Source organism: Camelus bactrianus, chromosome 7, assembly GCF_048773025.1.
Source record: "Camelus bactrianus isolate YW-2024 breed Bactrian camel chromosome 7, ASM4877302v1, whole genome shotgun sequence".
Taxonomy (NCBI): domain Eukaryota; kingdom Metazoa; phylum Chordata; class Mammalia; order Artiodactyla; family Camelidae; genus Camelus; species Camelus bactrianus.
Window position 1 is genome coordinate 50,440,103 of NC_133545.1, and position 963,111 is coordinate 51,403,213.

The following is a 963,111-nucleotide window of genomic DNA, read 5'->3' on the forward strand; positions in this document are numbered from 1 at the left end:
GTCGGATAGAGGATTGTTATGGGTTAGATTTTGACCAAAATTTATATATTGGAGTCTTATCTGCCAGTACATCAGCATGTGACCTTATTTGGAGATAGTATCTTTATAGAGGCACTCAAGTAAAAGTGGGGTTATTAAGGTGGGCCCTAATCTAATATGATTGTTGTCTTGTTGCAAAGAAGTAATTTGGACAAAGAAATACAGTTAGAGGAAAGATGGTGGGAAGACACAAGGAGAAGATGGCCTTTATGAACCAGGGAGAGAGGCCTATAACAGAGCCTTCCCTCACAGCCCTCAGAGGGAGCCAACCCTGCCAACACCTTGATTTCAGACTTCTAGCCTCAAAAACTGGAAGACAATACACGCCTGTTTTAAGCCACCAATTTTGTCGTTCCTTGTTATGGAAGCCCTAGGACACTCATACAAGCATTTATGCAGAAGTACCTGTTACAGACTGACTTGGTGGGAGGAAGAAGCATGTAAGGGGAACTCCATGGACACTGCTGGACTGTGAGGGGGGTGGGCAATCTGTTCTCATCATTATCCAGTTTGTGGAAGGAAACACAGGCCACCCAGACGGAGCAGGACAGGGCAAGGCAGCAGGTCCAGCCTCAGCTTTACTAAGAGCTTACTCATTTTTTTGCTCAACTGATTGGGAAGGATTTAGAAGAAGAAGTAGAGTAAGACTTGAATTTTCTGTGTGAGTTGTGAGGGGATTTGAGAGCTTCCAAAAAGATTACTTGGAGTGTATAGATGGTTTGAAAGAAAAACACATAAATACTCTAAATTTTGCTATTGGCATTTAAGAAACTTAATATCAGACTGCAGCAGGGTTATTTTATACTCCACTGCTCTGAAGGATTATGAGATGTATGGAACATGTATAAATCTTATTTTAATTAAATGCCTAGGACTCCTAAAGGTCTCCCCTGAAGGTCTGTCTCTTTCTCTCTGAATTATGTGGGTGACAGTGCAGGTTTTTTGATCCCCAACTCATGCTTTTACCTAGTTGTTCTTTTGTGGATAATGAAAACTTTTTCTGCAGTTAAAATGGTAACTGTCCTAACATATAAAACAAAGAAGGCGGTCCCAATGTTACCTCCCCAACAACGAGACCTTATTAAAAGTGGAAGTAAAAAGCCCCCAGACGCTCACTGAGGGAGTGAGTGAGGCTGCTGGAGGGACCCTGGGCCTGTCAGCAATCTGTTACAACTGAGGCCCTTCCAGCTACTCCAGCCAGGGCCTAATTTAAAACTCGGTCGGAGCTTCTTGATTTGATTACAACAGTTCCCAGGCTGTGAGGACTTAAGCCAAAAAGGTTTTCATTAATTTGCCTTCTCCCTGAAGACTTTCGGCATGCCGTTTCAAAGAAAACTAGAGACCACAATGAGCCAACTCTTTGGTGAGAAGTTTCTCCGCTGGGAGAAAGACGTGAGCTGAGATTCCAGCCTTTCAAATGTCAAATGTTACTCATCCCCGCTTTGGCTCTTGTAAGCATGTGGAGTCCTCCCTTCTTATTTTAATTCGAGAATGTTTTCTTCTACTAGTAGCTCAGGGAACTTTTACTTGCTGTTTGAAATCAAACCCTGGTACACAAAATGTATGACTAATCCTACTTACTGGAATTTCAATGTTTTCATCAAGGCTGCAGTTTCCATTTCCAATTTTTACATAATAAGGGCAAAATACCAACTGGCAAACACACTCTTTTTCTTTGTCGGTTGGTGTATATCAAAATACCTACTGTGTTATAATGAAAAGGGAAGTTTCAAAATGGTGATGTTTTGTGATTGAAAGAAAACTGTCTCTGTGTGTATTTAAAGAGAGGATTGCTCATGGTCTGAGTACCCAGTTAAGATATTTACTCAATGAAGCACTTCAAGTAAACTTTTCAGCTGCTTTTTTTTTTTTTATCATCTGTAGAGCAGAGTATTAGGTTATTTCTAGACAAGGGGAATGGTATATACTCTGGAGTTGTGGCCAATGGAAAGATTTTTAGAACAACATACAAATGCTCATGCCATTAAAATGACTTAGTTAAGCAATCATTGTGATGGCCATTGGAAAGATGAAAGAGTATCAGCTAACCAAAACCGAATTTTTTTCTTTGTCCACAGCATTCATTTATTACTTCCGTATGTCATTAACCCTCCAAATATGGATTTCTGGAATGCCGTTGGAAAGAACTCTTATCAGGGGAAGGTTTAGTGGGATTGGGTTAAGACTTACCACACAGCTCTTTTAACGCAAAAATCTGACAAAAGAGAATTTAGATACTAATTTGAAATGGTCTGAGATTTCCAAATCTGTCTTCTCAAAAGAATCACTTGGATTTGAATGAAGATGTAGATCCCCAGATCCATTCCCAGAGTTTCTGGTTCAGTGGGTAAATGTGTATTTACATTTGTTTCCATATTATTTTGGGCACAGCCATGATGGGGAACCTCTGCCACTTTGGGTAACTGTGGCAACAAAGTAATTATTCTGAATTATTTGATCACCCGTGTAAGGTCTGCTGAATTTGGTAGGTAAAGGCAAAACTTTTTGCTTTTTGTTTAATTGATAGATCAACCCCAATCTCCTGTTGTTTGTATGGCTTCTTTGACTCCTTGTGGAGTCATTTGCATGCCAACTGATAAACAATCAGCTGGGCTGTTCCTTGGAAAAACAATGTCCTGGACCTAGGTGGATATCAGAAACATCTGTGTGGAGTTCCCTGAAAATATATTTTCTCCAGATCTTTTGAATCATAATCTTAGGGAGGGGTTCAGTCCTCCATTCTTATATAGGCTTTAGAATTGACTTTGGAAAGCAGTTTATTTTGATAATCTGAGAGATGCTAATGGAGAGAAGTGTTGATTACTGATGTTGGGTGCTGACTGAAGCTGAATTGCTTATACAGAAATCATATTAGTTTGATTAAGATGATTAAAATGGTTCATTTCACTGTTGTATGATTAGCTGTTGCCTTTGATCGGTAGATATTTTGTAACAGTCCTGAGTCCTATTGAGAAGGGCAGGAGGGATCTTTAACACTGGAAGCTCTCAGATACAGCTTAAGGCGAACCTTGAAGTATGGGTGGGATCTGAATAGGTAGTGGAGTAGAGAGCAGAGAAATTCTGGGAGACCTAAGTGAACAAGTGAAGTTGATAAGATGGGAACTAGAATTCCATGCTAGTTGGACAGTGTGTTAACTGAGCAAAGCCTATGAAGTGGGAAATACTGGAATATAAAATTGCACAGAGTGGATTGAGGTCTGGGAAGTGGCTTTAATTTGCAAAAAAAAAAAAAAAAATGAACCATTACAGCATTTTTGGGTGTTCATAGAAGTCAAGTGCTAACACTTAATTTTGGCAGGGTGTACAGAAGTTCAGGGAGCAGGGCTATGGCAATAATGCAGAATAAGGAGATGGAACTTCGTAGTGGCTGGGAAGTCAGAGGAGGACAAATTTGGTAAATATGTATAGAAGTAGCCTAAAAGAAAACTATTCCTTCTATAGATTATTGAGGAAATTTCTATTTAAGAAGAGACCATCTCAAGCAGAAGAAGGCATAAAATAACTATCTCCACAATTGCAAAATAAATTCTTTGGGCAAATTGGCTACTTTTTAAATGATTATGCAAAAACCTTCCGACAAAGCATTAACAAAATTTTTTATTATGTCCATGGGCAAAACTTTTTTTCAACTTAATATGAGTATACAGTCACTCTAGTTTTTTGTTTGTATAGCAAGCAGACATTCAGTTATTTGAGTATTGTGAATAAGCAGGTAAGATGAGTATAATTAACTATAAAGCTCTTTCAATAGTGTTTTTTCCATTATGCATAATGTTTGCAAATTTTAAATGATTTGTACACAGATTAATGTTTGACACAGATTGGAGAGCCATCCTAGAATTTTTCTGCCTTCCTCACATCATGCCTCTACTTATCTTTCAAGAGCCATTTCAAAAATTACCTCCTGCCTGAATCTTTCCTTGGATGCTCCTTTATATGGCTTACCTCCAATCTGATGGCTACAATTGCTTCTCACTTTTCTCTCACTCCCAGAGTCCTGATGCCAAAGGACTCAATCAGCAGAGGTCTTTGGCTCCAGGCAGCAGATGGCCTATGTAAGAATCAGAGGATGCTCTCTAGTTCCAGAGTGATGTAAGAGAGATGCAGACTAGCTGCGATGGACCTCTGGAATCTGTAGATTTTGGAGCAGAATGGGGAAGCAACGAGAGTCAGAAAGGACTCTGAAAAATCTGCTTTGAGATGCAGACATATCAGGCCCCAAGTTTACAAAGTAGCTGAAGAATATGAAAGCAGCTATTTCATAGAAGCAGGCTTCCTGTTCAGTTCCAGACATTAATGCATGGGCACTGGGGATATGGCACTGAACGGAGTTGGACAGTCTCTGCTCTTACACAGCCTTGCCTCGACTTGATTAGATTCAATACTGTGTTTCTTCATCATCTTTAAATACGAAAATGAAATTGAAATGTGGACATATCTAAACATCACAGATATGGGATGCTAGCTCTTAAAGTTGAAGCAAAGGACTATGGGTTGGGGTATTCTTACAGCCCAGGAGCGTTTTCACAGAAGACCTGTCCAATTTATCTTATAATTTTTTTTCATTCTCTATGGAAATCCCAAGATTGCAGTGTTATTAAGTTCAGGAATTTCTTAGTTTAAATTCATCTCAAATCACATGCTAAAGAATGGTTCCAATTATCATTATGAACAACACAGGCGAAAGATAATTTGTCTAACAGTTTCAAATACAATGATACCGATTTGAATTTTCCTTAATGAATGATGAAAAGTTCTATCTAGTTACATGAATCTTTTGCCTAAGTTGGGAGCTTAAGATGGGACTTTGAGCTAATACTTAGGTTAATCACGTCTAACTTTAATATGCCTTAAAAGGACCAATTAAATAGGATTATAACTTGTCCGTGTTAAATACATTTTGACTTCCTAATTTGTCTGTAAATGTCTACAATTCCTCCTACATTCAAGAGTCTGCTCCTCCATGGGGGAGAGAATGATAGGAGACCGCATTCCAACAGTGCACTCTATTATCACTTAAGTAACTTCGACGGGGAAGCATTAGTATTTATCTTAGTTAAGCATCGCTGACCGGACTTCAGAGGCTTGCTGGGAAGCTCGCTCTCGTGGTGGTCTTGTCACTTCCTGCCTTGGCCACGTTCTCTGCTGGAGGTCAAGCCCGAGGTTAGAAGGAGGATGCTCTTAACCAACACTTGAAGACATCTGACCTAAACTTCTAGCATTTTCCCTTAAATATGAAGAATAATCAAGCTCAATAAATACTTAGATATTTTTGAAAGAAAATGTCATTTTTTCATCACTGAGAACCTCTCTGAAGTATAAGCACATCCAAAAAGAGTGTCGTCTATTTCATCCTTTTCTTTCTAGGTGAATGTGTGTGAAAGCTGCATAATGCTGTGTTGAAATGTTAATTCATGTTTTGGGTTCAGTTTCATAGCTCAACATCTGGTATTTTGCGTTCACCTGAGGTTAGTTTTATTGTGGTATTATTTTTTAACAGTGCAGTCCCCAATCTGAAAGATCATTTAAGACATTGACTCTTGACACTGTTAAGTTCCCTTCTCCTTGGACTGTGCTGTTAGTATCAGATATTTGGCCTTTGTTTTTCTTCCAGTGCCAGAAACTCCCAGCAGATGTCATCGTAAGGCAGATTTGTTTAACAAGGCTTTTCTAGAAGCAGATAGAATTGTTGCATGAAGGAGTGATGTGTATCTTGGGTACTGGATTTAATTCATTCTAGTCTCAGCAGGGTGGGGGTTGTTATAAAGATATAAAGAGACTCCTGGGATTCTTGCCTGCCTTTCCATAATGTGGGAGAATTGATTGCCTTCAAAATAAATTAGAGAACAAAGAACAGCAGCCTTGCACTCAAGCATTTCCTGGGCTATCCAGCTCAGCACAAGACATGGCTGTGCTCTTTGTGCTGCACAAGGCAGCGGAGAGGAAACAGTTGCTGAGACGCAGATAGTAAGTGAGGGAGTTGGGATTTAACATGAAGCAGCCTCACTGACTCTAGACTTCACGTCCTTAGTGCCGAAGGGAAAGTCACATGGTCATGAAAACGTGTCCTTACTGTGACCAGCAGAGCACAGGGCTGGTCCTTATCTGAAAAAAAAAAAGAAAAAAGGAAGAGGGTTATATTGGAACTGCCTAACTTATTTCATGGCTATCAAATTCAGGTAGAAAAGATAGCTTTCCCTGGGGAAGGCCAGGGCACATTGACTTCTTTGCCATAAATGTAAGTGAAAGTTGATCTAAATTCTAATTAATTTTTACCTAGATAGTGATAATTTTTTATTTGATAGTTTTATTGAGATATAGTTGACAAATAAAATTGAATATATTTAAAATATACAATATGATGATTTGACAAACATATGTTATGAAATGTTTATACAATTAAGCTAATTAATACATTTATCACTTTACATAGGGTTTTTTTTTATTTGTTTATGGTGAAAATGTTTAATTTCCTCTCAGCAGATTCAAGTATACAACAGAGTATTATTAGCTGTAGTCACCATGTTGTACATTAGATCTCCAGAATGTATTTATCTTCTAACTGAAAGTTTGTAAGCTTTAATCAGCATCTCCCCACTCCTCCCACCCCCAGTGCCTGGCAATCACCAATGTATTCTCTTATTTCTATAAGTATGATTTTTTAAAAATTTTAGATTCCACATATAAGTAATACTAAACAGTATTTGACTTTTTTATTTACTTCGCTTAGCATAATGCCCTCCAGATTCATCCATGCTGCTGAAAATTGTAGGATTTCCTTCTTTTTCTATGGCTGAATAATATTCCATTATATATATTTTTATATATATATGTGTGTGTGTGTGTGCGCACACAGCATATTTTCTTTGTCCATTTATTTGTTTATGGTCACTTACGTGTTTCCGTGTCTTGGCTATTAAAAATAGTACTGCAGTAAACATGGCAGTGCAGATACTGCTTAACGATACTAATTTCATTTCCTTTGGGTGTATCCACAGAAGTGAATTGCTAGATCAGATGGTAGTTCTGTTTTAAGTTTTTTGAGAAACTTCCGTATGGCAATGGAAATAGAGAAAGGAAGATGAAAGGAGGAAGGGAAAGGGAAGGAAAGCACACAGCTTGCTTAGAAGGTGAAATTGTACTTCTTGGAATCTAGTTTATTGCACTTTGATTTTTTTTTAAGTCTGTCCAAGGAAGACATTTGCTTATTTGCATTACTTGTTAAATTAAATAGAATAATAAATACTGATCATTTAAAGTTAGATCTATACAAACCCTTTGCAGGCAATTTAAATTAAAGCTTTTTCTTTCTCCCCAAGCATTTGGTCTTGTGAAGGAAAATGGCATAATCAGCCTGAGAATAATAATTTGAAGAAACATTATCAGAGTGAGTGTATCCCGTGGTAAACAGGGCAAGTGGAAAACCAAATTCCAATTGGCATTCATTCTCCATCAGAGAAATTTAATTAGAGTGGGTATATAGAATTCATATTTCAAGGCAATGTTTTTTGAAAGGATAAGGATAATTACTCCCATGTAACTTAAAGACTTTTTCCATTGCTGAATTTAAGCATCTGGGGAGAATTCCCTGAGCAACTTTAGGCACATCTGAAAATGGGATTGATCTTTGAGCCTCACGGCCACATGCCAAGATTCTGAGTGCTGCCTTTTTCTGTCAGTGGGATATTGTTTTGGGGTGAGATCTTACATAACCCTGGCAGAGAGCCCCTCATTTTCTGCTTCTGGGTGAGTTGCTGGAGCTGAATTGTTGGTTTTCTTGGACTTTGTTCCAACCTTACAATATAATGATCCTCGACAGCCTGGGGTGGGAGAAAGTGTGCTAGCTTCTAGAAACATTAATTTGTGAGCCAGGCAATTCGAGGTACTGCAGACGGTGCTGAGGTGGGTGTTAGAAGATGCTGGTTCTCATCCGAATTCTGCCCGTATTGGATGATTTTGGCTCAGGCACGTCAGTTTGAGGCCTCTTTCTGATTTAGGAATGTGGACAGAATTTTAAAATTCTGTGGAGAAAAATTAAACCTTAGTTGCCTTTTCTTTCTCAGGGGTTCTTTCCAGCTTGTTATGGGGGGGAAAATGTCAAACTGAAGGACATCTAAAATCCAGTTTATGTGTTTCATTTTGGATACTCTGATTCTAACATGTGCTCCTGCTCCTGTAATCCACTCTGTAGTTGAAGAAAGTGGGGCAAAGGCAGACGAGATTGCTAGACCACCGTTGTGACTTGAGGTGATAAGAGACCCAAGCTGAACTGTTTTGGTTCTGTTATTTTTTATCTCATCCTAAGAGATTCCTCTTTAGATGAGGTAGAATTTTTGCCATGTGATTTTAACGTGGTTGAAAAGGGCTCCGAGAATGAAGCACAGGCTCCAGACACAGTCTGTGGCTGTGCTGGCCTGGCCGTTCGGCCTCCCAGGGAAGCCTTACAGAGATTTGTTTTGTTTTGTTTTGTTTTAACTTAAAATACTGCTATTTCAAGAAAGGAACAAGCAGTAGATTCTCGGGCAAAATGAAATGAAGGTCAAGATGAATCCACGTTTCTTTTCTTCTTCTTCTTCTTCTTCTTCTTTTTTTTTTGATCTTCAGAGTTAGAGGCACTTTTTTACCACCTCCCACAAGTACACCTTCTGCTCCATTCCGCTTAAGAAGGAGGAAAGCCCTCCTTGCGCAGCAGCAGACACGGTAGCCGCGAGACCCTCTCCCGCGCGGGGGCACCTGTAGCTCCTGCCTGCCCCGCCGCACACCCTCCGTTCCCAAGGGGCCCCGGAAGCCCGGTCTGATTATTATCCACATTTTACAGATGGGGAAACTGAATTTTTGAGAGGTTAACTAACTTATTAAAAATCTTTTAAAGCCACTAATCTTTTTATCTTTTTGAAGTCTTTAATCTACGTTTTACCAAGCACTCTTGAGTTCTATTTCTCTTGCCCTCTATTTCCTGTTCTCTCCCCCTTTCTCGGTCTCTCTTGCTCTATTTATGTTGTTGTTGTTGTTATTGAGTATTTGCCTGGCTCCAGCTAGGAAGAGAGAGCGGACATTTTTATTTCCTGGTTTTCATGGAACTTTATGCAGATGAAGGCAGTTTAGAAATAGGATATCACAAATAATTCTTCAAAATCGATGATTTAATATGACCCAGTACGGGAACTTAAGTATCGGGAAAGTCATTTTTGTCCTATGGACTAGATTTGGATTGAGTTTACCCCACACTAAGAAATTCCTGTATGGGAAACTACATTTATTCAAAAAATAAATGAAGTGGTTATTGATTATTTACTCTATAAAAATCTTTTGCTTAAAAAAGATGAATAATTCAGCTCTGTGACTCACTGTGTGATCTTGAATAAGTTGTCTCTCTGAGTCTTAGGTTTTTATTCTGTAAAATGAAATTAACAATAGATTCCATACCAATATTGAGAGGATTAACTGAACAGAACTATCTGTGTCTATCTCTTGGCTCTTCTTGAGTACTAAAAAAAAAAAAAAAAAAAGGCTGGTTCCTTCCCCCCCAAGTTCCCTTATATTGCATGTGAGGGACATGGCAAGTTTAAAGCAAACTAGGACTGACTCGAAATATTCAACTTTTTTGATGCATTTTTTACAATTGCACACTCTTCCCCGAAACCCAGCATCACATGCAGTGAGAAACGCCTGTCTTTGCGGGTTGCGACTTGTGTGACTGGCGTCATGGGGGATGCTTACCAAGTTGGTTGGCAGAAGAATCTATTTGGTGGATTTTATTTATTAGGAGCATCCTTAGTAAACTGTACCAGGCACATTTTTCAGGCCCTGTTCAGTTGCCCCCATAATCATTTTCAACAGCCTAGAGCTGTAAGGAGTCCTCTGAAGCAGTGTGATAAGGAACAATGAGGCTTCTCCATCAGAGAGCCTAACTGTGCTCTCTAGTCTGGGGGCAGACTTGAAGTCTAGTGGTTTTGACAGGTGAAAAGCTGTGCACTTTAGTCATGGATGAACCACTTCCAGAAAAGGATAAGTCACTCTATCTCCTGGATAGTTTAATTGCTCAACTGCCAGATGGTTTCTTCTAGGCCCTTCTAACTTTATTATTTTGATTCTCCAAATCGCAAGCACACCTCTACAAAATGGAGTTTTTCAGCCTCTTGCCATTAAGAACTGCTTTGAGAATCTGATGAAAACCACAAACTTGCCCCTCACAAGATGCACAAACACATATGCATAGCAACCTTTACAAAATGTGTGAATTGAGTTTCAGGCAGATAAACTCTGCTGTTAAATAACTCAGACATCAAAAACGCTTAACCACACACAAAGCAAAACTAATTTTGAAAAAATAAAACAATGTAAAAGATGGAGCAGTTGCTGCTTTCAAAGAAATGAACCACTAAAATGAGCCACCTTCAAAAAAAATGTTGAATTTCTAACTGGTACTGAACAGGGTAAGGTCTGGGCTGCCCTTAGATGTTGTGGTCAAGAGCCAAGAAGGGTTGGCAGGAACTGTCTCAGCAACAAACAAAACAAAACAACAACAAAAGAATCACCCAATTTTAATGAAACCAAGGCAGCTGGTATCTAACATATTTATTTAAGTAATAACTCTTAAGAAAGTGTAGATAATTCTCCAGTGAAGACATACAGATGGCCAGTAGGCACATGAAAAGATGCTCAGAATCACTAGTTATCAGGGAAATGTAAATCAAAACTACAATACGCTATCACCACACACCAGTCAGAATGGCCATCATTAAAAAGTCCATAAAGAATAAATGCTGGAGAGGGTGTGGAGAAAAGGGAACCCTCTACACTGTTGGTGGAAATGTAATTTGGTGCAGCCACTATGTAAAACAGTATGGGGATTCCTTAAAAAACTAAAAATAGAGTTAGGTCTATGATCCAGCAATCCCACTCTTAGGCATATATCCAGAGGAAACTCTAATTCAAAAGATACATACACCCTGATGTTTATAGCAGCTCTGTTTACAATAGCCAAGGTGTGGAAGCAAACTAAATGTCCATCAACAGATAATTGGATAAAGAAGTTGTGGGTGTATGTGTGTAAATGGAATATTACTTGGCCATGAAAAAGAATGAAATGCTACCATTTGCAGCAACATGGTTGGACATAGAGATTATCATACTTAATGAAGTAAGTCAGAAAGAGAAAGACATATCATATGATATCACTTATATGTGAAATCTAAAAACAAAATGGCACGGGTGAACTTTTTACAAAACAGACTCACAGACATAGAAAACAAACTTATGGTTATAAAGAGGAAAGGAGGGGGAAGAATAAATTAGGAATTTGGGATGAATAGATACACAGTACCATGTCCCAAATAGATAAGCAACAAGGTCCTACTATATAGCACAGGGAACTGTATTCAATACCTCATAATAACTTATAATGAAAAAGAATATGAAAAAGAATATATTTATAAATATATATAACTGAATCGCTATGCTGTACACTAGAAACTAACACAACTTTGTAAATCAATGATACTTTAATAAAAAAGTATAATTCTTCCTTTCCTTACATCACAAGAATATTACTGAGGATTAAAGAAACATGTCTAGAAGAAACAGTACAGACTGTAGCAAAAAGAATGCTTCAGGGTGGAAATCTCCAGGTCAGACAAATGGGGTCAATAGACTATCTAATACATTTTATCATGTGGAATGTTGTTTGGAGAGACTGGGAAAGAGGGAAGAATTAGCTATAGTTACATAGAAAATTAAAATAAATAGAATGGAAGAAAGTGTTACTTTGTGGAAAAATTAAAGTTGTACATGAGGGAAATAACTATAGCTCACCACTTGGTTGAGCAGTGAACAGTTTATACAACCATAGTAATTTAAAGAAGAATAACTGGAGGGCAGGAATGGACACTAATTGTCATCTTTCATAATAAGAACTGAATAGATTATACCTAAAATTGATAAATCAAGAAGTGCCAGCATAAGCACAATTTTTAGAAACATGGAGATAAATACTTGGAAAACAAGAGGTGCTAAAAGTGCTTAGTTTGGGCACTGAGATGAGAGAGTCAGAAGTGTTTGGCAAGGGACAGCAATTTTTTTAATATGACTTTTAAAAGTCATTTAATAGATCTTTTTAAAAAAATCATATAATGAACCTTAAAAAAATAAGTTTTGCAGAAAATCCTGTTTTAGGGTCAAGTTTTGCACAGAAACTCAGATCTGGAAACACCGGACTCTGACTCAAGCCTGTTCAGGACCTGAGAATCTCTGTCCCCTTAAGAAAGGACGTGTGTCCTTAATTGCCCTTCCTCAGCCAGCCCCTCCTCTCCGCCCATCTCACTGCTGCATTGTGGTTTCCATCCTCCCTTTGATGAATCTTTCAGGGTTACTGTCAGTTAAGAGCATTTATCTGAGGTTCAGTAATTCCATTCAGCTTACTCCAATTTCTGTTTCTTCTTTTAATTCACGCATAATTAAAAAAAACTTTAAAGTCACACATATGGTGTGATCTGAATCATAACACCTTTTCTATCTCCCTATCTCTAAAGCTGTCCAGCAGTGTCTGGAATCATGTTCAACAAAGATAACATGGGCTAGTCTGGGAGGAGGGAGATGGTTGATTTATTGCTTTCCTTCTGTGTGATTTTTTTATATTGCTTGACTTTTTTTTTTTTTGGATGAGACTGTTATTTTTGTAAAAAACCAATAAAGTCACAACTTAAAAATAATTTCATCCACTCACCAACTCATTTGGATACTCTTTTTATAAGAGAAATGGTATTTTTTTTTCCCTTTACCACTTTGGGTAACTTGTCAGGATGAGTTCTTTATCAAGCTAAACTTTATCTTTCTATCCAGCTGTCTTTGCAAGTAGGTGAGCTTTCTGTGGTCAAATATTTTGGTTTTGTTTTGTGTGTGTGTATGTTCATAGCTACATCTCCAGTGCCCAGAGCAGCACCAAGCACATGGCAGGTCCTCCAAAAGCATTTTGTGAAGGACTAAATAGGTAAAGAACCTGCAGCACCTTTCAGAAGAACTTTTGTGTTGGCAGAAAGTGTTTATAAGAAGTACACAAATGTTACTAGATATTATTCATCATGCCCCCTTGAAGGATCTCAGAACACTAAATACCTAATTTTTTTCTCCAAAAGCAGCTTCATAGGGCAGCTCTCAGGTCCACAGGACTGGAGATTTTAATTGCATAACTGTCCTTGATTGTTCCTCAGTCCCAGTGCGGCTGACCAGGGTGAGATGGGTGTGACGTGAGTTGCCTCTTCCAAGGAGCAGTTTGGGGAAACACTGACTCATACTTCAGTCAGAAGTGGAAATGATGACCCAGATAAAAATGTCTAAGCTACTGCTGAACCTAACTGAGAGATATGAGGGTGGCGGAGTCGGGGTGTCCTCATGTGCCCACCGCACGTGTCCGAGCTGCTTGGGCTGAGTGTCCGAGTGGTTCCCAGGGTCCTGGCTCTGACTTTGGAAGGATCCCTGCTCCTTGCGTCCTCTGATCCCTGTGGCTCTAGGAACCCAATCAGCTTCCCTTTTCTTGGTAAACCCACACCTGGCTGTGGAGTGAGAACAACCCCACTTCCTCCCCAGCCCGTGGCCTTCTCCTCGTCTCTTTGCTCCCGTAGCATTTTGGGTACAAGAAGGTGTGCGAGTTCAGAGCTCACGTTCCAGGTTAGACAGACTTGGATGTGAACCCTTTGCCAAACTATGGGCTTGGACAAGGCGCTCAGCATCTCTAGAGCATCTGTTCATCTGCAGTAGTACCAACCCCCGGTATTATTATGAGAGACTAAATACAAATATTCAGGTAGAGCACTCAGCACAGTGTCTACCAGACAGGAAGTGCACAACAAGGGTCAGCTGGTACAGCTGATGTTGCTGCAAGTATTTGTTTATATACTCGTCTCCTCCAGCAATGAACCTTTCCAGGACAGAGTTCATGTCTTAGTTGCCTTTGGTATCCCATTTGCCTAGCAATGTAACTTCAGTATAGAAGTTGCTCTATAAGTCTTTGACTAATGAATAATTGCATATAGATATGTATATGTATTATATATCACACATACAGATATGTATAATATAGAATGAGATAAAATTGCCTTTTGAAGCTCTAATTTGCTTATGAACATGGATAGCATTATTAGAATAACTGTATATAGCTCTAGTAAAACTCTGATTTAATTATTTTGGAGATTTTTCCCTTACCACACTTGGAACTTTTCCAAGTTTAGTTACTCTTGGCCTCAAGAAACTTGGGTCTTCAAGGCAGGGCCAAATAACCAAGAGAGGAGAGTGCGTCTCCACACACTAGAAATGTACCTTCTTGGGGCCAACTGGATTAAACTGGAGAGTGATGGTGGAGGGCTTTGGGACAGCTGATCCTTGGGGGCTGGGAGGTGCTGCAGGTCACTTCTTTCTCAACCAGCAGTTTGTAGCAAAGGTCACTACACAGCAAAGTGTAACTGCTGACCTCTACGAGCTTGTTTTCACTTGTGGGTGGAAACCATATTCAACTATTTGAGAGTTAAGACCTGGAAGCATTAGAACAGACCACATGTCAAAAAGAGAGAAAATGGAAAAGAGGTGTAAAATTCTAGACAGAAGATCAAGAAAAGGTTGTATGAAGATGGCAAGCTAGTATGGAGAGAAGAAAACAGTTGGGGGGGTGGGGAGAGATGGAAGATGCTGGAGAAATCCAAGAAGGAAAAATGAAATGAGACAGGGGGAGGGCGCTAGTGTTGGAAATGATACCAATTTGCTTTGAGCCTTGTGGGAAGGATGCAATAGTGCAGGGAGCGTCAAGGCCATTTTGCAGTGGACGGGATATTTGCGAGATTGTCATTTTACTGCTATCTAAGTATGTATTGATAAGATGACCATTTATTGAGTTATTACTCTGTGCCACGCATTACATTCACTTTAATTCTCATGACATTCTTCAAGGTAGGAATTACGCCATTTTACAAAGAAAGAAGCTGAAGCTTAGAGAGTGTGAGTAGTTTGCTCAAGGTTACCCTGCAGGTGGGATGGGTGGACAGCTTGATCCCGTGTATCTGTATGACTTCCCAACCTGCCTTGTTGCCAGTTATGAAAATCTGTTGAGAGCAGAAAGTTCTTTCCTCTGATAAAAAGTAGCCCAAAGGCACATACACATCACATTTTACATGCAATTGCAGGCATTTTGTGACCCCCTGAAACCCATCTGTGAACCCCTGTGGATGTGCTGACACCAGGTTAAGAGCAATGAGCCAATTTTCAACAAAATAACTTTGAAGTAATATGTGTTAGCCTTCCAAGTCGCCACAATGTGATGCTGTTTGTCAAACAACTTGTCTGTAGCTCCAGCTTCAGAATGCACTTAGAACCCATTTACTGGCCACAAAAGAAAACCAGTCTCAGTTATTTACTTTTGTTTTCTCCCAACAGTATTTGCCGTCCTGCCTTGTTCATTATTTATGGTTTCCAGTGACTTTGGGCTATTTTCAAAATGGCAAACTATTCTCAAAGAATTCCATAATTAAAGACACCCAGAGAATGTGCAGTCGGCTCTGAAAGAAACCCTAAAGGGGCATTTTAGGAGGGAGTCTATCCAAGTTTAAGACAGGAGATAGGAAACTGTTCTCAACTACAACCATGTGATAGGTACACATGCTGGCTGTGGCTATTGCCTTAATAACAGTAACTCATATTTCAGTGTATGAGGTCGGGGATGCCATTTAAAAATATTACTTTGAACATACACTAAATTTGATTAAAGTTACCTAGTAAGATTTACTGCTTCAAGATTTTTTTTTTTTAATTTGGCTATTGGAAATACGTAGAACTTTGTCACTTATGTAGGTACAATTTACTATCACTTTTGCAAATCTAATATTTCAGTGAACCTATGTAGAAATAACACATACCTTAGTTACTTGGCTTGTTTCTATAATCTGGTTAATTTTCAGTGCTGTGAGAAGTTACTAAATAACTATACCTAAAATAATGACTTTTAAAAATTGTTTCTTATGGCAGTTTTTGTGGCGTTTTCTTTTCTTCTAAAGTCTGACTGAAATGTATCTATTTTAAAAATTACTTTTGTTTTGGAAATACGAGGTTACTTCTAGAATCACTGGATGCAGTTCTGGAACTGTTTGTCTGAACTCACCTTGGATGTTTACGTTATCAGTTTTATTGACTGGAAAATTGCTTTTCTGACCACATACACCTATGGTGCTTAAAAAGTCAAGGACCCTGTGTATTGTACATAAATGTCACTAAGGGGAAGGGTATGATTAAAATTTCCACTCTTGAATTTTTATCCCACTTTCCACTTAAATGATGACTGACTTTGTTGTGTGTTTATACCAACCTGATGGACTTCCCTTCTGAAATGGATTCTAGGGCCTCAGAGATACTTCCCACATTACAGTGAAGAATAATTAAAATATGATTTTCTCACCTTTTTGAAAATTTTATTTATTTATTTAGTACTGACAAACACATACATCCATTCCCAAGTTTTTATGGGCAACGCAGCCCCACGAATAACTAATTATTAGGTCATTGCTAATGTAGGCTTTGGTGCTCATGTGTGGTTTCAGGTCCAGGTACTTGATCTAATTCTGTCACTTTCCTTCTCATGGAGATAATCATACTAGTGTACTGTGGCTGACAGCCATTGGCTTACGGGATAGACAGATGATGTCCTTCAGATTTCCTCAGGACTTTTAGGGTTGATTCGTGCTGCTCAGGGTGTGATCCAGAAACCAACAGCATCATTATGACCTGGGAGTTTGTTAGCAATGCAGAATGCCAGGCCCCAGCCCACACCTACTGAATCAGTATTTTCATTTTAACAAAATCCCCAGGTGATTTGTATATACATCAGAGTTTGAGTAGCAACAATTTAGATAGTTCTACCTAAGCTCATACATATAGAAGTTGCAGAAAATGCTGAGTTGCTATATTTTGGGTGATAGATACCAACAAAAAACAACAAACAAGCAAAAAACTGCAGGCAGACTGACTAGACACAATTCTCTCTTTAGCAAGCAATGGGTATAAATATGTGAAATGGTTAAATTCCAGATACCTGGCTTATTTACTTTAGCCTTTGGAATTTCTTATTTTTCCATTTCCATTGCCTCTCATGTTAAGTGTGCACTCTGTTCTGGCTCATGTGGTGAAACTGACTAAAGCTTATCATTCAAATCAGCATTTTTTAATTTGCTTCTCCTGGGAGCAAGATTTTGTGGTTTCATCTCCTCTGAAACCACAGGTCTTGTTAAGTAATCTAGTGTCATCCCAAATCAGCAGCAAGGATTAAGGATGTGACTAACTGACTAAAAGTATATTGTAAACACAAGATGCAAGCACAGGTCTGTGTCAAAAATTAAATGCTCTGCCTAGAAAGTTACATTCCACAGGAGACCCTGCGGAAGTCTTGTCAGTCTAGCTGGAGCCCCAGCTAGCACTCTGTTATCTCCTGAGCCATTATTTGGTGCAATGTTGAAGTGGGTCCCCCTTCTCTCTTACTCCACTGGTGGGAGAGAAAATTGGTGTAAGCCTTGTGGAAGACAGTTTTGGAAACATGTATCAAAAGCATTCAAAAATACATTTTGTAAGGCCGTAGATGCCTTAGATGATGATTCCTCTGACAAATCTGGGATCTGGGCAAAGTAAATTAAAAAACCTTCTGGAAAGGATTCACAATTCTAGATGCCATTAATAAGACTCATGATTCATAGGAAGAGGTCAAAATAGCAACATTAACAGGAGTTTGGAAGAGGTTGAATCCAACCCTCATGGATGACTTTGAGGGTTGTCAGGCTTCAGTGGAGGAAGTATCTGCAGATGTGGTGGATATAGCCAGAGAACAAGAATTAGAAGTGGAGCCTGAAGACGTGCCTGAATTGCTGCAATCTTAGGATAAAACTTTAAAGGATGAGAATTGCTTCTTATGGATGAGCAAAGAAACTGGTTTCTTGAGGTGGAAACTACTCCTGGTGAAGATGCTATGAAGATTGTTGAAACGACAACAAAGGATGAGAACATCACATAAACTTAGGTGATAAAGCAGTTGCAGGATTTGAGAGGACTGACTTCTGTTTTGAAAGAAATTCTACTGTGGGTAAAATGCTATCAAACAGCATTGCATGCATGCTACAGGGAAATTGTTTGTTAGAGGAAGAGTTCATCGATGTGGCAAACTTCATTGTTGTCTTATTTTAAGAAATGGCCGCAGCCACCCCAGCCTTCAGCAGCCATCACCCTGATCAGTCAGCAGCCACCAACATCGAGGGAAGACCCTCCTCCAGCAAAAAGATTTCGACACTGAAGGCTCAGATGATGGTTAGCCATTTTTAGCAATAAAGTTTATTTTAATTAAGGGATATATGTTGATTGTTTTTTCAGACATAATACTATTGCATACTTAATAGAATGTGGTATAGTGTAAACATAACTTTTACATCCACTGGGAAACCAAAAACTTCATGTGACTCACTTTATTGTAGTATCTGCTTATTTTGATGGTCTGGAGCTGAACCGGCCTTATCTCCAAGGTCTTCTTGTAGTCTGCTTTTAAATCCATTCCTGTCATTTTGTTACGCTTCACTCTAAAATTTAGTTGGTTCAGGAAATGATCAGTTAAATGCAGTTTTGTCTATAATCTCACTCATTAGAAGTGCCATCATGTGTGACATCCTGCACCACTCAGAGCCTTACTTCCAAAAGGGAGACCCAATTTAGCTCAACTCCCTGTGTTAAAACTGCAAATTGAGTTTTTTTTGGAGGTAAGTTTTGTTAAAGAATCTGGTTGCTTTGAAAATCTTGCCATACTATTCAATGATCTTTCAGTATATTTGATCTTCAGTTTTATGGGCTTCTCTGCTTAGTGATGGTGATAGCAGAGAATTACCATAGGCTTCAGTAGGATGGAAGGAGGAATGGAAATGATTAAAAATAAGTTAGCTTTTCCATGTACAGGAAGGAGGACCAGCGAAGCAGCAGCAACACAGTCTTAAAATGATTAAGTCATTTACTAGGGTGTTTCGAAGCCTCACTGAAAATTAGCAAATTGATCTTATTGCAGCACATCTCATTTTATTGGCAGGCTGCCCCATGCCTGGAGACTCTGGTTAATGGGCTCAGATGAATCTCTACCAAATGGCAGCGATCTAGCATTTGAAAACCATCTCCCTTGTCTTGACTATAGAGAGGCAAAGACAGAACAAGGTAGGCCCTTCCCTTGAATGATTTTCACAAAATTTAAATCTTGGTTTATTAACTGTACAGAGAAGAAATCTGCCAAGTGTTGCTACTGCATCTGGGACTTGTTCCTACCTTGGGATTATAAATGCCTCTGCTGAACACTAGCCATATCTACCTACATTTAAGTAAATTGGATCAGATTTAAATTCTAGCTCTATGAACTGCATCAGTTCACCATGATGAAATGGAAGTAGCAAGACAAGTAAGCTGGCCTGGCCCTGTGGCCCAGCAGCAGGGTTAGGTCAGTGCTCTGGCTCTGTCCTGTTCGTTCCTGCTCAAGGAGCCGAGCCGGTGTCCTTCAGGTGTTTGTTGTGTTCATATCAGCAGATCAGGGAGCCTCTTGTGAATATCCGTTCCCTGATCAGAGTTTCATCTGCTAGGACACCAAGCATGCATCATTCTGCATGCATCATTACTTCATGTGAAAGTCTCTCATGTCAAGGATCATTGAGTTGGAAAGGGACCTCAAAGATTCTGATTCAGATCCATGCCTTTCAATTTGATTCTCTAGCCCTGTTTTCCACTCTGTAGCTCACCTAAAGACTTAGAACTAGAACCTGGAAGAGTCCCACTGAGTCTCCTCACTTTGCTCATCACTCCCCCAAACATCTATCAGATCCTTCTTTTTTATTCATTTATTCAACATGCATGCATACACAAAAACACACCCATACACACACAATGCATCCTTTACTATTTTTAGTCACTCATTTTTAAGTGGAGGGGTAATTTGCTGATACTTTTCAAGCAACCTTCTAGGTATGTCTTTAAGGTGGCAAAAAAAATTCTCAGTACTTCTAGTCAACTCATCCATTCCTCATCTATTAGCAGTATTTTTTCCAGTGGCCCATGTGGCTAAATCTTTTGAAAGCTACCAATTTTGAGTTTCAGAGAAAAGGTATACTACCTTTTGCATTCATCTTCCATGGGTTTACATCAAATTTCATTGATTGTACATGATTAAAATGACGTGTGATCAGAATTTGCAGTTTTGTGTATGTTAAAAATAAGAGGCAACACAACAGTTAGAGTCGAGTGTGCAGGGTACCAGCGGTGAGTGTAGTAGCCGTGGTGCTCAGTATTCCATGGGCATCAGCAAGTTTCAGTTAATCTAGTGATTTGATTAAGAGGAGACTGACTAAGAGAGCTGTAAAAACTGACATTTATAGAGGATTTATTCTGGGCCAAGCCCTGTGTTAATCACTTCCTATACAGTCTTTCTATAGGTGTTAGTGTCCCCATTGATATGAAGGAAAAACAATCTTTGCTAAGTAGCTTGCCCAAGGTTATGATGCTAGAAAGTAGCAGAGTGAGAAAAAAAACCTCGATCTGGCTGACTTCAGCCCTGAGTTTTAACCATCATGCTATATTATAATAATGGATTTTTGGACGATCTAACAACTCAAATTTACAGTTACAGATAGAATGTAGATACCACAAACGAAATCCTCTATTTTATGGAAGAAATTATCATCTTTCTCTACTTGGTATCAGTTTGTTGCTATTCCTGTTGCAGGAATTCACAAGAAAAGTTTTGTTGAAGGAGCCTGTAAAAACACAGGCAGTGACTTTGGGGTTCTGTATAAATGAGGGCAAATAAACAAAACGTCTCCTCCTGCGCTAAGTTATTTATTAGAAAGTTTCCAGTTCAGTAGTAAATGATGTCACATTTAATATATCCTCGGAACTTCCATGAGCTCTGTCAGCTTGCAGATTTCTAAGCTAGACATACAGAGACTTCATGACAGACATTTGTTTTCTTGTGGTTCTTTGTACTGTTGCTCCACTCTGTTAGTTTCAGTCCTTCAGTTTTGATGAAAGCTTTGATCTTTGATTTGAGAGAATAATTAGGATAATTAGGGGATGTTTGTGACTTTTATTGGTGATTTAGAGAGTGATATGTATACAGTGGGGTAAACCTAATTTCATATATACATATTTTTTATCACTTCTCTTACCTCTAGGAATTAAAGAGTATCTTAAAAATAAGTTTAAAGTAGAAAATTGACCTTGACTTTATTAAGTCTTGGAGTAAGCCTACCATTTATTTTAGGAGGCTTTTAGAGCTGCTGAAGAAAACTGCCTTGAAGTCCTCGCCGTTATTGGGTCAGCTGGGGCAACTGCTCCTCGTTCTGTTTAATGAAATCAAGGTAATCCTGGGTTTAATTGATTCTTGGAATTGCCTGTGGTTAAATGGAATACTTGTGCCTTAAATGAATTTGGCGCTCAACTCCCTAGAGCACCTTTATTGTCAGTACATTTATTTCATGCCTTTTGCATATTTTCATGCATTAGGGAATTTCTTTTCTTTCTGATTCTTGCCTCTGAGTGTTGACACAAATCACCTAGGTAATCCAGAATAGCCTCTCCCTCCCCTAGTGGTGTGCTGGGGAAGGCTTACCAAAGGGCTCTCAGTGGGAAAAATACAATGCCCTGGCCCTGATTGGTAGCATTTGGTGATTTCCACAGTGTAGAGTTCCCCTCATGGTCTCCGTACCCTTGGTTGAGTTGGGAAGAGATGTGAACAGTGAGCCCTCCCTAGTCAGTCTGAGCCCGTCCTTTAATCAGATAGCACCATTGTGCGAGCTCACTTCTGATGTTTACTCCAAGGAAGGCAATGAAAATTTCCTCTGGTGGTGCTTCCTTGCTGAGTTTTCAAGGTATTGCTTTATCACTTCTTTTACTTACTAGTTCAAATGCGCATGTTAGTGAAAGATTTCATTTTAGGGCTTATTTGTGTATACGTGTGCGTGTTGTGTGTGTGTGTGTGTGCATACACACATGTAATATTTATACATATTTATATTGATGTTAGTTCTGTTTCAGGGTCTCGTTTTTGGTTTTGGCATAGCATGTTTTCCTAATGTTTTCAAGGGTCTTGAGCCACGTCTGTTCAATTTGCTTCCCTCAGCCTCCCAAGTAATAAAATCAGGAATATATCTGTAATAAAATCACCCGAAGCATGAGCTGATTGCTTGCAACCCTTTCTCCCAGTCTATCCTCATAGATTTTCCCAGTGCAAACTGTTACTACGGAAAGGAAATGCTGCAACATTTATCCTTTTTTTTTCCCCAAGAGGGGGAAAAGCTATGCAAATGTGACACCAGCCACAGTTTTATGCAAGACCTTCCTGACATTTGAACAGGATTCCAAGTCTGAGTCAGATGATTCAGATGGTCTTTTAATGATGTCATGAAATGAGGTTAACTTCTTATGAAATGTCTCCTGCTTTTCCTGTCATGGTCTGAAGCTCCCGGTGTTGAGTTGTGTAACATCAGGATGAAACACGGAAGAATACTACCACCCACTGGTCCTTCCTCCTCAGGACAAGATTTCCAAATGTAAGATAGGTTTGCTCTTCAGATAAGCCTTTAGTCCTTTTCTAGTTAATACAAAAGAAATGACCACAGGAGTTAAGATGGTGCAGAGAGGTCAGACTTTGATAATCCCTTCCACCTCAAATGCATAGAAATGATAGATGAAATATAATAAGAGAAAAGAACAGGAAACAAACCGAAAAGAGACAACTAGCTTAAAAACAAAATAAATCTTTGGGGACCTCAGAATGTTGCAGAAATGCCTGAGAGCAAGCGTTGCTGGTGGCTTCATCAAATGTCACCCTCTCAATACAGCCTTCCTTGGACACAGACAAAAGCAACTTCTCTTTTCACCACCTCTCAGCAAGCACCATCCCTCTTCCCTGCCTCATTTTTATCCTTAGCACTGATTATCTTTTTAACATATTACATATTTCTCTAATTCGTCTTATTGTCTGACTAGGGTGTCAGCTTCAGGAGGGCAGGGATTTTGTCTCTTAAATATTTGTGGATGAATAAATGAATGAACTGGGGAGGGTATAGCTCAGTGGTAGAGTGTGTGCTTAGCATGCATGAGGTCCTGGGTTCAATCTCCAGTTCCTCCATTAAAAATAAATAAACCTAATTACCTCCCCCCTAAAAATAATAAAATTAAAAAATAAATGAATGATAACACATGTAATGCATTTAGCAAAGTATTAGCATGTAGTGAATGTTCAATAAATGTTATTATTGTTATTAACATACAGCTGTTAGTGTTGGCATGACCTGATGTTTTCCTACCTCATTTCTGTGTCTCTCTCTACCATCCCTCTGCTGCCTTTGCCCCTAACTTTACTGCTCTCTTTTCTGTACTTGTCTCTGCTATCCTTTCTTTCTGCCTCTCTGCCCAGTGTTGGATCCAGTGCTTTGTGCCTGTGGAGAATAGCAGAGGCCACTGCAGACCCTCAGTTTCTGAGTTCAAGTTGCATGTGGGTCTCTGGTGGCCAAGAGCAGAGGATGCTGGGAGAATACGGAGGCTCACTGCGAAGGTGGAGCAGTAAGACCCCTCCTTCCCCCTCCCACATCTCAACTTCACTGCCACGTCCGCAGAGCTACTTAGCTGTGGTCAGTGCGGAGCCTCAGGTTCTTCCTGATTCCTATCAAACCACACAGATAAAACACAAAAGAGGGTCACAATAGAAATGAGGAATTGTGATCTTGGCTTTACTATCTGAGGCCCTGATTTCCTAGATCCCAGTCACAGGTAGGGTGTAAGCTATGGAGATGGGAGGGTGAAATGGTGAATCACCAGCGTTTGATCAAAGAGAAGCTGGCAACTTCTGCTTGGGAAGAAGCAAGTGAAACACGTGGCTTGTCCCTGCTAGCATTCTGTGAGATTTGTTGTATCCTTTACGCTAGTCCTCAGCAAATGGGAAAAGCATTTTTAAGAAGTGACTGAGGGGTTTTTATCTCCCATAAATAATGTAGTTGAAGGAAGGACAAGGTTAAGGGCACTAGCAAGGCAAGGTGTTAAAGCTAAGTTGAACATTTTATTCTCTTTTGAGTCTTAAAACCAAAATGACCATAAGCTGGCTGATACTGTCATGCTCCACCCATCTAAGTATTGCTTTATCGACAGATGTTTACAGATTACTGAAACCTGGGTGAGTGGCTTCAAGGTGATGTGCATTGTTGCAAAGTCTCAGGGTGGAATGAGGATGAGATCCCTCAAGCAGCAGCAGGAAGTGGGGGATATTGACCAGAGGCCTCTTAGGTAAATGAAGAGCTTTGGGGGTGGGGGGGGACTTGTTCTGATAATCACTCCACTTCACTGGAGCTCCCTATCTTGGCTGATGCCCAAAGCAGCTGGAGCCATAGCTCCGGGGCTTGAGGTGGTGAAAACCGTCGAGGACCTTCATGAAGCAAGACCTCTCTCAACAACAGGCAGCCCTGTGCTAAGGCGTACCGACTGCCCATCAGTTGTGGGGAATCATTGCGTTTTAGAGCTGGGAGGAACCTTGAAACATGCTGTGGTCTGTTTCCTCTGCGGCAGCCTCTGGGGCTCTGCAGGGTGCTCTATTTAACCAGCTCTGTGACTTCCTGAAAGTTACTTAGAGCGTCTGAGCCTCAATTTTGTCGGGTATAAAAGAGGAGTAATGTTTTCTTGCAGGGCTGTTCTGACAATGGACAATTAGTTTGTTTTAAAAAAATTTTATTAAGCATCTACTATACACCAAACCTGTGTTACATTGGGAATACAAAAGTGAGCAAAAGAAACACTCTCCTTGCCCTCATGGGACTTTTATAATCCAGATGGGAAAACAGATATTTAATGACGATTGGCATAGAATAGAGTCTCCAAAAATGAGAGCTATCTTAGTGTTCATTTAAGAATGAGGGCATTGCAGCCAAGAGGTTAAGTGATGTGTTCCGAATTTCAGTTACTGCTGGTGGAGTCAGGACTTCATGTTAAGGCCTGTAATGTAAAATCAGATACTTGTCACAGAGGCTGGTGGTGGTGCCCAGAACCTTCCTGATGAGACTGGACCTTTTGATTCATTTGGAGGCAACATTTCCTGACCAGACATCAAGTTGGCGTGGGTCCCCCTCCCCCTCAACACTGTCTGGTATTATCAGGTCAGACTTATTTTAGATCAATTGGAATGATTAAAAAATTATTAGTTCATTCTGCATGGAATTTGTTACACTCTCGTGGGTTCTTGGAAAATCTGCATGAAAATCAGTAATGAAAGTCATAGGCTTGGGGTTAAATGAGCATTGACTGGCCTTGACCACAGAATTACTCATTATGTAACTCAGTGACTCCCATTAAAGGACTCACATGAGAAATGTGAGGACTGAAAGCCAACAAAAATTTTTGCTTTCTCCTTTCTTATCATGAGAACCAGGAAAATAATTGTTTCCTTTTTTTGCCCAGCTTGCCCCACATCTTGGATTCATAATTCACGTCCAGCCACAGAGAATGCTTAAATCTTTGATGCTAGCATATATTTTTTCTTCTCAACTCTTTGGTTCTGATATGTCTTTCGTTTCTGTTATTTTATTGTCTGAATGTCCTTTAATCTGAGTAAATATTCCAGAAGAATATGTTAAAAAACTGCTTTCCCTTATGGGGTGGAGTGTGCCAGTCCGGGGTGAAAAAAAAGAAACCTTGAGGGAGACAGTGGGGAAAAACACAAATGAGGATGATCTGTGGACAATTACTTTGTCACAAATGCCTTTTACCAGTAACTATACATTCTGTTTGCTGCTGATGGAATGGAGCCCAAGGACCTATGACCTCTGGGTTGACCTGGATCTGATCTCAAAGTGAACACCTTCTAGCCCTTTCCTTTTGTCACTGTATACATTTGCCGGCACATCAGATAAGGCACAGCAGTTAAAAGCTTTTTGGTCCGTATATCCCGTTTATCTAGATTTGCAAGAACAGTTTCATCTTGGCTGCCAGCACACTTGCTATAATTTTTAGGATTTTGTTCTCCGTCACCTGAGCTACCTTTATGTCTATTTGCTTTCCCTTTGTGCACTAAGTTCACATCAGTTTTCTGCAGAACAGCATGTTTTCTGCGGAACTGGCTCTTCCCTTCTGTTCTTGTTACTATCGAGAAGGGAAAACAAATAAAATATTTGGACTCAACTCTCAAATTGGAATATGTTTTGACCAAGTAGAGCTATAAAAACATCATAAAATCACCCAGATTTCCCCCAGCTCTCTAGTCTGGGGACAAAGTAGGTCACAATAAGAGTCACAGAGCAGCTGATTTCTGGCCCGGCTCGGTTAGTGATATGCCTGAAACCCAGGGTTCCTTCAAGTTAAAGGGGTCACTAGGTGCCCCATGATCTACTCACCAAAGCACATGAATGATCTGCCCTCTGCTGGCCCTGGGGGTCCCACTGTCCTCTCTGCTCCTCCTGTTCTGGGACTCTCCAGTGATCCTCTCCCAGCTGTAACTTTTTGAGGACCCTTTTCCTGGTACTCTGTCCCCCTGGCCCCCGGCTTGGAGCTGTGATTGGAACAATTCCTCTGCTCCTGTCCCACCTTCTCCAGGCTCCCTCTGATCAGTGTTACCTCCTGTTACTGGGCACAAAGCAGAAGTCCCTGTGTTCTTCATTGTCCTGAGGCCCTCTGGCATGACTATCCTTGCACTCGACCTGTTCATTAATTAATTGGGAGAGTGTGGTGACTGTTAGTTACATGCCCAAATCTGTTGTCCCTCTCCTCTATATAATATGGCTTCCTAGTTAGAGACTGCCTTTTCCCAGTGTACGTTGCAGCTAGGTAAGGGCATGGAACTAAGCTCTCACTAGTGGAATATAAAGGTTTACATTTTTGGTTACTTACTTAAAAAGAGTTTGCCTTATACATTATTATCCCCCATCCCCTGAGGAATGTCAGTCATACCGATGAGGACAGAGTGCTAGTGCAGTAAGGTGCTCCATTGACACCTGGAGATTCCCAAGGCACTTTCAGGGAGTCTGGGAAGTCAAAACTATTTTATAATAATATTAGAATGTCATTTACCTTTAAAAATTAAAAAAAATTTCTTTACTGTTTTGTATTTGCATTGATGGTGCAAATACAATGTTATGTAAAATTACTGATGCCTTTGCATGACTCAAAACAGTGACACCCAACTATACCGAGTCCTCACCTTCTTCACAGACCTGTACTTGCAATAAAACAGAACGAACAAACCAAAACAAGATGCCAATTTCAAGTAAGAATGTCCTTGAAGAAGCATTGCGAATGATCAATTGAATTAAATCATTGCTGTTAAGTGAATGTCTTTTTAATATTCTGTGTAATGAAATAGGAAATATGCATAAGTAATTCTAAGTACACAAAAATGTGTTGTCTCCAGGAAAAACACTTGCATGATTGTCAGAGTTGTGAGGTGAACTCTTTAGTTTTCTCATAGAACACCTTTTTTACTTGAAAGAGTAATTGGCAGACTATGTTTATTCAGACATTTGGCATATGTTTCCTTGAAAATCTGCTTGTCACTTTAAGGGGAAGAAAGCAAACAGTATTTATTTCCAGTGACCAAATTTGAATTTTCAAGCGAAAATTTGAATTTTGGAAAATATTTATCTGCCACTGTGAACTTGACAGCATCTCAATATTTAAAAACTTTTCTTATGAGGTCAGTAGAGATATTAATGAACATGATTTTCTGATACCGTGTAATAAACTGTATCAACATTTGGAAGTTCGACATAACTCAATTAACCAATAATTTCTAAAGGACCAATGCGTGATGTTATGAAATCACACGTGGGTAAAAGATCCGTTGGAAGTGTAAAATAAGAAATTTTACTTGTTTGTTTATTTGATAATTTTTGACAAATGTATTCAGTGTGCCAGGCCAATGGATTTTAATGTGACAGAGTATAAACAGTTTATTAATATGGTTTCAGATTCCAAATTGCAACTTACTTTTAAGAAACTACCACGTGAGGTTTGGTGTAGTATCAAAGAACTATATTTACAATTATCTGAAAAGGCTATTAAAATACTCTCCCTTTTCGCAGCTCTATAGTTGTGTAAGGCTCGATTCTTTTCACATACTTTAAAATGAAAACAACTTAGTGCACTAGATTGAATGCAGAAGCATTCAATCACCACCACCACCACCACCATCACGTCTTCTATTGTTAAGCCAGACATTAAAGAGATTTTCAAAAATATCAAATAATGCCAAGCTTTTCGGTTTTCTTTAGACATAGTTTTTAAAAAAGCAAGTTAGTTATGTTAGCATACAATGGGTCTATCATTGTTTTAAAAAAGAAATTAATAAATATTTTAATAATTTTTTAGTTCTATTTTTGAATACAGTAAATATCAATAGATACTACCCACATAAACAAATCCCTTTAGGGTCCTCAATTTTTGAGTGTAAAGGGTTCCTGAGACCAAAACATTTGAAAACCCCTGCCTTTGATTATGGCAGAGCTTTAAGATGGACTGAACCTGGACGACTGAGCGAGGTCTTAGAACACAGCTGTCTCCTTCCAGTTGTAGAACATGAAAGAATAGTATACCTCTCTTTTTGTTTGAGCCACTTATGTGTTGGGGACTCTTTGTTATATCATCTTGGTCCATATCGTGAATAATATATTGGCTTAGAAAGTGGTCTAAGGGACACAATTAGAATTATTTTTCCCTTCAAGCCCCAACTAATGTCTCCAAATCGAGCTTGTGTACCTTGACTCTTCGCTAGGAATAGCTCAGAGAGTTGAGCGATGACTTTTCCTTAATTTTTTTAGGCACAATCAGTCTTGGGCCAGTTCTTGGTCTGAACATGTCAGGTCAGTTGTCCTTTTCGTGAAGGACCTCTGGATTTTTAAATGGTGGAATTTTTAACAAGTAAACTGCCTATGCCCATATTCTAGGATCTCTTTTACGTAAGGTTTTAACCTGCATTCTGTCTTTATTCTCTTAATGTCAGTGTGTTTGGCCCAGTTGTTATGATAATACTATTTTTCTGAGACAACAATGAAGGCATGCGGTTTAACAAGCCCAGGGTATCATTTGGGACAATGGAAGAATACTTGAATGCGAAACTTTCTGGAAAGTTCATCATTGTTGGTCATCATGTTTTTAAGTCACTGGACTATCAGAATAACATTGCATGAGATTGTCTCTACTATGCACAGTGGATAAAATTGATTTACTAAGATGCTCTTTTAGTGAGTGTTGCTGTCCTAGTGTGTAAACTCGTGTGTGTAGAAACCCCCACATTTCCTGATTACTTGACAAGAGAGGAAACTTCCTAGTCTTTTCCTGGTTTCTGGTTTTTTTTTTTTTTTTTTTTTGAACCATACTAAAATTAAAAAAAAAATAGCATCCTTTCCTTGTTCAGCATATCATGAATGGCTACTCATTGTCTCCAATATCAAGTCTACTTTCCATTCTAGGCATTTAAGACTCTTCCTAATTTGGCCTTGTTCCCCACAGCCACTGGCAGCACAAAGCCCTCTAGGCAGCTGAGTCCACAGCGGAGGAGAGGGGAGAAGTGTGGATGCCTTGGCCTGATACTCTCACCACTCTCTGGAAAACACCCTTTATTCTCCTCTTGTCCCCAGTCATACTCACCTGCAACCTCACAAGCCCAATTAAACTCAGGTCTGTGTATTCTGAACCTGATCTAACGGCTCAGCATTGTTGGAGAAAAATCAAGGAACTGTGTGTGCTCAGCACAGTTTCTTTCTCTCTTTAAAATTGTAACCACAGATCTCAAACGGGCACCCAACATAGACCATCAGTCCTACAAACTTCCTTCATACCTTCACTCTCCCACAAATTGAGGTGACACCGTTTCTCATCTAACTTCCTCAGCTGATGAACTTGCCTCATAATATATTTTTAAAAGAATACATAAAACTGACATGTATCTGCTCACACATATTTTACCGTCTCTTCTTTTATTAGTTCCTATCTAAAGACTGATCCCCACTCTTGGTGCCATTATTTGTACTTGGGTACCATCCCTGTGAAATGGGAGGGAACGTTTCTGTGCTCTCTGGGAGACAGTGTTTATCACACAGTCCCATTCACTGAGCCACAGAGATACTGGCTTGCTTTCTGTCTTTTGAAATTTTCATTACTAGTCTCTTGCACTCACCCTTTTCTCTGCGTGGGATGGCGTTCACTTAGGTGGTAGGTAACAGCCCAGATGTCACCTGTCAGCTCCTCAGAAGAAACTGTCCTTGATCTCAGTTACTAATGTGGACTTCTATATTAATTTGCTAGGGACACTATTACAAAGTGCCACGGATTTGGTAGCTTAAACAACAGAAATGTATTTTCTCACAGCCTGGAGACTAGAAGCCTGAGATCAAGGTGTCGGCAGGACTGGTTTCTTCTGAGGCTTCTCTCCTTGGTTTGTAGATGTCTGTCCTCTTCCAGTTTCTTCACATGGTCTTTTCTTTGGGTGTTTGTGTCCAAATTTCCTCTTCTTATAAGGACACAAGTCAAATTGCACTAGGGTCTGTCTTAATGACCTCATTTTAACTTAATTACCTGTTTAAATACCCTATCTCCAAATACAGGAGTTGACAGGTGTGTGGGATGTGCTTTCTGAGGCAGTAAGAAAAATCATCTGCCCTGCCTACACATTTCTGCTCCCATTCTCCCCTCCACATGCGCTCATAGATTTCTAATGGCAACTTTCCAAGAAATTGTTAGTCTGTAAAGTAGAGCAAGGTGTTGTTTTTTAAACTTCTTTATTGAGGTATGATTGACGTACAAAAAGCTGTAGATAGTGAATGTACACACCTTGTTACATTTGGAGGTAAGTATTCACCCTGGGAAACCATCGTCACTATTAAGAGCAAAGTGTTTTAAATGCAAATATTATTCATCGGTGGCAAAGTCGTGACTTACACTCACAATTCCTAACCGATTCTTTTCTAGAAAACAGACTTAATGGAGGGTGGGAAAGGGATTGAATATCTGAGGCGGGGAAAATGTGCTGAAAAGGAAGGTGAGGCCCTGATTTATGCTTGAACCCAGGCGAGCTCTGGCCTGGACTAGCAGACAGGAGAACTAGAAGAGTTAGAATCAGTGTGGCTGAGACTCTGTCCTAGGGAACCAGGGCTCAAATCTTCACTCCGTTATTACGAGCCATGTGACCTTAGGAAAATTATTTAACTCTCTGGGTCTGAGAACTCCCATTCAGTAAATGGGATTACTTCTAGCTTTGTTGTGAAGATTGAAAGTGTTTAATAAATATTAACTGCTCCTGTAGGGCCCTTTTATTAGTGTAAACCATCCTCACTGTAAGTAAGAATAAACCTGTTCTCTGCGGAGTGCTGTAGGGGTGAGCGGAGGGCTGATTTTCACTTGCGGGACTGCTATTCCTTCCCTGTGTGCTTTCTTATTAGGGCCAGTGGTCCTCCAACTTTCAGAACAGAGGAGTTACTTTTTATTTTCCAGAAGGTTTGAAGTTACCAGGAGGTAAATGTGAGGGGAGATGTGGATAAAGAAACATCTCTGAGTGAGTTGGAGTGAGTGTGGGGATGATAGCACTGAGGTTGTCTCAGAGTGGTATTGCCCCAGAGAGAAGTTAGGAGGAACTACAGTTGACCCTTGAGCAACATGGGTTTGAAGTGCAAGTGTCCATGCGTACGTTGATTTTTTTCAATAATAAATACTACGGTTTTATGTGATCCCAGTTGGTCGAATCTGAGGACACAGAGCCATGAATATGGAGGACTGACTAAGTTACACTCAGACTTTTGATGGTGGAGGGTCATCCTTCCTAACCGCCCCCACCCCCAGCCCACATTGTTCCAGGGTCACCTGTAGTTTCTGTACTACTGGGAGTTCCAGCAAGCCTTGGAGAGGACGCTAACCCCAAAAGAAAAGTCGGTCTAGGATTATTCGCATTTTAGAATAAACTAAAGCCTAGTTTTTTGTTGGTTTTTGTTTTTGTTTCTTTGTTTTTTTAGTGAACTGACTTGAATGAAAGTCACTTAGATGAACTCCAGGACAAGTGCTCTTTTGATGATTTTATGCTTTTTTCCACACACTTCAGAAATGAATTTAACAGCAAAAGTGCTGAAATCCAAAGAGTATTCTAGAAGTCCATGTGGAACCTCTCAGAAGTAGATTTGACCTCTAATGTAGGGTGGGGGTGACCTTTTAAATAGTTTAGAAATACAATGTTTATATTACATGAAGATTTTCATAGGCCTCACCTACTTTGAGGCCAATTTTATGCTCTGAAGACATATACCACTTCCTGCCAGCAACCAAAACAGCCTTGAAGTGATGGGCATAGTGACTCACGGTCATGAAAACATTCCTTTTAGACACATATCAGTGTATTTGTTATACTGTCCAAACACCCACAGAATCTCAGGAGGTAAAAATAGGATTAATGTTGAAGAATTTAGTTTCATTATTTCTATTTTACTCAAATCAAACTTTTGAAATGTTCACTGTTGTGAGTTTATTTTTGCTCCTAATGAAGGATAAGGTAGAGATGTGTGACCAGGCTGGTCTCTGTTTTTGGAGTCAAGCCATATTCTGGAACTGTTTTATTTGGAAACCACACCTAAGTCATAGCAAGGAAATCATCCCACATAAATCACATGACCCAGCTTGCAGGTGTGGAACTAGAAGGAGTTGGCATCAGATAGCACAACATGTAGTGGGTAACCAGGAGATATTCTATCAAGTGCCCATTAGCTACTCAGGATAGAAAAAATGACTCTCTTACAGCTGAAGCTGGTGATATAGGTCAGATAAAATGGTCAGATTCATATATCTTAGCCATAAATCTCATGCTGTAAATCGTGGCCAGTGATCAGATTCTTCTGCATGATTTCCTTAACTGATTTGTAAATAGTATAAATTACCTGTAATAACTATAGTATACATTGGATTAAGGGAACATGTATTTTATGTCAACCCTAGGACCTAAAGGTACTGGTACACAGTGAGAGTCCATTACATGTGCATTGATTCATTTCATAGTTTGTTAAAATGCTGAAAATGTTTTAGATCTTGATTTTCTTAGTTTGCAGAGTACTATATTTTTTAATTTATTCATTCATTTGATAAATATTTAGAGTATCTAAACCAAGTGCCAAGTCTAGTCCTTACTAGTTGAGTAAACTTGGGCAGTTACTTTACCTTTCTGCCTTGGTTTTCCAATGTGTATAATTAAGGAAATGACAGTGCTTACTTCCTAAGGTTGTTGTGATCATTAAATGAATGAATACCCGTGAAGTGCTTAGAATATTATCTTAAACATTATAAACACTAACATTTAGTATTTTTGGTGTAGGAGACACAATGATTATGTTGCTGTATACTAAATTACACTCAAATTTAGTGGCTTTGAACAACACAGGTTTATTATCTCACAATTTTGGGGGTCAGGAATCTGAGCATGGTTTAGATGAGTCTTCAACTTTGCAGGGATCCCCTGGGCTGTAGTCATTGCAAGGCTCAACTGTAGAAAAACCTACTTCCAAGCTCACACACATAGTTGTTGGCAGGACTTAGTTCGTTGATAGCTGTTGGCCAGTAGTTGCCCTCAGTTTCCTGTCCTTTGGGTCTTTCCAACATGGCAGCTTGCTTCGTCAACATGCACAACTTGAGAAGTTAATAGATTAGAATCAGCTAATGCAATCTGTAAGGTGCAATTCATAGTCTTTTACAGCCTAATTAGGGAAGTGATATTCTATCACTTTTGCCATATTTATTGATTAGAAGTGAGTCACTATGTCCAGCCCACACTCAAGTGGAGGGTATTACACAATACTAGTGTGAATACCAGAGGTCAGGGATCATTGGAGTTCACATTAGAAGCTGCCTACCATGATGGTGAACAGAACAAGCTAGAAGATTACATGTTTATTGGGGAAGACAGACATTAAAAATAATTCTAGAATAAAATAGCAATTAAAAATTGTGATAAGTACTGAGTCGGAAGTACAATTTTTGATGACAAATTGTAATATTGCTATGTGATTTGAGTTGGCATATTTCAAATGAAGCCATCTTTGAGGAAATAATTTTTAGTTTCAGATTTGAAGGATGAGTAAAGTTGGCCAGAGGGGAAATAGGGAAAAAGGTGAGCCCTTTCAGAAGAGTGAACAGATGACCTGTAAGCCCTTGAGATAGGTGAGCACCTGCAGGTGGCTTCTCCATGTGGCTTGGGATTCTCACTGCTTGGTGGCTGGTTTCTGAGACAGACAGCTCCAAGAGAAGGGAGTGGAAGCGGAAGTTGCCAGGTGAAGTTAACAGACATCCCTTCCATGGTATTATATCGATCAAAGCAATTATAGGTCCAGATCAGAGTCAAGGGGAGGAGTAATAAGCTCTGCTGTTTGACTGAAGGAGCAGTGTGCTTGTATAAGGGCTAGCAGAGTTGTTTGGGGCTCTCCTTGGAAAATAACCACCACAGTTGGTGATTTTAGCAAGAGTAATTTAGATTCGAGTTAAAAATTGGATAAGAAGTAAGAAAGCAAATAAAGCAGGTAGAGACCTCTTGGAGATGCTTGGGGAGGGCTGATGAGACTTGGGGAACTGGAAGAGGATAGGGTAAGGAGAGGATGGATGTGGTGTCTGCATGTTTTAGGGAATGATCCTCCAGAGAAGAGCTTGACGATCATGGTAGAGATGGGCTCATGGATGAAACACATTTCTGAGAGGTGGAAGGGGAAGGAATCTGGAGCACAAATTTGGGGGAGAGCTTTTTCCATTGTAACAGGAAGAAAAGAGAGGAAGGTATGAATGGATGCAGGTAGTGTTGAAGGCTGACTTTTTCCTTAGTATTGGGGAATCCCATGTAGTAGAGACTCAGCAACACACAGAGGACGCTTTAAAGAAGTGTGTGGGCAAAGTGGGAGAACTCTGGGCACAGCATTTTAGGGAAGCAAGTAGGAGGGCAATCACAGATACTGCTGAACCCAATTCAAGGAAAGATTTTTAGTTTAATTAGAGTGTAGCTACCTCAACAGGTTGTTGTATTTTGGAATTTATTCTCATTTTATCTTCTGAACAGGAAACAGCACAGGGAACAAATAGCACAAGGAAAGTTTTATTCAGTTGCATGATCTCTATTCTCTTCTATTGAACTTCTTAAGTTAAACTAAGCTGGACAAGACAGGAAAAAGTCATTTCAGAAGCAGGAGGACCCCTCACCCTAGTGAGAAGAAATATCTCACTGGGTTCCTGATCAACACTTTGTCCTCAGTTTTCATTGAGCACTTAGACAAGAAACACAGATGTGAAAAAATGCCAGACATTGTTTATGGTCTGTGATGATGCCCACTATTTCCTAAATAAGGCTCTGCATGGTTCACTCTTTCTGAATTTTGCTTTAGAAGTTTTTCTCTTTTGAAGAGATAGCCTGTTTAATTTTTTTGATAATTAAAATGCTAAAGCAATCACAGTTTTTTTTTTCCTCTTTTTTATTTTGCATTATGTGTCAGGATCTCAGACTTAAATTTAGTGCTGCACCACAGTATTTATGGATGGTTATGGTATAGAATTTAAGAGCACAGGTTTTGTGGCGGGGAGGGTATAGCTCAGTGGTAGAGTACATACTTAGCATGCACAAGGCCCTGGGTTCAATCTCCAGTACCTCTATTAAAACAAACAAACAAACAAAACAAACCTAATTACCTCCCCCACAAAACAAAAACAAAACAAACAAAAAATAAGATATTTTTTAAAACAGTACAGATTTTGAAATTCTACTTCTGTAAGCCATAGTTTATTCTTCTGTAAAATGAGATAACTTTGGAGGGTTATTTTAAGGAGTAAATGAATTATTACATGTGAAGTACTTAGAATAACCCCTGGTATTTGATTGGGAGCTCTATTGGTCTTAATTGTATCCTTCAATTTCTAGTGGCTGATTTGCAAATGTAGAACTTCCCACTTTTCTGTGCTCACATTTTGAGAGACTTTTTTTTTTTTTTTAAGATATCCCTAGCTTCTTCAGAGGCTAGAGGAGATAATTTTTAAGAAATTATCGAGTTCTTCGATCTTATATATTTTATGACTCTTCTTTGAGGAGGCAGGGATAGAAGAGAATAATATATATTCAAGGAAACGTATAATCAATATGAATGGTTCTAACCGAACACTGATAGACTCTTTACTTTTGAACTGGAAAGTGGGTATTAATTTAACCTTGTGATATTCTTCTTCCTGTAAACTTTCTTCCTACCTGTCTGAATGGATGAGCTGAACAACAAATGGTTTACTTGCTCATATTATCTTGGATAAGATAGGATAAGAAAGCTTCCAAATTCTTGGCATGTAGGGACATAAGATCTACATATGTCAACAAAGAGACTAGCACTTACCATAAGCGTAAGTAAAAATGAACCCAAAGGGATACACATCATTTGAGGCACCCAGTGATCTTACTCACACATTGTGCTGTGAGATAATCATTTCCTTGTTCAAATAAAATTGAAGGTAATTTTTTTCTAGAATGTTGTAGAGAAAATTGATACATTAAGTAGAAGACTGGAACAGATAAACTCTAATGTCCTTTCAACTCTTAATATTCATGATTTTATGATCTTGTCTTCAGAGCATTGGGTTTTGAATTTCTCTACTCACATCTGAGATTAGGTGAGTCATTTTGGTTTCATCATGGGTGTCAGGGTGTCCCAGCCATAGGCATTCAGACCTTTCCCTCTGTATTCTAAATTCATTCTTCTGAGGCCAGCTTAGCTGTTGCTTTAAGATTTGGCTCAAAGTCTGCATTCTCTTAGATCACAGTACCATTTTTCCTCTGTTTGTACCTCTGTTTTAAAAAGGGTTATCAAATCCTGCTTAAGGGTTGGGTAGGTTAAGCGTGCTTTTCTGTGAAATCAAGGATTTTTTTTTAATTTTTCATTTTGCATCTAGTTTGGCATAAAAGACAAATATACCAGAGGGATTTCTTCTATCTTAAGTTTCAGGAATTCACTGGCTGCCACCCAAGGCTTTGAATTAGGCTGGGGTCTCCTTACCAGATTTGATGCTTCATTTGTACTGTTATGATTATGTGGGCATATGCTCCAAGTTAAAGGCATGAATACCGGTGAAGGAAGGCAGTTATCTAGAGTCTAAGGCATGGGCGTTGTGAGATGCTCTCCTTACACCCTGAGTCTGCCAGAATAAAACTCACTCCTTCAGAAAGGGCCAGGATGCTGTAAATGTGTACTTCACTCTCATGCTGATCCTATATTTGAAATAGCCAGATGCCCAGGCATCCCAACCCCATTGCATAGACAGAAGACAGCTGACTCAGATGTGCTCAACAACCAGGTAGACATTACATAAATACTAGAATAGTGGATAATCTTTGCCCAGGATTGCTTTGATGTCTGGCACTGATAACCAAAATGTGTCTGAGGCTTTCCTTTTAGTCCTTAGGAAAGATGGGCAAAAATAGATGAATTTTGGGTTGCCTCTCTCTGATAAGCCTTTTAGAAGGCTATGAGGGTTTTTTTGTTTGTTTTTTTTCCATTACAGACAGTCTGGTATTGTTCTCTGATTGCTCAGACTTCAGACTAAAAGCACTGCAAGGGCAGGCACTGGGCTTCCTTAGCTCCCCTTTATATCTTAGTTCCTTTTTAAGACTAATCTAAAGTAAAAGTAACTAACCTTTGGAACTTATTCTTTGATTGACTATGAAATAGGATTTTGTTCCAGCCTTTAAAAAATGGTTCAAGAAGACAGTTTAAGTCTATTTAACACTTCATGAGGTGGACAGTCTCCACCTGGGGGACTTTAAAATGGGGTGGCAAGCAGGGAGCTTTTATAGGATAAAGAACAAGGAAGAGAAACAGAGAATATCTGATTGGCTGGGGCCATACGTTCAACTTGTTTGGGTGTTTGGGGTGAGAAGGAACAAGGAAATAAGTGTAGAGCCCAGAGGAGGCTTGGCATTTGGGGACTGGCTGACTGGATAGACTGCATTTCTGATCATTGGAATATCTGCAGGGACACGACAGTTATCTAAGTGTTGATTTGGTGACATGGCACCCTGGGCAGGAGTGGCTCCAGCTGGGGCCTAGAAAGTTATTTCAACACAGCTGATGCATTAAAAGTTGGACATTCAGCCTCCATTTCTTCAGGTTATTCTAGGTGCTCTACCAATTGAAAAGTGTGGAATGCAGCTGCACACTTTTCCCCCCAGGGAAGGGTTGGTGTGTCAGAATGAAGAAGAGGGGAGAAGGAGGCAGAGAAGAGGCCCAGGAGAGGAGGGAGGACCTGCTTCCCCTGGGCCTAGCACATTGCCTGCTTGGTACTTGGTGGTAAGTGGTAGCCACCTGGCAGAGGTTGGTTGATGAATGAATGAATGAATGTATGAAAACTGAATTAATCTGAACAGACAAGTTGGGTTAGCTCCAAATCTTCCCTCTCTTTTCTTGGGAAAGCTAAATCAAATCCAGCTGTTTTTCAGACTGCCAAGCCACTTTTGAGCAAGTTCCTTTTTATTTCTTCCATTTCGATTTACTTTCCCCTTGGGTGCTGAAGAAGTAAATGCTTCACCATTATTTATTCTTTATAAGAGTTGGCTCTTTGTACTTGACATTTTCTTAATTCTTCACATTCTGCTTGTTTACTTATTTTTCCCAATGCTCTTCCATTCCCAGTAACATCTTATTATGTGACTCCAGTGATTCAAGTGCAGAGGGATTTCCTATCTGGGTCTTCTTATTTGTCCTTTCCACATGTCTCTGTTACAAATTCCCCCTAATACCAGCTTTTCATATCTGAGGTGACCACACCTTTGGCTATACAAATGTGACTATGAAGTTTCAAATGACTCGAGGTGTTGTATCTCCTGCTTTTAGAACACAACGTTTCTCAAATGGGGATATGCAACTCAGCTCTTTCTCAGAAATCCTGCTTTTAGAATAGATGTACATCAGTCAGATTCACTGATTGAATGTGACACCCGACCAGCGGGTGAGACCATATCTGTCAGTGAATTCACACGTGAGCTGCAATGTGGTGGGCAGCCTCTTGGCACCGTCAGGTGCTGCAGGGTGTGATCATAGGAACAAACAAGGAGGAACAGAAAAACTCTGCATCAGAGCAGTCCCCGCCACGACAACCTTTTGTCAGCATAACTTAAGAAGAAAACAAATTAGCATTAGATTCAAATTTAAGGGAAAAAAAAACTGTAATACTACTCATTATAATTTCTTACAATTCTTATTCACATACTACTTTTTTATGTTTATATATTTTCTTTATTGAAGTATAGTCAGTTTACAATGTTGTGTCAATTTCTGGTGTACAGCACAATACTTCTGTCATACATGAACGTACACATAATTTGTTTTCATATTCTTTTTCACCATAAGTTACTACAAGATATTGAATATAGTTCTCCGCATTATACAGATCATTTAAGGGAGAGTGAGTTGCCTAAGGCAAGAAACCCAAGGATTCTCTCTCTCTCTGTATATGTGTGTGTATGTGTGTGTGTGTGTGTGTGTGTGTGTGTATACGCACACATACACGGTTCGAGTCTGGAAGCCACCTCTGCTATCATAAACCATTTAGCCGTACTCCATCAATCACAGGGAGGAGGTATGTGCTTTTATTGTTTAGCAATGAGGTCAGATCCGTCCTTTTATTTATAAGTTATAAGTAAGACCCTACCATGACTCTGTAAAAAGGTCCAAAAAATTAATTGCATGCAATATGGAATTTCATTGTTTCCACATAAAGGAAAGAGCCCTGGAAAGCCAACAGATAGAACAGGAGCGTACAGCCAATGGCCTCATATTTAAATGTGTGTTAATTGCAGGCCAATTAACTGTGGGCTCCACTGTAACATTTTCCTTATTAATAATCCTTGGTCTCTTCAGACTGGGGTAACCCCAAATAAAACTTTTTAGTTGTGGAATGCCAAAAATCAGCTGATTTGGGGTAGCAGTGAAAAATACAGAGGGAAGAGATCTTCATGTACCACTCCTCTTTCCCTTTTCTAAGTTTTTATTTTCTACATTTATTGCAATGATGAAAAAGTGAACATAAGCTTAACTCAGGGCCAGCTACATAGCAGATGTTCAATAAACATTTGCTGCATAAATGAAAAAATGAATGAAAAGAAGTGGATGTGAAGCTCTGTGGGATAGTGGGACGATGACATTGCTGCTGATGCTGTGTTGTCAAAGCCTGAGGGGACCCGAGAGATGGTCCTGCCTCAGATAGTACTGCAGAAATGTTATCCCACAGTCCAAACTCATGTAGTGATTAGGCTTAAGTGTATCTTGCAAATCTCCTGGAGAGCATGACATGATAAGCAGTTAACAGCCATTGACATCTCAGTGTGATTTTGTGTTTCCCACCAAATGTGATATGACTGGGGCATTTTATAGAAAAGGGAAATCTGGATGATTAGGAGGGAGAGAGGGTAAATTCTGGATCTGAGACGTTTACTGGGCAGGCTGCCCCAGTGCCTAGGCTCATAGGGACAGGACTGCATGATCAGAGTGCACGACACAAGGAAGAGAAATGAGACAATTTGCCCATCTCTCAGAGATCAGCCCTGCTCTTAGGATTCTTTATGCCAAGAGGAATCAAATCACCTAAAGACCTTTTGTGAAAACACAGATTGCTGGCTCCATCCTCAGAGATTCTGATTCAGGACATTCAGAGATCCTGAATTTGCTTTTCGAACAAGTTCCCAGATGATGATGTCTGAGGACCACCATTTGAGACTTACAACTTTAGTCATTTCTAAGTGACATGCAAACTTCTCAGTTAATACTTTATCCTTAGTAGTGAGGATAAAAAGAGTAGAAATGGCTGCAATATTATCCTTTAAAGAAATGATATGGCTTTAATGGAGTCAAATTGACTAAAAACATATTAGAGAACTTCTGTTCTTTCCAGGAAGGCATAAAATTTTAAAAATTTTATTATGATCAGGTTCAAATAAACTAAAAAAAAAAACTGGAGTTGTTTTAATCGAGGAATAAGATTAATATGTTATATATTGGGGGAAAACCTGTGGCTCTGTATTTTGGAGCTTTATTATCTTTCAAGTTTAGTATATAATACTTTTCCTACTTCAGCAAACTTCATTAGAAAAGGAAAGCCAGTATCCTTAATCATAGATAAAAATGAAGATTAAAAAAGAATATGAGCAGGGTGTTTGTGTGGGAGTGTGTGTGTGTGTGTGTGCGCACACACACACATGATCACAGAGGAAAAGGAGTCCTGGTGTAACATTTCAATAGCACGGATGTTTTAGATAAGTGTAAGTCAAGGTAAATATTTAAAATTTCCATCTTAGCTTGGGAAATCCAGCACACAATAACCAGAAGTTTTCAGTAATAGTAAACACCTTATCTTTTACATCCCTTGTATGTTATAACAACAGTTGCTTGAACCTACACTGACTCAGTGATTTTAATCTAAGTAGAATCAGTCTTATATTTATTTTCCTTTTGATAAACAGTGATGAGGAAAGGATGCATTACATGAGTTTCACGACAGTGACAATAACAATAATCATAATTTATATTAACTAGTTATTCAGGATATGGTTTCATACAAACTTCTGTTTCTTCTGATTATCACAAATTAAGATGCTAATATCAGCTCAGTAATGTTATAAAGTCCCTTTGAAGAACTCAAAAAAGCAAGTATTATCATTTCTATGTTACATATTTGATCCAGGGATCCTGGGCAGTGAAATTTTTTTGCCTATACTTACTCACGTTGGGTTAATATAAGGGGAATAATTAAAGAATAGGTGATCCAGTAATTTCAGCTAGCATCATGACCAAAGCGTGGTGATTGCGTGGGTAATCCGTATGCAGAAATAGGTAGCAAACAGGCTGAGAAGCCAAATCAGTTGAACAATATTGTGAGTAATAAGAGCAATCCAGTCCAAATTAATTGAGCATTATTGTGGAGGAAAAAATCAATTTAGGGTACTATAAAGTCCTCCTAACTCTATGAGTGTACCATTTACTACACAAATATTTAGATATGTTAAGAGTTACAGCTTCCTTAGACTCATGTACTTTTACAAGGGGGAATTGTGGAGTTACTTAATAGAGGGAATTTCCCTGATAATACGTGTTTAAACATAGAGTGTGTAATCACTCAATCAGCTGCTTCTGTTGTAGAAGGAATATAAGAGAATTGAAGAATTTACTGTAGATTTAACAGAGAAAATAACACCCATTATAAAATAGAAATACACAGAATTTTAAAGTTTAGATTTATATCATGGTTTATATTTTTATAAATAAAATAAAATCTAAAATAGAAAACCATCTTAATAGGCTCAATGATTTGAAACAGACTAGGAATTGCAGAGCTGTTTAGGGGAGAGGAAATGAGGCTGGGTCACGGGGAGAAGTGAGATGTCAGCTTGGAGTTAGAGGAAGGGGACTTCCGGTAGGAGATGAGGAGGAACATTCCTACAACTGTCCCCTTAGGGTAGGCACATATCTAAAAACCCCTGCAGTCTATCAGGTCACTGTAGAAGGCTTTAAGATTGTGGAGGACATTATTGTTGCTGTTATTCTTTGCCCAGCCAGCTCTCCCACTGCCCTTTCTCTAGCGACCAGAGTATGTGAGCCAGGTGTGGTCACTTATACTAACTGCCCCACCCCGGAGCCCGGCAACTGTCTAAGTAGAGCGTGGGATAGAAGCAGAGCCAATGAGCAGCCTTCCCTGCGGTTCACGGGGCGGGGCGTGAGGCTGCCTGCGGCTGCTACGGGTTGCATCTCCTGCCGACAGAGCCCAGTGCAGAAAAAGTGAAGCCAACCCTGGAGGAGAAGCAATGGTGAACAGATACGAGAGATGAATGGAGAGAGACTCCATGAGACAGAGAGTCCTTGGTACATTGTCTTTCTCCAATCTTTAGCCTCTTCCAGTAAACGATAACTTCCTTTTTTTGCTTCAATTAGTTTGAATTGGGTCTCTGCCACTTAATGAAGACAGGTCTTAACATAGGTGTCCTTCCTAACGCCCAGTGTTTGTCATTTCAGCTGGCAAAAGGCGGTGGGAAAATCTTTTTAAAATGCTGCTTTTGGAGTATTATTTCTTGTCACAAAATCTTCTAGGGCATTATTCACTCCTGTATTGCGTCTATATATTCCTTTGGCTTAATATCAAAGCCAAAAAGGATGACATTGGTGAGCTGCCAGACTTTCAAAGCACTAAATGATCCAGGGCATAACCTAAGGATAACTACACATTGAATGTCCTAATCCATTTGGGAGGCTGTAAAGAGTTAGTCTCTGATAGTTACAGAATTCTTAATGTTGTCTAGTAGGAGGTCATTACCATCATTGGTGACATCTGGGCTAAATCTAAATTTAAATTTTGGACTCATACGAGCTCAACCTGCAGAACTTTTTTTTTTTTTTTTGTATGGGGAAGTACTTTTATGGGGGCTATCAGAACAGTGGAAATTTTTTTTCTACTTCAAGGTGCTGCAGGGTAGAAAATGGACTAATCTGATAAATGCCAGCGTTCACTGTCTTTACAAGTACATTTCCCAGGTGATTCAGGTGCCTTATTTGGAGACCTTTGCCATTCCCTGGACTTCTTTACAGCAATAATGGAGCACTAGAATCTAATGTTCAGATCCTCAGCTTATTTTCAGTGGCTTGGTTGGTAAGCAGGCATTGGAATGCCTTCTCTAATGCCCACAGAGAGACCAATCCAGCATGTGTTGGATTTGTAGACTGCCATGATTTATCGCTTAAGTATCTGGGAGTTGGCAGAATGTTTTATGCTTAGCAGATTTTTCTTTATTTTTTTGAACCAGTGAGTTTTATTTGAATGTATTAGAATTCATGTTTTTTATTAATTTGCAATTAACTCATATCAAGATGTTATTTTCTAAGAGCAGGGTTTTAACATCCATCAAACCCTAAGTATTTTTTTCATGTGCTCTAAGTTCCTTTTTGACCTTAGAAAACATTAGGCCTGGTGTCAAAGGCAGCTGACGGAAAGGTGAAGATGTGGGTTTGGCTCAAAGACGAGAGCAAAAGATCACAGTAAGTACGGAAATAACTTCAGTTGTTAACTGAAAATTGAAGCCTGGGTTCTATCTTAGCTAGTTGAGCTTTCCTTGCCTTGATTTTCTTTTCTGTATAATGGGAATAATGGAGTTATTCTGACTATAAAAGGATATAAAATTATAAAAACATCTTGAAAGATGGGGCACTTCAGTAAAAGTGAACACTCGATTCTTATCCAGCAAAACTTTCTTCCTCAACAGTGATGACAGACTTAACTCGATATTAAGATGAATGTTGCCTCTGCCATGTCCCCACCACCACATTATAAACTAACATGGGTCACATTTCGCAAGTGTTTCCCAGCGCCCTTATTTTATATTTCCATAGTATGTCCAGGCAAGTTTTGTGGTTCCATTGGAGAAGCACAGAATTTTGTGTCAGAATTGCATATGTTTGAGACATGGAATTGAAGACAACTTAGTTATTCTGTTCATTTGATGCTTCTCTCTCTCTTGGGAGGAACATGGGAGCAAATAGTCGGTGGTGGGAACATGTGGAGACTTTGCCTATGAAGCATTGCTCATCTACCTGCCTGAATCCAAAAAATGGGAATGTTTTCCTTTTCAGAGTTATATTCAGTATATAAATTAATATGTATGTGTAATATAGTCTAACAAATGCTTAAGTGATGTGCTTTTCACTGGAATTTGTTACAATAGTAATTGTTTATTACATTTTAGTTTTATCCTCATTATTCTGTTAAAAAGAGATCATTCTTTTTCTCACTAAACTAGGAAGAGTCTCATGACACTTTTTCACCCGGCATCTTCAGAGAAGAGGGAGAAGGGGCTGGGAGCTGCAGGAGAGGCGGTGCCCTGTCTGTTACCACTCCTTCCCACTTGGGCTTCTGTACGAGCTGTCTGCCTGTCCTGCCCCTCCTCTCCTTGTTCCCAACTAGCCTACAGGCTGCTGCCAGAATTTTCCTTCTAAATTACAGCTCGGATTATGTAATGTCACAGAGCATACATTTCCATGACTCCACACTGACTGTTAGATAAATGTACCAAACTAAATTCTCTGAAATACGATTACACATTTTTTAAACATATGATAAGACTGTTTAGTTTTTTTTTTTTTTTTTTTGATTTGGTGGTTTCTTTGTTTTTTTGTTTTTTTGTTTTTTTGTTTTTGGCAGGGGGAGGTAATTAAGTTTACTTATTTATTTTTGGAGGAGATGCCAGGGATTGAACCTAGAACCTTGTGCATGCTAAGCATGTGCTCTACCACTTGAGCTACACCCTCCCCCCCCCCATTTTTTTTTTAATGCTTTGTTAAATCCGATTATTTGCTCTTCCCCAGATAAAGCCCTCTTTGTTTCTTTGGAAAGGTGTTTTTCTCAAAGTCTTCCTGTTGAATTCCTTTATATTATGTAAGGCCTATGTAAAAAGCCACTGCCTCCAGGAAGTCTGCCATGTCCTCTCAACAGCTCTTTGTGTAACTGAGGCAGACCTGTAATCTGGTGTGAGTTAGTGTGAGCCTTTCAGAGGCAGGCCTGTTGCCGGTCATCTTTGTTTTCCACCATATGGATAATCCCAGCACTGATCGTGTAAGCAGAACTCCAGTGAATATTTCTTAAACCAAAAATTGAGCTTTTGCATTTTCTCCAGCTTTTCTTCACTCACTCCATTATTGCCATTACATAGGATCAAGCTCAGGCTAGTTCCCTGCATTCTCCCAAGAACTCAGGCAATAGCTTCCCTCCTTTACATGATCGAACCTTTTTTTTCTCCAACTTTCTCCCCCTGTTTGACTTGTTACATCCTGCCTTTTGTTCCTCTTGCTTATTTTCTCTTGTGTTGGCTCCCCAAATTGCATTTTAAATTTCTTAAAAACACAGACTAGGTTGAATGCATAGCACCTTTCAAGGCACCTAGAGAGTGCCTTGTTATAACAGATGATTGAATGCTAGTTATTAATTGACTAATCCCAACAGTAGGAGAAATGGCCTCTGAGGGAGAGGTCAGTTTGCTTTCTGCTGGGCCTCCCAGAAAGTACAGATGCTGTAGACCATGGAGAAAGAAGCACTAAGGACCTTAAGAGCAGAATTTAGCCTTGATTTATTTATAATAAGTCATTATTGAGCAAATCCTATTTTTTATTTTTGGAAAGGTTCAGGATGCACTTAAACTATGTAATTTAAGCTAATGCAGGTTAGAATTGTCCAAGCCAGTTTGCCAGAGATTGCTCAGTGAGATAATGGAAGGCTCTCAGCTTTATAGAAAAGAATTGTACTGGTGGATTAATCCTTCCTTGGGAGATGCTGTGTACAATTTGGGTAGCTGCCACCAGTTGAGTGGGGATGGCTGGTAGTTATAATGGGAGGTGCATATCCATATCTCTGGGGACTTAACGTATTATAACACACATTCCCGGACCTCACCCACCCTAGCAGTTTCTGATTCATATGGTTTGGATTGGGAATGAAGCATGTGTTTTTTGGAAAAGTTCTGAGCTGATTCTGATGTACATTTATAGTTAAAAACCATTGGTTTGGAGTTTGGGATGTCTTGGTGCCCAGGAATAAGTTTTCTTCAGGTGAGGATAACTGGAACCGAAGATAGAAAGCAAGAAGCACTTGACTTTGCTATTTCTCTATAATTATTTATGGAGAAAATTATAAGTAGGCTAATGAGCTTCTTTAGCCTTCTGATACTTAGAATCAAAGAAATACACACTCCCAAATATAGAACTCAGGGTGAACTTTGCAAGTAATAACTGATACCAGCTCGGAGTATGTAAGAGCTTACTTTCCTTTTATCCTAAAGGAAGGTTTTTAGTGTTCCTCTCAGTTATGGGAGACTTCTGTGACCAGGCACCTTTCCAGCTGTTCCTCACTTCTATTTAAAGGGAAGGTGTGATTCTCCTCTGGAAGGCTCCTTGGTGCTCTGTGTTCATTGATGCCCTTAATCACTCTCGCCTCCATGCTCTTTTGATCCTGTGGACTGCTGGCAGGTGCCGAGTCATTCCTCTCCTCTCTCGCCTCCAGCTCTGAATTGCTTTCTAAAGAGAAAAGTGATAGTTTTGGACCTATACTTGTTACTAACTCCCTCCTTCAGAGTCCCGTTCCATTTACTTTATTGTCTTCTTAAACGGGCTGCACACTTTAAAATCTAAACACTTAAAAATCATCAAACAAAGCTGTTTTAAAATGGCTATTCTTAGTGTGAACCACACTTGTTAGTTTCTCAGGAAACCATAAGCCTTAACTGGAGGGAGGCATCGCACTGAGTATCCACCACATCTGTGCCGTGTGGATGCCTTCTTTATGCAACAATCTTTGAACAAATTCCTTTTGTACTTATGTTCACTTAAGTGGAGTTTATTGAGTAGAATTTTGTTCTAGAAGAGTGTTCTATCATGATTGAAATCTGTGAACATTTACTGAGTAGCTCATGTGCCAGCCGTTGTGGAAGACACAGTGTAATCCTTAAAACAGCCTCAGGAATAGATGTCATTTACGTGTGTTATATGAGAAAATTGAGGATGAGGGAGTTACCTAATTTGCCCAAGATTGGTGTAACTGTTTAGTGAGCTAAGTCAGCATCTGCTTGGCCCACTCACCTTTGGCACCAAGCCTTAAAACAGAGAAATTATAAAGGAGCCAGAATCAGAGTGTCTGTCCATTGTGTTCCTTCATTCTGTGTGAAGGATGCTGTCGAAGCACACTGACGTGTCATTTGGTGAACATATGCGTCCAGTTTCCACAGAAATGACCTGCCTCCAGAAAAATGGGCCAGTCTAACGGGTTTAAATCTAACAGGTTTATTTAGGAGTCTCAAGTCAAAGAATTAATATGACTTTTTTCCCCCTCCAATTCTGCCTTTGTTGATTAAAAGACTTCTTTTCTAACTTTAGGCAACATCTTGAGTGAATTCTGTTTATTTCTGGTGAATTTTGATTACCATAATTCAGCCCAGTTTTCAAGCTCATACCTCATCCAAAGCTCTAAATTGTTCTTGCCCCATCTTTTAGGCCTGGGTACCTCCAGACTCTTGAAAAGGGAGGAGAGGAAGGGCGGAGCATCTCTTTATTCATCCAGCCCTGGTTTAGATTTCTCCTTGGTTGCTGATGCTTCCATACTGGCCTTTGTGCCTCTGTCACACAGCATCCAAGTGTCATCCTTCTCCTGGGGCACAAGAGGGTGGTCTCCCCACCACTCAGTTCTCTGATGTTTGCATCCCATATTTTCTAGCCCCTGGAATCCCCACCACCAACAGTCCAGCCACTGCCTCCTGCTGCCACAGTCCAGACTTTGGCCAGCACTTGGTAAACAGCTTTCTTGGGTAAACTTCCATGAAACACAGCCGGAGCACAGCTGATTTCTGCATTGTCCTCTTGGCCCTTAGGAACCCAAGTAAATTTTCTACTTCAGCAGTCTCTTCTTTCCACCATATGTCATTCTCATTCCCTTTTCCCTTGCTCAGATTGGTAGAAGTTAAGCCTCCCTACAAATAGCATCCCTTCTTGCAGGAAAGCCCTCTTGGAATTGGCCCTCCTCACCTTCCTACTTTCCAGGTTAGCCAGAGAAGAAAAACACCTGCCATTTGGAAGAGAGAGATTCCTTCTCACCTTGGACTCAAAGCCAAAGTCTTCACCTAACCCTTTTCTTATGCAAGAGTCATTCCAACTTTGCCTGCAGTTAGAATCACCTGGAGAATGTAAAAACGAAATCCAGTTGCCTAGGGTGGCACCGCAGACCAATTCAATAATTATCTCTACCGGACGCATCCAGGCATTGGTTTTTCTAGCTCTCAGGTGATTCTAATGTGTAGCCAAGGTTGAGAACCACTGTGGGTAGATTAGAAGCAGGAGGAGAATGACTGTGGCGTGTGTTTTTACCACCTCTTAATAAGCCCTGGCAGGTGTGGCAGGTAACTGCAACTGTTGGCATTCTTTTTAAAACGTGGATACTTTTCTCCTATGGTTTCCAGCTGTGGAACCTAGCAAGTCATTCTGGGAAAAATTTCCCTCAGCTTCCTGTCATACAGGATGAAAAGACATCCTCGAGTATAGAAAGTGAAGTGAAACGAGGGGTTGAACTGCTTTCCTCTGCTGTGGCCCTTGGAAGGGAGGTGAGCCTGAAATTAAACAGTACCAAGTACTATGTGCTGTGAGTGAGTAGTGTGGACGGGTGCAGGCTGCTTGCTTTCTGCTCCTTCATTTCCAGGACAAAAGCAGGTGCTTTGGTTAGTTTTTGCTCTCTCTCCTGTTGGTTTAAGGAATGCATGACGCTGAGGCTTTTTGGTTGTGGTTTAACCAGTCATGGCTTGGTTGTAGTGAGATGCGAAATGAGTGTAGCTGAGGAGAGAGAAAAATTCCATCTGGGAAAACGAGAAACACACCCAACTCTAAACTTTGTGGGCAAAAAGGGAAGCTATTTGATACAGAGTTAGCCAAGAGCCTCAGTGGCTGGAATCAGGAAAACCTGCCTTGCCTGTGTAGAGATTTTACAGCAGGAAAAACATGAGATTTAGGGGCAGGAATCTCGTGTTCTGGCCTTGACTCTGCCACTAGCTGGTCTAGAGACAGTGGTTAGTAACCCAACGTGTGGTGTCTACATCGGCCGGTCTGGGAGGTGATTGTGGCTTTGCCTCTCTTGACTTCTCCCCAGTCTCCTCATCTGTAAAATGGGGATCACAGTGGCACCCACATCAAGATTGCTAAGAGGATTAAATGAATTAATGTTCTCAAATGTTCTCTGTAAGCAGTTATTAAATAAAAAATAATTAAATTTGGGCAACTCATTGAATCTTTCTGCACTTCAGTTTCTTCTAAAACGCAGAGCTTAGCTTTTCCCTTTAATACAGTAATCCTACACAGGTTTGGTGCTTTTTACTTTCATAGTTTTTTTTTTTTTTGGCTGTTGTTTATTTATAGGCAGTTGCAATAGATTGAATATTTGTGCCTCCTCAAATTCATATGTTAAGGTTCTAACCCCCAGTGTGATGGTATTAAGATTTGGTGTTACTGGGAGGGGGAAAATAAGTTACCTCAGTTCTTAGTCACTTGAAGAAAAAATTTTTTTTAACGAGAGACAGGAAGTGTGATATAAACAAGATTTTATTAGTAAAGTAAAAAGGTAGTAAAATATAGTACATTCCCGAGAGTCGGGAGCGGGCCAACCCAAGAGAGGAAAAATGGCGCCTCTCCTTTGTTTCTCCTGGTTTAGGGGCGTTTTCGTGATTGATTGATTCACGGCTCAGGTCCTTTGAATGCTCAGGCTGATTGACAGCTCAGGTGCCTTTGCTCAGGCTGATTGACAGCTCAAGTGCCTTTGCTCAGGCACGCCTATCCCTTTTTTGCAGGTTCTTACCCATGATGCACACAGAGAAACCTATGAGAGGGGCTCAAACTGCAAAGTTAATTACATTATAATAAGCGTTGGGTCAGGTGAAGCTGGGTCTTTCTATTGCGCAGCTGCAGTGTTTGATCCTAGCCCGCTTCTTTGCTGGCCCTCATTTAGAGAAAGTAAAAAGTTTTGGAGCCCCTTATCCTGAGTGCAGGTGTACTGTTGTTTTGTCACTCCTTTCCCTTTCCTCTCCCCTTGCCCAGTGCTCATTTCTATCTAACTGTCTAACATTGGGACCTTTAGAAGATAATAAGGTCATGAGAGTGGAGCGTCATGAATGTGATTAGTGCCTTCATAAACAGACCCTGGAGAGTTCTCTAGTCCTCTGTTGTGAAGAGACAATGAGAAGTCTTCAGTCTGCGTCCCAGAAGAGGGCATCCCCAGAACCAGTCATCCCAGAGCCCTTCCATCCTCCAGAACTGTGAGAAATAAATTCTTGCCACTTACATGTCCTCCAGCCTGTGGTACTTTGTCAGAGCAGCCCCAGCTAAGACAACAATCAGTACTCAAAAATAGCTTTGGAACTAAATATGACAGTATATCTTCACCAAAGGGATTAATAATACCAGAACTTTGATTTAGTTTAAAATATTATGGTAGTTATTAAATGGTAATGACTTGCTATTCAGGAAGGCCAATTCTTGAGTCAGAAACAGTCCATTAGAATGGATATGCCGTGAAATTAGAGAACTGGACACAGACAAGGAAAAGTCACCAGTGTCGTCCACAGTCTAACCATAGACTCATGATGCCTGGCCTCTTGTGTTGGCTGCCGCTGCTCTGTCTGCCTGGAATGCCCTTTGTCTGCAACAGTGTGGAAGGGAGCGGGCCATCCCACACTGACCAGCTCTTTCACCACCACTTCCTTGATTTCCCTAATTGGAAGTGACCACTACCCTTTCCCAGCTCATTCTGTAACTTGTCACAGCCTCTCTTGGGGGAAATTTTGCTTTATGCTCTGAGTTGTAGTTATTTTTGTATTTTTCCCTGATCTCCGCCTGAGGCTGTGGAGTTCATGGTTGCCTGGCACAGTGCGCTCCATCATAATACAGGACTTTTAAGTGAAAGAATTGCAGGGGAAGGCCAATGAGTGTTCTTTCAATGTTTTTACCTTAAAAATTAACTAACACATGAGTGGCTGTCTTCTTGGTAATTTAGATACCCCTTTTCTACTGATGGTGGTGTTTCTGGTTTATAACTAGGTTCTTCAAACTATCAGTTACTTTACTGCCAGTTCTGTAGTAAATGGTTTCTTCAGTTAGTTTGAAGTACCCGTATTCCATCCCTAACATAATATAATACCTAGTATTCTACACATGCACATGTATATTTATGTCATATGTTTTAATAATTTAAGGTTATGTATGATTTTTATTTTATTTTTTCATTTTCCTTAGAAATTAGAAAAAGATTTTATTTGTGCTTGAGGGAAGAAGTTGTAGTCAGTTTCTGTACTGTTTTTATTTATCTGACTTAAAAAATGGCATCTCATTGGTTTTGTTATTTGACTCCAATTTTTCTAGAATACCAGAGAGATAGCAGTTTGATTTATATGCAAAAAGTTATTTTTTGTTTTTATTAGATACCAGGATGAAACTCAAAAAAAAATCAATAGAGTTCTATTGCGAGGGAGAGTAAATATGGACAGCAAGAAATGTTTGGAGATTCTGAAAAAAGCATATTATTTTTCTGCCACTGCAATTACTTGCAGAGCCACATGGACGCAGGGAGAAAATTCCATGTGAAGATTACTTTCTAACATTGATTCTCCAATAGTAGCTTCAGACTTAGGTGTGAAGATCAATTTCTGGCTGTAAAGAGTCATTTACCTGCACAGGAGTCAGAAATAGTTGGTTATTTTTTCCTCCACAATTCATCATTTTGAAGATAACTCTAAAACCCAGAGATAAATAGCTTAGCAAGACCCTGGAATTCAGATACATTTTCCAGAAAGCCTGTGTTTAACATGTATTTTAAAATTTGCCTTTTTCAAAGAAAATTTTATCCAGGCACATGGTAAAATATTCAAACACTATAATAAGATACACAATAAAATGTAAGTCTGTTTCCCCTCCAGTCCTACCTTAACCCTAACCTCCCCAGTTCCCCCCCTGTCTCCTTCCCAACAGCAGAGGACTGCTGATTTTGATGTCTTGGGACTCAACTTAAATCAGAGTATTTTCTGGCCACCTGACTTAGAGCACTCCTCCAGGTCACTCTCCCTATTAGAACATGTTGTTTTATTTTCATTAGGGCACTTAACACTACCTGACTTTTTTTGTTTATTTTGGGTATCTGTTTATAATTTTTCCTGTCCCACTCCTGATCTAGAAAGTGAATTCCATGAAAGCAAGGACTTTTTCTACTAGTTCAGTGTTGCATCTTCTCTTAGAAAGGTGCCTGAAAAAGAATAGGTGCCCTTTATGTGTTTGTTGAATGTTAATTCCTTCTGTAAGGTTTATTAAGGTATGATTGATAAGCAGTTATATCCACCAGCATCAGGGTACAATTTAATGAGTTTTAACAAGAGTATATAGTCACATAACTACTACCATGATTGTGATATGTAATATTTCTATCACCCTAAGAACAATCCATACCTTTTTGTAGTTAATTCTCCTGGTAACCACTCATCTGCTTTTTTATCACTATAATTTTGCCTTGTGCAAATTTCACCTTGGTGGAATTATGTAGTATGTAGTCCTTTTAGTTTGATTTCTTTGACTTAGCATATGTGTTTTTAAAATCCATCTACGTTGGTGCATGTGTGAGTAGTTCATACCATTTTATTTTGAGTAAGTTTGCATTTCATGGATAGAGCCCATTTTGGTAGATATTTGATAGATGTTTGGGTTGATTCTAGTGTCAAATATGAATGGTTTACCCTACCTACAAGCTAATTAGTCTGTCAGTTTCACGAATCTTGCAGAAGACATGGATTTCTGGGTCACAGATGGACAGTTTATTGCTGTTGCTATAGCATAGCCAGAGTCTCAGCATTTGTGCCAGTTTCCCAAGCCTCTGTTCCCACAGGCTGACAGAAAGAAGGCCAGGTAATGGTTGCTTTACAGGAGAGGAATCCTGAGTTTAGGGAACTTGAATCTTTTACAATGGGCAGTTAAGCCTCCATGATCTTTGATCCAGAAGGAAGCTTTATCTTTATGGTACTATACAGCAAAACAAAGCCGTCCTTTCCTTAGAGGGAGAAACTATGTATCCCAAGGCTCTCCGCTCTTTGTAGGTCCTTTTAGAGATAGCTGGAAACAAAGTGTTCATTGCATCTATTTGTAAGACCTGCAGAAATGCAGAAGGCTCATGGAGAATGAACACTCAACACGCCAGTTTTGGCTATTGTGAATAAAGCTGCTGTAAACATTAACATACACATTTTGTGTGGACATAGGTTTTCATTTATCTTCGGTAAATACGCAGGGGCGGAATTTCTGGGTTAAATGGTAAGGGTGTGTTTGATTTTATAAGGAAATGCCAAATTGTTTTCCTAAGTCTCTATATCATTTTGCACTGCTCCCAGCAAGGTTTGAGATTTCCAGTTGCTGCACATCCTTACCAGCACTTGGGATTTAAAATTTTTAGCCATTGTAAAGGGTGGGTAGAGGTTTTGCCTTGTAGTTTCAGTGTACATTTCTCTAACGACTAACGATGTTGAATGTTTTTCATACGCTTCTTTTCCATCTACCTGGCTTTTGAGTGATGTGTTTGTTTAACTATTTCATTAAAGTTGTGGCTTATTTGTCTTATTGAGGTTTGAGAGTTCTTTGTATCCTGGAAACATGTTCTTTCTTGGATATTGTTGGGAGAGAATTTTCCATGTATCTTTCATGTCTCTGTGAACTTTGTGAACAAAGACCCTGGCAGCTCTTGTTCCTTTTTAAAGGCGTTTGTATAGCAAAAAAAAAAAAAAAAAAAAAGCCTTGGACCGTTGGGGTCGTGTCTTCCATTGGGGGAGGAAAAATGTGCTTGCTGTCTAGGACTTTAATGTTAATTAATCTTTAATGATAATATCTCCCAAATTTGCTTGTAGTTCTTAAAAATGGGCTTTCCTGAGCTTGGGGTTACTGAGGTGTGGATGCAAATCTACAGCAGGAGCAGCATCCACTAGGGCCTCACTAGGCATCACCCCTTTAGGCACTTGCTCTGCTGTGAGTAATAAAACCCTTTGCCTGTGACCCAGGAGTCTCAGGTCTTCTGCAGGAATCCATGAATCTGTGGTGGGCTAACAGTTCATTTGGCTGAGAGTATAAAGTCTCAGACCTTTCATAGCTCTTGACAGATACATGTTTTCAAAAAAATTTTCCCTCGAGAGTCCATATCTATGGCTTGCTTTTTCATTTTCTTAATAGTGGCTTTTAAATACTTAAATTTTGATGAAGTAGTTCATTTTTTTAAAAAAAATTAGAATTCTTGCTTCTTATGCCCTGTAATAATTTTTTTTGCCTAACTCAAGGACAGAAGAATTTTTTCTGTTTTCTTTTAGAAGCCTTATTACTATGTTTTACATTTAGACCTATGAGTCATTTTATGTTAATTTTTATATATGGTATGAGGTTTCTTATCATTTTTATATAAGGATATTCAATTGTTCCAGCATCATTTGTTGAAAAAATTATCCACTTCCTATTGAATTTTCCTGGCATCTTAATTTGAGTGAGCCAAATATGGGTGGTTTGTTTTTTCTATTTGCCATTCATCTATATATATCTTTAAGTCACATTATCAGAATTATTGAAATTTTAGAATAAAGTCTTAAAATTAGGTGGTGTAAAATCTACAACTCAGTTCTTCTTTTTGAAAAATATTTTATATATTCAAGATGATTTGCATTTCCATGGACATTTGAGAATTAGGCTGACAATTTCCAGACCAAAAAACATTTCTGGAGTTTTTCTTGGGATTGTATTGAATCTTTAGATCTTTGGGGAGAAATGACATCTTCATAATACAGAATCTTTTTATTAATACAATATATCTTTTAATTGCTTTAGGTTATTTTTTAATTTCTCTAAGCCATGTTTTATATTTACTGCTTACAAATCTTGTAAACATTTTTAAGTTTATTCCTCAGTATTTAACTTTTATGGTGCTATTGTATATGCTCATGCTCTGTTTTAAATTTTAATTTCCATTTGTTCATTGCTGGCATATAAAAATATGATTGTTACTTATCTTACTGTGTTGCTAAACTCACTAATTAATTTTAATAGAATTTCTTGGTAGATTCCACAAGTTTTTCTACATAGACTATAATAGATTCTGGGATTAAAAAGAAATATAATTTCCCCCCTAATCTGTATACATTTGGTCTTTTTTTCTTGCCTTAATGTACTGGATATGGCCTGCACAATAGTGTTAAATGGAAATAGTGAGAGTGGGCATCCTTGTCTTATTCTTGAACTTAGGGGGAGAAAAGCACTCAGTCTTTGATCACTTAGTATGACGTTAATAGTAGGTTTTTCATAGATGCCTTTTCTTAGTTTCAAAAAGGTCCCTTCTATTTCTAGTTTGCTGAGAGTTTTTATTAAGAATGGATGTTGAATTTGGTCAAGGGCTTTCTCTGTATCTATTGAGCTAATTATGTGCTCTTTCTTTTTCTAGGCTCTAAAATTGATGCATGTTAAAACAACCTTGTGTGTCTGGAGTAAAACCAGTATGGCTGTGCTGTTTTATTCTTAGTATATATAATTAGATTACATTTGTAAAAGTTTTGTTAAAAATTTTGTGATATGTTCTTGAGAAAAATTGGTCTTTAGTTTTTTTTAATTGGATGTCTTTAACTGGTTTTGTTATTAGGGTAATGACACCCTCAGAATGAGTAGGGAAGTGCCCCCCCCCCCATTATTTTCTAGAAGAGCATTATTATTACGGTATTGTTTCTTAAGTGTTTGGGAGCATTCACAAGTGAAGCTATCTGCATCTGGACTTCTCTTTTGCAGGAAGTTTTGAAACTATACATTTATTTTTTTAAATAAATATAGGACTATTCAGGTTATCCTTTTCTTTCTAGCTTTGATAGATTGTGTTTTTCAAGGAATTTAACCATTTCATCAAAGTTGTCAAAATTCTTGACATATAGTTAGTCATTTTCCCTAATTATTCTTTTAATATCTACAGGTTATATACTGGTGTTCCTACTCACTTCTGACTTGGTAATTTGTGGGGTTTTTTTCCATCTCTCTCTAGTTCTCTTCCTTCCTCTGTCTCTGTATTTCTCTAGTGTTCTTCATTCTTAAGTGCATGTAAAAATTTCCTTTGAAATCATTTTCCTTCTTCCCCAAAGATTATTTCTAACTTTTCCTTTTTGGTTGCAGTTCATGCCTGCTGGCAATGAGTTACCTCTGTTTTTGTATATCTGTAAAAGCCTTTATTTCACCTTTATTTTTTGGAGGTATTTTTGCTGGATGTAGGATTCTAGGTTATATTTATTTTTATTTTCATTGTCTTCTGAAGGTTTATAATGTTTCTGAGCAAAATTTCATGTTGTTGTTATCTTTATTCCTTAATATATAATGTGTCTTTCTCTCTGGTTAAAGTATTTTTTAAAAATTACTGATTTTCAGCAATTTGATTATGATGTGATTTGGTATAGTTCTCTGCTTTTCTTCAGCCTTTGACCATTGAGATTATTGGATTTGTGGCTTTTTAGCTTTTATCAAAGCATTTAAATTTTTTTTTATCAAATTTTAAAATGTTTCATCTTAATCTCCTTTCACTTTCCTATTTCTCTGCATAAGAAAATCAAATGAAATATATTGCAGTTGCAGTAACTTTGGCCTTTTATAAGAAGGCTGATGTGGAAAAAATTTTTACTTTTATCTTTCTGAGGACCATGAAAATTCATGGGTTTCTAATGGTTTTCGTAAGTTTATATCTAAGAATGATAGATTCTGTAAAATATTTTATGCAAATACAATATATATGTAGTTTTTGGTAAATGGATAAAGTGTTATGTGCTATAGTCTTATTCTGGTATTTTCAGGTTTAAGAGCAGAATAGACAGATTAAATTGAAACTGGCTCATTTTTTTAAATAGTTTTATAATATTACAAATATATTGAAAATGTGGCACATTTTTCTAGAACTTTAACTAAGAGAATTTATAGTTTTACTGTTTGGTTCTGTCTGTACCCATCAGACTGTCACATGGTTGATTGACTGTAGATATTTTTTAAAAAGCTATTTAAGCTACTAACCCTGTGTTCAGGTCAAGCAGAATTATAAGGCTTAGAGATCTGTTATGTGCCCCCATAAAACTAGTTCTGTGAGCAATATTATCAGGTTAGGTAGCAAGGTTACCTCTTCTACCTAAACTGGTAACTGTCTGTCTGTGGAATGTTTTCAGTTTAAAAACTGTCCTTTTGGTCTTTTTGTACCATTTAATAGTGAAGTAGATTGAGTAATATTGATTATTTCTCCACTCCTAGAAAATAGGAAATATATATTTACCATTATCAATATTGGACATACTAGACAGTTGCTTTAATAAGTGATCTCTTTGGTTTTTCTATTTTTCCTATTCACTGGTTAAGAGGAAAATCTTACTTTGGGTTTTACAGACAAATTCATTATCCTAATTGTGGCTTCTGATGAGTCATATGGATGAAGAGCTTCATTCAAGAGATCTGTAGTCTCAGTTCTGCTATTTCTGTGGGTATCCCTGTTTTGGCTCATTTGAAACCAAGGTTACTCAAGTAAAGTCCTAAACTTGGACACAGTTGGAAACAGTGGTCAGTTTATTCTTTAAAAAACATTGCAATGGCATTGGGCTAGGCATGAGATTCAAGTATGTTAGAAGCATCTCCTATGCAGTCAAGAAACTATTTCTCCTATTAATCACTTTCCCAAAAATTCAAAACTGTTTTGAAGGGGAAGGAATTATTCAGAGAAGTTGAGTATGTATTGTATATGTGTATCTATATGTATATATTTGTAGATACATATATACATACATGTATCTTTCAGGGAGAGGGAGGGGAAGGGGGAGAGAGACAGGAAGAGAGAAACTGTTTATATGACAGTGATGACTGCAGTGGTTTGAGGTAGTAGAAATTGTTTCCAGAGTCAGGGATTTGGAAGGAAGATGAGGGCAACAGTGAAATTAGGTTTGAAATGTCCTTTCTAATGATTTATTTTGTTATGAAAGACTGTTTCTCATTCACAGATGAAATGTTACCATCTTATGAATTGTATAGGGAGAAGATATTCTTGATAATTTCATACATGGAAATTCTGGCTTCCAAGTAGTTAATTTTTGTCATAGAACAGAAAAGTCTGCAGTAGGTGTTTGCTGGCATTGATTCAGCTCCTCAGTGACTCCATCAAAGAGCAAGGACCTTTTTGTCTTTTAGTTCTGTTGTCCTTGTTGTGTTGTCTTTTGTCTTTATGATTGCTGCTTTACAGTGACAAGATTCCTTCTGACGCTTCACTCAACTACAAAATGCCTTATTCAAATCAGAAGGCTGAAGAAAGGGGCCATACCTTTTGTGTCTGTTCCCTTTTAGCAGGTACACAAAATTGCCAAGGGCCTACCAGCAGACTTCCTGGAACACCTCAGGGACAGGACTGGATCATGGGACTAGCTGCAAGGAGGCTGGGGAATCAATGAACAAAATTGTTATGATTGACTCAGTCTCATCATAATCTATCACCTGAGCTACCCTAAGGAAAAGGTATAAGGGGTAAATATTGGGTAGCAATAAATAATGTCTATCACATAGAGCATATTTTTATCCTTCATTCCTATAATTTAAGTAGTGCTCTTCTAGATAAAGCAGTCCATGTATTCACTAAAGGGATTCACCTTGTAGTCTAAAATTCTGTACAAATGCCAACATGCCTCTTTGAAGTATATGTATTTATTAACTCTGTCTCTTTTACTTTTGTGGAGGAAAATTCAATTAATTTGTTAAAAATTTGATGACAGATCCAGAATAAGAAGGAAATACAACCCCCCGCCCCAAAATGTTTAATTATAAATGATCTGAACTTTCATGAAAGCAAAAGATATCCCTAAATTTAAGGTGTACAGTAGTTGTGCAGGAAATATTGGTGCTCTCACTTGCTTGATTCTAGAATCTTTGGCTGTAAGCAAATATCAAATTTTGGGTCATGTCTGTTACATCATTTAATCATAAGGATACGGAAGTAAACATTTGAAAATAAATTTAACAAATACATAGTAAACATCCATTTTGTTTCAGGAACTGTGGAGCACAATGGAGACAAAAATGCAAATTAAATTGTTGCTTCAACCTCAAGACAAAATAACATAAATTTATCAGTAACATAGGGTAGTAATTATTCAAAATACAAACAGTAAGTTGGGGTTTCTGTTACCAAGATTATCAACTTGGGAGTGTTGAAGTATGAGGCTCTAAGTACAGGGCTAGGTGGTCATTTTTAAACAAAATAAATAAAATTAACAAACATCACACCCAAAATACCATTTTTTCCAGTTTGGAGATATAGAAATATAAAAAATATTTGGTGGTAGTATTTCCCCACTTTCCAGCCACTCCTTTTGGCATTCTGAAGCCCTGGTTTGTTACATAGGCAAAAGAAGTAATGCTGTTACACTTAGAAGATATTTTCACATACAGATTACACACAATGTTCATTCTAGAGACATATGAATCAGAAAATGATTGAAGGCATTTATTTTGAAATGGTCTAGACATTTAATTTGAAAATGTGATGAACTGGGCTCCCTGCTGAAGACCTGTTTGAAAGGTGGTGTTCTGATTTCCATTTTAGAGATGTGGAAACTGAGTTCAGGGGTCAGTGACTTGCTCAAGTTCTCACAAGTTATACAGCCATGCTGACAGTTCTGACAACCCTAAAAGGCTGGGTTATGAAATTTCTGAATCCATTTCTTAGTTAATATAGTGGTGCTTCATCCTCACTAACCCTGAATCACATAGGGGGCTTTAAAAAATACTAATACCTGCCCCCACCCTATATGAATTAATCCAGATCTCTGTTGGTGGGGCCCAGGCACTGGTAACACACGAAAACCAAGAACGGAGAACTTCCTCAGGTGATGCTCTTGTGTAGCCAAGGTTTAGAGCCAGTGATGATGCTGTCAACCTGAGAATGTGATTAACTGGGATGTTGAAACAGCATCATCCAGAACCAGTGGGTTCTCACGTGGTATTTCATGACCTGAAGGCAAATACAGACAAATTCCTTGTGTTTTCTTAGGAATATTGTTGTCATGTAACATCATCTTTTCTAGACATTCTTTTTTCTGTTTTCAAATGACTCATGCTGAACAGTAGATTTATTTCGTGTTCCTACTTGGTCCTTCACATAGTTATCCCAATGCCCCATTTATCTTTGTGGTCATGGACCCAGCCCAGAAATGAAGAACAATGCAAGTCATTTAGAAATTCAAAACAGGATTTCTGGTAATGCCTCAGGAGGTATTTTAAGATTAATTTTCATTTCCATGGTGTCCTGGACTCCTTCCTGAAATAGATTAAAAACTGGCTATTGACAGGAGAAATAGGTGGAAGGGATTTGGGCTGATGTTGAGATCTGTGTGATTAATCCTGATTTACATGCTGGAAATGACAATTGAGTAACTTTTCGCTTTTCTAATTCTGAATCTATGTTTACTAGAATATTTATTTTCATATTACCCAGATAAAGATTGTAAGAGAGTTCAACTCATTTTTTCTAAAGGAACTGAGATCCTAGTTTTATACACATGCATAAATAAATTTTCTTCCTTCTAGATAAAATGGGGGAAAAGGACAGAGGTGAATTCTATTAGATATATTCTGACTTAGGACAGAGAGTCTAAATATTATGGCCATCCCAGGGTCATCCTTTGCCCAAACCTTAGGTAGACAGATTTCTTTTCCCCTATGGTCACTGATTCATCACCCCTGGTCCTCATAAATCTTTGAGATTGTGTGAATGTGCTTTTAAAAATTGTATATCACACTCCCTTCCCCTGCCTAAAGCTATTTGCTTTGCTAAAATGACTTTTTTGAATCTCAAACTTACTGTTGACCAGGCATGGGACTTTGGACAAATTGCTTAACTCCTCTGAGACTGAGTTCATTCATCTCTAAAATCATAGAAGATAATGTTATCTATGGCTTACCACGACAGCAGGAATTAAAAGTGAAATATCAAATATCTATCAAAATATATTCTCAGGAAGAAACTGATGCCAGTCATTTATATGTGAGAATTTGGTGGGTTTTTTTTTTTTTTCATTTCCTAGGATATTCTATAGAAGTAGACTTCTAATAATAGTGATCATGATACCAATACAGTTATGCTTACTGTATACTTTCCAATGCGAGTTATTGGTTAAATGGCTTTTCCTCTTTATAGACATTTAATATCAGAGAAGTCATCCCACACAGGCAGCTGTCTACTCTGCATAAAAGAAGACCTACCCCAAGTCACATTCAGTGATGTGCTTGTGTGCTGGCAGCACTTAATGGCCATCACAGGATGACCTAGCATCAGAACTCTGTCCCAGCTGATTCGGGGTAAGAGTAATGATGAAAGTCAAGAACTATAAGATGCACATTCTGGGAAAGAAATTAGGCTGGACTGTAACCAAGCAGGACCCTGTAGGTCCTTCCTGGGACAGAACCCTCCCCCATAACCTCTGCTGTAGGTCCTCTCTGATAATAGTATCTAATGCGTATTTACTGAGTTTTTCAGATGGTAAAAACCACCACCAAAGGGAAGAGATTAACTAAGAAATTAACTACTTGATGATCGTGAGCACATGGCCCCCAGACCTTCTGGGGCCTAAGGGTTGATAGTGTTGACCACCCTGTTACCTCAACATCAGCCAATCAGAAAATTGTGCATAAGCTGATCATGTACCCTATGACCCACCCCCTCCCTAACCTGGCCTTTAAATATGCTTTGCTGAAACCTTTTGGGGGAGTTTGGGGTTTTCTTGGGCATAAGCCACCCAGTCCTTGCTCGGTCCTGCAATAAACCCTTCTCTGTTCCAAACTCCGACATTTCAGTTTGTTTGGCCTCGTGATGTGTCAGGCACACAAACTTGCCTTCGGTAATAGACTTCTATGAAAATTGTTGCAAAGAAGTAGCAATAATTAGAAGAATGAAAATAGGACCTTCAGCCATTTGGTACCTTGGTAGTTACACAACAGCACAGCCCACTGCAGGCTGGAGGTTGCAAGAAAATCTGTAAGGGAGGCTTGAACTGTCTTTGAAATGTTTCTCAGAGACACTCCTGCTGGGATACTGGTCAGTAGTGCCCTAAATCTATTTTTCTGGAGACATGAAACCCTTTATACAAGGTCCTGTAGAGGAGGCAGACAAGGGTTTAGACTCTGCTCTCTCATCTTCTTGAGGGCATACTTTATTTACAAAAAGAGATTTAGATTACATGATCCCATAAAACTCGGCACAGAGAAACTGAAAGCAAATATTTGTTTGAGGAGGATGGGTGAGCAGTGTTATGGGAGTGAGACTTACCTTGTACAACTTTAAAGAAGTTTATTGAGTTGTTACTGGCATGACATTATCTCTGATTAACAAATTTTAAGAAACTGCTGTCAGATTTCTGGTAAATATTTAACAACACTTGTGAATCAGACAACAGAAATGGAGTAAAATCCTCTCTCCCCCTAAAAGCTACATTATTCTTTTGGCTGGAAGTCAGTATTAAGATACTATTCACAATTAGGTATTTTGTTCTATGGAATTGGTCTCTTTGTTACTGTATGTCCTGTAAGTTTCTGGGTCACCGCTCTGGGGAAAGGGACATAGCCTCAAAGGACCCTCCTGTAAGTTTGCTTCATTTTGCTGATTCACGTAAAGAAATACAATACCCAGTTTTTATTGAGAATATTCTAAATAATGCCTTAATCCTGATTTTGACCAAGGGAAACAAAAGGTCTTTTTGCTTTAATTCTTCTCTATGGTATGTATGTATCTGTGTATGTGTGTGTGTCTTTGGTGTTATGTATGAACGTATTTTAAAAGAATATTTGCAACTTTTTTGAGATCCTATTTGCCTAGACAAAGTTCCTCTGAACACATGACTATGTTGTGTTGAAACTTCTTTTGGTGCCTCTTCTACCTGAATAGTTTAAGCTCTTTAATAGCCTCGGGGTTGTGATAGTTGATGTCACAACAGTCCGGAATATTGGCATTTGACTTCAAACAAGAGATCAAAGAGAATTTCTAAAGGTGTTTCAAGTGTGTTCTGACACTGCTGGTAAAGAGTAGCAAACATTCATGATTCATTAACTTTGTCTACACTATAGAATGAACGTGGGATTTGGTACTTATTTGGTCTTTAATCTGTCATCTACCTACACCAATAGAACAGATAGATTTTCATTAATTAGAAGAATGAGCTAATTGACAGATCTCTACTTTGCTTTTTGTTTTATAGACATTCCTAGTGTATAGATACCAAATGTGTTGTTCTATCCTTGTGCACAATTCTTAGGATGCCTTTGAGCCAGTCTAAACATCGCCTAGGAATTGTTTATCATGGCTGATTTAATACTCTTCCTGAAGCATGTATACTATTAATTTCTGCTTAGGAATCTCCAACAAAGCAAACATTTACACAAAGAGGGTGATTCCCTTCTAGCTGCAGGAATGGATCAAGTCAGTGGTACCAAAATAGAAATGACTGTGTCCAGGTCCTCAAGACTTTAGTCACATTTAATGATAGAGCAAGTTGCTCCATCAGGAAGGCAGATGTGATGTCTTTGTGGCTCTGCAATTTATCTTATTTTGTACTAACGTAGCTGCAATAGAGCGGCTATGCAGTGGCTTCCCCCCTCCCCCGACTCCATTTACCAGCTATTAGTTGAAAGGCATATTTTGTATGTTTAAAAACATAGAGGATAGGGTAAGGCAGAGGAAGAGAAAGGATGTTAGGAAAAGGGAAAGTTTCCCAGAATTATCAAGACTTTATTTCATAGAGGAAGTCCTTTTCAATTGATTCTTGCTCATGGAAACCTTTTCACCTGCCTTGCCAAGGCCCTGATGATGACATCTGTGGGTTATTAAGCAATCCAGAAAGTTTATTCATCAGCTTTGATTCATCTTCATTAATGAAAGAGCACAGAATTCAAAGCTCTTTTCCTCTTCTCCCCCAAATTCAGGATGTTTAATGCCTAATGGCCTGCTCCCTCCTTACAGCAAACACGTTCATCATATTTGATATCCTAACTCATAAATCACCCATTAGGGACAAACATGTCCTGTTAGGAGAAATGAAGACTCCTTCTTGGCACATAATTTGGCTTTGAATTTGAACTGGATAAACAACATCCTTTGAAAGTTTAAGTGCCAAATTTAGAAAGTAAATTGAAATACATAGGCAATAAATGATTTCCTCATCTCTCGCAAGTATCACTGGATTCAGGACAAGAAGTCTTGTGCACTTGGGGCTCCTCTCTGAAATAAATGCCTTTCCTTAGGGCTTCTTACCCAGTGATTTTAAATTTGACTTTGAGATGAGTTCTAGTGGCTCTGGTTGTTGCAAGGAAGCAAGAAAAGAATAGATTCTGCCTCACAGAGACTCCTGGTCCAGTGTGAGGAGTGTCCTTGCTGCATGGAATTGAACCTGAACTCTGACACCTCAGAGACTGCCACTGTCTAACCATTGGAATCAAAGTGTAAGAGTTGTGTTGAATGCACTGCATGTGATCTGTAATCATGTTATTTTGGTAACTATAATCAGCAATGCTAGAAATACTTTCTTTTTTTTAACTTAAATACTCGAGGTCTGAAGAAAGAACAGACTAATAGCTGACTCATTCCACTAAAGGAAGGCTTCAAAGAAGTTACCCAATCAAGACAGTGTATTGCCTAGTTTTCTACAAGAAAAAAAAAATCTGGTACTTTTTAACTAAAAATGAAAAGAATCTAAAAGCAGAGGTTTTTTCCTCTCTGAAGTCAAGATAATTCTTTAAGTTGTGAGGACATTGTATCAGTCTCCTTAATTCTTTGTGGGAATTTTAGATTTTAGCTGTCTTTATACCTTTTGGTATCTTTGTAAATGTTTTCTAAACAGAATTATTGCCAACTCTTGTAAATGTCAAAGCCATACCCAGCCTTCTCCTGTGTCCTTAGAAGTGCATATGCCTGTTTTCCACCCCATTTTCCCTACAGGATTAGGCTGATCTTTGAGTGCTGAAGCCAAGGGAAACCAGACCCTGGTTAGAAGCAGCTAGACTAGGTGAGCAGAGTTACCATGTGACACCAGGTCATACTTGCCAGGGACGTGAAACATTGTGGCAATATGTTTGGTGAAGTCTGTTGAACCTGGAAAGCAATTAATAATGTATCCACTGCATCTCATTTTTTAATTTTTGTTTTTTAGCATCAGCATCTGCTATATGCCAAACAGAATTTTATATATATACTATCTCTAAGAGCCCTTGGCCTCAGACTGTAATACACCCTGAGGCTTTCCTTCATCACCTATACTAACAACAGCATGTCTAATGGGAAGTGGGGGAACTTTCAAATGAGAGTTCCAAGTTCATATTTGAGCACTGGCCCTCACTTGTTTGACCTTTGGCTATTTATATTTCCTGAATCTCACATTACTGACTTAGAAGAATGAAAACATCTCCTATATTTAAAATAGCCGGCAAGCTTATTAAATTTTTTTCTGGAGTTCTCATTTTATATTTGAGCAAAGTATTAAGGGGAATAGAGCGGTAAAAGAAATGAAAGAAATGGAGATAAATTTAGAAAATATTGCTTATAGAGAACAATGTAAGACCTACGTAGGCATCTTATGAACAAAGGGGAGGATGCGATACCTGGAAAGGATTTGAAAGGTATGCTGCTAAATGAGCCAACTGTATCCCAGAACTGGGCTCCAGAATTCTCGGCCATCTTGTGTGGCTGGATTGATAGGAAGTGGGTCACCCTCATTCTGTTTGCCAGAACCATCTGTCACAGGTGGAGCCCAGCCTTTGTGTATCAGGAAGAGTAGGCCTCTATTCTCCAGGAGAGGACAGGTAATTTGTGTAGAATCCTTGTCCTGCTCTGAGTTGGGAGTTTTATATCCAGGGCTTACGGTACCAGAATCAAAGCTGAACAGTATGATGCAAACTAACCTTGGGCATGGTCTTTTCTTTCTGGCAAGGATGCATGACTTTACATAAAACCGAGAGAAAAAGGGGGCTAGACAAAAGTTTCTGGAAGGGGAAGAGATCACTAAGTTTCTCTTTTTCTTTTGTTATATGTTTATTCCTCAATTTTTCTCTCTTCATTGCCGTAATGCTTCTTCATTTATTTGGAAAATGAACACATGGTCTACTCAGCTGTCACAGAGTTAGCACTGACCTGGCCAGGAGTCCAGCCAAGGGTGAACAGCAGCGGTGGGTCCAGTCAGGGCTGTCAGGGAAAGTGGTGAGTCTGGAAGTTCCTGGGGTCCATGGAGGTGGCAAGGGCACAGAATCTCAGAGGTCAGAGAAGCATTACATCCCTGCTTCGTAAATGTGGTTGAATTGTAATCTCAGCACAGAATTTGCTTCTGCTCTGCTGCTTCATACACCCATTTAGTGTGGGTACCTCAGTGCAGCCTGCAGCCAGAAAGTTAAGTACCGACAGGTACAGTTGACCCCCAGTCAGAAAACACTACAGTTGCTTCGGTTGGCAAACCAGAGGGAAGTGGAGACCCTGGGGCAGGAGACAGTCTGAATGAAGAGAAGGAATGCATAAACTGTGTCATCCATGAAGAGGAAATTGAAAGTTGATTATGTTCAGATGGTTCATGGAATGTTGATTAATTCCAACAGCAATAGCAGCCAGTTGCAAGGGTAATGTCCTTCAGTGTGTGAGCCATGCTGTGAACTGATTCACAGCTGCAGTGGCTGGGCTTAGAGAAGTCTGTAGAGTTTATCCGGAAGATCAGCAAGGCAGGCAGAGGACACAGGCAAAGATACAGTTAGGTGGGTGGACCAGTGGATGGGGAATGAGGAAGTTCTCTTCTAATTTTAGTGAAATAGGAGACAAGGTTATCAGCGGATGGTAAGAAGGGGAAGGGTTGTGGGAGGTATGACTGGGAAATGAGTGGCAGAGGAAACAAGATTACTGGAGGTGAGCTGGTCAAGGAACTGAAAAGCGAAGATAACAAAGATTTTTTGCAGGAATGTGAAGATCATGAGTACTGTGAAAAGACTGGTGATGGAGAAAGAGATAGTGAGCCATGAGCTAAACTCTTCAAGCAATGAGGGGCAATCAGAAGGATCTCTTTAGATGATTGTACCAAGAAGAGATATTGGGTGCTATAATCACAGGCATGACTTTTAAACTGCTGAAAGTTTTTTCTTTCTTTCTTTTCTTTTCTTTTTTTTTTTTTTTTGAGATGGGAAGAATGATGATCTGGTAGCAGCATTACATGGCAAGGAGGACAAGTACTGCACTTCCTGATTGGGCAGCCTCTGGGTGAAAACAGCAACCAATGAGAAGCCTCCCGGGGAATCTAGATTTCATATGCAGCAAGAAGGTGTAGGGAACATTCACACAGGAGGGTGAGGATACATGGGCATTTTGCTGATAGCAGGTTGGGAGTGCCCAGGAGCAGGAAGACCAAGGAAGATGTGTGTGGGCTCTGAAAGTGGGTCCAATGAGGGGACAAGTGAAGCCATGTGGAAATGACAAGCTAGATGATAAGGGATGGCCTGGGGATTTTAGGAGAATAAAGATACTCTTATGAACATATTTTTTGGGGTGGACATAGAGGCTGTAAAATTGAGCTTTATCATTATCATCAGTCTGGTTTTAGGGCTTGTCACTTTGGATACAGCCTGTATCAGCTTTGTTCTGTTGGTGTAAATTCTGTCTCCTGGGACATGTTTATCACTACTGATTCGCTAAACTTGAAATAATCTCAGAGGTCTTTTAGTTCGAATGGGCATGCGTGCATGTGTGTATGTTCAGTATCATGGAGGCGTAACTTACATACAGTAAGGAGTGAGATTTACCCTTTATTAGTGTATCATTTTGAGTTTTCATAAATGCATGTACCACCAAATCAAGATCTAGGATAGTTCTGATAGCTTCCAACATTCCCTTGTGTTTATAATCAACACACCATTCCTACCTTTAGTACTTGGCAACCCCTGATCTGTTTTGGTCCCTATAATTTTGCCTTTTCCAGAATGATAACTAAATGGAATGTAGAGGATGTGGCCTTTTGAGTCTAGCATCTGTCACTTGATGCAGTTGAAATTCATTCTTCTTTTGTGTATCAATAGTTTGTTTTTCTTGCTGAATGCTATTCTATTATATGGATACAGCAGAGTTTATTTGTGAATTTACTAGCTGAACAACACCTGTGTTGTAGTTTTTGTGGATAACGAATAAAGCCTCTATAAACATTATGTATAAGTTTTTGTGGGGACAGAAGTTTTAATTTTTCTTGGGTGAAAATCAAGGATATTGTTGGATTATATGGCAAATACATGTTTAATTTATAAGAAGTTGCAAAACTATTGTCCAAAGTTGCTGTGTTATTTTGCATTCCTACCAGTAATACATGAGAACTGCAGCTGATCCTCCTCCTCCTTGCCAGTGCTGATATTGTCAGTTATGTAAGATTTTTTTGTTTTTGTTTTTTAATCAATCAAGTGGGTATGTGATGTTGTCACATTGTGGTTCTAATTTTCACTTTCCTAATGACTAATGATGATAAGCATCTTTTAATGAGCACATTTGCCATTTATTTGTGTATCTTTTGTTCAAATCTTTTGCCTACTTTAAATTTTTTTTTCTTATTATCGAGTTTTGAGAATTTAGATATTCTTACCTGCTTCTTTACCTAACATGTCTTTTAAAAATACTTTATCCAGGTCAATTTGTTGTATCTTCATTTTCTTAGTGTATTTGGAAGAACAGAAGTTTGCAATTTGATATATTTTAATTTACCAATTTCTTTTTTTAAATGGATTGTACTTTTGTATCTAACAAATTTCACTGCCTAACCCAGGTTCACAAGTATGTTTTCTTCGAGGTATTTTTAGTTTACAGTTTTGTTTAATTCTATAATCCATTTTTAAGTTAATTTTGTGTATAGTGCACGATAAAGGTCAGGGATTATTATTATCTTTTGTATATCAAAGTCCAGTTTTTCCATCACCATTTGATGAAAAGACTATCCTTTCTTATTTGAATTCCCTTTACACTTTTGGTAAAAAAAATTAGTTGACCATATCTGTGTGGGTATAATTGTGGATTCTCCATTTTATTCCATTGACTATAGTTAGTACCATACTTCCTTGATTATTGTCGTTTTACAGAAAGTCTTGAATTCAAGCAGTGTCAGTACTCCAACAGTATTGAGTCTTCCAATACGTGAATATGGAATATATCTCCATTTCCTTAGGTCTTCTTTCATTTCCTTCATCAGCTCTTGTTTTCAATATATAGATGTTGATAATTTTTTGTTAGACTTATATCTAATAATTTCAAGCTTTTTGGTACTATTACAAATATACTTGAGATAAAATTTTACTATAAATTTAACTTCCAATTGATTATTATAAATACATCAAAATGTAATTGATTTTTTTTTTATATTGGCCTGAATGTATGACATTCTACTAGAGTTTTTGTAGCATCTTTGGGATTGTCTTTGTTGTCTGCAAATAGTAGCATTTTTTTTCCTTTCCAATCTTTATACCTTTCAATTTATTTTTCACTTCTTATTGCACTGACTACAGATTCCAGTTTGGCTTTGAACAGAAGTGGTAAGAGTAGGTACCCTTGACTTTTTTCATTATCTCATGGGAAAAACACTCAGTCTTTGTACATTGTGTGATATACCAGTACTCTTTATGTAGATGGACTTTGTCAGACTGAGGAATTTCCCTTTTATTCCTAGTTGAGTATTTTATCATTAATGGATGCTGAATTTTATCAAGTGGTTTTTCTGCCCCTATTGAGATAATTATACAGCTTTCTTCTTAAGTCTGTTTATATGGTGAATAGCACTGTTGGATTTTCTGATGTTGAACCAGCTCTGTATTCCTAGGATAACCTCATTTATCAATGATATATTATTATATTTTTGTACATATTTCTAGATTTTATTTGCTAAGATTTTATTGAGGATTTTAGCATCTATATTGATTAAGACTGTTGGTTTGTAGTTTTCTATTCATGGTAATTTCTTCATCTGGATAATACTGACCTCATAACATGAGCTGGAAAGTTTTCTCTAGTTTTTGGAAGATTTTATGTGTAACTTATATTATTTTTAACTTAGGTTTTTGGTAAAATTTGCCAGTCAATCCATCTGGTTCTGGAGTTTTTCTTGTTGGAAAGTTTTGACTACAAATTCAATTTCTTTAAGAGATAGTCATTTCAGATTATTTATTTCAACTTTAGTATACTTTGGCAGTTAGGGTCTTTCAAGGAATTTGTCCATTCCTTTTGAGTTGTTGAATTACTAATACTTGTATCTCCTCCCTACCCTTCTGTCACTTTCTCTCTCCCTCTCTTTTTCTGTCTATCTGCTTAGGGATTTATTAATTTTTACAGACCTTTTTAAAAAACCTAGCTTTGGGTTTCATTGATTTTCTTTATTTTTCTTTCTAAAATTTTATTGATTTTTCTCTTCTCATGTTTATAATTTTCTCCTACTTGCTTTGGGTTTACTTTCCACCCTTTTTCTAGTTTCTTACAGTAAAAACCTAGATAATTGATTTGAGCCCTTTCTTCTTTTCAAATACAGATGTTTAATGCTATAAATTTCCCTTATGATGTTCTCTCAGACCCGTGAATTACTTATAAGTCTGTTTACTTTCTAAGTATGTGGCGATTTTTAATAACTTTTTGTTACTGATTTCTAGGTTAATTATTTTAGTATTATAGAACATATTTTATATGATTTTACTTATAAGTTGGTTGAGATTTGTTTCATGGGACAGAATGTGGTCTATCCTGTTGAACGTGTGTTCCTTACACACTTGAAAAGAATGGGTATTGCGCTGTTGTTTGTTTGTTTTATAAATACTAGTTAGCTCAAGTTGGTTGCTAGTTATGTGCAGGTTCTATATTCATACTGATTTTCTTTCTACTTTACCGATTCCAGAGACAGAGGGATATTTAAGTTTACAGCTCTAATTGTAGATTTGTCCATTTCTGCTTCCAGGTCTATCAGCTTTGACATTTGCATTTGAACCTTTATTGTTAAGTGCATACACATTTAGGATTGTAATGTCACTCTTAACAGCCTAAAAATATTCCTTATTCTGAAATCTACTTTGTCTGACATTAATCTGGTAACTACTTTTTTCTTTTGGCTGGTGTTTATGTATTATATCTTTTCCATATTTTGCCTTAAACCTATTTGAGTCTTTGAATTTAAACTAGTTTTATTGTAATTGGCATATATTTTCATCTTCCTTTTTTTCCTCTTCTGATAATCTCTGATTTTTGTTTAGTTTGTTTTGACTATTTCCCTTTAATATAATTATTGATATAGTTGGATTAAAATCTTCCATTTTACTTGTTGTTTCTATTCCATTCTTTCTTTGTTCCCTTTTTTATGCATGCTTTCGTATTATTTCTACATTTCTATTCAATTAATCTCCATTATTGAATTATTATTTTAATTGTTTTAAAAATGTTTTTCTCATGTCATAACATTGGCAGTATACATCTCTAATTAGTTGCAGTCTACCTGAATATAATCTTATACCTCTTAATGTGTAGGTTTAAGAATCTTACAGCGGTATACTTCCAATTCCACCTTCCCAGCCTTTGAGCTACTGTTGCCATAGATTTTACTTTTATATATTCTATAAACATGTAGTTACTTTGTACTATTTTTGCTATAGACATTTTTTTTAGTGCTGTTAAGAAGAATGTTTTGTGTTTACTTTCATTTTAACCATTTCCAGAGATCTTTAATTCTTTATAAAAATCTAAGTTTCTGAATTATGTCATATTCTTTCTGCCTGAAGAACTTTCTTTTACGTTTTATAATATATGCATACTGGTAATTAATTCTCCCATCTTTTCTTTGTCTGGAAAAAGTCTTTAATTTGGCTTCCTTTTTTCATGATATTTTCATTGTGTATAGAATTCTCAGTTATAAGTTTTTTGTTTTTCTTTTTCCTTTTAAAATGTCTTTTTGTTTCTATACTTTCTGATTGAGAAGTCTTTGTCAGTTTTATTTTTGTTCTTTTCTATGTTATGTGGTCCTTTTCTCTGTTTTTTATAGTTATTATTGTATATATATTTATAAAAATATAGTCATCTGTAGTTCTTTTAAAGATTTTTTTCTTGATTTTAAACATCTTATATATATATTTTTTATTTTAAAAATATTATTTATCCTGCTTGGAAATCTCTGAGCTTCTGGGATCTGTGCATTTGATATCCCTCATTACTTTTGGAAAAATTTTGACCATCATCTCTTCAGATCTCTGTTCTGTCCCATTCTCTCTCTCATCTTCTGGGATTCAGCTGGTTTATGTTAGACCATTTGATACCATATGTAGCCCTTGGATGCTCTCATCTGTTTTATTCACTCTCTTTGTATTTCAGTTTAGGTAATTTCTACTGACCTACCTTCACATTAGCTGACTGTTTTCTTCACCTGCATCGTGTCAGTGGAAGTGACAATTGAGGGAGTTTCACATTTCTGTCCCTGTGTATTTGTTTCTAGCATTTCCAGTTGACTCCTCTTATAGTTTTAACATCTCCATTGAAAATTTGATATCTGTTCAAGCGTATTGACCACCCTTTCTGCTAGACCTTATCACATGTTTGTTATAGTGATTTTAAATTCATTACTTTATGGCCCAACATGTGAGTTATCTCAGGTTCGATCTGGCTGTCAGTAGCTTTTTCTCTTACCTGTGGGTTCTTTTGTCCTTGCCTTTTTATATGTCTCATAATTTTTCAATGAATAGTGAGTATAATGTGTAGAATAGTAGAGAATGTGGTAACTAGTATTCATGCTTGGAGATGGGTCTCCCTGTCTTTGCTCAGCTGTTACTGTGGGGTGTTAGATCGGTCTCAAAGGTAAGATGAGTTTGGGTTTTGTTATTGCTGTGGGTTCATTCGCTGGATCCCTGGCTTCACACTCCTGTAGTATTACCTTGTGCAGAGTGAGATCTCAGTTGCCTGTGGATTTTTCTTAATGTTCTTGTTCTGCCCTCAGCAATGGACCACCTCTACCTATACTTCAGAGGGGTTTCCTCTCCAGTTTTGCCAATGTGGGCTGCTGCTGTTTGTTAAAAAAAATTTTATTTTTAATTGGAGTTACCAGGAATTGAACCCAAGACCTCGTGTGTGCTAGGCATGCACGCTACCACAGCAAGAATCTATACCCCCACCCACAACTGTTGCTTGTTTTTGGGGGTTTTGCTACCTGAGGCAGGAGAGGTGTTCTTTGTTTTATTGGTGGAGGACCATGGAGTCATGGAGAATGACTGATATGGTATAGATGCTCCCTGCACCTGTGATTTCCGGGAATTCTATATTTTCATAGTGGCCCACCCTTGAATGTTAGGACTTCTTTAAAATTGTAACTGGGTTTGTCTTCCCCACTTGGACGGCAGCCCTGGCTTCCTTCTGTTCTCACTAGTAAGCCTGTGCTCATATTCCCTCTCTTCTTAAAGACAGCTGTCTTTTCTTAGGCTTCAGACCATTTGGACAGCATGTGGTATCTGTTCTCCAGGTTCAAAAAAAATCAAGATTTGTAGTTTATCCAGCGTTTTCTATTTGATAGACGAAGAGTAACCCTCCTCCTACATTTCTACCTTCCAGGCAGAAGCCAGAGGTCAGTATAACCTTTTAAGTAAAAGATTTTTTTTTTAGCATTTTTCACTTGTATTCATACAAGAATGGATGTTGAAATATTTTGATGCTTATTCTGATCAAAAATAGAACTTGGCTTATGAAGCTTTGAGTCCAACCTGTACAGTTTAAAAAAGGAGACAACTCTAGAGTCTACAGAAGGTGATTCCACATAAAGGAATCAAGTCCCTGGTCAGTGACTTGTCCCCATAGCCACTGGGGTAATCTGCCCCGTATTTACTGCCGAATTATGGGCATAATGAGTCACAGGCGCATTTCTAAATATATCAACAGCCCTGCAAAGTGTTTCAGGGTCATATCCATCAATTACGGTCATGAGAAAGATCATAATAGTACAGGCTTTCATCATAATTCAGCCCTCCCTCCCCACTTTGCCTTGGGTGTGTTGAAATACTGTGATTGTTCAGTTGGAAGCAGTGTTCACTTTTGAAGACAACTTGCTGGAAATAAGTATAGGATCTGAGGGAGGCCATTTGAAGGCCTCTTTCCTCATTCAAAAGCTTTTTGTGTAATAAAAGTATTTCAGAATCTCTTCTGTGAGATTCACCAACCTCATTCCTTCTAAACCATTGATTAGAATCCACAACTTCAGCTGAAAAAGAAAGATTAACTGTAGACTTGGATACCCGCCACTTTCACTGAATTTCCTTCTCATACACTTCTGTTCATAACAAAAGCATTGTCAGCAGCACTGCTGTGTCCCTTCTTTGCAGCTTGGTGGGTGTTTCTGAAACTGTAACCCTGGCAGCATCGGACAATCCATAAAGTCCTCTGACATTTTAATGTGGCTATAAAATAGGGTGGAATCTTACAGAAAGCTACCCTCAAATTAGCCTTGGATAAAAGAAAATTGTTTTAAATCCCATTACTTTGAGTAGTGTTCTCTTCCTACCAAAAACAGTGATCCTGGCAATTTTCCACAGCCTGTCTAAATAAAATCAGATAACAGGGATCAGGATGTCACAAAACACTTCAAAATTAAATATTAAAAGATCTTCTAAAGCCAATACTCATAACCTAGCATTTTTTAGTTTTATTATCCTCTTGGTAAACTGTAATTGAAAGCAGTTAATGCTTTCCTTTGCTAACTTTGAGTCCAAAATCATATGGATTCGTCAAACCTCAAAGATTATTCATTCAAATGGTTAATTTCAATAACCTGTTTCCATGTTTTGCCTACATTATGGCATATTAGTTTTCCCCTGTAGATTAAGGATCATATTTTCCATGTTCTATTTAGATAAAGAATTCCAAAAAGAAGTCATACTTCTTGCTTGCCTGCTTATGATTTGAAACGTGTGCATTTTCCCCTCCAATTAATTTGGAGGTTTTTTTTTAACAGTACTTCATCACTTACTGTTTTTCATTCTCTACGTTTTTATACTAACCATGAGTAGTGAAGTACTTAAACTACTAAGGTTATGATCACCCACAGTTCTGTGAAGGTCTGGAATCACATCAGAAGTCTTTTGACACAAAAGTAGAACTTATTTATTTTGGAAGAAAAGCACCATTAGTGAAGACCAAGCCACTTGGATATTTTTTTTTGTTTGTACTAGAACTAAATTAATCAAACCAGAAAAATTGCCTAGCAACATCTGACATTAAAAAGATTCCAAAACAAAAACTAAACCATATGGAGGATAAGACAGAAGACAGCCCAAGCCTTGTCTAGATAAGAGTCACAGTCTGTACATGGAGCTTTCTTTACCCCAAAGAGAGAAGGTAGAAGAGAAGTGAGAGTTAATAGAGGGAGAGCTAAGTAAGCCAACAGGGACTGAGCGCCTACTAGATTTATTACCCTGCACTAGGGGCGTCATAAACATTTCATTTAATTCTCATAAAACTGATTGTCTCCATTTACAGAGAAACAAAGCAGCGTAGTTAAAGACTAAACAACTCTTCAAACCCAGCATCTATCTTTTTAGATTCTTGCTAGAGTCTTATAACTTATAGGAACCTAGGCAAATTAATTATCTTCAAATTGTACCCAGAAAGTAGTGTGTTTGGCAATATATATTTTTACAGGTTTAAAGTACTGAGTTACTCGAGAAATTAACTGGAATGTCCAACTTTTCAAACTTTCTAATTGACCAACTTCTTTTATCTAAACAGACTTATAGGTGGTGGGCCATATTTAGGCAGACTTTTATGGAGGCAGCACTGATGGGCAAAGCTGGCCATGGCTCCTGTCACTTAGTGGGAGGGTGGTTCCGTGAGTGAGAACCAGAAAGTGATGTTTAGTTCTGGGGTTGGAGAGTCTTGCCAAAAATAGATTTTCAATCTTCTAAATAACAAAATTAGAGTTGTTTTCTTTGTACTGAAGAAAAAAAACCCCATAGAGATACGAGTTGTAGCAGAGGAAAGATGAATGCACCTAAAAATAGATGAAGAAATTTTTAGATGTAACATTCTACCAGGGTCGGGGTAGGGGGACATATTATGGATTAATATAAAGACATGCTTCAGTAGCAGATAGAAACCCAGCAATGGTCAATACTTGGTGGCATAGATGACCTGGTATTTGGGAAATCTGATTTATAAGACATTGGTTTATTTTCTGTTATTTGTGAGGCCATGGAGAAAGCACATCACTGGTGAAAAATGGGGATTTTGTGAGAATTTTGTACTGCTAGGTAATCTGCAGACTCAATATTTGTCATTTTATTTGTTAATGAATCCGTTGTTATTTTGCTTCAAGAATGACTTGACATGTTGTATGGTCTTTTTGATATGGCAACATTCCTGAGAATGCCAGTGGAATATGAGGAAAATATGCTGGGAAAGAAAGTAATGACCTATTTAGGGGTTTCTGAACCTTTAACTGTGATTGGCTTTCAACGTGTGATCAACCATCTTGTGAGCTGTGTGGTTTAGATACTTACATGTCTTTCTTGGTCAGTTACATTTTTGCTGTATGGCTATGTATGTATGTATGTAGTTTTTTTCTCCCCCCATGTGCCATAAGTGTATTTACTCAGCACCCTGTAGATTTTTACCTCATGGGTGTCAAGGGATTCAGAACAAATTAAGAAGGAGTGGGCAGCTCTACAAATCACAGCCTTCTCGGTAGGCTTGGTTCTTCTCCACCACCCCAATCTCTCTCCTAATGAGTTATAATGTTGCCTTTAGAGTGAGCAAAACCAGACTTCCCTTCAGAGTCTTTATGCAGCCTACATGAGCTGTGAAGAAAGTCATGTTGTCCAGACCAGAAGAAAAAATTAGAGTGAGATAGAAGTGGGATCACAGACATGCTTAATGAGTTCAACTTTACTCTTCAAACTTGGCAGAGAAAAAGTTTAGTCTCTCTTGGCAGAAGGGGTGCCATTCTCTCTGCTCATCTTCATATTGAATTCATCAAGAATGAACAAGCTAATGAATTGGCTCCCCTGAAAATCACTTGGCCTAACTTCTAACAGTATTGTGACAAAATCTCTTCTTTCTTCTGCCTTTCTCCAGCTTCAGTCTTCCTTCTTTCACCCCTCTTTGCACTTTCTCTCTCTTGAAACACATACATAGCCAAAGGCACATCCCTCATAGATAAAACATTCCACCCTGGGTCGGTGGGCTCAAGGACATGGTTTTCCCCTTGCTGCACCACTCAGAGTTGTGTCGAAGGACTCCTGGCAAGCTTCCTGGATGCTTTGTTAGGAACTAGCCTCAAAGAGTCTAATTCTCCAATCCACCCTAAGAACATTTAGAAATCTCCAAGGTTATCAAGTCCAAGAGAAATATAGTAGTTATGATAGTTTTCTGGGATGTTTTCTAAAAATTACACAGGATCTAAAACATATATTATCCTTATGGGTGAAAAGTACTTTTAAATGGATTTTAAGTAAAAACAGTTTTCTGTAATCAGAGCTCCAAGAGAGTTTTGTCTTTAAAAAGAATAAAACAACAACATTGGAAAATGTTTAGTCATATTGTCTAAGAATCCTGAAAGTTTTCTCTCTCTCTCTCTATCTTGTGATAACAGTTAACATAAGATCTACCCTCAGCATATTTTTACATATGTGTATAATACAGTATTGATCACTAGGCTGTACCATTAATCTCCAGGACTTGTATAAACAAAACTTTGTACCCTTTTACTAATACTTGCCATTTCTCCCTCCCTGAGCCTCTGGCAACCACCATGCTACTCTCCGCTTCTATGAGCTTGGTTATTTTAGATTCCTCATGTAAATGGGATCATGTAGTATTTGTCCCTCTGTGTCTGTCTTATTTCACTTAGCATAATGTCCCCCAGGTTCATCCATGTTGTCACAAATGGCACAGGCTCCTTTATAAAAGCTGAATAAAGATATACACGGTGTCTATACCACATCTTTTCCATTCATGCACGAATGGACGTTAGGTTGCTTCCATGTCTTGTCTGTCATGAGTAATGCTGCAGCAAACATGGGACTGCACATCTCTTTTCAAGATCCTGATTTCAGTTCTTTTGAATATATACCCAGAAGTGAAATTGCTGGATTGTCTAATAGCCTTATTTTTATTTGAGGAAACACTATACCATTTTCCACAGTGGCTACACCAATTTATATTGCCAGTGACAGTGTGCTAGGGTTCCCTTTTTCCACACTCTAGGTTTTGAAGGTTACTCAGAGGAAGGTATCATCCCAGCTTAGTATACAGTTGATTCCAATAGTAACTTGGATATTTGGGAGTAAATACTTCATATGTGGAAAATATTTTTGAAGCTTTAAATTTAGATAGAATCTCTGAATACAGTGGTTAATTTCTAGTGAAACAGTCTGAGAAGAACTTATTTACAATGGCACTATCTGTGTGCCAGTGTTTGGGCCAGGCAGGGTAGAATTGGAAAGTAGGTAAATTTGGTCTTGTCCCTGACTGCTGCTTTATGCACACTTCTGTTTGCTTTTCTCAGTAGTGCATCCTCCCCCACCTCCTGAATCTAAAGTCTTGACACACGAAAGAGCGGCAGCAAAGGGGAAGAGTAGTAGGATGCGGCCGGTGTGCCTGTGGGGGCCGAGCATCTTCTCCAAGTCAGGCTGTGCCCCCTTCTCATTCACATGGCCATGTTACCAGCTGAAGGTTTCTCTGGAAGTGTGTGTGAGCGAGCATATGTGTGCAAACACGTGTGAACACAAAAGAGGAAGCAGACATGGGAAACGAGGGGAAATGGTATGATGCCTGTGATCTTTAGACCCAAATGTTTCATAAGCAACTACTGTTTACTTTCTTTCCACATTCTTCACACACAGACACCCCCGGAGAGTAGATTTGTTAAGCACAGTACCACAGGAATGTTGGTTTTCTGTTTACTTGTTCCAAATTGACTAGGGGCGAATTCCACCTGGAACCCTAAATTTTCAAACAACACTGAGTAGCTCCACCAGTGGCTTGACTTGGTGAAGAGGATGTGCCCAACAGGGAGGACCCATTCTCCCCATCTGTAGACCTTCCTTAATCCCTGGAGTTAAGGACTCAGTGTATTGTGGGGAAGGAAAGTCTGCTTTGGAAAATGGTTTCATAATTACATCACATTCCTTAGCCGTTGACTCCTTTGTTTTGGAAGCAGACACGCTGTCATATTGATGCTGGAGCCCCATTTAGTGATGCTCTTAAGGGCTACTCATTTTGTTCCCTATGATAAAAGGAATAAAAGTTCAACTCAAAATTTGGATAACGCCAAAGAATGGAAGAAAAGAGACCCCTATAATCTCACCAGCCAGAGATAATTTTTATTAATAGTTTGGTGACTGTCTTTCCACTTGTTTAAAAAAAAAAGTCTTTGTGTGTGGCAGGGGGAAGGGGGAGAGGAGCACATTTGTCATAGTGCTTTGTAGCTGCCTCCTTTCATCTTTTAGCTCATTGTGGACCTTTTCCCATGACAATAAATAGTCGTCTACAACTGTGATTCCCAACCAGGAGCAGTTTTTACCTCCTGAGGACATTTGGTAACATCTGAAAACAATTTTTGCTTCTGGCATCTACTGGATGAAAGTCAGGGATGCTGCCGCACACCCTACAGCACACAGGACGGCCACCACAACAAAGAATTATGTAGTCCAAAATGTCAGTAATGCTGAGGCTTAGAGACCCTCTTTTATAACCTTATTTTAAATAGCTACCTATTATTCTGTCCTAAGATAAAATTATCCATTGCCCCATTGTTGGAAATTTAGATTGTTTCCACATTTTTTGCTATTATAAACAAACTGTTGAATATTCCTAGTCACACAGATTGGTGTATACTGCTGCTTAGAGTGAACTAGAAACCACTCTTACACAAGAAAATTGGTGGATCAAAGGAAATGTACTTTTTGAGCCTTTAATCACTGTTTTGGATTTTTCTGTAGAAAGGTGACTTCAATTAATAGTTTCATGTGTGTGCTATCCCTATCTTTATGCCTTTTTTTGAAGTAGTAAAGTCCACCTTCTTAGAATGTCTGATGGTTTATTTGAAGGAATGTTTTAGTTTTTGCTTAGTTCCTACAAGATCCACTAGAGAGGAACGGAAGTTAAGTAGCTTCTGTGGCGCCCTTACTTCACTCTACCAATCATAGGGAGATCTGGGGAACAAAGAAGGTATGAGCAGAGCTTTGTGATACTTTCGTGAATTCCTGGTCTTCCTTTTGATGAAAGGGATTGAGTGTCTAGACCTTGCCATGAACGATGGGAAGAAAGCAAAATGCTTTGGCCAGAATTTACGTCAGGCATTTGTCAGACCAAAATCTATCAGTTTGAAATGGTGTGTATCAAATGCTTGGCACAGAGCCCAAGAAGTAGTATGTGCTCGATACATTTTGGCTACTATTACTGTTTTAGATGTAGAACAGTCAAGTGCTCCAACTTACCAACATTTCTCTGTTAGATCCTGCAGCAGGTCCAGTGTGGATATCCCTCCGTTATTTCCTTGGTCATTGATGACCCTTTGAGGCATGACAGCTTGCTTTGGTCAGAGTCCACACTAAGTTCAGGTTCAAATCACCAGTATAAGCAACCAAGCTTGATAAATGTTGATTATAAGACAAAACATTCAGCTTTAAAAAAAAAAGGCATTCTCCTATGACAGCAAATCATATATTTGCAAAAAGACCAAGCAAAGATACATTTTTTCTACTTTGCATGTGTCATTTAAAAAAATTTTTTTTATCATTCCTTTATACTGTAGTCTTTTTCTTTAACATTTCTCTTCTTTAGGAATCAGGCATGGGTTTATCACATGGATGTCTACTGAAAATTCATTTTGACGTTGCCTAGAGGGGTACACATATGCTTCCAGTGTCCACTAAACTCAGAATTCTTTGAGAGAATGGTTTGTGCCTTTTCATTTCTACATCCAGCGCCCAGCACTGTGCCTGATGTATCATCAGTGCTCAACACACACTTACTGAAACAACTAAGTGTGGTATGTTCCCCAGCATCTGTAATAGCACACCTTATAAAGGGTTAAATAAAATGAAGAAAAATAGTTGTTTACTTTTCCTTAACTCTTGAATTTTTCAATTTTCTTTTCTTCCTTCTTCCTTCCCTCCCTCCTTTTCTCTTTCTTTTTTTCCCCCCCACCCCTTCCTTTCTTCCTTTTTCCTTCCTTCCTTCCTTCCTTCCTTCCTTCCTTCCTTCCTTCCTTCCTTCCTTCCTTTTTTCTTTCTTTCAAAAAATCATTGTTATACTTCTGGGGCTAGGCAGCAGTGAAATGTAGTTAACAAAAATCAGAATAATCGAACTTTTGACTGTCTTAGATTTAACCAGTTGTGTTTATGTTTGACCTGGTTTTTCCTTAAAGGATGAGGAAGCACTGACCACACACAATTTTTTTCTCAGTGTTCTGCTGTAGATTGCTATCACTGTTTTCAGTAAATGAAGCCAGCCTAATTCCAAAGAGTTCAACCTGTTATCTCATCAGAAATATCACATTGCCTAATCTTGCACAATAAACAACGTATTTCACTTGGCATTGCAGAGATTCTGGGGAGGGTGTTGTCATTCCCTTGAAGCAGCTCTTCTGGAGATTTTAGTAGTACTTGCATGTCACCAGAAAGTTCATCAGTTACCATGGGCATCTCTGAGAAAGTATATTAACATTAGGGTCTTGAACCTCATCAGATTCTCTATCCATTGCCTAAATGCAAAGTATGGAAGAACCACGCTTGGCACAAGATCAGTACTGTGTGATTGTTAGCTCTGATAGCAAGCATGTTTGTCTTGCTCTTATAAAAGGAATGCATTCATATTTTGCCATCAAGTACCATATTGGCCATAGCTTCTCTAGACACACTTAATCAGGTTCCTTTCTATCCTAGTGTATGTATAATTTTTTAAAACCATGTATATTATGACATTTTATTGAATGCTTTTTCTATACCTGTAAAAATGGTTATATGATTTCTCTCCTATAATGTGTATATGATAATCTGTAAATAATTTCTCTCCTATTATCTTCTATAATGCATTCATAAATTATGCAGTCTTTTGCACCTGGTTTCTTTGACTCAGTATAATTTTTTGACATTTCATCCATTTTGTAGCATGTTCACTTCCTTTCATTGCTGAATATTATACCATCTCTGGCTGTGTTGAAGATCTTTCCTTTGCTTCAGTATTTGATTTTATTGCACTTGCAATTCTCTGGGACGGGACTCCTCAATCTGAAAATCCAACAGTTCTGCAAAATTCTCAGCCCTACCTGTTTGAATATTAACTTCCACCCTATTCTCTTTTTTTGTGTTACTGAAACTGATATACATAGATATTAGATCTTCTCATTTTATCCCTCACGTCCTTTAACTTCCTACCATATTTTCTATCTCATTCTATATTCTGGACAATTTCTTTAGCTTGTTCTATCAGTTCAATTGTGTTCTCACCTTCCATTTCTAATTTGTTGTTTAACCTATACATTGAGTTTTTATATCCTATATTTATTTATTTTCTAGGAATTTTATGTCTCTTTGTCAGAACTGCCTGATTATTCTTTTCTTATTTATACATTGTTTCATAGACATATTAAACACACTTTATATTTCATGTCAGATAACTCTTGTATCTGAAACTTTTGCAAACCTGAAGCTGCTGTGTAGTGTTTCTGATCACCCTCAATCATGCTGCCCCATTACCTTGTAAGCATTTGTGATTTTTGACTTCGAAGTCATGCTCCTTGATTTAATGAATTCTTTGAGGTCTGATGGCAAGTGTATTCCTTCAGAGCATGTTTGCTTTCGTTTCTCCTTGGTGAATTTGGTTTATAATTCACTTAAGCGGTGCAGTCAGGTAACTGTAGAGGGCAATGGTATTACCGTGACCAGTCATGAATTTTGTTTCTCCTTTCTTTCTTCTGTCATGTTCATGTTATATAAACACAGCCTAGGAAAGCTGATTTTTCCCTTTTATAAACTTTGTTCACTTTTTCTTTTCTTACTTAATGTTTTTTGTGACTAGAAAGAAGTTAAGAGATTGTCAGCCAACTGTGAGGGGCTTTGAGGCCAAGTATGTAATGGTAAATGCTGTAAATAGCCAGTTTTGAGTTCCTTTAACTAAAGGCCAGAACTTGCTGATGAGCTCATGAAGCAGACACTTGTGTCTCTACTTTATAGGGCATGGCTAAGGGCCCTGCGGTGTCCTCTGTTTCTTTCCTGCGTGTTGTCATGGATGATGTCATCACAAAATCATCTTTTTCTGCAAGAAGACTATTAGCCCTTGGATGTTACTCAACCCACAAGCTAATTAAATTCTTATTTTTCTGTCTCTTTTCTTCTCTTTCCAAGATTGTGTAAATCATTTAAAGATAGTATAGATGCATTTTGTAGGCCTTATTTTTATAGACATCCTATGACCAAGTGATTTCTTCTACCCAATAGCCCATATATAGAAAAGATAGTATTTTATACACAGATTGTAAATTACATTTTACAGTAAAAAGTAGGAAGACAGCATTAAGTCTGAGTCAGATCCACATTTCCTGTTAATTGCTTATGCGAGACATGTATTTCAGTACTTTTGTAATCCATTTCTGGGTTTTTTCTGGAGGAAAGCATTTCTGTGTTTAAGATGCCATCATTATCTGTGGATTGGGGACAATCTCAAATTAGCACCTTGAAAGCTAATGCTGTCATACGTTACAGTTACATTTGGGACTTTAAAACAACTAACAAATGATTCTCCTCATCTAAAATCTTTCTTTCAAATAATCTAAGTTATTTTTATGAATATGAGGAATTTTCTTTCCTGGGTTAAAAAAAAAATGCCTGGCCCATTGTAGGTGTTTAATAAACTTTTATAGTGTGAGTAAAATGAATATCCTATTTCTGATCTGGGAATTCATGTTGTATATCTTATATGATGCCACAGTTTTAGAGGCGTGACTTCAAATTCTGTGGTCTCAGGAAGAGTGTTTTATAATTCACACAGTTCCTCTTCATAGCACAGTAGGTGATGGGCTCACAGGGCCCTGCTTGTTAATGGCATCCCAAGCTGGTACTGAAGCTATGCATAAAATTTGGATGTAATCCCAGTTCAAAGTGTTTTTCCCCAGACCAAAAAAATATGGAAATTTGAATATGTGTTCAGATTTGTTCATCAGCCTGATATAAAAATGGACCAAATATTTCAAATTCTTAAAATTCTATCCATTTTGTTTCATTTTTGAGAAGATGATCCTTGAATGCCAGCATAAATATTTCCTTGAACATATCGTCACAGTATATAACAGGGTTCCTGCTGAAAAGGGATGTAATTTTTTTTATCCATTTAGCAGCGTATTTGCTATCTTTTGTGGGGGTGGGGGTGGATAGAAGATATTGGTCATAGGCAATTTCACTTTCTGGAAGTGAAGATGTCAGAGGCCAAACCATCTAGAGCTGGATACAATCCCCAGGATCGACACTTTATTTACACAGATGTACCCAGGTATCTGCCACCAACCCAAGATCTTAAATAAAACTGTGAAGAATATACTGTACCACCTTTGGGCAAGTTCTTCCACTTAATCTTCTAGTTCTGCACTTGTATCCACCTGTGATAATCAATTTATTAGATTATTTTTCCAAATCTTTTTCCATAGCAGTATCTCCACTTTTTATATGATTTCTCTCTACCCCTGCCCCAAACCCTCTTGTTTTTAGTATCTTCTCTGTCTCTTTGAAGACATTTCATATGTTTACTTTCAAATCTTGTTTTTGATCTTTTAATTCTGGCTTAGTAAACACTATACATAATTTTTCTTTTAATGACTGTACGCCTAAGATGCTCAGCATTGCTCTCCCTTTTGAGTTCATATTTCCCAGAGAACATTAGCTACCTCGGATAACAATGGATGAGACTTTCCTAATGAGCTTAGTTGGTGGTGTGGTGGTTATTATTTTCTCCGAGGAGAGCTTTTTACGAAGGCTTGTGATGGGAATGGGGAGAAGGACAAAATGGGAGGATGGGAGGAGGAGATGCTCAGGGGTGAACAGATTTGCTCAATTCATATTGTTAACACTTCACTCTCAAGCTGATCAGAGTTGTGCCCTAAATCATACTTTGCCACTTCCAGTGGGCACTGGACTGGCTCTTGCATTCCTACTTGACGGTAGTGATGGATAGGGCAATATCTGCCCAGAGAAACTGAGGGGAGGGAGAAGAACACACAAAAATCCTTCTTCACCCCATCCACTGTGTCCTTGAATCTCGAAGGTTGCCTGAATTCTGGTGGTAGAAGCTGAGAAGATGGGAGATGGCTGGAGACAAGAGAGTGACAGCTGCTGGATGGCAATAGTGTAGCTGGACCTCATGTGTGGCGAGGGACCAAGAAGTGGATATTTGTGCAACACACATCTCTGCTTTCTGGTCTTTGCTATCAGTAAATTAGTTCTTGAAAGTGCTTCCTCCCCTGTTCCTCTGTTTCATTACTCTTACTTGAACAGCTTAATTCATCCTGCATGGACAAAGAAACAGTTCCAGAAACCTTTCCCTGGACCCTTACCTTCATTGTCCTGGGGTTCCTCAGGGGTTGTGTAATTACTAGTGGGTCTTCTGTGTGTCCTCATTTATGCTTCTATCTGATGAGTAATCCATTTTATTTTTTTAGGCAGCTGATGTGGCAGTTGTATCAACACGCAGTTATAAAAACCAAGTATCTGTAAATCCTTTTGATAAATATTTGTGAAGTTTCAAAATCCTCAGGTCTAATCAGTGTAAGTCAGTCGGCAGGACAGTCTCCTAGGAAAGCCATTTGGAGACACAAAGCACATTCTGGCCATGGGAACTTCCTCTTGGGGAGGAGGGGTAGGAAACTCAGAAGAGTCTTCAGAAAAGATAAATTAGCTTTCGCAGAAGGCGGATATTTTCAGACACTGATACTAAGCTTTACTGAGACCAGATAATAAAAGCTTCACTTTTGGGAGTAGGAAAGTTGGGGGATCGAAAGTCTGGTTTAAGTCTGGCTAAATAAAAGCCTAGAAAAATTTGCCCTCGTATTCTCAGAATGGAGGCAGCATTCTATATAGAGTAGTATTATAAGGAAGACAAATTTAAATGAAGGTTATATAAATTAAACACTATAAATATGCAAAGTAAATATTCTTTACGATAACCATAACCTTTGGGATATTTCCCTGAATTTTTAAACATGGACAAAAATAACTCCTTTTACTCAAGCCCTCCCTAAGACTAGCTGACTTACTAGTTAAAAAGAAAAGGTAGTAAAGAGCAAAATCCCAACTAAGCTAACTACATTTCTTTAAAATTAGAAATAGCTTTATGTTTCTCCTGCCATTTCTGAAAACTTCTTTGTCAGATACTCATTCCTTTCTCACACCTAGATGATAATTTCTGGTCACTTTCAGTTTCATTTTTAAGGTATTAAAAGTGTTGTCTAAAATGAGCTTGTTATATCCAGTTCAAAGCTTTTCCCTTTCTCCTGTGCTTGACCTAGAAGTTTGAGAAGGGATGCAGTGAGCCTTCTCTCTCCTACATCTGTATCTTCCTGACTTGCCATCTTTTGCCCCAGGGTTGGATGGGATAGAGGGGTAAGATATAAAGGGGAAAAAAGTCTTATTTACTTAGCTGGTGCTTTTGGAGATCTTAACTTGGCTGTCAAGTGCTCTCTGGCTTGGTAGGCTTCTAACACCGGCTCTTTTTTTAAATAGGGCAACATTGTGGGGTTTTTTCTTTTTTTTATCGTAGGCATCCTGCCCCTCCTCCATCTAGGACACTGCACAGTCCCTTGCTGTGGGAGATACTCTCTCTGGCTCACCCATTTCATCTTGCTGTCTTTGCCTGATCTAGTGGTACCCACCACTCCACAATTTTGCTTGAACTGGGGACATTCAGATGTGACTGTCTTGGGTAAATCTCTGTCAAGGTTCCTCAATCTTGTGGACTTCTGTAGTCTTCCAACTCTGGTAATTCAAGCCATTCTCAAGGAGTCGGTCACCCTTTCCACTTGTTGTATCTGGGGACAAGCTCACAAGTTTCTACGGCTCAGGAGGCATGAGAGCAGCAGGGGTGTGCGTATGACATCTCAGCTGTCTCCTCTTATCCACTCAAATTCCATAAAATGCTTAATTTACTGTATGAGTGAAACAAGGCATGGACAAACCAGTTGGAAACATTTAAATTGTTTTATTACAGTATGAAGCCCAAGTGGTAATGTTAAGTTTTCACTAGATGAATATGGATGGAATTGGGGTGTGGGAAATCAGGATGACTAAGCATTTGATGAAGATTCCTTTTCGAGGCAAATGGATGGGCTTTAAGACTCAACTGGATCTGGGGATAAGGTCTGCCTTTTATGTAGTACGACACTGAAAATCATTAACCATCCATCTGAATCCACACAGGGCTTCCTGATTGGGTGAATGGGAGTGTTTCAGTTTCGAAGGAGAGTTGAGAATGTTTTTCTCTGAGAGTGCCTGTAGATGTCACTATAGTAAATGACTCTTTTATCCTTGATTTGATGGTGGGGCAAAAAGCGCACAAAAAAGTAAAGTAAAAAAATGATATTTTGTAAAGTCCATCTATGTTGTTTTATTAACAACATCATAAACACAGCAACAACAACACAATTCAGTTTTACAAATTGTCCTTTCCATTTTACAGTTGTGATTTATCCTAAATAATGAAGGTACGCTTAGCAACAGTCTTCAGTTTAGAGCAGGGAGGAGGGGGAGGGTATAACTCAGTAGTAGAGTGCATGCCTAACATGCACAAGGTCCTGGGTTCAATCCCCAGTTCTTCCATTAGAAATAAATAAATAGAATTGAAAATTGGCAATAATTCCTAATTACTCCCCCCCCAAAAAAAAATCAAAGGAAAAAATAGAGCAAGGAGGGGAAATCCCTCCATTCTCTCTTCCCCTACAGACACCTGCTTTTCTGGGCAGGAGACATCTCTTCTGCTTTACCTTAGAGACACTGTCCTCAAGCTAAGAATATTGAAGTTTCATGAAAGTAAAAGAACTATGCAGGCATTGACAAAGGAGAATGAAGGTGGAGAAAACGTTTAAGAATATGCTTGGGGGCACATTCATTTAAATGGGTTTTTCTTTCTGCATTGTTTTTAAAAAGCAATTGTAAATTTTGATCATCTAGAAAAGATAATATTTCCCCTCTCCTTCTAGGGAAGGGAAACCCAGGGCAAAATGACCTAGGAACTCCATCTCTGAGCTTTCATAGCCTTTTCATAGGCAGGGTAGTTACTGAGGTTACCCAGGAAGCCCTTGGCACCTATATCTTAATGCAGTGGAGGATGTGTTTTGGGGACCATATTCTATATGTTATTCTCATCAGAAGGCTACAGCATTTGATCACAGAATGGCCGAAACTGATACCCACTGAAAGACAAACGCTCAGTGAAGAGGAATTTACAGAGCTTCAGATCTATGTGAACAGATCTTCTTATGTTTACAAGAATTTTGTAGGCCTCATTAAAAAAAGAATTTTCTGTCGAAACCTGTGATACTTAAATTGAAGCAGGTGAAAAAGTAGACTGAGAGAATAAGGCCTCTGAAAAAAAAGTTACGTGTCAGTGAAAGATGGCTCAGGGCAGAAAGACATAAAATACTGAGAATTAACAGTAGAATCTAGAAGAAAAAAATGTAGACAGAACAGAGACTAACATGTAGTTTTCCTAGACTAAGCAGTATTACCTGTTCCATGTGAAGAAGAATTGAAAATTGACAATAAGGCCCCATTATATATTTTTTATAGTTTGTGATAAATAAGCATATGCAAATAACCAAAATGTAATCTTATATATTCAAAATAATATATACAGATTCTAATTCTAAGTAAGGATTTACGCATTTTCTACTGATCCTATTTTTGTCCTTACAAAAGGCCTATGCTGGAGAAGTAATTCTGGTATTATTACTCATACATATTTGAAGAGAAAGGACCTCACTTGCATAGCCTGGTCACGATACTGGTGTCCAGTTTGGAGAAAAATCAAGTAAACATCATCATTTGCAAAATTATGCCTTAATTAAACTTATTTATGCTTGGGACTTTTTTTTGTTTTGGTAATACTATTACAGAAAGAAAATTGTTTCATTTAATTGACATAGTAATTTTAAAATCATGTGTTAAAGAGGTTTCTCAAAAAGTTAAACATGAAATTATCATATGGCCCAGTGATTTCAGTTCTAGGCATATATCCATGAGAACATATGTTTACACAAAAAACATGTCCATGAGTATTTAAAGCAGCATGATTCATGGTAACCAAAAGGCAGAAACAACCAAATGTCCATTAACTGATGAATGGATAAATAAAATGTGGTATATCTATATGATGAAATATTATTTGCCAATAAAAGGAAATGTTGTATTGATACCTACTGTAACAAGGATGAAGCTTGAAAACATTATGTTGAGTGAGCTAAACATTCCCAAAATACCAAACATTGTATGATTCCGTCTAGATGAAATGTCTGTAACAGGCAGATCTATGGAGACAAAAAGTAGATTAGTGGTTGCCAGGCATGGGGGTTTGGAGGGAGGACGTATAAGGGAAGGGAGATTAGGAAGTGATTGCAAATGGGTATGGAGGTTACTTTTGGGGAATGAAAAAGTTCTGGAATTAGACAGTGGTGATGCTCACACAACTTTGTGAACATACTAAAAAAAAAAATCACTTAATTTGTACACTTCATTAGGGTAAATTTCATGGTTATATAACGTGTCTCTCCTGGAGAGAGAGGCAGAGGAAGAAACAACCAGCTGCTGGGCATCATGCAGTCAGTTTGGGCTTCCTTCATTAATGCTCCCAGGAAGGGAAGCTTTTTATTTGATCACTTCAAGAGTAAAAGGGTAATTCATTGAGATTCCACCTCTTTGCTTTTTCTTGCAGGGATAGAGAAAAACATCTGGGAGACGTGCAATACACTGGGGCAGAAAGGGGAGACAGTCTTTTATTAGTCACTGTGAAAAGGACCTTTTTCCTAGAGCAGCCTGATAAGTGACTACAAATGAGTCACTGCCCAAAGCCAATGAGTCACATTAAATTTGGGGGGGGGGGTGGGATCCTAAAATAGACAGTGGACTTAACTTAAACAATAACACATCTGTAAGATTTTGTGTGTATACACATAGAACATACATATGGGAAACCAATTTAAATATTTCTGTGTTTGTTCTTGTTCCTTCTGTGCAGAATACAGTTATACCCCAAAAAAGTTTTGATAAATCACTCGAAAAACTACAAGTATAATTCTTTTAAGGACAATAACATTTTAGCCGAAAATCAAGTTAAAACAGGCTTCTGCAGTAACCTTCCCCTTCCAAACAACACGAAGAGATTACATTCAGGTCAGGATACTCCTGTCATTACAGAGTTTACTCCAGTGGCTTTGAGTATAAAGTGTGTTTATGAAAACCCAATGGAGTTTTATAACTAGCAAAGCCCCAAATATGCTCTGAACAATAACACGTGATGTTCAATCTGCAGGCTGATGTTTTAAAGTATTTTCTCGTGGACGTAGGACAGTTTCTTTGTGTCTTACCACGTGCTAATATTGCTCCTCTGGCTTGGGATAGATTTATATGATTTGGCTTTTGGGCATCAATAGTCAGGGACTTGATAACTATACCTGTGATGACAGTATATTTTTTATTGGATTTTTGAATTTTACTTCATTCTTAGCATTTAAAAAAGTACACTTCAGAGGTGTTTAAGGAATTTTTTTCCCCTCCAGGAACAACAGAATAAACCCAGGAACAAAACTTCTACATAATTAGTTGCATCAAAACTCATTTTAAAATATTTACTGATTTATCAACCTTCTTGTTTCCAAAGGACTTAAGGTAGCTGCAAAGTTATTTCAGTGTGTTAATATCAAAAAAGAAAATGGAAGTCATACAACAAATAAAGGTACAAAAATACATAAATGCACATGTAATCAAAGAAGTGAAATAAAAAAGAAGTATTAAATCCTGAACTTATTAATGATTTTTGATAGATTTTAACCAGACCTTGTAAGATTCATTCTTACCTAACACTAAACAGTGCTTCTGACTTAAGTTGGTAGACTTAGCACTAGCATTTCTATCCTTTCCCTCCTTAAATCTCATTATATGATAGTAAAGAAATCAACACATAAAATGGAGAGAATGGGAGGAGAAATAGTCTTGAAAAAGACGCCAACAAATTTCTAGAAGATGGGAGGAAGATAAAACTCTGTTGACAGATGTTAAAAGCAGGTAAATCATAGCAGCCCAGAATATGCAGGAGGAAGTGCAGTTATGAAGAGAAGCATGAGGGAGAGGGTGTAGCTCCGTGGTAGAGACCCTGCTGAGCATGCCTGAGTTCCTGGGTTCACTCCCCAGTACCTCCATTAAAATAAATAAATAAACAATTACCATTCCCCCCCAAAAAAATAAATTTTAAAAAAAGAGGAAGCCTGAGCTATAGAGATTACCCCAGCCCAAAGATGATAAGCAATAAAAACTTGGATGAGAAGAGAAGCCAAATTAGAAGATTAATTGAAAGGCTGATTACTGAATGAAGACTAGGTTTACAGCATCCCTTCCTTCCTGCCCTTCCGCATTTCAAGAGAGGTGGAACTCAAGCATTTCTAGGCAGCCTAATATATAACTAGCAGGCAAAAACAAAGGAAGACAACACAGTAATAGCAAGACAATCCTAAAGCCACTTCTCTAAAGAAGTCAAATGAACTGCAGGTATAAAATTAGGTCTTTCAGTATAAAGTCCTCCTCCTCCTGGCATTTGGAAGCTCTGTCTCCACCCCAGCCTGAATGCCTTTCCCTTTGTTGCTCACCCCAATATGAAGCCGGCCAGTAGTCCAGTTCTGATCATATGTACTGAACTGGAGTTAAGCATCATCTTTGTGTGAGAGACCTCGCTTTAAAATTAAAACAGATAAACAACAGGCTAGGAGACTCATGGATTTAACTTTGAAAATCAACCCAATCCACTACTCTGATTTGTAAAAAGCCAGCCAAAGATCATAAAAAATACAAATCAAACCAGTGGCAGCATGACAAAAACAACTCAAAGAAGAACATTCACTTCAGAAGAAACAGATAATTTAGGAAAAAGAAGAGTACTTTAAAATAAGCTAATTAGCATCCTTATGAAAATTTGAAAGGATATTGCATTTAAAAATGAGAAAAGGAAACTGCAAAAGACTAATGGAAGTCAGAAATGATTTTTTATATTGAAGATATTATTGCAAAAATTTAATAGTTTTGAAAGTGAAAATAAGAACAAGAGGGAAAAAAATTAAAAAAAAAAAGTAAGAAACATGGAGGATCAATCTGGGAAGCCTTACATTGACTTAATAGGATGTCTGGAGGAAAAGAACATAGGAAAATGGAGGGGAGGAAGTTAGCGATGGAAAAATTGAAGAAAACTTTCCAATACTGAAGCATAAGAATTATTTAAAATGGTTAGGTTCTATAAAATTCCCAGGATGATGAAACAAATATTCTTATCTGAAATTTCACAACACAAGAAATAAGAAATAGGACTTAGAAGTTCACAGCTGGGATGCGGGGCACATATATTTATGATTCATGAAAATAGATCACATTGACATCAGACATCTCCACCAACAACGCTGGATCCTAGAAGCAATGAAACTGCCTTTGAAGCTCCGAGGAAATATTCTAGGCTTAGTCACAATGGCAATGAAGTGTGATGGTAAAATACAGCGGTTTTTCAAATTTTTAGAAACTTTTCTAAGGAGGTTACTTTTTAAACTTCAATTTTAGGTTCATGAATTTTTATAAACTTTTCTACAGAGGTTATTTGAAGATTTGCTTGGGCAAAACAAAGATGAAAACCAAGAAATTGAAAGATACGGAGGGAAGATACTGAATAATTCACCCAGGACCTATTTGAAAGTAAATCTAATACATACGTTATATAGGAGATCTAGAAAGTTATTGATTCCAGTTACAGTCGGGCATAGTCATGACAGAGACCAGGAAGCCTGTATCAGAGTAAATGCCTGGGGTTAGAGGCAAAGGACAGAAAGAATTAAAGACGACAAGGAATGAGGCTGCAAAGTTGTAGTTTATTCAGATTGTGTGATTTTTCTAAGAGTAAATGTAGGCTAAGTATTACAATTGAAAATTGACGGGTAGAAACAGTGTATTGATTAGAATTAGACTTGAAAGCATGTGACAGCAAAAACCCTCAAATTAATAGTGACTTGCAAAGAGGTTTTGTTCTCTTCTACAAAGCAAGTCTAGTAGTCAAAGTCCTGCTATAGATTTTCTGTAAGTTCATCAAAGCCCCAGGCTCCAACCAGCTTTTTTCTCTACTACTAGGAAGGTACGACCTTTGTCAGTACTGTCTTCATTCCACCCAGAAGGAGGGAGAAAAAAGGGGGTGAAGTGCACAGCCCTTCCTTGGTGGAGTCTGCTCACACCATTTCTATGTACATCTCATTGATAAAACTTAGTCATGTGACCACAGTAAGGGCTCTGGGTGGGATTGTGTACCTGCTAATATTTGGGGAGGTTGTGGGAAGAGCTATTTGTGAAGAAAGAATGGAGAACAGATGACTGGGGACTACAGAGAGCCTTTTCAACAGACCCCAAGAAAAAAATCCTTTTGGTGATAATTTTTATAGGTGTTAATGGTCATATTTTATTACCCATTGTATTTCCTTTGAAACTTACATTGTATTTGGGGAGACATGAAATGCAAAACACTTTAGAAAATAAATAGATTTGCTAAGTCAGGGCATTAGACTTTTCAGAAAGGTCCATGAATTGATATAAATATCAAATATTTTCATTGAATTAATATATTACACATTTGTGTATTACTACTTTTCATGTGGATGCACTTCTGACTCAAAATACAATTTCACTTAACTGAATTCATTGTAGTTTATTGTTGCATAATTCACTGGTGGACATTTGCACAATTATAATTGTTATCATGGCTGTGGCGGGGAGCAGATTTGTAGTTTGAGGGTATGAAATTTTCTAATTTTAGAAAAAGTAACTTCATGCTAAAAAAGGCTGGACACCATTCTTATCAGATTTTATTGTAAAGGTTATTTGTGTATCATTCATTTTTGGCTTTATTTTATAAGCTCCACCTTACTTTCTTTTTGCCTGAATTCTTTCACTTTCTTCTGATTTTTATTGTCATGTTGCAATACTTTATTTTCTGTAAGACACCTTATACTGTTTTTGGAACAGGATGGATATAAACATAAAATCTGGTAATAGCTTCCCCTCTCACTGCAACCAGGTACTGGCTACTGGAGGCAGACTTTCATATCTAGGAACTGCAAATCCTTCCTGGGTGTAAAAGTGATTAGTTCCAAGTTGCATTGACAGCAGATTTTGGATGTTTAATAGTCCTTTGAACTTATATTCAATTTTTCCCTCTTCTTTGAAATGGTTTGAAATTTGTCATGAATTTCCAGCCAACCTCTGGTTTCTAGTTTCCTGGAATTACGGTTTCCTTTTAAATCCTTCAGTCTCTCTTCGTGCTCACTATCCCCAGATTTAGGCAGTGCCTTCAGTTCTTCACCACCTTACTGATCATATCTTTTGAGTATTTTATTTCCCTCCCTGATTGCTTCATTTTAGTTCTCTGGATATTTAACGTTATTGTCATCTGTGGTCAGCTCTTTGAATCTTGAGTGGTCCTATTTGCTTTGTCTTCCTTTTCTTCTCCTTCTAGGCTGGCTGTGAGATACCAAGTGTTTTCCCCTGAGGATTTTCAATTCTCTTTTATATTTATTTTTAGCTTACACTGGGGCTATTAAATCCAGACTTCCTCTCCATTAATCCTGCATTTCTATGAATTATCGCATCATCATATCCAAACATAACTGCCAAATGTGCAATCTTGATCTTGGCTTGGGTCAATCCTCCTGATCTTTTATGAGCCGTACTGAGACCTTTGAAGTACCAGTTCCTCTCTCCACTGGTGGCTGCTGGCAGAGATACAGGCTGCCTGAGATTGATGGGGGATGGGCAGGCATCACTGCCAAATAGCTGTGGCATCGTAAACAGGGCAGAGTGCCTTGCCAAAAACTACGCATTGACCTTGTTTGGCTTCCAGGACGATGAGGTAAAGCTATTGAAATAAGTTCGAGATTGCGAAAGATTAGACTACCATCAAATACTTCAAAGCACTCTTTCTCAGCAGAGTATGCAAGAAATTTTTAAAAGGAGAAGTGATTGTCACTCTACACAAACTGTGGCTGTCCTTTTGGCTTGAAGAATTTGACATTTGCAGTGATTTACCAGAATCAGTGCTGATGGCCCTAAACTGAAAATAATCTGAACTGTGTCATAGTTCCAATCATCTCCATACAATAAGAAGAGGGGTCTTACGGAAGGAGAGAAAATATACCTGGTGTTAAATGCCTATAATTCACATTATATAGAGGATGCAAGTTTTGTTAGGTTAAGGAATAACCCAGGTGCTAATTGACAGTGTGAAAGTCCAAAAGAAGCCACCTGGAGTTCTGATCAAGAAGTCCATACCGCATCAGTGGCTAAACGAGTGCTGCTTTTTTATGGTCTCAATTGACAACCAATAACTGGGTTAGCTTCTTAATGATGATCAGAAATTAGCTTTTCTTGGTGACATTGGCAGTTTATAAATTAGCATAATTTTACTGCTTAGTGAAATTAAAAGTTTTCAGGAAAAAATGGTTTGGTTCAAAATGTTTGAGGTGCTCTACAACTTGTATGAGTGTAGAATAAGAATCCAATGAGGTCTGTACTGTTTCCTCTTCCATAGGGCCCAATGCTTGATCCCTAAATAATCCTGTGACCAGCCATTGGGTTAGGAAGATTTTGTGTTGTCTGCAGTTGATGACCCAAGGTACTAGATCCTGCTTCTGGAAGGTTGTCTTACTGGCTTTAGTTAATTTTTCATGCAAGTGGAGGTCTGTCCAGTTAAAAGGACAGAGCTAGCATTTTATTGAAACTACGGTACAGATTGTTTTTGCCTGCTTGTTAATGAATGTTTGTTTAATAATTGTAATTGTGGGAAAATGTTGTGTAAGACTTGCTTTCATTGTAATCTGGTAGATCATTTATTGAATGGTTAACTTCCAAACTGACTTCAGAAAACATAAGAACAAAGTGTGCAGTATTGGCTTTTTTTATTGTTTAAAGTTTCTACTATTTTTGAGAATTAAAAACTTGTCATTTTCCTTAAATTTGTTTTTACTTCTTTGATTATCGGTAAGGGAGAATTTTATTTTTAAGTGCTAGCCATGCTTATCTCCAGCTTTGTCAATGCTGCTCTTTCATGCTCTTTGATTTATCTTGCAGATATTTTACCCAGCTCTTTTTACTGCTGAGGTTTATGAGGTGGTTTTTTTTTTTGACTGGCATAATCAAACAATTTTTGAAAATTTTACATCTTTAAATCTAGCAATCTGTTCCTTTTTGTTTTTGGTTTTTTTTGTTGTTGTTGCTCTGTTTTTGAACTCAGGCATTTTTTTTTCCTCCTATGACTGGCAAATTTGCTTACTTAAATTTTATTATTTTTATGATGTAACATTATTAGTTTTAAAAAAATTCCACTTTCATTATTCTGGAATTGTTTCATAACTGTTTATCAAACAGATCTTCCCTGTCTCCTTACTCGATGCTTTATTTATTACATATTTGATTGTTACATATTTGATAGTACCATTTCTTCTCATTATTAGAATTTTATAACGTTTTCATATTTGGTAGGATTAAACTCCCTTCACCCATTACTTTTCTATTTCAAAATTTTCTGAACTCTTCTTACTATTCATTCTTTCATATAAAATCTAAAAATAGTTTGTCTAGGTTCAAAAGAAGATCCTCTTGAATTTTTTATGGGATTGCTTCATATTTATAAATTAAGAACTAACAGTTTAGTAATATTTTATTTCCTCATCCATGAACATGAGCTATTTCATCGTATATCCAAATTGTAGTTTATCTGAATAATGCAGAAAAGATATTCATGACTCTTGTACTTCTGTTTAAAAAGGCTATTTCTACACACTTGATGTTCTTTCCCACTACTTTCTTCTATCTTATTTTTAACTGGCTGCAGCAGATTGCAGGAGGAGTGGTTACTTTCCCTCTTTTACCTGTGTCTATCTGATTTACTGAATTTTCTTACGAAGTATAGTAATGTTTCAGTTGATTATCTTGACTTTTCTGAGTAGAATATTACCCCTCTTTCCCAGGGCTGAAAACTTCAAGTGCTCCTTTATAGTCTGAGTTATTAGCTGAAATGCTCAGGAAAGTTCTAAATGTTAGTGAGGACTGTAAACAGCCTTCACTGTTCTAGATTTATTTTAATGTATGGGGCTGTCTAATACAGTTTCTCTATTAAGAAAATGGCTGTTGATTTTACATAAATTGCTGTTTTTACATATAAATAAAATGTTTTTCATCCTAGTTCTTAAAAAAGATTTAAAACCATGATGGGGCTGAGTTTTATCAAAATGATTTTTAACAGCTGTGTTGAGATAATCAAACATTTTGTATGTTTGTTTTGGGTCTTTTGATGTGCTGTTTCACATGAAGTGTCCCGATTATTAAACTTCACTTATCCAGAGATGTTTTCAAAGTTAAAACTCAATGAACCCCAGAATACCTAGCAATTTATTAAATCTCTTGCACAGAGATCATATTATTATATATTTAAGAAAATTTACCTAAGTGTTTCTTTTTGTATTTGCTTTTATTAAACAGCTTCTCAATTGTATTATAAATCTGGAAAGCAAACAATTTTTTTTTTAATATTAAGGCCGAGCTTTCCCCACCTTTTATTTATTTATTTATTGCCTCAGGCTCAGGAACAGATATTTAGTTTGGAAAGATTTTTTCTCTTTTCAATTATATTTGGAAATTTTACTGTTTCACAAATGACTTGCTAATGTTTTTCTTTCACATAGCTTATTCCTTCTCATACTGGCTTCAGGAAATTATCTGTGGCCAAGGCTGTTTTTTTATTTTTGTTAGCATGTGACTCACATCCTCTGTCTTCCTTCCTTCTTTAGTTTTAAACAAGCTGAAAGGGAAAAATCAAGGGATCGAGTCTATGCAGTGATGGCAACAATTAAAAAAAAATTTGTAGAAACCTTTATGTTAAAAGAATTATTATTTAATAAATAATTTTGTATAAATGTACTATATGTAACCAAGGTATTTTGTGAGCAATCAGGACTTAACAAGATTGTTATCTTTTAAAATTGAAATATGCAGGTTGAGGTGGTTAATGCCCCCTTTCTAGAGGAAGCCCACATTAATCACATGTTCCTTGGGGCTCAGCTTTTGTGACCCTTGGTTGGCGTTCTGTACAAATTCCATAGAAGTGTAGGAGATAAAGACAGTCAATATATGTTTTGGAAACCCCTTTAGTAGACAGTATGCCTAGAATAACTTGAAGACTGACAGATATATCTCTCTAGAGTATAAAATATAACTTTTAAAAACAGACATTTGTACCTTGTAGACATGGACCAAGCATTTAGACAACATTCCGTAGTTAACTATGTATACCAGTAACTGGCACTGAACATTGATTAAATCCGTTTTCACTCTGGGACTATGAAACAGAAGAATCTGAATAGTTACATGAAAAGAAGTAGATCATATTGTGAGGAAAAGAAGTTGACATTGTTCCTTTTTACCAGATTATAGTTTGAAAATAACAATGACAACTTCAGGGATGCTGTTTCATCATTGGAAAGAGTAAGGGGAGAAGACAGATACGGTTGTGAAGCTCCTGCCACTTATCTGTGTGGTTGGACAAGTTAACCATTCAGCTTCAGTTTTCCTATTGATTAAATGGAGATAAGAATAGCCATCTCATAGAATTGTTTTAATTATTTCATGAAAAAAAGAGAGAGAGCGAGCGAGTGTGTGTGTGTGTGTGTGTGTGTGTGTGTGCGCGCGTGTGTGTGTGTGTGTATGTGCTTTTTTCCCTACCATCCTTTCTTGTTCAGAGAAGTTCCAGACTAGTAGTATGGGCACTATGTGGAATCTTGTTAGAAATATAGAATCTCAGCTCCACAGAGACTTACTGAATTAGAATCTACATTTTTAACAAGACCTCCCAGGAGATTCCTTTATACATTAAGTATAAGAAGCACTGCCCTGTCTAGCACAGAGCTTAGCCCAGGATTGTGCTCAGTTAAAGCAGTTTTCTCCCTTTCAGATTGAACAGTTTTCATCACATGAACTTGCCTCCCATCACATGAAAAAAAAAAAAAGCAAAAGCAAAAAAACCCACAAAAACTCCAACAACAGCTGTAGTCACAAAGTGAGATTGACGTGGTCTCTCATTTGACCTTGTTTCTGGTAGTCCTTCTATACAGAATGTATGTTTGGGATTCCCTCCTCTTTTTCATCATTTGTGCTTACTCCTTGAAACAGGATGCTAAAACTGAGTTTTGAACAAGACATCAAGACAAAAATAGATGTGAATTTTCAAAGACAGATTATAAATGCAAAATTCACCACTTCCACCCTTTACCATTTGGAGGATATAGTGAATCAGAGAGTAGATCAGAAGAGTGGATTTTGGGCAGAGATATCCTTGGAGAAATCTGTGCTATGAGCCGTAGCCCTTTGGACACACAGTGCCTGCTCCTCTTCGTGATAGTGGGGTGACTTCTAAAGGCACTTAGGAGGCTTAACATCTGACTCCTACACTGAGTCTTTCTGTGGTCTGGCTCCCACCAGCGATATTTAGAGAGCAAAACAATGCTGCCTGATGTGTTGCTGACGGAGCCATTAGAAGAAGCGATGTTGGGACTTGCCTATACTCCTGTGAATTGCTGAGGCAAGGGATGTTTAAGTGATTGCCATGGACCCAGTATTCTTCTGAAAAACTAGTTCTCGAAAAAATACCCCCAAACAAAAATAGAAGCAGTGCTCCCTGACTCCTAATTTGTAGCATTTATCTATTTCTGTGGTGTAAATTATCACCTTTATGACCAATTTCAAGTTACCAACATGGCATCACTGAGCATGGAGTTGGAAAGAAATAAGCACAGTGAGCTCTAGTGAGCCTGCGGGAGCTGGCTCCAGTGCTCCAGTGCACGGAGAGACAGAGAGAAACCAGCTGACGAGGGGTTGTAGTGAGTGGCACCCTAGCATCAATAAGAGGGAGAATTCACAGCCATTTGGAATACGGTATGCCCTCTCAGAGTGAAGAAACTGTAGTTGGAGTAGCTAATCAGAGCCTCTGAAGGCTCTATCAACATGCTCTTAGAGAGTCAGCTTTAAAAATCTGCAGGTGCAGAGGGTGTGAAGCCTGATAACCAGAAGGAGGCCCAGTATAATCTCATGTGTTCTCTTTTCTTACCACTAACCCCTGGAAGTAGCAAAAACAGGCCAGCCAACTGGGGGAAGCAGGCCCAAGCTGGTGGAGGAAGGAAAGACTTAATGTTAAATCCAGTTCAAACTTTTGATGACTATCTCAGACCAGGCATTCTAATGACTAAATTGAGTTTCTGTTTGTCTTAAAGTGTCCATAGGAATGTTTGTTACCTAAGAGTGAGACTGTGAGTTTTCATGTGGTTGTAAGGAAACCAACCCCCCTGAATAACGTTTAGAGGATAATTGTGGGAATAAAAAATTTATATTTCAATTAAGTAATGAATTATAATAGTTTAATATACCAGTTATCCACATACCTTTAAATCCCAGCTTCTAGTTGGAGATTGAACCTGTAGGTCAAACTTAATCCCATACTGAATACTCCCTGACATTGCTGTAACAATTAAAATGTGTTTTGTAGCTTGTTGTATAGTAAGTCTTTAATATTTAATAGACTCTTGTGAGCTCTTGTTTTTTTCCAGATTCCTGTATGAATGTTATCCTCCTAAGATGAGAGATTATTTCTTCTATTTTGTAACTTTCTCTCCTCCACTAAAATCTTCTGACCCCTCTTTTCCTAGTAAAGGGTGTGGTTGACAACTGCTTATTATTATGGAATTGAATTTTATTTTCAGTGACCTTTTTTTTTTTTTTTTTTGGTTAAAGCAGAAATGATTTAAAATGCACATGAAAAGAGGAGAAATATAAATTTCTTCTTACCTAACTACTCCATTATGGCAAATTTGGTTGTTAACATGGGGTATATTCCAGGGAAAAGTAGATGACTTTAACTTCCTTTTTGTGTTGTGTTCTTGAAAGTGGCATGTTTATAGTGAATGTGCTTCTGAAAATGTAACTTAGGAATTAATACTTCTTAGGTTTATAAATTTTAACATTTCATTCAAATGGTATCTAGTTTTATCACATCCTCCAAATGAGCAGGGAAGTTTAAGGTCTCCCAGGATGGAAAGGAAAGTCAATGGTAAAGAAGCCACTTTACAGAAATGTTATGTTCTAAACATATTTAACAACATTTGATATTAGACACTTAAGATTCTTTTATTAAATGTATATTCTGAATTTTATTATGTTATAAAATGTTGGAATTTCCTGAAGGTACAGTAGGTCAAGTTGCCTTCACCATGGTCCCAAGAGCAGAGCTCTGTGCTTAGCCTTTCATACATGGGAGGTGCTTACGATGTTGGACAATACTCTCACCTCTTTTACCTCTTTCACATGTATATAGTAAAACTTTAAAAATATACAATGTATATATAATTTATATATAACAGCATATACAATAATATATAATTCATATATAACATACGTAATTTATGATATGTATAATTTTTATACTATATATACACAATATCTAAGTTATCTCTCTGCATAACAGCTGTCCACAGAATTCTTAGAAAGAGAACTGGAAATGTTTCAAGAGCTCTTTGAGTAGGAGGCTAAATCCCAAGACTTTGGTATTGGTTGGCAGCAAGCTTCAGGGAAAAAGGGAGACAATAACTGTTCCTAAGAGAGACCAGAAAATAATTTGTTACTTTTTCAGGGGAGGAAAGAAGAAATGAGAGAACACAAAGCATGGACGTTGGAGAGAAGAACCAACAAGATGAAGAGAACTGAGATTACTTGAAGGGAAGGTCAGTGGCCCTGGTGGTAATATAATCAAATGGGATTTTAAAATAGATGATACTCATTGTTTAATTTCAAGTTGTTTTTGTGGCTGGAACATAAATCCTTTTCTGCTTTCTATTCCAGAAATCATTTATGCCCTCAAATTCTCACTGGGCTGGAATGTTTGTTTTATATCAATGAAAGAATATATATTTCAAATTTGGGTTGGGACAGAAAAGATAGAGTAAGTGTGAAAGCAGAATTCTAGATCAAGAAGCCATAAAAATAAAAATCTTTATCCTCTCTCCTCATGTCTTACTGAATGTATTCAGGGTACGGGGAGGATTTTTTATTTCCCAAATGCATGGACTTGTTTAGAGTGAAGTAGTTAAGTCAAATTAATGGGTGCTGTCCAGCTGACATTTGGGTTATAGAAAAATCTACTATTGCCTACATGTGTATTTTGGCTTGTGTTTTGACAGTTCTTATTGAAGAAGACATCTAACAGACTTACTGTAAATCTCAAATATGTATCATAGTAGCCTTTTTATTAAATGTTCTTGAGGTCAAAGCATCAGGAATTAGGAAACAGTTTTCTTGGGAAAAGCATCAAATTGATGATTTTGATTCATCCATTTGAATGGAACAATCTTTGAGCAACAAATTACTGGCAACGAATAACCATAAATCAGCTGCCTGTGTTAGCAATATGGCACAGTGCCTGACTTCTGGATCTGTACCATACAACATCAATGTCCTTACAGACAACAATTAGGACTCGAGGAGCCAGAAAAATCCAGTGTTATTGTGCCAGTCCCACAAAATTGAATTGTTCTAATGTATTAAAAATAAATTGTGCACTATGAAGGAAAATGACAAGTTTTTTCTTGTAAGCTACTATTTTAAGGCTAAAAATGAACTTCCTGGATTAAGCCTACTTCTTTTCTATCCTTCTAAAAACTTTTTTTTTCTTTTACTTATATCTGCACTTTCTCTTTGACATAGTCAATGTCATCCAGTAGAAATTGGAGGAAATAGGTTAACTGGAAATAGGTAGGGATAATTGAGTATCTTAAGGTGTTTATTGAGTACACTTATGGAAGAATAACAATCTGAGTACTAAAACAGTAAAGAAAAAAATTCAACTTAGAAAATTTTTTTGTTTTATATATATATATATATACACATTTTTTATTGAAGTATAGTCAGTTTACAATGTGTCAGTTTCTAATGTACAGCATAATACTTCAATCATACATGAACATACATATATTCATCTTTTCTTTTTCACCCTAAGTTGCTACAAGATATTGAATATAGTTCCCTGTGCTATACAGAAGAAACTTGTTGTTTATCTATTTTATATATAGTAGTTAATATTTGCAAATCTCAAACTCCCAGTTTATCCCTTTCTACCCTCTTCCCCCCTGGTAACCATTAGTTTGTTTTCTATGTCTGTGAGTCTGTTTCTGTTTTGTAAATGAGTTCATTTGTCTTCTTTTTTAGATTCCACATATGAGTGATATCATATGGTATTTTTCTATCTCTTTCTGGCTTTCTTCATTTAGAATGACAGTCTTCAGATCCATCCATGTTGCTGCAAATGGCATTATTTTATTATTTTTTACAGCTGAGTAGTATTCCTTTGTATAAATATACCACAGCTTCTTTATCCAGTCCTCTGTCGATGGACATTCAGGTTGTTTCCATGTCTTGCCTATTGTAAATAGTGCTGCTGTGAATGTTGGGGTGCATTATTTTTTTGAATTAAGATTCCCTCTTGGATGTATGCCAAGGAGTGGGATTGCTGATCCTATGGTAAGTCTGTTTTTAGTCTTTTGAGGAATCTCCATACTGTTTTCCATAAAGGCTGCACCAAACTACATTCCCACCAACAGTGTAGGAGGGTTCCTTTTTCTCCACAGCCTCTCCAGCATTTATCATTCGTGGACTTTTGAATGATGGCCGTTGTGACTGGTGTGAAGGCGATACCTCATTGTAGTTTTCATTTGCGTTTCTCTGATAATTAGCTATATTGAGAATTTTTTCATGTGCCTCTTGGCCATTTATATGTCTTCACTGGAGAATTTCTTATTTAGGTCTTCTGCCCGTTTTTGGATTGGGTTGTTTGTTTTGTTATTGAGTTGAATGAGCTGTTTATATATTCTGGAAATTAAGCCCTTGTCAGTCTCATCTTCTGCAAATATTTTCTCCCATTCTGTAGGTTGTCTTTTTGTTTTTGCTTATGATTTCCTTTGCTGTGCAAAAACTTAAAAGTTTATTTAGGTCGTATTTGTTTATTTTTGCTTTTATTTCTATTGACTGGGTAGACTGCCCTAGGAGAACATTGCTAAGATTTATGTCAGAGGATGTTTGCCTATGTTTTCTTCTAAGAGGTTTATAGTGTCTTGTCATATGTTTAAATCATTAAGCCATTTTGAATTTATTTTTGTGTATGATGTGAGGGAATGTTCTAACTTCATTGACTTACATGCAGCTGTCCAGCTTTCTCAACACCACTTGCTGAAGAGACTGTTTTTTCTTGATTGTATATTCTTGGCTCCTTTGTCAAAGATTAATTGACCATAGGTGTGTGGGTTTATTTCTGGGCTCACCATTCTGTTCCATTGATCCATATCAATCTGTTTTTGTACCAATACCATGTTGTTTTGATTACTGGTGCTCTGTAGTATTGTCTGAAGTCTGGGAGGGTTATTCCTCCAGCTTCATTCTTTTTCTTCAGTACTGCTTTGGCAATTCTGGCTCTTTTGTGACTCTATATAAATTTTAGGATTATTTTTTCTATTTCTGTGAAAAAAGTCCTGGGGTAATTTGACAGGGATCACATTAAATCTGTAGATTGCTGTGGGTAGTATGGCCATTTTAACAGTATTAATTCTTCCAATCCAAGAGCATAGGATATCTTTCCATTTCTTTAAGACATCTTTAATTTACTTAATCAGTGTTTTATATTTCTCTGCATATAGAAGTCATTCACCTCCTTGGTCAGGTTTATTCACAAGTTTTTTTTTTTTTATGCAATTTTCAAAGGGTTTTTTTTTTTTAACTTTTCTGATATTTCATTGTTAGTGTAAAGAAATACGTCAGATTTCTATATGTTAATCTTGTATCCTGCTACCTTGCCGAATTCATTTATTAGCTCTAGTAGTTTTTGTGTGGAGTCTTTAGAGTTTCCTATATATAGTATCAAAACATCACTTTTCAAGGTGAAAGGCTAAATGCTTCCACCTCGAAGATGACAAACAAGGCAAAGATGCCAACTCTGAACACTTACATTCAACATTTTACTGAAGATCTTACCCAGCGTAATAAGGCAAAATAAAAACACAGAAACCTCAGATTAAAAAGGAAGAAATAAAACTTTTTATTTGTAAATAATATGACCAACTATGTAGAAAATTAAATGGAATGTACAGATATGCTAATAAAACTAATAAATGAGTTTAGCCACCTTTAAGCCACGGTAACAACTTACCAGAACTGTGATTGCAACATAGAAATAACAGAATCCAGTGTATTTACAAGCTGATTATCCAGACACTAGTTGTCCTTTATTTGAGTATCTGTTTTTGTTGATACCGTTTCTCATTTGCACAACCCAACTGAATTAGTTTTATCTGTATGTAAAAGCTCAACAATCTGACTTCAATCCTTATATAGATTACTAGCTGATAAAAATGTTTGGTAGACAAGATGATGATGACATTTTGGGTTTGTTGTGAAATTTAATGTATGTAATACTTCTAATCTCAGAGCAGGTTATTAATTTTGAGGTAGAATGCAAAGGAGATATTATTCATTGTTGGTAGAATTATTTTCTGATAGTAAAAGTTATCATTTCCACGTCATTGGAAATGTAGAACAAGCATCATTTTTGGTATAAGAATCAACTCATTGCATCTTTTTTTCACTAAGGGCATTTGTACTTACTATTTCGGCCAATGTCAGATCTTGAAGTTAGTAACACAGCTTACGGACTGGTTTATCATAACCAATGAAACAAAGCCTTAATTGCTTAGTTGCATTGGTATTTGTTTATTTCCATCATAACTCAAATACAACATTTTCAAAGAGACTAAACTCCAAACATCTGTGGACATCGCCTGCATCCATTTCTGAAAATAATCACTGTACATCCATAGTTTACAACTACTGGCATAAAGTTTGATTCTCCCAGTATTTATGTATTGTAAATCTGCCAAAGTGCCTTAAAGTACATGAATCGTCAGCATTTGAAGGGATAAAGAATGAAAGATGAGAGTTAATGGTTAGAAACTGGTAGAGAGTTAAAAGCTTTCTTGTTGGAATGAGATGAAGGATTTTAGAACCTATCAACAACAAAAAAAAGAGGTTGGTGTTTTGTCATTTACCTGCTCCTATTTTATTGTGGAATATCCATAGACCCATGAAAATATGAATCAAGTTTAAAGGCAAAGAACTGAGAGTGTGGTAGCAGTTTATAAATATTCAAAGGGTATAAATGTCATGAAAAGGCAAGTTTTAACATTGAGCATGGAAAAAAATGGTAGAACCTGAAGCAGAGCCATAAATTTAAGGCAAATAAAAGTGTAGTTTAAGCATTCAGAAGAAAATCTGTTTTGTGAATAATCGTTTCTATTAATTATTTTGATTTAACATGTAACAATATATTAGAGAACATGCTGTTTTCCTTGTGTACATCCCAAGTCTCCTCTTACTTGTTAAATTTTAAAGAGCTCTGGCCATTTAGAGGTATAACAGCTAAGTGAAGCAGACATTTGAGCCCCACAAAGCTAAACTATAGAAGATTAATTGGGCATCTAACCATAAAAATATTCCACATGAACAGAAAAGGCTTTCTGGAGATACAGTTCTGGTGCTGTTGTCACTAAGACACTGGAATGTTTACAGAAGGGGAGAGCGGCATTTTAAAAAGGCTTCATAGCTCGATGAAGCTTATTTTATCACTATTGTATTTACATAAGTAAATAAGGCATTTTTATGCATGTTAGAAATACTTATCAGCATATGCCTTTATTAAAAAGTTTGTTTGTGTCTCCACTCTTTTGAGTTTTAATAATTTGTTTATGTGCCATTGTTTTTCCTGGTATCCCTGTAGCTCCGTACGGTGAACCATTACTCCCCTGAGATTGCTTCTCACTCCGTTTTAAAAAATCATGGAGCAGGTGAATGAGCCACCAGGAAAACAAGCAAACAAACAAAAAAACAATGATACGAGATCTTACATGTGTCTCTCTGTAAGTTTTCTCCTTACCACAATCATAGCACACTGGCAATTGTAGCAACAGCCAATGTGAATTACACGCTCCCTAAATACTCTACCCTGAGCAGTCATGTCAATTCAGTCATATCTGGATTCTGTAATCATATTTAGCTACTTTCATTTTTCCATGAAACTAAAGTTAAAATGAGTTTGATATGCAGAAAAAATTCTGTAGATTGCTTCAGAAGAATGTATATGTCCTTAAATTACTACATACGAAGAGTTAGGCCTCTGTTTTTCAACATTACCTTGTATAATTTCTCTCTTATGAAATTATATGGATTGCAGTATTTGAGATACCATTGATTGGTAAGCTTGCTAGTACATGGGGTCTAGAGAATTTAGAGTTCTTAGCCAGCATTTTAAACAATTCAATATTTTGGTGACAAATAAGTAGGTAGCCACTTCACAGTTTTGAATGACAGTACTATCTTATCATTTTAAAATATGCAAACAAGTGTTGTAACTGGAGGGTATAAACTCAGTTTTTCTAAAATAAGAGGTGCACATAATAATGCTGGCAGGTCACATCTAGTCTGCTGGGTTAGTAACTGAATTCTGTTGAAACACAGTTATGCCCATTCATTTAGGTATTGTCTCTGCTTGCTTTCATTTTACAACGGTGAAGTTGAGTAGTTGCATCAGAGACAGTATTGCCTGCCAATCATAGATTGTTGATTATGTGGCCTTTTACTGGAAAAAAATTGCTAACTTGTGCTCCAAAACATTAGCATTTAAGTTATAAACTAAAGAGAAAATTGGACTTAAAACAATCTTTAAAATTTGATGATTGGATTCCATTTCTGCCTGACTCATTTTTGCATTGGTTTTTAAAATGCAAATTTTACAGATGCATTAATAGTTGCATCTTAGGTTAAGCTCCCAAACTTGCTCCATTTTCAAATTCTGTTCCCGTAATCAAGGCTAAGAGTAGTTAAGGGAAAGCTGAAAGCAGTGTTAAAAGGGCCTTGTCAGAGTTCTTCCCATGCAGGAGTAAAGTAGCAGGTGATTGTACCTGAAATCTACTTGATCCTAGTAAAACATGGATGAGAGAGCAGAAACCTCTCTCAACAAGTCAGAACAAAATTCACTGAACATCCAAAGATAGGTTTGTTTTATGTCCTTTGACCCATCACGGCTGTCCCAGCCCTTTTATGACCTGGCATTCTGGTTATGTGCCCAGACTTGGAGGTGGCTTTAGTGAAGTTCCACTGAGTGAGAAATAAGTCACTTTCACTGTGGCCCAAGAAACATACTAAGGGTGGTAGTGAGCAGAGAGAAGTTCACTATTAAGCCTGCTGTAACCCATTTTTCTTGATGTAAAATATAACTAAACTTTCTATTAGTTATCATTCAAATTGTTATCTTTTTAACTCTCATTGGCTACGTATTTTTCTAGTAATGGCCCATAATAGAACAACCCTCTAAATTCAAATCATCTAAGTCACCTATGTATGTAGTTTTGGAAAATTAAAGAATCATTAATGATTCTGTTCAGATTTTTGGAAAGAAGTCAGTGTTTAGGTTGGTGCCTAGAATATACACAATTGATAAGATTTTGACTTGATGTCACAAAATAATTTTCATATCCTTTTATAAGAGAGTATGTCTATTAAGACATACAAAGTGTTTTCTTAAGAAATAGGAGCCAAAGCAGAAAATTCAGTTTCGAAATGCAGGGGAGCTTAGTATCTTGCAACACTTACTGCAAGGAATTTTACAGTGAAGTAGACGCCCAACCACAGCAAGTTCATAGGACTCTATGGTATGCAATTGTGTTAGCTGTAAATGTATATTGCAAACTTAAATTTTTTTCAAAAGAAATGTCATCAATATGCTAAGCAAGGAGAGAAAACAGAATCCTGTAAAATAGTCATTTAAAACCACAAAAGGCAAAAAGAAAAGAAAAGAAAAGGAGTAGAAGGCTGTACTTCCCAGCCTCTGATGGTTTTAGGCATGGCCGTAGGACTAACTTGTCACCAATGTAATGCAGGCAGATGGAGTGTGTGCATCTTTTGGCAAGATTTTCCAAAGGGAGGGGACTTGCCCTTTATTTTCCCATGTTCTTTTTCCTGCTGCCGGGAATGAAAACGTGGTGTTTGACCCTGAGGCATCTGTTGGACTGTAGCTGGTGTAATAACAGGATAGAAGGAGCCTGGGTCCCAATGACTGGGGATCTGTCATGCCAGCCCTTGGCTCGCCACACTTATACACCAGAGAAAAATAAACTTCTTCACAGTTTTAAGCCACTGTGACTTTAAGCTAACCTGCTCTTCACAGCTGAACTTGACCCTGTATAATGCAATGCAGAAAAAGGACTATAGGGCTATAATTCAGCAGCTGTTAAAAAAAATACTCAAAGTGGAGAAAGAACAAAAATAATTTCTTGGAAGGAAATAAAGACCATTCATCAGAAAGCAACAACTGGTGCAATACTAAAATATATTTCAATTAAGATCGGGGACTAGAATAGCTTGACAGCTATGGCTGTTGTATTGGTGGTTCTAGCAAATGCTAGATTCTCAATAAAACATTGAGAAATAAGATACAAAATTTATCTTTTTTGCTGATGATATTATATATTTATAAAGAAATACCATTGGTAAAATAAGTGTATTCGGTAAGGATGGATACAGGATAAGTATAAGCAGAAGAAATAGGTTTCCTTTGTGTGAGCAGTAAAAATGGGGAAATGGGAACACAGTTCACTCACATTAGTGATCAAAACTGTTTGGCAGTAAATTTTACCAAAAAGACTCAGAGCCAGTTTTGTAAAATTTTATTAAGGGTAGGAAAGAAATCAATCTTAATTAGTAGAAGGCATACTATATTCTTGGATAGGAATACTTACTAGTTAAAAATATCAGTGTTACATTTATATAAGTATATAAATATAATTCCCATTAGTATCCCAACAGAGTTTCTGCAATAAAATGCCTTTTAAAATTTATGTGGAAAAATTAATATCCAAGAATAATCAATGACAATGAAAATAATGAGAGGAGAATTGCCTTAACAGATTTTAGAGTACAGAATAGAATTACTTATGAAATCAGTATGATTTTGGCCTAAACATAGAAATATGGATCAGTGGCACAGAGTAGAGAATCAAATGACTCTCATATGTAAAAAATGTACTTTAATTCAGAGGGAAATGTATGGTTTATTATGTTGTGCTACACACTGACTATTCTCCTTAAGTAAAAGAAAGTAGGGCCCCTAATTTCCCCTTGTCCCATACCATGAGGGGCTTGAGCTCATTTCTCTGAACACACAACCCACATTTTCAAGTTCCATCTACATTCCTTACAAACATCAAACATTGGCTACCTCTTGGGTTTAAGGGGTACATGCTCCTAAAGCCTTATCTGCCTTCAGAAGAATGAACTCGGAGGAGAGGGCCTCCCTCACAGAGGACATTTGTGCAGAAATGCTGGGATCCTAGAACCTAGAGCACAGTCCAGGTGGGGCGAGGAGGGGTGAGATGCATGGACTTCATATTACTTGTCCCATTAAGAGGCACATGACCAGGGGAGGGCCAGATCAGTGTCTTCTAAAAAGTGTGGACCAGGGCAAGATATCTCTTGACTGGTGGTGTCACCATATTATTTTTCTTTCTGCCACCACAAGTGTAACCTCTCCATCATCAGCCAGGATCTAGGAGTAAAGATAACTTGAAGCAGAATTCCCTAAAATGGAAATATATTATGATCAAGAGATTATTATGGTTTATATTTTGGGGTCATTTGTTACAGCAGCATAACCTAGCCCTTCTTTGCTGATCAGTATGCATATCTATGTTTATGTGTGGGCACACATTTATGTATATATGCTTATGAGCATATATATAAACATGGTGGTTTAGCAGCTAGTTTGGTAATATGGGTTACAGTCAGGACAGATGTATACAGAAATTGGGGGAATAGGATAAATGGGGAAGGGTAAGATAAGCAAAAAAAGGGGGAGTGTGGAAATAGTGAGATGACACTACATTTTTAAGAGGGCATGTAAAGTAGAACACTCATTGAAAATGACATGTTTACAGTATTTGTGCATGAAAAGATAGGCATGGTGGTCATTTCAGGGTGGGATGCTAAGTGGGATGTCTTACATAGCACTCTATGTCATCTGAATCTTCTAAATGACCATGTTACTTAAGTAGCAAGAGAATAATAATGAAGCCACTTTCTTTATAAAAGAAAAAAAAGATTAATCTGGGAGAATGTGAGCCAGTTTCTCTTCTTGAATTGAACTGCCTGAATTCCTTCTGGTCCCATGACTGTTACCATCTTGTAAACTGTGGTTCGTTCCCAGAATTTACCCAGAATCCAACAGTTTTGTAGAACAAAAATCATGATTTTTTTTTTCACAGTTTTCTTAAATGGATTGGCTAGTTTGTGAGGGAGGAAGACACTGTCATTCAGGTATTCCTGTGTGCTGTCCATAGGGGCACAATCTCTTGATGCTGAGGCTTGTAGGTTGATTTGGTTACCTAGCATCAAGGGTTCAAGACAGCAGTCAGCCTCTCCTTCAGACTGATTTCACAATCAAAAGATTTATCTAGGGAGGGAATTTAGGAATCATTTGTGGAAATCTGGAAGAGACACTGTAAAACCCATAAGAGGGAAAAATATCTTTCAACATTCCTTGCTTAGGGCCTAGACCAATCTCCCAGATGCCTCCTTTTAGCCAGTATTTCTGCTTGCCATTTATAAATATTGGGTAACATTTAAAAGAAAACAAGAATTATATTTTAAAGCAGATGATAAAAATAACCAAGATAACGTTACAAAACAGTAAGATAAAGTGGCATAAAATAAGCACTACAAAGAGGCAAAAATAAAAGTCCAGAATTAATGAAATATCATAAAAGTTAGAGATGAGACAAGAAAAACTAAAAACTGAGATTAAAGAAAATAAAATTTAAAGTTAAAAAGTAAATAATATTGGCTAGAAGTCCAAACTAAGTGAAGTCATAAAATAGAATATATAAATTAGCTTAGAGAATATAATAAACTTGGTTAGAATCATAAGTAAGGACAGAAGCCAGGGCTCCACTGGGACCCTTTGGTCTGAGGCTGTTATCAACAGTTCTTAGGCTTCATGTTCAGTTCATCCTCCTAGGCTGGAAGTGTGTTGGCGGGGATTTTTGAGCTTTGAAGCTCCCAGATGCATGATTTCAGGAGAGCAGAGCCCTGGGGTTTTGGCCATGAAGCTCCTTCTTGTATTTTTCCTATCATGACCCCACCCATCACTTCCAGTCAGGCAAGTTGACCCCGATGGCTCCTCAAACATGACTGATGCAATCTTTATTTGAGCACATACTCAAATATTTGCATTTCTTTGTAGTAGTTTCTTTGGGCAAAGAGAATGAATAAAATGAAACTTAAACTTAGCAAAAGCCCCTAAGTTGTACACGTAACCCTTACTCCCATTTTCAAAAAAGAAATCATTCTTATACATTAGCTCCTCTCAATTTGTAAAGCTGGTTTAAATTACATCTGTGCCAGTACCAACTCATATTGCAAAATTATAATGTGTTTATTTCATTTCACCTGTATGAAGTTCTTAAAAATCAGATTTTTCTCTCATTATCTAGTGTATAATGCAAGTGGTACAGACTGGTTTGGGTCTCGAAAATCTATGAAGAATTTTACCCGGACCTGAAGTCAGCAGTTTCATTTCAGTTCTCTAGACAAACGTAAACCAACTTTTCTTAAACAGAATGGATGTCACTGAGATATGAACACTCAAAAAGGTTTCCTTACTTGGAATAACTTGAGATCATTTTATGTGATCAACCTGCAGTGATTGTGTCCTAAGCAAAATGATTTGAATTAAATGTCCTTGAATTAAATTTCACCTTGACTGATTCCCATTTGACTAAATCTGTTATAGTAAACCTACATGCTGCATATAAACAGTACCACGTGCATATATGCCCTATAAACAGGCAACAGATGGTAAAAATTATATTGAAAGTTACGTACAAGAACAGTTGTGGTTTAGAAAGATCTTGAAATCTGGGAAAATTTTATAAAGCCTATTATTGCTCAGTTGGAGAAGGTCAGGAATGAGGCCATTTGGAAAACTATGCATTGAGTATTGTCTCCAATTCATTCATTTCTGAATTACTGACCACCTTTCTTTCAGCCATATAATCTAGAAAACCTCTTCAGGAGCAGTTATTCAGTCAAGAACAATGAGAACAACAGCCAACCTAGGATTGTCTCTTAGGGACTAGCTAAATTTAGTATTTCAGTTCAACATGTCAAAGCTAGGAGGAGCTTAATCTCCAAGTAGTCCTAACTTGTTTAAACTGGTTTTGAGGTATCAGTTACAAGGCAGGCCGAGGTACTTGTGAATCTTTTGGGACCTGGGAGAACAACAGTGATGTTGGTGCCACCACTCAGACTCAGTGACAACACTGCACAGCAGAGCTCCAGAGCTGCCCTCCAAAAGCACAGAACTTGGCACATAGTGAAGGCTCACCTGGACTGCCTGAGTCATTGGCACTCTTCCTAGGTCATAAGTCACTTTGCTGACCTGGTGAACACAGAATTCAGATGCTTCTGGATCAGGCATGCTTGCAAAACCACACATATTCCAGATTCCCAAGCACTTCGGGGGATGGTACTGTTAGAATTTATTTTTAATTCCCTTCCAGCACAAGTTCTTGACACCATCACAATCATGGTGGTGGGCTGGCCAGGAAGGTCTAGTTTATCCCTTTCATAGGACATGACTGATCTCAGACAAAACAGCACACCTCCTGCAGGAAGCATCTAGCTGGACAGCATCCTCAAAACTATCCTTCAGAACCTTGGGTTCCTGATCCTGTCTTTACTTCAGAGGAAGCAATTGGAAGAGTTTGCATAATTAGTACTTACACATTTTTCTACACCCCAAAGCAGAACAGACCCTTCCTCTGGAATTACCGACATCACCTGTAGCTTCCCTGCTTTGCTCAGTGAACCTGGGCTGTGTCCAGTGCTTAGAAAAAGAGTCACACAATCTCTAGTTTACCCAATACTACTGTTGCTAGCACCCCACATTGGCAGAGAAGCCATTGGTTCTGAAGATTAGGTGTATATATCTCTTTTTGTCTCATTTGTATAGCTCAGCCCTGTCACATGTCAAGAACAGATCCGGGCCTGTTTTATGTTGCCTGATATTACTCTTGTCCGGCTGACTTCTTTGCTCTGACCAACAGGACCCTTTTAGGTAGTTGCAGCCTTGAAGTCTGTCACAGGGGATAAGAGGAAACCGGAAGGTTTAGGACTGGCTACTTGGGCTCCCAGGGCTGTAGAGACACAGTGCCCAGGGGAACCAGAGGGGCACTGAACAGACAAGCTCATTGGAAAAGCCCACTTTAACCCTCTTTTTGCCAGGCAAGCCTTTGTACATTTTTGCCCACCCCACGTTCAAGGATAATGTTTAGTTTAACTCACTCTTTTAAAAGCCTGGCCATTGCCCATGCTCCCTATCTAGGCTGCTCATAGAACAACACCCAGTGGAATCTCAGTGTTTTCCAACAGAACTTCACTGTTTGAATTTTCTTCCACCTCTTGGATTCTCCATTTTCATATTCATCTTTCCCCGCTCCTGTCTCTGTAAGCACCCACTGTGTGTTTCCTAATTTGATTTTTGGTCCCAGAATTCTATTAATCTCTTGCATTTCACATAGTCTTTCTGAAAGCAATAATTGATATTTACCTCCCTCCTCCTTTTAAAAATATTATCTGTATATTTCCATACCTGCCTACCATTCTTGCAGCCTAGGCATGTCTCCTTTGATAGGCAGACATTGGACAAGGCTAAGAACAAGAGAAAATTGGTGAAAATGGTCCAATCCAACATAAATTAGTTTAATGCAGATCTAACTTTTAACATAGCTGGTTCAAAAGCATTCCAATGAGGTTAAAGTAGTTAAAACTTCTCTTTTAACAATTACATTTCAAATTGCACATCTAATTTCTCTCCATCTACTTTTAGTTCTGGTCCGTAGCCTATTTAATATTCAATAACAATAAATTGGAAAAGGAATCTTTTTTCTTTTGGCAACTTAAGATCTTGTGGCTGTGAAAGAATTATTTACTCAAAAATTTACTGTATTTATGTCTTCAACCAATTTTCAGCCTAAGATAGTAATTATATTTGGAGAAACACCAGATGAAATAATTTGACCTCTTAAGCAGGAAGAGATTACCTGAAATCTTAGAAAAAATAGATTAGAAAATACATACCACTTCCAACATTGTTTCTTTGAATTTCTAAATTTAAAGGTAAAATCATTTATGTCTGAGAATATGAAGGCAGAAGGCTGCATAACTTTAAATCCAACATTATGAAGGGAAATGGGGAAAGAAAAGAGACTGTTGAAACTATGCAAACTATTTCCATTTGAAATGCAGTTCTTAAACTTCCAAATTTTGGCCAATACTTCTCAAAATACCTACTCAACATAAAAAAGTATAAATTTTTAGGTACCAAGTTGTTCCAAAGTCTAAAGAAAGGAGTCTTTTTCTATTAAAATGAAAAAGAAAAGTAGTGTAAAACTCATTTTACTTTCAAGTGTTCATATCCAGATTTTGTTTTGTTTTCAAATCTACCTAAACATCTTTTCATGCACCATGTTTTTTCAATCAATTTTTGGCAACGTATCTTAAATTTAGAATTGAAACAGTTCCACTGAAGGCTCCCAGAAAAGGGAAAATGAAAAATTAAGTGCTGATTTCAGACTTATTGAAGTCTCTGCCTAAATCTGCTTTTGAGAATTAGTGCCAACGTTATTTTACTTGTAACTTATTTACCATTTGGCCAAAATGAAAGAGTAGAAATCATTATCTTATCACATCTTCGCCTCCAGGGGCAGCAATTTCCCTTCAGTGAATGCCTCCTAATTTTTTATGGACAAGTGATGTTTGTATTAGAAAGCAGATATTCTCTTGGTCTCTACTGAAGATATTTCTTTACATTCGATGGATGATGCTTAAACTTTGCACTATCCTTTGTGAAAAGCTTAGTACTTATGGTACCTCTTGTATACCATGCAAAGCAATCAGTTATTGTGCAACTCTTTGCCTTTAAGATGTGGCCTCAGTATTGAAAATAAATTGTATCACCATATGAATCTAAGCGATTTGAGGGCTAATGCCTTGGGAAGGAGGAAACTGTATTATTGAATCAGAACATTAAGAGATGGAAAAGATCTTTGATTTCAGTCCAAACTTATTTTAGTTAGAGTGAAAAAAATTAAAATCTAGGTAGTTTTGAATTGTGCCTCAAATCCCACAGATTATTTAAGGCAAGAATCAAGCCCAGCTTCCAGAGTCCTGTTTTGGAAATGAATGAAATAAGTGTCCACAGTGTAGAAAAGAAATTTTCTTCTAGAAAAGAAAAGGAAAAGAAAACTTCCTTTTAGAAAAAGGAATTTCTAAAGTTACTCAGTTGCCCACAAGCACTGTTGGTCAAGCTGCATATTGTGAGTATTATGATTTAGTTAAAAAAAAAAAAACAACACTTCTGTTTTCATTTGACAGTAGGCCACAAACTCTCAAACATACAATTGGCAGAAAGCTAAATTTCCATCAAAGAATTGTGTTTTGTTTAGCTGATTTTTCCCATCTGATCCAAAGACCAAGCCAGCCAATTAGCCAATTTTGAACTTAATTTAGGGCAATATTGGAGATCCTTAGGTGGTAATGGTAATTACTACACATGATTTTTGAAGCTTACTGTAATCCTTTGGGTTTAGCTTCATTTCTGGATATTGCTAAGACAGTAGTTTTCAACTTTGGATGAACATTGGAATCACCTAGGGGGGCTTTGAAAATATAGGTGTTTGGGTCCCAACCAGAGAGATTTTTAATTGATTGTGGGGTACCACAAGAACATCAGCTATTATTTTGAAAGCTCTCTTGATGATCTTAATATAGAGCTCAGTTGAGAACCGCTGGGTAAGAAAATGTGGTTACTGTCATTGTAGCTGATTAGAGGCCCTTGGAAATTTCAGCTGCTGCTCAACTCATCTTAAAGATCCCCATTTATGCTCTTGTGTTCCAAAGCTAGCATGGTGGGTTACTGTGTTAGAGGTCTTGAAAGTAGGGAGTGAGTCCATTTCTCTTTTTGTTTGTTTGTTTGTTTTGTTTTGTTTGGCCTTTAAAGACCCTGTTCCTGAAGGGTTCTGATTTGGAGTCCAGTATTTGCCTGACCGAGCGTGGCAAAGGTGTGGGCGTGGAAGTGCAAACCACGTCCTCTGCCACGTTGGGTGAGCTCCCCGCGTCACGCTGCCTGGCCGTTAGGGGGCACCCTCCCCGATATTCTGCAGGAGACTCAAGTCAGTAAAGGAGCGCTGAGACACGTCCCTTTTTTTGTTTCTTTTAGATGCTGATGCTGAACAGTTTGATATTATTTTGCATATTGTTGCTGTTTTACATGATTAAGGGACTTAATCACGTGAATAACGAAAAGAAACAGAAATGAATGAGGTGACGATGTAAAAGTACCTCCCAGTTGCCAGTGTTATCAAATGGGCTTGTTAAATGTTTCTCTATTCTGAAACTAACTCCAGAGGAATATTTCTGTTCCACTTGCAAAACAGACCCTTCCGGACTACTTTAATTTTATTCTTGCTAATCTCCACATTAACCATAATAGATAAAGGTGTCCTTGGTACTAACTTTAAAGCTGTCTGGATAAAGTTATGTATGTGAGATGGAGCTCAGCTGTACCTCAGAACTACCCCTAGGACTTTCAAGTTGGGGTTTGTACTGAAATTGTGTTTTCTTTAGCTCACAGCATTTTATATTAATGTAACATCTCTCCTGTTTGGCTGTCTCCAAGCTCCTGGTGCTTTGACTTTGGTTTCCAGCAGTGAGTACTTTACATGTTACATGGACTGGTTTTCAACTAGAGTATCCCAAATATATCTTGAAAATTTGGGGAGAAACTATTTAACATTCTTTTTTGGTATCAAGGTAATAACAATCAACTAGCCATGCATGTGATTATATTTATATTGATGATAAGATAATTAATTTCACAGGGTCTGTTAGATGCAATGCACTTTTTTTCTAACTCTTTTGTAATCCCCTTTTACTTGTCTGAAATGAAATTGGTGGAATATAGAAATATACTTATACATAGAATTTAAAATAGTATGTATTACCATAATGTAAAGGAACATGAAGAAGTGTAAGAAAAGTGCTTTATAATAAACTCATTTTATGCCAGTATATAAATGCACAGCCAGCAATTTCACTAAAAAGTGCACGTTTCCCAAAGGGACTAGAACCAGCCTTGCCTCTTTGCAAGGCACTGCCTATAACATGTCCTTCCTACTCTAATACCCAATCCCAATTCCCCCAAATACTCCAACTGTTAGTTCTCAAACTATTCCACTTCCCACAACTGTGTCTAGCTTTTCTTCTTGTGTAGAAACAACATGACTTGTTGTTCCAGCTCCTTCTCCCAGTGTTGATGGACAACTGGTGTAGTTACCTTCTTATGTTGGAGTTTAATGAAAATGTATTCCCTCTGGTAAAGGAAAGGTCTTGGTAGAGTTTAGAGTCATTTAGGACAGTGCCTGTTGAATACCTTAACAATCTAAAGAAACATCATTAAAAACAAAATTCTTAGCTTTCACTGGTCTGGCTTCATACGAAGGAGCTGAGGATCTTGGTTCCTACATGCAAGTTCTCGTTTCTTCCCTTGGCTAGGCTTCTAGTTTGACAGCTTTGGCTGTAGCAGTTCTGGGCAGCCAAGATTTTTTAAATTTTAACAATCTGACTTCTTTGACAGAACAAGTTGATCTGTTACAGATTGAAAGAAATCCGTTTGAGATCCATGTGAATTACTCTCTTTTCCCAAACTATTTACTCATTATATATTTAAAGGTCACCAGTACACATCAGTGTTTCAGCTTGCTGGGAATTTATTCACTGCTGGTAACTTAAAAGAGCCCACCCTGTTTTTCATTACTGGTTGGTATTTTTGTCTGCTTTCTGACCTAACTTAGAAGCAGAATAGGATAACTTTGTTTCAACATTATGAATCATGGCAGAGGATTCCGACTCCCAAGATGACCATTGGAACTGGATGCCATGTTACTTCGGATGGAAACCAGTGTTATCCTAAATAAGAGATTCATGTTTTTGCCACATTGAGCAGATCTAATGGGTGTAAGTTTCAGTTAAAACATTGCCAAGTTCCTGTTTGAGCAAGATAAAATGATCTCTTTCAATAATTTGCTTTTATTCTCTCTGTAGAAGCACTGTTATTTGGATGAAAGAATAAACAGTTATCTGTAGTTTTTGCCACATGGTGAGATCATGTGATTTCCATTTGCTTGATTAGGCTTTGCCATATTTTAAAAGTTGTCACTATAAACAAGATTTCTTTTTCTAAAAAGAAACCTGCCATATATTATCAAAATTACAGACAAAATTACTAGTTTTTTGTTTCAGATGAGTATTTTATCATCAGTTGTTCTAGGCAAGGTGCTTGAGGGAGGAAGTTTACCAAGACTCAAAGGGCTTCTTACACTTTAAAATGCATAGAAATCACATGGAATTTTATTAAAATACAGAATCTGATTCAGTAAGTTTGGTGTAGGGCCTGAAATCCTGAATTAACCTTACAGAGGTTGATGCTGCTGGTCAAATAATCACACTTCGAATAGCAAGGCTCTGACCAGTGGTTTTAAGCTTTAGTCACATCTAAATCACCCAGAGGCCTTGTTAAAGTACAGATCCCAGCTTATCCTCCAGACTCTCCACCAGTTTCTGACATAGTGGGTCTGGGATTGAGCCTGAGAATTTGCATTTCTGAAGTTCCCAGGTGCCGATGGATACTGCTCCAGAAACTTGGTGATCACTGCTGTAGAGCCCTCTTACTCAAAGCCTGGTTCCCAGACCCCATTCCAGACCTACTAAATCAAAAACCTGCATTTTAATAAGATCCTCAGATGACTTCATGCATTAAAATTTGAGGAACACTACCTAGACAGTTTCTTAGTTCCTCTTACTCAGTGACTCTCAACCTGAGCCATCTGTTCTAATCAACTGTGGAGCTTGTAAAAGTCCTGATGCCCAAGTGAACCTCAGAATAATTCCATCAGAATTTCTGGGGCTGAGGCTGAGGTATCATTAGTTTCTGCAACTTCCCAGGGGATTCCAAAATGCAGTCCAATTTGGGAACCGTACTGTAGTTAGAACTGGAGAATGGAAGGTAGTGATCTTGTTATTTGCCTAAAGATGGGGCTGAGAGCACTTGTTTTCCCTCTTGCCACCTTGTTAGACAACGTGCCATCATTATATAACATTCCGGGCCAGAGCATTAAACCGCTTTGATACGCTAGATTTTAGAAACCTGCATACACATTTTGCCTCTGTTGCCTGGCCTCACTTTGCTCTAACTTTGTCACACACACACAAACAGGAAGTAACTGTTCCTGTATTCTGCCATCCCTGGACCAAGACCTTAGAAATATGGTCCATGGGCATTTAGGTTATTTCCCCCCTACTTTTATTCAAAAGTGATATATGCTAGTCTCTATCAGATTTTAATGGGATCAGAAACATCTCCTGCATGAATAGTAGGTACCGGGATGCAGATTAAGCTACTTCAGTGGGACAAACAGAACATCATTTCACAGATATGAGAGGTGATTTATGCGATAGGTTAGGTGGACTGCAACGCTCTCCTTGACCACATAGTGGTCATTTTCCCTAAAAGCACAGATTGCTCTTGTGTGGGTATATGAGCTGGAACACTTGGTATCAGAAGCCTGTCCTAATATTCTCAAGCCTTAAAAGCTTTCCTGCGCCAGCCAAGGGTTTGTGGTTGATTGTTGGTTTTGGAAAAAAGTCATGTGTTACTCACCTATGCAGAAGTGTTAGATTGTTATCATTTCTAAGGGCACTAAAGACTGCTTTTGGTTCTGATTAGTGTTTCTTAATGCTATTCCAGGAAAGGGTGAATTCCAGTTCTACATACACGCCGTGGGGATTTCTGTGTGCATATGGGCCATGAGCTATTTTGCTCTGTCAATAGAAGGATAGCTTATAAAGAGGATGGAATTTATTCTCAGTCCCTCCTCAGAGGTGGGGAATATGTTTGAAATGTTTTTTTTTTTTTTTTCTCCTTGTATCTTTGTCAACTTTTATTTAAATCTTTGATTCAGCTAATACTGTCAGGCTAGAGGTTCCCGTAGGTTTCCCGCCCACTGTCTGATGCTGTCCTTTCACTTTTCCTAGAAAGGCAGGATCTGTTGATTTTCGCTCCTCCCTGCCTCCCTGATTCGGGTCCACAGAGTGGTCCTCTCCCAGCACCTCAGACATCTCTCCATGAGGCGTGTTTCCCTGCAGGGCTGCTCTCTCTGCCGTGCAGGTGCTCTTGAGGGCCAGCAGCATTACTGCGCACAGATTTCCAGGTGTGGTTTTAACTGAGGCTAGGACACCGCTTTCTTACTGGTTCCCAGCATCTCTCCCCAGTGTGCCCAGACTTGTGTTGACTCTTGTGGAAAGACTTTTGTCTTCCTGGGGTTTTTATTCTCTTATACTTTTTGGACTTGTCAGGAACAAGTTGATTCTTCCCAGTCCCCTTTCCCAGCTGTAGCTGAGAATCCAATGTCGTTATCCCATAAGGACTAGAGGGATTATTTTTTCTTAACTGTGTTACCCAGATAATTACCAAATAATACCATATAAGTTAACCAAATAATAACCAAATGGTCCCTTTCCTGTGGCTGATGAGCCCACAATACCGTACTGTTGTTACCTGTAGGTACTGTGTTGTACAACAGATGGCTAGGACTTACTCATCCAGCACAACTGAAACTTTGTACCCGTTGGACAACAACTCCCCATCTCACCCCACTAACCCCTGAAAACTACCATTACATTCTCTGCTTCTGTGAGTTTGACTGCTTTAGGGTCCTCACAAAAGTGGAATCATGCAGTACTTGTCCTTCTGTATCTGGCTTTTTTCAATTAGCCCCTCCCTTCAGGTTCATCCATGTTGTTGCAAATGACAATATTAACTCCTTTTTAAGGTTTGAATCAAGAGTAAGAATAGTAAAGAGTTTTATTTGAGCCAAACTGAAAACTAGCCCAGAAGCCAGCTTCCCAGATTACTCTGAGAAGCTGCTGTGGAAAAGCGTGGTTTCCAGCACAGTTTTATATCTTGTTGGAACAAAGAACATTAAACAAGTCAGGAATATATTTCATCAAGGTTTCAGAAAACCAGACCAGCATGTACATGTACCGCAAATACAGTATGGCCTTGGTATCGAGGAAGGGAGTCATATTATCGAAGGAGTACCAGCTCTGGCATCCCAGGAAGAGGGGCATTTAATGTTTAACATGGACATTCTTTACTTCTGGTCAGTGTGCCCTTTTCTTTAATAATTAGAGCAGATGTACAGTGTATGTTTGGCAGACCACAAACAGGCTATTTTAGTCAGCATAAAATCCAAGTTAACTCCGGTAGAAGCCAGAATAACTTCACTTTATCTCAATATATGAAAATTTCTTTTATCGATTCCATTGTACGTGTATACCACATTAAAAGAAATCCATTCATCTGTAGATAGACGCTTGAGCTCTTCTCACTGTGAAATACTATTGACTATTATGAATAGTGATGAAATGAGAATGAAGGTAATCTCCTTCAGAGCCTGATTTTAGTTCTTTTGGAGATACACCCAAAAGAGGAGTTCTGAATCACACAGTACTTCTACTTTTAATTTTTTTTAAGAACTTCCACACTGTTATCCATAGTTGCTGCAAGGTAGCTCTCATGTGAAATATCCTTATCAGGAAACAAAAAAAGAAAACAGGAACCAAAGGGACATAGGGAAACTTTGGGAGGTGTTGGATATGTCTACTGCTTTGATTATGGTGATGATATCATGAGTGTTTGCACATATATATCAAATTGTATACATCAAATATTTGCAGTTCTTAGTAAATCAGTTGCATCTCGATAAGGCTGTTAAAAAAAAGAGAAATGTATGTGACTGATGCATGGCTTTGTGGCTAAGGATGAGAGACAAGATGCAATGAATCTCAAAGGGCAAAGGTCAAAAGGCTGAGGGAGACTAGATAGCGCTGCCACCGCATTTCAAAGGCTACTGGACCCCTGCTGTGGAAACCCCGCCGGTATTAAAAGCTGAGAGCATGAAACCAGCTGGTGATTCCATGGTTAAACACTCATATTTTCTAAGGGCTTTCTCTGTCAGGCATAAAAATATAGGTTCAGTCCTTAAAACACTGAAAAATATTGCAGGGACACCATTTCACTCAGTTTGAAAATGAAATTCCCATCATAAATGTTATGGAGAGTCTTACCAAATAAACAGTAAACTGGCATTCCTGTTACTTGAAGGACTCAACAATAAAGGTCCTCAGGCAATCCTCCTCATCGCCTCCATTAATGTTAGTAAATGTTTAATAGTCTTGTTTGGGGGTGGGGGTAAGAGGCGGTGATTTGTAGCATTTGAGAATTTCTGTGGTATAAAGACTCCCAACGTGACTAATTTCAAGCTGTTCGGTAGAGATGTTCACAGTGGACTCTTACAAGTCAATGTGGACCGACCCAGGCCCACCACACCACTGTATAGTAGGTACCAAAACATTTGTGATTTTTGAGGCTTCCAGATCTCATTTTCCTTTCACTTTCAAATGACACAGAGATTTCAGAGAGAATCTCAGAGATGTATTTTCCTTGGCAAATGTTATCTTCATAATTTGCTCCTTGTACTGTTCTGTTTTATTCAGGATGGTTTTAAAATCATTGCAGGCATCTCCAGTAAAGTCTATTTTCTTATCTGGCCAGCATTCCCAGAGTTCTTGCAAAATTCTAAGGGTAAAAAGCAAAGCAGTCCAGTCAGCATCTAATAGTATATTCAGGGGTCAAGATGCAGAGCCTAAATCATGAGTCGCAGTACAGAGAATGTTTAGGGCTAATTTACAAGTCATCTAAAGCCATGTTTCCCAAAAAATTTATTCCCTCTTGCTAAGTCCATGTATGTCCATGGCTATTAAAAATTATAAAAAAATGTGATGGCCTCCAAGAAATGTTATATCCTTCCCCTCCTAGTTGAAACCACAAAATCTGTAAATGATGATACCAGTTGAGACTTTGCTAATTTTACAGTCTATAATTTTATTGTAAGAAGATTTTTTTGTCTTTGTTTTAAAGTCTGTTGTAATAATCATGTGTGCTCCCTCCAACCTCAAGATTACAACATACTTGGGAAGAAATATACAGCAGCGTGACAGATTTCCTACTTGTACCTCCAGCTTTCATTGAGAAACTCTTACCTAAAGACTGAATGACCAGCCAGAGGTCGCCTAATAGAACAGTTGATAGGGACAGTCCTTTCCTAACTACAGAAACAAATGGAACACCACCCTTTGGCTAACTAGACTTCATTTTAAAAGTTGATGCGTACATTTCTATTTTATCCTTCATGGCAAAATCCTTTGGAAACTAGTCGAAAAATTTGGTAAGTAAAGCATTCAAATAAAAAAAAAAATCTTTCTTACATTCTAATACAATGCTTATGGCTAGGAAAATCTCTATCAATAACCAATGTAAATACAATTGCATAGAAACTTAAACACAGTAGATATTGTATGAAATACATTGTATATTTCTTAGGGCTGCCACTGCATTGAATTCTTGACCCCACAGTAAATCCTGAGTAGGACAGTAGTGTAGTCTGGGTTGGTGCTAAAATATTACATAGCAAAATTCAGTTCTGCTCGTTGTTAATTTAATAGTGTTTGGATATTTCAAGATCCAACTTGGGGGACACCAACAAACAAGGTGAGCAAGACACAATCATCCAAAGTAATCCATTAATTTTCACATTTCATGGTCATAATTTTGTACATTGGCATTTGAACATGTGAAATATGAATTGCTATCATTTTTATTAAAGAAAGTGTAGGGTGAGGGAACCCTCATAATTGAAGGTTGTGGTTAATGTTTTCTAGATGTTAGTTTTCCATTACACCACAGTTGTTTTGTTGGTTATGACACTCTTATTACTAAGGAAGAAAATTATTAATTGATAAATAATGTACATGATTTTCTAGTGAATGTTTCAATTCTGCTTAGTTTTACCTTAACAGAGATGCTTTCTCTATCAGCATAAGGATGGTAGGGTTTCAGTGCAACATTTTGGGGGCAAATTTATACCTCTATGATTGACATATTTTCTTGTTCTTTTCTTTTTTATTGAAGTATAGTCAGTTTACAGTGTGTCAGTCTCTGGTGTACAGCATAATATTTGGATCACAGATATGCATACATATATTTGTTTTTATATTTTTTATTATAGGTTACTACAAGATATTGAATATAGTTCCCTGTGCTATACAGAAGAAACTTGTTTATCTATTTTATATATAGTAGTTAATATTTGCAAATTTCAAACTCCCAATTTATCCCTTCCCACCTGCTTTCCCCTGGTAACCGTAATTTTGTTTACTATATCTGTTAGTCCGTTTCTATTGTAAATAAGTTTGTCTTTTTTTTTTTTTTTTTTTTTTTTAGATTTCACATACAAGTGATATCATATGGCATTTTTCTTCCTCTTTCTGGCTTGCTTCACTTAGAATGACATTCTCCAAATCCATCTACGTTGCTGCAAATAGCATTATTTTATTATTTTTTATGGCTGAGTGGTATTCTATTGTATAAATATACCATAGTTTCTATATCCAGTCATTTGTCATTGGACATTTAGGTTGCTTCCATGTCTTGGCTATTGTATATAGTGCTGCTGTGAACATTGGAGTGCATGTATCTTTTCGAATTAGAGTTCCCTCTGGATGTATGGACCCCCACGATTGACATGTTTTCTTACCGAAACAAATATTCCTGCAGTCATCTCTTAACAACTCAGTTTCTAACAATTTATAAGCTACATTGTATTTCTATATGTGTATATAAATTGTTGGTGTCCTTCCTTCAGAGTTGGGTAAACTAGAGTTTTAATTCTAGCTCTGACACTTTATCACTGGTAGCTTCAGGCAAATTATGTCCCACCTTTGAAACTTTTTGTAAAAAAAATATTTACCTTGTAGGTATGTTGTGAGGATTATATGAGAAAATGTACATAGAGCATTTAACATAGCCCTGGTACTTAGCATATAACAAATCGTATATGCATATGCACATGAAGACATCCATACAGAGCTGTGCATAAAGATATACATATAGACATAGGTATGCATGGATAAATAGACATAAACACAACCCCACACACATGGGATTTAATCCTTTTGCACAGTCCCTGCACAAGTTGACATTTTCCTGGGAATCTTTCGATACCTTTTATAGCCTAAATGTCATCATAGATGATGTGAATTGCTAAGAACAAGAAGAATGCATTAATTCTTTCATAACCAGTGAAGGAGTCCTATTGCCTGTAGGCAGATGTGACAACATGGCATAGGAGAGGGACTTTTTAAAAAATCTGGTTCCAGCAAACTTGTTTCATAGATTCTTATGTACAAGTTTCCAGTGGCCAGACAAACTATGTAAAGAGACCTGTAGAATGACACCTGGAGGGGTGGTAACTGTCCCTAATCCAACCTTATTTACATAGGAGGAAACTGGAACTGAGAGAACTAGAAAAATGACATTGGAAGAGTCACACGTTGAAATTGAGCAGAGAATGACTTGCCTTTTCATGTTGACAATTTTGAAGTACTCATTTCTTGTTAGAGCCTGTGTGATCATAACGCCAAAACCTTTTGAAGACAATGTGAATCATCCAATCTGGGGACAAATGGAATAAGTTTCTAAAGATGAAATATCCTGTAACCTACTTCATATTCAATTGGAAGCAAGGAAATGTAACAGAAGCAGTAAAAGATTTAACCACTTTGTTTCAAAGGTCATATGTGGTGGTTAATTAGTTTGAACTTTGTGAGGGCAGGAAGAGTGTCTGATTCAGCTTTGAACCCTGGCCAGTAGGAGGCACCTCAAAAGTTTGCATTGTAAAATGCCTAGAATACTACAGGTTTCCAATAAATGTGTGAAGCACTTAGCACACAGTGCATAAGTGTTTGGATTAAATTTGGACATTGTAGTCAAGCCAGGCCACTTAGAACAGTGCTAATGATTTTTGTGTCATCCATGCTCATAAATTCTCTAACATGGAAGCAAAGAAGGGAAGCAATGAACAGGTTAAGAAGAAAAATTCTCCCACCTCTGTCTTATTTCTTAAAGTACAATTTACATACAAATGTGTGAAACAGAAAAACTACAAGCAAATGAATCACATTTGGAACATCATTAAAGAAAAGTCCATTTGTCATGTGTTTGTGTTCAAGAGTTTTACTCTTGGCAAAACAGAACTTCTTGTTTGAAAGACAAAAGGCTTATTTTCCAAATGGCTTCAAATGCAATGAGTCTCTACAGAGCAGTTATCAATAATATTTTAATGTAATAATATAAATGAATACAAAATTTATGAACCTGAATCTCCTGTTCCCATATGATCCAAAGTAAATTGAAAAGATACTTGAGTAAATATTTTTTTAATTTTTTAATAGACTCAGGCAGTTTTGCAAGTAACTACTCAGTGAAAGGTCAAAAATGTCTCTACATTTGCCTATCCTTGGTCTAGCGCTCGTTCATTCCTTCTACCCACATTCGTTGAGTGCTTACAGTGTGCCAAGGCAGCGAGCAATTTTTATTTAGGGACTGGACAAAACTTTCCCTAAAGGGCTTTGAAAGTTCAAAATCCAAATTAAGGAAACATTCTCCAGTTCTTCGTATCTTTCTGTCGCTGGTACTTTATGTGGACATGATTGGCTACAGCATGCCAAGGTGCAGGAGTGATAAATTAGCTCAATTATGCATCATCTTGCAAACGAGCCAATGATACACTCACTTTACTTCCCACCAGCTATTTGGATAACTCTTTGACATGATTGATGTATCTGCAATTTCATGCACTTGTCTCTTCTTACTTGTCTTGGGTGTTGTCTTAAGACTACGTGTCGTATTTCATTTGCTTGCATACATTGTATGGAATTGCAGAGGTGTCTCCTAGGTCTGTATTGGCTTCTCAAGTAGAATAGATTGCATAAAGTGTAATAACCCTTTGCAAAGTCTTTAGCACTAGTATGAAAATTAGCAGAAATAGAGGTTGTTACTGTATGAGTCATTCTAAGAATCAAAGATGCTTTTTATGGCTTCTAGGTGTGCTGAAAACCTTCAAGTTTCATGAAAGTTAAGGATGGGCTCTGTCAGAAATTGGATTTTGGAAAGCTAGATTGATGTTCCCCAAAGCTCTTAATATAATAATACAGGCTTGACGTACTTTATGATCTAAACCCTAGAATTGATCAAGTTGATTCCTCTAAAGGAATGCATATAGGGATATTAATTGCCATTAGAAAGTAAACATCTTTATAGAGAATGAAGATAAGCTGTTAGATCCTCCTGAGAAGTTCTCCTGTACCTTTGTGAAGGACTCCATCGTTTTGAACAACGTTAGACTTCGGGAATCGGTATACAGCACATACCTGAGCTCTTTGTAGCTAATATATGCTAAATATTCTGTAAGCATATATAAGCTAAGTTTGCAGGCGAAATTTAGTAGATAGCTAGTATGAAGTTGAGAAACCTAGATCAAGAGGGATACTAAGCTGGAAGCAAAAACTTTTCTTTTCACTACTACTGGGCCATAATCCACAGGAAGTATTTTCATTTTATCTCATGGCCCAATGCTGCACATACACACATACGTATTTGTATGCATAGCTGAAACAGAACTAACAATACTTTCCCTTACTATGTAAAGAATGCTTTCTATGTAATGGATATGTTTCAGTATTTTCTACCCTGTTGTATATCATCTTTTAAAATATCATATCCATTGTAGAAATCTCAGTAAAAGATAGTGGTTGTAAATTGCAGTTTGACAAACACTGAAATTGAAGATCAGGTCCATCCCAGAAGCTGGGGTGGGGATGTGGGCAGGACTAAGGAATGGGGTGGGAGGGGCACTAGGATGAGGCTAGTGAGGCAATTTAAGGAGGTATTCACTCTAACACACTGACATCTAACATCCTTTCCTTGCAGGACCTGTGAGTGAGTGCTCCCTTAAATTTTGCACTCTTGCATCTTACACCACATGTTAGTCTCAGCCCTGATGATCAAAAGAGCTTAATAAGGATCTAACCATTTCATTCTGATTGTAGAATGGTATCAGAAGCAGGAAGGTAAATAAGACCAGGGGAAAAAATCAGAGAAAGGAAAATGGAGTATTTTAGAGCAAACAGTAGGTCAGAAGATCACCCATCAGGCTACAACTTGGAAGAGAATATTCCAGGGAGTAGATCCAAGTTAGAAAGTTCTAAGCAAAGATGAGAGCTACTAAAGCTGGAGGTTTCACCTAGGGAGGCTGGATCTTGCTAGTGTTAGTAGTCTTCTGGCTGGGATGAAGCACTTCTATTCCAGAGCAGCGCTTTGGGTAGGGATTATGCTTGTAGTACAAATAATAGTGGTATAAACAAATAGGGGGCTTATTTTTGTCATGTAGCATCAAGTCTAGAGGTGGAAAGTCCAATACTGCTTTAAGGATGCCCCCAAAGACCCAGGCTTCCTGCTCCACTATCCTTAGTTACAGACCTTTGTCGTCATGGATGCAGGTGGTCCACCTCCATCCTCACAAACACATTGCAATTAGTAGAAGGGATATTCATAAGAGGAGGAAGAAAAAGGAGGAAGATCATGAAGAAAAGGGAAAAGGAAGAAAGGGAAGCAATGCTTCCCTAGAAACCCTCAATTGAATTCATCCTGGGTCTTATTGGCCAGAACTTATTGGCCACTGCTAGCTGCAAGTAAGAGTAACGTATTTTGCTTTTTATCTGGGTACCTTGCTGCCCCCACCCCCGACAAATGATGGGCTTTTGTTAGCATGCAAGAATCGGAGGGTGGATAAGTAACTAGTATTGTCTGACACGTACGAGAGAACCTAATCCCAAAATGACAAATCCATGTGGAGTAGGTAATTGCGAGCACCTGCTAGTGAAGGCGGCACATGTTTTCTTTCCCATTTTATGCTTGAGAATCCTGAGGCTCAGAAGGCAAGGAAAGGGCAGGACTAAGAAGGAAGCTCCGGTCTGCTTGATGCTAAACAGATCTTTCCATGACTCCACTCTCCCAGGGTAAGTCAACATATGCCACTTTTCCTCTCCCCTAGGTTTTCATCTGCAGGCCCATCTGGCCAAATGTTCTCTTTCTTTTACAGAATAAGAGATGAAAACATCGTGAGTTAGTAGAGGGCTCTCAGAGAGGAGGGCATATGGTTGGGGACAGTGAGACTTTTCAGGTTAGTTATCTCAGAATTTAGATTCTAGAGAAAAAGAAAGCAAGCCAAAATATCATAGATTTGCCTTCTCTCTGAAGGTTCAAGGAATCAGAGAGCATCTGGTTCAGAATATTTGGCAAAGTCCAGTGCTAACTGCTGGGCTGCAGAGTTTCTCAGCACATGGGCCACAGACCATGTAGATCAGAATCACTGGGTCTCTTCTAAAAAAAATTGAGATTTCAGATAAATACTCCTGTGATAGGTGATCAGGACCTCTGAGGATGGGGCCTCAGAATGTGAATTTTAATAATCTCTCAGATTATTTATGATGCACAATACAGTTTGAGATACATTGATACAAAGTATCAATAATAGCCTGTATTGGGTACCTACTTTGGCAAACACTGGATGAGACATACATATATATATAGGACCCTTGAGTAGTACACCTGGGATTCCTTCCAGCCATATTCCTTCCTGGGCACCAGACTCCTTAAGGAAAGTGGGAACATTCCATGTGGTTCCCTCCATCCTACTAGACAGCCCACTTAAGTACACTTTCTGGGTCCATTAGACAGTTGAGTGTGTACTTGTGGTCAAGACACCTAGACCAATACTGTGTGGTGTGAATGGAGGAGAGAGAATCACAGGTGGAAGCAGCCCTCTCGGAGTTTTCATTATTTTAACTTCGGTGTTCCAGCAGCATTCCTCAGCCTTGGTTCAAGTGAAAGTAGGCCCCTTCCTACATGGGTTGGGGGGGGGCGGGGGCGGCAGAGGGCTCACCTCAGGAAAGAGAGGAGAGACGGAAAATAGCAAATAAACCAGAAATCTGCCCTTGAATTAGGGCTGACACAGAGCAACAAAGAGACTAGCAGGAGGTGCACCAATCTCGCTTGGCTTTGAGATTGTCTTTTGCAGGGGTGGGGACGAGGGCGTTACTTTTTTTTTTTTTTAAACAGAATTATTTCATCTGAATTGGGAAAGCAGTAAATAATTAGGCTAATTTGTTTGTGTATGTGGTTCAAAGAAGCCTCTAGAAACCACGATCCCCTGATTATAAACGGAGAAGGCAAGCAGGAAGGCAGAGCCTCGTCAGCTTAATGCCCTGGATGTGGGGCTGGGGCAGGGCCGACTTGACTTATTCACCCTCCACATGGAGGGTCAGTTTGGCTTTTACAACTTGATTATATTTCGGATTAACATACACTTTGTTGTCAAATGTTTCTAAGGCTGCGATTAACTTTTTAAGCATTCCACAAATAGACTTCAATCCAGAACTAACAAGTATTTCAATTTAGGCTGAGGACAGGGGCAACAAGTAATTTTAAGTATTTCTTAAATGTTCTCTCTGCCCGAACCAAGTTGCCACATCTTTCCTTTGTTTCTTTTCTTGTTTGTTTCTTTTAGTTATTTTTCCCTCCTTTGATCCTTCACCTCCTGATCTCTGTTCTTTTCTGCATTGATTGCTACTCTTCCTCATTAGCGATCCTAGTCTGTCCTAGGGGCTTCTAGTCATTCGTCTGTGGTGTCCTGGGCAGTGAATGGAAAGTCTTAACAGGTCCCTGAAACCCTTGAAATCCTGGGCCACACTTTGTGAGGACCTAATTTTCTCTGCGTGGCTTGTCCTTAGACCCCTAAGAGTCCCCAAAGCCTTCACCTGAAAATGGTAAAGCCCACTGAGGAGCATTTGCTCCAGATTTCAGCATAGAAAGGGGAGAGAATGTGTAGGCTCTTTGCCCTGTTTTCCTCATTTAACCATCCCCCTCCCACCCCCAGCCTCCATATAATGCAGGTGTTGTTATCTTCATAGATAGTTGAGGATGTAAAGACTTGGAAAGACTAGGTAGTCACCAAAGTGATCCAGTGACTCAGTGGTCAGAATTTAAGTGGCTGTTTTTAAGACTGACTCAAAAATCCAAGACTTGAATGAGATTGAGCAACTGATGGTGGGGCTGAAGTAGGGAAGAGGGAGGACTCATATCCCCAAGGACATGGTAAGTAGGATTCAAGTGGGCTGTGGCCAGTTTCCTGGAAAGACAGATGATTAGAAAAAGGATGCTCTACATTATATTAATACAATATTTTAATAGCTTGCACCATTAATATTATTTGTATCTTTGAATGCTGTGCTAACATAAAAAGCTGATTTCAATAGGTACTAGATGAAATTCATAATTTAGTTTCACTAACTTGTAGAAAGCTTTCTTTTCTTGGTATATATATATTTTTATTGAAGTATAGTCAGTTTACAATGTTGTGTCAGTTTCTGGTGTACAGCATAATGCTTCATTCATACGTGAGCATACCTATATTCTTTTTCATATTCTTTTTCACCATAAGTTACTACAAGATACTGAACTAGTTCCTTGTGGTATATAGTATAAACTTGCTGTTTATCTATTTTATATGTATTAGTTAGTCTTTGCAAATCTCGAACTCTCAATATATCCCTTCCCCCACCTCCCCCCCATAGCCATAAGTTTGTTTTCTATGTCTGTGCGTCTGTTTCTATTTTGTAAATAAGTTCGTTTGTCTTTTTTTTTTCTTTTTTAAAGATTCCACATATAAGTGATATCATATGGTATTTTTCTTTCTCTTTCTGGCTTACTTCACTTAGAATTACAGTCTCCAGATCCATCCATGTTGCTGCAAATGACATTATTTTATTATTTTTTATGGCTGAGTAGTATTCCATTGTTTAAATATACCACAACTTACTTATCCAGTCATCTGTCAGTGGACATTTAGGTTACTTCTATGAGTTGGCTATCGTATATAGTGCTGCTGTGAACACTGAGGTGCATGTATCTTTTCGAATTAGAGTTCCCTCTGGATATACACCCCGAAGTGGGATTGCTGGATCATATGGTGAGTCTATTTTTGGTATTTTGAGGAATCTCCATACTGTTTTCCATAACGACTGCACCAAACTACATTCCCACCAGCAGTGTAGGAGGGTTCCCTTTTCTCCACACCCTCTCCAGCATTTATCATTTGTGGACTTTTGAATGATGGCTGTTCTGACTGGTGGGAGGTGATATCTCACTGTAGTTTTGATTTGCATTTCTCTGATAATTTGTTATATTGAGCATTTTTTTCATGTGCCTATTGGCCATTTGTATGTCTTCACTGGAGAATTGCTTGTTTAGATCTTCTGTCAATTTTTGGATTGGATTGTGTGTGTTTTTCTTATTACGTTGTATGAGCTGTTTATTGTAGAAATAAAGCCTTTCTCAGTTGCATCATTTGCAAATATTTTCTACCACTCCGTAGATTATTGTTTTGTTTTGCTTGTGATTTCCTTTGCTGTGCAAAAGCTTGTAAGTTTAATTAGGTCCCATTTGTTTATTTTTGCTTTTGTTTCTATTGCCTGGGTAGACTGCCCTAGGAGAGCATTGCTAAGATTTATGTCAGAGAATATTTTGCCTATGTTTTCTTCTAAGAGTTTTATAGTGTGTTATGTTTAAATCTTTAAGCCATTTTGAGTTTATTTTTTGTATGGTGTGAGGGAATGTTATAACTTCATTGATTTACATGCAGCTGTCCTGTTATCCCAACACCATTTGCTGAAGAGACTGTCTTTTCTCTATTGTATATTCTTGCCTCCTTTGTTGAATATAATTAACCATAGGTCTGTGGATTTATTTCTGTTCTTTTCCATTGATCCATATGTCTGTTTTTTATGTCAATACCACACTGTTTTGATTTGTAGCTCTGTAGCATTGTCTGAAGTCTGGGAGGGTTATTCCTCCAGTTTCATTCTTTTTCTTCAATATTACTTCAGCAATTCTGGGTCTTTTGTGATTCCATATAAACTTTAGGATTGTTTGTCCTATTTCTGTGAAAAGTGTTCTGAGTAATTTGATAGAGATCATACTAAATCTGTGGACTGCTTTGGAGAGTATGGCCATTTTAACGATATTGATTCTTCCATTCCAAGAGCATTGGGTATCTTTCCATTTCTTTAAGTTATCTTTAATTTCCTTAATCAGTGTTTTATAGTTATATATGTGTACATCTTTCACCTCCTTGGTCAGATTTATTCCTAAGTATTTTATTGTATTGGATGTGATTTTAAAAGGAACTGTTTCTTTACTTTCTTTTCCTGCTAATTCATTGTTAGTGTAAAGAAATGCCACTGATTTCCCTATATTAATCTTGTATCCTGCTACCTTGCCGAATTCTTTCATCAGCTCTAGCAGTTTTTGTGTGGAACTTTGAGGGTTTCCTATATATAGTATCATTCATTTGTATATAGTGACAATTTTACCTCTTCTTTTCCAATGTGGATCCCTTTTATTTCTTTTTCTTGCCTGATTGCTGCTGTTAGGACTTCCAAGACTATGTTGAATAGAAGTAGTCAGTGTGGGCATCCTTGTCTTGTTCCAGATTTTAGTGAGAAGGCTTTCAGCTTTTTACTATTGAGTATTATGCCGCCTGTGGGTTTGTCATAAATACCTTTTATTATGTTGAGAAATGTTCTTTCTATACTCACTTTGATAAGAGTCTTTATCATAAATGGGTGTTGAATTTTATCTAATGCTTTTCCTACATCTATTGAGATGATCATGTGATTTTTATCTTTTCTTTTGTTGATGTGGTTTATCACATTGATTGATTTGTGTATGTTGAACCATCCTTGTGTCTGTGGGATGAATCCAACTTGATCATGGTGTATGATGTTTTTTATGTGCTGTTGGATTTTGTTTGCCAATATTTTGTTGAGGATTTTTACTTCTATGTTCGTCAATGATATTGGTGTATAATTTTCTTTTTTTGGTAGTGTCTTTGTCTGTTTTTGGTATCAAGGTGATGATGGCTTCATAAAATGAGTTTGGGAGTACTCCCTTCTTTTCAGTCTTTTGGAAGAGTTTGAGAAGGGCCTGTATGAGTTCTTTGTATTTTTGTTAGAATTCCTCAGTGAAAGCATCTGGTACTGAAGTTTTGTTTGTAGGGAGGTTTTTTTTATTGCTAATTCTATTTCATTTCTAGTTGTCAGTCTGTTCACATGGTCTGTTTCTTCTTGATTCACTCTTAGTCAACTGTATGTTTCCAGAAACTTGTCCATTATTTCTGGGTTGTCCAATTCGTTTCCATATAGTTGTTCATAGTATTCTCTTACGATTTTTTAGTATTTCTGTGGTATTGGTTGTAATTCTCCATTTTCCTTTCTCATTTTGTTATTTATGTTTTTTTTTCTTCTTTGTGAGCCTGGCCATAGGTTTGTCAAATTTTTACTCTTTCAAAAAACCAGCTCTTGGTTTGATTGATTTTTTCTTTTTTTTTTAAATCTCTATTTTATATATTTCCTCCCAGATCTTTATTTCCTTCCTTCTGTTGACTTCAGGGTTTTTTTGCTCTTCTTTTTCTAATTCTTTTAGGTGATAGATTAGGTTGTTTACTTGAGATTCTTCTTGTTTTTTGAGGAGTGCTTGTATCGCTGTAAAGTTCCCTCTCACGACTGCTTTTGCTGCATCTCACAGATTATGTGGTTGTGTTTTCATTGTCATTTTTCTCAAAGTATTTTTTAATTTCTTCTTTGATTTCATCATCCACCCATTGGTTTTCTAGTAGCATGTTGTTTAATCTCCATGCTGTCATTTTCTTCCCCTTGGTTTTTCTGTGATTGATTTCTAGTTTCATGGCTTTCAAGAAAAGATGCTTGAAATAATTTCTATCCTCTTAAATTTGTTGAGGCTTCTTTCGTGCCCAAGTACATGATCTGTCCTAGAGAATGTTCATGCACACTTGAGATGAATGTATATTCTGTTTTAGGGGGATGTAATGTCCTAAAAATATCAACCAAGTCCAACTATTATATTGTGTCATTTAGTTTCTCCATTGACTTATTGCTCTCACTCCTGTCCCCTGAGGCTGCCTCTACTCAGTCAGCCCCAGCCCTCTGCCCAGCTCAGGCAGCCAGTCCCAGCCTACCCCAGCCAGCTCTCGCATCTAGGGCTAGGGGTTGCAGGGACCCTTGGTGCTGGTCTCTCTTAGTTCTGTCAGCCAAGGGCTGTTGTGCACAAATCTGAGCCTCAGAGGTTCCCCCTTGGTCCTGCTGACTTCTCTGTGGGAGAGGGGGAGTCCCAGTGTAAGAGTGCTATTCCTCCTTTGCCGCTCCGCACTGTGGGATAGGTCCTGGACTAATTTCCTTTTTCTTCTTCTTTTTTTTTTTTCTACCAGGTTTATAAGGAATTTTGTCTTTTGAAGAAGACAATGGTCTGTCCATGTTCAGCAGGTGTTCTGAGTGAATGGGTGGGTCTGTGGATATCTCTCGTGGTGTATTTGTGGAAGAGGGTGAACTAAGAGCATCCTTCTACTCTGCCATCTTGGCTGCTCTGCAGAAATGTGTTCCTTTTAAATAACCTTTAAAACGTTAGAATTTTGTAAACCTTTTTACTCAGCAATTTCATTTCTAAAATGCAGCAAAAATGAATACTTTTGCATGTGTGTTGAAAGCAAATAGGAATAATCATCCTCACACTTCTGTTTCTGCTGTAAATAAAATGGCCACAACTTGGCTTAATAACAAAATTAACTAGGATTAATAGTAATTAACTAGGCTCAATAACAAAATTAATTATGAATAAAATAAAATCTAAAGGTCATGTAGCAAGAGCTCAGTTAATTAAATGTAGTAGAACATTGAAATAAATTATTTATATTCTGCTTAAAAATTATCTTTTAAACAAATAATAGTAACAGTAGACATAAAATAGTAGAATAGCAAGAACTAATATTTACTAAGCATCTGGTGTGTGCCAGGTATAAGCTCTTAATGTCCTGTGCCTTGTCTCATTTAACACTTAACAACCCTGAAAGGATTCATTCATTCCTTCATCCAACAAGTATTCATTGCCTATTATGTGTCTGTATTGTACGAGGTACGAGAGATACCATGTTGAACACTATACTGCCCTGTAATCATGCTTGTAAGGAATTGGTGGACTAAGAGGCAGATGGACATGAATTCCATCACTGGAGAAGATGAGAGAGGAAAAGGGAGAGAAGAACAGAACAGAAGAGCCTCTGTGCTCCTGCCATTGCCATCACTCCTTGGCCCCAGTTATCTCCTCTGCTTGCAGGAGTGAGCAATTCTTGCAGCTGTACAAAGTTTGGCAGGAACCCATTAGACCTCACAGATGGAGGTGGGGGAGCCTTGTTAAGTCCCTGAGGCTCTAGAAATGGTTACCCGAGTTTAAAGTCTGACTTCCACACTGAGTAGTAGCCTTAGACAAGTTACTCAACTTCTCCTAGCCCCAGTTTCCTCAAATGAGGAATGGGATTAATAGTAGCTCTTACTTTTGAAGTTATGAGAATTAGATTATGATTCATTTAAGGCACGTAATACAGGATGTTAACTTTAGCTATTACTACTACCAGCTTTCCTGGTGATACTATAGTTGGAATCTGAAAGTTTTCCTTTTCCTGATACTAGCATGTGTCTTTGTTGACTTCTTTATACTTTATTACCAATTACATTCCTGTTAAAGGTAGAACCAGCACAAAAACAACTGTTCGGGGTGGTGTATATTTTATATATAGTATTATTCATATATAATATGAAATCAAATGGATAGTTGAAATTGTCAGGACTAGATTGCACATAAAAGTTTTAAGTTTCACCAGTGGTGGAAGGCAAAGAATTGAAAGATCTGGATAACTCTTAATAATTTAGTATAGTCCAAGCATTGATTCTTAGTGATATAAATGTTTAAATGTACTGAAAATTTAAAATAGAGATGATACCATTAAGTAGAGCTGCTGTGTCTGGAATTAGTCATTAGGATGAGAATTCCATAAAATAAAAACATTCTGAATTGCAGTGCTACACAGCAATGCAGTGAGATGGAAGCTACTTCTCTGAACCAGTAACTACTCTCTCTTTTGGAAGAAAGGTGGTGTGATTGAAGAATTCATGCTTCAGCTATAAAAAGACTATATCCCAAGAGATCTATCAGCATTCTCCTTTCCAGAATTTTATGATTTTATTTCAATGATGAGGATATAATTTTCTAAAAGAACTATTCAATACATTAAAATTGGCTTACAGATAGAAATTTGAATCTTTCATGCTTCATAACATCAGTATTTTTGAAACATACCTGGCACAGATGTTTACTGTCATTTTTTCCGGGGTCGATAATCTGTAAATACCAATATCAGTTTCTGTGAGAGAAGAGGAGTTGACGAGTGTACAGACCACACCTCCATACTAGGCGGCCAGCAGAAATTTCCAGTTTACCCTTTTGTCACCTATGCTCCAAAGGTGTAAACACTTGTAAGCTGCTATATAGCATCCAATTTAGATAAGCATTCATATAACAGCTTGATGATGATGAAGATAATGACTTTTCATTACCTGTAGTCTTTCACCTGGGCGAATTTTAAAGGATTTTTTTCGTGAGAAAAAAAAATCCATCCTGTGAATATTAAAAAAAAAAATCCTTGCTTCCCTGGGATAAATCCCACAATTTGTTAATTGTTTTGGAGTTGCTTTCATAGGTGTTTTTGTGCTTACTTCTTTTATTCTCTTCTCTTGTGATTTGATGACTGTCTTTAGATTTCTTTTTCTTTTTTTGTTTGTGTGTCTATTACAGATTTTTGATTTGTGATTACCATGAGGTTCCTATGGAGTTTTATATATATATAAAACATATATGTGATTGTTTTAAGTTGCCGATCTCTTACTTTCAAATGCATTGTAACAACCCTGCGTTTGTGCCCTCTTCCCCACACGTTATTGTTTTTGGTATCATATTTCACATGTGTGATTGTTTTGTGTATCCCTTAACAGCTTATTGCTAATATAGATGATTTTACTACTTTTGTCTTTTAACCTTCCTACTGGATGATTTCCTACCTTTACTGTGTACTTCCTGTTACTGATGAGCTTTTTTATGTTGTAATTTTCATGTTTCTAGTTGTGGTTTTTTCTTTTTAACTTAGAGAGGTTTTTTTAACGTTTGTTGTAAAGCTGCTTTGGTGGTGCTGAACTCTTTGAGCTTTTGTTTGTCTGTAAAGCTTTTGATCTCTCCATCAGCTGTGAATGAGAGCCTTGCTGGGTAGGGTATTCTTGGTTGTAGATTTTTTTTGTGCAAAAAAAAACCCCAAAACATTGATGGGTGGGGCTGTGTACCCACCCAGTTAGTTGCTTGGCCAGAGGCATCCCTGCACTAGCACCTACAAGCTGTTGGCTGGGGCCAGGTCTTGGTGCTAATGAGCTAGAGGGAGGATTCCACAGTGGTGCCCACCAGCACCAGCATTACATGGTAGGAAGAACTCCCAAGAATGATTATCACCTGTGTGTGTATCTCCAGGGTGAACTGCAGTCACCTCCTGCCTCTCCGGGAGACTCTCTAAGACCAGCAGGTAGGCCTGACTCAGGCTCCTGTCAAATTACTGCTTTTGTCCCGGGTCCTGGAGTGTGTGAAGTTCTGTATACGCCCTAGAAGAGTGAAGTCTCCCATCCGGTGGGACTCCTAGATGAAGCCCCAGTAGCCTTCAAAGCCAAATGCTCTGAGGGCTCATCTTACCAGTTCAGGACCCCTGGGCTGGGCAGCCTGACATGGAGCTCAGAGTTCTCACTCCTGTGGGAGAATCTCTGCAATGTAATTATTCTCCTGTTTGTGGGTCTCCCATCCAGAGGTATGGGACTTGACTATATCATGACTCCACCCCTCCTGTCCATCTTGTTGCGTTTTTTTTTCTTTGTCTTTAGCCGTAGAAGATCTTTTCTGGTAGGTGTCTGTCTTTTTCATCAATGGTTATTCTGCAAATAGTTATGATTTTGGTGTGGTCATGAGAGGAGGTGAGCTTGGGGTCTTTCTACTCCACCATCTTGGCCAGTCTCCCCCATAACATTTTAGAGTGAGATAATTTAACGTGGGCCTGGCACACAGTAGCCACTTCATAAATATTGGTTCCCTTTTCCTTTTCCTACATCAGTACATTTTGAACTTAACACAATTGAAATGAAATGAAGACACAGCAGACATTTGAACTGGTTCTGTTCTGCCTTATTCTCCCGTGGGGAGCTGGAGCCTTCTTACAAAGGCTGATTGTGTCCATCCATCTCTTTCCAATTCTGTATTTACTGATGTGACATTGGTGGCTTAAAATAGGCATGGTGATAATGTTTATACCATTAAACTGACCTGTTTTACAAATCACTGTTTTGTTGTTTGAGAGGTGGTTGTTAAGCATTTACCAGTACATGTCTACTAATGTCTATCAATTTCTTCAAGACTAAATTTTATTATTATTTGGGACCACTTTAAGTGCCTCATCTCTTTGTCATGACCAATACATTTAATCAAGTTCTCATCAGTTGGAAAAAACAGAGAACCTCAACTGGATAAATACAATGTTCTTAACTAGCAAATTAATTTCTCTGTGACTTTTTTGGGGGAGTGGTGATAGAAAACACATAACATTAAATTGACCATCTTAACCTTTTTAAGTATACAGTTCAATAGTGTTAAGTGTGACTTGTTATTTTTTGTCTTCATAGCATGGCTTGTTTATATGGTGGAGGATTGGCATGATTATAAAACGTCTAAATAGTTTTATTTTGCCAGAAGGCAGTTAAATTCTATTATGGTCAGGCTTAAGCTCTCACAATTAGTTTTTGATTGATTTATTTCTGGGTAGTCTTTCAGAATCTTTTGCATCCAATTTCACTTCAGGCCAGCTCTTAGGAACTTTGGTCATTAGGGATTTGGGACTTCCTAGAACTTTGAAGTCATGTGATACACAGCTTTAATGACCCCCTCAGTCTTTCTCAGTTCCAAATTTCAGATTCCTGAGACGGACTGGGACCCACCAAGTTTGTGTCCAGAAAACACACTTGCATTATTATTCCAATGCTGGCGCCATGGTGATCATTTTGAATGATGTGCTGGTGGACCTGCTCCTTCATGGAGAGAGATTCTGGGTAGTTAAAGCACGCAGTCTAATACAATATGCCTTATACATCAAATGATGATAAATGATGGCTTTAAAAATTTTAACCAAGATATTTGGCATTTTAGTTAAGAATGTTTGGAATAGTGAAGTACAGTAAAGATAAAATTAACATAAAATTTCTATAATCTTAATGAGTGAAAGAAGAGAGTTAACATAATTCATTTGGGACTACATCTGGTTAGAATTTTAGTTATATAATTGTAAAACTAATTTCTTGGATTTAAACAGAGACCATTCTTTTTGACAGTTTCTGGTGTGATTTAAGCATTAACACATGTACTCTCATCTTGTTTAAATGAGAAAGGCGTTTCAAATATTTTTAACCCCACTTAAAATGGACAAATTGTGATAGAAACAGTTGAGGTGAATAGTTTCCAGGCACATAACAATTTACAGTGAGGTCTGGAGTCTTCTCAAGAGCTGAGGAGGCATTTCCTCAGAAGCTGATTATGGTAAAGAAGACAGAACATAGAATTTGGCACAGAGATTTGTGCTCTGAGTCACTACTACCTCCCATTTTTACACTATTTACTAGCTCCATGATTTCAGGAACATCATTTAAAACTTTCTGAGCCTTAATATTCTGTCCATAAAGCAGGGAGAGTATATCTGTTTGACACAGTTGTTTTGAAAATTAAATAATGTACGTCAATATCCTTGTAAACTGTAATGTTTTCATAAATGTGACGTATTAATGCTTTTATTCAGTTTTTAATTACAGGTTACCTTCTTCATGTATAACCAACCATTTATACATATCTAATGTCTACATATTACTTCATAACTATTTTTTGACACCAACCCTCTGGCAGGTTCTCTGTGGGGCCCTTGGGATACCAAGATCCATCTAAAAGTAGCTAAACCCAAAGCTCTTTGTTAATTAATTTAGGTAGCTATTACCAGTTTCTTCATGTTATAAAGCCATGCCTAAAAATTACTAGCCGAAAATCTAGAAACACCAGATATTTGCACATGATTTTCATATTCAGAGGTCTATAGTATATGCAGACCTCACAGTGAAGCATGAGGCACATAGCCAGCCTGGGGGACAGCCTTTACTGGAATGCTATTTCTGGAGATGGGTTCTTGCAACTTGCGGTTTGTGTAGCAATATCTTCACTCCTGAATCTATATCTTCTGTATAATGCACTTGGAATTTAGCTCATCAGAAAACATGTCCATTTCTTTATAGAAAATTGATTTATTTATTTTTATGATTATAAATACTTAGTGCCTTGAAGTGGACACTGCTGCACTAATACACCACAAGAGCGTTCCTACAGGATTGAAGGGCTTCTATCTCCAGCTGCTTGGAGTGCCTCAAAGGACCACAAACTGGGTGGCTTCAGACAACAGGAATTTGTTCTCTCACAGTTCTAGAGGCTAGAGGCCCAACATCAAGGTGTTGGGAGGGCCTGTTCCCTCTAGAGCCTCCAGAGGAGGATCCTTCCTTGATTTTTCCAGCTTCTGGTAGCCCCAGGTATTTGGTTTCTGTCTCTGTCTTCACATGGTAGCCTCCATTTCGTGTCTCAGTGTTTATGTCCAAATTTTCCTGGTCTTATAAAAACCTCAGTCATGTTGGATTAGGCCCCACCCAAATTCAGCATGCTCTCATTTTAACTTGTTTACACTTACAAAGACCATTTCCAAATAAGATCACATTCATAGTTACCAAGGGTTAGAACTTGACTATATCTTTGGGGAGACACAATTTAGTTCATAACGTACTGATTATTTACATTAGTCTTATTAGTAAGACGTTACTATGGCACTTTCACTAAGCGTTGGCACATGGTTCAGGAAAATACAGTTTTGTGTAATCATCTTCTTACTGAGTAAATGGCCAAGGGAGGAGAAGGCAGTGGGCTTACTGTGGACTTATAAAACAGCTCAGAAAGTAATAATCTTAATTAAACTCAGTAAGCTGTAGAAATACAAGCCGAATATATTTTCTGTGTTCTAAGGACCAAGAATGTAACTTGAGCCCTCTGCAATATTGCATATCACTCAAGAGTATGAATCCATTGATTTCTTAAGAATATTTGGGGGCAACAAAAGCAAAAATAAACAAATGGAACAATATCAAATTAAAAGGTTTCTGGGGGAGGATATAGCTCAAATGGCAGAGTGCATGCTTAGCATGCATGAGGTCCTGGGTTCAATCCCCAGTACCGCCTCTAAAAATAAATAAACCTAATTACCCTCCATCTCCCCCCCCAAAAACCTTAAAAAAAAAAAAAGGTTTCTGCACAGCAAAAGAAACCATCAGCACAAGGGAAAGGCAACCTGAGAAGTGGAAGAAAGTATCTGCAAACTGTATATCTGATAAGGGCTTAATATTCAAAACATATAAGAAACCCATACAACTCAAGCCAAAAAAAAATAATAATAACCAATTAAAAATGGGCAAAGGACCTAAATGAACATTTTTTCTAAAGAATATATCCAGATGCCCAACAGGTACATGAAAATGTCCTGAACACTCAGTAATCATCAAATATGATTTGATATGCAAATCAAAACACAGTGAGATACCACATCACATGTGTAAGGATGGCTATTATCAAAAAGACAAGAGATAATGAATGCTGGTGAGGATGTGGAGAAAAGGGAACCCTTGTGCACTGTCAGTGGGAATGTAAGTTGGTACAACTTTACTATAGAAAATAATATGGAAGTTTCTAAGGAAATTAAAAATAGAACCACTCTCTGACCCAGTGATTCTACTTTCTGGGTATATATCTCCCCTAGATGAAATCATTATCTTGAAGATAAATCTGTACTCCCAAGTTCATAGCACCACTCACAATAGCCCAGGTATGGAAACAACCTAAATGTCTATTGATGAATGAAATGGATCAAGAAAATGTGGTATATGTACACAATAGAATATTAACGAGTCTTGAAAAATGAGAAAATCCTGTCATTTGCAACAACATGGATGAACCTGGAGGGCATAATGCTAACTGAAATAAGCCAGACAGAGAATGACAAATACTACATGATAACACTTCCAGGTGAAATTCTAAAAGAAAAAAAGTCAAACTCATAGAGTAGAAAAGTGGTTGCCAGAGAGTGGGGGAAGTAGGAAGAGATTGGTAAAGGGGTATAAACTTCCCATTAGAAGATGAATAACGTCTGAGGGTCTAACATATAACATGATGACTATAGTGGATAACACTGTATTATATAAATGAAATTTGCTATGAGAGTAGAAGTTAAATAATGTTCTTACACACAGAAAAATTGGGAGGGATGTAAATGCCCTTATTGTGACTAAATGTTACAAGGCACATTCTGGAGCTATTTCATAGTGTGATTCTTTAAATTATGGCATACAGAAACAAGTGTCAGCATCAGTAGGCTACAGCCAAAAGTGGTGGTTGATACCATGGAGGATGAATTAAAAGCTACCATAGAACCAGCCGCAGCAGAAACTTTTCCTGTTAGGGTTACAGGAGCCCCTGGCATCTCATCTCTCATCTCAGATAATGAGCCACTGTGCCTCTGGGAGCTTTGCCTGGTGTCAGCTGAGAGCAAAGGCCGTGACATCTGGCTTCCAGGGCTGCAATGTGATCTTTCTTCTCTTTTTGCTTTTTCTCCACAAAAATTGACAATGAAGACCTTTATTGAGGGGGGAAATGACATACATCATTGCAAATGGAAATAAATTAGTTATAGACAAGAGAGACTGATCTGGAAACCAAGGGATAATCCTGTGTATAAAATGAAATTCATATACTGATGAAAAATAAAACTGTTTTTGTTCTATGTTGTTTTGTTTTTATTTTTATTTTTTTCTTTTTTTATGGCATATGATAGTGCTCATTGTACTTGGTGAAATAAAAATTATTTTATAAACCTGAATAAGAGATGTAAATGAAGAACTTGTAAATCTGATGTCTCCTAAGATAGATATAATGAAACATACAGAATCTTGACATAGGGATTTAAGTAGAAGGAGTGTTTGGATGATTATTTTGGAATGGCTTACAGTAGTTAGTAATAGAGACAGAAAAAACAAGACCTTGACCTTTAATTGTGCCTGATGTTTGTAAAACTTAGAACATCTTGTCATATGTCAAGAGAATATGTGTTTTCTAGACTAGGAGTTGCTGCTGTGAATTGACAACTTTGGATTCTAATTTAGTGTGTTTTTTTTTAAATCAAGAAAAGAGATATTTTCAACAGAAATAACTGGCTCATGATACACAAATACGTAATTCAAGCCCCATTTTAATATCTCAAGTGTAAATGAATGAAGAACATATGGATTACATTTTCCTTCAAATACTCAAGTCAAAAAAATAAGGAGAATGTGTACTTCATAAAATGAGTGAGTGCATTTCAAGTTACTGACACACACATATATATATTCTGGTTGACTTAGCCATTCCAAATGGATTTCATGCTTCTATTTGTGGAATTCGTTTCCTGTCACTTATGTATTATAAAAATTGTCTTTATTTTTAGAAGCACTGCAAACATCATTTTGTGGTATTTAAATAAACTCAAATGTCTCCTTACATTCCATTTTTTCAATGCTATGCTAAAAGTAAAAGGAATAGCAAGAGCCTATTCCAAACATAAGGGATTTTGAGAGTGTTTTAATTAGTATCTTAATCCCTGGCAATAAGTCATCTTTCATCTACTCCAAAGTCCACTTGTCTTAGGTAGATATATTTATGGTCCTTGTCTGATAATTCCACTTCAACTTCAGATGTTTTTTTCTGGTTTTATCTATACTTGGAACCTGTTTTTTTTTTTTTCTTCACATCTTTTTTGGCCTTCCAGTTTGACAAGCACTTCTCTGTTCTGTTACTCAAACATGCATCAAAATATTACTTCTTCCAGTAAAGCCTTTTCAGGTTATTTAGAAAATAAATAACATACATATGAGCAGTATCAAAAATTATTCAATTATATAAGAGTTTGATTTGCCATGAGGAGGCTTCTGGTTCATTTCCTGGGTTCAAAACTCTTCACCCATAGTCTTGGAAGCTATTAAGCAATCTGAGAAGTAGTAACACCTTTCTAGTTGTTCAGGTAGCATCTGAATGAACTACCAAACCTTGACAACGACAGGCTTGGGCTGAGAGCAGCATTATGCCTGAGCCACCTTAGAGATGCAGATGTAGAATGTAAGAGTGAGAACAGGGCCACACAGGCAACTTTCGAATGCTTGGTTATGAAGGAATAGAAATTCCTTTTCTGAAAGTGGTTGAGGGAGCTCAGTCATACAAGGACTTGTTATTAAGACCAAAGTCTACACAGAAATTTCTGGCATAGCCATCCTAGGTCTATGGGCAATAGTTGGACCATATTGTCTCTCTAAAACCCACAAACTCAAAAAGAAACAGGAAAAACAGAAGTCATGTAAATACTTATTTGATGTAAATATTACATCCTAAGGGGAGGCAGATGTATTCCTATGTTAAAGTAGAAGAGAGTTCTGTAAAGACATTAGGAGTCATTAATCAGATTTCCCAATTTTTGTATATGGTTGACCCTTGAACAACATGGGTTTGAACTGCATGGGTCCACTTACATGCAGATTTTTTCAATAGCAAATACTACAGTGCTATAGGATCCAAGATGGTTGAATCTGCAGATGCTGAACTGTGGATGTGAAGAACTGTGGATTCAGAGGGTCGACAATAAATTATACACAGATTTTTGACTATGTGCAGGATTGGCACTCCTAACCCCTGAGTTGTTCAAGGATTAACTGTGTTCATTATAATTGAGTAATATGTCAGTAAAACTTGAAAAAATAAGGCAATTATTTCTACCTATAAAGGCATTTATTCTTTTTTTGCCTTAAAAATGTTTTTTAATTGAAGTGTAGTCAGTTTACAATGTTGTGTCAATTTTTGTTGTACAGTATAATGTTTCAGTCATACATATACATACATATATTCCTTTTCATACTCTTTCACTGTAAATTACTATAAGATATTGAATATAGTTCCTTGTGCTATACAGAAGAAACTTGTTTATTTTATGTACAGTAATTAGTATCTGCAAATCTTGAACTCCGAATTTATCCCTTCCTACCCACTTTCTGCTCTGGTAACCATAAGTTTGTCTGTGAGTCTGTTTCTGTTTTGTAAATAAGTTCATTTTTGTCTTTTTATTTTTATTTTTTATTAGATTCCAGATATAAGTGATATGGTACAGTAGTTTTCTTTTTCTTTCTGGCTTACTTCACTTAGAATGAAGATCTCCATTCTCATCCATGTTGCTGCAAATGGCATTAGTTCATTATTTTTTATGGCTGAGTAGTAGTCCACTGTGTAAATATACCACAGCTTCTTTATCCAGTCCTCTGTCAATGGACATTTGGGTTGTTTCCATGTCTTGGCTATTGTAAACAGTGCTGCTATGAACATTGGGCTGCATGTATCTTTTTGAACTAGAGTTCCCTCTGGGTATACAACCAGGAGTGGGATTGTTGGATCATGTGGTAAGTCTGTTTTCAGTTTTTTGAGGAATCTGCATACTGTTTTCCGTAATGGCTGCACCAAGCTACATTCCTACCAACAGTGTAGGAAGGTTCCCTTTTCTCCACACCCCCTCCAGCATTTAATGTTTGTGGACTTTTGAATGATGGCTATTCTGACAGGTGTGAGGTGATACCTCATTGTAGTTTTGACTTGGATTTCTTTGATAATTAGTGATATTGAGCGTTTTTCATGTACCTATTGGCCATTTCATTGAAGAATTAAGGCATTTATTCTTAAAGATGTTCAAAATCAATTGACAGCAAAGTAAGCACATTAGATGGAGTTTCTATGGACCACTCTCAGATATTTTGCTATTGGAGAAAAACACAATGTAGTTTTTGTTTAAGAAAAAACAGTAATAGTTCTTCTTAAACTGTTCTTATGTAATATTTATCCAAATAGTCAGGCCCTTGAGAGAGAGAAATTACTTCTGACTCTATTTCTCCTTACCGTAATTTTTTCACTGACTGCTTATTATAGGTCTATAGAAGTAATCTGGCTAAATGACAGAAGTCTCAATGTTCATTTGGTAATTGTGGGCATGTTCATGATGTGTTTGCAAAGGCATTTGTTAAAAGATAGTTTTAGAATTATTTACTTTAACTGCTTCTAAGAAGATAACTTTGAGCAGAGAACTGTGACTGTGTATTTCTACTCCAAACAAAATCTCATCCATCCATTTATTCATTTCTTCAAAACTACTTCTTAACCTACTATTTGTAAGGTACTGGGGATATACTATTGAAGGAGAACTTGTCCCTGACTGCAAAGAGACAGCCTAGTGAAAAGGACATTTTAGTGGTGTGGTATGTGCTCTCTAGGGGTAGGTAAGTGCAAGGTACACGAGATCCCGTGGAAAGGGCCTAACGCCATCTGGGCGAGAGAGGGGAAGGGACATTGTGCACAGGGGTAGGGAAGTTGGAGAAGTTGATCTACAACTCATAATGAGTGGGAGTTAACCGGTCTAGGTGGCTGGGTAAAATGTCAGTGTGTTTCAGAGAAAACAGTATAGATTGGAAAGTGGTAGAGTTTATTGGGAGATTTGAATTTTTTTATTGTTTCTGGAACTGAGTGTGAATTTTTGGGGGCCTGGACTGAGGAGGATCCAGAAGAGGGGAGAGGAAAGGGTAAGAGGTAAGACTGAGTTGTAAATAGAGGCTTAATCTTGTAGTCTTACGAAGGCATGCTAAGGAATGTAAGCCGCTGAGCACAATGGTGGGAGTCACAGCAGACTGTCAAGCCTAGAAGAGACAAAATGATACTTGTTGTTTAGAAATTGGACTCATTTTCAATGTAGATAATGAAAATTTTGCCCATAAGTGTGTACTAGCTATCACAAGATATACAAAATATATAGTAAAATATATTCAACCAAGATTGGATTTTCCATAGATTACATTGTTAAATATTTAGACTGTAGGTCAGTTGTTCTTAACATAAGTAACAACTAATTTTTTTAAAGAACCGAAATAATCATTATTACCCATTTAAAGTCCATGTCTCACTCCTTTCCTGTTGCCTAGGAAAATGTATCAGTTTTGGACAGTAAACTATTGAATGGACATGTTTTATTTTTATTAAAACATTTAAGCACTTTTTGTTGTTTTTCTCCTATTGGTTATTTAGTAATATGTAATTTAGGTTTTTATAAATTGAATCAGTTATCTCCCTTTAAAATAAATATGTTAACAGATATTTAGTGAAATATGAATGAGGCCCCATTAGGTCTGCAAGACACAATAACATCTGACATTGTCTCATCCCACAAGTCTCTTACCGTGTAGTAATTGGAGAAAGAAGACATAAATGGAGAAAAAAATTCCATAATAATACAGGATAGTAAGTGACAGATACCAGATAAATGATACTGACATTAAGGGTGATTAAAGCTTAGGGAAGGAAGAGACACTTTGAACATGATGCAAGAGAAACTGGGTTCTGTATCTTTCACTTAATAAATATTTATTAAGAACATTTTCTAATCTTGGCATTCAGCTAGACACTGTCGCTGATTTCATGGAACTTACTTTCCTTGAGGGAGCCAGACATAGTAAAAATAAGTAAGATAATTTCAGGTGATAACAGACTTCACTGAGACTAGGAAACAGGGTGACATAGACTAAGGGACATGGGTACTATCTAATCAGAGAAATTTTTCTGAGGAGGATACATTTGAGACTGAATGACAAGAAGCAGCTGTCATGGTCTGTGGAGAGAGAATTCCAGAGGAACCAGACAGTCTAAGATAGGATGAAGATGAGAGTGTTTAGAGTTCAGAAAGGTCAGTGTGGCTGGAGGGAGTGTGGCTGCAATGAGCAAGGAGGGAATGGTAGAAGATAAAGTGAGATGTGTCTAGTTGTGAAGAACAATGGAAGTCAAGGGGGAAAGGTTTGTATTTTGTTACAAATGGCATAGGAAGCCATTTCAGGATTTTACATAGGGGGAGTAAAATAATGTGTTTACCCATTAAAAAGAGAATTTGGCTGCTGAGTGGAGAAAGAAGGGGGAAATCAGCTGGGTCAAGTGCTGTTGAGAGTACAGGGAGGTCAAAGAAGTGACCATTGCTCTTGGCAATATGGGAATTACCATGACCTTGACAAGAGCCACTTCAGTGGAGTGGCAGCAAGGGAGCTGTCAACAGGAGTTGGTTGAGAAGAAAATACAAGACAAGGAATTGGAATCCGTGAAACACGTCTTTGTGAAAGTGATTAAATGCCTTTAAAACATTCTGCTAAAATAGTACCACCTTCTGCTTAAAAACCTTGCACAATATAGCATACCCCCAAAAAATGTTTTTAAAAAATATTTTTTTGAGTTGAAAGGAGCTGTAGAGATGATCTAGCCCAACCTTTTCATTTTACAGATGGCTGAAATGAGGTCTGGGGAATTTAACTAGGTGCAGAACCAGAGCCAGATGCCTAACTTAGAGTTTGCTGTTGTTTTTTTACTATCCTGCACTGCTACTAATAATAACTAGTATTTATTGAGTGCTTAATAAGTGCCAGGTATTATTCCAAGATTTTTACATATATTCACTAATTTAATACTCATCAGAAACCTTTGAAACAAGTTCTATTAAAATCTTGATTTTACAACTGAGAAAACTAAGGCACAGAATATTGAAGTGTCTGGGTCAAGGCCATGCATCTAATAAGTTCTGCAGAGCCAGAAATCAGAACCCAGGTACTCAGATTCAGGAGGCCACATTCTTAATAATTATGCTCTTCTATTTATTATTCTATTTGGTTCTAGTCCATAAGTCTCTTTTAAATGAATATCTGCATAATTGTGTTAAAATTTCTGAGGTCTCATAACATATCTAATCCCATTTCACCTCAGTATATCCATCCCATCATTACTCTTTGTAGAAAATACTATTTCTGTTTAAGTATTATGTTACGTATTAAGTATTATGCTTGAATATTCTTAATTTTTATTCTTTTTTTGTGGTGGTAAAAATTAATACCATATTGGGCTGTAATCATTGCTTGTTGAAATGTAGTTTCTATGAGATTGGTTTGTCATTGACTGACCACTATAAGAAACCTATTGGTGAAGATAATAATGTGAGAAATCATTACTCATGTATGTTTGCTTGGCTCTGAAATTTATCTCTATCGTTACTTGTTAAATCGTCTCTTTCCAACATTTAATTTTTAAAAGGAATAATATCTTCTTTTAGAACATCTGCCACATGGTTCTGGGCAATAAGAATTCAACACTTTTCCTAAGAATTCAGCATATTTCCTAAGAAATAAATGGGATTTTCTCCTTTTTCAAATTCTTAAATAAAAACAGTGACATTTCAGGAAACATTACTTCTCTCATGTCCTTTGCTTTTTTCAGATCTAACTTCACAATTCAACTGAATTTTCATTGAAATTCACCACACTTCCCTCCACAGCTGTGGTCTCAAAATACTGTTTCTGCATTAATTTTAGCCAATGGAATTGCTGCTTGGAGAAACCACAGAGTCAATCAGACTCAAAATGCCCCAAATCCTTCCTGCTTTGGAGTTTTCCATCTTCAGATCAAAGCATTTCATGCCCGTCAGCAACTTTTTAATGCATTTGCTCCTCGTATGCGCAACTTCCATTTAAAGACTCTCCTTGGCTGACTTCTGTGATGAAGTTGCCTTCTTGCCAGGAGAGCAGCACTAATGCAGAAGTAACAGGGGACTTCAGGTCCTCTTTTCAGTGTCCTGATGTTCCAGATAATGTCCAACTTCAGTTGTGGACAAACCACTATTCTTTGCACCAGAGGCAGAAGATAGTGGTTTTCAGTGTGTGCAAACTGTGAAGGTGATAAAGACAAATATAAACTACTTAAATGAGAGGGTCATTTAGGAGGGGAATTAAAGACATGATAGAAGCAATTATTGGAATCTGTCAAAATAATGTCATGTTATGAATACTGGATTTAAGAGTTTTGTTTATTTTAGCTTAAGCTTGCATATATGTAGTGGGGTTGAAAAAACTTAGAAACAGGTTTTTTGGTTACTTTTTTTTTTTTGAACTCTGAGTTTATTTGAATAGTCTCAGTTCCCTTCTTTTAATGAGAGGAAAAACAATACATATAAAGTAATAGATTTGGAAAAGAATAAGTCAAATTCCCAAGGGTGGTAATCTTTTGGAAAAAGTTAATATTCATGACTTATGGGAAAGTGATGAGAGCCAGCATGTCACTTGTCTATGCTCCAAGTGTTCAAATTTGTGCCTACAGCCAAACCAGGCCTTATAATAAAATCGTAATACTTTAGAAAGGGGGAAGCAGCAAACCCATATTATTGAACCTTTATAACCTCAACAATAATAAATCTAAGATTTATATTTGTGTATGCTTTAAAGTCATGCTAAGTCTTCATGTAAAACTTCCATCTATTTTTGAAAGCAGTTTTCTTTCTTTGTTTCATCAAAGCATAGTATTGCTGTCCTAAAAACAAAACAAACAAAAAACAACAACAAAAAAACCCAGAATTGAATGAAATTGGCCTAAATATCCTTCTTTCATTTCTGTATTTGTCCTAAATCAGTACATCAAGGTTCAAATTCAACTTGCTGATTTATTTATAGGATGTTCATTCTATGCCGCATAGTATTTATAATTACACAAAATACAGAAATAATTTTCTGCTCTTAGGAGTTCCCATTCTAAATGTGCTAGATCAAGAAGATCCAGACCACCCTTTTGTTTATTTCATGTTTCCTTCCTTCTCTTAGGAGGAGAGTGATGGTTTCTGAAATGGTGAGCACATCTGGATATCTACATTTCACCTTGACTGTTTTGGAGAGAATTTTATTAAAGAGGAAGAAATGAAGACTGGACCAGAAGGTAGGACTTGGCTTGGTAGTATGGTGATTCAGTGCTGGGGAGAGGGAGGATCCCTCTTCATTTCATATATAGTTCTTCCAGGAAAAGACACATAGCCTTGGATTTGTTGTTTATCTTGTTCTGGCATGGAAAAGAAAAAAGAAATAGTCTATTCATAGGACTAGTCTTACCACATGCAGTGTTCTCATAGAGGTATATTTTTGGTATGTTTAATGGACTTAAAAGTCTATAAAAGGACATGAAGCTCAAGTCCATAAATGAAAGCTTAAAATCATAAGAGTTTATCTCAGCAACAGGTGAGAAAAATGTGTAGTGAGTAGAAGGTTAGATGAGAGTGACCCCAAACTAATTGCTGATTAGCCGAAAACATATGTAGAAATTTTCAGCAATTAGTAATCACTACAAAACATATATATTTAATTAGCCATATGGTTTGTTTTACTGGAATTGAAACTGCGTGTCTCTCCCACTGTGTCTGGCTTTTAGGACTTCACAAGTTCTGTCTATACACATACGTATATTTTATTTGTTTTGGTTATTCAGAAAAGTGAGCAGAATTAGGATAATATTCAAATCATATTTAGCTATGTTGCTAGAAAAGTAATTGAACTATAGCAGAGGTGTTTCCATTCTTTAAGTAGTGGGAAGTCTGGAAACTTTAAGTTTCAAGTGTACGAAGCACACTGTTTTTACTCCTTTACATATCATAGGTAATATGTTAGAAGTATGATTTCAAGAATGGTGGCAAGTTCAAGCTCAGTAGTCAGGTTCTACAAAGTTGACTTTCAATTTAATCAAAACTTAAGAAACCTTTGACATAGTGTACATCCTTTTCCCATGCCCAACAGAGGAAACTATGGCCACAACAACTATTTAATGCATGTTACCTCTGGAAGCCTAGAAATGAAGAATTTATTTTTTATTTATGGTATATTAGTCCTATTGCCTCCAAAAGTTTCCTTAGGAGTGTGAGGAAGAGAAGTTGTAATTCTTTCTGAGCCTAGTCATCAGCCTTGCCTGTGACCCAAATGCCAAACTCTTCCCTCTGCCAGCTCTTCAAGTAGGAGAGAGATCCACTGTGTCTGGATTACAGAAGCAGAGATGCTCTATTGGTATATTTAGTTAGGTGGTCCTACATATCAAATGTTTTATCCTTGTTCTTGTTATTTTATCCTTTTTCACCTCTAGAAAAGTTACCAATCACATAGGTAAGGTCCTTACCATTTCAGGAGGTTATTGTGAAATGACATCTCTCAGGCAGGAAAACCTAAATAGCACAACTCTCAGATTTCATTAGTCACTTTTTTGTATAGCAAAAAAAATGGATACCTTCTCTATCAAATCAATAATGTTCAGTCAGGCTTTTTTTTTTTTTAGGCTGAAGGTGAAGTCTTACAATTCAAAATAGTGGTGAGACTCATGAGAATTTGACCAAAAACTCACTCGACTCTAGGACAGTTTATTTGAATTGTTCTGTCTTTGATTAGAGCAAGAATTCATTTTTTTTTCTAGCTTCTTCAACAACTGTAATTAGTCACAGAATTTTGGCATTGATTTTTTCATCAAGGCCATGAGTGCTTGTAGAATGAAGGACGATTATTTCTTTGTATTAAGTCTCTCTGCCCCAAGGCTATCAAAATTTCATAGTTTGAGTTTTGCCACATTCTTCAAAGCTTTCTCTTTTAACTTTTGGCTAAAAGCAACATGACAGAACAAGATTCATTACCTGGATCTATGAGTTAATCTGCATTCAAATACCTGGTGATTATAGCACTTCAGCCTGTTAATCAGAGTGCAGGGCTTTTGGAGAAAGTATGTTTGAAAGTTGTGCTCATAAGAAAGGTAGAAAGATTATGTGTGACTTGCTAGAACATTTGGACCAGGTGGCCATCAATCCTCATAGATTTGGAGTCTAGGGTTAGACTCCCACAGAACAGTAGAGTTTACAACATGAGTAAAAAGAACCAAAAGATCAGAAAATAGTGTTAGTTGTCTAGTTTATTGTTCTGGAATTCTGTTTCTTGATTACTGAAGAGTCAAAGGGATTTTCACCTCTTCCTGTACTGATATCTAGAACTTTCTTCCCAGCTAACAGACTTATCTGAATAAGATTCAGATTTTCACATCCGGCTTTTAGTTTAACTCCTTTGTGTAAACTGACTGTCCTGCTGTTTTATCCTCTTGAAATGGAAACCAGCCAAAATTCCCCTTTCCTGATTGTCATCTTTGTATGGCAACAAATCATGACGATTACTACTCTTTCTACCCTTTTTAAATGTTCTCCACCTTCCCTAACCAATCCTCAATTCCCCTCTTTCTCTTTCTCTCTTCTTGCTCATCTCTCCTTTCTACCTGCTCTGCTCCCACAGTTCTAACTGCCCTTTAGAAGGGTGCCATCATGTTCCATGCCTCTCCTGGTCTTTATCACTTGGTAGATGACTCCCTGCTTCCCAAAGACTCAACGTAGAGAAGTATATGATAGAAGAGAGGGAGAAATATAGTCAAGCAACTTAGGAATTTTTGAGCTCTTGGAGAAAGTTCAGAAGAAAGTTGCAAAGCCTATGGGAAAGGTTTAGAGGAAGTGAGATGGCCTCTCCCAGTAGTCATGCTCTTGTATGGTCTCTCCCCTCATTGCACCAAGATTGATCTGTGTGACCAATAGAACACAGCAAAAGTAATAGTGTGCCACTTCTGAGATAGGTTGTAAAAGAATGTTGCTACAACCTTAGTCTCTCTCTCCTTCTTAGATCATTTGCTCTGGGGGAAGCCAGCTGCCATGTTATGAAAACACTCATGCAGCACATGGAGGGATACATGTGACAAGGAACAAAGATAGCTAGACAATAACCAGGGACATGAGTGATCCTAGAGATAGATCTGCTAGTCCCTGGTGACTGCAGCCCTGGCCAACAGCATGACTGCAACTTCAAGAGAAACTTTGAGTCAGAAGCACCCACCTAAACTGTTTCTGGATCATTACTCTGTAGTAACTATGAGATAATGATTATTATTTTGAGCTTCTAAATGTAGGGGTAATTTTTTATGCAGCAGTAGATAACTAATACGCTTAGCAAAGTCATTCCAGTTTTGAATGGAGTGCCTAGGCAGACAAGAGAAAAAGAGAGTTGAGTACTCAAGTGCAGAAAATTAAGGAAATTACAGTCAGATTTTTAACTTAAAAAATGTGTACATTGCAGTTTTGCCTTTGCTTAATTTTAAGATAGATCTGGGTTGCAATTCAGATTTAGTGTTCAGTGATTTATTGCCTAAATGTACAGTGATCTATCTAGTCCTCTAGATGAGATCAGAAGAAAAGATGGGTGGGCTCATCAAAGAGGACTGAGATTCTCCTTCTAAGAACTGAGCTTGTACTCCAGCTCTGTCACTTACTATTTGGTTACCAGTGAGGAATTTATTTAATCTCTTTTTAATCATGGTTTTTCCTCGAGTGAAAGGGATACTGTCATTTATGCTCTGCATATCTAAAGGATTAAGTGAGTCATTGTGTGTAAAAGAACTTCGTAAACTGCTAGACACCATCTAAAGAGAAGTGCTTTACAAACTGTGATGCTAACATGTTACTGACTCAGTGGGCTCGTTTTCTGAGTCCACCGGAAGATGGCCATTTGACAACACAGAGATTCTCTCCTGAGGAGGCATTCGGCCTCCTGGTGTTTGGGTGCCAGGCAAGTATGTGCCAATCAGAGGCTTCCTGCCTTACCCTGGATTATTCCAGGTTTCTCAGTCCCTGGCCCTCTGTGTCAAACTTGGTTTAGAGAGGAAGGCACCACAGAGTTAGGAATAGCATATGCCCCTTCTTGGAGTCCATCTGATGCTGTCACTTACAAAGTTAGGAAAATTTGCAACTTTACAATTGAGACAAGTAGAGAAAAATGTATTCATACCCTGAAAAGAATCCCAGCTGCATTACTGAGACTGATTTTTAAGACTGAATTATAAAAAAAATAAGATGGAAAAATAAATTCACATTTATATTAAACTTCTAATTAAATACATTAAATCATACATGGACAAGACCCTAGCTTGTTTTATCATAATGTATTAAAAAATGAACAGTTTCTACCTTAAATTTTGAGTACACATTTTTGTGAATACTCATAGTTTACAATACACTTTTTCCAGCTTTATTGAGATGCAATTGATATATAACATTTTATAAGTTTAAGGTGTACAACATGATTGGAGATTAGCTAGCCTTATTGCAGTAATCATTTTGAAATATATACATATGTCCAATAGTTAATATCCATCACCTCACATAGTTAGAACTTCTTTTCTCGTGATGAGCACTTCTATACTCTTAGCAACGTTCACATATACAATACAATATTGTTACTACAGTCATCATGTCATTCGTTATATCCCCACAAATTATTCATCTTACAACTGGAAGTTTGTACATTTTGACCACCTTCATCCGTTTCCCCCACTCCCTGCCTCTGACAACCACCAGTCTGTTCCCTGTTTCTTTGCGTTTGGTTTTTTTGAGAGGGATCATACAGTATATGTCTTTCTCTGTCTAACTTATTACACTTACCATAATGTCCCTCAAGTTTCGTCCATGTCACAAATCTCAGGATTTCTTCCCTTTTTATGGCTGAATAACATTACACTTGTGTGTGTGGTGGGGGTGGGTGTGGGTGTGTGTAACATATTCTTCATCCCGTTATCTGTCAGGCACTTTGATTGTTTCCATGTCTTAGCTATTGTAAATAATGCTGCTGTCAACATGAGGGAACTGGAGACAGTGATTTTATTTCCTTCAGCTATATACCCCAAATTTCTGAATCATATGACAGTCCTATTTTTAATTTCTTGAAGAACCTTCATATTGTTTTCCATAGTGACTGTACCAATTTACATTCCCACCAATAGTGCACAGGGTTCCCTTTTTCCTGCATGCTCTTTGGCATTTATTATCTCTTGTCTTTTTGATTGTAGCCATTTTAACATATATAAGGTAGATACCTCATTATGGTTTTGATTTCCATTTCCCTCATGATTAGTGATGTTGAGCACCTTTCCATGTACGATATTCCATTTCAATATATTCTGTGGCGGAAAAGGGTATTCAGCTCCTTTGCTCATTTTTAAATTAGATCATTTGGTTTTTTGCTACTGAGTCATGTGAGTTGTTTATATAATTTAGATATTAACCATTTACCATATATGGGGTTTGCAAATATTTTCTCCCACTATATGGGTTGCCTCTTCATTTTTCTGATCACTTATTTTTCTGTGCAGAGTTTTAGTTTGATGTAGTCCCACATTATTTTTGCCTCTTTTTTTTTTTTTTGCTTGTACTTTAGATGTCTTATTTAAAAGCTTACTGCCAAGACCAATGTTAAGAAGCCTTTTCTGCTTTCTTCTAGGAGTTTTACGATTTCACATCTTACATTTAAATCTTTAATCCATTTCTAGTTAATTTTTGTGAGTGGTGTAAGATAGGGGTCTAATTTCATTATTTTGCATCTGAATATCCAATTTTCCCAGCATCATTTGTTGAGGAGACTATTTTTTCTCCAGTCAGTATTCTTGGCTCTGTGGTCAAATATTAGTTGATGGTATATGCATGGGTTTATTTCTGGGTTCTCTATTCTGTTCCATTGGTCTGTTTGTTTTTATATCAGTACTGAACTGTTTTGATTACTGTAGCTTTGTAGTATAGTTTGAAATCAGGAAGTATAATACCTTCAACTTTGTTCTTCCTCAGGATTGCTTTGGATATTTAATCTTTTGTAACTTCAAATGAATGCTGGGATTTTTTTTTTTTTCTGTAAAAAACACCATTGCAATTTTGATAGGGATTGTATTGAATCTGTAGATGGCTTTGAGTTGTATAGAAATTTTAACAATATTAATTCTTCACATTACACTTTTTATAAGTGCTGAATTTATGTTTGACAAAAATTCTTTCTTTGTGACTAAATAATGGCTTTCTTTCATTTATCAATAGCAGTTAAATTTTTCTACAAGCCTAGAATCTTAGAATTACAATAAATCTGAAGCTGTGTTGAGATTCAGCTGCAACAAAGGCCTCAGCCAGTCTCCTGGGGAGCTCTGGAGCTGATGGCCCTTCAGAAATACATTGAATTGAGGCCAAGGGGCCCAAGTTTTCCACCCTAGGCAGTCTTCTTGGCTAGGATATCAACAACAGAACTCCCACCCTTCTCTGGTGTTCTCAGGAAACTCATACATTCCTGTGCCACATAAGAGGGAATGCAGAACCCACCACTGCCGCCTTCCCCACTCAGCTGTCTTTCTTGTCTTACATGCTAGTGCGCACAAGTCACCACAGCTACTGCAAGGACAATTCTGGGACAAATTCTGCTCATGTGTATTAAAGACCACTAATGAATACAATTAGTGTATCTATTTCTGTGTCTACATATGAATTATATCTTTCAGTTAATTCCTAGCACTTAATAAATTATCTAAGATGGAGGAAGAACTGACTAAATACTGATTGAGTGAACAAAGGTTAAGCTGCTCAAAAAAAAATTAACTCTTTTAAAAAGATTTTTCTCAAGTCACAGCCAAAGTGCTCCCATTCCTTCTTGTTCTGTTTTCATTGGGGAACATCTGTTCCACAACCCCTTTATAAGGAGTATAATACACACCAAGACTGCAATTAAGTCACCCACAGCCTTCTCCTCTTTTTGGCCAACCAGCAGCATTTCTGTGATCCCTTCCTTATAAGCCTAGGTTTCCAACCCTTTAATCATCTCTGCTCTCTTCTGAATCCAAATGTCCCACTTACTTTTAAACTGTGGAGACCCTAATGGAAATCTGTCATAACGATGCTGTAAAAGTTTGGCAAATTTCAGGGGAAACCAACATCTGTTCGGTCCTTTCTTATTATCTCCTTGCTGCCTTTTCATTAAGGAATTCCCAGGAAAAGCTGTAAAATGTATTTTCTAAATTAATTCAACAATTTCCTTTCTAGTGTAAATCTTCCTATTTGAATGCATACAATATCTGTGCAAAAATGAATTCAGAAGTGGAGGCTTTCTAAGTTCACAAATATAATCCTTTACACAATATTTTAAAATACTTTGTACATACTTTTAGAAGCAATTTGCAGATCTTTTTAACTCTAATAAAATTTCTTTGGTTTTGTGTATTAACTCAACAGTGACTTTCTTTTCAACCTAAAAATATTTTTTGTTATTTTATTTGATTCTTTCCTATGTTCTTGATATAGACCTATTGAACAAGAATAAAAATAATGACCAGTATTACATAGCACCTGCTCTGTGCCAGGCAAGTGTTTTAGATGTATTGACATATTTAATCTTCATAACAACCCAGTGAGCCAGCTACTATTGTCATCCCCATTTTTCAGATGAAGAAATCGAGGAACAGAGAGGCTAAGGACTTGCCCAAGATAATACTAGCAAATTGGTTCAGAGCTGGAATTTGAAGGCCAGGAGCCTATTCCTAGAGCCCATGATCTTATGATGATGTACCACCATACGTTTATGAATATGGGGTGGAATGACTCAGAGATTTCTTTTTATTAGTGGTCTTTAATACACATGAGCAGAATTTTTCTTTGCATTTAAAGATTTTTTTCTTTATATTATTATTATTATACTTGAGTTATATCAATTATTATACTTGAGTATGGATGCTGGTTTGACTGAAGAAATGACTCACGGTAGCACCTTTGCTGATTGACCCTCATGGCTCCCTTACATTAAGGAAGCAATCACTTACTTTTTGAGAATGTAAATCCTGCAGGTGCTGAATATTAGTGAATCTAATTTCCTTTAAGTCAAACATTGAGCTAATTTTGCCACCGTGAACTTTAAGTGTAACCCCCAGGAGCCCCATAAATTTGCTCCAAACAGCTGTGACGTATGTGTTGGGCTCCCCACGATAGAGGAGCACTTGATCTTCTCGCATTGAGTGTCATTTATTCCTGAGTCAGTTTTCCAGAACAGATGGTTCTATTGTTACCACCCAGGTCTTCCTGTGGGTCTTTCAGAAACTCTACTGCCTTTTCAGAGAACACTTGAGACCTTTCCCAGAGAGCTGTCTGTACTATTAGTGGTGGTTTGGTGTGTTGAGATCCTGGGAAACTTGTTCCAGCTCTGGCTCTTTGGGTTGTTCTGTTTCATTTAAATTTTGGGGAAAGTAAGTACTTTGCTCAAGAAAAATAATCATATCTTAACTTATTTCATTTGGACTAATAAATTGAACATCGTATTAAAAAACCCAAGCCTGGAGATTCTACACCTCGTTGAAAGGGAAGTTGATATGAGAAAACCTCTTGATCTGTTTCCAAATATGCCTTTGTCCTTACTATCTATGTATAGGACAGGAAAAAATTTTTTTTTGCTCTTATACATAGGCATTTGGAAACATTTTAGCACATGCTCTTTAACCAGTCTCTAATGTTTCAAAATGTTCTCTAAAGCAATGATTTCCCTTTTAAAAATATGATACACGTGCAGTTTCATGGTAGGATCTGCCTATATTAGGAAGTACTTAAGCAGCACATATATTTCCTAGTGTGCCATGATTTTTAAAGCAAATTGTTAACAATGTCTCTCTCAGGAAATAGAATTGGCAGCTGTTGGGGATGGAGATGAATATTTTCCATTTTTCATTTTATTTATTTCTTCTAATGTCTGAATTTCTTATAAAAACTGTGCACATGTATTTCTTTAAAAGTAATTATTGGAGCAATGAGATTATGAGCCTTTTTGTTTTCATACATTTTTTTCGACTTAAGCAGAAATACTACTAAAATACAAAGTATTTTTTTAACTCTCATAAAAGTTTAATTGTTCAATGTATTTAGATGTTTGGTCAGTTTGACTGGGAAAGCGGTAGGTGCCTATCACTAACATTTTAGAATTTTAGCGTTGAAAGGATCCAGCCTTGTTGCTTTACAATAAAGAATTGAATTTAAATAAAATTAAATGGTTTGTCCAAGTTCACATAGCTAGTGAGTAGCAAAACTAGAACTAGAATCCAAGTGTCCTAACTCTAGCCAGTAATTTTCCTGTGAAACCATCCCACCTTCCCTAAGAGTTAATTATGTATATTTTCAAAATAGTATTGTATTTTTGCAACTGTAAGAATTTGCAAGTATATTCCATGAATTTAATTGTATCATGAAGCCAAGCTTTAGAAGAGGTAAAAATACATGTAATAGAGAAATACCATGATTCATAGATCAAATGGATTACAACTATGTTAAGTACTAAATGCTAGAAAATACACTCAGTTTAAAAATGAAATGAATGTATTTCATTTTTAAATAATGAAATTTTAAATAATGAAATCACTAGGTGAAAAAGTCATTTTTGAGGGATGGGAGAATTCTAGGTGAAAATAATGATCTCATTTCATAATTTATATGCTGCCATTCTTCTGTTAGGATGGTAACAAGACCTAATTAGGTCCTATGAAAAACTCTTTAATTCTAAAAGATCTTCTTATTAAAAAGCAAGAAAGGTTGGTAGAGTGGAGACATGTGTTCCTGTAAAAGCACGATATATTGCATGTTTCATTCAAGGATTTTGCAGTCATGAAAAGAAAAGGAAAAAAAAACTGGGTAATACTAGGCTAGAGTGAATTAAAAAGTATGAAAAATTACCATTGATACTGAAACCTACTTCGAAGGCAGACCTCATTAAAAATACACTTAAATAGAAAAGAACATGGAATCAGTGCTTTCTCCAATTGGAAGCATCGTCTTACTACTTCCTGTTACTATTTATAAAAAGGCTTAGCTCAGCTTTGGATTCTGTGAACAGAGATGAAGGGTCTTCACCGTATCCTTTTTCTGTAGCTTGTGGAAACACATGTGATCTGCTCCGTGCACTGCTGACCTCTACAAAGTGAGGGAACAACCCAGAGGAATATTTCTTTTCCATATAGAAGCAGTGACTTGGTACCAAGATGGCGCTCAGTATTTGCTGAAAAAATTACTCAGTGCCTCTTACTGCTTTTCCCTCTCTAATCTAAACCCATAAGCAAACTTTGAAAAGTCTGGAGAAAATGTTTTTCTCCTTCTTTCCATTCTGCCATTCTGAACTGGAAATACATAAAGAAAAATGGATCCTGGATAATTGCAAGCCAAATTCCTGGAGGAAAAAAAGATAAAAGAGAAATTGCTACCTATGAATTTTTGTGATTACAGAAATTCTCATGATTTCACCATTACCTCCTTCCTGGAGAAGAGTATCATTGCTAGTAACCCTGCTTTGTTTTTTGTTTTTGTTTTTCATTTACTATGCTCTGGTAGGATGACAAAGGATATGTTATTTTAATTTTAATTTTAATTTTTTCATACATGAAAATGGAGCCTATAAAAAATAATTAACTGGCCACACAAAGAAGTCACTGGGTTAGGGATGGGGTTGGTGGAGGAGGTTTGAAGAAGAGCCTGGATATGGGGAGGCAGGTGCTGAATCAGTGGAATATGAGGACTTGTTGTCCCTGAGCAAGGAGACAAGCCCAAGAGGAAGAGGCTGATTCACCAGGAAGTGGAACAAGCACAAAAGGGCAACTTTCTCTCACAGATAAAGGACAACTCGCAAGTCATATCCCTGTCAAGATGAAAACAAAGCCTGGACACTTGGGCAAAAACATAACATGCCCAGAATACAACTTTTCTAGAAAAGCCTTTGAGTTTGAAGTAAACATGGAAAAATAGTTTTTAAAAGGAGGCACCTACTGGGAGAGAAAGCATTTCCAGGCAAGGTAAGGGCTACCACCAGATCCCTTGTCATATCTTTAGAAGTGAAGAGAGAAGTATTTTAGGAATTTTTATTTCAAAACAAAGGACAGTGAGAGAGAACACTGTGAAAATGATCATGTAAAATTAATTTTAGCAGCAAAATATCATCATTACCATTTAAACTAAGAAATAGCTCTTCCACCATGACTGGCGCAGGCTCAGTGAATTACAGTTCGGACTGGAACAGATGCTGAAGACACAGGAGAAAGGGAAGAGCTAAATGTGAAAATCTTCAGGAGGACGTGACAAGCCATTAAAATTCATTGGTTCAATCAGTCTGTTAAAACATTTTCCAGCGTGCTTATTGAAGCAGTGGAAAAATTATGAGCTCATATCTCTCACTCTCAGATATGGAAAGTTTAAATTACAAGAAGATGGAAAGGAAGGAAATGGCAAAAGGAAGGAAAAACCATGATCCAGTTATGGCTAATCTGAATTTATTGGTATTTCTCAACTTAAGAAAATGCAGAGGAGATCAAACAGAAGGACGAGGAAGATACAAAACTGCATTTAATTTATACACCAAAAGAGGTGGAAAAAAGGACTTTCTTAATGAAGCTTATAAAAATGAAGAGAAACACTCACTAGTCTAGACTGTGCTTCAGTATTATTCTTTATTACAGTACATTTTGAGTAGGTTCTCCCCCTAATGCATGTGCCTTTGAGAGGGCATGAAAAAATCACTGGATTGTTCTGAAAATGTCAATATCAAATGAAGTGGAAACTGTCTCTGAGATATTAGAATTACCACCATGCATTGCTTCCCATATTCTAGGTACTTTACATAAAGTTGCTTTGAATTCCTCTAACTGCTCTGTGGAGTAGGCATACTGGAAGATACAATGAGGAAATATACAGTAAATTATATATATATAAAATAGAGAGAGAGGTGAGAACTACAGTAGGTGAGAGGAGGATGAGTGGCTCATCTGAGGTCACATGGTTAGTGAGTAGAGGAGCCAAGGATGAGTCTCTGTGACGCAGCGCTCATCCTGCCATGCCATGCTCTGTGTCACCTCTGTTTTACCCAAGAGAGTATGTGTAGTTTGATGAGGAAGAGAAAGTCTTCTGAGGACATAGAAACCAAAGGCGGTACTCTTGGGGGAGGAGGGCTAAATAAGAGAATTTAAGATGTCAACATGGAAAACAGAGAGTGCATGAGGCGAGCACCTAGCTGAGGTGCTCAGTGTAGGGTGATACTGATGGAACACAAGGAGGAGCAAGAAGGCAGTCTTAGGATGGATGGATAAACAGTTGGTCAAGTAGAAAGATTTTTCTTTTCCTTTGAATGAAGTTTATAGGGGTCTGTGTGGCATCCTAATTTCAGAGAAATGGAGGGAAGCATACACACCTAGGTCATGCCAGAGACAGGGTTCCTGCAGGATTGGAAAAGGAACATCTGTTCACAATCTGAGGGTTGAAGGCAGGGTCCCCAACCCCCTCTCCCAATAGAGTGCACCCTTATCCCATCAGTCATCGTGCATGCAGGGCAAGGCATTTCAAAGAGTTGGGGCTTCAAAGGTTGAGGACATCTATTTTCTTTACAATTGCTCATTTTGTTGTTTATTTCTGTTAAAGTTGTAAAGCTGGCTCTGTGTTAAGTGCTTGCCAGGGAGACAGTGATTGTTTGGGTCTTCCTTCATCTTTTCTCAGGCAGACTGTAGATCACAAGGGGCTATTCATCAACAGTTCAGTCTGAGTTTTCAGCGTCATCTTGTGAAATGTTTTACTTTTTTCTCACGACATACCAAAAGGATTTGGGGGCACTCATAATGCCCTTGAACATTTTTTGAAACAAAAAGAGACATCTGAAATGAAAGAAAACCCATTTAGAGGCGGTAGATTTTGATCAGATTGTCAAGTGGAGAATTTCTACTAAATTGCATAGCTGTAGAAAGAGGCAGTCAAGCATGCCACCCTAGGTAGCATTGACTAGAAGGCCAAATAAAAGTTGGGGTTTTCTTTGAAATACTACATTTCTTAAGGTATCTTAACAGGTCTAAGCCATGCCTAAGTCTGTCTTATCAAAGTCATGACTGAAAAATTAGCTAAATTTCTTCAATCTACATTTTGAACATTTCTAGGGTGAAACTTTCTTTGGTCCCTTTCCTTTATATATTGGTAGAAAATTATGGGTAGAAAAATGCATCTTTCAAAATATACATGTAAGTATTTCATGGTTTCTTACTGTAAAAAGTGAGGCATTATTTTCACCTTTCCCAAAGTAGAACATAATCATCCAACTAAACTTGCAAACTGAAGAATAGCATAAAAAGGAAAGAGAATCACCATCAAAAGACAGCAGGCTTATATGTTTCCTACAGCACCGTCTTTGGGACTGAGGAAGAGTCTGTTTTGATAGGACTTTTGTTCAGGCTGCCAAGTTCGGGACTGTTCTTGTTTTTCCCTGGAACTATTGCCTTTAAGAGAATCATGGTCTAGAAAACTCGCACAAAGGGCTCTACAGTCTTAAGTCTGCACTTCCCCAGAAAAAGGAAGAAAGGGTTCTCTCGAACCTACAAGATAGTAATTCCCCGTTCAGAAAATGAACAGCTAACTATTTGCATTACAGACAATGTATAAAATGACTTCACCTTTTCCAAACTCAGTCTGCATGAATTTGCATGTTCATAATTCATAGATGTTCATAGCTCGTAGACTCCATGGTGACAGAGCAGCAGACTCTCCCCTCCTAGCTTGGGTCCCCAGGTTCCTCGCTTCATTTTCCTTCTAGGGTAGATGCACCACGAGACTATTTTCAGACTTATCTAAAGATACTCACAGAGTTCAGGTGTGCATTTCCTTTTCTCGACAGAGACTCTTAATTACATCCCGTTCTGAAATAAGTTCCTGTGCACCCTTCTTTGAAAAGGATCCTTTAACTCAGGCATTAAGCTATTCAGCTTTACTTTCAACAGTTCTTTAGAGAGGTAATTCGGTTTTCCTGGTTCCTTGCTCCATGTTATTTCTTATTTCCATTTCTCTCTTTCTTGGATTCATGTTTCGTTGGCTGGAGTATGTTCACAAGTGGCTTTTTCCACACCTGAAAAGTTTAAATTGGCTAGTTTTTGTGTAATATCTCTTAGCAATACCTCAGAATAGGTGTTTCATGAAGTACACTTTGGAAAACAGTGTTACAAGTTGACTAAATTTATGTTGACTGGAAGCATTGAAATTTTTTGAAGCTAGACTTGATTTCATTATTAAGATTAAACTTCCTTGTGACCAAAGAACCCCCATAAGTATTGGTTCACGTGGGCTCCACATAGATAATGTGTACCAAGAATACATATTTACCTTATTTTAATATATGACATATCAGTTATATTTTCTCTCCCGTTCTACTGCATTGCTGAGTTACAAACAGTAGGAAATTAAACATTTTACCCAGTCTTAAAAATGAAACCAAAACTCCTCAGAAAGGTAGGATGAGTAAAGCTGTAGGTTTGTTAGTTTCTCTTACACCCATCATAGGAAAATTGAATCCTAGTTATACATATATAGGACAAGAAAATAACACATCATACACTGTGAAACAGTATTACCCCTGAGTTTGTATGACCAAAATTACCTTTGCTAACAGGTTGTGGGAAATGAGAAAATGAGCTTTGGGTAGGGGGTGAACAGCAGCTCTGTTTTGAACTAAGACTTCCTAAATAAGTGCGTTTCATTGATCACTGGAAATTTCCACTCCCCCTGCGCCAAGCCCACCCTAGTTACTTGTGCTCAAAATTATTTGCCAGGGATCCCAACCTGTAGTGTGAAGGTGTCTGAAGAAACCGTAAAGACAATGAGCTCTGGAAATAGAGAACCACATTTAAAAGACAGATCTCTTATTGGAGTTTGATTACATTAGAATTTGCTGGATATGGAAAATGAACACCATGGCCTTCCCCTTCGTATCCTGGACTAGCCCTGCCATGCCTACCGGAATTCCTACTTGAGAACCTGAAATGAGATTTGATTTCAGTGTCCACAATGTACATATGATGGATATACAAATGGCTTCTAAGCCTTTTGATGTTCATTAAGAGGAAGGAGTGGGGAGCTGTTTCCTGGAAGAGTATGGGGCACTAGGGAGCATTAAAGAAAGAAACAATGGCAAAGGAAATGTCAATCTTCTACACTCATTATGTTTCTGTGAACAATGAATTTCATGAGTTTTGGATCCTTGAATGGACATGTTATAAGGTTCCAACTCTGTTCCCACCACTGTCTTGGAGACCACACATAATGCTTTAGATTTACACTTGAAAAAACAATGAGCATCGTACCTACTTCCTCTGGTCACCTAATGGGGATACTGGGTTATTTTGATTATAGACAACATGAAAAGCCTTTTGGAACATTTGTAGTTAGAAGATTTATTAAAAGGCATGATTGTACCAAGTCTTATTCTTTCCACCCCTCAATTCCCCATGTTAATTTTCTCCTTCTTAACAGTAGAGAATACTGGAAAAACATAAAGAGTAGCAACCATCCGTCTTTATATCAACCAGAAATAACTTCTCTGTAAACTTACGTATCTTAAAGTTGTATAAATATGTATGTATTGTTTTGTTCTTAGAGTAAGAATTAAGAGTTTTGTAAGTTGTAGCAAATGGGATTGATTTTTTTTATTCAGCAGTTATTCAAGTAGAAGTCAGTTGTGGATTTTATTTCCCACAAAACTTTCTGTTTCTGTCCAACTACCCTAATTTTTATTTTTTCTGACCTTAAGGCACAATAATATTTTACAAATTTTTGAGTGGATTTTGTATGACTCAAACATTTCACGTGTATTAGCCAGCACATAACATCCAAACCCTTAGATTGTCCCAAAGTTACAGAGAGACAAATCATGGTAATCTGGGCAATGCCTTCCACAGAAATTCATGCATGAGCTGTTCAAATGACAAAGCCCCAGTCAGGGTCTAATCTGCTTTTAAGCTTATTACCTTAGGACTTTAATGCTAAATATGTTTGAAGAACAAATAACAAACTAGCAATTATCTACCGCCTAGAATTCCCAAAGAACTGTGTTAGAATCAAAAAGTATGAGTCATGATTCCCATAACCAAACAGGAATGACTCCTTATCCCTGTCACGTGTCTAGAGAGGTACCTTAGGGGAATTATTCCATAATCACCCCCCACTGTGACATTCCGTGTTAATTCAGCCACTCAGAAATGAGAGTTATTTAAATTTCAGGTGTTCCCAGACCTGGATCATTTCTTCCTATCCCCCTCCTATCTGTATTTAGATCTGTGCATCATATTTCCAAGTCCCCTCCTCTTTTTCTAATAATTATCAATCCCTTAAGAAGGACATAAATGAGGGCAGGAGAGAGTTGTTATTGGGTACTAAGGCCCTTAGTAATATTCTTTATTAGTGTGTAGTTAGCACTTTAAAAACATTATCTTATTCAGTCTTCACCTCCAGCTTTGGTTTTGGAATTTCTGATATCTATCTAACAGCTACTGACCCTCAAAAATCCCCTTATTCCTGGGCACGTGGCCTCCCTGTTCAAGATCACATTTCTCAGTTTCTCATGCTCTTCCCCTCACATCCCATTGGTGAGAACTTAGTCACATGATCAGTGGGCTGAGCGATGAAGAGCAAAACCTCTGAGTGTGTGACCGACATACAGAAAATTGCTCGTCCCGGACTTCATCTTATCTCCCTTCACGCAGGCTGGCTGGACTGGCTGAAACCCAGCTTTGCCCTTGTAAATGTGGATGAGGGCCTAGAAGGTGGAAGGAATCCGTGCTCCTGAATGGCTCAGAAGAGCCTAACCGCCCACCCAACTTACAATGCCCACCCTAAAATGGTTCCATGAGAAGGAGAGACAGGAGCCTTGCATTTAAGCCATTGCCTTCTTCTTTTCAAAGGAGTGTATTTTGAGGTCTCTTTCAGCAGCTTAGTTCTTACCTCCATGAACACGGAATTACCGATTCCATTTTACAGATTGAGAGAAAAGAGACTCACAGGGGTAAGTCATTTCCATATTTGGAGTTTTCCAGCTGCCTTTCTTGCTCGGCAGAGTGTTATTTCCACTGAAACACAGTGAGCTTCTTTGGAACGGGAACAGAACAAAACCCAGTGGGCCCAGGACCAGAGAACACTCAGCCTCTATAGAGTCCATATCAAAACTTTCTTTATTGTCTCCATTTCTGGACCTCAGGTGAGCACCCTTTGGTTTAGCCATCTTTTGCAGAAGGTTGGGTTTCTGGGAATAGTCTGTCCTCATGGTAAGAAGTTCAAAAAAGAGCTTTCAGGGTTGTGGGTTTTGTGGCATCACCCCCAGTTTATCTCAACACCCCTGACAAACGGCAGCAGAAGAAAGGACTCTTTCCACATGAGTTCCTCATCAGTCCCCATCTTAAAGGGAATATATTGTCCTTTACCCCCCCCCCAAAAGCTATCATTCTTGTTCCATAAAGGCCAAATAAATATAATTAATTTGTGTTCTGCTGACCAAATAGCACAGTCGTAAAAGGATAATCTTCGTGATATAAATGATAAGGCCTCTTTGATAAGTCAATAAGGCAAAAACCTTGAGAGCAAATCAAGACAAATGGGAATCCAGCTGGAAGAAATCAAACAGGGAAAGCAGGTGCGTTGGCTTGTGTTTGGGAAGATGCAGCACAGCATGAGGCACTGCACATTTACACAAAAGCAAGATCTGTAACCTTTGTCAGGCTTTGAACTGAGCTAAATGCATGACTTATTTAAGAAAAGCTGGTAGCTGGGAACTGGTTGAACTAGGAGTGTCAAGACCAATTCTGAAGATGTTTTCTTATACTTAGCGTGTTTTCTTGTGCTCCGAGGATTGCTGAACAGCCAGTGGCAGATGGCCCTACATCTGAGTGTGTTTTAAGTGATGGGAGGGATGGCGTGATTGACCATTTCCCCAGAGTAGCAGAAAGAAGAAATTTGTGTTTTTAAAAAAAATGCCTCTGTTGTGTTGGATAGCTGTGAAATAGGCAAGGGGGTGAGCAGACCTTTGATAGGCTGTTCTTATCAGGACAAAAACAACACAGGGCCAAACAGTGAGCATCTGTGGACACTCAGCAGAGACAGAAGCACAAATATTGAACCACAGCACGACCTGGAATACATACCTTAGGCAACATAATCTTGTCTCCAGCAACACTAGCTTTTTCCAGAAAAGACCACCTAGCTATTGTGGGGGCAGATTTAGCTAACACACTTGATTCCACTTAGGCAGTGTTCATTAGGCCAAAAGTAATTGAGTAATTGCCTCCTTCATTTGGGGCCACTGAGAATGCTCCAGAAGTTGTAGTCCAGGCATGCAGACGCACATGCACACGCACACGCACACACACACACACGCCAGGAGTCTGATTTCTGGCTAAGAGCCTTTCCTAATTTCTCACACAAAAATATGAAAATAGAAGAGCCAGCAAAAATTTGAATTTTCAGAAACTGGGAGCTCTTACATCCAATTGCAAGATGGATAGAAATTGGATCAAAAAATGCAGTTGAGACCCACCAGTGCCAAATCTTTGCAACAGAGCAAGCTGCCCAGCAGGAAGGAAGTGGAGAAATCCCCAAACCATTTATCTGTTGGCTCCAAAACCTCAGAACTCTACCAGCAAGAAAACTGAGTAGCAGTCCCTCTCCTGCACAAAGTGTCCTGCCTTATGAAGTTGTCAGAGAGCCTCCTGTGCCCTTTAAACCCTCCTCACATACACTCACTGCTAGTAATACAGCTTTTCCTGTATAAACTAAAGACCGATGCTCCCAAAAGACAACTTGAGGAGTATGGAGGAACCTGATGTAGCAAATACAAATATAGGATGTCCAATTAAATTTGAATTTCACATAAACTACAAATAATGTTTTAATATAAGTATGTCCCAAAATGTAAATGGGAACAACAACATAATTTTTTAGTGTAAGTGTGTCCCACAAGTATCTGGGATATACTTAACTAAAAAATTATTTGTAGTTCTATCTGAAACTCAAGCCTAACTTGGGCATCCTGTGCTTAATCTGGCAACCGGAGGAAGAAGGGGGAGAGAATAGTATCAACATGTTACATCGTGGAGATTTAGATGCTACAAATAAAAAGTGCGGTAGGTTGAGGCAGAGACACGAGAGGCCCTTGTAACAGTGCTAACTGGATGTTAGGAATTTATGTTTTTTAAATACATTTAGAACAGCAATAGCCTGGGATGGATAGTAACCCAAATCAGCCCAATGCAGGTAAGAGTCACTCCAATGAAGACTGAATCTTAGAAACTAAGAATTGGACTAGAATGTGTATTCACTGACCTGCCTTCTCGCGAATTTATGGCTAGATTCCAAAAAACACTGAATGTCATGAAAGGAAATCCATGTACCCATCAGTTAACAAACACTGAGTCTAGACAGAGCTTGTTCATTAAGAATAAAAAAGCAGAAAAAAAAAAGGGAAAATATATTTCAGAACATGGGAATGTTAACTGTTAACCTAGGAACATAAGTATTTTTTATACTGCCTGGTTACACCATAGTAGCAAAAGAATATGCCCTCTGTGAGACAAGAGTGGGAAGTCATAAAGATGAATTGAGAAGCAAAGCATGTAGAGAAAGTAGGAGTTTAGAACTAAATATAGTAGGAGTATTAGAGCTGTTATTGGAGTCAGCGAAGGAATTAACAACTTATAATATTGATTCAGAGTTTAAATATGAGATGCTCTCAGAACTCACAAGAAGTCAAAGATGAGAAAAATGAAGATAGCTAGAAAGGACAGAGAATCCTGCAAGTTTCAAGAATAAACAATTCAAATAAAAAAAGGGAAAAAAGTTTGTATCAGGTTTGTCTTCTGCAAATATAGATGCCGGGAGAGAGTGTAGAGAAATAGCTGTAAAATTTGAGTAAAAATTGGTCCGCTAAAGTCCACATTTACCTAAATTATTCTTGTATAAAGAATTAAGAAAGACCTAGAAAACAACACGTGCATACACTACTTGAAAATAAATTTCCTTGAGAATTTCAACATGTATTCAAGAAATTAATCAAATTAAGAATTCAAAACTAGGTAAATCTTGGAGAAAGTGTCTTGAGGCTTTTCGTAATCATCTGAGGAACAGCAATGTGGTTTACAGCAGTGGTTCTCAAATGTGGTTGTGCATGTGAATTACCGGGGGAACATTTAAAGTCAGCAGTGATTGAGTCCCGTTTCAGATTAAAGCAGAAATTCAGAGCCAGGGGTGTGGAAGTGGTTGCTTATACTTAAAAGTTCCACATTTGATTTTAATGTTTAGCCAGGGTTAAGACCTGTCGTTTAGATACAGCACAAGCATGAGACTGGAATTTCTGGGTTTAAAATCCTTGTCTCTGACCTGTGGGTCATAGTGACTACAGGCAAATGGCTTAGTCTATCTAGACTTAATTTATTTTTTAATTTTTAAAATTTCTTTATTGAAGTATAGTCAGTTTACAAAGTGTCAATTTCTGGTATACAGCATAATGTTTCAGTCATATGTAGACATGCATATATTTCTTTTCATATTCTTTTTCTTATTCTACAAGATACTGAGTATAGTTCCCTGTACTACACAGTATAAACTTCTTTAACTATGTTCTATATAGTAGTTAGTATCTGCAAATCCCAGGCTCCCAATTTGTCCCTTCCCATGCCCTTTCTCCTCAGTAACTATAAGTTTGTTTTCTATGTCCTTAAGTCTGTTTCTATTTTGTAAATAAGTTCATTTGTGTCTTTTTTTTAGATTCTGCATATAAGAGATATATGGTATTTTTCTTTCTTTGTCTATCTTATTTCACTTAGTATGGTGAGCTCCAGGTTTATCCATGTTGCTTCAAATGGCATTATTCTATTCTTTTTATGGCTAAGTAATATTCCATTGTATATATGTTCACAAGTTCTTTATCTAGTCCTCTTTGACTTCAATTTATTAATTAAAAAACTTCTTTGATAATAATAATAGTGGTAATAACAGTAATACCTGTCCAATATATTTGTCATTAGCATAAAATTGGAAAATATAGGTGCCACTCATCAAAGGAGGCTTATACAATTTCTAGCCACAACACAATGTTTTCACTGTTTTTTCTGTGAATGGCAGTGTGCACGTGGTGTTTCTTTTTTGTGTGTTATCATAAAAAAGGGTTTTGTAGTGTAGCAGCATTTCTCCCACAAACCACTAAATTTTATGTAATTCCAAGCATACTTCAGTTCTACAGAGAGCAGCAACTCATTTGCCAGCCTTGAAAGGACCTCTGAAATGTGGCCCCTCCCACTTCTTCTCACATGGTTCTTTCCATGTGAACCAATCATGCTGGTCCCTCACTGAATCCTTGCCCAGACCTGATGCCCTAACACAGCCAGGCTCACTCCTACCTCTATACTTTTGCTCCCTGCTCTCTAATTCACATGCCTGCCATCTCCCAAGCCCCAGCTCATCTTTCATCTCCACTGCTGTTTCCTGATGACTCCAGCTCTCAGTGACCTTCCACGACACCCATATGAACTTCGTCATATTTTCCAACACCTACCTTAGAAAATTTAGTACTGTACCATTTATTATTTTGCATATATTTGCCCTAAGTAAACTTTAACTTCCTGTGGGTGGTGTAGGAAGAAGAGAGAGTGATGTGGAAAGAATACTTAAAAATGAACAGAATGTTCATGATACGGTGTTGAAGCAAAAAAAGGAAGTTGAACAATGAATTGAGTATGTAATATTGACTCAGTTGTGGAAAACTGCATAAAGGCAAGACTGGAAAAATAAGGGGTTGGCGGTGTTTATCTCTTAGTGTTCAGATCCGAGGAAATTTTATATGTTTTCTTCATATTTTTCTCTTTCTCATGAGCTGTATTTATTAATTCTATAATAAGTCAAAATGTTTTATAAGGAAAAATATCTGTGATGCAAAATGACATATTAACTGAATCAAACTTTTCAGAAAACTGTATTATAAAAGTGTGAGAATAGTATATCAAAAATGTTAATGGCATACACCAGAAAAGTATATGAATGGCAAAGAGGTACATGAAAAACTTGCTGAATGTCACTATCAAGGGAATGCAAATTAAAGTCACAATGAAATACCGTTGCATACATCAGAACATGACTAAGTTAAAATGTCTCACACCTAATCATGGCCAGAATCTGCATCTGTATTCAATGTTGTCAGCAATACCTGTAACAGAAAAAAAATTGGAATTAACCTGATTATCTAACCCTATAGAGATTGTTGGAAAATTATTGTATCACTTCAAAACAGAGCATTTTTTAGCCAACACAAGTTATGTTTTGAGAAAATTTTAAATGACAGGTTAAAAGCCTATAATATAATATTGAGAAAATATGTCAAATATCAACAATAGTTAATCTTTGGTGGTGGTAGAAAACAGCTTATTGTTTCTTCATGCTTTTCCAAATGTTAGCATATATTACTTTAAAAGAAACATTTTAATGTCATGATTTGTTTCTGGAATACAAATGTAGTAACTTAAGAGAATTCAGGGCCCTTGCTACTGATTTGTGAATGAATTGGGTTTCTAGGGCAGTAGATTTTATTGCTGCGTTGTGTATTTTTGGTTTAATTATTGGCCAACTGGGTATTCTATATGGGAGTAGTACTCGAAATGTGGTCTGTATCTCTGGCAGTCTGTGGATTCAAAACTATTTTCATAATAATACTGAGACATTATTTGCCTTTTTCGTTGTGTGGCATTTGCATTCATGGTGCAAAAGCGATAGTGGATAAAGCTTCTGGTGCCCTAGTGTGAATCAAGGCAGTGGCACAAAACTGTACCAGTTGTTACTGTATTCTGTGCAACTACATACTCGCTGTAAAAAAAAAGAAAAAGGATAAAATATTTACTTCAGCATGTCCTGGAGGAAGCAACAAAAATTGTTTTGTTAAATCTTAGTCATTGAGTTCATATGTTTGTAATATTCTCTATGACACAATAGGAAATAAACCTAAAGTATAACAAGTATGGTTGTTTTAAGCACAAGAACTTGGGCTATTATTGATTGAGTGCTCAGCTGAACTCTTACTTTTTTTTTTTTTTTTTCATTTTTACTTGAAAGAATGACTGACAGAAAGCTATGGTTATCCCGATCTGGATTTTCAACATTTTCTTGAAAATGACCATAGTGAGCCTGTTACTTACAGGAAAACCATAGGCAGAACCATAGAGATAAAATCTGAGCTGTCTGGTGAAAATCAGAATTTTGGAAAACTGGTGTCCACCACTGTGAAGTTAATAGCTTCCCTGTACTTAACGACTTTCTGATAAAATTAATTTAGTGTTATTGAATGTGATTTTTTAAATGTTACATGGTGAAATGGGCTGACATTTGGAAGAGCTACATAACTTATTGAACCAATATTTTCTAAATAACAGAGCATGACAATGCAAAGTTATGCATGGATAAAAGATCCATTCACAGCGCAAGAGAGGCCAATGGCCTTTAATGTTAACAGAGTAGGAAATATTCACTGACAGTTTCAGATTCCATACTGCAACTAACTCTTAAGAAGTTATTATTAGGATAGTCCTCCCTTTTCCAACCACATTTGAATATAAGGTGAGGTTTTCTTTATGAACCTCAACCAGAATAACATATTACAACAGATCGAATGCAGAAGCAGATATAATAATCCACTGAAGTTACTCCCAGTAAAGTCCCCAGTTGGGTTTATGAAGCCCTGAGTTTAACAGGGTTGTTCCAGATGAATGAGGATTACTATCAATTTTCTGGTACCTGTATTCACCAAAACAAAGGAAACTGCTTTTTCTTACAACATTATCTTAATGAGATACTTCCTCTATTGCCTTCCATATTGGAAAGAAAGAAATCAATTATAAATATTTTTTTTGGAAATTATCCTAACATTATTGAGCTCAATATCAAAAATATATTATTCTAATGTATCAGTTAGGATTGTGTTTAGCAGCCTGTACTATAAAACCAAAGTTACAATGAAAGATATTTATTTTTTCTTATATAAAAAGAAGTTACAATAAGTCCTCTAACACTGGTGCAATGATTCCATGATGTGGTCGATGTCCTAGGCTTGTTACATCTTTCTGCCTTGCCTTTGTGGGCATATGATTTTAATCGTGTTTGCAAGAGGGCCACGCTATTGCGCATGCCCCAGGCAGGGAGATGGATGCAAGGGAACAGAGCACGTCAGAAGCTGTTAATTAACTTTTCATCTCATTTACCAGAACTGTCATGTGACCATTCACAAGTAAAAGAAGTGCTGAGAAATTAAGTTTTAACCTTTACTGTCCTGCAGTAGTGGTGGGAAGGAGAAAGTGGGTTTGAAATACAGGTTGGATCACGCAGTCCAAGTGTCTGTGGTATCTAGTAATAATGGAAGTAGTGGGAAGAAAAAAACAAAACAGAAACTGACTAGCCCTGGGAAAAACTGAAGTAGGTGTATACTTCCTCCTTGGTAAGTAACAGTAGCATTGACCAGGTGGCCAAAGGTGCTGTTCACTATACAAACATTCTCTGTTGAGAAGCAAAGAGTAAATGCAGAACTTACATTCTTAAAAATGAAGAGAAAAAGAGTCAGCCATTAATTTTCCTTATAGAAAAAAAATGATCATTTTAGGACTAATAACCTAATGACAGAATAGAAAACTTAGCAGCTGCAAAAATTCTTCATTTATGTGGCCCAGAGTGTGGAAGGAAGGTAAAAGAAGGAAACACCAAATGATGTTTGAGAGCCAGTCCTTAACTAGAAGCAGTTATCTGCAGATGACACCACAGACCCACCATTAGTAAGGAAGACCTCATTCCTTCCACATTCACTGGCTATTGAGCACAACTATGTGTCTGGCTTTTTATAGTTGACATAAAGCAATGAGGAAGGAATAGTTTTCATCTCAGGGAACTCAATATCCCAGAAAAATTTACTCGGAATCTTTGTCCATTACTTTATTTACAGGAGATTTGATGAGCTAATGAATGTGAAACAGTATAAAAAAAAAAGTCTTGTTCAGACATCAAGAATGCAGTCTTTACTTTATACACTTCTTATGCTATAAAATATGCTTTGCTCTGCAGGTAGGGCACCAAGTACATAATAAATGACTTAGTGATGCTTATTGGATAAGAGCCTAGAGGTAATATTCTTGAAGCCAGATTCATAGAAATTATTTTAAAGTAGGAGGGAGAGAAGAAAGCAGCATAGCTTTGCTTAGAAAATAGGTTATTAATTGTCCCTGCACCAGGAGAGGGAATTTGATGAGCAAAGATTAGGCCAGAAGTTTCTTTCAGCTGAACGAAGTGACTCAATGTTATCTTCTTTCATTGGAAGAAAGGAATACATAGGTTAAAAAATAATTAATACTTAAACGTTGGACACTTGCTTAAGCTTTCCAAATTTCAATGGTAGAAATAATTGTATATGTAATGCTTTATCATGCAATTTTTAAAATCTGATTTTAAAAAAATTTTAAGCCAAGATTTATTCAAAGCAGCTGTTGAATTTCTTGATGGGTTTTTCTGGTTTGGAGTCTGCTGTTAGTCCCAAATAAAACCAGATACCTACTCAGACATTTTTAGCAGTTTACCAAGATTAAATATGCCCAAAACATAACATTTTTGTGGGTTTAAAATTCTAAATTCTGCTTTCAACCCTACTTCGAAGTCTTTAATTTGGAGAGGAAGGAGATAAAGAAATTTCCGGGTTTATGTGGCCATCAGGGAAAATCAGGAGTATAGATCTGCTGTAGCCAAGACTCCATTTAAGCATCCAGCCCATTTCAACCCAGAGTCCCTCTAAGAAGTCCATTCTGCTTCTGTGTAACCTTGGACACAACATTTTAGCACTCAGTCTTTTAAACAAGTTATAATATTGGAATTTCATTGCACATATGAACCTCTTTATTATGAAACATTTGTGCTTGTTTTGGGGAAGGGGAAGATCAGTTAAATATTGTGGAACCTTTATGAATATCAATTCTCTGCTTAGTTTTAAGTCAAAGCTAATATGATTTCTGGTTCTGGATCTATTACTCTAATGAAATTATTATCTTAACACCTGAAACTTTATTTCCTTTATTCTTTACTTGTTAGTTCTATTAAGAAAAATCCATACATCTATGGTAAAATTTAAACTTTAATTTTTAAAAATCACTGTGCTGGGGTGTAAAAGCCAAGGTATTTTAGTATTGATATCAAGTGTTAGTATTATAAATACAAGGAAAAAGAGAAGGGAGAAAATACAGGCCTGGAGTGCAGAAGATCTGACCTTTGTTCCAATTCTGCTATCAATCGTTAATCTTCCTTAAACTCTCTTTGTTTTTTTCATATAAAAATGCTAGGATATTGAGACAAAATAACCAAAAAGTTTCATTTATTTTAAAAATTCCATAATCTGCTAAATATTAAGGAACAGTGTATATTCTGTTTACTATTTAAGTACCTTTAAATCTTTCTAGGATATTAGCATACCAATGTTACAACAACATGGAGTTATCTTACAGTCTACAAACTTACATATCATATACACTGTTAGATTATTATTCTTTCTTTAGGCATATCTTCTAGGCAGACTTAATTACAAGGACTAGAACAGAATGTTTAATGGGAAATGCTTCCATTGAACAAAAAGCAAGATTTACATTTCCAAAATATCATCTAGTATTTTTTGTAAAATACATGACCTATTAAATCTAAATTCAAGGCATTCTTAATACTTATTAAAACTTTTCAGCTACTTAGAAAACTAAAAGACAGTTACACACTATAGAAAGCAAATGTATAAATTTTTTTTAGTTTTTTTAACATTTTTTATTGATTTATAATCATTTTACAATATTGTGTCAAATTCCAGTGTAGAGCACAATTTTTCAATTATACATGAGCATATATATATTCATTGTCACATTCCTTTCTCTGTGATCTACCATGAGATCTTATATATATTTCCCTGTGCTATATAGTATAATCTTGTTTATCTATTCTACAATTTTGAAATCCCAGTCCATCTCTTCCCACCCCCCACCCCCTTGGCAACCACAAGTCTGTATTCTATGTCTATGAGTCTATTTCTGTTCTGTATTTATGCTTTTTTTTTTTAAAATAGATTCCACATATGAGTGATCTCAGATGGTATTTTTCTTTCTCTTTCTGGCTTCACTTAGAATGACATTCCCCAGGAGCATCCATGTTGCTGCAAATGGCGTTGTTGTTGGTTTTTATGGCTGAGTAGTATTCTATTGTATAAATATACCACATCTTCTTTATCCAGTCATCTGTTGATGAACATTTAGGCTGTTCCATGTCTTGGCTATTGTATCTAAAAATGGGCAGAAGACCTAAATGAGCAATTCTCCAAGGAAGACATACAAATGATCAATAGACACATGAAAAAATGCTCAATATCACTAATTATCAGAGAAACGCAAATCAAAACTACAATGAGGTATCACCTCACACCAGTCAGAATGGCCATCATTCAAAAGTCCACAAATGACAAATGCTGGAGAAGCTGTGGAGAAAAGGGAACCCTCCTACACTGCTGGTGGGAATGCAGTTTGGTGCAACCACTGTGGAAAACAGTATGGAGATTCCTCAAAAGACTAGTAATAGACTTACCGTATGACCCAGGAATCCCGCTCCTGGGCTTATATCCAGAAGGAACCCTACTTCAGGATGACACCTGCACCCCAATGTTCATAGCAGCATTATTTGCAAATGTATAAATTTTGCAAAAATCATACCAATGACACCATGCTTTTTCATTAACTTCATATCAAAATACAGTTTTATCTAGGGCCCTGCTTGAGGCAACATCTGTTCTATAATTACTTTGCTATTACTAATCCTTTCAGTTTTCTTAAAACCTACTTCTAAAGATAAAGTTGATTTCATAGAACTCCAATTTCCAACACTATAAAGCAAAGCTTTCTTTGTTGAATTAATAGTCTGTAGTACTTAGATTATGGAAGTATGTTTTTGATGAAAAACTTCATAGGAGGTATTTAGCTCATTATTAATTTTGAAATATACAGGTGGGGACTATGTTAGTATTTTCTCTTTATTGTTATTCCCAAAGTGATTATGATGGTTTTATCATGTCCATGATGGTTAATTTTTCCTTCTAGTGACTTTTCCTGAGTTTCAGACTAATATATTTCTCACCCAGAAACTTCTCAGGTAATTAAGCATTGTAATTGCCATCTGGTGCACAGGACATCTTTATTCTATCTCTTAACAACTCATGTAAGAAATACACACACACGAACTCATTCACAAATCCAAGTGCACACCTGTCATTCCATGGGTTTCACAATCCTTTCCTTTTTCAAATATTACTCTGTTTCTTCCATTGATTTATTTAATAAACATTTGTTGAGCACATTTTATATACTGGACACTATGCTAATTGTTGTGAACCTGAAAGTGAATATTATGTTTTATTTTTTTTTTGTCATTAAGCAGAGTGCAGTCTAGTGGCTAATACAGACATAACTATTATAAGCATTGTGTTTGGGTGCTGTGAGTGAGGTCAATGCAAAGCGCAAAGAAATCAAGGTTGGAAGGATAGCTAGGAAAAGGTTTTTAAATGGAAAATAGGAGTGAAGTCAGGGGCCTGGTGCTACCACGTTTGAAAACATTGTAGACGTGGAACCTGCTATTCCCTTGATCCTCAAGGAAAGTCTGGCTGTCCTCCCACACTGTGTGTACCCTGTACAAAATGTGAGTATCAAAGCCTCTTAACTTCACAACACAACACATCCATTCTCACTCCTCAGATTCAAACCAGCCATTCTCATTCCTCAGATGGAAATCTCCCCTGCTTTGGGGCTCCTTCCATCTGGTTACCACCCTCTCCCTTCCATCTGGCTCTTGTTCACCAACACCCTTGTCATCCCTCCACATTCCCCAGGGACCTTAGATTCTGATCATGTTCTTTCTTGCCACTATTTTCCTGGCTAGTTTCAACGCCCATGCAGACGACCCCATCCAACCAACTTTCTTCACAGTTCTCTGATCGCTTCACTTCTGGGGACCAGCTCCACACATGCCAGACCCTCCTGGGCTGTATCAGCCTACCCCTATTTTCCTGTTCTGGATTCTTAATCTCTTGGCAGTTCCTTCCTTACCCTCACACTTCTCCCCCTCCTCATATTTTCAGCCTTCCTCTCATTTGACCACATCAAGGTCACCAACACTTGGACTCTCCGTTTTCTCTCTATCCTTCAGCCCTCTCATCTTCTTTCTGACTTGCATCTGCCTAAACCCCAGAGGCTCATCAGTTTGTCACTTGAGCCCAGTTGTGCCTGCTGCAGCACCTACCGAGGAAAGCATAAAGCCTAGCTCATCCAGATCTTTCCTCTACTCTTACACCTGAGAATCTTGGCATAACTAGAGAGAAGGAACAATCAGCTGTGATGACATATTCCTGGTCTCCACCTTGATGCAGACCCTTAATGCAGACCTTCATTCTCTTTCTCAGCCTCACAGAAATCACTTTAAGCTTCTACCAGTCTCCTGATGCCCAGACTTGCTATTTTACCTATTCATTTCAACAGATGACTGAAACCCTAATTTATGAGAAAACAGTGACCATCAGACCAGCACCTCTCTGACTTTTTGACCTCCTTCAGCCAAGATCTGCACGTATCACAAACTGTCCCCTTCAGTTTTGGTGGAAAGCGAGACGCCCGTCTCTGGTGAAAGCTAGTCTCTCCAGCTTCACCTGGTTCCCCGTTCCTCCTATAATCTCAGTCACCTGGTTGATCAGTTGCCTTCTCTCTCCAGTCAGCCTTTCCTGTACCGTAACATTCAAGTTCCTCTAGCAAAAAAAATCAAGACGCTTTTCCTATTCTTTTTTTATTCCAACTACTTCTCTCCTTTGTCTTCCTTTCATGTCTAAGTGTCCGCAGAAAAAGGAACATACACTCTCAGCCTCCACATCCTCCCCTTCCACCCAGGCTTTATCAACCATTTAATATAAAATATTTCATATGTATAAAATAATATGCATGTGTAAGATAAAAATGATCATTTAAATGTATCCACAGCTCAGCTTAGGAAACAGAGTATTACCAGTGCCTTTAAAATAAGTTTGTTTCCTTTCCCAATGCACGCCCCTCCCTTATATAGGCAATCATGAATTTCTGCTTGTTTTTTGTTTCTTCATCATTTATACCCACCTAACAGTATATGGCTTAGTCTTACATGATATGGTTTTATGTAAATTCTACCATGTTGTTGTTGGTATTCTGTAACTTGCTTTGTTTGTTGTTTTTGCTCTATATTAGCTTTGTGCAATTCATCGTGATAAACAGGGTGACTGGGTCATAATACATTTAATCATGACCGTTTACTGTAAATGGACGTTGTTTGGGGTTACTGCTATTATATTGAATCATATAAAACTGCACCTTTTGTAGATGAAACATACTTGATTATCAGGATTTCGTGTGGTTTAATCTATACAAACAACTCTCCTGCAGCCATTCCTATACATGCCTTCTTGTGCCAGGTGTGGGAATTTCTCAAGGGCAAGGTAGAAGTGGAATTCACAGAATATCAAATTGTTTTTCAAAATTACTGTTCCTAAGACTATCACCACCATCAATGTATAAGTGTTCTCATTGGTTCACATTCTCAAAAACACCTAGTATAAGAGGGAAAAAATTGCAGATTTGATACATGTAACTTCACAAGTCTTTCGGGTTTTTTCTACCCCTCTTAGTAGGACAGGATGACTAAGGCAGGCTGGAGTTGGATATTTCCCTGCTTCCGCATGGAAAGAACCCCTGACTGGAGTTGAAATTTCTCTTCCCCCCAGTCATTTAGGTTCTGATGATACCCCAGCAGGTTAGGCTCCGGTTAACTAGTTTCTCCTGAGATCAGACCTCGTTAAGAAGAACAAAGGTGTTCTGGTTTATTTCAAATTGTCTCTTTTTCTCCTCCCCCTTACGGAAACAGGAGGGTATTTTTCTCCCACATGTACTGCAGGAACCTGGTTGAGCTCCTGGAAGTAAACCTCACAATATTGTGGAGCCCTTTTCTAACTGGGTTCCCCTGGAGTTTTTCACTCTCAGAGTTGTGCACACTGAGCCTCCATCAATTCCGCAGTTGCAGCTCAGGCTTTCCTCCCCTGGCACCGGCTCCCGCAGTGGTCCTGCTAGTGAGTCTCTGCTCGGTAGGTGAAAGCATGCTTTATTCCCCAGTCTGTCTCTCCAGTCCTAGAGGGAGCGGTTTTCTCTCTGTCCTCCCCTCTTTTATGGATCCAAGAATTGATTTTTCAGTCAATTCAGCCTTTTATTTGTTGTTAGGATAGAGTGACGTCTTCCAAGCCCCCTCCATGCAAAGCTAACTTTTATTATGTCTTTAAACTTAGTTTTCCTGATTAGTAGTGAGGTTGAGTATCTTTTCCTATTTTAATTGTCTACTTGGGTTTTCTCTTTGATTTATACCTTTTTTCTATTTAAAAATTGTTTGGTAAGACTTATCTTCAAGTTCTGGATATTGATTGTTTTCCACTGGTACTGATGGCAAGAGTATCTTTCCCATTTGTTGTGGCATATTTTTCCCCCTTGATTTTTATGGTGCCTTTTGGTGAACATCATAATGTGCTAATGATGATGGAGTCACATTCACCAACCATTTTCTTCAGTTTTTTGTTGTTGTTGTTAAGGAAACCCTTTCCTACTCTTCAATTCCAAGTGTGCTAAGAGTTTCTAATATGAATGAACATGGTGTCTATTTTATCTGCAAAAAAAAAGAAATAATTTTTTGAGTTTTCAACATTTTTATGTTAATTTATATTAATAGTTAAAAAAATGTTATCTCGCCTTTTATTTCTTGTATAAAGCCAAATTAGTAATACGTGTGTGTGTGTGTGTGTGTGTGTGTGTGTTTAATATATTGCTGGATTTAGTTTGCCAGTATGTTATATAGGATTTTTGCAACAGGTTTCATAATTGAGATCTCCAATTTTTCTTTTGAAACTTTCATTGTTGGGTTTTAGAATCAAGGTTACAATAAAGACCTCATAAAACAAGTGAAAGAGCAGTGTGTCAGTATGTTTTACGCTCTGGAAGAATTTATGTGGTGTTGAAATTATTTGCTCCTGAAATATCTAGTAGAATTTCTTGCCAAACTATAGATTTGAGGGGTTTTGTTGTGTGTGTGAGAAGACAACAGTGTAATTTCTTCAATGGTTATAGGATCACATAGGTTTTCTAATTTTTTTCATAAATCAGTTTTTGTAAGAGAGAATTTTCTAGGAATGTGCCCATTTCATCTATAATAGTCTGCTATCCTTTTGGTCTGTTTCTGTTGAAGCTGTGTTTCCTTTAACTTTGCTAATATTGTTTATTTTTCCTCCTTTTTCTTGATTGATTTTATCAGAGACATCTGGGTTTTGTTTTTTTCAGTAAACAGTTGATTTTGTTAATTCTCATTATTGATTAATTATTTGTGCATAATTAATTTCTGCTATCTTTGTTGATTTCCTTTCTTGTAATTTCTGGGTTTATTTTTCACTATTTTTCTAAATTTAGTTAAATACTTAATTTATTATCAGCTTTTCTGATATATATATACATGAGGCTGTTAAAATCTGTGAACTATTTAATCTGTATGCTACATGTCTTGATACAGAATTTTTCGTAATTAGTCAAATTTTCTAATACCCATTTTCATTGCTTTGTGTTATTTAAAAGTATTTTCAAATTTCTGAACGTGAGTCTCTTCATGAGTCTCTTCAAACTTAATTTTATCGTGGTTAGAGAACATGACCCATATCATATGAGGTATTTCCTATTAAAGCTAGTCTTACAGTTTATCACATGGTTTCTATATATTTACATAGGCAGTAGGTATCATGTGTTCTTGAAAATAGTGTTTTGTCTCTAATTGTTTCATGCTTTACCCTATATAATGTAATTAGTTCCAACATGTTACTTGTATTCTCAAAGTCTTTTATATCTTACTGTTTTTTTTGTCAGTTTGACCTATCAATTGCCAAGCAATATGTCTCAAAATCACCCACTATGATCTATTATTCTCTCCTGCTAATTTTCTCTCTCTCTCTCTCCATATATATGTGTGTGTGTGTATATACACATAATACATACATACACATATATACAGTTTGTTTTCCCCATGGTTCTACTACCAGGAAATGACAAGACTGTGACTTTTTTTAATTGAAGTATAGTTGATTTACAATATTGTGTTAATTTCTGGTGCACAACACAGTGATTCACGTATTATTATATATATGTTGGTATGTATCTGTGTGGTAGAGATATAGCATTGCCAAAATTAATTTTTTAAAATAGCACTATTTAATTGGCTAAAGGAAATTAAGTGCTTATGTAAATACTCAAAAATATAAATGTAACTGGCCAGAGTTAATTTCAGGTCCACATGGCCTGGAAAATAATCAGTACTGGTTGATATTTGGTATTGAAGCTAGCTTAAGCTTGTTGCTTTGATTAATACAGACATGTCTTTAGAGTCATCAACGTTAAGTATAATACTTCTGTTGTACCTAGGAAGGAAGGTAAAATTAAGGCTACTTAAATGAATAAGGGAAACATTTCAGGATGCCAGAAAGTAAGATGTGTGTTTTCAGTAAAAGAAGGTATAAAGAATGGAATTGCATTTTGTTAAGGGAGAAGAAAGCAGATTTTGTCCTAAAGCTGTTTGCTTCTGAATGGAAAAGAAAATAAGGGACTAAATAATATGGATGTGTGTGTTTGTGTATTCCTTTACATATTCTTTTTCATTCTAGGCCATTACAAGGTATTGAATCTAGTTCCCTGTGCTGTACAGTAGGACCTTGTTGTTTATCTATTTTATATATAGCAGTTAGTGTCTGCAAATCCTGAACTCCCAATTTATCCCTCCCTACCCCCTTTCCCTCCAGTAACCGTTTAAGTCTGTGTTCTATGTCTTTGAGTCTGTTTTGTAAAATAAGTTCATTTGTGTCCTTTTTTTTTTTTTTTTTTTTTTACGATTCTGCTTACCAGTGGTATCATGTGGTATTTTTCTTTCTCTTTCTGATTTACTTCACTGAGATTGATGATCTCCAGGTCTATCCATGTTGCTGCAAATGAAATTATTTTAATTTTTATGGCTAGTGCATTTTCAAATTATGAAATTTGGTGCATGGAATATTTTTATTAGGTAGTGTGGCACTAACTGAAATACTGCTTTTTACCTTAAGGTCTATTTTATCTGATATTAGTATAGCTGCATTAAATTTTGTTCCCTCTTTCATTTAAAAAATGTATATTTATATTTTAGATTCCTGATTTATTTTGATTTATTTCTACCATCTTATTTTGTGCTTCCTATTACTGCTTAATACATTTTAAAGTTAATCTGTATCTTTCTGAACTTTATACAAGGACTTCAGCATGCTTCAACTCTGATTATGCTCTTTCTGACTTATTCAGTGTTTTGGTTTTATCTTGTTCCCCCCCCCCCAAATTCTTTGTGCTGAACATACCCTGTGACCCCCTGTGAATCATGCCTTTGCATAATTATCTCCCCTTGAGTGTGGGTAGAACTTACAACTTGTTTTTAACTGATAGAATATTGTGAAAATAGTGGGATGTCACTCCCTTGATAAGATTACATTATATAGCAAAGGTGATAGGAGTGTCATTTCAGTTTTTATGCTGTGTTATACAGGCTGGAAAGAGATTCTTTTTACTTGAAGAAATTAGCTGCTGAATTGTGAGAGGGTGTATGGAATACGATGGCCTCCCAGGGACTAAGGGTGGCCCCTAGCTTACCGTCAGTAAAAGGTCTGGGCCCTTAGTAATAGAGTCCCATGGAATTATTCTGCTAAAAATGTGAAAGAGTTTGGAAGTGGATTGTTCCTCAGGGGTCCCTCCTCATGAGATCACAGCTTGTTTGAGCCATGATCGGAGCCCTGTGGTACCCAGACCACAGGACCTACTAAGCTGGGTCCCAACTCATGATCCTTGGAAACTTAGGGACAATATAATGCATTGTTTTAGGTCACTAAATTTATGGTATATCATTACACAGCAATAGAAAACTAATACATTCTCAAATTAGACTTTATCATTATTGTTTTACAGAGTTAATATTGGTTTAGATTCACTTAATATACCACTTATTTTCTTCTTGAACTCGTATTTCTTTCTGAAATCAGTTTCCTTTTTCTTGAAGTATATATTTTAGAAGCTCCTATAAAGAGGAGCTGCTTGTGGGAAATTTCTTGATTTAGTTATATCTCAAAGTGACATTTTACAGCCATACAATTCTGAGTCTGTAGCTATAATTTTAAAAAATAATTTTGATAATATATCACAGTTTTCTTTCTTCCATTGTTGTCATTTAGAATTCGGTTATCATTCCATTTTTTTCTTTGGGTATAATGTTTTTCTCTGTGGCTTTTTAGAAGGTCTTTCACATTTGTATTCTACAGTTTGGTTCAGGTTGAGATTGTTTTGCTTCCTGAATCTGAGGATTCATGTCATCTGGAATTCTGGAATTCCTCAGCCATCTTGCCTTCCAAGATAATCTCTCTCCTATTTCTCTGCTATTTCTTTTTGCAATTCTCATTTGACTTATGTTACCTGTATCACTGTCCTTTATGTCTCTCAGTTGTTTTCATATTCCATCTCTGTCTCTCTGTGCAGCCTTAGGGCTAATTGCTTTAGGCCTATATTCCAGTTTAGTCCTTCTCTCTTCGGTCATGTCTGATAGGCTAAGTAGCACACCTACTGAGTTTTTATTAATTTCCATATTTTTATTTCTTTATGTCCAATTTATTTTTAATTTTTATTCCAACTGCTTAGTTACCTTGATAGCCACTGCTTCTTTACGCATATGTTTGTTTTTTTGTTATTGTTGTTTAATTTTAAATATATTACACACTAATCTCTGACAGTGAATGTGACACATGACAGTATCTGAACTTTTTCTCGGTCTGATTCTGTGTTTGTTGTATCTGCTGATGTTTACTCCTATTCCGTGTTTCCTTGTTGATTTCGTACTTTTAAATTCTGAGATGATATAGGAACTTTACATGTGGAAATTCTATGAGGTTTGATTTGATGGTTGATTCATCTAGAGAAAGTTATTTTTCATTTCTGACAAGCACTTAGGGAAGCTTCAAGCCTGCAGTTGCTTGAGTCTTTTTCAGAGATGTGAGATGTGAGACCCTAGCCTGGGTGAGGGCTAGCCTGGGCTTGTGAATTCCCGGGGAATATTTTGTGTCTTCATTCAAGGCGTATTTTTTTTTGTTTTTCATTTTTTCTAATTCACACTGTCACTGTGTGATGGAATTCCTTACAGGTCCCAGAACTGACATCCAACTCTCCTACCAGTGCAGACCTGTTTGTCAAGGTCAAAATCAAAGCTCTAGATTACTGGAATTAACAAATGATTTCAGTGTATATAACTCTTTGAGTTGGTTTTTCCCAGAACTTTAAGCCTCTGATGACTGGTAGTTTTTTTTTTTTTTTTTTTAACTAGTTCCAATTCAGTCATGCATTAAAATATGTTTTTAGTTTTGTATCTGCTACTTTTAGTAGCTTTGCAGCAGGGATAGTTTTTCAGGATATTTACTCTGCCAATATTGTTGAAAAAGGAAGCTTCTGTCTACTCTTCACCTTCCTGTAACCAGGAACCACCTTCCTCTAACCTTAGCACTTTATAGAATCTACCCTTGCCACAGGTCACTAGTGAGATCATAATTTCTAAATAAAGTAAATGCTCATCAGGTCGTTTCTCACTTTGCAGCCTTTGAAACTATTCTTCACTTTGTCCGTGAATCATTCTTCTCCCTTATATTATCTGATATTATCCCTCCTGTTACATAGGTGTGCACACTAACACACACACACTGACTTGGATTTTGTCACTGTCGACTCCTAGGGTGTTTTTTTCACACACTCTGTTATCCTAATAAGGTCTACTAAGAAAAATTACCAAACTAAGGACATTTTCCTAATCTTCTTGCTGTCCAATGGGATATTGGGCATGCATCTCAACACCTCTTTTCTTACTGCAAGAACCAAACTGCTTGTCTTGCAAGCCTTCTCTGTCATTCATGTATTCTAAAAATGCACCAGCCCATCTTAGAAGTTGCTTGTTGCTTCACATCCTATCACTTCCTGATTTTATTGCACCTTGCTTCACAGTCGATTCATTTGCTTTGAATTACTAGTGAATAAATGGTGAGGTGCTGGTTTTAATGGCAGCCTTCCAATTTTATAGAAGCAATAAAAGTCATCTTCAATAAAGCTACTGCTGGAATGATTGGATTTGAAGTTTCTAGAGTCATAAGTCACTTCACCACCAGAACACTAGGTTGAGGTCTGATTTTTTTAGTTGCATCCTTGAGGCAGGAGGCAGGATCATTAGTGACTCTTCAGCAGTGGCCAGTAAAGAGGATAGCTTGGTGCCGCTCTGCACATCCCTATGCTACCTACCCCTCCATGTTGTGTAGTAAAATGTCCTTTTAAATTAAATACATGTATTATGTTCTTCAAGTGATATTTGATTGGAAATGTTATACTTTTCTTCAAACCCTAAGAGGAAATGTCAGTTAACATCAGATCAGATACTAAGATCTGGACTTACTGCCTTAGCAGTTGGCGAGAAACTAGAGTGAAGCGTGGGCTGAGGAGAGCCCGCGCTGGACCGGACGCAGAGAGACCCGGGTTCCTCTAAGGCTCCAGCTGTTTGGTCACAGACTCCTCACTGGCTTATCATTCAGTTTGTCCTCTAACTATTACTCTTCCTCTGGTGTGTGTGTTCTTAGCGGTTATCTCTTCTCACTTCACCTCATCTAATATGCAGTTCTTGGCATCAGTCACCAGAATTACCCTCCTGACTCCCACACGTGCATGGTGAGCTCCGATATCCACCTGAGTTTAAGGTACAATTTCCAGTTCTTCTGGGTTATCTCCTTTTAAAGGCACCTTGAATTCAACATGACTGATAGTCAGCTCTCTCCCTACTTGTCCATAAAATTAAGGAAAACCTACCCACGGCCAAGGAGTAGGGCATCCTGCTTAATCACTGTTTATAATTTTATCCACAACTTCAGTAGTTCCTGATGCGAGAAATGTTTTCACCTCTGAGCAAAGAAGTCAGAAGTGTGTCATTTCTAAATTCCTCTTGACCTTGAGGCTTTCCTCTCCTTTACTCTCACCTCTGGGTTTACACCTAAGCTCCTCATGACCCATACTGCTAAAAGCTTCATTGTAACAGAACACTGATGTATTTATAAAAGAAATCATCTCACTAGAATTGCTTAATTGGAAAAAAAGATTTAATGATAAAGACAGAAGCCAATATTAAATCTCTAAATAGTGTATATAATAGGCTGGAATTAAAATAACCCCGAACCATTAGCTTCCTAGAACCCAGAACCCAACCTCTCTCTTACTTCCTGCTTGAGGTGCAGGAAAGCAGAGGGTCTGCATCCCATCCGGTGCCATGGTCAAAAGATAAATACGAGCTGATATTATTTTTAAATCAATAAAGAACTTCCCTCTACTCTTTTGGCAACTTGATGCACCAACCACTTCCCCCTCATAACTCCAGTCAGCGGTTCTCACATCTTCTGAGAAAAACAGATGGGGGATATTTCCCGGAGCCTCTGCTACTGAGGTTGCCCACATTCGGGTAAAAGCACGGGAAATGGCTGAACCACTGAAAACCTATTCCTGAAAAACAGAAGTAGAAAAAAAAAATGTACCCATTAAAAAAAGAGAAGTTGAGGTGTTGTGGGTGTGGTGGGGGGAGCCAACTCAATGAACTTCCTCTCCAGATAAAGTAGAATTGAAATGTCTCCTGCTATATTGGCAGAAGCCGAGGCCAGCCTTTTTATAGCCACCTGAGAGAATTTCTTCAGGATTGCCAAGTGTCTAAATATTTTCAGCTTCAGCACCTGGGGCAACAGGAAGGGAGTATGCAGCCCTGTTAGTGGCGCCCTTTGGGAAGGAAGCTGGGTGCGCTCTTCAGGACGGCTTATCATTTCCCTTTTTTGAAGAGAGGAAGGAGTAAGTGACCTTTCCACCTAGCTTTATTTGCATTCCATGTGAGAGCAAAATCAGGTCTGCCTTAGGAGAAAATGAGCCAAGGAGTAAATAGTAGTATATATGCTTCAGAAAAAAAAACATGATCATCATAATCTAACCATTGACTCTTTCTGCTGAGATGGAGGTTGAGCTTGGTATCCAGGTTACCAAATCTTACTTCTATGTCTCTTAAGTTTTATTGTGTAGATGTTGAGTAATAAGTGAGAGAGAGAAGGGGAGGGAGAGGGAGGGAGAGATAATGAATGAATTCAGAATAGCGCCTTGTAGCTTGATTTGATTTGGACTGTAAAGGGCAGAGGATTACTAAACAGAAAACCAAAATAGTTAGGAGAGCTGCCTCAGTGCAGAGAGAGAAGGCAGGAGCTATTTGGGGCTGGACTGATGAAGAATTTGGGTCAAACTGAGAAAAGGGAAGGCAGCTGTCTTTCTGCTGAGACAATTATAGGCGTGATGGGGGAAGAGAATTTAAAAATATATATTTCTTTGCATCACGATCAAATGTCCTTTGGGCATTTTTCAAGATGCTCCTAGAAAATTAAACTGCTTTTTAGCTACAGTTTGCAGGTGCCCCTTTGATTGCTGTGGGGTACTGAGATGGACAGTAAGAAAGAAGCAAAAATTTCTAGCTGTTCACATAATTTTTATCTACCCCACCACAGCAGGGATTATATTCTCCTTAAGAACAATTTAACATATTTGAAAGCCACATAAACACTTTAGGCCCTGCCAGTATGGAGTTAAAAACTTTAATTCTTTGACCATAATACTTTGTTACCTTAGTTCTTGTTACACTATTATTTATTATCATTGGGTGAATGTAATGACTAAGGAGTCATGTTAAGTGCTAGGCATGAGGTAGTTTGGATTAATCCCTCTTAAGAACTCTGTGAGGTCAGTGCTATTTTTATCCTTATTTAAAGGTTGAAGACACTGAGACACAGAGATTTAATGATTTGCCCAGTCATACAGCAAATAAGTAGCTAAGCCAGGATTTGAATGGAAGCAGCCTGACCTCTAAGCCTGAGATTTTTAAGCTCTGCCTCAAAAGATCTGCTTGACTTAACAGTAATCTGAAAATGGAGCCATCGAGACAATCTTGTATTTAAAGTTTGAAAACATGTACTTTGATTTTAAAAGCACAGTCGTGGATAATATCCTAATATCCTAAAGTCCTGTCTTTGAATTGACTGGACTAGTTTTCCACTGGGAAAAAGATATTGCTGTGCTTTGCAGGGAAAATGATACTTTGATCCTGTCGCTAGAGCTTCCTCCTAAAGAGAAGGGTCCAGAGAGGGATTTGAAGTTGAAAAATGTTTCCTTTTCCTTAAGGCCATGCCGCACGTCCTTCTAATTAATAGGAAGATGTATTCTGTGAGATTCACTTGTTTCCTTTTTTTCCCCAAATCTGAGAGATCCTGGAGACAACCAAAACAGGATCTGACACCGGAATAGGCTCCCTGTCATTCAGCATCTTTGAACATCACGCGTCATGAAATGTGACATCAGTCACCCTTAAGATGCAGTGAAAGGGACTAAAGAGATACAGGGAGTGTACTTGTAGCTTCTCATTCCACACTTGTAAAATTTGGCTTTGGTAGATCTGCAGGTGGACCTTGAAAACAGTACCATGTCTTCCAGATGGCTAAGAAAATGAATGAGTATGTGAAAGAAAAAGGGCTTTTTTTTTCTTTGGATCTTGAAATTGCAAAGATTGTCCGTCTTTCCATTTATGCATGCACACACATACGTCTTCCAGCTTCTACTCTGACTCTCCACAATGATATGTTTGTCACAATATCACACGTACGTTTACACACACACACACACACACACACACACTTATACATACAATAAAATATTTTTTATATTCAAGTCACTATTCTTTTTTAACACTCTAAAGCTTTAAACAACACTATTGATGACTTCCACACTGCAAACTTCTAGAGGTTTGAGCAATTTAAGAATGTGGATTTCTGGAGGGGTGGAGTGCCCATAGCTCATGGTAGAGCTCATGCTTAGCACAAGGTCCTGGGTTCAATTCCCAGTACCTCAATTAAAAAAAAAAAATGCGGAGTTCTGGAAAGGTGCTCAATGGACTCCACGGTACAGATAAAAACTGTACTTTGAACAGCTGCCTCTTAAAAAATATTCCCACACACATGATTCACAGGGGTTATCCACAACATGTAGTGAGAAGAAATAGTAACGTAGCCTGATTAATCTTAAAAAGACAGAACAGCAAGTGCTGCGCTGAGAAATACGTTCATCAACATGCAAAGTGTGTTCCTTTACGGAAAACATACTGGGGGAAAGTGAGTAATTGCCCCAAGAATTGGACCTGTGAGTACAGGACACATAAATACAAATAATGCATTAAAGTCAGCCTACCCTGGTGATGAGAAAATTACAGGGTTTTTTTTGTAAAGGAAGAAATTCCTGGAAACTAAGCCCTGAAATTCTTTTACCTGACTTTGCTCTCTTTTAAGTACTTTTTGACATGATTATTTGTCACTTTATTTTTTATATTGACACGATTATTTGTCATTTTATTTATTTTTTTCTGTGGGGGGAGGTAATTAGGTCTATTTACTTATTTTTTTTAGAGGAGGTACTGGAGATTGAACCCAGGACCTCATGCATGTTAAGCATGTGCTCTATCACTGAGCTATACTCTCCCCTCTATTTGCCATTTTAAAATATTCAAACACAAAAGTGTTTTCTTTAAGGACTTGGGAAGTGTTTTAATATCCTGACTGCAGAAAATACACATCACATCCATGTTTGTATGCACACACGTGGGTACGTGTACACACACACACACACACACACACACACCCTTCCAGCTCTGACAATGTCCTCCTGCCTTCACTGTATACACTCAACAGCCACAGTAATGTCTTAAAAAAGTATAAGTTTTGTCAGTCCCAGGCTGACAAAGTCCCGGTTTTTCTCAGGATAAAAGACAAAGCCTTGTGTCTGGCCTTCCAGGTCTGACGTGATCTGTTAACCTCTTTGGCTCTTACTGTTCTATCCATCCTCTGCTTGTGAACTTCCACCACTGCGGTCTCCTTGCTGTTTCTCCCACAGGCCAAACTTGTTTCCACCTCTGGGCCTTTCATCAGCCTGAAATGTTCTTTTTCTGGCTGTTTCCTCCTCATTTTCCTATTTACTTCCTCAGAAAAGCCATCCCTGACCATCCGGTTGAAAGTAAGTCTCTCACTGCTGTTCTCATGAAGCTCTCTTCTCATTGTTGCATGTACTTGTTTACAGTTATCTCTCCTGCTAGAATATCAGTTCAGAGAAGGCAGGAACGATGTGTGCTTTATTTTCCTTCATATATTTAGAACCTTGCCCATTGATGTGTGTGTATACGCACATGCAGTGATCTTATTTAATGAATGGATCAACTTCCTCTCAAGTAAAAATGGTTCTGGGCTTCTAACTCCCTTCTGTTTTCACTTTTTACTGCCTCCTGTTATTACAGAAAAAACTGACGTTATGGTAAATTTTACAATGAAGTGAGGCCATACGACATGCCTAACATACCTGTTGGCGTGCCTATAAGACAGAAAAATAAGTTAAAAAAGGAGATGTCACTAGCAATGTAACTTTTCTGGAAGAATTCCAACTTGAAATTTTGGTCCATCTCATTGTGATTATCTGAGTTAGGGTGGATGGAGTCAGTCCAGACCTTAAAACACCATAATGACGACTTTGACTCTCATCCGTACTGGCTCCCCATCTTAAACTTGATGGGCAAGCAGAAGCAAAATTAGTCAACTCGATGTGGAGACCAAGGAGCAGATTGGCCAAATTCTTCATTTTTCACTAGTTATTTTGGTGTCATATTGACTCTGCCTCTAGCTTCAGACATTCTGCAAAGTAGTCACTCAGATGATCATATTTCAAAATGGTCGTGTTGTTGATGGCTGCTACTTACTCAGGCACAAAAAAGAACATCTGGCTGTTAATACGGCTCTGAGGAATCTTAGAGAATGCTTCCATCATTTCACTGAAAAACGTGAGTTGGATCACTTTACATATTTCAGTTGCCATATTGATTCACAAACAGAAATAACATTTCTTGCTACGATACAAACATTTTTGATTGAGCTTTTGGAAAGTGAAAGATGATGCTTGATGCACTGCAGGTTTCTCTTTCATTAATACTATCTGCTAGCTCTTCCTCAAAATACTGCTTCCACTGTTGCTAACTTTCCTGCCGTTACTAGTTAGATAGGACTTGATGATGGTAAGCCTACTTTTCAGACTAATGGTGCAAGTATTAAAAAGGAGGAAAATGTGTTTTCACATTTCACAAAAAATTGCATAAACAAATTGACATAGTATACAAACCTTAGAGAAACTTATGCAGAATCTTTAGGCAAGATCTGGACCACTGCTTGTGAAGCTATGTGGGTGACAAAAAACTTTCATTATCTTTCTTTAGATGATTGAGTAAAATTCCCAAATTATTGTTTAAATGTGTGTATGTATATGTATTTCAATTTTGAAAATTCAGACATACAGGATTAATTTTGTACCTGGGCCAATAAAACAAAAAGCAAAGTACTAACTCCAACATACTGCTCTTTGAAAAACAAAACAAGCAAACAAACTAACAAAAGACAAGCCAATAGTCATTGTGTTGGATCCACAAGCAATACATTTCAGATGTATTATCAAGAAAAATTATTATGAAACTTGTGTAATTCCAAGTAAATTATACTTAGGAAGAAATTTGCCAGTTGAGGAGAATAAACATCTCACAATTTTGGCTTGGCATAATACTTTTCAAATGTTAGTGATTGCTTTTTTTTTTTTAACCCAAGGGCATAGAAACACATTGGTTCTTTGAATTTATAAAAAGTGGAAAGAAAAATAGGAGTTTATTATTATTGAATGCTTTTAAGCTTATGTAACAAAAAAATCTGGCTGAAGTGCTTTGGCAAGTATGCAATGCATCATATAGGCAATAACTTACGATGTTTGGAAGAAAAAAGCTGCTGAGATACTGTGGTTTTGAACTTGGCAAAAGAGTTGTAGAATGAACTTGGCCAATGTACTTTCATAAGAACTTTCACAATGGATAACAGACCTTCTAAGTATTATATATAATGAGGTGATAAGAAACTTAAACGCATTGACTCCTACCATAACTTTTTAGTTTCAATATATTAAGAGAGTCTTAAAGGGTAATTATTTTGTAGAGAAAGGTCCCTGGAATATCAATAAATGAACCTTTTGAATATAGTTCAAGAAGGTCATACTTTATCTTATATGCAAGAATTTAATTACTTTAACATGAAATAGTGAGTACCTCCTATGTGCTGGTATGTACAGAGGTTACAAACATTATCCTCTGTAAAGGATACCCTCTAAGAAAAGACAGACCCTGCCGTTGTAGAATTGATGTTTTATGTTCTTCCATGTAGGCATGAAGCCATGAAAATTCTATAGGCAAAATAATGTAAGTTTTTAAGAGAGGTAGAATATTTCTGTGTTTCAGGTAGTGGATCAGGAAAAGGCTTTTCTGGTGTCACTCTAATCTCTAGGGAAGGGTTAACTGTTCCTATTCTTACAGCCAACACTAGAATATGAATTAATAAGTAAACCACTTTCTCCAAAGAGAGAAGAATAATAAGAGAACGAGTATAGGATGGAGAAAATGAAATCCTCAGATATGCCTATTTCAGATACTACAATAATGAGTGGGGCATTTATTCATTCCATGGGAGAGTGGAAGAGTTTAAATATCCTCTTTATGATGCTTTTCTCTATCTCGTAGGGCTGATGTGGTCTCCATGGGAGTGTCCAGGGTCCTGAAGCAGCATCCACTGTAGGGCTTTTTGGAAAAGGAGGCACCTCTTAGTCTTAGCATTGTAATGAGGGGTAAGGGCAGTGGATGAATTACAAATGGCCCCACTTTGTGTGCTAGAGCAGGAGAGAGCTGAAGATTGTCACTAATCCTTACTTGGAAATCGAGACCTATCATTTTTAATTTGGAGTGAATCCCATGAAAATAACCCTCAGAAATAAGTGGAGGTGCTGCCATACGCCACTGGCAACTCATAAAGGATATTAGGACTTGGCATTCCAGCTGTTTGTTCTTTACAAGCTTTATGAAAGATCTTTTGAAGTTAACCTTGAAAGTCACAAAAGATTTCAATGGGAAAAATAAGAGGAAGAAAATTCTAGAAAAAAGGAAATAGGTGCATATGTAGGTATGCAGAAGTAGAGGGTAGGCGTAGCAGAGCTGGGAAAAAATGTAACTGTTTAAAGAGAGGCAATGTTGGAAAGAGAGGTTGGGGTCATATGGAAAGCTGGGATGAGAAAATTGTGATAAATTAAGCAAGAGTTAGTGTATCTCCAACATTTCTACTTAAACACATGACCAACATGCCTTTCATATGTTCTCTAAGAAGATGCCTTTTTTTCTCCTTTTTTCCTTCTTTCTCTTTGAATCCTCTCTGTAGATGTTATCCTCCCATTCCTGGATGGAATCTTACGTAGATCTGGTAGATTACCCTGGTAATAGTTAAGTAGTCTTTTTTTCCATCCTTGTCCAGTGTAATATAAAAACCCAGAGCTGTCATCTAACTTACAACTTCTGTTCTTTATTGAGCTGGAAATCTTTTTTTTAATATTTTCATTCAGGGTTATTGATGTATAATATACATACACCAGATTTCGCTATGTTTAAATGTACAGTTCGATGCGTTTTAACAAATTTATGTTGTCCTGTAACAACACTGTTACTGAGTTACAGAACATTTCCACTATACCAAAAAGCTTTCTCTTGGCCCTGTGCAGTCTGCCCACCTCTCCCAGTCCCTGCCAACCACTAATTGGATTCCCATCCCTATAGTTTTGCCTTGTCTAGAATGTCATATAAATGAAATAATAGAATATGTGTTTCTTTGGTTGGGTTTTTTTCCCTAGCATAAGGCTTTGGATATTCATCAACTTTGTTGCATATATCAGTTGCATATATTTTTGTTTTTGAGTAGTATGCCATTTTATTATATGCCTCAACTAGTTTATCCATTTTCTAATGAGTGTTTGAGTTGTTTTTAATTTTTGACTGTTATGAAATAAAGCTGCTACGAACACTCACATACAGGTCTTTGTGTAGAAATATGTTTTTAATTCTCTTGGTTGAATATATAGAAGTGGAATTGCTGGGTCATATGATAAATATATATGCATTTTTATACAAGAAACTGCCAAAATATTTTCCAAGGTGGCTTTGCCATTTTGTACCCCTGTCAGCAATGTATGAGAATTTTCAGTTTTAGCAGTTACAGTGGACATGTTCTGAATGATGGTTTGAAGTTACCTTTTCTTTTTTATTATTGAGTTATAGTCAGTTTACAATGTTGTGTCAATTTCTGGTGTACAGCACAATTTTTCAGTCTTACATGAATATGCATATATTCATTTTCATATTCTTTTTCACCATGAGTTACTACAAGATCTTGAATATATTTCCCTGTGCTATGCAGTATAAGCTTGTTTATCTATTCTATGTATACCTGTCAGTATCAGACTTACAGACATCGAATACAAACTTGTGGTTGCCAAGGGGGAGGGAGGCTGGAAGGGACAGACTAGGGGTTCGAAATTTGTACATAGTGAAGTTATCTTTTCTGACGATATTCTTGTCTGGCTTTGGTAAAAGGGGATGCTGGCCTCATAAAATGACTGAGGAGGAATTTCTTCTCTTCTGTTTTCTGGAAGAGTTTACTTCTTCCTTAAATGTTTGGTAGAAATTCACCAGTGAAGTCATCTGAGCCTGGCTTTTTTTCCAGGAAATTTTTTTAAATTTCAGTTTTATTGAGCTGTAATTGACATACAGCACTGTGTACATTGAAGGTGTACAGCATAATGACTTGACTTACATATATTGCAAAATGACTACCACAATAAGTTTAGTTAATATCCTTCACCTCATATAGATACCAAAAAAAAAAAAAGACAATTTTCCTCTTGTGATGAGAACTTCTAGGATCAACTCTCTTAGAAACTTTCAAATATATCAAGCAGCAGTGTTAACTATAGCCGCCGTGTGTACATCCCCAATCCTGATTTATCTTCTAACAGGAAATGTGGACCTTTTGACTAGCTTCATCCACATTTCCCGTGGGCTGGGGATCTTGCAGTGGGGAATGGGAAATAGTTGGTGGCCTTTATCTCTTGAAAGAGTTCCTCCCTTACTTTCTAGCTGTGTTTTCTGAAAGTCAAAGAAAGGCAGGAAGAAGAGGGAAGTGAAGGCGAGTCTTACTCGATTCGTACAGTCGATAGGCAGATGACTAAAGCTGACTCTCTTGTGGGTGACTTTTGAGAGTTCCTTGGACCCTGTGCTCCCCTCACCTCCCAGACCTTCCACTGCCTTTACCTGCAGGCTGTTCAGTTTCGGTAATGGATGTTTGTTGTACTCACAGCCAGAAGCCCTCTTCCTCTTCAAGAGAGCTGCAGCCTACTCCCCACCTAGCCCATGGAAAATGTGCATTCTTTATTTACCGTTGGTTGAAGGGCAGCCCTTTCTTTCTTTACTTTGCCTGCTCAAAATGCTGCCAGCTTAGTGCTCTGGATTATTTTTAGACCATTCCCTAGCCCCACACTCCAAGGGAGGTATGACAAGTTCTCCAAGTGGTTCTTTCAAAGTTCTCTTCATTGATTTGAGATAACTGATAAGATCCTTTTTCCCCTCCCCCATGGGAGAAATAAGTAACACATTTACTACCTGCTTCAAAGTTATTACTCCCTTCTTCGTGCAAGGATTTGTTCTACATAATTGTGATGTGGATGGTAGTTGGACAGTTTAGCATGTGCTGCGTAGATGGTCCTACACCTCCATTTAGGATCTTGGGCTTCTAGGAACATTATTGGTTTTAGGGGCCTCTGCTGGAATTTGACAGCAGAGAAGATCTAATTTAACATCCTATTCCATACATAAACAGGAGATCCAGAGTCTGTGAATGGTGTATCTAAAGGGCCATTTGTGAGTTACTTTTTGGAACACTGAAATCATGTTCCCTAAAAACTGTGTATAATCATCATACATGAGGTTCAGAGAGGACCTCAAAGACCTATGTTTATGTAGGTCTCTGTTATTGATATTTAACATGTTAAAACAAACATTTTTAAAACACCAGGTACACAAACACATTTCCATTAGACATCAGAACAATGATATCTCATGTCATGTAGCCTCTGGAAAATTCCAGTGTGCACTTGGGAGAAAACAAGTAAAAACGGCAAATAACATCTTGGTATTATTATGAAAATAGTTTTGACAGCATGAACCCCTTGAAAGGATCTTGGGAACCCCTCAGGGGTCCCGGGATCGTGCTTTCATATTTGCTTGTCTAGGGTGAGGGGGGACTGGGATTTAGGAAAGAAGCATTGTGTTCAGTGCTGTCACGTGAAGAATTTTGATAATGGCTATGAGAATGGGCAATGGGAATAAGGCAATCCACAAATAATACTCTGAAAGTGACACATCTTCTGAATAAAGGTATACTGTCTTTATATTAAATAAATACTTGCCAAGCACTGGAAATACAGTGGTAGATAAACCAAAGACCTCGTTCACATAGAACGTGCATTCTACTTTCTAGAGGCAGATAGCGTAGTAAACAAAAACATGAGTTAATTTGAAAATCATGAGACCTTCAGAAGAAAACGTAATTTGGATAAAACATGAATAGAAAAATCTAGGATGGAATTTAAGCTTCAGAAGATGGCTCTGTATTCAGAAAGATGTGGTACCATTTCAGGATTCATGATAAAAATTTTGCTTTCTTAAGGTAGCATGGGAGCAGGAAATAATAAGCCTGACTTTGCTGCGCAGAGGCTTCCAGTCCTAATTCAGCTCTGAAGTCAGAGCAAGACTTTAGAGCAAACGAGATGGAGGAAGAATTTGTGTCATTTTAAATCACAAATTTCCTTAGAAACCAACCTCTGCTTACAAATGAGGGAGTAAGGGCACAGGGAGAGGATGAGCCGTGCTCTGTCGCAGGTGCTATGAGAGTGCATCTTTGTACCTATGGAAAGCTCTGGCAAGGAATTAACTGTGGTAATTTTCTGCCATCGAGAACTTTGTTTCACAAAGGCCTCAGATTGGAAGTCATTCGGCAAATTTTACAGCTGAATTGGTCTTTCATCTGTTGCACTTCTAGCTACAATAGTCTTTACATTTTATGTAGGTGTCACAGGTGTGCACCTGGAAGTGTGTTTTATGTGCAAGTATTTCCATAATTATTTATACCATTCTCCTTCGTTATTAGAATTAATCAGATCTGTTTGAAAATCCAATTTAAAATTCTGTTTTAGAGTTATAAGAAACTGTCCTCTACTGTATTCTTAGACATTAATGTATCATTTTAACCTCAGACTTAAAATACCTTAGGTGTTTTGTTTTGTTTTTGGTTTTTTTGATGAGTAGTGAGGTTTTTCCTTCATTTGTTTACCCAAAATTATTAAGGCACTCTTTGCAAAATATTTTGTCCTTCTTCACTTTCTACAACAAAAAATTTGAAAAGAATATTTGAAGAAGATCTGATAGCAATACTTAAGGACTAAAATTAGTCATCATAAGTTTCATATGTATATATGATATTTGTATAAAATGACTTAACTTTAGAACTTTATATGCAAAGGAGCATTGCGACTTCAAAGTAACCACTGTAAACGGATGCTATCATTTTGCAAAGTATTTAAATATGGTTTTACTGCTTCCTAGTCACACCTAATGTAAATATACCAAACCAGTAAATATTACACATATTTCCACAAATATTCATATCGATCACAAGATTTAAGCTAGGCACATAAGCTGATTTTAAAATTCTTCTGTATTCCAAGTAGAGTATTGTTAAACTTTAGCATAAATATTACTTAAAGTGTTTGATGTTTCAGTACTAGTCATATGGCTTTTATTTTGTAAAAGTCTGTCCTTGTTGTGCATGAATGTTGAGGCTACCAGGACTGAACTATGTTATAATCTAAACACTTACTGGCTACATCACAGCAAAACTCAGAAAGACAACAAACTCCTGCCCATTACACAACATATTTTTTTTCTTATAAGAACACTAACATATTTCTTCAGGAATTTTATTTCATCTCCTGAAAGAAAAGAAACCTCCCATTTCTTCTTGGCCAAAAGCTGTGACATTTAATAGGCCACTGCACCAGCACCAGCACCAGCACCAACACCTCTTGGCTTGGTGGCTTTAGTTTCTTCAGATCCCACCCAAAGGCATAAAACTTAAGTCCCAGGCCAAGTGTAACAAACTTTTTTGTTGTACCTAGATTTTGTAAGGCTCTCTATTGAGCCTCCATAATGCACGTGACTGAGAGTGAACTCCTGGTATTAACTGATTAAATATTTAGAGAAAATAAATAAATTTTCTTAAATTTTGATCATTTTCTCAGTCATACTGCCAAATTAATAAATTGATTAGCAGTTGAATAAAAGTTATTAAAAATTATGTCTACCTTTTTTAAATTAAAAGAAAATAGACGTTAATGTTTCTTAAGTCTCTGAAGAAGCAAGGGCTTCCTAGATTTAGAAGAGGGAGAAGAAATCACAATTGAAAAAGCAGAAGATAAAAATTTTAAACTTTTCTATTTCTGGAAATAACTGAAATAGATAGCCAAACTGTCAAACACAGATGTAGTCTGTAGCCTAATACAGTCTAGTTCCAGTGGACATACTGTTACTTCTGTTACAGAACTGTTTATTCAAACTAGCAAGAAAAAACACTAAGATGTTTAATAAATTAATAGTCAAAGAACTAAAATGGACTTCACAAAAGAGAAGATATAAAAAGGCAACTTGCATAAAAATATTTATTTTCACTAGCAATGGGAGAGACATTAATATATATAATGATATGTTTACCCATGAAATTAACTGATTAAAGTTATTTTAAAAATTCTGCATTAGTGATATGTGGTCACTAGAGTACTCTTTAGCCACTGTACCAGGAACCATGATTTTAAAAACTTGTTTTGGAAAACAGTTTAGTACTATTCAAATCTCCAAATAATCATATCTTTTAACCCCATAATTCACTTGGATTATTACTTTATCTTAAAAAGTCTAGGGCACCAAAATGATAATTTTGTCACTTAAAATACTATTAAAATAAAAGTCACTTAAATGTCCATATTAAGAAAATGATTAATTATGGTATATCAAGGTGGAACATTTTGCTTCCATCTAAAAAAGATGCTTGAGCCTTTTAGAAAGCAGTGCTATCTGCTGCCTGCCATATTTCAAATTCCCACTTAGGAGCGTTGTGTCCTTGGGCAAGTGACTTAACCTCTCTGGGTGATTTTCTTCACTTGTAAAGTGGGGTAAAAAAGCTAACTTATTTCGTATGGTTCTTATGAAGACATTGAATTACTGTCTGGATAAATCTAAAACAGACCTTAGCTGTTTATATACAAGTTTATACTTGGCAAGATCACAGTTTTAAAAATCCATGGAAAACAAAGCTGATAGTAAATATCCAACAGCGTAAATAGATGTCTTTAGTCGATAGAACATTGGACAATCTTTGACTATGTATTTCTAACATTATATCATGATAATGTGTTCGTTTGAAAGAAGGGAAATTATGGAGACAGTTGATTTAAGAAAGGAGGGCACAATATCTGCCCTCTTCAAGTTAAGAATTCAACAGAGAACTAAAGTTAAGAACAGGAAGAACTATCGTGGAGGGCAGAATGTATTCATTAACAGCACAAAGAAAGTGGAGGGTTGATCCAGTAGAGGATGAAGGAGGTGGTTCCCAGGGAAGTAGCACTGGGCTGAGGCCTGACTGAATTAGATTTGGGAAGATCTATATATTTTTTCAGACTGAAAACAATGAGGACAAAGGCAAGCATATGAAAGGAGCAATTGCCAGTTAGTCACTGGGACTGATAGGAACGTTTGTCACTTGAAGGGACAAAAATTGAAAAGGGTGTTGGAAATCCATAGTGGAAAGTCTTAAATGCCTTTTGAAAGCAATTGGGTCCATTAAGGTTTTTATTATCCATCATCTAGAGAAGGGTAGATGAGGTTTAACTCTCATTGAAATATTATCTTCTACCAAAAATATTAAACCCTAAAACACACATCAGTGCTGCATCCCGTTTGATTCTTGACAATGAATAAAACTCAGAGTGACTTGCTCACGTTAGTAGCTGAAGGACTCGGGTCTGCCTGCACCCAACTCCCCCGACCCTGTGATTACCCACACCTGCTGGCCTCACATCCCTCTCCTGAACAAATACTCCTTCCCACATTTCCACCTTTTGCCTAGAAACCCCTCTGTCCTCCTGCTTGTCTTTGACTGCAGTGCTGATTTCCATCCCCAGCTTTGTTTCTAGTCCCACCTTTGCTGGGACAGTCCTCTGTGACTCTCCTTGCTTGCTCTCTTCCAAGACACATAAACTTGGTCTGTCATGTCCTGTCTTGAGATCCTTCAATATTCTTGCCATGAATATATTTTCTTTGGCGTGGTATTCATTCTGAGGACTTAAAAGTATATTTGGGTTCAGGGTTCAATTGCGATACTTCTTGGTGTCCTCCGTGGACAACCTTTTACACTCAGTCGGTACTCAGCTTATTTTTTCAGGGCTTGTCTTTGACCAAGTCAATAAATTACTGAGCAACACTCTGGGTATCCGAGAAGAGCTCATGTAATGTCTCCCATTCTGTTTTTGCTCAGGTCAGTCAGGAAATAAGACTAAGTTTTCTCATTATATCCGTGTAATTTTCAGATGTTATTAGTGTTTCTGCAATTCTTAGGAAGAGTTTTAGATATTTAGCAACCATTTCCAAATACTGTAGCCAAGCCAAACGGGTTTCCAGTCTAAGATTATTTCTCCTTGTATGATTTTAGACGTAAACAAAAATAATGAGATCTGTAATTAGAACATTACTGGATTTAAATGCACTGGATAATATTTACAGTTTAAAGCAGCCCATTTGGAGACAGTTAAATTCAGCTTCAGTTTTGCAACTAATAAAAAAAGATGTATAAAACAGAGAAAAGGTCCAGTTGACAGTGGGAGGAAACTCAATTAAAGGCATGTCATGATCAACGCCCTGAGAAGGAGACTTAGGGCTGATCACTTTTCTTTATATCCTTGTTAGAGGCATCCACATGACATATTTGTAATTTCTCCTTAGTTTCACACTAAAAATAGTGCTGAGGAGGATTTTTTTAAATGACAGTACTCAGAGATTGGGAAGGGTATAATAAATAAGTGCTTTCCTACATCACTACTGAGGGTGTTGATTGGTTCCATATTCTGCAACATAATTTAGTACATATTGGCAGAGGCTTTAAAAAGAACATACCCTTTAATATAGCCATTCTACTTCTAGGAATTTTTCCTAAGGAAGTAATCCTGGATGTGCACGCAAATGTAGCTGTCAAAGATGTTTATTGTGGTGATTATTTTTGTAATGTGTAGAGTGTCACATCACTATGTTGTACACCAGGAACTAACATAGTGTTGTAGGTCACTTATACTTCAGAAACAAACAAACTCATAGGAAAAAAAAGATATCAGATTTGTGGTTATCAGATATGGGGGTTAGAGAGGAGAGGAATTGAATAAAGATGGTCAGAAGGCACAAACTTCCAGCTATAAGATAGATAAATACTAGGGATGTAATATACAAAATGATTAATCAAATGAACACCACTGTACATTATATATGAAAGTTGTTAAGAGAGTGAATTCTAAGAGTTACCATCACAAGGAAAAATATTTTTTGTGTGTCTATATGAGGTGATGGATGTTCGCTAAACTTATGGTAATTATTTCATGAGATATGTAAGTCTAATCATTATTTAAGGCTGTATGCCTTAAACTTACACAGTGCCATATGTCAATTATAACTAAACAAAACTGGAAGAAAAAAAGATTCAGAGGGGGGAAAAAAGGAATTTAATGATGTAGTACTTAAAAGCATTGAATTAGACACTTTACATGGGGGAATTGTATATCTAAATGAGATCATACATATATATGGGGAAGTGAATTATATCTCAATAAAGCTGTTTAAAAACAAAAACATTAACAAAAAAGATACTTATCACTGCAAGGTTAACATAGTGAAAAATTGGAGAACACCAAAATGTCCTGCATTGTAAATTCTGAAATCTTAGAATGATTGATAAAAATAATTTATGACACATACATACACACCTATACACATGTAGCCATTGGGTGGAGTCACCATATGATGTTCTGGGAAAATATTTTCTGACATGGAGAAATGTTATGGTATGGCCAGTTCCAATTAACAGACCAACAAATACTTCCTAGAAAACAAAAATGTGCCTGACATGGGTTGTAGGCTCTGGCAATAACAGCTGATACAGATGTTGTGAGAAACATCCTAGAACCACAAACAAATGAATTTCAGGTACTGCTAAGGACTATAAAGAAAAGAAAATTAGAGTGATGTGATAAAGAGTGACAGAAAGGCTGGGGAGGGGCTGCTTTGTCTAAACCGGTCAGGGAAGGCCTCTCTACAGAATGACATTTGAATTGAGACCTGAATGAGGCAGGCACATGTAGATCTGGGGAAGAATATTTTAAGCAGAATAAACAGCAGTAGAAAGGGCTTAGGACAGGAATGAGCTTATAAAGTCTATAAATATGTATATCAGAACGCTGACTAATAATGGTTATTTCCTTCTGGTGAGATTACAGATTAGTTTTTACTTTATTGTATTTGCTTACCTGTAATACTGTTACTCTTCTATAATCAACATGGATTTCTTTTTACTGAAGTACATTCAGTTGCAGTGTGTCAATTTCTGGTGTACAGCACAATGTCCCAGTCATGCATATACATACATATATTTATTTTCATATTTTTTCATTAAAGGTTATTATAAGATATTAAATATAGTTCCTGTGCTATACGGAAGAAATTTGTTTTTTATCTATTTTTATATATAGTGGTTAACATTTACAAATCTCAAACTCCCAAATTTATCCCTTCCTATGCCCTTTCCCCCAGTAACCGTGAGATTGTTTACTATGTTTGCAAGTCTGTTTCTACTTTGTAGATGAGTTCTTTAGTGTCTTTTTTTTTTTTTTTTTAACATTCCACATATGAGTGTACCATACGGTATTTTTCTTTCTTTCTGGCTTACTTCACTTAGAATGACATTCTCCAGGTCCATCCATGTTACTGCAAATGGGATTATTTTATTCTTTGTTTATCACTGAATAGTATTCCATTCTATAAATATTTTTAGTAAGAAAAGTAAAAAGCAGTATAATAATAAAATACCAGTTTCATCTGCATCCTTTAGGTGACAGTTTCCCAAAATGATTGCTTACAGTAACAAAGATAAGGCCTTAATCTAGAAAATAAGTCGGGCATGCTTTGCCAACTGTATGATTGAAACAGCCTATTTTGTAGATCATCATTATCTTGCTGTTTTCTTTGCTAGGTTTCATTAAACCTAGGTAAGATATTCTATGAAAGCGTAAGGGTAGTTTAGAGTTGCACATTTGCTGGAGAAACTAGGTATGGACTAACATGATGGCCGCACATAGATTGGGGCAAATTTACTTTGGCTTAATGTTATGATAAACAAAATGTATCCCACTTACCTAGTGTTAAAATGGGATAGGAGTAGGGCAGCAATCTTCCACACGTGACTTCCAGCAACACAAATCCACATTTAGATGCGGACATGCTAAACATGATCTTAACATACAGGACTTAGAGCACTGATTGCCAGGGAGGAAAAATAAGACATCTGCTTTCTATTGATTCTGTAGGGAGCCACTCACTGAATCATCACATTTCTTCACAGTGAAATAAGCACTTTGGTCTTTGGATCATTTATTAACCTCTTATCAGAAAATGGACCAAAGGAAAATACACATTTGGAATCAGCTATTTGCTATTCTCAATTTCTTTTTTATTTAAATCAGTGTGACTTACTTGCTAAACACTGGTTGTTTGCTGTGGCAGCAGGGAGAAATGTGATCAGAACCACACAGCCAGTTAATTCACTAAAGATGCAGAAGGATTATGGAAAAAGGAGCAACTCCTTTGCAAATAATGTAAAGTTAACAATGCAAACGTCCTTTGGCAAAAGAAGGAGGAGGCTTTGACCTCTGCTGAGCTAAATTTTTATGAACAGTTGTACCACAAAATTGAAATTAAGTTATGTGTGGGATTTGGATTAAACACACCTTTGGGGATATAAAATAAGGGAAGGATGGAAATTTTGGAGGAAAACCAGGGGAAAAATCACTTTCTATAAAACTTTGCTGTAGTTTGGTTCTGCCTAAGGGATTTTTAGGATTTATCTGATCTCTGAAGTTCTATCAGACTTTACCTTTTAATGAAAAGCAGGGTAGACTTAGAGTCAAAAGGGGCTGACTTGGTAGAAACTTTAATTAAAATGGAAGGTTTGTAAGATTTATATTGAACATTTCAGTCTTCTCAGTTTTCTTTCAGATGCATCTATTGTTAGAAAAAGGTTGTTTTTTTTTTTAATTTCTTTGAAGAAATGAGCCTATGGTTTAAAGCAGCTTGCAAAGCAGACAAATCTCTCTGCTTTCTGTAGACCAAAGGACCCCAAAAAGTCTTGATAGGACAGATAATAAGGAATAGTGTTTGCTTGGATTACATGTAAATCAAATAAAAGTGCATCAGATTAATATCTTGAGTAATAGAAAAGACAGAACATGTGGCGTTAGTTTGAAGTGCTAAAAAGGATTACTGCAGTTATTACATTTATAAATGAAAAGGACATGATAAAAATATTGTGCTCTTCAGAGCATGGAAATTTCATGGAAATCACAGAATCATTAAACACAATTGCTGATTTGCGGGAGGATATAGTGCAGTGGTAGAGTGCATGCACAAGGTCCTGGGTTCAATCACCAGTACCTCCATTGAAAATAAATAAAACCTACCCCCCCCCCAAAAAGAAAATGATATTATAAGAAAAAAATTGCTGATTTGGATCTATTTTTACAAAGGTTGCTGGAGAAAAGTTAAGATTCAAAAAACAATTTTATTTATCCCCAAAATCTTGTTAGAATTAATTAAAAATAATTGAGAAACAGGAACAAAATGAAGTAGTAAATAGAATAAATATATTAAACATTAAATATGAGTCTGTTATTGCAGATTCTGCCCTGGATGTGATACCATACATTGGTGATTATTGTGTGCCACTATTCAAACAAAAATTTTCAACATTGTTTTGCCAGCTAAAACCCCTCCTTCACTCAGTCAATGAGCTCTGGGCAGTTGTACCCTGCCATTGAAAGACTGACAGCATTTCTGATGAGTCTTCTGATCAATAGCTGTAATGAAGGGGACAGACAGTATTCTTTTAAATACATTAATGAATACATAGACTATGTCCCTGAGCAGCTCATACTCTAAATCTCCCGAGAGGAAGGCCGCCTCCAGGACAACCTGAAGTTGTGGACTATTTACATATTTTTGCAACAATTACAAATTATGTCTTCTTTTCCGGTTTGTCTTAAAAATGGAGTGTTTTAAACACACATGCCAAATTGGATTTTCCTTTAAAGAATCTAAATATAATGAGATGGTTTGCCCATCACAAAGTTGTTTAGGCCTTGGAAGAGGTCCGATGGTATCTTTTCTTCTTTTTGTTTAAATTGAGATCTAATTGACCCATAACATGATTGTTTCAGGTGTACAACATAATGATTTGATATGTGTATATATTGTGAAATGATCATCACAATAAGTCTAGCTCATATCCATCACCATACCTAGTTTTACAGTTTTAAAAAAATTATTTATTTTCTTTGGGTGATGGTAATTAGGTTTATTTATTTATTTTAATGGAGGTACTGGGGATTAAACGCAGGACCTTGTGCATGCTAAGCACACATTCTACCACTGAGCTATACCCTCCCCTCTACAACTTTTTTTCTTGCAGTGAGAACTTTAAGAATATTTTTAAAGACACGGAAGAGAACCTAAAACTCAAACAAGACATAACATTTATTTAAAACGTTAATAAAGGTCAAATACACTGTTTTAAATTGAAAATTGTAAAGATATTTTGGAACATTTCAGTAAAACAAATGAGAAATTACAGATTCCTTTTTTTTGAACAATCTTAACTTTTGATCTTCGGATTTATTTACTAAGGAACTAAGGGGAAATGTAGATAAAATATTAAAACTATAAACAAAAGCAATAAAGTCTCCTCCTAAAATCAAGATAAATAATTCCGACATCTTGGAAAATATTGTAGGAAGAAGTTTTCATAGGTAAACTGCAGTACGTCTCTAAATTCTAAAAGGCAGTGCATGGCGAAGGGTGCTGCTGGATTGTGGAAATCCCTACCAGCCCTTGGGACACTCACATGTCATCTGTGACTTGTGACTGCAGAAATGCACTAAGAATCTTGGCATTAGTGTCAAACAGTGGGCCAAATATTAATAAAGTGTAACTTGTTACCTATTCATATAAAAAGTAAATTTAAATCTAAATTCTGGTATTAACTCCCTGTACCCCACTGGATCCTTTGGTTCATTTCCTGGGAGACAAGAGCAATGCTTTAGGGACTAATGCTCTTAGGTGTTCTCATGCTTTAAAAATTCTAAGATCTAAGATCAGATGACTAAAACTCTTCAATCCATGACTGATTTCATTAGGCTCTGAGCCGAATAATGTTAATTATTCATCTGGCTAACATTCCTTCTGTGACAAATGATCGATTCTTCCTTAATATGAATACTTAACATTAGCCAGTTAACATAGTCATATTAATCTTGTGGCCTCTGGGGAAGAGAGATGCGTGACTATTTTCTATGTAATTTGACTAAACACTTCACATTTTTCCTCATTGGGGAGATACATGTTAACATAATTAATAGAAAGACATTATTAATGGAAATATACCACCTGTAGAATATTAACATACTGAAAGCTGCACTGGAGGAAAGTGCTTTGGGATAAATCTTAGGTTAGAGGGTTTATGATAAATCCTAAAGGCTGTGTGATTGAAAATAGTAAAACACAGTCTGTTAGACATGCTGCCCAGCCATTGTCAGAACCCTCTGGTAACCACTGTGACCACATCATCAGAGATGAGAGACAGGCGCTCATCCAATTGAACTTTGTGATTCAACTTAATATGATTAAACAAATTATATTTCAGCAGATTTCCTTTTCAGTTTGTCATGTTAATCATTAAGATAGGCAGTGGTGGATATATAGAGGTCTTGAGTGCATATGTGCCTTTATATTTGGTATAGAGAAGGTAAGAGTCCTTCATTAATTGGTAACCTTGAATAACTTCATTTTAAATTACCTTTTTAAACTTGAAAGTTTAAAAATGTGTATTTCAAAGTCCTAGAGGTGCATGTTCTGGGTCCAAATTCCATGATATTTTAAAGAAATCTATTAACATTGTACATTACTCCAGATGTAGCTGATTGATTTAATGGCCATTAGATAAAATCTTTTGCCTTAAATGCTTTTCATTTTGAGTTTGATTTTGATGGTGGTACACAACAAAGAATTTTCCACCCACCACCCTCCTGTGAATTTCCATTTCTATGAAAGTCTCTGGCCACATGTTGTTGTGTGTAATACTTGGCGGCAGAAGGGGTAAAAATTTACCTCTTCCCTTAATATTTAGCAGTTTTCATTCTCAGTTGATGTTAAACCTACCTTCCAGTTTAAGGAGAGCCGTTGTTTTGTGACATTAATCCCCCAAGTGGATAATTACTTATTTTATAATTTGAGGCACAGTGATCAGTGATCAAGAAATTAAAAAAAAAAAAAAAAAAGGCCATGAGGAGGAAGAATGTGCTCTACTATGCATAACTCTGTTATCACTTGTTTTTTTTTACTTTGGGAAAAATATCAAATATTCCCACACATATTAAAGAACAGCAAATACCAGTTTAGGAAACACTCTTTAACTACAGGCCAACAATGTAAAAAGTCAAGTTGCATCAACTCAACAAACGACAACCAAATGGAAGGTATTGGCCAGGTCCTTGCAAGAGCAATACCATGAGAGAGAGAGAGAAAGAACACCATATCCTTTGAGCAAATACATGCACATGCTCATCCACAGATGTCTGCACGGTCACTCATGATAATCCACTCGTGTTCCTTCCACTTGTGAATATTTGGATACCTCTGAATATTCTCATTGCTCAGTTTAGCTATGTATTTTCTATGGGCCTATTCATTTAGCATTTTTTTCTATGTCAATAATTTATGCAAAGCTCTTGACTATGAAACATACAGACCATGGGTCTAGAGCACAGACCATTGACAATCAATAGGCCTCCTATACTTTTGTTTCCACCACTTGAGTTGCATCTTGACTGAGTTTCATTTTTATTTGTCTCAAACCTGTAATTTATAAATATCACAAGTGAAATCAGTGCAACAAGGAAGAAATTGGTCATGCCTATGAAAATTTAGTTAAGTTTTAAGATTTTTTTGAGAAAGGGAGTCATTAATAAATGCTTTTGAATTAAGTGTGGGCAGGGAAGTTGTTAGAGATTAAGGAGGAAAATGGTAACATTCTAGAGAGACTGCACTCTGCTTTCTTTGCAAGTGTCTCTGAGTTCTCATTCCATTAAAGAAAAAAATGGAGCTAGTAGTTAACTACAGATATGATGGATACAAGAAAGAGCAACAAGCTTTATCAGTAGATCTATTTCTTAAGACAAGGGTATGGCTCTGTATCAGAAGATCAATTAAAAGATGCACATTTATATGCTTTAAATTGAAAAAAAATTGAAGGTGTATATACATCATGTTTTCATGAATCCCTGCATTTACTGCATTTTTCAACTAACCAATTACCTATTAGCCTAGGATCTCATCCTAGAAAAGTGCTTCTAATGTAATTAACATATGCTGGTTCCATTCTACAAAGCACTTGAGTACCTTACAACACAGGTTTTTGCAGAAGTATGTAAAGGGTTTGTATGTAAAATGTATATAAATATTATATAAAAGTTTTTAAAGGAGGAGAGCGGGAAAAGGGAGAGAAAATTGTAAAGCCAGTTTTATTTAGTCCTTGAGATTTGGGTCATGTTAGTTTTCTAATGGCCAAAGCAAAGAAAGAAATTGACCACAAGATTCATAGCATCCAAGTTAAAATAAAAGAAAAGTGAAAACAGACTAGTTGCTTAGGCAAAGTACAGCTTTTCCCGATATTGAGAAAAATCTGATAAAAAGCAGGTCAATCTGGCCTGGTTGTTTTGGATACTAAACTAGAGCTGAAATAAAATACATGTACAAAGTGCTTGCAAAATACAAGAGGACTTTATTACATTTCAGTGTAAACTTCCAAGACAACCTTATATGAATCGCAGCTCATTTCTGAGTATTTAAACTTTACCAGGAATGGTTCATGGTTTATGTGGCTTGTCTCATTCCTCACTGCAATCACAGGGTAGATGCTATCATAGAGCCATTTTAAAAACAAGAATCTAAAGCCCAGAGGCCAAGGTTGGAGGGTAAAAAGCAAAAGACCAAGCCTCAAGATGCAACACTCCTGCCCAGCATAACACTGAAATTTACGTACTCAAATGTTTTCAGTTCATTCCACTGAACTTCATCCTTGGACAGCTTCCCTCAGGTGCCTTTGCTTGTATTTATGATCAAACCTGCTGGCACATCAGAATCACCTGGACAGTCTTAAAAAATATTTTTTGGCTTCACGCCTAGAGATTCTGATTTAATTGGTCTGGTTAGGGACTTGGCATCAGTATTTTAAAAACTCAGCCTAGGTTGAGGACCTGTGGAGGTGGGACATACATTTCTTTCTTCTTGGTGAGAATCGATGCTCTGCAAAGTAAGTGTCCTGATCCTCATCTTCTGGGCTTACTGTCACCTCAGGACATGACATAATCCTTCCCCCTCCTCTCTCCCCCTCCTTCCCACCCCAGAAACAGATGATTGGGCTAAGACAACTGAAGCTGCTTTCCTCTTAGGTCTTCCTCTTTGGTAAGCTTTGCCAAGAGCTAGGAATGATTTTCTTAGAAGCACCTTTTACCTGGCTGGAATTCATTTGGGAGGACCCATGGAAAGAGAAGGGGAAAGCTGCTTGTTACAAATCACAAAGCATCCATCACAATCCTCCTTTGCCTCTTCGCCACCCTACTTCTCAGTCCTGTCCTTAAACACACTGGGGATTGGGCTGATTGTAGAATGGCTTATTCTGCTGCTTCGTAGTCTGCCCTTGTTTTTGGCGTGCTCATTATAGTCGACATTCTTGTAACTTCTCACCTTTCCAGCTATATGTTTTAGCCACAAATCCAGGTTAACACAAAAGTTTCATTTACCCTCAATTACCCTCTCTTTACATTAATTTTTAATCAAACTTGAACACTTCCCTGGTTATCTACTGCTGTGTAACTAACCACCTTTTTATGTCAACTTAGTGACATAAAACACCACCATTTCATGATACTCTCAGATTCAGGGGTCAGAGACTTGGACAGGGATGGCTTACCTTGGACACGGTGTAGGGGCCTCAGCCGAGCAGGCTCAGGCAGCTGTAGGTGACTTGAATGGCAGTGGGTGGGAATCATCTGGAAGCTGCTTCCCTCAGATCTCCGGTGTCTGGGCTGCAATGACGTGAAGGCTGGGACTGTCACTGGTGCCATACACGTGGGCTCTCCATGTGGCCTGGGCTTCATCACATCTTCTCAGCTTTGCCTTATTTGGCAGCTCAGGGCTCAGAGAGCAAATGTTCTTTGACATTCAGTGGCTTTGCAGCCCTGATGGTCACTTGGTGTCACTCTGCTGAACTCTATTGATTGAAGCATACACAGTCCTACCTGCTTAGAGTCCAGAGGAGGAGACCAACACCCTACAAATGTTTTTAGACTCAAGAATAAAATCTGTCTTTATGTCTCTTTTGAAGTACATAATGCCTACTTTTTATATATATATATGTGTGTGTGTGTGTTTTATTGAATTACAGTCAGTTTACAATGTTGTGTCAATTTCTGGTGTACAGCATAATGCTTCAGTCATACATGAACATACCTATATTCGTTTCCATATTCTTTTTCACCATAAGTTACTACAAAATATTGAATATAAAGTTCCCTGTGCTATAGAGTATAAATTTGTTTATCTATATTATATATATTGTTGGTATCTGCAGTCTTAAACTGTCAGTTTATCCCTTTCCACCCCCTTTCCCCCACCCCTGGTAACCATAAATTTGTTTTCTATGTCTGTGAGTCTGTTTCTGTTTTGTAAACAAGTTCGTTTGTCTTTTTTTTTTTTTTTTTTTTAGATTCCACATGTAAGTGATATCATATGGTACTTTACTTTCTCTTTCTGGCTTACTTCACTTAGAATGACAATCTCTAGGTTCCATGTTGCTGCAGATGGCATTATTTTATTCTTTTTTATGGCTGAGTGGTAGTCCATGGCTTCCTTATCCAGTCATCTGTCGATGGACATTTAAGTTGTTTCCATGTCTTGGCTATTGTAAATAGTGCTGCTATGAACATTGGAGTGCATATATCTTTTCAAATTAAGGTTCCCTCTGGATATATGCCCACGAGTAGGATTGCTGGATCATATGGTAAGTCTGTTTTTAGTCTTTTGAGGAATCTCTGTACTGTTTTCCATAACAGCTGTACCAAACTAATTTCCACAAGCAGTGTGGGAGGGCTCCCTTTTCTCCACATCCCTCTCCAGCATTTATCATCCATGGACTTTTGAATGATGGCTATTCTGACTGGTGTGAGGTGATACCTCATTGTAGTTTTGATTTGCATTTCTCTGATAATTAGCGATATTGAGCAATTTTTCACGTGCCTATTGGCCATTTGTATGCTTTCATCGGAGAATTTCTTGTTTAGATCTTATGCCCATTTTTTGTATTGGGTTGTTTGATTTTTTCTTATTAAGTTGTATAAGCCTGTCTTAATAAGAACTGTTTAAATGTTGAACTAGTACAGCTGATGTCTTACAGTATAATAATTTTTATGTGTATTGAAAGATAATAGAACTGAATTCTTTAAAGTGCACTTTACTTAGGAAGCAGATTGTCTAAGTGAACTCACTCAAGTGATCAGAGCAGAGTACTTAGAAGATATCTGCACTATATTCTAAATCATGAACTCTTTATTCATAAATGTATAGTATTGGTTATAAATGGGATCTGAGTAAAAATAATAGTGCAAATCAAGCTAATCATTCTATCTAGAAAATAACCCAAAGCTAAGGTTTTATGACATTGTTACTTACCAGTCTTTGATGACGAGAGCAAAGTTCTGGGGTTTTGGATCATTTTTTAGTTTTCATTTTATTTCTGTGGAACAAGTTACAGTTACAGGGCATCTCAATAATCTTTTCAGGAAGCCTTGCTCCAGGGTTTAATAATGGAAAGTCCCAGATTTGTATCAGTACATTGGATTAAAGTTAATCACTCAGTGAATTTTTTTCCAGATCTATTTCTTATTTATTTGCACTGATGTAGGTAATTAGTTGACTCTCTACCAGTTCTTTACTAAGTTTAGTTTGAGCTTTGTTTCAGCATTGTGATAAAATTGCCGCCCCCCCCCCCCCCAAATGCCCAAATCCTAATCCCCGGAACCTGTGAATATGTTACTTTGCATAATAAGAGACTTTGCAGGTGTGATTAAATTACAGCTATTGGGATGGGGAGATTAGCCTGGATTTTCAGCGAGAGTGCAACATAATCACGAGAGGGCATAAGAGGCAGGCAGGAGGTCAGATGAGTAGTAGTAAACAGAAGCAAGAGGTTGGAGTGATGTGAAGAGGTCATGAGCCAAAGAATGCAGGTGGCCACTAGAAATTGACAAGGGCAAGAAAATAGATTCTCCTGTTCCAGAAGGAACCAGCCCTATCAACACCGTGGCTTTAGCCCAGTGAGACTTGATTTTGGGACTCTGACCTCTAGAATGACAAGATAATAAATTTGTGGTGTTTTAAACCATCAAATTTATGGCAATTTGTTATAGCAGCAATAGGAGACTAATAAAAACATTCAAGATAGTACAGCTATACCTTCCATTAGACTGGTCTGAATATTGGTGTTAATATTTGATTCTTACACCATCTACTTTATCCCTATAAAAATATAATCTGTTATTGGTTTAGATTTCTTTGATGATTGGAGAAAACATTGTATCTGTCCATCTCTGAGAAAGCTTTGAAGTAAAAATTCAGAATTAAAAATCAGATAAATGGGGACCATTCATTTTACCCAAGGATGTTTTGTTTTAATCAAAGGCAAATTTCCTTCGTGAGTCCTAATTCTTGAGCCACACTAGAACATTTCCAAAGGAAGTCAACTTAGAAAATTGCAGTTTGCTTCCAAATTTTGGGAGTACATCTATCACATGAAGAAATCAAGTGAGGAAGTAAGTGATAAATGAATAGGAGATAAAATAAGAATTAGAAAATTTAGGAAATAAAAGCAATTTTTTTTGAGTACAAAGAACTCTAAGATAGGCTTGGCATTACTAGCCTTTGTGTTTTGCATGTATTTCCCAGTAGTGTTCAAATGTATTCAGTTGTAAAAATTTAAGATAAATGATGTGAAGGTGCCTGGATTAGTGTCTGGCACATGATAGGTGTATAAGAAACACTAGCTGAGTGTGAATGGAGTGGGTGGTGGCAGTTGCAGGCCAGCAGACTGTTTACCGGAAGGTGATGAATGTTGTCCCCAGTGCAGAGCTGAGAGGCACCAGCTTTTCCTGTTCCTCTTCAATAGACGAGAGTGGGGAAAGGGCCCCTTTCATCTGGCCCTGTGCCAGGGCTGTAAGCTGTTAATATTAGCCACCATCCATAAGTAACGCGTGTTGATGCTGACACACTTTTAGGCCATCACGTTTCCCTGATGTCAGGGAATCTATGAACATGAAATGAGTTTTTAAGTACTTAGCATGTGTTTTACTTCAGAGTTCTCTTAACAGTGAGATAACGAGTGGTTCCTTTAGGAGACTGTTGTTGGTCATGTCCCTCTTGCCGGTGGAGGATTAGTTAAAACGTTTGTCACTAATACCTCAGTGAGAAAGCCTCTCTCAAAATCATGGGGTGCGTGTTGTAAGCTGACCTACTGTCCCTGAACGTAAACACAAGCTGTTCCAGAATTCAGCCGGTTAACTAGATGGCTAAGAAGCCGTGAGTCAGGAGTGGGGAATTTATCATGAAGTCATGTTTGTACATTTGCACTTTACATAAGACTGAAGACATTGCACAACCCAGCTGGAGAGTCCCTGATCTGAGGGCATGTTGGTGGCTCCATAGACCTCTGGTCTCAACTTTCCTACGCTTCTGCTAAGGAAAGAGACAAGCACTGATCCCTTCCCCTGCCTACCACGTCAGCAAAGACTGTCTTGACCTGGAATCAGAGATTTTGCTTAACTGAATTTTGTGCCATTGAAAAATAGAACATGGATAATATCTTGAATTCACTATTTGAACGGAAAGAAATATGCCCAGTAGCAGTAACAGTCTTTCTAACTTCAATTCAGTATGTGACCCCAAGATGCAGGAAGAACTCTTAAGATTCCTTTCAGACCTAAAAGTATGTAATTTTCTATGTTAAGCTAGTTTCTGACATAGTATTATTACTTTTTTAAAGCAGTGGTTTCCAGCTGGGGATGTTCTGCCTCCTTAGGGACATTTGGCAGTGTCTGGGGACACTTCGGTTGTCACAACTAATGGTGTGGTGCTGTCGGCATCTCGTAAGTTGCTATGGACTGTTGATGTCCCCCCTTCAAATTCTTATGTTCACATACCTTATTCATTCACATACCTAATGTGATGATACTTGGAGATGGGGTCTTTGGGAGGTAATTAGGTCATGAACTCCTGTGACGAAGTTTCTTTTCTTGTAAAAAGAGGAAGGGAGCTCGTTCTTAATCTTATGTGAAGATCTGAGAAGATAGCCTTCTCTAAACGAGGAAGAGGGCCTTCACCAAAAACTCAATCACGTTGGCCCCAGGTTGTGGTCTTCCAGCCCCCAGAGCTATGAGAAATAGGTATGTGGTGTTTCAGCCACCCCATGTAGGGCATCTTGTTAGAGCAGCCTGAACTAAGACATGACCAGAGCCCAGAGATGCTGTAGTAACCATCCTCCAATGCACAGGATAGCTCCCCACTGCCAAGAATGCCCAGTCCCCAAATGACAATAGTGCTGAAGCTGAGAAACCCACGAGTGAGAGCGGGCAGGAGAGGCGGGAGTGGGTTAGGGAGTTGTGGGTTAGTGGGTTATGAGTAAAAGCTAGCAGTTGTATTTCCTGGGAACATTTTGCTGGTTGCCTAGTTGCAATTTTGCAATATTGATTATTACTTAAGAGGAAGCAAAGCATACTCCCACTGAGTGGGAGAGACAGACATGAACTTTCTGAATTATGAGGTTCCTCTGCCAAGGACACTCAATTTGTGCATTACACAAATAGAAGACATTTTAATTTATCCATTCTCTTGGTTTTTTTTTTTTTTTCCTGAAAGGAGCATTCATAAGAAATTCCAGTTGCCTTAAGCACAGCAGAATAACTTTCTGCTGGGAACTCCTTACCATACCAGGAAATAATTAATTCTCAAAGGAAGCAAAGTCTTGCATACCCTTCTGTTGGAGGCTAAGGTCCATACACAGAAGGCCAGGGCCTACAAGCACTTGATATTCAAAAGTATAGGCAAGCAGCTTGGGCGCCACCTAGGAGCTTGTTAGCAGTGCAGAATCTCAGGCCCAGCCCTGAATCAGAATCTGCACGGTAACAAGGTGGGGGTGGGAGTGGAGGTAGGTTGCTCTGCATGTTCAAGATCAAGAAGCCCTGCTAGATGATCTTCATTCTATAGTAATAAAGTTTTAACATTTGAGCCAGTGAATAACATGCATTTTACTCTTTTCAAAATACATGGGCATTTGTCTGACCAATTACCTTGTATTGGACAGTGTAACTGGTCACCTTTTGAACTTCGGTAGTCTCATTTCTGGAAAAGAGGGAGTGATGATGAGAGGGGTCTCTTAAGTTCTTTTCCACTTCTAACATTTGCAGGAAATATAATTATTTTTCTCCAGTGTAAACATCATTTATAGCTGCCTGAGTTGCCCTGGTGAAGGTAAACTTACGAAAAAGAGGGTCTCTGGCCATTCATGCACATATGCATAGACCCATGTCAGTGAGTAGTTACTGAGTTTTATGCAAAACATTCCACCTCCAATCTGGAAACTGAGCCTCCTGAAGTCAGGGTGTGCCTCTTGGTTGGCACTCGGACCTGTTGTTGGCAGGAGCATTCCTTGCATGCCTGGTCACCTGAACACCGTGTATAAATGAACCTGTCACCGAGCACCAGCCTTGTGTGCATGAGCAGGCTCTGCCCGGGTGTGCCAGGTAGGCCCCAGTGCAATGCCTACTGGCTCCTGGTCACCCTACTTGAGTCCCACAGCAGAGGTCACCCCGCTGCCTTTTTCCAGCCAGTACTACTTGAAAATAAGAAAGCCTAGGTGTGGGAAGACCTTTCGGCACAACTCAAAAGATGGAAAGTATCTGCAATCTAGCTTCTTTTAAGAGCAAAGTGATTTGGGGAGATAGCACTTTTGCTTTTTTTGTTTTGCACAACTCACAAGGCTGCAAGATCACTGGCGCTAGCCCAGTCACCTCCACTGCCACACCTCTGAGGCAGAGGAGGGACCTCCAAGTTATTTTTCCTCTGGAAAAGTTGGAATAATTACAGTAGAAAATTAAGATTTATTTTTACTATAAACCAGAGCATAGAAAAAATAATTTATTATTGTCTAGGTAGTGTAAACTGCTCTGTGATCTAGAGTTAGAAACAATGTCAGAATTCTTCATTTCCCGAATCGAATTAGAACTGGGCCCATCTGCCAACCACTGGATGAGCAAAACATCCAGTGTGATTTCCTTTCTCCAGGTTGTTTAAGAGCTGAGAGGGCTTGAGCCTCGCTTTTCTGGCAGGTGAGGAGGTGGGAGGCCTGGGATGGCACCCAGACTGGGACTGCTGCACACCTGGTAGTGTTCCTCCTGCTGGTCTCTGCTCACACACGTTTTGGCTCGTCTTGCAGCCCCACCCATGTGCAGTTTCCTGCTCGGGCCGGTGGGATTCTCCACAGACGGATTAGCCCACTCCCACTGTCCCATCGGGAAGAGGTTAGATCTTAGAAATAGCAAAGACTAGCTCTTTCAGTGCCCAAGAAAGTTTGCTTGTCTTTCATTCCTTGACACATCCCAGTCTGCCTTCTATCGTAATGGTAAAAATTATAAAGTGATTATTAATACTTAGTGCATTTTTAAACACTGTAGGAGGATTTGCATACAGAGTATGAAAGTATATACACCAATGCAACAGGCCATTGAAAATGGTTACCTCCAGAGAGTGGTTTGGAGAGATGAAACTCTCATTTTATGTTTTATGTATTCTTTTACTCTAAATGTCTTACAGTAGCAGAAACTACTTTTGCAGACATAATTAATATGTGGCTTTTTACATTAGACATATATTGTGTCTATGATCTGAAATAAATAATGAATATGAATAATTTTTTATTGCATAATATTACCAATCCTACCACTGTTGTGTAATGAACATACTAACAACCCTTTCTAATTGTGTATCATTTATTGTATCAAAGGTGTCTCTCCTTGGTCTCTGTGTGAAAATTGTCTCCCTTTTAATTGACCCTCTCAGCTAGGTGATCTGTTATCATTAGGCTCCAGAGAGCAAAGAACTATTGACTAATTTCATGGGGGCTGTTGGAAAAGAGAGATACAGGAGTTAGGTAGGACCTCTCAGAAAACACCGTTTAAGTTCATTTCCTGGGCCACCTCCAGCACACGAACCTGTGTCCTTTCAGAAATGTTCCTTCTTCTATTAGTGGTTTTGAACCAAGGGTGATTCCCAGTCTCCACAGCCCCCAAAGGCACTTGATGATATCTGGAGACATTTTTTGTTTTCATACCTGGAGGTGGGGCTGCTACTGTCATCTATCAGGTAGAGGCCAGGGATGCTGCTCAGCATCCTACGTGCACAGGACGGCCCTTCCCACAAGGACGACTTGTCCCAAAATGTCAATAGTACCATGGGTGAGAAACCCCTCCACATCAAGACAAAAAGGGCATTTTTTAAAACTGGTGAGAAAACCCTGCCTGCCTTGAAAAGTTAGCTTCTGCCATTCATAACTATCTTTTCCAAGCTTTTTTGAGGTATAATTTATAAATACAATGGTAAGATATTTATAGTGTACAACATTAGGATTTGATATATGTATATATTGTGAAAGGACTGCCCCTGAATTAATTAATATATCCATCACCTTTTTGGAGGGGGTGGTGAGAATGTTTAAGTTCTACTGTCTTAGTAAATTTACCCCCTCCCATTTTGGAGGGGGTGGTGAGAATGTTTAAGTTCTACTGTCTTAGTAAATTTCAGTTAGACCATACTGAATTACCACCTTTGGTCATCATGTTATACATTAGATCCTCAGACCTTATTCATCTTTTTTTTTTTAACTTCTTACTTTTATTTTTTATTGAAGTATACTTGATTTACAATGTTAGTTTCAGGTCTGCAACAAAGTGATTCAGTCATACATATACAAACATATATATATATATACACACATATTTTCATATTCTTTTCCATTATAGCTTATTATAAAAAGTTGACTATAGTTCCCCGTGCTATACAGTAAGTCCTTGTTGTTTATTTTATATATAATAGTGTATATCTGTTAATCCCAAACTGCTAATTTATCCTCTCCCCCCTTCCACCTTTGGTAACCATAGTTTGTTTTCTATGTCTATGAGTCTTTTTCTGGTTTGTAAATAAAATTTGTATCATTTTTAGATTCCATATATAACTGATAGCATATAATATTTGTCTCTAGCTGACTTACTTCACTTAGTATGATAAGTGAATAAGTGATAAGATCTAGGTCCATCTATGTTGCTCCAAATGGCATTATTTCATTCTTTTTATGGCTGAGTAATATTCCACTGTGTATGTGTGTGTGTGTGTGTGTGTGTGTATACACACACCACATCTTTTTTTCGGCCTTTTTAAAAACTTTATTATGTATGTATTTTACAATATCATATTTTTAAAATTGAAGTATAGTTGATGTAGAGTATTATATGTTACAGTTATACAATATAGCGATTCACAATTTTTAAAGGTTATACTCCATTTATAGTTACTATAAAATACTGGTTGTATTCCCCATGTTGTACAATACATCCTTGTAGATTATTGTATACCCAATAGTTTGTACTTATTCATCTTCTAGCTGAAAATTTGTACCTTGCTGCCAACTCTCCTTATTTCCCCCATTCCCCATCCACTGGCAATGACTTTTCTACTCGTTTCTTTTCTTTTTTTTAAAGATTCAACATGTAAGTGATATCATGCCCCACACAGTACTGAGAGTTGCTAGTATTTGTCTTTCTCTGTCTGGCTTGAATTTAGCATAATGCCCTCCAGGTTCATCCATATTGTTGCAAATGACAGGATTTCCTTCTTTTTTTCAAGGCTGAATAATAGTCCATTGTATAGATACACCATATTTTCTTGATTCATTCATTTCAATGAACACAGGTTGTTTCCACACCTGGGCTGTTGTGATCAGTGCTGCAATGAACAAGGGAGTACAGATACCTCTTCAAGATAACGGTTACATAACCAGAAGCGGTATTACTGCATCATCTAGTCATTCTGTTTTTAATTACTTGAAGAACCTCATACTATTTTCCTTAGTGGCTGTACCAGTTTACATTCCCAAAAACAGCATATAAGGGTTCCCTTTTCTCTACTACATCCTTGCCAGCATTTTTTTATATCTTTTTGATTTTAACTGTCCTAACAGGTGTGAGGTCATAATTTCATCGTGGTTTTAATTTGCATTCCCTGATAATTTGTGATGTTGAGCATCTTTTCATGTACATTTTGGCCATTTATATGTTGTCTTCCAAGAAACATCTATTCAGGTCCTTTCTCCATTTTTTAATTGAGTTATTTGTTTTTGCTGTTGGGTTGTATGAGTTTCTTGTATAGTTTAGCTACTAACTTTTCACTGGATAGGGGGTTTGCCATTTCATGTTGTTGATTGTTTCCTTTGCTGAGCAGAACTTTTTAATTTGCTGTAGTCCAACTTGTTTATTTTTACTTCTGTTGCCTTTGCTTTTGGTGTCAAGTCCAAAAAATTATTGCTGAGGCCAAAGTCAAGGAGTTTACCACTTAGATTTTTAGGAATTTTAAGGTTTCGGATTTTACTTGCAAGTCTTTCATCCATTTTGAGTTGTTTTTTTTGTGTATGGTATAAGATAGGGGTCCAGTTTAATTCTTTTGCTTATGGCTGTCCAGTTTTCCCAATACCATTTATTGAAGAGACTGAGTATTTTTGGATCCCTTGTGAAATGTTTCTTAACCATATATGCAAGGGTTTATTTCTGGGCTCTCTATCCTGTTCTATTCATCTATATGGCTGTTTTTATACCAATATCATAGTGTTTAAATTACAGTAGTTTCATAATATAGTTTTAAATCAGGGAGCATGATGCCTCCATCTTTATATTTCTGTCTCAGACTGCATTGGCTCTCTGGGGTCTTTTGAGGTCCCATACATATTTTAGAGTTGATTTTTTTCTATTTCTGTGAAAAATGCCATTTGAACATTGATAGATATTGCATTGGATCTGTAGATTGCTTTGGGCACTATGGACATATTATCAACATTCCTCCAAATCCATGAGCACAGAAGATCTTTCCATTTATTTATGTCTTCAATTTTTTTTATTAATATCTTAGTTTTCAGTATACAGATCTTTCACAACCTGCGTTAAATTTATTCCTTAGTTGTTTATTGGGTTTTTTGATACTGTTATAAATGGGACTCCTTTCTCTTTCTGATAATTCATTGTTAGTAAATAGAAACACAACTGATCTATGAATATTGATTTTACATCCTGCAGCTTTACTGAATTTGTTTATTAGTTCTACCTTTTTTTTCTGGTACAGTCTTTTCAATTTTCTATAGGTATTATGTCATCTGCAAATAGAGACAGTTTTATTTCATCCTTTCTGATTTGGATGGCTTTTATTCATTTATTTATTTTTACCTGATTGCTCTGGCTAGGACTTCCAGTAATATGTCGAACAAAAACAACAAGAGTGGGCAGGCTTCCTTGTCTTGTTCCAGGTCTAAGAGGAAAAGTTTCAGCTTTTTACCTTAGAGCAAGTGGGCTAATCTGGGCTGCAAGAGCCAGAATGAGCCTAGTACCCATTTTTGTATGCAGAGCTAGGCCTCAAATGTACCTCAATTTTTATTTATTCTCCTTAAACCTGAAATAAATTTTAGTTTTTAAGCTAGGAAAAAACCAAACAAACTACAAGTGATAATTAGCTGTGGGTTTGCCATATATGGCCTTTATCATGTTGAGGGACATTCCCTCTCTAGCAAGATTCTTCAGAGAATTTTATCAAAAGATGTTGAATTTTGTGAAATGCTTTTCCCATGTTTATTGAGATAGTCATATGACTTTATTTCTCCATTTCTTTTTAATGTGGTATATCATGATAATTGATTTGTGCATGTAGAACCAACCATCCTTGCATTTCTGGAATAAATTCCACTTGATTAGGGTATATGATCCTTTTAATGTATTGTTGAATTCAGTTTGTTAATCTCTTGTTAATTCTTTTTGCATCTTTGTTTATCGAAGATGTTGGCCTGTAATTTTCTTTTTTTGTAATGTCTGTCTGCCTTTGGTATGAGGGTAATACCAGCCTCACAAAATGAGTTTGGAAGTGTTCTCTCCTCTCCTATTTTTTTTTTTTTTTTGGATTAGTTTCAAAATGATTGATATTATTCTTCTTTAAATGTTTGGTAGAATTCACCTGTGAAACCATCTGGTCCTTTTATTTGTTGGAAGGTTTCTGATTACTGATTCAATCTCCTTACTTGCAATTAGCCTGTTCAGATTTTCTATTTCTTCATGATTCAGTATTGGTGGTTTGTATGTTTCAAAGAATCTATCCATTTCTTACAGATTGTCCAATTTGTTGGCATATAATTATTCATAGAATTCTCTTATGTTTCTTTGTATTTCTGTGGTATCTGTTGTAATGTCCCCTATTTTGTTTCTAGTTTTATTTATTTGAGTCCTGTCTTTTTTCTTGGTTAGTCTGGCTAAAGATTTGGGAATTTTGTCTACCCTTTCAAGGACCCAGCTCTTTAGTTTCATTGATCTTTTCTATTGTCTTTTTATTCTCTATTTCTGCTACTTCCACTCTGATCTTTGTATTTCTTTTCTTCTATTGACTTTGGGCTTAGTTTGTTCTTCTTTTTGTAGTTCCTTATGTCATAAAGTTAGGTTGCTTGAAATCTTTCTTATTTCTTAATTGAGACATTTATCACTATGAACTTTCTCTTAGAACTACTTTTGCTACATAGCAAAAGTTTGGTATGTTGTGTTTTCTATTTTCATTTGTTTCAAGATATTTTTATTGCACTTTAATTTCTTCTTTGACCCATTGATCATTTAGAGTTGTAGTGTTTAATTTCCAAATATTTATGAATTTTCCAATTTTCTTCTTGCAATTGACTTTTAGTTTCTTACCATTGTGGATGGAAAAATGCTTGATATGATTTCAGTCTCCTTAAATTGATTAGGATTGGTTTTGTGGCCTCGCGTATGATCTATCCTTGAGAATGTATTATGTGCATTTGAGAAGAATCTGTTCTACTTTTGAATGGAATGTTCCATAAATGTCTGTTAAGTCCATCTGCTCTAACATAGTTTGAGTTCATTTTCTTATTGATTTTCTGTCTATGTGATCTATGTATTGTTGAAAGTGGTATATTGAAGTTTCCTACTATTATTGTATTGCTATTTATTTCTCCCTTCAGATAAGTTAATATTTACTTTAAATATTTAGGTGTTCCTATGTTGGGTGCATATATATTTATTAATGTTATATCCTCCAGATGAATTGACCTCTTTATCATTATATAATGACCTTCTTTATCTCTTGTTACAGTTTTTGGTTTCAAGTCTATTTTGTCTGATATAAGTATAGCTACCCCTTCTTTCTTTCAGCTTCTGCTTACATGGGATATATTTTCCCATCCTATCATTTTTGACCTATGTGTGTTCTTAAAGCTAAAATGAGTCTCTGGTACACAACATATAGTTGGGTCTTGTTTATGTATCCACTGTGTCACTCTATGTCTTTTGATTAGAGAATTTAGTTTATTTCTATTTAAAGTAATTATTAACAGGTATGGACTTAATATTATTGCCATTTTGTCAATTGTTTTCTGGTTTTGTAAATCCTTGTTGCTTCATTTCTTGTTCTCTTCCTTTGTGATGTGATGATTTTCTGTGGTGATATGCTTATGTTCCTTTCTCTTTATCTTTCATGTATCTACTGTAGGTTTTGCGTTGTTGTTACCATGAGGCTTACATGAAACATGTTATATCTGTAATAGTCTACTTTAAGCTGATAGCAACTTAACTTTAGATGCACACAAAAGCTCTAGTTTTTAACCCTCCCCACATTTTGTGTTTGGATATCACAATTTACATATTTTTACTATGTGTATCCATTAACAAATTATTGTAATTATAGTTATTTTAAATGTCTTTTAATCTTTGTACTAGAGTTAAAAGTGATTTACCTACCACCTTTACAACATTAAAGTATTCTTAATTTAATTATATACTTACTTGTATCATGAGTTTTATACTGTCACAGGTTTTCATTTTACTAATTAGCATCCCTGTATTTCATCTTGAAGAATCCTTCTAACTTTTCTGCAAGGCTGATCTGGTGGCGATGAACTCCTTTAGCTTGTGCTTTACTGGCAAACTATTTTTCCTTCAGTTTTGAAAGATAGCTTTGAAGTAGAGTATTCTTGTCAGCAGTTGTATTCTTTCAGGATTTTGACTATATCATTCCACTCTGTTCTGGCTTGCAAAGTTTGCTACAAAAGTCTGCTGATAGGGAATCCTTGGTCTGCTTGGTGGTGTCCCCTAAGTCCCTTAAACTGTCTATATCTTTTTCATTCATTTTTCCTTTTTTTCCTTGATTGAATGAATTCCACTGCCTGGTCTTTAAGTTTGCTGATCCTTTCTTTGGGTTGATCTACTCTGCTGTTAAACCCCTGTATTGAAGTTATCAGTTCAGTTATGATATTTGTCAGGTCTGTGATTTCTCTTTGGTACTTTTAAATATTCTCCCTCTTTGTTGAAATTTTTACTTTGTTTATGCATTGCTCTCCTGACTTTGATGAGCATCTTTATGAGCATTATTTTTAACTCTCTATCAGATTAACTACTTATATCTGTTCATTAAGATCTGTTTCTGGAGACTTATCTTGTTGTTTTATTTTAACACCTTCCTGTTTCTTCATTTTCCTTGACTGTCTGTGTTGGTTTCTGTGCATAAAACGAAGTAGCCGCCTTTCCCAGTTTTGACAGAGTGGTTTCATATAGGAGATGAACCTTATCAATCAGTCCAGCTTGAGATCCTTGTTTTCTTTCAAGACTTTGTGATTGAGCAAGCTGCCCTCTTTGTTCTTAGTGAGTAGTTTAGTTGAGTACCCAGTATTTGAGGGTGTGCCAAGACCTGTCAGTGTCCAAGAAGGGAAGAACACACTTAGTGCCTAGAATGTAGACCCTCAGAGACAAGGAAGTGTATGTAGTTAAGTCCCTTTCAGGGATAAATTGGAGATGGGTGTTTTTTCCCTGCCTCCTATGTACTGAGTCCAGGTGTATAGCTGTGGAGGTGGGGTACCTGTGATTGCTACAATCTTGTTGGAACTGTGAAAGGAAGCCCCACTGGCTACCAGAGCCAGACATACCAGGGACTTGTTCCTTGGGTAGCAGCTGTGAAAGCTGAGGCACAAACATGTGTACAAGCTTCTTCCAGGGAGATACTGGTGACTTGGAGCAGGCCACCAGGAGTCAGGTTTCCCTGGTTTCCAGGGAACATCACAGCTAGCCTCTATATGTGTGCTAAATTAAAAGCCTAAACTTCAGGCGGCAGCTTTCAAAGTATACAGATGGACTTTTCTTGGTGAAAGACTAGGAAATGAGTGAGTTTGTCTGCTCCCTGTATTTTGAGCCCTGGGGGAATAGCCCCATACCAAGCACTTACATGCCCATTAACAACCAGTACTTTGTTTGCTGTAGTCTTGAAGACACAAGTCTCATTGGCTTTAAGAGCTAGATGTGTTGGGGACTTATCCCGCAGTTGAGAGCCTTAAATGTTGGAGCAAACCCTTTGCTCCTCAAGGAGAAGTTAGGAGTTCCCTTCCAATTGTGTGGTGCTGTGCCAAGGGTAGGGTTTATGGCAAGCGTGTATCTCTGCCTTTCCTACCCATTTTGATGTGGGGTATTTTCTCATTTGCCTGATGTATAGGAGTTGTTCACTAGTTTCCAGTTTCTTTCAAAGGTAATTTCTCTTTGTGTAGCCATAGATTCAGTGTGTCCATAGGAAGAGGGGAATTCAGGAGCCTCCTTATTGCCATCTGGTTGACCTCCTTGTTCCTAACTATCTTGGTAGTTGATGTCAAACCTTTAGATATTCATGGATTTTTAACTGAAGCAATTAAGGAGGACTGAAGAATTTGGATCCTCTGTTTAGTATGCTGGCACCATTATAAAACCAGAAAAAAATCAGCCGCCATGAACTTTGCCAACATGTACTCAAAACTGACCTACAAATGTTAAATGCTCACCCAGTATCAGTTGTATCTGGTACCACAGCTTATAGTAATCAAGGTTAGAAGCAGGACTATTTTTCTTCCTTTCTTATATTATTTGTTTTGTTCTTTTATCACATCTTTCCAAAAAGGGAAAAATAAATTTAACACAAAAACACATAAAACAGTAAAGCATGAACAGAAAAGTATTGCAAAATAATGGCAGAGAAAATACAGAGTGAGAGGTTAGCACAAGTGAGGGAGAGGTGAGAATGTAACACAAGCTTGCAGTCTGTAAGAGCATACATCATTGATCTGGTTGTGCCTGGTTTGGCTTTAAGCTTCCCGGTGTTCATAACAAAAAGAGAGTCAATTACAGTTTGATGAGGAGAAAACATGCTGTTTTCCTAGTTCTAATACTAAAAAAAAGCACATGGATCTTTTCTACAGGACTTAAACACAATCCTTACAGTAATTGCCATAATATATCTGGTAAGACTGCTTTTCCTATCACCCCTCAATGAAAACTAAGATCAAAATCTCCCAAATAAAACTCAGTGAAAGTCTTTTTGCGTATGGTCAAAATCGCATGGCTGAAGTACAGAGAGGTTTTGATGGTCAAGCTTGGCCAAAAGAAAAGACTGTAATATATGTATAGGTGATAGAAGAGACAGTGAGCACTTCTGCTATAGAAGTAACATGAAATTCTTCCACATAGTGAGATCCTGGGTGGAGGGGCTCTGTGTGCCTAGGCAGAGAAATGGCAGGTAGCTGCAGTGTGGATGGGCGTGTCATAGGTGCTCCAGTCACATCTGTAAATACGAACTCTGAGCCACTGGAACAACTCAGGAGAAGAACTGGAAACCTTGTCCCGTAGATCAGATTTTCTCAATGTACTTTCCTTAGCATGCTAACATCATGTGACGAGGTCTGAAAACGGTTCCAGTGTCAAATAAGTTTGGAAAATACTGCATACTAGTTCCATCTCTTGGAAAAATAGGACACACAGTGACGCGTTAGAGACATCTAGTAAAGGGATGCGATTAACTTTTCTTTGCCTAGTGTTTCCCAAACTTACTTGATCATTAAATCCACATGTTATCATTTGGTGTGACTAATATTCTATAAAACAGGCACTGAAAAACATCTTGTAGTTTTGAAGACATTGACTCAATGTGCTGTTAAGGTTAAAATCACTTTAAAAATGTCATTGTGAAGAATGTTCTGGGAAACAAAACATTAGACATTAACTCAAAGTTCTTGCACACACATAGCCAGACTAGGATTTTGGTCAATCTACTTCAAACAGGTATAAAAAAGTGTGGCTTCCTCAAAACCCCCAGAGGCTAATGAAAATTTATATATTGGATGTAGAACATAGAAGATAATCACAAGTCCAGATTTTTTTCTGTACTATAAAATCTGGCAACTTGATTTTTAAATGAATTTTCAAATGCTGTAGTTTGTGACTTTGAGGAAAACATAGGAGTTTATTATCTCAGTGTTCTCATATTTTGTTTTAAACTGAGGTATTCTCATATCTTGTTTTTAAAAGTCCACTGTGCAATTTAGGACTTTTCTTCGGTTTGTACACAAATGTAAGAATAAATTTTGTAAATGGGCTTTGTGCAGAGCATACATTAATTTTCCAGGAAAGGTGAAGTTCTGTCAAGAGCAAAGAACTGTCCTGAATATCCAAGCTGATACGAATGTTCAGTGGGAGCCATTTGATTCATGTCTCACTTGAATCAGGGAGAGAAACCTGAAAGATTGGTCAGTCAAATGGCCAAATTATTCTTAACTCTGGTTATATTAATTTACTAGACAAATGAGGGGCACTTTAGGTAGAACAAGCATGAGTTATCTCTGGTCTAGCCTCAATTTCCTTAACTGTAGAAATTCCTTATTAGTCATTCCTCAACAGATTCCACACTGATATTCCTGCCTTGCTGTCTGAAGATAAAACCAGTTTAGCACCTGAACTTCAAGGGGCTTTTTAACTGCTTGATGCATGTAGATAAATCAGTGGTTCAACTCCTACTGTATCCTATTGAAGACCAACCGGAAATATGTTTTAAAAAGTTTGAACTTGGGAAGTCTGATGACTTGAGCACAGTTCTTGATTATACTGGTTACCGGCTGTGTGGTGTTAAATAATCTTCTTGAATGCTTCCTTTTCATAAAAAACCCCTTATTGTGTAGTAGTTGGAATCAGTTCTGATAATGGATGTGAAATTGCTGTACAGATAAAGCACTGAACAGATACATGCTGCACTGGGCTCAGGAAAAAAAGCAGCTTTCTGACAGTTCTGGGTCACTTACTCTTTGAGTCATCTTTCCTTAGACCTTGCTGTGTGATAACATCATAGTATAGGTGAAAACATGCTTTTTTCCCCCATGTACAAGCACCTAAGATGCCTAGTTGTAAATAGCATCCTCAAAATGGCTTTATTAATTTTAAGTTGTACACTTAAAGATGTACAACTGACACCGCTTGTGTCATGTCTGACTGACTACAGTAGAGCTATTTTTCTTCTAGGAACCAGGCCGTCAACTTTTTGGGTTATTTGCAAAAACCAGACACATTTGTCAGGACCCTTCTCCAGAAACACATGTGGGGCTGTAAGCAATGTGTTTCCTGGCTTCTGACATGCGCTAAACATCTGGAAAAGGCAGAACTGTAATAAACTCCGCCTTGGCTGGGTTCTTCTGCATTTCTTCGCAAAACCAAGGCAAGGCTGGAGCCCATCAGGCACCACGATCATCAAGTGGAGGTTCTTTTGGGAGCCCAGATGTCTCTGAAGGTGGAAAGGAGGGATGGGGAATGCTGCCAGACCTTCCTGGTCCTCTCCTGCACAGCGGCCAGGGAGAGTGACCGAGAATAACCCTTCACTTCTCTGGATATGATTATAATGGAGAAGTAAATGTTTTCTTCCAGATGCCTCCCTTGCCATCTTAAAATAGATAACCGCTGTACTAGTTTCTTATTGATGCTGTTGCAAATTACCACAAATGTAGTGGCTGAAATCGGTATAAATTAACAGAGATCAGAGCCCTAAAATCAACGTGTCGGCAGGGCTGCCTTCCTTCTGAAGGCACTAGGAGAGAATTGGGTTCCTGTCCCTTTCCAGCTTCTAGAGTCTGCCTGCATTCCTTGGCCTGTGGCCCTCCATTTTCAAGGCCAACAGAAAATATCTTCAAATCTCCCCTCTTTTTCTTTTTTTCTCTCTCTCTCCTTCTGTCATCATATCTCCTCTGACTCTGACCCTCCTGCCTTCTTCTTATAGGGATTCTTGTGGTTCTTTGGGTCCACCACGGTAATAGAGGTAGCCTTCCCATCTCGAGGTTCTTAACCATAGTAACATCTATGAAGACCCTCTTGCTATCCAGTCTGCATATTAGAATATGCACATCTTTGCAGGAAGGGCGTTATTTTATCTACCACAACCATCTTGTTTTGATTACTTTTTTTTCCTTCTTTCTTTTTTAAATTGAAATACAGACAGTTTACAATGTTGTGTCAATTTCTGGTATACAGCATAATATTTTAGTCACACATATACAGACATGTATTTGTTTTCATGTTATTTTTCACCATAAGTTACTACAAGATATTGAATAGAGTTCCCTGTGCTATACAGTATAAACTTGTTGTTTATCTATTTTATATATAGTAGTTAGTATCTGCAAGTCTTGAACTCCCAATTTATCTTTTCCTACCTCTTTCCCCTCTGGTAACCATAAGTTTGTTTTCTATGTCTGTGAGTCTATTTCTGTTTTGTAAATAAGTTCATTGCTGTCTTTTGTTGGGGGGTGGGGAGTTCCACATATGAGTGATATCATATGGTATTTTTCTTTCTCTTTCTGGCTTACTTCACTTAGAATGACATTCTCCAGGAACATCCATGTTGCTGCAGATGGCATTATTTTATTCCTTTTTTATGGCTGAGCGGTATTCCATTGTATAAATATACCACAGCTTCTTTATCCAGTCCTCTGTCGATGGACATTTAGGTTGTTTCCATGTCTTGCCTATTATAAATAGTGCTGCTATGAACATTGGGGTGCATGTATCTTTTTGAACTAAGGTTCCCTCTGGATATATGCCCATGAATGGGATTGCTGAATCATATGGTAAGTCTGTTTTTAGTCTTTTGAGGAATCTCCATGCTGTTTCCCATAATGGCTGCACCAAACTACATTCATACCAACAGTGTGGGAGGGTTGCCTTTTCTCCACACCCTCTCTGGCATTTATTGTTTGTGGACTTTGAATGATGGCCATTCTGACTGGTGTGAGCTGATACCTCATTGTAGTTTTGATTTGCCTTTCTCTGATAATTAGTGATATTGAGCATTCTTTTCATTTGCCTGTTAGCCATTTGTATGTCTTCGCTGGAGAATTTGTTTAGATCTTCTGTCCATTTTTGGATTGGGTTATTTGTTTTCGTTCTTACTAAGTTGTATGAGCGGTTTACTTATTCTGGAAATTAAGCCCTTGTCAGTCATATCATTTGCAAATATTTTCTCCCATTACATAGGTTGTCTTTTGGTTTTGCTTATGGTTTCCTTTGCCATGCAAAAACTTATAAGTTTAATGAGGTTCCGTTTGTTTACTTGTGCTTTTATTTCTATTGCCTGAGTAGACTGCCTTGGGAGACCATTGCTAAGATTCATGTCAGAAAATGTTTTACCTATGTTTTCTTCTAGGAGATTTATAGAGTTGTCTTATGTTTAATTCTTTAAGCCATTTTGAGTTTATTTTTGTGTATGGGGTGAGGGAGTGTTCTAAGCTTGATTTACATGCTGCTGTCCAGTTTTCCCAACACCACTTGCTGAAGAGACTGTCTTTTCTCCATTGTATATTCTTGCCTCCTTTGTCAAAGATTAATTGTAAGTCTGTGGGTTTATTTCTGGGCTCTATTCTGTTCCATTGATCCATGTCTGTTTTTGTGCTAATACCATGCTGTCTTGATTACTGTAGCTCTGCAGTATTGTCTGAAGTCTGAGAGGATTAGTCCTCCAGCTTCATTCTTTTTCTTTACTACTGTTTTGGCAATTTGGTGTCTTTTGTGGTTCCATATAAATTTTAGAATTATTCTAGTTCTGTGAAAAATGTCCTGGGTAATTTGATAGGGATTGCATTAAATCTGTAAATTGCTTTGGGTAGTATGGCCATTTTAACAATATTGATTATTCCAATCCAAGAGCGTGGGATATCAAAGAGTTAGTTACAAGGGAAATTTCATAAGGCTTTCAGCTGATTTCTCTACACAAACTCTACTGGCCAGAAAAGAGTAGCAAAATATATTCAAAGTAGCAAGACTATCCATTAGAATTGAAGGAGAGAGAAAGAATTTCACAGACAAGCAAAAACTAAAAGAATTCAGCACTACTAAACTTAACCTAAAAGAAATATTGATTGCTTTTTAAAATAGTTTCATCCTGTGTAAAATTGGGACAATGACATTCACCTCATGGGGATATAGAGTCAATGAGATGGCCTGGCCTAAGCATCCAGCAAAGCACATGCTTGGTGGCTGTTAGAAGATGTTCTTTTTAAAGTTCTCTTAATTCAGAGATGCCAAGTCTAGATTCTGTACCCACTAATGCCTGTGTGACCCAAACAGGCGCCTTTGCCTCTTTGACCTCACTTTTCTCATCTTTAAGTGTGTAACTTGAGTTTTCTCATCAGCCTGTGAGTAATGACTCAAGTTGTGATATGACCTCACCTATAAAAGAACGCACTTATAACCTGCCCACAGTCTCATCTACTTATTTATAGGGGTTTTAAGGCTGTGTTTTGCATGTAAGCACACATCAACTCTCCCAAGTCTTTCTACTCTGGGCCCTTTTGGTTTACTCAGGTCCAGAAAGGAAAGCAGGTAATCTGTAGGATAGGAAATAGAAGATATAAGACACTATGATTGGGACTATTAGAGGGGCCAAAGAGAAAAGAATTTAATTAATAGCACAAATAATTTTAAGTTAGCAGTGTCACAAGAGAATGATCATGAAAAAAATGTCCCAGCCTCTGGAAAGGCAGATTGAAACCATTATTCATAGTCGTCATCCCTTCATCTTAAGGCTACTTCTCTGCTGAGCCAATCTCTCTCCTGTAAATGCTGCCAAGTTTAATTGGCCAACATTTCATCTAAAAGCACTTATGGATAGCATATTTCTCTTCAACATTTTTTCCTACATCACTGCGTTTACTGACTGCATCTTTATAAGGATAATTTATATCCTGCCTTAAAACAATTTGAGACAGCTTACATGAAAACTGGAAAAAAAAAAAGTGATGATACCAAGAGGGAAATGACAGACGAAGCGGGGAGAGAAGTAAAGCAGAAGCACAAACAACTTTGCCTGAAATAAAGGCGGAGGGAAGCTATCACACTGAGTACAAAACTGAATTCTGTGCTTCCTGGCAGCACAAAGAGGTAAATGAAATAGTTTATTCAGCAGTTGGCCTGAAGAGACAAATCTTTGTTTCTGAGTCTAAACTCTGACTTAGTTCTGCATCGCATGGGCATTGAACAAAGTAATTGACAATGGAAAAGGCCCTTAACAGACGTTTTGACCAATGAGGTTACCTTATAATAGTAATGATGGTGATGGTAGTCATGTTTTGGACAGAAAAATCTTTCTCCTGTTGCTCAGGTTTCCATGAAAACAGATGAGGGCTTCTAACCTCTTGCCTTACTCCTTATTGTCCTCATAGTAGAAAGGCTGGGTTGGTGACAGCCTCTACACACACTCACACATTCTCAGTAGCTTCAAAATTCAAATGGATAAAAAGGTGCTCTTTATTTTTCCTTGGGTCCTTTAAGTTGTCCGCCAGAATCTGTTTCTTCTTTTTTCCATAGAAACAGAATTGTTGCTGGGCAGATGGTTGCAGCCAGCTGTGAGCATGTGACTAAATTCAAGGGTAGAGAAGGTGGACAGAAGTGGTATGTACAACTTCTGACTTAGGCTCTAAAAGACCCTTGGCCTGGACAAGTCCCTTCCTTCCCTTTCTCCTGGTTGGCAAAGGCATTGGCTGGAGCATATTGAGGATGGAAGAGTTGTCCCACCAGCCTGGGTGGCGCTGTGGAGCAGAGTCCACTTATATGAGACAGAAGTCTATTTTTGAAACAATGCATTGATTGGTCTCTATTACACCGGGTTGGCCTTTACCCTAACTAATACAGACCCCAGAACAATCAGCGCTAAGAGTTCTTTAACACTTTCCAGCACATGTCAGTGACTACTGAGTGCTTTGCGTGTATTATCTCACTTGGTTCTCATAAAGAGCCTATGAGGTAGGGTCATCTTTACAGAGGAGAGAACAAGGGCACAGAAAGGTTAAGCCCTTCATCTCACGCACCTGGCAAAGGAGCAGAGACAGCGTTCAATCCATGTACCTGCCCTGAATCTTAAACATCGTGGTGTATCGCCTTTTACAAGGTAGACTTGACTTGGAGCAGAGACATAAAGTCAGGGTTTCAGAGCTATTTCCATGGAGAGTCAGGATCCTGTAACTTGAGGCCGGAAAAGGTTTGTCCTGTTCCCCCTGGTCAAATAACAGTTGTTTCTGGTCAGAGCAGGGAGGCTGTCAAAAGAGGAAGGATGAAAATTTTACTTAAAAGGGCAAGCAGAACACATCAGGGTAAGTGCTGGAGACTATTCTCCGAGGGTCACTTGTGTCTCTACATGTGTTGCAGGCAGAGGCAGCAACTGCCTCTTTTGTTTTGGACAGTCTTTTCAAGGATGTTTGTACAGTGAACAGCCCAGCCTTAGAAGGTAGTGAGAGTGCCTCCCTTCAGAGCAAAGGGTCAGGAGTGGGTACCGCCATCATGAAAGATTTGCGTTCCCTAAGTTCAGGGTTCCTTTCCTATAACTGCATGTGAAGATGTTGCCTTGCCTTGTGGGGAACCAACACAGTGCTGATGCTCTGGCTGCTGTTACTGTAATAAACTGCCCTTTGCCTCTGAGCCAAGAGTTGTATGTCTCTGCCAGTATCCACGGAACTGCGCCTGGCTAACCTGGTAGCTTGAATGTAGGGTAGAATCTCAGACCATTCAGTTGTTGACAATAAGGAAAAATTTTCTAAAAGTGCAATGAATCGCTCAATATTCAAAGAAAACTGGTCTGGATTTTCTACATGTCAGTTGATTCAATGAGGAGGAAAGGAAGTGTCTTTAAAAACAATGGAAATGGACACTCTTGAAAATAGACATTCATTTCATCAGAATTCACGTTACCCTAGTTCAGATTTCAGTCTTGGTTCTAAATCTCTATGCCAAATTAGATTTTAGTATCCTAAAATGTCAACAGGTAGGTCGTTTAAAAATTTTTGAAGATACAGCATGATGGGGAAATTGAGGATAAATTTATAAATACTACACATGCATTAGGATGTCCAGCTTTATCTGAATGGAGTGTATTACACGGGTAAAACTAGGAAGCCACATTGTACAATACTATTAACGAAACTTTATACAGACCACTGCAGTACACAAGGCCCCTTTTCTACTGCAGAGCGCAATCGGAGACAGAGTATCGTATTTTGCATTTGGTTGTCATGCCTCTTTTGTCTTCCTTGATCTGTGACAGTGTCTCAGTCTGTTTCTCTTGATGTTAACATTTTAAAGAATACTCCCAGGAGTCTTGTGGAATCTCTCTCAATTTGCATTTCTTGGTCATTTTCTCACAACTTGACTGGGGTTCTGTGTTTCTGAGAATCCCACAGAGCAGAAGGGTGCTCAGCATAGCACCCCAGCAGGGGGAACACCGTGACTTAGCCCTGATGTCAAGCTGGATCACCTGGTTAGAGCAGTGCTTGCCAGATTTCTATGATGTAGTTTCTTCTCTTTCTGTACTCTTTGCTTTGGAAGCAAGTGGCTGAGTTTAACCCACACTCAAGGGGAGGAGTATTAAGTTCCATATACATAGGGACTCTTCTGTAAGAAAGACTTACCCCTTCTTTCCCATTTATTTATTTATTTATTCAATCACTTAGGTGTACCAGGATGGACTCATGGATGTATTTTTCTTTGGGTTGTCATCTGATGCTATTATTTTGTTGTTCAGTTATTCCAGTTTGGCCACTGGGAGCTGCTTTTACGTAAACTATTGACTCCTCCAACACTTCAGTGAGGCAGGTATGACTATTACTCTGATTTTGTAGAAACAGAAACTCAAGCTCAGAGAAAGTAGGAAACCTCCCCAACGATCCCCATCGTGTGTGTGTTGAAGCCAGCAGCCTGACTCCAGGGTCTGTGCACGTAGCTTTGCTGTGCTGCTCTTACAGGGAAAGGAGGCTCCACAAATGTCAGTCAGAGAAGGTGTCGTTCTGTCACCCCTTTGCCGAGGTGAGACAGCAGATTTCGAGGGGATTCACCGTAAGAGGAACAGCTGCAGAATGAAGAAGCTTCCAAAGGGACAGCATGTAGAGAAAGAACCACACATGGTGCTCAGAAGTAAGCCTGCTGCCAGGTGGGAGGCGGGGAGAGTAGCTCACAAAGGAAAGAGAAGGGATCCTAGGATGCGGGACAGCTCGAATCATGGAAGCTAACAGAAGGAAGAAGTTCGCTGAGGGTGCAGTCGGTTCGGGTGCAGGGTCACGGAGAATCAGCTAGAAAGGATGTTAAGTGAACTTCAACAAAGCAGTGTAATAGAAGGGAGGAAAACAAAAGGTTTCAGGAGGTGAAAAATATTTCGGAGAAGGGAGGCAAGTAAATAATTCAGTGAGAAAAGTAATTTTTTTCCAGGATAGAGGACGACCTGTACACAGGGACGCCTACAGGAGAGAAGAGACTCTGGAAAAGGGAAGCAGAAGCTGAGTGTGTGAGGACTGGAAAGGAAGGGTGTTAATCTCGGAGGCAGGGGGACTTCCCTTCCTCACACTGGAGGCTGGCCTGAGAGACAGGATAGTGGTGTGTGGAGGTAAAGGTACAGACACTTAGGACACACTATGGGGTTTCGATGGCCTGACTGTATTAGAACTAGAAGCCTGGTCATCTGTGGACACTGGGGAAAACAGAGACTCCCCAGTCTTATGAGTAGCTAACATCCCTGGGTCAGTGTTTGACAGGCTTGGTGACAAGGTGGCAAGTTGACGTCATTTATGCTGATAGAAGTCATTTGACTGACTGAAAGCAGAGATCAGAAATAATGATTATCTGGATTTTTACTTGACTCTTTCAGATCAAATAATTAAAGACTAAGTATGATGCTGACTTGCTATGTTTCTATTGAGTTGTTGAGAAAGCTATCTAGTGATTATTAAGAATAAATGTAAAATTAATGTAAAACATCACCACCAGAATGAGAACTTTCTCAGGAGTTTTTCTTCAAATAATTCTAACTGCACAATTCCTGGTGAGTGTTTGATACTTATGAATTGAACACCAACGGCTTCATATGTCATTTATATTTGTTAGAGACGTAAGTCAGGGCAATAACTTTTCTAGTCTAAACATGAAATACAACATTGGTTATTTTAAAATTTTTTCATAAATATTCTTAAAATGTTATCTGTTAAAATGGATTTTGGATTTTAACCACGCCACTACATCTATAACACTGATAATACAAGGTTTAAAACAACAGTCCACTTCAGAAGCACTTTAATCTAGGAAGTTACGTGGAGTCTATTTTTTATATTCAGGTAAAGGCCAAAATATCCAGGGGCAGAACACTGTAAGAAGTTTATGAATTACTGGCTTAACCTGCCCTTAAATTTTGTGACTGCCTTCATTTAACATAATTATAATACTATGCCATAAATATCTATTTGGACCAGAGAGAAGAATTTGCATTAAAACATATTATTCATACTTGGTGATCATTTTATTACCACATATATTATTGTATACAATTTTGTTTGATAAGTAAGGATATTATAAATCATATTTTAAACAAAAATGTATGTGTGGCGTATGTAAGCAGTAACATCTTGAAGGACAGAACACCCATGAGAACATTTACCTAAAATGTAGTAATACTGAAAAACACCAGTCTGTGCATGGTAATGATTGAAAGCCACATAATACATTGGAACACTGTTAAGTCTTCAGGTAAGAACAACAACCTGGCACAGGGAAACATCCACGTCCTTAAAAGTGCACATCATCTAAAAATAAATCCCTCAATATAGCAGTACACAAAGCATTCTTTTTTTGTTTGGCACTTAGCAATACAAACAAAGGTGTATTTGGTTTAATGTGATTTTATTCTTAGATAAATTTTAGTTACTTTATATAGATAAAAATATACAATATTGCTTTAAAATTTTTAAATTTTGTAAGTGTATAATTGTCACCATATTCACAATTCAAAACGACTATTTTTCCACTAAACAAGTCATCCAATAACATGTGGAAGAAACTAACAAAACTGGTTTATAGGAAGACTTTTTAATGGTTTAAATGTAAAAATGGACTATTAATCTAGACCACTGATCTAAATTTTTAGTGATACTGCATGCTGGAAACAAATCATGAAATGTTTTAGACAAATTTGTTTTTTCAACACTTAAACTGCATTTTCAGTCAAAATTTTGAACCTATGGAAGCATAGAGCTGACATATTTTGTCTGAAGCCACTTTTTTTTTTTTTAGTAAGTTAATGTATATAAAAGAAAATGGTATATTTTAATAATACATTGCAGTTTGGAATTCCATGTTTTTATACAATACATGCAAAATGTCTCTGTGCCCTTCAGATATCATATTTAAGTAAAAGAAAGGCAGATGGTGGCACTTATAAGTCAACCTGAAGATGGTAAAGTTAGTAGGGTGATTAATTTGCCTCACTGATAATAAAGGTCATTATATCATACAGACAACCTAATATTTGAAGTTAAGAGAAACTCATGGTTGTCTTTTTCTTAATACCAACTTTTAAACGCAGTTGGATTCATTATTTGCTTTCTTAAAAGGACACACTGATTATGTTATGACCCAATTATTCGTGTGTGTATATAAGGTATGCACTAGTTTTAAAGGAAAGATTGAAAATATTTTACAGATTGTTTTGTTCATTATAAAGTACATGTATTCTTCCACTCATACCAATACTTTGCACCAAACATTGCTATATTCAATCTTAACACTCCTCAAATATGAGAAAAAGAGTTTCCACTGTACTAAGAAGTGAAATTTATAAAGTCAACGTACTACATCTTAAAGGATTATAGATCTAAAACAGGTTTTAAAGAATTTATACACATTGAAATGGGTACTTTATTTAAAGAGCTAAAAATAAAGCTGCTTCTCTTCATTTTAAGTTAATAACAAGGTTGCATTTAACAGCAGATTTTCTACACTGCAACATTCAACTATCATGGTGGAGATTTTAGTAAAGATAAATGGTGGTCTATCTCTTCTGAAAACTGTTGAAATTTTAGTTCTGCTGTCTTAACATTTATATAATAATTAAAAAATAATTTGGAAAGATAGTTTACTTTTGAAATATTTCAACGTAAGGCACATGGCAACAGTAAAGTCTAGAAGCAACTAGATTATGTAATAAAGAATCTTTTCAATCATTATTTGCCCTTAACCTGAAGAAAGTGGGTGAGCAGTGCAGTTAAAACATGCCTAGATTAATTTAAAACATGACTGAATTTAAGAAATACCAATAATATTTGTGTGCAGAATGTTATTAATTTTTAAAAGAAAGAATGTTTTATATAAAATATACTCCTACAGTGTTATAGGTAGAAAAAACTGTGAGGCACTTGCATTAACAAGGAAGGAGGGGAGCACTGAAATTAGCTTTTTATAAAAGCACCAAACCACTCATTTTAACATCTGAGGTAAAAGCAGAAGCTAAAAATAAAAGGAAATAGTTCATATTTGGTATACTACTAAGAATCTAGAAGTTCAAAACTCAAAAGCATTTCATTTTTATTCAACAGAAATAATCCCAACAGAGAGAATTTTCTTATTTAAAAGTGTCCTGTGTTCTATGGTTTTACTTCAGAATAATGTACAATACAGACGGTATTTCACTCCTTCGTGGCAGCATCCTTTCTGTTTTAATGACGGTAGTATACATAATTTTGATATTTAAGTCCTTTTATAAAAACATTAAAATTTGGTTTGGCATAACAGGGAGAACATACTTCAGGGCCTCCTGTGAACTCGCTGATGTCCAAAGCTGGCCGTTTCATCACTCTGATGTTTGACATGCTAATTGAATCAAAAACCAAGGTGAAGTTACAGGAATCCACTGGACGTCCAATCAGGGAAAGGCCTGGCCTCTGACGGGTGAAGGTGGGTGGCCGTCTGAGTGTTATTTATGCTAGGTAATTGAGCTGGAGAGGTTTCATTTAAAACTCCTCCATTCTGAAACTGAAAACAAACACAGCAATGCAACTTATTAGAACATACCCTTTCAAGTATCTTAAGCCATTAACTATATTAAAAATGTATTTTAAAAATCTTCATCAGGCATTTTGTTAACTTCAAATTCCTTTACTGATGCTACATTTTAAATCATTTGAGGAAGACATAGTGAACACTATGTATTAGTTGCATTTATGACCTTTCAGTTTCTCCATTAGATGGTAGAGGTGAGTAATATCAATGAATTGCCTTTGGTTGGGATAAGTATGGATGGATCAGAGAGTGCCAGTCATGAATCACGGTTATTAATGATATTCTCTGTCATAAGCGGGTTTGCACTGACCAGATTTTACCTCAGTAAGTTCTAATTAATTATGTTCAAGACTACTATACTGGACTACAGATAACCTAAGACTTTCCCAAAAGAGGTAAGTTCTGTTGTACAAGAGGTTTCTTAATATTCCTAAAATATTATACCATGGGTATGATTTCTAGAACCAATTTTTTATTGGTAATATGCTTTTAATTAGTAAGTACTAAAATTACTGTCCTAATCACCAAATTAAAAATAAGAACAAGCATTTTATTTTGCTAATAATCTTCTTACAATGAAATTAGTCTGATTCCCGTAACTGCTTCTCAAAGGGGAGAAAGACACAGGGACACAGGTGGTGCTGTGGGGTTTGTGCAGAGTTTATAGTGCCTCTTATATTTTAATACTTGTTAGTGAAGGTAATGAATTATAATCATACCCTTAATTGCTCTAAATAAAATCTGCCTTCCCAAAGCCTATGTAATAACATTAGGCTTCAGGAATCAGAAGATTACTTCCAAACTTCCTTGACTTTTCAAAGGGAAGGTACTATTTGCCCAGAGAATGATAGGTTTTGAATAAATTACTCTCATCAGTGGTAATACAATGCATGTGTTGCAGCAATTCACTTTAAATATATTGTCAAAAGCAGTGCTGTCCAACAGAAATAGAATGTGAGCCACAGATTTTAATTCTTTTAATTTTAACAATTCGCTGGGGGAATATATTAACAACTAGAATTCGTATTATTCATAAAGAAGTAATACGAAGCAGTGGGGATGACAGCACTGGAAAGAATTAGTGCTAATGCAGGCCCTGCTCAAAATGTAATTTTACGTAATGAACTTTCCTGCAGTTGACTGTCCCCATGCTTATTCTACAGCCATGCTGGGAGACAGACAGTGGCTGGATATTAAATTTTAATGTAACTGAAGACTATCAGGAATGAGGGTAAGAAAAACTTTCACAGCCAGTTTCTATTAAAGAGCTCATATATAGTTAGACAAACTGAATGTCTGGAAAAGGCCAGAAGGAACAGTTTACAAAATATTAACTTGAATCTTTTCACTATTATACACAGTCAACAATAGACCTGAACTTTCAATCAGAATTTGCTTCAAAACTAAACTGACATATACTTTAAAACGAACCAAGTATTTTCTAATGGAAAAGTGTAGATGCAAAAATGATATATACTGTTAGATGGCCACAGAGAGCCAGCTCTCATCAGCAAGCACTTTTAAGTTGACTTGATGCTAGACGAGTCTGGATGATAGATTCAAATATTAGGAAAGATATAACCTCAAGGTTGAGTCCCATGATGGAAACCCAGCTGAAGAATGTCAGGAAAAAAACCCCATTTTACCTTAAAGGCTAAAACAAGGATCTGGCAGATCACAAGGAGGGGTTGCCAGAGGAGGAGCCAGGACTGAATTCCAGAGATGAGCTAGGACGAAAGTACATCTATACTGATTTTAACTCGATTTCAACAGAAATATAAAAATATTGAATTTCTTTGTTGTATACCTGAAACTAATTGTAAATCAATTAAATGTCAAAAATGGAGGCTTGAAGAAGTTACTTTTAAAACTTCAAATCTTTTGAATTCTGAATTTTTAAGAATCAAGAAAATATTATTCTAGATTTTTAACTAATTTCACCTGGTAACTTAAAGACAAAGACATATTCATGTTGCTTTAGTCCTTGATTTCTCCCTCCTTTGTGTTTCAGGTAGGTATGATACTTGTATTAGTAACATGCTGGAAAAGTCCTGGCCAATAAAAAACAAAACACACACAAAAGTAGGCACAGATATAATTAAAAACGCTCTCATATGAATGCTACCGATAATAGATTAAAATCAGTCACTGGCATAAAAAAAATTTGTAACATATTTATAATGTACAGAGACTCAATGAAAGGGTTTATGTGATTTGCTAAAACCCTTACCTTGTTTAAAAATGCCTCTGGGCCTGGCAGCGAGGGGTCGTACTGCATGGGGGCCACGTGGCTGTGCTGAGGCTCTGGCTGGCACTGGTACATGGACACAGCCCCGGCGTAACATGTCTGAGGAGTCACTACGGCTGACTGGGGATTTAGTCCATGCTTTTGGTTTTCTGGAACTTGTAAACATGTGAGAAAATCTTCTAAATTAGAAGTAGCAGTAGGGTACGGGGTTGGTTCAAAATTCCCCATGGGAAAGTCTAACTGTGTGCCTTTGGAATGTGGTGGCAATACAGACTGGTTACAGGGAATGAAGTTCTGTGTATAAGGCATAGTATCCATCTCAGATTTATAGGGAAAGTCTTGACTGGTCCCAGGTAAGTCTGAAAAGATATCATACTGCTGCAGGTCCTGTTGAGGACAAGTAAAAGGCACAGACTGGTCAGAGTTCCAATTTGCAAACATGCCGTTAACTTGCATGTGCTTCATTTTCTGGCACAGCTGCTGCGGCTCCACTGCTGTGAGCTTCTGCTGGTGCTGGAGCTGCTGTTCCAGCTGCAGCTGCTCCTGTACCATGCAGCTTGCGTTCAGAGCCACGGGTTGGGGCTGATGGAAACTTGAGCACCCGAAGGTAGGCTTATTTAAAGAATCTTCTACGTAGGTCAGAATTTCATCTGTTAAGTCAATATCATCTCCGAAGTCATTTTCCTCCGAAAAGTCAGTTTGGAAAAACTCATTCTCTTGCATGTGTTTGATATCTTCAAAATCAATGCCTAGGCGTTGCATAATGCTGTATAAGTCACTATTTCTGTTATCTGGAAAGAGCCCTGCATGATCTCCAGAGAGGCTCAGGTTCATTTCCTGAGACTGACCAACTGGCTCATGTTTCAGATTATCACTCCCTACTGGTGCAACACTGTTTTGCCAGTTACTGCATTCATTCACAGATTGATTGAAAAAATTTCTTTTGAAAGATGTACTACTTGAAGCAGGACAGAGATAAATAGACTCGTCTTGTTGCATCATGGCACTCAGCAGGGAGCTGGGATTGAGGGAATCCTTACTTAGAGTTGACTGGGTAGCAGATTCTTTTCCACTAGCACCATGTTTAGTCCTTATTGGTAGTGGATCCATCATGGGAGGAAAAGGGTTACTTATCTCATATAAAACGGCTTCTCCAGTGGTAAACAAAAAAGGCAACTGCATATTTCGTTTTTGTAAATGCTCTGTTCCTTCTTCATCTCTAAAATTGTGTGTAAGAAGTTTTGCATATATATTAGGAAGAGCCATATCATAAACATTTCAAGTAAAATATTAAAAAAAAACAGCAAGCAAAGTACATCATAATTCAGTCTGATAGCAGGAACATGACGTTTGAGAGAAACTTTTCTGATGACAAGTACTTAATCATGTAAATTTGTCTAATTTGAATTTCACACTCAGGTTCCATCCCTACCTAAAATCCTGCAGAAAAAAATTCTAATGGGGATAAAGATCCAAATATAAAAACAAGGCATGTCAACACAAAACCCAGAAGCTCTAAAGGAAGACTGCCATACGAAAATAAAGAATTCGTAAATCAAGGTAAGGCATGGAGAAATTGTCAAATTAGTTTCACATATACTACATATAGTGTGTGTGTGTATATAATTAACATTCATATCAGGTAGAGCTTCCGTGGATCTAAGAGGCAAACAACTCAACAGAAAAATAGGCCAAGCAGTATGAACTTGCAATTCACAAAAGAAAAATGTCCTATAAAGATATAAAAAGATGTCCTGCCTCAGTAGTAATAAGAAAGTGAAACAAATACCCTCTTAATAACAGAACAAGCGGGAAAAAAAAATCAAATGTATAAAAACACCACAAACCAGACCACTGATACTATACACACTACAGAACACATTCCTGACAAGAGCACATGGGCTGTTTTACCAACACTGGCCATTAGATCATAAAATAAGCCACCACAAATTTCAAAGGACTGAAATCCTTCAGAGACTGTTCTCTAACTTCAGTGGAATCAAGCTAAAAATCAGTTAACAAACAACTAGAAACTCCCCTAATATCAGAAAATGCGTAACACTGTATTTCTAAATAATTCATAAGTCAAAATAACTATTAGCAAATATTTTCAATTGATAAAAGAGCATTGTAAAGTCATATTTAAAGGGAAATTGATAGCTTAACCATATACATTAAAAAATAAAAAGTTAGGAAAAAACCCTAATTATACCTTCAGAGTAGAAGGAAATAATCATGAGTAGACACACAAGGGATAACAAATGTACAAATAAAATTAATGACCTTCTAGTAATAGTGATTAAAAGAGGGCACAGATTTCTAATGGAAATGAAATCTTTTTTAAAAGAACATCAGTATAGAACTTAGAGTAAAAAGAAAATAAGAGCATCAAGGAGAGAAATCACATCATGTTAACGATGGCAGAGGAAGTATTTGATAAAATTCAACACCCACTCATGATAAGAGAAGGGAAGCTTTATATCTAAAAGAAAAAAAACCAATATTTACAAAAATAACAGAACACTACTACAAACATCATACTCAGTGGTCAAATATTAAAGGCTTTTTCCATTCTTAAGATTGGGAATAAGACAGAAATGAGTTATTATTTACATTATATTTTACTGAGGGCCTAGCTAGTGCAATAAAAGAATAAAAAAAACTGTCTAAAGGTTAAAAAGAAAAAAATTATTTGCAAAGATGGTATACAGTAGAAAATCTTAAAATCTACAGACACCAAGGGGGAAGGGTATAGCTCAGTGGTAGAGTGCATGCCTAGCATGCAAGCATGCATGAGGTCCTGGGTTCAATCCCCAGTACCTCCATTAAATAAATTAAATAAATAAACCAACCAACCTGATTACCCACCCCCCAAATCGACAGACACCTTATTAGAATTAATAAGTGAATTTTAGTAAGGTCACTGAGTGCAAACCAGTATTAAAAAATCACCTAGTTCTATATATGAAAAATTACAATGAATATATATATTATATATGTATTTCAAATATATTTCAAACATCACAGAACATCAAATATCTAGAAATAAAATGAATAAAAGATGTATAAGACTCAAATAAGACAAATATAATCCATTGCATGCATGTGCCCATGTCTTTATCTCAGTAGTGTACCCACAAACACATATTCACCGTGTTCACGGGTTGGGGGATTTAATATTACAAAGAAACCACAGTTTCAATGCAGTGGCAATTCCCAATAGATTTTTCTGGTGGGAATTGACAATTGATTTCTAAAATATAAGGAAAAGGTAAAGAAGAACCTAAAGAAGTTTTTCTTCAAGGAGATCAAGAACAAAAATCCTAAACAAACAAGATGGAGGGCATACACTCAGACATCAAGACATATCAAGATACAGAATAATTAAGACAATGTACTGCTGGCATAAAACAGACAACGGGGCCATCAGAACCCAGAAATCTACCACACACAGAATCCTCTGAAATGCAGTGCAGTGGGGAAAAGATGACCTTTTCAAAAAATCATCTTTTTTCAGTAAATGTTACTAGTCAATTGGGTGTCCATAAAAGGGGGGAAAAATTAATCCTGATCCTTACCTTCCAAGCTGCATACAAAAAAATAATTCTCTAGAGTGGAGAAAACATTGGCAATACAAATACTTAACAAAATACGGATTTCCAGATACATAAAAAACGTATAAATTCACTGTTTGCTTAGCAAACGTATGCTAAACAAAGCACTGTTCTATTTTTATTTTACAGATGGCACTAGCATTTCATCTTCCCTTCATTTACCCAGGATCAATCCTCGGCATTTGCTCTGCTTGCCTGCTACTTACTCAGTTTTTTCAATAAGGTTTGTCAATTCTGTTGTCTCAGTGTTGTTTACCTATACCTTCTTCTTTCTATATTACCTTTTCCATTTTTATTTCCAGAGTAAATTCTCCTGGAATTTATTTTTACGTTTTCATGTAAGAGGACTTATAACCCAAGGGGTTCCTAACAAAAACAGGAAACATTCTAGGTCTTTGTACTTACGTTAGCGGTCTCTGGGTTGCAATGATATAATCTGGCCTTCCATTTTTATAAACTAAGCGTGCGTTTGACTGTACCCAAGCCCATCGATTGTCTTTCGTAAGAAGCCTGAACACTACCATTCCACTCTCTCCAGTCTTAATCACTGAAATAAAATTTAAAAATTAAATTATTAAGCCCAAGATCATCACAATAAAGAAAATCTCTGAAACAAAGCCCTACTGAAATATTTCTGGATGTAATTCACGTATCACCAAAGAAGATAAATATATTGACAACTTTTAAACACAGCATTACAATGCATCAAAACAGTTCTTCAGCATTGTTATTTCTTCCCATTTCAAACTAAATTGTTTATGTAAATTGCTAAAAGAAAGATTAAGTCAGACAACTCTAGTAACATGTGAAACTAGAGAGAGAGAGTATAGAGGTTGAGGGGAAAATTATTTTCTGTGTAAAAAGGGAACATTTCCTACAGCTTAACATTTTACTATACAATTTTAAAGTATAAACTGTAATAACAGATATATGAATTGAAACTGCCATAAAAAAATTGGGGAAAATGGTCACGTTCATACTAAGTAAAATACTATAATCGCATGTGGCAGCTGTGGAGCAGTTAAGTAATAAACTGAGACGTATACTAGAGCATATGCCGTTTTTTCAGACACGTTCAGAAGGAACAACTCACTGCGGATATGGTACTCAGCGCAGTACAGCATGTCCGCAGCGTGAATAAACTGATACCCTGATCCTCTCATGCGCAGCTCTGCTTCCGTGTAGCCTAAAACGATTTTTCCTCTATTTAAAAGGCAAAACAAGAATGAAATTAAAATTGAACGTAATTGGAAGTACCCAACATATATTCACTGGTTATATGCTATTTTCTGCACTTTGTTGACATTCAAAATTTCACACTAGCAGGTAGAAGCATTTCTGTTACTGTTTTCTTTTGCTGGTAGCTGCAAATGTCAGTTTTAGACTATTTCCTCCTCCCAAATAAAGACTGAAAATTATAAATCAATCTAACTGGGCAGATTATACAGATGAAACACAAAATCTTTAATTAAATTCTAGAATCGATTTTGAGCCACAGTTTCTCAAACCTGTTTGCATTCCCGTATAGGAAGGAGAAAAACAGTAATATGCTTTGGTCACTAAGCTTCCAGGGCTTAAAGCCAGTTTGTACACTTAAAAAATGTAAAACAAGCCAACAATCAGTGTCATCAGGATACTGAATCTTAATCATCAGCTCTATGATACAGACACTGGCAAGTACTGTAAAAAATTATAAAGTCCTAAGATATTTGTGAACGTGTTGACATTTTAAAATGCTATGCTAAAAAGTATGAAATAACAATAGCTACTATAATAATAAACTATTATAATCTACACTCTGGTTTACATGCTAAGACAGACCTGCTGCAACAAAATATACATTTGGTGAAATAAAACTCAGAAAGTTTCACTTACTTGGCATCACAACCAGTGGGCGTAAAGTCTAGTTTGTGTTTGGTTCTAAAGATGAAATTTTTGTTGCGGATTTCGAGTATGGATGGTGGCTGAAGCGGAGTAGCTATTGCAAACAAAGCCAACTGAGGCGGAAGTACTGATCCGTCTTTCCCCTTCTTGTTCTGTCCATGAAGATACTTTAACCTCCCTTGGAAATTCATGGCCTTAAAAAACCATAAACAGTTCATTAAAATTAATGCTTTAAAATGGTTCCTTCTAAATTGTGGCCATTTCCAGTGTTGCTGATAATTCCATAAAAGTTCCTGAGGCTGACAAATGCTACTTTAATTCCTTTCTCCACAGGAAGCCCATTAAAACTGTCCTGGAAGGTAGTATGAGGACTGTCCTCAAGGGACTGGTAAGTGACCCACTCCTTGCTTTTCAGCAGTCACAACAGGAAGACCTACGGAGTCTTCTGAGCCTGCAGCTGCCCTGCTATCCATGCCTAGCCCTGCTTCGTGCACACCAGACACTCAAAATGTGTTTCCTGAATGAACTAACAGTGATAAAGTCCTCAAATACAGATTAATTTTCAAACAAACATGAGCTATATTCCATAGCTCAGAGTATATTTCATAACTCATGGTAATAGAGCTAAAACACAATTTTTAAAGAAAACACTAAAATGAATCATAAAATCATACAAAGAACGTAGAACTCTATTAAAGAATATTCTTAGAAGACAGAGGAAACGAAGACAATTTAAACGTGACCATGATCAACTTAAATTGCTTAAAACATTATTAACCAGGCCAAGGGATAATTCTGGCATCAATATGATAGCAGCACAAGGAAGAAAAGGCCCAATGACACAAAGAAGTTCTACCTCAAATACACACTGACTGATCATCAGTACTAGGAAAACGATCTTAAAGCACAGTATTAACTCAGCAAAATTATCTTCAGATATAAATGTAACAACTAAAATCATTGTTTACTGATGCTTAAGATTTGATCATGTTTCAAATCCCTGATAATTCACAAAAGTAATACGCAAAATGCTTTGTATTTTCTTCTGTGCCTGTGGAGCGCACTACCTTATGGATACAGACAACTGAGAGGCCGGAACACCTGCACTCTTCACGTCCTGCTTAAATTACTCCCTGGTTATCCTAACTCAGGAGTTCACACTATACAACAGTGTCTCATACCACACAAGGATTCCGCAATCATGAATATACAACCATTTTCTATATGGCAGTTATTCTAGCCATGTGAAAAAGGCCATGATAATTTTTCTGCCTAGCAGGCATCACATCCAAAAGTAATAAGCATTCTCCTGTTAAAAGAGGGCTACGTAATTCTCTATCTTATACCTAAAAAGTCCTAAAAAGGGCAGTATACAGGGTTTCATTTCATTTCACTCAGTCTTCGTTACTGCATCCTAAAAGAGAGATTTTGAGTTATAAAAGATATTTTAAAAAATCTAAAAAGATTTTTGAAGTTACTTTCCTTTATTAAATTATTTAATAAAGTAGATTTTTATAAACCAAACTCTAATATAATCAAATTAAACTGATTTCACTTTTCTTTTTTAGTTTCTAAAACTTTGGCACCTTACCAGAAAACCAGATGAATTATCCAGGAGACACCTTAGTCGGCAAATGAAGCACCTCTCCATTAAAGAGTTTTCTGGAGGAAGCTGGTCGGGGTCATAATAGCCACCTGGCTGTGGGAGGCCATTAGCTTCTATAGAAATAACAGCAACACAAATTGACTTTCCATTTTGCTATAAAATTAAGTATTTGAGAATAGCTAAAATTTGTTAATTTCTAAACAAGTCTGAATACAAAAAAAAATCACTTAAGTTAATGAAGAGAAATTAAAACTTACTATTTTACTACATAGAACTTTACCTATTCAGTTGGTTTTTGTTTCTACTGACTATCACTGTCAACAATTTGTTATTTCCTAATGCCTTTTTTCTTTTTAACACTTTCACAGACATGGGAAAACACTGCTAGCATGGAAAATATTTTTTATCCTTGCACATGCTAGTCTGCTTTTATATTTGGTGCATTTAAACACAGAACAATTTATACACAATTATTAACCTTGTACATTCCTTTCCTTCTTTCACAACAGATTCAGAGTTATTTTATAAAATATATTACTGAGTCTATGATAAAGGCCGTCATCTGTTAAGATATTCCATAGGTCACCAGGCTCTGTGTGATGTGGCTCAGGTCTACGGCTACAGATTTCTGTCTTTTCCCTTCTTCCCAACCTTTACTATGGAGTTCTGTGCCCCTAAAGGTTCTCTGCCTCCTTTGACAGAATTATATCAAACAATCCCCAATGCTAAACATTCTTACCATCGATTCTTTGCCCAGAGTCCGGACACTGTGAAGGATTTAATGCCCAGTGCAGCTGGCGCTGAAATTCAGCTCGGTCTTCAGTATGGATAAGTTCATACACACTCTGATGGATGACATCAGACTAAAGAAAAAAGATACAAGGAAATTAATAAGAAGTACTGATTTTAGGGAAATGTGGCTTACTAATTTTAAAACCTAGCTAGGTTAGTGGATGCTTGTTAGTGATGATGGATGCATGCCATATGATTGCAAAGCTCTCCAGGCATCCAAGATAGAAGCAACTAGAAAGAGACTAGCACAGTAACTGACAAGCTGAAAGTTATCTGCCATCACTTCCCTATGTGAACACTTTTCAGTCAAATAAGTCACCTCCCCGTTCCTTAACTGCAATCCATTAAGTTCTGCTGATTTTTACCCATTTATTGATCTTTCAATATCATCCAGTTACACTTAACTTCTCTAAGCTTCACAGTAATACACGTTTCCCTAACCACTCTCTAATGATTTTCTTTATATGAAATTTTTACTTCTAGTAGATTCCATAGGGTAAGGGATGATGCTTTTACCAGGTCAGAATTGTTCCTCCACCTCCGGCCTCTCAGCATTTACTAAAGTGCTGAGCCCATAGCCCTTAAACCAGAATTGTTCTTTTTTATTGTAACTCATGGCAAGAAATACATCTTCCATCAATTATCTGTGTTTGTGTGTGTATACATACACACATGGGAAAAAGCTTCACCGAACCCCTCTTTTATGTGTGACAATACTGTGTATTCTGTTTCATTTTAAGCAACTATAAAGAATGATTGATGGTGATCCATTGTGTCAATTTCACCACCAATGAGTCACAACCTGTAGTTTTAAAAATGGTGCCATAAACCACCACCGATGTCAGATATGAATGTTTTCTTAATGAATATCCATGTTATGTGTACACATGAAGAAAAACAGCTTGGGAAACACCTAATCTTTCTGACTTCTTAACTGTTATGAATCATATCAAACAATGATTAAGCTAGTTATATAATTAAGTTTCAAAAAAGCTTTTCCATGGACATTAGTATATTTTATTTAAGTTTCAAGAAGACTGAAAAAGGCTTTGTAGCACAGCCAGATTCTACCATTTAGCTGTCTAGACTTAAATCTCTCTATGAACTTAATCTTCTAGTATTAAGACATCTCTACACCACCCAGTAAACAACTTCCAGAATTATCATCTGAAATACAGGCAGAAGCGTATACACTCCTTTAAAAAAAAACACGCAGTGGCTTCCACTGTGTTTATAACATAACTTCAGCTTAAGTCTGTGTGACAGTGTAGACGGTGCTAGTCAAACCAGCAGTCTTGGCGTTACCTGTGAGCTTGTCAGAAATGCAAATATGGACCCACTCTGACCTACTGAACCAGATCATCTGGGAACAAGGCCCATCAATTTTATGAAGTTTGATCCGTTTCTTCAGGTGCTTCTTATGCACATCAGAATATAAGACTTACCGACACATAAGAGTAGCTAGCCTACAAGTGTACTTACAAACTATTCTCAAGTCATATTGGATGCTCCTGTCCAATATGCTAATGCCTTCCTACCCCATTTATTCACCATACACTCAGTAGCATTAAACCAGATACACTCACCTCTTTAAAGGCCTTCAAGCCTACTGCCTACAGTACTTCTTGCTTTTCTTCTCTGTTCCCTCCACAACTGTCCACCCATCTAATCCTACACTTTCTTTAGATTAGCTTAAATACCAATTCCTTTAGGAAAGCTTCCATAACCCATACAAATCAGAATTAAAAGGATAAGCCATAGTATTTCACTTGTGCTTCTACAAACCACCTCATTCATTTCATAGTTGTCAGATGCCCTCCAATATCCATAACTAATTTGACAGCAAATATTCCCTTGTCTGCCAATCCAAACCCTATCTGCCCCATGCCTGAAAGTTTCCTATATGTAAGAGTTACTTGTAACTGAAAAGAGAAACATAATATCCATGAATCACACATACCTTTAAGGAAATTATAATGTGGTAAATTATAAAGAGCATAAAAATATATTAGCTGCAAATATATGTATTTTTTATTCTATAGCATATATATTTTCATTATATTTTATATATAGAAAGTATCACTTCTGTCCCGGAAGTGTAAAAAATAAAAAGTAGAAAGTTAATTTTCTACAAAAAAATTTTGTAATGACCTAAGAAAAATATACTTACCTGCTGAAACCCCAGGTAATCTTGTATAGTAGAAGAAGCATAAAAGACCAAAGCATCTGTAGTGACAACCAGCACAAAGCCATTCAGAGCCTAAAAGGAAAAAGGTTACAAAATTAATAAGGTGAAAAAAATTAATGTAATTAAATAATACTGTCACCCATAAATACTGACTCTTGTTAAGGCTGTTCCTTTTACTGATGAAAAATCTTCAAAATGGTGACAGTTACTACACCCCACAAATGCAGAAACCCCACATCCCCCAGTAGTGAGAACAATCTATTCACACCGTTTGATCTGGCCAAAGAAGAGCTTGGAGCTTAATTTAATACTAGGTCATAGTAACTTTTATAGAATATTGATTTCTTCTTTGTACTTTAGATTTCCTGTTTTAAATATATTGTACGTGTTTTTTAAACATAAATTGTATAAACAGCATTTACTGTAATCTGTCACACTGCTTTTTAAAGGATGTAGTGTGTTAAGATGCTGATTAGAACCATAAGAGAAATTTAATAGGAGAAAATCTCTGTGCAAAGACAGTTTAAGCACTGGTGGAGTCTGAAATCTGGATACTCTCAAAGTATAATACATTTAAAAACTTTTTATGATAAAACAAATATACAAATGTACTATACATAAAATACTTAAAATATACATGTAATGCAAATATATACATGTAAGACAAGTATACAGTAAGTGTAGTCCATTTAAATTTAATATAATTACTAATATATTTAGGTTTAAAGCTATCATTTTGTTATTTCTATTTGTTTCACCTGTAGTCTATTGCTGTTTCTTTCCATTTTGCCTGCTTTCCGCCAATTATTTTTTGACTTTTTCTTTCCTTATTTTAGTTTAGAAATTATACTCTCTAATCCTTTTATTCAAGTCTAATGTTAATATCTATGTACTCTAATAAAGGTATTTAGATTACCTCACACATTAGTTGTTACCACATATTTTCATTCTAAAGCACTCAGTATTTCCTGTTTGAGTTCAGTTCAGTGCTTACTCTACTCTTTGCTACGTCGTCTTGGTTAAACCCTTCTGAAACTCTTCTTCGTGTAAAAGGAGATGTGGTGTGGTTTAGAAATAAGAACCCTACAGTTTGGAGTCAGAATTCGGACTGGACTCCTCTTTCTGTTTCTTACTTGTCTGTGTGGCTTTGTTATTTACTCCTTGTAGCTTTAGTGTCGTTTGAAAAATAGGGGCTTTATCAGATGAATACGACGACTATGTCTCACATGTACCTCAGTGCCTGGTACAGAGCCGGCACTCAGTTAATGCAGGGGCCATGCTTTGTGCACTAGAAAGAAGTACATAAATGATAGGAAGTAGCTTATTCAACACTTAATAATTACATACCAAATAGGACACATGCTAAGGACTGTGATTCAGAAATTAACAAGACATTGCCCTGTGCTAATGATGCTCCCAGTCTGGCAGATACCTCATTGTTCGACGAGGTACAGAAATACAGTGGCTGTCTTCTTTTCGCTCTAATTCCTTTCACCTTCAAGATCCTTGGTCTATATTACACTTCTGAGAACTAGATTACAAAGACAACAAACAGCACCTACTATATAAAAGCCACTTTTCTAAAGGATTTTTATGTATTCAAGTAGCAATCCAGTGAGGTCAGTGCCAAACTAAGTTATTCACTCAGTTCACTGGGTAGAACTGAAAACTATTACGTAATAGTAGTAGCACAGATTATAGCACACATCTTCATTCTACCTTTCTTAACAAAATACGTACCTGAGAATCAAGCATCATACATATCCAAGAGAAAGAAATAGAGAAAAAAAAAGATTCAAGGGGGAGGGTACAGCTCAGTGGTAGAGTGCACGCCTACCATGCACAAGGTCCTAGGTTCAATCGCCAGTACCTCCATTAAAATAAATTAATATAAACCTAATTACCTCTTTGAAAACAGATTTCAAATACTTTTACAGACAAATCTTTTACTAGAAACTCTCCAGTATTAAAGCATGACAATAGGGCTTACAGTTACTGAAAAATCTACTGCACGTTAAGTCACACAAGCTGCTAAAAGAAAACAGTTACAAGAAAACAATGAAAAACAAAGTTCAGGTTAAGAACAATTTCAAACTACTAAATAAAACTATTTTAATAGAGATATATTCCTAAAAAGTAAGTAAATCCAATGTCTTAAATGAGAACCTTTAAAATAATCTAGGAGTCCTTACTATTTAAAGAAATGCAACAGGGGAAGTGACAACTAGACCTCTAATAAATCTGCTCCATACAATTCCACTTTTTCATGTACTTGCATTAAACCACCATTGCAGGTCTGATGAAAGTGGCATGAAACACTCAGTGAGCCCTAAATAAACTGGAAATAACGAAAAGACTGTTAATTTCCCATTTACCATTGTTCCAATGATAAGAAACCATGTTTACTACAACTTACCTGTAGTAAGAATTCTCCTTCCTGCAAGTTCAGGCTGTCTCTGAATTTTGTTCTACAGTTATCCTGGACTCCATTTCTGTCAGCTGGGGAGGACTTCAATGCAACTACGAAAAAAAAAAAAAAGGGAAAAATAATGATACGGTAGTTAGTTTTTAAAATAAGCAATTTCAAATAGCTATAATAAAAAACCTCTATGCACCAAAGAGACAATCTGAAAAATTCGTATCCACTGGTACTACAATGACTAAGTAAAGAATTCTTTGCCAATGGGTGGTTTCCAAAGTCAGCTGACAGATTCTCAAAAACAATTTTTGATGAGTTCATGAAATGATTTTCGGCCTATAACTTAAGGGGTTTCAAAGAATTACACAACACTGCTAAACATTCCCCGGGGTCCTATTTATTTTTGAGAACTAGGTTCCTCAGAACATAACCTACAATATTTTTAATATCTATATACATTCTAAACTAGTGGTGGTGAGGAGAAAGAAGTAACCAAATGCTTTATTAAGAAGTGTATTTCCACTAGATTTAGGATCCTCTTGTCTAGTTCTAGGGTAAAAAAATTGTTAGTATATTATTATCAAGTTCATATTGATAAAACACTTCATGGAGAATTAACATCTTTATGATGTTGAGTCAATCCATCCAAGAACATGTATGTTTTCCCATTTGTTCAAGTCTGTATTTCTTGCCCCACTAGAATGTTTTAAAGTTGTCCATAAAAACATTTTTTCATGTGTATTTTCATGTTTGTTCCTAGGTATTACCTCTGGTAAAGTGGCTTCTCTTCCCTAATGATTTTCTAAATACCTGTGGGCTGTACACAGGAGAGCCTGCGGCATGGCGGGTGGGATGCTTAGTGGCAGGCAGCACGCTGTAGTGCCGTATCTCCCCCTCACTGTGTGCGTGCGTGCGTGCGTGTGTATTCATAATCTGGGAGGCAGCTCAGCTGAACAGAAATAATAATAGCTACCATTTACTTAGCATTTTTCCAAGCACTCTCAAATATTTTCTCAGTTAAAACGTGTGGATATTGGTATCTGATGGAACTGAGTTGAAATCTCAGCTCTGCCATTTACTAAGCGTGTGAGCATTTTGCGCCTGTCTCCTAATACGTGAGGGGATAACTGAAAAAACAAACACCACAAAACCATCCTGCAGGGCTGTTGTGAAAGATAATCAGAATATATGTGATGTTCCTGGCACAGAGCAGCTCAATATCAGTTCAATAAATGGCAGCTCTGATTATGAGCAGTATTTCCCAGAGCTCATGGATTTCCCTTCTTTATCAAGTATACCTTTCAGATACTGTTATAATACCTTTCTATTTTTTTTTATCTTTTTTAAACCTGTGATATTTAAATAAGAGAAGCCATTAATCAAAATCAACTTTGACATTCCTTTTAAGATTTCTTATTTCATTAGATTTTTATGTGCTAAAGATAATCTGGTTTGGTGAAAAACTGGAGATTTATTAATAATCAGATTTTCTCTCAGTTTGAGCAAAGCATCACATACAAAACATTTTCATGTTTGAAGTATATTTTCTGGTAAATCACCAGTGCTTGTGTCACACTGGAATCTTATGCCAAGTTCTTGTCTTTACACAACTTGAAACATTATCTCTTTGAAAGAAGAGGCCAAAAGCCTGGCCTCTGAATATAACAACTCCAAAAGGCCACAAAACAGATTTCCTTAGGCCAAAAAATAGTTTGAGATAAATTAACTGATCTAACAGTTAACCAAGACCAAAGGAAAGGCTTAATCTTTTCTTGCTGAAAGTTAAGGGACAGAGAGGCCTTTCCTCCCTTTCTACCCTGTAGGTTTTGTTGTTTGCTTTCCAGGGGCCAGATTTGCTTGAATACATTAAAATCTCAATGCCAGGGTTAACTACACTCTTCTACTTTTCCAGCAGCTCCAGTGTAAGGCACAATTTATGAGTTACAAGAAATATCAGTAAGATTTGCTATTAAAAAGAAAACAACAAAACCTAAACCCTTACATTATGGAAGAAGCAAAGCCATCCTAAAAATGTATATATATTAACAGTGTCAAATTTTAAAAGTCTAAATTTTCTTACTAAGAATCTTTTAAAATTAACTTTTAATCAATGGAATTGATGTCACTTCTCACTAGGGTTATTAGACCACTGAGAAGCTAAATAAGAAATAAAAGCCCACTCATCTCAGAGTAGTTTACAATTTGTTTCTGGCCTTGTACTGGGGATAAATTAGCCAATGCAATTAGACACTAGACAGCATCTGCCTTTAAGTAGGGCATATAAATAAGCTATGAAAATAAAGAATGAGAAAAGAATGTCAAAAATATTCAGGGTGGAATTTAAAGTATTAGAGGAACCCGAAAGAGAGAAAAAGAACAAATTCTTTGTAAACAATAATGCTTACAATTCTAAATGTTGGAGGGACAATACTTAATATGGATAACTATTGCTTACGTTGGAAGAGTGGTAAGTGCATTCTGGGAAGGGATCACTGGAGGGTTCTTCCAAAAATAAATAAGTACTCCTGCTGCTGTCATGTTGAAGGTTAATAATCAGTTCAGGGTTTAAGTAAATACTGCACAAAGGTGAGTCCAAGAAGGGTGTGCTCCCTTCCCGTTCCCATCTAAAAAACACTAGTATGACTTTTTAGAAAACTTCTTCTATGTCCTAGCCACTTGACCCAAACTGTGTAATTTCTGCCCTTCTATGGAGTGTGGCCTCTATTTCTTGATCTCATACCTGCTACCTCGCCCTTCTTAAAATTACTAGAAGATGTATTAATGAGCACTACTCACTTTCGCATACATATTTCTTGCCTCGATTGGAAAGCAACAGAAGAGTAAGAAGATGATGTGGGGAGATGACCCTACCATCTGACTGGCTTTAAATAATTTTCTTGGTAATGATATACGACACTCAGAGGTCACACTGTATGCCAAGCAGTTTCCATGTACTGTAATTTATTTAATCTTCATAATAGCTCTGAGACTGGCATTACTGCCCTTTCACTATATTAGGAAACTGAGACTTAGAGAGGTTAAGAAGCTTTCCCAAGGTTACAGCTTTAAGTGGTAGAGCCTAGACAAAAATCCAGGTAGTGTGATCCTAAGTGTGTGAACTATTATTAACCACCTACTTGACATTTCCCCCATGCTAAGCTGCCTTTGACTTTCAGTTTCCTTATCTTTAGATAAATGATACCTCTGGAGACAAATTCTTATGAGAACTAAAATAACATGTAGAGTACCTAGCAAATGCCTGAATCTGTAACGGACAATCTACAGGCTGAGTTTACACACCCTCAAACCACTGTGGAAAGCTGACATTGAAAGTTGCACACCAGGGATATCTGAGTGTTTTCTCATCTCTAAACAGGGAACATTAATGAGTGTCTAACAGGACTGCTATGATGTCTATACAACAATCTGAAGGTACTTAGAATCTATGAATTGTCGTGAAAATTATATGCACAGTCAAATGCATAAGGCACCAGTGGAATTAAATACACAGCAGTTCACAGAAGCTAAATATAATATCTGAAAATAAGTCACGTGCTGATTCTGCTATTTTGGAAACATTTGCTTTACTGAATAGACATTTGTTAAAATCCCCCCTCCATCTGCAGGAAGAGCACACCTTCCATAGTGTAAGGATCTGACTTTGAGTATTCAGTGGAATTTTAAGATAATAAATCATCAGAGTATTCAACTATTTCCTCATTGAGAGATCAATGAAGCAATTAAACAAGAATTAATGATGAAATTTAGAGTATAAATACGTCACAGTATTATAAGATTGTAATATTGTAATTATTATCAACTGATTCAAGTCTTATTCCCACATGCATTTAACCATATCTATGTTTCCTAAGACTTCACTATCCTTCATTATATATCTAAGCTCAAATTTCCCTTTCTCCCTACAAGCCAAATATTTCCTCTACAAAACACATGCTCTGAATTGTTCAAGAGAGAAACTCATGAGAAACAAATATTGGAATGTGGTAGGCTGTATTTTGTACTTTGCTACTGTAGTTTTGCCTTTAAAAAGAAAGAATGATATGATAAATGTCTTGCCAGGAAAAAGCATAAGCCTTTTAATTGTTGATATAAATTAAATTTATTTTATAATATTTACCATCCCCTTTATTACTTTTGGTAAGAAAAGTTAAATTCCAATCTCACATCAATATTAGCATGAAAGACAGCAAAGCTATCACTCATTATAAATTTCAACTAAATACATAAACTTTTATAAATTAGAAAGGGTTAAGTAATGTAGTATTTCTTGAATATAAGGAAAAACATCCTCAATTAGTATGGGTAAGTATCTATAAATAATTTCCTAATCATATATTAAGTATACCTAAAGAGAGTTTCTCTTCACATCTACATTGTTTGAGATAAAAGATACTTCATTTCAGTAACATGAAGTTTGATTTTTTGGGGGCAAATGAAGCATTTTCCTTTTGAGGGAAAGAAGGAAGAAACTGAAATTTAAAATAACTGTTATGTTCTAAGCTTCTAGGAGAAAAAGATTAGGTCTATGCAGTTCGATGATACTGACGTATTTTTTTCTGCCTAGAAGTTTCTAATCACCAGGGCAGAATAAAACTAAATTCAGTTTTTAAAAATGCAAATTTTAGGTTATAGCTTTATGAATGAATGTAGGTTGCATAACTGATGGTTACTGTCTTTTTAGCAAATCTAGAAAACACTATTCTAAAGCTGAAAAAGTCCTTAAAAGTTAGATCTATTCTTACTCTCAATTAAGTGGAAACTGAGTTCCAAAGATGTTACTCAGCATTTTTCAAACTTCCATGGACATGAAAAGCACCTGGAAGGCTATTAAAATACGTTGCTGGACCTCCCACTCCCAACTCTAGAGTTTCTGATCCAGTAGGTCTAGGATGGGGTGCCACAATCTGCATTACTAACAAGTTCCCAAGGGATGCTGAGGACAAGGTACTACATTTTGAGAACTAGTGACTTAGGAAATAACTTTAAAAATATTCTGGATCTCATTTCCTCATATTTTTAAAAATTATCATTCCTCTGCCTAAAGAGTTCATTACTAACATGAATGTCTTCAGGAAGTAACTCTTCCCAATTTCATAAAGATGAAAATATCAGCACATAATGTAAGACTGAAACACAGGGCAGTAACAAAAAATTCTATATGTACAGTTGATCTGTGAACAACATGGGGATTGAACTGGGCAAGTCCACTTATATTCAGTTTTTTTCCAATAAATACTACAATACTATACGATCTGTGGTTGGCTGAATCCACAGCTGTGGAACCTCAGATGTGGAGGAACCACAGATATGCAGGACTGACTATAAAGTTACATGCTGATTTTCAACCTCATTTTGTTCAAGAGTCCACTGTATACAGTATGGAACAGTGACATGAAAGGTATTATCTGTAACCACAAGGTTAGTTAACTGAACAAGCCTCCATGTCACCTGCAGCTGGTGCTTTCCTTACATAACACAATCTCCCCAACTTGGGCTAGGACAAAGGGAGGGGATGCTGTCTCCATCACATGTAGACTAGTCATCTGAAACTACACACTATCAAGAATTCAGCAAGGTAGCAGGATACAAGATTAACATACAGAAATCAGTGGCATTTCTTTACACTAACAATGAAATATCAGAAAAGGAAAGTAAAGAAACAATCACTTTTAAAATTTCATCCAAGACAATAAAATACTTAGGAATATATCTGACCAAGGAAGTGAAAGACTTACATGCAGACAACTACAAAACACTGATTAAGGAAATTAAAGGTGACTTAACGAAATGGAAAGGTATCCCATGTTCTTGGATTAGAAGAATCAATATTGTTAAAATGGCCAAACTGCCCAAGGCAATCTACAAACTTAATGCAATCCCTATCAAATTACCGAGGACATTTTTCACAGAACTAGAACAAATAATCCTAAAATTTATATGGAATCACAAAAGACCCAGAACTGCCAAAGCATTACTGAAGAAAAAGAATGAAACTGGAGAAATAACCCTCCCAGACTTCAGATAATACTACAGAGCTACAGTCATCAAAACAGCATGGTACTGGTACAAAAATAAACATATGGTTCAATGGAAAAGAACAGAAAGCCGAGAAATAAATCCACAAACTTTTGGTCAGTTAATCTTTGACAAAGGAGGCAAGAACATACAATGGAGCAAAGAGTCTCTTCAGCAAATGATACTGGGAATAACTGGACAGCTGCATGTAAATCAATGAAGTCAGAACACTCCCTCACACTATACACAAAAATAAACTCAAAATAGCTTAAAGACTTAAACATAAGACAAGACACTATAAACCTCTTAGAAGACAACATAGGCAAAACATTACCTGACATGAATCTCAGCAGTGTTCTCCTAGAGCAATCTACCCAAGTGATAGAAATAAAATAAGAAATAAGCAAATGGGACCTAATTAAACTTATAAGCTTTTGTACAGCAAAGGAAATCACAAGCAAAACAAAAAGACAACCTACAGAATGTGAGAAAATACTTGCAAATGATACGACTGACATGCTTAATTTCCAGAATATGTAAACAGCTTACACAACTTAATAAGAAAAAAACAACCCAATCCAAAAATGGGCAGAAGATCTAAACAAATTCTCCAATGAAGACATACAAATGGCCTATAGGCACATGAAAAAATGCTCAATATCACTAATTATCAGAGAAACGCAAATCAAAACTACAATGAGGTATCACCTCACACCAGTCAGAATGGCCATCATTCAAAAGTCCACAAATGACAAATGCTGGAGAGGGTGTGGAGAAAAGGGAACCCTCCTACACTGCTGGTGGGAATGTAGTTTGGTGCAGTCGTTATGGAAAACAGTATGGAGATTCCCCAAAAGACTAAAAATAGACTTACCATATGATCCAGCAATCCCACTCCTGGCCGTATGTCTACAGGGAACCTTAATTCAAAAAGATACAGGCACCCAATGTTCATAGCAGCACTATTTACAATAGCCGAGACATGGAAACAACCTAACTGTCCATCAACAGATGACTGGATAAAGAAGTTGTGGTATACTATACAATGGAATACTACTCAGCCATAAAAAAAACAATAAAATAATGCCATCTGCAGTAACATGGATGGACCTGGAGAATGTAACTCTAAGTGAAGTAAGCCAGAAAGAGAAAGAAAAACATCCTATGATATCACTCATATGTGGAATCTAAAAAAAAAAAAAAAAAAAAAAGACAAACAAACTTGTTTACAAAACAGAAACAAACTCACAGACACAAAACAAACTTATGGCTACCAAGAGGGAGAAGAGGGTAGGAAGGGATGAATTGGGAGTTCGAGATTTGCAGATACTAACTACTATATATCAAATAGATAAACAACAAGTTTATACTGTATAGCACAGGGAACTATATTCAATATCTTATAGTAACTTATGGTGAAAAAGAATATGAAAATGAATATATGTATGTTCATATATGACTGAAGCATTATGCTATACACCAGAAATTGATGCAACATTGTAAACTGACTATACTTCAATAAAAATTTTAATAAGAATCCAGTGGACAATAGAATATTCTGTAAAACTGACCATAAAGGCACTCCCACATCGTGTGGGCAAATTTAAGGCTAGAAAACAGAAGAATTCAATACAGACAACTTTAGGTTCATTAAGTTGATCCAACGTGACTGCCTTTCTCACCTTAACCTCCCAGTGCTGACACCTGAATGGCTATATGTCTTCTAAGGACAATCAAGAACCAGAAATTACCTCCTCTAGTAGTATTATTTTTCTGTATGGACTTTTTTTTCATTTTAGCTTACCTTTTCATGTGCAATTTTCTCTTTGACCCTCTCAGAACTTGAAGCACCAAATGAAGTCCTCTTTAAGCAAACTCATTATCACCTAGCTAGGTTTCATATCTCTCTCTCTCTCTCTCTCTCTCACACACACACACACACACACACACACACACACACACACACACACACACACACACACACACAGATTTGCTTTCCTCTATCTCTGCTCATCCTTAAAGCATTTCATCTCCAGTATTTTTCCTCTTACTCTATATGCTTTCCCTAGAAATATTTTATTCACTTTTCATTTAAATTTTTTTAAATGAAAAGATTTAAAATACTACCCCAACTACATAATGATGACTCCAAAATCTAAATCTCCAGCTATGAACAAATAAATGAATTTGAGCTACTGATTATAAATGGTTGATCAAAAAGTCAAAAGGCCATAAGAGCAGGATTAAAAAATAAACACATAAGTATGATTACTAAATAAAGATGGTCAGTGGTAATATAACTGTATTTCAATATAGACCTTAAAGTGATTAATTTTATACTGTATGTGAATATGGTTTCTAAAATGCTGTAACACAGATGATGCTGTGTATTTCTACTACCAGCTCAACAAAAGCCTCACAAAAAACTCAAAACAGTTTAACTACAGACATTTAAAATCTGCATCAGGGAAAAGAGAGAAAATTGCTGAAAGTTGGCTGGCTCAATATTCCCCCAGTGGCAATCCTCTGTAAAAAAAGAAAGCTGAAGCCATAAATTTATGACCAACTGGAACTGTTCATGGCCAAGCAATTAAGGATCAAGGATCCTAGAGTCACACAACACTAGGTAATGATCAAAGAGAAAACCCATTAAGGAAGTAAATTTAAAAGACACAGGAAAGAAGCAAAACATAAAACAAAGGGTATAATGAGTTTAGGTTCAGTTTGAATCTCTGATATGTATTCACCACTGTGCTTTTTTAAAACACTTGTCAAAGTACAGAAAAACACTCAAGAGATGAAAGTATAAAATATCATAAAAGTATTTTTTCATTTTATTTATGTATTTATTCATAGAATTTAATGAATCTTATACTGTAAATTAGAACATCTGAGGAAAAGAGAGATTAAATTCTTAATCCAAAGATGTCATATTATTAAATTAAGGGCCAGGGTTTGACTACACTGCAACTTGACTCACCATTCTTTTTATTCATCCATGTTTCAATTTGCATGGATTTGATTATGTTAAATCCATAAAGTAAAATTTAAAAGAATCTTTAAATTTTATAGTTTTAGTTATGGAAGGTATCATGAATGTTAGGGTTTCATGTTTTCAAATGTGAATTCTGGGGAAAAAAAATACAGAGCTAAATTACAGCCTAAAATGGGTAACACCACGGGTTAATGAAACTCAACGCTATCTGATGATTTCAAATGTACTGATCTTTTAGGCAAACTTTAGACATTTCTATAATTAAGAAATCACATTTGCTATGATACTGAAATTTTGTAAATTACTTGGCACGCAATTTTTTTTTAAAGTGGATAAAATTAATACACAAATCCTGTGAATGTAAAAGCACACATATGAATCCATTAAACTTTGTAACATCAACCCTTAAAGAGGCTATTTAATTCATTTTCACTGTTTGTTCAAGTTCATTCTTCGCATATATACATACATACATATTTGTTTTTCAAGATAATGCTCTGGTTACACAGATACCAAAAAAGGATTAAAATCCAGTGAGACACACAAGCTGAAGATGAATAAATATAACAGCTCTCTTATAAAAACCTAATGAACTGGAAATGAACTGTTTAAAGTATCTACCAAATTCTGTTCTTGGAAGACCAAGGAGAGAGCACATATAATTTTAAATTTAAAATAAAGTCACCCAAGATCCAAGTAAACAATGAGACTGAATAAATGTTAGATCATGACATGACTAGTTAACTGCTGTCATTCCCTCCTCTCACAGCATTGTTAAACGTTGTGAATTTAAAATATGACCGTATGTAAAGTATCTATATTTTATAAAATGGTGATCATTTTGAGCATGTATAATGACTCACAACTCATTTTCTCTACATTACCTAGTTTTTAAAATAACCAGAACACTATTCCCTGTGACAGTTGCAAATACAGGACTTTGGAATTAGAAGCTCAGATCCACCACACTCACCTCTACCAGGCTTAATGTAACCTGGACAAAAATCACCTTTCTCTTGTTTCTAAGTTTTCCTTTCCACAAATTAAACTTGTACATTGTAATTACAAAGACGTCATAAAGAATAACTCATGACTCAGATATAAAGATGTAAAAGATGTCACAATTAATGACTATATTTTAATAGTACAGTAAGTACTATGAATATTTTATTGAATTAACAAGTACTATATATGCTTTTGACCTTCACTATTATCTCAAAGAAAGAAAACTTTTCTGCCTTTTTTACCTTATTAGATATTTGTGTCTCAACAGAGAACGTGGATTAGTCATTCTCGTTAATTTTGGGGGTTGCTGTCAAAAAGGAGAGTAATTTAAACAATACTTACATAATGAGGAGTATTTTAAAAAGTGATAATGAAATCTAATTCAATTTTTTTTGTATGCTGAAATTACTCTTACTGAGAATAAAACATTACCATACTGATTCAGATTGGTTAACAAGTCCAGTGTCCACTGTCTGATCCTGGCATTAAGAGACACAATATAGGAGAAACAATCCTTTTCTTTCACATCAACCAATTAAAAAGGTTGTGTTATAAGTATCCGTATCACAGTGTCCCTTAATAAACTAGTATTGATTTCAGCCATTAAGTTACTTAAACTTATTAAATATTTTTCATCACAGAAGTAACATGATATTTGAGTTTAATACTCATTTTGTGACTTGGGTCTTCCTTTTATTTTCCACATTTGTCTTTAATTACAAATGGAGAGTTTAACTTTAACATGCTGGAATTTGGTGGAAAAGTGTGAACATGATGTTACAGATTTCAGCATTCAGTCTGTATTTCTAAGATGTAAGCCCACACTGACTTGCCAAGTCAGAGCTCCACCTGGTCATTTTACTGTCTCAGGCTCCCCCTACTTGGATTTAACCTATCAACAGGCAAAAACTGCACTTCCTTTGTTTATTTTACCAGCATCAGAAAATAGCGGTTCTGAATTTTTAAAACGTGTTTCCTAAAAATAGAAAAGGCTCTTGATAAACATAAATTTTAAAAAATCCTTAAAGAGCTATAAGGAGGGAAGCATAGAAGGTAACACAGAAGAGCAATGTTACTAAGGTAACTGAACAGAACTTAAAAACAGCTTCTACAATTTCAACTGATCTATTATGAATACTTCCTTATTAATCCTTCAACATGTCTAAATTTGTCCATTGTGCAGAAATTAAAAATAAAGTATCACCTTATTCTGGAACTTTTAACCTGTCAAATTTACAAAGGGAGTGATTTTTTTTTCCTTTAAATCCAAAATTCTATTTGTACATCCCATTTACACTGACAAAAATTAAAAATACGCCAAGGTTGCCAGACTGCTGCGAAGTACAACAGGAACATCCAGCCAAGGAGAAAACGACCAGTGGCCCAGGAACAAGGTAATAAACGTAAAGGGAAGACCAGGAGCGAAGAGCATGGCAACGGAACACAAGGTGCAGTCCTGCAAGTGCCGAGAAAGGGGGCGGTGATACCAATTGGAGCAAAACAGATGTACACAGCGTGACGTCTGAATCCTTCAATACTTCATGTTTCACTGTACGAACAAGCCAATCAATTAAAAACCATGTAAAAACTTTCCTACTGCTAAAATTCCTTAAAACAAACATTCCCTGCATCTGTATATTTAGAAATAGAGACTAAAATAACTGATAAAACCAATCATTTTAATTGATTAAAAGAAAAGAGATTATCGGAAGTAGTAAAATAGTAACACCATAAACCAAGCCCTAGAAACATAATTCTAAACATATCTAGAATTTCAACATGAAGTTTACATTATTTCTCAGATATGTTAGTAAAATCGAGTTAATATACATTTACTGAAGGCCCACTGTGGGGCAGGCATTGTTATAAGTCCTTAAGGTGTAGCAATAAAGACAATATTCTCAAGGAGCTTCTACTCTAGTGACAGAAATAGGCAAATAAAGAACATGTTTAAGTGCACCCAAAAGAAAAGGGCATTGTATCACGAAAATGAAAATTTTTATAATTGATTACTTCACCATCTGTAAAATAAGTAGAGAATACAAATGAAAAACAATTTGTCTAGAATACATACAGAATTAAACATTCAAAGATTCCCTCAATCATTTCTTCAGGTGACACCCACCTCCTAGTTCTTTTACCTCCATTGAAAACACTCCCTAAATGTTGCATTTTAAATATTTAACGTGCACATTTTTAAAGGACTTCACATACTGTATTTGTCACAGTTTCTGAGACACCTGACCTTGAGCTATTAAAGGGCAGAAGCCTTTTCCCCCTCTTTTTCTTCATAAATTCAGCACAGGGCACAGTATTTAGAATAAAGCACAATCCTGAATTACAAAACTTATAAAAAAATTTTCAATTGAATAGTATCAAAGAAATGGCTTCTAACTTTACCACAACAACTCTTATTCAGGTGCTTCAAAGTTATATCCTAGAATGTTCTGATTAATTAGAAATGAATAAAGATTAATGCTGTACTTGAAACTTAAGTGTTGCTTTTCAGACAGTCATAGAGGTATAGTCATGGCTCCAAAGTTTAAGAAGATCTCATCCAAGTTGGATTATTTAAACTTGCAATAAATAGATGTATTTTCTTGGAAAAATATCTATTGTTACAGTAAAACTTGAGTTTCCTTTCTAACAAGATTGTATGATTACTCGTTTATATTGTTCTTTCCGCAGGAATTCACACACCCCCTGTTTGCATCCTGTTATTCACTTAGCGCTTCCCTTAGCTTCGCTATACTCTTTCCCTAATACAGTGGGAGAGTGGTTTTAACTGCACACAGAAATCCTAATCGCTGTCTGCACGCTCCAAGTCTCCTCGTTTGCATTCAGTATTTGTTCAGTCATAAGGATTACTTGAAAATTTTCTTCTGTGCTCTCAGAATATTGCACCGCCTTCCTAGACCACTGGTGGTCTGGAGAAGACTTTGGGATCCTTTTCACTGATTATTTCCCTCACCTTTCACCTAACTGTGTTCCTGTAGTGAACAAGTCTAAGAAACTGCTTAGAGTACACACACCACTGAATCCCAAGCAAACACACTGATAGTCTTTCTAAAATTCTGTGTATTTGGGTTTGTCTTTCTAAAGTCATAGGGGAAAAATGTTTAAGTAATGCAGCACATAATCAAAACCAGGTTAAATCACTGCCTCAGTCTCATCTAGGATGCTTATAAATATACAGATTCCTGGGTCCAACATTATACAGAATCTTCATAAAAAGGGCATGCCCTAGAATGTGCATTTTAGCCACCTTTCCAGGTTATTCTGATGCACACTGATGTACAAAAACCAATAATTCAAAGCACCTGAAATTAAAAATAATGTAACTGATGAAGGAATGACACAAGTAGAGTAGTAAGATCCTACTGTCATATACACTGAACCAGAATAAAAAATAAATTCATTAATGAAGAGCCAAGAAAACACTTAACAAGTAAGAACTGCACAATGAGTCCTGCTAAACTATGACAATCTTTATAAGGGAGACTTTGGAATCATTTTTACTTGAGGTATTGAGCAGGATACACATCTAGTCATGAATATATATATGCATACTTAGAGATTTTTACATTAAATATACATACATTAATGTGTGTATGCACATACACACACATAGAGAGCCTAGAAAGCAGTAAGTGTGTTAGTACTCAAAGGGCATACTGCCTGTTCTCTAAGAAGTTCAGTTTTTCTCCACTTCTTCTAAACAGGGAACAACCTCTACATTTTTTTCTCTTTTTAACATATTTGATTTCCTTTTATAAAAGAGCAGGAATGAAAAAGCAAAATGATTCACATCAATATACCTTTATAAGAGTTAAGGAATGCCTCCCTGGTTTCTAGACCATAAACCCTCTAAGGGCAGAGACCACATCATACATGTCATGGATCCCACCCTCCCCAATCACAAGGTCAAACAGTAAGCACAGCATGTGAATAAATGCTGAAGATCTGGACTGCACCCCAAGAAGCTGGCAGTGACCCTGAGGTTAAAATCTACGATAGGGGCTCCCAAATCTGCCACACCCTCAGAACTTATGATTCTGTTGTTCTAGGATAGGGCCCAGGATCCAGTAACAATTTCCAGGTTACACTAACGCTGCTTGTCTGGGGACTGCACTTTGAAAATCACAGATCAGGAAAAAGTCCTCAAGATTTTGCTATATAAATGGTTCCTAGAAAAGTAATTGAGATATAGTCAGCAAAAACAATATAGGGAATACAGAAACCTGGGTTCTGGTTCCAGCTCTACTCACAAAATAACTGTAACACACACAAACACACACACACACACACACACACTGAATATCATATAACTCATCTCAAAGATGGCAGGTCTGGTATACGTGAAGGTTGAAAATTCAGACTTTTTATATAGATCAAAGAAAATTTAAGTGTCTACTATCAACCTTTAAATATACAATCTTCCCTGAAATTATCCTCAAATCAATGTATATTGCCCAGATCACAATACTTAAACTATATAGCTTTTATCCAAAATAAAAAACATACAGTAAGCAAACAAACAAATAAGTAAAAAGATGCTCAGACTAAACACAGCAAACTAGCTAAACATGAACCTAAAGGGAAATTACTGTCTTGCAATATTCTCACACAAACTGCAAATTCAAGAAGCTGTCAAGGTGTCACGGGCAACGATACCCACATCATCTGACAGCTTGAGAGAAGGGCACAATCTCTGGCTACCTTGAAACCCAGTAAGACCCTTCATCTTATCAGGATCCCTATGTGATTTGTGAGCATGCTGAAGTTTGAGAAGTACTAATATAAGCCATTGAGCTTTTATCATTAATTCTTCACTACTGTTCATAAAATAACATGAAATATTTAAAAGACTGAACATTCCCTGAAAAATCCTATTTCTGACATAACAGACAAAAAGAGAAATCAAGAAATTACTTTACATCAGAAGACACAATGAAACATTACTTTCAAACAAAAACTTCCACTTAAAATACTTTCTGACTATGAAATATTGTGTGATTAAAAGGTAACAAATATCAACTGGTTCAACTCCCAAGCTTTATAGCTGTGTAAACTGAGGTACAGGGATGCAACGGGTTTAGTTAAAGTCAGTTTGTCAGTGGCACAATGGAGAATGACTCCAATAGTGCAGTGCTCTTTCTAGTGGGGGGAAATTTTTTTTAAACTACGTTTTCCTGGAGGAAACATATAGTTAATTCAAAGCACTAGAAGTATACATAATTTTGAAAGGGTAAGTGAAATGATATATCTATGAAACATATTGAAAGAAATCCAGCAAAAATCTATCATCATAGTTAATATGTATTTTATTCTTTCCACTGAAAAAAAGACTTTGAAAAACTGAGTTGGAAGGAGAACCGGAAAGTGACAAATTAATATGAGCATTATGATTTTTAATGAATAACACCATGTATCATTTAAGAGGCAGCATCTGTTTGATGAATGAATCTGGAAAACTGATTTTTGGAAATATTAAAATTTTGGCTTTGCTACTTAAGTTTTACTATACAGCAATAAACAAAACTTTTTCACATATGGCTCATTTCTGCAGCTTTCAACACAGAAGCAGAAAGAGCCATATTCAACATAAGTATTTTGTAAGCAATTCTAGAAAAATTAAACCCTTCTGTCTTACCATCAAAGAAGCTCTTGGCTCTTAGATAACTGACACTGAGCCTAAGCACTGAAAGTTTGTCCAGCTTATTAATAACATCTTGTGGAAAAGGCAGCAGGCTAGCCAAACGGTCCAATTCTGTATTAAGTCGGTCTCTATGCCGCTTTGAAGGATTCGACTTGATTCCTTCAGCTGGGATTGGCTTGACACTGAAAAACAAACAAAATACCATAAAATACATATAAAGCAAAAATTTCTATTGCATTATAATATCGCCTCAAATATTTTTCTAACAAAGCAAACATCTAAAATCTACTTCAAGTTCACATAAATCCTTTCAAAATTCTCCTTTCATATCTTAATTAAGAAAAATAAGGGAATGGGTAAACTCCTTCATAATGTTTTATTAGAAACTTATGAACCCATCACAGTAAAATGCTGAGTACATCTTATATATCTTACACATTTGTGGTACCTGATTCCCAGTTAACAAACCTACTAGGATTTTTCCCCCTCAAACAAAGCCATTGTTGGGGGGAAAAAAGAATTCTGCACTAAATGATGTGACAATTATGCTTCTTTTGCCATCTTCTACAGAAGTCATCTTGGCATCATTTATGTTGTATATAAATAAGAGAGCCTTAAATAAAAAGCTGATCTTCCTCATCCTCAGCTTCCTACATTTAACACTTTCATCCTGTCAGAGGCAACTTCTCAAAGCTGCTTCAGCACTTCCATAGGGTCCTCCAAACATCTAATGGGGTCCTCCAATATGGAGGCAAGAAAAAATTTGACTTTATTTATATTTCTTGATTGATACATATCAGAGGTTAACTATGATTCCTGGCAATTTTGCTTTTATGACTGGTCAGTAATTCAATTTCATTATTAGCTTTCCGAGTTTGTGTCTCAACTAGAAAATTCAATGAAACCCCAACATTTAGCATGATTTTCATCTGAGAGAAAAGATACTAATGGTGAGGAGTAAAACTTGAGTTCAGCAATGAGAAACTGGAGTTCACACAAAGTCCTTAGCTGGGATTTCCTAAAAGAAATTCATCATTTAAAGTGAACTGACAGATCATCAGACACCTAATGTAGAAATATAAACTAAGGACATTGAAAAACCAAAGCAATTTTTAGATCCTGTCTCTGCACCTTTTCTTTTGCCAGAAAAATAAATAATTATCTGGAGTATTCTTACAATGAAGGCATTTTTTCTCCAGTTTTACTGAGAAAAGGCTTTTTTGACAATTCAAATTATAGTATCTTAAAAAGTAGAAACTGGCTTGAGTATAATACTATTAATTTGACTTGATCAAAACATTTCTAGATAACTTATGTTTTCAATGTTATATGAATATGAAGAAGTAATACTTTATGCAAAAAGATAATAAAAAGTAATATGAAACTTTAACATGTTTTTCACATTGTCCCTGACCAGTAATTTCTTCAGAACTCATCTATTTCTATTATAGGTCATGTTATTTCTATAAAAAATAGGAGTAATAAATTGGAAAAGTAGCATATACAAAATAAGTCAGTAGATACTTTCTCCAGACTATTTATATAATTGCATACTTAATAGAAATTGGTGACAATTTCTCTAGCTACTTCCTCTAATCATATGACATTTATAATCAAAGTCAAGTCACAACTAATTACTGCATTTTTCCAATTAATCAACTGAATTTCAACTTTTACCTATAATGCATTTCTGCCTCATTGAATAATTCTCTACTGACGAATCACCTGTTAAAACAAATATTTATTTGCACCCATCATGTCCTGGGCAGTCCAGGAAGAGTCTTCTCCTACATAGTCAGAAGTGCTCTAGCAGCTAAGTACAGCAAGCAACTGCTTGAGAAAAAGATTCTGATAGAAAAGGTGGTATCTGAGTTGGATCCTGAAAGATGAACAGAATTTGAGGAGGCAGCAGGACAGAGGGATGGTGAGGAACGGTGAGGGCGGCCCACCTGGGGTGTGCAGCACAGGGTGTGACAGAGAGAAGGGGAAGCCGGTTAGGTCCACGTTCTTCCAACAAATACTGACCACCCACCATGTGCCAAGCACAGAACACCGAGCAGTGAACAGAACATATTAAAGCTCTGATCTCCTGAAGCTTACAGTCCAATGGCAGGATACTTGAATGAATGAATGAATGAATGAGCATATAACTTTCTGGGCTGGTAAGAGGTAAGAAGAAAATTAAAGCAAGATAAGGAAGTAAGGAGTGACAGGGTGCTGGTTTTGACAGCCAGGGCAGGTCTCGAATGTTACGTTTCAGTACAGGCGTGAATACAGTACAAAAGTAAGCCATGTGCGTGTCTGACGAAAAAAAAGTTCAAGAGAGAGGAAACAGCAAGCTTTCTCACAGAAATGGTATAAAATCGGCCGTGGTATCTGGGAGTCATCTGAAGCTGTCGGCTAGGAGTTACATGACCAGTCTTGTGTTTCACTAAGCTGACTGGGGATGGAGAGCACGGAATGCAGGGCAGATCACACTGAAGCCAGTACTTCTTTCTAAACTATGAATCTGTCACTCCCCTGATTCAAACCTTTCAGTAGCTCTCTGCATAGCCCACGTTCCTTAGCCTTGCAAACAAAACCCCTCCTGATCTTTCTATGGCCCCTAACCATTCCTCTGGCCTCCTTTCCTTCAGGCAAAGCCCTCCTTGTCTGTTATGCTCCAGAGTAAAGAGCTGACTTAGCTACAATATGTACTTTGGTGCTAGCATACACGTTACTTCCCAGAATCCCCTTGTTCTCTCTTATCAGCTTCAAAGCACTGCTCAACTGTATCACTTCTGCAGAGTCTTACCTGACCTGCTCCCGATGGATTCCTCTCATGCTACTACTGCACTCTGTGCATCTCATGTAAATGTCTTACACAACCATTCCATTAAAGAATATTCTGTGCAGATAACATTTCCTATAATTAAAAATGCAATCCAGTCTGGCCCTCTTGGTAGTTGTCCAGTTAAGATTATAAAACACTGGGGAGAAGACAGTGACACTAACATGGAAGCAAGACAAGCTGCTATGACACAGAAAGAGAACAATACCAGTAGAAGAAAGGTTGAGAGGTACGTGATGGTGCTCCCTATGTTGTCCTGGCCCTTTGCAGTATTCAACCCTGCACTAGATGAGACTATTTCTTTACACAATGCAAAAGTACCCACAGTTCTAATGCATTATTATGACATTATGGAATATTTAGCATGAGATAAAATCTCCTAAGTCAAGTGTTATGTAACCTATATGGCATATACTTGTTTGTTGATTTTATCACTATGTAATCTTAACCACTTTTGCATCCCCAGTGCCCAGTATAATACTCGGCACAGAGTGGACTCTCAATTAAGATTTGCTGATCAGAAGTATCCACAAAAGAAATGATCGGAGGCTGATCAAATGGAGTGATAATAGAGATAGTAAATAAGGCCTGGCTTGAGATTTTTAAACACAGCACTTTGTGCCTACCACAAACTCGGTACACGGCCAAAATCAAATGTTCACCTAACTCAACTGACTTGCTGACTCCCTAGGTATAAGGAAGGGAGAGGAAAAGACTGAGTGAGGAGAGGCTGCAAATGACTTGGATTTGTGGCTTAGGATAACAACTATATTTCCTAATGGAAGGTATGCCAAACAAAGAGAAAAGAGAGACTTGAGGATAGACCTCAATGATGCCAACGTTTAGTGTAAGGTTGAGGAAAGGGTGCGAGCAAAGAGGATGGAGGAAGAATGATAAGGCAGACAGGAAAAGAACCAGAGTAGAATACTCTGGAGGTCACAGAACAAAATCATATGCACAAAGGAATTAATAAGGTCATGGCTGGGAAGTACCCACTGGACTTGGCATTTCAAATCCACTGCTGTTAAAGCTGAAGTAACAGATCTGACACACTGTTTCATTGATTTTTGTGAGAAATATTCAGAACTATTTTGTGAAAATAATTTGTATTTACCTACACATATTAAAGATGCATTGAATAATTAAAAATAAGAGAGTAATTCTATGTCAATTACACTTGCCTTGGGTTATATTAGTACTTTTACTTTTATATTGTCTTTAAACCTATGTCAAAACATACTGCCAATCACCTATTTAAATAAAAAGCTTCATTTGCAATATAAATAAATGTCGCCAAAATATTGGATTTGAGATATCGGGAGCTCAGACATCTCCTGAAAGAGAGACAATGTGGCTGTTGATCAGGCAAAGGAGCACTTGATTAATTTTTAAAACTTGACCTCAAAAATCTTGTCTCAACCCGTAAATCAAAGCTGTTGTGAAATCAAGACTTTAGCTGACTGCATGCCACGCTTCTGTTCAGGAGCCCTGCATGCCGTAAGTACTGGTGGTAACAGGCCCAAAGGCATGTCCAATGCCAGTCTGCATGCTGTCTTTAAAGCCTTTTTAACATCCCAGGCCAAAATGTCTGTTAGGCTCATCACTTGCGCCCAGTGTTTGAAAGGAAGTTGAAAAATGTTAACAAACCAATTTTATCATAAATTACTGTAATTATAAATGTTTGTATTTCTATATGACATTTACCATAAAACCTCAGAACAACATGCAAAGACATAGTTTCAGTGATCCTGTGAGCTTAGGCTGACATTTTCTAACAGAGATTACCTATCACAGTACTGAGTTTGTTCTATCAGCTTTTCCCCTGGGTGATTTAATCTACTCTCATTGCTTCAGTCTACTTACCAAAGACTTGTTTACTTCCAGCCCCTGTACCGAGATGTCCTCACATTCATTATTTTTCAGAACTTGGGCACCCATTCTCTGCATCTACAATGGTACAACTCTCATTCCAACACCTAGGAAACTGAAGGCTCATTCCTCTTTAGTAAATCTCCCTACCATACCAACTACACCCAATAAACCGAACTCTTAAACCCATTCATTTTTCATTTCCTCTCCATGGCTTCGGTCCATACTTATTTATCTCTGAATATAAATGTTGAATGTTTACAGTCATAAATTACATGCTTAATGGGATACTGGAGAGTGATCTGTGACACAAAGTCAAATTTCATTGTTTGGCTGAATACAGCTAGAAAATTTTACTTCCCTATATGAGGCAAAAAATATCTACAAAAACTTCTGAGAATTCTAGCTGGCAGTCACTTGTAATGAGTCAGAATTCTTCGGTCACTCTCCTGCTGCCACTCTGCAATTGCGATGAGGCCATCCCTTTCCCTCTTTTGCTATGCTTAAGGAGCACTGATGAGGTATAAACTGCGTATCATCTTTAGCACAAGACTTTAACAGTGAAAGCCTGGAACATGAAATGTACCCTAGAAATCACTGTTACTTTCAAAATCCTAAAAAAAATTATTAAGAATATTCCTTTTTCTCTTTTTTGATTATACATTTTTAGGGGCATTTCCCTTGGAACCCACATAAAATACATCTACCACACCAAGATCACTAAAACATTAGAAATTTTAAGTGGGGTCAATTGTTAAATTAGTAAATACTCTCATATACCTACTATGTGCCTGGTGCTAGGAAGCTCTGGTTGTTACAAACACAAATAAAAGATAGACCCATCTTTAAAGAGCTTATTTTTCTTACTAGAAGGTGATACATTCTATAACAAGGCAAAAATCAAACATAGTGTACGGCTCAACAATATAGGTGCCATAATAGTGATGCTGGAGAGTTCAGGAAAGTAAGAGCTCAGATACAGGCAGTGTAATGGGGGAAGATTTCACTGAGATGTGGCGTCAGGTCCTAAAGACAGGTGAATAAATCGGTTCCAGTTTCACAATAGCAGAGTAGATCGCTTTCTACAACTACCCCTCTCTTCCAGAAAATGATGCCAAACAAGGAAAGCAGGGACAGAAACACAAAATCTGTCTCGTATAAACCGAAGAGATAGCTAAACCCAGACAAAAATAATATGAAGATTAAAAAATAGGTAAAAAAACAAAATCAGTGATAAGAGAACAGGAAGGAAAATGTAATCATGGTGTACTACTTAACTCAACAGTTAACAATACTTACAGTTAAAAAATAATGGACTACTGCAAGTGAATTTAATCCAAAACTGTGATTAAAACTACACTGAGAGGACGAAGGAGAGATGAAATAAACTAAGAACCGTAACTATCATTAACAAAGCATCAACAGATAATGCCAAGTAGGCTAAACTTAAGATAACATTATAAACATTTTATTCACTTCTTAACATGCATGTGTTATTTAATCTGAATGCTTTTCAAAATAATATTTCAAAGAAAATAAGGTAAAAGAGGAAACTGAAAAACATAAGACAAAAAAAATCAAAATGTAAAGGACATCTCAAGCAGAAAAACCTGCAAACCTACACACTAGTACTCCGCACACACAATCCCAACACAGAAGTTCAATTACCTACCGCACTTTTTTGCCTAGGAAACTGACAATATTTTTAAAGCAAAAGCACAGGGACACAGGCATTCCCACAGACTGCCAATAGGAATGTAAATTTTTGCAACGTAGTCTGACCGTATGTTTCAGAGCATAGTATTTGGCTTATTCTTGAAAGTATACATAACTTTGTACCCCAAATTTCCACTTACAGGAATTTTTCCTAAGGATGAACTAAGAATCTGCACAGAAATTCACATATCTTAAAGGTATTCTCTAAAGTACTAGTTGAAATATTTGAAGGTTGGAAATAACAGAATTTCCACCTCAAAATAAATTATATAACATTGACAGAAGGGAGTACTATGCGGCCGTTGAAAACAATGTTCCAAAGGAGGCGAGGTAGGTAGCAAATCAATAAAAATAGGAGGAAAAGACTAAGAAGAAATAGCATGAATGCAGGTATGGAGATAAGCACAAATCACATATGGGAAATGGTAAATAATTTATTTCAGAACACTATTTGAGGAGAAACAGTGAGCCTGAAGGAAATCCCTAGTATATGGATGTACTGTACGCATCACTGAACCTATTCACCTGGGCAGTATTGTGAAGTTGGTAAGAACATAAGCTTTGGAGCCAAAAGACCTGGAATCAGATATTCAAACTCAGCCTTTTCATTTACCACCTAACAATTCTGAATATGAACTTCAGGTCCCTATCTATACAACTGAAATAAAAATACTTTTTCATACTACTATCATAAAAATGAAATAAAGTGATGTGTATAAAGCACTGTGGACACCTGTGTCACAGTAAGTACTAACAAATAGCTTTTTGTTATATTAAACCACTATGCAAAAAACTCAATTTTAAAAGAAGTACAGAAGTAGAAAAGTATTGTTGTTAAAGATTTGCATGGTACTAACTTCTAAGTAATTGTCTCAATTACATGCACCGATGGATGAGCACGTACCATGTAAGTGTACTCACGAGTGGAGCAGCACATTTCATTATACACAAAGGAGAACATAATCATATACTGCCTCTTACTGTTTCACAAGAGAATTGATTGTTCCATGATAATGTAAGCTAAAATTATTTAAAGAATAGAATTTATGTTTCTGTTTCATCTATATCATTAGCAGTCTTTATAGCTTACAAAACACTTTTATTCTGCTAATTTTAGTTGTGGGAGTAGCAGTGTAGGTGTTGACTGTCCTGCCTCTTCGGTCAATCATTTGCCCAGATCTACAGAAGCAAGGAAACTAGACCTCATCTTTTAGTTTAGATGTAGTGCTTTTTCAATTTATATCTCATTGTTTCCTCTTTTCACCATTTATTTTTTATAAATGTTACCAATAAATAAACATTTTGACTTATTCATTTCATAGTTCTAATATGTAAGAACTTCTATAGTCATTATGTATAAACTATCCGAACAAAGCTATTTGGAAGAAAAAAACGGTGGAGAAATAATTACGTAACCGAAAAGACCTACCCTTTTATTTTAGAAGCTATTTAATAAATGGTATCATAGTATATTTATATCAAATATTTTCAGGAAAACATTATATAATTTTATACAACTAAGTAGGTATTATATAAGTCAGGCTCACTAGAATGAACAGCAATTTAGCAAACAAAGCAAGGAAGACAATGCTTTTATATAAATGTTATCAGTGTGTTAACAAAGTGAAAAGGATCAACTAAGGCTAAAAGTTACTTCTAACTCTGACACTTCATAATGACTGGCCTGATCACCACTACTGCTGATAACATTTTAAAACATATATTTCATTTACTCTACACCTATTATTTGCCCACATAAAGCACTAATTTTCTAGAAATACAGTAAACTGAAGCAACACTAAAACTTTTTATGTATTAATAAAACTGAAAAAGTACAAAAATACATCCGAAGTTATTATTATTAGGAAGAAGAAAAACCGATTCTATTTAATTTGATAGTGTGCTTCTACCTATCTTCATGAGACAAAGTAATCAAAAGAAATGAACAAAAAGATTTTAATCTCCAAAGAAAATAAAATAATAGGATTTAAGTTTAAAATGTGTTCTTTTAATTAAATTAAATTAAATTTTTTGAGCAGGGTTATTTTCAGGAACATTTTAAGGAAAGTTAGAGTAGAACCTATTACTAAAAGTATCTTTGAAAGTTTCTTTAGGAGCATGGATCGGATGTAAGATTGCTTCAGATCCTTCAATTTTCCAACTTTCATTACCCCAAAAAGAAAGAAAACATTTACTGAGAGTCTACGATGTACAAGATACTTTAGTGGGATTAAATTTAACATATTTAAGATGTATCTCCTACTAGTAAGATAACGTTCAATGTTCGACTTGCCACTAGGGGGAGTTTATCTTGTTTAACAAATTCAGTCGAAGACTGCAAGAGTTTCAGGTTAAAATTTTGTCACCTACTTGATTCCAAAATCTCTTGGAATTGTATACGTAAATAGCCACCTTATTGATACTCTAATAATTATGCTACAACACATTTTCTCTTCGAGTAAAATAAAATGGCTCACTTAAGGGGTCAAAGTTAAATATACCTCAATAACATTTTCAAACAAGATGAATTCTTCTGACGGTGTGCCAACATATCATAGAGCCCATTAGCTACAAACCAGTAATTTAACAACAACAACAACAACAAAAAACCACATTAAACTTAATACTGGGTTTATGGCCCCATTCTTAAAAAGATTTCTGATTAACAGCACTTTTAAGTTAACCATTTTTCATTCAGGTAAAAACAATTTCAAGTGACTGTATGAATGCCAGGCTTTTCTTATTGAGCAACGTAGTAAAACTTCAAGGCATTCATATGATTAGAAGCAATGCTGATGCTCAATGAAGATCTGATAAACATCTAAATTAACTAAAATAAAATGAGGGTGAGTGTGGAAACACTTTATTTGTATCACAGGAGATTATTAAACAGAATATATTAAAGTCTTAGAAAGTAAACTAAAATGTGAAGATAAAATAATTAAAGATACATCTTACACACATTTTTTAAAAGTACAGTAATGTGTTTAAAGGGAAAATCTTTAATAAAATTTAATGAGAAGCTAAAAATGCTAAACTTTATAATGAATACAAAATTAAAGCATCTGATTTAAAAAAAAAAAAAAAAGGTCGTCTATGTCCTTTTGTAACACACTGACTGAAATGCAATTATTTAAAAATCCATCAGGGAGATCTTCAGGTTTTTTTTTGTTTTTTTTTTTTTTTACCATATACGTAAAACCCAAGATATCTCTATTATATATTATGCTAAGTGTACTGTTGTATTAATAAATACATAGGACAGGTGTTTGGGATGCCTCTCAATTTTAAATAGCCATCAAACACAAAGTCAAATCAGACAAATACATTATATATAAGAAACCACTCTATAAAATATCAAGTATTGTAAACCAATGTCACAGAACTACCAAAACACAAAACTGCTGACTCGGCAGTATTCCTAATGTCAGCCACACTGCAGGATAAGACTTCCAAATTTTAATCAGTTTATTTATAGATGAATATCCTCTGTTAATGCCAAATCTAGATCTGAAGGACTATAATCATTGAAATTCTAAAAGGATATTAAAACTCCAGAATAATGAAACTTTTAAATTGGTTTTAAATATTAATGTTAAACTGTTATTTTTCTGGTTTGGATTAATGACCTAAATTAAGCTTTAAGCCAAATGCACACTTCTGGTTTGTTCTGAGTAAAAGTTTAATGTGTCTTAAATTTGTTTATGAAAATCTGAAAGATGTGAAGCAAAATAACTCAGGAATAATAATTAGGAATAAACACACGAATACTGCCAACTCACAGAAATAAATGTCTCAAGCATGAATTTTTTTTCTTTTCTGAAAAAAAAAAAAGAAAAAGTACTTGCCATCTCATACAAATACCTTACCAAAACAAACAAACCTGTTTGTAATCTATCAGAATTGACAGAACTTGGAGGTAGAAGGAAAAGGGACTTAGAGAACGATGCTAAAAATGAAAACATCTGTCTCAATAATTCCAGAGCCGTATCTTTTACTTTACAGACCCTAAAATCACCCCAAAGTGATAAGAAATCTCCCCCAAAAGGTGGCTGAAAAATACAAATCCGCTACTGTATCCTGTCTACTGCTCTTACTCAAACCTGCTACCATCTCTACACATTTTACAGATATATTTATGCTGAGCGCTATAAAACTACTGCCAAATAAGTAAATATAAGTGCAACAGAAAGCCAGCTGCACCGGACAAAAAAAGTACCTTCAGAAGCACTCAGCCCCTTTCTTGCCGACAGCACGTGTTTAGCTCATTAAAACATCTCATCCTACCAGAAGTGAGAATTGTGACCGTCCTCTAACCTAACCGAGGAGGATATTAAACGTAAAAGGGGATTTCAAGACGGGCTTAGGGTAACTAATCCACCAGACCCACAGGGCAGACCAGAACTGTCAACATATTACGACCACAGCACAGTGAACAGTGCTGCAAATGGGTGGGGGGTGCACTGAAGACCTCGGCGGGGGAGGGGCACAATTTTTAAACTGCAATAATTTAAACGTGGAAAAATTCAAGGCCGGGGTCTCTTGACCCGCCTCCAAATCTCGATTTCACGGACTGCGTCTGGAAGGGACCTAATCCCCGCACCACGGGGATTTGGGGGCGGGGGGCGGCCGCCTCCCGTACGCGCGCGCCCACCCCCTCACCGAGGACGCACTCTGGACACTCACGTTTTCTGCACGGGCTTCCGCCGCTTGCGACTGGCGTAGGTGATGTTGGCGCTGCTGCTGTTCATGGTGCCCGGCTGGCGGCGGCTCCTCCCCGGGCGCGGACCGCCCGGTCCCAGAGACCCGGCGGCGGCAGGCGCCGGGCTCCACACAGCCGCACCCGCTCCACCTGCGCCCTTCCCGGGCGGTGGCGAAGACGCCGCACCCTCTCCGAAGCCTCAGCTCCCGCAGCCGCGCGCGTCCAGGTGCGCCGCCCGGGCCTGGCGCCGGTGGGCGAGGGGCGGAGACCCGTGAGAGAGGCGGCGCAGGTGCCTTCTACTCCAGCGGAGGCGGCGGGGCGCTGCCCGCAGGTGAGGCGGACCGAATGGAGGAGGAGGAGCCTGGGCCGCCTCTTTGGAATCTCGGCCTGGGTCGCGCGCTGTGGCGCCGCGCCCCGTGACCGTCGCCGCGGCCCCTTGGGTGAGGGAGGCGACGCCGCACTGCTCCCGGGGCTTCCCCGATCCCGGGTGCTTCCCGCCTACGAAGCTCGGGCTCTGGCCGCCGCTCCCGGTGCCACCAGCTTCCGCTCGGCTACGCGGTTGCCTCTGGTCCGAGTCGGTGCTCTCGGTCACACGCTCGGAACCTTGCGTCGAGTGGACTCGCCCGGCGCTGCCTCCCGCCGCCGCTCGCACCGGCTGAACAGCAAAAGCGCCCCAGACCTCTCTCCGGCCCCGCCCAGCCCCTCGTAGCCCCGCCCCATCCCACTTGGCCCCGCCCTTCAGTATATTTTCTCTTGAGGGCCCCACCCTCCCTGAACGTGATGACGTAAGGCGTAATGACGCCCCCTCCCCCGTAGCCATCTTCTTGAGGTCAAGGGGAGGAATCTGTGGACACATTTCCAGCCCTGGGAGACGTGTGACAACAAGTTACGTGTAGCCAAACTCTTTGTAATTAGACAATCCCAAGGACCGACATGCCTAATAGTGAGCTTTACTTCACCTGTATAAGAGATAGTGACTCAGCTAACTTTTGGTGGAGAATTACACTGAGCTGGCAGATAAGCATTGGAACTCTAAATTTTCCTAGAGGCTTCAGGGGACCACATCTGAGTTAACTTGAAGGCTAAGCGTTTACTGGTCTTTTTGTTTTAGTTTGTTTTTTATCTCCATACGAGACAGTATAGTATCTATTCCCCAGCCAGAAAAACTCATACTACAGTCAGATTTCAGTAAGGTGGAAAGAAAGAAGCAAGGAAGAAAAACAGCAGAAGACTTTGAGGATAAGTAGTCTAGCATGGCTGGAGAGAGGAGCTGGAAGTGAGAATCAGGGATTCTACGATAAAATCATAAAGCCTTAATGAAGAATCCAGATTTTATTCTGTAGTCAGTGGACGCCTTTTAAAGATGCATAGCAGGAAAGTGACATTCTAGTATCTTGGAAAAGTCACTCTGGAAGGAAAGTGCAAACTGAATTATAGGAGAGCAAGACTGAATGCAGGGAGAGTAGTTAGGGAGGTGTTGAAATAGTCCGGTAAAAGTCTAGGGAAGTGACAGTGGGATGGAGAAAAGAAAGAAAAAATAGATAATAAGGAAATAGATGAAGAGAGAGCACAGATGGCTCCCAGATTTCTGACCCTTTCTGTGCTGTTAACCAGGACTGTGAACACAACCAGAGGAGTATGTTTGCTTGTCAGGAGCAAAGAGCATCCAGACTGAGCTGTCTAGACATCTCACACCATAGCCATTCCTACATTTGAAAATGTTGTTAAGCCATTTCCACCTGGTGGTTGTTACCTCAAATTCAGAACATCAATAAATTGAACTCATCATTTTCTTTAGCTGAAACTTTGCTCTGTCATTGGCTCAACCATTCTCCAATCAACCTATGAAACACCCTCAACTCCCCTACCACTTATATATAAATACTCCAGCAAATACTATTAAATTTTGTGCTTTGAAATCTCCCTATTCATCTCCCTCCACCTGCCCAGCCCAAATGTCATACCATTTGGGGTTCCTACCTGAATATTGTGGATGATATCCACTCCACACATTAATTCCATCAAGAGATATTTTGAGGGTAATGCCTATGTGCCAGCAATTCTGCTACTACTGAGGAGACAATAGTGAACAAAAACAGGAAAGTACCATACTCTCAGGGAATATTGCAATGGAGAAGTACATGATTCAGCATGGTCTTCTGGCAGATAAATTTGACTTAGTTATTAAGACAAAGATTGGCTTTCCCAAACTCATAACAACTGAGTTGAGGACTGAAGAATAAAGTAAGATCACTTAGGAGCAAAGAGGGAAAGAACATTCCAAGCCAATGAAACAGTACAAGCAATGTCCCTTTAGTGGAAAGGAGCCTGGCAAATATGAGAAACTAAAACAAGTTCAGTATGAGTAGGGGAGAAGGGCACAAACGATCAAGGTTGTGTTTGAAAATATCACCATATCTGCAGGGTATCAAACAGATAACAGAAGGAAGAGCAGAGTGGAGTGGAAGTAATACTCCTTTGGAAACCAGCCAAGAGGTGACAATCATTGATTACCAGGGTGGAGGTGATGGTGTAGATGGGAAAAAAAAATCAAACAGGTCCCATAGAATTTTGGGAGATCCTGAAAGATGGAATGGATATATGACAGGGAGGGAAGATGATGTGTCAAAACATAGTAATAGTTTTTTGGACTATGTATCTGGTTGTGTGGTAATGGCATATACTGGTGGGAAATTATTAATTGAGCTCTGGATCTCTTATGTTTGAGGTACTCTTGAGACATCTAAGATGTCAAGTAGGTAATAGAATATAGAGGTTTATAACTCAAAGATATATAACCTGGAAATATCAATCCAGAAATCATTTGCATTGAAGTGACAAAAGAAGAGAGCATGAAGGCAGTAGGGTGCAAATATATGCTAGAAAAGGAGAACTGGGCCCCAAAGAACTTCAATAAGTAATATTTAGTAACTGGATAGAAGATGATTAACCTGTAAAACTGACTTAAAAAAAGTTGCTAAAATGGTATCAGGAAGATAAGATTATCTTGTCTGGGAGGACAAAGGGGAAAAATGTCAGTGGTTCACAGTATTGAATGCTGTTGAGAGGCTCAAATTTAAGATGAGAACTGAAAGTGTTTTTTCTGCCTTCTCAACTTGGGGTCCTTCGTGACTTTAGTGAACACTATGTTGGTGGGCTAATGGACCTGCAAGTCAAATGAAAGAGGGAACAGAACTGAAGTGATGAAGAAATGACATTGGGAGGAGGGAAATAGTTCAGTGGTAGAGTGCATGCTTAGCATGCACAAGGTCCTGGGTTCAATGCTGGGTACCTCCACTTAAAAAAAAAAATTTTTAAAAATTGAATTGACCATATGAAAAAGAAAAAGAAATGATATTGGCAAACAGACAATTCTTTTTTTAAAAGTTTGGCTATGAAAGTGAGAGACCTAGGATGGTAGCCAGGGGGAGTAAAGGGTTAAATTAGAATTTTTTTTTTTTTAAATAGATGATACTTAAGCAGTTGAGAGAGAGATTGAGTTTGACTATGTAAGACAGACAAAAAACAGGAAAAAAAAAAGAATAGCTATCAAAAACAGTAAAGGCAGGAGGGAAAGAGTGATAAAGCAGAAAGGCAGAGCTAGGATTACTATAGTTTAGATAATAGAAATAGTAGGAATAACTATTTCTTTCCTTTATTCTTCAAAGTGGTCCACAGCTTCTCATGAAAATTATGAGAAATATAGTCTGTGGGTATCCTTACTGAGTCAGAATCTAAATTTAACAAGATCTCCCAGGTGATTCAAAAGTACATAAAGTTTGAGGAGCACTACTCTACAGAAGCTGGGGGATAGGGGGAAGGCAGGTGAGATATAGTAGACTGGTAACTGGGAATCAGAAAGATGAAGAAGATGTGATGAGGGGGGTAGCCTAGCATGACCTGCAAAGGTACAGATGTGTTTTGTGGTTGATGGGTTTTGTTTTAATTTTACAAGAGTATAAAGTATAAGTGATCCAGGAAAAGGCAAAGGGAACTTGGTGGACATCAACTTTATCCTGGGCATGTGATGACAGAAAATAATTAGGCACCATTTGGGACATGACAACCTCAGAGAGAGCCAGCTTTTAGTTTAAGGCAAAAGATAGGGTAAGCTCCCAAAGAAGACAATGCATATAAGGGAGTTGGCTGTTTATGGATTAGCAATTCTGGGGGCACTGAATCAACCATCTTTATCTTACCTTCTTTTATCTCATCTCTGTATTTTAACCATAGCCATTCCATCTAAAATGTATAAAGTATAAAACAAATAATTTTCTCCTAGGATAGGAACTTTAAGGGTGAAATATTTAGGATTTACATAACAATTCATATTTTATGCATTTCAAATCACGATATAGAAGAAACTGAAGTGAAGGTCAAATACATTTATATTAAAGAAATACTTAAAAAGAAAATTATACTAACATAAGAAAAACTTTAGAAAATGTAAACTATTATGATGATCTCTCCTGAAATCTATAATTTAGTTCTGCTAAACTTTAAAAGACTAGCATGTTCTTATGCATATTAAAAAACACAAATGATGTATTCTTTTTTGAAAATGTTTAACTTGAATTTAGTCATTCTGTAAACAGTGGTTCTTAACTTTTATAGTATGTTGTAATCAACAGTGAGCTTTAAAAATGCACTGATGCCTAGGGTCCCTTTCAGCAATTTTGATTTATTTTGATTTAGGTTCCGTCCTGGACATCAGGATTTTGAGAGGTAATGGGTATGTTGTGATTACATAGAAGACCTGTATTCTCAGGAAATGCATGCTGCAGCATTTAAATATGAAATACCCTGATGCCTGCAACTTATTGAGGAAAAAAATATATATACACATATAGATGTTTGTTTATACCTACACATACCACTGTGAAGGGTATACAGGTATTTGCTGTATTATTCTTTCAACTTTTCTGTATGTTAAAAATTTTCACAATAAAAAGAGAAAAAACAAGAACAAAACAAATAACCATTTACCCTCAAGTTTAGAATTCAGAGACCAAATAATTGTTTGAAGCCTGATAACGGTTTCGGTGAGATCAGGGCTGAAGTGTTAATCATCCAGGTCTTACATGAAATAAAGCGTTAGTACTTACTCTAACCCTTGAAAATCCAGGAAGCAGATGGAAGATAAGTGCAAGAAGGCTCAAATGAAGCTTCTGCACTTCTCCAGTTTGAGAACAAACTCAGAAGCCCAAATCCCATTTTGCAGCATCTGTGGGCTGAGGAATGTACATGTAGTTAGTCGTGCATTTCAAGAATTTAGCTGGTGTAAGCTAACCACAAATAATTCGTTTTGCTGTATCCACTAATTATATATACTAAAATGCTAATAGTTTCTAATACCTTACAAATATTTTTCACTTGTTCTTGTACTATACATTTGCAATTTCTTCCTTATCCACTTTCTGGCATATCCTCCCTGACTTGTGTAAGACTTTATAATGCATCAGTAGTCAGGATTTGTATCTGTAAGGCTTACATGCCAAACTAGTAGCATTTGAAAAATCTGTTAGGAAAGACGTTAACTTGCACCCCAAGTTAAATCTTTTCACATTAATGCTATGCCAAACAAGTCAGTAAGTAAAGGTTCTTAGAATCCTCCTAAATCAAACTCTCTACCAAGCATCAGAAAAATCTGCCATTACCTGATTGGTAGGTCTGTAATGATAAAGGAGATCTGGTTACATAATTAATCAAGGGGATGTAGCTGAGGGTGGAGTGTCCTGTATAACAGCGGGTTCTCCACCCTTCCCTCCTAAGGCAGGGTGGGAGAATTTCCCTTGTAAAACTTTACACTTTAGCTGACTTGTTTTCCTGGCTGAGCATAGACTGACTTCCCATCTGCCTTCACAGGGGCAAGGAGTCCTGATGAGAATGGATTAGCAAAATTCAATTTATTTCCAGCTTTTGGGCAAATCTTTTACATTCTTTTAGTCCCTGCTTTGGGTTGAGTCCATGCTGGTTATCTGAGTCTATAAATAAAGAATAGTGAAGAGCAATTGTGTTTCTGAAAAAAAGCATGGACATCAATAATTATTGTGGAGTACATTGGTATTTAATGGAATACCAAATGGATTATTCTACAATGTAAACAATCCTTATCTAAACTTTTCAGAAAAGGTAGTTTTAAATATTTAACTTATTAAATATTTTATTTTTCCAAATTTACTTATTTAAACTAAGATTTTGTGATGCTGATTTATACCAACTTTTTGCTTGATTCTTTGAAGCAAATCACCATCACCAAAATACACATCTGTATTAATAAAAATACTAATCTGACTCCCTCCTAGTGTTTTGACAGTAAATGGAAAGCACATGAAAAATGGAAAATGCAAACTTTGACTCTTTTTATTCTTGAACAGCTCAGAATTAAATATTAACTTTGTCAAGAACTGAATTTTTATGTAGTAACATGAATTTAACCCCTTCTTTTAATTTTTACATAGTAAAGTCTAAATAGATATGTATCTAGTAATTTATATTTTTCTTTTAATGTATAGATAAGAAATTTATATACTTAGACCATTAAATAAGCATATAAAAATATACTCCCAAAATTGCTTTAAAAAGCATTTGGAATGAAAGTTGTGGTTTAATTTATTAATAAGATATAGATGCATTAAAAATTTTTCATTTACTCAAATAGCTTATTTGCATATTCCATATTTTTAATTTTAATACTGAAGTACAAACTTAGATTTCTCAAAGAAGAGTTTCATTCTATTTTTTAATGTATGCTTAAAATTTGAGAGGATTTAGCATCACAAATCTTTCCTTTTTAAATATTTTTCTTGCAGAAAATACAAATTAAAATAAAGATAACATACAAATATGGCCATATTGGCTGTCTTACCCAGCAGAAAGCAAGCCACTAATGTACTCTAATATGATGTCCTTTCCCCCATTTTAATAAGAAGGTTTGTGTTGTTCTGACATTAAATGGATTAAGCAGCAAGCCTGCTGAGAAAAATACTCAAAGGTATTAAACCCTTGCAGTGTTGGTTTAACTGTAAGTACTGTAAAATAAGATTAAGTCTGAGTTTGGAAGAAGAACTAGATTTGACATAAGACTAAAAGGTAGCAATATTCACAGATGCCTGAATTAATGCTTCATTGAAAAATATAATTAGCACAAGATTTGAAAATATGTCTCCTTTGGCAAATGTCTTCAGAGAGTAATCAGTGCCGTAGACTGATGTAGTGGAAAGAGCACTGGGCAAGTGGCCAAAAATCTTTGAATTCACATTTGTTGCTCTAGCACTCGCTAGCTCTGTGACCTTGGATAAGAAATTTCTGAAGTCTTTGAATTGCAGTAAGGTGGATGTGGCCAGTTGGCAATCTGCCTCTACTATATAGTGTAGCTTCTGTACTGCAGAAGCTAGAAGGCTAAAAACTGCATTTCCCAGATTCCTATGCAATTACAGCTGCAGATGCAAATTAGGTTCAGCCAATTAGATGCACTTGTTGAGATTGAGATGGCAGAAGTCAAGTGGAGGTCATCTTCCTGCTGCTTGCATTGTTTTCTGCTAATAAGTGAGGCTGCTGAAGACATGATTTTTGTGTGGTAGGTTCCAGCATTCAAGTTCTACACTTCATGGGATTTGAGAAGCTGTTAGCGGCAGCCGCAGTGGTGCTTTCCTGTTCCTTACTTGTAGCTACAGTAGTGTGCTTCTGAACTCAAATTCTGCAGTAACTTCTGGATTCCTCACCTTTCTGACTGAAGCAGAAGTAGTAGTTCCCCTAAATAGGTCAGTTTTGCAGTGTTCTGGAAACATTCCTGGATGCCCAGCCTAGAGCCTCCATATTTACCCTTTTTAATTATTTTGTAAGCTTTTAATTCCCTGTATTTAATTTTTGTCTGCTTAAAAGTACCTGGAGCTTATTCTGTTTCCTGTCCTGAACCTTAGTTGATACACACATTTGCAAATTTCATTCATACCTCCTATGGTCATTGAGAAAACCAAACTGTACTAAGTTATTTAATATCATTTCCTCTTTTTTTGAAAAATGGATATTCATGATATTTCAAGCCGCTGTTAAAAATGCCTCATGGTATTTTCCTGTCATTAATTTTGCTCAGATAATATTGATCTAAATACATTTTGTGAAATACTGGTTCTCTTGGGCAAATAACACAGAAGTGACAATTGCATATTCTCTAGGTATCTAGATATTATGAATCTCTAGTCCTCAGAATGCCCATGGGTTTGAATTATATCTTTCTTATCAGTGAAATGAATAGTCCTTACTCCAATTTAAAATTTTCCTCATTTCAACTTTATATTTTGCTGTATTATTGTTTCATTTTTTATGATGGTAATAATTAGAAGCACTGTGGATGATTCTATAAGTAGAAATGGACTGATAGACATAATTCCATATCTGAAAAGATTCTGAGCAGATTTGGAAAAACTTTGCTCTGTATTTTCTGACCACATACTTTCTAAAGTAATAAAATAATCCTTTTCATCATCTTCCCCCCCACCCCCAAAACAGTTTTTATTGCATCTGTGGCACCAAAAGACTTTTTAATCTTTAATCCAGCCCATGTGCCAAACCAGCATCAAGGTATCAATGTTCTTCAGATCGGTTGTGTATTTCCTGACTGTTCTTCATTGTTCTCTGGTTTTAGCCTTGCTCCTGACTCTCGTCTCCTTTTCTGTTTGTGTTTCTTCTGTGCCCTTGACACACACACACACACACACACACACACACACACCTATACATCTAGATAAAACTAGGAATGGTTTTGGTCCCTTAGGACCTAAATTCATTCACTTAGACATCAATTATGATAAACACTCTCCAGTTCTCCCCAATAGGAGAATTCAGAAAACAAGACAATTACACTGAGTATTCATGACTTTCTTATATAATTTTAAATATTGGACAGAATAAATTACATCAAATATTCTAGTGCTCTGTGGATAAAAGCTTATTTATTTATACCCACATATATAAAGTTCTGTCATAGAACTCTATTTTCATTATTTCATGTAAAATTTTGTTATCAACCAATTCTAATCTTAATAAAATATTTCCTAATTTTCAGATTTTTACCTTGAATTTCCCTACCCCCTATTGAATACTACCAAAAACTTTTTTCTAAATAAACATGCCACTTCTCTTCTCAGAAGCCTGTAATTTCTTCTTGTCTATTAATCAGATTTGAATAGCCATCTTAAGATACCCTATAAACTAATCTAGCTTTAATTCTTAACTAATTTTATCTTCCCCATTCCCTAACATATGCCCTCTACTTTAGACAAATTTTTTTTTATCATTTCCTGAATGTATTCAATTCATACTTCTTTCTTCATCATGTTTAGTTGGAAAATCTACTCTCCACTTACTCAAACTGAACCCATCAATCTCTTAAAGTACTTGGTTGTACTAAGTGTTTGTTCTTCACATTAACTTATATTTTATCATATTACTTATGATTTTTTCCATTAATAAGCCATAATTGTCATGTAATTGAAAAACATGCTGGTGAAATGTTACATGCTTAATCAGTATGTGTTTAATTGAGTTGAATGTATATACTTAACACAACATAGCCCTGAACATTTTTTTGTTGTTGAAGTTAAACATCCTAAAAAAGACATTCATGTTACATATTATTGTTGGGTTGGTAACTGGCAAGGTTTCTCAGCTACAATGTCTCTTCTTTTCAGATGTCAATAACAAGTCATATATTACTTGTAATTCAAGATGATCTAGCTAATTTGGTTTATATGCTGAAGCCAGATCACTTCATTAATTGTACAGTCTAATATTTACCTGTTAGGGATAAAGGATGCATTCGTTCAACAAATATTTAAGTATCTGCAGTGCACTGAGTGATGAGGATAGCATCAAAAATAGGACATGGTTTTTGCATTGTTTTTAGAAAATGCACTGAGCATTCGAGGTGAGGGGAGTGAACAGGGAATCACTGTGGAATGTGATGAGTTTCAGGATTATGGTAAATACAAGGTATTCTGAAAGCACATAAGAAGGATGCCTAATCTAACCTCGGGGGTTCTGAAGTGATAGGCTAATCGCTGAAGACCAAGCATTACCCAGCAAGCAAGGCTTGAGAAATTCAGAAGAAACCTGGGGCAAGGTCTGAAGGCATAGATGGGAAAGTCTTGCTTGGCATATGAAAAGTTTAAGGATATAGGAAAAGTTATTTAATTACTTAAATTTTTCTGCTGGCATATTCAGTTCTGATTCAGACTTAATATGATCCTAGTTCATATCTTAAAATCTAACAAAGCACCTCAAAACAAAAGAACACACTCGGAATAATATATTTTAAAATAATATTTCAGTAGCAATTACTATCCCTAAAATGTTTGCAAGGGAAAAATTCTTTTCCTTCTGTCTTATGGTACGCTCCTAAGAGCTTTCAAAGAGGGAGTGCTCTCAAGAGAAGGGGATGTGAAAAGTAAGACAGAGGGGAAGGACTGAAGCAGGAGAGTGGTCACAGCTGGAGCCTGGCGCCAGCCGGGTCCTGTGGGAAACTCTAGAGCATGAACTGTATCACAGAGTTGGTCCCATCTTGAGGCAAGAAGACTTGCTCGCATCATGAGGAGGGAAGGGTGGATAACCTGGATGTTGGACATGGAGGCTTCCATAAAGCAGAGGGAAATGTTAAGAAGGGGAAGCAGTGAGCCTGGCCAGCCAACACTCAGAGCATCTGGGGGATGGATACAGCTGGTAAAGCGGATCTCGGTGGGGAACTAACAGGACCTTCGAAACAGTATTTCTTACATTTCAGGAATTTTGAGTTCCAACAACAACAAAAATACTCATTCAAATGTCTTAATATACTTCCATGTATCATAGAACTTAATTGGTTTTGTTGATTTTTAGAAAAGTAATTTAAGCATTAAAGAAGTTACATACTCTCTCTCTCTCTATATATATATAGCCCAAGACACATCTATATGACGTAATGAATACAGTCTCTTTTGAAATTAATCATTTCTTCTGTTTTATTATATACTAGAAACCTGCCAAAACAGACATTAGCCACTAGATTGGAAAAGAATAGTCACACTGTGATGAGCTATTGTATAGTTGCTTTTTTAGAAAAAGCCTTAGTTTATTTTCCTTTGTTTTTCTTCCTACGATTTTTCTTTTTTCTTTTCTTATTATCTCTTTTTCCTTTGAAATTTTTCTTTAGCTTTTCTCTCTTTCTCTCTCTACTTTTCCTCTCTCCCTTCCTTTCCTTCCTTTTTCCTTCTTTCTTTACCACTGTTGTGAAAGAATAGAAGCCTATCACAGAATAACCAAAGCTAAACCTGGGACTGGAAAAATCAAATTGTTTCAGGAAATTGAACATGCTTTTATATTTTTCATTTTCATTCACCTAAACTTTTATGAACTATTTCATGACTGTGTTCTTCTCTGAATTTTAATCTTTTACTTCCAAAATACCTCCCCAATAAATTGAATAAAATGTATTGTGTTCCATCATCATTCAACTTTGATGAATTTATAGTGTGTTCTTTGAAATGACATTTTTGAAAAAGATAAGTTCCTTAGAGATCCCACAATCCAGGGAGCAGGATTTCCTAAAACCGTTGTACTGAGCTAAGTTACTTACCTATTTTTGTATGGAGTCAACTTGTCATCAAAACAGAATTAACATTGCATTCCCCTTTGGTCAAGGACACATTACACATTTAGTGCAGCATTCACATCTCTCAGGAATCCAGAACCATAAACAATTAGTTGCATACACTTCTTATAACATAAGGTGACTTACAATGTGCTCTGCTACTGTTTAAAATTAAGTGCTTACCACTACATATTGCACCCATGAAAACATTACAGGATGGCATAATTTAGCTCTAATAATTATGAACTTTTTTTTTTGTTATAGGTAGTGGCTCCACTGATGATGATATAAAACTCTGACATGATTGTTGTGATTGCATTCTATTTTTAAATATCTGTTGTGTGAGTATGGCAACCAAAATATTAGTCATAATGGTAATTCAGTAATTGGTTTACTCAATTGTTGAATGGGGCACTGTGTCTATCCCTATGCCAATGACCTGTCTTTGTTACTGTGGTGATACAAGGAGCACAAATTGCTTGGTGCATTCATGTCAGTACAAATTGTACTAGTCAGGAAAAAATGAGGATGAAGGGGTCCACTTGTCCTCTTTTGAATTTATTAGCTCTGTAAGGAGTATTTTGATTTAAAAAAAAGTTTTAACACATATGTATTCAGTTTCCATATACCTTATATAAACTACAATTATCTTTAGTTTTCAAAAATGAATAAAATTTATCTTTTCCATTCAATTCTTTTTTTTTTTAATGAAAATTAGTGTTTATCAGATACAGGTCCTGTGCATTTTACATATTTCCTTTCAACAACCCTATGAAACAGGTGCTTCTTAAAAAAATTAGAATAAAGTTTACATACTATAAAATTCACCATTTTAAAGTTTTACAGTTGAGTGGGTTTTGCTGTATTCACAAGGTTATGAATCTATCATAATTCCAGAACATTTCATCACCCTCCTCCCCAAAAAACCCCATACTCATCAGCAGTCACTCTCCATTCCCTTCCTGCCAGCTTTTAGAAAACCACTAATCCACTTTCTGCCTTTAGGGATTTGTCTATTGTGGACTTTTCACATAAATGCAATTATACAATATATGGATGGCCTTTTGGATTAGCTTCTTTCATTTAGCATAACATCCTTAGGGTTCATCCAAGTGCTAGCACCTATCAATATTTCCTTCATTTTAATGGCTGAATAACTTTCTGTTGATATATCACAGTTTTGTCTATCCATTCATTAGTTGATGGACAATTGAGTTGATTCTATTTTTTTATCCATTTTGCGTAATGCCACTACAAACATTCATATACAATTTTTGTGTAGATATATGTTTTTATTTCTCTTAGGTATATATCTAGAAATAAAAATGCTGGGTAATTGGGTAACTCTTTAACTTTCTTAGGAAACTGCCCAATTGTTTTCCAAGTGGCTGAGCCATTTTACATTTCCACTAGCAATGCATGAGGGTTCCAATTTCTCCACATCCTTGCCAACATTTGTTACTGTTGTTCTTTTTCACGATAACCATTTTAGTCAGTATGAAGTGATATTTCATTGAGGTTTTGATTTTTATTTTCCTAATGACTGTCATTGGGCATCTTTCTCTGTGTTTATTGGCCATTTGTATATCTTCTATGGAGAAATGTCTATTAAGATTCTTTTTGTATCCTAAATTAGGTGACTTCGTTGTTATGTTGTAGGAGTTCTTCATATATTCTGACGACTACACTCATCAGATGCATGATTTGCAAATATTCTGTCAGTTTTCACTTTCTTAATAGTGCTCTTTGATACACAAAAGCTTTAAATTTTCATGAAGTCCAATTAGTCTGTTTTTTCTTTTGCTGCTTATGCTTTTGGTGTCATATCTAAGAAGCCATGCCAAATCCAAAGTCATGAAGGTTTACCCCTATTTTTTCTAAGAGTTTCATAGTTTTTGTTATTCCTTTTAGGTATTTGTGAGATCCACTTTGAGTTACTTTTTGTGCATGATGTGAGGGAGGAGTCGAGCTTCATTCTTTTGCACCTGGATATCCACCTTTGTTGAAAAGACTATTTTTCCCCCATTGAATTGTGTTGGCATCCTCTCTCTAAAATTAATCATTGTCATCCTCTTTTTCTTTTTTTTTGAAAAGACTGAAGAATTTTAGGTTTATTTTTTTTAATGCATAACTACTTTGTGTTCCCAAGCATAGACTTGTTTATAAGGAAAGAGTATACAGCCTCCTGTTACACACATCATTTAACACTTTGAGGATTCTGAGATCAAGTTTAAGAATTATACATCAAATACTGTCAATTAAATTTTAACATACAAAACCTTCACAAACCCCCAAATTTTCCAAGCTTAGAAGGGAGATTCTAGGACTCTATTACACATTTCCTAATTGGAATTCTAAAAAATTTTCTGTTAAAAAGAAATTAATCTTAGTGGATTACAGTTCCTAAATGCTTGAAAACAAATAATAGGTAGATGAACTCCTCACAGCCTCAAACAAATTGAATCCTACGTGGGAGGTCATGGCGGGAGTAGGTGGAAAGCACAAAATAAAGCTGCTAAAATGATCAATTAATGCACAGATGTTGGTGAGCAAAGACCAAAAGGTAAATTCTTCTAGCAGTTAACTGACAGACCCTTCATTCTCTCTCTGTTCACCAAGGGGGGTTTATTTGCCTATGAAGATGGCTTAGTCAAATACGAGTCTAAATCCTACTCCCTTTACTCTTTTTAATTGAAGTAGTTACATTGTATCAATTTCTGGTATACAGCATAATATCCCAGTCATGCATATACAAATATATATTCATTTTCATTAAAGATTATTATAAGATATTGAATATAGTTCCCTGTACTATACATAAGAAACATTTTTTAAAATCTTTTTATATATATATAGAGGCTAACATTTGCAGATCTCAGACTTCCAAATTTATCCCTTCCCATCCCTTTCCCCAGTAACCAAAAAATGTAAGACAAGACATGATAAAACTCCTAGAAGAAAACATAGGCAAAACAGTAATTGACATAAATCTTAGCAATGTTCTCCTAGGGCAGTCTACCCAGGCAATAGAAATAAAAGCAAAAATAAACAAATGGGACCTAATTAAACTTATAAGCTTTTGCACAGCAAAGGAAGCCATAAGCAAAACAAAATGACAATCTACAGAGAGGGAGAAAATATTTGCAAATGATGTAACTGAGAAAGGCTAATTTCCAGAATATATAAACAGCTCATATAACTTATTAAGAAAAAAACAACCCAATCCAAAAAAAGGCAGAAGACCTAAGCAAACAATTCTCTAATGAAGACATACAAATGGCCAATAGGCACATGAAAAAATGCTCAGTATCACTAATTATCAGAGAAATGCAAATCAAAACTACAATGAAGTATCACCTCACGCCAGTCAGAATGGTCATCATTCAAAAGTCCACAAACGATAAATGCTGGAGAGGCTGTGGAGAAAAGTGACCCTTCCTAAAATGTTGGTAGAAATGTATTTTGGTGCAGCCATTATGAAAAACAGTATGGAGATTCCTCAAAAAACTAAAAATAGACTTACCATATGACCCAGCAATCCCACTTCTGGGTATATATCCAGAGGGAACTCTAATTCAAAAAGATACATGCATCCCAATGTTCATAACAACACTATATACAATAGCCAAGACATGGAAGCAACCAAAATGTCCATCGACAGAGGATGGGATAAAGAAGTTGTGGTATATTTCTACAATGGAATACTACTCACCCATAAAAAAGAATAAAATAAAGCCTTTTGCAGCAACATAAATGGACCTAGAGACCATCATTCTAAGTGAAGTAAGCCAGAAAGAGAAAGAAAAATACCATATGATACCACTCATTTGTGGAATCTAAGAAAAAAAAAAAGGACACTATGAACTCATCTACAAAACAGAAACAGACTTGTAGACATTGTCATCCTCTTTCTAAACAGACTTCCATGGACTCTCTCATATCACTTCCAAGTCATCTCATTTTTTTATTTTGACATTTCTGAAATCTCATTTCTTGCATAAAACAATGATTAAACCAAGTAAACAATAAGTACCAGCTTATTCATATGCCTTATTAACACTTTTCCCTTCAGATTTCCCTTTGCTTGTCAAAGAAAGGCAAACGTCAAGAAAATAATGTAGTAAGTGTAAATTTTAAAGTTTTAGAAGAGCTATATTTTGTGGAGCATTTACATGATATTATTTAAATGTATATATCTATAAGGAAAATGGCCATATTAAAGACATGTTTTGTTGTGGTTTTTCTCCATATAAAGATGCTCAACCTCAGAGGCAGATCAAGATGAATACCATTCCCTGTACAAACATGTATTGAATACCTGCCATTGTGCTAGCATCACTGATGCTCGAAAAACTAACATAGCTTCTATCCTCAAGGGACTTATCTAGGAATGCAGGAGGACCAGCAAACATAAGATTACATTCCAGCCTCATGGTATGGGCGTAAGTGTTGTAGAAGAACGAGGAACAACTAATTTCATCTCAGAGCGTTAGATCTAGAAAATAAAATAAACCTCTTCTAAAAAGACAAGAGGGAAGGCAAATGATTTCCAGCTAACTGGATGACATCCAAGGCAGAGAAGTATGAGGGGAAAGCATGATGTACTGAGAAAAGGATCAGTAGTTTGGTGTGACTAGATGCTGGAATAAGTGGGGAATACGGTGGCAACTGAAGACTGAGAGTACATTACAAACTAGGCTAAAGATTATGGATTTGATCCTCTGGCCACTGGAAGTCACAGAGTGTTTTTTTTAAGTAGGAAATGATCTAGTGCTTATCATAGTTTATATATTATTGCAGTGGTCTACTTCGTCTGCAGTGCCTCCACTCAAAACTGGTATTATAATGTAAGAGAGACTGTGTAACACTGTAGTCAAAAACTTGCACCCTAGAGATACAAATGCCAGTTCAAACTGACTCCTTCCAACTATATGGTTATGTAATTTTATGTCAGTCATATAACCTCTCTGTGGCTCTGTTTCCTCATCTAAAAACCTCACAGATTTGTTGTGAGAATTAAACAAAATAATACAGGTGAGACCTGGAATGTATTACATGCTCAGGAAATGATAGTTATACAAAAACGTCTTTGAAGGCTGTCTCATCTTTCCAGTGCCAAATGCAGGAAGACTTCAATCAATACTTTAGAATGACATGATGAGTTTAAGGGGTCAGGCCAGTAGCATTTGGAAATACAGGTCCAAAGCTTAAGAATGAGTTTGGGCATGGTAGTGAATTGCTATGAATCAGGATGTCATACAAATAGAAATATGAAATGAAGCTCTGATAGTTGTTAAGCTTCAACAGAGAGAGCAGAAAATAAGAGAATACTGTTCAGGAGGGAATGTTGAGAGGAAAGTAACTTTTAGGGGAGCAGTTTTTCATGATTTAGGAGTACACAATCTTTGTAAAAATGTTGGAAACTCTACACCCTCTTCCAAGGAGAATATGAGCAGATGTGGAGTGTTTTGTATGCAGTTTTAGGGGTTCATGGGCACCATAAACTCATCCGAAGGACCCCTGATTTAAGAAGTGAAGAAATAACAAAGAACAAAAATATGAGACTTGGAAGGAGAAGATAAGGAAGAAAATCCATTCTGGAATATATATTAACTAAGATTGTATCAAGAACCTAGGATCTTTGCTGGTGACTTGGAATACGAAATCATAAATAATTGTTTAGCATTTGGATAAAGATCCTTATTTATCCATATAGTCAAGTTCAAACCAAGTATCTGGCAACCTTAAATAGGGCAAGGAAAAGCCTCTTGCAGTGCTGACAACTTTATGGTCGAACATTTCACTGATTTCCTCCAACTACACTACTAGTCAAATACTGAGAGTATACATTGGGTAACATACATTGTATCTACACTGTTTTTCAAATGCACGTATCTCATCACCATTAGAATGTCAAACCCGTAAGAATGCCCAGGGAGTGATGTTTTCTAATTCTCAGGTTTTTCAGAAAGTTCTATTTAGACACAGTGGCTTATGTAGATATAGTAGTAGAAAAGTCTTCCTTAAATGCATGTTTCTTTCTAATTGAAATTGTTTCCATGTTTATAGCCTCAATCTCTTTATCTCTTTTTAAAAGAAATGGAAGAAAAGTTAAAAGGTCCTTAGAGTTCTATTTCTAACTAGTTCCTATTGATGCAGTGAGGTTATTCTTATCAATTGATTGGATTTTGCTCATCTCTTTGGGCCAGAATGCTTCAGCAATTAACCAGATTGATCCACTGTAAACTTTTACCTTGTTTTAAGTAGTAGTGAGGTCACTGTGGGGATTAAGGCTAGACCTAGTTTTTGTTCTGCCCTTTATACACAACCAAAACTAATTAGTCCAGGAAGCTGAGTTGGGGTTGGAGGGATGGTCTAGAGACGGGTCTGTGTTTTCTTGTGTATTTCCATAATTGTACAACCTGCTGTGTCCTAGGAAACATGTTAAGGGTTAAGAAAACAAAGATGAATATGGCAAACCTCTTTTCTTCAAAAGCTCAATCTAGCTGAGGCGTCAACATATAAATAGTTATAATTCACGTAGTAGAGTAAGTTTAGCTTCCTTGTGGTTAGTGGGGTGGAACGGTGTCATGGAAATCACAAAGGTGACACCTGAGAAAAAATCTGAAAGATGAAATACGAATTTATCTGAAAGTTGTGAAAGGGGAAGAGACTTCCAGGTAAAGGGAACAGCATGTTCAAAGTCAAGGTGGCATAAATAAGCATGATGTGTTCCTTGAATTACAAGGGGTTCGGTGTGGTGATATAAAAAGTGGGAGAGAAGATAAATGGGCTGCCGAATATTCTGTATCTTATGAACAAATTCCCACGAGTTTGTAGGTAGGTGTTTGAAAACAATGGTTGATTAATGAAATTTCTAATGCTATACTCTTGTTCATATGAAAGTTTACTATGATTAATTCATGATGTTTGTCTTGGGCTAGTAGTCAAGAAGGGGCTGCCTGGCTTTAAAGGAAAAAAAACAAAAACAAAAAACTTTACTTCTCCTGGGAAAATCTTTGGCAAATGAAACTGGAAAATAGGCTGGGAGTGGAGCATAAAGCACCTTACAAACTATGACAAAGCTTTTCTGTGTCTATGAGATCCGTGGATTTGTTTTTCTTTAAGAACTTTATTTTTTTAGAGCAGTTTAAGGTTCATGGACCCATAGATTTGCATTAAGAAGTCATTAATGAATGTGATGTTGTAGGAACTGTAGGAACTTATTGGAAAAATAACCAGTAACATTTTGGAAAGAAGTAAGAAAAGATAAGACCAGTTAGGAGGTGATTATAATACAAAAATAAAGGCTTGAACTAAAAGCATACAAATAAGCAGGGAGAGAACAGGATTAATTTGACAGGTATTCAGTGGATAAAATCAACAGTATTTGATACTCGACTGATGTGGAGGGAGAAGAAATTTTCTAGGGTAACTCCCATGTTTCCATCTCGGTGGCTGGGCAGATGGTGATGCCATCAATGAGACAGGGAATTAAGGAGTGTTTGGGATGGTTGGAGGAGGTGACTTTGGCATTGGGCATACTCAGTATAAATTGAGGGCTGCTCACCAAAATAAAAACATTATATAGGCAATTGGGAAATGATTCTGAAGTCTAAGGAAAGAGGAATATGCCAGAAATAGATGCTCGGGGTTATTAGCATGTAGCTGGTACTTAATTGCATAGCAGATGCACTAAAGAAGCCAACTGGTCACAGAGACAAGGGTCTACTGAGTGGCTTTACCTTGCATTCATCACTATAGACCACTGTTTCGTTTCCAATTTTGGAGAGCCAGAAAAATTTGTTACTGCTTCAGTTTTTCAGACACTCGGGAAAAATAATTATCTATATAAACCATATAACTGCATCCTCTGTTCTAGGAATATTTTCCCTCTTAACAAATTCCCCATTATAGAAACAAATTTTATTTATAAACCAGAAACAGACTCATGGACATAGAAAACAAACTATGATTACCAAAGGGGAAAGGGGGGAGGGATAAATTAGGAGTTTGGGATTTATACATACACATTACTATATATAAAATAGGTAAACAAGGACCTACTGTATAGCACAGGGAACTATATTCAATTTCTTGTAATAACATATAATAGAAAAGAATCTGAATATATATATGTATGTATGTATGTATAACTGAATTGCTTTGCCATACACCTGAAAATAACAATGTAAATCAACTACACTTCAATAAAAAATAAAGTAAAATAAAATTCCCCTTTATAAACAAGTAATTTTTTTAAATTGTATATTATATTCTAGGAAAGTGCTTAAAACACAAAAATAACAAAAGCCACTGATTTTCAGAACTGTTTTAGACAGAGTGTAACAGACATAAAAAATGGAGCTGTTTTCGCTGAATTAAGACTGTGACTGCTCAGTGTAGCTTACCAAGTGGTCTTGGAAAATCTGGGTCTCAACAGAACGTACTTTGGAAACAATGACCTATGTGGAGGTGCACCATTCCCGCCCTACTGACATGAGCACCATTTTCTTTACAGAAGTGCTCAGGTTTTCACCTTCAGTGTGTCCTCCTCCAGCAGTGCCCTGGAACTGGCTTGGACCAAATTGTGAGAGTGGGTTGTGCACCTCTTCCAATTTTGTATTCAGTAGGTCATGTGGATAGCTTGAAATCAGCCATAGAGGGTGTATTTACACCTCAGAAATCAGAATGCTCTACAAATTCAAGCTCCCCTCCCCTAAAGCTGTTAAACAATTACCAACACAAATTCTCTCTCTCTCTTTCTCTCTCGCTCCTCCAACCCACAATTTCAAAAAATATAGGACAAACTAGCGAAATTTGTATCTCTGTACCCTTTACTGACCATGTTTTCTCTAGATTTATTTTTTTCCTTGGGTAGTACTACCAACAGTTAGATTACAGTGATGTTTTACACTTCTGCTTTGGACCTAGGAGAAAGTCTGTCTTACAGTAAGTGAGTTCTGCAGATTTGCTACATTTTTTGTTTAATAAGGATGTAGGAGCTTTTCTGCTCGTCTCCTGTTTCCATGAAGAAGGAGTACCATTTGAGCAAAACTCCTAGCTTCCTGCTCTGCCTCTTTCTCATCCTTAATGAAAGATGAAAAATGAGTTACATGACAAAATGGAACATCTATCCATCCATGTTTCTCAAAGAGGTGAATTGCTAGGAAACCCCATCCTTTTTTCCTTGCTTCTCCGCCCAGGACCAATGAAAGATGGCATATCTGGGAGAGTTCACTTCATAGACCCAAACTTGAGTTCCTTGGGCTGTCCCAAAACCAACCTGGCAAACAGGGTACGAGAGTTTGCAAGTTGCTTTGCTGCAGAGGTAAAGTATGTTCTCCAACTGATTTATCAAGCATATGACTGACACAGATCTTCATTCATCTGTCTCCTATGTCTTTATTCTCAATCAGCTCTGAACACAGGAAGGAAAGAACTTAAAATTTTAAACAATCCCCTAAAAGTTCAATAACTTTCACGTATTGCAAGACTACTCAAATACCACCTCCTCTGTGTGATGTCTTCTCTCTCTTCCTCTCAACTATTAAAGCACTTGTTTCAAATCACTCACCTGGTGCTCATCATATACTCCTTTAGTGATGCATGCACATATCTTATCCACCAAGGAGAAATGTATCCAACGTTTCCTCTCATAGCTCTAGATGGATACACGAGTAACTGTAAGAGTCTGTATGTCAAGAGAGGCCAAAGGACAGTGGGGAAAGAGACCTACTTTTCAGTATGTCTTTTGCAGATTTTGGAGTTCACCCCATATCTTCTCAAAAATAAACAAAAAGAAAAACCCTCAGCCTAATAAAAACAATGTATGACCATTAAAGTCATTAGGATTATTTGCTATCGACAAGAGAAGATGAACAGAATTTATAATCCAGCATTTTTCACTGCACTGGAAAGATGGGCAGAATCTTTTGGAAGATTTATTTAAATGAAACTTAATTATAATTAAGCCTTTAAATCTATAAGCTATGTTTAATCTCTAGAAAGTAAGTGATATCAATCCAACCCTATTTGGAATTGTTTTATAGGACCCTTTTTGATGTTTTGCCTTGGATTTTTACTGACAAATACTTTTAAAAATAAACATCAGTTACTGTATATGCTTCTGTGTTTTTTTAAACTCATATTTTCTTAATATTCCATAGCTTGAAAATTACTTCCAGAACTCTGATCCAGGAGAAAAAATTATCTTCTTTAACTATATGATTCCTCAAATTAGATGAGTCATTTATCAAGTTAAAAAACAAAACAAAATGAAGTCATATAGATTGTGGTCAATCTAAAGCCTGCGCCTTATCCCAAAATGGAAAATGGGCCAACATGGAGCTGCTCTTGTTGACTCAGGGCTAAGAGACCCAGGTCCTGGCTACTTGGCTTTAATGTCCTTTATGGAGCACTAATTTAAGGGTCATTGTTCCAAACAGTCCAAGTAATCATCATGTTTCTCTTTTCCCCTTGTGAAGTAGGAAGCTCAAAGCTAAGGTCTGTGTCTTATACATCTTCCTGGGTGGGATTTTTTTAATGCATATACATACATATATACATTTTCATATTTTTTTCATTAAAGGTTATTACAAGATATTGAACATAGTTCCCTGTGCTATAAAACAAGAACCTACAATATGCTGCATACAAGAGACCCCCTTTAAGGAGAAGGACACACATAGATTGAAAGTGAGAGGGTGGAAAAAGATATTTCATGCAAATGGAAATGACAAGAAAGCAGGAGTTGCAATACTGATTTCAGAAAAAAATGATTTTAAAACAATGGCCATAAAGAAAGATAAAGAAGGACACTATAGAATGATTAAAGGAGCAATACAAGATGAGGACATTATATTTGTTAACATATATGCACCCAATATAGGAGCACCTAAATATATAAAACAAATACTAACAGACATAAAGGGAGGGATTTCTTAATCTAGCATTTCTCCTCTTCTCCTTTGTTTTCTGTAATTATTTCAAGTTAGCATATCTGAGCTTAGAGTGAAACTCAAATTCATCAAGTTGATTGTATGTACATTCATCAGCCAATCATTTGCTCTCAATTTGATGAAAATAGACTCAGTTACAGTTTCCCCAACAGTTAGAGGCTTTCCCATGCTCCATTGCCTCTTTCCATAAATTACATACTCAGAAGCAACTAGGAAAGGATACAGGGCACACAGACCTCTATACATCTCTAATAGTCTCAACTGGACCCTGGGATCCAAAATGAACATACAATAATGTGAAAGACTGTACAGTTAAAATACAGAATTGTGAATTCTGAGTTTGTGAACCAAAAATGAACAGGTAATTGTGTGTCTTTAAAGAAAAATATATTTTGAGAAAAACATATTTTGAGAAAAACTTGTGCCCACACCAGTCTCTACACACAAAACCAACAGATGACACATATAACCTGAAGCTATAAAACTGATGACAGATATATCTATTTAAGACTATGGATTGTGACTCCCAGACAGCTGGAGCATGATTTACTGGAACAGTCGCTAAATACGGTAGCTGCCTTTTCCATATCAACATTACAACAATTGGCAATAACTGTGTTCACAGAAGCATGAGCTCAGAAAACTGGCAATATATGTCCCAAAGCAAGATTTGTAAAGGGCACTATTCGACGTTAGATGGGATAAATGCCACCCTGAAAAGTCATCTGTGTGACAACCAACTCTGGAACTTTCCAACTCTCTTTAAATAGATCTGTAAATTTGCAATAGATACTGATTTGAAGGGAGAAAAAATAGAACATAAAAAAAACTTCAGCCTTAACGAATATTACATTCAACATGCTTTTTGTTGAAAACCTAACATTTATTTGCTAGACACAATATTAAGAGGTTTAAAGATTACAAGATGAGCAAGACATTTAGATAATATGTAGATTTTTTTCATAAGAATAGTAAGAAAAAAGGCAAGAATGCCAGAATTTAGACTGTTCTCATTCTCTACTGTGATGCCATTGCCCTTAGCACGTGGGTAAGGATCTTACCTCCAGTTCTTTTCACCTTTAACTCTTTTCTCTTAAAGTTGTTGTTACTTAAGTACCTGCTAAAACACTGGTGTTAAAACCTGACCTTTTAACCTATTTTAGGAGGTACTAAAATTGCAAGGCTACATACTTAATCAGACTTAAAGGCAGGTCTCCCTTGTAACTAGTTCTGGAGGTGTGCTTTGAGGAACTGTTCATTATTCCTTGGCTTTCTGCTTGTAGGATGTGGAAAACACTGAAGCACTGTTAACTGATCAAAATTCAAGAACTCTGAGTACCCCAAATTAGATTTAGTATGATCCTTGATTCATCACTGGTTTCACCATTGATTCATGCGATTTAGCTAACAGGAAACAGTATTAGCGGTTTCTATGTCAGATAAACGGTGCTGAGTGCAAGGAGGGAATCCTACATTAGGAAGCCCATCAAGTGTAGGTTCTTGCCGCTGGTTGTGAAAGAATCTGCACAGTAGAGGCAGAGGGAGAAGTGAACAGCTGCTTCATTGCTCAGAAAGGGAAACGGAAGGAAAATGCTTGAGCAGGGAGAAGGGAAGGAAGAAAAGCACTTGAGTGAGGAAGAGGGGCTCAGGTGGTGTGCTGTCAGCCAAGATGGGCAGTAGGGACAGCTCCGGCCCGGGCTGGGCCATGTGGATTTTTATGACAGGCTTCTACCATCATGTCCTCATTCTCGGTTTGATGGAGCCAATCAGTCCTTGTTCGAGTTCTTCTGTCCTTGTATGGACTTCTTTGGTTGTTGCCATGGCAATTGTCAACTGTCATGGCGCTGTGTGTCATTTAGCATGCTAATATATTACAATGAGCATATAATGAGGCTCAAGGTCCCCAGGGAGTCAAATCCTCCACCATCTTCGACTGGGTTCTAACCAGTTCTTGTTTCTTCTTTGCAGCTGCCTCCTGATACTTAGATAAGAGTAATTGGTTTCTATTTGAGGGAGTGGCAGGGGTATGATCCTGGGGGATACAGCTTTGGTAACAAAAAGGAGAGTTGCTTTTAACCAGAATGCCTGCAATCTGGTGGACCCAACAACCCCCGAAAAAACCATCTCCAAAGATTCTGGTTCAGCCATGAAAGTTTTATAGGGAAATGAAGGAATAATCTCAGTTAATGGTTGAGATAGGCAGTCAGAGTCATAGCCATTCTCCAGTGCCTGCAGGCCTGCCCTAATCAACTGCTTGAACCTTCTCTTCTATGACTCAGGGAGGCCTGGGAGACATCAGCTTTTCTATAAACAAGAGGTGGTGGGGGGCACACCGTCCAGCTCCCTTTCAGTGTCATGTAGACAGGGGATGATCCCTGTGGGTCTGCACACTGCCTTCTACATTTGTGAATTTAGACTCAGTGTAACCAACTGTCCCTGTTTGCGTAGGACTGTTCCATTAGCACTGAAAGTCCTGTGTCAGGTGAAACTCAGTCTCTGGCAAGCCAGGAAAACTGGTCACTCTAAGTCATGGCCTATATTAATTTTCTTTATTTAAATTAGAGCCTGTAGCATTTAATCACTAATATTACTGATTCTTAATATGTGCCACATTCTATTCTAACTATTTGGTGAGGATACTATTATTAATCACATTTACTAATGAAGAAACTGGCACTGAGAATTTAAGTAATCATCCCACCATCCCAGGTCTCACAAGGCAGATAGATTTCAGGGTCCACATCCTTAAGTACTTTGCACTAGGGGCTAGAAACAAATTAAATAACATGTCAGCAAACTCCTTAACGTGCCTACTGTTATTCACTGGCAAAACCATGTATGCTGTGGATTGCACTGTCAGATTGGAATAGAATAGTGCATTTTGAATGCTAACAGAATATTTAGCATAAGTTACATTCTAAAGAACATGACTGTATTTAAAACTGTCACTATCTGTATAAGATAGCCCACTTTTAAATTGTAATAAACGGTATTTTTGTCAGCTATCTCATAGAGCAAGAAAGCAGAGGGTAATTGGAAACACAGTATTCTAGGTTTTAAGGTTAATCTTTACTCTGCTTGTTTTAGGATCTAGAGCTCTAGAAGGAAGCATAACATTTCCATGATATTGGGATGAGTTTGTACCAATTTTATAGCTTGAATCTTATTTGCCATTGCTCTGATACAAGACCATTGTCTTTCATCTTTAAATGTATTTATGTATATGCCTAGACAAGCTGCCATCCTGTGCTTCACGGGATGGCTTGTTTTAACATGCATGGTCTGAGGAGACTGTAAGCTGCCTCAGGACAAGGATTCTATTCTTCGTCCTCAATATTTTATTGTCAGTGTCTGACAGAGGGTTTGGTTTAGAATAGGCACCTAATAAATACTTCTTGAATAAAAGAATGCCTGAGGGATTTAACAAATGGGCAAATACCTAGAAACTTAATAGACATCAGGTCAGATGTAAAAAATATGGCTGCTGAATTATGAAAACATAATTTTTAAAAATTTAAAATTTAGAAATAAAAATGAACACAGTAAAATGGTGGTGTAACATAAAATTAATGTTATTTTATTACTGCAGTTAACATTTATTGGGTGCTTCCTATGTGCCAATGCTGTACTAAGTGCTTTTTCAAAAATTTAATTCTCATGACAAATCTACAAAGCGGCTATTATTATTGGCCACAGTTTTACATATGAGGAAATGAGACTTTGAGAGGTTATGCGACTTTATTAAGATCTCACTGCCAACAGGTAGTGGAACTGCAATGGTAATATTAATACCATACGCTTCCACAGAACTCAGGACTTCCTTTATCAGGATACACCTCAAACTTCCTTGTAATTGCTTGTTTAGAATGTGTTTTCCCCACTAGGTGAAGGCAGAGTCTGTGTCTATCATATTTAACATTTTATTCCTAGAACCGAAATATCTGGTATCCAGGAATAGTAGCTCAACAATATTTGTCCAATGAATGAATCCATTAGTTGAAGAATCAATAGACTTACAAAACAACATGACTTAAAAATTATAGAGAAAAATAATAGAGTAAAAACATTCTTCCAGGGTTACAATATAGATGCCTATTCCCTGAGATGATTACCCACACTTAGCTATTAAAACAGATTGTAGTATGATACATATGTTTGGCACAGAAGCTAGCCTTTCTAAGAAGAGTAGCCAAGAACTATGTTGTTGGAAGCTGAGTTGTGTGAAGGGAAGTAACTTTTTGGCAGAATCTAGAAATCACAACAAGAGATCATGAATTAATAGTCCTTATGAGTAAGGATGACCTTGGCATCAGGACATTATTAAATAAACTATTATTGTGAGAGTATGTTTTTCTCCACCTTCTTTATTCCTCATGGAGTTACTCCCAACACAAAAAAGAACAAAGGATAGACTGGTTTCCATTGTACTGATCCCACTCTTTTGTGACAGAGAAGTCAGGTGCATGATGCTTAATTTAGAGTGAAGCCAGGTTAAAGGCAGGTAAGACCAGCACTTCTACCAAGTGGAACCGCTTAATATACCCAGGACCTCTTAATAAACTCAACCCAGTGCAAACTGGCACGGAGGTTTTCTTGTACAGACCAAATAAGTAAATCTGTCTGGTAGAAAATTAACCAGGTGATAATGGTAGATGGATGGCTGGATGGAGGGATAGAGGGATGGATTCAGATGATGATGGCAGGCATAGAAATAAAGGCATTCACTAAGAAAACAGAATAACCAAAAAAATTTCATAATGCTTCAAATACATTTTTAAAGTAGGAGCAAAAACACAGGTTTGAAATATAAAGAATTAGAAGTTTGTAGTTTTATTATTATTTTTAATGGTGTATTGGAAGGGGGCACAATTTTGTCAGTGAGATGGTGAGTTTGGTTTTAGATATGTTAAGATGGGGTGTGGCAAGAGAACTAAAGAAGAGCAGCTAGAATTACAAGATGCTAACGCTCATTAGAGATCCGAACTTAGAGACCAAGATTTGGGGATCATCAACATGGATGTAATCACTGAGGCTGTCAACATAGGTGAATTTTTTAGAGATAACAGATACACACTACTATATATAAAATAGATAAACAACGAGGGCCTACTGTATGGCACAGGGAACTATATATTTTTTGTAATGAGCTGTAATGGAAAAGAATCTGAAAAAATATATGTGTATGTATATGTTTTACTTAATCATTTTGCTGTACTTATGAAACTAATATTGTAAATCGATGACACTTTAATAAAAATAAGAATAAAAAAAGAATGAGAAAGCAGGTGAGCCTTAGGAATATCCACAAAAACGGACAGAAGGATGAAGTGTAATTAGAGGGGTGGTCAAGAAGTTTGTTGTTTAGGTATCTACATTCAAGTAATGAAAGAGTTTCAGGAAGGGCAACAGTCAAATAATCACGTATTTAGGATGAAGTGGGGGCAGGGCCACTACTGCAGGAGATAATACTAGAAAGCAAGGTAGGAACTATTTATTAGAGGAGCTTAAATCTCAACCATAAGAGGTTAGGGGTTATTATTGTTTGTTTAATATGACAAAGGACTTAAGAAGGAGAAGATTAAGAAACGACATTTGAATGTGTCCTGAAGGAAAGTCCCTGATACAGAGAATATTGGTTTATGGAAAGCAGCCAAAAAGCAAATTAAAGGGTGAGAGGTGAAGTAAAAGGAGGCGGTAAGCATACACTTTTCATTTAAGGACTTCGGGTATAAAAGGAAGGAAAGAAGTATAATGGCGGGAAATGTTAGGGGCATTAGGTTAACAAAATAAAAGGGCACTGATATAATAAAGAAGAATCTCATCTTCCTGAATTCTAAGCTACTCCCTCACAGTAAATTAGTAGCCTTGGGAAACTCATTAACTCTGCGAGGGCACTGGGGTATTGTTCCATGCATTGTCCTTGCGGGGGCTGACAAAGCATAGAGGCTATTATTCATAGCTTTAGGAAAAGCACTTCCTGTCACATTGGAGAGACTCCCTAGGAAATAAAGATACCATTATAAGAAACAGAAGCAGCAGTGTCTGCTTTCCTAGAAGGAAAATGTACTTGAAGATAACTGTCAAATCCTTTAGCAAAAAGTTAATCGCCATTATCAGATTTGAAGCTACTGGTTGAAAATCAGTTTTACATCTTTCCTATTTCCTGTTTATGTTTTGGTTTCTTTCTGTAAAATGGTATGTTTAGAGTTGATGAACTGTAAGAAAACTTTTAGCTTGATTCACAACCTATCTTTCCTGATTCTTTTTCTTCTCAGTTACCACCTGAAGGAAAAGGAAGGGTATCCATTATATATAATGCAGAGAATGAACAGAGGAAGCTTCTCCTTTTTCTCTTCCTCCTTCTCTCCATTTTCCTTCTTTTCGCTCTCTTTGGTTTAAAAATTACATTGTGAAAACTTCATGTATTATGGATCTTATGAACGCTGAAAGGGATGAATATTTCTACAAAGCAGTCATTGACTTTTTATGTATTTTACCGATCACATAGCTCCTAGGATTCTTGTAAATAGTATTATGAGCTGTAATATCAGAACAGCAGTAATAATGACATTTACCATCACAATGTTAATTTTCTGACCTAATTAAAATTTGAAAACAGAATGTATATTTTTGAAATCGATTTCTCATCTGCAAGCTTCCGACTTTCAGATTTACTTGGAAGAAAGTGAGAATCCTACTGCCCTCCATAGCCCTACAGAATTTTAATGATGCTATTGTAAATGCTGGTGCCTACAATATGGACTGTTTCAATGCAATTTGTCACACATTTGTTGAAAGCCTATTACTGTGAGGTTTTGGAGATAACAAAATGAAATCAGGGTAGTTACCTACAAGAGCTAAGTATCTAACAGGGGAGTAGAATGGCCATTTTTTAGTAACTTTCATTCAGATGCTAATTTATAGTATAAAATGTGCTTTTATCATCATTCTCATTTGACTCAGACAGCTGCTCTGTCAGGTAAGGATGCATCTTAGTTTCCTGTTTTACAAATTGATGGAATCAAGAAAAAGAGAGGGGAAGTGACTTGCACCAAGTCAGAGTTAGTGAGTTATGGACTAAAACCTGAATCTTCTCATTCAAAATATCAAGCTCTTTCTCCTGTATATGGAAGCAGCAGGATGTAAGAAAAATTTGGACACTGGCAATGAGAGGAGATATATTTGGGATGAAGTGGGTAGAGGGGCAACATTTCAGGAGATAATACTGAAAAGCAAGGTAGGAACCATTTGTTAAGGGGATTTAAATCTCAATCATAAGAGGTTAGGGGTTATTATTTATGGATTAAGAGCTAATTAAAGGATTCTGAGCAGGGGAAAGACAAAGTCAGATCTGATCTTTAGGAAAAGAGCCTGGTGGCTGCAGGTAGGCTGGTGAGAGGGGTGAGACGATGGAAACCAGAATACAGCTCTTCCTCCTCGGTCTAGGATGGGGACAAGGAGTCATCACCAGCACAGAGGCAGTGGGAACAGAAGGCCAGGGCGTGGACATGGTCTCTCTAACAGGGGGCATGCCCACCTTTGGACTTACAGGGATGCTATCAGGCTTAGATTCAGGCCATATGTCATAGTACCCACTCCCTAGTCTCTGAAAAAATTTTTTTAGTCTTTCAAAAAATTTATTGTTTAAGGTAGGGACTTAAAGATCACTTCCTGTTGCTAGAATCTACCTGACGATTTCAAGTAATTAACTTGTTTAGTAAGCTTTACTAAGACCACATTCTTTTTTTTTCTTTTTTTCCTGGCAATCTTCCTAAACTATCTCTATACAAGCCAGGGTATGAAATCAGCCTGTTGCTTTGATTTCTTTAATTTTAGTCTTATCACAGTTTACTGGTTCCTTCAAAGCAAAAGTGATACTTGGGTGATATCACATCTGTATGATGTCCTCTATCGATACTAGTTTAACATTTCAAATATAATTTAGTTCCATTCTAGGGTTTGTAATGGAACTAAATTATATTTGGAATGTATTGGTATAAAAATAGACATATAGATCAATGGAACAGAACAGAGAGCCCAGAAATAAACCCACAAACTTTTGGTCAATTAATCTTTACAAAGGAGGCAAGAACATACAATGGAGTAAAGACAGTCTCTTCAGCAAATGGTGCTGGGAAAACTGGACAGCTGCATGTAATCAATGAAGCTAGAACACTCCCTCACACCATACACAAAAATAAACTCAAAATGACTTAAAGACTTAAACATAGCACAAGACACCATAAACCTCTCAGAAAACAACACAGGCAAAACATTATGAAATAAATCTCAGCAATGTTCTCCTACGACAGCCTACCCAAACAATAGAAATAAAAGCAAAAATAAACAAATGGGACCTAATTAAACTTACAAGCTTTTGCAAAGCAAAGGAAACCATAAGGAAAACAAAGCAACAACCTATGGAATGGGAGAAAATACTTGCAAAAGATGAGACTGACAAGGGCTTAATCTCCATAATATATAAACAGCTCATACAACTTAATAAGAAAAAACAAACAACCCAATCCAAAAATGGGAAAAAGACCTAAACAAGCAATTTTCCAATGAAGACATACAAATGGCCAAAAGGCACATGAAAAAATACTCAATATCGCTAATTATCAGAGAAAGGCAAATCAAAACTACAATGAGGTATCACCTCACACCAGTCAGAATGGCCATCATTCAAACGATAAATGCTAGAGAGGCTGTGGAGAAAAGGGAACCCTCCTACACTGCTGATGGGAATGAAGTTTGGTGCAGCCGTTATGGGATACAGTATGGAGATTCCCCAAAAAGTTAAAAATAGACTTACCATATGATCCAGCAATCCCACTCCTGGCCATATATCTAGAGAGAACCTTAATTCAAAAAGATACATGCACCCTGATGTTCATAGTAGCACTAATAACAATAGCCAAGACTTGGAAGCAACCAAAATGTCCATCGACAGAGGATAGAATAAAGAAGTTGTGGTATATTTATACAATGGAATACTGCTCACCCATAAAAAAGGAATAAAATAATGCCATTTGCAGTAACATGGATGGATCTGGAAAATGTCATTCTAAGTGAAGTAAGCCAGAAAGAGAAAGAGATATCATATCCTATGATATCATTCATGTGTGGAATCTAAGGAGGAAAAAAAGACAAATGAACTTTTTAGAAAACAGAAGCAGACTCACAGACATAGAAAACAAACTTATGGTTACCAAGAGGGGAAAGAGGGTAGGAAGGGATAAATTGGGAGTTCGAGATTTTCAAATACTAACTACTATATATAAAATAGATAAACAACCAGTTTATAGCTCAGGGAACTATATTCAGTATCTTATATAACTTACAGTGAAAAAGAATATGAAAATGAATATATGTATTTTCCTATATAACTGAAGTATTATACTATACATTAGAAATTGATACAACATTGTAAACTAACTATATTTCAATGAACATATTTTTAAAAAATAGAAGTCCTGCATTCATTTCACTGGGCTAAAATTCAAGGTATTAACCTGGCTGCATTCCTTTCTGGAGGCACTATTTTGCTTGCCTTTACAGCTTCTAGAGGTGATCACATTCTTTGGTTCATGTGTGCCTTCTTCTACCATGAAAACCAGCAATGGCAGGCTGAATCTTTTTTAAGCAGCATCTTTCTGGCCCTTCTTCCAACATCGTATCTCTTTTTCTGATCACAGGCAGGAAAGGATCTCTGCCAAGGACTGTATTTAGATCGGGCCCAAATAATCCAAAATAATCTTACTATCTTAAAGTCAGCTGACTAGGAACCTTAATTACATCTGTGATCTTAACTGCTTTCTGCCATATAACCTAATATTTCACAGGTTCCAGGAATTCAGACAGGGACATATTTGGGAGGCCACTGTTCTGTCTTCTATGGTTGGTTAAAGACAAGGAGCTAAGAATGAGGACAACATAGGCATTATAGTGAAAAATTGGACACCACCCCCCAAAAAAGGCAACAAGTTCTTGAGACCACTCATCCAAAGTTGATAAAATGTTAAAGAGGATAGGGGAAAAAAAGCTTTTTCCCAAATGAAAGCATATGTACCTTAACTGTCCACAGTTTCTGGTCCTTTGGGTGTTTCATGGGACAGTCCAGACTAGCTTGTTCCTGTCTTGATACCTTGCCTGCTACAGAGATACTCTGGTGGGAGAATGAAGGCCTTAGCAAGTTGGGGACCAAGTTATTGGCACTCCTTACTCTTGGGTGGGGCAGATCTCTCCCCAACATTATGAATGGTGACAAAGTCACCACAACCATTTAGGTGGAAGGTCTTTCTACTCCCTGTTGCTTCATGGGTATAAAATGTAGAGTGTAGGCTGTGGGGATTTGCAGGTGGTAGACTGATACCGTGGGTACAAGGTGCCACTTGCTGGGGGCAGGTAGCTTCAAAACATGATGGAAGTTACATCTGAGTAACTGGGGAGCAGTGGAATCCCTCTGGTGGAGCACTAGGGTTGTGAGGAGTGGAGCTGTGTCTCTGGTGTGGACCCTGACCTAGTGGTTGGGGACTGGGTCCTCTGCTTGCCTCTTATTTTGGCTGCTGTAGGCAATCTTCCTTCTCAATTATGAAAACCCAAAAGCAATTCTCATACTACTCCTCCAGGCAAACAGGAGCTTCCCATTATATCTGCCCATCTAAAGGATGCTACCCTTGGTGACTCGAAAAGAATTTTCTGTTCTCATCCTATGAAGAGTTAGCCCTTTTCTCACTAAAAAGAAAAAAATATATACATTTAATTTTTGGTAGGCCAGGTATACATCCTTCTATATCATGCTCATTAAAATGTTTCATGAAAGGTATACTGGATTCATCATGTATTTACCAGTTGATTCCAAACTTAAAACCTTCTAAAGACTGGGGCTCAAAGGAGTAGCACTGGGTAAAATTAACATCCAATTTTCCAAACTTCCATTTTAATTGCTATGATCATCACTAGCAGATTTATTCATGCTAAATTGACTGATATTCCCCAAAATACTACACCAGAGTTAGGGACTATCTTGCAATTAAACTTAATTTTCTTCTGAAACAAAAAAATCTGATAATAGTAACATTTATATGATCATTCACAGCTATCCTAATATCTGGTGGTTGATAAAATAGGGTAACTTTGTGAAAATCAGTCACAAATTCCTAGAAGCTGTAAGAAATGCTTAGGGAGAAGTCTGAAAAGAAGAAGAGTTGGAGAAAAGTATCAGAGGTGTTAATACTATGGCTTTCCTGTAAGTCCCTTGAAGTCAGTATTTATTCAACAGATTTTACTGACGTTACTAAGGCAGGTATCACAGTACATGCTGGAAATACAAATAGGACAGACAGAGATTATTTTAAAGATATGAGGTTTACGGATGAGCAGTTGTTGATAAAAGTGATATTAAAAAATGGTGGGAATGGAAAGGTTTAGCAGAGGAAATGACTAGTCAAGATTTTGTGGGTTTTTAAGAATATAATATTTGTGTTTGCATAGAACCATTTTACACCTACATCCTCTTTCTAATGATATATAATCTTTTGCCAGGGCTGGTGTATCAGTCATTAAGATGGAAATGTCTAGACGAGATTGATATTCTCAAGGTTCTTGGCAGAATGACTCACTATGGTATGAAACCACATATACACAAAACATTCACGCTTTGGAGTCCAAGGTGATAGTCTGGCATTTCTCGACATTTACAATCTTAAAAGTGAGTAACCGCAGAATGGGGAGTTGCTGTACACAGTAATCTGATAAAAACAGTTAAGGAAGATGCCCAGAAATTAAAATGAGTTTATGTCTATACCTTCGAGTTCAAACATCCTTTCCCACTGAAATGACTGTACTTATAGTCAAAACAGTGTCTACCACTTTTTAAAATGACTGAATCACACAGTTGACTTTTTGGTTCACTTACTCTGAAGCTTGCCATATATAACCTCAAATTTAAATTTTTTCCTCTGCCCAAAATGTATCTACAATTTAATTCAAGAGTTGAAAAAAAACTTGAGGAGAACCACAAACTCTACTGGAAGGAGTTCAGAAAAAATGAAACACCCATTACCATAAACATTCACGGATTGTGTCTCACACTCAAAAACTCAACAGACAAATGGAATCAAACACTATCAGGCAAATGTTAGCCACTATATATATAAAAATAGATTGAGAAAGCAAATTTCTTCTGTATAGCACAGGGAACTACATTCAATATCTTGTAATGACCTTTAATGAAAAAGAATATGAAAATAAATATATGTATGTATAAGCATGACTGGGACATTGTGCTGTGTACCACAAATTGACACATTGTAACTGACTATACTTCAATTAAAAAAAAAAAAACACTATCAGGAAAATAAAAGCCATCCTAAGTTTGCAGAGAACACCGAACAGTGTTCTGTGAAGATGTAGGGTACTACTTAATGTAAATGGTAGAACCTGCATCTCAAAGATGATCTTTGGATTAAAATCACCATTGTGAACTGAAGTGCCATAAAGAAAATAAATGTGCACAATGCAGCTGAAATAGGGCCATTAAACACTAATATATTTGGTTCAAAACTTTCACAAACTCAAGTAGAATTTACCTTTAAGATGCAGAAATTAATATGAACAACTTAATAAGTAAAAGTAAACATTGTGTTTTTAGAACATCAGAAAACCATGGACTGTAACATTAATTATCCAGAAGGAAAAAGATACAAATATGGCAAAAAAAAAAAAAAAATCAAAAGGGCATTTTACAGCAGTGAAAATACTCTGTGATATTATAATTATGATGTATGTCATTATACATTTGTTCAAATCCACAGAATGTCTAACACCAAGAGTAAACCCTAAGGTAAACTATGGACTTTGGGTGATTATGATGTGTCAGCATAGGTTTATCATTGGTAAAAAATACACCATTCTGGTAAGTAATGCTGATAATAATAGGGGAGGCTGTGCATGTGTGTGAGTGCATGAGAAATCTCTGTACTTCACTCTCAATTTCTTGTAAACCTAAAACTGCTCTAAAAATTGCTTTTTTTTTTATTCAAAGAAATGGCATTGAAATTTCAGAGGTCAAACAAATTTTAGTTTCCTCTTAATAGAATTTCATAGAGCATGGAAATATAATCTAGATATTTTCCTGTTACACAAAGAATAGCATTATATGAGACTAGATATAATGGATATAATAGTTTCAGAAATGTAATGTACTTCTGTTTTTGCATCTTATTGTGAATGAGTTTCTCTATAGACAGTCTTGGGAATTTACGGTAGACCAGGAAAGCTGCAGCAGAAAGGCAAAAAGAAAAAAAAAAAAGGAAGAAAAGAAAAAAGAAATTGCCCAAAGGCAGTATGCAGACAGATAATAGTCTTGAGAGCCAGACTTTGAGAAAATTTTCTAAATTCTTTTATTTCTCCTTTTAGAAAGTCTAGAAGCTGGCCTAGCAAGATTGATTATTTAAAAAAAAAAAAAAAAAGGCTGTAGTCAAAAAGAAAGAGGAAGAGGGAAAATCTTACCCTTTTGGTCCCCAGGGTAGGAAAAGAAAGAGAGGGCCAGGTATAGGAAGCCAGATAGACATTCACAGTTAGATATCCCCTTTCCAGCAATAGTCCTAGTGGGAAAAGGTGTGTGACATGGGATAAGATGCCCTCAAAGGTTCCCGTATTGATTAGGATATGGCACATAGCAGATAAACTTGGTGATGGAGAGTGATTAGGCACAGAGAAATGCATGTGGAAGTTGAGAGTAAGGCTGGGGGCTATTCCAGGGAGCTCAAAAGTCAAGGCTCAGTAGCTCCATAGTCAAGTGCCTGTGAAGCTTACGGTGGAGCTGAGTCAGCAGGAAGATGACTGTGCCCTGACCACTGAGTCCAGGGTGTCCAGACCCTGAGTTCCACAGCAGATGCCTGAACACTGCTCAGATGCTCAGGGAGCCCTTCCACTGCCCCTGGGCGCAGGCAGCAGGCCAGTCAGCGCTTCACAACAGAGGCCAAAGAGGTTCCACGGGCAACCCTTTCCCGTTGCCTCCGCAGTGTCAAGCCACAAGCTCCAAAGCTATAGCCACCATTTTGAAACGGGCACAAAAGAGAACCTCTTAGGATTCTGTTCATTTAACCAGAGATTAATATTATAGTAGATTTAGTTTTTGGATGGACCAAACTTTAGATTTTTCTTCCTACCTTGTAGGTGCTTATCATGAAGACGATTTGATTGTTACAGAGCTACAAAGAGGCTGTATTTTCTTTTCATGTCTGAGTGAGGACGTGAGTAAATCTGCAACTCCATTATATGCATCTTGTCATTATTTACTTCTTCAGCATTTTCTAATCTTTTCCTGGAGACCTGGATTCCCTTCGCCCATTTTGCAAATAAGAATCTCTTCTCTTGGCTCTCATGACACTGACCTCCGTTTCCTTTCCCTGTCTATGCGGGATCTGCAGATCTTTAAACTGAGCCACTTCTCAAGGCTCAATTTTGGCATCACATACGGATTCATTCTGATTGATGTTTTGTTTCACAGGAAATAATTTGGTATACTACATGGAAAAAACTATCTTACAAATAACTTTGTTATGACCAACTTATTCTGTTGTCTATAATTTTGCCTTGGATAATTCTTCTGCCATTTTCCTTAAATGAGTTCATGTGTGTATGGCTGAGCTATATTGACCAGAACTAAGTCTTTCAAGAACAGTGACTCTCATCAACAGGATATTGCTCTATGCTTTTATATACTGTTGGTTATTTGCTGGAAAATTGAACTGCTTTGGTTACAATGAGTAGACTAAAGAGACATACAAGAGAAGTTAAAAAACTATTTTTGTTTTAAAATAAGAAACAAATGGCCAGCTATTAATTTCAAAGTCAAGTAATAAGAAATGCACTCTCCTCAAAGAAAAATAAGACAAATAAGGAAATATCTGTCTAAGCACTCAATTTTTATATGACCTCATGAAGCAGCCACGTCCAATTTAAAGTTTCTGTGTCCACCTTCTTTATTCCAAATGGATGGGGCATTTGAGAAAAAATTGCAGTGAAGCAGTGATCTACAAAGTCTGGTGAGCAAGAATAATCAATTTTGATATAACCAGCACTGAGAGACATGTACTATATGACTGCTAGCTAAATATAAAGAGGAAGGAAGCATGATATTGTCCTCAAGGAACTTTCCATTCAGCAGGGGGAACAGTTATAACTAGGCAGAACCTCAGTGCTCTGACAGAGGTGCAAAAATGGGGGAACTTTCATTTTTAGGTAATGGAAAAGGCTTCTGCAAGAAAATGGTCAATGAATTGAACTCTGAGGATGGTCAGACTTTGGGAAATATTCTGAGCAGAGAGAACCCTATGTGTAATGGCATCTCCACAAAGCTTATTTCCTGCTCCTTTGCTTTTATGACTAATAACTAAGTGCAGTATTGAATTATTCCTCTAAATTATAATACAAATGTTTCAAAATTGTTTATCAGCACATGTGATATTTGTAGTAAAAAGACAATTTCCTGTACAACGTTAAAGAAAATTTCTATCATAAACTTTTTCTTCATTGAAGTAAAATTCACATATAATTAACCATTTTGAAGTGGACCATTTAGTGATACGTAGTGCGTTCACAGTATTGTGCAACCATCACTGCTCTCTCTTCTTTCAAAACTATTCTAGCATTTTAAAAGAAAGGCTAAAATTATCTGAATGATCATATATTTATACAACTTAAACTCATTATCATTCTGTCTCTCCCAACAGTACTGGTCCATGCTAAAGTACTAATTTTTTTAGAAACTACCTGAATTAGTTTATACTTCAAGGAGTCTATACTTTCATATTGTTTCAGACAATTCAACAATTCAATTTTCAGTTTTTCATCATTTTTTTAGACAATATGTTAATACAGCCTGAGTTACAAGATGCACATTGAAAATTTTTATCCCTGGCATATACATATAATGGAATATTATTCAGCCTTAAAAAGGAGGAAATTCTGACATATGACTATAAGATGGATAAACTTTGAGTATGTTACGATAAATAAAATAAGCCAGTCACAGAAGGACAAATACTCTTAGTTCACTTACATGGGATACCTAGAGTGGTCAAATTCAGAGACAGAAAGTAGAGCGCTGGTTTCCAGGGGCAGGGAGGAAGGGAAAAGGGAAATTATCATTTAATGGGTACAGAGTTTCAGTTTGAAAAAATGAAAAATTTCTGGGGATGCATGATGGTGATGGTTGTACGATAATATGAATATATTTCATGTCACTGAACTGTACACTTAAAAATGGTTGAAATGGCAAGTTTAGTTATGTATATTTTCCCACAACTAAAAAAATTTTTTAAATCTTATCCAGATAATCAGAGATAAGTTGTCCCAGTAAGATGCATTGAGTGAACGTTTCCATTGCCATAAGGAAAACTAGGGTAAATGTCTTTATTGTGCTAAAGACGTATCATCTTCATGGTTATATTTACAGCTCTGGGTCATTCCAAGGGCAGAGAAATCCATGAAATTGATCTAACCAGCTAGAATGCAGTATCTGTGATGGGGGTCAGCTCACATGGGAAAAAGCTAGTTTCCGTTAAGACAGCTAAGCCTTCCATTTATTGGGCCCCCCCTTTCTAAAACTGCCCTCATGACTAAAAGAAATCAGCATATCCTAACTCACTGTATCTTCAACAGTGTAAAAAAAAAACACCTGAATGACTGTTTTTTAAGAAAGAAATATTTCTTGCAAAGCCTTCTAAATATAGAAAATTATTCTGAATGTGTACACACAAAACTTGACTGCATTTAAAAACAAAAACCAAAACAAATATTTATATGGCAAACACATCACATATATTATCTTGTTGACTTTATATTTCTGTTAGATTATGGTTACTGAACTACAATTAAGGAGCCATACTATAGATTTGGGCATTTAAAAAAACCATAGCTGGGCATCTGAAAAAATAATTCATTTAGAAGATATCTATTCAAGAAACTGAGGGCTAAGATTTAAAAATACTGTAAAATTACAGTCTTTTAAACATCATGTTTATATGAAAACTGTTCAAGGGCAAAATTATTTTTCAGTGATTTTTATTTACAATGAATATTACCATGTAGTATTACAGGTACACAAATTACCTGAGTCATGAATGATTAAGAATATATTTTTAATGGGTATCTACTTTAAAGCTAATTTTAAGTATCTTTTTAGAACTTTTTGGAAAGATGGTATCTTGAGTTTAAGTCCAATTGAAAACTGTCTCAAAATAAACATAATAACCAATGAAAGTATTTTTTAAACATTTTTATTGATTTATAATCATTTTACAATGTTGTATCAAATTCCAGCGTAGAGCACAATTTTTCAGTTATACATGAACATATATATATTCATTGTCACATTTTTTTCTCTGTGAGCTACCATAAGATCTTGTATTTTTTATTGTTGTTGTTGGTGGTGGTGGTGGTGGTGAAAACTGGGGAATAAATAACACCTTACGTCAGGCGCAGCTCTGCTCACTGTCCATGAATTTTATGTTGTAGAATTTCTGCTTATTCTTGGACTTCCCAGGGCCACCACATCTGGGTGCTGTTCTCCACAGGCAAAGAGGACTCCAGTGATACTTCCAAGCTGTCTCTTACCCCACATTTGCCTTTCCAAAATAGGCTTTTGTCAGAACTTCTCCTTTTCCAAAAAGGTCACACTACTTTCTTCCAAGAAAGGGATTCTGGATTGGTCTTTCATGACTTTTTTTAGTCTTAATTTCTTCCCCATTATTTATAGTAGCTTCATCAAGGTAAACCTGTTTCCCAGGAGAGATGTTATTGTGTGATCAGAAGGTAAGGACCTGGAATATCATTGCTTCCCTCCTAAGGAAGGAAACTTAGGGTTCTCTCTTCTTTTCAGGGAAAAAAAAATCCTTCTCTGCTCTGCACTTTGCCCCTTGCAATACGGCATTTCCTTCTTTCCCTACACAGTCAGGCTCACTGCAAGGCTGCCTGTTTGCTCACTGCCCTCACTGTGCTCTTGAAATTTATCAGTCCCCATCACCCATGATGTCTTAATTTCTGAAATAAATGGAGATGGTTAGATGCTTATCTTCCCTGACGTCTTGGCATCATCTGATGCTGCTGTGGGCAAATCTGGCTTCCTTGAACACTCTCCTTCCTTGGCTTCTTTGACACCACGTCCCTTTTTTGTCCTTTGTTTTCCCTTCTGTTCACAGGCTTCTCGTCTATCCATCTCATAAATGTTGGTGTACCCAAGGTTTCTTTCCTCAGATGTCTTTACTTTTCCACATATTGGGTTTTCTCTTCCCACTTACATAGCTGCTTCTAGCATTAATATGCTTTTGACACAAATCTGCATCTTTACCCCAGGTTTCTCTCCTAAACCATCACATGCACAGGGTCAAGTGCTTTCTGGGCATCTCCACTTGGAAATCCCAGAAGTACCTCATGCTCAAAGCCTTCAAATCTGAACTACTCTTCTCCCACATTGTCCTTCCCACTTTCTCCTCTAAGTTAAGAACCAGGAGTGACTATAAATGAACTAAAGAAGGTACTGATACCTAACAAAATATAAACATCTTTGTCATGAGCATGCAATGTTTGTGTAATTAATAAACCAAAAATATCCTTGGTAAACTCATATTTCTCAGCTATCAATTTCATATGCAGATAAAATAAGACCTTAAAATTTCATTTGAAATTCTTCCTGCAAGCTCTAGATTAGGATAATTGATGTGAATGTTTTTCTAAGCACTGAGCATTTTGCATTACAATGAGACTCTGATAGGAAATAATTCAATAAATACGGTCTAGGCATGAGCTCTGTCTATCTGTGTATTGACAAAAAACTGAAGTCATGGTTGGGTGCTGACACAGAGACATCGATGAAAATCTTAGAAATCAGTCCCAGGAAAAGATTTTTATGCCTGAATTTTAAGTAGTGAAGCTTTGTTTGGAAAGTATTTCGTTTAACAAGAATAGCACCAAACATGAGAAATGGTGATTGTTGGATATTTATGTTGACAATATTGAACATCTGTCATGACTGTTTAGGTTCTACGTGCCTTTTTATCCATACATTAAGCAATGTTTACCAGGAGGCAAACTGTAAACCAGTAGATGTTCTGACCTGTAGAAAGCATGGTTTGATTTTGCAGGGTCTCAAGTAAAAGTTTTAAACCATGAGTTGCCTTTGGCCTGTGAAGCATAAGCAAATCATTTAGAAGCTTAGTGCTAAATGTCTCATCACACAACCTGAGCTGGCAATGAAAAGGTAAGGTCAAATTTATAAATAATTCAAGGCAGATCATTGGCAAGCTAATATGTAGGGCCCATATCATATGTTTTTATTTTATTTTGTATTTGTGTTTTCAAAGCTGTCTGTAGGCTCTGAACTTATGTGATCTGGTACAAACAGTGAGTATGTTCAGCAAGGAATGTTGAAAAAATTCTCACCAAACAAGTGTAGCAGTTCCAGTGAGAATGAGCTAAAGGGCATAACACTGTAAAAGAGAAAATGAACCACTCATTTGCTGTCATCAGAAATGCGGAAATGTCTCCAGGTGATGGCTGATGAGTCCTTTTGAACTTGAGAAGTTCATTGACTTGGCAGTGAGGAGTATCTTGTTTGTCCTGCTAGTTCTAAATAACTATTTATCCTCCAATAATTCCAGTAAGCAAGGTACAAGAAAAAAATAAGCAATCTCATTTTTTCCAAATGTCTCTCATGTTGATTAAATTTTACATCACATCCAAAATACGGCCTTGGTGGTTTTATATAGGTCTTGGTATATGCTGTATCTTTCTATTTAAAACAGACGATCTCTTTAAACTAATACTACAAGTAAGACAGACACGCACTATGAAGTTAATGTTGTTTTGAAAAATGTATTTGTTGTCATAAGAAATTAAGGCAGGAAAATTTTGACATGGTGTCAACATTTATCTTTAACGCAACCTCACCAGCAATTTATGGGCTGTTTCACATCCTTAGCATTTAATACTGTACTTTTTCTTTTAGCCATTTTAACATGTGTGTAGTGGTAACTCATCCTGATTATAATTTGTGTTTCACCAATGGCTAATGATACTGAGTATCTTTTCATATGTTCCTCTTCCTTCTGCATATCCTCTTTGATGATGTCTAGTTTTTTCACCATTGGGTTGTTTTCTTACTGTGGCATTTTGTGAGTTCCTTTTTTACTCCACTGCAAGTTCCTTGTCAAATATGTGATTTTCAAGTATTTTCTCTGACTTGGTAGCTTGTCTTTTCATTCTTTCAGGAAACTAAATTTTGACAAAGATTCACAGGCAATATAGTGGAGAAGGAATAATCTTTTTCAGCAAATAAACTGGGACTAAATGACTATCCATATACAAAAAATAAACTTTGAGTCATATTTCCCTCCATATGAGAAAGCAAACTCAAAATATAGCATGGACCTAAAAGCTGAATTGAAACTATAAAATGTCTTAAAGACAACACTGGAGAAAATCTGTATGATCTTGCATTAGGCAAAGATTTCTTAGACGAGACATCAAAAGCATATTTCTACAAGAAAAAAATTGCTAAGCTGGACTTTATTAAATTTTTAACAGTCTGCTCTTCTAAAGACAGATTGTTTTTAAAAATGAACATTCAAGAAGTTGGGAAGGAGTGGAATCAGCTACAAGAGTCTAAGGGAAAACCCAGGAAGTATGGGGTCCTGGTAGCCAAGTGTAGAAACTGTGTCAAGGATAAGGGAGTGATCCATGGGGTCAGAGCTGCTGATGAGGAATGTTGATTTTATTTTGAATCATGGAGTAAAGAGAGACAAAGGTCCCCAGACTCTACCAGCTCTGGCCACTGTTGTCTTCCTAGTCATGACTCAACCAGACCTCCAAGGTAGGAGTTTCAGCAGCAGCATTTGCCCATTATCTGGTGAGATGGACTTAAACTTGGTGCCATAAGCTTTGGATATGGCATAAAAAAGAATGAATTTAGGTTTCTGTACACTTAAACCTTCAGTCACTATTACATGAGCATTCATTCCCTCATTGAGCACATACTAACACTAGGTATACACTAGTGATTTAAAACAGGCCTAGTACCTGATAATATGAAACCTAGAGAATGGAGGAGATGACAAGAATTAATCAAATAGTCACACTGGTTAAAACTATGATGTGTCTCTCCACTGCATTAAAATGACAGGTTCATTATTGATCCTAGCATTGTAGGGTCTTATTAATCATAGGATTATAAGCAATATGTTTGGAAGTACTCTGTTGCTATCAATGGCATGTTCATATCAATTTTCACATACTGTGAATGCGACGTTTGGTGTGACCCGGGATACCTTAACTCATCTTTTTGTTTCTAACTGAGACTTCTTTGTCCTTCCCTAATTTAAGTTGCCATACTCCTTACTTCCATTAACAGTCTCCACTTATCTCTCCTCCTTTTATTTGATTGCTGTTTAGAATAAATAAGCCAAATGTAAATGTGAGGGCGTGAAAACATTCATCATGAATTACTGGGATGAATCTGAAACATATGTGGAATTTGTATAATACAAACAGTCACAGGTTTTTGCCTCTGGGAAATTGCCAGTTAAAAACATATTGGCAATAGAGGTGAAAAATATGTATTTGAACAAAAATAATATTCTATTTGTGCAAGTATATCTCCACTAGATAGATTTTCATTACTAGAAATGACATGTTTTTGCTGTGAGCATTTTTCACAGATCCAAGAAAATATAACAGTGGTTAAGAGCACAGATTCTGAAACTAAAATGCTTGGGCTCCCAGTTCATTTACCTACCAATTGTGTTAACATGGACATGTTAACCTCTCTCTGCCTCAGTTTTCTTACCTCCACAGAATACACAGTATTTGTACTTACTTTAGAGGTTATTATGAAGATCAAATGAGTTAATACATATAGAGCATTAGAAGAGTTGCTGGCACACAGTAAGCTCACTACACATGGTGGGGGGCAGGTAAAAAGAGAGAAAGCAAGTGCCTAGGCTCTGGAGTTAGACAATCTGGGTTCAAAGCCTGGTTACACCACTTACCACCTATATGACTTTGGGTAGTTCAGTTAACCTTGCTGTTTAATTAACCTCTCCATGGCTATTTGCAAAACTGGACTCATAAAAGTTGCCATGAAAAAGTATATGTGAATCAATTAGCACATGCAATTAATATTAGCTCTTCTTTTATGACTGGTGGTGATGTGTTTCCAAAAGTGTACATAAAATCATGTAAATGGAATTATTTATGGTATACTCAAAAAGTAAAATAAGAAAGAAAACAAATCTTTAAAAGTAGGGGAAGAAAAATATAATATATATTTTCCTGGGTTCTAGCCATTCTGAGCAAGTTTGGTAAGTCAGAGAATGTTCCACAGTAACTTAAATCCAGTAAGAACATAGAACATAAACATTAACTGAATGATTTTAAGGTTACCAGAGTGACTGAATGGCTTGTCGTTAATTGATGGTCTGTATCTTGATTTATTTGCTGTGAATATGACAATTTATCATCGAGAAGATGCTAAATACCACTTTTGATGAAGTGTCTATATGCAATGGATATCCAAATGGTTGTTTAGGGAACTAAAGAAGAATGGCCATAAATATGGAAGTAGGGAAAAAATGCACTTTTTTGATGCTCTAGGGTGAGCTTGCAAGAGAAGTGTGGAGAGTGGAGAAACCACTGCAGCCTACATACTGACTGACAAGCAGCCAGAGGCAAAGAGCAAAGGCCAGAACCACTGAGCATTTACAAACAGGACTGGGTTATGAGTAGCTACAGGCTCTGAGTAACAACCACACAACAATCAAAAAACAATCTACATGTATGAAGAGCACAGAAAGGAATATTATGACCACACTGGTCTTTCCTGTGACACCTGCATGTATAAATGATCTCCATCAGCAACAACAGCACCACCTTCTTAACCTACATGGCACTACCTTCAAGGACAGAGCTCAGCTTTTTTTTTTTTAAACAAAATAAACTACTTGCTATTTCAACCCAATTTCATTATGCCTGGGTAAGAAATATAGGCTTTTTCACATTTTCTTTTCTCTGTCTTTTGATATACAATCAAACTATCAAGGAAGGAGAACAGATAAGCTGAAATTTCATTTTAACTATAAAGTTATTTTTTGAAAAAGACCACTTCGATTAGTAAGTTGACAGTAGAAAAATATGAGGAAGTGTTTAAATAAAGGAAGTTATGGCTTCTTAATCCACACTTAGAAGTTTTCAGAGATACCACAGGAACCTTCCTCCTCAAAACAAGATTAATGCAATTACGCTAAGAGGATGTGATTGTGTCTACGATAAATTGTTTTCACACTGAAAAGTCACCTGAATATAAAGAAGATTATATTCTCTGACTTGGACCCAACGATGGCAGAAACTGTATTTGGATTTTGACCTTCTGTCACTGTCCTAACTATAATTTGAGTGAGAAAAATATTTTACACAAGTGGGAAAAAAGTCTTCTTAACTTAATAAAATGCCGTAATATTTACTAATTAAGAATCAAAGACAGGGATTTCTGTTTTTACCATTCAAAGGTAAAAGCAGATATATTTATGCAACTTTTAATAAAAACTAATATAGATCTCATTCCTGAGAATTCTTAGTGTTCTGTTGACAGAGCTTTATTATTTGTCAGCTGATGGCTATTACTTTTCATCTAGAATTTCTTCTTACTGTGAAAGTTTTCTGTTTTGTTTTCAATGACCATCAAAGGTTACAAATTAAACCTGATACTTGCGCTTAATTCATGTAAGTTAGCACACGATCATATATAGTTAAGGGTTAAGTAGACATTTGAGCAATTTTCTGGTAAAAAGCAGTAAATACAGTCACAATTTAGCTATACCACTCAGGATCCCAAAAATTCTTCATAGGCATGGGGATTATTAGCAAATCATTCTCTTCCTTCATTTAGGGACAACGTCACATGAATAACTTGTCACATTTACTTTATCAATTCTTTTAAAATGTACAAGGGTCTGGAAATAACCAGACCAATGCAGCTTTATAATCAACGTAAAAGTGAGTGTCCAATTCAAATAAAATATGAAGGTTTCTGGACTTTCACAAACTTCTGAACTCTATGCAGCTTGCCAAACTTAAATTTTAATTGTAGTGTAAATATCATTTCTCTTAGAATGAAAAGGAGAATTAATCCAAATATTTTAAGTAGGCAGGAAGTATTTTACATAATGTTCTGTTAGATATGTATCAATAGGGAATAAATACTGTTCTGCCTGATAACTTCATATATCCCATGCATTTTACTTCCTAATGTTATTAGGCAGTGGTCTAACAGGTAGTTCTTAAAACTTGGTGGTGAAAAAGTCATAGTGCTAACAAGATTAGATTCATAACCAATCATATTCAAAAATATGTATGAAAAATAGGGGGAACAGAAAGTCTCTGCACTGCAAAAATAGTTTCTAGCTTTCTAAAACCCTGTGAGCTGAAAGGTGAAAATCAAACTATTAAAAAAAAAGTCAGCAAAATTGAGTTTTGTGTGAAACATTTACTTAAGTTCCATTAGCATCATTCTGTGCTAAGGTGGTGTAAGAGAGGATATGAGTGTGCACAAATGTTTTTGTCAGAAACAGCATATATTAGAAATAGAGAAATGAATCCCATGATTGAATTTCACACCATCTAACCAATTCTTCCTTTCCCAGAAACCGAGAAATATTTCCTATCAGTCTAATAAGAGTTCTTTACCAATTTAGGTCTTCGTGTTTTACCAGGGCAATAGGAGAAAACCATTAATCCTATTACAAAAGAAAAAAGCCAAAAAGCAATGAATAGTACTGGATTTTTTCCTTCTAGTTTTGTTTTATTTATTATTATTTTATTGAAGCATAGTTGATTTACAATATTCTGTTAGTTTCAGGTGTACAGCATAATAATTTAGTATTTTTTCAGATTCCACTCCCTTAGAGGTTATTATAAGATAATGGGTATAATTTCCTGTGCTACACAGTATATCCTTGTAGCTTATTTATTTTATACATAGCTGTGTGTATCTGTTAATCCCATACCCCTAATTTGTCCCTACCCCCACTTCCCTCTCCCCTTTGGTAACCACAAGTTCATTTTCTACATCTGTGAGTCTGTTTCTGTTTTTCATATACATTACTTTATTATCTTTTAGAGTCTACATATAAATGATATCATACAGTATTTGTCTTCTTCTGTCTGATTTATTTTCACTAAGTATATCATTCTCTAGATTTAAAAAAACCTAAAAATGTAACTATTGTATGATCTGGCAATTCCACTTCTGGGTACTAGATTTTGAGCATAACTAGAAATGGCCTTTTTCTAAAGCCTAGAAATGAAGTAATAATGATGTTCTACTATATATAAAAATAGATAAAAAATAAATTTCTCCTGTAAAGCACAGGGAACTATATTCAATATCTTGTAGTAACCTATAATGAAAATGAATATATGTATGTATATATATGACTGAAACATGTTGTACACCAGAAATTGACACATTGTAACTACTATACTTCAATAAAAAAAAATGATGTAAACCTTCTTAGTGTCAACGCTTTAAAACTCAATTCCAACTCAGTCTCAAGTGACTCTTCTATTTTCCAAAGGAGTGTTAAATCTTTTTGAAAAAACAGTCTATTAAATGTATAACATTTGCTCCAGGTAACAGGTTAAAGATTCACGTTCATAGGAATGAAACAGTATGCACTAGTCAGTCTCTATTCATGTTTGTGATTGTTCTAGTTTGCAAGGCTTTTTATTTTCAAGGAATAAATATTCTCTCTCTCCTGAGAATCTAAGGAATAAAAAGGATAGCTAATCTGTAGCATATTATAAGAACTGAATAAAATGAAAGTGATAATATTAGCAAAGACTGAAAAGAGTATGTTTAGAATTGACGCAAAATAAAAACATTACATAATAAGCCAGTGATATGCACCCAAACCTACACTCAGAAAAAATATTGTCATTTTAAATGTATCTATTAGGAAACTAGAAAGACTTAAAATAAAAGAACTAAGCAATCAGTCTAACAAACACAAGAACAAAATAAATTAAAGAAAGGAATTAAGATAAATATAAAAATGAGTAAAACAAATAAGACATGATTAAAAAACATAAAAACGAATTCACTGAAAAGTCATACAAAATATGTCAAGCTTTAAAGTTATGATTAAGAAAAACAAGGCACAGATTAAAAAGACATATTATATAAAACTCTATCTACAGGTTACAAAATACCTAAAATTGACAAAAGAAGACCTGGAAAACCTAAAAGGACAAAAAATAGTAACAAACATTGAAATGGTAATAAAATAATACCTTGTCTGCACCTACCCTTCCCAAAGGCCCCAGGCCCAGATTATTTTATGAGCAAGCACTAACAAATCTTCTTGAAATAGGAAATTTCTGACTGGCTCTGGATACAAAAAATAATCAAATGGCAGCAAATTGAGTCCAGCAATTTGCTGTAAAAATAATACAGCATGACCAAGTATGGATTTATCTTGGGAATGCAGGAGTGACTCAACATTACAAATCTTTCAATGGAATGCACTATGTTAATATATTAAAGGATAAAAACTATTTGATCATCTCACTCAATTTTGAAAAAGAATCCTAAAAGAATTCAGCATCTTTATAACAATTTTTTAAAGTTTTTTGTAAAATAAACATAAAGTAGTTTTCTTGACTTTATAAAGGGATCTTCTAAAGTCTTACATCAAGCATTCGCCTTAATTATGAGATATTGGAAGCAGGCCCACACTGACAACAAGAAGACAACTGGCCAACCTTTAACTCAAGATCCCAGCCAGTGTAATAAAATTAGGAAAACAACCCAAATACTAGAAAGAAAGTTACAAAACTGTCCCTATTTTCAGATAATATAAGCATTTACCTGCAAATCCAATGGGACAACTTTTAAACCCATAAGGAAATTTCATCAAGATGGCCTCATACAAGCTCAACATATAAAAACCTGTAGCTTTTATTCATCTCAGTAAGCCAATCATAAAGTAAAATAGAACAAGAGGTCTATTTATAATAGTAATAATCACATCAAATATTTATGAATGATCCTAAAAATACTTCACTGGACAGTATGAAAGAAAACCTAAATAAATGGGGAAAAATACTCTGTTCATGAATGATTACGTTCAGTATTTTAAAGATGCCTGTTCTCTCCAAAATAATCCATTAATTTTGCACAACACTAACTAAAAAAATAAAAAGGTTAAGGGAGGGGGAATTGGATTAAGTCAGTCAAAATGTACAAACTTTCAGTTATAAGATAAGTAAGTACTAGGGATATAATATACAATATGATTAATATAATTAACACTGCTGTATGTTATATATGAAAGTTATTGAGAGTAAATCCTAAGGGTTCTTACCACAAGAAAAAAAAATTTTTTTCATTTTCCTTTATTTTGTATCTATGAGGTGATGGATATTCACTAAACTTACTGCAGTAATCATTTCATGATGTATTTAAGTCAAATCACTATGCTTTACATCTTAAACTTATACAGTGCTATATATCAATTTTATCTCAATAAAACTGGGAGAAAAATAATTTTAAAGAATCTAAAAATAAGTAGTATGTTTTATGGAAATTTAAAATCTGTTCTAAAATCCTTAAAGAAGAGAGAATATGTAAAAATAACTAGGATAACTCTACAAAGGAAAACCAAGAAGGAATAGTCTTGCTTACCACCTATCCAACATACTATAGAATTATAATAGTACAAATAGTGTAGCAGTGGGACAGAGACTGATAACTAGATCCATGGAATAAAGGTCTAAAAATAGATGAAAGCATATATGCTTATTTAAGATATAATAAAAGTGGCATTTTAAATAAATGGATAAAGCATATATTTTTAAATATGAATTCCTGGGAGAGTCATTTGCTCATTTAGAAAAATATAATTAGTTCATATCTCATATTCATGAAGATAAGGTTCAGATTGTTATAATCTAAGAATAAACATACTACTATAAAAGCATTAAATATAATACTATAAAAGTTTTCCATTAAACTGTAGTATAATCTACTTTTCATGTTGGGATAAAGGAGGTATCCTTAAATAAAGAATTTCTAAAAGCAAGGAACTGGAAGTGAACTTGATGTCTATATAAAGAGGGATTCATAAATCTACGAGTATAATGTAGGAGTTTACAGGAAAGAGGCACTGACAAGGAAAAAAATCTGGTTTTTGGTATCAGAATAGTTATATTATGATACACTTTCTAAAAAAAGAAATATCAAAACAACAGTATACATTTTATCTATAATCATCAATGTTTACAAATGCATACAACAAAGTCTAAATTAGCCACATTAACCTGATGGCAATGGTTGGCTGTGTAGGGGAGAACTAGAATTTAGCATTATTCTAGTCAAAGGTATGTTGGCCTTGTACATAATATTTAACTTTTAAATAAGAAGAATATATACCATCATTCAAAAGTCCACAAACAATAAATGTTGGAGAGGCTGTGGAGAAAAGGGAACCCTCCTGCACTGCTGGAGGGAAGGTAGTTTGGTGCAGCCATTACAGAAAACAGTATGGAGATTCCTCAAAAGACTGAAAATAGACTTACCATATGATCTAGTAATCCCACTGCTGGGCATATATCCAGAGGGAACTTTAATTCAAAAAGACAACTGCACCCCAATGTTCATAGTAGCCCTATTTATAACAGCCAAGACACAGAAACAACCTAAATGTCCATCTACATGTCCATCTACAGATAAATGGATAAATAAGTTGTGGTATATTTATACAATGGAATACTACTCAATAAAAAATAATAAAATAACTCCATTTGCAGCAACATGGATGGACCTGAAGATTGTCATTCTAAGTGAAGTAAGCCAGAAAGAGGAAAAAAGTGCCATATGATATCATTTACATGTGGAATATAAAAAAAAAAAAAAAAGACAAATGAACTTATTTACAAAATAGAAACAGACTCACAGACATAGAAAACAAATTTATAGTTACCAAGGAGGAAGGGGGTGGGAAAGGATAACCTGGGAGTTCGATATTTGCAGATACTAACTAATACATATATAACAGATAAACAAGTTTATACTGTATAGCACAAGGAACTACAATCAATACCTTGTAGTAACTTACGGTGAAAAAGAATATGAAAACAAATATATGTATGTTCATGTATGGATGAAGCATTATGCTGCACACCAGAAATTAACACAACATTGTAAACTGACTATACTTCAATGAAATATATATATACACATACAGAAAAAACTGTCCAAAAAAAGAATATATAAAAATACATAAATTGTAAGTAGATAGTGAGATAAATAAGCATTATCAGGAAAAGCTGATCAATCAATCCATTTTACAATTTCCACAAAGGAAATGACAAGTATGAAAAAGATAAAATGTTACTAGAAAGAAAACAGCTGTCTCATTTGACAACTAGGGGAAGAATACATTTGTTTTACCAGTTCAGCTGATATCCCACAGAATCAAGTGGTTTTATTTTATATTTTAGCAAAATGAAATGTTTCCAAAATATTTCAAAGGACAAGTTATTTCATTTAGAAATAGTTCCATGAAATAAGCATAATTTATATGGCAAATCAAAATGTTTAAACCATGCTGTTTCTGTGTTATCGCCTGAGGCAAACTCTTTATCAAAGGTTCTTTGCATCTTAAGTGCATAATGTTAATCCACAGTTCATATTATTTTAAGTATATTAGTGCCGAAATAAGTTCTAGAAATTTCTCTGCTCAAAATAGCTGAAGTTGACCATACAGGATTCAAAACCAGTATTAACCCAAGGTCACTAAAATGGTCCTAAGAAAATATCTTTCTGAAAATAAACCCATAAACCAATCTTGTGCACATTTTTAAAACTACATGCTCATTTTTTTTAACTGTGGCTGATCATTCTGTGTATGTTTTAGCTCTACCAGGAATCCTATTTTGATCTCCCCACTCTCCAAAAAGATAGAAGTAAGGAAAGATAGAAAGAAAAACTAAAAAGTGGCTCTGACTCAGACCTGAAACTTTATTAAAATTAATGCCAGTAAAGATTTTTGTAAAAGATAGTTAATACTGCTGGGTTTAGCAAAAAGGTCGTTAGACATTGATGGTGGGAAAGCAATTGAACAACATGGGTTGAGGACCTTGACAAAGATTCAAATGACTGATTATAGTAGGTCTATCTCTAGGGATTTATTCTTTTAAAAAAATAACAAATGGAAAAAGATTAATATACCTATAATGTTCACTATAGCATCATTTATAACCGTTGAGGCAAACTGGAAGTCCAGCAGGAGGATACTTTTGGTTAAATAAACTATGATACATTTGTATGATAACAGATTATTATTCATTCAATAAGATGTTTTTGAAGATGGATTCATGACATGGGAAGATGTTTATGCTTAGTGAGAAAGATAAGATACAAGATTCTATGTACAATAATGAATGTACACATACATACATATGTATAAACGTCTGTATCTCTCTACCTACCGACCTATACTTGAAGGGAAGAAGTAATTGCCCAGTGACTCCTGAGACAAAATAACATACTTTAAATTTCCCTAGCCTTACATCAACGCTTCAATCTAATTTGGTTCTTTGACGTGAGGCGCTTCAAAAGAGAAGTCTCTTGTGTAAAGTGAAAAATAATAGAGCAATTAATAATAGCCCCATCACTTCTCCCTCTACTTTCCCTCCCTGGTTCCCAGTGGAAGATTCTTTAAATCAGAATATCCCTCTTTGAGTGGATATGGGTGGGCTCCACTTGTTCAAAGAGTTATCTTCTACTTTGCTTATTCTCAGGGTTGAAGTGAAGAAGGTGTTTGTGCTCTGAGCCCCTAGAGCACAAAACTTACACTGTCCAGCAGAAGGTGGTGGTGAGGTCTGTGAGTTTGGTACTGCCTTGAAAAGCAGGTTGGAACCTAGAGGCTCCTCAGTCCAAGAACTGGAGAGAGAGAGAAGGAGAGAGAGAGAGGAGGAAAAGGAAACGGAGAAAATATAACGTTGACAGTTACGAAAAGCTGGATCTCAAATGATGTGAATGAGCAAGATAATCGATGTTGTGGCTTGTCATCAACTGGGGCTTAGCTGGGACCATGTCAAGGCCAGAAGCATCACCACCAATTCCACTGTCACCACCATCACCACCCACCCCAGCTTTCGTCCATCAGAACAAGGCTAATTTCTCTATGGTCCCTCTCCATTAAGGATATTACTTCCAAAGTGGGGCAACTGTTAGGGAGATAAGATTTGGCAAAATTTGATACCAAAACATTTCTCTGGCCAAATTTTTTTGACCACTACATTTTTTTCTAGTCAATTGTAACTTTTAACCGAAATGTGCTTAATACCATGTGAACTCTATGAACACCAGCATGACTTCTGCTTTGTTTCTGTTTCCTAAGCTGTGTTGGCCACCTACTTTATTTAACCTCATTTCACAAAGGTTAGATAACCACAAACAGAACTTTAAAAAAAATCTGCCTTAGGAATAGACTAACATATTAGTAACACTTACATTTAAGTTTCTGGATTGTGGGTAAATTTTATTTTATTTAAAATTCCTATTTTCTAAAACTTTATATAATGATTATTACTCTTATACTAAAAGGAAAGAGAGAAAGAGACATGAATTTTGGATAATCTTTGATATTTGTCCAATGTATTTTAACTGCTTTTGAACCAAATTGAATTACTGGTAGGAACAATCTCTATGGTTGATGTTTTTTTCACTGTTTTTCAGACTATGTCACCAAATTCTGTGTCTTTTTCTGGTCTTTAAGGTTTCTGTAATTATTTTGTTTATTTTCTGTTTCCTTACACCTATAGATACGTTCCCTGTGGAGGACATGGGCTTAGAGTCCCTTTTCTAGAATACTTCCTAGAATAGGAGAACACTCAATTGATATTTATAGACTCCATGATTAAATAAATTATGTATCATTTGTATGGCTTTGTAGTTTTTCTTTTACAACCAGACATCAGAATAGGTCCCAATATGTTAACCTGCTTTTGAGGTGATTATCCAGTGAAATCAAACAACTATCAACTTTGCTTTTATTGTATATATGAACTGACAACACTTTTACTGAAAATGAATAAAAAATAAGTTTGAATCATGTTGTTTTCACATAACTTTGAATTTCCCCATGCAAAACTATTTCAGACTCCAGATGGAATGCACCCAAAGGCACTAATATATTATGAGAAAAGCTTTTCCTGTACAATGTCCAATCTGATTTTGTAAACTAAGTATCTCTGGAAAGGTTGTGGAGTATATGAAAGTGATTTTAGATGTCAATACCATAAATATCTTAGAACCAGTCTCAAAAATTGGCCCCCAAGAGTCACTGAATACCTTTGCCTTTCTTACTATACAAAATGTACTGCATATGCTCTATTTTAAAATCAATGATCAATGTAGCAACAAAAGCAAACCGTTATACATAGTGCCTGCTATGTGCCAGGCACTGTTGTAAATGCATTATGTATATTACTTTTACTCTTGTGCACAACCCTACAAGATAGAGATTACTATCATTCTCAGTTTACTGATGCAGAAACTGAGGCAAAGAGTGAGTACATTAGATCGCAAGAATCTTCACAGCAGCCCTTCTGAGTTTCCTTCATGAAGTACACAACTTCTATCTAAAAAGCATTTTCCCCCTCTCCAGGGTGATTGTGGACTGGCCCAGGGTCATATGGCTAGACAAAGCCATGATTTGTAAACAATCTGGCATCAGAGGTTTCCTGCTAACTCCCTATGCTATAATGCTTCTCTAAAATACCTGTAATGCAGAAGTGCAATCACCCCTTGGTATCCATGGGATACTGGTTCCAGGACTCCCTATGAATATGAAAATCCACAAATGATCAAATCCCTTACTGTACTAGATGAGCTAAATCTGTTATCATTTATACACAGGCAAGCGTGGGTGGGAAGGACACTGGAGATGATTTCAGAAGCTTTGGGATAAAATTCTTAGTTCTGTTTCTGAATTTGCGATGAATGTAGCTTCAGCTTCCTCACCTCTAAAATGGAGCTACAAATCCTCCATCATGCTTCTGTAAGCAGTAATTCATAAATGGGTGATGATATATGCTGTGTAATTCTTGAAACCTTAAGGAACTTTCCGAGTACTCACTCTCTAAATTGTGGCTGCCTGTTTATAGACCTTTTTATTCCTTCTATAAATAATGGAGCTTATGAAATTATTTTAGCAAGTAATGGACAACAAATATTTGGTACCGCTTATCTCAAGTAGTAAACAGACTCTTCCTATGACTTTTACACTCAGACATTCAATTCAAGAAATTTTTCAAGTGTGCTCAGGAGCCAAACCCTGAGCAAGCTTCATAGATAATGACGGGATGAAAAGATATGGTCCCTGTTCTCACCAATCTTAGACAGCATAGGAAATAGGACACCCAAACTAGAGCAGATCATGATACGTGCTGTGAAGGAGGAAAAAAAAGTTCTGTGAATTCAGTGGAAGATGGAACACTTTTGGGCGGGGCAGATTAGGAAAGCAGACTTTCTATGTATGGATATTAGAAGAAAAAAATGAGCAACATATTCAGAGAGATTAGATTCTATCTGATTCAATTTCAGACTTTCATCTACTTTTTTCAAGGCACTGTGCCCACTGGGGAATCAAGGAGAAGGAGAGTATGAACTCAGAGCTTACAGTTTGGGAGAGATAGTCTAAGTTACTTCTCTCTCCACAGTAGCCCAAAGCCAGAAGGACACACATAAACTAAGAAGTACAGTCCACACAGCTGGAGTGAAAAAGGAAGTAGGTATAATGTCCCATGTGATATTGATGAAGAACCATTTAATTCTGCCTGTGGGAGATAGAGTGCTCAAGGAGTGCTACAAAGAGAAAGGGATGGTTGACCAGAGTCTTAAATGAAGCTTAGGTAGACAGTTTCTAAGTAAGAGGTGATGGGAAAGAAAGTTCAAGCAAAGGAGACAACATGACCACGGATTTTGGTTGTTTCTCTTGTATGTGGAGAAAATCACAAAAGTGGTGATATGGTGGGGTGGAGGGGTAACTCTCAATTCTCTTATTTTTCTTTTAGAATACAGTTGGTCTTTGCTTTTGCTTTCAAAAATTTTAATTACTTGGCTTGACACCAGGACCTCCTACTTGGGCACTGATCTCATGAGCAGCTCAACTGGCTCCAATTCGCACACATGTCAATCTCTGTTTTCCTCTCAAGAATGTCCTAGAGGTAGGGGCCAGGGAGGGGAATGTATTTAAGCAAAGGAGAAACACGTTGAAAGTGATTACATGTGATAATAGAGAAAAACGATGAATTAAAATAAAGTTCTAAGCACTTTGTATTATGAAAAATCTCAAACACATGGTACATAGGACAATATAATTCCTTCCTTTTATTCCCTCCCACATAATTTTGAAATAAATTTAAGACAACATATCATTTCATCCATAAATATTTTAACATGGATCCTTAGGGGCCAAAGGACTCATTATAATAAAGAACAATACAATTAACTTACCTACAAAATTTAATATGAAGTAACTTTTGAACATTTTTTAGTTTGAGGAGCTCATAAAACATTGAGATGATGTTCTGAGGAGGCATCAGGAATAGAGAAGAAGGAGCTTAGTGTCACCAGCGTGTGGGAGATGCCAAGGACTAGAAAATGGATGACATCACCCAGGAGCCAAGAAGGAAGAAAACAAAGAAGATTGCATTAGGGACAAAATTTGAATAAAGGCTATAGACACAGTAAGTTTAAAGAATATGAAGATCTGTGAGGACTAGAGGAATCAAGAAATCGCTCCATTTGTGAACTGAATGAGACTTTAGCTGGGCCTTGAAGGATGGACAGACCTTAAGGAGGCGGTGGGAATTGTGGTGGAAATTCGTCTGAGGAAAATGGTATGAGTGATTACATGGGGCTTGACTGGTACAAAGCCATACCTCACAGCAGAGGGGATTGGTAGGAAATGAGGTCACCTAGGTAGGGGAGACTACAATACACACACAAGAGCCCAGGATTTGAATTTCACTTGCTGTCTTGATAAATGTTGACTGCGTATGTACAGCATAGCAGAGACCGCACTAGCAGCAAGGGATGCAAAGACCTACGAGATTAGACTTACGTTCGCAAGTAGATTTAGGTCTATTATGGAAGGTATATGAACAAAAATGCCACAATTATTATATATCATCCAACATTTGCTGAACATATTTTATGGATCAGCTACCATGATGTGTACTGAGAATATAATGATAAATAAGTCATGGTCCACAAAAAGCTATTGAACCATTAACGAGTTTTGATCGGGATGCTGATGTGAGAAAAGCATTTTGGGGGGAGGTTCTTTTTCTCTCTGCACAAAGATAAAGGACAAACTGAGTCAAGAAGACAAAGAAAGCAGTAAACCTTGAAATAAGGGAGAAGCAGTAAGAATGGAGATAAAAGGATTGTACAAGAGATGCATCCGTGGGAAAAATAGTACAAGAAACGGAGTAACTGACATCCAGAAGTTTCAGATGAGGTACGTGTGTACTGTGTGTGTGCACTGTGTCTGTGTGCATGTTTCAGCTGTAGCCACATCAGGTCTCTTTTCTGGTGTCTGAAAATGTTCTCTGTGGTTAACAATGAGCTATAGCTTTCTTTGATGCTAAGAAAAAATTACTTTAAATGTGGCAAACATCCTGGAACATCTTCCTGGGGACAACAGGTTTCTTTGGAGGAGGGAACCTCCCCAGTGCCGATGCACTGATTTGTTCCCTTCAAATGTGAGTGTGCCTTAACAACAATAACAACAACAACAAAACACAGTACTTGGGGGGATATCAATATTAAGGTCCACTTGGAGAATTCAGAATGATTCTTAAATGACTGACCAAAGTAAACTCTTACGCATTCTGTGCTGTTCACTTGGAGCCAGCAAACATCACACAGACAACAATCAGTAAATTATTTCCAAGGATTGGAAACAGAAATCCTCAGATGATTCACTGATGATTCAGATTTCTGTGTATCGTTTCTACTCTACTTGTTGCCAAGGGAACTTGGGGCCTACTTCCTACCACACGATGGCTATAAAAAGTTGCAGCAAAAGCCACAGGAGAGTAACTTCTCTACTCTTTCATTAAAAATGGCTAATGGCCTGATTGTCAGTTACATGGAGAGACTTAGGTTTTATCTGTGAAGGTGATATCTGAGAGACACTGAGGTACACTTGTCATTCTATTTATTTATCAACTGCTTTTGGTCCACTGCTTTCCTCAAGCAAGGCATTTCCTATGAAGAACCTAAGATGCCAACAGAAATTGTCCTTTTTCCCTATGAAATCTGGAGCAACATGCTTTTGCACTAATAGCCACGGCCTGTGAAATCTGGGTCGACCTCACCCAGGGTTCGAACCCAGAGTTGTGCTGCCGCCCTGCCTGCTCCTCTGGGTCATTATGGCAAGACAAGGACAGGGACAGAGAGAGGGAGATAGGATGACAACCACAAATGGTCCGGTACACCTTCATTCTTTTTTTTAACTGCAGTATAGTCAGTTTATGATGTTGTGTCAATTTCTGGTGTACAGCATAAAGATTCAGTCATACATACACATACATATGTTCCTTTTCATATTCTTTTTCAATATAGGTTACTACAAGATATTGAATATAGTTCCCTGTGAACTTGTTCTCAAGAAGAAACTTGTTTATCTATTTTATATATAGTAGTTATCATCTGCAAATCTCCAACTCCCAATTTATCCCTCCCCACCCCCTTTGCCGTGATCTGTTAATCTTCCTCTGACAATCATCTTTACAAGCAACATAAAAATATCAATATAGTCAAATATTCGTAAGAGAAAAACCAGTCACGGATGCATAATTTCCATGACATACGTAACGTGCATTTTTCCCTTAATGTTTCCTAAGTTAAAATGTCACCTGGAAATGGGGAATGAAGGAATCGAGGCTGTCTCTATGGACATGGGTCAGGAAGACAGATGTCGGGCAGACTTTAAGCACAGACAAGCACACACTACGCTCACAGAGGGCAGGATCTCCCATTCACTAAGAAGGCCTGAGAGGACAAGACAGGTGAAAGCATTCCAGGAATATTATTTTCCCCTTTGGCTTTGAGATTTACTAGAAAAGTCTGCAAAGAAAGCAAGTTTCCTCTTTGGAGATGGTGCATTTTCTCTCCATGGTTCCATAAGACCAGAAAGGAGCTACCAGCTATTCTTACATGAGCCCCACTTGAGAGGTATGCGATGCCTAAGATTCGGTTATGTTCAAACTTATAGAGCATTAGAGCCCTTCAGATCTTTGAAGGCACAGTCTGATTGAATATAAGGTGACAAATTTAACTTTATTAAATAGGTATGAGTATTACTTATAATAATGATTTTTTTCTAACATGCAAACCTGGTATCATCTCTTCCCATCTTAAAATCTACCATACATTTCCTATTTCTTAGAGAATGAAATCCAAGCTCCTTTTCATGGAATGCAAAACCCTTCGTGGCCTCATCTCACACCTCTCTGTACTTGAGTAAGGCAGAGCTACTTACAGCTCCCAAGTCATATTATTGCCCCATGCCTCTGTGACTTGGCACATGGGTCTTGCAAAGCCTGTGTCTTTGTTCTCTCCCCATGTGATTGGTTCCTATTTATTCTCAACACTTAATTCAAATACCTCCTGCTCTGCTGAGTCTTTCCTGACTCAACAATATTGCACTTATAATACTACATGTTAACTGTTGCTCATGTGTGCATGTAATTTTTCTAACACACTGCATAATTCTTGGGAGTCAGATCCATATCATCATTGTTTCTATCTTTGTATTCTAGCACATTGCACAGTGCCCAGGATACGTTAAGTTGTTTGTAACTTTTTGTTGAAGTCTTTTCCATTCTGCAAACCTTAAAATTATTGTTAGAGGAAAATTTGTTTAAAATAAATGCAACACTAGATAATGCTAGTGATACATTAAAGAAATTTTGCATATCTGTGCCTCAAAATGCCTTGTAGAAGAGAACTGTGTCCAAAATTCCTTGTTGGATAAACAAGGAAAGGGTCAGTGTGTCATAAGTCAGATGGATATAAATGAAAGGAGAATTTATTCAACAAAGAATAACAACAATGAGATCTTCCTGATCTCTGATGTTGGGACCAGCTGGTGGAAAAATCAAAGTGTGATTTTTTTCTGATTGTCCCAAGAATGCTCAATGAGATCAACATAAACATCTGCTTTAATAAGTGAATGCAAGTTATGGAAGCTTTACAACAGATTTGTCAACCAAAAAAGTATGAGAACAGCTCATTCCATCAAATCCACTGTGTGTTTTTTGGGGGAGGGTGGGGATCAGGGTACTCACAGAACATGAGCCCAAGTGTCTCAGAAGCTCCCATCTCTAGGAATAAAGAATGAAGGGGCGATGACAGGGATAGACTTAGGAGAGGAGTCTCATTTTGAAACAAGACTTAACACACTGTCCCTCTTCTGTAAGATCCTAATATCAGTAGCGCATGGCTTGCTGTGAAGGAAACCAGGACCGTGCTGGGCACTGTGACTTTTCTCCAGCAACCTGGACCTTGCCTGGAGAAAGCTGTTACAGCACCATGTTGAGGTTCCTGGAGCTAAAATAGGAGTCCCACCCACTAAAGTGAGAGATTCTGGGACATGCTGAGAAAGCTACAAGAGAAATAGCATAAGCCAGCCAAATGCAAGAGAAGGGTCAGGAAATGAAGAGAAACCAGGCTGAGATGTAACTGAGGAAAAGAGCGATCATTGAACAAGCATCTGGAATACAAATAGCCTTTGACTAATGTGTGTACAGGTCATCCTGGTATCAAGTGCTTTGCAAATAGTGGGAACATACTCTTCATTATCCCTACAGGGGCGAAAATGGTCTTCAAAAAGAAGGATAAGTAGAAAACTTATCTATGCCAGGGTTTCTAAAGCCTCAGTGCAATTACTGTTCGAAATTACATCCATTTGCCTGGTAGCATGACTCCTGAACCAACTCCTTGGAGCCTCAGTTTTCCCAAAGCTGGAGTCTCACAGAGAGCCCAACGTGAGTGTGAGAAAAGGAAGGCAGATTTCAAGAAATTGCATCAGGCAATCTGAATATGTGAAAATGTGCACTGACTTGTGCAGTGCTCCTCTTGTCTTGCAAACATTGATAAATGGACTTTTGTTCTCCACCAGGGTATATTTCTCGATTGGATATTTTCATATGGATGTTCCTCTTCTGGTATATTTTTTGGACAATATCCTTCTGCATGTGGGAGTCAAGACTCTCAAGAACTCTTGGGAGGATGGTTAAGGACTTGGGCTGGTTTCCGATTCTGGAACAAGATGGCATATTCTCACTTTTCCCTGTTCCTCAGTGGTATCTTCCCCCAGAAGATCACCCAGAAATAGTAGGTAGCCCAAGGAAGTGCCTCCCACCCTGACAGATGGCACCAGAAGGGCCTGAGCAATAACTCTATCAGCATCATAAGAATGAAGTCGATCAGAGTAACACTACAAGGGCTCAGAAAACCTTATTTCCTTGTGTTATAGTCAATGGAACTAGAGCCAACAAAAGTTACCTATAAGCTCAACCTAAACAGGGCAACTGCCTGCTAGCATAGAAAATATAAATAAAACCAAGGTTCTCCTAACACAATAACCAAAATGTCCAGGATACAGTGGAAAATCACTCATTATACCAAGAAACAGGGAAACCATAATCTGAATGATGGTTGTCAGCTGATGCTCCTAACAGGATATATTTGATGCTGGAATATCTGACAATGATTTCAAAGCAGAATCAATCACAAATCCTCACGAAACAAATGACAAAATGGAAAATTTTAACAAAGAAGTAGAAGTTATGACAATCTATCAGATGGGAGAAATGTTTGCAAACAATAAATCTGATAAGAAGCCTGTAAATTATATTACAGCAAACCCCCCAAATAATCCAAGTAAAAATGGGCAAAGGACCTGAATAGACATTTTCCTAAAGAAGATACATGAATAGCCAACGGGCACATGAAAAGGTGCCCAACATCAGTAATTATAAGGGAATGCAAATCAAAACTACTAGATTATACCTCATAATTGTTAGAATGAGGAGAAGAGATAATATTAGCACAAGGAGAAGAGATAATAAATGCTGGTGAAGATGTGGAGAAAAAGGAACCCTAGTGCACTGCTGGTGGGATTATAAACTGGTATAGGCACTGTAGAAAACAGTATGGAGATTCCTCCAAAACATAAAAATAGAACTACCACACAATCCAGTAATCCCATTGCTGAGAATATATCTGAAGGAAAGGAAAACATTTTGTGGAAGAGATATCTGTACCCTGAGTTTAAAGGAGCATTACTTAAAGTGGCTAAGAAATAACCTAAGTGTCTAGGGGCAGCTGAATGGATAAAGATGATGTGATGTGTGTGTGTGTGTATGATGTGTATATATATCCACATATATATATATATATATATATATATATATATATCCATATCTATCTATCATCTATCTATCTATCTATCTATCTATCTATATCTCACAATGAAATACTATTCAGCCATAAAAAAGAAAGAAATCCTGCCATTTGCAGCAACATGGATGGACCCAGAGATCATCATATTAAGTAAATCAGACAGAGAAAGACAAATACCATACGATTTCACTTATATGTGGAATCTTTAAAAATAGAAATGGAAGAAAAAACAAACTCATAGAAAAAGAGATCAGATTTGTGGTTACCAGTAGTGCAGGGGGTGGGTGTGGATTGGGTGAAGGTGGTGCAAAGATAAAAACACCAAAAAAAAAAAGAAAAAAAAAAGAAGTTCTGGAAAAGACCTGGGCAAGCTTGTGCAACATCATTTCCAGGCCAGCTTCCATGACTCTGGTTGTGTTGCAACCCATCAAAATTATTACACATGATGTAAACAACTGTGGATTGGAATAGCCCCTGGGACACACAGGGATATGTAGTGGCTCTTATGCTTCCCTAGTTATGACCAGTATTTCACCCCTCTCTATCTTTCCAATTTGCCTGAGTAAATTAAAGTCTTCAGGAAAAGTCAGATTATAGTAGTCTAACAAATGAAAATAACATTTATTCATGATCTGTTTTGTGATTATCTATGCTAACCTAATTTGTTATCAAAATTAGCATCTACTATACTGGAAAACAGGCCATTCTTTAGTAAATACTTCCTGATTTACCTATCTAGTTTCAAGATAGATGGTCTTACTGAGGTTACCTACACTGAATGAAAACTGAAGTCACAGATGATGAATAAAATTGCCCTCCAGGTTCAGAAACACTACCTTGAGTGGACTTGCCCTAAACCCGCACCCCCCACCGCCACCTCCCCATTCAGCTTGCACTAGGTGAAGTCAATTTTCTTCTTAGAATATTTAAAATTCACATTGGTTACACAGCCAGCAGTCAAAACTGATAAGCAGATATCCAAGAATGGTAGCAAGATCTCCAAGGACTGGCAAAAGCATCCTGCCCTAAAAGATCACTGGGATAAAAAAATTTCAGCTAGATGTAGTTGCGACCAACCAAAGCAAAATAGAGGAATAATACTACCTCATGTTGATATGTCAAGGCAAGAAAGCTCAACCAGAGGGCCAACGCAGTTTGAAGTCAAATGGAGTTTGTATGGGGGGGAGAGTCCCAAACAATGGCCTTAAACATGGCTGCTCGCTGGAGCTGATTCGTGGTCTGGTTTAAAGGACCAAAGCAGGGAGACAAGTGAGGGGGCGACATAGTAGATAACAATGAAAACAAGATTCTGAGTCATGCTTTTGGGAGTGGAAAGCTGAAATGCTTATCTGTGAAAAACTTGAGTTTTAACCATTTTCTGTCATTACAGGTCACTGGAAGAGATGCTTCCACTGTATTGTCAGTTTCTTCTGAAATAACGTGTTATGACATAAGATTCAAACTCAAACGTGCCAAAGGTCAGACTTGCTCAATTTGCCCAAGGGAAAGATCATAATGAAAATTCCTAGAGAGGTTAATATGTCAAATGTAATTATATCTCAGTCAGTCGTGCAACATTTTTGAGCACATTCTTTCTACAAAGTTCAGAGAAAAGTACTCTAAATTTCTCTTCTCCGGCAGACTATTTTATTCATATAAGTTTCATTTTTGAGTTAAAAGGGAAACACGTTCTTAAAGATCACGAAAGTTCTCATACGAATCACTTCGGTTCATGGATTTCTATGTCCAGTCATAAAATGTTCCTTCATTGCAGTCTTACATTTCCATTTTCCATCTCTTATCAGAAATATTTTGACATATGACCAAAGCTAAGTAATCCTTGATCAAGAATAAAAAACTAGATTACAACACAATTAAATAATTTTGAAATGGAAACATAAACCTAAATGGATAAATCTCCAAATTAGTAAAGATAATATGGCATTATAGCTATCAAAACAAATTCTTTTCTCACATATTATGAGGAAGATAAGATCTCCAACTATAAACAGTGTTTTGTATTATTCCAAGATCAAGTAGTTTAAAAATATTTAATGTCTGCAATAGTTAAATCAGTTAATATACAGTTTCATGATATTATTTAGCCCAAAGACTTAAGCAAAGTCCAGCATTTGAAATGAATAAGGAAATACTTGCTGTATTTTACATATCACATTTTTGAGTGAGAAGTTTCTTTTTCTTTGAAACAGTCTATGCTTAAAATGGCCAGAAACTGTACCTGAATTCATGTTCCTAGCCACGCTCTCTAAAGCTTTTATTTCAGTTGGAACTCTTTAGGTTTAAGCTACTTTGTTTGATTAAGCTCAATGTGAGGAAATCTCTTATTTGTTCTTTCTCCATAAAAGGGCTAGCCTCTGATAAACAATTTTGTCTCTTACCCTGGTCTATGATCGTGTTTACTAGGAAAGATAAAGTCTTTGAGGTTTTCATCCAGAAGCAGCTTTTAAAGAGTGCAAACTGTACTCTGCCAACTTGTACATCACATGGCATCAGTAAGAGGTAGACAATTTACTTTGACGGTTTTGATTATAAGCCTTTTCCCTCCTTTATTCTCTTGCTTTTTTCCCCTATCTTCATTACCTCACTCTGCAGCCTACTGGTAGCTGAATAATACCAATAACCAAAGGTTATTTCATTCAGTGGATTTTCCAGTTTCAAAGGAAACTTACATTTTAGCACAATTTCAAAATGACTTGTGAGGAGATTATTTGAAGACAGTTCTTCGTGAAATTTGAAACGCAAATATTGTAAGTTTTATTTTTTATCAGTAAATATTCACCCAGTGATGTCTTACAAATGGTAAACATTCAATTAAAAAGTGGCTTAATAATTAATGAATGAATTGTGTGGTCCTAAATATACAAGAATACTAAAGTTCTTAAAATTATTTTTAAGCATATGTGCCTAATTCTTTACAAATCCACTTCTAGACAACAACTTCCTCTTCGATGATCAGCACTATCTTTAGCAGAGAGAGAGTGAGCCTTGTGATCTTGTAGAACTGTGTTCAGACCTTGGTTCTGCCTCTACTGCCCGTGCTGCTCTAAACAAGTTGTTTAGCCTCGCCGAGTCTGAGTGTTTCGGTGTTTTTTTCCCTTAAGGAATTAGACATAAAATATATAAAGAACACATTGAATATAATAGCTGTTGAATAAAGGGCAGCCATTATTGTTACTAAATTGTTGAAACTACTTGCAGAAGTTATTTGAGAGAAGGTTTCTTAAATCACTATTTTCATGTATATTTGTGTATTCTCATACAATATTATCCAAGTACCACAAGCATGAAAACAAATGGATGGATGTGAGTAACTTCTACTGAATTAAAATAAATATGTCAGGGGAATGACAGTTAGTTTTAAAACCAAAGATTTTTTATTTTTCTACTTTTTGATCTTTATTCCTAATTTTACTGCATTATAGTAAAAAAAATATAGACAATACAATATCACACTTTTTGGAATGTAGTAAAGCTTTCTTTGTAGTTTACTACACAGTTTTTATGAATGTCTCACGTGTGCTACCTTGTGCTACAAGGAAGAAGTGTCCTTCAGGAAATGCCAATCATTCTTTGAAAATTAGTAAATAATATTTATGGTGGTGACCTCTTTTGATTATAATTGAGTAGTTATCTGCAGAAATCTCAAGGAGAAAAGGAGGAGAAGTGGGGATAGCTTAGGATCCCTTTGTCTGCCTTTATTGTTTCTATCAGCTCCATACCGTCCCTGGGCACTGCCCTGATGTTATCCTTTAGACAACACATGGCTTTGGAGGATGCTGCTATCTTCTCTTACGGAAAGAGAAAACATTCAAAAGCTCTTCTACCAGCCTATTTCCCATAGCAGTACCTGCCACCTTCACACAAAGTCACCTCTACCCTTTATCTACCCACAGGTTCTCATAGTTCCCATGCTACTGCATGGCACCCACTCCTCTTCTCTTCCTTTCTGGTAGCATTTACAGCATTGAGTGGGTGTAGGAAGGCAACATTCTCCATATTTTAGCTATCTTGCCAGAAACGGGAAGTCTCAAATCCACAGCGGGGTGCCTTTATCTCAGGGACCTGTGCTAGTCCACAGAAAAGTCCTATGTGAAAATTGTTATGAAATGTTTTGAATTATACATCATGTCTGACATCGGGAGGATCACTTGGCTTCCTATTAAAATAAAATACCCCTTGACTCTCAGGATCTTCAATGTGAATTTTAAAGGTGTTTCCAATAATCACTCAAAATTGTTGGAAAAGAAAATGCCTACACTACTGCTGGATACAACTCCCCTCCTGGAGAGGGGAAAGATTAAAAAAAAAAGATGAAGAAACATTCAGCTTGATAATTTGCCGGCAGTGTCTCTGCCATATATATTCTATGTAATCTAGTTATTTTTAAGCACATATTGAAACACTTTCTGTGAAACCACCTACTAGGGATCATTCTGACCTACGGTGGGCAAAAGCAGCAGGCAGAGCTAGGGTAAACTCAGACAAATAGCTGCTTGAGGGTGGCAGGCCTGCCTGCCGTCAGATCAGAGGGTGTGCATCACTGACCTCGCCCACTTTCTGGATGCTGCTAGAACACCTCACCCTCACACCGAAGGGATCTGCCCAGGGGATGAAGGCACAGACTGAATGTTAATCATTTTATCTCCTTTATTTCTCAGTGTAATTCTCTTTCCTCATTTTCTGCATTACACTCTCCAACAAGAGTTCAGCCTCTCTCTTGGTGCAAGAATAGAGCAGGCTAACATGGTTGGAGCCAAAGAGGTAAATTTTCTTATCTCTACCAATAGGAAATAGGCATTCCCAGAGGCATAAAAGACTTTACTCCCAACAGAAACACAAAAGAGATACAAGACTTAGAATGTGACCATTTTCTGTCATGCCCAGTACATATTTTGTCAGATATATGCCCTATAATTCTATACGACATATAAAGATTGCAAAGCCACAAAACCGCAAAGCCTCAAGTGGATGAGAAGTTACCAGAGTTACTAGGGAAACAGCCTTCATTAACATCTGGATCTCTTTCCGAAACACTATGGCACATCGGCAGCACATCAGGCAGACACGACCTTCCACTTTGTCTACTTTGTTTTAAAATCATTGTATCTTACAAGGATTAAAATAAATCTAATGAAAAATAATAAACACAATAAAACGTCACATTGAAAATACTCATAAAAACTGTTTTGTAAACACTGTCATGGCATCTGTATTTTCAGAGGGCAAAGACTGAGGGGGAATTTAATACCATTCACTAGTAAGGCTATTAGACCATAAAATAACTGTGCTAGTCTCATATGCCTTCACAGTCTGTATTCTGATAGCAGTGGTTTCTGAAAAAAGGCATTCAGCTGACAAGTCCACAGATTTGCAAAGATCATGAGGCTGAAGGAATTACTGGGGTTAAATATATACAAATGATGCTTTGCAAATGAAGTCCAAAATGATAAAGCTTAATACACACACATGCATCAATTATCATATTTATAATACTGTAACCCTATCATGCATACTATTTTGGAGCTCGTGACTTTCACATAAGATATTACGAATAGTCATCTTTTTAAATCATGAGTTTAAAAATACAAACCATGGATGTGCTTAATTTTATTGATCCAAGTCATCATTACTGTACATTTAAGTTGTTGTTAAACACTTATCATTATAATACTTTTTTGGTCAGTTTTTAATAAACAATTATTTGGGCATATGTCTCATGATTCCTGTTAGTCAAATTCCTGGCAGTGGACATTCTGGATCAAAGGTTGAAGGCTTCTGAAACATTTTGCTAAAATCTCCTCCAGAATGGTTTTATCAACAAATAAATTTATCAGCAGTAAGTGCGCACTTTTTAAGGGTTCCTTCTAAACACCTACATGCTTTGTATTATCATCTAGATCATCTCATATAGTACCTTTGAAGAAAGAACTTCTTTGGCTGCTAATCAGAATGTTCCTAAGATGACATCTGCAGAGATCAACAGCCAAATTAATCATGTAACCTCATGTATGAGAGGAGCCAATTCAGATTAACCATGCAGACTGTTATCAAAACTCTAAGAAGGATCTGTAGCTATTATTCTCCATTTCTCTTAGAGGATAAACTCTGGATAAAGATTGAAAGCTAGCTGCTTTGTAAAGTTGTTCTCAGATTTGATTACGTAAGACATGCAGATGTAATGAGTCATCAGATCAGATTAACATGTGCAGTAGATTGAATGTCACATAAGAGTGAGAATTCCAAGTAAAGAAAAATGATCCCCGAGGCCAAGATGTAACTACTGTCTTGGCAAAACTATATGTCTAGAAGTGACAGATGTATTATCAGACCTTTTTAAAACCTTAAGCGCAGGTTCATTCTGGCTAGAGACTTTTGAAATCATAGGAAATCAAGTGGTTCTCAAGTGGTTTGGCTTCAGAGATACTCAGATTCTTTCCTGGTGGAATCATGTATTTTTTTTTTTCAATCTTTGGTATAATGGAAAAAGCATACCCAGTGAAGTCAGAAAAATCTGATTTTTTTTTTTTTTTTTTGCCAGCTCCACTATACACCCTATATGACTTTGGGGAGTGAGGTAATATTTAAAACAAAGGCTAACTTTCATTAAGCACCTTTGTATGTCAGGCCTTACGCTAGTGGTTGTGGGTATCTGCTCCCATTTAATCCTTTAGTAACTCCACTGTAGATCATATTCTGTATCCCCTTCGTTTTGTAGATGTAACACTGAGGCTGAGAATCCATGACTTTGCCCAGCATGTCTTAGCCTTTGAGTGGTAGAGACCCACTGTTTGCCTCTGTTATCCATGGGCTTAACTGTCACTCTATTGTTTTAAGTTGCTTATCTGGAAAATGGGAAAATTTATCAAATGAGACTAGATTTTTAAAAAATTCCCCTTTAAGTCTAAAATTCTCTATTATTTTGTACCTTTAAATTTTTTTAATTTGAATTTTTAGAGTTTTTTTTAATTCTAAAAAGCATTATTCCTATGTTCACAGAATCAATAAGGGCTGAAAGTCATCCAAACCTCCCAGTTATAGTCACACTACTTTTAAAATTTAATGGCATTATTGAGATAAAATTCATACAAAGTATTCAATTCAGTGGCTTTTAGTAGATTCACAGGGCTGTGCAGCAGCACCACAATCAATTCAGAACATTTTTATCACTTCAGGAAACCCATTAGCAGTAACTACCCATTTGCCTTTAAGCCCCTATTTGAACCCGGCCCTAGGCAACTACTATCTATTATCCGTCTCTATGGATTCACTTATTTTAGAAACTTCATATAAATGGAATCATATGATACATGGCCTTTTGTGACTGCCTTCTTTCATTTCATATATATTTTCAAGGTTCATCCATGTCATAGCTTATATTAATACTCTTTTATGGCTGTATAGTATTTCATTGTATGGATATACCACATTTTGTTTATTTATCAGTAAGTTGATAGATATTTGGGTTATTTCCACCTTTTGGCTTTTATAAACATTGCTGCTAAGACTATTAGTATATATGTGTTTATGTGAAAATATGCTTTCATTTCTCCTAGGTATGTATCCAGGAGCAAAGCTGGGTCATATGTTAACTCTATGTTTAACATTTTGAGGAACTGCTAGGCTATTTTCTAAAGCAGTTGCAACATTTTACATTCTTACCAATCGTTTGTGAGAGTTCCATTTTCTCCACATCCTTACCAACATTTGTTATTATTTGTCTTTTTGTTTTTAACCATCCTAGTGGGTATAAAGTGGCATCTCATTAGTTTTGATTTATATTCCCCTGATGGCTAATAATGTTGGGCACTTTTCCAAGTGCTTTTATTTACCATTTACTTTTCTTCTTTGGAGAAATGTCTATTCAAATTCTTTGCTCATTTTTTTTTTTGAGTTGTCTTTTTATTATTGAATAGGAAGCACTTTTATGTATTCCAGACACAATCTCAGATATGAATTTCAAGAATTTTTCCTCATTCTGTGGATTATCCTTTTACTTTCTTGGTAGACTTTGAAAGAAAAATTTTTTTATTTTTATAATGTTTAATTTAGCTGTTTTTCTTTTGTTTCTCTTGTTTTTGGTCTCATATCTTAGTAATCATTGCCTAATCCAAGGTCATTTTTACTTCTTTATTTTCTTTTAAGAGTTTTAAAGTTTTAGATCTTACATTTAGGTCTTTAGCCATTTTGAATTAATTTTTACATAGGTGTAAGGTAGAGGTCCAACTTCGTTCTTTTGCTTGTGCATAATTATGCTAACACTATTTTTTAAAAAGACTATTCTTTCATTATTGAGTTATCTTGCCATCCTTGTTGTCTACCTTGTTTTTTCACCTATAATTTTTTCATCTCTAATTTTTCATGTTCATTTTTCAATTTATTTCTCATAACATAACACTTATAATTTAATTGTAAATTCCTTGAAGTTTAGGAACCATATGTTATACATGTGTATGCCCCACTCTCAATATCTGGCAGAGTACTGAGTCTGTAGTAGGTACTTAATAAATGCTTCATTGATTGTTTGGTTGATCAACAAAAGTGAAGACATAGAGGAGACGGAGAAGATGGCGGAGTAGAAGGACGCTCGCGGGTCACCCTCTCCCACAAATACACCAAGACCCACATCTACAGACCCACTCAGCCAACCAGAGCACCTGCGGAACTCCGACAGAACATCGCCCTCTTCAAAAGATAAAGACGCCAAAAATCTGGTAGGAGAAAAGGAAAAAAGAAAGAACAAAAGGCAAAGCAGCGCGGGACGGGTCCCGTGGGGAGGGAGCGGCAAAGGAGGACTGGCGCTCCCTCGCTGGGTCTCCCCTCTCCAACTGAGAGGCCAGCTGGACGGAGGGGGAGCCTCCGAGGCTCGGATCTGTACAGAGCAGCCCTTGACTAACAGAACTAAGTTAAACGGGCACAGAGCGTCCCCCCGACACCCAGCCTGAGATGCAGGCCGGCAGCGGCGGGCAGGGCCAGGCTGCACAAGTCGGGCGGAGGACGGGGGCGGCTGCATGGAGGCAGCCCCGGGGGAACGCAAGGGGCTGCGCGCCGTGGCTGTGGGTGCACAGGACAGAACAACCTGGGCCCTCCATAAAACAGCAAGGTTGATGTGCTCTCGGGGGAAGGGTGCACACCCCCATCGCTGAAAACCCGCGGAAAGTTTTCTGGGAAAGAGAGGCGGGGCTCAGGCACAGCCGCCATATCCTCCGCGCTGAGCACCCAGTCGGGGGCGGTGGCGAAACCTGCATCCGCACCGAAGGGCTTACCAGCCTCAAAGGCCAGACAGACTGGCCTGCTGCCCGGGGCAGATAGGATCCTTCCATCCTGGTCCCTCAGAGAACTTGCTCCACAAAGACAAACAAGGAGCTGGGTTCTGGCTTGGAGCAGGGACAGGGCTGTCCCTCGGTCTTCCCCGAGCCCACCTGCGGAGCGCTGACCAGGGCGGAGCGTGCAGCCACACAGAGCAGCGGAGCAGGTAGAGGGAGAGCAGCCCCCCGCCTTTCGGGCAGGAACACAACCCCTGACCTAGGTGCTGGGAGGGGGCATGACCCGCCCTCCTACCTGGCCAGTCTGCAACATCTGACTGCGGCATCCGGAGGGGCAGCGACCCGCCCGCACACAGCAGAGGAGAGCTACACCTGACCCAGTGTTAGGAGGAGGCACGATCTGCTTGCCCACAGGTGCTGGGAGCAGCACAGAAGAGGGCGCCAACGGAGGGCCTCTGAAAACAGCAAGCTGAGCTTCCAAAACAGGACGAAGACAGAACGACTTCACATTAAAAGCACACAGACTCCAGGAGAACACCGACAAACCACCCCCCCCTTTTTTATTTTAAATCTGTTTTTACCTGTTCTATTTTCTATTACTCTCTTAACTTTTACTTCTTAATTCATTTCTATTTCTCTTGGGTTTTGATGTCCTGTTATTGATTAGACACAGGTTTCAAATACATCTATTCACCTCCCCCCCTTTTTTGTAAAGGTTTTAAAAGGACGTCTCAACCCGATTAATACTCTGCTTCAATTCACTCTTCTATTCTTCATTATACACTGTTTTTAAACCCTCTTTCTCTCTTCTTTTAAAATTCTTTCTCTCTCTCTCTTATTTTTTTTCTCTTTTTTTCCTAAGTTCTATTCCTAAATAGGCATTAGATAGATAAAATCCTTAAGGACCAAAATAAACAACTGATACTCCATAAACCACAGTGCCAAAGAGGTATGAGCAAGATGAAGAAGCAGAAAAACCTTTCCCAATTAAAAGAACAAGAGAAATCCCCTGAAAGAAAGATCAATGAAATAGACATTGATAGCCTACTAGATCAAGATTTCAAAAAAGGAGTGATCAAATTGCTGAAGGAATTAAAAGAGATAGTGTTTAGAGATATAAAATATGTCAAAAATGAAATTGAAGCTATAAAGAAGAGCCAAGTAGAATGGGTAAACTCATTGACAGAGATGAGGAATGATCTAATAGCTGTGCAAAGCCGACTAGATAATGCAGAGGAACGAATTAGTGATCTAGAAGACAGGGCAATAGAAAGCACCCATTCAGAAGAACTACAAGATAAGCAAATAAAAAATAATGAAAATAGCATAAGGAACCTATGGGATAATATAAAGTGTCCCAATCTTCGCATAATTGGGGTTCCAGAAGGAGAAGAAAGATCAAAGGGGATTGAAAAGGTTTTTGAAGAAATCATGACTGAAAACTTCCCAAACTTAAAGAAGGAATCAGATATCCAAGTACAGGAAGCTCAGAGGGTCCCAAACAGGATAGAACCCAAATAGACCCACACCAAGACATATCATAATCAAGATGGCCAGAGTTAAGGATGAAGAAAGGATTCTAAAGGCAGCAAGAGAAAAGCAAAGAGTAAGTTACAAGGGAACCCCCATAAGGCTCTCAGCTGATTTCTCTACACAAACACTACAGGCCAGAAGGGAGTGGCAAGATATATTCAAAGCCCTGAATGAAAAAAAGATGCAGCCTAGGATCCTCTATCCAGCAAGGCTATCCTTTAGGATAGAAGGAGAAATAAAGAGTTTCACAGACAAAAAAAAAAGCTGCAGGAGTTTAGCAACACTAAACCCATGCTAAAAGAAATATTGAAAGGGCTATTCTAAATAGAAAAGCAGCAGGATGCTACAGAAATGAGAAACACACAACTGGAAAGGTGATAACTCATGAATTACAAATAAAGTAAACATGAAATTATAAAAGAAGACGTACAAATCACTGAGAGTGGGAGAGGGAGGCAGGGAAATTTAGAGTATTTTTTTCCTTCTTTTTAAAATTTTTTTAACAGTAGGATGGGTTTGAGATTATGTTACTATCAGTTTAATAAAAACAGTTATAGTAATGGGTTAATAGAGATTTACAAAAAAGGGTAACCACAAGCCAAAAATTTACAAAGGAGTCACAAAAATTAAATAAAATCCATGATAATACAAAGGAAAATTACCAAACCACAAAAGGAAGAAGAAAGGAACAAAGAGGATATACCAATTCAACTGCAAAGATAAGTTCAAAATGGCAATAAACACCCATCTATCATTAATTACTGTAAATGTTAATGGACTAAATGCTCCAGTCAAAAGACACAGAGTGGCAGACTGGATAATAAAGCAAGAACCTTCAATATGCTGCATACAAGAGACCCACTTTAGGGAGAAGGACACATATAGATTGAGAGTGAAAGGATGGAAAAGGATATTCCATGCAAATGGAAAAGCCAAAAAAGCAGGTGTTGCAGTACTGATTTCAGACAAAATAGACTTTAAAACAAAGGCCATAAAGAAAGATAAAGAAGGACATTTTATAATGATTAAAGGAGTGATACAAGATGAGGATATTACACTCATTAATATATATGCACCCAATATAGGAGCACCTAAGTACACAGAAGAATTACTAACAGAGATAAAGGGGGATATTGATGGGAATACAATCATAGTTGGAGATTTTAACACTGCATTAACATCACTAGACAGATCTTCCAGACAGAAAATAAACAAGGCAACAGAGAAATTAAATACTACAATAGAAAAACTAGATTTGGTGGATATTTTCAGAGCATTACACCCCCAAAAAATAGAATATACATTCTTTTCAAGTGCACATGGAACATTTTCCAGGATCGATCATGTACTTGGGCACAAAGAAACCTCAACAATTTTAAGAAGATAGAAATTATCTCAAGCATCTTTACTGACCACAATGCCATGAAACTGGAAATCAACAACAGAGAAACAAAGGAGAAAAAAAGGAAAGCATGGAGATTACACAATATGTTATTGAGAAAACAATGGCTCAATGAGGAAATCAAAGCTGAAATTAAAAAATACCTTGAGACAAATGATAATGAAAGCACAACCACTCAAAACCTATGGGACACAGCAAAGGCAGTGCTAAGAGGGAAGTTTATAGCGATACAGGCCTTCCTCAAAAAAGAAGAACAATCTCAAATAAACAATTTAACCCACCACCTGAATGAATTAGAAAAAGAAGAACAAAAAGCCCCAAAAAGCAGCAGAAGGAAGGAAATAATAAAGATCAGAGAGGAATTAAATACAATAGAGATTAACAAGACCATAGAAAAAATCAACCAAACCAAAAGCTGGTTTTTTGAAAAAGTAAATAAAATCGACAAACCTCTGGCCAAACTCACAAAGAAGAAAAAAGAGAGAGCACAAATTAGCAAAATAAGAAAGGAAAATGGAGAAATTACAACAAACAAAATAGAAATACAGAATATCATACGGGAATATTATGAAAAACTATATGGAACCAAACTGGATAACCTAGAGGAGATGGACAAGTTTCTGGAAACATACTGTCCACCAAAACTGAATCAAGAAGAATCTGAACACTTGAACAATCCGATCACTAGAAAGGAAATAGAAATAGCAATTAAAAACCTCCCTACAAATAAAAGTCCAGGACCGGACGGCTTCACCGGGGAATTCTACCAAACATACAAAGAAGAACTCATACCAGTCCTTCTCAAACTCTTCCAGACGATTGAAAAGGAGGGAATACTCCCAAACTCATTCTATGAAGCCACCATCACCCTGATACCAAAACCAGGCAAAGACACTACAAAAAAAGAGAATTATAGGCCAATATCACTGATGAACATAGACGCCAAAATCCTCAACAAAATTTTAGCAAATAGAATCCAACAACACATAAAAAAGATTATACATCATGACCAAGTGGGGTTCATCCCAGGGACACAAGGCTGGTTCAACATACGCAAATCAATCAATGTAATACATCACATCAACAAGAGAAAGGACAAAAACCACATGATCATCTCGATCAATGCAGAAAAAGCATTTGATAAAATTCAACACCCATTCATGATAAAAACTCTCACCAAAGTGGGTATAGAGGGGACATATCTCAACATAATAAAAGCTATATATGACAAACCTACAGCCAGCATAGTACTCAACGGTGAAAAACTCAAAAGCTTCCCACTAAAATCTGGGACAAGACAAGGATGCCCACTATCACCACTCCTATTCAACATAGTCCTGGAAGTCCTAGCCACAGCAGTCAGGCAAGAGAAAGAAATAAAAGGGATCCAAATTGGAAAAGAAGAGGTAAAAGTGTCATTATATGCTGATGACATGTTACTATATATAGAAAACCCTAAAAGGTCCACACAAAAGCTACTAGAGCTGATTGAAGAATTCAGCAAGGTAGCAGGTTACAAAATTAACGTTCAAAAATCAGTTGCATTTCTTTACACTAACGATAAATCAACAGAAGAAGAAAGTAAAGAAACAATCCCCTTTAAAATACCACCCAAAGTAATAAAATATCTGGGAATAAATCTAACCAAGGAGGTGAAAGAATTATACACAGAAAACTATAAACCATTGATGAAGGAAATTAAAGAAGACTTTAAAAAATGGAAAGATATTCCATGCTCTTGGATTGGAAGAATCAATATTGTTAAAATGGTCACACTGCCCAAGGCAATCTACAGATTTAATGCAATCCCTATCCAATTACCCAGGACATATTTCACAGAACTAGAACAAATCATAATAAAATTTATATGGAACCATCAAAGACCTAGAATTGCCAAAGCATTACTGAAGAGAAAGAAAGAGGCTGGAGGAATAACTCTCCCAGACTTCAGACAATACTGTAGAGCTACAGTCATCAAGACAGCATGGTATTGGTACCAAAACAGACATATAGACCAATGGAACAGAATAGAGAGCCCAGAAATGAACCCACAAACTTTTGGTCAACTCATCTTTGACAAAGGAGGCAAGAATATACATTGGAATAAAGACAGTCTCTTCAGCAAATGGTGTTGGGAAAACTGGACAGCAGCATGTAAAACAATGAAGCTAGAACACTCCCTTACACCATAGACAAAAATCAACTCAAAATGGATTAAAGACTTAAACATAAGACAAGATACAATAAACCTCCTAGAGGAAAACATAGGGAAAACATTATCTGACATACATTTCAAAAATTTTCTCCTAGAAGAAATAAAAGCAAGAATAAACAAATGGGACCTAATGAAACTTACAAGCTTCTGCACAGCAAAGGAAACCAGAAGTAAAACAAGAAGAAAACCTACGGAATGGGAGAAAATTTTTGCAAGTGAAATCAACAAAGGCTTGATCTCTAGAATATATAAGCAGCTCATACGACTCAATAAGAAAAAAATAAACAACCCAATCCAAAAATGGGCAGAAGACCTAAACAAGCAATTCTCCAAGGAAGACATACAAATGATCAAAAAGCACATGAAAAAATGCTCAATATCACTAATTATCAGAGAAATGCAAATCAAAACTACAATGAGGTATCACCTCACACCAGTCAGAATGGCCGTCATTCAAAAATCCACAAATGACAAATGCTGGAGAGGCTGTGGAGAAAGGGGAACCCTCCTACACTGCTGGTGGGAATGCAGTTTGGTGCAGCCACTATGGAAAACAGTGTGGAGATTCCTCAAAAGACTGGGAATAGACTTACCATATGACCCAGGAATCCCACTCCTGGGCATATATCCAGAAGGAACCCTACTTCAGAATGACACCTGCACCCCAATGTTCATAGCAGCACTATTTAAAATAGCCAAGACATGGAAACAGCCTAAATGTCCATCAATAGCTGACTGGATAAAGAAGATTTGGTATATTTATACAATGGAATACTACTCAGCCATAAAAACCGACAACATAATGCCATTTGCAGCAACATGGATGCTCCTGGAGAATGTCATTCTAAGTGAAGTAAGCCAGAAAGAGAAAGAAAAATACCATATGAGATCGCTCATATGTGGAATCTAAAAAACAAAAACAAAAACAAACAAACAAACAAAAACAAAGCGTAAATAAAGGACAGAAATAGACTCACAGACAGAGAATACAGACTTGTTATTACCAGGGGGGTGGAGGGTGGGAAGGGATAGACTGGGATTTCAAAATTGTAGAATAGACTACACTGTATAGCACAGGGAAATATGCACAAAATGTTATGATAACTCACAGAGAAAAAAATGTGACAATGAGTGTGTATATGTCCATGAATAACTGAAAAATTGTGCTGAACACTGGAATTTGACACAACATTATAAAATGATTATAAATCAATAAAAAATGTTTAAAAAAAACAAAAAAAACAAAATTGAAGATATCAAAGGGATAAAGGAAATAAGACAGGATTTATTACAGAGAAACAAGTTATAAATTTCATCCTACATTCCTGTATCTCAACTAGTAGTTCTGAAAATGGTGAAATAATTAACTAATATTTGGAAAACAATTTGAATTAATAATCTCTTAAGAGCCCTTTCTAAATCATGATATTCACATATATTACTATGTTGGTTACATTTGCTGTTGTGGGATTTCTTTTATAAAGAATTTAAACTCCAGGGTCCTTTCAAGATATACAGAGTCAACTTCTTTCACGGACATTCTTGTTTTAGCCTAGTGTATACAATTGATTACATTTTCCCTATTCTATCCTCTCTTGTGTGCCCAGTAATTACATAGCCAAGGGGATGTTTTTACTAATTATTCAATATATTAAGGCAAATAAACCATTTATACACAACAGTCCAAATTAAAAGGAATTAATTGCAAAACACTGTGCCTCTGTTTACGGCAAACATGTCTCTCTTCTAGATACTACATTCATGTTGCCAAATTCAGAGAATTTGAGAAGTAGTTAAAAAAAAAAAAAAAAAAAAAAAAAAAAAGCAGGCTTCCTCCTGACCTACAAACATGAAAACTTAAAAAAAAAAAGGTTCTGGTTTTCCTCCATTAAATGAGTATTAAGTTAATCTAATCTAAGACTAATTTTTTTAGTTAGGGTTTGCAAACAAGTCTCTAAAAATGCAAATTACATAATAGACTCTTGGATTTTTCCTGTCCTTTTCCTTCATCTTATTAATCTTGCAAGAAACATTATATACGGTTTTTAGAACATTGAATTTTAGTGGAGATGTCCCTGAATAAAGAAAACAAAGTTCCGCATAAACATTCAACAAAATTATTATGAAAAAATCTGGAATGAAGTTTGAGACATTAAGGCTTCTTTTTTGTTATTTGAACCGGATGACTGTCAAATTTGCAACACTGGCTTTTATTTTTCTGTAGTACTTCTCAAAAATTGAAAGTATGCAAAGGGGTAGTTCTGTAAAATTCTGTATGTGAAAAATAGAGTTGAAGAAAATAACATACACATATAGGATGAAGACCTGAATTCCCAATCAGTCTATTTAGTGAATTCCTTTTTGTTAGTTATCTTTATCTTTTTAAAAATCTTCTAGATCTGCAGAGGCTGAATGAGGAAATTATGACAACATATTTGACCTATGTGAGGAAGTATAAATAAAAACAAGGTCAATGATTTAAATATTTGTTGGAAAACTCTGTTTAAGACTTGGATTTGCATGTATCTCTTGTTCCTTTAGCTATTAATTTAATTGCCCTTTCAACTAGTTTAACTATACCAAGTAACACTGCTATTAGTGCATGGCAAGCAGCGGGTGAAATCTTCTCCAGGGAAACTGAACTTTTTAAACAGCAGACATTACAGTGGGATTTAAGAAAGATTAAACTCTTTGTACTCTGCCAAAAGCAGTAATTAAAATGAATGGAATCTGCTTATATAAACAGCTGTCATGTCTTTTCAACAAGGAATTTGACCATTTACCAATATCAAAAATGCTAATCTTCTAAGAGAGAACTGAGTTTTTCCCATTTCTCTTATTTTTTTTTTTTCCAGGAAGAACTCCTGAGAGAACAATCAAAGGAAACTTGCACTCTGAGGAAGCGTTTGGCAACAGCAAAGCATTGTGACCACTGCCCAAACCCATGGAAACTTCAGGAAGAGCCAGTTCTATACTTTTTCTGATGTTGGTCTGTTTAAGTATCTAATCAAGATTAGGATTCTTATTTATCATCTCCTTCTAGCATTTTCACACTAATCTTCAGATTTTAGATTTTTTTCAAAGATTTTTTCCAATCTTTGAAAGACAAACCTCAGTTTTTATCTAAGTAACTAAAAAGGTACAGCATTAAAAAGGAAAAGGAACTTCTGGTTGTTGTTCTTTTTCGAAGCAGAAGACTCCCTTCCAACTTAAGTGAGCATCATTAGAAACCAGCTGTCTTTAAGCCGGATGTGTAAAAACCATGAAAGATTTCTTTCCAGATTGTATAATGACCTATAAGACATCGACTCTAAATAATGAGAGAGGAGAGAAAAGAATATTGAATCTAATGCGAGATCTAGATTACTGAGTGATGATGAAGAACACACAACATGTTACAGATCCCAAAATTATGTTCACATACCATGTTTATTTTATCCTCAGAAATTCTGAGGCTCAGAAACTGAGGCTCAGAGTTTTATGATTGGCTTGACAACAAAGACTAATTAATTGAAAAGTCATGAAAGCGCCAAAGTCCCCAACTTCTAAGTCAGTGTTTTTCCCTCTTGTTTTCCCAAAGATGTAGTAAAACATATGAACAGATAGGTCATAGAAACTTACACAAAGAGTCCTTATGCACAAGAGAAGATGTTCGATTTCAACCATAACTAAAGAAATGCACTGAGATATCATTTCTCAACCATCAGACTGGCAAAACCAACAATATAATGGCAGACTCGGTGAGACTACAGGAAAATAGGTACAATCATACGTTGTTGGTGGGGTTAGAATATAGTACAAACATTTGGAGAAGAATTTTGCAAATCTAACCTAAGTAAATACAGCCATACAAGTCCAAAAATGACAGATGAAGAAAAATTTTCATTTTGGTATTATTTGTTTAATGAAAATTAGAAATAACTCTAATTATTAGTATTAGCAGTATGAGGCTGCCTGAATTAATTATGGCACATCCATACAATAGAGTAACATGCAGTAATAGAAGAAAAAGAGAACTTTATATATTGATGGGGAGAATTTGGGGATATAATCTTTACTGAAAAAAGCAAAGTAGAGAATATTATATAATACTTTTGTGTAAGAAATGGGGGCATATATAGTGATTACAAAAAGACAACACTGGAAGGATGAACAAAAAGCCAAAAAACAAACAAAAAAAACATGTTAAGTATAGAGACCGGGTAGGGAAGGGAATTGAGGGAGAAAGATCAGGGAAGGCATCTAGGTATACATTTTAAAAAATATATACTTTTGACTGTCATACCATTTAAATGCATTGCCCTTGCTTTTTTTTTTTTTTTCTTTTTAAACATCAAAGAAAAAGGAATCCTTAAAACTGGAAACAAACTTAAGTAAATATAACTCTATATAAACTGGTAATACAATCGCAAGGAAAGATTTTTTTTTTTTAATTAACTTTAGAACATAGATCTTGGTACATGTCTAGGGATACATTCTACAGAGAAAACAAAAAAAAAATCACAAAGACATTTTAACTTCCTTTAGAAGTTTTATCATCAGTAGTTTTTTTATAACTACTTTATTTATAAAGCTTTATTATCAAGGTCTAATCAAGGCAATAGGAATCGTTTTTTTTCAAGGAATGTAAATTAGGGAATAAACTACATAGGTCATGGAAGAACTGAGAATCCAAGAGGAGGTAATAAGGCAACGCAGATTTTACAGACAGCAGGAAGCCACTCCACCTTTAGGCTAGAGGGACAAAAAGAAAAGATAAACTTCCCCGAGTCCAGAGGATGAGATCACCTGTTGGCAGCTAGAACTAAAGTGGGCCTGTCCTGGGAACCTGGAGTTACAGAGTAGAAACAGCCATATTCAGAGATATCCCCCAAGGTAAGGAGAAAAGGTTGGAAATACTCTGGCTTTGCCCTTTCCTCTTCCCCTCAATTTCCCACCAGTGATTACTATTGGCTGGTAAGGAAGCTACAAAGATGGTGGAGTAGGGCAAGAACATGGACCAGACCTTAGGGAAAATAGACTGAGGACTACCACAGAAGCTAAAAATGTTATTAACTTCATTAGAAATCAAGGTTTTCAGTGTTAGGGAAAAAATAACATTATATACCCAAGAAGTTATGTAAAATTGCTGTACTGTTAATGCTGAATTTAAAATCTAAACTCATGATTTAAAAAACACATTTATCTTCTTGCTTCATTTCTTGAAATGGCCTAGAAATAACCTCCCTCCAAAATCAAAAAACACACTCAGGTGGACATTTTGGTTTCTAGTATCATTCCCCAGTAAAAGAAATCAGGGATCCTTGGAGAAAAGGTTGATTCTTGATTTGGGACACAAAAGGTACAGACTGAGCCTGGGATGTTTTGAGCTCAAGATAAGGAGACCAGGGAATGCTTGTGCATCACTGGTGGGAATATAAGCTGGTATAACCACTATGGAAAACAGAAAGAAGGTTCCTCAAAAAAATTAAAAATAGAACTACCGTCTGATTCAGCAATCATACTTCTAGGTACACATATGTGAAGTAAATGAAATCAGTATCTTGAAGAGTCATTTGCACCCCCGTGCTCACTGCAACATTATTCAGACTAGCCAAACCATGGAAACCACCTCAATGTCCACAGAGAAAAAATGGATTAAAAAAATATGGTTGTATATCTACAATGAAATATTATTCAGCCATAAAAATGGAAGGAAATATTGCCATCTGAAACAATGTGGATGGATCTGGAGGGTACCATGCTAGGTGAAGTAAGGAAGAAAGAGAAAGACAAATACTGGACGATCTCACTTATCTGGGTAACCTAAAGAAGTCAAACTCACAGAAATGAAAGTGGATTGGTGGTTATCAGGGGCTGGGGTGGGGAGGTGGGGGTGGAGAATGAGGAGATGTTGGTGAAATGTTACAAACTTTCAACTGTAAGATAAATAAGTTCTTGGGATCTAATGTATAGTATGGTGACTATAGTTAATAATACTGTATTCCATATGTGAAATTTGCTAAGAGAGTAGATCTTCAGTGTTCTCACCACACACACAAAGCACAATGTGAGGTGGTGGATACATTAACCAACCTTACAGTGGGAATCATTTCAAAATACCTATGTACATCAAATCTTTATGTTGTACACTTTAAACTTACACAGTGTTATTTGTCAATTATATCTCAATAAAATGAGAAAAAATAAAGTCAAATGTTTAAAAAGAAAGGTAATTTTCCAAATTTAATGGAGTCATCTTAAAAGCAGACAACAGCTCGAAAGGGCTCCCATTAGCAGGAAATATTTGACATACTGAACATAGAACAGAGCAATTTTTATTATTGACTTAAAGTTAATTTTATAAAAATCCTTTGGTGCACAATTACACTCAAAAAAGGAAAGGCTAGAAAAACACATTTGTTATCATTTGAGTTAGATACTAAGCCAAATCTTAAGAGAGAGACTGTCTCTTGTGATGTAACTCAACATAACACCAGACACAATGCATTCTAACCTCAAATGGTTAAGTTAAATCTCATTAACTTTTAGACTTCCTATTCACAAGAAATTTCAGGGTTAGCTCTAAAACACGCTAAAAAGAAATCATGAGATAAATCCAGAGATCTGCTCTTCCATGAGTGATATGAAAACTACGTAGATTGTTCTAGACTAAGTGAGGCTTAAAGGGCATAACAACCAGATATGATGCATTGTCCTAGATTGGATCTTAATTTTGGACAAAGCAGGGACATACTGGAGATATTTTTTTATGCCTGAGTATAAAATGAAATTAAAATTGCTGTTCATTTTGCTAGGCATAAAAATGGGTATTTTGGTTGTGTAGAAAATAGGTTTACTTTTAAGAGCTGAATGCTAAAGTAATCAGGGGCGTATTGTGATGTTCATATTCCTTTAAAATACATCTACAAAAAAACCCACTTTTTTTTACGCAGACATTTACTGTGATCCTTCATTACCTGGCTGCAGTTTACTTCTCTAACTTCATCTAGCCATATGGTGAATTAATAACACTTCTATCTTTACTACTATTTTAAAAACAGCTCCCTTTGAATCTTTCAGGATAAGTAAATTTATTTTAAACATATGACAAGAGTCTTGCTCTAGAGTAAGAATTTTCTTAACCTGAATTTGTTGAATGCTTGAGAAGCGAGTGTGTGTGTTTATGGGAATATGTATTTATCTTGGATGAGTTTTACATCTTTCAGCAGGTTGTCAGAGGGGCATGTGACATTCCTAGTATTTTATTAGCAATGTCAAGAGGCTTACCAGTGTCACTTGTATAACTCACTGCACTACAGCCTTTAAAAGAACAATCCTTTACTACTCTAAGGGTCTTTAAAATAAACCGATCAAATTAAAATATTATATGTGAAGCTCATGGTTTCCTTCCTAACTTTTGGCCACTTGACAGATGATATTTCCATTTATATTTTCCCATTGTGTGATAAGGATAAAGTAAATCCTGAGGGTTATTCTTTCATATACATTCATATATGTTATGTTTTCAGACAATGAAGGGATGACAGTTGATTTAAGGGTCTTGTCTTTGAGGCTTTAGCGCAGAAGGATAATTTAATCCTAAACCATTAGCTGGATCATGTATCTGCCACTAAAGTCTGAATATTTACTTGGTTTTGGATTAAAGTCAACTTCCATGGACATGCTAAAGGCCGGACCACCAGAGGTGATTCCTGTAGGGACAGGACTAGTGTTAAGGGGGGAAGGAAAGACACATGCAGGGATGGCCCCATGGGCCAGACCTGAGCAGGTGCACAGGGTTCCATACTGAAAAGCACCTGGGGCTTGATTTCATGCTTGGCTGTCACTGCCTTGAAGTTCTTAACCATTTTCATTTTGCACTGGGCCCCACATATTATAGAGCTGGTCCTGCCTATGTGGCTTGGCCCTGGGCTTATCTGTGGAGCTGACTGTAGCTCTGTTCAACTGGTTTCTTGCTGAGCTATTGCTACCCCCAGTTTCCTTCCTGCAGATAAGGGCTGGGGTTGGGCTGCTCCAGTTACTGCAACAGTACAAAAGCCCTGAGCAAATGTGTATTCGGATCAGGGCATGTTAGGTAGGGTGGGAAGGAAGATGTAAGTTGAGCTGAAAAAGTCCATCTCAGCGTTAAATCATGCCTCTTATGGTCATTTTAGTCAATTTACAGAACTTTCATTGACAGTGCTCCTCCTTAAAATCTTTACTAATTCCCATTCTTCAACTGCCTCAGACATCCCTATGTTAGAAGGGGGCACCTCAGTTAGTGATGGAGATAGCCTCAGAGCTCCTCTGTGCACCAAAACTAAAAATGGTGCTAAACATGCTGAATCCGGCAATTCTCCCATCTCCTCTCTAAAAATTTAAAAGCGCTGTGTTTCAAAATACGGTTGATCAGTAAGTGGCAATGTTTTGATAAGGCAAAGTTTACATGTTCGTACAAACAATGCTCTGCACTTTGGGGGGGTCTCAAATTTGCAGTTTACCAAAGCTGCTTTGTAGAGTTGTGCTGTGCACAGTCTGCTCAGGAGAGCTCAAAGCCAGCCAGAGACTCTAGTGTGTCTATGTGCATCTGCCTCTTATCTGAACCTAGCCTTGTTGTGATGGATTCTGCTGAGTTTTTCACTGGAGGAAGTGCTCAAGATAAGTAGGATAGACTCTGTTCCTCATTTTATTTCCCCCAAGATGGACAAAGTAGCAACAACAATAATACTCATATATGGTAACAGTAATTATGATGATAGTATTGTTACACCTGCAATGGTTTATTTCCATCTATGTGACACTGTGCTAAACATCTGAGGTACTCGGTTTCATCCAACTTCCCCAGGATCTGAGAAGGAGGTACTGAATTACCCACTATTAAATAATAGTTTCATCTTTCATAAAAGAGAGAAAACTGAGACTTAGCAAAGTGAAATGAATTACTAGGTACGTACTATGTTATGTACCTAGTAGTTGATGGAACAGAAAGTTTACCTACCACACACCAGTCAATCCTTGTCTTCTTTACATGGATGCTTCCTAAATACTTCCCTATCAGCACTTTCATCATCACTCCATGACTAACACTCGGTTTCTAAGCCTCATAATTTCTTGCCTGAACTATTACAAGCATCCTTCTAAACTGTTTCCCCACTTCAAGTCTTTTCACTTTCTAGTTCATTCTCCATTCCCTCACCAAGATGAGCTTTCTGAAGTATACATTTACCATATCTCTTTAGTGACTCCTCCTGGCTTCCCAATTTCTAGTAGTCCATGTAAAAGTGTATCACATCAAACAGCCATAAGAAATCCAGACTCTCAATGTAATGTTAGTTTCCTTAGCATGCAGATTCCCTCTTATGTCAGGTCAAGAAATGGAATGTCTTTCTAGCCATATAAGTGACATCGTGTCTGGTCTTCACACTTCCACCCTCCTCAGGGCCCGCGTCCTCTGTGAAGTCTGTCTCTGAGTTAGGTATTCCTTTCTCTCTGCTCCCATATTGCTTATTGCTCTATTACTGCTGATATCTTATCTATGTGGACTACTAGAATAAAGAAACTAGGAGATTCTTGACTGCGTCTTGTTCACTATATTGTACACTCAGCATCTAGCACAGTACCGAGAGCATATTGCAAAACCTAACACATATGTGCTAAATAAAGGCACGAATCAATGACGCCAGCTGTTGGTCCCTATTCCGGTTCCTAAGCTCTGTGGAGAGAAGGCGCAGCAGGAGAAGAAGGAGGAGAGATGGGGAGCCCACTGTGTGGTAGGCACTCTTAGGTACTGCTGGTGTATTCTCTCCAGTCCTCACATCCTGTGAGGTGAGCATTCTCATTCAGAAGTACAGGAGGAAGAAACCCAAGTTCAGAGGCATTAAGTTACCTGATCAAGGTCACAGAGCTAAGACTCAAATTCTGATTTATATGCCTCAAAAGCCCAGGTCCTTTCCACAACCTATTTTGACCACTGACTATTTTCCCACCAGTGGACAGAAAACATGTCTTGCTGTTAAGGCTGAAACTTTTCTGAAACACTATTTTCCCCCTAAATACCACGTAATAAAGCTTCTTTGCCAGATTGTTCAAATGATGGTTGCCATGCAATAACCAGAGAAGTGTGGGAAATGCTGCAATCAAGCTGACATTTGTAGTTAGACTGGATTAGATTAGATCAGCCAGTAAGTGCCTTTGAAATGCTGTTTTATCATCTTTAATGACTTATTTTACGTCACTGACAAGTAAGAAATAGTTGACAGGGTTTTTTTTTTTTTTTTTCCTAGTTTGTCAGACGTGAAGGTAATTTGCATTTTTCATCAACGGTCAGTTTTTCCTTTGTTACGTATTGTGTGGCATTGATGCAAGAACTCAGCCACTTCAAAGGAAGCTCTACATTTGAAAAAGCCCTTAAGAACATGGATCAAGTTGAATAAAGTGGGGAACTTTCATCTTAACTGTTATTAATACATGTCTATATTCTAGTAAATAGATAGAAAGAACAGAGTATTTCACTACTGCATTAGACCAATGGTTGACTCAGATCACAGTTCTGATGCCAAGAGAAATTCCACTCAATGGGCCTTGGTAGATGGAGGGAGGGGCAGTACAGCTCACCTTGAAAAATATCTTAATAATCCTTTATCTCCTGCAGGCTCTTGCCATTAGTAAATTCCTTCTAAATACTTTAAAATAGAACATACATTGTTCAATTTTCTGTTATTCATAAAAGATGGAAAACAGTAAAACACAAATAAAATCAGAATTATGTAATCACATCCATTAGAGCAAACATCTCTTATGATCTGAGTTCCTGCAGGCTTTTCCTTTCCCTGTATTCTTCCAAATTATGTCTTTTCTAAAAATATCATAATGCCCTTTCTATGTCAGTTAATTTTCATTCGGCAATATACCACAGTTATTACCATGGCATTCAATATCTTCCTACAACATCACTCTTTTAATGGCTGCATAGTATTTCATCATATGAATTTGTCATCATTTATTTAACCAGTTCAGAAATTATTGAGCATTTTTTCAATGATTTTGTATTTTTTAATGCTGAAAAAAATCCCCTGTAATACATCTTTGAGTATATCTACCAATATTTTCTTAGCATAATGTCTAGAACTTTTGTGTACTGTTTATTATTTCTGGCTTATATAATCTTGTGCTAAGTTTCCTAAGCATATACTACTTATACGCAATTATTATATAATACATATGGAATTAATATACATTATTTGATGTCAATGTGTATGTGCATTTGAAAGAGTATCTTTACTTCTCAGTATTTTAGATATCTAGTCCCTGAACTAGTTATGACTTACACTTTAAAGTTCTAAGGCAGTATAATTAGAATAATGCCTGGACACAGTAGATACCCAGTAACTATTTGTTGAGTATTAATTGGATTAAAAGAAAGTGGCAACTAACTAGAAAATAAGCTCTTTCAGGGATGTTATGCTTATCAAAGGTTTATTTCTTCTTTTATTCACCACATATTTTGTAAGAGTCTACACTCTGTCTCCAATTGTTTGATTAAAATGAAGTACTTTAGTAGGGGGCAAATCAGCTGGTACAGTATGATGTGACAATTTTCATAATGGGAATATAAAAGATGTCATCAGGAGTATGTGCCATCAAAGGAACACAAATGGCAACAATAATGAGGTACCACTACACACTCAAAACAATGTCTAAAATAACAAAAGGACAGACAATATCAAATATTGGAGAGGACGGGTAGCAAATGGAACTCTCCAACAACACTGGTGGGAGTATCCAATGGTGCAAACATCTAAAAATTTGTTTGCTGGTGTCTACTAAAGCTGAACATCTGCATACCCTTTGAACTAGCAATTCTCTTAGAGGTATATGCAATGGGAATTTATATACATGTCACCAAAACACCTGCACAAGAACATTCTCATGAGCACTATTCACACTACTCATAATAGCTAAAAGTTCACAATACTAATGTCCATCAAGAGTACAACAGAAACATTAAGTGTGTATATTTCACAATATTAATCAGACAACAATATAAAGGAATAAGCTACTGCTATGTGCAAAATATGGATGACTCTTAAAAATTGAGTTTTCAGATAAAATACAGTTAAATATTTTCTAATATAAATATTGTTAAGGATAAAATACAATTAAATATACCCATTTAAATATTACATGGGGCACACCTATATAGTTTTTCCTTGGTCTCTGCAGGGTACTGGTTCCAGGACATTCCCCCATACACATACGCATCCTCCTATATACTTTACCTCTAGATTACTTACAATACCTAATACGATGTAAATGCTATGTAAATAGTTATCAATACATGTAAATACTATGTAAATGGCTGCTGGCATGTGGAAATCTCAAAAAGTTTTCCTTTTTAGAACTTTTTGGAACTGAAAAAACTATTTTCAATCTGTGGGTGGTTGAATCCACAGATGCAGAACTTGTGACTATGGAAGGCTGACTGTACTAAAAAAAAAATCAGAAATTATTTCCTGAATCTGCCAACTGTACTTACAAAAAGCATTACATCAAAGAAGCAAGACACAAAGGGGTACATACCAAATAATCACACTTGTACAAAATTCAGAAGTAGGCAAAAACAGTTTCATCGTGGTATAAGTCTAGTTAGTGGTATTTTTGGAGAGAGTTTATGACTGGGAGGGGGCACTAGGGTGATTTGGGAATGGGTAATGTTCTATTTCTTGACCAGGGTGGTGGTGATCTGTATTTACTTAGTAGAAAAAAAATCAGCTGCACATTTGGATTTATTTTGTTTACCTTTTTTCAATGTTATACAAAATTTGTTTATTTTTATGATCATATTTGTGTACCACAAAACAGTACTCTTGGGGCAATGCTGAGACTGAATTAAAAAGGAGCCAGGCTTTTGTTAAGGGGCAGATAAACTGACCTAGAATAAGGGTTTGAAATGGGGCCATGTTCTAATTACAGAGAGGAGAGGGCAGAGAGTGCATTTATTTAGATGGTAATACTGGCAAGATGTCTTTCTAATTCATTGTATATTCAGAAAGAATGAAGAAATATAGGAATACTCTGCACATTAAGATTTAGGATCTAGGAACAGAATCTGCACATTGAGACTTCTTTTGAGAGATAAAAGTGAAGCAGAAGGGGTGTACTCTTCTAATGCCCACACTGTTCTATTGGAGCTAGTGGTATCCCTGATGAAGTGCTTAACACTTAGAATGAGAACTGAAGAGGAGTATTATTTGCAAATGTCAGTGGGAAGAGAAATGAACAATGAGCTTAGTTTTCAACTATTATACCTGAAGTTCATGGAATTTTCAGTTAGAAATGCACAAAGGGAAGCGGAATATATGGATATGAGTTGCAGAAGTCTTGTCCAGGCTAGCAATATCAATTTGAAATTCATCCACGTAAAGGAGTTAATTGTCACTGAGTGAAGATTAACCACAGCAAGAATAGGAAGCAAGAAGCAGAGACAGAATGTTTAACAACACTGTCATCCAAAGAATGGGAAGCAGTATGAAGGCTAAAGATAGTGAAGCCAGACAAGAATGAGATGAAAACTGGGAATGAATGGTGAAGGAAAACTGCAGAATACGGACTCAAAGATGAGATACACTTGGCCTTGGAAAATAAGAACACCTTAGTGAGGGCAAGTGCATCAGCGACATGATATAGGAGCCAATTAAGCAAGTTGAAAAAGGATTAGGAATTAGGAAAGTAAAGCATCATTTTTTTATCTGGAAGTTTGGTTATGATTGAAAAGAGAAATGCAGAGTGACAGAAGGACCACTCAGAACAAAGAGGGTGGTGTTTTGTGCTTGTTGGTTTTCTTTTCAGATGAGAGAAACTTAAGCATACTGTGTACTGAGGAGAACCAATCCGTTGAAGAGCTCAAAAAGAGGACATCTGAGGGCTGGATCAAGATCTTGGAAAAGATGGAAGAACCTCAGACATAAAGCATACATTTTTAAAAATGGCTCTGATTATGAGATGAGATACTTCATATTCTGAAACTGGACTATAGTAGACACATCTGATGACATGCACGGTTTAAAAGGGGGAAACTGAGAAAATCTACTCCTTAAACTTCTACTTTGTTCATAAAATTATGTGCAAGTTTATGTGCTAAAAGTGAGAAAGAGAGCACAAAATGGTTGGCTAGCGAGTTTTAAAAAAGCAGTAAAAAGTTTAAAGGAGCTACGGATGGGAGTGCAAGACTGAACAGGTCAAACAAAGTAAGAACCGAACTGCTAAGGGATGTTACCAAACACCTGAGCTCAGAGGTCACCTGCTTTCATGAAAACCAAATCTCCTAGTGGTCTAGTTGTTTTCAGAAACACTTAGCAGCTCTGAAGATGAGCAAGCATACTGTGATCCTTGGTGGGATATTCCCTGTATGGAGGGAGGACACAAGAACTTCAGAGAGGATCCAGGCATTTTTGAGAGAGTGGTTGAAATGATGTCCCCGAAGTGCACTGGAAGTGAAGCCAATTAGGAATTTGGGGGCTTTGTAGGAGGGGAGGATGGGGAGAGTATGGAGAGGGCCTGGAGATTAAGACGTCATCAGACAGAGGATGCATCCTGGGAGTAAGCTGTGTGAGAGCACAGGAAACAAAGGATGCTGTGGTCAAATTATCAGTTCTTGCTGACAAAAGATTTTGGAGATGAGGCTGTTCCAACTCTATATGTTACAGCAAATGGCTCTGAGTTATTGCTGAGGTGGTCTGGGACTCTCTCCAACATCTTTTATCTTCTCTATCTATAGTCACGATAAATTAGGATCAATATTTAGAATGATGACTCTAAACCAAGAAAAAATTCTCAGTGATAGAAGAAAGATTCAATAACATTCTGCTAAGAACAAACATTCATAGATCATAGGTTGTTCTTTATACTTGCTAAACTAGGAAAGTGGACCAAAAAACTATTTTTTAAATTAGTTTCAAAAATAAGGCTCAAAGTAAAATATTTGAGACTTACCCATTGGATACCCAGAAAACTCAGTTATTAAAAAGACCATTTCATTTAAGAAAGTTCAAATATGGATAATATTTCTTAGTGGTAAACTAAAAATAGGTGAAAGGGTAGAAGTCTGAATGAACCATTTTTTGGATCTGACATTGAAGTGAATCACCTCTATTACAATGACTATTGAACAGTTATGACAGTGTTTGCACAAACACCACTATGAAAGGTTGATGAATATTTACATGAGCACACAGGAATCAGAGACTGGAAGACAGAGCTTCCTGCCAGTTTGGAAGACTAGGAAAACTGCCTGTAGCTACTCTTACACTTGTAGGAGAGGGCACTCTGGAAATCTTCCACCTACATGGTAGGATGTCCGCCATAAAGGTATTCAGAATGACATGGGAATTTGAAGGGAGTTAGGCCCTGTCCTTATACAGACACATACCCAACCCACACAATACTCTGAAGAGTTACTTCTTCAGTCATCTCTGATTAACATCAGTTAAACCATATGTTACAGAATCGGGACATTTGTTTAGGAAAATAGTTGTATATAGGCCAACCTTATAGCTACAAATCAACACTGACACAGGCAATTGTGAGCCCAGGATGGGGGTTAGGATAGAATTTACCAACTTGGTGTAAGTTCACTTAAGGTCAACAAAATGTTTGTAATTCTGTAGAGAATTACTTCCACTGGAGCATATTCCCAAATTCAGCTTGCCTAGACTTTGTACCTGCAACTAATGAACCAAAGAACCTTAAAATATTAGTGTTAGAGGGTATTTGAAAACATCTAGTCCCCTCTTTCTTCTTTTACCTTTACCTTAAGAAAGTGAAGGTTAGGAAAGTTAAAGAACTTGCTAAGGTCATGGCATGAGTTAACACTGACTTGGTATTAGAAAATTTTAATGTAAAAATATGTATTACTTTGGCATTAATCAACATCAACTTACGATTTCTAACACCTTGAAAAGGAGAGAATAAGTGAAAGAAAACTGGCTGTTTGGGCTTGAAATGTGTTATTTATTTTATTTGTGCCACATACTGTCAACTGGAATGCTCTGAAATTAGAGTGTTTTGGTTAATTAAGAGTTTGACCAAAAACACTTTGTTTCCACTCTTCATGCTGAAAAGATTTTTCCCAGAGGCTAGGGTATTTTCTGACCTTCAAAAGAAGACTATGTTGTATCTAAACAAATAACTGCCTTATGTCTGAAGCTGGAAATTTTTTATTTTTTGTGTCCTGCCATGCTCTTCTAATGTTCTTCCTCATCTTGGTTCATGTGCCTTCTCATCCCAGGAAATCAAAGCACAGATGATGTCCTGGGATCCCTTTTCCAGATGTAACTTTGCCTCATGAGCCTCTGCTCCATCAGTGGTTCTCGGTCCAGCTGCTGCACACATCAGTTATGAGCTCATTAAAAGCTAAATATCTATACATGGGAATCTATGTGTAAAATACATGCCCTTGTGCTTTTTGTGCAATTAAGTCTTATACCTTGCATTTAGAACACAACTTTGGATTAATCTCTCCCTTACTCCAATGAAAATGCAGTATTAGCCTTGAGTGGCTTTTAAATTAAACTAATTTCATTTTTTTTTTAATTTTTAAGGTATCAAATGGAGAGAAACTTAAAAAACTTAATCAATGCTAAGGTTCTAATAGTAATTAAATTATTCACTGTTAACCCATTCCAGGATAACTTGCAATTGAGCAGTTATTCTATGAAAGGCAAACTTTTAATTTGAAGAAATAAATCTCTTAAATAGAGCTTGAGACACCACAATAGCCAGAAGGTTTGATATTTGGGGAAAAAATTATAATCCACAGCCTGTTTTTCAGGGCAGCTTGCATCTTGTTAATCTTTGGCGTGAATGTTCTGAATGATGGTTAATATTCACCAACAATTCTATGTACTAGTTTGTTCCCATCCTTATCACAGAAGAGACGTATGTCTACATTTAAGGATACATAAACTGTATTTTAAAATATGTAACTTAGTATTGAGGAAGAAAAAGGACATAAACCAGAACCAAGAATGAAAATGAAACAAAACGTAAAAATGCCAGGTGCTATAATTTTAACATCATTCACTGATTTATTCATTCACTCATAAATAGTAAGTATCCACTGTTGTTCTGGCACCCAGCTGGGTGGCTATGCAACGACAGAGTCCTACTGCTTGTTGACTTCAGATGTCTATCCTGATTGATCGGTGCCTATGCCTTCTGTTAACTGAATATTTTGAATATCACTCCTGAGTTCTGGGAGTATAACAGAGAGAAAACAAATATGGAACCTCCCCCACAGCCTTCTAGCCTTTCAGACAGATAAACAGGTATATATGCAACTGCAACAGAGTATGGCAAAATCAAATATAATGTATTGAAGAAACCACGAAAACAGAACAATAGCAAAGGAACAAAACAGCAGCATGCGCTCAAGAGACAGGCAGACACCACATCACAAAGGGCTTTACTACATACAGAAAGAAGTCTGGACTTGACTCTTACTGGGTTTTCAGCAAGGGAATAAAATCAGCAGAGTTGCCTTTTAGAGAGATCACTTCGGCTGAAGCACTGAACATCTCCTGCTGCCCCCACCTGGTCAAATACCACCAGTCAAGACCTTGCTCTGGACACTACACTGTGGCCAATTCTGAAGACCAAGGGTTAATGCTATGATCTCTAGAGCAAGAATCCCTGGGTTCAGATCCTGACTTGGAGTGAGCAGCTGTCTTATTGTGGGCAAGAAATGTAAGCTTCCCTTTGCTTCAATTTCCTTATCTATAAAATGAGGTTGAGTCTCTACCTTATAAGTGGTTGTGAGGAATAAAAGATAATAGAAGTACAAACTGTGGTTACCATTGGGGGAAGAGGGGGTATAGATTAGGTATTTGGGTTCAATAGAGACACACTGCTATGTATAAAATAGATAAGCAACAAGGACCTACTGTTTAGCACAGGGAACTATATTCAATTTCTTGTAATGAGCTGTAAGGGAAAAGAATCTGAAAAAATACATATATATGTATGTATGCGTATAACTGAATCACTTCACAGTACACATGAAACTAACATTGTAAATAGACTACACTTCAATAAAAATAAGAATTAAAACAAAACAAAAAAAGAAAATAGAAGCAAACAATATGAGTAAAATACTTAGCACCTTGTCTAGCACATATTAACAGTTCCTGGGTGATTTATACACAACTTTTCTCCTTACAACACTTCAAGGGACAGAGTATTATCTTTTTGCCATATTCATAATCTCTCATTATGCCTTTCACAACATAGATTTTTAGATTTAGTTGATTTTTTTTTTTTTTTTGCAATTCCTCTCTGTCCTTCTCTGTTCTAATTGTGTTTGGTAACCAACAATAATGTTAACTTTCCTTTTTTTTTCATCAGCATGAACTTGAAAGTTTCAGTTACCAATGTGTGGTTTGTGTTAACTTCCTAGACTGAGTCTCAATATGTCATGTCCCACGAGATGGGGCCTCCCCCCTTAGTTAAAAAATGTAAGTGATGCTAGTAACTCCTACATGTCTAGAGCAATGGAAAGATAAGCTCTGTGCATTCTGCCAGGGAGAATTTCAGGCCACAAAGTAGAGGAAAATGCTGCGGAGTCCACCAGTATATTGGCCTTCTCTGACCTGAAGCTTTATGCAACTTCTGCAGAAGGGAAGGAACCACATGACCTGGTTGGGCGGAGACCTGAGAAACTCCAAGTGACACTGAAATAAATATTTCAGCAGACAAAATAGGGAGGATATTTGCCTATGAAACTTGGAAAACATCTATGGGAAAGAGACTAGTGAAGCTCCCATATTTTCCTGTAATTGTCCTGAGGGAAAACACAGCTGTGCACAGGTGTCAGGTACTTCGTAAATGGCTTCAGTGGAACTAGTGTGCTTAATGTCACCATAGTTAGACATAAAGAATTTGTAGGCATTTTATTAGGAATTTTAGGAAACAGAAAACAGTTTCCACAATGGACCTTTTTCCCTGTGACAAGCAGCACACACACAGTCACTGAATACTTGGAGGAAAATACTTAGAACCTTGAACTGCTGACTTAAAGTAGCCCAAACCAACAGGCGCCCTACATGGTCTGCTCTCACCCAGGGATAAATCATAGTGCCTCCGAAGTCTCTCCAAACTCTGCCTCCAATACACCAACAGAGCCTTCTCATTCTGTTTTGCTTTTTGTGGTGTCAGGTCTATGGTGCCCTGTAGATTTTTACCTCTCTGATTAGCCCTTTTGCTTTGAAGCCTCTTTTATCTGTTTTTATCTACTCTACTTTTGTCCTTGATATTGTTTCTTGGTTTCTTATTTTTCCTTCTTTTTGTGGGGGAAGGGCAATTTAACCCAGAATTGAAGGTTAGCTTCATTTCCTCTCTGCTGTCCAGCCCAGGGTCCTAGACTTATACTCCAACTTAGGACACCAGACAGATTTAGGATAGAACAAAACATAAACTTAATTTTGGGTGCCAAGTCATCTCTCTCTGACAGCCTTTGAGGCCCATGGAAACCAAGTCTTGGTTCCCGTTGCTGTACTACAGAGGCCATCCTGGTTTCAACATCCTCTTATCCCAAATCCATGACAAATATTTCCTCTGCAGGGATTGTTTGCCTAACATTTTTTCCACCCTACCAGAGACAAGTCTATTCCCAAGGAGATTATTCAGACAGTAAAACCCCCGATATTCAGGGGATCCAGTCCCACACTCTTTACAGGACCCAGTGTATCCTGAGGCCACTGAAGGGAAGGCAGTGTTCTCAGTTTAAATCTCTGGGATATTGGGACAGAAGGATGTGCATTCTATTCCAGCTCTTCCACTGAGACCATGAACAAGTTATTTTTAAAATTATTATTAGAGTTTGTAAAAACTAAACAACCATTTAAGTGTAATGTATCTATCAGGCATGGAAAGGCTGATGGAATTTCACTTGGTGAACACTCCTATGTAACAAGCATCCAGATCAAAATAGAAGGCAGAGCGAACCCCTCCAGTCACTACTCTGAAAGTAACTACCATCCCAGCATCGAACACTGTGGATTCTTTGACCCTGTGCCTTACCTTCTTACACCTCAGTTTCTTCATAAATAAAATTCGGAAAATAAAGAGTTTCAACTTTCAAAGAACATAAGGCTTAAATGAGATAATCAATTAAAAGTGTTTTGCACAGGACTGGATGTTTAGTAAGCTCTTAGATGGCCATTCTTGCAATTTATTTGGATTATTATTATTTTCCTACTTGTTTGAGATTGGTCTGTCACTTGCCTGTCTGGTGCATGGAGAAAGCTCCATCTCTTTCTAAAGACCAAAAGCTATTTTCCCACAACCTTCCAGGTTTTCTACTTGGCCAGGGGAGGTAATGTTATGGCAAATTATGGGGGGAAAAAAAACCCAAACAAATAAAAAGTGAATACAAGCACACTCATGAACAGACTGGGGGGTTCCACCTAGGAGAAGCACTGAAAATTGTCAAAACAAATTTGACTGGCAGAACAAAGAAGAGGAATAGAATGGGAACAAAGGGATTTTTTGGTAGGCAGTGAGGGGAGATGGTCAGATGTTAGCTTTCTAAAACCAGAGACAATAAATTCCAAGTGAACAGCCATGAGAATCGTCATCATGAAAAGGTATGACACTGCTGAGGCATTGGTGCAGAGTCACGGCACAGGAACTCTGTTGGGAGCTTGGGAGGTCAGGTTAGTTTTAGGTATAAGGTATATTCAACACAGAACTTCTCCTGAGGGCTCAGCTCCATGCTTCCTTAAAGACAGTATCAGTGTAGATGTACAGATTAGCCGCTAACAGACTCCGCCTTGACCTCTAGCCATCCAGAAATTTCTTTCATCTTATCCTTTTATCTTCTGGACACTGCCTTGTCTCCCTTTATTCTAGTTTACATGTCTCCCTCTTCCCCTTACCAATTACACAGCATTCATGTTCCCCAAAGAATAGAGGGAGAATTTTCTGTCCCGAAGCAGTTTGTTGTACAAATCTCCTGACCACCAGATTTTATACAGGTGCCTAACAATGAACTAGGGGTATCAATTCAGCTTTCTCACAGTGGTCAGTTGTTCCTTTTAGGAACCCAGGGCTATTTTAGAAAAAACTTACATGGTAGATTCCCTTTTCCTAAATCCTTTCCCAGATTAGAAAATCATTTTGAGCAAAAGTTGAGAAGCATCATAGATTAACGGAAAATGTCCAACCCTGCTGTGAACAGGCATTCAAGAAGGGTTTATTTCCTCAGTTTTCCTTTCCATCAGACTCTGAATTACAGCACAGGAAAATGTGTAGAGTGCTGGCTTAGGAGTCTAACACTCCTGGGTTTGAAACCTGGCTCTGTACTAACTAGCTCTGGGATACGGAGTAAATCTTGCAGCTTCCTTGAGTCTTAATCTCCTCTTTTATAAAATAGGGTTAATACTGTCATATGCAGAACCGCTGTGAAGCTAAATGAAATTGTTCAGCCAGAGCATCTTACTCAGCATCAAGCACAGAGCAGAAAATAAATATAAGTGTTTTAATAAAAATAACCATCTTAACCGATTTGCTCTGAATTCTATCTTGCTTGTATTATTGATAGCCCTTGATACAGAACCAGTAATATTAGCAAATATTTATTGAGTCCTTATAACATGCTAGATACTGTTCAAAGCAGTGTCTCATTTCAAGTCCACAATTACTAAGTCCAGTGACAATATTTTTTCTAGTTCTACAGCTAAGAAAACAGTTGAAGTAACTTGCCCAAAGTCTTGTAAGAGCAAGGGGTGGAATGAGTCTCGAACCAAAAGTTTGACGCCGGAGCCCATGATCTTATCCGAGTATCATTTCATTCTTCCACTTGTTCTGTTTACAGAGTCATTTTTAGAGCTTGTCTGACACATCTGTAACTATTTTTTAATAAACCATACACATATGCTTTTGCAATGTGCTTGGGTTCAAGGTTTTGCATCCCACACACTTGCCAAACACATGTGAATTGGATGTGAGAGGATGGTACTTGGGGTTTAATAGTTCACATTTAATTTCATTTGTATTTTCCTAACACTTCATGCTCATTCTTTTGAATTACAAACAGTAACTGACATTTTAAAACTTCTGCCTAATGCCATTCTTTCATGAGATAAGCAGACTTTTTCAACATGTTTGGTTTTAAGGATTGTCTTCTATAATAGCCATGCTCTAGGATCACATTCACAGTATTTGAGAAGATGATTACATTTCATGGTGATCAGTTCAGGACCAATTAAAAATGTGACTCCCAATCCTCACTTGTCAATACTCAAAACAATACTAATAGGAGTTTTCAAATAAGAATAGGAGCCTGGAGAGAGAAAATATCCTCATACAATATACACTTGTTACTAGATATTCAAATACTAGACTTGGTACTAATAATAAAGCAATTCTACTATGGGTCCGATGTTCTGTGTTTAACAGAAATAACTACAGTAGGTCTTCTACTTGCTTATCATGTGATGTCTGAATTCCCCTACATCTAAGGTTAGCAGTATTTTAAATATGTATACTACAACTCTCTATTTGAATTCTCGTGTCTCTGGATTATTCCATCACATATGGCAATGCTCAACAGTATCTCTTTCTTAATCCTCACTCACCTGTATTGGCTTCTGTGTCATTCATCTTCCAATTCAATTTCTCCTTATTGAAATACTGATGGGTGCCAGGTACTCTGCGAGCTCTGGAAAACAGAGAAAAATAAGGCTTGAATTTCTCCCTCAAGATTCACACACTCTAGTTAGGATATATATTTTAAAGTGTGTAGTACGGTGAAATCACAGAAGCATGCATAAACTCAAGGCATAACTCAGAGAAGGGGATAGTTTACTCAATGGAAGGGAATTACAGCAAGAACTTTACAAAAGAGATGGCCTTGGAGCTCTTCACTTACAGATACATAGAACCTTGTCACCTGTGCCAAGGGGAGTATATTGTAGACATGAACAACATTAGCACATTCATAAAGGCATGAAACAATGTATCATATTTGGGACAAAGAAGTAGTTTCCCATTCCTAAGGGATAAAGCAAGATGGTAGAAGCTTAAATTAGATTAAGAATAAACTTTGATGCCTATGAAAAATCATCAAATTATTCACTAACGTGTTCATGCATACATTCATTTATACAATGAAACATTCTTGAACATCTAGTATGTGTCAGTCTCTGTGCGATGGGTCCTGCAGAGAAAATACTGAGCCAGATGGTATACAGTCTAGTGGTGGAGGCAGACTATTAAGCAAGAAATAGCAACAATGTGTCATGGAGCCGGGATCTCAAAAAGGTAGGCTGCCTGGAGGATTGACATTAAACATGAGGGGCATGAATAGGAGTGAGCCAAGTGAGGTCTACAGGACACAGAGAGGGAGAGAATATTGCTGTCAGAGGAAACTGCCTCTTCAAAGGCACAGGGGCAACAAGGAGCTTGGCACATCTGAATAACAAAGAATTTCAGTATGACTGAAACTGGGGGTGTTACTCTGGGGACTGAAGGCTTGGTGGCAGGGAGCTGCCTGCAAAGAAAGGTCTGGAAACCATGTTCAGGAGTTGACACTTTATTTTGTAGGCAAAGGGAGTCTAAAGATTACTCTGGCAGCATTATACAGAATGAATTAAAGGAAGAAAAACCAGGGGCTGATAGACTAGTTAGAAGGCTAATGGGTGATAATAGTAGTAGTAGCAGTCTTCATCCTCACTGGTGGTTAATATGGGCTTCCCACAAGCCAGGCACTGTGTCAAAGGCTTTGTACATAAAGGTACTAGTCCCCTTTCACAGATGAGCAAACTGAGGCACAATGATCTGTTCAAGGTCATCTAGGTAGTAGATGACTGAACCAGAATTAAAATCTAAGTCATCTTGCTTTGACACAGTTTCTATTATCCTGCTTAGATGTGACACTGGCATGAATTAGAGTAGAGCAATGAGAATTGACAAAAGTGAATAGAACTTGAAGAATCCTAGAAGCAAATTAATAAAATTAAATAAGGCAGTAAGAACTAGAGAAAAAAAATTACTTAAGCTTTTGCCTTAGGAAGCCACTTTTAAATAGTAAGCAATGTTCTTTAAATGCTCAGTTTATAGCAAAATTCACCAGATAAAATAGCTCCAGATTGCTCAAAACATCAAATCCAAACTCATGCTGGTATTTAATATCCTCTGCTAAATAAAGTTCTCCCTTATCATTCATTGATTAAATCAACAAATAGTTAATGACCTGCTCCATGCAAAGTTCTGACCAAGGAAGTGGAAATTACCCAGCATATGTGGTTCTTGCCTCATGGAGTTCAGAGAACGTGTTCAAGGTCCAGTTGCAGATTTTCTACATCAGTGTTCAACACTAAAGGGCAAGAACTGGATCACGTTTTCTGAATCCAATGTACGTGGTACTGTGTTTTCTTTAGACACTAGGTTTAAAAAATACACTGATGATGGAGGAGGGGATTTAAATCAAATCTTTGAATTTCAGCAATTTAGAATTTAGACGGTTGATGTTGTATATTTTAAAATGAAAAAAGAAAACACAGTATATAATGCATCCTTATCCCTTTTAATGTCCCAATAATAAAAACGCAATTCAAGTTTAAAAACAGCATCTTTTTTATTATGTGTTATCATTTTCATTATTTATCAAATCCTAATTCAACTAGGTTGAAATTAACTCTTAGAGATAATTGCCTGACCACCCAGATGAGCTGACAAGATGCTGACTATCTCTGGGTGATTCATTTTGCATCTCAGATTGCCCTACTGACCAGAGAATAGGAGAACTTTCATCATAACCTTTAATGTGTGTCAGCTTAATTAGAAAAGTAATTTGTTAAATTTTTAGAGGTTTAAAACAAAGAACACGCTGGTCACACATACTGGTTAAAATGTTACAGCCTCAAGAAATTAGAAAATTTCAACTATGTGTTGAAATTCTACTTTCAAAGAATAAAGATTTTTATTAAACAAATAACTTTAAAAGCTGGTATACTCATTAAGTTCCCAAAGGATTTAAAGTCCTACATGGACTCACTGTAGGAAAAAAGTATGTTCTGATTGTCCTGTGTCTGCGCTTTCAATCTCCTGGTAAAGATGAAGAGCACTGATGGTTCAATTGTTTTACCCAGCAGCACTTGCCTGAGTACTGGTTACCGTCACAGTGAGGGTTTCCTGGCATTAATGTGAGATTCACCCAGTTTGTCAAGCACAACATTGTCATTAAAAGAGATTATGTTTTCTCAGTAAGGAATAAATCTCCCATTCAAAAAAAAAAGTTAGAATTTTTCTGACAGATAAGTTTAGTGAATCGTATGACAGATTTAGAACTAGAAAAGAAAGAAAGAAGAAATGTGGATACAGTGGTTCTAAATATCCCATTCTTCACCCCTATTCTTTCTTGTTCTAAATGTTAAAGATCAGTGCTAAAGAAGGCAATTTTTTTTTAATGATCAAATTTTGAAATGTAGCTTCAGAGAGAAATCAGCTGCACTACCAATCAATGGAATTTCTAACCTAGCACTTGAATTTGTAACCTAGCCTTTCTGGATTAAAAATGTACGCTTTCCTGGATAACCAATTAGTAACTCCACTAAACTAAAATGAAACCACAATATAACGTAGTTCCACATTCTATGACCTTCCCTGGTGGTCTGGTGGCTAGGATTCGGTGCTTTCACATTCTATGACTAAAGTTCTTTTACTGAGAAGACCTAATTGTTGATCTTGACATTTGAAATTTTTGTCCAAGCATAGATATATGCTATCCAAGTTAAAAAACCTCAAGGTTTTGTTTATGGGATGTTCAATTACATGAGAAAATTTATGTGAATATCTTCCAAGTTTTGAATCATTGTAATTTTGACTTACTGTAATCAAGAATCTACAAGTTTATTTAACTTTGGGAGTTTGTTGTGAAGATGTGAAAATCCCCAGCTTTGCTTCATACTGAGGCGGATTAATAGTCTTGTATTCAGACGATTCTCTAATCCACAATCACACTTGTTAGAGGAACATATGAGCCATTTAGGACTATAATTTATTTTCTGACAAATAATCAGTGACAAATTCCTTTAGTATCATAAATGAACTTTTCCTAATAATTGTTAAAAAAAAAATACCACTCCCTACACACACAAACCCCCAGCCTTTTTGCAGTCTGTGGATTTTTGCTACATAGCAATAAATTACCTTTCTTTTTCCTCCAATTCTGTGTCTAGATCTTCACTCAGACAAATGTTCCTAACTTGTGCGGTGTTCCACTCATGCCCCTTCTGCCTTCTTACTTCACTGCAGGCAGGGTGCTCCTAATAAGACCTGACGATTTATCTAGTAAGAGCCAATTGGACAACCTTCACTTAGTGCCATTGTGATAATTCTGTGTAATCAGTGAGAGCTTCCTTTTCTCCCACCAGAAAACATGGCTGAAGACAATGACTTAGAGCTAAATTGAAAACGTATTAAACATATATGAACCTGTTAGGCCCAAGCTTTGTTAAATGAGCATTATGACTTGACTTTTCTACCACCTTTGTTAAAGAGTTATGATTTACTGATTTAAGGCCAACTATAATATGCGTATAAAATAGTAGAGATTTAACAATCAACTATGAGCAAACCTACTGGCTTATATTTTGCCTGAATAAAATCAGGTACCAAAAAGTCCCAAATGATGATCAAAAAGTCCCAGGACCAGGAGTCTGAATCTGATGGAAGTTGAAAGATGGACAAAAGAAGCAGCTAAGTAGAGACCCACGTGGCCAAGTGTCCAGAAAGCAGATCCAGGAGAGCGAGATTCTTGGGAGGATGTCCAGTCTCTCAGAATGAGACAGGAGGGAAGGGGGCAGGGCATAACCTTTAAAAGAATGATAGCAATTAGCACCAAGATGGTGGAAGATTCAACTCCCAGTAGACCTTGACCTTCAATATATGCTCACTGAAATACAACAAGATGCTAAATGGTACTCCCACAGGTGCCACGACAGTTTTAAGGCTGACCATAAAAGGTCAAAGGGTGAACAATGCCCAGTTCTGGGAATCCCAGACCCTTACTCAAAGCAGTTGGAATAATCCTCCCACTAGTTAGCATATAAAGTTATGGAGTCCATAAAAACTAACAACCTCTACACCTTGTGGCCACTCCCCCTTGGAGTGAGATGGCCCGCATTCTATCCAGGGAGTATGTATCTCGCCGAATAAATTTACCTTTACTCAACTTTGGCTCGCTCTTGAATTCTTTCCTGCATGAAGCCAAGGACCCACACTTGGCAGGATGCATCCCAGGGACTCAACTGAGACCTGAGACACAGCCATCCTCTCACCCCACGTTTTTTCCTGTATCAAAAATATCAAGTCATTCATGGTTGGAACACAAGATAAAACAGTCTAAATGAGCAGACACTCACGTGGGAGAGACAAGCCTGAGGTTTTCAGGGAACAGCTACAGAGCTGCAGAGGTTAGGAGCCAGACACAGGACCAAGAATCCAGGATGACAGAAGCTGAGACTCAAAAGCAAGGATCCAGGTCTGGGACTTGAGGGTCAAGAGGACCTGAGCAGCCATGTGAGGCTTGGTAGGGATGAATTCCAGATCTAGAAGATGAGGATGTAAAGACATAGGCAGGCAAGTGTAGGACCATAACCTCTGATACCTCATCCTGATACTGCATCTTTGTACAGATCCTACCTTTCTTTAAAAGCATAAGTTCTTTTTTTAAAAAGCACAAATCTTGTCATATTCTGCAGCTTTAAGGCAAAAATGTACTGTTAATCTTTTGTTTTTCTCCACCCAATTAGAACTTTTGCCATTTGGAGGGCCAGAAAAGCTCATTCAGAGTAAAGCTGTGAAGTCTAGAAACTTTGTCTTCTTTCTCAGTTTCCTACTAATGCAGCACTTTCTTCTCTCTGGTACAGTTATTTACAATGTCTTTGTTGCTTCATTCTCCCCTAAAACAGGGTGAGATTTAAAAGCCTACTATTGATCCTTGGGATTGAATAGCTGATTAGAACCTAGCGTTTAGTCCTAATGTGTTACCTTGAACAAGCAGCTTCATTTTAAGCAGGCCACTTGTTTCTCACTGCTCAAAGATATAAATTTTACCTTTAAGAAGGAAAAGTGAGAAAAGTCATGTGAGTCAGTAGCTGAAGATGGTTTGAGGTGGGGATGAGGAGGTGGCCTTAAATTTTGGTGCATTAAAATTCCACTGGTAGACCTGATCTGGAAGTGAACCTGGTGGTCCTCTTTTAAAGGAGGCTTCGAAGTTGTGTGAGAGGTTAGAAGATACTCTTTCTCAAAGATAGCCCACAAGAGATCACACAGGCAGACTCTGTAAGATGCTAGCTAGATACATGCTCCTGAAAATACAAGGCATGGAGAAAGCCATGGAAGGTGAAAGCTTTTTTTTTTTTTAACCAAAGTACTAAAGAATTCCAGTAAGTGTGGTAATGCTTTAATTATCATATATCTATACTCAGGAACCACGAGCATCATACAATTAACCTAGTCCAGAGGACACTGCTACTCTTAGTGGTGTACTCTTTTTCCAAGTGAAAGGTCAGTTCCTGCAACATTAGACAACTGTAGTTTAAAAGTGAGTAATCTAATTTGTTGGTCATGGCAGGGATTCAGCTCTTTGAAAAGTATAGTCATTTTTATAATATTCTCATTGTTTATTGTTATGAATCTGACAATGAGATTTAATTTTTAGATATTCAGGCCCTTTCCTTATGTACTGGTAGCTAAAGGCTGTCATTTCCGATGGTATTTGGAATTCCGAATCTTAATTCTTTTCCAAGCACAATGGAAATAAACAATCCATTTTAGGTCTTTCCCTGTTTCCTTCCTAAATAAAGCCTTTTTACTTACGCAGGCCCACAATCTCCCCTGTGAACTTGGGTTTCATTCCCACTAGTTGTCTTTTTTCTTTAAAGCATGCCTGAAAGCGGTGTAAAGGCAGTTTTCAATGTTTGATAGCTGTACTACTCAAGAAAGGAAAGCGGTTTAATTTGTGCTTTAAATTCACTCTCTCCCTCACACACACACACTCATACACTTCTGATTGGGTAGCTCAAGGCTTTGCAGTTTTTAAACTAGAAAGTAATTTAAAAATAGCATTATTTTTGCTGTTTAGAATATTTGAAAATCAGCTGCCACCATGAGACTTCCAAATGTCCCCACTTTGAGTCCATATCTACATAAAAGTATCCACCAAACCACTGAGTCCACATCTCTGTGGACAACATGCCATTTCTGTTATGAGCTTTAGGGCCTTAGCAAAGAAACAGTTTCAAGCAAACTTCAGGGCACCAATCAAGTATAAGTGTTTATTATTTGTCTATGGGAAAACTTATTTTATACTGTTAGAAATCTTTGTCACTCGGGAAAATAAACTTTCACTGTCCCTTTTTGCCTTGTTTTTGTTATTGTTATTTTTATTCCCTAATTGTCAAATAAGCATTAGAATTTTTATAAAATACACAAAATTACATGTCTAAACTGGCTTTAGGTTAACTTTTACATCGAATTTAAGAATGTATAAATTCTCAAAATAATTTCAGTGTTTCATATGAAAGTTTAACTTCTAAGTTCTCTTTTAAAAATTCATTAGTGTTTTCTTAACATTCTATCTTGAGTGGCTATTATTTTAATGACAAATGACATTAAAGCAACAAGCAGGGAATTCTTTTTTTAGTATCAGGGATTTCATTTTTAATACATTTTTATTAGCTTATAACTGATCCTGTCACAGAGACATTTATTAAATAAAACTGCAAGAACTCATAGATCCAATTTCTTTTTGAGTATAATATATATATCCATGCCATTCTGATCTGCTTTCTTGCTTTTTGCCCAGTTCTGCTTACAGCATCGCATTTTATCACTAGCCAACTTCGGTTGTCATACTGAAGTAATATTTTAAAAGACACATTTAAACTGACAAAGTTGGCAAGCCCAGAAAGAAACAAGAGTGCTAAGAGCAAACAGATGTCTGCATCTGGGTGAAAGCTTTTCTCTCTCGAGACGAATAAAATAGATAATAATCCCAAGTTGCCAGAGTTTTACAGAGTGAGCCAAGACCAATCAGGAGATAGTGAAAAAACTTTATAAAAGTCAGAAGGAAACTTTGAACGTATGATGTACATTTCGTTTCTAACATGAACCGTTCACTTTCATGCCTCCTCTGGTAACTTTCAGATAGCAGCTAGCATTGTCTCCTGGTAGAGAGTAGTTCCAAATGATCAGACTATGAGTAATTAAGTTAACCCACTCAATCACTCATCTTTGGTGAACTGCTCGTGTTCATTTAGTTTGTCACATGCATCATACTTGTGATTTACTGAGCATTTTAGTAAGAACTGTGTAGCTTTTAAGAGGCAGGGTGTCATCTCTCAGAACACTTACACGTCACATGCACTATCACAAGCCCTCCCAGCTCTGGCCTTTTGCATACCACCAAACCGGATTACAGCTCTATTTTCTAACCAGCAAAAGTGGGTATCTCATTTCTCCATGAAGCCACCTTTTCTGAGCTTCTCAGTGTCTACAGAATATACATGGGAGACATTTATATGAGAAACAGCAAAGCATCTCTAAAGATGATACTGTAAGTATGGTTCCTACTCCCTAGTAAGCTGCATCCTGAAGCAGAAAAGCAAATATATATTTCATAGACACAGAAAGGGACTGCTATCTAAAGGATACACATTGATAAAAATATTCATACAGCATTCTTTGTGATTCCTCAATGAAAGCTACTCAAATAGAGAACAATCAACCTTATACTTAAGAGAATCTTAAGGGAATTCCCTTATTCACTTTCTTCTTTCAGAGGATGCTATACATTCCATTTCCCCTCTGGTATGAGAAGGGCTTTTGGAGTTTGCAAAAAGTGATATATTAAGCTAGTCCCATTTCAGTTAATTAAATCTTCAGGTAGCTTAGCCTGTCTAGTTGATGCACAGATGTTTTGACTTCATCCTCTGCATCATGAATATTTTTTTCACCTTTGAATTTGAATATTCATGTTTTCATTTCTGTGCATAATCTTGTAATGATACGAAGAAATATTAGAGTGGTATAGATTATGAAAACATCAAGTTAAACAGAAAATATACAAATGCACACACATTTTAAAAAAAGGCAAAATAATTAACTAAGAAATGCCAATAAATGGTGCAAAAAAACCCCCATTTTGAGAAGGGAGAGAAGAGGACAATCCTGTCAAGAAATAAATGAATGTCTCAGGAGCCCAGAGAACCGACTGGCTGGATCACAAACTAAACAGTGTGAGCAGATGGCAAAAGGAAAACTTGGAGCAAGGGGCCATCTGAGGTGGGTGGAGGCAAAGGTTACCTACATGTCTGCTGCAGAATACCTATCACGCTTGGGGCATGTGTGCTACCTTTCATTCATTGGTCAATAGAGCATGTAATTCCATCATGGTGCTGTGTTAGACCCTGAAGATATAAAGCTGAAGAGATGTGATCTATGACATCATGGAATTGACTGTCTAGTGGCTATATGTTTGGGACATGTCCTTAAACTGAATTTCCAATAGCAAATATTCTCTGTTCCTCTCCTGCATCTATTCAACACATTATTTGGTCTACTTTGTGTCTGATATTTACATAGGCACTAGAGTGAAAAACAGGCAATCTGCTACTCTTAAGGACCTTAGATTCTGATAGGACATGGGGGGGGGGGGGGAACAGTCAGCAAATAATCAAATAAATAGTTAGTCAGGTTGAATAAATTTTATAGAGAAAAGTAAAGCAGGATGAAGGCCTAAGAAGAGTAGGGAAGCTATTTTGCACAGGAAGGTCAAGATATGTCTCCCTGAAGAGATGCCTGAGCAGGCTCTTGGAGAAGGTGAAAGGAAAGCCAGGTGTCCCTCTGAGGGAAGGCATCTTAGGCAGGAGGAGTAAGAGCAGCAAAGCCGAGTTGGGAAAGTGTTTGTTCAGTACCAGCGAGGAGCCAGACTTGTTAGAGAAGAGTTGGTGAGGAGGAACGTGGTAGGGAGTGGTTCAGAGAGGAGGGGTGAGAAGGGAATAAAGTCACCAAATCTCATTAAGCAGCATAGCATCAGGGAGCCAGACAGCCCAGTGTGAAATCCCAGCACCACTGTCTACCAGCTGGGTGTCTCAGGCAAGCTGCATAAACTCTTTGAACTTATGTTCGCTTACCTACATAAAGTGGGGGCGGGGGTCATAAGAGCTTCCTCAGGTTATTATTAAAATTAAATGAAATAATGCATTTTGCCCTAAAATATTTCAAACTGCACCTACCCAGAGTAAATAACTGAATAAACATTAGTCATCATCATTATCGCAATCACTGATGTGTAGTGAATTTCTGCCACTGTTCTCATTTATATACCCCTTCATCTCTCAGACTGGATTATGTAAAACAGTTTTCTCCCTAGTTCAGTTCATTTTCCTCTGAGTCATCAGATCTCTTTTGCTTAAACACTGCCATCATCCTCGTGTCATTTATGGCTTTTTATAATTTGGTCCAAACATAAAGTTTGAAAAGCATCTCTCACGACCTTGCAGCTGGGACCATCTGTTCATTGCAGCTGGTACGCCTGCTCACTCACCCTCCAATACATCTCTGAGTTTGGGCAAGTCGTCAGAGCCTGGGTTTTGACCTTCACACATTTGAACCTGCCCTTTAGTGTACCTACTTAGGTCCTACTAACATTTCTCAGCCTGCCCTTTTCTCTAGAGAACCATCCAGAAACTACTCATCCTCACCTCTACTTCCTTCCCCTTCCAGATTTATTGAGTTACAGTTGAAACACAGCACTGTGTAAGTTTAAGGTATACAACATAATGATTTGACTTACAATATGAAATGATGACCACAATAAGTTTAGTGAAAATCCATTATCTCATATAGACACAAAACAAAGAAAAAGACAGAACATGTTTTTTTTCTTGAGATGAGAACTTTTAGAATTTACTCTCTTAACTACTTTCATATATAACATAGAGCAGTGTTAATTTTATCAATCATGTTGTACCTTACATCCATAGTACTTATTTACCTTATAACTCAAGGTTGTATATTCTGACCACCTTTATTATATTTCCTCCCCACTCTCCTTCCCTGTTAATCACAAATCTGATTTCTTTTTGTGAGTTTATTTGTTTGAAGTGTAGTTGACTTACAATACTGTTAGTTACCGGTGCATAACATGCTGATTCTGTATTTCTATACATTACAAAATGATCAAGATTGTCTAGTTACCGTCTGTCACTACACAAAGATATTAAACAGTTACATTCCCCAAGCTGTGCATTTCATCCTGTGACTTGTTTATATTGTAACTGGAAGTTTGTAGCTTTTAATCTCCCTTACCTATTTCACTCCTTACCCTTACCATCCCTCTGGCAACCACCTGTTTGTCCTCTGTATCTACGACTCTGTTTTGTTATGTTTGTCCATTTGTTTTACTTTTTACATCCCACATATAATACCGTATTTGTCTTTCTCTGTCTGACTTTTTCACTTAGTAAAAAAATACCCTCTAGGTCCATCCATGTTGTCGCAAATGGCAAGATATCATCATTATTTATGGCTGGGTAGTATTCCATTGTCTATGTACTATGTCTTCTTTATCTAGTCATTATCAGTAGACACTTAGGTCACTTCTGTATCTTCCTATTATAAATCATGTTGTAATAAACAGATGGTGCATGTATTTGTTCAAATTAGTGTTTTGTTTTCTTCAGAAAAATATCCAGAAGTAGAATTGCTGATTCATATGGCAGCTCTATTTTTAGAACTATTTATTCATTCTCTGGAATAAATCCCACTTGATCATGGTGTATGATTCCTCAAATGTGCTGTTGAAACTTATTTTGCTAATATTTTGTTGAGAATTTTTATATCTATGATCATCAGTGATATTGGCCTGTTTTTTTTTTGTGTGTGTGTGTGTGATATCTTTGTCTGATTTTGGTAGCAGGTTAATTCTGGCCTCACAGGATGAATTTTGAAGTGTTCCTTCCCCTCTTTTTGGAATAGTTTCAGAAAACTGGTAATAACTTGTCTTTAAATATTTGGTAGAATTCATCTGTGAATTCTGGACTTTTTTGTCTTGGGAGTTTTTGTTTGTTTTTGTTTTTACTACTGGTTTACGTTCATTACTGGTAATTTGTTCATATTTTGTATTTCATTCTGATTCAGTATTGGGAGATATGTTTATAGGAATTTATCCATTTCTTCTAGACTGCTCATTTTATTGGCATGAAGTTATATACATAATAATCTCTTACAATCTTTTGTATATCTGTGGTGTCACTTGTAACTTCTCCTTTTTCATTTTCCATTTTATTTGAGCCCTCTCTCATTTCTTCAATGAGTCTAGCTAAAGGTTTGTCAGTTTTGTTCATCTTTTCAAAAAACGTGCTCTTTCATTCATCTTTTCTGTTTTTTTAGTCTCTAATTTATTTCTCTTCTATCCTTATGATTTCCTTCCTTCTACTAACTTTGGGCTTTGTTTTTCCTTCTTTCTTTAGTTCCTGTAGGTGTAAAGTTAGATTATTTGAGATTTTTCTCATCTCTTTAGATAGACTTATCACCATAAACTTCCTCCTAGGACCACTTCTGCTGTGTCTCACAGATTTCGGATCACTGTGTTTCTATTTTCATTTGTCTCTAGGTATTTTTTTATTTCCTCTTTGATTTCTTCAGTGACCCATTGGTTGTTTAGTAGCATACTGTCTAGTCTCCACATGTTTGTGGTTCTTGCAGTTTTTTTTTCTTATAGTGGATTTCTAGTGTCACAGTGTTGATAGAAAAGATAGTTGGTATGATTTCAATTGTCTTAAATTAACTGAGACTTGCTTTGTGGTCTAGCATGTGATCTACCCAGGAGAATGTTCCATGTGCACTTGAAAAGAATGTGTATTCTTCTGCTTTTGAATGGGATATTTTTCATATTCATATATATATATATAAAGTCTATATGGTCCAGTGTGTCATTTAAGGCCACTGTCACCTTATTTTCTGTCTGGATGCTCTAACCATTGATGTAAGTGGGATGTTAAAGTACACCACTATTATTGTGTCACTGTCAATTTTTCCCTTTTTGTTAGTATTCTTTTATGTATTTAAGTGCTCCTATGTTGGGTATGTATAGTTTATAATTGCTACATCTTGTTGAATTGATTCTTAATGCAATGCCTTTCTTTGTCTCTTGTTACAGTCCTTACTTTAAAGTCTATTTTATCTGAAATAAGTACTGATACTCCTGCTTTCTTTTTGTTTCCATTTAATGGAATACATTTTCCCATCGCCTCACTTTCAGTCTGTATCTTTAGACCTGAAGTGAGTCTCTTACAGGCACCATATAGATGGGTCTTGTTTTTTAAATTTATTCAGCTACTGTAAGTCTTTTGATTGGAGCACTTAGTCCATTTATTTTAATCAGTGATAGATAAGTACTTATTGCCATTTTGTTAACTGATTTGGGGTTGTTTTTGTGGTTCCTTTCTGTTCCTTTCTTCTTTTGTTATTTTCCTTTGTGATTTAGTACTATCTTTAGTGTTATGTTTGGATTCCTTTCTCTTTTCTGTATATCTATTATATATTTTTGGTTTGTGGTAACCATGAGATTTATATATAATAATCTATATACACAGGTAATTCTTTTAAGTTGATTTCTTAAATTTAAAAGGATTCTAATAAACTTCCATTGTTGCTCCCACCCTATTTAGTGTTTTTGACATATTTACATCCTTCTGTTTTATGTATCCCTTAATTATTGTGGAAACAGATTATTTTACTACTTGTATCTTTTAACCTTCTCACTATTTTACAAATGGTAGATCTACTACCATTACTGTGTATCTGCCTTTACCAATGAGATTTTTCCTTTCATAATTGTCATATTTCTAGTTGCGGTCTTTTCTTTTCCACTTAGAGAAGTCAAGTCCACTTACCATTTCTTATACAGCTGGTTTAGTGGTGCTGAACTCTTTTAGGTTTTATTTGCCTGTAAAACTTTTTTTCTCCCTCAAATCTGAATGGCAGCCTTGTTGGGTAAAGTATTCTTGGCTGTAGGTTTTTTCCTTTCATCACTTTAAATATATCATGCTATTCCCTTGTGGCCTGCAAAGTTTCTGCTGAAAATTTAGCTGATAGTCTCATGGGAGCTCCCTTGTACAAAACTAGTTGCTCTTCCCTTGCTGCTTTTAACATTTTTCTCTTTATTATTAATTTTTGCCATTTTAATTATAACGTGTCTTGATGTGGACCTCTTTGGGTTGACCCTGTTTGGTACTCTCTGCTTCCTGGACGTAGATATCTTTTCCTTTCCCAGGTTAGAAAATTTCTCTGCTAGTATTACTTCAAATAAGTTTTCTGCCTCTTTCTCTTTTCTCCTTCTTCTGGAACCACTATAATGTGACTGTTAGTACACTTGATATTGTCCCAGAGGCTTCTTAAACAGTCTTAATTTTTTTTTTCTTCTGTTCAGCTTGGGTGATTTCCACTACTGTGTCCCCCAGATCTCTGACCCGTTCTTCTGTATCATCTAATCTACTGGTGATTCTTTCTACTGTGTTTTTTTATTTCAGTTACTGTTTCAGAGTTGAAGAATGCAAGAACAAGTTCCCCAAAATAACCTCTGTCAGTAACTGTGTCCCTAGGAGGTACCAGTTGCCTCCTGCCTCTCTGGGAGAGGCTTCTTCAACGCCACAAGTGGGTCTGACCCAGGCTCCTTTCCTAGTACTGCTTCTGTGCTAGGTCCTGAAGAATGTGAGATTTTGCATGTGTCCTTTAAGAGTGTATTTCCTACAGGTCTCTGGCTCTCCCATAAACAAGCCCTGCTGGCCTCCAAAGCCAGACATTCTGGGGCTTATCTTTCTGATGTAAGACCCCCTAGGCTTGGCTCCCTCCTTCTTTGGAGAGAACCCCTGCAATCGTGATGCTCCTCCCATCTGTAGGTTGCCTACCCAGGAATGTGGGTTTTGACTACACTGCATCTTCACTTCTCTTACACATCTTGTTGTCATTCCTTCTTTATACCTTTAGTTGTAGAAATCTTTTCTGCTAGTCTTCAGGTCATTCTCATTGATAGTTGCTTTGCAATCGGTGTAATTTTGACGTACCTACGGAAGGAAGTGAGCTCAGGGTCTCCCTACTCCACCATCTTGGCCACTCTGTCTCCTCTACCAATCCCCATTAACCCAATCCCTTGTTGTTAGATATTCTATCAATTTCATGCTTCTTGTTAATTAATGCTATTGCAATAAGTATGAATTTGAAATACATCAAAGTGTTAAAAAAAATTCTTCAGACTGAAAAAAAGACTTGTGTGGGGGAAGAAAGATCAGTGGTCCTGGTCAGTAAAAATACTTCGACCTCTCATATCTTACAGATTTTCCAAAGCATTTGTGATGATACATTTTTAGTAGATGAAACATGAAAACAAAATCTGTCAAATAGGAATCAGTGAATTCTCAGAGCTTGTCCAGGAATAGGTCATATTATAATATAAAACATACCACCTTTATTGAACATTAAAAGCAAATATTTAATAATTATTCCCATAGCTTTTTGTTGTTTTGTCATTTAGATATTACTCCAAATGTGGGTCACAGTCATAGTTTTCATTTCTGCATCCCTGGAATCTTTAAAGGAGAAATACTTTTCAAAGAAATCCAGATAATTGAAACAAAATTTCAAACAGAAGGAACAGATTTTGCCTCGTTAAATACAGCTTGCAGTGTGTTGGCATCTAGTGGTGTGTATAACACATATATGCTTAAGTAATTTTCAAAACATCCTTAATTTCTAGTTTTCTAATCTGAAAATTGTCCAGGTGTGTGAGAATGTGTGCTTGTGTGTGTGTGTTAACTTCATGTTAACCTGATTACAAGTTCTAAAGGAAGGACCTGGCTTAAATCTAGTGTCCTTTCTGGGAACCCTGGCCAAGGAGGTACAAACAGGTTTAAAAAAAAAAAAAAAAAAGTTCTGTGAAAACATGTGGTGGGAGAGAGGGAAGAGAAATTCCCAAGGTAAGAAGATGATTTTTCCAGAAGAAAAGAAACATGCTAGGCAGACAACACATGACAAGGTAAATGCATTTCTGACAAACTCCACTGCTTTTACTATCTGTCCACCCGATCTAGAAGGAAAGGCATGCTTCTGGCATTAGCATCCTCAACACCACCGCCTCTCTAGCAGTAAGAGCTGACCAGTCTACTGGGAGATTTTTATCCTTAGTAACACAGAATGTACAACAAAAAAGAAAGTAGACTTAATCCGAAAGTAAACTCTTCTGAAAAAAGTATTTTTAAATAATTACTTATTTAACTGTAAAAAGCAGTTCTAACAACACAAAACAGTAATAAATTAAAAGTGTATCACTTTCCCATTCTCAGCTTTAGTTTCTCTTCCCAGAAGTAACAGCTTAGCCATTTCTCATGCACCTTTCCAGAAATATTTCATGGCTATATTGTGTAGAAAAGCATATAAATGACCACATGATTGTGCACATGTATGTATGTTTGCAGTTAGGTATGTGTGTATATATGTATATTCTTATGTTTACCCAGGTGGTAACATAACATTCATATAAAAATTTACTGCTAGGTGAATCAATCATAATTTCACCAGTCTCGTATTGGTTAAACATTTAGGTCACTTTCTCTAAGAAAACAGTATTGCAAGAATATTCATGTCTGTGTCTTTGCAAATATATTTTTATGCTAAATTCCCAGATGTAGAATTGTTGGCTCAAAGTTATTTTTCATAGTTTTATTATGAAATTGTCCTCCCTAAGGTGTGTCAGCCCTTAGATTCCTACTAACCAAGGCTAAGAATGATAATTTCCATACAGACTCATCAACACAGCATACTATCAATTCTTATCTCTCTGCCAACCAGTAGGATACCTTTTATAATTGTATGGCTCTACTTATTCTCCTTTGTTATCACCATCATCAGTGATATCCTCTCACAAGTGTAGTAACTACTTACACAGCCCAGAGAATATCCCACCCTATGAATGTTAACTTTTACTCACACTTACAAAAGTGAAATATTTGTCACGTTCTCTTGCGTATTATTCTCAGTTTTGAGAAACAGAGAAAAAGAACGTGGCTTAGACCTTAGCATGGGATAGATCAATAACTTACGTTAATACTACACAACACCCAAATCAAAAGAGGAAAACGGTTCTCAAATGAATCCTTTGCCTTTTAGAAGTAATTAGTCTTCATAGCTGGGGAACCAAATTCAAAGTGGCAGGTTTGTAATGTGATCACATTAAAAACCTTTAGTGAGCTTTGTCTTTCAGATGTGACTAGGGGAAAAAATTGAATTTCCTGATTTCTAATGGCAAACTCTGCTATTACATACTCTGTAATTTCAAAGAGCATCTGTCATCACACAAAGACAAATGTATTTCTCAAAAAAAAAAAAAAAAAAAAACCCACATCTGGTACTTTTTAAAACAAGCCTCAGGCCAGCTCTGTGCAATAAATGAAAAATGTGCTATAGATAGAGTGTTATTTCGTGTTGCTTTTCATTTCATCAGTGAGTGTGGAATGGTTTGCATTAAATTAAGCATCTCAAAAAATCAGCTCTCTTTAAGGCCTTGGAGAAATTTAAAGGGTCTTTCTTTTCCCTTTAATATATATTTCTTCATATAATAATAAATAATGATGAAATAAATTTAGGTTATGTTACTCCGCTGGAGAATAAACTATTTGTTGGGATAACGTCTGTTAGGGGTAGAGAGCTTAACGCTTGGTGACTTATATTTTTCTTTTGTGATGGTTTGTGTTAAATGACTAAATCTATTTTCCATGAGAAATTTCCTAATCTGACGGCTATCAGTTATTAACTCAGATTAGGCCCTAACAATTTCTGTCATCTAATGCACACTTTTAAAAAACCAACATACGGGGACAATTCGGAGAAATATGTCAATTTAGAGGAATATTTTTACAATTCAAGGCACAGGCCAGGAGCCAGTTTTTATTTTATTTTATTTTATTTGTCCCTCTACTAAAGCTCTTCAAGTCCCCAGCAGGGTAGAAAACCTTTAAGTACTCATCCCATAGTCCTATCTCACCCAGAACTGATGGGTGGAAGTCTGGTATACTGGCTGGCATCTGAGATAAGAAACATTGTTAATTAATGTTGAAATGCGTCCTCTTTCTAAAATTGAAATTGGAGTAGTGCTGCCCCTTAATCAGATATTTAAGGTCAATGAACCTCAGGAGAAGCGAGGCTTAGAGAGCCAGAGAGGCTCAGGGGAGAGCAGGCAGCACTCAGCCTCACAGTGCCAGGTCCCAAGTGGAAAGCTGAACCTGGCATGTTTCCCATGGTTTCTGCAATGCTGTGAAGACATCCTAGTAGTGTAATATGACCCTGTGCCTGCAATTATTTCCCATGATTTCTTTTCTATGCACGCTGCCTCAACAGAAAGTCATGTATGCACTGAATAAAGTTAGTCACTGCATTCAGAAATCATTAGAAATAACAATAACGAGCCTCGTGGGAGGTGGGAAAGGGTCCCTTTAGTCTCCCTAGAAGAGTTGTCATTTCTTGGCATGGAGGTAGAAGGTTAGACCCTAATTAAAAAAAAAAATCTCTGTCAGAGATTCTGATTGCTCCCAAGCACCCCATCCCCATTCCAATTAAGATTTTCTGCATCCTGCCCTTTTCTCCTAGGAATATGCATTTGCTGATCAGAACCTTACGTGTTACGATGTACAAGTGCTGTTGCATGGTCATCGAAAGACTTTCCTATTTATTATATGATCCCATACTTCCTCTTGGTCCGACTACTTAGTTTGGGGAACACGGAATTTATCTACTTCTCCAACATCCCAGTTTTCACACAGAAGGCAGTAGCCGCAGTTCCCAGATGAGCAGTGGTGCTGAGCTGGGGAAGTGGAGGCATCCTGGGGTGTGCTCTAAAGTGTTTTCACTTATTTTATTTTCCTTCATTGGTATTTCTTCAGTTATACAGCACAGCATTTGGGAAGCTCTCTATGAAGGGCACTAAGGCCTCATTTTTCCAGTTTCAGGCACAAGCCTGTTTTACATTCAAAGCTACATTATAGTTTAGATCTTCAGGGTATAAGCTAGAAATAATCTAAACCTACAAAGCAACTCAAATACCTCTGAACTCAATTGTTAAATAAAATTCACCCGCAGCTAAGCATCAGTTCACTTGTTTAGGAATCACGGATCTACTAGGCATTATAACCTGATGACAATTCAAAACTAAGTTTAGAGACATAGATGCAACTCCTGGCTCAAATGATAAGATATGAGTATTTCCATGCAGTTCTCTTCCCACATGAAACTACATAAAAACTTAGTTTCTTTGAAGGCATTAGGAAAAAACACTTTGTTGTGCTTACAAATGGACAGTATTTTTTTTAATTGAAGTATAGTCAGCTACAATGTGTCACTTTCTGGTGTACGGCATAATAGTTCAGTCATACATATACATACATATATTTGTTTTCATATTCTTTTTCATTATAGGTCACTACAAGATACTGAATATAGTTCCTTGCGCTATATGGTATAAACTTCTTATCGATTTTATATATAGTAGTTAGTATCTGCAAGCCTCGAACTCTCAATTTATACTTTACCACCCCCTTCTGTCCCTGGTAACAGTAAGTTTGTTTTCTACATCAGTGAGTGTGTTTCTGTTTTGTAAGTAAGTTTTTAATAATAACTAGGATTAGACAAGATGTAAGGGAAAGCTGGCAGACCCTCCATGCTCTGAGCTGACAAGCGCTGAAAGACCAACCTGACCAAAGTAGCCTTCCTTGGGGCTCCAAGTGAGGCTTGAAACACAGTCGTCTGTCAAATAACTGGCCGGGGCTCAGGACAAACCCTGGTCTTCACTGCAGTTCAGTTATAGAAAACAAATACTTGTAAACTAATTAGTCCTTGTTGAGCCTTGTGCTAAGAGGCTAACAAAGGCTAACAAACCAACTAGGGAAAAACATCAGGACAATTAGCAGTATTTTTCAATTCTTAAAATGTAAAAATATGACAACGAATGTATATATGTATATGCATGACTGGGATATTGTGCTGTGCACCAGAGATAGACACATTGTAATTGACTGTATTTCAATTAAAAAAAATTAAAAAAAATAACTTATTAGAATCATCAGTGTCCCAGGGCCTCTACAACATGGGAGGGAAGAAAATGAAGGTCTTAGAACAGAGATGATGCTTCAGTAGACCTTGAAAGGTCAGTAGAATTTCTTTTGGGAAAGGAAGAAGGAAGAGCATTTAAGCAAGAATGCAGAGTATGACCAAACTAGAGAGGTGTGAAAGACATGACATGTTCTGGGGAAAATTCCAAGAAAAACCTAGAAAAATTGGATGTTCAGACGTATGTAGAAGGAGGGCCAAAAATGCAGCCAAAAACATAGGATGTGACCACCATACGAAGGCCTTTACCATTTATTCCAAGGAGCTTGGACTCTTTCCTATGGCTTATGGGGAATGCCCCAGAGGTATCAGGAAGTGAAATGACATCTAGGCCTGAATTTCAGGAAGTTATTCACAGTTCAGAAAATGAAGAAGCAGAAAAAGACTAGACATTAGAGACAGGAGGATACTTAATAGCCACACTCCAGTTTCATGGGGAAGGATACTCTAAGCTTCCAGAGGATAGAATAAAGGAATTAGAGTTGATAGTAGGGATACAGACTACTGAGTTTAGAAGTGAGAAAGGAAAGGCAGCTTAAAAGAGATCTTAAGCAAAGGATGAAACTTGAGAGATGCTGTGGTAGACTAGAAGCACCTAGTAAGTAGACGAAAAGACAACCTGGGCAGGAGAAAGGCTGCAGTCTCGTCAGTGGAGTTTGAGTTTACTACTCTAGAATTTATTACTGAGTTTCCCTATGCTTAGAAATCAAATTTTGCCATTATACTTTTATCTATTTCTAAGTTTAGGAAGGAGAAGAGGAAACATTTATTTGTCCCTGAAATAACAAATACACAAGTACTGTTTTACAGCACAAATTCTATGGTATGCTATGGTCATGAGCTTGTGGCAGATCAGTCTTCATGCTGAAAATAAATACACAAACTGGATAAACTACAAACACCAGCTCTTTGAAATTACCCGAGAATGATTATGGCAGCCAGGACATGAAGAGCCCAGATCAAACAGCAAAGGGAACCACAGAGAAGTGAGCCTAAAATTTTGTGCCACTGTTTCCCTCAAAGCATCTGCTGATCCTTCAATTACAGTATCACCACATGTGACAGACAAAGCAAGAGCTCACGTAGCTGAACACTTGGAGAAGCAGAGGGAAGAAGCTCAGGAAGGACCAATGAAATATTTTGCGTTTGAGGGCATATAGTCTTGTGTGGACAATAATCAGAAACAGCCAATGTTCCTTTATAAAGTACATCAAATTTCAAGCAAAGCCAGATTATTAGGCCCTGAACAAATTGCAAACATCAACTAGGATTGTCAGATAAATTATGTACTATCCTGTAATCCACAGTGTATCTTTATCCTTTTAAGTGATTCCTCACTGCTAATAAATGTGAAATATTTGGAAAAGGGTACTCTTTGAAGTTTAAGCCAATGCCATGATCTTCTCTCAGAAATTTACTTGGTACACAAAGAGCTTTTTCAACTCCAACGAAACCCCCAATAAAGCAAGTTATTTTACCTTGTTAGAAGAATTTTTAAAGGACTGATAATTAACATCTCTTCACATTTATAAGAAATACTTTTACAGAAAATCTGTTATTTATCTTCTGCAAGTTTAAATTCAGGTTCAGATATAGTTCAGGCAAATAAAATTATATAAACAAGTTATAAAATAATTTAATTTCCTCATGTCATCTCCATGATGTCAACTTATCTAAATGAGACTAGGCCAAGGTTGAAAAGAGTAAACTAATCAAACTGAATTAGAAAAGTCTTTCTAGATATACAAAATAAACTATGGAATAAATACTGAAACTTAATCTATGATAAAATAGTTACATAGTGAATTTAGTCCCCTATGTTTGTTTATTTTATATTGACCAAAAAAAAAGGACTTAAGTTTCAACAACCAAAAAAAAAAAAAAAAAAATCAATGTAGCACAAAATAGGGTTAGCAGGCATTTGGTCCTACCTAAAATGTCTGTAAGACATTTGATCCATGTCAAACGGTCCTTGAAATTTGGTCCTATCAAAACTGTCCATGAGCACATTTGGTCCATGCCAAATGGTTTTGGACAGGACCAAATATCAGGGATGTTTTGACATGGACCGAATGTCTTATAACATCTTGGGCAGGATCAAATGTCCTGTAAGGCAAAAGAGAAATAGGTGAAAAAGCAAAAAAAAAAAAAAAAAAAAAATCAAAGGTACGGATGTAAAACAGCCAGAACTAAAGACAGCAGAGTAATCTGTTATACAGCACTCTCTGCACTAATAAAATCAGGCCACCACACATTAGCTCTTAGCTTTCCAGGAGCTATTTAGAAAAGGGAACACTGATGGGTTTTAAAATTCACAGTGTTTCTAAGAATCAAGTGGTTGAGAATAAAACACAATATATTCTGACACGAAGACTGGACAGATATGTTTTTCTTACTGTCTTTCATGAAGTGGACACTGTTTATTATAATTAATAATAACACCATCACCCATGTAATACACATAATGGAGAATTTTACAGCACTCACCAGGGGCTAACTGGTCATAGAACCAACTGGGCTTCATTTTTTTCTAAAGTGACCAGTCATTTAGACATGATATATGCAAAGTGGGATTGTGTATAGTGGAAAAACAGCACTGGGAGTGGAGTAAGGCAGATACGGATTCCAGTTCTGGGTCAGCCACTAACTCAGTATGTTCCCTTGGGAAGCTGCTTGAAGTTTCTGGGTTACCGTTTCTTAATCTGAAAAATAACAGGACTGATATTCATTTCTGAGGTTCTTTCCAGTTGATCGTTTCTCTATGTTTCTAAGAAAGAAACCACGTGATTTACTGCAAACTTCAGAGTCAATAAGAATAAAACACTTTTCACTCTTGCTGTCTGAAAAGTCATTTTGAAACAAAATGAGAAAAAGTGTTCTCTTTGGAAGAAATACTGTCCACATACCTCACTTGGCAAAACATGAACATATCTGAGACTCTTCTACACTTATCACTTGCACATAGGTGCACCCACATCATTAACAATGATGTATGGGGCTTTATTGGCATCCACACACAAGAACCAGCAACTTTTCCATTACAAGGGGGGTTTCTATCTCTCAAAGACAGGCTGAACCTGAGCTCACTGAAGTTTGGGAAAGAACCTAAAATGAAACGGACAATCAACCAATATTTTATGAGCACAAACTACATAAAACACATTATTTTGCACGCCGTGAGAAACATAAACACATATTAAGCAACAGTGGACACTTCAAAGTCTCTTCTAGTATTACCTCTTTCACTTGCCACTGGTAAGATTCACTGACAGTTGATTTCCTTTATTATTTCACTCTCCCCCACACCTATTCCCCTCTGATAACCACTACTCTGTGTCTGTATCTATGTGTTTGTTTTTCTTTGGCTTGATCACTTATTTGGGGTTTTGTTTGTTTGTTTGTTTGTTTGTTTGTTTTTTCCCTAAATGTAAGTAAAATCTTACAGTATCTGTATTTCTCAGTCTGACTTACTGTGCTTAGCATAATACCCTTAGGGTCCATCCATATTTTTGCAAATGGCAAGATTTCATCTTTTCATGGCCGAGTAGTTATTTGGGGGGGGGTACAGACAGACAGACAGACACACACATACATATATATATATGTATGTATGTGTGTGTGTGTATATATATATATATATATCTCACATCTTCTTTATCCATTCATCCACTGGTGGGCATGTAAGTTGTTTTCATATTTTGGCTATTGTAATTATGCCACAATGAAAATGTGGGTGCATGTGTCTTTTTGGATTAGTGTTTTTCTAGTATTAGGATTAAATACCCCAAAGCGGAATTGCTAGATTCTACAGTAATCGTGTTCTTAATTTTCTGAGGAACCTCCATATTGTGTTCCATAGTGGCTGCACCAATATACATTCCCATCAACAGAGTAGGAGGGTTCCCTTTTCTCCATATCCTTGCTAACCCTGGTTATTTCTTGCATTTTTTGCTAACAGCCATTCCAATGGGTGTGAGGTGATATCTCATTCATTACACTATTCATTTATCATAGTACTGTACTTTTAAACCTTCAGTAAAACAGTGAATATACCCCCAAAATCAAAAGTATTGCCAAACAAAAATCCAATAATTTCACTTGCATTTTTTTTCTTACTGAAAAAGATAAAACCATAAAAGGCAATCCTTTTTATTTTGTATAACTTTTGTCTGAGTCCTGTGGATTTTTAATCTCATAGACTACATTCAATTATATTGTAACTATTTGAGGAAATACTGTTGGATGGTCAGTCTAGGTACTTGACATGAGAGAAGCGTATTACCTCTGTATATAAAATCTATATCTTATCTCAAATATGGAGAAAAGGGAATACATGGAATTTTTCATAGCTAATATGCCTACAGTGGATACAATCCATGGGCAAGGGTTCTAGGAAGAAATGAGCTGTGCTACAGACATCCAATGGGAGACCCTCCCTGTCTTACAGATGAGACTGAAGGACACATATCCCCAACATGTGTTCTTGTAGTCCTTATTCCTTCTACACTTCACTTCCAGCTCAAGGTACTTGCCCTTCAGTTCCTGGAATTTGAAAAGATAGGGGCAGGAAACACTCAGCTAGAAGTATGATCAAAATGCTTCTGTTTATTCTCTATAGTAAGTTTATTCTAGTAGAGTGCCGGTCAATTTTCAGTTTCCTTACCCAGCTTTTTCCTATTTCTCAGACTTTTATCTCAGGATGTATATCTTTGTTTTTTAGACATCAATCCCCCTCAACTTTGGCCTTTTGATTGGCTTTCCTAGCTCTGACCAAATTCCCTCATTTGGACAAAGTTTTTCCTAATCCTACATCTCTAGACCACCTACTATAAGAGTTCAAAACTGAAATTTCTCCAACAAACACAATAGTTATCAGTTTTTATATGCATCTGGTCATAGTCATCCCTCCCCAAAACTCTGCTAATGTTCAAAGTTGTCCAATAGACTGGTTGACTGAAATGAAGGTAGTTATCTAGACAAGAAAGAAAAAAAATGAATGGAAGTAAACACAGACTGAAAATTTGCTATCACCAAAGAAGAAATGTTTCCATTATTAGAAGACATTCACATACCTTTGAGGTATTATGGTGTTTGTGGTTATGAACACTGACCCCTGTTCATCACTTACTATCAGTGAAACATTAGGTGAAGTTACTTAACTGCTCTAGCCTCAGTTTTCTCATTTATAAAATGTGAAATGTAACTGCACCCTTTTCATAGGATTGATGGGATACATAAAGAAAGTCATATTTAAAGCACAGAGCCTGGCTAAGTAAATGCTGGTTATTGTACACCATCTCTAAGATATACCCATTTTTCTAAGAAAGCTAAACCCTCTCCTTTTTGCCTTTCAAACCTTCTACTCCTTTTGCATATCATCTCAATGAAAATGAGATCAACTCCACATCATAAACACTAGCACCTTATTATTCACATAATAAGGGTAAGGTGAAATTTGTATTTTCTTCTGGACTAAAACTGCAGCAAATCATTTATATTGATTGGTGGGATACTGACTCTTCTTTTTTTTTTTTCTTGGTAGTGATTTAGGGTTTATATAAATAGAGAAGAAAGAAGGAAGAAAGTAAGTATATATGACTTGCTCTTAGAGTAGGATTACATACACTCACCCAGGCTCAAAATTCATTGTCTAGATTCAAGCAAGCAGTCAGGCACCTAGTCAAGGAACAACTTCTCAGTTCTAAAATGTATTTAGTACAGGACTCCACCAGAAAAATCTGAATCCAAACATGAACTCCATTATTTACCAGAACTTCAGAAAATCACTTAGCTGTCCTGAGTATCTATTTCCACATATGCTAATACAGCAGTTACTCACAATGTTGTTGTGAGGATTTTAAGAAAAACATCTGGTATCCACTAGGTATTTGATAAATGCCAGCTCCCTTTCCACAACATACAAAGAGAGCTGAAGTGATACTTTGTTGTAGTTTTAATTTGAATTGCCCTAATGGTTAATGATGTTGATCATCTTTTCACGTGCTTATTGGCTATATATATTTTGCTTTAGAGAGATGTCTATAGTGATATTTTGTCCATTTTTATTTGGATAGTCTTTTGTTGAGTTGTGAGAGATTTACACACTCTGGATATAAGCCTCCTTTCAGATACCTGATAGACAAATATTTCTTTCATTCTGTGGTTGTCTTCTTGTTATTGAATGGTGTCCTTTGACACACGAAAATTTTAATTTTGATAATGTCCAGTTTATCCTTTTGTCACTAGTGCATTTATCAACATAAGAAACTATTGCCTAGCCCTAAATCACAAAAATTTATTCATAAATTTTCCAAGATATTTATAGTTTTAGCTCTTAAAGTCCACAATCCACTTTGAGTCATTTTTGTGTATGATGTGAAGTTGTTCTCACATCATTTGTTGAAAGATTCTTATTTACTCCATTGAATTGTTGCAGCACCCTTGCTGAAAAAAAAAAAAATCAGCTGCAAATATGTAGATTTACCTCTAGCCTCTAATGTCTTTTCCATTAATCCACATGTCTGTCTTTATGCCAGTGCCACACTGCCTTGTCTACTATAGATTCACAGTATGGTTTGAAATTGGGAAGCACGGATCCGCCAATTTTATTCTGCAATTTTAAAATTGTTTTGTCTATTCAAAGTCTCTTGTTTTCTATATGAAATTTAGGATGATCTTGTCAACTTTTTGAAAAAAAAATCCAGCTGGGATTATGTTCTATCTAAAGATTCATTCAGGGAGTGTAGCAGGTGAATGGTGATCTCTAAACATACGTCCATGGTCTCGCCTCAGAACCTGTGAATGAAATATTATTTGGAAAAAATAATATTTACAGATGTAATTAAAGATATCAAGGTAAGATCATCCTGAATTATCCCTAAATACAAGCACTCTTACAAGAGACAGAAAAGAAGACACAGCCATATAGAAGTAAAGGACATATGAAGATACAGACAGATGACTTCAGAGGGAGTGCTGTCCTGTCAAGTCCTTGATTCTGGACAACCAGCCCCTAAAATTGTGAGAATTCATTCCTATATTTTTAAGCCATGAGGTTTATGGCAATTTAGGAAACTAAGCCAGAGGGTATTGCCAACTTAACAGTGTTAAGTCTTCCTATTCATGAGTATGGAATGTCTGCCATTTATTTATCTACCTTCTTGAATTTTTTTCAATGTTTTATAGTTTTTACTTCATAAGGCTTATTTTTTTTTGTTAACTGTAATCATAGGTATGTTAATCTTTTCGGTGATATTGTAAATTGATTATTTTCTTAATTTGACTTCAATTGTTTATTAATTGTATATATAAGTACAACCAATTTTTTTATATTGATCTTGATTCCTGCAACCTTACTGATCTTGATTATTAGTTCTTAGGAGGTTTTTTTTATTCCTTAGGGTTATTTATATACAAATCATCTGTTCATAAAGTTTTATTTTACCTTTTCTTATCTATCTAGATACTTTTTATTAGTTTTCTTTTCTAATTGCCTTTGGTGGAACTTTCAGGACAGTGTTTGATGCAAGTTGAGGGCACATTTTTGTCTTATTCCTGATCTTAGGACAGTTTTCTGTCTTTCACCATCAAGTATGAAGTTAGCTGTGGTCTTTTCATAGGTGCCTTTTATAAGTTTGAGGAAGTTTCCTTCTCTTAGTTTGCCATGTGATTGTAGCGTGAAAGGGTTTTTCATTTATAAAATACTTTTTGTCTTCTGAGATGATCGTGTCATTTTTGTCCTATATTCTATTGATCAGGTCTATTTTAAAATTTATTTTTAGATGCTAAATCAACCATGAAATCCTGGAATAAATTCCACCTGGCCTTGCTGTATAATCCTTGTCCTTTTGGGATATTGCTGCGTTGGGCTTGCTAACATTTTGTTGAGGATTTTGCATTTCTATAGGAAATATTGACCTGTTATTTCCTTTTTTCATGAGGTCTTGTCTGGTTTTGGTATTAGGTTAATATTGGCCTTGCAGACAAAATTGGGAAGTAGGCCTTCCTCTTCTACTTTTTGAAAGAGTTTGAGGGGGATTGGTATTAATTCTTTAAATGTTTGGCAGAATTCTCCCATGAAGCCATTTAGAGGCCTAGGCTTTTCTCTGTGTATAAGTTTTAAATTATTAATTCAATCTCTTTACTTATTAAGTTATATTCAGATTTTCTCCTTCTTGAGTCAGTTTCAGAAGTTTGTGTCTTTCTATAAATGTTTATGTTTCATCTTTGTTATCTTACTTGATATAGAATTATTCATAGTATTCCATATAAATTAAAAAAAAAATTCTGCATAGTGGAAGTGATGTTCCCTCTTTTTTCCCTAGTTTCAGTAATTTAGTTTTTCTCTCTTTTTCATTAGGTTAAGTAATAATTTATCAATGTATTAGTCTTTTCAAAGAACCAACTCTTGGTTCTGTTGATTTCTCTGTTGATTTTCTGTTTTCCGTTTTATTTATTTTCACTCTATTTTTAATTTCCTTCTGCATGCTGTAGGTATAGTTTGCTCTTTTTTTCCCCCAGTTTTGTAATGTGGAAAGTTATTTTATCTTTCTTCATTTTAAATAAAGGCATTTATAGAATAATTTTTCTCTAAGCACTTCTTTAGCTGTGCATATGCCCTAGAACAATTTCCAGATACTTCAAGTGGTTGTTTTTCATGATTTCCACCAATTATAATTGTTTCACTAAGGAATGGGCCCACAGAGCTCCTCATACCACTATTCCTGTAGTACTTCATCATTCATATAGCGACAGTTATAAGCCAGGAAACATGGTTATTTGTATTACTAAAATGAATGCTAATTTACTGAATGTAAGGATAGGAATATTCCAATTGCACATCACTGAGGCTGCATCTTGACTAACCCAGTTTTGTCTAAGGGACTATGAGCTTGTTTACCAGAACTATGCCCCCTACTCAATTTCTAGACACTTAATCAAATCACTTTTACTGCTGAAGCCTGAACATGCCACTTTGGGTTTACACAATGTGAAAGAATTCACACAGTAAAAGCTGAAGCTTGTACTTCTATATTTTTTCATCCCCAAACTACATCTTATCTAAGTATCTATAAAAGCAGATGACATGGCTAGAAATACTGCCTCTGTCATATAATTAAATCATTATTACATTATAGCCGAAAAAAATGAAATGAAAGAGTAACTAATTGCCTTATTTCACTTCCCTCTTGAGTGTTCCAATTTGAGGACAGAGGAGACCTTAGTAGCCTGAGAAGATAAAGAAAAGTGGGGCAGAGTGAAGGTAAGAGCGACTAATTATTGAAGCAATGTTCTAGAAGAGGAAATTCAGGATCACATCATGGCATCAGTAAGAGCATCAACCTTAGAAAGAACCCAGCCAAGATTTTCACATAGGAATGTGCCCAGTTTGAATGCTCTTGAATGAATAAATCAGTAAATTTAATGACCTGTAAGAAGTGAGATAATAAACTGGAATTTGGAGTTTGAGTAACTATAAGTGTTTCAATAGTTCGTGCTAAAAGTGTTACAGAGAGTCCACTGACGATAAATAAAAGGATTAAAGGACAGCAGTGAAAATATGACTAAGCTTAAAATAGTATGAGTTTGCCTGACATTCATTTGCATGCTGTTGTCTCATCGTCCAGTATTACACGGCAACCCCCAAGTAGAGACAGACAGGAAAGTAAGTGTTGGAGATTTTCCTGAGCAGTGGGCTAGAGTTTCAAGCAAACTCAGCCCTGGATTGACTGGCTATGGATAATAAAGCAAGAACAAAAGGGAGCTGGTGCCTAGTTAGGCACCGAAGACTGATGATCAGGGACAGAGTCAGAAGCATGTTGAATGAGAGAGCAAATATTTGGAAGGTTCTGACCAATGCTAGTTAGAGAACCAAGAGGAATCAAACAACCTAGAGATGATCACACTTAGTGAACTAAACCAGAAAAGGGTGAATATCACATGATACCACTTTCATGTGGAACCTAAAAAACAATACAAATGAATCTATATACAGAACAAAAATAGACTCACAGACATAGAAAACAAACTTGTGGCTACCAAAGGGGAAAGGGAGAGGAGGGAAAAATTAGGAGTATGGGATTAACAGACACATACCAGTATACATAAAATAGATAAACAAGGATTTACTGTAACAGGGAACTATTTTCAGTACCTTGTAAACCTGTAATAGAACAGAATTGGGAAAAATATCTATGTGTAACTGAATTGCTTTGCTGTACACCTGAAAGTAACATAATACTGTAAATGAACTATACTTCAATAAACAAATTTTTTTTCCTAAAGATGGCTAGATGTTGAGCAAAGCTGATGATAACTGAAATTAGTGGGTTTGTACCCCTTTTCAGATTCCCTCAATGATCTAATTCTAAAGAATTCTTACTTCTTGCAGACTGCCGGTGACCTTGCTGGTGACCTTGTCTGGTTCTCAGAGGAGGCGCGAGTCAGATTTAAAGACATTGGGCTTAAGTAAACTCCAGAAGTATTAGTGGACTACATGTAAAGCTATTGGATATATGGATTATCTTTGCTTAGCATGCAACCCGGGTTTACAGTTAATGTACATGACCTATCAATTTCTGAATTATGGTCCTTAACTAATATCAACACTTTTTCTTTTATCTGAATGCTTCACCTGCAAGTACAAATGGTATATATACTTAGGATCTTTTCTTGATTTATCCTGAGTTGCCAGTTATGACTTTTCACTTTAAGGCTTCTATTAATTCAGCTGTTAGTAGTCAGATAGGACTTCCCTAAAGTTCTGGATTTATACTTATTCACAGAAACTATTTTGTCTTTATATTTTTATTATTAATCATTGTCCAATTGTGAGCCCAAATTAATGCTTTTAGCAAAAATATTTTAAAGATACTACTATGTTTTGGGAATAGTGATAGACGTAAGAAATAAAAATGAATAAAAAAATAAAGACATTGGGCTTAGGTTGTCCTCATTTCCCACATGCTAAGATCACCTGTGGCAACTCATTTCTGAGTTTCAATAAAATGCCACACCACCTGCTTTCTGCACAGGCAGACAATGCAACATAAGTGAGGACAATTAACTTTCTATGGGGAAACTATGACCAAGGGGAAGTAGGAGTCAAAAAGTGCTAGGCAATGTTGTGTCAAATTCCAGTGTAGAGCACAAAAATAACTATAACTCAATAAAAAAAATTTTTTTTAAAGTGCTAGGCAGATGCTTTTCCCTTTCTTAGTCCCTTTAGTGGGTATCTTAGATTATGGCCTTTCTTTGCAGTCACTGCAAAAACTTCCTGATTTCCAGAAGAATATACCTACTGCGTACCCTACAGTTATTCTACAGCTGGCTGAAAAGGGCGGCAACTGCAGTTGTCCATTATATTTCATCACTTTCCATCTCTCCCTGTTTTACTACCATTTTTCTACGTTATCATTTCTCTAGGCTTGTACTTCCTCAATAAAGGGTAAGATTTATGATCCTTGCCTCAGGCTCTGCTTTCTAAAGAATCTAGGTTAAGTAATCAAGTTTTAGTGGGGGAAGTATCATCATAAACGTGGATAGACAAAACTCCAACGAGGTATCACCTCACACCAGTCAAAGTGGTCATTGTTAAAAATGTTCACAAATGATAAATGCTGGAGAGGGTGTGGAGAAAAGGGATCCCTAATACACTGTTGGTGGGAATACAGTCTGGTGCAGCCATTATGGAAAACAGTATGGAGATTCCTTTAAAAACTAAAAATAGATGTACCATATGATCCAGCAATCTCACTCCTAGGCATATATCCAGAGGGAACTCTAATTCGAAAAGATACACGTACCCCAATGTTTATCGCAGCGCTATTAACAATAGCCAAGATGTGGAGATAACCTAAATGTCTATCAACAGATAACTGGATAAAGAAGTTGTGGTCTATTTATACAATGGAATACTACTCAGCCATAAAAAAGAATAAAATAATGCCATTTGCAGTAACATGGATGGACCTAGAGATTGTCATTCTAAGTGAAGTAAGCCAGAAAGAGAAAATTGCCATATGCTATCACTTACATGTGGAATCTAAAAAAAGACACAAATGAACCCATTTACAAAACAGAAACAGACTCACAGAAAACAAACTTCTGGTTATGAGGGGGAAAGGGGATGAGGAAGGGTAAGTCGGTAGTTTGAAATTTGCATACACTAACTACTGTATATAAAATAGATGAACAAGTTTCTTCTTTATAGTACAGGGAACTACATTCAGTATCTTGTAGTAACCTATAAGGAAAAAGAATATGAAAATGAATATATGTATGTAAGTATATATGTGTATGTGTGTGTGTGTATGTGTGTGTGTGTATATAACTGAAAGATTATGCTTACACTTGAAATTGACACAACATTGTAAAGTGACTATATTTCAATAAATAAACGTGTATAGTGTGAAAATGTAGGAGAATTTTATTAATTAGAAATTCTATCAATCGAATTCTGAGGAAGATAGAAGAAATGGACTTGAAATAAAATGACTTAGAGATGTCACAGAGCAACAGCAACTCTCAAACCAAACAATGTGACATGAAAATATGATACTGAATGTTTACAAGGAAAAGGCTGAAAAAAGCAGTGATCTCAGAGTTGAAGTGGTTTTATATAAGGTGCAATCGCAGTTTTAAGATGTTTACAATAATTGCAGTATCACGAGACATGGAAAATCTCCCAAAAGAACACATGTGCATACACACACATTACCACATACAAATGTCTTAAAGATTTATCAAGTGAAAAACTTTGTTGTGCTTTTTATTAAACATTAAAACATCAATTTTTATTAATTCACTATTCATCAAACATTTACTTGGGCCTATTGTGGGCCACTTACTCTTCTAATGTGTTTAGTATAAATCGTTAAGGAAAACATCTCCCAAAACCTGCCCTACAGAGCTTATATTTTAAGAGTGGAAGCTGAAAACAGACAAAATAACTAAATTCTATATGTTAAAGTTAGTAAGCCCTGCAGGAAAAATAGAGCCAGATAAGGGATATCAGGACTCTTGGGAGGTGATGATGGAGGGATGGAAATTTCTAATTGTAAAGAAGGAAAGATTTCAAAAGTTAAATGAGTGAGATGTGTGGACACCAAAGGGATAAAAACGACAGGCAGAAAACACAGCTAATGCAAAGGCCTGAAGCAGAAGTAGTGTTTTTGAGAAACAGCAAGGAGGCTAAGGTGGCTGAATTAGAGTGGGAGGTGGGAACAGTGGTGAAGGAGAGATCAGTCAGTAATGGAGGAGAGCAACATCACAGACAGTTCTGTGGGTCATTACAAGCACTTTGGCTGTTTACGGTTTTTTTGGGGGGGGTTGGGATTTTTGGGAGGATAGAGGTACCACCACTTGAAACATCCAGTCACCGAGGCTGTGGGAAAGATGAAAGGGTGGACACCCAAGAGAACCAGGGTGAAGTTTCTCCTACAGGTGCATCAAACCTTGTGCAGAGTGGGGTTAGGGCCAGCATTGCCTCTAAGTACAGCACCCCAGATTCAGGTGAGGAATGTCAGTTCATGTCAGGACAGCTCCTAAGGGAGTTAAGACACTGGATGTTTGTCTAATGCTGACATGATGACACTTGGAATTTCTTTCTGATCGTAAGGAGACTTGCATTATGAGGGGTCAGACTGTCACCTTAAGCCAGTAGAAATTTTCACTAACGGCGTCTTCTGACAATACATAGTAGGATATTATCCACTGGCCATGACCCAAAGGAGTGTGGATTTCCACAGACACAGATCCCTTCCCTCCAAAGTTTTACGTGTGAACAACTGGAAAGATGAAGTTGCCATCAACTGGAATGGTTAAGACTTTGGTTGGAACAGGTTTCAGAGAAAAGATGAGAGTCTGGTTTTGAACAAACTCAGTGTGATATTTCTTTGGACATCTAAGCGAAGATATGAGGAGGGAGTTAGGTATCTAAGTCTAGAGCAGGGATCAGCAAACTTCTGTACAGGATGAGAGAATGAGAGAGTAAACATTATTAGACTTTGTGAGCCAGATGTGATGTCATGACGACTCTGACATTGGGAAGCTGCAGACACTATCGAGAAGAATGGGCATGGCTGTGTCCCAACAAACATTTACACAAACAGGCTGCAGCTAACTTTTGCCCGAGGGCTGCAGTTTGCTAACTCTTGGTCTAGAGTTTCGGAGAGAGGTCTGAATTAGAGAAATACTGTTGGGAGTAATCAGCACATACATATTTCTAAGGCCATCCTAACTTGATGTAATTACTTCTGCATTTGATATTTGTGTTTTCCCTTTGTTGCAAATAGTAATTGTACTTACTTAACTGTATGTATATTTTTTCTTAAAAAAGGAATCTTCAAGGAACTATGAAAATGCCAATTTGGTTCAATAAAAAGAAAAATTGGAATGAAAAACTTTAAAAATACAACTGATTGCTAAATTCCTATTTAGTATAAAACATCTCAAATATTTAGTATGGTTGCAATAGGCAACTGAAATTGAGTATCTGAGAAAGGTTGTGCTAGTCAGCTTAGCCGATCTACAGGCACATTAATTTAATATATATAAATAAGGACTAAATACATTTTCATACATCACATTCAAAATAAATGGAAAATACCATAGATCCTGTGAAGAATGGTGATTTGAACAAAAATGAAATTGTCACGTGTGAACCAATTCTTCAAGGCAACCCTGATTTCATGGCCAGAGATGTTTTAGAAATAAAGAAAAAAAACTTTAGGACAAAAGAATGATGTGATATTAATGATAAAGAAGGATTCAGTTGAGTTAACAGGAAGTTAAACAAAGATTAAGGCACATTCTTTCCTAATAACTTAGCAAAGAAAAAAGTACTACTAAAAACATTCCTGTAGGTACAGAAAAAGCATCCAATCTCAGTAATGGATACTAAAACAATGTGTAAACACAGTATTCAGAAAACTAAGAGAAGGCTAAAATCCTTCTTTCCAGTTCAGGTTTGGTTTGCAGCAATGCCAGAGTGTGTGAGAGCTGGGGAAAGGACTGCTTTTACATGAATTAAGTCATTTTAGAACAACAGCAGTGTTTCTCAACCTTTTTATTATCATCATCTCTCCTATGGAGTCATTATACTTCTAATTGCAACCCTCTATAAAATTTTAGTACCTCAGATGCACTATATTTATGTACAGACATACAGTACATAAATTGGAGAGCTAGAGGCCATGTTAGTATTTAAGAATTTGCCCCCAAATAACCAGTGCTCTCCCCAGCCTATCTGGGATGCTACTGCCCCCTTAAGAATGACTGCCTCAATGGATGGACTATCTTCATATCAAACTTGCATGCTTCACAGCTTTCTCTGAAATGCCTTGGCTGGTAGGGGTGGGAGGTGAAGAGGTGATGGAAACCTGGACTAGAAGAGTATAACTAAGGAAAAAAAGATGATTTTCCCTTGCTTTTGTTGGGTTTATTCCCCCTCCTCCCAGCATTGTTCCACTGAAACTTAGTTTGACTATGAAGACTAGAAATATATAAAAACTAAAACAAAACACTTTTAGGTAAGTATCTCAGCTTCAAGAAAATATGAATGGGAGAAATATGGGTACCAGTCATAATTTAAAAATTTAGGAAATATTAATTGTATCAATTGTCAGGAGAATATCACAACTCAAGATCAAATTTAATGTTACTTCTACTTTATACAGCTTAATCATCAACCAAGATTCTTTGGTAGCCAAGATCATCAGTGTGAGTTATAGAATTAGTCTCAGTCTGGTTTCATGAGATAATCTGATTGTCTTAGTATCTTGGTTTGCAGGTCTCAAGCCAATCTTAAATTGAGATTTTTGACACTTAAAAACTACTGCAGGAACCTGTGAGAAAAACAGTCTTTGTTATCTCTGAATTATTATTATCTTGAAGTTACGAAGATTCTGTCTTGGCAGAAAAGATGGTGGGTTTTCAAGCAATAATTTTAAGGCAATTTTACAGCTTCTTAACTGAAGCCCTTCATCTTCCCACAGTGTATTTGGGGCAGAGGAAGAGACATATGGGAGGGGAGAGCTATTTCCCAGAGCTGAAGATGGCAGCATGAGTCATGGGTTCTAGGCAAAGCCTGTGAGTGAATTCTAAAAGAAATGAGTAACACTCCGATTTTGCTTTTTCTAAAAGTTGTTGCCATCCCTATGGTAAATTCTAATTATTAAGTTCTACGTCTCATTTACATTCAGCTAAAATTTGTATGTGTGCTCTGTAATACACAGCGTCGTTATGTGATCAAATTTGTTTATACGGAAAAGTTTATTTTAATGAGTAAAAAATGCGTTTGGGCCTCACATTTTTTATTCCAGTAACTCCATGAGCATCCAAAGAATCTTCCTCAGAAAGTCAACGTACAACGATAGAGCTGTATATCTTATGTGCAGAGGTTGCAAAATGATTACAATAACATCAATGTGACATAAGGAAGCTGTAAGAAATTCATAAGGATGGTAACAAAGAGAGAAATTTTCCCTGTTCCCTATCAGCTGCACTGTGACACTGGACTCTTTTGAAACTCTTACGCAACACTGTCATACATCCAAATGATGTTCATTGCCGTAAAAAAAAAAAAAGTGAATAACTGATAATAACTGTGAATTGAGCTTTGAATTAAGCCTCATTATTGACAGGTCATGTTTAGACACTTTAAAATTTCCCAGGAGAGGCAAATATTTAAAACTATATTTCCATAATAAATTTTCTATCAGTTCATTCACCCAAGCATCCATCCAAGCCCTGTTTATTCTTCCATCCTTCTAAAGAACATTGTCTCATTCCTACAACAGAAAATCCAAGCTACTAGTTGGCTTGAAAGAGGAGATACTCCCCAACTGAACCCAATTTAACCTTAGAAGGGAATCCCCATTGGAGCCTGTGGTACCCAGTGTCAACTTGTCTACACATGTGGTGTAGGGCAGCCTGCTGGGAATCAATTCAATGCCCCAAAGGGATTTCCTCCCAAGGGAATGGTGTGTCTGCAGAGAAATTGGCCCAATAACAATCTCAGTTGTGAGTACATCATAGTTATCTGTTAGCTGTATTCACAGTCTAGATTCACTTCTGAATATTAGGAGAGATGAGACTGATAGTAAAAATGGAAGCAACGATGTTCACTAGTAACTCTGAAGCACTGAGGCATTGTACTGATTTCCATTAGATCAAAGAACCAAGATTCGCTTTTAATATCCTGGGTGTAACACATATTCAATATTTGTTAAGTGTAGAAATGAATGATGAATGATAAAATGAGTAAATAAATTCCAGAAAGTATACTCATAAATCTGTGATATGAATGTGTCTTCAAATACTAGTAGCTTTAAATTTTTTTCCTTATAAAATTCAGTATTTTGACATTTCATAAACAAACACCAACATAAGCTAACAATCTCCACCGATGTTTTAAACCATCAATGACTTTTCTTCTCTTAAGACACTAATATTTTGATTAGGTCCATATACAGTATTTTGGTACAGCCCTATAAAATCAGTATGGACGTTCCATTCAGAAGTAGCTTAAAGAATCATCTTTTTCTATGAATTTACAATTTGTCTCGTTTTAGATGGAAAGTGTCATATAATTAACCTTTTCCACAGTCCTTCAAGGCATTTACTTTGAGGATTATCTAGAATATGAAGATCAATAATATTTCTAAACCAGTCAGTAACCAAAAAAAAACAAAAACAAAAACGCGAAACTACACTGAAGTCAGAAAATTCCTGTCAAAATAAACATTTAAATGTCAAATATAAGCTGATCCTCAAAATAAATTCAATTGTTTGAAGAGGGTTTTAGATCTCTTGCTTAAATGTTATCCCTATTCCCTCTACACAACTTTTTTTTTTTTTTTAACCTGTGGTGGTGGGAGAGAGGGGTCTAACTTAAGCTGTAGGACAAGAGCATGGAATTACACACTGGATTTAATCAATTTTATGCTTATATTCATTTTGTCTGCCTTCCAGAATTCCAGTAAATCCTCAGTATATTTGTAAATACTCAAATACATTCTTTTCTGTTCTTATTGTTAAATATTGCATGCACATAATGGTTTAGTGTATGCTTGGATAACAAACCAATGGTAAACATGGTTATCTCACAAATCAATGATCTGTTTCCTAGATAGACTATGTCTTTAATTATAACTTCAAAGAGTCTACAAGTATCATAAATATTGAAACACATCTGGAAGGAAAAAATTAGCTCTGTATGAAATATTTTTATATCTAAAATCACTCTTCAATAGAATGAATCATAATTGATCATTATAATGGCATATGATCAATAGTTTCAGAAGTTACCAAATTACACAAGGAAGGCCACATAATACGTGGTTTCTGGTCTGCTGTATGATTATTACAGAAGGTAAATTTGATAGCACCTGTCAACATGGAATTTAAATTTTATTTATGATCAATTATGTATTTCTATATATTGGAGTTAGGTACTAAGATTTCTAAAATGCCATATGGTATGACTGAAATTACTAACTGTACTAGGACATGAGAATGACTCAAGAGCCCTCACACAATAGCTACTCTGTCAGTGCCCTTACTGTCTTCATTACACAGCTATTTACAGTGTGTGAGTTAAGTCAAGTGAATTAAATAGGATCTATTTCAAGTCATCTAAAGCTAAGGTTCTGCAGCGACAAAAGGGAATTACATTACTTTGCCAATAAATCAAACACCTGCTAGATTCTTATCTGAATTTTTCCATTTAAAACACTACTCTGTGCATAGTATTTTGGCTATTTTTTTTATTACTGGTCTCTTGTCCTGTCCATAGAAACGACTACTTCAGTAGCTATTAAACTAGAAGTACTCTCACTGCTATAAAAATGCTCCACGATTATTTTCATTTTAATAATTATGTTAATCATTTCAAATAATTATGCTCTGATCGGTGGTCTAGAAAATAGCTGTTTCCCAGGATTTAAGACATTGTTCAGCCAGACATACCTGTATCAGCACTCAGGACTCTCTATTAAGTAGAGAAGTATTTATAAATACTGTTCACACAGAGTTGATTCACAACTACATTTCTTAGGAGCAAATCAAGTTTGCTCTATAGCATCCATCTTTTCCTCAAGTTTCATCTTTTGAGCTTCATGTTACCTTTTGCTAATTTTCCAAGGATAAGGAGGGGAATCTGATACCAGAAATGTAAGTTGCCTTAAAGAGACACTCAAACAGATCTTTCATTAGGAATGCCCTCATCTAAAACATCTTATCTGCTGTTACCTGTTACTGAGTAGTCAACTCCAGCAGAAGAGTTTCTGGGAATAGGAGGTCAAGGCCCTACAAGAAAGACCAAGAGGTTTTTGCTTTTGCCTTAGTTGGTTCCCAGTTGTGGTAGAAAGTCATAGAGACTTCCTGGAACAATAATTTGTAGTTTTAAAAAACCTGTTAATAGGATGTTGTTTATATTATTTTCCTCATGCTGTTTGAACTACTGTCTTAAAAACTTTCACCAAAAGTCAATCATGTTTCTTCTTCATTCATTCACTCACTCCTTTATCCTATCTTTGTCCTGGAAGAACTCAAGTCTCATCTGTCTGTTTTCCCTGCCATTGTCTCAGCAGTCCCACTGTGCTTTTAAGTAGTTAGGAGAGTTAAGAAGTAGTGATGACATTCTAAGTCTCTCAATGTACTCCCAACTTGTCAGATCCAACCACAAACCATGTGTGTTAAGGTAACGTTCAGTTTTAGTCACCTTCAGGAAGCAATTCTGAGAATTAGCACTGTATAGCTTAAGAAACATTCATTGTTTTTTGATGCTTCAGTTATGTGAGTCTCAGAACTGAAACTGAGTCATCTGTAAAAATTTAGGTTTTGCAGTGAGGGTACCACATCTGTCTCATCTGTACCCTATTAGTTGTTTCTTCTGCCACACTCAAGGTCACATTCTCACCTGCCACTTTGACATTCAGGCTCTAATATGCATAGAACCACCTGGGGATTTATTAAAAGTAAAGATTCCAGAGCCCCCACCACTTATGAACTGAATCATAGTCTCAGGGGTTGGGCCCAATCATTGGTTTGTAGTTCCACAAACGATTTTCATACATACTAAGTTTTGCAATCCAGACCTAGAGAGACCAGAGTTCACTGCAGCTACTTTCCAATTGTGTTTTTAATATCTCATCTACCCTGCCTTAAATATCTTTGCTAAAATAATCTTCTCAAAAATATTCCATGGTTCCTCTTCGTCTATTGAACTAAATAAATAAGTGCTTTTAACTGACTTTTAGGGACTTCTGAAAGTGGAAAGCTAGCTAAAATTTTAACTTACTGTTTACTCCAAACCAACCCCAAATCTATGCAGGATTACTTCATGTCTTTTCACTACCCTTTTCCTCCTCTGGCTTTGCTCATTCTGTTCCCACTTGTTAAATTTTTAATCAGTCCTTTAAGTCTACCCAAATGCTCCCTCCTTAGAACTTAAGCTAATGCCTCTAATCAGACAGTCTTTCTTCTTCTTTTGAGTTCCTCATGCTCTATAATTATGATAGCGACCATGTTTTGCCTTATATTAAGATTTACATTAAAATAATATAAATTATTAAACTTGTACCTGCCATTCTTCCTCTAGATTGTAAACTGCTCAAGGTAAAATATTGTCAACACAGCTGATACTCAATATGCATTCACCTGGAAGGTGGAAAAATTCACGATCTTTCAGTCCTTAATTTAGAAGTCATTTATATGTTCTGCTGAAATCAAGGACTAAAGGTGTATCAATTATTCTACATCTCAGGTAAATATATACTAAGCATAAATTGTACATAGTGATTTACTCCTTTTTTTTAATTCCACCAATCATCTCATTATCAGGTATGTTGCCATTTATGGGATATTTGCATTCTACCTTTTTGATAAAACTTAAATATTAGTAGGCACACTCTATTACAGATTTCTCAGTAAGTTTTTTCATATATGATGCTATGAAATCTTGCTATAAATGTTTGGATAAAGCAGGGAATAATAAGAGAGAGTGTTAAAGAGAAAAAAATCATGCTATCAAGTCCTTACGTACTTTGTGTATAGCATGCTTCTTGATAGAGGTTGAGAATCATTCTTTTAAAAAGTATATAATTAGCTTTTTTCCTGATGAATTAGAATGAAAAAATACCTCTTTTACATTAGTATTGAATAAAAGTACTTTGGGAGTGACTTTTTAATGTGAAGGAAAATAAAGGAGTTGACAGAATGAACTTGTGGCCCAATATGAAAGAGAACAAGAAATTAAAGGCAATCAAGGAAGAGGAAATGTATTGGAAATGAAAAGAAGTGATACATTACTAAGAGGAACAGATTGGTATAAGCCAATGTTTATAGATGACTTTTTTGTTCTGTATTATTATTTGAAGTTAGTCATAAGTCTATTCCTCAGAATAACTAAGTATTATACCCTTAAATTTTCTGCATTTTCCTATGATCTTAGTAAGTCTAAATATTAACCAAGACATGTAATTTGTAGAACTGCAAGCTTCAAAGAAAATTTTATAAGAGTACCATCCATGTTGCTGCAAATAGCATTATAGAGATTGTCATTCTAAGTGAAGTAAGTGAGAAAAAGAAAAATACCATATGATATCACTTATATGTGGAATCTTAAAAAATAAAAGGATGAACTTAATTACAAAACAGTAACAGGCTCAGAGACAGAGAAAACAAACCTATGGTTATCAGGGAGGAAGTTGTGGGGGAGAAGGGATAAATTAGGAGTTTGAGATTTGCAGATACTAATATATATAAAGTAGATAAACAACAAGCTTATACTGTATAGCACAGAGAACTATATTTAATATCTTGTAGTAACTTATGGTGAAAAATTATATGAAAACGAATATATGTATGTTCATATATGACTGAAGCATTATGCTGTACACCAGAAATTGACACACTGTAAACGTTATAGTTCAATAAAAAATTTATATATAGGAGGTATGCTTTCTGTCTGACTTCAGATCAAAATAGTGTGCTAGCAGCATAAAGACACATAGACCAAAGGAACAGAATAGAGAGCCCAGAAATAAATCCATGCATGTATGGTCAATTAATTTATGACAAAAGAGACAAGGATATACAGTGTAGAAAAGACAATCTCTTCAGTTAGTGCTGTTGGGGAAACTGGACAGCAACATGCAAAAGAATCCAACTAGGGCTTTGCCATAGGTCCTAGCAATATATTTTTGGATATATCTACTCAGGCAAGGGGGGAAAATCAAATATAAACAAATGAGACCACATCAAACTAACAAGCTTTCACACAGCAAAGGAAACCATCAATAAAACAGAAAGGCCATCTACTGAATGGGAGAAGATACTTGCAAATAATATGTCTGATAAGAGGTTAATACCCAAAATATATTAAGGAATTCATACAACACAGTATAAAAAAAAAAAAACAAGCCAATTAAAAAATGGGCAGAGGACCTAAATACACACTTCTCCTAAGAAGACAAATATAGCCAACAGGCACATGAAAAGATGTTCAACAACACTAATCATCAGAGAAATGCAAATCAAAACCACAAAGAGTTATCTCTTCACACCTGTCAGAATGGCTATCCTCAAAAAGACAAACGTGTTGGTGAGGGTGTGAAGAAAAGGGGACCTTATTACACTGTTGATGGGAATGTAAACTGGTAAAGCCACTATGAAAAACAATATAAAGTTTCCTCAAAAAATTTAAAATGAACATATGATCCAGCAATTCCACTCCCAGTTATACATCCAAAAAACGCCCCACAAACTGCAGTATTGTTCATAATTAGCCAAGATATGGAAGCAACTTAAGTGCCCATTGACAGATAAATGGCTAAGAAGATGTCTATCTCCAACACATTATTACTCAGCCATCAAAAAGGATAAAATCTTGCCATTTGGGATAACACAGATGGACCCGTAGGGTATTACACTTAGTGACGTAAGTCAGAGAAAGACAAATACTCCACGTTTTCACTGATAAAGAATTTAAAAAATTAAACAAAACAGACTCAGATTCCGAGAACAAACAGGTGGTTACCAGAGGGTAGGGGTGTAGTTAATAATATTATTAATGTAGTATGGTGTGTTATCTATAAAAACCTAATCAGTATCTTGTATACCTGAACATGACATACTATTGTAAGTCAATTATGCTTAAAAAAACAAACATCATTCAAGAAATCTTAACATCAAAACAAAAATGGAATCTCAAGATCAAATGAAGAATACAACCAAAAAAAAAATCCAACAGTATTACAAATGGAGGAAACAACCTCCACTGAAAAGAGTCAGGGGGGAAAGATGCTAATCTAAGTAGTTTGGGAAATAATTAAGATCCCTAAGACTAAAGTCAAAAGGAACTATACATAAGTACTGTATTCTAGTTCGTAAAGTTGTTTCTCATGGGGGTAGGTATTAGCAGTTCTGAAACCACTATACATGCGTACTAGAATTGAACAGTTACTTAAGCTGATAGGGAAAGTGGGGTCCAGTCCTCTCTCACTGTTGGAGTAGGAAGTTACAGATTAGCAAGGGGAGGAGGCTAGAATGATCCATGTGGTAGTGGACCAGAGTTGGAGCCATTCATATGAACTTAATTTTCAGCTTAGTATCAAAAAATATAATTGCATAAAAATATTTACAGGCATGCATATCTACACAAGTTAGTATATCCACACTTCCTTAATCTGTCAGCAAAGTAGAAGCAATGAGGTCATCTAGCACTAGATCTTGGTTTATAATACTGTTCACCAGTGAGTGGGGAAAACACACACACAGACTCACGGATTCTAGGGCTGGGGCTGCAAATATACAAGATCAATCTGCAGCATATTGTAGAGCCGGAAAGTAAAGAAGCACTTAGAACAAAAAATAGGCAACACAAACAAACAAATGAAACATACAATAACGTAGGTATGAGAAGGGGACATAGGCGTGAACTGAAAGAACTCCCCAAGGCCAAAGTTAGAACAATTTTAGCAATAAAATAAATAGAGCAGTATTGGATTGTAAACTGACATATATAAATACTTATGAGTCTATACAGCTGTAAATAAGTTATTCAATAAATAAATGGAGAACAGACAAATCTATACAGAGAAACAAACAACTTTCATAGATATTCCACGTTCAAGGAGGTAGAAAGGAATCCCCCACTCCTTAGGGGTGGGTTGCACACAGTGACTTCCTTCCAGAGACTCCAGTACAGGGAGAGGGAAAAGGGGTTCAACTGTACAAAGGAGACAACTGACCAACACTGCCTCAGCCATGTGATTGAAGGGACCATCACTAATGATAGCACATGCTTGTACTCTTCTCAATATGTAATGAATGGTCTTCTGTACAAAAGCCAGTCTAATGAGCAAAGTATTAAGTCACTTCACTGGACACAGCTGTTCTTAGCTGGTGACCATCACAGCTACCATTACTGGTCTAGGAAAACACTCTCCTTTTTACTGCCAAGATGGCCAGGAAGGCCCTTTTGGGATTCTCCTCTGACTGAGACTGAAATGTAACACTGAACAAGAAGCATCAGAGATGATGGAAGAGATAAATGTACAATTTATGCTCTTGCTTCTAAATACAGCCATGCTCATATACCCAGAAGGGCCAGATTCAACCCCAAGACACAGCTCGCCTAAGGTTCTCAGGAAGGCTGTCAGGTGAGTTTCAAAAGTGACGGAATAAATCCAAACTGATAGAAGTTGAGAATGGGAACTACAACAGAGAATGTGAATTTTTCTTTCGAGTAGTTTGGCACTGACCCTGTGATTGACAGGGAGTCAGTCTCCCACTTTCTGTTGTGGGCTGACAGCATGCTTCACCCCGACAGTTTCCTTAGCAGCTGTGAAAGCGTTTGTCAGTGAAAACCAGATTAGAAAACCAACCACACTAAGCAAATGTCTCTCAAAATGAAAGGGAATTGAGGGGGAGAATTTCTCCTTTCTTGGCTTCAGAGAGTGTGGCCCAGAAGCCTTGTCTCTAAGCATCATTAACTTCTTTTTCTTTATTTTGGGGGAAGAGGATAGTTGGTATATTCATTTTCTTTTACTGTTGTAAGAATTATAGCAAACTTTGTGGCTTAAAACAACATAAATTTATTCTCTTACCATTTGGTAGGTCACAAGTCCAGTATCAGCTTCCTAGGCTACCATCAGCGTGTTGGCAAGCAGCTTCCTTCTAGAGGCTCTATGACAGAATCCATTTCCCTGCCTTTTTGTTAGAGGCTACCTGCATTCCTTGCCCACGGTCACCTTTGCCCATCAACAAAGCCGGGAACAATAGGTCTAGTCCTTCTCATGCTGCCCTCTGATTCTCTGTAGCTAGCAAACATGCTTTGCTTTAAAGTATGTATGTGATTAGACTGGGTCCACCTGGGGAATCCAGGCTACCTTCACCACTTTAAGATCTTAACTTCATCACACGTGCTATGTCCCTTTTGCCACGTCAAGTAACATTCACAGGTTCTGAGAATGAGAACACAGGCATCTTTGGAGCCATCATTCTGTTTGTCACACCTGAGTTATCAAGTCAAATATATCTGTAGCTGTTCACTGGTTATTACCTCCCATAGATATTTCAAACATAGGATCTCCAAAACTAAATTAATTTTCCACAAATGTGTTTCTTCCTTGATGGGGCTATCTCTACCCAACAATCTATGCTTGAAGTTGAAGAACGGTTTTCTATAATTCCTCATCAGATTGGTACACCTGCTTAATCCTTAAATATTTCTTCAATCAATCCCTACCCTTTACCTCTCTTACCACCAAATATATTTATGCATTTCCCTGAAAAGAAAGTACTTCTTGATTAATGGTGTCTGGCATTTTGCCAGCTGGTGGAGTGAATAAGGTACTCATATGGTCTACCTTAATGGAACTTACAGTCTAGCATGAAAAACACACATTAAACAAACATGTGTAATACACATCCTGGAGCAGAACATTCCTGATCTTTCTGATCATGTACCCTGGTTCAGTTTTCAAAAAATGAAGTTAATATTTGGTGAATTTTCTAGAGAGAAGCCATCAAGCAGGCTCCTCAAATGCAATGTTGTGTGTGTATCACTTTTTTCTGATTCTGGAATATAAATACAGAAAGTAAGACAAATTACATGTTAAATATGGTAACTTCCTTTCAATAAAACCAAGCTAGGCTGGCTTTTAGAGCTCATCTTGCTCAATTATTGCCTAAATGGAGTTAAGTTTCGGGTTTTAGGACCCTGACTAGATATAATGAATCAGAATGCCTGCAGTTGGGCCTGGAGATGTGTGTTTTAAACAAGGAGCCCATGAGTTTGCTGTACATATTAAGATTAGGAAATTATTGAACCAATTTCAACTCACCAATACTCCATTTTGTACTCAGCTTCTACAGTCTGTTCACACTCCTTGTTCAGGGCTTTCTAGCTTGAAAGCCAAGAGAGGCAGGAGGAATCCTCAACTCACGGCTCTCTGACTCTTCTGTGGGTATACCTCGCTCTGACCACAGCTGCTTTTAAGGAAGCAACTGATTATATTGGTCTCACCTGCACAGTTAATCTCCTCATTTCAAGATCCTTAAATTTAATTGCTTCGGCAAAGTCCCTTTCGCTGTGTAAAGTAATATATTCAAAAGTTACAAGGACTAGGAGATGAGTACCTTGAAGGGGAAGAGGATATCATTCTTTCTACTATAATATATATTATGTGCTGGGACCCCTTTCTTAGCTTCTACACACTGACAATGGTATTGATTATCACCACATTCCTTTTACCCAGGTGAAAACAACAGCAGAAAGAAAACATTCAGGAGACATACTGAAAAGGTGTTTCACCAATCAACTTTTGATCCAAAATGAAGTCTTAAACTCACAGAAAGAACTCGTGCCTTCTGATATTCTACGTAGGTCTCTATTTAACCTCTAATATGAATATGTGTTTAATTGGACATAAAAGTTAAATGGCCAATAGTTTAGTAATTGGCTCTTATAGGTACTTTGTCGGCTCTAAGAATTGAGAATATAATTTTAGTAGTTACTGTATTAGGGTTCTTCGAGAAACAGAACCAGCAGGATATATAGAGATATATAGACAGAGATTTATTATGAGTGATTGGCTTATAATAAATGGAGTTCAAGAAGTCCCATGATCTCCTGTCAGGAGGCTGGAAGCCCAGGACAACCAGTGGTGTAGCACCAGTCCAAACTCAAAGGCCAGAGAACCAAGGGAGCCAATGGCATAAATCTCAGGCTGAGTCCAAAGGCCTAAGAACCTGGGTCACCGAAGTCTGAAGACAGGAGAAGGTGGATGTCTCTGCTCAGTAAGAGAGCAAATTTACCCTTCCTCCCCCTTTATGTTCTGTTCAGTGGATTGGATATTGCCCATCCACACTGCTGAAGGCAAATCTTTATTCAGCCTACCACCTCAAATGCTAATCTCTTCCAGAAAGACACTCACAGACACACCCAGCACTAATATTTTACCAGCTATCCAAGCATCCCTTAGTCAAGTTGACACACAACAGTAACCATCACTGTTATGAAATGTCTGTAGTGTATTGAGTGTTATAGAAAGATTTACAGTTTCGGTTAGAGAAAAGGAGATGGGCACTCTAATTTGGAATACCATCTTTGTACTTATATCCTGCTACTATCAACACAAAATCAAAATAAAGAATTTGACGCATAGTCCATAATTCTTATTTTAACATAATCTCCTAAAATAGGTTGCCATCAGCTTTTAAGTTTGAGGCTTATGTATTCTGTTTGGGACTTATGTTTTTGTAGTTTGGTGGCAAGTTTAGGGAATCACTGAGGAGTTATGGGTTGAAGCATGAGAGATGTTGAACTTGAGATGAAGAAATTTTTCATAAAAGGATGGTTAGTAGTATAGGGCATGAGTAAAAGAAATAATGTGGATCAACATCTGCTTTGTGTTTGAACTAGCCACAGTTCTTTCAGGCAAGAACTGACACTTTGGAATAGAAGATGCCATGATTGAAGTTATATAAATGGCAAAACAACAAGGCAAAAGCTCCCAACAGCACAGTACACTCCTTGTTCTGCACAAAGAGGTACCGCCCTCCACTCGGGAAGCCCCACAATGACACACTGTTTTCATCACACGTGCCTACTCAGAGATAAATAAATCCAAGAGAGACGTGCGTTTCTGGGAAGATATTTATACTTTGCATTTGAACTTCTACACCCAGTGTTAAGATTAATGAAAGCTGTGTTGACTGGTTTCCATTGGAAGTTTTGTGAGTCAAGCACAAAGGAGTACATAACTACACTTCCTACAACCCTGGAGCACCAAAGCAAATTAGATTTGTACTGGGCAGCATTGAAACAAAGATATCTTTCTAAATAATGAGGTGCTCTGATATACAGGATCATGGTTTAAAATGATTGGGCTGAGCCCATAATCTGACATTTTACTGCATAAAGATTTCCACTGAGAGACATAAAAAAATGAGTTAAGAATTCTACTGGCACACCAATCCCATTTTGTTATAAATCTCTCTAAACCTATTTTGTGTCATCTGAAGCACATTTAAAGAGAGAAACATTGTTAGTCCTGTAGGTTCAACAAGATACCAGAAATTTTCCCCCTCATCTATTACTTGATTAAAGTTCAGATATCTTTCCCAGAGCTGACTGTATCATCAGAGAAGGCTTTTAGTGGGTTCTCACATAGTCCATAAAGGAATCCTGGATTTTGAGCTAAGTGTGATAAAATTGTAGCAGCAGAGGGTGGCAACATCAGGCACAATTTAACAAGGAGATGAGCTCACATTGCCAAAAGGCTTCTGTTTGCACAGTAATTCATCAGGGGGCTTGTCACTCTCAAGCACCTCAGCAGGCATCATGTTATTCCCTGTTATGTTTCTGATTCTTAGAGGAGTAGCAACAATAAACAGAAACCTCTTCCTTTCCTCTCTCCCTGTCCTCAATCCCTCATGTTGTGTACAGCCACACAAGTGTAATGTAGCATATTTGAAAGGGAAAAAAATTAAAATCTCAGAAGATGAAATTGGTTGCATAGAGGTTAGAAAATGAGTGAGAAAGCTCACAGTAAACTTATCCACCACACAGTGTTGGGGGAAGGAAATATTTTCCCCTTCCCCTCTTGTTTCTTTGGGCTGGTCAAAGTGACATAAGACAGATTAACAAGAGAAAAACACATTTTAATTATGTATGGGGAGCTCCATCAAATATGAGGCCCAAAGGACAGTCAGGCAAATGAGGCTTATATGCTATTTGGAGCTAAAGAGAAGGGGTTAGGAGTCTAGGACTTCAAAGGTAAGGAAAGCCATTCACAGGAAGATGAAAGAGGGAATGTTTGGTAAACAAATGTTTGCTGGGCAGTTCAGAAACAACAGAGTGAACACAGAGAGGAATTTTAACAAACAGACTTGGCTAGGTTCCTCCTTGTCCACCACATCTAATTCATATTATACTGTAGTTATCTATGGGGACAGCTCCCTTTCTGGAAGAGATCCTCTATCTAAATTCTTTTAGTCAGTTATAGGGAAGGTCAAAGGTTCTTCCTGACTCTTCTTAAAAATAATCAGCCTAAAACAATCCTCATGACAGAGACATATTTTGGAGTGACAAATTCTGCTGTCCTACAAAACGTTCAGTGGAACATAGATGACTATTAAACTGGCATCTTCACATCTAATTCTTAACATGTTCCAAACTGATATTTTCAACTGCTGTTAAACACCTATACTATAACCATTTGTCCCTAAACTGAAATAACTATTTTTTCTCTCATTAAATTTTTTCTGCATATACTGTTCCCATCACTTTTACCATTATTCTTCCCAGGCTACATACCTTGAAGCCATCTTTTAGTTTAAGGTAAAATGCTAACAGGACTCAATTTATTCTAACTGCTGTTCAATTTTTCATAGTTCAGGCCTATTCCAGAAGCTTAATAACTTCTGTATTCATCTTGATATAGAACACCTAAATGGGAAAACTATTTTTGAAAGCAAACATTAAAAAGCTTAAAATAAAGCTTAAAAATAACTGGACTATTAGAGGTGGTTAGGAAGTGACAACAAAAATCATCAGTATCAAATTTACTGAAGGTGTTTTATGATGTCAATATTCTTCACACATACAACTAATTTTATTTAAACCACTTCAATGGTTTTTTTAAAAAATAATTTACATTTCTCCATAGACTTAACAAAAATCCTTAATATAATCGCTATAATGAAGTTGCTTTAAAGTATCTATCTTTACCCTTAACTCACACAAATCCACACGTATTTTTTTAATGATCTGTCCACCTCTTAAGGGATGCCCTGCTGGCCTAGAAAACAGGAAGGGAACAATTGCCCCACCCCTTTCCAGCCACCATCCTCACTCATATCTCTGCTATCTTCCTATCTGTCTGAGAGCCGCACCATTATTATGACTTGGTTTTATCAAAAGAAGGGGGAATGTATTGTTGCACTGGCTTGAGGATAAAGCAAGTGAAAATAGTCCAAACTTTGACAAAACCATTTGGAAAATTGTGTTCTGATATTGGCATTAATGCTGCAACTACAACAGGTGTATGAAAAGATCTACCATAGAAGTGGTCTCTGCCATATAACTCTTTGAGGCTAAAACTGAAAAATAAAGCCCAGAGCATCAGTGGGACACAGTTAATTCAGTTTCATCCAAGCTTTAGCTCCTTTGGCTCTGTTTTTTATTTGTTTGTTTTTGTTTTTGGCTCTTGTACTTCCTTGCAAGTAATGATCTTCCCAAAATTGACTATGAACTATGGCTGAATTTCCACCCACTCCAATTACTTTTTTTTTTTTTTTCCTGTTTCGAGATATGATCTAAATCCTGGCATGCAATAATGATTCCCCCTTTCCTTTTTGGTATCACCAGCTGCTGCTTGTGCTTGGTGCCTTGTGAAACACTACTATTAGATTTGGCATCTGTTGAATCAGTTGAAATTAAACAATATGTGAGGCTGCTATCAATGGAGGAAGTGAATCATGAACTAGTCAATGATACCATTTTTTTAGGACCATGTTAGACCTGGTGATGTAATGATTGATTCCTTTACTCAAGAGCTTAGAATCAGCTGGGGGAGTCTAGACCAAGAAACAAATAAGAGTAAAACAAGACCACATGGTCATGAGTCAAATGGTGCAGCCAAGAACTGTCATACTATTAAAGGTCAGAAGAAGAGTGTCAACAGAGTCTAAAACTATCAGAAAAGGTATAAACACAGAGATTAGCCTAATCTAGGTAATGAAAGTAGAGAACTGGATAGGTAAGAAGTATTAGAAGGAAAATTCCAACCAACGTGAATATTAAGAGTAAAGGCAAAGAGGTAAGAATGGCGACAGTGAGTTCTCAAAGCCCTAAGATGATGTGTGTTTGTCTCACCGTGAAGCCAGAGCAGAGGGAATCTGCATAATGGTTCCAAGTGAGTTTGACTGTATAAGGAGAGTCCTGACTCTTGATAATGATTTGGTTTGGAAAAAACAGGTTACTTTAGGCTAATGAACAAATGTATTAGAGAAACAGAAAACTGTGTAACAGATAAGCCCCATAATCTCAGTGGCTTAACATAATAGACATTTATTTCTTACTTACATGAAGTCCAAATCAGGTGTTTCTGATTGGAGACAAGTTTGTGTTTGGGCTGATTAAATAAGTGACATCATAGCTCATATATAGCTTTCTGCCAACATACATTCATTAGAAACTCACTTAGCAAACATCTCTCAAGCACCTACTATATATTAGGCACGATGCTTAACTGACACTGGAAATCCTGAGTGAGGCAAAAGGCATGGTCCCTGATCTTCAGAAACTCCCAGCTGGCAAGGAAGCCAGACAGCAAGAAAAAGAAATGAGTAGCACATCGTCTGCTGGGGAGCAAAACTGAAGGAAGCATTTCACAGATTGTGGAAGCATGGAGCTCAGTTTAGAGCCTTTTAGTGAGAATTACTTGACTGTCCAATGGGAGCAGTTGCTCTAGTAAGTGCTTGAAATAAACATTGTAAATCCCCTTTGTTCAATGGAAAAACACTTGACTTTTAATCTATTGATTCTTACCAGCTACAAAGATACTGGCCGTGCCACTGCTCTCCGAATTTGGGTATTTATTTTTCTGTTGTCTTCTCATGGTGTTTTAAGTATGTCCTATTTTTGGTGGCCACTCAGAACAGAACTTCTTCAGTTTTACACAGGTCTATCAGACCTGGGGAGAAGAAAGGAGGTTCTTCTCCTGACTCTGCAGGTGACCAGGTGTGCTTGTCCTAGAGACTCATCGGGACTTTAGTTTTCTCCATGTACAAAAATGTACAATGTTCCTTCCGGCTCCAGCTTTAAATTATATACTTCTAAGACTCCAACTGAAATTATATTTCTCCTCATAAGATGCTCTTCCATGTAGGATATATGACTCTCACTCTGTATTTACAGAGTTATCTCCCTAGAAAGAGTATACTGGTTACAGGTGTGAGATTTGAAGTCAGCCTGACTAGGTTCAAATTCTGCATAATACTCTTTTCAGGTGTGTAGGCAAGACAGTTAAAACTCTTTGCCTTACTTTCTGTAAAATGGAGGTAAGATGAGGACTTACCTCATTTGCAACCAAAGATGAAGATTAAATGAGCTAGTTCAGAGGGGCCCAAAAGAGCTCCAAGTGCCAGTAATTCTTTTCACTGTGTCCCCAGGCCAAACAAAATACCTAATAATACCATTTCTTAAGTAATTACATCCAAACAACTCACTAAGTATTTATGTGGTAGCAACTTACAGTAACAGCCCCTGGGAAATAAAGCACATGTAATTTAAAAGAAAAATAGTATTGCAAAGATATAATCATAAGAAAGATTTAAGGAATATTTGTGATCTAAGAGTGAAAGTATGAAATAGCTTGAGCTTGAAGTTGAAGCATTGTCCAAAATGTCAAGTACAACACTATTTCCCTTAAATAAATTCTTTCAAGCCACTGTGAGTACGCTGCGGTGCTCCCCCTGGTACCCAGTTTGGGAATCACAGTGCTAATTCATGTAAACAGTGCCTGCCATGTACAGCATTCAATAAATGTTAGCTATTGCCTATCTTATCTCTGACTCAAAGGACAGTGTTTACAGTTTAAATTCTATCATAACTATCTTCAGATTAGGAAACTGAGCTTCTAGAAGGTCAAATACTTCACCTACTGATACTAGGAAGTGGAGAAAATTAATTTTTCATTCAGGTTTACCTGGATCCAAAGCTTATATAAACTCTTTCCAATATATCATATTGCTTTCTTTTAGTTCAAGACCTGGCTATCCTGATGAATTTCAAACTTTAGGTTTTTATTCATCTGTGCTACATATCGGTAAGATACATGTCCCCTGTAGCTGAAGAGCAGCCCCTGTGTTCTAATCTATTGATAGATTTATTTTTTAATTTTTAAATTATGAAACTTCTCAAAGAAACTGAAAAGCACAGATACTATAAAATTGCTATCAAAATTTTACAGATGTTAATGTTTTATATTTGTTTCACATTTGTATCCTCTACCCATCCCTTCTGCATCCCTCTCTCCTCCAAAGGAAGTACTATTTGAAACTGGTATCACTGCTGTGCACATTTTTGTTCTTTTACTATACACACATATGCATGGTGTCTGACAACCATGCCAACTCTATGAGGGAAAGATCTCTATGTTTACCGATATGTTTTCCTTTCAATGTTACATCCCCAGTGTCTACAACAGAGACTGGCAACCTGGCAGACATGCTATAGATTTTATGAATGCTTAAACATAGAGATATTGTTCATATTTTTAAATGCATATAAATATTACGCTTATTTCCCAATATTATGTTTTTGAGATTAGTCCTATCGATATGCATAGAATCTAGTTCATTCATCTTAACTACTGTATAGTATTCCCTTATATGAATAATTATCAAATTACCTAATTGCTCCCTTAAGGACATTTAGATTTCACTGTATCAAAACACACTGCATTAAACATTGTTGCACAAATTATAGTAATTTTGAGATATTTTCTCATATTTGTCAGAGAGATAAAATTCACTAATATGATAAATGTAAGTGTTGGTGGTAACTATTCTACATTGCTGATGGGAGCTTGGCAATAATTAATTAAATTTAAGATACTGAGATTCCATGACTTGGCAATACCACTTCTAGGTATATATAGGTCCACAAGAACTCGAATACAAGAATGTTCAATCGCAAAACTTTTAACAATTGAAGTTATTTTCTATTTTCTCTTGGTTTTGTCTTGCATTAATCCGTAAGAAATTTATTCCAAGGCTTAGTGGCTAAAAATAACCCTTTCATTATAATCATACATTTGGGGATCAGTGATTTAGAAACAGAAGCGTGGAGACAGCTGTCTGTGCTCCGTGATGCTTGAGACCTCGGCTGGAAGGACTTGCCTGGAAGTGGAAATCATGTGGAAGCATCTTTTATTCACACGTCTAATGGGTGATGCTGGGTTGGCGGGAGCCTCAGCTGGAGCTGTTAGAGAATGTACATGTGGCATCGTCCTGGGGCCTGGGCTTCCTCACAGCGTGGCGGCCTTAAACATCCTAAGTGGAGCTCGGAGTCCCACAGCACAGTGTCCCGAAAATCAAGTGGAAACTGGATCATTTTTTATGACCTCATCTTGGAAGTCACATGACATTTCTTTCACATAGTCACTGGCCCACCCAGATTAAAGTAGAACTGTAGACCCCCTCTCTCAATGGAAGGAGCATCAAAGAACATTTAGGATGGGAAACACTGTTGAAGCCATGTTGGAAAAGTTACATCTGCTACATTTTCTTTCCTGCCTCTTCACTCTCTTTTTTTTCCATCCCCATTATGTTCCCTGTAATGATTAGGCATTAGGGCCTCTGTATAAATTCTATGTGTCATACACATATATATACACACACACATACACACATGTGTTCATAACTTTCTAACTCATGGTATCTTTTATTATTACCTACATGCATAAAGTAGTAATTTTATCAGTCTTTGTCACCACATACTATTATGTCAAACACACTTCCCTAAATGGCTTTGTTCTTAAATGATAAACAAGTGAAGCAAGCACCTACCTGCACTGTTCCTGCAGGTCCTTTCATGTTGTGTTACACATGGTGACCTTTCATGCTTTGGCCTCCTTACTTCTACAGTAGGTTCTTCTCATGTCAGAAAAGCTAGACCAAAGTAGTCTTTGTTCCATTGTTGTGCTGCTGTTCTGTGGGTGACAACATACCTCATGACTTATGTTTTCCACTTTTCTCATTAGCAGTAAATGCATGCATGACTTCCTGAATTGCCCTCTATGTTCTGGACAATCTCAGAATTTTCTTTTGTATTCTATTTCAGTTAGACTTTATATGACAGTGCACTGCCTTCTGAAATAAATTGTTAGACTCTTAATTTAAAAAGTCACATATGCATCTTAAAACATCAGCTTAAAAACCCTAATTCTTCTAAAATAAATTTACTTTTCTTTAGGGGTTTCCCCATGGGTTGTGGTATATTCAAATGTCTTAGATAACCTTGGGGATTTTCCAACCTCGTGAATGGGTTTGATACTCAGAAATGAGAATTGTGAATTACGTGTTTAACTCAGTATCTTTTTTCTTTTTTTCTTAGATCATTGAGGATGTTCAGGGCTTTATTTGATACTTAATTTTAGAAAACACCTTTGGCCAAAATAACGGAACAGTATCTCTTTCCTCTTTCTTCACGCCCATCAAGTCCTCAAGTCTATTAAGTAGCATTTGTTCATGTATCTTCATCTCAATCATTCTGTTTAATGTGTTTCTAAAAATAAAATCACTATAAAGGTTTTGTGGAAATAGATAAGCATATATAGAATAAAGAATAAAGGCAATGAAAAAAGGAAGGAAGGAAATGGTAAAATTTTTAAATCAAAGATGAACTGAATTGTCTCAGCTCTGTCGGCTGGGTAACTGGAGTTTCCCTTTCTTCTTCCCACACGTTCCAGCTGTACAAACACATCAGTATCCCCAAGGCACTCTGCCCTTTCATGCCTCCCTGTCTCTGGACGTGAAAGTTATGATGTGTGGAATGACCTTGCTCTCTCTTCTAATAAAATCTTACTCTCAGCTCAAATGTTATCTTCTCTGTGTCAAATAGTGGTTCCTGAGTCAAGTATATAGTTCTTTTTATGTCATACTGAATAGCTATTTAGATATCTATCTCACCCACGGAGTTCCTCAGGGGCTGGGCCCGCGTTTTACTCATTTCTGAAACCCTAGTGCCAGACAGATATTTGTTTAATTCATGTATTATGAGTGACTCTCTTTATGACCTTGAATAAGCTCCTTAGCTCATCTACCCTTTATGCTTTGTAAAATGGAAATAATAATAGTATCTCACTTAAAGGACTGTTTTGAGGATGAAATAAAATAATCCATGTAGAACACAATGCCTGACACATAATTCATGTTCAGTAAATATTTAGCTAGGCTATTATACGTATTTTTGAAAAATATTACATTGAACCATTAAAATCCTATCAATACTGGCCATAAAAAATAGATGCTTCATTTTCTAAGTTTTTTCTTTTTAATAAGAGACCATTTGCCAGATGGCCTAAATACCAATGTTAAACACAGAGACATTTACTACCACAGTGAAGTATCTTTCTATGGAAAGACTGCATGAAGGGTCTCCACCCTTTGTCACAGAAAAGCCGATTTGCAGTAAAACATCATTAAATGCCTACAGGGAAGAAATATTCAGAACTGGTAATATCCCTGCTGTCACTACAAGCTCTGTTTGACTCTTTTTTGGCACCTCTTTTATCAGCTCTCTTTCATCCTATAAATCATCAGATACATTTCATGGTTTAAATTGTTCACATTAAAAAAATTCAGAGTAGATTCATTTACCTGTAGGAGCTGCTTTTTTCTACAGACAACTTTCATGACTAAGTAAAGCTTATGAGATACAAGGCCAAGAACTGCTGTTGCTGATTCTAAAAGCAAAGTAACCTTGATGAGAAGACTTCGTATAAATAGCAAAGGAATTAAGGATTCTGAAAAGCAAACCTCCAGCTTTGTTTTCTAAAAATGTTAAAAAGTGGAGCAGCAGAGAACGTCAGCCACAAACGGGAAACAGGCACCAATTTTAGCCATCAGATTGGAAAGAAGTACATTTTACTGTCGAATAATCATTTTCTAAATAAGAGCGGTATTCAGATAAATATTAATAGCTACATATCATACATTCAGAATGTTTTATATTAAAATATTTAATACCTTGGCAGTAATAACATTTCACAAAGTTTATACTGTCATGTGAATACGCCCAATTCTTTTTTTTTAATTCAGTTTGCCAAGTACAGAGTGTAAACAAAGGTATTTTGAGATTTATTTATTTTGAGGGATTCCAGTGAGAAGACGTATTTTACTGCCATTTTATGTAACTCTTAGTATTAGTTATCAGACTTCCCAGAATGAACACATTGATTAAAAACATACTTCTAACCTAACCAAAAAACAAACCAAAAAAGGTACACAGAGTTTGAAAGGTTTGGCTTTCTGCTACCATGCAAAAGTCCTTTATGTAAGAGGGAATGAGAGACCAGGGAGGAGAGGACTCATCCAAAGGGAGCAGAGACTTGGGAAGACCATAGTGTTTCGATAACAGAACCAGTCATGGAGAAGAGGAAAGTCCAGGTAACGTTCAGGTGTGTGTTAGAATAAGCGAAAGAGCTGCTCTACTATTAACTCTTGAAAACACTGGCGTACAATCTTCTCTGCTTTGGGTGCCCATTAAACAAATACAGTGTAACAGAATGCAAGGGGCTCTCTCCCAAGCTTTGACCTTGAATAGAACTTGACACCCAGGAAGCTGTAGAATCAGCAGCAGGAACCGACAGTGCCTGGCAATAAATGGTGGTATCCAGAAGGAGTGGCTGGAGTGCCAGGCAGTTGTGCCAATGGCCGGGAGACACAGCAGAGCCCAAAAGATCAGGATCAATTTTATAGCCAATAGTGCCCAGCAAAAGCAGTATCAGTGGCCCAGCAGATGGGGGGGCCATGATACAAAGTGGGGCCAAAGCAGAAGAGGGGGAAAGTACCTACTTACTGTAGAGTATAGCAGATTTTTCAGTAGTCCCTGGCTCAGATCCACCTTAGCAGGCAAGAACACTCATGCCCCAGCTGCTGCATGTGTTGGTAGCTTACAGTTCTCCCTCTAAGAGAACTGCCTCCATCCAAATGGGAGTTCTCTTACCTGGGGGGATGGGGCACCTCTCAAAGACAGACTGTTGTCGATAACTGACTGACCTGGGTATATAAAAGGTTGCACTGCTTGCCACATATCCTTGCTTAGCTCCATCTCCTGTATTACTGCATTCTTTCCTTCTTCATGGAGCTGAAGCCCTAACACAGTCTCTGTTTTTACCATTAACAGTGAGGAAAGGTGAGCAGTTTCAATGGAATGAAGAGAATAAACACACTAGCTTCCTACAGAAGCAGCATATGCATTGAAATTTGCAGAGTGAAGAAAGTCCTCCCCTTGTCCAACCTTCTGCTCTCATTACTGGTTCAGCTTGGGAAGCTTACCTCTCTTCTAAATGACTACAAATCTTACCCATCTTCACAGACCTACCTGAAGACCGCAAGCTTTCATAGAATCTTTCTAGACTTCTCTAACCCATGGTGACATTCTCTGAAGTTTCACACTACTTACTGTTTGTGTCACTAATTTAGCAACTCATGCTTCAACACTGTGACATTTCAATATCTCTTCTAATAATTTACTCTTCTAATATTAATCACCTGCTATGCCAGACACTGGGCAACAAAAACAATTAAGACATGGTTTTACCCTTCACAAGCTGTCTTTAATGGAGACTACAGAGATATACACCTATTGTAACACTGTGAAGTATATAAAACAGTGTGAAAATCAGAGATATGTTTACAAAGGCAACATTTTAACTATGTTTTGAAGATGATCAGAATTTAAGGAGGGATAAAGTATTTCAGGTGAAAGCATTAAAAAGTGGTACACTCAAGGAACTGAGATTGATTCACTGGTTACTCAGTGCACATGTTATAAGCAGGAAGAAGAGAATAGGAGAAAGTAAATGTGAACAAAAAGGAGGCTCCTAAGTGTAAAAGACCTTCTATGTCATGCTAGATTCTAACTTCAATCCAGTAGGCAATAAAGAATCAGCTAATGTTAGCAATCCCAGCATGATGATTGCATGTATTATAGTACAATCCAGATTCCACAAGTTTTACTACCTTTGATTTCAGGAAAAGGCAAAAAAATTATAAAATGCCTTAGACATTAAAAAATGTAGAGTGTGCAACATAATGATTATCCATGCACTTTCTACTCAGCTTAAGAAATAAAACATCTCAACAGTTTCCAGTACTTTCTCTCACCGTAGATAAAACTGAATCTGGTGGACTATTACTCCATCCTTTATTTTTATCACATATAATGTATACAAAAATACTTCTGCACCTTGCTTTCTTTGATTAATACTGCATTTGTGAAATTGATCCCTGGTGCTATATGAAGCACAAATGCACTCACTTTCACTGATGGATTTGGTTTCCTTCCAGTTTAACCATTAGAAATGCTGTCATTATGAAAATCCTTATCTATGTTTCTTTGTACATATCTGGGAGAGGGGTTGAGAATTGAAATTGTTGGGTCATTTGGTGTGTATTTCTACAGCTTTATTTAGTATTGCCAAACTGTCATCTAAAGTGATTGTCCCAATTTATACCCCCGCAATCAGAGTATAAGCACTCTAATTGCTCCTCATTCTTTCCAACACTTAGTGTTATTACACTTCCTGTTTTTAATGTCTCACTGTACAACTAGTATTTCATTGCGGAACTAGTTGTGGAAATAGTTAACAGTTTCCTGACTACCCATGAGGCTTTTTATCTATTGATTTTTTTTTTAACTGGATTGCTTGTTCTTTCTGATTTTTAGGAATTTCTGTTAGATATATGTGCTATAATTTTTTATTTCAGTCTGAGGAGGGTATTTTTGTACTTTGTTTATTCTGTGTGTGTTTTTTTGAGACCAGGTATTTTCATTGTAATATGGTCATATATGAAGCTAATTTATATATTTATAATTTTTTATTTGTTAATAAAATCCTTCCAAATTCAAGTTCATAAAAATATTGTTCTATATTTTCACTTACATACTTGAAATATTATATTTCTCATTTAGGTCTTAACATTTTAATTGTTTTCATAGCATGTAAAATACGGACCATATTTTTCCTAAGTGGGATTCATAATAGGTCTTTTTATTCTTTTGGAACCAACTGAGAAATAGAAACAAAAATCAGAAAAAATGAAACTCAAAATATCACCTTTGCTACTGAAAAAAGATGATTGGGGATTATGATTTTAGATCTAAAGGCAAATGGGCTTGCTTAAAATTTATTCCTAAATTGGACATAATTATTCCTATGATCCAAACGTTTTTGTCCCTCCAAAATCTGTACGTTGAAACCTTAACCCCCAATGATGATATTATATTATAATAATATTAGGAGATGAGGCCCGTGGACGTTGATTAGGTCGTGAGGCTGAGTCTTCATTAATGGGATTAGTCCCTTACAACACAGACCCCAGAGGCCTACCTGGCTCCCTTCCGTCTTAAGAGCAGTGAAAAGACAGCTGTCTATGAACCAGGAAGTGGGTTCTAACCAGACACCAAACCTGCAGGTGCCTTGATCTTGGACTTCCCAGACTCCAGAACTATGATAAATAAATTTCTGTTGCTTATAAGCCACTGAGTCTATGGGATTTTGTTTTGGCAGCCCAAATGGACTAAAACAGTTATCTATCCAGCCATTCACTGGCACAGTAACCCCATTCACCTCCTATTTCAGTAGCAGATCTTTGTGAATGAGAGCAGATAAGAACCTGCCCTCCGCATGGGCAGGCAGATCCTACAAGTGTAGTGAAGGAGCTAGTTAGCGGAGCAGGCTCAACAACTTCTCTCCAGCAAACCAAGCAAAATAATCCCTCCTTCTTGCAAGATGTGGGGTCAATAAAGTGTAAGAGAAGAAGACAGAGTTATTTTAAATGAAGACCCTCATGTGGAAGCATAAGAAGTGATGGATAAGAGTCTTTCTCCCCTATTATCTGAAATAACAAAGGGTACACAAACCCTGAAGCTGTGTAAATACAGGAGGGAGGGGTAGGCATGCTAGCCATGTAAAAACCTAAAGTGAAGTCAAACAGAAATGAGGGATAAGCCTTTTCAAGCTGGAAACGGTAAACTCTCTTTTGAATTTCTAGTTCCAGTTCTACTGTGACCTGCTGGTACTTTATTTCTTGTTCTGAGATGACTGCATTTGCCCATTTTATCCTTACCATTGCTTGTGCCTCTCTACTTCCTGGAGTGAATTTATGTTTTGCAGTCATACAATCCATAACTAAATCACAACCAAAAATAATAATAAAGAGAAAGGGAGAAAAAAAGAGTACTTATATCCATGAAATATAATTATTGGACTTTTACAGAAGTTTCTAGATTTTAGTTGTTTCCTCTCCATCATTTTGTTGCAATGCCATTACATATACCAGCTTTGATACTTAATAACTCATATACTTTTCTCAGTTATACTTAAGTTTCTGTCAATTGTGTACTATTTTAAAATGTAAATAAGATATTTTAATGTAAAAATATTTTAAATGATATAACTATGAAGAAAACACACAAATCTAATATATATGTATAAATGATAGAAATCACGGTTAAATGAAAAAGACAAGTGTAATAATAGAATTCACCAGACTTCAGTTTTTAAAATTTTCTACAGAAGTGGAAGTGTGGATTCCCCTCTGAGGGCAAATTAAATCTCTAATAAAAGAAAAACACTTAAATGGGACTTTTGGTTATGCAAAAATAAAGAACAGACTTTATTCTGGAATGACACACTTTAAGAAAATGAGTGGAAACTAGCTAATATAAAATTCCCAACTAAAATATATTCTTGGAGCAAAATCTGAATAAGGCTGCATTTTGTAGACAATGAGACAGTGACTCAGAATATGATTGCTTGTGTATTAAGAAAAAGTGTGTGTGAACTCTGATGTCTGGAGAAGTTGGGGAAACCCATTTTACCCAAAGTGTGACAACACAAGAGTCTGTGTTATCTACCCAGTACCAGACATTGGTGCTTGGAATAATCATTCTAAGGTATTACCTATATAAATATATTTGCCATAACCATTGACATGATAAACCGTTATTTTTAAATTTTATTTCTTAAAACAGTTATGTCAAAAATACCAAAAAAAAAGTTCAATCTATTTTAATTGGTGGGTAAAAACATTTGACCTAGTGTGTCTCATGAGTAAATTGCTATATAAAAAAATATTTAATAAAAAGGTAATGCATCATCAACAACTGGGTTAACTCTAGGAATGTGGGGGTGTTTTAACATTGAAAAATAAATTAACACTGATGCACATTAGCAGGAAAAAAAAAAAGAAAAATTGCATGGCCATCTGAATACATGCAAAGAAAACATTTCAGATAATTTGCATCAATTTACAATAAAATCTCCCAACTGGGTGTAGGATGGAACATTCTAAATTGAATATGAAGTTTATAAAATTTCTTATAAAAAATTTACACTTGAAGACAAAATACTGAAAAATTTCGCCTGAGTCCAGTAATAAGACTATTTTTATTATTTATCTACTATTGCCGCTTTTATTCAATATGGTACTAAAAGGAGTTGCCAGTGTAAGGCATTAAAAATAAAGGCAAAATAGTTCATTAATTTTCAGACGACTTGAAGTATATACAGAAAATGGCAAAAAAAAAAAATCTACATTCAAACCATTTGAATTAAAAAGTGAACTGAGCAAAATCTCTAGATACAAGATCAATGTTAAAAATCAATTGCATTTTATATTATAAAATAAAAATAGAAAATTAAAAATTTGAAAGAAAATCAATTACAACACCTAAAAAATAACTTTGATGGAAATAAACCTAACAAAAAATATAAAGCATTACTGATAGAAATCAAAGTGGATACAAATAGATGTAGGAATACACCATGGTCATAAATTGTAAAACTCAGTATTGTAAAATTATAAATTCTCTCTAAAGTTATCCATAAATACAATAAAAAATTCAGTACTTTCTTGATATAAGTTGAAAACTTGATCCTAACATTTATATGAAAATGAAAAATGTCAAGAATATCCAAGACAAACAAGAACAACAAAGCTGGAGAAATTACACTAACAGATTGCTAGATATTAAAAATCTATAGTAATTAAGGCAGTGTGATTTTGGAATAAGGACAGAGAAGTGGACCACTGACGTAGAATTGAAAATCCAGAAATACATATATATATATTTATACACACAATCATCTGATTTATGACAAATTGACACTGTAGCACAGTGGGGAAAAGGTAGTCTTTTCCAGAAAATATGGACTTTTCAATATGAGTGCTGGACCAACTGGATATCCATATGAAATAAATAAATAAAATTTGATCCCTTTCTCACACCATACACAACAATCAATCTCAGATGGATTGTAGATCTAAATGTGAAAAGTATAACACTAAAGCTTTCATAAGAAAATGACAGAATATTTTCATGACCTGAGGTAGGCAGGTACTTCTTAAATAGAATTCTAAAAAGGCCAAAGTAAAGGGGAAAAAAGATAAACTGAACTAAGCTGAAACAATTTTCTGTTCTTCAAAAGAAAGAGACATTATTACAAAACTAAAAGAGTAAACTGTAAGTGGGCATAAAAATACATTTTTATAAATGTATTGTCAAAGGATGTATATAAAGGACATATAAATAACACCTACAAATCAGTAAGGAAAGCATAAACCACACAATAGAAAGATAGGCAAAAGACTCGAAAAAGCAATTCACAAAAGAAACTATTCAAATGGTTCTGAAATACACAAAAAGAGGCTTTTATAGTATTCAGGTAAATGCAAGTTAAAACTGAAAAGAGATAACACTGCACACTCACCAAGGTAATACATTTTTAAAAGACAGGCAATACGAAATGTTGGAGAGGATATGAATCAAATGGTATTTTTACAGCTTAGCAGAAATTACTAATGCTACTAAAGATACACATCCAATAATCCTGCAATTCTCTTCTTAGACATGTACCCAACAGAAAGGCACACACGTGTTCACCAAAAGACAATGACAATGTTCATGCTGCACTATTTGTAATAGCTTTCAAATGAGGTTATCAAATGTCTCTAACAGTAGACTAGACGAATAAATTATGGTACATTTATACTATAGATAACTACACAGTGATGAGAAAAAAGAATGTTAACTATAGCAACCACAAGGATGCATCTCACAGGCAAACATGAAGTGAACGAATCAGACACAAAACAATCTTTGCTGTATGATTCCACTTACATCAAGTTAAGAAAATCAGGGGAAAAAAATCAGGACAGTGGTTATCTTTGGGGATTAATGGTTCAAAGAAAAAAAGAAGTCTTCTGGGTGCAAATAACGGTTTGCTTCCTCATCTGGGTGCAGGTTGCACAAAGAAGTCATCACTTGGTGGAAAAAAATCACCAAGCTGTACATATGGCTTGTGTATTTTCCTATGCACATTTTACACTCCAATAATAAGTTAACTTCAAAGTATTTTCCAAAGATCCATAATCAAGTGATTCTAAATACTAATATTCACAATGATTCACAGTTGAATGTTTCTTTTGGAAAATATCCCAGCTTTCAACGAGAAACAGAAATAATTCCTGCTATAAGCATTCTTTTTGGCCCAGTATACCAGAGTGAAAATAAAATGCCAATCCACATGTGAATTCAATATAACTGAGTGAAAGTGGTCCAGAAGCACTGGTGAAGTTCAAGAGTATTGTTTCTTATCTGAAGGTATCAAAGTTGACTTTTGCTTTACCGTTTCCTAAATGGAAATTGGTAAGTGCACATTCATGCCTGCACACCCAGCACTTTGATTTACAATGACCAGATTCCCTTGCAGAAAGATCATCATGTATCATCATAGCTCTCCTGAGAGGCTCATGCTCCTGCCTCCATCTTTCCTTGGATGATTTTTCAGTGCTTACTAATATATTTCCTTACAACTACAGAAATGAAACAACTGTGCCTTGTTTCTTTCTTTAATGTTATTGGCATATTTATTTATCTAGAGCCATATGTAAGAGGCTTAAAAGTGCAATTAGCTTTTTTAATCTAAGTGACAATGGTATAATGAGGTTTTTGGGCAATATTCTCTAAAGAGAGCTATCAAAGATCTTGTTAGTTATACCTAGAATTGAGTTAACACTTTTTTAAACTGACTAAACCTTTTGATGGAAAGAAAATATGACATCAAGGCAGGTAGGTTATAGTTGGAAGATCCTACTCGTCTAGGGGGAGGTCCCACCGACTTCATTTCAGGCATACTATGATAAAGCACAGCTCATTTAGAACTAGCAAGAAGTATTCAAGAAAGATGAAATTTTCTTCTTGTATGTCATTACTTGGCTCAAGGTTAAATTCAGATAGTTTCTCAGCATTTTCTAACATCTTTACAAAACAGATAAACTCCAACATACCGTTTATAAAAATGTTTCAGAACTGTATTTATTTTATGAAAAAGCTTTCAACATTGCAAAGCTCTTAACATCTTTTGTGATTTGAGACCTGTTTTTGTAGATATACATACCTGCTAAAATGATTTCTGAGGCAATTTAGTACAAAGTAGAAAATAATACAGAATCTTTCTAATCTAATTTTAACACAACACAACGGCAATTATTCTCCTAATGCTGAAGCACTAGCGTGTAAAATACCTCATTAACTCTAAAAGAACTACGTGTTGAAAGGGAACAAATGTAGCCTTTATTTAGGCATACCATTTGTACCATTCCATAAAGAAACAACACGGGAGAGAAAGACTCAGTCCTGGAAGTGGGTACGTAACTAAAGATAACCATTCATTTATTCAATGTCTGATTGTGTCCTCTCAGCAGACAGGAAAAGGAGTAAACTATAGCCTGTCCTCAGTGGGAGACAGATGTGCAAATACTCAAGTACAGTACATTCCCCTGAGACTCTGGAGGTGCAACCACCAAGTGCAAAGAGAATAATTGGGGCCTCAGGAAAACCTCTCACAGGGTGCTGTCAGTGTAACTCCAAGTCAGTGATACCCCAGGGAGTCTTACCTTGGCTAGAGTATCCCTCAGGAGGGGTCAGTGAAAGGCACTCACACCTCCAGGCTGAACAACTTGATCATTAAGCCCGCCAGTCTCTACCTGCATCAGCAGCAGACAGACCAGGAAGCCTCAGAGCAGATTAATCTACAGGGGTTATGTGCTTGAGTAATCACCTCAATTCACTCTTAAGGGAAATTACATTGTGACTTGAATGGAGTTACAGAGCCAGAAATAGATGAGGTTTTTTCCTAATGTTAAAATTCAGGGCAATGAAGTGTATAAAAGTATATATCTCTTTCAACAACTTTTGTCCAGCATAACAGTCAAGAAACTCTTTGATCTGATTCAAAAGTAAATGGCATGTTTAGATATCACGCTCCCACTACTGGCAGTTTTCAAGGTTTCCATCCCTGAGTAACCATAGAAGAATTAAGGATCTGAGCCTAGCTCAGGATATTATACATAGAAATCACCCAATCAGAACAGCAGACAGAAGAACAAATGGGAAAAAAAAAGAAAGCAATGTAAAGGACCTATGGGATAACAAAGTGTGCCAATTTATGCATAACAGTAGTCCCAGAAAGAGAAGAAAGAGAAAAGAGGATCAAAAAGGTACGTGAAGAAATGATGGCCAAAAACTTCCCAAACCTAAAGAAGAAAACAGATATCTGGGACATTATACCAACGCATGCCCAACATATTTCCCTGTTAGAATAGCTATTAACTACTACATTTATATGGGCACAAAAGCTAAATATAAAATTTCCACATATTAAAAATGCATAATATATCATTTCCATTCAGTGATTACTTTTTGATGTACAAAATGCTTGAAGTAAAATACTTCATTTAATCTTACTTATTTGGTAAGAATTATCTAGTTTTGCAGTTGGAAACAGAGGTTCAGAGAGGTTAAGTACATTCCCATACTCAGAAAGATAGTACATGGCCTATCATGAATTTGAACTGAGTTCCGTTTGGCTGTAAGAAACCACATGCTCTTTCCTAAGTAGTGATGCATCACAGAGTCTAAGACAGAATTTCCTTTACTGAGATCAATAGATTACTAGTATCAGAATCATTTGCCTGTTAAAATGCAGATTCCTGATTTTCCCTTTCACCCCAGACCAAATATAATTTTAATAAATTGCTCAACTGATTCTTACCCAAAGTTGAGACTCTTGGCCTAAGCTAAACCTGTATCTTTCATAGTTATTTAAAACATTTCAGTTTATCTCACATATTTATTTAGATGACAGACACCTTGGCCTACTTCTTTTCCAGGGCAGGGAAAACAATTTATTTAAAAGCCCCCAAATAGCAAACCATGTGAAAATCATTATTCACATTGTGATTCTTGGATACACAAGCAAAGCTGCAGTAGAGGTTTTCCTTCAAAATAGTTTAAATGTTAGTTATTTGCTAAAACTAGGATGGGCCATCCAAAGAATGCAGTCTTTGTGGACCTTTGCCAGTTATATTTTGATCGCTGGAGAAGTTGGCAATAGGTTAAGCCTCACTATGTCTCCCATGTGCCTGTTTGGAACTTCATAAGCTATTTAAAACATATCCTTGTATGTGAATATCCCTTTCTGGGCAATCTGGCTCCCTTGAAGTCCTAGGACAAGAACTAACATCCTAGAAATGTGGGGCTGGGAGGCCTTTGACTTTAGAGGTATTTTGAAATAAGTTATGGCAGGTCCAGCCAAGCACTGTTGCTTTTACCAAGTAGAATTTGATTAGAAGAGAACTTCAGAGGCAGTAAATTGGACTTACGAATTTTTTAAATGCAGCTAATCATTGAGGAAGCCCACTTACTTGTAAAATACTTACTGAGCAATTACTATGTGCCCAGCACTGTGCTAAGTGCTAGCTCTAAAATGACTAACTAATGAAAGCCCTCAGATAGTTCAGACACTGCACTGGGGACCCTAAGAAAGTATGTGGCAGTGGTCATGTTCTCACAAAATACATGAGGATAAATGAGACAAAATTTACACATAGGAAATAACTACAAAATAATTGTGTTCAGTTTAGATACTGAAAAAGAGTTCAAAGGAGAAATGAAGTATGTTTCAAATGCTGGGTACTTGAGTGATTAAATGTTTCACACACATCCTCTTTCATTAATTTGCACAAAAACTGTGTGATATGAATATCACCATTGGTATTTTAAAAGAAATGAAATCAGATTGGGTAGTAATTACATATAAAATCATTACAATCCATACTCAGTAGTTGCAGCAACAGCACTTTTCCAAATAATCAGTTAAGGGAGATACGGAGTTGGAGTTCAAGTCTGATTCATTTACTTCCAAATTATACCCTGTGTTCTTTTGACTCTCCCACAAAGCTGCCCCCTCCTCTCAGAAAAGAAGGGAGAGGAAACTTGTGGGAGTTATAGTATCCAGAAATCTTTGTCGAAGGAGGAGATAATAAAACAGTATTAAATTGGACTTCAGACTTCAGAGCTCTGATACCTATCCTTTCCCTCCAAAATAAAAATAAATAAATAATGTCATCTCAGTGCCAAAAGAGAACCAGTTTTTATATAAATCATCAGTAAGACACACCACAACTTATTTTCACCGAGCGCCTGTGTGAGGAGAAAGGGTTACCTTAGGATGCCTGGAATCTGGGCATGGTGAGATAAAACAGGACAACTCCAGGTGCAGGATACTTCAAAGCACTGCTTCCAGCAATGTAGGACAGCTGGAACTTCTGGAAAACAATAGCAGGAGATGAAACAGCCTGGCATGCAGATTGAGCAATGGGGTGAGGACTTTGGCATGGGCATTAACAAATTCTACAGTAAGTAGATACAGCTGAAAATTCGAGAAAATGATTCAGATGGGCACAGGTAGAAAGGCATGTTCAGGATGCCTAGTCTGGTCCGTTGAGTCATCCTCAGAACTTCCCAGAAAACAGTTACTATCCCACTGGCCTTTATTTTAGTAAGAGGCACAGAAATGTGCGGTGAAATCACAGAATTTGGGAAATGATAAACATTTACAACTTACAGGAAGCTTGAAGGATCATGCTATGCAAACTGACTGCTTAACAAGTGAAAAAACTAAGAGAAATTAAGTGTGTTGTCTAGAGCCCCCAAGGAACCTTAGTGCGCACTAACCCTACAACTCAGGTCTCCATCTATTAGGACTCTGCCTCGCTCGTGATGTCATTATTCTGGTCAGAGGATGGAGAACAAGACATTCTCGCTTATTAAAGAAAAGTCATAAAGTGGTTAAAGCTAGGTCCATAAAATGGCCATATCCTTAATTTTCAAAAAGATGAAACCAAGTAACACAGAATCTTAAAATTGCCTTGAATAAAATGGAAATGGTTAGGATGCTGCAGAACATTCAGGCCACCTTTTGAGATGATCAGAGGTCTAGACTGGACTGGACTCATCTTTCTCACATAATGACTGATGGAATAAATTATTCTAAGTTGCCATTTCTAAATACTTCGTAACTGTTTTAACTCTTTTTGAAAAGATGAAAAGCTAAATATTTTTCTATGGATTTTGTTACTTCCTTCAGATCTTTCAAATGTCACTTTTTCAGTGAGGTCTTTTGTGCTTTTGTTTTAACTGAAGAACAGCTGATTTACAATATTATACGAGTTTGAGGTGTACAACATAGATTCAAAATTTTCATAGATGATAACACCACCTAAAATTATTATAAAATGCTGGCTATGTTCCCTGTGCTTTACAATATATCCTTGTAGCTTATTTATTTATGTAGGGAGGTCTTCTTTGAACACCCACTTCAGAGTTGCCAACCACAGGCTACACACCCACCCCTGAGGCACGTGCTGTTCTCTCTGTGGCTTATTTTTTCCTCTAAGGCAATCAACACAACCTAACAAGTGATAATTTACTCTTTGGTATCACTCCCTAACCAGAATGAAAACTCTTTGAGAGCAGGAATTGCTCTGTATCACCGATAGTTGAGAATCTAGTACACTATAGCTGCTTAGCTAATATCTGCTGAATGGATGAATGAATGTAAAAATACAAACAAAGTAAGTTTTAAAATGTTTGTTAGGCATTGCCTGAAATTAAAAATAAATATACTCAGTATGTCTTTTTAAAACTATACTATGTTTTCTGGCTTCAGACAGACTGAACATTTGGAATCTACATAAATTTTAGAGAAATGTTCTGTGGTGTTTTGTTTTTTGTTTGGTTGGGGTTTTTTTGGGGTTTTTTTGTTTGTTTTTTTTTTTTTTTTTTTTGCTTTTCTTCAATGTATTTATTACGATGTAAGGTACAGGCTTTGATAGAAACAAAAAAGCAAAGATAATATCTAATGGCTAATCTAAAAGAGCAATTTGATCTGCTTTATTTTTTAGACAGTTAGCTTTTAAAACATTAAGTGATATTAAACAAATCCATCATGTGTTTGTTAATAATTTGAATTTTACTTCATTTTTTTCTTTGTGGATGTACATGAGATTCTATTCGTCTTAAATGACAGTATTAAACTATTTAGAAATTATCAGATATGCTATTAATTTAGCTCTTTCCTTGACAAAATTTGTTTTTCTTCTAAGACGTAAGAGGGCATACTGAACAATCTAGAACAATCTTGATATAGGCACTCTGTATGAATCTGCAAAGAAACTGCACTTAGAAACAATGAGGATAACAACTATCTATAACATTGTGAAAATAAACCAGGGTTGCATTCTATGCCCTCATGATCAACACAATCCAGGTCTAATGGCACGTTTCTCAGCCTGCCCCAACCCTAACCCAGGAATTCTGAGCCAGCTTGAATGCCCAGCTGCACGCTCTCAGAAAACTCATTTCAAAACATCTCAGTTACAAAACCAAATAAACAAAACATCTCTGAATCCTGCCATACTCTGACTCGTCTAATGTATACGCGTTAAAACATAGGTCTGGGAGCCCAGGACATTTTAATGTCAACAGGTGGAGGCAGTAGAGATAGTTTGGGGTGGGATGGGGTTGTTCCTCTGGTGTCCTCCCCAGCCTTTCATTTCTTTGAATATTGGCTGAGCACCAACGATGCTCCTTGGGGTTGGTGCTGCTTTATTTATCTCTATTGGGTCTTTTGTGAGCTTTCAGCTGAAGGTAGTGTAGAAATAAAGCAGGCAGATTTCTTAACATTTTCTATGAAGAAACACACACACACACATATAAAATTTAAGAAGTCCCTGTAAATTGAGTTTATTCTTAGAGCAAAAGCTCACTAATAAAAGTTACCAATAATATTAGTTCTAGAAATAAAAATATAATTCCCCTAGTTCTAATAATTTAGAGAGTTACCTGGAAATTCAGCTGGGGAGAATTATATCCTCATTATAAATATGAATTCAAGAAATTGACTCACCAAATAATTGTTTAACTAATCTTATTCTAAGCATCATTCTTCTAAGGCATTTCAAAAGACAAAGAGCCACGTGTAAAAGTCCTCGTACAATGGTTGAACGAAAAACCAATGCTGCTACAAAAATACTGATTAAGACTGGTGGATGTTTTAGTAGATATTGTTCCTACAGGTCCAACGGTTATATAGAAATTATTAAGGAGATTTACAATCATATCACTAATCCATCATTTTAGTCCCTCCCTCAAAATGAACTTTTCATTTAGATAATAACTTTTCATTTATTTTCATTTTTAGTAAGGTGGGAAGTTGATCTGAGTCTTATTGACATGTTGTGGCTGTCACTAATCGTAACATCAGAAGAAAGAGTTCCTCTCTGCCTATCTGCTGAGTTCTAGAAGCTGCTGAAAGTCAGTGATGGCAGTGGTGGTCACCAAAATAGCCCCTTTCGTGGACAAGGCTCACTTTTCATTCTGGGTCTCTGGATTTTGGTGGCAATGGACATTTTTATTGGCAAGTTTCGATGACGCCAGTGTAGCAGAAGACCTGAACAGGGGACATTAGATGGCATATGCCTAATAGTGATGCCTTTTATTAGCAATTTGCTACCTCAGTTTAAAAAAAGAAAGAAAGAAAGAAAAGGGGGGGGGGAGTACTCCTTTGGTCTGAGTATGATTTTCCCATATTTTTCTTCACTGTAACAGTAACCAGGGCTGCTCTTTGGAGTGATTAAGCAGGCTTTGGAGTTACCACGCATGGGTAGAAAGAGACATTATCATAAAAGATTTGGAAATGCAGGCCCTAAATCTTTGATTTTGCTTACTATAAAGAATATAATCTAAAATTTCCTGAATGATCTAGTTATACATTTATATCATCATAAAAAAAGTCTTACATCTTCTTTACCAACATTTATGCCAGGTTGTTCATTTTCTTTTCCTATTGCATTAGCTACATTCTTTTATGACACTCAGTAAGCGAGGGAGTGATGATCCCTGTCTAGTTTGATTTTATTAAAGCAGTTTTAGTGTATTATCATATAAAAATACTTAGTATTTGTGGATTTTTATTTAAGGTATTATATGTCTCAAACATGAGATTAGGTTTCCATGTATAGGTTTAACCTACATACCTAAACATGTAAAGGTTTACACATGTTCAATGGACATAAGAAAAATGTATAAACATGTATGTTCTGTTTGAAGTGTACAGGCTCTTTCAAGCTTACTGATTACACTGGTAAATTTCATGATAGCCTTTCTTATTATTTACTAGATCTGTCCATTTATGAAGAATTATTAAAATAATTTAAGATGTTGGTATATAAAATAAATATATATAATGGATAATTTAAATGTAACATAAAACAGGAACAACATTTTGTGTCTATACAACTTTACCAAAATACATAAAACAAGATGAAATAAATTGAAGGGCACATCATATTTTTGAAAGGGAAATTTAATATTATTAAAGATTCAATTTTCTCCAAACGAAATGTATCAATTTAATGTCATTTCAGTTAGATTTGCAGCAGGTTTCCTTTTTTTAAGTTAATAAGATCTACTTGATAAAAATAATCCAGTCACTGATCTTTGGTGTATTATTTCCCATTACAAATGGCAGATGACAGTTTCAACATGCTTTTAAAGTTTGCTTTATAAACAAAACACTAGGAGGCCTTTGATGGAGATGATATACATGGTTCAGGACAAAAAGAGAAATGAAAAAACAACAAAAAGTAGTGTGGTATATATACTACATAGATACACCATAACCACAGACACCTATTGAACTCTGGCCCAAATTTCCCCTCACTCTAATGCTGAGGCATTGAATCTGGACCAAACACATGCACTTCAAACCCCTTATATGACTGATTTTTCTCCAGGTAACTCCTGATCTTTTAGGTAAATATATTTTGATTAGGCTTATTCCACAGTCATATCCCATGTCTGAATCGTGAACTTAACACAGTTTAGCTTTAGAGGATCACTGGGTACAGGGGCTTAGCTGATCATCATTTATGGCCCTTGTCAGTGGTGAGTCAGAGCTGGCTTAGGTGAGCCTGTCAGCAGCAGCCAAGACTGGTCAACAGTGTGCTTCTACCTCAACCTTTCCAAGTCGAATAAAAGGCCCATCGGCTTGCTCAAGAAAATGCAGTATTGCATAAAGGATATGAAAATCACATTTTAGTGAGAAAAAAACAAAAAAGAAAATAAGCACATTTTGAAAAACTGAAAGCAAAACAAGAAAGATATGGAAACAAATACCTTACAAACAACATGATGGAATATTTCAGGAGTCTGGAAAAGGAGAAATAGTGAGTCTAAAACAATTCCTAGTAAGCAGTTTAGAAGTCCATTATTTTAAAAAGTAGTTATAAAAGTTTTTCCTTTCAATGATAGGTCAGGTATTTCAAAACATGCACATTACTTGGGTAAAATTATAAAGATTATCAGAAACTAAAACTGAGCTTAAAGCTCTACAGAGAAGTACAAAATATTACTTGAAATGTGCATTGCTAAATATTTGCTTATAATTTGCAGGTGAGAGCTAAATAGGAGGGACGGTAAGAGTGGACAGATAGCCAATCTGGGTATTAGCAGGTGATGCCTCCAAGTTTCAGCAGAAGTCAGTGTTTAACATCCCCACTGTGTGAATTCGGATACTGATTTTATAAACTGTTCTTGGTGGAGTGGGGAGGAGCAAAGAGGAATGGAGAGGGTTTTCATAGCCTGTAGTCCTGAGCATCCCATTTCATTCTCCGGTGGTGCATGAAAAACATCACTGAAACTAAAAAGGGAAGAAAGTGGATTTCTTTAGGCTCCTGAGTTCTTCCGTTTACAGCAGAGGAGAGGTGTGATAAAGTTTTGTTACTGAACATTTACCTCTGCTCAGCAGTCCGCTAGAGCACTGAAAGCCCTGCCTGGATTCCTGACATCTAGAAGCTTAATGCAAATTGTAGGGCTCGGCCACACAATCAGTAGTTAGTGCAGACCAAAGAGAGATGTTCAGGGAAGACTTCTCACAAGAAAAGGCAGCTACAGATCTTTACTTAAAGAAATCTTAGGGAGGATGTTTGGAAAGAGAATTATCCCTGTTTTCCAATGGATATGTGTGCTTCAAAAATTACTTCAAACAACTGCCTCTTATTTTATATCTAGTCTGGGGTGATCAGGTAATTTAAATATTGATTAGTATTTTACAGTGTAGTGCTTTCTGAGAACACATTACCTCATTACTGATGCTGGACGGAAAGGCACTGCTGCCAAGAGCAGCACATATTGCCGACTTGGGGCTGGAGCAGGCACATGGCCCACCACGTGGGTTGCAAAGTTCAACCACCACTACCATCCAACCCCAAAAGAGTCCTTTAAATATTACTGAATTTCATTTCAAAATTCTTATTTCTGGCCCCTCCCGAAAATAATCTGAAGACTCAACAACACTCAGCCTGCATGCATCCTTGATGACAACGGACTAGAGCTATCAGTGGCTGCCTCTCCAGTGAGGGCTCGTTCCACTGTCCTCACCCGTCAGCATGGCCTCCCCTTCAGTCCACTTCACCCCATCTGGCCCTGTAAGAATTTCAGTTTGCAAAATGAAACCCTGACCTATCTAAGTTGCTCTGTGTCACGCTGGATCGCATTACAGGTTCTACCTCTATGGACTCTATTGGTGAGAGAATACTAAGTCCTTTGTTCATCAACAAGTATTTGCTGCATGAATATGCCACACTGTCTTTTATTTACCTATGGAAACCTTCAAAGGTGTTTCCTCTGTGATCCACAAGACAAAGCAATTACACTGTAAACCTGAAAAAAAAAAAAAAAAAAACAAAAAACAAAAAACAAAAACAGAAGACCAAAAGCCTTGTCTGAGCTTTCACAGCAATTACAGTACAAACCACATTAGTTATTTAGCTCTTAATCATAAACTCTCTCAGTTTTTTTCCCCTCTTTCATGTATATTTATCTTGTCTCCTCAATAAAACTGCAGCTCATCAAAGGTCAGGATGTTTGTCTTTTTTGTCTTTACAATCCCCCATGGTGTTTCATACACCATAACAATGCAATACATGCATACTTGTTTATTTAAAACATTGTATGAAGCAGAAGCTTCCCAGTATCCCTCAACAATGATGATGCTGCAACACCTGAGACCGTCTTCCTCTGTCCTCCTTTCCTTTACAAGAATAATCCTAGGCTGAATTACACAAAGCAACACCAACTGACTTTTCTAGATGCACATTCTATTGGCTTCTTTCCCTCAAATCACAGGTAAGGTTTCTTTGAAGCAGGTCTTGCCAGGGGTGATAGTGATCAGGCTGTGACTCCAATGAGTAAGCAGCCCTGGAACCCAGCACTGGTTACTGGCACTTACATGTTCACACCAGATCCTGCCAAACCACATGTGCTCCACTCCAAGGAGCTTCCTCTCAAGTACAGGGCTGGCTGGCAGGCTGCTCACACAAGGAGATGAATCAGGAGCCCTAAAGGCAAGTTACAAACTCCTTTCTCCATGGCATAGACTATAGCCCAGCATGAGTCCAAATTAATTCCACAAACACAGATAATTATCTCAAGTGAATGCACCTAGACTCTCCTCACTGTAAAAGGAGCCATTAATAGATCAAGGTAGATTGGGTGGATGTTGGTTCAATGGGTTTAGGCAGTGTGCCTCTCTGGTACCATAAATATGACACAAAAAAGTGGACACATGGGGGTATCAGAAATCTGGCTCTTTCCCTGATACTTTTGTTCTTTTTGCCTCATCGTGTGCTAGTACAGAGTGTGACACAGAACAAGTGCTGAATGACTGTTAGATGAGCTGTTTACATTGTTACAAATAATTAACAAGACTTAAATGGAATCCAAATCCTCTTACCAGAAAAAAAGAATGATCAGCTTTAGAGAAGGCAAATGGTTGCTGGTGAAAAAAAATTGTAACTGCATTCATACATTATTTAGAACAAGATGTTTTTCAAATCAAAATGTCATCATCTTACTATAAGTGAAAACAAGGAAGAAGATTATACTTGACATTTTCCCTTACTGCATAAATCTAATGTATTATTGAATTTCTCATGGGATGTTAGCAATGATGTTTTAATATGGTTTGATCATATCAGATTATCATAGGAAGCAATAATCAGTTTAGTAGGTCAGGAATTAATAGACTAAAGGAGGAAATGTCTATGTGGACCTGGTTCCCATCATTCCTTTCCCCTACATGACCCATCAGTGGAAATCCTCTCATGGTCCTATAAAGTGGCTTATGGGTAGAAAAAAAAACAGGAAGGAAGGAGCAGCCCTCACATGAAATTACATCAGTTGAGTTGTAAGGACTGCTAATTAGTTAGTAAATAGTAGGATCACTATTCTTTAATTTCCTACAAAACTACTTCTTGAACTCAGCCCCAATTCACCCTCGTTACAGGAGCCTTCTTTCACCATCCCTTCTAAATACTACTCCTCTACTTACCTAGTTCTTGCTCCCAGTTTAATCTACTTTATTATCTCCATAGCATTTACATTCTGAAGTAAACTGTATTTTTTTTTACATGTTTCATCCACTACAAGTTCCAAATCTGTAGAAATATTTTCTGTCATACGCACCGCACAGCAGGTGCTTAATAAGCATTTGCTTAAAATATTAATGAACAGATGAACATTTAATATTTTCAAGTGATAATGTGAATATAATCAAAATCTAAAAAAGATTCTCTTTCTTTCCAAGTATACATACCTGCAGTACCTCTGAGCATCAGCCCATTCCTGATTCCATATCTGAACACTGTGACCCAATCCCAGACCAGGGATGGTGGGAAAGATGGGGACGTGAGAGATTCAGGGAGAGGCTAAGTTTGAAGGAAGGAAAATTTTTTTTCTATTTGGTAACAAAAAAGCAGAAGTTTGATGTTTTATTTTGTAGACCACAAAAAACCTACTGAGACCTCAGCTAAAAGATTAAATTCTTCAGACTCCCTTGGGATAGCTGCCAAGCAGAAGTTATTGTTTGTTTCTTCCAGGAATGCCCTTTGCAGTAGGTTGACTCAGCTGGGAGGGGATCAGTTTTACGCTTTCCACCTTCCTCCTTTTTCATTCTACAGAAAAGACAGATATAGTGGCTAGAATTCACATATGTAATGTTAAGGATAGAAGCCAAGCAAAAATAAGGGTGATGAGAGACAGGGGTTGGGCTTGGGCCCACTGATCAGCATCATGGGACAATCATACTAGATTGCTACCTCTGAAATGTGTTTGGGAGAGAAAAATAAAAAATTCTGCCACCGTTACTTAGGTTTTTTCCCTATCCTATTCAGTCAAAACTATCTTACTGATACATCATTAAAAGGATTACAACTCAGTAAGTACAATTATCAACTGAGTCCAAACTGCCATATTAAAATGGCCCTCCATAGCCACAGGTTCTACAGACATGATCCAACCAATTGCAGGTCAAATTTATTCAGAAAAAATTCAAGAAAATTCCAAAAACCAAAACCTGAATTTGCCATACACTAGCAAATATATACACAACATTTACATTGTATTAGGTATTGTGAGTAATCTAGAGAGAATTTAAAATATACAGGAGGATACGCATAGGTCATATGTAAGTAACATTTTACATAAGGGACTTGAGCATTCTCAGATATTAGTAGGCAAGCTGGGTTTGGGGGTGGCTGTAACATGTTGTTCCCAGAACCAATCCCTCACAGATACCAAGGGACAACTATATCTACGTACTAAATACTTTTTCACAACATTTTTAACATGCATACCTCATTTGTCATTTTAATCCTTAAAACATACCTCTTCAGTTAGATAAGCATACCCATTTAACAGATGAGAAAATAAGACTAAGGAGGCTAAGTCACTTATCCAAGGTTCTCAGCCTGTAAATTAGAGCACAAATCATCTGAATTTTAGCCCAGAACTGTTTCCAGGAGAGTATGCTGCCATTGCTTAAATATGTGTCAAAGTTTCAAGAATTACTACATATGCTGCTTACTGAGATTCATTATATGTCTATTTTCTTTGAGAATAAAGTTTTAAATGTATATAAGGGAGGTGACACCAAAGTTGCTATTGTCATCAAATGATTTTTTTAAAATATTTTTATAAATTCTGAAATCTCTTCCACAGCGAAAATATATACAAAATAAATACTACATCCAAGAACAAGTTCTTTCTATTTTAGTTATTGAACAGGAGATAAATGTATTCAGTGCAACAATACAGGCTACTTAACTTAGATGGTAGATGTGAGAATATATATTAAGACAAGCTCAGGGTTCTAGCTGGATTCTGCTAATACCTGGTACTACAACCAAATACTGACATACTGTCATCAGCTATGGAGGTATTTCAAGATTTAGTGAAAAGCTCTCAAATAGATTTCCATACAATTGATCAAATATATTTAGAAAAACTAGATTGCATAATATCTGATTTATCAATCTAAGTCACCTAATGCCAAATCAACGTGCATTAATACTATAAAATCCATTTACCGAGGAAGAGTGTTTTTTCATATAAAAGGAAGAAATTTTCCATAGCTAAGCTATAGATATGTGTAAAATGAATCTCTCCTTACATTTATGTTAACATGTTCAATATTACATGGATTAATAAACTTGAAATATTGAATTAAGATATTTTTAACCTACGTAGAACTACTTTTTGTTTTGTTTTTTAAATTTTATTATATTGAGTTATAGTCAGTTTACAATGTTGTGTCAATTTCCAGTGTAGAACACAATTTTTCAGTTATACATGAACATACATATATTCATTGTCACATACTTTTTCACCATGAGCTATCACAGATCTTGTATATATTTCTCTGTGCTATACAGTATAATCTTGTTTATTCTATATATACCTGTCAGTCTCTACAAATTTCAAACTCCCCACTTTTTGAAGATGAACTTATGTACCTATGCCCTAAGTGAGTGATCTCACAGGTAAGAAATTCTACTTTTCTGACTAACTCCTGAGAGATTTTTGAACATCTTGGCTACTACCTTACTTAATCTTTTGATGGTGAATTTTGAGACAGGGTCATTACTTTTTCTGGAGCTAAGATACATGGTAGGCAGAGATGACAGTCAGTATCACACCAACATCAACTCTTTGCATCAAAGACAATTTTTTTTCTTCAAAATAAGTACAAATTACTCTCTACAACCTTTAGAGTATCATTATTTAACATATCAGCCCATTTTGAAAACAGTAAACTAATTAAGAAAAGAAAAAATTATTTTGTAGGATCTACCTAGTCTGATCAGTACTGAGACTGTAAATACCTGATTTTTTTGGACATAGCTCTTTAAGCTTATTTGCAGAGTAAGCGACACTGCCCAAGTTTAGATAACTGGATATGCTTTGGGAAGATGAATTTCCTGACTCTTCTAAGATCTGGCTTCTCCTACTTGCAGTCCCTGAGCCTAAGATCTACACTTTTTGTTATTATGACGTATTGAACATTTCTGAGCTCTCTGGATTCTGTCCTGCCTTGATGTCATAATTCTTTTTTATGTGGTTTTGGTATTTTGTTTCATTTGTCCTTATGGGAGAACCATATAAGAGTGCACAACCAAAAACAAACAAACAAACAAACAAACAAACAACAAAACCCTAACTTCTTCTTGCCTATAATACATACTTGGGTAACCTAGACATCTGAGTAATACTTACTCAATGCATTTCAAGATATGATTTGCTTTTATGTTTTGAAATTACTGCCAAAGATCTTGATCTCATTCCCACCTGCTACTCACTCAATTTAGATCTAGTTATTTTTCCAAGTTTCTATCACATTCTCAAAGGTGGTTGATGTTTCAAATAGCAAGTATAGATTGCATTTATATAATTAAAGTTACTTCCAGCAGAAAAGGAAAATTAACTGAACTTCTGGTAGAAAAACATTCATCATCACTGTCTTCATCCTTCAGTTACATTTTTTACACAACCAGTTCTGCAGAAATGACTTGTATTCATAAAGGCATTCAGGTGGCAAGTAAGAGAAAATCCAATTTGCAATCCCATCTATCGTGAGGCAATTTATTAGCTCACAAGACAAACAGAACAGAAGTGAAGCAGCTCCACAGCTGGTCTACTCAGCAAATCAGTCTCATCATCAAGAACACAAGTGCTTTACATCATTTTACTCTGCCATCTTCAGCTACATGAAACAACAGTCCAAAAGTCTGAAAGGAAAATTTCCTTTCCTTAGGTCTCTCTCTCTCTCTTTTTTGCAAGTAAGTCTTCTTCTGACATCTAGCATACCTCATCACCTCACACATCCATTCCTAAACAACTTACTAAGACAGTGATAGAATTACTGTGTTTTACTTAGAGGAAACAAGACTCATGACTCATGCCCTGGTGCTTCCAAGGAGTCCAGCCTTCCTTGGAGCACAGGACCACCCAAAACCTGAAACAGTATTCTAGGAAAGTCATAAATGATGACTCTTGAATAGGTGACTAACAGTCTTCAGACACCACTGTTCCACTCCATATCCCCATTCTATATCCCCAATTCTTTGTTTAATTTATTCTTATCTTTTTCTAATAAACATGTTGGACTCAGCTAGAAATACCTATTTGCAAAATGACTGGCTTGCCTGTGATAACGTCTTAAATATAAGACTCAAAAAGTTCACTAGGTTTATTTTGGGGAGATGTGTAGAATTTCTTATGATAAAAGATAAACTGTGGCATATTAATTTTGCTTTTTAGTTTATTTGAGCAAAATCTGATTCCAATTGGGCACGGTCAAGTCAGAAGTGGTTAGAAGCATTCCACTGATAAGACCTTAAGGAGAGGCTTTGATAAAGAGGTAGAAGCAAAGCAAGGAACTTATATGATTGGCTGTAGCTTAAGCGGTTGTTTCATTTGTCAAAGCCTAGGTGGCTATCTGTGATTGGTTGTCATTAGGTTTTGATTTCTTAACCTTGAGGCTTAGGTTTTGGTTTGCTTATGTAGACTATTAAGGCATTAAAGCCCTCTCAGTCTAATGTCCTTCTTGTTTAATTAATTTAAAACTTACGTGTTAAGTTATTTGGTAAGGAACATAATTAGGATTCAATAAGGAATTCAAGCATGATTCCTTAACTTGGATAGGTGAAATATTTCTTCTTTTAAAGGGTATGAGCCTTAAAATAGCCACTACATTGTTCTGAAATACATTGTATTGCCATTAGATACAAGTGGTTCAATTCAAAGAAAATCTGACACATTATCTCACAACCTTGGGAGAGCCTATGAAAAGTGTTCTAGAGCTATTGTAACTTCTTCCTAAAGACATAATGACATGCCACATGCAGAATATTTCATGTACAGACACAGATTTTCATCCTTAACAGGGCTTTGAAAACTGCCTAATCTTCACTGGGAAAACAAAGGATAAAACTTATTCAACGTATGTTATTAGGCCAAATAAACTTATATTTCTCATGATAGATAGGTATGTGGATGTATAACATATGCAAATATCTCTATACGTGTATACATTTATATGTACACAGTGCACATTTATATACACACATATGTATAAATATATACATATATAGAAAAATACACATACACACATCCATACTCCATTTATTCACAAATACACACATTCATTGCAACCTACAAAATGAAAATTACAATGTACATTTAGTTATTTTACACAGTCATAATAATGATAACTTTATACTTAATTATGACGGTACAGACAGTAATCATCTTTGTGAAGATGTCGAAAAGACAAAGCACGAATATCCATTATGTTAACCATATTTTTTAAAACATGCCTTGATTTCAGAGTTTGAGCAGATTGCTTAGTGTCCTTTGCTGCATCTGTTCTGGCCTTTGGGGGAGTTACTCCATTGTTACCTCCTATTAGTAAATTTATCATTTGAATCCTACAACCCAGGCAGAAAAACATTCAGTTGGCTGAAGCATGCTGATTTGCCCCACAGTGAAACTAGAGACAGAAAGGTCTTTAAGGCTTTAAAAAGGGAGAGACGTTCTGTTTGTTTGTTTTAGAATTTTAAAATATTTATTTTTATTTTGTTTGCCATACAGAATTTCCTCTAGCATCATTAATTAAGTGCTGTATTCAGCAGCTCTTATCCTCCAGGAATTACCAGAAGAGTAAATGGGACTAGGTTAAAAAGTCAGCATATGTAATTTTTAATAAGTATGCTTCCAAAGTTTTAGTTTAAGTTTAAATTCTGTCCTAGATTTTAGAGAAAGGATGAAGTAAGGTTATAAGCTAGTGAAAAACATTTGAATTTGGGGGATATTGAGGGAAAAAAATAAACAAACCAATTTTTGCTCATACGTTGAGTCCCTAAAAAAAAGTAGGTGTGTTTGTAAGATTTGTCAATTTTTCAAAAACTAAACTTCATTTTTCCACAAAAATTTGCTGTCAATCATTGTAAATTCCCAGTTTAGCCCAATGATCCATGGAAACAATACCACTGTAAAGGCTGGCCCAGATGGGATCAGTCCTTGGTATGGGAAAATTCATACTGGGCTCTAACGCCTGATGGGAATTCTTTCAGCATGATGGACTAATACTTTGGTCTTTCCTTGCAGCAGATGAAAAGTGGGAATTGCTTCACTTTTTAAAGATGTATGCTCCTTGGATGGTGACGGACAGTACATTATCTGTTCTGAAATGGATAGGAAAGGTAACAACTGTATCAACAGGGAGCATGACCAAACAGCCATCCAGTGTGGTTGCCCAGTTGCAGTGTGGGCCACTCCTATGTTAGGGGTTCATTACTGTGCAATGAGTCACTGATTAAGTCATTCAAAATTTCCTGAATGTCAACCACAAAGTAAACACAGTACTAGGCTCTGGAGAAACAATTGCGAGCAAGAGCAGACATGGTCTATTCTGTCCGGGCATTTACAAGCTACTCTGGGATGTAGTGATGAGCAAATGATCAAATAACCCCAAAAAAGTATAAAATTGCAGCTGGGATAAATGCTGGGAGAGATAAGACATGGTCCTTCAAATAGCAGAATAAGGAACTTTTAAACTGATAAGTTACAGATATCTCTAATAAATGATTTCTCATAAAGGGTGTATTAGAGTTAATCAAAGCCTGTAGAAAGGCCTGAAAGAAGGCCAGTGGAGCAGGGGATGAGAGAAAGAGACACTGGTTTGAGATGGTACCTGACAACTAGATTGAGCACCAGACCTGATAAGAGACTTCTTCACTCTATGTTTTTAAAAGGTCTATTTTGGTCTTTAGCCTGAGAGCATTTGTCTGTATGTCTGTGTGTGTGTGCATGTGTACACACACATATCAACCTGAGTGCTGAGCAGAGAAAGGACTGGAACAGAACCAGTTTGGAAGCCATTATGGTACCCAAGGCACATGATGTTGGTAATTTGGTCTACAGAAGTGGTTCTCAAACTTCAATGTGCATCAGAATCACCGGGGGGGTTTATTAAAACACAGATTGCTGGGTCCTAGACTCACAGATCCTGACTCAGTAGGCCTGGAATGGAGCACAAAACTTCCTTTTTCTTACTAGTTGCCAGGTTATGCTAACACTGCCAGTCTGAGGATCACACTTAAAAAACCACTTTAAGTCTTGATGTACACAACTGGTCTAGGATGAGAAAGGTGGACAGATTATTTCCATATTTTCAACACCAAAAAAAAAAAAGGTTCATGAGTGAAATGATGAAAAATTTCCTTGGCTAACTAATTTGTATTTGATATTCTGAAGAATAATGAAGTCTAATATAACCTAACATCTAATGATTTCTGACTTACTGATCCTGTGAAAAGATTGTTACAATAAGAATAAAGTGGTTAACTGTGCCTTCTCATTCTAGTCAATATTTCAACACAGAAAAATATTTTATATGAGTTGATTTGGAAATTTAACAAATTAGTCATAAAATATACTTTTTTAAAAATACATTTGAATAAGACCCATGTAACCCATATTTTACAGCATTGCTAGGACTATCTTTGGTGAAAGACCCATGTTATTTATTTTCATTTCTAATCTGCCAGGGACCACTATGTGACCCAGATGCACATGATCATTGAGAAGTCTGTACTACCTAGACTCACTACACAAGTTCAGCAATACCTAAACTGGCCCAGATTCTGTTCAGGAGGACAAACCCATTGACCACATACCTTGAAGGTATGTCGACTTTCTAAAACTGTTTCTAAATGCACAATTTAAATTTCTGTAATTACCTTATTGTACAGATAACTCACTGTTCATGACCTGACACTGGTTCACAGGCCACACTTTCAGTAGCACCACCTTACAGGAAATATAAAAACATAAATTGTTCTTGAAAAGTATAATCAAAAGAGATTTTCAAAATGGGCAAAGTTCTGATGAATTTCAAGTCAGCTTCATGATTGTTTCACTTGGCAAAAACCAAAATTGTAACACAAAATTCTAAGAACTCAATGAATGAGTTCAACAGTAGAACGGGAGAGACAGAGGAAAGAATCAGTGAACTGGAAAATGGAACAACAGAAATTTCCCAGTTGGAAACAACAGAGAAAAAAAAAGACTTTAAAAAATTAACAAAGCCTCATTAACCTGTGGGACTATAACAAAAATATTTAACATTCATTCCAACAGAATCCTTGAAATAAAGGAGAAGGAAGAGAGAACTTAAGAACTAATTGAGTAATATCAAATCAAATACTCAAGGCCAAAACTTTCCAAATTTGGCAAAAGGCATAAACTTACAGATTGAAGCTGAGTGAACTGAAAAAGAGAATAAAGCCACAGAAATCTATGTCAAGACATATCATAGTCAAACTTTGGAAGACTAAAAGAATGGAAAAAAAAATTAAGAAAGTGAAAGAGAAATAACACATTATGTATGGAGGAAAATATCTGAATGACAGCAAATTTCTCATCAGAAACAATGGAGGCCAGGAAGAATTACACTACATTTTTCAAGAGCTTAAAGAAAAGAACTGTTCAATCTAGAATCAGATATCCAATGAAAGTATGTTTCAGAAATGAAGGGGAAATCGAGATATTCTAAAATGAAGGAAAGCTAAGAGAATTTGTTCCTGGCAATCCTAATCTAAAACAATGGCTGAAGCAGGTCCTCTAAAGAGAAGAAAAAGAAAAAAAAAAAAATAGGGAAGAATCTTGGAACATCAGGAAGGAAAGTAAAACATCATGTACAAAAACAGAAAATATTAAATTACATTTGATGATTGAAGTAAAAATTATAGCACTGTTTCATGTGGTTCCATATGTATATAGAAGAAATACTTCAAACAATTATAAATAGGGGAGGCTAAAGGGATTAAAGAAAAGTAAGGTTTCAAACTTCACTCTGGTAAAATGACACCACCATTAGAGTGTGATAAATTTTAGATGCATAATGTAAACCTAGAGCAACCATTCCAAAAAACTGTACAATGAGGTAAATAAAAAAATATGATCATAATGTAATTATAGGAAACATTCAAGTAACCCACAGGAAAAAAGAGACAGAAAAAAATAAAAGAGAAAACAAATAATAATCTGGGTGACTAAAGTCCTAATATATTAAAATTATGGCCTAAATACATTAAATAGAAGACAAAGCCTGGCAAAGTGATTTAAAATGATGGCTCAGTATGCTTTCCACAAGAAACTCACTTCAAATAAAACGATATAAGAACACTGAAAGAAAAAGTTGGAAAAAGACATATCATGTAAATATTAATCCAAGGAAAGAAGCAGTAGCTATACTAATATCAGATAAAAGTAGACTTCAGAGCAAATAAAATTACCAGAGGCAGAGAAGGATACTGTATAATGATGACAACAGGGTCACTTCACCAAGAAGATGTAGCAATCAACAATGTAAACACCAAACAATGAAGTTGCAAAATATGTGAAACCCAGCCCGATAGAACTAAAAGGGGAAATATTCAAATCCCCAGTGTAGTTGGAGACTTCAACACCTCTATCTCACCAACTGATAGAACAACCAAACAGAAAATCAGCAGGAGTATAGAACTGAGCAGCACAATCCAAAAAAAGGACCTAACAGACATTTTTAGAATACTTCACTTAACAGAAGCAGAACACACATTCTTCAGCACCTGTGGAACATATACCATGAGAGGCCATACTCAAGGCCATTAAACAAAAAAACCCAACAAATTTGAAAGAATTTACATCATAGAAAGTATGTTCTCTGACCACAACAGAATCAAACTAAATCAATGATAGAAAGAAAACAGAAAAATTCCCCAGGCACTTAGAAATCAAAGAATTACAAGTAATTCAATGGTCAAAGAGGAAGACAAAAAAAAATTTTTAATTATGTTTAACAGAATGAAAATGAAAACTATCATACCAAAATTTGGGGTACATAGGTAAAGGAGGGATGAGAGGGAAATTTTTGGCACTAAATTTATAGCACTTAGATTTTTTAAAAAAGAAATATTTCAAATCAGTAATCTAGGTTCCCATTTGAAGAATCTAGAGGAAAAAAGGCAAAGCTAACTCAAAGCAAGTATCAGGAACGAAGTAATATGTGTAAGAGCAGAAAGCAATAGGACTGAAAACAGAAAAACAATAGAGAAAAATCAGTAAAATAAAGAACTGCTTCCTTAAAAGATCCATAAACTTGATGAACCACCTGGGAGACTGAGATAAAGAGAAAAACAAAGATAATTCAACTGACCATTATCAAGAATAACACAGACCCTGCAGACATCAAAATGATAATAAGTGAATATTATGAGCAACATTGCATAGCTAAATTTGACAACTTAGGAGAAATTTGACCAATTTCTCAAGAAACATGAACTTACCACAATTCATCCAATATGAAATAGGTAATCTGAACAGATACAACAATTAAATAAATAGAAGTCATAATTTAAGAAAAATTGACACCAATTATATACAATATTTTAAAGAAAACAGTAGAGAACACTTTATTTTATAATACTAGTATTACCCTAATACCAAAACCAAAGACAATACCAAAACAAACCAAACAAAAATTACAGACTAATATCCCTCATGAATATAGATGCGAAATCTTTAACAAAATGTTAGTAAATAGAATTTAGCAATGTATAAAGTAAGTTATACTCCATGACTGAGTTTTAAGATTGATTGAATATTTGAAAATAAATTAATATAATCCAATATATTAACAAACTGTAAAAGAGAATTACATAATCATACCAATCTATCAAGAAAAAGTTTGAAAAAAATTCAACACCCACTCATGATTAAAAAAACCTCTCAGAAAAGTAAGAATTGAGGGAAACTTCCTAAACTTGATAAATAGCATCTACAAAAAAACAACAGCTAAAATTATACTTACAACTGAATGCTTTCTCTGTAAGGTCAGGAACAAGGCAAGAGTATCTACTTTCACTACCCTTATTCAATATACTGCTGGAAGTTCTACCTAGTGCAATAAGGCAAGAAAAGGAAATAAAGGCATACAGATTGAAAAGAAAGGGCTAAAACTGTGCCACATACAGATAACATAATTATCTATATAGAAAATCCTAAGGAATATGCAAACAGCAAAGACAAAAACCTTCTAGAACTAAAAAGTAAGTTCAACAAGAGAACAAAACAAAGAAACATAGAAAAAAAAATCAATTGCCTTTCTACATACTTGCAATGAATACATGGAAACAAAATTTTAAAATATAATATCATTTATAATCACTTCATAAAATAAAATAGTTCAGCATAATTCTGTCAAAATATGCATAAAACTTCCATGATGAAAACTACCAAAAAATGATAATGAAAGAAATCAAAGATGACCTACTCAAATATATCCAACTTTCTTTTGACAAAGATGCAAAAGCAAGTCAGTGAAGGAAGAATAGCTTTGCCAAAAAAAAAAAGTGGTATAGAAATCAGATATCCATTGGAGAGGCCAAAAATGAACTTTGACCTAAACTTTACACCTTATATAGAAATTAACTTAAAAGGGGTCACAGACTTAAATGCAAAACTGAAAAATAATAAGTATGAATCAATGGAATGGAATAGAGAGCACCAAAATAAACCCACAGACTTATGAGCAATTAATCTTCAACAAAGGAGGCAAGAATATACAACGGAGAAAAGACAGTCTCTTCAGCAAGTGGTGCTGGGAAAGCCACATATTGGACAGCCACATGTGCATCAATCAAGTCAGAACACTCCCTCACACCATACACAAAAATAAACTCAAAATGGCTTAAAGACTTAAACAAAAGACAAGACTCTATAAACCTCCTAGAAGAAAACATAGGCAAAACATTTTCTTACGTAAATCTTAGCAATGGGCTGTCTCCTAGGGCAGCCTACCCAGGCAATAGAAATAAAAGCACAAGTAAACAAATGGGACCTCATTAAACTTATAAGCTTTTGCACAGCAAAGGAAACCATAAGCAAAACAAAAAGACAACCTACAGAATGAGAGAAAATATCTGCAAATGATGAGCCTGACAAGGGCTTAATTTCCAGACTATATAAATAGCTGCTACAACTTAATAACAACAACAAAAAACCCAATCCAAAAATGAGCACAAGACCCAAACACGCAATTCTCCGATGTTTTCTCTTTTTAGTAAGAAAAACTCTGGTTGATATTTTTTGCTTTTATATCTATTAACCTTATCCAAATTAAAAAGGAAGAATTATTTATCCCCCAATGCAGTAACAGTCCCCATATTTTAAAAATCTCATTTTTATTTGAAATCTTCATAGAAGCATTTAATATAGAGTAATGATAAAGCACTGGATTTCTAATCCTGATTTTGCCTCCTGACAACTGTTGGACAGATGAAGAAGTTTATCTTCATAAAAAACATACTGAATCACAGTCATCAACTCAAGTTTTCTATAAATATGAAAAAATTAGTGCAGTTTCTTCTCTTGGCATTTATGGAATGCTTAATCATGAAAACAGATAAAGTATTCCACAGACTTAACAGCAATCAACAATACCCTTAGTCAATGAAGGACAGAGTGAATAATTTTTTTTTTAATTCTTTCCATATAGTTTCTAAGCAACTGCCACATAATATTCGGGTAAGAACTGGACCTAACAGACATGCTTGAAACAGATTCACTAAAAGTGCTGTTAAATGTGTCTTAAAATACGAATTTGGGTGGTGGGGATCGGGGCACAAAACTATTCATTATAAACTAGCAGCAGTAGAAATCTAAACTGGTCCTCAGAAAGTCCAACAGCCTTCATAGATCTCAGCAAACATCATTAATGGGGCGTCCCAACCTCAGGTGTTCTCTCTTAAACCATACCCTAAAAATCTCTGAAACAAAGTATAATTCACAATGTTCAGATCTTTCAAATCCATTTGATACAAAGAATCCCACATAAATAAAGCTCTCTCAAGTTGTCTGATAAGTACATCAAGCTTTACTCTACTGCTTATAATTACTGCCTAGCCAATCAAATAATTATGAAAATACATTTGCTGTCCTCTAGATTTGTTCACATATAGTAAGCATAGGTAGATCTTTGGAATCCAAATATCTTTAATTTAGAATGTACAACTGTGCTGGTCTTAAAAAAAAAAAAGTCAAAAAGAATACATTCCAAGTATACATCATTGCAAGAGGAGGAATTTTCTTTAAGGAATATATTTTGTTCCTAGAAATGAATACATTTTTATAGATAATAAGGTGTGGAGGCTGGTACTGGTAAATAATTGAGAATAAGTCTAAAATTCAACTCTAACCTCTACCCATTTCCAATGTCCTTTTCCCTCAAGGCAACAGCATTTCATATAAAACTTAAAACGCTAGACTTTAGAGTCAAGGAATAAATTTGTGTGTATATGGCAGACATGTAGGGTAATTTAGAAAGTGAATACTTTTGAGCACTGAAAAATATGCCCCAAAGAACTGAATTGCCTATTTTTATACACTAGCAGCATGCGGCATCATTGCTCACAAGAACATCATCAATAGAAGTCAGTGATTCAAAATGAATTAGAGATGACAACTGTGCTATTTGTTTCCACCAGTAAATTCTGAAGTCTGCTGCTTCTTAACAAATTGTTCAAACTATGTAAAAACCTTTTGAGAAAAGGCAGTTTATCATTACACAAGAAGATCAACAAATAGTCTTTGATTATGTTTGAATATGTCACTATTCAAATCAAGGTGCCACTTGCTTAATGTAATTGGAAGAAAATAACATTTCATTATTGTGTCCAGAAGGGGACACAATACTGAAATCCCACACATTTGCATTGGGTTGCTGTTAGAATGCCATAACCTCCCACTTTCATTGGAAACTTTAAAAAATCCTATACAAAGTATTTAGGCACCTATATAACCGTTAAAAAAAAAAATAAAAAATCTTTAATCAAGAGGACTAACAGAAATTTCTTTTCAGTTCTGGGCTGCACAATTTACAAGAAAAGTAGAGAATTTGAAACAAGTTGAGAGCAGAGCCCTAAGAATGATTAAAAGGTTGAAAAATAGGATCTAATAATAAGGGTAAAAGACATTTAGACAAAGGGAGACAAGTAAGGACTTGGATGAACTTCAAATTATCCGAGATAGCTGAATAGCTGTTTTTTTTTATCTTTCTACCCAAGTCTTCTATCACCCCACTCTAGCTAGAAATAACAGCAATAAGCCCTTTCAGAATTTTCAGCATTTGAATAAAAGAGGGTAAAAAAGTCATTTAAAAAAGACAGACCGTCTAAATACAAAGAACCTTCTGGCTGCTCTAGAAAATATAAATGTCATTGGGAGACTCCCATCATTTATTACCCAAATTTTTTTTTCTCAAGAGTTGTCTCCCTAGAATACTGGACTTTAATGCTTCTCTCTAGAGTCTCTACACAAACAGATAGTAAGTAATTGTCATAATTCATGAAATGTTTGAGGCATCTTTGTTTTCTTACTTAATTGACATAAAACAGATTTAGATCTGTGTTATATCTTGAATATCTATTCAAATGAAAACCCACTGTACCACAACATTTGTGACCTCCATTGCTGACCATAGGACTAGTCTCATTTGTTTCTATTCCCAATTGGCTACACTTTTTATCTTTTGTAAATAAGAAGAAATTCTATGTTGCTATCTATGCTTTATAATTTTGACATCTATTTCTAATTTCTGAAGACACTCTGATATTGTCCTTCCAGAGTATTCCTATAGAGTAAGACTTAAATGAATGTTTAATTATTCAATCACATTACACATGTATTTACAGCATTTAAAAATCCATCTCTCCTATTCAATTTCTGATATTGAGTCTCTTCTTTAAAAATATCTAGTATAGTCATTCTCTAATTGACAACAATTTTCTGACATATGATATGTGAATATCAAATTTATCAACACCCTCTTTCCTTTCACAAACTGATGTTTGACATCTCTTGTATTTGAAAACTTGGTTTGCCCAGAACTCCAGAGAATGGTGTTTGGACCAAGGTTAACTACAAGTCTAAAAGCCACATTTTGTAAAACACACATACACACACATACAAATTCCAAACTGCTTGCCAAATTTCACTGTTAGCTTCCCACAATATTCTAAAAAATATCAGACAAACAGGCGTCAGTATGATGAATGTTGATGATGACTTTATTTTTGTCCTATACACAATGACCCTCTAGAAGCTCTGAGGTCAGTTGGATACGCATAGTCACTGCAGTTAACTAAGTGTTTATAAATAAACGATATCTTTCCTCCATTAACATGTCTTCATCTTGACCTACAAGAGTGGATTGTATGGATAATCTCAGATGACTAATTTGTCTTCTCTTTAACCCACTCCCAGGGAGCAAAAAATTACAGGGAAACACAGAAATACTTTTAATTACACACATATTCAGGCAGAAGGTTGATTTCTGCTGAATTTAAACCCAGCTTTTCTATGAAATTTTATTTTTTGCGATGGAATATAAGGTCCAATAACAAATGACCACAAATACCATATAATTTTTGCTTTACTGATTAGAAGATACTTTCATCTCCTTTTACTTCCATAAAAATCTTATAGCTTAGATATTGCTGTTTACAAACGGGGAAACTGAGACTCAGGGAGGTAAAGTAAATTGCCCAAGTCTCACAGAAAATGATTCACTTTATCTACAGCTCTGGATCCCAGCCCTTGGCCACCATGACTGAGAATGTGCATGTAAATGCACGTGACATGAATCCACACACAAATAGAGATATGCTGAGATCACTTTTTAAATGTGACAAAGAGATTTCTCCAAATTCCAGTTTGCTTTAGATTACTTTTCCAGCTGATAACATTGTTCTGGCCAAAGGTTGGGTTTGTACATTTCAAAACTAAGTGAAATAGTATGTGTATATTTAATTAGAGAGTTCCCTCTATAAAATATGTAAATTAAAGTGTTCTTGTTATGTATCACTTCTTTTAAAAGTGAGACAGTATCTGTATAACTAATTAGAGAGAACATCCATAAATTATATCAGCTAGTAAAAAGGGTTTTTATATACATCATCTGAAAAAAATATAAATACTGCATAAAATAAGTGTGTAATTTTAAAAATAATTTCCTCTTCTATAAGAGTTAATTAACTTTTCATAATTTAAAATTTATTTCAGGCTTATTTTTACCTGTCACACAGTGATATTAACTCCTTACTGAAATATACATTCAATTCTGTATTGGTTAATAAACTCTAAAATTTCAATGGCTACAGTCATATGAAAAGTCTATTTCTCAACTGGAAAACAGTCTGACCTGGGTATTCCTGGCAGGTTGCTTTCCTTCACATGATGATTTAAAGACTCGGGCGACTTCTGTCTTATGACTCTTGCATCTCTTGGGGCCTCATTCTTCATTGCCTAAGTTAGCAGAAAGAGAAGAAAAGCTTAGAGAATATATACCCTTGACCATGGTCTGCTCCTGTTCCACTGGCGGGATCTACTCCCACATCTAATGTAATGTAAAGGGATCCATACTGCCCAGCTCAGCAGCTACTTCCCAAGCAGAACTCCATCTGTTAGAGGACAGTCATATATTTTGGTGGTTAGCTGGCATCTCTACGTTCCCGTGAAAAGACATATAATCTGCCCACCTTTGTTCTACCACACAAAATTAAAAATATTTATTTCATTTTATGTTATATATCTATAGCCAAGAAGACTAGGTAAATACACTAGATTTGGTATATGAACGCAATCTGAATTTCACTGTTCATCCTATGTGTAAAAAAATGAGAAGCTCATTTGTTCTCCGTCAGAATATGTTTCATTTCTGTAACATGGACTTAGGAAGCTTAGCATTTATCGAACCACACCTGACCTGTGCTGAAATAATTTTATAAAACAAAGAAAGATAAACTATATTATAAACCAATTCCAAATGCTTCTTTGTTTCAAAGTATTTTATATCTTACATATACACACATATATCTTAACTTTCTGCATGGGTTCACATTACTGTTTACCATGTGGAAAGGAGTACTAGACCCAGAGTAACTTTCTCTATCTGTGACCTGGAGGTAATAATAAATGGTGCTCTTTCATTAAATAGGGATAACAAAACATATAACAAAGAGTTCGTAACAATTAACATGGAATGTTAAATGTCATGGACTAATATGTATTAATTCCATTAATATAAAATTATATGTGAACATTTATGAACTTTAAAGTTTCTTACAAATATTAAGTTTTCATTTTCATCACTATACCTGTTATGATAGAGGATCCCACAGTTCATATTACATGTTCAATGACTTGTAATATACGTTAGAACCTCAATCTCAAAGGTGGTTTACACAAATGCTAATACTAGGAACTTGAGTAGATTATATTTTTATGAAATTCACACAGAAATTTCTCAGCCGCTAACAGAAGGCTTCTATTAGGATTATTTTACTGCAGACATGTTCTATGAAGCAGAACTGCCAACTGTAAAATATCTGGAAATTGAGAGCCAGAAAGATGGAAACGTTATGCAGAGAAACTCCAGCAATCCTGTCCATGTGGTGAAGGAGCATAGATGGTAGGGGATGTAAGGGGCAAGACAAGGTAGGTTTGTAGTTTTGCTATTAAATCTAGATTCAAAATTTATTCTATGTGTGTTTATCTGTATTTAAATAGATTTTTGCAGACTTTTATTCCATAACATGTTATTTCTTATTTGTGAAATCAAGTTTATGATCTTGACCTCATTTGGCATTTTAGCAGAAGTTTTTACCTTTTTACTATAGTCTCTCATATATTCAAATCATTTCTAGTACTCAAATAACTTATTGTGTGGGGGATAAGGATCAAGAAAGGAAAAACTCTCAAGACAGCTATTAGCTTGTCCACCTGGCACAGACACAGAGAAGAAGCCAATACGTTTATCTGAGTAAGTGGTTGATGTTATGTAGTAAAGACCGCCTACATCAAACGTTTGTCTGACTTAACCATGTAGTGTGCATGTTTGTGTGTGAGCATAGAAGCACATTTAAAATCATATACAATGTGTAACTGGAGAAAGGTCCTTGTTTTCTTGGCTATGTTTTTTTCTTTAACAGTAATGTGCTATGAATTACTACGTCATTGAGATATAAATGTCCCTGTAATTCAATAACCCTACTGTACAAATCTATTTTTAATTGCTAATAAGAAATTTCAAACATTTTCCATTTTTTCTGCTTTTTAAGATCTGTAGCTTAAAAATCTCTCAGTAAATAATGTTTTGCATAGAAAACTGTACTATAACCCGGAGGCCTAGAAGACTAACTATGACTGCATAAACTGAAAAACGCATTCCAGATTTATAACAGGAATTATTCAAATCAATTCTTTCTTTCAAATCTGATGCCATGTCTACCATGTGTGACTACTGCCAATCCAAAAGTAAAAATGAAAACCATTGGTCTTAATAGCATAAGTGAATACCACTCCACCTGAATTTGGGATTTATGGGTTGCTTAAATATGTGATTCGCTATAGCTATCACTCTATGCTACATTAAGGATGAGGATTTCTGGTTTTCATGGCTTTGCAAAAACTAAAGTCTGTTGGTTTTCTTTTTCTTAGCCAGAACACCCTGTGATAAAGTAAAAAGAGACTTGAACTTGGGTTCAGAAGTCATGAGTATTCCATCTCTGTCACTTTCCACATCCTTGGACAAATTACTTCATCACACTAAGCCTTAGCTGACTCATGGAAATAATATTCTTTCCTCATTGAGTTGCTGTAAAGATAAAATGCAATGTTTGTGATGTTTCATTTCTTCTAGGTATTCCATAATGTCGTGGGGTATCCCAAATAGAGTCTGAGTTCATTAGACTGGTCTGGGCGTACTTAGGAAATTGGCAGGGTGGACCCTTCAGAAGCCTTTTTGCACTGGGCTGGGTAACTCCCAGAAGAGTAATCATTCTGATGGAAAAGATAACCCAGAATGATGAGCTTTGTCACTCCATTTCTGCTACACTCTCATCTGGGATGTGTGGAAAGGAAAAAAAATCAAGAGCATCCTTACTAACATCTTAGTCAAGACACTGGAAGAGAAGCAGCAATACCTTAATTCCCATTTAAAGCAAAAATTTGAGCCTCTTTAGTTCTTCAGGGGCTCCAGTATTCCAGTTGTTACAGGGCCCCGAGGGGTCTAGTGGACACTGAGGCACACACAAGGTGCCTGGTTGGGGTTGGGAAGCCGATCTGCTCATCAGCATGTGTCTGGCAATCTGGGGCTGGGGTGGCAGTGGGGGCATTCCCCAAAAAACCAGAGGGACTCTATCCAGATCAGCAAGCAGGGGTAAGGATAAATAGGTCACACCATTTATGTGATTGCTTCTGTTACTACGTGCTGGTCATCCATGGGGAGCACCTCAAAATATAAAAGCTTATTGTCTGTCATAAGATTAGTCAATTTAAATGTTTTTTTATTTACATTTTGTACTCTCAAAGATTTTAGTGAAATAGGATGTGAAATTTTTCAAATGATATTGCCACACAGTTTTTCTTTTCTTCTCAAAAACAAAAAAGGATGTGAGAAACCTTGCCAAAACACGTGTTGGACACACCATGAGAGCTTTTTATGAGCAGAAATACCTATTCATTTCATTTGCTAAATCTGATACTATGTCTAAGTTGCTAAGTAATTATGATTGTAATTAAAAACAATTAAATGAACCAACCACAAAAAAACTGTCCAAGGATTTTGAAGGAAGCTTGAAAAAAATGAGTTTGCAAATGTCTATTTTCTGTTTATTTTCTTCTCTTTTGAGGTGGTGTGAACACTTGCAAGCTGAAAATTCTTGATCCTTCCACTTAACTGGTTGTGACACTTAGCAAACTGTTTAACCTCATAAAATTAAATGTTACGGGAGAAAATTAGATAATCTGAGTGTGGCACTTAGTCCAATGACAGCACACTCAGCAGGCAGGCAACAGTCTTTTCTACCTCCCCAATTTCCTGTCCCCCTTTTCTAACGAACATCCATTTCCATTTGAAGTATCTAAAGGGAGTAGAGCAAGATGGTTAAAAAGTCACTGCATGAGCCTGTATTCTGTTTCTGCAGATTACGTAAATTCTCAGGGCCTCGGTTTCCGCATCTATAAAATGAGTATTACAACACCTTCCACCTAGATTTTTCTGGGAATTAAGTGGGTTAATTCATGTGAAGTGCTTACAAGAGTAGCCACTAGAATGCTAGCTCCTTAAGAACATTTCGGCCACTCCTATATCCCCAGTACGCAGAGCAGGACCTGGAGCACAGTGGGGGGCGGAATGAATATTTAAAAAGGTGAATAATTATAGTAACACGCTTGCTTCCTTTTGCCCAACCCAAACTATCCTTTTACAAACTGTGAGACCCATGTGGGTGTATGCAGGGCAGGGATTTGGAAATTGCATCCTGAATGGAAATAAGGAAATTCCTCCATGGCTTCCCCTTACCTGAACTGTATTTTTCATGACCCATGATCACATCCCTCCATAATAAATACATCTGCCCCATCTTGTACTGGGTGCACATCTGTGCAAGATTCTGGAGCACTTATCTATGTGCATCTGTTTCTTCACGCTGCCTTCTGTCCCAGCGCAGAGATTGGAGCCAGCTAAGGAGCAGTTTACCTCCTATAGGATAAGGTGAACACTCGGTAAATACTGCGTGGAGTGAATAATGCACTTTCCAAAGTGCCTTGGAAATGAATTTTTGTATAATCATGAGTTCTCTCTTATAGACAATCCTTACCAATAACAGTTTAACTTCCAGAGTGAGATTGTGTTACGAGAGTGTGGTACACCCTGATGATTTTCTTTGGTGACCTGTGGCATGCTAGCTGATAGAGTTCACCCCATCCAACAGTGTGTTACGATTTTGCAATCCAGCCTCAATGTAATTCAACTGCTTTAAAAGCAAAATATAAAGTCAACATGTTTGTATGATTCAACTTCTGGCTGTGCCATGAAAATCCATGAGACTGTGTGGCCTGAGTTAGATTATTTTTCCGATATACTTTTAAGTGCCTCACCTTCGTACTTAATTTCAAGCAAACTAAACCATATTAAAACGGTCTGAGAAATCCTCCACATGCTTTGCTTTGAGAAGATGGTTATGGTGAGGGTAGAATATGAAGGACATGTGATGTTTTGATGAAGCCAACCAATGGAAACCCACCAGTTTCAGCATCATAGTGCCCTGCTCCGTTTTCTACCCCCTCTTTTGTGATGAGCCAGCAAGAAGTTTATGCTGAGAATCACTGGAAGTGTCAGGCGACGTTTGCTGAATGAAAAAAGCCGGATCAGCAGCCAGGAGGCCGTGCTAATGGGCCCACTGGGGAGCTCCTTGGAGATTTGCATGTAACGCTCCCCTCCCGCGAGCCAAGCAGGGGAAGACAATTATTTGAGGAAACAACTCCCTGTTTTTAGAGTATTATTGTTACCAAATTGAATTACCTGCTTCCACCACTTTGATCCCTTCCACAGAACAAGATGCCTAAGACTTCGAAGGACAACCATTTTCTCCTTGAAGCTGACCAGATAAAGGAGATTTTACAGTTCCTCATTTTAGCAATCAAAGCGGTCTATTATGAATCAAGCATGAGTCATTCTCTCTATTCCTGTAATGAATTTGTCCAATAGTTAGTAGATGCTTAAGAAGAGCAAATGCAGCAAATTGTCTTATCTGTGGCTGTATGGGTGCATGTGGATTAAAATGCCAGAATCTAAACATTTTTGTTAACTTTCAAGACTGTAAGCAAAGCCATCCTTCATTTGAGAGTCACTGATAGTGTGGGACTGACAGTCTTAAAAATACTCCGAAACCTTTTGACATATTCTGCTCTGCCCACCAAAATCATCTTAGAACCATGAACTCAAACTATCAACTGATTGGTACAGAAAAAACAAACTCCAGTTTGTAAATGCTTGATCTACATGAACAGGAGCCTTCCTTCCCCAAACCAAGAGCCTTGAACTTACCTTCTAACTCTGGTTTGTTGCACACCACCAAAGGGTCTAGGGAGAGCGTCACTGCTGCCTGTGCACGCACATGCATGCACACAATCAGGTGGGAAATAACCCAGGGATAATAGACTAAGTGCAGGCTTGATTGAGTCCTCTTATAATAAATGCTCACATCACTTTCAGTTAAAAGATCACATGATAAAAGAAGTCCCTTGCCCTGAGGGGTCATCTAGACTTAGTTCCCAATGCACTGATATGGGAGCCAAGTACTCTTACATTCACAGGGTGACTTCTGTGAATATAATTGGAAGGCTTGATAAAAATATTTGCATAAAATCCACATGTGTGCATATATGTTAATAACATGTACTGATAACCACCTACATTTTAGCATATATTTTACCACCATCTATGAAGTTCCTTAACAATCTTCCATAGTTCAGAATCTCATGCTTTCCTTCTGAAGAATGGAAATACATAATTTTAAAATATCAAGTTTACTTGTTAATGCTTCAACACTTTACCTGAAAACCACTGTTAACTATGATAAAACTTTTTTCCATAATAGCATAGGGCTCAGGAACTGAAGCAAAATAGTAACCATATCATAAAATCTGAAGTAATAATACTATAAGATATCCCATATGTAGCATACATTTTTTAAAGAATGTGGCCAAATAGCTTCTACCTTAAGAGAAAACTGCAATATATGAAAAAGAGGAAATCTAGGTAACATGGTATCTGACCAGAGCCCTACTGATGACCAGGGAGGCTCAAGTTTCACAGCCAGCACGTCAGCTGGCAAAGTACTGCTTGGAACAGTCAGGGTAGGAGGGTGCTTGTGGACAGACAGGTCATGTCACAATGATACAGCATTTAATTAGACAATATTAAGCATTTATATATTTGGACTATTCTCAACTGCATCTCCACAGAGAAATTTCAATCATCGGATTGCCAAGTATTCAACCAACATCTGGAAACTTTACATGATACCTAAGACGCTGGCTACTTGACAAGACTACCTTGCCCAGTGGAGGACTCTCTAATGGGGCTGACTCTTGTGAAAGTATTCCAGTCCCAATGCTAGGATCATGCATGGAAATGGCTCAGCCCGCCTTCTCTTTCCATAGCAACCATGGTTCCCAGAGGACTCCCTGGGCAATCAGTAAAGTGCTCAGACGTATCTCTCACTCTTCAGTATTTCCCAAAATGTCTGTCATGGAATTTTAGTCCTATAAGAGTCCCTGCTGAAGAAGGCAGTGCAATGCAATTTAACCTTTGAAAAGTAATTTTAGGGAACATAGCATACAATGTTCCCTCATATGAGAAATATTGTAATACAAATTAGTAAATTCAAGATCTGTTTATCTATTCTGCATATGACTGTCAGGATCTACAAATTTTGAACAAGATTATACTATACAGCACAGGGAAATATATACAAGATCTTGTGGTAGATCACAGCAAAAAAAAAATGTGACAATGAATATGTGTATGTTCATGTATAACTGAAAAATTGTGCTCTACACTGGAATTTGACACAACATTGTAAAATGACTATAACTGAACAAAAAAAATGTTTAAAAAATCTGTTACTTTGTGTCTTAAAAAATATTTTATTACCTAAAATTTTATTTGATTATTAACTAAAAACCTATCAACATCCTGAGGACTAACATTTTACACTTTGGAAAATTCTTCATCATACTCTAGAGTTCATTCACACATTTTCTTCCTCCTACTCCCAGACCCCCATCCCATTAGAAAAGATGCTCAATTCTCCTAACTCTCTCCTCTATCTGAAGTTTCTTCTCCAGAAAGCATTCTTCCCCTCCCTTCCCCAGAGTCAGCATTGGATAATACCTAACCATAAACTTTCCCTTGGGAACTTTCACTATAGGTGACTGTCTTATTCAGAAGTTTAGAAATAGGTTGGCAATGAAGGGTACCATATTAATGAAATGTATTCTGCTTCACTGTTGTGGTTGCAATGATTTCTCTTTATAACAGATTATAGCAAAATACATAGGGCATTTGAATGTAATTTAGCTGCCAACTGAATTATTATTGTTAGGTTTCCCTAACTTTCATTTGATGTGAATTTGTAAGAATAGAAATTAGCAAGCAATTTTATTATTATATGCTTTTCCCAAACTTCTGACTTTTTTGGTCCTGTTCTGACACAACTAACCTTTAAAAAGTCTTGTTCATTCACTGTGGTATAGGACCAGTGGTTCTTATGATTCATATTGGCTCTGCAAACTGTCAGGAAACAAAGTCATTTTCTCTCATGAGTTCTATAATAGTTCTCAGTATCCACCTCCAAAAAAATGAGTTTTTCACTTACATCTAATTGCTTGTGCTCCACAGTCCAGTTCCTTGTTGTGAGTTAATGCACTGCGATTCACTCTGTGACTTTTGCAAAGTTAACCTTCTTGCCCTAGATTTTCTAATGTGAAAAAAAAATGGCAATACTAATACAAAGACCCATTGGGCCACTGACCAGATTAAAGTAGATAATAAATGCAAAGCACTTGGAATATTACCTGGAGTATGGCAGGGGCTTAATTAACATTAGCTGCTGTTATTAGGGTGAAAGGGGTATGGACACTTTACCATCACAAACACCAAGGTCCACCTGCAAATTCTTTCTCTTCCCACCATATTAGAACCTGAATAGCCAGAAGAAGCAAACTGACTCAGAGAGAAAGCAGAGAGTTTGCCTCCTCAGATAATTAGGCTGAGATAACACATTCACAGAAGTCATTTGAATTGGCCATGATACAAGATTTTAAAAAATGCAAATACATATATACTGACAGGAAGGGAGTTATTAGTTTCTATAAAGACATGAGTAACTTATCCATGATCTCACTATCAGTAAACATGCCTCTGTAAAGAACAGGGGGGAAAAACACTCACTAAGGAACTTTATTCTCTCCTGTCTCCCTGCTGTCTTTGATAAAATGTCACCTTCTCCCTTAGGCCTTCCCAAATGACTCTGGGTATCACTGCAATATCCCTCCCACCTCCTAACATACCTTATCTCCTACTGATTTGATTTTTTTTCATTGCACTCATCACTTCTGCTACCAACTGAATGTTTCTATCTCCCCATAGGTTGCAACCCTACCCTCTGATACGATGGTATTAGGAGATGGCATCTTTGAGAGGTAATTAGGAATAGATGAGGTCAGGAGGATGGACCCTCATGAATGAGATTAGCACCTTTATAAGAGTCACAGGAGAGCTTGCTGATTCTCTCTGTTTTCAGACTTGAGGATACAAGAAGTCAGCAGTCTGCCACCTAAAAGAGGCTCTCACCAGAATCTGAGCATGTTGGCAACCTGCACATGAGCTGCCAGCTTCCAGAACTCTTTGAGAAATAAATTCCTGTTGTTTATAAGGCTCCTGGTCTATGGCATTTTTGTTACAGCAGCTCAAGCAGCTGACAACCTTCTTACACACTGTGTAATTTACTCACTCATTCTGTTTAATGTCTGGCTTCTCTTACTTGAATGTTAGCTTCATTGAATAGGGCTTTTTCATATTTTTTTTTTCAAAACTATATCCCTAGCACTTAGATCAATTCTTAGTGCATGTTAGGCTCTAATGAATATTTGATGAATAAAAAAAACAAGTCCAGAAGTGGAACAGATACAGGCTTGATTAAGCCAGTAGCTAAAGAATATCAAGATTCAGATCTCTTCCATCTCTCCACTCCGCCATCCTCAGTGTTGGCTTCATTCTCGAGTAAAAAACCTCTTGTTCTTGGTTTCCTAATATGAAAGTAATTATAATATTAATACAAACTCCCATAGGGCTACTAAGTGGATTGAAGGAGGTAGTAGATGGCCCCTTTTAAGAGCTAGGAAACATTCACAGAAGTCTCTCAACAGATTATCCTCAATACCTCATTAAACAGAATTTGATCACTTTAACTAAGTGTTAAGGAGGAAGGAATTTCTTTAAATGTTAGAGAAATCAGGATTTCCCCCTAAAATGGGAGAAGGAATGATGTCTCTCCCTCTAGGGGTAAATACTTGAAGCAATTTTGCATTCCACTGGCAAAGAAGAAAGCCTGGATGGGTAGACAGAGCAAATCACTGTCTACAATATTAGATCTCTGCTTCAATGCACAACTGAAGTGAGCCAGGGTAAGGCTAAAACCTTTTTAAACAATTATAACTAATACTGTCCTTAAATATAAACAAGAAAGGAAAAGTAGACCCACATTCAGATTGAATGAACTACTTCACATGTGAGCTGATTTAGGAACATTATTCAACAACTAAAAGCAAATAAGGTGAATTTTTATTTGCACCCTACAGTCCAGATGCTAAATATGCTTTCAAAAAGAGTCTGAATGGCAATGACCTAAGTAAATCTCTCTGTGAACTAATTCTAAGAATTTCCACTTAAATTTCACTATGGGTTTAATAGGTTTCTGTTACAAAGATTAGTTGCCTTTTTATTAAACATAAAATCTCCCATTTTTGTTGGCTCTTCAAGTAGCCAAGATAAAAAATAAAGTAAGAGTACTTTTATGGAAGTGAGAAGTAATGTGTTGAAATATTTTATTGATTTAGATTCAGTTTGGTAATCTCTGGCTTGTTTTTAGTTGGATAGCAGATGTGAAAAGAATGAGGCATATAAAAATGTTGTCTAGGAAATAAAACAGCACAATTGAGTGTCTGCTCAAATACGCAAGTAAGAAATTAAATTTGGGTCTTGAATAGCTGAACTTTTTATGTAAAGAAATGGTTCATTTAAAATAATACAGCTTAACTGTGAAACTTTCAATATCTAGTAATGATTATTTACTTTCCTAACCTCCATCTGCTATTTGATTTTTATGTATTTTATCTTATTATTGACAGTCACACAAAAAAGAAAAATAGTCACCACAAAAATGGTAGAAATGAAATTAGGCCATTTTGCTAAAATTTAATGTTTCTGATTCATCTCCCACATAAGCTAGAGTGAAACTGATGAATGACTATGAATTTAACTCTTTAACTTCCATAGGGAATTGAGAGTTACATCAAAAATATCTCTTAAGGAAATATTGAGCACTGTCCCAGAAAAATTTGGCCAGACATACACCTGACCAGAGTCTATGAGTAATAGGTATTGCATAGGAAAGGGTATCCTAACATTTTATTTGGAATACATCAATATTAATTGTTGTTGATGCATTTAATTGCCAAACTGCAATTAGGCCTTCCCTGATAACACCACTTCCTGGTACTTCAACACTCTTCCACATCGTCCCCTGAATGTCATTCCTTTGTCTATTTGCCTTTTTCCATGGCACCTATCACCTTATGCACTACATAATTTACTAATTTATTCTATTCATTTATTAGAAGTCAAAGCTGGAATTAGGTAGGTGGTTCACCTTTGTTACAAAGCTCTAAAGATAATATAAATTTAGCAAGCAAAATAATTAAGCAGCAGGGATTAAAAAATATTTCCAACATACTAAACCGGCCAAATTTTGTAACACCAAGTCAGTAACACTTATGTTTTAAGTTATCCATATTGTGATTTAGGCAACAGGCCCTGCAGACAAATCTGAGAGTAACAAATTTCTACATTGTACACCATGTTCCTGAGGATTTCCTGCATGAAACACTGGTTGTGTCTATTCATTGACCTACATAATGAGGAAATACAGAAGACAGAGAAAAAAAATTGATCAAAACATGCAGAAGGCCAAGATTTAAGCAGCTTCTTGGGCAATGAGGATGTGATAGTCACGTTTTCACAGATGTGCCCGCAGACATCGCTCCACTAGAACAGAGGACTTGGCCCACAGTTAAATAAACAGCTGTCTCAGTGGGAAGCTGTCAAACAGCCTCTCCAAAAAGAGCAGTCCTCTTTGGTGGATATAATAACCATCTCACTAACTCCATTCAAGTGCATATTCAACATAATAAATGAAAGATAAAACTCAAGAGTATGATACAGAATAAATTGCTCTACTAAACAAGATGTCTCGGTCAAAAGCCTGAGTCGGGAGAGGATGTAAACTCCCAAAGAAAAATCATTACAGCAGGGAATGTACAGATCATGAGAATCTTAACCAAGAATCCACTTATCTTTTGATCAAGAGCTCAAAAGAGAACTTAAAGATGAGTCACTATTGCACAGCTAAGTGACATACATTGAGAACACTGAATGCAGGGACATCCTTCATGCCTTAAGGTGTGGATTCCACTTGGCAGGGCCAGGATTAGGGTGTCAGATGCAGCATAACCTGAGGGCACATAATGCATCCACACTTACACGTTTGGCTATACATTACTATGAATGTCATACACCTGTCTAGCTCTCTCTCTTGTTTTTAGTCATTCTAGGTAAGAAACCATCTCATGTGTATCCATTTCAAGTACTTCTTTACAAATGGAATGGCAGTTCATTATATTTGAGCAAATATTGCTCTTGCTCCTATAGCAAAACGCCTAGTGCTGTAACATGTTTTCTGAGATATTCATTTTCAGCTTTATAGAGAAACTCTCCCTAACAAAGAAGAAAAAACAGGAAGAGGAAGTCATTTAAATCAGTTCTGTGTTCTGTGTGGTATTGAGATGGTATTTTACTTGTGCTCTAAAATACTTTAATTTTATTTTGTTTCTAGGTAACTTTGTTTCAGCCTTGAACAAAAATGGTCCCAGGTATGTAGAGAGTCAACAGTCAAGTAAGTCTACCATGACCTGGCTGAACTGTACGTGGTCAGATGAAACAGGACAGTCCAGTGATGATCAGAGAGAGAAGAACTATTTCTTTCAGCCCTCCATACAGGGTTTATACAGCTTTGTTGCTCAAAATATAGATTCATGCTAATATTTGAAATACAGGCATGCAATTCCACTCTCAGAAAATATTCTTTCTTAGAAGTGTTCCTGACAAAGGTAAACAAAATGGAAGAGAGTCAGATATAGATATAGATACAGATATAAAATAATGTACAACACAAAAATGATATGATTTGGGGAAAGCTATAAAATAATCCCTCAATATAAAGCAGCCCTCTGTGTGAGAATACAGTGACAGTCTTTGGACCTAATATTGCAACAGCAGAAGGTTCTAAGATCTTAGTCTCAGTACATATCAGTAGCTCCCTGGAGATATTCAAAAGCATGCTAGACACCACTCAGCAGTTATTTTACCAACCGATTAAGGCACATTTAGCGACTGGGTATCAGGAATAATCTTCAAAGTTTCTACCTCTTGGGAGATTATGATTTCATGTCTATTCAAATTATTTAGGAATCACCTCTTATAATTACCACCTAAATTTGAATATACTATTTCCTTCCAAACAAATCTTTGAAATAAAATGGCAAAACTGAGACAACTGAATATATAATGTCCTGGCTCATGAAAAATAAACATGTATATCTTTATTTCTTTGATGACTGTTTCAGTTCTCACAATCCAGCTTCTGTTTCTGAATTTCCTCTATGATTTTTGGTCAGAGTCAGTTGGTGACTCATCTTCTCCATTTTTTTTTAAGTGGTTTGTTGTTGTATATCACATTTTTTTCTCTTTTTATATTTTTATATCTTTTTATTTTAAACATATTGAGCTTTCTTTCAATTAAAAAAAAAATGTTTTTAACCTGTTCAAGGAATAACAGGCCTGTATTTTTTCCCCAAAAGTTCTCTGGGCTTTTTGACATGATTTCCTCAAGAGATTCTAAACATTTATACTGGAGTTCTTTTATAAAATGATATTTCAAAGACTCACAGAATATTAGAACTGGAAAGTAGAATTTAGCCCACATACCACATGAAGAACTCAACACTTAGAAAACTTAAATGGCTTAGTTAAGCCAAAATCTAGCAAAGAAAGAACCAGAACTCAAACTTCTTTACCTCCATTATAATATTCTTTCCAGGACACAATATTGCCCTCTATGATATTTTGGAAATAAGTACTTGAATAGTATATTCCCTAGATTTGAAATCTACAATTTTTGTATTAAAATACCAAATATAGATTTATTATTGTGAACAAAAAAAATTAGTATCTTGTATGTGTAAATCATTGCAATGGAATTTTAGAGCTGCACTGAAGGATGATTTATAATAAAATACTGTTTGAACCACTACAAAATAGGTATGTAATACTTCAAGCTAACCACTAACAGAATGTCATAAGTCAGTGCCTAAATGACTTATACAGATAATGACACTTTATGTTCAGAAGAGTAAGAAAGCTCATAGAGTAGGGTGATCAGAATGGATTCCATGGACAAGCAGGTCATGAAGGATGCATAAGATTTAACATTGTTTCCTTACTGTCAAGTGATAAATCACACAAACATAAAAATACATAAAATGAAAAATCATAAGGCAAATATCCATGTTAACTATTTAATTAGCCTCTGTGTTCATTCCTTTACCCCCACCTTAGAGACAACTTTTCTATTAACTATTATGGCAATCATAGTCTTACTTTGCTGTATATATAGTTTTGCTATTTGACTATGCATCCCTAAACAATATAGTTTAATTTTGCCTGTTTGGGGATCTTTTAAAAGTGGAAAATGGCAGTCTGCTTTCTTCTCTGTCTGACTTCTTGTGCTCAGCATTGTGGTTTTACTATCTACCCATGAAACCCATGGAACTTCTTCATTTACTTTCAGTGCTGTATTCTATTATATAATTACACTATTCGTTAATTCATTCTTTCTTTGATGTCCTTTTGAGTTGTTTCCAGGTTTCTGGCTATTAGGAACAACGCTGCTCTGGATTTTTGTATTTGAATCCTGGCCCACATTATCACACGCAAGTATTTCATTGCTGGGTCATCATTTGCACGCATATTTAACCGAACAAGATTATGCCAATTTTATACCAACTGGCTGTAATGATATTCTTTCTTACCTGCTCAGTAAGTTTTTCCATGGTTCCACATTGCTATCGATGTTTGATGTTGTCAGATTTTTAAGTTTTAAACAATCTGGTGAGTATATAGTGGTTTCTCACTGTGGTTTTTATTTGTATTTGCCTGATTCCTAGTAAAGTTAGAAATATGTTTATAGGTCATTTGGATTCCTTCCTTTGTGAGATGGCTATTCAAGTATTTTGTCCATATTTTTGAGGTGTCTTTTTCGTTATTTATATATAGGGGTTCTTTGCATAGAGTAAAAACAGACCCTTTTTGTATTGAAGATACATTTTCAGGGTCTACGAATTGCCTTTTCACTCTCTTAATGGGGTCTTTTGGTGAAGAGACAGTCATACGTTTAATATAATCTCACTTGTCAATCTTTTCCACCCTGGTTAGTGTTTTTTGGAAACACAAGAGTTTTTATAGGCTGAAATGAGGGCATTCCAGCCTGGTGAATGGCGTAGACAAAATCCTGAACATTATGCTTGCAGAGAAGAGTAGACGAAAAATCTGGAGCTGATCTTAAAGTCCTCAGCTGTCAAGTTAGAATGTCTAAGAGTATCCCTTAGGCCTTTGCCTGAAGGAATGTCAGGAAAAGTTCTGAGCTGGGAAGAGCCATGATTAGAGGAATGCTTCCAAGAGATAAACGCTATGGTACTCAAGCCTTAATTAGAAGGAAGAGACATTCAGGACAGGGAAACCAGCTCACGGGATTGGAAAAAGGCAGAAGACACAGAGAGGCTGCTCAGGTAGAACCCTCAAGGCTTATGACAAAGCAACTAGAACCCTAATATGTTGAGTTTGTCTACACTTAAGGGAAGAAATTATTTGATACGTAACCGTGAGGTCTAGGAAGTGGGGCTGTGATACATGAGTGATATTTCGTCTAGGTGGATATGAGGGAGGAAAGGAAGAAAAACATCAGTAAACACACAAAGGCATAAACAAATGATGTAAGTTATAAGTAAAGAAGAAAGACTTCAGAAAGTCCAAGAGGTAAATAAGATTAGATAGCTATGGTAAGGCCAGAAAAATGAGGAAAATTCGGAGTTTTAATAATCTAGATAAAGCTATGCTGTGGTAGAGAAAGAAGAGTACCATATGATATCACTTACATGCAGAATCTAAAAAAATGACACAAATGAACTGATTAAAAAACAGAACCAGACTCACAGACATATAAAACAAACTTACGGTTACCAGGGGTAAAGGGGGCGGGGAAGGATAAATTGGGAGTTTGGGATTTGGAGATACTAACTACTATGTATAAAATAGATAAACAGCAAGGTCCTACTGTATTCAGTACCTTGTAACAGCCCATAATGAAAAAGAATATGAAAAGGAATATATATATATATTTGTACGTATAATTGAACCACTATGCTGTGCACCAGAAACTAACGCAACATTGTAAACTGACAATTTTTTTAAAAAGCTATGCTGTGGTAACAAAGGATCCTGAAATTTCAACAGCTTAACATGACAAGTTTATTTATCACTCACATAAAATATGCTGTAGGTGCAGAAAATACTCCAGGGCAACTCCCCTCTATGCAATGACTCAGCCATCTGGTCTGCTTTGATCTTGTAGCTCTACCATCCCATTAAGAGGGCTCTTTAGCAACTCTCACACCAGACGAAGGGCGCGTTCGATGGTCTTATCCTGGCAATTAGATGCCACGGCTTACAAGTGATACAACCAAGTGGTCTTGCTAACCACAAGGGGACAAAAAGTGTAATCCTTTGATGTGCACAAAGAGAAGAATTTATATTTCATGTAGTTGACCAAAGGGAGCTGCCTGGAACTTAGAGAGAAGAGGATGAAATCGTGTGCAGCTACCATTCCACAGAGGACCTGTTAAATGCCTGGGATGCTCTTACACACCCTCATTTACTCCTCATAATAATCCTATGACTGAAGTAGGAGGTCTTAAATAAAGCTGAGGATCAGACAAGTTAAGAAAAGTACCAAGATCACATAGCCAGTAAATAGAAAAACTGGAATTCCATCTGCCTTTCCAGCTCTCTGTTCTTTCGACCACACTGTTGTTACCACCAAGGACATCAAGATTCACTGGGTAGAAGCAGCTAAAGGTATTTCAGGAAAGGTAGTGGAAGTTCTCTATATGTGATGTGATAAAATCTAGAGTAAAGTTACAGTGCGGGCACATACAATGTTCAAACATATGACCATTGAGGGGAAACAATTTTTTAAATTAGTATCAGAATAAATAGGGGACGAAAAGATGATGAAAAAAAGATTATTTCTATGTTATCTTCAATTTTCTCGGGATAGTAATGGCATCATACGAAAAGAAATGGAGGCTGACAAGAACTACATGTTTGTAAGAAAAATCATAAATTTAGTTTCAGATATTTGAAGGAAATGAAATATCTGAGTATAACTATCTAAGAATATGGATCTGGATTTTTTTTGCAGACAGATATTGAAGATATTCATGGGATCTTTCCTTTGTAAGTAAATTAATATTTAATATTTATTAAATATCTAAATATTTAAATTACCCTTTCAACAAAGACAATTAGATTATTTACAAAAATCACTATAATTACACGCATACTAAGTAGTTCCTCATTTCACCAAAATATTCCTTATGTGTAAAAATATTATCCTAAGATCTTACAATGAACCCTATGTATCCCCAGCTGAAAAGCTTCTATGACCTCCATTGCCTACAGAATAAAATTCAAACTTCTTAATACAGCATCTAACCTTCTAAAAATCTAGCCATCCTATTTTGTCTTTGCTCACACTACTGCCCTCTGAACACTGACAGAGCTGGTCAAACTGCCCTCCTCTCAGGATGAATGTGCCATAGAGTATTTGAATGAGTAACCTGAGATTCTTTATTTTTCCCATAATAATAAAACATGAATTGAGTTATAGTACTAGTCATTTAAGTATTTTGATTTTACCTTAATGGTTATAAACTGTTAGCAGTAAGTTGTAAATAGCATATGAAAACTTACTATCAGACAAAGCCAAATTCACTTCACTTGAATACACCTCTTTTAGGTAATAATGACTATTCCTGAGTCATTCAAATTGAAGATTTGTACTATACATGTGAACTAGCACTGCCCTCCCCTCCCCCAGCCAAAGGGCAAAGGTAATCAATGACTTTATTATCAATCAAACTGTTAATTCAGGCCAAAGCGTGCAGATGATAAATCTTTAGTCAATGGGATGGTCTTCTGTGATCTGGGAAATTTATGTACCATTCTACTGCATGACAACATATTTCTTCCATCTGTGCTTATCCTAAAAAGTAACTTTTATATTTCTTGTAGGCATATATATATATATGAACCCTTGGGAATTGATGTACACAGTGATAGGAGATTTGCACATTCACTTTGCTGCTGAATGACAGAAAGATTTCCCTCTTTGCTTGAGAGCACAGTTCATTCTACAACTGATGGCCAATTTGAAATGTAAGTAAAGAATTCTCTTTCCTTTGTTGATTTTTCCAGAATATTGATCACTCAGTACCAGTGAGTGATCTGTTGAAACTGGTCTACTTCCTTCAGGTAATAATATTTGTTACTTGGGGTTGTATTTATTTATCTTCTAAGATAAATAATAAACTTGCTGGGCTTCTGTTCTTCCATCTTGAGTATTTACATAGCCACACTCTTGGATGTCTGATAGACTTTTTAAATTCCACTTAACCGATATTTTGAATTTTAAATATTTTGAATATTTACCCTAGAACCCGTTTCAACTTGCCTGAAGCATGGCAACTCCATCCTGCAGTGGCTCAGGTCAAAGACTTGAGTTGTCCTGACTCGTGCTTTCTATCATAGCTTTGCGTTCAGTCTGGCGGGAAATCCGATGGCCTCTATCTTTAAAATAGACCCACAATTTAACCACTTCAGATCTGGGCTATTTTTTTGGCTCTTAACTGGTCTCCTTGCTTTTACCCAGGCCTTCCTTACAGTCTATTCTAAAATCAGCAGCCAGAGTGACCACTCTATAAAATATATATGTGATGTCATGCCTGACTTCCTGCAATGGCCCCCCCATTTCACTCAAAGCAAAGCCCAAGGACTTAACCATAACCGACACAATCTGGCCTTTGGTTTCCTCTCTATTGTCTCCTTTTTCTCTTCTCTTCAGAAACTCTGTTGTGACCACATGGGTCTCCTGAATATTCAATGAACATCCCAGGTGTGGCTTCCCTTAGGACCCTGGTAACTGACTGCTCCCTCTGCCTGCAACGGTCTTCCTTCTAATAAACATAGGGTTTACAAGGGTTACAAAAGAACATGCAAGTACAAGTGTTTCATTAACTATGAGGTGCTAGATAAATATGAGGTTCTTTACTATTATTATAATAACCAGCATCTTTTGGCATTATTCTTTATTTCTTTAGAATGAATTCGATTTACCTGCACAATGGAATCTAACTAAACTAGCACTTGCAGTGCACAGCTTTAGCTATAGCACTGGTAAAGTCTCAATCTCTGGGACAGTAATCTTCTAGGTGTGCGTCATTACTCTCAGGAAGGTAATGACTGCCATTGGTTTAGTGCTCACTATGAGCCTGGCCCTGGACTTAAAATGCTTTCTCTGATTTAATCTTCACCTCAACTCTTTGGGATAGGAAATATTTTCCCCCAATTTAACAGATGAGGAAATTGAGCCCCAAAAGATTAAGTAACATTCCTAAGCCCATAGTCAGTAAGTGTGTCAGTATTCAAATTTAGGATTGTCTGACTCCAAAGTCTTAAAAAGTCCTCCCTATACCTCACATCAGAACTAGGAATTTATACAGACTTAGCTGATATATTATTCTCTTGAAAGTACTTGAACTATTTTGGATGCCAAAGTAGTTTACAGATGGGAGAAGATGATTCCATGCTCTAAACACAATTGCTACCCTATTTCCATTTAGCAGTCAAGCAAATATGGAAAATTCCTGATCTATAGTACAACATGGAAAAACAAAGTGCCAAAGTAAATTAAAAATGCAATAGGGTAAAAGGAAGAAACAAAATACATTTGAGAGAAACAGCAAGAGTTTACTTAAGGGTAAGGAAATCCAGAATGTTATAGAAACAAAACAAGACAAAAACACAGAAGGACCAGGTACTTCTGTTTTCTGTAAGAAATGAACTCTGATGAACTTGGGCCATAGGACAGCAAATCCAAGCATATGGACCATCTAAAGGCAGATCCATGCTGATGTTTCTAGTTACCAAGCAAAAAAAATGACCAAAAAATAATTCAGTATAAGAAGAGCTATCCCCATTCCTTCTCTGTGCCTGGCATGTGAAAAGACAGCAAGTAGCTTTAGAGCCAAATGGGAGATACAAATGTGTAGCAATGCCATCTGTGTTTTTCTATTTCTGGTCAAGAGAAGGCACATGCTGATTGAGAAGATACCAACAGATACAGCTGTAAATAGTTACCCTAAATTAGTGTCTGTTAAGAACAAAGAATAAAAGTTGTCATCTGGCTCAAGTGCTGAGCCTCCCTCAGATGAGGGGCTAAGTATACTACTTCTTGCTGGGAAACACTGTTGATCAACTACCCAATAACAAACATATCTATTCCACTTGTTTGAAGGCTTTTTAAAAATCATTAACTGAAAACATCCTTGTAATTGATACACATCTGCAGACCATAATGTCACTGGGACACAATGGTTATAAAGAAGGAATGATCGAGTGCCAGAATGGAAGGGTATACCTTAAGAGTCTAGACATTATAAATATAACATCATGTCATCCTTTGGATGGCCAGGGAAAATATACTATTCACCAAGTATACTTCAGGCTTTGCTGAGTGTTTTTCATCAAAAAAACAAAAACAAAAAACAAACCCTAACGATAGAACATTAAAAAATAATTATAATCATGCTTGTTTTCCAACCACATAGAAGGAAATTGTTCATAGTGCTAGAGGGGAAAAAAAGAACAAATGATTAAAGTGGTTAAGAGTTCTTACGTCTTGATGAGAAAATACCTAACCTCTCTATGGCCATCAGAACCCTTAACTTAGCGTGCTCTCTTTAAGTATGCCAAATGCTGTCTTGGAATCTGGCAACAATTGTTTTACAAAGGGAAGGCACTGTCTTAGTCTAGATTCCACAGGCACATGCTGAAATCTTCCACCCATTTCTTTCATTTACTGAACAAATATTTAAGAAGGACCTACTGTGCACTAGTTACTTACTATTCCAGACACCACAATGAACAAGACAAACAAAGCCCCTGCTTCCAAGGACCTCACATTTTAGTGAGGAAGGGGAACTCATAAATGAATAAATAGGATGATTTTATAGAATTAAGAAACAAGAAATTATTGAGATTGACTAAAAGGAGGAGGAAAATACTGAGATTGACTAAAGGGAGGGGGGAATTCAGGGTGGACTAGGTTTGCTGCAGTAAGAAATAACCCAAAATGTGAGCTGTGTAAAAAAAAACTAAACAAACAAAAACAACATAACCTAAAGCTTTATTTTTCCCTCATAGTACATGTCATCATGGTTCAGTATGGGGCTCAGTTCCATATTCTCTCTCAGGGAGGCAGGATGAGGGAGGCTTCACTGTTGAATGTCACCAATTGCAGTGACACAGGTAAGAACATGCAGCAAATTATACAGTCACTTCTAGAGGCTTCCACCAGCAGAGCCAGCTTATGCGCTCTCACATTTCATTGATCAAAGCAAGTCAGTTGGCTATGACTAACTTTAAGGAGCTAGGAAAAGGCAATCCTACTGCACGTCTGGCAGGATGTGTACCAGAAATATTGGTGAAGGGCAATAATGATTATCACAGTTCACTTTACCCATTCTTATCACAGAATGCATCCCTAATGTAATGGTATTTAAACAAAGACCTGAATGAGGAGCCAGTCATAAACAGATCAGTGAAGAATAAGTGCAAATTGTCAGGAAGAAACGCGTTTGGTGTGTAGGAGGAAAAGAGAACAAGGATGGTGAGGCTGGATAACAACATACACTCTTCCTGGACCCACCACTACTTGGAAATTTTCCTAAGAAAATATTCATAAATATATGCAGAAATTTAGTAATAGGCTGCTTGTCACTATGTTGTTTCGATGGAATACACTGAAGCCTTTTAAACTATGTCATTAAAATGTTTAATCACAGGAAAAATTTTTACAGTATGTGATAAGCCAAAATAATTCACCTATGTTACTTTTTGTCTCATTTAAAAGAGCAATATTTAGCTTTAGGAGAATGCATACTTATATCCTATTTTGTAATTTCAAATTGGTACAGTATCCTGGAAAGCAATTTGTTATATAAAGACATAAAAATATACATAACCTTTCCATCAATTAACTACACCTCTGGAAACTTGTCCTAACGAACTATTTAAGAATATGTTTAAAGATTAAACTATTAAGACACTCATTGAAGTATTGTCTGTAAAAACAAAAAGCAATAAAAAATTAAATGTTCAACATTACGCTATTTTTGAAATTCAATTGTGTACATCCACAAATCAGAACAGCCATTAATCATGGTAGTGCAAAATATACTTATTGACATGGAATCATAATTATAACCTACTGTTATGCTTTAAAAGTAGGTTACAGAATATCCTATAAAATGTTTAACTTATTTTCCAAAAAATATATATTTGTGTATACATAAAGAAAAGATTTTGAAAGATCATTCAGCAAAATATTAACACTAGTTATTTCTGGGTTGCTGAGATTTTGTACGTCTTATAGTCCTTTTTACTGTATATCCTATTTCTTTTGGTATGAGCATTTATTTCTCTCATAACAAGAGTCTTGATTTTTAAGAAAATAATTATTCAGCACATTAATAAACAGTACTGTATATAAGAGCACATTTTTGTAACAATTTTTAAAGAAAAGCTATATGGACTTTTGGGTGTGTGTTAAAATTTGTGGTTCTAACCACTCATATGCCACACACACAAAAAATATGTATGCGTATATACACAAACACACAAATATATAAAATTGTGCTAACATTAGGAAAAATTTTTCTTTTGCATTTCTGTTTTTCTGAAACTTAAAAGTTTACTGTAATAGTCATGTTACTTTTATGATATGAATTTTTATTAAACAATATTAATAGGTCTTACTTCTCTGCTACTCTCATTTTCTATCATGGTTTTCCCTGAAAATCCTTCACACAATGCAGAAAAGCCACAACCACCCCATTTTGACTCTCCCCTCTAAGGGGATCATTAATAGAGATGATCTATTTAGCTTAAAAAGGATGTTCCAGCATACTCTCACCATTATGTCATCACTTTTTGGCAACTGTACTTAAGTCCAATACCATAATAAAATTCTCACAATTCATTGATTTGTTAAACATTAACTAGAGCATAAAAAGCAATAAATCCTGAAAACAAGTCTGTCAAACTCAACATTATGGGTTTTGATGTATTTATTGAGAACCCATTATATGATCAGATTTATGAGATATTCTGAGGTTCCGCTTTCAAAAGTTTATACCTCAATTTGAAAAAGTTATATAATAATAAAGGGCATCATTTTGTACTAGAATACTTTATAAACTGCTCAGCATCTGAACTCGGTTCTAATTTGTAAAGAAACTCCTTTTCTGTGAGTCTTGGTGGGAGGCAAGGGGATTGCATCTTTTCTTTCCTTAGCTCCTAAAGGACAACTATAGCTTGGGAGTGTGGCAGAGATTTATTGAGTCCTTCCACCCAGAACTTTGAGACTAAACATCCAAAAGAGACAGCGAGAGAGCGAGAGAGAGCGAGAGAGAGAGAGAGAAAGCGTGCGCCGAGTCACGATATTCTAACCCAACTGTCCTGCAAACCCTTGCTTGTGCTTCCTGCTGTCTACCCTGTCTTACTTTTAATCTATGTTTTTTTTTAATGGAGGTTCTGGGGATTGAACCCAGGACCTCGTGCAGGCTAAGCATGTGCTCTACCACTGAACTATTACCGTCCCCTTGATCTACATTTTTAAGCCTTTTTGTCAATACATCCTGTTGATTATGTGAGCTACCCAATCTAGTTCTGCATAAATTAGCTAGAATCAGTTTCTATTGCTTGCAATCGATAACTTGAATATTACAGTATGTAACTGTAGGCTCTGTGATGCTGATACTGGTTAACATTTATTGAAGGCTTAATGTAATATTTGGGGTTTTTTACATTTCCTATCAGATTTAATCTTCCCAAGTAATCTATGAAGTAGATATTCTTATCTTTATTTTGTCAAGGAGAATCTGAAGATTGATTGCTTGACCTGCCAAACATACCTGGCAATCGATGGAAATAAGATTTGAATCTAGGAAGTTTGACTTTGGAGCCCAGGTCTTTAACCACTACACAATATCTACCCTTTTTCTTATGTAGTTGGGGTCATCCATGTGGTATCAGTCTGAGAAGAAAGCAAAGGACATCTTAGATTTATATCATAGAGAGTTGAGGAAGAACTTCCATTTATACGAGAGCAAAATTTCTGGGGTAAACATGATGCATTTGTGGGTCAGGGAAGCAGTAGATTTCTATTGAAAATAAGACTGATTTGATCCATAAAACCAAACCATAGAGAGTTGTCAACATTACAGGTTGAAAGTAGTTGCCTTAATAGAATGATAGAAAGTGTCTACACTTTGAAAATGGCATGAAAAATGCTATTTAATTTAACTGACTAAAATACAATTGAGCTCAAAATGTATAAAATGAGTTGTTTTTAAATGTTGCATTACGATTTTGGCAATTGTAAAAGAAAACCAAAATGCATAGCATTGTCGATTTTGATTACCATCAGTGATATGGGGAAGTTCTACTTTATCTGTTCATTAGATGAAGGCAAATAAACTACTATTTGCCATAGTCAAGGAGCACAAAGACCAAGCAAGCCCTTGGCCCTCACCTCCCCAATAACCTCTTTCCACAGCAGTCATTTTAAAGGGCTGGCTGGATGCCTTTAATAGGCCTTTGAGTTTTGTTCTAATTATATTATAGTTAATTGACTATTCCAGAGAATGCTTAGTTCTCTGGTCATCATTATCAATATTTATTGAAGTTCTCCCTCTGGACCTTCAAGGGTTTAATGGTGCACTCTCTCAGAACAGAGAGAGAAGATTCAATTTATTTTTTTCTTCACATCTTTTCTGCAATTACGTCTAGGTTCTCTCTACTACTGCCAATGTTATATCCCTTTCAAAAAAGATATAAGGAAACCATATATTATTTTTCCAGTGAAAAAATATGTTTTTACCATGCTGTAAGAGAAAGGTGCTTTGGCAAAAATACCACAAATGCAAGAGTTATCTTGCTGGACTATACTGCAACTGGGCTCAAAGCCCACTGGGCAGATTCAACTGTATAGAAAAACCTTTAAGACTTTGAAATGTACCAGAATATGGAAAGAACTTGGTTCATCTCTGAGTTGCTTTCAAGAAGCTTACTGGTACCCTTAAGAGACCCCAGGGTAAAGAAGGGGTCTCTATGGGTCAGCAAATCATACTGACAAAGAAGGAACATACATAGGCCATGAAGTCAGATGACAATCTGTTGTATGTGTAATCACCTTAATTACTGCCAAGGAAAAGCGCCCACTCAGAGGTCATAACCTTCTCAAATGACAGGAAAAGGTCAGTACTGTAAATGAATGAAATGAGCTGGGTAGGCAAACTAGAGATGTCAAGGCCATCAGTAGGGGCAACCACACACAGCCTCAGCTAACAGGCAGCTAATGTGGAAAGGCCACCCAAATGTTACTGCATCTTCCAATTTTTAAAGAGAAGCTAGAAATTTAGATTTTTACATAAAATATTTTGACTTTTAAGTTAGGAGCTAATTAAAATGTTTTAAATACTATGAGCCAAAGCATCTATAGAGTCTGAAATCAGCCTGGGGATGCCAAATTAAGACCACTAATCTATAAGCATACATGAAATCAGATGAGGGATTTCCTCTCAAATCTTTCTCTAATAGAAATCACACTTGATGGTTTTTTCAGACTGGAAATCCCCTTTCACTTCCCTAGAACATACAAAGCGAAACTGCACCTATTCCAGAGTTTTCTCTCAAAGCATTTTGGCTGAATGGACTGCAGCCAATCAATCAGCCATAGAGACCTGGAGCTGAGGAAGGATCTTAGACCAGAGTATCAGGGAGGCAATAGAAAATGTTAGAAAAAGTTTAAGTTTAGAGTCAGGTAGAACTATGTTTAAATCCCAGAGTTGCTTGACATTCAGTTCCTATGTTTTCTCTTGAGTATTTTCATTCATTGTTTGAGCCTTGTACCACTAATGAGGATTAAGTAAAGGAAAACACATGTAAGATATTTACAATATATGCAATTTATAGAAGATTCTGAAAAGCCATTAGTTCCTTCCCTACTGTGAATGCTAAAGGACAGATGAAAAATCTGACAGTTGGAAGTAGAGACAACTTGTCTTTAGTCTTCCTATGAAATAGCAGTATTAGTTGGGATTATATATACTATTAATTTTTTTGATTATGTTACTTGAGGACAGACTCTTATTTTCCTCTTATTTAAAGATCTAAAGGGAGGCAATCTAGGATGGCTAGTGGCAGCTCTTTTCCATAAGCCCTTAAGTGCCTCAGGCTCTTTCCAGCCACCATTCTGCCTTAGCTGGGGTATGACCCTTTTCTGCAAATTCCAAGATGGCAGCATCTACGTTCCAGGTAGCATGATGGAGGAGAGGCAAGAGAGAGAGCGGACAAAAGGTGTATGTTGGCTGTCTCTGAAGAAAGGTCCCACCCAACTGCCATAGGATTATCAGCCTATATTATGTTGGCCAGAATTTAGATACATGACAAAAATTCTGTTGCAAAGGAGTCTGGGATATGTAGTTTTTATTCTGAGTGGTCATATGCTATGCTAAAATTTGTTACTATGGCAAAAGGGAAGATGAGTTATTGGGGGCAAACTGTAGTTTGTGCTTCAGAGAACTTTCTACCTAAGGAGGGCAAAGGGGTATCATCACATATTTCCATGCTTATCCTATTGATTGTCCTCATTACAAACAAACTGTTGCCTACTCTGCCTTTCTGTTCTGTATCTTTTCATTCTTTTGGAAGATATGAATGGAGGGGGAGACATGAACAGAGGGCATGGGTACCCACGTTTAAATGCTTTTTCCAAACTTTGTTGTCCATCTTTTGCTGTTTTGGTGGGTGCTACATTACTTCTGGCAACAAATTAAGATGTATGGTTGATGGGGAAAAAGATTTTGCTGTCTTTCAAAAATGAATTTTTAAAGCAACATTGATAGATTTTTCAGCTTTAATGTTCTTTAAAATTCTCATTGTGAGTGTGAAAGAAATACAGGTAAGTCCTTCTTGGGAGTAGCCTGGAGCACTGACTAGTTCTTTCCTCACACACTTGACTGTTATCCCCCAATTACAAACCTTTAGATTAAGAAGTAAAGTATCTGATGCACCATAGGAGTTTACTACATGCATGAAAAATGAGTGGGAAGACAGGAGAAGGGACGGGAGGGAGGAAAGGCAAAGAAAAAAAAAAAAAAAAAAAGGAAAGAGATGACAGAGAAAACAGATGGGAGAAAAGGAAAGAATGCCTCTAACAACACTGTAATCTCTTCCTGACTACCTAAATATCCAGCCAGAAACTCTCTCCATCATTTTAAGTAGGAATTAAATGGCTACTAATTTTCACGCTCTTCCTTAGTTGAAACTAAAATCTACACCCATATAATTTTGACTTACACTTGCCTTATGCTGCCCTCTCCAGAACCAGAAACTTAATTTCCAGGATAGGGTGTATGCATTTTAGGTATGTACTCTGACTAGTACCAGGAGGACTTCACTGGTGTGTATCTGGTTTTAAGTGGTGATAATGTTTACATGTCTTACAAATACAAACAACAATATATGCACAAGGTGCTGAACTAGGTTCAAAGAATGAAAATGAATCATAGGAAAGCTCTCCACCTCTTGAGAACTCACAGAGTGGTTGAAGAGTCAGGTTACAACAAAAACAACAATGTGTTAGTGTGTGCAAAGGTCCAAAAAAGAAAGCATATAAAAATAACTTAATTTTGGTGAAGGGGCTCATAAAGTTGAAATTCTTCACTGAAACATTAGGTCAATATTAGAATCTTAATCACTGCTCTCCAAACCACTTATGACTGCAAAATCAGGTCAGAGATTTCCATCATGCACTCTCCTGTATGCACTCATATTGTTGGTGCAGGATGAAGGGAAATAGGTTTGGAGAAACTATTCCAGGAATAGCTACAAATATAATTTACACTCAGGCATTTGGTCTAACAAAAAAAGCAGACACTGTGAAACCATGCTTTATTTATATACAGTATAGCCAAGAGTAAATTACACTGAAAGTGAACAACTCACAGAGGTGGTCAGAGCTCTTTACCGCTTATGTCATGATGAGTTATTGAAAGAGAGCTGCTGTTAAGTTTTGACAAAACAGCTAAGGCCACGGTGAATGTGAAAGTAATCAGATACTTTCCTAATGTGGATAATCAAAAGTGGACCCCCAAAAATAAACTAGGCTTTGAAATCTCTTACCTGCAATGTTTAGGATCTATAAAGTTAATTTCTTACTCTTTCTAGATTTGCAAATATGCATTCCTTTTTGGAGGTGCTCCCCACAAATGTGCAATTTTCATTTTAAATTAAATTTTTAAGAGTCATGCATCTTCTAGACATGTAGATAGATTGTGAGAAAAGAAAATACGCCTATCAATCGAGGTAGGAAAAAAATTCATGACCAACAATTTTATACAGACAAACTTTAGGCCATCAAAACAAACTATTAATGACTGTGGGTAAATTCAAGGTTTGCAAGGAACCAAAAATATGGCTCCTTTTATTTTTATGTCTCAGGAAATTAGAGCTCACTATCACTTGGGGAAGAGATATCTGACTGTGATTCAGTCTTTTTTTTTTTTTTTTTTACAAAGAAATGCAAATTCTGGATATTATAAGAAATAACAAAATTATAACACCAGTTACTCTCTAGAAGCTATTTTATCTTTGAATTTATAGAGAATCATTAAAAAGGGCTTTGCTCTTTCTCCTAATGTTGACCTACTTTGTTCTATCTATCTGTAGTTCTGAGAATCACATGTCTGTATGCAATATACAGACACACAGTCATGTATAATAGTTGAATACATACATTCAGTCATGTAATTAAAGCATTCTCTCACATAGAAATACACAAAGGAAAGCAGTAAACACTAGGTATAACCCTTCATCTCTGTCTCCTGGTTATAACTGGCTCTCCCTCCTGAATTCCATTAAAACATTGTCAAATGTGAGTGAATAAACCCAGAATATGAGTCTAGTCTTAAAGCAGAGATTTCTTACAGAATGGCACAATATATCTAATATAGTTTGTCTTCCTAAAAACATATACTTTTAAAATAAAATTCATGGTAAAAATGGGTAGATCTTTGTGTTAATATTCACTATACAAGTTATTTTTCCAGGGCAACTATTCATGTTTTCCACATTAATCTGCCTTGAGAAGCCTTGAGAAATTCAGTTCGACTATCTCATAAAATTGTAGGGTTACTATACCATTGGTTGTTTTGTTTTGACTTTACTGGGTTGACATGAAACAAGGCCTGCTTTCAATTCCTTCTCAATAAAATTAAAGACAAAAGTCAGGCAGGCATCATTTTGCTTCCATTTGGACCATGCTGCCCCCTGTCCCTAATTGTCAAGTTACCTGTTTAATTCAGTGGTGGTGCTGTTTGTTTGTGGCTTCTCTCCATTAGGTGGCTCACCCTAAGGGGTACTCTTCTGCTGACAGCACATTTTACTTTATAAAACTTACTCTATTTTCTGTGCCAAAAAAGTCTATTTGAAACAGAGCCAATGTCTCATTCCAGGAAGAGGAAAGAGTATCAAGAGTTTCCGTGGCAATCACTGGATGGAACTAAATTAGGCAGGAAACCTCTTCAGAATGCAAAGTAGTCTTACAACACAGAGCCATATGAAATATCCAGGAAGTGTGTCACAGCAAAAAAAAAAAAATGGAGATATGAATACCACCATGACATAAACTCTCTAGCCTTAAAATAAACAATTAAAAACTCGCCTTTGTCCTATAAAAATAAACTCCCAAACAACTGTCATCTCTAATCAAATCCTTTGTTCCAGTTGGTTTCAGTTTTTTAAGCCTTATGTCTTATGATCAACAGCATGTAAGAATACAAATCCAATTGTTTACATAGCTAGGAAAAATCATCTTTTATGTTATTGCTGTTAAATTTAGTTTGTATACCCGCTACTAATAAAATTGTACAAACTTCATAGTTCACCAGTGAGATCAGAAGGAACAACCAAAATTTACTTTAATGCAGAAACAGAGAATAAGAAGATTCCTTAGTCTAGAGAAAGGACTGAACTTTTAAGAATAGGACTCTTCATGGCAATTCAGATTACTGACAGATAAGAAATATCGTTCTGCTTCCTGGAGAAAAGAAGTAGAAAGAAATGAGTCTTGAAATTCTAGAAAACAGAAGACTTAGGATAAACCCGGGGTACCTCACCTCCTGGACAATTGCCAAAGCTTCACAACAGTCTGCTTGGAAATATAGTATTTACCCATCAGAGTAGCTATTTTCAGAAGATCTTCCGACCACCTGAATGGTATGAAGCCTTTTTTTCTCTTTAACAAAGTGGTTCTCTTTTCTGAATGTATTTTTTCTCTTGAAGATGAGGGTTGTTGAAGTAAACATTTCTAAGGTAGATTTACGATAAAAAAATTTTTAAGCCATTTCTAAAACTCCCTGAATCACTGGTTAATCTAATTTTTAGGTTAAATCAGTACTTGTCTTAAATTATAGGGGCTCTTCTGATAACACATAAAATAAACTTAAAGATAGATATATATATATACGTGTGTGTGTGTGTGTGTGTGTGTGTGTGTGTGTGTACATACACACACATTGTAAAAGAGGAACATTTTACAGATTTTTACCTCCACTATTCTGACCTTAATTTCAATGTGACCTTTAAAGCATGATCACAATGCTTAATGTATATAGTATAAACATTCGGGGTATATGTTCATACCAACTAATGGAACTTTCCTATTTAGGCTTTCTCCAAATTACCTGGACCAGAAACAGCTTTGCACAAGCACAGCTTTGTACAAAAGTGGTGCATGGTCATAGCACACACACACACATACTCTCATACATACAGAGAGAGCTTCATCTTGAGTACAGTGCCAGTAGGCAGTGTGTACCGCAGGGATGTCCACCTGAGAATGTTATCAGAAATGTGATTCTTCTGGTCACTGGTCATTGGGTCCTGTCACTACCATCTTTCCCATATTTTCCCCCAATTCCATTACTTTCCCCCAATCACTAATCTCACTGACTACAAAACATGACAAGATCTCTTTAAGCACAATCTCTCAAAAAACCTACTTTAACTTGGGAAGTACTTTTCTGTATGCTAGGAAGGAAAAAAAAAAAAAGCAGATGGTTTTCTTAGCAGACAGAGAAGAGGCAAGAATTTGAGTGCAAATGGTTTATTTGGGAAGTGATCCCAAGAAGTGTAAAGGAACAGGGAAGTAAAACAAAGAGAGAAGGAAGATATAGCACAGGGTGTGTGAATGAGCAGATTACCACGGTGGGAACCTGGGCTCAGTCCCACTGAGATCTTATAAGATGCTGTGCAGAGCATTCCTTAGAACTGTCTTTGCAACAAGAGAGCTGGGATATTTATCCACCAGCTCCCGCCACTTATTAGTTGAGGGTCATTCCTGAGGCATTAATGACCTCATATCCCTGGCCTGTTCCTCTTGGACCTACCACATTCTATGGTCAGAGAATGCTCTCAGGCAGAAAAATCCAGGACACTTCATTTATCCTAAATTGTTGACTCAGAGGCTCGTAAGTATTAATAATCCAAGTGTTTTCTGGTGTTGACTAGCCATAGTGCGGCATCTAGAAAAAGTCTAGCAAAGCAGACCAAGTCTTACTTCAGCAGCATTGCATAAAGAGTGCCGCTTTTTACCTGGTCCCAGGGAACAATCAAATTTTGCCCATAATAATGAACAGATGCTCTCCTGACCCAAATGTCTGAACATGTTTGCAGGAACTTCTTTAACTTGGAGTTACAGATAAAGGCAACAAATTGGATGGAGACACGATGCAGAATGAGAGCTGTACAATTTTTCCTGTATTGTTAGCTTAGACCTGAATATGTATATAAAAAATTAAAACGACTATAAAGTATAGTCATGCTCATAACTTCTAAACTCTTTTATTAAAGGAATTAGTGAACCTGGTTTCACTGAGGGAAGGAAGTCTCTCACTCTGGTCCTTTCTGTTATCTCTTGGTTCTTGCTTTCTCACCTGAACACATATTCCATGTGTGTATGTCCCTCCATCGGACCACATCAAAATGACTGCTTCATTGATGCAAAGCTCTGAATAGTAACTCCAGAGAAATCTGTTTCCATCTGTTACTGCTGAAAAAATGCAGTCTTGTCAACACTATTCTTAAAAGAGATTGCTTTTCTTTGATTACACTTTTTTCTCCCCCAAAATACCTGCTGCTTATTTCAACTTATGAATGACACTGGGGAAGGGAATTTGCCAACACTTTAGTTCCACATGCTCTAGGGTATTTTCTATGAATCACTCATCTATACTCTAATGACGTCCTTGGAGTTAGTTGCTTAAGGTTTTACTATTTAACAACTTCATGCTCACTAATATGTTGGTTAAGCTAGCAAGAAAGAAAAGAAATAGAAGAAATGGTCTTATTTATTTTGGCCTAACTAAAACTAAGAGTTGAATTTTACCAAAAAATAATATCTGAGATTAGCACATAAGAAAAGCAGCATACAGAGCAAGATAAGAAGGGAGGGCTTGGAGCCCAAGTTTGTAACTTACTAGTGGTTGACCCAAAGCATGATGGTAACTTCTAGCTGCCTTGGCTGATCTAACAAGTGAAGTATTGTCACCTATGTCACAAGGTACGTTGTGGTTCTAAATGGGATGGCCTAGACAAAGTGTCCCTCATTGCGTCCCATTAAGGCTCTCAGGAAATATTAACTCCCTCTCCCCTTCCTCCAAAGTTTCATTTGAAAAAAGTATGACTTTAGGGAGATGAATAAATGTTCAGGTGATTAGGAATAGAACTGAGTGCTTTTTCACATTGTGATAAATCACTGAAAATTTATCTTCATGTCACATTCTGTTTGGAGAGTGATGCACATTTCCCTTTCTAAATACCATTAATCAGTGTACCCATGCTTGTTTCTAAATAAATGAATCTTAAATTTCTCTTTCAAGAGTAACAAGACAGGTGGCTGATGCAAATCGTAAATCTGGATAAGGCTTAAAGGATATATTAATCAGGCTTGAGATTACTAGAAGGGAGAACAAAGAAAATTGTAAATCAATTGTTCTGAAATAAAATGAATAACCAGGGAATGCAACTGGAAAATCTAGGAAAAAGACAAATTTAGCTTTGTTTCCTTACTAGCAACTGCACTGCTTTCTTTTCATGATTGCTCTAACAGCTTTGCCATAGAAGATGAGAGACACAAAATATCCTATGGTTGGAAATGTAAAAACTGTCAGATGAAAGGCATGCCTCACTCTTCCCTTTGGGTAGTACATCTGGAGCTTGACTGACTACATTTGGACATAAACAATGCAATCAATGTATTTCTGTACTACTTAGCCTGGGAGGAATCAGCCAGAAGATCATACTAACAGTTTTAGCTTTTAGGAGAAAAAAATTAATGTAATACAGAGAATTGATGGAGAAGTCTTGCAATACAGTTGTAAGAGAGGAGGATTCAAGTGAGGACAACAATTTTCCCCCAATTTACAGACAAATTCACCAGGCTTGGAGGGACTAAATATAACTGGACTTGAAGTCACAAAACTAGCAAGAGACAAAAGCGGAGTTTTAACAAGGTCTGTCAGGTTTTAAGAAAAAGCAGTTTAAATGTATAGAGAGCCTATCGTATATCAGTCACTAGGCTCATTTACCTGTGTTATCTAGATCCTCCACAACAGTACTCTATGGTAGGTATTATTACTCCCTTTCTTAATTAAAAAATCTGTTGCCTACCCATTGCCCCAAAACGAGTTACACTGCGGGCCTATATTAAAACTCAAGTGTGTTGGCAGTGAAATTCTTTGTTTTAAACCACTACCCTGTATTGCTGCTTAGGAACCATCTATATTAGAGATAGATTCTAGAGAGATTAGCAGCTCAATAAATATTGCTTATCTCATCTCTCAATGGCTTCAAGATTCCAAATGATTGTGTTGATTTTCCATCTTGAATTTACTGAGTCCCTCACTACAGCAGGGTAATTAATAATTAATTGGTAACCAAATCATGGTAGAAGTCCTGTCTTTATACAAAAATAATAGGAAATAATGAAGAAAGCAACTATAGCGATTTAGTTTCAGTTCTAATTTTTACTAATGGATGATGATTAACACACTATACATGCAAATGCAATAATAAATCCACAGCATATTGTGTATACAAGTAACTTATAAGAAAGGAGTAGCCTACCTGAGATTATAGACAAAGAAACAGACGTGCACAAAATCAATACAGAATGCTAGTAAGAAAACATAATTTAAATTCTAAGCTTGAACTTCCATTACTCAGCTCTGTGGCCTACTATGGCCTGTTAGCTTATTTAGAAAAAGTATGACTTACTAAGATGAAAACACTAAAAGAACATGCAGCATAGACAAAATCTTTCACAATTTAATGATGTGCAACACTACACAGTGACAAGATTAATTTGAAAGTAATCATTCCACATCCTGGCTGATTTTAAATTCTGAGCCTGAAGGATGAAGATGTGAACTTTCTATGAAAATCAATTATCTTTCAGAAATAGTTTAACTATAATCTTATTACTAACATTAGAAATAGAAAGTAAGTGTTCTGAAGCAATGACACATTTGTTAACTACTATGTAGCAGAACTTGGGGAGGCTGATGTTTGACTACCTAACCTAAGTACTCCACTTGCCTAGGACTATTTTATTATTATATCTACATATAGGAATACTTCCTTCTTGGAAAGCACTTTATTAATAAGTTCATGTTAATACATTTTAAAGTAACTAAGCAATTTTCCTTCATTATGTATTTATTGTTCTCTTCTCTCCAAAACTTTGGTGATTCACTAAATTATTAAATCACTCTTTTTATATAATTATTCTAATGTATCTTTGAAGAAGACATTTTAAATAAATTTTAGAATACAAACAATTGTTTTATGTTATGATATGGGCATACTTTCTGCTAATCTAAGGGGTAACTTGATCAAGTTGAAAAAAGATTCTGAGTTCACTTTACGCAACCTTTATAGATTGAGGTTCAAATTTAAATAAAATTTACATAGTTTTCCTATTATTCCCCAGAAATCCAAACTTTACCTCTGGAAGACAAAATAAATTGATGTTGGGCAATATATTCTAATGTTTTTGGTTTCATAGTAGATATTAAGATTATAAGAGGATAAACATATAGCCACATCCAGAGTCTGAATTAATGTCTTCACTTCTAGGAGTAAGCCAGAATTGATCCTAATACATTACAAATAAATAGCTACCCTCTTGGTAACCATAAATTAAGTTTTTCAAATTTTCTACAGTGTTTGAGTTTCAATAGCATTTTTCCACGTTATGTTTTTAAAATATATCATCTTATCCTCAAGACAAACCAATGAAGGATTGTTACCTTTTTAACAGATGAAGAAACTGAGTTCCACCCAACATACATGTCTTGCCCAACTCTCACAGTTAACAAAGTGAACTGCATTTTCACGCTTATTCTACATTTCACTTACCCTCTTTTTCTCTAATCATATTGTGTAGGAGGAACTCCCAGCATAGGTTGGAGCCAGCATTTAAGGCTAATACTCTAATTTTAGACAATAGAAAAACCACAGAGAGACCACTGTTTACAGTTTGTAACACAATACATCCTAATAATTTTAATTAATATGATACAAAATCTTAAAGAAAAACAAAATGACTTTTATACCAAAAAAGTATATGGTTCAACCACATAAAATATCAGGTCAATCGCAATCAGAACTTAACAAAAATAGAGTTGAAAAGTAGACATATTCCTACAAAGACCATCAGGACACAGTGCTACAGTACTGGGTAGAGTATCAAAAATTGGAGTCATCTCACTGATCATTAGGCATTTGTTATATTGTGCAGATAAACAGAGTTATTTCAAATTGATTCTTCATCATTAAGATGCAGCACAGAACAAGTATTACGAATCCAGGTTTTAAGCTTTGGTCAATTTACCTTTACTTCTCTAAGACTCAATATGCGTTTGCTCCTCTATAATGTTATGACAACCAAAGGAGAGGGGTGTTTTGAAAATTAAATGTATATAATATAACCAAGGAGATGAAACACCTATACTATGAAAACTATAAAACACAAAAATGAAGGAAAATGAAGGCAACATACAGAAATGGAAAGATATCCAGTGCTCTTGGATTGGAAGAATTAATATTGTTAAAATGGCCATACTACCCAGAGCAATCTAAAGATTTAATGCATCTTATATCAAAACACCCATGACATTTTTCACAGAACTAGAACAAATAATCCTATAATTTATATGGAACCATTAAAGATGCTGAATTGACAGAGCAATCCTGAGAAAAAACAAAGCTAGATGTATAACCATCCCAGGTTTCAGAATATACTATAAAGTTACAGTAATCAAAACAGCATGATATTGATACAAAAACAGACTTACAGATCAATGGAATGGAATAGACAGCTCAGAAATAAACCCACATATCTGTGGTCAATTAATCTATGACAAATGAGGCAAGAATATACAATGAAGAGGACACAGTCTCTTCTACAAGTGGTGCTGGGAAAACTTGATAGTCACATGTAAAACAAGATGAGAAAATTCCCGCATACTACAAAAATAAATTTAAAAATTGCTTAAAGACCTAAATGTAAAACCTGAAACCATAAAACTTCTAGAAGAGAACATAGACAGAACACTCTTTGACATAAACCACTTTTTTGGATCAGTCTCCTATGGCAAAAATACATATATACATACATACATACCTAATCAAACTTAAAAGTTTTTGTACAGCAAAGGAAACCATCAACAAAATGAAAAGGCAACCTATGAAATGGAAGAAACTATTTGCAAATGATGCAACCAAAAAGGGGTTAATATCCAAAATATACTAACAACTCATACAACTCAGTATCAAAAATACAAATACCCACAAAAAAAATGGGCTAAACACCTGAAAAGACATTTTTCCAAAGAAGACATATAGATGGCTAACAGTCACATGAAAAGATGCTCAAGATGGCTAATTATTAGAGAAATGAAAATCAAAATGAGATATCACCTCACACTTTTCAGAATGACTATCCCAAAAGTCTACAAATAACAAATGTTAGAAAGGATGTGGAGAAAAGGAAACCCTTGTATAGTGTTGTTCAAAATGTAAACTGGTATGCCCACTTTAGAAAACAGTATAGAGGTTCCTTAAAAAAACAAAAATAGAACTACCATATGATCCAGCAATTCCACTCCTGGGTATATATATCCAGAAAAAATTAAACACTAATTTGAAAAGATACATGCACCCTAATGTTCATGGTAGCACCATTTATAATAACCAAGACATGGAAACAACCCAAGTGTCCGTCAACATAAGACTGGATTAAGAAGATGCAAGATATAAAATAACTGAATATAAAAGATATAATTATATATGTATATGTGTGTATATATATAATGGAATATTACTCAGCCATAAAAAAGAATGAAGATCTGCATTTGCAGCAACATGTATGGACCTAGAGAATATTATTATGCTTAATGAAGTAAGTCAGAGAAAGATAAATACTGCATGATATCACTGGTATGTGGAATATAAAAAGTAGTACAAATTAATGTACATGCAAAACAGAAACAGACTCACAGATATAGAGAACAAACTTGTGTTTACCAAAGGGGAGGTGAAGGAACAAATTAGGGGGAAGGGATTAACAGACACAAATTACTATATATAAAAGAGATAAGCAATAAAGATATACTGTGTAGCATAGGGAATTACAGCCATTATCTTGTAACAACCTATAATGGAGTATAACCTACCAAAATACTGAATCACTATACTGTACACCTGAAACTAATATAATATTGTAAATCAACTATGCTTAAGTTAAAAAGAAACATTTTTAAAAGTATATAATCTTCATGTATTTAGTATATGTGTTGTATGTAAAGTACTAGCACAATCTTGAACATAATAAAAATTCAATATTTTGAGTGCTGGTGTTGGTAGTATTAGAGTATGAATAAATAGTAAAAGAAATAACAGCAACAGTTATGAAAGCTATTTTCTTTGGGGTCCTGATGAATTGGAATGCTTCCACCACCTGTGTTTACCTGTCAGAAACTGAATCTATAACTGCTTCTACAATTCTACAACAGCTCTGGTGAGGTAAGAAGCAGTCACCTGGCTACTGTCTTCCAAGCTTTCCCTCTGCCACCAGAAACCTTAGACCCTTCAGCCAATCCCTTCTCAGAAAATACAATACAAAATTAAATTACAGTTAATAAAGTATTTACCATATCAAGTGAGTATCATATAATAGGAAAAAATCAAATAACTTATGAGTAATTTCTATCTCTTTGAGAAGTCAATATTAAGTCTCTATCTTATTCTATTCTGCAAAATAACTTCCAAATAGATTAAGTAGTACATTGTAAAAAAAAACAAAACCACAGAAAACCAGAAGAAAATGCAGGTATTTATCTGATCCTACAGTGGGAAAGTTCTTTCTAAACATTTTATATTTTTTTTAAATGGCCAGTGAGTAAAATAAAACTAATTCAAGTGTAATCAAAGAAATAAAAACTAACTCAATGTCATATTATTTTCCTTATCAAATGTGTAAAATAAGGAAATAACATGTTATCTATCAATACTGTTTATAAGTAAACTTGTATACCGCAAGTAAAAACACATTAAATGATACCCTCTGGACACACTATGACAATTAAAGCCTTATAAATATCTCTACCCCAATTTGAAAATTCCCCTTTGTGGAATTTATCCTAAGGAAGTTCTCAGAGATATGAAAAAAAATTTAATTAAAAATGTTCATTATAGCATTATGTATGATAGCAAAAGATTTCAAAACAACATAAATATCCAAAAATGTAGGGTTAGCTGAATGAATAATGGAATTTTCATACAATGGAAGAGCCTATCTCTTCATACAAAATCATATTATAGAAGTTATTATTTACCTGAGAAATATATGTAAATATATGTTATAAAACAGATACAGAGTTGAATTTTACAAAACTAACATACTATTGCATATATATTTACAGAAAATACTAAAGAAAATGTCAAAGATATTTATCTCTGAGAAACAGGATTATGGGTGTTTTGCTTTGTGGTTTCAGAAATACATATATATAAATTTTTAATTTTAAAATAGCTTTTAAATGCCTATAAAAATTAACTAAGAGAAAGACAAATACTGTATGATATCACATATGTGCAATGTAAAAAATTAAACTAATGAATATGACAAAAAAAGGAACAGACTCACAGAGATACAGAACAAACTAGTTAGTGGTTACCATGGAATCACTATGTTGTACACCTGAAATTTACAATATATTGTACATCAACTATACCTCAATTTAAAAAAAAGAAAAAGTAGCTAAAAAGAGAACATGGCAGAGGAAGGAGACAATCAGAAACCATAAAATGTTGGGAGCTATAGCTCAGTGGTAGAGCAGCACGCTTAGCATATGCTAGGTCCTGGGTTCAATCCCTAGTACCTCCACTGGAAAGAAAAGAAAAAAGGCATAGAAAGGGTATCAGGTGGTGGGGCAAGAGAACCAGAGAGAAAATGAGCACAGTCCGGCCAGCACATCCTAAGGTGAAGCTTTCATTTGGTTTCTGATAACCAAGGTTCCAACCAGTTAACCTGCAGACCATCAAGGCTATTTGATTGAGATTGGGCAGCTGCCACTCTGTAAGCTTCTTTCGTTTCTGGTCATTTCCACTGAAAAGGAGAGGAAAGGGAAGCGGCTGACACAGCCCAGCCTCTCTTCCCCACCTAGTCATGTGAGTGGGGCCAAAGAGGGGAATGAGGGAAGTTTTCTGATTTTTCCTTAGAAAGAGACTTAGTGTCAGCAGCTTTCTAATCTCATTCTCTTAGCAAACACCCCCCCCTCTTCCTGTTCCCTTCAGGATGCAGGGAAACATTTACATCTCTGCCCTAAAATATAAATAACTCACCAATAATGTCAATAACAGATACTGGTTTTCACAAAAGCAATTTAAAGTTGTACCTCAGACCAACTTCTCAAAATTACAGTTCACTTGGCTAAGTTGATAGAAGAAACATTGCCAGTGGAGGATAACAAGAGATGGGAGAGTTGGACAGAACAGCATGTGGAGCAAATGCCCTCCGATTCCTAGAAGTTCATGGAGGGCAAGAAGTCCTAAGAGCGTCTACTAAAACGCAGGCAGTGTGCATTCTTTAAGGGAAAAGTTGCAGCAAGCCTCATCTGTTGGAAACATTGAAGTCTTTGGAAACCCTGCCCATCGGCTGGCATCTGCCCTTGTCCAAGGACAGAGCTGTGTCCTCATCTCTCCCCTTCCCCAGGAGAGCCAGGCAGCCACCTCCTGCAGTCTGTTATGTGAATGGGGGTGTTTTCTTCAGGAGGTAAGTCACAGCGGAGGACCAGGCTCCCAAAGTCAGAGCGATCCCTATAAGTCTCCACAGTCATCGCTCAGTATCCACAGGGAATTGGTTCCAGGAGTCCCTGTGGATACCAGTTTCCAAGGATGCTCAAATCCCTGATATAAAATGGCATAGTACCATGAATACAATCAGTCCTCCTTATTCACAGATGTGAAAACCTCCATTCTGAAGGGCCAATGGGCTATTTCACAGAAAATAGAATGGTGGTGTTTTCCAAGCACTACCCTAGTGCAAGATTCTGTAGTGCACTGAAGAGAAAATAACTCTAGTTTGGTTGGTTAAGACTTTCCCTCAGTCATATTTCACTCATATTCCCTTTTAGAGATGTGGAAGTCTTTAGGGTAATACTCTATTTACAATATAAATCTAATTTTCCTTATTAGCTATTCTGTTTTTCTTGACAAATTAACATTTGATAGACTTGATAATTCTATTTAGAGACTTAGTTATGGGAAAAACAACCCTCTACAAATGACTAAATTCCCTATGCTTACCTCACATAATTATTTGATAGGAGGTACAGATTGTTTTGGTATTCTGGTAAATGGGATTAAGGTTCGCAGGAGTCACTCTCTCCTTAACAAGAAAATAGCTGAGGGCAAATGGGTTGAATCTAAGGCTCTTTTGAAATATTGAGTGCCAGGAAATAGCTATCCTGCCATACTGAAAAGTTCCTCTTGGCTTTTCTTTGTAGACCTCAACTCTACGGAGAAGATGATTCTGATACAGAAAAATAGCACTGTTTTTATTATCTCAGACTACATCTCCAAGTAGGGCTAAACAGAAAGAATTCTAATGCCACTTCCTGTCTCCCTGTGCTAGTTCTAATCCTTTGCCAATGACCACAAAATAGGTGGTGTAGATTATAAAGTGCTAGCTAGTGTGGGCCAGTGAACACTCTTTCAGTTTGAAAGAGCAAAAAGCCACTAATCCAATTAAGAAAGTTCATCTTCCCAGGCCGCTGAAAGAAAATGTCTCTCAGGAGAAATTAGGATGTGATAGAATTAAGTCTTGATTCTCTCCAGTACAATGCTTTGTGGACCTCTAAATCAAGAAAATAATTAGAGATCATCAGAAATCCATATATATGTGCAGAAGTGTTTGCAAGAAATTTGATAGAGCATTGGTTTCTCTGCCATCTTAGGAACAAACTAAGAGCATTTCCACATACATATCTTTATGTATGATTTTCCTGCTCTCTTGGTTTTTCTCGTTAAAATCATACGCTGCTGCTGAATCCAAATCCTATCTCTTTGAAAACTTTCCTAGGTTAAGATTGTTTTATTGATCTTAATCCCTATAATAGCCACCCATTCCACCATTTAGTTTATCATTTGCTATCTTGTATTCATTCATTCATTCACCTGCTCAATCAATATATATGTATACACATCTATACTGTGCTGGGCATTATACTCGTTAGGGGTATACAGTGGTGATCAAAACAGAGGTAGTACTATAGAACTTAAATTGTGAAAAATTCTAGCCAAAACAAGCCAACCAAAGCCCCAAAACAAAATCAAACACTAGAGGGTTGTAGAGGAAGTGACATGGGAGGCATAATTTACTTCAGTGATCAGGTACGGTAGCTGGTGGTAATGAACATCTGTCACTAGGGGCTGCCCAGCATATTGTGAGCACCCTCCCTGCATTATGATAGTTTTCTGCATTGTGAAGACAGCCTCTTAAAGTGGAAACAGAAATCTTACCGTATAGGACAAAAATCTGTCATGCATCTTTAGATTCCTTTAACTGCCTCCTTCCTTTATTTAGAAGGTGCTACGAACCTCTGGACTGTGTCATCCCTGAGATGAAGCTCTGGCCCACAAGGTCCACATCTCTCAGATATTAAAAGTGTCTGCCTCATATTGGCCCTCCACTTAGATGAAATGCCACAGTGCCAAAACTGAGACCTGGCTTCCCGGATGGTCACCAGTGGGCTAAATTATACAACTTGGAAGAGTGCAGAAACTAGCCCACTGTGAGGATAACTGTGGCCAGTAGGAAATGGATATGAGAGGAAGTGCCACAGATAAATGTTTCCTGCTTTTTCCCTTCTAAGGACTACCCTGAATCAGTTCCTCTTTTCAGGTGCTCTGGAGAAGAACAACAGGTCAATGGACACATATGCTGACCTATTACTATAGCAGAAACCAACACAGAAATGCATCATAGCACTGTGCCCTGCCTCCACTTTTTCTTCACTTTCATTTCTGGATTTGTGTTTCTCAGATAAAGTGTTAGCATGCTAATCCTTGTCTCAGGCTTTGATTTCTGGAGGATCTGGTCTAAAAAGCTTACATTTCCCAGGCTCCTTTGCAGCTATGGATGGACATATGGCCAGGTTTCATAAGTCAGATGCTCCTGAGATTTGGACGCAGAGAGAAACAACACGAGTGAGTGGCCCTTAGTGGTGATGTCTTTTAGCATGTGCTATGGTAAAGTAGTACCATGGGGCTTCTGGAATCCAGATCCAAGACCATGAATGACCCACTGCCAACCTGGGACAGTAGCAATTGTGATGCTTTTGCTAGAAAAGTCCTGTGGTATATTGGGCATGATCCTAGCTAAATCATTAGTCTGTGTAATCAGTAATCTTATTTCTCTTCTGGATATTCTATAATCTGCTGTTTTATGATAAATCTTTCTGTTAAATTAAATACTGTGAATTCTTTCCTTTGGAACTAGTAATCCTGACCAACAGAAGGCTGGTTCACCAAACATCCATTTTCAATCTTCTCTTTTCCTTGCTATCTTCAAAAAGACACACTAAAAAGTGAAATATCTGAATTTCTAGGTTCATTTGCAACTGGGGGTGTCCTTGGGATATAGCACTGGCCTCTGAGAGAGAGGGAAAAATTCACGAGCAGGACTTCACTTCCTGAAAAAAAAGAAAAAGACTTTGCCTTCAAACTTTCCTCCTGCTCCTACCTTAAAGACAAGAGTTATACTTCCTGCTGTGGCAGTCATCTTGCAACCATGAGACAACAGACCAAAACTTCAAAGATCTCTAATCTCCAGGCAATAGGTAGTAAACCTCAAGATGTAATGTCATATCCCATTTATATCAACCCATAGACATCAGGTTTACTCTCTTAGCCAAGATAGCCAAGTAGTGAGAGAGGTATTTCGCCCACTTACACGGGAGGGGGGTATGGCTGATTCACGGAGCAGGAGACCAGAGACAAACTATAGGTTGACACCCATTTAGCTCAGCAGTTTCCTGAAGCACTGAAGGCTTGAAGACCAGGTCCTCTCAAATGAGGCTCAGTCATAAGCTGAGTTTCCATGCTAGAACAGTTAGCTTGTTCATTACACATCAGCACATTTCCATATAAAACTGTTGTTCATTGATATGCTACATCTGTATAACTAGAATACAGCTTAAGTTTAAGTACATTTCAATTACTGATTATTTGTTAACATATTTAAGCCAAACTTCTTTTAAATTAACACTTCTTTAGAGATCAACCTCCCACATTATATATTTCTTGCCTTTTCACTTCACTTGAATAATGCATGTGTGGAATAGTGAAACATTTATTTTTAACTCAATTCCCCACTATCTCTATATAGGAGAAGGAATAAAGCAGGGAAAAGAAATTTTTTTCACTTGCCATCTTTGAGTTTTTCCCCTCCAGTGTTCTCTAAAAATAAGTTAGTCCACCCCAAAAGACACCAGAGAGGAAAAATATTCTTGTCATCAAGAGAAGAAAATCTCATCATAAAATTAATCTTGAAAACATACTCATGGTTTTATTGATTAGCACAGTCCACTTGGCCTGGCCTCTAAAGTCAACGTCTGGGGAAAAAAAACAATAATTGAAATTCTAATTCATGTTTTCTGGTACAGTAAAGCATTTCTTAAAACTGTTTATGCTAATTACATTCAGATACATCAACATTATGATGTTATTAAAAGTGAGAGGAAGAATACAAGTCAAACCCTATTATCACAAATGAGGTTTTATGCTTCCACGTTGGAACAGCTAGCTTGTTCATTGCACATAACTGTAATTTCAGTGACGAGCTAAATTCCAAGACAGAGATGGAGACTCTTAATGGAGTCAGGGATGTCCCATTAAAATGTCTATGTACTGAATCTGAGCTATGAAAATTAAGTATCAGGACTCACAACTAAAACATAGTATGCCATACTGAGTAACTAGTGGATTATATAAAATGGAGACTAGTAGAAAGCACAGATATAGTAAAATGATATTCTACTTATGTATTCTAGTAAAAAGCAATAATAGAGTATCAATAAAACACATATCCCACAACAAATAAAAAATAAAAAATCAGTGGACATGATTTTGCACAGAGATACAGACATATACTCAAGCAGAGCCCTTTTGAGGAAGAGCTGAAAAAGCATTCAATTCCTCAGTAAAATTCTACTACTTTGTCCTGCTCCTTTAAGGCTCATCCAATTCTGAATGAATCTATGCCACCTAAATATTCATCATGCACTTACATAAAAAAGAAAAGATTACTAAGTTTCTGCATATGTTACATAAGCCTTGGCTCTAAATTCTGTTTTTAAATATGTGAGGCAATTGTTAAAAAGTATTATTAAATTATGAATTAGGATAAGTATTAATAAGTATTATTAAACTGAATTAGGATAATTTGCAATAGGACTATGCATGTGACACAAACAAGAGAAGCATAAAACTGTACAGTTAGGTATGTTGTATGATAGAGACTATACATGTAGACAAAGAGAACAAAGATTTAGGGGTGGTAGAACCTACCCTTGAGCTGGATCTTGAAGGGTAGTTAGGATGTAAAAAAAGTCTAACAAAGACAAACTTAGCTACTTTAACTTGATTAATACTGATAACCAATCCGATATAGATAATGAATGAACATGCTGATAAATTCGACTGAAGATTAATTTATTAGTGTAAATTTGATTTTGTGATAGCATGACATCTTTGTATATTTTAATTGTCTCTAGTAATCTTCATGCAATTAATCATATCATTTTGCAAAATTAGTTTATAAAAACATTTAATCCTCAAAGCACTTAAGTTTTCTCTACAATTGTTTTCTGTAAAAACACTTGCTACATAACTTTAGTAATTTCTTATTTTTTGTGGAGAGATGTTCAATTTTATGCATCTTGCTATATCATCGGAGCCACACATAGACACTATTTATGATCCCTTACAGAACTTCTTTTACTGAATTGAATTCCAGACTACCTTAAGAACATCATGATAGCCATATGAATTTTACTGCATTTGTACCCACTAGGAGAAAGTTGTAGATTTAACACTTTATATGTATACTTCAGAGCTCCACTATATTACACCATATCTTTTTTTGTGATAAAGACACAAAGGAAGTGTTTTTCTTAGAGTCCAGCATAACGGAAAGCTCTGCTTCTCCTACACAAAAAGTTTTCTTTCATTTTATAATTACAACAAATCTAAATGCAGATCATATGTTCCTCTCTTCTTTTTAAAAAAGAATGAAAGAAAGGCTAAATAGATTATAGACCAGTATCTTAGTAAGTGGTAGATGGTCAAAATTTTTCACCCTACCTTATCATATGTGAGTAAGTTCAAGTTCCACCCAGGTAAACTCTACAAAGAGGATCCACTCCAAACCACTAACTGCAGAAATATTCTTACCGAATATGTGAAAACCTCATGTTCTTTCCATGGTCCTTCAAGAGATCTAAAATCTACTTCATTAATAACCACATATACAAATTGTCAAATTACGCTGACATGCATCTCCTCATAACTCATCTATTGTAGAGTACTGGGAAACCATCAGTAATTCTTTTTATCAAACAAAATCAGAGGACATATTGGAAAATAATATTGAGACTTTCTACTATCAATAGAAACCATTTTTAGAACTTCAAAATCTATTATTTATGTATTAGGTTTTTAGATATCTCCATTTAGATGTTCTGTCTCTTGGTTTCAGCCCATAACTCATTTTAACAAGCTAGTTAGCTAAGAAGTCTAGCAGAACTATTTTGCCCAAAGATCCAGTAAGACCTACGTGCAAATGATGTTTGAAAGAGACAGAACTTTACAGCTGGCCCTGACAGCCTCAGTCTTCAAGTGAGATTGTCAGAGTAACAAACCTAGACAAGGAACTTAAGCTGGGAGTAATGAAAAGAATTGATCTGGGATGTGGAGGAGAGCTACCTAAATTGTCTTATAGCTCAGCCCCTTGATGACCCATGCCAATCTCCTCAGGAGTGGAGAGATATATTAAAAATAAATCAAGAAATGTACTCCATTACTAGAGGTACAGTAGAAAATCAAAAAAATGGGGTCACTATGGTTTCTAAATTACAAATAAGATCAATGCATGAGATAAGAGGGTATTTACCACCAATCTCTGCACAACCACAGCTGAAGCAGAGCAGAGAATTGCTACTTGCTAAAGCAGTGATACAGGAAACATGACCTGAATACAGCTGGTAGAAAAAGTGATGGTGATAAATGATTGAGAGCAATGTGAGAATATGCTGGGACTGGACCCAGAGTCCCCTTAGCCAAAAAGAAGATGCAGTCTAAAGTCAGAGAAGATGATTTTATCACCATGTTATGCCTCTATTCATTAATTGTACCCAGTGGCTAATACAGTATTAGGAAATAGCAATTATAAGAATGTAAATGGGTAATAACATGCCACAGTAACAATTTTATAATTTAAAGTTGTGAGATTTATAATAAATGTTAGAGTCCAAGCCAGAGATGAAGGAGGAGTTCAAAATAGCGGACAGAATCAACACAGAAAATAAAAGAATGTAGTGTGTTCAAGACACATGAAACTTCTGCAGTGACTGAATCATATGGTGAATAAGGTGGTAAGATGATATTGGAAAGGGAAGGTAGAGTCAGGTTGTCAAGCACCTTGGAGACCATGCTCAAGAGTTTAGATCTGTTCCTAGAGAAACCTGAGAGTCATCGCAGATTCCAGAGCAAGACTGTACCTCTATCATAGCTGTGTCTAAAAAGTAACAATACTGATAGTTTGTTGGATGCAGTTGAGACTTAAGGTAGGCAGGAATGCTGAGGACCTCCTCCAAGGACTAGACTGGGGATGATGATGAAGAGCAGATATGAAAGATATATGATCTGATAGAAGCAAAAGGCTATGGTAACTGACTGAAGTTGGAGGGCATTCAGCAGTGTCAAGAAACAGTCACTCATCCAACATCCAAGAGGATTTATTGAGAGCATTCCATGTGCCAGGGATTGTGCTGGTTGATAAAGATAAAATGGTAAACCAAAATAAAGATGGCCCCTGAGCTCTTAGAAAACAGTGGAGAAGTTTAAAATATAGTCATTTATTTAATAATGACTCAAGTTTGTGTATTGCTTCAGGCTGTAATAAGTTCTAAGAACAAAAAGTCCATTTTGAAACAGCTTGCGAAAAACAAATTTGAGAGAGCTTTAATAAGGAATTAGCATGAAATGTGTAGAATTCTTAAGAGTTAGGTAAGTGAAGGGACATTTGAGAATGTTCCAGTTAGAAAAAGAACACAGACAAAAGCTCTGGAGGGAGGGGAGCCTAACTGAAGAAGGACTGTAGTGGGTTCCATGAGAGGTGGTGATGCTGTAAGACAGAAAATACAGGAAGAGGAGCAGGTCTAAGGGCAGTGGTGGAAGAAAGTAACAAAATGTGTTGTACTCTGGACACTTTAAGTTAAATTACCTGCAAAATGTTGGGTTATTTGTCCAGGGCAGGCAGACAGGGCTGGAGATCAAATTTTGCATTTATCAGTGTCTACATGATCCTCCGGTTCATGGCTTAGAGAAGCTGTCCAGGGAATGTGTATAGAAACAAAAGGGTCAAGAATGGTACCCCAGGGAAAAATCAGTAATTATGAAATGAGTAAAGTCAAAAGAGACAGTAAACGAGACTGAAATAAAGGGGTCATAAAGACTAGAAGAAAGACACAAAAACGCTATTGGGGGGAATGGATTTGGGACTGATCAACTATAATGTGCTATAGAGATCCATGGTTGTATAAGCTAGAGGCCAGAAACTACCCCAGCAAACGAAGTTTCAGTTCAGGACAGTCAGGAAAACTATTGAGGAATGAAGAGAAGGTAAGTGCCATACACATAAAAACAAAACAAACAAAAACCTAGTTTAATTTCTGTAAATCTTAATCACCCTTAAATTGTTTTTTCTTATAAATAAAGCCTCCACTACCTTTGCTAAAAACTGAGATCAACTTCCATGAATGATTAGATGCTTGATGTGGGACAATGTTCAATTTTTAAAACCAGCTTGATTTTTTTTTTTAAACACGTCTGGTATAACTTGAGAAAATAATATTTTTGTTTTTGGGATTTCCTTGTAGAATCGGATTTGATTTTTAGAAAGGCAAACGTTATACGTGTGGGGGTAGGATACCATCTTATACACATAGCAGATTCCAAGAAAGCACTCTGTGGCGTGGGTGGTTAGGCAAATATTCTTTCCTCAGTTCCGGTACTTTCCACTGGACTTTTGCCTTCTAAGTCTGAACTTGTCTACTAGGGGAAGCAAAGAATGTGGCAAAAACATGTGTCAGCATGTGTATGCTTATTTCAAAACAGGACTGAAGAATAAAATATGTAGATCTGATGATATCATATAAAAAATAAATGACCCCACAAAGTGAATGGTTAACACAAATGTAAATAAATGAAGTATTTTCTGAAGAAATAAGACAATACTTCCAAGTGGTGATGTACTTTTATAAGAATGTACTTTTAGAAGTGTTTTAAAGCTCTACTTGCTTCTTAATATCTTAGTAGAAATTAATGCAAAAGGACAAATTTTCCTCCCCTTTACCCCCAGGTACCAGGTAGGCAGTGCACACACATACACATAACAAACCCACAGAAACCAAAAGGAAACTAAGGGGCAATACAGAGCTCAGATGATCACCAAGCTAGTGATGGAAAGAGTAGGGCACATTCTTTATGTTTATAGTAATAATCATTTTTAGATAAATAACCTTTGGAAAACTTTACTCATATCCCAAAGAGATCCATTATTTAATTCAATGGGACACAGATGAGTTTGAGGGTGAAGCTATATGCCATACTATGATATACATCAAATTAGAGCACTGGACTGACTTTAATAAGTTCCATATTTGTTCCATATTGACCCTTAGATTTTATTTCATTGCATTTAATCTATTTTAAAAATCCCACTAAATGTTTTATACACACACACACACACACACACACACATTTTAATACATTTTTTACTGAAGTATATATAGTCAGTTTAAAATGTTGTTCAATTTCTGGTTTCTCTTCAAATCGCATAAACCTTTTGCCTTTTACTAAATGCTTTTTTATATTGGCTTAGTCTTCCTGCCTTCAAAACAGTAATCACTGTGATTAAAAACAGCTACCATTTCTAGCATCTCCAAGGCTGCAGAAAACATGTAGGAGGTGCTTCACGGATATCCCATTTTACAGAGGAGGAAACTGAGACTCAAAGAGTTGATGCAATTTGTCCGGGGTCACACAGCTAGTAATTGTAAAAGCAGGGCTTGAAACTTAGGTACTGAGGTCTAAACGCATTCCTTCATTACACTGTAATTCACCGCTATACCAACAGCTGAACGGAAGGTAAATTAGAGACAGGTAGTTATGATGCACCATGAAACAAACAAACAAACAAACATACATACATACATACATACATAATTTTAAAATACTACATACAAAAAAAAATTTGTTAAATATGTGAAGCCAAAGCTTCTTATGTGGTTTGAACATGTGTTGTTGCAGCTGAAAATAATTAAATATCGAAATCCCAATCAAGTGTTCACAAAATGATTTTTATTCTGGGATCAGTCTCCACATCACAACCTCTTTTTCTGACTTTCTTAAGCCATGTATTTTGGCTTGACCACCCTTAGTGGTTGAAGTTGAACCAGCATGTTTTTACTCTCATTGTCCCTGCAAACCTCCCTATCATCTTCTCTGACTTCCGATTCTCCTTCAACTTAGCACCTTCCCCAGGGTTCAAACCTCTGCCCCTTCACTCTTCTGTCAGGCTAAGACATTGAAGTTGGAATGAAAATCAGTGTTTCCCTCTGCCCAGCCTGGCTATCCCTTACGGAGTAAAAACTGGTGCTTTGCTAAATTAAGCACTATTCAGAGGCATTCCCTGTGTGTCATCAATTTTACTATCCAATCAGGCACCCTATAATGTGACACAAACTACTAGATGCTAAAAGGAAAGGGGAAACAAACCCCTTCAAAGAGCTCAAGGGATATCTCAAACTTGCTGTGCTCGGAGGCAGCAGATAAATTGTGACAACACAGAGGCTTTTCTGTTTTGAGAAAAGGCTGGATTAATCTTGAGATGTGAAAGACAATAACTGCAAGTATTCTTAGCAGCCACATCAAAACAAACACCCAAGGTGCACAATGTGAAATAACTGCTGGTAATTTACCCCCACGCAGAGATACCATCACCACCAGGAGTGTTATCTTTGAAGGGCAGAGGTCTGCATGTTCGCTGGGCTAGTCAGGAAAAATATCACAGACCCTGAGACTCACTGATCAAAGCAAACTAAAGTTCCCTAAAGGAGCCTAATACACATGTTTTTAAAATGAGGAAAAATGCAGATTATGTATAATAACCTCTGGATATTGCCCTATGGGCATCCTAGTCTAGACCGCACCCTCTGAGCACTAAAAGAATTTGGAGAAATAAACTTGGCATAGCCAACTCTCTTGTTCATGGTTTTAAGACTGGAAACCTTGAAATACTTCACATTTCTTTGAAATCAGGATATTTAGATTGCAAACCCTTTAATCCAACTAAAAAGAGATACTTGGAATGTCTGTGCTCTCTGCCCAGATTGAAGAGTCGTTTTTCAATTAGTACCATAGACTGAAGAATTTTTTTGGCAACTGCCATTAAATGAGTAAACTCAAAGATGATAAAATAAACTTTAAAAGCAAAAAAAAAAAAAAAAGAAAGAAAGAAAACGCTCATTTTAATTAACTTCCGGTAAGACTTAAAAGTCAGCCTAAACCACAGAAAGTCAGTTTCCAAAACGTTGCTCTTTTTTATTTTTGCCAGACAGCATGACTCCACTGCCACTTATTAGTACTGATTTTTAAATGCATTGCTTTTTTTAAAGTAACTGATTCATAAACAAAGAGAATATAATTCTCAGAAGAACCAAGGCAATATTAGCCTAAGTTGTTTTAAATTAATTCACCAAACCAGAATATGAACATATCTCAATACCAACTGTCAAAAATCTAGGCCAAGGCCATGCTAAATCTGTACTGTTTTCTCTAAATATTATAATAAAATTCACTCTATTTTCAACAAGGAATAGTCTACAAAACTACTGCTACATCCTTAGATTTGCCCAATATCCTAACTACAGTATCAAAAAAAAAAAAAAAAAAGACCATAAATCATGTCTACTGATTGACATTTTGAGAGACGCTGCCATTATATTGTCACTGGGCTAGACTGTTTTAATTTAATTTGAATTTATAAATCTTTAAATTTTTCTTTTCTTTTTATTATTAGTGTGGCCTTTGCACTTTGTTTAACTCTGTCAAACTTTTTGGCCAAGTGTAACTTTTATAAGATAAAACCGCAAGGTGGACACACTTTTACTCATCTTGAGAAGATCTTGGCCCAGATCAGAAATCTTTCTCACATGAAAAAATCTATTCTTCACACATAAAAGTGGCCCAATAAGGTGAGAGCTATTCATACAATGTTAATTAAGTTCTTGTCTTTAGTACTGGGTATACAGGGAACATATCTCAACATAATAAAAGCTATATATGACAAACCTACAGCCAGCATAGTACTCAATGGTGAAAAACTCAAAAGCTTCCCACTAAAATCTGGGACAAGACAAGGATGCCCACTATCACCACTCCTATTCAACATAGTCCTGGAAGTCCTAGCCACAGCAGTCAGGCAAGAGAAAGAAATAAAAGGGATCCAAATTGGAAAAGAAGAGGTAAAAGTGTCATTATATGCTGATGACATGTTACTATATATAGAAAACCCTAAAAGGTCCACACAAAAGCTACTAGAGCTGATTGAAGAATTCAGCAAGGTAGCAGGTTACAAAATTAACGTTCAAAAATCAGTTGCATTTCTTTACACTAACGATAAATCAACAGAAGAAGAAAGTAAAGAAACAATCCCCTTTAAAATACCACCCAAAGTAATAAAATATCTGGGAATAAATCTAACCAAGGAGGTGAAAGAATTATACACAGAAAACTATAAACCATTGATGAAGGAAATTAAAGAAGACTTTAAAAAATGGAAAGATATTCCATGCTCTTGGATTGGAAGAATCAATATTGTTAAAATGGTCACACTGCCCAAGGCAATCTACAGATTTAATGCAATCCCTATCCAATTACCCAGGACATATTTCACAGAACTAGAACAAATCATAATAAAATTTATATGGAACCATCAAAGACCTAGAATTGCCAAAGCATTACTGAAGAGAAAGAAAGAGGCTGGAGGAATAACTCTCCCAGACTTTAGACAATACTATAGAGCCACAGTCATCAAGACAGCATGGTATTGGTACCAAAACAGACATATAGACCAATGGAACAGAATAGAGAGCCCAGAAACGAACCCACAAACTTTTGGTCAACTAATCTTCTACAAAGGAGGCAAGAATATACAATGGAATAAAGACAGTCTCTTCAGCAAATGGTGTTGGGAAAACTGCACAGCAGCATGTAAAACAATCAAGCTAGAACACTCCCTTACACCATATACAAAAATCAACTCAAAATGGATCAAAGACTTAAACATAAGACAAGATACAATAAACCTCCTAGAGGAAAACATAGGCAAAACATTATTTGACATACATCTGAAAAATTTTCTCCTAGAAGAAATAAAAGCAAGAATTAACAAATGGGACCTAATGAAACTTACAAGCTTCTGCACAGCAAAGGAAACGATAAGTAAAACAAAAAGACAACCTACGGAATGGGAGAAAACTTTTGCAAATGAAACTGACAAAGGCTTGATCTCCAGAATATATAAGCAGCTCATACAACTCAGTAAGAAAAAAATAAACCCAATCCAAAAATGGGCAGAAGACCTAAACAAGCAATTCTCCAAGGAAGACATACAAATGATCAATAGACACATGAAAAAATGCTCAATATCACTAATTATCAGAGAAATGCAAATCAAAACTACAATGAGGTATCACCTCACACCAGTCAGAATGGCCATCATTCAAAAATCCATAAATGACAAATGCTGGAGAGGCTGTGGAGAAAGGGGAACCCTCCTACACTGCTGGTGGGAATGCAGTTTGGTACAGCCACTATGGAAAACAGCGTGGAGATTCCTCAAAAGACTAGTAATAGACTTACCATATGACCCAGGAATCCCACTCCTGGGCTTATATCCAGAAGGAACCCTACTTCAAAACAACACCTGCACCCCAATGTTCATAGCAGCACTATTTACAATAGTCAAGACATAGAAACAGCCTAAATGTCCATCAACAGATGACTGGACAAAGAAGATGTGGTGTATTTATACAATGGAATACTACTCAGCCATAAAAACCAACAACATAACGCCATTTGCAGTAACATGGATGCTCCTGGAGAATGTCATTCTAAGTGAAGTAAGCCAGAAAGAGAAAGAAAAATACCATATGAGATCACTGATATGTGGAATCTAAAAAACAAAAACAAACAAACAAAAAAACAAAGTGTAAATACAGGACAGAAACAGACTCATAGACATAGAATACAGAGTTGTGGTTGCCAGGGGGGCGGAGTGTGGGAAGGGATAGACTGGGATTTCAAAATTGTAGAATAGATAGACGAGATTATACTCTATAGCACAGGGAAATATACACAAAATCTTATGGTAGCTCACAGAGAAAAAAATGTGACGTGAGTGTGTATATGTCCATGTATGACTGAAAAATTGTTCTGAACACTGGAATTTGACACAACATTGTAAAAGGATTATAAATCAGTAAAAAAATGTTTAAAAAAAAAAGAAAATTGATTCATTAATTTGACGTTCACTATTTTCCAAATCCATCTTGACCTGTGACCTTAGTCAAATCTGTATCTCCACTGCTCTTAATGATGATGATGATTCTTTGCCAATTAGCTGTCTGAAGAATTGTAATACCTGTTATATATTACTTACTATACTGTATAATATATAGTTTACTTGATATAGCATAATGAATTTCTGAAAGAATGTGCTAAAAAATGTGATATCAAATAACCTGTATTCATTTCAAAGAATAGCAGATATAAATCAGATATATGACGTGAATTCTAATGGCATAATTTTTTTACAATTAGAAGTTGTTCGTGGCCTACCACTTAGACTCAACTAGGAGGCCATCTGACAGAACACAGGATTGTTCCTATTTCTTCCCACAGTTATGGCGGCAAGAAAAGGAAATCAGTCTTTCCCAAAGGCATTTGCTCAAGTGTCGGACTTAAGAGACTTGATCAGAAGTTCACGTTTTTTTAATGTGCTTTTGAAAAATGACATAAACTCTTAATTTTGAAGAGTGAAGTTTCCTTTCTTAAAGGACATTAAGAAAGCAGAGTTCGGGATTTGCAGATACTGAGTACTATATATAAAGTAGATAACAAGGTCTTACTGTAGCGCACAGGGAACTATATTCAATACCTTATAATAGCCTAGAATGAAAAAGAATATGAAAAGGAATATATATACGTGTGTATATACATATATATACACACACACATATATATATGTATGTATAAATGAATCACTATGCTGTTCACCATAAATTAACACACTGTTGTAAATCAACTAAACTTTAATTAAAAAAAAAAGGCACTGAAAGCAACTATTATGTGAAATGCCTCTCTTCTACACATTTTCCATCTTCTTCAATTATTGATCCTGAATGAGTTTAAGGCAAACAGATTGCATTAGCCTCCTGCTAGGCTGGCCTCTTGGGCAGCCTCAGAACTGATTTTGCTCCTTTATGACTGTTCAGCCCAAGGGTCTTGCACACTTGGACCAGACCTACCAGGCCCTAGACCTTTCCTTGTGAGGTAACTGTCAAGGCAAGAATCAACCTCCCGCAGGTAGAGAAACCATCTCCTCCTGTCTGCCAGGGATATAGACATAAAGTGTACAATTTCTTGGCCATAATTCCACGGGGAGCTGGTGAGACTCATAACATAACGAAACTATTTTCATTGTGAACATGAGCACAACTAGATCTGTCCTTGGGCCAGGACAAGGAAATCAGGGATCTTGGCATATTTGTTTCATATTTGACAACTTTAATAGATTCTTACTAATTCTAATAATTCTTCAGTTAAAGCTTTAATGCACAATCATATTATCTTCATTTAAAGACAATGTTGCCTCATTCTTTGAAAAGTTACTTCAACTGCAAAGTGGGTTACACTTGATTTGAATGATGAAAAAAGTATTGAGCTTTTTGAGTAGTTTTGAGACACATGGATTTGAAAACAAAAATGCCCAAGACAGAGCAACCAAAGAACTACTGTAATGCAATGATACATCATATAGGATGGTTGCTTAAAAATACACACAGACAGAAAGAGAAATATCTGAAGAATATTTTAGATTTTTAAGAATTGCTAGATAGGAAAGATGACTAGACAATAAAAAGTAACTCCAACATTTCGAACATGCACTATGAACAGGAACTGATAAACTATAACCAGAGTGACTATACTTTTATAGGTACTGAAGTGTATTACAATACAGAATCTGAAAAGAGGATTTAAAAAGTAAATAAATCCAGCTTCTTAGTTTAAAAACAGTGCAAATCAGCTCAAGAGATATCAGCAGATATTATACCATATCTCCATGATCTCGTACAATCTTGCTAATACCAAAATATTTCACAATAATTACATTTGTATAAAACTTTCACATTCTATTAGACAACTACGAATATGCTGCATGTAGAAATGATCCCCAGAGCATTGCTGAGAGATTTTGACACTAAAAATTCTTAAAAAGAGTCACAGTTTACAAAATCTCTTCTATGATTTCAATTGATAATCATAACCCATCCTTTACTCTCTTACAATCCCATTCAACCAATCTGACCTATCAGTGGCCTCTACACACAAACATATTGTTCCTTCCTTGTACGTCCACGCATCATTCACCCTTCTATTCACGTGCACAGGGTGAAACCTTATTTAGCCTTCAAAGCAATCTTTCGCCCTTTCCTTGAAACACAGGGTTTAAGGGGCAGAGGAGATGAAACTGGGGTAGGAGCAGCAAGTAGCTACAGAGTAAAAACTTCAATTACTTTGTCCTTCCTGGACAAATGGGTAAATCAGAAGATATGGGAATGTGCTGGCAGCTCTATTCCACAGCTGTTGGGGGCTCCACAGAGAGTCATTATTTCAGGACTCAAAGCCCAGGAAGCCATTTCACTGTTGATACTGGTACATCTGCCCCGTTTTCATCTTTAAAAACAAAATAAAAATTGTTCCTCATGTCCTTCCCATTGCCCTCCTCCTCCTACAAATCTTCCCCATCCTTAGCCTAACTCATTTCCCTTATTCAAAGGAGGAAAAACAGTGGCTTTTACTGCTTGCAAAGATAAAACCACGATGGAAGTTGCAATCCATTTATTTCTCTAGTCTCAATTTTACCAATTATTCTCCTGGCCAAGTAAAAGTTGCAAAAGAAAACTGTAAGAGAAAAGTTTAAATTAAAATGAAGTAAACCACAAGTAACCATATTTATTACATGTTATCACTATGGTTTTCAGCATAACTTCTATCATGAAAAAAAATGAAGTTATCCAAAAATTCAGTAACTGCTCTTGGTAGAATAGTTGATTCACTTGAGTAAAGTGAAGGCGTTTTTAATAGATTCAATTTAAATTCCCTTCTGTTGCATCTACTAAAACACTGTGAAGAGTTTAGTATAAATAAGACTGTTGTTACAAGTATATTTTTCCAAGTTACAGTCCCTCATTTTCTATTCTATTTACTATCTAGCCCTTCTCAAGTGGTCCAGGAGTCATTAGAGTGGAGTGGGGAAGACAAAGAGGGTCTGGACAATGTTGATGAACAATGAAAACCAGTTTTATGTACCCTTTTCAAGCTCCCAAAGTCATTACCATGTGAGAAATTGATGTCTGTTGCTAAAGAATTTAGCCCAGACTCTGATCTAATTTTGAAAATGCTAGAACAAAGCACATGCTGCCTCTATCCCTGTCTGCTTACCCCATGCACTCTGACATCTGCAAAAAAAGAAAAAAAAAAAGATTATGAAATAATTTTCTTGGGCATAGTTTTTGAGAAGTATTTTTTCCCGTTTTTTAGTTTCGGGACATTGGTCTTGGGTAACTTCTCTGAGACCAGGCTACCAGATGTAGCAGTTGATCTGATTGATGTTGGGTGTCTCTAAAGTGGTCCTAATGCCCAGTCTTCACTGATTCTACCTGGCAGGTACGCCTTAATACACTAAACCATTCAAAGTAGATAACGAAAAACAATGCCCTAGTCATTCATGCATCTGTTTAACAGACATTTGTTAATAATGTGTAATGTTTGCCACATGAAAGTGATGATTCTGTATTCAACAGTGAACTTATTACATCTAATGTACTCAAATCCCTTAGCTCCCCCTATAGGGAGGGTTGGGTTAAAGTAGGGAGTGAGGGGAGACAGATTCAAAGGCTCAATTTCACAGCAGAGAAGTAAAATCTGGAAGAGTCCATTCTTCTTGTCTCGCTATGCCAAAGTGAAAAGAGCAACCAGGCATAATGATCTCATTTGTACAGCTGCCTGAGAGAATGAGTCAAGAAAGTACACTTTTGCCATTTTATGGGAGAAGCAATAGCCTCTTTCATCTCTGCTACTAATCATTCTTTTTATATTCCTATTCCCTATACAGATATGTATTAGCATTAGAAAAGGCTCTCACTGATGAAGCAAATGCCCAGCATGGGTTTAATTCTCTATTAAGCCAGGTATTTCTAAAGCAGTAATTCACTCCTTCATTTAGTAATTCTGTAAACATCACAAAACAACTAATATATACATATAAATTTACAAATTCTCCCCACTATGTTTATCTTGAAGTGGAGAAGCAGACCTGTATACTAGTGCTTCCAATTCAATGAGGTAAGAGCTGGAATCAGAGTGTGGATAAGGCATAAAGTACCATGACAGCATACCAAAAATGATGTGCTCAGTTCTGTGTGGTAGACAAAAGGATGAGATTTAAAGTTTCAGAGATATGTATCTGCTGACTTCTCCATCAAGTCAGACTGATCTGCTTTGAATAGCTTTTATATTATTCTTTTCTCCACACATACCCTAACATCACACTAATTCAGACAATTATTACCAAACATCTAAGCTATTACAGCTTCCTAAGTGGTCCATGCTATCCATCTTTCCTTCAATCTATCCTGAACATAACTACAAGTTTATCTGCTTGTATTATATTTTGTTCAAAGCCCCCATCCCCTTCATATATAATGTAACATGGAAATAAGGCTAAATGCCTGGAATTCAAGGCCCTACCATCAATCTAGTTCCTTCTTTTTGTTATGGGCTTTATCATAATAGAAGAATGTGCAATAAATATAAATCCATTAGAAAGTTACAAAGCACTGGAATTTGACACAACGTTGTAAAATGACTATAACTCAATAAAAAAAAAAAGCAAAAAAAGAAAACAAACAAAAAAGAAAGTTACAAAGCAATCCTATCTGTGTAACCACAAGTAAAATCATAAGATATTACAGCACCTCAGAAGTCCCAGCACACCCTCAGTTTACATATCCTCCCTTACAATTCATTCCCTCCCTGCTAGAGGTAACCACTTTAATGTCTGCTATTATTGTGATCTTGCCTTTTGTGGCAGGCACCTTTGGTGTCCTGTGGCACAACTCCTCAGCCCAGCTTGATTGTAATCACAGCTCGGTTGAACAGTTAGGATTGGGGTTAGATTTATACTGACATTGTTGCACCCAAAGCTCTTGGCTTCTGTCTTTCAGCTTTTCTGCCCCAAGACCTTCTCCAAGCCTGCTCAGTCACTGCACAAAGCACAGGAAGGGAAGTTAACATACCCCGGGCAACCCTCTATCAGTGGAGAGTGGGAGCTAATGGATAAATAACACGACTTCCTGTCCATCACACAGATATTCCTGGCAGGCAACTGTCCAGCACTCAGGGGCCCTGGCTTTCAGCAGTGGCCTGGGAAACACACACCTATGTTGGCCAGTCTTCCTTCCCTTCTCACTCTCCCTACTCCCTTACCATGCTTCTTAGGATCTCTTTCCATATAAACTATCTGCCATAAGCCACTGACTCATGGTCTTCTTTCAAGGAACTACAAACTAACACTTCTTTTGAATAATTTTATCACCTAATATACAGTCTTAACCAACACATATTCGAACTTAAAAAAAAAAAAAAAACTGCCCAGTATGAGTTCCACTGTGTCCTGTTTTTTTTCAGTCAGTGTTGTTTGTGAAATTCATCTGTGTTGCTGAGTGTAGTTATTTAGGTTTTTATGGCTTTACAACAAGGGACTGGAAATTTTTTCTCTAAGGAATCTGACCATCCTAAGAAAAAAGACTCAATGATTATGATATCAGGCATTTTCCTAATAAAAATAACCAAACCATACCCTCCTACTGAAAAGCCCATATTCAACAAGCTTCAATCAGCCTCCTAGCGCCCCATTTATTAACATAGACAGACAAGCCAAAGATTACTAAACTTTCAAGGCAAAATTCTACCACAAAAGACAAAAAGAAAAGCAAAGCAAAATAAAAAACAATTTGGAGGTGATTGAGATAGCATAGGAAGGTAAAAAATTCACAGAACTTTTCATTATTCAGCAAAATAAGAGAACACATAATCATAAAATAAGAACAAAATTTTATTTAAAAATAAAGGATGAAAGAAATGAGTGAAAGGGGGTTAAAAGGTGAAAGAAAGAAAGAGGGAGAAAGGGAGAGAGAGAGAAAAAGAAAGAAGGAATTCAATGTCAAAAAATTTAAATAAAAATTAAAAAGTAAACATATCAATAGAAGGGACAATCCAAGTTAGTTCTGTGAATTTAAAATATGATGGTTGAAATTGAAAATTAATAAAGGATTGATGACTGGGAGATAAAGAAAACACAAGAAAAGAGAGGAAGGGACAAAGAGAGTAAGAAGGAAACAGCAGGCTAAAGAAGACAAAAAAAAGAAAAATTACCTAAAGATTTATGTATAATATTCAACATGTGAATAATAAGAATTCCAGCATGAGAAAGGAGGATTAAAAAATCAGATAAAATTACTGAAATAATTATAAAAACATTATTCCAGAATTGAAACCCTTAAGTTTTCAGATTAAATGGTCCATCTAGTAACAAACTATTAAGGAAAAGGAACCTACACCAGGATACTACCTTGAAAATGCAACAACTTTGGGAAAAGGCAAATATAATTTCCAGAGAGCAAAAGTTTATCACAAATAAAAGATGAAGAATCAGAATGGCACTAGATGTTGAAGGCAACAGAGGAAAAACAATTTCCACCTGTAATGGGTGGACACCCAGACAAAGTGTCAATTAAATGTAAAATAAGTTCCAATTGGCCACAAAATCACTGTCTAAATCCGAATCTTAAAACAAATTCCAAAAAGAAGAATGGGGATGAGGAGGAATGGTGGGGTGAGGAGAAAGAAGAGAAGGGGGAGGGGAGGTGGAAGAGGAGCACAAATCAAATCTCACTTGACCCACATCTTCAGCATTACTATAAGACAGAGAATACTTTGAACCTCTATTTCCTTTCATATAAAGATGCAAAATTCCAGCAGATGACAGACCTCAGCTTCAACACTGAGAGTGGAGAGGGTGGAGGAGGTGAACCTTTCAACTCTCCAAATAAAAGAAACAAAGGAACCAGAGAACCCAAATAAAACACAGGAAAATATCACCCTTGGAAAGAAAAAACATCCAATGCTAAGGGTTAAAATACTAAACACAGGTCTGGGACTAGATAATTCGCAGCAACAGTGACAGGGAAGGGGTTTTAAAACTGAATGAGTTTGAAATTGGCAACTTTGAAGAAACATTGCTTCTAGGAGGAAAGTAGATAAACAGAGAAGAGAACATATCCCCTAGAGATATGGCATTGAAGGGAAAGTAGGAGTTGAGACAGACAAATTAAGGAGCATGCACAAATAAAAACCATCACAGAACATGCAAACTCTTCTCCTTCATTCACCACCACCAACCTTCACCAAAAAAATAATCCATTAAAGACATGTAACTTTGGTCACTAAAGAGGACTAGGAAATTAGTCAATACAATGGATTAAAAAAAAAAAACAAGACCAACTCAATAAAAAGCTATTGTTAAAAAAAAAAATGAAAATCAAGATACTACATATGATGAAGATTCTCACACACAAACAAGTGCAAGGCACATGAAACCGTACCATAACTCTCAAAGCTGAATTAAATATTGTCAAACACTGAGATATAGATATTTAATTTATAATAAAAAATGCAAAAAGTACAGAAATACAATCAAAAAGGAAGAAATATAATGAGTTGATAAAATTCAGGAAAGAAAGTACACAGACAAAACATTCCCCAAATGAAGAATAAGTTATAAGATGTCCAAAGGAAAACAGATTCAAATGAAACATTATTAAAGAACATTGAAAATACAGGAAAGAAATCAAGAAAATGAAAGTAAGATGAAGAAATAACTAAAAAGAGTCAGAAAGTAAATGCATAACAGGTAAATACCCAACAACATATATATAATTGGAGTCCCTGAAGAAAAAACAACGGAATAGAACTAATATTTAAACCCATAATTCAAGAAAACCTAAATCTGTATATTGAAAGAGCCTACTGTACACTAGGAAAATTTTACCCAGAGTGATCAAATTTGAAACACAGCCTTTCAAAATATTGGATATTTGTTTTAGAAAGAAAAGAAAATCTATAGGACCTCAAGGCAAAAAGAACAAATTAGTTATAAGAGTAAAAAACTTAGACTAGCCAAGATTTTCAAGAACAAAATACAAAGAAAGGCAATAGTGGAACAGCATTTTTAAGAAATCCAAAGAAAGAAAGTGAAAACCAAGGATTTTATATCCAGCTCAGCTGAATTTCAAGTATCTAAGCTATAGCAAAACAGTTTTAAAAGTGCAAGTCCTCACAAAATACTGAACCTAAAAGCCTTTTACAAGAAATCTAGAGAATAAGCATCATCCAACAAAGAAATAAGAGGTAAAACATCAAGAAAAAGTACTGATAATGAATGTTTGATATACTGAATTGGAGATCTATGATGAGATGAAGGTTGGGGATATAGGTGGGAGAACAGTATATAAAAAGCATCTGCTGTGACAAAACAGAAAGAATGCATCTAGAAAAGAAGAAAGAGGAAGAGAAAAGCAGAATGTAATCATGGACTGTTATATAAATATAGAGGAAAGAGGAAGTCAACGGATGCCATTTGAAACTAACAAACCAGGCACTAAGAGGTTAAATATGAAAGAAATACAAGAGAAAATTTTTCACGAATTTGGGTTAGACAAAGTGTTTTTACACACCAAAAGCATAATTCAAAAATAAATAATTGATAAATTGGACTTCATCAAAATTTAAACATTAGCTCTGGAAGACCCTGATAAGAGAATGAAAAGATAAGCAACAGAGAGAACATATTTATAAATCACATATCTGAAAAATGACATTTATTATAGAGAGAGTTTAGAGAGAACTCCCAAAACTCAACAATATAAAGAAATAATCCAGTTTAAAATACAGACGAAAGACCTGAATAGACACTTTATCAAACAAGAAATACAGGTGGCAAATAAACACATGAAAGGATGTCCAGCATCACTGGCTGTTGGGGAAATTAAAATTAAAGTTAAATATCAAGCAACTAAAACTCTCATATATTTCTGGTGAATAGTCCAAACTTGTATATCCACTTTGGCAAATGGTTTGAAAGCTTCTTTATTTAACACACACAGGTAGTGCATCCACAGTCCTGCAGATCTGTTTCTTGCTTCAACAATGTTTGGATGGAACATACCAGAGGGCCACCCCTTCTTCTAGCCTCAGAACAAGCTAGAACCTCCTTTCCATTCACAATCTCTGGGACCATCTTCTTGGCCACTCTCTGCCTACGGGACAAGCCAAACTCCATTTTAAGCAGTTAGCTCTTTATTGCAGATCCAAAATAAATGAGGTAAACCCTGGACTCCATGGAAGCTGACATGGCTCTGGAGAACCTTTACCAAGCCCTTAGGGATCTGTATGCCCCTGGTTCTGCCCACAGAAACTCCCATCTCTGCGACTTCCTAGAGAGCCTCATCCTAGAAGAACAAGTAAAATTCATCAAGAACATAGACAACCACTTGACCAACTCCACAGGTTGGCCAGCCCAAAGGCTCACCCTCAAGGATGACTAGGGGCCTTCAGAGACTAGTGGCCCTTGAGGGGTCCCTCTGCATCTCCCCACATCAGGGCTTCTGCCTGAGCCTTTCCATGAGCCACTAGGCAGCTTTTTAAAGACCATGAAGGCCTCACAAGCCTTGGATCAAAGAGATTTTTTACAGAAAAAATAAATATACCTAACACATAACCTAGCAAGAAAAATGTATTTACCCTAGAAAAATGAAAATTTATTTTCACACATACACACAAACCCAGTACAAATGTTTATAACGGCATTATTCATAATCATCAGATAGTAGAGATAACCCAAATATTCTTCAGTGAGTATGTGGATAAAAACATTGTGGCATACCTATGTAATGGAATATAAATCACTAATAAAAAGGAATGAACTACTGATACACACAAAAACATGAAGCACAAATGCATCCTGCTAAGTGAAAGTAGTCAATTTCAAAAGACTACACACTATACGATACCATTTATTTATACGATAGTCTGGAAAAAGCAAACTGTAGGGAAGAGTTATCTACAAGTAATAGAGTTACCAGGTTCAGTGGTTACTGGGGGTTATAGGCCACGGAAGGAAACAATCACAAAGGAACAATTTGAGGAAATGAAACTATTCTATCTCCTGATAGTAGCAGTAATTACATGAATCTAAAATATGTTAAAACTCACAAAATTCTCCACCAAGAAGTCAATTTGGCTATAGGTAAATTTAAAATAATTTTTAATAGGGAATTGTCCTAGGTTGAAAAACACCTAAAAATACATAACAATTCCAGTGCATGAACCTAGATTGGACATGGCTGCTGCTGTTTTTCTTTTTAACAAAGTATATGAGGCATTCTTAAAACTGGAAATTTTCATATGAACCTGACACTAATTTTCTCAGGCATGTGAAAGGTACTGCAGTTTCGCTGAAAGTCTTCCTCATTCTTAAGCCATGTGTGCTGATATTTTTAGGTGTAAATTTTACATTAAACCCCTTACTTTCAAATGATACAGGAATAAAAGGGATAGAGATATATTTTTGTATATTCACTTTACATATATATATATATATAAACTAGGGAAATGTGTACAACTGTTCATTTTACTATCTTTCCAAATTTTCTGTATTTGACAATTTTATAATAAAACATTGAGAAAAAATGTATCACTAAAGAGTCAAGGGAGAGCTCATTCTGAAAGTATACAAAAATTTAGTCACGTAACAAAAAATAACATGAAGTTCTATTTCTGTTAATCTTCAACACCTACGTTTTTGAATTTATGTTTATATTACAGGATTAATCTGTTTTGTATACTGACAGTAGGATGTAGTGAAATAGTTATGGTAAAAATATACTTTCTAACTACTTTTTTCCAGGAAGCAGTAGAAAGATGCACTCCATCAACTGAGGGAGTAATCCAAACATTAGGAAAATACAGGTCTGGGAAATACTGAACTCCAGAATGGCGGTGAAAGAAGGAATCAGAATTACACAAGGCATAGAATTACACAGGTTAGGCTCCGGGGAGAGATATCTGTATGTAAATGAAACAGAGAATTCCCAGTGTTTCTGGATGTATTGAAAGATAATTTACACAATTGGAAAAAAAATTGAAAAGTATGCAACAATGAAAAAATTGTAGTTTACTACATGGATCAGCTGTGAGTAGTGTTCATAAAGTCTCGATAATTTAAATCCTGAGAAAGAATCTAAACCAAATTATAAAACAATATTGAAAAGTTAGGAGCATGGAAAATGTGTATGTGTCTGGTGAAAGGGGAGGGAGTTCAATAAATGACGAGAGGTAAATGTTTAAATGACGAGGGTAAATGTTTGTCTTCCCCAGTAGGAAGTCGATAGGCCATGCCTGACACAGAAGACCAGAAGTAGTTATGCATGTTTAGGAGCTATGGAGGCTAATAATAAAAGTAGCTACTAAAAGAGCTAATATTGGTAGCAGACTGTATATGGCTTACAGAACTTTGGAATCATGTGTTATGCAGCATTATTGTAGCAAGAGATTATTTGTATGGCATCTAAAGAATAATGTACTAATGGCCTTTAACTAAAAAAGATGTGTAATATAAGCATGATGACCAGGTCTACTTCTACTATTATCAGTTGTGAGTAAGAGGAAATACTTAATGCATCTGCATCGTCAAGTTTGGTCACATTCACTTCTAGAAGCCAATCTCTCAAGCTGCTTTGACTTTTGTGTTTGAATAGTTAAATGAAGACCCAAATGAAGCTGCAAACAGTGATGAAGGAAGCAATGGGGCATGTTAATCCAGTCATTATACATCCAATAAACACCAATGTTTTCACGCAAATTGGGTATTGTGTTCCAATGCATGAACTCTCAGCTTTTCATTCTGTGATATGCTGGTAGTATAGGACTAATCTGTACTGATACGTCAAAAAAGAAAGAAAGGAAGGAAGGAAGGAAGGAAGAAAGAAATACCTTGAGAGGCTTCACAGTAATTCAGACATACCTTAATTGAGTAAATGTCTTTTTTTTCCCCAAATTCTGTAACTTTTTTTTAATGGCAGTACTGGGATTTGAACCTAGGACCTCATGCAGGCTAAGCATGCACTCCATCACTGAGCTATACATACCCCTCTCCAATTCTATAACTTTAAAAGAGTTCTAGTTTTTCCTTACTTATGAAGAAAGGATATTCATAGCACCTACTCAGGTTGTTGTAAAGGAAGGTCATGATTTATATGAAATGTTTATTAGTAAAGTGCTTTGCACTTACTAAACATTGAGGAGATATGACTTGCTGTTATTAAATATATGAAATGTATCCATGTACATATATATGGAATATATGAAAATTGTGCGTAAAGAACTTGAGCCAGGGGGCACATGGGTCCAGTTTATTCCTAGTATCAATCATACAAGTCTGAGGAAGTAAAGACAAGGCTCGTGGTTCCTAGGTAGCCACCTCATAGCTCCCCCAGCACTTGACAAAACCTCCTGTCCAGTGGACCTGACAGCTGAAGATAGTGACAAGGAAGAGAACGATCACTATAACAACAACTAGCATTTACTGACCTCTTCCTTTTCTGGCAGGCACTTTCTCAAAGACTAACTAGCCTTAAATCATTTAATTCTCACAACAATCTGATACACAGGAAATCCTTTTTGTATGAAATATCCTCTGACAAATGAAGCAAAGGAAGACAGACAATTTAAGAGACTTGTACAAACTTACACTCTCATCGTAAGTGGCAAAGCCTAGCTTGAGAGTCCGTGTTTCTAACCACAAGACTATTGCCTCATGTGTTAACAATGGTTTCAATTCTACCTTAAGTTCCTTTGTGATAAGAAAATGGATAATGAGAATTTTCTCATCCTTTCCTCTGCCGAACATCCTAAGAATCCTCTAAGTTGGTCTCCTAGGTCAAGGCATTTCCCATGGTCCCCTGTGATATGGCTCTTGGGCTCCCAGTTTCATAACATCAGCTTTGTAGATGCTGTCCATTTTCACCTTGCTCCAGCTTGGAACTACTTAGTTGGGCATGGTGACTAGAAATCTCCAAGGTAAGTAGAGAGTTACTACGCACATCAATTAAGAATATAGATTTAGAGTCAGACAGTCAAGATCAAATCCCAGGCTCTGCTGTTCAATAGCTGTGTCAAATACTTAACCCTCTTGGCCTCACTGTTCTTATCTGTAAAGGAAGGATAAGAAGAACATGTCCCTGATAAGGCTGTTGTAAATATGTAAATGATGGTGGTGATGACGATGATGATGATGATACACATACTGTGCTTACCAGCAGTCTGACAGTGTTCAAGAAACACTAGGATTTTCATCATTAAAATTCTCATTTCCTTTCAGTTTCTTGCTATAATTATCTTTCTCTTCATCTAATGTTATTTTAACTGTCTTGTACTACACCGCTTTTAGTAAGATAAATTACCTCAAGTTCACCCTTTTCAAAATTAAATAGAATACAAATAATTTTAAATTAGGTACATTAGTTCCTAGTAATAGAAAATATTATGGTTTGGGCAATTAAACATGTAAATATTTATCTATACCTCAGTTGTCCTAATTAGGCCCTGTGAGATAGGGGAAAGAGATTTGGATAATGTGCTATCAGAAGGATATATTTTTTGGAGGGATGAGAGATGTCAAAGGTGGGAAACACAAGAGCTTGGTCTTACTTTCCCATATAGAAACATGAACTGGATGCTCAACAGCTGCAGGGACCTCAGCAAGAGAAGGTCAAATATTTCTGCTATTGACAAGACTGTCAGTCACTCTCTGCACCTCTTCTTTTTGTGTGCCTCCTCTTCTTATACTATTTTCAACAGCATTCTCATCTCCTACCCTATGTCCTTTATTCACCTAAGCTTCTGCTCATTCATAGTTTCTGCCATCTAGCATCTAAGCTTGCACATGGCCATCATAGTCTGACCATTTCTGCTGACTTTAGTTTCAGCTTCCACTGCTAACTGATACCCATCTTGTTTTCCTAATTCAAGCTGCTGACAGAATGGTGCTGATTGACCCAGATCCTCTTTTCATAGCAGAATATGTCAGTAATAGGTCAGTAACCAGACTATGTATTGACTATACTGGTAAGTTTCCCGCCTTTGGTCCAATTAGCTGTGTTGTAATAGATGGAATCATACAGCACAGATAATTCAGCCTATTAACACCCCTTCAGCAGAATCCTTAATGTAATAATTCCATCATAGGTCCCTGTGAGTATGGCAAGGTACTGTGTGTTCCCCAAGGACTTGAGATTTTAGAATTGCAGGAATGACCAAGGCTATGGTGGTACAGTGTACATAATAATAAAAATACTTTCTAACCCCACTCTCAAGACTACCTTTAAAAAATTAATCATTTTACTGTTTCAGTTAGAAAAAAATTATGCACCCACTCTTACAGATTTCCTTATTCATCCTCATCAAACAAAATAGCAACTAGAGTGCTAGCCATTACATCTATGTCCAGGAAGTAGGATGGAGGGGGAAAAAAAAGAGCGTGGTCATTCCTTTTAAGGAAGTAGAATACAGTACTACCTCTTACATCTTATGTGCCAGAACCTTGTCATATGACTGCCCAAGGCTACAAGGGAGGCTGAAAAATGTAATCCTTTAGCTAAGTAAATGTATCCTCAAAATGAATTTGAAGTTTTATAATTGAGATGGAGAGGGAAAATGGATGTTTGGGAGATAACCAGTAGTCTCTACACACTTCCTCTCCAGTGGTGACAACCCAAAGTCTTCCCCAGGTACTGAGTTGAGCTCAAGGTCTAGGACCTCTGGGTGATGCACAGTTTCCTCAATCACGTCAAGATGGTGCTCCCCATAGTCTGGCACCCATCAACAGAAAAATCCTGCTTCCAACACTGTTGAAACACTCTGGCAGAAATGGAACAGCACAACTACCATAAAACTTACCATTTGGAAATTAGAAGAACAGCAAACACACCACATTCACTGGTCCAGACAATTATAAGATCCCATTGTGCTGAACTGAAAAGTTACCCTGTCCCATCAGTGAAGTTTCTTATTTGGCCCCTTGGAAGCCTCTGGTTCTTCTTTTTGAAGAAACACTCACATCTATTTTCTGTGACCCTGGGCTTCCCCTGAGCTACCCACGTTCACCAACATCTATGGACATACTGAGTAAGTCCCAAAGAGTATGACCTTCTTGGGGCCCGCACCTTTCACAGCCCACTTCCAACTAGGATCCAAGGTTCACCTCTCTTAAAAGGGTGGGGACCACTGACACCATTTGAAAAAATAAGCTTGGATGGGAAAATGAGAATCTTAATCTAGTTCCCACTGCATGTAGAGAGCTCTTGCTGTAAGGGCTAGTGGCACAATTATCTCTTACCGATGGTGGCACTTTGCAACCATCACATACACCTGCTTTAATTTGAGCTACAGATGAGGGGGGCTTTCTCAGACCTTCAGGACCTCAAATTACAGAACTCATAGGCAATCTGTGCTACAGGCTGCTCATGGAAACAAAAAGAAGGGGTGTTCCTCTCTCTGCATGAAGCCTGGCCTACTCTCAGCCGACCTCTTACTTTTACAGGACTTTACCAAAATTGCAAGAAGTACCCAACACACACCAATATTCTGAGTTTTTTCTACCACTTCCCCTAGTGCTTTAGCTCCAATTCATATGTGGTTTATTTTCCAAAGGACAACAGGTAACAGTGTAACACACAGTTCTCACCCCATAATAAGAGCTATTAATCGTCCAGTCTGCAATATCTGAGCTCTCACTACTCAAGTACTTCCTCACCACCAAGCCAGCTCACATTTTCAAGTTCTGTTATCATGCTCTACTTCTGATGCCAAATTCTGTATTAGGTAGGATTCAGTCTGGTTGTGCATCAATAACGAAAAAAGTAAAACCAATATATCAGAGCCTTAAATAAGATAAGGTTTGTTTTTTTCTCTCTCATGTAGGAAAATGAAGGAGGCAACCATGCTAGAGATACTGCTGAACAGAGGGCAAGCATGCTTACCATCCAGTATCCTGAAGATAATAACTCTCTCCCAGAGCAAAGGTCAGGCATTCTTATTACCCACTATAAAGTACTTTGGTTCCTTAACTTTGGGGTTCATCCCCTGTAATGTAACCCACTGCAGGTGCCTTTATCATCAAACCCTCTCCATGTCACCCTATGGGAATTGCAGTTCAAGGAACCAATACAAATGCTCGTGATCTGGTTCCTGCTGTTACTGTGAGTAATAAGGCTTCCTCCTTCTTATACAGGAGTTCCGAGTCTCCTACCAGCATCCATGGAACTGTGACAGTCTAACTTGTTAGCGCCAATAGGGCAAAATCTCAGATCCTTCACAGCTCTTAAAAGATGAAAGAAATAGTAAATATTAATTCTGTTTCCAGGGTGAAAATGATGCTCAGGGAGGTAATCAGAGTCACATAAAATCACACAAGGAGAACACAGCCCACTTCTCACTCCTTGTCCAGATGGTATTACTCCACCCACGGCCACTCCTATTAGGAACCAGAAGTCTTGGGGAAAGTTGTGGAAAGTGGCTATTTGTCTTAGAAGCAGGGACAGGATTAGGATAGTGAAATCCTGGCTGCCAGGGTGCAAAACTGAAGGAGGTACTCACTCTAAGGTGCCAAGCTTGCCTTTAACATGAGTCTGAGAGCCAGTGTCTCCTTAAATGCAAAGTGCTGACATCATGAGAGGTGACAAAGGCCAGTCACAGAAGGACAAATACCACAGGCTTCCATTTATCTGAAGTGTCTAGAATAGTCACCTCACAGAAGCAGAGAGGAGACTGGTGGTTGCTAGGAGAAGGAGGAACTGGAGAACTGCTGTTCAACGGGTGTAACGTGTCAGTTACGCAAGATGGGTAAGTTCCAGACCTCTGCGGTACAACGCCGTGCCTGTAGTTAACATGCAGTCAACACTGGGACTGAAAAATGTCTTGAGGATAGACACCACATTGGGTGTTCATATATACATATACAGTATTTAAGGGATGGCCAGTCCTAGAACTTGAATTACAAATGATAGCTACTAACTTTTCAGTTCTCAAGAAAGACCACTTGGACAGCTATGTGCAAAATGGAAAATAAAGTTACTCTATTTTGAATGAATGGTTCAGACTTTTCCCTTCTAGAGCCATGAAGTAACTGAAATAGGATCTTGATTTTCAGTAATCAAAGGCCTAAGTCTCATTTAATGACGCCTTTCATAACAGATTTTCTTTCTGACTTTTCCATCCAGTATTTTCAATATATGGGAATGTAAACAACTGTATACTGGCCAACAATTCATCTTTCTGCCAAACGTACATTTAGAGAAATTTGAAGTTGTTTTAACGAGAATGTAAACCATTTATGTTTTTATCTACCAACTTACAATTCCAAATCTATTTTTTTCAAAGTTAACTTCCTAAAATACTAGAATTTGTATCTGTCATTTTCCCATAATGTTGGTGTTGGGATAACATCATTTTTGAAAAATATGCAACATAACTTTAATTAATTTTTATAGTTTTCAGGATTAGAAATAGATTTAGGAGGGGGAAAACATATATATATGTGCATATATATATGTGTGTGTGTATATATGTTATATATATGTATATGTGTGTGTGTGTATATATATATATATAAAATGTTTATATATAGAATGCTATGCCCTGGGAGCCTCACTTGCCTTACCTTAATACTGGCCTTCCTTAGAAGTCTCCAAATCCAAAGCCAGAGCTTTTCTTTTCTGACTTCAGATTCATTTTCTTCTCAATCATACATGCTCTTACACCTTCTGATCCCACCAAAATTGTCCTTAGAACTTACATTCTGAAGCAGATTAGAAATATATTCATACCAACATCAAATGACTGGTACCAGCTTAACACCATCCTCCCAGGATGGTCAGCATTTCAAAAGTAATCTTTTGCCAAAATGAATACTAAAAGTAGAATCTCAAGTATTCTAACTGGACCTTCACCCTTTAAATGGACTACCTGAGGAAGGATTCCTGCTTGTGAGGGGCACTGATAAAATGCTTTTATGACACATAAAAATCAGACCACTCCATATGGTCACCTTCTTGCCATGTTTATCCCTAAAGTCTACAGTCCAGGATATTCAGGTTATTAATTGCAAATAGAATTTTTTTTTGAGAAAATCTGTCATTTAATTAATTCCAGAAGCAGAGATGACCTTATTTGTCCCTTTTAAAAATGGAGGCAAGTGAAGGCCAAAAGGCACTTCTATTTCCAGTCATCCTCACTTGGGTGAAGCCACAGGATGAAAAGAAAGACTTCTCCATCAGCCAGATGGTGCAGGGGAGAAGTCAAGTGAAGACAAACCCCCGTTTCTCCATCTGCCTGGAAGCCGCTGGCATCTCCGTCCAAGGGCTGAACAAACGAGCCTTTGTACACACTCGTGATGGGTCTTTTGAAGCTCTGGCATCCTGACTGGCAACTTTTCATATCTGCCCATCTCAGATCATGGGAGGCTGGGAAACAGAGACAGGAGGACCGAGAGATGTAGGCGGCTATGGACTGGCTCTGAGCCCACTGGGTAAACATGCTAGCTCCCTTCTCATACAGATAGCTTTCAAAAATGCAAAGGGAGTGTCTAGCTTCATTTGGAATAAAAATGAGGAAATGACTCTCAGCTGTCCACACACAGCAAAACAACCCACCACTACAGAGCAGTCAGAGCCTTCCATCCAAGGTAGCTCAGACGGGATTTCTTCCCTAGACCAGAAACGTGTGTTCCTTTTCAAGAATGTTTACACTGCTGGGATCTTGAGGATGGGGACATTTTAATGAGAGCCATAGTCTTCACTTTCTGCAAAGAATACACAGTCACCAACTCTCCTTCGGGACAGGAACAGCTTTGCTTTTCTGAATGCTTTTCTTAATCTAATTATATTGATGAGGGCTGTGCAGCCTTTTGTTTTGAGTTTAGGATTTTGAGTTTGAAACTCTGAAGTCCAATTTTATTTTCATACCTAACTTCTTGGGTGGGCCTTCACAAGTAATTATTTTCTGTCTTATTTTTCCAAACTATTAAAAGGGCTATAGTGATGGTCATGAGGAGGAGGGAAAATGGGGGTATATACCCAGTTTTAAATACTTCGCATTGATTCCAGAACAACAGAGTATTTATCAAGCATCTACCCTCAACTTAGCAGTGGGCTAAGAGGAAAAATATAGGAGAAGAAAAATATAGAGCCCCCATATTCAAGAAATTCATAAAGTAAATGGCATGACGAAACTTAAGCACTTAACATATACACAAGAGTTAGCAAAGCAGTATCCAGTCAAAAACATAACTAGTTCACATTAACTATAAATACTGTAAGAGTGTGAAAAGAATGTATCATTACTATGAGCTTATTTGGGATAGGTTTTATAAAACAGAATGGGCTTCAGGTTAATCACCAGACAAAATGTATGTATTGACTTATAAAGAGGAAAGGTAGTTTTTTTTTAAGGTAACAATATCTTCTAGACATAAAGTAAGTACCAAATGGCTTCATCATGGTTAGCATCAACACTGGCCAAAATATGATATGATTCTTAGTAATTCAGAGACATATTAAATTTTTAAAAATACTTATGAAGAGACAATTGGCTGAATTACTAGGGGGATTATAGCAGGATTACCACATGACAAGTGACTTTTTAGGATACTGAGTTATTGTGTCTAGTCCCCAGACTCTTAACTTCACCCAGAAGTATTTTTTGCCCTCTGTTCTTCATATTTCTGTCTCATGTTTACCAAATGGCAGCCTAGCTTAAGGAGGTATAAAAACTAAACTTGACCACTTATATGTTCATAGTTTATTCAGTAACAAAGGTCGCTGAAAGTACCTTGACATGAAAGATGTAGCAACAACATATTCTTTCTCCATTTCCTGCAACTTTGCTAGAAACCAGCACACAGCCTTACTTTGTGCAAATTTGTGGCTGGTGATCACAAGTCCTTTTCTTCTACAGTTGCTAGGAGTTGGCCATATTTGCAGTGTTCTCATTCATGTTATCCATGCCACTGTTCTTTTCATCTTCACCATATTAAACACACACACAAGCCAACACACATGGGTAGTCACTTGCCACAAAGAAGTGTATTATGTATTACAAGAGCTCCCAGAGGAAATCAAATGTAATTTAAAAGAAGCATAAAGTTGATTCAATGCTACTGTTGAATTTATTGCTTCAAGATCTATTTTTTTTAACATTTTTTATTGTTATAGTCATTTTACAATGTTGTGTCAAATTCCAGTGTAGAGCACAATTTTTCTGTTATACATGAACATACATATATTCATTGTCACATTTTTTTTCTGCTGTGAGGTACCACAAGATCTTGTATATATTTCCCTGTGCTATACACTATAATCTTGTTTATCTATTCTGCATATGCCTGTCAGTATCTACAAAGATCTATTTTTATTGATACTATTCTAATTCCTTCTAGATCCGTGGTATGTGAACCAGGACTTATTTTCAAGACTGGATAAGGCAAAACACAAGCCTAAAGAGAAGTGGCCTGCATTTACACTCACAGATCTTCTAATGACCTACATATCCTGAAGGTCACCCACTATGTGCCCAAGAGATGCAGCTGTAACAAAAGAGGAGAGCTCTCATCAGGCATAGTATGTAAGTTCCACCTACAATTTAGATTTTATTTGTGAGACATCAAATTCAAGACCAGATACTCACTGCAGTGATCAACCTGTAGCTGATTAATTCCACAGAGATACCTGGATACCATTAAAGAGCCTTGCCAACTCCCCTCTGACACCTGTCTTGACAGTGACCTCCCCTAATGCTGAAGATAGTAAACCAACTAGTCAGTATAAAAGATAAACTTTATCCACATGATGGTGTTTGTCATGTAGTCAATAAAAATCACATTTTTATAATATTCAATTGTATGCACTATGCCTAAGCAAAAAGATAGAAAATGTGACCCTTAACAGAGGAATTTTGGTGATTTAACACTGGAGATCTTTGAGTGGAAAAATCTGAGGTGAAACATTTTCTTCACTTTTGGAGGATCTTTTTCTACTTTTAATAAGCAAATTTATCATGGGTTAAAAAGAAGGAAAATACAACTTTAAGTTTTCAAAGACTTGAAAAGACACTGCTTCAGATTCACATGAGAGTTATAAATCTTTGCTGACCAGATGTGAATAAAAAATGTTTAGTTTCCTGAGTAAAAAAAAAAAAAAATGAAATAAAAAAAATAAAAAATAAATAAAAGATAACATGTGCTTGAAGTCATGAGCAATATTTAATGGAGAGAGCAATAAAGAAGGTTTTCTAATTTAAAATCTATGTGCTTATTTCCAGTCAAGATGAGGTAACAGGGACTGGATTTACCCTCCCCCATAAAGCAACTAGAAAAATTGACAAAATATATGAAACAATGATCTTCAGACAGTGGACATCAGGCAGCATTGGACAATGACCTTAGAGATAGGATACAAAGAAATAGTTTCTGTGGTTGTCTAGCACCCTACCTGGAGAGAGTTTCTAGGCCAAAGTGCAGGGAACTGGAACTCAGGTGAGCCTAGGAGAGTCCCCCAGTTGAAGAAATGGAACTAAGAATATGGTGAGTCCAGGAATTCATAGGCAGATTTCAAAAGAAAACAGAGCTGTTGGGGGGGGGGGGGAGCTGAGGAGGTCTGAGAGGGGTCCCTTCTGAGTCACCAGCTGAATTCTGACCAGCACATGAGTGAGAAGAGACTACCTGCATCTGGGGAGGGAAAACTACCTAAGGGAACAATCATCAGAGCTCATACAGGACATGAACAGATTACATTCCTCCCAAAGTGGAAAACCTTTGTGATTCATGGGACACCAAACTGAACATTCAGAAGGGTATCATCTCCACAGCGGGGGAAAATTCATCCTACACTAAAGGCTGTTCTAACTCCACCTAACATTATTTAAAATCTACATGGTTGAAATGATGTATTTCCTATCTTTGGGGGTGGTTTTCTTTCCATCTGGTCCCTCAGTAAATGCTCATTGAAATACTAAACATTGAATAAACACTTTGACTTTGTGGAAATCTCAGTATCTGACTTCCCAGTTATCCATGTGCAAAGGAGAACACAGGTGAGAACATCACACAGGTGGGACAAGGCATTTCAATTTCTGCTTTCCCCTCCAACTTGCTTGCTTTCCATTTAGCTGCAGATGAATCCAACTTTGAATACAGTAATAAAATCTAATGTCCCCATAAGTTCAGTAAGTGTTTAGGGAACTTGTGATGGCAACACTGGGGACTGTTTACTTCCTCATTTTGAACAGACAATGTGCCGATTGTTCAGTAGCATTACTGCATCATTGTTAAGCAATTATCCACATAATACCATTCAGGCATTGCACCTCCCAGGGACTGTGATGTTGATCTTTCCACCCATGACATTTCCTCCCAGCTCTACTTCACTGCTCATTAAACCATGAATTTGATAAACTTACTAATACTGCTAGTGGAATTGTAAGTTAATCTTCCAAGGATGGTCTCATAAGCCTTTTGCTGAAAAGAGTTTTGTTTCTTTGTTTTTTGCAAGGGAGCCTTCCATAGCCTCACTTAAAAAAATAAAAACAAACAAACAAAAAAAACAAGGTTGTGATTTCCTGTGGGATTACCCAGCTGCTGTGATAAAAATCTGATGTTCCTCAGAAAAGCCCTGATGACACAATGCTAAGTTGGTAACATTTGCCATCCCAAACAAGCATTTGAGGATACCAGATCACCACACGACAACATGGCTGGTGCCCCCTCATTTCTGAACCCAGTTGCAAAGGCCAGAGATTATCTGCTGACTTCTCCAACGGTAGATTCTGTTTTGAGGGATTGTCTGGGAGACAGTTGCCTGCAAGATGCCAGGAGTCCAGATGCTCCTCTCCTGGCTCTCTCACTGCTGGTGACTGTTTACCCCTCTCTGAGGGTCTGCTAAGGATGAGAATAAACTTTAGGATGGAACCACAGTCTTCTTTGTTGATATTCAACCATCTGATAAAATGTCAACCAGTTGCTCTATCACCATTGTCTTGTGTGGAAAATCCATCTTCCTTCCCAGATTTAGCCACAGACCAGAGAAAGTCATGAAGTCCAAATAAAAGTCATACAGAAGGGGGAAAAAATCTTGGATAGCACCACTCTCTGGCTTTAATTCAATCCACCCCTTATTGAATGCCTATGACTTTTCAAGGCAACTGTGAGGGGGAAGGAAAAATTGGAGTCTGTTCACTCCCATCCAATATGGTCTGAAAGCTTACACTCTCCTAGGCACTTGTTCACAACCCTGGAAAGCTTTGCCTTCCTTTTTCCATGGGATGCACCCAGCATTCTCTCTTGCAAAAGGAGAAGCTCATATCAATTGTATCTAGTTAAGAATTCATTCCAAGGGCACAGGGGAAAAGGAAAATGTAAGAACAATTCATCCAGCCCAGAGTTTAGAATAATTTGCTAACTTGATTTGAGTTTCTTCCATAGATTTCTTAAAATGTATTTTTTTAAAGTATCTTAGAGAGTCTATAGAGCCTACAACCTTTTATAGTTAAAAAAAAAAAGCTTTAATCTGAAGCGCAGCATTTTCTTCAGTTTCACATCATTCACTTCATTTCTTCTTCTATTACATTACTGTAACATTAAATACATATTCATTATTTTAACAGTGAATCAGAGTATAATAATATTTTTATAATTGTATTTCTATCATCTATTCACCCAACTGTGTAGATAAATAGACAGATATAAAGATGTAACAGATATATACATATAGAAACGTCCGGAAAAATTTTCACCTAATGTTAATTATGGTCACTTCAAGGTGGTAAGATATGGGTGTTTTGTGTTTTTTTAATATCTTTAAGCTTTTCAATGTTTCTTGAAAGTTTTTTGGGTTTTCGTTAGTTTTGTTATTTAAGGTGATTTTTATTTAATTTATTAGTATCTTCCTGTTTTCACTCCTCAAAACATTTCTAAGTTCTACAAAGGAGTAGCTAACATGTACTGGTTACTGTCAGAACAAACAACTGTAACAACTGTGGAAAAGCTCAGTCTGTACAACATGGGAGTAAACCAGAACATGCATGGTGACATATTCACAGCATAAACACATGTTGGGTACCTGTCTTCTTTGAGCTAGCTCCAAGGAAACTACCCACAGCCACAGAGCAATCTCTTCCAGTTACCCAGCCTGTTTAAAAGTGATTGTAATTAGATGGATAGGATCAGGCTCTTCCCGAAGGCATGCCCCTCCATATTTCCAACCAAGTGTGAATTTTGGAGCATATGGGAGTTTGTCTCTTTTATCTACTCTCTTCTCCAGATCATAGGCTTCATTATATTTCGAAAAGCCCCTTTGTCCCTTGTAAATTCCAGGAACTCTAATTTGGGATCAAATCTCTAAGGAAAAGTCTGTTCATCTGTAAAGACTTTCTGTGTAACTCTCTGATAAAGACTCTAATTGGCTCTATTTCTTTTTGAACATTCTGTTTATCCACCTAATTATTCTGGGAAAACTGACATGTTTATCAAATTAAACTAAACAACTACACAGTAGAACACACAAATAAAACAGGGGTTTCAGGAGAAGCTACAGCCCTGTTGGCCATTGGTTTGAGTAGAGTTTGTCTTATTTCAAAGAGTATCATAATCAGGAGCTCGGGGGTTGAAAAGAGAATTCTCATAAAAGAAAGAGTGCATCATTAAACACAGCTATTAAAATGAAGTTTGTTTTATGAGCCATGTGATCAGGACAGGTTCCCGTAAATCACCGTAATAAAAATGTAGTAAACATTCATGTATGTTACAACATTTATGAGCTTGTTTTAATCTGACTTTAATACAATCAGCAAATTATCTTTTAGATACTTGAATTCCAGACTTGCTGCAGAATAGTGCCCTCTACTGATCACACTGGAGTACTACATCATGAGAAAAATGAATACTTAGGAAGAACAGAAGGAAAGGAAAGGAAAGCAAGGGGAGGGAAGGGAAAGAGGGGGAAGGTAGAGGGAGACAGACAAAGGAAAAAAGAAACTAAAGAAAGGAAATACATTAAGTACAAACAGGATATATAATCTTTAACCGAGGCTTTGGTATATACATTAAAAACAAAGTGTTTGCCGTACAGTTACGATTGTTTAGTACAGAGAGATTGTGCCTTCATTGTTTGTCATACTTGAAAGATTAAAAAAATAAAGTTATCATTATTAAAACTGTTCTGAAATTATTGTCTGGTGATGTTAAATTCATTTGGAAGATTTTCAAACTTAAGAGTTAGTGAAATACTGTTAGTTATTATTAGAACTGATATTATTTCCCAGTGTCACCCGTTAGGCCAAGAGTCTCATATTTTAATGGGCATCAAGAGACTCCTAGGGAACCTATTGAAAATACAGCTGACCAGGCTATCTACCTTTAAGGATTTCGATTCACTAGAAATCCTTAGAAATCTGCATTTTACTATATACTCCTAGAAGACAGTGGTAAGGTGTTTTATTTTGCTCAGTTAGGAACACAAGAGCACTGCGGACCTGGTATCTCATCAGGGTACCAGACCTCCAACCTCAGTGCTCTGGGAAGGTTTACCTTACCCAGGTGTCCATACATCATTATCACCATGACTGTACTAGTTACTGAGTATCTCCTAAGTACCAGGCACTATCTTCTCATTTTCTCCAGACAGTTATGGATTTGAAGATGCCTCTGCCTTCTTTCTTTTTAGTACCAATTTCTGCATAAAAGGAACCTGGACCATGCCTTGCACACAACTGACCCTCCAGAAGTGTTAGTTTTGTTTCCCTTCCCCTGTGTCCCTAGCCGTCCTAGGGAAACGGCTGCTTAATTTTATCAGGGCCCTTAATTAATTTTGGAAAATTCCCAGTTGCTCAAAATTCAAGATCTGGAGAACTGAGACATCATTAACTGATTTCTTAAGAGGTTTTACTTTCCTCCAAAACATTCTGGAAGCTGCCTGCTCGCAGTGGGTCTCCGGAATGCACTTCTTTGTAGATCTTTCTACATTTCCCTTTCTAGTAGACAGCCACGTTTCTGGTCAGTTGCCTCTGTGTTCTTTATGTGCTGAGGTAAGGAGCATTGGCAGAGAAATGGACAAGACTGAGTCCAAACTGAAACTGAACCCTTTATTTCACTTCAGCGCGGTACCTGATGATTTCTCAGTGGCACCATTAAAAAAAAACACTGACAGGTTAGAGGTTTTAACGTATCGTTATTTCACACCAACTTTATGCAACATAACAAGTACATGTAGGGTCATCACATCATAAAACTGGTACATTTTAACAAATAAGGAAAAAGTGACTGGCTAGTGGAATGAACAAGAACCCAGAGAGGTTACCAAACTGAGCTGATGAGGACTCATTTAGGTACAAGCTGGATAAATTAAACTCAAACTGGCTTAAGGGGGAAAAGGATTTTTTTTTTTTTTTTTGGCTTATGTAACACAAAAGTCAGGAATGGTACTAGAATGAGGCCGGTTGAAGAAGGTTCTCAAAAGATGTCCCCAGAAAGCTCATGTCATCCCTCTATCTGTCATGCTTTCCTCTGGTTGGCTTCATTCTCAGACAGGCTCTCTCTCCGTGTGGTGTTGGAGATGGCTCCTCACAATCTCAAAAGGATAGGCAGGGCTCCCTGCAGTGGCTTTAGTCAGAGACATCAGTTGGGTCACCTGCCCGTCCCTGAAGCGATCCCCATAAACAGGAAGAGAGAACATGCTGGCCAGGCCAGGGTGACATGGCCAGCCCTCGCAGAAGCAGGTAGAAGCCACGGCCCAATCCCACTGGCAGAAAATGAGGCAAGAGATTGGCAGGAAAAGACTGATGCTTACCAGTTAGATTCATCCACCCTCTTGAAAACTTATGGAAGACAGCTTTTCAAAAATTTAGAGGAAAAAGATTAATAACTCCATGACCTAAGCATCTGGAAGTGAATGTGACTCAACACAGTTGGAGAACCAGAAAAAAATGATGCTGTGACTGAGTAACTGCAAATCTCAAAAGAGGACTGGAGAGGAGGAAGCTGAAGCATCCAGTACGGATACACAGAAACAGCAACCAAAACAAACAGAGAAGCATGTTCAGAAGGCTATATTTCAAGATAGAAAATGTCTATCTGTGTCTGTGGTCAGTAAAGTGCGCTTATGACTGACGTCTGAAACAAAAAGGAGGTCAAAGATACCCAACTGACTTCTGAAGACAAATGTTTTTTCTGAAGGGAGTAAAGAAGGAATTCCTGAACTTCTACTTAGCTTTTTTTCTCTGAGTTTTAGTAGAGATAACTGATTGCCACCCAAAGGCTGTTCTCATCTTCAAAGTAACAAATCAACTTTCATTGGGGTTGCAATGTATCCAAATTAATCAATATTACAGCAGGGAAAGCTCAGCTAGGGTAACAGAGTTTTAAAGTGAGATATGATGATAATTTAACAATCATGAAGTATAGAAAGATGCAGAAAAGTTGGATGTTTGAGGAATTTATTCCAGCTTCTCCAAAAGAGGAGATGATTTAGAAGTAGTAGCTTTATATGGCAAGGGATCAGGACAGATTATTAAAAACGTTGTTTCTAAACAATGGATAGAGAAGTGATAACTGAAATGCATCACAGATTCACTAAAAACCAGTTATAAAGAAGTATCTTTATTTTCCTCTTTGATATAGAAATACAGTCCATGGATTTTTCAGCAAGGGTTTGACTGAGGTGTTTCATAATAATCTTTAGGAAAAGGTGGAAAACTGGGCTGAGCATCCAGATAAGAAGGTGAATCTGTAACTGACTGGACAACTATAAATGGGTCTAGTTAGAAGATGGACATCAATCTAAAGAGAGATTCCTAGTGGTAATTCACAGGGATCTTCTTTGTGTCCTGTTGACTCATTTTAATCACGGCTTTTGAGGAAGCTACAGAAGGCCCATTCACAAAGCACAGAGGCAGCATGAAGTCAAAAGAGACTAGGGACACACTGGATTACAGATTCAGAATTCAAACTGCTTAAATAATGGGCTTTCTCTAAGAAGATAAAACATAACACAGATGAACAGAATACACTGACGTGAGCCCCAGAACACACAGACAGGAAATGGGGCAGAAATCGACTTCGCAGGATCTATTTAAAAATTCAAAACTTTATGTCACAATTTCAGTATGAACTAAGAGTATGCTATGTCCACACATGCTCAAAGGTGAATTCATTTTTAGGTTGCAATATCAAAAGCAGCAAGAAAGAAGAAGGTGATAAGACCTCATCTTTGAGTCTGGACCACATGTTTTAGTAGAATTAGAGACAAAATAAAAGAAGAATTGAACAGCCAAGAGAGGAGAGGAATTGAAATCACATCAGAGGGAGAAGACTTCAAAGAACTGGAAGTATGAAGCCTAAAAAGAAGACTGAGGTTCAGTCTCCAGTACCTTAATTTAAAAAAAAAGAAGAAGAAGAAGACTGAGGACTATATGATAGCTTTCTATAGATATTCAAAAGGGGAAGTTTTGGATTGGTGGACTCAGAAGTAGAACTGGAACCTGGAGATGAAAATGCCAGGGAGACAAGTATCAACTGAACAGGAGGAAGAAATTGCTGTTAGATCTGTCCACAGACAGCCTGAGCTGCCTCAGGACAGGGTGTGCTTCCTCAGGGGATATTCAACGAGAGGACATTTGCACATAGAAGGGATAAGTCCCTCCCCACACTGAGGTTCTGTGATATTTGCTTCCTTAATTTTTAAAGTATTAAATGTAATTTGGGTTTTAGCTTAGAAAGCATCTGATTTTAATACATACAAAAAGCAGATCACTGCATACTAGGAAAAAAATAAAAGAGCATCTGATTTCTCCGAAAGCATGAAGCTCAGGTGATGACTGCAATTCCTGCTGAAGGTGTCAGAATCTGAAAGGATCTTACTTGAAATACTAACCATTTATTCACATCAGAAAGGATCAGCCCTGCAGATTCATGCATTTTTTGGCCCCGTGCATTTTTTTTTTTCAAAAAACTTGCTTGAAGGCCATGGTTCTAAGAAATTATATTTCAAAGGAGCAAAGGAAAGCAGTCCCTGCCTGGCAGGTGTGACCTGAGAGTATGTGACAAACTAGAAGAACCTTAAGGACCGGTTCGCCCAGCACCTAGGAACTTGGATGTGGTAAAACCATGGACGGCAGCAATGGATGCAAACTGAGGCAGAAATCATCTAGGGGATGATTACAAAGTTAGAGATAACCGTCCAAAACAAAGGGAGGATGGACAGAGACTGGTTACAACTGAGAACCATTAAAGTGAGAAAATGCAGAGTGACGGGTGGAGAGGCTGATGAGTGAGGCCAGACTGCAAATCACCCTGGCTAAAGAAAGACTATATACCAGTCACCTCTCTCTAGTTACGAATCCTGAGAAATTAATACAGACACAATTATTCATATGTTGGTTATTTGGTGAGCTCCCTAACAGATTAACATCAACATCTTCTTTTGTATTTCCTCCAGAATGTCTAAGCAGGAGATGAAATCAAATCACAGATTTCTGTCAGTGCCTAGAGTAACTGTGCCTTTTCCATTCGAAAGCACCAAATAGCATCCCTAAATGGGGAAAAAAAAACCCTCTAATTTTACAAATATGGAAGATAGAGAGTAAATGACTGGCCCTAGAGTCAAACAGTACTACTTTCTTAACAGAAAAGAAAGGAAAATCCCAAAGGCAAATTTGCAGGGGAAAAAATGTCTTTACTGTTTAGATCAAAGCCATCAATTTATTCAGCCATCATGAGAACACACACTCAAAGTTTCTAAAGCGGCCAGTAAGCTGAATCATTGCAGATTAAATAAACATGCTGAGTTGAATCAAAAAGTAAATAAAAGGCCTCTTCTGACATAAGTTTGTATTTACAGCAACGCTGTGACTAAAAGCAACTTAATTTTGGATCATTAAAACAAAACAAGACAAAATAAGGTTCCTCAAGTTTATGTTAATTATACAATGTATCCAGAAATCCAGGGCCTGACAAAAGTCTTAAAAATCAGTTAATTAACAAAAAAATATTTTTAGCAAAAATGAAACTTTTTTAAAAAGTTAAGCCCATTTTCAGACTAATCCTAAGTACTGATGAAAAAATTATCTGTATCATCATAGCGCGCTAGTGGCTCTGACAAAAGTTAGTGAAACTATCACCTGCTGATTTTTAAGAAATTCAGTGTCACCTAAATGAGAACATTTCTGGTTACTTTGCAATCTAATACTATACTGGCATTAAATAATCTATACCTCTAAATAAAATTACTCATTATTTATTATTCTAATATTTAAGGAACAATTTGACCTGACCCCTCAATCTTCAATCACATTTTTTTTTTAGTTTCTAAAAATAAGAAGAAAACAAAATCAACCCTTGAGCATATCACTCTGAGAAGTCTGTTGGAGACCCTCAGATCAGGAAAACTGCCCTTATGTGCTGGGCATCTTGCTGACTGTTGGAGATGCAAAGATGATAAATAAGACATCATCGCCAGACTCAAGAGGGTGTAGGAAGTGAGTAAACAGAAGATCCTGGTCCCTACTGGGGAGACAGTATGCCACAGTCCTTAGGAACTCAGATTCTGGAGTTATAAACATCTTTTTTGAGTGTAGCTGAACATTAAGTCATCGAGGAGTTATACTAGAGAAGTGACAGTGTCAGATGGGCAGATTAAAGGATAGTATAGACAATAAGGGGGACAAAATTGGGGATATAAACCCAGGATGAGGGTTTGGGACTACTGCCATAGCCCAAGCAAGGTCGGGTGAGGATCTGATCTAGATCCTGGAGGTTAATACAGAAAAGAAGGGATCAACATGGGAGAAACAGCCACAAACTCCCAGGTTGCTGATTTTGACGCCACAACAGTACCAGACACATACAGTGCCCTAGATACTGTCAGTGAGCCTTACATTTTTAATTCCTCAATCAGGACAAATAGATTTTATTGTATTTATTCCTTAGAAGTATCAATCACAGAGGCTTACTAATTTGTGAGTCTCCAGAGCTGAGAACTATCCTAGAAGCAAAGGAAGTTCAAGGTAAATATTTACATGTATACTTGCATAATAACATTCAAAGACACAATAGCATTAAAGTAGTATTGAAAGTGTTCAGATGTAATTGCACATGTTAACTCGTCTGTACCTTCATACATGGTACTGCACCCTTGTGAAAGCTTTGAAGATTTCAAAACTCTATCCTTCCAGCTGTTTGAATGCTATTTCCAAGCAAACAACAACCCAAGTTGCTTTTAAACTAGTTCCAAGTTGCAAATGCAAACTCTTAGCACAGCACAATCATCTTTTCTAATTACACGATTTGGACAATAATAATGACAAAGCATTTGCCTATAACTCCGACATGAGTGTAAGGAGAATCTTCTGTCCACGGCATCATCAAATACAACCTTCAAGTTAAGATGGTTGGCAGTCTTCCAGAGTAGTTTTTCAAGTTTCCTGCTCATTCATTTGGTATAATCAAAATCAAGCGTTTTAGGAAAAGGTGTAGAGAGAGTTTTCCTTTTCAACTATGGACATTTTCAAGACTATCCTCTAATGGTTATCATTCTTATGAACGAAAAGGCACTGCTGTGGACAGTGTTGGGAACAACCATCCAAGTTGCAGGTAGCCTTTAGGAGGAAAGGCAACTTTTCTTGACTTTTTTTTTTTTTTTTTTCTTGAGAGTTTCACAGAAGGTCCCTGACTTCTCTCTCATCCTTGTGTTTGCTCCTCCAGAAGAGAGGAAGAATAACCAACCAATTATCTGGAGCTAGACATTCACGGACCATGTTTTCATATGGGAGGACTGCAGCAGCTCAAAAGCAAGAATTAGTGCAGAAACATCTCTTTCTCTTCTTCCCCTTAGGTAAGGTATGGTCTCCTGCTGCTTCTACTGCTTCCTGTCAGTGCTTAGCAAATCTGGACTGTGCTTTCTACCAAGTCAGGGAGGAAGACACTGTTCACCCTCCTTCCACTCTCAAAAGTAGTTTTAAGTCCGGTCTGTGGGCTCATTCCACCTGGACCCCAAACTCTGCTCTGCCTACATCACCTTAACCCTCTCCTCCAACAGGCATCTCTGAGCATTTCTGTCCTAAGATTTAGATTCAGTACAAAAGGAAGAAAACTTCACTTTAACCTCAAGCCCAAGCCACAGTCTCTCTAACCAAAGAGCCCAGTAGTGAACGGTTTTCAGTCCTTGCCCTAATGTTGTGCCACCTCATTATTCATTTAATTGGTAATCCTCATGTGCATCCTCCCTATGAAAACCCCACGGGAGGAAATGCACTTGGCAAACCACACCCTCGACCAGGAGCCTCCTCTGAAAATAGGTGTTCTCAAAGATAATTAATGAGAAATTCTGATGATCAAGTGAGACAGTGGTTTGTAAATTGAAATGAATGAACAAGTTTATTTAGCATGTTCAATTTCTATTTTGTATTATAACCTGAGTACTTAACTCCAAGTTACTTAAAAGCAGGAAACTTATTTCACGCTTTCAGTTTTGAAAAATCGTGTGTATGTAATTTCTTTTTAGATAAATGCATAATTAAGGTACTTCATATATATGGGTGGGGTTTTTAACAAAGTTTTTTGTTTGTTTGTTTTACTTTTTTGTAGTCCTCCCCTTTATTCTTCTCTGTGATATTATTTGCAATTAAAAGTATAGACATTACAGATCTTACAAAAACAGGATATTATACATACTTCATAAGTCCACATTTACCCATGTATATGTTGCTGGGCATCCACTTTTCTTTCCAGTTCTTTGCCATTTCAAACAAATTCACAACAAACATCCTGTTCCTATATTGTATGTGTTAATCTTCTTTTCCTTTTAGTTTTATGGACTAGATGCACAGGAGTGCAATTGCAAAAAATAAAGTGTTTATAATTTTAAGAGATCTTACCAGGTATATTGCCCAGTATGCTATAATAACACAGACATTTACCAGCAATTCATGACAATACCCACTTCCCTGTGTCCCAGGCAGCAGATGTTATTTTTTTCCATATTTGTCAGTCCCCTCGATGTGAGGTGATATCTCATTGTTAGTTGCATTTTCCTGACTATCAAACAGGGTCAACATTTTGAATACTTATCTTGGTGGTTGAATCAACTCACCTAAAAAATTTTCTCTTCATGTTTTTTTGCCCTTTTTTCCTATTGGATTGTATTTTTCCTAATTGTCAGTTTGTTGTTGATTAAATATTGTCTTTCCATCCAAGAATATGGTATGTCTTTCCACTTATTCAGATCTTTAATGTCCTTTATAAATCAATAAGGTTTTAATTGTTTTTCATCTATATCCTATGCTTTTGTTGTTAATCTTGTTATAGATATTTTAATATTTATCAGTATCTTAATGGAATATTTTTTGTATTCCACTTCTAGGTGCTTACCGTTAAGAGAGGAAATTATTAATTTTTGTATATTTATATTACACCTGTACATACATTACACTCATAAATTGTTGTATTAATTCTCAAGTTTTTAATTATAATATCTTAGCTTTTTTATCACCAGCAAAAATGCTTTTGTTACTTTGTTTCCTATGCTTATACTATGTATTTTTAACTTTTTTTCACAAATGTTCTGACATTAAATTTATTAGGAAAATTTTCACTTTTCTATGATGTGGAATAGTTTAACACTGGATATATATGATTTCTAAATTTTTTTAACTTTTTAAAAAAATTTAGTGGTAAAACCATCTGTTCTTGGTGATATTTAGGGGATAAATATTTTTCCTACATCTTCTATGGCAATTGCTTTATTTGATTTTTCTATTATTTTCTTGGGCCAATTTTTGATCATTTGCATTTTGATAGAAATCATCTGTTAAATCTAGATTTTTTAAAAATTTCTGACCATAGAGTTGCATGTTTTATCTTTTCCTTCTAAACATTCTCCTTTGTCCTGTATCAAATTATTTACAGGTAAAATAACATAATGCCTGAGATTAGCTACAAAATAATCCAAAAAAGTGAGCAGGATTTAGGTGAAAGAAAGCTGTCTTCGTGTTCATAATTATTGAACCTAAGTAATGGATTAATGAAAGTTGATCACTTTATTCTATTTTTATATTTTTCTGAAGTTTTTCCATAATAGAAACTTTTAAACATTTGGAAATGCATTCTAATTTTTGTGTGGTACTGAAATTACTGTCTAGAACTGTGCACATCACATAACCTTTTTCTATTCTACTGTCAGGAAGGAAATCACATTCAAATGTTTTGCTAGTGACCTTCTATTAAGAACATTAAGACCATCAACTGTGAACTTCTCAGCCTACCCGCCCTGCCCCATACAACACACACTATGTACTCTAAATATTTAGTCTAAGTGAATCCTCTTTGCCTTCTGTTTTGGATAAAGAGGGGTCTCTCCTCCTTTCCAAAACTAACTCCCTTGACTGTTTCCAAGAACCTATCTAATTATCCTCTCAGCATTTTATATGCATTCCATACGTCTTATCCACATTCAGGCAGGCACAGGCTAACACAGCTTTGAAAATAATTGCACAATGTAGCCACCAAGCAAGTGCAGAAGGATAAATTACAAGAGGTAATTTGTAATTCTCTTTTCTCTATCGAAAGAGATATCAAAACATCAATTTGAGATGACTGAAGATGGTCTTCTCCTCCTGGGAATGTGTGCATGTCTTAGGATCCCTTAGGGAATCCCCCCCTCAGAAAGGAAGGAAGAGGCAAGCAAGGTCACTGACAGTAACCTCCTTTAGAAAGCTGGGCAAATAGTCACCCTGTTCAGGGAAGGTCTGGTATTCTGTATCCATGGCCTGCACCTTACTTTATTTCAGGACCAGTATGTCTTGGTGGTCTTCCCACATAATCAGCTTGCTCCTTCTATTTCTTTTTCTTTGCAGATGCAAGAAACTCCTTTGAATGAATGAATGAATCATAGTTTACTTAAACATATTCTTCGTGTTCTAAAGCTTTAAAATAGAAAACTGTTTTATCTTTGATGGGGAAAAGACACAGAAATAGAAGTGGATCAGCCAAGTACGATCCCACCACGGAGCCTTCTCTGACAGTCACGCTGTACAGAACTCAGCTTCCACCCTTGACCCTGTGGGTCAGAGAGAATGGTGGCAGTAGACAGTGTTCACCCTGCTTAGGACTGTGAGTAGACTGACATTCTGCACTGGATTGTGGAAGCCCTTGAGATTTCTGTGTAATTAAAAGGGAGAGGGAAGCATCTGCTAAAATGGCAGGTGGATGCTTGAATAACTTATTGGACCAACCAAAAGATGTGATCACATTAAACCTAAAGTTTGAAGAGTGTTTTCAAAGCATTACTCTCTCCACCACTAAATTTATAAATAATATGTCTAAATCTGCTGCTTACATTTTATGGTCACTTACTATCTCTTTAAGCCTGCTTTATCCACTATACCTCAAAAAATCTTTAAGGAGTATGTACATAACTACTGAATCTAATGATCTTTCATAACCTCTGTTTGCCTTAGTGCCTCTCTAGCATTTGACACATTCCTCTGTTCAAATAGTGACAGAGCAGCTTGATTTTTCCATCCTGCTTGAAATGCTTCTGTCTTAGTTTTACTAATACCTGTCTATTCTTATTCTCCCCCTACTTCTCTGTTATCTTCTCGTTCCTAGCCCTGTGTGCTCCGCATCTTAAACTTGGGCTTTTATCATATGGAATTATATAAACCCTAACTACCTCTGGTTTAATATATATTAAATATATGTGTACATTACATATATATATATATATATATATATATATAGCCTTATGTATAAAGATACATAAAAACTGAAAGTAAAGGGATAGAAAAAAACTGTATTGCAAAAATAAGAAGCAAAAGGACATTATAACACCATAATATTAAACAAAGTAGACTTTAAAACTAGTATAACACTAGAGGTAAGTAGATACATTTCAGAGTGATAAAATCTTATTTTAGCGGAAGGACAGAACAAGCCTCAACTCATCTGTACCTAGTAAGAAAGCTTCATGATCTATTAAAAAAAGAGAGAGAAGAGAGAACTAACAGAAGAACTAAACAAACTTGTGACGATAGTGGGAAAATGTAACATACTTTTCTCAGTAATTAACAGAACAAGCAAACCAAAAAAGTCTTAACATGTAGAAGGGTTGAACACTGACTGACAAACTTGACCCAAATGACATTTGTAGAACATTGTTCTCAACATTTCAGAGTACACATTCTTATACATATTCTTTCCCAATGCAATGGGACATGTACCAAAATACAAAATTTGCTAGACCATAAGGCGAGCCTTAAAAAATTTCAAAGAATTGAAAGAATACCAAGAATGTTTTCTGACTTTAGTGGGATTAAGCTAAAATCAGTAACAGAATGGAAACTAGAAAACTTCCAAATTGGTTAAAATTAAGTAGTACATTTCTGAAGAGCTCACAGGTCAAAGTAGGAAAGATACACCTCACAGGTATAATGCTGAGCAAAAGATTTTGCTCAACATTAAGAGTACATATCATACTGTATGGCTTCAATTATACAAGGTTCCCAAACATCTCCACTGAGAGGGAGAAGATGAATGACTACCTTTTCAGGGAGGATTATTCTGAGAGAGGCTTCTGGGATGGTGGGAATATTCTACATCATGATCTGTGTGTGTTACCTGGGTGTATCACTTTGTAAAATTTCACTGAGTTGCAAACTGAAAATTTGTACATTCTGTTATCATAGTTTATTATCAATGTTTAGCAAAAAGAAGCCATTTATTTTTTTCATGATGGTTCTCTTTAACACCAATCCTTGTTTCTCTGCGTTCACTCCCATGCTTTCATTTATTTCCTCTATGTCTCTGACCTACAATTCTATTTCTGACCTTTAACATCAGTACCAATCCTGACTATTTAAATTGCTTCCCACTGAATGTGTCACTCATCCCAATTGTAACACATTTAAAACTGGATTCCACTAAAGTGATTATTATTCTACCTTCCTAAGGGTACCATCATTGGCCCAGTTACAGAGGCTTACAATACAGTTGTCTTTCAATTTTCCCTCTTTTTAAGTGCCTGAAGATATTTCATTTAGATATGTCTTGCATACCCCTATTATTTCCATCTTTATTGATCTGACAAAGGACCCACATCCTTGGATAACTTCAATTATCCTTGACTGTGTATCTGCCACTTTATGCTAAGGCTGTTAGAATGGTCTCCCTGGCCTCAGCTTTCAGCCTCTCCTTCCAAAACTTCCTTTGCACGGCTACTGCATGAATTTTCCTAAAGCTCTGCTTTTATCATCATTTCTCTCATCTAAAAACCTTCTATGATTTTCCATAAACTAAAAGAAAAATAAAAAATTTCAGGCCTGATGTATAAAGTCTTATTGAATCCGACCCCAACCTGTTTTTCCATTTTGCCTGTAACCACCATAGCTAAACTGATCTGGGTTACCCCTCTGTGATCGTCCTCATGCTAAGGCTCAGGCTGGCATTTTCTTCTCATTTCTCCCCAACCCTTTAAATCACAATCATCACTAAAGTATATTACAGACCTTAGACTTTGCCATCACATAGGCAAGTGGAAATTCCAGCTTTGACACTTACTGGCACTGTGAGTTTGAGTAAATTACTCAAGTTCAGATTTTCAATTTTATCATCTGTACCCCAAAAATCATTATTAGGTACTTTTTATCTGCCAGACACAGTCCTAGGCCTAAGGATACAAGGAGTAATAAAAGCAGATAAATTCATCCTGTCCCCATGGGACTTCCAGTCCACTGAAATAACAGACATTATAAAATCACAGAATACCCACTTTGCACAGTATAGTCAGGACTAGAGCAAAGAACACAGAGTAAACAGACAAATGACAGTAGTTTTCATTACAAATAACCCTTGAAAACCCAGTCAAATATCCACCTTCTGTGATAGCTCTTACATTTGCCTAATTCCTTCTAGAAATACAGGAGAACCTCATACTATCATGCGTCTACAAAGAGCTCTTATTCTCTGAACTCCTCTTTTTCTGTCCTTCCTTCCCATACATTTAGAATCTGAGTGTGTACGTTTTTGAGAGACGTGAATCTGTTATATGGCCACTGAATGTTGCAAACATTGTCTCCCCAGCTGTCTCTCAGCGTTTTGCGTTTTAAGAGTGCGGACTGTTTTTTAAGTTCTATGTCGACTAAAACCCCAGCACATGCTAAATATTTCTTGATTTAATGAGTACAGCCCAATGAGTCTGAATCTCACTGAAGTACTTGAAATGATTCCAGAGTTTTTTCCTCCCACACAGAAAACTGATCTGGCCAAGAATATTAGGAAGTGGAAACATCATTTCTCACCCTCTTTGTGAGTTTCTCCCACCCGTTTTCCTCTGTAGCCTGCCAAAATGTTTCAAATCCCTGAGAGCCCAGGAGAAGGCTGGTTTCTGGCAACTGACAAGAGAGAGATGACATGTTGATTAAGAAGAGAAAAAATTTAAAAAGAGTCAGAGCCAGAATTCCTAAAAAAATATTTTAAAATTGAATTTCTAAAAGGAGCCTTGATTCCTGAAGTATGTTTACTTCCCTTCCAGCTTGGGAGATTTTCCAAAGGAAGTTAAAACCAAAATACTTCCCACTAGGAATAGTAGAGATTGGCTTGCCAAGTTTAGAATCTGGTAACTTACTGGGTCCTCAATTCTGAAAAGCAGTCACAAAGGACACCGTTTACTGTTCCCCTGGGAAGTCATTTCCAGTTTCAAAGCCTTAAAGTGTTCTAAGACATTAAGTTGTACTCAAGTAATATTTCATGAATGTTAATATTAAAGAATTGAAAACACAAGGATTTTGTTTCCTATCAATATACTTACGTTTGAAAACTGATGAGAAGGCTATTAGGTAAAAAATCTTTTCAAATATACCATACTGGGAGAAAAGGAGAGGAATTGATAGTAAACCTTAAAACTATGTACCTAGGTTATAAGCAGCAATATTAGGGGGAAGGTATGACTCAGTAGTAGAGCGCGTGCTCAGCATACACGAGGTTCAATCCCAAGTGCCTCCATTAAAATAAATAAATGAATAAATAAATAAATAAATAAATAAATAAATAAATAAATAAACAAACAAACAAACAACAAACAAACCTAATTATCTCACCCCAAGATAAATTTTAAAAACACAAAAATAAATTTAAAAATAAACAGTAATATTTATAGTAGTCTGTTCTATACTTCTCTCAAAACATCTGAAACCAATATTGTAAAATAATGTTAGAAAATAGCCACCCATACCTATCCATACACCCACTATGCACCAACTAATAAATGCCTACTAACATCAACCTTCAAATTTGAAACATCAGCCATATTGTGTTCCCTGTTTCTAATTAGTGCCACAGATATTTTCTGAATGCCAGTGGCCTGCAAGGCTCTGTGGAGATCTAAAAATGAAAGAGAGTTCAGCCCTTCTGAATCAGAACTTGGTCGGTGAAACAGACACCTACAGTCCTAACACAAATAGAAAACTGGTCCAAAGTAGCATTTCAAAAACACGGTTAATAAAAACGCATATACTGTGCTATGGGAGAAGCAATTCACAGACTGGTAGATAGGTGAATAGAAAGTCTAAATTCATCTTGGGAATCCAGGAAGGCTTCATGGAGAAACGACATTTGATCAGTTGAAAAAGTAGACATGCTTTGGGATGGGGGTGGGGGGGTGGGGAGAGGCTTTCCAGATGTAAGAAACAGCTGAAGAAAAAGCTTACAAAAAAATATTTTTGAAGTGGGTGTGGGTATATATGTTATTGGTGGCGGTGCACAAGGGAGAGTGTCAGAGATTTAAAGGAGAAAGACAAGTGAGTGGCTTATACAAAGTGTAAAACAATCAGGAATTCTAACAGCAGGAAGGTACTGGCACCCTAACAGACTTCTGGGCTCTGGTTGAACATGGTTGCAAAGTTAGAACCTATAGGGGCCAGCAAAGATTCTGACTCAGAAGAGAAAACAGAGATGCAGTTGCCACCTTCAAGGGTCAAGTCTAAGGAGAGGACAGAAGAACTCAGGACCATGGACCCAGAGTGTGTACATGGAGAACAGGTAATAGGTTAGGATGTAGACCCTGGGAACCTCCAGCATCAGTCATATCCTTGTGTGGGAGAGTGCCACAGGGGTGACACAGCCAGTTTTATGACCCAGGGCCAAGATACAATGACTTATGTCACCTATGCCACCATTTGGAAAAACTGGTGATTTCCTTATCTACATAATGCAAAACAATTGGTTGCATTAATTTTTTGGCTAATAATAACTGATTCAGAACTTTACAGAGCTGGCCTTCCTTTTATATGGGTTCAGTGATGACTTAGCAGATGTCATGGCACACACATTTTGGTAATAACATGCTTTCTTCATAGGAATGGCTCACTATTAAATTCTACATTTTATCTCAAGCCTTTTTATATGAGGATTTTGGAAACATAATATTTCTCATAAACCCTATAATTAACAATCCATTTAATAATCATTTTTATACACCTGGAAAAAATAGAAGACGTTATAGTTCTTACATATAGTAAGACACTGAAGGTAGGGAAACAAGTTGGAAACCAACACTTTCATTTTATTCTACCTAATTTTATTTTGTATCTTATCTTGTAAAAGAATTTTCTTCTGCAGTTTATTTGAGAGATATTGCTATAAAAGTTCTGCTAACATCCCACTCCCAGTACCCCTTTACCACTTCCCAACCCTCTTTCGTCCTGCCTCCAATTATTTCTACCATTTTCCCCCCAAACTAAAATATAACTTCCTACATATTTTCATCATGCAATCAGTAATGTGTTTACAATACACAAAATAGCCTGTCACCCCTCTTTGAGGATATATTCCAATAGAGGAAAGAAGGAGGGATTATTTTGTGAAGCTGGTCTGGTTTCCTTGTAATACTACTCTGAACACTCCTCTCCCAGCAAGAATTCCTAGATTAAAAAAAAAGAAAGAAAGAAAAAAGTAGAGATGAAAGAGTAAGAGAAGAAAGAGGAAGATCAAAAATGATGTTTCAGAAAGTCCAGCCTACGAAACAATCTGCTAGAAGAATACACGTGGGTCAAGGGGAGTCCAAGGAACAGCAGAAGATCTGAATCACCAGATTCAATTCAGTAACTGGAGAGCAGTGAAAACTGAGACTGCAGCAACCAGCTATGATGGCTAGGATAAAGTATTTGGCCCTTGCCTGAAGGCTACTTGCTCCTGCTGCAAGATTTTGACCACCTTTCTCCCAACTTTATTGAGGTACAATTGACATATAACATTGTATAAGTTTAAGGTGTACAACATGATGATCTGATACACATATAAACTGTGAAGTAATCTCCATAAGAGGATTAGAAAACGAATAATAAAGGATGGTATAGCAATAATACATGATCAATTCTTAAAAATAAATTTTACAGTTTTTTTTTAACATTTAAGTGTGCTAACAATATCAAAATAACTGAATGAAGCAGCAGGATATAGAATTAAGGAGGAGGGGTGGATAGATTTCATTCCAGGAGGTAGAAATGCCATCTGTCTAAAGTAATCCTTATATTCCTGGCTTGAGCAACCACTGAGATAAGAAACTCTGGAAGAAATCAAGATCTGGGGAGTAGGAGTGGGTGTGGAGAAGGAAACACTGAAAGAGAAGTCAGTTGGAACATGTGGAGAGATCATAAGTTTTTCATTTTTGCTCCAAACCTGAATCAAATGCCTCTCCTCTGTGAGTCTTTAATTCTATACCACAGTGTTTAGCACACCATGTTGGAACTGTTTTTGTTTGTTTCCTTGCTTCCCTTATTTTATTTTGTTCATAGAGTTTATTTTTTTAAATTGAGAACATAATAATAACTAGCATATGTAAGTACTGCAAATGTGCCAGTTATGCTGTGCCACGTATTTAACATGCATTTATTCATCTAAAGATTAACAAATGAAACAGGTGCCCATGATCATCCCCATTTCATCCAGGAATAAAAAGCTAAGAAAGTTACCAAAGGCAGCCAAGCTTGAAAGTGGCAGAGCCACGACTTGAACCCAAGGAGCTGTAGTTCCACACCCTCAACCTCTTTCACTCTGACTGACTTTCAGACATCACTGACTATACAACGTCTAGAGGCAAATACATGCTCTTTGTATTCATTCACTTGATTGTCATTCAGTTCACTGAAGGAATTTGTTCCCTAAGTTGGAACAAGCTCTGGTTTCCATATTGATAAGTGATAATGCAGGTGTTTCATATCTTTCTGGTCATCTTTTCCCTTTTTACAAAAGAAACTGTGCAGTTTAACACAGGTAAGAACTTGAGTTTTAGCTCTACCATTTGCAGAATGACCTTGGTGTTCCAGGCCTCATGGGGATGGAGGCATTTGGACTAGAATCTCTGATGTCCTCCAGCTCTTTAAGTCTAGTGTTTTATCCTGTTCACATTACTTTTATCCCCATAAAATGTCTTTATACTATAGGAAACATTTAATCTAAATTCTTTGGATGGACAAACTTAAGAATCCACACATTAAAATCTCAGCTTTACAAAGAAGAAAGAGAACAACTAGCCCATTAAATTCTTATTGTCCCAGGAAAAAAAAAAAAAAAAAAACCCTGACCCAGCTATCCTCTTCCATCCATTAGTTCTTGCTAATTCCAAGTCTATGACTTCAGCCGCCTTTATTGGACATCCAAAAGCCTGTGATTCACTACATAGTTTAACATTTACTTTGTAGACTCAAAATAGAGTTCTGCCAGGCCCCTCTCTGCAGCTTTCATGTGCCCTAAATCCAGCCCATCCGCAGGACAGCTATTAGTACTGCCATCTGTTTCTTAAGTGCTCATGCACACCCCTCCCTGAGCCGTATCTCTAGAGCGAGACAAATGTTTGTTAAAGGGAAGAAGCAACCATTTACATTTCACTTCTTCAAAGCACTGCCTACAACACTTTTTCTCCCACCTAGTAGTGCTTCCTCAAAATACCTTTTCTGTTCATACAGTTGTGGGATTTTTAAGAAGCCATTTTTCCAAGTCTTTTCACTTCCTATAGGAGTCCATTCCTTAAATTCAGATCTAGGAGGCTCCCAAGCGTCCATGCCCAATAGAACACCTGGTTAAAACCTAACTTTTTACTATAATAAAATAAGAAGTATGCAATTTTATAAAAATATTACGGAAAGCATTCTCAATTACATGGTTAATATCCATTCTCAGACAGCAAACGTATACTTTATCCTTATATATTAAGTGTGTATGTTTGCAACCCAAAAGCATCCAGTCATTAAAATTTTATACCTGAGCTAAGAGTTTCTGGTCAATTTAATCCCATCATTTTAATTTAGAAACAAGAGTCATATGAAGCTAGTGGCAAGGTTCAAAGAATAAACAGAATTTGCAGGCTGTAAAAGAAGCTAGAAATGATTCAGTTCATCGTTTTCTTTCACTTGATGGGGATTTTACACTCCCCAGAAGGAACATTAAATAAATTATGTGATACATAAGTGAATAATCTGCAAATAGATACAAAAATGTAAGCACAATGCAAATAAATTCTGTGTGAATTATTTAAAATTGAGAAACTAAAATAGGTAGGAAAGGTATACTTGTATGTAACTGGAGTATAAGCATTTTATATACAGAAAAGACAAATGACTAAAAAAAAAAAAAGTTTACTTCTAAATACCTTTTAGAGTGATTAAGGTAATGGGTTACAGTCCTGAAAAAAACAGTCCAATGATATAATTCCTTAAGAGATCAAATACAAAGAGAGAGACAGGCAGACAGAAGATAAGACACAGGAAACCTACTGCCAAATTTAAAATTAAATCAGGGATAAGTTTCCCTCCAAACACTAAGTTCTGGAGCAGTCAATGTACCAAAATGGCAGACCACCTCTGAAATGGGTGAGCAAGTGGAGCCATGATAAATCTGCAGGTGGAAGTCAGGTGTGTTGAATGTCTCAGTGACAGGTCTAAGAAAGAGAAGGCACAGTAGTCACCTCCAGTAGTGTCCCAGTTGAGTCTGATTTGGGATTCAAAGACTTAGCACATCAGATAGACAGATGGGAAAAGCCTTGGACACTTGCAATGGGCCTGAAAAGACTCCAGTAGAGAACAACCTGAAGCTTTGTCCCCTGCTGATGTGACCCAATATAAATCAGTTTTCAGGAAGACAATGAAACTCCCTGCAGAATATTCTTACAAAAAGAAAAGCAGCAGACAGGTAGTCACTGTTGTCCAGTGACAAAACCTGACTGTCAGAAGGGGTAAAGTGATTTTGAGTACCATGATGGCTGGTACTTTAACCGATACTAAGCTGAGCCTGGACATGTATTTGGGTCATAGCTTCAAAGACGGTTCCAAGTAAGAATGTTAAGACTAGTTTTATTAGCCATCTGAGTCCAAGTAGCACTGAGTCAGGCCTGTAGTACAGTTGTAAATCTAACAAGGGAGACCCTTTCCTCCCCACTCCAGCCCAGACTACCAGAAAATGTTGATACTTTTAGAACACAAGAGACACCAAAAGGGAATTATGCCTGGAAAAAAAAGCAGGAAAAGCAGATATAGCACCTCTTCAAGCAGCAAAACAGAGTGAATAGATACTATCGAAGTGTTGCACATGCGATATAGCTGTGTCCAGAAATACTTGGAGGTGATGTTCAGGGGAATGGAGTTGCTACATTTGCAGGTACAAGTATTATACAAACAAAATCTACATAGAAGTTCTGTGACCTTATTTCTCTGGTGAGCCTGGAGAAACTAGATACAGGCAAGGCTTTAACATGGCATACATACTAACTACTAATAAATAACCAAAGAGAAGCCACAATTGTATACTCTCCATGACTCTACCCACCTCCCTTCCAGCTCCCCTCCACCAAATAGAAGGGGTGGCTAATCAGATGCACCAGAAATGGAGGTACTGATGGGTCATGGTGACTCGGGCAGGGGTGTTATGCCTTATGAGGCAAGGACCTGTGAATCATCCTCTGCTAAAACTGCTCCTGCCCTCCTTGTAGCAGAATTAAAGAGCTGAGCTGGAACATCCATTTGGTGGCATGCTGCCCATTCTCACTCCCAGATTTGATACAGCCCCATCCAGGCTGTCCATCCCTCTCTGTCCCTGGGCACACTTGAACATACTAGTCCCAAGCTTTAGAAGAGGATGGAAGAAGGGTGGATGGAAAAGGAAGTTTACCTCAGGCCTCTAACGTAAGTCGTATACTCTATCTTGGCCTTGACCCAAGTTCTACTTTGCAATAATGATACTTTGCAATACTTTTCTACAGTTACTAATAAAGTGAGTCTTTCACAGTCCTTGTAGCCCACGTGGAAGACAAGTGATCGACAGGCAAGATTCATATGTCAACACATATGTCCACGCCCTCTGCCTTCATCTCTAGCAAGTGCCATAATAATTCCACTAATTCTGAAGAATGTAAAAATTTACCTGAGGATAATTTAAGTAAGAACCCTGGGATTACATGATCACAGAAGTTTCTCTGTCACAAATCTGTTTCAAACTCTTTCCCTATTCTCTCCCATTACAATATTTTGAATGATAATATGACCTCCTGTTGCCCTCTGCCAAGAGAAATTCCCCAGTGGGAATCCATTTATATTCGTGCTTCTGCTGGAAAGATTCCATTAACATGATTTCCTCAGACTACTTAGGAGCCACCTGCCACCATGTACCCATTATATATCTCAAATACACCTGTTTTATGTATATCTATCCAGAGTGTGTGTATAAATATACTGACAAAGTCATATCAACAATCATTTTTGGCTGTTTGTCACATGCCAAAAATATGTCCCTGCTTCTGAATTTTTCTAAAAGCAAACAGTTAAGTAATATTTCATGAGATGCTTCAATGTGCCCATTGCTGCTCTGATTTCTAAGTGCCACCCTATTTCTGCTCACCACTGAATTAAACACGAAGGTTTCAAGTACCCACTATGCACCTGTAGACATTCTGGAGATACCAATGTTGTGGACACAAACATGATACCTACAAGGATTTGTAACAAAATTTTCAGGAGTGAGTCGCTTAGAAATTATGGCACACAGAGCCCTGCTGCAATTGGTTGGCAGATTGATGCACATGAGGACACCAGAGTTTGTAATCCTCCCCCAACTTGGCTTATTGTGATTTCTGGGGGTCACTCTTTAACCATTCCAGATGTTGGAAGTGGTGTCTGTAGCAGATTGAAGACTAGGTGCCATGTGGTGTGTTGGCCACAACAAACTTACTACTAAATTTGAGCTTGGTTTGGAAAAATTGATTCTAGTTTGGAATGCTGGCACTTAAATCAGAGTAACAAGGAACACATGGAACTTAATTTTATTGTATTTTAAGCTGTTCTATCATGTCATCTCATACACCTAAGTCATCACAAGTGCCTCACCAAGGGACTCACAGTGAGCTTCTGGAGGTCCCCAAACCCAAATCTAAAACTTACCCAATTAGCCCAATTAACTTAAAAATGGGCAGACATTTTCCCAAAGAAGACATACAGACGGCAAACAGGCACATGAAAAGATGTTCAACACCACTAATTATCAGGGAAATGCAACTCAAAATCACAATGAAATACCATCTCACACCTGTCAGAATAGCTACTTTCAAAAAAACAAGTATGTGTTGGTGAGGATGTGGAGAAAATTAAACCCACATACATGTTTGGTAGGAATGTAAACTGTTACAGCCACTATTGGAAGCAGTATCGAAGTTCCTCAAGAAATTAAATATAGAACTACCATGCAATCTAGCAATTCCACTTCTCAGTATTTATCTAAAGAAAACAAAAATACTAATTCAAAAAGATATATGCACCCCTATGTTCATTGAGGCATTATTTACAATAGCCCAGATATAGAAACAACCTACGTGCCCATCAATAGGTGAACAGATATAGAAGCTGCAGTATGTATATATACATATATAGAGAGAGATACACAATGGAATATTACTCAATAATTAAAAATGAAATCACACTATGCACAACAACTAGGATGGGCCTAGAGAGTATTATTCTAAGTAAAGTAAATCAGACAGAGGAAGTCAAATACTGCATGATTTCACTTATATGTGAAATCTAAAAAAAAAAAAAAAAAAGACAAACGAACAAACGTAACAAAACAGATACAGAATCATAGATACAGACAACAAACAGGTGGTTGTCAGAGGTGAGGGGGATGAGGAAATGAGAGAAATAGATGAGTGGGTTTAAGAGGTACAAACTTCCAGGTACAAAATAAATGAGTCACTGGGATGAAATCTACAGTGTGGGGAATATAGCCAATAAATATGTATTATCTGTGTGTGCTGACAGATGGTAAGTAGACTTATTACAGTGATCATTTTGAAATGAACAGAATTATCAAGTCACCATGTTGTACACCAGGAACTAACATAATGTTGCAGGTCAATTATACTTCAAAGCAAACTCACAGAAAAAGATACCAGATTTGCGATACCAGAGGTAGGAGGGAGGGAAGAGAGAATCGGACGAAAGTGGTCAAAAGGTACAAGCCTCCAGTTATAAGATTAAAAAGTACTAGGGATGTACTGTACAACACGAGAAATACAATTAACACTGCCATATGTTTCATATGAAAGTTGTTAAAAGAGTAAGTCCTAACAGTTCTCATCACAAGGAAAAATTGTTTTTCTTTTATTTTGTATCTATATGAGGTAATGAAAGTTCACTAAACTTATCGAGGTCATCATTTCATGGTATATGTAAGTAAAATCATTATGCTGCACACCTTAAACTTATACAGTGCTGTATCTCAACTGTATCTCCATAAAACTGGAAGGGAAAAAAATAAAAGAAAGAAGAGGCTTTAACACAAGCACATATAACTCCGAGCATGGCAAGTTTGTTTGTGGAAGCAAAGTACTCCTTCCAGCAGAAGACAGACCCACCTCCACCTGCTTCCTGTTCCTTCACTCCAGAAAGAGGCAGAGTAGCTCTCTGGCCCCATTCCCCTCAGCTACACCCTAACCCAGGCCCACTGGACTGCAGCACTCTGAAAGAGAGAGGAACCCAGAAAAGAACTTATGTAAAAAAACGTTGAGGAAAGAGTGCTTTTCTCCCCCTCAGGCCATGACTACTTTCAAGTAGTCAGAACAATTTAATCCAGGTCTCCTTTCTACTGGGTTTTCCCTGAACTCACTGGGCTGCCTGTGGGAGGAGGGGAGGGAAGAGGCAGACTTTCTCCTGCCAAACAGGAGCAAGCCCTGGATTCCTCTTCAGAGTCCTCTTTGTAGGATAAAAAATAAAATCAATCCAAAATGAGTGCTAATCACAAGAAAGAGCCCCTAATTTTCAAAAGACAAAATCTAAATAAAAAGTCATGTCCTCACACTTGCGCTTATAACCGTCTCCACTTTGACATTAAAATCCCTGTGCCCAGTGCTGTCATCCCATAAGGACTCAGGATCCCATTCTGTCCCTGACCCAGGTCACTATCACTCTCCTTCTCCTGACTTAAATGAGAGGAAGAACAGATGAGCAGAGTCTTGATTTCCCATCACAGGAACACACAGAGCTTTGAATGGGATACTTATACCCTATTGGAATCCCTCATGTCTTACAACTATTTCCTTTGTGCATTTTTATCCTTCTTACAGGAAATGAAAAAGAAAAGTCTTAGGGGCTATCACTACTTCTGATCTGATGCAGAATCTTAGCTACAATTCAGTTTTTTATTTCCTCTACATACAAGGATGAACCAATTTCAACATTCAGTGATCCATGACTACATCTGAAAGGCTTATAGCCACCCCAGTGTATTTACTGCACAGACTCCATGCATTACCATAAATGTATGACATGTCACATATTTTCAATGGCTCCATTCATGAAAATGCCTTTTCAATTACAGCTTCTTATTGTGAGCCTAGCTGTTTGTTTCTTATTTCAGTTCAAGAGCCAAGTTTCAAGGGCAATGAAAGTTTTGCTATGTATCACTGTCAAAGAAGACAATGACAGACCAGCTAGGTAGAAATCTGGGATTTTACAGGCTTTACATAGTGTAAAATCCCCAACAGGTCAAGGGCATTTTTCAACATTGATGAGGATTACTGAAAAAGTACCGTGCCTAAGAAAAATTCCAAATGTTGGCTGAAGATGTTCTTTCTTGCTATAAATCATGCCATCAGGAATATACACCTGCCTTGAAACCACAGTGAAGTATAGTGAGTTTTGCTATAGTTGTTAGGCAACGCAGTCAAAAACCTTAGATGGAATAACATACATTACTATTGAAGAAAAATATAAGGATGAGGAATCTAGTTCTGTTTTAAGCTTAATGCACCCAATTCTACCTGTCATTGGTACTTCGGAATAAAAGCAATGAAAGCAAGTAGCAACCTATTTAGTCTCTGGGCTGCTACCATTGCAGAGACTATTTCTACTCCTGCTATAGAAAATCAACTAAACTTATGTTTACTTAGCTCGAAGTAGAGGTTCATGAAACAGGAATAGATGGAGAAAGCAGAAGATAAACAGAACTCCCATAACCTACCTTTGACAGAGGTCACAGTGAGCTAGACGATCAAACTGTCCATAGGAACCCTCATCGTCTCCTCCAGACATGTACTCAAATTTAATGAAACAGAGGGTGATGAATGTGCTTAGGAAAAACATTAGAAAGATTCCTCAGGATGGAAGATTACTCTAATTCTTTCCATAAATTCAGAGGAAACAATACACAGCTCCATGAGTTGGTTAAAATAATATGCACTGGTGTCCAAAGTCACAGGTGAAATGTCAAGTTTAACCATGGAAAGCTTCGTTGAGAAAGTATTTGTTACATAGCCACAGATGGTATCTGTGATTTTACCCAGTAAGACTGAAGGTGAGTACCAGAATGCTGTTCATTTTCTCAAAGTAAATAATACTCAGAAAAATCATCACTCACGTAACTGAAGTGAAATTTTTAACAGTCTCTCACAAAGAGCAAACTGCCTTAAGTCATGTCAGTTCAGTATCACCATTTTCGGTATTACATATATACAAACAAACAAGCAATTAACAAAAGCCATGACTGCACAGTTTATCATCACTTACAGCCTTAGATGCAAAACTTTCTTAAAGTTTAAAAACTTTGAAAAGTAGAGTGACTTTGCTCACCCTAACTAGCCAATCTTGTGAATTTTTCAGTCTTGTTCCTGCCCCTGGAAGAAATCTTTTAAATAGCTGTTGGCTTTAGCAGAGTGAAAATGCAGTTTTATCTCCTTGTCTTCTCACTTGTCTCTGGAGACAAGCATACAATTCTGTTCCACACCTGTTTTTTAGAAAGACTTTCTTCAATGATGTACATTGTTCAGTTTTTATCTTCTTGCATGGTCATGAGAGAAAAAAACCGAAATAAAACCATAGAGATTTTTCTGCCAAATACACAAAATCTAATAATGTTTTCTCTAAGACTATAATTCATCTTGTAGGTCTAACCCTTGGTCCAGCTAACCTCTTTAGAATCTTCCTGTTTATATACAAGTTAATATGTTTAGAATGCTAAGGATTTCACTTCACCTAATCTTAGCTAACGAACTAAAACTAACATAAACAGGAAGACTGAAAAAAGTTAACTTATTAAGTAGATCCAGGTTAAATGTACCAATAAAGTCAGGCTTTGATTTGGAAAACACAATGACTAGCTTTTGTGCAAATATGTATTCTTTTTTATAGACTAATTTTTTAAATATGTATAATTAAACAATTTTTAAATAGAGTAGTGTGATATCTTATATAAGTATTATAATCCCCATAAGAAAATCAAGTCTAAACATCATCCATCATTTAAAAAACTAAACATTACTAGACAATAAAATTAAAATGTCTGATCATCAGACTCCAATCTATTATGTTTATGCTAAGCCTCCGTCAAATCTGTTCTAAAAACAAGAGATTTTGAAAAGGTAAGATCTTTTAGACAAGCCCATGACTCTGTTGTTGTCATTGTTACTCATTCTTATAATGCCTGATACAGTCTGTGATGATGTACAGTCTGTGATGTGCAGTCTGGGATGAGGTATAGTCCGTGATGATGTGCAGTCATGATGATGATAGTATTTGATGTATTTTTGACAGTTGCAGTCTAGCAGATCATTCCAAATAACAAATTCCAGGAATTACACTGTATGAACAGAAAGTACTCATATCTGGAGGAGGTATAAAATGACTTGTCTTGATGTTATTTCATATTTTGACGAGATTATTTAAAAGCCACTGTGAAATACCCAAGATTCCTTAGTGAGTAAGATATACACGTTTAAATTCTTCAAAGTAACAGTTTCAGAATAGTGACAGTATTTCAAAAAGTAGAGGTTTTTTCCCCCCACTTTCTTTATCCAAATTACTTTTTTTTTTTAAATACAGGAATAGTGATGCCATACCTTCAGCATGAATTTTTGGTAGCATTTGAGAAGTTAAGAAAAAACAGTGACACATTAAAAAATGAAGGTGAACCATAAATATTTCCTAGTAAAAATGTATTCATTCCATATTCAGTTGTAGCACAGAAACTTAATTCACCCAAGTGAAGTTTATAATTATTCAATTGGTTATCCTGTTAAATTATCCTGACTTATATCAACTGAAATCACTTGGTTAGAATTGATATTAGAATAAAACTGTATCCTAATCAAGTAAATCAGATGTATCTCCAATTATTGAAATCGTTTCTTCAGTGAAGATCTGTAGCATAAACTTCTTAAGTTTATTCTTGGTCAATTTTATACTTTGAATGACTTTTTCAATCCACAGTATGAGCCATGTATTGCTTCTAAATTGAGGAGATTTCCCATTTCTTGTTAAACAGCCCACTTGTTTCTTTATCTATTTGCTAGTTTATTTCAGTTGATTTTCTTGGTTTCTCAAAAAAGAAAAACATAGGTGCAAATACTGATACTTTTTTCCTTCTGGATCCACTTTTTATAAGTCACAGTTCTTAATACATTGAGTAGAATTTATTAAATGACAGAGCTGCCAAAAAGAGGTATCTTCCATGTTTCACTGTTAGGTATGCTGTTGGCTCTCATTTTAAACTAAATAGTCTATATTATGTCAGAAAAAAAAAAAAACCTCTCTACCTAGTCATAATTTATTAAAACTTGTCATCCAGAATTAAATTCAACATTTTTACTACCTATTGAGATAGTTGTTTTTCTCATGTGAATTTTTATTTTATTTTTAATTGATGTATAGTCAGTTTACAATGTGTCAATTTCTGGTGTACAGTATAATACTTCATACATATAATTTCAATTATACATATACATACATATATTCGTTTTCATATTCTTTTCCATTATAGATTACTACAAGATATTGAATATAGCTCCCGGTGCTATACAGAAGAAAGTTCTTGTATATCTAGTTTATATATAGTAGTTAGTATCTGCAAAATCTTGCACTCCCAATTTCTCCCTTCCCACCCTGTTTCCCCCCTGGTAACCATAAGTTTGTTTTCTATGTCTGTGAGTCTGTTTCTGTCTTGTAAATAAGTTCACCTCTGTCTTTTTTTTTTTTTTTTTTTTTTGAAGATTCCACATGAGAGTGATATCATGTGGTATTTTCCTTTCTCTTTCTGGCTTACTTCATCATGTGAATTTTTAATGTAATGTGGTTAATTCTGTCATATTCTTCTAATATTGAATTATCCTTGAGCTAATGGACTTTGTACCACTTGATTGATATAAGTTACAGCTTTTGTGCAACCTTAAGTTAGGGGAAGTTTATGCATTAGTGAATCTGTGAATCCTCAAGTTACGAAGCCAGAAATTCATTCCTTCAGCTTCCCTTACAAAAAAAGAAGTCCCAACATATAACCTAAGACAGTCAATCTGATACACACACAGAATAAGCAAATGTTAAAATAAATGTGATGAAAAGGCAGGTATTGCACAAGCTCCAAACTGGCAAGGCTGGTCCTGGGGAGCCCAGTTTTTTAAAGCAGCAGTGACCTGGCTCCTGCATTCTCCATATCAGCAGCGTAGCCATGGATACTGGGCCCAGAAGCAGAACCAGAGAATCTGCCCTAAAGCAGCTTGATGGCTGGGGAGGAGGGTGGGCAATCAGCCCCAGATACAGAGCCCCTACCCTGGTGAGACTCTATAAACCGCATTTAGTAACTTCATTTCTGCTAAAGCCAGAGTAGATTCTATTGTTGCAACTAAGATCTCTGACTGAGTTAATTTAGTGGGTATTGTAGTTGGCTAACATTTTATTAAGAGTTTTTCATAAAGTATTACAAAGAAAAATTGGTCTGTGATTTTCTTTGCTGAGGAAAAACAGAATGGGGGATCTTATTTTAATATTGATATGAAACTTTGGTAAAATGAACTGATATAGGACCTTGGTAAAATTTTAGACATTTACCTTTTTATTTCCACCTGAACAGATTAGCTTGTGAACTACTTATTCCTTAAATATTTGACAGAAATTCCCTTGTATATGGATTTCTTTCATTTGTATACCATAGATATCAGTCTGTTTAAGGTTTTTAAAATTTTCTTCTTGGAAAAATTTAGACAATTTATTTTCTTCTTTTCAAAAGTATTTATTTCATTCACATTTTTTATATTAGCAAAAAAATCTCAATTTTTAGTCTTCTCTTTATCTGATTCTATCTAACCTATGGGAGTACAGATTATCTTTCACATAATTGAAACACTGAAGATAATTCACCTCAGGCAAAGGAAGCCTGGAACAGAGGCCTGGTTGTTCCTCCAGATGTAAGGAATAGGATATTTCATGTCTCCTTCAGCAGAAAACAAGCCCAGAATTGTTTCAGTAAATTATCCAGAGGGAGTGGTGGATAAAAGAAAGAAGCGAGGGAGGGAGAGAGGAAAAAAAAAGAGGCAGGGAAAGGGTAACAGAGATTGTATTCCGTAATAATCTGTGGCAAGTAACCAAGCAGTTCTTTGTTAAAGAAAAATGCTTGTTAAAAATGTCAAGAAAGACTTTAAGCAACACTATTCCTATAAGGGTCAAAACTTGCAACAGAGAAGAGAGACTGAACTCTATTGAAACAAAAGGCAGGAGAGTTTTTAAGCCCTGGGGTGAGCTAGAAGAGGGAGGCTGGGCCCCATAATTAAGCAATTGTATTTGCTAATTGACACTTCCGGAAGTTAGATTCCCACCCTCACACAGAGCCTGAGAGAGATAGGGTCCCACGCATCCGGATGATTCGATTTCAAGCAAATGGTTCCCAGGTCCTTGAGAAAGACATTCCTGGACTGCAGAAAGTTTGTATCTCAACAGGGCATGGGAAGAATTTACAGCTGCAAGTTTTCTAATGTAGATACTCTACGAAAAGGGAAATCAGAGGCCTGTAGTCTGGATGGAACCTGTCTAAATTTCAGTCAAGCTGAGAGGAACATTAATGCTGTACTGATCATCTTTGTCTTTCTAAATTAGATAAACCTACCCTAAATCTCATCTACCTGGCTGTCAAGAAATTCTAAGTCTTATGTGGTTGGGAGAGAACCTTCCACTCCTCAGTGGAAGTTTTGGAAGAATCACAAATGTTTAACACAACTTAGGACATCGGGGGACAAGCCTCTATCTTCAGTCCATACTAGACACCATGGGCATGCTCACTGCTCAAGGTCTTGTGGTCATTCATGAGGAGGCTCACAGCTCTACAGCTTCCTTACCATCTGTCACCTCGGAAGCCCTCACTAACCTCCCAAGACTACGGCTCTTGACAATCTCCAGATTGCACCAACAATCTCAGTATCCTTTCTGATCTGCCCTATGACACATAACCTCCACAGTAATAAATAAATTGAAAATAAATAAATTCCAAGTATCAGCAAAAACTACAAAGAATGTATTTTTCTCTGACGAGTGGCCTGCTGCCTTTCTTAGCCTAGGTTTTTCCAAAACAAAAGCGTAACTGGAGATTATTTCCTGGGTATTTGGCAACTTTTGCTTTATGCTTTTTGCTCAGTCAACACAAAAATTCTAAATAAGAATCTTGGAGCACAACATTAGGCTACTTTCATATGATGCAAAAGTGGTACTTTTATTCCTTTCTTCCACGTTTCTATGTCAGAGAATGAAACAGAAAATAATAGAGTATCATGCCATATATAAGTGAGAGTTTTAGAAATAAATAAAATTTGAGAATTAAGACACAAAAAAGATTAACAATGTTGCCTTTTTCCACCTAGGTAGTAAATTAATGGGTACTATTTTAAATTTTCTGTTCCTTTCTCATTTAAAATAATTTTTCTGTATTTTCTATGATAGCCAACAAAATATCATGTATTTCTCTTGAAATAAAGAAATAACAAAAGTTAAGGAAACAAAAAATGGGGAAAATTTCATATTGATAATTTTAGCACTCTCAGAAAATGTACTTTTTAGGTGAAAACTTGAAGTGATGAGTTTATATGAGATTTAGGCATAGCAATCCAATTTTTTTTCCCCCATAAATAGTCTTATCTCCAATTGCCTTCAGAGAAATCAATGTGAAAAGCCCTATGTATTGACAGAAACTTAAGCATGCACTGGGACATTCTAGGACTAAAAGTCTCTACTAATAACTCTGTGTGTGTCTCTGACAACAGAGTATCTGTTACAAACATGTTTCCACCTTTTATTGTCCACACTATAATGTGCTGCAACTGCAGCCTCATCTATTGAAATAGTCCAGTAAATATTAGTCTAGTAGGCTATGTCTTCTCTTTAAAATGGTGCTTCAAACAGTAAAGAAAGCTCTGGGGAATATGTCAGATAAAAACTCTGCTACTGAGGAGAGGACAAAGCAACCATATTGCAAAGACCTTTCTTATTTTTATATTTTCTTTGTTGTATCATTTTTCTTTCCTTCCAGGGACTTGCCAATGAGTTCCTGCAGCAAAGCTTCCCGTTAACTAAAAGTCAGTCCTGTCTAGACTAGATAACATCAGAGTCTTTTCCATCTAAGAGTTACCACTTCTTTTTATCTCTTGTTAATCTTAGACATATTTGCCTAAGTTTCAGCTAGAACAGTGCAGTTCTTGCAATCTTGATCGTGGAATAAGTGATGAAGGAAAGCAGCCTTAGAATAACTAGTGACTCTACAAATGGCTACTTTTTACTCTTAAGAATCAAGAAATTTTTACTTGGAAAACTGATTCCAAAATTGCATTTAGTTAACTGGATGACATGTATTGAGTCAATAAAGAATCTACCGTAAAGTCAGTACACCTAAGAAGAAATAAAATGATAGATGACAGGTGGGTGGCTGGATAGATAGAGAGGCACTGGACTATTTTCCAACACTCTTAGAATTGTTCAGTTATTTCCCAAAATAGCAACTTCTCTGCCTAAATGTTATCAAATTCTCCCCTAACACTCTACTTTCTCTCTCATGACTACCCAATTTAAACTCCCAAAGTTCAAATATGTAGTTCATAGATTCTTAAATCATGAGATGCTGAGTGAAAGGAGGACTGGGAATGCCACGTGTTTTATCTGAGGTAGTCTCAACACATATTAGAATTGACTCCTGAGAAATCCTGCACTAAGAAAGTCTATTGAGGTATGTTTAGTCAGCATTTCCTAAACGTATTTGACCTTGGAACTCTTTTGGTGTACACTTTAAGATGGCTTTTTCCCTATGTAACTTAGTTTTGTAGATTCCAGCAGCTTTACTTGCTTTGTGTAGAGAAGGCAGAAATCAATCAAATCTGTCTTATTTAAAAGGAAAACAATATTAACTACATCACATTAGTACAGGTTGGGACACATAGATTTCTTATTTTTCTCTACATTGGCATTTGTTGCTATTTTTATAAACTAATACATGCTCACTGTGAAACAATTCAGACACACACATTTCAACTAATGATTCCTGATTAAACTCCCTTCCCTAGATATCTTCAGATATTATCTAATTAACTGGGTCCATTCGGACCCTGGTTCCCACCTTCTTTGCCTGAAATAGTGGCGAGTGAAACCAAATGGCAAGGGAGGTGGAGCTCAGAAGCTGCACAGCACTGTCAGGGACATGCCTGCAGCTGGCAAGGGGCCAAATATAGAGGAGCAAAATTAAGAGTACCTAAATTAATTTATTTTCAATACTAGTGAAAAATACAATCCGGGTCACTCTGATCCATATAGAGCAAAGGAGTTTCAATAAGCAAGCAGAGTAGGAATGTCATTAGAGGAGTAAATTTTCTTAATGTATGTTTCTTATTTTAAGCAGTATCTTTGTTCGATGCTAATAAAAAGAATAGCCTTTCATATTTTAATTTTTCTTAAAGTAATATATGTGTATACATATATGGTTAAAAAAATCAAGCACTATAAAAAGATCTTGAAATAAAAAGCAACAGTCTTGTTGTGGTATATTTATACAATGGAATACTACTCTGCCATAAAAAAGAGTAAAATAATGCAGCAACATGGATGGACCAGAGATCGTCATTCTAAATGAAGTAAGCCAGAAAGAGGAAAAAATACTACATGATATCATTCATATGTGGAATCTAAAAAAAAAAAAAAGGACACTATGAACTCATCTACAAAATAAAAACAGACTCTCAGACTTTAAGTAAACAATCTTATGGTTACTGGGGAAAGGGAGTGAAGGAGTGGGAGGGGATAAATTTGGGAGTTTGATATTTACAAATGTTAGCCACTATATATAGATTTTATATAGCACAGGGAACTATGCTCAGTATCCTGTAATAACCCTTAATAGAAAATATGAAAACAAATGTATGTATGTGCATGACTGGGACATTATGCTGTACACCAGAAATTGACACTTGTAATTGACTGTATTTCAATAATAATAAAAAAGCAATAGTCTCAAGCCCCATTCCTACCCACCTAACCCCACATACCACTTCCTCCTTGTTTGTTTTTAATTTTGTCATAGTTCCCTATCCCACTTATAGGTTATAGCCCAATTTTGGATTTAAGCATTTAAGTCATTTATTTCTGCTCTAAGAAAGAAATTTTCATTTTTATTTTTTATTTTAGTTCTATTAGTTCCATTTGTATCTGTTAATAGTATCTTTAAACACCATTTTCTTCTTCTTTTTACCTTAAGCATTGATAATATTTATGTTCTGTACTATTGCTATTTTTTATACCTTCCATATTTGCCTACATGTTGATTCTAAACATTGGAAGTAAAATAACCAATATTATCCTTAGTGGAGTATTTTGCTTATGGGTAATCCACCTGTATTCCCAATCTGCTCTAAATCTGCCTGCTACTGCAGGGGTGGGACACCTCAAACCACAGGTCCCTGATACTCCTTCACCAAGAGGGTTCTCGAATCAAGTTACAGTGGGTCAGTGAGATGCATTTGGAGAAATAATGGAAAGCAGAAAGGAAGCAGAAGCCATTCTCTCTCAGGCTGAGGCAGTGACCAGCACACCTGGCCTGCCTTAGCAGGAATGTTTGCAGCAGCCAGTTAGATCCCATGTTCCCTGCCAGTCCCCAGCTCTGGGGCCAGCAGAGCGTCTAGCAACTTCTGTAATGATTTCCTGCTCCCCTCTGGGGCAGTTGCACCTTCCAGACCTCCAGACTCTACTTGTGAAGGCGGGACCAAAATTCTACTTCTCCACTTAATTTTCATTCTACCAGCCCTTCCAATAATTATGTTAAGTAACGAATTCCCTGACTTAAACCTCATTCTTCTTAGAAGACGTCAGTGTTTTTTTCACAAGGAAACCTAATTGGTACATGTTTATGTATATATCTAATTCACAGAAGAACCAAGTCATGTGTTAGGAGTACATTTTCTTCTCCATGGGTCCAATGTCATTACTTCTGTGCCACTCAAAAGAGCATTTTCTGACTCCACGTCACTTTCTCAATATCATGCCCCATTTATGTTTGCTGTACACTTGAACCACACTCTGATAGCATGGAATTGGCCTATGTTCTTGTTGAGGACAATAATATATGCTTTTATCACCATGTCATTAATATCATCTAGCGTGTTAATCACATTCATTTCGATTTTCTTCTTTTAAATGATGTGCCCTACTCTTTAGAACTACTGTTCTCCAGGTCTGCAAACACAACTGCAATCCTAGGATGAATGCAAACCAAACCCCTAAGTCAGTGCCACTGTCCATCATATCCTTTACCATCTTCTCTCCCTCCCTCCTATCCTTCCCTCCCTCCTTCTGTCCTTTTTCCTTTCTTTTCCTTAGCATATTTCTTTGAGCAACCTCTTCTGAATAAAGATACATGGAAACTATACTTTCTAAGTCTCTATGTTTTGAGACGTTTTAGTTTGCTTTCCCACTTGGTTAATAGTTTGGCTGGATATAAAATTCTAGGTTCAGACTTTTTTTTTTTTTTTTTTTTTTTTTTTGCTGATCTTTTATGGCATTTTATGTTGTTCTCTGGTGTCCAGGATTCCTATGCTGCTCTGATTCTTCCTAATATATTTAAGCACTTCCCCTCGAGTCTCCAGAAGCATTGAAGCCCTTCTCTTTCTCCTTAGGATACAGAATGCCACAAGCGTGAATCCAAGTGTCTTCACTTATGTGGGCATCAGTAGCCCTTTTACTCTGAAAACTCAGTTCTCTGTTTAGTTGCGGGAAATTCCTTTCTTTCATTTGTTTGAAAACTTCCACCCCACGCTTTTTTTTGTTCCCCATTTCTGGACCTCCTATGTTATAATGCTTAGATGGATTTGTTTGTTTGTTGTACCTTTTCCTTCCAGTTTCCTTTATTTTTGTCATTGCTTTATTTTCTAGGCAATTTCCTCAGTGTTGTCTTCAAACTCTTTCTCCTATGGAAGATTTTATTTTACTAAAGACATATTTAATTCCTAAAACTTCTTTTTGTTCTCCAATTGTTCATAGGTTCTTGATTTTTTTTTTGGTTACATTACCCTCTGTTACTGAATGATCTCTGATTCTGTTGGAATCCATTCAATTTCTTTTTCTTGGTTTTCCTCTTTCATGCTATTTGTATTCTTCATGTATTTTGGATGTTGCTCAAATTTGAGAATGAGAGCCTGGGTTGTATTTTTCAATGGGTTGTTTTTTTCAAGTGGTTGGTAAGGCTCTTCTTTCTGGTGTATGTTGATTTCCTTCACTTGGAAATAAATACATGCATTTCTATTTTAACTCTAGTTCTTTTCAGTGTGCAGGAGTAGGGATTGTCTGACACTGCTTGGGTCCTCAGATCAGAAATCAAGCTTTAGGTTAAGAGATGTTCCAAATGCCAGAATGGGGAAGGTTTTAATCTCCCAGGGTGGGCAGAGGCACTTACCCTGGGAGCCTTATATTTTAAAACAGAAACAATTTTTTTTTACCTGTGCCAAACACAATGACAGGAATGGGGGGAACGCAAGGAACCTAGGAAGCAACAGCTGGAGAAAACACTGAGCTCTACCTGGTGAGGATACTCAGAGGGAGTTTGAATTGCAGAAGAAACCACAGCAGAAGAGCCTCCGATATCCTCAGTAGATATGAATGAGAAAAAATACACAAAGAAAAGTAGTAGCCCAATGGAACAAAATCCACTGAAGTGCTCAGCCATTCAAATATTCAATAAATAATAAAAGAGCACCGCCCTCTATGTTTAGCCTTGTTCAGCTGTCACCTATTCTTTAACTTGTTTCATTGCCTGTAGGCAAGTAATTCCTCTTAATCCTGTCTCCATGTATCAAAAAATAGAGTTTTCTTCCTGCTTCCTGCATCTCAGAAGATACAGCACAACTCAGTGTAACCTAGATGTGTCCTTACCTGGTGGCATGACCCTGGCACTTGGGAGAGGCAGAATCTTGGCACAGTTGACATTTACATCACCAGGGCCTTAGAAAACTGATCTCTATGAGGAAGTTGCAAAAATCAAACCCAGCCTGGGGACTGCTCCTAATTTTGATCATGTTTTGTGTACTTCCAATTACATGCATTATTTACATGGTATTGTTTGGAATTATTCTAACAGCATGTAAATTTATCGCTTGATTTTTATAAGCTTTTCATGTACAGGAGGTCTCTATATTTTATTTATTTTTATTATAAAGGTATGTCTGTATTATTTTGCTTACTCTTTAGTCCCTGAAAAATCTGATGAATTCTTTTTTTAATTTAAAATTTTTTTTTCCTGAGCCAAGGTTTCACAAAATGTGGTCTGTGACTCAAACCAGCAGGGGTGCTCCATAACAAAGTAGTCTTCTGGGAAGTTACTCCAAACCCAGTCTATTAAAAATGGGCTTCCCAGCTATCTGTATTTTAACATACTTCCCTATGGCGACACCCTGGTTCTTGAATCTTCATCTACATAATTAAGTACTGCGGGGGATGCAAAAGAGAAAAGCCTTGAGTATCCCATGCATATTGGGGGAAAAAGAGCCCACAACTGCTCACTGTCAAACATAGCGACAGTGGCAATAACTGCTGGTATCCCCCCAACTCCAGTGCCCTCAGGTCTTTGGAGGGCAGTGGCCATTAGCTTGAAGAAGCCCACGGGACTTGACTAAGTGTTGGGTCCAGGTTCTGTCAAAGATAAACCTGGACAAGATGAGGAAAAATATTGGTCAGCATTAGCATTGGCAACTTCAAATCAGGAAGCCATTGTTTCCCTTAGCATAAACTACACACACACAAAGCAAAATCCATTCCTCTCTGCCTGCCAAGTGAATTAGCCTTTTACTAACATTTTGTAAAGGGGACATGGGTAGTTCAGGACAGCAAGTGAACATACATAAGGAGACTTAGCCACACACCAGGGTGGGAAAATACTCTGGAGGATGGTAAACATTTTCCACTTTTGTTTATATGACCATGTTGATCTTCTTCCTTAAAGAGCAGCAAAGAGATTTGTTTTGATTAAGACTTCACAACTGTTGAAATGTAAATATGCATAAATAGCATGCTGCCCCACCTTTATAGCTAAAGGCGGAGTCCTATTACCTCTCTTGTTTCAAAAAACATCAGCAAAAAAATGGTAGGTTATTTTAAGGTATAATCTGCTGTAAGTGAGTTGGCATCTTAGCATCCCAATTGCAACCTTATAAATAACCAGTCTTTGGAAAGCAATGAGCTTTCTAGTTAACAGGTGTGAATTCTAAAGAAATTTTTTAAAAATGTTTTTTCAAGTTTTAATAAAGTCTGAGTCACAAACACTATGAAGAGGGGAAGGGAGGAATTACACTTAGGAAAAGAATCCAGAAGGAAAGAGGAAGCCAGATGTCAAAAGGGGAAGCTGGTGCAGCCATTATGGAAAACAATATGGAGAGTCCTCAAAAAACTGAAAACAGATTTACCATATGATCCAGCAATCCCACTCCTGGGCATACCTTCAGAGGGAACTTTAATTCAAAAAGATACAAGAACCCCAATATTCATACAGCACTATTTACAATAGCCAAGACATGGAAACAACGTAAATGTCCATGGACAGATGACTAGATAAAGAAGCTGTGGTATATCTATACAACAGAATACTACTCAACCATAAAAAATAAAATAATGCCATTTGCAGCAACATGGATGGACCTGGAGATTGTCATTCTAAGTGAAGTAAGCCAGAAAGAGAAAGAAAAATATCATATGATATCACTCATATGTGGAAATCTAAAAAAACAAAGGAGACACTAATGAACTTACCTAAAAAACAGAAAGAGACTCACAGACATAGAAAACAAATTTATGGCTACCAGGGGGAAAGAGGGTGGGAAGGGATAAATTAGCAGTTCCAGATTTGCAAATATTAACTACTATATATAAAACAGATAAACAGTTAAGTTTATTTTGTATAGCACAGGGAACTCTATTCAGTATCTTATAGTAACTTATAATGAAAAAATAAGAAAGTTAATATATGTATGTTCATGTATGACTGAAGCATTATGCTATATATACTAGAAATTGACCCAACATTGTAAACTGACTAATTAAAAGGGGGGGGGCAGCTCAGAAGGACTAGAAAGAGGGAGGGACAAGGTAGCGGAGCAGAAGACTAGTTATGCCTGCCCCTGGACCCACAGCCATTCCCTCCAGCCAAGGCAGGTATGCTTTAACGTACAGATGCTGACAAGTGCAGACTTTTCTTTGCCTTTTCCCACAACATCTGAAGCAGCTGCTATTTGCCCTTTAGGTTTAAAACCTGAAAAAAATGGCACCATGAGCATGTCTACTCCTTTAACAGTGTTTTCTGACTCAGATGAAAACCTACATGAGCCCTCCTGGAGAAGACTGGAGGCATTCTTTGTTGGTTTTGTTCCATTTTATTGTTGGCAGGGTCAGAGCAAACACAGCTGAGGCTTTCTTGGCTGAGACAGTCGGGACCCTTATTCCAGTCCCATCACAGTGGTCCCCAAAGTTGAGAAGTGAGAAAAAGGTAACATGAGGACAGACACGAGGATGTAAAAAGCGCCATGGCTCTGGTCCTGAGGAGTCATTTCTCCTTTGGTCTCACCATTGACTTTACACTATTCTAATCCACTGAGGATTTTACTCAGTTTTGTTTTGTTTTTGTCATTTTTCTAAAGTAGAAGCTGTATTTCTGTACTTTTTTCACTTATGCTTAGAGAGAAACTAACTCATCCAGTCTTTTTTGAGAAATACAATCCACATTCCTCCTGAGACAAGTAAAGGAGAAATGGGTTCTTTATTTTTAGCTTGTTTCTAAAATAAATCAGAGTGTTACAGGACTGTTGGCAGAAAGAAATAAAAAGTCCTATGAAGCAAAAAATGACTCACAGTAGATCCCATATTACCTTTTCCCATCAGTCTAGATCACTGCTCCACCCTTGGAAAGTCTTCACAAACTCACAGCAATCCCAGTGTTGACCGGGCTCTGCCCAGTTACAGCACAGGAATACGCCCTCCCATTGGTAACAATGAGGCAGCTGCAAAGAATGCTGCAAGAAATGCAAACCTCTCCCTAAAAGCAGCAATGCATCAACTGTTTAAAGCTCTCTGCGTTGAGTGGTACTACATAAACAAAAAAGAAAGTTTATTCTTCATTTTGTTTCGAGCATTTATAATCATATCCAACTTATCAACAGAGAAAATGCCTATCATCTCCAATGTTAAAAACAATGTAAATGCAACTAAAGAAAACAAATGCATTTGCCATCTCAAACTATACTTAAAAAAGGTTAATACTCTTATTTAAATTTCAAATATACATATTTATTATAGAACATTTTAGAAAATAATTTTATGTAAAAGGTTTGTTGCTTCAGTCACATTGCTGGGTATTATTTTTTTTTTCTAAATCCTGTCCACGGCAAGCGTAAAGCCTTCTAAAAGTAATGTTAAAATCAGAAAACAGTGATTATTTAATACTGAGATTCCTAAATGAACTGAAGGTTTTGGGGGGAGAAGAAAAATAAACTCCAAAAACCTTTCTCTCTCTCATACACCCACTTTCATAAGGGTGTCAATATTATATTTCTTAATAGAGTTCAGTAGGAAAATGCTTGAATTATGTCTTATGATGTTTCATTCTAGTAACGGTAAAATGAGTTACGTCAGATCAAGGCCTTTAGGGAAAAAGAATGGGATTTGGAATAAAATACTTCAAAGAAAGAAGGTAGAAGTAAACTCTTATTTAGGAAGAGAAGAGAGGGCTCTGAGTGAAGGTGAGAGAGAGCTGGGTAATAAGAAGTTACTGGAAAGAAGTTTCTGTAGCCTTGTCAGCTCTGTCTGACAGTGAGAATTAAAAAGCACAACCACGTTGGGAAAGGAAATTTCAAAGAGCAGATGGGGAATTCATGAATAAGACCTTGAAATACCTCAACAATCAAAATGCTATACATGGCAAAGATAGTAAAAGCAGAAATTCTTCAAGGAATTTAAAGAGCAATCAGAAAGCAGTACCACTTCATTTATTTAAAAAAAAAAAGGTCTGGAACTTGTGGAATCAGACAGTAAAACACAAACATCAGATCCTGGCAACTCTGTTTGAAGTTGGCATCCTATGGTTCACAGAATGGGTGGACTCCCTTTTCTGAACATACAGCATCTCTTTTTTCTGTTCACTCTCAACCTCTTATGTGTTCTGCTTAACGTGTTTCTCTCTCTTTGGACAGTTGTTGAAATTCCAACCAACAGACTTGTAGATTCTAGAGGCAAAGGATGCGTCTTCTATTTATGGACCATCAGCCTTTATGATGTAGAGGAAAATGGTGTTTGGTGTTAGTGTTATCCCTTAAAATATTAATGGAGAACATTATGTCTTACTTGTAAAGACATCTTTAAAATTAAATGCTTGATAGTCAGTAGATGTGCAGTGACTGAACTTACTACTTAGACTGAATCTATTTGAGAGATTTAGAAAACTAAAGAGAATAGAAGGACACAGATACGTGCACTGCACCAAACTTCTTGGTAAAGCTAATGTGACTGGATCATGAATGGTTAAGTACTATATACCTACTGTCATCTTCTCATCCCAAGTGTGTTTAAAAAAAAAAAAAAAGACAATGCCTCTCTTGTGTACAACTGGACTGAAAAGCAACATAAGACAATTTTTAGGTATAGGATTTTAAAAACTAATATCATCCTTTATAAAAACTGATTTGATCACAAAAATCACAATTGCCACCAAAAAATGAAAGGGTAATAATCACTAATGTATTTATTGCTAAGATTTCCTGTGCTTATGATTCTGGCAAAGCCTTAAAATATTGTTTTCACACTTTATAATTCATTCCCTTAACAAGTATATGCAGAGCACTTTTTGCCGGAAACTTTTTGATTCATACCAGGTACATACACGTAAGTAAGGCAGACCAATCCGTGCTCACTTGTTTGAGAGGGAGACAGATAATGATGGTAGTGATTTCTCAATTATTCACTTGTGCAACAGATATTCACTGAGTACCTAATACCTGCTTCTACTGGACCCTTGAAACAGAGCAATGAACAGAACTCCTTGCTTTCATGGAAAATGGAGACACTTTCACGGAAATAGTGAGAAAGAGAAATCATCTGTTAAAAAGGTAAATCCATAAAATGTTTTAAAATGCTATGAAGATAAATAAAGCAGGGCAATCAGACTGGAAATGGAATTCTGGGCGGGGTGGGTGGGATCTGGCACTCCTTCACAATATTTTCACAGGAATGGTCAATGTTTTACAGTACACTGTGGTTTTGACTTCAGGATCAAATTTGGAACTGAACCACTTTCTGTCAGTAAAGCAGAACTAAAATGTCACAGCTGTGAAGATATGTCTTTTTTTTTTTTTTTTTTTCTTAAGAAGAGAGAGTTGCCCTGTCATGAGCACCACCAAGTGGCCTGTGCAGATCCTACAAACCTCCCAAGATGTCACTTAACTACAAGGTTCTATTCAAAGACAAGCTGTTTACATGGAGAATTTTTTAAAATTTTTATTCAATTTTGAAAAGTTACACTCCACTGACAGTAAGTACAGAATACTGGCTATATTATCCATGTTTTACAATACAAGCATACCTTTTAAGAGTCAGTGACTCAGAGAATCCTTTTGTTAGACTTCCTCAGAATTGAACCAATGAATAGAAATCACTGCTGTGGTTTGAAGTCCCAAATGTGGCACTAAGGAATGCCGTCTGATGCGCTCAGTGTAGTATCAGACACAGGTACAATGAGAGAAGGGGGCTGAAAATAAGCTCAACACTTCGGACCATCCCTCTCCCTACTGATGCACGAGGGCCCGTTTTCACACGGCTGCAGAAACACATTACTGTCGGGCCCTGGGGCATAACCCACCTTCACTGAGCAACTTTAATCTAAGAACAGGAAAGAGATGAAATGCCATATTCTCAGTTTTCCATCCTAACATTTCTCATCCCAAACATACAAGCATGTAAGGTTTAAAGATTTCTCACTTGACAGCTTCTCTGATATTTTTTTTTTTAACTATCCAGAACCCAGGTTTGGAAGCACCAGGAAACGGGACCTCTGCCCTGCAGAAGATGAGTCTCAAAGGACAATACCCCACTGTCATCCCCTCCTCTGCTTATAGATAGAAACTGAGTCTGTCCCATGGTGGGGAGGAGGGCAACGATGGGTGGCTTTAGGTAAAGAGAGTTGACTTGAAAGCAACATCTCCAAGAATGTCACCTAGAGCCTCAAATCCACAGCCCCACCCTTCCCAGTGTGACTCACTTCTGTTTGGGCAGACAAAATAGAAACAAATTTTAATTGATCAGCATTTATTCAAGATTTAGTAATTTGATTTTCATTTAGATTTAAAGAATGTTGCCTGGAAATCATTTCTGTAAGTAATCAACCAAAGATTAAGATTTCATGAACCGACGAAAAACAAATGACATTATAGTCGAAGAAAGCATGTCCTAACACACTTGCATAGTACTGAAGAGTGTGAAGTATTGCGATTATTAAGAGAAATACAGATAGATACAGATATGTGTGTGTGTTTCTGTCAGAATACACAGATTTCTAAATAGACAGTGATCACAAGTTCTCTCAGGCCCCAATAAGGAACTGGAAGCCTCTTCACAAGGGCCTGGTTTGCCTGAGGACATGGAGAAAGGAAGCAGCAGAATCCTCTGACGTCACGTGCACATTCATGTGGTTCTTTGCAGGTGTTCCAAGTTTACGGGATCCTTTCAGCTCCTTTTGTTCCTTTCACTTGAGCCTTACAAAAAAGAGTGACGCATCGCCCCACTTAGAGTTAAGGAGACTGTGATTCATAGAAAATAATGATTTGTTAGTGGCTGGAAGCCGTAGGCTACAACCAAGCCTGGCTTGTTTCACTCTGCAACAATTTGCATCGATTTTATCATTTTCAAAACACGTTAGTGGTTCATTTATTTCTCCCACGAATGCGGTGAGATGGCTAGAACAGATATCATTCCTAATTAATAAGTAAAATAACTGGCATCAGAGGGAGGAAGTGGCTTGCCCACGGCAGAGCTAGAGCTGGGAGCAGAATCCAGTTTCCTGCCTAGGATTCTCTTCTGCCACCTTCCATATTTTAATCATCATCTACTAGAACAATCACCTCTGAAGAGGCTAAGAGACCCAAAGAAACAGGAAAACATATTTAAAGTTTTTCCAAAGAAAAAGTGGGCCCAGAAGAGGAGATTATTTGTTTTATGTGTTTCATCACATACAATCATTAGAAGGCATCAAGTCACACCTTAAGGAAGAGTTTCTGAGAGGGGTAGTGAGTTAGAAGACAATAAAGACGAGAGAAGCAGGGAGGTCTGAAACTATCGGTGAATTTAGACTTCAACTGCTACATGTCATTTTAATCGCAAATACTGACATGAGAAAAAAGTACCCTAGTCTATAAAAAGGTAACTTGCCTGGAGACTTCAAATTTAGTAGAAAAAGGATTCAAAAGCGATGGAAATTCCAGAATGACATCTTCCAGTCTGATGGATAATCAAGTTTGAAAGTTACATTTGCACTTTCATGTAAGGCAAAGTAGGCTGAAGACAGGCAGCTGTGGACAGTGGGAGGACCCTCTTAGCAAGCTCACTGTGAGACCCAGGGCCATACAGCTCTTCCAAAAACAGGGTCAGATGTCCTGGTTCCCTCTCTGCTTTTCCACTCAGAGTTAGTAGAACACTCTCAACCTCAGTTTCCTCAGTTGTAAAATGGTGTGGATAATGAGCACTGTAACAGTGACCCCATTTAAGGCAACCAAATGTTTCCCATCCATTCTCTCAATCATTCTGCACAGACCCCCATATGTAGGTACAAGTCTTATTCCCATTTGACCAAACCAAGGCTTAGAGACCAGAGGCACCACTGGACTGATTCCAAAGATCACTCCATTAACCTGTCTTACTAGAAGTGAATTTTTTTTTCCTGGTAAAATAATAAACTGGCATTCTGGTTTTACATACAAGTCTATCATGAGCTTTGTTGGTAAATCAGTCCTTGCAAGTCCACCTCCAAGACTGATAACAAATTTCTGACACTTCGGAGTTCAAGGTGGGATCCTAAAGCTGTACCACTAAAGTTGCTGTGTAACTGGCCAGGGGGCCAGCCATTGGAGGCAACCCTCCAGGCCTACTTCCAGTAGAAATTTCAGCATCTTCATCAAACTGCCACTACCTTTCATAAATTATAATGGGATGAGAAAAACCAGTGGGATTCAAGCTGAGTTCCCATTCCCAGGCTGGATATGTTAGAACCCACATTTATCATACTAGAGTGAAAAAAGCCAGCACCTTGAACTTATACTCTAAGTATTTTTGAGATCATAGGAAGGATAGAAACTGAAAGACTCATTTACCAGAAATGGACATTTGTACTCAGCTTTGGGACAGACCCATGCACCCACACTGGATGTGATGTTGCTTGGAGAAGTAGATCTTAACTGAGGAAAACAACAAATTTTGGTTTTACAACAAGGCATGCTGAGACTACTGGCAGGCCGAGAACACCAGTTCCCATTTGCTTACAACAGACAGGGATTTAGAGACCAAAACAAGTCCCCACCCATTTCTCCCATTAGAGCTGAGAAAAAGGAAAATGTTACTGCACAGGTTTGGGGTTCAGAAGGCGGAGGTGTGGGGAGAACAAATGTGACCACGCTGAAATGAAAGGTGGTATGTGTAGTTCAGTGTCTTAAAAAACAAGTATTTATTGGGCTAGAAGTCCTGTACTTCTGGGGAGTCAAAGTAGGGTGATATATAAGCAGAAACAAAATTAGTCCTTCACTAGCAAAACACTTTTAACATATACTTCAGGTAAAACACATTTCCTACTACTCCCTAGGCAAATATTTTAAACAAACAGGGGACAAAAAGAGGTGTTTTAATTTCCCTTATATAGAGAACACTCAACCCTATTTCTTCAAGACAGGTTGGCTGTAGAAAAAGTCTAACTAGTCAAATGCCTATGGAACGCTGTACAATTTGTATAATTTGAATGCTCTCTTCATGGCCTGGGGCTTGGACTATCTGGTTAAGAAAAAAAAAAAGCAAATTATATGGGAAATGATTTGCTTGAGAAACCAACCCTCATTCCCAAGGTAACTTCTGAGACTCCTGACTACTTGAGCTCTTTCAGAAAGAGAGGAGGGGCTTCCATTTGTAAATAAAACACTGTGCCTCCTGCAGGGTGATGTGTTAAATATTAATGAATCTGCAAGGTATAAAGAACTCCTGGGGTGGCCTAACTGCTTTTAGAATGGCTTAATTCCTGTGAGTAATCCACTTCATTAATTTTGCCAAGCAACACTGACTCTGTGTTCGGCCTTTGATGGCTCCCTTCCAAAATGTTGACATTAAGGCAACAATACTGTTTGCAAACCACAGTCTGGCAAATAAGGCACTAAAGGAAATACCAGAAACTAAATTACACTCACTGATCTGAATTGCTACACTTAACGCCTTAAAGACGAAAACCCCTTGGTTAAGCCGTCTAGTTTTTCTTTGCTATGACCAGGGGAGAATGAGTAATAATTCCCCCAAAGATGTCCAGAACCCATGGGTGTTATCTTGTGCGGCAACAGGGACTTTGCAGGTATGATTAAGTCACAGATCTTGTGACAGGGAGATTATCCAGGATTATCCAGTTGGGTGTCACAAGGGTCCTTATAAGAGGAACCAGGAAGGTCAGGTAGAGGAAAAGGCAAGTTGATGATGGAAGCAGAGATTGGGATGATGTGGCCCAAGCCAGTATATACGGCAGCCCCTGGAAGCGGGAAGAGCCAAAGAACAGATTCTGCCTGGAGCCTCCTGAAGGAACCAGCCCTTCCAACACCTTGATCCTGACTCTCTAAAACTCATTTCAGACTTCTGAACTCCGGAACTATAAGACAAGAAATTCATCTATGTGGTTTGAAGGCACTTGGAGTACAGCAATTTGTTTCACAGCAACAAAAAACCTAAACCAGACCCACTTGTACATGTCTGCAAAGTTTGAAGCATGATAGTGAACAGCCCATGAAGCACCCTCAGCCACTTTTTTGAGCACAGTACTCAGTTCCTCAGGAAAAGCTGTCCACTGGCCCGGCTACATCCAATGGGACTACCTAGAGTCACACTACAGGAAGCCCAAGGCTACGAGGAGGCCTTGGGGGAGGAGTCTGCCCAGTGAGCCGCTCCACTGTGGATGGTGACCAACCAAAGGAATCAGATCCTCTCCCTGGGAGTTTTGTGTGCAGGACACCACGAAGGCAATAGAAGTACAAGGAAAAGAACAAGGATGATAAAACAGAGCAAAATGGAAGACAGAGAGAAAAGCTGAGGGACAAAGAGGACAGAGTGAGTAGAAGCGGAAGCAGTGGGCATTAAATTCTAGGGACCAGGTGGTCACACTTCTCCATGGTTCCCAGTGCCTACTACAATGGCCCTGCATGGGATGAATGGATGAACAGTGGTGAATTGCATTCCGGTCCTCCAGGACACCTGGACTGCTGCTCAGGTTGGTTCTTGTGCTTCCTCCTTTCCCCATGGAGCGTTGCAAGTACCATATCCTACCTGAGATGACCTGTGTAGGTTCTGTCCTTTACAATCTTAAAGAACCCAGTCATAATTCTCTCTGCCCTAGGCTCATCCTTTTAAAAGATCATCGAGGGCAAAGGACTTACCACGTCTTCAAAGAAAATATTCAAATGTCCAGCAAGCCCTTGAAAAGATGCTCAATGTCATTAGAGAAATTCAAATTAAAACTACAAGGACCTACCACTTCACACCCATTAGGATGGCTATACTCAAAAAAAAAAAAAAAAAGCGCTGGTTAAGATGTAGTGAAATTGGAACCTTCATGCATTGCTGGTGGAGTGTAAAATGGTGCAACCATCACAGAAAACAGTTCGGTGGTTCTTCAGTAAGTTAAACAGAATTACAATTTGACTCAGCAATTTCACTCCTACATATACATACAAGAGAATCTAAAAGATAAATGTCCAGACAATAACTTGTACTTGAAGGTTTACGGTGGCACTATTCACAACAGCTAAAAGGTAGAAACAATAAAAATGTCCAACAGTGGATGAATGGATAAACAAACTTTCATATATACATACAATGGGAAACCATCTATCCATAAAAATGAATAAAAACAGACACATGCCACAACATGGATAAACACAGAAAATATTATACTAGGTCAAAGAAGCCACCAGGCACAAAAGGCCACATATTGTATGATTCCATTTGTATGAAGTATCCACGGTGGGGAAATCCATAGAGACTGAAAGCCAATTAGTGATTGTTAGGGGTCAGGGAGAAGTGGAAGTAACCGTTCAGTGGATACCGAGTTTCCTTTGGGAGTGATCAAAGTCCTCTGGAACTAGATAGTGCAGATGGTTGTACAACACTGTGCATGTACTAAGTGCCATGGAATTACACATTTTAAAATAGTTTAAATGATAAATATCATGTTATGTGAATTCTACCACAATAAAAAAGGTATCATGTGTTTCATGCAACATGTTCATTTATATGCCACATTTTGTAGATATTCACTTCAACTTATGGTTATGCTGGCAGACACCCCAAATCCTGCCCTGACTCCAAGTTGCTTGGGGATTCGGGTTACTCTTTCACTATCAAGAGTCCAGTCTAGGATGGACAACACAAACGTCTCCTTGAGAAACTAAGACCTCCTAAAATCAAGTCCCTCTGCCAAGTTTATGATTAACCTCTCTATCCAAAACTTTATTCCCCTACTTGTCCCATTCTTATTCCCCTCAGGATTGAGGAGTATCAAAGAAAGAGGGATTTGAAAGCAAGCAAGATTCTATGGGCCACCCCAGGCACAAAATCCCCTCTATGGCCCCCGTTTCTCATTTGTAGAAAAATGTTTTAGTCTCCTAGGCCTTCTCTGAGTTCCAAGTAGCAGCCTCAAGCAGTTACTGATTAGGAAAGTGCGGGAATGCAGAAACAAAGGAAAAGTAGTTACTCAAGAAAAATCATGACAGCATCAACAATAGTCAGAATAAAACAGAGTCCCAGTTCCTCCTCAAGGGATATCCACAAAAATCTGATGATTATCTTTGAGTTGTTCTGCAGAAACTAGGAACCCTGACCACGTGGAGAATGGTGACTACAACCTGAGCATAAGCAGGAGATCCCAGACTGGCTGGAACCAGAAGGCTGATGATGAGGATGCCTGAAACACCACCATTACGTCACCTCCAATCAACCAGAAGAAAATCATACACCCTGAAGCCCTCACACCAAATGTCACCTTTAAAATCCCTTCCTACACTGTTGGTGGGAATGTAGTTTTGTGCAGCCATTATAGAAAACAGTATGGAGATTCCTCAAAAAAAAAAAAAAAAACTAATAGACTTATCAGATGATCCAGCAATCCCACTCCTGAGCATATATCCAGAGGGAACTTTATATAAAGAAGATAACATGCACCCCAATGTTCATAGCAACACTATTTACAATAGCCAAGACATGGAAACAACCTACATGTCCATCGACACAACTGTTTAAAGAAGCTGTGGTATATTTATACGATGGAATACTACTCAGCCATAAAAAAGAATAAAAGAATGCCATTTGTGGCAACATGGATGGACCTGGAGATCATCATTCTAAGTGAAGTAAGCCAGAAAGAGAAAAAAATACCATATGATATCACTTATATGTGGAATCTAAAAAAGACAAATGAACTTATTCACAAAACAGAAAGACTCACAGACATAGAAAACCAATTTATGGTTATCAGCAGGGGCAGAGGGTGGGAAGGGATCAATTGGGAGTCTCAGATTTGCAGATATTAACTACTATAAATAAAACAGATGGCCAGTAAATTTTTACTGTATAGCACAGGGAACTATATTCAATATCTTGTAGTAACCTATAATGAAAATGAATATATGTATACCTGAACTATTAGGCTGTATGCCAGAAATTGACACAACACTGTAAACTCAATTGAAAAAAAAAAAAAACCCTCCCCCGAAAGCCCTCGGGGAATTCGAGTCTTTGATCATGAGCTGCTTCTTGTTCTTGCTTGGCGCCCTACAAATAAACTCTGAACTTCCCTTCACCACAACTCAGTGTTAGTAGACTGGCTTTGCTGCACAGCAGGTAAATGGACCCAAGTTTGGTTTGGTAACATGTGAGATTTCTCACCATCAGACCCAGGATTCCGACCACATGGGCCTCTGTTGTCGGCCTATACTCTGCTGTCAGTGTGTAGCTCATTTTGTAAAAAGGAGTAGAAAACTAATCAGTGGCATCTGTCCAGATTATTCTGATCCTGGACTAGCTAGCCTGAGTGAGCAAGAAAAGCTATGTAAAATTTAGGTTTATGCAGACCTTTTATTTCTCAATTAATATAAGATCAAGATACTTTAAAATAAAGAAATTAATCATGTAGGGGAGGAAAATACATTTTCCCTCTACTCTTCTAGGTTCTTGGCTGAGACCTGTCTCCTAACCCCTCCACTGCCTTATCATAAATGACAGATTAACAAGAGAAAAACAAACAGAAGTTTAATAACATGAAAACTGACTAACTCCCCAAAATGTTCCAAATCATCACCTTGAGTACCTTCTTCAGCTAAAGGCCAAAGAGAGATGTTGGGGTGGATTTAGGGGAAGCTAGTTATTGGAGGTTACCAGGAAAAGTACAATCAACAAGGGTAAGGTTGTCGTGCAGGTCTGGGTCTGTGTCTTCTCCACAGAGGAGAGTTTCTAGAGACAGAGTCATCCTTCTCTTCCTGGTACAGAGAGGGAGTCACCCTTACAAATGTCATTTCACTTATAAATGTAAATGTCTCTTACGGAGGGATAATACCTACTTGATTATCATAGCTCCTCCCTTGTCTGTTGTTTCTTAAAAATAACCAGCCTAAAATAATCCTTATACCAAGGAGGCACTTTCTGCCCACCTTCAATCCCTTGGTAAGAAGAATCAGTCACAAAGCAGATTAAGAAGTTAATGATGACAACCACACCATCAGAGAATCATTTTCTTAGACAATGACTGATGCTTCAAAAGTAGCTAAATGGCATCAAGCTCTTCAATAAAATTAAATTTCCCAAGTGAAGAAAATGACAGATTGGCCCACCTTTATTGCAAAAGATACAAAAGAAGACTAAATTGCATTTCTTGCTTTGCAAAATATTCCAGACGTATTTTTTTCAATCAGCAGCAGATGGCGCTGCCAACATTTTACTGAAATTAAAAAGATGACAATGGCCACTTTCTTTAATCCTTTACTATACAGGAAATTTGGAGTAAGCTATGAGTTTTTTGTCAATGTCATGCTTGGGATAAAGTTCACCACTCTTGGCATGAGTGGGCCACCTCCAAAGTTCTAAAATCCTAAGAAAGTTAATTCATTACCACCTAGAAAGGGCCTTTAAAACATTACCTTTATTATTATTAATATTAACTAACAGAAATTAAGTATTTTCTATGGTATAGGCACTTTACTGAGTCTTCACATAAGCTTTTTAATCTTGACAAACTGAAAGTGTGTTATTTCCATTTAAAAAAAAAAAAAACTGAGGCTTACGTAAGTTATATTCTTTGCCCAACGCACACATTTCTGTTAAGAGATAGAATCAGGGTTAAAAATGAGGTCTGACCCCCTCAAAGCCCACGTCCTGAACCGCACTGCCCCCAGGTCACATACACATACAGCCACAGGGCTGTAGCATCCCCAGCATCTGGGGAAAGACACTGCAAAGGCAGCTTTACTAGATGAATATACAGACAGGCAATCTTACATCACCCAACACATAGATGACCCTAATTCACACCATCTAAAAAGTAAATTTAACTCCTAAATCCTGCTTGTATCTAGAATCCATTCATACCTTTGAAAAAGTTTGACCCTCTTTCTGCTTTGAGAAAATTAAGAATGAAAAGTGAAATTTTCATTGAGTCAAAGGAGACAAAGATCTTGAACATTCAGAATAAAAGGCAACCTGAAGCACAGAAATAATGCAAACTCCACAGAGTACGTAAACAGAAAGGCGCCAAGTTAATGAGACAGTCTGCCCAGCAGCAAAGAAAAGAGGAAGAAGTAGGTTGTTGGCATTCTGAAAATCTGACCTTTGCACAATCAGATATTTTTCTGAACCATTCAGGGGAAAATCCAGTTGTTTGCCTGTGGTGACACTACTCTGAGTACAAGTCGGATAGGTAACGCCAAAACCAGAAAAAAAAAAAAAACAGTTAAGGCCCAGGCAAGGGTATTCTAAGCTTTTCTAAGAGACAAATCTCCTGTGTTGATTTATAAAGGGTATCTGATAAAAATAAATTCAGCACAGGAAGAGAGTTTTTCCTTCAATTGAAAACAAGAATTATTAGTCATGTCTGAAGTCAAGATATCTGAGAATTTACACCCCAGCCCTCTATATTCTCATTCAGTCATTTAATGCCACCACCTCTCAGGAGGAGGGACACCCCAGGGTCATGAACACTACTTGAATAAACCGCAGTAACATTCTCTTCCCAGGCACCTGGGATGGATCCCAGTGAGCTAGACCCAACCCTGCTGTTTCTCTCATTTCTCTGTCATTAACACAAAAACCAAACGACTCCCTCTACCAGGGGATGTACCTGAACACTGGCTCTTAACTTTTACCTTCTCAGGAGCAAATCAGAACAGACCTGAGACTGAGAAACCTCTTTCCAGCTTTCCCAGGACAGTGAAGCCCTTCTCTGCCTGACAGATCACACAAATTGCATGGGAGGAACACGAGAACAAGGTCACCCCCAGAAACCCCGGCACACAAAAGCCCAGCTTCTGATTTATTCACTCCACACACTGTCCTCCCCACCCCAGCCCCACAGTCCATCAGTTTTCCTCTTTTTGGTACTATTTATAGTTTGCCAACCAAACATATTTCACGTCGCATTCAAAACACAACTTTGTGGGGAGCATGCAGCTCAGTGGTAGAGCATGTGCTTAGCATGCATGAGATCCTGGGCTCAATCCTCAGTACTGCCATTAAATAAATAAGCCTAATCACCTCCCCTTCCCCCAATAAATAAATAAATAAAAACACAACTTTTATCTTGGGCTCCTCTCACATTTGAAAACCTATTCAGTGGGAATAAGCCTTCCCTGCTACTGAATGAACAGCAGGTCCTGCGGCTTTCCTGCTCAGTCTCAGGTAAGACTCAGTTCCACACACATGGGAAGTTGCCTACAGACTAATTTCTAAAATTACAAGTTTTCAGTCCAAAATATTAACCGAAACTCCTTTGATTAAACATCAAAGTCTTCTCCCTTTCCCTGGCTGAGGCTAGCTTCAGGTGAAGCCTTCAGTGCTGCAGAAAAGCACAGCCGGATTCTGGGTTTCTCCCACATGCACATCTCTTCCTCCTCTCTGCTTCCCTTTCCTAGCTCATGTCTTCCTCCTTGTGAGTGGGGGTGAGCGTGGAGGGAGCGAGGGAGGATGGGGACAAAGATGAGAAAGAGCCAAGTATAGAAAATGGTTGGGGAAATATCCGAATTTCAGTTCAAATAATAATGTTCACCCAAGTTAACATAGTTTAAACCGTGCCCTACTTTACAGTACCTTTCACAAATATCCTTCCCTAATAATTTAGCCCCTAAATAATCAGAATCTTAAAATAAGGACTATGAGAATTGGTGTAACTCAGGAGTATCTTCTGATGATGGTGGAGCCCTTGGTATGCTAATGCAAACAGCACAAGCCAGTGGGCACTTGAGAATAGCTGGGCGGATCTAGGCACCCCAGCTTTCCTGATGGAGACGCTGCTCAGAGCAGGAGGGCTTCTCCTCAGCATCAGGAGAGGCTGCAACCATGGATCAACGTGTGCACATGGATGGAATGGAGAGTGGTGGCATGCATTGCAGTGTATTCACCATTGCTGGTCTAGAAGCAGAGTAGTGAGTCAACTGCACACAATGGAAGAGCATCTCTGTTGTCTGAGAGAAGTGATTAAAGAGAAAATAGAAGGGAAAGAGGAAGAAAAGACTGGGTTTTTCTTTTTCAGGCTAGCAATAAATCTTAGTTTTTCAGTCTCCCATGTGTAATTTAAGTGAACTTGGACTTGGAGAAATCAAAAGGTAAATGGTGCTACTCTGATCTTGTATCCACTTAATCTAAATGAAAAAAAAATTAATTGCCATCTTTCAAAAATCGGCATCCAAAATACACTAGTTTTAAGTCAAAATGTGCAATGGTGACACTACCAATTCCTATTTATTTCCCAGATTTCCTGTTCTGTATTTAATAACCACTCCATAAATTTAGAAATATTTACTTTCTTTCTGGACACTTTGACCCTTGCATTTCAACTACCTCAACATGCGGTTGGCAGAGGATCCTCTTTAGGAAGCTGGTGTCAACCTCTTGTGAGCAGGTTACCCCTATTTTTAACAGATACCACTCCAAGAAAGAGAGTTAATGGCCTGGTAGGCTCAACACTGTCCCTCTCAAGCCTCTTTTGTTATGGACCATGAGCACCAGACTGCCCTTGATAATATGCTCCTCCTTAAAGATTTGCTTCCCCCCAGCTTTTCAACTGTTTTGACTTTGAGTACTCACCACCTCACTGATGGACAGAACTCCACTTTAATGAGCCTCCTTTTCTGTAGCATCAAGGCTGAGCTTTTCCTCTGATAGTCTAGTGTTTCCCTACTCCCCGAAGGTTTTTGTGTGTGTTGTGTGTGTGTGTGCATGTTTGTGTGTGTAAATTGACATACTGGTATTTATAGGAAGAGATAAAAGGTTCTAGTGTGAAGGAAAAGCCGGGCTGGGCTAACAAGATAACTCACAAATCTAAGTATCGGAATACTGATCTGAGTTCTGCTGGACTAACTTGTAAATCTAAGTTAATTAGCGTTGGTTTGCTGTTCATGTTTTTTTTGCTAGCCAGCTGGGTTTTCAAAGATACATATCTGGCTTTGGAATGTTGGTTTGCTGCCTACCCGCCTCCACTTTTGTAATGATAATGCTGCTAAAGCTGTTCCATGCCTATTGGCCAAATACCCCAAGCTTGTACTTTACCCTGTAAAACCTCATGCACACGTCTTGGAGGTGCTCAGAGCTTTGGAGCAGAAGCCCCTCTGAGCCCGCCGGCATAATACATCTGAGTACTCCAACCCTCCGAGTGGTGCTTGTTTCTTGGCTGGCCCGTCATTTCCGTAACACTAGAAAAGCCAAAACAACTTTGAAAAGAAACAAACCTACACTGCCAGATTTCAAGACTTCCTACATAGCTACTGCAATCAAGACCATGGTACAACTATAAAGATGAACATACAGACCAATGGAGCAGAACAGAGAGCCCTGAGACAGACCCACCTATACCCGGTCAAGTAATCTGTGACAAATGTGCCAAAGGAATTCAATGGAGAAAGATCAGTCTTTTCAACAAATGGTACTGAAACAACTAGTCATATGCAAAGAACATAAACCTCAACTTTCCTTCACACCAACTCAAAAATTCAAAATGGATTATAGACCTAAACATAAAAGCAAAAACTATGTAATTTCTAGAACATAGAAAAATATAATATAGAATATGCAAAATTTTCTTAGAAAGAACACAGAAAGCACACAAAAATTTAAATGATAAACTGGAATTCATTAAAACTTCTGTTCTTTGTATGATACAGGAAAATGAAAAAGCAAGCTACACATTGGTGACTTTCTCTCTGATAAAAAAAGTTGTATCCAGAGTATAAAACTACTCTTAACAACTCAATATTAAGAACAAAACAACCTCATTTTTTTAAATGGACAATATTTAATGGACTTTTCTTTAAAAAAATATATGAATAACCAAGTACATGGAAAGATGTTTCATATAATTAGTCATTAAAAAATGAATTAAAACTATAATGAAACATCATTAAACATGGAATGGCTAAAGTTAAAGATCCACAAGTGTTGACAAGTATGTGGAACAGCTGTGGCAATGTACAGCAATTCTGGAAACCAGTTTGGTAGATTCTTATTGAGTTAAATACGCACCTACCGTATGAACCTGCAATTCCACTTGCAAGTATTTTCCAAGAGAAATAAAAACATATTCACACCAAGCCCGGTACTTGGATACTCATAGAAGCTTTATTTATAACAATCCAAAGCTAGAAACAACACAAATGTTCAACAATAGATGAGTGGGTGAACACATTGAGATATACCATACAATGGAATAATATTCAACAATAATATGAAATGATTTACTGATACACGCAACAATATGAATGAATCTCAAAACCACTGTGGCTAGCAAAAGAAGCCAGCACAAAAGCCTACAATGTATGTAATTTTATTTAGAAAAGACAAAACTAATCTATAGTGACAGAAAGCTGACTAGTAGTTGTCGGGGCCCAAGGGTGGGAAATTAACTACAAAAGGGCACAAGGGAATTTTCTCGGCTGATGGAAATGTTCTCTATCTTAATTCTGAGGGTGGTTACATGAGAGAATATTGTCTCCAAAAGTCACTGAAGTGTCAAAGTGATACATTAATTGTATGCAAATTAAATCTCAATGAAAGTGAAAAAATCTACATAAATTTCCTAGGGTCAAATTGTACCACCTTCAGTTATGGCAACCTTAAATCAGTCACCCATTGCTGACATTCATACTGGTCCCTCAAGCTTTCTATCCCATACAGATAAAAGCCTGCTATTGCTATTTGGTGAGAGCTACTGGCCAGATGTTCTGTCATGTCTCTTAGATAGAGGAAGTTGACTCTGGGCACCTCCCTTCAGCTAAGCCCCTCTGCCCAACTCCAACTTCAGTGATCATAAACCCACCATTAGCAGAGAAAGTGATGTAGCGGAAAGGCACAGGAAGTACCGATTTTATGTAGCACAGGATTTAGGTACTGTGGTCCTTCCTCCCCATCTGTACCCCATCCAAGTCATGTTAATCTATGCCAACTCTTCCCCCTTATTTCTCTGTGTTGATTCAATAAACCATGTAATCTGAGAATCTTAATTTGGTCTGTGAGACTGTTCATACTCTGACCTCTAAAATAGTTTACTGGTAGCATGCTCGGAGCTACCATAGCATCAAGGTAATTTCACATCATGACAAAAGGGCAACCAACTTTTACTGTGAAATCCATAGATGTCCAATGGGATCAACCTTAAGAATTGGAATTCTCAAGACGTTGGAACAAACAGTATACACGTTTCTACGGAATTTAGAGGAAAAAACCTAAGTGAAAATGAGTAAAGAAAGCTAAATGGTGGAAATTAAAGAATTTCAGAGGAAAAAATACACATATTGTGACATCATTAGGTGCCTGATGTTGGTGAGACAAGGTCCCAAACATGATGATAATCATTAATTCTTAAAGTCATAATGTCAAAGAATATGTTCACACTTTTTAAACTGTACAACACAGCCATACTTTCGGCAGTGAACCTAACTGCTGAAACAGCTTGGCAGAGGCTGCCTAAGACGTGCTTCACTCTTTCCTTTTATAGAAAATTATCGGTCCTAAGACATGCTAATATAAAGATTAATATAACCTGGATAATTCAGCTGTAAGGTTGTCAATCATCAAGATAATGATACAGGTGTCCAGGAGAACAGCTTCAGTAATCACAGACGATTGAAAACAGCACTAGAAGCTCTGGTATGAGACACGTACGTCCATTTCTTTTCAACAAGGACAATCAACAGAAAACACAAGTATCAAATATCAAATAAAAGTTCGACAACTACTATGGGCTTATAATCTAATCAATGTGCAGAAATTCCTTGAACACAACAAATGCCTGCCCTCCAGTCCTGTACAATGCAGTCTTTCGTGTCCATCCCATATAAATCCAACAGTTTGCATATAAGACAAGTTAGTATATTAGTTATCAGGTAGAACAAAGAAAAAAGATTAGTGTTCAAAACAAATGCATGTCACTAGTACTGAGAACCCCACTCCTGTCCCCAGTATCAGTATTCGCCTTGGGAACACCAAGGTAACACAGTTGTGTCAGGTATTAAGCTGGTTTTCTGGTCTTCAGCAATGCTGCTGCTGAAATGTCAGCCTCTGTGCACCGGTGTCAAATGGAGTCTCAGAGACAGTTTTGAGTGAAGTAGGAGAGGAACAGCTTTAATTGCTTTGTCAGACAAAGGGGACAGCAATAGGCTAGCATCTTCAGAACTGTGTGTCCACCAGGGATGAGGTATGGGGAGGTTTTATGGGAAGGGTCTGGGGCGCAGACCAGGTGATAAGGATCATAGGGTGCAGGTCTTGCATTCTTTTTGTTCTAGAAGTCCACTCAGATACAATTGCATTTGGCATCACGGTAACCTTGTGACAGGTCTGTGCATTTCTGGAGCTCAGCTGGTTATTAGAATATGACCTCCTTCCTAGAACAAAGGAGGCTCGAGGTAGGGGGAGTGAGAATGAGTGTAATGGGAGGGTTAGGGGCTGTTTAGCACAAAGCAGTTGAGCAAGTTAAACTAGACAAGGAGGATTACTAGAGTTTTTTGTTTTTTGTTTTTAAAGCAAGTTGCAAGAATTCCAAGTCAGAGTAAATCAGCAAACAGCTTTAGCATCAGGGAAGCCATTCTGGAACAGAGGCTAGTTCACTGCTTCAAAGTATCAATCACAATGCCCATCAGAATCATGAGAGAAGGTGAATCACGCCTTCCATCATAGTTGGTAGAAGAGGCTGTAGACATGCACAGACCAAGCTTCTCCCTGTATTTTTCAGTTTTTCCCCAGGTGCAACCTTCCCCTTACGGAAGCCACTCCTGTGCAAAAATTGGCAGTAGGGACCGTTACTAGGAGGAAAACATGACTGAGCTTTGATACTTATAATTGGAGTCTACACTAGAGATTTTGTGGGCCTTTGATAAACCAAGTTATACACAAACACGGCTGCTATTCAACTAATAGGTAGTCATACTGCCATCCCAGTTGTTAAATGTGTGAAGTACTTCTTCCATAAGCTGGTAAAATAGGTGCTGTCATCATTGCTCACCATCAATTCCCCTCCCACACATCTGTCTAGCACCCTACTTTTCCCTGGAATCCCCAGCCAGCACTACTGTTAGCATTCATTTCATCCGCCAGTACCCATGGCTCATCGTTAAATACTCGGAATCTATTCCACCAGTGTGTGCCAATTCATTTACATGGGAAAATAAATGTAACACATGTCTTGGGAGGATTGACTTTTCAGTCCACTGTGCTGCCTAGCCATAAAAGGAACCATTAGATGGGTGCCATTCTCTCCCACTGTTTATAGATATTCTGCTTAAATAAACAAACAGGTATCTGGTAACTGTATACCTAACACCCAAATGTCACTAACACGGAAGAAGCAGAAACAATAAATTCCTTCCAAGTATAAAACAAATATTTAATTTAAGCTCATTGAATATTTTGGTTCTTCACATCTTTATGAAGCAAAGGGACTTTGGAAACACCTGATAATTAAAAAGTATTTCGAGTTTAAGCTTTAAGCTCATTAGAGGAACTAGACTCGCAGTGAGCTACTCTGTGAAGCTCTCATTTATAACCTATTGGTATTATTCTGCTTCAGAAATCCTTGAGGGCTCCCATCACTTTTATCATTCACTAGGGGAAGAAACAGCAAGATACACAGAGTAATCAGCAGTTGTTTCTAGTCAATGTTTCTGAAAAATGGCTGCTGCTACCATTCGTATATTAAGATGTTCCTTTTTTGCCAGAGCAATGTGGACAAGTATGTTCTTCTCCAGGTACATCATACCACAATTTAAATGTGAATTTTCCTCCCTCCACGTCTACTTCCCCACTCACTCGCTTGCTCTGTTTTTCTTTGATTGTAGTGACACCTAATGTCAGAATCAGAGTATCTGCAGCTTAGCCTCTGTGAAGTTTCCCAACCGACTGGGCTCTTCAAATGACACCCTCACCATCTCAGCAGACAAAATTCACCAGAATAACTTGTTGGGCCATGGAAACCATGAGCAAAACTGAGTCAAACTTCTTTAAAATGTAAACAGAATTAGTATTTGAAACTAGAAGAATCATACATTTTCAAAATGAGCTGTTTGTTGAGGCACATCTCCCCTTCATAAAACTGTTCATTTTTGGAAAATACCTATTACAACGTATCAGTCCATCCTATCGATAAAGAGATTTCTTACTTAGTTTCTGGGCTTAGGGGTCTCATTTGAATAATAGTTATAAATAAAGGAACTAATATTTATTGGACATTCATCATCAAACATCATTTAAAAGTATTTACTTATTTTATCTTCTGAAAAAGATAGCAACTCTCTGCACTTTCTGTCTTAAATTTCCAGTAACTATAAGAAAGCCTGGTCCAGAGTAGCCACATATCTGGGAAGATACTATTCATTTCTGTCCATTTTCAAGTTTTGTCTCATTTAATTTTTGTAACTCTGTAAGATGAACATTATCGTTATTTCTATTTGCATTAATAATTTGCCTGGGATCTGGGATTGAAGAAGCTACTAATCAACTATTTAGACTCAGACATCCTAGCCGTAGGGCAGAAGGACAACTAGAAAGTGGATGCAGAGGGCAAATGGTCCCATCATCATAGCTCTGTAAGTGAGAAGTTGTCATGACGATTGTTAAAATAATGGAAATATTAGAGAAAGCATTATAAAATACGTGATCAATATCAGTGTCCCATTTTGAAGCATATAATAAAAGTGAAAATTCCCCTTTCAAGTCTCGCTCTCCCTTCAATCAGCACTGGAGAATCAGTTCCCCATCCTGACGCATCACGGGACCAGTCTTTCCAGCTGTTAGAATCTACCTATGCCTCTTCTCTACGGCCTCCACTCTTAACCACTGTGTGATGCCTCCCTTACTGGGAAAAATACACAATTTAAGTTTAAAGGATCTAAGTTTGAAACTAGGCTCTGTCACTGTAAGCTTGGGCAAGTCACTGAACTCACTTTAGGCTCAATTTAAAGGAGAATAAATGGTAGCTTTCAATTCAAGATGGCAACCTAAGCCAACATTCCTCTAATGTTTCCTTTATGTATGTGTAATACAATCCTTTGAATATAGTATGGAAAATTATACCACCTTATAAGCTACAGAAAGCTATACTTAGATGCTTTGAATTTTCAGATTGGCTAAGATAGTACAGGCCGGATCAAAGTGAGAGAGGACTGTTGTGTCCATAATCTAAAATCTGTAAAGGAAAGCTTTCAGGTTCATGAACAAAAGGACCCCTCCAGCAGGTTTGCAGTGGGGCCTAAAGATAAGGCTAAGTCACGGGATGGAAGGCGGGAGTAAATTTCAACTTTGCTGGAATTTCCAGGAAGTGCAATAAAACTTGGAATCTTCATATAGTGGAGAACCACAAAGACACCTATAGTATAAATCGGGCAAAGATACTGGCTTAGGAGAGTGACATCCCTCCCAAGGTTGAATATCTGGCTGGACACACCTCTACAAAGACATCTTATCTTACATACCTAACAAGATCTGTAGTCATAAATAGAGAACAATTTGAAAACAAAACAGAGGTTTATCATTGAAAAGTGTGACTGCTAATTTTTTAACTGTAATGAGAGCAATGAATAATAAATTGAATGCTACAACAATCAGATCAGTTTGTTAGAAAACAAACTAGAGAAATTTATGCCTCTGAGGAAGAGGCTAAAGAGATGAAAATAATCAAGTACACATAGATAATTGTGTCAGAAATCCAACATACACAAATCTTCCAGAAAGAAAAAGTTGAAAAGAATGAAAACAACAACCAGCTACATAATAAGAAAAAACACTTCTAGAAACTGAAGACAGACATGGGTGCTTACATTAAGCAAATTCACTGAGTTCTAGGTAAAATAAAGGAGTAGAAATTTATACTTTAGAATATCTTAATTAAAATTTCAAGAATAAGCAAAAGACTCCTAAAAGCATCTGGAAGGGAAAAAAAAAATCACACAGTAGAGTCAGATTAGCCTCACATCTTTTTTCTACACTAAGCAGAAGATACTACATACTAAACAAGTAAGACACTAAACAGCTACATCTAGAATTTACTGAACCACAAATAATTCAACAACCAAGCAAGTTCTCTTTCCCATAAGAGTAAGAGACATTCTAGTTACACAGATCAGTAAATATCACCCACATACCTTTGCTCTAAAATTCTACAAAACAAAACAAAAATTCTGATAAGATATGACTTAAGAGAAATGTCAATGAGAAGTGAAACCAATGTAAATAAGTGTCAAAAACGGTTAAAAGTTTAATTATGAAACAAGCAAATGCTAAATAATTTTACCAACTAGGACACTGTTGACTAAAAGTGACAGAAAACTGACTCAGCTGCCTTAAACAATAGGAAAAAAATTTTTTATCTCAGCCCTAAATCATGATAGTTCCATGATTGCTTAAAACAGTGACTCTGATGTTTAAACACATACACACACACTCTCCATCTCTCCATGACGCTCTTTAAAGTACATCAATTTTATCCTCCTTAATCACCTTTGTGATACCAAGGTGGCTGCCTCAGCTCCATGCATTACATCCAGACATGACTATATACAATGGAAAAAGGAGTCATTTTCTTTACATTTATTGATTTTCATTAACAGAAAAAAACTTTTTAGATTTCCCCTCATAGTTCATTGGCCAGAATCATACCACATTTTCATGCTTAAAGCAACACTGTTTTAGAATCAGACCATCATGAATGGGTTAAGATAGACCAGGTGTTTACAACATCGGCATTACTGACACTTGGGGCTGACTAATTCTTTGCTGTGGGAGCTGTGCATGGCAGAATGTTTAAAATCATCCTTGGCCTCTACTCACTAGATGCCAGTAGCACTCTCTCCAGTTGTGACCATCAAAAATGTCTCTAGACATTGTCAAATGTCCCTAGGTTGAAAACCACAGTGATATACTAATTAAGATTTCCCTTTGTGGCTGCTATGAGGCCCAACTCCCCAAAATATACAGCAGCACAGAGACAAGGGAACATCTGAACTAAATCGGTGTCTTTCAGGAAAGAAGCCTATGTGAATGAAAAATAGTCTTAAGTAAGCAACCAATAGTATTTAGTTCAGTAATTCTGTAAAAGGGATAGAAGCAAATGTAAAATATGAAATTAAAATCCTGCATTATCTGAAACAAAACAGAGGATGAATGAAGGGCTTTAGCAGGACTGAGGACTGCCAGTACATCGTTACTCATCAAGCACAAGGAATAATTACAATATGCGATTTACTTGACTTATAGAAACATGCTGTTAAACATTAATTTTTATTGTGGCTCTGTACATGCAGTATTTAGCCCCTAAGAACCCTGACTTGGTTCACCCTGGCTGTGTGAAGCAGCAGATCAGCTGAAAGTGCTATGTCCTCTATTACTATCTATTGAAGTCATACACAAAGATGTATAATCCTCCTAGAATATAATTTATTCTGTGTCTTGGTGTTTTCATATCTGCAGCTTATGAATATAATTTCATTTTTACAGATTAAATCATAAGCTTTGAAACTCAAATTTATCTCATTATGAACATTATATTTGCTGTTTTAAGATTCTTTTTCCTCTAATCTCTTGATAAAAAGGTCATAGCCACGCTCTCTCCAGCCCTTTAAATGGAACCGGTTGTCTCAGCATTTCCAAGAGCCCTGCCCCTGCTTACCCTCCCCCCGACCCACACTTTTCCTTCTCTCTTTCCCCTGGTTCTGTGACTCTCTGGCTTTTCCCCACTCTATGTATCTGTTCTTCATCCACTGGTAAACTCTTTTTGGATCCCTCTGAAGACTTTCCATGGCTGCCTCCCAACCTAGCACACTCCACTTCAGCTTGACCCGACCCACAGTTTCCAAAACAGGCTGTCCCTAAACAGGACCTGAGCAAACTCAGTGGCCAGTCTAGGTCCCTGATCTCCTTCCATCAGAGGAAAAATACTTTTCTATTTGTAAGCATCAGAACATTTTTATGGATAAAAGGAAAAGGCTACCCTCACAGGCTGCAGGTAACAGCCTAATTGAAGAACTTGAATCTCTAATCCAAAATACTACATCCATAATTCTACTTAATCTTACATAGCCCACCAGACAAGTTCCAAGGAATAAATCCCACTTATATCTACATTGTAAAAATACCATAAGTTTACCAAGTGTTTAGGTGTAGTATCCTGAAAGTTCAGGGACTTAGATGGTTAATGGAAATGAAAGGGCCATTATTTTGCATTGGGAGATGTAACCCTTCTTGACAGAGCAAGCAACTGTAGGTTGCAGCCACTGAATGTGAGAAGCTTATAAAAACACCATGCTTTTAAATATTTGATATAAAATAACACTGCTCAATAACAAATTCTGGAGGTACCTATTCCTTTAAACCAAAGATTTTTTTTTTTCCAGAAACCAGTATTTTTAAAACAAGTATTTACCTCTATGGGATTTAGAAAATAAAGACGGATAAACATTCTCTACAGGATATTTTTTCCTCTTTCATTTACTGAATGGCTTCAAAAATCCCTCTTCTGATATGGTACAATATTCAGTATTATTAAATGAAAAAGGGGGGTCAGATATATCGATAGAATGGCACCATCTGTTTCAAAATAAACGTTTTATGTAGAATATAGAGAGATGATAGACAGACAGATAATAAATTAATAGGAACATGCTTGAATATAAAGAAAATTTCCAGAAGAAATTTCAAGAAGTTGATAATAATCATTGGCTCTAGGAAGGAGACTCACACATTGGAAGATGAAGGGAGACCTACTTTCCACTGTTGACCATTTTGTACTGTTTAATTTTAATATATTTTCAGTGAGAGTCAAACTGAAACAGACAGATGGACACACAAACATGTGTGCACACAAAGTGGATAGGTAATTCTAATCCTAAATTCAATTTATGATTTATGTGACCTATTAATTTTATAAAAATATGGGTCACTGCCATTGAAAGAATTAATCCCAAGTGTGGACTATCTCAACTTATTAAATGTCTTTACTTAATTAGACAAATGTATATTCTGTTCCCAAATAAAATAAAATAGGAAAAAACCTACAATTTTGTAGCCTGGAAATTCAATGAAACATTTAAAGTAATCAAAGAAAAATAACTTATTTTGCATGTTTCATCTTATGAAATTTTCTGTAGAAGTGATTTTAAACAAATTAAAGTATATAAGATTTTTCATTAAGATTAAAGTAGATTATAACATTAAAAATACTGTCCTCTATTGAAATAGTTTTCCTCAAATATAGCAGGTAACCAAGAAACTACAGAAAGAGTATTTTCTTAATCAAAAATAGTATGGTCTACAGGGAAGTATCAATTGAATCTGATGTCAATTCCAAGTATATTAACCATAAGGACAACTTGGAAGATGATTACAGGCAGTTTTATGAAAAAATAAATACAAGATCACATTGAAAAATAAAGACCAATAATACCAGAGAAATCTTCAGAAAAATATTAGCCACCTAGTATAAGAGACAAGTACAGTTAAGAAACTGGTTAACATTAATATATATAGAAAATAATTTTAAATTTTTGCTATAATATACATAAATATATTTTAAAGATTTTTACTTTTGAGAATAATCTTTAAAAGAACTATCTGTGATCCATTATACAAAAAGACCAATTTTGGCTGACAAATACATATTTCAAAATATTACAAAAAATTATATAATTTTAATGGCTTTTATTACCTTTTACTCTCAAAGTTGTCCTGGTGTAGAGAAGGTATTACATGGTCACACTAGTGGGAAAGAACCAATGATGTTGATCAGCTCAGACACCTTGGAAACTAATTTCACTACCCCTTAAGTACCTGACTTACTCATTCTCACTTACCACCTATTAATATAGATAATATGCAAGGAATTTAACAAGGATGTCAGAATATTTTGAGATTTTTCTATAAACCATTACCAGTCAAGAACAAGGTGAAAGCTTTCCCACTCTCTTCAAGAGGAAAACTTAGGGATCACTGTCCAGCTATTTCTTTGCTTTATAAATGCTGGATTTAAAGTTTAAAATTGTAGGTCAAGTTTCTTAACCTCCAGCAGGAAGGATTCTATTGAATAGCATGTTCCAAAGAAAATTCCCTTTGAGAATCCTATCTAAGGAAGAAAGTACAGTAAAAAAAATATACAACTCAGTAGTACAGTTAAAGAATAATACAACCTGGCTAAAGGGTGCTTATCTCTGGATCACAGGGAAGATTCACTAGGAAAACTATAAATTTACTACATAAAATGAATACATTTACTCTCCTGTATACATATATCCATCTTTATGCAATAAAATCCAACATTCCTGCTTTGAAGATATGTAGTATAGGAATAATAGCTACTTTCTTATAGCAAATGAAACCAGCACTACATCTCAGGTTGAAATACTAGATGCATGTTCCCTTTAATATCAGAAGGAAGATAAACACCATCTCCACTCTGGCAGTACATTGATTAATATAATGGGTAATTGAAAAAAAAAAAAAAAGAGAGGGAGAGAGGGAGGGAGGAAGGAAAAAAATTGTTGAATACCCTAGATGAAAGACGAGCCAACTTTTTCTGTAAAAAGCCCAACAGAATTATTTTAGGCTTTGCAGGCCACACGGTCCCTGTCTCAGTGCTCCATCCTCTTCGCTATTAGAATGTAGAAGTAACTGTGGACAACACGTGAGGAAATGGACATGGCTGTGTTCCATCCTGTAGTCCTATCTGTGGACACTGAAATTTGAATTTCACATGATTTTCACCTGTCACAAAATATGATTAGTTTTATTCCCCCCCCCCCCAACCATTTTAAAATGTAAAAGCCATTCTTAGCTCTCGGACTGTAGGGCCAGATTTGGTGACCCTGCCCTAGATCACTTTAACAGTAATTAAGTCCAGGAAATAGAACTTGGGGTGGGGAAGGGCGGGAGAGTGTGTGTGTGTGTGTGTGTGTGTGTGTTGCGGGTGGGGTGATCATGGACAAGGCAGTACTGGTAAAAGGGAAGAGAATTTTACTTTTTGTTTTGACACAACTTCACACTTTAAAAATGTTTTACTATAATCACGAATTAACTATAACATTTGAAAAATCTATTAGCTAAGTATAAACCTATCTAATGGCCTGGTTTCCTATTTTTTGCAATGGTAAGGTAAAGGATTTTATAAAGAAGACTATATATATACCAAGTCATCAAATTATAGAAGTATTAAATGTTAAAGCAGCATTTTTATTTTTTTCTCTCTTGGAAAAAAAAAAACTGATCTCTTTAGCTGTTAATTATGTTCCTGTAAACAGAGTTAACTTTAGGAATATTTGCTTTGTATCTAATCTGCAAGCCTCACTGACCTTTCATCAAGAACAATGGTGCACACAGTTCCTACATTCATACTGCTTCCTTCCCGCCCCCCCACTTTTTTTTTTTGGTGTTGAACTCCAGCCAAACATTAAATTGCCTTGGGAAGTAAATGGTGGAAGAGTAAAAAGCACAAAGATGGTATCTGGCCTCCTTTTATGAGGACACTCAATCTTAATTTAGAGAAAGAGAGAAGAGTCTTTTGTGTGTGTGTAGCATGAGAACTGGAGAGAAGTACGAATTTTTCAGACAAGCCTATTTTTGTAAGTTTGCAGGTGGACTGTGCTCTTGTTTCAATCCAGGTGGGGCTGTAGATCGGGGTAGGAGGGGCGTTTGTGTGAGTGCACATGTGCACCTATAAATCCACACCCATTTTTAAACCAGAAACATCCAGAATACTTTCAGCAAGAGCACTTAATAGTTCAGGTAAGCAAGCAAAATTTCTAGATTACTTAGTGATCAAGCTCTGCTATATTTAAATGATCAATTTATTGCTATTCAAAAGTGAGGTCTTCAGTAAAACAGAAAAAAAAATTTTTTTTCTTCTTTTAATAAACTATATATCCTTTGCTGGCTTCATACTTTTATTCTCTACTTAGATAAATGATATAATAAACTAACACTGACCAAGAATGATCCTTTAAAAATTATGCTGAAAGTTAACAATTATTCCTCCCTTATACATTATAAGTATGTAATACTTTCAGTAAATTACTTACGTTAAGTTACTTTTGAAAAGGAAAATACTAGTGTCAGAAAATGCTAACTACCAGTGTTTATAATACCTATTGTTGCCATTTAGTTACTTGCCTCTGGAGTGCACTGTTAGCTGCTCCAAGACCATAACCATGTCATACTTACCTGTGTCCCTCAAGTAGCTTAACTCACACATCTGATACTAGAAGATCATAAATAATTCATGTTCTATTTCCTAGGGAAATTTAATGTTCATCCAAAATTAAAAAATGTAAGTTGACTGGCTTTGAAATAGGATATATTTAATATCTATTTTATAATTTATCAATGTAAAACAGAAAACAAGTATTTTGATTTTAAGTAGAACACCCTGACAATAATACATAATTCAAAATGTGAAAAAAAAAATCATTTCCTATTCACTCTAAATTTGGCAGCTTTAAAATAGGAAAATGGTAAAGCTACACTTTCTCTCTTTTGATATAAATTCTACCTACTTATCTCTGTTTTTATCATAGAGAACTTCTTCTAATACATCCTCTAGATTAACTTTTTCTCACTCTTAACTCTGTACTTTCAGAGATCCCTGGAAGAATCTTAAGGCAATTAGGGACTCTCTTATCCAGGAAAGAGAATGAAGGCACATAAAATGTTAATACAATTTCAGGGATTTTTGAGACTCTGGTAGCCCAATTATAGACCTTCTAGGAGACCACTGGACCCAGGTTAAGACCCTGCCTTAAACGGTTGTTTCAATTTCTCCACTGCAACTTTCACCCTGACAGAGGCTGCCCTCCACATATTGGACTTGGTGATCCAGATTCAGCTGTCTTTACTCCCTACTAAAATCTACCCTTTCTTTGTCTCAGTCCAGTCTGTTTCTTTGTTATGGTCCAAGGTGACGTCCGTAAGGTAAAAAATGGCATCCTGCAATCAATGTTTTATGGTATTAGTAAGTTATATGAACTTAAACTGCACTCCTTATCAGCACCATGGTTACTGTTTAACAGGGTTTTTCAGTGCTTGAATTCCAAGACATTAAAAAGTGGGTACCCTGCAGATTTGGAAAGAAAGTAATTTAAATAGGACCAGACCCACCATTTTCAATTCACCGGAGGACCGAAGGGATACACTGCTAGCAAGAGAAAGATAAAATGAAAGGAATTATTGTTAAATAGGGCAGAGCTGTAAACTTAAGCCTTTTGAGGGAGAGTAAATGATGGAAGGATGAGAAAGATAAGTGACTACAGAGGAACCGAAGAACAAGAAATCTCCATATTCTATTTCTCCTCTGAATTCAACTAAAGCAGTATTTGTTCATGCCTAATCTTACTATCTTGGTATAGAATTAAAATGTTGTTTTAACCTATTAGATCAAGAAGAATCAAAAGGCAAAGAATCTTTATGCACGACAAACGTCAGCTTTCCATTGCATTTAGCAGTTGCAAGGCTTTTAAAATCAACATGATCTTACTAGTGCTGTGAGTGCCAGAATACAGTCAAAAGCAGGCTTTGGGTGCCAGTTTTCTTTCAACTGCCTTCAACTTATTGCTCCCAGGAGACCCAGAATATGGCTTTTCATCAAGGGGACATTTATTGAGTTCACTGTATTTTTAAAATATTTTCAAAATAAAATGTGAAAGTTCTAGGTGGTTTTACCATGTCAACTCACACAAGCAGAGCCATGTGTCACCATAGGTTTGGTCTAACTCTTAACAAATGTCTTAGCCTGAAGTAACATACTGGATTTTAAAAAAAACTTTTTTTTTTTCCTATCATCCAGCTTCTTCTGAGAGATTCTCTAGAAGACATGATGTTACACTCAGCTCTGGCCCTCTGCCTTTTACTCATCGTGGTTTCTTCCAACCTTGCCATTGCAATCAAAAAGGAAAAGAGACCTCCTCAGACACTCTCAAGAGGTACTGTAATCTCAGTTTATTTTCCAAACTTAGTCATTTGGATTGTTTTACACTTCCTCATCTCTTGCCCATAGACTAGTTATAAAGCAAACTCAATCCACTGAAGTAGGGGTTATATACCACTTTAAAATAGGGGGAAAAAACCAAAACAGAAACAATCAATAATTTTAAAGAGTGAGCCAAAAACAACTGAAAAAACAGTAACAATTTACTGCATCTTTTACAGAAATAGTGGAGAAGTGGTTTTGCTGCTTATAACTTTGGTAACCAGAGTCCTCAAATATAATATTAATTGATATGTCACAGGCATATCCTAAAAGTAATCAGGATCCCTGAAAATCTGTTCCAGTTCCCTGTCCTCTATTTTTCAGGCAAGAAAATAATTTGGAATGATTTTACACTGGGATGCCCAGAAAATTACACTTTATCTTCATCCTCCAAGAACTTTGGTTAAACAAGTGTTTGCCATGTTGACTCCACAAAGCAGCTGCAGGAGTTTTAGAGGACGTAATCTAGATTTGTCATTGGTTACATGTTTAGAAAATATTTCTATTTTGTACCTACTGTTTTACTTTGGCCTAAGAAACAATTGTATCTTCATCTATAATGAAATATTTCATAAAGAAAATTCTCAAAATTGGTTCCTACAACTCCAAGTAATAGAAATGGAGACATAATCAGTTGTCTCCACACAATTAATTCTAAACAAGTAGCAGAAACCAAAAAATACTTGACTGCTACTTGGAATGGTAATGTGTGAATCGAGCAAACAAATGAACACCAATTGTAGCATAATTTCAAATTTAAAAATATTGACTTTCTTACCAAGTTAATTCATTCCTTAACAGATGTATTGGGTGTCAGCCAACTGCCCATCAATGTTCAGCCAAGCTAATTAATTCTACTTCAGTTTAAAAATCATAGAAAATATCAATCTAAAAAAATCAGTAAGTTTTGGTAAAATTAATAAAAGAGGGAAATATTTTCTTAAGTATAATTTATCATATATCTCCATACATAAACACAATAATTATAAAACAATGAACTTAGTAGCCTTAAAGTGCCAAAGACCAGATTAGTCATTGCCCTTAAAGACCCTTGAGGGCTGAGTTAAATACTATACTCTAACTGTAATTAAGGTACCAACATTCTGGGTATTCACTTTCAAATGTCCATTAAAACTATTTAGTGAATTTTATGAAAAATATACTCTGTGTGCAGTAAATTTTAAACAACTTGATGATCCTGCTATTCAGTTAATATGATTTCAGTAGGGAAGATGCATGAGAACAGCTAGGAACTCCATTATTAAGAACTGGTTTCCATGTGGTTAAGCACTGTACCATCTAGTGACATATGGGAAACAACTGAGAGAATAAAGCTCAGAATGAATGAGGGTTTAAGGTGGGGGTGAAAGGGAGTTTGGGTACAGGGCACCAAGCAGCACGTAAAGCCCCTTAGTACAGGGAGCAGCACCAAACACTTAAATAGAGAGAATGTAAGAGAAAATAGAGAATATTAACTGAAAGAAAAAAGTAATAAAAAACAAGAACAACAAAAAATGACTGACAAAACCTTAACTTCCTTTTGAATCAAAAGAACTGCTCTGGACCCAGCACCTGGCCCAATGCTTGGCATATAGTAAGTACCCAATAAATACATATCAGAAAATGAATAAAACCTCAGAAGACAAGTAACTATAGACAGTCCTGGATTATGAATTATAGTAATGAACAGAGACCCTGCAGAGAGTTTAAATTCTGTACCACCTTTGACCTATGATTATGAAGGAAAGTGTATAAAAATAACTAATACAGTATGACTGCCCTACAAAGCTATGAACTGTTTAAGAGCAGGGAATATACTGTCTTACCTGCGTACACCCAGTGCTAAGTGGAGTAAGGTGCACAGCAGATATTCCTTTAATGTTTGTGGAACTAAGTTAAACAGGAGCAGAGAATAGTAACTCTTCCCACTGCTGATGTTCTGGCATTAAATAACATTTGCAACAGAATAGGGTAATTAAGTAAGAGCTGAGTCCCACTGGCTGTTTCTATAATAATTTTCATCTAATACAAAATATGGCATGAAGTTACTACTTGTGGTCCAGCAAAGTTGTAAAGAAAATCTTTCAGGATTATTACAGATAGGAAGGCTTCCTGCTAAGGTGAAGGTACTTAACTAACATAAGATGTTGTCAATCTTTTTCATCTGTAGACTAAGACGTTTCCTGAAAATACTTTGAAATATTTCTGGATGTTCTGTGCATTCTTCTCCTCAATGATCTTGTTCTTCAGTCTGTAAGATACATTCCCAACTACTTGTATCACTTTTAAAGGCAAGTGGGTTCTCTCTCTTCTTGTATTGTTTCCCTCTCCTCCAAGCCTTTGCATGCTTCCTAAACTATATTTCATTGCGTCTCTCAACCATGAAATTCCTATACCACATTTTTTTCCCTGTTAAAATTCAGTGCAAAATTTGAAATCTTTTTTTCATGAACTTTGAAGGCATCAACATCTCTTGGCATTCAAGATTCAAGGACACTGTACAGTCCAGTCCAAAGTATTCCTGACAGACTTACAAGATATGCAAAGATTAACTGTTATTTTCTCCTGTGCATTCTGAAAAGAAAAACTTTGGCATGGCCAGAGCTGTCCTTTCAATCACCACTAATCATAATGCACCTATTAAACATTCACTGGGTTCAAGACCATAGGCCTTGAAATTTGAAACAGTCAAAAAATCTCAGCACTATTATCTGAAAGGACACAATCTCTTCTTATCTAGTTATAATTATGTATCTTCTATACCACATGTCAGACAACTGCTTGGTAGCTTAAATATCTGTAGATAGATACCTGCTTATCACGTGCCCATTCCAGAACTCTTTGGTGGTCCTAAGCTGATACACTGATTTCTCTCTTCTGTTTTAGGATGGGGAGATGATACCACTTGGGTGCAGACTTAGAGGAAGGCCTCTTTCATTGTCAAAAAAGGTAAAACACCTCTCAGTTAATTTTGACAGAGGATATAAATACCTCCTCATATAAGAGCCAAAAATTAACATGTTAGCCTTTGAAAAAATACAGTAAGAATTTGCTCTGATGTTGTATGCTGTCTGGATTAAGTGTTGCTGTTAGAATTTTTTCTTGTAAATAAGAGCTCTAAATACCTTTGTATTAATTTCTTAATTACCCAAGCAAGCATTTTGTATATTGAGGAATAATTGACCTATTAACATTACATTAGTTTCAGGTATACAATACAGTAATGACTGGATATTTATATATTGAAAAATCACCACAAGTCTTGTTAACATCCACCAAGCAAACTTCTGAATATAAATTACATAAAACAGCATCACTTCTTGGGCAATATACAAGCTTAAACAGAAAACTGGTTTAGAGCAACACTTCTCAAGGCTGTCTGATCATCAGAACAATTAGGAGAGATTTCTTTGAAGTCCATATTCAGAGTCAGTCAGGCAAGTGCTTACTCAGTATCCATTGCTATGTGCCAAGCACTATTTTCGCACTCAATGACCAAGAGTGACATGGTTTTTATCCTTGAAGATCTACAAAATCTTTGGGGATGGAGCTGAGAAACTTATATTTTTAAGAGTGCCTCAAGAATGTATCAAATATCTAAAGAATGCTCAATTCAACTCTTTAAAGAAAAAGGAAAGATTCCAAATAAGAATTGAGTAAAACACTCTCAACACTAGGCAAATACTAAAAAAAAATAAAAAAATATAGAAGTCTACAGAATAATCTTATTTCCAAATAGAAATGTAAAAAACAAACAAGGTATTAGCAAAAAGCAGCCAGCAGAACATTTAAACAATATATTCTGATAAAGTGAGATTTAGTCTGAGAATACCATAAGATTCAAGATTAAGAAATCTATTAATTAAAATAATTTAAAATTTATAAGGACACAAATCACACAAGTATCTCCTATCTCCATAAATGCTAAAAAGGGATTTAATGTAATGCAAAATCCATATTTGAATTTTTAAAAAATTATCTAATATTAATTTATTATTATTTATCTAAAAAGGAAATAATTGTCCAGCAAAAAGCCAACATCATGCTTACTGGGAAAGCAAATTAAAGTATCCCACTGTTGGATTCTTTAATCAACACAATTACTAACACTGTTCTGAAGATATTAACAAATATAATTAGATGAGAAAAATTAAAAGTATAAAACTTGGAAAGGAGAAGGTGAAAAATCTTCATTTGCAGATAATGACTGTACATGAAAAACCAGAGAATCAGCTGAATGTATTCAGAAGTATGAAGATTCACTTAAATTAGATGAGCTTAAATTAATACCTGGAAATAAACAGCATTTATATATAAAAAATTAAAACAAAGGAACTTATAAAATACCTTATTTAAAATAGCAATAACAAAGATAAAATGTCCTAGGATAAGCCTGACAGAAATGTACAGTATCTATATGAATCTAAATGTACTACTGAGGAAAAAAATTACAAACCTATGAGAAGGGATATTGTGTTATTGATAGGAAGACTCAACATCATAAAAATGTCAATTCTCTCTACACTTAAAAAAATTTTAAGACAACCACCATAGAATGCTACAGATTTTTTGAAACAATTGTAAAATTGATATGGAAACCGACATAAATAGGAACATTCTGAAAAGAAAAGAAATCAGGGGAACTAGCCCTTAATATGAAATATTTTATAAAACTATAATAAAACAAAATATTACTGGTAAATGAATTAAATAGAATGGAGAGTACAGAAATAAAACTTGATACTACAGAAATTAAACACAATAAAGTGGCATTTAAAATCAGGAATAGGGGAAACAGTATGTAAAATAATTATTAGTGAGAAGTTGATAGCCATTTGTGAAAAATAAATAAATTTGAATCCATACCTTACATTTTATATCAAAATAAATTACAAAGATTTATTTAAATGAAATCATTAAGGTACTAAATGATACTATTGCAAAATGTTACTTCTTTACATTCTTAGGGTAGGGAAGGGTGGATATTAGGGTGAAGGATGAGGGGTGTCTAGGATACAAAAATAAAGCACTTAATTTTGAGCCCTAGATGCTACTCCTGCCTTACCCTAGACCTCCTTTAAGCTTGAGTATGGCCAAAGTAAAAAGAAGGGGGAAAAGGACAATAGAAAAATCCTAAAATAAATGGCAAATATTTTTCATTATGTGAATTTCTACACACCCAAAAACTTAAGCAGAAGAAAAAGACAAAAAATAAAAACAGAAAGCTATAGCACATATCATAAGGGTGAATTTTTCTAATAAACAAAAAACTCAAATTATTAAGATAAAGGTCAGTAAGTCAATGAGAAAAAATGAACAAAAGATATGGAGGATAGGTCATAGAATAAAAATAAGTAACCTAAACATGAGTAAGACTATTTTTTACAGCTTTATTGAGATATAATTGACATATTAACATTATACAAACTTAAGGTGAACAATGCGATGACTTGATATACCTATATATTGTACAATGATTACCCCATTAAGGTTAATTAACACATCGCCTCACATAGTTAACTTTGTACGTGTGGTGAGAATTTTTAAGATGTACTCTCTCAGCAATCTTTAAGTATACAATACAGTATTGTTAACTCTGGTCACCATTAGATTCCCAAGACTCACTCATAACTCGAAGTGGGTACCTTTGATCACCTTCACCAATTTCCCCCATCCTCACAACCCCCACCCCCGGAAACCACCAATCTACTCTCCATTTCTGAGTTTCAGGTTTTTTGGGGGGTGGGGGAGTGGGGAGGGCATTATTTGTTTTAGATTTCAGATCCCACTAGGTGAGATCATACAATATTTGTCTCTGACTTATTTTACTTAGCATAATATGCTCAGGGTTCATTCATATTGTCCCAAATATGTTGACAGACCCATTGTTTCCATGTCTTGGCTATTTAAACAACACAGCAATGAACGTGGCAGTGTAGATACCTCTTCAAGATAGTGATTTCCTTTCCTTTGATATATACCCAGAAGTAGAATTGCTGGATCATATGTTGATTATTTTTTCTAAGAAAGTAAAACCACGTTCACCTCCCTCTTTTCACCTTTTGGATGAAAGAAATTAAAAGCTTGCAGACCAGTTTTAGTGAGAGGAAAAAGTTATCTATCACACTACCAGAGAGGATATAAACTGGTACAGATCCTATGGAAAGAATACACTTTCAAAACATACATCATAATTACAAATGTGCACTCTCTTTGACCGAGAAATTCCACCTCTGAAAATTTATTACCAATACACCCATCCACATGCAAAATTAGATATGAATAACGTCATGTTCATCAAAGCACTGCTTCTAAATGTTTAGAAACAATCTAAACACAAAAGATTGAAAACAATTTAAATATGTATCTTTAGGAGAGTAATAAAGATCCAGATAATGGAATAATATACAGAAGCACAAGGGAATGATATCCAAGGTATAACGTTACACTAAAAAAGCAAAACACAAATACGTAAGCATAGTGTGCTAATATTTGCATTTTTAAAAAAAGGATTATATACATATACATACATATGCATATACTTATTTGGTTACATGACCTGAAAACCTCTGGAAGTAAACTCAAGAAATTGTAACACTGCTTACTTCTGGAAGCAGGAATGCCAGAATTTTTACCTTTTTAACTTTTGAATTCTAAACCCTCTGAATTTCTAATCAGTTTTAAATGAAAAATACATAGAACTTTAAATGATAATTCACCAAATGATGCTGAGAAGCAGCCAGGCTTGGCAGGCTCTAATTTTAGGGCATCTCAGAAGTACAGCTAACTAGAATTTTTTCTCTCAACTCACTTTTTTCACAATCCAATGTGCTGTTTCATGAGATTTTAGAACAGGGACCACCTGTTTTTATTTAGTCTGCAAGTCAAGGTTGATTTTTCCATTTTTAAATTAAAAAAAAAAGAAGAAGAAGAATATTTAGTGACAGATGAAAGTCACTTGAAATTCAAATTCCACGTTATAAATAAAGTCTTACTGTAACACAGCCACATTCACTTTTTTTGTTGCACGTTGTCCACGGCTGCTTTCCTGTAATAATGGCAGAAGTGAGCAATTACAAGGAGACCACATAGCCTGCAAAACCTCAAATATTTTACTATCTGCCTCTCTGCCTAAAGTTTCTGAGTCCTTTTTCAGGCGTCCCTACTTCACTGTCAGCCAGAAACAGAAGCACTTCTTCCTTTTCCCCCTGCAACAGAATACTGTCTTGGTTTGCATGTCTAAACAGCCCATTCAAAGCTGAACTGTTAAGACTGAGTATTCTGTGATCTTGATACATTTTTCCTTGGACTCCACTTGCCCCAAAATCTGATGCTGAAATTGTTTTTCCAGGAGTTACATCAGTATCTTTCTCTATACATAGCTGTCCTTGTTTCCAGTTGCCATGCTAGGAGGAAATGGGAGCAGTTCAGGAAATCAGAAATGACTCATGCCCTGAACTGTTCTGTGTCTCAGGACACTTATCTACCTAAGGCAATCAGAGCAAGAGTTGTTATCTAGTAGAAAGATTACTACTTGGTGCTTAGGAGGTCTAAGTTCTACATGTGTTTCTTAAAAAATGTCAGTAAGTATTCTTAGGCTTAGTTTTCTACCAACAAAAAGGGGTAATGATATGTCATTCATCAGGTATCTAGTCTGCTTTTTCACCAGTAAATGTGAAGTTGTTGGCAATTTTAGCTCTTTGTTATAAATTTTAAGAGGTAAGTTGTAGGATTTAGTCTTATCTAAAGTTAACTTACATTCTAAGTTTGAGAATTGAATAAAATAAAACAAAATTCTAAGTTTGAGAATTGAATAAAACAATTCATAAATAAGTTTCTACTGTATAGCACAGGGAACTATACTCAATATTTTGTACTAATCTATAATGAAAAGGAATATGAAAAGGAATGTATGTATGTATGTATGACTGATACATTCTGTACACCAGAAATATACACATGATAAAGTGACTATACTTCAACAAAAAAAATTCACTTTGTTATTTAGCACTTTTGAGACTAAAATTTAAAACAAGATTATTCAATAAGTATTTCACATGGTTACCTCTGTTGTTTTTAAAAAGATTTGTGCTTAATACATAGACACTAGTCTATCTCTTCGTGTACCCAGCATCCTCTCAAAATTAAATATTTTAAAAAACATCTTATGTATCCAAATCACAATTATTTTATCCTTCACTGTAGCTAACATTCTAATTTTTCTCTTATGCTAAAGAGCAGGGAAGTCAATTAGTTACCACAAAAACTTTTTTCAGAGAGTTAAAATAAAAATGACACTGAAAAATACATATGGGAGCAAAGTCTCACTGAGACTACTTGTACTTTGTGAGTTGTGACAAGAATGAAAGGAAGTGAAAATAGTCAAATACTAATAGCCTTTTTGTAAAACTGAAAGCAGACAAAAAAAAACCTAAGTAAAAATTTTGACTCTCTTAAAATTTCATACCAGATGTTCACTGGAAATGAGTATCTTATTCATAACATCCTTTCATCTCTGGAGACAGAATTGACTTTGATGTTTCTAACTGTACTGCACTATACGTAAGAGTGACCTGGTGAGTTTGTTAAGCTAGGTATTCCTGGACCTCACCCTCAGAGATTCAGACTGAGTGGGCCCAGGAGAGCTACATTTCTGGTAAGGCTGATGCTTCAGTTCTGGGGCCATGTTATGAGTAACACCACTACACACTGCAGTGCTGTGATCTGTCAATCTGAGATTTTTACCTTTAAACCTTGTTGAAAGTATGAAAACCTTAAGTCTAACTTCACCGTACATTGTGACTCAAAGTTATTCATTTGGTTTAATTTCACACACTCTGTGTTTAGTAACAAACCATTGATGCTTACTCATCACCTGGAAGATTGTCAATACTGCCAAGGTAATTTTTGCTCCAATAAGTAGTAGAAAAGTGATCTGATTATATACTGTTAAGAAGGCACTCGGCAACTCCAATTTAAAAAAAAAAAAGACAACTGTTAGAATACCACCATTTTACTAAGGTGCTTAAAGACTACACTGACTGTTAACAATCTACTAGTATATTTATGTCCCTTAGAATTTTATATCCCTCTTCCTCCCTCGCTTCCCAGCCAGGTGGGAAAACTGCTGAAAGAATATGTTGTTTTAATCAATGAATCAATGAATGACATGAAATTAGAAAACTAGTGGTTTCATCAATGCAATTATCCCTTGATGTCTTTTTGGATAGACTCTGTCCCTCTTTGCTTTCCAATGAGAGACAAAGTGGCAATGGGCCAATGAACAATTTACATTCAAGTTACAGATGTAAGTGAATGCAAAATACTAGTTTAATTTTGCTACAATAAAAAAAATTAAACTAACTGGCGTTACGTTCTCACCCACAGCACTAAAAAAAGCATTTGCCCAAAATAACGAAATACAAGAAATGGCTCAGAATACTTTCATCATGCTGAACTCATGGTACATGACCTCTACAATGTTTTCTTAGTATCAAAATTCAATGAAAAGTTGATTCTCTTTTTTGTCTATTTTTAATGCAAAAGAACTATAAAGTATTAGTAAATATACACTGTTACACAGAATTTTAAGAGGCCAAATATACAATTTACTAAAAACCTTGTTCATGTAAAGTATCATTTAAATCCAATGTTATAAACAATCCAATCCAATCACATTCATTTTCTTCTTCTTTTGCTAGCATGAGACCACTGATAAGAATTTATCACCTGATGGGCAATATGTGCCTAGACTCGTGTTCGTGGGTAATTGTGTAGTCTTTTCAATCAGATTGACAAAAAAATAGCCTTCTTGTCTTTATTTTTAAATGCTAGTTCAATTACTATTCTTTTTAAAGGGAAATCATTAGTCACCCTGTGAGTAATAGCTAACGTTAGTTCAGTCATTTAATCCATTGTATCTGTACTCTGCAAATTATAAATGCTAAAATTTTAAATACTTTTTAATTAACTGATGCTATTAAGTCAATATCCCAATGTACGTTCAGTACAGTTCTCTAAATTGTGTTGGCAGAGAGCTGTAACACACTAAAATGAGAATTCAGATTAACTCATCATGAATTCACATATATGAAAACTGATTTTGTTTATAAATTTCCTTAATGTTTGTTTCAGAGTAAGTGGAAAGAATGATTTTCTGGACATTTTAAATAAAATATAACTGACTTTATTTTTCTTGGCAGAGCCTTCTGTAACAGTCAGAGCTGATATAACTGGAAGATACTCGAACACATTATACACATATGAACCTCAGGATTTATCGCTATGTAAGTATTCACAAGTTATCTTGAACAGTGATACCAGCAACACTGGACTGTTAGAAGGTCAGTGAAGCCCTCCATCAGTGCTTCTCCACAAACAGTGCTATCCCCACATCACAGTCACTGGGGTGGGTATTCGTGCTAGCGGTTAAAATGCAAACTCTTACCTCCCACCAAAATCAGAATTTCTGGAGTACCTCAGAGTAATTTCTGGAGTACCTTTTATTAAACAAGGATATCCAGTAGTTCTCATGGTCAGTAAAGGTTAAGTTCACCAAACAGAACAGAGTATACATTAAAATTAAACCTTGATATATATAAAGTAGACAAAGAAGCTTATACTATATAGAAGAGGGAATTATATTCAGTATCTTGTGGTAACTTACAGTAAAAAAGAATATGAAAACGAATATATGTATGTTCATGTATGACTGAGGCACTGTTCTATACACCAGAAATTGACACAACATTGTAAACTGACAAAACTTCAATTAAAAAAATACAAAAAAAATTCAGAGCTTAAGAAAGCCAGTCCATTCTGGTATCATATGTGATTTCCTCAAACTGATAATTAAACCTTTTTCTCTTCCTTTAATGCTTATAAGCAAAGAGGTACCTTCTGACTTGGGAGTTTAATTTTTACAATAATCACTATCAACTATGCCTAATAAGAACTATGCGATACTGATACAAAATAATCTGTTAATAAAATAGATACTCCCTCAAAACCCCGTTGATAAAACTGTTTAACAGAAGAAAGCTGATTCACCAGCTCTGAATGGTCTAATCCCTAAATTTACATGTGCACTTTTAGTATAATATTCTTTGATGTTGCAGATAAGTTCCCATGTATTTATAGCTGTTAATTTAAATTGGCCAATTGTAGATTCAGGGGCTAATAGATTATAACATTTGATACCTTCATTCACTAAGAAACTATATATTTACTTTTACTACAGTAATAGAAAACATGAAGAAAGCATTAAAACTCATTCAATCTGAGTTATAATGGATTATCCCTAAGAGGACAAATGTCACGAAGAAAACCTTCTGGGTACTGACTAATACTAAATGGGCAAGTATATGGATTTTGTAACATTTCTATTTCAATTTTTAATGTGTTTGCAGTATTCCTGTGAAGGTAAAATGGTGTTTCAATAAATGTCAAAACCTGAGCATGAGAATATAGTATTTCTACCTGCATCAGCAGCAAAGAAAGCTTGTCATGAGCTGATAGTGGAAACAGGAAGACGTCAATCAGAGGTGTCCACACTGATTGGTTCTATTTCCTCATCTATCATTCATCCCACCAAGTAACCTAATCTTAATTCTGCCCCCTCAACTGTATCAAACCTGCAACTTTAGGTGGCAAATGATCAGCATGTTGCCAAAGCGAATGGATGCATCTCTGCCCACTTAATTATTTGAACTTTTAGCAGCATAACTTTCAGAGTTAACCATTTCTTTTTTCACTCTAAAATAGACATTTAAAAACTAATTACAATGAATTAAACCTTAAATATGTTTTCCTTGAGTTACTGGGTGGATATTTAACACTTCTAATAATTTTAAGAAGACTATAACTGCTGCCAGAATACTAAAAAATTTCTCCAGTTAGCCAATAGAAGAGGAGTATATCCGTTCTGAAATTATCAACCATGCAAGCACCAACTCAATGCTTCACAGGAAGCTTCTGGGATATCATATCTATGTCTTCTATTCCCTTAAATAAAACCAAAAACTTCTAATTTTTTATGGATAAAATTTCTATAATCAGTTGAAGTAATTCTAATTACTAATGGAAATCCCATAATCAGCTGGAAGTAATTCTTAGAAGAGAGAATGTTTCAGATAGGCAAACACATTCCTAATCCACAGGATTTGATTACATTTAAATAATTTGAAATTTTTGACATATGAAAGTACACTTTTACGAGACAGATAAACAACATCTATGAAATTGGTATCTGACTAATTCCAATGTTTCATGAGTGAGAGGAAGAAAGTGTTCTCCCAGGTTTTATTTGCTCACTATTCAGTTCATTTTAAGCAGATCTTTAGCAATAGATTTATTTGGATATAAATGGGTTACATGCCTATTAATACTAGATATCCATGTAGCCTCTTTGCAAAAGAATATTAAGTAACCTTTTTAATTTAGATCACAGTCTGGAGTTGGTTTTTTTAATGCATTCTAAGAGATCAAAGTGTACTGGCATTCTCTAATTTAAGAACTTCATATATGAAGACTAACATAACTGATTCTATTGTTGTACAAATAGTGCAGACAGAAAATGTCAGTGGTCATTTACAGTGAACTAAGAAGAGATCACATGACAATTTAGTTGCTGCTTTAAGAATTAATAGAATATTCACTTGTTTTTCTTCAATTACTGTAAAAATGTTACTAAATAATAGATTATTCTTTATCATAAAAATGTATGTGTCCTTGTACTTGCCATATGTATTTATACTACATATAATTTAAATGTTGGGCAGTTAGGTACAGGTAGGCACTGGGCAGGGGGAGAGGGAGGGGAAAGAAACAGAACACAAGGAACCTGAGCTGTCAATCAACCAGAGCCAGGGAACCTGAGTTGTCAATCAATCAATCAACCAATCACGAAACCAGGATATAAAAACAGGAAAATCAAAAGAAAGGCGCCATTTTTCCTGTCTTGGATTGGCCTGCTCCCTCTTCTCGGGAGTGTACTTTTACTTTTTTTACTTCACTGATAAAAAGCTTGCTTATATCACACTTTCTGTCTCTCGTCAAAAATCTTTTTTTCGGGTGACTAAGAAACAAGGTAATTCTTATTTTCCTTTTCCTGGTAACACAATTATGCATGTAATTATACATATGCTAACAATTACTATATATTATATATTTTATTTGATAATAAATTATATTAGTTTAGTCTTGTAACCAATTTCGTTTCCTTCTCTACCATACTTTAACAATTGAATTCTATATCCTACTTGACATTTCTATCTAATTTCTTCATTTCATAAAATTAGTGGTTTAGATTCGATCACTTCTATGGTTACCACTAACTTTGAAATGCAGGACAAAGCATAGAAGCCACATAGGTAAATACAAGCTTACTTCCATTACTTTTAGCGTTGTAATCTCCAAAAAAGTATTTATTCCTTCTCTAACACATCCAATATTAAGAATTAAATTACTTACACCGACTACCAGAAACAGTATGTGCAGTTCTGTGTGTACAGGCATTTTTAGAAAGGAGTTTGGGGAACTTTCATTTGCATTTTAAAGAGATATATTAGTTTAAAAAGTTACATCCTCAAAAAGAGGTTAGAATAGGATTGTCAGTAAAGAACATCCAGTTAAGTTTAAATTAGAAAACAGTAACAATTTTTTTTAGATGTCCTATGCTATCTTTGCAACATACTTATGCTAAAAATGTATTTGCTGTTTATGTGAAATTCACATGTAACTGGGTGACCTCCTTTCATGTGCTAACAGTGGTTTAGAGGTACTGCACAAGATGCCCATCCTCATCCTCCTTCTCCTTATTTTTTGCCTAAAATAGCAACCTTTCTTTTATATTTCAAATCAATCTCTCAATTTCTGAGTTCCAAAAAGCAATCTCAGTTATTTTATAGCATTTAATCTCTCCCAATTTGATTCCTGCTCTATGCCAGACACCGTGCTTGATAGTATGGACCCAAAGATAAGCTAGATAAAAATAAGGCAATCTTGTTCCCCAGAGGATGTCATAATTTAGTGGTAAGATACATCACAGACGAGAAATAATTCCTTATGAAATAATATAATAGGATGATATGGGAGCAGTGGCAAGATGGCCCAGCTTTCTAGGGAGGCTGTCAGGCTTCCCATAACAATGCAAAACCCAGGCATCTTGAAAGATACAAGAATGCATTCCACCATTATGGAAATATATATAATGAAGTAGAGAATAAAGTACACTGTAAGGACTAAAATTCTTGTTCATTGGTTTAGCTCTAAAATACAGAAGTATACAAGATTTCCTTAGTAATGTCTCAGAATTTTAGATTAGGCATAAGATACTGTGCTAAGCTTCAGACAAACTTTTTTAACACACTGGTTTACATACTGTAACGATTTAGAGAGATTTGCTTCAGAGTCTACAGTAGTATTCCTTAAAACACACTCCTTAGAATGATACATTATACACAATCTGTGTATTCACGAACATCCTTACTATGTCAAGAAAGAAGCTTTTTTTTGCTGTTTTTAAAATTTGTTTCTTATGCAATTTCTCTCTTTTTCACCAAGTGAAATGCCCTTAGGAACTGAAAGTCAGTCTCTCTCTCTCTCACACACACACACACAGCTCACAGAATAAACTTTGTGACTTCAATGAGGGGAGGCAGGATTGCAGCACGAATGCTCAGTAGCATGCTATTAAGTGTGTAATTCCCCTGGTGTTTGCAGTGATGAACTTTATGAGTACCAGTTTATAAACATTTCTTTATAAAAGATTTAATGAATACACTGCCCACAGCTTTGTAATTAGAAACTGGATTTTTGCAGAGTATTGACTACTGCAACTTCTAGAAGTGTGTTACAGTATTTTCAAGGATAGGGCGCTGTTAGCAGTTGAACTGTTCCCCCCAGATTCATAGTTTGAAGTTCTAAACCCCTCAGCACTTCAGTTTGTGACCTTATTTGGAAAGAGAGTCACTGAAGGTATAATTCACTAAGTTAAGTGGTCATACTGGAGTAGGGTGTGTTCCTAACCCAATTTGACTGGCATCATTATAAAAAAGGGATATTTGGACACACAGACATGTACTAAGACAGATTATCACGTGAAGATGAAGGCAGAGATCAGGCAATGCTACAGAAGCTAAGAAATGCCAAAAGTTGCCAGTGAAGCACAAGACGCTAGGTGAGAGGCCTGAACAAACGGCGCTTTACAGCTCTCAGAGGGAACCAGTCTTGCCAACACCTTGGTTCAGACTTCTAGCCTCCAGAACAGTGAGAAAATAAATCTGTTGTTTCAGCCATCCTGTCTGCAGTACTTTGTTACAGCAGCCCTAGCAAACCAGCCCAGATGCACTCCCCTGCCACCCCCAATTTGCATGGTTCTCTCACACTTAGAGAAGACCTGCTAGAACGGAAGAATCATTTCTCACAGTTTGTCTGCTGCTCTTCTACCCTCTCATCAAATTTCTGCCCAATTAAATGTTATTTCAGTACACAAAGAGTTTTACATAATTGACAGATTTATGAAATATTGACATTTAATGCTGTGGTTCGAATGCAGAAGCAAAAGTCATACTCAAAGATAGAGCTAATTATTACATTTGATTATTATTAAAACAAACATACTGAATTCTTTCTATGTTCCACGCACTGGGCTGAGGCCCTTGCATTGATTATCCCATTAACACCTCACCACAAATGTGAAATATCATGACCCTCATTTTACTTATGATTAGCTGGGGCCTGAAGATGTTCAGTAACTTGATAGATAGAAAGAGACAGAGGGAGAGAGGGAGAGAGTCAAGTAGCTAATTAGCAGAGCCAGCGCTCAAACTCAGCAAGCTCCAGGGTCAACACATTTAACCACAATAACGGCTTTGGATGTGCACCTCATAAAAATAAAACGTAACCAAAACTGACATTATGCAATACCAAAACATTTAGAGAATGTCCTTTATAAAAGACGGGCAGTTCATTCTGATTACAATCAACACTTTAGGGAACAACCATACGCGGTCCCGCCATTCTCAGCTTGGAGCCTCCACCCCCAGCAAACCAAAAGACAAGCTTCTACCAGCTCCTGGTGACTCTAACTGTGATGCTTAACGTGGGCGCCTAGGGAGCCAGGAGAAGGAGGATAGGACAGCGCGAGGCCCGCATCCCAGATGGACCTCCTCAGAAACAACCAAAGGCCTACAGGACCCGCTACTCTTACTTTACAGTGCTGTGCACCGCACCCACAGGAAACTTTTCAAGAGGACAGCTTACCTTTGGCGGAACTCTTCACTTGCTTAAAGCTGTCTTTTCGAGTTACACCTTGTCCTCTTGAATTCCTCCACTAACCACAGCCCGTCTGTACTGCGAGCGCTCAAGGCCTGGCAGGCTCACAGATTAGGGCAGGCCTAAGAACACTCGCGGCCGAGCCGTAGGTGCCGCTTTCACGCCTTTATCGCGAAGGAGTACGCAGGCTTCAGTGGCGGTGGCGGCAGCAGCGGCGGCGGAAAGTCCCCTCCGCCTTATATACCAAGGCAAAAAAGCCGCCATCTACCCAACTGTTACCCAGGAGCTAACCCGCACGCTCCCGCGGCAAGTCAGGCTTATATAACACTGCATGGGTGCTGCGCATGCGGGGTAAGGCTGCTGAGTCACGGGGCACCGGATATCCGGCCGGGAGGCTTGCGTCCCCAGTTCTCCCTGCCCGCTCCTTGCCGCGCCAGCTGTGCGTAAATCCTTACTTCAGCAGCTTTTACTCTTCTCCGTAAGGTATTTATGATAAATACTTCCACCTGTTTCTCCATCTTTAATGATGGAAAGCTGGAGCTATCAAAGCTTTAGTGCCTCCAGGTACTAACAAAAAGTGGATTTCAACTACTACTTCGTATCACCTGTTCTGCCTACAGAAAACCTGGAAAACATATTGAAGTGACTCTCTTCTGACTTTATTAATCTTAAGAGGTACTTAAGAATTTTATTTACACTTTGGTATACAAAGAAAATTTACAAAGGAAAGCAACAGACCCCAAAAGAGCAGGTATACGTAGTTTGCTTTGCTTTCAGACCTAGATACAGTGAATAACTTGTATAAATCATGCAGGAGTCTTAGACAATTGTGTTTCTTGGGTCAAGCATCTTAATACAACTCTAAAACCTTCATAAAAATTCCTTGGTAGCTGGTCTCAAAACTCTCAAGCTCTAAAATATAAAAATTTAGTTATCTTTCTGTATCCATTTTGTATGGAGTCTTTCCAAAGAAAGACAATCTCAGAGGCAAGTCCTTCAGGGAAAAACTTAATGTGATGTGACCATCCTAAAATTTTTGTTCTCTGGAGGGCTTCTTTAAAAAGCAATGGCAGCTATCATTAAAAAGTCCACAAATGATAAATGCTGGAGAGGGTGTGGAGAAAAGGGAACCGTCCTACACTGCTGGTGGGAATGTAAATTGGTGCAGCCACTGTGGAGGACAGAATGGAGGTTCGTTAAAAATCTAAAAATTAACTTACCATATGATCCAGCAATCCCACTCCTGGACATACATCCAGAAAAAAATAAAATTTGGAAAGACACATGCACCCCAATGTTCATAGCATTACTATTCACAATAGCCAAGACATGGAAACAACCCAAATGTCCATTGACAGGTGACTGAATAAAGGAGATATGGTATATTTATACAGTGGAATACTACTTAGCCATTAAAAGGAATAAAAGAGTGCCATTTGCAGCAACGTGGATGGACCTGGAGATTAGGATTCTAAGTGAAGTAAGTCAGAAAGAGAAAGAAAAATACCATATGATATCACTTATATGTAGAATCTCAAAAAAACAGGACACAAGTGAACTTATCTACAAAAAAGAAACACTCACAGGCAGACAGAACATACTTATGATTACCAGGGGTAAAGCAGGTAGGAAAGGATAAATCATGAGTTTGAAATTCGCACCTCTTGCGGAGTGATGGAAATATTAGCTATCTTGATTATGGTGGTTTCATAGGTGTATACATCTATCAAAATTCATCAAGTTGTACATCTGAAATATGTGTAATTTGCTTGTACAGAAATTATACCACAATAAATACGTAAAAAAAATTAAAAAGGCAGTGGCAGGAACAACGCTCCTCTGCAAATTCATTTTCCAGATTCTATAAGATCACTGTTGAGTAGCGAGAACAAGCTTTTCAGGGAGAACTGTACGATCAAGTATCAGCCAAATGTCTGTCAGTCAAGATGACGTCAGGTCACTCAAACAGAGAAATCACTGTAAGCAGAGTTACCTCTTTTGCTATCATCCTGTCTATCAATGATGATCTCTTCCTCCTTCCACTAATGCGGATGGTCAGACCTGTTGTTATAACACAGAACATGAGATGATTTATTTCATTCCTCTCATTAGACCATTTTCACGGAAAAATTCACAAATGTACCCATGTACCCAAGGCTGACCATATATTCCAGCCTCCGTTGGACCTCATTCCTGTAAAAAGATTTTTCTAAGAACCGGAAAGCCATCTTTGTGGGTTGTGACGAATGTACACACCTGTGTACTTTTATCAGGCAATGTTAGCATGGGGCAGCTCAAACAAACCCCAGGGCTCCCCAGCGTCAGAGGCCTTCTCATAGGAGCTGGAGGAACAGGATACCAGCCGGTATCCGTCTCCTTCCAGGCGGGTGTTGGCTCACTTGAAGCAGGTGGTGGGTTTACGAGTCTAATGTATTATATATTTCTCAATAGACAAATATTTGCACTGGACCTGAATAAATAAGAAAAAAAATTCCCCAGCTTAGTTTCCCACGTATATCCGAAGTTTTAGGACACCTCAGCATTTAAACTACTTTAGGAGGTGGGGGAATGGGCCACGGAGTCCTGGCTTTCCTTTTTCTTCTCCTTAAAACCTGCCCTGACCAATAAAGGACAAAGGCTGGAAGGCAGAAGGGTAGTGAGGCGTATTGGAGACTTCCCAGATTTTTCCCATTTGAAGAGCTTTTTGATATGTAGAGGACATGCAGATGTTAGCTCTCATAGAAGGATTCTAGGCAAGTTTCCAACTGAGCCAGAAAGTGGCCTATCTAGTTCTCTTTCTCTAGTAATTTATGTTGTTTCTTGCCACAGTATGACATGGTCATTTTTTATCTTAAATGTGACCTGCACTGATGAAGAAATTTGAGTCAATGTTCAACAGGTTTAACAGACTATTAGTTTCACATTACACCTTTAGAGCATGAGTATGCATACCTGTTTCTTCCCTGTGGGCCTGTTTTTTTCCACTCCGGTTTCTTACATCCTTACTGAAAAGGTGGAGATTAGTATTTGGTTTGGCTTCCCTGCTGAACTTGACAGAGCTACCCCACTGCAGGGGGAATGAGACAGAGGGACTTCAATAGGATGATGACATTATGGAAAACACATAACCTTCTCCAAAGCAGCCACAAAAGAAAAGCAAGAGTCAACCACCGGCATGAACGTTAATTTCATAAATGCAGTACATGTTTAAAGTCCTCTAAAATGTGGTGTTTTGACTTTTGAAAATTAGTAACAGTAGGAAAACTGATTTAAATGAATACTCCCCTCCAAAAAGCAGAGTAGTTTGACCCATAACTTTCTCATCCAGCATGACTGGAAAATTGGATTTAAAAGGAAGATAATTTGATTCATCCAATTTTCTCTACAAGGAAAAAGCAATCAGAGTGAGATACAATTTCCAAAGGGCTTCTTGCATTTCCCTCTTGAAGGAAGGTCCAGAGAAATGCAGTAATTGAGTTTTCCAATCATCGAAGAGTAGCCTGAGTTGACTGGTACCGAGATCACAGATGAGTATCTGGGGGTGATTTGGTGAAAATATTAGGGAAAGACAATTCATCTCTCTCCCTCCCTGTCTCTCTCAGTCACCCTCTCTCCTACAAGTTTAGGACAACTGGAGGAGAAAAAAAGGGACTTAAGAGAAGTAAGGCTATGAGTTATGACATGAATATCCATTAATGTTCTTTGAGAAGTGCAAGTTAAAATGGGAATAATCTTTCATTATTTTTGTTGCATGGTGCCTTCGAAGGCCTGAGAGTTATCTGAGTTAAAATCATGACTTTGATCAAATATTCTGCTTAATTATAATTTATAATCCATGAAAGATCATCTTCAAAGCATAGATATTAGAACATATCTGCCTTAAGTACATAATAAAATTAATCTTTGATTACTGGGAGACTTCTAGTGTCTCAGATTTTCATCATACCCAAACAAATGGACATCTCCCCCCCCCCATCAAATTATCAGGAGAATTCCACAGAGTTGATGCCTCTCTTGAAAGATTTCCCTATTTTTGTTATTTTAACTCTCCATACTGCAGATTTTCCACCTACCTTTCTGGCCAACCTTCTCTAATGTCCTCCCCAAATCTCTAATCAACTTCCAGACCTGGAAAGCACTAGTACTCCACCCTAGGTCCTTCTTTATTTTTTATCTGCTATCTTTCTATAAGTTACCTCATCTAATTCTATTAATTTAAAACCCACTGATATGCTGATGATTCACAGATTTTATTTCCAGCCCTGATTTCTCCACCGAGGGCCAAACTCCATTTTAGTAAATGGCACCATCTTATTTGCTCAAACCAAAACCTTCCCATGATTTTAGGGAACTTACCCGTGATTATTCCTACTACTCACTCCCCACAGCTAACCCTTCAACAAGTCCTATCGACTATCCTGCCAAAATCTACTTCTTTCCATATGACCTTTCCTCTGTCTCCAGCGACACCCTCTAGGCTTAGTCACTATAAACTTTCACATAGACTAGTGCAGTTGCTTCTTAACTATTCCTTTTGCTCCAGTTTTTCCTTTTGTAAGTCAATAAATCGTCTTTATTACTTAACCTAGAATAACCTTTCGAAAAAAATGGAACAAGGGCAAACTGCTCCCTGGCATAAAACCACTTAGTGGTTTCCCAATGGACTATGTCTCTGCGTGCTGAAATAAGAAAACTCAGTTCAAATTGACTTAAATGATAAACAGAATCTGCTGACTCATATAAAGAAAACCCAGAAATAGAGCATCTCAAAAATGCCATCAAAGTCCCATTTTCTGCTTTCTTCTGCCATCCAGTGTTGAATTTCTCCCAGTAATAGTGCATAAAAAGACACAATCAGGATAACAAATGTTCTTGTTCACATCCAAGAGGAGGAAGCAAGTGTTCCATGGTTTGCCCCAGTTGGATGTCTTGGGTCACAGGCCCACCCCTGACAAAAATGACTATGAACAGAGGATTGGAATATGCTGATTGGCCTAAGCCAAGTAGGACCCATTCATGGAGCTGGAGATGGGGTCTGCTTCCCACCGAAGAATAAGGGCAATGCACTAAGATGGAGAAGACTCATAAAATCAGAAAGCTGGAAAAAGGATGTCCTAGTTCAGGCTGCTGTGACAGAATATCATAGACTGAGTGACTTGAACAGCAATCATTTATTTCTCACAGTCTGGAGACTGGAAGTGTGAGATCACAGTGCCAGCACGGTTGGGTTTTTGGTGAAGTATCTCTCTGGTCTGCAGATAGTTGTCTTCTTCTTGTAGTCTCACATGTCAGAGAGAGACACACAGACAGATGGAGTGCTCTCTTGGTCTCTTCTTATAAAGGCACTAATCCCACTAATGTGGGCTCCACCCTCATCACCCAATTAGCTCCAAAAGGCTCCACCTCCTAATACTATCACATTTAGGAGTTAAGATTTCAACAATTTTGGTGGGGTAGGGGGTGGGGGGAGATACAAATATTTAGTCCATAACAAGGGAAAGATGAAAGTTAGGTAGGCAACCAACAATGTCCATGATTCATGGGCTGTAAGGTGCTACTGATCAATTTCCTTTCTCCTGGCCTTCTCTCTAACAGTCTTGTCCCAGTCTTCCTGCTCACTGTGTCCAGACATACTGGCACTTATATTTCCCTCTCATGCCAAGAAGCTCTTTCCCATCTCAGATTATTTGCACTCACTGCTCTTGACTCAAACAGTCTTCTCCAGGCAGCTTTTCAAATGGCTGGTTTCTTTTTGTTCCTCTGATCTTAGAACACTGCCTCTTCTGCTGTGGCCTCTTTAATAAGCCATGGCAGTTGTACACACCCCCTTTCTAACCACAGGGCCTTAGAATTCACTACATCTCACTATGTAGACTTAGAAGTCATCACATACAGTGTAATGACCTAAAAGTTCATTTTACCTTTATTTTTTAATTTTTTAATTGAAGTACAGTCAATTACAATGTGCATGTTACATTTAATTACCACAATTTGTTTATTAAAAATTGAAATAGAGGTTTTATTTAATTTAAAAATAATTAGTTATTTGCTATTTTTCCTCTTTGAAACAAAAGGAAACTCTCAGAGGAGCATAAAAGGAACCAGTCTTGAAACCTTGCTTCCTCGGCAGTCAAGAAATTCTATTATTCGAGAAACAACCCCACTAAGAGAAGGAATGTAAACGAACAAATTTGGAGTTCCTGAGTCAGGGATCATGTCTGCAATGGCCATAGCAGATGCGATAGTCCTGATTACAGGCAACTGCTTTGCCAGACTGGTCAGTGCAACGCCTTCCTTTTGAAGCACTGTCTGTAAGAATCCCTACTCTTACTGTGCTATGACCATTCCTTCCGTAAGTATGAAGAACTTAGACTGATTTATTGTTGTGTATAAAATCACTAAGCCTTTAGGAACATGACTGATCTTTGAAAATTAGATACTGTGGAGGAAAACAAGAATCAGCAGCACTTAGCACGTTTACTACTACAATGATTTTAAAACTATGCATTGATATAAACGTTTGCAAACATGCTGTGATGCATTGGAAAAGCTAAATTTATGATACTTGCTTTATAAAAAATAAATTTCACAAGAGAAATGTCATGATAAAACGAGGTACTGGAGCCCTTTGATGCAAGAGATGCCTTTATTTGCAGAAAACTGGAGAAATTGTCAATACCAGCGGGTGCCTCAGTAAATTTCACTGGATTTTTGTTGTGTCCCTATGAAACCTCATTCCAGCAGAGACCCAATGAAATATTGACACCACGTGTCTACCTCTGATGACAGTTGTCCAGGTAAAAATACATGTATTTGCAAGACAGTTCTGGGAAGCTAATGCTGGCCTCGTTTTAGAGCTTAATAGATTTTTGACAATCTGACTATTCAGTTTAGCACTCCATCAGTCATTGAGGAGTTTTGAGTTATTTGTCGTTCCCCTGTATGTGTATGCCACATTGCAACAATAGTATTTGCCCAATTTCACCACCTAATAGATTGAAAATGTAAAATATGTGCATTTTACCAAAATAAGACACACTCTATATAGTAAGATCATTATTTTATATGTAACACTAAAAATGACTTAAAGTGTTGTCAGTTCAACTATGACACATAATCAATTGTAAAAGTCATTCCCATTTTAGAGCTGTTAAAATGTTGAAAGATGTGCATCTTAGAATAGAAGAAATATGTTTATAAAGGACAGAATGTAATGCCAATCTTGATTTCTATGCTTAGATTTACTAATTCAGTAACCTGGATCCCAGCACCTCGTTAAATTACTAAAAGAAACGGTAACTTCTTGTATTTTCTTTAATGTTCAAAAAGAAGTAGTTTTAAACAAACAAAAAAATGTTTTCAGTGTGTTTGGAATCTAATATTTTCAATTTGTGTACCTAAAAAGTAAATCAAGCACCCTCTGACCTAGAATTATATATTAGTACTTCCACTTGCCTCTCCCTCATGTAAAATGAGGATTTTGGAGCAGAGGTTTAATAGGTGCCTGACCTTGAACAAATTATATTACCTCTGGGTTTTTTCATTTGTAAATTCAAATAACAATAGTGGTCCTCTTATAGTGTTGTTGGTATTGTTATAGTGTTCTCATATAGTATTTAAATAAGATGCGTTAAGTGCTTGGAATCAATGGTGCCTAGCACAGAGCAAGTAAATGAAAGGGATTACTATCATTTCACATCCACTCAAAATACATGTAAGTAATATGGAATTAAGTTCTACTGACATGCCCATGAGAAGGGGGAGTAGGAAAGGTAAGGAAGTGTTGTAGATATTATTGCTAATTTATGAACCACGTCAAAACTTACTATCTTGAGAGAACTATTTTATAACTTGCACTGATGCTGTGGGTTAGGACTTGATACAGAATACAGATGCATGATGTTGGGGTCCTTGGCTGGGAAGACTTGAAGGGAGGGGAGGGTAACTCAACAGCTAACGGCTATATAATCGTCTTAAAGTGTCTTCACTCCTACTTCTGGCAGTTGATGCTGGCTGTAAGCTGAGACCTCAGCTGGTCTATCAGCCAGAAAATGCGTATGTGTAATCTCCTTGTGGTCTATCAATGTGGAGTTGTTTGGGGGTCCTCACAGTGTGGTGGCTAGGTTCCAAGAGCAAGCTTATCAAGAGAGCAGGCAGAAGTTGTGTTGCTTTTATGACCTAGCTTTGGAAGTCACATAATGTCCCATAGCACCACCAGATTTATGAAGAGGAAACACAGAACCCACGTTTAAGTGAGAGGGCTGTCTAAGTCACTTTGAAAGAAGAGTATGTGGAATGGGAGATATTGTTGCAAACTGTTTGAAAAATAGTCTTCCAAAGAGAGTGAGAACAAATAAGAAAGAGAGAGAGAAACTTTTAAGACAACCTGAAAGATGAATACCTCTTATGACAGAGCTGTGCAGGAAAACAATTTGGAGAGGAACTTAATTTTGAAGTGTCAAATAACCACTGCATAAACACAGAAACTCATTGAGAACTGTCAAAAGTCTGTTAGGCTCATATACTTTGAAAGAGAGCAAACTAGAACAAAAATTTTTAGAGTTGCTTTTCAAACTATGCAAAGATAAAAAAAAAAGTTGTTTGATATACAGATACTCAGGACCCATCATAAACTAGGTAAGGCAAGAAATTCAGGAGAGTTAACATGTGCCTAGAGAAGGGAGTGAGCAAAAACTCTATTCATAAAAATTCTGTTAGTTTTTAAGGTTAATTGTACGGAATATTACTCACCCATTAAAGAGAATAAAATAATGCCATTTGCAGCAACATGGATGGACCTAGAGATTATCATATTAAGTAAAGTAAGTCAGACAGAGAAAGACAAATATCATATGATATCACTTTTATGTGAAATCTTAAAAAAAATGATACAAATTCTATTTATAAACCAAAAAGAAACTCACAAACATAGAAAACAAACTATGGTTACCACAGGGGAAAGGGCAGGGAGGAATAAATTCGGAGTTGGGGATTAACAGACATACATTACTACATTTAAAATAGATAAACAACAAGGATCTACTGTATAGTACAGAGAACTATATTCAATTTCTTGTAATAACATAATGGAAAAGAATCTGAAAATAAAATATATATGTATGTATATACGTAACTGAATCATTTTGCTATTACACCTGAAACTAACACTGTAAATCAACTACATTTCAATAAAATTTTTTTTAAAAAGAATAAATCATAGAATTTTTTAAGATTTAAGAATAGTGGCCTTTTATTGTGCATGTATGTGCAGAGTGCTCTACTAGAGTATTTACTTTTTCATATCTGAATTTTGCAACATTATGAGATTAGAATAATTACCCCCTCCCCCCCACCCCGTTTACAGGTAAGAAAGCTGAGTCCCAAAGAGACTAAATGATTTGAACTGTTCTGCCTGATCCTTAACTCTATGCATTTTGCACCACCACACAATGCTTTTGATTTGTTTATAAAACAAACTTCTTGAGGACATTTAAGTCAAAAATAACAAACAGACACTCCTGGCCAGAATTTGAAACAGAGGAGTAGAATTCAAGTTTCTACTGAAAACGTTTTATTTGTAATACTAAAACATGCTAAAGAAGAGGGCATTTAGTCAGCAACAAACCCAGCGGGGCATTAGAGCACCATCTTTGAGAGGTGCCCCCATGCAAGGCCTAAGTTGACTTTGTTTTGGAGAAGAGTATATACTAAGAAGAAAAAATAAATTAATTTCAAACAGTGAGAAATAGGAATCTTCAGGGAGATTTCTTAATGAGACAAAACACACATTTTTGAACAAAAAAATTTATAAATATCCAGAGGTAGTTCTAGAAATCAGTAAGGACCAACAAGCCCCAGAAACACAAACCCAAGGCTGTGTTAATAAGCTAGACAAATAAATATGGATTTAAATCAATGTTCTTGGAGCTTAATATTGCCATTAAAAATAGACATTTACAGGATAATGTTACAGAAGTTTTAACATGACAGGCTGTTTCTTATAAACTCATTTTTTCTTTATTATTCCTTATTCTTTTTAGGCTGTGACTTGGACTTTCTTTACAAACATCTTTAGATTTGCATTTTTCTCACTGTCTAGATTAACATGACCTTCCAAATTTCCCTCAGTAATAAAATATTTTATTGAGTTATTGAAACTTTTTTATTTAGAAATATTTTTTGAGATAGTGCAATAAAGATATTTTATAACAGTTTGCTACTTAAGCCAAGAACAATCATGGGTATTTTTTAAATATGTGTCACACAACACCAATCACAGAATTGAATTTTATAAAAGATAATGTAATACTGATATTTTTCATCTAAGTAGTGGATTAAGCTCTCCTCTATAGTTGGCCATTTACCTAAAATCTTGGTGAAGAAGTTAGAGAAAAATATTTAAGAAATATTCTTAAATTAAGAAGTGAAAACAATGCTCAAAGTACTAGTTCACAGCAGAAAATGCAAAAGCAAATTAAGAGTATTAAACTGCATTCTTTCCACAATAAGCTAGTTCTGACTATTTAGAAAAAACAAGGCTCTTTGTTGGAGCCTCTCCCAGTAACATTATCACCATTTATAATAAAATGCCAAATTCACCCTAGTTATTAATTACACGAATAATTTTAAATTCACACATGCACATGCATATGCACATATACACAGCAGAATGAGTCAAGAAACAAAAAAGGGACTGAGGTCTTTCCTGTTTGCTTTTTAAGTGTGTTTCTATACTGCTAAAAGCTACTTACTGGTGGTTTAAATCCTTTCCTATTCGAAAGTGTCTATTCCTGAGACCTAATTTTTTAAGCTTTAGGTTAAAAATCTATAATAACTCATTAAGAGTGTGTTTTTAACCATTTTGCCATAGAGTGAGAATTATCATTTAGAGAAAAACTGCTTAAAATATTTCTGCAGCTAACAAGCGATTACCAGGAGATCTTCTCTAGCATTTACCTCTGGGTCATCTGACCCAGGCTGGATGGACTTGAAAAAAACCAGAGACCAGTGCAGTGCTTCCTGGTTTATGTAAATGCACTGGCTGCTGTAACCTCACCCCAAAAAAGGGAGATAATAATTTCAGACCCCAGTATTTGACAAATATTCACCCTTCTATAAATGATGACTACTCGAAGGGCCACATTTTACCATCATCAACTCATCTTCAAAGAATACAAAATACACTTTCTTTTGAAAATGAACATCATTATTCATTCGCCCCTGAGATCTGGATTTAAATGTTACTGAGGAGGATGTAATTTGAGCTGTTGTTTCAAGCTTTGATTTGGAACTACACGTGGGGCCCGAGGGGAAGGTAACTAGTTAGGAGAAACCTTCCCTCGTCTGCTGGGGGCAGCTTCATAGGAGGCTAAGGATTTTTCAGAAGGAACAGTATACACTAAAAGTATATGGAAAATCCTCTTGTGGTTAGAAATTCTCCTGAGCCTTCCAGTCCATTCCGTACAGATAGTTAGTGGTGGGCTTTTGTTTACTACCTTCAGAGCTCTCTGAACCGCATCCAGGCCCATCATATCATCAGTCTCCAGCCTGGTATAGATCGTTAAATTGGCTAACAGAACTGGGCCTCCCCAACTTCTCAATGAACACCTCATTCATACTGTAGTAAACAATGTATAATAGACTGGCTAGGAAGAAATATAGTTTACTTTCCAGTTTAGACAGTAACTGGATCTAGCCTTTAGGGCATTGGTGAATGAAAAAAAAAAGTGGTCTGAAGCATTTATTTCACCCTACTTATAGTAGGTTTTACGTTAAATTGATCAGGTTGTTAATTAGTTTGTCTTAATAGGTAAATGTTCCCACTTGAAATCTTATTTACACCATTTTTTGGCACAGACTCCAAAGGCATATCAAAGTTTAACGTCAAACCAGCCGGATACACATTATCATAAAGTCTCAATTTATGATAATTGACAGTGTGACTTCATGACAACACAAAAGGCACGGTTCCGAAGTGGTGCTTTTATACATTTGCAGAGTTTTATACATTTATAGAGCTTTATTTATACAGTTGCATTATTAAAAATGTTGAACCCAAAGTTAGCCCTTTTTTTCCCCCTCTGCTGCACCTAGAAACTCAGACTCTTCAATGGCAAAGATTTGGATTAAAAGAACAAAGAGGGGCCAGAGGGAAATAATGGTATATGAAAATAACTCCTCTCTTCAGGAGTCACAAGGCTTCCCTGGGGCTTTCCAGAGAAATTAACAAACTGAGGTAAATTTGGAGCAAGCTGATGCAAATTTGGGTCTTTGCATCATGACAAACCACTACCCTTCCTAAAGGGCAAATGTGAAGTGCCTTCTTCAATGGCTCAACTGGCAGGTGTTAATTAACAACATAGTCTGATTCTTGGCTGGAGTTAAGGACAACTTTCAGGAGCCTCTGCTCACTATTTGACTGATCGTCCCACTCAGGCAGTCAGGCCCCCTTTACACACCTTGGCTTGTGGTTGAACACCCAGGCTTTGAGTGGTCCTGGACTCAAGTCCCAGTTCTGCCATTTTTAAACCTACATTAATTTAGACAAATCATCTACTCTGTCTTAAAACCTCTGTTTCTTGAAGTAAAAAACTGTCGTCATGATACCCACCTGACATATTATTGTAAGGAAGAGGAATGATGGAGTAAAGCACCTAGCTCAGGGCCCAACAAATAATTAACAATCATTCTTCATTCAGTAAATATTTCTGCAATATTACCATTATGAGCTACAAAGAATCATGAGTCAAACAGATGGAACTGAATTCTATCCTACATTTAGAACTCATTACTGCAACAACCCAAGGGCAAGAACAGGGCCTACTTGACTCACTTGTCACTAGCAGACATATTTTTCTGCAAGCTTGTTCATGCAGTCCAGCACACACTGTTTGTGAGGGCCTTGCAGAATACTTACAGTTTCACATTTATATCCCTAATAATAGTTTGAAACTTGGGGCATTTATTTTCCTTTCTATCCATAGGTCTAGCCTCCATGCCCCCCTCATCTTTATATTTTACTGTATGAATAAAAGTGCAGCCTTTAGAATCAGACAGACAAGGGTTTGACTCCTGGATCCAACATTTACTAGTTGTGAAATCTTGGACAAATTATTGACCTCTGTGAAAAGATTCACCTCATCTACAAAACTGGAATGATAATAATTGTCTTATAATGGTATTGCGAGGATTAGAAACAAAGAATTGTATGTTCCTGACACATAGTTGGTTCTCAATAAATGTGAGCAACATTATTACAGTTCTTTGGGTTACTTCTTCCTAATTCTAACCTTTGGTCCTAAGCTGAGGTATTTCAGTCTTTGTAAAAATAAAGGTCTCATTCTGAACTTCTAGTTTTAGACAAGATCGAGTAGATATACTTCCTTCATTCTTCTTGCTAAATACAGCTAAAAACCATGGATATTATATGTAAAGAAAACAAGACTCTCAAAGATAGAAAGAAGATGGAAAACCAGACAGAGATCTTGGGACCCAAGGAATGACACGCTGGAGAATTCCCTGGGTTTTCTTTTTGCCTCAGATATCCTAAACTAGGGAGTGACGATGTTGGCAACCTATACCACTAATAAGCACACACAAAATAAGCTCCAAAAAAAGCCTGCCCTCTCCAGACAAAGAACCAGATATGGCACAGCCCACAAAACAGAAAACTCTTAGGCAAAATCACTCTGCTCTAGCCCAATATCATAGGAAAAGTTGTAGTTTCACTGTCACCCGTGTTGGCAAAGGTCAAGCAGAATGCCAAGACTTCTACCACCATTTGGTGATAATGTGGCACTTCTCCCAGATGTGATGATATCAAGGAGACCAAGTGGCAAGTGAAGACTTTTACCACTTGCCAGCATTTATGAGGCCATCTCCCCATCCCTGTGCGTTGTCAGTAAATGCTATGGAGGGAGGAGTAATGAGGCACCCCTTCCTCTCCCAGGCAGGATGGAGTCATTAGAGGCCTATGGAGCAGTCAGAAGTCCTATCCCCACCTAGCAGTAACAAGACATTCATCCTCACCTGTTGTGTCAACAGAGGTTGAATGAGGAGCCTGGATTTCTATTAGCATGGGCAGTAATGAGATGGCTCCCCACTTCCCTCACCAGGGTGGTATTGGAGGTGCCACTGATAAAACAGAAGATTTAAAGAAGATCTACAATCTTAATATAATACCCAAAATATCCAGGATCCATGAGACAAATTTAAAAAACTCATCATACCCAGAACCAAGAAAAACCTCAACTTGAATAAGAAAAGATAATCATTAGATGTCAACACTGAGATGACATCAATGTTGGAACTATCCAGCAAGAACTTTAAAACAGCCCTTATACTGATGCTTCAATGAGCAATTACAAAATACTTGAAGCAAATGAAAAAAAAAAAAAGAAATTCTCAGTGAAGAAACAGAAGACATAAAGAAGAACCAAAAGGAAATTTTTAAATGGAAAAATATAATAACTGAATTTTTTAACTCAACGGATAGGCTCAATAGCAGAATAGAGAGAACAGAAGAATCAGTGAACTTGAAGACAGAGGTGAAGAAAATCACAAACTGAACAATAGAGAACAAATATACTTTTTAAAAAAATTAGCACAGACCTCAGGGACCTGTAGGACTATAATGAAAGATTTTACATTTACATCATTGGCATCTTGAAAGGAAAGGAGAAGGATGTTGAGATTGAAAGTCTTTGAAAAAATAATGGCCAACAAATTCCAAGTTTGGCAATAGACACAAACCTACAGAATCCAAACAGAATAAACCCACAGATATCCACACGAAGACATATGGTAATCAAACCTCTGAAAACTAAAGACAAAGCCTTGGTAACAGAGAGACAAACAACGCATTACCGGTGCAGAGGGAAAAACAGTCAACGTGACGCAAGTTTCTCATCAGAAACCATGGAGGCCACAGGAAATGAACAGCATTTTTCAAGTGCTGGACAAAAAACGAAACAAAACAAACAAAACCCTGTGAAGCCACAATCCTGTATTCAGTAAAATATTCTTCAAAAATTGAATAGAAATCAAGACATTCTCCAGTAAAGAGAATGTAGGTTATTGCCAGAACCTAAAGTATGGCTAAAGAAAATCCTTGAAACATAATACCAATATTATTTTTCTTTCTGTTTTTTTTATTTAATTGAAGTACAATGTGCCCATTTCTGGTGCACAGCACAATGTCCCAGTCATGCAAATACATACCTATATTCATTTTCATATTCTTTTTCATTAAACGTTATTACAAGACACTGAATATAGTTCCCTGTGCTACTAGAAGAAACTTGATTTTTTAAAACTCTATTCAGAATACCAGTATTAAAAGAAGGAATCTGGGAACCTCAAGTAAGATTATAAAGAGCAGGAATACAGATAAATATAATACATGTGTCTTTTCCTCTTGAGTTTTCCAAATCACATGCGATGCCTGGAGGAAAAATTGTAATATATCATGTTGTGTTCAAGATACACACAAGAAATATTTAAGACTATCATATTATAAAAGGTAGGTGAAGTGCGAGGTGAGGCGGGTGAAGACACACCAGTGTACCATTAAAAAAAAAATGGGGCAGGGGTGGAAATAAAGGGACTTAAAGGGAGGTAGCTTCCACCCTTCACTCAAACTGGTAAAATGTTGATGCCAGTAAACTGTGTTAAGTTATGTGTATATAACATTATACCTAAAGCAACAGTGGAAAATACACACAAAGAGACACATTCAGAACTTCTCTAGATAATTTAAAGTGAAACTCTAAAAATGTTCACGTAAACTACAGGAAGACAGGAAGAAGATTTTATTCTGTTTAGGTCTGGGCAAAATATTCTCAGTCCTGCCCTTCAATGATACAAGCTGTACCCGCACCTTCAACCTCCCTTTACTGTGAATATTGATTATAACACATGGGTCTATACCCGGTGGGCCCCACTAATAGCCACTATACTCCTGGACTCAATATTAATTAAAAGTGGTGCTGAGAAAAATAACACTCAGGGCTGACTGAAGAGCCAAGAGTCCTGTTTTCCCAGAAAATCAATAGAGCTCTGGATCAAGCAAGATCACAAGAAATAAGGGGACTTGGACTGCACTAAATTGAACCCCGTCCCTCCTCCCCCATCATCCACAAAGTAGCTTTTACTGCACCGCATTTTGGTGTAAACTATCAGCAATGCTTTTCAAGGAGGCAGCCCTGCTTATAATGTTAATAACAGTACTGTTGTCTTCCATTTATTGGGCCCTCTTACATACCAGGCATCTTGTTTAAACTATCATTAATCCTTTAAACAAGCCTAGAAAGGCAGATATTATCTCATTTACAAGTGTATGGGCCAGAAGGTAAACTTGTATCTGTCTCTACTCACTCAGACAGTGACTGAATAGAGAATTTATTGCAAGAATTTTTTTTTCCCCGCTGCTTTACAGTGTTCTCATTAGAAGATACCAGGAGAAATTCTGAGTTTAGGAGAGAAAACAGTTGTTAACAGGAATTAGAATCACAAGGCTATAAAAGAAATTAGGATGGATAGCCAAGAGAGTGGACTGAATCTGTGAACATACAATGAAGAGGAAACAAGAGAAAAATCTTCATGGCCACTGATAAGAAAGGGAGGCATCAAACTACCCTGATAGGTTCTCACACAAGGAGGAGCTTCTTAAATGCTGTTTAGGCAGGAACAAATCATATATTAAAATTCTGGAAACTTGGATAGCAGGTATTGAAATGCTACAGGATGTAAGGGGACCATTGAAGGGGTGAGTCAGATTCAGATACAGTAACTGGGTTTCTATTCACTTTCTTGAGGGTTCTTAATATACATGCATGTCAGAAGCAATCCAGCTCTGGGGCTGGAAACTTCCCCTACTCTCTTTCACCTTAACAGGCAGCCTTTTCTTGAAGAGTGAAACAATTGGGATCTTGTCCAGTCTTGTGTTTAAAGCAATGAGTGTTTGGTCAGCCCCTTAACTTTTCTGAGCCTATTTCCCTATTTGTAAATTAAGGACTCTGGAGTAACCAATCTCTAAAATCAATGTCTAATGTAAAATCCATGATCCTATTGAAAATATTTTAGAGACAAACTCTAGTTCTGATTGTTTGAAAAACACGATATTTATAATCCCTATTGGCTTCTGGATTATTACTCAATGTCCAAGAATTTTTGTGAATGTTAACACAACTTCACAACGACCAATCTTTATAATTACATTAGTGCTTAAGTGCTGTTTCTTCAACTATCTGAAATACACATTACTACCTCTGTTTTTTCAGAGAACATTTATTTCTCTATTTTTGGTTTCATAGCCGTAAACTCCTCTTTCCACATCAGCCGGATGTCTCCCAGTGACCATTAACGGGAACCACCACAAAAGATGTCGAAAGATCAACAGAGAGCAATCACTACGATGAAGAATAAAACTCAAAGCCCAAGTACCCTCAAGCAATTCAACATATTTGTGAAACAAAGTGACAGCCATCAGCACAGCTCTGGCTGTCTGAGGAGTTAGAGTGACACTACTCTTTGGAGCCACACTTTTATGCCAAGTGGGATAAGTTTAGCTGCCCTACTTTCTCAAACACTGGTTTTAAGAGTGAAATGATGTGATGTACACAAAAGACCATTGAGCACACAGAAGCATATTAACATGGAAATGTATCAGTAGCTCTCTCTTCCTAGAAACAGGTTGCACATTATCATATCCACAAAGTAGCAGTCTGATTCTATAAAATATCTAGGGTGATGGAAGTTTTTTTTTTAATACTGAAGTTTGTTCTATGGAATGTTAATAGATGTTATGCAAATAACAGCAGCCGTGAAATCCCTTCCAAAATGTTTTTGATCAAATAGTCTGAAAAAAATGCTTGGTTAACCAAAATTAAACAGACTTTGTTCCTGCAGAACTTCTTAATGCCTTTAACATGCTAATATGCAATGCTTCTTGGGCGTTGTATAATGCGGTGATTTCTAAGCCTATTTGACTGTAAAACTGTTTTCCTAGGGAACATCTCTTGGCATTAATGCCCAATGAGTATCATTAGGAAACAGAACACTCATAAACTTTCTTTCTTGCACAACTTGCTGAATGAAGCAGAACTTATTCAGTGTGCGCCTCAGATCTGGAATTGCAGACAGACACACCGAAAGGAGCCAGGAGCTAACACTGATTCCAGCTGGGTTAATCACTTTTCTAACAACATTAAGATACACAGGGCTTCTGGGCAGCAGGTATTTTAGAGACAAGGCGTATTTTTGCTTCCCAGGTTTTAAAGTAAAACTATAGGTAAAGGGATACCATTTGGCCTAAATTCACCCACTCAAATCACCAGAGCAGCTCTCCCTTCTCACCTGGACCCAGATTCCAACATCCCATGTTCTAACTGTATCCTTCTCTTCTCTATTCAGAACTTCCGGCCCGAAACTTTCCAGGACACAATGGGGGTCCTAGGGAAAGACAGTGTATCGTAGTAAATAAGAACTCACTTGGCTGTCAGACTATCTGGATTCAAGTCCTAGGCTCAGCCTCCACAATTTGCGAGCTGGGTGGCCTTGGGCGGGTCACTTGACTCTCCTGGCGTCAGTTTCCTCTGGTATAGGGCAGATGTTGTAATAGAGAAATCTTCATTCTTCAAATTTAGGAACTGGATAAATTTGAATAAATCCCTTGCTATCCAAACTCCCACTATTTGCTGTCTGAAAATTAGGTACCAACTTGATTTGGACAGTATGATACCCTTCAACTTTGCTCTCCACACTCGGTAACTAAATAGATCTGGCAGGAAGGAATATTTGTGATCCACACATCATCGAGGTCCTTGTAAGGACTAAATTAGTTAACATCTGTACAGCACTTTGAGACTGTCTGGCACATAGTCTGTGTGTGCTATTCCTCCTGTCTCAGCTACTAGGACACAATATTACGTGCGCATTAATGACAGACTTCTTCTAGGCCATTTATTTTTATTTAACAGAAGCTCGCGGTGTTTTAATCCAAAGTTTTCTTAAAAGATTAACCTTCAACTTTTATTTATGTGTTTGTTTGTTTTTACCAAAGGATCTTTTTAGGAAAAAGGAAAAAAAAAAAAACGGGGATATGAACCTGGAAACCTCATTTCTGGTCAAACTAATTTCTAGCAAAATACTAATCATAAGACATTAGTAGGGGCAAAACCTCTGAAGTTTCAGTTTCTCCTTCCAAAAAGAGGAAAAAATGGTAAGGAGAAAAGTAAAAGGAAGCACTCGGGAAGGGAACTGCTCGTCACTGCACTTGGGCCACTGCTGACTGTATTTGTGGGTTATGACCTCAGAATTACAGTCCCAACACCCATATGAAATGCAGAGCCATGACCAAAGCTGTTGCTGCAGAGGAAATCAGAGCACATTTCACACCAATTAGCAGACTGGTGGTTGTACAATAGACATTTGGGGGACAACATTCAGTCAAGCAACAAACACTCAATGAGGACCTACTAAGCACCAGGAGCTGTTCTTGGGGCACCTCTGGTTGAATCATGGAGTATGTGACTCATTACCTACAGAACCAGGTGTTGATGTAAATTTCCCCTCTCTCCTGCCATTTTGCTGATCCTTACCAAGTCACACGTATTCTTTGCTGACGCTTCTTTCTTTGTGAAAATGTACCTCTCCACCTCCATGAGACTAGGACTATTTACACAATCATACTTCTAAAGTGTGCATTTCCTCAAAAGGAAAGTATAACTGCAAACCAGTCTACTTATCAGTACAGTATCAGGGGACTGATTTCCAAGTGGAAAGCCCACTTTGTTATTCATTCATTTTCTTCCCTTGGAAATTTAATAAACTTTATCTAAAAGGTCATGAGTCCTTCCTGAATAGCAGAACCAAAGGTATTTGTATAGCATTTAATATTTAGCCAATCCTTTACGATCTGATTGTTTGTTTTCCTCCTAGCAACCCAAAGTAGTTCATTACTATCACATTCTTTTTAGAAATGAAGAAGCTGAGCCCCCAAAGTATACTCACTTTATTAAGTGTGACCAACAGTATTATCCTTCCTCTATCAGTCAAGTGCGAAGTAAGTCATCAACTGGAACAACATTTTTACCTTCTTTTTAAATTTTATTTCCTAAGTATAATTGACCATGCAAAGATTTAATCCTAGCAGACAAAAAAAAGGGGGGGGGGGGCTCAGATAAAACATGAATCTGGTGCCATTCAATAAAAAATACTATTGCGTTTTTTAATATGAAAGAAATCTCCCCCTGTCTTCAATATCCTTTTCCCCTTATCCCAATTATCTACTAAATTACCCATAAAATAAGCCATCAGCTTATCTCAGACTAATATGAAATCACAAAAAAGAGAAAGAAAAAAAAAAAACCCAGGTGACTAAAAACTTTAGGTTAAAACAAAAGGGAATAAAATAAACAAACAAAAAGAAAACAAACAAAACAAAAACCAAAAAAGTAAAAAAGAAAAAACAAATGAGAAAAGTCACGGAGGGTGAATTGCAACTCCACAGCCCTTATTGTGTGACCTTCTCTAGGTCAAAAGCAATTTGTTTTTCTGAGGAAATACCATAAATGCTGGCTGTCTGAGGACACTTCAAAGTCATGCACTCTGACCTCATCTGGGCCCTCACTGTCCAGAGGTTCTTTTGTGCACCTTTATCCCATTCACAACTTTTGCTTCATCCCCAACACACAGATCCCACAGGTTACCTTGCTTTTTGATAAATGGACTTTTTAATCATTTATGAATGAATGAATGAATCTTTTCCTTTTTCAATTCCCAACTTAATCATACAGAACTCTCTTCCCCTTCAATTTCTCCAGTCCTTAGGGACCCTTTTCCCATTATCTCTAACAAGTTCAGATGGGCTCCATTCTAAAATAAACCTTCATCAGCCCTGTTATCCCCTCAAACCACCACCCTGTCCCTTGTCCCTAAGTCCTTGAGTTATCAGTATTTGGCTTTCTATAAATTCTTCTCTTCCCAATCATATCACAAAACTCTAAAAACTGGCTTTTGCTCTCAATTATCTACTTTTCAGTTATATACAGGACACATTTATTCTTTCATAGATTTAAACCAGGGTTTCCTTTTTGCCAGGTCCCATGGTCTGTTTTCAGTGTTTTTTTTTTTAATTAATTTTTTTTATTGAAGTGTAGTCAGTTTAAAATGTTATGTCAGTTTCTGGTTGTTTTCAGTCTTTATTTTCCACCGTTCCTTTGACACAGTATGTCCATCCCATATTTACTGTCTTTTGCTCTCTTTTACCTTTTAAGGCTCAAAACTCTATGGTAAAATCTGTCTCCTTCATTTCACACCAGATCGGTTGCCAGTCCAGGATGCTTGATCTCCTGTCCCCTTCTCTTCATTTCCACTGGCCCAGTCCAATTCAAGCTGTCATTAAAGTCTTATCTAGAGCCTCACATAGTCTTCTCTACCACCTTCTCTCCCCTTTCAAAACAGTACAACAGATTGCTTGTCCTGCTTAAAAGTCCAGCTTGAATCATGTGAGTCTCCAACCAAATGGCTAGTACACAAGTTCCTATCTCTGCTCGGTCATTCAGTGCTGATTTACTGAATTTCTTTTGTGCACCAGGTACCGTGCCAGGTACTGACCATTTGGTGGCAGACAAAATAGAGTAGCAAGGGAAGTCTTGGTCTATGCCAGTAGCTTTCAAATGTTTTGTCTCTACAATCACCTGTTTGAAAGAAATTTTTCTTGGAAGCCCAGAGTGTAAGATACCCAAAAGAAGAGTTGTTCTGAATGAGATTGGGGCTGCCTACTTTTTCTCTCCCACCATGGGATCCTTCAGAGATTCCTGAAAAGTACCCTAGGCTCTCTTGATTTTCAAATACTATGCTTTGAAATACATGCGCACAGACACACACATGCTTCTTGTAGTAACCCAAAAATTTCCCCGATTTTTGCCAACTACTTTCTGTGTGTTGTCCTTTCTCAGTCACAAATTCCTTTATGCAAATTCTGGATCAAATTTTATTTGATAGCAGCTGTACTACTACAAAAGGTTTATATTTTGCAAACTCAAGCATGCATGGAATCTGCTTATTCATAGACAGTGTAGTGATTCTCATGTTACAGATATTACATGCAAGTGGATGAGCCTTTGTTGGTACCATAGCTTCTGAGCCAATCACACATTCTTAGTCTACTTTTATGTTGTATATTACAGCTCCTAAGACATTAGAAAGACTCTAAAAATTCTGTATAGAGGCAAGTGAAATAGAGATTAAAAATTAAGTTCTAATTTACAAATGACTTGAAGGCACAGTGAATGTTATTTATGCATACAAATATATTCTTGCTTTTAGTCATTTTTTGTTTACTAAAATATTTGCTGTAAATAAAGATCGACTGAAAGACTATTGGACAATAACTATAAAAGTTACTATAATATAACTTAGAAGCTACGTTATCCAGAAATTTCTATAGAACTTAACATTTTAGAGAATTAAGAACTTTTTTCCCCAAGGCTTATAGGTTCTCCCCTCACACTTACCTCTTGAAAGCCTCCAGATTGTTCTTAAGGTGCAAGAAGTTGTGCTACTTGTTTATGCAAGTATCAGTTGTCAAGAAAGACGGTGAGCTAGAGAGAAGTAAAGGCTGGAAGAGGGGAATGAGTTTGTTGCTTGGGGTAATATGTAACATTTGCAGAGGGCTTATGGTGTTCCAGGTGCTGTTCTTAGTACATCATAGATGTTAACTCATTTGTTGTTCTAGGTTGCCCACAAGAAAGTTGAACTACCATGAGATTAAGAAATTTAGTAATTCTTCAACTAGTAGCCAAGATTCAAACCCAGGCACTTTGTGGCTCATGCTCTTAATACGGGGTCATCCTGCCCAGCAATGCTGCAGACCATCCAGTCTGAGCAGGACACTGATGATCACAACTCAACACAAGACCAGTTTTTACAGTTGCTGTGTCCTTATGGTTTAAAAATTACCAGTAAGCGTTCCCTCCCAAATAAACTCTCTTCCCTAAGTAGCCTATTTAAATTATAGGCGCCCACCGCCAACACTCCATGTGCCCTTCACTTGCTTTATTTTCCTTCATCCTACTTGCCTCCATCTAACAAACTTTACGTCTTGCTCACTTATTTTATTTATTGCTTGCCTTCCTGCGCTGGAATGTAAATTCCACGAGGCCAGGAATTTTGCTCTGATTTCATCACTGCTGAGTTTCCTGGGCCTGGAAGTGGTACCAAGTCACCATTATTTTTTGATTGAATGAAGTTTCCTTCACCTTTACTAAAGATTCATTACCACCAAAGATACTTAAACCCCGGGAATGCACACATGCGTAGATAAACAATAGATAGGTGTGGCTATGTAGATACAGACATACGTGTAGATATGCAGGACACGTGTACATGTGTGCATATACACAAGCGCACACACACACCTGGACAGTATATTAGACATACTAACAACATGGTTAATGTTAAACACTGAGTGTTCTTGGAATAAAGACTGTACATCCTGGGAAACATCCTAATTCACCCTCTTTCTCATCTGTTTATTTTCTTAGATATTTACACTGGGGAACACATATCCTGAATGTTACCACTTTTCATTCTGAGAATAAATATATTAAAGCAGGAAATAGAGGGCTTTTCCTCCCTCTCCAGAAAGAAGGAGGTGGCATTTTCATCCTACCCCTCCTGAACCAGGCTTCTGTCTGCGCACCCATCTGTTGCCAGCACAGTTGTAATCAGCACAGGAATCACCCAGGCTTGCTGCCCATCCTCCACCTCACCTATTGCCCTTCCCTTTCTCCCTCTCACTAATCAATATGAGTAAAGCCCAGAGCTGGCTCCACCAGGACTTTAAATAAAGTCATTCGGCCATCACCATGGCAATAATCACTCCTTAGACCACACTCTTTATGCTGCCCCACTGGATCTTCACTTCCAGGGAGCAAACACTTAGAATAAAAAGGAGTTACAAAGTCTTGCCTGAGCACACATCAATTCAGACCTGGATAATGCCCTCCGAGACCGGGTTGATTTTATAGCCTACCCATCTCCCACTGGCAGTTCCAGGGGCATTCAGAAATGCCAAATGGGCTTAGGAAACATGATTTTGGTGCGAGGAAGAGAGCTAAAACTGAGAACTCTGCTGAAACTAGGGCTCTGGGCAATAGGGCCTAGAAAATTCTTCCCTGTGGCCAAGAAACACAGGAAAGCAACTTGTCTTTTGCTGATACCTGGTAGAAAAAAATCAAAATAAAACACACCTAGTCTTGTGGAAAAAAAAAAAAAAAACTCTATGCCTGTCCCATGTGTGAGTGTGGAAATGACGTTTACACCATCCTCATTATACTGGACTCTTCTAGAGGAGAGCAAGTAACATAAAAATGGCCCCAGACCAGAGATACATAATTCAGGCACCTGCCAGACACAAAACCAAAAATCTCTATAGAAATGTGTCTACAACCCAGCACACTGGCCTCCTACAGAAAAATAATCCCAAGAAAAGACGAGTTCACAAATAAGAAATATAGGCTATTGCAAAAAAAAAAAAAAGTCCCCCCAAGGAAGGATCAACAAGCAACCCAGCAGGTTTGCTTAGCCCGACCGATGCAAATAAGCATGTTTAAAATTATTAAAGAAATAGCTGAAAGGAAAGAAAGACTAAGAATAGAAGTCGATAAAAATAAACAGGTGGATCAAGATAAAATGCAATAACACTTCTAGAAGTGAAAAATAAAACTATTAAAAGTGGTCAGAGCATCCCAGTCCTGTGCAATGGGGTGGGGGGAGGGGGGCAGCACCGTGCTCTCTGGGAGGACCGGAAATGATTCCATTTGCATTCTGCAACAGGGAAACCTCCCCAGGATATCAAAAGGACGGCAGCCTGCCCCGTTCCAGGAATGAGAAGGCACAGCGGTTCTCCTGGAAGCCTCAGTGGTGTAACAGAGGAACAGCACGGAAGCATCCCGACTCAGTTCTGGTTTTCACACCTTCCTGTCATAACATAGCACTCTGCCTGGTAAACACTCAGGCATCCTCGCAAGGGGCACTTTGAGGGTAGCACGTCTATCTGCTGGGACAGATGCTGAGGGTACAAAAAAGACCAGAAGACTTTCCGAATCATGTCTCTAGGTGGAGAAAGAACTATTCCATTTCTTCTCATGCATTAAGCACTAAGTACAAGCATGACCCTGGAACTGCATCTTTCTTAAACTTTAGATAATAAGACAGACGTAACAAAGCATTTTCTGTGGCCACATCTTTGACGCTGATCTGTGGTTGGAAATAAAATATAAAATTCTTGGTATTTGTCCAGCAGTCCAGAATTCTAGCAATTAGCTAGCATAAACTGGCCCCCTCGGCTCCCCTTTCACATCGGTAACTTCCTTCTTCGGAGCTTAATAAATCTTTGTTGCATTATTACTTAACCTGAAATGTTCCTCCAGAGCGTCTTGTAAAAGGAAAAATGGCCACAAAATCAAAATCTGAGAATAGTGTGCAACACTCCCTGTGAAGGCTGTGGTTCTAACAAATTTTGAGCTAGGTCTATCTTTAGTTCCACTGAAATCTGTAGTGTTTCTGAGAGACAAGATCTCAAAGGATATACTATTGCTTTTGATCTGCTTTGGGGATTAGTTTCTTTAAGTTTAATCTTCCTTGGATCGTATGTGCCAGAATAAATATTATATTATTTCAGACATGGTCTCTGGTTTACTCTAGCTCAGAACATACGGTTAATCAACAAAAGGCTGCAGCTTGGCCAAAACTGAGTAACATATACCATTTGAAAGGGTTACAAAGTAACACCCCAAACCAACAGGAATATAAATTTCATTTTTGAAATTTTTAAGAATAATTTTTTAGGAGAAAAAGTCTCCATTAAAATTTATGTGTTAGTTTTTAGAAATCCTAAAGCAATCATTTTAGGTCCTTTTATTCACTCCTCCATAATCCAATAGTACTGATCTAAATGACCCTAGTAAGCAAAATTATACAGGAAAAGCTTATTGTAAAAGTTGACAAATGGTGTTACAAGGAAAGTGGTCTAGCCATAGCAAACAGTTTACTACAAGGAATAAAGAGGATATGTTACAGTAACCAAAACAGTATGGTACTGGCACAAAAACAAACACATAGATCAGGGAAACAGGATAGAAAGTCCAGAAATAAACTCATGCACTTATGGTCAATTAATCTACAACAAAGGAGGCAAGAATATACAATGGAGAAAAGACAGTCTCTTCAATAAGTGGTGCTGGGAAAACTGGACAGCAAAATATAAATGAAATTAGAACATTCTCTAAAACCATATACAATAAACTCCAAATGGATTACAGACCTAAATGAAAGAGTAGATACTATAAGACTCCTAGAGGAAAACATAGGCAGAACACTTTTTGATATAACTCACAGCAATATTTTTTTCAGACCAGCTCCTAGAGTAATGGAAACAAAACCAAAAATAAACAAATGGGATCTAATTAAACTTAAAAGCTTTTGCACAGCTCCAAGGATACCATCAACAGAACAAAAAGACAACCTACAGAATGAGAGAAAATATTTGCAAATGATGCAACTGACAAGGGACTAACTTCCAAAATATATAAACAGCTCCCATAGCTTAATATAGAAAAACAAGCAACCCAATCAAAAAATGGGCAGAAGACCTAAATAGACATCTCTCCAAAGAAGATATCCAGATGGCCAACAAGCACATGAAAAGATGCTCATATCACTAATTATTAGAGAAATGCAAATCAAAACTACAATGAGGTATCACCTCACACCAGTCAGAATGGCCATCATTAAAAAGTCCACAATTGATAAATGCTGGAGAGGGTGTGGAGAAAAAGAAACCCTCCTACTCTGTTGGTAGGAATTTAAATTGGTGCAGCCACTATGGAGGACAGAATGGAGGTTCCTTAAAAATCTAAAAATAAACTGATCATATGATCCAGCAGTCCCACTCCTGGGCATATATTCCTAGACAAATATAATTAAAAAAGACACATGCATCCCAATGTTCAGAACAGCACTATATACAATAGCCAAGACATGGAAACAACCTAAATGTCCATTGACAGATGCCTGGATAAAGAAGCTGTGGTATATTTACACAGTGGAATACTACTTAGCCATAAAAAGAATAAAGTAATGCCAATTGTAGCAATATGGATGGACCTAGAGATCATCATTTTAACTGAAGTAAGCCAGAAAGAGAAAGAAAAATACTATATGATACCACCTATATGTGGAATAAAAAAAAAAAAAAGACACAAATGAACTTATTTACAAAACAGAAACAGACTCACAACATAGAGAACAAACTTATGGTTACCAGGGGTTAAAGAGGGTGGGAAGGGATAAATCAAGAGTACTAAATTTGCACCTCTTGGGGAGTGATGGAAATGTTAGCTATCTTGATTGTGGCGGTGGTTTCATGGGTGTATACATCTATCAAAATTCATCAATTTGTACATCTGAAATATGTGTAGTTTACTGTATAGAAATTATACCACAAAAAGTTGTTTTAAAAAAAGAGAACATAGACCATAAGCGGCCACTTAACATTCTGAGGATATTTTGTGTAATAAATTAACACCATAATAAAACTTCAGAAATCATAGCTATAAGTATTAGTAACAATTCAAGACACACACTAAAATGGATGATTTTAGAAATGTTGAATATTTTCACCGCTTTTTATTACTTTCTTTCTCCATCTTCAAGAATTCATTAATCTCAGTTTTCTAAACTAATCTGAGCTGTAAATGATACACATTTTGGACATGTCACATAAAACTCATTTGAAAGCCTTATGAGGAAATGATGATTTTCATTTAAGACCAATATAAAATGAGCCAAAGTGGAATTAGTGAAATGAATCAGGTAAGAATAATGTTTAAGTCATAAAAAGATGTCCATGTATTCATTTAAAAAAAATTCCTGTTCATATTTTGGTGCTTAAAAAACAAAAATCATCCTGATGCTAATTCTATTCTAAACAAAGTGACCGGAATGACTCTATATGGAAATCCCCTTATGGAACATCTGCATTTCATGCCACGGATACATTAAAATATCCCTCAAACCATCTTCCCAGCCTCAGGAAATTCACCAGATCCACCACATGTTTTAACATTACAGTAGTTTGTTGGTAGAATTTCTTGTACTATGAGACTTTTATCTGACAACCCAACATACAACAGGAATAACAGAAAACTGGTTCAACTGTAATTAAGATACACTTCCAAAATTACATCTTAAATATTCACTGAATTGGAACCCATTTTTCCCCATTATGCAGTCTAAAAGCTACAAATAATGAACAAATGTGATCTTTTCCTGCAAGTACAGATTAGTAAAAAATGTAATATGGTGAACACAGCACAGTTTAGACTTGAAATGATGACGAGGTCTTACAGAAATCAGAAAGAAAGTACACGTGATAAATTTCTTCTCTGTTTGCTTTCAGGGCTGACCTATTGCTGTGGGCTATAAGACTAGTTACTAAAGAATGAGTCACATGGAAAATACAGGCAAACAGAAGAATACTGAGAATATAAGTATGTGTTATTCTTTCATTGGTAGCTAACTTTAAGTATAAGACATAAAAATTGGATAGTGAAGTGTCTCCAAAAGATCAATTTCTGAAAGCAATAAGTGATTGTATTTCTTAAAATAACAATCACAGAAGTTTTGTGAAAACCTCAAAATTACTCAGACTCTGATTTTTGAAAGCAATTACTTCATTTGGAGAAACAATGTAAATTCAGAATCAACTGGTATAAAAGACACACACACAAGCAGACTCACGGCAAATTTGGAATCATAGATCACAAAAAGATTACTTTAATCTTCCAAGAAATATATTCAATTATATGCACAAAAAATTAAGGTTTTGGAAAGTCACTTTTTACTATTTGATAAATAAGAATATTATAAGCATAATAGCAATCTTTTTTTAGTTGAACATAAAGCCCTTTCTTTTTTGAGCCCATTTGCTTAATAGTAAAGTTTGTTTTCTACTGTGGATTCAAAATATCACAATGTAAACTTTTAAAAATTTTTTGTATTGAAGTACAGTTGGTTTACAATGTATGCTTTTTGCTTGTGAAAGAAAACTTCACAAACTTTGAAGAGTTATATTACATGATATAATAGTACACCTTGTGCTATATTTACCAAGATGATATTCATATGTAATATATTTATTATTTCCATATTACGTTGGTATTCATTTACCACTGTCCCTCACAAAATACCAGCCATTTCAGTATACAGATGGCTAGATAGTAAGACAGAAAACTCTAGTCACAATTACAAGATAATTGCTTATACTGGGAAGGAAAACACTGACAAAATAGTTTTTAAAGGAGTAAAGGTGAAAAAAATTATCAGAAGAAATTCACAGAACTTAAGTCAAACTAAAGCTGTCTCAGAAGGTAGATTAGACTTTTGTAAAAAGTCACTTGCATCCTTAAGGAGGAACGAGGTTTTGACAGCATCTCTGCTTGTTCAGGGCTCCACCCAAAGGAGTGTGTTTGTCATGTCACAATATTGACTCTAGAGTCACTCCAACTGCTAAGGACACGTCTCCTTAACGCACTTGAAGCCCTTCTTTCATATAAGGCTAAAGGACTTCCTAGAACCAGACACTTTTTTTTTTTTAATGACCCCTGTTTCCAGTCTACCCAAATTCATTAGCAGCAAACCACTTCAATGGGAAATCTAAGGACTCATGAGATTATTCACCTCTAACTCCAAAGAACGATGTTAATGTTTCCTTTATAAATACCCATCTTCTAAAAAATAGAATTCATGGGGAAATCACTTATCCACTTTGGATGTTCATAGATTACAAATTACTTTTTATTCTTCCTTTCCTACAAGGACCACCTCCACTATGACCTAGAAGGATCTCCGACTGTGGGCCTTTATACAGGGAATACAAAAGACTTGAATGGCTGGGAGACTAGGATTCCTTCCAACTTAGAACAAGGTATAAAGTTTCTGATAGCCAGGAAGAAATATGAGGTTGTGCTATAAAACAGGGGCAGAGAGCTAAATGCTGCATTCTAAAGCTGGGGGCTCCTTGAGAATGGCTGCGCATAGGGACCTGAAAACTGGAGCAAGAATTTTTTAACCTGGGTCTATGGATCCCACAAAGGACAGTATATAAATGAGACTTCTGAAATAATTGTAGGAGTGTGTGTGTGTGTGTGTGTGTGTGTGTGTGTGTGTGTGTGTGTGAGCAAACTTTTTCCTGCAGAGAACTTGGTAGATTTTATCATCTAGATCATATAATTTATCGTCCAAATCTCAATACTTTTGAGAGTGAAAGGGGATATTTTCAACTATTATGCTCAGCAACAGGCTTAAACTGAGAGTTTTCTGGGCAAATGATAAGAGAGTCATTTTACTCCTGACCCAAGAGGATAATATGTTACTGCACCAGAAAATTTGGCTTTTCGGTATTTCAACCCAAGTGCCATTCATGGATTGATTTAAGGCAATAGATTTTCACCCCATCAGATGTATTCTGCAAATGTCTGACTACAAGTTCAGGCAGCTTTGAAAACCATTCCAGTGCTTTTAAACCTACGGGTACTCGTCTGCAGTCCTAAACCCTCTCACCAGCACGTGCTGCTGGTTGTTCCTTTGTGCTTTGCAGTTGCTGCTAACTCTGGACTGAGGAAATGACACTGCCCTGGATGTCCTCATGCTTATCTCTTTGATTCTTCTTGTGCTTTACAAGCACTTCTTTTCCTCATTCTCCTAAATGGATGAAAAGTACCGAGGTTTGGGACTGAGCCTTCCTCTCCACACTTTTCTTTGAGATACACATCTAATTTTACACCATTAAATATAACATATCAATGACTGGTTCCCAGCCTTTGATCCATAACAGAGTCCCTGATTTTACACTCAGGAACTTAGTCCACCCTAGGGTGACTCTGCTTCCACTTTACCAGTCTCTAGAAGAAACAGAAGTGAGAAGAAAACAGATGAAACTGCTCAAATCCGTAGTATTAAGACTCCTAGGTGAAGTTGAGGAATGTTTTGAAAATACTGGAGTAACCTCTACGTATTTGTTACATGAGTGTTTGTAAGATAAAAGAGAAACATATTTTTGAGAATCTGAATATTAATTAGTCTGTGATGCTAATTAAGAATGTGACTAGAATTAGGATTTTTAATTGAACATGATAATATATCTGGCTGTGAGCAATATTTATATGATTAATATAGTGAGTTACTAATCAATAATTTTAATTTATGATATTTACAAGAATTACTAAAGTGCTTAGAAAAATTTTGCTAATTATGTTTGCAAATCTGTGCTGTTGGACATTTTAATAGTTTAAAGAATTATTAAATTTGCAACAGTAGTTTCTTTTTTTTAGGGGGTAGTAATTAGGTTTATTTAGCTAGTTAGTTATTTTGATGGAGGTACTGGGGATTGAACTCAGGACCTCATGAATGCTAGGCATGTACTATACCACTGAGCTATACGCTCCCCTCACAAATGTAGTTAAAAATACTTAGGGAAATTTCATTAAAGAAAGTCTGTAAATGGGGCTATTTAATTCATTGAATTTAATCTATTGAAATGTAATCTACTTAATTTAGGTAAATCTAATCTATTGATATTTATTTGAATTAAACACCAAGAAATAAATTCTAGAGATCTGACCAACATTATGCTTATAGTCCACAATACTGTATTGTACATTTAACAGTTTAAGAGAGTAGCTCTCATATGATCTGTTCTTACCACACAAAAAAAGACAAAAGGAGTTAAAAAGGATCTTCAGTATTATATCAATTTAATGTATTCAAAAGCAAATTATTTTTGTATACTTTATACAAATTACAAAATTTGTATATTTTTAAACTTAAACTTCTAGATTTAGGTGTTAACATTTTACCCTTAATTCAGTGAATATCAGCTAAACCCCAAGAAATGGGAAACAATTATTTTTGTGTGCAAAAGCCCCCATCAGATATTAAGATAAACTCAAATGGCGATCGGCTCTTTCTGTATGACAGAACACCAATGCTATCGGTCTGTTTCTCTAAGCTAAAGTTTGGGGAGAGCTTATTTACTTAGCAACTTGGTTTGCAGTTAGATATACATTTTCAGAAAGGCTCCTTTAGAGACAAAGTCCTTGAGTACAAGAAGCTGATCTCATTTTCCTCTGCATAAGGCTCATCACCATTCAGTTTTGTGAGGTTAGCTTTTGCTTACAGGTTTATCTCTTTACTTCCTGGCACCAGAGGGCAACTTGGTAACTGAAAGGAATACTGGATTTATTACCAGCAATTATGGGGGATTCTAGATCCTCTCTCCACTTAGCCTTATATGAGGCTATAAGAAAAAAGGAATCAAAGGTTCTGCTCTCATGGAACTAATACACTTTGTATTAGTTAATAGACTGAGACCTAAATGATTTTAATAGAGAAGCAAGTGACATATTCTGTAGTAACAACCAATATTTGGGGTGCTTACTATGTGCTATGTCCCATTCTAAGTAGTTTACCTCAATTATTTTATACCATCTTCCACAGATCCTATAAAGGAAGTCTTACTCCCTCACTTCACAAGTGAGACAACTAAGTAGAGAGCAGTTAGGTAGGTTGCAGGGGTTAGTAGAATATGTAGCAATCATGAAACTGAATTTGAACTGGAACCAATGTGAATCTACAGCTTGCCCCCTTCACCATCACAGGACACTTCCTTTGGAGGATGAAGTCTAACCTCCTTAGAATGGCATTCAAGGCCCCAGGCAAATAGCCCCAAACACCTTTCAAACCTATTGTTTACGAGTTGCCCAGATGGATCTCACTGCAGCGAGGCTAGTCCCATTAAATATCCAAGAAACATATTTTGTAAATCCTTTATCACTATCTCCACCTGGAAATCTTCCTTTCTACTATCAATCTGAGCATTCTTGTGGATAGCAATCTGTATCTCCTCTGAAAAATGGTAACATGCCAGCTACATGTCCCTTATCTCATGCTATTCTCATGTGGATGGTTAATTTTTCCTGTAGTTCAATCTTCATTCTTCAATCAGATCATCAGTAACCTTGCTTCCCCATGGCATGGATTCACCCTGAATTGCAATTGTCTATGTATGCATCTGGCCACCTCAGTAACTGGCCATGTCTTTTTCATCTTCATATCTTTAATGTCAGGCATAATATTTGCTACATAAATAGGTTCAGTAAATATTTGGTGAAGAAATGAATGAATGAGCAAGTAAATGAAATAATAGAGCCAAGTACCCAGCACATACTGGATACTCAATAATTGCTAGTTATTATTATCATAGGTCTCCAAATTTTACTTAAAAATAGGAAATAACCTACTTTAAAATCTGCTTTGATAAAAGCTTCTAAAAGTGTAACATAAATGTATAAAACACAGAGGTATAATAATTAATTATATTATTGTTCAGGTCATTGGTACTAAGCTCAGTTTCACTTAGTAAACATTATTTTATATATCACATCATCAAATCCTATCAGAAAAAAAAAAGCAAATAAAAAAACCCTACCTAATATCAATAGATTTTTTTTTACAATATCAGACAAATCCCAAAGACTGATCACATGACATCACTGTTTAATGTAATGAAGTTTAATAACATGTAAGAAAAATTTGTACCACCTACAAAACCGTAATTGCTTCACACCAAGACAGACTATGTATGCCACAGCAGCATGTGTATGCTGGATATGTTCTAATAATTACACCCTCCCTGCCATCCCTTAGTTACTATGACAAATATAGAGTTTCTATTGATATGAGATTAGGCACAGGAGTGAAGTAGGATAATTATATAATTACAATTAATTATAATCAACCAGAGATTTTTTAATTTCCAAGTGTCATGGGCTGAGTTGTGTCCCTCCAAAACTCACATACTGAAATCATAACCCCCAGGACCTCAAGATACAACTGTACTTAGAGATACTCTTTAAAGAGATAATTATGTTTAGATTTGTCATTAAGATGGGCACTAATCCAAAATGACTCACCTTCTAGTAAGAGGACACTAGGAGGGAGGTGCCAAGATGGTGGAGTAGAGAGATTCGCAGCTCGCCCTCTCCCATAAATACACCACGAATTACATCTACAACCTGTTGAATCACACAGAACACCTACTGAACTCTAGCAGAGTGTCGCTCGCTTCGAAAAACAGGGGGATTCTCACAAAATCTGGTAAAAGAAAAAGAGAAAAAAGGAAAAAAGAAAAAAATTGGTGCAGGACCAGTCCTGCAGGGAGGGAGCGGCATAGGAAGAAAGACGACCTGAGGCTAGGACCCCCACTCTCCCGCAGGAGGTCAGCAGGGACAGAAGCGGAGCTTCCAAGGCTCCATGGAGACAGTGGCAGCAACTTGGCAGATAGAACTAAGGGAAACTGGCACAGAGGGTCCCTGTGATCCCCAGCCCCAGACACAAGCCGTCAGGGACAAGCTGGGACTGGCTGCTGGAGATCAGAGAGGAGCCCAGGCAGAAGGCTGGGGCCCACTGCACAGAGGCAGCCTCAGGGCACTGGAGGGCAGTGTGTGCTCTGGCTGGGGCTGTATGCAGAACAGAACAGACTGGGACCCCCATACAAAAGCACCACTGCTGGTGTGCATGGTGGGGGCGGGGCGCAATGCAGCTTCATCACAGCAGCTTTCTCCTCTTGCCTCCATTGTCAGTGTGTTCTCGCCAGAGGAGCGGTGGCACTTAGTCATAGCCATCACTACTGTGTGGAGGTGGGGCTGAAGGCTGAATCCATACCCAGGGGCCCTGCAGCATCACAGGTGGGATGGAGATTAGTTTACAGCCCCAGGCAGAGAGGGCGGATTTGCTCTCTCTGGACCCTCTGTGGACCCGCGCCTCTGGTACAAACAGGCAGTGAGCAGAGTTCTGGCGCATGGCAGGAGGGAGGGTGGGTATTTACAACAGGCCAGGGAGTACGGTGCTGTATGCAGAGGTGGGGCTGGGGTCTGCACCAACCCTGTGGGGCACCACAGATTCAGGTGTGTGACTGCTCACTCACTACAGCAGGTCCTAGAGCCAGACATTGGCGGATCTGCACTGGTGGTTCCTGGGGCCCAGAACCTGGGGGACATTAGAGCAGGTGGCCAACATTCCCACAGCTAAGGAAGGGACAAAGGCAGTGTCAACAAAGAGTACTCTGTAAGCCTGCATAACAAGTGACAGACAACACCACAGAGGGGACCTCCCAGTGGATGTCTCCTGCCAACTCTTCCTCCCAGCTGAACTGCTCCAAGCCTGCCTACCACACACCACAGCTCAGAAACGGGTCTAGAAGCCTCTATTCCAGCAACAGGGCAGCAGACCCGGCCCCTGTCAAGGCTGTAACAACCACAGAACAAAAAAGGAGGCCCTGCTCAACAACAACAATCAGGACAGACTCTGATCACAACACCAACCACACCCCATCAAAGGGATAACAGCCATCACACCAGAAGAAAGACATGGCAGCCATCCGTACTGAGAACAGCCCCACAACAAAACTATTAGACACAGTCTACACAGGAATGCTCCCACTTTAAATAAAAACAAACAAAAAATGAAACAGCCCTTTAAGACCACAGTAGATCACTGATACTCCTGAAGTCATACAGCCAGAGAAATATAAGTAAAATGAAGACGCAGAGGAACCATTCCCAATTAAAAGAACTAGAGAAGTCCCCTGAAAGAACAAACAATGAGCTAGATCTTGACAGCCTCCTTGATCATGACTTCAAAAAGGGGGTGATAAAAGCATGAAGGAAATGAGAGAGACTATGAAAAGAGACAGAAAATACTATGAAACAGAAATAGAAACTAAAGAGGAGCCAATTAAAAACAGAAAACTCATTTGCTGAGTTAAGAGTCGAGCAGTCAAAAGCAGCCTAGATAATGCAGAGGAACAAACAAGTGACTAAGAAGACACAATAACAGAAGTAACCCAATCAGAACAGTAAGCAGAAAAGCAAGTAAAAACCAATGAAATCAATATAAGGGACCTATGGGATAATATAAAGCATGCCAGCCTACACATAATAAGGGTCCCAGATGGGGAAGAAAGAGAAAAGGGGATTGAAAAGGTATTTGAAGAAATAATGACTGAAAACTTTCCAAACCGAAAGAAGGAAACAGATATCCAAGTACAGGAAGCACAGAGGGTCCCAAACAAGAAGAACCCAAACAGACCTACAACAAGACATATTACAATTAAGATGGCCAAAGTTAAAGATAAAGAAATGATTCCAAAAGCAGCAATAGAAAAACAAAGAGTTACAAGGGAACCCCCATAAACCTTTCAGCTTATTTCTCTACACAAGCATCGGTGGCCAGAAGGCAGTGGCAAGATATATTCAAAGTCCTGAATGAGAAAAAGCTGCAACCTAGGATACTCTATCTGGCAAGACTGTCCTTTAGAGTAGAATGAGAAAGAAATGATGGAAATAAAGGAGAGAGAAAAGCTGGAGAGCATGCGGAGAAAAGGGAACCCTCCTACACTGTTGGTTGGGAATGTAGCTTGGTGCAGTTGTTATGGAAAACAGTATGGAGAGTCCTCAAAAGATTAAGAATAGACTTACCATATGATCCAGCAATCCCACTCCTGGGCATATATCCAGAGGGAACCTTAATTTAAAAAGATACATGCACCCCAGTGTTCATAGCAGCACTATTTACAATAGCCAAGACATGGAAACAACCTAAATGTCCATCGACACATGTCTGGATAAAGAAGCTGTGGTATATTTATACAATAGAATACTACTCAGCCATAAAAAATAATAAAATAATGCCATTTTCAACAACATGGATGAACTTGGAGATTGTCGTTCTAAGTGAAATAAGCCAGAAGAAGAAAGAAAAATACCACATGACATCACTTATATGTGGAATCTAAGGAAAAAAAGACAAACTTATTAACTAATGAGAAACAGACTCACAGACATAGAAAACAAACTTATGGTTACCAGAGGGGAAGGGAATGGGAAGGGATAAACTGGGAGTTTGAGATTTGCAGATACTAACTACTATATATAAAATAGATAAACAACAAGTTCATACTGTATAGTACAAGGAACTGTATTCAATATCTTGTAGTAACTTATGGTGAAAAATATGAAAAAATAATATGAAATAATAAGTAATATGTATGACTGAAGCATTATGCTGTACACCTGAAATTGACACAATATTGTAATCTGACTATACTTCAATAAAAATATATATATACAGAAAAAATAATAAAATAGAGTAAAACATTAAAAAAAAGGAAATTAGAACACAGATAGGTGCAGAGGGATGACCATGTGAAGACATAGAAAGAAGATGACATCCAGAAGCCAAGGAAGCACACCTCAGATGAAGTCAAACGTGCTGATCCCTTGATCTCAGACTTCCAGCCTCCAGAACCCTGAGAAAATAAATTTCTGCTATTTAAGCCACCCCATCTATAGTGCTTTGTTATACAGCAGACCTGGCAAACTAATATACCAAGTACTTTCCCATGTCTTAACTCATTAAAATCTCATTTAATACTCAAAACAGTCATGTTTGGTAGTATTATCCCCATTTTACAGATAAGGACACTGAAGTTTCAGAGATGTTAAATCATGTCTCTGAGATCCTCCAGAGAGGATCACAAGGATGCAGGACTCAGACGGGAATCTTACGATCCCAAATCCTGCCCACTTTCCGCTCTTAGCACGTGATGGACTAGATGACACCAGAGCTTTGGTCTCAGCAATGCCCTAAACAAGTTGTGGGACCTTCCGAAAGTCATTAATTTTTTAACATCTTCATTTTTTTTTTTTACTTACAGAGTGAGGGGGTTGAATTGACTAATCTAAAGGTTAAATAAACTGAATCTACATAAAAGGCTCTCTACTTTTAAAAGTTGAGTTCAAATCACTGTTTTTAATCAAACTCCTAAAGAAATGACTTCTATAAATTTATTTAGAATTGAAAAGACAGCATTTTGGGAATCACTTCCTATTTTGCCCGCAGAAATTAACGGTCTATCAAAAATGTACATACTTGAAAATGTTTTGAAATATTATAATCTTAACTCATTTCAAAAATAATTTTTATAGAGCCTGAATCCCATTAGTTAATTTTCCGTTATTAAAGATTTCTCCATTCTGAACTTTGAAGGATTGTATGTAGTTTCACGAAAACACAGGATTAAAGTTTTATACAGAAAATTTGAGTTCGCTCTGAAAATGTTGAGTGAACAACTGTACAATCTTGAATGAGAAAAAGTAGTCACAGATCTTAGTTTCTAGGTCTGAAAGACGGTGTAGATGGCTTCCTGCACGCCTAGGAGGAAAGCTTGTCATTAAATCAGAGAATATCCATGAAATACCTCTGCGTTCTTCGGAGGATAGTTGCTACAAGGCATTTAATAAAAATTCATAGTATTAGGGTATCTTTTTTCAATAACTTCCTAGTTTAAAAATATTATGTGAATGCTTGATTTGTGTTTTTTTCCACATCTATAGTAAATGTACATTTTGTTTGCCAGGAAGAGGAAGTATATTGTGTAAAATAATTTCTACTATAATGGAGGATAGCAGGTTATATGACTAGGCGTTAGAATTGTGAATCATCTCTTGTGGGTTTTCAACTAGAGGCAATCTGCCCAAGAGAGAGAGAAAAAAAATTCTACAAACCACAAACTCCAACCAATCACATAAAGACAAATCAGCCTGCAGACAAATCAAACGTCTTCGTTTAAAGCTTACCTGGAGTTGGCACTCTGCCCATCTTTTCCAAATCTCTTAACAGTATAACTCCACAGAGTTACAAGCAGGCATAATGGAAGGCATGCCCTTTACAACGTTATTTTTCAAAGCAAGGAATGCTTTAGCTCAGGGAAGAGTTGGAAAAAGAAAAGATCCTTTCAGAGTTTGCAACACATGAATACGGGATTAGTGGGTGGGGCTGAGGTGTGCTCAGGTGCATAAATAGAGGCTTGGGCTGAGCCAGCGCACTAGGAAGCTTGGACTGCGTTGAGGCCGCCTGGCTCACAAAGACAGGTGGGTGGGGACATCCAGGTAAGGCTCCTGACAGCCGCGTTAGAAGGGCACTTGTTAGCATGCGCTTTGGCCTCTGGTTACTGTGTAAAGTTGCAGGCAATCAACAGGCAAAGGAGTGCAGTTCCAAGGGCAGCGAAATGGGATTTGGAGAAGGAATAAATGGAATTTCCACCAAAGGCTTCCTGGAGCCTGTCTTTGGCAGAGCTATGTTCCTGAGCTTGCTTTCTCCTTTAGGAAATAAGAAGTTTAAGAGTAAGTGAACTCTAGGAGTTTTCAAGCCTGGCACAGAGCCCAGGGTCTTCTGTCTCAGTGACTGTGCCCCGATCACCATCTCATAATGCTCTGCTTCTCTCTCACTCACTAAAGCAAAGACCCGCAGGACTGTGAAATCTCAGCTCAGACTGGCTTTTTGGAACTGCAGTTCAGAATATGATTGCAAATCAGAAAACAGTTTTCTTTCTCTGTCTGATATGAAGACATTCCCTGTTGCTTTTTCAATCTTTAAATTCACGAGATAGGCTGTGAGAGATCTAGTTGCTTTCCTGAAGCATTTATGAATGGGGACACCAAAACCTCCTGCAAGTCATTCCTTGTTAAAGATAAGAAGACAGGGATACAGTGACCAGTAAAAGTCCTGGTTTCTTAGCATGTGTGTGTATGTCTCCAAATTATCACTGTCTTCCACGGTTAGCTTTCTGGCTTGAGGTGGTTTGTGCAGGAAGTTTGCAGAGCACAGTCTGTGTGTATTATGAAAACTCAGTAGAGTGAATCTCAGAAAGACAGCTCAGAGCAGGATGTTTGTACAGCAGGAGTTCTGTTCGGCTCCCTTGAGTCATCCTGCCATAAAACACGTATAACAGATCAATAGTTCCAATCTGTAAGCTGCGGAGTTACAGCAAAAGGTCCTGATAGCCGCTTGCACAATGAGAATTGCCAATGGACTACATAAATACTTCACCACCAGTTTACTGTTACTTTTTCTAATGTACATTAGATGCTGTTGCTATAAATTAAATGCAAAATCAAATGTTTGTTGATGAATTTAAAGCTGTTATTTGCATTCTGAATCAACTAATATTCCAAAAATATAATTATTCTCACATAAAGATTCTTGGTTTTGTTGTTTACCTTAAAAAAGAAATCTTTGTACTAAGAGGGCTGGGAATTGTTGACTTGTAGTGCACTTGAAGTGTTTCTGCAAAACACTGAATACAAAAATTGTTATTGGCATTTCTGTATCTTTCTGGGTACAGAAAATGAAGAAAGTATATTTCTTTTTTGCTTATGTCTTTTTTGAGTGAGACATTGTGTAGCTATGTACTATGACATGGATAATAACTGGTCAGTTTAATATAAGGCACTATCTGGATTTGGTAACTTGGCAGTGCCTTTCTTTTTTTAAACTGGCTAACGCTTAGCAAAGGTTTGCACTCAAGCAATCAGAACGTGAGAAATTTTACCCCTTAAAAACACTAAGCATTGATAGTCCATCTTGCTTCCTTTGTGGAGTTCATTTGATTTAATTTGAAACCTACTTCACAAGCGTAGACTTGCACACACAGTATGAGAACCAGGTGTTTCTTTTTAAGCAATTTCAGTCTTTGGCTTTACTAGCATCCCAGGTCTCCAGCTTTGCGTGGATAACCATAGTGATTTGCTTGTGCAGCTCACTTTGCTAGGTGGCTCACTCCCTCACCCACTCATGGATCTTATCTTGCTATTCACTTTCCTGTTCATAAACCTGCTTAACAGTAGTATAATATTCCCTGAGAATTAACTTTGAAATACTGGAAAGGAGAACAAAATTAACAGAGACATCTATGGGGTTGGTTTCTCTGTGTTATGAGTCACATAGAATATTTTTGTGCACTAAAGTGCATGCCCACAACTACCTACCTATACAGGCCCATGTAGAGAGTCAAAGAATTATTTCACTGGAAGAAATTTGTACTGATATATTTTAATCAACTTACAACCAATATATAGAGTTTGAGTAAAGGTTACACCAGGGAGAGAGTTGCGTGGGTGCAAGTCTTTGTTAAAAGATAAAGTTGGCAGTTTCTAAACGAAATTAGGAGTCATAATACTCAGGTCTTATTCTTCAATCGTAACGTCCCCATCTTAACAAAATGTTAAATAAGTATGTATGTTTAGGGTGATTTTTTTCCAGAGGGGAAGCACTGTAAAATGGAAAGATCCAAAAGCTTTGGTTCTATGCCCATCTGATTCATCTTCATTTCTCTGAATTTCAGATTCTCCATCTACAAAATTAGGCATTGAGGAGGTGGGAAAAGAGGAGATAGCCCTCAAGGTGACTTCTAGTACTAAAATTTTTAAAATATAAAATTTGAAAGCATATTTCCTTAGCTATAAGAATATATATACCTATCTACTTATTTTCTTAAAATATATAGATATCTGTATCTATTTCCATATCATAATTTCTGTGAAGAATCTTCATCAGTATATTTATATCTGTATGGAGCTATATCTACATCTATACATAGAGAGAGAAAGAGAGCGAGATATCATAGTATTATTCTTAGGAAAATTCTGTGGAAGGTAGTTTTTCACTCTAACTTCATGTGTTCAGTCTCATCTAAGCCTCAATTCCTGTTGTGTCCCATGGTTGTGATTCAACATGAAGGTTTGGAAGACTGCTAGTTCCCTTTTATTTTACTGACTTTTTGCTTATTTGTTTGTCTTCCATATCAGATCCGTCATGGAGAAGATCTCAGTGTCAGCTTTCTTGCTGCTTGTGGCCCTCTCCTACACTCTGGCCAAAGACACCACCATCAAACCAGGGGCTAAGAAGGACACAAAAAACTCTGGACTCAAACTGCCCCAGACCCTCTCCAGAGGTAGGAGTCAGCTTCTTGTCACTTCCAGTAATTCTTAATTGGGAGATTTAACTCTTGGTGCTGAGAGTTGTGTGCTGAACATATTTTCTTTAATGCGTTTGTTCTAGATTTATCAAAGTTTATAACTGTTTCTGCTTTCCCTGGAGGTTTTTCCTCTTCTTCAGTATCAAATCTGTACTGATCCTAGATTTACCCCTGCTTTTCAACAGCTTTGGGTCTGAAAATATAACAGCTTTAAATGTACTGGTTCATTTTGTTCTAGGTTGGGGTGATCAACTCATCTGGACTCAGACATATGAAGAAGCTTTGTTCAAATCCAAGACAAGGTAAAGACAAGTTTTGCAGCATTCTCTCAAAGCTCTCAAGAGCACCATCTAGTGATCTTTAACTCTCCATAAAATCCTACTTATTAAAGATTATCCCATCTCTCTTTGTCTCCTAAAGCAACAAACCCTTGATGATTATTCATCACTTGGATGAATGCCCACACAGTCAAGGTAATTTACACTTCTAAATATAATTTCCTTTATAGGCTTTTAGCTTTAGGGCCAGGGTCCAGATCACTCATCTCTATATATCCTTAGCACCTCACACAATTGAATAAAAAAAGAATATTTTATGAACAAAAACATATTTTAAAGTCACTTCAAATATGTCCACATTTTGTGTTAACCACTGGTTCACATTAGAAACAACAACAGCAGCAAAAACAAGCTCTAGAATTCATTCTCAACTTCCTGCTTTCTCTTACAGCCTGCATCTAATACATCAGCCAACACCAGTGCTTTACCTTCACAATCTATCCAAAAGCCAGCACCAGCCTCACGGGCAAGCCCTGCTACACTCACACAGGGCCCAGTGCTCAGGAGCTTCCTATGCTTGGCGTAAAGCTCTGTTGTTGCCGTCTTAAGAGTCATAACAATTTTTGAACAAGGGGCTTTCTACTGTCATTCTGCACTGGGATCCTTATATGACGTAGGTCCTGCCCAAATCTAGCCACTTCCTGTTTCCTCATTGCTACTGCCCTGGTCCAAACTAAGATCACATCTTGCCTAGAATCCTGTAACGGGCACCTGTCTGGTCGCCCTACAGTCAGTTCTCCATGCAGGAGCCAGAGTGAGGCTGTGAAGCATAAATCAGATCCTAACACTCATGTGCTCGAGTGGCTTCTCATCACTTGAGAATTTAAAATTCAACCCATGCTCCTGACCACGGCCCACAAGGCTGGACATGATCTCACCCCTGGCTACATTTCCTTGCTCACGACCCTCCCCTTGTTTTCCCTTCACTCCAACTACCCTGGCCTTTGTGTTTTTCCCCAAACATCTGAGCCCATTCCCGCCTCAGGGCTGTTGCTCCTGCAGCCCCCTCTGCCTTGTGTGAGGTACCCAACATCTCAGAAAGCATCACTCTCTCACTTCAGTGTCACCTCCTCAGAGGTCTACCCTGACCCTCTGTAACCCTTAAACCTCTTGCTTTATTTTTCTTCAAAGCACATATCTCCACCTAAAATTATTAGATACTTACTTTACTGCCTTGTTTACAGTCTGTCTCCTACATAAGCATTTGACCTCTATAAAGAAAGCACATTACTTTTTTTCATTGCTCTCCTCATGTGTACAGTGCCTACCACATAGCAGCCACTCAATAAATATGGATTGAAAAAAATTAACTAAAAAAAAATTAATGGATGAATGAATGAGTGATGGATTGAATGACAGAAGCAAAGTCAGTCAATGGCCTAGACAGTACTTCACTAATCATTTGTTGAAAGGGCAGAGTTGAATACTGTATTAAAAATACAGTTCAATATAAAATGTAACAGAGAGCAATGATTGCTTAATGATTTTTTTCTTTCTATTATAGCTTTAAAGAAAGTGTTTGCTGAAAATAAAGACATCCAGAAATTGGCAGAGCAGTTTGTCCTCCTCAATCTGGTTGTGAGTTTACTTTTCATCATCACCGCCATTTCTCTGTGGCTTAGTATTTGAAACAGATGATTCATTTTTCCTATACCTCTTCATCATACCACATTGCCTGGGATCTGTTCCAAATGTCTCATCTCATAGATTAGACAGAAAAGATTTGATTCCACTTAGTAATACGGCAATAAGCTAGGCAAAGTGAAAAAAAAAAATCTTACACAAAAATAGTGTTCCTCAATTTACAGGGAAGTGACCATTAGCAAGAATATTAGAAGTTAGAACCACAGGGCTTCTTGACTGACAGAGGTGAGCACGAGAGTCAAATCTAGAAGAGTGCTCTTAATGAAATAGGGAAGAAAGAAAGAAGAGCTTTTTTGAAAAGTGTGGACCAAGCTGATAAATTCAGCGTGGGACATGTTGAGTTTAATGATGAGGTACCTGGGGCATGGCTGTCTACATAGGCTGGACGTTGTTGCACGTGTGGGGAAGATATGAGAATTACCAGCGTGCAGGTGTTGATTAAAGGCAGATATAGATGAAATTGTGCAGAGAGAATATAAAATGTAAAACAGAACAAGGTCAGGTAGAGAATCACCAAGTCACTAATATGAAGGAGTAAAAGGAGGAAGAGGAGCCTGGGACGGGAGGTGAGTGAGGAAGGACTGCTGGCGTAGATGCTCCTTGAAGAAACCAACCTGTCAACCTGCGAAGAGGATGAGAGAAAGCGAGAGAGGGAGAAGCTCAGGGGACATATGGTTGGGTAGAGCAGTTTTAGGGGTGGTTTATTGACTGTTTGCTTTTGGAAAGAAAGTCCTGTTTGTGTACGGAGTAGAAGAACTTGTAAAGGCAGCAAGCTTGACCATCAGAGGGGCTGGGGATGAAGTCAGGTGGGAAAGCATGAGGCTACAGCTTTCTGGACTCAGACATATGAAGTGGAATTTGGAATGGATTGCACAGCTGGAGCGCTGTCTCTTCCAGGGAGAGAAGGGACATGGACTAAAGCTACTGGGGAAAGGGGAACAGGGAGGAATTTGCAAATGACAAAAACCTTCCAATTATTACAGCAACAGAAAAAATCTTGACCGCAGGAGAGTATTATTGCCTTCAAAATAAATCCTATCTAATCCCACATGATTGGCAAGGTAACTGCTCTAAAAACCAAACTGGTATCATGGTACTTATAACACCCCTCCCACGGCTCTTATCTATATATGAATAAATGTACGCACTGTGGCATCATATGCAAGACCACGCACGAGCTGACCCCTGAAGTACCTTTCTAGCATCTTCCCTCACCACCGCCTCATGCATCCCTATACTTTAGTCCCATCCAAACACTTGGTTCTAGAAAGTGCTATGCCTTTCCTCTACCTTTGTATCATCTGTCCCCCCTCTTGCCTGGAGTGATCTCATTTTCTATGCAACTGAGTCCTATTCATTTTTTAAATATTCCTCTTTACCCACTTCAGAAAGTCCTAGTGGAACCTGCATCCTGGGTTAAATAACCTGCTCTGGGCACTCGATGCACCTGTATACCCTCCATCATAATATTTCACCCACCAGATTCTCAATATTCACTTTCCTACTGGTATCTCCCACTATACAGTGCACTCATTAAAGATAACTACTGTATATTTCTTTTTTCTGCAAGGGGAGGTAATTAGGTTTATTTATTTATTTAATTTTTTGATGGAGGTATTGGGGATTGAACCCAGGACCTTGTGCATGCTAAGCATGCACTCTACCACTTAAGCTGTACCCTCCCCCCTGTAAATTTCTAAATAAAGACAACTCTAAATTTAAAAACTGATAAATGAATAAGTGAATGCTCAAGATAATCCTATTTGTTTCTGCAGTTTCTCCAAAAACGACTTCCATTTTTTTCATTAATCTGTTTCCTCCTACTTCATCCAAGATGTCGTCCCCAGACACTGTAATGCCTTCCAAATTCTCCCTTCTTGAACTTTTTTGCTCATTGTTGTCACCTACATCAGCTCTTTACCTCATGTTCTGTGTCACCATCTGCTCTATCTTGTTTATTATTTCAAGCATGTCACTTGCCTCCCCACCTACATTATAAACTCTCTGTGTTAGAGATGTCTTATAGTGTCTTAAGGTGCCTAGCCCAGAAATGGACACATTTTTCTTTTAACAAATTTGAAAACAACTGAAGAATAAATAGACTAAAAACTGCTTTTTTTTTTTTAAACCTTAGTATGAAACAACCGACAAACACCTTTCTCCTGATGGCCAGTATGTCCCCAGAATTATGTTTGTTGGTAAGTAAAAGTGACAATGAGGTAAAATACACTAAGAAAATCATAGAAGTGCCTCCACATCTCTTCCTCCATCCCCGCTCCAGCCCTCCCCTGCTGCTCCACCATGGCCAAGGCCACTGTCAGATTCTAGCAAGGGGTTTCACATGACTTTCACTTTCACATTTTCATTAGAAAATGCAGGCTTCTGTTTCCATACATGCCATTTTTTCTTATCTGCTAATTTTAACTTTTCCTCTTCTGCCACAAGGACACCTGAGAAAGAAGCACCCTGCTAACTGTTTAAGTGGGTGAATCATTCTCCTGAATTGTGTCAGGCCTGTAAATATTTCTAATCAGGCCAACTTTTGATTTGTGTGTTGGGTCTTTCTGACATTTTTTGGAATTATTCTTGGGCAAGTTGTGAATATGGGCTGAAAGAAATCAAAGCAGCCATGTTCCCCTAGTCAGCCGGTACTTTTCATATGCCGTTCCCTCTGCTGGAAAGCTTTTCCTGCTTCACCTTCTGTAGCCCCACGTCACCTAGTTAATCACTGTCGTTCACTGACCTGCTTAAACTCCCACTAGGTGCTCTTGTGGCACGGTGTTCCTCTCAATGGTCACTCTTTCCTCGGTTACAATTTTGCATTTATTGGGTAATCGTTTAATAAATATTTCCCCCCTCCCATGGGGCAGGGACTAGACCTATTGCTGTTCACCATCATATTTTCAGCATGACCCTGTGGTAGACTCACAACATATATTTTAAATGATTGAACAAATGAGTTGAGTTTGGCTTTGATGAAAGTGATACTGATAAAAGGACCAGACATCATTAAATCCATTACCGAGCCAAGCTCACTCTGCTCAAGTGCTTCATCTATGTAATTCATCCAAGTTCACATTAACATATGAAAAAGTGAAGGAAGAAAAGGAAGAAGGCTGAACTGGGGCTCATTTTATAGATTTGATGTTGTTAGGATTTAGAAAATTTAGAAAACTTACACTGAAAGGGTCCTTGTCGGTCATCCAGGCACTCTTTTCGCAGTATTCCTGTCGAAGGGCATTTTAACCCCTGTTTGAGTCCTTCGGTCATAAGAACCAAGTCCCAGGCAGCTTGCTCTTCCTGCTCAGTAGTTCTCCACCCGGCCAGCAGGTTCGAATTGCCTGGAAGCTTGTTAAAAATCAAGCTGCACAGGCCACACCTGAAACCAATGAAATCAGAATTGCAGGAGGCGGGACACAGGTGGGCCTTTTTGGGGAAGCTCTGCATTGGATCTCAGTGTGCAGCCAGGGTTGAGAGCTTAAAAAGCTTTTCTTATGTTAATGTATCAGGAAGATTAGACCCTGTATTTGTATCCTCTGCACCAAGGAAGAGTGGAGTAGGTCTTAAGTCTTCCTCGAACAAACATAATGTCTGTTTCATGCATTTATGTTTGCTAAGCCTAGTCCTCACATTCTGAAATGACAGTCACTGTCCACTCAAGTCTGGTAACAGACTTCGCATTCTTGCGGCTGGGTCCCGTGTGTCCTCTTCATCTAATTTTCAGGACATTTTCAATCACTTCTTAAGGCAAAGTTCTAGACCTCTGTGTATCCTAGTACCTCCCTTTTGCATGCATCTTATTTATACCTTTTTTCTTCTTTAATTGATAACTTCAAGTTAAATATAAAACATGAAAAAGAAAAAAAAGATTTAAACCTAGAAGAATATATGTATAAGGGAAGACTCCTAAATCTGTATTTTAAAAATGCAGCTAGTTAACAAAAGTAAAAACAGAGAGGGCACTACACACTTATTTTACCTTTTGCTGCTCTTAAGGGCTTGCTTTCTTTTATTCATTAAAAAAAAAGACAAGGCTGGTTTTGAAAACTAGCATTTGATGAGAGTTTCTAGTTATCTAGGTTGCTCTTGGTAACAAATTTCAATTACAATGTAATCCTTTCAAAAGTTTAAAATAATTCTTTAGTAAAGAATTCCAATGTTTCCACCAAAAAACCAAAACACCACCCCAACAATGGATATTACCCTATTTCCAGGTTGCTATAGACAGGACTGCAGGGTTCGTAACCTTTCCCACAAAAACACTGCGCAACTGTTGAATACTCCCAGCCTGGCTTTGGGTACTGACTGCAGGGGCTGGATGGCAGACTGGATGGAGTAGGACCCCATCCAATGGGACACACTGTTCCTTTCATGGGATGAGGATGACTATGTAGGTTTCATCATGCAATAGAGGTTACTTTGAAACACTGTACTTCATCCCCTTTGGCTTTTTCTTTGTAGATCCATCCCTGACAGTTAGAGCTGACATCACTGGAAGATATTCAAATCGTCTCTATGCTTACGAACCTTCGGATACAGCTCTCTGTAAGTGCTACCCCCTCTGAATATCTGTACTAGAGTCCATATGGGCTGGGGAGAAAAAGCTGGGCTCAGAGACACCAGAGACTCAGTCTCCTAACGAGCCTTGTATCCTCTGGCAAATCACATTTTTTTAATCTAATTTTTCAAAAATCTCAATTAAAGATGAATTATTTAGATGAGGTATATTTTCCTCTAGGAGGATCCAGACTACCTGCTTTTCAGGTTTCTCTTAGGCGTGCTTCACAACTCCTTCAATCACAGAAGTGAGTGCAGCAGTCATTGTGCTATTTGACAGTAACAGTAGCAATCTGCACGCTTTGGTAAATGTTTTTTTCCAAATGACAAAAGCAAAATAATTTAGTCCAGCTTGTTAAAGGTGAACTCAGATTCAACTTTAAAGACCAGTAGGAAAGAGACTAGGGCATAGCTCAGTGGTAGAGTGCACACTTAGTGTGCACAAGGTCCTGGGTTCAATCCCCAGTGTCTCCATTTAAATAAATAAATAATTAATTAATTAAACTAAAGGAAAAAAAAAAAAAGATCAGTAGGAAAGATGGTTCCAAATAGTTGCCAAGATACTCACTTCCCCTGGGATTGCCATAAAATAGGGGAAAAAAAAAAGAGAGAGATTCAAGGCAGATGAAATACCTCAATGGGAAACTGTACCTAGCTGTGACATCTAATTAATCCTCTGGGAAGAAAACTGGATTTTGTCCTAAGGACCATTTCACTCAATGACTAGTGGCTATGTAGACCTGCACTGCCAAATATGCCAGCCATGTGCTTAAGATTAAATTTAAATTAATTAAAAATTTAAAAAGTCAGATCCTTAGACACACTAAACACATTTTAAGTACTCACTGAATAGGCACTGAAAATTTTTCATCACCACAAAAATTTGTATTGGGTGGCTCTGACCTAGAACATTGTGTTGGGAAGGATAGTGAGGCTGTATCTGGGCAGCAGGAAAGATTACCCTGGTCCATTAGCGATGCCTCCAACAGGTGCTGGGAGGACCAGGGGAAACATATTCCAAGTGTACTGGCCATTTCTGAGATAGTAGCATATATCGTAATAAGACTTTGGGCTCCTCATTTAAGGCAGGTATGCTGTATCAGTAACATCACAGGGCCTTGCAGAAAAAGGCAATTTGTAGATACTAACTACTATATATAAAATAAATAAGCCACAGGGTCCTACTATATAGCACAGGAAATTATATTCAATACCTGTAATAGCCTATAATGAAAAAGAATATGAAAAGGAATATGTATAACAAATATATATATAATTGAATCACTTTGCCATACACCAGAAATTAACACAACATTGTAAATCAACTATTACTTCAATACAAAAAAAAAAAAAAAAAACTGGAAGACAAGTGTATTATAATAAAAGCTATTTCACATACTTTTAGAAAAAAAATTTACAATAATAAGATGACCAGCTAGTCACCCTAAGATGAAACAGTGCCCCATTAAACAAGGAATAGAATGCTTGAGTTTGGGAGTATATACATCTACTTATATAATTTCTGATGACTCTTGTGACTTTTTCCCGCATTAGTGCTTGACAACATGAAGAAAGCTCTCATCTTGCTGAAGACTGAATTGTAGAGAAAAAAATAAAACCTACAAACGCTTCCCTCTGTGTTAGGCTTTGAGACTTGGAACCAGAAGAGATATTAGAAGACTGTGGAGAAAGCAGAAGTCCTGGTGAACCTACTGGTTAGATTATGGTGTCATGTTACGAGAGCTTTTATTTTTAAACTTGGTTTTAAGTATACATGTATGAAAACAATATTGGATACTACCATAGTGAGCCATGATTTTTTAAAAAATAAATCCTTTTAGGGGTGTTCAAACTGTTACCTTTTTTCTCCCCCAACTTGGTCTTTCACACAAAAGCTATTCAGTTCATTCACCAAATAGGACTTTTGGACACAAAATGTTCAGAAAAGGGACAAAACGAGTTCAAATAATGAAGACCCAAAACAGTCAAAGTTATCATCTCATCTCACTATAGTTCCTCACTGGGTGACTTGAAGTAGATATGAGCTTGAACAACAGAGGCACCAAATGATATGTTTTAGTGGGAAAGAATATCGAGAAAGGCATCGCAAGAGAATCAGTGCCGAACTGAAGACAACTCCTCTTCACCCCAGCCAGGAATGCCGATGTATACACTTGAATTTAGCAATTCAATTTTAGTTAGATTTTGCTCTCAGAGAAAGCCTCTGATGGGTAGTTTTCTCCTTCAGTTGACTGATCTTGTGAGAAGGGCATTCAAAGAATGTCTGCATCCTTGAACACACCCCAAAGAAACCCTAAGAATCAACCTCAGAATATATGTGTTCCTTAAGGTTTGAGAGTACTGGCCTGAAATAAATCCAGATGATTTGTTCTCATCTTATTCACCAAAATGTGACTGGCTGTGGGAAGAGGAAAGGGCAACGATACCACGTCTTGAGGGGTAGACATCAGAGGTCGCTGCTTATCTTTGGAAAAGTTTAGCGAGGGAGTGGCATCAGATAGGGAGAGACTTTACCTACTTTTAACTCTTTATTCTGCCTGACAAAAGTTAGAACTGTATATTAACTTCTTCCCTACATATTTAATCTCACATTCATTGTTACATACAATTCCTTTATTACCCAACTCTCACTGCCTTCTTTAGTCCCTGAATGGCTGTGGTGATCCATGCAATGCTATGCATATTATCTATTCCTCGTCTTAATTAACTTTTGTTTGTCTGGAGAGATCCTTTTCTGAATAGATCCTTTGGCATTATGAACTTTTCCAGTCAACGCTTTTAAAAATATTTTTCTCTCACACGGTTGTCAAAGAGCTCTGCACAAAGAGGTTCTAAGCATACATTGCTGATTTAATAGTATACAAATCCTCAACAAAAATATCACCAGAGGGACTGGGCGCCCCTCTCCTAAGTAGGTAGCCTACATGTGCTTTAAAAGGTAAAACATCCCATTTAGTAAGCGCTCTGATGGTTAACTGGAGGAAAGAAAGAGTTTCCACTTGAAAACAAAATTTTTTAAGTGAAAGCAAGTTTATTTAGAGAGGTACACATTCCATAGACAGAACGTGGTCTGTCTCAGAAGGGAGAGTGGCCAAATATTTTGAATGACAATTTCTAAGCTATTCAGGTTTCCTCTATCGTACAGCAAAATAATACATGTGTTTTTTTAAATTGGGCTGATGTGTGAAGTAAGATTAAGTCCTTAAAATCCGTTGAATGATAAAATGTTCTTTTAACAACCCATATCATTAAAAATAAATAAATAAATCTTTGAAAATTCAAATGTCAAGGTTGCAAGGAAAACAACTCTTCCTTAGAAAAGCATTAAACACAGAGCAATAGTCATTAAAAAAAGAAAAAGTTGATTGATTTTGACCCAGTTTCCTCTACTTCTGAGAATTTGTCCTAAGGAAATCATTCAAGAGGAACAGTTCTGTGAAGATGCCAATAGCAACATTATTTAAACATACCAAAAAAAAAAAAAAAGGGATAACCTCCAAGTCTAATGATTAACAGCAAGTGCATTATGTTGTCATCCATAAACATAATAGAGAAATAAAAAGCATAAGTGAAAACGAATTTAAGAATTTCTATGCCGTAACTGCAGCTGTAGGAAATGTGCACGTACACAGGTTAGAAAGATAATTTGCAAACATAAAAACTGTTGGTTTAAGCTCGTGGAAATGTTAACAATGCATGTTCTTTCTATCAAACCCTTTATTGTCATCTCACAATCTTTCCTTTGTGTTTAAATAAATGTTAGTGAATCTTAAGAGAGAAATGGAAGGATACTTTAAGACTAGAGTATCATTTCAAACAGTTGACTATGTTGGTAACCTAGTGGGAATGTAAAATGATGTAGCTACTATGAAAAAAAGATGACTGTTCCTCAAAAAATAAATACAGAATTACCAGACAATCTGGTAATTCCAAGTATATACCCAAAAAGATACTTGTACACTCACACTCAGAGCAGCATTATTCACAATAGCTGGGAGGCAGAAGCAAACCAAACATCCATCAATGGATGAATGCGTCAACAAAAGGTGGTATACATACACAGTGAAATATTAGGCAGCCTTTAAAGGAAGGAAATTCTGACAACAGCTGTAACATGGATGAACCTTGAGGACATTATGCTAAGTGAGATCAACCAGTCACAAAACGACAAATACTGTATGGTTTCACGAACATGAATTATGTGGTCAGGTTCATAGAGACAGAAAGTAGGATAGTGGTTGCCGGCAGCTGAGGGGAGGGAGGAATAGGGAGTTACTGTTTAACAGAGTTTCAGTTTGGGAAGATGCAAGTGTTCTAGAAATGGATGACAGTGACAGTTGTACAACAATGTAAATGTAGTTAATGGCACTAAATTACACACTTAAGATGGTTAAAATGATATATTTCATGCTATGTATATTTTACCACATTAATTTTTTTCATTAGTTTTATCTGAGGCCCTATAGCTTAGGGGGGAAAAAAGGACTAACTTTAAAAAAAAAAAAGTGAGTAACAAAAACCATCTGTCAAAGTCATTTACGTACCTGCCTAAACCTTTGTTACCTGTTTCAGAACTGCAGTCTTCTTCCAACGATCACCTGTGACCGACTACCTCTGCTTTGGTTTTCTTTGGTTTGCATTCAGTATTCCTAAGTGGCTACTGAGGTCCTTATACCTAACAATCACTGGTGAGAATGGGAGCTGGGAGGAGAACAGAAAAGCTCAAAGACAAGAACAGAACTTTCCAGTGACCCCCCACCAGCGAGGTGGACTTCAAAGTCCAGATGAAGTCAGCCTAACTTATTAAAAGGCCACTTGTCAAATTGTGACCTCACTGACCTGTAGAAAGCAGATCCTGAAAGTAAAGGTTTCACCCTCCAAGTGATGTCAAAGTCCAGGCTTTGACATAATTTCAACTCACAGGCAACACTCTGAAGCCGTCCTTTGAAAATGAACTCCAAGAGCTGATTTTTCCTAAGGAGAGAAGAGGAGAAACAGCCTGCCACATGGTAGGAGGGTCAACTTTTCTCCTTTCCCACTGTCTGAAGGGTCATTTCAACAACAACAATTGCCCAGTTGTGATCGTGACATTCCAGGAAAACTTTGATATGAAAAGCTCTTTTCTTTTCTCTCTCTCTCTCTCCCTCTTTCTGGGGTCCGGTGGAGGTATAGGGTGAAGGGGACTGCTGGCTGCTCCTTTAAAACTGTTTAGAAAACATTCCTTGAAAACCCACCTTGTCATTGCATCTGGCAAAGAGAGACCAGTGTAAAAATTAACTGCTAGCCTCAAACGTTCTAAGTACAGAACAGAACTGTACACAAATCCCTTCACTTATCCAGAAACCTGGACAACTGAGTCTTTAACTTAACCATCATCTCTAATAAAACAGCTGACATGTGAATGATCCTATTTGTACAATCACGATGCAAAAAAAAAAAAAAAATCTGAAGGTGTTTTTCCCCTAGAAAATACTATGTAGAAATGTGATTCTAACTTTTTCAGAACCAGCTCAACAGCGAAATAGTTTCATACATTTAATGAGTGCATTTCCAAAAGGATGAACACACTTAAAGGGGGTTAAACAAATATTTAGAAAAATTGTGGGAGGAGGTATTTGGCTTAAGGAGGCCAAGAACTCAAAGCCACTCTTTTCCCCATGAAAGGTTCCATTCAGAAACATATTACTTAGGTTGAACACGCATAACTGGTTTTCACACCAAACTCACTCACTGTCGCTTCGATCACACAGTTATCTGAGATGAATTTAAGCCACAGGAGCTCAGACTTCTAGAATTCCTGGCCTGACCTTTTTTTCCCTCTGTATTAGCATTATATTCTATAAAATTTTACCTTCAACATCCAGGCTGACTGGGCAAATGTTCTAAGAAACATTTTTCTAAATGAAATACATAAACAGAGAATAAGAGACTTTTTTAAAGTAGAATTTGTTTTTAATAAATGCTAGGTTTAGGGAAAAAAGGAGCTCTAGGGTCTTGAGTTTGCCTTAAAGCCATTTGTTGTAATTCAGAACACTCCGATTTGAAACTCACCGTCCCCTGAGGCCACATGATGTGTTTGTGGCAACATTTCTGTGCACACAGGCAGTGGCCCTCCTATCACCCTGCGATCAGCCTGACCACCGCAGTCGCCCTCACAGCCATTCAGGATCCAGGACAGACATATTCAGAGTTCAGGAGCCCTCCCAATTCATGCTTCCCAGGCCTGGTTTATAACTGGGTTGCTCTAAATCAGGTCATTGCAATTAGAGCACAGACCAAGGTTATGGGTTGGTTCTCTCTGGAGCAGCCCTTTCCAAGTATAATCATTTGTACCAAGGAAAGTAGTCTATTAGGAAATTCCAGAACCTCATGGTAACTTCAAAATGTAACAAAGCGAACAGGGAAAATACAAAATGCCTTAAAGGAAGACAAAGTCCAAAAATCTCACTTCCTTCATGGTGTCGCTTACAATCTCATCTTATGGTACAAGTGGTAACATTTTGGGGATTGCCCAGAGCTCGAAATGACTTTGAAGGATAGCAGAATACACCACTCCAGGATATGCCTCTTCTGCCCCAAGATTATTTTGAGCTGATTATTTTAGAGAAAGGGACTCAAGAGAAGTTTAGAAATCAAAGTAGTTTACTCTTCCGCAATGTAAATTTACATTTAAATCACCACGTGTAAGGGTGTCTCCTTCTCTGTATCAGGAACAGGGGGAAGATTACAAATCACAAGAATCTTATTTATGGCACTGGCTTAAAATTGCTGTGTAACAAAACTTAGCCTTGTTTACTGTGCTTTTCCTGATAACCTCCCATAAACCGGCCTCCTGACCCTCCCATCCATCCCCCACCCCACCTGACTCAGACCTTTCTTTTGCCTTCAGCTGAAGATGGTATTAAAAGATGGTGGCTTGAGCCATCTCAGGGGTTAACTGGTTTTTCTGGGTATTTCCCATGTATACATCAGGTATACATGTTAATAAACTTCTGTTGTTTCTCTTGTTATCTGTCATTTATCACTTGGGGTCTCAGCCAAGAACTCAGAAGAACAGAGGAAAAATTATTTTTCCTCCCCTACAACAGCCTGGCAACTGTACAAGGGGAATTCAGTTTTCTTGAAAGATGAGCCAGTCTTTCAGAGGCACACAAGTGACACACCCACAGAATGCTTTAAAATTCTGTAGATCAACCATTTATCTTCTTTCTTGGTCTAAAAGCCAACAAAACAATTACCAATAAAATACCATCTACTACATAAAATATAAAACAAGAAATTAGTCATTTTCAGTAACAGGAACAAACTTACATATTTTTCCCAAATAAATATGAGTGACTTTTCTTATAAAAAACAATTTTCACTATGGAGAAAATATTAGACGCTGAAACATTTCAAGAAAAGATTTTGGAATGACTACTAGTAGACATTAGTGCTGAAAGTTAATTCTATGGCCAGATTATACTGGAGCAATACTCAACTCTAGGTCGGTCAAAGAGAACCCCATGCAAAAAGAAAAGAATTCTACTACACTTAATTTATTTACCAATTCTTTCATTACTTTCTTTCAATTCAAACATACATACACAAAGAAGGTTCGCCATACTTTAATTTTTTAATATACAGAACCATGATACTATTTCAATTTCAAATTATGGGAGATCACACTCAAATATGCTCAGATTTGACTAGCTGCTATTACAATACTGAGAAATTTCATGGAAAAGGTATCTAACAATTTATAAGGTAATCAAATATCTTTTTGCTATGTGGGCCAATGCATTAATAGTAACTTGTTTAAAAATGCAGTCTTTTGGACTTTAAATTATTACAAAAAGAATACCAAGATTATTCAGATACAGTCTCTGAATTTCTCAAACTCATTCCACTTTGAAGGCTGAAGGCAAATGTTACACATCAGAACATTCATGAGACCATTTCTCTTTTGTACTTACCTGTAAAAATAAAAAATGAAACCACACTTTCCTATATCTATTTCTAGAATACATTAGAGTAATCAGAAAGCATACTAGAACTAAATTATTACTTTTATGTGAACAATTTTCACCACAATACATCTTTCCTAAGAAGACAAAAAAATGGGAATTTACATTCCCTTACTGAACTTAATGTAATTGAATCTCATACTTTCTGGCTTCAAAAAACTTCAATTCCTTTTTTTTCCCAGGAGGAACTATCTACACAGCACAGTGCCACATATACTTAATTGTTCCAGTGAGATGTATATTTAAATTCACAATATGATTAACACAGTAGTGCCATACAAAGTTCTTCTGCAGGTAAAAATGCTAAGAAAGGCCACAGTGGACAGTGCCAGACACTGTGAATACAGTAGATTACAAGTACCACTGAGGTTCAGAGGAGACCACAAGTTTCAGATTTTTTTCAGCAATGGAAAAAGAAAACCATCTAGAGAAACATAAATGTAAAAAATCTAATTCCACTGTCAATAATGTAATTTTTCAGACACTGGTTCCTTAAACAGGCAAATTAGCTTAACTTAAAGTTGGAGGAAGTGTACAAGATCAGAATAGGAAAGATTTTCCTTGTTCTCTCATCAAAGGAATGCACTGGGATTAGCACGAGGATCTTTCTGGTTCCTGTATCTGTAGGTCAGCCACACACCCAGGATCTGGAATGGAAGAAAGAAAAGAAGAAAGAGTAACAGCTGTGTATGTGTCTTCCATTTATCTGGAAACTCTGAAGGACCCTGTGTTATTTGTTCCAAGAGGAAGAGATTTCTTTTTCTTTTTAAAATGTAAGTAAGTAACCCAAATTAGAGGCCCTAACAAAAATCAATATGAACGTTGTGGTAGACTGAGTAACAGCCCTCCAAGGAAGTCTACATCATAATCCCCAGAACCTGCAAATATGGGACCTCACATGGTAACAGGGACTTTGGGACATGACTGAGTTAAAGACCTTGAGACAGGGAGATTAGCTGGGTGGACTCTGTGATGTAATCACAGGGATCCTTGCAAGAGGGAAGCAGTAAGGACAAAATCAGAGATGTAGACAAAAGGCCATGTGATGACAGAAGCACTGGGAAGCAGAGTCAGAGATAGGAGATGCCATGCTGCTGGCTTTGAAGATGGAGAAAGTCAAGTCAAAGCAGAACCACGGAATGCAGCAGCCTCTAGAAGCTGAAAAAGGCAAGGAAGCACATTTTCCCCTCCAGCCAACAGAAGGAGCCTCCATTTTAAACTTCTGACCCCCAGAAGTGTTAAGATGAAAACGTGTATGGCTTGAAGCTACCACATTTGTTATCACTTGTTAGAGCAGCAATACGAAGCTAACACAAACACTGAATTGTCTTCACAGCTGAAAATATCACAGAAATTCTGTTCATTCAGAAATAAACTGGGTTCAGCAAAAAGTAGGCAATAATAAAAATTCTACAATAAACACATTTTACAACACAGATCATAAAAAGGTTCTAAGTCCTACCTCTCCAGGGCTGGGGGACATACACTTTTCCAAAAGGAGTAAGTGGTTACTGTGCCAATTCCTACACCACATTCACTAAAGAGTTAGCCAACATAACTTATTTTTTAAATTAAGAAATGCATTCATTCTGTTTCTGCTCCCTCGATGTTGATTTATTTAAAATAAGCAAAAAATTCTTAGAGTGAAAACAACACAAAATTTTAATGGAGCAAAATAAGTTTCAGATTATATTTCCCACTTTAGATCTGTAAATATTTTGTTCATTTGACTTCATAACTACTCATTAGCCCTTTAAACTATTCCTAGAGAATGATGGTAAATCCAAAATTTTTTCCATTTCCCACAGTAATAATTCCTCGGTTACTGTAAAATTCATGACTGGCAATGTTTATACGGACAATACATAAGGGCTGATGGAGTTATGGTCTGTGTGTTGAATCAAGAAAGATAAGTCTAATATAAGGAAGTGGAAAGTCTGGTTTGGAGTTGGTATGATGGGGGTAAAAGGAATTTACTAAACAAACACGCCTAGAGTACTTTGTGACTGGCCCTGTTCTTCACGCTTTTTCAATTCATACAATTCAACCAAAAGCCCTGCATGATAGGAACAGTTATCATCCTCCTTTCACCAGTGAAGGAACTGAGGCAGCACAAGGTTAAGTAACAGGTTAACAGTCACACGGGTCATGAGTGTTAGAACCGGGGTTCAAATCTGGAGTCCAAGCTCTTTATCACACTTGTGGTGTGCTGTGAAAATCTGATGCGTCCCAGGTCATTCCCAGACAAACGTGCCACCTACCCTTTCAGGCATGCTGACTGTTACATGCTGAAATACTCACACACCTGTTGCCAAGCAGCTACTTCTCCGACACCCCCAGCCTGCCAGAGCGTCATTTCCCTGACCCTGCCTCAGACATGCTGGCACACAGGGAGCTTCCTGTTAGAATTTTTGAGGTGGTTAAATATTTCGATTATCGCCCCTGGATACACACCAACAGTGTAAGTCACAGTTCGTAAGGGAAACAAAGCAACCTATTAAGTACTCATAATCTGGAGCCGCATTTTACCCAAATTCAATTCTTCCAATTCGGCTGTGACAGAAGGGGACAATCTTTTCGGGCAAGCCACTGCTGAACAACACTATCACCTCCCTGCCTCCCAGGGAGGGTGCGGAAAGGAAGCCACACCCAAAACGCAAAAAGATCAAAGTCAGATAACTACTTAGGTTTTCAGGTCACAAAGGTGCTAGAGATTTTAAGCTTTTCTAGGGTAACTTGACTAGACCTGATCACGAGCTCTGCTGGATGAGTCAAGAACGTACACCCAGGAGGCAGTAGGTCACCAAAGTATAGCTCTACGAAATGTCCGTGCAGAGAGTGCAGTAAGTCTGTCCTTTGTTTACTTTTACAGTTATTAAACAGAGAGAGACAAACGGTAACATGCCAAAATGCAAATGTTGATTATTTCTGAGGAGGTAATTTTACTTGGTAGATACATTTAATCTTTCCGCTTCACAATTCTCTGTATTTTCTAAAGTTTTCACAAAGCACATGTACCAATTGTCACAACTTTTTTTTTTCAGATTCTAATCAATGTTTCTTTGATGGTTTAAATTTATTTTCCTGTATTACACACAGTTGAAATCCTTCTATTTCACCTAAGACTGGAAATCATCAGCTAGTTAGTCTCATTCCTTCAAACTCAGAGAATCACTGATTCTGTGAAATACTGAATAAAGATTTGAAGCGTGAGAGAGCCTGTAAGATACTCACTACCCCAAAAAATGTCACGTTGGATAAGTTATTATTAAAATCTCTGACTAGGTTTCAAAAGGACATGGTATATAGAATACAGAACAGGAGTCCATGAAGGGACACTTTAGAAATCTAAGACCCACGGGTTTATATTCTTAAATAATTGATATTCGAAAAAACAACTGGGGCTGGGAGGGATGAGAATAGGCAGATCACAGAGGATTTTTAGGTCAGTGGACATACTCTATATGAGCGCATAATCACAGATACATTCGTCTGAACCCACAGATGGTACCACACCAAAAATGAACCCTCACGTAGACTATGGACTTCAGGTGGTTATGATGTGCCAACGTGGGTTCATCAATTGTAACAAATGTACCACTCTGGCAAGTAATGGTGATAATGAGGGAGGCTGTGTATGTGCAGGGGTTGGGGGGGCAAGGGAAGTATCGGACGCCACTGGGCCTTCTCCATTTTGCTATGTCAACTTAAAACTGTTCTAAAAATCAGTTCCTTTTCGAAAAACACGCATCGCTGAAGGCAGTGTGATCTGATGAGGAAAAAAAATGCAGCTGCTCAAAAAACCGAAATTCTCAAAAAAAAAAAAAAAATCCTGGATAGAAAAGAGAAACCATGTGGCAAAATTCTGATAACAATTGATCTGTCTAATGGAGTATGAAGAGATGGCTCATTCTGGTTTTTCCCCACTTCTGTTTTTAAGTTTTCATGACAAAAGTCCATGTTTTCTTTTAAAAGAAGGAAAAAATGTACAGAACTATTTTCAAGCTGTGTATGAATTTTCTTCAATCAACGCCATGACTAACCCAGAAGTAAAACAGCTCTTTCCTGAGAAAAAGTGAAAAGAAAAAAATGCTTAGAGTAGGAAGGGATGTCAGGGAAAACTTCTTTTAAGAAGTGAATACTAAGCTTGGTCGTTATGTCCATTTTCATAGTAACAGCCAAGCATGGATTTTCATTCTTGAAGGGAAAAAAGGAAACTGAATTAGAACAAAATCTATAACATGCACACATTTATATGTCTATATAATGTGCTATCTATACTAATAATACATTTTATACATATAGACATAATGTATACATCATATACACAAATTCAATACATGTTACTCACACAATCAAAATGAGAAGATTTAATGAATAACATGGTGACTATAGTTGATAACACCGTATTGTACGATTGAAATTTACTAAGAGAGTAGAACTTGATGTTCTCACACAAAAAAAGGGAGAGGGTAAATATGTGAGATGATGAATGTGTTAATAACTTGATAGAAGAATCCTTCCACAATGTACATGTATATCAAATCATCATGATGTACATTTTAAATATCTTACAATTGCCTTGGTCAATTATACCTCAATAAAACTGAAATATAGACATACTACATTTTATATATTTTTATATTTAATTATATAGAGAGAAATAAATTTCTAGGCCCAAGATGAAGCTGCTCTTATCCAAAACTGTATGTCAGCAAAATGAAACTTAGATTCACTTCTGTGTCCCTATAAATGTTCCCCTTGAGCAGAAGTGCAGTGTACTCAGTATATTCGGTCAGCCCATCCCAAATGGCCAAGCCAACTCTGCACCTTTGCACCCCAGACAAGACTGACTATGTGGGCCCCAGCCAATCAGATATTTCCTATTTTTCTCTCCCTCATGCTTTATCCTATAAAAGCTTCTTGCCTTCCACCCTGTTTTGCAGCTCTCTGAAAGGAGATTACCTACTTCATGAAGTGTTGAAGATTGTATTACCTACATTGTCTTCTTTTGTCATTTTTTTAACATATATAATCAAAATGATAAAAGCCCTTCCAAACATAAAAATCAACTGGACAAACCGCAGAGGAAAAAAACAACAAACTTACCTACATAAAAAGTAAAACCTTCTGTAAATTTTATTTCAAAGTCATTAAAAAGTTAAGCAAATGCCAAAGAGACTGAAAGCAGAACAAAGAAGCCAAGTAGAGCGAGGGATGAGAGGAAGGAGGCGATGGAGGGAAAGAAGGAAATAAAACGGGAGCAGGCAACGTTCTTGTGCCCCTGGGTTTCTAGCACTACCCCTGTGAGCCCCAGCTTGTGCCCCCTTCCAACACAACTTCTAGGCCCTGAGGCCCTTTGCTCTTCTTGTACCAAATTCCCTTTTTTGCATAGATTGAGTTACAGGGGACCCAAAGGGCCATGGTCCAGCCCAAAGTTAGGTGGGCAATTCACAAAAGAAGACATGCCAATAGTCCAGAAACATATGAAGATATTTTCAGATTCACTAGACACATTTCCAAAAGAGCAAACAGAATTATAATAATGTTATTACTTACCAAACTGGCAAATTTTTTTTAAATAAAAATAACTAGAATTAGTGGTTGAATCAAAATTTGGTAGACTCTCCTCCAAAACCCAATTTGGCACTATCTACCAAACTTTAAAAAGATGTCCATATACTGAACGTGTCTTATTTTACTTATAGACATGTACTCTAAGGAAAAACTAGAAAACACAGGTAAAAATTTTTACACAAGGAAGTTGACCATGAAATTATTTACTAAAGGGACATACTGAAGGAGAAATTAAAGGTCCAAGAAATTAAATGAACACGTGAAATTTCAAACATACAAAACACTGAAGATTTTTCTGATTTTCTTTTTTAACCGGCAGTACTGGGGATTGAACCAAGGACCTTGTGCATACTAAACATGCGCTCTACCATTGAGCTAAATCCTTCCGCTCTGATTTTCTTTTAAAGATAAATGCTCACTCTTATGATAGCCTACCATATATTTCTACAGTTATATGCACAATTTTACTTATTAGCATTATTCTGTACATGCTAGTCGATTACCTGTTTAAAACAGGAGTGTGACATGGGCAACTAACCTGACAATAATGGACGTTCCACCATCTTTTTTTTAATGGGGCATAATGTGGTGGCTTATACATTAATAATTTACTAATACCTGCAACATGACAACTAACACTTACACACAGCACCCAGCATATGTCAGGTACTACTCTAAAAAATTACTAGTTTTACATGTTCTCTTTTAAGTATCATAACAACTCTACGAAATAGGGGCTTCCCATTTTTACACTTGTTTTTAAAGGTGAGGAAACAGAAACACAGAAAGATTAAGTAACTTCCCCAAGGTCACATAATTAATAGACAGTGCATTTTTTTTAAAACTATTTGTTCTTGTCTAATACACTCTTATTTAACCAGCTCATTATTGAAGAACAAGGTGCTGGCCCAAAGGTTTGCTGTTATCAACAATACACATTCTCATGTATTTATTTTATATAATTATAAGATTATCTCCATGAAATAAAGCACTGTAAGTAGAATTTATCAGTTAAAGAAAAAAATTTTAATACTAATACATACTATCAATTCAGATGCATCAAAAAAAAGTCCACAATTGTTGACGGTTTAATAAAGACAATGAGGAAGGAATTAGCATTCCTCAGAAATTATCAAATAATATGTTTGTGATTTTGCTTAGATATATATTATATATAATGTATTAACTATATAATAAATATATTAACATAGTATAAATACATATCATATAGATAAAAAATTAATTAACAGTGGTTACCTATAGGTTTTAGAAGGCTAAGAACAAAGGAGGAATGGGGGATGGTGTTGGAAGGCAATTTTTCAAAGCATATCTTTATATAAATGTGTGTGTGTATTATATGTTAACATATATATTAAACAATGTGAATGTTCTACCTATTCCAGAAATTTTATTCATTTATTTACTTATTATTTATTTTTGTTGAAGTATAGTTCATTTACAATGTTGTGTGAGTTTCAGGTGTACAGCAAACAGATTTGGTTACACATGTTTATGTTTATATCTGTATTTCTTTTCCAATTCTTTTTCAATTCTCTTCCATTATAGTTTATTTCAAGATATCGAATATAGTTCCCTGTGTGATACAGTAAATCCCTGCTGCTTATCTACCAAAATTGTATTTAAAATTATAATTTATCACACAACTCTAGGAACAGAAGGGTCCCTAGAGATAACTCAGTCTAATCTCATTTCATCTGTTCACTAGACTGTACGTAATTTAGCGATCAAGCATTTCACCCTGTAAAAGGTAATGCAAGATCTGTTAGGTCTTCTGATTTCAAGTCAGGGCTCCTCCTATTACAGTATTAGTACTCAATGAAAACATCCACTGATACATTCCCAAAGTTCAGTGTCATGCTATGGTGAAACGCCATGCACTCCTGCCCTATGAAACAGGAATCCCTACGACACAGAAGGGAAGATACTGAGTTATTTGCACATACCTCTGTAAAACTGAAGAAGAGGCCAATGCCGCCGACAAATCTCAAAACCTCTCCGGCATATTTTCCTATTATCGGAGCACACGGTAAGCACGAGTGGCTGCTTTTAATACAGCTCTGTATCAATTTTTAAAAAAAAGAACTTTTATTTCAAAATACACTTAAAATGATCAGATCAAAAAAAAAAAGGAACCCACATAAAAACTGGAATAGCATATCCAATTGGGAGCCTCAGTTCCTTAGTAGTGCCTAAAATTCCAACATAGCTCCCAGGATTCCCACCCCCAGTGCACATGCCTGAATAATCAACCTGTTGAATGTGGATGGGATTTGCGAATATGATGTGTATTTTGCATTACATAAGGCACCGTTTTAACAGAATGGAGAAATTCTCACACTAACTTTGATGCCACCATGTCACAAGATGGCTGTACAGTTAGGAGCTGAGAGACACCCAGGAGGAAAATGGGACTTGAGTCCTACAACCACCGGAAGCTGAATTCTGCCAACAACAGCTTGGTGGAAAACTCCAAACCTCTGATGAGACTGTAGCCCTGGCCGACAACTTGACTTCATTCTGGTGAGATCATGAGCAGAGGACCCAGCTAAGCCAAACCCAGACTCCTGACTTAGGGGAACTGGGATAATAAATGGGTGTTGTTTCAATCACTAAATGAGTGATAATGTGCTATACAGCAATAGAAAACTAACAGTCCCACAAAAGAGGCCTCATTGAAGGGATATCCAGCTCAGAGAAGGGGGAACAGGAGTTTCCCCAAAATATAAGCACATGTAAACTTCCCAGGAGAGCCGAGCTCCAAGTCCGACAGGACTGGGTTGGAACTGGAAGGTCGGGATGTGGCCTGGAACAACAGGATGGCTCTAATTGGTCCATCATTAGCTTATCCCCCAGAGAGAAGGGGCATGAAATTGTGATGGGGAAGAAGGGGAGGAGGAAAGAGGGCAGTTTCAGGTGTCCTCCACCCTGGGGATGCTCAGCTGGTTGAGACCATCCTACTCCTTCCACCCTGACAGGCCTCAAATCCAGTATATTTACACACCTCCTTGCAATCTGTAAGGCTCATCTGCTGTTATTTCTCTTTCACAACTTGTTCAGGAGGAACTGAATGGGAAGGAATGAGGAGCAAAGAACCAAAAGCATCTGTGTCTGGCAGGGCCCTGGGGTATTCAGTCTGCTCAGGAGTGGATATTTGAGAACAGGCAAATGATACACTAGTGTATACAGAATATAATGCTGGTATAAATAAAACACTAAAAGTACAACTCAGCATCAGAAAGCCCATTTCTTCAATGTTAACCATTCTTCATCTGTATGCAATACATCCCCCCAAAATATTTCGTACATTGGACTTACAGCCGGACAGGTGCCATTTGGGTTAAAACTTCGGAACCCACAGCAGTTTAAATTTCTCTGGATGTCATTTCGAGCACTTGCCGTATTGTTCCAGCCAACTTCCAGAAGCTGACCCTAGAAAACGCATTTAATGCATACCTTAAAATGTGTCATCTCTGCACAAAATGAATAAAGCTAGAGCCTGCAACTTTTAACACTGAGTGTACCTAAAATAAACACTCTTTATAAGACCATCAGAACTTTTCAAAGGAGGTTACACCTCAATCTGCAATGAAAAGAAGGCACTATTTCTATCCCAAGAACAAAACTTCTCCATTTTTACATGAGATTAAAAAGAAGCCCTTGGTTCAAAGGCCGAATTCTCAGAGTGTAACAAGACAAATTTTCCATCGCCCCAAACCAGAGACCCATATTTTTCCACAAATTAGAGTCTGAGAAGAATAATTGCTGGAATGAAACCGCAAACATTCTGGAGCAAACGTTCCATTGCATAAAGGTAGGAAAAGACTGGATGAACATCTTTCAGCAATACCATTTTTTATCTAGTGAGGGCAAATTCCTTCTTAAAGGATGCAAAAAATACCCACATCTGATAGTGTTTTAGGGCTCTAGTCAGCCCCCCTAAAGCAATTAGGAACAAGAAACTTCAGCTATGTAGAGTGAAACGGCATTCTGCGCCAGAAGAAATGATTTTATATTCCAATCATCCCTCCCCCTTTTCTCCTATGCTTACTATGTGGAAAGACAAAAATCTTTGCTTACCTGTTGGTCCTGGTTCAGGGCTAAACAAGCACATGATACAGAAAACTGAACAATAAATACAAGCAAGAGAATAATCATGTACTGAGAATTCAAGTCAAGGCTATTTTTGGAAACTTAAAATAACATAAAACAGTGGTACTGACAACTTCACAATGTGCTATAAGGAATTCAACCAGAAAATAGAACAAATGGCACTTAGAGAAAGTTCAAAAAGAATACACGTAATTTTTATTTTGATAACACACTGTAGATATAAATTTATATAGAAAAATACCAACAGTAATAATTATTATTTAAAATCTGACCTATTACCGTGTCATTTAGATTACAATAAAAATTCTTGCATACATAAAATAGAAAGTGAGTATAGATAAATGTATGGAAGTCTTTAAGTCTAAAAAAATAAATTTATGTAGAAAAATACTAACAATAATAATTATTAAAAATTGATCTCCTAGAATTTCATTTCATTTAAAATAATAGTTTTACATATATAAAATAAGAAATAAGTATGGATAAATGTATGGGAGCTTTCCTAAATTAAAGTCTAAAAGAATCATTATGAAATTCTCAATCAAGTATTAATGACTTGGAAAGGGCCTAGAGGTCCCTGAACTAGTTCAATGTACCTCTGAATTTGCACCACATACATAGGACTACCTACACTGAACTTGCAGAATACATTCTTCAAGACATGAAAAGGAAAGAGAATCTGTAAACATAAAATAACTTCACCATAAGAAATGTTCCTAATGTTGGTTAAATAAATACACATAATACTTGTTAGGAGTTACTATCTGGCAATTAATTTCCTAAATGACAATTTTAAATCAGTTGTAGTTATCAAAAAAGTAATCAATACAATAAGAACAAATCCAATTGGGGTAACAAATCCCACTTTTAAAAAAGGATACAAAAAACAGCAACACCTGATGGTGCTTTACGGCTCCGATCAGCCCCACTAGCGCGATCAGGAACAAGAAGATGCCCACTGCGATGACCACGCCAACCACCCGGAGACTGGAAATCAGCCCGAAGCCAATGCCCCACGCAGCAATTCCAATTAACAACAGACTAACCAACTGCAAAAACAACCACAAAGGGCAGTAATAGGGGTGAGGGGAGCAGGGAGAAGAAAAAAGGGGAAAGTGTCAACTTATATGTTAGTATCAAGAACATTTTTCAGGCACCTACTTAGTATCTTACAAATGTTTGCTAATATAGTCAACACTAGAGTACACACATGATCTCATTAGATAGTATTGTTTTAACGAGTTATATTAGTCCTCAGTCATGCTTTAAAAAAAATGAACAATAATCTGTAAGATTATTATGGAGCCTCAGAGGTCATCTGGTTTACTAAACCTAAATGATTTCTACTCAAGCTTTTGAAATAATTGCATATGTAAAACTTCCACAACACCAACACATCTCTGTCAAACATACTGGTTTCTTCACATGGAAATCACTTACCTTTCCTTCAAAGTCCAGGACTGTAACCTTCCCTGTAGTGCCTTCCTACTTCTCATCAAACAATTCATCTCTCCCTTCTCTGGGCAGGTTCTGTTCTATGAATATGGTTCATCGCAGTAACATCCTGTTTCCAAGTCTGCCTCTCCTAGGAGTCTGTGAGCAACTTAGAGACCCCATCTTTTCACCTCTCTGTACCCCCAGAACCTACCACAATACCCAGCCCTTGGGAACAGGCAAAAATTTCTCAAAGAACTGTTGCTGAAGTGAACTGCTTTAGATACCATTTATTCTGTCAGAATTCAAATTAGAGAGAGACTATTACAACTCTGAGGATGAAAAGAGTCTAAGAGATTTTAGCCACTTAGAGTAAAATGACATTCTGAACAAGAAGAAATTTTATTACACTCCAATCATTTAATTTATATTCTTATAAAACAAACCCACATAAAGACGCAGGACACATGTCTCAATCAGTATCTGTAAAACTCAAAGTTACAGTAATGTCTTTAAAATAACACTTAAATAAGCATGCCATACAATTAACTGATAGAAGATAGAACTTAAACAGGCATGTGGGAGGGGGAGGAGTGAGGGCTGTGGAACAGGAAAGTGACAGTATCTTCAAGTCAGTTGACATTCAGCCATTTCCAGGAGCAAGTTGACAGCATTATACTTTGTTAGGAGGAATCAAAGACTATAAAATATACTTTCTAGCACCATTTCAAGGCCTACTAAACTTTGCTTTGAAATATAAAATAAATCACCACTCATTCAAATGGATCTTTACTCAAACATGTAATTTTTATACACATAGTTATAAAATAGTTTACTAGACACAAGTTTTAAATATCTCAGTGTACAAAACTTCACACATGGGTACTATGCAAGTAAAACTGCTAAATATTGACAAATATAGCAGATATTTGTATTTTTATCCATTTTATTATAAAGAAGGAAAACTTGAGAATGGAAGAAACTATCTGTACCATGATAGAACCAAGTTACGGAGTTACATGGACTTGGTGTTCTCCATTGAGTTCGTACACACGGAAAGCTTTTGTTTTCAGAGGGAAAAGAAGAGGGAAAACTTACAAACTTTGCCACCCAGAAATTTGCCAAGTCCGTCTCATTTTCTCAAGTGTTCCTTCTCAGCAAGTCCATTTGCTCCTGTCTCGTTTTTGTCATCTCACTCACAGACTTCTCACGACTTTAAACCATCTCAGATAGAGAAAAAGTCCTCTGCGCCATCACAAGTGAGCTTATTTCTGACTCCATTGTATCCAAATATAACACATTTCCTTTCACGAGGTGTAAAGGCAGAAGCCTGAAGGGGGTGTGAAGGGAGGAGAGGGAGATGATGCCAGGAGGGGGCTCGGCTCAGTGAGGTGAGAGGTTATGCTTAGCATCCTCACTGCACTGTGGTAACAAACTCTGAAGATGGGCCACATTGTAAAAATACATCAGAGTAACCTGCTGTATCAGTCAGAGTTCTCTAGAGAATAAGAACCCATAAGATATATATTGGTGGAGAGGGATGTGGAGAGGGAGAAGGAGAGCAAGTGGCAGAGAGTTTAAGGAATTGGCTCATGTAATTGTGGGGGGTAAGAAGTCCATCATTTGTAGGGTAGGATGGCAGGTTGGGAATTCCGGCAGGATTCCTGATGCAGTCTTAAGTAGGAATTCTTCCTTAGGAAACCTCAGTCTTTGTGCTTAATGCTTTCATGGTTCATAGTATGGGTGAGGCCCACAATACGGAGGATAATTTATTTTATTAAGTCAATTGAGTATAAATTTCAATCACATCTAAAAAGTACCTTCACAGCAACAGCTAGTCTGGTGTTTGAACAACTATCTGGGCATCACAGCCCAGCCAAGTTGACATAAAATTAACCAACACATGCTAATTTCAAATCCTGGGGATAATGTCTATTTCCTAATTTAATTAAATTCAGGGGCAGGATATTCACTCTGTATTTCTTTATTTGAGACTTAGAGCCAAAAAGATCAGAAGCAGAAATAATATGATATATAGAACTCTTCTAACCCATAGTTTTAAAGAATCTTTTGGGGATTCTAATCAAGCCCTTAACGATATTAGTGAAATTCTTACCACAAGTTAAATATTCATCAACAAATGGTTGGTGTCCACTATACACCAAAAGCCAGAGACAAGGTATCTCTATTAAAATAGAGGTGGGCAAACTTCTCTATAAAAGGCCAGGTAGCTGACACCTAGCTTTGTGGATCGCATGGTCTCTAACACAACAATTCAACTGTAACCCAAAAGCAGCAATAGATAATAAGGAAACGAACGAGCAGGGCTGTGTTCCAATAACACTTCACTGACAGGTACTGAAATTTAAATTCATACAATTTTCATGTGGAACAAAATATTCTTCCTTTGATTTTTTTTCCCCAACCATTTAAAAATGTCAAACCATTCTTAGCTGACAGATTGGACAAGAACACGCAGTGGAATGGATGTGGCCCCCTTGTTCTAGAACTCACTTTAGGATGAATGGAAAATTACAGTGGGACAAATCACTGCTATGTCAGAGATTTTCACAGGCTGAGTCAGAGTAGAGAACAATGTCATCACAAGTGTCCTTATGTAAGAGAAGGAGAGGGAGACAGCCACAAAGGGGAGACAGCAATGCAAAGGCAGAGGCAGAGGCTGATGTGACCACAAGCCAAGGAATGCTGGCAGCCACCAGAAGCTAGAACAGGCAAGTTAGAAACTCCCCGGTAGAGCCTCTGGAGGGAGTACAACCCTGCCAACAACTTGATTTTGGACTTCTAGTCTCCTGAACTGTCAGAGGAAATTTTTGCTAAAGCCACCATGTTTGTGGTCACTTGTCACAGCAGATTACACAGCACACACAAAACAATTCACACGTTTGGAGTCGAACAAGCCCAGAACATCTGTTAAGGAAAGCGGTCCGATATTTTACCACCAACGCAACGCCTACCATGTAGCTGGCATGAAGTACTCAGGTGTCCCTATCAGTATCCTCCCAGCAAACCAAATCCTTTGTTTACAATAACAGCATTTCAGCAAAATGAGAAAATTGTCGTCTGCTCTCTCAGCTACTCAACTTACAGGCTCTCATTAACAATGAGAACCTTTTCCCCTTTGAAAAATAATGTCTATAACTAAAAGGGGGTGGGGCACTTTGTCACTTCTTTAAGAAGTTCTAGGTCTTAGACTAGGCATTAAGCTGTTATTGAAAACATTATCTAGATCATTTACAAGGATCTCTGCCCTGATTTTTTTTTTTTTTTTTTTTTAGGTAGTGGGGGAGAAAGGCTACACCCTCCTATGTAACTGTTGAGAGTATTCCTCACCAAGTTCGCTCTGCTGTGTCTCTAATAGAGTTTTAGCCCATCTCCATCACTAATACTACGTGCCTCTCCTTCAAAAACATTTTAAAGGATCTATCAGTTTCCTCTTGTTGCTTTAACCAATCACCACAAGCTTAGTGGCTTAAAAGAACACAAATTCATTCTCTGGCAATTCTGGAGGTCAGAAGTCCAACATGGGGTCTTACTAGGCTAAAATCACAGTGTCGGCAAGGCCTCATTTCCTTCTGGGAGCTGTAGGGGAGAATTCATTTCTTTTCCTTTTCTAGCTTTTAGAAGCCACTTGCACTGCTCGGCCTGTACAACTCCTTCCTCCATCTTCAACACCAGCAGTGTCGCATCTTCAGATTTCTCAGACCGCAACCTGCTTTCCTAAGTACATCACTTTCTCTGAGTATAACCCACCTACATTGTTCCTCTATGGACCTTTGCGATAATGTAGGGCTCCCCCAGGTAATTCAGAATAATCACCCCGTCTCAAGGTGCTTAATTTAATCACATCTTCAAACTCCCTTTCACTCTGTAAGGTAACATATTCACAGGTTCTAAGGATTAAGAAGTGCACTTTTGCGGGGAGAGGAGTATTATCCAGCCTACCATAGAGGCTTCCAGGAACATGGGCAACTGAGTTACCATAGAATCCTTCCTGCTACACATACTTTAAAATACTGAAAAAGACTGTAACATTTGATTTAAATATATAGCTGAGCACAGAGGAACTGTGGGAAATTCCCACTGACCACAGAAGAGGGGAAAACCGCAAGTCAGAACTGCAAAGATTCAACTGACACTGTGGGGCCATGAGAAATGGGGAAGGGATTTCTAGATCAGTTCCCTAAGGGGAGGGACTTGGGTTTTAAACCAGGCAGAATTTGGAAGTGGAACCAAGACCGTCGCATATCTAGACCTCCAGAAAGCTGTATTTTCAGTGTAAACAGTCATAGAAAAACTATACCACCACACCCAGGAAGACAGCAAAGACTTCTGAGTCTCTTCAAAATCTGCAAGAAAGAGACACTCCAAGCCTACCATGCCCATGTTTGGAGTCTAAATGTACTACCCAGGCATGCAGGAATCTCCAAACAAAGCAATTTAAATAAAAGTTGATCACAAGTAGTGATGGCATTTAGGGAAGAAAACTCAAGGAAGCCAATCCAAAATGACTCAAGAGGCACACTTCTGAATCCCAGCCTTCCCTCACACCATTCCCAAAGGGAAAACAAAATAAAACAAAACCAAACCTGTGTTGTCAATCAAAAATCACAAAATACATAAGAAAAAATCTACAATGACAGAGATGGAACAGACACAGGAAAAGGATTGGAGCTCCCAAGAACCTGAATAGAACTAACTAAATGAGAGGAGAATTAATATGTTTAAACTGACTAAAAAGATAGTTTAGGGGGAAAAAATATGGAAAAAACAAAACCCTATTTAAAAATGGAGACTTGAAAAAGATCCAACCAGAGAAAATCCAAAGAAAGTAGAAAGAATGAAACATATAATAGGAAGGATAAATAAAGTTTCATTAAAAAAGAAAAAATTTCAGGTCTACAGCAAAATTATTTTTTAAGAAAAAGAACAAGAGTAAATCCCCCCATATTTCCTTAACTGGAAAGAATAGCTATCAAAAACCCAAAGCAAAAATCATACTCAATGATAAAACCTGAGAAACATTTCACTCTCAATTTAGGAATAAGATAAGGGTGCCAGCTTTCACTGCTTGTACTGAGCACTGTAGTGGAGGTCTCAGACAACTGCCTAGGAGTGAATATGGAACAAAGAGGAGGGGAAAACACAGCTATTGTTATTCAAATCAATGGGAGTAACTACATATAAAATTCAAAAGATTGCAAATATTATTAAAATTAATAAGAACCAGAAAAGTTGTTAGAAATAGGATCAATATACAAAAACCAATAGCATGTTGATGCACTCAAAAAAATTTTAATGTATTTCTTTAAAAGCAATTTGTAAGCTCCCAAAATATAAGGTATGTATTCATACATCTAACAAAATTACTAAAAGACTTCCATGGATAAAATTGTGAAATGAATTGAAGAACATGAAAAAGACCTAAATTAAAATAAGAGATACATCTTATTTATGGTGGGAACATTCATTATAATAAAGCATCAGTTCACCTTCAATTTAGCCTACAAATTCAATGTATTTCTAGTTAAAGTCTCACGAGGGTTTTGGGTGAAAATTTATACAATGATCCATTAAGTTACATGGAAGAATAAATGTCATTAAAGAACTGGAAACATTTTTAAGAAGATTAATGGGAAAGGCCTGTGTCTGCTGCACTTTTTCTCAGCTCAGCTCCACAGTCACCAACACCACGCATAACAAATGCTCCCAGTGGCAAATCAACTATTGTCAGTGGTTACACTTAACTGTCCCATATTCTATCTTTGTTATTGCTTTCCCAGTGCTCTGCAAAACCTAAGCCTGACTCTACATCTTTTGAATGTGTTTTATTTTTTTTTAATTAGTAAAATTAAATGTCTAAACAAAGCTAAAAAACATAAAGAAGTTAAAAATAATCTAAACAAATATCAGAATTTCTTGTAATGGTTTGGTAATTAAAACCCAGTAACTAAACAATCCAGCAGTGAGGGCCTGAGAGATATAGAATTCTAAGTCAGTGAGGAAAGAGTAGTCTTTAATTAATAGCTCTTTCAAAACTACCTCCTGATGTTTAAAAATAATAGCCGTAACCCCCACCTCACACCATAGATTTAAAGCTTAATTATAAAAAGCAAAACTTAAACTTTAAGTGAAAAAATACAGAGAAATGTTTTGACTTTGTAGTTAAAGATAAATTTCTTAAACAAGACCCCCAAAGAGCACATGTAATAATACTAAGATGGTATTTACTATGTGCAAATAAGTATTCATAGTCTTTACATATATGAACTAATTTGATCTTCACAAAAACCGTAAGTGGTAGATAGTATTACTGCCTCCATTTTCCAGATGAGGAAGCTGTGCACAGAGACGTTAAGAAATTTGCCCAAGGTTACACTGCAAGGAAAGGATAGAATGAGACATGAATCCAGGCTGCCTGGCTACAGAGTGCATGTTCTCACCCACCACACTATACTCCACATTAAAATCTTAAAATTCTGTATGACAGAGGAAAACCAGACAAATGTAGAATATGCCCAGGACTAGGAGAAGATGTTTCGAGCATACAGATATGTATTACAAGACACCCACAAATCGATTTAAAAGGACAAAAAGCACATTGAAAACTGGTCAAAGGTAATGAGAGATGGTTCACTGACGAAGAATCCAAAAGGCCAATCAACACATGAAAGATGTTAAATCTCATGATATACTAGGAAAACAAAAATTAGAACAATGGGGTGAACCTCAGAGTGGATCTCACATTCACTAGAGTGGCAAAAACCACCCTGATGACCCCAGGATACAGAGAATCTAGAACTCACATTCAACCAGAAGCGTAAATACTTGTGGCCACCTTCACTTTTTTAGGTGCTGCCAAATTGTTCTGTAAAGATACCTGTCTCTTAATAAACTGGAAATTCTGCTTCTAGGTTAATATCCAAGAAAAATACCCATGCCCCAACCAGACACACATATATCAGGATTTTGCTGCAGCCTTGTTTGTAATAGTAAAAAACTGAAAACCTCAAGCACCATGACGAGGGAATTCACAGACTCTGGTGTGATAATACAGTAGAATACGAGTGATTCTGATCTATTTCTATTAAATCTGTAAATCCCAAGCATAAAAATGAAACAAGATGATTAAACATTGACAAAACAAATCACTGACATAAATTTTCAAACACAAAAACAACACTATATCTTCTCTGTGGTTAATTGATCAAATTGTCGCGTATGTGTGCCTATAAATATATAAACATGCATGGAAATGACAAATGTTGATTTCAGGATAGTGACTACTTTGGGGTGGGGGTTGGGAAAGCGGCTAGAGAGTAGGCCTTTAGCTGTATTGTAACTTTTAACCTCTTAAAAAGAGAGAGACATGGCAAAACAATGGCATTTGTGAAGTTGAGCTGTTAGGCTCACAAGAGTATACCATATTATTTTCTACATATATGAAACATTCCTAGTTAAAACTAGGCTTAAAATTTTAACAGCCCCCTTCTTACTAGAGCCCCAATACTAAATTCTTCTGCTTTGCTTTCCTCTGTGAACTGGTCCAGATTTCCTCAGCCAATCTTTTGTTCCCACTATTCCCCAAACACAGCTACTTATATCAAGATAGTCTCATTTGTCTTTCAAATATGTCACATTAATTCCCATCTGTGCATCTCCGGGTACCATCCACATTCTCTGCTATAATTTGTTTCCATTTAGGAAAACGGAAGGCTTTCACATGAAGGTGGTACAGACCTGAAGGCAGTAGGCAATCATTTCTTGAATCTCCACTTGTCTGTAACAGAAAGCAAGATGCTAAGTCTATCACACCTGGGTAGACTCACATGTGAATCAAGACATCCCCATCATTCCTTTCTCGTACCCAAATCCTAAATGCACATACACACATAAATATACACTCTCATTTATAAGGTGGAAAAGAACACAGATTTAACTATCCAAGCCAAAACAAAATTTGCATTTACTATTACAACAGTGAAATAAATTGTCCAAACATCAACTTATTTCAGCAACTCAATTTTCTGATCAACCCCCAAAAATATGTTTGGGTTTTTTCCATCAAAAAACTGAAAACAACATAAATGCTTTCTTGTATGTGACTGGTGTTTCTAACACATTGTAACAGAAAGCCCCCAAGTACTCATAATTAACTTTCTAAATTGGAAACCACACCTAAAGGTTTACGACATACCTCCAAAGAGATTTGATTGTCAGTGTTTAACTTTTACTAAGAAGGAGCCTTTAAAGATAATAATGAAGCAATTTATTTGAGTAGTGGTAATTGTAGGTTATGGCTGGTTTGTAATTTGGAAGAGAATGGAATTATGTGAAGCCTTCCAAACTAGTGATATAAAAATTATGGATTCCAATAAAATTAATTCTAACTGTATAATTAAAAAGACTGTTTGTCACCAGAACTTGGTAGACAAAGGAGCTGCAAAAATCTTCTGTTTAATAAAAACAAGTTTCCTTATGAGACCAAATGTGACAGAAAGTAAATTTAGACCTATGACAAATAGTTTCCTTCCTGTGGGAGGCAAAATGCTGATAAAAACAAATTATGGATCTGTTAACTGTTTGATAGCAATGCTTTTTATGAGCAGGGAGAACCAACCTTTCCTGATTTCTCTTTAAACCAAAGGGAAGTGAATCACACAAAAAAAGCTTTTAAAAGAGAGACTGGAAAAGCTAAAGGCATGTCAAAGCAAGGTTTTACAAGTGTCTACAACTGGCACTGCTTCCCCAAGCAAATCCTAAAGAAAAGCAGGTGGTGGCAAAACTACCAGTGCACACGTGGGAAGAGTCTGATGGAGGAGGGCACTAGTGGCATAAATCTATGTGGCCAGAGATCTTAACCTAGTCCCTTTATTTTACAGGTGATAAATCCGAGCAGCAAAATGACATGCCCAATGACAGAGGCAGAACTGCGGCAAACTTTCTGTTTGGTGCATTTTTAATCTGTGTAGGACTGTATCATAGCGTCTAACAGCATAGTTAAGTAACTTCTAACGTTGAGATACAGTACTAAAGACAGTATTACAATGCAGAAGTTGTAGTTCTTGCTTTGTTGCCAGATTGATATGCGTTTGAATGGCATCTCCTTAACTACTCCCTGTGAGACGTGGTTGCACAGTCATGTATAAAAGAACAATAAGGTCCTCATACAACTTTTCTATTAGTTAACTACCAAATCCCTGCTTATTCATTTTGTGCTTTTTATTTTTCTTCGACCCAACTTAGAATATATGTCTCCTACCCCCACATTCATACACCAGCACACAGGGCATCGATAATAAGGGAGCAGGAAAGTCTACTCAGGATGAAGAGTCTTTGTCTCAAGATCACTCTAGAAAATAAAATTGTTTGAAACTAATAAACAGGTACTTACACACTTTTTGGATCAATACACACAGTGCCACTACAGAAGAAAGACCAAAAATATGTTGTGCATAATGTTGTTTATAATAGCTTAAGTGGGTGTTGAAGTATTAAATCACTACAGCAAGCCTTTCCAATGATGAAGGGATTTCTAGAACAGTCTAGAATTAGGAACAGAAGAATCAGACCAGTTCCCGCTTAGAGGAAGGATGATCTCTGTGAGGGACATAAGGTGCTTTTACAACCCAGCACATACATTTCTGGTAAAACTCTTCATCACCATGTCTCATTGCCCACTCCGACCACTACCAGCAGCAATCATAGTCACTCATACTCCTGTCCATAGTGATCGGTCCCTGGGTTGGGTCCACAGACCAACAGGATCAATCAGCACGTTCCACATGATAACACAAGAATATTGAAAGAAAAAAAAAAGGTTCCTCTAGTAGAGCAAGCTATAAGGACAATGAAAACTGATTCTGCCAGTGGCTATCTTGCACATGGAAAGATCTAACCTCAAAAAGAGCCAAAGCAGTGGCAAACTGGGCTGTGAAGTGAACAGAAGGGGCAAGAGAGCCTCATCTCTTCTGAACCCCTTGATCCGGCTTGTACTTGATGATCCAACTATTGGATCTCCCAATTATATCCCTGTAAGAGTTTGCGCTATCTCGCCCATACATTCTTTTAAGCTCATCGTTAACTTATATAAAGAACTCAGGGTAATACAAGCTTCATCTTGCAAGTGTTTATCATTAATTTTTTAATACTTTAATACAAACTTGCAGTGACTCTGTCTACATTCCCCACTGTGACCATCGTTCCCACCTAGACTAACTAAATCCTTCACTTTCGTCAATGGGCTTCTAAGAAATCTGAGTCCTCCCTTTTAGCCAAAAAGACCTCCCCGAAACTTTTTACTCTAAGGACAAAATAAGAAGGGAATCAACAAGTCAGAGAAATGTCCCAGGCCATCTTCCTCCTGCAACACCCTCCCCAGGCTTACAAAATTGAATTCTAGCCTCAACTTCACTGCTGAGCAGGTCAGTGGTTGGGAGCAGAGGTTGTGCAGCAGGAGGGAGGGATTACAAAGGAGGATAAGGAAATTACAGGGTGATGATACACTCAAGTTCTTGAATGTGATGATGGGTTCACAGGTGTATATATGGGTCAAAACTTTATCAAATTTATACTTTAAATATGTGCAACTTACTGTATGTCATTAACACCTCAATAAAACTCTTCTATAAAATACACACATACAGAGCTTTACACAGAAAAGATTTTACAGCATCATCCCCCTCCCAGCATGGAACAAATCATGACACCTAGAGCTGCAGATGTAACCGGGTGACGAGGAAGAAAGTCACATACCAAGGATGGTGGGGTAGGAAAAAAGACTGGGACCTTGATATCATGACTAAACTGTGCACCTGCTCCAGACTCCCTACCTCTAGACATCTTGCCACATGAAAATGATAGAGCTTACTATTTTAAGCAGCAGTAGCTGGCTTTTAGTTACCTGCATCTGGACTCTATTCCTAATATGGTGGTCTCCGATGGTCTTTTATTTAAGGCCGATAAAATCAGGTCATACCCATACTGGCTATCTTTTGCTTCTAATCTCAGAATAAAGCCAAATCCCAGGCTGACAAATCCAAGGATGTGAAGGGCCTGGATTACCTCTGGAGGTAATTCATTAGCCACTATTCACCACCTCCAGCCATACTTTGAATTCTTCTAATGAGCCCTCTATACTTGAAGCACCATACAATCAAAGCACCTGTTGACCTGATAGCCCTAGCACCTGGCTGCGTGCCTGGTACACAAGAGGGACTCAAAATACAATGCTGAACCCAGGAGCTCCTGATCTTGCTCATTATGCTTGAGGGATAGGCACATGCTTCCCTTAACCTAATCAATATTTGGGGGGAAGAAATCTAGCCTAAGGATGTCCCAGGTTATTCCTCCTCTATATAACCTACAAAAGAGAGATCTTCATTCTTTCCTCAAATATCCACATTTCAGGAACAAGATGCATAGAGAGACTCGAATCATTTCTAAAACAGCTACATTTTTTTTTTTTTTGAGCATCCAAATTCTACCAGGGTAAGTGAATTGCTCTGAGGATGAAAGAGAAATGTAAAACATTTGAAAAAACTGGATGTGATTCTGTAGTTAAATTATTTAAAAATGTTTTGTCAGCATTAAAGCCAGAGAGAAGTCACGATGTAGTGGAAGGTCAGAAACTTGTACCAGGAATGAGAGTTAGAAGGACTGCACCACCAAAATGTACCACAGCACCCACAGACACAGAAGAACAAAGGCCCCAGACCACCTCCCCTCTCCATGCTTCAACATGTGGTGAAGGAATCACACTTGAACACTGAACTCTCCCTCTGAACTTCTGCCTAATGTGGAAAAATGAGGAATGATTCAGCCATGATGAAGGCATGTGTTTCTCCAATGCCAAATATCTGGATAGAAATCTGAAAATTCTATAAATAATCTAGATATTGCTAAATAACCAGACATTTATTAGTGTTGAAGCCAAGACCTCAGCTCTTTGTTTCATTTTCATTCTTCAAATGACACCAGGACGGCTGAAGTGCCTTTGTCACTTATTTTTCTTCTCTCTGTTCTCCTTGGTGCCAAGCAGATTGCTTCATACTTACAAAGCACAAAATACATAGTATATAATATTCTCTGGAAGAAACTATATAAAGAGAATCAACAGTCCTGACTTGCCATTTTCCAGGGATAACCAGTTTGAGGTGGCACTCATAGCTGCCAACAAAGTTTCAACCCCACCCTACTCCTTCCTTCTTCAGAGCAGTTCTAGGAGACAAGAGTTATGGGCAAGATAACCCTGCACTGATTCCTTCATTCAGTCAACTAAATGCCAACCATGTGCCAAGGCTGTGCTGGGCACTCAGGAAAGCAGGAGTGATTGGGACATGGTCTTTATTGTTGAGGGACATACAGTCTATCATATGAAAAAAATAAAAGGGTAATTGCTTTTCTTCAATGACTTCTTCATTGGTCAATTCAAGAACCATGTCTTACTCCTCATCTCACTCAGCAGCATTTGTCACAGATGTTCAGTTCTGTCTCCTTAAAATGATGTGCACTTTGGCTTCGAGGATACCAGTCTCTACCAGGTTTTCCTCCTATCTGACCAGCCATTCCTTCTCAGTCTCCTTTATTGGCTTCTCCTTGTCCCCTGGAACTGTTATCACACGAGTGTCCTTGGTTTAATCCACAGACCACCTTCTCCATCACTCCTCACTAACTTGTTGATCTTATCCAGTAGCAACTCTAAACTCTGAATATCATTCTCTACATTGATGACTCCCTGAATTTAAACCTCCAGCTATTCCTCTCCCCTGAACTTAATTGCTATTCGTCTACCTGCTACTTGACAGCTCCACTTGTGTATCTGTTTGGCATCACATCTAATACTGAACCCCTTATTTTCCTTTTGAAGCCTGTTTCACCCAGCGTATTCTCCATTTCTGTTAAGGACAGATCCAGCCAGCCAGCTGCATAGGCCATAATCACCAGTAATCTGTGACTGGTCTCTCTCACACCCTATGCTAATCCATCAGGAAACTATGTTGTCCTCATCTTCAAAATATACCCTAAATCTGACAATTTCTCTTACTTCCATTGCTATCATATTGGTCCAAATCTCTATCATCTCTTGCCTAAATTACTGCAATAGCCTTATATGAGATCTCCCTCCTACTATTTTTGCCATCTAGAATCTGTTCTCAATTCTGCAGCCAGAAAAACATTTAAATGAAAATCAAGCCCAAAGCCACCAACGCCTCCCCATTTCACTTGGTGCAGAAGCTCAAGTCCTTACACTGCTCTCAAGGCCCTTCAACTGGCTCCTTGAACTTCTGTGACTCACTCCACTCCTTACTCGCTCTGTTCCAGTCACCCTGGATTCTTTTCCATTCCTTGCATAAACCAGGAATACTCCTTCAGGATCTTTCCAAAGGCCATTCCCTTGACCTGAAACACTTTTTCCAGATGTCTGTCCTTCATCTTCATTAAGTCTTTGTTCCAGTGCTGCCTTCCCAAGCAGGCTAACCCTGACCACCATGTATAACACATACGTAATGCCAAATATAATCCTGACACCACATATAACATCTGTAACACCATCCCAGTCCACTGCCCCACCACTCTTCATCCTCCCTACTCCATTTTTCCCCATAGCACTTTTTATTTTTACCTTCTAACATGATGTGTAATTTATTTCCTTATCATCTATCTTCTCCCCCAAATTTAAGATCCATGAAGGCAGGATGTTTTGACTTGTTTTTGCTCTCTGCTGCTGATGCTCAGTTAATATTATTGGAATGAACAAAAGAAATTATTTGGGTTCATCTTGTAATACATTTATATTAGACTAATAATAATATATTAGATTGATGATATAAAGAACTCTAGCCAACTGTGATTATATTTTACAGGAAGTTGATTTGTTCATGGGAAAAGTTACAGAAAAACCTCAGACATAAGGAAAGGCTGGCCAACAACGAAAGAAAAAAGAGTATTTCAAGAAACATATTAGATTCTACACGAGACAGATAAATGTAATTCCTACTTATTATTATTTAACCCAATGTTAACTTTCATGTTTTAAAATATCTGGCTGTCTTCTAGATTTAATTTTGATCAAATTATCATATTTATGTAAGTCTTCATCAGGTATGTTTTACCTCTGGTAAAAAGGGGTCAGCCAATTCTGCAAATCCAATTCAAGAGGTATTTACATAGTATAAGCTCTGTGCTAAAAAAAAAAAAAAAAAAAAAAAAAAAAAAAAGCTACGAACTAAAGGACAAAACAAAAAGAAAGCTATGATTTCTGTCAACAAAAGGTAAATGGTCTAGCTGGGAATAAAAGCAAACACAAAGGTATCTATAATGTAGAGCGTTGGTATGGTCAACGGCAAAGATAGAATTAAATAAAACCTTACAACACTGGCTCTCAGCCCTCACTGTAATTAAGAATTAGCTAGGAAGCTTTTTAAAAGGGGTTTAAAAAAAAATGCCACCTCCCTCTGCCTGAATCCTGATTGAATTAGTCTGGAATGGCACTCAAGTATTAAGATTCCCAAGTCAAATTTTAAGGAAACAATTCCTTTTGACTAAAGAAGAAGGAGGCTTTATTTGAGTAACTTTACAAAGACAGAGCAAGGTATTATGGGTCAAGAGCAGAGGATCAGCAAAGACAGGCAGCAAAGGGCAAAATGGGGAATCCTCTGTGGCTGAAATCTACAAAGGGATGCAGATGGGAGAAGCGGATGGTGAAAGACCTTGAATGGCATGCTAAGGAATCTGGGGTTATTCTCTAAGAGTCTTCATCCATCACTACAAGTGGGTCTGGATTATTCATTTTACAGTTAATTAAATATGATAATTTGGAGGATCAATTCAGGTGAAATGTGATAAGGAGGAAGAGGAACTGAACCTAGTCTGTCTTCTCCAGTAATTCAAATGTTTGGAGTGATGATGGCCCACTTGTAACCACGTAACACTGTATGTAAATTAAACCTCTGAGACGTTCAATTCTCACTTTTCAAATATACGCTGAAATACAATTATCCCCCAAATAAGTTCTCTTTCTTTGTAAATGCCTCTGAATTATGTCATTGAACTTTGTGAAAGTCAAAACCTTATTTCAAATGAGCAATGACATAAATGGCACATTTTTGTTACTCTGTTTTAAAATCAAAAGTTGGGAAATTTCACAAACATATTTGGCACAATGACTGACTATAAATATCAACTCAACAGCATCATGTGAAAATTCCAGGTTCTGTCAATAGTGAATCATTTCAAATTCAAAATGCAAGTAAATATTTAGCAACCACTTAAATACTTTAAATTCATTCAGTAGTTTGAACAAGGGCAGAGAGAAGTAATAATAAACCTAACCACACATTAAAATATAAACAAGAATAACTTGAAAAAATGATGATCAGAATTTTGAAAAATGGCAAATGCAATCATTTGGAAGCAAATGCAGTAAGTTTATTTTTCTTTGGCTGAAGTATTATTCTTTTTCATTTATTTTGGGGTGGAGACTGAACAAAATTATAGTTTTCCTGCACTCTAATGACCAGAATAGGACTCAAAAAATGCACAGGCAAATCATTCCAAATTTATACTCACCACACCTCAGTCATTTTTACTTACAGCTGAAAGATTAATATTAGTATTTTGAGGGTATGAACTCCTGCCTCCGTAGGGCCTGCTTGAGTTAATACCAGCCCAACGGCTCGAAAATCTTCTCATTGTACCATATCGGTTTGTAATTCAGGAATTTTAAAATGATTCGACTTTCCACAAAGCTGTAACAACTTACTTTTTTTCTATAGTGCATCCAAAACATTTACTCACTTTCTCTCATTTTATCCTAATGACACCATGAGGGAAGAATGAAAAATATCATCTCCAGTTTATAAGTGAAAAAAAACCCTGAAGTTCAGATGGAGACTTTTGCCGAAGGTTAAATTCCAAGCAAGTTGTGAAGATGGTATTCACACTTAGGTTTTCCTTCTGAATCCAGCTCTTTTTCTCTCCATAGATTGTATAGATTTTTACTTATATATAATGGAAAATGTTTATATATATACATAAAATCTGACATGTTTTACCTACTTCAAGACAATTTCAATTTCAGAGATAATTAAAATGCAAATAAACATGCCTTAGAATCAACGTAAATCAATATAATGTTCAACTGCATAGAGATTTTTCCCAAAGCAACCAAAGGTATAGAAAAAATATGGCAAAAAAATCCAACATAAACAGAGAAAGATTTTAGAAGAATAAATATAGAATACGAAAACAAAACTGAAACTTCTAAAATGCCCCTTCTCATTTGAAAACCACAAGTTACTTTCTGTTCCTTACATTCTTAATTAAAATTATTCACATATATATAATATATACACACACATACATATAAATAGCAGTGCAATTCCTAGAAGTCTTTTCTTCTCTGCTTAAGAAGCAGCATGAGGAGATATATTATAAATCCTCAAAATGTTACATATTTAATAGAGCACTTATTTCATACTTCCTAAAATTCCCCACAGATCACTAGGAATAATTTTTGAAGTTATTTTGTACTTTTTGTCAAAATATTTTCCATCAAAATTATTTTAAAGTAAATTATTAAAAATAAAATAGACCATTTTCCCACTTGTATTTACATCCTGAATAGTATCAAAAAGACCCGAGCTATTTCTACATTTCCCCTATTCAATCATACCCTAACCACTCAACTTCTCTACCCCACAAAGATCTCCCCTAGTCCTAAATTTTATGATCTAAAATCAGTCCTTCCCTTAGATAGCATTAATTTTCCTACTCCATAAACCCCAACTAGAGCCTGTCTTCACATAGTAGGCATCTGCCTATTATTTCCCACTGTCCTCAGCAGAGTACACACAGTAGGCAAATGTTTATTGACTGAATAATGTTCTTGAGATCATATGTAGAGAAGATGGTGAATGAACAAGAGACTTCATAAAGGCATATTGATTTTAAAGCCAAGTTTGGTTCACTGCTGTATTCCCAGACTGAGAATAGTGCCTTGCACATTGTAGACAATCAATATTTGAGTGAAGAAATCTTCATTGTCTTTACATACAGGAAGTTCTAAAGCAAGTCATTCTCTTTCATAGAACACCATGAAGGTACATAAAGAGATCATAGCTTCTCCCTTTCCTCCTGTATCTATAAACTGTTCATATTCATTATACTAACTTAAAGTTGTTCACTCCTAGGGATTCTATTAATTAAAGCAACCAAACCATAAACGATGACAAAAATTAGGCTTTGGCTAGAGATCAAAAGTCCGTAACAAGTTTGGGGGATGTTCCAGCCAACCTATTTTAATGACATGCTTTCTGGACTGATCACAAATTCTGTTCTCATCTCAAGGTCACTAGTAGGCCACTTAAGCATGTGGACAGTTAGGCTGCTAGAGTTCTAAGTTCCTCAGGAAAATGCTTTAATGCAAGAGTGATGACTCTTAAAGCAGGTCATGGCCTTTACACCTGCCACTCGAATACACAATCCTGTTTTACTAACACTTTTAGAAATGATCTCAGATCCTATCCTACAACTTTGAGCATATTTTAGAGGCAGGGACCCAGTGTGATTGGAACCTTAAAAGGGTCCTTCTATTTATGTCTTAAAAAGAAAGGTCTCCAGAATCTTCAGCCTCAATCCTGCCCCCAACTACTTCACATTTCCCATCTTAAAATGTTAAGGAGAGACTAGAGAAGATACAGAATCTAAACAATAGCAGTGGCACATTTTTAGCATCTATTTAAAACCTGGTTCAACTTTTACCTTTCATTTATTTCCAAGATAAATTGCTGAACTCATTTAATTGCTCACAAGGTATAAACAGTAGATACTAATTCATTTACAGAAATTTCCTTTTTCTAAAACGGCTAATCTTTAAAAAGGGATAACCATTTGTATGGTCCTGTGAATTTCCAATTAAGTTCTACTGCATAGCTATTAAAATTAATAGAATATATCGTGAAGGTCAAGAATTTAGAATAGATATGAGTCTTAATATGTTCCTTTAGAATTACCTTTCTCCTTGCTTTTCTGATATACAGTAAATACAACTAGAAATGACATATCTTTAAAACAAAAGAACTAGATTTAAAAATAACTTGCCTTAAAATATATATACACACACACACACATATATATAGCACACTAATCTATACAGACCCCTGAGTCAAGTAAGTATGCAAAAATGACATTCTACTGTGTGTAAACAGATACTACAAGGTTAAGTGTCTGGTGAACAGGTGACTAAACCATGGGGGAGGGGAGAGCAGAACTGAGTATAAAATGGAGAATGTGAAGTTCTAAGCAGGCCACTAACGCCAATAAAAGAAAATACCTGGAGAATTGGTCAGCATTTACTTAATAATCAACATGATAGGTATGCTTCAGGTGAGACAAAGGTGGATTTCGATCTGAAACTTGACATGGCTTGCCAATTATAAGGAGTTGAATCACCATGTGTTCTAGAATTTTTCCCAAGTCTACCATTAGTGACATGTTGATTAGATTCCTGCTCACTAGCCAGAAGAGCACACTTTACTCCAGTTTCTGTCTTGCTTTCAAAGCTCTGCAACCATGTTCACATACAAAGGAAAAGCAGCGGTAAAATGACCCGGCCTCTCTCTCCTGCTGGTGACTACAAGGCAGCCTCTCCATTCCAAGGATGTAACCTAAGCTGGCACAAATGGCCTAGCTCTCTGCTAATGCTGAGGAGCTGGGTTTGTTTTCAGGGTGGGTGCTGCAAAACGCCAGGTGTATTTATAGAAGGGAGCAAGACTATGATGAAGGGAAGATGACAAAAGAGGAAGTTTCTTCCGCCTAGTCAAGAAGCCTGTGAAAATATCTGGATTCCACAGCCTGGGTTCCACTCCTGATTCGCCAACTACCAGCTATGTAAACTTATTAAAACCCTTTTTGGTCTGTTATCTTATGTATGAAATTTAGACAATGCCCTTTGCCTCTGATGGCTGTCAGAAAGAAGAACGAAATCATGTGTGGAAAACCTGGGACGTGGTAGGCGATCGATAAATGGCAACCTGCTCCCTCATCCTCCAGTTCAACCAGAATGGCCCCTCGAAAATCACAAAGATAGACTGCAGGGTTAAAACTACATAGCCCAAGCTAGTTGTCAGGGAACGAAACAATTGGGTGGAGGCTTGCTTATTTACTGGAGGATTTCGCTTAAAATGGAGTTAAGCTATTGATAAGAGGTGAGACACATGGGAAAAGCATCAGGTATAAGCAAAACTCCGCCCTCACCCCCGCTCCGAAAAAAAGACATTCCTTTTTGTAAGCACGAAACAAACTTCGGAAGCTGCGGATATCCTGTGAACCTACCCGGTGGCCTCAATTAAAATCACGAGTGCGCACGTAGATCTAAACAAGACGCACGCCATCCATATGCCGCCTTGTCAGTTTCAGATCACGCTATTTTTGCACAACTGTCTTCAAATCCCAGGCGGCCCTCCCTCCTCCAAATCCGCCCCAGATGGGTTTGGAAACCAAGAAAGAGTTGCAAAAGGGATAAGGATAGGAAAGTGGGGAGGTCTGGTCAAATGACTGGAAAACAAGGCGGTGGGTGAGGGGGCGGGGTAGAGCAATGAGGCAGAGACGCGGCCAGCGAGCCAGAAAGACGGCGGCTTCACAATGAGAGGAAGAGACTGCGACAATCGCCGGCTTCGGTCCCCGGCGGGGACTGACGGCAAGGCCCGGGGCGCGCGGAGCGTGGGAAGACGGGAAGAGGGTGCGGAATGAAATGAGAGTCGTTGGCCAGACAAGGAAACCAAGGAGCACCGGAGCAGGTGCAAAGCCCCCAGGCAAGGAGGAACCGTTTCGGGATACTCACCGTGTAGAGTAGGTTGAGCGCGCACAGGCAGTTCTTGGAACACGCGAAGCCCCCGCAAACCATCTTGGAGCCTGTGGTTCCCGGCAACTGCAGGTAAAATCTGGCTCCAGCGGAGCCTCCCGAACAGCCTTTGTCCTTGCCTTTGGGGCTTGGCCAAGGCGAGGCAGCAGCGGGGACGCGCACGGGGAAGCCCGGGGCTAGGGCTGCAGTGTGCGGCTCGCCCCCGCCGGCGCCGACCCGCTCTGAAACCTGCGGCCGCAGCAGCTGGAGCCGAAGCCGGAGCCCCGCCCAGTCCCTCCGCCTCTCCCCGCGCGCTGATTGGCTGCCGGGAGGGAACAAAGGTAGAAATATGCAAATAAATGCGCTCTGCTCTCCGGGATCCGGGAGGGGCGGGGTGGGGCGGCCCCGGCGAGAGGGGGAAGGGGCAGAGGCCGTGGGGGAGGGTGCCCGAGGCCAGAGTGTGTGACTGCGACCTAGCTGCCTGGGGAGCAGGTGAGGAGAAGAGGGCGGGGATCGACGGAGATCCACGCTGGCAGGGAGAAAGATGACAGCACCTCTCGGTTCGCCCCAGCGGGTGACGTGGCACCATTTTGAATAATATTTTTAAATTAAGCACCTGGCCTTGCTTGAATAAATAAAGGAAGGAAAGAATAAATGAAGCAATGAATGAATGAATGTGAAAGACTGAAAAGAGAGAGTGGAGTGGGGAAAAATCAAAGGGAGGAAATAAGTGAAAGAATAAAGAGAGAATGAAATCTCTGCTTCTCTTAGAAAATAGGCAAGATGTATGGCCTGTGATTGTAACTCTGGTCCAGTCAGATTTATCCCACAGGGATTTGCAGAAATGCTGATAAACTTTATGAATACACGCATGCCAAGAAAATCGAGAGGGTGGGTTTTTTTGGTTTGTTTTGGTTTTTTGGTTTGTTGTTTGTTTTTTGTCTTCCAATCCTGAATATCAATAAACTGGGTTAGTTTTTTGTTTTGTTTTTTGGTTTTTGTTTGGCACCAATAAGAACTCTGAAAAATTTTAAGTGACAGTCTCTACCTCAGTCAATTCATTATCACTTTGAGTGTTTACTGTAGAAATGCATAATGTATCCTCAGATTCCTCCTCTATAATTTGGGATATTAACAGAATGTGAAGCATTTTTTGCACAATGCCTGGCTAGTCAGTAAATGTCAGCTACTATTAATATATCTAATAGTTTTTAAATACCTACTGTGTTCCTGGCAATAAGCTAAGCCAACAAAGATTTGATTATTTTATGGTTCCTTCTACCAAAAAATGTTCTTATAGAGAAATTTTCAGATATTTATATGAAAACTCAGGGTTTGTGCTGAGTAAAGTATGTGATAGCAAATGGTAAATACTGTATATATTAAATAAAACATTGCATCTGATTAAAATAGTCGTCTTGGAATTGTCTGCTCCCTCTTCTAACCTCTCCTTACCTCCCCAGGCCCCACCATACCAAGAAGGCTGCATTGATTCTTTAGCCTTTACATTCTGCATTAATCTTTGGTATATACCCAAAATTAATTCCAAAAATTAATTCAGAAAATTACACTGAAACCCAAATAATACTTAAGTGCTCAGCTTTCCAGGTTAGAAGCCAGAGGCTTACTAAAGAAAGAGTATTGGCGGGAGACCTAGCTTTCCCATCTGTGGATGTCACCAACACGGCCACCACTTCAACATTACCCAAACTACAGCAGCAACTCTCTCTTCTCCTTCTTCACAATACTCTCTACTACCTCCCAGTGGGCTGAATCTCTTACTTTTTTTTTCAGAGAAATGTCATCCATCAGTCAGGGGCCCAGCAAGTAGGAGATGACTCATTCAGATGACTGAGAAGAGTATACTAAACAGACTGCCTTCAAAAAATGTGGACAAGGTTAAAGGAAGCCAACAAAGGATGCTGAGGCAACTCAGAGCCAGCAGGAGCTGGCAGGGGCGATTTAAGGGAGTAGTTACAGAAATCAGGCAGGAGCTGCAGCTGTAGGAGGGTTGTCTAAAAGGAGTTATGGACTTTAACAGAGAAAACAGGAATTATTGCAAACTGGAAAAGAAAACAAGTGAACATAGTGGGATTTATCCTTAGAATTTGGATGTAGGAATTTGCAAAAGACCATTTGCTCCCACCCTAAAAAGAATGAGCTAGAAAAGCTACAAAATCATAGTTTGTTTAAAGAAACCTATCAGTTGGGAGTTCGGGACTGGCTGATACAAACTACTGTGTGCAGAACAGATAAACAACAACGTCCTACTGTATAGCATGGGGACCTTATTCAGTGGCTTGTAGTAACCTGTAATGAAAAAGAATATATATATATAAAACTGAATCACTGTGCTGTACACCAGAAACTAATACAACATTGTAAATCCAAAAATAAAAAAATTTAAAATATGGAAAACAAACAACAAAGGTTAAAAAATAAATAAATAAAACCTATCAGAAAACGAAACAAAAACAAACTCATAGACACAGAGAACAGATTGGTTGTTACCAGAGGAGAAGAGGGGGCAAAGTGGGCAAAGTGGGAGAATAGGATCAACCATATGATGACAGGTGGTAACTAGACTTTTGGTGGTGATCACTTTGTAGCGTACATGGACTTGGAATTACAATGTTGCACACCAGAAACATATAATGTTTTATACCAATTTAACTTCAATTTTTAAGAAAAATTGTCATGGAACTGAGGAAGCAAAGGCATCTAAAAAAACTAAAATTCAGGAAGTAGTAAGACATTCTTAGGAAGAAAAAGCCCATAGAACTTTTCTCTCTTATGGATTAGAAAGAAGATTGCCATAGAAAGGGATAAGGAGACATTAGCTGATCATTTAACCATCTTTTAATGCACATGTATGGACTAATGTGACAGTTTATAATCCAAGGATTCCTAGCTACAGAGTGAGTGTACAACTACTTGCCAGCTTTAGCCCATGGGCCATCACTTAGAACAAAGATTTTAAGCTCTAAAGGCTACAGTCAGACAAGAATACTCCCATCCCAACTATCTCAAAGTACACAGACTTCCTCAAGTATGACAGTGGCTAAGAGCTGAGGTTAGGACGAGAAAGATGGGAAAGATGCCTACAAAGCAACCTGGATATTTACCCAATCCAAAGCAGTAGCTGCCAAAGGCTAAAGAAGTATCAAAAGAGAAAAATCTCTCTATGAGATCCTGCAAGAGGCCTCCAAGGCTGGGATAAAACGTCAGGAAAGAGAGAACTCACAAGGACAAGACTGGAAGTTGAGGACATGACTGAAGAGCAAAGAATGCTCTCCCTAAGAAAAAAAAAATTAACAGCCAGGTTGTAAGGCATAGAGACCTCCCAAGACTCAGAATGCTGGGTTATAAAGTACAAAGACTTCTGTGAGGCCTAGTTCCTATAGAAGGAGAATTCTGACTGTGCCCTCAAAAATGTTTGAAGCCAATGTTGAACTGAATCTAACTAAACCTGTAACTAATGTTGACCCAGCTCAACTACAGTGCAGACTGATTTAGGTACCCATGTATGGAAGCAAATGGAGAACTACAGCAGAAAGATCAAGATTATTGGGAAAAAAATGAAAATAAAATGAAAGATACAATCAGAGATTTTTGGAAATGTGATTTCAAAAGACTAGACACAACAGAATAAATAAGTGAAACCCGAAGATAAGTCAATGGAAGTTCTGCAAACTAAAACACAAAGATGAAAAGTGGATCAGAGCATTTGACATCTGTGAGGCAAAATCCAGTTGTATGTGTTGTCTGGAGTTTCAGAAGGAGAAGAGAAAGAAAATGCGGCAGAAGAAATAAGTAAAGAATTAATAGTGGTCAGAAATTTTCCAAAGGTAGTAAGCACCATGAACTCACAGATCTAAGAATGGGAACCTCCACCATTCTCTACTGATCAAAAGAACCCAAGCCTGACAAGTTTGAAAGTGAGGGGAATACAGACCCACCTCTTCATGGGAGGGTTGCAAAGCCACCCTGCAGAAGAGCACATGGGTTGGAGGATACTGTAGCCTGTCTTTGGAAAACAAAATCTGCCATAGGTAATGTTCTTTTTCCTTATTATGCCTCCATATTTCTCTTTTTGTATGAAAAAATGAGAAACAATATGACACTGGACTATAGTTCTTCTCAGAGAATTATATTAGATACTAAGCTAAGAGCCTGTGTATTTTGTTAAGTGGATAAGGAAGTTTTATTTTCATAAAATACATTTGTCTTTGTCCAAAATCAGTAGAATGGATAATTGAAATTTATTTTTTTATAATTGTGTCTCCTAAAAATAGACTCACAGACATAGGAAATTAACTATGGTCACCAAAGGGGAAAGGGTTGGGGAGGGTTAAATTAGGAGTTTGGGATTAACAGATACACATTACTATATATAAAATAGATAAACAGCAAGGACCTACTGTATGGCACAGGATACTATATTAAATTTCTTATGATAACATATTAATGGAAAAAAATCTGAAAATATATATGTATAACTGAATCACTTTGCTGTACACCTGAAACTAACACTGTAAACCAACTACACTTCAATAAAAATAAAATTTTAAAAATAGTCCCCTTGCAAAATGTTTTTAACAGTTTTTTAAATATAAATAACAAAGACAAACTAAATCTAATCAGTTTTACATATAAATTTCTTAGTCCTTAAATAAATCTTTAATATGAGATGGGTTTCTAACAATTTATGAGGTAGCTACACTTGTTTCTCCTTCTCCTTTGTTTTAATGTTTTTTGTTTTATTTTTGAGCCCGGGCAAACAGAATTCCCATACATTAGTCCAGATCCTCTGAGAAGCAAACACCAAGACTGGCTTAGATGTGCAAGAGATTCACTGGGAGAAACATCTGAGAGGGAAAATAGGGAAGGAGCTATAGGAGGCTAGGAGAGCTAAAAGAACACAGTTCGGGGCTGACCTCTATGAAGGAGAGAAGGAAGGAAGGGAAGAAGGGAGGAAGGGAAGGAAGTGAATTCTGGACTGCAGTGCAGTTTTTAGGAGATTTGGCAAGGCCAGCAGGGAGTCTTCAAGCCAAAGTCAAATGTCACATCCAGCACATCCCCCTGTAATGAGCCTGCCTTCAGTATCCCAGCCGCAATCATTGGCAGGAAACACCGGCACAAATGTGGTGATGGATTTCAGAGTATAGCGTTGGGGCTGGCTTCAACTATGCTCCCGGCAGCAGATCTGAGAGGTGGGTTTTCTCGAAAAATAATTGACTGCATTTTCCCCTTACGTCCTAAAAACATTTCTCTAGTCACATTTCAAACCATCTTACAATTTTTCAGTTCTTCATCATCTTACCAGGAAAGTAAATTCTCTGACTTCATCTGGGTAATCCGTTTCAGGTTTTAACAATCCTTATTTAAAAACTCTTTCTTCATGGCTTAGGTTTAGCTTGACATTATCTTAATTTTTTTAATTCTGGTTTTTTTTTCATCATTTCAGTTTAAAGTCAGTATTTCTTTTTTAAATAATTCAACACCAAGACTTGATTGTGTTCAATAAATCCTAAGCAAAATTACTCCTAAGCTATTGTACAGAACGTTTAACTATCCTACCAAAAGGCTTTCTAGACTTCTCAGAAATATAAACATGAAATTAGTAAACATAAAATTGCTCATGCACAATTTATAGTCACACACAATATCAGTAATACAGCAACTTTAATGCATTGTTTCAACTACAGTACATCTTGCTATATCTAAACCCCAGGGTATTTCCTTAGTGGATAAAATATTATTAAATAAATTAAGCGCCAAATTTTAAAATGTCTGTCAGTGATTTTACTAGAATTGATCCAGTTAAATTATTTCCAATGACAGATTTTTTTATTACAAATGTTTTTTGTCCACTATTCCTCTGATATTCTTCTGTCTCTGGAGGTGAGAGAGAAAAGAACAGTAGAAACTTTCTTTTGTAATGATTGGCAGTTTTTTGGATTGAATGAAGCCTTAGAAGGGAGTTTCTTGGCCAAGAATGAGACAAAGGAGCTGATCAATTGTTGTCTTTCTTCTTCCAAGATTATCTCTTGCTTTTTTTCTCTGCAGTATCCTTTTTGATGTTTTCACCAAACTTTGGGCAATTAAATGCAACACATTCATCCTTCCTACAGTAATATCCAGACTCCCTTTTGCTATGCGGGATGCTTCACAGTTCATGCCAAAGGACCTCAAATCATAATTCATTCTCAGAAAACGTTTTTCTTCCAACCATTAATTAAACTTGAAGTTCTTTCTTGTTTTTACCTGCTGCTTTATTTTCCCCTCCATATGACGCCAAGAGGACTTAAAACACATGCATATATATGACTAGCTTGTCATAAGATAGGGCATTAAAATCTCAATTCTAAATTTCTGGAAGTGACTAGTTTTGGTGGCAGATTCAGCTATTACAAAATTACATATAATCCCAGAGCCTAATGGGCAAATCCAGCTTGATGGCCGGACAAATCCAGCCTGACCACTGATCAGCTGACTTGAATGAGGGAGAACAATCAGTTTTAGTGACAGGATAATCCACTTACTCATTGCCTCTTTTTTTTCTTCACATCCTCCCTTCCAATTTTTCTTTATTCACTGTATTAACAAAATATCAACGAGATTACAATTTAAAGGGCTAGGTGTGTGTGTTCCATCACACCTAAAACGACTTTCTAGAAATCTACCCTATTTCATTTCTGAGGCCTGAATCTGTTTCATTTTAGGTACCATAGATCAATATGTTTTGTACTTATTTAGTCCAATGGCTATTTCAGTAAATATATTTTTTTATTTGAAAGCTAATAATACTGCCTTAGTTAATACAAATTCATCAGCATAAACAGGGAAAGGTACAATTAAAGTGCTCAGCAGAGTTTATTTAAATAAGCTGTCATTGTGGTGAGAAAGTGGAAGGGAACCTAGCATTCATAAGGGTGACTAAATGTTTTTAAATTTTATAAAAATGTATCTTCCTGCCTTTATCTATAAATAGCTGGTGAGTTCTAAAAGTGAGAGTGATACAGTCTAGTGCAGCTTCTGGTGCACTGGAAATCATCGAAGCTGGAAACAACTCAGATATCCATGAACACTAGAAATGGATAACTAAGTCATGATACACTCACACAGTGGAAACCTACCCCAAATGGAAAATGAACAAAATAGAGCTACCTCAACGATAGGAATGTGTCTTAGAAACATGGTAGTGAGTAAAAGGAACCCACATACAAGAGTATAGATTGTATGATTCCATTTATATAAAACTCAGAAACATAAATGTAATGACGGTATTTAGAGATGAATATTAAAGAGTAAAACTATAAATAAAATCAAGGGATTGATAACCATAAAGGCCAGGACAGTCACACATTTGGGGAGGTGTGTATGGAAATAGTGGCTGGAAAACCGGGAGTGGGGGAACTCCTAGGGTGCTGACAGTGTTCCTGGATGATCACGTTGTGTTTAAACTGTGGAAGAGCTGAGAGAGAAGAGAAATACAGTGTCAAGTACCAGTAATCTGACAATGTTATTATAGGAAAAAAATAGTAAAACCATCTGTGTATTTTTCAAAGTTAGTTTCTTGCCCAAACTTTTCTTTAAAATGATAATGATAACTGTTTATTATGGAATGCAGCTCATAAGGGTAACCTTTGTCATTTCAACTCAGGAGGTTTTGTATATTAGCTGTTACTGCCATCAAGTGCCAACTGTATCTTCGTGATATTTTTGGCAATCTACCAAGTACAATTTAGAGCAAAGAGACAATTTTTGGAAATAAAAGTGTGTCTGAGTTAAGTCATATCCTGTTTATAGAATTTCAAATATACTGGAAATACATACAAACATATTGTCTAGCACTTTCCTAAAATAAGGAGCATGGTACATTTTCTGAGATGTTATACACTGGTCAGAGAATATCTTCATTCTTTTATCTCATTTTATTGAGGGTTGCCTAGTTTGCTGAATTCTAGGTTGGAAATTATTTCTCCTTCGAACTGAGTTTTCTTGGAAGCCATTCCTACATGGGACCAGCTAAACTGTATGTGGAATATATGTGGAACAACTATACATGGAAGTGACTGCAGGCTACATAACAGTATCACACTAAACCCAAACTAAATGTATCCCTAGCTCAGCTTCCCCTAACTGAGTTCAGATAGGTGGGCAGCCTCTACAAAGCCGCCCGACAGGAGGGAGACTTGTGACAGAGGGGAAGTCAGAGTAGAGAGAGTCAGATGATGAGGGTTCAAACATCTTACGTTTGCGTATTTTACAGAAACATTGGCCTATATAGATAAATTGCTGAAACTCTCCACTCAAAGCCTTCATAAAGGCCTATTTAAATCTTGTCCCTCCCTGCCCCTCACCTCCAGTTTCCCCATCACTTGAGGATAACTTTCCTTTGCCTTGAGCCGTAGCCTCTATAACTTGCCTCCTTAACCTTAGATTGTTGGCCTGCTTCAGGGTATTCTCTACCTCTCAACAAGAGGAATCACTCTAAAACATAAATTTGACCTGCTCGTTATTCTAGCTTAAAACTTTCCACGGCTCTTTGCCATTTGTCAAATTCCTGAATATGGTTTACAAGGCTTTTGAAACCCTGGACCATACCTACCTTTCATTCTAATTCTTCTCACTGGCCTTTTGAGCATTCTTTAATTCAATAGCACTAAACTGTTTTAATTCCCCGGTATTCTTTGCACTCTGGGGCCTTCCTAATTCCTAGATCTGAGCTACATGCTGCATTAGATATGGTAGACGAGGCTGCAGTAAAACTTGGACCCTGAAGTGTCAAAATTCTAACAAAAGTTTGTTTATTCCTCACATGTGCAAAATTGAAAGTCAAAACAGCTGTCTTCCATGTGATGACCCAGGACCCAAGCAGCTTTACCTTATGACATCAGGGTGAGAGTCTGCAGAGCACGCTCTTGCTTTTAAAGCCCTGAGTCATAAGGGGTCCAAGCACCTCGTGCTCACAGTCCCTTGTCCAGAATAAATCAAATTGATGTAATACTTGGTGAGTGCCACTAACCTGGCAATGCGTTTAAGCTACCTTCTACCAACCCCATCATCATCTTTATCACAACTTTGCCCTGGTCTTTTCACTTAACTCTGTATCCATCATTAATATATAATAAATTCTGTGAGAGCAAGAAGCATGTTAGTACAGTTTAACATTTTGTTTTCTCCTAGTCTCTAGCAAATTCTCAGTATTCAATGAATGTTTATTGAATGAATAAATAAATGTATTCACACTATCAAATATTTATTACCAGGCTCACAGCCCCAAATTTCCATAATCACCTGAATAAATTATAACCTTTGAGCCTCATTTATATACATTCCTTTGCTTATTTTTTTTTTATTATACTCCAATGAGATCATTATGGTTTTTTGTTAAGTCCATTTTAAAGATCAGAAAGTTGAGGCTTAGGGATTACAAGGGATTTGCTATTAGTCATACAGCAGAATAGCTTTGTCCTAATTCCAGGTCCCAGCCTATCTCTAGGCACAAAAGGGTTCATGTTTTTTGAGCAGACCTGAGTTGCTCAAACCCTGCACATTGTAAAGAAATACCAATCTTCAGGACTGCCCTTGACGGGTTCCTGGTTGATGAGCTGTTTGTGTATGCCTGAGGCCTTAGGCCATGCTGTTTTTGTGGTGAATAGCTGTTTTGCTGTGTCAGGGGTCGGGGGGCACTGGAGTCTGAGTTGTGGTCAGTCACACTGGGCTGCCTGCCTACCTGACTGAACCCCAGTAAAAACCCTGCACATCAAGGCTAAGGGGGGCTTCCATGGTTTGCAACATTGTCACACATCACTGCTGGGAAAATTAAGGGTGTCCCTGTGTGACTCCACTGGGAGGGAACACCTAGAAACTTGTACCTGACTACTCCTAGACCGCTCTCCAGGCACCTTTTCCCTTTGCTGATTTTATTGTGTTTTTTCACTGTAATAACTTGTAACCACAAATAGAACAGCTTTTCAGAGTCCTTCTAGTGACTCAAGTGAAACTGAGGATGGACTAGGGGGCCCCAGACACAGTATCTAGTACAGCACACTCCCTGCCTTGCAGGTCCTAAAGGATGCTCATTGTAAACTTAGGTTTTCAGTTGGAAAATGAATGCTTCTTATAATTGACTTCTTTATACTAAAACATTCCCTTTTCAGAGAATGGAAACATGCTATTTTTCCAGAGACACATAGTTTTAGATTTGAAGTTTGTGAAAAAGAACTCGCCAAATAGCACACAAGAGAGTTTTAAATCATTCTTGTATTTCTTGTCAAGTATTAGGTAAATATCCAGCTTTAACCATTTATCTTAAGACAAAATGCAGTATATTAGTTTATGCTGTTAAAAGTAAGGCTATTGCCTCATCTTTTTAGAAAATCCTAAGAAATATGACTATTAGGTTTATAGTTTTGACACATGGCATGATATAAATGTCACTCATTTGGGAGAATATAAATCTTGTTTAGCCATGGATTAGGCCTTGGGTAAGTCTGACCCTCAGTCTAGTCATCTAGAACCTGCAATGATACATTTTTCCAATAACTTGGTAAATCAGAGCGAGGTGGAACAGAGATTAAACATGTGAAAAAAATCTGGAAACATTAAAGCAGTATGTGAAAGTAAAACATTATTACATGTTCTCAACTTAGTGGCAACAAAGCAGTATTTTCAATGTAGCTCATTTGTGAGCTTAAGAAACTGCTTTTAAGTGGACTCTTTTATAGTAATTACTTTAATTCTTAACCATGAGACTCATACTTTAAAGTTTAAAAGTTTTACCCATAAAAGTTGTTAACCTATAGGCCAGTGGCAGGGCTGGGTAAGAAGAGGCATGTTTTATATATTAATTTATAACTCTAAAAGAGAATAAGATTGGACCATAAAGAGAAAATGTTTCAAGAAGGCAGTAGCCAATCCCCACCAATATAAACACTACCGTATAAATATGAGATAAAAGCACTTAAACTTACAATAGTCCTCAAATAATGCCAGATATAATACAGTAATGTGACATAATAATTTAATCAGGATAAGCCAGGTTATCATGTGGTGATGTAAACCCTGAAATCTCACAGATTTACATAACTAAAGTTTATTTCTTGTTTATTCTGTTTCATCAGATATAGCAGAGCCTTCTGCTCTGTATTGCCACCTGACTCAGGACAGCGGGAGCTCCACCATCTAGTGACGTGACTATCTTAATACAAGGCTTCTAAGGTTGTCATGTCACGGGAAGAGGGAGCGGGCACGGCACACTTGCACCTGTTCTTAAACATCCCAGTCACTCTTTACAGTTCATTTTCTGAAGTAATTACTGCAAGAGACTGTCAAGTCTCCCAGGTAACGACATGCAGCCAACACTGTTCATCTCTTCCTCTTTAGAGATGTGTCACACAGTAACAAATCATTATTGTGAGATAACGGTATGAGAAGATGCCCAAAGCAGGTGCACCCCGAGTCTTCTCTAGCACCCAGTAGAATTACCTCATGGGTACCCTGGCAGAGGCTACATTGTACAATTTTATGTGATAGATGTGTCTTGGTCTATTCTACACATTGTGGGTTGGGTACCTACCCAGTATCCATTTGCTCCAGCTACCTTCTCCCTTACTAAAAGTACACGTTAAATTTCTCAAGTAGCACATGAGATGTGTCATCTCAAGCAATTGGATGACACCCCCCCCACACTGGTAAGGGGGATCTTCTTTACATCCTCACAGACACACCCAGAAATAGTGTTTTACCAGCTATCTGAGCAACCCTTAGCCCAGTCAAGTTGACACATAAAATTAACCAACACACCCATTAAACAAAATAATCACTCAGTCACTCAGCTCTGATACCTTCTTTTCTCTCTTTAGCTTTTGCCATTGACTTTAGAATATTTTCCTCTTACTTTTTCTTCTTTCAAATGCCTCAGATATCATCCCCCTTCTCCGGCCCCGTCCCCTGCCCCAGCAGTCTCTGTTTTATACAGCAATATTTAGGAACACATATTACTTTTACAAGTGACACCTACCAATTGCCCATACTTTATACAAGGGGTTAATTTAACATTCGCGAACAAAAACTTCAGTAGGAAGAAGGTAAACTTAGCCAAATGTTATCTTTAAAACATGGCTACTATATCATAGTGTAAATTGTGATAAAACGAACTATTGGCCTGATGACAGCTCTGCAGTGGAGACACTTCAGAGGTCTGTTATCCCTGATCTTTGAAATGTGAATTCACTGTTTAAAGACTTTCCATCATGTGTTATTTATACTTAACTCTAAAAAGGAGGCCTCTGAAAGGCCAGGCCACAACTTCCCCGGTTGGGAAATGATGGTTTTGGTTGTGTTGACAGTGACTAAAGAACCAGGGCGATGAGGTGAAGCCCTGTCAGAGTCTGTGGACATCTACCTTTTCTTTAGGATGAGTGAAAGCTACCCGGCATCTGACAGCTTTGCACTTGAAATGAGTGTTACACAGTACTGCAATAACATTGTTCTCTTCCACATGACTCTTTTTGTTTGGTAATGTCACCCAGGGTCATTCATTCTGTACCTCTTAGAGATCTCTATTAATTATTCAGAAAATCCTTACACCTTTGACTTGTTCCATTGATGGTGCCTCCCCTTAGATTTTTTTCATTGTGAAATTTTGTTGTTCTTGGTCAACCCCAGGAGATTTAATCTAGGCAATAGGGAAGAGCAAGGACTGAGGTACAGGGTCATATAGATAAAAGGAAGGGAAGTCAATCATCAATTAAGTGATGTTGAAATAAGTCCTCCTGAAACTGAGTTCCTCTGCCGAGTTTATGATGAACTATCCAAAACTTTACTCTCTTTCTTGTCCTACCCCTGTTCCCCTCAAGATTGAGCAGTATCAAAGAAAAGGGAGGGCTGAAACTAAGCAGGACCCTGTGGGGACCTCCCAGGTACAAAAATCCCACCATGTCCCCCATTTCTTATTTGTAGAAAAGAGCTTTAGTCTCTTAGGCCTTCCCTGAATTCTAAAGAGCAGACTCAAGCAGTTACTAATTAGGGAAGTGAGGAAGTGCAGAAAGAGAGGAAAAGCACTTGAACAAGAAAAGTAATGATAATAGTTCAGGGATAAAACAGAGTCCTAGATCCTCCTTAAGGAATATACGTGACAGACTGACACACATCTTTGACTTGTTCTGCAGGAATTAAGATCCCCACCCAGGTGGAGAATAGTTACTACATGCCGAAAACAAGCATATAAACCTCAGACTGGAATCAGAAGGTTGATGATTAAGATTCCTGAAACACTACCCTGTTACTCACCACCAATCAATCAGAAGAAAGTCATGTACCCTGCAGCCCTCATTCCAAATGCTGCCTTTAAAACCCCTTCCCTGAAGGCCATCAGGGAGGTTGGGCATTTGGAACATGTGTCACCCATGCTCCTTACTTAGCATCTTACAAATAAACACTGTACTATCCTTCATCACAACCTGGTGTCAGTAAATTGACTTTGCTGTATGGCAGGCAAGCAGACCCAAGTTTGGTACAGTAACAATGTCAGCACAAGGATTCACAAGTGAAATAAAAAATTTGAAGATAGGGCAAAAAGCAACAATTTAGTTTTTCCCTTATCTTAGCCAGTAATTCTTAATTTTGGTTGCTTCTTAGAATTATCTGAGGACATTTAAAAAAAATCCTGGTTTCTAGGCATCACTACCACATATTTCGATCTGATGGCTTCAGAGTGGGTCTTGGACCATATTAAACACACACACACACACCCCTGCAGGTGATAGAAATCCAGAAGTGAGCACCTCTGCCTTAGAGGATCTGCTAGTCTCCTGTTGTATTAAATACTATCAACACGACGACAGTTCTCATCCGACTCAGATACTAGAAACTTCACGTGTTGTTTTACTTCAAACAGCTCTTGATTTTTACATCTACCTTCTCAAATCCAAATTCATTTTTCTTCAATATTCATTCTCTTCTCCTAGGTAACATCCATCACTGCAAATAAACATTGTCACCACTGACTTACGTGAAAAAACCTCCTGACACCTCCATGTACCTCACAACATCCTCACATTCAGCCTTCAGGTCCTGCTGGTTTTACCTTTAGGAAATCTGTCCACTTGTCTGTGCCTCTACTGCCTTTGTAATGCCCCAAACTCCCCCTCCCCCAACACACACATTCATTCATATTGTACCTGGATTACGAGGATGGTCTCTGAGCCAGCTTCCCTTCTTCCACTCTTGCTCTCCTACAATTCATGCTCCACATACATTTGTTTAATGCACACACTTGCTGAAATGCTTTCAAGATCTTTCATAGAATGGTGGTTACCAGGGTCTGGGTGGGAAAAATGAAGAGATGTTGATTAAAGTCTCAAAATTCTAGTTATAAGCTTAACAAGTCCTAGAGAACTAATGTACAGCATGGTGATCATAGCTAATAATAACCATATTGCATACTGAAAGTTGCTAAGAGAGTAGATCTTAAATGTTCTCACAATACAAAAAAAAATGGCAATTATGTGACAGAATGGAGACATTACCTATTGTGATGTCTGTAATCATTTTGTAAAACATTAATTATCAAATTAATACTTTATAAACCTTAAACTTACACAATGTTATACATCAGTTATATCTCTATAAAGCAGGGGGAGGGGGAGGATCTTTCTTTTGCTCTAAGGATAAAAATCCAATGTGTCTAATTTGACCTATTAGGTCCAGTCCACTTCTACAGGCTCATTTTCCACTCCCGTCCCCTCACTCACCCTGCTTCCTTGTCTTCATTGACCTTTTTTCTTTTTTGTTTTTAGGCTACATCCAATTTATGCATTTCTTTATTATGCATTTCCAGTTTGGAGACCATTTTCTGGTCCCAGGGGAGTCCTAGAGAATGAGACTCAGGTCATACAGCACCTGTAGGCACCAAGTGCAACAGCCATGCAGGCACCACTGTTCCTCCAAGGTCCCCTTGGCAAGGTGGGTCTCTTGGCTTAACTTTCTTGAGTATCCCTACTGATAAATAGGTGGAAGTATTAAGGTATACATGTATAAAGAAAAGGAAGAAACCATTCATTATTTTGCTTTTTAATTTATTGAGCATAAGCAAAAGATTTATTTCTCATTCTTTTAAAATCATTTGAAGTTAACTATTATCAGTATGTGCATGATAGTAACCCATTATTACAACATAAATCTGTGTAGTCATTAGTAAAAGAATCTCATCTTGTTATCATTATTCTTAATAACTAATTTATAGTGAGGGCTTCCTATGTGCCTGACAACGTGATAAGAATATTATATACATTATCTCTTCTAACTGTGACTAAAATTTTGCGAAAAGCTAAGTACTTTGCATAATCTTGCATATGAGAGAAATTTTGTAATAGAGATTGTAATAATATTAATAAAGGAAGGCTTGAGAAACATTTGTGGAAAAGTAATAATTGTGGTAAAACCTTGAATAAATAAAAGCAGAGAGTTTGTTTCAATGCATTTGGTAGGGCAAGACTAGTGATCTTAAACAGAACGTAAGATTTGAGACGCTTATATTAAGATGGCACTGATACTTTAGTGTTTCACTCATAATAAAGAGCAACTTACACTTGCAAAACACATTTTAATTCCATTCTATAGAATTCTCAGAATACTAGATGGAAAAATTAAGAAACAGATCCTAAGTGAGAGTCTGTTTAAGAATACAAAAGAAGTAAGAATCCCACCAAGTTAGAAATTTTTCTTTAGTTGTCTATTTAAGAAAAATAAAATCTCACTGAGATAGTGTATTTAAATAGACGGTTGACCCTTGAATAATGCAGGGGTTAGGGGCACTGACCTTCTGTGCAGTCAAAAACAAAGAAATTGATAAATAATTCACCCAAGGGTAGGAAGCGAAAATATTTTTTATTGGAATCAGGACTCAAATCCTACTCCTTTTAATTCCACATATTATAAGCTCTAATCCAACACAAGCTTTCCTCCACACTCAGTTAATTTAAAGAGCTGTAAAATGAAAATACAAGTACTATATTTATTGAAAAGAATTCATGTGTAAGTGGGCCTATGCAGTTCAAATCCACATTGTTCAGGGGTTGGCTGTTCTTTAATACAATTACACACTTCAAAGAGCGAGCCTTAATGTTCAGAGATAGAAAATTCTAAGGATAATTTCCCATTTCTCAGCTTTTTATGAAAATAATGATAGACTTGTAAAATAAACTTATTGAAGTTTGTATTTTGAAATTTATGCATTTTCTTTAAGGGTGGTATATAACATTTAAGTACCCACACCTAGAAGTCACACATGACTTGCTATCTGTAAAAATTTGGTTGAGTACACGACGTTGTAAACTGACTTTACTTCAACTAATAAAGAAAGAAAGAAAAGTGTGTTGAGTAACTTAGCTTTGCTAAGCTGGTTGATGAGCTGGAAAGTCAGATTAATAACAGCTTTACCCTATGGAGTTGTTTTGAAGATTAAAAAAAATTGATTATTTAGCCTTAGGGAATTATGTGTAGCTACTGAACTGACAGTTATATTTGCCTAATCACACTCACCAAAGCCTGTGTATTTATTTGATTACTATGGATTTTAATCTGTCGAATACTTAAATTAACTCTGAGTGCTAAGATTCCCAATATTGAAGAGATTTAGAGCTCAGTTACCCTCATATTTAAAAGTATTTGTTTTACTCACTAAAAGTGTCTCTAAAAGCAATTTCCGATCAGTTTTAGGATGTTCACACATTTGCCACTTAATTATAATTAGCTTCAAATTTTTAAGAGAAATTTTTACGTAAATTCGATGTCAGACACCCAGCAGAGCTGTTTGTGCTTCGTAGTCAACCTGGAGTTTCTCGTGGGTTACTTAGCGTATTGGTTGGTTCCTAGTCCACTCAGGCTGCTATAATAAAACACCTGGGCTGGTGGCTTAAACAAGACATTTAGTTCTCACAGATCAGAGGCTGGGAAGTCCAAGATCAGGGAACCACATCACTGGGTTCTAGTGAAGGAAGAACTGGCCTGCTGATGGCTACCTTCTTGCTGTGTCTTCATAGGGAGAGGGAGGGAGGGAGAGAGGGAGGGACGGAAAGAGAGAGCAAGGGCTCTGAAGTCTCAATTTATAAGAACGCTAATCCTATCCCAGGATCTCACCAGCACAATCTCATCTAAACCTAATTACCTCCCAAAGGACCTACCTCCAAATACCATCACACTGGAGACCGGGACTGCAACGTACGAATTCTGAGGGACACAAACATTCAGTCGTAACATTAGGCTATGGCTTCCATGACGAAGGATCACAAGAAGGGTGGCTTACGCAATAGAAATGTATTGTCTCATGGTTATGGAGGCTGGCAGTCTGAAGTCACTATGTCAGGAGGGCTGGTTTCTGCTGTGAGCTGTGCAGTTCCACACCACTCTCTCAGCTTCTGGCAGTTTGCCGGCAACCTTTGGCAGCCTTGGCACCACTCTTATCTCTGCTCTCATCTTTATATGATGTTTTCCCTCTGTAAGTGTCTGTGTCCAGTACTCCCCTTCTAATAAGGACACCAGTTATACTGGATTAGGAGCCTATCCCACTCCAGAATGACCTCATCTTAACTAATTACATCTGCAATGGGCCTATTTTCAGATAAGGTCACATTCTAAGATATTGGGGGTTGGAAACAAGCATATGAATGACGGAGCACAATTCAGTACATAATGCTTAGTTACCTTTACCAGCTATAAAACTTAGATAAAGATATGAAATACATTACATAGCTCCTAAGTATTCATAGGGTTTTTTTTTACATTAATGTAAAATATTACTAATATATTATACAGTCTGTGTTTGAAGTATTGGCAGCATTGAAATAAAATTCTGAGCTCTGTGAACAAAAAGGAACTTTCATTTATGAAAAGGAACTGAATCCTAAGTGTCAGCTGAGAACACTTAACCAAATCAAATTGGCAATTTGCTCAGTTTCCTGGTATGGTACTTTGTTTAAAAGTGTTTTCTTAATTAGCTATTAAAAAGCATTTAATTTTGCATAAAGCAGCTGGCACTTCAGAGCCTTAATTTAAAGTTACTGTTCAATTATTTATGTACCACACAGGGTATCAAGTGATTTAAAAGGAACTAGCAAGGTAACATTTTACAGCTTTGGACCCACTGACACTCGGGGTACATTTAAAATAGGATTATGACTTTCCTTCTTTGGGTTTGAATATGTTAGTTAGCCTTTAGAAAAAGTTGCTAGTTAACGCAATCTCTGAAGAGATCAAAAGCCAGAAAGATGCTGGAAGTATTCTGAATACTCACTTAAAAGTCCAGAGAAATTTAAAACTCAAAAAGTTTTACCAGCTTACAGGAGAACAAGTAGATTGATACCAAATTTTAAGAGCTAAGTAATAATCACACTGAAAGAAATAAGGCTCAGTTATCTAATGCAACAGGACATTGGCAGCCCCTAGTTGACCAGACAGGCTCTGAGGGTGTTGGACTCCCCATTCTGGTGGCCTCCAGCACTGGCCATTACCTTAGGGACTCCTGAAGCAAGAGGAGTTTAAGGGTGTTGTCCATGGTCCTCCATAACAATGAGCAAAATGAGTGATGAGTGACATGAGTACTCACCGCTCTGCTCTGATAGCTTGAGGGTGTCCAGGAAGTGTCTGTCACCTGAACATCTCCTGCAGTGAACAGCTACGGAGGGCGACACTGCCCCTCACGGACAAGCTGCTCAGGAAGGAGCTACTGGTGTTGTATCCCAGGTGGATACAATTACAGTTTAAGTATTTTCAGGTGTGGCTGTTTGGACGCGTGACGCCCAGAGGCACAGTGGGGGCTCTGACCAGCTACAGCGTCAGCCAACCTGATCTCTGTTTTTACACACACAGTATCCCAAAAGTCTTAGTTCAGTTTTAAGTTTTAAAATCTTCAGCAGTCTAGATGGTACAAATTCATAAAATGAGCATCATTTGGAAGACTAAATTATCTGCAATTAGTTTTGAAATATTTGAAGAATTAATGCTTATGTTTTTTTGTTTAAGTCTCTCTGAAGATGGTAGACAATGACTAAAACAAAAAACTTAAGTTAAAAATGTATTATTATTATTATTGGCCAATAAGCATATGTAAAGATGCTCAACATTGCTGATCATTAGAAAGATGCAAAATCAAAACCATATCACCTTATGCCCATTAGTATGACTACTGTCAAAAAACCAGAAAAGAATGAGTGTGGGCAAGGTTATGGAGAAAGTAGAACCCTTGCGCACTGTTGATGGGAATGCAAAATGATGCAGCTGCTATGGAAAATTGTATGGCTATTCCTCGAAAGATTAAAAATAGAATGACTATACAATCCAGCAATTTCACTTCTGGATATATATCCAAAAGAACTGAAAGCAGGGTCTTGAAAATATATTTATACACCCACGTTCATAGCAGCATTATTGACAATAGCCAGGAGGTGGAAGTAACTAAAATGTCCATAAATAATTGATAAGCAAAATGTAGTATATACTTATAATGGAATATTATTCAACCTTAAAAAGAAAGGAAAATTTGATACATGCTATAATGTGAAGGAGCCTCAAGGACATCATGCTAAGTGAAATAAGCCAGTCACAAAAAGGCAAATACTGAATGACTTCATTAATGTGAAGTATCTAGAGTGGTCAAATTCATAGAACTGGGAAGTAGAAGGGTGACTGTCAGAGGCTGAGGAAGGGGAACATGAGTACTTGTTTAATGGGTATAGAGTTTCAGTTTTCCAAGATGAAAAAGTTCTGGCAATTAGTTACACAACTATGTGAACTTAATACTAACTAACTGTACACTCAGAAATCGTTAAAATGGTAAATTTTATGTTACAAGTTTTTTTTTTTACCACAATAAAAAATTTATTATTTAAAGTTTCTCAAAACTGCGTAAGAGTGTGATAACTGTAAATAATTACATTTTCATTTTTTTTATTTTGAAGCATTAATACTTCTGAGATCATTAAGTTAAAAACTTTACTAAGATTTTTGAGATTTCCTATATTTTGAGCCTTCCCTCCATTTTCAGCTGATGGTGTACACTGTTCCATGTAGGTTAGCTGAAGTGTTCCTACTCTAAAATCCATGTTGTAAATAAAAGCTTTGATACTATTTTGAAATACTTGACATTTCAAAAGTTTGTATGGATTTGAAGTCCATTTCTATTATCACAGAACTTTTAATATTTCATTTGGCAATGGCAGAAGTGAAGTGCCTCAGATTCTAAAATATAATTTCAAGTGGATACTTTAAAATAGCTGTAAGAATAGTTCAAATTCTTTCACTTTAGTTATGAAAAATTTCAAATGTATAAAAAAAGGAGAGAGATGCTGGGGTAACTGGAGATCCATGTTTAAGATTCTGTTGCATACTATTGAGAGAATTGATGGACGAGCCAGAAGACTCTTAAGGTGCTGTTACTGAGGAATAAAGAGTTTTATGGTTTTTTTTTTAATAACTACTTTCAAAAATAAAAATTAACTGGTTTTAAAATCAACAAAGTGTTTACTTGGAAAATGAAGTCTTCCAAAAAGAAGGCTAGGAGATTCTCTTAATTTAAATGACAAAACTTTTTTTTTTTTAATTGGCTGTGTTGACTCCAGCAAGATCAGTGAAGTCATAGTAGTGATCAGGAGGCTGGCCAAGAAATGTGGGCTGTGTCTAGAAGCTGAAAAAGGCAAGGATCCAGATTCTTCCCTAGGGCCTATGCAAGGAACACAGCTCTGCTGACCCGTTTTAGACTCTGACCTCCAGACAGTAAGATAATAAATTTGTTTGCTTTTTCGTTGCTACATGTATGGCGATTTGTTACAGTGCCAAGAGGAAATTAATCCAACAATGGTCTGTAAGCAGCTTTCACTCATTTCCTTTGTGGGGTCTGCACCTCTGGCCTATGGTAATGCTTTTTGGTGTGTTTTTGAGGCCAGCACTGCTCAAACCTTCACCTCCATTACTGACCTAAAAGGTGGTTGAAACCATAGGTGAATTGTGTTTCTCCTATGTCTGACGATCTCAGATATAGATTGAAAGGCTATTCCTGATAATAGAAACACTAACAAATTAATTTTAAATAAGAGTATCTGGAGGAAGAGTCCAGAAAACACTGATACTTCAGCCCAGTTAGTGACTCTGATCAGTAAGTTTTAGCTCTCTTCATCGCCACTTAAGCTAATTTGAGTTTCTGTAAATTTGAGTAGAATGAACTCATCTTGAACCTTTACTGTTCTAGGTCTGAAACTGTCAGACCAAACTGATATGAAAACTGTCTCCTGACTGAAATGTTTTGATTCTCTTTTATTAAATATTGATTTCTGAGGCTTTTTCTGATTATCCTCTCTCCTCTTTGGTCCAGAGCCCAGGCTGTCTGTGGCTTGCTTCTGCTTCCACGTAGAATTAAGAATATAATTGTCTCCTTTCATTCTCCTGGGCTGGATGCTGTCATTGCTTTTTCATCTTATCCCTCATTTACCTTCCAAGATAATAACCTCAGAGCGGGTGTGCGTGTGTCTATGTCCATGTCCTCCAGCATTTTCTGCTAAAATCTTGCTGAAAGATGGCCTGTAAGAAATCAATTTTTTTTTTCTTTTTGAAAAAAGTAAGGCATAAAGTTATACTTTGTTCGCTCTGGGTTCTGCAATTCTGGGGGCCAGCATCACCTCTAAACATTCCAATCAAGTTTCAAAACTTAGGTCTTTAGCACTGTATGTCTTACTTTTAAAATTCTTTTTAGGGTTTATAAAGTAAAGAAAAGAAAACCCAATTCATCCAAAACAGATACTGAAATACGTGCAGTTTCAGCGGTGCGATAGAAGGCATAGCTGTCTTCCCAAATGGACACAAAGAGGCCACATTCTTTAGTTGGCTATTATGTTGGACAAATCAAGTTTATTACCTGAGTTTTTAAAAACAGAAAGGTACAATGAGTTATCTAAGCCACTCCACACTTGGAAAATGGGCTATTACTTTTTTTTGAAAGCGTATCCTGTTCTAAGGCCAACTCCTCACTGAGATGGAGAAATAGTAAGTGGGTCAGTGGAACAGGCATGTCATTAAATCAGCTTCAGTTGTTCCTTTTCCTGTCCCTTCAATTCTCTGTACCTTGAGTTCCCTTTCCTTTTTATTTTTCCATTGTGAGAATATGTCAGAAGGAAGGAAGAATGGTCCCCAGGACAAAAATGAGATGCTAGCAGTGGACTCTGATATTGACAATAGCACATACCTTTCATATGGGAGTTGGGCTGTCCGGCTATAATGATCTGCCTGAGTTACCTTGATACCACTACTTGGCAAGCTGCTACTTTTCTTTTTCCCCAGAAGCAGAACACTCTTTTATGAGTTCTATGTAATTTTCTTGAATGCACACATTTCTAACATATTCTGCAGTCCAGTCCTTAGAGGCAGCTACTGTATTCATTTAGTTACTAGCAAATCTTTCACTATTAGAGTCATTCTTTATATTCAGCATGACTTCAAGAACAAGAATAATTCCCCCACATTTAAAACAATACACAAATCATAAAAACCTCTGTGGAGTTCATTTACTTGCTTGGAATTTTGTTGGTCATTGAATATGGAAAATAACTAAACAAGCCTTTGGGCTTCAACTAACTAAAGCAACTTTAGGAATTAACATTTGACTTGAATGATTATTTTTAACCACAGGGTGGTGGAGGAATTTATCAGTGGCTTTTATAAATTTGATTGAACATGTAAAAAAATTGTGATTTGTGGCATTAGCAAATATTGAATTTTTCTATTACAACCATTCTGTTAGGGTATCCTGAGAGTAAATCGATAGGGTTCAAAGAGGTCAGAGGGCAGTTATGGGGCATCTCCAAGTCTCAGCTCCTATGTATGGAATTATGGAATCACAGATACTAGGATGGTATGTGCTCTTAGAGGTCATCATGTCTAACCTTCTGATTTTGCAAGTAGAAATCCACCAAGAGAAGATAAGAATGAAGAACAGAGAAACCATGGTCACATTTTTTAATTAAAAAATTTTTTGAGACCATGGTTTTTTGAATCCCCATCTGATGCACTTGTCCCCCAAACCGTGTTACTGCAGACTTTGAACATAAACATAGTCCTCCAAAACTATTATGAGGATGAAAATGTTATAACCATTTCAGAGATCTTCTTTGATAGTTTGGGGGATTTTATTTCGATCTAAAGAGAAACTGAATTCATAATATTTGCAATAGTTTAAAATGGAATTAAATAATATAATTCTGTTATTCCACAGAGCTTCCATGTAAAATAGTGGATGTATCCCCATGTGTGTACATACATGTGTCTGTATACATCTATGTATCCTACTGGTCCCATTTCCCTGGTAGAATTTTGACCAGTTCAGATTTTGGCATCCTTATATCTTGTTATCATACTGCAATGAAAAACACTGACTCAATGAATACGTTCTGAAATGTAATGAAAACCACAATCAGTTTCTAAAATGGTTTATCATCATTATTTTTAAGTGCTTTGCAAAAGCTGCCAGTAGAGATGATATTAAAACTACCAGGAAATATGCCGATGTTTGTAATTTTGTGGGGTTTTTTTCTATCAACTAGAATATAAGATATAGCAGATTTTCAAAGTGCCTATAATGATACAAAACAAGCAGAGGACTGATAACTGACCCCCTCTCCTGTGGTGTGATATTAATGCTCACTCACTGGGACATTAATTTTGTGATACAAATTATGACCTAAAGGAATTCTCTCTTCCCATGGCAGCATAAATTCCCTGTCCCTGATTATCATTACTATATATTTTTACAGTGGTGAGCTTAGCTGCCTTCCAGATTAAGTTTTAATGGAGATTTTTGTCCTACAGAACCTACAACGATTTTTTATAAAACATTAGATTTCTCTTACTTCTGCCAAAGTAACTACTACCTGACAGAGATGGTAATCAAAGGTGAAGGAGGATTTCTGGAACCAGAGCCTTCCCTTGGGAGCTGTGAGCAATCAAGCTGAACATGAGTTAACTGGCTTTCGTACATCTCTCCACCCAGGCCCTGGGCTGGTGTAGGACGTGAGTTATTGCTTGAGCATGGTAGGGCCAGATGCCACGTTCACAGCACTTGCTCTCCTTTGTTATTGCCTAGATCTCTCTTGACTTTTGGGGTAAAGTGAACTTCACGTTAAGCCATTAACAGTAACATAATAAATTGCTCCTTAAATTAGCTCTCCAGATGTGGAAGCTACAAACTTTTCCCAGGGTTTTTAAAAAAACAAGTGTAGCAGAGTTGAAAAAAAGCTTACATCTAATAAACATATAAATTTGAGTACTGTGTGACCATAGTTGCAAGCTGGAATGATGGGCTGGTCAATAAGATTCCTAAAAGAATTCATTACTCAAGGTCTTGCTTCCAGTAATGGCCGAGTAATTTCTGTAAGGCCAAACTCCCCAAAGATAATAAATATAAACTCTAAACAAATCAGGAAAAACAACTATGTGAAGGCACTGGAGAATGATAAAAAATCAGACAGATACTGGTGGGAGCAGGAGCAATGGAAGAGCACCTGGCGAGTGTGTCCCACTCTCTCTTTTTAAAAAAGTATAGAATATATGTATATATTTTACCTTGGGGGAAGCTCCAGAACAATGATTTGAATTCCCCCACAACAACTCCCCAACCACACATGTATCTCTTATCAGAAAAAACGGAGGCTGGAACACAGTGGAAGAAGATCTTTTAGCACTGAAAGATAAAAACACTACGCCCAGTGAAAATATTCTTTAATAGTGGAAGTGAAATAAAGACATTTTCAAATAACATTAAACTAAGATAATTTGTTAGCAGGTCTATAGCTTTAGAAATTCTAAAAACAGGGGTTTGGTTTTCGTTCAATAATTAAGAGAAATGGTACCAGATGAAAATTCAGATATTTAGCACAGAAGAGGAGCACCAGAAAGGCAAACAGATGGTTAGATACAGGACAAGTTTTTAATTAAAAAAATAGATAGAACTGTTTAAAACAAAAAGTAATAGTATTGCGTTCTGTAGTGTATGATGTTTATGGATACAATACATATGACAACTGTTACACACAGGATGAGGGGAGGGCAGATAGACTTATACAGTTGCAAGGTACTTATATTTTATATGAAGTATGACAATATGACTACTAACTAAACTGAAAACTTAACATTGTCATTGTAGTCCCTAGAGCAATGACTAAAAAGATAAAGTGGTATAGCTAGAAGGCAATAGAAAATTGAAATGGAATTCTAAAAAAATATTCAATTAACTCTAAAAGTAGGCAGGAAAGCATAGAAAGAGGACTAAAAAACAGAGGGGACAAATAGGGAAAAAAATTCTAAAATTGTAGACTTAAATCCAACTGTATCAATAATGAACCAAACATAATTTAAAAGGCAGAGATTATCAGGATGGATTTTTTTAAAACGCAAGACTCAGTTATGTGTTGTGTACAAGAACCATACTTGAAATATACAGACACAGGTTGAAAGTACATGAATGAAAAAAGACATGCCATACAAACTGTGTGCCTTAAAAGGGTGCAGATAAAGCGGACTTCAAGACAAAGGTTATTTCTAGAGGTAAAGAGAGACATATAGTGAAACACTGGCCAATTCATGAGAAAGACATAAGTATCATAAATGTGGGTACATCTAATTAACAGAGCTTCCAGATACATGATGCAAAGTAAGTCACATTAAAGAGAGAAATGGACAGTTTATAACCAGAGTTGATTTTAATACCCCTTTCTCAGCAATTGATGCAGCTACTGGGCAAAGAAATCATTAAAGACAGAACCTTTGAACACCATCAAACCACAATCACCTCATTGATGATTACAGAACATTCCATGCAACACCTGTAGATGACACATTATTTTCAAGATCACATGGTACCTTCACCAAAACCGATCAAATGCTGGGTTGTAAAACAAGTCTCAATAAATCTAAAAGGTTTGAAATCATACTGTGCATGTTCTCTGACCACAATGAGATGAAACTAGAAAGCAGTAATGATAATATGCTAGAAAAACTCAAATATCTGGATAATATGTTAGAAAGACTTAAATATCAGGAAATGTACTTGTAAATAGTTCATGGACCATTGTCACTGTTCACGGTATTTCAGAAGCCCTTTGTTATTCACATGCTAGGATGTAAAAAGTGTTTTGATGTGAACAGAAGATTAAAGGCTGTATTGGCAAGGTAAACAGCTTTTCTAAAATCCATGGAAAAGCTTTAAAGTTAGGTCAGAAAAAAAAAAGAGATAAAGGATCAGATAGTTCATTTGTATTTTATCATCAGCATTCATATGGCATCAAAATTTAAATTTTTTTGTTTACAGGCCAGTTAGCCTAAATGTAATCCTCCTCTCTAGACCCCCATATGATGTACACATAAAATTGATCTTTCCCAGCTCTGTTGGTCCTTTGCTCCTCTCTATTATCCAGAAGTCTACTTTGAGTTATGTTGAGAATACTCACCTTTCAGATTCCACTGTATTTAAAAAAGCTGCTGCTTGTTACTATGAAACCTGCTGTTTTCCTTGTTGATTGTAAGCATACTGGAAAAAATAAGAAAAATAACCCCAATACATTTTCATTTCATTGCTCAAAAAAAAAAAAAAAAAAGAAAAAGAAAAAGAAAAAAACCTCAGTTTTCAGAAGAACCATTATTTTTCAGAAGGTGTTCCCATGCACTTGGGAATGAGTTTATTTTAGCTACCAGCAACTTCCGTAGCTTGCTCTGAGTCATACAGCTATAAGGCATTGACATCTCCTATTCTCTTACATCAGGAAGGGAGAAAAAAATCCACCCCACTGACGCAAGCCAGGTCATCTTGCCCCCAGAGATATCTTCCAGTCTCTGATCAAGCCTTCACAAAATGTAGTGAAATCTACCACCTCAGTAACCCCTTATCTTGTGCCGAAGGCCAGTCCTGCCTTTGTTCTAATTGTCCTCCTACCCTTATGTCTTTTAGGGATGTGTTCCAAGATGGTCTGACACCTGAAGTTTAATTTAGATCAGTGTTCTTAAACCTAAGCATGCATCGGGATCACCAGAAAGGCTTGTTAAAATGGATGGCTGGGTCAGCCCCCAGAGTTTCTGATATAGCAGGTCTGGAGTGGATCCTGACAATTTCCATTTCTTGCTCGCTCCCAGGTGATGCTGATGCAACTGGTTGGGGTCTACACTTCGAAAATTGTCGGGTTTTCCTGTTTAAGGGGAAAGAGAATGCTAAGAAAGTTTCCAGGACTTACTGAAAAAGTTTTGTTTGTTTTTTTTTTCCTATTGCAAGAAGTAAAGACTGCATGAACTTAAATGTTTCAAACTCTCCCATACCTCTTTAGGATATTTTAGGATTTCAGAGGAGACAGGAGGTTGAGAAAATTAGGAAAGAGATGATGGAAATTCAATAGCTTTTAAGTTAATCTAAGTTAAAGTCCCATTCTATGAGGCTAGGTTGCATCAACATGCCTACTACTAACGGTTTAGAAACCAGCTATCCCAGTGGTTCTCAGGGTGTGGTCACTGTTCCGGCAAGAGCAGCATGACCTGGGAACTTGTCAGCGATGCAAAATCCCAGGTCTTACGCAAGGTGCACTGAGTCAGAAACTCTGAAGCTGTTGTCACCAATCTGTAGTGATCAAGCCTTTGAGGTGATTCTGATGCGCACTGAAGTTAGAAAACTAGTGATGTAGCCCAGTAATAGTTTTCCTCTCTTAGATCTGCTCTAGGATGGAGGGGGGAGGCTGAGGGGCTCACAGACGGTCAACATGGTGTGGTCAACACCCACAATGTAGTGTAACAGAGCCTGGCTAGACAGTCTTCACAAGAAGTATTTTTGCTTCTTTTGGAAACAAACAAGGGAAAGTGTCAGATCATTTTATAAATTATGGGCCCACATTGTATTGGCTGCTTCTGAAAATGACACAGTCAATAATGATGCATTTCTGCCTAGTGCATTAATCCAAATCCTTACTAAGCAGCAGTTAGCCTGTGGTTCCAATGCTGAACTTTTTAAAGAAGGTATAGGAACACATTAGGATGAATTTACGATCAACCCTTTAAAAAGGAATTCTTAATGCACACTCATTTATTCATTCAAACGTTTCCTGAACACCAACTTCCTGCCAAGCATGCACTGTGCTAAATGGCAATCAAAGATACAGAGGTGAGCAAAATACAACTCACTTCCTTTACTGAAGACAGGATGGACGGCAGAAGTCAGCACAGGACTAGATCCCGATAACCACCTGGCCCAGTGGTTCTCAGTCTGATCCTGACACAAGGAGGATCAGTTCTCACCAAGTCCTCAGAACCTGCCCCAGACCGACTGAGTCAGAAACTTGGGTGGTGGCGGGGAGGTGAGGTCAGCAATCAATTTTAAGCCCTCGGGCGATCCTGACGCAGGCTGAGATTTGGGAACCAGCCAGCTAGCCTAATTATATTTTACCTTTCTTAGGTCACACACCTGAGAATCTGATGGAAACAGTCTTGCTTATAACTTTGGACACTGTGAATGGTGAAGTCCCAATTTAAAGACTGATCTGGTCCAGGCCCTTATTTTACAATTAAGCAAAGTACATACCAAGAGTCAAGTGACTTACTAATTAGTTAAACAGCTAATTAATTCCGAATGGTGTTTCCAAGTTCAAGAGAACCAATTCCAATTTCATCTCTCTACTCCTCTGCTTATACAGCGGTAAAAGCAAAAATACAATGGAAGCCACAGTAATCTGTGATTTAACTTAAAAAGTATCTTACCCATATAAAATGGAACTACTCCTCCAGAGAAGGCAGGGATGATTTTCTTTCGTAATGACTACTATGCAGAAACAAATGCATTCAAAACCATCTCTGATAAGCAGATAGGCGCCTGGGAGCCATTCTCTGTGCCAAAAGAAAATAGTGCAACATATTGGCTCATTAAAAAATAATGTTCTCCAGAATGTTTTAGACCTCCATGGGCTGCATGTGGATGAGGCTGTAGAACACTTGATGACAGTTTTACAGCAGAAAACTGAAGAATTTAAGCAGAATGGTGGTAAGAGATTACAGGGAAAGGAAACCACAGCCAGGGAGGAGTTGCTCACATCAAACCAGCTGTCATTAAGTAAGTACCTCATAAGCCATAGCTTCAGGTTTTCTGAAATTAAACCAGGGTGCTTGAAAGTGATGCTAAAGTAATGTTAAAGTGACTTAAAAGTGTGAAGAATTAATGAAATAAGGTGAGAATACATCTACATCCCGAAAAGCCTTTTATAACGTCACGTTATCTGATGGCAAATTTTATTATTTTCCTTAAAGCTGAGCAATTGACTTTTATGGTCCAAATGATGAACCCATTATTGACAAATGATTGAATTAACCATGAGACTTCTCATTAAAATATAATATTGCAGCTGTTCATTGGAGAATATAGTATACAATTTTCAGACAGTGTATCACCAACAAAATGTTTTTATTTGTACTATAAAGAAAATGTAATTTTGCTGTTAACTCTGTACTTTTTTATTGAGAATGTTTTATAACTTTACTTTAAAATTTCTTATGAAACCATTGGCAATTTACATACTTAATTTAATAAAATACTTTAGCCACAAAAAATTAATGTTCTCATGTTTCTTATGTTCTTATTGAAAGTGATGGGTATTATTGATTGAAGATTGACTGTGTCCACTTAATCATATACCAGAAAAGAAACACAGAAAAATGACAAAACAAGGTAAAGTTGAATAAAAGAAGGCATGAACAAAATATTACTGTATGTAGTCACTTCAAACACAAATAAAATGAACCTATGCTGTCAGAACTAAGGATGATGATTTACCGTAAGGAGGCAGAGGTAGAGGTTGGGATGAGGCATCTCCTGGGACTTTGCTACTGTTCAGTTTCTTTATTTGATTGCTGGTAAACAGATGGGCTTAGTTTCCATTCAATCCATAGACTAAGCATTTTTCTTTGTTATATATCAATACATAGTTGAAACACACACACAACACAAGGTGTAGAGACTAAGTATGCAAAGATTAACTCTAAAAATTTGTTTTTTCATGGAAGAAATCTTTTCCTCCCATCGTTCCACAAGTAGAGGGCCTTGGCAGCATCCGGCAGGAGGGACCTTGAAGCCTACCATTTTCCCAAAGAATAGAGTAAAGAAGTAATTGCCATTAGTGGGGAGATGATGAAGTCAGAATCAACTGAGTTGGTGACACCACATTGGCTCAAACCACAGGATTCCATGGCCAAGCAGGACCTGATGTGTTTCCAGACTGTCGGTTTTCTTGGCTTGGAAATGAAATATTTTAATTTCCCCCACTTCTACAAATCAGATCTGTTGAATTCCACAAGTTTAAACTCTCATATTTTTAGCTTAACAGACAAGTTTCTTACTGAAATGATACTGCCTGGGCATTAAATGCCTTCAAATATATAAATGCAAATTCAGAAAGTAAGGTCACATTGTGTTAAAAATATTTAAATCCCTTGATCCAAATTCCATTTCTTTTTTTTCTGAATAACCATAAGATGAACAAAGACTTATATAAGAATATTTTAAATGGTTATTTTTAAAAGCAAAAATTTATAAAATATGTTGCATTGAACATAAAGAGTAATAATTAAATGATGCCCCATCTACACCAAGAACAATTATACACATTTTAAAGTCATGTTTTTGAAGAATAGTTATTAATATGGTGATATGATACCAAATACTACTTAATAAAGAGCAGGATAAAAAACTGATACAGAAAGGACAATGTTTTGAAAATAATTAAGCAAAATCATATTTGTAAAAATATAAAAACATTATAAGTTCCCATTTCTGTGGTAAAATGCTATGTAACGTTTAGTTTCTTCCAAAACTTTTTTTGTATTTTCCAAAATAAACATGTATTAATTTTTTTAAATTATAAAGACATTGCATGCTTTTTCAAAAGAAATCCAAGTATTCAGAGTGAAAAGAAAAAATTCTCCCTCCCCTTTCCTCCTTCTGGCCCTGCCTAAGACTTAAGGCAGGAATGATAATCATCAGAGAGCATTATTTGTTTTCTATGTAATTATAAAGGGATATTATATACACACATAGTTTTGTTAATGGGAAAAAATAAAACATTCTTTTTAACTCATATTTTTCCTCTAATGATATATTATGACAGCTTTGAGTCTACCTCATGTGCTATGTGGATCTATCATAATTCAACTAGTCCTCTTCTCATAAACACTTTAGACAGTAACGATTTAAGACTGTCTTAGTCCAGGCCAGTTTTATATCACTGACAGACTGATCATTGCACTTATGTCTGTGGTCCACCTGTGGAATGGTTTCTAGAATGGAAGTGCTGAGTCAAAGAATATTAATATTTTTAAACATCAGTATTTATTGCCAGATTTTACCTCTAAAGGCCATGTGCAAAAGGAAACAACCCATTTTTTTCTACAGCACCACTGGTTATTGGTTTTAGTAATTTTTTCCAAACCAGTGAATCAAACATTTTGTTGTTTTACAGATCTCCAATTAACAGTAAAGTTGAACATCTTTCCACGTTAACTGTCCGTTTCAATTGATTCTTCACTCATTTGCAATTGTTTTTTCTTATTGATTTATACATGTTCCTTATTTCTGTTGTTAATGCTGTTTTTTTTCGAAGATATTTTCTCCCAGCCTTTTGAGGTTCTGCTGATCCCACATACATTTAGTGTTTGTTACGCATGCAGGTATCTTTCAATATGGGGAAAATGTTAACTTTTATAATCAGACTTTTATTATTTGCTTTTATGTTATGCTTTTCCCATGCCAGTTATAAAGATAGTTCCTACATTGTCCTTTGGTGCTTTCATCATTTTAACATTAGTTTGAATCTATCCAGATTAAAAACTGTATGTCTAACACAGAGTTTTAATCTGAACAGAAGCGATTTTGCTATGTAGACCTGTACTACTGGGGTAGCCGGCCTCCAAGATGGCCCTCAATTATCCTCACCCCCTGGTATTCACATCTCACGCTGTCCCCTTCTACATGGTACCAGGGTTGGTCTGTGTGACCAACAGAATGTGGCAGAAGGGATGGTATGGTAGGTCACTTTGAATATTAGGTTATTAAAGATGGCTTCCTTCCAAGGCTCCTTTCTCCCAGATCACTCATTCCTGGGGAAGCCAGCTGGTATGTCATGAAGACAGTCAGGTAGCCTAAGAAGAGAATCCTGTGGTAAAGAACTCAAGTCTGGCTAACAGCCAACAGAGAATGGAGGCCCACCACCCACCACTGTGGGCTGTACCCCACAGGCTTGCAAGCCCTGTACTTGCCCAGCCTCAAGAGCCTGGAGTCTGTGACAGAGACATCAGTGGTGTAATGGATAAGGGATCTTACCTGTGTGAAGCAAAGACCAGAAGTGACACCTGACTGTGTGCGGCGGTTGGCAGGACAGGAGGGAATTTTCATCAGGATGGCTCACTGGTTACCAGGGAAACCAGCAGAGGGGCCAGCCCTTTGATAAACTATCACAGGAGAGAGAGTTCTGATCTAAAGATCAGAACTACCTGGGGCTAAGGGCAGGTACATAGGCACTTACTGATTAGATTCTACGACTAAGGGGGAAGCTCAGTCTTGTGGGTGGGGTATGGGTGAGGCAGGGGTTGTATAGACAGCAAGAGAACAGCCATCTTTTTTTGCAGTGGGGGGGGAGCTGGATGAGCCTCTCTCTGTGTAACTGGTGACAATATGTTTATACAAATAGGCCAGTAAAGAGGTCAGATGAAAACACGACTAAGTTTGTCTATCACACCAGCCATATTTTCTTGCCCACATGAAAAAATAAATAAAAGGCACTGCAGAATCCCGACTTCCAACCAAAAAGCTGAAACTGTTATATGATGCTGTCTGTGCTAAACCACATACAACATCACCTAGAAAAATGTCCATCAGTTGTCTTGCACTTTACTAAGCCCCAGAATGATGAACATGATGAAGGTAGTCTCAAAAATCCCAGAGAGTCAGTACCTGGGTCTGTGCCTTCTATTTACATTATTAATTTAAAAAATTTTTTTTGTTTAATTTTTAGACAATTTTAAAAGGTTACTGGAAAAACAACAGCAACAACAGCTTTCCTGAGTGGCCTGATCATACAATCACTGTCAGCCTGGAAGCAGACCCTACAGCTTTCCGATGACTATGCTCTCAGCCAGTGGCTTGACTGCAAGCTCAGGAGAGACTGAGCTGGAATCTACTTGGCTAAACTGCACCTGGATCCTGACCACAGACACTGTTGACAATCAATGTTTGTGGTTTAAAGCTGCTAAATTGGGGGATAACCTGTTATGCAGCAATAGATAACTAATGTAATTACTTTAATAATTAGGACAGGTTTTCTTTTTATAAAGAGCCACTTTTTTAGAAAAAGGGCTTTGGTTTGAGAAATCCTTATTAAGTTCTTGCTGTTAAGCAGCACCCATCCCTTCACGCTGTGTAACCTAAAATCACTATCTTAAGTTCTGTTTGGGAAAAATATTATGTGCTAGAAAACTTTAGGTGTTAGTATTCCCTAATTCCTACACTTTATAGACTAGAAAATTGATTTTCCGGATGTGTATTCAACAGAAGTGTGAGCTAAAAAAAAACTTGCTTGAACTGTGGAAACTTACATTCTCATTATAAACAATTTGACAGCAGAATACAGGGGGAAAAAAGAGCCCAGGTGTGGGACTCAGGAATGGGATTTTTAGTTCCATCTGGGTCACTAACTCTATGACCTTGGATAAGTCTGCTTTCCTAGGTCTCAGTATGGTCACCCTGGAAATACTGGGGTGAAGTCAAATACCCTTTAGCACAGTGCCCTTCACATGTTATACTCACGATCCCCTGAAATGAAGGGGAAATCCTCTGACACAATGACATAAAATTAAATATAAAATACATGAAAGTTGACACAGAAATGTTATTACACATTGAATGTAATTTTCAATATTTTACCTTTAAATATATAGTCTTTCTCTAAACATGCAGATTTAACTTAACGTATGGAGCATGTCTGCCATGGACCCTAACTGGCAGTCAGCCCTTGTGAAATTAGTTGGCCAAGTTTGTTTTCTATGAAAATTATTCATTTTTTTCAATTCCGATAAGCACATTAAGTATGTACTCTATGATATGACTTACCATTCAACTTCATAACTCCCCTTCAGTTTCCTGCTTTTCTCTCAAGGGACTATCCCAGAAGGCAACACATTCTAGAATTGTCTTTGTTTAGCACCATGTGGTTTTCATCTCCAGGGCAGTGTACCTTTTTGGGATAGATGAGTTAATAACTTTTTTTTTTTTTTTTTTTTTAATAAAATAGGAGAAGGGCAATTGTGCCAGGAAGACTGGAAAGGAAAATCAATCAAATGAAAGAGGAACATTTCTCAGTAGAACAGTTTTAGGAAAAAAATATAAATGTGCACCCAGGGGTATGCGAGTCACTTCCAAGGGGCTGAAAAGCCCCTTGTGCTATGACTTCCAATCATTATTGGCTACAGTTATTCTGTCCTTCTTATTTCCTGGATAATGAAAATGACATTCTCACACATGGAAAATAACTATTACTGGTAATATCATCCCATGGTATTAGTGCTAATATGCATAGTTTTGGAGTTGACTTCTATTTTCACTATGAAGTGAAAGGCATTACTTACGATTAGAAGAACCGAGTTGCTTTCACAGACCAGAACCATTCAGCATTTTGGATGGGCATGACAAGTCAAACAGGGGAAAGTCATCTGTACAAGTCATGGACAGTAAGCAAAGAACAGCTCTGAAAATGTAAGCCCAGATTTTTAAAAAGCCATTTATTTTAAAAAACTGGTTTGTCAAATCACATACACGAGCAGATACACAACTACCAAAGTGGCCCTGTAATAGACACCAGTGGGGCGTTCACCACACAGTACCTGAAAAATACAGCTAAAAAAGAGGAGTCGGAGTATTTAATTTCAGAAACCTACGTGACTCCCTGTTGAATGGCTTTAAGTTAGCGCATAGTGAGTGAGAGGTAGAGTCCCAAGTATAATAGCTGACGCCTCAGGGCTCCATTTAAAAACAAAACAAAAACAAAAACCATCTTCCCCTCGGCACAAGGGAAACCTATCCTATTTTTTTCTCTCCTTTGTGAAAACAGAAGCCAAGTTTCTCTCCTCAAATGGTTCAGCATTCCCAGTAAGAGTGTTGTGTGGTGACCTAGGTGTTGTGTTTCTTGCGCCATCTAATTCTCTTCACCTTCCGATTCAGACTCTAGGAGAGAAAAAACAGAAAAGCCAGGTTGTGTCTTCTGAGATTCCTTTAAATAAGGTCATGATAGAGTTTTTAATCTATTTCCCCCACCTCCTACCCCGACCCCAAAAAGACACTTTTGCAAGAGAGGCACAGGAGGGCAGACAGCAAACTTTTGCTTTTTTCTGCCTATTTTTTTGTAACAGTAATTAGGCTCATTCATTCCTTCATTCATTTTAATGGAAGCACTGGGGATTGAACCCAGGACCTTGTGCATGCTAAGCACACACTCTACCACAGAGCTATACCCTCCCACTCCTCTTCGCTTTTAAATGAAACGCGCCTTTCTAAAAATGCAACTTGCTCATGAATATTACTGGAGACTGTAACTACTTTTATTTTTCTGCATCATCTAAAATAAACTTTTCATGCTTAGTTGGATTAAGTCTCATCCATTACTGTTTTCCCACTTTAACCACCAGTCAACTGATAAAGGTGCTATAAAAACCTATATAATTCTAGAAGTATGATTAAACTAAATGTATTTCTTCCCCCTTTCACATCTGTCAATTATTTCTTCCTCCTTGTCCCCCATAAGGATGGATAATTTAAGAGGTTTTGTTTTGTCTGTTTTGTTTACCATGCAGAAATATTCACTGCCTCGATTCAGAAAGGAAGGCTAAGACGTGGGCAAAATGTTTGATAGGGAAGACACCCTAGGAACTTCAGTTTTAGGAAAGCCAAGAAAATTCTGTGGAAGAGGGAGCTATCTTGAATTTTAATGAGAAGGTATTTGCTAAATGGCCACCAATTTAGCAAACGGAATCATACCTTCTTCTGCGTTTTGTAACCACTCGACAAATTTCTTCATCTGGTCAAGAAAAACACTTTTGCCTTTGGCAACATGTGCTTCTTTATACCATTTCAGTATCACTTCCTCACTCAGCACGTCAGCTGCAACGTCAGATCAAAGATTTCGAAGTTACTACATAGAGATCGTGGTTTAAAGCAACTTCATGTCTTATAGTTTAATAGAAAGTAATCACTTCAAACATTAAAGCTCCGTTACAAAAGAAACTCATGTTGAAACTCATCAGAAGACAGGAACCAAGTTCATTTCCATATGGCCCAGTGCCCTGAGTATTTTGGGAGTTAAGGGAGTCAACAGTGATGACGGTGATCTATATATCTCATCAGGCATGATATAATGCAAGCCTGGACGCAAGTCAGTACTGGGACTGGGACATCTCTTACAGTGCTAATTTGCTGGTAGGAAACTGAGTTATACTGTAATTTTGCCAATGAATCAGCAATTCCAGCATTTCAGAACACTCTGTGTCCTGCCAACTTCAAACACATCTTGATTAAGCAGCAACCTCAAATGACCGGTCTTTTAAGGGGGTTTACTGTAGGAGAAAAAAAAGGGCAAATAAAAAAAATGTAGAGAGGATGCAAAACCAATATTAACAGTTAATTAAAGAGGAGCTTCCTGGGTATATCATGGAACCAATAGACACACAATCCAAAGTTCTACACTTACTCTATTCCTAAGTCATTAATTTATTTTCCCATAGCATAATATCTAAATCGCAAGGAGTAATGTTTTCCTTGTACACCATCAAGAGAAAAACAGAGATGTGTTAGATAGACTTCTTATAGACTTTTTTTAACAAGTGTTTTCTACTATTATCTAAAATTCTAAATTCCATAAATATGCCTTTATACCCTCAAGTTACCATTAATTTAGAATATTTAATGTGAAGAACAGGAAGAGGAATATGAAAACAACAGCCTACAGACTTGGCCAGGGTTCTAATGGGTTGCCTTTGGGGATTTCGGAGTGGAAAATGAGATGGAAAAAAAGATAAAAATGATTTATTATTGTCCCCAATGCCAGCCCAATCCATTGTAAATGCTGATAAATCATTCTGCTCATGTTTTTGCAGTTAAAAATATAACTTTAAAACTTATGAAAACAAGAGAAATGATTTGATACTGTTTTCATTCAAAACATCACGGATATTTTCATAACAAAAAAGCTTGTTTTTTTTAAACTAATAATTGGCTCTTGACTTCAGCTGAAGAGATTGAACTGACTAAAAATGCACATGATTGGTTTTAGAAAATATAAAACTTGTTTAATTTGTTTATTTTTATCATTAAATACACTACATTTTCCAAAGGAAAAAGGAAGTCTGGATTTATTCATTTGTAAGAAGTAGACATAAAAATTATAATCAGAAGCCCTAAAAAATTACTCTCAGCTTCTAGTCTTTTCGTTTCTTCTGTTTCCAGCTCCACACTCTCCACTCACAGTGATGAAAGAACTTCCCCACCTCTTGCCAGCAAAGCCCAGTTTTCATAGAGATGAGGAGCAGATGGTTCACAGCCCAAGGAAGTGCCTTGTTACTGTGTAAGACTGCTTTGCAGAAAATTTTCAGGAACACTAATTAGCGCAAACGTGGATTTTAAAAGTCTCTTTTATATAGTTTGTTTTTTAGGACACCTTTAAGATGCCTGTGATTTAGACCTGTCATTTCCTAACTGTTTTTTGACTATGCTCCTCTATCAGCAAGACAATTTTGAGTATGTACATCCAACAGACATACATTTTTTTGGTTTATAAACTATATGCATGTACTATGTAACTATTATTGTTAATGTTATAAAACAAAATAAAATTGAACAAGTAAAGGGAAGTTCTAGGTTTTCTCCTCACCTTAGTGAATCACGTTACGATACAAGGTATAGGCTGGAAAGGCGATGCCCAGTGTAGTTTAGTGATACTGTTTGTCTCAGGTTATTTTTCTGAAGGTTGAGGTCTCATTCCTGTGTTTTATTGCCCCACAGAGGCCAACAGAGGCCATGCAGCTATCAGAATCTTTGGTCAGTGACAGTGCTTGTGCAAAGGGCCCTACATGATGGGTAAAACTTATCGGATCGACAGTCCGCTGAAGTCCACTGAAAATGAGACAAACTGCAGAGCTGAGTTCTCAGAAGAACCTAACTGAGTAATACATACCAAATTTCTAGTACTAGGGGAATAAATAACATAGAGAAGACAGAGGTAACTATAGACGGCAACTTGGAGGCAACACATGAACACCAAAAATTTTAAGAAACTCAACTTTCGTCTTGTGAAAAGCCTCATCTAAAAAGGAACTTCTTGACAAATGAAGAAGAGAAAGAACTTTTGTTTCCCATTAAGGAAAAGTAGGAAGAGGAGTTCATTAAAACTGGGAGACAAAGATGACAAAATGTTTAGTGGGAGCTCCCAGAAATGCTCACTAGGAATGTGGAGGGAGTACTGGTAACAGCATAGTAGGAAAGGAAGGCATTATATAATTGCACAGAGCGCCCTCAGATTCCAATACATTTCTCTCCCTTCTATTCGGCCAACTTCGTCATATCTTGTCAAATACTTGTGTCCCTTGAGAGCCTTCCCTTTTCCTTCTCCAAATCAGCTTCAACTTCCTCTGTCATTGCTCCACCTCTCATCCCCATCTATCTGTACAAACCTTATTTTAGCCAATGACATGGTGATGATATGCTTACAATTCTTGATTTAATTCTACGCTCTGAAATTCAGGAAGTCAGGGGCTACTTAATAGTTCATCATCTCATTCCCAGCATTTAACCTTAAGACTCACCATCTAGAATGCATGCAGCATTCAATAAATGTATAATGCACAGACTGATTAACTTAATGAGAAAAAAGCAAATATGTCTCAATTGTAGGGCTAGCATTTAAAATTTGAGTTTTTATAAGGGTCAAAGAAACCATATTGGAAAAATGGTTTGAGAATTGCAAAGCTTTGGGTAATGTTAGTTATTTAAATATTTAAATTGAAAATTATGTCACTTGGAACTTAAGAAATTCAGTACTTTTATTAGAGGTGTCACACAGGGACATAAGTCAAAAATAATTTACCTTTAGAATGTTGGGGCTATACAGTGAGAAGGCCACTAAACTTTTTTTAGAATGAGAATAAGAACCTTAGAAAAATGTGCATGAGGAAGAGAATTTAACCTAAGAAATATGTGCAAACAATAAAAGCCGTGATAGAAATACGGACAGGTAGTTTTATATTTTTCAGACCTACATGCTGAGCATATGGTACTTAACTTTAGGAAGAAAGGAAGAAAAACTGTTTTAGAAAGTGAACAATGTGATATTTGAAAAGTAGTGAGGGATTTACAGTTTTTCCTTATTGCCTTAGAAACATACAAATCTAGATTTTAATACAGAAAATAAATCTTCACTAAATGATCAATAACCACTTTTTTCTTTCACTGCTGAAAAGCATTATTTAAAGTTTATTCATTTTTATTCCACTTTTTTTAAAGTTACAAAGTGTTAAAAAATCTTACTAAAAATCTTTTAATAATGGCATTCATTTAAGTAATTAGGTTTTCAAAGGGGCCATGGGACATCACATCCTCCGTTTCTGGTATCCTTAAGTTCTGGGAATATAGGAAAAGCGGGTGTATGTAATAGAGATAGAGACATTAAAATGGAAAAGGAGAAATAATTTCATTACATCTTTTAAAACCTGCTTTAAAGCAAGATGTTCCTTACAACAAATAAAAGGGATCCACATCACTAGACAGAAGACGCAAACAAGACACTATTTGATATTTGTAAAATGTGTATGTGTACATGGAATTAATGCCGAGTATAATCTTAACTATATTATTATCACTATAGTTCATGGGATTTGTCACTTCTGGCATTCAGTATCCTTTAGACAAGCAGTCTGGAAGCAAGTCACAGCATCACCTGGAAATGCATTATAATGCAAACTTGTGGGCCCAATGCTGGACCCACTGAATGAGAATCCGTGGGGAACCTGTGTTTTAACAAGCTCTCCAGATGATTCACAGGCACACTAGCACTGGGAAAGCAGTGCTTTAACACATGCAGTTCCTCAAGTCTTCCCAGGCGTACGAAATACAGAATAAGAGCATCTAAAAATCCCTATGAAAACAAATGAAATATATGTCTCCTGGTGCACCAGGGTTTGTCGGATGAAAAAAGCTCCAAGTAAAAGCTGCTATTCAAAGAAGATAAGAAGGTAAACACAGTAACTCTCTCATTGTGGTTGTGGAATCACCATTCCCTGGGGATTTCGCATTCTCAAGAGAAAAAAATGCAATTATTCTATACAGAAAAACAGATTGTGTGTGTGTGTGTTTGTGTGTGTGTAATTTTGTTGAAAATTATGAAATTACCTAGAAAATGACATTTAGTTTTAACTTTTCAGTGCCATAGTTTAGATTTCCATTTGTAAACGTTTCCTGATTTCATTTCCCAAAATAACTAAGCCAGAATAAAACTGATGTTGACACTTACTTTCTTGTGTTCCCTTGGGCCTGCTCAAACTTGCCACAGAACTTACCAACTTAAATAATCTATTTTAAAACTGACCACCTAGTTATTAATCAATGGCTTAAGGAAGGGCTAATGTGTCTTTTTTTTTTTACTTCATGGTGCACATTTCTTGGTGATTTTGTAATTTCAGGTTCCTTAGCACTTAGGGCTGAAGAATAGGAAATAACTCAAAGCAGCCAGTTTTGCTAGCTATTAGTAGTTGTTACAAAAAGTATAATGGGGAAGGATGTCGACATTAATGATTAAAATGAGAAATCTGAAGGATTTTAATAGTTGCTTATATGCCGCCTAAATGCCATGATTGATAAAAAGTAGTTTATTTAATTTTGAATGAAGTATTACAGTGAAATAAAGTGTTGCTGCAGACAAGGCTCAAACAACTATGTCCCAGGTTAAAAAAAAAAAAAAAACAGATTTGGAAAGAGACCCTGGTAGTTTGGGATAGCTATTAAACAACAAGAAAAGAAATTGTGTGCTCAGGCTGCTAGTTTATAAAGTTTGCTTTTCTGTAGTAGAAAATATTGACCACTCATGAAGCAAATATGAAACCCATCCCACAGGCCTCTCTGCTGGTTTCAAATGGAGCCAGCTGTGACCTGTGTGGCCAGAACAGCCACTGGTGGGGTAGGCCCTGCTTCTCCTTCTTGGCTGCTGGGTACCACAAGTCGGTTGGCAATTGGACCTGTAGGTTTTGTTCTGATGGGTCACCTTGGGTATCAATGTAAGCCTTAGTTTTAGGACATTGCTATCTCATGACCACAGCCAACAGGGCCTAATTCAGATCCAGCCAGTGAAAAACACCTATTACTGAACTTCATATGGGACTTGGCAGTCATCACATTCTCCTATCGGTATAAGAATTGTACCGAATCTTAGTGCTGAGAACGTAACGTATTACCCAAAGATTGCAGGCAAGATGTACGCAGTTGAAGAGTCTAGATGGCCAATTAAAACTCTTTGTGAAGGGCTATTAAACATTTGTAAAATAGCTATCAATCAATGAATGTAGAATGATGACATTTTACATTCTAAATGCTCAAATTGTCATTCAAAATAGATAAATGTAAGAACATATCAAAAAGGAAAGAAATACGGCTGGTATTAATTTATACTTTAGTTTTTTTTCTGTGTTACGCCATTTAAGATTTCAGTAACGTCTAATAAACATTATATATCATTTCTTAAGGCCTCCTTTTCTTCCCTCATAAAACTATATAAATCTGGACCAATGAATAGTCTGGGATCATTTTATATACACTGTTATGTACAGAGATGGAGATCAGTGAAAATCCTAACGGCATTCATTTTTAATAAGCTGGCAGTGCCAGTTGTCATGGAAACCTAATCCTTATAAATACAATGAAAAGACAGTAAATGTGAATCTAAAAATAGCCATTTCCTTGGAAAACAGGAGAATGGCTGCACCAAACAACTAAAACACAATGTAAAAAGCTGATTATTTCAGTAATCTTTTTTCTTTTCTTTTCTTTTCTTTTAATGGAGGTACTGGGGATTGAACCCAGGACCTCATGCATGCTAAGCATGTGCTCTGCCTCTGAGCTATACCCTCCCCACTATTTCAGTAATTTTAAAATCAGTTTTATGGTAGCTGAAAAGGACTGAACAAACTAAATGTAAACATTTGGTAACCACTGTTGTTAGATCTAATCCTTCCAATTCAAAAACAGATCTTACTTTTTGTAACTATAGTCTTTTCTACCCTTCTTCCCCACCAAAATTACAGGCTTCACCAATGAGAGGTTCACAGGGGCCTAATCAAGCTGGGTCTCGAGGCCCCGTTGGCACCTCCTCTCTCTACGTAGTATGGCCACCTCACTAAAACATGCGAAGGTTAGCATGAACCCATGCGTCCCTCTCCCTCACCCCTGACTCCAGCCCTCAAAGAGCTTCAACAAAACACAGAAACACAGTGGCAGAACATGGAGAGATACCTTTGTAAAAAAGAACCACGATCTTCTGAAAGGCTTTCATGAAATGGATGTTGTCATAACAGTATTCTTGCACCTTCTGGAGAAGGATCAGCTCTGATTGGCCTTGGGAGCTGAACACAGCCAGGAGTGGAGCGTATTGCTAGAACAGACGTGGGGAGTGAAGCGTTAACTTTCATGCGAGGCACAGGACTGACCCCACTTGAATCACAACAGTAATCTGGAGATTTGCTTAGAAAACATTCACTTTTAGGATTATCTGATTATATTATGGTGTCCAATCAAAGCGAATTTTTTAATCCCACCACCTTATCAGATTTCTCTGACAGTACTCACTAAAAGAGACAAAATATGAAATTCTGACTATGTTAATGATAACTGACATGCTACTATGTCTACTAATGCATATTATGAAAATGAGACAAGGAGCAAAGTTCTTAGGGCTGCTGGGCAGTGTGGTTCTGCCATTGGAAGAGTGGGGGGTCTCCTTCCCTGGACAACCCAGACTCCCTCATATGTCATCTTTATGGTTTTGTTCATATTTTATCCTTTGTCCTAGATGACCATGGCTTCCAGATGCTGGTGTACAACTATTGTTTTCTCTCAGACCTACTCAGCTCAACACTCATCTCCTCCTCTGAGCCTTTCCTCACCAACTCCACCTGCAGAGTTTACTTACTGCTCTGTTCTCAACACTGAGACTTATCTTTAATTCACACCCTACCTGGTTTACATTAGCTAGTCTTAGATATCCCAGTTCAAGTGTAAGCCCTGAAGGCAGGCTCTAAGTCCTCCAATGGCCAAATGTGGTTTTATAGGGAGAAGGCAATAAAAGCAAAAACATATGCATCCCTACACATGAATTTACAATTTACACAATCAGTTCATTTCTTCCACCACTTAGATACTGTTCAAATTCTAATACCCATTTGTGGTTTACTTCATTAAGGACTAAGAATATTCATCAAGAACTTCTGTCATGGGGAACAGAAGGAAAATCAATATGATCACATCGTGTTTCTCTTTAACTTTCAACGCTGAATATTCTGTGGCTTTTCTGACATTGTTTTTGGTAAGAACTTACCCTTAGAGATTTCCTAAGCTCTTACATTAGAAACATTTTAGGTAGTGGCAAATTTTAAAAGAAAAACATTAGGAGACATATGCTGGGTCTGGGTCTGGGTGAACTGCGGTTGGAACCCATCGGGCATCCTGTCAGGACTGCTCCCCACTGGGACCCCGTACCTTCAGGTGCTTGAGGGCTTGCTCTGCAACGAGTTCTTCCTTCTTGTTCCATTCCACGGCATTCATTATACAGGTCCACAGAAGTCCAATCACTGCTGTTTCCGGAAGATCATTCCTCTTCATCTCTTCCTTCACGTAGAGCACCACCTAACATTTCACAGAAAAGGGGGTCAGAGAATAACAGGCAGATGGGGGGCTCCCCCCTCTCTCACTGTGCCTGGTCAGTGAAAGGTTTGGGGCAGACAAATACTCTGCTCAGTTCCTTCCTTCCTGGTGTATACTGAGGCTGCAAGAGGGAGAAAAACTACAATGACTTGTTCTCCAAGCAGATTTATTTTTAGTCCAAAAATTAATAGGCTTAGCTCTGGCCTGGAGCTACTAGATAATAGGAAATCAGAGGGAATCTTGACTTCTTAGGGTTTTTTTTTTTACAGGCAGGCACCCCTTTGAGACCAGAAGGGGTGGAATTATTTAAGCCAGTTTAGGGAAAGCGACAGAACTGTGAATTTTTTTTTATCTCTGACCCTCAGCTTTAAATCTCTGGATGAAAAATGTCTTGGGCTGTACAAGGCACAGTCTACAATTCATTCTTCAATTATCACTTCCTATGATCCTCATGCCCCATGAAAATAAACTGTCCAGCGCAAAGACAATTTTTTCAAAGGATACGTATCAACGCAGCAACACTCAGCAGGCTGTTTTCCCCTCAGAATTATTTTTAAATAGGCAAATTTATCCTAAAGTCTGATGGTATGGAATAAAATTGTCCTAAAATGTATTTTATATCAAATTTGTTTGGAAAAATCTTTCTCCTTTTGAAATAAAAATCACAAATAGAGATTAGGGCCTCAGAAGTGATTAAAAACCATAATTTATCTCAAGGATACTACTTTGTATCAGCTCACAGTTGTTCTCCCTTCCTTTTTTTAGTGACGTACATTGCTTTCTTTCCTGCTAGCCTGGGCTGCAGAGGAGTCAGCAGTGGGTTAAGCAGCCCTTGAGAACAGAAGGAACTGAGAAGTCCCAGTCTCCCGGCTGGCTGGGGAAGGCTGCAAAGAAAGGTGACATCTCTGGGCCTAAAAATATCACAGTGTTATTTGGTTTGCTTTTTTTTCCCCCCAGGGAAAAATCATGTTCAAGTTCTTTGCTTGGAGAAAGGTTATTGAATATACGGCTGACTTTAATGCCATGAGACTTAGGACCAACACCTCCACCTGCTGGACAGCATCAGTGTGGAACTGGCCAGCCTGAAATCACAAGGCTGAGAGCATGCAGGGTGGAGAGGGGGCGGTGACAGCAAGCAGCAAAAGGAAAGGACCTTAATGCAATTTTTAATTATCATGTAAAAGTTTTTAAAGTTCAAATAGGAAGTTTTCTTCAGGCACGACTTTAAAAAAAGATACAGTCATAGGCATATGATCTATAGCTATACCAAAATGTACTATTTACTTTATGGGGACATACAGCTATTATGAGTGGGATCCAACAAGCCACTGGCCCAACTGCAAAATCAACCCTTTTTTTGTCTTAAAAACAAAACAAACAAAAAACCCAAAACCTATATATTTTAACCCAATACTTAACCATATTATATAATCTGCAATAAAGTGGAAAAACCACCATAAAATGTGGTATACTGATAGTGGATAGTATTTGACAGATGAAATATTTCGACAGACAGTCCTAGCAACCGTGTAGAAGTCACTTGTGTGGATATAACCATTAATTTCTGGAACATCCTGGAGGATGATGAATCAAGACTTCGAGCTAATTTAAACGATATGAACAAGGGCACCAAGTTCACAGCAATAAACAAAGGGAGGTCTCCTTAACGGAGGTAAAGCCTGCGCAGCACAGTCTATGCTCTTCTCCTTGCTGGTGTGTTTCACAGGGATGAGCCTGTGGTCCCCACCTCCTTGATGGGGCATTCCTGAGAAAGACGCTCCTGGAGCTCCTTCTGCAGTTCCTTCCTGGTGCCCAGGGACTGCTGGACTCGGAGGAAGTCAGAAAGCTCCTTCAGACCTGCGTCAGTGAAATATTTAGCGAAATGATCCACGCTCTGTCTATTAACTGGAAAGAGTTCCTGAGAGAGAAAAGAAGAGAGACTTTTATACAACAAGCTACTCAAATTTCAGCAAGCATAAAGAACAAGATTTTCATATAAAAATAGTACTTAGAACACCTATTTGGAAGAAAAGGATAAGGATTGATTTTCAAAAGAATAAATCTTGGGTTTCTCGAGCATTTGCTAAGCACCTTTCAAAATAGGCAATTTTACAAAGAAAGAGAATAAAAAATGCTAAGCAACTTACTTAAACTAGTTTCACTCATATTTACCTTTTTCTTTTACTTTTATCACAGTGTAGCATGTATAAATACACAGCTAAATTAAACACAAATAAGATAACTCTGAATAATATTCGGATTGTTTCAAACTGACAAGATAAAACCGAAATCATCAATCACATATTTTCTTAATTGAGTTAACAGACAAAAGCCAGTTTTAATAATACTGAGATGATCTGAGAAAATATTAGAAAAACAACATTGACTATTATCATCTCAAGGACCTCTATATTCACATTCTGAGAAAATGCTGCTGTTATCCAAAAAGACTAGCTCAGAGCTAGAGAATTTTTGTTACATCTGTTCATGATGGTGGCTCTAAATTAAGTTCACTGCAAGATTGAATCTAAACTCTTCAATTTATTACATAATTCTGTTGGAAATCTTTAAAAAGAGCAACACACCATGGCTGCTCTCATATTTTTACCTCATTTCCATTTTACCTTACACAGCTTGGCAGAGTCTCAGTGACACTTAGTCATGCTCTAATCCTGTATGACTCCAATACCCAACTAAGAAAGTAAGGCAATTTTCAAAGCTCTCGCATTTTTCAGACTGCTGCAGAGTCTACAAAATAGACCCAAACTTTTGTGATGGTTAGATTGGCATACACACACACACACACACACACACACATACACACACATACATACATACATACATATACACACACACACACACACACAAAATGGCTATGTGGTTCCAATTAAAATCTCAGAAAAAAGATCTGTGACAAGTCTGCCACCAAGAATAGGGAAATAGCCAGATGGCTTCTATGTCATGGCTCAAATTTCAATATTCTCTATATCATCATCCTATAATTTGCCTTGTTGAGTCATGAGTTTCAAAATGTCACAGCAGAGCTGGCGGGAGCAGCTATCCAACGCACATTCACATTAAAGTAAACATTTCAGAGCTGAATGAAATTCTGTCACTGATATTTGTTCTATCACTCAAGAGGTCTTCCAAATTTGGGGGGGCAGGGAACTAATTTAATTTCAAGTTTCTTCTAATAGTGAAGATGTGGTGGGCATTTTGCTCATAACTGTGTAAAGTAGAAATTTTTATAGAAAAATAAACCAAGTCTCAATGAAGTGAAGCAGCTAGACCCACACTGGATAGCCAGAAATGTTTAAGGACACAGGTATGGGACCCCAAAGTCAGTAATTACTCTATCATTCATTCGATATTCAATTTAGGAAAACTGTGACTGCAAAGTCTGATCAAAAGTTATGTTCAGAGTAATATGTCACTGAATACGTTAGTGGTGGTTTATTTATGAACAATATCCACAGTACTTATGAATGATATATAATATATTGAAAATTATTCAGATTTAACTGAGATGAAATCAGTATAAATCATATCATGACATTTACTAACTTGGAACATAGTTTGCATTTGTTAGAAAAATTCTACCCAGTTACAAACCTCCATCACCTCATCGGCAACCTTTTCACTAGTCTTTGGTGACTTCTGTATACTCTAAGTTGCTAGAGAGTAGGTTTCATGAAGGCAGGTAACTTTTCTGTCCTGTCTGAACAGTTTCGACGACTGGGCATGCCACTAAGCAAGCCCTTAATAAGTACACCCTGGATGAAAATTATTATCAGTGGCAGAAATTAGTAAGAATCTAGACTTAATTTTTCTTCTTTATCATAGTCTAAAGACTTCCAAGATGCAAATAGGTCTGTTTTAAGGTAAATTTCAAGAGATAAAGGAATTTTAAGTTATTGAAAATGCAAATGTTTATGACTTAGAATTATCCTGTGGGCAGACAATGGAAGAGAAAACAGATAAAAGATGAGGTAAAGAGAAGATGGTCGGGGTGTCTTAACTTTAGACTTTGTCCTCAAATTGTAAAAACAATTTTACTTGGAGAAATCTCTGTCATCCATACAGCTGTTGCTTTCAGTAGAAAGAAATTATAGAGAGTAGATAGAAGTTGCAAGGACAAAATATTTTTTTCTTGATTTTCTTTGAAAAATACAAAGATAAGAAGTAAAAATATAATCAAGCAATCATGATAATGGGAGCTTCAAATTACCTACAATTAACTTGTTTGCTTTCTTAAATATCTAAGTATGTCTAAGGAATCTTGGTATAAACAATAAATCTCGTTTAAACTTTTATTCTGTTAACTAACCTGTATTTCAGATTAAGTGTGATTCAGCTACAACCCAAGATAATCACAAATGTCTAATCGGATGAGATTGATATAACTTTAAATTTCATATTAAAGCTTTAAATTTCTATAGTTATTAATTGCAAAAGAAAGTGAATTCTGAGAAATGTTAACACTATGTAAACAAACTTTCAAATTTGAAAGTCTCTGTATCACCTATGACTCCATAATTTTAGCATTGCATTTATTTATGCAACAAAGATTACAATGGAATTAGTTTCTACCTGCCAATAACACAGAAATAAAAGGAACCAGGTTTCAATTCGACGGAGACCCAGGCATTCCAGTTGTGTGTTACTACATCACACAGGAGAAGCATGAAATACACAACCCTTTGTCTAGACAACACTTACAAGCAGCCTCTTGTCTAAGTTGGCTTTTCTCAAAGAGGAGGTAACAGAGTTGGCATCTTTTTCTGCCATCCACGCTTTAAAAAGCTTGACAGCAAATGAGGCTGCAATGCCTGTGAAAAAAGAGAGAGAGAGAGAGAGAGTAAACCTAAGAAAAACCACTTGTGATGGTGTACAAGGCAGTATTTCCCATTAGGTATCCTCAAATGAGTAAATTACTCAAAGACTTGATCTGGTACAGAGGAAAAATGGAAAGCTCTCTCTAGGCACCATACTATTCATTACTCAAAAGAGAACATTTTCATGAAAAGAAAAAAGTTAAAATACTTTTCAAAGTTTGACTCCCTAATTCCAACCAATTAAAATTATTTATTAATTTATTTTTACCTTGGTCAAAAACAGATTCAAAGCCAACTATTTTCTAGTGTTTTGCCTTTATTTCACCCTACAGTTCACCAGTATCTCAGGTTTAAAACAGTGACTCTGAGGTACAACAAATAAATCATGAGACATAAAACTGAAATGTCAACATGTCAACTAATTTGCTGATAAATGAGACCAGCGAAAGAACATCAGTCGTGACAGGCATAAATAAATAAAGCTATATCCGAACACGCATCATTTACTTTACAGTTTTACTCTTTGTAAAAAGCTTTCTAAAATATTCATGAGTTAAGCTATAAAAATGTCAGTGCTGTTTCAAGCTGAAATCTTTTCTGGATATATATTAAAGAGATTTTAAAAATAGCTCTATTAATCAGGAATCCACTCAGTTACATTTCTGTATTTATCATAGGATTTACTTCTAAATATAAATAATCAGACACCTAGTAGACAACTTTTCTGAGAACACTCCAAACTTCTAAATTATTTAATGAAGAGTTAAGGAGTAGCTGAAATATTAAACTGATTTTTCTGAATTGAAGGCTTCACTATTGTTGGTGGAAGCAGTCTCTATTCATGAATTCTCTTCAGGAAGATACTTCAAAGTGTTACAATATTAACAATACATGAGTAACAATTAGGGAGTCTGAAACGGCATAAACCTGAGGCATCTGAAGCTGAAAACTAGAGAGAATCTCTAAATAATATTGACTCTCAATTTATTATTCTTTTCTCAGCTATAACTCATTTCATTGCAGGCATGAATGAAGCTGGGACTTCACTGCTGTAGGAGTAAAACCAAGTTCTAAGAAGAAACAGATGTTTTCACAAAAGCTCTTTAAATTTATTTTTAAGGAAAAAATAACTCTTTGTTTTGTGTTGTATAATAACTTGAATATCATTATCCTCCTCCAAGAAAAAAGCCCACTTTTGTTTTATTCTATAACCCAGTAATTGCATGTATGCCTATCAAACTCTTAATGCCTTAAAATTACAATGAAATTAATGCAGTTGTCTGGATTTTTAAAACACACATAAGGAATATCTTTAAAATGTGATCAAACTGAACATCTGAGCACAAGATCTTGAGAGCAAACAGTGCAGAAGAATGACCCCAACAAGGGAAATAAACAATAGTTTGAGGGAGAAGGCGTTTGGGAATATGAAGGGGCATTTTTGGCTATTCTATGAAGTTGGAGGCGAGTGTTTTAGGCTGGCATTTTGTGTCTGAGGGCAAAAAGGTTAAATGTCCCACAAAGCACAAAAGAGTCCTGCACAATGAAGCACTGTCCCAACAAAATACGCCAGCAATCATCTATGTGGATGGAGAGAAATGGTTTGGATCAGGTCAATTTCAGGGTATTTGACTTAGGCACCGAGTCTTACCCGAAAAACTCTGGTTTATTATTATTCTTTATTTGTCTTTGTACAGGTATGCATATTTTCTCTTCTGATTTCCTACAATAAACATGTACAATCCTCTTATTGTTTGAACACACACACACACACAGTCTTCTACATAGAGGTCGGGCGGGCAGTAGAGGACACTCAGAAGTACTGGTATTTTTCTAACTCTCTTTGGCTTTTCTCTTCTGACATGGGACAGGTAAGAAACTACAAGAGGAAATACCTTCTTTGACGAGGCTATCAGTGAAGAGACTGGTGAGGATGGTAGCAGGAAGGGTGCCGTTACCTAGCAGGATCCCCGACAGCATTGCCAACTTTGTCTGCTCTGTTTCGGAAAAGGCTTTAAGGAAGAGGAGAAGCTGTGGGTCAAACAAAAGAAACCATGTCTATAAAGCAAAGGACTCATGCAGGAAAATAACACAGAATGTCCCTCCACGGCTGGATCGCACATGACAACTAAGTCATATGGAGCATACTTATTATTCACTGGAAACACATCTATATGTTCAATGATAAACTGGATGCTGCAGAAAGGGACTTTATCAGGCAGAGTTCCTTTCTTCCAAGTTCACTTATACATAGCTGTAGGTAACATTCGTGGGGAGGAAAAGAGGCATTTGGAGAACAGTGTATATAGGTCACATAAATAATTTACATTTGACTTTGTACATGATCAAGGGTTAAATATCACATAATGAGCACGTTTTCTGAAATACACTATGACCCTTTCATAGTTTTTTCACTTCTTTGCATACACTCTCCCCCCAGTCTACATCCACCCATTTTCTTTGGGTCTATGATAGCAAAACCAACAAACAGAAAAATAGGAAAGACTCAATAAGTTTTGACATTCAGCATGTATTTCTCTGAGCTCACAGCACGTAGCACCCTTTAAAACAAGACTGCTGAGTGAACACGGGGTTTTCTAAGTTCTTGGTGCCCCTTTTAAAATAATGAGGTTCAAATTTGTGTTTCTTGGATCATACATTTTACCACCAGTCCTGGTGATGAGGTAATGGAGGATGTGAGATAAAGAAATGATCCACGCAGAGAAGAGGCCTCTGCTGTGAGTTGGGAAGAACAATGTTGGAGGGGCAGCAAGAGGATCATGAAGCTGTGTGGGTCCTTCTGGGTCCCCATGCCCCCATTCTCTTTTCCCAACAGTCAGAAAACTGAAAATGTAGCAACCCCAGGAAGGTTGAAGGGTTGCCAAAGCGAAGGGGATTATACCCCACTTCCCACTTTGAATTCTAAGAGTATGCAGTCTTGCAGAACTTGCCCTTCTCCTTCCTAACCCTCTTCCACCTTGTGCTTTGACTGTACTCCATGGCTACCTTCTCTGTTTCAACAGACCTTAGGCATGTTACTGAGATTCCCCAGGGCCCAATATCACTATTGGAGCCCTGCTGATTTTTCATTACTTTGCACCAATGAAAAGTCACTGGCATCAATATAGGATTATTCAGTGCTTGAGGGCCAATGAAATTCCATTAGCGCTGCATGGAGGGTAGGGCAATATTAATGAACACCCCCAACACTGCATTACAGAGAGGCTATGAGGGTCTCCAAATATTTATATGATGAGTAGGTGGCAGAACTGGAATCAAGCTGGCCCATTTCACTCCTAATTTATGTCCATTAAAGTCTTTGTGATTAAAAAAAAATTACTTTCTAACTTCACAAGAAAAGAGGTAGCGAGGGAATGAGGCATCAAATGGTTAAAGCTCCAGGGAGCCCCTGGAATGGGGTAAAAAAACTGACAAAACCATAGATACCAGTCTTCTTATTATAAAAATAAATAAATAATGAAAAATAGCCCCTAATATAAAAATATTAATGACTTGTTTAATCATGTTAATATATTCGTTAAAAATACTCAATTATAATGAAATGGTGCAAAAGTTCTATTTTTTCTTAAAATTAATATCCATATTGCTCAGTTATACTAATCAACATTAAAATCAGATGCTGCATATACTACAGCAGAATTTTCTTTAAAAAATGAGTATACTGAAAAATAAGTCATTTTTATCTCAAATGAAATAAATTCATTAAATGAAACAATTGAGAAAATTTTCAAGGTTCAAATGAGCTGAGAAAAGTAAAACATGAGCAATGTTAGACACAGCGTTTAGATGTTTAATTTCTTTGAATGCTGTAACATTCCTTTTGGGGTCATATCTATCCTTCTATTTTAATCAAGTACTTGTTATTTTCTAAGCATCGGACATATAAGGGATCACATTTTTTTCCATTTAAATGTCATTAAAAAAAAAAGAAATACAGGTTAATAGAACAAAATCTAGTAACAGAGTAATACAAAAATGTGAATAATCTCTTAAATCCTACTTCCTTGGAATTAACATTTTTAACGGTTTGATGTGTGCCCTTCCAGATTTTTAAATGCACTTATATATGTCTACATATTATAAATAATTACATGTACATACATATGTTTTTACTCAATTATACATTGATAATAGCTCAAACTTGTTGAGTGGAGCAGAGAGTCTTAACAGTTTTGATCCGCACTTTAAAACAAAGAAATCTGAGGCACAAAGAAGTAACTTGCCTATGGTTAAACTACTACCAAATGGTTGCTTTTTCAATTGACAATTTTTTATGGACATTTTTCCTTATGAATTCATGTGGCTATGCCTCATTCTTTGAATGACTGCACAGGATCCCACTGCATAGAGATCATAAATTAACCCATCTCCCACCACAAACATTTAGGTTATTTCTCAATACTGTGATGAACATCTTTATACGTACAGTTGTATGTATCCATGCTGAAGGATTCTTTTAAGTGTGAAAGTTGGGTCATGGAGAATGTAAATTTAAAAAAAAATGATTTTACTGGTAAAATGTTCTTCATTATATATTCTGAACAAAGGGAAGCAAGTAGGCAAACAGCAAAGTAGATGCTGCAAATCAACAAAGTAAGTAACAAAGTATATGATTCCTTTATTCCTTTGGTTTATAATTTAGGCAGATATCTAAAATCAGAAATGGTGGCAAAGCAGCACAGAAATCTGTAATAAGTTAGTGCGGCGACTGCTATATATAAACACAGAGGAGTTGCAAATTAGAAGAAGGAACACGTTGTAATTACTGAAAAGAGGGCTTCTTTAATAAGGTGCTATTGTTTTCTTGGCTACATTAGATGCCAGTTACTGTGTTAAGTACCTCATAGCTTATTTCATTTATTCCTACAACAACCATAAAGTATGTACTGTTATTGCAGCTACTTTATCGATGGAAAAAATCACTGAGATTGAAACCTAGACACTATTTCCAAAGACGTGTTTCTATCCCCTTCGCTAAACTGCATCTTCTAAAATGAAAGAATTTTACTATTAGCTGCTGTGCTATGCTCTTTCACAAGCTTTAACTAATTATATATTCTATAAAACTATTTCTTTGAACAAAGTATGCTGTGCTTCATTAAATATGAAGGAAAAATCCTATGCTAATCATGTATGCCTTCCTACAGCTATTAGCTAATGATCAGTTACACTCACCCCTTCATTTAACAAACATTTACTAAAAACTTAACAATGTCCAGGATACTTCTGGACTATCACTGTATAAGTAAAATTTTTGTCCCTCTTCATTTCAACTTTTAAGCAAATAAAGCATTACATTTGAATTCTTACCTTTTTCATTTCATCCTCAAACGCCTTTTCCAAATACTTATATCTCCTGATGAGTTTATTGAAGACCTAAATGTAAAAGAGAGCCAGTCAGTATTATGGAAACAATTTTAAAAGGCAACAGGGGAAGGCGTAGAAACTCACGCAAACCACAACATGGGTCTACACTAATAAAAATGTGTAGTTAAACATGCTTATACTGTGATATGAGAGCTATAAGCATTTCAAAGGAGTAATTATGACCTCAGGGAAAAAAGAGGATCAAAATGCACTTGGAGAATAAAACAAACTCGTTCAAGAATGTAACAGGTAAGAAACCAAAAACAACTTTCATGAAAATAAAATGAATGTAATTTTAAAATTGTGTGAGGCAGGGGTGGAAAATAACTGAAATGAAGGGGATTACAGACATAATCACTTAGATAATGGATCTGATGGAGAGGAGATCGGAGTTCAGGGGAGATTATACTCCAGGTGAACACAAACATGTTTTCAGCAGATGAGCAAGAAAGATTACTGGTCCCCACAATCCAGTTAGAATTCTCAAGCAGAGTCTGCAGCTGTATCAGTGGAATTCTGGACTGTTTTTATTTTTTGTTTTTTAAGTGAATGATGTTTGTTATGGACTGAATGCTTGTGTTCCCCTGAAAGTCGTATGTTGAAGCCCTAACCCCCCAACGTGACTGTATTTGCAGGTAGGGACTTGAAGAGGTAGTTAAATGAGGTCATAAGGGCAGGGCCCTAATCTGATAGGACTGATGGCCTTACAAGAGCCAGGGAGAGAGACCTCACCAAGAACCAAATCCACTGGCACCTTGATCTTGGATTTCCCAGCCTCCCAAACTGTAAATAAAATCCTGTTGTTTAAGCCGCCTAGTCTGTGGTATTTTGTTATGGCAGCCTGAAGACACTAACACAGTCTTTCTATTTAGATGGGGATTTTCAAATATTATTTCAATATTTTTAAAACAATGTCTGAATCTAACTCCTTTGTCTTATACCCACGTGATATATACTCTCACCTAAAACTTCCTCTGTGTTTATAGTTCAGGCGATCAAGATGGAGTCCAAGAGTAAAAACTATAGTGCTGCGCCTTAGGAGGAAAGAAAAATGACCCAAGCAGGGAACTGATACACAAGAAGGGAAAAGAATAAATTGTACTGAAATCCTACAAATTTGATTTCTAACTTATATTCGCACTCACATGCTCCTTAATGTGATTATTATCAGGAAAAAGAAATCTCCTTATCCAAGAATGATTATCCAGATCCCCACAGGTAAATGTCTACATATGAAATCAAAAATCATTATACTACAAAAGTACTCTCCAGTGAACCAAAAGCTTATAAAATTAATTTCCACTCAAATACCATGTTTTAGTTCATTTCTCTCTCCCTGACTACCTCAAGTTTATCTGTCAGTCTATCAGTACACAATAATTTTTGATAAATTCAGGAACAATGTGTCAAAAGGTCTTTCAAATATATATTTTCCATATGAAAAACAAAAGTGTAAGTAAAAAGAAACTATCCTGTTTATAGATATAACAAAGAGGCGAAGTCCATATAGATCTTTTAAAGTTTAAGGGCACTGCAGAGTAGAGTGCTGATTTTTCTTCCAGGCCTTCTTATCTTTCCTTCCCAGTGGGACTCAAATAGCAAATAATACACCTTGTTCTTGCATTAATTTAACCTTTTTTAGTAGGTTTATTTATTTATTTTAACGGAGTTACTGGGGATTGAATCCAGGACTTCGTGCATGCTAAGCACATGCTCTACCACTGAGCTATACTCCCCAACCCCCCCCCCCCCGCATTAATTTAATCTTAACAAAAAGTCTCTGACAAAGGTAAGGCATGCATTAACTTCATTATTTGGCAGACTCAATGAGTGCTACTAAGTATCAGAGCAGGAACAGAACTTAGAAATTCTGATTGCTAGTGAACCACACGTATCTAATATACCAAAAGGTGAGTTAGAATTTTAAAAAGAATAACTTTTGAATTGAATATATCTGCTTCAGTGTTTATCTTCCAAAAATGTTTATGGCCGTTGACATACAGAGTAGAAGCAGAGATTCAGAGAGGACAGGTTAGAACATGGCCCACTGAATCTCATGTGCTTAACCTTTTGGTCCATTTAAAAATATTTCCTTAGTTTTTAATCTGTTATGCATATCTTAAATATAAAAAAAGGGAAAGAAATAGCTTTACTAAAATACCATGAGGTTAAAATAATTTTTTGAAGTTTAAATTCTTAATGGCCATTTATCCCAAATTACTCAGCTTAGCATGTCTTACACATTTTAGTAAAGTAAAGATAGTTGCTAGCATCTGAAATTCAATCACTGAGCTGCCAGGGATTCATATGGCCTTTTTCATGTATATAATGAAACGTGTAAAACAAGAAGACTTGTTGACCTAGGACTTGTGTTCATGGTGTAATTGGGAATAACAACTGACTTTCAAGAAGTCAGTGGAAGAATCAGAATAAGAACACACCAGTCCTAAGCTGGTTAGTCACAGCACATATATATGCAGCTTTAGAAGGTAAAATAATGCCATTTCCAGCAACCTGGATGGACCTGGAGATTGTCATACTAAGTGAAATAAGTCAGACAGAGAAAAATACCATATGATATCACTTATATGTGGAATTTAAAAAAGGACACAAATGAACTTATTTACAAAAGAGAGACAGACTCACAGACATAGAAAACAAACTTATGGTTACCAGGGGAGTCCTGGGGGTGGAGGGATAAATTGAGAATTTGGGATTTGCAGACGCTAACTACTAAAAATAAAATAGATCAACAACAAGGTCCTACTGTATAGCACAGAGAACTACATTCAGTGCCTTGTAATAGCCTGTAATGAAAAAGAATATGAAAAGTAACTGAATCACTATGCTGTACACCAGAAACTAACACAACATTGTAAGCCCAACTGTATGTCAATTAAAAAAAAAAGGTGATATGAAAACGAATATATGTATGTAAATGCATTACTGGGACATTGTGCTGTACACCAGAAATTGACACATTGTAACTGACTGTACTTCAATTAAAAAAATAATAATAATTAAAAAAAGAGAAGGCGATGTCTACTAGGACTACTAAGTAACGTCCATGTTACACTACCACCACTTCCTGACCTTCACCAGGGCTTAGATACGTCTTAATTTTCACCAATCTAACAAATGCAAAAGTGTATCTCATGAATTTAATTGAAATTTCCCTAGTTACGAATGAGTTTGAATACGTCTTCCTCTGTTTTTCGGGGTGAGGAGGGCGGGGAGAGAGAATTGTGTTTCCTCTTCTTTGAAACTCCTGGAAGTCTCTTCCTGATAGTTTGCTTGTCCTTTCCTAGTTGACTTACAAAGTTCTTCATTTAATCTAGATATGAATCCTTTAGAGGTTCTATGTACTACGAGTATCTTCTTGACTCTTTCTTTTGAACAGCCACATGCAAGCCTATTAATATGAGTTATCAAATTTCATTTAATTAGTATTCCATGGATTGACTCATATATTGTTTTCTTTCTTTGCTATCATTACAGGCAACACTATAATAGCTGCCACTGTTGGTGTCATTTCACACACGTGTAAGCATGTAGGATGAAGTCCTCAAAGTAGAATTGCTGGGTCAAACGGGATGTGAAGTTTTAGTTTTGAAAGACTGTGCCAAACTGCTCTCCCTAAAAGGTTGGAATAATTTATACTCCCACCAGAAACCATGTGAGGCTCCAATTCCCTGCTTCTCTTACACGTGAGAGGCAAAAACAAACAAACAAACAAACACTCTACCTTCATTAAGTTTCAATGCCCACTGTCTTATTATGAATGCAATTGAGTATCTTTTCATGTTTAAGAGCTATCTAATACTCCTATTTAAAAAGTGGCCTGTAGAATTTCTAAACCTAATATTATTTTTAAATCCTGTTCAAACAGTTCCCTTCCAGCACAAGAATCTCTCAAGGACAGGCTCTACCTGAGCATAGTTTCGGATGGTTTCATGATCTTCATTTGCTGAAAACACACAGTGGTTGGTCATCTTTGTCTTGTCACCATCATCTATGCGTGTTCCTCCAGGGGCTGAAAAGAGAAAGGTAATTACCATTAGGACAATACTAAAATCAGAAGAACATCTGCAGAACGGATCGATTCCTGCACAGCAAGGAAAACAATAAAAGCAGACGTCAGATAAACGTTCATAGAATGATGTGCATGTGGAGACACACAGAGTTTTTAGAAGATTATTATCTTAATAAAATTTTGTTCCAGGTGATTGTATTTATTCCAAAGGACTAATTAAATCTTGTGCATAAATTAATTGCATGAAAATAGACTCCTGGAGGAGCTGACTCTTCTAAAAACAAATTTACTTATAAAAGATGCATACGTCTTCCTATGATTTGATTACATTTCTAATATAATGCAAATTGGTTGTTCAATTTTCTCCTATCATCGTGTATGAGACTGATGTTCTACACACTTGCCTTCACAAGATCCTATCACTGTAAGTCTCGTTCTTTCCAAAGTACATCCTTAACCATGGAGGCTAAACAGTAACATTTATTCAGTGAATTTAATTTAATTATCCTCAATGCAGTTCCTAATGTTTCCCACATCAGGACATGGCTCACTTTCCAGGCTTGATAATATTTTGCTGGACTGCAGTTCACCAACACTGGAGCTGACCGGACCTGGCTTTTACAGTAGATCTTGTTGGTTTCTACTTTGGTAGGTGTGGAAACTGTCCCTCTTCCACCAACCCAGTTACCCACACAGGGTTGAACAGCATACACTCTGACTCCCTGCCATTTGTATTTGATCACCCAGCAGGTACATTGGCTAGGAAAGCATGTATTTTTGTTCTCTCTCATCTTTTTACCCTGTGGCTTATACAGTAGCATGGAATAAGTGGATTAGAACAAAAGAAGGCCTGTCTTCTGTGACTCAACTTTCCTCATTCAAAGGCTCCTCCTGTACGTTTCAATGGTGTCCACTGCAAAGTTCATTGGTTCATCAGAAGAGCAGGGTCAGAACACTACGAGTTTTTGTTTTCTGACTTTACTTCATCATAATTAGGGTAGAAGGTTTGAGAAAGCCAAGTTAGATTAATATCTATCCTACACTCAACAAATATTTGTATACCATTTACTTGTACCAGCCACTTTATTTATTTTAATGTGTAACTGCCTTGATTTAAGGCTGATTCAGATCTTTGGATGAAGTGGGCTACACACAGCCAACTTTTTTTCCAGACTCCAGCATACAGTTCTATAAGTAAACTAGTTTTTAGAAAAATCAACTTCTTCAGGACTCTATTCTCTTGTAATTAATTTATGCACAAGATTTAATTAGCCCTTTGTTATGAATACAACCACCTAGAACAAAATTTTATTAAGATGATAATCTGCTAAAAACTCTGGGCTAATGATTCCTATCTGATAGAAGTTACATAACTAAAGAGTCTGATTTTGAAATTACAGTCTTTTCTCTTGAGGTAAGATTTAAAAATTGCATTCTTTCACAAAACAAAACATTTGTTACACATTAATAATATTACTTACAGCTCACATTTAAAATTTTGTTCCTTGATATTGGGCCCAAGTATTAACTGTCATTTCTAAAATTTTTGGCGATCCTGTTCTTTTCCTTAGAAGTAAAAGAAAAGTAAAATAGTACTTCTGTCTACTCTTCAAAGGGCACAACTGAAAACCAAGATGGCTGCTGTTTCAAGAACAGTGGGAGAAGGTAGATATTGTTGTGGGTGTGAGGAAAATTCTTACATACTCCGTAAGTAAACAGTGTTTATATAAAAAGAACGCATTTGGCTCACTTTATTTATAACAGCATAGGTCTGGCCTCGGTAGACATCTGGGGTTGTACTGCCTGTGCTCATAAGTTATACCAAACGTTCTGCCCAACCCTGTTGTGGATGTACGTGGCGTGTAGGAGTGAAATCAAGGCTACAGATATAAATTTGGTGATCGTCATCATAGGGATGGTAAATGAAGACTTGAGATCATCAATGCAAAGTGTACCAATAACTTACAATACATGTGGGCGGATAAGAATGGAAACCTAGGAGTCAGGTAACAAGTGGCATCTAGAGAGGTAGGAGGGAGTCCAAACACTCTCACGTAAGGCAAGAAAGTAAAACATTTCGAGAATAACAGCAGGGCCGACAGTGCTGCCAGGGAGGCACTAAAAACTGAAGAGGGTGCACTGGATTAACTAATAAAAGTCACATAGGAGTTTGGCAAGAACCAAAACTCACTGACGACTATTCTAGCATAGAGCTCACCAGTGCATTAATAAAAGTATACTATAATTAATGAAATAAAAAAAAAAGCCAATAATCACAGAAATGTTCAACTTCACTATTCATTATGGTTTTAATTCTTTTGGGAATCATCTAAGGTAACACTCACCAGCCTGAAAGGCACCAACTTACTGCTGAGTAAATACAAAACAGCACGGAGAGTACCATGTTTGTATAGTATCATCCCATTCTCAAAAGTTTATGTATTTAGGTAAAGACATTTCTATTCTAGAAAAGAATTAACCAAAACATTAAAATGGTTATCTCTGGGTATTGAGATTTGAACACACTACAAATAGCTTTTATACTTGGACCTGAATTATCTACAGTGATAATGTGAGGTTTTCATAAACAGTAACAACAAAGTTAACTTGCTACATAGTGAAAATCAACAGTACAGATCAAAAGGGGACCTGGAAATAAATGAGGTCATGTACCAACGAAGACATTAAGAGCTCAGAGGGACAAATCAAAGAGTGGCTGCACCCCAGAATGGAAGAACAGAAACAGCATCTTAAAGTAGGCTGGCTTAAGCCCTGTTTCTCAATGAAAGGCTCTGATAGCGCATTGGGCAGGGCAATTTTTCATTGTCCTGAATGTTTCTTGCATAGCAAAGTAGGTGGCATACCTGGCCTCCACTCCCAAGTCTTGTAGCAATCAGAACTCTTCCACACACTTGCAAATGTCCCCCAGGCAGTTGAAAATCACTGGCCTAAAGGATCTACCACTTCTAGTGATTTAAGGGTACCACAGGAACTAGTTATGAAAACTTAAGTTCTAAGAATAACTATGAGAAGAAAGATGGGTGGTTAGAACACCTAATAAACATTTAGATCAACATACCATGCCATTTAATTCATATTCTGAAGCCTTCTTCCCTGATGTCCCTGCTCTATAACTTAGTTACAAAGCAGTTTTTATTTTGCTTTTTACTTATTGTTAATAATTTCCAAACTTCTACCTTTGATCCTTTTAGGTTCATACTCACAATTACAAAGATTTTATTTTAAAAACTAGATTTAAAAATATTTCTTAGACATTTTATTATTTATGGATGAAATGTCATTTAACAAAATGCTGGGGGTTCTTTCTAAATTGGTTGACACAGTTACATCTCCCTGCATCAAAAAAAAAAAAAAAAAAAGTGGAGTTCAAAAGAAAGGTTCTATGACAATTGGGGTTTAATTAAATATACTGGAAGGATTTAGGTGACAGACACAAAGTTATACTTTACTGCAGAAATTACACCTTCTATTGTGTCCACTCCAGAAACATTTAAAGATCAGGGACATGCGGGAAAGTTGGCTTTTAGCTAAAACCAAGTGGCCAACTGTGCTGTATGTCAACCAAAGTCCTCAATTCTATGCCTCTCTTAACCAACAATCATTTCACAGCCACATTAATGCCATTCCAAACTGTAACCTAGGTAAAAGTTGTAGAGACTCCTATTTCTATTTTTTTTAATCAACTCTCATAATAAATGTAGGCTTATAAAAATTCTATCTCATAAAGAAATATTTCAACAGAACCAGAAAGTCCATATATGACGAGAAGATGCTCTAACACATGGTTTACCAAGCATACTGCCGGCCACCAGGATGTCGAAGAGCGTGTCTGCATAGCGACGATAATCTAATCTTGAGCCTGTTGAGTCCAGAAACTTGGCTACAGCTTCAAGGTCATCACCAGCTTCATTAAGCCCCTGGACAAGTGTATCCCTGAAGACTGTGGGTTCGAATTTCTCTTTTTCATCTAAAATAAATAAATTACACAATTATTCCTTTACTTATACGCCACATTCCCAAATGCAAACATACATTTCCTTTGTTCACTGTTCTTCGATAGTGTGATCATTTAAGAGTTGAAGGGAAATTTCCTACTAGATTTCTATGTTCTGAAACCCCTGGTTTAAATATTTATGCAAGCAATTCATATCTGTTTAAAAGGGCCACAAAAATATGTTCACTCTGTCTAATACATAAAAGATCAATGACTAGTCATTTGTGTCACTTACAGGGTAGGCCAATGTAATCTACTAACCCTAACCATCTGAGAAAAAAATAAAGTATAATGTCAAAACTTAAAATTTTGTTTCACCAGTGATATAAGAGGAAATGATCCAAGGAGAATCAAAAAGAAGGGAGAATATATAAATGAACAAAATAAAGATGGGGAGGGAGGAATAAAGAGGGACATCTCTTTTTAAATTTTTTGAGATACAATTAACATATAACATTATATTAGTTTAAGTATACAACATAATGTGATTCAATATTTGTCTGTATTGCAAAATGGTCACCACAGTAAGTGTAGTCGACGTCTACCATGACACATATTTATAATTTTTTTCTTGTGATGAGAGCTTTTAAAATCTTTCTTAGCAACTTTCAAATATGCAACACAGTATACCCAGATCATGAATAAAGTTAAAATCATATACTGTTGAAAAAAAAAGTGAAGATGACCCACTAGAGGTCAGATGAAGCATAAGAAAAATGACTAGATTAAGGGGAAAGAATCTAAGATTCAGTTCAAAGCTCTTTACCTTTTTCACCCGTTAAGGAAAATGAATCAGGATGTGAGGAGAGAAGGGCAAACGATGAACCCAAAACAAACAAAAAAAAAAAACAACTATCATAAATATCTTTAGAGAAGTGGTATAAGAGAGGTAAGTATTGCAACTGCAAAAAAGAAAGAGCAGCAGGAGAGAATGCTATAGAAACAAGGAGTTCCTAGAAATGAAAAATGTGACAGAAAAACTTAAAAACTCCATAGAAGATTCGAAAAAGAAAGCTGAGAAACTAGGAAAGAAGTCAAAGACCTATAAAATAGGAGCAAAAAGAGAAGAAAAAGGGCAGACCAGTCAGATGCCTACAAAAGTGTAATAAAAAGAAAATTTTAAAAAGGGAAGGAAATGACTTTAAAATTTCAAGAAAATTTTACAGAATTAAAAGACGTGAGCTTCCCAGCAAAGGACTGTCTGAGGATCCAGCACAAGGGCTGAAAGTGGATGAACAACAAGGGGCCTTCACATTGTGAAATCCCAGAGCGCGGGGAATAAAGCAACCATCTGAAGTTTCAGGCGCAAAAAACCAAATCACATATAAACCCTCAGGAAACAGAAGGACACTGAATTGCTCAACAGAAATACCAGAAGCTACAAGATATTACTTCAGAATTCCGAGGGAAAACAATTTTCAATCTAGAATTCCAGTGTTCAGTCAAACGACTGATTCAACATAAGAGCAGAATAAACATATTGTTTGAGACTCTCAAGGCCTCAAAAGTTACGTTTCTCATATACTCTTTTCAAAAGTGATTGAAACAGACACTCCATCAAAATGAGAGAATAACTCATGATTTTGTGAACTTACTAAGTCATGAGGTCCCAGGAAAAACAGGAAAAAAAAAAACCTAAGAGACAGACAGACAACAGTAGCCTTCAGATCGCAGTGAAGGAGCATTTCGAGCATTTCAAGCATTTCAAGTTAACAGCTGTACAGCTGGCCCAGAGAACAAACCTACTGGGAGAAGGTATTTTAATACAAGGCTATGGTATGATACTCGATATATGGTCAGAAGTCCTCAATATAATATCACTGTTAGAATTCCTAATGTGTTTGTATTCAGAGATTCACCTAACAAAGGGAAAGGTTAGGGCAGACTAGTTTTAAGGTACAGAAAACTAATCCAAAAAAAAAAAAAAAAAAAAATCAAACATTAAATCCACAGATAAAATGGTGTTTAGGAAAAAAAATCAAATAAACAGTTCAGCTGTGAACAGTATGTGCAAAATCATAACAATACAAACCCTAAATAGGGGTCTTGCTAAAACTGTGATATAATGAAAGGACAGAGAAGGGTAAGAGGTTTGCCGGTGGTGGGGCGATGGAGAGCCTCATTCTCATCGTCCACGGCAGGAAGTGCATGTACAATACCTCCAGCAGGAAAATCCAGAAATAGCCATATAGGAATGTTATTTGGCGACACGGATGCAAATGCCGAAAGAAGCAGTTAAAGAGTAGAAAGAGTTCTGTTGGGGAAGAGACTTGCTCTTGTTATAACATGTCTTGCAGAACTGTTTGACTGTTTAAACCATGTGCGTGCATAACTTGAATACAATTAAAAATGATATTTAAAAACCAGACAGCACCTATCTGATTTGTACAGATTGCCTATTCATGGTGGTCCTAGAAGGGATGGGTTGCAAGGGGTTAACGTCACAGCCTCAGAACCAGAGGAGACTGGCATCCCCAGTACCAGTCAGAGTCATGCAGCAGAAGACACCACGAAGACAGATGGAAATGAACTTGAACCCTATTTGCTACGAACCAGAGATAAAAGTCCTTTTGATGCCAAAAGCAAAACATTACGCAGCCAAGAACATGCAAATGTTGACTGCGGGAAAAACATAATTCGGGTCTTGTTGTGTGGAGGGTGAGGAAGAGAATGGGAACTCTAGAGGAAGAGATTCCCAGGCGAGGGAGGAGTGGGTAACTGTGCCCCGTAGGACAAACTCACTGGCAAACAGAGGAAGTCTCCTTCCCTACTCAGGGTCTAGCCAAAGGGGAACTCTCCTCCCACCTTGAGAAAAAATTCCCTTTCCTTTAATATGAAAACATGAGAAGTAAAAAGACCACAAGCTGTTTATTAAGCCTTGTGACCAGCTTCCAAAATTTACTGAGGCCATTCCACAATGGCGCCCCAACGTGCTTGGATGATGACACAGGTGGTAAAAAAAAAAGACTCTGGTGATTTGAAAATTATAAATTCAAGGCACTGGAAAATATGAGTTGGTAAATAAGGGAAAATCCAGACTAAATTACCAATTCACACAGAGGGCTTTGTTTTGGATGTAAGAGACAACTGAAAAACTTTCGTTTGTAAAAAGGCCTTCATCCTCCAGTTATAGTTTTCCAAAAGAAAAAAAAAATAGTAGCAAATCCATAAAGATTTGCTAAGAAAGAAGAAGAGTAAAAGGAGGAAGATAGCATATCATAGCCAGAGATATTTCAACAGTGAGTAATAACGCATTAGGTCAAAATGACCATGCATAGCTTGGGAATCTGAAAAAGTCATGTTGGTTGGCGAAGTTTACTAATTCTTTTGCAGGCTGAAAAACAAAGCTCCCACCTGCTAAGATAAGTGTCCATCTAGAGGAATACATAATTCCTGTACAGGAAAATGGCAAGAACATTAATGGAGGTTTGGGAAAATAAGATACTATTTTACCCAAAGGTTCTTTTTCATCTGAAACAACAAACAGTATATATGATTTGTATCTTATCTGAGGACAATGTGGCAGAAATACTAAGAAAATCCTAACAAAAATATGCCTTTACTTTCTTGAGTTTCCATTTGCCAGGTCAAACCTCCCTTGAAGTGGCAAGTGCACAATTAGGGTCTCAAATTTATTCTGTGTTGGTGAATCACAAGTATGACACTGGAGGTAGTCATAATCACTCTTGCACTGACATAAAGAAACAGGCCTATTTCTGACACTCAGGTATGCCTGTAGATTGCTTTCTTTAAGAAGTATGGTAACTGGTTAATACAGCATTTGTTCAACCTGTTAATTAAATGATCATTCACATAACCTACATCTCGTTCTGAAGGTCACTAAGGCGCAGCAAGTGAATAAGAACTATCAGGGGTTTTCTAACTATGCACAGAGATTTACGTGTATATTTCAACATTCAAAGATTTACTTGATTAGTTATGAAGACTACTAATTATAAATCTAGGAGTGATTTGAAATCACCAATACAGATCTAAAGTCTCAGGAAGAAACCTGAGTACATGGTCACTCTGAATGCAGTTTGGTCATTTTTTTCCTCTCTTCTTTTTTCACTATTTTTAATCCAATTTTTCTACAAAATTTACAGAGAGGCCAGTCCAATTATTAAATATTCCATTTAGCTAAGCATAACCATAGCTCAGGGGAGAAGGATTCATCCTTTCAGATACCAACAAGTCAGATTAGAAAACACAACTTCTTTGGAGAAAATATCATAAATAAGATGTGCATATTTCATAAAGGATAAGAGATTCTGAATGAAGTTCTGTACTATGTGTCCTACCATAATGTTCAATTTTGATGTTAAGCAAGAAGAAATAGATTTTAATACTAACTTGGCACAGAAGCGCATTAGCTTTGATAGGAAATAGTTTCAAACTGCAGACAGATCTTCAGAAGACAGCCTATCTAAATGACCTTGAAGTGTCCTCAGCAGGCTTTTTTTCTCAGCCCTACAAAACTGCCAACCATATATCTGCAGTCAGCCCCAATATAAGAGTAAAAGAAAAACCGAAGCACAACAAATTGTCAGGAAGCAATTCACTACTATGAAAAGCAAAACAACCCAGGTTGACTCCATTTTTTTTCCCCCAGTCAGCAGTTTGGCACAAAATGGCTCAAGTGCTGCTCTAATCCTCTACAGACCTGAGTTATATAAATCTAGATCAACTGACAAATGATATGTAACATATTTCTGGGCAGCTCCCTTTGAGTCCTCCCATAGCCATAAGACGCAGGCACAATCTTGCCCACCGAATGAATGAGAGGCAAACCAGTTCAGCATCAGAGGAAACCTTTCCAGTTCCAAACTAAAGACTGACCGCAAGGGCCAGTTTACTCGTTGAATCGTGTCTGTGGTTGTGCAATACATCCTTGGACCAGCTCCTGGCTCTTGAGCTCAGCTACCGTGAATCAGCGTCACACTAATAAAGATGACTAAGCTGGAGATCCAGGTCTGAGATTAACACGTCCCCTTGGCCGGCAGGCGGGGGCAAACCTTTCTTCACCTCACCGTCAGTCATACATTAAATGTTATCACATTACTAGGAGCAACAATACCTTCACTCTAATTAGGTTTCTGATTCAGTCCTTTTGCAATCATCCACGTCATTTATTTTTTCCAGACGGCTTTAAACAGTGAGACAAAGAATACACGCTGGTTGGAACACCTTGTATTGATATCTACTTCCAGATTTCAGCAGGGAACTGTAGTGACGGGCACAGTTTATAAAAGGACTAAATATAAGGAGGTGGTTCAGGTTATATTTAGCTTATGAGGATGTCAAAGATGCAAAAAAAAATTGTTTAAAAAGAATAGCAGAAGACAGAAATACTGCACAAAACAACCATTGCTTTGGTTTTTAAAATCATTTTTAATTTTCATTTTTTAGTGGGAATGTAAGGCTTTGTGGCAGGCAGCATTTATAGTTAAATTTAGCCTTACTGCTTACCTAGTGACACTTGCTATCTTTTCTAATACAAATGATCTATTGTATTGAGAGTTCTTTTCTTTCTACACGACCATTCTCACCACTTAAGGGCATTGCAAGAAAAAGTCAGTTGCAGGCACCGCCTCAATGCTGGAGATGCCAAACGCATATGACTTGGCTTATCACTTCAACAATTGAGCATTCCATGACCACTACAGGGCATTACGCTTCATAATCAGCAATGAGGCCTTCAGAAAGACATTTAATCATCCTTTATCTTTACACTGGATTCTTCCTTAAATGTTGTTCAGCCACTCTCCTCAGTGTTGGTCAACATAAAAATTTCACACTGTTTCCTGTTTTAAAAAGCATCCCTGTCAAGTTTTGGCTCAACTATTCTTAAATCCAAGAGGATTTCTACTTAGTTATGCAAAACTGATTAAATATTTTAAAAAATTAAAATTCTTTACACAGAAAGGACGGTAGGATGAACATAACATAAAAAGAAGTCACCCGCACATATAGAAATTGTACCCCTATCATCACACTGGGTATACCACTACTCTCCCCACAACAAAAGACACTTGAAAATATCCTGAGTCTTAAAGATATTTATGGTGGTAAATTTAATTTGACTTCCTAAATTCTAAAAAGGTTAAAAGTCTTCAATACCTCTTTCCCTAATTTATTCTTCTCTTAGTTTTACCGTCTTGGCTATGAACATTTTCTTAAAAACACAAAGCAAAAACCAAATGCAGACGCTATGTCAAAAACTGTAAAATTTATCAGTTGCCTTTACAGCCTCACACGAGAGTCAGGTAAACTGAACAGATACAATGCTCTTCATTTTGTAGACAAAGACACAAAGCTCAGACCAATTGAATGACTTGTCCAAAATCAAACACCTAAGAAACCGGCAGTTTTGAGGCTTGAATGCAGAACTTCAGACTTTACAGCCAGAGCTCAGAGACAGGAATTAGTGACGTTAGGCGGAAACAAGGATAATTCTAATCCTTTTCTGTGGGATTAAGAAACCTCAGCTAAAATTGCAGTCGGGAGAGGCCTGTAAGGGGAGCTCTCACACTCTGCCATGCATCATCAATTGCTCTAAACTGGAAGAGCCTACATCTCTTGTGTCTCCAACATAAAGGCAATGCCTGCTTCACTGCCCAGTAGGAAGAAGAAAACTTCTCTACACCCAACCACCCTAGCCTATCAGAGCCTAGCCTATCAGCCCATCAGAGACTGTACCAGCCCAACCAATGACAAGCCTACCTACTTTGGACCCCCAGCCTCCTCCAAGTACTCTTGGGTTATTACAGATCCCCTCATCTGCCCCTTTTCCCTATAATAGCGACTTCCCCTTCTCCTTCTCTGATTTGCCCACGGTCCCCCATAGTTTGCATATCCTGAATTGCAATTCCTCTGGGCTATTCCTGAATAAACTTGCTTTTGCTAATAAAATAACTTGGCTACAGTGTTGTTAAAGTTGACATTCTCTAGTCTTATATTATGGTTAGAACTTTAAACGTGCACCCTCATCCCCGCCACACACACACAAACACACGGCACAACCTACCCCTTTTCCGAGTTTTGAACCGCTGGCCTGTTAGCACTGGCTTCTGATGCTTATTCATAAAATTTCTGAAAACAAAGAAAAAAAAGATTATCCAATTCAAATAAATAACTCATATAAACATATATAGTAATAAGCATATGTTCAGCCTCACCCATACTGAATATACTTTAAAAAATGAAAGTATTTTAACTACTGAACTAGCAAAATGCTTAAAGTTTAATAATATCAAGTGTTGAAAAAAGACACAAGAAAAATAACTAACCACAGACATAAACTTTGGTATAGAGGATAAACTCCACGCAATACTTTTGGGAAGCATTTGGTGAACATCTATAAACATTTACATGTGCATAACCTGTGGTTCAGCAATCCCTATTCTACAGCGATACCCACACAAGTATGCAAATATATGCGTGTGTATAAAAGAATTTAGTTGCAACATTGTCGGATGCATAAAAAAAAATGAAAGTTGAACACCCATAAAACCATCTCTGGTTCAGTAAGTTATAATAAGCCATCAAATGGAACTACGAAGCTTTACAAAATAAATTAGATACAAATGTACTACATTTCTGGCCCTGGCTTCCTCTCTGATTATGTTTCCTACACACATCTACCTCTCTTCCCGTCACTTACTGCCCCAACCACACTGCCCTCATGTTATTTCCAAGAATGCTAAGTTCTTCTGGGAAGGCTCTTTCCTAAGCCATTCATGTGGCTTTACTCTCTGCACTCACTCAAATGCCTCCTTTTCAGAGGCCTTTCCTGATCATCCTGACTAATGAGGCTGCACCTCTCTCCCTCCCTCTTTTTCTCTCTCTCTCTCTCCCTCTCCCCTTATCCAGCTGTATTTCTCTCCATAGTCCTTAGCAGCACCTGAATTTTATTATTATCTGTTTGCCACAGTCTATTCCCCCCATAAGAGTGTAACCCCCATGTGGGTAAGGATTTGGTAGGTTTTACTCAATACTTTATCTTTAGCACCTAGAACAATACTGAGTAGAGAATAAGCCTTTAAAAAATAATTGTCAAATAAACTGCTGCACTGATAAGCAAAAATGTTCAAGGCATACTGTTAACGGAAAAAAGCAAGTTGAATGAAGGAGTGTAAAGCATAATTTTTTCGGTTAAAAAGGGGTACATATTAACATTTGCTTTTCCAGGTAAGAAACACTTCAGAAAGATAAGAAATTGTTAGTGGGTTTCTCAGTTGTTTACATCAGAGGATGAGAGTTTGGGTATTTTAAATTCTTCTACTGGATTTCATATATGCTTTAAAATATCATCAATTATCTCTTTAAAAAAGTGAAAAATCTGCTCTACAAGACCTTTTACAAATTGAGAATAGCCTTGTCAGCATAAATATTCTAATCTGAAAGTATGTCTAGATTGCCTAAATTATGAAGACAGAACAATTAAGATAATGTCAAGCAAATTATGACCTTTCAAAGATTTTTAAAACTGATTTGAAACGTCTAGATTTTCTCCATTAATTACCCCATTAAACAATTAAGAAAACTTGCAATAGTCCAGTAAACTACTGAATTATATCTCAAAATTTAAGAGAAATCCTTAAAAATATGAAAAAATTATTATTCAGTGTAAGTGCCAAAAAACTTCCTTCCCACCCCATGAGAGGAGAAACCTCTATCTTCATATGGAAAGCAATCTGTTTATCACTGAAAACTTTAATCACAATTTTTAAAGTGAAGCTCATTAAAAATAAAGTAACAAAGCCAAAAAGTAATTTATTTTATGGTTTAAGTAGAGAGAATTTTTATCAATCCTACAAAGGAAAGTGAACTAACTATATTGTGCTTTGAGATATAATGATGACTAAGCCAGATTCTGTGCCCTCGAGAAGCAGAGCCCAGCAGAAGAATACCAAACATTTAGAGCACGATGTGATAGGTACACAACAGGACACACCCAGACCGAGGCTGAGAGGTGACAGACTGCAGCGTGTGTATGGGGCAGCAGCTACATACTCAAATAGCTACAAATGTAATAAACTTCATGAAATCTCATTTCATTTGACAGATGTTGGAAATAGAGTTTCTAATGCATTATTTATACCCACTGTAAAACTCTTTCATTCAGAATTTTCACCGTTGGCATCCTCAACAGATTCACTCTAGATCAGCAAACATTTCATTGGGGCACAACTAAACGAATACACATGCGCATTGTCTTGTGTTAGCAAAGAAAAATACCTGTTAAAGATTATGGGTCTCGTACGGAGATACAAAACCAAAACTAGAGCCCGAGTAGCCTGGAACTTCTCTGGGAAGCACACACGCAAGGCAGGAGTTACCCTCTGCCAAAGATTTTTCATTTTAGAATTAAAAAATATTTTTAAAGTGTGAGCCCTCTCTAAAAGACTTATTTTAGGGTCTAGAATATAAACACATAGAATTCCCTCATTAACTCTACCTTTACACTTTGTTTCTATTTTCCTGCCAATGGAGAATTACCCCCAAACACAGCTTACCTATGAGAGAATTATTTTATTTAAAAATATCACTTATAAGTGGAATCTTAAAAAAAAAAATACATATGAACTTATTAACAAAACAAAAACAGAAACAAACTTACGTTGGGGGGAAGGGGATGGGAAGGGATAAATTGGGAGTTCAAGATTTGCAGATACTATTATATATAAAATAGATAAACAAGTTTATACTGTATAGCACATGGAACTATATTCAATCTTACAGTAACTTATTATGAAAAAGAATATGAAAACGAATATATGTATATATATGTATGACTGAAACATTATGCTGTACACCAGAAATTGACACATTGTAAACTGACTATACCTTAATTAAAAAAACAATTCTTAGCTCTGTTTATACTTTCTTCAGACCTAAACCCAAAAGTTTATTTCTTCATAGCCCAGTTATGTGGGCTTATTTTACACAACCTCAACATATTTGATGTGGAAAATAACATAAGAACAGGTGAACATGAAAAAAGTATGCAAAGATGTTGATGTACACAACACCAAAAATAAAAACAAACAAACAAACACAGAGACTCACCTACTGGTATTGAAAGACTAAATGAAGATATTCTGTGCACCAAAAGTCTCTACCGTTTAGCTGTTACTATTTAGAGCAGAGGCTTGGCTTCCCTCTAAATTTAGCTCTGGGTGCTACATTATAATCTGCTCCAGTGAGGGTCAGCCTTTATAAGGCACTCACTGGAGCCCTGGCCGAAGAAGAGCAAGGGCACTTTGAATAAGAAACTGTGCTGGCTTAAACCTGGGAAAGGAGCGAAGAAAGAGTAACAAAGACAGTCCTATGAGGCCAGTGCCAAAGGCTTACTTTTACCACATTGCATTACAATTTACAAGTTGAAACCAACTAAGTAAACATCATGATGTTGTGGCTTCCATTCAAAAAACTATAACCCAAACACTCACAGACAAAATAAGCTCCTGTCCCACCAAAATGGAAAAGCTCCTTAGTTCAAAACAGTATTAAAAATAAAATAGTATGTAAAATGGTAAGACAAAATGATTTAAGTATTTCACATGTCATCTAGGAGACTAAACTTCTTGGCTATTTTATGAGATGAAAGAAGACCATAAAGATACTAAAATGATCCAATCAATTAGAAACCAAGTGTTCTATGAATGAAATAAATGTGTTTGAATCAATTTATATTTAAGTCTGAATGAAAAGGTTTAACTGAAAGCTTTTTAGATCTAATGTGTTATGTACATTTCACCCCACTTCACTTTATTAATCTTCTAACTTCCCTCATGCCCTTTTCACATTCCATCCCTTACTGCCAGCCTGACTCTGGGCCCCAGTGTGACGATGGGCCAGCAGCACAGAAGGGTCTCACAGCCACTGTGTGCTAATTCTGCCCCTTGCCCTGCCTACCTTGAGTAGACTGACACCTGCATGCTGTCTTGCCTAGTACTGGTCTTTAATTCTCTCCATTTTGTAAAGTGTCTGATCTATCAGAGAAGCACTTACCTTCTAGTTGCTCCTCCTGGGGGATGACTGTTGACAGGATGATAAGTAGTCTTATAGAAGGCATTTTATACCACTAATTAATGCCATGCACATAATAACTATGCTAGCCAAACAACCTCAACATTATGAGTATGTATACTCTGAACTGGGGTCATAATCTTTTTCTACAAGCAGACAGAAAGAAAGTATTTCAGACTCAGTGAGCCACACAGTTTCTGCTCCAACTCCTCATTTCTGCTGTTATAGCCTGAAAGCAGCCATAGACAATATGTAAATAAGTGGCCATGGCTGTATTCCAATAAAACTTTATTTACAAAACAAATGGTGGGTCAGAATGGACCCCCAAGTTGGAGTTTGCCAACACCCATTCTAGACAGGTGTATCTAACAGAACTGCCTGTGATGGTGGAAATGTTTGTATCTGTACCATCTAACCTAGCTACTAGACATATGTGGCTATTGGGCACTTGGAGTGTAGCTAGTGTGACTGAGGAACTAAATGCCTAATTTCATTTAATTTTCATTAATTAAAATTAAAATTGAAATACCCAACATACCGGTGGCTATCATGTTGGGCAACCCAGTTGGAAAGCATTCCTTGTGACCCAACACACCATAGGGAAGAAGACTTCTAATTCTAAGATGATAAAAATTATACGGCAACAATGTTACCCCCAAGTATAAAGTGCGTCATTAAGATACAATAACACCAGCACACAAAACTCAAAATATAATGGAGCCATTTCACCACAACATTCTCAGGAAGGATGTACTCTGTGTTTAGGGACAAGTTTCAAGAATTACCTTTTATTCTATATTCCAAATGGGTGAAATAATTTACCACAAAAAGAACTAAAAACTGCCCATAATTATAAGCTATTCTCCTTTCTATTAAAGCTAAAACTGCAAGACCAAATATCATAAAATCCCGTACAAAAAAGTCATATCCAGGAATCATCTGGGTTGATAACATTGTAGCATCATTCTCTCGAAAGAAAAACAAAACAATCAAATTGCTCTCTGAAAGTTTAAATTATGAACACTCTAAGCAATAAGCTAAATTTATACCTATAATAACACTATACAATTCTGTTGTTCAGAATAACACTAGCTTGTTCAGTGTCCTTATCATGATTCAGTACCAGCCTCTCTGGAATCCAGATCACCCAGCATCTACAAGCTTCATTATATCTCCTAGCAAATTCTATGTAAGCTTTAGTATTTATAATAATTGAAAAAAAAAAGACATTAAAAATATAAGATAACAAATAGCCTACCTATAAAAGAAAAATGTTTCTAATTCAAATATTTCTTTAATACAAAAATATCACTGTTACATTCACATCCCTTTCATTCTTATAATTAATGATATAAAAGAATAAAAAAACTCTCTTTAAAAAGCACAAAATTTAATAATAGTTCTCTCCTCAAACTTTTACAACTATAGTTCCCAGCCAGGGTCATTAATGGTGGAAACTTAAATTGTGCTAAGCAACTACCTTATAAGGAAAGAATGAGCAAAGCCCAAAGGAAGTATATTGTGAAAAAAAGTGCACTTAGAGTTAACTTTGATCACCTAAATCTTCCTTAAGACATAAAGGCATCATGATAAAATTTCATTATAAAATTTACAAAATTGTTTCACTTCTTAATTTATCTGAATAATTAATCTTTCTGAATAATCTATCTGAATACTTAATCTTTCTGAATACTGATTTTTGCTTCCCTTTCAATTAAAAATAGAAATATACCAGAAATTACACTTTAAGTATCAATGTACAACCCCTTCATTGAAATGAATTAAGACAATTAATTATATGTCACTTATTTCATCTCAATGAAGTTATTTTCAAAAACTTTCAAGAGGCATAAATTAACTCCTACTTTCACTCTACTTATCACTTCAAGCCATCTACTGAGTGTAATCTCTAAGAAGTCCCTAGGGCAAGCACATTTCCTTCTCTTCGGCTTTCCCCAGATGGCATCTCCCCCGATCCTTCCCTCTCTGACACTGACCAGGCTCACCCAGCTTCCCAGAGGGTCTGATTTTGCTGACATCACTCTCATGTCCCAACGCTTCAGAAAACAGAAACCCACATTCACTTACACACATTGTGGCATACTTTTACTTTCAGAAGACTCATCCTTCAAATATTTTGGACATTTTAATGTCTTAAAATCTCTGTTCTAGATAAGCTAAGACTCGTAGAATTTTTGTCTACAGGACAACAGGATGGCGATAACTGCATATTTACAACATTTCAAGTTTTAAATTTTGGGAATTTAGAAGAAATCATCATTTCTTAAAACAGAGAAATAGTCAAGGATTCAGTATCTAGCTGTGGTTCAAATGTATTTATTAATTTATCGAGTATTTGGGGGGTGCTCGTTACGAGTCAGACATTGTACTACGGCAGAGGTCTCACTCCAGGGTTAATTTTGTTCCCCAAGGGACATCTGGCAATGTCTGGAGATGTTTCTAAATGTCATTCAGGGAAGAGGGGGCAGCTACTGGCATTTAGCAGGTAGAGGCCAGGGATGCTGCTGAACTATCTACAATGCTGGAAGAGAGCCCCTACAACAAAGGGTTAGCTGGTCCAAAATTCCAATAGCGTAAAGGTTGGAAAACCCTGCACTAAAGAGGAAGTAAAGGTAAGCAAAGTCAGAGATGGGCTTTGCTCTCAAGAATTGCAATTGTGCACACAGGTCTAAACATATCAGGGCAGCAACCAGGCAGATGTTTCCTTGAATGACTTGTTTCTGTTTGACAAACAATAATATAATTTTAGAGGAAAAAAAAAATTTATCACCCAGTAGCTCTGGTGGGGGCTGATGACAATGGGAGAGGCTATCTATGTATGAGGGTAGAGAGTGTATGGGAAATCTCTGGACACTTCTCTTAATTTTGCTGTGAAACTAAAACTGCTCTAAAATAATTATGTTAAAAAAAATCAGCAGGGAGGGGTGTCAAATGCCAGAGAGCAAGTTCAGTTGATTAAAGCTAATTGTGTGTCAAATCCAAAACTGATGGGAGTGTTCATGACTATTAAGTACACATGGGAATTTAGAAGAAGATAAGTTATTATGGCAAGGGGGATTGAAGTCTGTTCCTCTCTTCTCAGCATTTTAATCAAGGAGGAGAAGGACACAGAATCTTCTGGAAAAAAATAACACCCTAGATTGGTAACCAGTGGGAGAATTTTGCTTTGGAGCAATTGCTTAAAAAAACATGCTAATGGACCTTCAGGAAGTTCCGAGGTGATGGTGGGCAGGAGTCCAAATGTTTCCTCACTTATGAGTTCTCTCACCCAAGCCACTCCTGCCCTCATCCTCCCAAGAGGGGACCTGCCCAAGCCTGTCCAGCAGATGAAGCTTTATTTGAAGGGTTGCACATACTCACAAAGTTACGTACCATACACAGGCCTATTTCACAACGAGGAGAGCATGAACTGGACAGAAATGTCCAAGCCCAGCCCAGTTTAATGGGACACAGCACACTGATGATATGAGACTGTATTCCTTGGTACACTTTTATAGCAGTGGATTGCACAGGTGAGAGGGGGCGAGAGAGAGAGAGGAAGACTAGCAGAGAATTACAAATTCTCAAGTCTACTTTTTAAAAAGACTTAAACATTTAAAGAATCACTCATTTTTATTAATTTGCCAAACACACATCTAGTACTAGTCAACAGGGATTTGTGGGGACCAGTCAGACAAGATGCATGGTACTCACTTTCCAGCAGATGGAAGTGTGACCCAAGCACCGCACAGAAAAATCCAGCCGTATGAGTTAACAGGAATTCATGGTCTCCAGTGTATTACAGTACGTCAGGTAATAAATTTGAGCTGCAACTGTATTTATTGCTTTAATAATTAAATGTGTGGGTTTTTTTTTTTTAATTTTAACTTATAATTGATATCCCTGAGGCATGCAACACTTTGAAAACCAAGGAAATACCCCCAGACCCTCATCTCACACTCTGATAAGGCTCTCAGATGTCACATCACTTGCCTGAGGTCATGCATTCCATTCTAACTCTAGTGATACAGCAGAAAAGCCGGGACCTTACAAACACGGAACAGTCAGGGTCAGAAGCTCAGCCACTGTCTCCATTCAGTGTACTTTTCTAAAGAGCCAGCCACAGTTGTAGGGTAATTATTTATGTGATTCTTGAAGGCCACTTTTTCATTATCTGCCTCATAGATTTTATGGCTTAGAGTTAGATAGAGTGAAGCATAAATAATTAATTTTGCATCTAGTGCAGCTCTTGGACAAACTGAATTAGCACATGTTACCCCCAAAATGCCAAATAGTTCTCTATGGAGTTCTATTAAGGAAAAAAAATTTGTCTTTAGTGAGAAGATTTCACAGAAATCCTGCCTCTTAGGGACATATAAACAGTAGGAAATTTATGGCTCCATGGTTTCTGGTGCTCCAGAAGCCAGTCGTCAAATTGTTTCCCACAGAGGCTCAATCCCAACGTAAACGCCAGCTTCACACTCCTCAACACCAGTGTGACATCCCTTTCTCAGGCCAGCAGTTTCCTCTGTACCATCAGCTTGGGGTTCTCCTTCCTGTTTATAATAAACCCATCCTATTGCCTCGTATACTGAGAAAAACATATGCCACGTTCTTTCTTTTTCTTAGAAATGATCACAAATCCAGGAAGCCGTGGAGGTTAATACAAAAAGCATTAAAGTCCTTTGTGTGAAAATGCAAAAAAGACAACGACAGTACAACATTATACAACTGCTCGCCCCACAGCGGTGTACGAAATATCCTCCATGGTGCTAAGTTAATACTCCTTATTATTACTCACCTGTGCTCAGTGGCTTTCTTGAGATTTACTTAGAAGTCCTCAAAATAACAGTATTTCTAACAATGATTTTTTTTAAAAGTACTCATGTAACATAAAAATAAGTTGAACTATGAAAAGAGAAAACATATTTCTACATTTTCATGGATTTAAGCTATCATTGTTTTGCTAATAGATTATTTCCATAGTTAAGAGAATTAAATATAATAAAACAAAAACCACCAAATGATATATATGAAATTAAAAAAATCAAGAAAGAATAATGAAAGCATTGTGCATTTGACGAAAGAATGGTTCATTCCGGGAGTTACCTAAACCTTTTATTTTCAAAGTTGATATATATCAGAATATTTTTTGGCACTCTTCATTCAACACATGCCAAATCATTCCAGCTGGCATTTAACTGCCCAAAAGATACTTGCTGAAGAGACCGATGGCCCCAGTATAAAGATCAGAGTGAGCTAAAAATGAAAAGTATTCTTGGGTATATTGCTGATTATTGGTAGATTTTTTATTTTTAAAAAATTTAGAAATTATTTAATTATTCTAAATCATCATGTTTTTTCCCTAATAGATATAAAGGAAAAGTGCTGTGGAAACTCCTAATGACAACCACAATCTTGCATTAAAATGATTCACATCAAACCCATTACTAAATCCCTGAGTTGCACCTCTCAGGTTTAACTGTTTCAACAATGCCTTTATTCCATTCATCAATAAAAGTAGGAAAAAAAAAAATCTGAACAGTCCAACTGGGAAAAAAGTCAAACTGAGAGAATAAGAAGTCCTAAAATTCCTTTAAGGCACTGTATAGATAAAAACAGGTTCCATAGATCAGATATACAGACACATTTTACTTGCAAAATACACTTCACAAAGAATATCCTACTCATTTTATTTTTTAGATGTTTTTGCTATTTATATCCTAGCTATTCTGGATGATTTCAAATCACTTTATATTCAAGGGCAAAATATCCTAGTAAGTATATGATCTTCTCTTCCACTATTTCTTTTCATGTCCATTATTAACTTTCCTGCTGCCACTAATTCCAAAGATACTGGTTTATAATTTTTAATCTAGTCTAAAACATGTGATGTCCCATTTTATAAATTACTGGAGAGCAAAAACAATCCAAGTGTGCTTTAAAATAAAATCTCCCACTTCTATGATTTTAAAAAGTTAACATATTGAAGAAAATATGCCTTTGAATGAAATAATTTCTGGTTCTAGCAGGGTTGGCCATAAAATTATAGCCAATATTTATTTTGTGTTTATGTTACAATATTTTATGGAGTTGTTTTCTTGGGAGTTGTTCTCCCTGATAGGTTCTCCATTTTCTGGCTCGCCTGCCCAAATTCACCAGTTCTTCCAGGCTCTGTTCAATATCTCACTTTCTCCAGTCCTCCCACTGAGCTCCACCCATTCTGGAATCTACAGGGGTGACTATACTGCTCTGACTGGGGCCTGGAGAAGGCGGTGTGGAGGAGGGGCTGAGCTAAGAAGGATTTGAGTAAAATGTGATCTGCGCAAATGGGTGGAGGAGGGCATTCTAGGAGCAGGAAGCAGGGCGGGTGGGGACAGGAGTAACAACAAACACAAAGCTCTAATTTGAACAGAGCTAAAAGAATGCAAGAGCCAGACAGCCACCTGAACAGGCAAAGGGAAGTTCTCAAAGGGGTCTAAAGCAGGGGCTGACAGGGAAGGGCTTTAAGATGGTTACTTTAGTCCTATTGTTTCAGGGACTGGCCGGTCTCCAGGAGGACAGTGTAAGCCTCTTGAGGACAAAGATCATGTCTTATCCTTTGTGACTCACTGAAAATGAATCACACCAAGATCTATCTTATTAATAAAAAAAAAAATGTTAATCCTGAAATATAATTATTGGAATTGTATCTTTTATGGAAGCCTGTCTTTAAAAATAATTCTCTTCCAAAATGTAGGAAGATGGGGCTGCGGGCAAATACTGCTGTCTATACAATCTTACTTTAAAATGATTTATGAACTAGGCCTCTGATTGTGCTTTTCGTATATTTCTAGACTGTAAAAACAGGTAGAATTGGCTGTAAAGAAAACAATTAGTTTCTAATATAACATTTTAAAGTTCACAGGGTATCCTCCAAGATCCTCAAAGTCACCCTGTAAGTTTGGTTAGCATCCCTGTTTTATATATGGAGAAAGTGAAAGCAAGAGGGATTGCCTTGGGAAAGGCATCTCATTGCAGAGGCTGGAGCCTTGGTTTTCCCACTCGTACTCTCAGGGCTATAGCTGCGCTTGGCTGTCTCCCAGGGCCCATCCATTATCATTTCCTACCAGGCCAGAAGAGGCTACTTAATGGAACTGCTTTACTCCACAATCAAGAGACCAGGAAGAGATTTTACTCAGAGGCTGATGAATGTAGTTTTCAAGGCTGCTTTGTCCGCTGGGTCTTTCTAACACAGTCCCACAATAGATAACCAAATAACCAGAGATAAATACACCCATTTTCTAGCTTAAACGCATTTATTGGGAAGGCGAATGCTACCTTTTCCCTTCTGATGCAGAAATAGCTTTCTATTTTTAATTACTGGAACAGTTTTATTATACTCAGAGATAAGCAGCACCAGCCTAGTGTTTGAAATTCCACAGTGACAGAGCTAAGATAAATATATGATTTGAAGTTGGATATATGCTAATGTGTCCTTCAACATTACCTGGATTGGCTACACTGTCCTTAGATATCGTGAAGACTTGGCTTTGAAGCCTAATTAAATATTCTTTGAAAACTCTTTCAACAAAGTCTGGGAAGACATGACATAAATGATATTTTAACAATTCCATGGTGGCATCTGGAAACATTAACATTAATAAGTCCAAAACATAATAAAAGAAACTCAAACATCAAGAAATACAAGTTACAAGGTTTCAAGAATCCAGAAAGTCGATATCAAAATACACGTTTAGTTAAGCAAACACCAGGGGAGGACCTTGCAGGCACAAGGAGGACCTTGCAGGTCTCCTGCATGGAGATACTTATCCTAACTCTGTGGCTACTGCTCATAACAGTACCAAAGTCCTCCTTTTTTGGAAATGCCTCCTGACTTTGTTTATGAGGCATAGAAGAAAATTAGTATCTCCACTTCATTTGTATCTTGATTTTCTCAGTTAAATTAAATATATTTGTTCAGACTTGTCTGCAAATTACTTTGTCAGTTTTCAAAAAAGATGAAGACTGGCTGCCAGTATGATATTCATTAGCCTATGACACAAGCACTGAGATATGCCACCTACCTTTTAGTTCTGTGAAGAAGTTAAAATGTGATGTGAACAGTTTTTGGAAATGGACTGTTCACAAAACAGTCCTCTGTAGATTTCAGTGTAACTCTTTTGACAATTAAATGGATAATTGCATTAGCTAAACTCCAAGTACAGAGAGAGAGCATTTGTACTCATACTGCTTTCTTATGTTTTTGTTGTTGTTTAAAGCAGAACAACAATTTCTTACGGGCTATAATATTTTCAAACTTTTTTAAAAAAAAGTTTCATTATAGAAAATTTCAAATATACCCAAAAGCAGAGAGAACGGTCTAATGAAGTCAACGTACTCATTGCCGGGCTTTAATCATTAATAACACAGTCAACTTTATCTTATTAATAGTCTTACTCAGGCCCTGATCCCCAATGTCACAAAGTTATACTGAAACAAATCTTAGATGTCATATCATTCCCTCTATAAATATTTCAGTATATATCTCTAAAAGGGATCTTTTAAAAATATAACAATACTATTTTCAGAAGTAAAAATAAAATTCCTTAATCTCATCAAATATCTGCTCAGTAAAGAAATGTACCTAAGAAAGTCAAATGTCAAGGAAAAACATTACCCTCAAAGATACAACACTCAAAAATTAGCTGTTCCCCTGCAATAAAAAGTAAAGAGCATTCTCTTCAAGCAGCGAGCTGAAGGTCGGGGGCTTTAATGGGGGAATCAAGGAATGGTTTGCAAAACATGTGCATGTGAACAGTTTTTTTTTTGGTTGATAGTATTCATCAGAATGTCAGGCAGCTTGAGACTGAAAACATTTAAAGACCTTCTGCCCTTGGTTATGGTTGTGTGTGCTTAGTGCCACATCACCTCCCATTGCCAGGAAGGATTAGTCAAGAAGGGAAACAAATCCACCTAAAATAACTTAGAGATCAAACTGAACTCAACTCAGCATGTACTGCGCCTGCATTAGATGTGAGACACAGAGTTACAACCTTGAGAAGCAAAGGTAAATTAGTCCTTATTAATTTACAATCTAGAAAGAGAGGGGATCAAGTCGATTAATCACAACTAAACTAGAATGTCATGTAAAGGGCAACTGCTTTAGGATATTTTCATGGGGATCTGGATGAAGAAGCAAAGCTGTAAATTGAGGGATGTAGTGGGTGGGGACCAGAGCACATAAGAAGATAGGAGAAAATGAGAGGATGTTAGCAATTGTACCAGCAACTCCTGAGGAAGGGTTTTTCTTATCATCCTTGCTGAGGGACATGAATAAATGCGTTTACTCTGTATTTTCCTCCCTGGATGGGGTGGGAGGGGGGAATCAGGAAAGCTAGAGAGAAGAGGTAACATGAGTATCTCGACAGTTGGGCAGTTCATCAGATCTGGGAAGGAGAGAAAGATTCAGTAAAGAGGGAAGGGAGGTCATTCCAGGAAGAGAAAAGCAGGAACCAAGGGTTGGAATTAACTGGCATGTTAGGGAACCAGCCGTGTGGTGACCTTAAAGCAGAGTGTGTGGGAGGAGCTGGCTGACTGGAAACACCGGAAACACTGGGACCAGAAGCTGGAGCCTTCAAGGCCAGACCAGAGTCTCTATTCTGTGGCTGGTGGACAGCCATTGACATGTTTTCAGTGAATCAGTCCCGTCTTTACAAAGTAAGTCTCACCCTTAGGTATCCGGATGATGGGCGCTCAGTGTTTATTGAACTGGTGGTGTCTTGAACAAGCTGGATGGGGTGATGAGAGGGAAGCAGGCTACTTAGGAATGAATCCATTGCCACGGGCCAGGAGAGGTCTAGGGTGTTTGCAGCAGAAAAAGAGATGAGGGGGATACCTATAAGAACTTCAGACGTCATAGAAATCATTATTTTTAAAAAGGTGAAGAAATAAGCAGAGGAGAGACTAACGCATCATATAAATGCTATTGCACAGTGTGGAAGTGTGTTAGTATGCTCCCATTTCTGCTACAAAAAAAAAAGTAGAAATACACTTATAAGCCATAAACACATACAACTTCTTAGGAAGAGTATGAGAAAAATTGACACCACTGGTGGTAAGGCATGAAGAAGAAACTGGGGAAAGAGGTAGGAGTCTTCTGTACCTTTGGTATGCTGAACCACGTGAATGTATTACCTATTAGCTAAGTAATATAAAATATCCCCCTCACTCACCCTCCCACATAGATAGAGAATACTGAAAAGAGAAAAGGTTTTGGAGACAGATCTAGGTTCCATTTCTGGCCCTGACACTTCCTATACGGCTGTGGGCAAATTAACTTCTTTTTGCTTGTCCTCTGATTTTCAGAAATAGAGGTAATATTGGCTAATTCCTGGGTCACTATAACAATGATTAAACTAATCCTATACAAACCATCTGGTAGAATATCTGGCACAGACTAAATACTCAATCAGTAGAAGCTATTTTACTATCAAAAAACTTCTTTGATGTTAATGTATTTTTAGTACCAAAAAAGTTCCCTGATCTACTCTAAGTTCTGCTTACTAGCTAATCTTACTCCTACATTAAATATTAACACTGTACAAAATGATTAATGTAATCCATCTGATGAACACTACCCATTACGTTATCTGTTTCTAGAAGTTTAAACTTAACATATTATTTACCTGCACTTCCATGTAGATGTTAGTTTTTTTTTTTTTACTTTAAAAGTCATTGGCTCTAGATTTACTGGTCACTCTTCTCAGAGGACTAAATACCAAACAGGAGACATAAGGCACCAAGAAAATAGATAAACTGCTATCCTCGAGGAACTGACAACCTTGGTGAGACAAACAGGTGTGACCTTCAAGTAACCATGGCCCCAATTTGGCACAAGAGATGGAAATACTGGCAATGAAGTACCCAATTCTGTAACATCCACAGTAAGATGTTAAGTCACACAGTGAGGGAAAGGTTACTCTACAAGCATTTTCATAGGTTTGTGGATTTCTTCTTCATGATAAGATGTATTCAATCAGTTGTAATTGTGGCAATAACACCATTCTAAGTGTTACAAAAGATGGGTCACTCAAAAGCCTTACTACTTGTTTGAACAGTCACATCATTATGAAAGCATCACCAAACAAAAGTTTCTTTGTTAATACACTGAAACGAGTAATTTCAAACCATTTTCATGTGAGATGTTCAGGCTCAAATCTGCCCCAGCCTGCAAAGATAAAGCCTTAGACAAGAACAGCTGGGATTTGGGGAAATTTGTTTGTTAAAGGCAGGAAATAATAATGATCATCTTTCAGGATTTCAAAAGTGTTGGTGAATGCTTCCAAAGAATGAAGGTGTAAGACCAGAGGAAAATACATTTCACTTCATATAGGGCACTGGGGGGAGAAAGGGGGGGAGGATGATTAACAAAAACATCTACATAATTATTTAAGTATTTCTCTTTGAAGGTCTTGGGAGAAACATCAATAGTAGTCTACTGGTAGTCTATAGAGAAACAACAGTAAAAGGTAAACAGGAACGTCTAAAGAAGCTCTCATTGATGCAGTAAATATGTTACGGATGGGCACCCTGGAGGAATGACTGACTTCATATTAGCAAGCAAGTTTCCTGTTTCTGAGCCACAGAAGGGTGCCCACTAGTATTTACCCTCTAGCTTCCTACGGTGGAAGCTTGAGGCTACATATTACAGTTGAATGAAGGTTGGATTAAGTGGCTAATCTAAGGCTATATATAGACAGCAACATCAATTTAATCTCCGCTCCTCCCCCTCCCCTCCCTATTTCCATAAATCTCAAGATCTGAGTTACAAAGAGACTGGGAACTCCAGCAGAACGAAGAGGCCCTTCCTCGCCACCTCTCCGGGCCCCCCGACCCCGGCCCGCGGTCTCTCTTAAACGAAGTATTAATGCAAGTGTAAATTGATTCCAAACATCCTTAACAGGCACCACAGGGCGATCAGATCCAGTTTTCTCCTACAGCTTCTACAGAGGCCAGAGGAGATGACAAGTAGTGTGTGTGATTTGGCGGGGTTGGGGGGTGGGAAGAGAACTACCTTCTCCCGAGACAACTCTCATCATGCCTTCACCTCGCTCTCAATGGGGAGTTCTCCTCTCCACCTCACGTCCAAAGCCTCAACCCTGGCTTCCCCGGGAGCTGCATCTGGCGGTGCCACGCATGAGCCGATGTGCACCGCCACTTCCCACCGCGTGGCCGGCTCCTGCTCGCTCTCGGTCTCCCGGGGCGGCCAAATGTGGCGAGTGGCGGGTCTCCACTCCGGGGCACTGATAAGCACTATGTGTGAGGGTAACGGGGTGGAGGGGAGTCTTCCCCACCGAGAGGCAGGAAGCCGCCCCAGCAGGCACATGCTTCCTCCCGGGCACGCTCGGGTCGGGGGGAAGCGCCCGGTAGGGCTCTGGCCCGGGTTGTCGAAGGCTTCTCGGCTCCCCTCTTCCCTACCTGAGTTGCTTCTCACCTGTCCGAGGAGGTAGCGGCGACGCGCGAGACGGGACTGCGGCGATTCCGGCAGCAGCGGTGGCAGCGGCGGCAGCGGTGGCGGCAGACAATGGAGGAGTGAAGGACAGACACATTGACATCGACACACGGAGCTCGGCGCAGCTCCGCCTCCCACGCCGCCCCGCCTCTCGGCCCGCCCCCAGCCTGGGCCGCTCCATTCCTGGGGAAATGAAAGGGGGTGTATAGCGAGACCCAGGGACTTCTGCACTCCCTAAGCAGGAACTGCCGAACACGGAACTTCCAGACCCAAAATATAATAATTCAGTGCCCCTAAATATCTGAACCGGAAAGGAGACGGTGGAAAACATGTAAGAGGCATTTAACCACCCCCCACTCAGATTTTCTCCACTTGGTTGTTCCTTCCCAGGCCGCTCCAATGGGAGCGTCTCGCTGCCGTCTTTTGCAGCTCCTCCTCCCAGTCGGGCCAATGATGCGCAGGGGGCGGAGACTACCGCTCGGCCTGCACAGACCGCCTGCTCGGCTCGCCCGAGCTCGCCTGCTGCTCGCCAGCCCGCGGGAGGGAGGCGAGAATTCGAAAGCTTCCGCGGTTGGCTACTCAGTGTCCTGGTCTCAAGTTGCCTAACATTGTGGTTGGCGTTCCTAATACGGACACATCGTTTCTTTTTAATACTTCCAAAGAAACAGAATAGCTTCAAGCTGGCGGGAGCTATGGTTCACATAAAGAAAGGCGAGCTGAGCCAGGAAGAAAAGGAGCTTCTGGAAGTCATCGCAAAAGGTGTGGGTGCTGGGCTGCGGCGGGGGCGCTGCCAGCCTGGCCCGAGAGGGGAAGGGGGGGCGTGGCGGAGCTCGGGCGGCGCCCCAGGCCCGGCTGACCCTTGCTGGCGATTCTGCGAGGTTGGCACTCTGACTGGGAAACAGCGCTTCTCCCTTTGGTCTGGGGTCGTTTGCGGGGGGCGGAGAGGTGGGGAGGGAGGGGCTCTGTTGGGACAGGAGCGGAGGCTGCAGACGTTCGTCTACTAAATCAGCTTTTGGAAGGGTGCACATTTCCAGGCACCACCTCAGATGATACTGAGCGAGCCGGGCTGTGGGCCTCAGGATGTTCATCCTTCAACCATCCGAAGGTGATCTTGAGTACAGTCTGTCTTGACGATAGTGGCCTGAGAGTTTCAAATTCTTAGACGGGTGTCTAAAGGGCCGTTTCGACTTCCGGAAGCCGAAAGATCTGGAGCCCTCCTGGCTGTCCCCGCCCCCGCTTGGGGGGTGGAGAGAGCTCCTAAGGAGAAGGGTTCTTTATAAGGGCACAGAACTAGGTCTGTACTTTGCTGCATTGAGGGTTCTGCGTTCAGGGCCGTCCTGGCTTCCTTTCAGAAGCCCCCGGCTGACCAAGAACTCTCAGAAAAGCCGAGAGCTTGCGGAGGCGTCCACACAGCTAGGCGCACTTCGCAGGGGTTCGATCTTTTGATCGCGCTCTTCCGCGCTTCCCCTTCCATTTCCCCAACTGAAGTCCCACTTCCGCCGCTCCAGGTCGTAGGGTGGCCCCAGGGACGAGCCAGAAGCCATGTTTCCCCCTCAGTCCCCGAGCGGACGTCCCAGAAGGGTTCCCTACTAAGGTCCCGTTACCTGGCAGGTGACAACAGCGTGACAACGTGGCTTCTGCACCGTCACCACGCGATGGAGATGAGCGTGGGAATTACGGGCATTGTTAATGCAGTTGTTTTAAGCTCAAGCATGAGCTTGCTCTCCAAATGCCGAGAGCAACATAGAGGCTTCCCAGTTTCCAGTGTTCTTTATTTCTGAGTAGTCAGGCTCAGATCCGGACCCCCAGAGAGTAAGGCAAAGTTATCCTTCATACTGACAAGAAAAGTCTATACGTAAAGGAGAGAAAAAGCGAATTTAAACTCAACAGGTGCTGACCTCATCTGACTCAACAGTTTTAAATCAGTCACAGCAGTGTATTTGTCATGATAAAGAGTTCTTTGCCTAGAACTGTGGGACTTGGAGTTGGTGTAAATTGTTTGTTCTGCACGGTTTTCACTGACCTGTTTGGCACTGCAGTCTTTGTTCTGCCTGTCTCTGGTTAATTTCTCCATGCCTTTGGTGGCTCTGGGATTCAACTCAGCAACCATGTGAGTCTCAGCTCTGTGCCAGGTACCGTGCTGGGCAAAAAAGGAGACAAAGGATCAACTTACAATCCACCATGCATGCAAATTCTGTTTTTAAGCTGTCCAGAGCTATCACTTTCTCTCAAAAGTGTAAACAAGTGAGCAGTCTTATAAAGTGTGTCCCTTCTCTGAAAGGGGCAGGTGGAGTGGAGGAGTCTGTGGTTATATTCTTAGGTGTCCACCAGTTTTTATTTTTAAAGATTAAATAAAGGAATCAATAGGAATCTAGCCTGGTTAGTGCTGTGATTTTTCTGGGCCCAAATTGTGTATCAAGTTGCATAGACACTGTGTTTCACCAATTTAATCAGTCCAGCTGATGAGAAAAGACGTGAGATAGACTTAATATGTGATACGTTCTTGTCAGGTGAAGGGCTGTGGGACATCACCATACTCTTAAAGAAAAGTAGTGGGAGATAAGAGAAAATATCAACCATAGCCATCCTTTACTGAATGTTGTTATGAGTCTGGCATAAGTCTTAACACTTTGCATGTATTGATGCATTTAATCTTGATGAGCCAGGAATTATTTTTAAGCTCCAGCATTATGAGCGATAGCATAGGATGGTGGTTAACCTTGCAGGTCTGATTTAGAGTCCTACTTCAGTCATTTGCTGGTGATGTTATGTCACCTTGGGCAAATTACTGTTTCTGAGCTTCAGGTTGTCTACCTGAAAAATGGTACCCACCTCACAACATTGATACGAAAATAAAATGAGCTAGTGTATGTTAAGTGTTTAAGATATTATTTCTGTTGGCTGTTTTTGCAAATATGGCAGTTCCTATAGACGTGAAATGGAGGAACTAAGAAGTTAAGTAACTTGCCCAGTGGAACACAGGTATGAGTGGCCCAGCAAAGATACCATATGGCCATTATTACTAGAAATACGCTGGCCTTGAAAACAAACTAAACAAAACAAAACAAAAATGAAAAAAATGAAACCAGCACCATAGCATCCATACCACATCATACTCACTTTGAGGGGCAATTTAATTTTAGCAAAACATTATCATCTGTCAAGTTAAACTGCAAATGTTATTGATGTTGTAGTTTTGTGTGCATTTAATATGTAAAATAATTTTTGGTTTATACCTGAAGAAAGCTCATAAACAAAATTTATATTTGTACTCATAAGAAGCATTTTTTTAAGGCGGTGGGTAGAGTTCTTAAATTTTTTTCCCCCTTTGGTTCATTTCTCAATTTTGAGAAGGACTGGATTAGTCAGTACTAGTACCTGGAACTAACAATAAATTTTCAGCCAAGTGTGACCTGTCATCTTGGCCAATCTGAAATAAACTCAGCAAAATTTTGAGTGTCTCTTTTCTGCCAGTCACTGCTCTCCAGAAGTTAAGCAGATTATAAGTGGATCTTAACAGTCCAGAGAATACCACATGCTACTGGACACTTTTAGAATAATTTCTTCTTCTAAGTGGATTCACATGCTAGATATTCTACAGATTGTTTATTTGTTAGAATGCCAAGAAGACGTTCCAGATGAAACTGAAAAGCTGTTTCCCACAAATCCATTTAAATCACAGTCAATGACAGCATTCATTTGACAACATTTCAGAAGAGAGATGTAATCACTGAAGCACTTTTAACTGGCTTATATTACTTGTAGATCTACCCTTTCTTTTAAGTCCTGATATCTTTTTCATTAAACACTGAGGAAGCACTATTTTTAAATAAACTAAACCTTCTTTAAGGATATAAACCAGAAGGTCCTTCATTACTTATCTTATTTAATACTTGAAATCACTGAGATCACTGTTGCTGACTTAACAGGAAAGTAATGTACTTACTGTTTTTTGTTTTTTTTTTCATTACTTGTGTAAAAGGAGCTGTGAAACAGGCTTGGACAGTAAAGTTTATTCTACCAATTTTATTGGAATAAAATTAAAGTCTGATAAGTGATGCATATTTAAAGTGTACACCTTAAAAAAATCAGTTGTGACCTAAGTATACATCCATAAAACCATCACTACAATCCGGATATTAAATAGTTCACCCTCAAAAGGTTCTTCATGTCCATTTGTAATCTGTCACTCCCTCCACCCCTGTCTCCAGGCACCCACTGATAGGTTTCTGTCACCATTGATTAGATTTCTCTGTTCTAGAATTCTATATAAATGAAATTATACAGTAAATATTCCTTTTGTGGGGGGCATGACTTCTTTCACTCAGCATCATGATTTTGAAGTTCATCCATACTGTACCAGTAGTTTGTTTCTTATTTTCTTCTTTTATTTCTTATGTGTGGGTATACTGCTATTTGCTTATCTGGTTACACTGATGGGCATTTAAGTTGTTTGCAATTTTGGACTACTAAAAGGTCCTGTTCTAATATCCTCTGTAGATGATAATGTTCTTTCTAACATCTTTGGCATGTAGAAAGATTCAGGTCTGCTTATAATCGATTACAGCATTGAGTTCAAGGAAAAATTTAACTCCAAAAATGTAGTTACCATTAACTATATGACTGGGCAGGTTTTGCAACTTCTATGGGCTTCATTGTTGTCATTTACAAAGCAACAGGTCTCTTAGATACTCTAATTTTTATGCAGCGATTCATAATCTAATTTAAAGCCATCTTGTTACAAAGTCTAAAAATAGATATGAGAATTTTAGAAACTTTACACTTAAACAGACTCACTATTTCAAAATACATGTTGTAATTAAAAGTCTCCACTTTTAAAATCCATTTATAACTATTTATGATTAAATCTGTAGCCATATATTATTTTAAAATTCAGACACTTGGATAATTTTATATAGGGTATCACTTATCCATAAACATTACAGCAACTAATAAGTCAGATAGTTTTTAAAATACTTAGATATAAAGTCCTTAAAACACCCTATGTTAGGAAATCCCACTAAATGACTGAAACCCATAGATACCCAAATTTCATGACTATCTGATGAATTACTGGAAACAGAATGGTCATGTTTGCTTGTTTATCCCATTTTGTTTCTTTTGGCTACATTTCCTTGTCTTCAGTAGAGACCAATGGTCCCAATTATGAATCCATGAATAACAGGATCATCTAATATGCACTGAGGTGGTAATCTGTGCCTGGCACCAGGACAAGCCCTTAGTCCCAAGAAGCCTATAGGATGGATGTTATTATAATCTGCCTCATAGATAAGAAAACTGAGGGTTTTATAGGACTTACTCAATTTTATAGTGGTTCTGAAAGGGGCTATGGTGTGGTAAAAGAAGGGACAGTAACAATGAGAATATCACTCTTAACATCATCTCTTCTTTGCTAAAATGCTGGTCCATTCACATAAGTCATCAGGGCCACCCTAATGAGGCAAGCTGGTTATTTTCTTCTCTGGTTGAGCAACTTGAGAAATTCTCACAAGGGAGACAAATCACTAAATGTTATTTTCATCAATTGTAGTTCTATTAATTTTTGCCTTCAGTGAAGATAAATGTTGGCTCACTTCACATCCCCTTTATAGTACTGCATCCCCTCACTCATCTTAAGAGTTTGTTAAATCAGATTTAACACATTTCTTTCCTAGAGTAAAGCAATTAATCTTTTAAGTTTAATTGCAAAATACTGTTTGAAAGTCTACTATGCACAGTAAGGAATGACAAAAAATAAAAATCCCTCTGTGTGAGCCTGTGTTTCACATTTCCATGCTATTCTAGACCTTCCGTAGTTTCCTACTAATATCACTAAATTAGGAACACCCAATTAGAAATCATTGCAAGCTTTTCCTCTTGGGATATGTTGCTCATCTATTTTCCAGAATCTGTTTTCTTTCTCTAGAAGCCCAAACTATTTCAAAAAAATTTTCTTATCCTGGTCCCTGCATTTCAGAAGACTCACTGGTAGTTTGTAGTATGTGAGTCAATGCCTCACCTGTTTTTTTTTTAACTGCCCCCTGACTGGACAGATTTAACATATATTGTTAGCCATCAGGCTAAGCATTTTGTAGAATTATTGGCTTATTCTCTAATATGAGCCAAATGTTTACGATTGTAATCCCCCTCCTTCCGCTAACATGTTGTAGGCTCTGGCATGATCACAGTCCCTACGGTTTCCTCCCTTTACTGGTCAGGCGGAAAGTAACTTCAGTTATTCCTCAGTAAATAAAGGGATTCCACTGAAGCATCTTCCTCAAGGGAAACTGGGATGCAGGAGTTTGTTCTGCTGTAATTCCTTTCTAAAGATTTTGAGAGTCTTTAATGAGAAGCCCCAGGAATGGATGTGCTTCCATGTAGAACTTGTCTGCATGCTTGAAGGCTTTCCCCTCTCATTCTGTAGCCATTCAGCCAGTGATACCATCTGCCCTCAGATGAAGTACGGAATCAGGCAAATGGACTGTTTTCAAAATAGCTGCTGTCATAATCCAGGGGCTGGCAGATCACTCACTTGACATTTCCCCAGCTGAGCTATTTCTCCTTTAGTCTAGGAGGCATTCTTTTGTCTCTCCCACTCTGTTGGTGATGGGCACTCAGATGCCTAAGAAGCAGGTTGGGTAGAAAGCAGCAAGCTACACTCGATTCTGCATTCCACCCTTAGCTCTGGAAGGTGAGCAGAGTTTAGCACCTTCTTGAACTGTAATTCTGAATTTAAAGAAAAGCAGTAACTCCTAGTTGGGGGATGCATCTATTATTTGATATCCTTTAAAGAGAAGAGGCTTATCTCATCCTTTCTCCCTAAGAACTTGGCAATTTCATTGTCCCCTTCCCTGTGAAACCAGAAATTATTTGGCAAAGTGTGTGGCTGGCTCTATTAATGATGATAATAGCTACATTCTCTCCGGCAACTACTTGCTTCTGTCAGTATGCCTTCCAGAAGGCTGGAAAACCTGATGGTTGTGGCCCAATTACAGAGACTGACCTGCAGGTTTACATCAGATGATTTCAGTATGAGAGCCTGAATACAAACCACAAGGCACTTTTTTTTATAGTTCTAGGCTTTAAAGATGTATTTACCTCAGCATTTCCAAACTGAGAATTCTATTATAAGCATGCCATCAATTCACAGGGCCTAGTGTTGACAAGGTATATAAATACTGACTGTATTTTTGAACTCCAGTTTTTACATTGATTGCAGTTTAAGCTTTAGATGGTGGATTGGACTAGATGCCCTTTACGATTTGCTTCACTATTAAAAGTCTTGTGCTTTGTGGTTATTGTATTACTGCCAAAAGGAAAATGTGGCCAATTTAATATACTCTAAGGTCAGTGGAAGTAAAAGCAAGATGGAACTACTTCAGTCTCTATGAATCTATTCTTCTGGATAACTACTTTGTGGAATAAATAATATGTGATCGCTGCCTTATATCTTAACAATCTAACCCAAATCATCTTAGCTTTACAGATAAAGTTTAAAGTTTAAAGTTTGTTTCCTTGATGTTAGATTTTTTTTTTCTATTCTAGAGATAAATAACCTTACTTTGCATTTTCTTTCTTTCTTTTTTTCTTAAGGTACTGTCCAAGAAGCTGGGACACTATTAGCCAGCAAGAATGTTCATGTCAACTGCCTGGATGAGGTAAAATTTTAAATATTTCATCAAATGTTTTATTTCCTACAAGGATTGATAATATATAAAATCTAATAATAAGAATTGCTTTCTAGCATTTGTGCTCAAGTTATACTAATCTCTAAACCAAATGTCAGCAGACAGGTTACAAAAGACAAATAAACATGTAAAAACACATTTAATTTCATTAGTAGTCAAGTAAGTGACAGTTAAACCAAACTATATCATTTCTTATGAAGTGTGGGAAACATAGGACTTTTTATATGCTAGTGGGTTAGATGTAAATTGGCATCACATTCTGGAGAGAATTTTAGAATATTTGTCATTTTTAAGTGGGCATACCTTTGATACAGCAATTCTACTTCTAGGGAAGGATAACTGAACGTAAACTCAACTTTCTAGATCAATTGTTATCCAAAATGACTTTCTGAGATGATGGTAATTTCTCTTCTGAGCTGTGCAGTATGGCTACCACTGGCCATGTGTGGCTAGTAGCTACCCCTTATACAGGACAGTTCTAGTACTAGAAAGTTAGCTGAATTTCAGTTTCTCATGCAGAAAAGGAGGTGTTGTTAACCCTTTACCTATATATGGGTAGCAAAATTAATATCAAATATAAAGTTTAAAGCAAAGAAAAAACAAGATGGAGACTCTTTCTTATAGATTAAATCAATAATCCACCAAGAACATACCAGCCTTAAGCCTTCACTAATAAGCTTATAAGCTTTGAGGTTCATAAATAAAAAGGTAGAATTCAAAGGAGAAATCTGTAAGACCACAATAGCACCTTTTAGAAACCAACAAATTAAGTTGAAAAAATATTTAGGGGACAGAAAATTTGGATAACCTACAGTGTAGGCACTGTATATAAGACAGAAAAAAACCAGTACATCTCCTTTATATGTGTAACATTGATAACACTTGGTCTGTGTATTATACTATTTTATACAGGAAATTTTTAGCTAATTTTAAACAAGCTCACCAAATGCAACATAACACTGAAAATAAACCAAAAAATCCAAAAAATAAAACCTATAACCTGAATGTTTTTTTTTAATTCTAAATTGTTCTTGAGTAAAAGAAAAAAATGGAAGTAGGAATTGCCTACTATTTACAACTGAAAACACAACATTTATCAAAAGCTACTGTTTATCAAAAGCTCTGTTATGTGGCCAAAGTGATATTCAGGAAATTTTGTAGCAGTTAATATTGTGCTTTCAATTTCTGTAATATTCTTAGGTTTCAACTCATGAAATTAGAAAAAAAGAGTAAAGTATACTCAGAAGATATAAGAAATGAACTAAGAAAAATAAAATGGAAATAAACATTTTAAAAAGCCATCAAGCACAAGTAACAAAAGAAAAAATTAAAATTAAAACCTTTGATACTTCAAGGCAAACCATCCAGGAAGTAAAAAGATAACCCACAGAGTGGTTTTATAAATCATGTCTGGTAAGGAACTTGTAGCTAGAACATATTAAGAACTCCTACAACTCAATAGTAAAAAAAGACAAATAATCCTATTAAAAATGGGCAAAGAATCTGAATAGACATTGCTCCAAGGATGAGATACAAGTGACTAATATGCAAGTGAAAAAAATGCTCAAAATTAGCTGCCAGGGAAATGCAAATCAAAACCACAATTTAAAAAAAACTCCCAATGCCACTTTACACCTAGTAGGATGGCTGTAATAAAAAAGATAGATGATAACAAGCATTGGTGAGGATGTGGAGAAATTGGAACCCTCATACATCACTGATGGGAATGTTAAATGGTGCAGCTGCTCTTTAAAACAGGTTGGCAGTCCCTCAAATGATTAAACTTAGAGCTACTATATGATTTAGCAATCCTAGGTATATACCTAAAAAAAAAAACATGTATCAACACTAAAACTTAAACATGAATGTTTAGAGGCACATTATTCATAATAGCTAAAGGTAGAAACAACCCAAACATCCAACAACTGACAAGTGGATAAGCACAATGTGGTATATCCATGCAACAGAATATTATTCAGTCACGAAAAGGAATGGAGTCCTGGTGCATGCTTCAACATGGATGAATCTCAAAAATACTCTGCCAAGTGAAAGAAGCCAGTCACAAAAGACTAAATATTATATGATTCAATTTATAGGAGATGTCCAAAATGGGCAAGTTCATCATAGAGACCAAAAGTAGATTAGTAGTTGCTTACAACTGGGCCAAGGAATGGGATGGGGGATGAGAATGACTGCTAATAGGTATGCTGTCTCTTTTGGGTGGGACAAAAAGTCTAGAATTGATCGTGGTGCTAGTTGCACAACTCTGCAAATTACTACAAACTATTTAAGTGTTCACATTAAATGAGTGAATTGTATCTCAATAAAGCTGTTAAAAAAGAAAGAAAAAACAAAGTCACCAATTTAAGACCAAAAAAATAGACAAAATTTGGAAAGTATAAGCAAGAAAATATGTGTAAATACCAAGAAAGTAAGAGCATAACTGCAATTATAAAAGAAATTGTCATAACTTTTTTGTTTAAGCCAGTTCATTTGAAAACTCATATAAAAGCAGTGATTTTTGTAGAAAAATTTAAAGGAACACATCTATCACATATAGAAGCAGAAAAACTGGAATAATTAAGGAAGATTTGTGTAAATGTATTTAAATGCCAGCTACCTTCTAAAGCTACAAACCTGAGTAAGCTTTACAAAACCTTTGAGGACCATTTAATTCTCATTTTACACAGCTTGTACCATGAGTTCATAAAAAGATGGGAAGATGCCCAACTCATTTGATATAGTTAGCATAATGCTGATACCAAAAGAGGAAGAAGCAAACTATGGGTTCAGTGCACTTTGTAAATGCAGATGTAGAAACACTATATAAAATATTAGCAACTTAATCTAGTAGTATATTAAAAGAATAGAAATACATAACCAAGTAAGGTTTCTGTAAGAATGATAGGATGATTCAGTTTAGGAAATCTTTCAGTATAATTCTTTGTATTACAGAATAAAAGAGAAACAAATATGATCATCTCAATAGATACTATAATGCATTTGATAATTGTAACAACTACTGAGGGTAAAAACTCTTAACAGATTAGGATAGAATGGGTCCTGTCACTCGATAAAATAAGTTTGTAGACAGTAGGAGTATAGCTCAGAGGTAGAGTGTGTGCTTAGTATGCCCAAGGTTCTGGGTTCAATCCCCAGTACCTCCATTAAAATAATAATGAAATTTACAGAAGCCTTCCACAAGTATTGGCACCCAACATAATGTTAAAACATTAGACTCACTCCCATACTTAATGTTTAAAACTTCGAAGTACCAGGATCAAGACTAGGAGATTCCTGGAGATTCTGTGAATGAGCTCCACACAGATTCTTGAACACAATGCTCCCCTCCCCCAAAGGGTTTGACACTTGCTCTCCCTTTACTGGAGCATTCTTCCTCAAGTTATTTACATCCTTTGCTCCTTCCAGGGCTTTGTTCAAATGCTACCTGCTCAGAGGGACATTTCTTTGTACTTTTAAAATAATCTCCTCTTACCTTCTGGCATTTCCTCTCCCTGTTACTCGACGTTATTTCTCTACAGCACTTACTATCACCATCTGCCTTGTCACCCTACTAAAATTTAAGTGCTGGGGACTTAGACTGGAGGGGCATGGAATTTGTTCTCTGCTACCCACAGTGCATAGATCTGTGTCTGACATATCTTAGTCAATAAACACTTGCTGAATGAATGAATACTGTATTTAATGATACAGAGTTGTAACTGAATAAACTGATATTGATAAGTTCTTTAAGAATTATAGGAAAGAAACTTTAATTATTTTTAGGGTCATCAGTAAAGTTTTAAAAACTGCTAAAGTTTTCATCTCCTTATCATTTCCCCATTACTGCTCTCAAGAAACTTTGACTACTTGTACTGAAACACTTGTACAAAACACTGCAAAAACTTTGACCACTCCTCTTGTACAACCACCTGAAAGGTCCCAACCTCCCTAAAATTAATTCTCACATCAACAACCCTCTGATAATATTGATACCTTATGTTCATAATAATAGTCTAGAATCATCGTGAACAATTCAAATTATGTTAGTATGCTAAGATTTGCTAAAGAAGAGATTATATGCGTTAGAAAGGTTTTTATCCGAAACAACTTTGAAATTCCAGTACTTAGAGAGTTTATCTTGGGTTCTGAGAAAGTTTACTTGCAGGGAATTTCTAACTTAGGTAGTCAGCATATATGGTTGGATGTTTCATTGAATATGGACAAAACGTATGGTGACTAAACAGTGTAGCCTGATGTAAATATTACTGTTTTTCTATGACCAAATCATATATATAATCAAAATATAAAATTATTTGGGGGAATCTTTGTTTGAAAAATGAGAACATTTTAGTATACATTTCCCACATCTTATTTTTCTCACTGCTGATAATTCATGGAAATTTCAATTCAATTAGATATGACTGAATTCAGTTAATAGCTTCATAATATTCCATGTTATGGATATACTATACTTTATTCAACTTTCCCCTTGATAAGCATTCTATTGGTTTTAAGGTTTTTCTTTAGTTTTTGTTTGTTTGTTGTAATGCTTTTCTGTCTGCTTGTTCATTTGTTTCCCCAGGAGCTAAGTATGTGTAGTAGAGGTGAGAGTCCTGGTAAATTTGAGTTTTGGTCCTTGCCCTGGCCATTATACTAGTCATGTGAGGTTGGGCAATTCTTCTCTGAATCTGTTTGCTAATCTGTAGAAAACCTCAGGTAATAAAACCATCTTTTTTCCTCAGCAGTTTATGAAAGATCTAAGTGGGGAAGTGAGTATGAAAATACAGATTATAATGATGATTTTAGTAATTCATGTTTATTTTATGTTTTAATTTAATTGCAGGAATTGTTCATAGATGGGGAAAGGTAAATAAGTAAAATTAATACTTTTTTCCTCCTTTTTATTAAAGAATGGAATGACTCCTCTAATGCATGCTGCTTATAAAGGGAAACTTGATATGTGCAAATTACTTTTACGACATGGAGCTGATGTAAATTGTCATCAACATGAACATGGATACACAGCCCTCATGTTCGCCGCACTTTCTGGTGAAGTTTTAATACTTATTCTAATATATTAATATTAGTCACCTATGCAAATGTGTTATAAGTATATGTATATTTTAAAATGAAATCCATTTTTGTTATGGTAATTTTAAGATCACATCTTATAGGAAGAACTAATGAGAATTAGTTTTGAAAAGCTGTGGTGTGTGAAATATGTTACATAATTGTTGATGTTTCCTTGGTTTTTTAAATCACTTGATTCTTTGCATTGACAATATATTTTGGGTAGAGTCGTGGAGCTGGATCTATTCTTCTTCTAAGTTAGTTCCTTTGATGTTCTATATTTTTATATTTTGAAGTAATATGAAAACTTTTTTGTTCCCTTGAGAAAATAGCTGCTTGGATAGAGTTATTTGTGTCATTGACATTTATGTACTAAATATGATGATCCATTTAGAAACTTACTGTGATTCATGTTGCTTATAATTTGCTAAAGAAAGACAATTGGGAAATATCACCTAAAATTAAGTTGAATTATCTATACTTGTTGCAGTTTTTTAAGAAAACAAAGATGTAGTATCAAGCTTTAAGAGCAGTGATCTCTATTTTTATAATCCTGGAACAGGAGAGCATGTCTAAGTGTAACATAAAATATAGAATTCAAAAAGGACAGCATTGCCTGATTTGATTACATAAAATCTTAACATTTGCATATGTAGAAAATAGAGTCACAGTACAAATAAAAACTAAGGAAAATAATTACTGCATATCTTAAAGGGTCATATCATTATATATGAAGAGGTCTATTAGAAAACAAATACTACAGTAGATAATTGGACAGAAAATTGAACAGAGAACGAAAGAAATACAACTGGCTAATAAACTTAAAACACTTTCACCAATAATCAAAGGATTGCAAACTAGAACAGCAAATGATAATTTTTTGCTTATTGTATTGAAAAAAGTTAAGAAGTCACGGTGCCCAGCATTACCATAGGGATTTTTTTGCACTGTTTCATAGAGTGCATATGGGGCAATCAGCCCCACCTTGCTGGAAGGCAGCCTGGAAAAATGCATTTAAAATATGCATTATCTTTGATCCTACAGTGTTTTCCAGGAACTGTTCCTAAGGAAATCATAGTTCAAACTTGCAAAAATTAATGGAAAATGCTACTCACTGAGTATAGCTTATAACAGCAAGCGATCTGTAACGACTCCTTTAGTGAAAGAGTGCATGTAGAAGATCTACAGATGTTTAGGTAGGAGAAAGTGCAGAAAGATAGACCCCCAACTGTCAGTAGTTACTGCAGGGCCTGTAGGTGTGAGGGATGGGATGAGTTGGTAGGTATTAAGTGGGAATTTTTATTCATTTTATCTTTTTTTGTCTTTGCTTTTGACTTTTTTTTTTTTTTGGTTTGTTCTTACTTGCTACTAAGTGTTACATAGGAAAAACATATTCTGTCTTGTTAAAAAAAAAAAAAGTGATACTCAATTCCATACCATTTTTGTTTTACTTGATGTGTTTTGTAGAAACTAAGGTTAATTTCTATGTGGGTTCTATGGCCTTTTACTTTTTACTGTAGTTATGAATTGTATTTTGGAAAAAATGAAATTATCCACAAAATGGACATCTAAAACTAAATGAAAAGAAGTGTACAGATTACTTAAAAGGGGGTATTTGAATTGTGGATGCCTTAATTTTAACAAATGTTTCTTTTTAACTCTAGGTAATAAGGACATTACGTGGGTGATGTTGGAAGCTGGTGCTGAGACAGATGTTGTCAACTCTGTGGGAAGAACAGCAGCTCAGATGGCAGCCTTTGTGGGTGAGTTTTATGGCAGTTCTACAGTTGGTTATACCCAAAATCTCCCCCATGGAAAAAAATTGCACTCAGAGTGCAAATGCTGTCCTGTTTATTTTTTTTAAGGCAAATGTTTACAATTTTGTCTAACTTAATGAAATACCTAATGACACTTTGGAGAAAATGAAGAAGCTAGTTTGAATCTCCACTCTGAGATAGGAGAGTGGTGAGGCCATTTTTGTTGCCGTCAAATGCTTGAATGAGAGTATTTCTCTAAGGAAATAGTTTAACCTGATGTTTAAGAACAAGAACTGTGGAGTCAGCAATTCTGGGTTGAAATTCTGGCTGTGCCACTTAATAGCAAGCTACTTAATGATTCTGACCTTCAGTTTCCTCATTATAAAATGGTTACATGGTTATTGAAAAGATTAAATGAAATGATAGCCCTAAAGAGCTTTACATGTAGCTCTCAGTAAATGCTATCAGTTATTCTGTTAATAATAATTATAACAATATAGGCAATGGAATATTACTCATCCATAAAAAAGAAATAATGCCATTTGCAGCAACATAGAAGGACCTAGAGATTATCATACTACATGAACTAAGTCAGACAAAGACAAATGTCATGTGATATCACATATATGTGGAATCTAAAAAAAAGGAGATCCAAGTGAACTTATTTACAAAACAGAAATAGAAGCACAGACACAGAAAACAAACTTATGGTTACCAAAGTGGGAAGAGGGGGAGGGATAAATTTGGAATTTAAGATTAGCAGATACACACTATTATATATAAAGTAGATAAACGACAAGGACCTACTGTATGGCACAGGGAACTATATTCAATATCTTGTAATAACCTATAATGCAAAAGAATCTGAAAAGGAATACATATTTTATATATATATATATATAAACTGAATCACTTTGCTGTACACGTCGAACATTGTAAATCAACTATATTTCAATTTTAAAAAATGAATAGAAAATAATTACAACAATGATTAAGAAGGAGCATTAATGATAGTACAATATACAGCTGCTTCTTTATCATCCTAATCAACCACAAACATTTATTCTGTGTGCCCAGTATTTCTTTGTGTGTTAATCCTGTTACTTGGTATAATACAGGGGGTTTAGAAGAGAGTGGGAATGAGTACTTGGCATTTGGTATGTTGGCCCCCCTGAGTTGGCAGTTAGGAGAGCCCATTGATAGAAAAGCAAAGATAGACGTATCTGATTTATTGGGAATGTGGTGAGTGGCTTTGTGGGGCCTAACAATTCATTAAACAAATACTAATGAGTATCACTCTAGGTACTGTGGTGAGCAAGACAGAGGGTGTTCATGCATCCATGGCACTAAGAGGCTAACAGCAATGACAGTTCCATAGAAAGACATCAAAGAGAGGGGTCTTCTCCCATTCTAAGGGAATTTAGAAAGAGAGAAATTACATTTAAGGTGAGATACAGTAGGAATTAGTCAGATATGGGGGATGTTAACCACATGGTGTTAAATTTGATTACTTAAAACTAATCGTGGGTACTGTTGATTAACTCAGACAGTCACTAAGTCACTGTGACAGCTCCGTGAGAGCAAATTTTCTTGTTTTATTTCAACTCAGTTTCAGGAAAGATTTGCGAAAAGTATGGCCTTCTTGTGCAAACATCAGAGAAATATTTATCTCCTATAGTTAGGGGCTCCCTTGTTGCCATCAACTCGCCTCTAAGCTAATTTTGAGGGTGCCAGTGTAGGGAGAAAAGAACATTAAACTAAGAATCATGAGACTTATTTTATTTCATGTCTACTCCTAATTATCACAAGATCATAGGTGAATCCCTTCACCTCTGTGTCCCTGGTTTTCTGATCTGTACAAAGAAGCCAGGGAATTAGATGATCTGAAGTTCTGTTTAACTCTTAACAAGTTTCACTATGTCCACAATGTAATAAAATAAAGTTCATGTTGAGGGTGTAACTTCCCCCAGGGCTGGAAGTGGAGTCCACTCTTTCAACCACTAAACACAATGCTTTTCTTTTTCTCTTTTTCTTACTATTATGATGTTAATAAAAATCTAAAGTACAACTGTCCACAATCCCATCCTAAAATAAGGGTAATGTCTTCATGCCAATTTTAATCTATTTAGACTAACTTCATAGGCAGAAAATTACATGGCACCCTTTCAGTTGACATTATATTTCCCTTATAGTTAGTCTTATTAAAAACTCATTCTCCCCCTTTTTTTCCCCTCAAGCAGATCAATGTGTCTACATATATACATGCACATGCAAGATTTTTGTCATCTTTTAAAAATGTGGTCATTCAAACATATCCCTTGCAGCTTGCTTTCTTCACCTACCAGTACACCATGGAACTCCCTCTCATCTTAGTAGGTGGCTCTGTGTGTGTGTGTGTGTGTGTGTGTGTGTGTCTGTCTGTCTGTCTGTCTGTCTGTCTGTGTTTCCTTAATGTGATTAGCCTGGTCATGTTAGAGTACATTTTCTTTCTCCTTTTATTAACTTGAAAGATCAAGGATGCTTTTCCATTCTACTAGTACTTACTCTTCTAGTCACAAAGCTCTCAGATAAACTCATATTTCTCAGTTATTATCTAGAAGCAAGAACAAAACTATACCCTGTGCCCCACCCTTAAGGTATTGTATTTGCCCATTTATCAACTCCAATAAGATGAAATCCTTATGACTGTTTCTCCACATTCCTTGTTTCCCTTGTCAGGCAACAAGCCTTTCCTTTCCTCCTCCACCACTGCCACTAGCTGTGAACTTTGCTGAGAGAGTTGAGACCTTTTAGTAACGATATGTTATTAGTGTCATTCATGGTGGGTTCTTTCTCCTTCCGCAGTCCTCACCGTCAGCAGTATAATTTCTCCGTCATGCTGTCTTCACCCATTTGGATTAACTATCGCTGCTGCCGAGGGCTGTTCTCCACTCTCCTCTCTTTTCTCCTTGCTCCATCTTGAGATCTCTGTTCTCATTTAGGTTTTGGTTACAGGACCTTCTGAGATGGTATGTAGGTTATATATTGTTTGAAACCCATCATAAGCAAAGCTATATTTTTTTCTCTGAAGTGCGAGTTGTATATTGGCTAGTTTCATGATTCTTGTATCACTGCGTAGAACTTTACTGCCAGCTTTCTAAATCCTGGTTTTGCAAGTGAGAATTTGATTTATTTTTCTTTGCTAACTTTTCATTGCTCATTCTGGAAGCGTGTTTCATTCTCAGTTTATCCTTGAAAGTAAAATAACGTATATGGATGTGTCTAGTTGTGTGTGTTGTCATTAATCCTGCCTAGGACTAATTTTGCTGACTCAGTGAGCTCATTCAGTCTAGAATACTCAAGTCCAGTGAAAGTAATACTGGGACAAAGTGATATACTGGTCCTCACCTGGCCCCCATCCCCAGCATTTATGGTCTATATTAATAGTACTGTTTTATTTGTATGTATTTAGAATTCATAAATTAAAAAAAAATAAAACTGAATATTTAATAGTTTCATGTTTTTAATTTAAATATAAATTAAGTAAAAATTTATATTTATAAAGATAAACTTTAAATATATGTATCACTCTGCTATAAATTATTGGCAGATTGGTTAAAATAAAATACCAAAATAACCTAGCACTGCTGCTCTCCCTCTGAGAATGACCACATTCTGTTTATGGAATGTGTATCTCTCTAAGTAAACTTGCTTTCAGTTAAAAAAAAAACAAAACAAAAACCTAGCATTACCTAAAATAAAAAAAATTAATCTTTAAAAAAGTAAAGTAATATTTTTTCCTTCTCACAAAGGTGCAGTTTGTGACAGTGCCATTGTTAGATAGCCAGTATTTTTATGTACAAATATTTCCAACTGCTTACAAGGCATCTTCTGAGTATACTAGTTAGGGGACTGATGAGAAGATGTAGTCACAAGTCCGTATTTTCCTCTGATCCTTTTACCTTCAAATCTTCCTATGTCAATTTTGACGTGTTTAGGGGGTATTTTAGAGCACCTTCCCCCCCTCCGTGGAACATCCCTGTTTTTCTTGAACCTAGATGTGTTTTAAGAAAGCAGTGCAGTTTGTCTTCATCTTCTCTAGTTTCTTCACATATAGTTTTAAGTTCCCGCACACAGTTATCTCTGTTAACTTTGATGCTGTCATGTTTGTATCAGGCTTGAGTAGGAGACTTGCTTGATTGACTGTCATTTTTCTCCTTTCTTGAAGATGATGTAGGTAGAGATGATCATTTTCTAAACGGAGCCCTTCAGGTTTTTAATATTATCCTGTTAACTGTTTGATTTGTCCTCAAGATATATAGATATGGAAATTTCTGGTTAGGAAAAAATAAAGAACTGGTGCTTCAGCACTTAAGAAGAGCACTGAATACCAAGAATGATACTGTGGTCATTACTAAAAGTTCCCTTCAAATCAAGGATGTGTTCTTCTATCATTTGTTTAATTATTAATTCTTCATCCGTTTCTTTTTTTTCCTGGATCTGTTTTTTAGCTCTCTCATCTCTTCCACGATGCTTTTTATATCCTAATTTTCCCCTGTTTGGAGATATTTCATCTATTTCATCTACATCACTATTTTAGTTCTTAAAGTAACTAGAATTTCCTCTCTCAGACTGTCTGTTAACTTTTAAAATTGGAATCTTTGGTCCATGGAAGTCTGTTTATGTAGTGTAACTGATCTGCTTGATTTAAGTGTTCTTTGGTGGCTATGGTTATGGTTTGGTTGTGGTGTGGCTGTGGTTGATGTTCTCAGTACCTGTACTATGGATGTCATGCCCTCTGTTGGAGGCATTGCCTAGTCTTTCCAGATTGGATCCTCTTGGAGCTGCATCCCCTAGGCAGTCAGGTAAAGCCGACGGGGTTGTGGAGCGGTGAAGGGAAGTGCCAGTCTCTCTATAACTGTGGGCTCAGGGTCAACAAACCAGTAGATATCTCATCCTCTGCTGAGACACAGCAGGAAGCTGGTCCACTCTTGAGTTCTCCGGGAACTCCCAGTCAGGCTGAGCCCTCAGCCAGCCTCAAGTACCAGGGCCCACCTGGCCCACAGTGTGATCCCCCTGCAGGTCACCTGTTGTCGGCAAGATCAAGGAGATGCTCCCAGGACCGTGCACAAGTGGGCAGGGGCCACGTGGGCCACCCAAGGCGGACCACACTCTGGGAGCCCCAATGTCTGGGATTGCTCCTCAGGACTCTTGGCCGCTGTTACCTCAGCCCTCATCAGGCAGAGAGGAAGAAACAGTCTTCAGAGATCAGAAGAGCCTGCACCTCCAAATGTGCCCTGCATGCTCAGCATGCTTGCCCAGAGTGTCCATTTCCTTGCTCCAGAGAGTAGTGGCGAGGGAACTGTGGAGGGGGAGGCAGCAAGAACTCAGTCGGGCTACTAGCTTCACCAGGGGAAGTTTTGCTTTCTTAGAACCATTGCTTTACCTCTAGAGATGGCTTTGGCTTACAGAAGTGGTGCAGGGGTCTGTGAGAAGCAGTAACAGGGATTCCAAGCTTATGGGAGCAAAAGCTTTTTTTCTAATTCATTTCACAAAGAGGCCAAGCTTTTCTCAAATTGAAGGGGAGGGGAGATTCACTTAATAATATGAATAATAATTGTGATAATAATAAAAAAAACTTTATATAGGATAAATTTATATTCTGTATAAAGAAAGCCAGATGTGATTAAGGAAGAATGAACCTCATTTGTGTAGAGATGGAAGAAGCATTTAAATTACAAGCAACTTAAATATTTAGAGTTACTAAAGTTGAATACTGCTTTTTTTGTTATCCACATAATCTTCATATGTACTGTGGATTCTGTGTCTTTAAAAGGAGATTATTTCTTGACTTCACAAATCATGCATATATGTTCTCCAAAACATTTTACCTCTCCTCTCCTCTTCCTCCTCAACTCTCTTTCCTAAAAATTAAAGATTTTGATGCATGCTTGCTTCAGAAAACAGAGCAATATAATTAATTTAAAAATTGGAAAATGTCTTATTTTAAATAATAAAATAATACATTTCCTGTTTTCCTGTTACAAGGTCAACATGATTGTGTGACTATAATCAACAATTTCTTTCCCCGAGAGAGACTGGATTATTACACTAAACCCCAGGGACTGGATAAAGAGCCAAAACTGCCCCCAAAGTTGGCAGGCCCACTGCACAAAATTATCACCACAACAAATCTTCATCCTGTCAAGGTACTGTAGTGTCAATCCTATTTGCTTTTATTTTAATTCCTGCGTCACAGTGTAAACTGCTCTTAGAGTGTAGGATCATAACTGTCTTGGGTTGGGTTTTATAGACGTACAGCTTGTGCAGGCCTCTCCTGTTCACTTGCTACAGCGAAGGAGTGCTCTCCCTGGAAGCACGGGGGAGAGCGAGGAACACAGACTAGGGCGGAAGGAAGAGCTCAGCAGAGAGGCAGGTTCAGCCGAAGCCGAGCTTCCACCTCATGTCTTGGGGCGCTCTGGACTGTCAATAGCTCCAACAGGCAAGGGAGCCAGGCTTTCACATCAGTCAGCCCTTGGCTGAGGTCTGTTTCCAGAGGGAAAAGGAGGTGGGCTCTCTCTGGAGGAAGGCAGTTCCCTGCAGAAGTAGGCCGCTCTGCGCCCACAGCAGCCAGCCGTCCCCTCAGCGAGGCCCCAGCACACGGGCTAGGTTAGCGGGACCCAGGTGGGCATGAGCAGCAGCTACTGCAGTACCCCTCCTCTCTGGAAGTGTTCTCCAGTGTGTCATGAACACACTTTTTAATGCAAAGTGGGTATTTGATGCCTTTAAGTAATACAGTTCTTCCAATAAACAGTCAAATCACACAGATTTTCAAACTTCACAGATCAACCCAGAAGTTCAAATGACTAAGCTGGAAAAAAAACTTCAAGGGCTATTCTGAACTATTTCCACTGCTATTTCCTTCATATTTTATATATAACTTTTTTGTTTATTTACAAAATGATTTTTAAAAGAAATCAATCCAAATGAATATAATTTTTTCAATGAGTCATCCCAGAAAACTCCATGTGTGCTACAGTGATGCTGCCCTTTGTCAAGCTTCAGTGTCTGCCCTATGTCTTCATTCATATTGCATAGATTTAATAGTAATTCAGAGTTATTTGGCGAGCAAGACAGTATGATGGGTCAACAATTGAGGCTTTTCCCTTAGACTTCTAAGGTAGTGAAATAGATTTCCTTAGAAGTCTATTACAAAAGAAGAATCTTTGGAATATACTGAACATTATTAAAGTAAGTGGATGGTTCTCATGAGGTAACTCTTGAAAATTAACACTCATTTAAAGAAATAGATGAACAGCAAGGTCCTACTGTATATAGCACAGGGAAATATGTTCAATGCCTTGTAATAACCTATAATGAAAAAGAATATGAAAAGGAATATATATATAACTGAATCACTATGCTGTATGCCAGAAATTAACATAATATTGTAAACCGACTATACTTAAATTAAAAAAAATCTTGAAAAATAAATAGATATAAGTTCTAAATTGTATTTGATCCTATTACTTTATCGATGCATCCCTTTGCATACAGTCTTCAAAGCTCAAGAAACAAACAAATCAACAACAAAGTGCCTTTCATGCAGCCCTTCACCCAAATTAATTTTCTGGACCATCAAGAGAGATGACAAACTAGTGGATCCTTTCCCATATGACAGACAAGTGGAATCTATTCTGTTTTTATTTTTCAAAAACTCAGATATTTTACTCAACACTCTGAAAGAACCTCTAGAGGTAACGCTTGTGATCCTAACTGGGCAAAGAAGAAATTCAGCCATGAATCAGATGTTTGTGTCTCTTGTGGAGATTACACAGGACTTAGAATGTAACCTGTAAAAAATGTTTAGCCTCTTCTGTGTTGGTGTTTCTTTCCCTCCCAGCACTGAAGGGAAAGGGAGAACTCTTGTAATGGTGACTCCCTCTCCATGACACTCTTTCTGTTAGCAGTGGGGCAGGCTGGGGTGAGAAGACAGGATTGTTCCTAGGGATGCAGTATTTCTCAGTGTGGAGAACATGTGTGGTTTTACAAGGCCCTTGTCATTCCTCCTCTAGCCTGAGCGTTATAGGATATTCTAGTCTTGACTGATTTGAAGAACTCTCCTATATTTTTCTGATTCACTGTCTTATATCTGTTTCTGCCCTTTGTGATTACAAAAATCTCACATATTGTGATAATAGAGTCTGTGGAGTAATTTTGGAATTTTACAGGGAACCAAGTCTCTCAGGGTTAAATTTCCTAAGAATCATTGTACCTCCAGTTATCTTTAAAGGCACATATTTTGAGTAAATTAGATTAAGGGCATATTTATACAGACAATAAATTGTAGAGGTATATAAAATAAAATAGCCTGTATTATATTTTTTAGAGCACTTGGTCTTATAAGAGAAACTATTCTATGATTATAGTACTTTCCTTCAGATCCAGACCTTGCTTGTTGTAGGTAGAAATGGTCTATTCACTTAAAAACCTTTCTTTTATCCACACTTTGATAAAAGCTGCCCACTTGCTTTTGTGGTGGCCCATTTTCATTACTTTACCGCTTTTCAAGCTGGCATGGGTCTTCATAGGGTGTGTTATTATTAAAAAAAAAAAAAAAAAAAAGCAACCAGTCTGTCAAGTCAAAGACCTTTCAAAACAAGCACAGGACAACATTCAGTCCAACGGTGCACCTTTTCACTGCAGGCTACCTAACACGGCTACATTTGCGTGGAGGTTGAGTGGCTGCTATAGCAAAAGGATGTTTGTTTTCAGCAGGGACTTGGGGAATTGTGCCCATGCCCAGACTATAGATGTTATCATGGAGAAAAACAGTCACAGGAAAAATGACAATAGAGTTGAACAGGGTCTCTAAGTGGTCAGGAGGCAGATGTGCGCAAGTGATCCTGTCTTTTGATTATTAACATGGTTTTTAAGCCCAGAATTGCTGAATTAGTAATTTTTTAAAATGGGATTTAAAAAAATAAAAAGCATTTAAAATGCCACTGAATAAACATATTCTAAAGTAGCTGTTCTTTGGGAGATGAGACATATCTGACTTTTATGCCCACGTGAATATTTCCTCCTCATTAATTAAGAATGATTCCCTTTATAATAAATACATTACTTTATAATGCTTCAGAGATTAAAGGAAGGAAACTAGTTCAAATATTAGTCTTCTGTGTGCAGCTGTGTAAATGCTTCAGTGAGCTGTGATTGTTAGTTGAGCTGTGATTATATGCCATTTTTCTCTGCATGTACCGCTGTATATTATGAAATAAAGTCTACTGCATGAATCTGGGTTTTATTGGGGATTTTTTTAAAAGAATTCTCATGTGTAAGTTTAGATCCTATGCTTTGGTTATAAATACCATATACAAAATATTGAGCAAACAGCTTCACATTATTGCAACTGACAGCAAACTATAAACAGGTGATTAATGAGTCTTTTTTTTCTCTCTGCCACAAGTTAATATTATGGTAGGGGATGTTTTCAGCAAATTTACCAATAAGGATTCTGATTATACTTATTTCATGAAGTCTAATAATTTACTATTGAGTGCTGTATTTTAAGTAAAATTCTAGATTATGTATCAATTTAGTAGTGTCAAAAATAAGTAAAAATCTTTTTTTAGTTTCAGAAAAATATTTAATCTCTCTTCAGTTTCCAGGTAGGAGACTAGGCATGGGTTTTACTTAAGTTAACTAATTAACTTTCTTCATGTTTAAGGAAATTCATGAAATCTGCTACCTGTTGTTTCCTGCTGTTTACGTTGCCTGGGACAGCTGTTTAGCTGTAACATGTAGATTAACAAACACTGAATGGCTTTCTGCTCTGAGAATACAACTGTGCCCATGTTATACACATGTTTATATTACTGTTATACCACTGTGGATTTTTACAGCTGTCCTATGCAAGACTACCACAGCCAATTAAAAAAATACTTCTTATTACACCAAATTTGAGTTTAATCTGTGCACATATAGGAAGTGTGGGACTCATAATGCATCAGTTTGGATAACTCTCTAATGATCCTTTTTTTTAAAGCTATTTTGCTTTCCTTTTGACCTACTTACATTACTATGCATGATTAGAAGCATCTTAGAAAATTTCCACAGAGAAATGTAGTTAATCAGAAAGTAACACACCTTTTATTTTTAGACTTCTGTCTGCAAAAAATCTCATTTCCTTATAATTAAGAAGAATGAATGAGAATTGTTTTTCCTAGCCATGAAATCCTAAAGCTCAGTAATGTTGACTAAGAGTAGTGACCGCTCGGTGATCTGATTCTGTATATAAAGGGTGTGCCAATATGCCACACTTATCTTTAGTAAAAGTGCTTTTAACAGAGACAGTAAAACCATGATTCCGAGTGGCCAACTAACAGCCTGATTTAACTGGATGGCAAACCATGTGATGACTGTGACATACAGAGTTTAAGAGATTCCATGATGTCAGAGTCCTTCTGTACTAGTTTTACAACTTGATCAGCGGCAACTTGCATTCTAATTTGAATTAACATGGTAAATATATGACTGTAAGAAGGACTTTATTTGGTAATCAAAACTGACCACCTAAGTTGAACATGGCAAATCTTTCATGGAGTTTCTAAACTCACTGGAATTTTTTCTAGATCGTGATGCTTATAAATGAAAATCCTCTGCTGGCAGAAGAAGCAGCTCTGAATAAATGCTACAAGGTGATGGATCTGATTTGTGAGAAATGTATGAAGCAAAGAGACATGAATGAAGTACTGGCTATGAAAATGCATTACATCAGCTGTATCTTTCAGAAATGCATTAACTTCTTAAAAGATGGAGAGAATAAACTGGAGAGTCTAATCAAAAGGTACTGTCTTTATCATTTCATATATAAAATACTCTCAACTGGATAATACTTCATTATGAAATCTCACCGTGGACATAAAAATTAAGGATTTTAGCAGCCGTTGTTATTTCTGAGATCACATTCTGTCTGCAAGTAACAAAGGGCACTATTATACTTCGGCTGATTGTTCTGTTCCGTACTCTTTACAACAGTGCTTTCGTTATCCCCAGTTACAGGTGAGGAATCTGAGGTTTGGAGAGGTGAAGTAGCATATGTAAGATCATAAAGCTAGAAAGTAGCCCAGATCTAAATCTAAGGATAGGTCGGCTATGCTACAGTTGCTGCTCTGGATTCAAAACGGCTCTCAGTGTGTCTCTGTTCCTGTACCTGGGGGAGCTTTGTGTTACCCGTCTTCTCTAACCATCTGGGGTCAAATTATCCTATAGTTCTACTGAGAAAAGAGAAGTAAGTCAGAAGGGTGTGATTCAATGAGGGTTTTCTTTCTTTGTACAAGTAACTGACATGGTAATGAGTAACCAGCTAGTCTGATAACAGTGTTTAGTGTGTTTTGTGTCAGGGGTCACTTTTATAAATACGTCTTTGGGCCCCTACATCTGATAAGGTCTAGACTAACGTGCAAATGGAACAGCAGTTTGAACTGAGTCTGTCATCACGATGCATCAAGACACAATGAAAATCTTAAGTAGCAAAGAAGAAATTACTAAAATTGCATAGGTGCAGCTGGGAGGACAAGCTTAATAATTCAACTCAAGTTACGTTTAAAAAAATGTCTTTCAGCTTGTTAAGAGGCCGAGCTTCTGATGGCTTTCCAGTATATCAAGAAAAGGTCATTAGAGAAAGTATCAGAAAATTTCCTTACTGTGAAGCTACTCTCCTCCAGCAGCTGGTGCGAAGCATTGCTCCTGTTGAAATTGTAAGGCTCTTCATAACTAAGTTAATTCTATCTGTGAGACCTAATTACCATAAAGGTGCATTCTCTTTAGCATGATTCATTTAATAAAGAAATACTATTTTAGAAAAATTTTAGGAACAAACATGGAGATAGGTTCTCCTGTTAACCTTGTGTCTGTTTATCCATTTACATTATTTAGCTCATGGGTTGAATGAACAGTATTTCCTTATGTGGGGATATAGCTAGTTATAGTGGGTACTGACGCTTTTAATTACCTCTATGAAATCGGTAAAGGTGGGTATGCATCCACTGTGTGGACACACCCTTATTCACGTGTAGGTTGTGAAAAACCAGTACAAAGTCCTGCACTACATGAAAGCAGGAATTGAATGTCTGGGTTGATGGTTCCCAGTCAGTGGAGATGGAAAGGATGAGTCCTGGAAAGGTGCATTGTGTATCCTGCTAAACAGTCTCAAAATACATCCCAGCTTCTTATATTCTACCTTAATGCCTCTGATTTTATAAATTTCCCATACATTAAAAAAAGTCTGTTTATATTTGCCAGTTATGGGAAGTAAATTTTAACTTTATTATCTGTTCTTTAAATTACTGCCCTTTTGTCATGTGTTTATCTAAGTAGTATTTCATAAGACACTCCTTGCCTTCCCGATTTTGAATGCCATTCTGTTCACCTTCTCTCTACCTGTCATGCTTTTTATACATTTCAGTCAAATTATCTATCAGCCTTTGTCTATTAGGCAAGAAATTGATCCTGAAACTATTCCCATCCGTGGCTTCCGCCCTCCCACTGGCAATCTCGTTCCTTCTCTTCCTTCTCTAGGCTATTATATCATTCTTGGTCTGAAAAATCAGGACTAGAAATGGGTTCCAGGTGCTCCTTTATACATTAGGACTTCACCTATTCAGAACCATGAAAGAAGAAAGACCTGAGCAGACAAAATGAACTCATGAAGTTCGTGCTATGATTTATTCATGCGAGCCCTCCGTGATTTCACACAGAGATTCTTTACACTTGCTCTTTAATATGCTTGGCTATTTGGTATTTAAGCTTTTGGGAGATGAAAGTTAGCCAGTTTGAAGGTGGTTTATCAACTATGAATGTGTTTCAGCTGTTCACATCGAACTTCAGCCAACTATGAATTAAATAGATAAGGATTTATTTATTCTCATATACTCAGAAGCCCAAAAGTAGGCAGACCAGATCTTGCACATAGGTTCAAAAATGGATTTTGGACCCAAACACTACCATTTTTCTACCCAATATTCTTTAGCCGTATAATCATATACATGCTTATGACATTACAATTGCAAGGCATCTTATCCTCCTTCTCCAAGCTCACCTTCCTATCCCAGGCAGACAAGAAAAGGAAATCAGTCTGCAGCTAGAAAGCACAAGCCCTCCCTGAAACGCAGTACTGGTACCACAGGACCACCCTTAGCAGCACAGGGAAAAATGAGTATTTTGGAGAAATGAATATTCTGGGGGAAATGAGTTATTTTTTTGCTGGTCTCAACTCTGCTGCTCTGAACAAAAGTATGTTTCTGTTAGTAAGAAAGTTGAGGGAATGTCTATCCGAGAAGCCGTCAGTAGTGGCTGTTGTGGGGCATTTCCAGCACTGACAAGTGTCGCTGACATTGCACCTTCAAGGGAGAAAACAGAAAAACTAAAAATAGCAGCCCGGCGTATTCTTTTAAAAAGTCAAAGCAGGTCACTGTAGGGCTCAACAGTCCATCTCAGTCCTGCCTCGTGGAATAATGTAGTTAGAGTGTATGGTGTATAATGATTGTTTTATCCTAGTGACCTGAGTCATCAATAAAGGGCTTATTAATAAAGATAAGATACACATGAAAATTTAAATTGTGAAAATTATAAAAATTTTTGTTGGGAATAAGTAATAATAAAACTCAAAAATAAGAAAGTTAGAAATAGGTAAGATAGCTAGATACCCTGTAATTATTTCTGCTTACTCTAAATAGGTCTCATTCAGGCAGATAAATATTTGCCCTTATTATTTTCTGCATAAAAAATGTTTATAAATCCTCTTTAGCAAGACATTCTGATTTGCAGTAACCATAATAATAATCTTCACACTTACGGTTTTTCTTAATACCCTAATGTAATCACATGTGCGTCTCTTTAATTAAAGAATTTGGAACATTTCAATGATAAAGGTGATAACTTTTAACTAGTAGAATTGCAGACCTATAGCAAGTAAATAACTTTAAATATACAAAGTTTTTAAAAACACTTAAATTGCTTTAAACTTTTAAGAATCAAGACAGTTAAACATTTACGATGTATCCTATAAATTGACCCTCAGAATATGTATATGTCTTTAAAAAAGTTTTTAATTAATTTATTTAAGGGGGAGGTAATTAGCTTTGTTTGTTTGTTTGTTTATAGAGGAGATACCTGGGATTGAACCCGGACTTTGTGTATGCTAAGCATGTGATCTAGCACTTGAGCTATATCCTTCCCCCCACATTGTCTTGATGTTAATTCTCAGAAGAAAATTCTACTCTGAGTTCCTTGTCCTAGTTCTAAAATCTTTGTGTGCTTATTGAATAATACTTTTATCCTAGAACAGGGCCAGTTTTTTTCTCTCTGAGTATTTGGATCCATGATTTACCTCAAGTGTACTTTGTGTAGAAAAAGATATTTGTTATTTTGCCATGAAGTCTGTGTAACCTCTAACCTTAATAATTTTGTCTCCTGTTCACAAAATGTTGTCTCTGGTCTTCCCATGGTGATTGCAGAGGTTATTTTTCCTGCTCTTTTTCCCCACTCTAGGGTTCTGATCCCACTGCATTCTCTGTACTTACCCAAGCCATCACTGGTCAGGTGGGTTTCGTGGATGTTGAATTTTGCACTACCTGCGGAGAAAAGGGAGCAAGCAAAAGATGCTCAGTGTGCAAAATGGTAAGAATGAAGTTCTTTTAAGCTCACTGACATCCGGTTTAGATTTCACCCACACTGGTGATTGAGTTTTAATATTCTGTAAATATAATGGTTGACATTAGTTTTCTAATAAATTCTAATATGTTAGATAAAAAAGGTATTGCACCTAATACTTAGAAGTGATTTTGGAAGAGAACTACAGGATAAATCTAGTTCTGTGTCTTCTCTATCAAACTCCCAGGCTGCCCTGCTTCTCTGCTGACCACCCCAAAGAAAGAAAGAAACGAATGAATGATTCATTATGAGAAAATAAGAGAAAGATTATTCATAGGGGACTGAGGCTGGTGCAGACAAGAAAACCTACAGTAGAACAGTTCATAGATATGCAATCTTAAATATTCTGATGTTGACTTTAATTACAATCTCTTTATCAACTCTTCCTTGTAAAACTACACTCCTTTCTGACTGTCACCAATCTTTAAGCTTTTGGAGTCCTATCCATTTCTGCCAGAATTATCTTTATAAAGGGCATATCTGAATGGATTCTTCTCACATATATTCTCACAAATATTACTCATATGCAAGTATCTGTACATTCGCTTTATAGATGATGTTAATTTTCTGTTGTTTTTAAGGTTGAAATTCTTCAGCATATTCTTCTGTAACCCATCATATTCTGCTGTAACCTACTTGTCTGGTTTCATTTCCTTTAATTACTTACTTCTCTGAGCCTCAGTTTCCTTACGTGTGAAATGGGGCTGGAGTTGTGAGAGTTAAGTGAGACCATCTATGTTGGTTAATTATTGCTTTAAATAAAAACACTCCAAAATTCAGTACTTAAAACCACCACCATTTTTTTCTTTCTCCCATGTTTGTGGTTGGCTAGGGCACATCTGTTCCATGTGTTTCTCATCCTCCTTGGAACAGCAGGCCAGGCTAAGCATGTTCTCTTGGTGACGGCAGAGATAGAAGTAGGCAAGTAGAAACATATGAGGTCTCTTGCCTTGAAATTGCCATGCGGTCTCATTCCTCTGGCCAAAACAAGTTGCGTGGCCATATTTAAAGTCAGTTTTCTTCCCCTTCAGTGAAAAGAACTTTGAAATCACATGGGAAAGTGTATGGTATGGATGCAGGGAAGAGTGAAAGAACTGGGGCCACTGATACAATCTATAACACCATCTATGTAGTGCTTGGTATATAATCCTGCAAAAATCTAAGCTCCACTTACACAAACTTACTGCTGTCCTTGAACACGTCTTCCCTGTTCCTGCATTTTTGTACACGGTATTCTGTCCACTTGGAATGTCTCTTTTCCATTTCTCTGTCCACTGAGTCCCTCCATTTAGAGTGAGTCACTGCTTCCTCTGTGCTCCCATTGCTGTAACATCCTGAACTGGGACATAAATCACATTGTCAGGGATCTGCCTCCCCCATCCTGCTCTTTCTCATCCTTGGCTTCCTCTGGGACAGCAGTTGTATCCTCTTTGTCCTTGTACTGTATAAATTCTGGCACACAGAAGTCTCAAATCACAAGTTCGCGTCTTTGGTAGACCCTGTATTATATATTCATTATTGTTAGAAAGTGTAAGCTAAAACTTACAACTGTAAATCAACACATATCTATACATCAAGGTTTTAAAATAAAGTATAGAAAACTTAACATTTTTACAGCACTGTACTTGGTTTAATGTCATAATTAGAAAATTAATGCAATTACGTATCTTGAAAAGAAACCTACAATTGCTTTCAGGTAATATATTGTGATCAGACCTGCCAGAAAACACACTGGTTTGCACATAAGAAAATCTGCAAGAATCTCAAGGACACTTATGAGAAGCAACAGTTGGAGGCTGCCAAAGAAAAGAGTGAAAAGGAAAACAGTAAGTGTATAAAAACCGAGCTCATACAAGTGGTCGATGGGGAGAGGAAGGATAGATGGTATTAACACAGGGGGCACAGGAAATGAGTCTTCTCTGGGAATCAAGGGGGCTTGGGGTAAACCAACATAAGGATCACACTTAAACTCAAATGTATCCCTATTTTGAGTCCCTGGGATATTGTATAATCAGCCTAGATATCACTGGAAAACAAAAGTCATAAAATTCCGAGGCTTGTAGTTTATTCCACATTCTGCTTTCTGCCTCATGAGACTGCCCTGGAACAATGCAACTCTTAATGAGTAGTTACTTATATTTTGTTCACAAAGGATTTTAAGATCTTTGAATAAGGAAATAATTAAATTTCCCCTAATGACTACCCAGAGATTTTAAGGTTGGAAGACTTAAATTTCTTAATTATAAAACTGCAGGTGAAATTACAGCGTAAGCTTATAGATTACAAATTAACTTGCAGATCTAGTGCACGGGTTAAATTTCTACAAGTGTCAGGGCAGTGAGTTCTATATTATTTTTCCTCTCCCTCATGAAGTATATGACTCATTTTCATCAGAAACAGTGAGTTGCTTCAGCAATGATATGCATATTGGACAAGAGAACAGCCCACACTCCTACTCCTTACCCCAGAGAATGTATCACACATTCTGGGGAACGATAGTTTGAAAAGGTTGGTTGCCTTTGATGATTCTGACACTAAGACTTCCCCCACTACTCCTCAAGGGACCATGTCCCGTTTACCACTTGGTTGAGAAACACCATTAGTGGGAATGAATGATTTGTACAAAACTAAATTCATAGCAAAGTAAGATTGTATAAATAAATTGTTAAGAGAATAGTCAGGTTTTCTGGCTGCCATGCTTTCTCCTGTTTTCTGGACCAAACATTTATTATCCTGTGGGTCGAGGGTGGTGAATAGCAGCTGGTAACGTACTGAAGAAGCCATGTGAGAGGACAGGATTGTCAGTAGAATGGGAGCTCCTGGTTGTTATACATCAGCATGTGCCACACACTATTGTACACCTTGATTCTCCACAAATGTAGGACAGACTTTATTATCCTCCAGTTTACAGATAAGGAGACAGCCTTGTTCGGGCAGGAACCCAGCAGAGGACACCAGGCTCATTTGTGGCATAGCTGCATTCAAACACAGATTTTGCCAATCAGCAATCCTGATTTCAAGGCCTGGCTTTGGCAGCCAGAGGCCTGAGTTCAGATGCCAGTTATGTTGTGTTACAGGCTATGAACGGTGCGCAAGTTACCAAACCCCTCTCTTCTCAGTTTTCCCATTTGTAAAATAATGATCACAATGATAATAGAGATAATAATCTCCCTCGTGGTTGTGATGAGGATTAAATAAATTAATACACATAAAGCACTTAGAAGAGTGTCTGGCACATAGTAGGAACAAAATGACTTTTTTTTTCTTTTTATCAGATAGCAAACTTGACGTCAATTCGAATTGTGTTAATGAGGAGCAGCCAGAGGCTGAAGAGGAAGCCTACCAGGAGGATTGCAATCCTGGAGATTCTGTGGAAGGGGGCAAAGAGTCTCTTCAGAGCGATGCTGGGCTGGGAGGCTTACAGGAGGCTCCTGCCAGTCCACAGGTATCTGAGGAGTAAGAGGCAGAGCACGTGCCAGCGCGGACAGGCCTCACCGTGGCAGGTAGCTGGAAAACACGTGTGACCGTGTCTTCCTTGCCTCGACACCTGCATGGCGCTGTGACAGGATTCCACATTTCATAGAATAGATGCTTTCCAGCAAAGCTCTGTCTACTATGCCCTCATTTCCTACTGAGTTCTGTTCTATAATTGGACAGATATTCCTAGGGAAAAAAAAATTTTTTTTTTTTCAAAATATAGGGGAAACATTTCTATCCCCTTTTTGAGGCAAGCTTCCCAGCAGTTGTTCTCAATGGAAAATAAATTTCCTTTTAAAGAAGAAATAACTGCTCTAGGGAACAAAGAGGCGAGCAGAACAGATGTAAGAGAGGAGATTTTCAGGAAAGAAAAATGTTATAGCCACAGAGATGGGAAGCTAAAAAAATCATAACTTATATGTAAATAAAATGCATATAAATAACATCTACAGTAGTGAAGTTCTATGTATTAAGGTGCAATGAAATGAAAAACTACTTGTTAAAGAATCTTTGCCATAGTTCAGCTAGCTGTAGTTTTCTACAGAATTTATCCCGAGCAGCCTGAACTTTATGTAGTTCCTGCAGTGACATTTTATCTGCAGCATTTGTACCTTCAGAAATGTCAGATCCCCCAGGAAGAACTAAGGCATAGCCACGGTTATCTCAGCATGTGCATTAAAAAAGATGTTTCATGAAGTTATTGATTAAACAAAGGCTAAACAGACTGTGTCCACAATTACTGTAGAACTAATTCATGTGCCATATTCCACTTTTATCTTCCTATGAGCTTTTCATATGGTTCTTCCTGTCCACACACTGATTTATAACTGTCATTTATAGACTGTCCTGGCACCAGGCTTTAGTGTCTGCAATGTCTGAATAGAGCTGGAGTGTGATATCTGGAGATAGGGCTGTGTTGCACAGTTTCTTATGCTGACTGTAAAATAAATTGTGCCTACTAATATAACCAACTTGTGTCTTGTTTCATAGTTTATTGCTGTCAAGGGGTTGCAAATATTAGGGAACTTAACAAATTTTAGGAAACTTAGCACGTACTGGAGAACATAGTAATAATTATTTTAACAGGTACAACTGAAAATCAAAATGACTAGAATTCTCACCCCACTTCACGGATCACATTCTTCTGTCCTCCAGCTTTTCCTCTTAACTTACGCTCGGCTACTTTTCTCCCAGCCCCAACACATCCACCTGCTGCACACCCTGTACTGGGCTGCTCTAGGGAGGCTTCACGTGAGGAAGTTTACTGTTAAGTGAGTAGAAATCCAGCAGATTTTACCTGAACTTGTCAGTCACAACAAGCTTCCCTTCACTCATCAAAGTACCTCGTCTACACACTGATAAACATTTATCTTTGACTAGAAAAACAGGCCTCCCTGGCCTTCCTCTCCTGCAAGTATGTTTTTTAACCTAGTTCCGTGATTTTTAATTATTTTGGGGGGGGTGTGTTATCATCATTCGGTGTTGTCATCATGGTCTCCGTCTTTGGACAGCATGGAGGGTTGTGGAAAAAACAGAAGGGAACAGGAAAATCAAGAGATGTGGTGATGTAGAAGGAATTTTCCCGTTCACTGAAATGAATTCCAATATGAACTGGAACTCTGACGCAGCTACCACTGGCATGAATAGTAACTTTCCAATTGGACAAAGAGGACTTCACATATAAGCCATGTCAATATCAAAATTTCCACGGATGTATTTCAGTGAAGGGTAGTCATAAAATGGGGTTTAAGAGAAATGAGGTTGGGTCTGATTATACTCCCATAGCCAAAAATAGATGTTTCCATTATAACATCATCAAAACAGTGGGCATCTGTTTTTTTTTTTAACCATGTTGAATTACTTTCAATATGCCATCAAGAAAATTTCTCAAATAAAAATAGGACCTAAAAGATTATAGTCTTACTGTTCCAATATGTCTTGTACTTAGAGCTGATGTAATAGGATATTAAATTAGCTAGTGGGTTTATTAGGAAATTGGATTCTGCTTTTTGATTCAACAATCAAATAATAATAGTGAAGACCAAAAGTTACTGTATCCCTGAAGTTATCTTGTTCAATATTCACAACACCGCATGAATCAGGCTTTATTTTTATCCCCGTAGCACAGATAAGGAGGTTAAAGTCTAAAGAGGTCAACTAACTTATCCGAAAGTACAGAGCTAGAACTCAGCGAGGTCTCCAGTTTTGACTACTACGTTGTACACTGTTAATTTATTACAGTCACTGTAGTTTCTCTGCAGACATAATAATAGAGCTCTGAAGACAAGCCATTATTTTATAGGATGTGGTGGCTCTTCCCTAGGCTCTCAGAAAGATGACTGATTTTAGTCATCCATCATGTATGTGAGTTTACTTGAGTTTTAATATTATTGGATGTTACACTTAATAGAAATTCTTGAAGTAGATATTCTTGCAGTGATTTTATCTTCTCAGGATCTCATCTCCCCTGCCTCGGAAGCAAGTCAGCCCCCTTCCTGAGTGGGAGCTAGATGTCTTCCAAGTCTCGTGGTATTATGGTTGCTGTTTTATACCTCCTTGACCACAGCTAGGCCAGTCAGAGTACTTCCCAGAGGTGTTTACACTCCTGAGGCCAAAGAGGGAGGGTTTTTGTTTGTTTCTCCCGGGGGACAATGACAAATTACAGGGATTCTATTCCAGAGCTGCTGGAGCTCACACATAGACGTACCTGAGAGAGTGCATCCACTGAGCAGATACAGGAGAGAGAGAGGGAGGAACACTGTCGAATCCATTGGGCTCTGATCGTCTACACTGTGTTTGTGGGGTTTGGTTACTTGAGCAAATAAATTTCTCATTTGGCTTTCTAGAAATCAGAAACAAAGAATTCTTATTAATACGTCTTGCGACAACTAGAGAACATGGAATCAAATTTCAAAAGTTAAATAAATACAAATTAAAAGGAAAACGAAGGCATATAATTAAAATCTTTGACATTTATATGCTTTTAGAAAAAATACAATGGCAGTTCAGGTTTTTGATTACACTGTAGTTAACCATTTTGGTTGGAAAAGAAACTACCAGTACAAGGTATTTTTGTACCTCTTTACCAATGTTTATTTTGGAAAAACTAATATTTGCTTGATACTGTATAGTGATTAATGTATGTTTATGTAGACGGTGATAATATTAAAGCATCATTTACATAGATGAAAAGAAAGATCTTAATTTAGTAAAAAGCAAATTTCTTCCTTCTAATAATTACTTCAGTAGATAAATGAGATTTCTTCCCCCTCAAAAGGTGGCTCTAGCCTAGTTTCTATGTCCTTTAAGGACAAAGTTTTAGTTTTATAAATTGATAAAGGCACCTTTTTAAGTGGTTATCTTAATTTGTGTAGAATAAATCAGGTAGCTGATTTATTGACCAATTCAGGGCAGTATAACTAGCCAGTTTATAAAGTCATATAAAACTGCTTAATCCCAGGATGATTCCAAATGGATAAGATTTAAATGTGAAAAAGAATTATCAATTCTGGAAGAAGCCATCAAAGAATTCTTAGTGCCTTTGGCATGAAGGATGCTTTCCTAAATATGATACTAAATCCAGAAGCCACAAAAGGGAACAAATTCAGCTATATTTAAAAAACAAAAGGGGGGAGGTTATAGCTCATGTAGTAGAGCACATGCTTAGCATGCATGAGGTCCTGGGTTCAATCCCCAGTGCCTCCTTCAAAATTAAATAAATAAATAAATCTAATTACCCCCCCCCAAAACCTAAATAAAATCACTCTTCAAAAAATAAAAATAAAATTTAAAAAAAACCTGAACACTTCTGCTTCTAGGAAGATAGAGTAGACATCCTTTTTCTTATTACACCTACAAAGTAAAACTAAAAACCTTAGACATAAATAAAAACAGAAAGCAGATTGGCTAGGATCCTTAGGATCCAGGCAATGAAATGACACTTCGTGTTTTCTCTGGGTTTTCTTTTTTGCCTTGTATATTCTAGACTTGAGGCTGAAGAAGCCAGCAACATGGAAACACCAACAACTACAGACAAAAATAAGCTCCAACAAACAAATGCTTGCTCTGTGGATTTCAGGCTCAAAACAAACATCAAATCATACCTGAATTTCAAGTCTGCACCTGCCTGCTCTACAAATTTTGGACTTGCCAGCCCCCATGATGGCATGAACTAGTAATTCCTTGAAATAAATTGCTCTCTTTATAACTATGCATATACCCAGTTGGTTCTGTTCCTCTGAAGAACCCTGACTAAAAGAGCAGGTGTCCTAGTTTGGGTCGCTAAAACAAATTACTATAGATTAGGATGACTTAAACTGCAAACATTTATTTCTCACTGTTCTGGAGGCTGAAAGTTCGAGATCTGGGTGCCAAGTGTGGCCAAGTTCTTGGTGAGTAGTTTACAGAGGGCCACCTTGTGTCCTCACGTGGCAGAAAGAGGGCAAGCTAGCTTTCTGGCCTCTGATAAATCTGCTAATCCCATTCATGAAGCTCCGCCCTCATGACCTGATTACCTCCCAAAGGCCTTACCTCCAAGAACCAGCACACTGGGGATTGGGTTTAAAGACATAAATTCTAAGGGGACACAGACATTCAGCCTATAATACAGGTATACTTCTAAGGGGCACAACTGTCTTTGAACAACACAGTTCTGGGACGCCAACCCTCCTCAAAATCCGAGTATGACCTCACAGTCAGCCCTCCAATTTGCAGTTCCACATCCAGGGATTCAACCCACTGTGGGGCATGTAGTACCATAGTACACATTTATTGAAAAACATCTGTGTATAAGTGGACCTGCGTATTTCAAACCCAAGGTGTTCAAGGGTCACCTGTAGTAGCTGATGTATATTGAGCACTTTGAGAGAGCCACTCTACCTAACACTTACATACATGATCTAACTTAATCCTTGAGACTTTATGAAGTAACTTACTATTATTTTAAATAAGAGGAAATTAAAGCCTAAAGGTTAACTAACTTGTCCAAGTAACATAACTGGTAGGTGGAAGAGCTAAGCTAGGTGTGCCTGATTCCAGAGCCCCCACTTGTGGCCACTACCCTCTGCAAATCTATACATTAGTGTTTTCTGTTTCCTAGTTATAAGATCACCTGATGGATCCTGAAATAAATATGCTTTCACTTGCGCCAGCTTGAATGGATCTCTGTTGTTTAAACAAAGAACTTAATTAAAAGCACCCTCTCAGTTGTGTGTTCCATTTTGGTAAAGTTTTAGGTTACTCAAGTAAGGATCATGTCTTCTATTTTGTGCTTTTCCCCAAATGGCATTTAATATAATGTTTTTCAACCACGGCCACTAGTAGCCCTTTATGATTGAGTAAAAATACCCAGTATTGAGGAGTGCATTTATAGCAAATCTTTTTCTTCATAGAGATGAGATATATTTTCATTGGTTCTCTAAAAAGGAGATTAAGTAAAATTTTAGCCATATTTTCACAAGAAGAATAAATTTTTCATCATTTTCAGTGAGCGTGGGATTAAAAATGAAATACCAGACTATACCTTCTTTTACTACTCTTTCAATGGTTAACCTGGAAATGATATCCCATCCTCAATTTACTGTGGTCTAATTAAAAGTTAATACTTCTACACAGTTTATGGGCCATCTTAAAACTGGGCCAAAATACACCATTTCCATTATGAAATGGATTGTTGCTACGCCCACCCAGCGTTATTGCTTGGTGAGTTTGATAGCACTCAGTTCCCTGATGAGTAGCTCTGGTCAGTTACTTGCTGATCAGTGATCAGCCTCTCAGTTCTAGAATGGATGCAGTGCCATGCCTAGAACTGCTATTTGACTGATCACTAGTTCTGAGCTGCTGATGGTATGACCCATGAAGAATGCACTGACTCCTCTCAGAGCTTGCCAGAGACTTAGCAAGGCATCCTTACTTACAACAAATACTTCTAGCACCATGGATTATGCTGGGTTATTATATTACTTTTCTTTTGCTGTGTTTTAAATTATCCCAAAACTTCTCAGCTTGAAGCATCAAAAAGCATTATCTCATACAGTTTCTGTGGGCCAGAAATAGAAGCAGCTTAACGGAGTGGCTCTGGCTTAGGGTTTCTCAGGAGGGTGCCGTGAAGCTTTCAGCCCAGGCTGCCGTCATCTGAGGCTTAAACTGGATTTGGAAGATCTGCTTGCAAGATGGTTAATTGGGTCTGGAGGCTGGCTTGCAATTCACATGGTTGTTGGCAGAGGCCTTAGTTACTTACTTGCTTCTGGAAAGAGGCCTCAATTCCTCACCACGTGGACCTCTCCAGAGGACTGCTTAAAAGTCCTCATGACAAGGCAGCTGGCTTCCTGCAGATTAAGTGATAGGGAGAGAGAGCAAGAGAACATTTTGATTCTATGACCTAATCTTGGAAGCCACATGCCATCACTTTTGCCTTGATTATCAACCACTAACCTACATCAATGCCAAACTCTCTCCCTCAGCTGCAACCTTCTGGCATTTAATATAATGTTTTTCAACCAGGATAACCACCTCCCCACCCCCCCAACCTCCCCGCCCCAGGGGTTATCTCAGTGTAACTGAGTATTTGAGCAGGGACCATACCTGACTTTTCAGACTCTAGCTAAGCACAGAATCCTAGGTGCCCACAGGTGAAAGGAGATCTCAGGTTCTCAGTGACAGTTCACTGCTCCCTCTAGGGTTTTCACCTCTCTTCTGCTTGGATTTCAGCCCCACTTCTATAGTGTGTCTATGGTGTGATGGTGTGCAGGCGCTATAAGACAGAGGAAAGTGTCATCCCGCTTTTTATAAGCTTTTGATCTAGCTCTTCAGCTTAGCTTGAGAAAAACCAGCAATGCATTCTGAGTTACCTTACATGTCCAGTTTTTTTGTCTCAGCACTAGGCAACTGCTGAAAGCTTTTCTGGCTTCCTTTTTCTCTAGCTGAATGCTTCTGGCTGGGGCAAGCAGAGACCATAAGCCCACACCCAGAACTGGCAGGGTTTTTGTTTTTGTTTTTGTTTTTTTTAACTTTTTAAGTTTTTATTTGAAAAATTAAACCTACAAATAAAATTGACTTATAAATAGGTGTATGATTCTTTGCATTTTAGTATCTGTACAGATTCATGTAACTATTACCATAATCAGTACACAACAGTTCCATTATCCAACAGCCCCCCCAAAAAAACAAACTACTTTCTTGCTGTCCCATACCATGCCCCAACTCATAAGCCCTGACAACCACTAATCTGTCCTCTTTTCCTGTAGTTCTGTCCTCAAGAAAGTTGTATAAATGAAATCTTACAGTATATAAACTTGAGACTGGCTTCTTTCACTCGGCATAACCACCACTGAGATTTATCCAAGTTGTGTGTATCAATATGTGTGTATCAACAGTTCCTTCTTTTTCCAGATGCCTCCAAAGGTAAGAGTGAAAAACAGTAGACTGGATAAATAAATTGTGGTCTAGTAACACAATGGAATTCTAAACAGCAATGAGAACAATTACTGCTATTAGCAATTACATGGGCGAATTTTACAATGCTGAGTATAAGAAACCAGAAAAAAAAATTCAACTTCTATGATTCCATTTATATGCCTTTCAAAAACAGACATAATTAATACCTGGTTTAGAAATCAGGACAGTGATTACTTTCGAAGGGTGGTAGTAACAGGTAATTGGACTAGTAATAGGATAGGCTTTTAGAGAGCTGATAATGTTCTGTTTCTTGATCTAAGATGCCAGTTACACTGAGCATGCTCATTTTTTTGAAAATCTGTAGAGATGAACACTTTAGATTTGTGTACATTTCTATATATATCTTCTACTTAAACAGAAACAAGATAAAATGTAGGAATTCTTTTTCATCGGTGTTTCTGTTTACATTTAAATGTTTCAAATACCACAATAAACATATAATATGCTAATAACAGAAAAGTTTAATATTAACTGAAAACCACTGTGATTTCTAGAAACCCCAGGGGTTATCTCAGTGTAACTGTGAGCATTTGAGCAGGTTCTGTGCTTTTCTCTTCGAGATATTTTTCCTCTCGTGTTGGAACCGTGTCCCAGTTCAGAAATGTAATGGCCATTGCCGATCGCTTCATGGACCTTACAAAAACAGCATCTTCTGGGTCATCAAAAATAGTTCTGCAAAAACGGCAATTATGTCAGAAAAAAACATCAAGTAGACCAAAGTGAATGTTTAATTTAAATGAATCAATGCTATATTTTCCTGTTAGTTGTAGTATAGTACCACTGATAGCTTTTGGGCCCTACTGACAAATGACTTTCAGGACAGGTAACACTATGTTTATTGTACATATTGTTTATTTTAAAAATAGAGTGGACATGTTTGGGACTGGCTATTATAGCTTAGGTCTCACATGTTAATGCACTCATGTTTCAAATCAGTGTTAAATGAACAATTTAAGTATTTATAGCTATCATATGCATATTAGTATCTTATGTACCTTTTATTGGGAAGATTTTTTTCTCTACATTATACTATATTTTATAAATGTGCTTGGAGATAATATTTTTCAAGACTGAATCCAAAGAAGAAATCCCTAAGTGCAAAATTTTAAAATAATGATTTTTAAATTCATCAATATTCATAAATTTAAGGATGCTTTTCATATTTTATGAACTATTTCTTTTGAAAATGTAAATTCCAGTGAATATAAAATGTTAACAATTGCTCTCACTGACCAGATATAGGGGAACAGTAAACAAAGAAGTAAAGACCTTCATTTGTAATATCTAATAATTCTTAAGTTTTTTTATGCTTACTTTTAAGATTTTTGCCTTTTTCTTTTTTAATGTTTTTGTCCAGCTTCTCCCTCTACCTCACCCCACCTCTTCATTTATTTTAGGTTATAATAGTAATATTAAAAACCTAAATATGTCAAATATGAATACACAGCTTGAACTAATTTATCACAGAAACCCAGCAATTTTTCCCATCTTTTGAAGAGTTAGTCATTTTTTTAACTTATTGAAATGTTTTGGGAAAAGAAAATAATTTAGGGAATCAACACAATTATGAAATAATCTGATAATAAAAGTAAAGTTAAAAAATCACTTACCTGTCTACATTATTCGCAAATGCAAAGTCTAAAAAAATACATTTCTAAATTAGTATGTTCCAAAAATTTTTTCAGCATTTTAAAACAATAGAGTAATGCTGTAAAGGAAAAGGTCTAGAGCACAGCTCTCTGGTTTCTGAGCCATCATTCAGATAACAGTCTAATCCATCAAAATTACCTTGATACCTAACCCCGAACTGAAATTTTCTCTTAAATATTGTACCTTAAGTTTGTCTCAGGTTTTTGAGGCAAATTCTCTAATATCATACACATCTCAAAACTCTGAGAACAAAGTGCTCAATTTAGTTACCAATGGAATACAAGTTGGAATTTTTATAATTCAGATACTGAGTCTTATGTGCAGAAACAGGTCCTTTTTATTTTTCAGATAGGCACATGCATCTATAAACGCACTAATAGACCAAATGAGGGAAAAATATTTAAGGCAGTTTAAACCACTTGGATTCTTGGCATTAACTTCAAAGAAATAGAATAAACAACTTCTAGATCACAAGAATCTACCTCTTCCCCAGCTTTGGAGCTCAAAGGCTAGTCCTCAAAGCTTGGATTTCTTACGGTATCTTCTAGAGACTATTACTGCTTAGTTCATTCCTCTCCAGAAGGCCCAGTGCCAGGCTGGTGGTGGAACGTGCGAACACCTGTTGGGCCACCAAAGCTCACAGTCTGAGCTCTTGCCAACCCACAGGCGGCAGAGAGCACACAGCCTCCGCCTGAGGAGAGGGCTGGTGGCATTGCTCCCTTCACAGGACTAACCCAAGTCTTCCATGTCTTCTCTGACCCCTCCAGACTCTTTTCCTACATCTTCAATTACTAAAAGCTCGTACTTTGCTCATGATGAATATAAACAAGAAAATAGGAAAAAGTGCAATCTCCCTTTGGCCTTTCCAATTCCTCTTATCAGAAGTATCACTATTAAGAGCTCTGCACATGTTTCTAGCCCCCATGTGCATATATATACATTTACATATTTCTTCTAATTTGAAGATATTCAACTTATACCTGCATATGATCACTATGCATGACAGTACAATCAAATAGTGTATATTTCTGAGTGGAGGAACCACAGACAATTTTTATTTCTTCTTAATATTCTTCTATATTATCAAAAACAATTACAGCATTAATTGGTGAAATTGTCCAGTGTCAGTGGTAATAATAACAATTGTAGCTTATTCACTGAGGCCTTTATGCTGTGCTAGATACTGGGGTAAAGGACTTCAATGTATAATCTCATTGTTATCACATTACCTTATTTAATTAAATATATACAAGTGAAGATGGAAGTTGCATATTTAATTAGGCTAATAAAATAAGAAAATGTTTATTTTACTATATAAGTACTTAGTTTATTGTAAATTGAAGTTATTATTATAACCAAATTACCCAAAAGTTTGAGAAGTTTTAATTTCAGCTTTTTCTTTTTCCCCCCCAAAATACCTGAAGGTACTTTCTGGGCTGGTTTTTGCTTAAATGGAGATTTAGGATCCCATGAAGCATCTACTTTTCCTCCAAATGCTATTGATTGAACAATATGAGCCTTTTTATGGTTAAAAATCGTAATCATTGATCTTCTTTCTTTTTCTGTAACTTCTGATAAATGCAAAAAGTAATGTTATTGCATATAAATAGATACAGAGTGATTCAACATATAATTATTTTCAAAAGTGGATTTATCTGAACTATGTTGTAGTATGTGTCAAAATTAGTTTCTAAAAAGTCTACCAAGTTATTACCATAATCTCGTAAGTGCTCAATATATGTCCTTCACATCACAAGCCACAAACCAGTCCTAATGCATCCCAGAAACTCTGACACTTCACCATAGATGATTGAAATTGCAACTATGCTATTTCCCTACTTTTCTTCAAGGCTGTGAGGAAGAAGAGGAATAAATATAAGATTTTAACATACCCTCATTAAAAAGTTACTCAGTTGTAAATTATTAAGAACGTTCAAATCGTAGAAAGCTAAACAGATAGGTAATAAAGCACTTCTGGGTAAAATAGACCTCAAAAATATAAAATGTAATGCACTGAGGTTGATTTTTTTGTGGCTTATATACTAGTTTACATACTAGTTTATCTACAATGTCTAAAGATGCATTCACAAAGAAGTTATTGATTATGTGTTTTAGTACATATATATAACTTAACTTTATATATATATATATAAAAATTGTGTGTGTGTGTGTATGTATGTGTGCGTGTGTGTATGTATATATATATATATATATATAAAGAATATGACTTTTAGAACCTAAATAGGCCTTAGGAGTTTTAGTTCAGTTCTCTTATCTTTGAAATAAGAAACAACACATTACTGTCAAAACCAGAGCCAGAAGGAGACCTTCCCTTATGTTCAGTTAGATGGCCTTTCTTATAAAGTGGTCAATGACATGAATTCCTAAATTATGAACAAATTTCACACAGCAAAAATTTCAAAAATAAATAACTAAAAAACTCATTTACAAAGAGAATTATTTTCAGAGTTATTCAGCATTTTTAAGCGACTGAGTTAGTTATAAGACTGCCTCTTGAATAGTTCTTTGCAAGGAGATGTCCTTACGTTTTCGGTCAAGAAACTCCACTCCTGGAAGGTGGTAGATTATGTATAAACGGTACACGTTATATTGGCACAAAGGGTTTTGGTAGAGACCTACAAAGAAAGATGTCAGATTTCAAAATTAGTTTCATTTATCACTTGATAAAATATGGGAAACTGCAGGATCAACATAAAACATAAGAACACGTAAAGGTCGGCTTCACGGACCAAACCAACGGCCTCACCAAACTTACTTATTAAGAGGAAGCCTGGCTTTTCCTATCTGTTATGTTCATTCATTCAACAGATATTTTCAGAGTGCTTAATGTCTACTAGGAACCGTGCTATGTGCTGAGGTCATGTCGTTGATGCCAATGTGCCACAGATAAGCAGCTTTAAAATGTCCATAAATTAATCAGGAAAGGAAGAGCTCGCTATCGGCGCTAGAGGGTTCCTGATGCTGCTGTTTATTAAAGTTCATTTGGTTCTCTTCTTCCGGTCCCAAAGGTCACAGGAGTGCCCGCGTGGAGATCGACAGAGATGCAGTATACTGTTCTAATACAGCTTTCTTCCTCGGCCTCACACCATTGTGCATAGTTCAAATGCAAATGCCAGTAGCAGCTTTCAGATCTCAGCAGGAGCAGAGGTGAGCAGATGCGGGGCTTGCGTCTTGTCTACCTCTGGCCAGGCACAGGATGTCCTCATGTGCAGGTCCTGGGGTACGGAATGAACCGTGCTCGCTAACACAGTGGCTAGAGGTGGGAGGCATGTGGTTGTGTAAGTGCTCCTGGCACTTCTGACATCACGTCCCTTAGGCATCGACATATACGTTTTGAAAAATCTTCAACTACAAGTTGTGTTTATTTTCACAGAAAAGGCAAAATGTTTTCCCTATCCTTCCTTAGATACTATTAAACAGGGTTATTTCAATGCAATGTAAAATAAAACTTTTATGATTTCCCATTGGATACCTTTAGATATTGGATTCTGCCTTCATGGAATTTCTAGAAAATACTCCTGGAAAATCCATCTAGTGAGGGGAACCACTAGATGGCAGTAGCAGAAAGAGCTCAAGTATGTACAATAACATCTCTGTTTCAACAAAATGAGGCTCATTTAATGTACATTTAAATTTAGCAGTACTGTACCATTTGACTATTTATAAAATACAAGATGTTTGATAAAAGCAGGAAAGTATTAGGCATTAGAAACCCAGAAAAAAACTGATTAATATGTATAAAGAATTCGCAACATAAAGAAGATGGGGGGGCATGCTTGAAAGACAACAGACTATTTAGATAAAAACTGAAGAAGTTAATCATCTGAATGTTTTCTCTGCAGGTAATAAAATATTTTGATATTTGTTGTATAAACACCAACTTCTCTGGCTAATAAAATCGCAATATATATATATATATATATTCCCTGTGGAAAACATAAGCTTTAGAGGAACTTTAGGCAGGCAATGGAAGACACCTGGTGCATAATAAACAAAGGTTATTAAGGTTATTAAGAGGAAAGACATAAAAGGAAATATAGAGCCAGGAGCAACAAGGAAATTTAAAAGAAAGGCTATATGCCCGTATTGGGGAAAATGAGAGGAAGAATGAAATGGATATTTTTCAAGATTTCTTAAGTGACAAAACTGGTTTGAATTTTAATCTTATAAGAGAAGGAATTTAAAGTGGTAACAAATAATTATTATAACTACAGGACAGGGAATAGAACGGATGTATATTAAGCCCGTAAAAAGGACAGATTTAAAAAGATCCACAGGGATCATGCATTGTAGTTTGAGCCAGAAAGAGAAGGAAAAGGGACACCCTTGAAAAATATAGGAATAAAACACAATTGTTTTTACTGAATTTAGGAGGTAGAAAAATTCAGTCATGTTTTAGTGCAGAAGTCTGCTCTGTGGTTACTGTCTTAGAGGATCACATCTGACAGCTCATAACCCTATCGTACATTATAGCAGCTGGGAGTGGAGTCTGCCCACAAATGATGTTAATGGGAAATGCAGCAACCTCCTTCAGTGACGTTTACTTTTGGGATCCCCTTTCATCTTCTCTTTTCTCTCCGAGAACAAAGACTATTTAATTTCTTTTATTGACTTTTCCTCCTAAGTGCTTAGTTAAATAACTTCTTTATGCAAATTTTAAAATGTCTAGCTTCAGCTAAACAAAACACCAAATTTGGGTTTACTACTATTATATTACTTATTAAAAAGGTGTCAATGCTAAAAACTTGTGCTTATCGTAAAGTAAAACCTGAGTGACAGCGAGTCAGAACACCGGGTTATCAAGCCCAGTCTCTGATTAAATTAACTTAAAAAAAATAGAATTAAATGATTTTAAAGGCATTTCGTTTTCATAATTCGTCGCTTTTTTTCCTCGCTGTTAAATTTTAGAAGGAAGCAATCTTATTTTTAACTCTCTTTTTGCCCTTCCACACTACTAAACATTTAATATTTTGGATTTATGAGTTTTGGATGGATGCTACTAAAATTGCCATAAATAAAGTTTCTAGGATATGAAATCAGTTCCCTGCATCTGAAAGTTCTGAAAGCCTTCTATGATGTATGGGTGCCTTCCTTTAGAAACTATGAAGTGAAATAGCTTACACTTTCACTTTCAATAGGTTAATACTATTTAATCCCCCTTTCCCTCCAGGCAATTTACAGAGCACACCTCGGTGGCGCCAGCACTGTCTTGCTTATCTTAATTTGGGATTCTGCATCTAAGCAATTTATATATACTCAATAATATATCAAAATGTCTCCACTACCTTACTGCACAATCTTCAGTTACATGAGTTGTGTGTGTGAAGCTACTTATTGTTGAAACAGAAGAGAAAAAACAAATACAGTCATCTAAATAATTGGCTCCAGTTAATGTTCTTTAACGTTCAAAGCAAAATTAAAAATCACTATTTAAATAAACCTGGATATTTTTAAGGCCACCTTTGAATAAAGTCGATGTAATTAATAATGTACCAACATATCCATTTTAATGGATAAGATAAATGTTCAAAAAGAAGCTAAAAGCGGTCCCACCTGTGCCCATGCAGAACAGCCTTGGAAGAAAGTTCAACTGTCAACAACCAGAAGTTCTGGCTCAAGGCTACTTGGTAAGGCCAGCATCTCCATTGTAATCATCATCTTAGTTTGTACTGAATATGTAAATCATCCCTGATTTTTAAAAGGCAAACTTACACTAAAGTAGGAGTTAAGAGAGTGAGGGATGCTATTTCAGGACAAACAGCAATGAAAGACCCAGTGGGCTCTTTTTATTGAGCGGCCTGTTCTACTGTGTTGTTTGGAAGGAGTGGTCCCACCTTGAGAGGTAATTCAGGTCAAGAGGCTCAAAGACACCACTGAGACCTCCCAGCATCCCGCTCCACTCCCTGGCTATTTGCCGTCAGCAGTGGACTGTGGCCAAATGAGCAAGGGCAGAAGGTGTTTAAGAGAAGAATCTGTAAAAAAAAATGGGGATCCTCTCTTGAAAGGGGCCCAAGGGGCCCTTCCTGTGAATCCTTAAAGCTCTGCTAAGAAAGAAGTCTTAACAATTATGGAATGTAGGAGTCCAACTATTCTTCCCAGCAGTGGAGCTTAATGAAACATAGAGAAAATCTGAGAGAAATGAGGAGACTAAAAATTTAGGAACAAGAGAATGGGTTAAATATTTTCTTGTTGGTAGTGGTGGTATTTTTTCCCTCTGCTGGGAAGGAGACAGGGAGACTGAAGGTTAGTGAAAATCATCAGCCACGAAGTGGGTCTTTGACACAAGGAGATCCCGATCTAGAAAGAGGAGGGGGGAAGGAAAGAGACAAATGGAGCTGGAAAGGGAGGGTGTGGAAAGGTAGACTGCCTGGAGGGAAAAGGTGTGTCCCTCCTGAATCAGCCTGAAAGTCAGGAATTCCAGTTTCCAGGACCTCACACTCTGTAGCTGGTTTTAGGCCTCCCTGAAGCTCCCAGCCTTGTGTCTCCTGGGCAATCTCTTGGCAGTTCTCATAAATGCCAGTGGAGGGTGCAATGCTGAAACGGATTAGGGGTTTATCCCGCACCCAGGCTATTTTCTCACCCTCTGAAGAACCTGCAATCGAAGTGGAATAATAATAATAATATTTTAGCACTTACAGTTTAACGACTTGAAAAGACAAAATGTTTAACACTTGGAAAAACATGAATTTCTTATTTTAGTTAATGAGCTGAGTCTAATCTGTGACTGCAAATGAGGCTCACAGAAACTTAATCCGAGGACATTACTGCACAAATATAATTAGTAGCTAGTAAATGCAAACTTTTAAAACTAGTATCTTTAAACTAAAGTGGGGGGAAGTTTCAAAACATGCATATTTTTCATAAAATGATTTTTAGGGGGAGATGGACACAGCATTTTCTCCATTAAATAATGATTCCACTATAAGATTCTCAGTTGAAACAATTATGTAACTTGAATTACATCACTTTGTATGATTTTAAGTAGAGGTCCCTTAGTCTGTGGTGACAGGCAATGATATGGACCTTATACTACCAGGCTGGCCTACTAGCCTTCCAGAGAACTGGAAAAGGCGCTCCCACACCCCATTTCAGGGCTGACACCATTCTGTGCCCACACATGCGCCCAACAAGGTGGGCATGGGCCGGATTTCAGACTTCACTTGCCCCTGTCCGAGCACCTTTGTTTAGGGCATAATCCTGTTGACTCTGATGGGACAACTTTGATCACTAACCTCCAAATCTTGCACTTAAAATAAGCTTGCTTAAATTATTCAGTTCTTACGTTTAGCAAACTGTCCAATTAGCTTTGCATCAAGCCCCTTCAGCTGTCTCATAAATATTTAGGCTGAGAGTTACAAAACTGTAAGCTCCATAAAGGTCCAGGTGGGGCTTTCTTGTTTACTGTCGTGTCGCCACGTAGTAGAGTGTCACTTAGTACATGCATGATAAATATTTATTGAATTAATAAATAAAAGATAAATATTTATTGAATGAATGAACCAATAAATGATAAACAGAAGAAACAAGGCATGAGTTTGTTTCAACATTCCTTAATAGTCAGTCTGGCTAAAGCCCTGAGCCTTGCATTTCTACCATTAAAGAAACAGTAATTCTAATCACATCATTGGATTACTAGGAAGATTTAAATGAGAATATAAGAAAGCATTTTCTCTATAGAAAAGACATTTAAACACACTGTTATTATAATGATTATTATTTAGAATGTTAAGTTTTTAAAAAATCTATTTACCACGCAGCAGAATTTCTGGACTACGTGCATTCCAATTTATTACCTAATTTACACAATCTATAATAAAACTTTTTTGCTGTTGTTGCTGCTTCAAAGTTACAGTAATGTGAAGAAATGCTTTTCAAAAACATGTTTTATAAAGTTAGCTTAATATTTCAAGCAATTCTGAAAGGTAACTATTAGTTCATTTTGCAGAAAAATGGAGGTAAGGGAGAGTTCAGCATCTAGCATAACCAGACTTTTCATCATAGAAGCATTTGTTCAGCACAGAAGCGCCAGATAATTCAAATATGCAGGCCAATCCTGAGTTCTTCACAAACCTTATCAGTCTCAAAAATGAGCACTGAATTCCCATGAACTTGGAGAAATTTTAATAGTTGGATTTAAAGGATCTACCTATAAGCATATGAATTATGCATACAGTATATCTAACTCATTAACACTGAAAATGTATAAAAACTTCAGTAACTGTGTATTTATCTGATCAGAACCTCCACCATCAACACCAGTTTACACATACTCAAATCACTGTCTCAGGCAATTCTGAGAAATGAATAGAAGATGAATAGGAAAAAAAAATATCTATTTTATGACATCGTACAAAGAAATCTCCAAACTCAACTTTGAAAATTCACTCACTGATCTGAGTGTCTTTTCCATTGGTTCACCTAGAACCATTTGTCCTGAATTGCAATTGTGTATGGGTTTATTTACCCTTCAACACTATAAGCTTATTGAGAGTAGAAGCTGTGTATTATTTATTTTTTCCAACCCGTTTCACACTTTCTTCCAATACTAAGGCCAGCTCCCTGCTGGGTGTAATCCAGTACATATATGAATGAAGTCTGCTGTTCACCCAATGAAAAGCTTGCATTTGAACTTGCTCTTTTGTGGGTAGGGGGTGGGTGTCAGCTTTAATAATATAATTCACATGATTCACCAATTTTAAGTATATAATCCCTGGTTTTTAGTATATTCATAGAATTGTGCAAACATCACCACTGTCAATTTTAGAATATTTTCATCACTTCGAAAAGAAGCCCCACACCCCTTATTCTTTAGCTGTCACTCCCCAGCCCCTCATCTCCTCAGCCCTGGGCAAACATTAATCTATTTAAAAACTGTTACCTCTCAATTTTGCTATCTTGATAGACTACCTATTCCGGACATTTCACATAAATGGAATCATACAGCATGTGCTAAAACTTCCTTTTGAGATAAAACCAAAAACACAGATTTAAACATGTAACGACTCTTCTGTCCCTTACATCATTTTCATTTGGCATGCCACATCATTTCACAAAAATGCTTTTCTACCTGTTGTTCTTTCAAAATGTATCTTTAAAAAGAATAAGGTCTAGTCTTGTTTTCAGAATTATCTAAGTAGTTTAGCTATAAACATTGATCTAACTTAAATTCAGAAAATAAAAAGAATTGTGATAACTGTGTTATCACTGCTTTAACTTATAGCCATATAAAAGTGCAAATTAATACTTAGGGTCTTCAGGTTTAGCATTCCCTTTAATTCCTTCACTGTTGCATCAATGCTTGTTAACTCATTGTGGTGTAGCAGGAGTATATGCAATGAAGGCAAATAATGAAGGCCTGCAAAAAACATTTATAAGATTTTAAACATTTGTAATGCTAATTAAACATGCTAACTAAACAAAAACAAAGAACGCATTACTTCTTGTGAAAGGAGGAGTTGTTATTAATAATTTGATGAATTATCATTAAGGATACAACAAAGCATAAGAATTCAAATTATCTATTGTGATTTGGGAGTACAGAGTCAATTTCTTTCCACTGTTATTTTTCCCTGTAGCAATGATTTTGTGTGTTTGATTTTGAAGGGGACATTTTCCTTATCCTTCTTTGTTTTGTTTTCCCAATGTTGCTTAGCTTATAATGCCAATCAAGGAAATAATTATTCAAGACAATATCCCTCCCCAAATTGCTCAACGAAATATTTTCTTTACGCAGTAGGAAGCCAAATAGTCCTATCATTTTATTGATTCTAAACTGCATATTTCCCACATTTTTAACGTAAGTGAAAGTAGGTTATGTGTTTGCAATAGCAATGTCATGGTTTAATTGGCAAGGTTTTTCTTTCTTCCTGGTGCAAGAAATCATAGTGTACCTCAAAATTTGTGACATTTCAATCCTACAATGTGTGATGTTAAAGGAAAATGTTTTGTACTATTCCCCTTTTATTTCATGATCATGGTATATCATGCATGTACTTTTATACCTGGCTTAAAATTGTCAGTTTAGTGATGCAGAGTGAAACAGAAATTTGTCTGGGAAAAATTATAGCCAGCAAAAACATATTAGACTATTTATAAAGCTGTTATTTTTTATTAACACTCCCAAATATTGTTATAATTTGCTTCCACAATATCTAGTTTGAGTCCAACTGTGCAATAGAATGGCAAAACTTCTGTGTTGAGAAAAAGATTCTTTCACATCTTTAATAAGACACATAACAACACTGAATTAAAACCATAATCAAGCAGTGTATCTTAAATGAAATGTACGTAAGAACATTAAAAGTAATAGATTGCATCATATATTTTCAACAAAAATGTTAAAACAGATTTTTGCATGTGATTAGCAATGCCATAGTTGAAAGTTATTATTTAATTAAAAATCAATTAAATCAAAAGAGAAAATTTAAGACATACCTTCTATATCAAATATTGCATTGTTGTTTAGATATAGCTCTGTCAGACAGTAGTTTCTAGTTAGAAATGTTATTCCATGGAGCTGAAAATGAGAGTTAAAGAATAATATACTTTCTGCAATAATGATATATAATTACTTATACATAAATAATTAAATAAGAACCACAGAAATCCAACATTTGCTGTTGTTATTTGTGAGTTTACATTTGGGTTGTCTTTGAGGACACGTCTGATAAAAAAGAGTGTTTTTAGCCAACTTAATATGAACCTCTCTTACCACATCCCCACCAAACTCTCCTGTGTGGCTTGCAAAGCCTCTGTGATCTGGCCTAGCTCTTTTGCTCTAACAGTGTTTCTCACAGTTCCACTCTGTGTAGCCTCATTGGATCTGGCTCCAGATAGCCACTAATTCACCATCACACATTAGTAAGTGGCTAGTATGTGCCAAGGGCTCTCTCCTCAGAAAATGCTGAGCCATTTCTGCATCTGTGTATGAGTCATGATTTCTCTTTGCCTGCATGACTTTTCTTTCTGGTACATTTCTGATTATTCTTAAGGATCTGCCCTAGGCCAACAAGACCTATCAGACCATGCCCGAGCAGGCAGGCTGTCACAGGAAGTTTCCACTGCTCCAGAGATTTGTTGAGACTATTCTTTGATCTCTTTGCATCTCACTGCTGTCCTCTTGCTCAGTTACCACCCACTCTTTGTTTCTCTAACTGCTCCAGCAGTTTGAGTCAGATCTCCTGAAAGATGGTCTGATTCTGAATTCTCTTTCTTTATGCCCCATTATGTGAACTACCTCCTCTTCCCAGGCTCACTGTCCCTCAGGTCAACAGATCTCAGTTTAGCTGAGGACTCTGTAATATGCACACACACAGGTCAGACCCAGCTCAACCAGCCACCATCCCCAAGGAGAGGACAAGGCACAGCACAACCCTGTCACCTTACAGCTCGTCATTTTTAAGTAAGGTCTTATCTGACAGCCCCCATCCCCATGAACCTTCATCTTCTTGACCTCACCCCAGCACATCCTTTGACTTGTGCTGTTAATCACTTGATCACTAGTTTTGTGTCTTCCTTAAGGGAAGAAACCATATTTCTTCAGTACCTTTTCCTTCCCACCTCTCGTTTTCCCTAACAATATGCTGATATTGCATCTCATTTTTAAGATTAGATTAGAAATTCAATGTATATGAATCGGAAATAGTCAAAAGCACTCTTGAAAATTCCTCAAATGTACATGATAGGAGCATTTAACTCTAAACTAAATTCAAAAATGTTTCTGTTACCCTGCAAGGAGAATCCCATTTATTTTTTAAAGATATTGACTTAATAGCCTTGATAAAATTTGACAGATTTGTTTGAGTTATGAGGCTGAGACATGGTAGAGTCATAGGGTGGGGCAAGCACATTTTAAAAGCAGCACTTAAGTTAAATGCAACAATGCTAACTTTACAGTTTAATACAGGATGTAGCAGGGAGAAGAATCTCAAGAAATAGTTATTGATCAAGTGCTTACTAGTTTATATATACCGAAATATATACTTATGATTGTAAATTAATTTTACATGTTTATTAAAGCTCATCACAGGAACTACTGTCATCAGTTAAACAGAACTGTTCCGACCTTTGATGGATTGATTAAGGTAGACAGATGCCAACCCATCTGATTTAGTGAGGATTTATTGGAAACTTTAATCATGCCATTTCATATCTCAGAAAAGCTATGTTAGATCTGTATCCAAAGTTTGAAAATAGGTTTCTTTAATAAATTTCTTTAATTTTTTTCTTGTATTTGAAACAGTCACAAATTATGAAGCTGTAAAAGGCACATGTGCCACTCGTCTCATTGTCTCACAAACTCATCTGTACCAAATTATTCGGCACTTGTGCAGGAGAACCAACAGTAATTCACCCCAGCTTTTGTTAAGTCATGAGAAGACCCGTGTTTCCCCAGGTAGAAGAGGCCATTCAACGCAGTGAGGATTGGGTCCCAGTTGGCTTACTATCCCTTTCTGCTCTTCCCGCTGGCTTCCTGACAGCAACTCATGGCCTTCCGTCCTTCCTCTCACCACTCCCTGATCTAATGATAGCCACAGCTAACATCAGCATAGAAAGAGAACACCAGTGCAAACCAGCACTTTTTCTTCTCTCTCTTTTTATCCAGTTGCCTGCCTGACCACACATTAACAGAATATTACTAATTAGTTGAGATTTTAATTTCTCTTACATTATGCATTAACAAATTCAATTTTTCCAAGAGCATTAAGATCTTTGGACCATGATTATTGGAATTTTTAAGACTGCACTGTTTATTGGGATGAAATGAATGGGGGGAATGGAGTGGAAAGAGATAAAGCCAGATAATGAAGACCTTAGGGATTTTGTGCAGAGGAATGTTATTGCCCAGTTTTATTTTAGAAAGAAAATGGCAGGGGAGAGTATGGTTTAGAAGAGATGGTAAGTATAATGGCAGGAGATGAACAAAAAGGGTGTTATGCTAATTCAGAAGAATATACGGGTCCCAGAGTAGAATACCAGTTGGACAAGAGAGAAGTAGAGGAAACTGAGAGAGAGTTCCAAGGTAGAATTCACAGGACTTAATGCTGCAATGGAGCAAGTTGATAAAGCCAAGATCTAGGAATGGGAATTGGAAGATGTGCTGATTGTTCTGACACTCAAGTCATTGTTAAAGTAAAATGTTATTATAATTATTCATTTAGAAAATTTGCGCTATTGAGTCTAAGAACTGCCATAGGATTTATATTGAATGTGACATGTCACAAATCATGTATCTTAGCTCATGCTTGGCACGTAGCAAGTGCTCAATAAACGATAGCTATTATTATTTACTATTTAACCACTATTATTTCTTATAGAGCTGAGAACACTTACATTTAAGGTAAAGCTGTTACAGGTAACCACTGAGGTACAAGTGGGGAAAAATTTATGGAGGCATTCTTTTGGAGCAGGATTTCTTAACCTCTACAACTATTGACATTTTAGACCAGATAATTCTTTGCTGGGATTGGGGGAGCTTCCCTATGGATTGTAGTATGTTTGGCAGCATCCCTAGTCCCTATCCATTAGATGCCAGTGGCACATATACCCTGGTTGTGAAAATAAAAAAATGTCTCCAGACAGTGCCAAATAGTCCCCTTGTGTGTGTGAGGAGGGGTTGCAAAGTCACTCCTAGTTGAGAACTGCTGATTCAGAGTCAAGGAGAGAGTCATATTTATCAAGTGCTTATTTATGAGCCAGGCACTAAACTAGATGTTTTCAGCAACATTATCTAACATGATCCTTACAATAGCCCATGTTATTTCTTTTATCCCTTATATACCTAAGAGGAAACTGAGGCTCAGAGAAGTTAAACAACTTTCTCAAGGTAACGGAGCAAAGATTCAAACCCAAGTCTGCCTGACTCTCAGATCAAAAGTTGGCATATAGTTCATCATAATGTGGTTCATTAACTTGGAGGAACTTCTATATAAACAATCCAGAAAACATTAACTTGAATGTATTTTCAAGTAATGGAAAATATTGGTAGTTTGAGCAATAGAAAATACTGACTAATGGAAAATATTCCATAAATTAATTTTTTCTAGTATTCCAGCAATAACTAAAAAGCATGTTTAAAATGCACCCAAAAATATTTGGCATGAAATGAAAAAAATAGAACTATAATAATCTCCAAATATATACATATATGGCAAAGTACTAACATCTTCTGGAATGTATATACATATAGATATGTATAATTACCCTATTTTAAGCAATGAAACAGAGACACAGAGAGGTTGAGTAACTTGTTCAAGGTTACACAGCTAGTATATAGTGGAATTGAGGTCTGGTCCAGCTCCAGTAGTCCTTGCTGGGAACCACTGCACTTAACTCCATTCAGGGTAGGAAGCTGAGCTGTCAGTCAGGCTCATTCCCAAACTCAGCCTGAGTCCTTTTAACCCTGAACATGCCACTTCATGCCCTTTCAACATGCTCTAGAGTCCCATTTCTACAGGTTCATAAAGGTGAACTGTTATATTGTTGATAAGGCTTATGATAGTCATTCCAAGAGTATTTCTTTTACATTAGAGGACTGTGATCAATGATTCTCTTAACTGTTGACTTTCAGGTCAGTTTGAATACATATTGTGGTCTGAGAAGACTTCTCAGTGTCCCTCAAATTATGTTGCATAATAACTTCCTAAGATACCAGTTTGCAAAATCAGTTTTAGGAACTATGCTCACTAAACCCAAATAATGCCAACAATGTAAAGAATGACTTCAAAACATTTCTATTATTGTGAAACAAGACCACAGAACTCTAGACTTGGAAGAGAATTTCAGAATTATATACATGAGATGGTGCAGGTAAGGAAAATGACTTCTGGTTAAAGGTTTAGATTGTATACACATATCTAACTTTTCCCATTCAAAAATTTAACTAAAATGACAATAAAAGAATTATTTAAAAAGACATGTATTTATAAGGACAGGGAGAACAGAAAATTAGACAATAGCAAAATAGTTTTGAAAGCTGGAAAGCATATGGTCTAAGTGGTAATAGAATTAACAGAAATAAGAAAGCCAAATTCTAAGCCAGAAAACAATCTTATATTTATACCACAACATTCTAAAAAGGCTCAACGACTTGAAGTGAGGGTAAAGAGGAAGGGATTAAATGAGCACTATTGAAAGCTTTCTAAGACGCAATTCTATTTCTCAGGAATGTTCCCAGTAAAACCACGTGGCAACCGGACCTCTCCTACCACCTGGCTGGGATAAAAGACAGAGTTCCTGGACAAGCAGACACTAGACAGAGGTAAAGATAGAGGTTCTCACTAAAAACTGGAAAATTAAGGGAATGTATATACATGGAATGCTGAGAGTTCCCAGCCCTCTTTCCCTAGCTTGGCTCTCAGAAAGCTGGTAGCCAGGTCTTTATAGTATAATCTTATTATACATAAAGGTCATGTAATAATAACATTTAAAGGGGGAAAACAAAGCCCTTGTTAATTAAAACATAAAAGTAGATTTCAAATATAATAGGAGATTTGGAAGAGAATGTTGAAGAAATCTTCCAGAAAGTAGAACAAAATGACAAAAGAATAGGAAATAAGAGAGAAAATAAGAGAAAATTAGAGGAGCAGTTCAGTAGTTCAACATTTGCATAGGGGTTCCAGAAAGAGAGAATAATGAATACGGAAGAAAAAGAAATCAGCAACATACTTCAAGAAAAATTCCCCAAACTGCAGGATATGAGTTTCTAGATTGAAAATTTCCCAAGCTCGGCCCAAAGGAAAACAGACCCACACCAAGGCATATCACTGTAAAATGTCAGAACACTGTCCTCCAGACAGAAAACATGTGCACGCACACACACACAAGCCACACTCAAGAATCAGGAACCAGTACTGAGAATGCCTCCACACTCCTCAGTAGCTGCACTGAAAACTGGAGGACAGTGGAGTGACGCCTTATGTCCAACCTAGAATTCTATCAGCCAAACGAGCCAACGCAGTGGTACAAATACGAGCACTGAATAAAGACAACTGCAGGTATGCAGAGTCTTAAAAAATAATATTACCACATGGAATCCCTTCTCAGGAAGCCACTGGGGAACATACCTGAGAAAAATGAAAGACACACAATACAAGAAACGAGAGAGGCCAAGGCAATCCCCAGAATGGTGATGAAGGGTGGTTACAGTTGTGCACGCTGGCACACAGGAAGAGTGGCACAAGTCAGAAGGTTCTGGGCAGACTTTTGCAAGAAAATGAAGGTAACTGAATGAATACATTGAACAGATTTGGTCAACTGACAAGAGAGTTTGGGTTGAATAAATGACAGTTTGCTAGGGCTGCATAACAAATACCACAGACTGGGTGGCTTAAACAATAGAAACTTATTTCCTCACGTCTCTGGAGGCTAGAAGTTCAAGACCAAGGTGTTGGCAAGACTGGTTCCATTTTGAGGCCTCTCTCCCTGGCGAGCATATAACCGTCTTCTGGTGTCTTAACGTGATTTTCTTTCTGTGGTCTCTCTCTCCCATCCTCATCTCCTCTTCTTATGAGGACACCAGTCATACTGGATTAAGGCCCACCCTAATGACCCCATTTTAACTTCATTGTCCCTGTGAAGGCCCTGTCTCTAAATACAGTCCCATTCTGAGGTACTGGGGGCTAGGGCTTCAACATATGGATTTCAGTAAGTAAACGCTTCAGCCCATTAACAAAAAGTTACTTAAAAAAATCAAACAAGTATAAAATCCAGGGAAGTAGAGGAAATACAACAAAGGGAAAACAAGTAGAGCTTAATAAATGGTTTAGTTCTGAAGAGCATGAATTGTCGTAATAACAGAACCAGTGAATGCTGGTTTAACAAAAATTACGATAGAGCCATATCAGGGGAACAGGAAATGGAAAGTATGCATGTGTATGGGAAGCTTGGAAATAGGGGCGGGAAAGACAGAGAATTAAGTCCTCATCCTAGTGGAAACTCGACAGCAATTGTCTAACAGAGAAAAGTCAAGAAGCAGCAGCAATACCAGCATGTGACTTTGAGATATGCTAATAAACAACAAAAGAGTATTTAAAAGAACTGGAAGTTGTTGCATCTGGGGTCTGACAAATGAGGGCAGAGTGTGGGGAAGTGCTGCTAACTTACAGAATTAGCTAATTCTTTGAACCACTATAGCAGGCATACACACAGCTCTGCTGAAAATTATTTTTGAAAAAGAGTAGGCCCTTGATATTCATTCTGTGCTTACTGTGGGTGAGTTTCTTTGATCAGTACTTCACATAGGCCATCTCATTTCTTCATCATGACAACCTTTGAAGTACTTATGAAGAATAAATACCCCATACATTACATAAGAAGAAACAGAACTCTAGACAGATTATGTGATTTGCTAAATATTATCAGCTGATTAGTGACAGGATTATAACTATACCTGACCTCTCAGTTCAACATCCACTTATAAAACAGCTATTCTGTTCCAGACTCTGCCAGGAATTATTTATGAAGATATTGGTGCTATTCTTTGGACTTTCATCTTTCTAAACATTATCTAATGAAATATAGGACACACTAGTCATTACTTTTTAGCCACCCAGCATTAAGTCCTCTTCCCTACAATTAAAGGAATTCTTCATCTAATGATCCTGGGTGGGAAACAGAACCTACTCCCCACTGGGCAAGATATTTGCTTTTTCAGACTTTCTGGAAGGTAGGGTGTGGACACAAGACTAGGCTAAGCTTATCAGATGCATCCACTCTTAACTTCAAATCAAGAACTAGTACTGCAAAGAAGTGGAGACAGTTTAGTGTCAGTTCTGGTGGTGGCAGAGGGGCAGACAGCAACATTCGTTTTCTACAGCAGTGGCAGTGGTGGCAGTGGTGACGGTGGAAGTGTCCAGGGGCTGGTACTGGTGGCAAGGAAAGCAGCAGCACAGGCTGGGCTTCTGCTGCTGATTGGCAAGTCAACAGTGTATGTGGAAACCAGTCTGTGATGTGGTTTTGACCATGGCTTCTTTGATCCTGAGAATTTTCCAGACTTGACTCTTAAGCTACCTGATATTTACACAGTATCATTTCAATATATTATTTTCCTGCTTAACTCAGCCAAAGCACACTCCTGCTAAGTGAACTTCTGATTGCCTTAACTAGCACCTCTGCAAAGAAAGGTTCAACTTGGCAGACCTGGCTATGATGTTAAATAAACAGAAGGTGACATTTTTGAATGAACAAAAAAGTATCAAACTAAGCAAAATATTATTAATGTGCTCTCCTCAAACTTATAGTTTATAATCACTTACATGTCATTTGTGATTCACTGACAAAATGGAAACATTATATGTGTGAGAAAGTATCAGGATTTAAATTTACTCATTTTTCCATTCAACAAATACTTGTTGAGCAGCTGCTATGTGCCAGCATTGTGCTAAATTCAGGGGGTACAGCTGTGAATAAAATAGACAAAAATCCCTTTTTTATTCTAATGGGGAAAGAGAAAACAAACAATACATACAATAAGTAAGTTACATATTATGGTATCAGCTGACAAGTGCTATGGGAAAAAATAAAGCATGGAGACTGTAAGTGGCCAGCAGGGAGATGTGTTGTATTTTAAATGGGCTGGTCAGGGTAGGCTTCCAAAGGAGGTAATATCTGAACAAATTCTTGATGAAGGGGAGGGAGTGGGCCACTAGGGTATCTATAGGAAGAGCACTGGGGACTGGACAGTGCTTAGGTCCAGAGACAACGTGGTGCCTGTTGCTGCTGGATCAGAGTGAATTATGGAGAGAAGGTGGGTAATAATGCCAGAGAGGTAACCAGGAGGGCTACTTGTGCAGGGCCTTGTAGGTGACTCTAAGAGCTCAGCTGAAAATAACGGGGCCGTTGGAAGTTTTGTTCAGAGGAGTGATATGTTTTGACTGAGGTTTCCATAGATCACTTTGTTTACTGTCTTGAGTAATTCTCAGTTGTGTATGTGTGTGTGAGGGAGTGGAGGTGGAGTTGTTCCCCCGGGAGCATTTGACAATGTCTAGAAATATTTTTCATTGTTAATTCTGGGGAAATATCTCCTGGCATGTAGTGGGTAGAGGCCGTGGATGCTGTGAAACATCCCAAAATGCACAGGACAGCCCCACGATCAAGAATTACTTAGTTCAAAAAGTCAATAGTACCAAGTACCTGGGGGAAAAGACCCTAGGAACTAAATGACATTTGAAGTACTGAAAAATTATATAATTATGTGTTATTTAAAAGAGCATATTATTTCATGTTTGAATGTTGAAATCACAATATTCTCTACATTTACATAAAACTCTAAGTATTAGTTGGGGAGAATTTTAATAATATACACTGAATTACATAGGAGAAAAAAAGAAGGAAAAATTTCAATATATTCCCAGGATTCCTAAGTTCGTTTTTATGGTGTTCCTGTTCAATAAATGAAAACAATGCATTCATTTGTATCTTAGATTAAAATATGTACAACACTTGGAAATAAAATATACACTTTAAAAATATTCAGAAATAACTGTTATACAGTATAAACAGGCTTTCATTCTTATATTTTCCCCTCTTTATTCCATCTTCTTGAGGTTTTCATATACGCTTTTTCCCAAAAATAAATTACATTTCTTGGTTAAATCATCTTAAATCATAACTAGATATACAGTGCACATATCTGTGAATTTCACAACCATGCAGCAAAGTCTTATTTAGGTTATTTATGTTGATTTACTTTTTTGAGGAGGTTTTAAGTATTTGACAAAGTATAATTCTTTCAACAAAGTTGACACAAGGGATTAATTATTACCCTGAGGTGAGAGAAACACATAAAGACCCAAATTATATGGAATGCGTGCTAGTTCATTTTATATTTTAATAGCTCTTATGCCCTACCACAGAGTTTGTGCTGCTCTAAATCGTTTTCTGGAGAAAGCATGGTATGTTTAAAAGAGTGTGTGTGCCTACAGCCAGCATAGTACTCAACAGTGAAAAACTCAAAAGCTTCCCACTAAAATTTGGGACAAAACAAGGCTGCCCACTATCACCACTCTTACTCAACATAGTCTTGGAAGTCCTAGCCACAGCAATCAGGCAAGAGAGAGAAATAAAAAGGATCCAAATTGGAAAAGAAGAGGTAAAAGTGTCACTATATGCAGATGACATGATACTATATATAGAAAACCCTAAAAGGTCCACACAAAAACTACTAGAAATAATCGAAGAATTCAGCAAAGTAGCAGGTTACAAGATTAACATTCAAAAATCAGTTGTATTTCTTCACACTAATGATGAATCAACAGAAAAAAAAAAAAGTAAAGAAACAATCTCCTTTAAAATAGCACCCAAAGTAATAAAATACCTCAGAGTAAATCTAACCAAGGAGGTGAAAGACTTATACATGGAAAACTATAAAACACTGATGAAGGAAATTAAAGAAGACTTAAAAAAATGGAAAGATATCCCATGCTCCTGGATTGGAAGAATCAATATTGTTAAAATGGTCATACTGCCCAAAGCAATCTACAGATTTCATGCAATCCCTATCAAATTACCCAGGACATATTTCACAGAACCAGAACAAATCATAATAAAATTTATATGGATCCACAAAAGACCTAGAATTGCCAAAGCATTACTGAAGAAAAAGACAGAGGCTGGAGGAATAACTCTCTCAGACTTCAGACAATACTATAGAGCTACAGTCATCAAGACAGCATGGCATTGGTACAAAAACAGACATATGGACCAATGGAACAGAATAGAGAGCCCAGAAATGAACCTACAAACTTTTGGTCAACTAATCTTCGACAAAGGAGGCAAGAATATACAATGGAATAAAGACAGTCTCTTCAGCAAATGGTGTAGGGAAAACTGGACAGCAGCATGTAAAGCAATGAAGCTAGAACACTCCCTTACACCATACACAAAAATAAACTCAAAATGGATCAAAGACTTAAACATAAGACAAGATACAATAAACCTCCTAGAAGAAAATAAAGGCAAAACATTATCTGACATACATCTCAAAAATGTTCTCCTAGAACAGTCTACCCAAGCAATAGAAATAAAAGCAAGAATAAACAAATGGGACCTAATGAAAATTACAAGTTTCTGCACAGCAAAGGAAACCATAAGTAAAACAAAAAGACAACCTATGGAATGGGAGAAAATTTTTGCAAATGAAACTCACAAAGGCTTGATCTCCAGAATATATAAGCAACTCATACGACTTAATAAGAAAAAAAACAAACAACACAATCCAAAAATGGGAAGAAGACGTAAACAAGCAATTCTCCAAGGAAGAAATACAAATGATCAATAGGCACATGAAAAAATGCTCAATATCACTAATTATCAGAGAAATACAAATCAAAACTACAATGAGGTATCACCTCACACCAGTCAGAATGGCCATCATTCAAAAGTCCACAAATGACAAATGCTCGAGTGGCTGTGGAGAAAAGGGTACCCTCCTACACTGCTGGTGGGAATGCAGTTTGGTGCAGCCACTGTGGAAAACAGTATGCAGATTCCTCAAAAGACTGGGAATAGACTTACCATATGACCCAGGAATCCCACTCCTGGGCATATATCCAGAAGGAACCCTACTTCAGAATGACACCTGCACCCCAATGTTCATAGCAGCACTATTTAAAATAGCCAAGACATGGAAACAGCCTAAATGTCCATCAATAGCTGACTGGATAAAGAAGATTTGGTATATTTATACAATGGAATACTATTCAGCCATAAAAACCAACAACATAACGCCATTTGCAGCAACATGGATGCTCCTGGAGAATGTCATTCTAAGTGAAGTAAGCCAGAAAGAGAAAGAAAAATACCATACGAGATCGCTCATATGCAGAATCTAAAAAAAAAAAAAAAAAAAAGAAATACAAAACAGAAACAGACTCATAGACATAGAATACAAACTTGTGGTTGCCTGGGGGACGGTGGGTGGGAAGGGACTGGGATTTAAAAATGTAGAATAGATAAACAAGATTGTACTGTGTAGCACAGGGAAATATATACAGGATCTTATAGCTGCTCACAGCGAAAGAGAATGTGACAATGAACGTATGTATGTTCATGTGTAACTGAAAAATTGTGCTCTACATTGGAATTTGACACAACATTGTAAAATGACTATAACTCAATAAAAAAAAGTTTATATATATAAAAAAGTGTGTGTGTATGTATTATGTGTATATAGGTATACATACATATATATATATAATCTCCAAACATGATTGACCAACTAAGATTCCATGACACAAAGCATATTGTAAAGCTACCTAAAAAAGGTACTGCCATTCAAAGAGTTCTTTACAAATATTTAAAACAGCACATTAAAAATAATTATTTCAAAATTCAAATAGTGATTTGCTAATTTTGTATAACAAAAGTCCTTCCTAAAATATATAAATTTGTGCTATTTACCCGAATCTCAATATGTACTGAATTTTGGGAGAAGGGAAACAGTAACATATCTTAATAGCATAGAAAAATGAGCCCACAATCTTTCTTAAAGTGATCTTGCTTCTTTTGGTGTGGAAAATGTTACATAAATAAGCATTTCAATTAATTTTTAGATCACAAAGTTTTATAAACAATGATTTTGCCAGAGGAGGTATTTTTATTTAATTTGTAAAATCTGTAACTACTCAGTTTTTTCTACATGCCAGAAACTCAGATTCCATTTTGGACAGTTGCTTGGTGAGGCATTATATACAGGCTTTTCATCAAACACTCTAATCTGAGACAAATGAAATATACCAAAGTACTGCTAGTTCTTCCAGAAATAAAAGGCTACTAACATTGTGGCACCAACATTATGAGCTCATTTTTAAATAATTGTAAAAGAAAATTTTTGAGGTAATGAGTCAAAACACCAATAGATCAAATACATACATACCATTTGAAATTTTAGTGTAAAATGCAAATCACTTAGATCACACGACTTAGCAGACCCCACACTCAGGAAAGCTGGAAAAGATGAACTGTGACCTAAAATTCCCCGAGATAGGCTTGCTAGAAGATGAGACAAGGCAAGGAGTCTTTAGAAAGCTTCAGTTAATATGCACCAAAGAGCAGCTGCCTCCCACTATTTACATCAGCAGAGATTAGAAAAAGATGACCCAGAAAGAGAGGCGACACAGAACTAGTGAATATCTATGCAATATGAGGAGAAAACAAGCCCTCAGAGAGAATGATGAAGGAGGCAGGGTTGCCCGAGCAAACCTAGGAAAGCCAGGGCATCGCAGGTCCTTAGAAACAACTTGTATTTATTTAATTTGCTCGTCCAGAGTCAGACCAGAAGCTCCAGTTTTATCATCCTCTAGTTTACCATCCTCTAGATAATAACAGGGAGAAGTGTGCATGCTTGTAGCATGCTAGACTCCAAACACACCAAACTATGTCCATTCATTGTCTCCCTAAACCATTGCTCTCTCTCACTCCATGCCAGGCAGTTTGCAACTACCATGCCCTCACCAGGAGCACAGCCACTCCCTCTGCCCTTCCTTTTTTTTTAACACTAGAGTAAATATCATCACATTTATTGTTGTATTCTATCAGTAGCCTAATGCAAGTACAGAATAAACCATATTAAGATAGGATGCTTTTGGTTTCAAGTAACTTCTGAGCTCAACTCAAACTGCCACATAAATTAGAACATTTATTATCTCACACATCAAGGAGTCCAGAGGTTGTGAGAGCTTCAGTCTTAGTATCTCAATGATTCTCTGAACTCTGCTTTTCTTGAAATGTTGTTTATGTCCGCAAGTTGGTAGGATGATTCCTGGCTTACTAGCCAGGCAAGAAAACATCCAGAGGGAACAAGGGATCTCTCTTCTAGCACTCTCTTTTGGAAATAAGAACACCCATCACAGAAGTTTCCCAGTAGATGTCTCCAATGTCTCTATTATCACAGTTGGATTATGTGCGCATTCACTGATCACTCACAAGGAGGATGGGACTATCCTGATTGGTTTACACAATTCAGAATCCACCCCTTGAAAATGGGAATGGGGCCATCTACCTGAGTAAAATGGAGAAGTATGTACGAAAACTAAACCCAGATTCTGCTGTACAGGCAAAAGAAGAGAATGGGCAATGAGTGGACAACAAATAATCATCAGTACATACACCTCAACAAAGTTATTGATTGAATATATGAACAGACAAAGTGACCGTGATTTTGAAAAGAATATAGTTTGTGGAACATAAATAACCAAACACAAGAAGAGAAATTAGCCCCCTGTTGCATCCCTTCCCCATCAACCCAAAACAAAAACAAAAACATAAAACAAAACAAAAACAAAAAACAAAACAAAAAATAGTTGACAGAGAATGCAATCCCTAAGCTATGTGAAATTTCAATGACTGATTGGAAGCGGGACAGTGTCCACTACACGAAAGCCAAAACAATTACAAATCCCTAATTATACTTCTCCCTTTAGACATATTGCCAACATTTGTACATGTTCTTTCCTTCAAAACTGAACATTAAACAGCACCAGGAACACACGTGAAAAACAAAGATTAGTCACTGTACCATTCTTGATGAGTTCCATCTTTTCCTAACCAGAGGTCATACACTGACCAGGATAATTTTTGGCAAAAAGTTTAAAAGAGTTTTGAACTAGCATGCCCTTAAGGAGTGTGTGCACTTTCCATTTCAGTTGTTAGCTGCCCAGGCCTCGAAGACATTTGTGTTTATTCTCCTAGAAATTATTTCAAGCTTATGAAACGTATGCTTGCACTTAATACTAGAAACACCTTCATTTTCTGTTTTCCACTTAGCTGGTTTAAAAGAAGACTAAAAATGCAATATAGTATGGAAATACTTTCATAAACGTGGCTGCTTAAGGATACAGTGCTGTGAGTTGGACTATTGCTTGACAAGCAAACTACTACTGAAAACTCTTATTATTGTTTTTAATCAGCTGGTGTTTTGAAAGTTTAAATTCAAAATGCCAAGTTTGGATCATAGACTTATAATGAACAAAATACAAGCTGTTGGAAAGTCAAATTTTAGAAAGCTGGAAATGACTGACGAGCTAACCATAGTGATTGTTTCAGTTTGAATTTTAGTTCAGTGCTGCTCTTTGGCGTGGAGAGTGCTTGGAGCTCCACTCAGGCTCCCACAATGGAGGAGGCAGTGGGAGGGTTTAGTGTCAACTAAACCCTAGCCTCTAAGAGAAGCTTAAAGGGCAACACTCAGTGACCTTGAGGAGTGTTCCCTGCAGTTGGGGACATGGTGGCTTAATGCCTGGCACTTCCTGAAGAATCATGAAGAATCAACCCATCTGACAGCAGAACAAAGGTGTGTGAGTCCTGGGAGGAGCATGCAGGACCACTGGAAGAATGTTGATCTAGGGCACTTCATAAGGGATCCTGCCCAGACGGGCAGTTTGCCAAGTCCAGGAAACACTCAGTTTTAAGCACCACTGGAATACAAGGTGGAGGGAGGTCAGGAGTGGCCATCAGAGGAACTAGAGTTGGAGAAACTTAGCAGAGGACTTCTTAATTTCTCATTAAGAGAAAAAAAGCAACTTTGGACATGTTAGTACCAGAGGGTGTAAATCAATAAGAACTTTGTTTTTCCTTTGCCTTTCCTCTGCCTCTCCTCTGCCTCCACAGCTCCCCACTCCATACCAACCCTGGAGAAGGCTGAGGTGGAGGTGAGAGGGAAGGAAAAACAACCAACCACACTTTCCTCACCAGTAAAGAAGAAAGGTGGCCATCTGCAGGCAGCCCTGGCTGTCTGTGTAAGGGAGGGGAGGCAGAGGGATGTCCCATTTAGGAATGAAGTTGGAAAGTTGATTAATGTTTTCACCTCCCCATTCTGATTTCTGGTGAGACGATAACTATGACTCAACATGGACTGTAAGCTTTTGAATTACATAAGAGTGGTAAGAAAAGTCACGAGACTGCCCACATTTCCTTCCAGGAGCCTGGGAAGGAACAGCCTCCACTGAGTTCCAGTCTGATAATGACTCACAAATCATGCTATTCAACATGTATATCAAGTTTCTTACCTAAAGTAAGACTAGGAGTATAAAATATTAAAACTGTTAATGATTAGCTCTATTAAAAGCACGAAATTAAGATAGAATTTTAAGTATAAAGCCATACTACCTTGTTATGATGCAGCCATAAGTATTTTAATTTTTTAAACCTAGAAAGATCAGTGACCTCTGTCAGTTCCCTGGAAAGGAAAACAAAAAGTGAACATTAGCAACAATTCATTCATTCATTCGTTCACAGGTGAAGTGGCTTACACAGCATGAATTTCGAGGAACTGAAAAGAGCTTCCTCTGTTCTTTCAAAACTGTTGGCACACTTAACGTGCTAACTTCCTAAATTCCATCTTCAAAACTTCACTCACTTGAGCTAAGATTTCGACAGCCAGTTAAAGCAGATACTAAAAGGAGAGAGATTTATCACATTAGTAGCAATGTGTACGTCATAATGACTGAATTTATTGGAACCTCAATTAGAAAAAGATTTTACTGAAGAGAGGGCAGAGGAAAAAGGTGAATGCAGAAGATGTCAGACTTACAGATGAACGTGAGAAATAATGTCTGCAGGGAACTTACTTGGGGGTTGTCCAGATCTTGCCCAAACTAGATTTAAGACATGGCAATTTCATCCAGAGACAGAGACTGGGTAAAGCGTTTTGTTCTTTTTATTGTTTACTAAGTATCGGGTCAAAATATTAGCCAACCTTCTTGAACTGTGCAGGACTCTAGCTGTCCAAGTGGTCCTCAGTCTTGCTGATGCAATGCACTCAGCAAGGGAACAGGCACGAGGTGTGGAGGGGGAATTGCAGCAAAGAGCACACAGACTCAGCAGAGAGATGACCCTTTGACTGCTGTGAGATGGAGTCTTTATTTCTCAGGGCAGAAACTGTGAGCCCAGTGGGATATACATACATATATGTCACATATATGTCTGTGTATATCAAACATAGAGCACACTCATCACCTGAATCAGTAGATCTGGGCTTAGAGAGTGGTAATTTTTCTACTGCTTTCACTCTTTTTACACTTATTAGCTGGTATTCTGCAAAGAAGATCTGCCCCTTCCCTTTCTTCCTCTCATTCCCTCTCTTCTCCATCCTCCTCAGATTTGTAGAGTTTTTTCTCAATCTTTCCTTACTCTTTTTTTTTTTTTTAATTCTCAAATTATCCCAAACAAAAGACTTTCAGGCAGATCATCTTGTCCATTTGACATGCACCATTAATCTTGAGTACTTTCTTAGCACAACAAAATATTCCAGGCTCCTTCAAAGCAACTTGTAATAGATTTACACATACACAATGCAGTCTCTCCATTCACTGTTGATGTGTCGCTTATTTCTGGGAAGAAGCATTGGACCCTGACACACAAACTGTTGCATTGGGCAATAATGAGAGTATGTTAGCTTCATCTCTTCCCATGAAAAAATAAAGCAATCATTATATGGTAGCAGAGAAGTTCAAGCCGCACTTAGAGTATTTCTCCAAGGATTCCCAGGAAAGTTACTTTAATAGGTTAATGTTTTAAAATATCAAGTGTCAAATGACTGTCATTAGTTTTCTTGTACTTGTACTTGTAATTTTCTTGTATTTTAATAGTACTGATGCTGAATTTTCAGCTACTAGTTAATTTAATAAAGTGACTCACTTTTAAAGGGAATTTATAAAGTCAGAAGGGTTGATTCTGTATATGCACTTGTTCTAAATCAATAATGGGCTGTTACATTTTAAGGCCAGTGGAAGACAATGATAGGAAATTGTACTACTAATGATGGCAGTGACTCCTGCTGACATGTCAACATTGTTGTTATAGTATATTTGCTCCATGATTTCTCAAGGAAAACATTAGTAAGATGCTTTTCATTTTCCAAGGGCAACGGAGACTTAGGCAAATAATCCACTCTACCCAATTTACTGGTATCTGAACTGTGAAACATTTTTTACACCTAGATGGATTAAATGATAACAGTATTCTTAGGATATAAAATGTATTGTCCTTTAGTTGAGAAGACCGCTAATTATCCACTGTCAGAAGATCAATATTTCTAATTTTTTTCTAGTGTTTTAAAGCTTTTATTACTGTTATCTACTTATCCCAGTGATCAATAGTGTACAGTTGTTAAAATCATGGAAGGCTTAGAGAGGCAATCTTTTGACAACATAAAATACCTATTGTAAAACTAACTGATCTATAGAAAGTTTCAAAGCATGACCTTAAGTTTGTCAGAATACCTACCATACTTGTTCCATTCTAAAATATGTATTTTTAAGAAGCTTAAATTGGTCAGCTATTTATAGCAAGAGATTCAGGGCTATTACAAAGATACGTATTATTCTCTGTACTAGTAAACTAGAAATATTAATACGTAACAAAAGAAATACGTTTGTTAATAAAGGATTTCCTCAGATCACCAGAGATAAAGTGATTAACTACATCGATAAAGTAGAACATTTTCTCTAAAGAGTAGCTGAGTTCCAAATATTACACATGAGTAGAAATATGTTAAGTCTATTTAAAAACAATACATGTAATTTTAAATGATTAAGAAGTACGAAGAAGGAAAGAGAAGAGTAGGAATAGGGTCGCTGTCATGAAAATGCTAACGGTGGCTGCCCAGGTGTTGCTTTTTGGCTAGTAAAGCCTGGGCTGTCAGTGTCCAGTCCCATCCGTAACTTCCTGTTCCTCTTCCACCGGGGCTCTACCTCAGGCACAGCTCTGCAGAACCCACTCTACTGTCTGCCACCCTGGGGAGCTGGAGTGGGATCAGAGGAAGTTGATATGTAAGGAGAGATTTTCCTACTTACCAGTAAAATTAGGATAAAGGTTGTCAGTAGGAGTTACAGTGTAATGGGGGTTATTTTATACTACAGTGGTATTATGAGTCATTATTCTTTAATAATAGTAATAATATTAATTGTACTAATGCTAACTGAGTGTTTACTGTGTACCAGGTCCTTCTCTACCTTCTTCTAACTCACCTAATCTTTACCACAACCCTGTGAAGCAGGTCGTATTATTATATGCAGGCAATAGGCAGATAAAATACAAGATATCCAGTTATATATGAATTTCAGAGAAACAGCAAATGTCCCAATGTGTAGTGGGACATACTTATACTAAAAAAAAAGTTATATTCATTTGTTTCTCTGAAATTCACATGTAACTGGATGCTGTGTATTTTTATTGGCTAAACCTGACAACCCTAAAAGGGAGGTTTATGACATGCCCAAGATCACCCAGATGGAAGAGACAGAGCTGGGATTCAAACTCAACCAGACTCCATAGTCTTTTGTTTTTGTCCAGTTCAATATCTTGTTTCTCCAATAGAGACCGTGGACACTAACAAGCATCTAAAGTAATTACAGTATGTGCTACTTGCCTATCCACAGAGGAGGGGAAAAAGTGTAAGGAACATCTGAATCTATGGAATATTACTGAATGATGTTCTTCCATTTCTTACATAAAGTACACTTACTTTTGAGAAAGAAACAGCTCAAAGACATCAGCATCCCTCTTGTGGCCACATATCTTTAGCTGATCTTCAACTGCCTGATAACATATAATTAATCTGTCAAGCCACATTCCATTGAGCAAAAATACTGAGACATTTGCAGTCAATAACAATAACGTCTACAAGGAGATCAAAAGAAAGGTGAATATGGAGGTAACTACTCTACATTGATAAATTCCAACACTGCAATTATACATTACTTAATCATTTTCGTGGTTGAATTTCATTACCCTTCATCCTGGGCACAGATGTGCAAAATAATTTTTAATCAAGAGAAAAAAATATGTATGTGTACATGTACACCAAAAACAAGTTTTTGATTCTCTATAAGGAAGAGTAATTTAGCCTTTAAATATTTGTAAACATTCCTTCCAACACGAGGAATTGATATTTGGTAGGTTTTCATATTCACAGAAGACATTCACGGTTGGAGGTGTAGGGGGTAGAACATAATATACATTATCATACAGGGGGTGGCACCCTCCCTGTAAGTTCTCAATAAATGTTGTCAGACAAATGAATGGATGAGTGAATAAACATCTTTCTTTTTCTCTGCAAAGGAATAGCGTCTTTGTTTTTCAAGAGTTACTAACATACTTGCACCATGGGAATTTGGGGTGGAGAAGAAGCAATTTTTATCCCCAAGGGATTTGTTTTGAAAATATATATCCAACAACAGCTTTTTAGGTGCTTTGCTTTTTCTTCTTAAGGTCCTTTACTAAATCACAAACTAGCATTTATAGGCCACCTGGCCTAAGATGTTACGTAAAAATTAAAGCTCATCTATAATTTGTCAATGGAGGAGTAAAGCTAACAAGACACAACAAAAGTGGGAAGTATAATCACTGCGCTTCTGGATTCTGACAAACACTGTACTTATCAGAGTCAAAACAATCACCAAATTTCAGCTGGGATTTGTTGTGGGTGGTGAGGTTGGAATGTCAGTGATTTATGAAGTTTTGACAATGATTTTGTTATTTAGAGGAGGACTTTAAGAAGAGTTAGATTTAATGGGATGAACAAATATCTAAAGAAGTGAGGAAGACAGATATCCCAAGGATGGAGAGCAGCTGCTAATTTATATCCCAAACTTCGTTATCCTATTTTACAAGCTGAATCTTGCAGAATTTATTGACTCAAGTGTAGGCATTTCCATCAGGGTCTTCTGTGACCCTGATAAGCAAGATGAATCAGGGCTTGGAAAAACCCATTCGATCAGTCTTAGGTATTCACATCTAAATATTTTAACATCTAAACTATCCGCTTCTACTATACACAGTCAATCTCAACTTTGCCAAAGTGTTAGGAATGCTAAAGTCCAGCCAAAGTAGAATTAAAAATTTGCAGCTATCTATTAAAATTACAAACTTGCTTTTAACTGATCCTACAATTCCACACCTAGCACTCAGAAATACACCAGTACATACACACACATGCAAAATGAGACTATCATTGCTTATTTCATACATACATTGTCTGTAGTGGCGAAATAAGCCCATTAATTGGAATATGGGTTAAATGAAGATGTAACTTCACAATAGAACACTGTGCAGTAGCTTAAAAATATAGAGATGATTATCTAGACCTACAAAGAGATCCAAAACACATTTCTAAGTAAAAATGTCATTGGCAGCATAATATGCATAAGTATAACGATGTTTTTGTCACCGGTGACATCTATACGCACACAAAATGCACACACTCCAAATTCTTAATAAAAGTTATCACTTGAGATCATGAGGGACTGTCACTTTCTAAGTAATCCATTTTTAATAATGTATGAATATTTAAGATAAGCACAGATTAATTAGGTAAACAGAAAGGACACATTTTGAAAATTTTAGCCATGATTGAATAAATATTTTTAGGGGATTTAAAGCAAATTTTGAAAAAGAAGAAGTTAAAAGGGAAATTGAAACTATTATTGTAATACATAAATCACTGATGTAATTATTTATTTACACAGCTTTTTATCATGGTGTTTTCTTCCAACCAAAAATTTCATACAGATCTGGCAACAAGAAAGTGTCAAAGTGCTAAAGAACACAAAAACTTGCCAAGAAGTTTCAAGTTTCAGTGAATCTGTGGTGGAGCAGTTCCAGTTCCCAATCAACACACAACTTCACCAGCAGCATATTCCTTTCATCTAAAGAAGCACAAGAATTCTTTCTCTGAACTATTGTTTTTATTGTAGTAAAATATACATAATATAGGATGTACTGTTTTAACTGTACAGTTCTGTGGCATTAAGTACATTCACATTGTTGTGCAGTCATCACCACCATCCATTTTCAAAAGTTTTTGATCTTCCTCAAATGAAACTCTGTACCCATTAAACACTAACTCCTCATTTCCCCCTCTCCCCAGCTCCTGACAACCACCCTTCTATTATCTGTCTCTATACTAACTACTCTAAGTTCTACATATAAATGGAATCATACGGTATTTGTCCTTTTGTGACTGGCTTATTTCACTTAGCATAATGTCTTCAAGAATCATCTGTGTTGTAGTGTGTGTCTGGATTTCCTTCCTTTTTAAGGCTAAATAATATTCCACTGTATGTGTATACCACATTTTGGTTTTCCCTTTAAACATCAATGGCCACTCAGGTTGCTTCCATTTTTTGGCTTTTGTGAATAATGCTGCTGTGAACGTGGTTGTACAGTTAATTCACAACGTTGTGTTTCTAGTGTACAGCAAAGTGATTCAGTTATGCATATATATATATATATATTCCTTTTTATATTCTTCTCTAGTTTATTACAAGATACTGAATATAGTTCCTGTGCTATACGGTAGGACCTTGTTGTTTATCTGCTTTATATATAGTAGTTTTAAAGTAGGTCCAAAACAGATCTTTCAGTCATTTATTGAACCACAAACTACTTAGTCTTAGTTCAGGCTGTGACTGGCTAGGTCTGTGACTGGCTAGTAACTGCAGGAATACATCAGGTAAGCTGCTTACTCTCTATGAGCAAACTTTTAGCAAGAGAAGGAAGGACACACAATGCTGCAAAAGAAGGCTGCAAGTGTTAAGGGTGATGAGAACAGGAAAACGAGCTCTGGTGAATTCAGAGGAAGAAGAAAATATTGTCAGCCCTGGGAACTGGGAAGATTTTAGGACAGGACTGACAGTTGGGCTGGGCCTGAAAAGGTGAGGAGAAATTAGACATAGATATTGATGGATGGGTGTTTTAGTCAGAGGGGAGTAAGTATACAAAAGAGAAAAAGTAGGGGAAGAAAGTGTGAGGCAGTAGGTCTGTACAGCCTTTGGCTGCAGTAAAAGGCACCCAGGAGGCAATTGTAAGGAATAAATTAAGAAAGGTGGATTGGGGTTATACTATTTGTGCTAATTTTGAAATTTAGGCTCAGAAGTATACCCTTAGTACTCGAAAAAACTTTTATAGGTCCTAAGAACTAACTTAAAATCACATATTTTATGTAATCTGTAATTAAAATTTAATTAAATTTCATATGATATACATGGAAATAGATAAGAAATACATTTATTAACTGCATGGTAAAATCAGTCTAAGAAAGTCCAGCAAAGTTCTGATTTTTTTCCCATGACAACTACATCAATGCTTTTAAGCAATATCCAATATCAGTTATTTGAAAATCACTTTTCTTTCTTCTCCTTGGGTGCTCTTGCTCTGCTGGACTTTAAAAGAATGGGCTTAATAACTATTGGGCAATTCAGCACTGAACTCATTTCTGGGACAACAGAGAAATATTACAGGATTTTCTATGCAGAGAAAAGATGTGAAAAGGTAGGCCTCAGGAAGATGACTCTAGCAGCACCACGTATGATGGCCTGGGGTGCACACAGAACTGCAGACAGGAAGCAAGGCTGCCTCTGGAAAATTAAGTCAAGAGCTGATGAGCCTCCCCCAGGACAGTAAGTAGCAAGTGAGAATGAGCAGTGAGCAGATATGACATAGGACAGAGAGATAATTGATGGGAACTTGCGAGTAACTGGAGGCAGGGAATAAGGGCAAGGGAAGCAACCTGCGATGATGAGAACGTGATGACATGATGATGAGAAACGTGACTGGGAGGGAAGGTGACTGCAGCTGAGAAATGCTCAAGTTGACACGGCTGGAACATACAGGTCAATGTGTCCACCAGAAAGCTGCAAGTGGGAGAGTGGATCTCATCAGCTGGCAGGGTGAGGATGACTAAACAGCCTGAAAGTCAGCAAAGAGAGAGCGGGGCCCAGGTAAGGTCATTGTCAAGTGTCTACATTTAGAAAGAAGCGGAGGGAAACATTCTGGGTAAGGAGGGATTGCTATAAAGTGAGGAGAAGAAACAAAAAGACAGTGGGAACTAGGAGAGCAGATTTCAAGAAGGTACAATTTGAATCTGTAGTGTTGCATAGGGTGGTAGAGGATATCACTCAGAAAAGGTATTCAATTTGGGGAGCAATTTCAGTAACCTGATGAGGGGGGAAAGTTAGATTTCAAATTAACGGGTTGACAAAATAAGAAAATAAAAATCCAACATAGAATTAGAGTTGGGGGTGGGGTGGGTAGGGTATAGCGCAAGTGGTAGTGTGCATGCCCAGCATGCATGAGGTTCTGGGTTCAATCCCCAGTACCTCCTCTAAGAATAAACAAATAAATAAACCTAATTACCTCCCCCAGGAAGGAAGGAAGGAAGAATGAATGAATTAGTGTGGGCAGTTCTAACATAGAAAGAATAAAAGCTTTTTCCACTGCCGATGACTTAGGATCTAGATAAAACAGAAGAGAAAAAAAAGTTTGAAAATTGTGGGATTCTTAAATCCTAGAAGAATGAAATCTGTATCAAAATCTATAGAAGAAAATACCCCCACCTTGACGATTTACATACTATAATGACAGGTAAATTCCTACACCTACATGCAGTACACATGCACCAGTTAGTTAGGACTTAGTGTGAGCAGCTTTCAGTTTATTCCAGAACTCTCGGCCTTGATTAATCATCATAGCCCCAAGCCTTTCTAGAGGAGTGTGAGAACCGCACAACGCTTTGCTAGGTCCTAAGTGGCACAACACAATTCTGACACTTTTTGCCACTCAGGTATTCTATTAGCCATTACCTTAATTGTCCTCAATTCTGCTTGTATTGTCCCCTCAAAGAACTTTTCTTCCTCAATGTGTCGATTTGCACTTTAGGGGAACAATATTTCAGGGCTATGTATATGTATTACATTATATATGTCAAGATTCCAAATACATGGCCTTATTACCAATTGCTAAACTATCATAATTACATATACAGGAGCTATTTAGTGGGAAGAGGTCAACATAAATCTATTAGTGTGGACAGAGGGCAGTCTTCAAACCCTGTGCAGGAAATTACAGACCTCTAGCCCCACGGGAGGGTTTGCCTGGGGTTCGCCATTGCTCGATGCCTCTATCTCGGACCTCTGGGTAGACTCCGGTGGACTGGAGCATCTGGCAGGGCCCTCAAGGACTCAGCCGTCTGGTGAAGGGGGATACGCTTACCGTACGGCTGATTTCCAAGGCAGATTCTGCCGCTCTCGCCAGGCTCATGTGCATCGGGAGACATGGGGCAGATGGTTGGGGTCCAAGGTCATCAGGACGCCGGGGCATCCAGCAGCACCTATGATGAACCTATCTGGCCCCTAGCTCATTGTTCTGACTGTTACCAACAGTTACCACAACCTTGCCAACTAAAAGCCAATCCAAAGCAGGGAAGATTTGAAACCAAACCCTGACTTCTGTGACGTTTGCGCTTGTGCCCTGCAAGACCCGCGGAGTGGTACCGCCAATACACCAGTCTTTCCCCTGCGTGGGCTGCTGCCGACGGTGGATGCCGGAGAGAGGGTGATGAGCTATGCCAGAGACCATGAGTGGGTCAGAGGGACCCAAATGCAGTCACGCAGTAATAATAATTTTATTGATTTGAGATCTGAATATGAGAAAATTTAGATTTCTGAAGAGATGTGTCTGGCGACCACTGGCTGCATGTGGCGGGTAGGGGAGAAGCAGTGCCTTGAAGAGTCCTAGGGGAGCTTAAGGCAAAAGAAAAAAAAATCAATATTGCTGATCCTGTCTTTATTTGAAATTTTGACATTTTGTTCATCATGTGTGTTTTGCATTAATTTCGATTTTCTAAAAAAAAAAGTATTACATTAAGATTTATTTTGCTAAGTTGAGCCACTATTCAGCCAGTCTCTTCCAATCTTGAAGATGATAGACTATCTTATGATCTTATTTATATGGGTTTGGTTCTCTTCTAGCTTGGGAAACTTTGGAGGCAGGATTCTGTCTGTGCCATCACTGTCTTCTGCGAGGACCTAACACACTGCATTCAATAAATGTTGATTCCATTGAATGAGTTGATTTCTTGGCTCCAAATTTGAACTTGAAATCTAGGCATTAAATGTAATTTTTTGAAATGGGTCAAGCTACTTCCATTTAAAAAAAAAATGCTGGTATCAGAACAGAGTATTAAAAAAATGTCTCAGTGAAGAACTCAAACACACTATTTTGGTACTTCTAAAAAGTATTTGAGCATGTTGGAGTTGGTAGGTAAAAGTCCTCCTAGTTATTGTGGAGAGAGTAATCATTTGAGAACTATTATTTAAATGGTTTTTATCCCAAAGATAAGAATCATATGAGAGGAACGGCACACCGAGAAAGGTATAAAATAATTGACTAGCCTCTTGTCTCCCATTTTTGCTGTTAATATGCATTACAGTATTTCAGATATGCTACATGGAAAAATGGAAATGCATACTACTTAGTCAATTTGTACATCACACAAATGTGAGTTTTAGAACCATATGCAAAATACCTTTAGAGAGCATTTTACAGAAGTAAACTACTAACCAGTTAATTTCTACTAAAATCACATTTAAAGATTTTTACTCTTGATAAATTTTAAAAATCTTTTTACCTTACACTGAAGAGGAAAATAAATTTTAAGAAGAACAGCTCTATTCCTAGAAAAGGAACTCCGAAATTCATTTATAATAAGATCTTCATGCGTTCCTTCTTCAAGAAAAATTTACAATTTAATTGATCACAAGGACTAAAATAATGCAAGTTTAAAGTGGAATATGAAAGATGGAGGTTAGTGAAGGCAATTTTTGGATAAAAACTTCTTCCTAGATGTCCTCACATTGGTGGTCAACAAAAAATTGTATCCTCAGCAGAGAGAGCAGAAAGAATTTTTACCCTCACATGGTGGGATTCCAGCCTGAGGAACCCAGTATGAAATTTTAAAAATTCATGTAAAATTTACATTCTCCTTTATAATCAATCTTGTTTTAATATAAAAATAAACTGCATACCCCCTAACTACTCTCAAATCTTTGAGTAATATTTACACCGAATCATGACACCCTGTGTTTATCCTGTGGCTTTCCCTCCCTGGCATGCCGCCATTGCCTGCAGGGTTATGCATACTCCAGTTTGAAAGCTCTATCCTATCGTGTATGTGGATTATGATGAGAAGAGCCTTGTGCTCCAAGTCACGGCATGTGGGATTTAGTCTCAGCTCTGACATTAACTAGTTGTTAGCCACCTTCAAGTCACTTATTGTCTCTGCGCCTCAGTTTCTTCAACGGTAAAATGAAGAAGCTGGACGTTTGGCTTTAAAAATCTATTATTTGATTACACTCTGCTAGACAGGTGGTAGGTATTGTTCAGAGAGTAAAAGATTTTTGTTGAGATGTTGACATGTAATAGTTTTTCAAGAACAATTTTCTAGTGAAAAATGTGAGAAAAAAAGTATGCATGTAATGGCTATCATTAAAGCTACATAATTAGAAAAATTCTTTTCCTAATTTTGTCTTGAACAATTCCAGTCTGGATGTTATTTTTCTAAGTGAGTAAAAAATGTTTATTAAAAATAATAATCATTATCACCAATTTCTACTGGGTCAAGTGAGCATAATATCAGCTGCAATCAAATCATACTCTTACATGTTTTATACTGTATGATGACCAGAGCACTAACATTTTCATTGTTATACCTTTAGGTAAAATAACATACTATTTCAATTGACAGCCAGAGTGTTTTTACTTGTCTGTTTCCAAATTTTGTTTGTTTTCAAATTTTCCAAAATGGAAATTACAATATGGTGTTGGGAATTAACAGAATTTTCTCTGAGTCTTTTATGTTACTGCACATCTTACGAGAACAGGCACTGACTGCCTTTGTTCAGAGCCACTCCGTAAAGCACTGTAAAGGATATTTGTATAATGAACAGCCTTGGAAGAGAGAGGTAGTGTCTATCTCCAGAGCAAAGGGTGGGGGCTTTATTTTGTCTCTGTGCAGCATAATAAAGATAATGTCTCACTCCCTTATAACAAAGATAAGGTCATGCAGGCTTACTGCCCAATATAAAAAAAATTTGGGTTCCCTAAGCTCAGGGTTCCTCTTCTATAGCACAAGCCACTGTATGTGGCTATATCACATAGACTAGGAATTGGGGTTAATTGGTGCAAATGCTGAAACTCTGGCTATGCCATTATTATGAGTAATAAATTGTCCTTAGTCTATGATCCAAAAGTCTCATAGTTTCTGCCAGCTTCTATGAAACTGTGGCTGGCAGCGGGGTGTTTGTTTGTTTTTAATGCAATGTATCCATCTAATGTGTTTTTCAGCTTTTATGTTTCTCCTTACCATCTCATGAAACTTCCATCTTTTACATTCAGCTACTGAATTGTATTTTTGCATCATGTTCCACTGTAATGTATTTTATGGTTTATTTACTCATTACTCTATTGATGGACATTTATGTTGTCCAGTTTTTTGCTATGATAAACAATGCTGTAAAAAAAAAATCTTTGTGCTCTTGGGTTAGTGTTCTATTAGCTGAAATTCCTTGATGGAATTAATGAATCACACATAAGAGTGTCCCTTTCGGAATCCTCCTACACTGCTGGTGGGAATGTAGTTTGGTGCAGCCATTATGGAAAACATTATGGAGATTCCTTAAAAAACTAAAAATAGACTTAGCATATGATCCAGCAATCATACTTCTGCATATATATCTGAAGTGAATTCTAATGCAAAAAGATACATGCTCCCCAATGTTCATAGCAGCACTATATACTATAGCTAAGACATGGAAGCAACCTAAATGCCCATTGACAGATGACTGGATAAAGAAGTTGTGATACATTTATACAACAGAATACTACTCAGCCATAAACAAGAATAAAAAATAATACCATTTGCAGCAACATGGATGGACCTAGAGATCATCACTCTAAGTGAAGCAAGAAAGAGAAAGAAAAATACCATATCATATCACTCATAAGTGGAATCTAAAAAAAAAAATTTAAAAATGACACTGTGAATTCATCTACAAAACAGAAACAGACTTGCAGATACAGTAAATAATCTTATGGTTACCAGGGGAAAGAGGATCAGAAGGGATAAATTTGGAAGTTTGAGATTTACAAATGTTAGCCACTATATAAAAAAACAGATTTAAAAATTTTTTCTTCTGTATAGTACAGGGAACTATGTTCAAGATCTTGTAATAAACTTTAATGGAAAAGAATATGAAAATGAATATATGTATGTATCTGCATGACTGGGACATTGTGCTGTACACCAGAAACTGACATATTGTAACTGACTGTACTTCAATAGGAAAAAAGTGTCCCTTTCTCTGTAGAATGATATGAATCTTGTTGAATCTTACCAATCTAACTAGAGGAAAAAATTATCTCGATGTTTTTATTTGTACTTATTTAGTGAAGTTATATCTTTTCAAACACTTACTGGTCATTTGTATTTTTTCTGTGCATAGTTGTTTCATATTAATTGCTTAATTTTTAATATGCAAATGCAAGTGACTGAAGCTTTAGAGCTAGGTCTGTAAAGAGTTTCCAGATTTCTTAAAGTCATCAATGGGTTGCCTCAAGTCATCTTGTAGCATCCTACAGAGCTGTCTTCCTTTGCTCTCTCTCCCTGGCTTATGTCTGTTGCCCTTCAGACAGTTTCAATAAACTTTTTTTTTCTATCTGCAAAAGTACCCCTTCACTGGTCTCCAGGGTCCATGCCCAGGATACTATCACCTCATGCTCTCATTTTTCGAGTTATCAGAATAGGGGTGGATCCTGAGCTAACAGGGGAAGAATCAGTCTCCTCAACCCCATGGCATGCTTTGTTGTCAGGGTTATGAAGGAATATGACCCACATGTAGTATTTCTTAAACTTTCTCAGGAAAGCAGCCATTTTCACTTCTTTCTTACATGCCATGTTTTCTCTCAAAATTCACACAGTCCCCTAAATACCTCCCTGTGTAGGAATAGGAAGTGGTTCAGGTCTGGAAACATGCTAGACTGGAAAAGCTAGAAACCTCTAGATAGCACCTCAGCTTAAGGGAATAATGTGATCTTTAATTCCAAACCTGAGTTTGCTTTAGTGTGATTTCACATCTTCTCACAAGAACCCCCGTCTAAGCTCTGTCCACTCCCACAAGTAGCTGCCCTTTGACTGTCCCTTGGGCTTAGGCAAGCACATGTCCATCAGGGTTCTAGGTATAGAGTGTGAAAACAATGAAAGGTCAAGAACTCCAGGTGGGTCCATTTAAATTTAAAATTAAATTGAATTTAAATTTAAAATCATCAGAAGACCAAAAAGATACATTTCTTTGATCAAACTCAGTTTTTCCCAGAATTCTTGTTTCTGTCACCATATGTAGTAAAAAGTTGACAAAATTTCCATTCTGAGTGTTGACTTTTAAAAAAAAACATTATCTTCCAGAATGAATACTGTTACCAAGTCAATAACTATTTTCTCATCTTATTACAAGAAAATGTTTTCAGATGTGCTACATATTAACAAAAAACACAATGAGGCAGTGTAAAGCATTATTATTTTGTTAAATTTGAGATGTTATCTTGGGGCTCAGTTTCACCTCTATCAGTGTATAGGTTTCTCTGAGACGCTTTCTAACTCAAGCATCTGAAATTGCTGGAATTTTCCTTTATACTCTCAGAGTCCCACCACTCCTATAGGTGATGGCTGTGGGTAGCTCTTGCAGGCATGGACTACTGAAAACAGGTGAGAGGATAAGTCAAGTGAGTGAGAGAGAACAGAACAAACAGGAGGAGGAGGAGAAAGGGAAGAAAAAGAGAAGAGAAGAGAAGCTACAGAGAGGAGGAGAGGGGACAGAGGAGGGAGAGAATAAGAGGGAAAAGAAACAGAGAAACAGGTAAGAGAGGAAGGAGGGAGGGAAGCAAAGGGAAGGGACATCCTGTGATTAGGAATTATGCTGCCATTTGACCACCTTCATCTTTTGAAAAGAGATGTCCTTTGTTGGGGGCACTGGGTTCATTCCCAGTCCTGCGGCCCAGTGAGGCTGGTAATCATAGCTCTCTAAACACCCAGCATCAAGGGCAGGCACATGATATAAGACAGACTAAGCAGAGTAACTCCTCCTAGATGTTTCAAGTTGGAACTGAGGGGAAAGGAGTCTGTTTCTTGTGGTGAAGCCGTGCAGTACAAGACGTAGAGTTAGTATCACGTGCTGCCTCAATATCTGAAACTGAGAGGACTCAAATGTCCTAACTGACATTCCCCTTCCCGCTCTGCTCCCACCGATAAGGTTCCCTAGTCAAGCAACCCTCCTTCTCAGACCAAGTATAATTGCCACTTATCCCTAGGTAGCAGGTTTCAGTTCCCTGCCAGCCCACAGAATGAGTCAAACAATCCAATCACATCCTTGTGTGGGAACCAAGGCACCACACCCTCTTATTACTACAAAGCCTGCCTTCCACAGCCCCTGGTTGTTCCCTCCCACAGTCGAAACTAACTTTCTGAGAAGCCACTGGGTAAGTATATCTATCCAGTATTATTGAGTATTCCTTTTTCTACTTTATTGACATAAAGAGTCAGTGAGTTAGAATAGGATCTGCATGACCCACCTCCCTGGCTGCAGTTTTTGGGCTGAAGGTGGAGAGTCTAAGCTTATCCATAGTTCACAACCCTAGCCACAATCATGGTCAATCACAAGCCAGGCCAATCAGAATCCTTCCCTAGAAACTTCTCGTTATTTGTCATTGAGCTGTTAGTGTCTGAGCCTAGAAACTACCATCTTCCATGTTTTCTTCTACGTAGACAGTGGGTCTACAGTAGAAGAAAATAAAACTAACGTATGGAGCAAGAGAAAATCAAGTCTGATGGCATCTGATTCCTCGGTTCTAGCTAGCTCCTCATCTGCTTCCATTGCAGTTTGTTTATACAAGTCAACATACTTCCCTCTTGGTTTAAGCTGGTTTGCATTAGATTTCTGTATTTCAAATGAAGAGTGTGACCAAGTCGAGGCGGTAATAATACCTTGAGGGTATACCTCATAACAGCATGGCATCGTCATGTATGCATGTCATTTCTTGGGTCTGCATCCTGCCCACACTGACTCTAATATTTACTGTTAACACTTGCCCAGAGCTTGTGTCTATTGAGCTCCCTGCCCCACTCCCCTAAATTTAGAACTAGTAAGAAAATTTGAAATAATTTCTGTTTTTTTCTCTAAAAATTTACATTAAAATTATTGGACAGCTGCCAAGAGTCTGAAGTACAGCTGCATTTTGTAAATTAATTAAATATCATAATCCTGTTTGCAGTTTCTATCAGTCACTGGAATGAACGTTATAAAAAGAGCATTTACTAAAAGGAATGTGTTGTGTAATTTAATGTATGCTAACTGTAGGTGGTCTAAAAATATTTTACTGCATTCCTACTTCTACCAATAAACTTTTCAAACACTGTCACTAAGGTGTGAATACCATTCAACAAAAGGAAGTCAATTAAGCCTTTTTTATGAGATTATTTTAAATAATCTTTTCCATATTTTCTAAGTCAGATTGTATAGTTAGTTGATCCATCTACCTATTGTAATGTTCGCTGGTGAAAAATGTCATGCACCCTGTCTTTGGGGTGATTACACACATTCCTTTTCAATTTCCTTTTTGTTGACTTTTGTTATATTTTGTATCATAGCTTTAGTAACTAGGATGTCTTTTGGGTGAAGAAAATCCCTTATTTCCGATCTTTGTCATTTACAAATTAATGACTCAAAGTATTACAAGTGCCCTCCCATAACTGTTTATCTTGGTGTGTCCTGTGCTGAATATGATTTCTACTATCAAAATTATCCTGTTCTTTGACATGATCTCTTCGTATTTTTTGGTTGTTTTCTCTAAAAGCTCAGGAATTTCCTGTCAGAAGTGCCTTGACAAGAAAATTTACCAAGAACAATATCGGACTGGTAAACTTGACAGTTTTTTTGCTAAAAAAATTCTAGCTTCCATAGTTTAACTTCTTACCCTGTAGCTATTGTGTTCCCTCTTTCCTCATTTTTTATATACTATGCTTATTTGAATAAACTATTTTTATTAACTTAATTTTGTTACTTAGATATGAATCACATCTAAACTGTAGGTAGCTATGGTAACACAACAAGTTCACACTTTGTATTAATTAAGAACAGTTAAGATGCTTCATTTAACTGGTGGTATGACCCTGAGGCTCTTGTCTGGAGTTCCATATAAGAGAGACCTACTGGAAAATCATGAAGTCTGTCTGTGGCTTTTTCCCAGGGCAGCTTTTAAGCCCTGGATCATATATTGTTTACCTATAAGTGATCCTGGTTGTTGCTTTCAATAATTCAGAGTGTAAGTCCCTCTGATTCATAATTCACAGAGCCATTAGCAGACTCACTGGCAGTGATGAGAGCGAACTTTGGAGGAAAGGCATGGTTATCAGTTACGATGTTTTTCATTATAATTTCAGGACACTAGGCTCTACTTATTTAAACAGTAAAGAAGTGTCTTGCCTCCCTAACAAGAAATCCAAAGGGAGAGCAGTGGTGGGCTCTGTACAGCCAGGGCCAGACCTCTGGATCCCTGCTGGTTTTACATTCTACACTCCTCTAGTCGGCTTTCTTTTCAGGTTGCCCTCCTCCATCACAGACAGCAGTGGCATTGCAGGTTTCACCTTGAGAGGAAGAAGACGGGCTACTTTCCATTGTCACCTTGCCAGAGTGAAAACCTTGCCTGGAAACTTTCTTTCCCTGAATACTACCCTTCATGTGTCCTTGGCCAGAATGGCATCACGTGCCCTCCTAAACACTGGCCAGGGAAGTGGTGTTGCTAACACTGGTAGACAAACGAGATCCAAGTGGATGTTCAGGTTGCCCTGTCTGGTGGACTGTCCCCTCTCTCAGTTCAGAGGCTGACAGTTCACACCTGGCTGCCATACTCCCACATGGATGCTCTCCTCCACCTGCTGGGACTCCTGCACCATCCACTGGGCTGCCTCCTTCCACAAGGACATGCTTCTCATCTGGCTTGAACTCTGACCCTGCACCCAGCTGTGACCCAATGAGGCTTTTCCAACAATGAGCTGAGGCTCTGAGTCCTCAGTGTGGGCCCACTCCACGCTTGGACACGTTCTTCACCCAGCTCTGGCTCTAACACCTGTGGCCTCTGTCACTCCACTGAGACTGTCTGCTTACCTGGAGGTAGTCTGTTCCAACAAGAGTTAAAACTTTGTTCAGATGCAATTTTTAGAGCAGTCTATTTAAAGAAGTAAGCTGATATGGTAAATAGCTATGTATAATGTAAACAAAAAGAAAGCTATGAGATTTTTCCACTCACAGGGAAAAGTGTTGTCAGAATAGAAAGCTGTGATGGCGCAGGCACACTGCTGCTGTGGTACGTACAGCTAATGAGTGTGGTTTTCTTAAATTAAGAAATCATACATAACTATTTCCCCATCCTGTCGGCGGTATCTCAAGTTACAAAAACAGAATAGCAATTCCAAATTTTAACTTCTTTTAAAGCTATGTGGTGATACTTATCAACTGGAAATATAAAAATAAGAACCTGATCCTGTTTAGACAGAAATTAATTTAAAATAGAACAGCTGCTTTTAAAGAGTTAATGTCATGGTACGTCTGATCATTCCCTACCATAATTTCATTGTTCTTGCCAGAAGGCAACTTCCGGTGGCAAGAAATCTTTTCTGTTGCTGTATTAACCGCAAGATTTTCACAGCAGGCTCATTTTACAGATGAGAAGTCTGAGGAACAGAGAGTTAAGGAACTGGTCCAGGGTCACACAGCTGGTAAGAGAGACAGGCAGGACCCATCCCTATGCTGTCTGGCTCCCATGCCCTTGTGTGTGATCTGGGGAAAAAATACATGACTGTGGTATTATCTTTAACAGGAGAAAACTAGGAAATACACAGAGAGGGGAAAGGATTTATGAATCATCTCTCCTATGGAGATTAAACAGCTGTAAAAGAATGATGCAATAGAGTCACATTTACCGATGAGGAAAGATGTTTAGTTTATCACACAATGTTTGCTCTAAAAACTGAGTCAGGACCATCTACAGATTATAAAGAAGAGTGTTTCAATAAACTTACAAATGCCCCAAGCAGAACTGGAAAGAGTCCAGATTAGTTGTCCACAGTGTCAGTCTGGGAGAGCAGACTTGGGATATGAATTTGGAATATGAGAACAGAATTTGGGATATGAGAAGAGGAATCTCAAGGGATGGAGATAAGTAAGTCAACACAGTGCAGAAAGGGAAGGTCAAACGGGCCAGCTGAGAGAGAGGAACATGCAGGAGATCCATGCTACCCAGGGGATGGCTACCTCCCACAGGCCAGAGGCTCCATGGAAGGAGGTCGGCTGCCCAGACCAACTCCCGGGTGATGCCAGGCGTACCTAGGCCAGGTATGCTCACCTGGGTCCCTCATCTTTTCAGGGTTAAAAGGAACCCTGTGCCTACCAGCCCAACCCAGGTAAATGCTGGACAGAGTTCAGGTCCATGGAAGGTCCCTCACTAGAAGGAAAATCTCAAAGGGGTGTATAAGACTCAGAAGTCCCGTTTGGAGTTCTGTTGGGGGTTAACCAGCCCTCAGTCGTAAATGGTCTACTCAGAACATCCTGACCTGGCTCCTATTTAACTCCCTTCAGAAGTTCAAGGACTTCCATCATGTTCTAGGAAGGCAGCTGACTCTGGGGGTGAACACAGGAATGAGATTCAGCTCTTGGCCTGAGAAGGTAAGCAGCCAGAGTTGATCTGCTAGTCTGCTGCCTTTGAACCTGTGTCATTACATTTGAGAGGCCACATTTTCTTTCTGACTGTGAGTAAAGACCAACATCCAGAATGCAGAGCCATCTGAGTAAGGCCAGGAGACTTCAACCCTTTGTGTCAGGATGGCTGCTTCTGCTTTCATACCAGTCACCATACAATGTTACTTGTCATCATACGAGTAACACTGGACTTCCCTGCTTGACTCCAACCGCAAAACGGTTGGATCCTGTCCCCATGAAGCCCAGACCCTGGGCCCAGGATCAGAGGGAAGTCTCTGTCTTGCTCCTCTGGGCAGCTCTCTCTAACTGGTCACAAGGTCCAGAGCATGGCTGGGAGAATCCCAGAGCTTGGTGTAGGGGGAAAGTCCCCATGCTTGGAGTCTCCATTGCTAAACTCTGAGGGTGGCCCCAAGTGTGAGAGAGGACAGGGCCCCAGGGCTGCTCCCAAGATGACATAATGGATATCCTCATATGGTTTTATTTCTTAGCAAATTTACCAGAGAGTTTCAGTGGTCTTAAGCATTTTCATATACCAATCTGTTTAGCAAATGTCAAAGACGTTTTGGTGAAATTTTGGTGATTTTTGGAAGTTAGGGACTTAATGAAATTAAAAATGGAAATAATTTTATGGAGGGAAAAAAGTCCAGCTGGATTTTTACTGGGTTGATCTAAATTTAAATTAATTTATGGAAAATGCAGATCAATATAAATGATTAAGACTTCCCATGCAGGTGCAGGAGTTATTCTATTTATTGAGATCAATATCTCAGTGAGCAAGGCCATCTTCTTTGCCCCCACCCCCTTTTAAATTAAGACTAACTTGATTATTTGTGGTTAAATATGTGATATTGGGCAGAGTCTATGATGAGATTTGTACTTGATCTTAACTAGGTAAGGCTTCTGAAGCAATTTCATAAAACAGTGACATCATCATTTTAATACAGTTGGTGAATCATTTGACTATGGAAATTTTTTACTTGGTGATTTTTGAAATAATAGCAAGTTAGTCATAAACATTCTGATAAATGATAACATTACTCTTAGCTCTCTTTCTGCCTATTTTTATTTCTCACCAGAGTTTTATTTACCCCAAAATATTTGTTTAAACTCTCTTATATTACAGGAACTGTCTTAGGCCCTAGGGACACATCAGAAAAAAAAGACAAATTTTCTTACCCTTATTAAAATTACATTTTAGTGAGTACAACCCGGTTGTACAACATATCTTTGTCCACAGGTGTTTCCATGAAAAACAAGAAAAAGTTGCCTCTTTCTATATGAAGATGGGGTACAATTTGAGCCACTTGTTGTATTTTCTGGTCCTCTCCACTTCCCATCACTTCTCTGATCCCTTCTGATTCAGGGGGCCAGGTGACTAGTTATTGCTAGTGAGTTGCAAATAGAAATAATTTGGGTCATTTCTGAACAGAAGCCTTTACATGCCAGTGCAAGATCCTCCAGGACATTTCTTTTGCTCTGACATGAGGATGTCAACATTTGAAGGGTGTCTGCTTCGTCAGTCTGGGCTCCTGAATGACTACTGCCTCCTCCCAATGGACATGAAGCACGACTGAGACATTCTGCAGAATTGATCCTCTGACATTTTGTGGAAGAGGCATTGTTTGTTACTGCAGCATTGCTCAGCCTCTACTGACCAATACAATATGTTTAAAGGAAAACAAAGTAAATAATTTTTTATAAGGACCTGTGAGCAATCGAGTGTCAAATTACACTTGCACAGCACAAGTAGGCAAATACTGACCAGGCTTTGTACAATATTCCTTCCACTGGAATTAAATGGAATCAGTCTCTTGTTGCCTTTTCTATTTTCCTTTTTCTAATCATTAATCCCCATGTTCCGTAGCTGTAGCTCTGGTTCCTTTTCTAAATTCAGTGCTCGGCACCTTCTCATCATACCTTCTGTAACCCTCTTGAATTGGATCTGACTTCGACCTTCTATTACGAATACCACATATTTGTGCTTTTAGTGTCTCTATACTCCACATTTCACCAAGTGCAACATGATTATCTTCCTTGCATTCAGTCTAGATGACAGGTTAATTTACTTTAGTGGGCTAAGGTAATGCTATAGTGTTCCAAATTATATTAATAAACTTAGACTGGATCTATCATTTTCAGCATTATTACTTTATTAGTAAATGACATTTCAGTTATATGTCCAATCCCCTTTCCACCCTAATTTAAATAAGTAGGGATTGATCAGGTTGGAGTATCACTTAAACAACCAGAACTCTGGGGTGTGTTTCTAGGGCAGTGTTTTTAAACACTGGCTGCATGATACAATTACTTGAGGAGATCTGCAAGATCCCAGAGCCCAGGCAGTGCCCCAAGCTGATCGTAATGGAATCACAGAGGCCAGGACTTTGGCATCAGCATTTGCTAAAGTCCCCTCATTGACTGTAACATGCAGTTGCAGTTGAGAATCACTTAGACATTAGTGCTGGGTCAGGTGAAGGCAGGAAACCAAAGCAAGCAACAGCAGGAGGACACAGAGGAGAATGCGGCCTGGTTTTGCAGGGCCTCCCAGCCAGGACTCCCTTGCTATAAACGTTATTCTTGGCATCCATCAAAGTTGGGCTTAGACACACTTGAAGACTGACAGAACTCTATTTTTTGTGCCAGCTTCTCCTTCTCTCTTCTGCTGTAGCCAGAGCATGAAAAGCTACTCCTAGGCTAGCAAATATTTAAAACTCAAAGCCAGGTAAATAGAATCACATTGTTGAGTCCAGTAATAGAGAGGCAAAGCCTAATGAATCAAAGACCGGGAGACACTGGGATGGAATCAGGAAAGAGCAAAGGTGAGAGGACATGATGAAAGAGCACACACTCTGGTACAAGGCAGCTGGGGAGACCCAGCTCCTCTGCAGGGGCAGCCGCCTTCAGAGTGCATGGTGAGCCTGCACGGGGAAGGAACAGGAGATGGCACCTGGCATACTTTGAAACAGAAACCAATACTTGAGTGAGTAATAAAAACAAACTTCTAGCAAATTGTTTATATATGTATTCTTCTTAAATAGTAGATGAGGGCTATTTTACACATTACTTAGACAAAGAATACTGTCTATTTGAGAAGAAAAACTCAAACAGCTGAATATCTCATAAAAATGGCACTTATTAGGGAGAAGTTAACCTGAGTTCACCATGATGTTCTACCTCAATATTATTCCTCCATGGTGTGTTGGGTAAATGTATTACACCTTATAGATGTATAGAGACAACTCTGTAGGCTGGTTCAGTGTTTACTTTCAGGCTTGCTTGCTTTTCCTTTCTCCTCCTAATATCCTTTTTCCATCTACATTCTCTCTCTTTTTCTTTCTCATTTTTTCTTGCTTTCTGCATTTTTTACATCCCCAGCCTGTCAGGGTGACTCCCATCACCAGATCAACACACTGGGCATGTTTGCGCTAGCCCCTGTTCATTTATTCCCTTCATCAATACCACCCTCTCTTACAACTTTAACCTGTTCTCAAATCTCAAATCTTTGCCTCTGTCAGGAAGCTTTTCCTAAACTGTGTGATCTCATTTCTCTGCTGCCTCCACGAGACCCTTGTGAAGCCTGAAGCTGCTGCCAAATCTCTCCAGGACTCTGCAGTGACTTACCCGAGAAGCTCTGTTTAGCATTCCCACAGAAGGAGCCACCTGAGACTTCCATGTTTGGGGAAAGCTCCTGCTTGCCTAAGGAAGCTGACAGATTGGCTGCATGCTCCCTGAACTTGAAGTATGCAAACACCAGTTGAGAGTTTCATTATTTCCTCTCCTTGATCTTCTTGCTTGGACCATCTCCTTCTGTTCCAGCTGAAGGCAGACTCTGCCAGTAATCTGTCTGGACATGATTTCCTTGATGCTTCATTTCTGTATCTTGTAGTAGGGAAAATGGCAAGGTTTCAGGTAGCAGAGGTTGGTGGTGGCTCACACATTCAATCTGCCTCTATTTCTTACTCTTTGATGCCCTGGGACCTATTCCTTCTCTGCCTTCTGTCTGCTATCCCTCCTGCCCCCAACACACACACACACACACATTAAATGGAAATTCTCAACTTAATGATGGGGGGGTGGATGGGAGGGAGGGAATACAGAATATCTCAGAATCTTAGGAGGTGGGAAATAGTTTAAAAACAATGTTTCACTATTATGAGATTACTGTGTATTTGTGGAATAAAAAAAGCTTTTTAAAAAATTTATGCTCAAGTGACCTCGTATTGGTTAACTGCAAAAAACTTTAAAGGTAACTCATTTTTTTTCAAAGCAAGGTTACTTACTGTTCAGTGCAAAATTCCTTACTGGGCTCACATTTATTACAAAATAGATAATTAATGTGGTGTTAAAGGGCTACCACAATCCCACCCCCTACCCCTGTACACAATATGACCTCAAAACGTTTTTTAACATATTCCTATGTATTGACTCAATTTTTGAAACTATAACATATATTTTAAAGCCAATGAACCCTGGATAACTTTTTTTCTTTCTCCCTTACCTGCCTTCCTTTATCACTACCACCCCTGATGTATTTCTCTATTCTTTTGCAACCTCTTTTAATAAAAAAAATTCAAGCATACATATGTGTAGAGAAAATATCTTGTTAATTCTGTTTTATCTATCTCTCCATAATTTTTTAGAGTACTTTAAAACAATCCCAAATATCATAGCATTTCACCTTTGGCACATAACTAAGATACAGGACTTTTTTAAAATGTAAACATAACCACAATGTTATTAAAGTAACATTATTAATTTTAGTAATTGCTTAATATCACCTACTATTCATTCCATATTCAAATTTCCTCAACAGTCTTAAAAATGTCTTTTTACAATTAATTTGTTTCAATCAGGACCTAAGTAAGGTCCACAATTAGTATTTGGTTAATGTGTTTCTTAAGTCTCTTTAATCTACTTCTGCTTACTACCCTCCTTCACTTTAATATCATTTAGTTGTTGAACAAATCAGTTCATTGGTTCTGTATAATGTCCTGTTTTTCTGCATTTGTTTGCTTGCTTCCTCATGGTACTATTTATCTTGAGCTTCTGGTGCTTCTGGTGCTTCTATCACCTGTATTGTCCTATAACTAGGAGACAGAGCTATTCAGGGGCTTGACTTAGATTCCAGTGCAATTTTTTTTTTAAGGCAGGAGTACTTTATAGATGGCATTGTGTACCAACAGGTATATGATAGGATGCTCAGTATCACTAATCATCAGGAAAATGCAAATCCAACCACAATGAGATTTCATCTCACATCTGTTAGAATGGCTATCATCAAAAAGACAAGAGATAGCAAGTGTTGGTGAGGATGTGGAGGAAAGGGAACCCTTGTGCACTGTTGGGGAATGTAAATTGATGCAGCCACTGTGGGAAAGTGTGGATTTTCCTCAAAAAATTGAAAATAGAGGTACCATATGATCCAGCAATCTCACTTCTAGGTATATAGCCAAAGGAAACAAAAACAGGATATCAAAGGAATATCTGCATTACCATATTCACTTTATATATAGATATAGATATATAAATTATATATGTTTAAATATATATATAAAACATAGAATATTATTCAGCTATGGGAAAGAAGGAACTCATGCCATTTGTGACATCTTAGACTGATTTGAGGGCATTATGTTAAGTGAAATAAGGCAGACAGAGGAAGACAAATATTGCACGGTACCACATATATGTGACATCTAAAAAAAAGTCAGGTTTATAGAAACAGAAAGTAGAAAAGTAGTCACACTGGAATAGGAGATGGGAAAATAGGGAGAGGCTGCTAAAATGGGTACAAACTTTCATCACTAAGATGAATAAAGTCCAAGAATACGATGTATAATATGGTGACTATAGTTGATAACACTGTATTACATAATTAAAATTTGTTAAGACAGTAGAACTTAAATGTTCTCACCAAAAAAGGTCAATATATGAGGTGATAGATGTGTTAATTAACTTGATGGGGAGAATCCTTTCAAAATGAATACATATATCAAATCAACACCATGTACATTTTAAATATCTTACAATTGTATTTGTTGATTATATCTCAATAAAGTTAAGAAAAAAAAGCTCACTCAGTGAACAGTTTAGAAGTTATATTGGGGGAGGGTATAGCAGAGTGGTAGAGTGTGCACCTAGAATGCACAAGGTCCTGGGTTCAGTCACCATACCTCCATCAAAATAAATAAATACCTAATTACCTCGCTCAAAACAACAAAAAAACAAACAAAAAATTTTAAAAAAGGAAAGAAAGTTGTATCACTACACAGAGAAAAAAGGAGTTTCTAAATTTTGAATATAAAAAGTGATGTATATTATATCTTTCAATTACTGCAATTAAATTTTTAACTGTGGCACTTAGACATCTACAATTTCTGTTGACCTCTGATATGTGAAATTTCTCTCAAATTAAATCAAGACTATTTAGCTATATAGGGACAAAAGAATCTTGATTTGTTTGAGAAACACATTCGGAAAAGTTATGAACTTTAATGAAAAACACACTTGTATAGAAGCCTGGGCATAAGGTTGAAATTGATCATCACATTGTTTGTTTAGAAAAGAAAACATAACATTCAAAGAATATGTTGGAAGCATTGGATTTCTTCACATGAGAACACACACATTGAAAATGTTGAGGCTTGGATAAAGCATAAATTATAGACTACTTTGTTCTTTAGTTAAAAGTGTTGTGCTTTAAAGATATGCATATATTATTGGATATACTAAAATCAGAATATTTTTGCATGGGGAATACTTTCTGGGCAAAAGAAACAAAATAATAGAAACTTAAAAAAAAAAAGTAATAGTGCTAATGACCAGACTTTGAAAATAATACTACAAACAGAAGAGTGAAATGACAAACAATTCATAGCAAGCCAGATATGCAGAGTTAGGTGGCAGCCTATCACTGCTCGCCTGGGTGGTCTCCTCTTTCCCAGAAGATGGAATTGCTAAGCTTTACGACAGTCATGACTTACCCTGCACCTAAGGGGCCTCTGTGTGTGGGGAGGGTGGAGGGAGCGGGAATGACTTTTTAAAGTCACAGAAGGGGGTCAAAAAATCATGGAAGAAACTTTGTGAGTTATATAAACCAACCCATTTACCCCCAAGAAAAACCACACCTAAATTCTTCCAGGCAGATTAGAATCTTTCCTATTTCTAAAGACCTCCGGAGAAGGAGTTTCCATTTCCTTACTTTAGTATTGAACAGACTTCACTCTCAAGGGCACTGTTCTCTTGCCTATGTTAAATCTTTCATGATCCTGCCAAGACATTTACTTGTTCCTATAAGATCCTCTGCAGGGAGAAGGACAGCTGAGTGAGCTTGCTTCAGAAACTCTTTGTCTATTCCTCTTTCCCCACCCAGCCCTCTTTTCTCTATGCTTAGGATTTCAATTTCTTTAAGTTAGGAATTGCTGGGGCCTTTCAAGGGTTGAGCAGATAATATACAACTTGTATGATGTAAGAATGCAGGCAGTGGTGGCAAAGTGGAGAACAAATGCTCATCTAAAGGTATGTAATTGTATATTCATTATATGCACTGATTAGGCCAAGTCAAATATGGCTTTGGGGGTGAATTCTGCTTGAAAGCTGCCCACTTATATCCTTGCTTTAGGCCTTTCCTACATGGTGGTCAGGTTGCATTTACCTGTGTCTACAAATGAAAAAACAAGACTTAGTTCAGCTCTGGTGAAAGATAATTCTTGTCTGTATCCTCCAGTACTAGAAGCTTTCATTAAAGGTAATTTTTCCTGGATACATATATTCTGCAGGAGATTTTAATATAACATATTAGTTCCAAGATGGTTCCCAGTAATGCTTGTCTCCAGTATGCATACCCTTGTATGCTAGCCCTGTGTGAGCAATTGTGTGGAAGGGATAGTGTGTAAATTCTGAAGCTAGGTCATGTAAGCATCGCAGCTTCCACCTTTGTTTCTGGAGGAAGCCAGTACCACCTTGTGAGGACACTCACACAGCCCTGTGGAAAGGATCTAAGGCCTCCAACCAAGAGCCAGCACCATCTTGCCAGTTTAATGAAAGCCATGTTGGCAATGGTTCCTCCAAAGCTAGTCAAGCTTTCAGATGATTGCAAGACCAGCCAATAACTGACTACAACCAGACAAGAGAATCCAAGTGAGAAATGTCCGTAAGACCCCTACCTGAGTTCTTGACCAACCAAAACTTGTGATGTAATAAATGCTTATGTATTGTTTGAAGCCACCAAGTTTTAGTGGTGATTTATTAGGCAGTGATAGATGACATAACAAATAGAGCTGGTAGGGTTAGAGTTGTGCATCCACAGTTGCAGGCATCTATCACTTAAAACAAGTAGAACAGTCAATTCTTGTAACCTATTCCTCTCAATTTCTTTAAAAAATTTTTTTTCCGGCTTTATCAAGATAAGTTGACATATAACATTGTGTACTATTAAGGCATACAATGTGATGATTTGATATATGTATAGACTATGAAATGATTCTCAAAGTTAGTTAACATATCCATCACCTCCCGTATCTTCTCAATTTCTTTGGCAGTTGGAAGGGATATACTGTGTTCTTCCTTAGGAATGTGGACCTAGGAATAATATTAAAAGCAAGATAATTTTACATAGATTCATGTCAGTTTTTTCCCATGGCACATTGGTTTTTTAATAATCATCCACCAACAGCTAATATTAATTGAACTTTTACCATGTGGCAGCATTATGCTAAGACTTCTATTTGAATTATATTCATACAATCCTCAGAATAGCCTTAACAAGTAGCTACTATTACTATATTTCGCCAACTTACTACAGGACAACTCTAAGGAGCTGATGAAATAAGCTGATGTCTAAGTAACCGTGATTAGAACAAATGCTACAAAATTTCACTGCCCTAAAATATCTCTACAAATCAGATACCACAGTTACTTCAGTTTCATGAATATGAATGCTAGTAAGTATTTTTCAAGACTATCTCTAAACAATGTACTTAGTCAGTCAATGAGTACATGTTCAGCAGGTGTGCTCTGTATCTCTCCCTGTGAAACGATGTAGCAACTTCCCATGAAAGTGAGTCTCATGATAGCCGGGAGCCCAGCTGGCAAGGCCAGTAGACCCTGTGCTCTGATGTCCATCGCTCTCCACACCAAGCTCATACTTCCCAGAAGCTATTACTGGTCAGTGACTGCGTGTGGCAGGGTCACTAATGCAGCCCTGCTCCTGCAGGACACAGGACTCCTGTGAAGGAAGACTGGCGATGGCCCTGCCCAGATCTTTTATAACTGCACTGCAGTCTAAGACACTTCTGCCCATCCTTTTCCCTTGCCTCTCTCACTCGCTGCAGTCAGACTTGCACCATGGCCTTACCAGCACCCCTGTCCCCCATCCCTCCTCATATTTCCTTCACAGGTGTTGCCACCCCTCATAAATCTCTTGAATAGCTGGTCCTGTCTTGCCATCTGCTTCTCAGAAGGCCTACACTAACATTTACTGGTAGCACATGAAGCATCTATGCTCACGATGTGACAAGAAAGTGGCACGAGCAAGCCTAAGATTCAAGAGGTAAGTATAATTTTGGTTAAGCAAACTGGTGCTGTACAGAATCAAGTAAAAGATTATTCATGAGGAGGTTAAGTGGAGACCTATTTGTAGCAAAATTATTGATTAGAAAAATCAAGACATACAGGGTGAGTGTATGTGGTATTGTGTTTGGTGAGTTAGGTAGATTTATTCCTTATCTAAGATAAAGAATATCCACATGTCACAGACACTTGGTACCCTGCTTCACCTGGCCTCAGCCCACCTCTGATTTTAGCTGCAGCAGAGGTAGACAGCTCTGGGTAAGTTCAGACTCATGCCAACAGCATCCTACCACAAGCACTTTGCTAATGGTGGGGTTGCCAGATTTAGAAAAGAAAAAAAACCCAATATAGTTATATTTGAATTTCAGATTAAAAGGAATAATCTTTTAGTGTAAGTCTACCTCATGTAAATATTTATAATTTTAAAAATATTCACTTTTTTTCTGAAATTCTCATCTAACTGAGCATCTTGTATTTTACCAGAACTTCTATGCAGCTGAGTTTCCACCTTTCTGTCTCAGAGCTTTCTCAGAAGCCAAGGGAGCACCCTCGGCCTGTGCACATGCAGCCCAGCAGTGAGAGGGAGGTAATGTGCCCAGGAGTAACCCTCAACCAATGGAGGCTGGTGGCTGGGGATGGGGAGGCAGCACCTGTCCTTCCAGTGGAGCCTGGGTGTTCTGCTTCTCACAGGGCCCTGCAGGAGCAAGTCCCCGTTGCCTATAGCAGCAGTCTCAGTAATGCACATCTGTGCTGGCCTCTCCTTTTTTCCCCTGCTCCTTCACTCCTGCTTCCTGTGATTGCCCTTCAAATAAATCTAATTCCATGTCTTGGGATCTACATTTGGGGAAATCTAAATTAAGACACATATTTATGGATAGAAACAAATATAAGCAATCCCTTCCTCCTTCCCCCAAATAATTTCAAGTGGCCATAAATTTGAAAAATGAGTTTGTGGTAATGATCACTTAATTATAGGAAGATATAATTTAAGATTCTAAGTAAATAAAAATTATACAATTTATATTTCAGGAAGGGACATTTTCCTTATTTGACTGTGACTAAATCACTTGCTCATATTCACTTACGGTAAAAAAATTTTTTTTTCTCATGAAAACAGTAACCCTCCAGTATGTATGAAGTGAGCGACTAAATCTAATTAAATCTACTTTCTAGTATATGTGCTTTAAAGTCAGTAAGAGTTTTATTTAAAGAAGTAACAGAAACAGTTTATGTAAGCATTTCTGTAGTGAATTTGGGAACTTTGTGATTATTAATTCTCAAGTACTTCTGGTCATCTGTATAAATATTGTTATACTATTTAAGAGTTACATTCATTTTTGGCAGTGTTTCCATTTTGTCAACCACAGATTTCTAGTGCCTTTAGACTGTGCAAGGTTCTGCATAAAACAATCAATCATTCCCTTTTGGCTGTTTGGCAGAGGCAGCCAATGACTTGTTCTATCATGAACTGAATTCATATATATTCATGAGGCACAGAGAAACACTTCATTGTTTCAGATTGTTTTGTTATTTTAGAATAAATCATAAAGACACCATCCCACCCAGAGCTGGTAAAGAAATATTTGTCCTATGATCCTCACCTTTGTGGTTTGTAGTGTCTTAACTTGCACAGTTTAGCCTACATTACATGTTTTTTTTTTATAGTAAGTTGCATACTTTTTTTTTAAAGCGCCATGTCTCTTCTATTGTATCAGCAAAAATTGGAACCATCTAAAACCTGAAATGACATGTGTCCTAAATTAGACTGATTTAATTTTCAGACTGCAGGAATCATGGCAGAATGGTAAACTTTGCATTGTCCGAGCTCCTAAATTCCGTCACTCTCAACCATTTTTGTCCCTCATTTACTTGTGCAGAACCTTCCAAGAATCTGTTGTAATTGCAAAATTTTGTATCCTGCCAGGATGTTTGTGTGAACTTCAGTAAGAGCAACAACAGCACAAGCAACATGAAGGCAACCTGCTGAGAAAGCTATTTTAACCCCTCTGATAAACAGAAAAAGAGGTGAGTGTTTGCATTTAAAACCATCCAAGTTCATTATTTTGTCTGCCTTCCCTAATCAGTGTAATCCTAGACTGGTACACTCTCACAAAATCCAGGAACATAAAATCCAGAAACAATGCATCCCAGAGACATAAAAGCCATTGAACGTTCCTCATCACCACCAGCGTGGTTCTCAGAAAAGGCCGTTTATTGGCTCTTTCCTAAGAATTACGTTTTCAGCAACAAGATGATTCAAACATTTACTGTCTCGAATTCTAACAATGGCTATTTGTTTAGGTGGCACAGTGCCTATTTAGAACTTAGTCAAATTCTTGCCATAGGGATCAACAAAGTTTAAAAGGACAAACAGCAATAAATGTGGCTCCACACAGGATTGGAATCAGACACTCGGGTCTGAATCCTTGCCCTGGATGTATTAGCTGGTGAACTCAGACAATTTATTTGAGTTTTAAACCTAGATTTTCTCATCTGGATAATAAAGCTGATAGTATTTATTTCACTATTATGAGACTATGTACTAGGCATAGAGTAGGAATGTATAAATTTTAGTTGTTGTTGTTATTATTATTATTACCAGTCTCTGTGCTTGACTGCTAGATTAAACAGAGAAGAGATTTGTTAAAGGAGACCCGGTAGCTCTTAGATCCTTGAGTTATGAGGGACAGAGAATCAGACTTGGAAGGAACTTAAAAAGGACAATGACTAAATCAGATTGTAGAGGCTGCTGGGGGATACATACACTGGAGCTTACACAGGAGCTACATAAATTGTGGAGCCCAGTGCAAAATGAAAATATGGGGCCACTTGTTCAGAAAGTAGGAAATTTTCCATTAAAGACACTAAATTATAGAGCTCTCTCCTTTTCTCTGCAGTCTCTCTCTCAACCTGTCGTGGTGTTTATTTACTTCATGTTGTTCTAAGTAAAGGAAAACTAAAATTTAAAAATTTTAGTATGAATTTTATCACTCACCTTTGTGTTGTACAATGTCAGTCTTAAATGCAAATATGACTATTTCATTTTTATGCAAAATTACTGAAATCACCACAATTCATGTATCTTAGCTTGTACCTGCAAATGGATTTTGTTCTTACCAGAAGAGTAGAGACACTGTGCAAAACTAACTCAGCTGTTTTTATTTTGGTTCTTGCTACATGGGCATTCTGCGAACACTCGACCTTTGGCCTGCTGATGAGTAGGGAAGAACTGAAAAGGAAAGGAGACATGGGTTGCCCTGACTTTCCCTCTCCCTCTATGTCATCATTATCAGTATAAGAGATTGCTACTACAGAGGAACAACAGGGGTAGAATTCCTTGGTTGTTCATGTTTCTTAGAACAACAAAGCCTTTCTTTGTGTTCTGTTTCAAATGGGAAGTGTGTCCTCTCAGCAATGTCAGCTCTGCCCCACCCCCAAAACTCCATAGTAGACATTAACATGCTTGCTTTGAGCTTTGCTGAACTCCCACATCTCGTGGGGCAACCACAGTGCTCATGGGTCAGTAAATGCTACACGCAAATGGGTGATAAAGCACTGGGGCAGACATGCATTTTGGGCAAATGGGTATATTTAGTATAATCTGGTTGGGGTATTCCTTGGAAGATTTTATTTTTAACCCAGAAAGGCATATACTTTACTGTCTGGATAGTCTTTGCTAAGAAAGTAAACATTAGCATCAGAAAATGCATCTACTTAAAGAAACACATGAATAGGCTGCATGAGATTAAGCAGAAGAAACGTGTATATAAATTCATCACGGTCCTGTTAGGCGTCAAGAGACTAAGGGCAAGTCATCTGGCATAGTATGTGCATTATTATGATCCAGAACTGAAAAAAGTCCCTATTGGAAAAATTTTCAGGAGCTTAAGGCATCTGTGTTATCCTCCAAAGTGAATTTGATAAATAGATATATGACTTTGTCACTCAGTTCCCAGGGGACTTCTATTATGACCCATCATCAGTATATACCCTCAATATACAAATCAGCCAAACTAGTATCAAGAAATGCCTCTCTTCAAATAATTGAGTTGAAAGACAGTTGCCAGCTAGGTGTCCTATATTCTTGAAGTTCATTTTCAAACTCATTTTCCATTCTATTTTAACCTTGTATTATTCTTTCAAGTAAAATTTGAAGTAAAAGACAGGTTAATTTTGGTGGGTAACATTTCACTTCATCAGATGCATTACTCAAATAAATGTGAGAAATTTCTCAGCTATAGGATTGTGGGAACATTAATCTTCCTTTTTGTTTTACTTCACTATTATAAAAAGTAAAGGTGTTACATTCCGAATACTATAACAAAATGTTAAGTCAGAAATACATGATTCTTTTTTTTTTTACATAACAGTTACTATTTATTGAGGTTATAAAAGCTCCATTCATTTTTTTTTCAATTTAAATTTTTTTGTTTTTAAATTTGAGGGGGAGGGATAATTAGGTTTATTTATTTATTTTTAGTGGAAGTACTGGGGATTGAACCCAGGACTGCATGCATGCTAAGCACGTGCTCTACGACTGAGCTATACCCTCCCCTTTACGATTCTTTTTTTTCATGATAGAAGTAACATTGGTAAACTGTCTTCTATTTCTTCAGTAATACTTATCAGTGCAGATGATTTGGATGAAATTACATGATACACATAAACACACACTGGGGACCACCTTTGTTATTTTATTTCTGGTGTGTTTTCCAAGACTGACATAAGAATTTGTTGCTCTGTAAATATTTGTTAGGATGAATGACTCTCCAAGAAAGTTACTATGACCATTCTAGTGAAGATGCTGGCCCACCATAACAGCTAATAAATTTAGGTAAAGATACTTAGCTAGATTTGCTGTTTTGGATTACTAGAATTTTTAATTAAATTTTAAGAAGTTTTTCAAAAGGGAATGGATCAAGAATTTAAAGAAAAAAAAATGTAAAGCCCTCCCCTGGAAAGGTGGTTGGTTGGGTGATTTTCTAAACTGAATCGTGAGGTTACTGAGCAATGACTGTGGCAGTGTACTAGTTCTCCACCTCATTCTTAGCCAAAAAAAACAAGAAAAAAATTCAGGTGGACTCATAGTAGCCCAGATTAAATTTCCCAGACACTCTTGAAACTAGACATGGCCATGTGACTAGATTTTAAGCCCAATGAGATATGAGTAGAAGTGATGTGTACAATGCAGATGATTAAGAGCAGGAGAATAAAAACCAATCTTATGCAAGTCACCATGATTTTGGATTTATAGTACATACAGCCAAATCTTTATTCTAAATAATGCAATGCCCAAGATAGAATGGTTTTGGTGACAAAAATATGATAAGAATCTATTAAGTTTCCAGTGGACTAAATTAATGTAAGAGGGGAATATTTGGCTTATGTATACATATGCATATATGTATGTATGTATTAGTTATTTAATGGTCTATCTTCAAAATAATTTGCCTCAATTCTGTACTTGGTTTTGGAGCTCCATTTCCCTCAGGCATCAAGCCATTGCCTAATCCAGCTCTGGCCTTTCAGGGGGCTTAAGTGCTCGTCAGGTAGTCCTGAAGAGCTTAAAGAGAATAAAGTTGATTTTCTATACTGACATGGAAAGACTTAAAGACATTGTTAAGTAAGAAGAGCAAGTTACAAAATAATGCATAAAGTATAAACCTACTAGATTAACATGCACAAAAAGTAAATTTATATATACTAGCTTGGTATGCATATATGCAAACTCAAGTGAGCATATGTGTGTGCATATGCATGTGTAAGTTAATAGAAAATGTTTGTAAAGATATATGGAAAATTGTTCATAGTAGTTTCCTCTGGAGAAGGGCAAGCATTTGGAAGGGAGTAAGGTAAAGGCAAAATTTAACTTTCAGTCCATATGCTTCTTTATATTTGAATGCTGTATAAAGAATATGAATTCAGAAACTGCCCGTGGAGTTCATACTGTGTCATGAAGTTAAAATATAGATGCATTATCAAAATTGAAATATATTTTATACTTATTAAATATTTAAGTACTTGTATATAACAAAAGTAAAAATGAACTCAGGAAGGCTTGGTTTCATTATGTTGCCTGGGGGGAAATTCTTTATATTTTTTTACTTTAGAGCTAAATTGCACTAGTTTTGACTCCGGTTCAGTAACTTGCAAGCAGCAGCTAATGGTTAAGTTACATGCATTCTTTGAAAAGCATGTTATAATGCAACTGTGTAGAGTGGCTGCTAAAACTGTAATATCACCAGACTATTCAGGTACCAGGGCCTGATACATTAGATGCTCTCAACAGATGCTATCACTATTGTGATTACTCTTAAAATGTGGAAAACCAAAATAAGGTCTTTTTGCTATATCATGGTTGCAATTTCATTAAACCAAGTAAAAATTATGATGAAGGGAAAGAGGAAGCTTGACAGGAAAAATGTAGACAATGTTTTAAATGAACACATTTGGAAAGTGAACTCAGTAAAGTTACAATTTAAAAAATGTCTTATAACATTTATAATGTCATTTATAAATACATTTATAACATTATAGGTCACATAGAAGATATAGTAAAAAGTTTTTTCGTAGTAAAGAAAAAAATAATAACCATAAATACATGAGAACAATGAAAAACCTTAAAAAGAAATCTATAAAAAGAGGTTTGCTAAGAAATATATAAGAAGACTTGAATAAATTTAGAGATATCTCCTGTTCCTAAATGGAGAAACTGAGTGTTAAAAGAGTCAGTTTTTCATAACTAATTAATAAGTTTGGCACTATTCTAATTGCACTTGTTGCAGATTGGGTTCCCCAGAGAAAGGGGCTGAGATGGAATTTAGAGTATAAGATATTTATTAGGCATTGGCATGCGAGAAAAGAAGGAGAAAATAGCAGGATTGCTCAATAAGCATTTGCCAGGATGAATGACTCTATGAGTAAGTTACTTGGACCATTCTAATGAAGATGTTGACCTAATAGCTAATAGATTTATTAATAGAAGGAGAAGTGGATTGAGATGGAGATGTAACAAAGCCTCGGCCAACCACCTGGAGGCTTGTTGCCCCATGGAGTCATCCCAGGCCAGCTGCAATGACTGATCTTTTTGTTACCCCTTTTCCCAGGTACCTGATAGAAGTGCCTCTGGAAAGGCAAGACCTTGAAGGAGCTGACAGCTGGAAGGTTATCTATCTAGTCCTCATAGCTGGGCAACAAGCCCCTCCTTGAAGAGGTTCTGGATGTTGCATCTCTGTGTCTGCTGTATTTTGGGGAGAACTTGACAAAGTGATTTTAAAGTTCAACTGGAAGAATAAGCAAACAAGAAGAGCCAATACAGTTTTGCAAAAGAAGAAGAGAAGGGGTTTGTTTTGTCAGGTATTAAACCATATTTGAAAAGCCTCAATAGTCCCTGGTAGTCCTATCATAGAAATAGACTGAAAGCCCAATGACAGAGATCTGAAGGCCAAAAACAAACTCCTGTACACATAAATATTTAGTACAAGATTGTGGAGGAACAGTTTGCTTTCAGTTTTGTTTTGTTTTCTGAGATACTAGGAAGATGAAGGCAAGGCTATCATTCGTGAGGACCAGGGCGCTGTTTCTTACAGCCCACCCTCATGTGGCTGTGGCCTTGCTGATAATTAGGTTTGTTTAAAAATAACCTGGATAATTTCATGTTCATAAGAGTGTCCATAAATGGAAGCAATTAGATTGTTGATATAAGTTCTTCTGGAATGAGGATATAAACCCCAAATATTTAAGACTTACGGCAAAGCTAGACTTTGGCTGTTTACTCCACTGTGACAAGCCTGTATGTGGAGTGTCACCAGCAGCTGCGAGTCCAGTTAGGAGACCAAGGAAAAGCATCTAGATAGAATGCAACTGCTCTTTCTCTGTGGATATTTACATGGATGTATCTTTGGCTAATTAAATCATAATTATGTGTGAAGAAAATTAGGAATATGAGGGTTAGTCTCTTCTTGTTAATCTGTGATTCTCCTGAAACTCTGAAATGCTAAGGTACAAAATCAGTGAGAAAAGGTTAGTTGTTCAGTCGACTTTATTTAAAAATGTATTTGTTTAAAAATTGTTTGGGACAAATGACAAAAAAAAGATTACTGCCTTGCACCCAATCCCAAATAAACTTTTCTTCCTTTGAATAATTTAATAGCTTCTCTAAAAACGAAAAGGTATACAATGCAAGATCTACTGTGAAGCTCTAAGTATGGAGGAAACATTAGCCAGCATCACTAAACATAGAGGAAACTGAAGTTAGAAAGCAAACCACAATTTGGAATATTAAGCACTTGATATTTGAAAAAGGTAGGCGAAAATGTTACGTGTTTTTAAGTGATGTGTTTTTCACTTACCAAATAAACTTCATATAATAAAAAAACAGGAAAATGAATCATAAAGAACTAAAATGTACATAAATACATTTATCTGGCCCTGGTGATAGGGAAAGCCTTCATAAACACAGAGAAATGAAAACAATAAAATACATGAGGTATATATGTGGTCACATACAGCCATGTCCACCCACAGACATAGACAAACCACATATGTAGAAAGCATATATGACTTAGCCTCAAAGTAGAGTTTAAGATAAAGATCCATGTGTGGGTGGTTTATTTGGGAATGTGACTCCAGACAGCAGGAATGAGTGACAGGAGGAGAGAAACAGGTTAGCAGAATGATCCAGTTGGCCACCCTCTGTATCCTGGGTTACGTTTTCCCTAGGGATGTTCTGAGATGACTCAGAATATCCACTTGAAAGAATAAAGAAGAAGCTCCACTGATCCCAGACCGCAGAGTCAGAGGTTGCAGTAACCAGAGTGTTGATTCCTCCATATTTTCAGGATGCAGAAATGAGTACAAGTGACTTCCTGGAGAAATCCTGCTGTGAGGTCAGAGATAACCCAGAGCAGGAAGCAAGAGGTTTGGGACAAGAGCTTCAGGTAAATGCTCTCAGGCTGCACCCAAGAGAAGCTAGGTGAAGCCAGCAGGGAACTGAACTCAGCGACAGTGGTGAAACAAGAGGAGAGGCTAGAGGACTTGAGATGGGGCACGAGAGACACTCAATACAACAAATAAATAAAAACCATCAGCACAACTAAATGGCAAATCAAATTGAAAAATACTCCCTATTTATAGAAATAATTTCATAGGTAAAGACCTTTTACAAACACGTAGAGAGAATAAATACAGTTTAAAGATTAAGAGGCAAATAATAAAGGAATAAAAAAAATGTGATGATAAACATAAAAAATGGTCCCATTCATTAATAGTCTTACAGATGAAAGCAAAATAAAATATGCAGTTTTTACCTATTGATTTAATTTAAAAATTTAATTCAATTTAAAAAATCATTCTTCTCAGGTTTGGGTAGAAAGAAATGGGCACTTTCATATATGGCTGAAGATTATCCGAGAGAATATTTTTGAAGAGCAACTTGGCATTATTCACAAATGTCACAAATGTGCTAAAAATGAGCAATACAATAATCAAGGAATCATTCTACATATTACATTTCTAGAATGCACAACTAGATAAAAATATGGAATAAATAATCTGAAGAATAAATACAAGTGGCCAATTAAGAAATGAACAAGGAACCAAATGCAGTAATGAGCAAAGACATTAAAACATAAAGTATTTCTTATTTATTAAATTAAAAAAAAACCTTTATCAGTTATATTTCTGGAACTTTTAAATCGGCAATACTAAATGCTGATAGGAGTGGGACTCGCACTGCAGATAAGTTTGTACATGAAGCTCTGGAAACAATTTGGCATCATGGGATCCTTTTTAAGGAAATAATAAGAACTACAAATATTTATGCACAAAGGTGTTTGCTGCAGCATAATTAAATTATTAAAGAATTAGAGACAACTAACAAGTGTCTATCTGAAATACCACTACAAATATCAAAGTTAAAGATGAAATATTAGATTCATTCCTAGTTAAGTCAGGAACAATACAATATTGCCCATCATTGCCGATATAAATTAAGATCGGTGGAAAGTTTTAAACAGAAGAATAAATAACCATTTATGATGGAAATAAAAATACAAAACTTTGAAAACGGAGGAACAAATGTATCATTATTGGCAGATGATGTGATTACCAGGAAATATTGAGATAATCAACTAAAAATGTATTAAACAGTGTTAGTACTGCAGTCAGTAATAAGATTAATTATCAAATTCTGTAGTTTTCAATAGAGATTTAGAAAACATGATGTAAGAAAATTCCATTGCAACAGCAGTTTAAAATATAAAATACCTATATTTAAACTTAAATATAAGAACAGATATAAAGAAACTACAAAACTTGACTAAAGGTCAAAAGTAAACGGAATATGTGGACAAAAATATTGCATAGAGAGTAAATATTGTAAAGATGTAAGCACTCTTCCTAATTAATCTATCAATGCAATATCATATCAATAAAATTATCAATGATGCACCTATGTGACAATTGGGGTTATCTCTCCGAGTGTAAGGATGATTGTTAAGTTTACTTTTGCCTCAGATATTTCTGAGTTGCCCCACCACAAAAATGTTATTTCCTTTGAAAAATTACCATTTTGAGTGGAACAGAACTTTGGCCCATTCTTAGGTTACCTGGCAATCCTGAAAAGATGTTAAGTTCTGGTTTGGTTTACTAACATTTAGCCTAAAACCATTGCTCAGAAACTGCTATTTACATTTCCACACTAAAGATGTTTACCCTCCAGGGTTCTGGCAATGTTGGAATACCTACTTGCAAAGAGAAGGGGCTGAGTTCTCTGCCATAATGCTCTTATAAATAATAATGGTTACTTTGTGGCACATAAAGTAAAAAGAAGTGCTATTCAGGGGACAATTATATATTCATTGGTTTATCAATTTAGTCAAGAGATACTGAGCACCAACTTGGTCCCAGATACATTCCAGGCATGTGGGAGCTAACAGTGAGCAAAACAAAGTCCTTCTTCTACAGGAGTTCACATTCTGGTGGTGAGGGTAGAGAGACAAAATAAAGTACACAATGTAAAATATGAATGGTGATGACTGCTATTTTAACTTAAGGTGACTGTGAAAGCCTTTCAGTTATGGTGACATTTGAGCAAAAGGTATCTGGGGGAGAAATGTTCCAGGCAGAGGGATATCACCAATGCAAAGGCCCTGGGACAAATAGTGCATGTGAGTCACAAAGGAGCTCAGTGTAGCTGGATCAGAGCAGTGAGAAGAGGGGAAAGCTGGAGATGGAGACAAGTAGGTAGCAAAGGACCAGATCACTAACAGTACCTCGATCATTACGAGGTGATGGAAAACCACTGGAGAGTTACCAACAAATGACTGACACTTACAAGGTGTTAGTAGGATAGAAGCAGCTTAGTAATTGTCTAGGTTAGAGAAGACGGTGGCTTGGATCAAGGGAGTCATAGTTGAGATGGTGAGAAGTGGAAGATGAAAGAAATTTCACCGTACTAGTTTCAGAACAGACCAGATTAGCATGAGTAACCGTTGTAACATTATTAGGATATCAAGGTGAATAAGAAAATAATTTGCTAAAAACTTAAAAACTTAATAAAGGGTTTTTTAAAGAAAGAAAATAATCTGTGCCTTTTTTGTTTAAACAAATAGAATGGTATTGAAATATCCTGACTCTGTCCTCCATGCTCCTTTTTCATCCCCGGTTGGAGAGCTAAGATTTAAGCAGCACGTGTTGCTTCCAAATCACCTCCATCCCTTCCCCCTCCTTTTTCTCTTTTCCCTTCTGCACTCAATTACCCTTATTTCTTTCCCGCCCCTCTCCTTTTCAGTTGTTCTCTAGTTTTTCTTTTTTAATGATCGTCCTGACCCACAGGAGTGACGGCTCAATCCTTTTTGCCCAGCACCGTTCTCAGGACCAGATTCTCTCCACAGTCTGATTGGAGATATGCTCACTACCTGCCAAATATTTCTGAAATGAACCTTCTTCTACAATCCCTCAGAGTTACTTATCCCAAACCCCAAAATGATCATGTCATTTCCTTGCTCAAGATTCTTCTAAAGGTCCACATTAACTTTAGAATAAAATTCAAATGCCTCAGGAGGACAAAAAAATGGTTATTCTAACTGTGCTTCTTTCTCCCACCTCTTTTCTAGCTACTGCATAAGAGGTATTTCAAGGCAAGCAAAACATTTTTAGTTTCTAAAATTCGCTGTGCTTTCTCTCGCTGCCAGAACTTACTACACACGCAGTTTCTTCTGTCTAGACTACCCCCACCTTATTGCTTGTATCATCTGCCTACTTTTATTTTTCCTCAATGCTCCGCTCAGAATTACTTCCACTGGGAACCTTTCTGACCTCCATCCATGGCTTTGAGCCTTATGTCTGTTCTCCTAATCTACCCTGTCCTGATTTACAGTCCTTCACAGTGATTATCTGTTAAACTGTCTCTACCTTACGCCAGGGGAGGTAGTTTAGTTGTTTAACTGCAGGGTAAGCCACAATCTCTAGTGCATAATAAGCACCCATTGTCTGTTAGTTAAAGTGGTGGATAAGTGAAAGGGAACAAGGAAAGCATATAATAAATCCCACAGGGAAAAATCTTATTCCTTTGGCACTGATAAGGAAAAATCAGTTGCTAGGTTGAATGTGGGGAGGTTGGGCGATGAAGATGAGGATTTAAGATGTGAATTCTTGAAAGGCTGTAGGCCTTGTTTTGAATCATATGATGATTTCACCGGATCAAAGAGTGGTTTGGCAAGCAGTTGTTAAGGAACCCTGAAACTGTGCCAACATTTCTGAGCTGATCTGCTCAAGAGTGAATAAATTTTAAGGAACCGTAATTATCGTGTGCATTAGCCACTTTTATAATTGGAAAGGCAAAATAGCACTGAAACAGTGCTGTAAATGACAACATTTATGTGCTTAAGGGTTGTCTTTAAAGGCTCAATCTTGTGAAGATTTGATCTGCAGAGATACAAGCCTTTCAAGTGCTTCAGCCTGGGACTTGTATGGTATTTGGAGACAGTCACCCTAGGGCGTGGCTGTGCACAGTTGTATTTTGTTTTGCTCAACTTCTGAGGCTAGCCAGATTCCCGGGACTACCAAGTATGGCAACAAAACTAGCAAAACATTCAGATGGTCACTAAACAGCTTGCAATATCCTGGCAGGAGTGGACTTTCCCCAGTCTGTTTCAAGTTCTTCTTTGGCTGTTTGTCAGAAGAGCTTTGCCTCCCCAAGTACTGTCGGGCCAAGAGCCCCCAACTGCTATATAAACATGCTAGAGAATTAGGCCTGAAGACAATATAAGCTGTTAGTTGACATAATAAAATTCTAAGCCATAAGACATTTTAAGGACCTTTTCTGTCTTTCCTTTTAAAAGCAATTTTAATCAATGCTTCTTAATCAGAGAATAATAGTTAAATTGTTTCCATGAGATTTTTAATTGACTTAATCTTTGCCAACCTTAAACTAGGCTAAAGCTTTCAAAAAAGATTGCAAAAGTACCAATTAAAGGTAAAAGCAATGGCAAACAAAAATTTAATGGTCATAGTAGAAGCACGGCTTTTTCATAATGAAATTATTTTTTTCTCTTCAAAATAAACTATTAAATTTTGTCTGTTCATATTATGTGTTCTAAACTATGTTTGATGTCAGTGTAACATCAAAATGATATAATAAATCCTTAACAACTTGAGACTATAATAAAGGCATGGTTTATTTTTGTTGGAATTACATTTTGAAAGAACAAATGAATATCACAAAATTCCACACGTAGCTATGTCAAGATAAAATAACACTATTTCAAATGGGAATTTTTCCTTTAATCAATGAAAAAGAACTGTCCTCTATAGATAAAAACCCTCCAAAATTAAAGTGCAACTTTAAATATATCAAGATATATCTAAATGTTTAGAAGCTTAGATGTGCAAAAATATATATATAATTCATTTCTTTGTATTTTTAAATCAGTTCAGTTTAGAACCCTGGCCCTCATTTTCCTTTCATTCTTTCCCTTGACGCCTATGAAGAACTTCAGTTTCCCCTAAATGGACAAGGCACTGGTGAGGTTCCTTCAGACTCTTGTCATTAACAATCATTCCCCATTGGTCACTACTGAGCTCTTAAGGTCTGGTCTACACACTTCCTTCAGGTCCAGAGTCTCTGGAACTACAATCCTGCTGAAATCTTTAAGGAATGTGGTTATTATGCCTTTCTGAAGCCTAGCCATCTGTCTAGGACACTGTCAGGGAGTAAGGCTCGGCTTCTGGTCTTTCATGAAGTACACATATCCTACCTCACTCTTCTGCTCCCAATTCTGCCCTTTCCTCAACTACCTGGATAAAAGAAAAGGGAAAAACAGGGGACGGGGGCAATAACTGTACCAAAGATATATCCTGCCTCAATCATAGAGGAGACAATCTAAAAACAATCTAAATATCTATCAATAGAGAATTGTTTATGCCACATCCAAACAACGCATTCAGTGTAAAGCTTAAAAAGAATGAGGTAAACCTGTACATTCTGATGTAGAAGAATGTACGAGATAGGTCATTAAATACAAAACATAATTTGAGAAATTATATTTATATCATGATCCAGTCTAATGAAAAAAATTAAAATATCCGTGTCCATATGTACTTATACACATACACCTAAATGTGCTTGTAAATGCAGAGAATGTTGGGGAACCTCACTAGAAACTCTTAACTACGATCATCTCTGGAGACCTGGGGTGGAAGGAGGAGGGATGGGAAGAGGTGAATTTTATCCTTCTACTTAATGAGTTATTGATATTTTTTACAACATGCATATGTTATTTTCAAAATTTTATAACCCCAGTTTTAAAAGGGTAGAAACCAGACAAAGTAAATCTTTTCTGTAATATGATAATTTTTATATTTGTTCAATATATACATTTTTTAAATTTTGGGGGGAGAAGTAACTAGGTTTACTAATTAATTAGTTAATATTTTAATGGAGGTACTGGGGATTGAACCCAGGACACCATGCATGTTAGGCATGTTCTCTACCACTGAGCTATACTCTCTCCCCTATTCAATACATTTTAAAATGAGCTTAAGTATTACTCAGTAATCAGGTTAATATTCTTGTTAATGGCATAAGAGCATTATGGAGGATACCTGCTCAGAAAATTTGAAAGTTTAAAGCAGTATTCTCTTTCAAGCTTCATAAATTAATATTGCACGCTGAAAATCTGCATGTATTCTTTTTTTCTATTATATTAATGCTTCATATTATTACCTTTTAAATTATTTTACTGATCTTAAATATGTTTTTCTATACCTTTGGGCTGGAAATGTAAACCATACAATTAACTGAAGTTAAATGTCTTTATATTATTTTAAATAAATAAAATATTTTAAGTAGCACCTAATTTTCAGAGGTCCATCTCCCACGTGTTCAGGAAAGCTTCCTTTGCCCCAAATGTCCTTTTCCTTGTTTCTCATCATTTGATTAAATCTACACATTTAAGAAAGTCTGCAAAGAGCAGACTCTTGAATTATACAAATAACATTTACAAGACTGAAAGGCACGAAAGCATTAAATTGAATGATGAGCATAAGAAACTACTATCGAAGCATAAAATATTAGTAAGATAGTGGCAAGAAACGAGGGTAGCTGACTTATGAAGGTGCGTGGTTAGTTCTGCGAGTAAAAGGAACACATGACACTTCTGAGATGTTCAGACTTCCCTTTTAAAAAATAATTCTGGATCTCACCGTGAAGAGTGCATTTTAGGGTGACGAGAATGGAACACAAAAAATTAAAAAGTTATGAAAACAGCATTTCGGGAAAATATGATGAAAACTTGAACTAAGCCAATAGCTTTGTACGGGTAATAAAAAAATTAATCTTGAGAGAGATTTATTATTTACAGTTTCACATAAAACACAGGGCACACATTTGAGAAGCCTGTGCAAATGTCACCAGCAAAGCTCATTAATTGCCGGGAAATAAAAATAGAATGTGGGTAATAAAATAAAGTCTAACCTTTTCTCTTTCGCGCTCAGTCTAGTTTCACTTGCTCACAGGGTGCTGCGGGCAGAGGCCTCACACAGCGCCCTTCAGACCAGGGTTCCTACAGCGAAATGGCGCCGGCGCCTCAGCTCGGCGCGGTGAGCAGAAGCGCCCCACAGCACCACTGCTCAAGATGGCGGCGAGGGGCGGTGTGCAGAGACCCGCCGGGCGCGGCCACCTGGCGCATGAGCAGTGCGGCTGCGCCCGCCCCGGAACTCTGCCCCTCCCCTCCCCCGGGGACCCTATAAGGCAGCCCCGCCCACAGCTGTCCGAGGGACCTCGTGTGCTGAAGCTCACACAGCCCCATTTTTCCATCAAAGAATAAAGCTTTCCTTTGCTTCTGAACCAAACTCAGTCTCATTCTACTGGCTCCAACAACACTGGGCAGGAGCACCCTCGTTGAGGGCTGACTAAGGAGGGTCGGTACCACAAATATACCTATACAATACTTCATTCTACTTGGGAATTTCTTAAAGTAAGAAGTTAAATTTTGAAAATCTAGGGGCATGATTAGATGACAGTAGGTATATAAATGAAAGTATTTGTGTTACTTGACAATGAGTTTCTAAACCGTGTTCTATCTTGATAATGTGGCAGGAAAGCCTCCTAGTGAGACTGCTGTCAGTTGCTGGACAGATTTCTTGAGCTCTGATTCCAGTTGCCTCTTAGACACGTTCTCCTGGGTTCCCACCAGCACCCTAACCTCGTTCTAACTCAGCCCAAACTCACTATTCAACTCAAAACTCTGCCAACCTGGTTCTCCTGCCATGTCAGCCTCTCCACAACCCAGCTTTAAAATTTTATTTTCACCTTTGCCTTCATTTCCAATCACCTACCAACCTACCTCCCCAGTATCTTTCATCTCTGTTCTAGTCTTTCCTCTCTGTTTCAAGTTCAGGATCTTAATTTTCACCTGAGCTCTTGCAATAATGTTTCCCCTTCCTGCGTTGCAGTATAACCACACCTAAACCATCTCAGACTTTGCAGCTAGATTCAGTCTCCTAAAACACCAAGTTGACACTGTCCTCTCCCTGTTTAAGAGCTGGTGGGAATTTTATTTATAAAATCACGTGGGCAAACTCTTTGGTATTATCTACTAAAGTTGAACATACACACATCCTATATCTCATCTATTTCACAACTAGATATATATGCAAAAATATGTGTGCCTGTATGCATCAAAAGACAAGTACAACAATGTTTATAGAAGCATTATTCGTAATAGCCAAAAGCTGGACTCAATCCAAACCAAACTGGATAAATTCACTATGAATGTCCATGCAATGCAGGAGTATACAACAATGTAAGAAGTCATTTCTAAATCAGATTCTAAAACACACAAAACTAAAACTCGTGTCGGAAATCAGAATAGTGATTTGTTTTTAGGGAGGAGGAAGGAAGTGATTAAAAGGAGAGGACAGGAAGGGAGCCTATGAGTACTGGAAACTTTCTATCACTTTACCTGGGTATAAGTTATTTCCCTTTGTGAAAATAAAAATATACACACATACACACCTATCCTTCAGTGGCTCTCCACTGTCTACCAAATAATGTCCCAACTTCTAAACCCACAAAGCAGGATTGTAGTCAATGATCTGTTCCAATCTGCTTTTCTAGCCAATGCGGTCAAACTTGTTTTCCATATTTCCTATCACATCCCCCTCACTTCAGCTATGATGTTGCTGTGGGTCCCTGAACACCACAGCTTCCATCTATACATAAGTTGGAAGCAAATTACTTCATTAAAAATATAAGAATTGAAATCAGGAATTTCTGTAACAACTTTGTTTCCCAGAAAAGACTGATGTGGTTGGGTCAAATGCTCTGCTAAATTCTCTTTGGTCTCCAGTTTTCTGACATACCAGGGAGTTACGTCTCTACTGCTGATATGAGGGCATAACTACCTTAGTCTTGGCCGTGAACCCCGCTGATACTTGCAGAAGAGGCTCCACAGGAGGGAGTGAAGCCAGCTGCCTGTGGCCGGGGCTGGGAGCCTGACTTGGCTGTGTGATGCTCCTGAGGCTGGTGGACAGTAATCAAATCCACCATGATCGAAGCATTTTGCCTAAATCTGGGTTAACACTGATATTTGAGAGGATCAGACGTGGCTGTCAATATTCCTAGTGAGCGATGATATCACCGTAGGTGGTGATTGCTGAGACCATCTCTGTGGAACACAGCACTGATCAGTCACTGGGGGGATACTGACAGCATCCAGTCCCTGGGGAGAAATACGTACAGGAAGAGGAAATGGGTGGGGTTTTGGCCAGCTGGGCTGAGCTTTAGGGCAGGGCTTCCCTCCAAGGAGGGGACTGTGACCAAGACTATGGGACAGGCCACAGGAGGGCACATGCGATTCTAGAACAGTGAGTCTCACACTTTAGAAACCGTTAAGAATTACTTGGAGAGCTTGTTGAAACACCGGTTCCTGGGATGCACTCCAAGGACTTCTGGCTCCAGTCTGAGAACAGGCTCAGAATTCGAGTATCTAACAAACTCCCAGGTAAAACATGGTTTTAGAACAACTATCAGGTTAGTGGAACAAAACCAATTCTAGTTTCCACTTACCACTAGGGGCAGAATATTGGATAGGCTGCCAGTCAAAGTGAGTTTAGGGACTTGTGTGGGTTAAGTACGTAGAGCAGGGACATCGATTCCCACTGAACAAGGTAGCAAATGCCAAGTAAAAAGGGCACCCTGCTAGTCTCCAGAGTTTGCACAAGCAGGTGGAAGCCCTATCCCCACTGTCCTAATTTGCTCCCTAGTGCTTGTGTGTGAGGTTGTCCTTAACAGCAGCTTACTGGCATTTAAAAAAAAATCTACTGGAGAATTTGCCAGGACCAGTAGTTTATAACCCAGGGTGATTTTACACACCAGGGGATATTAGGCAATATCTGGAGGCATTTTTGATTGTCACAACTTGGTGATGGAGTGCTCTTGGCGTCTAGTGGGTAAAGCCCAGAGATGCTGCTGAATATCCTACAACACACAGGACAGCCCCCACAACGAAGAATCATCCAGCCCCAAATGTCAGCAGTGCCAAGACTGAGAAGGTCTGTCTAGAAATACACACCCTGGCTTTGGAATATCCACTTGGGTTTTAGAGCAGGTTACATTGGGCATTATAAGCAGTATTATCTAAATTAATGTTATTCATGTTGAGACAGCTTATAATAAGATGAATCTTTATTCTACAAAAAAAGCCAAAATAAAAAATAAAGAGGCAATTAAGAAAGGTGGTGAGGGAGAAAGAAAATGGGACAGGACGATTAGGTTAAGGGAGCTCTGTTAGTGGAATTTTAAACGGGAGCTTCTGAGAAAGGGCAGAGAACAGGCTTCATGCCTCATGCAGCTTTGGAGTCCCCAGACTACAGCATTGTTGTAAATACTGTTTTCAACACTGTTGATAAAAAATAAATGCAAGATATTAATCCATCCTCTTTCTAAGGATTTGAATGCATGAAGATTATATAGTTTTTTCTTCTAAACTAAGAATGGCTACTTTTCCAGTTAGCAAGTTCTGGTTTATTAACTAGAGCTCTCTGAGAATAGTTTAAATCCACAGAGGGCCAGATACAGCTCATGGTTGCATTTGCTAAATTTTGCTTATATTTATTCTGATTCTTCTCCTATCAAAGACAAAAAAAGTCAGGCTAATTTTTTCTTAACCAGATAACAGTTACACATTATCTGGTACTGAATCAGGCTAAACAATTTCCTTTCTCTTAACTTTTTGTTCTTCACCTTAAATAGGGCACTTGCGTTTATTTCAAACTTTGATATTTTTTCCAAAGTCATTTTTAAATTCAAAGACTCTAATGAGAAAGCCTAGTCTTAGACTCATAGTCAGTGACTGCATTTCCCACATTTCTTCCAGGCCAGGTTTTCTGCTAGACACTTTCCTATTTTCTTATTCTTCTGTGTGGTAGGTAAGTTTGGTCATGTTGTGTAGTTGAAGGAACTGACTTAGAGAGTTTTGGGAAATACAACCAACTTTATACAGATTGTAAATGGTAGGAATAAGATTCAGATTCAGATTTTCTGATGCCAGCGCCAGGAGCCACATGATAAACAATACTATTTAGAGTATCAAAATTACTTTCAAGCTTTTGCATATCAGACACTAATAGTAATACCAATATTATTATTTGATTATTATGGCATCACATTGATGACTCAGCCAATGACTGGAAAATAAGTCCCAGAGCTCGCCCAAAGAATGAAGGTTGTACAGTCACTGAATATAATGATTCTGCATATGATGCTTTTGAGGCCCTAGTATTATTCACAAAATTAATTAATTAATTACCATATCTTCATTTTTAAAGCAAATTCTGTTGTGTTAATTATCTACGGCTGTGTAACAAATGACCTCAACTTAGTTAAAGCTTTTACTATCTCATGGCTCCTGTGAGTACCTCTGAACTTAAAGTCTATATAAGGTTGTAGTTAGGGTGTAAGCCAGGGCTGTAGCCTCATCTGAAGGAGTGGCTGTGGGGAGATTTGCTTTCAGATTGTCATGTCGTTGTTGATAGAATTCAAGTCCTCATGGGTGGTTTGGCTGAGGGCTCTGTTTCTTGTTGGTGAGACATATCAATTCTGTGCCCCTTGGGCCTCTACATAGGAAGTGTACATCATGGTAGCCGGCTCCATCAAATCAAGTGAGATGGCTAGAGCAGGCAAGCAAGACCGAAAGTCACAAGATTTTGGTAACTTAATCATAGAAGTCACATCTGAACATTGACTCTTTCCTATCCACGTACATCAGCCACATTGCCTTCATTCCTAAGTTTGCTTCTGCTGGAGGTGCTACCCTAAGGCTGAGCCCCGGAACACTAGGTACAGAGCGGCTTTAACACTTATGAGTTAGTTCGGTAAATCTGATTAGCCCAACCTAATAATTAAACTGCAAGTCAAAATATCTCCTCCTCCTGACATGAAAAAATAGCAGTGGGGAAGGGATTAGAATATTTTGACCCTCCTACTCCCTTGAGGCATTGGGTCTACCAATCAATGGTTAATATTAACATTTTTTCATCTAATGAATATCAAGTCCCTTGATAAGCAGGATTAGAAATTCTTCATAGTTAGTATTTTAGAAGGATACGTGATCTATAATCTCCATGTGCACAGAATAAACTGATATATTATTTTCCAGGAAGGATGGTAGAATAAATGACTACATACAATCTTAAGATAGGAATCTGATTGTCAGTATATATACACAATAAATTGATTTTTTTTACTTTAGTTTTTAAAATTTTGATTATTTAACCTTTTAAATGTGCACAAGAGTACACAGAATAGAATCCAGAATCCAGCCCCTACAACCAGCAATCTATGCTCCATCCACATCCCTAACCATCCCCTTCTCATGCTATTTTGAAAGTTTATTCCAGGCATCATATTATTTCATCTAGGAATATTTCAATAGATACCTCTAAAAGAGAAGCAGTTGTTGTTTGTAAACAAAATTGCAGTATCATTTTTCTCCTAAAAAAAGAAATAATGTCTTAGTATTATAAAATAATTAGTCTTTTGTTCTTTGCTTTCTTTTTATGGTGAGATAGAGATGGATAGATAATAAGTGGTTTTCAATGGGGGGTGATTGCAGCTCACTGGGGATGTTTGGCTATATCTGGAGACATTTTTGGTTATACTGGGAGTGCTACTGGCATCGAATAGGTAGAAGCCAGGTATGCTGCTCAACTCACAGTGCAGCCCCCATAACACAGAATTATTCCAAAATGCCAATAGTGCCACTGTGGAAAAACCCAGGTGATGATAGAAAGATAGATAGATAGACAGACAGATAGATATGAACATCAGTTACAATAGGTAAGGGTTTATAAAGAGGAGCGATATATCCATGCCATAAGGTCAGTTTAATAGCCATACAAGGGAAACATCGATTTAAAGCTGAAAAGAAATTCAGAATGTTGATTCCAATTAAAATATCCTGGGGGGAGGGTATAGCTCAGTGGTAGAGCACTGTGCTTAGCATGCACAGGGTCCTGGGTTCAAATCCCAGTACCTCCATAAAGAAAGAAAGAAATACATGCATACATATATACAAACCTAATTACCACCCCCCCACCAAAAAATGTTCAATCAGTCAGTTAGAATTTTATAGTTATTTTAAGGACGGAGATCAGCGGCTTAGTATTAATGGAACATCCGTTCCATGTGTGGATAAAGAAGTTCAGAAAAGTACTGTTTCTTAAGTGAGGAGCAGAGCCAAAGGAAGTAATGAACAAAATGTTCAGTAAGTGCAGGTAGAACACATGTTCTGCAGCAAATGAAAAACCTAGCAAAAATTATTTTGAATTTGCAAAACAATAATCTGTCAGAAATGGCTTTCTTTCATGTCAAGTGATGCTATGACTCTTAATGCTTGTGACATATTTTTAAGATGAAAATTGATATTAGTTACTTTAATGCAGACAGAGCTATGCTCATTATTCTCCACACAGAACCCCTGGCAATAATTCACCTAGCAGTGCAGCAGTTCATGCAGATCAAAGCTGCATTATTTAAATGTGTCCAGGGGGCAGACTTTAGCTCCGTGCCTTATACTTTAAAGAAAAAAAACTAGTGGTTTGCGTCTTGAGAAACAAGATACCTTTAACTGAACGAGGTGTTTCATGCAAGCCCTCTAATATTTAAACTCCTGAATTCCTCCTATTATCTGGGATGAACCCCTTCCCTACCCTAAATACAGAACAACTGTGGGAATGCAAATCTCTTCAAATGAACAGAAGCATATTTTCATTTAAATGAAACCCGAATGTGAACTAGATTTAGGGGAGGAAATGGCAGAGAGAAAGTGGAGAGTGAGAGAGAGGAGAGAGAGAGAGACAGAGAAAGAGAGAAAGACTGTGCTTGCTATAGAATGTGCCTGGCTGCTTCAGCTCACAGACAACTGATGAAGTCCAACTCTGAAATTTCATGCAATTTGTATACCAAGCTCCTCCTTTTCTGTAGTCTTCTCTTCCATTGGTAAAATTTTTTTGCAGGGTCATGTAGGGATCCCACCCCTTCTCTGTGTTTTCACTCCGAAGCTCTACACAACTTTACACCTGAATGAACGCCAAACCTCAGTGGATATATAAAGGGAACCTGGAGGAAGAATTTCACAGTTACAGTGCAGAAGCAGAGGGAAAAGGAATTAACCAGCTCTCCAGCCAAGCAAATCCTCTCCTCACCATGCTTCCTCCTGCCATTCATTTCTATCTCATTCCCCTTGCATGCATCCTAATGAAAAGCTGTTTGGCTTTTAAAAACGATGCCACAGAAATCCTTTATTCACATGTGGTTAAACCTGTTCCAGCACACCCCAGCAGCAACAGCACGATGAATCAAGCCAGAAATGGAGGCAGGCACTTCAGTAACACTGGACTGGATCAGAACAGTAAGTGTGTTTTACTTGCTTGGATTTAGTTTTTTTCTTATTTGGTAGCATGAGCTCACATTCCCGGAGAATTGTTTCATCGCTAACTAACCTGAACCATATATGTTTTGCTAAACAATCTGGGAGTAATCTGCTGCATGTGTAGACTGGCGTTCTTCCCTACAGAGTTAACATAACTAAAACAGTGATTTGCTAATGTAGGCACAGACTTAAGTTTTATCAAATGTCCTGGAAGAAAATGTTCCCAGGAATTGAACTGTTGCTTCTTTAAAATCATGCAAAATGAGAATTTTAAAAAAGAGTTGTTCTGGATAGTTTAAATTCAGGCGGCTTCCTGATTGTTTCAGGACATGTGCAATTCTGATAGTGTATAAAGTTAACTAAGCAAAGCACGTATTGGAAATCACAAGGGAAAAAAAAGAAGCTGTTTGGGGAAAAAAAATTGCTCATGCTGACTTCTAAAATAAGTCTAGTGAAATAGTTGAAGCTTTGATGATGATTAATGAGAAAGAGGGATAAAACTAAAAATGTTGAAGAATCATATTTTTCTGAAATAATTCCTTATTAACCAGATCAAAATTTAGATAATTGTGTATTTCTGTGAAAGACCAGGGAAATTTCATAACTTTAGAGATTCAAAGTAATGACAGTATGGCAATATTTTGTATAGAAACTATTTTTCTTCTTTTCTGTTTGCTTAACTGACACACTAATTGACCACTAGCTAAAGAGATTCAAATTTTCCTCCTAATTTTTGCTTCACTCCTTTCCTTTAGAAGAGTTCACATGCTAATAATCAGGTTTTAAGAGACACAGTGCACAGGAAATCTGTTACAAATCTTTGGCTCTTCCTCAACTCCATTCAAGTACTAAAAGTATTTTTGACCTTTGAACAGTCAACGCAAATCTGACTGTTAATGTCTTTCTAAGAAAACCAAACTTTCATGAAGATGGTTGCTTTTACATACACAGGAAATAACTGATTGTGATTAGATTACTGAGCAATGTGGTAGGTATTCATTGTCAATGAACTGTCACTGCAAAAATGCCGAATCTCTGCATACACAGGAACAAAAAGCTAGACAAGTCAAAATCATCTCGCTGTTTCCAGGTGCATTCCTAAGGCAGCTGCAGGAAGGTGAACTGGAATCAGAATCAAACAGGCAGAGCACCCTGACCAGCCAGTTTACACTTTAATTTTAATCCCACACTTTATATTTGCACAGATGTGTGTGTACATACATAATTTTTTTTCATGGCTATCACATCCCTTTAGATTATGTTTAGACTTATTTAGACTTTAGACTATATTTCTTATCTCACCTTATAAGTACTGGGGCACAGAGTTGAAGTGGAACTCCTAATTCGGTATCTACTCATATTAGCTTTCAGCCTTCCATGGAAGACCCCTTCGATATGCCTTACAATTTTAATTTTTCCAATTTCAGCGGTCTATACTTTGAAATATATATGCTTTTCTAGTTAACAAGGCTTGGTGTTTTTTCAAGCTTATTACAGGCAATTCTCAAGTTTAGATAACAAAGTAGTGGAAAGGAATACTCAAATATTTCAAGATTAATTTTTGCTTTAATTACATAAGGCATGTAACAAGAAACAGTCAATTGGAGAACATACTTATCAAATTCAGATGACTAAACAAAAAGTTTGCCATGACGAACATTCAGGAAACGAACACCATGGTTCCTTCTGCAGTTGTAAATCAGACATGTTAGGCATTTTTCTGCCATAAAATTCATGGAAATGTAGCCAAGTTGTTATGGCAACCATACGTTCCTGATTTAGGGGCTTTTATATTCTTTGAAGGTTGAGTTGTAGTGACACTTTGCATTTCAAACATTTTAATATTTGTGTTTTTAAAAGATAGCTTGGGAATGTGTTTAAAATGGAGTAATTAAGTTTGATATGCAAAATGTCAGACATTGTACATGTAAGTATGTGTGATTCTCTGCAGCTGAATTTTATTATTGAAACAAAATATTACAGATTGCACTGTACACAATATTTAAAACACTTTCCACATTTTCTCAATAGATTTTTAAAAATACCTAATTAAAAGCACTTGCAGACATTAACTAATATAACCAGTGAGTAAAAGAACATTGAACATTTGCGTATACTCCTTTTAGCTCATTAAAGAATGAGTATTTACACATAGATATAAGAGCTGCTTAATCCTTACTGGGGAGTAAGACTAAGAAAATGGGATTTTCAAATACTTCAGTAAGCAATTAGCTAATGTTACACATGGAAAAAAAAAATCAGACCGTTTATTTTATTGCAAAAAACACCAGCCATATAAACATAATTTTCGAGAAAGTGTCCCCTAAAACCATGCAGGCAGATTTTTGCATTGGGAAAATAAAATAGGTGTTCACTTCCTGTTTGGCAGTTTGCTATCATTTCGGTGTTATTTTTGTCACTGCAGATTACTTTTTAAAAAAGTGTCTATTTGCTTTTTGCCTCTGATGCACATTTTCTTCATGTTTCCCGCAGCTCGAGTTCAGGTAGGTTGCCGGGAACTGCGTTCCACCAAGTACATCTCTGATGGCCAGTGCACCAGCACCAGCCCTCTGAAGGAGCTGGTGTGCGCAGGCGAGTGCTTGCCCCTGCCAGTGCTCCCCAACTGGATTGGAGGAGGCTATGGAACAAAATACTGGAGCCGGAGGAGCTCCCAGGAGTGGAGGTGTGTCAACGACAAGACGCGCACCCAGAGAATCCAGCTGCAGTGCCAAGATGGCAGCACGCGCACCTACAAAATCACGGTGGTCACCGCCTGCAAGTGCAAGAGGTACACACGGCAGCACAACGAGTCCAGTCATAACTTCGAGAGCGTGTCGCCTGCCAAGCCCGCCCCGCATCACAGAGAGCGGAAAAGAGCCAGCAAATCCAGCAAGCACAGCATGAGTTAGAATTCAGACTCTCAGAACTGGACTGACTAGTAACCATCTGCTTTACAGATTTGATTGCTTGGAAGACTTGAGCCTGCCACTGCTATTTTCTTACTTGAAAATATATGCTTCTGCTTTGATCATACCCAGCAAGCTGTCCTAAGTATCAGGAACTTCTTTGGGAATGGCTTTTTCTTTTCAAGTTTTTCAAGATGTACGCCGATCCACAAGTGTGATTTGCATTTAAATTACACGTATCCTGTAGTTTTAATTCCCTGCGGTTCTTGAAAGACTGGTGATACTATACACATCACTGAATCATTACTTTTTAAAACAGAGAAGTGTTTCTCCGTTACCGTCCACTCCCCAAACTATTCCCCGCACCCACCGCCCACCCCACCCCCAAAACAAAACTACTTCAAAATTGAAAAGTTAAAAAAAAATTTGTTGCCATGAAAATTCACGTCAACACTCAAGAAAGGTGCTTTTTTGATAATCTTCATGGGGACAGTTTAGCAGCCACAAGTGATCTCCCTCTGAAAGAGTCAAAGACCTTGTGACATTTCACTTCAAAAATAAGCCCTGTAGCTTTTTACAGTCTCATAGTACGAAATTATACCCTGCATGCTGACCCTTGCTTGGAATGGAATGCCAGAAATGCATGGCAGCAGCTAATAAGTAAAGCTGATTAACTATTTATTTGTCAATGTTATTATTTAATGAGCTTTCACATGTGATTTTTTTCAAAATGTTACTTTTTTTTTAATGTTTTGAAGCTTTTTCATGTACCTAAATATTTTCCTGTATAATTTGTGGTTCATCTAAAAATATGACAATTCATGCTGTAGATATGTAAAATAAATATTTGTCTCCTTATTACATATATGTTTTATCATGAACTCTATCAACAGTATGGATCTTTTTAAACCAGTAGGTTGCTTTGTAAAGATGAAATATGTAACACTCTCTTGTTTAATCTGTGCAATCAGAGGGTATCTTGACTTTCAGTTCCATCCATTTCTTTTAACAAAAATAAACACTGCTAAAAGTTATTGTCCTTGCCTCTAACATGTATAAAAAGAACATGTTCACAAAGACTACAAGATAAATGTATGAGAGTAATGGCTTTTTTTTTTTTATTAAGGCACATTCGAGTTTTGGTAGAAAATTCTATGGTAAGAGAAAAGAGAGGGAAAGGGAGGTCATCTCTTCAGTAAACGGCAACCCAGCAGTGAGTTGTAATAAGAACATCATATCTATGTATATCGAGGATGCCAAGTCTGCTGCTCATTATCATCACCTGGGAGGGGTAGAAGTCCCAATGCCCCGACTGAGGCTGCCATCTAAATTACACCATAGTTTCTGAAGATGGAGCTCAGATATCAGCAGTTTTTGAAGTTTTCCAGGTGATTCTAACATGGAATCATGAGAAAGGAATTGTGAAGAAATCACTACCGTCTGATGGGGAACTTTGAATCCTATTGCATGGCCCCCAAACCAAAAAATAAAACAACAAAGAAAAAAAAAAACCCTAATTTTTCAGTGTTTTCACATTCAAGCGACATCATCAGCCTTGAACAAGATTATACAGGTAAATGATTGATATGTCCTTTCAATCAATGATTGATCTCATCACCCCAAATGAAGAAAACAGAAGAGGCTTGGTTATGTATCGATAAGATCTTCTGGGTTTTCCTGTTTTGGGATCCTGAGCATGAGGAGCCCTAGTGCTTTTTTGTAGCAGGTTGTTCTTTCTGCAATTACAAGTCTAAAAGACACACGTATATTACATAAAGCATAGTAAGCTAAATAAGGACAGTAATGTTGTCCCTTCCCTATGAGAGGTAGGAGAGTCTCAACATATTTAAAGACAAGAAAACATTTCTAGATTTTTATAATCATGCTAAATATTGTATCACCTAATAAAATAACGACTAATTGTCCAATGTTGATTTATTTTCTAGTCTTACTAGCTAGATCTCAAACTACTTCATATAGTATCATTATATCAATACAGGGAACATTCATAATAATTATGTCACAGGTCGAATATACCAAAAATGTATTATTTCATATGTTTATTTTACTTGTCCATCATTGCTCAGTGTGGGATACTTAACAGAAGACTTAAGACATTTGAGCCATTGCGTCCTTCTTAACATAATAGCACTGTCTACAGAAGGCCTTAGAGATGATTTTAAAAATTAGTGTGTCCTTAGTTCTGAGGTGTAAAAAGGAGTTGATCCGACAGTGGCTTCACAATGAAGAAGACTATGTTGTTGTCTTTTTTCTGATGAAACATTGAAACAAAGGTTTTGGTGATGATAAAATGCTAGAATCTTCATCACTAATTTGATTGTTAATAGTGTTTAGTGAGTGAATGCACTAGAAAAAAATGAAATAGAATAAAGGAAGCCGATACATAAAAGATTGCTCTAGTCTCTGCTAAATCAAGAACTGAATCCATTTCTCTTGGTCACATTCAAGTTACTGATCCATTTCAGGACACGATGCATCGTGATGCATTTACTGCATGGCATTTAACATCAAACAACAGGAAAGGTCAGCAACCCATCAGAAAGGCTTAGGATACAATCAGGCTCTCAGTGAAGTAAAAATTTGAACAGAAAGAATAGCTTTGTAGTTATTATTTTAAAATGCTAAAAAGCACTTGCATCTTAATTGCTGATTATGTTTCAGTTTTTATTTTTTCCAGTTAATTCACATTTTCCAATCTGATTAAACTCTGCATAATTGCATTCTCACCTTAGTAACTATGATTTCAAAGTGGTGATTGTGATAATTTTGGCAGAGTCTGGCTTCTAGTTTACATCCATAATATTTATCCATGAAAGATTTATTTATCAAAATTATTTTGGCCAAGATTGATAAAGGGCTTTTTTCAAGGGGCTTGCTAGATAGATAGATAGATAGATAGATATTGATATTTATAGGTATATTAGATATACAGATAGATGTTTATATCAACGACAAGAATGAAAGAAAAGTTAATAGCACATATAATACATATAGTGTGCTACACTTAAGCTAAACATGGATGTGGAGCCTTCAGAAATACATATTTGCAAAAAAATTAATATTTTAACTACAAATCATTTATATTTAGTTATTTATGCTAGTTACAAATAACCACTAATTGGTAATACTTTGTTAGCCACATTTGACTTTATATTTTTTGAAAAACAATGAAAATTAGAGCATTTTTTTAATTATAAAAGACAATCCTTGCAAATGTTAGTCACTATATATAAAAATAGATTTTAAAAAATTCTTCTGTATAGCACAGGGAACTATATTCAGTATCTTGTACTAAACTTAATGAAAAAGAATATGAAAATGAATATATGTATGTATATGCATGGCTGGGACATTGTGCTGTACACCAGAAATTGACACATTATAACTGACTATACTTCAATAATAAAAAAAAAAAAAAGACCTAATCTTAATCCATTATTGCTCTATATCAAAATTAGTAAGGTTTTGCCAGGAGATCTTGCTGCTTTATTCACCCTACATGCTACTAGAGTGATTTTTTTTTATTATGTAATCTGATCTATCTATGTAGTGTGATATTTACTTTGATATTCAGTAGGTTATACTAGGCAGTTATGAATGGAAAGAATAGTATTTAGCCAGAGTAAAACCAGGAAAAATCCAAATTGCTGAGCAAAATTAAAGTCTTTGAAAGTTTCAATTTAGTGTGTTGAAATTTTTTTCCATGAAATTTAAATCATTATTATTATCAAATTATCAAAATCTAAATCATTATATTTGAAATTAAAGCATGGCTTGGATTAGACTTAACTCTTGAAAAGGTTATTTAGTACTAATGTGGCAATTAACTGCATACTGTAAATTCAGCTTTATGTGCTTTCTATAGTCACACAGTTCTAATGAAAAATAAAATGCATGGCAAGTCTTTGATGGAATACTTGTGGACACCCAGAAGGAGTTCAGTGGGAAAATAACTTGGGATCTTCAGTGCTAGAATGAATTCTCTTGTTAGAATGTTTCTTTCCCTCAAGGACAGATGCAATGACTCCCATCTTGGTTTAATTAGAACTGTGTTGAATTAAAATGAGTCTACATTTGTGAACGGAGTAGAATTTTAGCTGCTAGAAATCTTTGCTACATCTACAAAAAGAGACCTACTAGAATAGGTATTCTCCTTGTCAGTGTCATTTTCAATTCTATTGGTCTGTCCATCATTTCTGACTCCATGGCTAACATTTCATTTGGTGCATTTGCCTGCATATTTTGCAAATTGTCTCGAATAGCCACAGGGTAACAACTACTGCACAAATCCCAGTGAGAAAATGTTTCAACTTCTAGGTTCAAGAATTGATTAAAATGAATTAGTGCCAAGCTGACAGCATAATTATTTCCAGTGCAAATTAAAGTGAGTGATAGTTTATCATCCACATTGGCCGACCAGCTAAAGGATTTATTTTTTTGTTATGAATGAAAAATAAAACAGTGTGGAGGATTTAAGCAGGAACTTCAGTATTTTCTTTTGAATTTAAGTAACTACAAACCAAGGGTAACCTTGTGTTGTTGATCTCATTTTTCAGTGATGGGATTAGATGCTTGAATCTGAGACAGAATGTCTACGTTGAATGACATCATCAGTGATACAGAGATATTCACCTGAAGTTCATTGTTATTAAAACTGATCAAGAGTTTGATAGGCTCAAAGATAACTTACTATTGTATAAACATTAAAGTATAAACTTTTCAGTAGGAATAAAAATTTTTTAAATTTATTGTTAAATTCGCCCAAATTTTAAATCTTTTATGTTACAATTTTGGCAAATTGTTATAAAAGGATCATCTGAAGTGGATCATTTTATTTGTTGAAGTGTTAAGTTAAATTTGGCATTTAAAGACAGCTTAAACTACTGAACCCAGCAGTCCAGTAACCAAGAATTTTTAACAATTCTTTGCAATCTTTAATTAGCACTTACTTTATACTATAGTTAACATTTTTTTAGTAACTGGAGCTTTCTGTGTATTCATTTGCCTTGTTTCCTCTCTTACTTTTCATATGGCGTTTATGTGCTATAAATATTTCCTTCATATTTTGTGTTGGCTTATTTGTTGGTTTTACTTCCTCTAGCTTAGAGAATTGAACAACATCACTTCTTTCTTGCCACAAATTTTCTTACTGCAAACCAAAGACAAAAATTGCTGAATGCACTGAATAATCTAATGAAGAAGTGGACATTCTGGGTTAAGAATTTTTGATTGTGTTTTATTCTCTCTTTTATAACCTGTGATAATGATGAGTATGATCAAGGAAAAGAGGACACAATATCAGAGCTGCTCTATGTTGAGTTGAAATAAAGAGCTGGAAAATGCTGATGACAGGGGAAAAGGCTGGTAAGGACAAACAGTCCTCTCCACGGCACAGCTCTGGAATGACTTCTGAAAAGCCACGGTCTCTCAGGACTGCTGCCCAAAATAGGAATCTTCAAACATGGTGTAATTTCCAGGCTATCAGAAGGTCCGTTGCTCTCTTCCCTGGTAAAAAACAACGAACAAACAAACAAAACAAAACAAAAAAACCCAAAAACCCCCTCTCTCTGGCTCTTCTTAGCTTGTAACTAGTGTTAACTAATATTCTACCGTTGGAAAGCCGTTAATCTCAAACACAAACATCTCTGGACGAGAAAGTCCATCAAGGCAAGGCTTGCACCTCGCTGCCTGCGAGGACCACTAGTCAGAAGTAAAGCAAGGGTCAGGGGAAAGGGACTACAGAAAAAAGCCCTACACAGAGGGGGCCACTTCAAACCTGCTTCCACGTGGAGTAAGTAGTGAAAACTCACCAAAAATCTAAATATTTTATATGAATTTTCCAAATTTTTAAATACTAGCAGTCGATTTTTTGAAAGTCCTTGATAAAGCAGACATACCTGCCCATTTGTTGGGTCAGTTTAAGCTGGTGTGTGGGCCACATTGGGTATTTAAATGATCTCTCAGTTTGGGGTTAGTAGACTTAACTCTAATTCCAAATCTGTCACTTCTGAATGGCCTTGGGAAATTCAGCTAAAATGTAAATTTCCTGAGATCTGAGTTGACATCGCTGTATTAGTTAGCATCCCCAAAATGAAACAGACAACACACAGAATAAGTTAAGGAGGATTTATTTACAAGGAGACTAATACCAGACTAGGTGCGGAATAGGGAGAGCACAGGACAGAGTGCAGGAGCTCAGGGCAGCAACAGCAAAGCTGTCACAACCCCAGGCCCTAAGGAAAAAGGACAGGATGAGGTTAGCTAAGCCTGGAAGGTGAGGGCGCACAGTCAGAGGGGCAGTGGGCTGTGGTCAGTCTGAGCAGTCAGTCAGAGGAAACTGCAAAGCCAGGGATCCAAGGGAATAATACCCTTGTCACTCTCCTTTCTCCTTCATCCTTCTGATTCATCTTCTGCCAGGGCTCCCCACTGGCTGATCTCATTCGAGGCCACGGGCTTGGGAGCTGGTGAACGCAAATCCGTACAGGTCAGCCTTGAGACAGAGGGCAGGGGGCAGGGTGGAGGATGGCTATGGAAAGTCAAACATACCTGCCTGGCACAATCTCCTTGGGCATCCTTTTCTTTACAGCATCTGGAACAGTGTATTGCATTTAGTAGGCACTGAATTATTATAGAATCTCTGTATCTTTTTTCATTTAAAAATGTATATATTGAGATGTAAGGATTAAGATGTAAAGATTAAGATCCCAGATCTCTTCTAGCATTAAAGTTCCCATTTCATGCTTGAGATGAGAATCTAAAAGAGACGTTTGGGAGAAATTCTAAGAGATTTGGAGGACCTAACTTCAGGTTAGATATTATGTACCTCAAGAAACAAATCAACCCGCTGAAGCCAAAAAGACACAAAAACCGCAATAAGTTTTTTTTTTGTTTGTTTTTTGTTTTTTGTTCTTTTTTGAGAAATAGCTTGTGTAGCACATGAAAAACAGGGCATATTTGGTATAGACTCCTATACCTTTGAGAAATTTTTACTACTTACATTCTATGGATAGAGAGGGGATAGAAATTGGGTGTTTATTTTTGCTGTTATTGTTGTTACGTGTTTTAGTAACAACCATTCTATTAGAACATGCAGTCATAGGAGAAGGATTAACTACAAAGCAGTTTCTACTGGGGATTTTTTCATGAAAGCCAGTCAAACTTTGAAATATTATATTAGTTGGAAAAAGAAACCATCTATTCCATAAATCCATTACACATTAACTGAGAACTACCCCACCGAATATGATAATGCTCACCAAAAGGCATTATCTAGAATATAAATATATATACTATGCTAAGCTTATTCCTCAATCTTAGAAAAGAAAGCATTTGAATATGGCAGTGTTTAAGCCATTGTAATCTGTGATGAAAATAAAACTTCAGAACTAAAACCCTAAGGCTGAATATTTATGGATCAAAGGAGGGCAGCTACATAGTTCCACATGATTTCAAAACATGTAACTCTTACCCATTCACATTGTACTCCCCAGCAGTCATCAGTATAACCCATGAATTACTCAAAGTTGCAGCAGGACATTGTCATGGTTCCATAGGCAGCTGGTCTCTTCCTTTGGGACAGTGATGATCATATCACAGTTTCACAGAATGGGACAGATCCAGGGAATGATGACAGCAGGATGCCAAGACATTTTAAATACACATCAAAGCCAATTTTGAAACTTGGCTTAAGTGTGGAATGATGGGAAATGAAGCACTTGGCTTTCAGAATTTCAAAGACTCACATTAAGGGGAACGCACTACATAGATAAAAGACGATGAGAAAGAATGAACAGCTGTGCCAGTCTTTGCTTAGTGGTTACACTGCCGAGTGCAGCCTTTAGATGTACAAAGGATAAGAAAGAAGCACTGCCAAGTTGGCAATTTCTTTTTCCCCTACCTCTGAATACATAGAAATAACATCTGTAACTGCACTAGTTCCCTTTTCTTCTTATTCCACTCCCTTACAGTTGAACAGTCATATGTTGGGCTTAATCCGCTAATGGTAATGTTACTTGATCCAGACCAAGGCTCTAGAATGTTGAGGTCCTAGAAGTGAAAATACAAAGAAAAAACTAAATGGGGAATCCACTCAAAATTCACTCGTGGTTTATTTGGTGTATTGTTAGGTAGTATTGCAGAGTAGTCAAGAGTACAGGGACAGGAGCCAGAATACATGGGCTTGAATCTTGCCTTTGCTATAAATAGTGGACTACTTTGAGCAATGTACGCCTCATTTCCTTATCTGTAAAATGGGAAAATTGTCTCCTGCCTTAGAAGCATTTCTGAATGTAAGGGCTTATAGTGTTAGTCATTACTGCTATTACTATTGTCGTTACTATATTTCTTAAGTTGAGACCAGCTAGCTGGTGGAAGAGAATGTAGGCTTGGGGAGGGACTTCCTCTCCAAGGCTTTGTTCAAGAAAGTAGATAATGAGCAGGATAGAGAGAAGCAGACGAAAGAAGGAAGAGTTAGCAAGGTAGGGGACTGCAAGGTGGAGGGCAGAAGCACTTTTGAAAGATATTCTGGACTGATCTTACTGAATTTTAAATGAAGAACTTTAGCATTTGCGTAGTTTTCAAAGAGAGTTTCTTTCTCTCCTTTTTTTTTTTTTTTAATTCTGTCTGTGCCTTTATCCATTCTGTTTTGAATCACTCTCGTTTGCTCTTCTTGGCTATGTTGTCACTTCCCATTTGTTTCATATATTTATGTGACACAAAAATTGATGTAGAAAGCATTTTCACACATTTATCCTCCTTTTGCCTCTATGCATAACCTTGATTTCTATTGTATTTGCTTCCTTTACCAATATGTCACTTCAGGGCTCTCCCTCTCATTCACTCCTTCAACAAAAGGAACAGAGCAGTTTTTCTTTTACTTCATTCCTGCCTTCTTATAATTCCAATACAATGTGTCAATCCAGTCCTATATGTTTAGACTATTCTTTTATTCTATTTTTTTCTTTTTATAATTTACCTTAACTGATAGCTTAAAACTCTCTAAAGTCATTCTCTAAATATTTGAACATGTTTTCATAAGGAAAAAAAAAGAATTTTGGGTACCTTTCTCCAAAACACATTTATTTATTTACTTATAATTATAAATTGGACATAATTTTATTAATGTCTTACATACATTATGCAATACATTTAAAAACAGAAATAGAAAAAATGATATAAAACTGGATACAGATTTTCTTCCTGTAGTCCAATGGATCATTAATTAATAATAATAATAATAAAGAAGAACAAGAGTAAGTGGATTTGACTGTATTCTCTGAAAATAGTAAATGCCATACAATTTTGGAAAACTTGCACAAGATTTTATACTGTTTATTTAAAGTATTTCTTATACATTTCTCAATTCTATATTGCTGCACTTTAAAAAGCTCTATGTTATCAGTAATTGTGTATGACAAATTATATTCTCCTTTGAGATCACAACCTCATTAGTCTTTCCCTTATTTACTAATTTCATTGTCATATATATTTTCTTCTCTATGCCAAGATGATTTTAAGCAGAGAGGGAATCCAGAAGACAATCATTAAATGGAAATAAAATATTTAACATCATTCTAAAAAAATAATGGCAAAATTCCAGGGAAATACGCCTGCTTTATCTGGAAGTATTGTTTTATCCCTGGCCTTACAAGAAGATAATTAGAAGGTTTTGCTAAAGATTCTTTCAACATGGTTTACTGGAATAAAAAAAAAAAGTGATGAAACTTTCTTATACCAGTATACCCTGAATATGCTTGGCAAATTTGTTTTATATCCTTTAGAAACACTGTATTCCTAATTAATGCCTGCATTTAATATGGCTATTAACTCTCCATTTGTGTTTTTTTATGTTAAAAAAGAAGGCACACTGGAAACAGAATTTTCATTTCTATAGATAAAAAAAAATTTTTGTTCACTATTTTATACTAGAAAAAAGGTAAGATTTGGTAATTTTGAAATAATAGTTAGCTGTCAATCCCTTTTTTGCTCCCCTGTTTTGTGCTTGTTGTCCACAGGTCAATCTACTGTCACATACAAGGTAATGCAGCTCTGATTAGTAAGCTGTCTCTATTACAACAGCAACACATAAACTTTGGATTAACAGTCAAATTCTTTTGGAATGAAAATAGAAATAATATTATTATTGGATGCCTATCTAATCTATTGCCTTTACAGTCTGAACCACATAAATGGCCACGTAATCGCACTAGGTTTTGTGTACATCATTTTTCTTTTCTTCAATTAGACTGATATTTCTTGGAGAGGTAAACCATGTTTGGCACCATCTGTATAGCTCTTACATAATAGGCTGGTACCCTGTTAATGGAGAAGAATTCATCTTGTTTTTCCAAATCAGAGGATTCCTTTGCGGATGAGGGTGTTGGGATTGACTGTTGCTATGAGACTGGCAGAGGCTGTTGAGACCCTTAGATATCAAGAAGATCAGAAGTGCTGCTTCATTCTTCCCACCATGGAACACGACTCTCAGCCATGGGAAGGAGGCATGGCTGCAGCTCCATCCTCCTCTTGATAGTGGGCCTTGCACAATCCCTGATTCCCAGCAGCCTTGGGATCCTGCTGTAGCAGATGAGTGCTAATAGACAGTTGTAAATTAATAGAAGAATGAAAAGTATTGGGGAGGTTGACTGGAAGAGGCAATTCAACACAAAGATCGGATCCAGCATTCATGGGGGATTTATGGAAAGTCTGTTTCATTTGGATGGTGTTTTCTCTAACGCTTCTTATATTTTTCTGACTTTTTTCAAGCTCACTATTGCAACTCAATGTCATACTTACAATTCTCTACTGTATTTCTTGATTCTATAATGCAGTCCTTTAGGGAGGTGAAATCAGCACCCCAAGCAGGTTTTTGAAGCTCAGAGAGATGACTAGTTACAGTGTATACACCATGCCCTTAACACAAAGAATCATTGTTTAATAAACCAGAAAAATCTCAACAATGTGGTTGAAACAAAGTAGGTTTTTGTGCAAGTCTAACTGACACATGCTTTCTTTGATATGGTTTTCCACATCAGAATAGGGTTAGTTGATTCAGGCAGTTTTATTATGATTATTTTATTCCTTCTTGCTTGGTCCTAAACTCATTTTAAGGATGTTTATAGTAAAAATGGTTTTCAAACCATATCCCAAAATGTGTCAATATGGACATATTCTTTTAACTTGACAAAACTTAGCACTTAAACAGCTCTTCATTTTAGCCCTTATTTCCTACAATTTGTTATTTTTTGAAAAAGTTATCTTTTTACACTACAGATGAGACCTGAGATTTCATAGATGTTAGCAGTGGCCTCATGGATCTTATGCAAGATACAGCATATTTCTGGAAGGCAAAACATGACACATAAAATGTGTTAGTAATAAGATTTGGTGGATAGAAAGGGTTCCAAAGGTGAATTCCTGATTCCACATCTGAACTGTAAGACATTATCAAAGTCATTTTGGGGGCAGTGGTTTGTCCTGTGGCCTCATTTCTCTGACATATGTGTTAGCAGATAGAGGGACTCCTAAATTAAGAAGCCCACCAAAGTGTGGGTCCTTGCCTGCCAGTGGGAAAGAATTCACAGCAGAGGGAGAGGAACAAAGTGAACAGCTGCTTTATAGCTCAGGAGGGGAAAAGGAAGGAAAGGGCTTCAGCAGGGAAAGGAAGTGCTCCAGCAGGGAGCCGTCAGCCAAGATGGCTGGTAGAGATAGCTCCGGCCGAGTTGGGCCACATGGACTTTTATGACATAGTTCTGCCATGGTGTCCTCCCTCCGGGTGTGATGGAGCCAATTAGTCCTTGTACCGGCGTTTCAGTCCTCATATGGACTCTCCCAGTTGTTGCCATGGCAATCATCAACTGTCATGGCGCTGATGGGTGTGTCATTTAACATGCTAATCATTATAATGAGAGTATAATGAGGCTCAAGGTCCACTGGAAGTCAAATCCTCCACCATCTTGGGCTCCATTGGTTCTAACCAGCTCTTGTTTCTTACTGCAGCTGCCTCTTGAGACTTAGATAAGAATAATTGATTTCTATTTGAGGGAGGAGCTGGGGTATGATGCTGGGGGCTTTGGTAACAAAAAGGAAAATTGCTGTTAATCAGAATGCCTGCAATCTAGTGGACCCAGCATCCTCCCCTGCCATCCCCCAATACCTGCAGGCTTGTCCTAATCAACTGCTTGAGCCTACTCTTCTATGACTCAGGCAGGCCTGGGAGGTGTCAGCTTTTCTATAAACAAGAGACGGGGTTTGGAGAGGCAGTGACCCACAGGATCCTGCTTGGTATCAGATGTAAGAAGAGTTACTGAATTTTCAGTTTGTTTAGCTTTTTACTTATTGTTAGGACAGAGGGTGACTTCTAAGCTCTTTATATGGTGAACTGCAGTCTTTCTTTTAAGACTCCCTGCGTATAACTTGAATTAGCCTCTAACCTACTGACAAGTTGTCCTTGCTGCGCACCTGCCCCTTTTACCATTCTCTGGGAAGTGTAGTTATTATCCAACTGATGATATTTGTACCCGTTCACTATGCCTTCAACACCACTGCATTACTACAGCCACAGAATTTCAATAGCATACAATATTAAGCCCTTAGATAGACCATACATCTAATGGGTTTCTGGGTGTCAGTTGATCTAGTGGGGGTTTATATGAGCCTGATTGATTTCAGATAGGCTTACTGATGCATCTGGAGGTCAGCTGAAGTTAACTGACCTGGGGTAGGCTCAGCTGGGGCAGTTGGGCTCTTTTCCACAAGCCTATAGGCTTCCTGTAGGAACTGGCATGCTGGCTAAGGTATCTCATGTTCACAGGGAGGCTCAAGAGAGAAAGCCTAAAAGCGCAGGTGCTTTTCAAGACTTTAGTCACTCATGCCCCTTAACATTTCACTTTTCAAAGAAGCCACAGAACTGAAATTACAGCCAAAAGGTGGAGACACATGCTCCATCTCTTTATTAGAAGAAACTGCAAAATGACGGGTCAAAAGGCGTTGATGCTCAAGAATAGGTAAGTATTTGAAGCCCTTATTACACCTGTCTTCATCCAAATCCAGTCTATGTCCCAGACCTCAGAACATTGCAGTGACTCTGCCTCCTCAGCGTATTTGCAATTGTTGGGTAGAAACATACTAAATGTTGAATTGAATTTCTCTTAATTTTCATTTGTATTCACTATAAAGTACTTATTCTTTAGATGAAAGACTTAAAGCCCCATTATTCTTCCACATGGTTTTATTTGTTAGATGCTTTTGGTAAAAAGAATGAACAAATAAAAAGGCCATCCAAAAAAACACTGAACTTCAGAACTGATTCTGATCAGACCATGTAAAAAAAAAGAGAAAGTCTCATCCCGAAGATAAAATCTAAGCAATTTGACATAATGGCAAAAAATAATTCATGCTATTTAGGTGATGAAAAGAAGAAAGTGTTTTAAGGGGTGGTTACAGTGGAAATATGAAAGTTTTACCAATGGAATAAAAATTGCAGTCTGTTCTTGACAAAACATGTTATTTTACACAAATAATCATTCACCCCAAAGTTTTAAAGAGTAAAACAAAACAAAGCAAAACAAAAGTTCATTTATGAATCCCAAGTATACTATCTTAATCTAAGGGCATGTAGTTTTATTTCTTTAGGCCTCTATGTTCTTAACTGTATAAAGAGAAGTTGGGAAATCTGAGACTAAAATGTCTTCCTTTGCTAACATATCCCTACTCTATTATATTATCAAATTGACACTGTTTATTCCAGAGTCAGCCATTTTTGCCAGAAAAGCATTCAATGAGGAGGTTTTTTGTTTGCCTGTTTTTTTTCAGGATTATCTAATTATCTAAAGATGGCTTTTGGCAAAATTGTGAAGTAAGTCAGGAACCTGTTTTGGCTTCTTATAAACTTGAAAAGATCAATGAAATACTAACAGTCATTTAGACACTTGTAACATTTATCAGTTTAATTTATTCAGCCAAAGTTTCTCAAATGCCTATTTGGTGCTAAGCACTGTGACAGGTGCAGGAGATAAAATGGTAAATAAACCAGATATGATTCCTCATTCACACACTGATATTAGACGTGGAAATTGGATTAACCCCTTTGGAAAATTGTCTGCCATGTCTACTGCAATTGAACACATGCATATCCTGTGACCCAAGAAATACACTACTATGTATACACACTGCAAAGATATGCACATATATTTACCAAAGATATATACTTTTTGTGAACATACATTTATAGCAACATTATTTGGAATAGTTCCAACTAGAAACTACTCAAATGCATATCAGCCATGGGATGGATAAATTGTGGCATCTTCATACAGGTAATGCCAGAAAGCAATAAGGATGATTTATAATTACACACAATGATATGAATCCCATATATGTTATGCTGGACAAAAGAAGCTAGAAACAAAATAGTACATACTGTATAGTATAATTTTATTTGTATTAAGGCTAAGAACAGGCAAAAGAAATCTTGGTTTTTATAAGTCAGGAAAATATTTACCTTTGGAATATAACAACTTAGAACCAGGAGTCTTCTGGGGGGGCTGCTAGTCTTTTGCTTCTTAATTTGGATATTTGTTATACAGTTGTGTTTGATCTGTGAAAATTTGCTGGCCTCTCCACTAAGAACATGTGTACTTTGCTGCATGAGTATTATAATTTGATAAAAAAAAATTCTCTCTCTCCCTAAGGAAAATGACCAGGGGAATTTTACAGGTTAGAGTGGGAGACAAATAAGCAAACAAGAAGGTAGATAAATGGCAAAAGGTGTAATGAAGGAAGTAAAGAGAGTGTAGCAATTACTAGCCAAGTGTTCTCAATGGGGAAGGCACACTGGGAAAAAAGGATTCCTTGTTTGACGATCGCAGTCAACATCTGAAGAACAGTTGGCTATTCAGAAGTGCCATTTGCCTTCCGGTATTGTGGGTACTTGCCATAAAGAAGGTGCCCTGTTTCTAGTGGAGGATGTTGTAGACTGGTCAGTTGATAATTTTTATTTTTTGGTAAGTCATGATTATGCACTTCTCCTTGAATGATTCTTGCTTTAAGAACTATAATTATTCTGCCAAACGTGCCTATGGTAGTATTCTCCCATTCTGCTAGCATCTGTTCACTTTTATAATTCCACTACCCCAAAGGAGGTACTATCAGAATTTGAGGAATTATAACGGGATCGGTGACATTAAGAACACCTGAGAAACTGATATTTTGGCTTTGTTATGAACAGATGTAATTTAGACTTATTAATTAATTAATTTTTTGTTTTAGCTGAGATCCAGATACTGCATGAATCTTTTTTTCAGTCTTCAAAGGCATTTTTTCCCTTGGTTATATTTTTAGGCATCTCAGAAATTTATTGGATGTATTTAATAATGAGACTAGAACTGACATGTAAAAAAAGAACCCCACTGTATTACAGTAAATGAATATCTATAGATCAAACTCTAAATTAAATTCTACTTGAGCCCAATTTAGTTACCATCCACAGGCAGTTGAATTATGCCAATCTGTCTATGAAATATCCTAGGCATCCTAGGATATAAACATGAGTCAATAACTAAGCTTTCATCATCACTTTTTTCCTGTAATTAATTTGGCAGCAGAAAAATCCATTTTTATAATTCTAACAATTTTAAAAAGCACAAAATGTGTTTAAAATATGCTGTTAATGTGTAACAGGCTAAACAACTTCTAAGAAATGTAATCCTGCCTGATTAGAAAAAGATTCATCTCCACTTACTCTGTGCTACCATATTTCTTGGCTTGGTTATGAGACCCCTACATGTTGCTAGCTGTCAGGTTACATCATCTGCATGAGAATCAACCATCTTGACAATTGAACTCTAGTCTGGTAAGGAGACACCAATTTGAAGTCCTCTTTTTAAAAAGCTACTTTAAAAAGTCAACTTTTTTTTTTTTTGTCATGATTTCTGATTTTTGTCTTTGTGGCAATGTAAAGATTGATTCTGATCTATATAAGTAATTTTGCCAGATCTGTATTAGGACATAGGGCATACATACATTTTTGAGATTGCTAGTCATGGTCTTGGAATTGTGTCCAAAGTGGGGATCCAGCTTAGGACTTTGGTATCTTTTATGCTGACCTTTGTTATGACAGAGCACAAATAGTGGTATAAACAGGAATAACCAGAGTTCTAAAAAACAAACACTCAAAAAGTATAATTTTATCCTCATTTTCAAAAAGTAATCATGTTATTCAAAAGGTGAGAAATAACAGTTTTCTACTACTTTTTCCAGCATTTCAAATGTTCATATGATTTTCTTTTTTTTTCCTTTTTCAGTTTTATTAGGTAGAATTATTACAGTTTGACTGCACATACACATTACATTGCATGTAAATACATATATACAGTATACTGCACTTTTTTAGCTTACATATATGTAATGATTATTGTTTCTAAGAACAGATTAGAGCTTTAGCTTTTTAAACTTACATAGTTGTTAAAGGAATAAAGCCAACTACAAAATGAGAATCAACAGAACGCAGTAATTCAGTCATAAAGGACAGTCAAATGTGCTTACAGATATTCAAGAAATCTATCACCTTAGTTATAAATAATAAGTAGTTCATTTGTGTTCTTCTTCTTCTTATTTTTTAGATTCCTCATATAAATGATGTCATATGGCATTTTTCTTTCTCTTTCCAGCCCACTTCTAAAAAGTCAACTCTCAACTCTCCAGGATTTAATTACCTATTTTTTTTTTAATGTAGGACTTTGCCTCTTATCCCCTACTCCTTGCCTTTTTGGCCAATTTATTCCTCATTAATTGACCCACTAGGAGGTGGGCAGGGTGAGAAAAGAGAAAGGAACTTAATTGGTCAATTGAGCAATTGGATACGACTCTGAGCCCTCAATATTCTTATTCTGTAAACCTTGTAGAGATAATATTCAACTGTTTAGAAAGGTGCTATATAGGAGAGTGAGAAAAATTGCATCTAAATTTCGATTCTTAGGGAAATCACACTTAAACAGCACGGAAAATAGGATTATTTTCTAATCTTCATATTCATGATTTCGTTTCTGAAAGAAATATAATGATATCTTAAATAGTTAAATTTAAAAATTCATTCTGTAACCTCTTTAGTTTGTGTGTACAATAATTCCTTGGGTTATATATTTGGGGGGAAAAAGGTATAATTAACCCAAAGAAAGACATGGATGTATTTATGAGAATGGATGTATTTATGTTTAAACGTAGTGGTTATTTTTTCTTTTCCTCAAACATGAAATTATGTTCCTCAGAAAAACATAGGAGCTATTTAGGACTGGGTTTTAATCAAAAGGATGCCCATTATTTATATACATTTAAAACAAATATGCATTCACATAAACACAGGAGAGAAACTACAAAGTAATTTGACTATGTGGGGAGCTTAAAACACTGGAAAAGAATTCAGCACAAACTCTAGTTTTTTCAACCTTTTCTGTAAAGATGGAAATTGGGGGAAACTTTAACTGAATTAAATCAAATCAACTTTTGGGTAAACACCTCAAAATTTTAATTGCGTATACATATTCTTCATTTCTGTCAGCTGTTTAATTCATTCATCCAACAAGTACTTGTGAAGCACCCGGGATATACCAGGCATTGTCCTGGCACTGGAGGGGCTGTGCAGATGCAAAGTCCTTATTTGTGGAGCTTCCATTATGGGACAGAGTGACTGAGGAGCTCCTTTGTGGAACAAACTCCAAGGATCATCAATAGAGAACAGAGCACAAAGATTGCCTTGCTGATTAACTGCCAAGCTTCCAGCATTTCTGTGGGTGGCAGGTTGATTGCCTAGACAGGTATAAATCAAATATTCTCTCCAGTACATGCTTTGCCTTTTTACTGATAAAAAGTGCTTGGGGGGGACACAAGTTAGTACTGGTTGGAACCCCTCAAACACTACCACTTTTTTGCTCAAAAGCATGGGCAGGTTGGAAAACAAAAGGTCACCATTCCTGAAAAAGCTTTTTTTTTTTTTAAATAAGGAATTCATTATGAGTAAAGCATTCTGTTTGGCACAGAGGGGAATGCAACAAAAGCTTAAGGCAGGGAGGAACTTTTCCTTCCAGTCAAGTGCAATTTAGCAGGAGCAGAACCACAAGAAATAATCACCAGTGTTAGCACAGAATTTTCTTTAGAGTTCATGACAAACTTTCATATGTATACATCACATAAATTTTATTCTGCAAACAACCCTGTGAGGTAGGGTGGGAAAAAGGTACTGTTGTGCCTAATTTATAGAGAAAAAAACTGAGCTCAGCAAAAATGAATGACTTTTTCAAAAATTGCAGAGCCAAGGATAGAGCAAGACTTAACTTGATTCTTCTCATTTATTATCATGTATGTTTTCCACCACCTCTTACTCTTTTCCATAAAATGCTAATGAGATATATATATATATATAACAACGTCTATTCATTCATTTATTCATATATTTATTGAGCATATTCTATTTGCCAGCCACCATAAAAAAGTCTTGGGAGGTCAAAAATGAAGTATTGTCTGCTCTCAAAGTGTTCACACACATTTGAATAGCACTTTATCTCATAAAACTCTTCTCGCAAAAGTGGTATAATCATTCCTACATCCAATACAATATGTCATTATTAGTTCTATTTTGCACACAGAGGAATTTAATAACTCACCTAGGATCATAAAGATAGTAGGGGCCCAGGAGGATTCGGCCATTACTTAAGTGCTAAAATATGTACGTTAACAATAGAACATTAGCTCTCAACTTTGCTGGACACAAATCTCTATCACTGAAAAAAAAATTTTGAGCATGAACTAGCAATATACATTTAAAAATGCTTAAATAGTATACATACATACTAATGTAACACATTACAAAATTCACAAAAGGTTAAATTTTGAAAAACATGAAATAAAATACAAATACAAAGAGAAGCTTTAATATTTACTTTCTGTATCCTAATGGATTGTCTTGCATACTCTTGAGGGTGCACATACCTTTCTTTGGAGATCACTGTGATAGTAGACAATGAATACTAAACAAGTATTAAAAGGGAAACAGTCAATGTAGGGAGGTACATTGGAGGTGGGGCTTGCCTTGGGTTCTCAGTGTCTGTCAAGCTATGGGTAAATAATCAGCACTCTAAAAAACCCTCATATTCAGACTCCAGTCATGAATGTTTCTGTCACACTAGAGAGTGTTTCATACGCACTTCTATCAGTTTGTTTCTGTGTTGCACTTTTCAGCTTTTTAAAAAAATTTTATTTATTTTTATTTTTTAACATTTTTTAATTGAGTTATAGTGATTTTACAATGTTGTGCACTTTTCAGCTTTTTGAAAACCTGACAATCAAAAAGTTTGAATGATAATGATTACAAGCAGGAAAATTTTGAACAAACGTCTGCCCCACGATCACAAAAAGGAGAAATACTTAAATTTTATTTCATTTACATAACCATCACTTGAAACTCAATTAAATGGGGAGCCTTTGAAACTCAGTGACATTTTATTTCAATTCCCAACTAACTATTAATATAATTTGTGCTGTTGCAATAACTGTACCACTTTATGAAAACACTTAGTTTCCATTCATGAAGAGATCACTTTCCCTCCCACAATAAACTCCTTAGCTGAGTTCCATTTTAATTACTTTAAAAATAATTTGTACAAACTCCTCCACAGAAAAACATTTTTCTCTTTAGATTTATGTATTCAATTTTTTAGATGTTCACTCAATGATAGTTTTCACGAGGGAAAAATAAGCAAATTATAATTCATCCTTTCTTTGAAGGACCAAAACATGTAATTTAGGCATATACAATCCTTTTTTTTTTTTTTTAAATTCCAAATCTAACACACACACAAAAATCTCCATGGTCTTCTAAAATTAGTTAATAACAAGCAATGGCTTAATAAATGAAAGTTTTCGTCTGTATTACTGCATTACCAAACTTCAGGAAGCAAAGTTTACAGTGTATATTCTGAGCATGGTGTCTCCTGAAATTTTGCAACATTGTGGCCTTGGTTTCTGAGTATTAAGCAGGACAAGTTATTGGGGAAATGAAAATATGGTTTTTGTAAGAGGTAATAATGTCTCTGTGTTATACCAAGGATCTTTGAAAAACCAATTGCACATATTTAAAACTTTAAAAAAACTTTCCAAAGTTCAATAACAAAGACCATTAAAAATTGGGTTACCATGCAATGTAGGGGGAATATTTTATCACCAACAAGGGGCTCAATTTCAGTTTATTTATTTATATTGCACTTCTATTCAAGAAGAACTGTGGTGGTCAGAAAATTTTTGAAATGAAAATTTTGAAATAATAGAAAATGTTGAAGTTGGGTAATAAAATGAGAATGGAGCAATATTTGGAGAAAAACATTTAATTTGTATTATAGGATGAGGATAAAAGAACCATCATTCAAAGATAAGAAGAAATTTTAATTTTTAAGGCATATTATGATTTCTTGACTCAGTTCATCTCAACTTCATCCAGGAAAGTTTGCTGTAGGAAATATTGCTCACTGTTCAGTGAAGAATAGTTTATTATAGTACTTTGTCAAAGTGGGTATTAAAGAGCTGAACCTCACTCTGAAGAGTACTGAAAATGAGGCGGAAAACAAATTGGAAACTCTGTCTTCTCCTTCGGAGGCTGGTTTATACAGACCCGACATCACAGCCTGCCACATCCTTTGGCAAATCACTCATTTCAGGTTCCACATCAGCAAAAAGGGATCAATGATAACCTTTGTTTCACAAAAGCAGTTGTGAGACTCCAAAGAATTATTGATATATATACATGCACACGATACTGTGCCTGACATGCAATACATGTAATTAGCAATAATCATTTAACAAGTCTATATTACCACAGAGTAAAAGTGAACCTATTCCTTGATTCAGCGCTCAGCCCCATTACACAGTCCTCTGTTCACCCTGATTGATTACAAGTTGTTAAACTGGGCCAGGTTTCTACCTTTGTGTGTGACCTGGTATAGTGAGTGGCTAGCAACGTGGGCGCTCATCAGAATAAACTTCCAAGCTCTCACCTCAGATTCTAATACAGTGTTTGCATCTGTAAAAACCCCACGGGTGATTTTGATGTGTAGCTCAGCTGAGAACTACTAGTCCGGGTTACGTGCCCAGAAGGACCTGAGCCTGCTTTTTACCTGCCAAATCTCTAGCATATCAGGACAAAGCTGGTTTTGCCTTAGTTGCTGTTATTAGCATGTGGGCTCTCTTTGTTCCTCTCCTTGTTTCCACTTGCAGTGGAATCAAGCTGGCATATTGTAAGCAGTGGCGAAATTCAGAGCCTCCCTTTCTTCTTCTGCCTGATTTTCCCCACCTTTCAGTAGTTTCTTCTACTGTTTTCTGACCTGACATCCTTACTTACGCTCTTCAGAGAATTTGGAACTGGAGAGAAGGTTCCCACAAGGTAGGACTCAATTCAGCTCCAGTCCCAAGATATGAAGAAGCAATTTACAGTTCAAATGTGGTGTGCATGATTTCAAGGCTCCAGCTCTATGAGTCCATCTTGGATCCTCTTCCAGCTCCGGGTGAACTACCCCGGTCAACCTCAAATGAAAGAGACATGAGCTGTCTTCATTCCACCCTGCCCCAATTCCTGATCTGCAGAATTGTGAGCAATAAAATGGTGCTATTTTAAGACGTTAAATATTGGAATGGTTTGTTATATAGCAATAGATAACTGAGAAAAGTTGTAAAACAACACACTTGTTCTCCAGACCTTAATCTGATTTAGCAATTACATAGCTTGCTTATCTTTGACCATCCCTTTAAAAACAAAGAATAGTAAGTGGATTGTTTTTAAGGTTAGAGTCTCACTGGCTTCATGTAAAGTGACTTATTGCTATTATTTCCAGGCCTTGGGAATTTTCAGGGTTAGAATATCATGTTTTTAAGTCATGATTCTGATATTTACTAAAATGGTAATGTTTGAAACAACTGTTACTAGTTTTTATTTCCCAGGATAAATGAGATAGTTGTATTTTGATCGCTATGAAAGCCAGGTTCAGTAGGGGCAGGTAGGTCTTAGTGTTATAACTTGAACAGTCCCAGACCTTAGCAGAAGCAGCCTGTGGGGATGGGAAGTAATTCAAGGCTAGGTTATAGAACATTCCAGGAGACTCTGGCATCAGAATTCACAAGACTAACATTTAAAACCAGTTAAGTGGTGAAATCTGCTATTATGTGAGTAATCCTTTCGGAGACGTTATCTAGCCATTTAATCAGAAATCAGCCCTCTGGTGACTCAAGCCTAGCCAGTCAAACTGGGGTTC

General features: G+C 37.1%; 8 protein-coding genes and 1 long non-coding RNA gene across 15 annotated transcripts; 4 read left to right on the top strand and 5 right to left on the bottom strand.

Moving 5' to 3' along the window:
* Positions 1–242,929: 242,929 nt before the first annotated feature.
* Positions 242,930–287,351, bottom strand: AHR (aryl hydrocarbon receptor). Its single transcript, XM_074367385.1, has 11 exons — positions 286,648–287,351; positions 275,541–275,728; positions 259,849–259,952; positions 257,415–257,504; positions 255,192–255,315; positions 254,438–254,565; positions 252,838–253,040; positions 252,056–252,165; positions 251,368–251,509; positions 247,331–248,567; positions 242,930–245,073 (listed from the first exon to the last, which is right to left on the bottom strand). Exons 1-11 carry the CDS (start codon positions 286,710–286,712, stop codon positions 244,939–244,941), a joined length of 2,526 nt encoding a protein of 841 aa, XP_074223486.1. The 5' UTR covers positions 286,713–287,351; the 3' UTR covers positions 242,930–244,938.
* A 155-nt stretch (positions 287,352–287,506) lies between these two features.
* On the bottom strand, positions 287,507–691,535 carry LOC141578161 (uncharacterized). Its single transcript, XR_012508185.1, has 6 exons — positions 691,281–691,535; positions 479,727–479,830; positions 455,250–455,352; positions 386,847–386,929; positions 291,769–291,894; positions 287,507–290,905 (listed from the first exon to the last, which is right to left on the bottom strand). It is a non-coding gene; the product is annotated as an uncharacterized LOC141578161 (long non-coding RNA).
* AGR3 (anterior gradient 3, protein disulphide isomerase family member) lies at positions 625,371–644,591 on the top strand. The gene is given in 9 exon segments (XM_010967161.3): positions 625,371–625,667; positions 627,721–627,856; positions 630,790–630,819; positions 630,822–630,852; positions 636,751–636,803; positions 637,291–637,366; positions 637,604–637,668; positions 638,106–638,189; positions 639,143–644,591. Coding segments are annotated over 8 exon segments (498 nt in total). The 5' UTR covers positions 625,371–625,667; positions 627,721–627,747; the 3' UTR covers positions 639,193–644,591.
* AGR2 (anterior gradient 2, protein disulphide isomerase family member) lies at positions 683,147–694,510 on the top strand. Of its 4 annotated transcripts, none has more exons than XM_010967158.3 (9): positions 683,193–683,234; positions 685,487–685,545; positions 685,950–686,095; positions 686,358–686,421; positions 686,540–686,592; positions 687,962–688,035; positions 690,236–690,299; positions 692,563–692,646; positions 694,213–694,510. In XM_010967158.3, exons 3-9 carry the CDS (start codon positions 685,957–685,959, stop codon positions 694,260–694,262), a joined length of 528 nt encoding a protein of 175 aa, XP_010965460.1. In that variant the 5' UTR covers positions 683,193–683,234; positions 685,487–685,545; positions 685,950–685,956; the 3' UTR covers positions 694,263–694,510. The 4 variants fall into 4 exon arrangements, with proteins under 4 accessions (XP_010965458.1, XP_010965459.1, XP_010965460.1 ...); XM_010967160.3 differs by having other exon boundaries at positions 683,201–683,252; XM_010967156.3 differs by lacking the exon at positions 685,487–685,545 and having other exon boundaries at positions 683,147–683,234.
* A 5,760-nt stretch (positions 694,511–700,270) lies between these two features.
* Positions 700,271–731,932, bottom strand: TSPAN13 (tetraspanin 13). Its single transcript, XM_010967155.2, has 6 exons — positions 731,689–731,932; positions 711,275–711,442; positions 710,361–710,441; positions 709,599–709,712; positions 708,227–708,340; positions 700,271–701,332 (listed from the first exon to the last, which is right to left on the bottom strand). The coding sequence occupies exons 1-6, from the start codon at positions 731,749–731,751 to the stop codon at positions 701,258–701,260; spliced, it is 615 nt and encodes a 204-aa protein (XP_010965457.1). The 5' UTR covers positions 731,752–731,932; the 3' UTR covers positions 700,271–701,257.
* Positions 731,933–766,513: 34,581 nt separating this feature from the next.
* Positions 766,514–817,638, bottom strand: BZW2 (basic leucine zipper and W2 domains 2). Of its 3 annotated transcripts, none has more exons than XM_074367390.1 (12): positions 817,483–817,638; positions 801,001–801,065; positions 793,770–793,946; positions 789,855–789,958; positions 785,869–785,934; positions 782,433–782,568; positions 780,422–780,531; positions 777,450–777,620; positions 775,538–775,684; positions 774,296–774,434; positions 767,783–767,905; positions 766,514–766,972 (listed from the first exon to the last, which is right to left on the bottom strand). In XM_074367390.1, the coding sequence occupies exons 2-12, from the start codon at positions 801,056–801,058 to the stop codon at positions 766,944–766,946; spliced, it is 1,260 nt and encodes a 419-aa protein (XP_074223491.1). In that variant the 5' UTR covers positions 801,059–801,065; positions 817,483–817,638; the 3' UTR covers positions 766,514–766,943. The 3 variants fall into 3 exon arrangements, with proteins under 3 accessions (XP_074223491.1, XP_074223488.1, XP_074223490.1); XM_074367387.1 differs by having other exon boundaries at positions 817,467–817,602; XM_074367389.1 differs by lacking the exon at positions 817,483–817,638 and adding an exon at positions 804,045–804,130.
* Positions 817,639–817,967: 329 nt separating this feature from the next.
* On the top strand, positions 817,968–851,156 carry ANKMY2 (ankyrin repeat and MYND domain containing 2). Of its 2 annotated transcripts, none has more exons than XM_010967152.3 (10): positions 817,968–818,259; positions 825,094–825,158; positions 830,102–830,240; positions 831,926–832,024; positions 838,046–838,206; positions 842,632–842,846; positions 843,624–843,759; positions 846,551–846,679; positions 848,409–848,538; positions 849,988–851,156. In XM_010967152.3, the coding sequence occupies exons 1-10, from the start codon at positions 818,193–818,195 to the stop codon at positions 850,170–850,172; spliced, it is 1,326 nt and encodes a 441-aa protein (XP_010965454.2). In that variant the 5' UTR covers positions 817,968–818,192; the 3' UTR covers positions 850,173–851,156. The 2 variants fall into 2 exon arrangements, with proteins under 2 accessions (XP_010965454.2, XP_074223492.1); XM_074367391.1 differs by lacking the exon at positions 817,968–818,259 and adding an exon at positions 824,756–824,846.
* On the bottom strand, positions 819,111–898,425 carry LRRC72 (leucine rich repeat containing 72). The gene is given in 17 exon segments (XM_010967151.3): positions 819,111–819,349; positions 819,524–819,640; positions 846,583–846,633; positions 847,887–848,051; positions 852,897–853,031; positions 856,428–856,515; positions 856,772–856,940; positions 857,471–858,316; positions 859,255–859,282; positions 860,713–860,865; positions 861,841–861,930; positions 868,560–868,670; positions 869,750–869,831; positions 885,416–885,485; positions 888,774–888,847; positions 894,299–894,346; positions 894,349–898,425. Coding segments are annotated over 10 exon segments (864 nt in total). The 5' UTR covers positions 894,391–898,425; the 3' UTR covers positions 819,111–819,349; positions 819,524–819,640; positions 846,583–846,633; positions 847,887–848,051; positions 852,897–853,031; positions 856,428–856,515; positions 856,772–856,940; positions 857,471–858,150.
* A 39,036-nt stretch (positions 898,426–937,461) lies between these two features.
* SOSTDC1 (sclerostin domain containing 1) lies at positions 937,462–941,835 on the top strand. The gene is made up of 2 exons (XM_010967150.3): positions 937,462–937,874; positions 940,389–941,835. The coding sequence occupies exons 1-2, from the start codon at positions 937,547–937,549 to the stop codon at positions 940,802–940,804; spliced, it is 744 nt and encodes a 247-aa protein (XP_010965452.1). The 5' UTR covers positions 937,462–937,546; the 3' UTR covers positions 940,805–941,835.
* Positions 941,836–963,111: the final 21,276 nt, after the last annotated feature.

Bases quoted from the DNA above. Each gene is read 5' to 3' on its own strand.
- BZW2 (XM_074367387.1), bottom strand. From the start codon at position 817,597: ATGTGTCTGTCCTTCACTCCTCCATTGTCTGCCGCCACCGCTGCCGCC. The intron at 801,066-817,466 runs GTAGGGAAGAGG...CTTTGTTTTCAG, and splicing joins ACAGGTGAGAAGCAACTCAG to AAATTTTATGAATAAGCATC. The intron at 780,532-782,432 runs GTATTTCCTCTT...CTTTTTTCACAG, and splicing joins TGATAGCCTCGTCAAAGAAG to GCATTGCAGCCTCATTTGCT.
- SOSTDC1 (XM_010967150.3), top strand. From the start codon at position 937,547: ATGAACGCCAAACCTCAGTGGATATATAAAGGGAACCTGGAGGAAGAA. The intron at 937,875-940,388 runs GTAAGTGTGTTT...TGTTTCCCGCAG, and splicing joins CACTGGACTGGATCAGAACA to CTCGAGTTCAGGTAGGTTGC.
- TSPAN13 (XM_010967155.2), bottom strand. From the start codon at position 731,751: ATGGTTTGCGGGGGCTTCGCGTGTTCCAAGAACTGCCTGTGCGCGCTC. The intron at 710,442-711,274 runs GTATCCTTTTTT...TTGAATTCTCAG, and splicing joins ATCAGGTGTTGCTGTTTTTT to TACATGATTATTCTCTTGCT. The intron at 701,333-708,226 runs GTATGTGCAAAT...CTTCCATTCCAG, and splicing joins TCTTCTTCAGTTTTACAGAG to ATCCTGGGTGTGTGGCTGAC.
- AGR2 (XM_010967156.3), top strand. From the start codon at position 685,957: ATGGAGAAGATCTCAGTGTCAGCTTTCTTGCTGCTTGTGGCCCTCTCC. The intron at 686,096-686,357 runs GTAGGAGTCAGC...ATTTTGTTCTAG, and splicing joins GCCCCAGACCCTCTCCAGAG to GTTGGGGTGATCAACTCATC. The intron at 688,036-690,235 runs GTGAGTTTACTT...TTTAAACCTTAG, and splicing joins TTGTCCTCCTCAATCTGGTT to TATGAAACAACCGACAAACA.
- ANKMY2 (XM_010967152.3), top strand. From the start codon at position 818,193: ATGGTTCACATAAAGAAAGGCGAGCTGAGCCAGGAAGAAAAGGAGCTT. The intron at 830,241-831,925 runs GTGAAGTTTTAA...TTTTAACTCTAG, and splicing joins CATGTTCGCCGCACTTTCTG to GTAATAAGGACATTACGTGG. The intron at 842,847-843,623 runs GTACTGTCTTTA...AATGTCTTTCAG, and splicing joins CTGGAGAGTCTAATCAAAAG to CTTGTTAAGAGGCCGAGCTT.
- AHR (XM_074367385.1), bottom strand. From the start codon at position 286,712: ATGAACAGCAGCAGCGCCAACATCACCTACGCCAGTCGCAAGCGGCGG. The intron at 257,505-259,848 runs GTAAGTTGTAGT...TTTTCCTTTTAG, and splicing joins AAGGAGAATTCTTACTACAG to GCTCTGAATGGCTTTGTGCT. The intron at 252,166-252,837 runs GTAAGTGAAACT...CCTTTTAAATAG, and splicing joins CCCACTGGTTGTGATGCCAA to AGGAAAAATCGTTTTAGGCT.